The sequence below is a fragment of the Myotis yumanensis genome, unplaced genomic scaffold (assembly GCF_028538775.1).
Source record: "Myotis yumanensis isolate MYYU_CA2020_CCGP unplaced genomic scaffold, mMyoYum1.0.hap1 SCAF_1, whole genome shotgun sequence".
Taxonomy (NCBI): domain Eukaryota; kingdom Metazoa; phylum Chordata; class Mammalia; order Chiroptera; family Vespertilionidae; genus Myotis; species Myotis yumanensis.
Window position 1 is genome coordinate 157,969,784 of NW_027223752.1, and position 1,057,151 is coordinate 159,026,934.

The window sequence follows — 1,057,151 nt, forward strand, 5'->3', positions numbered from 1 at the left end:
TCTATCAGTAAATAAGGTACTTCAAAGATAGTTTTCAGAAATAAAACACTTTAAAAAATGTTTCTGCTTAAGGTCATAATGTTCTTTTATGACCACCCATAACCTAACATCTGGATTTTTGTCTGTTTATTAATGCCCTATCTATCTACTTATCTATGTATTAACTATTTCCTTAAGTAGAAAAAAACGTTTTTTTAAAAAATAAAATATTTGAGATATTTATGTCAGAGCTTTAGGAGCTAGAACACAAGTTGTTTATGGGCACAGTTTGAAGAAAGTTTGGGAAGAATTATCAACAGGCAGAGATAATACATGTTAAGGAACTGATTGCTTATTAAATTACCAATGTATGAATGCCTAGAATTCTTCCTCATAAAACTCACTCAGGAAGTGGTACTTTTTCTCCTATTCTCTTCTCACTAATTATTGAAAGCTAGACACATAATTGCTTACATTTTTAGACCAACAGGTATTAATGGACTTTTGTTAATGTTGCTTGGAAAATAGAGAACTTAGCATTTCTTTTTTTGGTGCTCGGAGTAGATTTAGATAGAAGGTAGTAGTATTGAGATCTATCATCTATCTATCTATCTATCTATCTAATCACTCATCACCCTTTCTTTGTTTAGTAAACCCTGTTTGCTGAGCAATGTAAGGATACAGAACCAGAAAGAGCCAGAGATAAAGTTAGGCTATATTTTCTACTTCATAACCTCTACCTGTCTGTGGGCAATAAGAGAGCTTCTTATCTACACTAATAAAAGACAAAGATGCAAATTGACCATACCTTTGCTACACCTTAAGCCATGCCCACCAGCCAATCAGAGTGACTATATGCAAATTAACCCAACCAAGATGGCGGCCGGCAGCCACAGAACTGGAGCAAGCAGGAGGCTTGGTTGCTCCAATGATGGAGGAAGTCAAGCTTCCCGCCTGCCACAGTGGCTCTGAGCTCCACTGAAGGCAACAAAGTTTCAATTATAGAAGGTAAATAAACCCCAGATACCTGCTTTCAGTCGGCCATGGCCACAGAGCTGGAGCAAGCAGGAGTGGGTTGTCCCTGGTGATGGAGGAAGCCAAGCTTCCCTCCCGCCCGCCCTGACCAGCTCTGAGCTCCTCTCAAGGCTACAAAGTTTCAATTATAGAAGGTAAATAAATCCCAGAATAAAAAGAAAGAAAAAAAGGAGAGGCTGGGAGCTTCCCTCTCCGGGAGGCTTGGCTAGCCTGAAAACGGCCCTTAGCCCCTCACCCAGACAGGCCAGGCACCCCAGTGGGGACACCCCACCTTAAAAGGGGTGTGGCCAGCCTGAAAAAAAGCCATCAGCCCCTCACCCAGGCTGGTCAAACCTCCATGGGGTGAGTGTTCCCACTGGGGGGGAGGGGGGCTTGACCAACCTGCAAACAGCCATCAGTCCCTCACCCAGGCTGGCCAGGCACCCCAGTGGGGACCTCCACACTGAAGGGGATGTGACCCACCTGCAAACACCCATCAGCCCTTCACCCAGGCTGGCCAGGCACCCCAGCGGGACCCCCACCCTGATCCAGGACACCCTTCAGGGAAAACCAGCTAGCCCCTACCCATGCACCAGGCCTCTATCCTATATAATAAAAGGGTAATATGCAAACTGACCCTAACAGCAGAATGACTGGGAATGACTGGTCACTATGACACACACTGACCACCAGGGGGCAGACGCTCCATGCAGGTGCTGCCCCCTGGTGGTCAGTGTGCTCCCACAGGGGGAGCTCTGCTCAGCCACAAACCAGGCTGATGGCTGCCAGTACAGCGGTGGTGGTGGGAGCCTCTCCTGCCTCCTCAGCAGCACAAAGGATGTCCGACTGCAGTTTAGGCCTGTTCCCCGCTAGCAAGTGGACATCCCCCAAGGGCTGCCAGGCTGCCAGAGGGATGTCTGACTGCCAGCTTATGCCCAATCCCCCAGGGAGCGGGCCTAAGCCAGCAGGTTGTCATCCTCTGAGGGGGTCCCAGACTGTGAGAGGGCACAGGGCAGGCTGAGGGACTCCCCCGAGTGCACAAATTTTTGTGCACCGGGCCCCTGGTACACTATAAAGGGACACCTATAACTAATTTCTTGGGCATCAGAGAACATTGTCACCATATCATTTTCTTGCTTATTTTGTAGAAATTTCAATAGTAGATTCCTGGATAGATAACTAACAGAGAGGACATATTTCCATTCCATGCTCGAGAAGTATAAAGTCTGACTCTGAGAAAGTCTGTGAAGATGAAATACAGTTTGCTATGGAAGTATACAACCAAGATTCCTGGAAAAAAATGTATATTTATTTTTGTATCTATGGCAAATGTCATAAGTTAAATATCCATGTGGCTAATTGAGATTCTTTATTCCATGGTAGAGTTATATCTCTAAGCATGATAGATTTAAAGCAATAGCAACAAAAATATTTTAATGATGGTATTATCTTTCTATATGGAGATAACATACTATTGTTATATTTCAAGAAATGTGCCAGATCTATAGTGCCTCTTCTCTAAGCTTCTCATTCACAATTTCTGCCAAGAGAGGTAAGAAGGTAGCTTCTTCAAATTAACTACTCAAGAAGGGAAGGAAGAAAGAATTATAGAGGCAACATTAGATTCCAGCGTCTAGGGCTGTATTCCCCCTTGTACATACATTGTAATTATATACCGACCTTTGAGATCAGTGGCTGGTTACTTATGGGATAATATGATTAAAGTATATGTAGCAAGTATGTTAAATTATTTTTAATGTAATTCTAGTGGAGAAGATCTGTGTAATTGCTAATTCCATTTCATTCTAAAGGCATCTGAGATCATGTCCCTTGGGCCCACGCTTATAAACTAGACTAAGGCTATATTCACACAGAGGCCACTTTGAATTTGTTGATTTTCTTTCCTGATGACTGATGTTCAGGGAGAAAGAAACTTATGGCTAGTGAGAAAATGCATAGGAGACACACATGAACCTTTCAAGGGTTAATTTGTGGCATTTACATAATTATTAAAGAAAATGCTATTTATTGTCATGTTTGGAGTAAACTTTCTTTTCTTCTTCTCTGAAACATGAGTACTAGAGCATTTGAATCGCTTTTCATTTTCATTTTGAATGGGGGCATGTTCAAATGCTTCAAAAGTGCTTCTAGTGGGTCAAAATTGTGTGGATGACAACCCTTTGAAGGAGCTTAGAACTTTATCTGCTGATGAAGAGAAACTCTTAGGGACAAGGCGATTGATAATGGCTTGAATTTCAGGAATTAGAAGACTTAAGGGATCCAGAGGGAAAATGTTAGCCTTGAGGCAGTAGTATAAATGTGAGAAAAATAACGCTGGAGACAGAGACAATGGAGAATGAAGCAAGAGGTGCTGTGCTGGTGGGAACTGTGGCACAGAAAGGTAGTAAGCAGAAGAGATGCCTATTGTATTACACAAAGCTTCACAATTCACCCAAGTCAAGTTAAATTCTTATTTGTAAATGTTATAAGAATTTTAAGCTTTGATATGCTAATATGAAATTTACTTTTGTATACCTGAAGCATATTATAAATAATAACTGATTATATTTACTGCTGACAACTTCTGTTTCACCCATCATTTAGCTATTTTAACAGATTGCCAATGTGAATTGATATATAATGCATTTTTATTTCTGTCCATGGCCAGCACTGACTTAACATAGCTGACAAGTAGTTATAAAATTTTTTAGCCTTACTCCAATTATTTGCTAACCATGATGATCTGGAAGTAAGTTTCCCTTGTTTTCAATTGTTTTGGGGCATATGTTAGTGATCTACTAAAGAGGTTCCTTGATGAGGAAATTGGTCCTTTATCCAAAATTTCAGGCATCTTTCTTAAAGAAGCTATGAGTTAGTGTCACAGACCTATCGTGTTCTAATTGGAGAGTCAGATGCTCTGGGATTAGGCAAAGTAAAGGACTAGTTTTTGCACTCACTCCAATATGTCAGGAGCCATATAGAATGCTGTTGACAGTGAGTACTCTGCAGGCTGATTGGTTTATAAGCTATCTAACCTTTTCTAGTAGCTTTAGCAAAGCCTTAGTTTGCTCATTTGTAAAATTTGAGTACTGTCAATGGATATCCCAAAGAATTGGGGGATTCAATGAAATAACTGACACAAAGCACTTAGTTCAACACCTAGCTGTTGCTGTCAAATATCACATTTACTAATTTCTATGAGAACAGACATATTTGTTTAGTCCATCCCTGGATCCTCAGCACAGTGACTGGAACATAGTAGGCAGTTGATAGTCATTTGCCAACTTAATAAATGAAATTACGGAGACAATGATTAGTATTTCCTCTGGGTTCAGAGTATTGGAGGTGGAAAAGACTGTATATATTATTAGGCTCCATTCTCTAGCAGGAGTTTAAGATTAATCCCTTGATCCTCACTGAGGAGAAAGATTGCCAATGTGGGACAAGTTCAGGAAATAATTCAGTTAAGAACTAAGAATGGGAACACTTGGTGGGATAAGAAAGTGGGCAAAGGTTTTCCTTTCTGTGTTGAGTACGCTTCAAGCATTAATTTTCTTCTGATTATCTTTCTGAAACATCTTTCTCTATTTTACTTCTTTCTCTATATTCTATAGGCATCCCTGACAACCCTGCTTACTTTTTGCTTTTCTGTTTTTGAGTTTATCTTTCATGTAGCAAGGACAGGAAAAGAACGCTGGATTTGTACCAAAGAAATTATCTAGATAAGCTCCTGTTTGCTCCTCAGTATCTGTTGGAATGTGTGTTCCCCTCACTTTACATTGAAAGAATGTTTGCTTCATAAGAAATGCAAGTCATTTAACTGCCCAGGGTTATCATTGATACATATGCAGCACAGCTCTCTCCATGCACTGTAACCTGTCTTCACACTCATTTCATGGAGTCTCCTATGTATATGTTAAAGAGTTAGTATTATAGTGGAAATTTCAAGAAACTTGAAATCTCTGATCACAAGAAGTTTACAGTCTGTGTTTACTAAATATTTAAGATCTGATGGGAATGTGAGTTATTTGGTTTGGAAAGTCCCAAATCTAAAGTAACTAACCACCTTTGTTTCATTGTTAACAGGATTAGTGTGCATTATGGTCATACAGGTTAGTTGATGTGATATTTCATAACCAAGAAAAATTCCAACTTTTCTTAACTACTAATAAAAGCACATGTGGTCCTGTCTCTTCAAATAAATGATGACAAAAGCTGTGCTCTTTTTTTAATCAGTGGTTGGGATCATCTGAACATTTTCAGCATTTTAACGTGACTGGTTATACTGTTTGGTATTGCTTCTACCTGTAGTAGAGTACCAAAACATAGTTTGCACTTAACAGTCATTCATTTAATCAACTTAACACATAATTACTGAGTATGTACCTATTATTTGCCAGGCACGGTATAGATTCAGGTTATATTGCTGACATCACAGACCCTGTTTTCATGGAATTATAAAGAAGAAAAAGCAGGCACACAAAAACTGCATAATTTTAAAATTAAAATGTTGGTAAGTACTATATAAAAGAGTCATAGAATTCTTTTGTTGCCTGTGGAAATAAGGTTCTTCCAAAGGATCACGAGAAAAGCATGATCCACTTTGGAGACCCGCTCATGGAAGGATGAGGTGTAGCGGTAAGAGTTATTCAAGCAAAAGTAAAGGATTGCCCCCACCTGCCCAGTGTCTTGTCTACGACCAGATGGCTCTGCAACTTCCTGCTGTAGAACAAGTTCAGTGTCTGTGGCTGCAAGTCTGCACTTGTCCTCACCAAGCCCAGGAGGATCAGGGCCCAGAGATGCAGAACTTCCCTGTGTCTCATCTCCCCATCTGCACCTATGCAGCCAAGGCTGCATTTAGGTCGCAATCAGTGCTGTAATTCTTCAGCCGAAGGGACTGCTAGAGAGAGAACCATGGGCGAATGAATGGACAATCTTTTTTGAGTTTTGATGATCTCTCCTTGTGTTTGAGAAGAGGTGAGCTTTCTTTCAAACTAACCAATCTTTTTCCTGGCTCTTTGTGGGCTTGTGCTGGGCCTGCCCCCTACTCAATCCCTTTTTTGGATCTCCCAGGGTTTCCTGTCCCTTATCCAATCTGATCCCTTTCCCAGAAGACACTTCATGGTCACCATCTTGGCTGCTACTGCACATGCCTCAGCAGAGGAATTTCCTTTTACTGGTTCTACTTCCCCCCCGCCCTTCAGTAATTGGGGGGGAGGAGGGACACAAGCTGGTTGTTCCCTGGGGAGATTGGAAGGCTTGTCCTTCCTGCCTACTGGGGATTAGGTCCCTTTGGTGGAGAATGCTGCTGTCCCCTGGGGCATCTGGAAGCTCTAGCTTCCTAGTTAATCCATCTTAATTAGATGTCTGGCTCCCTTCACTTTTGCTAATATCTAACTATTTGCCTACACTAACTCTTCTAGATTAATTTGATTAAATCTTCTTAAAACTTTTTTCTTTTAATCCAATTTGTGGATGTAAATTTAAGTTATAATTAATATGAAAATAAAACAATTTCCACACTGGCCAAATAAAAATAATAATTTTAATATTCTGTTAAACGGAGTAATTTCCTTACTTTTACTATGGTATTGCTAACATAATTGGTGCTGGATCTCAGCTGAGGCGTTAGTGATCCCAAACTGCTAGTTGAAACAGACCTTTATAAAATATGGTTTGGAAAAAGAGCCCAGTGGATTTAGCTATGTAAACACATAGAGTTGAAAGAGCCACATCAAATAGACTCTGAGGCAGGCCAAGCTGCTGAAGACTTCACCAACTCAGTGGTGGGTCAAATGTAAGGATTTGCATTTTCATTACTCCTGCGCTCAGTCTGTTGCCACCTTTAAATCTGCAGTCTCTCTGTCTTTCTGTCTCTCTCTCTGTCTCTGTCACACACACACACACACACACACACACACACACACAAACATCTATCCAAAAAAATGGTTACATTAATAAAAGTTTTTAAAAAATCATTATTAATCTTTTCAGTTTATCTTCTAAGTTTTGTATCAAGTACAGGTTTATTTTAACAGTAGAAAAGATAAGCAAATTGCAAAAACAAGTAATTGTGATTTATTCTGTAAAAGTTAGAAACATACTTCTAATGGCTAACATAAAACGCATGCTAACTTTTCACCGGAACTCTGGACTGTGGACATACTGCTACCCTAAGGAAAGGAGGTCCCGGTCTTCTCTTCATCCTCTTCATTCCATGAGTTTACACTCTCCACAAATGCAGTCAATGATTCAGGGCTGGGCCAGACCCGGCAGAGGTTGGTAGGGAAGGGACCAATTCCATTTGACAGTCTCAAAACACACAAACTCTCTTTTGCACTTTTTCCAAGTCACACTTCTTTTGGATATAGACTTTGAGAAAGATATGATGCATAGATAGATGATTGATAGGTAGGTAGATAGATAGATAGATAGATAGATAGATAGATAGATAGATAGATGATAGATAGATGATAGATAGATAATAGATAGTATAGATAATAGATAGATAGATAGATGAAAGGTGGATGTGTGGGGATGGAAAGATGATAGATAGGTAGATAGATAGATAGATAGATAGATAGATAGATAGACAGATAGATAAAAAACAAGTATGATAGATGGGATAGAAAGAGGAAATCATTTTTTCTCCCTCTGTTTAAGGCATGTATTTATCTCTGTCCTGAGCTATGGCTGAACTAGATAATAGAAGAGACATCAGTTGCACATTCACAATCTAAATTCTGCCTCTGTCACTCATTTACTTTTCCAAATAAAGAGGGTACATTTTGGAGTCAAGTAGGCCCTACATTTAAGTCTGTGAAAGTTACATCTTCCTTACCTATAAAATAGTGGTCATACAATTTCTACAATATTAGGTTTTTTGTTCAGCACATATTTACTGAATAACTGCCACATGCCAAGCAGTGTTCAGTCATGGAAGGATAGCAGTTAACAAGACAGACTCACTTCTAATGTCATGAAGCATACCTGTTATTACTGGAACAAAACAAATATGTTTGTAAAAGTTCTCCTGTATAAAAATATTCAATAAATAATTACTTTTCTTTCTCCTCAGTGACAGTTTTATAGCATAACTAGGGGCCAAGTGCACAAATTTGTGCACCTTGAAAGGAACTGTGGGCCATGAGGCAGGTCTCAGCCCATCCTCCGTGCCCACTCCCAGCCCCTCCTGCTGCTGCCAACAGCCCTGCTCCCACCGCTGCCGCTCCCATGTACTGATGGCACAGAGCAATTGGGACCAGCGCCAGTAATGGGTGCGAGCCAGGCCAGCACTGTCAGTGCATGCGAGTGGTGGCTACTGCCCTGATCGCCCCTCAGAAGCAGGTGGAGGTGAAGAAGCACTCAGTGGTGATCGGGGCCGGCAGCCACAGCTAGCACCCACTGATGGCTCCAAGTGATCGGGACTGGCGCTGGGCACTGCAGTGGGTGCGAACAGCGGCTCCAACGCCAGCTGCCGGGTGCAAGTGGGGCCAGCATAGACAGTGGGGGTGAGAGGCGGCTACCAGCCCCAATTGCCCCTCAGGAGCAAAGAATTTTCAGTAACCACCAGAGGCTCACCCTGATGACAGTAACTGGTGCCCTGCCTTGGTCTGACACCCCCACTTACCTGCTCCATCATCCCACCGCGGCCGACACCCGCCATGTTCTGTGCTCTGACACCTGCTGCTGACGCCCGTTGCTGACACCCGCCATGTACTTGCATGCACCCCCTGGTGGTCAGCGCACATCATAGCGACCGGTTGTTCAGTTGTTCAGTTGTTCTGCTGTTCGGTCTATTTGCATATTAGGGTTATATATATATATATATATATATATATATATATGTGTGTGTGTGTGTGTGTGTGTGTGTGTGTGTGTATATATATATATATATATATTAGAGGTCCGGTGCATGAAATTTGTGCACTGGTGGTGGGGGGGGACGATGTCCCTCAGCCCATCCTGCACCCTCTCCAATCTAGGACATCTCTCTCACAATCCAGGACTGCTGGCTCCCAACCTCTCGCCTACCTGCCAGCCTGATCACCCCCTAATGACTCCCCAGCCAGCCTCATTGACGCCTAACTGCTCCCCTGCCGGACGGATCACCCCCAACTGCCCTCCCCTGCTGGCCTGATTTTGCCCCCAATTGCCCTTCCCTGCCAGCCTGGTCACTCCCAACTGCTCTCCCCTGCAGTTCTGATCTCCCCTAACTGCCCTCCCCTGCAGGCCTGGTTGCCCCTAACTGCCCTCCCCTGCTAGCCTAGTCTCCCCCAACTGCCCTCCCCTGCCAGCCATCTTTTGGTGGCCATCTTGTAACCACATGGGGCAGCCATCTTGTGCGAGGGTGTGATGGTCAACTTGCATATTACCTCTTTATTATATAGAATAGATAATTAAATCATATATAAAATATATAACTAGGAGGTTTTATAATAACTGATTTTTTAAAAATATATATTTTATTGATTTTTTACAGAAAGGAAGGGAGAGGGATAGAGAGTTAGAAACATCGATGAGAGAAATATCGATCAGCTGCCTCCTGCACACTCCCTACTGGGTATGTGCCCACAACCAAGGTACATGCCCTTGACAGGAATCGAACCTGGGACCCTGGAGTCTGCAGGCTGACGCTCTATCCATTGAGCCAAACCAGTTAGGGCTAATAAATGATTTTTAAAGAAGTATTAAAAACATGTTGATCTAAAGATTTATTATCAGATGGCCTTTGATTCTCTTATTCTTAATTTCATATAAACAGGCATTTGCTCTGCTTAATGAGCTTTAACATTCATGTACCCGGTTAAAAATCTTCTATTCTATTGGCTATATTTTACTGTCTATTAGACTAGGCATTCCACATTTATCTATACATTTAGCATTATCCCTCATTACTCCAGAATGCGTCTGATAGCCACACTGTCCACACCTGTTCATTCTAAGCTGTGCACACATTCACACTGTTTCTCCCTCAGAAATGTCTTTTCAGACCCAAAGCCTATTCAAATGCTTCCCATGCATTAAGTTCCTGTGCAAGTCCTGCATTCCTCTGATATTACCCCAGACTAATCGAGTATGCTTAGGATTTCTGATTCTTTCACTGCTTATAGCTACAAAGACCATATTTCTTGAGCTACTCCTATGCTATACATGGCTCTGTTTGTTTTTTAACTATAGACTTCTGTAAATTGTTATTTAATTTTTCCACAGTGCTGCTTCTGTCTGTTTGGTTAGATTGTATAAGCTCCAGCTAGGCATTCAATATTGAATGGTAAATGAGTCAATCAAGCAACCAAACTGCATTTTAACTATTCTCTTGTGAGGATAATTCATATATTATTAACTTATTTTGGCAATTAAAGTGGTGGAAGCACTATGGGTATGGAAAGGTAATTTCTGGCTCACCTCAAATCACAGCACAAGCCAATGTATATAGTACTTGACCCAGGAATAATAATTGGGTCGAACAGGGACCTGTACCAGAAAGAAACCTTCTTCATATATTGGGGGTCGGGGGATGCAGATACAAGGCACAAACATTTCTGTAAGGTTGTTGCAATGCTTGCTCCCACACTCTTCTTTTGGTGACTAATGGAGAGATGAAAACTCATGATATACAGAAATAAGCAAAACTACTAAACATTGTCCTCAAGTGGAATTCTAACAACCAATCAGTCTCACTATGTCTTACAGAATGCCAAAATTACATTGTATCACATTCTTTAAAAATAAAAGTTTCATAATCAGTAATGTCATGTTCAAAAGCAACAATATAAATGAAATCTGCTCAATCTATTTTGATGTATAACAATAATAAAAGAAGAATGGCATTTACTCATAAAAAGTGGAATAGCAAACTTCTCTTTGCCCTTTCCTGCTGTGTCTTTTCAGCTATGTGTTTATGTCTCTTGCAGATCCGGCACTAACCTGTGTTCTGAACCAAATCAATGTATCTAGTAAAGTGTAAAACGCTGGGCCATTATAGTGATGATCTTTGTTCTGCCATTGCTGACATCTAAATTTACTGATATTGATATAATAAGCTATTTGTGTTTTCATTTGTATAAACCATAATGTGGCTTAGCTTATTGATTTTGCAATCAAGATATAGTTTACAGAAGTGTTTATAAAATGAACTTGTAAACACATGTTCTTTACTCATTCATTAATCCAACAAGTGCCTCTTAAATTGCCTACCTTTCGCTAAGGGCTATAAAAAATTCAATTAGGGGTAGTGGTAGATGTGCAAATGGTATAAAAATAAAGATGGGCTATTTAAACAATTTATTCAAGAGGTTAGAAAAAGGCTTTACATAGAAGAAAAGAAAAGAGAAAATAAACTAAAAATATGGTGATAGTTTAAAAAAAAAAAAACAAGGAGGAAATAAATAGTGAAAAACTAAGAGGTAAAAATCTATTGAAGAAAAAAGACACAAATAAGAACAGACTCTTGAATGCCACTTCTTGAACCTTGGCTTTCTTAACCTGTTGTGTTTTCTTTATCTAAATGTATGACTTCAACTCTTCCTATGTTCTAACGACTTCTACATCTTTGCTATATAAATTCTACATGCCATTAACTATGAAACATTCCCATTTGGATGTGTCATTGCCATATAAAAAGCAACATGCCAATAATTAATAAAAATATGCCCTTTTCTCACTCCGAAATGTACTTTTTAAATTGTATCTTCTTAGTTTTTTAGAAACCAAGACAGAAACCTGGACATAACTGTAGATGCCTTTCTCATACTCCCATTAGCAACCAAGTTGTGTAGACTATACCTTTTTAATCCATTTTTTCCTTTGCATACTACCCATTGATAGGGTCTCTGGCCTCTTCCATCAACCCCTCTCCCCTTTTTTAGTTGTTTTTCTGTTTGTTTGTTTTGGGTTTTTTTGTCTTGATTTTTTAGTTTTTGACCTAAGTTAGATGCACATTACCTTTTACAGTTTCTCTGCCTCTAGTCTCACTTTCTTTAAGTCTACCCTCTACAATTCTTAGACAGTGTTATTTTTCTAAGAATTTTAAATTACTTTCATATCATAGAGAAAAAAGCCAAAAGTACTAAACCTAATACACAAGGCTTTTAATTCTCCCCACCTCACCCACTACCCTCCCCGGACCTATTTCTCTAATTCCTCTATCTTTTTTATTCCTGCTGTTGTCTCTTGTGAGAGTACTCTTAGCCCTTTATTTTCTATCTAGCTCTCTCTTGGTATTTTAAAAATCTAACTCAACAATTTATTCCTCTAGAATCCTTCCAATGTTGCAGTACAATGTATATACATACATATGACTTATGTCTATGTGTGTAAAAAAATATATGTATCTATAAAATAACTTTATTGAAAATGTTTTAGTATTATGTGCATAAATAGTTCTAAAGGGTGTGTTCAAATATTGACTTGAGACTCCTCTCTCTGTATTGCTATTAAACAACTGTTACCCTATCTATATTCATTGAACCTCACTTTCCACATTCATCAAATTAAAAAGATTTTTAATTACTCGATAACCTGTAAACTTTTAAATTCCTTATGGCATTTTATTTTATTGTTTGGTTAATATGTTTTGGGGTAATTATAAATAATATAAAGATATATGAAATAATAGAAGGATTTTGGAGAAGGTTTGTATGTGTTCTTTTGGGTATGTCATTTTCACATTTATTTTGTTTACCTTTCCTTTCTCATTTACTGACACATTAATGTCATTTTTCAATCTAAGAGCAAAGCACCTTATTTATATGTAATAGCAAAATCATAAATTGTTTGATTTATTGAAAACAATAAACCAAACATGTTACAGAAGAAACCAGTGCCTTTCATTGGTATTATCTTCTTCAAGATGACAGCTGATCTCAGGAGGCCTGAGAATTCTTAGTTGTATGAGTTTGTGACTAATAGGTGGTTTGATGTGACAACATCTGGCTATCTTGGGAAATTGAACTATCTTTATGTTCAATACCGTTTGTGTCTCATTCTTTGTAGGTTATTGTTGGAGGCCTGTGGGGACCTCTTTTACAGTTTGCACTCACAGACAATATGAGATCAGCAAGAACTCTGTAGTTTTACTGTCATTATTGATCTGCTGCCATTCCATTTGGTAGCTAATTTGCTTGTTAGCAGTAATTTTAAAAGCTATTTATATTTTTTAGAATGGTCCATGTTATGTACCAAACTTTAATTTTTTTCTGAATTGAAGCAAAATAGTATAACTTAGCACTGAAAAGGTGTACTTGTGCTAAATATTTTCTGATTTATGGCTTGTGAATAACTGTTTCAAAATCATAAATGTATTATTGTAAATTTTAAAGATTTGATAAGCAACATATAAGTTTAAACACAAAAGGAAAAAATAGTGTACTAGTGAGAAAATGTTATTTGTAAAGCATCTTTTAGCCTATAAAACTTATATGCAAACAGTAAGAAGGGTGATGTATTAGGAATTCATGAACACTGCTCCTAAAGTTGGGATTTATTTGAAGTCGAACACTCAATAAATGTATAGGTTGATTGACTGATTCTTTCTTCTGAAGGTGACCATAATGCACCCTTCTTATCCATACCAACTGTTGAAGGAAAAAGTGCCTTTTTCTGCTTCTATGGAGAAACAGACAGGATTTCACTTTCTGAGGCCATTTTCTGACACATGTATTCATCTGAAGTGACTTCCTAATAGGTGTGTGTGTGTGTGTGTGTGTGTGTGTGTGTGTGTCCATGAGCACAATACCTAAGTAGGGAGAATTTATAGCTCTGGGAAAATTTAGTAAAAAAGAAGCAAAAAAATCCAAACAAGTGGCTAACAATATATTTCACTCAACTTAAATATGCCAAATGATTAAATATATTTGGGATTATTTTAATTGTATAGCTGAGGTTCATATAACATATAACATATATGAAAAGAACAGGGTGCGTGCAGTTGTCACAGGATGACAGAATGCAACTGAAAACCCTGTATAAAATTTGGAGCATCAAGTAGCTGCAAAGACACTGAAAGAGAGGATTAGGAAATAAATCTGACCACTACAGAGGAAAACTAGAAGCTTATAGTGAAAGGAAAAAGTTATCCAATTCAGAATTCACTCCATGAATACTCACATTTTCCAAAACCAGTAAAACATCAAAAATTGTTTCTGGATAGCGATGCCTGGAAGAAGCAAAAATAAACTGTTTCGGAGACAATTTGCACTTCCATATTTAAGATCTAAGGGATTATCCCAAGAAAATGGAGACTATGAAAAAAAAGATTAGGTTGGGGTTGGTAGGAAACACAACTTCTAGAAATGGAAAAGACAGTTAATGAAATAAAATGATCAATTGAAGTGTTTAAGAAGATATCTGAATCATCTGAAGAAATAATTAGGAAAGTAAATGATTCTTTGGAGAAATTACTGACATTGAAATGCAGAGCGACAAAGGAAGGGGAAATGTAAAAGAGGATAGGAGGAAAAAAGGATTTATAAAAAATGGATAAAAGAGGGTACTACCTGAACTACTGGTATCAGAGAAGAGACAATAACAGTAAAATGGAAGAGACAATACTTGAAAATGACATAATTTTGCCAAATTTATGAAAGATGTCAGATTCATCAGCATTGTCAGACTTAAGGAAGGAAATAAGGCAATAGTGGGATAAATATAAATAAATCCGTATCTAGACATACCTTATAGTACATTTGAAGAACATTAAAAACAAATAGCTTAAGAGGAGTGGTGGAAGAGAGATAAGCCACAGAGATGGCAATTAGAATGGCAACAGAATTCTCAACAGCAAAACTAAACAAACACCAGGAAATAATGACAATATTTTTAAATTGTTAAAGAAAAACAACTCTTAACCTAGCATTCTCAGCCAAGCTGAACTACCACTCAAGAATGAGGACAAAATAAAAACATTTTAGTCTGATATTCAGAGAATGTGCCATTCTCCAATCTTCACTGGAATAAAAGCAACGGGTGTACTTCAGGAGGGAGAACATTTCTAGACAGAAGGAGTGGGACATAAAAAGCTTTGTGAATAATGAAACTAGGCATTAATTGAAATGGATATTGATTATCAAAAACAATAACAATCGATACTATAAAATATTAATGTGTTAAATGGGTGGGTTGTGAGGAATAGTACTCTGGGATCCTTGTGTTAATCGGAAGAGAAATAACACTGATCAAATATTGAAGTAAACTGTAAATAAAAGTATAAATAAATAAATAAATAAATAAATAAATAAAATGAAGACAACAAAGCCTTTCAAATCTCCTTTACCACTCAAAATATGGTTTGCTCAGTTGAGTTTCAGTGTTATAAATTTCAAAGTCATTTGTCAAATAATAACCCATTTAGCATTTTATGCATACCTCAAAATTTGCTAAACAATTACATCCTCAAAATAGTTCAGCCTTATCAAACTGTGCACTACATTTATGTAACATGAATATCAATTCATGCCAAAACTATCCATTAAAACTTTTTAACAAAAGAATTTCTAAATATAAATTTATAATATAGTATGTTATTAGTCAAAAATCCTTTTAGAAAGCAGATGGACACACTTAAATTGGACAATTTGAAGAACAATTGATAGGGACATTTAGGGAAAACAGCAAAGAACACCACAGTGTCCCAGAGCTAGAATCAAAGGGTCCATTCCACCTCCAGCCACAAAGAGACAAAACTGGGGCATGTGTACAGGTTTCCAGTCAATGTAAAACACCTGGCAAGGAGGAAAGAAGTGGAATGTATAAGAAAACATCCACACTACTTCTCCTTGGCCAACTTAAAATAGAAGCCAAAGGACAATAAGGGCTATCATCAATACAGTCTACACATATCAGCCTCCTGGTCACAGAGTTGGGTGGGCAGTAATAATAGAGGCTGGGTCTGCAAGGGTAAGTAGAGATTATTCAGCACAAGGGATTGGTCTGTTTTAAATTTAAAATTAAATTAAAAACTAGCCCTAGCCAGTTTGGCTCAGTGGACAGAGTGCTGGCCTGCAGACTGAAGGGTCCTGGGTTCAATTCTGGCCAAGGGCACATGCCCGATTGCTGGATCGATCCCCAGTGGGGGGAGTGCAGGAGGCAGCAGATCGATGATTCTCTCTTATCATTGATGTTTCTCTCTCTCCCTCTTTCTTCCTCTCTGAACTCAATATATATATATATATATATATATAGAGAGAGAGAGAGAGAGAGAGAGAGAGAGCAAAATCATGACCATTGTAGTGAAAAAAACAACAAACAAACAAAATAATGGAGCCAAGTAACTGAAACAAAACCAACCCATATTCTCACAATTGGAGGTAACCACTATGGTGCATAATATTTCAGATCAAAAATTAATCACTGGAATGATTTCTATTCAACCATGCTGTGACACAATAATACTTATGGTACAATGTTTGTATTTAACTGTCTATGTGATGTGTTCTTTAATCAGCTAAGTGGAAACTCTATCACTGGAAAATAGTGCCTGCATTAATTACTATAGTTAAATGTTTGAGTGTGTTCCATAACACTTTTAATAATGAAGCCTTAAATTATATATATATATATGTATATATATATATATAATTGTTTCTAACTAATCTCCAAAAACATTAAGCTGAGACACCACCTAGAAATAACCAAAGGACTCTACACTCTTATCCAGCTGTAATGGTGTTTGCGTTTTACTTTTTAAAGATTGCCTTGAAGAATTAGAGTTAAGACAACAATTGAAAATAGCTGTCTGAGTGACCAGGGCTCTTCCACTGAGACACAGTGTTCTTCATCCTATTCTTATGCAGACACGAGTGGGAGCTTTGCCTGTGTACAAAGCAGAGAGCATATTTTCAAATTATTGTAAAGAGTTTCAGTATTGTCTGAAAAGATAAAGTGGCATCAAGTTGTTTACTGCAGAATGCCCACTCTAGGGTTTTAGGCAGTCTTCACACTTCAGGTAGCTTCTCTAGCTTACCAAAGAGGAGGAGTCACCCTAGAGCTGGTTGCTGCCTTTTTATGGTTGCTGCTGACTTTGAAAATATTTTGTTTTAGAGATTTTCTACTCAATATTATATTTCTAAGACCTTTTGGTATTTTCTCTTCTCTCTTGATGTTAACTGGAGTTGGATATCTTTTAAACACATTTATTCTTTTACTAGAGGCCTGGTGCACGAATTCATGCACCAGTGGGGTCCCTTGGCTTGGCCTGCAGGATCGGGCTGAAACCAGCTCTCCGACATCCCCTGAGGGGTCCCAGATTGCGAGAGGGCGCAGGCCAGACCAAGGGACCCCACCGGCGCACGATCAGGGCCAGGAAGGGATGCGAGAGGTTGGCCAGCCAGGGAGGGACCATGGGAGGGCTCTAGGGCATGTCTGGCCCATCTCGCTCAGTTCCCATCAGCCAGACCCCAGCAGCAAGCTAACCTACCAGTTGGAACATCTGCCACCTGGTGGTCAGTGTATATCATAGCGAGTGGTTGAGCAGCCTTAGCATATCATTAGCGTATTACACTTTGATTGGTTGAACAGATGACCAGATGACTGGACACTTAGCATATTAGGCTTTTATTATACAAGATAAATTATTTATTTGATGATATAAAGTTATGATAATCTTGTTAAAATACATACATTGCCATATGTAACTCAATTATTTTCTTGCTCTTACATATCTTAATTTTATGTCTTTTCCTTTTTTTGTCTGCTTTTTTTTTATGTCCATCTTACTGATCAAGGGTGTTTTCAGTTAATAACCAAAGGAGAACAAGTCACAGTAGAGTTTTAAACTACTTCTTGGTGGCTCAAAGATTCTGTTTCACGTTTCCTTTCTGTACGATTAATTAGAGAACCATGCTAGTTTGGTGAAACTAAGTGAGAGGTAGAGATATCCTTATCTTAAGGCCAACTCAAAAAGACCAGCAGTTAAATATAATGGTGGTCTTAATGTTAAACTTATTGCTTGCCTTCCGCATCATGTATCTGAGAAAAGTCCACCAGTGTCCATGGGAAGTAGAGTAGATTAAAAGGATAATGGGTGCTGTTATACCCGTATTAGGTGATATCCTTGGACAGATGACAGCTGAGACACTATAATATTCACATCACAGACTATGCAAGGCAAGATGTCAGAAAAAATACATTATCTGATTTGTTTGCCTATCATGATGGTTCACTACCTCTCTATTATAAAATTCTCAACATTTCCCTGCCCACTTCTATAAAAGCCTTTGATACTTATTAATTAAATAAGTTAAAAATAATTTAATTTTAGGGTTGATATTTTTGCATCTCAAATGATAGGAATACATTAGGATTGTTGAAAATAAGGATTGGTCTTAACTTTTGATATATTTATTGTACTTTTTTATTGTTTTACCAAAAACATTCATATTTCAAGGCCTTCATTGGGCACTTTTGGTTTTAATTTCTAATTGATGTTTCTAGTTTCTTGGGATATATTCTTAGAGGTGGGATACTAGGTCAAATGGGAGTTCCATTTTTAGTTTTTTGAGGAAACGCCATAGTGTTCTCCACAGTGGCTGCACCAGTCTGCATTCCCACCAGCAGTGCACGAGGGTTCCTTTTTCTCCACATCCTCGCCAGCACTTGTCATTTGTTGATTTGTTGATGATAGCCATTCTGACTGGTGTGAGATAGTATCGTGTTGTTGTTCTGATTTGCATCTCTCGGATGGTTAGTGACTTTGAACATGTTTTCATATGTCTTTTGGCTCTTAAGGGCAGGTCCTCTTGAGCATATTACATGTATCTGCTATTCAAAGTTTTAATTTATTACGCTAATCTGCCTTCTAACTACATTGTTTTAAAGATCATATCTACATAGTTTCAGTTTCACTTGAGAGTAAGTCATGTTTTATGAATTAAATTTGCCTCTGATGACTTATTTTTAATGTAAGAGAGAAAAAGAAATAGTGTTAATATAACTGCAAACCAAAAATTAAACACAAAAAACATATGACAGATTTCCCACTAAGATGAAATAATATGTACTGGATTTAAGCTCTTTCTAATAAAACTTATAAATGAACAAAATATATGGAATGACTCTTCTCAAGATTTTAGATACCAAGCCAGGATGGACACTGTTCTCAGAGAGACAGGAAACATGACGTGAAGTCTATGATTGTTTATGGTGTGAATACTGATTAGCACATGTATGATAACTACCTGAAAGGATTATAGAAAAGAGTGTCCAATGTTTACAAAATGTTGAAAATTATTTCTATTCTCAGCAATCACAGTGGAAAACTTCAGAATTCATAGGTGTTCAGTTAGAGTATTAACAAGGGTCATATCTCATTAGAAAAATTTAAATTTCTAGTTCTGTTTAACAAAGCTTAAAAGCAAGACCCATAAAAATGAAACTGTTTTTAAATAAACCATATTCCAGAAAAAAACCACTGAGAATATTTTTAGTAATACAAAAATATCTAGCTTACAACAATGATGAGAGAAAATCATTGATCGGCTGCCTCCTGCACGCCCCCTACTGGGGATCAAACCCACAACCCAGGCATGTGCCCTTGGCTGGAATTGAACCTGGGACCTTTCAGTCCGCAGGCCGATGCTCTATCCACTGAGCCAAACCTTTTAGGGCTCCATCGGTTTTAAGAGAGTGGAAGGGAGGGAGGTGGAGAGAGAGAAGAAGAAGAAGAAGAAGAAGAAGAAGAAGAAGAAGAAGAAGAAGAAGAAGGAGGAGGAGGAGGAGGAGGAGGAGGAGGAGGAGGAGGAGGAGGAGGAGGAGGAGGAGGAGGAGAAGGAGAAGGAGAAGGAGAAGGAGAAGGAGAAGGAGAAGGAGAAGGAGAAGGAGAAGGAGAAGGAGAAGGAGAAGGAGAAGGAGAAAGAAGGAGAAGGAGAAGGAGAAGGAGAAGGAGAAGGAGAAGAAGAAGGAGAAGGAGAAGGGGAGGGAAGGGCAGGGGAGGGGAGGGAAGGGAAGGGAAGGACTGGACGGGAGGGGAGGGAAGGAGAAGAGAAGAGAAGAGAGGAGAGGAGGGGAGGGGAGGGGAGGGAGGGAAGGAGAGGAGAGGAGAGGAGAGGAGAGGAGAGGAGAGGAGAGGAGAGGAGAGGAGAGGAGAGGAGAGGAGAGGAGAGGATGTGAGAGAGGACTGGGACTGGGGAATGAACTTTCAACCCAAGTATATGATCTTGACTTGAATAGAACCAAAAACCCTTCTGTAGGAGTTTGACTTTTTTATGTTTTCTAAACACATTTAAACAAAATAATAAAAGTGGGGTTTCTTTTGGTTCTTCTTTAAGTTATTTGTATTTTTCATGCTGTTCAAGCTTGAGAAGCCCTGAGAACTGTAGATGTGTGCATTTTCCTCATGGAATGTGAATCAAGTCAAATGCATAGCATGCTACTTTGTCCGTTGATCTTAGAAGAGCATATGAATAAACTGAGCTTCAAATTCAGTGTGGGAGGAGAAATGTATGGTATGTGTATCAACTTTACAATGTTTCTCTTTAATTAGAAATCATGCTTGATTGTTTTTTATACTTTCATGTGGGGGGTGGGGGTGCGACTGAGTAAACTTTGTCTATCAGTTACCAAAGTGTTTCACGGTAAAGGAAATTGTAATTGAATATCTATGAATTTTTGCTTTGAGTGGAAGAATGAAGAGTGAACAAGTGTCTCTTTGTCAAGCTCCTAAAATTGTGTCCAAACAGATTCAGCTGCAAATGCAGAAAACCCTTCTTTCCCTCTTTAATAATATGTCAAGCCCTATAATTTATCAGTGAGTTAAAATCCTACCTTCAGATACATATACCACTTAGGATTAGGCCCATCTGCTTATCATAGGGACCCCAGAGAAAGATGGCTTAAATTAAATAAACATGTATTTCTCTCTCAAAAAATTCCAGAATTAGCAAATTCAAGGGTGTTATTGTGGTTCTATTCCATGAACTTAAAACCGAGGCTTCTTTCATTTTATTGTTCTGTGACCTTAGGATGTGACTCTTGTTCATCCTGGTCCAAGATTATGGCTAGAGATTCAGCCATCCTTATCAGGAAGCCAAGTATAGAAGGTGATGAAGAAAGAAAGCAAAGGGCATATGTCACGTGCCATCTAAAAAGGGATTTCAGCAGCTGACGCTACTACTAATCTAATATCTCATTGACCAGAATTTAATCACCAACTGCACTCAATTAGGAGGGAGATGGGGAGTTGTAGACTTTTTAATGGGATAGTCATGTATCTAGCTACAGGAAAAGACAGGGATGGGTATGAGTGAAAATTAACAGTCTCTGCATTATAAGCATTATTATGTCATCCTCTCTAATATTAGATCTGCTTTACTTTTTCTCTAGAGCACTTACCACCATGTGACATAATTCCTATTTCACTAATAATTTATTTCATTGTCATTTCTGCTGACCAAAGTGTCTATGTTACGAGGGAAGGAATTTTTGTTTGCTCTCATGAAGAGGGCAAAAACAGAACTTGGCACACACTTGATGCTCAATAAATACTCAATCAGTATTTGAATAAAGAATGAAATAAAGTAAACATGGAACTCTTTTACCAATCTGTCTCACTGTAATAAGAATAAAAAACATTAATCTTACTCAAAAAAGACAGCACCTTTGTTTTTTACTAAAACATAAGATAGTGGGTTTGAAATAAAAGAGGTGAGTGCAGATAGAAAAATTAAGACAGACATAAATGCAATGAGTCATGAAGAATAGAAAGAATTTGGATTGCAAAGAAGGAAAAAGGCCTTCCTGTCAGAGTAGAGCTAGGAAAAGCATAGAGATGGAAGATTTAAGTGGTTGAGGATGAAAAGAAAAGTTTGGATGGGCCCACCCTAGCAGTCAGAAAGAAAACAAACTTTGTTTTAACAGTATGTTAGCATTTGAAGGCTTTTCCCTTAGGACAGCTCTTTTATATTGGTTAATAATTTTATTTTTGTAATCAATTGATTAGGTGTTATCACCAATTAATACATGAAGATTAAATACCCAGATTGGATAGATTACTTACTTATGGTTACATAATTCATTAATTATTTTATATCAATTCATTGAGCCCCAAAGAAGTCTCAACACAAATCTATTGTGTTTTAGTTGTGCTCTTTTGTTCAGATACCAGTGCTAAGGTACAAGACCAAACTATACGTAAGAAATCACAAGGAGTTGAGATATATTGTAATCATTAACAATATTTTCCATTGATTTCTCTACTTGCAAAGTGAGAATAACCTGTTTTTAACCTCACACTGAGATGCAGATAAAAATAAACGAAACCTAACTTCACATTTTATGTTGTCTGAATTTTATCATAAAGAAAATAAATTAATTGCTTATATTTAATTTACACAATGGAAGTGAAGTTGCATATGCAAATTGAATAACAATTAGATACTAGGGTTTTAAATGTCTTCTTATAAAATAAACTACATTAAATATAGATAACACTTGTTCTTCATCTATCACCAATTATTATTTTTCCTGTGGGATAGTGTTTCTGCAAACTTTTTCTTTAACTGAATGGTTAATAAAAGGGGAAAAGAAACTAGTGTTCTTAGTCATTGTGTCAAAAAGTCAGTATGAAGATATCTTTTGTCAGATTAAGGTGAAATGAATTAAAACTGAAAACCTTGTACATGAATGTGTATGTATATATCCAGCACAATTCAGAGCAGACATAGTTCAAATATGAATAGCATTTCTTGTTATTTCTATCTGTCATTGATTAATGGAAATGGTGAAGAATATTAAAATTATGAGCAAAAATTATCTGAACAAATGTTTTACACATTTAGTAAAATATATATTAATGTAATTGTACAGGAACTATCACTGATACAACTAACCATAGAACTGTAAAATGAATTTGGTTTTAGAATATTGAAAGCTCTGTCATTATGGCTAATATTAACTCTACTAGAGGCCTGGCGCATGGAATTCCTAGGCCTGGACAGCGATCAGGCCTGCTCAGGGCCTTCCTTCCCTTGGCTGCAGGCTGCCAGCCAGGGCCTTCCTTCGTTCTGCCCCATCCCCTGGTGGACAGCACACATCATAGAGAGTGGTCGAACTCCCTGTTGGTGGAACTCCCAGGGGGAATAATTTGCATATTAGCCTTTTATTATATAGGACAGGCTGATAAAGGTCTATTGCTCTTAGTGATGCAGTGATGTTGCAGACAGGAAACTGGTAATTAGAGCTGACTTACTGGAAATAAAAGGGCAGAAAAAGGGCACCTTTGGATAATGATCGGTAATAGAAAGACAAATGGTTTGAGCAGGTAATAAAGACTAATGATCTCATACTGATAGATGATAGAAAGGGTTAAGTCCTAAGTAAGTTAGCGGATTTAATGGTGGAATAAAGTTATAATTTATTTTGATCCAATAGAGTGATAATCTAGAGCCTTATTTGAGCTGAGATATTTTTCTCTGGTGCTCTGTACAAGACAGAATGCTCTGCCATATGATGTAATGTGCAAACTTGACGTTTAAATGCATTTCATTGTAATTGTTTGAGACTTAGACCTTCCTCATTGGTTTTCATTTCATTTACAGAGGGGTGAGTATGTGTCTTCAGCTCTGACTAATCAAATCTTGCATTTCTTTCTGATAACATTTTCTTCTGCTTAAGCACTGTTTGTAATAGTTAAGTGCTGGATAACATATTAACCATTCCAGGCTACTGTAAACTACATAAAGTATCATAGATTAACTTTGCTAAATTGTAATTTCAAGAATGAACCAGGGACATAACATACTAGTACTTGTCTATCAGCATGCTTCTTAGATTCTCTATCTATAAAATAATGTCATTAAATCCAATGGTTTCCTTGGCAAAAATCCAGACATGGTATCCTTAATTTGGTCCCTTTGGCAGGGAAAAAATGGAAAATTATATATATTGCCTTGGGAAATGGTTTATGTTTCAATATGATAATTATCACAGCAAACCACAGTCTTGGCCTTTCTTATTTGTCTCTGAAAATAGGGAAAATGCTTTCCTTCAAGACAAACAGAACTGGGATCCTATGTGTTATAATCTAAAGCTTGCTGAGAGGTGTGCTTATTCAAATAGTATCAATATATCACATATTCTTATCAAGGTGTCATTATATTATTTATTTTATTTCTACATAAAAATGAGAAATAATACTGTGCTACATATTATTGGAAATATGTCATTTTATTTATTTATTTTCCCATTTCTGTAATCTTTATTGTTGAAAACATTACATATGTCTTCTTTTTCCCCTATTGACCCCTTCTAATCCACCTTGCCACCTGCCTCAGGCCTTCACCACCCTATTGTTTGTATCTATGGGTTATGCATATATCCATACAAGTTGAAATACGTCATTTTAAAACATGAGACACAACTAAAGCAGTGATTGGGGTGAACTACAGCTTTAAATTTATATAAAGGACAAGAAGAGAGGTTGAAAATCAACAATCTAAGCTATGATTTAAAGCAGAAAACAATTTTAGCAACTTAAATACAAATAAAGTAATAGGAAAAGATAGATATTAGCACAATCAGTGAAATAAGAAAGAAATGCACAATAGACATTCTAAAAGCAATGACTTATTTAAAATATTAATAAATTTGATGAATTATCAGCATGACTGAACAAGAAAAAAGAAACTGCAAATTACCCACAGGATGAATAAAATTCTACAAATAAGGCAAATAAAATAAGATATCAAAATTAAAAAAACTGTATGCTAATACATTTGAAAATTTAAATAAAAATTGTCAGACTCCTTGAAAAACAAATGTGGCTAAAACCAACACAAATAGACTACAAGTCCATAGTAATCAAAACAGCATGCTGCTGGCATATAAACAGACATATGGATCAATGGAAAATAATCAAGAGCCAGAAATAAACCCATGCCTTTATGGTCAATTAATACTTGACAAAGGAGGCAAGAACACACAATAGAGTAAAGACAATCCATTCAATAAATAGTGTTGGGAAAACTGGACAGATACATGCAAACAAATGACACTAGACCACCTTCTTACACCATATACAAGAATAAACTAAAATTAGATTAAAGACTTAAATGTGAGCCCAGGCCTGTGTGGCTCAGTTGGTTCGGTGTCATCCAGTGCACCGTCACCAGTTCCATTCACATGCTCAGGTTGAGGGCTTGATCCCTGGTAGGGGGCATGCAGGAGGCAGCCAATCAAAGACTCTCTCCCTTTCTCTCCAAAATCAATTTAAAAAATCTTTTTAAAAAAGACTGACATGTTAGACTTGAGACCATAAAAATCCTAGAAGATAACATAGGCAGTAAAATCTTGGATATTTACTGTAGCAATATTTTATCTGATACACCTCCTAAGGGCAAGGGAAACAAATGAAGAAATAAACAAATGGAACTACATCAAACTGAAAAGCTTTTGCACAGAAAAGGAAACCGTCAAAAAAATTAAAAGACAACATATTGAATGGGAGAACATATTCACCAATGATACATCTGATAAAAAGTTAATATCAAAAAATTTATAAAAAACTTATAAAACTTAACACCAAAAAAAACAAACAATCCAATTTAAAAATGGGCAAAAGACCTAAAAAAAGTAAAAATAAAACCAACACAGTAGAAATAATAAAAAAAATTCTATGGTCCTGCACCTGTTAAAAAATGAATCTTTAATTAAAAACATTCTCAAAAGAGAATTCAGAGCCTTAACTAGTATATTCTTCCAATTTTTTAAGGAAGGCATATCAACCTTATTCCATCCCTTTTAGAGATTATAAATAAAAAGGGCACTCACCAACTCACAAAGCCAGTATGGTTCTCATGCCAAAATGTGGCAAAATCATTTAAAAAAAATTACAGGCTAACATCTCATTATTTCTCATGATCATAGATGCAAAAATTGTATCTCAATAATAAAATATGAAATACAGTTGTATAGCCAAGAACTAGGATGAATTCTAGGTATGTTAAGATTGGATTAAAATATAATTCACACATATTTATATTTATGAAAATATAAATCTCATAACAAAATTATGGAAAATAAATGGATACTATCAATATATACATATAAATTTCACAAAAATTTATGACAAAAACTCTAAGTAATCTAAGAATAGGAGATTTTTATTTTATTTTTCAATTACAGTTTACATTCAATGTTATTTTGTATTAGATTCTGGTGTACAGTACAGTTTTAAACTGATGAACTATATTGACAACATATTTTCATACTTAGTGATGAATTATAGTACTTTACTTAATGATGAAATATTCAGTATTTTTCCTTGAGTTATGTACATAAGAATGTCCCTTGCCACCATTTCACTCAATAGGGTACTGAAGGTCCTAGTCAGTTCCCAAAGCTACATAAAAAAAGAAAACTATCAAAGCATTCAAAATTTAAGAAAAAAAATTATTATTTTATATAACATAATTATATAAGTAGGAAATTTTAAAATGATAGGAATTATTAGATTTATTTAATGGTTTAGACAAGACAAGGTAACTGAGAACAAGGTATATTTAAAATATCAATGGTATTTTCATGTAATAGTATAAAACAATTGAAAAATAAAATGTACAATTGTCACTATAGCATCAAAATTATCACATAAATTGCTGGTGTGAGTTTAAATATTTATAGCCATTTCAGAGCACTGGCAATATCTACTAAAGTTAAACCTACTCTTTGCTCATGACCCAGTAATTTCACACTTCAGTTATAAACTCCCAAAAGTTAGTTCATATATTCACCAAAACATGAATGTTATATTCACATTAGCATTATTCATATTAATTCAAAAGTGGAAACAGCTCAAAAGTCCATCAACTGTAGGATAGTCTTTGAAATACACAGCAAATGTAAACAAACAAATGCAACAACATAGATAAATCTCACAGATACAAAGATGATCAAAATAATTCAGATACAAGAATATATACTCTTCTATTCCATTGATTTTAAGGTTATTAACTAGAAAATCTAATCTGTGGTTAGCAATTGAAAGACAAGATTGCACATCACACTCACCAGTCTGAGAAAAGTTGAAAAACGATCGCTTATGGAAATACAATGCTGATGGCCAAGTTAGTTTTTTCACTAGCATTTTTCTCAAAGGAAAATATTGAGAGTTACTGAGTGTGAATGAAAGAATTGTAAACAGTGGTGTGTTCATACTGTAGAATACTATGTCAACATTCAGGGATCTTTGTGATCTACTCCAGCTCACCAGTTCAAGTGAACAGAGGGGTAGAAATCAACTACAAAACATTTGCTCAATGGTTTAAAACTAATAATAACAGCTGCTGTAATGCCTGGCTTGACATTGTAAATAGGTTTAAATTTTCCCAAGTAACCCAAACCCTTAGTGATTGATCTTCCTCCGTGCTGTGCATGAGAAGTTTACTTCTCAGGTTTATGCAGTGGAAGGTGGTGCTTACCAACAGATAAAGAAACACATGTCCTTTAATATTTCTAAAGACAATATGTTTAAAATGGTTTTCAATATGATTTTTATGGAGTCAATAACCTTAACTTTCTTGGTATATCTTATCTGATCAATATATTTTAAAACGAGACATCATCAGTCCTATGGCCTAATTAAAAAAAAAGTGTAGATAATCTTTGAGTTCTTATCCTTGCTTCACCTTTTGTTGCTGTTTCAAAACTTTTAGTAAAGTTTTGACTTAGCAGAGTGAAGGCTTGAGGACATTGGGTAGGGTGGCAGAGTAGGGGTGGGGAGTAAGGAGTCTAGAAGGATACACACCAGAGTTCATGGATGGCTTTTTCGGTTGGTGACATCACAGATGATTTATCTTTATAATAAACCTGTATAATTTCCCACATTTTTATTGGACAGGGATCATTCATTATTGTATTATTTCACAACAAAAAGGAAAGGAACAACAAGGCATGTCCTAAAGATCGAAGCATTTTTGAGTCAGCAGCTGGTCAAATAAATTGGCTCCAAGTGTTCTAGCTGTTAATATGGGAAAGCAATCTGGTCAACAGGCCTAACTTGGCCCTTTCCTTCTTTGCTTACATCATTGTGACGTGCTGGCAAGAGAAATCAGACTCGCCACATAAGTAATTTTTGCTTATATACATTTGGTCTTTGGTGCTTTGGATGGAACAGAGCAGTCATGTTCAACTTGAAATCAACAGCATATCCCAAATGAAAGTTTTTTCCAGCGTTGGTTAATTTCTGACATAATTATCAGTTAAATCATCCATTCCGTTCTGTTTCGAGTAGAAGAGTGATGTTAATGATTTAAATATGTGTTGGGTTATGCTCATGGCTTGGAACCTGTCATACTGCTAACAATAAAATTTTGAACATGAATTCTGAGTCTCATTTTTGAGTCAGAGATCAGTTTCATTCCTGTTAATGTGCCCAACTTTGCGATTAGTATGCATGAGATTTTTATCCGGTTTCTCCCACCCCTTCCCCTCTGCATAAGATTTTTAAATGCTTCCCTCCTTTTCACAGTTTTGTATCACTTTAATGTCCTTGTCTTAGCATCATAGTAAGAGCTTCAGAATAGAGGTGAATAGAAAATTCTGAAGCACATGGCTTTGGTAGTAATTAACTGCAGCACATTTCAAAGCTATGGATATTTAATGTCACCGAAGTATCAGTTTTACATTTGGTTCAATACCGTGTGTGGGAATTAAATGCAGAACAGTGTGTTATCACTGCTTAATCATGTAAATGGCATTCACATGTTAGACCTCTGTTCTTAATGGAATATTTGCTTCTTTATTTGGAAACAAAGATTTTTTGATAAAGTTAAATTGGTTTTAAGCATAAGCATATTCTTAAGAAAATGCCTTTTATATTTTCTTACTGGTGCTCAGTTGTAAGTTAACGTCACAGTGTGTGGTATGACGATGTTGCACATTTTATCTTCATCTGGAAGTACAGCACAAGGCTGCTAACCATGCTGACACTGAAAAAAAAATGGCAATAATGCATTTTATTTTTTATCATGAAAATGGTTTATAAGCACTTAAAATAACACAAAATGGGCATTAAAAATGAAGTGTAGTAGCTATGCTGATCATTAGTGTATTACTTCTCAGGCATTCATTTCAGCTGTATATCCTGGGGGTAAGTAACAGAAAACATTGAGGCAACATTGATTTAGTTGTCTCTAAGAGATGATTTCCTAAAATTATCTACTACAGAACTTACTCTAAGGCAAGTAATAAAAAAATTATATTCTTGAAATTTTTTGTTTCTTAAACATTCATCAATGAATTGCAAAGATTTTGTAAGTTGGACTTCTGAAATTATTTTAGGGCATATGAAATTTTAAGGAAAGAGCTAAATTAAACATGGTTATTTGCATATCAATGACATGTAGATAAAACACTTGTTGAGTGTGCTTACCTTAACAGAAATAAACATTTGAAATATTAGAATCATTTTACTTCTTAAATTAAGGTATTCATTTCATTGAGATCACAAATGTTCATTTCTTTATTATACCAGAAAACACTTCCTAATAGTACAGTATTCATTTAACCTTTGGAAAGTTGCAATTACATCTAGGAAGTTATTTGTTGCTCTTTCATCTCATCAAATGAGTAAACAGAATAAATTTATCAACCACCAAATGTAATTTGCATTGTAATAATATGCTGGAGAAATATTGAGAATGACTGGCTAAATATTTTACAGTAGTTCACAGTTTTGAAGGATTTCTGAATTCAAATTAAAAAATCTTATAACTGACCATGAAGTTAATAGCTAAACATTATTTACAATCAACATAAAAATTAAAATAAAAAAATTAACTACAGAAGTAAATGGGTTATGTCAGGCACATTTGTAAATACATCTACTTGATAGATATCTAAAGAAATTATAACTAATTTAGGACCTACTTCTTTTCATATATATTCATTAGCGTGAATATATGAATTAGTCAAGATTTCTGATTCAGAAGCCTCATCCATGATGCCTTTGATCTATATTAATTTCTTGCTTGTAGATCTGCCTCATCTGTGAGATTGAGAACTTGTTGTCAGCAGTAAGTTTCTCAATTATTCTTGAGCTGTAATCATTTATTGTATAGTACTTTATAATAAGAATTCAATCACTGCCCCTTGGCTTCAATACAAAATGGCTTGACCATTCTTCAGTGACTTCAATCTCCTAGGCGCAGAGAGTTAAAGACCCTGTAGAGATTCAGGACCTTTCCAGGAAACAACCACAGGAGCAATAACAACCAAACAAAATCAAATGAGACTAGACCATCTGTATTCCATTACCCCTTCTCCTCAGAAAAGTGGCTGCCTCGCATGTCTAAGATAAAAAGTGGTGGTGGTAGGGGAGTGTCTTGGTCAGTTGTTTGAAGAAATATAAAATTCTATTTCTAGAAAACTGGAAGGGATATACATAGAGAGCGTACATGAGTTGTTTTTTAACAGCATTAAATTTAAGAAAATTTGGAGGTATTTAAAAGTAGGTGCCAAGTTTAAATACAAGTCTGCTGCATGGGAGAAAGGACTGGACTGGACATTCAGATTTGGTTACTACATTAGACTTAAAAATGATTTATTGGTACTCTTAAAAGTTTGTATGTGTTTTGCAGGAGGATTTGGCATAGGATACGTAATTACTATAATTACCATGTTCATCTGCTTCATCTCATGATAGAAATAGTGATAATATAGCCATTTCCTCAGGTACATAATATTTTTTAAGGAACACATACCTTAATCTAGTCATTTCTGCTAGTCATTTCTCATGAATTTCTATTACTTTCTATGCTAAATATAATGTGTTTCTTCAAGAAAAATCTTAAATAATCTAACATTATGCCTAAAGCACTAAGAAAAAGAATAAATGAAGTCCAAGTCAGTAAAAAAAAAAAAAGGGGGAATAAAAAAGTAGAGCACAATTAAATGAAATAGAGAACAAAAAGACAACAGAGAAAGTTAATGAAACAAAGAGATGGTTCTTTGAAAATATGTATGAAATTGACAAATCTCTGGCTAGACTCATTAAGGAAAAATGACTCAAATAAATAAAATCAGAAATAAAAGTGTAGAGGTTAAAATGGACACCACAGAAATCCAAAAGAATGTTCAAGAATACTATGAAAGGTTATTTGCAACCAAACTTGATAACATTGAAGATGTGGATAAATTCTGAAAAATATATAATCTTCCTATATTTATATAATCATGAAGAATTAGAAAACCTAAATAGACTGACCAATAGTAGGAAAATAAAACAGTAATAAAAAACTCCCCAATACAAAAGTTGATTATCAGATTACTTCACTCATGAATTCTACCATTCAAAGAAGATTTAACACACAAACTTTTCAAACTCTTCCAAAAAATTTAAAATGGAGTACTTACTCATTTTATGAGGCCAACTTTACCCTAATTCCAGAACCAAGCAAGGACTACAACAACAACAACAAAAAGAAGTTGTAGACCAATATCTTTTATGCAAATATCCTAAACAAAATATTAGAAAATCAACTATAACAATGCATTAAAAATATAATACATCATAATCAAGTGGGATCCATTCCAGAAATGAAAGGGTGGTTCAACATTTGTTAAGCTACAGCATCCATTTATTATTAAAACACTCAATAAACTGGGCATAGAAGGAAAGTACCTCAATATAATAAAGGATATACACGACAAACTTTATCTAATATCACACTCAATGGTAAAATACTGAAAGTTTTTTTCTCTAAAATTAGGAGCAAGACAAGTTTGCCCAATCTCACCACTGTTGTTCAACATAGTTCTGGAAGTCTTATGAGAGCAATCAGGCAAGAGAAAGAATGTAATCTGGAATAAAGAAGTAAAACTGTCATTATTTTCAGATGACATTATTCTATGTATAAAAAACCCTAAAGACTCCACCAAAAGACTATTAGGAACAATAAACAAATACAGTAAATTTGCAAAATAAAAAATTAATATTCAGAAATCTGTTGTGTTTCTACAAACTAACAATAAAATATCAGAAAAAGAAATGTAAAAAGATCCCATTTACAATTTCAACAAAAAGGATAAAAAACCTAGGAATAAACTTAACAGAGAAATGGAAGGATCTATATACTGCAAACTGCAAGACTGTTGAAAGAAATTAAAGAAGATAAAAAAAATGGAAAAATGTTCTATGTTAAGGGATTGGAGAATTATCATTGTTAAAATGGCCATATTACCTAAAGCAAAATACAGATTTAATCCAACCCCCACAAAAATTTTAATAGTATTTTTCACAGAAACAGAACAGGAGACATTCAAATTGTTATGAAACCACAAAAAAGAACAGAGAAAAAAGAACAGAGACAAAGGTATCACATTCCCTGACTTCAAACTATACTACAAGCTACAATAATCAAAACAGTATGATATTCTCAGAAACATAGACACACAGACCAATGCAACAGAATTGAGAGTCCAGAAATAAACCCACATATATATTGTCAAACAATATTTAACAAAGGAGCCAAAAACGTACAATGGAGAAAGAAAGCCTATTCAATAAATGATGTTGGAAATATTAGAAAGCCACATGCAAAAGAACAAAACTAGACTGCTATTTGATACCATATGTAAAAATTAATTCAAAATGGATTAAAGATTTGATGATAAGGCCTGAAACAATAAAATACATAGAAGGAAACATTGTTACCATTGTTACTAAACTTATGGACCTTGGTCTGAAAGAGGTTTTTTTTTTTTTTTTTAACTTGACCCCAAAGGCAAGGGAAATAAAAGCAAAAGTAAATGAAGGGAACTACATCAAATTAAAAGCTTCTGTTCAGCAAAATTAACCATCAACGAAACAAAAATCAACTAACCAAGTGGGAGAGGATATTTGCAAGTGATACTTCTGATAACGGGCTAATACCTAAGATATATGAAGAGCTTATATATCTCAACACCACCATAAATAATCCACTTAAAATATGGGCAGAGGACCTAAACAAATACTTTCTCTAAGAAGACACACAGATGGCCAACAAATATGAAAAGATGCTCTACTTCACTCGATGTAAGGGAAATGCAAATCAAAACCACAAGGTACCCTCTCCCACCTGTTACAACAGCTATCTATAATAATAAAAGCATAATATGCTAATTAGACTGGACAGCCAAACTACCTTTTGGACATCATTCCGGACGTCCTTCCTGATGTAGCCACTGTGGCGGGAGCCGATGCAGAGGCGGTTAGGGGCAATCAGGCAGGCAGGTGAATGGTTAGGAGACAATCAGGCAGGCAGAGTGGTTAGGGTCAATCAGGCAGGCAGACAGAGTGGTTAGGGGTGATCAAGCAGGCAGGCAGGTGAGCAGTTAGGAGGCAGCGATCCTGGATTGTGAGAGGGATGTCCCAGATTGCAAGAGGATGCAGGCATTCCCCTGTGTATGCATTTTGTGCACTGGGCCTCTAGTCTATATATATAAAACCCTAATATGCAAATAGACCGAACAGCGGAACAACCAATCGAACAACCGGTCACTATGACATGTTCTAGGGGGCGCACGCAGAACATGGCAGGCATTGGCAGCAGGTGGCAGAGCACAGAACATGGCAGGCATCAGCCACAGCAGGATAGTAGAGCAGGTGAGCAGGAGTGCCAGTCCAAGGTGGGGCACCAGTTGCTGTCATTGGGGCGAGCCTCTGGTGGTTACTGAAAATTCTTTGCTCCCGCACGCTGCAGTCCTGCCAGGTGCTCACACCTGCTGGGGGCACTGGCCCCGCTCACACCCACTGCTGGTGCCAGAGCCACACTTGCACCCACTGCCAGCGCCCGGCACCAGCCCCAATCACTCAGTGCTGTCAGCAGGTGCTTGTGGTGGCTGCTGGCCCCGATTGCCCATGAAGGCTTCTCCACCTCCCCCTGCTCCTGAGGGGCAATCAGGCAGCAGCCGCCACTAGCACATGCTGATGTGCCAGCCCTGCTTGTACCCGCTGCTGGAGCCAGCCCCAATAGCTCTGCACCATCAGCGGGTGCAAGTGGGGACCAGCGCTGTCATCACGTGGGAGTGGCGGCAGTGGGAGCAGGGTTGCTGGCAGACAGGGTATGGGGAGCTGGGGCAGGAGGGGCAGGCGGGGGTGCAGAAGGTGGGTCAAGACCCACTCCTGTGCCCACCGCAGCCTCGCGGCCCACAATTCCTTTCAAAGTGTATAAATTCGTTCACTGGGCCCCTAGTTTTCAATAAGATAATAAATAACAAGTGTTTCAGAGGATGTGAAGAAAAAGGGACCCTTATACATTGCTGATGGGAATATAAATTGGTGCAGTCTCTATGGAAAATGGTATGGAAGTTCCTAAAAAAAATTAAGAATAAAGCTATCATATGACCCCAAAATCCCTCTATGGGTATCTACCTGAAATTTTTGAAAACATTTATTTCTAAAGATATATGTACCCCTAGTTCATTGCACCATTATTCACAATAGCTAAGATATGGAAATAACCTAAGTGTCCTTTGATAGATGATTGGATAAAGATGTGGTACATGTATACAATGGAATAATACTCAACCATAAAAAGAAATATGGATGGATCTTGGGAGTGCCATGCTAATTGAAATAAATCATACAGAAAAGGACAAGAACTATATGATTTCACTCATACATGCGATATAAAACAAAAAGAAACAAAAATAAATAAACAACCAAACTTATAGATACTGAATGGTATGGTGCTTATCAAAAGGGAAGTGAGTAGAGAGAGGATGAAGAGGGTAAAGGGAGTTAAATATATGGTGACAGAAAGAAACTGGACTTTAGGTGTTGAGCACACAATGGAATATACAGATGATCTATTATAAAATTGTACTCATATAACATTATTAAACAATGCCACCCTAATAAATTTAATTTAAAAATGGTTTTCTTAGATGAAATCTTATACAAAGGTTAAGTCCCCAAATGTTAAACTGCATAATTCTCTATCAAAGGAAGAAGACATTGTTAGAGCAAATTGGTCTTTTAGTTTTAGAGATGCAGAAAATATCACTTACGTGCAGAATAGACAAGGAAGAATAAGCACCCTCTGAAAATCCAGCAGAATCAGCATCAACACAGGCAAAAAGGCAGTCAATCTTTTCCCACATCTCAGCATTTATTTTTTTTAATTTTTATTGATTTTGATGAGAGAAAGAGAGAGAGAGATGTGTTATTCCATCTATTTATGCATTCATTGGATTCATTGGTTGATTCTTATATATGCCTGACTGCTGGGGTCCAACCCCAGCGGGTCCAGGGGTCCCCAAAGGTGTGGACGGAGTCGGCAAAGAAGGAATGACATGGAGACAGCGTTCAGTTGATCAGCAGCCTAGCCAGGATCTCTAGCCAGGAACTCCAGCCAAGTTCTGGTCAGGATCTCCAACGAAGTTCTGGTCTCCAGCGAAGTTCTGGTTAGGATCCAGCCAAGTTCTGGTCAGGATCTCCAGCCAGGTTCTGTAGCCATGTTCTCTTGCTAGGTTCTCTATCCAGCTTCTCCAGCCAGGTTCTCAAGCCAGGTTCTAGCCAGGTTCGGTCCAGGATCTTTTGCCATGTTTTCTTGTTATGTTTTCTCTCTTGGTTCTGTCTCTAGGTTCTGTCTAGGATCTCCAGCCAAGTCCTGTCTCTAGGTTCTGTGTCTAGGTTCTGACTCTAGGTTCTTCAGCCAGGTTCTCTCACTATGTTCTGTTTCTAGGTTCTGTCTCTAGATTCTGTCTCTAGGTTCTGTGTCTAGGTTCTGTGTCTAGGTTCTGTCTTGGATCTCCAGCCTAGTCCTGTCTCTAGGTTCTGTCTCTAGGTTCTCTGTCTTGTTGTCTTGTTACAGCTGTATTTATACCAGTTGATTTTAATCCTGTCAATTTCTATTGCAAAGGTTAGGGCGTTTCTTATCTCCATTCCAGGGAGTAAAGATTATGTAGCTTAAGGGTGATTGTTTGTAGTTAAAGTGATTAACTACCCACCAGGCACTTAGTTAAGAGGTTTTATCCCCTCCTTAACTTCAGGGAAAAATCCCTACCTGGGAAAACAACCTTTCTCAGAGAGGTGACCTTGGTTAAAACACATAGTGCTAAAGGGAGCAAACATATTAAGAACAGTATGCCACATACGCCAGGTCCCCCGAAACATACGCTGTGCAGATGTTTCTTCTCTGCAGCGACTGTGTCAAGCGGCAAGGATGGACCGGCTCCCGGCACCTGACCAGGAGACGGAACCCGCAATCTTGGCATATGAGGACCATGTGAGCTACCCAGCCAGGGAGACTCGGTATTTCTATTACTTGAATTCAAAGGCCTGCCACCTGCATAATTCCTCTTAAGTTCTGCTTTTATCATTTCCGGTGCTTTTACATTCAAACCTGTGGGTCCAAATGGGGTGAAAATGCTAAAAGATTTCTTTCCCAATAATCAGAGTAGTTGAGTTATTACTTTAAAATGTATTGATGCAGTACACAATGTGTGTACACATATACACAATGCATGTTTATTCAGAAAATTGTTGTACATAGCAGATAGGACAGGGTGAGTAGTTCAGTAGCTCAGAAAAAAAGTGTACTATCAGATTTGTTGTATTTATTTCGAGGGCTTAAAGTGTAAAAGTCACCTGACTCCAAGAATTTTTCTCTGGGGGAGATGATGAGTTTTACAATTAAAAAATACCTTTTAAATAGGCATTAGGGTCATCTTAATAAAAAGAAACGAAACTCTGATAAGAGTTCTCTCAGAAATATGTAATGACTCATTTATTAAGTTTTTATAAATGCTATTAAACATGAGTCAACTGTATAACCTGTCCAGTCACTTAATAATTAAGCACATTTTTAATGTTTTATTTATTTATGTCTCTTACTCTAGAAAAATATTAAAACAGTGGGCTTATATATAAACTTCATATGAGTACGTGTTGATTTATCTCTTTAAAGTATTAGAACATTTTTTTGTTTTGAGGGATAATGCTTAATACATTGCAGGCTTATTATGAGAATTGAATAAGAGGATAAATGTAAAATACACAGCATATGATCTGGAAAATAATGTGCTAAAATGGTTGCTCTTATGATAATGATAAAAACAATGATCACATTCAGTCAGAAATTATTATATTCTGCTTTCAAGAAAATCAAATTTTTGCTGAGTCTTCACACACATACACACATGCACACACACACACGGCTAATAAAATAATTCTTATGCAAACTAAAGAGGGCTGGTATCTCATTTTGCAGCAATTGTGTAATTATGCAATTGCATACGATGAGCTGTAAACTGTCAAAATAAGAAGCTATAGTGCTAAAAGAAATCTATATTAATAAAAGGGTAATATGCTAATTAGACCAGATAAACTGGACATCTTCTGGACATCCTTCCTGACAAAGCTGCAGCAGCTGCAAGGCTGAGGGCTGGCGGTGTGGTGGCTGTGAGGGCCAAGGGCCAGCAGTATGGGAGAGGCAGTGGTGCAGGAGAGGCAGTGGCACAGACCAGTCCAGCACGATGGCCCCTTTCGCAGAGGCAGCACAGGAGAGGCCGTGGCGCGGGCCGGTCCAGCACCACAGCTTCTTCCACAGATGCAGTGGGAGAGGGGGCTGCACAGCCCAGTCCCAGTGCTGCCCCTTACACAGAGGCAGCAGCGTGGGTCTGGTCCTGGCACCACACCTCCACACAGAAGTTGGAAGGGGTGTGACCTGCTGTGCCTCAAACCTCCACAGCCCCTCCCCCAGCCAGCCTGGCCCCAGATTGCCCCCCACCCACCAGTGGATGGGGGCAGGGCCAGTGCTAAGAAGTGAGGACCGAGGGCTGGCATGGTGGCCGGCAGTGGCAGCAGCAGCTGGGTGATGGGGGTGGCACCGTTCCCTGATCGGCCCAGTCTCCTCCTTGGGGAGCAGGCCTAAGCCATCAGTAAGACATCTCCTGAGGGCTCCCAGACTCTGAGAGGGGGCAGGCAGACTGAGGGACCCCCCTCCCCCACTGCACAAATATTTCTGCACCGGGCCTCTAGTATGTTAATACTTGAGTAAGAAATTAAGGATGAATAAAATCAATGTGAACCTTTTATTATAATGGAAATGTTTTACTTTAGCCTATTATAAAGGAAAAAGAAGCAAACAAAACTTTAGGTATATCAATTCCTATGACATTTACAGAAGAAATAGGGGGAGGCCTTAGCCACAAAGCCAGAGATAGACTGTATGTTAGGTCTGCTGGAAATAAACAAATATTTATTTTCCATTGTTCTCAAAACAAGAAAAAGTCTGCTGTCAAGAAAACACTCTACTGATGACCAGGTAGACCTTGTCCTCATAAACAAAACTTATCCTAGACTCATCTATTTATGTCTAAATAGATTTCTGACTAACTTGTGAGATTAATGGCGTACAAAACAGTTTTGAGATGAAAAAGTTTCAAAATATTTATACTAGAAAGAATACTAAACCTTAATTGACTCTACTAAATTATTTATACAAAAAGATATGGTGAATACTTTACAATCAAGAATTTATTCCAACCTTTTACCAAAAGCCTTTTATACTCAGTGTGAATAGACAGAGCTCCAAACATCCAGAAATCATAGGTTTGTAAGAGGGTACTGGTGGAGAATAGGCAGCTAATTGATGAGGAGTTTGGACCTCTCACTTCCAGACAAGAAACATGAATACCAGGCAGGGCACAGGACCTGTTGAGCATGGCACAATTAATTACTGGCTGATCCAAATCTGAATCTCAAATATATTAATTTCATGAACACCAAGAATGTTCTAGTTTACTCTCAGTTGAATGTATTATTACTACTGCATTTGGATCAAAAGTACTTTTTGGTCACGTTGGCTCTGTTTGATGTTTGAAACTATGTGGATTATAATTTTTTTTAACATTAAAGATGAAAACATTTCCCAGGAAAGCAAGGAATGAAGTCTTGAGCAGCGATTTTCTCCCAGCTATCCATAGTTGGATGATACCAGCAAATAATTTCACCCCAGAGTGTAGCTTCTTGAGCCCACCCTCACTTGTTGGTAATCTGAAACTCTCCCTTTTCCTATAATAGATGTGGGAAAATATAGACACTGCCATTTAAATTATCATTGTTTTATAATTTACTAGAGGCCCAGTATGCACTTGTATGCACTTGGGGAAAGGGGGGGTGGCTCAGCCCAGTCAGGGAGCCCTGATGGGATGTCTGATTGACCACTTAGGTCCGCTCCCCACAGGAAGCGGGCCTTAGCTGGCAGTTGGACATCCTTAGCACTGCTGCAGAGGCGGGAGAGGCTCCTGCCACCGCCACTGCTCTTGCCAGCCATGAGCCCAGCTTCTGGCTGAGTGGCACTCCCTCTGTGGGAGTGCACTGACCACCAGAGGGAAGCTTCTGTATTGAGCGTCTGCCCCCTGGTGGTCAGTGTGAATCATAGCGACTGGTCATTCAGAAGATCATTCAATTTGCATATTAGCCATATATTATATAGGATAAGTATTTAGCATGTGCACATTATGACAATGAGCCATATTTCTAAACTGTTGGAGAAAATAACAATATATATTATTAAATTGTTGTAGTGTACAGGTAAGAAAACTAGAGATTGGCATTTGAAGTGAGTTCTCAGAGATGACTAGAAATTACTTGGTGTGAAAAACAGCATGTGTGAAGGCCGTGAAAGGGAAAAGAGCCTGGAGTTTAGGGAAACTGAAAGTGATTTGGAAGAGCTGAACTGTTTATTTGATGTCTGGTGCATTTAACTTACTTTGGTTGGGCCAGGATACTAAGGAACTAGCATGGTAGCTTAAAATTAATCTTTCATACAAGTACACACCACCTTTCATGCTTGTTATTCATAGGCATGAATGATTATTTTGTTCATTTTGTTTCTTTTCACAGATATCTTCATTTTACAGTTGAGTTTTTAAAATTAATTATGGTGTGAGGGCAGGCAAACATTTGCCACTCTATAGTGAAGTAGTTGGGTTCTGGGTTGGTCGGTTGGTAAATATTTATAAGTAGAGGCCCAGTGCATGAAATTTGTGCACTGGGGGAAGGTGTCCCTCAGCCCAGCCTGCACCCTCTCTAATCTGGGACCCCTTGGGGAATGACCAACTGCCGGTTTAAACCAGCAGTCAGACATCCCTCTCATAATCTGGGACTGCTAGCTCCCAACCGCTCACCTGCCTGCCTGCCTGATTACCCCTAACCACTTCTGCCTGCCAGCCTGATAGCTCCCTAACCTCTCCCCTGCCAGCCTGATTGACACCTAACTGCCCTCCCCTGCTGGCCTGGTCACCCCAATTGCCCTCTCCTGCAGGCCTGGTTGCCCCCAACTACCCTCTCCTGCAGGCCTGCCCCCCCCCAAGCCCTCCCCTGCCAGCCATCTTGTGACCACATGGGGGTGGTCATCTTTGATCACATGGGGGTGGTCATCTTTGATCACATGGGGGTGGCCATCTTGTGTGAGCACATGATGGTCAATTTGCATATTACCCTTTTATTATATAGGAAGGATAGCATGCCTGACAATAGATAATTTTTTTTAATTTAAAACCATGATTTTTATTTTATTTTTTAAAAAAATCCTTTATTATTGAAAGTCTTACATATGTCCCCTTTTCTGTGTTGTCCTCTCCCAGCCTGCCCCTGCCCCCCAGCCCTGGCCTTCAATCCCCCCATTGTCTGTGTCCATTGGTTATGCCTACATGCATACAAGTCCTTTGGTTGATCTCTTCCCCCCAAGTCTCCCAGCAGCACAATTTACCATAGCTAAGATTCAGAAACAGCCTAAGTAGCCATCAGCAGATGAGTGGATTAAAAAACTGTTACATCTACACAATGGAATACTACGCTGCTATAGAAAAGAAGAAGATACCTTTTTCATGTGTACTTTGGTTAAATCACATTTATTGTATTATTATGCTTGAATCTTGTATAAACTTACTAAAGTTATGTTTATTTATAATTAAGCAATCTTAGCTTTATTGGCTAAGTGTAACACAATTATTACTAAGTCAAATACCTCTTAACCACACAACTTATTATTGCAAATATCTAAATGATAAATTTTACTCAGCTTTTTCAAGTGCATGTAATGTACTATTTTTATCCTTAAAACAACCCTATGAAGAAGGTACAGTTATTGTTCTCATTTCAGAAATGAGAATAAAAGACACATACAGGTGTTAGGCACCATCTTGAAGATCTCACAATTATAATTAACCATAGAATAAGGATTTGGACCTAGCTACTCTAATGCTTTCTCAAATAGTGTATAGTCATTGTATAAAACTTTTACTTTTTATTTGCCTATGACCACATTTTATGGCTTTATAGCTAGGGTTTGGCAAATCAAATTAAGTTCCTTGGGAATAATAGTTTTCCACTTATTCCTTACAAAAATCATTGAAAAGTCCAAATAACTGGTTCTTCTTTTCCAATTTCCATTTATGTGGGACTTGTGAATTGTTTCCAGTCCCAATGTTTTCTTTTATACCTATTTTTTGTATATAAAATATTTGGGTAAATAGAGTAATATGCCCCATGTAAAGACCCATTTGATTTGAATTGATCTTACACGTTAAAAGGTTAAAAGATGAAAATATAAATATGTGTCTAGAAAAATAAAAGTTAAGATTCAACCACCAGTATCACCCAGGGAACCAAGAACAGAACTCAGGTATACAAGTTAATAGCTTTTTAAAGACTATGAAATACCATACTTTATATGTGATTATACACTAAGTAGAGGCCCAGTAAATTGAATGAATGTGACCTGAGAAATATTTCAAATTACTAACTCCATATATTTAAACATCATGTGCTCTCCTACAATTTTTCTTTCTTCAGTATTCCTTAAGAATGGCTCTATGCCAAAAATATAGCAGCATTCTTGACATCCTTCTCTTTCACTACATACCACGGAAAATTAAGAATAAATTATTGGCCTTAGCCCCATCCTAACAGAAGGTTCACACCTGCTCAGCCTTTTTAAATTTTGGCAAAGGAAAATTTTCTATCACACTTGAAGGTCTTATTGGATTCTACCCAACAAGAAGAAAGTGACTGTGATTATCTGGTGTTACAAGTAAATTTGATAAAATGTTTTATTTTATAAAATACTTGGATATTTGCCTTGAAGATTTCTATAGTTACAAGTCACTATTTGGAGTGTATGTGTGTATTTGTGGGGAAAACATTCTCTATAAATTTGGTTTTAGAAAGGCTACAAATTATTTGTAAGTTCCTGAAAGGTGGTTGAGGGAAATAATAAAATTAAAACCAACAAGTATAATGATCTAAAGGAGCAGATGTCTTTTATGAGAGGAACCTTGCAAAAAAAATTATAATAATACAAAATAAAGTCTGATAAAAATTGTCCACATGAACTTTTTTGTACAAAATTGTTTTAAGGTCTCAGTGATTCTAGTGCAAATTTATTTGAATTTTCTGGCACTATTAGTCAGCTTTTGAGAGACAACTATATTACCAATGTAACAGATATCTCTGTTTGTCCATAGTGGACCATTAAAATCATTTTGAGTCCATGACAAAGTTGTCTCTAACAAAAGTTAATGATGGTAGTGTTCATAAAAATAAACAAATAAATAAAGCTTATAAATAGTTTTAAATAAATGTTCAAAAGTACCTATAATTTCCTATGGCTTCACTGTCCCTTATCCACCTCATCTCAGCTAGTTCCACAATTGTTTTTTCTTTATTGATTAAGGTATTACATATGTGACCTTATCTCCCCTTTGCCCCCCTACCCCCCACTATTGCCCTCACCCCCTTGATGCCTGTGTCCATTGGTTAGACCAGTGGTCAGGAAACCGCTGCTCGTGAGCCACATGTGGCTCTTTGGCGCCTTGAGTGTGGCTCTTCCACAAAATACCACGTGCGGGCACACACGTACAATGCAATTGAAACTTCGTGGCCCATGCGCAGAAGTCGGTTTTCGGCCTGGGCGAGTCTATTTTGAAGAAGTGGCTTTAGAAGAAGTGGGGGGTGTCGGTCGGTCAGGAGATGGGAGACATGGCACAGGCAGGCCTTGGGATACACAGCACGGGGGAGGTACATTGTTTTGAGGCACAATTTATAATAGCTAAGATAGCTTAGGCTGATTTGGAATCAGCCTAAGTGCCCCTCAGCAGATGAATGGATTAAAAATCTTTGGCACATCTACACAATGGAATACTACGCTGCTGTAAAAAGGAAGGAACTCCTACCATTTGGAACAGCATGGGTGGAACTGGAGGGCATTATGCTAAGTGAAATGAGCCAGTCAGAGAAAGATAAATATCACATGATCTCACTCATTTGTGGAATATAATGAACATAAACTGATGAACAAAAACAGATCCAGAGACAGAGAAGCATTGATCAGACCGTCAAACCTCAGAGGGAATGTAGGGGAGGTAGGGGAGGGTGGGAGTAAGGGGGAGAGATCAGCCAAAGGATTTGTATGCATGCATATAAGCCTAACCAATGGACACAGACAACAGGGGGGTGAGGGCATGAGTGGGAAGTAGGGGGGCAAATGGGGTATAAGAATACATATGTAATACCTTAATCAATAAAGAAAAAAAAGAAATCCTCAGAATACAAAAATACTATAGAATTACTCTTTGTCCCAGATATGATCATGCTCCCCTCCCAAGGAAGAGGGACACTAATTTAGTAAGACTGCAGGGCTGTGCCATAAATCACAGGAAGAACATTTACACAAAACAAGGAAAGGGCTATTGCATGCAGCAAAGATTATAACTGCTCACTAGCTTTTCCACAATTACATAGCTGATAGTCATATAATGAGATTTGGACATGGTAATTATGACTATAAAGTCTATAATCTTTCTAAAACATCAATTGGCCACCCTCAAAATTCTGAACATTTTATATGCATTTTGCTGCATAAGTAATTTATGTGCTTATTTTCCCAATACATCCACACTTTAAATGAAAAGGAACATATATATGCTTGAGTTTTCTTTTCTTTTCTAAAATGTATCTTTATTATTGAAAGTATGACAGATGTCTCCCTTTTCCCCCCATTGATCCCCTCCACATGCTTGATTTTTCTTAAAAACTCCCATAATATACAGCAAAGTGCTTTACATGGAGTCAGTGTACATATTTGAAATTGACTAATAGCCCAGTTACACATTTTTTTCTTCAATGTATTCAACAATTTTCTTATCATTGCCTACAAATATGAATACATTTTAGAGTAATGGAAGAGCACAATGATAGGATAGAGAAAAATATACAAAATGTTTAACATTGGGCAGAGAGTTCTAGAAAGCAGTAACTCAAGTTGCCAACACACTCATCACTATATGAAAAACATGGATAGATCTGGAAAATAATTAACCTGAAAGTCCTGATTATTAATAAGTACATCTGTAAAACTTGGGTTGAGAAAACCATTATGACAGTATATTGCACTCCTTGCCAGCAGTGACTTAACTTTCTAGTCTTCGGGTTTTAATTTCTGAGTTTACCTTGGAATCAGGTGTGAAATTAGTATAAATGAGCATGATTTTAGCTGAGTGGCTTTGTGTGCTAGCTAAGCCCTGGTGCTTTGGCATTTTGTTTGTTTCGTAGACTCTGGATTCACGTTGAATAATTATTTGGAGGCAATCCACATACAGGATAAAATTTGCTGGCTTTCTAAAATATTTTCCTTACAAACACACCTAAACATTACTAAAATGCTTGTTCAGGTAACTATTTTAAAATAATTTAAATATATTTGATATGTTGCAACACAGAGTGCCCCTAAAACCTGTATAATTTTGTTAACCAGTGTCACCCCAATAAATTCAATAAAAAGGAAAAAACATAGTACATTTTAATGTTTTTTATTAATCCAGACTCGAATCACGTTTATGAAATCTTAGAAATAAAGGACATCCTGAATTATCCAGGCATGCGGTGGTAAAATTTGTTCTGTGAACATGTTAATACAGAATACTTATACCTAACAAAACTCTGTTAGAGTTCCCAAATATAAATATAAATCCCATCAAATACTATTTTAGGTGTATTACCGAGTTTGTGTTGGTCTCGAAAATAAGAATTGTATTTATTTGTGATTTCTTTTATTTCAGATACAGCTGTACTCCCCTGAAGGACTGGCCAGATTTGTGGTTCTTGTTAACCTTTTTTAAATTGAATATATTGGGGTGACATTGGTTAATAAAATCATATAGATTTCAGGTATACCATTCTATAATACATCATCTGTATATCACCTTGTGTGTTCACCACCCCAAGGTAAATCTCCTTCATCACCATTTAATCTCCCCTTTACCCACTTCTACCTTTCCCCATCCCACTTTCTCTCTGGTAGTCACCATGTTGTTGTCTGTGACTGCATTTTTGTTGCTGCTGTTTTAAGAGACTGACAGCTGTCAGAGGCGAAAGAGGTTGGTGGCTGGGTGGAAAAGGTGTTAAACTCTTGAAGACTGCCAGTGATGGCTTACTTTGTGAAAGGCTTTGAACTCTTACCACTGGCACCAGCAGCTTTGTGCAAGAGGGGGGAGAGTTCTTGCCATGCCAATTGCCAGCTTCATCGCAGCTGTGACACAATATCTGGAAGTTTGTGTTGGAGTGACAGCAGTAGGCACAGATGTTGGGAAATGATAGCAAGCATTTTTCAGTCACCCTTATGAGGAACACACACACACACACACACACACTCACACAGGCAAATGAGCTTACAGAAGAGGCTGAGTTCCTTCAAATGATCCTGCTCCCATAGGGGCTAGTTACTTAAGAATTAGAAGAGTCTGTCATTGATGGACTCCTCCCGGCCTTTAGAGGGACTGATGATTTGGAAAATCCAAATTGCTTGCTTTGTGTCTTCCAAGTCTACAGCTGAGGTTGGGCAGGCTTTCAAGATGAGCTACTTAAACAAATACAACTGCAGGCACAGGTCCAACATTTCCCAGGGTGCACTGCAGTCTCGTTAACGAGCGAGCTCCTTAGCATACACAGAATGGCAGGGCATCTTATTTACCTCCACTCCGGCTTGTATGTTTTATGCACCCAGAATAGACAAAAGGCAATATGACTAGTAGGATCTGATTCACATTAATTCGTAGCAGATGGGGGAACCCATGTTTTTCCAAGATGTTTGTGGTAAAGCAGTCCTTACAGTGCAAGGGAAAAAAAAACATGGCATTCAGCTGTTTTCAAAATGTGCCATTTATATTAATGTATTTTAAAAGCATTATTTTAATAAGTGACTTTTATATAGTGGGTGTATGGGATTAGCATGGTGTGACATTGGGCTGGCCTAAATTAAAGCTGTGCAAACCTGGCAAGAAATTGATGTCATTGGCAAAATGTCTTTTCTTCCCTTTGGATGAGGTTTTGAAATCTACCACATTTTCAGAGAATTTGTGCTGGATCCAATGGCCTGGAAAATATACATTTTAGAAATGTTCATTTTAAAATGTCAGTGCTTATGAAACTGGGGCACCCTGGGAAGGGTGGCGTCTTTCTATTTTTTCCCCTCAGCTTTCAGTCATTTTACTTGCATGGATCAACAGTTTCTTGGGCATCTGATTGGCATTGCCCTAATTACACACAAACCATAGGTATATAAGTTAGTAGCATTTTTTACTAAACATGACTATAGAACTACTACATTAAGTCAGCATGCAAAAATATATCTTAATCCTGCACTCTACTTACCAAACATTTATGTATGAAACTGCTAGTTAAAAAAGGCTATGACCATTAAGTGATTATTAGCAACAGAGGCTCTGAATTTATCTAGCTATTCCTACTACGTACAGAGGAAATTTTGGTATAAATTATTTATTTCTGTGACTCATCTCTTATATAGATATATTTATTCATTAAACATTCACGACAGGACCATGTTATCAAAGCTTTCTCATCTGATAATTTTTTACTTCGTGTTTGAGTGAAGTTAAAACAAATTCTTAGGGTCTTTATACCAAACCTAAAGCTAGTATTTGAACATTATATAAGTTTCAAAAGAGCTCATTTATTTTCAGAAATCACATTCTCTTCTTAGTCAGAAAAAGTGCCATTTACCTAAAGGATAATCTAGTTCATTCTAAAATTTTAAAAAGCCTCCTAATACACACTGCTTTTTTTTAAAACAAAAATACTTCTTAGAAAATTAAATGCTTTATAACACTGAGTATGCAAAATACCTATAAGAATCATAAAAATTAATTTCCACATCTAGCATCTCATTTGTCCTGAGCATATTTTGATGATATTAAATATCTTATCTCCCATTCCATCATAAATATCCTCAGGTACAGCTCAACATACAATAGGTATTTAACAAGCTGATAGCCCTGAAAAGTTTGGGGCTACTTATTTCCTTAAACTATAATTTTTTTTTATCTCCTTTCTATGTAAAATCACTTCCTTTAGGGTCTTATAAATTCTTTGAAATTATATGACCCAATTGATAATGAATCTCTTATTCTTGTAACAAGTTTTCTAGTCTTCAGTAATATTTGCTCTACTAGAGTTTCTCTCCCCTACCTCTGTTTGCCCCTTTTCGGTTTATTTTCCAGGTTTCTCTTCTTTGACTCCCCCATAAGTTATGTTCCTATGTGTCTTGTCATGTTTGTCCCCTCCTTAGAATCTTGTCTTCAGTAGCATGGCTTCTTCAGTTGTCCTTTATATACAAAGAGTCTCAACTCCATACTAATGGGTCATTATCCTGGACTATTGCAAGAAACTCTTATCTGATCTACCTAAATTCACGTTTGATCTGATGCAAACAATTCAGCTCTTGTGTTGAAAGCAATTTTCAAAAATAAATTCTTAGCATGTTAGTCCATGGTTAAAATCCTTAAATAGGTTCTCATTGATCCTAGATAAATATAAAAATTCCATAATTAGCCCTTGGGAACTTCACCACCTTAAGCCCCCATTCACTCTCTCTTGAAACATTGGCCATATTGATTTGTTTAGTTCCTTCAATAGTGAATATGCCCTATGGCCTCTGGACATTTTTATATGCTGTTTTCCCTGGTGGAACCACATGATTTCACTATTCTTGGCTAATGCCAAGGCATCACATAGACTTCAGCTTAAATGTCAGTTTTAAAAAAAGATTTATCTGACCCAAATTTTACACACACCATATCAGACTTAATTTTATTTATTGTTTAAACATCTATCTTTCCTCCTTCAGCAGTCCTTGAAGTGAAAATTGTATTATCAGAACCTAACAGAAATATACTATATGTAGCAAATAATTAACATTTACCAGGGACACAGAGACAAAAAGAAATACTGCTACATACTAGGATTTCAAATTAATGGGAGAGATAGACAAGAAAACAGAGAATTAAAATTATTATAAAGAATGAATCAAGTTCTTGAAAACAAGATTAAAAAGTGTATTTCAAGTCTAAGTAGAGGACTAGATTTTGATACAGATTCCATCTCAAGGCCTCTATGATCCCAATAAAATATGAGGCAAATAAGAGGTATACAAGAAGCTTAAGAAGTTAAAAGAAGTGGAGACAGCTAACTCATGGAACCGTCAGAAGTCGGAGATTTATTTCAGAAAAACATCTTATTCCTCCTCAGTGGACGAAGAGGGTCCACAAGCAGCGAGTAGAGGGAGCCCTGGATGGAAGGTCAGCATGGCCCGGCCTGGGCTAGGGGGGCGGGGGCGGCGGGGGGTGGGGGGGCTCCCGCAGGGCCGGCTGCACTGCTAGCGGAGGGGACACCCCTCACCTGGACTTGAGGCCGGGCCTACGGCCCTGAGAATTCTTATGGAAGACCAGCCCGCACCCCCAGAGGCCTTCAGGCGGAGAGAACGAAGTTGACCCTGCGCAGCCCCAGGACCGGGTGCAGAGGCCGCCACGCCCGCGCGCTGGATGGGGAAGAGCTGAGAATTCACACTTCATACGCTTCTTCTGGATGCTGTGCGAGATGTGGCGGCAGTGGGAAGGCGTCCCACAGAAAGGGTTAGTGTCAGCAATAAACACGAGATCCTAGGAGCCAAAAAAAAAAAGTTAAAAGAAAAAATAATGTAGTTATCATTATAAATAAAATAACCTTTCTAGAGAAACATACTTGGGATTTGGACTTCCAGGCAATGTTGAGAGACCATCTAAAGTGACTGATCTTAAACTCAAAGTGGAACCTTTAGATTTGGTTGTGTGATATTTCTTCAGCCATGATTTAACTGTGTAGGTGCAGGGGATGAACAGGTAGATAAGTGAATTCGTCCAGAATACATTTTGAAAATACAGTGTGATAAAGTCTCTGCCTACAGTCAAAAGAAGGCTAAGTAATTCAGATTGCAGGGATCAAAGAAGTCTTCCAAAATTCCTTGGTGGAGGTTTTTGGTAAAGAAGGGTTTGAAGAAAAAGTACAATGGGGCATAGAAATGGAAATGTGCCCAGATTCAGGCAGATGAAAGAGTATATGGTGTGTTCAAGGATATGTAAGGAAGAGATTTAGAATGCCTGGAAGACAGGGCATTCATCATAAAGTGGTAGAAAAATAAGAGTTCAGTGGTCTGATCCTAAAGGACTTTGCCAATGTTATATCTGATAAGGGTTTAATCTCCAAAATTCATAGGAAACTCATGCAACTTAACAAAAGAAAGATAAACAACCCAATCAAAAATGGGCAAAGGACCTAAATAGACAGTTTTGAAAAGAGGACATACAGAAGGCCAAGAGACATATGAAAACTTACTTAAAGTCACTAATCATCCCAGAGATACAAATCAAAATGACAATGAGGTATCATCTCATACCTGTCAGAATGGCTATCATCAACAAATCAACAAATGACAAGTGTTGGTGAGGATGTGAAGAAAAAGGAACCCTGGTGCACTGCTGGTGGGAATGTAGACTGGTTCAGCCACTGTGGAAAACAGTATGGAGTTTCCTCAAAAAATTAAAAATTGAACTCCCATTTGACTCAGTAATCCCACTTCTAGGAATATCCCCAAATATCATAAACACCAATGAGAAAGGATATATGCACCCCTATATTCATAGCAGCACAATTTACAATAACTAGGACTTGGAAATAGCCTAAGTGCCCATCAACAGATGAGAAGATTAAAAAAATGGTGGCATCATGAGAAATGGGGGTGCTCCTGAGTAAGGAAACCTAGTAAAGGTTTACATTTGCACCTTAGTCTCAATAGTTAGACACCCCAGAGAAGCAGCTCATGGAGTTCATCTGCAAACTCCTGACTCTCAGGAGAAAGGCTGTTTTAACCCAGAATTGTAAGTGAGTTGTTAACTTTAAAATGTACTTGTGAAATAGGCCATGCGAGAGAGCATTGGGTCAACTGTTAAAGGAGAATAGACAATACACTACTTTGGGTTTTTGTCTTCCCTTTGCATTCAGTTTTGCTATTTCCTTGTGGCTTGGAATGTAAAATCCATTGTTAAAAAGTTTTGTTCTGAATAAATATTTATCTTTTGTATTGCTAAAAAAAAAAAAAAAAAATGGTGGCATATATACACAATGGAATACTACGCTGCTGTAAAAAAAAGAAAGAACTCTTACCATTTTTAACAGCATGGATGAACCTGGAGAGCATTATGCTAAGCGAAATAAGCCAGTTGGAGAAAGATAAATATCACATGATCTCACTCATTTGTGGAATATAATGAACAAAAATTAATCCAGATACACAGAAGCATCGAACAGGCTGTCAAACTTCAGAGGGAAGGTAGGGGAGGGTGGAAGGGACAGAGAAGAGATCAACCAAAGGGCTTAAAAGCAAAACCAATGGACACAAACAGTAGAGGGATGAGGACATGTGCTGGGGGGTGGAAGCGGCCAGGGAAAAAGGAGACATATGTAATACTTTAAATAATAAAGAATATAAATAATAAAAAAGAGAATGTGTTAGATTAGATTGATCTTAAAAATATGCGATGCTATTAAAGAATTTTAAATAGAAGAGACACTCTTAGAATTGCTCTGGCAATAGCATCTTAATTGAATGTGAGTGTAGGAGGCATGAAAATTACATAACTGTGGTTATTCAATTAGGAGAAAATTAGGGAGTTTCTGAGTTAAGATGGTGAAGATAGATATGATGATGATGATGATAATAATAATGATGATGCTAATGATGATGATGATGAATTGGATTATACTGGAAAATTCTCAGAGAAATTAAATGATTTATATAAGATCCCAGAAGACTTCAGCGGTAGAAGTAAAACTAACACCAGAGGCTGACTTCACAATCAGTGCTCTTCCACTATATTAATGGGAATCTCTCTGAAGTTGAAGACTGCACTTTGCTCATCTCTTCTTAATTTTTATTATTATATTTTATTTTTAAAGCAGTTTTAGATTCCTAGAAAAATTGAGCAGAAGATACCAAATTTCCTATACACTTCCTGCCTCTACTCATGCATAGCCTCCTTCATTTATCACTCAGCAGAGTGGTACATTTGTTACAACTGATGAATCTACATTGACACACAGTATCACCCAAAGTTCTTAGTTCACTCTTGGTGCTGTACATTCTATGGGTTTGGACAAATATATCTTTCATTACAGTTATTATACAGAGTAGTTTCACTGTCCTAAAAATCCTCTGTGCTCAACCAATTTTTTCCCTTTCTTCCCCCTAACCCCTGGCAACCAATGACATTTTTACTGTCTCTATAGTTTCGTCTTTTCCAAAATGTCATATAGTTGAAGTCATATAGTATGTAGCATTTTCAGACTGGTTTATTTCACTTAGTAATGTGCATTTAAGGTTTCTCCATGTATTTCCATGGCTTGATGGCTCATTTCCTTTTGGTGCTGAATACTGTTCCCTTGTTTGATGTACCCCAGTTTATTTATCCAGTCACCTATTGAAGGATATATTGGTTGCGTCCAAGTTTTGCCAATTATAAATAAAGCTTCCTGTAATAGCTGCATTCAGTTTTTTGTGTGGATATAAGTTCTTAACTCCTTTGGGTAGATACCAAGGAGTGTAATTGCTGGATCAAATGGCAATTTTATGTTTAGTTTTGTAAGAAATTTTAAAATAGCCTTACAAATTGACTGTGTCATTTTTGCATTCCCATAGTCAATGAATGAGCATTCCTGTTTCTCCACATTGGATTTTGGCTAATAGGTTTGGAGTATTGTCATCTTGATGCTTCAGTTTGCATTCCCTTGATGACGGGATGTGGAACATCTTTTTATGTGCTTATTTGTAATCTTTATATCTTCTTTGGGGGAGCTGTCAGTTTAAGGTCTTAGACCCATTTTTAAATTGGATCATTTACTTATTGTTGAATTTTGAGAGGGTTTTTGTTTGTTTGTTTTTTATATTTTGGATAATAGGGCTGTGTTTTTTTTTAAGATGTGTCTTTTGCAAGAATTTTCTCCCAGTCCATGGCTTGCCTTCTAATTCTGTTGACAGTGTCCTTTGCAGTCTCACTCATCTTTTATTCTAATCTTTTATTCAACCCAGGTGTAGAAATAGGAAGAACTGAGTACTAGAGAGTTAAGTTACCCCTTCTGTTCCTGGAAGAAGTCATGGAGAAGGTTTATGTACTTTTAGCTGTTGTTCTTGATCCTGAAGGAAGAACAAATCTAAAATTTGGAGCCTTAACATAGAAATTTTGAGTGGATAATTTCAGATCTATTTAATATGGCTCTTAACAATAACATATGTACTTTATTTTTCTGCCACTTTTTTGTCTACTTCTCCTTCCAAAACCATCCTATCGTCACCCACTAGTAACCTCTCCAAATTCATTAAAATAATTGGAACAACACACCTGTTTGCTGATATTCTAATCTCTGAAATTCTTCACTCCCCTTTTCATTTTTTTTCATGAATTCATATTTATCTACTGAAAACTAAACACTCTTAGTAGCAGGAGCTGTGATAACTGTACTTTATGTAATGACATACTACACATGGAGCACATGCAGTGCTGTGTGAGATGGCAAGCAGAATAGCAGCTATTCATTGTCATGTGTCCAACTTTCACTTGTTAAACTAGGTAAAATCCAAAAGCTGGTACATGTATGAAAATTAGAGGTTTTGTTAAGTTGTATGAGTTCCCTGTAAATGTTGGAGATTAAACCCTTATCAGTGATAACATTGGCAAATATGCTCTCCCATGCAGTGGGCTTTCTTGTTTTGTAGATGGTTTCTTTTGCTGTGCAGAAGCTTTTTATTTTGATTTAGTCCCATTTGTTTATTTTCTCTTTAGTTTCCAATGTCCTAGGAGCTGTATCAGTGAAAATATTGCTTCAGCATATGTCTGAGATTTTGCTGCCTGTGGATTCCTCTAATATTTTTATGATTTCCCTTCTTATGTTTAAGTCCCTTATCAATTTTGACTTTATTTTTGTGTATGGTGTAAGTTGGTGGTCTAGTTTCATATTTTTGCATGTATCTGTCTAATTTTCCCAACACCATTTATTGAAGAGACTGTCTTGACTCCATTGTATGTTCTTGCCTCCTTTGTCAAATATTAATTGAGCATAGTGGTTTGGGTCAATTTTTGGGTTATCATTCTATTCCATTGGCCTATATGTCTATTTTTGTGCCAGTATCAGGCAATTTTGAGAACACTACAAAGGAAGATAAACAACCCAATCAAAAATGGGCAAAGGACCTAAATAGATACTTTTGGAAAGAGGACATACGGAAGGCGAAGAAACATATGAAAACATGCTCAAAGTCACTAATCATTCTAGAGATGCAAATCAAAACAACAACACGGTACCATCTCACACTTGTCAGAATGGCTATCATCAACAAATCAACAAATGACAAGTGCTGGCAAGGATGCAAAGAAAAAGGAACCCTCTTGCACTGCTGGTGGGAATGCAGGCTGGTGCAGCCACTGTGGAGAACAGTATGGAGTTTCCTCAAAAAACTAAAAATGGAACTCCCATTTGACCCAGTGATCCCACTTCTAGGAATATATCCTAAGAAATCAGAAACACCAGTCAGAAAGGATATATGTACCCCTATGTTCATAGCAGCACAATTCATCATAGCTAAGATTTGGAAACAGCCTAAGTGCCCTTCAGCAGATAAGTGGATTAAAAAAAAATGGTGGTGTATCTACACAATGGAATACCAGGCTGCGGTAAAAAAGAAGGAATTCTTACCATTTGGAACAGCATGGGTGGAACTGGAGAACATTATGCTAAGCGAAATAAGCCAGTCAGAGAAAGATTAATATCACATGATCTCACTCATTTGTGGAATATAATGAACAACATAAACTGTTGAACAAAAACAGATCCAGAGACAGAGAAGCATTGATCAGACCATCAAACCTCAGAGGGAAGGGTGGGAGTAAGGTGGAGAGATCAACCAAAGGACTTGTATGCATACATATAAGCCTAACCAATACACACAGACACCAGGGAGGTGAGGGAATAAGTGGGGGTGTGGGGGAGCAATGGGGGAATAAGGACACATATGTAATACCTTAATCAATAAAGAAAAAAAAGAAAATTAGATCTTTCCCCCTCTATTTTGTTAGCATTTAAAAGTATGCAAAATGGAATAAACAAAATATTAAACTAAGAAGGGCAACTAAATGTCTGAGAATGGAGATATGAAGTTGTCCAAATGGCTATGCCACTATGGTATTGTGAGTTCTAAAAGACTTATTGACTGTACAACTTGAGATGCAAATCCACTTTTACAAGCAATAGATGCATCACAGAAATTATGATTTTCAAAGCCACTGTCCAATGGTGCTATGATCTGAATGTGTCCCTCCAAAATTCATGTTGAAATTCTAACCCCCAAAGGTGACAGCATTAGTCATTGGAAAGTGATTAGGTCATGAGGATGGAGCCCTCATGAATGTGATTAGTGCTGTTATTAAACGAACGCTACTGCCATCTCTAGACCTTTCTACCAAGTGCGGCTATGAAAAAACTCTGCAACCTGGAAGAGGGCAATTACCTGACCATGCTAGCACCTGGCGCTCAGACCTCTAGCCTCCAGAACTGTGAGAAATAGCTTTCTTTCCTTTATAAGCTACCTAGTCTGTAGCATTTTGTTAGAGCAGCCCAAATGGTCTAAGACAAATGAGCATTGTTACATATTCAAATAATTTCACTTTTCTATAAGAATTTAAACTGTTTTATTATGTCATATTCTTATTGAGAATAAAATCATTGGTAGGCTAAGTAAATTTACAAAGCTAATTAGATATGTCTATAATGTGTAATATGCAGTAATGATATTAGTAATTGCTGCTATTAAATGAGTGCTTAATATGGGCTAAGCACTGATTTATGTGACCTAATAAATGAGCTTATTTGATCTTCAAATTCTATAAATTAGGCAATATTAATGCCATTTAGCAATGGCAAGCAAGGCTGATATTAATTTAATTAATTAATTACACCCATGTTCTTAAAAACTCTGCTCTGCTTTCCCCTGCTGTGAAATTCAGATTGTTTGACAGCTGTGGACTGTTAGATAAGGCTGGTGGTTCATTCTGTTATTGCAATACTTCTGGTAGTCTGTCTTACCATCCTACATTGCATTCTAGACATGTCTTCAAGTATAAGGCAGGTATAGTTCTTAATTTTTTAATCATTCACTCAATGGATATATATTGAGCTTTTACTACTTTCCAGGTACCATTCTCTTCCAGGCACTTGGAAAAAGATCATATGAGTGATGTATATCTCCTTTGAATGAAGTACGAATAGTATTCTAGCAAAAGTATGCTTATTATCCATATGGAATATAAAATTAAAACAACCACATATAATCAGAGGGAAAAGTTTTAAGTAGAAATGGTCATATGCTCTATAATTTTCTTAATAGTATTTGTCACACATTTATTCATTTACTCATCCGTTAGATATTACTAACAATAAATCACTAATAAATGGAATAGGTTTAACAATAAAATACAAATTATAATTAAAAATTTTTATACTTTTATTTTTTCAGCAGTTTGAAATGACTTTTCTTATGCAATTTATATTCAGTTTAGGTCAAGCACTCTCAGTGTTTTGTTACAACATAATTTCATAATTACTAACCCAAAAGAAGTCAAGTTTAAAAGAGTAATTTATTTTCATACTTTGGATATATTTTTAAGATTTACAGTAATAGAAAAATAACCTTATTAATAGGTATAACATTGGAGTGCTTTCTATGTATTTTATATATTTGTATTTTACATATTTATATATTCAATATCCATAAAAACTGTTTAATAAATATTCAGTTACCTCCTATATGCTGAAAATTCCAAAACCTGTATTTTAAGTTTATTATAGATATGCTTACACTACAGAGGTTCAAATTTACTCACAATCATATAATAGAGCCAGAATTTTAATATAAGCATTTTACTTCCCATTCTATATATTTCCTGCAATATAAAACTAATTTCCTCTATGACCTGTTATTCAGGCAGAGAGAATATCTAAAGCACAGTTTATAAAATGTCCTTCTGAATTCATAAACTGGGAAATTAGCTCTATTTAATTTGACTATCATTATTTGGCCAGAGGGGAAAAATTAACGTTATGTATGGAGGTTTATTGGAAGGGGCACAGGGAATGAAGGCATTTGATATAGCCCTGTTCAAACATCTCACTTTTGAACAGCAAAAAATATTTCATAAGTAATATTTTGAATATTAGCCATTTGATTATTTTGTGAGCAGTACTCACAACAAAACCAATATTTTTGGAGATATATAAACTTACACAAACATAAAATTTGTGAGGGATGGGAGAAATTGCCATGATGTGACCATTAACAAATCTGTGAAGCATTTTATGGAAGCAGAATTTATTTCATTTTTTTTCCTGAAATATTATCTATAATGTATATGTGCAAGTACTCAGATTGCTAACATAACCCTATGGGCTCATTCTATTTAAGAAACATGAGGCTGAAATGGAATTCTGCATGAGATTAATAGAAAAAGAGATAATGAAAATGTGACTTCCATAAAAAACTAATCTGATCTGGAAAGAAATAGAGCTTGGCCTTGTAGAACTCTAGCTTTGCACCTTTGAACAGTTATTTCCTTTTAACCTAGAAGTAGCTATCTATTAGCAAGGGAAGGAAACATTTCTATGAAGAGTGTACAGTATGTGAGTCATTTGGAATGAGAGTTTTATAAAATAATGCACAGTATTACCAAGAAGAAGGTAGAGGGATGTTCTTTAATATGGAAAAAACATCAGTTATACAAAAAAATTTTTAAAATTAAAGATTTTTTTATGCAATTAGGGCATTAATATCACAGAAACTTGACAAATTTAGGAACACAGTGAAATATAGAGGTTATACATTTAAACAAGCCAAACTAAGGAATTCAAGATCAAACTGTCATAACAGGAAATATAATCAGTTAAATTATTCATTTAAAAATCTAAATAACATTGAAAAATCAGTCATTCATGAAATATTATTAGATTCTCCCAAGTATAAAAAATTATACTGTTTTTGATGATGCTTATACAGTCAAAATATTTTACAGTCACCTTTATTAGTTTATTTTTAAAAACAAAAAATAGAGGAAAGAAATACCCTATTTTCCATCACTCTGTAAGTACATAAACAAACCAATTTAGCCATATATCAAACTATAGAAGCACTTACAATAATTTATGATCATGGAAACACCTACATAATTCTAAATTTACAGCACCACATTTCCTGAGCACTCAAAAGTAACTTTTCAATTGTTAAGAATTTTTAAAAATACAGTTTGCCTTAACTAATAGATTTCTTCTATTTTATAGACAAGTCACATAAAAATAATCTCAGATTTCAAAGTGAATTTATTTTAGAGCTATTTGTGGTTTCCAAAATATCTTAGTTGATTTTAAAGTAGAAAAAAATAAATATATTTCTATACCAAGATTTAACTCTAAATTATTCCATGTATACATTTTAGGCCAACTTAGTGTCTGGACAAAACATGGAATTGTAATGTTAATGATAGGAATTATAATTACACAAAATATAACATTTGAGTCTTCTCTTACTGATGAATCAGTTAAAATAGTAAAATAACCAGTAAGAAAATATCTCTGTATCTTCATATATATTCCTTAAGGCAACTATGGGATATAAAACTATCTCCTTCATATAGCAACTAATAATAGGACAAATAATCGGGTACTACGGATAGAAGGAAACTTGACAACCAGTTTATACATTATTACATCTCTAGATTTAATATATTCTTGGTTGATCATTCCTAAACACAATAACATTCTTAAAATATTGGATACAGATTTTAATATTGTATGGCTATTGCATTACATTTTATTTGTTTCCACAGAAAAATTAAATCCCAAAATAATTTGAAATCACATATCAAAAGAAAGCTATTAATCTGTTTGATTTCCAAGTTGAAAAAGTAAGTACCCCAAAGCTATAAAACAAGTTCTCTTATCACTAAACTAGAGGCCTTACACACAAAATTCATATGGGGAGGGGGTAAATCCCTCAGCCCGGCCTACGGCCTTTTGCAATCCGGGACCCCTCAAAGGAAGTCCAACTGCTGGTTTAGGCCCAATCGGGACTAACCCGGCAGTTGGACATCCCTCTCACAATCCAGGACCCCTCACTTCTAACTGCCTGCCTGATCGCTCCTTATTGCCCGCCTGCTTGCTCCTTACTGCTTGGCTCACTGCTCCTTAGTGCTGCCTCGGAGGCGGGAGAGGCTCCCACCACCAGAGCTGCGCTCACCAGCCATGAGCCTGGCTTCTGCTGAGTGGCGCTCCCACTGTGGGAGCAGAATGACCACCAGGGGGGCAGTTCCTGCATAGAGCATCTGCCCCCCGGTGGTCAGTGTGCATCATAGCGACCGGTCGTTCTGGTTGTTCTGCCATAATGGTCACTGGACTGTCATTATATAGATGTGAGTGCTATATTTGCCAAATCTAACTTTTTTTTTATGTTCATTAAAGGTAGGTGTGAACAGATTTCTTAGTTTGTCTGTAAAGTCCTATGACACGTTCATAAGTGTCTCACTTTGGATGATAAATTATATGGTAATCAGCATTAGGCAGAGCCACTATCTCCACAATTTACACATCTGATGTGCAAAAAGGTTTCATAGTCTTTGTAGTCTGATCAAATGGGCTTAGAAGCAGGCTTTTATAATTTATCTGCTATCTAAATTATGCTCAAAACATGTGCATCTAATAGTTCAATCAGGTAACAATTCTAAAATTACAGAGGCAGAAACTGTTTTAAAAATTCCAGGTTATGAATACTATGCCATTTCTGTTAAATATAGCATTGATAATATAGTATATATAATATCTCAGAAGAAATTTCTTCCCCCAGTAGCCTTCCATGTTTTCCATAGAGGTATTCCCCTACTTAGTGTGTTTATTAGTTTGTTTCTTTCTTGCTTGTTTTTGTTTGTTTTATATTGTCTCAGGGACAAGGAACATAATGAATTTAATGTTTTTAGAGTCTGGAAAATAAAAGAGTGACTTTTGAGATTACTTTTGCTTTCTACTCTGTTATTTTTTCCCGAGGAAATAAATCCCAAATATACAATAAAAATAAATGAGGTTAGAAAAGGAGAACACATTGAATGAAAAAATGTTTTATATTTTTAAATGTTGTTCTACCTCACAGTTCCCTCTATTATATAATTTTATCACAAGGCATAACAAATTGTTACAGATAGACATTGAAAAACAGAAAGCAAAAAACAAAATTTTACTTTAAAAAAAATTCTAGCTATAAAGATACCTTAAAAGTATAGTTGGTTGGTAATGAGGCTTTTGTTTTAATTACAAATACTTTGTCATCATGCCATATCACTAAATGCAGTTATAATAAATATTCAGTTATTTTTAAGGAAATACTACTAACATATAGTTTGCTACATGATTGTGCTAGTTACGATTGTTTGATTGCAAGAAACAGAATCCTTGCAAATTTTCATTAAAATAATAATTTTACTATTAACTCTGACTGTCCAAAGATAGAAAATCAACTTCCACTTAATACCCCCCCATACTCTGTTTTAGATATTTTATTTTTTGTCTAAGATGGACCATTATGCAGCTGTCTAATTTTTCTTATTTAGATTTCCTGATAGTATTCGTTTTAATTCATTATGCTTTGGTAGACTGAGGTCTATGAAATGTTCAATGTATAGTAATATTTTTATTAATATGGTATTAAACTTGATACCTCTTCTTCACTTAATGATGTATTTATGACTTCAGCACTAAGAAAAGTTACTCTATAGATCAATGGTACTAATTTAATCACATTAACACTGATTTTTTTTTGAAACTGATTATGTTTTATTCTTTGTTTTTGTTCATAGGATGTATGCAGGCAGATATTACAGAAATATGTATATGTTTACTGTAACCTTGCCCTTTACTAGTATTTCACTTAATTTTTCAACCATTGCTTTTTTCTTTTTAATGTCTTTTTTTATTCTGTTATGTTCTGGATTATTCTGTAAGGTGCCAAAAATTGTTTTTAGGATGAAGTTGGTTATAAATAATGCAATAATTTGTGCTTTAAAATACATACTTATAATTATAGAAAATAATGTTTTATATTATTTTTAAGTAGGAGTGTACTTTTTAAATGATAAAATTAAATATTTCAGAAATGTATAAGGGAAAAGAGTCAGTTTATCGTGATATTTGCTCAACTTTTATATCAATTCATTGTATTTCATATTTCATGTCTCAGACTCTTAGCCATTATTTTTATTATACTATTTCTATTATACACTATACAATACATTATATCATATTAATTATATATACTGCATACAATTTACTTTTTAAAATATCTGAGTTTTTAAAGTAAAGTTTAATACTGCAGTTTTAAAGAATTGATTTAATCACTGTCTTAATATACCTTCACCAGAAAACATGTCTGGAGAAAAGGTTTGTTTTAATATTCCTACTGTAGAATGTAAAATAGCACTTCACGTTGAGGCATATTCAACAGCTGTCTTATGCCAGGAAAGCCTATGCATTATAACCTCTTCCAACTGTAGAATAATAAGGGAGAAAAATGTGTGTAAGAATAAACATGTACACTTTGTGTCTACATAAATTTTGCCTTTGGGTTTTTTAAAGTGAAATTGCTGTCGCTATTTCCAACACTAAAATTATAGCTATCAGTTTGACTTACAGTGAACTTATTTAACAAATTGTGGCTTCTACTATTACCTTTAAAATTACTTCATTGTTACCTCCTCACCTAAATTGGTCCCTTGATGTGAGGCTCCCCAGAAAGACCAAGAATATAATATACAAAAGTTGAACAATAAATGATCCTACACAAGTGAGCAACTCATGATGTTGGACAAAATGACAAGTGCCCACGTGTTCAATTTGACAAATGGGTTATGGGCAGAAATAGGCAGGGGAATGATACATTAGTCAATTAGAGCTTGATTACTTTTGTTTTTTCTCCAGAAGTTAACATAACCAGTTTGGGTCCCTGTTTAGTGGGACCAAAGAGTAGAGCTTAATTTTTATTGTGGTGGGTAACATTGACCACACTTTGATGCAGAGCATGTATTTAGAAGTCTGCTTTAGTAAACAGTAACTTGAAAGAAAAGTTTTGCTTGAAGGTGGATTCGCAGGAAATTATATTTCATAGAAAGAATATATAAACATCTAGACTTCTTTATGTACAACAAAAAAGTATTCAAATGTGGTGGTAGTCACTAAAAGATTATTGGCAATCACCTCTTTAGTTCAATACATCCTACTGGATTATGATCACTATCAATGACATCATCTTCAAAAAAAATCAAGATATGGTAGTATATGCACAGATATACATTAAAATCTCCATCAATGATATATTTTAATTACCTCCCATAACTCCTAAATATTTAAAAATAGCCTGATGGGAATTATGTTATCATTCCTATTTCAGATAAAGAATACTTACTTTAGCAAGGATCAGTTATAGTTTAGTAAGGATCTAAAATAGCAGACTTAAAGAATCAAAGAAAGAATGGAAGACATGAAAAAAGTCAAGAAAGCAATATATGACCAAAATGGAAATAGCAATAAAGAAGTAGAAAATCTAAAAGGAAACAAAATAAATCTGGAGCTGAAAAGTATAATAAGTGAAATTTTAAAAATTTACAAGAGGAATCCAAAGGCAGATTTGAATAGGCAGAAAAAGAACCAATAATTTGAAAATAAGAAAATTTAAATTATTGAGTCTGTGGACCAGAAAGAAAATAGCCTGAAGAAAAGTGGACAAAGCCTATGTAAGCTGTGAGGCACCGTCAAACAAAATTATATACAAAGGAATGGGCGTACCAGCAAGCAGAGTGAGAAAATAGCAGAAAGAATAACTGAAAAATATAATAGCTGAATACTTCCCAAATTTAATAGAAGGCATAAATATAAACATTCAAGAAGCGTAAGAAATTCCAACTATGATAAACTCAAAAAGAACCACACTGAGACACATTATAATCAAATAGTTAAAATACTAAGACAAAGAGAAAACCTTAAAAGCAGCAAAAGAGACACAACTCATCACTTACAAGTGATCCTTAATAAGATTCTCAGCAGATTTTTTATCAGGAACTTTGGAAGCCAGAAGCCAGTGGGCACATATATTTAAAGTTTAAAAACAAAAACAAACACACCACAACCACCACCACCAAAAAATGCCAACTAAGCCCTGACCAGTTTGGCTCAGTGGATAAAGCGTTGGCCTGCGGACTGAAGGGTCCCAGGTTCGATTCCGGTCAAGGGCATGTACTTTGGTTGCGGGCACATCCCCGGTCGGGGGTGTGCAGGAGGCAGCTGATAACTCTCTATCCCTCTCCCTTCCTCTCTGTAAAAAATCAATGAAATATATTTAAAAAAAAAATGCCAACTAAGAATACTATTTTTGGCCCATCTGATCTTCATAAGTGAAGAAGAAATTAAGATGTTCTGGATAAACAAAAGTGAAAAGAGTGAGGCCTGCTCTGCAATAAATGCTAGAGTTCTTCAGGTTGAAATGAAAGGACACTGGAAAATAACTGAAGATGTATGAATAAATAAAAATTACAGTAAATGTAAGCATATGAAAATTTAAAAAGCTAGTTATTATAAATTTGGTTTGTAAATTCATATTTTTCTACATAAATGTGCATGTTATTTTAGTTAAGATGGTATAAATTCAACTAGAGTGTTATAAGTTTAGGATTTAAAAATGATATTCAACCTTTTTCATCTTGTGCCACACATAAACCAATTACTAAAATTCTGCAACACACCAAAAATATATTATATTTTTTGTCGCTCTAAAAAAACACAGGTATAATTTTGATTCACTCACACTGAATCACTATTATTGTGTTAGTTGTTATTATTTTTTTTAATTTGACAATCTAAGGGAAAAAAAGGTCAATGCCCCTAACTAAATAGTCAGGTATTGCATGTTTTAAACCTCAGAGGGAAGGTAGGGGAGGGTGGGGGTAAGAGGGAGAGAGCAACCAAAGGACTTGTATGCATGCATATAAGCATAACCAATGGACACAGACACCAGGGGGGTGAAGGCATGAGTGGAAGAAAGGGTTGGGGGTGGGTAATGGGGGGATAAGGACACATATGTAATACCTTAATCAATAAAGAAAAAAATTCTTGTGGCACACTGCTTTAAAATCACTGGTATAGAATATACACAAAAGAAAATAAGAAAATATTAAAACAATAGACTATAAAACATCAACTAAATGCACAAGTAAATAGTAATGCAAAAATGAAAGACAAGAGAGTTATAAGGCATATGGAACAAAAAAAGCAAGAAAGAAACACATTGCATATTAATAAAAAGCTCAATATAGCAAGATGATATAACAATAATAATCATTTACACACATACTCTCAAAATATATATAGCAAAAATGACAGACAGAATTAAATAGAAAAATAGACAGTTCTTCACTCTCAATAATGGATAGAAGATAAGGAAGCAAATAGAGGTCTTGAGCAATAATAAAGCAACTAGATCTAACAGACATATTCAAAACACTATAGCCAACAACAACAGAATACCCATTATTTTGAAATGCACATGGGATGTTTTCCAGGGCAGGCCATATTTTAGATCACAATTAAGTCTTAACAGATTCTTAAAAATAGATATACAAAGTATTTCTTCAACCACAGCAGGACAATTCTAGAAGTCAATAGTAGAAGGAAAACTGGAAAATTCACAAATTTGTAAAAAAAAATCACCTCTCTTAAATAACTAATGTTGCTCCTGAGAGTATATGCCTTGACTATGAATATATTCTTCCTTAGCAAAAGGGGTAGGAGATTGAATTTAATGGGCTGCTGATGCTTCTCAGTTTTTTGCACCATCACTGATAAATGTATTACTTATTCTTTATTTCCATTCCTGATTAAAAGCTACATATAATCTTTTGGGGGGGTCAAAAATGTTCTTGATATTTATGGTTCATCCAGAATCTCTCTATATAACACTAATAGAGGCCCGGTGCATAGATTCATGCACCGGTGGGGTCTCTTGACCTAGCCTGCAGGGATTGGGCTGAAACTGGCTCTTGGACATCCCCCGAGGGGTCCCAGATTGTGAGACCCCTCCTACAGGCCCAGCCCCCAGGACCTGGACACCCACTGGCTCCCTCCTCCCTCCTCTCTGGGTCCAGGGTACAGGTGAACCAGATTTGGGGCCAACAGTGCCCAGCAGTAACCTAACCCATGGCTGATTCCACGAGGAATTGGGCTCCCTCCTCTACTGGTCAGAGTGTCTGCCCCCTAGTGGTCATTGCACATCATAGCTACAGGGGGGAATGGTTGAACAGTCAGATGGCCACTTAGGCTTTTATATATATAGACTAGAGGCTCAGTGGACAAAATTTGTACATGGGTAGGGCCCCTAGGGCTGGCCAGTAATCAGGACTGATCAAGGCCTTCTGCTGCCAGTCTCCCTTCCCCAGCTACCAGCTGTGGCTGGGGCCTTTCTTCATTCTGCACCACCCCCTGGTGATCAGCACACATCATAGCAAGGGATTGAACTCCCAGTCTCCCAGTCGAACTCCTGAAGGGACAATTTGCATATTAGGCTTTTATATAGAGAGATTCTGTTCTTCTCCCTTAACTATGGAGTATAATAACCATAGAGATTTAGAGCTAAAAGTGCATATGAAATCATTTAGGTTCCCCAGATCAAGAACTTTCTTCTAATCCAAACTACTCATTTTACAGATGAGATAATAAAGATTGTTTCCCTAGAGATTCCATAGTTAGTTTCTTACAGGTCCCAAATCTATTGATTCCCTGTCCAGCACATTTTCCAGTATGAATATTCATCAATTATGCCCACCTAATTACCCACATAAATTTCTTCTATGAAGCTGTTCCCATCTGGCTTTTTCTCCATTTTGTATGTTGACATCAATACCTTAAAAATGCACTGCAACATCATGTAGTTGTCCATCAGGCATCTCTGTCCTTGTCTCTCAACAGGAAATCTCCTCACCTTTCCCTATAAATTTCTCCCCATATATATCTCCATTTATTCCATCACCCTCTCCCATGCTTCAAAATTGTTCTTACAAAGGATACTATTAACATGTTGATGGCCAACTCATAGTCATTTTCTTCATTGAACTTTGATTTGTATTTTTAACCTATTTTTAAATCATTTGTCAAATAGTTTTACTCCTATTATTTCCATAACTCTGAAAAACATAGGAGATGCTAAAGAAGACATAAGGGTAGCGGTTTAGAAGTTCAATTCTCTTTCCCATTGGCACATCTTTCATTGATATTTTATTTGCAACTTTTTCTTAGAATTTTTCACTATCACCTCTTGCTCTATCCAGCCTTTAACTGCTATCATTGTCTTCAAAATTGTTTCAGAGTTCCTTTTTCTTCTCTGCTGATATAAGCCTCTCTAATTGTCCATAACCTAATAATCTGTATTTCCAACTGATACCTCTACCTAAAGGTTCTGCAAACATTCAAATTCCTTCTTTTAAAGATGAATTCATTAACTTCCTTCCCCACCCCATGTCCTCTCCACTAGTGCTCCTGGTCTATTCTAAGACTATAATATTTGCCAAGACACTAACAAAAAACCGATTTCTCTCCTTTCCTTCTCTCTTATATCTTATTAGAGGCCCAGTGCACGAATTCATGCACAAATTCATGCAGGAATTCGTGCATGGGTGGGGGCCCACCGGCCCGGCCCCGATCAGGGTGGATCGAGGCTGGGTCTGTTGGGAGGAGGAGATGGTGGGAGTTTGGCCAGCCGGCCCACCTGGATCAGGGCCTGATCAAGGCCCCTGATCAGGGCTGGGTCAGGTGAGAGAAGGGACTGCGGGAAGTTGGCCCTGCCCCTGATTGCAGTTGGGGGGCCGACTGGGGACAGGGCTGGCCATGGGTAGGGGCTGTAGGCAGTGGGCTGGCTAGTCCTGCCCCTGAATGGGGTGGATGGGGGTGCCGATTGGAGGCCAGCAGCCTGGGGGAGGGGCCATGGGTGGTTGGCCAGCTGTCCCTGCCCCTGACCAGGGTGGGGTGCGATCTGAGTTGGGGCCAGGTGGGGGGAGGGGCTTCAGAAGATTGGCCAGCCAGTCCCGCCCCCTATTGGGATGGGGGGGCGATCAGGGATGGAGCTGGCCTGGGGGAGGGGCTGCAGGATGTTGGCTGGCCAGCCCCACTCCCTATTGGGGTGAGGGGTCGGGCAGACAGAGGGAGGGGCTGCAGGAGGTTGGCTGGCCAGCCCGCTCCCTATTGGGGTGAGGGGTGCTATCAGGGGCGGGCCAGCTGGGGTGAGGGGCTGCGGGCCTATCGTGCTAGGGTAGGCTGATGGGGGCACAGCTGGCGGGGTGGGAGGAGCGGGGAGGAGAGGGCATTTGGCTGGTAGGCCTGGCTTTTTTTTTTTTTTTTTTTTTGGCAAGCCCATCTCTTTTTTTTTTTAAATTAAATCTTTATTGTTCAGATTACATTTGTTCCTCTTTTATTTCCCCCCATAACTCCCCTCCTCCCAGTTCCCACCCCACCCTCCACCCTCACTCCCCACCCACTGTCCTCATCCATAGGTGTACGATTTTTGTCCAGTCTCTTCCCCCATCTCCCACTCCCCTTTCCCCCCCAAGAATAGTCAGTCCATTCCCTTTCTATGTCCCTGATTCATTATAATCACCATTCATTCTGTACATCAGATTATTTATTCACTTGATTCTTAGATTCACTTGTTGATAGATGCATGTTTATTGTTCACAATTTGTATCTTTACCTTTTTCTTCTTCCTTTTCTTAAAGGATACCTTTCAGCATTTCGTATAATACTGGTTTAATGGTGATGAACTCCTTTAGCTTTTCCTTATCTGTGAAGCTCTTTATCTGACCTTCAATTCTGAATGATAGCTTTGCTGGATAAAGTACTCTTGGTTGTAGGTTCTTGGTATTCAGCACTTTGAATATTTCTTGCCATTCCCTTCTGGCCTGCAAAGTTTCTGTTGAGAAATCAGCTGACAGTCGTATGGGTATTCCCTTGTAGGTAGTTGAGTCTCTTTCTCTTGCTGCTTTTAAGATTCACTCTTTGTCTTTTGCTCTTGGCATTTTAATGATGATGTGTCTTGGTGTGGTCCTCTTTGGATTCCTTTTGTTTTGGGGTTCTCTGCGCTTCTTGGACCTGCAAGTCCATTTCTTTCACCAGGTGGGGGAAGTTTTCTGCCATTATTTCTTCAAATAGGTTTTCAATATCTTGCTGTCTCTCATCTTCTGGCACCCCAATAATTCTGATATTAGTGCGCTTGAAGCTGTCCCAGAGGCTCCTTACACTATCTTCACACTTTCGGATTATTTTTTCATTTTGCTTTTCCGGTTGGGTGTTTTTTGCTTCTTCGCATTTCAAATCTTTGGCTTGATTCTTGGGCTCCTCTGGTCTGCTATTGGGTATAATATTCTTTATTTCAGTCCGTGTATGCTTAATTTCTAGTTGTTTCTTTATCATAGCATCGAGGGTCTCATTAGTTTTTGTGAGGCTCTCCTCCAGTTTATTGCAAGCCCTCAAAATTGCATTTTTTAGCTCTATATCCTCCATTTCTGTCATGTTTTTTGTCTCCGCATTTTTTATGCTTTCTTGGTGCACCCCCTTGTGGTCTTTGTGCGCAGTCTTGTTCTAGTTAAGCCTTGATTGTTGTAGTTAATACTAGAGGGATTTGACCACCAGGCCGACTGGCTGTGAGAATCAGCTGTGTGGAAAACTTCTGTCCTCTGGGGAGGTGCTAATCTAGCCTTTTCCTGAGGCTATCCGGCAAATGGCTCTGCGCAGGGCTTGGGCGGGGCGGGATCAACAGGGCGGGCAGAGGGAGCAGTTATGGCTGCTCTCAGTCCCGTTCCCAGAGGCTCTGCTTCTCAGAACCCCGGCAACCGCTGCAAACCTCAGAGAGAAAGCTGCCCTCACGTTCCAGCTGATGCTAGACAATCCTGCCTCTCCCGTTTGAGTCTGAGTCCCTAGACACTTGCCCAGATCTGGAGCCCAGAGTCTGAGACTCACTCCCGACTGAAAACGACAACCCCGCCCTCAGCCACCAGCCTGCCCTGCGCGCGCACCTCCGCACCTTAAAATTTTCCACACTGCGCCTCCTCTGAGCCTCGGCACGCTGCTGTCTTTCCTTCTAGTTGAAGAGTCTCTCCTCAGCCAGCCTTCCTGTGGTTCTGGGTGATGTCTGTTCCGTCTTTTAGTTGTATTTTTGAAGTGGTTGTTTGTGTCAGCAGTCTCCGGTGTTTACCTATGCCGCCATCTTGGTCTTCCCTGGCAAGCCCATCTCTTGATCGGGGTGAGAGAGTCAGATCAGGGGCAGGCTGTCAGGGGGGAGGGGCCACGAGGTTGGCTGCAGGCCCCACCCCCTTATCTGGCTGGTCCACAGGCTACAGTGGGCATCATGGCGACCAGTTGTTAGATCCTTATGGCCGAGAGGTGCCTCATGCACCTCCTGGTGGCCGGTTATTTGGTCATTTTATTCATGGTGCCTCTTAGCCTTTTATTATTATCAAGTGCAAGTGGTCAAAAAGCCCTGTAGAAACTACTTCCTAAATTTCTCTCAAATGTGTCCCTCTTGCTCTAGTTTTATTGCCCATGCCCAAGTTTAGATCCTCGTCTTTCATCTGGACATAATAATACATTTTCAAATGTCTCCCAGCTACCATTTCTAATTCATTCCCCAATGCTGCCAGAATTATCTCCTAAAATAGATTTAATTATGTAAGTTTTTTTTTAATAATCCCCCATAAATTTTGTCTTGATGTTATATCTTGGTTTGAAGAGAATTTAAGATACTCCACAGAAACATGTAAAAATAAAACATTAAAAAACAAAGAATTTGAAGTGAAACAAAAACATCCTGACATGAGGGGTGAAGATCAAGCCCCTCTAATCCTGTGTGTTTTCTACCAACAGACACATATTTGGCTTTGAGCCTTAAAATAGGCAGAGCATGAGGGAAATATGACTTCCAATAACTGTTTCTACATATGTTTGCTTCTTCTGGTGGATATTATGTTCCTTGGGGGAGGTTATGTATGGATTTTGTTTGTTAAAATTTATTTTCTTTAGAATGTAGTAAAGTCTTTATGGACATGGACAGAAGCACTGCCCCTCATTGAAATGTATAGTTCTGCCTTATTAATATCTATCTTGAAATTCATATTATTTGTTAAATTCCTTTTGGTGTTTGCATAAACACTACAAATGTATAAGTGCTAAATATAATATATAAAAAATACATTCAGCCCGGCTGGCATGACTCAGTGGTTGAGCATCTACCTATGAACCAGAAGGTTATGGTTCGATTCCCAGTTGGGGCACATGCATGGGTTGCGAGCTGGATCTCTGCTGTGGATCATGCAGGAGGCAGCCGATCAATGATGTTCTCTCATCATTGATGTTTCTATCTCTCTCTCCCTTTCCCTCCCTCTCTGAAATCACTACAGATATATTTTTTAAAAAAACACATTCAGAGCCTATGTACTTATATCACTATCCCAAAACACTCACTCACACACAGAGTTTAAAACATTGATAAGAAATCAGTTTTCCCATGCATTTCCTCACCCTGCTTTGTGCATCAGCTATTCTTTTCATAAATGATTTTACCAGGTGACACAGTCTTTCCTTAGAGCTACATGATTTATTGAGAAACATTATCAAGATTGGCAATCAGGTAAGTACTGGACATGCTATAACTAAATATGCTCTACACAGAACCAAAATACATGTTCTTATAACTAGAACTATGCAATCAGAGTATATGTGTTTGAGAGCAGAATGAGAAAGGGTGCATCTGGTATTCATTTGGAAAAGAAATTGAAGAAACTATTATTAGAGATTATAGATTGTCTTCTAAAATTTACAGCTTTTCTGGAATGATTCTGGTTGTGGGAATAAAGTGGCATTTTGAATGCTATTGCTATTTTGAATAACGGCACTGTAAGCATTTCTGGTATGCTCTTCAATTTGTATATATTATTTATGTCTATTGTGAAAGTTGAGGTCTACAGCTGGGCAAAAATGACATTTTATGTGTTTTTGTTGATGAATCTGGAAGGGAAGAAACAAACGTTTTTAAGCTAAAAATTTATTGTAGCCATCTGATCTTTTCAACATTAATGTGATTAACAGAGGAAGGGGCATCATTAGTTTTTATAAGAAGATATTCCATTAAAATCATGAGCTTGGGCAGCAACCGTGCATAGCATCAGGTACTAATCACAGACACATACTTCACAGGTTCTGGTGTTTCTGTTTGAAAGCTCTGCTGCCACAGCATTATACAGTCGCCATCTCGACATATTGTTGACAAGAACTGCCAAGCACCTCGACTTCATTTCTCACACAAGAGAGCAACAGAGTTGGAAATGATCTCCAACATGACACCGCTTATACTTTTTTCAGCTGGAGCACAGATACTCTCTCATTTGTACCCTCTTAGCTAACTCACAGGTTTTTTTCAACATTCCTCTAGTTTTAGGAAACGCAAATAAAACGAGAGATGTGTGGCTGTGACACCATTTTAAACACATGTCATCCATTCCGTACTAAAACCCGTACTTTGGTTGGAGTGTTGGGTGTCTCTTTCTTCTTTAACATTTTAGTACACAAACTGTGAGAGTGGACTTGCACAAACCAGACAAAATATCACTTTGAATATTTTTAGGTGGGGTCGATTTTGATTGTGAATAAATGAGTTTTAATAAATACGTACTTTATGATTTATTTATGAATCAGTAACTCTCGATGGTGTGCTGCTAGTGTTGGCCCTACCCAATTCATCCTAATTCTTAAGGGAAAGTGAGACTTCTCTAGTCTCAAACCTTCATTTTGGCTCCCAAAGCTGAGATCATTCTTGCTAATTATTAGAATTGTTCTTCCAAAGGCAGTAAGTAGCTTGTGCAGTCTTGGTAGTGGAATAGCAAAGTATCCTAGTGGGCAAGCATACTCCAGGGCTATGTAACTCAGTTTTTCATCCCTAATACCTAAGGTACTTTCTTCTTTGCAATCTGTGCCATTCATTCCCAAATACCAGTTGTTGATTTTATTTGTTGATGACCTTTATATTTCAAAATAGCCAAAAAAATAATAAAATATTTCAATACAAAATAGCTTTTGTAGAATTCTTACAATGACTTCCTTGCTTTTGTCTTTTAAAGGAAGGATAATGTACAACAGCCTTCTAGTGACAACTGCTTTCTGAAATCAAGTATTATGAAAGTATTATTAACTATATTAAATTAGATAATCTATACTAATAAAAGGGTAATATGCTAATTAGACTGGGTTGACCAAATATCTTCCAGACATCTAACTTCTTTTGGGACAAAGCCACAGTGGCGGGGGCTGAGGCAGAGGCGGTCAGGGGCAATCAGGCCAGCAGGGAAGCTGTTAGGGGGTGGCCAGGCCAGCAGGGGGGCAGTTAGGGGGTGGCCAGGCCAGCAGGGGAGCAGTTAGGAGGCAACCAGGATGGCAAGCAGAGTCGGTTAAGGGAGAATAGGCAGGCAGAAAGGCGAACGGCTAGGAGCCAGTGGTCCAAGATTGCAAGAGGGATGTTCGACTGCTGTTTTAGGCCCCATCCCACAGGGGGGCAGTTAGGGGGTAACCATACATTCCCCAAGGGGTCCCGGATTGGAGAGGGTGTAGGCCGGGTTGAGGGAACCCCCTCCCATGCACGAATTTTATGCACCAGGCCTCTAGTTATTAATAAAATCCATAGATGCATGGCAGAGTGAAATAAATATGTGAGAAGTAGGTCCCCAGATTTGATCCATGACCTGGGCTGGACTGAGAAAGTAAAAAGATTCTGTTTAGCATACATTTTACAATTAAGAGAAAGAAGGTGCAAGAGTGGCAAAATGGGTGGGCTTAATTAACATCAATTTCCAAAATTGCCAGTGAACACTAACATAAAAATCTCAGTTCAGCAACATGATACTATATAATAGGACTAAAAACATAACTGACATTATTATATTTTTTATTCTTTTAATTTTTCAGAATGAGAGTTTAGAAATGAACTTAAATTATTAATTGTGTATTTGAAACCATGAATGTGACACAAAAGTTTTGTTCCCCCCTCCTCTTCCTAAGTCATGTTTAGTGCAGAAAAATTTATTCTAATCAATGACTGGTATTTCCAAAAGATATAAAATCTGTGCCTATGTTTGTAATAGGATGCTTCCGAATTTTGTAATTTCTTATGATATATAGCTTTCTCTCCTAGTGATTTATCTCTGATGTATCTCAACTATTAATGATTAGCTTATTTTAGACTACAACAATAGTCTTCAAAAATAGATAAATTCTGAATATGCATTAGAGTCTCAGACTACTTCTTCAATTTCTACCCGGTTTGGGTTATGCAAATATATGGATGAGCTGGCATTGAAGCCACCCACATCCTGGTACATACTAAACACAAATCAATTCTCCATTTGAAATAAGAATCAAATCCACATCCTCTGTGCCACACATTTGAAATTCTTGCCTTTTTTTAGCTAGCATGTATGTCAGCTCTTTCTTTTTCTTTTTGTGAACTTGCAGTCTCAGATGTTAGTTAAGTTTTACTATTCTTCAAAAGCATTTATTTGAAAAACATGTGAGTGGAAAATGAACATGCTAAACTAATTAGGATATGCAAATGTGGTTCAGTGGGACTGCTTTTTAAGTGAATCATACTTAGTTGAATACACAAGTAAAAGAAAATTTGTTTCAGTAACAATCTGGAAGTTAGTTCATGTGGAACAAATCAGGGCTTAAATTATAAGGATTAACTTTTCAGAATCTACTTTGCAGTTCACCTTTATAATAGAAGGAAACATAGACTCAAATCAGAGGCCCCTCATGGCATTTGGGGAGGTTTGGTAAGCCACAAAGGACTTACCAAGTTTTTTATCCTCATTTAAAGTGAAGGAAGAGACTGAGAAAAGGACCTTCGAGCATTTACTTACTTCTTTCAAGGCAGTTTAAAAATGAGCAGGTGCAAATCTCTAACTATAGATCATAGGCATTTAAACCACTTTTCCAGTAAAAAAACAAAAACAAAAAAAAAAACCCACAATATTTTAAATCATAGAATAAAATATTTGGCATGTTTACTTCTAATACTCTGTTCTTGATACAGAAAGAATCACAAATGACATTAAAAGAGAGAAATAACATTAAGAGAAAAGGGGGAAATGACATTTAAGATATTTTTTTTAAATCATGTCAAAATAATAATGTAGATAGAAATGGATTTTTAGGTTATTTTAGACTGGAAATATATACTCAAAGTACCTATGCTATATTTAATATCTTAGATTTATTTTCCATAGATAGGAAGGGTTGGGATTTACTAAGTCACAGTTAAATCAAGAAGTAAGCCAGAATGACTAAAAATGTTAATTTAGGTCGCATACCACTTAACCAACATATGTGACAGTTTTGTAAGGGTACTCTAGTTTTATGTGTAGTTACTTGTAAACCTGTTTAATTCAAAACATTACATTATTGCTCATATGCCAAAACAGGCATTCCTGTTTGTGTTTTTCTGATAAATATACCTTAGTGTAACAATTTTGTTGAAAAGAACATGTATAAAAATGTTCCTTTGCTTTAATCAAATCATTTCAGTTCTAGGAATCTCCTAAAGGAAGTCACCCAATTAGTCAAAGATTTATCTACAAAGATGTGAATCATAACATTTATAGTAGCCAAAAATTGTGGACAATCCAAATATCTAGAATAAGATAAGTTAATAATAAATTATGGTACATTTTTACAATGAAATACTATATAGGGAGTAATAATATTTATAAGGAATTTTTATAGGGAAATTCTTGGTTAATTTTAAATAAAACAGGGACATAAAGCTTAGAATTAAACAGTATTATGAGTTTTTTTAAATATATGTACTTGATTTCCAGGCCTTTTTTTTTTTAAAGAACAGAGAGAGAGGAAGGGAAAGAGAGAGAAAAAGAGAGACAAGAGAAAGAGGGAGAGAGAGAGAGAGAGAGAGAGAGAGGTGAAAGAAGCATTAGTTGCCTCCTGTACTTGCCCCCAACCCAGGACCAAACCCAAAATCTAGGTATGTACCCTGACCAGGAATCTCACCAGCAATCTTTCGGTGCTTGGGGTGATGTTCCAATCAACTAAGCCTTACTGACCAAGGCCAAGAATTTTAAATGCCCTTTTAATTTGCATTTCTTTATAATTATGAATTTAAACACTTTAGAAATACAATTACTGGCCACTGGTATTACCTATATTACTAACTGTTTAGTTCAGTAAGTTGAAAAAGTTTTCCTGATAGGGCATCATGATCAATATATATTCAGTTGTAATAAGTGAATGATTACAAATCTTATAATTGTTTAATGCTGTCTGAAAAAAATACACCAACATTTCATTATTTTTATGATATGATCCAATGCTTTATATTAGGTCATTCCCCCCTTAGAGTTTTAATAAATGATGTTTTATTTGTTCTTCATTCAAGCTACAAATATTTGTTTAGCTCCAACTTTATACCATTCACTCTCAAGTTACCTTGGCGAAAACAAAAGTAAATATGGCATGGTCATGATCCACATGTAGTCAGCAGTCTTGTGGAGGAGACCATGTATAAAACACTCATTCTCCAAGACAAATGTGCCCAGCTACAATGACCTAGGTGTCATCTACATGAGTTGATATGCTTGAGGATTTTAATTTTTTTGACAAGAGGGGGAGTAGAAAAATAATTGATACAAGAATACCTGAGAGAAACAGAAAAACAAAGCAAGCAGACAGCTCCAGTGGGAGGGGGTCGGGGGGGCAAATGGTGATGAAAAAAAATATTTTTAAAATGAAGAAACATTTTTTTAAAAATAATTAACTTGCAGAGTATTCCTTGGCCAGCTAGCTCAGCTGGTTAGAGCTTGATCCCAATACACCAAGGTTGCAAGTTCAATCTCTATTTGAAGCAAATAATGAATGCATACATAATTATAACAACAAATCAATGTTTCTCTCTCTCTCTCATCAATAAAACAAATAAATAAAATTAGCTTACTTTTTTATTACCTGTTGATATCAGGAGATGATTTTGAGTTTTTGTGGAGGTAAAGAATACAGGAAGAAGTTAAAGGAAATATTGCCAGAAGAGAATTAGGAAGTTTGGGATAAATTAATGTGGAACCCAGATGTGAAAATGTGATATGAAGTTAGAAGTCAGTCTCTTCTGATTATTTCTTTTTACCTTGGAATCCTGGATGATTCTGTCTAATCCCTGGTCCCAAAGTAGATAGAAGCTTTAATGGGGGGAAGTCCTAAACAGGGCTTTCTCAAAGATTCGTTACCACAGGCCAGTTAACACACCCATATGGCACGTGTGCTGCAGAAACTTAATAGAAAAGCAGGAGAGTTTAAAGGTGTGTGTATGCTACAGAGTACACAGAGGTCCGGACATGAACTCTCAGAGATAACTGGAGAGACTTTATAGGGTGGAAGTAGCTTGAAGCCCTGAAGTTACAAGGTACTGAATAATGAGCTCGTGAAATATAGGCATGAGCATTTAAGTGAATTTCAACTTCGTAGTTATTTAACTTTATCATCCACAATGATGTGATAAGTGCATATTAGTTGTATAAACTGAAAATTGTCTGATTTCAACTAACCTAGTATTAACAGAATGTTTCCTCACTTACAGAATGAGGGTTTAGATTAGATAACATTCAGCATAAAACTTCCCATAAGCACGTGGCTCTACCCTTAGCACATAAAAGAACAAGTAATTATAAAATCAAGGAGGAATACAGAATGCCTTCACCGAATGATATTTATGTTGAATCAATTTTGACATCAAGACAAAGAAGAGAGCCTAGTCTGTGTGGCTCAGTGGTTGAGCGTCCAGCTATGAACCAGAAGGTCACAGTTCAATTCCCCATCAGTGCATATTCCCAGGTTGCAGGCTCGATCTCCAGTAGGGGCATGCAGGAAGCAGCTGATCAATGATTCTTTCTCATCATTGATGTTTCTAGCTCTCCCTTCCTCTCTGAAATCAATACACACACACACACACACACACACACACACACATTTAAGACAAAGGACAAAGATAATAGACTGAGGGAGGAGCAAGTGCAAATGATGAAGAGACACAGAGTAATGTTTTAATAACAAATAGCCTCATTTGAAAAACTCTAGAATGTAAGTCACAAGAAAGATAAGTTAGTGATAAAATCAGATTATGCAATTGTTTGGCTATCATCAAAATTGATATTGTAAGTAGTAGGGGATTGCAAAGGTCTTTGATCTGGCAAGTAGGAAAATATGTATTTTAAGAAGTAAATCATAAACTTAGTGAAAGGTTGAAGTTTTCAGAAGACAAGTTGGAGGCCAGAATAATTAAGAGACTATTACAGCCCAGCTGGTGTGGCCCAGTTGGTTGAGTGTCCTCCCATGCATGAGATTGCTGGTTTGATTACTGGTCAGGGCACATGCCCATGTTGCAGGGCCCGATCCCCAGTAGGAGGTATGCAGGAGGCAGCTGATTGATATTTCTCTCTCATTGATGTTTCTACCTCTCTTTCTCTATCCCTTCCTCTTTCTCTAAAATCAATAAAAACATATTTTAAAACAGAGAGACTATTAGAATAATCCAGATAATAAAAGTTTAGGTAATAATCAAATTTCAGAAATGGACTCTATAATACTTCCACAGGTGTGGGAAATGAAGGAAGGGTGGAAAGTGAAGATGACTACATGGTCACCTGTGGGACTCAATCACACTCTCCTAAGTTTGTTAATTTGGTTGGTGTGGAGAAACGTATATGGTGTTTTGGTTAGGCCTTCCCCTTCCTTTGGGAAGGCCTAACCAAAACACCATCTTGATCTTGTGATGATCAAGAAATCATGTAGTTCTGATGAATATTGCTAATAGGATACTTGCCAAATCTGTTTAGACCACTTGACATGATTTGCATCAGATGCTCAAGCTTTCTGTTGGAGGTAGACATGCAAAAAATAAGGCAAACTAAAGTCGTTACTGGTATGGGTTCAGATTAGGCTTAAACTCTTATGTGAAAAATTGCTATCGGACATGTATTAAACAATGCTATTCTCCAGGTTGGCTTAGATTAAGCACAGACCTAAACTGCTTACATGATTATGCTTTTATTTGGAGTCAAATATCTCAGGGGGTAACTTTTCCTGAGTGGAAATTATCCCCAAGCTTGTCTCATCATATCAACTGCACCTATTTCCAGAGGGAGAATTAGAATGAAAAATAAGCAACAAAAACAAAAAGCAGACTCAAAGAAGTAAAGACACACTGACAAATGACTGCAAGAGTCTTTTAACATCCCTTTTTTCTTACCAGAACCAAGTTCCAATACCGATACTATGGCTTAATAATTACTTGACCATCTTTCTCCAGATCAGTATTCCTGCTCTTGAGACATCATGAGAGGCTTTCCTTTGAGAACCAAGTGACCCTGATTGAGATAGAAGTCTCAAGCTCCTGAGAAAGGGAAAGCCAAAGGTGAAAGCACATCCTATAGTCTTTAGAATGTTTTTATATTTAAACTTCAAAGTTCAAGCTGATGAACCCAAAGAGAGGTGGGTCTTAGAGGACACAAGCCAGAGAGAGATGTAACCAATTCAGAAGTGCATCAAATCAAAGCAAGTGAGTGTCCAGGCAACAACTGTAAGCTGTAAGTGGAGATATAGTGTTTGCAACCTGTTTGTATCGACACCTGGAGCAAATACCATGGTGGTATAGACAGGCTTAAATGTAGAGAATTAAGGCAAGAACTTAGAAAATAGAGATGTCTTTTGAACTCAAGGTAAGTTTTGGGAGAACATCCTACATTTGATGTTTTTCCATGATATTGATAAGGAATAAAAAAAGTAGAATTTAGAAGTTGAGATGTAATTTTAGAAATCATTCACATAAAGATGATGGAAGACATAGGAATGAATAATATTGAGTGGGAAGTGAAAAAGCTATAATATTTTTCTCTATAATAACATATAGATCATATATTATATTTTAATTATTTATTTGATTATGACAGAACAAACTCTCCCTAGTCCTTGTTTTAGGGATGAGTATAGATATGTAGCCCTCTGCACACTTGAAATTCTATGGTGATGATAAGTATATATTCCTCAACATAGAATTAAGCATCCTTAAGTAATGAGGATCCAGAAAGATTGTAAACCAAATCTTAAACCTTACCTACAAAATGTAGTACTGATGAGTATTTAGGGTATCTTTCAATATATCAGTGCACATTATAAGATCAGAAAAGAACAGCACTCTACTTCTACTGTGTTGCAGAACAATAGATGAGCTCAAGATGTATTCTGTGTGTAAACTCATGAGATTTTTCAGAGCACCATGAAAGCTTTTTATTGTACACTCCAATGCTGTCATCTGCAGTTAGCTAACAAATATGATAGGTTTTTAATATAATCCACCCGTCCTTGCCAGGGCTCCTTGTATGTTACGTCATCTTTCTGTGGGCCAAGAGCTTGCTTTCCCCAGATGGCCTTCATGAAGCTGCTGACAGCACTTCTGACTGAGAAACTGTACAACAGTAATCTTCCAATTCATTTAGTAGTACTGACAAAGAGAGAGCTGTTGATATCCTGATGCAAAAGCACTCTATCAGGCATTACATAGTGTCTGTGTTCTCAGCATGTTTTGGGTGTGATAAGTCATAGCACATGCTTTTTGACATCTTTCTGCATTTCACTGCCGTGTAGAGTTTCCTGAAGTTGAAATAAGGGTGACAGAAAGTAAAGAGCCAAGTGTGACATCATCAGCAACTGGTAGCAGTCACTGTATCATAAATAATACTTTGCAGACGTGTCAAAAATTAAGTTGTGAAAAGACCTCCACAATTCCTTTGAAGAAAATGTGAAATCAACAGCTTCACTAATTTCCACACACTGATTTTACTCAAGTCGTGACAATATACAGAAATAATCTGCAATGTTTTATATTGATAAGTCAAAGGAAGAGAGACTTGGTAAGTGTATCCAGTGAAAAAACTGGGCTTCTTTTTTTTTTAAGCAAATTGAAAAAGTTGCATTTTTTTTCCCCTTAGAAATAGCTTTTCTCTTTAAAGCAGGATCACGTATCAATGACTAGAGTCAAACAAAGCAATGGGTGGCACTTCATAGGAGGTGGCTCTCTGTGGATGGAATGTCTCCTCGTTCTGATTACATCTTGGTATTAATAAGGACAGCAGCTGCAGCAATCTGTTCAATTTTATGCAAATTAGCCCTGGCCCGCTGGCTTCTGGCTAGTGGCCAAGGTCGCCTTCGGTTGGGCAGTTTGGATTTATGCTTTATTCTCATGCTGCAGAGGTTTATTGAATTATCTGTATTTATTTAAAGCAGAACAGTATAAAGCAATTCTGCATCTTGGTCAACTTTGCGATGGCTAAATTGTGTGGGATTCCCCACCCACACACATGCTAGTTTAAATCATTGAATACATTCATCATTGACTATGTCCCAAAAGGGTTGACTCTTTCCATTGCTTTCTTTGGTAATAATGGGCTCATAGTGGTTTCTTCTCACTGTTCTAGTGAAGGCCTGTGAAATCAAATCATGTAACTGATATTGTAAATGTTCACTAACTGGGACTTAGTCGGGGAGACTATTTGAATTGGCGAACTTGGTTTATATAAATTTTTAAAGAAATGGGTGAAGATTGTCAAAAGGTACAAACTTCCAATTATAAAATAAATAAGTCCTGAGGATGTAACGTATAGCACCGAAACTACAGATAATAATACTGTATTATATATTTAAAAGTTGCTAAGAGAGTAGATTTAAGATATTCTACTATGACTATATTGTTGTCGATCTTTCCCTTGATATCTTCCAGGAGTTTTTTTTTTTTTTTTTTTTTTTTATGTATTTGGGTGCTCCTGCATTGGGTGCATATATGTTTATCAGGGTTATATCCTCCTGTTGTATCAATTCCTTTAGTATTATGAAATGGCCTTCCTTATCTCTTGTTATGGCCTTCACTTTGAGGTCTATTTTGTCAGATATAAGTATTGCTACCCATTTTTTTTTTCATTTCCATTTGCCTGAAATACATTTTTCCATCCCTTCACTTTCAGTCTGTGTGAGTTCCTTATTCTGAGGTGGGTATTTTGTAGACAGCATATATATGGGTCATGTTTTTTTATCCATTCAACCACTCGATGTATTTTGATTGGAGCATTTAGTCCATTTACGTTTAAAGTTATTATTGAAAAGTACTTGTTTGTAGCCATTTTTATTTTTTGTGCCTGCTTTCTTTCTTAGCTTTTTTAAAAAGTAACTGTGTGTGGTGATGAATATTAACTTGCTATAGTGATGATTTTGCAATACATATAAGTAAAATTATTATAGTGTTATTAATATAATGTTATAATGAAATTAATATGTTATGTTTTAATTATATCTCAATAACATATTTTAAAATATACATATTGATTATTTCCAAGTATGTATATGTAACAACTGAAAATAATCTAGCAAGCTGTGGTTATGTGGATATGTAATTTTATGCTGTTTTCATGAATCCATATAATGATTTGTAATTATCATCTCAATTTTATATAGCTGCTGTATAAAATGTTAAAATATTTTATTATCATCTTGTGTGAATTATTTCCTTTACAGACTTGCCTATAGTAAAATTAATTGGTGTAGCAAACTGATTTTTTACTGAAGAGTATATAAAGGAACCTGAGCCCAGCTCATGTCTTAATCCCTAAACATCAGAAATAACGAGGTTATAGCAAAATTTAAAAGTGTAGTTACTGGCCACCTACAATTTATCAATTTAATATGCAGTAAAGTATTAGGAATCATGGCTTGGCACACATTTCTGAACTTGCTTTACATGTTTTATTGTGAATGTATTTGTGATCCTTCTTGGTTCTCATAAATTCGCAGTTTTCATAAATACTATCAAATATTTCATAGGGCACTTGGGATATGGGAATCCTATAGCCTCTTTTATCAGCTAAGTCATCTGCAATCATATTAAAAGCCACAAAAAATGTAGGGATGGCACCCACCATGTTCAGCTACTTGTACTAAGATTTCAACATTAGATTGTTCCTGCTTCCTGTTAATCTAGGCTCTTATGGGCCTTCTTTTATTTTAAGCACAGATTCAGCTGACAGCCAGCACTTGTTCTGGTTTTGAATCAAATTCTGGCAGTGTTCCCAGAATATGAGCCAGTTGTTTCTTTTACACTCTCTCATTGTCCCCCACCAACCCAACTGCTTTCAAAGCAAAATGCCATAACCAAACTTACACTTGCTTTAATGAGATTTAAAGTGTGTGAATCAAAGCAAAGCTTCCCATGTGGCCACCGACTATCTCTAGGGTAAATTAAGACAGTTGATATGCAATGTAGTAAAAGGAAAGGGGAAAAGCATACAAAAGATATCTCCTCTTTCAAGAGGACACATAGAAATTGTGTATGTCCCTAAATCAGCGGTTCTCAACCTGTGGGTCTCGACCCCTTTGGCAGTCGAATGATCCTTTCACAGAGGTTGCCTAAGACCATCCTGCATATCAGATATTTACATTACGATTCATAACAGTAGCAACATTACAGTTATGAAGTAGCAACGAAAATAATTTTATGGTTGGGTCACAACATGAGGAACTGTATTTAAAGGGCCAGAAGGTTGAGAACCACCTAAATTATTATTCACTCCCCCCTTAGCTATTAGAAGGCTAATCTAAGAATTGTCCTAATTATTCTCACTCTTATAATGATCAACACCTTACTGTCAGTTTAGCATCCTCCTTATTGCTAAAATATACTTGTAATACAACATTATTCCTGCTATTATGGTGAAGTACACCATAACCCATGTCTATTCTAGACCCTGGTCAATGATACTACTTTCTAAAGTTCTGGGAGGATGTTTTATTCAAGGCATTTCTAGGCAAGCATTTGGAGGACAATATAATAGTGAGGCCCTGTGGCAATCTGAATTTAAATACTAATGCTAAGATAAAAGTCATTGTTGTAAATAAATAGCTTTTAAGCAGCTAGACCTTTAGCTTTTTTAAAAATGCAGATTTTCAAATGTTTACAATTATAAAACAGAAAAGTAAATAATATAAATGTGTAATAAAAGAGGATTGATTGCATTAACTTATGATCCAGGAGGTCACAGTTTGATTCCTGGTCAGGAAACCTGCCCAGGTTGAGGGCTCAATCCCCAGCAGGGGGCATGCGGGAGGCAGCCAATCAATGCTTCTCTCTCATCATTGATGTTTTGATCTCTCTCTCCCTCTCTCTTTCTCTCTGAAATCAATAAAAATATATTTTAAAAATTAAAAAAGAGGATTGGTTAAATAAGTTATGTATTACCATATAGACATAAAACTATGTGAAATAAGCCAGTCAGAGAATGATAAATATTACATGACCTCACTCATTTGCGGAATATAATGAACAACATAAACTGATGAACAAAAACAGATCCAGAGACAGAGAAGCATCGATCAGACCTTCAAACCTCAGAGGGAAGGTAGGGAAGGGTGGGAGTAAGGTGGAGAGATCAAATAAAGGACTTGTATGCATGCATATAAGCCTAACCAATGGATACAGACACCAGGGGGGTGAGGGCATGAGTGGGAGGAGAGTGGGGAGGCAATGGGGGGATAAGGACACATATGTAATACCTTAATCAATAAAGAAAAAAAGACATGAAAAGACTGTGATATTTTACAAATTTAAATAATGTTATATTGGTTTTTATTTTACACACACACACACACACACACACACACGATTGAGATTCACATACCTGGTACATGGAACAGGTTTGCATATTTAAACTCTGTTTCACAGGTGGAAAATAAGTATAGTTTCTTTGTTTTCTATAACTGGTTGTATTTCTTCACTATTTTCCAGCTGCTCAGCAGGAAAAAATAGATAGATTGGGGATAAATTAACTTGCTAATAAGTCAGTTTTTTTCCAGTTTAATAATGCATTCTCAAGTTTCAGTATCTTCTGGGGAAATGGCTTGAGGACATTCCCTATACTCCTTCACATACCCATGACCACTGATTCTCTCTAGATGACATTTTAGTAAATAGAATATTTATATGACTTTCTGGCTGTTGAGGTAAAGGCCTCCTTTACCTACAATGGCCTTTCATCTGTGCTAATTTCTGCAGCTCATTTCTTGTTCTGGTCTTTATTTAGGAGACGCTCTAGTCTCATCTACTCTCTTGTATTTTCATCCTGGAACCAGCTATTCATATTTATGGCCTTGGCTCCTTATATCTAGACCCAAAGCCCCCAATCGAATGGCTTTTTTGTTCACTAACCTTGCTTCTGCTGGTCCTTCAGCCAACCTTATAACTGTCCCTTCAAGGAGGCTCACTGGGTTTTCTGGACCGTTAGCCTCCCACAGGACCTGGGAGGCCAGAAGTCCTGTGCCAGAGTCACTTGTTGTCAATGTCCAATTACCAGTCACTTACCTTGCTGGTTGTGGTTCTAAACTGGAGTTGGGCTTCTTCTAGCAGCTTGTATCTTTCTCCATTATTTGCATAGGAAAGTGGGCACTAGCTCCAATGTGTTCATGATCATCCTCATACCTGTTTGGATGGCTCTATGGCGTCAACCTTCAAAGTTGGTCCAAAGTTTAAGAATTTGGTCTAATTTGAGTAGCATTTGCCATAATATTTAAAATATTTGTAGTAAAAGCATCAATAAAAAATCACTTTAAAATCTAATTTAAATATTGCCAAGTGTTTACATGTTTAAGCAGTTCCCCAGGATATATATGCTGAGTTGGTTATAAAATTTTAAATTTTGTATTGTAGGTTTAGCAGAGGCAGCCCTTTCTCCATTTGAAGACTAAACCTCTGGGGCAGTTACCTACAGATGATGTTAAGAGGTTCCTCTCTCAATCCCCCTGGCAATGGCTGCCTTCAGGATTACTAGAATCACGTGGGTTTGGGTTTAATGGGCAATTGTCAAGAATGTTAAGTGGTGTCTACCAAAGCTACCAACAGCTGATCTGCATGTGGAGTACTGGATGTTCAACTTCTCCAGTCTGAAAATTACAACACAGCTTGTCATCTTACTCCTCTGGACACACCACACACACACACACACACACACACACACACACACACACACACACACTTAATTGGATCAAGACCTCTAGGTACTCTAGTCTTGAAACCAAATAGCCCCAATCTAAAAGTTACCTTTCCCATTTCTTCCTCTTGGACTGATAGCTTACTTCTGTAAATAAATTTGCAGACTACCAAAACAAAGATATGCTATGTATAAATTGTATGTTAAAAATATTTTAATGGACTTTTCAAATTTTGAAATTAAGCAAGTCTAATATTAAAACTTAAGGTTGGTTTGTTACATTTAATCATTATTTTTAATAGAGCTGAAGCTAATTCTAAACTTACTTAAGAGCTAAGTCACATGAAAGGTGTCTGAAATAAGGCTGAAAAATGTGTTTATGGATATTAAATAAAAGTACTAAGCTATGTTGAAAACAAAGAATATCTGTATTCTTTAATCTCAGAAAACATTAAAATATATAATGCTCTGCCATAAAGACATTGAGCAGAATATTACATTATTCCACTTTAATTAAAATTTCTTATTTTTTAAAACAACATTATTTTCAGCAATTATTTGAAAATTCACTTTACAGATCGTTTGCAAATCATCCTATATTTCATTGAAAACTTTCTGTGAGATAGTACAAAGAGAGGAAAGTAAAATTTAATGCAGTTTGTGGAAAAGTAAAGTTTAATCTTAAAAAATATAGTTTTTTTTTACTTTAGAGCACATCGATGATTATCTGGCATTTTAAGCACTGTGCTCAGTGGAAGAATATTAATCTGAATCGAATACTTGGAATATTATTTTAACAAGGTTTCTTCAGTTTGAAATCTCAAAAATAAGTCTATTTTTCTTGGGTGGTCACTGTTGAGATAGGTTTTAGCATTCAAAATAGAAAAAGCATCATGAAATATTCCAGTATATTAAATTAACATCTTGCAAAAGCCCCTCTGCAAAATCCAGATGATTATATTGCTTTTGACAGACTGTAGGCGGTAAAGTTTTAACTTTAAAGAAAGGGCTTTCTGTTTCTGTTTTCAAGTTTAAAATAATGAAAGGAAAACACACTGAAATTCCCACATTATTAAATAAAACATTTAAGTGGCCAAGGGCCAATCATTGTCACGCCATGAACAAATGCCTTATGGTAATATGTTCCATAACTGTTTGCTAAAAACTACCAATTTTAACACATTTGCACATGATTAGACACCATAAAAAGTTGCTTATTGAAGCCAGTGTCATAACACTGTTACTATGCCCAAGGGGAGGGAAGCTTCAATGCAAACCTGAATGAGAAAGGTGCTGTGAAATAAGTTCCACGTTGTGAAAACAGATCCTAAGTGGATTTGCCAAATAGCTGACTCCATCCAATGGTCAGAAGTTCATAACATCAGCATCACGAGACTGTGCAAAGCTAAGCAAATGTTAATTAAAGAGTTTTCTAAGAAATTAAAAAATGTAAAAATCGATAATTAAAATTAATTTTTAAAGAAATCTATTTAACCTTAGAAATCTTATTTTGAAAATAAATGTTTTATTGAAAGAGAGAATTTGGGTTGGTTTCATTTTTTTTTTTTTTTGGCCCTTCCAAAAAATCTATCATATCTAGCAATTAGTATGCTAAGGGACTAACAAAGCAGGAAAACGTTTTTGAGTTTTAATATAATCAGAAGTTATATGACTATAAAAAACAAACAAAAACAGAAAAGTAGAAAATGTATCCACCGTCTTTGGTGCTCCCTGTCGTCACAAGGTATTCTCTTGTGGCTTTGTCTTCCCACAGTTGTCACTTACAGGAACACTAGGCATATACATTAGGAATTTACCCTATTCCATTATAATATAATCTTACCACCTTTTCAGTTACCATTTTAATTATATCTACAACAATTCAGTTTCCAAATAAGGTTACATTCTGAGGTACTTGGATTGAGGACATTAACCTATTTTTAAAAATATGTTTGAGTGATTTTTTATTTTATTTCAGAGAGAGGAAGGGAGATGGAGAGAGATAAAAACATCAATGATGAGAGAGAATCATCATTGATTGACTGCCTCCTGCATGCTCTCTCCTGGGGTTAGATTAGAGCCTGCAACCCAGGCATGTGCTCGGATCTGGAATCCAACAGTGACCTCTGATTCATGGGTCAACGCTCAACCACTGAGCCACACCAGCCAGGCTTGACCTATTTTTTTGGTAGAACACAATTCAACCCATAATAGCAAGTGTTTGTGGAGTCAAACATTCACAATTATGATAAATAATAAACAGACAGAATCATTACTATAAAGAACAAATATTCATTAATTTAATTCAGAACTTGTATTAATTTATACAGTTAACATTATAAAGGCATTAAGCATACATTAAAAAAATTGCATCCCCAATTAAGAAAAAAATGTTTTATATTTGGGTGGTGTGTCTTTAAAAGCTTTATTATTGAATTTAGATTCCTGAGAAAAAGTTTCTGAATACAAATGATCTGTTGAATTGCTACTAGGCAAATTCTAGATACTAAAAGCTTCTAGATTCCTAAAAGATGGGTACCTCACAAAATTGTGCCCATAAAGTTTGCACAGGTAAAAACAGTATTGACCCTAAAGTACAGTCTGGTTCTCTCACTAATTAAATCACATAACTGCTACCTTAGTATCTCCATTCCTAGAACAGAGACTCTAAAACTGACTTCATTCAGTTATTGTAAATCTGAAGTAAGATAATCTTGCAAAATATTATAAATAGTAAGACTGAATTTTAGAAATTATGATTAGTACTTTCCAATTAATTAACACCAATATTCCCCCATGTACTAGGCATGCAGGAGGATGACCCAGAGTACGCACTATGGTATTCCCAGCCCTCACCTCACACTGTTTTCTCTCCTCTCAAATACTATTCCAGTGGTTTCAGCAATTAGAATCTTATTTCAAAAAGTGGATATTGTTATTTTAACATCAAAACATATTATTATTATTATTATCATTATTATTTTAATGCTTTATTGGTTAAAGTATTACATATGTCTCCTTTTTCCATTAACCTATCCCTGGTTGTTCCCACCCCCAAGCACATGCCCTCACCCCGCTACTGTCTGTGTCCATGGTTTATGCTTATATGCATGTATAGAAGTCCTTTGGTTGATCTATTCTCCCCATCCCCAACCCTGCCTTCCCTCTGAAGTTTGATGGTCTGAGTTATGCTTCTCTGTCTCTAGATCTATTTTAGTTCATCAGTTTATGTTTTTCATTAGATTCCACAAATGAGTGAGATCATGTGATATTTATCTTTCTCTGACTGGCTTATTTTGTTTAGCATAATGCTTTCCAGTTCCATCCATGCTGTTGTGAATGGTAAGAGTTCCTTCTTTTTTATAGCAGCTTAGTATTCCATCGTGTAGATGTACCACAGTTTTCTAATTCACTCATCTGCTGATGGGCACTTAGGCTGTTTCCAAATCTTAGCTATGATAAATTGTGCTGCTATGAACATAGGGGTGCATATGTCTTGTCTGATTGGTGTTTCTGGTTTCTAGGGATATATTCCTAGAAGTGGGCCCACAGAGTCAAATGGGAGTTCCATTTCCAGTTTTTTGAGGAAACTCCATACTGTCTTCCATAGTGGCTGCACCAGTCTGCATTCCCACCAGCAGTGCACGAGTGTTCCTTTCTCTCCACATCCTCTCCAGCACTTGTTGTTTGTTGATTTGTTGATGATAGCCATTCTGACAGGTATGAGATGGTACTCATTGTTGTTTTGATTTGAATTTCTCAGATGATTAGTGACTTTGAGCATGTTTTCATATGTCTGTTGGCCTTCTGTATGTCCACTTTTGAAAAGTGTCTATTTAGGTGCTTTGCCAATTTTTTTGATTGGATTGTTTATCTTCCTTTTGTTAAGGTGTATGAGTTCCCTATAAATTTTGGAGAGTAAACACTTATTAGAGATAACATTGGCAAATATGTTCTCCCATGCAATGGGCTTTCTTGTTTTGTTGATGGTTTCTTTTGCTGTGCAGAAGCTTTTAATTTTGATCTAGTGCCATTTGTTTATTTTCTCCTTAGTTTCCATTGTCCTAGGAGCTGTATCTGTAAAGATATTGCTACAACATATGTCTGATATTTTACTGCCTGTGAATTCTTCTAAGATTTTTATGGTTTCCTATCTTATGTTTAAGTCCTTTATCTATTTTGAGTTTATTTTTGTGAGTGGTGTAAATTGGTGGTCTAGTTTCATTTTTTCTTTTTTTGCATGTATCTGTCCAATTTTCCCAACACCATTTATTGAAGAGACTGTCTTGACTCCATTGAGCATAATGGCTTGGGTAGATTTTTGGGTTCTCTGTTCTGTTCCATTGGTCTATATGTCTGTTCTTATGCCAGTACCAGGCAGTTTTGAGAACAGAGGCTTTGTAATATAGCTTGATATCTGGTATAGTGATCTCTCTAACTTTGTTCTTCTTTCTCAGGATTGCTGCAGTTATTCGGGGTCTTTTTTTATTCCATATGAATTTTTGGAGAGTTTGCTCTAGGTCTGTGAAATATGCTCTTGGTATTTTAATGGGGATTGCATTGAATCTATAGATTTCTTTGGGTACTATGGACATTTTAATGATGTTGATTCTACCAATCTGTGAGCACGGTATATTCTTCCATTTGTTTATGTCTTCCTCTATCTCTTTTTTTCAATATCCTGTAGTTTTCCAAGTACAGGTCTTTTACCTCCTTAGTTAAGTTTATTCCTAGTTATCTTAATTTTTTTGGTGCAATAGTAAATGGAATTGTGTTTTTAGTTTCTCTTTCTGTGATTTCATTGTTTTTGTATAAAAAAGCCATAGATTTCTGGGTGTTAATTTTATATCCTGCTACATTGCCAAATTCATTTATTAAGTCTAGTAGTTTTTTTATGGAGGGAGTCCTTAGGGTTTTCTATGTACAATATCATGTCATCTGTGAATGACAGTTTTATGTCTTCTTTTCCAATTTGGATGCCTTTTATTCCTTCATCTTGTCTAATCGCTATGGCTAGCACTTCCAGTACTATGTTAAACAAGAGTGGTGAAAGTGGGTATCCATATCTTGTTCCTGTTCTTAGGCGAAATGGTTTTAGTTTTTGCCCATTGAGTATGATGTTGGTTGTAGGTTTGTCACATATGGCTTTTATTATGTTGAAGTATGCTCCCTCTATCCCCACTTTGCTGAGAATTTTTATCAAGAAAGGGTGTTGGATTTTGTCAAATGTTTTTTCTGCATCGATTGATATGATTATGTAATTTTTGTCTCTCAATTTGTTTATGTGATGTATCATGTTTATTAATTTGTGGATACTATACCATCCTTGCATCCCTGGAAAAAAACCCACTTGGTCATGATGAATGATCTTTCTTTTTACCTTTCCTTCTTTTTCAGATACAAACATGCTAAGTTTAAAAGTGGGTCTTTTTTTTGGCGGGGGGCGGGGGAAGGTTAAGAATTATTATAGAAAGCCCCAAAGGGTGATGGAATAACTTTTTATTTATGGACTTATCACTTTCATAACTTTTGACTTCTAGGGACCTTAAAGTTTTCTGATTCTGCTTGCTAGACATTAGAAAAGTAGGCGCCAGGTGGGTCCACAAAGAATGGAGGAGGGGTGTTTGGGCCAGTGCTATATTCTTTTGACTTTAATATATTTTTAAAATAGAGTATGATTTAATCCCAACAAAATGCACAGATATTAAGTGTTAACTTCATGGAGTTTTTGATAAATGCACACACTCATAAGCTCTCTATTTCTATTATAATATAGAAAATAGTATCACACCAGTTTGTGTTGTACAGAGCTTTCCAATTAATCAACACACTGCTATTGGATATCACTCTTCAGATTTCTGTCATTATAGTTCAGTTCTGCTTTTTCTAGAACTTGATATGATGGAATTATACAGTATGTAATTTTTGTGTCTGGTTTTATTTAATATAATGTGTGAAATTTGCCATATTTTGCATGTATAAACAGTCTGTTCCTCTTTATTATTGACTATATTGCCTCGCATGGATATAACACAATTGGTTATGGGCATTTGAGTAATTTCCAGTTTGGGGCACAATAAACAACACTGTTTTAAACATTCTTCCACAAGTTTTTGATGACAAAGTTTTCATTTCCATTGAATAATCATCTAGCAGTGAAATAGTTATTAGATATATGCTTAGCTTTCATAGGGAACTGTCAAAGCTTTTCCCAAAGTACTGCACCATTTTACATTCCCTTCACAATATTTTAGTGTTCTAATTTCCCCCTTTCCTGAACAATATTCTTTGTTTTGAGTCTTTTATTTTAGTCATTATTATTGTGACTTTAACTTGCATTTCCTTGATGGTCATTTGTGTGGAGCATCTTTTCATGTATTTATTGGCAATTTGACTACCTCTTGGGAAAAGAGTCTATTAATATCTATTAAATTGAATTTAAAATATAAATTTAATTTTAAAGTTTATGAAATTGTAAAATTCTTCTCCATAGAATTCATTTGTTAAGTATAAGTATTGAGACTATTTTTTTTCCCAAATCTATGGCTATTTAATTTCTCTAGTTAAGTTTTTAAAAGAACATAGGTTTTTTTATTTTAATAACTTACAATTAACCCATTTTTAATGATTAGTGCTTTGTGTCTTAAGAAATATTTGCTATCCAAGTTTGTTAACATAGTCATCCTTGGTTTTTTTTTTTTTTCTAGATTTATAGTTAAGCTTTTATTGTTGGTCCGTAATCTACATAAAATTATTATTTTTTATTGAGGTGTGAGGCAATATTTGTAGTTCTCTTTTCCCCTGCAGAGATATTCAGTAATTCCAAAACCATTTGTTGAAAGAACTATCTTTTCCAGATTGCATTATTTTCGGTGAAGGTCAATTGACCATATGTATGTGGATCTGTTTGGACATTTTATATGTTCCACTAATTTGCTTTGTTTTTCTTAGATTAATACCACACACTGGTTTATTGTGTCTGTAAGTTTTCCTAAACAGTATAATTCTTCCAATTTTGTTCTCTTTCAAAATTATTTGAGCTACTTATGCCCTTTTGCATTTCCGTATGAATCTTAGAATCAGATTGCCTTTTTTTCTTTTCTTTTCTTTTTTCAGAAAAAAAGCTGGTATGTATTTTGATTGAAATCGTGTTGAATTTATTGTTAATTTTGGGAAAGATTGACATCTTAGTAATATTGAGTATTCTAATTATTTAGCATGTCATATATCTCTATTTATTTTTATGTTTATACTTTCCAAGATTTTTGTGGTTTAAATGCAGAGGTCTTTGCACAATTCTCTTTATTATCTCTTTAAGTAGTTTCTAGTTTTAATGCTGGTATACAGTTTTAAAATTCTATTTTCCAGTTGTTTGTTGCTAGTGTATAGAAATACTTAAGCATTCCTAGCTGCTGGTATATAAAAATTTGTACACATTTTGACCTTGTTTGCTGTGAACTTGCTAATTTAACAACTCTAGTGTATAGTTTAGCTATCTCATGATTTTCTATATAATCAGTCATGCTGTGTGAGAATAAACACACCTTTTTTTCTTTTCTAAGGTTTATAATTTTTATTTCTTTTTCTTGGACATGGCACTGGTTAGTATTTGTACAATGTTGAATATCACAGGTTAAGAGTAGATATTCTTTCTTCTTGATTAATATTCTATCATTAAGTAAAATTTTAGCTGGAGGGTGTGTGTGTGTGTGTGTGTTTGTAGATGACCTTTATTTTGCTGAAGAAGTCCCTTTCTATATCTATTTTGAGGAAAATTTCTATTATAAATAGTCATTTAAATTTTTCTAAATGTTTTTTTGCATCAATTAAAATTATTTTACATTTTCTTTTTATCCTATTAATGTCATAGCCTGCATTGGTTAATTTTTGAATGGTGACCATTGCATCCCGGAAAGAAGTTCAACTTGGCCATGATAAACTCTCATTTCTATATATCATCTGATCGGATTTGTTAATGTGTTATGTGTTTGTTTGTAATTTAACTTTTTAATCTTTATACATGAGAAATATTGTTCTATAATTTAATTTTCTTGTAATGCTCTTGTAAGTTTTTGGATGCTATTTTCATAAAAGAAATTGGAAATTGTTTGTTTCAATATTTTCTGAAAGAATTTAGAAATATTGGCATTATTTTTTATTTAAATGTTTGATGTAATTCACTAATGAGGTCATCCAGGACTGGAGCTTTCAGTGGGATTTTAGTTTTCTAGGGCCACTGAAACAAGGTTCCACAAACTGGATGCCTTATAACAACAGAAATTTATTGTCTCACAGTTCCGGAGGCTACACGTCTAAGATAACAGTGATGGGAAGCCTGCTGCCTCCACACCTAGGAAAGGGTCCTTCCTCGTTTCTGTTTCTGGTAGCTCCAGGCATTCCTTGGTATGTGGCAGCACCTCCAGTCTCAGCCTTCATCTTCTTATGGCCAGCTCCCTGTGTTTTTGTCTTTGTGTCCAACTCTCCTTCTTCTTATAAGGTCCCATCCTACTCAAGTAGAACCTCATCTTAACTTGTCTAATTACATCTGTTCTTACTTCTCAATGAGGTCACATTCTAAAGTACTAGGGGTTAGGACTTGAACTTTTTTTTTTCCGGAGGGAACTAATTCAATCCATAACATAGATATTTTAAAAATTGTATCAATAGAATTTTTATTTGTTTTTAGGTATAACTAATATACAATTAAATGGACAAATACAATCTTCTAAAATTGAATCAGGAAGAAGCAGAAAACCTGATCTATAACAACTCATGAAATTGAAGCACTAATCAAAATACTCCCAGCAAACAAAAGCCCTTGTCTGGATGGCTTCACAGGGGAGTTTTCCCAAATAATCAAAGAAGAACTAACACTTACCCTCCTCAAACTATCCCAAAAAAATCCAAGAGAAAGGAACACTTCCAAGCTCTTTTTATGAGGCCAGCATTATCTTAATTTCAAAACCAAATAAAGACCCTACAAAGAAAGAGGATTACAGGCCAATATCCCTGATGAATATAGATGCTAAAATCCTCAACGATATATTAACAAATTGGATCCAGCAATATATTAAAAAGATCATACACCATGATCAAGTAGGATTTATTCCAGGGATGCATGGCTGGTACAATATTAGCAAATAAAAAAATAATGTGATCCATCACATAAACAAATTGCAAGACAAAAATCACATGATCATATCAATAGATGCAGAAAAAGCATTCATGACAGTCCAACACCCATTTTTGATAAAAAATCTCAACAAAGTGAGAATAGAGGGATCATACCTCAACATCATAAAGGCCATATATATCAGACCTACAGCCAGCATCATACTCAATGGGAAAAAACTAAAATACTAGTGAGGAGAGACTTGGGTAATGGTTTCAAGCCTGAGGATGTATGAACCTAGACAGAAATTTGACATAATCACCCTTGCCTTGTTGCCCTTCCATATCTTGCTCTGCTCCTGTGCAGTTTGAAATCTTCTGATATCTTTTCTGGAATCAGTTCTCTGGGTTTGGCCTTCACTCCCCACTCCAATGAGCATCAAGCTATATCATAGTTAGGTGTCAAGAGAAAAACCAGGTGATTCACACTAATTGATTACACTGCAAGATTATTGATTCTGTATTTTATAAAAGAATACTAATGACTAATTGGTCAGATTTAAAAGAATATGTATTAAACAAAATAGCGCTAGGCACTAAACTAGTGTCATGTGTTTCCATTTTTAGTGCTCAGAGTCCTTGTGAAAGAGATATAAATATACATACTCTTTTCACAGTGTAGAAGCAAATTCAGGACATATGTGGTGTAAGGCTGGCAGGGGGGGATCTGTCTTCTGCCCATCAATTACATTACTTGGATGGGCTACACAAAAGACCTCTCTCTTACCCCAAAGCATGTTGATGCCACATGTCTTTCTGGTCCTCAAGGACAGAATCCAATCCCCCCCCTCAAGTAATTAAATCTGCCCCTCTTGCAGATAAGAATAATGAGGAATAAGAATTTGACATATACCATAGTATATACCAATTACGATTTTTACAAATTAGAAATTATAGAAAAGCTAAAATTATTTTCAAATAATGAACCATACAGGATATGAGTATGAATGGAAAGAATAACTAAATAAAACACAAAATTTAAATGTCATAAGCAGAGCTACCCATAAGAATAAAAAATTGTAAGTTCAAATGCTAAACATAAGGTAAAATCAGTTTGCTCTTGAAGTTCTTATAAAAAAAAAAAATTGTGAGCCCTGGCTGGTTTTCCTGTGTGGTTTGAATGTTGGCCCTCAGACCAAAGGGTCGCAGTTTCGATTCCTGGTCAAGGGCATATACCTCGTTTACTGGCTCCTTCCCACCCCTGACCTGGAGACAATCAATAGATGGGTCTCCCTCACATTGATGTTTCTCTCTCTCTCCCCTCCCCCCCATCCTTCCTCTCCTCTACTCTCTCAAAAAAAAAAATCAATGGGGAAAATATCCTTGGATGGGAATTTTTTTTAAAAGTGAGTTTTTTAGTACCTTTTGAAGCTACTCAACTTTAAAACACTGAGAGAACTCAATTCAACAGAACTTTATTGTATATTTGCTCAGTTCAACATCCTGTGTTAGTTACTTTGAAGTGCATTGTTTATCCCTTAAGTTGCTTTCTGCAATGAAAATCTCTAAAGCAGGAGCAGCAAACTCAAAGTCCTTAGGTCATTCAGGTGAAATCAAGGTGGGGGTGCAACACCACATGAAGTGGTTGGAAACCATCAAGGGGGATAAGCCATGAGCTAGTCAGCTCTAGCTCATTATTGCCATGCACAAAAATAGACTCCATGTTGTCAGATCTTGGCATGGTTTTTAAGAGTATTTTTATGTGAAATCTGATTTTTAACTATTGACAATTTTTTAAAATTAAATGTCAAAAAAAATGCTTGCAGGATGAGTAGCACATATAGGATTAAAAAAAATCACAACTTTAAAGCATATGCTTGGAATATTCATTTCAATGAGAATAATTAATCAATCCCTTTTCAAGCCCTGCCCTTCAATGAAAAATGATCTATATCAAGGTTACCAAATCTTCTATGGATTGATGTACCTTTCCCAAGTTCTAATGAATTAGGGAAGTCTTAAACCATTGGGGAAGTCCTAGTCCATTGAGGAAGTCCTAATGTTGAAGTCCTAATTCCCAGTGTAATAGTATTTGGATGTGGGATCTTTGGGAGGTGGTGAGGTTATGAGGACAGAGTCCACATAAATATAATTAGTGCAATTATAAAAACCATGTGAGGCCACAGTGAGAAGACAGCCACCTAGAAGCCAAGAAGAGAATTTTCATCAAGAACCCTGCCATAATCTTGGACTTCCATACTCCAGAACTGTGAGAAATAAATTTATATTTGTAGGGTGCGGCTATAGGGTTAATCCTCGGACTGACCTGTTGGTACAGCCACAAACATGTCCCAGCTTAGAGGGCACAGTCCTCTTAGCATAATTAGGCTTGACCTTATGACGCTCCCTAGATCTTATCTGGGTAGCTAATGGGCTGAGGGAGGTGCAGCAAGTGCTGCCAAAACAAGTGAAACTCACAAGAACATTGTAACTATGGTAACCACTACCTTGTTTACCTCTGGCTGTAAAATAAAGTCTCAGCTTGCTTTCTGGATCTCTCTCTGTGGCCTTAGCCAGGCACAGGAAGATCCAAGTAGACCAGATTATTCTCTTTGTCATTTCTTCATCCTTTCACCGCCCTCACTCAGGCTTTCAGAACCCTTGGCTGAGCTAGCTCAGCACATCTATTGTTTAAGCCATACAGTCTGTGGTATATTTTTATGGCTGCTCAAGCTGAACTAACCAGTTAACTGCCACACGTCCAAAATGGGATGATATTGGAATTTTTTCCATATGCGCTGGAATATTTATGAATTTAAGTTACCATAATTTTCTTTACAAACCCAGAGATGTCACTAACAAGTCAGATTTTAAAACTGGGTGACCAGAGTTGATATGCGAGGTTTGCGGCTACAGAGGTGTGTGGTGTGTAGGGAAGGTCAGCCACTTGCGTCTATAAACGCTTATGTCATACAATAGGTTAAGATCGGGTCAAAAGAAAAATAATAAATTGTTTTATATCTTCATCTTACTTTTTACTCAACAACATTTGCCAAGCATGACTATTTCTTCTTCGTAATAACATAGTTTTAAACTTGTATCCCAATACGTTAACAACCCCATTCCAGTCTCTTATGTAGCTTTATCATTCTGAATGATGTTCAGTTGTGGGTGTTACTTATTTTTGTATCTCCAATCTAAATTGCTCTTATTTGTCTCACACCCACATATCCACTTGGATGTGGGCCCCGCGGTGGGTCGGGGGTGTCAGTATCTTGTCCCTTGGTGTTCCTCTAATCTTATTTCTACTTCAGCCAGTTTGATTGCAACAAATGGTGTCAGTCGCCTAATCTACTCACTTGTGCAAGGTATAAATCTGAGATTTATCCTTGACAACCACCTCTCCATATGTCAATTTTTATACATTTTTACTGTAGCCACATTCACCCTACCTACCATCATCTTTCACATTGATTACTAAAAAAAAAAAAGCTTCCTAATGTGATTCCTTGAATTAATTCTTGCTCATTCTCATAATAAAAACAAATATCTTTAAAATTATAAATATTATCATGCATTTCTCTACTTTACAACCTTCAATGTTTTTCTAGGACCTTTAAGTAAAATTTAAAATTCTTATAATGGATCAAGCAGTTCTGCATGATCTAGCACTTGCTGAACGTTAATTAAGGTTAGGATTAGAGTTAGGGTTAGGGTTAGGGTTAGGGTTAGGGTTAGGATTAGGGTTAGGATTAGGGTTAGAGTTAGAGTAGGAATATTAAAATCCCTTACTAGGAATATGCTACTGTCCCTCTCTCTCCTTTTATGTTCATCAATATTAGCTTAATTTATTTAGATGTTCCTATATTGGGTGCATAAATGTTTACAAAGGTTATATTCTCTTGTGGAATTTCTTTCTTTATGATCATGTAATGTCATAGTGTCCTATTATAGCCTTTGTTTTAAAGTATATTTTGTCTGATATAAGTATTGCTACCCCAGCTTTTTAAAATTTGTATTTACTAAAATTTTTTTCTACCCCTTTACTTTCAGTCTCTGTGTGTGTCATTATCTGAAGTGGGTCCCTTGTGGGAAGCATACAAGATGGGGCAAAAGTAGGTTTACAGTTGTTCATATGGAAAATAATACAATCCTATATAAATAAAAGCTAATATTCAAATTGTCCCCTTGACCAGGAGTTCAACCAGGAGTTTGACCTGGAGTTCAACCAGGGGACAGGGCTAGCCGGCCAACAACCCAGAGCCCCTCCCCACAGCTGGCCTGGCCGCCTGTCAGCCCCCCACCATAATCGGGGGTGGAGCTGGCCCATCAACCACCCATAGCCACTACACCTGGCTGGCCCACCCAATCGGCCTCCATCGGGGTGGCAGGCTGGAACACACCCGTGTACAAATTCATGCATCGGGCCTCTAGTAATCCTATCTTATATAATAAAAGGCCAGCCACCATAAGCATAAAGACCAGAACCACCACAGCCCCTCACCAGGCTGTCCCTGCCCCCAAGCAAGTGGTTAGGTGTGGTCAGGCAAGCAGGCAGAGTGGTTAGGGGTGATCAGCTAGGCAAACCAGTGGTTAGGGGTGATCAGGTAGGCAGGCCAGAGGTTAGGGGCAATCAGGTAGGCAGACAGCCACTCACAGAGCTGGTCTTGCCCCCCAGCAAGTAGTTAGGGGTGATCAGGTAGTCAGGAAAGTTGTTAGGGGTGATCAGGTAGGCAGACGGCCCCTTGTGGGGCTGGCCCCAACCCCAGCAAAGAAAGAGGGAGACCCAGGCCATCCGCAGTGACTTGGTGGTAGGTGTGTGGCCAGTTAGCGATCACCTCGCAGAGGGAGGCCCAGGCTAGGCATGCCATTGCGTCCCACACCTGCCACCTGCAGAGAGAGCACACTGGTGGCAGGGGAGGGGGGGCATCACTGCACAAATGGCAAGCAGTGGCAGCAGTGGGGGTGGGGCAGCTGCCTGCAGCCAGGAGAATGAAAACCCCATAGGCCCTGATCTCAGGCCAGACCTAGGAACCCTACCCAAGGGGTCCCAGATTGTGAGAGGGTGCAGGCTGGGCTGAGGGAACCCTCCCCCCCCCCACACTGAGTGCATGGATTTTCATGTACTGGGCCTCTAGTTAATAAAGAATAAACTAGTTGTTTTACATACTCACAACTGTAAATCTACTTTTTACCCACTTGTATGTATGAGTCTTATTTTCTTATTTATTCAGCTGCCTTGCATTTTGATTGGAGTATTTAATCCATTTACATTTAAAGTTATTATTAATAGGCACATGGTTATTGCCATTTCATTATTCATATCTATGTCCATTTTTTCTTCTCCTTAAAGAAGTCACTTTAACATTTCTGGCAATACTAGTTTGATGGTGATAAATTCCTTAAGCTTTTTCTTATCTAGGAAACTCTGTATTGCTCCTTTTTTTCTTAAATAATAACCTTACAAGGTAGAATAATCTTGATTATAGTTCCTTGCTTCTCATCACTTTGAATATTTTTTGCCAATCTCTCTGTCTTGGAAAGTTTCTGTTAAGAAATCAGCTGTCAGTCTAATGGGAGTTTCCTTGTAGATAACTGTCTTTCTCTTGCTGCTTTTAAAATTCTCTTTTCAGTCTTTGCCATTTTAATTAATTATGATGAGTCTTTGCATGAGCCTCTTTGGTTCATCTTTTTTGGAACTGTTTGCACTTTCTGAATTTTTATATGTATTTCCTTCTCCAGGTTAGGGAAGTTTTAAGTCATTATTTCTTCAAATAGGTTCTCTATTACTTCTCTCTCTCTTCTCCTTCTGGTATTCCTATGATGAGATTGTTGTCATGTTTGATGTTCTCCTAGAGATCCCTTAACCTATCCCCATTTAACATTATGTTTAGTGAAATAAACCAGTCAGAGAAAGACAAGTAAGTAGCACATAATATCACTCATATGTGGAATTTAATGAATAAGCATCTACCAAGCAAAATAGAGACATAGTCATAGATAGAGAGCAGGAAGACAGCCCTGGTGGGGGGGATTCTGGGAGTGTGTAGAAAGATTGAGAAAAGAAAAAACTCATGGACACAGACAACAGTGTGGAGATTGCAGAGGGATGGGGAGTTATTGGAGGTGGAAGAGGGTTAGGGGGAATAAATGGTGATAGAAAAAATAAATAAATAAAATTTTCTTTATGCTGTTCTGATTGGGTGTTTTCTGCCACTTTGTCTCTCAAATTTCTGATTTGATCATCTGTTTCATCTAATTCTGCTTTGATTCCTTCTAGTATATTCTTAATTTTATTCATTGTAATTTTTATGACTGTTCTTTTCTACATTTTCTATGATTTTTTATGTTTACTTTTTTTTTTTTTTTTTTTTGCAGTTCTCACTAAATTTCTTGAGCATTCTTATAACCAGTGTTTTGAACTTTGCATTCAATAGATTGCTTGCCTCCACTTCATTTCATTTTTTTCTGGAGATTTCTCCTGTTCTTTCATTTGGGACATCTTTTTCTATCTCCTCATTTTTGTTGCTTCTCTGTGTTTATTTCTATGTATGAAGTAGGTCTGCTACATCTTCCAGTTTGTAGGGTGAGCCTTATGTCCTTGGTACCTTAGTGGGTCCAGCGGTGGAATCTCCCTGGTCACCTGAACCAGAGTGTCCCTTGTGTGGGCTGTGTGTACAGGTGGGATTGACTTTTAGGCTAACCAGCTGTGAGGATTGGCCTAGACCACAGTGTATTAGCTGCTGTGCAGGGACTAATCCCATGAAGTGGGATTGGTCCCAGCAGGATCTGGTGCGTGTCATGACTACCCTTTGAGTGTGCCACCTGTTGAGCTAATTAGGTGGTGCCCTGTTGTGGTCTGAAACTGGCCATCATGTGTATTGGTTCTGGTGTCTGTTGGGAGGGGCTCTGGTGCAGGCCACAGGGTGTGACTGGCTAGGGGCTACCTAATAGGTGCTATAAAGCAATATGATGTTGGTAGCTACCACTGGTAGGCCTGGATATGTTTTGGAGAGTCTATACTGAAAATTAAGGCCAGAAGCCACCAATATTGGGCATGGGGTAGGTCACCAAAAGGCCCAAGACACCCTGAGAGCTGCCCATAAGACTCAGCTACTGAACAAGCCTCAGACAGTATGATAGTTCCATGAGGCAGGGACTCAGGGAGTCACCAGGTTGGGTGAGAGATGTTCACCAAGTTAATTCAGGTTCAGATTTACCACCAGTTTTGAGCCTGAGGCCACTGTTGCAGTGGGGTGGGATTTCAGGGAGTCACTAGAGTGGACTAAATATTCACCGAACTAATTCAGATTCAGATTTGACTATGTATGGAGAGGGCTCAACACAGGAACAATGAAGGCTGTCCCTCCAGCCCTTGCCCGGAAGTCAAGGCACACAAATCAGTTTTTGCCTGTATGTTTCTGCCCATCTCCATTCCCAAGCTTTACCAGAGTTTTGAGTTTTTTAAGAATGACCACAATATGGGCCCAGGCTGGCTGCCACTGAAAGAGCCTCCCATAGTACATGAGTTGAGTGGGGCGGGGTCTCAGGGACTGGTCAGGTTGGAGCAAATGGAGCTCATCACGGTAATGCAGATTTAGATTTGGTTGTGTGTAGGGAGGGCTCAACTCAAGAAAGTTGATGCTCATCTTATGAGAGGAGGGCTCAGCACTGGGACAATGGCAGCCATCCCTCACCCTAAAGTCACAGAGCTCCATTTCTCCCTGGGTGTTTCTGGAAACCTCACACCACCATCCCTACACTAGACCCAGGGTGAGTTTGTGCCTGAGCTCTTTGAGGGGACACCTGGGTTTCCAGCAACCTCTGTCTCACCCAGACAGATGGAATCCCCACTGATTTTTCTAACCAGATGTTTTGTGGGCTCCACTTCCCAACACTGGAGTTCTGGGCTGGGGTGCCCAGCATGGGGATGAGATCCCTGTTCCTCATGGGTGACCTCTGCAGCTGAGATATCCCTCCAGATTATCAACTACCACATGTGGGTGTGACGCCAGCCTGTTTTGTGTGCCTGCTCCTTCTACCAGTCTTGTTGTAGCTTCTTCTTTATATCCTTAGTTATAAGACTTCTGTTTAGGTAGTCTTCAGAATGTTCTATAATTTAGTTGTAATTTTGATGTGGTCATGAGAGGAGGTGAATGCAGTGTCTACCTATTCTGCCATCTTTACCAGAACCCCCTTAAAGATGTTTAAAATGTAATACTATGGCTGCATTTTTTTTAAAATTCTAGTGAGTAGATGTGGGCTGATTCCAAATAAATCTTCTAGCCACTACCAGTCTCAACCAGCTGTCAAGTCAGAAACAAGTACAACCTGTTGTCATTATGTTATATGTTTTGCCTAGAAATCATTTAAGAAGAGTAAATTTGCTGCCAGACCACACTTAATGCATTCCTAATGTGCAATGAGACTATGCACCTTCAGGCCTGCTAAGATTTCTATTTAACATGATCACAAAGGGCTTTTCAAATGTAGACAAGTATAAAAAATGAGCATATGGAGAAAAATCAGAAAGTGCACAAGAATTAATCATTATGAGAGCTAGTCAGTGCATTCTTTTAATAAAATATAAGAGGCTCAATGAGCACTATAACCAGAGAATTCAAACGCTGTGTCTGAGCCAAAAGCCTCATCACTGATATAAATTTTGATAAAACAAGCTGACTTTGGGAATTTAGTCTATATCAATTAACAATAACAACAGCAATATTAACAACAGCAAAATAACTTGTTGCTATAAGCATTCTTATCGGCCTAGTGTACACATACATATACATACAGGGATAGATGTACAAGAATGCTTATAGCAACATTGCAAGAACAAAAACTTGGCAATGACTTAAATTATCATTAATAAAAAAATGGTGACATGAATTATGAAGTATTTACAATAATGAAACATATCTGTGCATTTAGCTGGAGAGATGTCCATAAAATAATGTAAATTAAGTGAAAGAAAATTGGTGTGTATAACACAATCTCATTTTGGTAAATAAAATGTTTAGTATAAATATAAAGGTGTTCAAGGGTAACTGTTTTCCTAAGTGAGTTGGACTTGGTGAGATTCAAGAATGAAAAAAAAATCATTCTTTGTCATCACTCCCTCCTTGAACTTACTGTGCTGACACTTTCTTTCTGAGAGCTGCTCCCATAGCTTTTACAGTCCCTCTACGATAATTTTCACAAGACCTCTGACAATATGCTGCTTATAAAAAAGTGTGTTCTTCAGAAACCAATGGGGGATGGAGGGGGCACACAAAAAATCAATAGAAAATGGGCAATGTTCTTTCTAAACATACTAGTACACTTACAAAAGAGTATATCAGAATGGTGGATAAATATATCTAGTAAAGCAGAACATATCTGTACCCCATGCCTCAAATATTCTTCAGTTTATACCTATCAGAAATTTGCACATATGTCCACCAAGGACATATATTCAAACGTACATAGCAGCACTTTCTGCACTAGCCAAAAGCTGGAAACTATCCAAATATCCATCAACAATATAATACATTTTTAAAAATGTTAACTGGAACATAGTTTACAAACTGACAACTTTTGTAGGCAAGCCAGAAAGTCTTGTCTTCCTCAGATGAGCATTGCATTTATCTACTTCTCTATCTTTATGACATTTTGTCATGTTGTTACTACTTCCTTCATTCCCACTCTTCCACCAGCTAAACAAATATCTACATGAACTTTAAAATGAACTAAATTACTTGTCTCTATTTCATTTAGTTTCTTTTCTGGTGATTCCTCATTTTCTTTCAAGTCATACTATAAACTCATTGTACTCAAAACAGCCTGATACTGCCACAAGGACAAGCATATAGATAAATGGAACAGAACAGCAAACCCAGAAATCAACCCAAGCCATTATGCTCAATTAATATTCGACAAAGGATACAAGAGCATACAATGGAGCCAAGAAAGTCTTTTTTTTCTTTCTTTTACTTTTTTTCTTTCCTTTATTGATTAAGGTATTACATACGTGTTCTTATCACCCCATTGCCCCCCACCCCAGCCCCCAAGCATGCCTTCACCCCCCTGTTGTCTGTGTCCATTGGTTAGGCTTATAGGCATGCATACAAGTCCTTTGGTTGATCTCTCCCTCCTACCCCAACCCTCCCCTACCTTCCCCTGAGGTTTGATGGTCTGATCAGTGTTTCTCTGATAGTCTTTTAAATAAACATAATTTCCCATTAATGGGTTAGTTGGTCAAGAAGAATGAAAAACTTTGTTGTTTTTGCAATGTTTACCTTTGGTTTTCAAACAAATTTATGTGAAAATATCAATTTATTTATGAAGTCAGCAGCATAAAATATTACAATTTTAAGCAATATTTTATCAGTCTAGTATGCATACAATTGTGCTTCAGGGTGTTGTAATGTTCATGGTACTTGATTATTATTGAGGATAAACATTTAAAGATATATTTGTTTATTATTCATATTTTACTGAATTTTATGTTTGTTTATATACCAATTTAGTCTATTGTTGTTTTCTATTTCAGATTTTGTTGGCATACAAAATTACAACATTTTGTATTTGGTAGTCTGTTAGTTAGTTAACTTCTATGTGATTGACTCAAAGATTAGAAATGTATTAGTCAGCACAATATTTGATCATTACCTTTTTGTCACTTGGATTATATTTATTACACTAATCTTTTTGTAGCTTGTGTATTTTTTGGCCCCTTTAAACCCCAGCTTCCTAAAGTAGAACAACGGAAAACGTATTATGTTTTATACTGATTTTTAAATAACTGAAAATATTACTTTATTATTAAAAACTCATGTGTGATATGCCAGAGTACAAAATTTGTATGAATATTTAGAGCTAAGTAAGAAACTTCAATCACCTTCCCAGTTATAGCCAGCTGCTTCTGCTTTCTCTGGGACCTTTGGGGTTGTAGCTGTGACTGCCCCTGCCTTCAGCAGGGCTACAGGGGACAAGTTGAGGTACCCAAGCAAATTTTTGTGTGAGCACCATTTGTTTTATTTTATAAACTGTTCTCCAAATAATATTTACTAAGTAAATAATAGACATTTTGAAAAGCTGGTTTTTGTACTTAAAAGAGTTAATTTGGTTTATTTATAGATCCTGCAATCTATACATTGAATTAAATATTCATTTTTGTTTAAGATGGTTTTATTTTTCATTCCTTCTCAGAATATGTCAGTGACATAGACCCAGATCTGTTTTCCTCTCTGTCTGAAGTAATAGAAGTTTAGCTGGACACATGGTTGCCCAGAATAAATCTACATTTACCCTGGTGGCTTTGGGGGCCTTGTGGTCAAGTTGTGGCCTCAGTGATGTGAGAAACTGTTCTGTGCAAAATACACATCCTGCCCTAGAGGGTAGTGGGATGGCTGCGTTCACCCTGCCCTCGTTCCTGCTGACTGTATAAGAAAGTGGAGGGAAGTGCAGGCTTCCCCCATAAAGACACAGCACTCCAGAGCCTGTGTTTTCCCGACATCCTTGAGGAGAAGCCATGGATTGCTGTCCTTCAAACTGAAATGAGAGAGAGAAACACAAACAACATTGTCCTGCACGAGCCTTTGGTAAACGTGGTCTCTGAGAGAGTGGTTGAACATATAACCTAGCAGGGACAGTAGTCTACTATCAACTGATGGACCAGGATTGTGAGTCAGAAGGGCTTAATCTTCCTTTGTTCCTGCTCAAAATCTCCAGGTCGTTGGTGTCAGATAGCCTTGCCCTTACATTAAGCCATAAGTACTGTTTCACTTTAAAACTCAGTTTATCTAATCTAATATCTTAATCAAAACTCCAAAACCAATTCAATATTAAATCTACCCCTTTCCCTAGCTAGGCTTCCTTTGGACTGGAAATGTGAAATGGAAAAGGGTTGTGTTTTTGCCTTATTCTCTGTTTAATGTTTCCTCCTTTCTCACCTTAGTTACTAGCTGTTTCTGACCTCTCTAAGGTGAGAGTTTGGGGAGGAAAAATAATAGGAAGAGAGAAGTAAGCTTGTAATTGATTAGGTACTATTTCCATTGGCCTTGTTCTCTCTAGACCTGGCCAGATTTTAAGCATGACTCATTGTCTTCAGGTGTAATTTTCTAGTTCTTGGTAGGACTCATCACTGGATACTTTTCATGTGCAGATCTCTTGACCCCAGAAGATGTATTTATATTCCTAGTGGCCACTTATGACCACTTTTCCTCAGCTCTTGGTAAACTGGTTTTCATATCCATCTTTTTGCTTCTGGGGTTTTATTTTCCTTACAGGGTTCAGTTCTAAAACATTTCTTTTGAAAAGTTTATACTGGAAATTTGTCTTACGTTCATACCGGATATCTATATTAGTCACCTTAGTGTAAACTGATGGAAAAATTGTTCTTTTCTACCTTAATATTGCAGCTTCCAAATTTATGAAGTTTTTGGTGGAAGTATGTATTTCATTGGCCATTATATACAATCACAGACATTTAAAAAGAACCTTTTACATGGCAAGAATTATGGGCGATAACAAAGATACCAACATGACTGAAACCAGATTCCTACCCCTTATGATTTTTAAGACAAAGCAAATATCAGCATAATAATATAACTCTAAAATAATATTTAACCATATTTAACAATAGTAATTTCTATCAAAAAATAGCAAAGTAGCACCAGCATAATTTTTTTCTTCTCCTTCATTTGATACCTGCTTCCATGTCCTAAATCTCATTTTATAGGTTTAATGATGAAAAAAAAGACTTTCTTTAAAAATCTTCTAGTTATGAAATTCCCTTTTACTTTCTATGAGCCTGGACTTGGAACAGAATAGAGAGCCAAGAAATAAACCCACACCTTTATGGTCAATTAATATTTTACAAAAGAGGCAAGAACATACAATGGGGTAAAGACAGGTTATTCATTAAATGGTGTTGGGAAAATTGGACAGATACATGCAAAAGAAGAAAGAAAGAAAAGAAAGAAAGAAAGAAAGAAAGAAAGAAAGAAAGAAAGAAAGAAAGAAAGAAAGAAAGAAAGAAAGAAAGAAAGAAACGAAGGGAGAAAGAAAGGAAGAAAGAAAGAAAAAAAGAAAGAGACTAGACCATCTTTTTACACCTTGCACAGGTAAACACTAAATGGCTTAAAAACTTAACTGTTAGACTCAAAACCATAAAAATCCTAGAAGAAAACATGGGTAATAAAATCTCAGACATTTCTTGTAGCAATATTTTTTCTGATATATCTCCATGGGCAAGGGAAACAAAATAAAAAATAAGCAAATGGAACTACATCAAGCTAAAAAGCTTTTGCATAGCAAAAGAAACCATCAACAAAATAAAAAGACAACCTACTGAATGGAAGAAGATATTCACCAATGATCCATAGGATAAGGGGTTAATATTCAAAATGTATAGAGAACTTATACAACTCAATACCAAGAGAACAAAGAACCCAATTTAAAATGGGCAAAGAACCTGAACAGACACTTCTCCAAAGAGGGCATACTGATGGCCAATAGACAAATGAAAAGATGCTCAATATCACTAACCATCAGAGAAATGCTCATTAAAACCACAATGAGATATCACCTCACACCTGTCAGAATGACTATCATCAATAAATCAACAAAAAACAAGTGCTGATGAGGATGTGGAGAAAAGGGGACCCTAATGCCCTGTTGGTGGAAATTTGGACTGGTGCAGCCACAATAGAAAACAAAATGGATTTTCTTCAAAAATTTAAATATGGAACTGCCTTATGAACCAATGATTCCAGTTCTGGGAATATATCCAAAGAAACTTGAAACACTAATTTGAAAGAATATATGCACCTCTTTATTCATTGCAGCACTATTTGCAATAGCCAAGATTTGAAAACAACCCCAGTACCCCTCAGTAGATGAGCAATTAAAAAAGCTGTGGTACATTTACATAATGGAATGCTACTCAGCCATTAAAAAGGAAGGAAAGTTTACCTTTTGTTACAGCATGGATGAAACCTGGAGAGTATTATGCTAAGTGAAATAACCCAGTCAGAGAAAGAGAAATACCATATTATTTCATTTATATGTATAACATAATGAATAAAATATCTAACAAACAAAGTAAAAACAGCTTCATAGACACAGAGAACAGCAGTCAGAGAGGAATGGTTTGGGCAGCTGGGTGAAACAGGAGAAGGGGTTAAGCAAAAACAAACAAATAAACAAATAAAAACCACCTCATAAACAGACAACAGTATGATGATTGCCACAGTGAAACAGAGGTGGAGTCAGAAGAGGGTAAAGTGGGAAAAATGGTGATGGAAAAAGATTTGACTTTGGGCAGTGAACACATGATGCGATGTGAAGATGATATATTATATAGTGGGCCCCACTCACACCTGCTGCTGGCACCGGAGCTGCCACTCACACATGCTGCCGGCTCCTGGTGCCCAGCGGCAGTCCCGATCGCTCAGTGCCGTCAGCGGGTACAAGTGGTGGCTGCCGGCCCCAGTCGCCCCTGAGGGCTTCTCTACCTCCCCCTGCTCCTGAGGGGTGATCAGGGCAGCAGCCACCACTTGCACCGCTGACCGTGCCAGCCCCAATCGTACCCGCTGCTGGCACCGGCCCAATCACTCTGCACCATCAGTGGGTGCGAGCAGGGCCAGCACTGTCAGTGCATGGGAGCAGTAATGGCGGGAGCAGGGCTGCTGGCAGACAGGGGACAGGAGGCCGCAGTGGGAGCGGCCAGGTGGGGGCACGGAGGATGGACCAAGACCCACCCCTGTGCTCATTGCAGCCTTGTGGCTCACAGTTCTTTTCAATTTGCACAAATTCATGCACTGGGCCCCTAGTACCAAATAAGAGACCTTATCAGAAGTCCTGAAGGATGTTCTGACCACAACATGCTTCTGGAAAACAATTTAGAGTCATAAAAAGAATTAGGGACATTTTTGTGACAAACAACAACATAAGAAATGCTTTCATTTTTTAGTTCTGGGACTTATATTAGCTTACTAAATTTTCTGAGTTACAGTTTGCTCATCCTTAAAAAGATGATGTTGAAGGCAGTTTTATGAAGTTGTTTAGAGGATTCTGAGATAAAATATTCACAAATCTTAGCATCAAATAATGTGAGTTTTCCTTTGTATCCAGTATCTGATAGCATTACTCTGTTAAGAATCATCTATACTAATAAAAGGGTAATATGCTAATTAGACTGGGAGACTTTCCGGGAGACCTTCCAGACAAAGCCATGGTGGCGGGGCCGAGGCAGAGGCAGTTAGGGGCTATCAGGCCAGAAGAGGAGGGCAGTTGGGGGCTAGCAGGTTGGCAGTGGGGGGCAGTTGGGGGCAAGTAGGCCTCAGAGGGGCACAGTTGGGGGTGATCAGGCCAACAGAGGGGGTAGCTGGAGGTCATGAGGTGGGCAGGGGAGGGCAGTTGGGGGCCATGAGGCTGGCCAGAGAGGACAGTTGGGGGCCATGAGGTTGGCAGGGGAGGGGGTCAGTTAAGGGCAAGCAAGCTGGCAAGCAGGGGCAGTTGGGGGTGAGCAGGCAGGCAGTGGGGGACAGTTGGGGGCGGGCCTAAGCTGGCAGTTGGACATCCCCTGAGGGGTCCCAGATTGGAGAGGCTGCAGGCCCAGTTGAGGTACACCCCCTCCACCCGTGCACAAATTTTGTGCACCAGGTCACTAGTTTTTTAATAAATATTTAAAATTTATAGTAAAAAAAATACTTTTAGTCTTAAAATTATATTGTAAATATGTTTTTAAATATTCTATAAAACCATCCATGAGTACCTAAATCTTTCATGAGCACTGAAATATTAAGGCCGGGTACACCTGTGCAGGAAGCAGATGAGCACAAAGGGAACAAACCTTAACTTTCCCACTTTCAGGAATTTGCTGTGAATAAAAAGAGCTTCATTTGGGATTGGTCATTTTGTCAGGATCAGTAGTATGTAAGAAGAAATAAATGTATAACTTAAACTAGAAAAAGATTCACTCTTAGATGACTAAGAAAAACACACTTTTTTGTTGCATTTATACTTTATTGGGAGGTAGGGGTGGAAAATGACCCTACTTAAGGAAAGTAAGCAAAGTATTGGCAGGCAGTGACTTTAAATTGCACATTAAACTAATCCAGGACTATGCTTTAATAAAGGCTAGGGCTGGGAATTCTTATGGATTTTCTAGCTCATTGCCGGGACAGCATTGAAAGGCAATAAATGTTCTATTACTTACACAAGCTGCTAGTTTTCAGAAAATTAGTCACCAGTGACCTTTTACCCTTTGTCTTGCTTTCCTTCTCAGTAACTGTACCTGATCTGAATCAAATGCAGACCAGTCCACAAGAGAAGTTTCTTTGTAAACCTGCTACAAATCTAAATAATTGGGCTTTGGTGTAAGCAAAATTCTATGCATGTATTTTATTTGAATAAATTCTATATCCTCAAGTTATTGTTTTAAGTGAAAAAAAATAAATGAAATTTCAAGCAGTAAATCTCAGTTCAAACAAGTTAAATATGAAAATGACATTTGATTAAAAGTCTTTTTTTTATTATTGCATACCTAATCAATAATTATAAGATTGTTATAGTTTTTCATTAGCATTTGCCTACATGCAGGCCTATGGGTATGTGAGCAATGGGGAGAACCATGAGTCAGAGGCTGGAGTCTCAGGGTTGATATTGAAGGGGAACGAAAAGGAGAGAAGTTATGTGATTTGGGGACACCAATCCTTATATTGAATTATATTGATTAGTTTTCCAGTTAGCAGGGAGACCTCCTTCTGACCTTATTTTCAGGGTCACTAGATCATAATGCAATCTCACAGAGAGGCTAGCATCCCTCCCATATTGCTTTTTGAGGACAGTACAGACCTGAAAATCGTCCTTTTAAATGTTGCTCTTTTTTCCTCCTTTTTGCTGGACTCCACCTAACAAATGCATGTATAAATTGCATATACAGTGTAATAACATATGGTGCAATAGAGACACAATAAGATATGAAAATAGTTCCAACCTTTTGCAAAAAGGTAATTGAGAAATCAAATCTCACAAAGAGCATTGTATCTGATCTGGAAACAAAATGATAATATCTGACAAACAGGTGAGTCTACTGTAAGGTCTGGACTCCTTATTAGAGAAATCTTACATTTATTTACAGTATGGTTGAAGAATACAGAAAACTTTAAATATTAAAGACATGTAGGAGATATTTTTGGTTCATTAATGTACATTTTCAACTTAGACTAAACATTAATGTTTAAGTGGCAGGCCAAATAATGATGTGTTCTTATGAATATTTGTGAACCCCAAAATACCTGGGGTTTCTTTAAGATGATGCCATAATTTCAAGACTTTCTAAGTCATATGAAATTTTATTTATATGAAACAGTCTGGAAAGTCTGTAGTTCAATAAGGCATTTACTGCAAATTTATGAGAAACTGACAAAGAGACATTTTGACAATATGTGAACAAAGCGAATGACATTTTTCATGTTTCAACTGACTGTACTGACATTGAACTATATCATACTCACAATTGGTCATATGACATCATTTGACATGAAATTATAGCTACTTGGCAGGGCCTGTTGATGCTCTGGAATCTGTCTCCTTATCTGCTATGCCTCTATGTCTTAATATCTGATTTGACTAAAGAAAGCTGTCCTGCCTTTGAACATTGATTGGTCTATAATATGGTAACCCAACCTTTAGTCTGTGCTGAATTAATGGGTCCCTCTCAGACCACTTCTTCCCCCTTAGTCTCTACATGCACACGGACTGTTTTGTTGTTAGTCTAACTTCTTGCCATTTAGGGAGAGATCTTGGGTTACTAACATCACTCCAAGAATAGTTCATCACTCCATGAATCAAAACCTTCAGCTGACTCACTATACTTGCCAGATCATATCGTCATAGACAGTCAATAGAGCAAATTTCTTCTTCTTAATTTGGGTTACCCTAAAATGTAGAAATATTAATAAAGTATATGAGGTGGAGATATTGTTAAAGGAGAAGATAAAGAATGAAATTGCTGGAACCTTAAAAGTGCAGCATTATCAAGTAATTCTCACCAACCAAAAGGTAAGACTCAACTAACTGTACCCAAGTCTTCAAGAAGCCCCCACAGCGTACCCTTTCTGTATGTAAGTATCTGTTCCCATTGTCTCAACCTGCCAGATACATCAAAGAATGGAGAGATAGGGTGATTTTCATATAAAAGTTTCCTTCATTTTATTGCTCCTGCCATTTCTCTTACCCACAGTGTGTACATATTCCCATAAACACATGTTCATGAAGGCAGCCCACTAGTTGTGACTTTGAAATCATTAGTTTCTTTAGTAAGTCATGCTCAGCACAGTAAATGTGAAGCCTCCACCTGGGGAATTATCTTTTCTATTGTTGACAGTTATGTGCACACAGATAAATATGTTGGAACTAGTCACGGAGTCAAGTGAGAGTTTTGTGGAAAATAAAGGAAGAACTATGGAGAGAGAAATCAATGTTGACAGAGTTCTATTTAGCCCCATTTCTCACTGAAGGCCTAGAGTGTCTTGTTTTTGTTTATATTATTTGGCTATAAGTTATTGAAGTGACTGGGGTCCAGAGAATAAATTTATAGATATAGTTTAGATTTTTGTGATATTTATACTTTTGGCCACATACAGATGTTTGTTATTGGCCAAAAAAAGTGATATACCTGCCATTCATTCTTTATACTATACTAGAGGCCCAGTGCACAGGTGGGATCCCTCTGGGTGGCCTGCAGGGATCGGCAGAAACCTGTAGTCCAATGTCGCCTGCAGCTCCTACCTGCCGCTTCTGCTCAATCTGGACCCACTGTGCCTGCTGCGGGCTCATGGCCAATCAGTCCTGATCGGGAGAGGCTCATGCTGCTACAGCAGCACTTGCCAGCCAGGAGCCCTGCGTCTGATGCCCTCCCAAGGGGAGTGGCCTGCAGGTTCGGGCTGAAACCGGCTCTCTGACATCCCCTGAGGGGTCCCGGATTGCAAGAGGGCGCAGGCCAGGCTGAGGGATGCCACTGGTGCATGATCAGGCCAAGGAGAGACTGCAGGAGGGCTCCAGGGTGTGTCTAACCCATCCTGCTCAGTCCTGATCGGCCGGACCCCAGCAGCAAGCTAACCTACCAGTCAGAGCAACTACCTCCTGGTGGTCAGTGTATGTCATGGCGACTGGTTGACCGGTTGACTGTCTGCCCCCTGGTGGTCAGTGTACTTCATAGTAAGCAGTTGAGCAGCCTTAGCATATCATTAGCATATTACACTTTTATTGGTTGTTTGGTTGTTCTATAGTTCGGTCTATTTGCATATTACTCTTTTATTATATAGGATGAATTATAATATTATCTGTTGTGTCTTATAAACTTCATATTCTGTTTTAATATTTTATTTATAATACTAGAGGCCTGGTGCACGAATGCATGCATGGGTGGGGTCCCTAGGCCTGGGCTGAGCCGATCGAGGTCTGCCAGCCGGGGAGAGGGACAGGGCATGGGAGGTTGGCTGTCATCCCCAAAAAGGGAGCTGGCCCTTGGCCTCCCTGGGAAAGGGGCCACATCTGCCACCCACCCCCAGTTCCCTGTCCCAGGCCGGGGCCAAAGGCCTCAGCAGGGTCAGGAGAGGAGGCAATGGTCACTGGGCCGGGCACTGAAGAAATGGACATCAGATGCCGATGCTGCCGGCCAGCCATGGGAGGTTACCTGTGGGGGAGCACACTGACCACAAGGGGCAGCTCCTGCATTGAGCGTCTGTCCCTTGGTGGTCAGTGCACATCATAGCAACTGGTTGACCAGTCATTCTGGTTGTTCTGATTTTTCAGTCATAATGGTCGCTTAGGCTTTTATATATGTAGATAATCATAATCATAAATGAGTAGACTGACTGCCTTGAATATTTTATTCTTTATTCAGACTACTGGTGACTTAAAGTCTCTGTATGTTGGATGTATAAAATAAAATTTGTACCTGTTAAATAGTTTTACTTCATTTTGATAATTAGGAGAACTAGAAAAGACAAAAGTTGTGACCAATATTCTGATGAAATTACCTTATTATTATCAGATGTGTTTGGAAATAAAATTTACCTATGTATAAATTAATATGCAAGTGTCACAGAATTATCAATCTGCCATTGAATTTTCTTATTAAAAAATCTTTATTGTTGAGAGTATTACAGATGTCCCCCATTTTTCTCCCCATAGCCCCCTCCACCCAGTTTCTGCCCTGCCCCAGGCCTTCACCACCCTACTTTCTGTGTCTATAGGTAAGATCTTTCAATCTCACCCATGCCCCCCTTCCCTCTAAAATTTGTCAGTCTGTTCCATGTTGCCATGCCTTTGGTTCTATTTTATTAATCAGTTTATTTTGTTCATTAGATTCCTTATTTGTTTATTTTGATTTTTAGATTCAATTGTTGATAGATATGTATCTATTCCCATTTTATTGTTCACATTTTTAATCTGTTTTTTTTCCTTCTTCTTCTTACTGTTTTTCTCTTGATCCTTTTAAGGTTCTCTCTTTGTCTTCAACCTTTGGCATTTTAATTATGATGTGTCTTGGTGTGGATCTCTTTGGGTTCATCTTGTTTGGGACTCTGTGCTTCCTGGACTTGTAAATCTATTTCTTTTACCAGGTAGGGGAAGTTTTCTGTCATTATTTCTTCAAATAGGTTTTCAATAACTTGCTCTCTCCCTTCTACTTCTGGCATCCCCATAATGAGAATGTTGGTACTCTTGAAGTTGTCCGAGAGGCTCCTTACACTTTTTTCATATTTTTGTATTCTTTTTTCTTTTTGCTCTTCTGACTGTGTGTTTTTGCTTCCTCATATTCCAAAGCATTGTTTTGATTATCAGAATCCTCTACTCTACTGTTGAGTTCTTGTAAATTATTCTTTATCCAGTTAGTGTATGCTTAATTTATAACTGGTCCTTTTTTATGTCTTTGAAATTCTCACTAAGTTCCTTGAAAGTCTCACTAAGACCCTTGAAGCTCTCATTAAGATCATTGAGCAACGATAGAACCATTTTTTTTAAACTCTGTATCTAGTAGTTTGCTTGCTTCCATTTCATTTGGCTCTTTTTCTGGATATTTCTTCTGTTCTTTCATTTGTGACATGTTTCTTTGTCTCTGTATTTTGGCTGATTCTCTGTATTTGTTTCTTTGTATTAGGTAGAGTTGCTATGTATCCTGGATTTGATAGAGTGGCTTTGTGTGCTTTCTTCTTTACTTCTCTAGCTGTAGGACTTCCATTCAGCCAGCTTATAGGTGGTTCTTATATATTAAGTATCCAGTGGGGACCAGTGGCTCAGCCACCCCACTCACCTTACCTGGGTTCTCTAGATGCTCCCCTATGTGGTCTGTGTGCATAGCCTTGTTGTAGTTGAGCCTTGATTGTTTTTGGCATCACTGGGAGGAACTGATTTCCAGACCAAATGGCTGTGAGGACCATTGCAATACAATGGAAGAGCTTCTGTGCAGGAGGCATCCCTGTGGAGCAGAACTTGCTTCAGCTTTGGTGTTTATTGGCTCTGCCCATTGAATGTGTCTCTTGTGGATGTGTAAAGTTGTAATTTGGTAGGGTCTGAAGCTGTACACTGGATCTGGGGCCTCCTGGGAGGTACAAAGTCAGTCACTGCCTAAGGCCACCTGGCAGGAGCTAGAGAGCAACCTACAGATGTCTGCCACTTGTGTTGGGCTTAGAAGTGTCCAGGCGAGGCCAAGCTGTCTTGGGCCTCTTATTGATATTATCAATAGGTATGGGGTATGCTGACTCTAGCTGCTGCTTGTTTGAGAAATTTTAGGAAAGTCTGAAGCCTGAGCCCAGGACAGGCCATTCTTATGGAAAAGCTGATGCAAATAGCTTGGGTGGGGCTGCAAATTGTATAGGGCAGGGTCTCAAGGAATCACCAGGGCATAGCAAACAGTGCTAGCCACTCTGATGGAAACTCAGATATGGCTGCCAGTCAGCTCTGGGACAGGGGAGGTCTCAGCATTGGAATAATGAGCACTGCAAGTACTTCTGTCTGGAGAAAGCTGCCCCTGATTTCTTGCTCCAATGCCAGACACTCCAGTTCCTCCCCATATATCTCTGGCTCCTCAGGAGCTGTTGCCCCAGTGTTGGAGCTCAGAGGGAGTGAATCTACCAGCCCTTTAAAGGGACTGCCTGGGTCTTCAGCAACCTCCATGTCACTCAGACACAATCCCCACTGGTTAGTACATCCTGAAATTATGGGTACTTCTCTTCCCAGCTCTGGAACCCTAGGCTAGAGGTCTGATGTGGGGTTGAGACCCCTTGCTCCTTATGGGAGGCTTCTGCAGCAAGATATCCCTCCCAAATGAACAAAATGCCATACATGGGTGTCAGACCAGCCCATTCCATGCCTCCACCCTTCCTACTATTCTTTGTGTGCTTTCTTCTTTACTTCTCTAGCTGTAGGACTTCCATTCAGCCAGCTTTTAGGTGGTTCTGAATGATGGTTGTTCTGTATCTTAGTTGTAATTTTGATGTGGTTGTGAGAGGAGGCAAGTATCGGTGCTTACCTAAGTGCTAACTTGGTCTCTCCTGAACTTTCTTGAATCTCCTTCATGGTTTGGCTGATATATCCAAGCTGCCTTGGATATATCGAAGCCATTGTTGTTTAGTGTATATATCACAATTTAAAGTGAATGAATTAACTAGTTAATTTGTTGCACAAAATACCAAGAAATGTTAAAGGTAAAGTCTATTAACTTGAACGTGAAAAATTATATATACTCTCATTTATACCTAATGTATACCAAACAGAATTTTTTTAAAAAACTTAAAATTTAGAGAAAAGTAAATTTGGATAGATTGAAAAAAATTTTATTTGATTGATTTTAGCCAATTAGCCATCATTTCCTGAGCAGCGATATGTTAGATGCATAAAAAATGGTGGGCATTAGAGGTGAATAAGACATTATATAAAATGCTTAGAATATGGTATCTTTAGGAACAAGCAACATCTATAAATCAAAGTTTTCTTTAGGTGGTGTAAGATTTATTTATTTCTTATTTCTTTTTTTACTTTAAAATATGCTTTTATTGATTTTTAGAGAGAGAGGAAGGGAGAGAGAGAAACATTAACTAGAGAGCAACATCAACATAGATTGGCTGCCTCCTGCACGTGTGCCTCCCCCATTCCACGGACTGAGCCCACAACAGAATCAAACTATCAACCTGCTGGTGCATAGGTCCATGTGAAGCCACTGAGCCACACTGCCTGGGCCTATTTCTCATTTTCATAAGACCATGTTTAACCAAGCTTTTGTCCAGTTTGACTGCAAGAAATAATTCTAACTACCGAAAGTGGAAAGGGATTTGGTATGGAAAAATGGGTGCTACCACTATAGCTAGAGAAGTGGGATTTTGGCAGCACCACCAGGAAAGACTCCAAGAACACCATCATCACACCGGCTAAGGCAGCTGCTCCCTACACTCTTCAGGAAGGTGGTCACAGGTAGGCTGTAGGGGAACTGCTGTGGTCAAGTGGACTCCATCACTGCTACACTCTGAGCCTAAGGAGGTTCCTGCCATCTCCGCTGCCAAATGCACCTTGATACCCATAGCACTATGACTAGACACTCAAATGCTCAGGGAAAATACCCAATATCTCCAAAAGAATGCCCATTAGCAGCACCAACTGAAGCAGCAAGAATATAGTCTGTCAGCCCTGGCTTGGTGGCTCAGTTGGTTGAACATCATTCTGTACACCAAAAAGTTACAGGTTCAATTGTCAGTCAGGGCACACACCTAGGTTGCGGTTTGCTCACCAGTTGAGGCTCATATGGGAGGCAATCAATTGATGTTTCTCTATCACATCAATGTTTCTCTCTCTCTCTGTCTCCCCTTTCCTCTCTCTAAAATCAATAAACATATCTTCAGATGAAGATTTAGGAAAAAGAATATAGTCTATCAGTTCTGATTTCAAAATCTCACTGAAATGCCAACTTCAAAGTAGTAAAATCTATTTGCATCCTGAGCTCAACCTTTGAAGAAATCTAAGGTAAACTTCTCAGCCTTTCAGATTTTGGAATCTAGAGATGTCCACCAGAAGAAGAGAGAGATGGCTACTGCATATCAGCACACCCCCTCTGCCACAAACTGCACCTATATTAAAATTTTCTTCAAAGTATTTTAGTTTATTAGAATAGAAAAATATTTAGTGTATGAGTATCCATGAGGCATAAACTTTTATTGATCTTGTGTTCTCTTCACAGTGAATTGAGCTTTTCTCCTGGACTATATATATGCTTACCTTTTCCTGGAATGCCTAACATCACCAGGCTGTGCTTCCTCCCAGGACCCGATGACAAGCAACTAGGAGACTGGTGCCAACCTGGGTGATAACCCTTTACAGTCTGTGAATAAACTGTTTCTTTACCTATCTTTCCTTGGCATGACTATAAGCTCATTGAGATCATGAAATAAAACTTGTATTCCAAGCAACTAATTTATTGCCTGCTATGTATTGTACACAAATGAATGATTACTTTTGAACATGACAATTTGTTTTATTTTATATAAATAACATTTTATTACTCTACTCATTAATGCATATATTTATTCTGCAAGCATTGATTAAGAATCTGCTCTGTGTAATGCATGGTTGATTGTGTGTGGTCCTAGAGATACTCTCACTGTAAATTTTTTTCTTCTAACTGTAAATTTAAACTTATCTCTAGCCCTGCATTTCAAATGGTGTGAAAAAGTGCTATTTCTCTGAACTGTTCTTCATACATTTTAACTTTCTTAGGATATACGTAATAAATCTTTTAAAGACAATCTCTTCATTCATTTGCAATATTTCAGCCTTTGTGAGAGAGAAGAACCAGTCAGAGATATTCCAATGAAAAGGGATAAAGCAGGAAAAGTATAAAATACATTTTAGTTATAATTCTCATTGATTTACTGAGTGACCTTGAATACATCACTTTACATAAATGTATCTCTCATTCTTAATTTTTCAAGTAAGCTTAATTTTAGTTTCAATTGCTTACCTAACAGAAAACTCAAACTCCTTTAAATCTCAAGAGAAAGAGAAAGAGAATAATAGATACGCATTTTTCTCTTAACTCTTCATAGAAATTGGCTGTATAAATCCAACATCTTATCTAATAAAGAGGGAGTACGCAAATTGACCATCATGCTGTAATGGTCAAATTGGCTGCACCCACAGTGGAGGCGGGGATTCCATAACACAAGATGGCTGCGCTCACAGCGGAGACCGAGTTTCTAAAAAGAGCCTTAATGAGCAATCAGCAGGGACCTGAGGCTGTGTGGCGCTGGGCCCGGGAGGGGACCTGAGGCTGAGGCCCCTGTCCCGGTGCCAGGCTGGGGACCTCAGGCCACACCCCCTGCCTGGCAGGGCTTAATGGGGGACCTCAAGGCATGACCCCCACCCCGGACCAGGCCAGAGGATCTGAGGGCATGCCCCCCGCCTGGCGGGGCTTGATGGGGACCTCGCCCCACCCCAGCACTGGATCAGGTGACCTGAGGCCACGCCTCCCATCCCATGGGGCTTGACGGGGGTGGGGCCGGCCAGGTCTGGATCTAGCCCAGGGGTGGGCAAACTTTTTGACTCGAGGGCCACAATGGGTTCTTAAACTGGACCGGAAGGCCGGAACAAAAGCATGGATGGAGTGTTTGTGTGAACTAATATAAATTCCAAGTAAACATCATTACATAAAAGGGTACGGTCTTTTTTTTTTTTTTAGTTTTATTCATTTCAAACGGGCTGGATCCGGCCCACGGGCCGTAGTTTGCCCATGGCTGATCTAGCCCAATGAAGGTGGGGCTGGCCAGGTCTGGGTCTTGCAAGATTTCGAGGTGCATGTGAATGGGCGGGGACTTGACTCTGGTTCCTGTGGCGAGTCCCAGATTCTGACAGGAGGAAGATTTTCATATACATTTTGCTAATTTTCTTTCATCTCTGACACTTCTATTATAGAGAAAGGGCAAATAGCAATATTAAAATATTTCCTCTAATTAATTCCCTTTTAATGTGCATGAATTTCATGCACCGGGTCACTAGTTATATTATAATTAGAAGTAGAAGATACAAGGTAGTTACAAAGCTGACATTTTGGAGAGGATAATGGAAATAATTTATCCTAACATATTTTCTTTTTTTTTTAATTTAACATATTAGACATATCTAAGTATTTATAAGTTTCATTTAACAGTGTTTGTTTTTGCTACTGTCCTTTTGAATCTTTTACATATGTAGTAGACTTTGCATAATAGCTAAATTTAAGAACTCAAATTGGCATGAGAAATAAAGTTAATAGCCTATAATATAGTAGTCTTTAGAGTTGAAACTGTTTTATATTGTGCATATTTATATGTTTAAGAATATTTGTGGAATAAAGAAGCCCTGTTAGTAATAAAAGGCAACCACAGGCCTGCTGAATAAAATAACCATAGTGGATTATATATGTAATGGCTAAAACAGAAAAGAATAATCAGAACTGCTCTCTTTTAGTCCCCAATAAAATAAGTGCAAAAATTGAGTAAATGCTTATAAACTTTTATGGCAATTCAACAGAATAATTTTTATTCAGTTAAATCTAATTATTATTTAAAAATGTGACCTGCATCTTATATGTTTTGAATTTTCTTTTTTTCTTTTAATTTTTCAGTAATTTACTTTAACAAATTTTATTTTATAAAAGTGTGGTCTGTGATGTACTGGAATAATAACATACATACATACATACATATGTACATAAATGTCTTATCCTTCCCTTTTAGAAAGTATGAAAAGTGCTATTTCTATTTTCTTTAATGATCCTATTTAACATGTAGAACTGATGTTACTATCCTCACTCACATATAAAAAATACATATCTCAAAGAAATTACATAATGTTATTAGGATTCAGAGCAAGTAAGTGGAAATAAAACTCCAAGTTTTATTACTCTGTATTTTATGCTTTTTCCATATATAACATCCTATCACAGAAAGTGGTACTCATGCTAAAATATTTATTTACCTAGAAAGACTAGGTAAATCTTGCTTAGTTCTTAGCATGGGGAGAAACATCAAGAAGTTACAAAATAACAATATCTATCTACATATCCATCTTTCTATTATTTACTAGAGGCCAGGTGCATGAATTCATGCATGGGTGGGGTCCAGCCACCCTGTCCCGATCCGGCAGGGCCAGCCAGGAGGAGGGGCCATGGGTGGTTGGCCAGCTGGCTCCACCCCTGATCAGGTTGGGTGGGTAATTGGGAGCAGGGGCAGCCAGGGGGAGGGGCTGCAGGCAGTTGGCCGCTGGCCCCACCCCCTGGTCGAACTCCCGGTCAAACTCCTGGTTGAATTCCCAGTCAAGGGGACAATTTGCATATTAGCCGTTTATTACATATGATCATCTATCTATCATCTATCTACTTATCTATTATCTGTCTATATATTTATTTCTTATCATCATCTATGCATCTATTTGAAGTCAGATCTCGAATGTCAAACCAACATTTAAAATTGTCTAAGTACAGGAAAGAAGGAAGCAAAGTTCAATGTTGAAAACTTTATGGTAGTGTAAGGAAAAAGAGGAGGTGAAATATATATGTACTTATATATATATTTCATATATATGTAAAATAAGTGGGGAAAACAGGTCTTAAAAAAGGAGAAATACAAAATTGATGTGATTAAATGTTGAGCCTTTATTTTCATGACTACCAATTAAAAGCTGATGGTGTGGTATAATCCTAAAGTTAGATTTTTAAATGCATTGGATTATCCTAGTCAGGGCTTGGGGTTTTAATACAACCATGTTGTTGCATGAAGTAGCCTCGTACTCTTTATTTGAAAAAAATTTAAAGTTTGGCAATATTTTGGGATAAAGTATTCCTTCTTAGGTGGTGCTTCTCCTTTGGTCTCTCAGGTGACCTAGACAGCCCTCCAATGAAGACTTCATTGGCACCAATACCACCTGGGGAACTTGGTCCACAGCCTGAGACAGTATTTGTCCACCATCTAAGAAAACAAGATCAAAATATCAGGAGCTAATAACTTGGACATTGCTAATTAATGCTTGAAAAATGCTTTTAATGATGATGCTGATAGATTTGTTATATGAGAAAATAAATACAGCTAAATTAGAAACAACCAGAAATACAAAGTAGAAAAAACCAAAAAAAACAAAGGCCCAGTGCTTTAAGGTTTTAGAGCTTTGGCCACACTGTGATGTCCTAGAAGCTGTCCTCAGTGAGGCGATATTGTAATGAACCCCACAGTTGAGGTTGTCGTTCTGAAGACACTTTGGATTTAATTCTCCATAAACTGGGGAGCAGTCTGCATGAGATTTGTTATGGAGAGTGACGATGGTTGATTTAATCACTGATAAGTCCTATGTCTGCAAACTTGGAAGATAAATTAGATTTCAGTTTTGTTTCCTAATATGCCAAATTTGCCAGCTGGAGAAACAGCTTATGCCCAACCAATGATGGTTTTGTGAAAAATAAAGTACTATAACTATCTGGTGACAGATACCTTGAATTTCTGACATATGGATGGTCCCTAGAATTTTACATGATTTACTAGCTGATATCTTGCTAGTTAGCCAGATTTTAATGACATGAGTGTGTAACATATATCAACTCAAATAGCCATGACATTTGTTTCCTTTGAAGTAATTTTGAACATACTATAGTTTTACCTAATGAAATTATAAGATTATAACTTTCCATTTACTGCACACACACACACAAAAAAATATCAATGCAGAGTACTAAATTTATTGTCGTTTTAAGTACATGTACTTGTTTTTCAAGAAAGTAGAATTATTCATTTAAAAATTACACATTAAATATATTATTGCATCATTATTTCACCTATAGGCTTTCAAAAAATATATTTCTTTCATTAGTAGGATACCTATAACTTAAAGATTGTACTTAAGGATTGTGTTAATGCTTCTTTCACCCCAGTGACCTGAGCCTTTTGGTAAATTCTGTCCTGATATTAGTTTTTGTAAGTCAGGAAACATTTTCCACATGTCATGAAGCTTTGTCCAAAGGGAGTTCAGAACCACAGTGCTCATGCTTCATTATCGTCATTCTGGCTGAAGTGAAAGCCCCTCTCAGTGACAGCACCCATCTGAGAGCTCAGACGGAGCAGTTTTGTACATTATTGTTCCCTTCTTAGGTCAGCTGCCTCCTTGGACTGGGATCATTTCACAGTTTTTATTAAAATTATTATGAAAGAACAGCTGAAAAAATAAACAGTTGTCTGAGTGAACCTTATTTAATGCCATCAAAGAAAAATTATCTGTCCCAGAGCATTATAGTGCAATTAAACATCCAAAATGAACATCTAAGAGTAAGCAGAGGCAGGAGAAGTTGCTGAGGACCCCAGAAATATATTACTTTTGGTAAATAATGCAGCAAAGAAAAAAATATGAAGAAATGTCCAAATTAGAAAATTATTTCAAAATTAGAAGAGAAAAACCACTGTGAAGAACTGTAACAAAAACATAGAAAGGAGGGCAAAATGAAAATAGAATAAATATGTAAAGCTAAAATAATTGAAAATAGACATCAAAATGGTATAATTATTAATGCATTCATATACATTAACATTTAGGCATGTTAAAAACATCTATCTATATAAAACCCTAATATGCAAATCCTCCGAACATCGGAACAACGGGCAGAATGACTGGTTGCTATGACATGCACTGGCCACCAGGGGGCAGACACTCAACAGAGGAGCTTCCCGCAGGCCCTGACCAGAGGTGGGGGGTGGGGCCAGTGAGTGGACGGCACCAGGCCAAGCAAGGCAAGTGTGAGCAGGGGCCCTGATCACCCCACAGGTAGCCCCACAGATTGGCCCTGATCTCCAGCCAGGCCTAGATATCCTACCCATGCACTAATTTCATGCACTGGGCCTCTAGTGAAATAATAAAAGATAAAGGGGAAATAAGTTATTACTTGTATAAGTTTTAGAAAAGGCAGATTCTTATAAGCATTTAACTTTATTATTGACCTGGGGAACAGATTTACATAAACATTATTTTCAACTTGTTCAAGAATTCAACAGACATGAAGTTTGTGTCTGCCAAAAAGGGGACTCAAAGCCCTCGCTCGGTGTTGTTTTTAAAATAACTTGAGAACATTACCACATAAATTTGAACACTAGAACTTAAAACAAGATTAGTTAAAACAAATTAATCAGATCATACATATTTTAATAATTTTTTCCAATCAGGATATGAAACCGTATGATTAATAGGAGAAATGCAATCAGTACAACAATGGCTAAAAATATAAAACAATTACATTTAAGATGTTTAAACTAAAAGTATAGGGTGAATAATTTTTATAATATGTACATGACATGAGTAGTACATAGCATAATATCATGATTTCTTAAAGGGGGCCTCTTAAACACAACTCTTTGTACTATAATTCATAAGCAAAAGAGCATTTCCTTTTCTACTCTTTATTATTCCTGCTGTAGCTTATCATGAACAAAATTCTGATAATGGAAATTGTTCTTGCCCTTGGGGTTGTAAGCTAAGTAAAATAGCAGGTAAGAAATTTATCCCTTGAGTCCTCTAGATTAGAAGTGCAAATTTGATTAGCAAAACATATACCTGCCAATAAGTGTGTTAGGCTACTCTTGAGTCAAACTAAATATTATCCTCAGGGACTGGCTAAGTGTTGGGCATCGGTTGAGCCTCCAAGAATATAAATTATAAGTGAAGAGGCTTGAATGATACAACTATTTTTAAAAATATAACCTTAACTAGTTGAAGCTTTTTAAACAGTCTCACAGTAGCTGTTCTCCAGACAATAGGATTTAATGTTGTCAAAAAAGAAAAAAAAAAGAAAAAATCGTATCCTCACTAATGAATGCCAAGAATTGGAAACAAAAAGTAACAAACAAAAATTGAAAAGTTTATTTACTAGTGCTCAAAATTTATTTAAAGATGAAGCAAACTAGTAAAAATGCTATCATGTAATTCGTGAACTTTCACCTCTCATTCATAAAAAATATATTAAAAAATTATTGTACTTCCCCAAATACATAACTTGAATAGCAAGACATTTAAAGATGTTTTCTGGATCTTAGCTTAAAGGTACAAAACATTTAACAAATAAAGCCCATGTTCAGAACAACATAAGTTCTGTCTCAGATGTTCATGAATTGGCAATGCAAAATAAGTCTTTTCCCTATCACATCTGATATCATAATTGGTCACTTGCTTTCATCAGCCATAAAGTTTCAGTGTTTCATTTGCCAATTATCAGGATAACTGGGCAGCTTTTAAGATACAAAGTGATAGGCCAGGGTTATTTAACGTATTTTTAAAGTGCATGCATGAACATCTATGAAGATTAATCTCTTGTTGCACTAACTCTCTAAACCTACACGCAGTGTCTCTTTAAGAAACCTACTTACATTCCCTGGAGGTCACTGAAGGAGGCCCACAGCCAAAATCAGCTCTTTGCCAGTGAGAAAGTACCATTGAAGACTACATGTTTAACTTTAGGAAGTGGTGCTAATGTGCAGATGAAACTGCACATGTAAAACTGCCAATACTGAAGCACTTCACACCAAACTACACAAAATATGGAATGTCTCATTCCTACACAAGTGATTTAGAAGAAGAGACAAATGTTCTTATATTTCATGTTGAGTATGCTATATTTCCCTACCTAGAACAGAGAAAAGATTAATAAAAAATAAAGCATAAAATGAAAGGGAATTAAAACAAATGCCAAATTTATGTTGATGAGGGGGAGAAGAATCAGAGAAGAGACACAAAGAAAATTCTGCATCTCTGAACCAACTTGTGATCAATATGTGAATTGCCTCCAAGAGATAAAACCAGACCATAAGGAAAAGTGCAGACAAGTGTGGAGGGCATGGTAGCAAAGTCAGTGAGTACCTGTCACTGCCCCTGAGTTCAGACATGCACTGGGATGACAGACACATCCTGCTAAGTAGCAGGGAAGCAGCAGGATGCTGGCCTGTGTGGAATGGTGCCCTCTTTTGAAAATAGTCTGTGTTTGCTAATCTTGGTGAGCACTAATTGCTTGAATTCCCTACTGGAAGGGCCATCAGAATAATCTCTAAGGACTATGAGGCAATGGGAAGAAATGGGAAGGAATACTCTAAATTCTTTTTCTAATGAAAACGTTATAATTTTGTTAAGAGAACCAGGGCTAGGTGATATAAATGAGCAACTACGTGACAGTGTAAAGAACAAATTTGTTGTCTGGTTATATTTCACAATACCAGCATGACTTCCTTTTGACTGGAGTGAATCTCATGGTGTCTGCCATGTGGTTTATTGTCTCTCAGTCTCAAATTCACCCTTTTACCTGCTCTGTGAAAATGAATCTGGGCCCTTAAAATATTGTTTCTATTGTCATCTGGCACTGAAGCTTTGTCCATCCAGGATCTGGAGAATCACTGCAGAAGGTAAGGGTTTTGCTTTCCAGTTCTGGTTTACTCTGTCTGTGGGCTCCTACAGAGTGCTTGCGTTCCTAAGCACCAGGTTCCTGCAGCATCTCCTGCTTCCCCAATGCCTGACTCCTGCTCTGCAGGACCCACAAGCCAGCTGCTGCCCTCTGCATTTCCTCTCTACCTGGGATGGTTTTGTAGACATTTCCTCTTCACCTTGCATGGTTTTGTAGCAGAGTGCCTCAGGTGAGACATTGCTTTTAGAACAACTTTCCCTGGTATAAAGGAGAGTACGTGGCCTGCAAGCTCTGCCAGCATGGCACCACAATGACTTCTGGGTCATCAGGGGGCATGATGTGCTCTCTCCAACACGGCTTGAACTAAAGCCCTAAAGAGGAATCCGCGCTCTTCTTTGGGTACTCTATCTCAGTCTGCAGCTTCCCTAATCTTTTGAGTTTTCTTCTATTATTACATACCAACCCTTGTTGCCTCAATCCCCAGTTATAGCTAATAATTCTTAATATTAAACTTCCTTACTCTAATTATCCCAATCTCTGTCTTCATTGGACCCAAACTGATATATGTTCCTACTAGTTGGCGATTAAAAGGCTTCAAAGTGGTCCTGTTCTTCTGAGCGAACCTTTCACTGAGCATTGATTATGTACCATCTGTGTGTCAACTACTAGGGATATACAATGAACAACCTAGATGCAGACCTTATCCTAGTCTTCAGAAAACATAAACCCCACCTACAGAGATACAATGTAAATAGAGCATCCCATATAATAAAAGCCTAATATGCTAAGTGTTCGGTTGTCCAGTCATCCATTCAACCAATCAAAGTGTAATATGCTAATGATATGCTAAGGCCACTCAAGCACTCACTATGACATGCACTGACCACCAGGGGGCAGATGCTCCGACCAGTAGGTTAGTTTGCTGCTGGGGTCCAGCTGATCAGGACTGACTGAGACAGGCTGGACATGCCCTGGAGCCCTCCCACAGTCCCTCTCTAGCTGGCCAACCCCCCGCATCCCTCCCAGCCCTGATTGTGCACCAGTAGGGTCCCTCGGCCTGACCTGTACCTCTTGCAATCTGGGACCCCTCAGGGGATGTTGGAGAGCCAGTTTCAGCCCGATCTCGTTCAATGCAGGAGCTACCCCCTGGTGGTCAGTGTGCTCCCACAGGGGGAGTGCTGCTCAGCCAGAAGCCAGGCTCATGGCTGGCAAGTGCAGCAGCAGTGGCTGGAGCCTCTCCCACCTCCTTAGCAGCACTAAGGATGTCCAACTACAGACATCCCCTGAGGGCTCCTGGACTGCAAGAGGGTGCAGGCTGGCCTGAGGGGACACCCCCCCCCCCCCCCCCCCGCAGTGCATGATTTTTGTGCACCGAGCTTCTAGTTGTTGTATAATTTTGTGAGTTCTGGCAGGGGCATAGTAGATATTGAATGAGTAGTAGAGAGGACTGGGTGAGCGAAGAAGGAAGGCTATATTCTGAATCATGTGGAAAGATGTTCTACTTCTGGATAGGTGTCTGCATTATAAGTAAAAATCAGTGGAAGAAAGTTTCAGGGAGACACAATATTTTAAAGTATACGGATTTGGGGAAGATAACATGAAATCTCTCAGGTGTTATTAGCTTTCTGTCACTGGAGATGTTAAGCAGACATCTGGAGCTTAAGAATCTAAGCAAGCTGTAATCCCACAGGGTTAACCTTGGGACTTTAGTACTGTTTAAGGTGCCCTAAACTTTTTGATTCTATGACTGTAAAACCAAATCAAAGTTACTGAGTTACAATACACCTGATTTACTCCTGTGCTTCATAGCTTGCTTAATTGTACTTTATTCTTACTTAAATATAACAATAAAAAATGAAGAGTTCTTTTGTTAAGGGCCGCTGATTAAAAAAACACGATGTTTAATTATGTCAGCTGAAACTCAGAGCGAAGGCAGAGCCACGCCCTGGGGGCAGACCCAGTCAAGAGACTGGGACGCCATTCAGTCTGACCTTCCTGCCCAGTGTTAAGGGGATGGATCTCATGATGTTGCCAGGAACTCAAGGCCCACCCAGATGTGATGTAACTTCCTGTTATTCGAGTATTTAATAAACTCCTTCCGGTGCTGGCGCTCTCTGAGTCTGTCCCTACATCAGAGGGCAGACGCCACACCCAGCCCAAGCTTTTATTCTATTTTATTCTATTTTTGTGTCTGTCTTTTCATTTTCCTCTAATCCTAAAAGTGCCTCCAACTTAAAAGATGTCTCTCTCTCTCTCTCTGTGCTGGAAGAGACCCCAGCCCAGCATATTCATTCTCAATTTATTCTTCAACCATGTTTTACACATATAATTAGATATTTCCTATTGGCAAGATAATATTCAAATCAGTCTTCTAGTTTTCTTAAAACTTCTTTTCCTTTATCAGACACTCATTCTTTCACTTCTATATTAATGACAATTAAACAACAATTTCTCCATTTATTTTATGCAACAAAATGTTCCAAGTAATGACCCATTTCACACTGTTCTCACAAATATCTCTACGTAAGGATTTACTATGCTTTGTATCAAACCAAATTTTAGGGACTTCTAATAATTTGTTAAAACTTTATTTTAGTATTTACTCTAGAAATTATTTCATGCACTCTTAACAGCAGCATAATAAAAATTGTTTTCTCCTTTCCTGACCAATGGAAATATTTGAATCTTAGAAACATTAAAGTGTTTTCTTCTTTTCTAACTTTTACATTTCTGTTATTATAAATTTTAGTTCTACATATGCAGAGTGAGGCAAAAGTAGGTTTATAGTTGTTCATATGGAAAATAATACAATGTTTAATAAATAATATTACAAGAATAAACTCTATATTTTGTGTACTCACAATTATAAGCTTCTTTTTGCCCCACCCTGTCTGTAACATTCATAAAATATTGAAGTTCTCCTCAAGATAGCAGAGTAAGGAAATGCTGTACTTGCCTTCTTTCACAACCACATTAAAATTACAACTAAACTACAGAACAGCCATCACTGAGAACCACCTGAAGTCTTCCTGAACAGAAGTCCTGTAACAAAAGATATACAGAAGAAGCCAGGTCAAGACTGGTAGGAGGAAGAGAGAGGCAGAAAGACCTGGTCCCATACCCACATGTGGCATTAAAAATCGAGAGGGAGAGCTCGGTTTTGGAGGTCCCTCCTGAGAAGCAAGGGATCTCAGCCCCACACCAGGGTCCCCAGCCCAAAGCACCAGTGCCAAGAAGAGAAATACTCAACATCTGACAGAACCAGTAGAAACCAGCTTGTCGCTGAGTGAGGTGGAGGGCTGCCGGAGTCCCAGGCGTTCCTCCTAAAGGGCCCCCACACCAAATGACTTTCTGACAAACTCACTCCCTCAGAGCTCTAGCACTGGGCAGCAGCTCAAAAGGTGCTGGGGACATATGGAAGGAAACTCAATTGGCTTCAGAGGAAGGAGTAGAGAGCTTCTTTCTCCCAGATAAAAAGTGCTGGCAGAGGCCATTGTTCCTCCGCTGAGCCCTCCCCCACAGAGACAGCAGGCAGGTGCCACATCTGCGTCTCCATCAGCCTGGATAACACCATTCTCCCAACCCTGGTGATTTCCCCGAGACCCCACCCCACTCAACCTGCAGGCCCACCCAAGACACTTCTAGTGGCTTTTTCATACAAATGGCCTGTCGTGGCTCATGCTGCAGACTTCCCTAAAATCTGTCAAAGGCTTGCAACCCCCAAACAAGCAGCATCTGGTCTCTTCATGTCCTGTACCTCTTGCTAAGCAGCCCCAAGCCTAGCAGCTAGTCTCAGTTCACAATTTACCCTCTTCCAGGCACCTCCAAGCAGCACAAGTGGCAACCATCTGCAGATTACTGTAGCTCATACCAGGCGGCCCCAGGCCAGGCACAGGCTGTGGCTGACCTTGGCCTACACCTCCCAAGTGGCTAGCTTCAGACCACACCAGAGCACCACCCAACCACCTCTACAGAGGACACTCAAAGGGAAAACTTAGCACCAAAGCAAATTCTGCTCTGTAGGAACAGTTCCTGCACAACAGTCCCCCCCACAGTGATCATGGACAGTCCTTACAACTAATCAGCCTAAGGAATCCCTCCCACTGAGGGGCCAACATCAACTATGACAGGAAGGCACACACAAGGGTCACATTTGAAACACCCAGCTCAGGTACCAGAGAGACAGCACCAGGCCCCCAGGACACCTACAGCATAAGGCCATCTACGACCTGGAGACATAACAGCTCTACCTAGAAGCAAACACAGTGAAGCAGCCAAAATGAGGAGAAAAAGAAATGTGTGCCAAATGAATGAACACAACAAAACTCCAGGAGGGGAACTAAACACCATGCAGACAAGCAACCTGCCAGCTTCAGACATCAGAACACTGGTTATAAGAACGCTCAATGATCTCAGTGAGAACTTCAAGAAAGAGAGAGGAAATATAAAAATGGAGATAGGAAACAAAAGAAGAACCAGTCAGAAATGAAGGATGAAATAATGGAAATGAAGGCTACATTAGAGGCAATATTTTCAAAAGGGTGCACAGTTCCTTATAGGTGAGCGTACTGCTGCTTCCATGCTACGTAGCAGGATGTGTCTGCCGCCTCAGTACATGTCTTCAACTGCATTTTCAGTGTGGGCTTCCTCTATTCAGTAAGTCTAGCTTAGGTGAATCCATGGTCCTTAATCATGACAAGAATAAATCTATATAAGACGGGGTAGGGAACCTTTTATCTGCCAAGGGCTGTTTTGATATTTATAATATCATTCACAGGCTATCCAAAATTATCAACTTAAAAATTAGCCTGCTATATTTGGTCAAACCTTTAATTAACTCATCCCTAATGCTTTGGCAGGGCCAGACCAAATGATTTTGAGGGACTTATACAGCCCGTGGGCCGGACAATCCCCACACCTGATATAAGATAACCAGATATAGAATGACCTCTTGTTTTCTGTGCTTATGCTTTCAATTCAAATGTATCCCTCAGGGTTCCAATGCCTATCATGATTAGACACATTGAAATAAATTCCCATTTGCTTTTTAAAACTTCCCTTTCAACCCAGAGTTTGAGTTGCTGATCATGGTAAGGAATTATGGAAATGAATAACTGTCTTCTGAGTACTAGGAATTTTGCTAGGCACAGTATATACTTTATATCTAATAAACTCCACTCAACATGCAGAATGGCTATTACCACTCCTTCTTGTAAATGAACAAACAGAAAGATGATAGGTGGCAGAACTAATATCTGAACACAGATCTTTCTTGACCCCAAAATCCATGACAATCCCACACCATTATCTCACCTTTTTTCCCATTGTGATGTATGATTATGATTTCAAAGACTATTTAAAGATACTGTGCCTTGGTATGGTGTTAAACATTTTGTGCTGAACCTGTTCTTTAGGGATTGAGATGTAGCAAATAGAATAAATGCCATCAGTCAGCGTGTGTGTGAAGTAAATGTAATTCTCCCCAGCAAAAGAGCACATGTTTTGCTGCCCAGTGAAATCTTTTATTGTGCCCTCCTCTGAGTCAGGAACACATCAAAAGTTAGCCAAACTTTCTCCATCTGATAGCATGATCTGTGGGTGTTTTTATGGGGCAGATGTGGGTATTTTCCTTCTTCTTAAGGGTTATGCCTCAAGCAATTGTCATTCTTTCCCCAATTATCTTAACAGTGATTTCCAAAGGCATAAAAATATATTTTTAATGCTGTCATTTGCTCCACATTGCCCTTGGCATAGAAGGCAATAGAAATTACATAAAAAAGCATCAAGTGTGTGTGTGTGTGTGTTCAAGTTAGAAACTCGTAATCTTGACCCATAAAGGAAAATTGAAGTGATTTAGTGGAACACAGATCAACACCTAAAGAACACACAATGTGAGTGAAAGATTGAGGATTAATCATAAAAGATGGGAGAGGTAAACCAACAGTTTTCAGAAAAGAATCCTGGGGCAAATTTAAGAAGTGATCAAAGGGAAACATTGCAAATGGCTTTAAAGCTTTGGGTAAATTAATGAGAATGACCTAGGTTAACCCATAAATTAGCTAAGTCAACTATCAATGTTATTTATGGGAGCAGCACACTGCCAGAAAACAAAATTTAAGTATTGATATATAGGCCTATTTGTGTGTGTTCAAAATGCATTTGAGTTTTAAATATGTTCCTGATACAGTTCACATTTCTTCCTCAATACTTATTACGTAAACTGTTAGGCATTCTATAATCATCCATGCTCTCTAAATGTTCTCTATTTTTTAACACAATGTATATTTTATGCATACTCCTATATGATGGGCATTTATTTTTCCTTTAAACTCTATACATGTTGTGACATGATGGATGAATCATAGCAAATGTTTCCAAAGTGTTATTAGCACTATTTTGAATTCTGGATATCCTTCTTATAAGAAAATATAATGTGCCACCTCTGTTTGTTTTCTTGTATTGTTGAAATTCACTTAATATTAATCATTTACTCACACTCAAATCCATGGAAACAAATGTTTTGTTTAAATTATCACTGCATTTAATGAGCAGTAGGTTAATGATACTTATATTTAAAACATGAAACTTATTTAATCTTTATTATTTTTTGATCCTTTAGTTCATACAGTAGTTAATTGACTTCTTTAAAATGAAATATTTGAGTACTGGGTATAGAAATAGGCATATTGTGAACACTTCATGTTATCAACTCTCTAACTAAAGATGATAAATGTTAGTAGACATATTTTATTGTAATTAGATGGAGCAAATTAATTCAAGTTGATCAATGGAAGAAAATTAAGCCCATAGAAGTATCTAAATGGGATGAGATTGAAGTTTCTTATTAAACTTGAAAAAGTTAGGTTGCCTTAAAGTATTCTATGATTCGGGCATATAGAAATTTAAAAGTTGGTAGCATCATAACTATACCTCTTCCAATTATAAAACAAATGTAATCAGTTTGACCACTAACATGAAATTAACTGTGGAGAGTCTTGGTGAAATGTTCAGAACAAATAAATATTTGGTTAGCTAAAAAATATTTTAAATTTATTCACTAACTTAAATAATATAAAACAGTTCTTCCCTAATTGTATCTTACAGAATAGAAATAGTATTCAGAAACCAAAGAAATGAGAAGATAACGGAATATAGGAATACGACTCCTTTAAAAAATACTCTGATGTAAACATCTATGTATGAAACTAACCTTCAATTATCAATCATCTTCCGTGTGTGGCTTCAGGTTTCAGGTTCCATTAATTTGAATGAACATCAGTTGGCTGAACAGGGAAAGCATTTGCAATGGGGGAAGAAACTTGTACAAAATTAGGATATAAACCCTCCTTTGACAATCTAAAATGTGATTTTCCTAAAAGATAATCCATTTCAAACCATCAGTGACTACTCATTTTAATTAGTTGCAAACAGTTTGTAAATTAAATTCCTGCTTGCAAAGTCAAAATTCCAGAAAGAGAATGCTTTCATTTTGTTAATTGCTAAATGCTTTTTCAGGACAGGGTAGAATGAAGGAGGGGTTCCTAATTAGCCGGTGGTTTTTAAATGGCACGTGCCCGTGGCTATGGAGCTGTCTCCTAGTAGGGCCAGAATGTTAGCTTGTTGAATGTGCAAGTTTGAGGTTGTCTTTCAAATAAACTATACTACTAGATTGATTCAACTTCAAATGAAAGCCATTCTTTTTTCTTTCTTCAATCATGTGCCTTCACGATTCTGACTTGAATTGGGCATAGTAATGTTATGTGAATTAAAAGTATGATTTAATACCCCAATACAAGATTTGATGCTATGAAGTACAGCATGCTAATCCCTTTTGTGATATTCGCTCCCTTAGTGGCCTGAGGCAAAAATCTTTTTGTAGGTTTCAAAGACATATGAAAGTGAATGTAAAAGTACCAATCACGGGCACCCACACAAGCCCCTCCATCTCAATCAAAGGGGAAAACTTGCTTGAGATTCAGTTCATGCTTGAAAGAAAACTTAGAACTGGTTTCTGTCTGCAAGTAAAATTCTTGAAGGCTTCTTCCTACCTGCAAGTGTGAGGTCTTTAGAAGTGGCTTTAGGCGATTCAGGAAAAAATGTTCAAGGAGAGACTGACCCCTGGAGGCAGACGGAGCTCCCTTTTGGCCAGATATTCCGTTTCTAATTCTCAGGGACTTCCAGTAAATGAGTGACACAAAGAGTTGATATTCTTGGCAAATTCCCTTAGGTATCTCACCTTCCTCTCCAGCTTCTCCCACCACACCCTTTCACTCATCTGTAGAAGAGCTGATAAAATCATGAATGCTGGGATATACAGAATTTTTAAATCATGCACCTCTGGATCATAAGCTTCATGAGTGCAGAATTTGTTGTATTCATATTTATATCTTCATCTCTTAGCAAGTGTCTGATACATACTTGGTACTACAAAAAATTTTGTGGGAAGATTAAATAAACAAATTAATAAATCGAGTAATTCTTACATTTTACAAAGATTAAGTAAATTGCACAGGTCCCATACTTAAGAGAGCACATGAATGTTAATTGAATCTCCACCACAAGCAATGTGGGCAGGATAAAAGTTTTTAATTATCTGACCTGAGTTTAGAATCAGAAGAAGCTCTATGAATAAGATAGTAGCTACAGTTATTTTATGCCTACCCCTCAAATACCGACCCCTATGTGTCCATCTTTGGAATAATTTTGACAATTTTTTTTTGTTCAGAAGGAATCCTTATACTTCACCGGCTTCATAAGAACAAAGAAAGGGAAAGGGGGTGGGGAGAACTGCTTGCTCCCTGTGACTCATAAGCTTTAGGTCAAAACACAGTCATGATGAGAAAGCTTTAGTTTCTGCAAGATTATTCTCCTCCCACCAGATGATGCAAATTAATCTAATGTAAGACACTGAGCATTGTTAACTGACATTACTTCTAGTCAGGCCTGGTTGAAACATTTGATCAGTTACTTAAATCTTAATGCTGGTGAAATGAATCATGCAAGAGAGACTTCAGTTGTGGAAAGAACATGAAACTGTTGTTTTTATTATTAAACAGTTGTCAAGGCACTGGCAAAGCAAAGGTGGGACTTCCTCCCCGCACCCCCCCACCCCCCAATAATCCAACATATGATATTTCCAGAAGAAGGTAGAACTGGAAAAATCCAACATTTATTGAAATTGTTCAACTTGTTTCATATTTTAACACCATGTTTACTTATACTGTGATTAGGGTTCTGTGTTCTTCTATGCTGCATTTGGCCATTGGGTGCCCAAGTGTACTGTATAGTTTATACCATAAGAACAAAAAACAAAAGGAATTGCTGCAATTAAAAGTCAGACTTTAGCCCTAACCGGTTTGGGTCAGTGGAGAGAGCGTCGGCCTGCGGACTCAAGGGTCCCAGGTTCGATTCCAGTCAAGGGCATGTACCTCGGTTGAGGGCACATACCCAGTAGGGAGTGTGCAGGAGGCAGCTGATCCATGTTTCTCTCTCATCAATGTTTCTATCTCTCTATCCTTCTCCCTTCTTCTCTGTAAAAAATCAATAAAATATATTTTTAAAAAGTCAGACTTTATAAACTCATCATTTTATTAAGACCAATCATATTCTCTCTTCATTTAAATTTTGCCCCCAGAAGCAGTCTTTAAAATGAGAAAAACACAGCTGCAAATATAAGCTAACTTCTTTCTTGCCCCACAAATATGTATATCTTTTTATGTACTTCTAAATTCCTGCTTCAAACTCTTAAGCTCTCAAGTTTCCTTATCTCTTAGCTTCTCTACCACACAATTTAGAATTAGTTTACATTGACAGTCATATTTATCTCTTCTCTTTTAAAAGAAAAGCTTATTTTTTATTATAAAAGTAATTTTGTGCTCTATGTACAAAACACAATCATTAAAAATAAACAAGTTATAATTCTACTACCAAAGACAACCACTACTAACATTTTAGTTATTTCTTGTTGAGTTAGCAGTTGGGTCTATATTTATTTTCTTATTCTGCATTTCTCACATAATATAGTATTCTGATATTAAATTTTTGTTTTAATGGATTTTTGCTTTTTTATTTGTTTTTTACTTTTTAAGTCTTTAGTGCTTTGATAAATATGCTTTTTAGATATTCTACTTGTGACACTTTATTTTTAAAAAATATTTTAAACATGTTTATCTGCTTACCAAAACCATGTGTGAATTCTATGCTTTGAGACAATACTAGCCTATCTTCATCCCTCCCACTCTGTCATCATCTCTCCTTTTAACTAGGAGAAGTCTTGCCTTATATACAACATAAAGATGTCACCTTCCTCTCCTCATACTTGTCAGTCTCCTGATTCTCCTTTTTTCCTACCACCCATTACATAGTAGCTCTGTATTAATTTTGTCAAATATTAGAAAATTTTGATTTAAGATTTAAAAGGTCAACCAAAACTTGAACATGCAGATATCTTATTCTTTAATGCTTTTAATAATCCTTTTATATTGTTATGACTTTTTTAGTTTCCATGTAATCCTACATAATTTCAGTAACCTTTTTTATATTAATAAATTGTTTTTAATCTCTGCCAACTGTTCCTTTATTTTGTTTTATTTATTTATTTATTTTTAAAAATATATTTTATTGATTTCTCACAGAGAGGAAGGGAGAGAGATAGAGAGTTAGAAACATCGATGAGAGAGAAACATTGATCAGCTGCCTCCCGCACATCCCCCACTGGGGATGTGCCCGCAACCCAGGTACATGCCCTTGACCGGAATCAAACCTGGGACCTTTCAGTCCGCAGGCCGACGCTCTATCCACTGAGCCAAACCGGCTTCGGCTATTTTATTTTTTTTTTCTTTTCATCTCAGGGAGCCACAGATTTTTGTTTTATACTGAGGAGGACATATTATTTTTTTTTAAATATTCCTCCAATCCCAGTGTTGTTTGATTTTGTGAGGTCCATGCCTCCTTTGAGTCTTACAATTAGTAATGCCTTATTCTTATGATGGGATATGTTTACATAATTTTTTCATACTGCATTATTTAGTTTTTACTTACTCTAAAACTAGGAGAACCCTTATTAAAGAAATGAGCTCAATCTTCAAAAATTATAAAATATAAATACACATACATGTGTTAGTCAGTGGAGCCTGGAGACTTATTGGTGTTCATTTGCTATGCACAGGTTTAACCTTTTTATACCTAACGCTGAAAGTTAAGCAGAAATACATGCCTCCTATTCTGAATCTAGCCTTGCAAGGCTTTTATGTTGTGAAGGTCTGATGTGCTGAGATGAGAGTTTCTCTCCCCTGCTTCCCAGAACTCAGATGAACAACAAACCCCCTGTATTTCATCTCACTCTCTGACTAGAGAACATTTACTCACGAGGAATACACTGAGAGAGATGTGTGAGGTGGACGAAGAAGGAAAGAGGGGAACAGCGGTACCATGCAGCAGTGGTGCCTCTGGAGTCTTCAAGTTGGTTCAGAGCTTTTTTTGCAAATAGAGCACAAATCGTGGAAAATAAATATTCCCGTTCAATTTCGCGTAAGCAAGTTTGTTTTTATTCTGTAGTGCATCATGACTGGAGTTTTTCAATCCAGTCCCATCGACCTTGCTGCAAGGGAAATGTTTTCCAGATTCTTGCTCTCAAATAAAATTCAGTGCTAATTTTCAGTGTCATTTTGAGTTCACTAATTTGGGTGATTCTTAAACATAATAATGGGAATTGGAAACAATTATGTCAGGGGATACTAAGAGTCTATGCTATAATTATTTTTTGTCAGATTATCTTTAATCAAATGGATGAATTTTTTTTAATCTGCTGAATTGTGGCAATGGAAACAATTTCAACTTAATCCTATTTATGTGGTAATTACTATATTTCTCTTACTGGATATGGAATCCCAAATTGTTATAAGTGGAAAAGGAAATATATCCCTTTATATAACAGAAAAGTTAATGAATAGACTTATTTTCATGTATGAATAGTTCATAAATTCTAACATGTTCAGTTCTTGAGCTTTTTCCATTTCTCAGGCTTTCATTTCTACTTTCTGATGTTGATTTCATTTCAAGCAATTTTTTTTTTCTGAGTGGCAGCCAGAAACTCTAAATTTAAGTTCTTCTAGTACAATAAGAGCAGAAAAGAAAGTTTCACCTCTCATATTATTGGCTACTTTGGGTCACATGCTTGTATGTTAACCAATTCATGTGGTCAAGGTGATGTGAAAATTTGATTGAGCAAATCCGGGGCAAGCAGGTATCGGAACTGGAGGCTCACTACTGAGTGAGCCCACCCAAAACACATGGAGCCTTGAATATGGAGATAATTTTTGGAAAGGAAATCAAAGTGGGGTTTCTCAGACAACACAAATTTCTAAACATTTGTGGGCTTTCTCTGTATTTACATTCATCCAATTCCATAAGCTAGCAATTAAAGACAAAGATCTTGCAGTGTCATGATTTTCGAATCTAGAGCCCAGCAGTGTCATTTTCTGAGTATCTGAGGCCTGAATGCTTTCTGCTTGTCCCTAGCCTCAGAGCAATATACAAACACAGGCTGATGTGATGACACAGTCAATATGACCCTTTACACCATTTTAATTTGTGACTCTTTACAATAGCAGCAACTGTTTCCTTTGATTGGAAGGGGAGATAAATAGTGGGGAAAATTGGGGAGGCTTTCTGTAGGTCCCAGGATAATCTCATACTTTGACTCCCATCTTTATGCTTTTGTTGAAACTATCTATATCCTGGAACATATATTTCAATATTTTTAATCATCAAAGGATCATTGTCATTAGACTCTAAGGCATATAGATTTGCTTGTTCACATAAGCAAGGAGCCTCTAAAATCTTTCTACCAACTTTCTGAACTTTTACCTTGGTTGTATTATTATCTGTGTCCCATGATAAGAAGAATACCATTTAATAGATGTTTTGCTACCACATAACCAGAATTGCATACTTCCCAACCTAGAACAGAGGGATCCTCATTTCCCCCATATGCAAGTCAACTCAGTCTATTCCATACTATATACATTGATGTCTTAACATCCCATGAACTGAGAGTAAGGGGGATTCGGTTCCTTCTAAAAAACTTGAAATACTGTTACCTGAGGAGGATGACTACATCTCCACAGACAAAATTGATGGATTTCTGGGCCTAGTAGAGAAAACAGAGCCAAGATTACCAGGGAAAAGATAGTTCTCTGCTCTACATTTGGTAATGAGACATCTCTCTATCACTTCTAGAATCTGAGACTCAGAACTGATTACAAAGTGCAAGGAACAAAGACAAAGACCGGGGACTTAGAGTGGTGTGTGCCAACTCTGAATGTGTGCATGCATACACACATGACTTGAGAGCACAAGCATATTCAGAAAAAACAAATAGGTAAGTTTGCTGAAAACATGCAATATTAAGAGGTAGAAGAATTAGAAACGCAGCTGGAAAAATAGGTAGTCATCATACTATAAAGGACCTTTGATTCTCAGATGAGAGAATTTTTTTTTCCCTAATCTGATGAAAAAAAGAGAAAACCTTGAAAGTTTATGAATGGAGGACTTTAATAATTTTATGATCAAAATTGCACTTAGGAAGATGATTCTGGCAATAGCATATGAATTAGATTGAAGATGGTTGAAACATAGCGTGAAAAGATTGCTACATATACCATTATAAGAATTTAAGTGATAAATGAGAAACATACTCAAAGTGATTAATAGGAAGATAGAAGGAAAGATGTAGAATATACCAAAATTCATGATTTTGGTAAACTTTCTCTGTTGTCCAGCATTAGCCCTTGTGTTCCTCCCTCCTTCCCTTACTCTTTTCTTCCCTTACTCCCTCCCTTTCTTCTTCCTTCCTTTTCTCTCCCTTTCTCTTCACTATTTTTTTAAAAATTATAATTAAACTAATAAAAAATTTACTTACTCAATGTAAATGAGGTTGAGGATTTGACAGACAGACTACTTTTGTCTGAAACTACATGTTTAATAGGCTCCCAAATTTTTCAGATACATTATTAAAGAATTACCTAGGATCACAATGACTATTTCATATTTAGCAGATTATTTTATTGTTTTCTGATTTGTCATAAAAATTAATTTGGCATGTAAAATCATTCTTCAACATTTTACAACTTAGGAATATTCTGTTTATCTGAATAGTTTTTGGTATATAATAACACTCTAAATCACTGGCCAAAATATGTCAAATTTATTTCCACTGTCAAATATGTATTCTTCATTTTTACCTTTTATTTTTAATAGTTATATTTATATTTGCCAGGAACTGTGTAAAATATTTATTTTAATATTGTTTTACAAAAATATAAAATATATACAATAATAGAAAAAAATAATCAAAAGAAACCCCTATATATCTATCACTTAGATTTAACAATATCATAGCAAATATTTTTAAAATATTTTTATTGATTTCAGAGAGGCAGGGAGGAGTAAGAGATAGAAACATCAATGATGAGAGAGAATCATTGATCAGCTGCCCCCTGTATGTGCAATTATTTTTAAAGTAGATTTAAATTCTTATTTTTAACATCCCTAACTGCAAAAAAATAAATAAATAAATAAATCTTTTGGGTTTTGTATTAGAGAAGATAAATAGAAATGTATATAACTTTATCCCCTATATTGTATTTGTAATCTCCCTCATAGACAGTACATTAAGGATGTGTTTATCTTATTAGTGAAAACAAACTATTCATTTCTTCAAAATATTCATGTATTTTTTATACCTTCCTGTGCATAAAAGCAGCTTGAAATATTCCCTTCAATTATTCACCTGCAGTGATCCAAACTATTACTATATTTTTGTGAATTGGGTAATGTTTTCTATTTAGGGAGTGGATAGTTGTTTCATGTGCAAATTATTTGGACAAATTCTGAACGGCATTATCCAGTAAATTATAATCAATAGGTGCTTATTTAATAAATTATGTGTCCAGAGAGTAGAGACCCATGTGAACCAATAGTCAAGAATTCAGTGTGACCTCCCTTTATGCCGTGACTTGCTTTGTGAATTGGAAAAATCAGTTAACCTCTCAGTGCTTCAGTTCACTCATCTATGAACTGAGAAGAGTAACATTTGCCACCTAACTCCCCAGTATTTTGTGAAGGTTAATGAGCTTCAGAGTTTATGAAGTGCCTTTTCTTCTTGGAATGAGACTCTTGAAGTGCACTAAGTATCACTGCTATTTTTTTTTTATCTTGCAGATCCAGTAAATTATTCCTTGAAAGACCTGTGATATTACAAAATATGTGATAAAATACTTCTATTAGCATTATCTCACATTGATTATGTTATCAGAGGGGTGAGGAAGTCTCATCAGCACCGCTGTTTAGCTGGATTCACACAACTATTGGGGTCTAGAATATTTTTGGCCCAATAAAACATGCATGTTAGACAGATTTTCCAACTTCAACTGAAACTATTTTAGTTCTGATCGGTTTTTCAAAACCCTATCATTTCTTAACAGAGTTTCATGAGTGGGATATTAAAAAGAGTAAATTTTCTCTAGTGAACAAATATGCCTGTTCTTTATGGCCACATTGAATAAATACTTAAGGACTTGACTGAAACCCACAAAAGTAAGATGATTTGATTTAGATCAAAAATCTAACCTGTCACTCTGCATTTTATAAAACTATTTTGCCAAAGTTATGCTTAAAATAAAGAAAATATTTAATAGAACAAGTTTGGGGGCAGAAACCTATCCAAGGACTATTTCTGGTGATGAGTTTATTTATTTTTTGATCTCTCAAAAGTGGTAGATGAAGGCAAAATTGAGAGATTTTAAAGATTATTATCAATATAGTCAACATCTTCTTTTCTCTTTCACAAAAAAATACAAACCAGTTTTCTAGGTGGCAGCTAGACTACATCCCGAAGTCTGTATGAACATGGGAAACACAAATGCATAGACTTAGTATAAATTTTTAAAACTTGGTTCATACAACTGCATTCTGAGACCAGTAGGGACTCTGATTTATCTATTTAGTGGTGGACATTAACAACTCTGGGCAGGTGTTGGTCAACATAGTAATTAGGAAACTGTGATGTCTTGCAGTAGGCCATTTTTTCTATAAAAATATTCATAATGCTACACATCTTTTCATGAAATGTATGGCAACTTACTAACTGAAAAAAATCTGGGGTGGGGAAAGGTTGAAGTTGGGATGTACAACAACATTAGAGACTTGCTCAAATTCCAGTAAGTATTTGTTAAACATCTAGAAGATACCCAGAATTTTTCTACAGGCCATAGAAGCTTCTCTTTCTTTCCCCAAAACAGCATAAAATTGGTCTTCCTTCTCATTCTAAAATGTCTCATTTCAAAAAGAGCCTCTTGATGTTTGGCAAATACTTTAGTCAGTTATTCTAGAACCCTTGCTTTGGGCTCCTTGGCTGACACTGGTTTAATGACATTCATGGACTGTCTAAGTTGGGTTGCCTTATTGGGCATAATTTCTGATTAATTTACAACACAGTATTTATATTTTGTCACAAAATAAACTTTTTATCTTACATATTTTAAATAAATTATGTTTAACAAATATGTATATGATTAAAAGCAATCATAGCTATTAGAATAAAAGAGTTTAAGAAATCACTTTCAGTCAATGTATTTTAAAAAGCATCAAAAAAGCAAATGTAAAATAAGGCTGTAAATAATTTGGATAATATAAATGATATTTAAATATGTATCTCCATCTATGAGCCCTATAACTAATTGGCTTTTAGGTTATTTTTACTACCTTGATAAATATTGATATCCAAGGAAAAATATAATAAAGTAAAAATAAGAAAAGTAAGCTACTTGCTTCTCATTTAGGATAAGATCAATTAGCCATTTCCAGCTTCAGGTTATCAAGAGTCTTTCTTTTTTAAAAAAATTTGTTTAATCCCTTCATCCTTTTCACCCCGCCCCCAACCGCCTTCCTCTGACAGCTGTCAGTCTGTTCTCTATATCCCTGAGTCTATCTCCACTTTGTTAGTTTATTTTTTCATTAGATGCCTCATATAAATAATTTTAAATGGTTTAAGTGATTAAGTTTACGTTATGTGTATTTTACCACACACACACAAAAAAAAAAATAGATCACAAAAGAAAAGTAAAATAAAAGGAATCATAACTACTTGATTGAAAAAGAGGCACCAAATTTACATATTACCTAGCAAATTTGCTTATTAAAGTCCTCTTTAGAACTATTACAGACACTATAACTACGATTTATTATTTTTCATATTAATATATTCTAGACAATGATAAACTTTTCTAAGTTATACATATAACTATATGATGAACCGGGGTTTGTTTGGCTATATGAAAGTATTGTAAAGTATTTAAAACCAATGAATATTAGACTTTAAATTTAAGAGGTCAGTACTGTTTTTTTAAAAATGAGAATGTGGGAAAACCAAAAGCAATGTAAGTTTGCTAAGTTGTTATTTTGCCAAGTAAAGACATTGTTTGGTTTTGTTCTTTTTAAATTTATCCCACATAACCACTATTTTATAAAAGAGTGACTCTATCACAAAAATATTAGGAAGGGCATGTTCTTGAACTAAAAAGTTATATTCACAAGACAGAATAGTTGGCAACTTTACCTTTACATAAAATCTCTTATTTTTTCTCATTTAGTCCTGAACTTGTGAAAACTTGCTCAATACCAGCCCTGGCCTCAGAAATGGTACATGGGAACCACAGCATTGCATTTCATTAAGAAGAGAAATAAAATTAAACATACATTCTGCATTTTAGAAAATACTTTCATCTGGATGCCTATATAAACTCCTTGGACTATCTGGTTATGTAGTCATGGTTATAATCCTAGATGTGTTTTAGGAGACAAACATATCTTTTCTTGCAGGAGCTAGTACATATGTATATCCTATATAATAAAAGGGTAATATGCAAATTGACCCTAATGGCAGAATGACCTGGAACGACCAATCGCTATGATGTACACTGACCACCAGAGGGTAGATGCTTAATGCAGGAGCTGCCCCCTGGTGATCAGTGCACTCCTATAGGGTGACTTCCACTCAGCCACAAGCCCAGGGAGCTTCACTCTGCCCACCTCCTCAGCAGTGCTAAGGATGTCCAACTGCAGCTTAGTCCCGCTGAGGGGTCCTGAACTATGAGAGGGTGAAGGCCAGGCTGAGGGACCCCCTGAGTGCACGAATTTTCATGCACCAGCCTTCTAGAGAGAGAGAGAGAGAGAGAGAGAGAGGGAGAGATGTTCAGGTTTAGGTACCAACTACACGTGTTTTGGAGGACTTGAGGATATAGGCTGGCTGCCACCTGAAAAATGGTTGGTATTTTGCGGAAAGAACAAAGAAGAGCATGTTAACTATATTGATGATAATCTTTAACATCTCTCAATTTATTGAAACAAACTCATAGATACAGATAACAGACTGATGGTTGTGAGGGGGTGTTGGGGGACTAGCTGAAAAAGGTGAAGGGATTAAGAAATACAAGTTTGCAATTACAACATAGCCATGAGGATGTGAAGTACAGCATAGGGAATATCCTATATAATAAAAGGCTAATATGCAAATCAACTGAACCATGGAACAACTGGTCTCTATGATGATGTGCACTGACCACCAGGGGGCAGATGCTCAATGCAGGAGCTGCCCTCTGGTGATCAATCTGCTCCCACAAGGGGAGTGCTGCTCAGCCAGAAACTGGACTTTCAGCTGGTGAGTGCCTCTGTGGTAATGCTAGAAATGTTCAACTGTGGCTTAGGCCTGCACCTTGTGGGGAGTAGGCCTAAGCCATCAGTAGGACATCCCCCAAGGGCTCCCAGACTGCTAAAGGGCACAGGCTGGGCTGAAGGGACCCTTCCTCCCCTCAGTGCACCAATGTTGTGCACTGGGCCTCTAGTATTGTTATAACTATGTATGGTACAAGGTGGGTACTGGAAATATTGTGGAGAACACTTTATAAAACATGATTGTCTAGCCACTTTGCTGTACACTGTAACTAATATATTAAATGTAAACTATAATTTTAAAATATAATTTAAAAGGAAGAATACATATTTTAAATCTCTTAATTTTACTTTTATATATCACTCTCATTGTGGAAGATCAAAGAAATGAATTACCCACCAGCAGCAGCAGTCATTGGATGGGTGATGCCCCGAAACTTCTAAGCTTGATTACATTGTGGCATCATTACTGAGACTAACTTTATCTGTATAATTTTGTTTCTGTAAACTAAAAATATTAGTGCTGAAAAATCCCTGGATAGTAGTTTTAGAGGTACATGGTTATGAGAGAGAAGTATTTCCTTCTTTTTACTGTTTGACTTAGCAAAATAAACTCAGTTTTATAAAAGGCGAGAATTCAATTGTGAAAGACCCTTATTTTACTTTAAACAGTTCAATCTTTTTCCTTTACATAACCTTTTAATATTATTTTTTAATAAAGGGAATAGGCTACATCATGGTAGTTTTGGCATTACAAAGAGGCTTTGAAAATATCATTTTCTACCCAATATATATTGCACGCTAAGTACATGGACAGGAAGTTTGGTTTGCAGAATAATCATATCAGACTACCAATCAGAAGGCTGAATTTTCTGGCTTTCACTCTTTAACTGACTTCATTGTTTTTCCAAGTTTATAAGGTTTCTCATTTATGAGGAGTTACTTAGAAATAAACACCGAGAAAGAAATAGAGATGTTTTAGTATTTTATTTAAATAACAGTAGAATTCACATTTTCCCTAATTAATTGGGAATCTGATCTCAAAATAATAATCAAATATGAGAGAAATGGGCATATTAAATATATCTGTGTTTATATAATGTTTCTATAATAAAACTGAAAAAAACATTAACCTTTGAGAAAGTATTCTTTTTATCTGTGGAGTTCACTGTATATTTTTCTTTTTGACGGTTTAATTTTAACTTGTATATTTAGTGTTGGAGAAAAAATATTTGGGGGTGAAGAATAAATTAATTCCTTCAAGGCATTGGCATCAGGTACTTAATAGTCAAATAGGCTTTTTTTTATAATTACAAACACAATAATTTAGCTCTATTGTCTTCCAAAATAATTCTGACTCAGATGACATTAGCAGCCATGAAGAGGGGACTAAGGGGGCTATATCTATCTCATGCAGGCTATCTGGCTCTTAGCTATGAACTGCATTTGGGAGAGAACATTTGTTCTATTTTGACTTTATTGATAAAGCAACTAAAAAAGAAATACATTTCCAATGTCAAGTCTCAAGGATGAAAGCTTTCTCTCTCTTCTTTAAGGAATATCAGTGGACTATTACCCCAAAACATATAGAATCTTACTCATTGCAAGGCCTAGAATGTTCTAGAACTTCTAGGAGTTATACCTTCTATGTAAGGCTCTCAAGCACAATTGGGCCCCATTACTCAAGACCCATCTTTAGGGAGAAGATGCAATTTATAGGAAACTTGAAGTTCCTCAGATGATTTTATTCATTGTTTACTTATCATAAATCAAAGGCTAAAAAGTAAAAATTTGATGGTATATGATTCCTGGGTATATTATTTTGTTTAAGCCAAATAGGGTGGCTTAAACAACAGATATTTGTTATCTTGCTGTTCTTGGAGTATAATCCTGAGATCGGGTGTCATCAGGGTCAATTTCTTCTGAGGCCCATGAGAAAATATTTGCTCTAATTTCTGTGGTTTGCTGGCAATCTTTGGTGTTCCTTGGGGCATAAACACATCCTCCCGATCTCTGTCTTCATGTTCACAAGGTGTTCTCCTTGAGTTGGTAACTGTGTTCAAATTTCTTCTTTGTATAAAGACAAAGGCATATTAGATTAGATTAGACCTCATTTTAACTTGGTCATCTGCAAAAATCTTATTTCCAAAAAATGTCATATGCACCAGAACCAGGGGTTATGACTTCAACATTTTGGGGGTAGCAGGCAAAATTTAACTCATAACACTGGGCCTATCTAGTTTGACACTTGCATTTCAATACTGTTAAACTCTCAGAAGATGGCACAGACTATAATACTGGGATTTTCCTATAAAAGTTACATTATATAAAAAAGAAACCCAAAGAAAGGATCTAAAATAAAATCAACTTACTTTTAAATATTCATCTCCTTTGAAATTAAATACATGCTTTTGACATATATCCACACTATTATTATTTATTTCTTACCCTTCTCACCCAATTTTTTATCTATTAACACATAATCCAAATTTTTAAAGAGCTAAATTTAGGTACTTTCTCAATTTGATCCATTTTAATAATAAAAGACAGCCTATGTAATGGGTGTTTGTTTCTCTACTACACTTATAATTACATTCATAAGGAAAATGTAGGGTAGAGAAATATCTCAATATAAATAACACACTAGACATTGGTTCTTAAACAGGCCTTAGTTTTATGAATCCAATGATTTTCTTTCCAATCACTCTGTCATATCATCGGATTTCTCCATTATTGATTGAATTATCTGTGTAGACAATCTGATTTTATCATTAAGGCAGCTGAAAACACCAGATTGACTCCTTTTGTTATGTTTCAGATGAACACAATTATTTTTAAAGTGTTCTCAAATTCTCCATCTGACTGCCAAACAAATTGATTTTTTTTTAAATTTTGCTAACAGCAATTGATTTGCCTAAAAATAGTAAAAGTTTGAGTCAATAATTTTAGAAATTAAACCTAAGAGCCATAAAAGCCTCAAGATAGTCTAACTTGACTATATCAAGAAACAAACTGATGTAGAATTAATGAGATAATGTTTGAAAAAATACATTCAGTTTCTTGGGGAAGGAAAAGGCAGCATTGGCTTTGGCATAAAGCAATATTTTAAAAAAATATAAACCTCAGCCATTCCAATGGCCCCTGTGTTGCTTCCAAAGTTTAGTCTACCAGAGTGTGAACAGGGTGTTTGTGTTCTATTGTGTTTACATTTATTCAGTTAAAGTGTATCTCTGAGTGAAGACCTATGATAGTACTGGGTGCTTAGCACCTTACCTTGCTCTCCAAGTGCCCCACAAATGTCATCTCATTACTCTTCAAAACTATCCAGACAAGAAATCGTACATCTCCTCTCAAAAACAATTCTTAAAAAGAATTTCTACCCTCCCATAAGAGTGTATTGGCACTTAAAATTATCCCTCCCACCTTCCCTCAGTTTTTATTTTGGAGATCTAGTCAGTGAGTGAGCAATTAAACACACACACACACACACACACACACACACATATCTAAACAAGCCAGGAAGCAACCACATGTCAAGAAGGTATTTATGGACTACTCTCCAACATGTTGGTTTTACAAATTAACATTAAACCTTCAAATAACAATGGCTTGGTGTGACTTTAAGGGCTCCTTTCTATTTACATAATGATATATCATGTTTGTCTTAATAGCACTGTAAAATATTAGTAACCATCCATAAATAGAGCTCTGATAAAATGATATTTCATTTCAGAATCACTAATCTATGTTAATACCATTTTGGTCAAGGTCCTGTAACTGTTGTTAGGATTTCAACCCCTATAGGTCAGAGAAAGAAGATGGGAAAATCCTTAATAAAATGTTGTTAGAAGCTACAGGTGGGAAATAAAGAAGCTCTTGTGACCTATAATCTTATTCCCTCACAAAGTCACCAAGAGAGCACAGCAGCTTCTGCAGCTGAAATTAGACAGCACACTAGTGGCTTTTCAATCTCAATTTTTACAGTTCGATGTTATCATTTTCAGTGAAGAACAAATGAAGGGTACCACAGTTCTTCCCAAGATGTTCTCTCCGGGTTTAATCAGCCCACTCAACCACATGAGTAACTGTGCCTGAACAGTATTTTATTCCCATTTATAAACAATGTAGACCTTTTACGGTCCTGCTCATAAAGAAACACCATACTCTCAACATGCTTTACTTGGGTTTTAGCTTTTTTATGCCAAATACATCTGAAAAAAATTTCTCTTTAAACATTTAATACTAACTCAGATCAATTTTATAATGAGAGATGTCATGGGATGATACAATCTACCCTAGACATTAGCCCTGGTAGTGCCAAGTTCTGCCAATAAATGGCCCCACCATATTGGCATTCAGTATAAAAAGAGCCTAGAAAAGGACTACAGGCAAGTGATAATTGTGCCCTGTTAATGTTTGCCTCTGATTGCTCCTGCCCAAAGAGCAGCAGGCTTTGACTTTGCCCTATCTACACAGCTATTGGTAGTGGTGGAAAACCACACTTCTGCCACATGTAACTAAATATTGAGGGATAACTAGCTTGTCACTTCAATTGGCTTAGAAGAGCATGTGACTTGCATTTTTGTTGACCCAAAGAGGAAAAAAAATACTTCCCGGGAATCACTATTGATCTACTTGTCTTTCTTTCACAAAACTAACACTTTGTAGTTTCCTCATTAATTTGGAAAAATATTAAGAAAATTATAAAATAATAGGTATTAAAAATATTTACCTGTGGGACTATCTGGAGAAAGGTAGAGAGCAATTTTCTGTGTGTTTTTTTTCCTCCCCATTTATAGAAAGAATCTCTCTATTAATACATTTCATCAAAGTTACATTTCAAAAAAGCTTGATTAATACTAAAAATTACTTTTAAAAATAGGTTTAGACAACTCTAAAATTGCTGGTATGGAATTAAAAAATAGTTACTTGTGCTTTGGATAACAGACTCTTTTACACACATTTATTATTTTTTTCTTTACGTTCATCATGCAGTAGAGGAGTAGAATTTAGTATCATTTGAAGAATATAAAGCTTTATAGATTTAATTTGCTATCAAGAATTTGAATAATGTTAAGGTTTGGATTTAACATAAGCTCAGGGTTTGTCACATACAATTTTCATTTATTTACCATGTATAGGTAAATAACTTGTTTAATAGTTGTCTCTCTAAGCAGTTTACTTGACAAATTATGTCAAATATTTGCTTTCTGAAATCCTGAGAATCGGTTGAGTACCATTACACTTCATGTTGGCAAAAAATAAATAAATATGTGACCAAGGAAGTCCTGTCATTAATTTGTCAGAAAAGCTAGTTGTCATTTCTGAAAATGTAATGTCATCGAAGCTCTATTTCCAATAGCAAAGGAGCACTATTGCTAATAGACTTCAGAGCTTGAAATAAATAAATCTTTGGAATCCTGTTGCATCTCTTGGGGTGTGACATTTGACAGTCTTTTATAGCACAGAACGAAACAAGTTTGTGAGCTGGAATTCAATTGTGGCGTATTGATTCCTTGCATCAGTCATTATTCCCTGCTGATTGACAGCTGAAAATTGGTTACGTTAAGTATTTCATATGTTATATTGGCTGACATTTGCTTGCCTGCTCCTGTGTCAATATTGTTGTAAAGATCTCCAGCTTTATGAGATAGCAATAGACACTGACTGTGGCTTTTGTGTGATGTTCCAGTGTTTTTCCTGACATAATTTAAGTCATATTAAAAACCAGAAGCATCTTCCCTCTTGAGAAGCTTAATGCCAATATTATTGTCTTCCAGGGGAAGATCATGTATGCTCATAATCGGGTGCTAATTTCCTCCCGTACGCTCATGTTTAGGCATTAGGCACTATAACTGTAAAATTGAGCCTTCTTGATTGATTCATGTCAAGCCTCATCTCAGATCCTGCAGGGGAAGTCATCCAGCTGACCCTTTTTACACTAAAAGAAGAGATTTGTGTTCCTTTCTTTCACCTGGAACCATCAAATTGACTGAATAATCTGTAATACATTAGTGCTGACATTTGTTAGGGGAGAATTAAACAAGACACAGTAATCATTCCCTAGAATAAAAATTGTGTTTGATTTCCAGCAGAGTTCTATTAAAGTGATGATAGAATCAGTCTCTTTCAAGGCGGAAAATTGTGAATATTCTCTGCATTAATGAATGAAGTTAACACATTAATTGCTCATAATATCTATTCCACCAATATGAGTGTTAAGGGATAAGGAGGCCCTGATTTATGTCACCACATATTTGTAATCAAGTTGAACTTTTTGTGAAGAGAAAAGATTCTTGTCTTTTAGTTTTTGCTAGTCTGAGATGTAAAAAGTTGCATTATTTCCTGAGATATATAAAAATAACCCCCAAATGGCCTATTGTCCAGTGTTAACTCACTTGAGAAATACAAGATTGAGTGAGCTGCATACCTCAGTCCTAAATTTGATTCCTGAATTTCATTTCAGTTTTCAGTGTCTTTGAATGTAGGTCTAAAACATGTAGGAATCATTGTCAATGAGCTTCATTTGAAGCTGTACCTGAACAAATGTATTTCATAGGTACTGGTCTTCATTCACAGCCATTGGTTACCAGGTCATCAACCACAACTGTCAACATGGAACAGAGTCATATTATACTCCTTTGAGTTCACATGTGTGTGCTTTGTAAAAAACACAGTGTTTTATTTCTAACTCGTGTAGGCCTAATTCTCAAGATGGTTTGTTCATAAGTGATTATGTGAGTATGTTTTCCATCATGAGTTCACACTTCTTAGAAGTACCACTTAAAACTGAACCTTTCCTACTCTTGACTATATTTGCTGAAGCAATTGTCAAGTTTGTTAATTGGGGTCATTTCAAAGTGTTAATATGCCTGTACTCTATATACTTCATGCCATGTGAAGCAATTTTGGGTAGAGAACTGAGCAGTTTTCAAATAATTAATATAGAGGGAAAAAATGTCCCTTGTCCTCAAAGATTATAAAGAACTCTAGGAATTATTAAAGTTAAATGGACAATTAATGAAATAGTAGGGAAGCACCTATCAATTTCTATAAACAAACTCTTAGTTTAAGGGAATAAAATAAATTGGTTTTACTTCATTTAGTTTGTTATCTTGAAGATGGCATATTTCTGTCCAAGAAACTTCATGAACAAACGTAAAATACACCATCTATGCCAAGCACCATGTTAGGAAGTGAAGCTAACATGAAGACATGAGGCCTGCTCTCATAGAGTTCACAGTCTCTGGGCAGAGATAGAATGACATGCTTCCAATCAAATAGCTAAATAAATAAAATGTGCTGAAAGTAAATATGCTCATTGTTGATGATCCAACTAGTTTGCACTCCAATTTTGTGAATAAAAGCACATGCATTCAAATTTTAGAATAATTTCTGCAACTTACAGTGGAAAACTATCATGCAGAAGACAATGACACACAATTTATGAAATCAGAATCAAATATTTGACAGTTTATCTAGTATCCACGAGCCCATTGTTGACAAGAGCACTTGCTATAAATGGAGAGCATTACAAGTCTCATAAATGCACTTTTAAGGAAAGTACCAGAAGCTCTTGGGTTGCCAATTATCCTGTCACCTGCTAAGCATGAGAAGACCTGAGGAGCTTCAAGGACAATACTTATGTTTTCACTGAAATTGCTAACTAGATCAAGATCAAGCTAATCTATTATTACTAACTGTAAAATAAAATAAAAGAACACTGAACATGGTACAAGAAGCCAGATCATTCTGACCTGAAATTCCTGACCTAAAAAAGGAATTTGGACTACTTAACTTATGATGTCATTCCTAAACCTAAAATTCAATGAAAATTCCATATAATGTTTAAAATGGTACAAATAAATCTATATGGCAAAGAAGGGTATACATGAAACTAAAACATCCTATATAATAAAAGGCTAATATGCAAATTGTCCCCTTGGGAGTTTGACTGACCAGGAGTTTGACCACTTGCTATGACATGTGGTGACCACCAGGGGGCAGTGCAGAATGAAAGAAGGCCCCAGTCAGCAACTGGCAGCCAGGGGAAGAAAGGCCTCCATCATCCGTGATTGCCGGCCAGGCCTAAGGACCCTACCTGTGCATGAATTTCATGCACATGGCCTCTAGTTTTATAATAAGAAAATGTGTGATTTGTTTATTAATATGTGAGTAAATGAAACGTGAGTGACAATAATTTGCCAAGCACTGTCAGAAGTCCGAGGTACAAAGGTAAATAGGACCAAGTCCCTGTCTTGTGTGTCTTGTGGCTAACAGGAGAAGCAATCAAGTCACATAGCTTGATGAGCCCTATTAAAGAAGCATGTATATGTTGCTATGGAAATCTAGAAGAGGCATCAACTTATTGCATGGGACACAGAAAATTGTCAGAGAGTCAGAGGTGACATTTTAGCTGGATAGATATTAAAGAATGTGTGGGGCTTTCAAGGCAGCAAAGGTGAGAATGAATGAATTCTCCAAGAATATGGTGCTATTGGTCAGCATCCCTTTGATGGGAGCATAATTCTCTGCAAATAGTTAAAGCAAGAAGGAATTTAAAATAGGATGTTATTTAACTTACAAATCTCTCGTAAGACTGAAGACTTTTAGTTGGGCTCTTAGAAATGGCTCCTAAAGTCAGACTATGGAGCCACAAAGGAATGGCTATTTTTTCTACAATCAGGAACTCCCTGCCCAAGAAAGCACGATCACACTCCCTATTGAGAAAATGATGTACCAGCCACGAGACCAGGAACCACTGTTGGCATGTAAGCCCCACAAGGGCAGGGGGCATGGTGTGCTCTGCTCACTGATACATCTCATATGTGGATCAGGATGATTGTTTGGCATGTGAGAGGTGCTCAATGGATATCTTTTTCAATGAATTGAATAAATGAACTGCTATTTCTACTGCTCAAGAACCATGCTATGCCTAACATAATTTACCCCGGCCAGTGGATTTCCTGGAACCTACTTTTCAACATGCACCAAGTTGACAAGACTAATATTGAAAAGAGAATTGAAATGCCTTCCTGATGCTGCTTGTCATTAGAGATAATTGATATTTCAGAAGCATGACCTCTACCTCACTTTGGCTTTCAGTCTCAAGTGATAGCCCTAGATTGGGAGAATCTAGTCACTTCCAGGACCTACCACAAAAGGAGCCTTGAAAATATGGTGTTTTGTTTTTTTAGCCTCTTTGATACAAGACAGCATTACAAGAGAGGTGAACAGCCTATCCCTTTGCATCTTAACATCCATGTATATACTTCTTATTATATGTAAGCTTATTAACAACAAGGAGACTAGCATTCTCCCACCTACCATGCAGCCATGACGAATCAAAATAAAAGTGCCCCACTCCCCCTGTAAGAATCTACATGAAGTTCTACCTGTTACTGAATTTACCTCTGAGCACTCCATTTTTTCCCTAGTGGAGTTCAAGTTCTGCCTTTTTGTCTTATAATCTATGTACTAAATAATAAACTTAACTGTATTCATACAATATATAAAAGGGATGGGGAAAGAGGAGGAAATAAGTGGGACTCAAAATACTCAACCACATAAAATGTGGGGTCTGGTGAAATTAATGAATTGACTGGAGTGAACCTGTATGGAAAATTAGATCCACTGGGTCCAACTATGCGAGCCAAATATACAGTATTGTAGTCCCATTGTGTTAGGAACCATTTGGTAGTGGATGTCTATTCTGCCTTAAATATAAATGGAGAGAGTTTGTATCATGTCCCTGACTATGATTTTTCAGGGTTTCAATGGTGATGCCAGTCACCCTGATATAGGAATATTGGATCACGGGGACACTGGACCTAGAGGGGCTAACCTCCCCCCATGCTTCTTGAGACGGAATGTATAGACCACGGATACTGACAATAGTCCTTATTTCTATAGGTGACAGTGAATTCTGAGTTGGAATATGGTAATTCTGTTTCTCTAATACCCAGCCCCTGTCCCCTTTGTTCTCAGCCATAACACCCAGCTGGTCACTGTCCTATACATAGCAGAGTACCACATAATTTCATTTCTGAAGAATCTGCCTGCATGAATTAATGCGCAGTATGCCGTGGGCGCATTAATCCTAGCCAGTACCTCAAAGGATCCCTGTGGTGAAGACAGTCTCTTCCCTGCCTGTGCTATATATCAGTAATCTCATTAAGAAAGTCTTCAGACTTTTCCTTTCACTAATCTTCCACCTGACCACCTGGCCAAAATATTGCTTTGTAAATTGTCTCTGCTCTGCCCATGTCTCCTTCAGGAAACCAATGGTAAATGTTCTGCCTGATGGGAAGATTTGCCCCTTAAGCCCATTTCTGAATACAGCTGCAATGCTGGAATGATCCATTGCTGGCTGGATGACCTGAAAGCTAGTAGACTGGTTTTATGGAAACTCTCTGTGAGGCTATAGATACAAGTGAAGGGAAGGATGGCATGCAGCAAAAAGAGGTGCAGTGTAGTATAGGACACCTCAAGCAATTTATTTGTGATTTTTAAAAATATGTTTTTATTATTTTTTTTAATACTATTTTTTAAAGGTTTTTTAAAATTGATTTTTAGAGAGAGAGGGAGGGAGAGGGTTGCCCCCTGCATGCACCCAGACCACGAATCGAACCAGCAACTTGATTATGTGCCCTGATTGGGAATTGAACCCATGACCTTTCAGTGCACAGGATGGTGCTCAGCCTACTGAGCCACACTGGCCAAGGTTTATTTGTGATTTTAAAAGGTACTCAAGGCTGATCTTGTACAACAATGTCAACTTGACAATGGGCTGCTGCTGCCTCCTTCTAACCCCGTGGCTTTGGGATAAAAACACCTGGTTAAAGATAGGTAGCCCAGGACATATGGTCACTTGGTATCTCATATTCAATATAATCCAGTAGCATGCCAACAGAATAATTATTAGCACAGAAAGCTTTCTTCTCTAAAATCTAAGAGGCCTGAGCTTCTGCTATCAGACATTGCCAGTCTTCTTACATTTTTCTAATCTTCAAGCACCATTATATCTGCTGAGCCCAGCGCAGGCTGCAGCCTAGACAAGCTAAAAGTCGGCTTTGTCTCTGTGACCACTCAAAGTTTGCAGCCACAAGGGATACTCGGTACATGTTATAAAAATACCCACAAATATGGTTAAATTGCCTCTGAATCAAAAGAAGCCCACCAAGCATTATTCCATTTTCTGAATGTTAGTTGATGCATAGTCTTGCAACTGTTCTTTTTTTTAAATTTTATTTTATTGTTTAGAGTATTACAAATAGTAGTAAATATGTCTCCTTTTTTTCCCCACTGACCTTCCCCCGGCCTCCCCTACCCCCCAGTGTCTTGTGTCCATTGGTTATGCTTATATGCATGCATACAAGTCCTTCAGTTGATCTCTTACCTACCCCCACCCTCAACACTCCCCAGCCTTCCCACTGTAGTTTGACAGTCTGTTCAATGCTTCTCTGCCTCTGTATCTATCTTTTTATTCATCAGGTTATAATGTTCTTTATTATCCATAGATGAGTGAGATCATGTGGTATTTTTCTTTCACTTCCTGGCTTATTCACTTAGCATAATGCTCTCCAGTTCCATCCATGCTGCTGCAACTGTTCTTTAATATTTGAGATTACCTGACATGCTGCACACTCTCGGTCTCCACAGCTTCATGGAATTTTTGTGGCACACAATTATCTTCTTCTTACATGCATATGTCTTCCTTAGACACAAAGGTCATAATCATTTCCTGCCCACCATCTCCTAATAGCACATAGATTTTCATAGACAGGGCCAACATGATACCCTCTGTGATGGCGATAGGACCAGTAAATTATAACAGAACCAGAAAACTGAAGCACTGTAGTAGTGGTATACTACTGTCACTGACAGGTGAAAACACATTGCTTCTGGAATTGTCTGCTTCTTGGGAAAGAAAAACTTCATTTGCTAGATAAACTATTTCATGCCTGGTGCCAGAAATTAGGTTGATGTTCTTCTATAAAGAGAAAACTTCTGGAAGCTGTTGACTGACAACAGAGTTAACACATGACTCACTAATCCACTGCTGAGCAGAGGGAATGGCAATTAATGACCTGATACTACATGCAGATCTGAGCTTGGAGCTTTAAAACGAAAGTGATAATCTAGGAATAGAAGGGGGACTTTGAGAATTGATCCTCTGCTTCTGCCCCACACGTACTACTTTTAAAAAATAATTAATTAAATGTATTGGAATGACATTGGTTCATAAGATTATATAGGTTCCAAGTGTACAATCCTATGATACATCATCTATATATCGCATTGTGTGCTCACCATCCAAAAAACAACTACTTTCTATAACAGATTTAGTCACAATTAGATAACTGGGATTGGAGGCTTTGAAATAATTTTCAGAAAAAATGCCATTCATTATTAAGTGAAGTATTTATAAGATATTCAAACAAAGCATGGTCAGCCTTGTAGAATGGGTTGCTGTATGAGCGACTCAGGCTTATTTGAATCCCTGTAATGCCCCTCTTCAAATTTTGGGGGTCACACTATTTCCCAATAAATGATCTAAACTGTACAAGAATCTTAAAAAGGTTCAAAATATAATCTAAATTGTAATTTAGCAACTCACAGTGAGACGCGACAAGATGTTTAGGCAATTTCAACTAGAGAGGATAAAGATTCTTTTTACATCCATGGGTGATAATGGTCTTCCGATATCATCTCCACCTGAGAATTTACAATCCTGAATTTTAATTTATCTCTTAAAACTCACCCGAATACTTAGAACCAGCTCCCCTGAAAAATGTTTAATTCCCCTTTATTTCCACAATGCTGAATTTTTAAGCAGAGTGTGGTGCGCCAATGCTTTGCCTTCACCGCGCACTTCTTCCCAGGCTGTCTCAGATGAATAACTTTAGTAAGTGTTTTATGTCTGCATAACACAGATAAGCAGCCTCTCATTTCCTTTTTAAAAAAAATATATTTTTATTGATTTCAGAGAAGAAGGGAGAGGGAGAGAGAGAGAGAGAGAGAGAGAGAGAGAGAGAGAAACATAAATGAAGAGAAACAACCATTAATTGGCTGTCGCTTGCATGCCCCCCCACTGGGGATCGAGCCCGCAACCCTGTTGCATGTGCCCTTGACTGGAATCAAACCTGGGACCCCTTGGTCCAGAGTCCGACACTCTATTCACTGAGCCAAACTAGCTAGGGCATCTCTCGTTTTCCAATTAATAAGATTCAAACCTAACCAGACATTATTATTAGTATTTTAGAAAGTCTAATATCAACAAAATAAGAACATTAAATAATTTTAGACATTGGGATTTTTTTTTAGTTGCATATTATTCCAGTTTAGTTGATGGCATATTTGTTTCCCATAGAGAGTTTGTATTTATAATCATGAAGTGTAATCAATTAAATTATTTTATACTTCCTAGTGATGACCTTATAAAGATAAGATTTTTCTCAATATTCAGCGTGAGATGGGAATGAGCTGGAGGGAAAAAACAGAGTTGACAAAGACATAAATCAGTTCTTAAGACCTTACTTTCATCAATATCCACTAATTCTACTTTTATAGAGATGGCACCCCTGAAAGGGATCTTATAGTCCATCTTGGCGAACTGTTTAGTTCACAGCAAAAGAAGCTGCTGCTGCACCTCCACCCCAGTTGAGCACTTCATTATATACTGTCTTATTCTCTAATTGCCTCTTGCACGTATTACATTTCTAACAAGATTGTAAGCTCTTTGATAGCAGGGACAATTATCTTCTGTGGTTTTTTTTTATCTCCCTCACAGCTCTTAATACTTGTTGATTAAATGATTGTTCTAATCAAGGGTGCTCTCTTTTTTATCCCTTATGCTTTCAAGATCACAGGTCGGGTCACAGATTGAAGCACTCACAGCAGAAGATACTGTTAGTATGTAAAGAATTCTAGGTCCTTTAAATATGGTTTATTTGGTTAATAAAGTAACTAAATAAAGTCAAATGACTCAATTATAAATGCAATAAAAATCAAGAGAAAGGATTACAAAAGGAATTTGTAAATTCAAACAAGCATTAGTTTTCCAAGATGATAATCATAATGCAAATAAATTTTCACTCACTAAAAAATTGCTAGAACATTATATAATGCACTTATTATCAAAGTACAAAATGTATGCCTATATATATATGTGACATATGAGAAACCCAGACTGCTTTGCATACTTTCTGTCGATTATTGCACACAGGACATCTCCTGAGGGGTCACAGATTGGAGAGGGTGCAGGCTGGGCTGAGGGCCCCCTCTCCCATGCATGAATTTCGTGCACCATGCCTCTAGTATTTCTATATTACTTTGGGTCAGACAGATGCAGGAGAATTGCATGTCTATGTGTGGGAAATACACCTTTAGAACAGTGGGTAAATACAAAGGAGTGCAAATTTGGATCACATGGTAACAGTATTTCCAGTGTCAGTAAGAAACTGTCAAATTGTGTTCCAAACTGGCTATGTCGTTTTGCATCCCCTCCAGCAGTGATGATGAGTCCCTGCCCACATCTTCACCAGCATTTGGTGTTGTCAGTGTTCTGGATTTTTGGTCATTCTAATAGGTAGTTAATTTTGTTTCATTTGCATTCCCTTGATGACACATTATGTAGAGCATTATGAAACATTTTGACAGCAGTGTTTTATGCCAGAAGAAAATAGGTAACATATTTAAGAGTTAATGTGAGTTAAATATTTCATATCCATCAAAATTGACCTTCAGAGGGCTAAGACAAACTATTATCAATATGCAATAACTGAGGGAATATTGTTCTCATAAGTTATTTTAAGGATTCTACTAAAGAACATGTTTCAGACATACAAAATGTCCAGAGAGCCATAGAGCTAATAACAGATGGTGAACCTTAACTGTGTAGTGACATATACAGTATAATTAAATTAAATGGGAGACAAATGACAGGAATTTTAGAATGTAATGGTTATGTAATCTGGCAATGTTGATTGAAAACAAATTCACAAAATAATAAGAGAGAAAAGAAATAGCATATGTGAAAATTTTAACTCTTTAAGTAATCATCACTATGCTGCTGGTACTAACATCATTATTCTAGAATTATTGTATGTGTAAATAATTATGGGATAGTCGAGTTATAGCAAACCTAAGATTCTTGGTGTGGACAAAAGGAAATAATATTTTAAGTAAAATCTCTGTAGCCCTGAATTTGAAATATAACTCAGAAGATATTTATTCTTTAAACACAGCACTATATATAAATATACATTTACTATTTTTGTCTACTAAAGAGACCTAGAAACGGGGAAATTCAGTAGCAATCAGCATTCAGTACTCAGATTGTATCTCTAAATATGACTCACTCAAATAAACCAGAACTTTTTAGAGAAATGATTGCTTATACCTCTGGAACACAAAATATAAAAGAAAAGTGTGGAGTGTTTGGCATATCAGATTGCAAGGCAAGTGTCAAAGTCTACTAAATTCTTGTCAAATGGATTCAAGAGCCAACTGGAAGAGGATCTCATTGGCAAAATATGAAATACTCTGAATTCAATATGAGAGTAGGTTTACAATAGAGTAAAACACATAAAATATATTTTAAAAAATGTGTCACCTCCAGAGAATAACAGGCAAGGAATTATCTTTAAAACAGAGTAAACTTTTTTAAAAGAACAAGCACTTCTATATTTATTTTTCATATGTGAATTCTAACACTGGTTAACCAAATAGTAGGTGAGGGGAAGCATCTCCTTATAAAATTGTTCTGATTAATAAAATGAAGCAAAGTGATAGAATTAGAAAATACCATCTTACAATTTCTAATAAATTAATAAAGTAGGTATTGAGCATCAGCCAATATTAACTTTAAAAAAAAGGACCAAATAAATAGATAGTATATGCTTCTTTGTGAAAAAGCATGGCACCACCCATGATTTTGCCATAAGAATCTAACACATGTCTCATTTTGCCTCTGCATGAAGCTGCTATGTTATTATTAAATTTTTTTTGGAAATAAAGACAGAGAAAATATAATATGGAATTTCACCATGAGTGAAAATTTAGTAAGTCTACACTTTTGGAAACTCTGTATGTGAAATCACTTAGACTCTTCAACAGATATAAGGAAAATGAAAAGATGGAATAGAAATCTATAGGTTAAAGGACTCTTAAAAGACATAGCAGGTTAAAATGGGCAAGAATATGTTATTCTGTTTAGTACTGAATACTTGGAAATATTTCTAATCACAATAAATACAATAGAATGCAGAATAGTGGACACTTTGGAAAGAGGAGAAGAGGCTACAATTGGGGTAGGGAAGAGGGGGGCATGAAACACCAAACCATTGAACAATAACTCTCCATTCCTCTCTTCCTCCAGCCCCGAACAACTATCATTCTACTTTTTGGTTTCTAAAAATTTGACCTCATATTCATATTGTTATACAGAATTTGTCTTTTGTGACTGGCTTATTCACTTAACGTAATGTCTTCAAGGTTCATCCATGTTTCAGCTTGTGTCAAGATGTCCTTCCTTTATCAGTTGAATAATATTCCATTTTATGTCTATAGCACACTTTGCTTATTCATTTAATTGTTGATGTGCACTAGGGGGCTTCCACCTTTTGGCTATAGTGAATAATGCCACTATGAACATGGATGTAGAAAAATCTGAGTCCCTGATTTTAATTCTTTGACTATATAACCAGAAGTGGAATTGTTGGATCATATGATCATTCTATTTTTAACATTTTGAAGTATTGAAATGTCTTTTTTAAAAAAATATACTTTTATTAATTTCAGAGAGGAAAGGGGAGGGAGAAAGAGAAATAGAAACATCAATGATGAGAGAGAATCATTGATTGGCTGCCTCCTGTATACCCCCTACTGGGTATTGAGCCTTCAACCTGGGCATGTGCCCTGACGGGGAATCAAAACATGACCTCTTGGTTCATGGGATGATCCATGCCGGCAGGGTCGTTTCTTTTTATTTTTATTTTTTTTATTGATTACAGAGAGAGAAAGGGAGAGGGAGAGAGAAAGAAACATCAATGATGAGAGAGAACTGAACCCGGGACCCTTCAGTCCAAGGGCTGACACTCTATCCATGAACCCAAATTTTCCAGGGCTCAGAAGACATTTTTTTTAAATTTTTTTTTATTGACTTCAGAGAGGAAAAGAGAGGGAGAGAGAGATAGAAACATCAATGATGATAATGAATCATGGATTGGCTGCCTTCTGCATGCCCCCTTCTGGGGATTAAGCCCACAACCCAAGCATGTGCCCTTGACCTGGGGCCCATCAGTTGGCAGGCCGACACTCTATCTGGGGCTTGAACTTTCTTTTAAAGAGAATGGTAAGATTGTATCTGTGATTTTGAGATTAGTGCAGTCTCATGAAGGAGTGGGCTGGAGGATGTCTGGGGAAGACAACCTTCATTGGCTTCTAGAAGAATCTCTGAACAGGAGATGTTGAAAGACATAAAACAAAGACTGGAGTCACTGAAGAGATCACATGAATAGATCTTGATGCTCAACTGGATGTAGGATTAAGTAAGAGTTGATTAAATAAAAGAGAAGGCATCTATGACTTTACAGTCCTTTGTATTCAGCAGTGACTCATTTAAAAAAGACCTGGAAGGCTTTACGATGGTAAGTTGAATAGTTCAATGTAAGTCAATAATGTAATGTTGCTGCAAAAAAACTAATTTGATTAACAGAAGCAGAGAGACAAGCAATAAGTTGAAATCATTTACCCTGTATCTTGCACTGGTCAGACCACATATGAAGTCCAGGGTTAGGGGGGAGAGCATTTGTAATACACTGAAAAATGAAAAACTTTCCAAAATTAGCAGTACCTAAAAGGATTTTATATCAGAAATTATGAAGAAAACTAAATGGTTTATTTTGGAGAACAAAAAAATTAATAAAAAACAAGATAGTGTTTTCAAATATATGAGAGTATCAAGTAGATGAAAAATCAGAAGTTTTGAGTAATTCCAAGTGCAAGGCTAGAATTAATGGAGAGAAGTTGCATAAAAACCACCTATGTGATACTTTGGCAAGTCCACCGCCTAAACTGTCATGGCCTCCATGTTCATAGATATAAAATATGGGATTTGACCATGTAGATCTAAATGTGTAAGAATAGCACAGTAGAAAAATGTGTAGAGTAGACTTAGATTCTTCGAATTACTATATGTAGGTCTTGACTTCTTTAACTGATCAATAACATGTTAAAAAACAATGTCATAAATATTATCTGATTAGCTGAGTTTATTAATATTTTAGTACATTAAACTATTTTATTCTAACTTATTTTACTTTGATTAATTAAAATGAATTACCCTCAGTATTCACTCTGAATGACTTTAGATTAAGAAGATAATATTTGACATATGAGGTCACATCTAAAGGGAATATACCAGTTTCTTAAAGATATATTTTTTGAAGGCATAGGTATGGCCTGATGCCTAACTTAAAATTTCAGCAGGATCCATGTTCTCCTAGACACCCTCATTCAAAGCATTCTACAAATCATCTTTGAATTCATTTATATTTTTTGCCTATGATTGTATAATCATAGAATTGTTTAATATAGCTTATACTAGAGGCCCAGTGCATAAATATTTCATGCACTGGAGGGGGGGGTCCCTCAGTCTGGCCTGCCCGCTCTCAAAGTCCAGGAGCCCTATCACACCTCTGCTGTGATAGGGCAATCAGGGGAAGGCGACGCCCTATCACACCTCTGCTGCTGCCACTGCCAGCAGCACAAGCTTTGGCCGGCCCTGGTTACCTGAGCCTCAGGTGGCCCTGGGCTGCTGGGAAACCAACATCTGAGGCTTGCCTGCACCTCAGGCCAGCCCTGGGTGGCAGAGGGGACTGGGGGTCTCTGGAGGTAAGCCCGCAGAGTTGCTGCTTGCCTGCTGCCCTGGCGGGGCTGAAGGGACCGGGTGCCGCCATCTTGTGGCTATGGGCACCACCATCTTTGAGGGTGAGGCAGTCAATTAGCATATTCCCTCCTTATTGGCTATGGGCACCGCCATCTTTGCAACAGCATGAGGGTTAATTAACATATTCCCTCTTTATTAGATAGGATATAAGATTATGTCACTTAGTTTAAAATGGATGCTCCTTCATACAAGGGTAATTTATAAATATACTTTCAGCATAATTTTTTCTGTTTTTAATCACTAATATAAATAAGATTATACTTAAACCAAAACACTCACTTGCCATACTTATGTATTATATAAAATATGCAAACCTGAATTAATATTATCTATATATATCCTATCTCATAAAAGAGAAACATGGTAATTAGCTGTACAGCCGCTACCTTTCCCATTGGCTAATCAGTGCGATATGCAAATTAACTGCCAGCCAAGATGGCGGCCGGCAGCCAGGCAGCTGATGCGAACAGGGAGGCTTGCTTGCTCCAGTGATGGAGGAAGCCAAGCTTCTCCGCCTGTCTTGCCGGCCTCTCAGCTGCACTCTAAGCAACATTGTAACAAATATAGAAGCTAAACAAAACCCCGGACTTCAGCCATCAGGACTGCAACATTGTTTCAAATACAGAAGGTAAACAAAGGCCAGAAACCTGCTTTCAGCAGTGGAGGTCTCATAGCTGGAGCTGAGCCTCAGAGCTAAAGCTGGCCCAGAATTTAAAAAAAAAAAGGAAAAAAGGACAGGTGGGGAGCTTCAGTCACCCGCCAGCCTGAAAACGGCCCTCAGCCCCTCACTCAGGCTGGCCAGGCACCCCAGTGGGGACCCCCACCCTAAAAGGGGTGTGACCAGATGCAAACAGCCATCATCCCCTCACCCAGGCTGGCCAGGCACCCAAGCGGGACCCCCACCCTGATCCAGGTCACCCTTCAGGGAAAACCATCCGGCCCCCACCCGTGCACCAGGCTTCTATCCTATATAGTAAAAGGGTAATATGCCTCCCAGCACCGGGATCAGCGGAGCAGCGAGGCCTCCCAGCACTGGGATCAGCATGACAGGGGGCAGCGCCCAAAACCCCTGATCGCCCTGCAGCTCTGTGTGTGACAGGGGGCTGGGCCACAACCTCCCTATCCACCCTGCTCTGTTCGTGACAGGGGGGAGCTCCTCAACACCCTGATCGGCCCTGCTCTGTGCATGATAGGGGGGAGCTCCCCAACCCCCTGATGGGCCCTGCTCTGTGCGTGATAGAGGGGAGCTCCCCAACCCCCTGATGGGCCCTGCTCTGTGAGTGACAGGGGGCAGCGCCCCAACCCCCTGATCGGCCCTGCTCTGTGCATGACAGGGGCTGGCACCGCAACCTCCCTATCGACCCTGCCTTGAGTGTGACAGGGGGTGGTGCCCCAACCCCTCAATCGGCCCTACCCTGAGCGTGACTAGGGGTGGCATCTCAACCTCCCAATCTGCCCTTCTTTGTGTATGACAGAGGGCAGCGCCCCAACTCCCCAATCGGCCCTGCTCTGAGCCGGACCAGGGGCTGCACCTAGGGATTGGGCCTGCCCTCTGCCACCCAGGAGCAGGCCTAAGCCAGCAGGTCATTATCTCCCGAGTGGTCCCAGACTGCGAGAGGGCACAGGCCGGGCTGAGAGACCCCCTCTCCCCCCCGAGTGCACAAATTTTTGTGCACCGGGCCTCTAGTATATATATAAAAGTCTAAGCGACCATTCAACCATTCACCCAGTAGCTATGATGCACAATTACCACCAGGGGGAAGACACTCTGACCAGAAGAGGAGGGACCCTGATTCCTCATAGAATTGGCTGTGGATTAAGTTTCTGCTGGGGCACTGTTGGTCCCAAATCTGCTTTACCTGCACCCTGGACCCAGAGAGGAGGGAAGAGGGAGCCAGTGGGTGTCCAAGCCCTGAGGGCTGGGCCTGCAGGAAGGGTCTCACAATTTGGGACCCCTGGGGGATGTCAGAGAGCTGGTTTCAGCCTGACCCCGCAGGTCATGCCAAGGGACCCCACCAGTGCACAAGTCTGTGCACTGGGCCTCTAGTATGTTATAAAGAAGGAAATTTTGATCAATTAAGAAATTATTATGTCTTCACTTTGGAAAGCACATCTTGAAGACACTAAAGACAAGATATGAATCCATTTTATTGTCATGCTAGAGTTTCTATACTTTTTCACATCTAATTATGGTTAATATAAAATATATTAACATATTAGCCATGGAATTGTAATATGACTGGGTCATATTAATGTCTCTTCCCCTTTATGGATACTTAAAAATTTATTTTTTGTGAAATATACATGTGTGAGATTGAGCAAGATCAAGCAACAACTTAATCTGTTGAATTGACCCTCCCTTTTGTTAGCTCATGATGTGTAATCTAAGAAAGCATCATCAATATAATTATCAATATAATTATGGTAACTAAGAAAGCATGGTGTAAAGCTATTACTCATGCTTAGAAATATATTGTAAAATGGATGCTTCAAATCCATGTTAAAATAATATTAATAGTATCTCTGTAGATCCTTTTTCTCTTTTACCAACTATTTGCTCTTTTATTTAATATACTTTCCACCACATATTACAGATTGCAGCAAACTTTCAATATTATAATTATTATGTTTTTTGATGAATATAATATTTTTGTTAAAATACATCAATTCGCTGCATAGACTCAAAATGATAGTATACTTCTTCACCAAGAATTGATATTTGATAAAGCATATCCCTTTCTACCTCACACAGAAACTTTTCTTAGGAATTTGAAATAAAAATAAACATGCACTCATGCATAAAACTAAATTTAACCTAGAGACAATTGTGATTTTATTGAAGAACAGAAATCATGCATTTTTGGCCTTACATTCAAAAGAAGTTTTGCTATAGATCTAGCATTTTAAATAATTCATTATATCCAATCATCTTAGACTTTCACCTTCTTTTTTTTGGTACATTTTAAAACCACAAAAGCTTGCATAGAAAGTATATCTAAAAGCCCAAGCTTTCTTATATTATCCTTGTGGAAGAAAATCTCTTATAAGTAATAGGTGCACATTTGTTGAGTGAATCAATCCATCAGTTAGCTTGTCAGTCAATTAATCAATCCAACAAGAAATGTAGTTCAGAAACTAACTCAGAAAAATGAAAAGGTATTACCCGTGCTTAGGAACATATTGTGACATATTGAATGATGATAGACAAAATAGACTTTATGTAAATTTTATTAATTTTCATTGAAAAATCTTTACATGTAAAGGGTGGATGCTTTTATTCCTTAATTTATCTCCTGTTTTTGTGTTTGACAGAAAAGCCTTGGAATTACCCATAGTTTTTCAACAAATGAATATACATCATGGCATTTTCTTCATCAGCTCACAAAGCAAAGCATAATATTTGGCATTTTATTCTTACTCCTGAGGAAAGCCCAGAAAATTGACACAACCGCAGAGTGCTGGTTGCACTTTGTTCTTCTAAGAAGAGAAATATGCCATTTGTTTTTACATTTTCTGAGTTGTCTTGGGAGCAAAACTGCCTCCAGCTACATATGGGCTTAATCGCCCACGTCCATCTTATGGGTGTCACCTGCTAAGGTGAGGAGTCTGGAATAGCCCAGACACATTATGTATGGGTGGCCTTTTGTTTACGGCAGACAAAGCCAAAATCCTCGGGATTACTTGAAGATATCATATAACACACAAGATGGAGTTACTATTATTCTCCTCTAAGACATACAGTGTTTCCCCTGGGCAGAGAAAAGAACACAGAGCCAATCATATGAAGACAGAACCCATTAAAGATTTATGCAAGCCTGAATTACCTGGCTTTAAACTATATTCCTCTCCCCCTCCCCATTTTCTCTCTTTTTTTTTTCTTTAATAAGAGGGACATTTCTTCCTGAACAGCAAAGCTGATGTAGATAGTATCACTGGTAATCCTGGGCTTAAGGACAGAGCTTCTAAATGGCTTGAATTAGGCTGGAAGATAGGGCTGTTTGATTTCCCTTCCCCTTTGTTTCTGTTTTGAAGGCTCTGTCACAGAATGTCCCACTAAACTAGCATTTAGTGGGTTTGGAGCCTCTGTGTGTAAGTTTCCTTTTAAGCATAGTCAATGAAACAGCTTTGAAGCTGTTGAACTGTGTAAATGTTATATTAACATTTTCTCTCACAATTATAGACATTTACATGGTCTTGTTGAAATAGCGCTTTCAGAGGGAGGAAAAAAATACCAGAAGTGAAGGTACACAATGAAATGAAAAGCAGCAGAGTGCTCTATTTATCTAGTTTCTGAAATAAATCATTTCAACTTTTAATTTACCCTTCTCTAAGATGGTGGTTAAGAATAGACAAACAAAGGATACTGTGAGAAATAATTTCATTTTGTTCCTTTGTTACATTAGATTATTTAATTTCCGCTTGGTTTGTATATGGAGATTTGGCCAATGCACCTTGTTCTTTAAATTTGCTAACTAATAACAGGCTCATTCAGAAAGCTCATGCTAAAGACCTAAGACTCATGGGTGATGATTCAAAAATTATGAGACTGCAAGTAGTTGTCCAGCTATAAGAAGAAAGGCAAATAGAGTAAATTAGACATTAATCCAAAGCATTCCCAACTATTCATGTTCCTGTTTAACAGAAGCCATAATGTGCTTTCAAATAGAAAAATGATTTGAATCATTCCAATAACTACCACATGGATGATCTTCTCACTGCACTCAGTCTGAGAAACAGGTTTAAAAAGGGAATAAATGCCCTAGCCAGTTTGGCTCAGTGGATAGAGTGTCGGCTTACGGACTGAAGGGTCCAGGGTTCTATTCTGGTCAAGGGCAGATTCCTCATGGAATTGGCTGTGGATTCAATCCCCAGTAAGGGTTGTGCAGGAGGCGGCCAATCAATGATTCTCTCTCATCATTGTTGTCTCTCTCTCCTCTCCTTTCCTCTCTGAAATCAATAAAGATATAGTGGGGAAAAAAAGTGCTACATTAAAAAGAAAAAAGGGAAGAAATAATAATTTAGACTCTAAGGAAATATTTTAATAGTCTAATTTGGGTCCTTTTCTGCATACGGAGCAATCATTTATAAATGTACAGTATCAGTAATATTATCTCCTTTCACATTGATACTGCTAAATTTCTTTAAAGATCAATAATTGTAATTTTCACATTGTATCATGGGATTCATTGCTATTGCTAGTCTTCTGTTCAATGATAGGCTTGTTTTATTGTGTATGAAATACATGTATTTCTTGTCTTGGCACCAAATGAAAGCAAAGAGCATATCTGTGATGGAATCCTTGCTCAGCAACTGTGATCTTGCCACTGGTCTGATGGCCGATTTCTCTCCAGCAGGGCAGATATGCATGACCAATAAATGCATTGATCCTCAACACAGTATTAGATTTTGTTACATGCATTACAGAAGCTAATAGTAGTAATCTTGGATAAGTCTCTGTCTACACATGACTGAACTTCCACAAACTCTGAAAAATACTTTGACACAAAAAAATGTTCTGCAGTTTAGCAATCTAATTGATTTTCAGTTTTTTAAATTATTTTCTGGAGCATCTAATTTGATTGGTCTTCATGTGATCTCTAAATATAGATAAGATTATATTAAAATACACAAAAAATTATTTTATAGAGTTTTTCTCAGATTGTCCTACTAGATCATCCAAGTGCTAGTTTCCACGATGGTAGCATGCCTCTTCTCTTTTAAGTAACAACTTTAATTGGAATAAAAATTCAGTGTTCAGGAATTATCTTACAAAATTGAATCAGAATTTTAAGAAAAGAAAAAAAAACATTCTTGGGATCAAATTCACCCATTCATGATCAGACAAGAAACCCAGAGATATTAAATAAATGTTTGTTAAAAGAAAAGTCAAAACTAGAATTTGATATGTTAAAGATGTTGAACATACAATAAATATTTTAAATGTGCATCTTAAAATGAAATTTCAGGTTGAGCATATTTTTATTTAAATTCATTTTATAAAACTAGCATGGATTCCATAAATCATAACAATGTTATATGCCAATTTATATAATTAAATTATATAATTAATTTAATTATAAGAACAGAGTGATTTCATGAACTCATTTTAATCTGATAAAGTCACTTAGTCCAGTTCTGATTTTTTTTTCAAAATTTCCTCTATTTGACAATTTCCCATAAAAAGCATTGCTCTGTCAAGCAAATTAATCTATGTGGAAACATATTAAGTTTTTTCTTTAAAATAAAAAAATTGATCTTGAGGCATTAAGCAGGTCCACAATTTCCTTACTCACTTGCAAACGTGGTGCCATAGTTTCAGGTCACTTTTTCTCTGAAGATAATGTGTTATTTAATTGAACTTAGATATCTTTTAAGTACATAAAATCTCCTGTAAAAGCAAACTCAAGGAACTAAAAGAGAAGTTGGCAATATAAAACATTTTTGGGACATGGAATGATGTTTTACTGAGGGAAAAATTCATGAAGATCAGAGTGATAAAGATCAGAATCAGAGTGAAAACATTTTTTCAAGTTAAGGCACCATTAATAATTTGAGAAAAGACAAAAATTTGAGGATCAGTTTCATTTGATCAGTAATCCTAGTTTCTCAACTATCTGAGAATGCCAGCCATCTGAAACAAACAAAAAAATGTAAGCAAAAACTTCTGCTAGGAATCCAAAAAGGTAAACAAAACCAAACACTGACAATTTTTGTACATACGAGAACCTCATATTTTTCCTTGCAAAGTTCATTTATGCTCTTTTTACATTCAATTCTAATAAGCTTGGTGATATCATCCACAAGAAATAAAGAAGTGGCTGTATATTATTAGCAGCACTAAATGTCAACCAATAGCTTGGTAGTAGAAGGAAAAATAATAGCAATATTAATTAATTAATTATTAATTGATATCAATAAATTCCTTGGACCAGATTGGTGACTGTGAAGATGGTGAAAAATAGTTGAATTCTAAAAGTTGGGCCATTGGAATTTCGTAACAAATTGGATCAGTGATGTAGGGAAAAATAGAGCAAAGGATGACTTCCCTAATTCTTTCTTCCTGGTCCTGGAAAGAGAGAGTTAAAGCCCAATAGCATAGAGAGGAAAAATTTATCTGAGTTCACCAAGGAGAGAGAGTAAATAAAGAGGATAGAGAGGGTCAAAGAATAAGTCCTGAACTACAGAATATTCATTTGTTCTTTACAACCATGACTGTCTGGACCACCAAGAAAATGTTCAATGATATTTGTTACATGTGGTTTCTCATTATGTATGCACTAACATGAATTTAACTCTCTGGTTTTGAGATAAAGATATAAATATGTAGACAAAGGTAAAATTTACATAGTGTAGGCTACACTGCCTGACACTCTACTAAATGAGCTATATCCAAGAATAGGGGTTAGATAAAAGAGATAATTTGCTATTTTTTAATCAGCTATATTTGTCCTGTATCTCTTATGTTTCTCATGGTATAAGTTTCCATGATGTGCTTCTCAGATTTTTGTTTTATTTTGTTTCTTGCATTTCGTGAACTTAAATATAAGCCAAAGTACCTAGAAGCCAATTCAAACTGACTGGCTTGACCTAATAATGAGATAGTAAATTGCTTTCTAATATATGCCATGTATACTATACTTTATCTTCCACTAAATGAACTTTGAGTCATGTAATTTTGAGCATGGTAATTTTTGCCTTTTAAATTTTTACCTTACAAAGAATGTCCAATATAAAATGAGACTCTGTGGTACACATTTTTCAAAACGGGAAAATCTGTTAACATTTTAAATAAAATTATGACAGTAGGTTCCACTTTTCAAAGTTTGGGTGCTACAAAGAAAAAACTCTATTCTAAATTAAAATGAGTCGATTTCTGAATTGCAAATTACTCAGTTTTACCTACATATTCATCATTATGATAAGAATGTATAAGTTTTCTTTGACATGTATAATATGAGTCAAAACTATGTAGGATGATGCTATCATAATTGCATTATTCTTTATTTAATATTATGGTATGTGTTTCCTTACAGATTGATTTTCTAATTTCTCAAGAGGTTGCAAATTTGTAGAAATATTTTCTGCCATTTCCTCTTCTCTCTTTTTAATCTATTGACATTTTAGTGGTTATCTTTCTCTCGAGTCCAATATTGTGTGATCTCAAGTTTCTTGCATTATTTTGAAAATAGGTAACTAAATACAGATACAAAAAGAAATGAAAGACAAAATTATAATCATTACTATATTGTGGGAGTCTGAATGATGTTATATCAGGCTTTATAATGTTATTTCACAAAATTTTTGTAGGATAAAATTCACTTAAATCTAATAGAAACAATATTTACTGAGGACAATGAAATTAGTAGCTTTTGTAAAAAGGCACAAAAATTTTTGAAAAACACATATATCTTGTCCACTTAAGGGTTAATATCCAAGACAGAAATGTACAGATATGACTGCATTACAAGGCAAAAAAACAAACAAACAAAAAAAAAAAAACCAACCAAACCTGAAATATACTAAGAAAGAGTTTGAAGATAACGAAGGCATTAATCTATGACAGGTCATGTGGTATGCTAGGTTTACAAATATCAGGTTTAGAAAGTAACAAATATTGTTTTCCCAAAAGCCAAGCAGAGAAAAAAATATGGACCATTTTTAAATAACTAAAATGCTTTTCTTTATGACATTTTTTTATATTAAGATCCATAGTGGAGAAAATAATTCTATTCTCACAATTTAAAAAACAAATGAGAAAAAGTAGTGCCCACCTGGACGTTACTGAAGAGGAGCAAAACTAAAGCAGCTTTCACATCCACCTCACTTCCTTGGACTAGAAACTAGATTGTACACCATGTCACAAGGCTAGACAGGTCTCAATCAGTATTCCTGCCCAGGTAGGGAGAAAGGAGAAAATGTTCACAGCAGGCAACTTCTTCAGGTATTTCTACCAAACAAGCCTTCTAACCTCTGCCACCACTCCATAATCTTTGCTCCAAACATTTTCAATTACTACTGCTCCCCCAAATTATGCAATATCTTATTTTCATTATTTTTTGTGCTTATTTCTTTGCATAGAATGTTTTCCCTATCTTCCTCCACAGTAAATATTTGTTATGCCAGTTTTTTGTGGGATTTTTTGTTTGTTTGTTGTTGTTGTATTTCCGTGTCAGCATCTATTCATACCCCTCTGGAAACAATTCAATTTTCCTTTGGGAAATAGTGCCTCCCTCTTTCCATCCATGTGCCTCAGGTGTGATTAATTCAGTCCTTCACATACACCCCACCCCAAAACTAAGTGTGCACCAAGCTTTATATTTCCTCCCTCGAGTAAGGGGGTGGTCAGAAATGGATTTAATTCAGTTCACACCAACAAGCATCAAGCTCAGGATTTGTGCTAAATTGATTGGAAAGAAAACATGATCTTACCTCTGGGGTTGGCGATCAGCGAAAATGGAAGGCTCGGCTGCTGTACATCTTGCTCATAGGAGAGAGTTTGCTCGAAGAGTTAAACCTATAAAAACAAACAAACAAACAAAAACTAAGGGAAAAACACACACACACACAGGTATGGATTTGAATGTTGCTTATCTTTTCTCTCAATTTGTGATTTGTGTCTTGCTTATTCCCCAACCTCACCCATCACCACCACTTTCTTTATATATCTTTTATGAAGATGTCTTAATTTTGAAAAAATATTTTTATTGATTTAAGAGAGGAAGGGAGAGGCAAAAAAAGATAGAAACATCAATTATGAGAATCATTGATCAGCTGCCTCCTGCTTTCCCTACACTGAGGATCAAGCCTGCAACCCGGGCATGTGCCCTGACCAGGAATCGAACCATGACCTTCTGGATCATAGGTCAACACTCAACCACTGAGCCACACTGGCTGGGTGAGATTTCTTAAATTTAGCAGTTGAATTTATCAGACTTTTTCTATGGTTTATGAAATTTTATAAAGTCCTCTCTACTCTCAAGATAAAACTATTTTCTAATGTTGTTTTCTAAGAGTTGAATAGCTTAATATTTCATCTGGCAATGATCTATGTATGGTGTGAAATAGAGTCCAATTTTGTTTTTTTATAAAAGTAAAAGCTAAATGGCTGGAGCACTAAGTCAGGCTTATGGGTGCAGTCAGAGAAAGCAGAGGTGGTGTTTTTCTGTCTCTGACTGGCTTATTTCACACAGCATAATTACCTCTAGGTTCATCCATTCTGTCGCAAAAGGTAATATTTCCTTCTTTTTCATTATTTCACTTATATATGGAATCTAGTGAGAAATATATAAAAAAAATAGAAACAGACTCATGGATACAGAGAGTAGACTGTCAGCTGTCAGAGGAGAGGAAGGTTGAGGGGTTGGGTGAAATAGGTGAAGGGATTAAGCAAAACAAAACAAAACCCCTCAAAGACACAAACAACAGTATGGTAATTACCAGATGAAAAGTGGGTTTGGGGGGCAGGTATAAGAGGGCAAATAGGGGATAAATGGTGAGAGAACACTTGATTTTGGGTGGTAAACACACAATACAGTATACAGTTTATGTATTATACCAGTAGGTTGTACATTTGAGACCTAAATAATTTTATTAAGCAATGTAACCCCGATAAATTCAATTTTTAAAAAAGCATAGGTGGAAGTAGATCCAATGGGAAGCTCAGAAAATATAAATAACATGAAAGCATGAGAAACTTAGAGGGGGTGTTACAGTTTGGAATTGAGTGGCACCCTGATCCTACTATTTGGTGGGTAGATACCTTCTCAGATGAGAGCAATCCTAGTTTAGACAAATATTCTTAAAGTGAAAAAGGCAAGCCACTAGTCATTCCTTAACTATAGTAACCCCTATACCCTGCAGATAGGCTCACAAAACATCCTCAAAATCACATGTCTGCTCCCTTAAGGAATAAGGACACCAAGGATAGATCTGTCCTGTGCAGATGAGGGTCAACCCTAGTACATGGACCAAAAGTCTCCCCCATGGTAAAGCCATATATTTTTTAATGTTTTCTGGGCGTTTTCCCAGTGGTGGGAGACAAGCATGAAAGTCCCTGCCTTTCACATTCTGATGGAGGACACAGACAAACATAGGAGCATTTACAATGCAGGTGCTAGAGTCTAGATCAGGGGTTCTCAACCTGTGGGTCGTGCCCCTTTGGCGGTCGAACGACCCTTTCACAGGGGTCGCCTAAGACCATCCTGCATATCAGATATTTACATTACGATTCATAGCAGTAGCAACATTACAGTTATGAAGTAGCAACGAAAATAATTTTATGGTTGGGTCACAACATGAGGAACTGTATTTAAAGGGCCAGAAGGTTGAGAACCACTGGTCTAGATAATAGGGATTAACTATAGGAGAGAGAAACTTCAGGCTTCGTTTTGCAAAACTGAAGGCCATACCTTGGCCCAAATCCCACCCTACATGCCATTCCCCATCCAAGTTTTACATTTTTATCACTTTATGAGACTCAGCAGTCCCCTTTATAACTTCCAAGTGAGGTTTTTGAATAGATCATCCAGAGATAGAATGTCTGAGCTTCCTTCCCTTAAATGCCCAGATAACATTATTTACAGAATTCACTTTTAAATTTACAGCAAATACTGTACTAGAACTTATCACTAAACTAAATTTATTACTTTCCCCCCTTTGAACTTCTTAGCTAAATTTCTTCGCTGTCCCAAAGACTTCTGGTTCTTATTTTCTTGATGCACACACTGTCATTACCCTTTTTTATATTTCGACATATCTCTTGGCATTCTGAGTGACTCTGTTTGGATCCACTCTCCAAATTGTTTCCTCTAGGATGGATAGTAATCTATCTTGATTTCAAACACATGAAGTCAGAACTTTCTGTTCCCTCTTTCTCCTTCTGATTCTTCACATGGATTTCCATACTTTTTTTCTTTACTTTCTCTGGGGCTTCCTCCTCCTTTTCTCATGAGGGCACATGGTGATGGTACAAGGTCATTGCAAAAGAAAAAAAAAAAAAAAACCTCAAAATTAATTGGTTGCAGCTTATGGAGACCATGTAACTGAAGAGATACTTGTGCTCCCTAAGCCATGAATTTGGATCCATGGTTCTGGTCTTTCTCCAAAGAATAAGGAAGTTTTTATAACCAAATGGGGCTGTAAACAAAGAAATTGTCCACAAATGCTGGGTCATTGGCCTTCACAGTGGTTTGCTATGACATAGAAAGACCCAGGATAAGGACTTAAAGCAATCCAGATTCTTTGAGAAGTGAGGATAATTTTATATTCTGAGAGATCCCAGGAAACTCACCAGATTTTGTGATTCTGCATCTCTTTCACCCATACCCTAGAGGTCTGGTTCTAACTGAGGCCCTTTCATGCTCAGGGGGCTGAGCTAGCTGCTGTTCAAAAAGGGAAGTATCAGCAACTTCAAATTGCATTCCAATTTTACAACAGCTCTGCTTAAAGGATACATTTCCTTACAACATTCATTTCTCTAACCATGTAATTCACCCTATGATTTTGGGCCATGCTCAGAAGTTACCAGTCTCTTAGAGGTTCACACTCTACAGGTGTCCAGAAGTCCTACCTTTACTTCTCCACTTAAACACAACAGATCCAACCTCTTTCACTAAAAACGAATAAGCCACAGATTTCCCTTCCCACAAAATATTTTGACCATGGGAAATTAGCACATATTTGCAAAGACCTTTTCTGTGGTTAACTGACAAAGACACAAGAAATTGAATTGAAGACAATCATTTTATGACATTAGGGTAAAAAAACTGAATGAAGCCGAGAAAATAATGCAATGTTTTGTTATAATTGCCATCTAAACAATTGTATTACATTTTAGATTAAAATGTACTTTTGGAAACACTCACCAGAATATGGTCTATGCACAATGTTCTCAGAGACAACTAAGAGTTACCCAAGGATGCTCAAACTGTCAAATATCGGGATCATTTTCTCTGGCTGACAGACAGCCTTGAAAGTTCACTGACAATAGAAGTGGGCCCTGCCCAGTGTGGCTCATTTGGTTGGGCGTCCTCCCCTGCACTGAAAGGTTGCCAGTTGAATTACAGCCAGGGGAATGCCCAGGTTGCAGTCTCAATCCTCGGTGTGGGCTGTGCAGGAGGCAGCCAATTGATGTTTCACTCTCATATCAATGTTTCTCTCTCACTCTCCTTTCCTCGGTTTTTCTCTCTCTCTCTCTCTCTCTCTCTCTCTCTCTCTCTCTCAATCAATTAAAAATATATTTTTTTAAAAAGACAGAAAATAGAAATGGGAAGAAAGGAAACATTATATGCCTTGGGTCTATCTGGACCATTAGCTCCTCAGGACTGCTAAGCTGTCATTGCAGGACATCCTCACCCTCCTATAAGTAGTCTTACCAGAGTAAAAGTGAGAAAATAAAAGTGGTATATTTCAAATGAACATACATCCAGAAATAAATACAGGGGAGAAAAGAGAGGAAGCATAAGCAAACAGATCTCAAATGTGACATATTCTAGCATGAATTGCAGGGAATATATTTCCTAAGTGATTTCAAGAACATACAGAGTATAAAAAGTCTCAATATACTTACAAATATGTGAAAACCAGTGGGTATTTAACAGTTTGATTAAAAACATTTAAGACAGAGAGGTAAGATGGCCAAATGGTTTTTATCCATCTGTATAACTAATATAACTTTGAAAACATATCTGCAGATGGTAATTTCTGAGTTGAATAATTTGCAAATGCTGTTGGCATATTTCTATAGTTATATGTCTATATTATTATTAAACAATATATAAGTGTGGGCCAAAGTAAGTTTATAGTTATGAGTTCATTCTTGTCCTATAATTTATCAATTATTGTATTAATTATTTTGTTTACAACTATAAACCAACTTTTTCCCCACCCCTGTATATAATATATAAATAAAATTTGTATTTTATCTTCATAATACAGCTACATTTGTAGAAAATTAAGATTTATCTGATCTTCATTAGACATTTTTTCTGTGACTGTTCCTGTATAACACATATATATATACATATACACATGTATGTACATATACAAACATATATTCACATAATATATATGAATAGAATTATTTAAATCACTTCCTTGCATAATATGAATTGTCATAATAAAGAAAATAATTTTAATTGAATTAGTTATGTCTGTATTATGTGTGCATTTTACAGAGCATATGTTTTTAAAAATATAAAATAGTGTTATATAATAATTTATATGACCAGAAATAACCATCAATCTACTTATGCAGTCCAGAAAAAGAGAACAATACATATATTCTTTAATAATCATATTAACTTAGTTAAAAACAACCCCCCCAAATGCTGTTTTTAGAAAAAGCATCAGTTGTTTTTAAAAATGACCAAATATATTAACAAGATTTAGGAGCTACATTCAAAATATTTCCCTTAGAGAAATTAATTCACTTTTATTGATATGAAGAGTTAATATTTTGCTTCATTATTTTGTAATGAAGAAAATGAAACATTTGGTAGTGAAGAAAAATACTATTTTATGAGCAAAGTATATATTTATAACATTATTATAGTCATTTCACTGTTAAAATAGCACAATTTTAAGTTTAATTGAGCTGCATTTTCTTATTAATTAAAAAGACCTAAAGAATTTTTTAAACCAATGAGAAAAGAGAAGGAAGGATGGGAGTCACTTTCCCTCTCAAATGAAAATGAATTATGTAAACATAGATTACATAGTGTGGGGAAAACATGGGAAAGATAGCTCTGACTTTTCTCAGCTTGCCAGGTCTGCGTCTCTTCTATCATCAGTTTTATGCACAAAGCACCTAACAAATCATAATAAGATAACAGACTAAATGTCATTTATGATTCATAATTATGTTTTACTTTTGTCTGATATCATCCTTTCTCAGTCATATAAAAATATAGGCATATACACTGCAAATATATATATGAGAGAAAGCAAGTTGTATCAGTCATCAAACTAATATTAATGAACATTACCAAAAATGGGGAAAATGTGTGTGTATGTTCATGTGGTTTGGGAAGATGAGAGAGCAAAGCTTTTTATTTGATCTGCATGGTGAAAGGATGTTGTAGGATAATGCTTTGCAAAATCACACCTAACATCTTAGATGAATGGCATGTAAAGGATTTTGTGTTAGCTTTTTAAATTTTATATTCACACTAGAGGCCAGATGCATGAAATTTATGCAAGAGTAGAGGCCTTCCTTCCCCCAGCTGCTGGCCCCAGCTTCCCTCTGGCATCCGGTCGCCATCAGGCACTTGAGATCAGGGCTTCCCTCCAGCCACCAGTAGGCACCCAGGACCCAGGCTTCCCTCGCAGCCTCGGCTTCGTCCAGAAAGTTGTCCGGAAGGACATCCAGAAGGACATCTGGTCTAATTAGCATATTGCACTTTTATTACTATAGAGACACATACATACATTCATGCATATGGTTGTTAATTTAAGAAAGAAAGAAGTTATGATAAGTTTGAACTGGTTCCACCACCTTGCAAGTCACTATGAGTAGCATAGCACTGTCATCGGTAGTTATGGGTCAGATCTCAGAGCTTCTCAAGCATATCATTTCCTGGTACTCCACCTACACACTTCCCCATGAAGCTCATAACCCTTGACTCTAACCAAATTCTGGAAAAGCAAGTTACAAGTTAATTCGAACTGAGAAGCAGAGTTTAACAATACACATGAGAAAATTATATGTTAATAATCAACTAAAAGTTGCACAATATTTTATCAGAAAATATGGGGGGGTATATCTTCTTAACTTTCTCTTATCTGATCTACTACTAACTAATTGCCAAAAAAAATGCATTGAGAAAAAAGTAGAAATATTTTCTCAAGATTTCATGTTTATCATCATTGGACCAGTAGCCACATTCCAGGGGTCCAAGAACTCAATTTGACTTTTGAACGTTTTGGGGTTTATAAAGCCCCAAATGATTTGAGCCAGTCATGCATCCTCTAACAATTCAAACCTTTGAGCATTTCAAAAGAAATCTGATCTATATGATCTGAATAATTTGCATTTTATTCATCAAAACAATGTTTGTAGGAGTTACTTGATGTTATGAAAGATTTCTTTTCTAAAATACCTGAATCTGTACTTTTCAGAGATTGTCATTTAAGAATGAGCACCTACCCTCTACCTCTAAATTTTCACAGTTAGTTCAAAACTCAAAATATTTTTAGTTTCTGAGGGTACTGGATTTTAATGGAAGCATTCTGTCTTGCTCAATCACACTCATCATAGAGCTTTCTTTCTTGCTGCTTGTATTTCTGAGATGCCTCTGTAATTGCAAAGCGTGCACTATAGTTGTTCTGAGACGAAATAGCCTTCTATACTTGAGGAATTTATAAAAAGTTGGATTAAATTATCTTCTTAGACTTTTTATTACCTCTGTAATGAAAGGTGCTAACATTAGAAATAAGTGGAATAGGATGAGGTCACACTGGAACTTTTAAAAACAAATATGGGAAATGACCCATAACACTTGCTCAAAAGCAATCTAGAAACATTAAACATCAGCAGTTGACTTTTATTCAAGATTCTATTCTAGGACTTTATTTATTTGTTTTTGTTGTCTAATTGTACAGAATTTTATGTAATTGTCTATTTTATATATATTTATTATATGAAATGATAAATATAAATCTGTATTTTTAAAAAATGACAGCACAGGATCTAATTTCAAAATAATATTTTATTTTAATATAATTTGGGAGTGCCAATTTTTACATAGTTGAAGTTATACTTTGGATTTACTGGTCATTGTATGAGCCATATGTGAAACAAAAAGAATAAAATGGGAAAATAAATATGTCCTGACACAACTAAGGTAATATTAATATGTAAGAAATTACATAAAATTTCACAGCTCATATTGTTTCTCCAGAAAAAAAGTATAGTGGAGACAATAAGAAAACAAAATGTTGCCAGACTATTTTGGTTTGAATCCCAGCTCTGCTACTTACTTGCTATATGACTTTGGGCAGCTCCTTAAACTCTTTGTGCTTCTGTTTCCATACTGAAAAAATACATAAATAACAATATTTATGCCTCAGAATAGTTGTGAGGACTAAATGAGTACATATGTAAAGTATTTAGAACATCAATATAAATGTTAGCTCTTTCAGTTATGTTTGTGTTCAACTTTTGAGAATTGCTTTTTCTCCCTTTTCCTTTTTGTGTGAATATCCGAAAATAATGTAGTGGCTATTTTAAACTAAAAATGATGTACTGTTTACTTAATGTGCCACACTCACTAGTAGGTATTATCACATTTTCTTTATGAACCAAAAAATGATATTTTATGTGACTTGTAAAAAGTCATACCACAAAAAAACTTCTGCCACACAGTCAACAAATGCTCTTATTAGTATGCCTGTGATATGATACTCAATATTATTATTTTATCTGTTTTGGGGGCGGGTTCAAGTCATATTCTATGGTTATTGTTGCATTTAACTATGTAAAATCAGTTAAAATTAAAATCTCCTGATGGTGGAAGGGTGGCTGTGGAGAGCAGCTACAGCTTTGGACAGGTTCAAGCCTCGGACTGATGAGAGGGCATGGTCCTCTTGTGGCAAAGCCACATGCAAGTCCCAGCTTGGAGGGCAGATCCCTCCTGGCAGAATTATAGCCAAAGGCTATGGTTGTATGTAAGCTTGACCTTATAGTCCAACTTTGTAGTCCTAGGTAGCTGAGGGATGTGAACTGCAAGAGGTGCAGCAAGTGCTGCCAAAACAAAGCTTGATAGAGTTCAGAGAATTGCAACAGCAGGAAAGAAGTAGATTGGAAACTCACAAGAACATTGTAAACATCTTGACCACTCCCTTGTTTTGCTTTGTGTGATCTGACTATAGAATAAAGATTCGGCTGACAGGCTGTGTCACTGTGTCCTCACAGTGATTCACCTGGCTACAACTGTATTCTCTTGTCTGTTCTCTTAATCCTTCACCACCCCTCCTCAAGTTTGCCACTGGCTGTGCTGGACACGGTTCAGGTGGCATAATCCATTAGGCAAATTTAGCACATGCTTAGAACCATTGGAAAACAAGGGCTTCTGAAAATATTTTGAAGTTTGTAACTTCATAAAAGCTACAGAATGGATATAGTGGACGAATTTTGTAGAACATTCTTATAATTATGTTTTAGCATTTGTATATTTTCATCAACTTCCTCAATTCTTCACTCTTCCCTGTATCCAAACTCTGCTCTGAGGGCCATTGTATATTTTATCTGAGTTCCCTGCCATCAACTTAAAAACAATGTCAGGCTAGTTTGTGGACTCCAGAGGACACACTGCTAACTCAGAGACCAGTCTATATCATCTGAGCTCAAGATTAGACTCACACAACTGTGCTAGACTTAGATCAGCTGACCCAGCTCTCTGGATAAACAGCTAAATAAATGTTGAATATTGTAGATTACTGAGAGCTTGTGTTAGTTTGCTACGTAGCATTATTATGGTCAACAACACTGTTCTTATTGGAAATTCAAAATGGAGTATGGATGTAGCAGCATAATTTCTTCATTGGTTAGAGAAACATGAAGTCATCATCTGATGCTTTAGAAGGGCAAGTCAGATTGTTCTCCCGTGTAAACTTTTATGGTTTGCTTATACGTGGGTGGGGTGTTATTTTGGAGAGGAAAAGATAAATATTTTTCTGATACTTAATTGACAAAATTAGACAAGACAATGAAAATACAGCCCAAGTGCCCATTAGTAGGTGAGTGGATAAAAAAGCGGTGATACATTTACACAGTGGACTACTATGCAACCAGTAAAAGGAAGAGCATCTTACCTTTTGTGACAGCATGGACGGACCTGGAGATTATTGTGCTAAGTGAAATTAGCCAGTCATAGAAAAACAAATACCATATGACCTCACTTATATGTGAAATCTAATGAACAAAATGGTAACACAGGCATGGATACATGGAATAGACTTACAGCTGTTATAGGGAAGGGTAATTGGGAGACTGGATAAAAGAAGGTGAAGGGATTGGCCAAAAAAGCATATATTCATAACACATAGGCACAGATAACAGTATCTATATGTTATGTATATAACACATAGGGAAAGGAATGTGGGGGTAAGTGGAGATGGGTAAAGGGAGAAAAATAGGGATGGAAGAGACTTTGCTTGAGGGAATGGGCGCATGAAGCATTGTGAAGGCAATGTTTTACTAAGTTGTACACTTGAAATCTATAGGATTTTGCAAACCAATGTAACCAAAATAAATTTAATTAAAATATAAAATAAGAAAATAAAATATTAATCACATACATACAGGAGGAGATAGAGTAAGGAAGAGTTATTCTTGTTCCTGTGAAGACTTCCTGCCTTCTGAAGTCTAGGTTAATTATCCTTTTAAGTATTTTCAGAATACATTTTCTTACACCCAAGGTAGCCTATATCCTTGTTATCTAAACTTCGATGTCTGTGAGGGACAGGAACACATTTTTATTGTTCATTGTTTTCCAAACACTAAATATAATCCTGTCACATAGGTAGCCCTCAATAAACACTTTCTAATATGAAATAATATGAACTTTTATTTTTTAAATATTTATTCTTTTATTTTAAAAATATCAACTAATTTTAGATATTTCAGTTTCAGGTCATTGCAAAATATACTTTATTTTTTCCCAAAGTGGTTATCTTTTATCTTTTATTATAATTATAAGAGTACATAGATGGAGAGTAACAAAGTTCTAAAATATAAGTATTTAGACAATGGAAAGTAAAAGTCTCCCTTCTAACACTGCTAATCTTTTCCCTAGACTATATTAACCATTTCTGTCTTTTTTGTCTTTTTTGTGGCTATTTAAATAATTTCAAAAAAAGTATGTTTATACCTTAATTTATAAACATATCAATCTTAGATACTATCAACAGTTTCTCCTCTGTTAAAAAACTGTGGATTTTATTATTTTACACCACTGCAGCTCTTTTCCTCAAAAATGTACACAGATACTCTTTTACTTTTTATGTTAGTGTTTATTACCTCAAGTAATATATTCAACCTTTATTTCTTGATCCATCATTTCAGATAATATTTCCTGACTCTAGTATGTGAGATGTAAATGATACATTGCAGCATGTCTAGAAACTGAAAGTCCCATCGGTATTAAATCAGAAAATCAGAGGCTGTGAGATGAAGGACCTCAAAAGAAAGTGGGTTCCAATTAGCACCTGGTATAACTAAAAAGGCCTTTGTTGACAATGATAGAATATAGCTAAATGCTGCTTTTCATGAACAAGAGAAAAGAAAGACAATTAGGAATTATAAGAGAACACCTGTGTAATAGTATCATGGGCCGAATATATGCTAAACTGAGATGTCATATGACTCAGCAATCAATGGATTACATTTCTTATTCAGTGAGCCTAAAGCTATTTAATTTAGTTCTAATATAAATAACACTTTTATACAGGTGCATTTTAAACTGATTATTTTCTATTATCAGAATCATCTTCTAGATTTTTGAAATAAAGTGGTTCTAATTATAACATAAGCTCTAATTACAATAAAAGGTAAATGCTATGACAAAGAGAAGGGAGGAGAAACGAGACAAGGGAAGGTGAAAAAGATCAGGGACAATAATAAATTATTGATAACGATAAATAATCATTGACAATTATTTTTAGAAAAAAGAAGTTGTAGAGGAGAGTCATTAAATTAAATAAAATTAATGTAATAATCCCATGTTTTAATATTTCTAAAATAATAAAATTTCCTTAAAATTCATTTAAGTTGATTATTAACAGATCCAACTTCCATGGTCCTAAATTATTTCCACTTATGAAAATTAGTAATTTTTTGTTAACTAGAAGAATTTTCATAATTCTATGCCATTGTCAAACAAATAATTTTTCCAGGGAAATTTGATCTCCTGTGTTACATTAAGAATTTCAACTTAAAAATATCCTACATGTCATTTTACAGCACCAATATTACAAGCATTATTCATATATCCACATGCATATTTATATATGTGTGTGTATATATATGTACATATACCACATAGTCTGAAGATTAATGAAATATAACAGAGAGAAAACCACTACAATGTGAAACCTTTTAAGATAGTGCCAGTCAACCATTGATTTTTTATATATAATTAAGATCTCATTTTTAAAATGATAAAAATTAATAACTTCCAGTAATTGATGTTTGGTGGGTTGGCTTGCAGATGAGATGAATGCAAACAATGCAATAGTTTCTAACACAATTGTTGTACGTCGATGTTCACATTTGCCTTGGGTATCAGAAGGGTGGGCGACTGGGACCACCCAGCCATCACTCACACGCACTTTGTGAGGCAGCAGCAGGTGCCAGAGGGCCGGATACAGTTTCAGGGCACCCAGAACTTTTTCTTAAATGCAAACTTACATTCTTTTAATAGCACTATTTTCAAAAGCACACATTCCTTTTATAAGGATTAAAGTTTGGAAATTAACCCATGCCATGGGTCATTCCAGGGAAATTAATTCTAAATCTGGATTTTAAATAGCACAGAATAGTGGGAAGTATAATAATAACTCATGTGAAAGCCCTAGGTTTTTGTACTCTATGATTTCTGGACCTTAGTAATCTCAACTCCAAAATAAAGCATTGACTGGAAAGTTTTTCAGATCTCTTGAAAATTCAAACATCCTATTGATTTTACAGAATGTGGGGAGGGGGACAGATATCAGGGGTGTAATCTGGTCTCAGTTTTATTTACAGGTCAAGGGAGATAGTCCCTTCAATATAGTTATTGTTCCCTTTGACCTTAAGGGAATTAAAAGTAACTGTGCTCTAGAAAAAAAATAGAACATCTTAATATTAAATGAATTTCAAACATTATTTCAAATTACAAATTATATGACGTACAATTTTAAGAATTTATTTCATATGATACAGATTTAATATATTCCACTTTGTTTTTTAGCAGTCATTTATAAACTTAGCTTTTCATTTGTATGGGCAATTTTGGCTTTAACATTGGCTTGATCATATTTATTAATATTTATTGTGATTCATTTAGGCAGTTACCTCTCAAGAAATGTAAAGTCAAAAGGAGAATTGATGAAAATCAAGGAATGTTTTATAAAGAAAGCCCTCCATCTTTGCAGTTTAAAGAATGGAACCTTAAAAGATAATATGATTTTCAGAGTCACACAACATGTAACTAGAATGTTTTCCTCTGATCCCGCCTTTAGTACAGTACATGTAATAGTAGAACACACATTTAAATGGCATGATCCCAACAGAAAATTTTTTAGAAACCATTCAGTAATCTATACTAAAAAGCAAAAATACTTAAGTCTGAATAAAGCCCAAATTTTAAAAGCCCCAGTGCAACTGAATTTTTTGTAGAAAAATTTTATTTATATTTTATCTCACATAAATTAATTGCTGCAAGAAGAAATTTTAGATGTTTTACAATAGTTTTGTTGAGATAAAATTTAAGTTTTATTGATATAAAGTTTTACTGAGATAAAATGTAAGCCCTATAAAATTCAGTGTGTAAATACACAACTTATTGTCCTACTGGTAAATTGCAATTTTGTACCCTGCTTTAATAACACTGCAACTAAAACAAAAACAAGAAAAAATAGGACTCTGTATGATGAATATATCAGATAAGGAGTTTCCTAGATATTCATATACGTTTTATTTTCTTATAAGAAATGGACTATTTCAGATAAAGGAGTTAAATATCTAACAGACCTAAAGAAAATGAAAATCTCCTGGTAAAAAAGTAAAGACAACTTGATATAAATGAATATCTCAGTATTATAGATTATTTAAAAAGCTGAATTGAAATATGTGCTTATTAACAAGGCCTATCTCTAAGTTCTAAAAGTATACATACATAGATTTTTTCTTTATACTTTTATATATTTATATATAGATCTAGTTGGTTTAATAATAAAAAAAAACTTAAAATGTACACATATCTCTTCAATCTTGCATAAGAAAACAAAGTAAAACAGATTGGCTTGGCTTTTGTTGTTTTTTCTACTCTCAACTGCCGAACTTTTCAGAAAAAAGCAGTTAGATAATACATTAGATGTTTGCCTTGCTCAGGAATCTGCCAAGACTACACTGTCTTTTAAAAAATTCAAAGAACAGAGCTTTCAAAATCTGATGCCACTTTCTGTTTGCAAATTTATCTCCCAACTGTTCTTCCAATATTTTAGCGCTTAGCTCTAGCCAATTTTGTGATTGTCCTCTAACAAAAGAAATAAACTCTTCATGTAAATATTTATTCAGGAAGCCCTCCTACCTACTCTCTACTCTCTCTGAACCATTTATCCAAGTTCTATCCTCATTTTTGCTTCAAGATCTTTTCTCATTTCTCCCCTTTCTGCATGTGTCCATATAACATCTTCTCTTCTCTGACCTTCTGTATTTCTTTCTGTAACTCTTATTTAGATACTAAATCATGTATAACTATTCCCTGTTTTGGTAGGCTCCGTGTTCAGTGTGCATGTTATTTATTCCACTAGACTATAAGCAATTAAAAAGTTTTAATTCATCCTGTTCATTACTAAAAGGTGCATGTCCATGTAGAGATGCCTAATAAGAATTGTTGTTTTAATTAATGAGTTCATCACTTTTAGAAGTATCATAACTAGAACTTTGGAGAAAAGAGAAAGTCATCCCAAGGAAGAAAAGAGCCATGTGTCCAGGAAGACATGAAGGGACTAGTAAAGTTTTGGGCCTTGGGCAACAAAATGGTTGCATTTACAAAAAACATATATGACAGTAAGAACTAAATGTAGGAAAACCAAACCAAACCAAAAAGGAAACAATAGCCTCACAAGAATCCAAGGATTTAAAATTAGATCATTTCTCTTGGACTAGGCAGGTGTTGGGGGGACAAGGTGATAAGTACTATTAACCAGAGTCAAAGTAGATCTCAACTCATGCTGTCCTTCAAGCGGAAGATAACAATTGGCAAGGATAAATGAGATCAGTAATAAAGGTGCTACAAGAAGGCTGTGAGAATGAGGGAAGTTCAATAATAATGGTCAGATCCTGAATCACTAAGAAACTTGGGGCTGGAGCAGAAGACTCTGCAACTAAGAACTTATTATATACTAGAGGCTCAGTGCATGAATTTGTGCACGGGTGGGGTCTGGTCAGTCTGGTCCCAATCGTGGCCCAATCAGGGCCAGGCTGGCTGGGGGAAGGAGCTGTGGGTGATTGGCCGGTGGGCTTTGCCTCCCATTGGGGTGGTGGGGGCTGATCAAGGGTGGGGCTGGGTGTGGGGAGGGGCTGTTGGTGGTGGGCCAGTGGGTCCCACACCTAAATGGGGTGGGGGTCTGATCTGGGGCCAGTGGCCTGGGGGAGGGGCCATGGGTGGTTGGCCAGCCAACACTGCCCCTGATTGGAGTGGGGGTGCCAATCAGGGGCCAAGCTGGCTGAGGGGAGGGACTGTGGGTCAGTCGGGGTGGGAGAGGCCAATCAGGGGCATGGCTGGCTAGGAGGAGCGACTGCAGGAGGTTGGCCCGCCAGCCTCATCCCCACCATCAGGTGGTTCGCTGTCCGCAGGGGGCATCATAGCAACCTGTCGTTCTGGTCATTACAATGCTCCGGTTGCTGGCTTTTTATATAATAGATGATGCAGAAATTCAATTACGGGGACCATGGCATCAAGGTCAGGATGCAGAGTAAGAAATTCAATATCTTCCCAAACAAGAAGCAAAATTTATTCTAGAGGTTAGTTGGAGCTCAGTCTACAGTGGGAGACAAGTAGACCTAGTTGCCTACTCCTATAGACAAATAAACCTATTAGAGGGTGCTTCCTTCTGCCAATTTTTAAAAGGACAAATCCATGTTGTTTCTACATTCTGTAAAAGATGTTCGGTTCTTTCCTTTTGCTTTACTCCCCCATATCTGAATATTGAGTGGACTGATGCAGTGAGAGAAACAAATGAAATGGGTTTATTCTGAGAATGCATCCTGAAATATTTTCCTATGAGAAAGAATCCTGAAATATTTTCCTATGGTCTTCTCCTACATTTTGAAATTTTCCCAGATTCCTGTTCTTTCTAAAATAGATTATTTACTTTTGCTGATTCTGTAAGTTATTCATATCCTTTCAAAAAGTTATTCATATTCCTTTTTATGTGAAGGTAACTAGAATTAGACAGATTTGAACAAATATTACTGACTCACGTGTAATCTTAACACTCAATGTCAAGTAATGTCCATTGATATCCGTGTTTACAATTGTATTCGCTAAAGATTATATGACTAGAAAACACCACTAATTTCATCAAATACTATTTCTAATTTTTTATGTTATAAATAAGCAAATAACTGATTTTATGTACCAGTTATTCTTAAATAATATATTTCTTTCATCATAAAAGCTTCTTTTATATCTGAAAAAAAGGACTTACTACATAGTGGACTTTGGTAAATGTTTATTGAACTAGTGTGCTTCTTTTAGGAATAGTTCGCCTTTACATTGAATCCAATCATGATTTATGTTTCTGAGAATGAAGTAATGCAGGAACTTTTACTTTAAAAATTGCCACCCATCCCCTGAAGAGCTTAGGATATGTTATCAAAGCAAAATGTTAACCATTTAAAAAAGGAAATGTATAAGTGAAGTCCTGGAAATACAATAATTTAAAAAACGATTAACAAAAATGTAGACTGTCAGTTATAAACTTTGACCCAAAGGGGGAAAAATTATATATATATATATTTGCTCACCTGAAAAGTGCTAGGAAGTACCAATGGGTCTTACACACTTAGGAGTGTACCTCCTACACATACTCAATCCCCTGCCTTCAGCCCCTCAGTTTAACATCAGGCAACTGTCAGTGGCAACACTCTGGCTGATATTAATTGCCATCCCAGGGAAAGAGGCAATTTATCAGCTAACCAGGTCCCAAGCCATACAGGGCCTTTGAGATTAAAATGATCACCTTGAATTGCACTCAGAAGCTAAAAGGCAATCAGCGCAGACGGCAGAGCCCAGGTGTATCATGCTTCATGCAGCCATCTAGTTAAGCAAGCGCACCGCAGCATTTTCCAGGCCTGAAGCTTCTGAGTGGTCTCTCAAGTGTTGCTCCACACAACGCTTGGAGCTCGAATTGAATACAAATTTTTCACATGTTTGAGGATTTCTCCTGGAAGAAATGATTTTTAAAGAGAAAACAAATGAAAAAACCCCATGAAATAGGCTCCAGAGAATTTGCTAAAATCAAAGGGCACTGGTGAAATAAAACGTGCTATTGAAATGATGACCGAGAGAGTTTTAAAACGTTATGTCCAACATATATGTAAGTTCTTACAACATTCAGTCTCCATTCCCAAACTGGAAAGCCCCTGGAGACATTAAGTGCTGACTGTGCCCCTCCCCAGAGTTCATCCTCACTTTTTAATGTAGGAAATACTATTTACTATCACAATTGAAGTCAGAGCTAAACAAACTCATTTAATAATGGAAGCGTATGGAAAGGCTTCCACAAGGGCATGGGGTCCTTCTAATATCCAGGGGTCAGTGTAAGCAGCGCATTGGATAAACACACGAGAGTGGCTCAAGATGTAAGTATCAGGTTCGACATTTTGAGACTCCTTTGGACATTTGGTTTAAATCCCCCTGTGGCTAGCACAGTCTATCAGTGGTAGGTAAACTCAATTTCTGCAATGAACTGTGCTTTTTCTTTTATGGCCTGCTGTTCTCTGGCTCCATGTTCTGCTTTGGTGCTACTCGGAAGTCCCATATTTACCTGCATCTGCAGGTTAATAACAGCAGTGGGGACAGATGGGAAGACCCTTATTGATCTACCCTCAAATTAAAACCCATAGATAAGAGAAAGTGTGCCACAGGCGAGCTTTCTACTCCTGGAAAATAGAAATAGAAAGTTTTATTTTAAATAATCAAGCAATTAACAGAAAAGATCTTATTGAAATATGACTCATTTCCCCTTTACTATTGAATATTAAAATGCATATAGATATTAAGAAGAAGCTCCTGAGTAGTTCTAGGAAGTTTAAACTGCAATTTAATATAAAATAATGAAAGCAAGAGCAAGCAATAGTAAATTTTCTATTTTTAGAGAAAATGCCTTTAACAAATTCTTTAAATGATAAAAGGGTCATCAGAAATTGCAATATACAGGAGAATGATGCAAAACAAATTAGCTAACAGAGAAAGCACTGGTGGCCTAAGCAGGAAAATCTTTGCCAAGAAAATATGCTTCAAGTAATTATCACCACTTCTGAAAGAAACTGTCATTATGAAACATTAGATTTAGAGCCACAGATGCTTGCCAAATTATCATCATACATTATAATATCCAAATTATTCATAAATTACTGAGGAAGATTCATTTTTTGAATCATCTTTCTCTGTAACACAAGTTGACATTGTTCTCCATTGTATTCAAAATTCACAGCTTGATTACATTGACCTAGATATTAGGATTCTTCAAACATAGAAGCACGGAACCATAGTTTAAATCAAAACAAAGTCATTGAATGCTTGTTTGCTTTCTTTTATTGTGCTATTACATTGCTCTTTGATTTCTTACCAGCTTTAGAGCCAAGTGTACTCTTTCCTTACATTTAGCGAGATAATTCATGTTTGTCTAGTAGTAGACTTGAGCTATTTTATAACACTTTCTTGATAAATGCTTAAACTTAGAAAAAATTCACATAGGCTTTGTCTCATTGACTAATAAAAACCAGCAAAAATAAATGAAAATATTTATGTCCCTGACTTTTTCAATTATCTTTATTGAGGAAAAAAATGTATGTGCAGCTGAGAAACTACATTTTTCCTGGGACGCATAGTTTCATAGAGTTTGTAGCTATGCAGTCAGTTATGTCAGCTTTTATGATTGTAATGCAATGTGGGTTGATGCGCTAAAGTTGATAAGATTGTAAGTGTTTAATACACAGATTCTCAATTAGCACTGATGAACAAAAACAGATCCAGAGACAGAGAAGCACCAATCAGATCATGAAACCTCAGAGGGAAGGTAGGGGAGGGGGAGGGTAAGGGGGAGAGATCAACCAAAGGACTTGCATGCATACATATAAGCCTAACCAATGGACACAGACACCAGGGGGTTGGGGGAATAATGGGGGTATAAGGACACATATGTAATACCTTAATCAATAAAGAAGAAAAAGATTATGGTGAAGCCCTATATATAGCAATTAACAGAAAAGATCTTATTGAAATATGACTCATTTCCCCTGTACTATTGAATATTAAAATGCATATAGATATTAAGCAATTAACAGAAAAGATCTGTTATGAGAATGTACCCAACATTCTCATACTATCCTAGCTATGCTAAAAAAATTGAAGAGTAGAGAAGGCTCCCGTAAACTTCTTAAAACTTCATAGAAACATGTTTTGCCCAATTTCTCTTGAGGGTTTCAGGAAGATCAAGTCCAGCTACTTCTTCCTTATCTTTCTTCATCTAGGATAGAATAGTCAGATGCCATAAGGAATGTCTAGAGCAGTGCTGTCCTACAATGCCAAAATGTTCTATCATCTGTGCCACCCAATATGGCAGCCATGAATCACCTGTGGCTATTAAGTGCTTAAAATGTGGCTAGTGAGACTAAGGAACTGAGCTTCTATTTTTATTTAATTTTAATTTATTAAAATTTAAGTTATAAAAGTCCCATCTGCCTTCCAACTTGCTTATATAAATAATGGTTTGTATTAAAACACAGTAATTCCCATTGGTATGCATACGGTCTACAGCACAGCCAGATAATTTCTAGAAAGACTGTATGACCTACAAAATCAAAATATTTATTACCTGATCCTTTACAGAAAATGTTTCGTGATGTTAGTGCAGTGGATTGTTTTTGGTTTGGAGTGGGTGGGGTTTTTTGTTATGTGTCTGAATTTTATAATCTTGCCAAGCCAACTGAGCCACACCAGCCAGGGCAATTGCTTTTATTACATTAATGTATATTCCTTTATTCCAACTTCACTGAGAATTTTTATCATAAATGTATGATGGATTTTGCCAAGTGGCTTTTTTTTGGATCTATTGATATGATTATATGATTTTATATTTGATTTTGTTTATGTGCTATAATTGCATTAACTTATATATATATATTGTACAAAACTTGCATCCTGGGAATAAATTTCACTTAATCATGATGTATAAACTTTTTAATATATTGCTGAATTTGGTTTGCTAATATTTTATTGAGAGTTTTTGCAACTCTTTTTATTAAATAAATAGGCTTGTAATTGTTGTTTGTAGTGTCTTTGTTTGGTTTTGGTATCAGGGTAATGCTGGCCTTCTATAATAATTACAGGAGCCTTCTCTACTCTTCAATTTTTTTAGCATAGCTAGGATAGTATGAGAATGTTGGGTACTAAATCTTCTTTTCATATTTGGTTAAATTCACTTATGAATCATTTTAGTCCAGGGCTTTTGTTTGTTGTGAGTTTTTTGATTACTGATTTGATTTCATGAATAGTTATCTCTCTGTTCAGATTTTTTGTTTCTTCTTGATACATTAGGGAACTGTATGTTTTTAGAAATGTATCAATTTCCTCCATGTTGCCTAATTTGTTGGAATATGACGTTTGTAGTGTTTCCTGCTAATTCATTGTATTACTATTGTGTTGGTTGTCAATTCCTTCATTTTTTAATTTAACTTATATGGCACTCTTTTTTTTTAATGAGTCTGGTTAAAGACTTATTGATTTTGTTTATCTTTTAAAAGATATAGCTCTTGGAATTACAGGCCAATATCCCTGATGAACATAGATGCTAGAATCCTCAACAAAATTCTAGCAAACCAGATCCAGCATTACATTAGAAATATCATACACCATGACCAGTTGGGATTTATTCCAGGGATGCAAGGCTGGTACAATATCCACAAATCAATTAATATGATACATCACATAAACAAATTGAGAGACAAAAACAATAACATAATCATGTCAATTGGTGCAGAGAAGGCATTTGACAAAGTCCAACACCCTTTTTTGATAAAAACGCTCAGCAAAGTGGGAATAGAGAAGTGGTTCTCAACCTTCTGGCCCTTTAAATATAGTTCCTCATGTTGTGACCCAACAATAAAATTATTTTCGTTGCTACTTCATAACTGTAACGTTGCTACTGTTATGAATCATAATGTAAATAGCTGATATGCAGGATGGTCTTAGGCGACCCCTGTGAAAGGGTCGTTCGATCCCCAAAGGGGTGGCGACCCACAGGTTGAGAACCACTGGAATAGAGGGATCATACCTCAACATAATAAAAGCCTTATATGACAAACCCACAGCCAACATCATACTCAATGGGCAAAAACTAAAACCATTTTCCCTAAGAACAGGAACAAGATGGGGATGCCCGCTTTCACCACTCCTGTTCGACATAGTACTGGAAGTGCTAGCCATAGTGAACAAACAAGGAGAAGAAATGAAAGGCATCCAAATTGGAAAAGAAGAAGTAAAATTGTCATTATTCACAGATGATATGGATATTGTACATTGAAAACCCTAAAGACTCCATCAAAAACTACTAGACTTAATAAATTAATTCTGCAATGTAGCAGGATACAAAATTAACACCCAGAAATCTATGGTTTTTTTATACATCAGTAATGAACTCACAGAAAGAGAAACAAACAAACAAAAAATCCCATTTACCATTGCAACAAAAAAATTAAGATACCTAGGAATAAATTTAACCAAGGAGGTAAAGGACCTGGACTCAGAAAATTACAGGATGCTGAAAAAAGAGATAGAGGAAGACATAAACAAATGGAAGAACATCCCATGTTAATGAATTGATAGAATAAACATCATTAAAATGTCCATACTACCCAAAGCAATCTATAGATTCAATGCACTCCCATTGAAATACCAACAGCATGTTTCACAGACCTAGAACAAACTCTCTAAAAATTCATCTGGAGTAAAAAAACAAAAACAAAACCCGATTAGCTGCAGCAATATTGAGAAAGAAGAACAATGTAGGAGGGATCACAATACCAGATATCAAGCTATATTACAAAACCACTGTTCTCAAAACTGCCTGGTACTGGCACAAGAACAGATACATAGACCAATGGAACAGAACAGAGAACCCAGAGATGGACCAAATCCATTATGCTCAATTAATATTTGACAAAGGAGGCAAGAGCATACAATGGAGTCAAGACAGTCTCTTCAATAAATGGTGTTGGGAAAATTGGACAGATACATGCAAAAAAAAAATTAAACTAGACCACCAACTTACACCATACACAAAAATAAACTCAAAATGGATAAAGAACTTAAATGTAAGATGGGAAACCATAAAAATCTCAGAAGACTCCATACGCAGCAAAATAGCAGACATATGTCGTAGCAATATCTTCACAAACATAGCTCCTAGGGCAGCAGTTCTCAACCTGTGGGTCGCTACCCCTTTGGGGGTCGAATGACCCTTTCACAGGGGTCGCCTAATACCATCGAAAAACACATATATAATTACATATTATTTTTGTGATTAATCACTATGCTTTCATTATGTTCAATTGGTAACAATGAAATTGGGGGTCACCACAACATGAGGAACTGTTGAGAACCACTGTCCTAGGGCAATGGAGACTACAGAGAAAATAAACAAATGGGACTACATCAAAATAAAAACTTCTGCACACAAAAAGAAACCACCAACAAAACAAGGAAGCCCACTGCATGGGGGAAAATGTTTGCCAATCCTATTTCAGATAAGGGTCTAATCTCCAAAATTTACAGGGAATTCATACAACTTAACAAAAGGAAGATAAACAATCCAATAAAAAAAATGGGCAAAGGACCTACATAGACACTTTTTGAAAGAGAACATACAGAAGGCCAAGAGACATTAGAAAATATGGTCAAAGTCACTAATCATCCAAGAGATGCAAATCAAAACAACAATGAGGTACCATCTCACACCTGTCAGAATGGCTATCATCAACAAATCAACAAACTACAAGTGCTGGAGAGGATGTGGAGAAAAAGGAACCCTCGTGCACTGCTGGTGGGAATGTAGACTGGTGCTGCCGCTGTGGACAACAGTATGGAGGTTCCTCAAAAAATTAAAAATGGAACTCCCATTCGACCCAGTGATCCCACTTCTAGGAATATATCCCAAGAAACCAGAAACACCCATCAGAAAGGATACATGCACCCCTATGTTCATAGCAGCACAATTTACAATAGCTAAGATTTGGAAACAACCTAAGTGCTCATCAACAGATGAGTGGATTAAAAAACTGTGGTACATCTACACAATGGAATATTAAGCTGCTGTAAAAAGGAAGGAATTCTTACCATTTGCAACAGCATGGATGGAACTGGAAAGCATTATGCTAAATGAAATAAACCAGTCAGAGAAAGATAAATATCACATGATCTCACTCATCTGTGGAATATAATGAACAACATAAACTGATGAACAGAAATAGAACCAAAGACATAGAAGCATCGAACAGACTGTACAACCTATGAGGGAAGGTGGGGGATGAGGGGGAAAGAGATCAACCAAAGGACTTGTATGCATACATATGAGCAAAATCAATGGACACAGACAGTAGTGGGGTGAGAGCTTGTGCTTCGGGGAGGGGATGGTGGGGGAGAGGTCAATGGGGGAAAAAGGGAGACTCATGTAATACTTGAAACAATAAAGAATTTAAAAAGAAAAGATGTAGCTCTTGGTTTCATTGATCTTTTTTTATTTGTTATTTTAGACTTTGTTCTGTTTATTTCTGCTCTGATCTTCATTTTTGCCTTCCTTCTACTCACTTTAGGTTTTGTTTGTTCGTTTTATTCTAGTTCATTTAGATGTAAGATTAGATTGTGTATTTTACCTTTTTTTGTTGTTTATTGAGATATACTTCAATTGCTAAAAAGTGTTCTCTTAGAACTGCTTTGACTGTATCTCATAGATTTGGGGTCATTGTGTTTTTATTTTCATTTACTCAATGTATCTTTTGATTTTTCCCTTGATCTCATTAATCCATTCATTATAGTAGCATTTTATTCAACCCCCCATTGCTGGAGACCAATTCCAGCATGACAGCAGGGCTGCATCTGGGAATGGCTAAAGGCATTTCCCCAAACCTGAATAGGATACATTAAATTGATTTCTTGGCTGCCAGACAATTAAAGGGCATCTTAATCTACATGTCATTGCCTCCTACTGGCCAAACACCTGAACAGCCGTAGGCTAATTCCCCCATTCTGACAATGGACTCTGTACCAAACCCTGACCCTTTGAAGTGTAGATCTCTGCCTCGCCTCAGGACTAGTTTTGTTCATAAAAAGCATGGGGTCCTGGGGACGAGGAGGACCTAAGACAGGGGTCCTCAAACTACAGCCCACGGGCCACATGCAAATACAAATGTTGTATTTGTTCCCGTTTTGTTTTTTTACTTCAAAATAAGATATGTGCAGTGTGCATAGGAATTTGTTCATAGTTTTTTTTTAAAACTATAGTCCGGCCCTCCAACGGTCTGAGGGACAGGAACTGGTGCCCTGTTTAAAAAGTTTGAGGACCCCTGACCTAAGACCTTAGACTTAAGACCTTAGAACTTAGCTCCTTTAGCTAAACTCCTCTGACCCGCAAAAGCCTTTCAAAATTATATCTCATCTCTGGACTCTTTATTAGTCTTTGGATTCCTGTTTAATCTATGCACAGCCTTCTCCAGATTCCTGAACCCTTCTTGATGCTGGGACAAGAACCCAGGCACCCCATGAGTTAGTTTTTCAGTTTTCTTCTTGCAATTAATTTCTAGTTTCATACCATTAGGATCAGAGAAGATGCTTTGTATGATTTAAATCTTAAATTTATTGAGATTCCTTGCCCAAACATGTGATCTATCCTAAAACAATATTTTATGTGAACTTGGGAAGAATGTATATTCAGCTGCTTTGGGGTAAAATGTCCTAAAATATAAATGAAGTCAATCTCGTCTAATGTGCCATTTAAGGTCAGTGTTCCCTTATTGAGTTTCTGTTTGGCTGATCTATCCATTGATGTTAATGAGGTTATTAAAATCCTTTCCTGTGAATGTGTTACTGTTAATTTCTTACTTTATGTCTGTCAATATTTGCTTTAGATATTTTGTTGCTCCTAGTTTGGTGTATAGATGTTCAAAAGAGTTATGCCTTCTTCTTGAATTGGTCCCTTTATCATTTTGCAATGCCCTGTCTCTTGTTACAGCCTTTGTTTTAGTGCTTATTTTGTCTGATGTAAGTATTGCTACCCCAGCTTTTCTTGCTTTTCATTTAGACAAAATCTTTTTCTCTCCTTTACTTTACATCTGTGTGCATCTTTCCATCTGAAGTGGATCTCCGGTGGGCATCATATGTCCAGGTCTTGTTTTTTTATACATTCAACCACCCTATGTCTTTTGTTCAGAGAATTTAATCCATTTACCATTTAAAGCAATTATTGATAAATATGTAGTTATTGCCATTTTGTTAATTGTTTTCTGACTGTATTTATACTTCTTTTCTGATCTTTTTTTCTCTCTATTCTCTTGTATGTAAATGACTTTCTATAGTGTTATGTTTAGATTCCTTTTTTTTATTTTTTGGTATATATATATATATATATAGAGAGAGAGAGAGAGAGAGAGAGAGTTTTGGTTTGCGGTTACTGCTTTCATGTGTGTTTTTGTGTGTATTTCTTAATTTATTGTTGTAATTACACATAATATTCCTACTTTTGCTTTTTAACCTTTTTAAAAAATATATTTTTATTGATTTTTAGAGAGATTAGAATAGAGAGGGAGAGAGAGAAACATCAGTGTGAAAATGCAACATCAATCAACTACACAACCACCAATCAACTACCTCCTGCACACTCCCACCCCCCTCTCCCCTGGGGATGGAGCCCACAACCCAGGCATGTGCCCTGACCAGAAATAGAACCAATAACCTTTTGGTGTGTGGGACAATGCTCAACCAACTGAGCCACACTGGCCAGGGCTGATTTTGACTTTGTACTAGCTTTATAGCTTATTGATCCACTGCTTTTACTAAGTGTTTGCTTTTTGTCAGTGACAAGTATTTTCTTTTCTATATTTTATTAATCATATTTTTGATCTTTACTTTTCTGCTTAAAGGAGTTCCTTTGGAAAAAAGTAATCTCACAGGGTGATATAATCATAAATTCCTGACTGGGTACATCATGGTGGGTAGTTACAACCCTAGCTTATAACTTCTTTAGTGAAAGGTTTCAACCTAGCCTTGCCCATTGTTCTTGTGCACCTAGGTTAACAAACCTTTGAAATCCTCAAGAGAACACATAACCTTGTTAAGTGTCCTGCAATCCTATCCCTGGCTTGTTTTTTCCCTTCCATGTACATTTGCTCCTTAATTTCAAATGCATAAAAGAAGCTGCTAAACTATTATTCTCTGGAGTATTTAAGATCATGTTCACAAGCATATGTTTTCAATTTAGCTTAAATAAGCTTTAAAAAAATCTACATATATAAAAGCCTAATTGACCAAACGGCCAGTAGCTATGATGCACACTGACCACTATGGGGCAGACGCTCAACACAGGAGCTGCCCCCTGGTCGTCACTGCGCTCCCACAGCGGGAGCACCACTCAGCTGACCAGTTGGCACCAGACACAGAGCTCACAGCTGGAGACTGCAGCAGAGCAGCAGCGAGCCTACCGAGTGGCGGTGGCAGGCACACCAGGGCCAGGATGAGCAGGAGCTGCAGGCAGGAGTAGCAGGCGGCATTGGACTGCCGGTTTCAGCCTGATCCCCGCATGCCATGCCAAGGGACCCCACTGGTGCATGAATCCATGCACTGGGCCTCTAGTAAAAAAATAAAAGAAAGCATTCTCTTTAACATTACTTGTAGTCTAGTGGTGATGAACTCTTTTACCTTTTTCTTGTCTGCATAATTGTTTGTCTCTTTTTTAATTCTAAATGATATCCTAGCTGGGTTGAGTAATCTTGGTTGCAGTTCTTTGCTTTTATCACTTTGAATATATTATTCCAATCCCTCTGGCCTGCAAAGTTTCTGTTGAGAAATCAGCTAAGAGTCTTATGGGAGCTCCCTTATATGTAACTAACTGTTTTTCTCTTGCTACTTTTAAGATTCTCTCTTTGTCTTTCACTTTTGGCATTTTAATTACGATGTGCCTTGGTGTGGGCCTCCTTGGGTTCATCTTTTTGGGTCTCTGTGCTTCCTGAACTTGGATGTTCATTTCCTTCAGCAGCATAGTGAAGTTTTCAGTCATTATTTCTTTAAATAGGTTCTCAATCCTTTGCTCTCTCTTTTCTCTTTCCAGTAACCCTATGATGCAAATGTTAGTAGGCTTGGTGTTGTCCCAGAGGACCCTTAAACTATCCTCATTTTAAAATTCTTTTCTTCCCTCTACGGATTGGGTATTTTTTGCTACCTTTTCATTGAGTCTGTCTTCTGCTTTATTTAATCTACTATTGATTCCCTGTAATGTATTCTTCATTGCAGTTTTTTAAAATTCTTTATTGTTGTTCATTACAGTTATTATATTCTTCAATTCTAGCTGGTTCTTCTATATGTTTTCTATCTTTTTTATGTAGTTCTCACTGAGTTCATCTATTCTTCCACTAAGTTCAATGATTATCTTTATACCTAGTGGTTGAACTCTGTATCTGGTAGATTGCTTGTTTTCATTTCCTTTAGTTCTTATTCTGGAGTTTTGTATTGTTCCTTTGTTTGGGGCATTTGTCTTCTCATTTTGGCTGAATCCATGTTTGTTTCTATGTATTAGTTAGTATTGCTATGTCTCACAGTCTTGGCTGATTGGTCTTATCTAGTAGATGTCTTGTGAGGCCCAGTGGCATAGTCTCCCTGGATACCTGAGCCGAGTGCTCCAGAGGTGTCCCTTGTGTGGGTTGTGTGTGCACTCTAATTGTAGTTGAACTTTGTTTGCTCTTGGCCTGTCAGTAAGTAGGATTAACTATAAGGCTTACTGTCTGTGAGGCCTGGCTGTGTGGGGGGGTTGACCCCATGGAACAGGTGTTATTTTATCAGGGCTCCAGTGCCAGCCAAGTATGCTCTTTGGGGTGTCATTTATGGAGCTTGTTGGGAGGTATTCTGGTGTAATCTGAAGCTGGCTACTGAGTGTGTTGGGTCTGTAATATCTTGGGAGTGGCTCCATTGAAGGTCAAGGTCAGCCGCATTTGCCCTAGCTTGGAACTGCCTGATAGGAGCTACAAAGTCATCTGAGGTTGGTTGTTGGTTATGCTGGGCCTGGAGGTACTTGGGAGATGCCATACTATGAACTGAGATTAGCAGCCATAGTGCCAAGCTTAGGACAATTTGGTGGGTACCATGGTGTGAGATGAAGCCAGATACCACTGGTCCTGTGCTTGTGGCCATGTAGTTACAGATACATTTTAAACCAACCCTGGGCATAGCATATGCTAGACATAGGGCCATTTGATGGAAGTTACAATGCAAGTTGGGACTGGTCGGCATTGTACTAAGTATGGGGCTGCTTAGCAAGAGATAAAGAGCACACTAATTCAACCTGCTACTTGTTTGGGGTTTGTAGGTGTTTGAGACATTTTTTAAAAATCTACAGCACAAATCACAGCAAGCCGCTTGTATAGAATAACTACTTGAAGAGATTTAAGCAAGCATGTCAGTTGGGTGGAATGGGGTCTCAGGAAAACCCCAGTAAGAGGTCAAATGTGAATAAAAAGAGGTCAAATGTGTTAGCCAGGTTCATAAGAGCACAAATTTGGTGCCCACCTGTGCCTGCAAGCTGGATGGGAGGAGCACTTAACAGAGTAGCAATGGCATCTTCCAGCCCTTCTGTCCCCAGGGAGAGCAGTCTTGACCCCTACCCCTCCAGCCCTCACCCTGAAGTTAATCAATTCGGTTTCTCCCTATATGTCCCTAGGAATTTTGAGCTGATGCCCCTGAGCTGGAACCCAAAGCAAGTGAACTTGTGCAAGTGCATCCATGTGTGATCCTCTCAAGATGAAAGTCTGGGACTTCGGCAGCTCTCCATCTCACTCAGATTCAATCCACATTGGTTTTCACAGCCAGATATTATGGGGACTACCCTTATTTATAGGAATTTAATTGCTCATCTTCATGTGGTTTTCAATAATGGTTGTTCTGTAAGTTAGTTGTACTTTTGAAGTGCTCATGGGAGGTGGTGAGCACATACACCTCTTTCGTTATTTTGACTGAAAGTCCCTTAGATATTTTCATATCTCTTTTTTTTCCCCAGTTGTAACTTTTTAATAGTAATTATAAGCAAGGGGTGGGACTAGCAGTCTTTGTTTCCTCTTTCCACTGCCTATCCCTTCCCTACCAGCGGCTGGGAGAGGGACCCCGAAGCCTGATGGGGTCCAGATTTTCATATCTCTTTATCAATTTCCTTTAAAATAATCACACTTTATGTAGATTTTCTCAGATTCAGTCCTGATTACATTTATAAAATATTTACAAGGTATCCCCATTTATTTTTAACCAATTGCTATAAAGCAACAAGACCTAATCCACACTTGTCATCTATACATCCACCTCCCTCCCTCAACCTTACTCTAATGTTCCTTCCATCTTAAATTTAATGTTTTTGTTAATTTGTACAAGGTTGAGCCTTTATTATTTACAACAACCCCATACAACCATCATTTAAATTGTCTCCATCTGACATGTAAGAAAATTGACGTTTGCCAAGGTCACATAGCAGAGTTAATATCCAATATTTTGTACTTCCAACATGCATAGATCACAGCACTCACTATTCAGAGGTGGAGAGAGACGTTTCCCCACTCTTCGTGTCCTCGCAAACCCAACAGGTGAGGGGGAGAATGTTAACATGGAAGTGGTGATGTGATTATACCCATGAGATGGTAACATTTCAACTTGATGGGAGGCAGGAGGATCCTGAGAAAGTCTAAGTGCTCAAGCTGCTGTCCGGATACTTTTCTTTGGTGAGAGCCTTGGAGAGAAGCTGAGATAGCCAGGAGGCTGGGACAGCAGGACCCTTACTGCTTCCTTAAGGTGATGAGGCCTTTCCAGCCCACCCTCATGCAGAGAAAACCAGGGCCATCCTTCAGCCTTGTGAGACCAAAAGAGTCCCAAATCAGGGCTGGAGGTGTGCTATGCTGTCCCTCCCTTGATGCCAGTGGAGATCCAGGAGGACTGCAGTCAAGCCACCCTGTATTCACCCTGGGAGAGGACTGTTGAGTGACTGCTATTCCACTTATTGCTTCGACTTTTTCAGACAGAAGGTAGATGCTGAATTTTACTTTACTTTTTCCTCACCTATGTACATGTGCACACGTTGTATGGGTACAAGGACACGGGTGCCATGTCCAGCTTGACAGTTTTCTCCTGGGGTGTGTTAGAAAAAGCAAGACTTTGGCAGTCTCTTCAGAGGCAGCTGTACAAGACACACATCTCTTTGACTTAACTCTATTAATTCCAGTCTTATTGTAATGTTTGCTAATCGCCAAACATGCCCAAGTGTTAATCTGTTTTTGGACATCATCCCATCGTATCTCCCATGCCTGAAATATGTTTCATTCCACATATACTTAGATAAATTCCATCTATTCTTTGAGGTTTATCTAAAAAATCATCTCTTATGAACCTTACGCAACATTTCATCTACAGCACTTGTGTAACTATTGCATTACTCACTATTTTCTGCCTTTAATTGTGGTTATTTGTAGCCATGTCTAATCTTCTCTAACAAATCACACGTTTCCTGAGGAAATTTCATATGGCGCAAAGATTCTGAGGAAAAAAGTACCAATTAGATTCCGTGAAATCACAGTTTTGAAGCAATGGACAACTATTCTCTTCCTGAAATATAATAATATAGTGCTATAGTTTGCATTGATGAAGAGAGCCCTTTGGAAATACTACACAAGGATTGTTCCCAATCTGGAAAAAACTGAGAAATGTTTCTTACTGTTTTGACACTGCTTTCTTTCCCATTCACTGCTTGCCTCTGTTTCCCACTTCCCATCTTTTCTATTTCTCAACCCTGGGGTTTATAGTGTACAATTTAAGGTTTAAAGATTAATTTCGCCCTGGCCAGTTTGGCTCAGTGGATAGAGCGTCGGCCTGCGGCTCACGGGTCCTGGGTTCGATTCCAGTCAAGGGCATGTACCTTGGTTGCGGGCACATCCCCAGTGGGGAGTGTGCAGGAGGCAGCTGATCGATGTTTCTCTCTCATTGATGTTTCTAACTCTCTATCTCTCTCCCTTCCTCTCTGTAAAAAATCAATAAAAATATTTTAAAAAAGATTAATTTCAATGTAGTTTTAGTGACACACACTGCAGAAACACAAAGATAAACTTCTTAACTATGTCACTTCAATCTAAACATTTAGCCAACATGAACAGAAAGTGCCACTTTATAAAAATAGTACAAGACAAAATTTATCTCATACTTTCAGAGGTCCCATGAATTCCCTTTGGAAATATGTATTCAGAATGCTTCAAATGTATCTTAGATGAATTTAGAGGTAGAGCTGCCTTTCTCAGGTTTATCAGAAAGAACATCAATTCAATTTTTATTTAATTTGAAATTACCAGTGTTCTTAGGAAGCTATCCATATATATAAAAAGCTAGGGGCTGTCATGACCGAAACAACCAGATGGATGACTGAACAGCAGGCTGCGTGGGGCAACCAGGCCGGCAGGGGGGGCAGTTGGGGTTGACCAGGCTGGAGGGGGGGCAGTTAAGGGCGACCACACTGGCAGAGGGGGGCAGTTGGGAGCAACCAGGCCTGCAAGGGAGGCAGTGAGAGGTGATCAGGCCGGCAGGCAGAGGCAGTTAGGGGTTACCAGGCTGGCAGGGGGCGTAAGTTATGGGTGATTAGGCAGACAGGCAGGTGAGTGGTTAGGAACCAGCAGTCCAGGATTGTGAGAGGGATGTCCGACTGCCGGTTTAGGCCCGATCCCCTGGGATCGGGCCTAAACCGGCAGTCCAACATCCCCTGAGGGGTCCTGGATAGGAGAAGGTACAGGCTGAGCTGAGAGGATCCCTCTGCCCCCATGAACAAATTTCGTGCACCAGACCTCTAGTTCTATATAACATAGCAGTATGCATCACAACTGTCAAACAACTTTACAATTTGCCTATTATTGAATGTCATCTCTAAGGAATAGCCTTAAGATTATTTTTTTTAATAATTCTAATAAAATATACATAGACATTTTCTAACAGAATAATAATAGGCTGGCAAAAGACTCTAGATATCTAACATTACATTGTCAATGTAAGTAAACCACAGCAGAAGTAGCAAAAGAAGAATGGAAATTCATTTTTTACTACTATATAGATATTCGGAATTTGAGCTTTAAGGTTGTATTTGTTTATGCATGTTAGGTATAAGAACTGAATTCAGACAGGTCTAGGTTCAAACTATGGCTCAGCCAATTCTTTGCCAGATAAACTTACACAATTTTCTTAAATTCTTGAGTTTCAGTTTCCTTATCTGTAAAATAAAAATACCAACCAATATTAGGATGGAATATGATAATATATGCAAAGTGCTTAATGCAGTATTTAGTGCTAATCATTCCCTCATAAATGGAGATATGAATCAAATTTTACCTCTTTTGTTAAAAAATACCGCAGGTTATGTAGTTTTAAATTCTCTTAGAATCTCTGTGGTATATATTATGTTGGTGAGGTAATTAATAATCCTTTCAAATAAAATTTAACATATAACTTCAAAGAGTTATTATTTCATTGCTTTGCAAAAATATTAAACTCAATTCTGATATATTGCAGTCAGCTCTGTGATTGCCTCGTGAGTAAAGTTATTGCTATGATAATATAATAACATAATTTTACTGAAAGCTGAATAATATAAAATTAGCTTAAAGTGTCCTGATAGAAAAGATAAGAGCTTATATCTCCATATGCAGCACATTATAAGATGGGCCCATGTTTTAATGAAGCAGTTTTTGTGCCGAGTATTTTATCACTAGCAAACAACCTGTAATCTCAATTCATTTAACATCTATCTGAAAAGTTAAAACACAGAACACACGCAAAAGCCAAACATAACAACGCAGACGTTAATCTGGTTCCTGGCACACATGAAGGGGAAAGTTGAGGAGAGGTTTCGGTGAATTTTTTTGTTAGGAATAAGGTATAGGTGAGCTTTTGATAATTAATTGGAATAGACAGGAAAAAACGGAAGTGAATAAAAAGATCACACGAAAGACCATGTCAAGATTTATTCTAAAGAAGAACGTCAACATTTGTGGATCGTGGACGTACTGCACCCTGAGCTGAGGCAAACGTATTTCCCTGGTATGAACTTTCTGTTAGGGTTGTGTTAGACATTGCGAATAAAATCAGAATTTAAGAATTTCAAAGAGAAAATAGTTTTGTTATTCAGATTTTCCAGCTTTTCATGCAAGCACGCAGGTGTAGTGCAAATAGATGCAGGAGATAAATTATTTAATTAGATATTCACAGACTTTAGGAAGTAGCTTAGTATGAGAAAAATTTAATAAAGGGTGTAATATGTAACAGAAAGCTCCTGATGAATTCAAAGGAGAAAGCAGGAAAGAAAAGAAGCTGAAGAAGAGGTGAGAGTATAGCCAATAAACGATTAAGCGGGAAGTGTTTGTTATTATTCATAAATCAAGTACCTAAATGTTTTCTTGGGGAGGAAAAAAAAGTTTACACAAGACTGATTTGAGAACTAGTATTTGCTTCTCGAATAGATACTATGTCATGAGTAGCAACTGTATTGCTAAGTTGAATGGAAAATGTTAGAGATTTTCATATCATGTTAAGAAAGAGACTATGTATTTCAAACAGAAAAGAGTTTTGTTAAATTCTGCAAGTCAGTCAAAGATGTAAGCAAGCAAAAGAGTGTTGGTGCTAAGAATACTACAGGTTTTTTTTCCTTTCCTTTTTCATTTTGAGAAAATAAAGCTAAAATAATTTGAATGAAAGTGGACAGATACTTCATTTAGTGAAAATCTGGGAATAAAAGCAACATGTATGTAAACTAACCAGATGTTTATGATTAGTTCCCAGCTGGCTAAGGATGATTTTTATGGAGGAGGAGCATTATAGAATGCCACATGTTTATATAAATCATGAGTATGGCAGTCCTGATCCTGGAGCAAAAGAGCTCCACATACTATTTTGGGTAACCTTTTCAATCACACCATATAACATAAGAACAGCCACTACTCCCCAACACAGTATCTGTTTCCAGTTTTCTCCAATATTTTGATGGGTGTCATTATGTGTCAGCCTGCATTCTGTTTTCTTATGTTGAACACATTGTATGGGTTTGTACCAGGTGAAGTCTATTACAATATTTTGCATTAGTATAACTAGGTTGCAAAAACACATATGACAGTTGCTTTACATTAAATATTTTCTTTGGAAATAGGTTGCTGACTTATTGTTTGGATATTTGTGCTAAGGCCTACATTTCAAATTCAATTAAAAAGCCAATCTTATGTTAATGTGATTTAACTAGAGCTTTACTTTTCCATCCCATTCAAAAGATGAAAATGTATATTTGTATAGCAAAGACTTAAATAGAAAGAAATAAAAAGGGAAGAAAGAAAGAGGAAAAAGAAAAGAAGAAAGGAAAGTGGGGAGGAAGGAGCTGAAGAGGCAAAAAGGTGAAGACAGAAAAAAGGTTACCATTTTTTATTTAAAATATGAAATAAAGGTTTACTCACCTTATGCTTTAACTAATGATAATCATGTTGAGTCTGCCATTAATATTGTGTAACAAGCATTTTACTATGTTGTTCAAAACTGTGCAGAGACATAGAAGCATCAAACAGACCATCCAACCTCAGAGGGAAGGCAGGGGAACGGGAGTGGTCAGAGATCAACCAAAGGACTAGTATGCATGTATATAAGCCTGACCAATGGACATAGACAGTATGGGGGAAGGGCAATGGGGGGGAAAGAGACATATGTAATACTTTAAACAATAAAGAATTTAAATTTTTTTAAAAAGAAAAAAATGACCTGTTTAAGGTCATTTTCATGGCTGTAAATTATTTCATCTTATAAAGTGAATAAAACACAAGAAAACCTAAATAAAGTATATATTTTAAGTATATTAATTGACACAAATATATCATGATAATGTCAGATATTAACAGTAGGGGAAACTGAGTGCAGGTTATAATGGGACTCTGTACTATCCAAGTGCTCTGTATATAGAAAACAACTTTAAATAAAAAGGTTCAAAAACTACTTAACCATTTATAAATTAGGCATTTAATAATTTTTCCTAAAGCATTAATATGAATGTGTAACATTTTTTAGTTTTCTTTATTATTTCCTTGTTGTATAGTCATTATATCAAAGTATGAATATTATAAATATGTCAGCAGATTGTTTTTGAGGAAGTTATATAAATTTATATGCTAACCAGTAGTATATAAGAATTTCGTTCAGCCGAAACCATTTTGGCTCAGCCTGCGGACTGAAAGGTCCCAGGTTCGATTCCGGTCAAGGGCATGTACCTGGGTTACGGGCACATCCCCAGTAGGAGATGTGCAGGAGGCAGCTGATCGATGTTTCTCTTTCATCGATGTTTCTAACTCTCTATATCTCTCCCTTCCTCTCTGTAAAAATCAATAAAATATATTTTAAAAAAAAAGAATTTCGTTCATACTGTATTTCCCCCTATAATTTATTATGAAATTTTCAAACATAAGACAAAGTTAGAAAATCTTACAGTGAACACCATATATCCACCACTCAGATTTTCCATTGTACTGCACATGTTATGGCCATCGCTGTACTCTTCTATTGACCCATCTTATTTGAATGCATCTTAAATAAATTGCAAACCTTTGTTCACTTGCTGATAAATAATTCAGCACGTGTATCATTACTCAGAATTCAATATTTGTCTAAACTATTTTCATATAAATTTTACAATGAAATGCACAAATCTTAATCATGTGGCCTTGACAAATGTATATACTTGGGTCACCAAAACCCCTCTCAAGATATAGAGAATTGTCATCATTCTCAAAACTTCCCCTGTACCCCTTCCTGGTCTACCCTCATCCCCACTTCAACCCTCACTCTGAGGTAAGTACTGCTCTGATATTTCCACCTCAGACTAGTTTTGCAGGTTCGGGATCTTAATACAATCATGTACATTTTTTGTAAGATTTTTTCATTCTGTATAATTATTTTTGAGTTTGATCTATTTTATTACATGTTGTTAGTTTGTTCTTTTTTTATTGATGAGCAATAATCCATTGCATGAATTTACCACAGTGTGTTTGTCATTTTTCCCATTGGTGAACAACTGGGCTATTTCCAGTTTGAACTATTATAAATAAATCCATTATTAACATTCTTTATAATTTTTTGTGAATGTAGAGTTTTAAAATCATTTTGTGAATGTAGGGTTTATCTCTCTTGAAGTTAAATTTCTGGATCATAATAAAGGTGTAAATTTAGTTTTATAACTGACAGCCAGAGCTTTGTCCTATATGGTTGTATCATTTTACACTCACACCAATCATGCATAAGATTCCAGTTGTTCCACATCTGCACAAATATTTCATATTATTAGATTTTGAATTATAGCCATTCTGGTTGAACATGCAATGGTATCTTAATGTGGTACTAATTCGCATTTTCCTGATGACTAATGATGCTGATACATTTTCATGCCCTCTGTAAGCATTGATAAATCTATTTTGTGAATGTCTGTTTAAACATTTTGTGTATGTTTATGTGAACATTTAAATGTTTGGATACCAGTCTTTGTAAGATATAGCACAAATTTTGATATGCTGAATTTGTCTTACTATTCAATTTGTAATAGTTTCTGATTTACCTTGTGATATCTTTTTGATTCTTGGATATTTGGAAGTTTGTTCTTTAACTTCCAAATATTTAGTGTTTCCTAGATATCTTATTGTTATTAATTTATAATTTTATTTAATTGGGGTCATATACTATACTATATTAAAAACTTACTGAGATTTTGTTTTATGGCCCAGGTATGGTCTAACTTGCTGAATATTCCATATGCAATTGAAAAGAATGTGTATTCTAAGTTAAGTTATCTATAAATAAAAACAGTGATGGATGGCATTTTTATTATCTTCTATGTGTTTAATGGATTATTTCCTACTGTTCTCTCAGTTGTTGAGAGAGAGTTGTTAAAAAGTCAAATGTGATTGTGGAATTGTGTATTTTTCCTTTTACTTCTGTCAATTTCTCACTCATATATTTTGAGGCTTTATTATAGGGTGCATATACATTTGTAATTATTGTCTCTTCCTAATGATTTAACAAAATTATCATTATGAAATATCCCTATTTATATCTGGCAATATTTTTATTTTGAAGTCCACATTGATATAACCTCTCCAGGCTTCTTATGTTTACTCTTTATATACTTTTTCCATCAATTTTATTTAGACCTAGCTCATCATATTTAAAGTCCATTTTGTAGAAACCTGGAGTTGAATCTTGCTTTGTACATCCACTCTAACAGTCTTTGCATTTTTATTGGCATATTTATTCCATCAAAAATGTTTATTATCGCCTTAACCAGTTTGACTCAGTGGATAGAGCATCAACCTGTGGACTGAAGGGTCCCAAGTTCGATTCCAGTCAAGGGCATGCACCTTGGTTGTGGGCACATCCCCAGTAGGGGGTGGACAGGAGGCAGCTGATCGATGTTCTAACTCTCTATCCCTCTCCCTTCCTATCTGTAAAAAATCAATAAAATATATTTTTAAAAAATGTTTATTATTATTGACATCATCGAATTTAGGGCTACTATTGTATTTTATTTTTCTATTTATAACCTCTATCTCTGTCTTTTGGGTTTTTTTTAATTTCTCCTTTCAACCATTTTTGAGTACTTAAATTTCTTTTTAGACTTTTCTAATTTATCTTTAGGCTCTTTACCTCTTTCCATTACTTTTGTTGTTGTTTTGTTAGTGCTGATCTGGAGATTTTAATATGCATCCTTAATATTTTTTTTGCTCTACTTAGAATTAATATTGTAGAAAATTTGCAGGCATGTAAATCCATTTGCCTCCAATCCTTTCAACTGTTATTTCTCACATATATACATGTTCAGAAATTACAGACACCGCAAGGCACTGGTATAATTTTAGCATTAAATAATTCTTTGAATTTTAATAATATTAAGAGGAAAGTGGAATTTTTATGTTAATCTAGATCAGTGATGGAGAACCTTTTGAGCTTGGCGTGTCAGCATTTTGAAAAACCCTAACTTAACTCTGATGCCATGTCACATATAGAAATTTTTTGATATTTGCAACCATAGTAAAACAAAGACTTATATTTTTGATATTTATTTTATATATTTAAATGCCATTTAACAAAGAAAAATCAACCAAAAAAATGAGTTCGCGTGTCACCCCTGACACGCGTGTCATAGGTTTGCCATCACTGATCTAGATACTTAATATATCTGATTTGATGCTTTTAATTTCTTCATGAAGATCCATAATTTATATAAATTTTAAAATTGTAGATTTTATGCTGCATTTATCTGGACATGCAAAAAATAATCATCCCCCAATACTGACAATTTGGTTTATTTCTCTAGTATCTTACTTTTAGTTTTTTATCCTTATCCTGGTTACCTATTGCTGTATGAAAATTCATCCCAAAATGTGTTGGTTTGAAATAACAAGTTACAAAAGTTCACAATTCTTGGATTTGACTGGACAAATCCACTTTACATTGAGTTGACCAGGGCTTTGGATGGATGGAATTTCTAAATGATCTCATTCACATGGCTGACAGATGCTTAAGAAATCAGCTGCAGCTATTGGTTGAGGGTCTTAGTTCTTGGTTGTACCCTCTTCACAGGATCTCTTTCTTGGTCTTTCTCATGGAATGGTAGCTTGATTCCAAGCAGAAGCATTTTAAGAGGGAGGAAGTGAAAATTTTCCGTCTTCATAAGTACTGGGTTCAAAAACCCCAATTTTGAAATTAATATTCTGTTGTAATTGTGAATTTTAAATAAATACAGTCTGGTCGATTCATTAACTATGCCTGCTTCCTTTGTGCGAGAATACTAATTTTCCCAAAAAGTACAATAAAGGAGTTTCCAAGCATATTCATATTCTGAGACGTTTCTTGCACTTATCGGGTCTAAAGGGGATAAAAAAACAAAACAAACAAAACAACAACAACAAAAAACACACAAAAAAACTACCACAAAAACTAATCTTGAAATAAATATATATATATATTTAAATTATAAAATATTCAATTTTATCTTTCCAAAAAATAATTATTTATCTTATATTCCTAACCTTTCCTGGTTGCTACACAATCTCATTGGTGCATACATTATTTATTTTGACTGTTGATAAAATAGTATATTTATAAACATATGTTAGCAAATATTTTCTTCTAATTTTTCAATTCTAAACACATAAGCATTTTTTCAGAATACAAACTGCGGGGCTGACCAGCAGACCCTGAGTGACAATGAATGGTTACTCTGACACATGATTGCTGGGAAAGAGAGGGCTAAGGGACTGCCTGGCTATAGGAACCAGACAGCCTTGTTTGCCTGCCTCTGTAGGCTTTTATTGTAACAACAGTTTGGGATAAAGTTTATCTTTTAGATACAATCAGTAGAGTAAGTAATCTTGGGAGGACACATGTATTTGCAGTGTCCTTTAAACAAAGATGTCTAAAGATTAAACATAAAGATTATGGTAAACACCCAAGGGTCTGCATGTACACAGACTTGTTCGGAAAGTTCAAGGAATTAGGGGTGGCTGCTTTCAGCCAACCCCCCTGGTGGGAATTTCCTCCTTACAAACTTTCCAACCAAGTCTTGTGCTTCCCCACATTTCCCCTTTTTTTTGTTTTGCTGCGTCTAGAAGACAGAAGATTGCAGTGAACTTATGGCCTGCAAATGTTGGATTCTACAAAGCATGTTCACTGCTCTAGTTCTGATTTTAGACTATAAGAAAAACAGAAAGAATTACAATGACAGCAATAGTTAGTCCGATTAGGTGCCAATTGATTCTAGGAAACCATGTGGTGGAGTCTATCCAGTTTAAATGCTCCGTTACTGCATTCCAAAGCAGTGGTCTGTTATGTGTGCTCATTAATAGCAAGTGCAGAGTCTTTGATTTGTTTTTGTAAAACATTCACTTCTTCAGTAAGATTGTCATGAAATACTCCCACAAATGCTTCTTAATGTCAATCCACTGATGGTGACTACTGTTCCGTTTTAAGGGGGTGACATATATGCGCTTAAGTATTTGTCTGTATGCTAAGGCATCCGTGTCTTTCTCCCAAATATTCTATGGCTGCTTCTACAGCCTGTAACCTAGCCAAAATTTGTTGATTTATGTGCCGTTGCATAGTAAATTCCTTAGCTACAGTTTTGGCCATACTGTCTACAAACATGGCAGTCTGCACAGATCAGAAGGGCCGCCATGGCTACACTGGCAGTAGTAAGAATAACAATAGCCAAGATGATGGCTGTAATGGACATCCCCAAAAATCTTTTAGGCCCCAATTGACTTAGTGCTCTTTCTAAAATTTCAATGGCTGATGATTCTTGCAACTCCTTATGAGGTTAACAGGTATTAAGACCTCAGCCTGTCTCCTCAATATTATAATGGTGTTTATGTTCAGTGAGGTGACATTTTGATTGGTAATACAGGATGTATATAGGCCTCTTCTCCTACCTGTATTAGAAAAGAATTATTATAAGTAATTTGTAAGCTGGGGCCCATGAGAAATACATAAGGATGTGTGGTACACACCAAGCTACTATCCAAATAATATTTTGAAAAGGTCATAATATAATTATTGGATTTGTTTTGATAATCCTTATCCCAGTGGATGGAAAATGTCCTAATCTCCATAAAGTTTCCTGATCTGGAAAATCTTGTAGTTGAGGGTGAGAGGAACCAAATCCTCCTTACTGACTTTCCAACCAAGTGTCCCATGCCATGCCATGGTAGGATTTAATCCGGTGAACTGGAATCCACAGCGGCCCCTGTGAAGGTAAAAACACATGCATATCCTTTCCCCCATGTTAATGATTCATTGGGTCCCATTTAGTAATTAGTGTCCACATCTCATCACAAGACTTGTGGTTTCTGAGGTGGGTTTATTGAGGTAAAGTGTCATCTACAGAGGATTGAAAATGATCATTTAGATTCAAAAACTTAATGGTAAAGGGTGCTTTGGATAGTATCATAGCTGGGTCCTTGAGTCCATATCCCCCCCTTTTTTGTTTTACTAGTACATCCTTCAGGGTAGCATGGGCATGTTCAACAATGGCCTGTCCTTGTGGATTATAAGAGGTTCCTGTGGAATGCTGGATGGACCAAGTTCTGCAAAAGGTGGTGAAGCCATGGCTGATATAAGTGGGCCCATTATCAGTTTTTATCTTGGTTAATATAGCTACAATTGGAAACAGGTCTTATTGAATTCATGTAAAGAAACGTATTGCCATTTATTAAGAATTGCCAAATACTGGAGGGACAGGTAGGGAGAGAAATATATAATTTACCAAATTGCTTTAAAATGCATCCTTATATCTGAAAAGAAAAGATTAAGAATCGGCAATATTTTCAACAAAAGCTATATAATTATTTTTCATTCATTCAGCCCCATAATAAAACTTTTGTTTCTCCTGATTTTTCCTGCCAGAACTTCTATAAATCCAGATACTTTATACAGTAATGAAAATGACATGGAATCTTGTCCTTTCTGCAAAACACAATATTCCAGAATAACAATTAGTGCTATAAATGAAAGCTTAATATAGTAATTATTATTTGACAAAGCTTCCCATGTACCTTAAGCAGAGAATTTTTCTATTTGAGAGAGAAAACAAATCCTTGAAGCATTCCAGGGCCTATTGGAATGACCTAAAGCCAATTCTAGGTCAAGAAAAATTTTCTTAAAATTCAAACCCTGGAATGGTTGTTTGAATTTTTACCAAACTTATTTTACCAAAAGATCATATATCAAAGTGTATTAGACATAAGCATAGGCTAGTAAACTTAGTTCCCATGATTAAAATATGGCTCTTTTTTTGGTAATACCTGATTAATATGACATATAACCATTTTAATAATTTATAGAACTTTTTCATCCTGGGTAAAAAAACAGGAAAGTTATTTTCCCTTTTAACAGACAGAAAAAGACTAACCAAAATAAAGTTTATTCTCTAACTTAATTTGTTCTTTGTTGCAGTCAGCAAATGACACTAATTGGATTTCTGCTTTCTCCCTGAATACGTTGGTATAAGCTATTTACCCTCTGATTAGCGAGGCAAAATGCAAATCATTTACTCAAGTGTCCTTGGTTTAGGGAAGATCGGATTTACTAGGTTGCTCCAAATTGCTGTTTAACCATCTCAATTTGCCTATTCTATTTGTCCTGCCTTACTGGCCTGTGTCATTTATATAACTTCCTTTCTTTTCCCTTCAAAATGCATCCCCATGCCTCATGCCTTCTATTACACCAAAACTATAATTTCTTTCCAATTAGTGAGAATTCTAAACCCTTAAAAACCTTAATTTTTAGGTAGCAAGTAACATTCCTCAGATTAGCAATGTGAAAGTACTACTTTATTTTATTGTTCCTTACAAAAATGGGAGTGCCTCCCTCCCCCCCCCCCACCCCCCGCACCCTGCCCCTGCTATTTCTACAGCCTGCTGGAGGGACCTTCTATAGATCTGGTCCTCCTAGGAAAAAGACTTGGGGGTTTAGAATGTTTATTTCCCATATATATACTTTTTTCTTTCTGAGTAGACTAACAAAATGAAATCTTGCATATAAGAAGAGATCTTAAAAAAAGAAACAGAGAAACCCCTATAGTAAATGAATGAGTACTCACAAAAGGGTGGACTGGGACATTAGCCTTAGAATCTTTTCTCACATTAACCCAGCACTGCAAAAGGGTTCTGAGTGGCACAAAGCCCAAACAGCAGAGACAGAGGATTCCCTATGTTCATAAAATGATGAAGACCAATCTAAGTCCCCCAAATATAAGCAAGCAAGCAAAGAACATCAGTAACCAAGTTACATTACAGACAGATAAGAACTCTCACTAGAAACCAAACAACAAAGAAACATAAAACAACAATCAACAGACACTCTCATATAAGGTATTTATGGGTGCACATAACCCACAGACAAGACTTAATAAATCAGAGTCCTTTTCATGGCCTTTCAGAAGATGTCTTAAAGTGCCCGGGACTTACAGCCAGAATGCGGCCCAGAGGGCTCCCAGGTGGGGTTGGCAGTGAACACCCACAAACAGCCTTTTGTTCACAGATCTCATCATAATCTGCTCTCCATAATAAATATTGACTGGCATCTAAAGTTGTTTTAGCCAAAATCTACCAGTCCCAAGGCATCCTATGGTAATTTTCAGACAAGGCATTAAGGAGTCCTTTTGTCAATGGACCATTAGCCCCATTTTCTCTAACACTTTTCCTTATTTCTTTAATGGTATTAAAGGAGAGTGGCTCATGTATCCTATTACCTTGCTGATCTTGCATAACTGGGCAAGCCAAAAGCTCTCCTTCTAACATGGTTTGCCTGACACATGATCACATAATTGAGAATCCAGTTGATGAGCCTTCCCACAGTGGAGGCAGAGGATCAAGAAAGGGTTCCCCTGACGGTGGGACCTTAGGTATTACAAGCTCTACCTCCTCCACCTGGAGTTCAGTAGGTTTTTGATCTTCAATATGAAGTTGTCATAGTGCAGCTCAAACAAGAGCCCACATAGTTAAAGCTGACAAGGGCACTCATTTTTCTTGGGCCTGATTTCTCTTTAAATTCCTACCTGCTTGCTCCCAGAGATCAAGGTCTAATGTTCCAGCATCAGGGAACCAAGGATTATAAATTATAATAGTCTGCAAAAAGCCTCTGTAACTGAGGCACCATTTGCTTTTAATAACTTTTTAATCACTGTTATATATTGTTGTTTTGCGGACAACGGCTGTCCCATTGTGAAACCTTAGCTGAGAAACAATCCCCTAGAACTTGGAAGTCCCAAGTGGGCTCTAATGACTTACTGCTCAGTTGCTCTTCATTTTTGAGGTTTCTGCCACATCTTAATGCGTTACTTGGTTCTCACACAGGGAACCACTTGCTGGGGCTGACAAGCAGACCCTGACCAATGGATGAATGGTTACTCTGACACACAACTGCTGTGAAAGAGAAGGCTAAGGGACTGCCTGGCTATAAGGAACCAGACAGCCTTGTTAGCCTGCCTCTGTAGGCTTTTATTGTAACAACAGTTTGGGATAAAGTTTATCTTTTAGATACAATCAGTAGGGTAAGTAATCTTGGGAGGACACATGTGTCTGCAGTGTCCTTTAAGTAAGGACATCTAAAGATTAAGCATAAGGATTCCGGTAAATACCTGAGGGTCTGCACGCACTCAGACTTGTTTGGAAAGGTCAAGGAACAATCAGGATGGTTGCCTTCAGCCAACTCCCCTAGGTCAGAATTTTCTCCTTACAAACTTTCCAACCAAGTCTCATGCTTCCCCACAACAAACAGCAGTTGTGTTGAGAAAGATCTTTTGGGGAATATTTTAAAATATGTATTATATTTTTCTATGTCAGGGTTATAAATCTGTTCTGGGATAATACTGCTTAGAGGTTTTGAATATTTAATGATAAATTGTCACTCTATTCTCTACATAATATAAGGAATGAGTTTGGTAAAGAAAACAGTAGTACATAGCAAAAACTAAATAGGAGAATAATTGGCTTAGGTTTCTTTTTTGAGAAATAACCCTGATTTTCTGATACAAAGAAAGGGCCTGAATTCTCAGTAATGGCCTAAGAAAATACGAATGATTTATATTTGCGGCATCCCCAAAGTAGTTCTAAGAACTAGTACCTACTGATTATACTAATATGTATAGGATGGGTACAAAAGACTCACCTGAGAGAATTGGGTGTGAGAAGAAGAGGTCAAAAACTTTAAAATATATGTGAGAATTTGGGGACTTTGAACCAGAAAACGGACAAAATTGTTACTCAAGAGTCATTACAAAGTGAATAATATAGTAAGAGTATTGAGAAAAGTGTAAGGATAGCATGTAAAAGGAAATGAAAGAGAATGCCCACTCACTGGCACTGAAACGAGCAGTCAAAGGCAAAGAAAGCCTCATTCCTAACCAGAACAGCTTCACGTATTTTCCCAAGGAGACCTGAATGGAATAACTAAGATTTGCAGTGTCTTATACTCCTCTTTAGTGGTCTCCAATGTTTGAATGAAAAAAAAGTTGCAAAATCACAGTCATGTAGTTCTGCCGCTAAAAATGGGCTCTTAGAAAATAACCTATAACTCACAAAACTAGTGCCAATGCATTAGTTTACATTAATTTCCAACAGCGGTAATGCCAATATTCCTTGTCATTACTGCTATTTAACTTCCTCTTCTACTGCATGAGGACCATTCTCATTCCATTGTATAGCTTCAGACTCTTTCTTAAAACCTGTTATATAGCACAATCTAAACCAGACCCATGCCTCAGAAAGACCACTTGTCTCTTTTTCTAAAGAAAGAACTGAAGGGCTAACTTTATGTGAAGTAACTGCTCTTTTCCTTGAATTTCAGAAGGGGGAATCCTCTTCTAGGAGAGTAGAAATACTGCAGGCACAAGGGTGGTGGAGTCCTGGGACAGGGAGCTGGGGAGGGTTATAAGGGGTCAGTGGGAGAAAAAAGGAGACATATGTAATACTTTCCACAATAAAGATTTAATAAAAAATAAGTAAATAAAAACAAAGAAAAAAATAAAATTGAAAATCTTATGGCTGAGTAGTATTCTATTACTGCCATTTGTAACAGCATGGATGGACCTTGAGAATATCATGCTAAGCAAAATAAATCACACAGAAAAAGTCAAGAATTCTACCCTATGATTTCATTCATATGTGTGATATAAAACTGAAAGCAACAAATGAACAAACAAGAAAAACAAACAAACCAAAACTCATAGACACAAACAACAATACGGTGGTTGCCAGAGGGAAAAGGGGTGAGGGGGTAGAAAAGGGTAAAAAGTGTCAAATATATGATGATGGAAGAATATCTAAGTTCTGACTTTGATTGGTGGGCACACAATGCAATGTTGTATCATAGAATTGTATACTTGAAACCTATATAATTTTATTAATCAATGTCATCCAAATAAAACAAACCTTGACATAGTAAAGGAAAAAGATTGTGTTTTGGCAGTTTCAGAATTAGATTACAAATAGTCAAAATTTATTTACCTCACAATCCATTTCTCATATTAATAAAAAAATGTTAACTTTTTGATGTATAAACCTATTACTGAGTATCATCCAAATAGCAAATAATTATGATTTACTGATAAAAATTTCATCATTTATCAAAAAGTGGCAAGGTAAATACATAGAGAGTATAAGTACAATAAAAATCCAGTCTTTGCTTCCTCTGGTTCCAACATGCATCAATTTCTGTTACCACAGTGTAGCTAAATAGTATCCGCTTATCTACAACACAGTTCACATTTCAGTTACCATGGTGTATTAACTGTGAGTAATTGCAAAAGGTATTAACTTCATTGCTAGATCTTCGGTACACAAATCACTATGTAATAACAGATGTCCATCATGATCAGTGACCAAGCATGTCACTTTGATTAAAGTCTGCCAGGGCTTGGCCACTGTGCATCTGTTATTCAGTTCATAGTCAAACAGGAAAGTGTGTGGCTATGTTGTCTCCTTGCCTCCCAGTGACAAACCCACGTGCCATTTTACAAAAGAAAAGAAAACCAAAAGAAGAAAAAGGATAATTAAAAGAAGATATTTGGTTAATAAATATAAAGCTACAGCAAAGAAACAAAAACTTATGGTACTGGAAGTGAAACTTGAATCGAATATAAATGGGTTTATAGAAAATAATAGCATGCCATTCAGGAAACTCTAGATGTGTAGACAGAGTATCTTAGTGAGGGAAAATGTACGAACATAAATAGGGAAAACGATGTAATGAAGGGAATGACAATATTCTAGAGGACGTGATGCTGGCAAAAAGCCCCACATTGATGGAAATCTCAGAGATAATTTATATCACTGAAAGTGCAAAGGATAAAATATTGGGAGCTGATAAACTCAGAAAAGAATATGCCAGTTCACCAAGGCATAGAAAAGATGCTCATTCTGTATTTTAAGTTATAAGAAGGCACAATGTTCAATGTACTTTTCTTACAAATGTTTTGAAAATTAATTTTTAATTATAGTTGATCTACAAGATACAATAGTATATTGTTTTAGGTATACAACATCGTGATTCAACATTTTCATGCCATACAAAGTGGTCCCCACAATGTCTAGTAACCACCTGTCACTGTGCATAGTTATGATATTATTGACTCTATTCCCTATGCTGACATTACATCCCCATGACTTATTTTATAACTGGAAGTTTGTACTTCTTAATCCCCTTCAATTTTCCACGCAAACTCCACCCTCCTTCCCTCTGGCAACCACCAGTTTGTTCTCTGTATCTATTAGTTTGTTTCTGTTTTGTTTCTTTTGTTTGTTTTAGAATCCACATATAAGTGAAATCATGTCTTTCCCTGTTAGACTAATTTCACTTGATACAATACTCTCTAGATCCATATATGTTCTAAAGGGCAAAATTTTCTTCTTTTTATGGCTGAATATACTCCATTGTATATATGTGCCACTTCTGTATCCATTCACCTCTCATTGGATATATTTGCTTCCATAGCTTGGCTATTCTAAGCAATGATGCATATATAGTTGCAAATTTTTATTGTTTTCTTCAGGTAAATATCCAGGAGTGAAATTCCTGCATATGGCAGTTCTATTTTTAATTTTTTAAGGAACCTCCATATATTTTTCTATAGTGGCTCTACAAATTTGCATTCCCATCAACAGTGAACAAGGGCTTCCTTTTCTCCACATCCCAGTCAACACTGTTTGTTAATTTACTGATGATAACCATTCTGACAGGAGGAAGGTGGTATCCCATTGTGGTTTTGATTAGCATTTTTCTGATGATTAAGCAACTTTTCATATGTCTATTGGCCATCTATATGTTATCTTTGGAGAAGTGTATATTCATGTCCTCTGCCCATTTTTAAAATTGGACTGTTTATTTTTCTAGAGTTGAGTTGTATGAGTTCTTTATAAATTTGGGATATTAACCCCTTAACAGATGTATCATTTGTGAATATATTCTCTCATTCAGTAGGTTGTCTTTTTGTTTTGTTGATGGTTTCCTTTGCTGTGCAAAAATTTTTAGTCAATGTAGTTCCATTTGTTTATTTTTTTCTTTTGTTTCTATTGCCAGAAGAGATATATCAGAAAAAAATATGTGCATTGCTAATAGAAATATCAGAGAGTTACTACCTATATTCTTCCATGACTTTTATTGTTTCAAGTTTTACATTAAAGTCTTTAATCAATTTTTAGTGTATTCTTTTTTTTTTTTTTTTTGGCATGTATTGGTCCAATTTTCCCAACACCACTTACTAAATAAACTGTCTTTAGCCCATTGTATGTTCTTGACTCCTTTGTCATATATTAATTGATAGTGTCAGTGTGGGTTTATTTTTGGCTCTCTATTCTGTTCCATTGATCTATGTGTCAGTTTTTATGCAGTACTATGCTGTTTTCATTACTATTGCCTTGTAGTATAGTTTAATATTTTGTAGCATGATACCAGAAACCTTTTCATATTTTTTTCAAGATTGCTGTGGTTATTTGAAGTCTTTTGTGATTCCATATAAATTTTTGTTCTAGTCTGTAAAAACACCTTGTTATATTGATGGGGATTGCATTAAATCTATTGATAGCATTGGGTAGTACAAACATTTTAACAATGTTAATTCTTCCTATTTGTGAACACAATATATACTTTCATTTATTTGTTTTTCTTCAGTTTCTTCCTTTAGTGGCTTATAATTTTCTAAGTATAGGTCTTTTACCTCCTTGTATAAATTTATTCCCAGGTGTGTGTTTTTATTATATTGTAAATGAGATTTTTTTTTTTAGTTTCTCTCTCTGATAGTTCATTATGTGTGTATAAAAGTGCAACAGATTTCTGAATATTTATTCTGTTTCCTGCTTCTTTATTGAATTCATTTATCAGTTCTAGTAGTTTTTTTGGTGGAATCTTTAGAGTTCTCTAGTATAAATGTAACCATTCCATCTGCAAATAATGAAAGTTTTACTCATTCCTTTCCAGTTTAGATGCCTTTTATTTCTTATTTTTGTGAAATTGCTGTGGCTAGGATTTCCATTACTATGCTGAGTAAGAGTGGTAAAAGTAGACATCCCTGATTTCATTTTTGTGTGTCCAATTTCAGACAGGATTCTTTGACTTCTTGTTATGGTGGTTCAGGTTTCAAAAGCCACACCCCATCATCACCTCTTCTATTTCTTTCTCTTTATTTTGCCAATATGCTTATTTCACAATTCTTATTTAAATTTTGTAATATTACTATTGTGTACTGCTAATCCAAGTATTACGACATGAACTACACTTCCTTTCTCCTATAATTATTTTTCTGACTTCATTTTATCTTCATTTACTTGGTTTTGTACTTAGATACCTAATTTTCCCGTATACTCCAGTAACCCATGATATTTTTTTTTGCTATTTGATCAATTTCTCCAATGTTCAATTACATCAGATAATGTATCAATTTATGTGTGCTTTTAAGCTAGAGACCTCACCCCCACCCCAGTCTCTCTTACTGTTCTATTCTAGATGGTTTCCTCTCCAGGCCCACTGCTCTGAAGCTTCTGTGGCAATCTGTTAGCCAATTTCTTGATTGCATCCCTCCTCTTTCTTAACACTGTTCTTCTTTTGTGGATCTCCTCTTAATCAGATACTGTGCCATATGAATTACTCCTCAAAGTTTTCTTTAATATCTTGTTTCTAATTTGTATCTCTGTGTCATTTTGTTCTATTTTCTGGGGTATTTATTCCCCCAGATCTTCTGGACCTTCTATCTGTTTCTTCTTCATTTCAATTATATTATTTATTTTTTTAAGCTCTAAGACTTTTGATGGGGGTGGGGGGAACACAGAGGTGCTTTATTCTTTTCCTTATAGTTTCTAGATCTATGTTCTACTATTAGTACAGCTTTATCTCTTATCTGGTTTATTATTTTAACACTTAATATTTTGTATCTAATCTCTCTCTCTCTCTCTCTCTCTCTCTCATTTGTGTTGGTCTCTTTTCTTTGGGAGGCTTTCCTAAGTATCTAAATAGTTTGGCTTCCACTTATAATTAAGCATGAAGCCTACTTAAATTATCTGTAGTAGAGAAAGGGGAGTTGTCAATTCATCTCCTCTGAATAATGTTTGATGTCTAGTTCTACACTAGGGTTCCCTCAATGTCAAACTCTATAGATATGCCTCTGAGGCACCCCATTTCTTTAAAAAGAATGTTCTACCATCTGGCCTCATGAAATACATGCCTGGTTGTTGTCCTGAAAACAAGACAGGGAGAAAGCAGGCTGGAGATTTCCGACTTCTCAGGATTCAGGCTTTTATCTAATCCCTGTGGTATCAGCTTGGTGCCTTGCCCTTGCCTTCAGCTATACTTGAGTCCTAATTTTCAAGCATTTTAGTTGCTGTGCCTGGGTTTGTGACTAGGTCAATGTGGGTGGGTAGCAGCTTGCCTGAGCTGAGTGGAGAAAGGGAACTGTGCTGCCTACAGACTTTAACCTGCCTGCCTATCTCTAGTCCCATGCTCCCTGGTTGCTCCCTGTGCCAGGTATTTTAGGGGTTCTCCCAAGCAAATTGCCCTAGCTTCACAGACATCAGCCTTCTGTGAACACTTAGACTATAATTCCCTATGCTTGCATGTAGTTGCAACTCTTGAATATCTTTCCATTCTCCCAAAAATTTATTAAAATTTATGCTATCTTCTGCCATTCTATTTTTCTTGATTTTTTGCAGTTTTTTATAGTGTTTTAGGAGGAAATAAAATAAACACATATTTAATCCATCGTGTTCATAAAGAAATATATCCTTCAACACATTTGAGGGGGAGAAATGAAGATAGAATCTGACAAGAAAAAAATTTTCTCCATCCTCAGGCCCAAGAGAAACTGAGAAAATTAGGTATAGCAATAATATTTAGAAAAATTATATTACAAATCAGCTCCTTTTTCACTCTGATTTATTTCCCAACATTTCTTTTTGAATATGAAATGAATTGCCTCACATTAAATTCAGGAAAAGTGGGGATGTTTTGAGCACTAGCTGACAATAAAAAAAAAGAGTAAGACAAGATTATGTTTTATTTTACTAATTATGGACAAAGTATGTTTACATAAATATTCAGTATTTTGAATGCTTTTTATTTTCTGAAACTATTAAAATGTTAGCATTTGACATATGATGGATATAAAAATGGACTTTTATTTAAATCAATGTTATATTTATATAGAGTTATTTATCAAAATTATAATAATTGAAATATTTTGGTATCTAGGTTTTAGAACCCAGATAAATCTTTGTAAGTTTCAAGAGTTTATAAATCTAAATTTTTAGAATTAAGGAAAGTCAGTTTTCATATGCTTTAATGCTTCAGAAAGAAATAAACAATTTGCCATTTATATAAAACACTAACTTGTCTGAATCATAGGAATGGTATAGGATGGATCTGTCGGAAACCTAAGGTCATCTGGCTTACACAGCAGATATAAGTAATTATTGAAGCCATATAATATTTTATGTCCATTGTACAGGTGATGCTCATGAAATAGACAGCTTCTGTCATTGTAACATCGGGAACCCTGACTTTTGCTCCCCTAGCCCAGCGCTCTTATATTTGGAAGGAAAACCTTCTGAGAATAACTTCTGCTCTGTTGTCAGTAGAACTAACATAAGTAAAAGTGGGACAGAATTGTTAGATTCCCTTAGAATACAAGAGTCTTAACCCAGTTGTTCACAGTGCCTGCATCAGCCTTGGACATCCCCTGCCTGGTAACCCTTCTAGGTTAATCACTCCTCCTGCACATCTCCTGGCACCTCCCCCCAGGAGCCCTTTCCTTTCCAAGTTGTAACTCATACAAGCCACAGTCAATGTGTGATATATAGATTGCTAGTTTTCAAAGACGTGGGCAAATATTACCTGGTTTGAAATTGAGATACCACAACTATTCCCTCTTTGATTTAAAACACACTTTAACCTGAGGTACCATGAGGCAAAAGGTTAGGCAGCAAGCTGCAGCCTCATGCAGTCCCCTTGCCATGACAGTCTTGTTCTTTGCCCTGATGTGGACCGATTTCAATATACTCTGCAGCTTGTAGGTAAACATAACATTCAGATTTGATTCCCGGGAGCTCTGAAAGCTACGGGAATAGTACTATCTCAAACAATGGATGCTAGGAATAGTTTCCTTTTTGAGGCTTATATTTTAACAATACTTTTTTTCTTCTGCAATAAAATTGGAGAATATTCCTTTCGATGTATCTAGTTAAGTAGAGACAAATTATGTATCAATTACATTTAAACTTTTTGTTTATTAAATTAAGTATTTACATCTGTATAAAAATATTTTATGACAATAATAGGTGAATGTGTGTTTGATGAGGTGGAAAAGTGAGGTGGAAAAGAAATCAAAGAACCTCAGGAATGAAAATTATACACTCAGCCTTTATGTAATTTTAGTATATGGTGCAGAATATGTTTTTGCAATGTCCACTTATCATAATTACATATTGGAAATCTTAATTGTCTTATGCTTTTGCTCTCAGATATTTTTATTGTGTTTTTCTTATTCACATGTCTATACTTAACTGTTTACTCAGAAATATAAGTGTTGCCATAGCCACGAATACTTCATACTTGAAAAACCAAAATAGAAAGAAAATACTAATTAACCCAGCACCGGTGGAATTTCTGGTGAAATGACATTAAACTAGTGCAAACACTGTGATTTCATTTGCTGATTGACTAGTTAAATCCACACTCATGGGAGCGGTTTACCAAAATGTGTATTTAAACTGCCACGTGATATTTCTACCACAATAATGCCATCCTCCTAATTCTTTCAGGTGGATGGGGAGTCTAGGGGCTGCTTTTTCTTCCCAGGGTGTGGCAAGCTGTGAAGCTTTCCGCTAATTAAAAAAAAAAGAAAAGAAAAACATCTGTTTTAAATCTAGGGCTCTTCAGCAAGCAGGGCGCTCATGCTTCTCCACAGTGAGACAAGCTTAGAAGGGAGAAAACGGGAGATTTTAACACTGCTATTGCCTTTCTACTTTCCACTGTTTCTGTTATTAATTGCTGATTTTTATGCTTAAACTTTAAAATGTAGTTTCTTCTTAGTTTTCCTTTTTTAATTTTTTTTAAAAAAATCACTACAGAGGTAGAAAAAGATTCAAGTCTAATTCATGTTCACTCAATTTTTTGTTGTTTCAGTTTTAATCTTGTGAGGAAAATTGAGAAATTAAGAGCCCAGAACATCTCTACACTGAATACGTTCTCTTGAGCATTATACAGAATCATTCTTTAGTCTGAGAAAGAATGGGGCTAGCTATATATATATATATATATATATATATATATATATATATATATATTCACTGTGGTACGTAATACTTTAATTTATATGAATTTTTCACAAAAAATTTGTAACTTTTTAAAAATAATAAAGTGCCAAGCTACTTATTAAATAATAACAAAGGAAGAAATAAATTAGAGGGGAACAATTCAGAAAGAATAGGAATGAAAGAAAGAAGCAACTAAAAGAAAGCACATTTCCATGGAATAATTACTTTCATGTGGTATGAATTTTGGTGAAAATAAATAGATAAAAGTAAATTATGCAAAAAAAACCCAACTGTTAGGTAAACTTTTCCACAGACAGAGGGAGAGACACTACTATTAATCAAGAGAAAAATATCTATGTATTTAACCACTTACTTATTTTTTATTTCCCACCTTTCTTCATAAATTTCAGAAAGGTATACTTATAGCTGGATATTGAAAACCGTATCCAAAGACATAGGTTTTTGTTTTCTTTTTTCTCATCACTGCATGGGAGTGGTTTTGAAATACCAGTCAATATTTCAATATCAACAACAGCACATGTTTCATCAATGTTTTAAATCTCTCACCAGACACCACTACTGAACAGGAAATGAGTGCTTTGGTTGAGCAGGACCAGAGGAAAATCGTATAAATTACACACTTGCACATCAATTAAGAGCAGTTAGACGTTATTTGTGTAAATGGCTTCCATACTACTAGGTTCTGAATGAGGGGGTTGTTTGGATTTATCAATGATTCTCAGTTACCTGCCCCTTAATTACAAACTGCTCTTCAAACCTATAGTTAGGCGTATTAAAGTGAATGTTCCCGACATCTGAATCATGGTGTGGAGTTGTTTGAATCACCAGGTTAAAAGGGAATTCATTATACAGATTTCAGGGGCTGATGTAGTGATCACTTTCTCAATTTACTACTGTTGTACTGAATAAGTCAAGACATGCCTGAATAGCTTTTCATGAAATGGCTGAAGTTAATTTAATTATTTTTTCCCCATCACCATGCATCTCCTTTATGCCCTCTTCCATCTCCACCCACCTCTTCCAACCCCACAATCGCCACAGTTGTTCCTGTCCATAAGTTCTCTCTCTCCTTTTTTTTTGTTTTTGCTCAATCCCTTCACTCCCCCAACCGCCATCACCCCAACCTAGAGCTGTCTGCCTGATCTCTATCTTTGAATCTGTCTCTAGTTTGCTTGGTAGTTCAGTTTGTACATTAAATCCACATATGAGTGAAATCATATGGTACTTATCTTTCTCTGATTGGCTTATTTCATTTAGCATAATGTTCTCCAGGTCCATCCATGCCATCATAAAGGATAAAATTTTATTCCTTTTTATAGCCAAGTAGTATTCCATTGTGTAAATGTATCACAGCTTTTTTATTCACTCTTCTACTGGTGGACATGGGCTATTTCCAAACCGTGGCTATTGCAAATGACACTGAATGAACACAGGAGTACATCTATCCTTTCAAATTAATGTTTCTAGTTTCTTCAGATAAATTCCCAGAAGAGGAATCACTGGGTCATAAGGCCGTTCGATTTTTAAATTTTTAAGGTAACTCATACTGTTTTCCACACTGGCTGTACCAATCACATTCCCACCAACAGTGCATGAGTTTCCTTTCCCCACATCCTTGCCAGCGCTTGTTGTTTGTTGATTTGTTGATGATAGCCATTCTGACAGGTGTGAGGTGATATCTTATTGTGGTTCTAATTTGCATTTCTCTGATGATTAGTGACATTGAGCATCTTTGCATATGTCTATTGGCCAACTGTATGTCCTCTTTGGAGAAGTGTCTATTTAGGTCCTTTGCCCATTTTTTGATTGGATTGTTTATCTTCCTTTTGTTAAGTTGTATGAGTTCTTTAAATATTTTGGAAATGAACCCCTTATATGTATCACTGGCAAAAATGTTCTTCCATTCAGTGGTTTATCTTTTCATTTTGTTGATGATTTCCTTTGCTGTACAAAACCTCTTTATTTTGATGTAGTCCCATTTGCTTATTCTTTCTTTTGTTTCCCTTGCCCTAGGAGGTTTATAATATATATATATATATATATATATATAGATAGATAGATAGATAGATAGATATATCTCCAGGAAATGTCCATGAATTTACTGCCTAAATTTTCTTCTAAGATTTTTATTATTTTGCGTCTGAGGTTAATTTAAAATGAATATTCCCTTTTAACAGTTAAAATGAAACTGACATTATTCTTGGTCTTTTCTTGATTAATTTGCTGAGTTAATAGTATTATGGTATATGATCCCTTGGGTAACACATCTGGAATAAAACAACTCCATGTATCATGATAATTTTTGAAAGATGTTATTAATTCTGAAACATAGCACATAAAATAGTTCTTAGTCTTCAAGAGTCAGAAACATAAAATGTGTCACACTGCTGAGAAACATTCTTGCCTAGGATTTTCAGGACTTATCTGCAGAGCTTTAATGAGAGAAAATATGTGATAGTGAGTTAATACAAGAATGCAAAATGATTTGGAAAACTTGTCTCAATGTGTAGAAAAATCCAGGTTCTGTATAGAATGCAAACCAAAACATACCCCCCTTTTTCTTCATCCTGTGCTTGTCCCCACCCAAGAGATGTTGAAATCTGTAGGTCATGCTTCTCAAAAAAATGGAAAACTAGCCAGAGCATATATATTAATCCTTTAAACTCAGTTATATAGAATCTTTAACTTAATAATATTTTGTTTGTTTCTTGTGATTCTCTTTTTATGCTAATGAAATCAATGTGTGACATAAATAAAGCATTCATCACCAAATTTCTTAAACAGAGGGAATAAATTTACCCAGTGATCTCATGTGTCTCTCTACTCTTGCTACTCCCTCAAATGCTTTAAGTTTTTATTCACAAATACAAGAAAATTAAAATCAGAGTATAATATACATATATTTATAAAAATTCTAAAATTAAATATATTAAGTAATTATGTAATATTGATATATTGTGTGATAAACATTGTTTCTAAAGCTGCTTCACATTACAAGTCCGGTAGAAACTGTGATTCAGAGGGTACACCAACAACCTGCAACAGGATCGTATCAAAATGGAAGTTTTCATGATGAGAACTTCATGGAAAAGAAGACTTTTTTCCCTGATAGCTGGAGGAAATAACAAGGTTACATTGCAACTGCATTTGCATGCAAATCAAATTCAATGGTTATCTGAAAGAAACCATTTAGAAAATGCTCATACCTTAATTTCAAAATTGTAATTCTGAAAATTTAGAACAACTAAATGCAATGGAATGGCTAGTTGACTCCTGAAGTTTGGCCCACTTCTTTTTTGTATAACTTATTTAGATGGAAGAAGATTTGACTTGGGTGATGTGCATACAATGCAATATATAGATGATGTATCATAGAACTGTACACTTGAAACCTATATGATCTTATTAACCAATGCCACCCCAATTAATTTAATTTAAGAAATAAAAAATATGAACACAGATTAGATTGATGCTTTCTAAAAATAATTTCCAAGTATTAAACTACTCAAGTAAAATATATCATTGGGAAGAGCAAAGTAGTAAAATAGAAATTCTCAGATTAAAGTTTTTTTCTCATATCTTGCAGCATGCCAGGTAAAAAAGGATTTTCATAAAATATTAAAAATAAGAGAAAATATATCATAAAACCTTAATAAATACCGTACATAATATTTTTTTCAAGATTGATGTTAGATGCTATCCATTAAAATTTTCTCACCTATCTGACATATTCAATGGTACATTTTTTTTGTTGTTGTTGTTAATCCTCACTCAAAGATATTTTTCATTGATTTTTAGAGAGAGTGGAAGGGAGGAGGAGAGACAGAGAGAGAGAAACATTGATGTGAGAGAAACACATTGATTGGTTGCCTCCCACCCGCACTTGACCAGGGCTGGGGATCTGGCCTACAACCATGGTACATGCCCTTGACCAGATTTGAACCCTGGGCCCTTCAGCCTGTGGGCTAATGCTCTGTCCATTGAGCCAAACTGGCCAGGGCATCCAATGGTACATAGTTTTTAAATATGTTTTTATTGTTTTTAGAGAGAGGAAGGGAGAAGAAGAGGGAGATAAAAACATCAATGATGAGAGAGAATCATGGATCAGCTGGCTGCCTCCTGCACACCCCATACTGGGGATCAAACCCATTGATGTTTCTCTCTCTCCCTCTCCATTTCTCTCTGAAACAAATACAAATCTTTTTTAAAAAAGACATTTTGGTTGTTTCCATGTCTTGGCCACCATGAAAAATGCTGCAATAAACATAGAACTTCTAAAATATAAATTTTTATGAGTAAGAAAATACTTGTTTTAAATAAGCTTCTGAACTATAACATTACATCAGGAAAAATATGAGAGAACATATCTCTACCCTTTTAGTTATAGCTAAACGTGTTCAAAATGTCTCTCAGTCTTGAGTTAGAACATTATAGCAGTAAAAGCATCATTTTTTTTAATTTTTAAATTTAATTTTTAAATGTAAACAAACTGAAAATCTTTGGGAAGAGGTATTTAATATTTTGCAAGCATGTTTTTAAAAATAGGATAAAAGGTGTATACTCTAAAAGGTTTTTATCTTTGCAATAATTCTATTTAACTAGGAGTTGGCTTTCTACTCTGACTCTTCATTGACTCTACCCATCTTTAAAATGCTAGTTCCATTTTCCAAACTATACCTTTAAATGGTTTTCTCTTTTATTATTGATCTTGATATCCCAGAAGTTCCACCACACCCCTCCTAACATCTATTCCTTCTTCTACCCTTAAATATACTCGTACATTTTTTTTCCTATTTTGGAGATAAAAATAATAGGATTTCATTTAATGTCCAATGGTATTAAGATATTTAAAATATTTATCCTGGAAAGTAGTATGTATATCCATTATTCGATTAAAAAATAGATCCAGCAAAGAGTATAGTATTGAGGGAAGGGAGGGAGGGTATAGAGAGGGAAGGGGGAAGAAGGGAGGGAGGAAGAGAGAGAGAGAGAGAGAGAGAGAGAGAGGTGATAACCAGTAATTATTAACTACTAGAGGCCCAGTGCAGGAAATTCGTGCAAGAGTAGGCCCTTGCAGCTGCGGCTGTCTCAGCCCTCATCACCCCCCTACTCCCACCCACTGGTCATTCCAGAAGGTTGTTCCACCGTCCGGTCTAATTAGCATATTAGCTCTTTATTATATAGGATACCTTGTGGCATTCTAATTTATCTGGTGGAGTCTTGTAAATTTGTCTCTGTGGCTGCCAAGGAAAGTTCAGGTGAAAACAAAGGCAGCTTGATCCCACAATTCATTTGAAGGATTACAGGACATATTAGTAAAGGAGAGAAGTATTTGGCATGTATGAACACATAAGAATTTAGTAAAGTATCTCCAATTACTTCTTTAAGAAAAAAAAAGGTGGAAGAAAAAAACAAGAAATTTACAGAGATTGTGTTAAGAAACCCTAGATTCAATGTTGAACTATAGATATTTGGTTTTCATCTCTGTTTTAAGTGAATAGAAGTGAAGCAAAGACAAAATACTACATTTGAAATATACCTTTTATAATAATTTTTATAAAACTTGACAGTAGAGAAGTTTTACAGAGCCTTAAGATTAAATAGGTATTATCCAAATGCTTTTGAATTTCAGAATATCAAAATATCTCCAAATAATCATCATAAAAATAGGGCACAATTTAAAAAAACCATTTCTTTACTTTAGAATAAACTAATATCATTAATTTGTACCTGCTTTATCTTAATGAATGATATGCTTTGTTGAAAATATATAAGAAAATGTACTTTTTATTCATAAAAATTTAACATTTCACTAAAAAACTCATATGCCCATGAAGAAACCCACAATATAATTAAAAGAAAAAATATAAATAGTAGAAATTGCTTCTTCCTATTTGTTAAAAAACAAATATGTATATGATCGAAGATTCATATACTTCCTAAAGTCTCACTTTTCACAGTAGGTATGTTTTAAAAATACTTGTATATATTTAATATGTCTAACTTAAATAATGTTTTAAAAGCAGAAGATGAGATTAGCATTTAAAAACCCTCAAATAATTCTTTCCAAAATGTGAAAATCCTTTACAAAGGAAATAATTTTCCATGAATTATATGCTTTTGAAATTTGGATTTTATCAGTTTCATAATATATAATTAAAGATAAGTAGGTTATATAATTTATCTCTATATCACTAGTGTTTCCATAAGCCCTGAATCAGGTTTTATGTGTTACATCTTTACTTAAGTTTGAAATTACTTAGGAGGTTAAAAAGACAACAGCATTGAAGATATTAAGAATGAGAAGTAAATAAATCCTTACCAAAAAAAGTATTAGGATTATCAATCCTTTTTAGTATTTTTAAAGTGAGAAACTGAATTAATTAATTTTTTCATTCCTAGTTGTGTTTATTCTTCAAGATACACCCCTTTAACTGATATTTGAAATGGGAACACTAAGATTTTCTAAACTGAATAATGAGTCCACCCGGCATTGGCACTTAAGTTTTAGGAACATCTCTTTTTAAAGATGTATTTTAATTACTCCTGTAATTATTTGATTATTTCTGGTAATACAAGTCATATAATACCATCTAATTGAATTGGGAGTAAATATTGGCTAATTTTTCTATTGCATTATAAGGCTAGATTTTATATCATATTCTTATCTATGCTGCAGGAATCTAAGAGGCCTTTGTCATTTAAGAAAATATCCAAGCAACTTCAAAATAAATGCAATTATCGTTACAAATACAGGATATTCAAGCCACAAGCTAACGCTGTTGTTTTTAGTGCTTGAGAGATAAATATTAAATTAAATTAAATTCTATAATATATTTTATTTTGTATTCAAAGAGCAATGTATAATAATAATACTAGCAACTAATTTGTTGTGCACTCACTGGATAGTAGGCACTATTTTCAGATAATGTTCACAATCGGCACCATGAGGTGACACAATTAGTATCCCCAGTAAGCAGTGAATCATAACCAGCCCAACATCCCCAGCTAGTGAGGGAAGGCGCCAGATTAAACCCAGATTGTACCACTCTTGAGCATTAGAAGTTAATTTACGCTGTATTTGAGAAGCAATGATTGTATCTAAGATACTCTCTATTCTACAACCTCGTGATTGGTTGATCATGTACTCCACTGGGGTTCAGGTAAAAGATAAGCCCTGCAGTGGAGGACCGTGCTAGGTGAGCCACGCATAAGTGATTGGTATCGCCTCTGTCTTCATGGCTTTATTTCACTTCCTTTATTCTTTGGATAATTTCTTCTTTTAATGCAATCTGTGACTAATGCAATAACAGGAGCCTATGCTGCTTTCCACTTGAAATGGGTCCATTCCACATTTCCTCTCCTCCCACTCCCACCCCTGCCTTGGGGATGGATTGGATTTGGAAGGTTAGATAAACTCTGCCCCAGAATTTAGAAAAATGTTCTTTCTTTCACCTATTGCTTTCCCCGCCTCAGTATAAACATTCAAGTTCCACCATGCCTCAGGAACTTCGCAATTATTCCCTCTGCCAACAATTCTCTTACTCTAGATTTTTCCCAAGATGATTCTCAGACTTCATGTCTCAGCTTATCATTTTCTTCTCTTCTGCTGTTATTCTGTAGTATATTTTTTCATAACATATACGAATGTCTAAAATATGCATTTGTTTTCTTTTTATTTGTCTTCCTCTCCTACTGGTAGCTTTTATTTACTGCTGTATTTCCAGTAAATTGACCAAATATTAATTCTCAGTAATTGGAAGACAAATGAATGAGTTGCAATCACTGTTAAATTATAGCCCAGTGTTGGGAAGAGAGAAAAGTCCAAAGGCGAGGGGAGGTAGACAGTGTGACCCAGCACTTGCAAAACAAGCACAGTATTTGACTCATAGTAGAGACTCATAGGCTCTCAATCTAACGGACGCCCAGTAAATGTTTGTGGAATCCAGATGAATTAGGAAGTTCCAGATGATCCTGGACAGACCAAAAAGCTATAACAGATGACTAATATAGAAAAATATGTGTTGCAATCAGACTCAAAGTTGCTTTAAATGTTCAGCTAAGAAGTTTGTGATAAGCTAGTGATAATGAAGAATGAAGAAAGGTTTTTGGTCAGGAGGGTATTAAGGTAAAAGTAGTTTTAGGAATAAAAGAACATTGGGAATCTGAGTCATGTAGTATGGTTTACATCCTACATACAAAATGAGCAGCAGGCTTCAAGAGAAAATAGTGATATGCAACAGAAATGACTATTGCTGGAAATATGGTTTGAGGTTAGAGTGGGAGACATAGACTAACATTTCCCAAAGTATGTTCCATAGGTTGTTATGAAGTACTGAGCAAGATATATAAAGAAAAAGTTGTCGTGGTCAAACAAGTATAAATTTGAGGAGCACCAAGTCAAAAATTTCCCCACAATAGAAGGTCTCTGTCCTTAATATTTTTTTGTGCATTATCATTCTCAATAGAGTAGATTCACATCTATAAAGTTCCCCAAACTTATTTGAACCATGTCTTTATTACAAAACATCTGTCAGCCCTGGCCCGGTGGCTCAGTTAGTTGGAGCACTGTCCCATACAACAAAGGGTTTCGGGTTCGAGCCCCAGTACAGATGTGCAGGAAGCAACTCATTGATGTTTCTCTTCTCTCTTTCTCTCTCTCTCTCTTCCTCTCTCTCTCTAAAATCAATAAACATATCCTTGGGTGAGAATATTTTTAAAAGTTAAAGAAAAAAACATCTGTCATAACTCCAATTTCATGGAAAAATGAAAGAGGAATAGATAGATAATTTTTGTTGTTGTTGTTTGCAGAGCAGCCATATAGGGAATACCACGTATGGGGTGTTTAAACAAAAGAAATTTGTTTTCTCACAGTTTTGAAGGCTGAATGTCCAATGTGAATGTGTCAGCAGGTGTGAAGTCCTCTGCAGCCTCTCTCCATGGCTTGCATTTTGGGGCTTGCAGAAGTCTGCCTTCTCAGTGTGTCCTCACATGGTATTTTCTCTGTGCATGTACATCCCTTATGTCACTTTGTGGGCCTAAATTTCTTCCTTTCTATGGACAACAGTCAGATTAAATATTTCTGTAGTTGGACTCTAATTATTAAAATAACATTGTATTATTTGAGATCTGGTATTTAACTCACAGTGTCCTATCTAGTAGAATATGGCCTATAGTTGAAGGAGATTAAGGATAAAACACTTCAACTCAATTACTTGTTCTTGTAAACATTTGTATTTATTACAAAACATCTGTCAGCCCTGGCCCGGTGGCTCAGTTAGTTGGAGCACTGTCCCATACAACAAAGGGTTTCGGGTTCGAAACCATTAATTGTGTAAAAATGGTTTGTGCTCTATTAGGTATTAAACTTGTATGTGAATTCTGTATAGAAAGTGGTTTTGGTTCTTTGGATTTATCTTGTTTTAATTTTTGGAGATTACAATAAATATCTTAAGAGATTATTTAAAAAAAGCAGGATTCACGCGTCTATACAATAATTATGATCTCATCTAGCAGAGAGGAAAAGATATGAAGTAATGTTGCTCCAGTTGATATAATAGGAAGATAAGACAAATAACTGGGCTACTATCTAAATTTTTTCCGTCACTAAATATGTATGAAAGTCTACTGAAATAGCAAATAAATAATAGCTGCACAAAGTTTAAAGTGAAAAACCATAGGTTTTTAACCACTCTTCCCCAAGCGGGGAAGAGAACTCTAATATTTGTAATGCATTTGACCACTACTTTTTCCAACCTGGGTGAGAAATACAAAGTAGGGTCACAGGAATAAAAATGACATGTCCTTGAGCATAAATTTAATTGGAAAGTTCTGGAGGAAAATAAATTTTAAGTTAAAACAAAACTATATTATTGACTAGAGTACAAAATGTGCATAAACTTTATTAAGCTTAAAATACTTACAAACAACTGACTGCTTGTGCCTAGGCCTTCAGAACCCACCTCCATAGGGAATAGAGTAGGTTTCCCACTTACCTGTTCTCCTCTGCCACTTGGCTGTCTTTCCTGGAACAATTTGAGAACTGCCAAGTGGGGGGAAAGGGTGATCGTCCATGTAAACATTCAACCTACTGTCACAGAAAGATATTGGCACTAAGTGGAAGGCTGTTCATTATGTGCAAGAAAAGTATGTCATTTACAATGTTGTTCATATGAACAGCTTACTAACTTTGGTTACATAACGCAAAACTTCTATAGCCAGACATGTATGGACATGGGTTTTATAGAATGAATACTTAATGTTTACAGAATGAACTGCTCACCAAGATACACAGGTAGTCACACCCACTTATCTAGAAAAAAATTTAATTATAGTTCTTGACATCAAAACTTAAAATCAATTAAAGCTGGAGAACCAGCTATAGGTGAAATGGCAGATGAACTAGTCATCCAGGTAACCCAGTCCAAGATTTGCATAATGCAAACCATAATTTAAAATTAAATCACGAACAAGAATAATTTTTTTAAAAAATGTTTCCCCTTAATAAAGTTATTTTCCTTTTACATTTTCATAGTTCCTTTCTTCCAACATACCTAGAGGGAAAACTCTTCCAAAATACTTCCAAAAGAGCATGTGAGTAAAAGGATTCTAAGAACCACCTCTATTTTATACACTGGGAAATTATATTCATGCAATTTGAATTTAAAATTAGATTTCTCTTTCCCAATTAAATTAAGAAAATATTTATTAGGTTTTATATCAAGTATTATAAATTAGACTTTGGTTATACATTAGACTTTGAATATATATCCTAAGTGATAAATTACATGCAGAAATCATAAAAACTAAACCGTTTTTCTATGTGTTTACCTGATGAGAACATTTTGGAAAGAGAATATATTAGAGACTTCTGATTAAATGGCAGATAGAAAATATGTGTTCAGCAGAGAAAGTTAGATGCTCATCAAACTTACTTCCTCCACTCCCCAGGCAAAGAGCCAGACTACACTTTTGAGCCTCCCTTGAATTTAGTCATAGCCACTTATGCAAATGTTACATATAGCTCCTCATTCCGGAGTTACCAGATCCTGTATGGGCTCTCTTTCCCCAATATGGAGGGGATCCAGGAGACGACCAAGGCCCTGGAAGATGGTGAAGCATCAAGTTGACAGGGGACTGGATTCACAAATGACCACAGGGTGAGAAACACCCCCTTGCACTCCACTACTCTGTCCCCATTAGATTGTAATTAATGTACCTGTGTGAAAGGTAGCAATGATCCTTGACTGTGTTAAGCCAATGAGATTTTAGTTTGTTTATTATAATATTTAGACCACTCCATAGAGCAAAATTGTGTTTCTCTTTCACTGTCTCCATAAAATAAATTAAAATAACAGTAAATGGGGGGCGGGGGGGAGCCCTAAATCAAAAAGACAAAGAAAATGGGAGAGGGGATTATAAGCAGGTAAGTGTGCAACTTATTATTTTGAAGCTGGAAAGTGGACCCAGGAGAGGTAACTTACACAGCAGAGCAGACAAAGCTAAAATACATGGGGATAATAAACAGAAATTGAGCAAGTCTACATTGGACTCATAAAAGGCTTAGTTCTTAGAGCAACTAAACAATGTAAAAGACTATGGATAGGTAGGAATTCAAAGGAGGAAATTGGCTAGATGTCTTAATTAGGAACACTATTATATACAGTAGCAGATCTCTGCCCCGCCCCTTCCCCCCCCCCCCCCCCCACTGTTATTAATGCTTTTGATCTTGGGAAATACCATAACTCTACTTGCTTGGAGAGACATACCAGATGCAGTGCAGGGAAGGAGTCAGGTGCCAGGAGAAAAAACAATGGGATTAAATAAAGTCTGCACATGAATGTGATGCCTCCCAGCCACCTTACTCCACACAGCTCACCAAACACCAATATCTAGGCATACATCTCTTTTCTTCTTCTTCTTAAATTTATCTTTATTGTGGAAAGTATTACAGATGTCCCCTTTTGTTCCCCCATTGACCCTCTCCACCGCACCCCACCCCCAGGCCTACTGCGCTATTGTCTGTGTCCTTGGGCAATGCATATATGCAGATAAATTCATTGGTTAATCTCTTCCCACCCACACCCTCCTTTTCCCTTGGAGATTTGTCAGTCTATACATTTCTAATACTAGAGAGTGGTGGATTCTTCATTAGGGAAACTAATGACTAATATCTGGCATAATTCTGCAAAAATTCTAGATTTTGTCTCTAGAATCAAGTGCACCACCAACACCACGAACATGCACAAATTATTTTCATCATCTTTTTAGATCATCCTTTCAAGGGTAAAAGATTATCAGGGCTTTGGAAAAGTTCTTCAGGGTCAAGCAGAAAAATTAAACAAATTAAAAATAAAATAATTTAGATAAAATAAAGATTATGAAGGTAGCATAAAAAATGAATACTGTCAGATAAATATGATACTGAATCTATGATCCAGGAATAGAATTCTGTAGGGGGGGAAAGTAATAGGACAAAATTTTATTCCCACATATTAAAAAATAGATTTATTATAAAAATATAAAATAAAGTTGAGAGAATCTAGAAAACTGAGCAAAATAACAAGAAGATAGATAACTGGAAAGAAGATACAAGAGTTAGTATCAAGTTTAAAAAGCCATTCTACAACCAATAGAACAAAATTTTAGAAATTAGGCAACAAGAACACCAAAAACAAAAACTACAAAAGAAAATGCAAAAATAAAAGATAAAACTGAAAATAATTGGTTTCCAGGTTAGTATTTCCACTGAGTAGCTTCAAATTTCGAAGGGGATAAAATTGTCTTTAAATTGAGAATTTTATATTGGCTCTGTAGGTTTTTACACCTGGTTTTTAAAACCTTGAATTCACCGATGCTTAAGGAAGCCATCTTCACGGAGAGGTCACGTGTCGGTACTCCAGTCTGCAATCTCAGCTGAACCCAATCTGGTGCCCAGTCTGGGAATGAAGAAGCTGCCAATGATTCCATCACAGCCATTTGACTTTTTCCCAGCCATGTAAGTCTTCCCAGCTCAAGCCTGAGACACTGTGGAGCTGAGATATGTCATCCTCACTGTGCCTTGCCCAAATTCCTGACCCACAAAATTTCTGAACATAATAAAATGGTTGTTATGTTATGCAACTAAATTCCAGGATGATATGTTATACAAAAATTCATAACTAGAACACCACACTGAATGTTGACATTTCAGACATACTTAGATTCAGAATGAGACTCCCAAAAATCATTTCTTAGGAAACTATTAACGGTTGTATTTTAGCGACACAATGGGTCAGCCATGAAGGAAACATGAGATCCAGAAAACAGGGAATCCAACGCTGCAGAGAGGGAGGCCCTAGGATTATAAACTCTGCACCAGAACTTGACAGAAAATGATCCAGCTTGACAATACTGTAGCATGAAAGACCATGACAACTAAACAAATCAGATTAATAAAGTGATTATTGTCCCCAGGAGCAATAAGCAGTAAAGTACTTTATTAGTTCTGCTCAGATATTAAATAATCACATTCCAAAGGCATGTAATATTCCAGAAACCTCATCAAGCCATACGAGTGAACATATTTGGTGTGGTAAACAGAGAGATGGTTTGCCTGTCAAACAGGTATGATTTACATTCAGCCTCTTCCACTTGCTACTTTAATTAGATGATTTAGGTAGCCTTTCTTACCCTCAGTTTCCATGTGAAAAAAAAAATGTTCTTTGTAGTGTTGTCAGAAATAAGCTACATAACAATTGTAAAGTAACTGGAATATAGTAGAATCCTAATGTGTGTGAGCTCACTTTCTCCCTTCCTTTGGTGCTGGAGTTATCTGAATAAGTACATAAATATCTTGTACTTGTTAAGAATGTCCATCAAATTTAATTTAAGTGGCCCTAGCTGGTTTGGCTCAGTGGGTAGAGCATCGGCCTGCAGACTAAAGGGTCCCAGGTTCGATTCCGGTCATGGACACATGCCCGAGTTGCTGGCTCGATCCCCAATAGGGGGCATGCAGGAGGCAGCTGATCAATGATTCTCTCATCATTGATGTTTCTATTTTCTCTCTCCCTCTCCCTTTCTCTCTGAAATCAATAAAAATATATATTTAATATATATATATTATTTTTTAATTGATTTCAGAGAGGAAGAGAGAGGGAGAGAATAATATATATATTATTTTTTAATTGATTTCAGAGAGGAAGAGAGAGGGAGAGAGAGAGAAATATCAATGATGACAGAAAATCATTGATCAGCTACCTCCTGCATGCCTTCTACTGGGAATCGAGCCCACAACCTGGGCATGTGCCCTTGACCAGAATCAAACCCGGGACCCTTCAGTCCTCAGTTGATGCTCTATCCACTGAGCCAAATCAGCTAGGGCAATAAAAATATTTCTCTTAAAAATTAATTTAATTGTAGAAGAGAAATACCTGGAATCCACAAGGCCAAAACTAAAATATATATAAATTCAAGAATGGGGTATCAAATTCATCCAGCAAAGGTGAATGTCTAATACATTTGACCTTTACATTCATATTATATTTATAATACATTGCATGGAATGGCCAGAAATTATGAATTTTATTTTATCCTAAAAACTTCCACTGAATGAGTTGCCTAAGTCACATAACTTTTTCAGATTCAGGATGTCCTCACCACATTGGATGAAAGAGGAACGATGATGCTGGTTATTTACTTGGAGCTGTGAAGTGAGTTATCTGTGTGAAGTGCATTGGCTTCTTGACAGTGTTACAACACAAACAAAAGTGTTTTCAATTTAATGGAAGGCTTTGTGTTGCATGCGCTGTTTATACAGGTTGACCCAGCTCTTCCTCCGCAGAGAAGACCTTTCACCTTTCCTTTTGTGAGCCTTCGTGCTGTCTTAGATTAGAGAAACACTATAAAAATAGTTTTTTTTTTCTCAAATACAAAACTCTTATTGTTCTAGACTCTAGAGAAAATTACTAAAGTTTGTTCCTCTCTAAGAAACTGTACCTGGAGAGCTAATATGAGACAACTTGACAATTAGGGCAAAGGCATTCCTCAACTTAGAGAGCCCGTGGGTCTCAAGCTTCAAAGTGCACAATAAGCACCTGGGGGTCTTGTCAACATGCAGATTTGAGTTTAGGTCACAGTGGTTCTCAACCTTGGCTGCACATTAGAATCACCTGGGAATCTTTTTTAAAATCCTGATTTCTGGGCCTCATCCTCCATAACTTCTGTTTCTTTGTTAAGGGGTGAGGCCACAACATTAGTAACAAAGAAACAGAATTTCCGGAGGATGAGGCCCAGAAATCAGGATTTTTTTTTTAATATATTTTATTGATTTTTTACAGAGAGGAAGGGAAAGAGATAGAGAGTTAGAAACATCGACGAGAGAGAAACATCGATCAGCTGCCTCCTACACACTCGCCACTGGGGACGTGCGCGCAACCAAGGTACATGCCCCTGACCGAAATCGAACCCGGGACCCTTCAGTCCGCAGGCCGATGCTCTATCCACTGAGCCAAACCGGTTTCGGCAGAAATCAGGATTTTAAAAAGATTCCCAGGTGATTCTAATGTGCAGCCAAGGTTGAGCAGCACTGATCGAGTGCCTTCTGGATTGAAACAACAGGTGGAGGTGACCTAAGGTGGAATCATCTGCTCAGGTTATTCAGGGCCTCACTGAGTTGCATCAGGCTTTCTTCATCCTCCATTAACCTGATTAGTCCTCTTAGGTTAGTGCTCATGTTGATCTGTATCTTGATCAAGACAAGTGTTGCTGATTAGCTATAATTACTAGTAATGGGCCAGCTTTCTTTCAGAGATAATGCCCTTAGCTCATCCATGCATTGTTCTACCATAAAAGGTCCCAAACTACTAGTCATTTACTTACTTATTCTTTGAACCAACAGCAAATTGCTCTATGTGTGGGCTTTTAAATACTGTCCACTATGTCTAAATGCCCCGAGTACACCTGTTACCTTACCTTTTCTTTGTCTTCCTGTCCTTTTTCTTATTTTAAATTTTTGAATGGGAAACTGACAAGTCATAGAAAAATGTAACTAATAATTACATAAAATTCCAGAAGCAACAAAAACAAAAATATATTAAGGTATATTGAAACATTATTGAATATTTTCAAAAGTTGAAAAATTTTGCACCTTAAAGATGATAAACATAAATATAAATTAACACAATCTACTGATACTATAGACTGCCTATAAACAAATTCTTAAAGTAATACATTAACCCCTAGACATACACTGTAATCTATTACTTTTTATAAGCAATTACATCTAAGCACACAACACTTTTTATAAAATGCTCTAGTTTTAATTGTTTTCTAGCTTTATCTATTATTAAAACTGGGCATAGAACTTTGTCATTTGCAACAGATATCCAGTGAATGTTTAAATATACCTTTGACACTAATTTGGAACAATAGCATGGCAACTTTTTAAGTGAAAATATAATATTCCTCACAATTGTAGTGAAATCCAATATAGATCAGGCAAATCTTAGAAGATATCTAAGATGATCTAATTATAATATAGTAAAAAGTCCTTACCATAAGGTATTTTCACTTATGAGCTAATTCTTAAGACAAGTAAGATACAGACATGATTATACACGGACTAGTAAGAGAAGCACCAGAGACTGGTATTTGAGATGATTTTTACTAAACAACCTTTGTGCCTCAATATTTTCATCTATGAAATAAAGAAATGGATCAAAACCCTACTTTCTTCAAACAGTTGTGAGGATTTAATAAAAAATATAGGTAATAACACTTGGAAAAAACTTTGGTAGTGTATTGTGAGTTTTGTAATTGAAGTTCATTGAAGTTAAATCATCTCCTGGCATTTCTGGGTTGGTTAAAAGTAGCATAAAATGCTTTGGTTACTTATTAGCCCTGGAAATCTTCATTCCTTCCAGATTGGGAAAAAGACCCTTTTTGTAGCATAGTATTTAATTATTGACACTGTCAAATCGGTCTAATCTTATTCTCAATACAGATAAACATCTGGTTCATTCAAATTGGTTACAAATAAATTGGTTGAAAATAAATGGTCTGAGCTACAAATACTAGAATGAAATGATCTTTATAATAAAATATTCTAACATTTGCTTATTATTTATTTGACATATGCCTGTTATATTTATTTGTAGCATTTTTATACTGTGGGACAGTCTAGCAATTGCTTTGTCTGTGCCTTTATTAATGTTGATCCATGGGTTTTATTAGCAGTGTTTTAAACTACCATTTTAAATTATTCTCATCTACTAGTCCAGTGTGCCAAGCTGGCACGGCCATGGGTGAACCTGAGAGGGGGTGGTGAAGGATGGAGAAGACAGACAAGAGAATAAAGCTGGGGCTAGGTGGGACGATGCCCTCTCTGATGGAGAGACAGTGCCACAGCCTGCAAGCCGAGTCTTTATTTTATAGCCAGATTCCAGGAGGCAAAGTAAGGGTGTGGTTATAACGTTCTCGCGGGTTTCCAATCTACTCAATTACATGCACCTGTTCAAGCTTTGTTTACTTGCTGAACCTCCCACAGTCCATATCACTTAGTGACATGGGACCGCAGGTTTGGACCATAAGGTCAAGCTTACAACTATAGCCTTTGGCTATAATTGTGCTGGGACTTGCATGTGGCTTTACCATGAGAGAATCTTGCCCTCTCATTAGTCCCAGGCTTGAACCTGTCCAAACGCTGTAGCCACTCTCCACAGTCCAGTTTTTATAGAATTTTTTAGCATTTTTGCTTCATTGAGCCTGATACTAATTTTGCTCTTAATTTTCTATGTGCATGTGTTAAACTGTAGTTTTGATTCTGATTGTTAAATTCTGTTATATAGCTCTAATGTTCTGAAAAGTCCTTAGCACAGAGAGTTTTACATATGAATGAATATCAAAACAAGCAATTATAGGCATAATTATATAGAATAATATAAAATTCTAGTAATAATTTTTAAGTTAAAAAAGACAAAATTCCTAAATAATAATTGTGAAATTTGCAAGCCCTATTCAAAAACAGCCCAAAAATCTAAAGAAAAGAAAACATACAAAATGACTGTAATATATTCATTATATAATAATTTACCTTATTATTACATGAGTAGAGGCCCGGTGCACAAAAATTTGTGCACTCGGGGGGGTCCCTCAGCCCGGCCTATGCCCTCTTGCAGTCTGGGACCCCTCGGAGTGTGCTGGGCTGCATATCTGGCACTTCGGCTAGGTGGGTCATGCTGTGCTGTCTGTTCCTAAAACACATAGATAGGAAGGTACTGACATCAGGCCAGGCCTTGAGATATGGTCTCATGGGCCCTTCTCAATATGCTGTACTCTCTGTTCCTAAAACACATAGATAGGAAGGTACTGATACTATACTGTGTCAGGAACTAAGGTTTTGTAACTTTGTGGTTTTTGCAAATAAAAATGCTGTAATTCCTGTAGTCTGGACTGCATTTCAGCCTCTGCTTCAGCAGGGTGCTGTAACTGTAGTCAGCTGGCCAGCTTAATAAAGGCTCTTAAATTTAAATTCTGAGTTGGTGGTCTATCTCGCTGAGTGAACCCATAACAGGAGGATGTCCACCTGCTGGCTTAGGCCTGCTCCCTGGGGGATAGGGCCCAAGCTGGCAGTCAGACATCCCTCTGGCAGCCCTCAGGGGATGTCCACTTGCCAGCAGGGAGCAGACCTAACCTGCAGTCGGACATCCTTAGTGCTGCTGAGGAGGCAGGAGAGGCTCCCGCCACCACCGCTGTGCTGGCAGCCATCAGCCTGGCTTGTGGCTGAGCAGAGCTTTCCCTGTGGGAGCTCACTGACCACCAGGGGGCAGTTCCTGCATTGAGCGTCTTCCCCCTGGTGGTCAGTGTGTGTCATAATGACTAGTCATTCCCAGTTGTTCTGCTGTTAGGGTCAATTTGCATATTATCCTTTTATTATATAGAATAGAGGCCTGGTGCATTGGTGGGGGCTGATTAGTTTGCCCTGAAGGGTGTCCTGGATCAGGGTTGGGGTTCCGATGGGGTGCCTGGCCAGCCTGGGTGAGGGGCTGAGGGCCATTTTCAGGCTGCCCAAACCCCCTTTAGGGTGGGGGTCCCCACTGGGGTGCCTGGCCAGCTTGGGTGAGGGGCTGATGGCTGTTTGCAGGCTGGTGAAGCCCCCCGGTGACCGAAGCTCCCAGCCTTTTCTTTCTTTTTTTTTTTTTTTTATTCGCTCCAGCTCCGTGGCCTTGGCGACTGGAAGCAGGTATCTGGGGTTTATTTACCTTCTATAATTGAAACTTTGTTGCCTTGAGAGGAGGCAGCAGCCGACCCGGAAGCTTGGCTTCTTCCATCATTGGGGCAACAAAGCCTCCTGCTTGCTCCAGCTCTGTGGCTGCTGGCCGCCATCTTGGTTAGGTTAATTTGCATATAGCTTCTCTGATTGGCTGTGGGCATAGCGAAGGTACGGTCAATTTGCATGTTTGTCTATTATTAGGTAAGATGATGATCATTATGCCACCATATCCTGGCACATACTAGTCCATGTAAACTAATAAATATATTTTTACTGACTTACTGATTTTTTTTAACTAACTTATTGATATATCCTTTTTATGTGTTGAACACCTACTCATCTTTTACTAAAGATCATATGGCAGCTAGTCAGAGAATGTGTCTTTGTTACTTCCATAGCACCATGTTGATGAACTTATTTGGTCATCTAAATCATTGCACCACGGTTCTATGTTTACTAGTCTATTTATTTAGAATAGAAGCATGTCTTGTCTTATTAATAACTGTAGGAGAGTATGTGGCTCATAACAGATACTCAATACTTGTCTGCTAAATTGATTACTTTATATAATAAGCATATGTTTTTTTTTCTTCAAATTAATAAGAATTGTGACATATATATAACTTTTTACTATCTCCTTCCACGTGCTAATAGCATATTATTTTTTACATTTCTAATCTACCAAGATATCATCTTTTCTCACTAGTGTGCCTTATTATCCAACCATCCATGATATATAACTTATGAAGATATGATTTGTGGCAGGAGAACAACTTGCACAAATAGGAGCTTTAAGGGTATTTAGACATTGAGGAGAATATAGTAGAAGATAGAGACTAGAAAAGGAAAGGAAGAATAAGAAATGTATTAAGAACTTACTACATGAGAGTATTATTTTACTTAATAATTGCTAAGGTATATTTAGTATAATTATTATAAATTATCCAAGAAAATAATTATATTCTTTATTTAAAAGGGCATCACAGCCAATGGAAGGCAGGACTGGGCATTGAATCCAGTCAGCCCACTCCAGTCAGCATTCTCCCACACAGCTCGTCACCTCCCTCAAGCCAGGGTGACCGGTGTGTAGTCATTTGCATTAATCTCTAAATCAAATATAAATGAAGTACCTGTACTGATGCAATGACCATGGAAATAAACAGAAAAAAAGAGATTCAGGTGGCATGTAGTAAGTGTTGGACTGGGCTTGGTGACTAGTAAGCTTTGAGGGTTAGACAAAGGAGAAATTGAGGGTGCTCCTTTTTCAAATTTTGGATCATTTAAAGTTGTCCAAAAAAAAGGACACAAGAGAAACTTTGAAAAATTTTACTAATTAGAGAAAGAAAATAAGATGATTTTTACACATGCACATATACAACAATGTAGTTGTGTGTTTTCCCCCAAAATTGCCATTAACTCAGGAAAGAAATAAGATTGGTACCTACTTTGCAGTTGATTTGTGGTATATATAAAGGTAAGTTCACATATCCACTGTATCTTTTTAATGATTATATTAGTAATTGTAATGGACTGAATTTTTGTGTCCCTTCCCCCCAAAGTCACACATTGTAGCCCTAATCTTCAATGTGACTGTCTTTGCAGTTAGGGCCTGTGAAGAAGTGATCAGGTTAAATGTGTCATAAAAGTAGGGTTGTAATCCCATAGGACTAGTGCCCTTATATGAAAAAGAAAAGACACCAAAGCCCTCATTCTCCACCCTGTGAGGAAAAAGCAAGAAGACAGCCATCAGCAAGCCAGGAAGAGAGCACTTACCCGAAACCAACTATGCGGGCACCCTAACCTCAGAATTCTAGCCCCAGAACTGTGAGAAAGCAAATTGCTGTTGTTTAAGCCACACAATCTATACTATTTTGTTATGGTATATGCAGCTAGCTGACTAATACACTGATATTTTATTAATTTGACAAATATCTATTTAGAGTCTTCTATGTGGCAAGTACTATGCTAGATGTTGTGAAGCTGAATGAGATACTGTCTCTACCTTCAAGAAATTTACAAAGAAAGAAGTGGAGAATATTAGAAAAATGGGAAAAACCCACAGTCCCCAAATCTGTAATATAGAACATCATAAACAAATGTCAGTAATGTCATTAACTGGTCAAATGATCTGGGAGCAATTCTAGACCTTGTGCAAATTTTTCATCATCAAGCAATTACTGTACTGCAAGCATACATTTCAGCACTTAATTCAAATTTAAGAAATATCCAAAAGCTAGACAAGAAATTCAGTTTTTGCTTTTGAAGGTTAAAAAAATAAAGTAAAAGTTATGACAAATGTATATATAGGTCACAATCCATCATAGATTATACAAATGACATTTACACAGAGGTGAGCTTATAGAATTAAAACTGTGCTTTGGATGACAAAGAGAAAGTCCTGAAAGAGACTTCTTTTGAATTAGGTCTTTAATGGATAATTTAGTAGTTAGTTACACAGTATGATAGCCTTATGTAAAAGCTCATTTTAAAAAATATATGCCAAGCCATAAAATATAAAATAAAAGATGATCCTGAAGCTTTTTAACATTAGGAGAAATTGATGTGATTCAGGAAAGAAAGGAATTTAGGAGATTGAATTTCCAAAATTGTCTAAAGTTATCTATCCATTGAGAAATAAGTTAAAACCTGAAATATTATTCCACTGGAATTTGGCCAACTAGCAATTTAGAAAAGCCAACCATTTATTGTAGTATTGATTTCAAACTACAGAAAGATATGAAGAGTAGTCATCATATCATCCTATCAAACACATGGCAGATTTCATCCTAGCTGCTTACTTAATTGTCTGTCTTCTAGACCTAGTTGATAAGCTTTATGTGCACAGAAACTCTGTTTTTCTTGTTTACCAGTACCTAGTGCAGGGCTTTAATTTACAGTCCAGAATGAATATATATTTATTGATCAAATGAAGGTATAAACATACAATTATTTAACTCTAAAATGCAAGATCAGTATTTAATAATATAAATTAAATGGCTTTGTCACTTTGCCTAAGAATATTAATAATATTTCGATGTGAATTAATCATTTCAATATAAATCAATATACAAATCATATAATATTAATCATTAAAGACTATTCACATGTAATTGAAAAGACTTAATGTGATGTAGGTGTACTTTGTAATTAGAAGTTTTTGGAGAGATGCAAATGATGTAGAGAATGAGTAAGGACTAGAAACCACATTTTATAACCTGGTGATGAAAAAGTGATCAGATGTTGCAAAGATAGGAAGGTCATTTCGTAGTGGTTCTAACGTAACGATAGACTATAGAAGTAGATAGACAGTGAACATAGTCTCAGTCACAAACTCTCCAAGGGTATTTAGAACAGTAATATACATAGGAATTGCAGTATTTACCAGTTGCTCTCTTTTCAAGGATATAAAAATTATTAAAATAATTTAAATATTACTGACAATAGGTAGGGATGTGGAAGTCACTCTACCCGACACAAAATAAGTTTATATCACTTTCGATTTTATTTCATTTTTATTTTTTAAATTCTCACCCAAGGATATGTTTTGGAGTATTTGGTTTTTAGTTTTGGTTTTTTGTTTGTTTTGTATTTTATAGAGAGAGGGATGGGAAGAGAGAAAGAGAGAAATATCATTGTGAGAGAGAAACATCAATGCTCCAACTAACTGAGCCACCTGGCCAGGGCCACTTTCTATTTTTAAATAAACAGAGCAATGAATGATATTATGTGTTAGTCAGCTTGATTTTGAAATCCAGAAACATTGGGACAAACTAACCAAATAAAAAATGCAAATGCATAAAGGATTAATATATATGATAATTAAAGTGCCAATTTGGTTAACAAATTTAATTTATATCTATATAGGACTATTGAGTATAAAAGTATAGAGAAACAATATTTGTAATACCATTCAACTCAGCATTATAGCTACAGACTTAGAAATATTTCTGACTTTATTTTAATGGCTCAGTGGTTGAGCATCGACCTATGAACCAGGAGGTCACGTTCAATTCCCAATTTGGACACATGCCTGATTATAGGCTCAGTCCCCAGTGTGGGGTGTGCAGGAGGCAGCCAATCAATGATTCCCTCTCATCATTGATGTTTCTATCTTTCTCTCCCTCTCCCTTCCTCTCTGAAATCAATAAAAATATTTTTAAATAAAATCAGCTAATGAAGCTTGCTGAAATATAATTTTCATGCAATGGTTATCAGTGGTTAGTTGCCAACATAAGAGAATAAAAAGGGACAAGGAAAGTTAAACAGAGCTGAGATGATGTCTAGGAGTGGTCTCTTGGTATTTTAATAAGATGACTGTAAAATGCTAGTAAATACAAATAATTCCTGCTCATGGTACAATATAGTAAAAAGTGGCTAGTTTTGTAGAAAATACACAAGAAATTAATACAATTCTTGTCCATTTTGTACATAATCAGAGGGAGAGGGAGGAATTCCAGTTATCAGAACCTTTCTCCTTTCAGACTTACTAGTTAGCCATGCCACGTTCTGCTGCCTGTAAGTCAGTGCATATTTTTATCTCAGGCCACTTCTCCATTAAGTAGATGACCAAATACTGCCCACTGCACTCCTTTCTCAAGTACCTCTGAGTGGGTTGCATTGTACCACTAATTTACTGACGTATTAAGTGTAGCCAACTGTAAAGCATGCTCAACCATTTTCTATCTCCAGCAGCTGGTCATAAGGAACCATATGCCCATAGGTAAAGGCTAAGAGAGATGCTGGTTAACAGTGGAGAATGGTGTGGGCATTAGAGTCACCTGCTCGTGCAAATTATGTGTGTTGCTGACCGGACTCATGCCTGATCCTGGATGTAGCATTCCTACCTTTAAATGAATTGCTAGCGACTGGGTAAGTCTGAACAAAACCACCTTGCAATGAGCAGTTCTGACTACACAGTCACTCTGTACCCCTTGAACAAATTTCAGGAGTTATTTTTTAAATGATTTTTAGTTCTCTGGTGCAGACAGTGTGACCTCGCCCTAGAACATACGGGTCTACATTGTGATTCTCATATTGAGGCTTGCCGTAAGTTCTGCACCGTTTTCCCCCTCTACCGATGCTTTAGGACAATAAGGTCTTATCAGTCATAAAGCCTAAGTTGCAGGGCTGCTTACATTATAGTCAGAACCTGTTACAGAACACGTTGCTATTCTCAGACCCTCCCAAAGATGACAAACTTTATTGGCACAGTGTACAATATGATGCCTTGAACCCAAAAAGAGCTTTAAGTAATGTACTTACTTCTTTTGTAGTGGTGGAAGGAACAATTATTTTAAAAATTAAATCTTTATTGTTCAGATTGTTACAGTTGTTCCTCTTTTTTTCCCCCATAGCTCTCTCCACCCAGTTCCCACCCCACCCTCTGCCCTTACCCTTCCCACTGTCCTCATCCATAAGTGTACGATTTTTGTCCAGTCTCTTCCTGCACCCCCACACCCTTTTCCCCCCAAGAATTGTCAGTCCACTCCCTTTCTATGCCCCTGGTTCTATTATATTCACCAGTTTACTCTGTTCATCAGATTTTTTTATTCACTTGGTTTTTAGATTCACTTGTTGATAGATATGTATTTGCTGTTCATAATTTTTATCTTTACCTTTTTCTTCTTCCTCTTCTTAAAGAATACCTTTCAGCATTTCATATAATACTGGTTTGGTGGTGATGAACTCCTTTAGCTTTTTCTTATCTGTGAAGCTCTTTATCTGACCTTCAATTCTGAATGATAGCTTTGCTGGATAAAGTAATCTTGGTTGTAGGTTCTTGGTATTCATCACTTTGAATATTTCTTGCCACTCCCTTCTGGCCTGCATAGTTTCTGTTGAGAAATCAGCTGACAGTCGTATGGGTACTCCCTTGTAGGTAACTGACTATTTTTCTCTTGGTGCTTTTAAGATTCTCTCTGTCTTTTGCCTTTGGCATTTTAATTATGATGTGTCTTGGTGTGGTCCTCTTTGGATTCCTTTTGTTTGGGGTTCTCTGTGCATCCTGGACTTGTAAGACTATTTCTTTCACCAGGTAGGGGAAGTTTTCTGTCATTATTTCTTCAAATAGGTTTTCAATATCTTGCTCTCTCTCTTCTTCTGACACCCCTATAATTCGGATGTTGGTGCGCTTGAAGTTGTCCCAGAGGCTCCTTACACTATCTTCATATTTTTGGATTCTTTTTTCTTTTTGCTTTTCTGGTTGGGTATTTTTTTGCTTCTTCATATTTCAAATCTTTGACTTGATTCTTGGGATCCTCTTGTCTGCTGTTGGATCTCTGTATATTATTCTTTATTTCAGTCAGTATATGCTTAATTTCTAGTTGGTCTTTTTTCATATCCTCCAGGGTCTCACTAAATTTATTGGCGGTTTCTAGAAAATTCTTAAAAGATCTTATAACCATGGTTTTGAACTCTATATCCAGTCGTTTGCTTTCCTCCATTTCTGTCATTTGTGACCTGTTTCTTTGTCTCCGCATTTTTTATGCTTCCCTGTGTTGGTAGAGTGGCTTTGTGTGCTAGGTGTCCTATAAGGCCCAGTGGCTCAGCCTCCTCAATTACCTGAGGTGGACACTCTTGATGCACCCCTTTGTGAGCTTTGTGCACAGTCTTGTTGTAGTTAAGCCTTGATTGTTGTAGGTATCAGTGGGAGTAATTGCCCTCCAGGCCAATTGGCTGTGAGAATCAGCTGTGTCTATGGTGGGAGAACTTCTGTGCTGAAGACACCCTTATGGAGCAAGACTTGCTTCAGTGGGGTTTTGGTGCTCACTGAGTCTGCCCCCTGAGTGTGTCCCTTATGGATCTGAGGAGTTGTAATCTGGATGGTCTCACTCTGACCACTGGGTACACTGGCTCTTGGATCTAAGGAGGTGCTAATTTAGCCTCTGCCTGAGGCTACCCAGCAGGAGCTACGAAGAGATCTGCAGATTCCCCTTCCTTGTTTGGCGTTTGGAGGTGCCCAAATGAGGCCCAGCTGTGAAGCAACACAAGCTGCTGTGGGGCCTTGGGCCTTCTCTTGGAAGTTCTGGGTCTGGCCCAGCTGCAGTTTGTTAGGTAATTTTCAGATTGCGAAGGGCCAGGGCATTCATATGCAAAAGCCTCTGCTGCAGCTTGGGTGGGGCGTGGTCTCAGGGAATCAACAGGGCGGAGCAAGCAGCTATGGCTGATCCTCAGCCCTGCCCTAAGGGGCCCCGTGTCTCAGTGTCCTGGTAATCACTGCAAGCACCTCTGAGAGAAAGCCACCCTCGAGTTCTGAGTTCTGCCCGATGCCAGACAGTCCAGTTTCTCCCCATATGAGTCCCAGAGACTCACCCGGAACTGGTGTTCAGAGCAGTCGGGAGCTTGTGACTCCCTCCTGATTCAAAAAGACAGCCGAGTCCTCAGTTGCCAGCCCTTGCCGCATGCACCTCCATACCTCTGCACTTCCGCACCTCCTCTGAGTCTCAGTGTGCTTTTCTCTTTCCTTCTAGTTGTATAATTTCCATTCAGCCAGCCTTCCTGTAGTTCTGGATGATGTTCATTTTGTCTTTTAGTTGTATTTTTGAATTTGTTGTAGGAGGCAGCAATTTCTGGTGTTTACCTATGCCGCCATCTTGGTTTCTCCCAGCCACTTCTGGAAGGAACAATTTAATTTGTCCTTTCATTTAGAGAGAATAGCTTGTCCAAGACCTTTGGGCAGTTAAAACTTCATCCATGTGGGCCGCTGAATATTTGTGGAATTACCTCTCATCCTCTTAAGATCTTGTTTCTTACCAAGACCGCCAATACACTTGCCATTTCCTGATTATTTGGTCAAATTAGTAAAGTGTCACCAATATTAGGGACCAATGTTTGATTCTTCAGAATTTCCAGATGATCCAATGCCCTTTCCACTATATTATAACAGAAGAAGAGTTAATAAAGCCCTGCGATAAGATCATAATGTATACTTTTGTTCACCTCATGTGAGAACAAATTCCTTTTGGTATTTCTCTAAATAAAGATAAGGAAGCATTTGCCAAGTAAATTGCTCCATGCATGCCAGAAACTTTGTTAATCCATTTTGAAAAATTCCCTCATTAGCCACAACAGGAATACTTGCAGCTACTACTTGATTGAGCTTGTCTGCTGTCATCCACCATGATCCCACCGATAAACTGGTATCAGACTGATAGATTAGATAGAGATGTAACAGGGATCACCATCCTGTTTAAGTTTGAGATTATTTAATTTTTGAGGTAGCACTAATCTCGCCTCTCTCCCAGGAAATAGTATTGTTTTTTACTTATGATCTTGGACAAATGACTCCATTTTTCACTTGGCTTTCACCTCTGCTATACCTCATGCCCGGCCCTCTTCATCGGAATTTCCTTTAGTCAGTGGTTCTGGGTCTGAGAACTGACTCAAGTAGAGAAATGCAGCATGGCCCTTTTTGTTGAGGTTACGGCCTTCAGCTTCCTGATCATCCATTTGTGATCTCTTTTGAGTGAACAAATTAAGCCAATCTATTTTTTTTTTTTTGGCTGCCCATAAAACTTGACTCTAAGAATACTAGTAGTGTGCTCTATTAACCGTCTCTATAACCACCCCAATCTCATCACTCATTGACATGATGCCACCTATCTTGTTTCTGATAGTTAAGCACCACCACCCCAAAAGCTTCCATGGATTCTCTGATTTCAGGATATCATTATCCCCATTACTATCAAGGAACTCCTTTCTATAACTGGCATCTCCTACCATCAGCCTTGTCTCCCCACTGAGCATACCAGTGATGTTGGTATCACTCTCACCAGCACATTCCTTACCACGTCTGTGAGAAAGTGTCTCCGGGCAATTTTATAAAACATATCCAGCTTGGTGGTAGGGTGCTTCCAACTTGCATGGTAGACCCACTGTACCATGCCTACTCCCATGAACCTATTGATCCTATCCTCCACCATCTGCTAAAGTAGTGATAGCATTTCTACTTCAGTTAGTGTGGGCCATTGTTTGTTCATTTCCCCCAAAGCTTTCAAGAGCCATCTCAGGTACTCAAGGTTTATGACTAAGTGATGGATTCTATTCCACTGAAGATAGTTTCCATGTAGGTAAATTCTCCCCTGTTCAATGTTATGTCTTTACCCCCTTGATCCAGCACCCTCAGGATCAAGCCTCATTCGTGCAACTTAGATTCCTGATGAAACATGTTAGCCACACATTGCAGCTCCTTTGGCAATAGTCCCACCGCTCCTTTACTAGGCTGGCACATCCTCAGTGGAGTATACTGGAACTGGATTTTTATTGTTTCCTTGGTTGCCAGAAATGAGGATCAAGGATTGTCTTATAAGGCACATGGCACGTTTGAGGTCTCTTCACTGGTCTACAAACAAAGGTGGAATCTTCTTACAGAGAGACTATTTCTGCAGGCTCAGCAGATTTAGGGGAATGGAGGATTCAAGGTTCTCAATAGCTTCTACCCAGAATATCCCATTTAAAGGCACAGGAACCCATTCCTTGCCTATTGGGAGCCTGCCCTTGGCATAGAAAGCAGGATGAGACTAAGAATTCAACCATTTCTGGAGCCCTATTACTATTAGAATTAAATCTTAAGCCTGTTCCTTCTTTCTACCTTAGTTAAAAGAGATAGAGGTGGTGTTTTTTTTTTTCCATCCTGCCAGAGGCCTTCTGGATTTCACAAATCGGTGATTAGTTGCTCTTTTGCTTTTGTCAAATTTTATAGCCAGAAAAATATACATTTTCCCTTTATTGAGGAATAATTGACAAATACAATTATGCTGTACTTAAAGTGTACAGCATAATGATTTGATATACATATACATTGTACAATGATTACCAGCATCAAGATAATTGACATCTCACATAGTTAACATAGATAACTTTTGTGGTGGGGGAAGGTGAAGGTGGTAGGGGGTGAGAATGTTTACTATCTACTCACAACAACTTTCAAGGAAAAGGGTTCAACTAAAGTGAATATTATTACCTATTGAATAAGATCTTCCAAAAATACATTATTAGAGAAATAATACATTCGGAGAATTTTCTCATGAGCAATTATTTTTTCTAAGTTGATAATTTTTTTTTCAAAATAATAGATATTTTAATACTAAAATTATTTAATTTTTCTGTGGAATTATGTGTTCATATAAATAAATACTGACCCTGAATATACAATACCGTATTATTAACTATACTCATCATGCAGTATATTAGATCCTCAAAACTTATTTTTCTCATAACTGAAAATATATACCCTTTGATCTACATTATCCCATTTTTCCCTCTGCCCAGTCCCTGGCAACTTGAATTCTATTCTATTTTTATGGACTTAGCTTTCTCTCTCTCTCTCTGTCGTCTCTCTCTCCTAGATTCCACTTACATGTGGCATTTGTCTTACTTTTTCTGGATTATGGCCTGCAAATTCATCCATGTTGCTGCAAATGGCAGAATTTCCTTCATTTTTATATAATATACATATTATATAATTGGTAGGAATGTAAACTGGTATAGCCACTATGTAAAATAATATGGTGTGTCCTCAAAATATTAAATTGTATGATTCAGCAATCTCACTCCTGTGTAGATGAAGGAATTAAAATCAGTATCTCAAAGAGATATCTGCATACCCGTGTTCATTGCATCATTATTCACAATAGCCAAGAGATGAAAACAACTTATATGTCCTTCAACAGACACATGAATATTTTTTTCTTTTGAGAACCAAAAACCATTCATTGAAGTTAATACTTTGGCAAAAAATTTTAGAATGAAGTTGTATTGCCGAACACCACATAGACCTTTGACATCTTCTGAGACCACCAGGACATTGCTCATTGCATAATATTACCAAGTGACTCTGAATCATATAGACAGTTTCTGGGATATATCTAAGATCAACAAAGAATTGCAATCATATTATCTTATTTGAAGGCTCTTTGTTACTAATAAAAAGATAGAATAGAGATTGTGTCTTCATTAGTCATGTGCATTTTCATAGCAAGTCTTTGTAAGAGTTTCTAGGTGGCAACTGAGCTAGGATCTGTGAGCCATAAAAAATCAAATGGATGGCTCACTGGATTCTGTGTTAAAAGGTTATGTAACTAGCATTTACAAGTAAGTGAAGAAGCAGCAAATCATGTTGACAATATAAGTCAAAATAATACTGCCACTTAAATATTCAGATAATTATAGAATAAATATTTAAAGCCAAGATTATTGGGATAGTTACATACAGTTTTAATCAAATGATTATTAGGGTTCCAGATTTTTTTTTTTTTTAAAAAGGTGTTTTATTTTTATTTTTATTTTGTTTGGTTAGAACAAGTTTAAAAAAATAGTGATACCCTATAACTAAATGCTATTGGTTTTCTTGACAAGATAAATAAAATTGCCATATTTTACACAGGCATTTCAATTTTCCAACAGCAATGTAAATTTTTCCAAACTAAAATAAACACATTAAAACTACAAGTCTAGCCAGTCTCTATATAATATTAACACAGTAATGTCTTTTATGCTATCAGAATTAATAGTATTTTTATTTTTTTAATCTAGCTTTATTGAGATAATTGACATGTATTATCTTTATCTAGTTTATTTCACTTAGCACAATACCGTCAAGTTCCATCTATGGTGTCACAAATGTCAAGATTTTCTTCTTTCCAATGGCTGAATGTATACCCCACATCTTCTTTATCTATTGTAGCCTAATAGGGCTACACATTTTTTTTTCTCTTGCTGTTTTTCAGATTTTCTCCTTTTCTTTGTATTTTGATCATTTTATTATGTTTTGGACAGGATGTCTAAGTTTGTTTCATTATCTATGAGCTTCATGAACTCAGATGTCCAAATCTCTGAGATGGACAGTTAGATTGTCTCTATATTTTGGCTATTGCAAATAATGCTGCAATGAAGATGGGCATACATATACCACTTTGAGATAATGGTTTCATTTCCTTTGGCTATAGACCCAGAAGTGAGATTGCTAGGTCATGTGGTAGTACTATTTTTTTTTAATTTTTGAGGAACCTACATACTTATTTCCATAATGGCTACACCAATTTACATTCCCACCAATAGTGCTCAAGAGTTCTATTTTCTCCACATTCCTTGTCTCTTATCTGTAACTAGAGGCCCAGTGCACAAAATTCATGCACTCGGAGGGGGTCTCCCAGCTTGGCCTGTGCCCTCTCACAGTGCGGGAGCCCTGCAATTGATCACCCCAAAGAGGTAGGCCCCCCACCCATCTGGGGCTCCTTGATGGATTGCCCCAAAGGGGTATGCCGGAGCTGGGCGGGGGGGGGGGGGCCCTCTGTGGCGTGTGGAGCTGTAGGACCCCCGGGCCTCTCCACAGGGAGCTGCCAAGCCCTGTCTCCTCTGCGGTGCATGGAGCCGCTGGGCCCCACCTCCTCTGTGGCACGTGGAACTGCCAGGCCCTGTCTCCTCCTGGTGATGTATTGTGATGGCATGAGGGCATCATGGCGTGATGGTGAGATGACCACATAGGCTTTTATTAGTATATATAATAAAAGTGTAATATGCTAATTAGAATGAATATCCTTCTAGACGTCCTTCCTTCCAGACAAAGCCTCAGCGGGCAGGGGCAGCAGCAGAGGCAGCAGAGGCCTCCAGCTGCGGCAGTGGTGGGCAGGGACTAGGGCCAAGGCCCTTGCACAAATTTTGTGCATTGGGCCTCTAGTCTTCTTCATAATAGCCACTCTAACTTTGCTAGATAGAATGTTCTGGGTTGGCAGGGTTGTTATTGTTGTTTTTCAGCACTTTGAATACATGGTGGGACAAAAGTAGGTTTACCGTGTGAATACACAAAACACAAATTTTATTATTATTATTATTATTATTTATTAATTATTGTATTATTTTCCATACAAACAGCTGCGAACCTACTTTTGCCCCACCCTATATATCATCCCACTGTCTCTTCGCCCATAGGTTTCTGTTGATAAATACCCTAATAGCTTAATGGGGTTACAAATTTTTTTTTGCTTGCTGTTTTTCAAATTCTCTCCCTCTCTTTGACTTTTGATCATTTTATTATATTTTGGAGAGAATGTCTTAAGTTTGTTTCATTATCTATGAGCTTCATGAACTTAGATGTCCAAATCTTTCCCCAGATTTGGAATATTCAGCCATTATTTTCTCAATAAATGTTATGCCACCCCTCCCTCCTATCTCCTTCTGAAACTCCAATAGTTTGTAAATGGTTTTCTTTAGTATCCCTTATCAGCGGTTCTCAACCTGTGGGTCGCGACCCCTTTGGCGGTTGAACGACCCTCTCACAGGGGTCGCATAAGACCATCCTGCCTATCAGATATTTACATTACGATTCATAACAGTAGCAACATTACAGTTATGAAGTAGCAACGAAAATAATTTTATGGTTGGGTCACAACATGAGGAACTATATTTAAAGGGCCAGAAGGTTAAGAACCACTGCCTTAGATCATGTGCACTTACTTTACTCTTTTTCACTATTTTTCTTTGTACTCCATAATTTCAAAGTTCCTATTTCTAACTAATTGATGCTTTTTCTTTCTGTTTGACCCATCCTACTGTTGATGGCCTCTATGACATTTTTTTATTTCATTCACTATATTTTTAAGCTCCAGCATTTTTGTTACATTATTTTTTATTTCTATCTTTTGTATAACTTCTCATATTGTTCACATATTGCTTTCCCAGTTTTATTGTTTTTTAAGTTGCTCTTTTTAAAAATCAGATTTATTGAGGTATAGTTGTCATATAAAATTGTAAGATATTTGAAGTGTACATTGTGGTGATTGAATATATTTATACATTGTAGAAGGATTTATCCATCTAGTTAATTAGCATTTTACAAATTTATCTTTTCTTTTTTGAGATTTTTGTTTTTTTCTTTTTTTAAAATATGTTTTCATTGATTTCAGAGAGGAAGGGAGAGGGAGGGAGAGATAGAAACATCAATGAGAGAGAATCATCAATTGGCTGCCTCCTGCATGCCCCACACTGGGGATTGAGCCTGCAACCCAGACATGTGCCCTGACCAGGAATTGATCAGTGACCTCCAGGTTCATAGGTCGACACTCACCACTGAGATACATCAGTTGGGGCTTCTGTATTTTCTTGCAGCTCGTTGAGTCTCCATAAAACAGCTATTTTGGTTTCTTTAACAGATAAATCACAGTTCTCCATGTCTTTGGTATTGGTCACTGGAAGATGATTGTAATCTTTTGGTGATGTCTGTCGTGTTTCCTTGATTTTTCATGTTCCTTGAAGTTTTGCATTACTTTCCTTGTATTTGAAATAGCAGTCACCTCCTTCAGTCTTTAGTAACTGCTCTCTGCAATTCATTCAAACTTGTACTTTTTTGCTCCAACAATGCTAGAACTTCTCCCCTGGAAATCTAGACTTCCATAAACGCTCTCTCATCTGTGGGTAATTTCCAAGACCCAATCTATGGTGGGTACAACTCCTTCCAGGTCCCTGGACATGTACTGCTGGATCCCACAGCTCCCAAAATGGTACTGTTGTCTGTGGATGAATGTCAAATTATTGTTGTTGAGGGAGGGGAGGGAGGGAACACAAATGAGGACTATCTTATTCAGCCACAATCCTGCTTATTTTATTTAAATACTTTAATATTTAATGAATTAGAATAAATTTTATACATTTATTGAAAAATATTGCACATTGTTACTAATACTTGAGTGCAATGTGGAACTATATGCTATGCAATTTTTATACCATAATAAATAATACATTTGAATATTTGAAATTATTTCCAGTTGATTAGTAAGTTTCCATAGCCTTTCATGTTAAAATCTAACCATATTTTTTAAAGGTTCTGATTATTATAACTTAGAAAGATTTTTGAGGGGGAAAAAAAGACAAGATTGTGAGTCTTTATTCTCTACTATTTGAAAGATTCATGGCTTCAGAAGTGCCCACTTCTCAGGACAAATGTAGTTTTCTAGTACAGAAATTCAAACTTACACTTTAGAATACTCTTATATCATGAATAAATCAATGCCTATAAACAAACAGATCAAAGAAATAGATTTGCTCAACCACCCTCTTCCTCTCTTTCTCTAAGTATGGTCTCTCTCCTTTCAAACAAGGTTTATCTGCATAAGGAAAACATGACCCAAATTCCCAGTCCTCTTGCTATGTTAACTATATATCTGCCTTAATTCTGGCTTAAAACTAGTCCATACTCTAGTGGATTTAATATAAATTGAGACATTTGTAAATATACATTAAATATTATGTCTTTATAAAAACTAAATTTAGCTTTTGCTTATATATTTAAAAAGAGAAATTCAACTAAATTTATTAAGCTTCGTTTGAATAAATGGCCATTTTAGATCATTCAGACTAGGGAAGGATAAAAATAAATTTTTTTAGTCCCTGGATCTATGCAAGTAAAATATATAAGACAAACAAATAGAATCAAAATATTAAGCATTATTTTTCAAACATGCTTTTGTTCTAATTATTTATATTACCAGTAATAACATTTTAAGGTTGAAGTATCCACATAACTCTCTTGACTCTTCACTTTTAATGCATAGACACAATGAAAATTCATCACAATCTTAAACTGCTATAATCAGAATTATAATATAGAGCAGGCAATTAGAGATTATTCATACAAAATAGAGTTGAAATAGGCTTTGCACATATTTACAAAAAATGAATAAAGTTCCTTTCCATTAAATGTGCAAACCTTAATCCAATTCATTTGATACTAAAGTAATTAATTGTATGTGGTATTATTCAGACCTTAACCATATTTAGCCTTTTAGATCCCTGTGACAAATAACTTTCTGACCCATTGATTCCTCTAGCTTTATATTTGATTTACATAATTAAATAATATTTTTATGAACAATGTTTAATTCTAAATCTCCAATTTCTAAGTAGCTTACCCATGTTGGCCAAATTTACCAAAATAAAGCTCATTCTTTATCAATTGGAACCATTTTTAGATAATAAACAGAAAAAAAATGTACTATTTTCAGACTCGCTTTGCTATCTACACTCCTGCTTATACCACTATTCTCTTGAAATATGGGCTGTTCTGCATCCTTCAAGTTCAGAGGTTCTACGGGAAGCATACTATTGGGGCACTTAATTATGCATTTTTGTCTCTAGTTACTTTGTTTTGAATTGATATGTTATTTCACGGACTCATGAATGTTTTCACAGTGAAATATTTCTATTTAACTCTTGCCTACAATCTTCGTGCATTACTGCAGTACATCCCATGAGAGCCAAGAATTAAAGCTGCCAAAACAAGCCTAAGTATAGCCATTGGGAAATTAATTACTATGTAGAGAAATAAAACTAGCAACAGCACAGATTATTCCAAAGTAGTCATTTTATAATTGTGCTTTCTAGACAATCATTCAAATTGATGACACCATTTCACCTGAAATTTCTGCCACCTGAAAACTGAAAGACATCAGGATAAAACTAATTTCACTCTACTTTAGACCACTCCTATTATCTCTAACCCGTGCAACATTTTTTTTTTCACCCTTAACCCTAGTAGGTCCTTCTCTTAATTTTCCTACTTCTCTCTAACCGGGAGTCAGTCACTGCCTGTTTATCCAGAATAGAGGTGATTGACCATTTAATAAGGAATTACTGCCATCTTGTGGCTGTCGTAATTGAAGGCAAATCACCCTAATGCACTGGGCAAGGGGGGATGGAGGGGAGTGTTATATGCTCTATTGTACCTCTAATATAAATCATTAAAGAGATACTACAATGCACATTGTTTTTTTGTGTGTGTGTTTTTTTAGTGAAAATATGCACATGAGTGCGATAAAATTCAGGAAAATGAGCTCTCTTCCTACTTTATCAAAAGCCAGCAGTAAATGTAAATCAATCTAAAATAAAGACTTAAGTCTGCACTGGATAGAAAATTACATAGGCAACTAAACAAAGGCATTAATACTTTCTACTACCTACTTCAGCAATTCATCTTCATTTTTTTTAATGTTAAGAATTTGTAAAAGGTCATAATTCAGCAGGTTCAAATATTTCTAACTCTGAGGTGACACGTTTGCCACACATCTCAATAGCCCATGTCAGCACCGGAAATTGGCCAAGACTTACTAATAACCAAAAACAGATTTGAAGCGAATGATTCTCTCAGATCTGTATGGCATATGTTGTCTTCAATATTCTTCCTCTTGACATGTGACAAATTTGCAAATTCTGTGTTTTTAAGTTTCACATGGTACAGCCAGCAAAACACTGGCAACGAGATACAATGAGCGCATCTAAAGACACTTTGTTCTACACGTATAAAGCAGAAATCTAACCCTGCTTCTCTGTCGAGATTTGCGAAATGCCATTTATAGAAAACGTTGGGTTTTTTGAGCAAAGGTTTCAAGGTATATTTCATCGATCTGCATGTATTTGTTTGAAGGAAACGCCTTATTAAAAACTTGTTATTTAAGTAACTAGAGGTCCAGAAAGAACATTTTCTCCCCAAAAGGCTTTTCTTAGTTCTGAAGTGTCGAGTCTTAAATGTTTAGTACAAAACGCTCCACCTGGTGGTAGAAGAAAGAGGGTGGCTGCTCACAGTAAAAGACCCTCAGAGGAAAGATGGAATGAATCAAAAGGATCCACAGACACATTTAGTTAGAAGCCATGTAAGATACTCCGCTGCAGTTGGTGAGCATCTTAAAAGCAAAATCCAGACAGAATCTGTCTCTCTATAAATCTTTCCACCCTTTCCATTACTAGCTAGGTATTGCTGGCTCTAAGCCATCTGATTTTACTATGATTTATTAACTGCTATGCATTATATATGAGATGCAGGTTTGCTGAAGAGTTACCCTTATGGTCATTGTTGCATACAAATCAGCTACTGTTAGAGAGGTTTATTGCATCACTTTATGCTGCTAGCACTTTTACTAGGCAGTAGTGTAATATGTAACTGGAAAAGAAAACCCTTCCTGCTACATTTTCCCGTGTATACTACGAGCAAATGCAGAGCATGTGAAGAACAATAGTCCTTTGTTCCAGTCTGCTTATAAAAACAAGAAAAAAGCCTCCAGAACAATAGATGAGAAGAAATAAAAACCTGTTGTCTAAATCAAGGGATTGGTATTCTCCAAATCATTGCTACCGCACTGAACCATTTTCTCTGGTAAGACCAACTGAAACGCGAGAAAGAGCAATCATGGGCGCAAAACCAATTTACTCTTGTTAGGAAATTGGAAAAACGGTAGCAGAGATCTAAGCAGATCTGGCTCTGAAATAAGGTACCGCAACACGGTGCTTCCACACTGCTTTTTCCTTGAGACATTTGATTAAGTAATTCAACTTGAATTTCCAGATCAGCTCTCCACACAGTGACTTGAAAGCTTGCCTTTAGCACCTTTAAATCATGTTTGCTCCCAGCTGACATAAACAATCAAGACAAAAGCAGCATTAGCTAAATGGCCTTGGTTTACCTACAGCAACAACAAAGAGAGAACGGATATCGTCTTACATATCCAACAGAAATGGAAAAGGTGTGACCGATCGTATTTTTTAAAAGTGTGGAGAGAGAGGGATGCTTCCCTTCCTATCTGAAACTTGCCATGTTCCTCTAACCACAAGCACCGCGGTCCCTTTCAGTGCGGCATATGTTATGAAGTGTTTCTGAAGAAAGGAGTGATTGTTCGGGAACAGCGTTATGTCCAAGAGAATGAAATGAGGCCGATATTCTGCCGTCTTAGCTTTGGTGTGACTGTTCCGGGTATTCTACAATCATACCTGCTAAGACACATGAAAAGGACTTTAAAATCTCAAGGATGTGGATGATTAGATGTATCTGGCTTTTGTGGTTGTTGTTGAAGCCATCCAAAAATGCATTTACTAATTTTTGGAATAGCTTGTATTTCCTCTTAATGGGTTCATAATAATTGTGAGTCAGTTGAAGTCGTGTTTAAAAAAATCTGGGTGAAAAGGGAGTTTGCAATTTAGTTTAATAAAAAAGGCATTTATTGAAATGTCCACTCTGTGTCGGCTGATGAGTTTTAAGCACAACAAAGATAAGTGGCTTGTTAGTTGGCATTAGAGATCTTATTCTCATTCAGTATCTGATTTTTATAGATATTTTAATGCATATGGAGTATTTTAGCATAAAAACTGCCGAAGAAGAGACGCTTGGAAGGGAGATGAGACGTTGAGGAGGATCGGTAAGATGATTTAAGAGAACAAGTTCATGCATAGAAAACTCTAGAAAGTATCTATTATAGGTTGTAATAAAAATACAGATCCATACTCTTTGAATTCATGGGTCCCTTGCTTCTCTCAAGACTTTTTCCGTTTCTAGGATCAATGGTTTGAGAGATGCCCTAAATATAGAATCACAATTTTGTGTCATGACCCCTCCCCCAGATTCTCTTTTAGGGAGCATAATTTTTTCCTCCCCAAATGGTAAATGATTCAGAAATACTGAAAATTCACTTCCTGAAAAAAATAGAAATAAAAACACAAGAACTATTAACTGGTATAGAATATTGTTACTAAATGCTTAGTTTTTCTTTAAAAACAAAAAACTAAAAGCAGAAAATTCCCAGCGTTTAAAAGATCTTCAAACTGAGTAAATTGTAAAAAAAAAAAAAAAAAAAAAAAATCTCAGAAACTAACCCCAAATTACTCTCCCATGCAGTTTGTGTCTTTTAAAAAAATCTTTTTTTACAAATCATTGTATATGATCCCTGTTTTCTGGGTGAATCAGATCAATTATAACGAACTGCACAATCAGAGAGTGAAGAAAATAAGTGTGCAATGTTTATTCCAGTTTCTCTTTTTTTTCGATGACACTGTTTAAACTGATAAACATCGTTTGGCCTTGGCAATCTAGACCCTCAAGTCTGTAGGCAAACTCTAATTAAGCTAAGTGGTACCTTTCCCAGGGACATCTGCTACCACAAGTTTCAAATATCCACAACAAAGCATAATTTTTTTAGCTCTCAGAAACATTGTGATTAATATAAAAGTATTTTTCTTTCCAAAGGGGTAAAGTTACAAAGTGAGATACTGCTTCCGGGATCTTAGAAACGCAAAACCACAGCTTAGTCCACGTATTTCTTTACTTTTTATTTCTGCAGGTATTTAGATTTGCTCACTCTACAGTTTGACAAGTTTAATAATTAAAACAAATGTAAAGAATTAAACAGCAAGCATTATAATGCAATAAAGGGTGGATTAAAAGCTAAGGTTTCCGTCCCCCCTCGGCCTCTGTGGAGTTAAGAAATTTCCTTTAAGATAATGTCCCTAGATGCCGAGCAAAGTGAACTATCTCCAGGTTGATGTGTTTTAGTATGGACAAAGCAGTATAAAACAACCCATAAATGACCATTTTACTATATCAGTTTAAATTATAAATTAGTTTTGTATGTATAACACTGGGCTTGCTGAAGACCAATTATATTAATTAATGAATGTAAAGATTTTTCATATTTAGAGACACATTTTGGGTTGTGGGTACACAAGGCAATATACAGATCATGAATCATAGAAATGTACACTGGAAATCTATATGACCTTATTAACCAATATCACCCTAATAAATTTAATTTTTTAAATAGTTTGTTTTAATGATGAGAAGAAATGAAATAACGTTTTTGATGATGAGAAGAAATGAAATAACATTGTGCAGCCAAATTCCATTAACTCATTCAAATAAACTGCACAAATGCAAATTTTTACAGTTGCTGGTAATCAAAGATTTAAAGGGGGAAATACATTTTAAAATACTCATATGGGGAGAAGTAAATCTATGGTGGTGTTCAAGTTAAGGACGCCTCTCTCAGCAATACTAAATGCAAAAGCCAAATATTTATTTGGTTCAGCCAGTGTTCAGTTGTGAGTTTAAGGTGAGCATAGTACTGGAATGGTGTCTAAGAAAACAGACATTACATATTGAGAAAGAGACTTCACAAGTGTCAGAGAATTTATGACAGAATTTGATCTTTCTTGGTTTTTTTTAGGCTGACTGACTGCCTTTAAGTGATACAGATCTGCCCCTCCATCCCTTGTGCTACCAGCAAGAACATGGAGCTGCTTCCCGCATGCTATCTAGCACAATTCAATTTCATGCATTTCATATATGTCATGCTACATTATAATGCAGCTTACACATATTGAAAATAATTATTGTGCATACCCTTCAGGCTACAGCTTTCGTCACATTGTGCACTATTTACAATCACTTGAAAATCCAGCAAAATACATGGGCAGAGAAATCAAAGCAGGAGGTAGAGTTTGTTTTAATGTGATTATATTGGCATCTGATATGATGGTGTTTGGGACCATATTGACATGAGTGAGGATTCTATGTAGCAACTGTTCAATACCATCCGTTGGACTTCTCTGATAGACCACTTAACTATCTCAGCTTTTCCAGTGATCATCTCATTTATCTAGGATTATTGCACTGAATTTACTGTTTGGTTTTCTTCCAGAACTGAAATGTCAAGTCCAGTGTCATGTATGCAGTAGCTTTGTGCTGTGAGAGCTTTGCAGATCCCCCAAAAGCTGCTAGCAGTTGATCTTTGGATAGAGTTAGAAATAAATAAATCCTCTTTAGCAGATCAATATTCATCCCATTTAATGCTCGATGTGAAACTTGTGGATTTGTGGTGGTAATGCTGATGTACAGCTAATCGTTGAAAATGGGCATTAGGGCTTTTATAGCATGGCAACATATTGTCAGGCAAGGAGGGAAAGTGGTGGTAGCACAGCCTGGAAAAAAACATCGTTCGTTTGAATAAATCTGCTGCACATTTAGAATCTGATTGGGGAGCTTTACTATGTAATGCTAAAAACTAACAATGTGGACGCCGAATGGATCTTCCATTTAAAGGAAATTCCTGTGCCCTTTCCTGGGTTTGCCCCTCTTTGTGGCACGGTGCACAAAAATGAAGCACCTAACTCATGGTGAGACTCTGGTGCCACAGAAATGGATATTGCAATATTTTCCCTATGCTGACTGTTGTAATTACCAATAACTGTAGTAGCAAAAACATTTTAGCGTAAAAGCCAGACACTTTTTATAAAAGCGGTGGGGTTTTCATACTGGAGGCTCAAAGAAAGGCGTAGAGAGCAGGGTCCTGAAAAAAGACATCTTGCTAGTGAGCAAGGCTTCAGACATGGTTAATGCCAATAGTTAAGGCATTTTTTCTAGTCAACAGTGTAGAAAGTCATACGTCACATCTTTCTTCTACTGCAGAGGTTAAGTTTTCCCTTTTGACTTAAGTCTCATTTTTTGCTGTAAATATATGATAATTCATACTGTCATGGTGTTCAGCAAAGCAAGTTGGTGCTGGGCATTCTTTGCTTGCAAGAGCTTTCAGCTTAGCCACATAATCTGTAACGTAGACATTGTGGTTGCCACTGATATATATATATATATATATATATATATATATATATATCCATATTTCTAGATTATGAATTTAATATAATGCATGAAAAATATGCACATGATCTCTGTGTGAAAACCTTCACTTGCCGATGTTCTTGCAGACTTGGGCTGCCCTGTTATATTTTACCAAGCATGTAAACTTATTTGTGTAAAGCGATGCCTTTGAAATAAAGCATAAGAAAAATGCACTTACTGTTAAGTATAGAAACTAGAGAACCGGGTTAGATCTGTTTTCCCAGGAGAAATGATATTCTTTCTCAAATAGTAGGTTTTCATTTAGGTTTACTGCGAAATGAAACATTATAATCTTTACATGGAGGGAGAGGCCATTAAGCTTAAACACGCAGAGTAACATCTGCTGGCTTCAGATATTCACTGGGTTGCTCAGAAGGGTCAGGTCAGCTCTGGTCATACAAGTCCCAAACGTTACCACTGATAAATATGTTACCCTGATAGGAATCTCAGGCAGTTACAGTTCCTTTGATTGGCCAGGGAAGACAGGATAAAATGGCAGGTCATGGTCACAGGACTGTGTTTACCTGATAAATGGTAAATAAGTAAACACAGGAGGAGAAGTATGTTTATGCTTGAGGCCATGCAGGTTGGGAAATAGTTCTGTGCAAGGTTGAAGACGACAATTGAGAAAGTGTGTGGGTGTGTCTGCATTAGTATACACCTGTGAATTCATGCACATGCATGTGGAATTATGTCCAGTTACCTTAGTTATGCAAAAAGGCATAATAATATGTGAATATATAAATACCCAGAGACACACTCCATCTATATTGTGATGTGTGTATGCAGTAGTAGTACATATTCGTAAGTGGGAATATCTTATTCATATCCTAGGGCTTGAAAAAGACTAATGTATTTGAAAATATATTTCCTAAAAATGAACATTTTTACAGAAATTAGGGTGTCTTTTTTCTATCTCTAAATTTTGAGGTTTATAGCAAAGAAGATAACCAGACTTTGCTCTACATAGCACACCTGTCGCTGGAAGAATGCTGGGCTAGTAAACTAACATGACAGCTCTTGCATTAATTTAAAGTGACATGTATGTCAGTCTGGTATTTTCTATTTCTTTGTTCTATCCAGAAAATAAATGTTTTCCAGGTTCTGTATAATTTTAAATAATTATCAAAAATCTCGCAACTGGCACATTATTTTTAAAAAACTGAGCCATCAGAAAACAGATAAGAAATGGTACTTTTTCCATTTCCCATAGTAGCTATATTCTCTCATTTGGATTCTAGAGAGTACTAGAGAGCTTCTCAGGAACGGAGAGAAAATGTGCCCCGTGCACAATGCAGAATCGCTCACTTCCTAGTCTCCCCTCAGTTACCACACTTCTCATCTAGAGAGGAAAAACCCTGAAAAATAAAAGTCTGATTTTATTAGTCTTTCCATTTTGTATGTGTATTGGCTACTCAGAAACCAAAACAGGTACTGCTTTTTTGTCTTTGAACCTTGCTCTTACATTTATAATTTTCCTCTTCATTCATTTCTTCTACAAGTAATTATTGAGCACATTTTGTGTGCTAAGCCAAGGCCTAACCCTTCCTCTCCAGAAGGTTACACTCTCAGTTTTTGTTGTTTTCTTATTTCCTGAATTGATATATATACAGGTATATTTTTGAGATGTCTGCACTTGTTGTCAAGTACACAAAATTATTTATGGAGCAAAATTGAGTATAAATAATGTAAAGATGGCTAAGTTGGTGTCTGGAAGGACCACAGTTGATAGATATTCTATGACATGTATATAAATATACAGATATGTAGATATATAGATATCCAGTGGACAGTATGTGCAGTACTATGTGATTATGTGATCCTGGTTATACTTATAAGCTACAGAACTATGCTATTCTCATAGATCACAGTCTATCAGTTGAACAACAGATTACATTCTTCTATGGAAAACAAACCACCCAAGCCACTCTTCACAAAAAGAGTTCCTACAGGCTCATCTTCCTAAGACATGAAAATTAAGACAAATTTCCCCTAGAAGCTTAGCTAATTAGGCACTGCAAAAATATAGCTAAAGTAAAAACACAATGACTTAGAAACTTATCAAAGGGATCATTTTAGAAGGAGGGAGAGTCTGTAGAATAAATTTATTTGTGAAAACAGATATGTGTGTTATAGAACTAAAAATCATGTTACAATAAGGAGGGAAGTTCTACAATCCTCCTCTCTGAGAGTCTGCAAAAGTAATGTATTTCCATGAAGAAGATATTGGCTGATGACTTCCAGGGGATATAGTATGACAAAATGGTGGAGCCACATAATACTTGAACATTTTTTTTAGCCCGATTTCTAAAATGTTTTATTATACCATAACGGTCTATATAAGAACTAGGAAAATTAAGTTAAGCCAGATGGGCCCAGAATCTAGAAGGTTCCGTATTGTGAAATGTCTCCCAGGGACAAATGTTCCAAAGAGATAGGACTCTTGAGTCCCTGGCAGGTTGACACTCTATCAGTGCATTCCGTCTCTGCAAATAGAGTCTGTGATATTTTAACTAAAATTTGCCAGAAAAGCTATTTAAATGTGGAAGTTTATTACTTTACCTCTCCCCTACTAATCCCTGTGAAAATATTATAAATAACACAGAGCTTAGGGTTGCAAAACAGAGACCCAACAAGTCTTAACCGAAAATCTTTTTGTAAAAGGTTCAACTAAAACCTTACAGCTGATAACTAAACCAACCCACTTTGATCCATATGAATTATCTATAGTCCTAATTCCTCTTATCTTTACAAAATAGGGAAGAAAAAAAAAAATCTCGTATTTTAAACAGATTATTTTATAGGCTTTCCTTTAAAAACACCCCTTGAGATTTCATGGTACTTTTGTAAGTCACTCTTATTCCAATGAGAATGCTTCAGTGTTACAAACTTGCAGTGCCTTCTCATTGCTGGAATATGCAGTGGTTGCTTGAAAAGCTCCCAGGAAAGGCCTGGACCCTCATTTATGAAGACAATGAATGGACAGGATTTTACACACAGACAATGACAAAGAGACAGGAAGCCACTTTGAAGTTCAAATAATTTGACAACAAGTTTTGGAATTCCTAAAAAAAATAATGAAAAGGATCTTTGCCGAATTTTTATTTTGTTTTTGTTCTGCCTTCATTTCACATAGGCGGGTTCAGGCAGGAAGCACAGCCTACACAGCTCAGCCAGATTTGGGAGGATTAGTTACAGCAAAGAAGGCCGTCCTGTGAATCTGAGTCATTTCTTTTAATAGTAGCAATTCTAAAGAAAAATAAATCTCACATGCATGTAGACATGGCAAATCCTACCTTTATGACAAATACTAGAGGCTCGGTACATGAAATTTATGCACAGGTGGGGTCCCTAGTTGTGATAAATATATCTGATCAAACATTTTGATACAAAAATCACCTAGAAATCATTTACACCTATTGGAATGTTCTTCTCTATAGTGGTGTTTTATTGAACTTTAAATAAAGTAGTGGATTTTCTTATTTCTGAAGAAAAAATGTGGTTTTAGTCATAACATTAAATAAAATACTTGGTTTGGCATGGGCTTCCTGCTCGACATGGCATCATCAATTGCTTTTAGAGACCAGCAATGGTAAGAATATAAGGATTTAAAAAGTCAAGGTGAGAAAGGCTTCCTATTAATTCTAAACACAACTAGGATGATGTTAAAGGTGAGATAGTAATCTACATTTTCCACATTGCTTTGGAACTAAACTGTGGAATAGAAAAAAAATTTTTTCAAAATTATAATTCCTAGAAATGTTTTTTTCAAAATTGGGGGGGGGGGGGGGGCCACACACCATATCCTTTGAAATATACCACAATTAAAAATATATTTTAAAATATCATTAAGGCCCTAACTGGTTTGGCTCAGTGGGTAGAGCGGCAGCCTGCGGACTGAAGGGTCCCAGGTTCGATTCCGGTCAAGGGCCTGTACCTTGGTTGCAGGCACATCCTCAATAGGGCGGAAGCTGATCAATGTTTCTCTCTCATTGATATTTCTAACTCTCTATCCCTCTCCCTTCCTCTCTGTGAAAAATCAATAAAATATATTTTTTACAATATATATATAGTTAAGGACTTTTTTCTGCTACACCTAAAATTGCCTCACTCATTAAAGTTTAGCTTTTTAGCTGCTAAACTTCAACCAGTCCTCAAAATCTGAAACAATCATGAAGCAAATGGACTAATTTAAGTAGAGTTAACTCGCTAAATTGTAATTCTATTTCCTGTTGCATTATGTTCTCATTGGGTTTGTTTTTCAATATTCTCTGACTATGGGATAATGGATTTATATAAGTGTAAAAATGAAATAAAAACATTTTAATGATAATGGTTCTGCAATTTTTTCCCAAACTTTGATCTGAGAACCACTGCACAAATATAGTAACATCAGTGGTACAAAGAATGCCTATACTTAAGATAGCAACTTGATGTAGCCAGACAACATTACATATGCTATTTCAAACCCCACCGGAGAAATAGTGCAAAAAATTCTTAAAACACAAGAACCCCACTGTTGGTAGAGATTGAAGTAGCCCATCAGAACTCATGTATCCGTTTCTTATTATATTTCAAAAGGTCATTTCTCTTTTCTTCTTCACCATTTACCAATCTAACTAATATACCACAGATAACGATTATTTATTATTAACAATTAGAAAACTCACTTGGTCAATTAGTAGAAAGCTTTATCATTGTTGTGATATTAAAGCTTGAATATTCCATTTAGTAAGATGCATTACTAAAAAGGAGTTGATAGATTTTAAAATTCCAAGAATCATCATGATTTTGTTTGAAATTGTGTCTTGTGTTTTGCTTGATGTATAAAAAACTGACACAATTTCACTTATTAATACATAAAATTAAGGCAAATTCAGTTAGGAAAGTAAAGAATTAGAGTACTTCTTTAAAATTAAAACTATTATATCACTAACTGTTAGTTGCTTTGCAAAGTTGGACAGTATTCAGTATGTAGCAAGTTACATAGCAAGATAAGAAAGACTTGTTTTGTCAATTACCCACCTATTTAGTTTGAAAAGGATTTTTAGAAAAAATAAAACAATTATCAAGACAATTGCCTCAATATTTATCCTTTTTGTATGTGCAGAAATACTGATCTCATTGATTTTTATTCCATTTGATTCATGGACAGACTAAGAGTTTGCCAAAACTTATTCTCTGGCTTTATTTAAAATGAAAATACTAACAAAAATCTATAACGAAAAATAACTTAGATCAAAAGTAGTTGCAGGGTCAAGTAGGTAGCGTCTCTTTTTCCTCTCTCTTTTTCCCATCGAACACACACACACATGCACACATGTGTCCACACATACACACATATACACATACACACACAAACATATCCACATTTGTGTACTCACCTAGAGACATTTACAGTTATTTTGATGCTTAAATTCATCACAGTTAATCAAAATTCCACATCTATGTGTCATTCCTTCCTTTTTACTGTATAATAAGCAAGTACCAGTTGAATTTTTTATTTGCCTAACTAGTCACCTTAGAAGAAATAACATTCGTCAGCATTTATTTACAGAGGTATTTCACTAAGCCTTATTCAACTTGTTCACTGTCTTTTCTTGTAATCCTGTGGATAATGAAATTGAGTAGATCTGCAACTACAACAGCATGCAATAATCTTTAGAGTATAATTGCACAAAATTTGTGAGGTTTGAGGTCAATGCAATCTTTCTGTTCTCTGGTGTGAAAGGACAGCAGAGGGAGCCCCTGCTTGACTTAACAAAAACAAAGACAAGCAGGAGAAAAGAAGACTTCTGCATTTGGAATTATGCTTGGTGCCCTCTGCTGGACTCCCTGATAAAAGTGCGGATTTCAAAAAGAAATTTGCAAGAACTGAATTCCAAACTCAATCATAGCGTGTGTTTTTACCAGTCATCATGAAGGACATAACAGATAAAATAAAACTGAATTAAAAATTAAATGGTGAGGCAATGAGGGGTAAGGACACATATGTAATACCTTAATCAATAAAGAAAAAAATAAACAAATAAAAATAAAAATGAAATAGATGACTTACTTTTTTCATGAAGTGCGAGGTTGATTAATCAAACACATTTCTGTGAAAAATTGCATTTATCTAAAACTCTCCATAATGCTACATTTTCTAGAATTTTAATATGCAATGAATAAACTATGACATTCATATGGCAATAATTCAGGTATTTCATTTTAAAGTAAGATAGTTCTATAGTGGGTGGGGAAAAATCTAAGAGGGTTTTGGATAGTGCTTATACTGACTGAATGATAAGTGTGGTTAATAAATGTGTTTTCCTTGTGATAGCTCAGCAATTATCCCAATTACTGAAAACCATTTCAATTTCTGCAGGCTTCTCAATTCCTTTGAGGAACCTTCCAAACACGATGTATTTTAATTCAGAGTGATTGGCAATGAAATTACTTTCAATTTTATTCTAAATATATATTAATTATAAATAAGAAATTATTTGTTACAATGTCCCCTGGGAACCAAAACATCTCTAGAGATCTGATATCATTTTATGTTAGACATATTCACTTGCAAACAAGATGTTTATGAAGTCCACTTTGCAAACTGCTTGTCATTTAATTTGGCCAATATATTTAAACACCATGTAAAAAAGCTCTACTGTACTTTGATTTAAAAGTATAACAAGGCTGGACAATACTTCGTAAATATTTTGTCATGATCTTATGAATATTGAAAGGGTCCATCTATATAAAATAAGCCAGTTATTTAACAGCAAAGAGATTATTTGCTGTTTTGCTCCCAGTTTAGAATGAATGGACTAGTCATTTCTAAACTAAAAGTATTTTTAGTCTATATTTATGACATTACTTTCAAATTGTGCTTAAAAGATACTTAGATGGGAACTATAATGCTGAAACATAAATGTTGCATGTCTACAACATAGCACTAACTTGCAAAAATTATACTTTTTACTCAAGAAGTTAGAAAGTTTCTTCACAGCAAGAAAGAAAAACTTACTATTCAATCTATTGAGAATAAGCAACATTTCCTTCTCAGCTGCTCTGCAACATGAACATTTAACGTGACCAAGCCCGTCAGGAATGATATAACATAGAAGAGGAAAGTTTCCAGAGTTGTTCCTTTGTGTTTGTGTTTATATAGAATATGTAACTTATTAATATTCAAAATTGAATATTAATCTAATTTTGAAAATTAGTACTACATGTCTGTGTTTGGAGCCAGGGGTTGTACAGGAAAGAGGTAAATGTGAGCTGATGATGCATGAGTGTTCATTAGTTGTATGTTAGTGTTGACCTTTTAGGCATCCAATTTCTTGTATATATTTGCTTCTTTTGAGGCCAGTAAAATTTTAAGAAATAATGGCAAGTAAAGAAAAGAACCTAGGGAATCCAAATTTTTAGCATGAAACCTGTAATATCTATCTTTTAAATATTTTCAACAATACAAGAAGGGTAACATTGAAACTCCAAATGTTCAGAAAGTTTAATGTCAAAAATATTTATTCACATTTCTAGAAAATTGAATAGGAATTAAACTTTGATTCAGACTAAACTTTCATTTGTTCATCAGACAAATAAATATTTGGTAGCTCCTATGAGTTAGGCACAATCAAATCTAGGAATGAAGTATGCTTTCATTTCACAGTAACTAACATTGATAAGCCATGTATCATATTCTCTTCTAAAATGCTAATGTAATACCCATAGAGCTAAAACACAGTTCATCCATCCACAGCAGGACATGATTCTATAGAAAGTGTTGAAATTTTTTGTTGTGAATAACTCACTTTTAAAGGTTTATGGATTTTAAACCTCATTTAATTGTTTTTGTTTTTTTAATTATCAAAGCTTTCTGAAGTCTTTCCCTTGACTTCCTTCTCTGTTTCCTCAGTTTGGGATTGCTGTATTCGTCATATTTTGAAATAAATGATTTCTTGCTTTTTTTTTTTAGAGTAGGGCTATATATGGTAGGGCCCATTAACTCCAAAATCTAAAGTGAACAAGATTTTAACAAATATTGGCAATATGAATGAAATTATGGTGAACACTAGAAAGTACAAACTCAGTATGAAGGTGTTCAGTATTTATGGTCTCTTTCTGTCTCTGTCTCTCTCTTTTCTACCTCTCCCTCTACCTATCTCTATCTCTATATCTCTATCTATAACTCTATCTCTGGGTTTTTTTATTTGATTTGATTTTTACTTTTTAAAAAATCTTTATTGTTGGAAGTATTACATATGTCCCCTTTTTTCCCCATTGATCCCTTTCTGCCTGCCCCAACCCCACCCCAGGCCTTCATCACCCTATTGTCTGTGTCCATGGGTTATGCATATATGCACACAAATCCTGTGGTCTCTCTGTAATTATCTATTTCTAGCTCTAGCTCTCCCTCTTTCCTAAAATTTTTTTGTGTGGAAGAAACGCAACATCTTTTATCAATGAATTAATTCTACATTGATTTTGCCAATAATTTCATCAGTCTCACCTATACCCACTACCTTCCAACCCTATCTATAATAATCCTATATAATAAAAGGGTAATATGCAAATTGACCCTAACAGCAGAACAACTGGGAATGACTGGTCACTATGACACACACTGACCACCAGGGGGGCAGACACTCAATGCAGGAGCTGCCCCCTGGTGGTCAGTGCGCTCCCACAGGGGGAGCTTTGTTCAACCATAAATCAGGCTGATGGCTGCCAGCACAGGGGTGGTGGAGGGAACCTCTCCCGCCTCCTCAACAGAGCTAAGGATGTCCGACTGCAGCTTAGGCCTGCTCCCCGCTGGCAAGTGGGCATCACCCGAGGGCTCCCGGGCTGCCCGAGGGATGTCTGACTGCAGGTAGACATCCCCCAAGGGGCCCCAGACTGCAAGAGGGCACAGGCCAGGCTGAGGGACCCCCTCAAGTGCACAAATTTTTGTGCACTGGGCCTCTAGTAAAAGCATAATATGCAAATCAACAGAACAACAGAACAGCAGAACAACTGTCCAGACCACCTTCCGGACCACCTTCCGGACCACCATGCTATGTCATGCACTGGTGCCAGGCCAGCCAAGGTGGGTGTGATGCAATTGGTCAGGGGACCTGCCATCACCCCACTATCACCCCACAGAGGGAAACCCAGGCCACCCCCTGTGGGGCAATCGATCGGGGGTGTCTGTAGAACCAGGGAACCTAGGGGTGTGTGGCAGTGGATGCAGGTAGCACCAGGCCTACCAGTGTGGGTGGAGGGCGGGGCCTTGAGGCAGCCGGGGCTGCAAGAGCCAACCCTTGCACAAATTTCGTGCATCGGGCCTCTAGTTAGTTCATAATCTTCTCTATGCCTTCTATGTGGGGGAGGGGGGGCATATTTAACAACATAGTTTCTTGTATGCCATTGATTCTCAACTTTTTTCTCTCTAATTTTGTATCTTCCTCTGCTTGATTATTCCTCTAGCAAAAATTATATTTCCAAATTTTTGTGATCAAGTTGTAACTTTAAGAACTAATTGAAAGGTCCTTTCTTTTTTGAAGCTGCTCCTAATTTTCAACCTATGTGCTTTATCTGAACTCTCATAATATTTTGTAATGTTTTGTCTAAATATCTTTCAGGGCTGAGCATATTTATGATAGTTATATTTCATCTTCATTCAGTATAAGTTCTAGGTACTCTAAAAGTAAGCTTTTTGAGGATCAGTGCTTCTCTGGCTGTACAAAGCATGCTGAACATGTTATTTTGTAAACAAAATTTTCACAAATAATCATAATTTATAACCTGTTTATCTTCATTCAAATTACTTCTTAGTAAGAATATCCCCTGAGGTCTAGTGTGCTTTAAGCAACATAATAGCCTTCAAGCTATTTTGGCTTCCAAGATGCTGTAAAGTTAGTTTATCAAATGATGAATTGTGGTATTTAGACTTAACACTTTAATTAAAATTAAAAAGTATCTTTATTGCAAATCATTTTTCAAGGAGTGACAATTTTCAAGATTATGTTTTATATTGGAAAAATATATCTTAGAAAATTTGAAGGAAAATGATTTAGGTTTTTTTAAGTATGTGAAAGAGAAATATATATTTTCACATCCAATAAAGCTATCACAATGGGAAAATAATAGATAAAAATGAATACATATATGTAAGTAATGAATACTACACTATAAGGAGGTGTTGCTAAGAAAAGTTTTTCTGAAATTAATTTTTGTGTACTTAACATACTGTTTGGTCAGATTTTTAATGTCACACATGCACATGAAAAGGCAATAATCATTTACTTTTTGTCACACTTTTTGGTTAATATCACATAGTGATGCAATCATAGTATTCATAAAAAATATATATGAACATTTAGAAATAGTCCTGTTGCAAAGATAAGTATGTCCCTTTTGTTTTTTCTCTTGAACATGCAGCTTCATATCCATGTTAGGTAGGGTCACATGACAAGTTTTAATCACTGGAATATGGATGGCAGCAATATATGCCACCGCGAGCACAGCCCATAAACCTTCTCACCAACAAAAATCCCATGTGCTCTGTATTTCCTTCAAGATGACTTCAAGGCCTTAGATCAGTGGTTCTCAACCTTCTGGTCCTTTAAATACAGTTCCTCATGTTGTGACCCAACCATAAAATTATTTTTGTTGCTACTTCATAACTGTAATGTTGCTACTGTTATGAATCATCATGTAAATATCTGATATGCAGGATGGTCTTAGGTGACCCCTGTGAAAGGGTCGTTCGATCGCCAAAGGGGTCACAACCCACAGGTTGAGAACCGCTGCCTTAGATGATAGTAGAGCTACACTATGGCAGGAGCCTTAGTCCCTGAATCATCCTCTGGACATGGCCACCAGGAAAACTTGTTGAACCATCCATGTTAGACAGTTACAGGAGAGAAAAATGTTTCATGATGTGAAACCGCTAAAATTTTGGTATTATTTGTTACAGCATTGGCCAACTCTATCATAGACACATGAGCAAGTCACACTATCTTCTTTGTGACCTGCAGATGTAGCCCATACAGAAATGTGTATAAAATGACTCAACTTATAAAACTGGATTAGAACAACCAAGAGGCAGTACACTTTTTTGGATGTGATCCAAATCAGTAAGAATAAAAATTTTCATGAGCCACATTTTTTTTTTCACAGTGAAATTATATTTACTGAACTACATGAAGAAAATGCTTATCTTTAAATGTTACACTACATTTATTGAGAGAATGTCACTGAGAAAACTGAGAAGATTAACATTAAAATCTTAGTGCCTGGAATTACTTGAGAAATAACATTATGGAAATAGATCTTGTCTTTCATTTTAATGCCTGATAGCAACTTAGAGTTCACAACGAGAATTCACATGTATTATCTCATTATATCATCAAAGGAAAATTTCAAGGTAGATACTATTTACCAATCCCTTTTGGAAATCATGCAACTAAAAGTTAAAGAGATTCCTGTCATGGTGCGGGTTGGGGGAGAAGTGGAAGGGCTGAGTAGCGTAGAGTGGGGAGAAGCTGGGTAGGGGGGACCGGTGAAGGGATTGAACAAAAAAGAAAAAAAGAGAGAAGGAAAACTCATGGACAGGAACAACAGTGGGGTGATTGTCAGGGGTGGGGAAGTGTGGAGGGAGGTGGGGGGGGTATAGGCGGGATAAGTGGTGATGGATGGAGACTTGACTTGAAGTGATGAACACACAATACAGTGTATAGATGGTGTGTTGTACAATTGTGCACCTGAAACCTGTATAATTTTGTTAACCAGTGTCACCCTAATAATAAAGTCTAGAAAGAGAGGTACCTCTAATTCTATACAGCTAGTCCCAGCAGAGCTGGGGAAAATTTAATCCATTCCAAACAATGAAGATACAAAGAACAAGAGGTTACCCCACCTGAGCTACCCTGTCCCAAGGTTATGGCGTCTCTTCTTTATTTCAGCTGGACAAGATAAATCACATTGTGTATCTGAGTGGAATCCATTCTACCATTTCCCAGAAAGAGCCTTCTGGATGCTCAGAAACCTTAAAAGGGTCCTAATAACCAGAGGTTCTAGTATATGGCAATTCTCGATACCCTACTCCTCATATGCCCACACCTGCAGGATAGAGGGAGAGAAGGAGCTCTATCCTGTCCATCGCCCAACCACCAGCTTCCCCTCACCCTCAGAAGTCTCTGCTCTAGCTAACCTCCTTGGAGAGCATTGAATCTGAAAAGTTTTTTTTTTTTTTTTTCCCCTGTGCCTCATGTGATTATCTGGAAGAAAGGCTGCTCCAACTCTCTGATCAGGGCACATGCCTGGGTTGCAGGCTCACTCCCCAGTAAGGGGCATGCAGGAGGCAGCCAATCATATTTCTCTCTCAGCATTTTAGGCATTAAGGTCCTACTTTAAGCTGCAAGACCATGGTGGGAAATTGGGCCCTAAACAGACTCTCCATGGCCCTAATTCTTTGAGTTGTTTTCAGTGCTTTAAAAAAGCGTGCCTCAGACCATCCTAATCCTACTGGATAAACCACACATTGCACAGAATATCCTATTTGTGTCTTATATACAATATTTTTTAATAGACAAAGATTCAAATCATTATAATACTGAAGAATTATATGTGCTTAATAAATGTTATATGTTACATGCTTTTAAATGCATTGTCTCATTTACTCCTCACAATAAGCCAATGAAATGAATACTATTCGTGATCCTGACTTATAGATGAAAAAACTTATGCTTAGAGAAGGAAGAAGGAAGTTAACTGATTAAGGTCATAGCTGGTCAGTGAAAGAACTGACTCGGGAGGCCTCTTTTTTCTGCTACCAAAACCCTTGCTCTTAACTAATCTTGGCTTTGTTATATTATTTCTCCTTTGAAATAATGGCCCTTCATCAAAAGAAATCTTAAGGTTTGAATTTTGGGGGGAAAAAATGAGCAGAAGGCTATAAAAATGTTCCTTACATTGAACAGAATCCATGCGTTGTGCACAGCCATCTGTCTTCATGTCTTCCTGAGAGCCAATGATATAATATTGTATTTGAAGTCCGTACTAACCATAATAAATTCATAATATTTGAGACAAACTACTTATATTTTCCTTGTTCAGGAAGTCAAGAATACAGAGATTCTCATCTGTGCCTGTCTAAGCACTTGGGACTGTGTTTTTTGAAATTTATATGAAAAATTATGTGTATTATATAAATTTTTCAAAGTTTATGGTTCTTATTCCATTGTAAATTATAGAACATAAATTTATTACTATGCCTTTATTATCAGTTTAACTGTTAAATCCTAATCAATCAAATAGCAATAAAAAACACATGAAATTATATAATTATAATAATTGATCTAATTAAAGTTGTATCTTTGGATGTATATATAAAGCACATAAGGTAAGTATAGATTATAGAGATGGATAATTATGATTTGATAACCAAGATTAAGTAATTGTCTCAAGGACAGATTAATTGTGAGTGTGCAAGAATAAAATTCAGTCATTCTGACAGTAGAGTTTGCCTTCTAAGCTTTCCACATCCAAACATGGCTATTGAACGGATGAGGGAAAGGATTTGTTTTACAGAAATGTCTATTAAAGTTAACCCTGTTAGAAATACTCAATTTGGTGTTTTGAATATATTATTTTTAGAAAAATTACATGCCTTGAAAGAAGTATTATTTTATGCAACAAAAGGAACCATCTCTTAAAAGAATCTGATAGTAAGTATGAAGAAGTAACCGAAAGAGTACACACCAATAACTAAATATAACAGCTTTAGATGAATTAATGGAAAAAACTTAAACATAGTCACCAATAAGTTAAAGAAAAAGAGGAGGGGTGAGAAGTCAAAGTATTTATTTTCATTCAATCTAACATCATCCAAAGGTATTTTTTAAAATGTATCCTCACCCAAGATCATGCTTTCATTGATTTTAGAGAGAGGAAAGGAAAGAGAGATATATAATCATCAATATGAGAGTGTAACATTAATCGGTTGCCCCCTGCATGCACCCAATCAGAGGATTGAGTCTGCAACTGGGCCTATGCCCTGACACTACAACCAATCGAACTACACCTGCCTGGGCCAAAGAAATGTTTAAGAGCTAACTTAATTGAACTACTTCCTGTTACTGAGCACTGTTTTAAATGCTTTATTTTGATTAATTTTTTAATTCCAAAGTACCTGAAGGTTATTATCCCCCTTTATATATAAGGCAACTGTAGTATGAGATGGTTTCTAATGAATGTTCATTTCTAATAGTCTACACCAGTGATGGCGAACCTATGACACGAGTGTCAGAGGTGACACGCGAAACTCATTTTTTTGGTTGATTTTTCCTTGTTAAATGGCATTTAAATATATAAAATAAATATCAAAAATACAAACCTTTGTTTTACTATGGTTGCAAATATCAAAAAATTTCTATATGTGACACGGCATCAGAGTTAAGTTAGGGTTTTTCAAAATGCTGACATGCCGAGCTCAAAAGGTTCGCCATCACTGGTCTACACCATGATTTCAGCCCAAGTCTGACTCCAGCTCTCTTGCTTTTATTATTATGATTTTACCATCATCATTATTAGAAAGAGCCGTGTATTATTGAAGTTTTCCATTTCAAACATTCTGCTAAATTCAAAACCTAAATTGTGCTACTGCAGTTACATATATTATGTCTCCAAAAAACAACGATATTGAGTCTACTGAGGCTGTAAGTCAAGCGACTTTCTGTCTGACAACATCATAAACTCCATCTGGAATCTGAAAATAAAGCTGCTCTTTGCCTCTTGCACTGTCATTAGTCATATAGATTTTTTTGGTTAGAAGTTGGCAGTAGGACAAAGTGGAAAACTCACAATCTACTGGGGACAGACATTCCTTTAGGAGAAAGGCTTAGATGAGTGCCTTCACTTTAACTCTTTCCAAAACTATTTTGTGTGTGTATGGAAGGACCACTTGGCACTGTCAATAGCTACGCAAATGACCTCTCCTGTACCGCTCAACATTCTACTTTCTTTTTACCTCTTCTGTTTCAGCCAGGTTTGAATCCTGGCTCTCCCACTTAGCAGCTCTGTGAGCAGGAGCAAACTATTTAATTGACCTCTGCAACAGAATCCTATAAAATATACGTAAAAATCCTATAAAATAAAAGTTAAAAAAATGCATGCCTGATTAGGTTATTATAAGGGTCAAATGAGATAAGGCATGTACGGTGCCTAGAACAGTTTCCAGCACTTAGCAAGTGCTAGCTCAATAAATGTTAAATACACAAATAAAATTGAAAGAGCCAGAAATAGATTTCATGGATTCCCAGTTAATTAATAAATCATTGTAGATCGATGCTAAACTTTTAAAAGCACCTTTTCAGATGTGTGGGATATTTTCCCATTCTATTGTAGTAGTGAAGAAACTGAAGTTAGAGCAATTAATTGTCAGGACACAGCATTTCAGACAATATGAATGTAAGGTTCCATAAACTACTAAGAACTGGCACAGTCCAACTGTTATTTTTTTCTAAAGTGTAATTTTTTTCCTTTGCTGACAGAAATGGTGTATCTGAAGCTTTTCATATTCTGAAGAGAATTTGATATTTCTCCTCTATCATATACTATCTCTTGTAGAGACAGTTTTCCCTCTTTAATGAGAGAAAAAAATGGATTTGGATTTACAAATATAAATTCTAGCAACATCATTGCCATCTATCTGTAGAAAAGAGTATTTATGGAGGCACGAGCTTCACGTTTGAGATACTAAGAGAGACACAGCTCCCAGCTACAATCAGGGAACAGATTCGTGCGGTATCTAAACCTAAAAAGCACAGTCTTCTCAGATTCTTCAATGTAAGTTGTGTTACAGGCTCAAATAATCTGGTGGCAATGTAAAGAATATATATATATGTTCAAATCCTGAATCCACCACTTAAGAGCTACCTATGTATCTTTGGACAAATCATTTAACTTTCTTGAGCTGGAATTTTTTTTCAACAGTCCATACTTGATAGAAAAATATATGTAAACATGTGTCTAAAGAACTTATTACACAGCCCTGCAGATGGTAGCTATTGGAATTTGAGTTGATTTAAGCATTAAATAGCAGGTTGAAAGAGGGGCCTTTAAACATCCCAAACATGAAATTCCTTAAGTCTATGAATCTTCAAATTCTGACATATAGCTTTCTCTCTAAACACAAAATGTATGCCTACCTTGTGTAATTCAAAATCCCTACCCTACACATGATAAATAGAATCATCCAGCTGTGGTCAGTAAATTATGAAAAATCAGTACTTTCTGCTTAAAGATTAAAGAGGTATTCCAGATACCTCTCATTGCCAAATATTGTGTTCATCACCTTATTAAATCTATGCCTGCTAATACCCAAGCCTGTTTCATCACTGATGTGAAAATCAGCAGACACCCAAATAGCAACAAAACAACCCTCTTTATGAAAGTACATCTCCTAACATAATAATCAGATTAATCAGAGGACTTTTGGATATTGTGAAAAATGTACATTCACAGTTTAATACAGCCTTCCTGATTAATAAATTGAATGAGCCAGAATAGGAAGGAGAGAGAGATAGTGTGTTAGATTGGAGGGAAACTCCCTAGGATTCGTCTCATAATATTTAAAATATCTAATAGCTGATGAAGGTACATCTTTGATTCAAAACACTTCATGAAACATAATCAAACTTAGAGGACCAGAGACCATGCTACAGTTCATCAGAATAAAATGTAAGCATTTTCTACTGATGGCTCTGGAACTTAAAAAATATTGCATTTTAGCCCAGAGGGTAAACTGGGAAGATGGGATTTTCTATCCAGGAAAACGAGTAGGCACTATTCAATTTCTGATCATAGCTGATGCTAAAATGGGCTAATTGCTGACTTTGTGGAATGATACATAGAAGAGGAAAATCTTTCCTGATCTCATTGTTGACAAGAACAGCATTAAGTTGATAATAATCCAAAAGTTCAACTTTTAGCTTTAAAATATTATTAATTCTCAATAGACATAGCAATTTTAATTTTCTGCCTTAACCAACTTCACATCATAAACATGAAAAAGTAAGAAGGAAAGAAAGAGAATAGAAGGGAATGGAATAAAAGGAAGATTAAAAAAAGAGAGGCAAAGAAAACACTGATATTACTGATATTACAGATCTGAAGAAACTTGTTAATGAGAGTATGTATCATGGAACAATATTTGATTATATACATCTTTATATTTTTTGATTCTTATCTTAAAATATTTACTTTACTCATTATCAAGATATTTCCAGTTTTCAAAACCTATTTTATTCACTCTAAGACCAAGATATAAGGATGCTTTGCCTCTTTCATCTTTTTATTTCTATTCATCCTTCCTTTTTCTTTTATATGACTGTTTCTTCAGCTACTCATAAAAGTGACTATGAGTCTGAATATAAAAAAAACTGATATTCAAGATATGAATTCTGATTTTGATTCTCTCATGATACTTTGTGTTAATGGAGGGAAACCTCATAAACACACATTTTTCTTCTTTTAAATAATAGCTTCCAGAAGTAGCTATGTCCTGGCCACAGGAGAGATTCTCATAAGATGATTGATCTAAAATTTCTTTTAAGGCTATAAAGGACTTTATAAATTCAAGAAAGTACATTAAGAAAATATATCCCCAAACAACAATTCACCAATGAGATAAGCAAGAATCTTGACTTTCCTGATTTTCATATATATTCCTAACATTTGAGTCCATTGAGGCCATATTAAAAGCCTACTCTTCTGGAAAATATTATAGGATTTTTAAAATATGGCTATAAGGAGCAAAAGAAGATTTGAGTCTCTGGAGGAAAGATCTACTGATTGAATGCCATATAGAAAACAATTTATTCACCTTATGAAGATGAAAGGATGAAAAGACCCCGAAGGGTAATAAAACTTAATCCATATTTTTGGACCTCAAGAGTCTGTCTTATTGAGCTTGGTAGTTGGAAAAGTATCTGTAATATCTAAAAATATTTGTAAAGAAAACCTAATAGTGCCCAAGGAAATTTTCTAAATAGTTTTTAAAACTTAACTGTTTTTTATTTTCTCTCTACTGCTTTATTTGAGAAAAATCCATTTAGAATTATGAAGTCATTATTTTTGGAGCTTGTTCTGCACTAAAATAACAAAAACAATTCTAAAAGTAATTAAAATATAACTGCAATGTACTAACTTTACTAAGTCACTTTGCAAAAGCAAAATGGTTTTTATATTTAGAACTAGAAGCCTGTTGCATGAAGATTCACGCAATAGGCCTTCCTTCCCCTGGCTGCTGGCACCAGTTTTCCTCCAGCACCCAGGACCCAAGCCTTTGGTCTGGCCGCAGCAGAGAAGCCAAGCCTCTTCAGTCTTCAGTCTGTCTTCAGTCTTCAGTCTTCACTCTGGCCGGAGCCTTGAGTCTTCGCTATGTGCCTGCGTATGCAAATTAACCACCATCTTTGTTTGGTTAATTTGCATAGTCTCTCTGATTGGCTGGTGGGCATAGTGGAGTGACACCAATTTGCATGTTTCCCTTTTATTAGTGTAGATATTTGCAATTAATTAATTTAAATACCTACAGTTTTGTTATAGAAAACCTTTCTCAAGGAGTAGGGCTGATAAATTAGTGTACATCTATATGTCCACTGAGGCCTATAGAATTTGTTAACTCATGAAATGGGACTAAATCATAAAGATAAATACAAAATGGCATGGCTACTATTGGGGGGGGTGGGCAGACAACAAATAGGGTAAAAGAAAGTGGTTAAAGAAAAAGAGAAATGGGAAATAGCTGATAAGGACTGCAGGAAAGAAAGAAGGCAGAGACTGACCAAGAAATAGCCCAAGTGAACTTCTCTTTTCCATAGGTATTTGTCATCATGGAATTTAAGCTCTTTGAGCAATTTTGATCTCCCTGTACATAACTGAGCACTCTCCTTGATGTGGTTTACTCCACCTGAGAAAAGAGTGAATGGGTAATGGTCTGAGAACCCACATATTTGGCCTGGTCTCGGGTTTCAAGGTTGACACCTGGGATGGGTGCAATGCATTACAGACTTTCTCAATAGAAATCAGGCTACAGTATACTGATGGGAAATTTTAGCCACCCAAAAGCTTTATTATAAATAGGAATATTGACTCCCACTAACAAGCTAGCCTTGGTCAAATCTTTTGAGTTTCTAGGACTTAACTTTTTTCTAAGGTTGTATACTCGATGGCTTTAGAGAGCTATCAATAACCCACTGGGCAAAGACCATGCCCATTTAGGAACTATGAAGGATATAAATTTATATAACTTCCTATAGGGGCAGTATTTTATTGATAATCAGAATTATAAGCTTAACTTTTGCCAGTCAATATCAGCAGCTGTGGGAGGAAAGTTGTTGTGGGTGCAGTGGTGGAGATTAAACAGATTTTTTCCAAAGTACATTTTATGGAATGCAAAATTAAATAGACTCTCTCCTTGCAAAATATTTCTTTGATAAAATATGTTTAGAAAGCAATGCATTTGTATATGTACATGTACATATATATAATTTTAATAACCTTCTTAGATATTAAAAAGTCACATTAGCATATAGTAAGTACACACGTACCACTACACACAGTAAAGGCTCTGAAAATTCTGAAAAGCATAGCATTTCCCAAACATTTCTGTCCACTGATTTCATTGCATATTTAGAAACATTGCTGTTGAAGAATGCAGTTTGATCTGTGGGAGCCCATAAGATATTATGTAAACAAAATGCAGAAAAGAGCCCTAGCTTGTTTGGCTCAGTGGATAGAGCGTCGACCTGCGGACAGAAGGGTCCTGGGTTCGATTCCAGCCTAGGGCACATGCCCAGGTTGCTGGCTCAATCCCCAGTGGGTTGCGTGCCGGAGACAGCCAATCAATGATTCTCTCTCATTATTGATGTTTCTAGCTCTCTCTCCCTCTCCCTTCCTCTCTGAAATCAATAAATATATCTACACTAATAAAAGAGAAACATGGTAATTAGCGTACGACCGCTACCCTTTTCATTGGCTAATCAGTGAGTATATGCAAATTAACTGTCAGCCAAGATGGCGGCCTCTGAGCTACAACTCTAAGAAACTATATACTATGTTGCAAATAAGAAGATAAACAAAACACCAGAAACTGGCTTTCATTCAGCCGGGCTTTAGCAACATTGTACCGATGTTTTCAGCAGCGAGTCCTCAGAGCTAAAGCTGGCCCAGAATAAAAAAAAAAAAGAAAACGGAGCGGTTGGAAGCTTCAGTCACTCGCTTCGGGAAAACAGCCCTCAGCCCCTCAGCCAGCCTGGCCAGGCACCCCAGTGGGGACCCCCACCCTGATCCAGGACACCCTTCAGGGCAAACCAGCCGCCCCCCATCCGTGCACCAGGCCTCTATCCTATATAGTAAAAGGGTAATATGCCTCCCGGCACCGGGATCAGCGGAGCAGCGAGGCTCCCAGCACCGGGATCAGCATGACAGGGGGCAGCGCCCAAACCCCCTGATCGCCCTGCGGCTCTGTGTGTGACAGGGGGTGGGGCCACAACCTCCCTATCCACCCTGCTCTGTTCATGACAGGGGAAGGCGCCCCAACCCCCTGATCAGCCCTGCTTTGTGCCTGATGGGGGGGGGCTCCCCAATCCCCTGATCGCCCTGCGACTCTGTGTTTGACAGGGTGCGGCGCACCAACCCCCTGATCAGCCCTGCTCTGTGTGTGACAGGGTGTGGCGCCCCAACCACGCCCCCCAACCCCGCAATGGGCCCTGCTCTGTATGTGACAGGGTAGAGCCATAACCTCTCCATCGGCCCTGCCCTGAGTGTGACAGGGTGCGGTGCCCCAATCCCCCTCCACAGGCCTTGCTCTGTGTGTGACAGGGTAGAGCCATAACCTCTCCATCGGCCCTGCCCGGAGTGTGACAGTGGTGGCGCCCCAACCCCCAGATCGGCCCTGCTCTGTGTGTGACAGATGGTGGTGCCCCAACTCCCCTATCGGCCCTACTCTGTGAGTGACAGGGGGGAGCTCCTCAACCCCCTGATCGACCCTGCTCTGTGTGTGACAGGGTACGGAGCCCCAACCCCCCTGATGGGCCCTGCTCTGTGAGTGACAGGGGGCAGTGCCCCAACCCCCTGATTGGCCCTGCTCTGTGCGTGACAGGGGGTGGCGCCACAACCTCCCCATCGACCCTGCCTTGAGTGTAACAGGGGGCGGTGCCCCAACCCCCCAATCAGCCCTACCCTGAGCGTGACTGAGGGTGGCATCACAACCTCCCAATCCGCCCTGCTCTGTGCATGACGGGGCGGCGCCCCAACTCCCCAATTGGCCCTGCTCTGAGCCTGACCAGGGGCTGCACTTAGGGATTGGGCCTGCCCTCTGCCCCCCGGGAGCAGGCCTAAGCCAGCAGGTCGTTATCTCCTGAGGGGTCCCAGACTGCGAGAGGGCACAGGCCGGGCTGGGGGACCCCCTCCCCCTGCCTCCCAAGTGCACAAATTTTTGTGCACCGGGCCTCTAGTATATATATATATATTTAAAAATGCAGAAAAGAGTCAAACTTCCAGTTATAAGTTAAATAAGATCTGAGGATCTCATGGTGACTATAGTTGATAACGCTGCATTATATCATTGAAATTTGCTTACAGAGTAGAACTGAAATGTTCTCACCAAAATAAATAAATATACACATGCATGTATACATACATACATACATATATAAGTGAAGTGATGGATGTGTCAATTAATTAGATGGGGAATTATTTCACTATGTGTATGCATATCACATCACTATGATGTACACTTTAAATAGCTTACAATTTTATTTTCAATGAGATCTCAATAAAGCTGGGAACAAAATGCAGGGCAAAATGAAGTACACAGGTAATAAATCACCTTAATAGAGGTTATTTCAGCCCTAATATTACAAATGTAAATGCCTGAAAAATTCTGCACACTGGGGACTTTTGCGTTGCATCTTGTGCATCCTCACTAAGGGGTCCTCAATTCTGGCTGAACATTAAAATTGCCTGGGAATCTTTTTAAACATGGAAAGTGAGTCTGGCAATTAATTTGGGCTAGAGCCAAAACATCGGCATTACAAAAAGTTCTCGATGACCTCAGTGGTGTCAAGTTGAGCATCACAAATGAAATCACAAATGTAAAAATTTTTGTGGAGTCCATTTTGAGACCGATGGAAATGTTTAACTTATAACCGGAGGGTTTTGATCAGCCCAGCCTGCTGTGGCGTGGCCTTGTGTAAAGGATGGTCGTAACTGATGCCAGCTTCGAAATCCTCTCATTCAATGCTAGCTCGGCATCAGCCTTGTTCTCTTCCCTCCTATTCTGCCCCGTTTCGCTTTAAGGTGTAAGCCCTCTTGTTATGCTCTCTCCTTCAGGTTCCTCCCACTCCCTCCTGCTCCTGCCTTTTAGAAAAGAGTTTTAGTGCTGCTCCTCTTCTGGCTGGGAGGAACCACTCACAGATGAAAACAGCTTCCTTGGTCACACAACTGACGATAATTGGATTTGCTATCACTGACTATCTAAATCAGTGGTTCTCAGCCTTGGCTGCACATTAGAATCACCTGGGAATCTTTTTAAAATCCTGATTTCTGGGCCTCGTCCTCCAGAAATTCTGTTTCTTTGTTATGGGGTGGGGCCACAACATTAGTAACGAAGAAACAGAATTTCCGGAGGATGAGGCCCAGAAATCAGGATTTTAAAAAGATTCCCAGGTGATTCAAATGTGCAGCCGAGGTTGAGAACCGCTGATCTAAATGCACATAGGGCAATATAAGGCACGTTTTTTTTTTTTCTGAGCTGCTTTAGGAGGCCAAAAATATAAGCAATTGCCAGGGTAGAAAATCTCATACTCTAGCACAGGGAGCAAGTAGTGCCTCCCATTCTTACAGCACTACTGCCTTTTATGGGCAATTTGCTTTCTTCCTAATTGGATTTCAGGTGGTATCCGATAGCTCAGCCTTCTGTCTGTATTATTTATACAGATTCTGTGTTATAAATATACATATAAAGTTTTCACCAGTATTCAACTTTCTTTTATTATCATTGTCGAAGGACTGCTTACTTTTTTATTTAATGAAATTGTGGATTTGGTTGTCAACTCCCAACCATAGGAATAAGCAACTGGTGTTTATCTCTCTTTGTTTTGGGGGGTATGGCAGGGGTGCAGGTCCAGGGAGTGTGTACTACTGTATAGGAGGGAATCTTTAACAAATAGTTTTATATTTTTTGCCAAATAGTTCTGCAAACATGAAACACTTAAAATAAAAAACAAAAGCTAATATTTATTAAATACACATATGAGGAAGAAGAATTGAAGGGAAATAAGGAGGAGGGAGAAAAGAGATGAAGTCTGAAAGAAGGAAAAAGAGAACAAGAAAAAGACAGCATTTAGGATAAAATGCTGAGAGCTCAGTTGCTTCCACCTAAAATTCTGTTATTAAATAACTTCATAGTGTTCTTTTCTTATTCTTGCAGCCTAGATACTGACAATTTTGCTCAAATCCCTATAAAGTGATTTACTTAAAAGTGCTTCTTTCCAAAAAAAAAAAAAAATCCACAAAATTGAGTCAAATGGTCTCTTCTCTACTCTCGCCATCAATTTTTGTTATCTGTGCCAGCAAGGGAGTGATGTTTGTACTTTTTTTTTCTGTCTTGACTATGTTAAGAAGAAACCTGTTTTTTATCAAGCACTCACTGACTTTTTTGAAAATGTCATAGTCTAAAACATCAAAATATATAAACCAAGATAACTTTTTAAATGAAAAATATCATCTCTATATAGAAAAATTAATCATTTTTCCAGACTGAACCTAACCACTAAATCTAAGAGGTTGAAAGTATCTAATCACCTGTTCTCACATCTCAGAAGAACTAAAAGGACTGACATTTTAGAACGGGATCTCTAAGAGTCCCTTGAATTTCTGAGCCAACAAAAGGAGTTCGCGCTAGTTTTCTATGCCTCCTTTACATATTGAAAGTTCATTGGTCCACATTTTCACACCATGTTGTACACATCACTTTTATTATCATTTGGTACTTTGGTGAATTAGTATGCAAAACCACTTTACGTATTTAAGAAAATTCTACAGAATGTCCTATCATGACAAATCAAATGGGAAGGGCTTCTGGAACCCAGGCGCCATGGTTCCCAGCAGGCATGGAGACATCCTGGGGAACCTATGGGAGGTAACAGGCTCCTCAGGCAGCACGACCCATTTCAGAAAAAGACGTGAATTCAATGTTTTATCTATCTCTTAGCCTTGGACAATGGACGTACCTATTTTTTGGACTGATGAGATGCAGTGAGCGAACGTAAGGGAATGACTACAGTGTCATTCGGAGCAGAAGAGGTCTTGTAAAGAACACCATGAGAGATCACACCCAAATGGAGATGCAGACATGACTTTCGTCTTCACCATATTCTGACTTCAAACTCTTCTGTTTGTCAGTCTTCTCATGCTTTATCTAAAGAAATAATAAATATAATATATACTCCCTTTACTTTTCCCCTTCCTTCTATCTGGTCTTCGACAGGCTATTCAGTAACTCAGTAGCCTCTCATCCATCAATTTTGCTGCATTTGAAGAGTATGGCTATGAGGGAAAGGGAATAAAACACACTCCATTAATTTCCCTAGTTTTCATTGCTCAGAAACTATGATGACAGCGTATCAGATGAAACTCCTGTAGTGCAATCTCCTACTTGAATCAAGTCCAGGTGTCCCGGATATCACCAGCCCCATTCCCGCTCATAGTTCATACTCTATCACCAGATTGGGCAATGGACCTACTAACAACATAGCATTCGTGAAATGTGAAGTCCAAAGTTATGTCTATTGGCCAAATGGCATGAGGCCAGGTTATGGAGCCTTGAAAATAAACAGAAATATTAACTCACTAAAAGTTGTTGGGCATGGAAGTAACAAGGCAAGACTTGCTTTGGAGCGAATAGCCTGGGAGTCAGACATAAATTATGACAAAATAGAAAAAGATTGGTGTGAGATAAGAACTATGAAATTTATAGTATTGCAGGTATAGATGAAAGTCTTAAATGAAGAAAAGAGAGTGAATTAAGATAATAGTTAGCTTGGCTGGTGTGGCTCAGTGGTTGAGTGCCAACCCATGAACCAAAAGGTCATGGGTTTAATTCCTAGTCAGGGCACATGCCCAGGTGCAGGCTCTATCCCCAGTAGGGGGCATGCAGGGGGCAGCCAATCAATGTTTCTATCTCTCTACCCCTCTCTCTTCCTCCCTCTCTAAAAAAATCAATAAAAACAATTTTTTAAAAAGGTAAGCTTTAAGAGAAATATACTTTGAGAAATTAAGATCTAACTAAATCTAAATAACAAAAGACATAAAAAGGTGATGAAACCCTCCAAGATGGACACAGTTTGCTAGGAAGATGACTTTGGTTTTAGACATGTTCAGTTTGAAGCAAAGGCAAGATATATAAGTAAATCCAACAGGCGCCTGATGATTCTGAAGTGACACTTTAGTGGGAAGGCAGAGCTGGAGCAAGACATGGAGGAGACAAAATGTAGAGGTGATATATGAAGCTGTGAGTGGGTGAAGAGGAGTTTCAAAAGGTAGCGATGCCAGAAGAAGAGAGGAAAAAGGAATTATAGATGCAAGGAAATTGAGAGTGCAAAAGTTGACAGATCAAAAGAAGAGAAACTCAAAAGGAGAGGGTAGCATGGGGTGGGAAGAGCACCAGTGTAGTAAATACAGAGTCTAGATTTTTATTCTGGGTCTACTATTACTATGCTTTGACAAACCTTCCCTACATGAAGTTTTTAGTGTGTAAAATAAGGGATTAAGATGAGATCAGTCTTACCCACAAGAAGTTACACATAAGATTTTTTAAGTCCTAAACAAAATAAAGAGTCCAGTGTTCAAATACACTTTGGAAATGTTTGTTTAAAACAGTTAAACAGATTTTCTTTACTACGGAATTTATCATGACTCCCCAAGATTGGCGTTACAGTTTGCAATGTTTTCTAAGTTATTTGAAAAAGAACACTGTGTGTGTGTGTGTGTGTGTGTGTGTGTGTGTGTGTGTGTGTGTGTAGTATCTCAAAGGATAGGTCCCATCCTATGGAACTACCAAAAGTCCTAGTCTGGAAGATTTCTAATGACTCTTTCAACTCCAGAGTTTTATGGATCCATCAGACACATACTACGATTCCTGAAAATTTATTTAACATTAATGATGATACAGAAATGCTAACATCATCATTAAATGTCATCTTTAAATCCATAAATGTACATTTATTATTTCAAACGGTTTCTGATCCATATTTATCACTGTTATTCTAAACTGTCAAAAATGACACATTAATATAGTTCTTCAAATAAATTATATTCTTAAAAATTTGAAGCTTATTTCTGTCAAATAAAAATTTTTTATTATGTAAGGTGATAGATGTGTTAACCAACCTTATTGTGGTAGTCATGTCACAATATATAAATATATCAAATCATCATGTTAAACTTAGCATGTTAAAATTAAACCATCAACTTAAACTTACACAATGCCATATGTCAATTATATCTCAATAAACCTAGAAAAATACTTTTGTTCCTTTGCACACTGGGTAAAGAACCCAACTTTTTTTCTCAAAACCAACAGATTAAAAATTAAGAGAAAAAAAATGTCTTTATGTAGAATTTATGTATATTTATTTTTTGCTCCAACTCTGAAGAAAACAGACCAACTCACCAGTCTTATCTGACTACCACATTAGCAATAGTTCTTTTACTCTCCCTGCTCCTGTTCTTACTGATTTCTGACTAATGTTCAAAAACACTCTTGCTCATAGATGGAACTGAAGATTTTCTTGAGTTGGCCCTGCTCACTCTACAGAGCAACCCCAATTCCCCAGGAACCTGATGCAAATCAAAAGGACAATGTCACCAAACTGTGTTCTTCCAACCTTTATTCAGAGATTTAACTTGGTGATTTTTAAGCAAATTTTGTATGCATAGCAAACATATCAAATGATATCAAAGCAAATGTTAATCATAAAACTATTGATATTTTCTGTTTCTACTGCTATTATTTTTAGTTCTATTATAAACATGTATTTATTTTATAATCAGACATATTTTCAGGTTTGTTACATGGCTTTTAAACACTTAAAAATTGTAACAAACAGAGTGAAGGATTGAGAAGTGAGAATAGAAATTTAGAGGCAGTTGCTTTGACAGCAATGAAGTGACGATTGACAGGCTGATATCAAGGTGACAGAAAAGGGAACACTGTGAAATCTATTACTACATAGAAATGGATGTTCACTTAGAATGTTGAACATGAGTAATTAAGAAAAGGTTAAATATAGTGTGATAGCCTGTGTGTTAGAAAACATGGAAATGTACATATATTTCATAAAAATTTAATCCCAAATAATAAAAAAATAAATTGTTTGACACACAAAGAAGTAAGGTTGAGTGATTAGGATAATATCAGTTAATGAACTACCACTTCCTTTGCTGCTGGGTAAATGAGACATCAATATAGTTTCACATAAATATGTACTAAATTGTACTACATATGGTCAGATATTTTCTACTGTTTAGTTTTTGTCAAAATGTTGTTGTTAAAGTCTATTAACTTTAATTTGCTTAGTGAAAAACATCAAGGACCCATTTTTAATTATTTGACCACATGAATTCCAAACAAGGAAAATGATGCCTTTGGCTATCATGGTACAGAAGGTTATGATGGCAAGGTAGGCTACTGGCTGTCTGCTAAGAGGCCTCACTGTCCTGTCCAGGGCATCCCCATAGTGCAATATTTTCCTACAGAGTTTTCCTACAAGAATACAGAAAATACCAGACAGTTTTTAAAGGAAATCTTGTAAATTCTTATTTTTCTTAATTCCAAATTTACAACATTTTAATCACTTTGAACCTCAAATGAGACCCTCACTTTTCAAGAGGTTAGAATGAATGTGCAGCTTTCCTCATGCAGGTTAGAAAACCTAAATCAATTATCAGTTTAAAATTAGCTCTATAATTTTTAGCCAAAACCGGTTTGGCTCAGTGGATAGAGCATCGGCCTGAGGACTGAAGGGTCCCAGGTTCGATTCCGGTCAAGGGCATGTACTTGGGTTGCGGGCACATCCCCAGTGGGAGCTGTGCAGGAGGCAGCTGATCGATGTTTCTCTCTCATCGATGTTTCTAACTCTCTGTCTCTCTCCCTTCCTCTCTGTAAAAAATCAATAAAAATATATTTTAAAAAAATAAATAAAATTAGCTCTATAATTTTTTTCATATACCAATATTTCCCAACTCATACTATATATTTTTTTCTTCAATAAGCACCTAACAGAAAATATTGCCAATTTCTGGGTTGGCCCTTTCAAAGTAGAGTTTGTTCAAAGACAGCATAGTTTGAAAATTAGATACTAATACTATTATATAAAAGCGCTTCTATATTCAATTACTTCATCTTTTGGAGATATGGATCAGAAACATTAAATCCCCTGGGCACTTTCATTCCCTTGTGTTCGAAACATCTGGGGTATCTTTAGATATCAATGTAGTAGCTGCAGCATCCATACAAATGTCGGTATGAAAGTGTGTCCTCACTTCATACTCATCACAAACTGAAGCTAAGCTGGTCACAAATTTTTAAACAAAACTTAAACTATACATCCCTCTAGTCTTAAAGGGCCTAGTAATATTAAAAGCACTTTTCAGCCTTTCTCCAAATAGGAAAAGTTTATGATAGAGAAAGTGATGAATGATATTTGTCACATAGATTTCTTGATAGGTGGTCATGCCTCTTTCTAATTTCTCTAATATAACATGATTGTCATCATAAGTCTATTTCCATCTGGTGAAATGCCAGCTCATGCCATATATCTTTTTTTTTCAGATAGTAGATATATGCTAGACAATGAAAACTTTCACATATAAGTTAATTTACCTCTGAAAGAAAGTCAAGTTAGCATGTCTTACAAGAGCACTTAACCATTAGCAATTTTTTTGTTAAAAGAGAAAAATATCCTGAAAAATAAATGGTGTCTACAACTCAAAGTTGCATGTGGCATTCTAGTTGCAAAGGACAGGTAGAAAAAAGTTATTTAAGCCCAGCCGGCATGGCTCATTTTCCTTGTTTGGAACCATGACCTATGAATGAGGAGGTCATGGTTCAGGGAACATGCCCTGGTTGTGGGCTTGATCCCCATTGTGGGGCATGCAGGAGGCAGCTGACCCATGGTTCTCTTTCATTATTGAGCTCTCTCTCTCTCTCTCTCTCTCTCTCTCTCTCTCTCTCCTCCCTCCCTTCCTCCCTTCCTCTCTGAAATCAATAAAAATATTTTTTTAAATGTAATTTAAGAAAAGTACACTAAAAGATCCTAAGGTTCCAGTAATGCTTAAAATCAAAAAATAGTTCTCTCATATCAAAGGCAAGAAACAAAAACACCCTTAATGTAACAACATATTTGGGTTTTCTCAAATTTTGAGATGAGCTATGATCTCTATTTTCTTCCTAAAAATATTTTAAAGCCTTCATAATCTTCTCTTTGCCCTATCATCCTCCATGAGCTGTGTTTGCAGTACTTCAATAAGTATTCCACTTTGTTATCTAGAGATGGGCTTTTGAGCATGAATGACCTACTTTATAGATTAAGTTCAAATCTCATTTAGGAGAAAATTACACAGCAATCAAGAATTTAACTGAGTGGAAATTGTATTTAATGCACACTTTCTTTTTCAAAATTGCACATGTACTCATCATTGTAAATAGTTTACATAAAAAGAAGAAATTGTTTCTGAAATCTCATTTTTTTGGACACAGCAAAGAATTATTTGTTTATCCCCAAATAATGCTTAACTTGCTTCTAATAACTTTTGATATTCTGAAATTTAATTTTTGTTAGCAAGAAGAATATTCTGTCACTAAAATCAGGAATTACTTAAATTACACTTAAGTAGCCTGGATGGTGTGATTCAGTGGTGAGTGTCACCCCAGGAACCAAGAGATCACCTAGGTTGTGGGCTCAATCCCCACTGTGGGGTGTGCAGGAGGCAGCCAATCAATGATGTTCCTCTGTCGTCGATGTTTTTATCTCTCTATCCCTCTCCCTTCCTCTCTCTCTAAAAAATCAATAAAAACATATTTTTTAAAAAATAAATTGCACTTAAATAAAGTTAAGAAAGTACTACAGCATAGTACTATGCTGTCTTCCTATAGCATAGTACCAAAGCACACATTTCTTGTAGATTGGAGTCATAATATGTGGTTGTCTACCTAATGGACCAGAATCAAATTATATACAATGGTAAATGACTCAGTTGACTTCTACCTTCTTCACAAGCCACATGAGAAGAGATTCCATTGAATTGGTTGAGTAGTGCATATATAGGTAATTGGAAGAGTTTTCCTTGCTTTTTCATATACTATTGTGCTGGCCCAAATCTTTATTAATTTTATACCCTCATCCAATTATCTCTTTAAATCCTACCATCCATCACATATTCTGATATTTATATTTAATCTCTCTGGATCTGTATTTCCAGTTCTGCAAAATACCCAATCTCAGTTCACTAATATTTTTATTTATAATTAATCAATATATATATAGTAAGTGGGGGAATTCAGCCATAAACAGAGATTATGCTAATGTAATATAATGGTTAAGTGTTTTAATTCAAGAGTAAAAAAATAAGTTAGGTTTTTTGTTTTGTTTTTTTGTTTGTTTGTTTTTATTATTTTATTGCTTAAAGTATTACAAAGGGTATTACATATGTGTCCTTTTTTTCCCCCCACCCTTGATAATCCCCTGGCCTCCCTTACCCCCCAGTGTCTTATGTCCATTGGTTATGCTTATATGCATGCATACAAGTCCTTCGGCTGATCTCTTACTCCCCTCCCTCCTGCCCCCCAACCCTCCCCAGCCTTCCCGCTGCAGTTTGACAATCAGTTTGAGGCAGCTCTGCCTCTGTATCTATTATTGTTCATAAGTTTATAATGGTCTTTATTATCCATGAATGAGTGAGATCATGTGGTATTTTTCCTTCATTGACTGGCTTATTTCACGTAGCATAATGCTCTCCAGTTCCATCCATGCCATTGCAAATGGTAAGCGTTCCTTCTTTTTTACAGCAGCATAGTATCCCATCATGTAGATGTACCACAGTTTTCTAATCCATTCATCTACTGATGGGCACTTAGGCTGTTTCCAGATCTTAGCTATGGTGAATTGTGCTGCTATGAACATATGGGTGCACATATCCTTTCTGATTGGTGTTTCTGGTTTCTTGGGATATAAACAATCCAATTAAAAAATGGGCAAAGGATCTAAATAGACACCTCTCAAAAGCGGACATTCAGAAAGCCAAGAGACATATGAAAACATGCTCAAAGTCACTAATCACCCAAGAGATGCAAATCAAAACAACAATGAGGTACCATCTCACACCTGTCAGACTAGCTATCATCAACAAATCAACAAACGACAAGTGCTGGAGAGGATGTGGAGAAAAAGGAACACTTGTGCACTGCTGGTGGGAATGCAGATTGGTGCAGCCACTATGGAAGACAGTATGGAGTTTCCTCAAAAAACTAAAAATGGAACTCCCATTTGACCCAGTGATCCCACTTCTAGGAATAAGTTAGGTTTTAAGCAAAGGAATCATATTTGAATTTTTAGAAAAATACTTAAGTTAATTTGTTAATTATGTATTACAATTGGTAGTTCATTAACAAAAAAGTACATTAATTACACAGAGATTGGTCAAATAAAAAATGAAAGAAGTTTGAACTGTTAAACTGGTAGTATGAATAGATTTAAAAGGGGTGGATATAAGAGGACCTTTGAAATAGAATTGACAGAAATTAGTGGATAAAAGAGAGGTCTTTAAAAATATCCAGGTCATATTGCTAGTAAGTATTTAAAAAATGTGTCTGTAATTCACTAGAGAACAGACTAGAAATAATGATAGATAATGGAGAGATGATAGACCAATGATAGACAGATGGCTAGATTTCATAGTACTTCCATCATAGATTTATGATGTATATTGTAACTATATGTAATGTATGTAAGATGGAGATACTATATATATATTCTATATAAAAAAGTGTGAGAGTTCAAGCCACAAGAGTAAGTTAAGGAAACAAGGTCCCTCATTTGGGAGAGAATATGAAGTAACTCCACATCACACTTCCACTTTTAATGCGCCTTACTAGTATTTACAAGTTTGTATATAATACATCATTTCTAGGATATATTGGCAATTTGTTTCCACTTTCTAATTCACATTCTAGATGTCTCTGGTACAGCACTGGAATATTTGGTTCATTTTTCAAACACATTACTGCATGATTTAGGAAGTAAATAAGAGTTGAAAATAAAATCCTCTAGGATATTCTGTTGTTTTAAATCTGAAAGATTTAGTAATCCTTTAAATCTGTAATCACTATGAAGAAAGCCATCATCACTAAATCACATGTAGCTTGACAGAAACCACATAATAAAAAATTCTCCAAAGAATAACTTTTGCAAAATGTGACTATGAAATAAAAATAGTACATTATCAGGCCATTTATAAATGCATGCTATTTTATTTTATATTATTGAAGTTCATATATATATATTGTAGACATTATTACAGATGTACCCCAATTTCTCCCCTCACTTTGCCCACCTCTACCCTGACCCTGCTCTCCTCTCCCTCTGACCCTCACTACACTGTTGTCTATGTCCATGGGCAATGCATATATTGAAGCCTATTCTTTCTTGGAGTTGAGCTTATAGCAAGTCCAATTATGGTAATAAAAATACCAGAAGTAAAAAAGCAGTTCTCTAGTTTTTTAAAAAATATATTCAGCAACATGCATAAACAGGGAGCTATATTTGAATTAAAGCTACCCTGTTAGGCCACATCTATAATGAAAAGTTTACAACCCTGAAATAATCTATAAGTTGATTGATTTTAACATATGTTTTATTATAACCACAAAATGACATGTACAATCTATATATATTTTATTATATCAGTAATATTGGTGAATATAGCACATTTATTTTAAAACTTTTACATCTCATAATCATTGCAGAGAAATTTTAGTTAGAACAGGACATTGATGATAATTTATACAATTCTGAATATAATATTTTGGTTTTACTGATCTTTTCTTCTTTCCTTAAACATCACATTTTTTTAATTAAAATTAAAGGAAATGTGACTACTTTTATTATAATTTGAAGATTTTTTCCCCCATAGTAACCTTTCCTATTCTATCTCTCCTTTGTAAGATTATTTTTTATGTTAATTGTATCTGTAGCATATTTGGCTCCTATTTTTATTTTATGAAAATATTTAGAAACCTTACCTTTTAATTTTTGATAACTAAACTTCCTGAATAAGATTAAATTCCTTGTAATGACATCTGATTTTTAATGACGAATGCTGGGACCAAGATCCTGACACTCACAATCTCACTGCATGAATCAAACATACAGAGAGGGCTGTACCCAAAACCTCCAATCTCCATTCCCCAAACTCTCAGTCTCCTTAAGGTTAATTGTTAAATCTATCTAGGAAGGCATTTATAAATTGTCAGGAGCTTGTATAGTTGCTGTACAAAAAGCCTTCATGTGTAAATATCTCTGAAACAGGCAAATGATAGATAACACAATAGACATTTTTTATCTTCTCAGCTTCAGGCTTTTGCTAGCTTATAAATTTTTAGAGGGGAGCTAAAATGCTATTGAACTGATGACAGCAACAGACAAGAATTTAGAGACAGGAAGATTCCTTCAGACAGACATTCCCCAGACAAACTGATAGCACTTAAGAGTTTAAGTGACACCTCTTCTCTACAATCCCTAGAATAAAACAAAACAAAACAAAAAAAAGCCATTAGATCTCATGGCATCAGATGTGAACTGTAGCACAATTCATCCTTTGGATTATGTCACATAACCCTATAAGCCTTTATGTTAGCAAATCATATAGAATATGGCTCCACTTCTTTTCCTCTGGAAGGTGATTAGGTAAAAATTTTTATTGACTTTTCATTTACCTATCATTGAAAAACAGCTGGCTACCAAGAGGAGTTTCCCATTAGATGTTTGGCATAAGTTTCTTTATTTTTATGTCAATTAAAATATAGTTTCTCTTTCCTTTGACGACAATTGGGACACATATTTAATTGAAATGTTAATAAATCATGTATCATTAGAGGAAAAGTTGTATAAAATTGCAGGTGTCTTCATATGTTCTTAATAATACCAAAATTGTTTTCTAACTTATCACAACATTGACTTCTAAAACAATGAGGATGGGACTGTGTGACACGTTGAAAATTATCCATAACTAGCAACCAGGTGGCCTGACTTTGAGTTCCAGATCTGTCATAAACCAGGTTAAAGACTTTGCACAAGTTGCTTTTGCTCTCTAAGGCATAGTTTTCTAATTTTTAACACTGGCAGGCAAGAGCTAGGCAATTTTAGGCCCCTTTGAGTTCTCTACTGCATGTACTGAGATAACATCTTCCTAAATAATAATATATTAGGATATTAGCTTTGGAAGGGTGAATGGCCTCAGCACTCATCAGTCCTGGAGGATGGCCTGAATTTCTGTTAAAGCACCTCTGGACAGATAGAAGTTTTATGTGAAACTGAAGAAGTCTTTTCCCTCATTCAAGAGTCAAAGGATTTCTGGAACCGCTTTAAAACAGCTCTTACCAAACACATTTTGATGAGTTATGTCTACACTGATAAGAAACATATGTATTGAATTTTCCTAAGGTTTACAAATTAAATTAAAAAACATTACAAAATGAATTTTGAATTTTGCCAAAGCTAAACATTACATTATGTAAGATGCTCTGTGGATTTAAGAAGCCACTGAGCTCTTCCCACTTAGAATGTCTCCTTCGCTACCCATCACGTTTTTTCTCTTTCTCAAACTATGAGTAGCTCATCGAGCATTCAGTTAGTTGGTTAGCTTGTTTGTTTTTATATTGGCTGGTGTTTGAGAAAAAGCAGACTCAAGCCCATGTTTTCCACATGGTCAGAGAGAACAGTTATTACCATCACTCCTTTAGGTAAAGTGGCCTCTCTAACATTTGTCAGTAGCCTTGAAACTGTGTGCCCTTAACCAAGGAATCGTCATCAAAAGATGAATGACTCCAAGTGCACTGCTTCCCAACAGAAAATCAGCATCTGAAGGATGGTGCAATACAATGATAGTGTCTAGAACTATCTATAGCTGCCGGCCACATATGGTTACCTAAAATTAAATTAATTTAAATTTAAAAAACTAAATTTAGTTCATCAGTTGCAGGAGCCACATCTCAAGTGCTCAACAGCTATATATGGCAAATGATTGCTCTACTGAACAGTGTGGGTATAAAACATTTTCAGCATCACAAAAAACTCTATTAGACATTGCTGGCCCAGTATAATGTCTGGAATGCAATAGGTGCATAAAGGAACTGTTTTGAAAGAATGATAAATAAATTAGTAAATACATTTTCAGTAATTAAGATTGAGAAAAGTCTGTTTTCAAAGGAAATGAATTTTCTTTTTCTACTTTTTACATGTTCAAGGTGTTGCCTCAATGTTCAACTTTTCAGGATATCTCAATATATACACTATGCCAAAAAGATCATCATACTGATCAGTTTATATAATTGAAGTGGTTTCTAACATTAACTATAAAACATCAATTCAGCTATAGGTTTTTTCAATTATCATTAACCCTATCTTGTATTTGTGTAAATTTAATTACATGGAACTACTTGGCATATACAAATTTGTGTATCCATTTCAGAATCACTGAACTCTGAGAATAGGATCATTATCCCTGTTGTATAGAAAAGGAAACATGTTGATGGTACCAAATGACTTTTTGAGGTTACACAGCTTTTTTCCAATTTAGATGAATGAAGTGATTGTTTACAGTAGCACAATTATTAGCAGTTTGGGTCCAGGGATTAAGCCCTATTCTTCTGGCTTAAAGTCCAGAGCTCTTGAACCAAACCATGTATAATTCCTTGGCAGATCAATTAATCAAAATAGAAAGTATATACTTAGATGAAAAAAAAAATCTTTTAAGTTCCTATATCATATATTAATATAAAAAAAGACCAAAATAAGAGAAAAAAGATGGATGCCCAGATGCTGAATTTATAAAATTTTGGCTAAAATGCCAGGTCTGAAGTGATGGATTGTAACTTTGACATCACCCATTGGTCACATTGCACAATGCTGGGACGCATATTCATATTGTGGTCAGTGTGGATGGCCACAGACTTCCCATCTCCAGGGGATTTCACTCACATCAACTACAGTGTGCATCACTTTATGAAACAGGGCAACATCACAGGCCTTTCAACTTCAGCAAATTAAACCTTGATGATTAGTTTCCAAAGGTGGCCCCCAATGAGCAATGAGTCTCCATCATTCATGTCTTTGTATAATCTGCTTCCACATTGGCTACTGGGCTGACCTTGTGACTGGCTTCAACCAATAAAAAGTGATAAAAGTAACACTATTAAAATTTTGGGCTCAAGCCTTAAAAAGGCCTGACAGCTTCTTTTCAAACATTTTAGGAGCCCTTGAGCTATCATGTAAGAAGTCTATCTAATTTGATAGATTAAGACCATGTAGAGAAACCATGTGGAAAACCCGTAGAGACGAAGGCCTTAGAAATTATGTAAAAAAAATTAAGAGGCCTAGCCATCTTATCATCCCAGTTAAATCCAACTTTCCAGTCATCCCTCCCAAGACACTGGAAGCTATCTTGGATGTTCTAGTCCTGGCCCCCATGGGACCACAGCCACATGAAATATCCCAGGTGATACCAGCAGAAAAACCTAGATCTAGTTAAGCCTTAGTCAATCAACAGAAACATGAGAAATAATAAAATATTCATATTTTTAACTACTTGTGGTTAGGTGGTTTGCTATGCATCTACAAATAACTAAAACACTTAGTATTAATTGCAAAACTACCTATGAATCTTCAAAATCATTATAACCATAGTTGCTATTTAAGGCTCTCTACCCATTAGCTTCTACTTCTGATAGTTTATTATATCTGTCACATTTACTTCATACCTAATTTTTTCCAACATAGACTCTTACTATTTTTAAACAAATCTACTTGACCTATCCTTCATAGAGTCTCTTTCTTTCATTTTTGCATCTTGTATCGATAGCATTTTCACTACCTGTAATATCCCCTTCTTTCTTTGAGGCTAGTCTATTTTCATTTTTTTCCCCAAGAAGCCTTCCTTAGCTTTACTTCTACTATTTCTTGGCTTACATATACACATTTTGTACCACACAAATGCACTGATATGTATTTACAGTATGTGATTTATTTACAATGAAGTCTTAAGTGTGCTTCAATCCAACTTCCTCTTTTAAGATTGTTTTCTACCCCTATCCAGTATTTAGTATATTGTACTGCTTGGCATATGGATTGTGTATATTGTACTGCTTGGCATATGGATAGATTAAATACTACCAAGCTCTAGAAATAGCTGACTGTAATACTACTGTTAGTTCTCTAATTTATGTGAAAGAATAGTGACTTCCAAGGTAACTGAACACTAGACAAGGGGTTTTTCACATTATGATACTTTTTAACCTATATGTAATCAACATAGGAAGCCAAATCATAATCAAAAGTTTGTTTAATGGGTATAATGTTACATCTATGATTTGAATGGCATTTATCAATAGAGTCTCATGTATCAATATGTACAAGGAGATTGTACCCATTGCCTAGCTGAGCAAATACTCCAACCAAGCATACTCTTTCCTAGAATATGTTGAATAAATATGCCTCAAATGAATTTTTATTCATTCAAAAATATTGACTAAGCATCAACCATATGTCAGGCTTTAGGAATCAAGCAATGACCTAAAGCAACAAAAATCCTCATCCTAGTGCAGTGATGGCAAACCTTTTGAGTTCGGCACATCAGCATTTTGAAAACCCTACCTTAACTCTGGTGCCGTGTCACATATAGAAATTTTTTGATATTTGCAACCATAGTAAAACAAAGACTTATATTTTTGATATTTATTTTATATATTTAAATGCCATTTAACAAAGAAAAATCAACCAAAAAAATGAGTTCGCGTGTCACCTCTGACACGCGTGTCATAGGTTCGCCATCACTGTCCTAGTGGAAGTTACATTTTAGGAAAAGTTTTTGGCTGACTACTTAGCTACCTAAAATAAATTATTAAAAAACAATCATAAATGGAAAACTCACAGGAGAGAACCCTGATACCCAAGGACCGAAGGTAGAGACCACATATATGGTAGGAGGAGCAGAGGCACAAAAGGGCTGGGTGGGCACCCACAGACACCAACTGAAGTCCCAGAGAGATATCTCAGATTGGGGGGGGGGGGGGGGGTGCCAATGAGAACTCTGGGATCTAATCCCAAAGCTGGGCTCCCCAGCAGAGAGCACCAAACTGAGGAGGGTACTCACATAACATCTAGCTGTAAAAAGCAATGGGTTGCTGTCTGCCAGGGAGTGACAGCTGAAAGTTCAGGCACCTTCTTAAAGGGCCAGTGCACAAAAATTCCCTGTAGAGCCACCCACCTTGTGCTCTGGCAGAGGGAGGGTGAAGTGGACTGGAGCTGTGAGAGTAGAACCCAGGACTGGGGACTTGGAGGATAGAGCTCAAAAGGCAGACACCCCAAGTTTCCTGGGCTTAGTCATTCACACCTGCAGAGGAGGACATCTTTCCCACACAGACATCTGCCTTGCCTGGGGGACAAACAGTCAATACACCCTATTGGAAAACACCTTACTTTCAGGCCACTTAAGGGATTAAAAGTAACAATTAGCCTCCAGGCAGAAGAAACTGCCCCACCCTGATGAAAAAATTCTCACCACACCTGAGGATGATTGCCTGGGGGCAATTCAAGTCAGAATCCTGTAGAACAGTGGTTCTCAACCTTGGCTGCACATTAGAATCACCTGGGAATCTTTTAAAATCCTGATTTCTGGGCCTCATCCTCTGGAAATTCTGTTTCTTTGTTACTAATGCTGTGGCCCCACCCCATAACAAAGAAACAGAATTTCCGGAGGATGAGACCCAGAAATCAGGATTTTAAAAAGATTCCCAGGTGATTCTAATGTGCAGCCAAGGTTGAGAACCACTGCTAGAGACAGAGGCAATCTCTGGGGGCTTTGAGTCTTTGCCTGATCCAATTAGTCAGAAACACTGTCCTGCACTAGAGATTGAGAGGTATAGAGGATCTACCTAAAACATAGTCACAAACCCAAACAGACAACCAAAATAAGGAAAGAAAGAAACAACCCCCAAATAAAAGAACTAGTGAATTCTCCAGAAGAAGAGATAAATGAAGCAGAGATGAGAAATTTGTCTGAAACAGAGTTCAGAGTAATGATATTAAAAATGCTCAACAGAATGAATAAAAGATATAGTAACTATGAAAAAAGAACAGTCTGCACTGGCCCGTTTGGCTCAGTGGATAGAGCGTCAGCCTGCAGACTGAAGGGTCCCAGGTTCAAATCTGGTCAAGGGCACATGCCTGGGTTTCGGGCTCAATCCCCAGTGGGGGGCATGCAGGAGGCAGCCAATCAATGATTCTCTCTCATCATTGATGTTTCTATCTCTATCTCCCTTTCCCTTCCTCTCTGAAATCAATAAAAATGTTTTAAAAAAAAAAAAGAACAGTCTGAGATAAAGAATGACATAACACAAATGAAGAACACATTGGAAGGAATACACAGCAGATTAGGGGAAGCTGAGGATCAAATCAGGGATTTAGAAGACAGAGTTAAAAATATCACTCAATTAGAGAACCAAAAAGAAATAACAATTAAAAGACAGGAGGACAGCCTAAGGGAGCTCTGGGACAATGTGAAACGTAACAATATTAGAATAGTAGGTGTGCCAAAAGAGGCAGAAAGGAAGGAAGGAATAGAAAAGGTGTTTGAAGAAATAATGGTAGAAAGCTTTCCTACCCTGATAAAGGAGAAAGTCAACACAAGTTCAGAAGGCACAGAGAACCCCAAATAAGAAGAACCCAAACAGACCCATGCCCAGATATATCATAATTAAAATGCCAAAAATTAAAGACAAAGAGATAATCTTAAAGGTAGAAAGAGAAAAGAAAACTGTTACATACAAAGGAGTTCCTGTAAGGCTGACACCTGATTTCTCATCAGAAACTCTATAGGCCAGAAGGGAATGGCATGAAGTACTCAAGGCAATGGAAAGCAAGGATCTGAGACCAAGATTACTATATCCAGCAAGGCTATCATTCAAAATAGACCGTTAAATAAAGAGCTTCCCAGACAAAAAAAAAAAAAAAGCTAAAGGAGTTCATCACCACCAAACCAGCATTACAAGAAATGCTAAAGGGATTACTCTCTAAGGGACTGCTGAGAAGAAGAAACAGAGAGAGAAGCCTAGCCATACAGAATTAAAATGGCTATAAACAAGTACTTTTCAATAATAACCCTAAATGTAAATGGATTAAATGCTCCAAACAAAAGGTGTAGGGTAGCTGAATGGATATAAAAACATGACCCAACTATGTGCTGTCTACAAGAGACCCACCTCAAAACAAAAGACAAACACAGGATGAAAGTGAAGGGATGGAAAAAATTTTTCCATGCAAATGGAAAAGAAAAAAAAGCTGGAGTAGCAATACTCATATCTGACAAAGTAGCCTTTAAAAGCAGCATGCTAAGCGAAATAAGCGAGTTGGAGAAAGATAAATATCATATGATCTCACTCATTTGTGGAATATAATGAACAACATAAACTAATGAACAAAAATAGAGCCAGTAGCAGGGAGTGGGGGAATATTCTAGAATATAATAGAAGTAATCCTGTTATTTGCAGATTTTTAATATTTCCTACAACTTTTGTGATATCATACTATGTTAGTACAGTTTTTATTCTTGAAATATTAATGTTTATTGCATATAATATTATTACATTTAAGATAATTTCTCTTGAATAATTGGTATTTATTGCATGTAACATTATCATATTTAAAATCGTTTTCCTTGAGATATTAATGTTTATTGCATGTAACATTATTATATTTAAGATCATTTTTCTTGAAATATTAAGGTTTATTGCATGTAACATTATTATATTTAAAATTGTTTTTCTTGAAATAAAAAAACTGAAAGAAAAGATTAGAAAGAAAACAACCAAAAAAATAAAATCATATGTTTATATGTATATTGCTATTGTTTTTCTACATTAGAAAAGTTACATTTTACCTGTAATTTTAAACCTGTAATACCATCAAAATGAGCAAATACTCTGCTGATGCTGCGATGAAGAACTACAATTTCCAAGATGTGTAAACAGTTAAACCATACCTCTTAATGCATTCATTGTAAAGCATTAATTCCTTCTATTAACATAAAAATCATTATAGCCTTTTATTTCAAAAATGCCTTAGAATTTTTAAACCAATCCAAAGCAAATGTCTAGTGTAGTCACATGTTTTAAACTAATGCTTATTTCTTTAAAATGTGCCAAATTAGCTAGAAAGTGAAAGGAGAATCTTATTTAGTACAATCTAATGTTATTCCACCTCTGTTAATATGAGCTTCATTATCACCTAACAGGAAATCAATGTGCTTTGAATTTTATTAACCTAACCAGTTATCCAAGGGATCACTTATATGTGAGATATTTTTAAAAAATATTTAACTAAAGGAAATAGTCCTTTCCTCCCTGCTTCCTACTCTCTAAAAGTAAAAGTATTTAACCTTCAGTAATACCACTTGAATGACCTGAAAATGTCTATAAACACATTTTCCCCGCTTATCTAGGGTTCCTCTCCATTCATTGGGATCAAATTGAGATTATTTTCAGAGAGGGGACAGCACCTCATCAATGCCTGTAAAATGTCACAGGGTCATCTGAGCTTGAGTCCAGCATTGGAGCCTGGAAGGAATGCATTTCCTTTTAACAGGCTTCAGTTTTAGCCTGTGAAAAATTCGTATGTCAAGGCAGAGCCATTTAAGGAGAGTTAATATAAAGTTACTCTACCATTAGGCCTACAGGAGTGAAACGATGAGCACTTCAAGGAAGCTCCAGAGCACTAATGGAAAAAGAAAATGATGACAACTGGGAAAATGGTAAACCAATGGTAATAATAATGCTTATGGAATTCAGATGCTTACAAATTTGAATTATTAGATGTGATTTCTAGAAAGATTACTCACTAACTTTATACTGCTTTGTCCTAATAAGTACCTCTGTAATAGGAATACTTAACTGCATATTTTAATAAGCATTTCCCATTTTCTATTTTAGAAAAGTACAAGACACATTATAGCTGACTTTTTAATATTTTTAATTAACAATTTTTAATGTTGACACTCGCAAATGTCCCCCAACTCCCCCTCCCTTTGCCCACCTCCACTCACACCCACCTTTCCCTCCTTGACCTTCACTACACTACCGTCTATGTCCATGGGGTATGCATATAGGGTTATTTAGCTAATCCCTTCACCTTCTTTATCCAGTCACCCCCACCCCTCATCCCTCTGGCCCCCACCAGTTTGTTCCATGAATCCATGCTTCTGGTTCCATTTGTTCGTAGTTTCTTTTGTTCATTAGATTCCACATATTAATGAGATAATATGCTATTTGTCTTTCTCTGACTATTTTTATTTTTGTCTTATTTAGACTCTTTCTATTTACCAATGCAAGCATGTGAAAGTTTTTACCACAAGTCTTACCTTGTGGAAAAAAAAAAATGAGCATTTATGATCAAATTTTTTAACCTAGTCAAAGAGAAGGTTATGTGGGCTCAGTATCTTATTTTAGGTAGCTAAGTAGTCAGTCAGTAGAAAGAGCACAAAGCCAGGCATTTATTAGCCGTTTATTCTTGGATAGATACTTAACTCCTGTTTCCTCATCTCCTAAGGATAATAATACAACTTTGAAAGGCTGTTATCAGATGAAATGAGTGTAAAGTGCCTCTAATGTTGCCAAATTCATAAAGGTTAGTTATATGTTTATTATAGAACTACATGAAATAACAAGTCATACTAGAAAAAGTGAAATTGAAGAAATTCCTAAGCATTCAAAATAGTTCATACTAATTATACCATCATGCAACCCTACAGGCTTCCTCCTAGGACAAAATGGGTCCATTCCACAGTAAATCTTTTTCATTAAGTGCACTCGTGGAGGGGTGCTGGGGGGATAGAAGGGTGGGAGGAAGGGGTGGCTCAGGTTAAAAACAGTTTCATTAGCAATTCAAAAGGGAAGGACAAGAGTCTCCTGAAGGCACTATATAAACCTGGTCTTCAGCCAGAACCTCCCTAGGCCTTCCGTGTTGCCTCTTGCTGTCTCAGTGCCTCATCCTTTGGACAGAGAATGGAGTATGGCAGCGGTATGAGGTTGAGTCTTACGTCTTGTCTGGGAGATCCTGCCCATCAGGTTTGTATAGCCAACAGTGTTGACAAAGAAGTTTTAATGTTGACACTATTGTAAATACCCCCCTTCTCCCTGCTCTTTGTCTGAGCTGTGAAAAAAAATTGTAGATAAGGGTAACAAGAACTGTTTGAGAGCAGTTCCTTGCAAAATTAAGGCTATGCGTTAAATGATTTTCAAAGGGCAGAAAGCTGAATAAGTTTATGCTCCTTTCTTTTCTATTATCTTTCAAATATATCACCTAAATCCCTACTGTAACAGTTCCATCCTCATCACTTCAGTGGAAAGAAAACAATTCAGAATCCGGGGAATTATTCCTAAGAAAGCCTGGCCTATGCAAAATCTAGTAAGAGGATTAGCCCAGACTTCTTGCCCACTGTGTTTTTATTTATGCTGGGTTCATAGAGGCGGGCTGCTGATGCCCATTTAGCTTGTTATCCACTCTAATCCCATTATGCTTCTGCTACTGTTGCTTCACTCTGAAATGTTCAGTCTGTGACCTTAAAATAGTTTTCTCTTCATAGGTGAATTGTTCTTTATAGTCTCTCTCGGACCTCATCCAATTTGTTGAAGGCATTTTGAAGAACAATGATGCCCTTTTCCAGTATCTTACTTTCTAGAGACAGTGAAATGCCTGCAAAGATCTGCATAATTGACAAATAAAATTATCATCAACTTATACCGAACAAACATTAAGAAATGATTATGGATTTCGCAGATTACAGCGGATAATATAGAGACACATAAGGCACCATCCCCAATCAAAGTGATCTTAACTGCCTGAGGAGGCCTGGCATCCAGAAAAAAACAACCGGGAATCCAGAGCAGTTCCTGGAGTTCAGGAGAGGAGAACTCTGAGGGGAGGCTGAGGTGGCTCATGAGCAGCCTTGAAGAAAGATTAGGATGTTGTTAAAGATGCTGACCAAGTATAATTTAATTTCTCATAAGGGGAATTCCAATGACAAGGGCAAGGGAAACAGTTTTAGCAAAAACAGAAAGGATCTCTGGAGCCAGTTTGAATCATAATGAGAGGACGAGGGTGCCTGAAATCAAAGCTTTATCTAGCAGTTTAGCGAGCGAAAACCTAAGGAGATGGGTTTGTACCAAACTAAGGAGAACATTGCATGTTAGCTCAAGCTGTCAAACATATTTAACAAGGTTGTATGGTGTGGTACAATCTGAGAAAGTGAGTGCAAATCCAGGCATTGCTGCTAGCTGGCTGTGAGTCCTTGGGAAAGTTACCTGCATTTATTCCTTCAGGTGTAAGTGAAGATCCTCGTAATTCCCACATACTGAGCATGCGTGAGTACATAAGACAACATGTGTAAGGTGATTATAAATATAGGCCTGGGCCAGGCACTGTGGTGGTTCTAAGGATAGAGGTGAGCAAAACACGGTTGATTCTTGTCATTAGTGGTTTAGAGTAAGGACTTCGGAGTTCTTGGGTTGGATGAAAAGCAATAACTTTTATGTTGTTCATTTTAAACAGAGAAATACTGTGGTGAAAACTAACTTGGAAGTAAATAGTCTAGTTTTCTTGTAGTATAAGATTTATATAGGCAAATACAAGGTAGGGGCTGCATAGCAGAAATATTAGAATTCATTTCTAGATAAAACTTATGAAAGATCAAAACTGTGGATGAAAAGGAATGCCTTTCATTTGCATTTTTGCTGAGATCTGAAGAGGTAAAATAAAATAGAAACATCATAGTTAGAAGGGCACATGTTCCTTCTGCAGGATTTCCTTTAGATTGCGTAATCACTATTTGTATTTGCTGAAGAAGTGAGAAATTATTACTGACCCATGGCTTAGCTCTCCTGAGAATTAAGAGTTGATTATAACAACTGAGCAGCAAACTACCTCTATCAAGACCAAGAAAAACTCAGGCAACTCAAAATTATCTTATGAGACATTAATTAAGAAACAAAGATAAGTTAATGGAAAGAATGCTGAGTTGAGGCCCAGTAGAGGTAGTTTAAGTCCTATTGCTGCCGTTGTATCCTTACAAAAAATTAATCTATCTTTTCCAGGTCTCAGTTTCTTCAACACAAATACATGCACCCAGAGGTTCTCAAAAGTCCTTCCTGCTCCCAAATGTAAAGATTTTATGACATAACTCAAAGACTTGATCATTTCTAACAAGCTATTCTTATAGAGAGCACTGTTGTGTTTTCTTGATGGTTAACATGATTTTCAGGTCCTTAATTAGGGACAGATTGTGCTTGAAAAAAATAGGTTTATATATAACAGGGTATTTTTCCAGTGGTGTGTGGAAGCCAGCCATTGCTAGAACCTATTGTTACATTTTTAAAAATATTAAAGCCAGTTGACATCAGGCTGTTAGGTTGGAATTGATCGTGGTGGAAGAATTTATAGCCTGCATGTTTCCAAATAATCCAAAATATGTTTGGGGGTGGTTTTTTTTTTTTCCTTGTTTTTTTTCTTGTGTTTTTTTTTTTTTTTTTTTTTTCTGGAGAGCCAGTTGTTAAACATTTGTCAGCACATTAAACACATTAAGTGAAAATAGTAAATCAATATTGTTAGACAACAAAGATCCTCTGTTTTCACAGTTTTTGAGTTATGATTGACTCCAGGCTAAAAATAGTAGGAATTGTTTCAAAGAGTCATTCAGAACAATTTATGTACATTTAAAACAGAGTGCAAAGAGGTGTCGTAAATAACAAGAGCAAACTACTCTTTTATTTCATCATTTTCCTACTGTCTCAAGATTATTTTCATAAATGAAAACTACCAAGAAAAGATGGAGCCTAATTCTTGAGCTGAACTGGAGCATAGTTAAGACTGATAGTTTTTTAATAGTGATTTGTTGTTAGTGGGATGTCCTAGGAAGTGGATTAGCTTTACATTAAACATCATCAGAAATAAACAAAAGACTCATCCTAGAAGCACTGCCAGTGGCTTACCATCAACCCACAGAAAGCGCTCGAGGCAAGCATTACCCTTAATAAATGCCCTGATATTGAATCTAAGGGACTCTAAATTTGGTTTGCAAGATTGCCAACACATGTTATAATGCTTCCTGGGCCCAGCACCACCACAGAATCATTCTAAAGAGAGCCAACAGTAGTGTGTGAGAGGAGAGCTTCAAATCTGGATTTAATTTCTCACCAATGAAATAAATGTGTTTCTTTAAGGCTTTCCGCATGCTTAATGCGAGAGAGAGAGAGGGAGAGAGAGAGAGAGAGAGAGAGAGAGAGAGAGAGAAAAGAAAGAGAGAGAAAGAGAGAAGAAGAAGAAGAAGAAGAAGAAGAAGAAGAAGAAGAAGAAGAAGAAGAAGAAGAAGGAGAAAGAAAGAAAGAAAGAAAGAAAGAAAGAAAGAAAGAAAGAAAGAAAGAAAGAAAGAAAGAAAGAAAGACTGCAGATTGCAGATTTACAAGCTAGAAGAGTACAGTTCCAAGAGTCTTTGTTTGAGAAAAATGAAATGGTGGAAGCTGATTCATTACAAAATCCTGCCAGAACACACTAAATGATAAGTAGACTTTGCACTGAAGACAGTGACAAAGTATAATTCCAGGAAGACTTTATTCCTGAATTCTTTTATTTTTCTCATTGCTTTTTATCAAAATGTGTTCTATATAACAATAAGAATAACAAAAATAACTGACATTGTTATTATTTGGCATTTCATCAGATGTTAGGCAGTGCAAACAAACTCAGATTGTGAGTATACATACACCCAAATGCAAGTGTAATTTTTGGGTAGTGTTTTAAAGTCACTTAGAATATAAATCAAAGCATACATCCTAAAACTTCATTTTCATCAGGAGTGTGAACTTTATATTCTCCAATTTTATTCAACACAGGACATAATCTTAATTGCCATTTCTAAGAATAGACCCATACTATGAGTTGTTCATTCTTTTATGGACCTATCAAGCCAACAACTTCTAGAACTATTAATAACAGCAATAGTTGGTGACATCTACATGAAGTGTAGACCATGTAGATGTCACCAACATTTACTAACAAGGCCTATAAACATTCTTAGAAAATAAAAATATTTTCCACAATAAAAAAGAATAAAAAGGAGTTAGTGAAATCTTTAGCTTGACAATTAATATCATTATAATCTGCCTTAGCCCAAACCTATTTTTTTTCTTTTAGTAACTATGTGTTTTGCTTCTATGAATAAACATTTCCTGAGATAAAATAAAGGATAAGAAATAGTCTTAGAAATAAGGAAGGCATCAAATTAAGCTTTCCAAGTGTAACCTTATTATCTTGTTAGTGTTAGCTTTATTATTATTATTATTATTATTATCAAACTATTACAATAATGCAGTGATGATATACTTTTAATAGAAAAAATAGCAGCTTCTCTCATGCTGATGTAAAATTAACGGAAAACATAAAATCTTCTGTAATTCTCATGACAGATTATTATTGGTTGTATGTAGTTGTTTACATTTCTGTTAGAGTAGTTGTATCTACCAACTGGGATTTTTAAAAAGGCATATTATAAAGTAAAAATGTTCACTTTGAAATTCCATGCAAATTCAGCAATGTAAAAACAAAACCTATAAGCAATTTATGTTGAATGTAGAAGATTCCTGCTGTTACTACACAACAAAAAGGAACCACACAAATACATTACAGACATCACACTAACCAAGCCTGACAGTGCTAAGGTCAGAAATCAGACATAATCTTATTATTTGGCTGTAGTTTGGACAGCTTCTAGGCACGACTTTAAAAAAAAAGAATTCAAAAGATTACTTTTCAAAATGGCATTTTCTTATTCAAGCTTCTGTTTCCAATTTGCATACTTTCTCACACTCCATTCCTCTCCTCGCTCTGCTCTCCTTTTTCATTCATCCTCCTCTTCCTCTCTTAGTCACCTCCTCACCTACTCTCCTGGTTTCTTGGCCAGCTATTTGTGAAGGGGTAACACACTTTCATGGGTTTTTTTGTCTGTCTCTTATGAATTACATGCAAATTGTCTCAACATTATGCTAACTATGAAAGGCTGGGTTAGTGGATAACATATATGTAATCCTTGTTGTGTAGGGAAATGCTGGTGTGGGGCCAAACTTTTCTTAAATGAATTTACTAAAGGCCATAATCAAAGAATTAGGTCTTTGGGAACATGTATGCAAAACATGGTGATAGGGGAAACCAGATGCTTTAATTTCTATTACACCACTTTTGTGAGGTGAGTCTTTTTTTTTCCTGATAAAAAGAACAAGTTTCCATGCTTTATCATAGACATGTGGCAGTGAACTGTATCAGAGTTTATCTCCTCTAATCTGTGGCTGTTATTAGTATCAATGGAGAAGAGTTATAAATTCCACCCATTCGTGACTTCAGTGGTATGAGTCTCAGATCTTCTCTAATCCAAGATTAGATATTGAAATGTTGCTTCAATTGTATAATAGTATCACATCATATCACGTGGCCCTCTTTCAAACTGGAGCGTTTATTGACAATACTTCCCAAGCGGTTGCTAAGTTGTGAGCGCTGCACCTTATCTGTTGCTCTTTTACAGCTTTAACTAGCAAGACTATCAAAGAAGTGTCCTGTAAATAATACCATCAGATACAACTAGCTTGTTTTTGGCCCCTTACTATCAAAGGTTCGTTATAGTCAAAAATATTGTTTACTCTCAGTTACTTTTGACAGTGGAAGGATTTAGTCTCCTTTGATTTTGGGGTGGTTTTTTGTTTTTTGTTTTGTTTTGGGGGGTTTTTTTGTGTTGTTTTTTTTGGACCAATGATAACTTTACATTTCTTTATCTTTTCTGTCTGGATTTCTTATTGGCCTCCTGAGAAATATGAGGAACTATTTGTTTTTATTTGTGGCCTTTTTTTGTAAAAGATTACTTATTGTATCAGTACGAATGTGAATTAAGCACTTCAGTTAATCAAGCAGAAGCCCACGCCCTTACCATAGAAAATAAATGTAGTAGACATAGCGAGGCATACCTGATGGGAAAACATCTTGTCTGCTGCAATCAGAACTTTCCAAGTTTTCTGGATAATTGGAGTTTTATAAATATACAATTACATACACCAAAAACAAAACAACAGCAACAAGAACCACTGAGCAATGTTACTTCTGCTTGGCATCTCCTCTTGGATATCTAAGTGGAGATACAGTGTGTGTGAAGCATCTCAAGCTTAATAATGAGCAAAAGTAAGCTGGATCATCCCAGCAAATCCATTCTTTTGGCAGCATTCCTTTTCACTCTATACCCAATCATTCAAGAGGTCCTATGGCCTCAAAACTCAAATCCAGCCACTCCTCACCACTACTGCTCTGGTCTAAGCCATTGTATGTCCTTATGTGAATTTGTGTATTTGCATCTCAATTACTCTTTAGCCATTTACTCTTCCTGCTTCATATCTCTTCTTAGCAGAGCAACCAGAATGATTCTTTTTAAAGCACTTAAGATTATGGCAACCCCATCCTGTATTCAAAACTTTCCAAATGTGTTCCTTCCCGAAGGAAAAAACCCACACACAACTAAATCCATTATAATAGTCAACAGGGCTGTGCAACAGCTGGCCTCCATCTTCTATGGCTCTCCGCTTTCCCAATCCATCCCAGCGACGTAGGGTGTTTGCTGCTTCTCCGGCACAGTGGCCAAACTCCTCTTCAGGGCACTTGCACTTCATGTTTGCTGGTATTTCGAATGTCCACAGGTGTCACCCCTTTGCCTCCTTTAGGTCTCAACTCAAATGTTAACCTTTTCTGTGATGCCTTCTCTGCTCATATATTTAAATGTTTAAGCCTCACATCCCTCTGTATCCCCTTTCTCCATTTTCACTTTTCTTCTAAGAACTTTTCACAGTCTGTATACATTCTGTTATTTACTATGTTTATTGCCTGTCTCCCCTCACTGGAATATAAGTGAGCACTCACTAAAAAATGTAGGGTTTTTGTTTTTATTTTAATATATTTTATTGATTTTTTACAGAGAGGAAGGGAGGATAGAGAGTTAGAAACATTGATGACAGAGAAACATCGATTCAGCTGCCTCCTGCACACTCCCTACTGGGGATGTGCCCGCAACCAAGGTACATGCCCTTGACCAGAATCAAACCTGGGACCCTTGAGTCTGCAGACTGACGCTAGCCACTGAGCCAAACAGGTTAGGGCAAAATATAGGTTTATTTGTTGCTTCATATGTAGTTCTTAGAAAGCACCTGGGACATAGAGGCACCTAATACATATTTGTGGAGTATTTACATGTCTCTGTGTCTATCACACATCATTGAGTGTGTCATCTGTGTTTGGGGGGCAAGGGGTTGACTAGAATTATTAATATTAGAATAAAATTTTAGAAAAAGTAAAATCTGATTTCACTCATTAATTTAACCTCTATTAAAATCATTACAATATTGCCCTAGCTGGTTTGGCTCAGTGGATAGAGTGTCGGCCTACAAACTGAAGGGTCTCTGGTTCAATTCCAGTCAAGGGCACATGCCCAGGTTACAGGCTCGACCCCCAGTGGAGGTCGGGGGTGCAGGAGGCAGTCTATCAATGATTCTCTCTCATCAATGATCTTTCTATCTTCCTCTCTCTTCCTCTCTGAAGTCAATTTTTAAAAATCATTATCACCTATTGATTTTGTTAAAGAAAATAACAAAGAATCTACTCTTTTATAAGCTATTAATTTCCTTAATAATTCCATCAAATAATCCAAAATAGGTTACATATTCCCAGAAGTTACTATCTTGTATACTTCTTGTTTAATGAAAGGTTGTAAAATCTGAGGAATACAAAAAAAGGTTAACAACTCAACATACATAATAAATAAATTAAAACAACTAAAGAATACTAAAAATGTATTATATTGATCTACCACCAATATAATCTGATCTTAAGGGCTAAAAGATACTTGCACAGTAAAGTGCAAAAGTATTTGCATTTAATTATTTAATACACAAATGTAGCTTTTATACAAGCCAGGAGTCTTCACTAGCCCCTTGCCAGTTTTTTGTTTTGTTTTGTTTGGACCTATGGAAGTTCTAAGTCATTCTCCAGATTTCAGCTAATTAATAGGACCATTGTATTCTGCTCCACCTGCCTTTGGCCTTGTTGATTTCTACCAGCTGTTTTGGTCTGTCATCACATGAACTTTGCCATGAAAGTCAGCCCTCCTGTTACTGGGCACCAGAAAACAATCCATTTTGACATTACTGAAGATTTTAGAGGGGCACATGGTCAAGTTCTATCACAAGGCATGCAGCCTTCCACTATTTGTCTGGTTCTTTATCCTCATTCTTTCTTTCTCTTAGATGCAAAGCAAGTCTTCTCTGTAACTCATATTTAGTTGACCCTTGCATTCTGTTTTGCTGCATGAAAACATTCATGTTATCTCTGAGATTGTCATCTACCCATGCAGACTACTGGATGTCTTTCCTGAAATAAAAACATTTCTCTCCACAAGTAGCAAGGAAATATGCTGTTACAGATGCTAATATAGTAGTTCCCAACCAGTTCATCTTTATAATGATGAATAGCAAGAGAAATTAGTATTCTAGTAGCCTTTAATAAAAATAGAATTTAGATTACTTTGCCTAGAAAGGATTTTATGCAACTTGAAGATATTAAAACCTACTGACTATTGTACTATAAATAAAAGTAAATGAGAAAATGTGAGCAAGGGGAAAACATGTTAAAGATAACTAAGATGAAGCCAGAAATAAGATTAATATAGAAAATGCCTACTGGGGAATAAAATGCCTACTAGGGAATTTAGCTCTGAGTTTGTTAATAGTCATTTCAAAGTGGGAACCTGATCAATTCAATTATTCAGCTGCCATAAAGTTTAAAAAATATTTCTCAGAAAACCCAAATATCCATAGTATAAAGATTTTTTTAAAAAAAGAAACCTCTACTCCTTCATTAAAAGAAAAACACTGTGTAATAAGGTAAGCAAAGTTCCCCAAAATAACCTTAGAGTAAGTAAAACAGTGAGGGTACAAGAATAGGTTAATTGCACAAAAGCTAAAGGCAGTTTAATAAAACTAATTTCTGAGGGAAATTGCTATTGTACTGATTTCTTTGCTACCTCAGGCGAAAGAAATAAGCAACATCAATTAAATACAGTTTTCAAAGGTCAGATGACTTACTATCTTTCCTTTAGTTTTTAATCTTGTATGGGCCAGTCTTGTATGGACTTCTATGGGCCAGTCAATACAGTATCAATTTATTCTAAAACCAAATCTATTAAAATTAATTGCATAATTTGTGACCCTCATTATCTGATATTTTAAGAATATAACCTGATACTAAGAATATAAATTGAAAGAAGAAGAGTCAATAAAATGCAAAGTAAAAACTGATTCTGTTTTGATAAAATACAATATGGAGATGGAAGGACAATACTTTCATTTGTTTCTTAACCCAAATGTGTGTTTGAAAATGCTTCCTAAATGTGAACCTTTCATAGAAAGACATTTGCTAGTTCTTATGAGGAACAAAATGAAAGAAGGGAAATGAATATGTGTGCAGCATTTAAAAATTTCTGAATAAGAATAATTTAATGATTTAAATATAAATGAATCTGAAACACACTTATTTCCCCTTGGAATGTATATTATTGAAATAAATGAGCTTGACAACTTATAGTTTATGATGTAATTATCCTCCCTCAGTTTCAGCCATGTCTAAATTATAATTTCATTAAAGCCACATTAATATAATATTATATTTTTATATCAGATTAAAAAGTTTAAAAAAGACTAATTTGAAAATTGGATCAAGGGTCAGAAGCTTAGTTTTGTAATCCAGTCTCTAACTTTGTGCTATTGGGGTTTTTTGCCTCACACAATGCAAATAGGAAGCAGGTGACTGAAAAATAATATGTAAAGTATCCTAAAGCTAAATCGCATGCCTTTACCATACTTCCTTTCTCCCAAGACCCCTTCACAATAATAACAACTTAGAACAAAAAGGAGTAAGCTGAGACTGACATTCAGTTCTTTGTCACAGTTGTTTCACACTGGTATCAGTTCCTTTTCTCATATTCCCTGTGCATATGGGTTTTAAGTATTTTGAATATGAACTCTAGATTAAATTCTTGTTCAGTAGATATGAGTTAAGATATGAACACTTCTCTAATAAATGAAAAGTATATGGAATCGTGTTGAAGGACAAAACAGACTGAAGGAAACTTCCACCCAGATCATTTGAATGAGGGAGGCTCACAGAGAAAGTTGAAGTTATTCTTTCAAGAAGAATCTTGGAGAGAACGGGGGTTCTATCTTTGCAACAAAAGAAAAAAATAATGAAAGAAAAACGTGTAAGAATTGGGACTGGACCACAGTGCTTAAATGTAGGTATATTTATATTTAAAAATTATATCAGTTACCTCCTTTGTACCCACTCCTGCCTATTAGCTTTTACTGACAAATACAGACCAGTGGTCTTCTAAGTTGAAAAAATGGCACCCTCTGCCTGGGAAGATCCAAGTATGGATACTAGTGCCTCAAGAAAACCTTGATAATTCTGCTTTTTTATGTAACCCTCATTCAACTATGCTGTACTTCCACTGCATATCACAAAGTAAAGCCTGCCAGCCAGCCAGTTTGACCATAAAACCCAGAATTCCCAGGCAAACTTCTCATTTAATGGGAGAGTCCACAAATAATATATTTACTTGCACAAAAGAGAAAACTTAATCAAGCTATCCTATCTAATAATAGACAAACATGGTGATTAACCGTACCTCCGACACGCTTCCCATTGGCTAATCAGGGCGATATGCAAATTAACTGCCAACCAAGATGGCAGTTAACTGCCAACAAAGATGGCGGTTAATTTGCATACATAGGCGCAATCCTGGGAGGTGAAAGGGATCGGAACCCAGGCAGCAGGCAAGAGGTGGGGGGCAGGCAAAGGCGGCCGGTGATCGATGATTGCATTGTGGATTGGAGGGAGAGAGAGCCCGGGCGCAGGCCAGCCAGCACCCCCGGACCCCCCTGCTTAGTCTTTCTGTCTGGATGCTGAACACCCTTAAATGTTCTTCTAAATGAATTGCCTTTTCTGTCTGGAAACATGCAGCAAAGTTAGAATAGATGCACAATGTGGTTAGACAGAAACCAGACCTGACTGACCTTCCAAGTTGCCTTGCTTCTTGTACTAGAAGCTCAGGGGGCAAAATCGCATGGCCCCGCCCTCCCCCACTTGCCTAGCTGTGCTCACAGGCCTGCCCACCCGCACCAGTGTCAAGTCCCCACCGGCATCCACGCACTCAGCCTCCCGGTGACCAGTCTTTGGTCATTCCGCCGCATGGCATCACACCCACGGGGTTTTTATGATAGAGACTGCATGGAAAGAATTTAGAAGTTTCTGTATGCTCCTTGCTTCAGGACCATAGTGCACAGCCTTCTCTAAGGCTGTCTGTACCAGGGAAGTTATGAGTAAGCTGATACAGTACTTTGAAACACAGAAAACCCACTTGTAATGGTAAGTGCTACTATCTCTGCTCTTCTCAATCAGCAGTTTGATGACTGTCAGGCCTTCACTGCTATAATAAAACACCAAAAGGGGAACCTCTCTTCTCCATGGATTCTAATTAGTGCTCTTCTCGTCCCTGGGTAGGAAAAGTCTCAGCCATTTAGTACAATAGTCCCTGCTCTTCTTTTATAGGCAGCGGGGTCCCCTAGGGCCCATCCTTCCACTAGCAGTTCATACTAGTTCCTGCCAAGTCCTGTGCATACTCTCCCTCCCTGATTCTGACATAGCTGCAAAGTTTTGTGCTTATTCTCAAGTCCCAGCCCACCTCCTGCCCCACTCAAAAGAGGTAGTTAGACTGCAGTGCCAGGCGGAAAGTCAGAAATGTATGCTCAACCTATGTGGCCCTCATGAAAGTACAGCACTTAGAGCGCATGTCTCCTGCTGTGCGCACAGCCTCTGCTGCTGGATCTGCATCCCAATTCACCACCACGTTTGCATGGAGGCCACACTTCCCACAGGCTGCTCCTAGGGAATGACTGAGGATGGTTAGGATACCAAAGCAGGGCTGTTCCTGTGAAATTCGGGACTCTTCCAAAGGGTATTTTTGGCTCAAAGTCTCTTAATTTGCTGGGGCAATTTGAGACCCTTCCTACTCAATGGTCCTTCCTTCCCAACACAGGAATCAGACCTAGATGAGTTATTTAAGGTAAGTACAGGCAGTGCTGTAGATGGAAATATAGAAAAGGGTAAGAGAGAGAGAGTGCAATTGGGGAAGAGACCTCTCTGGTCAGAGTTAGCTGAAATCGGAAGGATATGAAGAGACTATCTGTGCAAATAGCCCAAGCAAGGGCATTCTAAAAGAAAAGAGAAGCCATTACAGGTCTTAAGCAGGAGAATGACTGTTTGATTTGTGGAATTGAGATGGTGTTTAGTATGGTTGGAGTGGTAGCAGGGATGAGGAGAACTGTCCTAGGTTGGATGGGTAACGTTGGAGTAGGGGATGTCAGGGAGAGAATAAGAAAAATGATACCACCTAAGTTTGGGACTTTAACAATTAGGAAGATACTGGTACTGTTTGTCCTAAAGTGAAAAGTGTTAGGGTTAGACTTTCATTTTAGACATAAATTAGAAATTCCTAATCAACCTCCCACAGAAGATATCAAGCAGGTAACATATGGAAGTCTGAAGCTTAGGGTTTAGCCCATGAAGTGTTTTTGACTCCACCATCAACAAGATGTGATTTTTGGCTTGTCTTAGTTTTGCTACTTATCACATGAAAGCTCTTGAAAATATTCTGACACACATGGGAATTTCTGTTTGAGTCATGCTAAAATATGCCAACAGGTAAAAGATACTATAAAGCTTTTCCTGCCTAAATCCCACAAATTACCCTCCATTTATAAGCATTTACAAAATGGAAGTGAAAGTTGCCCTTAACCAGTTATTTCATTGTCACATCCCTCAACTAGATAACACTCATTATTGTCCATATTTATATTTCTTGTAGCTCTGAGGAGTGATTTATTTAGAAATTTGTTTAATAATGCAATTATCAATGGAAATTAATATCTTCAGGAGAAAAGCTCTTTGTAAAATAGTGTTCTTATTTATTTTATGGGTGATTTATTTTTAGAAAAGCACTAGCCATTAATGTTACTCAAGAGAAAGAAATGATTGACAAACAAGTTCTAAAGATTTCACACTGTACTGTGGAAAGAAAAAGTATACATCATTGCAGATAAGGTGTCCACAGAGCCAACAGCCCTTTGTGAAATTATCTGAAAATTGAATACCATTTGTAAAGGGCATCAAAAGCAAGAAGCAAATGCTAACAGAGAATTTTGCAAATTCATAAACAGACATTTTAAAACATTTTTACAGATACACCTTAGGAATAGTTTCATATACTAAGTCTAAATATTTTACCTCTGCTGAATAAGAACATTCATTGAAATATTTTATCATCTCACACATAATTATGTAAACAAAAAATCCATTCTTTCCTCTGTTGTTTTTTTGTTTGTTTTGTTATTTTTTTTCCTTCTTTATTTTCTCTTCTTTTTTTGTGAAGTTAAAGATATTTCAAAGTCATTCAAGTGGTTGTACTGCTTTTAGGATTAATTGTATAATATAGTGCTGAAATTACAAATTGATTTTAAAGACTCTGCCAAAGTGTTTCTCAGTATTTTAAATTATCAACCAAGCTCTAAGCTGAGAAATTGGAAAATGATAAAAAGTAATCTACTTACCCTTTAAGTTTGTTTCTTTTTAAAATTGCTAGTGTTTGATTTCATTTAATGTTATAAAACATGACTCTCAAGAAAGATTTATAGCTTTGAAATACTACTAAAGAGGGCTGCTTAAGCTCACTGCTCTTTTTATATCAGTAACTCTCAAACATTGATTATCAATACCTATGATGTGCCAAATAATTGTACTTGTTCTCAAAATATTTGAACAGTTTTTATGAAACTATTAGCACTAATAATAATTTTCATCATGAATTGATCAAATAAAACTGGTTTGTGGCCAGTACTTCTCCAGCAGGAGAGCCTTTTCTTAAATGAATACATATTCTCCTCTTTCCAGTTAAATCCCTTAAAAAAGCCATCAGCATCTATCATTATTGCTTCTTCACCAGCTGTGAGTACTAATATATGTGAGGTGCTCCTTTAAATATAGAGCTCATATCTCCTCACTGTTTTCTCAGCCCCTGCTAAACAGTGTCCAGCTGAATGTTAGCTCACACAATTACTTACATTAACTATTTTATAGACATGAGAGAGAAGCCAGAATTGGGTTATTACCTAGTCATTGGCAATAATAGCAATGATACCTAAACTTTATTACCATGTAAAAATTTTAAATGTACACATATAAAATGATGTACATATATTATTCTTTCAATCTTCCTGTGAATTAGGCAGTACTATATTTATTTTTGAAGTGAGAAAACTAAAAACTGAAATTCAGTGGATCAAAGTTACCAGTGTCCAGTCAAACAACTGAGAAGAGGTAAAGCCAGGACTCCATCCCAGGCCATTTGACTGCACATATTTTCACCATAAAATACCCTAATGCTCAGCCCAAACTCAGTTTATAACATTGACCCAGTGAATCAGAAGATGCATATGAAAATTTTAAAACTTAGCAGTTTGAGGGATTCACATGATTAATGGTATTTCAATTGCCTCAACAAAAGAACCAATAGTTCTGTACATTTGCAAAAGAATGAATTGAAATGGTATTTAGGAGAACTAAAAAATTTTTTAAGGAATCACAAAAGCGTTATGAAATTATTTCTACTGTTTTAAACTTAAAACTTTTTTTTTTTTACTGGACCTGAAAGCAAGAGAAAAGTATTTTGAGAATTCGCATTTTGAAGAAAGATTTATACTCTTACTAATATCTTCATGTAAGTACAAATATGGCACAGATCCTTTGAGGAGAGTTGATCTCATAGTTTAGGGCCAGAACCTATAGGGATGATAAGAACATTTTAATTTATGAAGGGGGACTGATTTTCTCTCCAAACATATCACACCACTTTCCTAATACAATTAGTGCCCAAGTCATGTTGCATTCACTCTACTTACTTTTAATGGCATCTCTTGGAGGAAAAATAATCTCAAGATTATGCAAAAAGTAAATATCATTTAAAAAGACATACCATAAGCAGAACTAGTTATTGTCTCTTAGTAGATGTGAAGCATTTTCTCACTTACCTCTTAATAATGTATATATTTTTTCATTTTATATATTTATATGCATTTTCGTGTGTCTGACAGGGGAAGTAAAATTGTAATGTTTAACAACAAAAGCTACATAAACTATTTGCAATTAAACTTGCATAATATTAAAGATAAGAGGAAGCTAATAATCTATTAAAATGCATTCTCATCTCAATTAGTACTTTCTTCTGTAAACAGTGATAGGGAAAATAAAAGAATGTGTGGATGAACCTACTTTAGAAATATCTTTGGTGATAACAAATCATCAATCTAGTGTGACTAAGCAGACCGACAGAGTCTTCAGGTTGTTAACAGGAGATAAAACTTAAAAATATATAGCTCTTACTTGAAGACATATTTAGAAAAATTCAATGCAGCATAAAGTTTTAGAAAACAAGATGCAAGAACAAACTTACTTTCTTATGAGAGATTAACATTTCAGGAATATGCTAGAATTAAAAAGTGTTCAAGTAGTCAGAGCTAAGGCTTGGTCAGCCAAATATCTTATAAAAATTTGGTTTTTGCTGATGAAGGAAGAATATTGGTGTGTGTGTGTGTGTGTGTGTGTGTGTGTGTGTGCATCTGTAAATATACTAAAGGCCTGGTGCATGAAATTTGTGCACGGGGGCGGGGGGGTCCCTCAATGCACCCTGCACCCTCTCGCAATCCAGGACATCTCAGGGGATGTCCAACTGCCGATTTAGGCCTGACCCCACATCGGGCCTTAACTGGCAGTCAGTCATCCCTCTCCTTATCCGGGATTGCTGGCTCCTAACTGCTGGCCTGCCTGCCTGATTACCCCTAAGTACTTGCCTACCTGCCTGATCTCCCCTAACCACTCACCTGCTTGCCTGATCACCCCTAACTGACTCTGCCTGCCTGCCTGATCTCCCCTAACCACTCACCTGCCTGCCTGATCACCCCTAACTGCCTCTGCCTTGGCCCCCACCACTGCGGCTTCATCCGGAAGGACGTTCGGAATGACATCCGGAAGGTCGTTCGGCTATCTGATCTAATTAGCATATTATGCTTTTATCATTAGAGATGTGTGTGTATATATATTAATGAATATATAAGTGAGAGAGATAGAGAGAGAGAGAGAGATTGACTTATCATAAACCTTTATGTAGCTTGAATACTTTTCTATATGAGAAATACTATTTACCCATCCCTAGCATCCTCAAAATGAATGTCATTTGGAGGTTATTCCTTAACTCTCCTTTTTCTTATGTTTATATGGTTTATCACATCATTATACGTTTGATATTTACTCCTAGATATAAACCATTTCTCTAAGGAAAATATTATTTCACAAAGGTGACTAATCTATTAAAATTGTAGAAGCTAATATATTTTTAAAATATTCACCATAGCAATAACTGAATTGGGGAAAATGACTATGAGCTGAGATACTTACTGGGTGATTGCTTCTGAAGTTTCTGTGTCTCAAACCCGTTTGGTTTTACATGGGCATCAGACTAGCCATTGTAAACTGCGATTTCATTCACAGTCATATCACAGAATAAGATTACTTTCGTTTACTGTGAGATTAAAGCCTTCCCATAAATGTGTATTTTATAGCTACTGTTAGGTATAAGCAATTATAGCTTAAAACTGGAAGCAAACACACAGAAATCATCCAGTTGATTCAGGCTAGAGGCTCTTAGGCAGTCACTCTTCATTTGCTTGAGTCAAGATAAGCAGTGTTAACATACTCATTATTCATCAATAAAACAAGAAGGATGAAAAGAATGGGAGAGCACTGGATGTGATAAATGACAAATAAAATGTTTGCAAAAAGTGAATGTAGCAGTCATGTGGAGATTAAAAAAACATTTCCTTGGGTCATCTCCGTTAAAAGACTGAGTACATTCACCAGAGAATTCTATAGCATTTGGCAAACATGTTAATTATTGACCTAAGAGAACCCTGACAAAGGTAATATAAACACCTAGCCCTTATCATAAATCATCACCAAGTATTATAAACTAAATCATGGGTTTGTTTTTTTAGGATAAAAAATGTGTAAAATTTGGGGTCATGGTACCAGCCTCATGTGGAGAATTCTTAACCTAGTGGTACTCTTCTTGACAAGCACAGCTCGCAAAAAAATATTAAAATTAAAAATTTCAATCAAGAAAATATATTTTTATTCATATACCATACTAAGAAAAGTAAAGCAGCTGGTATATCCAATAAGCACAAAAAAAGGTCAGTAGTTTAATAACAGGATATTTGTTCTTTTGGAATTTAGCTAACAAAATGTATGCCATTGTTTTAGACGAAGGAAAGCATGAATATAGTGAAAACATGTATGGACTTGCAGCATTCAACTTAGCGAACTGTAATATGAAAATATGATGATTTCCATACTATAGACTCACCAATAGAAACAGGCCATACCAACATTTTTGCCTGCTCACTGCAAAATCATCCAACCTTAGAACTGAGAAAAGAATACAAGAAAAGCAAATAATCATAGGGTTCCTTCTTGGCACACTTAATAAAGTAAGCAAGAGGAAGTTACTAAAACTTTAAGTAAGGTAAAGTAGCAGGGCATGGCCATAAACTATTGGATAGTGTTTGTGAACACTGAATCATTTTAATACATAGCAAACTGTGGTTTTCATGCAGACCATGATAAAACAAAACAGAACTGAGCACATAAATAAGACCCATAAAAAATGGCCAACCAGCTGACAAATTACAGATGAAATCTGGATTTAAAAATAACCTCAGACATAAGCTTGATTTTATGCTTTTCTTTTTTCTGCCAAGGGAAAAGTCAAGTACTTCAACTTCAGATACAAAATCTACATCTTTGAAATGGTAGCACCACATAGAGGCAGGTTTGCTGCAAAGCTATTGAAACTTCAGAATCCTTCACTTTACTAGCCCTTTCCAGAACCCTGAACGTTATGTTGGTTTGAAAAATGTTCTGAAGATAAAATTTTAGCTGATTTAAAAAAAAAAAATAACCTGCCTCACCCTAATCGGTTTGGCTCAGTGGCTAGCCTGCAGACTGAAGGGTCCCAGGTTCGATTCTGGTCACGGGCATGTACCTTGGTTGTGGGCACATCCCCAGTAGGGGGTGTGCAGGAGGCAGATGAATCAATGTTTCTCTCTCATCAATGTTTCTAACTCTCTATCCCTCTCCCTTCCTCTCTGTAAAATATATTTAAATAATAATAATAATAATCTGCCTCCTTCTACTCCAACTTCTTCTTCATTTTTATTCTCTCATTTCAGGTGACAGTAGAGTAGCCAAGGATATTTTTGAGAATCATCTAAATAGAAACTATTTGAAAAAACATTTAGTTTATACTGACTGGAGTATGGTTTTGGGATTTGCAATGATTTCTCTGTGTAGTTAAGTTATTGTCAATCATAGACTATCTCCCACAAGTCCTCCTACCAACCACTGACAGTCAGAGGCAATACCATATATGAACATGTCTTTCAAGGCTTAGGACTGGATGTATGTGGATAGCAGAAGGAAGGGAGGAAGGAAGGAAGGAAGGAAGGAAGGAAGGAAGGAAGGAAGGAAGGAAGGAAGGAAGGGAGGGAGGGAGGGAGGGAGGGAGGGAGGGAGGAAGGAAGGAAGGAAGGAAGGAAGGAAGGAAAGGAAGGAGGGAGGGAGGGAGGGAGGGAGGGAGGGAGGGAGGGAGGGAGGGAAGGGAAGAAGAAAGGAATGGAGCCATAAACTATCCTTTGAACAGTTTTCCAATCACTGAACATATAAAGTTACAAGTGAAGGATTTCATTCTCATCAAAGCCTAGACAAAATGTAAATTCTCCCTCATCAGTAATGGAATACACTGAATAGTGCAGCATACCAAATAATTTATTCATATCAAATACTTTATTTCTGTATGAAAATTATACTAGAATTTTATCAGAAACCTTGTCATTATAAAACACAAGCCCAACAGTACTGTTTCAATGAATATGCTTGTGAGTAAAACACCCACTTTCTACAGGCCAACATATTGGATCATGTCTAAATGTATCTGACTCATCGTGGCGTGATGAAGTCTGAAGTTTCCAGATGAAAAGGCATAAAAAATTGCTACAGATACAGCAAGCCAATGTGAAGAAACAAGTGTTCAGTGACAAAATTCTTCACATATTTATTGATCAAGCTATGCAGAGTATGAGTTTATGGTTGTATTATTAAGCAGCTGGAGATTCCTGATTTGGATGCAAATGAAGGGTAACTTTGTTAGTCATCTTTAAACTTATTTATGAAAACAACTATGCAAAATCTGATTAAAAATTAGTAGATATAAAACAAAAAAATGTCCCTAGTTGGTTTGGCTCAGTGAACAAAGTCTCAGGCTGCGGACTGAAGGGTACCAGATTCAATTCCAGTCAAGGGCACATGTCCAGATTGCAAGTTTGATCCCCAATGGCGGGGGGCGGGGGGGGGGTGTAGGAGGCAGCCAATCAATGATTCTCTCTCATCTTTGATGTTTCTCTCTCTCTCTCTCTCTCTCTCTCTCTCTCTCTCTTTCTCTCCCTTCCTCTCTGAAATCAGTAAAAGTATATACTTTTTAAAATGAAGAAGAAAAGCAATATAATTTACTCTGACATTTAGAGGTAAATTATGACAAAAAATTGGTCCATGCTAAAAGCATCAATTCGTTAAAAGGAGGAGACAAATTTTGAAGAGAAGTAATGAATAGACAGATTATTTAAATTTTTAATTAGAGAAGAAGAATAAATCTTATAAATACATTGGTAAAGATTTAACATTTTTCTCATTTACACAAAATACTGACATGAACAAAATAATGAAACTCACAATAAGCCTTTCTTTATAATGAGGACTTAGTAGAGAAAAAAACTGTTAATGCATATGTAACCTCGAAATGCCATGAAATCTTATAGTTCAAACATGAAAGTTGATAGCTTAGTCAAATTTGAGAATAGTCCTAAAAATTTATTTGACATTACTAAAATATGACTTGCAAATCTGAAAGTTTTCAGATTCAGAAATAAAAATTTTTATTAACTATTCCAGAAAATGAATTGGCCTCTTGTTCTATGTAAAATAATTACAAAATCATCCTACCTAATAAAGAAGGAATATGCTAATTGTTCCTCATGCCATTGCAAAGATGGAGGTGCCCACAGCCAATAAGGAGGGACTATGCTAATTGACTGCCCTGCCCTCAAAGATGGCAGCGCCCACCGCCACAAGATGGCTGGCAGGGGAGGGCAGTTAGGGGCAATCAGGCCAGCAGGGGAGCAGTTAGGTGTTAATCAGGCTGGCAGGGGAGTGGTTAGGGGGTTATCAGGCTGGCAGGCAGAAGTGGTTAGGGGCAATCAGACAGGCAAGCGAGCGGTTGGGAGCCAGCAGTCCCAGATTGTGAGAGGTATGTCTGACTGCCAGTTTAGGCCTGGTCCCACAGGAATCAGGCCTAACTGGCAGTCGAACATCCCTCAAGGGCTCCCAGATTGGAGAGGGTGCAGGCTTGGCTGAGGGATATGCACCCCCCCCCCAAGTACACGAAATTCATGCACCTGGCCTCTAGTCCTATTTAATAGAGAGGGAATATACAAATTGACTGTCACACCATCACAAAAATGGCGGCACCCATAGCCACAAGATGGAGGTGCCCAGTCCCCTCAGCTCTGCCAGAGTCCCCCCGACCTTTTAGCCCCACCATGGCGGTGGCAGGTGCATGGTGTGGCAGGACCTGCCCTCAGCCTCCCAGGTGCCCAGGGCCTGCCCAAGGCACAGGCAAGCCTTGGATGGCAGCTGCCCAGCCGCCCAGGGCCCCCCAAGGCTCAGGTACCCAGGGCCAGCCGAGGCTTGCGCTGCCGGCAACGGCAGCCACAGAGGTGTGATGAGGGCATAGACTTCCCCTGATCACTGGGTCGCCTCCCACCCCTGAGGGCTCCCAGACTGTGAGAGGGGGCAGGTTGGGCTGAGGGACACCCCCCCCTCCAGTGCATGAATTTTCATGTACCAGGCCTCTAGCTGTAATATAAAGAAACAATCAAAGAGTATGCAGGGTAATTCCCACAACAATAAAAAAAGTTAGGATAATAAGTATTATAGGGATGTGTCAAGCAGTTAATAAAAGTAGTATATTTTATATGAATTTTGAAATGTTTATTTCTTAACTTTTTAAAATTCTTACTTCTTCTTATTATGTTTTTATGTATTCTAAATACTCACTAACTTCTAAATATAATTCTGGATTTTTAATGTTTTATATTTTTCCATAAAGAGGGCTCTCCTTGTGTAATTTAGGTATCACACATCATAAAACCTAGATTCATACCAAGAGCGCTTGGATTTGACACTATAAGAGCTGAGTTTAATTCTAAATTCAGCAATTTTCAGGAGAGGTGATACTAAGCTACTTAAAATGCTAAAAATACCTCAGTCACAGATTGTTGTAAAAATTAAATAAAATAACATATTGTAGTGTATTGTGATGTGTAAAGTTCTATAATTTAAGGTGTTACTTTTACTATTGTGTAATTGAATTCCCTTTTAAAATGATGATTGTTCTTGTTTTTACAGAACATGAAACCACGTCTATATTAAGGAAATTCAAAGAATACTGGCCTAAACCACATCATTTAACTTAAGTATATGGAAAACTTTCCAAACAATAATAATTTTTAAATGTGGCCTTGAACTAATATGGGAAATTATCAGGCCATCATAATAATCTCTTGCAATTAGATCTCTTTGATGACTCAACATAAATGGTTCATATTTTTCATAACCTAAATGAGTCTGATATTGTACTAAAAAAGATAAAGAATTTAAGGGCATTCACCTTAATCAATAAAGAAAAAATATATTACAAGGCCACTTTGGGAGATTACAAAATATTAAAAGAACAAATCATGTTCATCTTATATAAGCAGGTGATTTTAACTTATCTAATGAGAGGACACCTACACATTAATGACTCTTGAATCTAAGTAAAAAAATCAACTCATGATCTAGCATTGCAAAATACCAGTCCTACACATGTTCTCATTACAATCATCTGGATCTGGATCTCAATTTCTCACACATCACCCACTTCATGTCTCATTATTGTTCAATTCTATTCCTTTATTTTAGTGTCTTCATCTGCCTTCCATCACCAACATAGCTTATTTTTAGCCCTTAAGTCATTTGTTATGAAATTCTCGCCTTGTGTGTATTTTTAAGGTGTGATAGCTTCCACTAATATTTGATCATTTAATTTTATATTTACACCTTTTGTTACATAACCTGATAATTGTTGTATGACATCTTATGTATGCATATCATTTTCCAGCTACCTTGTAAACTTATTTTTGATAGAGTATATAACATAGTATTAGAGTCAGCTACAACTAATACTATTACCTAAATTCACAATGGCCATAGCAAAAAAGTTTGTTTCTCACACATATGAATTTTGGGGGTAAAGGAATTTGTATAATAACTCTGCCCCACAAAGCCTCTAGGTCCCCAGCTCCTAAAGCTGCTATATTACCCAACTCCTAGAGGCATGTTCACAGAGGCTATAATATGAATTGATGCTCACTGAAGTTGTGCAACAATGCAGCCTTCAGGGGTATCTCCAGCCACTGCTCTAATACTCCTAGGGTGGCCTCTTCCTTATGGTCCAAGATGGCCTCTACCCATACTTCCAGCAGCAAAATAAGAGGTGAGGGAGGAGAGAAAGAGAGAGAGAGAGAGAGAGAGAGAGAGAGAGAGAGACTATATTCATCTCTCTCTAAAAAAAAAAAAAAATCCCCTAGAAGCTGCCACAGTGCATGTCTGCATGCAGCCCATTGATTGGCTGGAGCATATGACCTCCACATCCCACACCCATCTGGAAGGAGAGCTAGAACTGCATCCTGTGTCCTGGCAAGCCCTGGGTCACTGGAGGGAGAGAGAAATGGGAGCAAATGAGGAAATAAAAATGAGTCAAAGCTGCTATTGTGATGGGGAAAACAAAGGAAATGAGATTTTAAAACTGGGAAAGTTTTGTCCTATTATGCTGACTATCCATCAATTTAATGGCTTACAGAAATTAAAACTTTTGTGTGGCATATACAAATGCCCAGTAAACAGAAATATGTGTTTGTGTATCGCTTCTTAAGAAAAAAATTTTAAGGCATTTTTAATTGTTTGGTAAAAATGCATTTGCAAAGTAGATATGGTGATTCTTGGGGGAGTGCACATTTTTTGTAGTTTCCAATATGTTGATCATATTGGGGCCTAAGTACTCAATACATTCCAGGTACTATTTTTAAATCAAGGACTTCTGAATGTGTGTTTCTGCAGTATGTCAACTGTGTAAATTTTTCTTGGAAAGTGCTGGTGGAAAAAGGAGAAGGGACAGTAAAGAGTGAAAAAAAAATGATACTATGAATAGTTTTCATTGAAAAGAGATGGTTCCAGAAAGTGCTTCAGTGTCTCAGATTTTACATCTTACAGCAAAACCCTGTCTTCATCTCCACTACAACTGGCATAAATATCTTTCTCCTGAAATGACATACCCTAGAGGACATAAAACAAGATGTGTCCAGAGATTTTTTGAAGTCAACCTTGATGTAGAGTATAAAATGGTCTATAAAAGTTTAAATACTTCAGGGAAAAAGAGGAGGAAAGAATTTGAATAACTTTTTTTTCTTTGAGGGATAAAGCATTCTTTCCTTTCTCCTATGCTTCTTTCTTCAATTCTCTAAGAAAGGGGTTAAATCTAAGACTAAATCTGGAACAGAATTTCAGTGACCCTTTACCAGCAAGTGATGCCATATGTACCTGTGAATCACCTTTACTGGGGCTGCAGACACAAGTGGGACATGTTCACTTACAGCTTAGAACAGATGGAAGCAGTACAAGCAACGAGTAATTTCTTATATAATATCAATGAATTTAAACCTGTCTGATGTTGTCCAAGAGTAATTTGGAATAGATTCAGATAGTTCAAAACCACAGTATTTTGGCTTTAGCCTGATCTTGTCTGGTAACGATTTAAATTTGATAACAGGCCAGAGTTCCAATTTTTTATCCCCTCTTTCCCCAAATTGTAGAGAGCTGTGAATTTATTATGCATCAAAAACCATTTTTATATTAGTGTCCTGCCATTTTACAGATAGACCATATTTTCAAGAAAATGAAAAACTAATTTACGTTCATATTTTCCATTTGTAGAACCCATAATACATATTTAACTTTCTGATGGTTAACTTTCTACAAGCTTGTTTCAGTTAGTAGAAAGAAATGTGACTCTATATGTGGCCCACAAAAGCCCCATGCGTGGCATAACACAATTTCCAGAACAGACAGATGGAAAGAGTTTCTTTTCATTGTAAAAAGCGGTAATTTATTCCTTGGTAAATAAATAAATTAAAGACTATTCACATTTAGATTTGACCAGAAACAAATGTGAAGTGCCTTCTCTCCTTTACAATGGTAGCCTCAGCATCCTTCTGTGTAAACAAGACTGGAGCCAGCCACTGCCATCGTATTTGGTAGATAATAAATAGTGGAGGGGCCTGATTCCTACTGTCGCTATGGAGAGCCTGCAACACTTCGGTGACTGTACTAGAGCCATGTGCATGGCTCTGGTAAAACAGTTAATCTGATAGTCACAATGATAGAAATACAGAATGACAGACCTTTTACTCTGAATGCCATTCTGTTATATGAAAAAGGAATGAAGGAGTTGTGAAATACAAGTCTTCCCAACTTCCCAACAGAATGATGAGAAATTCTATTTCTCCAACCCTTTCTTTAATTTTTCACATAAACATGTTTTCAAATATCCCCAACACCCTGGTCATTTCCAAGTAAACAGCAGTCCATGTCTCCCTTAAGGTGTAATGTTCCACACTGAGCAGCATGAGTTGAGTTTATGACAATTGCAAAATACTGGGTCTAATACCAGCCATCATCTAGATTTAATTGTTTATCAGTGCAGACATCCTAGTAAATGTTTGTAGGAAACTATCCTACTATATAAAAAGCCAGGGACTGTCACAACCGAAACAACCAGATGGATGACCAAACAGCTGGCTGCGTGGGGCGACAAGGCCAGCAGTGGGGTTAGTGAGGGAAGACCAAACAACTGAATAGCAGGCTGCATGGGGGGCAGTTGGGGGTGACCAGGCTGGCAGAGGGGGCAGTGAGGGGAGACCAGGCCAGCCGGGGGGAGAAGGGGGCAACCAGGCCTGCAGGGGGGCAGTAAGAGGTGACCAGGTCAGAAGGGGGGCAGTTAGAGGCGATCAGGCCAGCAGACAGAGGTGGTTAGGGGTGATCAGGCAGGCAGACAAGCAGTTAGGAGCCAGCTGTCCCGGATTGTGAGAGGGATGTCCGACTGCTGATTTAGGCCTGATTCCTGGGATCGGGCCTAAACTGGCAGTCAAACATCCCCCGAGGGGTCCCAGATTGGAGAGGGTGCTGGCTGGGCTGAGGGGACCCCCCTCCCCACATGTGCAAATTTCAGGCACTGGGCCTCTAGTCAACAATAATAACATCAGCAAAAATAAATAAAGCTGAGAAAAACACACAATCATGGGAACCCATGAACTCCCAAAACAGAATGATGCCTCTTCCACTACTTTCCCAGCACCTACATTCTGCCTGGACAGTCAGTGCTCAGTAATGTTTGCTGATTAAATTGAACTATAGGATAACGGATTTGGACCAAACTCATTATCAGAACTATCCAGATAAAATCATAATCCAATCAGAATTAGCAATGATCTGTGGAGACACAGGTTTTCCAAGACAGTGGCAAGCTGAAGGTTGAGAAATTATTCAGAACACCTGTGCACAGATTCTAATATTGGAGCAAGTGGCTATGCCAACACCAAGCTTGGCTCAAGAACCAGGAAAATCCAATGTGTGTAAACATCCCCTGAAATAGACATGCCTGGTTTGTTAGTGTAAGGCATTCTGAATGGGGAGTATAAAGGGATAACAACTGATCACCTCAGATCTGGCCGTTTTAACTCACTGTCATTGCTCTGTGAATCAGGGAAACTCACCTGAGATTTGTCCCATGAGTTCCTCGTCAGTGTAAACTTACTGATTTCAATAAGGATTTACATCTTTATCTAATTAAATTTGGAACTTCATTTAATCTTACACTGTGTGTGTGTGTGTGTGTGTGTGTGCGCGCCTGTGATTCTTCCTAATCAACCAGAGCTCACCAGAAATCTCATAGCCATAAATTTAAAAACTAGCCATATTCACAGGCAACAATATCCTCTGTAAATAAGAATAAGAATCTTTAAATAAAATTCAGAAACAAAAGTTAAAATATGTTGCCTCCAAAACATTGAATGAGATAAAGATAACAAAAAGTATTTAAACGCATATTAAAAAATAAAATTATTTGAGGCAAGAATAAGGAAGTCAGGATTTGTAGTTGTGCTTATAAAATATATACATAAGTACATATAAGGACAAAATTCTAACAGTTATCAATATCCACATTTGATAGATACATGGTAGATGATGATGATGATAGACAGATGATAGATAGATAGATGATAATAGAGATGCAAAAACAAACATACACATAGCAAACTAGGTAAGGTTATATGTACAGGATTTCAGTGCCACATTACAAATAGAGGCTAAGGTTTTCATGAATAAGAAAGGATGAGAGCCAACACTACAGATCTTGTATAAGGTAAAAAGATAGAGCATAGAAGCCAGAATTTATGCACAAATTCAGGAACCAGAAAGAAGTGGTATCTTCTGTGAAAAGAGAACTAGAGTTAGTGAGCTATAAAAAATATATACAGCCCTAACTGCTTTGGCTCAGTGGATAGAGCATCAGCCTGCGGACTGAAGGGTCCCAGGTTCGATTCCGGTCAAGGGCATGTGCCTTGGTTTCGGGCACATCCCCAGTAGGAGGTGTGCAGGAAGCAGCTGATTGATGTTTCTCTCTCATCGATGTTTCTAACTCTCTATCCTTCTCCCTTCCTCTCTGTAAAAAATCAATATATATATATATATATATATATATATATATATATACACATGCACATATATATACACACACACACACACACATTGTCATGGAAATGTAACACAGATGTCACATATTATGGGCTATGAATTGAAAAAGAATATCTACACTGCACAAAAATGTAGAACCCAAATTGACACTTACTCATAAGGTAGAAAAATGGTCAAGAACCATTAAAACTTGAGGTGTTACAGAAATAAACTTGTGGGGAGATTGCTGCCTCCACCACCTAAGTCACAGGACTCCCACAGGTTGACAGTATTCACTGAAGAACATACAATTAAAATTTTTAAATAACAAGAGGGAGAAACGTACTATGACAAAGTTCGTAGTTTCAAAACACAAGAACTCTCATGCTCATAATAGTAGGGTAACCTGAAAATGAGATTAAAATAAGTATTATTAAAATGCTTAAGTAAATAAGCAAATAAAATCAGTAGGACGATTGAGATATTGATTAAATTTAGATATTGTTCAATTAAGTGTATAAGTAGATAACCGACTATATAGATGTAGGTTGTTTAAACTTCAAAATCACATGCTTGGGGTGAAGGAGACCAATTCACAAAAAGCAAGAGATGTGAAACAACAACAACAATAAAATGTTAGAAAAAACATATTGTAAAATGATGGAATTATAATCAAACACATTAACAATTAAACTCAATAAAAATCAATTCAACTTAATTATTAAAGTAGAGATTGGAATTCTGAGATTGGAATACCTGCAATATCACTATATTTACCAAAGACAGGTTTAAACACAATGAGGCTGGCTGGTGTGGGTTAGCAATTGAGCGCTACACAAGAACCAAGAGGTTGCTGGTTCAATCCTGGTCATGGCGCATGCCCAGGTTGTGAGCTCCATCTCCAATAGGGGACATGCAGGAGGCAGCCAATCAGTGATGTTCCTCTCTCATCGATGTTTCTATCTCTCCATCCCTCTCCCTTCCTTTCTCTCTAAATATCAATAAAAACATATTTTAGCCAAAACCAGTTTGGCTCAGTGGATAGAGCGTCGGCCTGCGGACTGAAAGGTCCCAGGTTCGATTCCGGTCAGGGGCATGTACCTTGGTTGCGGGCACATCCCCAGTGGGAGATGTGAAGGAGGCAGCTGGTCGATGTTTCTCTCTCATCGATGTTTCTAACTCTCTATCTCTCTCCCTTCCTCTCTGTAAAAAATCAATAAAATATATTAAAAAAACAAACAAACATATTTTAAAAAACACAATGACTGCCAAGACCGGTATGGCTCAGTGGATAGAGTGTCGGCCTGCGGACTGAAAGGTCCCAGGTTCGATTCCAGTCAAGGGTATGTACCTTGGTTGCGGGCACATCCCCAGTGGGAGGTGTGCAGGAGGCAGCTGGTCGATGTTTCTCTCTCATCGATGTTTCTGACTCTCTATCTCTCTCCCTTCCTCTCTGTAAAAAATCAATAAAAATATATTTAAAAAAAACACAATGACATAGATATGTTAATGGAAAATGATGGGGGAGGTGAAGACCAGTCAAATATTTATCAAGATAATCCTTTGATAGAGATATTAATAAAAGACAAGAAAGATATTAACAGGGAGAAAAGGTGGACTTATTCATTGATAAAAGAAACAATGGTCTAAAAATAGATAGCAATCATAAATATGAAAGCATCATATTTAAAAATCCACAACACCTTAGATTTTCACATGCTTCTCTCTGAAATTGATCTATCTAACACATAAAATATTAGCAAGGATGTAGATTTAAACAACACAATCAATAACCTTGATCTAACATGTATATGTAGAATTATGCATCCAACAGATACAGAATACACGTTCTTTTAAGCACATAAGCTATTTCAGAAATTGATCATGTAACAGCCAGAAAAGGAAGCTTAAATTAATTCTAAATATCCACATCAAAATATTATTGAAAATAATAGGGGCTTGCAATCCCTCTTAAGGGAAGACTTTGGGGTTTTAGTAGAGGGGTGATATGATCTTTCTTATGTTTTAAGGATCATGTGGCTGCTGTATTGACAAAAAATTGTAGGATTGAAGGATGGTCAAAGATAAAAGGAAAGAAACCAGATGTCTTGATGAATGGAAAGTTAAGGAACCCAGAAATAAAATTATTGCACAAAACAGTGGAAAAGGTAATCATAATTGAAATGCTCACTTCATAGAAATTACATAGAAATATCCATTACAGAGAAATACGACTTCTCTAGAGTTAATGCAAAAATAGGAATACAATATAGTTAGGTTTTCTGAACTATTTTCTAGTTTTAAGAAAAACAAATTTAAGAGTTGAAATAAAGCCAGAAACCACACTGTTGTGGCTATCTGATAAGTCAAATTGCCTGGTATTTCCTCTCACCACTCTTTCACAACCTTTGAAATTGATTGCTAGATGACATTAGGCTCCTTGGGTTCTTGGCTATCACAATGGCTTCAAAAGAAAATAATGACTCACTGTTTACTCACCAACAGGAGTTAATTTATCAAAAAGGAGGTCACTTAACAAGGTAATTTATCATTTTTTTTACCATGTAAAATGCTGATATTCAAAGTTTTCCAAAGAATACACTGAAATCAACCATATTCCAGAAAAAAAAAAAAGTTAAAGAATAAGGAAGTGGCCAAAGGAGGGTCAGGAAGAGAGAAAATGCTCTTTGCTTAACTACTGGGCTTTATATGAAAGACTGGGACAGGATTTTAAGTTTGCTCACCTAAAGGACTTGGACCTATTTAACCACAATCTTCTAATTTAAAACCTGGAGTCCATCTTCTTGCCTTTCCTTGTAAGAAGCTGAGTATTGGCTGAATTTAAAATCTCTTAGCTTAGATTTACATCACAATTTGTTAATTGCAAAGCAGTTAACATTTATAACCACCTTTTTGTTTGTTTCTTCTTTGTCCCCCATAAGGGCATATATACACACATTCAAACACTACAGGTGTTTTTTTTAAAATATATTTTATTGATTTTTTTACAGAGAGGAAGGTGATAGGGATAGAGAGTTAGAAACATCGATGAGAGAGAAACACCGATCAGCTGCATCCTGCACACTCCCTCTCCCCCCCCCACTGGGGATGTGCCCGAAACCAAGGTACATGCCCTTGACCGGAATCGAACCCAGGACCCTTGAGTCCGCAGGCCGACGCGCTATCCACTGAGCCAAACCGGTTCAGGCCAGGTGTTTTTTTTTAATTTCTCATTATAAAAGTACTCTTGCCCCTCCCTCCCCCCATCATCTACATAAAGCTTCCTTGTTACTCATTAGAGCTATTATCCTTACTTTCCTGATATGTGACAATGCCTTAGGGAGCTCTTGAGAAGTAAAATGTAGCTTCTTCCACCATGTAGTCATTTAATATAATTTGGGATTGTTGATCTTTCCTTTAAGTATTCTATGCCATAGTGTCATGATGAAAAAGACAATCATCAAACTAAGAATTATATATGCTCTTTAAACTAGCTTATATTATCAACTGAAAATATGTACTATTGGAAAATAAAATGTGATCATTAAACTGTCCTTTGAATAACATGCTTATAGAAAGAAAATGATTTATATTTAAGCTGATAGTTACATAGAGTGAAATAAATGTTTGATTGTTCTTTATTATCATTCCTTTCAACAAAGTATGTCATGCTCAATAAGTTCCAAATGACAGTGTGGGAACATGTGAAACTGAAATTAGACTTTTGGAGAAAACTTAGAAGAGAGATGGAAAATCAGAACATGCTATGCACAACCCCACCTACTTCTTAGATTATTTCATTCTCTGTAGATAGTTTGTGTAAATTATCCATTTCTAAATTCTGAATTCTGTTTTTTTCTTAAAAATTAATAAACTGTATATTGTAATAAACTTAATAATAAGTGATTTCAAGCTCAAGTGTTTAGAACTGAAGTATTTATAAAAAGCATTAAATTTATTAAAATGATACCTAAGGTTAAAAGTATTAATAATACAAGTCATTTTGTATTTTTGAATTTTGCTTAGAGAAGTCTTTTTTAAAGAATAATGATTAAATGTATTTAATTAATATTTTATCATTTTTTATATGTTTATATGCCAAGAGGAAGGCCCAAATTAACTACTGGGCCCCCCCAAAAATGTGTTTATATTCCTGTGTTCAACAACCATTTATTAGGGTTTTTACCAAGCACAAAACACAATGCTAAGAGCAGCACAGAAATACAGGATGAATACATTACCACCTCTTTTTTCAAAAATATAAGAAATAGGAGAGCTGTATACACAGTAAATGCTGTGACACAAAGGCTGTTAAAACTGCCATAGGTGAGATACTGAGTTATGAGTTCATTTTTTCATTCAGTCACTCAACAAGTAATAAAAATATTCTTCCTAAGTACCTGACCCTATCCTGGGCATGAGTGATAGTAAGAACAAGACCAAGAATGAACAAATTAATAATTTCACGTAATTATTTCAAAGTGCAATCAATAATTTAAAACAAGGTTCTAGTAAAGGTAGGATTAGAAGCTAGTTTAATATTCTATTACTAGAGACCCAGCACAGGAAATCGTGCGCATGTAGGGTCCTTAGGCCTACCTCCCATCAGAGCCATGTCCGCCACTCTGCCGGCTGCTCGCTGCTTGCTGCCACTCCGGGATGCTCCGTGACGCTGCCGCCATCCCCGGGACACTCTGCAATGCTGCCGCTACCCCATGAATCCAGTCCCCAGTCCTGCTCCACTGCCACCCAGCCCGGTTACCATGGTTCCCCGTTGGCCATCCAGCCATGGGAGCCTGCGGGCTGGAGGGAGGGACCAAGAGGTGGTCAATGCACCTCATAGCAACTGGTCAATTGGTCGTTCTGGTCGTGACACCTGGCCTTTTATTATTATAGATGGAGCTCTATGAAACTAATGTGTAATGAGGATCCACCACCTGCTTTGAGAAGAGAAATTGTTTGGTTTACATTTCAAAGGGCTCAGCCATTCAATGCCTTATTTATTCTGTGAGATCACATTCATGGCATTATCATATAGATTATAGTGCTTCTCTTAACATACATTAAGCAATTGTTTTATGTCAAGAAATACATGGACACAGACAGTAGTGAGGTGGGGATAGGAGTGGGGAAGGAGGTCAATGGGGGGAAAAACGGACATCTGTAATACTTTAAACAATACATATAACATTTTTTAAAAATAAATACAGCTACATAGCTCTATATATGATCATTTTTATTTTCATCTTTTTCTGATTCCACATAAAAATTTTTTGTTTAAATATTATCCTGGATATCTAAGTTCCACAATTTCTGACACTACAGAAAACATTCTTTTGTTTCTGACCAGAGCATGTGCCTATGCCATGTTCTCATTTAATTCACTTAAAACAAATGGCCTTTTAAAAAATGGAAAAAGCGTTTACTGGTAGATAGCTACATTGTAGCTTCTTTGGCAGTAGTTCTGTCCTCAGGCAGACATATCTATGCGCCTCCCACAAAGGCACTTATCTCTTAGGACTCATGTAAAGGCAATGGAAACCATGGCTATTATTTCTGCACAAATAACTCACATAAAGGAAACGCCAGTGCAACTTCTATTAAAAGTCATTCCACGTTTCAGAAAAGTTGCACTTAGCACAATGTTAACTCTCTCAGCGCAACATATGCCCTGTTAGTCCAAGTCCAAACACAATGTCTTACATCTATTTGGCATTTCAGGCTTTGCTCAATTATTTTTCCCAATGAGTGTCAGCAAAATGCCACTGCCACCAACCCAACGCCAAACGGGGGTGCAACAAAAAGAGAATCTTTATTCAGGTAAATAGTTTGCAAACTGGGAAAACACAGCCCCAGGTGGAAACCTGACGCAGGCTCCCTTAAGACAAAGGAGAGGCCTGTTTTTATAAAGTGCCCACCATAGTCTCTTACTGGTCCATTTTTATGCTAACAAGGAGTCCAATTTGCACAATTTGACTGATCCAATAAATATTGTCCTGATTGGTCAGAATCATATATCCTGATTGGTCATTATGGAGCCACTCTGATTGGGTGGCAAATACGCACATGAGGATATAGCTGTGTAGCTCCAATTGGATGTGGCAGGTCTCAGCCCATTGGTCTAAATGCAATTCCAGGAACTTCTTTATAAGGTTCAGCTCAGTTGGCAGGAACACCATGCAGGAGACGTGGCAGTGCAGCCTACAACTTTTCCCTAATATGCAATGTCTGAGAAGCCTCTCTAAAAATCGCTACTAAACTCTGTTATGATTTTGGGCCCAGAATATATTGTTAGCAGATACATTACTTCTCATGGTCCACATAATTAATAAAGTAAATAGAATGGTAATTATTATTCTTATTTTTTCCAGAAAACTAAACCAAAAATCAGGCAAAATAACACCAATCCATTCATTTGTCCAGTGTTCCTTCCACAATATCATAAAGCTTTTGCAATGATAAACTGGGTATACTGAAAGAACAGTCCTTTCACTTGAATATAAACTGTAAATGTGCAGAAAAATGAGGAAATTTTTCCATATTGGATAAAATGGTAAAATGGATAAGACAGAGATTTTTGAACAGGTAACATTAATGCTGAAATCCTAAATTTAAACACTGCTTATTTTTCATGTAAAAGGAAAATTACAGCATTCAAAACTATTTCCTTCAGTGATAAAATTTCACAAGCTAAATTCTATATTGTCTAAGATTTTACAATCTTGTTTAATAGTCTTAAGTTAAGACCTTTTCTGTAGAGTATGTAGCATTTTTACATAATATCTCATTTGAACTTATAAGAATTTCATGAATTAGGAAATATTATTTCTGTCTTTTAAGAGAATAACTTGGCATAGAAAGGTGAGGGTGACTGGCTCCTAGGCCAGCATTATTTTCACTACATTTTGCACAGGATGAGATTTTTCTGCTGCTGTTGAGATCAGTACCTCATCACATTTAGTGTAGACACTTTGATCTACTTTGAAAAAAAAACTGAGTAAGATCAAAGACTAACAATTAGCAAAGGGAAGCAATTTCGGGAAATTCCAAAAGTAAAATAAACTTCCCTGATATTTGAACCTCCTTGCTTAGGTTATGTCGTCATACCAATGTTCCTATAAAATCTAATATTCATCTCTATCACTCAAGTTACTAGCCTTGAGTAAGGGACTGCTTCTTACTCACATGTGTATCTCCAGAACCATCTTAAAGTCTGGTGAATACAGGCCCTCAGTAGTTTTGGTAGACAAATCAATAGATTAACAATGCATTTTATTATTAATATTGCTAAATTAAAAAATATATATATTTATTTAGAAACATTAATCAACCTGACGGAAGTAATGAAGAGAGCTTTGCAGGTACATACCTAGGTCACATGGTAAATCTATTTTTAGTTTATAAGGAACCACCATACTGTTTTCCATAGTGGCTGTACCAGTCTACCTTCCCACCAGCAGTGGGGGAAAAAAAAGTCACTTTTAAAGCTTAATGGACAAATGAACTTGTGCTTAGCTCCCCGGGGCTTTCTTTCTAATTTATCATCAACAATGTAAGAACAGTGTGACAAGGACAATTGCCAATAACTGAACTAGGTTTTGAACAACTGCTGAAAGTCTCATGCCATTTTTTTTTAGGATGACAGTTACATCGAAACATCTGCAGCACCAACTTTTCTACCCCCAACTCCTTCAGTGAGATAGATACATGTCTTTGAAAGATCTAAGAAAAGATGCACATCCACTCATGTGATGAGCACCCATGATCTGAGACAGCAAGTACGGAACAAGGACATATCGGAATTCAGGGTGGGTGGGTCCATCAACATCAGAGTAAGATTGGGAAGGACCATGCCACACTACTTGGGCAGTTGCACGTTTTTGGAATTCATGTGGTGGGGCCTGCAATCTTCAGCGAGAATACGGATGCGATGTTGCTGAAAACCAGGATAATACTAGTGAAATAATCCCCCTCATTGATTTTCCAAGAAAGCCAATGACTGAAGGAAAGGTTTTGAAGAGTCACGGTATTGCTGCTGACATGATGTTGCTGAATGTTTTATATATTGTTTCTAGTAAAATATCATTGAATGTGAAATGCATTTTTATTTGTTTTTTATAGAATAATATTCTTCCAAATTAAAAGGTGACGGAAAAAAATGTAAAACTCTGTGATAGATACTAATTCCACAAAGAGTTAGGTGAAGAAAAAGGCAGACCAGAGCAAATGGTTTGAATGATTAAATATACCAAAGCAAATAATAATCTAAAATACCTAATTCTAATATTTTTTTCAGTGTATGTGAGGGTGCTAATCAAAACTATCACAACATTATTTTAGAAAAAAATAGTTGTCAAAGTGTTGAGACAGCAATCTTAATTATGTCAGTTATCTTGAGATGATGACAGGCAAATTTATAAGTGAGTTAATAGGACACAATATATGTTATGAATGAGATTTTTTTATCTGCCTTCTGTGATATAAATCATTTTAACAGTTTAGCATTTTAATGAAACTATGGTAAAAAATCAGAGAAATACAGGGAAATGCCTTGGCACTCAGTTGAAAAATAGAATAGAGCACCATAGCCAAAGACAATCAACCAGCCAGCCATCACTGTTTTTTACCTCTCTCTCTCTTTCTCTCTCTCTCTCTCTCTCACACACACACACACACACACACACCCACACACACACACACACACACTTTCTCTCTTTAAATACTAATCTACTTGGGGACTACCCTGTCAGATGCTACAAAGCCAGTTAATGTATACCTTTCATTTAGCATTTCCACACATTTTCAAAGTCTTATGTTTCCTCTTCTGAATAGAAAAATAGACTGGCAGACTGGCAGACACTCCCTTTTCATAGTATTGGAAAGAAATTTAGAACAGTCTTTACCAAATGAAACTCACATTTTCTTCAGTGTTTGGTGAAATGAGAATAAAGAACAACATAGTGAATTCTTCATAAAATAAAAAATTGTTGGTAATTTTTGCTCTTCCCTTGTTAAATGTCCTTTATATATTCAAAGGATCAGCAGAGGGTGGTAGCTATTTAAGTTTGTTCCTGATCTTGATAAAATAGTGATCCCACTTCTAGGAATATATCCCAAGAAGCCAGAAACACCAATCAGAAAGGATATATGCACCCCTATGTTCATAGCAGCTCAATTCACCATAGCTAAGATTTGGAAACAGCCTAAGTGCCCATCAGCAGATGAGTGGATTAAAAAACTGTGGTATATCTACACAATGGAATACTACGCTACAGTAAAAAAGAAGGAACTCTTGCCATTTGCAACAGCATGGAAGGAACTGGAGAGCATTATGCTAAGTGAAATAAGCCAGTCAGAGAAAGATAAATACCACATGATCTCACTCATTTGTGGAATATATAGAACAACATAGACTGATGAACAGGGACAGATCCAAAGACAGAGAAACAGCGATCAGACTATCAATCCCCAGAGGGAAAGTAGGGGAGGGTGGGGGTAAGGGGAAGAGATCAACCAAAGGACTTGTATGCATGCATATAAGCCAAACCAATGGGCACGGACAACAGGGGGATGAGAGCATGAGTGGGAGTGGAGGTTGGGGGTTAATGGGGGGATGAGGACACATTTGTAATACCTTAACCAATAAAGAAATTAAAGATAAAAAATAAAGAAAAAAATACCAAAACAATGCTGCTTGGATTTTATTTTATTTGCGCTAGTCTCTAAAAGACAAGAGTATTGAAACAACCGGTTCAGAGTTTCACATGGAAATAAATTTGTTGTCTGTTGAAGAATATATTTAATTTATATTCTCTTATAGCAAATATTACTTTTTTTCCTGTTATCTTATATCCTTCTAGTAATTTAAAAACTCTAAATTGTGTGATGGTTTCTGACTCTGTATCCATGTGTGTTTTTGTCTGTTTATTTCTTTTCTCCCTCTTTATTTCTAGGACTCCTCCAAGCATCTGCCCATACACTATCACTAAACAACTTTAGCCAGAACTCCGAATCAGGAAATTTCTTTTTTTATTAAAATATATTTTATTGATATTTTTACAGAGAGGAAGGGTTAGGAATAGAGAGTTAGAAACATCGATGAGAAAGAAACATGCACTCCCCGTACGTGCCCGCAACCAAGGTCCCTGCCCTTGACTGGAATCGAACCTGGGACCCTTGAGTCTGCAGGCCAATGCTCTATCCACTGAGCCAGGGCTGAATCAAGAAATTTCTTGCTTAGCACAGCTAAATGTATTGATGACGAAGGAAGTTAAACACATTTAAATCAGATACACTCTAAGTCAAGTTCTCAATAGCTTGGTGCTTAGAGCTGAACTGTGAATTCAGACTGGGACAGCAAAGTGTATGCAGCACAAGTGGAAGTGAGTTACCCTCACCATAAAACAGGGATTCAGGATTTGGGACCACCATGCACAGAAGGGAATTCATTTCACAGTAGAACCCAGAAAGGACATTCACAGAGACACAACCGAACATCCACAACTGAAAGTCTCACCCTTATTTCATGCGATTCACTCACACATTTTTTATTCTGTCAATTTTTAAGCTGACCACATCTGTCATATTGATTTCATGACCCATTAAAGTGTCATGGCTCACTTTGAAAATTGTTGCCATAAAGCATACATCATAAGATTGTTATTGAATTTCATAGCAATAAAAAGTTCAAAATAATTAATTTCCCCAAAATCAATATAAAATTAGAAACATAGCCTTATCAAATCATTTTCTAGTGTGTTGCCTTTGAATTCCTGAAGGAAAAAAACAAATATTTGTATCTCACCTTCTCGATTTTCTTTGTATGTGATCTGTTTGGCTTTATCTCAAGACTGCTTGATTTTTCTTCAGATAAGTTTCTTCTAAACTGGAAAAAGAATAGGAGAGGAAAGATAAATAAAAGGCTGTTTTTTTCTTTAGATAAACTTTGAGGGTCCCAATTTTAGCATTGATGATTGTTAGGTCGCCAAGGCTAGAATGGTGAGGGATGACAAATTTATTTGATCATCCCCACACCAGGTGGCTGAGCCTGGATGGCTCCAGCACCCAGTGACGGGAGTCAGCGGCTTCTAAAGGACTTTGGCGGGCTTTTTCTGGGCAGAGAATTTTCTCTGTGCAGGTCCGGATTCTGGGAAGTCCGGAGGGGAGAGATAATGGTCTTAGCAAGTGGATTGCTGTCTAGACAAGTGGAATGTCCATTGTGAGGTGGCCTAAAGGTCAGTTTCCAGGGGAGGGGGTGCTGATTCAATTATTTGATCAGACCTAACAATGATGACTCAAACATTGACTTAAAATTCTGAATTATATGTATAAACTTCTCAGCAGATGTCCTTAAAATTTCTGAAAAATAACAGTTATCTTAAATTGTCAATTTCAAGTTTGTATAATAAATTATCTGCAATATTTCTTCTTAAATAAATAAAAGGTATGTAAAGATTTAAATTGGTAAATATGTTGGTTATGTTGTTAACCCCAGAATGAATAGGCCTTTCAAAGTGAGAGCAAAACAAGCATTTATTTGAGATCAATAAGAATAGCTATTCAGGAATCATTAATTTGGACAGAAGCCCAAATAATGTTCCAACTAGGAGACAAAGGCAATCTACAATAATAAAAGCATAATATGCTAATTAGACCAGACAAACAACCTTCTGGACATCCTTCCAGACGACCTTCCTGCGAGGGCCGAGCCCCTTGCAAGAATTTCGTGCATCGGGCCTCTAGTGGTTATATATGAGAAGGGAAAAGGGAACAGTTACATCAACAGAAAGAAGGCACTGCTGCCGGTATAGATATCATAACATAGTGTTGTTAATTCTAAAGTGTTTTTAATTTTCAGTTCCATAATCATCAGTTTAGTAGTCATAATATCTGCTTTCTTTTCTTTGCACACAGGTTTGGAGGAACACAAGGTTGATTAGGCCAAATCCAAAGGTTATTTTGTTCTTTTTTAATATTCTGAAGATTTGAAGCATAAGGCATGCAAGGCCATTTCAAAGGCATGGATGTTCTGGCTCCATTTGAAAGTGGCTCCATTTATATTATTATTCTTTAGAATGTATATGTGTGTGTGTGCTCGCGCACAAACACATAGTTGCTATGGCAAAGAGACTATGTTTGGAATTCAAAAGAGAAGCAGTTCAAGGCCTGGTTCCAAACTCTTTTAACTGTGTGCTATTTATAATTTCTTCTAAAATTTTCTTCTCTGTAAATGGAAAAATAATCATACCTGCTTCCTAAGTTGTTGTCAGAGACAAATTAGATAAAGTAAAAAAAATAAAGTGCTATTAAATTGTTCATTATCACTATAGATTTCAGGCTATGACCTATTTAAATAAATCATATTTTATTCGCTTCACTGACCAATTTATTTCCATGCATGACTCTAATCTTATAACTTATTTAATGCATGTAAGTAAAAGGGGAAAAGCCCCTTCAAGTCAAGGAAGTTTTAGGAAAAATATTAATAATATAGTTGAGGTCAGAAGAACATTAAATACTGTATTTTCTAAAATCGTCAGATATTTTAACTTGACCATTTGTTACTGTAGGCAGCTAGTTAGTTATAAATAAAGGAAGGGAGCAAAGGGAATTATTAAGCCTAATAAACCAGGGATCTGAATTAGACATTTAGTCTTATTCACTAGGAAGCAACTGCATTCATAGGCTCTCCAGGGGACCACAGCATCCTCCAGAAAAAGGACTTAATCTCCTCCAACCTGGTACTGGGATTATGGGGGGTGGAGGAAGCAGGGGAAATTCCTCTGCTGGGCACATGCCCAGGAGAAGCCAAGAAGGCACAGGGAAAGGGCCTTCTACTTTGAGGCATGCACAGTGGGAGCCAAGATGGCAACCATAAGGGGGAGGTGTCTAATCTGGGGAAAGGATGAATTGGATAAGGGACATAGAACCCCGGGAGATCTAGGAAATGGATTGGTTAGGAGGGAGGCCCAGCACAAGCCCATGAAGGGATTTGTCAGTTTGAAAGCCTGAGATAATATAATCAAAGCTTAATAAAGGCCTCTCTCTGGGTAGCATTTGTTGGTTTGCCCATTCTCTCTCTGCAGGAGCCAAGTGGGCCTGGCATCCAGTGGGCCAGGTAGTACATGGGCCCAAGCATGGGTTCTAAGCACAGGCCTGGATGCAGCAGTGCAGATGGGAGTGTAGCCAGTAACAAAGACTAAGCTAGCCAGATGGGGGCAGAGACTGAACTGCATTAAGCTTTGGAATGGGCTGAACTGATGGCACAGAATTTTGGGACCTTGGCACTTCTGGGCTTGATGAAGACAAGGCTGGACTTCTTCCACAGCTGGCTGTGGAATAGACATTTGGAATCCGGGGACAAGGGGGCATTCTTTTATTTCAACTCCAATAAATCTTACCATTACACCTCATCTTCCTAGGCATCGTCCCCAAAAAGCTTTTCTCTCAACGCTGCAAGAACCCCATTTCTACCATCAACATAGTGTTTTGCTTTAGTTTTGGAAGGGGTGGCGAAGTTATACTCAGAGACTGATTTTCTCTTTGCCAGCCATTTTTTAACACAGGTTTGGTGTGGGAATTATTATAATTTCACAAGTCAATAGCATACAGAATAATATCTCTTAATAGGCCAACACAGAAATAATATACTCAAAAGATTACAGATTAATCATACTATTGTTCCAGGCAAGGGCAGATGAAAAAGAATAAAGTCCAAATTTAACAGAGGTGTATCTTTTTGTCTGAGTTTGGTTCCTTGGGAGAGACAGCTTGATCAATTGCAAGATCACTTCCAACTGCCAGCACACACACACACACACAGTCCCTTGTTGCTAGAGCACATTGCCAGGGAATCAAAGGCGCCTGTGTTGATGGACAGGCTACACTGTTCCAAGGGTTACCACTCCAGGGAGCATTGTAAGGTTTAGCACCACTGCTGACCAAAGAGTCACCTTGCCCACAGCAGGAACAAATGTCTCAAAATCTTCAGAGAGCTGTTAGGTCGGCAAAGTATGTTTTCCCAGACAGAAACTCTCACAAACACTCAGTACTTATAGTCTAGAAGTCCCCTTGTCATGGTTGCTTCTCCAATCTTCTTATTAATAAGCCCCCAGCAGGGCCCCTCAGCAGCTGGGTTGCTGGGTGCTTATCAATGACCACAGACTTGATGACACCCTAACACAACTTACTTGGTTCAGTGTGGTGATGGCCAGAGGGAGGGGTGGAATGGGAGCTGGGTGGAGATGGGTAAAGGAGGGGGGATGTGGACATCTGTAATAGTACCAACAATAAAAATAAAGTTAAAAACATCAAAGAAAACTTTACTTTGAAAAACTTTTTTTGTCTTTGTCATAAATAAGTGAATCAAAACAACCTCACTGAAGTCATAAACAAATAGATTTGAAATAATATTAAACCAAACACAATAAACATTAAGTGATTGTGACTGTACCCTGAGGTACTTAAAATTTCAGCTTCTCTTGGCTCCCTTAAATTAATAACCATGTAGGATATTAAGTCTGTGGACTGTGTTCTGTCGGCTATAGCAGGCATAAGCAAACTATGGCCCACAGGTCAAATCCAGCCCATTACCTATTTAAAAATTTAAAAAATATATATTTAAAATATAAAAAACAATTATTTTGTGAAAGTGAAAATTTTATGAAATTCAAATTCAGTGTTCACAAATGAAGTTTAATTTGAACATTGTGGGTCAGCGATTTTCAACTGCTGTGCCATGGCACACTGATGCGTCACAAGAATTTTTAAAACATGCAATACCTGACTAAGTCAGGGGCACTAACCTCTTTTTCCTTAGATTGTCAGGTAAAAGAAATAACAACAACCTGCACAACAATAGCTGTCTGGTGTAAATGAATCAATATTATATCTATTGTTTGTCAGGTAGTCAAAATATATTATATTTTTTTGGTGTGCCACCGAATTTTAGTAATTTATTTGTGCCATGAAGTGAAAAAGGTTAAAAATCACTCATGTAGTTCATTCATAATTTATTGTCAGTAGATGCTTTCATACTTTCATAGAGTTTATTAGTTGTATTAAAGACCATATGGCCTATAAAGGTTAAAATTAAATATTATGATTTGGTTCTTTACAGTTTCACAACTCTGAACTACACACCAAAAGGAAACTCAGGAAACTATATGAATGATGCATATTAGCTCCATGATTAAATCAATACAGTTATTTTAAAATATAGCAAAAATGATTCTTAACCATAACAAATATATTTTTCATTTGATATCCAGAGTATGCATCTTACAACATGAACTATATAACTCATTTCTGAAGAGTGACATGGTATTGTGTTTCAAAACCTAGTAAAGAAAAACTAATAGTTTTATTCACCTAATAGTGTATAGCACACACCCAGGCAGTGATATTTGATATTATTACCATAATAGAATATATACCAGCTTAAAATAAAGCCCCAAACACTATCTTCCATAAACCTTCCATTTACCTTCATAACTAAACATTCAGCATTCCCAAAAATTAAACTTTAATTCTGATCAAGCTGCATTTTATCACACTCCCAGGACTCTAAAACCCACTGATTTCCACTGAAGGGAAGCACTAGTATTTAAAGGGGTGAGAGTACTCTATTTATATATTTACCACTGCCAATTAAGTAGAGATTAACCAATAAGGTCTTTTTATTTATTATTTACCAAAAAGTACTTGAGCAAAAACAGTTAAAATGCCAGCTGGAGTAAGGAGTCTTGATGAATCTATGAGTCAAAAAGAGAATGTTAAACAGAAACGCTCAGAATTTGCTGCTTCTAAATTTCAAGCCTTTTACAATTTTATCAAGCAAATAATTAACCATCACTATATCTTGATTTAATTTTCATAACGAACAAGAGAAAACTGTCCACTGATTAGGTAAATGAATAAATTATTACATAAACTATAATATGTAATGTTTGATCAGTGTTCTTTGCATTGGAGGATAGCCCACATCTGCCCCATCCTTAACATAGCACATTGTAATGTGAGAAAAAATATTATAAAAGCCCTCTTTCCATATTTGGCTATCTTTTTATGATATGCATTAATATAATAATAGTAAAGGCCTGGTGCACAAATTTGTGCACCGGTGGGGTCCCTTGGCCTGGCCCTCACCCTCTCACAATCTGGGACCACTCGGGGGATGTTGGAGAGCTGGTTTTGGCTCAATCCCCACAGACCAGGCCGAGGGACCCCACTGGTGCATGAATCTGTGCACCGGGCCTCTAGTATGCATATAAGATCGTCCATGCCTGTGTGTTGAGCATCTGCCCCCTGGTGGTCATTGTGTGTCATAGCTACCAGAAGGTTGGATGGTCGGATGTTTGCTTAGGCTTTTATATATATAAATTTGTACATAGTTAAATAAATGAATAAATATACCTATGATGAGCATATCATGAGAATATTTTACTTACAGGTGCACAGGACCAAAAATAATAAAAAACTATTGGTATAAATAGGTCTGGTTTGGTAATGAAAAATAATTAATTGCAATGATATAAAGAATGTTGAAATAAGTTATAATAATAGATCTTACAGAAAGTTTGATTTCTCTATTTTGGCATGTAAAACTATTGCCCACTATCATGAAGCAGGGATCCCTGAAGAAATGGCTAATTGCACTCCTTGAGTAGAAAATTTAAAGAATGAGCCTGGTATGAGAGTAAGAAAGCTATCAAAAACTGCTGAGGGCATTTCCAAATGATTCAGGAGCCAAAAGGGGCTTTCACTCACTAAAAATTTGACAATATGAATAATACCCATAGGATAATAACTTCAAAAGATTGCCTGTTTAAATGCATAAGCATTGGTCATTTTTGGAAGATGCTAGACAAAGTATTCATTTGAAAACTGGAAAAGAAAAGAAAATAATGAAATAGTTATTCTTGCTTTCCTAAAAAAATAATAAACTAAAATTACTCAAGGCAGATGAAGAAAAAATAACGGATAGATGATATAGTATGTTTGAAATTTTTTTAGAAGGCCTTTTATTTTTTTCAAATTGATGGCATAACTTCTTGTTCTCAGTATAGAAATACTCAGGCAAAAGTAATATATAATTACTTTTCCCAAGGAGTTTAGTGTTTGATGCCCTAACTGGTTGATTTTGTAAAGATGAATGATTCTCCTACCTAATTTAAAACCTCTTGAAATGTATTGTTCGGATCAATTCCTTACAGATGGTTAAAGTGAAAAAGGTTTAATAAAATTGTCTTTCTTTTCAGTGGTTAATTCTTCAGACCTGAGAAATCCTTTCTAGCTGATAATGTTTCTTTTTCTTTTTTTTCTGCCAGCAGAAATAAAGCCAAATAAATACCCTATTGCACAGTTGCCTTCAAGGATATAAATGATGCTGAAAGTGTCCTGGCTTCGCCTTCTAAGCTTGCTAAAATCCCTATAGCCATTTGCTTATCTCAGGGGGACTGGATAGCTCCTTTAAATTAGACTTTATATGGTATGTCCCTGTGTTTTAAGAACTCTCTGGGCAGCAGTAAAACGCCTCATTCCTTAAAGTGGTACAATGAAGATGCCTGCTCATTTCCCCTTGTGTTCCTTCCTACATACTCAACTCGTGAATGTTTCTTCCTGCCACACTGTCTGTGAGCCCTCTGTGATGAGAACAGGATGTTTTCACCACGGGAAAACAAAATTAGCTCAAAACAAAATTATTTTAAATTTTTTTTCTCATCTTTCTTTTTCCCCATTCTGATCACAGTATGGTGCACCACAGAGAAATAGTCTCAGTTACTTGGAATTAGATAACATAATTTTACATCTCATTCTTCTTTTTAGTAGCTGACAAAATCTCTAAGGCTCAATTTTCCCACCTGTATACAGAAAATCATCATTGTCATCATCATTACCAAACTGTAATACTGAAAATTAAAAAATAAAATTGCTTGCATAACAAATATGTGGTATAACTGTCAACATAATTATAAAATCTCATTTGTAGAATTAAAAAGTACTAGATTTTACATATTCTACAATATCTATGTGCTATGCACTGTGCTAAGTTATATATATATATATATAGATCACATAGAATTTTCACCAAAACAATGAGTTATGTGTTATTATCCTCAGCTTAATAATCAGGAAACCGAGATTCAGTGAAGCTAAGTGACTTGTCAAAAGACACACATGAAATAACTATGCCAAGGTTAATGTGAATTTGGATCTACTTTACTCTACAACCAGACTCAGTAATTCTTACATTAATCTACATTTCTACACAGGTGTGTGTGTTGGGGGTGGGGGAGGATGAGAGAGAGGAAGAGAGGGAGAAAGAAGAGAAATTGATTTAAAGTGTAAAATGACATTTTAAACAATGTAAGCAACAGATATGCTGAGACTAACAGTACATGAAATACTTGAAAGAAGTTTATGTTTGCCTTCATGAGTATTGCTTAAGTTTGCTAAGCAAATAATCTATATATATAAAGAGCCAGGGGCCGTCACATCTAAAACAACTGAATGGACGACCGAACAGGCTGAGTGGGGTGACATGGCAGGCAGGAGGTTAGTGAGGGACGACCAAACCACTGAACAGCAGGCTGCATGGGGCGACCAGGCCAGCAGGGGCATTAGTGAGGGACGACCAAACGACAGAGCAGTAGGCTGCATGGGGCAACCAGGCTGGCAAGGGGGTTAGTGAGGAGCAACCAAACAACCAAACAGCAGGCTGTGTAGGGCAACCAAACAACTGAACAGCAGGCTGCATGGGGCGACCAGACCAGTGGGGGTGGGGGGCAGTGAGGGGCGACCAGGCTGTCAGGCAGGGAGCAGTTGGGGGCAACAAGGCTGGCAGGGGGCAGTTGGGGGCAACTAGGCTGGCAGGGGGCCAGTGAGTGGCTACCAGGCTGGCAGGGGGGGCAGTTGGGGGTGACCAGGCTGGCAGAGGGGGGCAATTGGGGGTGACCAGGCTGGCAGGGGGCAGTTGGGGTGACCACGTTGGCAGGCAGAGGCAGTTAGGAGTGATCAGGCTTGCAGAGGGGCCAGTTAGGGGAGATCAGGCAGGCAGGCAGGTGAGCAGTTAGGAGCTGGCGGTCCTGAATTGTGAGAGGGATGTCCGACTGCCCGTTTAGTTAGGCCTGTCCCAAGGATTGGGCCTAAACCGGCAGTTGGTCATCCCCCCCGAGGGGTCCCGGATTAGAGAGGGTATAGCCTGGGCTGAGGGGACCCCCTCATGCATGAATTTTGTGCACCAGGCCTCCAGTCTACATAATAAAAACCTAAGCAACCATTATGGCGGAACGACCAGAACAACCGGTCGCTATGATGGGCACTGACCACCAGGGGGCAGATGCTCAACGCAGGAGCTGCCTCCTGGTGGTCAGTGCGCTCCCACAGGGGGAGTGCCGCTCAACCAGAAGCCAGGCTCATGGCTGGTGAGAGCAGCTGTAGTGGTGGGAGCCTCTCCCGCCTCCGCGGGAGCACTAAGGAGCAGCAAGCCGAGTGGTAAGGAGAGAGTAGGTGGGTGGTAAGGAGCAAGGGATCCCAGATTGCAAGAGGGATGTCTGTCTGCCAGTTTAGGATCGGGCCTAAGCCAGCAGATGGACATCCCCTGAGGTGTCCCAGTCTGTGAGAGGGTACAGGCCAGGCTGAGAGTCACACCCACCCCAGTGTACAAATTTCGTGTACTGGGCCTCTAGTTTTAGTATAAAGGTAATAAATTAAACTATATCTATTGCTTGGTAATCTCTTTTACTTGATTAAGATCTACTAAAGATATTTTCTTGCCTGCTTTGCAGGAATTATTTCAAGTGCTTTAGCTTCCTCATATCCCTGAAAACCATTTTGATATAGACATGTTAAATCCACATACAGTCAACCTAATCTGAATTTAGAAACATGATTTTTAGAGTTTCTCCAAAAGTACCATAGGAAGTTTATAATTCCCCATCATTACATCAAAGAACAAAGCTGTTTGGCCACAGGTGTTTGCCATTGAAAGGGCAGGCTTTGTTTCTTTGTTTGCTCTTCTTGCTCTCTGCTTCCCCTCCTGCTTTAATCTTCCATCGCGCTCTCTCTCTCTCTCTCTCTCTCTCTCTCTCTCTCTCTCTCTCAATTTAGACTCTGCACCTCAACAACAGTCTTCGAATTATTTGTGAAGCTCATTTCATGTTGGATTTTTAGCTTAACTACTCTGTTTCTGCTCCTTGCAAAACAGAAATATTTAACAACTCAGTCATCTTAACATCCTTTAACCCTTAAACACAGGATCCATTTAAAACATACACAGACAGAGCAGAGAACTGAGACATCCTATGAGTGAATAATCCTATGGCTTGTTTGACATGCTTGAAACATAAGTTAATGCATCTTGTGTTACTTCCTCTCTTCCTTCTCCAACATAATCTTAGTGCTGCCCTCAAAGATGGGAGAAAAGGAAAATATTTACTCTCCTTGGAGTGGAAGTTTGATGCCAGGACATGGACCTAAAATACTTTATTCAAAAGCACAATCTGTGCTTGGTATTGTTAGGAAGCTCTCCTAGCTTCCATTCCTCTGGCATGATAGGTTTGTCCCCAGGTGACTGTTGGGGAGTATTCAACTGAAACTGTGTGAGCTGACAGTGTATATAGATTCACTTCATCTGAGGATTAATAAACACAAGTACATTTTTCTACGTCTAGGTGAAATTGTATCTGTGAATCCTTCTCTAGTCACGCAAGCCCATAGCACTCCATGGCACTTATAATTCATAGAGAACCTAGAAGTGCTTTTAGAATTGGCATCTAACATGTTCTTGGTTATAGAGCAATTTTGCTCTCTTTTTGGCATTTAATAAAGAACTGAACAAAAGCAAACATTTTACTATCTGCTAATGGTATCATAAATCAATAATAATGTCTATTAAAATGAACCTGGTCACCAAGACAAGGTAGCCTTTATTTAAAAAATACAAAGAATGGGATACATTTTGGGAAGATTTGCACAGGATTAATTAAAATATTAAAAATCGGGATTCTTAGCAAATTATAGATAATGGACACTCCCTAATGATGACAGAATTCTGCTACAAATAATAGCAGGGAATTTATATGAGGTGTTAACCCTTTGCCAGAAACTAGGCTAAGTGCTTTACATTCATCCTTATAGATGCACAATAAATGTGTTATTCTAATTTACATATTATGGAAGAAGAAACTGAAGCAGTTAAGTAAGTTTTTTTTTTTTTTTAAATTCCACGTGGCCAGCATGGCTCAGTTGTTGAACATTGATCTATGAACCAGGAGGTCATGGTTTGATTCCTAGTCAGGGCACAAGCCCTGGTTGCAGACTGTGGGCTTGATCCCCAGTGTGGGGGATGCAGGAGACAGCTGATCAATGATTGTCTCTCATCATTGATGTTTCTATCTCCCTCTCCCTTCCTCTTTGAAATCAATACAAATATTTTTATAAAAGTATAATTTGCATTAAACATTTTTTCAATGAGGCAGTGGAGTCAAGATTTGGAACCCAGGCAGTTTGACTATAGAACCCATAGTCTTGAATCTCTAACTAAACTGAATAACTTTGGATTCATAGTAATTATATTATGTTTCTACTTCATGTGGACAATAGAATTATGTAAGAAATAAGCAGCCTCTCCTACTGACAGATTATTGTATTCCAAAGAAACATTACATTTAAAACATTGTCTTATAGACATACAGAAACATGAAAGTGAAATGTGTATTTGAAGGTTTCAAATTAGCACTAACCATGCTATTTTTTTCCTGGATAAATGTAAATAAAACAAAATTTAAAGAATTCCTAGTGAATTACATTCATACAATTCAAAAGTAATAAATATGTTAGTTGAAATTGAGAAAACAAGCCTAAACACTATTGATTATATCTTTTGCAGAATGAAAAATCCAACAGTTTGAAGAGGTGAATGGAAGGAACGGTGTGGGAACCTGGAGACAGAATGGGGCCTGGATAAGCCCACCTAAAGTAGGTATACAGCCGGCAACCTGGGACCCAGAGGGGAGGAAGTAGGCAGAACAAATAATCTGACTCACTCTTCACTTGCCTTCTGGTCTCTTGCTTATGAAGGCCTTGGTCTAATCCAGTGGTTTTCAACCTTCTTAATGCCGCGACCCTTTAATACAGTTCCTCATGTTGTGGTGACCCCCAACCATAAAATTATTTTCGTTGCTACTTGATAAGTGAATTCAATTGTGTTGGGAGCCCATTCCCTGACTTACAGCATTCCTGGCGATGAGTTTTCTCCTTACCACTCACAAACAATGTGCATGATGCTTGGATAGCGGCATTGGTGGTAACAATGTGTACTTATTCTACATACCATAATATTAAAACTTGATGCTCAAAATTCTAAAGCCTGAGTCTGTGGTATTCTCACAGCTTTGACACTTTTCTTGATCAAGATGACTTTGCAGCAGGGTTTTACTGTTCTTCTCTTCAATTTGTATTTCTATAGCTCCCCATAGGGTTTCCTGATCTTTGTAAATTCTTTGATTGAATGCAGTGTGGGAAATGTAGAATGGTTATGTAATAAGAACATGGCTCTTGTATAACACTAAATGATTAGCCTTGGGGTTTGGGCTTAGGCTCCTGAGATTTACTAGCTTAAAACAATTCTTTTTCTGGACCAGAGGTAAATGTACAATCTTACAGAAGTATGGGTTTAAATGGAAAGCAATAAACAAATCCTCACCTACCTGTCTCAGGGAAGAAGGAGGTCAGAGAGACTGGGTCTCCTAAGGTTCCCTGAAATCATCTTAGGCATTAGTATTAAAGGCATTTAGAAAAGAATCTCCTATTTGTGAGGCTAGTGATGTTTTATAAATCAGCAGTGGCCTATGTGTAATACAGCTAAATCAAGCCAAGGCCAGGGAGTTGCTAGGTAAAATGTTTACATCAGACATTGAGAAGAACAATGGAAACAATTTTTCTCTCCAGCAACAGTACAATGGGAATAGCAATTATGTTGGCATCAGATGAAATTATGTTCTAATCTGAGCTCTTTCAATTTATTCTTTCTTTAAAATTGTTGACAGTATTACAGATGTGCCCCACTCCCCCTCCCTCCACACATCCCCCACCCCACCCCAGGCCTTCATCACACTATTGTCTGTGCCCATGGGCTATGCATATAAATTCTTTAGTTAATCTCTTCCCATTCCCCTTCTACCCCCTCTTCTCTGAGATCTGTCAGTCTGTTTCATGCCTCTATACCTCTTGACCTATTTTGTTTGTCAGTTTATTTTGTTCCTTAGATTCTACATGTAAGTGAGATCATGTGATATTTGTCTTTCTCTGACTGGCTTATTTTTCTTAATATATTGATCTCTAGGTCATCCATGCTGACACAAAGGGTAAGAGATCCTTTCTTTTTATAGCCACATAATATTCCATTGTGTAAATATACCATGACTTTTTTTATCCACTCATCTACTGATGGGCACTTTAGGTGAATTTGTTAGTCTCTATTAGCTTCAGATTCCTGTTTTATAAAAGAGAGATTTATAATGCCTACCTACTCAGAGTTCTAATGAGACTTAGATAAGAAGTAAGATTAAGTTTGTAAATAATGCATTATGTGCTCTACACAAGGTAGCCTATCCTATATAATAAAAGCCTAATATGCTAAGTGTCCAGTCATCTGGTCGTCCATTCAACCAAAGAATAATATGCTAATGATATGCTAAGGCCGCTCAACTGCTCATTATGACGTGTATTGACCACCAGGGGGCAGACACTCAAAGCAGGAGCTGCCTGCTGGTGGTCGGTGCACTCCCACAGGGGGAGCACCACTTGGCCAGAAGCCAAGCTCATGGCTGGTGAGTGCAGCAGCAGTGGCAGGAGCCTTTCCGGCCTCTGAGGTTCTACTGGACTGTGAGAGGGCGCAAGCCGGGTTGAGGGACCCCCCACCCCGAGTGCACAAATTTCATGCACCAGGCCTCTAGTATTATTATAATTGCTGTTATTCCATGGTGTCCTAAAGAGAGGGAGAGAAAGAGAGAGATTATTTTTGTTTTATTTATTTGAACAATACTGTTGGGATTTTGATGGGGATTACATTAAATATATATATTGCTTTAGGTAATATGGCCATTTTTTATACATTATTATTTATTTTAGAGAGAAGGGAGAGGGAGAGAGAGATAGAAACATCAATGATGAAAGAGAATAACTGATTGGCTACCTCCTGCACACCCTCTACTGGAGATCGAGCCCACAACCCAGGCATGGGCCCTGACCAGGAATCTAACTGTGACCTCCTGGTTCATAGGTTGATGCTCAACCACTGAGCCACCATGGCCAGGTGATAAGATGGCTATTTTAACTATGTTGATCTTTTTAACCCATGAACATAAGATATCTTTCCATTTCTTTGTGTCTTTTTTCAACTTCTTTAAACAATGTCTTCTAGTTTTCAGTATATAAGTCCTTCACATCCTCTGTTAAGTTTATTCTAAGGTATTTTATTCTCTTTGTTGCAATTGAAATGGAATTGGGTTGGGTTTCTTTTTTCCATTTCTTTTCTGGTATTACATTGCTCGTATACAGGAGTGCAAAAGACTTTTGTACATTGGTTTTGTATCCTTCAACTTTACTTGGATATAGTTTTCAATAGATTTTTGGTAGTGTCTTTATAGTTTTTTGCACAAAGAATCATGTCATCTGCAAAAAAAGGTGACAATTTATCTTCTTCATTTCCAATTTGAATGCCTTCTATTTCTTTCTATTGCCTGATTGCTCTGGCTATGACTTCCAGTACTATGTTGAATAAAAGTGGTGAGTGGACATCCTTGCTTCGTTGCTGATCTTAGAGCAGTGGTTCTCAATCTTCCTAATGCCGTGACCCTTTAATACAGTTCCTCGTGTTGTGGCAACCCACAACCATAAAACTATTTTCGTTGCTACTTCATAACTGTAATTTTGCTACTGTTATGAATCATAATGTAAATATCTGATATGCAGGATGTATTTTCATTGTTACAAATTGAACATAATTAAAGCATAGTGATTAATCACAAAAACAATATGTAATTATATATGTGTTTTCCGATGGTCTTAGGCGACCCCTGTGAAAGGGTCAGTCGACCCCCAAAGGGGTCGCGACCCACAGGTTGGTGACCCACAGGTTGAGAACCTCTGTCTTAGAGGAAAAGTTTTCAGTTTTCCATCATTGAGTATAATATTAGCTGAGGGGTTGTCATTATTGCCTTTATTTTGTTGAGGTGCTTTCCTTCTATACCCATTTCATTGAGTGCTTTAATCATAAATGGATGATGTATCTCATCTGATGCTTTTTCTGCATCCATTAATATGATCATATGATTTTTATCATTTTTTTGTTAATATGGTGTATCACATTGATCAATTTGTTTATTATGTTGAACCATCCTTGCACCCCTATAATGAACCCCACTTGATCATGATGAATTATGTTTGTAATATATTGTTGTATTCCATTTTCTCCTGTTTCGTTTAGGATTTTTGCATCTATATTTATCAGAGATATTGGTCTGTAATTTTCATTTTTTTGTGTTGTCCTTGTCAAGTAATGTTGGTCTCATCAAATGAGTAAGGAACTACGGCTTCTTTTTTCAATTTTTTGAAAGAGTTTGAGAAGGATAGGTATTAAATCTTTGAATATTTGGTAGAATTCACTAGTGAATCCACCTGAACTTTAACTTTGGGAAAGATTTTTAATTACTGTTTCAATTTCTTTGCTGTTGATTGGTCTATTTAAAATTTTCAATTATTCATGATTTAGTCTAGAAAGGTTATATATTTCTAAGAACTTGTCCATTTCTTCTAGGTTATCAAATTTGGTGATGTATAGCCTTTCATAATATTCTTGTATAGTACTTTGTATTTCTGCAGTGTCAGTTGTAACGTTACAGAATTTACCAGGCGACCAGAAAATACACAAGGAGTACTCAGAGATTCAGGAAAAACCCTTTATTTAAAGCAGCGCTGCTGACTCAGGGGATTCGAAGATCCAAAGCCTGAACCCCTTATACAATGAGATTTCTCCTTATATATATTTATAAATTCTTTGCTTCCTTACTTCTGGGCTTTTGCAGCCCTACCTAAGTGAGTTAGAATGAGGAAGTTAGATTGTATCTAAATGCCTGGCCGAGGCGGTGCCAGCAACCCCCCCTCCAGCCAAGCTGCCAAATTCCTGGCCCGTGGCCCCTGCAAACTAGGAGCACCCAAGAAAACAGATTATTGCCTAAGGAAGGGGCAGTGGCTTAATTATAGTCCAACAAGAATGTGCACTAGGACACCGGTCACTGGCACAGATTCAGATTGCTACCCCCCGCCAGGTTGCCCCCTATATTCCTCCTCAGTAACATCTCCTTTATGATTTCTGATTTTGTGAGTCTTTTTTTCTTCCTTGTGAGTCTAGCCAGAGGTTTGTCAATTTTATTAACCTTTTCCAAGAACCAGCTTTGTGTTGCATTCATTTTTTCTATTGTCTTTCTGTTCTCTATTTTATTTGATTCTACTCTAATTTCTTTATTATTTCCTTCCTTCTACTGACTTCGGGTTTCATTTGTTCTTCTTTGTCTAGATCTGTAAGTGAAATGTTGGGCTGTTTGCGATTTTCTTGGTATAAAATTCTATAAAAATGCTATAAAATTCCCTTATTACTGCTTCTGCTTTATCACAAAAATTTTGATATGTCATCTTTTTAATCTCTTTTGTCTGTATGTATCTTTTGATGTCTTCTTTTATTTATCTTCTTAACCCAGTCGTTGTTTAGGGAAATGTTGTTTAACCTCAACATATTTGTGTGTTTTTCTGCTTCTTTTTGCAGTTGATTTTCAATTTCAAAGTAGTGTGATTGGATAATATGTTTGCTATCATTTCAACCTTCTTAATTTTGTTTATTCCAGTTTTGTGACTGGAATAATAATTTTTTTGCAGGCAAATAGGTTACAAAACCAAATAATGCCTGCAAAAATTTTCTAATTTCAGAAACACAAAATATCATATGATAATAACACATTTTGTGCCTCAACATGTGATCTATTCTTGAGAATGTTAAGTGTGCATTACAGAAAAATATATATTCTGGTGTTCTGGGATGAAAAGCTCTGTAAATATCAATTATGTCCATATGATCTAATGTGTCATTTAAGGCTGACATTTTCCTATTGGTTTTATGTTTGGATGATCTATCAATTGCTGTCAATGGGGAATCTAGGTCCTCTAGTATAATTTAATTTTTGTCAGTTCCTTTCTTTAGTTCTGTTAGTAGTTGCTTTATTTATTTTGGTGCTTCAGGTTATTATCATATGATATGTTGTGTTTCTGAAATTTTATTTAAACACTAGAGGCCCAGTGCACGACATTGAGCACTTGGCGCTGGGGGAGAGTTCCCCCAGCCTGGTCTGAGCCCCGCAATTGATTGCCCTAAAGAGATAGGCCCCGCCCACCCATCCAGGGCTCCTCAATTGATTGCCCCAAAGAGGTAGGCCGGAGACTGGGGTCCTGGCTCCAGGCTGCAGGAGGAGGCGGGATCCCCAGGCAGGCTCTGTGCTGTGCACGCAGTGTCAAGCCCAGCCCCTCCCACCTACGTGCGTGCAGCCATCTTGTGACGACATGAGGGCATCACGGCATGATGACCACTTAGACTTTTATTAATAAGGATACTAAGATATTAATAATAAAACAAAGCTTGTATGTAGTTGCAGATATTATATTTTATTTAAAAATTTAATTTATATAAAACTCAACCTACAACTCAATTAAAAACTCAACCTGCAATTGTTTGTTTTTTTCTACTTTGGGTCTTGTACATTGTAAGTTGCCCAAAAATCATCTAAAAACTCATGCCAGAATAACCTATGAGGAAATAACCCAGACTCCTGTTAGGCTTTGTATCACTAAGATGATCATCAATAATGCTCACATAGATACCCAGCATCTGGTCAATGTCTTGCTATGACATACTCCACCTTCATAATTCTACTTTTTTAATTTTTTCTCTAATTAATGTACATACTCTGTTATGAGGAACAAGCATGAGATCAAAAATTGTATAATCCATTCTTTTTTCTGGTAAAATGTTTTTATATTATATATATTTTTTAATTTAACCTATACTCCCAACCCCTCCCCTCTGGCAACCATCAGCCTGTTCTTTATATCTATGAGTCTATTTTTGTTTTGTTCTGTATTCATTTGTGTGGGGGTTTTTTAGATTTCACATATAAATAAATAATATAGTATTTATCTTTGTCTGACTTATGTCACCTAGCATAATACCATCTAGGTCTAACCATATTGTTGCAAATTGTAAGATTTCATTCTTTTTTATTGCTGAGTAATATTCCATTGTGCATATCTACACAGGGTGTCCCCCCAAAATGTATACATACTTTAATAATTGATAGCTCAATTTTGAAAATGAAATGTAGCTTAATAAACACTGCCTTTATAGTTTTTCAAAGTATGTGCATACAGTTTGGGGGGATATCATACATATATCCACATCTTCTTTATCCATTTATCTATCTATAGACAGCTAGATTGCTTCCATATCTTGGCTACTGTAAATAATGCTGCAATGAATATAGGGGTGTTCATTGTTATGTTTAATTAGTGTTTTTGTTTTTTTAATATAATACCAGAAATAGAATTTCTGGGTCATATGGCAGCTCTATTTTTAATTTTTTGAGGACTATTCACACTATACTTCATAGTGGCTGTATAAATTTACAACTGTGGGGAAGCAAGATGGCGGCGATATAGGCAGACGCGTCCCAGGTCTTGTCCCGGAGCAAACGGAGTAAGCAGCTGAAACTAATAACACCCACCCCGAATTGGCAAATTTACTCAGCTGGTGAGACGGCTTGCAGCCTGGAAGGGCAGACCTCCCCTGGAAAGGTTAAAAACCAGGGATCTGGGCAGGAAAGTTTGCCAGACCTGAGCCCAGAGGGTCGGAGGGAGACCGCATGGCAGACAGCCGCGTCTCTTGGGACAGACACAGACCCTGACCAGGGTAAGGAGTTCCGCGGGTTTGCTGGCGCCAGGAGATTTGAGATTTGGATTTTGTGATTGCGGAGAACTGAGACTAAAGGGGGCATCCTGAGGAACTGATCAGACCGTGCAGTGCCCATAAGAGAGGAGCGTTTCCCAGACCATGCAGTGCTGGTAAGAGGAGCGTTTCCCAGACCGCCTCCTGATCACCACAGCCTCCTGATCACCACACCCTCTGTCTGTGGAACAGCAACTGTACGTGAAGCCTCCCCCCACCAGCCAGAAGAGCCAACACAGCTGTGAACAACACCCACCAGAGGAGCTGCTGCCAACTGGAAAGCAGCTGCTACCGCAACCGTCTGAGCAGCAACCACAACCCAAGGAGCCCCTGCCACCCAGGGAGCAGCCACTGAACACCTCAACATCTACATATGTCAGCGAGATCAAACATGGGTAGGCAAAGAAACCCCCAAAGGAAAGAAAAGGAGGACTCGCCAGAAAAGCAGCTAAGTGAGACAGAGATATGCAACATGACGGAAAAAGAATTCAGAATAAGGTTCCTAGAGTACATGCACCACATGTTCAAGAAGCAAGAAGAAACAGATGAAAAACTCAACTACTTATGCAAGAAGCTAGAAGAAACAGATGAAAAAATCAACAACTTAAGTAAGTCCCAAGAAGAAATGAAGAGTGACATAGCTTCAATAAAAAACTCCATTGAAAGTATCAACAGTAGACTGGGAGAAGCGGAGGACCGAATTAGTGAATTAGAAGACAAGGAAGCAAAACACACTCAAACTGTACGGCAAATGGAGAAAAAAATTAAAAGACAGGAGGAGAGCCTAAGGGAGCTTTGGGACAACATGAAACGAAACAACATACGAATAATAGGGGTGCCAGAACAACAGAAAGATGAACATGGATTAGAAAACCTATTCGAAGAAATAATATCAGAAAACTTCCCTGAGGTGGGGAAGAAAAAAGTCACACAAGCCCAGAGAGTCCCAAACAAGGTGAACCCGAAAAGACCCACACCAAGACACATCATAATTACCATGGCAAATGTTCAGGATAAAGAGAGAATCTTACAGGCTGCAAGAGAGAGACGGAAAGTAACATACAAGGGATCTCCCATTAGATTATCAAATGATTTCTCAACAGAAACACATCAGGCCAGAAAAGAATGGACGGAAATCTACAAAGTGATGCAAAGCAAAGGACTGAATCCAAGAATACTCTATCCAGCAAGGCTATCATTCAAAATTGAAGGGGAAATAAGAAGCTTCACAGACAAAAAAGGGCTAAGGGAGTTTATCACCACCAAGCCAGCCATGCAAGAAATGCTAAAGGGACTGGTGTAAAAAGAAGAAATATCAAGCTCAGAAAGAAAACAGCCACACACACACACACAAAAAGAAATGGCTACAAACAAATACCTTTCAATAATAACTTTAAATGTAAATGGACTAAATGCTCCAACCAAAAGACATCGAGTGGCTGAATGGATACAAAAACATGACCCATACATCTGCTGTCTACAAGAGACCCACCTCATTAGAAGGGACTCACACAGACTGAAAGTGAAGGGATGGAAAAATATCTTTCACGCAAATGGAAAGGAAAAGAAAGCTGGGGTAGCAATACTTATATCTGACAAAGTACATCTCAAAGTGAAGGCCATAACCAGAGATAAGGAAGGCCACTTCATAATACTAAAGGGATCAATACAACAAGAAGATATAACCCTGGTAAACATATATGCACCCAATGCAGGAGCACCCACATACATAAGAAAACTTCTGGAAGATATCAGGGGAGAGATCGACAACAATACAATCATAGTAGGGGACTTTAATACACCACTGACATCACTGGATAAATCCGCTAGACAAAAACTCAGCAAAGAAACAGCAATCCTAAATGACTCACTAGATCAGATGGACTTAATTGACATCTTCAGAACACTTCACCCCACAGCTGCGGAATATACATTCCTCTCAGGTGCTCATGGGACATATTCAAAAATAGACCACATATTGGGTCACAAGCAAAGTCTCCACAAATTCAAGAAGATTGAAATCATAAAAAGCTTCTTCGCAGACCACGATGGCATAATGTTAGAAATAAACTACAATAAAAACAACCCAAAATACTCAAACACTTGGAAGCTGAATAGCATGTTATTAAATATTGATTGGGTTACCGATGACATCAAAGAAGAAATTAAAAACATCCTGGACACTAATGACAATGAAAACACAACAATCCAAAACCTCTGGGACACAATGAAAGCAGTCCTGAGAGGGAAGTTTATAGCTCTACAGGCCTATCTCAAAAAACAAGAAAAAATGGTAGTCAATCATCTAACTCTACAACTCAAAGAATTAGAAAGAGAGCAACAAGAAAACCCCAGAGTGAGCAGAAGGAAGGAGATAATAAAGATTAGAGCAGAAATCAATGAAATAGAGACCAAAAAAACAATACAGAAAATCAATGAAACCAAGAGCTGGTTCTTTGAAAGGATAAACAAGATTGACAAACCCCTAGCCAGGCTCACCAAGAAGCAAAGAGAGAGGTCCCAAATAAACCAAATCAGAAATGATAGAGGCGAAATAACAACAGACCCCACAGAAATACAAATGATTGTTAAACAATACTACGAGCAACTCTACTCCAACAAACTGGACAACCTGGAGGAAATGGACAAATTCCTAGAAAAATACAACATTCCAAAACTCAATCAGGAAGAATCCAAAAACCTCAATAGGCCAATAACTATGGAAGAAATTGAAGCAGTCATCAGAAAGCTTCCAGCAAACAAAAGCCCAGGGCCAGACGGCTTCACAGGGGAGTTCTACCAAACATTCAAGGAAGAACTAAAACCTACCCTCCTCAGACTACTACAAAAAATTCAAGAGGAAGGAACGCTTCCAAGCTCATTCTATGAAGCCAGCATCACCCTAATACCAAAACCAGGTAAAGACATCACAATGAAAGAGAATTACAGGCCAATATCCCTCATGAACATAGATGCCAAAATCCTCAACAAAATCTTAGCAAATCGGATCCAGCAGTACATCAGAAGGATCATACACCATGACCAAGTAGGATTCATCCCAGAGATGCAAGGATGGTACAACATCCGTAAATCAATAAATGTGATACATCACATAAACAAATTGAAAGAAAAAAACCACATGGTCATATCAATTGATGCAGAAAAAGCATTCGACAAAATCCAACACCCATTTTTGATAAAAACTCTCAGAAAGGTGGGAATAGAAGGATCATACCTCAACATAATAAAAGCCATATATGACAGGCCCACTGCCAACATCATACTCAATGGACAAAAACTAACACCATTTCCCCTAAGAACAGGAACAAGACAGGGATGCCCACTCTCACCACTCCTGTTCAACATAGTACTGGAAGTATTAGCCATTGCAATTAGGCAAGAAGAAGGAATAAAAGGCATCCAAATTGGAAAAGAGGAAGTAAAACTGTCCTTATTTGCAGATGACATGATATTATACATACAAAACCCTAGAGACTCCATCAAAAAGCTACTAGACTTAATACATGAATTTGGCAATGTAGCAGGATACAAAATTAACCCCAAGAAATCTGAGGCATTTCTATACACCAACAGTGAACTTTCAGAAAGGGAGATCAGAAAAACAATCCCATTTACCATCGCACCAAAAAAATTAAGATACCTAGGAATAAACTTAACTAAAGAGGTTAAAGACCTCTACTCAGAAAACTACAGGACGTTGAAAAAAGAGATAGAGGAAGACATAAACAGATGGAAGAACATACCATGTTCTTGGATTGGTAGAATCAACATCATTAAAATGTCCATACTACCCAAAGCAATCTATACATTCAACGCACTTCCCATTAAAATACCAATGGCCTTCTTCAAAGATCTAGAACGAACTCTCCAAAAATTCATCTGGAATAAAAAAAGACCCCGAATAGCTGCAACGATCCTGAGAAAGAACAAAGTAGGTGGGATCTCAATGCCAGATATCAAGCTGTATTACAAAGCCACTGTTCTCAAAACTGCCTGGTACTGGCACAAGAACAGACATATAGATCAGTGGAATAGAATAGAGAGTCCAGAAATTAGCCCGAACCAATATGCTCAATTAATTTTTGACAAAGGAGGCATGAACATACAATGGAGCCAAGATAGTCTCTTCAATAAATGGTGTTGGGAAAATTGGACAGACATATGCAAGAAAATGAAACTAGACCACCAACTTACACCATACACAAGAATAAACTCAAAATGGATAAAGGACTTAAATGTACGACAGGAAACCATAAAAATTCTAGAAGAATACAAAGGCAACAAAATCTCAGACATATGCCAAAACAATTTCTTCACTGATACAGCTCCTAGGGCAGTTGAAACTAAAGAGAAACTGAACAAATGGGACTACATCAAAATAAAAAGCTTCTGCACAGCAAAAGAAACCATCAACAAAACAACAAGAAAACCCACCTCGTGGGAAAACATATTTGCCAACGTCATATCGGATAAGGGCTTAATCTCCAAAATTTATAGGGAACTCATACAACTTAACAAAAAGAAGATAAACAATCCAATCAAAAAATGGGCAAAGGATCTAAATAGACACCTTTCAAAAGAGGACATTCAGAAAGCCAAGAGACATATGAAAACATGCTCAAAGTCACTAATCATCCGAGAGATGCAAATCAAAACAACAATGAGGTACCATCTCACACCTGTCAGAATGGCCATCATCAACAAATCAACAAACGACAAGTGCTGGAGAGGATGTGGAGAAAAAGGAACACTTGTGCACTGCTGGTGGGAATGCAGACTGGTGCAGCCACTATGGAAGGCAGTATGGAGGTTCCTCAAAAAATTGGAAATGGAACTCCCATTTGACCCTGTGATCCCACTACTAGGAATATATCCCAAGAAACCAGAAACACCTATCAGAAAGGATATATGCACCCAGATGTTCATAGCAGCACAATTCACCATAGCTAAGATCTGGAAACAGCCTAAGTGCCCATCAGTAGATGAATGGATTAGAAAACTGTGGTACATCTACACGATGGAATACTATGCTGCTGTTAAAAAGAAGGAACTCCTACCATTTGCAACATCATGGATGGAACTGGAGAGCATTATGCTAAGTGAAACAAGCCAGTCAATGAAGGAAAAATACCACATGATCTCACTCATTCATGGATAATAAAGACCATTACAAACTTTTGAACAATAATAGATACAGAGGCAGAGCTGCCTCAAACTGATTGTCAAACTGCAGTGGGAAGGCCAGAGAGAGTTGGGGGGCAGGAGGGAGGGGAGTAAGAGATCAACCGAAGGACTTGTATGCATGCATATAAGCATAACTAATGGACATAAGACACTGGGGGGTAAGGGAGGGTAGTGGTTTGTCAAGGGCGGGGGGGGGAAAAAGGATACTTATGTAATACCCTTTGTAATACTTTAAGAGGAAAATAAAAAAATAAAAAATAAATAAAAAAAAAAAAAAAAAAAAAAATTTACAACTGTGTTTATTCCATTCCTTAAATAAATATTAACTTTTAACATATTCCTGCCATAGAAAATTTTCAACTATTCTATCCAGTTGATTTTATGCCCACTCCCAATAAGAATCCCGTTTTATCTATAAAATCTGGTCTTTCTCTTTTACTCTTTCTTCCTTCAATATCTCCATTGGATAAATTATATCATTATTTATACATGTATATAAAGATATTTCTATATTTTTTATATTTTATAGACTTCAAGGATTCTAGTCAATCTCTTCAAATTGACAATTATTACAGGAAATTTCTTGCCACCAGAAAAATGAAGTTAGTCCTAAGTAGATAAAAACATTAACTAAATTATTTCTAACTTTTACTAATATTTATCCTATGCCTCTGCTTACTTTTCCCCAAGTTTCTTTCTGATTATGACTCTACATATTAATCTCACTCCCTCCTGCTGTCACTTAAAGTGCTTTCTCTGGATAGTAAGTAACATTTTAGTCCTTCACTGAAGAACTAATGGACTAATAAATTTATAAATATCTTCCCCACCAGAAAATGGAAGGTTTTAATGCACTGTAGCTCATTTGATCTAAATACAACCAATCTGACAGTGTTAGTGACATAATAATTATGAAATCACACAATCCCATGCCCCAAATGCAAAGGGCTCTTCGTGGCCTCTGATCCTGATGGTTTCTTAGTCAAATATCTTATCATGGAATGTGTGAAGACATGGAAGCAATAAATAGCATGATCACGTGTCAGTTTAGAATTTCAAGATCCCTACCCCCATATATTTTTAAAAGTCACTCTGCATTCCATTGACCTCTGCATAGTTTTCTCCATAGCACTTATCCATAGGACCTAACACAATTACTAGATATTCATTTATGTTCATTGATATTTATTTACTCATATAAACTTTAGGAGGGTAGACACTTTGTATCATTTGCTAATATCCCTCCAGTGCCTAAAATAGTTCCAGGCATATAGACAATACTCAAGTAATAATCATTGCTTAAATTATTAACAGTTTAATACTGGGAATTAAACTATTTTTCTTCTCTCTAATTAATAGAGTCTGAAGGAGTTTTTATATTAGTGTTTTTAAATTATTTTTAACAATACTTATTTTTCTAATTAAATTATTTCCCATTTATTTTTATTGTAAATCAACTCACAAAAGATTTGATAAATTGCTATATTTATGTTTCTTTCTTATAAGTTGTTTTAAGCCATAATATAATTTACAATTATAGTGCTTCTACAGAGGAAACTAAAGTTAAAACCACCCCATGCTTCATTTTTTACTACTTTTTACATGTGGCACTTATCAATAGCACCATTTTTGGAGACACATAAAGTACTGTCCAGCCCAATCTCGTGAACATAATTTTCAGAGCCATTCCATCTTTCTGTCTTCAGATTTCATTCTGTCTCCAGATTTCTGGATATTTAGCTTATTAGAGATAAGTGCTAGGAAATATTATTTTTTATTGTAACTCTACCAGTCAATTGGCAATATCTCTAAAGCTTATTTCTGTTACAAAATAAATAAACAAGCAAATATTTTATTTCTCTAATACGCTTTATCTTATTCAGATGGTTTGCATAAGTGTGCGGCCTGGGATTTGAAGAACCTTAACACAAATAGAGTCATGGACCCTAACTTTTCTCAACTATAGCTTCTTCTTAAACTTGAATCAAGGTAAGAGGATAAACTGGTAAACAGCTTGGGCTTTGAAATCACAATATCTATGTTTAAATTTAAATTTCTCTGCTTATTATACTGGCAACCTTATGCAAGTTACTTTATTTCTTCAAGATTCAGTTTACTCATTTTAAAAATAGAGACATGGTTGCCATAACCGGTTTGGCTCAGTGGATAGAGCGTCGGCCTGTGGACTGAAGGGTCCCAGGTTCGATTCCCGGTCAGGGGCATGTGCATTGGTTATGGGCTCATCCCCAGTAGGGGGTGTGCAGGAGGCAGCTGATCAATGTTTCTCTCTCATCGGTGTTTCTGACTCTCTGTCTCTCTCCCTTCCTCTCTGTAAAAAAATCAATAAAATATATTTTTTAAAAAAATAGAGACATAGTTGTAACTATCTCAGTAGTAAAAAGCACAATCCCTATGATGTATTTAGCACAATGCCTGGACATAGTAATTGCTCAATTTGGAGGGCATCTGTATCACCTCTCCAAATGTATATAAGTTCTTCATTTTTGAATCCTCAATGCAATTTTGTGTATGTATCTCAAGACAAATTCATATTTATCTAATACTGAAGCTTTTAGTGTATTTCTCTTTTTCCTGTATTACCCTCACATAAGGTAATACATCTTCATATTTACCTTCTCTGAAGTGCCCTGAACTGTGCCTTGAACATAGCAGGAACTTAATATACTTTTTGAAATTGAATTAAATTAAAACAGGACACACTCATTTGTCTATATCTAGACTTGAAAATTAAAAAAATAATAATTTCAATTGCCTCTTGAAAATAAATAACTTTACATTAAAAGCTTTTTAAACTTAGTTATGATAAATTCATTCAATAACTATGAGAACTGCTCTTGTATTTATCACTTCAAAAATAGGTGTTATCTTGTGTTTACCACTTTCATGTGTGTTGTATTTAAGCTCAGTGGAAGAGTGAGCTGGAATCAGACACTGTACACTTAATCATGGATATACAAATTGAACACACACTGTTTTAGAATACAGAGACTTCCCAAAGGATTGAAACAGAAGAATCAAGAGCCTATTGAATCATTACCACTTCCTACTTTCCTCTCTTGTTCAAGTACCACTTTTCACATTGGTCTAACAGGTAATCACCATTCACAAGAATAACTGAGACCCCCAAAAAATAACACATATGTTTAAGATTATTTAAAAACCAGGGGCGAAATCAATGTTTAGTTTTTAGTCATCTAGTCTAAATTATCTCCTGAGAATTATAACAACTAAACTCGCAACAAATAATGTAGCTAATTGGATTTTTTAAATCTATGTATTATAAAATTTTTGATATATACTGATTTTTCTAAAATTTTTAATTTAAAAACAAAAGGATATCATAGCTATGACAAAACAATCAAATATTATGGTGACTAAACTGTGACATTTATCAGTAGATTTGACTGGATAGAAAGTCTAATTGACATTTTCCTAATCACAATCACAATGCTGATACATAGGCATGGTATATTTATAATTGAAAATATCAACCTCTTAATGTCACCTAGAAATCTCATTCTGCTAAAAGCAGAACATGTGCCATCTCCCTGCCTTGACTTGCCTTGCTTTGACTTACTGATCATTTTATTTCTCAGAAAGTTAAGGAGACAAGAATGGGGAAATGGTATTTTGAACTTAATTTTGCTAAACTCTACATGTCAAGCATGATAGTCGCACAACTTCATAAACAGTACTGAGTTACACAACTGGTCAGGTCGCAGTGGCCTCCATGCTCCAGATGTTACTCCTTCAGCTGTTGGTTGAGGGTGGCTTGGACTTGGACAGAGGTACCAGCACCCAGTGGATTGGGTCATGGCTCAGGGTCTCAGGGAAATGGTATTTATCAACCAATATTTTAACCCAATAACATCATCTTTTGAATCTATCCCCTACTCTACAACTCATAAACACCTCTGTGTGTTTGAGCCTCACTGCTACCTAACCTATACGACCTAACTTAAACCAAAGCTGATGGTTTATGTCTCCCCAAAAACATTTCAACTCCTTCCAGGATCCAGAGTCTCCATTTTCTAATCCATCTTAGTTTCTGATTGTGACACTATCTATGTCCAAATCTGCAATGTTTTTCTATTTTCTATCATCAATACAAAACCCAAAATTCTTACCCTAAATATTAGGACATGTCTTTCATCTCATCCAAAAATAATTTTACAAACTATTTTCCTGCTACTTCTGTTTTTCCAATTTTACAGAGAAATAATTGACATACATCACCGCATAAGTTTAAGATATACACATAGCATGATGGTTTGATTTACATATATTTTAAAATGATTAGCATAATAGGTTCACCTAACATTCTTCTTTTAGAGGGGAAAAAAAATCTCTTTGTGATGAGAACTCTTAGGATCCACTCTCTTATATATCCTTTAACAGTGTTAACTATAGTCATTGTATTGTACATTATATCCCTAGTACTTATTAATCTTATAACTAAAAGTTTGTACCTTTTGATAGCTTCCTTCAATCCCCATTACCGCCCCTCCCCTCCACTCTGCCTCTGGTAATCACAGGTCTGATCTCTTTTTTCTATGAATTTGCGGATTTCTTTTGGTGTGTTTTGTTGTTGTAGTAGTTATTTTCAAATGCCACATATAAGTGAGAGCATATGGTATTTTGCTTTCTTTTGTCTGACATTTTCCTTAGCATAATGTTTTGAAGGTCTATTTACTTTGTTGTAAACGGTAAAATTTTCTTATTTCTTATGACTAAATAATATTCAAATATATATTTGAATGTTTTTTCAAATATATATTTTCTCAAATATATATTTGAATATATGTATATCTCACAACTTCTTTATCCAGTCATTCAACAATGTATAATTGGTTGCTTTCATGTCTTATTACTATAAATAATACTGCTGTGAACATGGGGGTGCAGATATCTTTTTGAGTCACTGTTTTGTTTTCTTTGGATATAGTCCCAGAATGGATAATGTTAGTTTATAGGTAGTTCTAGTTTTAATTTTTGAAGATCCTCCATACTGTTTTCCGTAGTAGCTGCACCAATTTATAATCCCACCAACAGTTCACAAGGCTTTTCTTTTCAGCAAATTCATGCTAGCATTTGTTATCACTTGTCCTTTTGATGATGAACCATTCTAACAGGTATTAGGTGATAGCTCATTGTGATTTAAATTTGCATGTTCCTAATCACTAGTGATATTGCTGGTACTTATTTTTACTCGCACTACTATCCAGCCTAAATGAACATTTTGTTACTCTCTGAATAAAGGACAGATTTTTCACACTCTTATTATTATTATTTTTTTTTCGCTGCTACTTTGACCTGGAATACAGTTTCCTTCTTCTGTGTCCAAGCATTCACAGACCACCTTGAACATGATTTTTATCACAGTCTTCAATGATGTTTATGCCCATTACAAGTTTTACAATGCTTCATATACACTAATAATAAAAGTAATCATTATGTTGTGTACTTTATCACATTTGTTTTTGCATATATCTAATCTCCCTTTATAGACTACAACTTTTTTTTAGTGTAATACGTAGTTGATTCTTTTTGGTATCCTGATAGCTCTTAGCGCATACTATACTCACAGCTGCCACCCAATAGTTAGTTTAGTTGGTGAATGAAGAAATGAATATAAGGAAGACCAGAAGAATAAAATGAAATGAATCAGAATGTTGGCAAAGAGGGCTTCTCATCTCAGAACTCATCTAACTGAAAAAAATAAAATGCTTGTTTATAGTATATGTGTCCTGTTCTCTAAAAATGAATATTCTTATATTGACTAAAGGGCAAATAAAACAAGAAATTCTCAAACAGTAAGTGACTAATGAAGATGAAAGTCCATAAAAAATTATACATAGGCATAAAAGCAAACTACACCAGAGACAGCTAAAGAACTCAATCTGCATACACTGGTGGTATTGTGAACAGAAGTTGGAAAGGCACTCTCATTTGCCCAAAATAATTTCCCAAATATTGATTGGATTAGTCTACCTCATGACCTGGGACTCTTGTATATCAAAGACCAGAACAGTGGAAATACAAACAGAACTGAGTCATTTGCAAAATGTTATTTTAAAACGAAACATAATTGTGGAAAGTGCAGTATGAAGTTGTAGGTTGTTTTGTTGTTAGGTTATTTTGGTTGGTTACCTACCTGGGCATTATTTGCTATATTTTAACTAAGAAAAGAAAATGTATATAGGGAGGGAGGGATAAGCCTACAGTATACATACATGTACACATGTATGTATGTATAAAATTTGCCAAAAACATTAAAATGTTTAGATTAAAATAGAATAAAATCCCAGTGTGATCGTAAAGAAATCAGACAAATGCATCCTGAAAGACATTTTACAAAATACCTGACCAGGACTCCTCAGGTATGTCGGGATCATGAACATAAGGAAATACGGAGAAACTCACTGCCCAGAGACCAAGACATAATGACTCAATGCAGTGTGGTATTTAGGACCCTGGAACAGAGAGTATAAATGGAAAGCTGGTGAGATCCAAATAAAATGGCCTAATGTCTGTCAGCTTTTCCTGAAACTTCCATTCCCTGCTGGTTACATGAGAATCTTCCTCCTGCTCTTGACCAAGGGAAATTATGAAGAGAGTTAAGACATTTGGCTTCTTCCATGACATGTTTGGGAGAAAGGACATAAACAGAGAAAAACAGCGACAGCTTGCTCTTGACTTTCTGTTAACCATCTCTGCGGGCTCTCATCTTTTTGGAAATAGGAGAAATCATACCTACCAACCTGGGCACATCTCCTTTGTAGGTCTTGCCTCTTTTTACCTGTAACATCATTTATGAGTTTCTATTCCCACAGTCAGCCATTAACGGCATAATAGTTTTTCACGCATCTGTTTATTATTCATTTAATCAACAAGAAATTCTTGAGTGCTTACTATGTACAAGTACACCAGCACTGTTCTAAGAACTAAAAATACATAAAGACCCATAAGTTTCCTTATTCTCATGTAGTTTGCATGCAGTGTTTACTGAATGCCAGCTATATCTGTGCCAAGGAGTATAATATGTACTTGGTTAAATTATGTATGTATATCATTACAAATGCTGTTCATTTATACATTAATATAAACTTGGAGGAAAGACTTTAAATAAGACCCATTAGTTTGGAAGATTTGAACCATTAGTTGGACTATAATATTGAGATTAATTTTAAGTCCTAGGCATATTCTTTTAATTCAATAATTCAAATAGAGACCTATTTTAACAGCAACAGATTTTAATATATGTGTGTATGTTTTTTAAGCCTTAATGCTTTTTTGATGACTCTCTATTTGATTGTATATCAATCAACTAAGAAATTACTACCTACAAAAAATATAGAGTTTATTAGGTAAAATACACTTTCCACTGCACTTTGCTGTATTTTAAGCAGGGTAATGGGAAATTGATAGGCTTTGAAGAATTGCCTTTTCTGGAGAGTGCCAAGATGCCAAACTAGAACAAGCAGGCCAAAGTTATAGAGCAACATAGATAGATGTTAGATCAATCCTAGTTGGAATTGAATAAGAATAAAGCTATTTAGAAAATCAAAGTGCTTCCTCAAGTAATAATGAGCTCCTCATGGGTAAAAATGTCAGGTATGTAATAGATTTGTAGTGGGTCAGATAAGACCTTTATATTTTCTCCCAACTTCTGAATCTACGGTTTTAAGAAGTCCTGTGATAGTGCATCTCCTGCTACCTTCCATATATGCCCAGAATAAGTTCCCAAATATTGATTTGATTAGTCTTCTACATCTTCTTCCCTTGGCAGTAACTCAGGTGAAATGGATTTACTTTATTCCAAGAACCAACAGCAGATGACTTCTAACTATATTTAAGGAAACAAATGATATTAAATCTTGGTTTGCTTCAGTAAATATTGGAATTCTGACCTACTTCCTTTAAGCTCTTGATGTGGAAATTTGACAGTAATGATTTGTAAATCTTCTAAAGAAAGGTGAAAATCAGAGAAGCAAGAATTCCTAAAGTCTCCATGTTTCACAGATTAGTAGCCTGCCATTAAGAAAGTGTGGGACATTGGATGAGTGAACTGGAGCCATAAACATTATCAGGTAAAAGTGAGGTTTCCTGGAACTACAGAAAGAAATGAGCTTGTTACTACTTCTGGTATTAATCATAATAAGTGTTTTATCTAAGCCTGTCATGTTTAGTTTCTCTATGCAATTTACCTCTCAGGCACGCTGTTCACAATATCAGTTGGCCTTATCTTTTAACTTATAGTCTTCAAGTACCTAAATGTATTTCCCCCCAAGTTCCCACAGTTAACATGACAAAAGTCAACATACGTGCTATTTTAAGACAATGTTGCACCCACATTATAAAAGACAGACTTGCTTATGCCTGACTACTCCTATCATCTGTTGAAAAGTGTAACAGGCAGCACTGATTCTTTGCCTAATTGCAGCTTTACTGTGAAATTTGCAAGATTTTAAATGGGCATCCCAAGTCCTTTTAAAAATACATTTATTGTATTTTTTTTATCTTTGCCAAAGAAATAAAATAGCGATCTGCTTATCTTGAATCCTGCTTCTCTTTTATCAACCCACACTTGTTAGCCAATACAAGCAGCTTTTGAGAGATCACATTATGAAGTTCAACTTCTGAAAATCATAGAACACTAGTAGGAGAAATCCAACCAAGCAAATAACCAGAAAACAAACAACAATAACAACAAAAAAAATGAGAGCAATATAGAGACAGACTTTTTGCTAAATATGTCATAGATAAAAACTGATAGCCCTATTAACTCAAGCTACACAGTTCACACTGAAGAAAGATGTCAACCTGAGAGGAAACTATGACTTGAAGATTAGATAGCTAATAATATTCCACTCTGCATGACCTTATTTCCATTGTAGTCCTTTTACTCTCTGCTAATAATCCTATATAATAAAGAGCTAATATGCTAATTAGGCCAAACAGCAGAACAACCATCCGGACAACTTTCCGGGAGAAGCCGGGGCTGCGAGGGCTGAGCCCCTTGCACGAATTTCACGCATCAGGCCTCTAGTCCTTTATAATTAAGCATCCAGCATAATATTAAAATCAAGGTGTATTTCAAAGGCTGAAGTGGTTACTGCTTCCAGCCATGCATGACAATCACTGTGTAACTTTAATTTCATATATTTTAAATGATTGGCCCAGGAATTAAAGAAAAAATGTTATTCATTTCTCTCCATAGTACAATAAAATAGGTCTGATTTAAATTTAGACCATCCACACTGTGAATGGATCTCATGGAGCAGCAAGAAACATTTCTTGATTCCACTATATATATAATAATATTTGATTAAACACTACTGCCTATATTCAATTCTGGTGCACATAACATTTTCTATTTCAATGTATTGCCTTCATTGCTTGAAAAGTTCAGTTTTTGCCCAATAACTAAATAACAATTTGAATCAAATGATAATTATTAGGAGCAATACATTCAAAACATATTTCATTTAACTGAGGTAGTTTTATATTTCATTACAGCTGGATCCTGACCATAGTACACTTAGTGAATCTATTACAAAACAAAATTTTTTTAGAATGTTGTAAATATTGATCAGAGGGCTGAGTTTTCTTCAAAAAAATAATTTCAAGTACTTTAACATTATAATTTTTTCTGATTCTGCGTCTCACAAAAAAACAAGGAAATTGGGTTGATGGTAACAACTTTTAAATTTAAAATGTTGTTTTTTATCTTAATTTAATTTAATTTTTCCCATCACCATTTATCCCCTCTAGGCTCTCTTCTACTTCTATCTACCCTACCCTCCCCTGCTATCACCACACAGTTGTCCATATCCATGAGTTCTTTCTCTTTTTTCTTCTTTTTGCTCAATTCCTCTAACCCCTCCAACACCCACCTCCCATCATTGATTTTGACTCCACTAAAGAAGAAAAAGGTGAGAATTATTGCATGATATTTTTAAAGAGTTGGCTTGATTAGTAATTTACAGATAACAGATGGGTATTAGCTAGTATAGGTTGTTTTTCAAGTTGAGTGTTACTATAGAGTAGAAAGATAAAATGCTGTCAGGTAGAAAATAAAGACTTGCAGCTATCACGACTATATCTAGACTCATAAAGTGCTCTGAAAATGATACTGCTCCTCAAATAGAAATTTGACTAAATTTAAACAGTTTTCTGAGGGGCAAGATTTTCTTTAAAATATATATGTCTTTTTAAACAAAAGCTAGTTCTAATGGAATAATCAACACATGCCATTTAAGCCATTTTAAAATTATTTATGTCAAGGTTAATGATAATAATGTCCTCAGATTTTTTTTTTTGGAAACTTTTAGAACACTTCTATTTTTTAGAATATATTTTATTGTTGTGTTTTTTTTTATAGAGGAAGGGAGAGGGATAGAGAGTTAGAAACACTGATGAGAGAGAAACATCGATCAGCTGCCTCCTGCACACTCCCTACTGGGATGTGCCCACGACCAAAGTACATACCCTTGACAGGAATCAAACCCGGGACCCTTGAGTCTGCAGGCTGATGCTCTATCCACTGAGCCAAACTGGTTAGGGCTAGAACACTTCTATTTTTATAAAAGTTTTATATAATCCCAATTATTGAAAAAAAACAAGCCAAGAAATTTATAAATTCATTTTTTATTTATTGCTTACTATATGCCAAGTTCTGTGGAACACGATGATAGACATCAAAGATGAATAAAACCTAGTTCTGACTTCAGAGAGCTTTTAATCTAGTGGTGAGTTTGGGGAGGGGTGAAGGAGGAAGAATAGAAAGGAGAATAGGCACATGGTCAAATGCACAAGCTACAAAACTCAGCTGCAAAAACCTTTAAGGACAGACAGGAAATGCAACGGGAACTAGCTAAGTGTAGAATATTAGAGCGTGGTCGGAACTCTACATAACTGTAGAGTGCATGCTCCGTGCAGAGGCATTCTAAATTAAATTATTTTTTAAATGTTGTGCCAATTTATCAAAATGATCTATTGGCCCAATTCAGTCTGCAATCCTTATTTTAAACCTATAGGACAGATTATACTGTGGTAGAACACTTACTAGTGAGTAAATCAGGTGAGTGATTGGAGAATTCATGAGACAAAGGTAAAACTTAATTGAATCTTAACAAATAAGGAAAATTCTACCCGTAGTGAGTGGTGGATACAATATGCTGCGGTGGCGAAGAGCCTGGGATTTAGAGCTACACTGTCTGGGTTCAAATGCTAGCTCTGCCACAAGCCATTTCCGTGATCCTGGCAAGTTCAACTCTGTAGCCTCATTGTCCTCATTGGTAACATGGACACTGACCTCAGTGAGTTGGTTTAAAAATTAAATGACAAGACATATGTAATTTACTAGTGTAGCTATTATATTTATATACAGAGCTGGAAGTGTTAGCCATTTCTATTGATCATTTCTAGAATTTAGCAAATCCCTCTATAAAAATTGATCCAAGATCTCACCATCCCCACTGTTCTGTTGCAGTGCCATGGTCATGAGTGAGTTCAGTTAGCAGACCTAGAGCTACAATCATCAATGAAAGGGCAAAGGAGAGGGATAGAACACTGTACTCAACAAGGAGCAAATGCAAAGTGTTACCCTATATTTCATTACACTGCAGAATGTCTACTATTTCAGAAACTGCAAGCTGTGGCAAGACAAACCGCATCTTGTGCAGTGCCAGAATCATTAGTTGAAAATGTACTCAATCAGAAATAGATGGTGCTGACTGGCACAAAACAATGATGCCAAGTGCTGGCTCATCTCCTGTCTCTTGGCTCTAACGTTGATTTAACTGCTGTGAGCAGATCCCGCCTTTCCCACTCAGAACAAGCCTCGCAAGGAAATTTTCATGCAAAGAAAGATTTGGTTTTTCCTTTCTGGAGATTTATATTGAAAAGGCAAAACACCAGGTGAGCAAATAGGAAGAAAATAACTGAAAACAAAAAAAAATCAAGTTTCTCTCCGTCTTTATGTCATACCAAATTTCCAACAACACCTTCTAAATGATTTCCCAGCGTCAGGGCACACTCTTGAGATTGATTCTCAAGGCCGTTCCTAATCTGACCTCTTAGTTCTTCCCAGCAGCCAGTCGGGTCACTCCGCCCTGCATACTGGCAAGACACTTCACACTCTCCCTCCTGTCCATTTTCCCTATTCTGAACACATCATTTCTTTCCCTTAAGTACAACTTTGGTCCTAAGGTGCTTCCCTCAACTGCTGCAATCCAAAATGGACTCTCCTTTCCTTCAAATTATTATTTCATTGAATCCTATTTATAGAAATTATAGGCGCTCAAGTATTAGATGACTTCTGTTGCTTCTAAAATTTCTCCTCAAAATAAAAATTTAATAGTTATCACGTTTTATTTACTTTAGGTGTTCCTATATTTTCAAACTAGAGACCCAGCATACAATATTGCGCGAGACCCAGATCCGCTTGGCCTGCAGGACCCAGACTGACCCCCACTGTGCCAGGCAGGATGCTGGACCCAGACTGACTCCTGCCGAGCTGGGCGGGACATGGGACTCAGAGTCAAGTCCTCACCCACCTGGGCTTGCCTTGCAGCACACGCAGCCCCACCCACCCACGCGAGGCCTCCTGGTGACCAGTCTTTGGTAGTGACGGTGTGATGGCATCACGGCCAAGGGGTTTTTATGATAAAGATTATTTGATTTGACATGATTTTTTTATATAAGATGTGGAATGTTACGACTTAGATTGTGGGTTTTTTTTCAAAATGGTATATAGTAAGCATTAAAAAATGCTATTTATCAAATAATCCATCCCTTCACAATTCAATTCTGATGCCTTTTTTAGCCCAATTTGTATATTTCAAGGAATTTGATAGCATCGGTCTGCCTGTTCTCAACATCACTACTGAAATGTGTTTTTTAAAAAAGAAATGTCTAAGTTAATAATTTGTATTTTGCATTTTATCATTGAATGTTTCTGAATATTTGATCATATATTTATTATTCTAGAGAACTTTTACACTGCTTTTGTTTATTAAAACAAATCCTAAGTTTTCATAATGATTACCTTACTATATCTGGCAGTTTGACAAGGAGCATATTACTATTGATATTATTTTATTATATTATTTGCTAAGCAAAATAACATTCAAAAACATAAGCTTCACTTTGCAAAGAAAGCTGTTTCAAATGTCATTGTCTCAATGGACCTTCTAATTATACAGCAAGAAGTAATCTTTCAATTTTCTAAACTCTTATGGAGGGAGGTATAATTTTGTGGATAAGTTATGCCACATCAAAAATCTGGCTGTTACCCAAATGTCAGCTTTCCTCTATTTCTTTGGTTTCCAAAAATCTGTGCAACAGTTTCTGTTTTCACCTGGCACCAACATGTAAGCAAAACTACACTTCTTAACACTCCCCCAAAAGTCCATTTAACAAACTGATAAGAAACAAAGATTTTTTTTTTACAGAAAATGTTATTACTTGTAGAACAGGTATTTGACATTAAAAACTCTCAATAATTTAAAAATAATTTTCAAATTCCTATTAGCTATTTCCTATCTTCCTCAAGTCCCCCTCTCAGCAGGTCTGTCCCAGAAACCTGCTCTCCCTGCACAGCGAGTACGCAGCCAGACAGAGAGGTCCCTGCACTGGCCGAGCGTCCCTCCACTAAACAGAGAGCTTTCTTTTCTTTTTCTTTTTTAAATATATATTTAATTGATTTTTTACAGAGAGGAAGGAAGAGGGATAGAGAGTTAGAAACACACCCTGCTGGGGATGTGCCCACAACCAAGGTACATGCCCTTGACTGGAATCGAACCTGGGACCCTTGAGTCCGCAGGCGGACGCTCTATGCACTTAGCCAAACCAGTCAGGGCGAGAGCTTACTTTTCTTTAGGAAGCCTGAGACCCAGCTGATAGCCAGACCTTGGAGGCTCAGTCTTTGTCCAGATGTGAGCTCACCAAATTATCATCAAAAACATCATTGGGCAACATGGTGATGGGAATCTCTTCACAAAATAGTCTTATACCAGCTGCTAAGAAAATAAAAAATGTTCCATATCTGTATTTACTTAACAGTAACTGTTCTCTCCCCACTATATGACAAATTCTATGAGCGAAAAATCACTGTCCTATTTATCTTCAACCACCTTCACCACTCTAATTCACACATCAGTCAAAACCTGACTGAGAGAGCCACTTACAAACCACTAAAACTCTGCCTTACTTAAGAAGATATATATAGAAATACTGAGAAAAAAAAAGTACTCCTTAACAAATGGTATTGGGTGAGTTAAGGTAAAAGGACTTTCAAGATCTAGCACAGGCCCTGACTGGTTTGGCTCAGTGGATAGAGCGTCAGCCTGCGGACTCAGGGGTCCTGGGTTCGATTTCGGTCAAGGGCATGTACCTGGGTTGCGGGCACGTCCCCAAGAGGGGGTGTGCAGGAAGCGGCTGATCGATGTTTCTCTCTCATCGATGTTTCTAACTCTCTATCCTTCTCCCTTCCTCTCTGTAAAAAATCAATAAAATATATTTTTTTAAAAATCTAGCACAGCAATTTTCAACCAGTTTGCCAGCAGGAATTTATAAAACATGCAATACCTGACTACTTAATCAGGTGCACTGACCCCTTTTTCCCTTAGATTTTCAAATAACAAAATAGCAACAGCCTCCACAACAGTACGCATCTGGTGTGAATGCCCTGTCTTGAACCATAAATATATATGTCATGAAGTAGTGTAGCATCTTATTGGTCAAGTGCTATAATAAGATTGTGTCTGATTGGTTAATTCTTGGTATAAGAAATCCTTATATACAAGTACAGGCATCTGTTTTTATAAAAAGTCACTTTGGACCAAAAAAGCTAGGTAATTATTATTATTATTTTGTAAATCAATCAAAAGTATACTTATTTTTTGTCATATCAGCAAAATATATAGTATATTTTTGGTGTGCTACAGAAGGTTATAAGTTTATATGTGCCACGAGATGATCCAGCAAACAATATTAATAAAAGAATAATTTTTTAAAATACCACATTAGCCTAAAAGGATTATTTTAAGATAAAAGCAGTAAGATTCTTTCTAAATAAAAGCATAACAGGGATAAACTTTCAGTAACAGTATCAAAACATGTAATGCAAATATGGTTCTCTGATCATATGTTCTCTGATTATAATACAATAAGCCTAAATCAAAAATGCAGTAAAAATTGAAATGCAAAAAGGAAAAAGCTTGCAATATATAGTGGAACTATCTTTAGTATCTAAATATATAATTTTACATAAGTGAACTTGAAATTATTAACTCTATAAAGAGCTTTCATAAATAAATAAGAAAAAGCTTCACAAGTCATTAGGAAAGGGGACATGGCAAATAAATAGAGGAGTCAGAAAAAGTAATAAACTTGAAAAGTCATTTACTCTCATAGTAAAAAAAGTGCAAATTAAAATAAGATATCTTTCTTCATCAGACAGATTAAAAACAATAAAAAGGATGAAAATAATTAATGTAATGGATATGGAAGCTATAAATTACATGTAAAGAATAAGTATATATAAGATATTTTGTATGTATTTAAAATTTAAATTAATACACTCTATCTAAAAGTTTATATATATTGAAGTTCCAAAGCAGATACTATCTAACCTATCCATTGCATCCCTGAGAATTTATCCTAAGAAAATATTAAGTGTGAAATGATGCAAAGATATTATGCATCTAAATGTTCAAAATAGTGAAAACTTGAAAACAATCTTATGCTTTAAAAGAGGACTGGTTGAATATATATTGATACATTTATACAAAAGAATACTCATAATAATAGTAATCATGTTAGAATACATTTTAAACATCTGTTGCATATCAATACTGTATGATATCATTTTTAAAAAGCCAAATTGGAGGATATGTGTCCACCTGCTAGGGGTTGATATAGGATGTAGAAATCTGTTCATTAAGTTGCCATTAGTTCATTGGTTCTACTTTGGATTGAGACTTTTCTTTTGTTTTTAATTTGTGATTATTTTTATATTTTAAAATATGAATGTAGAATTAATTTAGCAAAAAGATTTATGTGTGTGCACTATTATATTCCAAGAATTAGACAAATTTTTGTTTTAAGAGTCTCACACCACAAAAAGCTTACTGCTTTGAGATATTTTATCCCAAATTAAAATCAACTATACTTTATTCAGAATATTCTAGGGCCATCCCATTATACCCTGGCTGAAAGGGAAGGCATATTCTAACTGAGTTTGGTCTCCTCATATTAGTTCAAATAAATGAATATAATTCTTTTCTGAAAAAATATTGAATTCAAAATTCAAAGTTAAAATTCTATTCTCATCCATCAATTTCAACATCCTTTTTCCCTCAGGTAAATTGTACTATCTAGTTTACTTTCTGGGCTGTGGTCCTTTCAAATTTCACTAGACAGCAAGACCACGTAAAGACCTCTGTAAGTGTGATCAGTCTTCTTGTGTTTCTGCCGTTTAAACCCAGATTTCAAAGGTCAGTGAATTAGACCAGTGCTGTTTAGATTATGTTCCAACTACAAACATGCCATAATGTGCAGAGCTGATAAGACAATGATCAATAACGAGATAGTGTCTTCCAGCTGGTACTTTAGAGAGGAAGATGATCAAATATGACCAAACATTTTCAGCATTTGTTTACAATATATTGATCAATTGTATAGCAGTCAGTGTATCCTAAACAGCATGACTACTCAAGCTGAAGTTGCCTTATATCATAAAAACCAGATGGAAATCCTGTAAAGCTGCATCTCTGTGTGGACTATAGATTTTTTTATATTTCTATTTAATATATAGCTTTAACAATACATCCTGGCACTTTTCTTACAACCATCCTGAAAATAGTGTGCTTTTCACTGAGTAAATAAGTCAAATACAAACAAAAAGTAGGTCAACTTAAGCCCTGAAAAATCTTAGGTCAAAGTAGTGTATGAGTGTTTTTAAATCAATTTACTCAGTATCTCAAAGGATCAGAGCTCTTTTCTAAGGCTCTAAAGCTCTGGATAGGATTCTCATATAGAGATTCTACATATTCCATCTAATATGAATCTTAAACAACTCAATATTTCATTAACAAAATTCCTGACTAAAGCGTTCTCACACCGGAAGTTTAAGTACATTTGTACTCAGGAGTAATGGCTAAACTGCATCGAGCTCCTTCTCTATGCCAAATTCCAATGGGACCACTACATATAATTTTAAATAAATCTGAACACCAACATTAACATTAATCCCCATTTTAGGGAAGAGGAGAATAAAGCACAGAAAATAAGTTTCTCCCTTCTCCCTGCTTGCCCAGCTAGTGGTGGTGACGCTGAGTTCCACCTGGCCAGCCCAGCTCTTAACCTCTGTGCCTTGGTATAACTCTTCAGGAACATTTCTTGTGTACTGCATGTATGTGTCTTTAAAACTCCTAATGACACATGCTGTTTAATGATTTAAATGTGGCACAGTGTTTGCATTACCAAGTAATATTATTTTCTAAAAGTTTATGATTATTTCAGTTCATATATGGCATGCCCCTATATAAACGTCTTGCCACAGACTTTTTTGACTCTTTTATTCTGTTTCCCTTCTCAAGTGATTTACTTCCATTCTTTAAGTTCCTTTCCTCCTAAAAGGTTGGCTCCATTCTCTATCTTATGTCACTTTCTCTACCCCTCAGAGCTGTATCCCAAATTAACCAGCTTTCCTACAACCCTGCCCTGTCCATTCACCTCCCTCTACTCAAGTCCTTATTGCCTGGCCTCTGGCTCCTAGTGCAGGACACAGTTAGCATCATTCCACAATCCCATGAGCATGGCCCTAGTGTATTTTATCATAAAATGTAGAGTCAGTGCTGTAATAAAGAGTTGTCTTTCAAAGACATTTTAAATAGTGATTAATATATTTTTATGGAAGACTAAAGATTTTTACTCATGGCCACATTTTTCAATTTACCTTATCTTTCTGATTTCAAATTTTATTTCCAAATTTCAGTTCAATAACTGCCTCATTATCAAACAGAACACACAAGATTTGGTCTGCTTTTAAAACAAGCTTTATCTCATGTAGTGTTGTTTGACAACTAATCCCTATTCACACCTTAACTAGGAAAGTCAGCTGCTTCCTGATAAATGACTGTCTGACACACTCGTAAACTTGACCACCAATAAAACAAATAGAAATATAAAGAAGAAAAAGAAAAGAAAAAACATGGACCATGGAAAGAGGGATGCTGCAGGAGCAGACTGGCTCTTGTGACTGAAAAGGATGCTAACAGAAATGAAGCAAAAAACATTTGATAAAAAAAAGAAATTAAAAATGAATTTTCAACTAAATATAAATATTACCTGTTGAATAGAATAAAAAGTTAAAAAAATTATTTTTAAAAACTATTAGGTGCTCAAAAACCAAATGCGGGTGTTCATTTCTATTTACAAAACTTTTAAGATATAATTATTTATACTAATAATACATCAACTATCATTACAATGATTAGATGGGAATACAAAGTTTAATTGCAAAATTGGTTAGGTCAGAAACCAAGTGGTGTGTGTGAGTGCATGTGAGCCTGTTTATATGTGCACAAGTGCACTCACACTTCATTAAACCATTATCTGGGTGTTTATTTTGCATAATGAACCTTCCTCATCTGTCATCTTCTGTACTGTGGGAGGCAATAAATAGGGCGGGGGCAAACCTTGTGCTTCTTGCTCTTAAAGAAATGCCTGCAGTTACATGGAGGAAAACTGAAGATCCTCGTTAGATTACAGATTGCAACCACTTGTTTGGAGTAGAGTTCTACTTCGCTCCCCAGGGACTGGTCTAGGCTTCCTTCCTCTATTAGCCTGGATACTTACCTTCCTAATATTGGAAGAACTGAGTCACGTGTTATTACATTTCTCAGAAGACTAAATGTAGTGGAACTTTTAAGTCTGCCTTGGAAGCTGTGTTTATGAAGTTTTGTTTTGTTTTGTGTTCTGCTGTGGATGGTTGATGCTGCAGGAGCAGACTGACTGTTGTGCCTTGAATTCCAACAAGAAGAAGGCGACATGTTATTGCTCTTTGTGAATAAAGAGTGAGTATTTTTTAGGCGTTTTACTTCAGTGTGCTCCATTGATCAACTTCATGTGAGTCATTTAAATGCCATGCAACATTAATTTATATTTACTCATTTGAAAACTTTGTCTAGTTATTTGCTCATATTGAATCATCTGAGACCAATCTGTAAACAATATTCAAATTCACTGGCATGCAGCAAGAATTAACGTGTGTGCATATACATGCACTGGGGAAGGTAAGGATAGAGAGAAGATAAATTACAGCAAGCATATTAGAAATTAGCAAAAGTGTGACTCTTTGTAATAACCTCCCTTTTTTGCCCCCATTTCAGTTTTGACCTCATCCTGGCAATAAGGAAGTGTTTATATGCAATGATGTGGCTCAGTGCAGTGGGGTACATATTTTCACAGACTGCTTTAGAAGATTAATACCTTCCAGTGTATCTGATCCATCTGCTTCTTTAGGCTCACATTTTGGAGGAACTGCCATGTGATTTTACATAGGGATGTGTATCACCTGAGTTCTTAAAGCTGTGTATGAAACAGATTTTAAGGGACCTAGGCCTGATTAAACCAGTTAGCCTGTTCACATCTCCCCTGTTTACTGTGGATTACGGGAAGGGAAGTTGGGGTTAAATCAGCAGGTCTTCCTGCTTCCCCAGAGGTTAACCTGGCAGCTGGTTTGGCACCCACAGGAGGCCTGACAGGTAGCAGGATTTGTCTAAGCAGGCTGCCTGAGAGCCAACAAGGAAAACTGAATGCTCTGGATTAGTTCTGGATTATGTTGTCAGAGTGAAGGCTGATGGACAAACTGCAAAGGAATAAAACGCAATCTGTTTGGGGAGAGAGGCAGCGTGCATAGCTTTCATTTTTCAAGAAATGACAAGAAAAATCATTAATAATTTATAAATCCACGTCCATTAACTTTTCTCTTTGTTATCCCAAGACAGCCTCTTTAACATGAGTTTGCCACTGTCCTATATCTCTTCTTTCTAGTGACAGATGGCAAGAGAGATATGAAATTGGATTCATAAAATAATAACCCCCACTTCTAAGAAAGAAAGAGCCTGTATTCTCCTAACACTACTTTGTCTCCCCACGCTCTTCCCAACCCACGCCCAGGATAAAAGGAAACTTTGGCATCGGTGAGATAGCCAAATGTCATGTGTTTGCCTCTGTAATACATTTTAAGACAATGATATTACTTGATGTTATTTAAAGCCAAAAAAGAAGTAATCATGATAGCATTAATACCTTTATTATGATAAAATGTGATATGGGTTTTTTGTTTTGTTTTTCTTTTTCACAAAAAGACTTGAGTATCAGCTCAGAAGTAGTTAGTAGATATGAATGTTCTAGTATTTCAAATACAGTCTCTGTAGGAAGGATTTACATTTTTTGCAATTAAGGAGATACTAAAATTCTTTTTAAAAAATAGTTGTGAAATAGTGGTGGTGACACAATTTCCCTTGACCAATAAATCTAACATTCTAAAATAATTTAGGTTTTGTTTTTTTCTTATAAGTTTCATAATCTACTTTAGCATTTATTTAAAGTTAAGTTACTTTATCATCAGAAGAAAGCTCTCTGTTTAGACTCACTTGAAACTAAGAAATATTTTTAAATGTTTATAAAATATAAAAAATTAGAAAATTTAGATATTTAGGCTTTTAGCAGAATTATTATTATATCTTTATAATCATTTCAAAAATAGAGTTTTGTGGGCTCAACAGCTAAAATTCATAAACGTAACAGCAACATAACTGGATTCTTATTTACACTGTCTTCTATCCTTTCAATAACAAATTCTTTCTTTTCTAAGTAGAAAAGTTTTGTTTCTTCTCCACTGGAAGGAGTATAAATTAAATCCCAATTCCTCAGGATAAACTCAGGCTGTGTAGTTGTATGTACCATTACAAAAAAAGAAAGGAATCCACAGTCCCAAATTAACATTTTTTTATCTTGAGAATTCTATCTTGAATTTCTATTGCTCTGACATCTCACTGAATCTGCCCCAGAATAGGCAGTCAATAAATATTTAATAAATAGATTAAATAAATCAATAAAAACACATTTAATGCAAAAATACTGAATTCATTTTGATATGCAAGAAACAAAAAATATCTACTGTAGACCATCATTATACAATGAACTACTGCAAAAAAAGCAATCACCGATGTACTTATTTTCACTTTTCATATGAACATCAAACTACTTGCACATGTACAGATACTTTTTATTACCAGTTAATGAATATTAAAAACAATTTTGATCTCACTTTCTAATAAAAATAAACTTTATTTCATTATTCTTCAGTACTATAAATAGCTACATTTATATTTTTCTCCATAAATGTCCTTAAAATAAATTCTGCTTTACTGCAAAGTGGTGTTTCCTGATTATTTTCATATTGTAGTGTTCAAAGGCAATGATAGTTTCCTTTGCACACTGGTTTAACAGAGCAAGCTGCCCTTTGCTGGCAGCACACCCTGCTTCCGCAGGGATGGAGACATTAATTTTTCCTCACACCTTGAAATCATGGGCAATAGGCCTCTGAGCTGTGGCACAGCACCTGAGTAGAAAGTTCCATGGTGCTGGACTTATTTATTTTTTAATCTCAGGACAAGCATGTCAGTCATGAGTTTAGTGTGAAAGTAGAGAGACTTTATTTTTTCCTTGTTTCTGAAGAAATATAAGCAATAATAGAAGCTAAAATAACTTTATTTTAAACAGTGAAATAATAATGAAAATAAATCCATGAATAATATACTTAGAAAACATTTTTAAATTAAAAAAAAAGCTTATGAAAATATCATCCTCAAAGATGTTTATACAACAAGGGAACTTTATTTAACTGCCATTCATGTTATGTACATAGAAGAGACAGTGTAAAAACAAATAAATGGTGTTAAATAAAAAATCCAAATATTTATAATTTTAAATATATCAAAAGATTAGCAGAATAAGGAGAGATTTTACAGATATTATATGAGTGATAATTATTGTCATTCCTATGAAGCCACCTACAGTATAGAATTTTGCCCAAGAAACTAGCATTTCTCATTTTCTCAAAGATAAGAATACTACCAAATATTTCAGACCAAAGAATTATCTTGTCCATAACTATGATAATCCATATACGATATAGGTGTAGGTGAACTATAAATATTCAAGGAAAAAAGATAAGGGGTGGGAAAAGAAATAAAAACCTTGATGCATTTAAAGAGTCTCTGAACTCCTTAAACCAAATCACTATTTCTGAACGGAATCAAGGCATTGCATTTCTTCATTACTCTTCCTTTCAAAAATAGCAGTTTTCCTGGATTGATTAGTTTTGTAGTTTTTATTGTAGATTATTTTGTTAGTTTTTATCTTTGCAACTATAAATCAGAACACCAAATTCTAGACAAAGATATTTAAATGGTTGTGAATTTTCTAGCATAAAATAAAATCTCACTGTAAGTCAAAGCAATTCAAGAATTACATAATGTCTCTTATGTCCAGGACCCACTCTAGTAATACAAGGATGAAAACTAATCGAGTTTGGAAAATTAAAATATATATGTTACCTTAGTAAAAGAAGTTTTAATATAGTAAAGGTGAAATTACATTGCAGAGAATTGAAAAATTAAAGTGAAAATTACTCTTTCATAAAGTTTGAAAGAGAAAACAGAGAAGAAAAATTAATAACTAAAGAGACCCCAAGTTAAGGAACGTTTTATTATAACGGGAGAGATTAGAGCATCACTATATGCTAATAAAAAAGAAAGGGTGAGTAGAAGGTGGATATAGCCCTGAAATGTGGACTAAAGTCCCGCAAAATGGGGAGATTATGAAATCAAAGAACGGGGGGGGGGGGGGGGGGGGGGGTGAATACATCTTCTGACTTCAAGGAAAATGTTTTTAAGACTTTTATGGCTATAGATAGCCTACAGGTAGAAGGAAACATTATAAAAAGAGTTTGCAACAGAGTTGTGAAGGCAGTTTTCTCAATAAATCAAGAGGTCATTAGCTATCAGGAGGAAAAGTTGAACAGGTCAGGTGAGACATGTAACAAATGTTTAAATCATTCATTGGAAAGGTTGGGAAAAGATGTTAAAAAGTGATGTTAAAAAGATGTTTAAAAAGTTACAATGACTGGTCAATTTGGGGACCATATTTTTGTAATGGTCATGTCCAAGTTTATGTGGTTATTCTTGGTAGATTCCCCTGCCTGGATTTGGGAGCAGATAAAGCAGATTGTGGCCACAGTACAGGATTAGGATTTTGTAAATAGAGGAGGAATAGGCATGCACAGGAATCAAGGATGTCGATGTGAGAGTAATTCTGGAAAGTCACAGAATTCAGCCTGGTGGAAAGAAAGAGAGAAGAGGATGCATCCAAGGACTGGACAATGTCACAGGGATCAAGAAAACGGCCCCTGAAGCACAAAAGGTAGGAACTTTTTAAGTTAAGTAGTAGGTGAGATGGCCAATGGTTCAGCATGGCTAAGAATAAAATGCTGGAAATACTGGCATTCAAGAAATAAGCAAGAACATTTTTTGTTCTAATTGATAATATTAGAGGAAAAAATATTAAACTTCCAAAATAGTTATGTAATCTAAAGTCTGATGAATGCATCTAGATATACCTTCCAAAAATTTTGCAATAGACATTTTGAAATGATTACATGGAAGAATCTGAGTGATCTTAAAATCATTTCCTGTCCAATTCTGTAATTAAAACTATTCAGTCCCTGAATACGTATAAAGAGGTCAACTGCAAGCAAAAGTCAACAATGTGGTGATTGAGGGAGGGAGGAAGTGGGTAGAGGTGGAAGAAGGAATGGAGGGGGGATGGCAATGAAAAAAATCCTATATAATAAAGAGGTAATATGCAAATTGACTGTCATGCCATCACACAAAGATGACCGCCCCCATGTGGTCAAAGATGGCCACCACAAGATGGCCAGCAGGGGAGGGCAGTTGGGGGCAACCAGGCCTGCAGGGTAGGGCAGTTGAGGGTGACTGGGCCAGCAGGAGAGGGCAGTTGGGGGTGATTGGGCTGGCAGGGGAGCTGTTAGGCATTGATCAGGCTGGCAGCCAAAAGCGGTTAGGGGCAATCAGGCAGGCAGGCAGGCAAGCGGTTGGGAGCCAGTGGTCCCGGATTGTGAGAGGGATGTCCCAGATTGGAGAGGGTGCAGGCTGGGCTGAGGGACACCCCCGCCCCCCATGCACAAATTTTGTGTACTGGGCCTCTAGTAAAATAAAATAAAATGGGGGAAAACACGCTTTGGAGATAAAGTAATTTATTATTTGACCAGAAGTATTTTCAGAGCTTTCTTGGAATTTCTCTCAAAATACAAGAAATAAAAATGTGAGCACCAAACATCCACCAAGGCAGAATATAAAATCTGCTAAACTCCAGAGAGAGCATGGCCACTTCAGACACTGACAAGCCCAGGAGACAACTCTATTCAATAACAATGACAAATGAGCAGGAAGTCAACAGGCTTTCCATGGGACATATCTGTTAACTCCTAAACTTCTATAAGCTGGCACATCCTGAAAGCAAGCACTACCATGTACAATTATAACAATTCCAAAGGAAATAATTATAAAGCTCTCTTAACAATAACAACACAATCATGAAATTTTGACCATCCCTACCATGTAAAACAAAACCTTTGAATCATGGATTCAATTCAATTTGAGAAATATTTCCTGAGGAAGCACTGTCTCTTAGAGACTGAAGAGAGTGTCGGGAGGTGTACACAGTTTTTTAAAAAGAGATATACTCTAACCACAATTCCATGCTTTAATGAACAAAAGGCAATAAATATTACAGGGAGTGAATCATAAAAGAAAAGGACCTACTTAGGAAAACATACACATACTAGGACACTGTCCGAAAATATTATTTTCCTTCTTGTCACTGTTCCTAAAGGAGACTTTGCAAAGCAACACAGTAACAGGTGTGGGAAATTGAAATAATGCAATGCTTATACAATGGGGCCTTGACTTACGAGTGTCCCGACTAACAAGTTTTTTGAGATACCAGCTGTCTCTCAGCCGATTTTTTGCATTGAGTTGACAGAGTAATTTGAGTTAATGAGCTCCTTAACAAGCTAGGTCTCGAACGAATTAAACTCGTAAGTCAAGGCCCCACTGTACATGAATTGGTGTGTAAGTTTTACCACTTTTTCTAAGGCAGATGATCAAAGCCATATTTTCAAAGACCCAAGTAAAGGAAAGATACTGTGTGTATCTGCCTGTGTGTGCGTGTGTGCGTGTGTGCATGTGTGCTGTGTGTGTGTGTGTGTGTGTGTGTGTGTCCCTGTAGTAATGTAGCCCTGACTGGATTTTAAGAATAATCACCATCATGATCGGGACCTATAGAAGTAATATGTAGCATATGATCATGATCATGATTCTGTTTTCACCTCTTTCTATCACTATCCATCTCAATAAGATCACACAAACCCTAGCACCCTGCCCTGCTTTTACCTCTCTTCATGGCACTTATTAGTACCTACAATTATCCATAAGGTTAGAGATCTTATGTCTCATTTTTACTGAACTTTCAGAACCTAAAAAAGGACTAGTACATTGAATACATAAATAAACAAAAGCTCCTCACTCTGTGTTCCACCAGACGATATACAAACATTGAACTTCAGTTACTGCACTGCCACCCTTAAATTTTTAACCCATGATTGTTTTTTCTTTTATTCTACTTCTTTCTACAAGCAGGGTTAGAACTTACATTTACAGAAAATAGAGCAGAAGGAAATAATTGACAAATAATAATTCAGAGCTGCAGACATAACTTGAGACTTATAGCAAGTAGCTGCTTTAATTTTTGTCATATTTTAAAAATATTTTTATAACATAAACTTTGCCATTTTAACCCTTTTAAGTGTACAATTAAATGGCATGAAATACGTTCACATTGTTGTGCAACCATCACAATTATCCATCTCCAGAACATTTTCATCATTCCAAACTGAAACTCTGTCCCCGTTAAATGATAACTCCCCAACCTTCCACCTTCTCCCAGCCCTTGGTAACAACTCTTTCCATATCTATGAATTTGACTCTTCTAAGTATTTCATATAAACTGAATCCAATATTTGTCTTTGTATCACTTATAATGGCTTATATCACTTAGCATCGTGTTTTCAAGGTTCATTCATGTTGTAGCATGTATTACTACTCCCTTTTAAGGCTGAATTATATTCCATTGTATGTATACAATACATTTTCTTTGTATTGATGAGAAGTTAACTTGATTCCACTTTTTTTACCATTGCAAATAATGCTACTATGGACATTAGTGTACATGTATCTGTTTGAGCTCTTGTTTTCAATTATTTTAGATATGCACTAAAGTTGTTTCGAGATTGCGTACGTATGAATGATCTTGGTTTTTACTCAAATGAACTGGTAAAATACTGGAGGTGTTTGAGCAGAGAAAAATAATCTGGCTTATGTTTAACCATTTTACTATATTACTCTCACTACAGTTTGCAGACTTAACAGAATTTACAAATTAAATTTTAAAAAATTAAATAATGGTGAAATAACTTGTAACTGTATAAAGCAATATACCCTCAAGGGAGCTGTCATTGGCTCCAGAGGAATTTATACATGCAGAAGTTATGTAGACAGTGATGAGAGCCTCATAGATCTGGTTAATTAATGGAAATACCTCAAAACCCCTTCAAAGGCCTCTGAAGCTGTGGTAGTGAGGAGGTACCTTGAACTACATTTTGACTCAGGTGAAGGAAGAAAAAGGAAAAGCAAGTGGAACTTCCAGTTTATGCTGAAAAAGATTTAAGACCTGTGCTACCAATGTCCACCATTCAAAGCTGTAATACAAATGTCATCAGTAGTTTCAATTTTAAAAGTGATAAATACTATTCCCCCCCAAAAAAAAATCAAATATTTGAGAAATTAGAAAAAAAACATTGTAAATCCATGCTTAGAAATAACCACTGGGTTTCAACAACCTAAAATCTTCATAGGGAACACACATATGATATAATTTTTGCAAGTTCTGTAACACACTGTGGATTCTTTTTATAGGAGTAACTTTCAGATGAGAGTTTTAGCTCATATTACAACCAAGCTAAGAAAAACATTGCCAATATTTCTTAGAATAAAAAAAATAAATATCCTAATACATTTGGTGGAGTTTTCTATAGAAAGTAGATTTATTTGGAATCTGAGAAACAATAAGTTATATGAGCTAAATCAAGCACTCATTCTTTATTGCTTCTCACTAACAGTGGAAAATTCTTATCATCACATTTAAAATTGTTTCATTTGTCCATTCATTATGGACTGCTTTATAGCGAGTCGTATGAAGATGTCTAAAATTGCATGTGGAAAGTACCATAGGACAAGGTTCACTAAGTACTTTCCATTCAAAACATCCAATCCATTAGGCCTTTGCTCAACACCTACTATTGGAGCAGACACAAAACCACACAACCAGAAACTATGTAAAAATATGGTTCTTTTATTTATCTTTTCACTTATATGCATAGAACACTTATTTGCTAATATTTTGTGTTATTCGCCCTTAGCATATATCTTATCAAACATTTCAATATGTAATTACCTAGAGTTTGAAGACATCCTCACTTTAAATGTTTATAACAAAAATATTATATGTACTTGAAGTCATTTCCTCCTCTATGAATACTCTATGACTTATTTCATATCCACAAAGATCAGAATAAAAATTTCTTGGACTAGGGGATATCTAGCAGAAAGATGTAAATCTTGGCTTTGATTGTTTGTTGAGGATAACAATAAGCACAGAAATGTGATTGGCTCACAGGCTGTCCTATAAAAACTATGAATGCCATTACCTATGAGGTGTCCCCATAAAAAAGTTCCTGTCTGCTCACAGGTAGACGTTGCCCTGGAAACAGGGAGATGTGGTAGAAGAAGAGCCTGTGCCTGAGCCCATCCATGTCGCCACTAATCACTTTTTCTGAGCCCAGCAGAAAGGCCTGGAAGCAGTTGAAAATGTAGAAATGAAATGTTGGGAAGACCCCAAAGTTAATTAGTGATTCGAGTGGCCAAATCAAGAGAACAAAGGCACTCATCAAGGGTGAGATGCAAGTGCATCAAAAACAGAAGGGGAATATAAACAAAAGAGGATCCAGGAAAGAAAAGAAAGAGGGAAGTATCACCAAAATATGAGGAGAATTGGAATAATAATGCACCAAGAAACGAAGGAAGGAAGTTTTTAAAAAGAAGCACAAGGTTAGAATCTCAAATTCATAAACAGGTCAAGGAGATATGGACAAAAAAAGTCAATTTGTCTTTATCACAATTATTGGTCTTCATTGTAGCTAGTACAAATGTCTGAAACACTTATCCAATAAATTCTATTAAATTTAATAATATTAATACTTTATAGGAAACAAATTCTGTCAGGAAAAGACTGTTCTTTGGCACACTAGTAATTTTATGCTTTGTACAAAAGTAGAACTTCGTACAAGTACAAATTACAACTTTGTGATTGTCTGCTCTTTTTTTAACTATCAGCACTAATCATTTTGTGGATACAATTACATGCATTGACAGAAAGATTACAGTCTTTCTTATCCATTAATTTGTTTTTGGCCTGCTGAAAGGCAAGAGTAGCTAAGTCTTTATCTACAAAAACATCTGAAGTACAACCTGCCATATATGCCACATTCAATGGATTGAACTAATAATGAAATCATTCACAAAAGAGTAATTTTTTTCTGTTATTTTTCTTATCTTTCTGAGTTTCTATTTAAGAAAAACAATGAAGATTGGTTCAGTGTGCTAAATATTTGCAGATAAAATAACAGAGCCATGTAAACTCCAAAAGGTTTTGAATTACCCATAAATGAAAACACCAGGGAACAAGGAAAGGAAATGAGCAATGAAGCAGAAAGAATAGAAGGCAAGAAATTGCTGAAAGAGTAGTCTCTGCAGCTCCCTATCCATAGCAAATCAGAACCCCAGGCAATAAATATTATTGAAGTATTTGACGTGCATATACACACATACAGAGTAGGGAAAAAGTAGGGTTACAGTTGTTCAGATGGAAAATAATACAATAATTAGTAAACAATAATTCAAAAATAAACTGTTTCATGTACTCACAACTGTTACCCTACTTTTTAACTCACCCTGTATATTGAACAACTCATGTAAATCTTGATATCTATTGCCTAATATATATAGGTTTAATTGATGATAGGAATTTTCTACTTTTAGGAAAAAGCCATAAAGGATGAGCACAGGATTTGCCTTATATATTTGACTGTCATATTTTAAAGTAACATTATGCTTTCCATAGATAGCTCATCAAATATTGCCAGGACCTGCATGGATGGGTTCAGGATCTGAAGGAGGGGCCAATGAACAAATGAAAACACTAGACAAGAAGTATGAATTATTAATGGGTGGGGGGCCAGGTGGTGTCTCTTTCATGAAGAGCACACTGACTTCTGTCTGCTTTTTATTTACTTGAATACACATTTGTCCTTTAGCAATGCATACAGGCATATCAAAGGTAAAGTTTGGTAAACAGTAAAAGGATTACCAGGTTAAGGAATTGCCTTGAGCCACCACTATCTCAACAATCGGTGCTTATCATCAGCCCTGCTAATGCCCAAGGTCCATTGGCCTTCTGTGTTCCTTGGTGCACTCTCATGAAATTATTGGAAAGCGGTGGCTTCCCGCAAAATATATTAGAAATGTATTTCTTTTTATAATGTATTTCCTTTAAGCATTATTGGCAATGATTTTCTTATCTTGGTCATATAACAAGAGTCAAAGTTCTTCTCTGGAAGCCACTCCTATAAAGAGAATACACAGAGCGTTAACAGAATTTCGTGGGAAATCATACTATATCTGTGTTCCACATAAAGATTTTTAATTGCTGAAATGCAGAAGGAAGCTCCAGTGGTAGAAATTTTAGCGACTGGTTCACATTTGATATCATAAAGTTTTTACCTATAACCCTTCAAAGCCCCTTCTAAACATCATTATTATGCCTCCATATAAGGCTGGCCCAGCCTGAGACAGTCTTCTCTCACATACTCAGATATATGGAGTTTTTGCTAATTTATAAATGGACAGGATGTTGTTTTTCTATTTCTCTTCCATGCAAACATTTGGTGCACTTACACAGAATAAGAAAATCAGGATCAAGATAATTAGGAACTCAATTAAAGGAAGATATGATCAATTCACAAATGTAAGCCTCTTTAGCCAGTTTTATGCTATTATACCTAATAATTACAGGTTACTCTAATGCTGCTTTTCTTTCTCTCTCACGATTGCTTTTTTACTTTTAAAAAATCCCTTTTAATTATTTATGTAGTTTATTTGTTATGCAACTTCATCCCTAATTCCAAGGTAATTGAGGGTTAACTATGGACTAGAATTTTATGTCTCATGCAATTAGCCCAATGAGAAACAGAAGTCATACACTATTATATCTGCCCATTAACCAGTCAACAAGAATTCTTTATTATTAATTGTCAGAAAACTGTAACCAAACTCACAAAAAGAAAATTAAGCAACAAGAAAACTTTTCCTACTTTCAAGCCTTTACATTTAAAAGCAAAAGGTCTCAGTGTGTTGATTGCAGGGCTGGAGGGGGATGGATGGAGGGCTAGAGGGCATAGAAGGGATAAAAGGTAATGGGAAAAAATTAATTAAATTTAAAAAAAAAACAAAATGCCTAATAATTATACAATGTTTATAGATGACATTTGTGTACTTAAAATAGAAATGTTTTAAGTACTTCCAGACAACTTGTTTTACTAATAAGTTGAAACATTTATTTGACAACCAGAAGCTGGCCATTTCTAGAATGTCTTTTGACTACGTTTTTCCTTTGCACAGCTCTGAACCGTGGAGTCAGTTCAGCTGGCTGAGAAAACAGCATCAGTGGGCCTTTTGCACACCAGTCATTATAGGTCATCCAAACACTGGTCAGAAACTCCTCAACTGAGGAGAGCTCTGGAGGTTAATTCTGTCATTACTGCGTTGACATGAGGCATGCTGCAGCCTTCAAGGCAAAATGTTACTTGTAATCTTTTAATACCAAATTAGGTCAATATTTTATCAAGTTAATCCAACATGAAGATTAATTGCATTAGTTACACACATATGTGCATGCAGATTATTTGTTTTAGAGATACCTTTAATCAAAGAACAAACCTTTGGTTACAATAGACAATTTTTAAAAATCATTCTTTCTCCAACAGTATTTATCTTTATAAAAAAGACATTTATTCTCTTCATTGATCTTTAGTCAAGACTGATGGAAGAGAAAGGATAATGGTCTTATAATTACTGAAACAATGGCCATTTAAGAAAGCTGTTTACAAAGAAATGACTTCTGATTGAAGGGTTTTTAATAAAGTATCTCGTTCTTTGGCTTCTTACTTCAATTTAATTTTAAATTAAATTGTCATCTTAAAATGTGTGATTAGTTCTGCTAAGAAACTCTAGTTTTCTATGTGTTCGCATCTTTGTGTTGCTAGGTATGTTTTAAAATATTGTAGCAAAGAATATGAACCAGAGTGGTTTTCCAGAAAACTATTATAATACCATGTTGTTTCTTTCAGTTATGAAAATTGGGATCAGGCACATCTTTCTTTTTTTCTTTCATTTTTTAAAAACTAAGAAGTAGGGCTTAAGGGGTAGGAAGGTGGAAATATATTGATCTAAGTGGCATAAATCTGCTAACAGAAGTCCTTAAAGTGGACAAATGTCTTTCTCCCCGAGTTTGTTAGATAAGAACTATCTGGTAGTTTAAAATTCCCAGGCGTCATTCAGGGTAGTATATTACAGCCCCCAGATGGCAGGACAGAGTTCATGCCCTGTTTCATCAAATATCCAATGACATTCTCTAAGGGTCACGCCAATTATGGGGATTTTACAGCCAATGTTTGAGAAAATTGCATCTCAAAATTTTAGCTCTTGTCTTCAAATACTGTTTTTCTGGCATTTTTGTTAGTGAAAAATGATAGGTAACAGAATCTAGGAATATTTTTATATAACTAGCATTTGAATTAATTGATTAATAAAAAATCTTTCACATGATGAACAAATCAACAACAATCTCAGTATCAGACACTTCTATGCAGGGAATGTTTGACTGAATTTGAAAGTAAAGTTCACAGCCCTGAATGACAATCTTGCAGTTATTGTGAAGTTCAGACAAGCTATGTTGAAGAAATATGCCAAAGAATTCTCTGTTTTCCCACCAAAAACAATATAATATTCTTCTCATAATGAATATTAAGAAAAAAAGCACAATTTGCTAAAAATCAGCCAAGTGCATTATAAACATAAAATAAAAATAAGTATCTTCAGGAAAGGGTACTATAAAAAAACAAAAACAAAAAACAAAACAAATGATATACAAAATAATTTAAGGTTTAAATGTTTTTTTCCTACTTCTTAAATTTTTAAAATTTTATATTTCCTTTATGAGAATAGGCAGATATCAAAAAAAGTTGTTTCTTTTTTCTTTCCTCTAATCTCACCCATCAAAAGCACCCAATATTGTATAGTCTCCTCACTTCTTTCCATGTTAATTGCAATTGAATATATACACATTCATTGTAGGCTTATTTTAATTTCTAATTTTAAAATGTACAAATATGAAAACAGATTATATTCAAGTATTAAAAAATATGAAAGTGTCCTAACTGGTTTGGCTCAGTGGATAGAGCATCGGCCTGCAGACTAGAAGGTCCCAGGTTCGATTCCGGTCAAGGGCATGTGCCTTGGTTGCTGGCACATCCCCAGTGGGAGGTGTGCAGGAGGCAGCTGATAGATGTTTCTCTCCCATTGATGTTTCTAACTCTCTATCCCTCTCTGTAAAAAATCAATAAAATATATTTTTAAAAATAAATAAATAAATAAAAATATGAAAGTATAGCTTGTTTTATTCCAATATTCTATATTTCAATTATCGTATAAGCTACTATCCTCATAGAAATATATAGATCTAATACATTTTTAACAAACCAATTAGAAACTGCCCAATCCTGTAAAAAATGCTGCCTATTCTCTCTAAAACCAATCACTAACTTCTTACTGAAAACTTATGTGTACCTGTCACATACCGGGTTTGTGTTATATTCAACTAAAAGTGCAAGATAGAGTTCCTGACAATATATGTTAACGTAATTTACAAGAGGAAAAAGAGACAAACAGAACAGAAATAACATCATCACCAATGGTGTGGTCTGGTGGCTAAGAAGATAATTCAGAAGTTGGGCAGATCCTGTTAGGAACTGGGACTCCACCATCTACCAGCAGGGTAATGTCTGCAGAGTTTCTTATTTTCCTTATTCCTCAGTTTCCTTATCTGTAAAGTTTTTGTTGAATAAAAAAATGAGATAAGGAAAACAAAGCACTTAATGGTTGGCCAGATACTTGATAAGTGTTTGATAAATTTTAGCTAGTATTATTGTCACCATATTTAAATGATACACAAGAAAGAGTTAAGTTGTGAGATAGAGGTGAGAACTTCAAGGCTGTAAACCAAGCATGTCAAACTCAAAGGCTAACATGGGCCAAATAAACAAGGTTTAAGTGTATGTGGGCCGCAAAAAAACAAAAGCTTCAATTTTCATAGAAACAGGTTTATTTTGATAGAGACATGCCGAACACAAAAGGCTGAAATAAATGAGTAATTGTTAACATAAAATAAAAGAAAATTTTAATAAAAATATTTTTTCTTGAACATTAACTTACCAGACACTGAATAACTGCACAAATTAATAAGTGTTATGCAAATAAACCTATTTTTCTTGTTCTCTGAAAGCAAAATATTTCCTGTTGCACACACCAAACCAGTCAGTCCGAGACTAATGATGTGGCAATTGGCTGCTAAAATACTTGCTGCTAGTATTAGTGGAGAGAAATGGTTCGCCTGTGCATTAGGCACTTAAGGGAAATGAATGCAACACAAATATAGTAATCAGTCATTAGTGAACATTGTAGTTCATTATTAATAACTAGAGGCCCAGTGCGAGAAATTCGTGCATGGGTAGGGTCCTTAGGGGTTGCTGGCTGCCTGCTGCTGGCCGGGGCCTCCCTTCCCTGGGCTGCCTGCCACCACCACTGGCCAGGGCCTCCCTTCGCACCTGCCTTGGCCGGGTTCCGCCCACTCACCTGCTCCAACATCCCACCACGGTCCCACTCTTGTTGGGGCCCATCTGGGCTGGCAGCACCTCCACTGCTGCCCGCTGCCAGCACCACATCACTGACTCCCACCATGTTTCATGCTGCCCTCTGGTGGTCAGTGCAGGTCTAACTCCCTGACAGTCAAACTCCTGCCCATGGGGACAATTTGCATATTAGCCTTTTATTATATAGGATTATGTATGACAGGATATTATAAAAATTAAGTTACGAAATTTTTATTAAAATGCTTCCTACATACCGTTATATTGCCTGGGATGCAAAAATATTCGTTGTGGGCCATATGCAGCCCATGGGCCATGAGTTTGACATGCTTGCTGTAAACTATAGTGTATAAACTGGAGATATGAAGGAAAGCTTCCTAAACATGAGTCATGAGGTGGACACAACTGGGCACATGTGAGTAATATTTCAGAGGATTAACTTCTCCCTGCCCATAGGTTTCAGGATTACTGCATGTGTGGGTCATGCAGTTGAGGAAGGGATGCAGGAGATGGAGGCAGGTTTATACAGGTAAGATTTTGTAGAAACTCATAGTGTAGATTTTTTTATCACAGGTATATGAGATGTTAGAGTTGGAGAGGACTTTATGCCTCCACTCGTTTTATTGTGTCAGGAAGTAAATGGAGACTAGAGGACACATCCAAAGTCACCCTGTGGCAGTGGCCCAGCCAGGGCCAGGGGAAAGGCTCCTGTTTCCCAGTTTACCTCCCTCTGCTCTGTTCTGCCTGCCATATCAAGGGACTAGTGTGATGACAACAACATTTTAGTAAATTTGATTTAGCAACTGCATTAACGAGGGAAGCTTGGGGAAGGGGTGAGGGGAAAGAGGCCATAGTAGCAACCCAATTATGGGGAGATGCCTCAATTGAGGAAGTGGGAGTAGAACAGAAAAGGAAAGAACAAATCCAAAATGATACCCAATTATGAAACGTAAAAGTCTTCAATATGGCTCAAGCTTATGAAACTAAACATTATCTTTTCTAGCTTCTTCTCTAAACAAAAAGTAAACCGTAGCCTGGGAAATATAAACAAAAGTGTCTATGACACTGCTACTTTTCCATACCTATCCACAGGCCCACAGCTCAGCATTACCCCTTAACTCCACCCAACATCTCCATCTCCAGCTGTCGGCTAAATAAATGTGGCATTGAAAAATATGTCATAATTGAAGAACTTTAATTTCTACAGAATTTTATTCCAAAATTTTCCCCCTCTGAATAGGCATTTCAGTTGTATGTATATTTGTAACTAAGATGTCTTGAGGCAAAAATACACCCCCCCCCACCCCCCATCTCCCACCCCCCCCCCCCCTCCCGCCCAGAGAAAGAGAAGTGACATTTTAATAGCTGACTCAAAATAGTGGAAGGAGGCCCAACTGGTTTGGCTCAGTGGATAGAGTGTCGGCCTGCGGACTGAAGGGTCCCAGGTTCGATTCTGGTGAAGGGCATGTACCTGGGTTATGGGTACATCCCCAGTAGGGGGTGTGCAGGAGGCATCTGATCGATGTGTCTCTCTCATTGATGTTTCTAACTCTCTATTCCTCTCCTTTCCTCTCTGTAAAAAAAATCAATAAAATATCTTAAAAAATAGTAGAAGGAGGTTGAAAATACACTGGAGTGTCTTACTACAACTTTTGGGTTATTATGGCAAAAAAGTAAGTTGCTTTCATTTGTTTTGTGAATGATACCCAATTATGAAACGTAAAATTGTGATGAAAATTGTCTTTTTGTGACCTGAAATAACTATGTTTTGTTTTGTCCCCTTACCTTCTATTTGTTCCATTTGCTTTGACTTTTTTCAATAAAACTGAAATAACCATTTTCAAAAATGCTTCAAAACCATATTTGATAGACAAAGAAAATACATAGAATTATGATAGAACTAGTGGTGGTAGATCAATAATAGTTTTCATGCATCAAACATCTAAAATATTATTGGACACATTGTTCAGTTGGCTCTTTGTTTCTGGGACAATCAATGTATCTTGTCAAAGACACATGTAAGGACTCACTTCTCTAGGCAGTGCATAGGGTGGGGCAAAATTAGATTTGCAGCTGTTTGTATGGAAAATAATGCAATAATAAATAAATAATACAAGAATAAATTGTTGCCCTAACTGGTTTGGCTCAGTGGATAGAGCGTCGGCCTGTGGATTGAAGGGTCCCAGGTTCGATTCTGGTCAAGAGCACGTACCTTGGTTGTGGGCACATCCCCAGTAGGGAATGTGCAAGAGGCAGCTGATCAATGTTTCTCTCTCATTGATGTTTCTAACTCTCTATCCCTCTCCCTTCCTCTCTGTAAAAAATCAATAAAATATATATTTTTTGAAAAAAATAAATTATTTTTCATGTACTCACAACTGTAAACCAACCTTTGCCCCACCCTGTATATTAGACAAGTGAGTCATGTTTCTACAATGCCACATTCTATCTGTTAATTTTAACCTACCCACTCCTCCTTAGTAAGATTTTGGAATTTATTTAATTATTTAACAAGGAAATGAGGTTTCTTACAAGTATTCATGACCATTAAGTTACAAAATATTCAGCTAGGAAATAGTAGCCAGAGCCCTTAGCATCCATAATTTGATTTAACTGTATACTGTTTAGATTAGTCTAATTATCATATGAACACCCAAGTGAGGAACTCAAGGTCACAATCCCATTTCTTCTTTATTTTTACCATGGTATTGATATATTTATTAGAAAAATCAATCTTGAATGAATATGCAATTCTGATGAATGTTTCCTCTAACAATTTATTTGGAAAAATTCAGATATACAGAAAAAAATGCAAGAGTAGTAAATAATCATTCCTAGCCTTTACCTGGATTTACCAATTTGTAACATCTATATAATAAAAGTCTAAGCAACCGTTACGGCGCAACGCCCAGAACGACTGGTCACTATGATGCGCACTGACCAACAGAGAGCAGACGCTCAATGCAGGAGCTGCCCCTGTTGGTCAGTGCGCTCACACAGGGAGAGTGCCGATCAGCCAGAAGCTGGGCTCATGGCTGGTGAACACAGCTGTGGTGGCGAGAGCTTCTCCCACCTCCTTGGCAGTGCTGAGGAACAGCAAGCAGACAGGAGGTAAGGAGTGAGGGATGTCCCCCTGCTAGCTCAGGCCTGCTCCCTTGAGGGGTCCTGAACTGTGAGAGGGTACAGCCTGGGCTGAGGGACCCCCACCCCCGTATACAAATTTCGTGCACCAGGCCTCTAGTTTCATCATATTTGCAAGCTCTATCTCATCATACATTTGTACAAACATTCACATGTATATTACACATACTCTTTGTACTATTCATGTGTATTTGTATGTATAATATATGTACATACATGTACACACATACATACACATTCATACAGGGTTGAGCAAAAGGAGGTTTACAGTTGTTTATATGGAAAATAATGCAATAACTAATCCTATCTAATAAAGAGGTAATATGCAAATTGACCATCACTCCAACACACAAGATGACCGCCCCCATGTGGACACCAGATGGCCGCCACAAGATGGCCAGCAGGAGAGGGTAGTTGTGGGCGATCAGGCCAGCAGGGGAAGGCAGTCGGGAGGGACAAGGTCTGCAGGGGAGGGTAGTTGGGAGGGACAAGGCCTGCAGGGGAGGGCAGTTCCATGGTCCCCCCCAACTGCACTCCCCTGCAGGCCTGGTCACCCATAACTGTCCTCCTCTGCTGGCCCAGTCACCCACAACTACCCTCTCCTGCTGGCCTCATCACCCACAACTGCCCTCCCCTGTTGGCCATCTTATGGCAGCTATCTGGTGTCCACACAGGGACAGCCATCTTGTGTGTTGGAGTGATGGTCAATTTGCATATTACCCCTTTATTATATAGGATATTAGTTAATGAAAGATATAAATATATGTGCAGAAAACAAATAATTTAATAATCTTTGTATATATTACTTAGCTTCTTTAAGGCAGCTACTAACGATATCAATGCTTCAATTTCACAATCATTTTGTGCTTTTCCAGTACCTTCCATATGTGTTAGCTTATTGACTGCATTAGTGATCTATTGCTGCATAACAAAGTATTGTAAAACTTAGTGGCTAAGACAGGAAAGGTCTATCACCTCCATCTCTGTAATGAGGAATGTAGGTGCAGCTTTGCTGGTGCCTCTGGTCTGCATCTCTCCTAAGGTGGCAGTCAAGCTGTTGGCTAGGTCTCCAGTCATCTCAGGCTTGTCAGGGACTGGCATCTCCTGTCAGGTTTATTCCTGGCTAGTCTTGGATCTTCACCATTTAGGGCTCTCCATATGCTGCCTGAGTGCGTCCTTAAGACATAGTAGCTGATACTGAGAAGGAGAGCGAGAAAGGGTTTCTAAGACACAATGACCTGGTCTCAGAAGTAACATTTAGCTCAGCCCACATTTCAGGGAAGGGGATTACACAGGTGTGAATGCCAGAGACAGGGATGGCTGAGATGTCTTTTCCCCAAAAGCCTATATTTTGGGCCATTTTATAGATGTAGAAGTTTATATCTAGAGATGCCAACTTTTTCCAATTTACACAGTTAAAAGTAAGATACAGTAGTTCTGATTCCCTACTCAGCATCTTTTGAGGATCACTGATAAATATGGTAATTATTTTCAAAATGTCAAGTTACATTTTTGGTCTTGCTGTTGACCAGACACTATTTTAATTGCTTTACATATGTCATTTCATTTAATCCATGAAACATCTCCACAAGGTATGCTTATTATATACATTTCACAGGTGAGAAAAGTGAGGACTGAGGAATTACTGTAACCTTCTCAGGGTCATGCAACTAAAATGCCAAGGTTGGCGCTCAAACAAAGCACTCTGGCTTGAGAGGCTGGCTTTATCACCAATACTTCATACCCCATGCCTCTTAGACATACGAAATTACACTTGATTGTCTTCGATTGAACATAACTCATTTTGTAACTCTGTTTTTCAACTTAAAATTTTTTGAAACACAGGAAAAAATGACCTCGGATGAAAATCATACCCATGGAGGTACTGACCTGTAGGGAAAAGACAATTGGACAAGCTTGTGTCTGTGGGTCTGCCCTGCATAGAATGTCTCATTGCTGACTGTGATGTTATCAGTTAAAAACTGCTTCGCCCTTTCAAGGGAGTAAGAAAGCCACACCCAGATTGCCACCAAGCGCATGAGAAACACCTCTTCTCCTCTTTCTTCTTCCGAGTGCATAAAAGTTTCCCTTCCAAAGGCAATAAGTCACTTTAGAGAATGCATATTATGAAGGATGATTGCCCTTCTTGAGTAGTGACACTTAAGGCAGACATGCAGTAATCCTCAGAAATGCACTGCCTGGAGTGTCTTAGTGCTTAATGAGAGCTGGCACTGGGCCACTGCTTCTCAGCCTTGAACCAGTGCAAGAGCACGGGAGGCCGGCACGGTGTTAGAAGTGCTATTTCAGGGGGATATAAAGTAATGGCACAATGCCACGCCACCGAACACAAAGCCAAACACTCTTGCTACTCTACAATAAAATGCCCAATGCCTGGCTTTATTGCAGTCAGAGTATAAATCCATCACTGTGCCCATGGTCAGGATTTAAATATGATCTCTTGTTGGAAAAGATTTTACAATCCTTACTCACAGGGCCATTATAACAATGAACATAACTTCCCCCAAAAGGATTCATGGAGCAAAAGGAGGAAGCCATCTTATATAAAAGCATTCTCTTACTTCTTCGAATAGCTTATCGCAGTGGTCGGCATACTGCGGCTCAGCAAACCGGGCTCGCGAGCCACATGCAGCTCTTTGGCCCCTTCAGTGTAGCTCTTCCACAAAATACCAGCTCTTCCACAAAATACTGACTTCTGCGCATGGGCCATGAAGTTTCAATCGCACTGTACATGTGCACCCACACATGGTATTTTGTGGAAGAGCTGCACTGAAGGGGCCAAAGAGCCACATGTGGCTTGCGAGCCGCGGTTTGCCCACCACGGGCTTATCGTCTTTTTTTTATGTAGTACTACATTTTCCCAAAAAGCAAATGGTTAGTCCATATCAACTTGATGATAAAATTCTGTCGCTCCAACTGATGCTCCTCCAGCTTCCACGTCTGCTCAAGAGGCTTCCAGAGAAGCTTCCCAGGCACCAGCAACTCTTTACCACGTATAGCAAATTTTACTTTTTCATAACCCCCACATTAGTAACTTCATACTTCAGTATTGAGAGAATCCAGGTGGGGCCACAGCACCCTATTACCTTTTGTCTTTTCCTCAATAATTGGGTCCTGCTTTGCCTTTTCTGTCTCTTATAGTAGAATTCTCTCATTAGCTCAACCAATCCTGAAACTAAACTTCTTGCCCCTAATTCTGTCTTTCTGTGTTGGTCTTAAAAAACTACTCAGAATTCCATCAATTGCCTATCTTTAACTTTCTTCAATAGACATCATAAGTCTCAGACTAAATTCGATTATTTTCCCAGTGGTACTTACATTTCACCTTTTCCTTTCTCTTGTTGACCACCTTTAACATGTAGATGAAGAGTTGACATAGCTAGATCAGCAGTGCCTGCCTGAAAACAACTGACATTCTCCCATTCCCATATTCAGATCCCTGCAGTCTGACCAGGTGTGTCTGAGTTCTTCCCCAGGCCTTCTCATGGCTAGCCCTTGCTACACTACCCCAGGCCAAGTCATGACAAATGGATGATTAACAACAAGATACACTGATAGTCAGTAGAGGTGATGGTAGAAAGTGCATAAAAAGTTCACAAAGCTATATATATAAAAACCGAAATGACTGAAATGACCAGAATGACAGGTCACCATGACATGCACTGACCACCAGGGGGCAGATGTTCAACACAGGAGCTGCTCTTTGGTGGTCAGTGAGCTCCCACAGCCAACCTCCCCCAGCTGGCCAATGCCTCGCAGTCGCCTGATTGGGACCTGGCCTCAGGCTGGGACGGGGAACTGGGGGTGGATGGCGGTAAACATGGCCCCTTTCCCAGGGGTGCTGAGGATCGGCTCCCTCCTTGGGGCTGGTGGCCAACCTCCCATGCCCCATCCCTCCCCCCGACTGGCAGGCCCCAATCAGCCCACCACCTGCCAGCCATGATGGTGGCACAGCAGCAAGGGAAGGAGTGGGGTGAGGGGTAAAGGTGGGGAACACACGGTGGCAAGGCACCAACAATGGCGGTGCCTTTGTCGGAATCCAGCATCTGTTTCTTCCATGCCTGGCCTGGCAACTGTCGCCTCCTCTCCAGTTCAGCCCTGATCCGCCTGGCCCCAATTGGCCCTAATTGCTGGCCAGGCCTAGGGACCCCACCTGTGCACAAATTTTGTGCACCGGGCCTCTAGTGTTGAATAGAAATCCATTGTAAAAACACAGGTAAGAGAAGACCTGAACTGGAAACTGTGTGCTATATAGAATGAGGTTACATTTAAAAAATTTCAGTGCTCATGTTTTTAACAGTCTTAAATTGCCAGAAGGGAAGGCAGCTGGGGCTTCAAACCTATGTTTAATTTTTAATTTTATGAAGACAATATGTGAGGAAAACTACAAGTAGATCTCAGAGCATCAGTGAAGAACAAGGTCAACTCCTAAACTTACATTCTTCCCTTACAAAAGAATTTCAGTTTGTCTACTAACAGAATGGTCTATAAGAACAAATCTTTATTTTTACAATAAAAGGTAATACTTTTGCCCTAGCTGGTTTGGCTCAGTGGATAGAGCATCCACTTGCAGACTGAAGGGTCCTGGGTTTGATTCCAGCCAAGGGCACATGCCCGGATTGTGGGCTCGATCTCCAGTAGGGGACATGCAGGAAGCAGTCGATCAATGATTTTCTCTCATCATTGATGTTTCTATCTCTATCTCTATCTGTCATCTTCTCTGAAATCAATAAAAAATATATTTTTTAAAAAGGGTAATACTTTCAACAATAAAGAGTTATTTTAAAAATAAATTTAAAAAATTAAAATTAGTTTTTAAAAAAAATCAGTGGAAAAGTGTATGGTTATTTTATTTTGAATTTTTAAAATTTTTTTATTTTTAAGTTACAGCTGATATACAATATTATATTAGTTTCAAAGGTACAACCCAGTGATTAACATTTACATAATTTAGGAAGTGATCATCTCAATAAATCTAGTACCCATTGGATACCATATGTAGTTATTATAATAATATCAACTATATTCCCTATGCTGTACTTTGCATCTCTATCACTATTCTGCAACTATCAATTTATACTTCTAAATCCCTTCATGTTTTTCACCCATCTCCCCAACTCCCCTCCTATCTGGCAACCATAATAATGTTCTCTGTATCTATGCATCTGTTCTGTTCTGCTTGTTCATGTATTTTGTTTCCACGGTCCACATATAAGTGAAATCATCTGGTACTCTTTTTTCTCTCTCTGACATTTCATTTAGCATAATACCCCCTAGGTCTATTTATGTTGTTGAAAATGGCAAGATTTCATTCCTTTTTATGGCTGAATAATACTCCATTGTATATATGTACCACTTCTTCTTTATCCATTCATCTATTGATGGACACCCAGGCCGCTTCCATACCTTGACCATTGTAAATAATGCTACAGTAAGCATATTGATGTACTGTATATGTCTTTTTGGTTTAGTGTTTTGGGTTTGTTCAGCCAAACTCAGTGGAGTTTCTAGGTGTTCATTTGTCTCTTGTTAAAGCCTTTGTTTTAAAACAAAGTATATGGTCATTCTTTACAAACAATTATTTGCAATCATTGGACACCTGTATTCTTTCACTCTTATTCTTTCAGACATACTGGGGACTCTACTGAGTCTCTAGTAGGTTCTCATAGACCATAAACCAGCTCTCCCTACCAGTAGCAATGTACCTAGTAGCCTAGAATCTGAAAGAAATTATGACTAAAAGTCAAGACCAGCTGTTTAATTGGTGGACACCAGGGAAAAATGAAAATCCTAGGTCCCTTCTTCAAAACTTATCAAGAACTACTAAAAATTCCAAGGCAACAACAGTAGGGCATAATGGGAGGCCCCACTGAATTCAGAGTCCTATGAAACTGCGCGTCATGCCAATGAAGTTAGCCCAGCTGGAAGTAGGAAACTCGATATGTGAAATACAATCAAATAGTCTATATGTTCAATAGCACTATCACATAGGTAGTTTTTTATGTATACAGGTTGCCTGTTAATTCAGTCCATCCTAGTCAGTTCAGCAAAACAAACAAAAACATCTTCACTCCCACTGCACCAACCAAAAAACAGTATCTTATAAGATAATTTATCCTCATATAACTGGGGCTTAGACCCTATTGGCAAGGATGGTAAATGTTCTAAAACTAGATTTTTAAAAATATTATTATGCATGTTGTTTAGTCTGCTAATGAGAAATTCATGAATGCGTAAAACCTTTTTTAAAAGATAGACATGTTAAGTAAAGAAAAAAAAGTGTATGTGTGTGTGGGGGGGGGGGGGGCAGTGTGTCCAAATGGTATTAATTACCAAATTTAGGTATTAATGGATGAAATCTGCCAGAAACTGGTTTTCAGATTCCAATTGAATCTTTTATGGCATCATGTTTTGGAATTTAATTTTGAGTTTAGAATTTAGCGTTTACAATCCTGATAGTCAGGAATACTATAAACCTCCACAGGCATTTCTGTTTTTTTCTTTCAACAGTGTCTACTTCTCCACCACATTGATCAGGATAACAATTGACATCAGTCCTGACAGTCTTTGAGTGGCAAGTTACAGAGTCTCCTGGTGAAGAGAAGCAAAGAGCAGATGATGCCACAGGCTGAGTAACCTCATTACTAATATCTGCCCAGGAAGGATTGAAGTTAGATTTATGCGCTGAGAAATCAGGTAATCATTGATGTTTCAAGCAAGGCTCTCCAAAGCTTGGATTTTACTGGATCATATCAAATGAGGGAGCAAAAACAGATGTATCTTCCCAACTGGGGAAAAAAAGAGACAGGGCTCAGAAAAAAACTATGTGTGCTGCATATGTCTCTGATTATGCTACGATGCCTTTCCTTTTCATGTGTATCTAGAATATGCAATTTATTTCAGTATTCATGTATTATTTGATGTTCTATTATCTTGGGGGAAAGTGACAGTTCTTATATATGTTATCATGAAATAGAATTATAACCTGTTTATTTAGATAACTTCTGTTTATCTCCTTGAGTTATTCCAATATAACAGAGACTCACACCACTCTCTTAACTCTACCTAAATATGTAGTCAGAAAACACTCTCATAAAAGTATGATTTCCTTGTTAACTTAGCACAAAATACTATTTTCTCCCTTTGACGTCTTCATTTCAATCTCCTAATTTTATAGTGACTTCATATTTAGAGTATTTAAAAGCCTTGGGACATAATTTTTTTTTTTACTAAATAAGTAATATATGTGTAATTACATATGAAAAACACTTTTATTGCTCCTTATTTTTAGGTATAAGTCCAAGGTTTGTTATTGATTTGATGAATTAAACTTTTTACCCTTAAAAACAGAGTCAAAATCATTCAACAACAACAAAAAATGGAAATATTGTACCCTAGACCCTGACACAGAGGATTGAGACTGTCTTTAGTTCTAAAACCAGAGGAAAACTGCATGAATCTCTTTGCCCCACTCAGCTACATTTGTATAGAACATGCCCGGTATTCATTTTTAACCACACAGCTCTAGTAATTAGGAGTAAAATTTTAAAATTCCTTTTAGTAATACTGTCAATCTAATTCTCTCTTATTCCTACTAATACATAGCTTATGTACACATCGAAAATTTCCTTTTACATTTCTTTCCTTCCCTTCCATCATTACTGCCCTCCTGCTTTTCTTCTAATTTTTAAATTCTTCTGTAGAAAAGCCTCTCTAAAGATCATGTGACTTCTTAGGACCACACTGGTTTATGCCCTGGGTTTCTCGGAATATACTGATGTGATAAACAGGAAGCTGGACATTATTTGCATTCTGCCTAGATTGATGGGGATTATTGGGTTGCTTGCATGCACTTTACTTAAACAACATCCAAAAAGTCAACCACTATTAAAAGACGTATTTAATTACATGTCAATGACTTAAATTGAATTCTCACAGGTATAATAGTTGAGACAATTATTTGTTCCAGCAATAATATGTCACCACATGTTCTGTGTTGCATTGCAACTTCAAGATGAAAATGAGTATAAGATTATATTTTCCAGAAGTAAATTAATGCTTTTTTTTTCCTTAAGAAGCTAATGGGGCCCTGGCTGGTGTGGCTTAGATGGTTGGATGCCATTCTGAGCACCGAAGGATTGCCAGTTTGATTCCCAGTTAGTGCACATGCCCAAGTTACCCATGTTGTGGGCTCAATCCACAGTATGGGGTGTGCCAGCCAATACATATCTCTCTCACATTGATGTTTCTCTCTCCCTCACTAAAAATCAATTAAAAAAATGAAAGATCTTTTAAAATTTTAAAAAATAAGTAAAGAAAGAAGCTAATGGAGAAAAATAAAGTCTTAATCTCCTGATTTTTTGCTTTACTACTATCCCTCCCAGTTAAAACTGATCACTGGTTAGCCTTCTTATCATAGTAGCATCATAACCTCACTGCATTTCTCCAACTGTATTAACAGTTTATATGATGGTTAATCAAAAAGAACATTAAATGAAGTACATTCAGTTCTATCTACCCTTCTTTTATTTATTTTTTATCTTTTTTGAGTTAGTGTTTTCTTTTTTCTAATTTATTTTTATTAAAGTTCACATACAATATTATATTAGTTTCAGGTGTACAATATAGTACTAGACTTGTTGTATACACACCTCATGAAATGATCACCCTAATTAGTTTAGTACCCATTTGATAATATACATAGTTATTATTTTTATATTATTGGTATATTCCCTATGCTGTACTTTACATCCTCATGACTAATTTTATAACTTGCAATTTGTACTCCTTAATCCCTTTCACGTTTTTTACCCATCTCCCCCACCTTTCCTCTCATCTGGCAACCATCAGTTTGTTCTCCATATCTATGTGTTTGTTTCTGTTTTGTTTGTTCATTTATTTTGTTTTTCAGATTCCACATGTAAGTGAAATCATATGGCATTTGTCATTCTCTGTTTGATTTATTTCACTTAGCATAATAGCCTCTAGGTTCATGGACACTGTCAATAATGGCAAGATTCATTCTTTTTATGGCTGGGTGAAAAAAAAAAGTATATATATATATATACCAATTCTTTATCTACTAGAGGCCCAGTGCATGAATTCATGCACCAGGTACCTCAGCCTGGCCTGTGGGTTTGGGTCAAAACCAGCTCTCTGCCATCCCCAGAGGGGTCACAGATTGCAAGAGGGTGCAGGCCAGGCTGAGGGACCCGACCGGTGCGTGATCAGTGCTGGGGAGGGACGACAGGAGGGCTCTAGGCCGTGTCCGACCCATCTCGCTCAGTCCCGATCGGTCTGACCCCGGCAGCAAGCTAACCTACCAGTTGGAACATCTGCCCCCTGGTGGTCAGTGCACATCATAGTGAGCAGTTGAGTGGTCTTAGCATATCATTAGCATATTACACTTTGATTGGTTGAATGGATGACCAGATGACTGAACACTTAGCATATTAGGCTTTTGTTATATAGGATTTGTCTATCAATGGACACTTAGGTAATTTTCATATCTTGACTATTGTAAATAGTGCTGCAATGAACATAGGAGTGCATGTACATTTTCAAATTGGTGTTTTGGATTTCTTTGAATAGTAGTTGTATTTTAAATTTTTTGAGGAACCTCCTACTGTTTCCATAAAGGTTGCACCAATTTGCAATCCCACCTACAGGGCATGAGAGCTCCCTTTTTGCTACACGCTCACCAACACATGTTGTTTGTTGATTTGTTGACTTATTGTTGTTGTTTTATTTATAGCCATTCTGACAAATGTGAGGGGACATCTCATTGTACATTTAATTTGCATTGCTCTATTGATTAGTAATGTTGAGCATCTTTTTACGTAACTGTTGGCCATTTGTATGTTGTCTTTAGAGAAATGTCCATGTTCTCTGCTCAATTTTTAGTCGGATTGTTTGATTTTTTTATATTGAGCTATATGAGTTCTTCATGTATTTTGGATATAAATCCCTTATGGATATATCATTTGCAAATGGCTTCTCCCATTCACCCTTTGCCTTTTTGTTTTGCTAATGACTTTTTTTCATCTTCTCCCATTGAGTTTTGTTTTGCTGTCTTTGTCCTAGCAAACATATACAAAAATAACTATTATTAAGACAAATGTCAAAAAGTTTTCTTCTAGGTGTTTTATGTTTTCAAGGCTTACGTTAAAGTCTCCAATCAATTTTGAGTTTATTTTTTTATATGGTGTAACAATATGGTCTAATTTTATTTTTTGCATGTATCTGTCTAGTTTTACCAACATTGTTTTGAAGACACTCTCTTTATCCTATTGTATACTAAGGGCCCAGTGCACAAATTTGTGCACCTTGAAAGGAACTGTAGGCCACAATACTGTGGTGGGCACATCCTCTGTGCCCCTGCCTGGCCCTTTCCGCTCTGGTCCCCGATCCCCTGTCTGCTGGCAGCCCCGCTCCTGCCACCGCATCTCACACCTACTGCTGGCATTGGCACCAATCCACGCCATTAGCAGGTGCAAGCAGGGCTGATGCCATCAGGTGTGAGCAGTGGCTGCTGCCCCTTTCTCCCCCAAGGAGCAAGGGGAGGTAGAGAAGCCCTCAAGGGCAATTTGGGCCAGCAGCTGCTTCTAGCACCCATTGACGGCGCCAAGCGATCGGGGCTGGCAGCAGGTGCAAGCCAGGCTGGCACCAGCAGCAGGTGTGAGCACCCAGTGGGACCACAGTATGCAGGAGCAAAGGATTTTCAGTAACCACCAGAGGCTCGCCCTGATGACAGTGACCAGCACCCCACCATGCCCTGGCGCCCCCACTTGACTGCTCCACCATTCTGCTGCTGCCAATGCCCACCATGTTCCGCGTGCCTCCTGGTGGTCACCACACTATTGTCCATGTCTATGAGATTTTTCTCATATTTTTCTTTTTAGTTGAATCCCTTCACACACAGGCTGTTCATATTTTTTGTTTCTTTCTGATTCAGTCTTGGGAGATTATATATTTCTAGAAATGTATTCATTTCTTCTAGGTTGTTCAATTTAATGGCATATAATTGTTCATAGTATTTCCTTGTAATCCTTTGTATTCCTGTGATATCAGTTGTCATTTCTTTTTAAATTCTGATTTTATTTAATTAGGCCCTCTCCGTTATTTTCTTAATGAGTCTGATTAGGTTGTACTCTGGTGTGGTCTGAAGCCAGTCACCAGGTATGTTGTGTCTGGAGGCGTTCTGGTGCAGGCCAAGGTCAGCTTCAGCTTGTGCTGGGCTTGGGGTCACTTGGTAGAAACTACAAAATTAGCTGAAGTTTGTTTCCATTTGTGCTAGGCTCAGAAAGTGCTTGATAGAAGCTATGCTCTGAACTGATGCTGGCTGCTGCTTGTACCAAGCATTAGGCCATTTGGTGGACACCACAATGTGAGCTGAGGCCAGTTGCCACTTTTACCAAGCTTGTGGCCACTTAGTTGAAGTTACGTGTTAAGCCACAACTCAGGATAACCTGATAGGAATTATAATGCAAGTTGAGACCATTCACCATTTATGCTGGGCTTGGGGCGATTTAGCAAAAGCTACAAGAATGCCAAGGCATGACACTGCTTGTTTGAGGTCTGTAGTCTTATGAGAGATTTTGGAAAAGTCCTCAGTGTAATTTAAGATAAGCTGCTTGTGTAGAGGAGCTGCAGAAGGATGCGGAGGCCAGGCAAGTAAGTTGGATGGAATGAGGTCTCAAGTAGTCACCAGTGTTGGCCAGGTTAATGGACAGCACAGATTTGGTGCCCCTTTGTGCCAGGCCAGATGAATGGGAGGAGGGCTCAACAAAGGGACAATGGTATCTGCCTGTGCTGCCAATCCTGGAGAATGTTGCCCCACCTCTGCCCCTCCAGTTCTCCCCATGAATTTAGTCAATTTAGTTCCTCTCCATCTGTTCCTGGAACTTTCTGAGCAGTCACCTCTGCACTGGAACTTAGAATGAATGAGTTGTGAGTAAATGAGTCTGTGCATGGGCCCTTTAAGAGCAGTGTGTTTTAATCTTCTGCAGCCCTTTGTCTTTCCTGGATGCAATCCCTACTGGTTTTCTGTGCCAGATGCTGTGAAGACTCCTCTTCCCAGCACTGATGCCCTGGGCTGGGGAGCTTGATGTGAAACTAGTACCCCTTGATCCTCAGGGATGACCTCTTCAGCTGAGATATCCCTCCTGATTTTTTTTAAATCTATCTTCTTTGTTGAAAGTATTACAGATGTCGCTTTTTCCCCCCATTGACCCCTCCACCCTACACCAGCCCCTGTCAGGCCTTCCCCACACTATTGTCTATGTCCATGGGCTATGCATATATGACTATAAATTCCCCAGTTAATCTTCCCCACTATCCCCTCACCCCACCTTCCTGATTCTGAGTCACCATACCATGAGTATGGGACCTGCCTGTTGCAAATCTCCATACCTTCTACTGGTCTTACTGTGGCACCTTTTTTTATCCTTAGTTATAGGAATTTTTTCAACTATTCTTCAGCTGGTTCTCAATCATGGTTGTTCTATAATTTAGTTGTAATTTTATTGTGATTTGTGGGAAAAGGCAAGCATAGAATTTACCTACTCTGCCATCTTGACTGAAAGTCTCCATGTGGATCTTATATGTGCTACTTGATATCTGAATTCCTATTGGAACCTCAGAAACAGATGTATTGAAATATATTAAGTTTTTTGAAGTAAGGACAAACACTATTTCCAACAATCATTACTTTTCCTCTATTGACTTGAATTTAGAAAATCTTGCTACTAATTTTACAAAATTGTGATTTTTAAACATTTAAGAAATCTAAGCAAGTGCTTTCTACTATACCTACACACCCTAGTTATCATATATCATTTGGTTTACTTCACAATTCAGTAGGAATTTCTGTTATCATTCATTATGTAGGTATTGTCAATTTAAGATACTTGCCACTAGTAAAAATGCAGCAGGAATGGCCACTAGTAAAAATGCAGCAGGAATGGCTGCATAATTTTATGGGACCCAGCACAAAATCAAAATATGGGGCCTATTCAAAATGTATTGAGAATTTCTAGAAAGTTACAAAGAGCATTAAACAAAATGTAAGGATCTTCTAAGTATAGATCCAGTGCAGCTACACAGGGCCATGAAGGCAGCCCTGAATGTGGCATATTTCAGCTACTTTTATTTACTTATTTTTTTATTTTTGTTAATCCTCACAAGAGGATATCTTTACATTGATTTTAGATATGTGGAAGGGAGTAAATGAGAGAGGGAGGGAGGGAAGGAGGGAGGGAGGGAGGGAAAGAGATTGGTTGCCTCTTGCATGTGCCTTGACTGGTGCCCATGATTGAACCTGCAACCCAGATGCATGCCCTTGACCAGGAATCAAACCAGCAACCATTTGGTGTGTAGGGCAATGCTCTAACCATTGAAAGACACTGGCCAGGGCTCAGCTACTTTTAAGTCCTATGCTCTGTAATTATTCCTACCACCAATCTGCACTAGAGATGTGCAGACCTCAAAAAATTTGGGGCTTTTATTTCTTTTCCATGTATCAAGAGGATAAATATTTTTCACAGATTACTTTGGCTAGAAAACAAACATTTTTTAAAATAGTTTGCGAGCTTTTGGGTTTTATCTAAGTTGGTCAAGATTTCAGTAATATTATTGTAAGAAGGAAGAATCCCAGAATCCCATGTGAACATGTTGGGGAGGGTAAAGACTTCAGATAGGAGATTTACTCATTTCGTTTCAAATGTTTACCCCTAAATTTGCATGAATTAGTTTCGTAAAATACAACTTTTTTCTTGAGAAAATACAAATAGGATTTTCAGAATAATAACCTTAAATTTCATCAGTCATTTATTTAATCAGCCTGGTAATCACCAGTCAGCATTTATTTTTATTTATTAAGCACCTTTGTTAAGAAGCTGGTCTAGACACTTTGAAAGAGGCCAAGAGACATATGAAAACATGGCCAAAGTCACTAATCATTCGAAATATGTAAATCAAAACCACAATGAGATACCATCTCACACCTGTCAGAATGGCTATTATCAACAAACGACAAGTGCTGGCGAGGATGCGGAGAAAAAGGAACCCCCGTGCACTGCTGGTGGGAATGCAGACTGGTGCAGCCACTGTGGAGAACAGTATGAAGTTTCCTCAAAAAACTAAAAATGGAACTCCCATTCGACCCAGTGATCCCACTTCTAGGAATATATCACAAGAAAACAGAAACACCAATCAGAAAGGATATATGCACCCCTATGTTCATAGCAGCACAATTTATAAAAGCTAAGATTTGAAAACAGCCTAAGTGCCCATGAGCCGATGAGTGGATTAGAAAACCGTGCTACATCTACGCAATGGAATACTATGCTGCTGTAAAAAAGAAGGAATTCTTACCATTTGCAACAGCATGGATGGAACTGGAGAGCATTATGTTAAGCAAAATAAGCCAGTCAGAGAAAGATAAATATCACATGATCTCACTCATTTGTGGAATATAAAGAACATCATAAACTGATGAACAAAAATAGATATAGAGACAAAGAAGCATCGAACAGACTGTCAAACTTCAGTGGGAAGGTAGGGGAGGGTTGGGGGAATGGTAAGAGATCAACCAAAGGACTTGTATGCATGCATATAAGCATAACCAATGGACACAGACACTGGGGTGGGGGAATGAGGGCATGTGCCAGGAGGTGAGGGAAGACAGGGAGAGGTCAATGGGGGATAAAGGAGACACATGTACTGCTATGTGTAATACTTTAAACAATAAAAAATAAAGAATAAAAATAAATATATATATATATTTAAAAATAATAATAGATTCTGCAATAGTATTTGATGTACTCTAAAACTAAGTAAATAAATCCTAATTATCAATTAAATTTTCATCCAATATAGGTATTAAAATATTAAAATTATTGTAAAATTGGCATATATGTACTTAAAAAAAGAAGGTGGTCTAGAAAGGAAAAGGGAAATGTTCTACAATGCAAATGCTGCCATCTAGAGAAAGAGAGAGAGACAAAAGAACATACTGACAAATGTAATTTTTCAAATATAATTCAAATAAAAATGAAAAACCTCGGAGAACATGAAAATTTTCCATGAGCTCATCCCATAGAAGAAATCAGCATAATATTAAAAGGAGCCATTAAGAATGCATTTAACTTAATATTAATGGTTATATTGTTGTTAATTTTGTATAAGAGGGAACCTATCAAGAGATTTCTTTTTTAATTTTTTAATTTTAAACAGGAACTTTTAAAGATAATTTTTCTAAGGCTGTGTGATATAACTGCACGAGAGCTAATTTTTTACCTATCTAGAACATAAATGAGTATATACCAACTTTTCTATCATTAAAACAAATTAAAAAGGTCACAAGAAGCTTGAATTATTTGTAGTATATTGATTTGTTTTCCTTGTTTTTGTGATACAGTATAAAAACACTGTGAGTTTAAAAGAACGTGAATTGTAAAATTCAAACACAAAGGAACTACTAAAAATACCTAAAAACAAACAAAAAAATGGGAAAAGGCAGTGATTTAGCTTGTCTATATATTACATGTGCAGATATTTAAACAAATTTACTTTCTAAGAATGAATAGTTCATACTGAAATGGCATCCCCAAATCAATTCACTTAGATATACCCCATTTGTAGTAATTGGTATTTGAGAATACAATATCTTGATTACTGGGAAACAATCAAATTCTTATTTAAGAAACTAGAGGCCTAGTGCACGGATTCGTGCACCAGTGGGGTCCCTCAGCCTGGCCTGCACCCTCTCAGAATCCAGGAACCCTTTGGGGATGTTGGAGAGATGGTTTTGACCCAATGCCCGCAAGCCAGGCTGAGGGACCCGCTCCCCGCCCCCCCCCCCCCCTGTGCACAAATCCATGCACAGGGCTTCTAGTATGCATATAAGATCTTTTGTTAATCCCTTCCCACTCTTCCCCCTCTCCCCTTCCCTCTGAGATTCATCAGTCTGCTCCATGTTGCCATGCCTGTGGTTCCACTCCTGCGTTGAGCATCTGCCCCCTGGTGGTCAGTGCACATCATAGCTACTGGCCTGTCAGCCAGTTGCTTAGGCTTTTATATATATAGCTATCCCAAATCATTTTACTTTTTATTTTTTAATATATTTTATTGATTTTTTTTACAGAGACGAAAAGAGAGGGATAGAGAGTTAGAAACATTGATGAGAAAGAAACATCGATCAGCTGCCTTCTGCACACCCCCTACTGGGGATGTGCCCACAACCAAGGTACATGCCCTTGACCAGATTCGAACCTGGGACCCTTCAGTCCACAGGCCAATGCTCCATTCACTGAGCCAAACTGATTAGGGCTATCCCAAATCATTTTAAACCTAAGCAATATAAACTGAAGTAGGTTTCTTTTTTCAGCTACTCAGTAGTTGGTTCTGTGAGAAATTTTGAAATTTAATATCACATTGTAAATACAATATCTATAATAATAAAAGTATAATATTCTAATTAGACCGGACGTCCTTCCAGATGAAGCCAGGGCTGCGAGGGAAGCCCAGGTCCTGGGTGCCTGCCAGTGGCCAGAGGGAATCCCGGGTACCGGGTGCCAGAGGGAAGCTGGTGCCATCAGCCGGGGGAAGGAAGGCCTACTTTTGCACAAATATTGTGCACCAGGCCTCTAGTATTTATATATACACCTATATTATGAATATACTTGATACATTTAAAATTATAAAATGGACATGTTGATATCTGCCATTTAGGTTTATTTAAAAGAAGAGTTCATGTTTCTGATTATCTGATAAAAAGAGTTATAATGAATTATGGTATAAGCATTATTCATTCATCCAGGAATTAATTATTAAGCACTCATCATATCCCAGGCACAATTATAGGTGCATATTTGTTGGGGATGCTGCAGAAAGTAAATGTAGATCCACAGTTCCATGTAAACCTCATAATATTCCATAAGGAGTAATTGTTTCCCATTTTATAGAAATTTGCACAAGATCTAATAGCTAGCAAGTGAAGGGGTGAATTTGAATTCACTCTCTGTTTACTAATAAATCATATTTTTATGTCATACTGTGTTGTCTCTCATATAGTTACTCTTTTTGGTTCTGATGGAAGATTTTTTTTTTAACTTTTGACATTCAATAATTTGAGAAGGTGTAATAGATGAATATCAGCATGTCTCTTGGAAAGTTTATTATAGTTTGGTCAAAATGCTTAAATCCTTTAAAGCAATATCTCTAGTTATTAGGAAAACATAAATCAAAACCACAATGAGATAGCACTTCACACCTGTAAGAATGGCCAGCATAAAACAAAAAACCCAGAAAATAAGTGTTGACGAAAAGTGAGAAACTGGAACACTTGTGCCTTGTGGGTGGGAATGTAAAATGGTGCAGTTTCTGTGGAAAACAGTTTGGTAATCCCTCAAAAATGTATGCATAGAGTTACTATATGATCCAGCAATTTAACTCCTAGGTATACACCCAAAAGAAATGAAAGCAGGGACTCAAACAGATTCTTTTACAAAGATTTTCGTAGCAACACTATTTACAACAGTAAAGGGTGAAACAACCTGTGTCCATCAACAGGTGAATGGATAAACAAAATGTGGTATGTACATTACATACAATGGAATAATAGTCACTCTTTAAAAAAATGAAATTCTGATACATGCTACCACACAGATGAACCTTGAAAACATTATGCTAATGGAAAAAACCTAGACACTAAAGAAAATATATTCTATAATACACTTACATAAGATACTTAGAATCAACAAATTCATAGACTAAATAGAGGTTATTGGGATCTAAAAGAAGGAAGGAATTGGGGGAGTTTCTTATTTGAACAGAGTTCCTTTTTAAATATACATATATATTTTATTGATTTTTTTACAGAGAAGAAGGGAGAGGGATAGAGAGTTAGAAACATCGATGAGAGAGATCGATCAGCTGCCTCCTGCACTGGGGATGTGCCCGCAACCAAGGTACATGCCCTTGATCTGAATCAAACCTGGGACCCTTGATTTCGCAGGCTGACGCTCTATCCACTGAGCCAAACCTGTTCGGCTGAACAGAGTTCTTGTTTGGGATGATGAAAAGTAGTGGAAATAGTGGTGATGATTGCACAGCAATGTAAAAGTTCTTAATGCCACTTACCTGCATACTTAAAAATGGTTAACATGGTGAATTGTATGTTACATATATATAAATACAATTTTTAAAAATCCTTTATAGGTAGTAATGGATTTCAATGCATCCCAAGAACAATGGGAACCAGAAAGGGCAGGCAAGCAATGAGGAAAGAAGGATAAAAGTATAACATGCTGTCTCCCTTAACACTATCTTTAAGTAAATAAGCTAATAAATAAATGTTTGCCTGTTTTGAAATTTAAATAAGGTGTTCCCCTAAATACACAGTTTAAAATAAATTTTTATCTCTTCTATAATTTATCACCCATACATGTCAGAAAAAATATGTACACTTTTGGCAGAGAGTGTCAGATAAGATCAAACATAGTGCATCTGAGGTGATAGTTATACTAGAATAGTTATATTATATTTTAAGGTATTTATTTGAAGGCTGTAACACCAGTTAACTACCTTAAAGTATCACCATGTGAGAAAACGAGGTTCACTAAAAGGAAGTATTAGGGCTTTATCTTGTTTGTTTTCTCAATTTCTTGTTTCCTCAATAAGAGAGATACAGATTCTCTTATTCGTGTGTGTGTGTGTGTGTGTGTGTGTGTGTGCCCGCGCGCGCCCACACATATGCTTTCAAAAATGAGAGAACGGACTATTAAGAATTTTTGTATTCTCAATATCATCTTAGGAATTTAATACTAAGATCCATGTGTATCAAGGAATTTCTTCCAAAAATAAATTTCCATTAGAGGAATTAACAATAAGGTAAAAATGCGATGGTATTTCTTACAAAAGTAACTATTAAAATACAAAATATTATAAAGCATCTATGTCAGAGGTGAAAAATTGCACATATGCTGTGCTCTATAAAAAATTATTAAACCAACATGTTAATTTCTGGCACCTAATTGGCCACCATGCATGCCTACTGTTGACATTTACCTGGTTTTATAAAAACCCAAGAATGGCTGACATCAATTAAATGTTAATATCCTTATATATAATTCACAACAAAATTCTTATTTTCTTTTACAACTTCCCTTTTTTTGGTTGACTATTTCCACACATATTAATGGAGGTCCAGAATCTGAAAACCTAAAATAAATATACCAAGTGAAAATAAACTTAAATTTCAGTTTATTTGGAATTATCTCAGCTGTTACACATTTTTAAAATTCACCAGAATTAGTGTTATATGCCATTACTTTTGACCTAAGTCTAAAGTGCTAAAGAAAATTATGGCAGCAGAAGATTTTTCTTAAACTATACCTAAATATGAAGCACCCATTATTTATGGGAACATTTATCCTCATCACTACTTCATGCTCAGAATAACTCTAATGACTAAGAATACACTTACGGAAGTAGTATTTCCTGGGTTCAAATCCTAATGCTGCCATTTATTAATTGTATGAACTTGGACAAGCTACTTTCCTTTTCTTGCCTCAGCTTCTTCATCTGTAAAATGGGAATAAAATGATGTTTATTGTATTGTGAAAATTCAATAAAGGACTTAAAATCATATTTGTCAAAGAATAAACAGTTAATAGATATTACACATTATTATTAGTCCCCTGTTTAAAATTTTTAAAATTGTGGTTGAAAACCGGGTACTTTACTCACTAAAGATGTAGCATGTGAGGTCAGATCCTAATTCCTTCCTAAATCTATATATTTTAGAGGAAAATTTAAAACCATCCATAAAACATTTTATTATTGGAATGTTATAATTACTAAATTTATATCAATGGCATTTAGGTAGTAAACTTAAAATTTTTAACACTATTGCTTCTACTTAGCATTTTAATAACAAAATTTTATTGTGGAAAAAGATGAATGAAATTTCAAAGTCAAGACATCTTTATTAATGCAGACAGCCAAAGCACACAAGAATATTTTTGGCAATTGTTCACATATTTTAATTTTTTCTTTTGTAATATCTTTGTAATAACTCAGATGCTTTAAGCAAAAGCCAATTTTATGGTAAGTAACAATAAACAGATGAAATTCTAGTTTGGTCTGGAAAATATTTGTTGGTTAATAATAGAATATTAGAAATAATCTCAATTATAAGGCATTTAGATTTTGATGTTAGTAAATATCCAATGCCCTCCCACATATTTTATGGAGTTTAGCATAAACTAAATATATTTAAACGTTTAGTAGTTATTGTATACAAAAAAAAATGTTTCATTTAAATATTACAGATTAAAATGAAAAATGCTGGGGAAAAGAGTGAAAGTCTAAAGAAAGTTAATAAGGACATTCTTCCACAAGCAGGATAGTCCAACCTTTCCCAAAGCAAAGCACAGTTATCCTTTTTAGGGGCTATTTCATGTAGTTACTTTCTTGTGGGATTGACCAATGTTTTGTTTTGCTTGTGTTTGTGCTTATGTGAGTTTAATGTTTATTTTCTATCTATCATGATTTTGTCTTCCTTCCAAATGATAAACTCTGCATTCTACTAATAGAGTCAGCTACAAAAATTAACCAAGATAGGCTGTATTGGCTTGTGGTTTTTTGTTTTTTTACTATAAACATGATGTGATGAGGAGCACACTAGACCCCTACCTCAACCATGAAGTCAAATCATATGACTACAGTGATTGGCAACCTATTGTCAAAGCATTGTTTAAAAAACTAAAGGAGGAAATATCTCCTACCTACTATGATAGGATAGTGAGTTCTTCTATTGCTTAGAATCTGGGCTAACATTTAGTGTTTATTTTGTTTAAGGTTTTGTAAAGAGATTTTTTATAGTCATCTAACATTTAAAACTTTTTATAAGTTTGAATAAGGTTTTATTTTCTTTTTTTCCTGTACTTTACATTTAAGAAAGTTCTTTTTAAAGCAAAATAGCGTGCACCCAGCCGGTGTGGCTCAGCCGGTGAGCTTCAACCTAAGAACCAGAAGGTCACAGTTTGATTCCTGATCAGGACACATGCCCAGGTTGCAGGCTCAATTCCCAGTGTTGGGGTGTGCAGGAGGCAGCCAATCAATGATTCTCTCTCATCATTGATGTTTCTGTCTCTCTCTCCTTCTTCCTTCCTCTCTGAATTCAATAAAAATATATTATAAAAAATAAAGCAAAATAGTGTGATGAAGGCGTGGGGAGAGGGTGGGATAGAGAGGACCAAGAAGGGGTAAAAAAGGGACATCAGTAATACTTTCAACAATAAAGATAATTTTTTAAAAGTAAATGGGCTTTACTGTATTCAAATAAAATTTTGTTTTCAACATCTGGGTTGGGGGTTTGAGAGGTGGAAAGAAAGAAAGCAGTTACAATATCCCAACTCCAAAAATCACATAAATTGAGATGGAAAGTAGTAGCAGAAAATTAATACCAGATTTTAAAAGAAAAAATGCTAATATAATGAAGCAAACATTGAGCCATATGCTGTATGTGAATGAGCATCTCTCCTAAAAAGTGCTAGCCACTTTTACAATATCCAATCAGAGCTGATACCCTTTTTAAAGGTTCAGACTGAAACTCATAGTAACTGATTTATTCTCTGCATTTGACTTAAAAAAATTTTAGACTTGCAAAAAACCACCATTTTTCTGTTTTGTATTTGTCAAAGTGATGGAATTTCTTCTAATCAACGCGTTTCACTTGCAAAGCCAAGTTTGTCATTTTCTATTATTAACTTTTGCTCATATATAAAACTTGTATTATTCAAAGTCCACAACAAGACTTTATTTCAATATGCTTTCATGTCAAAAATAGTTATGACTGTTGGAAATGTGAATAATATTAGCATTTCTCTTCCTGGCCACCAGACAGAGACTAAATCTGTTCTGGGATGCAGTTGTTCAAACTGAAGGAAAATGTCAAAATTTTCCTTAGATACCTATTAATCAACTAATTCTCTATAGTCATAATTATCCCTTGAGAATACCTGCTAAATGTAATATACTATAACTTTACAAACAATAGCAACAGCAAGGTAACAAATGGAGGCTGACCAGTCTTTTGGGAATCCCATTATTGAAACTGAACATGTTAATGTTGATTAAACTGCTTCATAGAAAGTTTGTCCATCTGACTAGACTGAAAATTAACCCAGCAATTCCAACAACATTGTTAAATCATTAGCACATTCCTTTGGTGAACTTGGTGACATGAACTATAAGAGCAGCCTATTAGGAATTCGCCAGCATGCAAAGCATATGTATACTCATATGACTTCAACCAAACTTACTAAGATCTACAATCATATGTTTTCAAATATACTACCTAAACCCCTAGAGGGCCAAGGCCAAGGCCAGATGTGGTATTTTATCTGTATTCTACCCTTGTCTGCCCCTTTTCTAGCATTTCACGAGTGCAGTATGCAGTTCAGCAGGCAGTGTCAAATAACTATTAACAGTTCCTATGTCCAACTATGCACAATATTGGTAGCATGCAATTATTTCAAGTATTAAAAATGTACATCAAATTAAGAGCAAGGAGAGCAAGGAGGAAAGGTGGGGAAAAGGATATGTCCTTTTCACTTAATTTTCTGGTATTGAATGTGCAAAATCACTTCTTTTGAGAAGAATATATGTACATAGAACGCAAACTTTTCTAACATGAAAAGGAGAGATACTCTCAGTTCATGGAAGTAACTAAAGATAGATGACCACAGACAACTGATCTCTTTTTTTTTTTTTTTTCACCACTTCATCAAACACGACACTTAAAATTACTTGGAAAACATTGTGGTAATATGTTGTCCCAAAATGTTGCCAGTTAGAAAGCACATTCAATCATCTGACAGGTCTTCATTTCCTCAGCCCTCCTTCATCATTAAAAAAGACTTCGGTAGTTTGATGCATTTTTCCAAAGAGCAATGAATAGGTTAGATCAGCAACTGACTTTATCCACTGACATACAGACTGACTGATGGAAACTTCTAACAGCCCTAAGACTTTAAGCCTGGGTACAAGGGTTTACATCAGACCCTTCACAGAAGAGGAAAGCCACTTAATCCTGCAAAATTTGCTAAGCTTCCCAACAAGACAAACCAGAGATTTTGTGTATTTTATTAATTCCAACAAAAAACACCAAAATAATACTTTTATATCTCTTTGTGTTCATATTTCTTTTTTCCCTGTATAACTGTGTATGGGGAAAGACAAGCGCTTAAGAATGAGCTTCAGGTGACAATCTCAATTTCACTCTGTACCATGCATCATTCTTCCTGTAAGTGCTCCTGTTTGCTTGGGTCCCCGAGAATAATTGCTATCCCTTCATTTTTAAATGGCATGTAGGTTTGTGTTTTTGAGAGAGAGAAAGAGAGAGAGAGAGAGAGAGAGAGAGAGAGAGAGAGAGAGAGAAGGGACACTGCTAATTATCCTAAAAGCAAATGCAATGGTTTCATAATTTAAATAGAAAGTGACTAGAGTTCACGTTTTTGCCCATGTGCTTCTTATTAAATTATTGAAAGTTGTTTATTTCTCTGCATTTTCAAATTCTCAGCTCCAGTGTATATTTTCTATGTATTTGTAGTGAATGAGAAAAAAAAACACTCCCAAAAGATTGCATACCAAAGAGCAGAGTCTCCTGCTCTCTGAGATTGATGGATGTTTATGAGGAAATCCAGCATGCAATTTTAAAATCCTGCAGGTTCATTGTAAGTTAAACCATGTGGCCTCTACTCAAATCATTCCTTCCTTTCAAAATCACTCATCAGAACTCCCAATTTCCCTCTCCCTTGAATCTTCCTGCACTGATCTGCTCCCGCCAAGCCCCAGCCCTGCGCTGGTGGGACCACTGAGGTGACGGTTACCCGCCATCTGGGTGACTCCTTTCATCACTGAGGCACCACCCCAACGCCCTCCCAAACAGTGCGTCTTATGAGCTTACCTTTCACTCTTTTAATTTTAGATGAGAAATTTTTAAATAAAAAGGAAACTTTATTCAATAAGAAATAGACAGAATGGTTTAAGTTTGCATCAAAATTACCTAGGGGGCTTGAGAAAAATACAGATTTCTGGCTTCATTATAACACTACTGGATCAGAACCTTGATAGGTTTGTAGGGGTTCGAATTCTGAATTTGAGAACTTCTTATAGCGACAATAATATTGCTTTGCTGTCATTGTAAAAGTGAGAAAAATACTCACTTCAAACTGACATGGTTCTTTTCATCACACACACACACACACACACACACACACACACTTGACTAAAATACACAGGGGTTAGGGGAGCCCAGCCCTACACAGTCAAAAATCTACATATAACTTTGACTCCCCCAAAAACTTAACCGTAAATAGTCGACTGTTGACCAAAAGCCTCACTGAAAACATAAAGTCAATTTACACATTTTGTAGTTCTATGTATTATGTATTATATTCTGAGAATAAAGTAAGCTAAAAAAAGAAAATATGAGATTATAAGGAGGATAAAATGCACTTGCAGTACTGTACATACTTATTGAAAAAAAATTCATGTGTAAGTGGAGCAGTAGAGTTCAAATCCTGTTGTTCAAGGGTCAACTGTATTTCAAAAGTGTGTATTGCTGAATGGGTAAATGAGAAGCAAGAATACCCGGCAGATATTAAAATGTTAAGTGCAACATAATGTGTCAACAGTAAACTTTAGAAAGAAATAAAATTAATAGAAAGTGTATTTGTTTTGTTGCCTAATTTTTAATTATGTAGCATTATATAAAACTAGAGGCCCAATGCATGAAGATTCATGCAAGAATGGGCCTTCCTTCCCCTGGCTGCCAGCACCACCTTCACTCTGGCTGGAGCCACCTTTCTGCCTTCGTTCCTGCCCGGAGCCGCCTTTCCATCTTCCCACACTGCCCAGAGGCCCAAAGTGGCTGGGGCACCTGTGTATGAAAATTAACCCACCATCTTTTTTGGGTTAATTTGCATACCCACTCCTGATTGGCTGGTGGGCGTCACAAAGGTACGGTCAATTTGCATCTTTCTCTTTTATTAGTGTAGATTAGAGGCCCGGTGCACAAAAATTTGTGTACTCTGGGGGGGGTTCCCCCAGCCCAGCCTGTGCCCTCTCTCAGTCTGGGACCCCTCGGGAGATAACGACCTGCTGTCTTAGGCCTGCTTCCGGGTGGCAGAGGGCAAGCCCAAACCCTAGGTGCAGCCCCTGGTCAGGCTCAGAGCAGGGCCGATTGGGGAGTCGGGGCGCCACCCCGTCATGCACAGAGCAGGGCGGATCGGGAGGTTGAGATGCCACCCTCAGTCACGCTCAGGGTAGGGCCAATTGGGGGGTTGGGGCACCGCCCCCTGTCACACTCAAGGCAGGGTCGATGGGGAGGTTGCGGCGCCACCCCCTGTCACACACAGAGCAGGGCCCATCAAGGGTGTTGGGGCTCCGTACCCTGTCACACACAGAGCAGGGCCGATCAGGGGGCTGAGGAGCTCCCCACTGTCACTCGCAGAGTAGGGCCGATAGGGGAGTTGGGGCACCACCCCCTGTCACACACAGAGCAGGGCGGATCAGGGGGTTGGGGCGCTGTACCCTGTCACACTCAGGGAAGGGCCAATGGGGAGGTTATGGCTCTACCATGTCACACACAGAGCAAGGCCCATGGAAGGGTGTTGGGGTGCCACCCTCTATCACCCACAGAGCAGGGCCGATCAGGGGGTTGGGGCGCCGCCACTGTCACACTCGGGGCAGGGCCGATGGAGAGGTTATGGTTCTACCCTGTCACACACAGAGTAGGGCCCGTGGGGTGGGGGGGGGTGAGGGGTTGGGGCGCCGCACCCTGTCACACACAGAGCAGGGCCCATCAGGGGGTTGGTGCGCTGCACCCTGTCAAACACGGAGCTGCAGGGCAATCAGGGGATTGGGGAGCTCCCCCCTATCAGGCACAGAGCAGGGCAGATAGGGAGGTTGTGGCCCCACCCCCTGTAACACACAGAGACGCAGGGCGATCAGGGGGTTTGGACGCTGGCCCCTGTCACGCTGATCCTGGTGCCGGGAGCCTCACTGCTCCGCTGATCCTGGTGCTGGGAGGCATATTACCCTTTTACTATATAGGATAGAGGCCTAGTGCATGGGTGGGAGCCGGCTGGTTTGCCCTGAAGGGTGTCCTGGATCAGGGTGGGGTCCCCACTGGGGTGCCTGGCCAGTCTGGCGGAGGGGCTGATGGCTGTTTTCCGGAAGGGAGTGACTGAAGCTTCCAACCGCTCCTTGTTTTCTTTTTTTTTTTTTATTCTGGGCCAGCTTTAGCTCTGAGGCCTCGCCGCTGAAAACATCGATACAATGTTGCTAAAGCCCGGCTGAATGAAAGCCGGTTTCTGGGGTTTTGTTTATCTTCTTATTTGCAACATAGTACATAGTTGCTTAGAGTTGTAGCTTAGAGGCCGGCAGCGCCGGCGGGGAATGTTGGAGTCCTCCTTCACTGCAGCAAGCAAGCCTCATGTTCGCTTCCAGCTGCCTGGCTGCTGGCCGCCATCTTGGCTGACAGTTAATTTGCATATACTCCCTGATTAGCCAATGAAAAGGGTAGCGGTCGTATGCTAATTACCACGTTTCTCTTTTATTAGTGTAGGTGTGAAGGTCATATACCATCATTTGAAGATGACATATAACCTTAATTCTCAGATAATAAAAATAAACTTAGGCAGAGGAGGTGCTGTCCATTTTTAAATCTTCTGTTGGTTCATTTTCATGTGGCCTAGGCCACGTTTACCTCAGAATCCTGCTGAAGGGCCTCAGAGTTAAGTGACAATCTTAAAAGCAGATTTAGGATTAGCCAGTTTAACCAGGTGAGAAGAGTGTTTCATTGGGAAAGCAAAGGCCGCCAGCACTGCCCAGAAGTCTGTGTTGTGAGGCCCAAGAGCTGGATCAGGCCTGGGAGGAGCACATCTGGGAAGGTGAACTCGCTCAGTGGGGACTGCCGATGCCAGTGGGCATGCATGTGCCCAACCACCTGGGCACCAGGACGATAAATGCTGCACACGATTCTTCAGCATATTAATTCGTACTTTCTAGGGGAGCTTGTCAATGAAGGTGAAGGCAATCACTGGAAAGTCACGTTGAAAGGGGCACAGGTTCAGAAGAGTCGCCGCAGAAATCAAGACGATTTCTCGTTCACAGAACCAGCCAGGATGCATCGCCTCGTGTGTTATTTCTTAACCCCAGAATTAGATTTGTCCATCCTGAGACTGCAGTGTGTTTTTTAGTAGACAAAGAGAAGGAACACGTGTGATACCTTTTCTCAATATTTTTATAGGAAGTGTTATTTTAGTCCACGACTTTACCAATCTGCCTGTCCCTTCAGTGACTGTCACTGTATCACTGCATCAAATGACCATAGTCAGAAAGTTGTGGAGTCTTCCCATGTCCTGGGAATTCTTGACAGCACAAGGCGGTGGTTCAGAGAAATGCGTTTGCTCAGGAAATGAGAGCAAGGGGTTTTTCTTGTTCCTTTTTCACGTGCACGGAGATGTGGTTTTGAAAGTGCACAATGACATTGCTGTAAAATTATCCCGTTCACTTACATTTCTGTATATAAAGCAAAGCTCAGAGAAGAGAGGTATATGTGAAAGAGCATGGGCAGAGACAAGTGGGCTGCAGAGGTGAGGACTGTTAAAAAGTGCTAATGAGCAGAGCAAATGGCTGTTTGCCAATGTAACAAGGCTCTGGGATTTAGAGCCTTCTTGCTGTGCCTCAGCCATCGGCATCATCAGCACCACCTGTGTACTGCCAGGCTCGCAATGTCTTGGGCTTCACCTTAGACCTCAGGGATCAGACTGTAGTTTAACTAGATCCCCAGGTGGTTCACATGCAAGTTAATGTTTGATGTGCTCTGCTCTAGAAAACTATGGTGGGAAAGCATGATAAGCTGAGATGTGGGCCATAAGCTCCAGAACATATTTCAGATTTTAGTTACAGGTAAGAGAAGAATTTGAGCAGGGGAGTTCTTTTAGGAAGAGCAGTATGCTATTTTGTCTAAGAATTTAGAGAGATATATGCACATCTATACTAATAAAAGGGCAATATTCTAATTAGACTGGGAGACCTTCTAGGAGACCTTCCAGACGTTCTTCTGGACAAAGCCATGGTGGTGGGGCCAACATAGAGGTGGTTAGAGGCCAAGAGGTGAGGGCAGTTGTGGGTGATCAGGCTGGGGGGGGAGGGGGGATTGGGGGCAATCAGGCCAGTGGGGGGGGGGGGGCAGTTGGGGGTGAGAAGGCTGGCAGGGGGGCAGTTGGGGGAGAGCAGGCCGGTGGGGAGGGCAGGTGGGGGCAAGCAGGCCAGCAGGGGGGGAAGTTGGGGGTGAGCAGGCCAGCAGGCAGAGTGGTTAGGGGCAATCAGGCAGGCAGGCAGGTAAACGGTTAGGAGCCAGTAGTCCCGGATTGTGAAAGAGATGTCTGACTGTCAGTTTAGGCCCTGTGGGATTGGGCCTAAACCAGCAGTCAGACATCCCCCGAGGAGTCCCAGATTGGAAAGGGTGCAGGCTGGGCTGAGGGACCACCCCCCCCCCCCCCGCACAAATTTTGTGCACCAGGCCACTAGTACACAACATAAAAACAATTAGGATCCTGTTGAGGCAGTTCACTTGACAGCCATGTAGGATAAATTATTTAAGTATTTAAATGTTTCATACTTTATCCGGTATTTTCTTTTATATTAATTCATAAAGAGTGTCAAGACTCCTTGCTCCTACTTTCCAGAAAGCTAAATGATCCTTGGAGTGTTATTCTTTGGAAATATTTTTACTAAATAGCAGTTCAACAGAGGCTCTCTTCCTAGATGCCAATCGCAAAACACGTCAACCTAGTCAGCACCTAAAGGAACCTGAATGCAAAATTGTGATAGCATCACAAGAAGCAAGATGGAAAGGTTAGAGGGAGAACTAAGAAACATACAGATGTCCCCTGATACCCAAGCTCAGAAACTTGGTGAGTCCGGATAGCCAGGGATGCTTCTGCTGTCAGAGAACAGTGGGTAAGAGAGAGGCAGTGTAGAGGAATGTAACTTTTTTTTCTAATATCAGCTTGCTTTCTTCTAACATTTACCTAGAGGTTTATTGATAGAGAATTCACAGACTATCAGGATAGGATTTACCCCAGTTGTCTTCCTATTAGTGAATCATTATGGTTATTTATTGTTACAACTGTGAGTGTGATACGTAACTCAAGAGTATGAAGACCTGAGCTCTTACACCTGTAGCTTCTTTCCTCTGTGTCTTTAGTCCTCTTCCCAGAAGTAACTCCTCTCCAAAGTGAGCATAGGAGGATCTTCTGGAATTGTGAATGGAGTGGATATGGGAAACCATGTCTTGAGGACTGTTATGCACGCTCACTGAGACATGTAGTAGAACAACTTTCCTACCTCAACGGATATGCCACACTAACTTCCTTCAACCTGACTTACTCACGTGCAAGGCTGGGACCACCTGTGGACAATGATAGATCCTAGTCTAATCTGAAGCTTGGACCCAGTGAACAACTGTCTCCCTACGTTTCTATCACAGTTCCACAAGCTACTCTTTAACAGTCATTACTGCAGAGGCTCCTGAAGATGCATGTCTTCGTTGGTGACACACTACAAGAGGCAGTTTAGAATGCCACTTAAGAAGTTGTGTCATCTGAGCAAACTACTTAACACCTCTTTGAGCCCCAGTTCCCTCTCATATAATGTGGGGATTATGTTAACGCCTGCTTCGTAGGGTTGTCTTGAGGATTAAATGATGTGTGTGTGTGTGAGCGTGTCCATCCATGTGCACACATTTCCTGTCACATATTAAGCACTATGTAGATATTAGTTATCATTCTCAAATGCCAGCTCCCCAAATATTATTAACACAGTCTGTAGGTAACAGACTGTTTATTGTTTACCTCGGTGAGGGAGAAGCCAGCCTGCGCAGAGCTTAGTCATTGTCTTGAAGTGGGAAGGAGGCAAATTCAAAATTTGTTAAGACTCAGAAGCTTGATTTATGGTGTGTCTTTCAGTTAGTGGGAATGATGAGAATTAGAGGCAAAGATTACTGTACAGTTGTCCAGCCTTGTGTTTTAATACTTTCCATTAAAGATTTGCTGTGTCTTTAGGGAAGTTCCTGTATGAACAATCAAGTCTTTTGTCTGAACAAGAGTCAAATGAAATAGCAGTCATGTTAATATAGACAGTAAATTTTTTTTTTGTTTTCTTTGTGTGTGTGTGTGGCGGGGGGGCGGGGGGGGGCGTGATATAGAAGGGGTGGTAGGTAGTTTCAGTCCTCAGTATATGTGAGTAGTGGTTTTGGTGGCCATTATTATTCATTCTTCCTAATGTTTTAATTGTCACATTTCTCAGAATAGGTACAAATTAGCTAACTACTACATTAATTAAATTAGTGGGATAATCTATTTTTCCCATAGTTACTCAGTAAACATCAAGACCTTGGGAAATCAGGAGGAACATTCTTGGGGTGACAGATCTGAGTGAAGCAAAAATGTGGAGGACTCCCAAGGGAGGTTAAGAAGGAACAGAGTCGACAGAATGACTAGTGAGGTGATACCAGAAACACACTGCCTATAGTACAAATTGTTTTTCTAATATCAGCCTACTTTCTTCCAACATTTGATCATTTATACTTGGTTTGGTTCTTAAAACAGCAACAAATTTCAACATTTTGTTTTTCTTGATCCTTTGGGAAAGGCATTGATCAGAACATTATTAGTAATGGGAGTGAACTTGCAGAAAGATACATGTAGACCTAGAAAAGGGAGGCAATGTGACTGCAAGTAAATGGCAAGGGCTTTGAACACAAGTGGATCTGCCTTCAAATCTTGTTTTTGCTACATAGTAGCTGTGTGGTCTTATATTTAACCGCCCTAAACTTCACTTTCCTCTTCAATGGACTTGAGATTCCAATATCTACTTGTAGAAATGTTATAAGGAGATAATTATTAGCAAATAATTTTCAATAAATAATAGCTATTAGAATATGTAGATATGCATTGTATTATTTAAGTTATATCTACACATGCACTCTTGCTTATGAGTATTTCACTATGTACTAGTTGTGAATTATGCACTATGTAAGTACAAATTTGTAACTTAAATATATATGCCGTTTTTGTTTTAAATAAAACTAAAATTCTCTTATTAATTACTAGAGGCCCGATACACAAAATTGTGCAAGAGTAGGCCTTCCTTCCCCCCAGCTGCCGGCACCAGCTTCCCTCTGGCACCTGGGACCCAGACTTCCCTCGCAGCCCCAGATTCATCTGGAAAGTCATCCAGATGCATATTATGCTTTTACTAGAGGCCCTGTGCACGAAAATTCATGCACCTGTGCGGGGTGGGGGCCCTCAGCCCAGTCTGCCCCCTCTCACAGTCCAGGAGCCCTCAGGGGATGTTCTACTGACAGCTTAGGCCCATGGAGAGTGGGCCTAAGCCACAGTCTGGCCTCCCTCTGTGGGAGGCAACCGGCCGATCGTGGGAAGGCACCAACCCCATCACTCCCTCACTGCTGCTGCCTCTGACCTCCCTCTACAGGAGGCAACAGACCGATCAGGGGAAGGCGACGCCCCCATCACCCTGCTGCTCCTGCCACTGCCGGCCACCGCAGCTGCCTGAGCCTCAGCCTGGCCCTCGCAGCAGCAGCAGCCACTGTGGCTTTGTCTGGAAGGATGTCTGGAAGATGTCCAGTCTGATTAGCATATTACCCTTCAATTAGTATAGATTATTATAGATATGTACATTCAAAATCACAGAATTTAATTTTAATTGTCAATCATAACTGATTCATTATAGTACCTAAAATTCACCTACCTACCAAGTAATTCTATTCTTATTTTTACTCAAGACACTCAATCTTTACATCAATTATTACCATTCATTTCCACAGATAATAATATTTGCTCTTCAGCTTTTTTATTTTCATAACATTATAGATTCTAGACCAGGGGTGGGCAACCTTTTTTTGAGTGCGTGCCAAAACCAGCAAAATCTCTGACTCAAAATTCTTCTGCGTGCCAACCCTAATTTTTTGAGAACATTACGCCTACTTGATATCTCTTAAAGTGTACGTATGTGAAGAACCTTGAAGAAATAATAAAATTCATTTGAGCAACAAAAACACAGTATATGATGATGAAAAATACATTTATTTTTTAATGTATACATGTACACTGACAGTCCGACAGAAAACTTTATGACTCCGTTTGATATTATCAGTGGGACTTTTGCTGCTGCATCACTGATAACAGAGATTTTACAGCAGGTTTATATTTCGTGACCTTCAGAGATATGCACAAGCTACTACTTTCATCCATCAGGCTACTCCTATTACGAGACTTAACAAAATTCATCACTGAGAACAAAGATTCACAAGTGTATGTGGATGAAACCAAAACACTGGTCAGATCTAGGAAAGCAGGGAGAGTTAAGGCAGAGGCATAGAAATTGCTCTTCCCCTCTCTCGTCAATCCATGTCTATGGTCTTTAAGATAACTTGTTATGTAAAATTATTTATTTATCTAAGATGCACCTACACTGAATTTATCTGAAAAATAAAAAAGTTGATATTAAGAAAAAAATTGTAAATGGAAGATTATAAGAGAGGGTTTCGCGTGCCAGCAAAAGTTACTGGCGTGCCATGTTTGGCACGCATCCCAGGGGTTGCCCACCCCTGTTCTAGACTATAAAAATAATCCTGAATTATTCTAAAATCTTTATTTTTAATTACTATTTCAGCTACAGCATTTTTAAAAAGAAAACTCATTTGGCTTTATAACCTATTTATTATAGCAGATAAATGCCAGATCCACATGCTTGTCTAGAAAAAAAAAAATAGATTGATAAAACAGATTTCAAAAACTATCATAATGAAGTAATTAAAGGAAACTGCAATTCTAATTTCAGATCTTACGAAAGCGTTATTATTATTGTTTTTGGAGTGTCTTTACGTTAGTTAACAGAATAACTACATTTGTCACCTCTGATTTTTATTTAAGGTAAATTTTTCCCAAAAAAGATTTATAGATAAAATATATAAAATAAAAATTGGCATCACAAAAAAATGGCATTTTTGAACACATATAACACATTTCATTTTGATACTATGTTGAATCTGAACAGCAACAGTGTCTTTTCTCCTCTTGCTTTTTATGGTGCCAAAAGAGCCCATCCATCCAGGTAGCCTGCACACATAGTGTCAGTGAGCCCCCATTTCTATCACTCCCCGATGATGAATGAGGTTCTTCTTCTAAACAAATAAGCACTTCAGAGGGCTACCCTTGACAGGGTGGTTAATCCCGAGTGCCAGCCTTATCACCGCAGGACTCAAGGGCTGAAGTTTTACAGGATCCCTGCACTGCCTGGCTCTTGGGCAGTTGTCTGGAAGCTGCATGGCACAAGGCCACCCTTTTCAAAGAACAGCCAGGCTCTGCCCTTCCCTTCAGTGCTGCCTCTGTTTCCAGACCCAGTCTTCAGCTAATTTGGGGTTTTTCTCTCAGCAAATTAAAATCATGTATATCATCTGCAGCAATTGGTTAATATGCTGCATTCATGTAGCTTTCATTTTGTCTCCGGAAAAGCGATTTGCCAGCATAAATTCTCATGCCAGCAAAGCAAATGGAAGACGGGGAGGTTAAGTGACCGGTCTCCGTCTTACAAAAGCAGAAGTAGAAACGCCGCCTCTGGATTCCAGTATATGAAGCAGGGACTATTCCCACCTCTTATCGGCAATGTATAAATTTCTTACCAAAACCCTGGCTCTTGACTTTGCTTCCATTGACATCTAGACTAAAGGTCAGCGCTGCCTTACATTCCAGAAGCTATTAGGAATCAGCTTCAACTCTATTCCTGCTAAGCATTGATGAGTTCACCTTAATTCAATGAGGTTCAATAAATCTCTCAGTAGCATTCTCAAAATATGTGTCCAGAGGATGATGAAGAAGTCAGGAAGGGGGCTTCTCTCACTAACATACACGCCCTTGATATTTTAAAAGTATCAACATATATTTTTTTTTCATAGAAGTTAAAAGTTAAAAGTCAGTTTTGCCTCTGTAAATGAGTAGGGGGCACTTCAGACCTCTTCCTAACCTCCTCCTTTTCTACAGTTCCACAGTGTAGCACCGCAGGAGATATGTGGAAATAAAGGATGCATATATTTTATCCCAGTCACAGCCTTCTGTCTTAAAAGGTTTAGGAAAGGCATGTGACAAAGCCTGTTTGAAAAGCAGAGCGTAATGTGTTTTCAGTTTATAAATTATAAAATATTCAAAAGCACAGTTAACACCAAGGAATTGGTTACTGCTAGGTATCTGGAACTGCTTTCTCTTTCTTTCTCTTATCTGCTCGCTTTCTCTTCCCCTCCCCCCCCCCCCATCCTGAAGAACAAAATGCAAATAACATGCAAATGAAACCCCTTAGGCCTGGGAGGATAAGAAGGAAAACAAGTGTGCCAAAAAGAGAAAGAATATGAGGGTCTCTTTGAATGCTTATCAAACAAGTTGTTTAATCAGAGGGTGTTTTTTTTGATTGACCAGTTCCTAGGATGTTATTTTCTAATTTGCATGTTTCTTGAATATTAAATTTTACAATGCTGTGGTTAAGGAAAACAGACATACTATTTTGTATTTTGTTTTCAATTTCCTGCAAAAGAGACTAAAAATTACAGTTTTTACATGTTACTGTTCAATGCATAAAGTTTGCTACATTATTTCAACAGAGAATTGCTGCCTAGTAGACATTACACAAAATGGGGACTTAACTCTCAAAATCATATTGAAATGGAAATTTTTAGGGGTGAAATAGGCAGGTTTAGGGAATTTTTTAAATTAAGGGGGTCCTGCCGAAACCGGTTTGGCTCAGTGGATAGAGCGTCGGCCTGCGGACTGAAGGGTCCCAGGTTCGATTCCGGTCAAGGGCATGTGCCTTGGTTGCGGGCGCATCCCCAGTGGGGGGTGTGCAGGAGGCAGCTGATCGATGTTTCTCTCTCATCCATGTTTCTAGCTCTCTATCTCTCTCCCTTCCTCTCTGTAAAAAATCAATAAAATATATTTTAAAAAAAAATTAAGGGGGTCCATGGAAAAAAACACGGGGCTACAGAGTTGTAAAAGGGTACATTTCCATCAGACAAGGGAGTTGGGAGAGGCAACAGTTACTTTTCCATAAGACAAGGGAAAGGCAGAAGTTACATTTCCATAAAATAAGGGAACTGGGAATAGCCAAAGGTCTATATTTACAAAATAAAGAAGGAGGAAGAAAGCCCAGAGGAATTAGGAGAACAATGAGAGAGGAGGGCCTCACATGTCCCATGTGAGGTTTGACCTTTGAGCTCAGGAGTTGCTATAGTGACCAAATTAGAAGGATAGTGACCAGAGAGGATATCAAGATGTAAAGATCTGCAGCATTTATAAACCATGGATAAAGGAACTCGGTGGGACTCTATCCCCCTCCCTACATGGGAGTCTGTGCTTGTTCTTCAATAAATTTTCACCTTTGCTATACCACCTTCCATCCGTGGTTTCATTCTTCAACTCTGACAGACAAAGAGCTCAGGGAAGCCATCCTGCCCAGGGGAACAATCCTGTATAAATATTAGATCATTGCATTTAAGAAAGAAGAGCTGGCCCAGCCAGTGTGCTCAGTGGTTGAGCATCAACCTATGAACCAGGAGTCATGGTTCAATTCCAGATCAAGGCTTGATCCCCAGTGGGGGCATGCAGGAGGCAGCCAATCCATCATGTTTCTCTCTCATTGATGTTTCTACATCTCTATCACTCTCCCTTCCTCTCTGAAATCAATAAAAAAAATTTTTTTTTAAAAAAATGGACTGGAATATGCTCTCTCAGGATGATAATATTGAGCTTCCTAATACTACTCAGAAGCTGTGTGCATTGCAATTTAAGCCATAAATTAGAATCTTCAGTGTTTTTGAAGATTCAATATAAATGAAAGATTAAGTGGGTCATATGAAAATGGGTCAAGAAGATTTCACACTAGAAGAAGAACCCAGTGTTTTCAGGTTTCATCTATATATGGTGTCCCAAAAAATGTATACACACTTTAACAGCTGATAGCTCAACTTTGAAAATGAAATGTATTTAATAACCACATTATTAAAAGTGTGTGTACCCATTTTTTGGGACACCCTATATATATCAGATCTATTTGAAAAGGTGAGTCTTAGGAAAAACCAATTCTATAATCCTCACAGATAGTGTTTTTAAATTCACATAAAATTTTTTCATTAAAATTCTATGGCTGGTTTTTTAAAATTATTGTATTTATTATTGATTAGTAAAAGGGAAAACATTTAGAATCTCAACATAACTAAATTGTAGTAAAACTAGTGGCCTGGTGCATGAAATTTGTGCATGGGTGCTGTCCCTTAGCCTGGCCTGCACCCTCTCCAATCTGGGACTCCTCAGGGGATCTCCGACTGTCATTAAACTGGCAGTCAGACATCCTCCTCACAATCTGGGACTGCTGGCTCCTAACCACTCGCCTGCCTGCCTGCCTCCCTGATCACCCCCTAACCACTCCCCTGCCAGCATGATTGATGCCTAACTGCTCCCCTGCCAGCCTGATCATCCCCAAATGCCCTCCCCTGACGACCTGATCGCCCCCAACTGCCCTCCCCTGCCAGCCTGATCACCCCCAACTGCCCTCCCTTGCCGTGACCCGCCTCCTCCATGCAAGGCAGCAGAGACGCCAGGACCAGCCTCCTCTGCACCATGCATAGCTGCGGGACCCCCAGGGCTCACCGTGCGGAGCATCCGCCCGGCCCCGCTTCCACTGTGCATGTGGCCATCTTGTAGCAGCCATCTTGTGGTGGCCATCTTGTGATGATGTCGCACACACGGGCCACCTAGGCTGTTATTAGTATGGATAATACAAGCAGAAAGTTAAGCATAAACCCCAACCTCTCCCAACCACTACTGAACACTTTACTTTGTGGCTAGTTCATACTTTTCCTAGGCCATCTTCAAACTTGATGCCAAGAAAAAAAGGTTTCCCTGAAATTGTAAGACTATGTAAGTATATAGTTATTATAGTTATATTTATCAAAAATATATTTTAAATATATTTTTTACCTATCTTGAGACTCAATATATCTATCATTGTAGCTCTTTATTTATTTCATGTAGATTTCAACCAGTAGATGAAAGTATATTATTTCTAATGTCAAGTAAGAAACTATATTATAATGCAATAGCTAAGAAAAGGAAAAGTAACTTAATTACTAGGTAGATTTTTATCTGTCTCTGGTATGGAGATGGATTGTGTTACTGAAAGATACATGTGCATGCACCTAAAGCTAAATACACAAGGAAACTCTGAAAGAAGGTTAGATAAATGAGGGACAATTCAAAAGAAAAGTAAAAATTTAATTAGAGGATTAAATTATCTCTAGTTTCAAATGTCTTGATTTCAGAAGTTTAGGACAAGAAGTTGACTATCAATTAAAAAGAGAAAGTAAAGAGAGGGAAAATTGCTTTCAGAAATAGATGACTTTAAAATTGAAGTTAGAGAAGAAGAAAAGTAAAGAAACAAATATTTTATAAGCAATGGAAAAGATTTCAAAACAATGTCTAAAACAAACTATAGTCACCTTAAAACTGCAAGTTTAGAACCTTTAAGTTTTGTAATGGAAAAAAATAAAGAATATTGTATAGGACACTTTTCTTAGCTCTTTCTGTAGTCTTAGCTCTATTCTATTAAACAAATTAAGTCTTATAAGGAATCTCAGTTATTTCTTAAAAGAATTGCTAAGTCTATCTTGTGTTTACCATCCCTTAACTTAGAATAGTGATTAGATAGTTATATTCCAATTAATAACATTTTCCTGATATCTTAACTAAAAACAAAAAAGCAAAAAAAAAGGGGGGGGGGGGAGTTGAGCTTGATATGTTTGGATAGAGGAAATCTTTCAGGCCTTTCATAGGGTATATTCCTTTCCAGTAATCAGGCAGATGTACATCTGGGTTGCTCTTTATTTCTACATATCTATTGACTAGGACATTCTGCGAAGGAACAAACACAATAGCATCCATGAGAGAGTTATCAAGTGTGATGTAATGCCCCATGGAGAGATCATGTCCTTGTTTTCCTCTCTCTGTTATCTCCCTAGACAAATCTCTCCAGCCTTTAATTGCAACTTTGTGCAATAATTAACAGATTGGGTTGGGAGAAGGGTATTTTTTTTAAACTATGTAACAGATTAGATGTTTTTACCATCTACCTCAACTTAGTATGGAATTGATTTGTAAAATAGAAATTGCTAGGCAACTGTCATTTAATGGCCCACTTGGACACTGCGGGAAAGCATGTAAGTTGAGTGTTTTTTAAGATAAATGTGTAAGGTTGATTTAATTGATATTAGAGTCACTCTTCGCATTTATCATTAGATGCAATCTGTATAGCTGCAAAGTATATGACCTTCTTTTCGAAAAAGATCAACTAAAATGAAAGAGATTCTCCCTTTGTAGTTGCCCCCAAAATAAACATCAATTCCTGCATCAGAGATTGAGGCAAGGCTCCCAGGACAGGTTTTCTTGTACATGAGGTGGAAGCTGCTCTGAGAAGCTCTGATTAGAGAATTCCCTTTAATAATGAAGTCAAATGAACCCCAGAGGAGATCACTGGGCTTTCCTCGGTTACACTCACATCTCAGGAGATTTTATCACAGGCCTGAGTAAAACATTGAACAAAAAGTTTTCCAAAATAAAACGAGAAGCTGACTTTTTCATGTAGGAACAGGGCTCACTATCAGACCTAGTGTAAATGCTGACAAAAAAGAAACTAGCTCAATATTAGAAAATAGTTTAGCAAGACTGAAGTAAAAAACTAACAGTTTTTTCAACAAACACTTTTTATTGGTGTGATGATAATATTATAGTTTATTATAAACAAAGACTGGATATGGTAGAGATTTGTTTTCATAAGGAGATACTATGAAGTTGTATCTCTTCATACGTATGAAAATTTTCGACTTGGTCTAGTTGTTTTCGTGTTGTAAAATAAAATTGTAATTTTAAAATAATTTGTAGTTTTTCATCACTAAATTTATTCCTAGGTGTGTGTGCATGTTAGTTGATCAAGTTTAGAGAACATAGAGTTTCTACTTAAGAACACAGTCTAAGAATAATATTTTTCATTCTATTTCAAACGTGAGTTATGATGTGAAAGTATTCCAGATATGAACTCAACTTTCCATCATATTTTGGTCTTGCTCAAATAAACCCCTGGACTTACAGCAAATAAAGGTGTTAGGTATAATATTAGGTATGAAAAGGGCCTAAGATAGCTCTCCCTGCTGACCACCTTGATGACCACTTAAACCACCTTTGGTTCCAAGGACCATGTGAGCCTGTAGTTTCAGAATTTAAAAGTAAATGCGCCATGCACTAAAAACACAAGAAAGACAGCTCTAAAATTTATTAGATATCCTCATGACTGGCTACAGTATTTTCAGGACCCAGTGCAAAATAAAAATAAGGGACAACAGCTGAGCATTAAATAAGCGCCGAGTCCTGTGTGACTGCACAGACCACACCACCGGTCCATGAAGCCAGTCCTGGATGTGCTGTGACTTGTAAGTGAGGAATAACTTAATTTGCTACAAGTAACCTCTCCGTGCTTCTTATTATTCTCCATCAAACAGTCTCAAAGCACAAATCTACATCTGCATTGATTGGATATGCATTCAGAGACCTTTCACCTGGCCTCTGTTTGTGTGGCTTCATATCTTTATGACATGGAATGAACAGCTTGGCGCCACGTTGCTGTTATCCATTAACCGTTCCTGTTTTCCTAATCATCGTTGACTCCATCTTTCTCTGTCCTATCTGTTATTGTCTTCGGAAAAGAGATGTGAGGTTTCCTTAGCCTGTTCTGGTTTACATGACATGATTTGTGTAGCTGCCTACAAGAGTTCCTCAAATGAACCCTGTGCATTATCTCCTTCCCCCGGCCCCTCCTCCTCCCAAGAAAGAAGAAAAAGGTCATACATCTGTAAAATGACAGCACTTATGAAAAATGAGAGTTTGGCCCACATGGCTCTCATCAGACACAGACTCATCTGCTATGCCACAGACACTGCTCATTTCCTTCAAAATCAGACTACAGCTAAAAACAGGAAACACCTAATAAATTGCCTGGTCTATCAAATTAACAAAGCATAAAAAAACTTTCTAAGTAATCAATGAGTATTCCTGGCTTAAACGTGCAAGTGTCAAACATTAGGGACCGAGGAATGTGACCATACTTTTCTCTATAAAACTACTTTAAGATGTTAACTTTAATTTAAATTTAGAAATAAAAATAACCTACTTAGAGAAGGGGAGCTGTGGAAAAATTGGACATCCTACCTAATTTTCTATCACAGATGGACGAAGTATTTCAAAAGCAATAGGAACTTTTATTATATATTCATTATACTAGGAGTTTTAGGCACACAGGTATTTTTTAAAGAGAATAAATTAGATATGCAAATATCATAGAAGTGACAGGATTCTCAGGGTAATCTCCTTTTGTGTGAAATTAATCAATCCTATTTTTAATGAAAAAAAATCTCAGTTTTATGAAAAGATTTTATCATAACAATATCTAATTGCCAAGAGCTGCTTGTGTTCATATATTCCTTTTGTTTTGTTTTTTGTTTGTTTTAAATTTATCTTTATTGTTGAAAGGATTATAGATGTCCTCCTTTTTCCCCCATTGACCCTCTCCAACCCACCCACCCCTCCCAGGTCTTCACCACACTATTGTCTGTGTCCATGGGCTATGCATAAATGCATCTAAGTGCCCTAGTTAATGTTCATATAGTTCTTGCCTAGAGTGAAATCAGTAATAAAGTATGAAGCAAGAGGATACTTTCTTGAGCTATATTTCAGATAACAAAAATACAATTAAATTTAAGTTTGAAAAAAAGATATACTATGTAATTACAAGTCTCCTACCCCTGCTCCTAAAATTCCTTCCTCCGTGAAAAATATAGAGGGTAAAAGTCTGAAAAGACTTCGCTTTTATTTCCTTCCAAACCTTTGCAAGGCTAAACTCTCTAATGCTTACAAGCTCTGGGCTTCATTTCTATTCTTATAACAAGCTTCTAGGAAAATGTCAAGGAAATAAAACTTTTCAGAGTTGACAAGAAGACTATCACTTAAATTTCTAAGTTTGAAAACACTCGTTAGGTAAACAACCTTTATTTCCAGAAAAAAATTCAACTGCTCTGTCTCTCAGAAGTAACATAAGATGTTCCTACCACCGCTCAGACATTATACATTCAAATCGAGTCTACTTCACTGATAGCATATTTGTTCTGTGCACGAGTGACCCCTTCAGGGGCTGTGTTGAAAAGACTATTCGATGCGGAGTGGGAAAGGTCCCCCAGGCACCTTATATGAATGCTAATAATTTTCAGAAAACTTTCAACAGAGCAATTCATTCAAAAGTTCCATGAGAACAATTATGATTTTAAGCAATCTAAAAAAATGCTTTTTCTAACAATGCATTTCATATGCCATTCATATAATCAACCAAAAAATACATTTTGAATACCACAATCAAGAAACTGTACTAGAAATAAGGCAACCACAGTAGTCAAGTTACAATGTCAGGTCCTGTTTTTAAATAATCTATGCCCCAACTCTGTAAGTATACTAGAATTTATCAAACCAGGTATCAATTTTTTCCAAGAAAATATGGTTACTACAATAAAGGGCAATATTATAAGGCATAATTCCTGCCCTTTAGAAGTTTGGAATTGAATTTTCAAACTATATGAAAAATAATTTAATACTTTAAAAATAATTAGTAATTAAAATTGACATGATAATTTCATGATCTTCACGTCACAGATACAATGTCTGAAGCTACCTCAATAGTAGGCTGCAGACAGAAGCAAATATTTGGAACTGAGGGAATTCTGAGTCTGTGAAAAGTAAAATAACTCTGGAGTTGGATTCAAGCAGAATTACCAACATCCAAATTAAATGCCTAAATTGGGATTCCACTCAAGACAACAATACACAGAGGGCATTCTAGAAGGTGGGGCCATGATGATGTGAATCTGGGAAGTGGCAATACCTCTCTGTAGGCAAGGAGTATCTTGGACCTGGAGTGAAAGTAGAAGAAAGAATGAGGGGATGTCTCAGTCAGCATGGCTGGGGTTAACTAGAGAATTCAACTTCTCAGCAATAAAGGGTTAGTGAGGATAGGACCCAAATCAGCATGATGTCCTGAACAAGATTTCATTTTAGATAGACCTTGGATTATAAACTATGATCATGGGGTCCACATGGAGTCAGTTGGGGAAAAGGCAAGTTGGTGTACTATCAAGGCTCAGCTACTGAACACCAGATTCAAAGTTGAGGGCAAGGGTGATTCTTACCCCTTTTTCATAGCCAGACTGAGTGGTCCTTATTTAGTAGTCAAAGTTGATTTATATTGCCTCAGCAACTGTGCCAAACAGTGGACAAACTGGACAAGCAGGAAGAAACACAGAGAAGAGATTTGATTAGAGTCTTTGAGGGAGGGTGAGATTTTGAAAAGGGAGCAGAGATACATGGAGTTTGTTTGTGGGGGAAGAGTAATTTTCATGCTGTATTTAGGAAGAAAATCTGTTTATTGGGCATTCTGCCAACTGTTAACCTAAATGATCAATACTTTTATATATAAACTAGAGGCCCGGTGCACAACATTCGTTCATGGGGGGGGGGGGGGTGTCCCTCTGCCCAGCCTACGCCCTCTAGCAGTCTGGGACCCCTCCGGGGATGTCCAACTTCCGGCTTAGGCCTGCTCCCTGCAGCAGTCAGATATCCTCCCAGGGGGGGTCCTTAGCACCACCGCTGTGCTCTCCAGCCATGCCCCCGGCTTCTGGCTGAGTGACACTCCCCCTGTGAGAGCTCCTGCTTCGAGTGTCTGCCCCCTGGTGGTCAGTGCACATCATAGCAACCTGTTGTTCTGCCATTGGCTTCTCCCTCTTACACAATTTTTCCTCTCTCCTTTATGTAACACTTTTTCCTACTGACTCATCATTTATAAACTTTTCTTTCCTCCTTATTTCCTACTTCTGTTCTATCATCCTTCTTTCCCTCTTTCTCCTACCCTCCTTCCCTCCCCACATTTCCTCTTTCCTTTATCTTTACCCCCTGCCCTCACTCCCCTTTTCCTTCCTTCCCACCTTAATCTTTTCCTTCACTTCCTCCCTCAGACCTGCTTTGCTCCCTCCCCCATTTCTTCCTTCTTTCCATTCTCCTTTTAAGCTCTACTAGCTCCCCTTTAAAACTTTTCTTCCCTCCCTCTTTCTCTCTCATCCTACCTTTCCCATACATTCTTCTCTACTTACTTCCACTGTTTTAATATCCATCTACCTGCCTAATTATTCACTATCATTTCTTTTTTCTTTTCTGACTCCTACTTTTAAAATCTGTCCCCAGTACAGAACTATACTTGATTTTCATTATAGCTCCTACAGTTCACTCACACATCCTCTTTCCTTCTTTAACTCTGCTGTCTACTGACTCCTTTATAAAGTTCTTCCCTCCCTCCTTCCCTTCTTCCCCATCCTCCCCGCTCCTCCCTTACAGGCTAATTAAAAATTCTATGCTTCTCATCCTGTCTTAGCACTTGACATCTTTCCTCCCTGGGACCTGTAGCCGCCTCTGTTTGGGCACTAGGGCCCTTCTCACACTGGCTTTTAGGGGCCCAGCGACAACTCAGCCATGTCATGCTGACCGTGGCCTGCGCCTCTCCCCTCTGAGTCGGGGGAGCATCCCACCCAGCCTGTGCCGACATCCATCGCAGGGACCGCTGCGTTACATGCTCGTGCGTGTACATTCATGCATGCGCAAGGCTTTTCTCCCATTGCATGCCGAAGGGGAGGGGGGTCGTGGAGGCCCTTCCCGTCCCCTGGCGTGCCCGCTCCCATGCCTCCAGTGGCTCTTCATCCACTCCCATCCCAAATTCGCAGGCGATGGGTGTGCTTGCACAGGCACAGTCAGGGCCCGGTTTGTCGTGGGCAGGGCGGGGGTTGCGGGGGGGGGCATTCCGCCCAGTATGTGAGCCTCAGTCCAGATTGGACCAGGCAGATGAATGGATGGACTGCTAGAGAAAGCCGGGGCAGCTTTCCTATGGTGTGAGGGTTGCCTGTGGTCTCCATGGTGGTGGCGGGGGCGGGTCCATGCAACAGGAGGAGGCTTTGAGGCTGTGCACTTGGGAGGATCCAGCGGCATCCCAGGGGTCTCGGGGCCCCCTTTGTGTCTGTGGTGGTGGGATCCCCGCATTGTTTACCCGGTGGCCCGTCAGGTCTGGTGCCTTACCTCGATGTCCACTCTGTCATCACGCCTGGGCCCTTCCTTTGTGTTGGGTCCACACCCTCTCGATTTGTGTGCGCGACCCCTCCCAGAGGTCACCACTGACACTCGTGCCCCCTGGTTGGTGTCTGCCGACTGCACCCTGAAAACTGGCCTTCTGCCATGTGGGTGTCACCCCTCGTCCCCCTCACTTGTGGGGGGGGGGGGGGCGTTGGTGGCTCCCGGGGCAGAGTGCTGTCAGATGGGGTGCAGTGTCATGGGGGTGTTTGTCCGGCACAGACACCAGAAGAAAAACAGGACTTGGTGCTGGGCGGGAGACACAGCCTCACTTCCCCGGCCCAGCACCAGGGTCAGGGAAGTGAGCCTCCCGCAAGTCCCCCTGCTGCAGCCTGTTGAATGGTCGTTACTATGATGCCATAATGACCAATCTGCATATTACCTCTTTATTATATAGATAAAATAAAAGTCATTAGCACATAAATGATGATATGGGGACAATAAAGATCTTCAATGATTCCTGAGTAAGTTTAAATATTTTTAAATTAAATTTTACGCTTAAAATATAGTTTTAATGTAAAAGAAAGTTAGAGATTACTTAAACTTCTTAAATTGATCACATGTATGCCATTAAATTTAGTACATCATATGGCTTGGTGTATATAGTTCTGTCCTGCTAACAGTTTTAACAATTATTTTGCTGAACATATAAAGGCATCCTCAGCAGAAAAATTTTAAACTAAGAAGATTAGGTTATAGACCTAATATATATTAGGTGAATATTTAAGGAAAGATTAAAAATTATCTTAATAGGCATAAAAATGAGCTCAAACTACAAATATTAAATTACACATAACTACATATAAAATACTTCCTTCAAGTTAAAATTAATTCAATATTCTTAGATGAAAAACTCAGAATTGTACAGATTGCATTCTCCTTTATTTATTTGTGTGCTTAATACTATTTAAATAAAAGTAAAGTTTATGGTGAAGGTAACTGAATATGACAGAGTTATTAATTCTCTGAGTGAATAAATACATAATAATTAACATTTTTTAAAAGAATGATATTGGTAAATTTGTTCTATCAGTTAGTGAAACATAATATAAAGCTATAGTAATCAAGGTGACATGGTCAAGTTAGCGCATATATTCAACTGTTTTGGGATAAATTCTTAGAAGTCAGAAAAACATATTATTTGACTGCTCAATAACTAAACTTTCTTTTTTTAAGCTGGGCTAATCAATGAATCATTTTTTTTAAATCAGATATTCCCACTAATAATATTGCATAATGCCTAGGTTAGTAAGCATCTATAAAAAACCTATTAGATATTAACTTTTTTGAGTCATTCATTCCGCTGCCACAAACTAATTCTCCTCTTGAACCTTAAATAAACATTTGAAGCAATGTTTGCAGTTGAAACAATTTACTTGACCTTGCATTCCATTCCTTTTTCTTCTCTTCATGACTTTTTCAAGAAAATTTTAAAATCGTTTTCAGTAAACACTTGACCTAGAACATACTTGCGTTCCTCCCAGCTGTGCCATGAACTCCAGAAGACAGAAAAACTGCAGCTCAAAGAGAGTCATTATTTCTAGGGTAAAACAGAAAATGTTTCACAACCACATGAGTCATCAGAGCAAATCTTATGATCCAGGCTTTGCCTAGATCTGGAAGATAAGAGGAAGGAAAGAGAGAACTTTAAAGACAGAATTTAGAACATTTTCAGGAGAAAACACAGATTTCTTCACAAGCCATGTTCTATTCTTAAGTAACAAAACAAACCATTCAATATAGAACAGTCGAGAGCCTTTATTGCCTGTCCCATCTGGCCAAGGGTTGGAGCCATTATTGGTGAGAAGGACCATCTTTCCTTTTTATTTAAAAAAAAAAAGTATTTTTACATTACAGTTGAAATGCAATAGTATGTTCATTTCAGGTATACTATATAGTGATTAGAGATTTATATACCATACAAAGTTATCATACCTAAAAATCTATTATGCATCTGACACCATACATAGTTCCTACAATATTATTGACTATACTAGAGGCCCAGCGCATGAAATTCATGCGTGGGTACGGTCCCTAGGCCTGGCCTGTGATCAGGGCCATCTTCCCCAGCTGCCCACAGCCGGCGCCGCACCCTGCCGCCACCCACCCCTGGTTCCCCGTTTGCCATCAGATGATCAGTGCTTGACAGCCGGGGGAAGGGACCAAGAGGTTGGCTGTTCCCACCCACTTGCTGGCCCCGCCCCCACTGCAGGTGGCCATCAGGCGATCAGAGCCTGCCAGCCGGGGAAAGGGACCAAGAGGTGGTCAGTTCGCCTCATAGTGACTAGTCCAGTGGTCATTCTGCCATTAGGTTCAATTTTCATATTACCCTTTTATTATATAGGATAGAGGCCTGGTGTACTGGTGGGGGCTGATTGGACTGCCCTGAAGGGGGCCCCAGATGAGGGTGGGGGTCCCCACTGGGGAGCCGGGCCAGCCAGGGCAAGGGGCTGAGGGGTTTGCAGGCTGGCCACACCCTTAATCAGGATGGGGGTCCCCACTGGGGGCAGGACTGGCCTGGGTGAGGATCTGTGGGTGGTTTGTAGGCAGGCCATACCCCAGATCGGGGTGGGGGTCCCTGCTGGGGGGCTGGGTCGGGCTGGGCAAGGAGCCGCCGGAGTTTTCAGGCTGGCCATGCCCCTGATTGGGGTAGGAGTCCCCGCTGGGGGTTGGGGCCAGCATGGGCGAGGGGCCATGGGCAGTTTGCAGGCTGGCCACATCCCCAGCTTTGTCAGAAAGGATGTCTATCTGGTCTAATTAGCATATTACCCTTTTATTAGTATAGATTCCTTATGCTGCACTTTACATCTCTGTGATGACTTTCATAACTGCAAATTGTATATCTTAATTCATTCTCCCCTAGTTCACCCATTCCTCCACCCCCACTCCTATCAATTTGTTCCTTGTATGAATGAGTTTGTTTCTGTTTTATTTGTATACTAGAGGCCCGGTGCACAAAAATTTATGCACTTGGGGGGTCCCTCAGCCCGGCCTATGCCCTCTTGCAGTGTGGGACCCCTCGGAGAATGTCCACCCCAGTGGGGACCCTCACCCCATGGAGGTTTGGCCAGCCTGGGTGAGGGGCTGATGGCTGTTTTCAGGCTGGCCACACCCCCTTTAGGGTGGGGAGTCCCCACTGGGGTGCCTGGCCAGTCTGGGTGAGGGGCTGAGGGCCATTTTCAGGCTGGCCAAGCACCCTGGCAACGTAACCTCCCAACCTCTCCTTTTATTCTTTTTTTTTATTCTGGGATTTATTTACCTTCTATAATTGAAACTTTGTTGCCTTTAGCGGAGGCCTGCAGAAAGCTTGGCTTCCTCCATCGCCAGGGGCAACCCACTCCTGCTCACTCCAGCTCTGTGGCTGAAAGCAGGTATCTGGGGTTTGTTTACCTTCTATAATTGAAACTTTGTTGCTTTCAGTGGAGCTCAGAGCCTGGCCGTGGCAGGCGGGGAACCTTGGCTTCCTCCATCACTGGAGCAAGCAAGCCTCCTGCTCGCTCCAGCTCGGTGGCTGCCGGCCTCCATCTTGGTTGGGTTAATTTGCATACAGTCGCTCTGATTGGCTGGTGGGAGTGGCTTAAGGTGTAGCAAAAGTATGGTCAATTTGCATGTTTGTCTTTTATTAGTATAGGATTTTGTTCCACATATAGGTAAAAAATAAGATGGTATTTGTCTATAACTGTCTGACTTATTTTACTTAGAATAATACCATCTAAGCCCATCCATGGCAAGACTTTATTATTTTTTATGACTAATTTCTTATTATATACTAGAGGCCCAGTGCACGAAATTTGTGCTCTGGGGAGGTGGGGGTCCCTCAGCCCAGCCTGCTCCCTCTCACAGTCTGGGTGCCCTCAGGGGATGTCCTACTGATGGCTTAGGCCCACTCCCCATGGGGAGTGGGCCTAAGCCACAGTCTGGCCACAGAGGCTCGGAGCAGGTGCCTGTGTGTGTGTGTGTGTGTGTGTGTGTCTGCTGGGGGTCTGCCCCCAGCTACGTTGGAGGCTCAGAGCAGGTGCCCCGTGTGTGTGTGTGTATGTCTGCTGGGGGCCTGTCCCCAGCCACACCATGGATGCTCGGAGCAGGTGCCCCTCTGTGTTATTCTCTCAGGCTCAGGGCCACGCCTGGCCCCTCCTCCTGAGCTGGTTGTGACCATTACAGAGTCCCAACCTCAGTTGCCTATTACTTCTTTATATATATAGATATCACCTCTTCTTTTTCCACTTGTTTATTGGTGAGCACTTAGGTTGTTTCTATGTCCTGGCTATCTATAATAATAATAAAAGTGGAATATGCTCATTAGACCAGCCATCCTTCCAAATGACCTTCCAGACAAAGCCAGGACTTTGAGGGAAGCCCGGATTCTGGGTGCCTGCCAGTGGCCAGAGGGAAACCAGGGTCCCGGGTGCCAGAGGGAAGCCAGTGCTGGCAGCTGGGGAAACAAAAGCCTACTCTTGCACAAATTATGTGCATCAGGCCTCTAGTTGTAAATAATGCTGCAATAAAAATAGGGGTACATATATTTTTTTGAATTAGTGTTTTAAATTTCTTTGGATAAATACCAAGAAGTGGAATTGTCTAAAATCCTTTGTGGGAAAAGGCAGGTTTAAAATAATGTGCTAATTAGACCAGACAGCCAAACGACCTTCTGGACATCATTTCAGACATCCTTCCTAACGAAGCCATGGAGGCAGGGGCCGAGGCAGAGGCAGTTAGGGGCGATCAGGCAGTCAGGTGAGCAGTTAGGGGTGATCAGGCAGGCAGGTGAGTGGTTAGGGGTGATCAGGCAGGAAGGCAGAGGGGTTATTGGTGATCAGGCAGGCAAGCAGAGTGGTTAGGGGTGATAAGGCAGGCAGGCAGAGGTGGTTAGGGGTGATCAGGCAGGCAGATGGAGGGGTTAGGGGCCATCAGGCAGGAAGGCAAGTGGTTAGGGGTGATCAGGCAGACAGGCAGGCGAGCAGTTAGGAGCCAGAGGTCCTGAATTTCGAGAGAGATGTCCAACTGACGGACATCACCCGAGGTGTCCCAGATTGCAAGAGGGTGCAGGCTGAGCTCAGAGACGTCCCCCGCCTCCCGTGCATGAATTTTGTGCACCAGGCCTCTAGTGTGTATATATGTATATATGTATATATATGCACACACATCTGTGAATATTTTTCTCTGCTAGAAATGAGATGACAGCAATGGGTAAGATGGACTCAGGAGCTATTAAAAAAGGAAATTCCACACCCGCAAACCAAATGTAGCCACGAGGATGTGAAACTACACAACCTACTCTGAGCCCTCATCTCCTTGGAAGGCAGGGAGTTTTCCTTCAGTCATTGTTGGTAGGATTCCTTCCTCTCTAGAGGTGTTGCCGTGATCCAGAAGTCCCGGGCAGTGCCAGCACCTCAGGAAGGCTCCTGTGCATGTCTCTCTGAACAGTTAGGTGCAGAGATGTCCCTTTCTCAAGCTCACATGGGCCCTGGCAGCCTGCTGCCCTTGTGCCACAGGTAACACAAGAGAATCTTGGCTGAGGCTGGATACCAGAGGCCAAGCACCCCCCGCTAGGGCCCATCTTATTGGCCTTGCCCTCTGAGGTCATTCCACCTCTGAGCTGGGGAGCAAATGCTTCTGGGCCCCCTCCAGCCTCAAGGCATGTCCCCTGTCCCCACCTCTCTCCTCAAAGAGCTTAAGCCTGTAGAAAACAAAATCCAAAATCACAGATTTTGCAAACAACTTCTGCTTTTACCCTCTAAACAAATTTCCTGAGGGCACCAGAGGGGTTAGAGGCGATCAGGCAGGCAGGCGAGTGGTTAGGGATGATCAGGCAGGCAGGCAGAGGTGGTTCAAACTGGGGACAAGTTTTAATCTAGGGAAAATAATAGAGAAAAAATAAAATATAAATTATCTTAATAAATTATCTTGCTTGAAAATAATCTGCAAAGGTAAGAAAACAATAATTTTGCCTCTTTTCTCTCTATCATTCCCTATGTCTCATTTACACTGGTTTCATATCTCATTCTTTCTCTAACTTTTCCATTTCTCTCATATTTTCATCTCTCTTCTCTCTTTCCAGGACCATATCCCTTACTGGAAATAGGGTGCTCAAAAGTGCTTCTGTGTAGAGTATGGCACTAGCTTAGATTAAACTGGCAAGGGCATCTTTAGGACTATTTTCCAATAAATAGTTCTATGTCTTTTAGACAGTGTGTGTGTGTGTGTGTGTGTGTGTGTCCACTTTTCTTTTTATTCTCAACAATGTTTGACCATAGATACCTCAATGGTCTTGAGGATATTCTGGTCAAAGCACCTTACCCTCCACCCACAAGTCGTGTTTATAATTTAGATGATAAAATATCCACTTTAATTTGCAAAAGTTAGTTCTCTGGCTTTTTCAAACTTTCTTCAGACACAGGCACTTAACTCTTTTCAGATTTCCCAGCCCCTTAGCTGTTTAACTCATCTGAGTTTTACAATGCTGTAAAGTGAAGTTGCAGTTAACAGATGTTCATTTCAAGGAGCTCCAGAATGTTATAAATTATTGTAAATTAATTTGCTCATTTCAGAGTTTGACAAAGCAGCTCTCAGAGCCTTCCCTGCTCTGTGCTGGAAGAAGGGAGGAGTAAAAAAAAAAAAGCAGTAGGTTGGGGTCCCAGGAAGAAGAGTGTCTCCTGTGTTTCAGTAAGTGGCTGTGTCACAGAAAATTTATGTTGGCTGTTAAGTGGCCACGCCAGCTGCATCCCATGTGCCACAAATGTTCTGGCCTCCTATTCCTGCCGCTCGGTTATTGTGTCTATAAATTCAATGGGCCACCTGTGCAATGTGCTCATCCAGAACGGCCCCAGAGGAAGCATTAATGTATCAAGGCTCATGAAGCACAAATCCTTAAATGTAAAAACCGACACTTTCATCCCCTCCAGGCTACATCTATATAGATTTATTTTTAATGAAAAAGAAAAAAAGTTTTATTTTTTCTGCTTACAGTGAAATGCCTACGAATGGTGTTAAACAATTAACAGTTGTGTTTTTAAATTTTCTACTATTATAAAACTAAATTCATTCTCCTCTGAAACTATATGTTAGTCCATGGTTAGACCATAAGTATTAATAAATCACCACTCAGTTTAATCATGAAAATGACCCATGCCAAATGCCTGACAAACATCAACTCATAGAACAAAAAGAAAAAAAGAAAAAGTGAATTTTAAAAGTAACTGAGTATAGTTTTTAATTTTTTCAATTATCTTTTTTGTCAGGAAAATGTTATCTATTAGGAAATCTAATAGAGAATCCATTTCTCTACTTGGCTTCTCCACTCCAACAATGTTAGCCAAATACTTGAATGTATTTAGTAACATTTTGAATATACTCCTATTAGTATTGCACCTGGAGGATTGTAATATTCATTTATCTCATCTCCCCCTTCATACTGTAAACTTCTAACAGCAGTTCTTAATGGTACAGGTGAGTGGGTCATTTGGGGACCTCTTTGTACATATACACTCACTTTCCCAGCACTCCCTACCCCATCCTAAAGACTAACAGAACCCAGGGAAGTCAGAAATAGAGAAGCAAAAAAAGAGGTCATGTGTATTATTACAAAGTTCCCCACTGTAGGAAGAAGATGTATTGCATTCATATTTGGGTGCGTATCACTACCTGGCCCATCACAAGAGATTAATTAACTCTGAATAAATGAGTGGGGGAAAGGTAAAGCAAAAAACTTTCAGTTCAAATAATTCAATGCTAATAATTTTCAGTCAAGTAATCCACTAAGTTTGTGTTGGGAGAAAATTTGTTTCAGTGTATTTTCCAATTAACGTTTGTGCCCTTTAAACCAGTGGCGAACAGAAAAGAAGGTGATGATGTGTAGGGGAAGAAAAGAGACAGCACTAATGCATAAGAGCAAGGCTAGTGTAATCGCAGGAATATAAAGAGAAGCTCTACAGTTTATGACTGTGTTGGACCCCAGGCTCTTTCATGAGAACCAGAACATTTATGTGTGAAAGGGTGCTGAAAAAGCTGAACTCAATCTGCCACGCATTTCCATCATTTCCCTGCTGATGAAACATTAAAAGTTAGGGTTAACTGAAATGTGATAACAATTACTGAAATGTGATAACTATTTTAGAGGAGGCAATAAAATGCATGATCTGTTACACCTCCTGGGTGATCAGGACCAGCTCCTCTCCTTACCAGGGAGTAAGAGAAAGACAGGGACCCAATATTCAGTCACTTAAGCTAGTTCAGTTCATAGTGTGTAGAAAAGAATGTCAGAAGGTAGTGGTCTTGTGGACCGTTCTCTTTACACGGAGATTTTTCTTTTTGAGAGTCGCAGACTCTCAGGTCACTGCAACATAAAAGTTAAAAGAGAGGCTACACCTTTTTTGAAAGTCTGTTTGAAGCACGTAATTCCACTTCAGAGCCAGGCCCGCGTCACATCTTCTTTCCCCACTGCCTGCCTGTCAGTGATCACTTCAGGTTCTAGGCTATGAGGCAAACAGAAATGTCAGCAAAGCCCTGACCTACATTTCAGATTCTTGAAGAGGAACTCAAACTGTCCAATTCAAAGTGACTGAAAGAGAACTGCTTTGTCAGTAGTTTTTGTTGCCTCAGCTTAATTTGGAATTGGCTGTTTCTCCAAGTAGTAAAACCGTATACATGCTCTGTCAAAATCTTTAACATCAAATACATGAGGCTTAGTTTTCATTTGTAGCCAACACTGGTATTAATTATAAATTTGTTTCTTAAGAGAAGAAAATTTAAATGCTAAAAAAATAAATAATTAAATGGGCAACAAAACAGCCCAAAATTAGGTCACTGTGTGTCCTGTCCTGAGCTGAGCTGGAAATCCTACCTTCCTGACATCAGTGTCTCCAGTGGCAACTAAAACTTCTGAAAAACCATCTCTCTAGACTGTCCGTGATTTTGAAAGCTTCCATAGTCATTTTCTAGTTGTCTATTGAATAATAGATGTATTACTTTGTTTTTTAATCCCCTCCTGGTCCAAAGTAGGAAATCACAATGGAGCATTACTTTGATATTTCAATAAATAATAACAAAGTTGACAATCATAATTATAATACATACTCAAATAGTGTTTACTCTGTTAAGGAACTCTTCTCAGAGCTTTAAATAAACTAACTCTCACCCTAGCTGGTTTGGCTCAGCGGATAGAGCATTGGCCTGCGGACTGAAGGGTCCCAGGTTCGATTCCATTCAAGGGCATGTACCTTGGTTGCGGGCACGTCCCCAGTAGGGGGTGTGCAGGAGGCAGCTGATCGATGTTTCTCTTTCATTGATGCTTCTAACTTTCTATCTCACTCTCTTCCTTTCTGTAAAAAATCAATAAAATATATTAAAATTAATTAATTACTTAATTAATTAACTCTCGATCTTCACAACCATTAGCCGCTATTGTGATACCCACTGATACACATTTTACAATTTAAAAGAAAAATTAAAGCCATAATTCTGTGGCGTTTGAAAAGGCCACTTCACTTCAGGTATGTTTTCTTCTCAGCCCATTCCCTTTCATATCTACATACAGGATTTTTAGTACTGATGTTCCAAAAAGAGCATCATGCATCATGGATCAGTTGTCTTCTTGCAACTACTATTTTTTTCTCCTGGCTAGAAAAAAAAAAGACTTAGACTTATAGGAAACCCAAAGGGGCTTGGTGGAATAAGGACATTGGAAACAGAAGTGGTAAAGATCTTTAAAATACTGTTGGGCATTGTTGTGTAGGACAAAAACAAAGGATATTCAGAAATGGCGATTTTCCTTATTTTGTCTAATATATAATTTTCTAATGAATTGTAGACATTTATGAGGTCTAGCTTTCAGAAGTATTTTACATGTGTGCAATATTTTTTTCTCTGACTATAATTATATGAAATGCTGTAGTAAATTTTTTTTTCTCATTTTCTCGTGAATCTGGAATGTAGGCAGGGCCCAGTGGGCACGGTTCAGTATCAAATGGAGTGGCTCGAAGGCTGGGGGCCAGAAATTATCTGAAGATGCCTTCATTCACATGTGTACTGGTTGAGGATGCCAACGAACTCAGCTGGAGCAGTAGTCTGAACACCTAGATAGGCCTCTTCTATGTGGATGCCTGGCTTCTTCACAGCACGGTGTTTAGGTTCCACGGTCAAGAGTCCCAAAGGGGAGAGAGGCAGAAGGAAGCCTTGCCACTCTGTGACCTGACTTCAGAAGTCATTCATTCTGAAGTCATATGACTTGACAGCATTTGGTTTGTGGAGGGTCTCACCAAAAGCTACCTGGTTTCAGAAGGGAAAATAACCTCACTTCTTGATGGGGGTGGTAAGGTTGTGGAAGAGCATGTGATACCAACAATAATGCTTGTGCCATTTTTGGACAACATCATCTACCACTGTGATTCCCTAGGAGAAAGGAAAACTAATGCCTGTGTTCATGTTTCTATGAGGAACAAAGAAACACTAACATCATACTTCCCTCCTATTTCACAGACAGTGTGGCTGGCGTACACACACAGAACTTCAAATTACAGCTGCCAAGTTTTTATATTCTTGGTTCTCCTATTGTCCAGGTGGTAGTCAAACTCAAGGCCTGAATAAGAACAAAGCACTTATGTATTTTAGTCTTGAAAGAATCAGGCCAGTATACAGGGTAATGACTCCTTCCCATTCTAACTAATGCTAATATTTTGTGAAATAACATTTCACGGAATAATGATTTATGTAATAATTCATTATTAATGCCTTAAGAAAAAAGTAGTTCTTCTTTGTATTATGGAAAGGTATCCTCTGAAGCACTCAAAAGAGATTTCTTTTTATGTAATTTTATTTTTTAATCACAATTTATGCCCTCTTCCACCTCCACCCATCCCCCATTCCTCTGCCATCACCCCACTGTTGTCCATGTCCATGAGTTCTCTCTCTCTCTCTTTTTTTACTTTTTTGCTCAATCCCTCCACCGCCCCCAGCATCCACCCCACACCAGAGCTGCCTATCTGCTTTCTATCTATGAGTCTTTATAATCCAGTCAGAGAAAGACAAATACCATATGATTTCACTCATAAGTGCAATTTAATGAACAAACTGAACTATCAAAAGACACAAGACATCAAACTAAATTGATCCCGTCAATATCTGACTCACCAATTTCAACTTTTTCCATAGTTAGTTGTGCCAGGAGCAGCAGCTTCCAGAGCCACAGCTTGCCTAAATAGTAGCTTATTAAACTGATAGCACATATTTTTTTCCCCTGAAGATAATTTTTAAAACTGTTTTAATAACAGACCCTGGCATCAGATCAAGGATTCGCTGCTGTCAATAAAATGTAAAATCATCTCATATGGTTTCTCAAGTTTTTCTCCATAAGCCAAGCATCCCTTTGATGAATTTTAAGACTTTTATGAGTTTTATTAAAACTCAGTAATCAAAGATTGTACCAATATGAGGTGGCTTACAGACTTGGATACCTGTAAATCTCTCTGGTCAAACAGTGGTATTTCTTTTTCTTTGCCAGTTATATGAGAAACACAAATCAGAATGTCAAAAATATTAAAAATGAGAAATATTAAAGTTTTCAACTTTTTTTAATTGTCCTTCAATTCACTATGATAAACTGTGGGATGTGGAAGGAAGGTAGAAACATAGAAAGGAAGAAAAGAAGAAAGAAGGAAATATATTAGGAAAAAAATAGTTTTTGAGGGTAACTTACTCCACTGTGATATTTTTTAAATAAAAACTCACATTAGAAGCAATATAATTAGAGTAAATGATCATAATTTTCAAACTACAAGGATTTTGCATGTTTGCAAGGTTATCCATGAAATAGTTACTCTACTTCAAAGGTGAAGTGGAACAATATAGCTTTTTAAAAACAGATTATTTCATAATTTTTAAAAAAATAAAAGTTTATCATGGATATAAAGAAATTCCCTATACATTTACCAGTAAAATATTTCCATTAGTTAGCACCTATAAGCATAACTCACTGTCATTTGTGGTAGGGTCACTATGGTGGAAAGAGAATGGAGTTTCATGCCAAAGGGCTTGCCTTACTACTCAGTTTTGAAAATTCATGTGACTCCCCTAAACCACAGTATCCTCAATATGAAGTAGACATAATAAAATTAATCAAACTTTTATTTTGAAAATTACACAAAAACATGTAGATGAATTTATTTAATAAGTATTTAGAAAGTACTAAATTATATCATAATTATCTTTTTATCAGTTTAAATATCACATTGCAAAAAATGACCAAATAAGAAATTGTTCTCTTCTCTTCAGATTTATTATACATTCTTTTCTGAAATTAGGTTTGAAGTTACAGAACAGGAGATGGGAGAAAACTCTGTTAAAACGCTAACCAAAATTGAGTTTTGAGGTATTTTGTGACTTAACCTTAAAATTTAGTAAAATTAGTCTTCTGCTTCCATTCCCAAACAAGATTTTTCAGAAACTCAGGTATTTCACATTTTAAGATATATATTACTGAGGCGAAATAATGAGGCACCAGTGTGTGAATATAATGTAGATTTTTAAAATATATTTATATGCTAACTGATACTTTACAAGGAGAGGAACCTGATGATCTTTCCCCTAATCCAAAAACAAGGATGAGTTGGGGAAAGTTAGCTGCAGTTAGAGCTTCTCGGGACTGTTTTTGAAGTGGCATCAGCACAGAAAGCAAACCGTGATTAATTTACCCAAATACTAAACGTGAGTTAACTCAGCTCATTTTATCTACTCTGCACTGTGTGTCCTATTGTCCAGTCTGAGTTCACATTTCAGTAGAGAGCCATGTGTGCCCCTTGTACCTACTGCCACTGCAACGAGAAAATTCTGGACGTGGTCATAAATAACAGCCAGTGTGGTGGGCATCTCACTAGAGAACTGCATCCCAGTCTGTGCCTCCAGGACCATAACTTTGATTCCTTGAACTTGACAGGGGTCAAAGCCATACTATGTTTCACATTTCCTGCCTGTCCACTGAAGGGCAAAAAATAATCTTGCCCTTTTAAGCCAGTTACTCCGAAAATCCAGACCCCATTCACCATCACAAAGGTGTGTGGTGAGAGCCTGAGTCGGTTCCCTGGCCCCCAGTTCTCAGAGCTCGAGTCACTTTGACAAGCTGGGATGACAAGCAGGGGGTAGAAGGAATAGGAAGACTTGAAGCAAAAAGATGATTCAAGACCAAATTCTGTCACTTAGATTTGAGTAAACTTGAACACGTCTATCAATTTACCTAAGCCTTAGATTCCTCTGAAAAACAAAACCAGTGTCCTGCTACCCAATACCAAAATGAAAACTCTAAGTCAGTGGCTGTCAAACTCTAGCGTGCATCAGTATCACCTTGAAGGCTCATTGAAGCAGATGGCTGGGCCCCACTCCCGGAGTATCTGATTCAGCAGGTCTTGGGTGGGGCCTGGGAGTTTGAATTTCTAACAAGGTCCTATGCGATGCTGCTGCCAGGGGTCACACTTTGAGGACAACTCCTCCAAAATCCTATACAAATATGTGTGAATAACATTACTTCGGTAGCAGATGCCAAGTAGCTATTAAACCATTTATTGGAGAAACAAGACTTCTGAAATAAAATAGAGCCCATTGCATAAGGCTGTGTCCAGATTGAACACAGCGTGCCACACAGTAAACAGAAACTTTACAGATCTCTGCAGGTATTACCACACCAAGCATGTGTTTGTCATCGTGAGATTTTTCTAACAAACTAGAAAACGGGAAGGCCTCAGCCACCCAGTTCTCTTTAAAACCCCCCAAAGTCTGCCTTGGTAGTAGAGACCAATTCCTCTGTGTTCAAACGTCAATGAAGGTTTGACCAATAACAATCTGGACTCAGTATTTAATAGCAATATTTGGTAAATGGTGTTATCACTTTCCACAAAACAAATTGAGGGACATCAAGCTTTAGTAGTGGTGGCAAATTGTAATTCCATTCCCTAGCCTCTGGTTCACTAATATTAAATACAAATGGTCTCAAGGCTGCTCTTGGGACAAAATTCAAAAATTTAATTTAAGTCTTTTGCAGAAAGCTTCCTTGTGCCACAATGCCAGGCCCTCCTCCCAAAGGGCAGGAGCTCCTCTGTCCAGGCCCTCACCCTAGATATCTCTTCATCTGCACGTTGATTTGTACCCTTATATAATCTTTATAATAAATTGGTAATCTAGTGAGTAAAGAAAAAATATTTCAATTAAAACTTTCAGGAATTCTGTGAAAATGTATTTCTGTGAAATAAACATATTTACTAAAAGCCAGAAAATAGGGTGCTTTTAAAAACAGAATTATTATTTGCAGTTTTTACACACAGTCTTTCATGGTTATGTTGAAGTTACCATTTTCTTCAAGTGCCCCTCAAAATAACATGTTCTGCCTCCTAATTGGATCCTGGACAAAGAAGTTCTGGGAAAGAGATCTACTCCTAGCTGTGGCCCATCTCTCTACAAAGAAACCTGAGGGCTTCTTTGCATCAGAAAGAATTGTTCTACTTTGCTCAGTTTTACTTTGAAATTATTGTCTTGCAAAATAAATATGCTAACGCATTTTGTTAACAGTTATTTTTTTCTACATTAAGACTCTACTGCATCAATATATTTCTAACGCAGATCTTACTTGTAAAAACTAAGTGATCAGGACAGGCTCTAGCCCAGAACCTGCTATCAGCTCTTGTGTCAGCTTTTCTATTAATCTTCTGACTTATTAGAAAAATGTTATTGGAGATTTGTGCATAGTAAAATATAAGTCAGATAGTTTTTAGAACTAGACAACACTCTTTTTGACATCTCCAGCTAACATAATGGAAAATGAAAGTGATGCTATATCTCACCATGCTGACAATATCGATGCATATACATTTGCTGGAATAAATGTCTTAAATTACAGGCTAAATTCATTAAGGCCTTTCCCAACAAACTCTTCAATAGCTCCCTCAAAAGTTTTCTAATAAACAGACATAGAGATGAGTTCTCATTTACCTGTGTTTGATGTTTTACTGGAAAATTGGTATTGACCATTGACCATGGTCAATAGACTTCAAAACTAGTTTTTCCATGAGGAGGGGGATGGGGAAGCTGTAAACAGCTGTGAACATAGAGAATTTTTAAATTCTCATTTCCAAAATCCACACAGGACTCCCTTCTATGCAGTATGATTATAGTTAGTGCTATATATAGTCTATAATAACAATTAAGACTGTAAATGACTGGTAGCTATCATACTGTTTTCTGGAACTTAACATGCACTCATGCTTATTATAAAATATTTACATTTTATTGCTCAAATATAGAAATTATTTAAAATGCCAGCAAAAAAAGTGTATGTTGTGATTCCAATTGTATACATTATGAACATTCCATTCAACTTATCTCTAACCTGGGCCAAACAGGCAACTTGTAACTCTGATGAAGGCTCAAATAAATGATTTGATAATTTTAAATGACCTAATGTGATGTGACAAGTAAAATCCATCTTAGGGAATGTGTAAAAAGTTTTCTCAGGACAAAGGGATAGAGTATCGAGGCTGATGAATAATAGACTCCGTGCAATAAAGAACAGGGAGCTCTAAGTCCTTCATGTCCCTTATGGGTGAGAAAAGACAAGTTCACTGGACTTTTGCCATCCTATTGTGTCAGGTTCTGAAAGAAAGATGCTCAAAGATGAACTCTTTACTTAAGAACAGACAGCCTGTTAGGGACAGATGTGTCCTAGTCATCCAGCAGTTCTCAACCTGTGGGTTGCGACCCTTTCACAGGGGTCACCTAAGACCATCGGAAAACACATATATAATTACATATTGTCTTGTGATTAATCACTAGGCTTTAATTATGTTCAATTTGTAACAATGAACTTGGGGGTCACCACAACATGAGGAACTATATTAAAGGGTCACGGCATTAGGTATATTGAGAACCACTGCTAGTCTACACTCTCTTACTGTGCCCTAAATTTTGAGTTCTTTTGCATGTATGTTGGGGGGTTGAGGATGGGGGCTGACAGTGATGCCATGTCATGCTAACGTCCATGAAAAAACAAAATGTAAGATGTTTTGAGCTTTCTTCTCACATTAAGGTATATAAATGGCTTTAAATCCCATTCTCCCTTCATTAATAGTGAAGTCATTCTCAATGAAAAATGTTTCCATTTTTTATTCTTTTCTAAAAATATGGGAGCAACTATAAGTCCATAGAGAACAGTCCAAAAACCACTAAAAACAGTAGGATACAGACCTGTACAGCACATTATTGTACATCAATCTTACAAACCCTCAAAGCTCCTAGATAGTTAATCTTGAATTTATCTGCATTTAATTTTTCAACCAACACATCCCAATGAACATGATTCTATTATGCACTAAAGCCAAAATAACCCACAAATACCACATATGTATATTATATAAAATATATATTTATATCTATCTATATTATAAAATGCCTGTGGCCATACCGCCATAATGCTGTAGTGCCCAATGACCGGACAGGGAACCATGGGGAACCAGGAGGGTGGTGGCGGTGGCCAGAGCGAAGCAGCCCGTTCCTGGGTGCCTGGTGGCTGGCTGGCGGGTGGGTGGATTTGGCTGCGCGATTTCGCACACTGGTCTTCTAGTACAATTATATTTAATCTACAAATAAAGCCACACACACACATACATGTTTTTCCAATGCACAGTAAGAGGAGGTTCTGTCTGCACTCATTTGTCTTATTGGTTTAATTAATAATTATTGAAGATCTGGTTATGTAAGGCACTAAATACCAGATTTAGTAAACCTCACACATTAATAAAAGAGACAAACATAAAAATGTATATAGAAAATAAACTTTACTTTAAATTTGTTTCTAAAAAGAGACAGACTTATAAACAGATAATTACAATATAGTGTGAAAAGGGCTAAATTCATGTGTTTTGGTTTGGGTTTGGTTTGGATTGCATTTTACTAAGACATTAAACAAGAAGTAGGTCAATTGAGTTCTGCTAAAAGCCCTGTGTCTGGGTCTGTATCCTGTGTCCTAGAGTTCCTCGAAACTCTTCAACTTGTGACACCATCCTTGTCTACCACACGTCCCACACACTCCGAGTGTTAAATATGGAAGTCACTTGGGGCTTAACGCAGCTGATCTGCAAACTCATTTAAACCCTGGCAGCAGCTCATTATTATTATCAGGTGATTTCAAAACTGTCCCCGGCACCAACACAACCACCTGAGCAAAGTCAGTTCTGCTGCTCCGCCTGGGCACAGCAAAGCAGAGAAATATTTGAAGTGGGAATGTGAGAATGGCAAAGTGAGAATGGCATTAGGAGTTCAGGAAGCAAGAGAACAAAAGTGTTGACATGAATTTCATGTCTGAGCAGTTTCCCTTTAAACACCAACTCAATATGCACTAAGTACCTATGGGAGGGCTCCAGGCTGTGCTGGGTGTGTGGGTTCAGAAGGAACATAGAGGATCTGTAAAGATCACGTAATCTAACCATTGATATTAAAATAAAGAAACAGATTAAGACATCTCGTATTTGTAACCGAACAGTTATCAGCAAATTTGACTACAGAATATATGTCTATCAAAATGTGCTGCCTCATTAGCTAGCTACTAATTTAAACTACTGAAGATTTTTTTTTATTGTTTAAAGTATTACATATGTCTCCTTTTCCCCCCATTGACCTCTCCCCAGTCGTTTCCCCCCGCCCCCCAGCACATGGCCTCACCACCCTCTACTGCCTGTGTCCATGGGTTATGCTTATATGCATGCATACAAGTCCTTTGGTTGATATTTTTAACTCCCAAAAATTAACTACCAATTTAATTACCAATCGTTTTAATAGTGGGTGGGCGTGGAGATGTGCCCTAATTAACTGGGTTAAAATTTTCTTTCTTAAGGAAAGTCAGTCATGTGTGGACCAGCCTAGGGTATCAACACAGCCTGAAGGAAGTGCTCCCCACCGCTGTCTGCAGAGTTCTCCATGCTCACCATTAGCTCCAACTTTGTTCCCTCTACTTTTCCCCACAATCCCTCTGTCAACTGGTGCCTTGAATCTATAGTTCCACTTCCCCAAATAGTCCCTTTTTCCTCTAGACTTCACGTAGTTACAATTTCTAATAAATTTAGGTGACATTATAGCACTTCAGCCGTGGTTCCCCAACAATTACCCAGCATTGGTGTTAAATTGGAGGTTAATTCATTAGGAGCTGAGTGCGTTTGAAATTCTGCCTATTATATGGTATGACCAGCACTCTTTACAGAAAGGGAACAAAAAGTACAGTACTCACAAATTCTCATCATGTCCATGCCCTAATTGTCCTGAGTGTACATCGAGTGCTTTTTATTTAACATGGTGGGCAAGCAACTTAGTTTAATCTTTGGGCACTTGTGATTTCTTTTTTATGCTACTGAACTTCTGTAAGGCATTATTTCTAGAGCACTAAAGTTCGTCTTTGGTTTGGGCATTTGGGAATGTCTCCTAACCAAACAATGAGATGAATTTTCTACCATGATGGATAAGAGAAAAATAACATTTCCCCCCACAAAACCTAACTGTAAACATAGGCCTGCCCCTCCATGACCCTGGATGCTGCCAGTTACACATGTGCACAGAGCATGGGAATTCTCTGCTCTGGAGCCCTCATCTGCCAGTTCCATCATGCTGCAGGGGCAGCTCCAGGCAGGCAGTAAATCTGTCAGCGGGGCCTCGTACCACATGGCACAGGGTTCCTATCTAGCTTTTAAGACAAGCCTCTGCACAATTTTTTCCCTTTCGATTGACATACACGCCACACTCAGAAAAAGAATGATACCAAAATCTTTGCTCAAGTTGCTTTTTCTCTTGAAATATTTTATCAATAAATAGAGCCCGATAAGAACACATTTCAAAGAATCATCTAAATGTATCCATACTTGAAAAATCAAGGACACTCATTGTGTTTTGGTTCGCCCGTAAATACTGCCTCGTGCCTGAAGAGCCGAAGATAAACGGCGTGATATGCTGAGAGGGGTCACTTCGCAGCGCGGGTCGGGGTTGAAGACTGTACTGAAGCTCCATCAACTTCAAGTGGGAAGACCTGTGTTGATCCACCTTCAACTTGGATGCTGCAGTTTCAGCTTCTCTTGCTGCCATTAGTTCCAGTTCAGTGCTATTGTCAGTGATGGATTGAAATAGAAAGTCACAAAGTAATCCGAGAAGGAAAGAAAAAGGGGGCGGGGGGGGGGGGGGGGAGCGGGGGGCAAGACTGCATTCTAAATAGTGCAGCCATTTGGAAAAGATGACTTTAACATAGGAATCCCCAAACCTCTCAACTAATAACATAACTTTCCCCAAAGTGAACTGATTTGTAGTATTTCAGACATGCAGCTCATATTTAAAGTAAGCGTAGTGATTTGTTTTCTCAATATAAACATATATTTTAAAAATTGCTCCCATGCCAAATCAAGATTTTTGGAGCGAAACCTGGGGTCAAACTCTGTCTTGGTCACTTGTACATAGGTTTGTGAGGATTAAATGAGACAGTATATAAAAATATCTGGAATACAACATGTGGTTGGAAAAATATATATATTAGTTTTTACTTCCTCACCAGACATTAAATATTAGAATTTAAAAACATTTATTTTTTTACATGATCAATGTAAACTTGTTGTTTTAAATTCCCTATTAACAATGGTATGATCTTTTATATTATTTTAGTACTGTTTCTTTTAATTGTTTAAATTCATTTATTGGTATGGGCTGATCTTATTTCATTTCATAAGCTAACTCAAGCATGGTGATCAAGAGAACTTTAAGATCCTCCCAAGATTCCTGCTTCCTGGTGTGCATACCCTGTAAAACCCGCTCAGTGCAGTCAGACCCTGTTAATATGATGAAATAATCGCTACCTTCACTAGGTTATGCCTTATGAGCAAGGCTGTAGAATAGACACTCCCTGGTGTGTTACATTCGGCAAGACTCTGCCTTGGCAGATGGAGAGAAGGAAATTCTGCTGCTGTTCTTGAACTGGAAGAAGTAACCATCCGTGTTGGGAAAGGGCTTTGCCTCATAGGAGCTGAGACCAACCTCCTGCTGACAGTAATAAAATGAAAACCCCAACCTACAATCTTAAGGAACTGAATTCTAGCAACAACCACATGGTCTTGGAAAAGCACCTCAACCTTCAGGGGAGCATACCGTCTGGCCAAATGCTGTTTGCAGCCTTATAAGGCCCTGAGCAGCGGACCCAGGCTCCTGACCCAGATTCCTTACCCACAGAAAGTGTGAGATAATGTATGTGTGTTGCCTTAAGTACTGAACTTGAAATAACTTGTTACACAGCATAGGAAACCAGTTCAAGATGCAAATTACATTTCATAAGTGATTAATATAAAAGTCATTCCTTCAAGGACAGAGGAAAGTATGAGTATCTGGCTCCTAAGACCCTAATATGTTAGGGAAGGCATGCCAGCTCCTATCTATTAGAAATCATTATCGTTGGCAGCAAGACAGAGGCCTATTTTTTAAAAAGCAGATTACAAATGATATTTAGAGTAACAGTGACAACAACTCACATTTATTGGTCATGTCTTGTGTGCAGGCACTTGAAATGCTATAGGTAATCCATTTTAACGTGGCAGTTACTTAAGAATCAGAAAGAAGTGAGTTCATATTCTGATTCTACCACTTAGCTATGGAAAATTTAATAAATACTTAACTCAGTTTCTTTGTTTAAAAAAACTTTATCCTTTTAGGGCTGCTATAAAGATTGCTATAATACAATATACTGGAGGCCCGGTGCATGGATTCGTGCACCAGAGGGGTCCCTCAGCCTGGCCTTAGGGGATTGGGCCAAAACTGGCAGTCCAATATCCCCCAAGGGGCCCCAGATTGCGAGAGGGCGCAGGCCAGACCGAGGGACCCCACCGGTGCACAAATCTGTGCACCAGGCCTCTAGAATGCATATAAGATCTTTGGTTAATCTCTTCCCCCCTCCCCTCTTCCCCCTCCCCCCTTCCCTTTGAAGTTCATCAGTCTGTTCCACGTTTCCATGCCTGTGGTTTCTGCTCCTGTATTGAGCATCTGCCCCCTGGTGTTCAGCGCGCATCATAGCTACTGGCCGGTTGGCCAGTCAGCTGGTCAGCTGGTCGACTGGTCACTTAGGCTTTTATAGATATAGATATGGGTGTATTAGTCGGGGTAATCTCAGTGTCTTAAAAGACAAGGTGCTCCCTTGGCTTCCTTCTACATGGTTCTTCAGAATCTTGATTCCTTTTCTTTCATCAAATCACTATCCACTGGCTACTCTGTATTTAAACAGCAAAAATATTGAGAGTGAGGAAAATCTTGCAGTGCATTTGTGTCTAGGCCTGGAAATGGAGTTCAACATTTCCATGAATGTTTAACTGGCAAGAACTTGATACTATGGTTCCAATATTTCTGCAAGGGAAGCTGCTAAACACAGCTCTATTTGCCCAGCAAAGTAAATGAGATGGGAGAGCGTCTAGCCTGCCTTTGCCACAACTGTGACCTAGGAGAAAGTTGCCTCTTGTCTCTTAAGGAATATCTCCAAGAATGTAGTGAGAGTGAGGAAACAAACCATCTCATTTCTTCTTTGACCTTTGAATGGCTCCTGGTGTCAGATATGTCTCTCTTTGTAGGTCAGATTCATTTGCTCTCAGGGATACTCAATTGTTCTCCAGGCTGTTTAAAACCACACGACACAACAAACACCATGCATTTTCCTGGGATTCTTTAATTAGCAGGGGGAGTGAGGTCAGTTTGAAGATGAGTTAAGTGATTTATAAAATAAACTTGCATAATATATAGAGTAAAATACAAAATTCACATGAATTTCTAAATGGAAAAATCTGAGATTTCTTTGAAATTTCATGTAAGAAGGGGAGGGACTATTATGCTGAGTTTTTGAATGTGCTCATATTGCTCTAGGATTATTTTGGGGAAAAGGTATCAGAAACACTGGATCATTCAAGGTGAACATCTTACTTTTGTTGTCTTTAATTATTTAACTGAATCTTTCCACTTCTTTTTTTTCACATATTTTGATATATGTATATATTATTATTAAATATTAGCATAATCTGAATGCTACACACCAGCTATATGAAAACTTACACTTCATTAAACACTAAGTGCTTTCCCACACCTTCAGTATAAATATACTAACATTCCTTCAGCTAAAAATGGTTATCACCCAAATGGCACTATGTCTGTGTTGCCATCCAACTGTTAAGAGCAGTTCTCTCTTGCAAGTGTTCAAAGATAGGCAGGTGGAGAGGTGTTGTAAGACAAAGTATAGCCAAGCCAAGTAACTCCTTCAAATTTGTGTCTGTCAACATTTCAGAAGAGGTGACTTGCTGTTGACTGGATTTCTAGGCCTAAGACATGTGTTTATTTGAATTTATGACAAAGTTTAACTCTTTCACTTCACATTTTAATGCGTAATATTATTTTACTAGATACCAAATGCATGTCAATGGTATCTAATTAAACAAGCTAATATGCACAAAGAAAGAGTTAATGATTTCACTCCTGCTCAATCTAACACCCACCCAGAAAAACTAATATTAACATGTTTCTACTAGATCCCGCAAATACATATAAGCATACATGTACTTAGGATTCTTAGATGTTTCTTTTTACAAATATAGAATTGTACCAAACACATTGCACTTCTCACTTCATATATTATGAAAATTACTCCAGTTAATAAATGTAGATCTTTTTCATTTTAAATCATAGAATATTCCCTCATATTATATACCATAATTGATTCAACTTGGACACTCGTGGGCTTCTTTGCTTATATTTGTGTTTTTAAACCATTACAAAAAATCTGCAATATAGATATCTTTTTATAATGGAGCTTTTATTTTTTAATATAAACAACTAGGTTTACAAGGAAACAGTAAATGTGTTTTGTTTATTTTTTAGTTGACATATAATATTATATTAGTTTCAGGCTTAAAACATAGTGATTAGACATATTTATAATTTACAAAGTGATCACCTCAATAAATATGGTACCCATCTGACATCATATACAATTATTACGTTATTGACTATATCTCTTAAGCTATACATTACAACTCCATGCTTATGTTTATAACTAGCAATTTAACCATCTTAATCCCTTTTACCTTTTTTACCCATCTGCCCAACCGCCTCCCATCTTGCAACCATTACTTGGTTATCTGTGTCTCAGTGAGTTGCCACCACAGTGGGCAGTTTTCAGCTTGTCGGCTCCAGACTGTGGACCTTAGCGAAACTTCTCACCCTGCAATGGGCCACAGGAGCTCTGGCTCCCACCTTGGGGGTTTGGAAGAGGCTCTTCCAAGTTTATTCCTCCCCTGGGTACTCTGCCTTAGCCCTAGAGGTCATGACTGCTCCCCTATATTCTATTCTTCTGTTCTTTCCAGTTCTCTCTATATCTTAGTAGTTAATCCTCCTAGTTAATAAACCTCCATATTAAATTTTCCCCACTCAAATTACTAGCATATTTCCTATCTCCTGATTGACACAGCAAAACCCTGACTAACTGCTGAAAAAAAAGCCTTTCATCCCTCCTACCAGTTACAAGTATGAAACTAATTGTTTTTAGCCTCTAAAATTTGAGGCTTGCTAGTTATAGCAATTAAACTACCTGAGCAAACAGTCAAATTATACAGTATAGTAGTAGTTAATATCTGGTAAATCAAGTGCTCTAGAATCATTTTTTCAAGTTGACATAGCTATTCTCAAGAAATAATATTTTCACATAAAATTTGACTTATCTCATGCTAGTAAATGAAAATTCCACTCCACTGGAATTCTGATTGAAATGATATATTTATGAAATTTAATAATTTTATAACATTAACTTTTTACCCTGGAAAACAGATTATAGCTCTATATTTGTTTAGCTTTACATAATGTCCTTCAATAAATGTTTCATATTTTTTCATGTAGGAAATATCTTACTTGTTAAATTTATTTTACCACTATTTTATATTTTCTTAAAATATGTTTTTAAATATATTTTATTGATTTTTTTTTTTTTTTACAGAAAGGAATGGAGAGGCATAGAGAGCTAGAAACATCGATGAGAGAGAAACATCGAGCAGCTGCCTCCTGCACACCTCCTACTGGGGATGTGCCCACAACCAAGGTACATGCCCTTGACTGGAATCGAACCTGGGACCTTTCAGTCCACAGGCTGATGCTCTATCCACTGAGCCAAACCGGTTAGGGCTTACATTTTCTTAATTTTAATAGTTTTTAAAAAATCTTTTGGGTTTTTGTCATCTGAAATAGATCTAAATCTAATATTTCCATTGGTTTACTTCTTATTACATTAACTAAAGCCTCTAAAAATGTTTGCATAGGCATGAAAGTAGATATCACAGTTTTTTGTGTGTGATTTTTATGGATATAACTTAATATCATACCATTTATTTTGTCATTTACTATTAAAAACATATTAACTTGTCCTCTTCCTTTTACTTAGAATTTTAGGTAAGAAATAGTTGCTGGGTTTTAGTAACAGTAAGCCTCCACTAGCCACAGCTTCCTTTCATGGAATCTAAGGCATATTCTTAACCTTGAAATTGTCTACATAAGACTTGATTGGCAGAAGAAATTTCAGAGCTCCGAGTGTTCACCTTGCTCCCTTGCCTCAGAACTACCAACACAACTTATAGGGGACTCAGAACTCCACATTGTCCCAATGAGACTAATACTTCCCTATCCCATAAAACTCCCCGTGTCACCAATGCAAATTGTTTAAGAAACCATCCCCCAAAGGAGAATGTAATTGGAGCTAACTACCTCTTCCTGGAAACCTTTAAGACTAATGTCATCATGCCCTAGGTCCCTGGTTAGTCTACTCCCATCACGGAAATCGCAAGCCACTCCACATTCTTTAGAATTTAGACAGTCTTCATTCCCAGCTCTGAGCCCCCTTACAGCTGTATAGATCCCCTAATCTGATCAAGCTCTTCCTAGTCCTAACTGATTCTCCTGCTAGGTCTCAGCTGAGGTGCTCGTGGCATTTAATGAAGAGGCCAGAGATGTTAAAAGTCCTGCCATTCATGGACAATTTCTGTACTATAAGAATTACCTCATGTAAATGGCCAATAGTTTATTTATTGAGAAACAGTAAATTTTCATAACTATCCCCTAAAACTCCTCTCTTTCATCAGCAACAACTTCTCTATCCTCAACCTCATCTCTGACGCTTCATTTAAACTACTTGCTCTAAGAGAAACTTGGCTAGTGACTCGCTGAATGACTCTTCTCGAGTGAAAGCTGTCATAGCTCCTAAACCCAAGCTCCTTAGTTTCAGTCTCACCCAGATATCAGTCATTCTATGCTGCCCATTAACAAAATCTGTGACCTGTAAACTTCAATGGAAAGAAACTGCCCTTTAAGAAGCTAGGTACATTTATTTGCAGAAGAAAGTCCACTTACACATATGGTCACCTCTCAGGTTGTGGGATTTGAGAAATTTGCACTGGTAGTGTAACCAGGCAGCAGTCTTATTGGAAGGGCTTTCCACCCCTTCTCCCACATCTAGCTTATTTAAAACTTCCTGATTTCCCTCTGAGCCTGTGTTGTCATCTTCCTAGTGCAATTGAGCATGACTTATATCTCCTGAGGGAGCTTTCAGGTGCTGCTCTGTTCTGTTGCCACTACCTCTTGCCATTGAATTGCTTTAGCCCATGAGACCTACTTCCTGGGGAAAGTTTCTCCCACATACTCCTTTTATTTCCAGCTGGAAAATAACCATTCATTTGAAGCTTCTACTGATGCCTCTGAAGTTCATGACCACTGGTGCCTACTGTGAAGCAAAATATTTCCTATTTGGCCCTAAGAAGAGTCTCAAATAAGCATTATCCTCTCCTGATCTCTGATTCTAGTGCTTCTCCACATGCTACACATGTAGTCATTGCCAGGACCCCACCATCAGATGCTCTGGTTAAACTGGTGTGAGGTGAGGCCCAGACCTCGTTACTTATTCATTCCCTCAGCGATTCTAACATGCAACCACCACTGAAAACCACTGTCAGACTTTTATGTTGAATTTGTAACAGTTCCATCTTCTTCACTAAGAGTTTTTCTAGTCCTTCCATAAGTGAGGCCAATTCTGTTTGTTGATTTTTGAGAGCATTCGCTCCTGTTTCCTTTTGCATTCTGGTGAATATGTTGTTGTTGTTTTTCTAATATAGTACCTTAGAGTTCATCTTGTGGACACTCATCTTCTGAAAGTTATGTAATCAGTGAGTTCTCTGATTATGTCATGTAATTTTTATCCATCATCACTTTGGAGTCAGATAATTCCACTCAGGCATATTCTCCCATCCAACCAGGGTCTAACTAAACTCAAACTATTCTTATCCTAACAGGCTGCTGGCAGATAAACCTTGTCATTGCTATGCCTTCCCTTAGAGTCCATAATTTTCAGGAGTGTTTCACAGGGTACAGCCAGTACCTGCATTGTCACCTGCCATAACTATTTTCTTGAAACTTGCCTGGATAGTCTTTGAGAATTTTACATTGATCCTTCAAGTTACCTTCTCCCAAATCTATAGCCATATAATATAGCAATCTCTCTGAGTTTAACATATAACTACTTTTATGTGGAACAGAGTCTAAAGCATGTATGCAGAATTAAGAGGCCACCTTACATTAATCATCCAAGTCTGCTTCTTTATAGTAATCCTATTCTTCTGTTGATATTCTCTGGGACGAAATCATAGTTTCTCATCAGTAACAACTCAAATCTACATATTGCCTGACTTTTCAAGGCCCCTCATTTAGAGGGCATAATTTTTATCCTTCTTTTTTCACTTTATACTAGATTTTAATATCTAATTTTCCCTTCTTTTCTGTCTCTTCAATCTTTGAGAATCACAACCTAAATGTAAGACCCAAAACCATAAAACTCCTAGAAGAAAACATAGGCAGTAAATTCTGAAATTGCCTTTAGCAACATTTTTTCTGATATATCTCAGTGGATAAGGGACTACTTCAAACTAAAAGGTTTTTGCATAGCAAAGGAAACCATCAACAACAACAAAATGACAACATACTGAATGGGAGAAGATTTTTCACTAATTTATAAAGAACTCATAAAATTTAACACAAAAAAATCCAATTAAAATATGGGCAGAGGACCTGAACAGAGATTTCTCCAAAGAAGACATACAGATCGCCAATAGGCAAATGAAAAGATGTTCAGTGTCACTAATCATCAAAGAAATGCAAATCAAAAGCACAATGAGGTATCACCTCACACCTGTCAGAATGTCTATTATCAGTAAATTAACAAACAAGTGTTGGCAAGGATGCAGAGTAAAGGTAACCTTGTGCATTATTGGTGGGACTGCAAATTGCTTCAGTCACTATGGAAAACAGTATTGAGCTTCCTCAAAAAAAATTAAAAATAGAAAAACTACCTATGACACATCAATTCCACTTCTGAGTACTCATCCGAAAAAATCCAAAACACTAATTCTAAAAGATATATGCACCTCTATGGTCATTGAAGCATTATTTACAATAGCAAAGTTATGGAAGCTGCCTAAGTGTCCATCAATAGATGAATGGATAAAGAAGATGTGGTACATACATACGGTGGAACATTACTTAGCCATAGAAAAAATTAAAATCTTAGCATTTGCAACAATATGAATTGGACCTAGAGGGTATTATACTAAGTGAAATAGATTGAACAGAGGACAAATACCATATGATTTCACTTACATGTGAAATCTAAAGAAAAAATTAATGAACAAACAAAATAAAAACAGACTTATAGAGAATAAACCAATGGCTGCCAGATAGGAGGGGTTGGGAGGATGGGTGAAAGAGGTAAAGGGCTTAAGAAGTACAAATTGGTAGTTAAACAATAGTCACAAGGATTTAAAGTACAACCTAGGGCAGTGATGGCGAACCTATGACACACGTGTCAGAGGTGACACGCGAACTCATTTTTTTTTGGTTGATTTTTCTTTGTAAATGGCATTTAAATATATAAAATAAATATCAAAAATATAAGTCTTTGTTTTACTATGGTTGCAAATATCAAAAAATTTCTATATGTGACACAGCACCAGAGTTAAGTTAGGGTTTTTCAAAATGCTGACACACCAAGATCAAAAGTTTCACCATCACTGGCTTAGGGAATATAGTCAATAATATTGTAATAACTATGTATGGTGCCAGGTAGGAACTAGACTTATCAGAGGAATCACTTCGTAAATTATATAAATGTCTAACCACCATTCTGTACACCTGAAACTAATATAAACTAATATTAAATGCCAACAATAATGGAAAAATTAAAATAAAAATAGCGGATGTACAGAATTGTTCTAATTTTAGTCATGCTAATAAAGTCACTGGATTTCCACTGCACAAGGGAGTTTCTCGAGTTACTCAATATCTTGTTTTATGTATTTTTACTTTTAGAAGCTCTTGAGGTACTAGGAGAGGATAATTACACCTTCCTACAGAGATTAGAACAGAATCCTCCAGGGAATCCATCAAAAAGCAGGAACAGTAAGTATTCAATGAAATGTGAACTGAAGAATCTGCCTGTCAATATGAGGCCAGCTCAGCTGCCATTTATATCCACATGGTCTTTGAAATAGAAACGTTAAAAAAGCACTTTATCACAGCCAAGTAAAGAAAAACTTGAAAACAGTACTGTCATTAAAAAAAAAAAAAAAAAAAAAAAAAGGAGTGTCCTACCAGCACAATTTCTCCTATCACGTTTGTCATTTTGCAAGTCAGGATGCAGAGATATGCAGAAACACATTTGCAAGCATTTGTGTGTGGTATTATGGTAAGGATTTGTGTTTCCATGTGTCATTCTCTACCAACAGCCAGATAGCCTTAGAGACCCCTAAAACCGAACCACAATTACAAGGTGTCAGGTTTGTGCCCCATACAGGTTACCTTACAGTTAGGTGCTCGGACATGATAAACCCAAGGTTCCAGGGCCCCACTGGGTGCCGGGTCATTCCTGGCAGGTGGATGAAGGGACAAGTATACCATAGGCCAGGAGGCTCTTTGGAGCTCTTTCTGTCAAAAATCACTCAGACATGACGTTTATTTGTAGTAGCCTTTTTGTCTGGACTAAGGGAAGATGGATGAACTAAAACCTACTTGGACTCGTCATTAATGGCCCAAATCAATCACTGCAAAAAGTCACTGCATTACCTCACAAAGAGGACTGAGACAAAGCATTCTGGTAAAATGAGAAATGACAACTCTATTGATGCGTATTCTAATCATAAATAATTCGTTAATGCATTCCATGGGTGATTGGAAGATAAGTGATTTGTTTGTATTAAGGTGTCAACATTAACTTTTCAAAAAAAAACTGGAGAAATTTTAACTCTTCAGAAAGGAAGTACATAAACAAATATACAAATATACTCTATCTTATATGATAATACAAGAAATCAACAAACAGAACGTTTGCACCAAATTTTCCACAATAGTGCTTTTCAAAGCAGGGGATTAATGACTTTGTGGATTGTACTGAATATGCAGAAACTCAAGTAGACCATGAAGTTAAGGCAGGGTGGAGCTATGGGAGGTTCCTCAGACACCATATTTATGGTTCAGAACTGCCTCCGCTCAAAACTGTCTTTCATTTATACTCCTTAGTATACACACTAGAAAGTGAGAAAAAAAAAGCTTCATGAATATAGAATTAGTAGATATCACCTCTGTATTGGTTTTCTGGCCTTGGAAGCCCGCTGACCTTTGGTATTAGCAAAGATCACGGCCCAAGTAATGGCTAAAATACTATCATACCCACACACCACCACCCCTTGCTAGACAGAGAGTTATTTGTAAGGGATGTAGGTCAAAGATAGTGATAGATCATTTACCTTTGGGAAAACTCCAACACTCGGAGTATAAAGATGTTCCTCTTCTCTGGAATTTGTCCACTTTCAAGAATGTAGGTGATCAGGCAAGGAATACTTTACTGGCATAACTGTTTTCTAGACTTTTTGACTCTAATATATCACAGCCCAGGAAACTGAAATAACTTGCAAATAAGATTGCAGTGTGTCTATTGTTTAATACTAGAAATTAAGAAATGCCTTGTTTCAGTTAAAAAAAGAAGAAGAAAACAGAAAATATGAATTGAAGACTGGCAGGCTTTGTGTTGATGCTGGGTAGGCGTATAAAACGGGACCGCAGAGTGTGGTTTGTAAGCATCGTGAAGGAAGTGGTGACTAGCAGCCTAGTGGGCTCAGTGAGAGGAAGTCATGTTGTCCTCCCTTTTTGTTTACACAGTGACAAGACTAGTTTATTTCTTAGGGAAAAGTATCCCACCAAAAACCAAAGGCGAATGCTAATTAAAGAAGTAAAGAAAGCTAAAAGTGATGGTTCTTTGCCAGAAAGTAGAGTTTGGAATTAGCAAGAGTGAAAAGATGAACTTGAGGGTAGTTCAAATACAGGACATAAATAAGTCTACTATGTGTTCTAAAAAGGTACAAGAAAAAAAAATCCATTACCTTGCTAGAGAGTTAGTCCAATAAGTGTTCCAGGCAAAACAAACAAATAAAAAGAATGAAATTTAATTAGAGATAAGTGTTTGCTGCAGTAGCATTTGCAAAATTTGACATTTACAAGTCTCAAGATATGCTGTTATTATCTAAAACGTGAATTATAATTTTTTTCATGCATTCAAAATTATTAGAACTAAAAATTTTCTAAGTTAGTTTTATTATATGCAACCATCAGTCTTCAAGTGTAGAAAAGGTTTTGTCTTCATTTGCAGATGAGGCAAATGAGACCCAAGAATTTTAAATGGAAATTAACAAATAAAATGTAGAATTTGACATCCAGGTCTAAAATACAGATCTATGTTCCACACTCTTTACTAAATATCTGACTATTTGATTTTATTTCTATTTTCATTATGCCCTCTCATGCACTAAATGGAGCTGTTATCTGTCTGCCCTCTACTAAGCTACCCAAGATGGTTACATAAAAAAAAAATAGTGCTCAACATACAAATGTAAAATTCTAGGTAAGGGCTGAAAATAATAATGATTAGAGGAAGAAAAATGAAAGGTTTTTAGTGTTTTTATGTCAATTGCAGAGCCCAAAATTTTTTTTAATCTTTAAAATCTATTTAAATATTTATGCAAAGAATATTACAGATTTTATTTTATGTCTTTGAAATAAATAACATATCTAATATGTCCCTATCTCTATCCATTAGTCTGTTCCCTTTTCTCCTCAGCACTTGTGATTTATTAAAATTATACTATTTGTACATTTATTTGTTTAAATGTCCTCCCTTTGAATGCAATTTTGACTGGTTTGTTCACATCTAAGACCTATGCATTGTCTGAAACATATAAGAACTCAAAATATATTTGCTAAAAGGAGCAATTAATTTAAAATATCAAAACATGTACATATAATATGTGAGATATATATATGTGCGTGTATATATATATATATATATCCCACATTCAAAGGCTATTAAATCGTGTTGTTTACCCATATCTTCAGAAAAAAATCACTCCTACTGTCATGGTAAACAACCTGCTTCCCTATTTATAATGGTCTGGCCCTCTAGCAACTTCAGCGCAAAATTATAGCTAATTTGCCTACAAACATTAGGTGGCCTAGGTAATGTTTGAATATATCAACATTTCTCATAATACATCTTTTAAAAAGCTTGCATTTTATTAATAAGTAACCTTCGAAGCAGGTGTTTATTTAGATACTTCTTGATTCTCCTAATGAGGTTCGTATGTCAAATTTTATTACATTGGGGCAAATTTAGAAGTAACAGGAATCTGAGCCTTGTATGTCCCTATCTCTATCCATTAGTCATCCTCTGTTCCCTTTTCTCCTCAGTACTTGTGATTATTTAAAATTATACTATTTGTACATTTATTTGTTTAAATGTCTTTCCTTTGAATGCAATTTTGTTTGGTTTGTTCACATCTAAGACTCATGCATTGTCTGAAACATATAAGAACTCAAAATATATTTGCTAAAAAAAGCAATTAATTTAAAACATCAAAACATGTACATATAATACATGTACACGTTCAAAGGCTGTTAAATCACGTTGTTTACCCATTTCTTCAGAAAAAAATCTGCTTTGCACTGTTTGTGCCATCCCTGTCTGCCATTTCATTCCCAGATGGGTCCACATTAAACAGCAAGTCCAATTCACTTTCTGATTACTAGTTCCAGATGATGGCTGATGTATAGGGTAGCATAGTTTTAAAATAAACTACAAAATACAATAGTAGCCATCTGTTTTAGAATTTTCTATGGAATAACAGGTAAAAATAGGAACAAAACAGTTGTCATGGAGAACATTGAAAGGCAGAAAATTTTGCTTTTAAACTCATATTAAAATGAACAGATTAGTCATTTTGAATAACCAGATTTGTTTTTAGAAAATGGTTGTGAATTTTTTTAATTAAATTGTCTTGTTACATTAACATCGCTTTGCCACAAGCCATTAATAGCTGAAAATATTATAAATTCTTAAAATTTATGTAAACTGAAAATTGCTTCCCATGGACAAATATACATAATATGCTGACATCTATATTATAAAAGGCCTGTGGCCTTAACGCCATAACGACCAAAGACCAGTGTGAGTGGGTGGGGCTGTGAGCGTGGCGGGGCGATGGGCAGGTGGGCAGGGTGGGCTCGGGTGGGCGGGGCTACAAGCACAGCGAGGCCCAGGTGATTTCGCACACTAGGTTTCTAGTATATAATAAAGATTTCATTTAAACTTTCATGTAAAATGGCAGTGGGTTGGCAGTCGCATGAATTTGACCTCTCACAACTTCCCATTTAAATTGTATTCATACTGACAGAAATTATATTGCTGGATATTTGGAGGAATTGCTATAACCAGATTGATCTAACTCAGCGGTTCTCAACCTGTGGGTCGTGACCCCTTTGGGGGTCGAACGACTCTTTCACAGGGGTCGCCTAAGACCATCGGAAAACACATATATAATTACATATTGTTTTTGTGATTAATCACCATACTTTAAGTATGTTCAATTTGTAACAATGAAAATACATCCTGCATATCAGATATTTACATTACGATTCATAACAGTAGCAAAATTACAGTTATGAAGTAGCAACAAAAATAATTTTATGGTTGGGGGTCACCGCAACATGAGGAACTGTATTAAAGGGTTTCTGCATTAGGAAGGTTGAGAACCCTGATCTAACTGGCTGTAGAGAAAAATATCTTCCTATACAAAGACAGGAAGAAAATACAGAGGTGGGTAAAAGTAGGTTTACAGTTGTTCATAATAAATAACACAATAATTAATTAATATATATCTGATTCAGGTAAGTTCGCTGAGGTTGACCCCTTCCAACTCTCCCATCCACACTCGTCTTGTATACTTGTTTCGTCTATCTCCTTTCGTTCATCCTCTCTATATGTCCAAACCATCTCAACATACCTTTCTCAATCCTCGACACTACATCTTCTTTCACTCCACAACGTTCCCTAAAATTAATTCAATAAACTTTACTTAAAGTTTTAAGTCTTAGTTAAACTATAGGTACGTTGAATAAAACTTGATATCATACTTAATAACGATAATATTTATTGATACAATTAAATTCCTTACAATATCCATAAAATTAAATCATGACAACGACTGACAAACACTAATGTGAACAATGGCTTTGCATCTCCTTGGAAAGTTTGGGTAAGTCAGGTTTGTATGTTGTTGTTTTTAATTTTAGGCACGATTCCAGGTTCTCATTAATAAGACGACTTCTCAATTTACTCTTGATAAGGTTCATGCTTGAAAAATGATTGTTCGCATAAATATGTAGACCCGAATAAGGAAAGAACAGCAAACACTAGTTTTTTCAGTTAATTATATGAGTCAGGAATACTATTCCACGTGTTAAAAATCAACATATCTTCCTTCTCCAGGTCTTTCAAAGCAGACCACTTGTGCTGTGAACTAAGTTCACATTTGTTTTTTTCCAATATTTCTATATCAGCACAAAGACGTTCAAATTTCGAGCTCCACAGTTCTTTGTTTTTTGAATCCAGCAATTGCATTTCAAAGTTGCCAATGTCAATATTAAAGGGAGAAAAATTTAATTCTATTACAGTAGCACTGAGAGGTTTTTTTAACAAAGGCTAATGTCGCTTTGCTGTTTCTGAATTCCTAAAACCAATGAGAAAAGCTTCCCTCATATTTAAAGGTGTTGTTTTGAAATAGCAAATGTCAATATCAGAATTATTTTATTGGCGATATTTTAACAGGCTTGGAAAGTGAATCAAAGTTTCTCTTTCAAAATGTTGAGCAAAAAGAGATAATTTGTTTTCGAATGAAATAACTTCTACCATGGAAAAAACTGTGTTTCCTTTCCCCTGTAGTTTACGATTAAGCTGATTTAGCTGAGATGTAATTTCTACCATGAAATAAAAATTTTGGATCCACTGATCGTTCATTAGTTCTGGATAGTGAACACCCTTCTCAAGGAGAAATGCTTTAATTTCTGTTAATAAGGAAGTGAAACGTTTCAAAACGTTTCCTCTTGATAACCAACGTACCTTGTTATGCAGCAGAAGATCTGTGTACTCACTCTCCATTTCAACTAAAAATTCTTTAAATTGGTGATGATTAAGAGCTTTAGCTATAATGGAGTTGATAATCTTAATCACCAATTCCATAACTTTTCAAATTTCTTCTGGAAATGTCTGAGCACAAAGCACTTCTTGATGAATGATGCAATGGTAAGTAAGTATCTCGTGATTAATTTTTTCTTTCAAAATAGCAACAAACCCGTTTCTAACGCTGGTCATACTTTTCAACCCGTCTGTTGAAATTAAGACAATTTTATCGAGTGGAATATGATGTTTTTCAATGCACTCAATTACAGCATTTGCTATATCCTCTCCATGTGTTTGACCTTTGGCAATAATCCTAAAAGTTCTTCTTTAGGACCTGTAGAAGAAATAAATAGTACAAAAAGTGAAACTTGCTCTGTATCATTTATGTCACAAGACTCGTCAACTGCTATTGATAAAGATGAAACCAATTTAAGATCTTCGACTTGCTGGTTGGTTATATTCGAAGACATTTTGACTGTTCTATCTTTCACTGTTTTAGCAGACAATGGTAACTCTTTAATTTTTTTTAGAATATCTGCTTTGTTCTTGAAATCTTGAAATAGCTCTTCAGATGCATTTATAAAACAACTTTTTATATATTCGCCGTCTGTATATTGTTTTCCTCTCTTAGCAATCTCTTGACTAACCACAAAACTTGCAATATTAACGTTGTTGGAAGACTGCATCCAGTAATTAAATACAGAACTTGATTTTTCTTGACTCTTCTGAAGTTCCTCAACTGCTTTCTTCCTTGCATCACCGACAGGATATTTAGTACTAAATGACACGTGTTTAGTTGTAAAGTGTCTCTCCAAATTTGATTTCTTGTTATGCGCCAATTTTTCCTAACAAATACACGTCAGAAGGCCATTTAAATTTTGAATAAATGAAAACCGTGAATAACTTTAAATTCACGGTTTTCACCTCCCGTTTTTCTTTGCTTCTTCTTTGTAGCCATGTCAAACAAGGCACCTAAAAAAGTGTTTCATTTTATAATAAGAAAGCCACCAACACAAAATAATTACACTTCTTAAATTGATGACAAAAATACCTGTAAGATTTGCAGCTGGTTGGAAAAATACAGGTAACTTTATGCTTCAAGTAGGTACTTTTGTCACCCACGCGCGATTTGCGGATGCGACTAGCTCTAACCACTGCACAGTGAGACTGCTGACTGACTGGCTCACTCAACTCGTGCATGAATCGCACTCACCTCCCCCGTGCTGTGTATCCCGCGGCCCACCTGCACCGCGTCTCCAGTCGCCCGACCAACCGACACCCCCCACTTCTTGAACCACTTCTTCAAAATAGACTCACCCAGGCCGAAAACCGACTTCTGCGCATGGGCCACGAAGTTTCAATCGCACTGTACATGTGCGCCCGCACATGGTATTTTGTGGAAGAGCCACACTCAAGGGGCCAAAGAGCTGCATGTGGCTCTCGAGCCGCGGTTTGCCGACCACTCTTCTAGACCATTAGTACTCCCCCTCCTGTCAATACTCATTCTCAGACTCATGCAGTTTATTACACTCGCTGCCCTTTTCCTGTTATTGTAACCAAGTGAAGTGAAAGCCTTTGTCAGCTGGCCTTTGTCAGTTGGCTCAGTCTCCCTCTCCATGTGAGAGAAATCTTGCCATCTGCCTAAAGGACATCAGCATCCCATCAAAACCTAGCACTTCAGTTCCCTGGCCTACTTGTTCCAAGTAACCTTTTTCACTTCCAACTCAGATACCCACAACCAGATTGGTACTCCAGTCCTTGTTACCATCCACAACTGCTCTACCTCCCATTGTCCAAAACTTAGTCACATAGCCAGGTTTACCTGCAAAGGGGGCTGTAAAATGAAGTTTTATTCTGGGTGGCCACATCCCAGCTGAAATTCAGGGCTTCCGCTGCAGAGAAAGAAGGGGAAAAATGATACTATGGTACAACTAGCAGTCTCTGTCACACCTAGCTCATTAGGCTTCCCCATCACCATAAATTTCACTCATTTTTCTGATAAATCTAACTTCTCATCTGTTACCTAACTCTACCTCCCCCAGGAAGAATGCCCCAACATTTCCCTGTGGCTCTGTTTTCAGGTCCACTCCATTTTGCCTCCTCTCAGAGATAACTTGTCCTTAATTTTTTTTTAACATAGACATAGCTCCACAGGTAGCTTGGATGGAATATATCATAAGGGTTACAATATCGCCATAATTTCCATCAGACTCTGTAGAGACATGTCAAATACGCATAGACTTGAAGATGCACTGCAGCTGGTTTGTATGGCTCAGAATAGCCGATTATGTGGCTCTCTTTTCTATGCCCATTCAGTGACTTCCTGTCAGGTTGACATCCGCATAGTGAAAGGATTTATATCTTGTAACTTGGCAAACAATTCAAATACCAGTGTTTTATGTTTTTGTTTGGTTTGGGATTGGAGTTTTTTGTAGTTTTCTGATAGATATATATTTTATAGATTGTTTGTTCATTTCTTTAAAGAGCCAGTTTACCAACATAATACTTCATACACCCTATGTTTAATGTGCAAATGTTCAAGTCTTTTGACTCTCTCCCACAGGACCAGCCTAACCCTTTAGGGCAATAATAATAGGGAGAGCCCTGGCCAGTGTAGCTGAGTTGGTTGGGCATTGTCCTATGCACCAAAGGTTGCCTGTTCAATTCTAGTCAGGGCACAGGGCACAGGCCCAGGTGGCACAGACCCAGGCAGGATGCACACAGGAGGCAACTTATCAATGTTTCTCTCTCACATCAATGTTTCTCTCTTGCGCGCATGTGTTCTCTCTGTCCCTCTTACTCTCCCTTCCTCTCTAAAATCAGTAAAAAAGCATTTAAAAAAAAGAACAGGAAGAGAATACTAAGCAACAAGATAACTCCATTGCTTAAATTCCACACAGATCAAAGGAACATGATAATCTGCCTTATTTTAGTCCATCATTTTTACCGTGAAACAATATTTAATAGAATAATTCAGCATCATGGGTATGCACATGTACAATTTATTAATTAAATTTGTTAATTACACTGACCTAACTTAAGTAAAACTTGAGACAAGGAGGTACTATTATTATACTACATTCCAGAAAAAGGCTCTGGGGTTCAATATCTCTCATAAGATCTAATGAAAAGCCTACAACCCCAAGCCAGGCCCCACCCCCAACCACTTACGTAAGATAACCGAAGGTAGAGAAGAGAAGGTCATTGGGATTATAGGGAATGTAGTGTTCATGGAAAAAGGTACTTCCCCAGGCCTCAAGTCAAGATTACAAGTGGGGAATCTCTCAGAGATTGTTGAATGGAAATTTTTGATCCTCCTAGATGGGCACCTGGCCTTATATTTGAGCAATGACTATCTGCTAAGATTTGCTGACCTTTTCTTGTGAATTAAAGAAAAATGATGGTAGGCTAAGACAGAAGGTGGCAATAGAGCAGCCAAGACTCTTACCATTGGCTGTGCTAAGGGTGTGGGAATTTCTCACAGGTCCGGGGAACACCAGAAAAGGAGCTCATCTTGAGATCATTTTGCTAGCAACCCTCCCGACTAACGGAGTACAGCATGGGAGTCTGTGGCATATACCACTGTGGACAGGAACTGAGTAGAAGAAATTAGAAGTGCTTGTGCCAGAAGAGATGCCCCATGTCAGAGAAGTGAACCATAGGGAGATCTCCTGGGGCAGGGCACAGAACTCACACGTACCCCTCCATAAGACAGCAACCCTATCAAGGCCTTTTCCAGAAAGCGCCCACCATCAGCCGCCTGTCAGAATTAGCCAGAGGAGCAGCAGAAACCAACAAATGAAGAAGTACAACTATAACCAGTTAAAACAGATTGACTTCCACCTTTCCTTCCTGTTGTTCCCAACAGGAGCAGTGAAGGTCAGCAAGTGCAGACCATCTTAACCTCCCACTGAAAGAATCTTGAATTGTGATTTTAAGAGGTAATTGAACATGGAAAAGCTTTAGACCATGTATCAGAGGAATTTAAAACTTGATGGGCTGAGTTTTTAAATCTGAGGGTGTCCTAAGTTTATGGAATCTGTCTACAACATTCTTAAAAAGTCAAATAGAGAATTTGATAAATGTAGAATGCACTGTTAGAGCAAAATAAAACTTCTCATATTTATACTCCACCAGCTGAGATCCATGTCTTAATAAACAGTGCTTATTTAGATGTACACACACAGAAACAAACTAAAACAAAACCTTCTTCCTTTATTTCCTTTTTTCTTTCCATCAAACTCTCCTTCCGTGTTTCCTCCCTGTAACAGGACTCCCTGTTGGTTTATGCTGGTTTATGCTACTCGTCTGGCTAATGTGGCTGATAGTGGCCTCTTGTGTGAAAGACATTGAGACAGTAGATACCTCATGGAGTGGCATGTGTGAGTTCCTCACCCTCTCCGATGGGTGTTCTCTGGCATGGAAGAGCAAGCCTTTAACTTCTAGCTTCATCCTTTGGCATGTCTTTATATGTTGGTAAGTGGTTTGGTGTCCTAGGCAATTTCATCTGGCAAATATGCAATTAATCTTTGGTGAGAACTTTAATGTTAATTAATTTGCTCCCAAGTCTGTGCAAAGGATCTTGTATAATGCTGAAGTAAACACCACAAAGAACCAAACACGTATTTTCTATGGTAAATATAAGTGTTGCTACCTGGTTCATCTGATTTCACTTTCCTTGTACTTAGAGTGCTGTAGGTTTTGTTTATTTTAATGCAAGTATTTCCACCCTCAGATTGTAGTCTGCTTATTTTTTACAATATTATTTAAACTTAATAGATATTATTGCAAACTTTACTTCTCATCACTTAACTTCTCAACAAGGACAGGGTCACTAATCTCTTCTTTCACCAAAGTGCCACCCCTAAGCATCAGTACTATTTATTTGCACAGTAATTTAGCTTTCCAAATGTTTAAAGATTAGATCATATGCTCTGAGAAGTAAATGACACACCAGCTTGAGTGCAACATGGATGAATTGATAGAAGCTTTGAAACTTCAGTCTTTCCTTTCTCCTCCCACTCCAATCTCTTTTCCCAATAAAATCTATACATCATTATTGCCTCCTCAGAAAACAAAAGCAGTTCCAATTGCTTTGCTGTGTTTCAAATAAAATCCTTCTATCCATAATTAGACATGCTAGAATTGGAAATAAAGAGAGGAATTTCAGAGGGGAGGGGGGGGAGGAGTGGGAAGCGATTAACTCAGATCTTATCTATGGACACAGACAATAGGGTGGTGAAGGCCTGGGGTGGGGTGGGGCAGGGAGAAAACCAGGTAGAGGGGGATAATGGGGAAAACAGGGAACATCTGTAATACTCTCAACAATAAAGATTATTTTTAATAAAATATTTTCTCTAGGAAAGAGAAAGAAAGAGAGAGAGAATAGTCTAAATTCACTCTATAAACATATCTGAGGGTGAGAAACTGTCAGTGCAATCTTTTTCTTTTTAATGTTTGAGTTTGTGTCTTTAGGCCAGGTATGTGCTCTCCCCGCCACCTCATTGGCACCATTCCCTAATTAGTTACATCTGGCTTTTGAGCACATTGGTATTCACTTGCCTGATTTCTGAAGGTGTTTGGATTGACTTAAAACAAATGTTGAATATGTGGATGCATCAATGTATGTTTTCCACTAACAGGGAATGTGCATCCATAAAACATTTGTAAATATTGTTTTGGAGTAGGCAAACAAATCAACAGAACATTAGAGACTATCTTAAAATCATAAAACTGCCAAAATCACAATGGGTGAAGAAGCATTGCAAACCAACACATGTGGATGAATTATCCAATGGTTTTGGGGAAATTGTACTTTTGACGGATAAGTTAAGTTGGACCAGAGCTATCACCTATTAAAATAAATTTTATTTAAAAATAAAAGCAGAAAACTGATGTAAATATAATTGTTTAACTTATCTCAGAGTAGATAAGCACTTTCTAAACATAGAAACAAGTGGAATACATCATTAGGAAATGTTAATTTACCTATGTAGAATTTGAAGCAACCTAAAGGACAAAGCCTCATAAAATTGTAAGACAATTCAAATTGAAAAAATTATATGAACAATGACAGACGTTTAATAATATTTACCATATTAAAAACTCAAACTCATAAAATACTTTAATTGAAAATGGAGAAAGAATATAAATAGAAAATGTATAGAAGATGACATATAAATAGTTAATAAAATGTAAAATTAAATATTCAAGTTATTAATATCAAGAGATGCTAATTAAAAGAGAGAAGCATTGATTGATAGCTAATTGTCTTCATTTTAAGACAATAGTGTTGCCAAGAGTGTGGTGAGAAGGGTCTCACACACAGCTGGTGGGAAAACCTGGTATACTAGTAAACGCTCTGGAAAATAGACAATGTGAACAAAGATAAGTAAATGTATTGCTATTTAATCTAAAAGAAATAGATGAGAATAAAGATATATATTGAAGGAAGTTGATAACAGGATATACATAAAAGCAAATATTAGGAAAAAACTAACCTCACATAATAGAACAATAATTAAATAATTTTGAAAGAAATGTAAATATATAGGTATTCACATATTTCAAGTCGTAAAAATTTTAAATCATATTAAAAATCACAAAGGATTTATTTAGGTGGTACAATTATTAAAATTTTATTTTCTCCTAGAAACTTCAGTAATTTCTAAATTTTATAATATGTGTGTTTTATAAATATTTTTTAAAAGTAGTGATTGAGTACTGATTATATTTTTTCAATAGTTTGGAATTGTCTAATGAAAACACTTAAAACAGCTTTATATCACAGTGAGTTTGGCACTGCTGTCACAGAATTGAGTTAAAATTCAAAGCATCTGTTATAAGCCTAAGGTTTCAAGACAGGCAGACAAACAAGGAATTTTCTTGTCCTTAAAAAGTATCCAGTCTAATGAAGAAACAGACAAGAAAGTCAACTAGGAGAATAAACATGCTAAGAAATTCACAGCAAACAGTGCAAATACAGATGAAAATCCAGTAAATTCAGCCTAGAGAAAAGTGTTGGGAAAACTTCAACGAAGAAGTAGAGCTTTGATCTGACTCATTTTTCTCTCTCATCTCTCTTTTCTTCTCCACAAAAGTTAAGAGACAGAAGAGACATGGTAGAGGGATAGAGCCTTTAAATTTGGCAACACAGTCAGGTTATAATGGGTTCTTGAAATCAACTGGAGAAAGGGTTATTTATTTTTACTATCTTAAATATAAAATCTAAGGCCCTTTCCTAATACATAGAGGAGGAAAATACCCCTTGATGAAATCAGAAACTGGGGAAAATTAGGCAAAATGCCCGGAGAACTGTGGGTAAAGAAAAGGAACAGAACCAGAAGGAAAAGTAAATTTGGCCTCTCATGAAATGAACTTTGCCAATAGTAATGTAATTTTCTTTCTGGTAATGTCCTGTAGGCTGCTGCAAGCATTGATAAAAAAGCACACAAAAGACACAGTAAGGTGACAACATATGCAGCAATCAAGAGGAATTAGAACATTAGGAAAATGTCACCAACTGGTTGATTTGGATGAATAAAAAAGAAGGAAAATGTTTATTTGGATGAATTTAGAGTGGAAAGTTAGGAGCTAAAGAATGCCACATACTGTCAAATAAATAAGCAACTTTCCTTTCAATTTTCTTAAGTACCTTCTTTTTTACTTCCATTATTTCTATAGTCTTATGAAAAAGTAATGGAATTACAACATGGAAATCCTGAATGAAATTTCTTATATTATCATACTTTCGGTGAATATTAGAAATAAACTTAAAATCAAATATCAGAGAGGATGTATACACTTTCCAAGGACTTCTAGAATATCCACTTACACTGAGTCTGGAAAAATGTTTGATAGGCACACAGATGATCACAAAACAGGTGGCAATTTGAGCGCATATAAAATTTAGTTCACATATGTATTTAAAGTTTTTCATCACCAGTGTGCTCTCAGAATGTCTCTGTGATGTGGTCTCTCCCAAATCAAAGTTTCTAGATGATTTTACAAAACTATATGTAATCATATGTTCAGAGAGCTCTTCTTTTCTGTGACATAAGTTTGCCTTTCAAATGTGTCATAAGTTCTTTAAAAAAATAAAATAAAATAAATCTAAGGAAGATAGATTTTTAAATCCGAGTCTATAAATATTTGCTATAGAAAACTACATTTGTTTAAATATTTGTGATATAAAACTGTTTGTTCACCTACAGTTATAAATTGCCTTTTCATAAGAGTTTATCTCCCAACCTGGTAAAGACTAAACCATTGTCTATGGAACACTTCTCTAGTTCCAATGAAATCTCAGCATTATAAAAGATGTACAGATTTTTTAAGAATTAGGAATATTTCAAAACACACTTCTCCTTGGGAAAACTTATTTTTCAAGTAAAATAAATGAATGAATCTGTCAAAAAGAAGAAAAAGAAAGGTATCACAACCACTTAACCATGACTCACAACCACTTTGCATAAACAACTATATCAAATAGATTGCTGTTTTAAAAGGCCTTGAAACTAGACTAGTTCCTAATGGTCTTAAGACAGTAAGAACATAAATTAATCTCGTTTCAAGTATTACAAAAAAGACAGAAGAGCTCACATAGTCCACAAGGTATTCTCTTAAATGGGTATTTTTCACCAATATTCATGGTCCTCACCTGCTGGCTGTCAGTGAACTATAAAACATTCCTAATACAGAGGCCTATGTCCATGGTAATGACTTAGATAGGCTTAAGCTGAGAATTGCTTGAAAGCAGGCCTGTCTTATCAGTGCCTATATCTGTAGTGCTAGGGCAGTCAGTAGGTAGCAATTTCTGATGTGTTTCAGCTTTGCCATATTAAAAACTCAAACTCATAAACTACTTTAATTGAAAATAGAGAAAGAATATAAATAGAAATCAGAAATATCTTTTCTGAAAGTGGAATAACATGCATTATTCCAATGACTATCCTCATGAGCTAGAAATGGAACTGGAAAGGGGGAAAAAAATCAAGACGTTAGGGAATTATAATTTTAAGTAAAGTTTTTTATGAAGTAAATGATCCCGAGGATCCTCAGGGGTTTTCTATCATTCAGTCAAGAATGGTTAGCCTCCACAAAGCTGAATGAGCCACTGGCCCAGCATGAACCTCATTAAGTATAGTAGTTATGCTATACTTTATGAAGTATAGTATAGTATACTTCATCTGCAAAGATGCCGCTCTTCCCCAGAAATAGCTGATCCCTCTGATCCTAATGGGAGTTTTCAGTTGGGTATGTTTATTATCAAGGAGAGTTAAAAAGGCAGTCTTGATTAATTTTCTAGTAAGGTAATTTGTATCATGTTGGGGTTTTTTTTTGCCTTGATCAAGATAATCATTTCAATTATTATGAACAACAAAAAGTAAAAAAAGAAAACAAATGTGGATAAGCTTACACAAAACTGCCAAAGGAAGGCAGAGGAGGGTAGGTGGGAAGAGATCCACCATAGAACCTGTATGCATATATGCATAACCCATGGACACAGACAATAGGGTGGTGAAGGCCTGGTTGGGAGGAGTGGAGGTGGGATAGAAGGGGTCAATGGGGGGAAAAGAGGAGATATATAATACTTTCAACAATAAAGATTTTACATGAGTAATAAATAAATATGTAAATGCCACTGGAGTTGTCTTCGGTTTTGTTTCTCCTCCCGTCTTCTCCGTTCTCCAGAGAATTTCCATGAATTATACTGAACAGACTAATGCACTGGTGCCCTGACTCTCGCTCCTCAGGAGCTTCAGCATAAATTACATTTGTGCAGATTCTTACACAGCTTTACCTGAGAGCGTAGCTAAAGTAGAGATGCAAACAAAAAAGTAGAACAATAACAAATAAAGAGCTTAACTACCTAAGGAAATCATAAATTTCGCAGAATGTTTAATATGTTCCTTTATATTCTTCATTTAACATGACAGTTGACTATAAATAGGCATGCTACCATTGACAAATGCAGGTGAAACCCTAGTTTAATGTGAAGCATAGAGGTTAATAGGCAAGGTTTATTTGAGAAAACTTCTGATTTAATGAATCAGAATTGAATAAAAATTGTGAAATAAACTAGTTTGCCTCTGACATTTTCCCCAGCCAAAGAAGGAATTTTCTCCTCCTGTTCGTATCCCTCTTTGCTCTATCTTTTTCTCCCTTTAAAATAAATTATATTGGTCCAGCCTATGTGGCTCAGTAGTTGAGCATTGACTCATCCACCAAGAGGTCACCAGTTCGATTCCCAATCAGGGCACATGCCCGGGTTGCAGGCTGTGCAGGAGGCAGCCAATTGATATTAATGTTTCTCTCTCATCAATGTTTCTACCTCTCTCTTCCTCTCCTTTCCTCTCCTTCTTTCTAAAACAATAAAAACATTTTAAAAATAAATTGTTTTTTATTAATAAAATAATACATGTCCTTTAATATGTTTTTATTGATTTCAGAGAGGAAGGGAGAGGGAGAGAGAGATAGAAACACCAATAATGAGAGAGAATCATTGATCCACTGCCTCTGGCACACCCCACACTGGGGATTGAGCCTGCAACCCAGACATGTCCCTTGACTGAGAATTGAACCGTGACCTCCTGGTTCAGAGGTCAATGCTCAACCACTGAGCCATGCTGGTCAGGCAGTACATGTCCTTTAGACAGCATTTAACACTGGAAAGTGCTCTGTATTTCTTTATGTTATCATTTATCAATTACATTGACACATTTATTTGACTCACTCTTCTGAATATAAGTTCTTCCCACCAGAAACAGAAGCTTTGAGACTCCAGTGTATTTCTTATTAACCTGTATTTCTTATTAAAATAACCAAAGAAAAAAATACCTATAAGTCCACCACCAATAGTTATTTACTCTTACATTTTTTTCTATATTTCTTTCCAATTTTTATTCTATTGCTTCTGGGTCATTTTTCTAGGTTGGAAAATAATTCTAAACAAATTTCAATAAGCAAATGCTAGAATTCAAAATGCCCTTGAGCCAAATGAATAAACCTCAAGTGGTAGAAATAAAGGCATATAAGGAAAGATATTTCAGAAAGCCAGAGAATTTACTGTGACTGCTAAAATTGTGGCACTCACCACTCTCCTTTCTCTGCTGTTGAGATAAGGAACCAAGGTTTGCCCTATAAGAGAAAAGGAGGTAGGCAAGAAACATGGAATATTAAATGTGAATTGGAAATATAAGTATGATCTCAAGATTTTTTTAATGTTTTGTACCTCTAGTCACTAAATAGTTGTAGAAACAATTACATCTCTGGAGCAATGAGCACATTTTGTTCCCAGATCTTGTGTTCTACACACCATTCTCCACTGGGAGAAACTGGGAGAAATGCTAGTCCAGGTATGAGTCAGGGAAAATACGAAGTGAATTTGAAAAATCTTGTTGCACCAAAAAGAAACATAAGTGCTCAAAAAACAGTGGTGTTGAATTAGTTTCCTGTTGCTACAAAACAAATGACTCCCAGACTTAGGAGCTTAAAACAATAAACATTTATTATAGCCCAGCTCTCTGGGTCAGAAATGTGAGGGTGGCTGAGCTGGGTCTTCTGGCTCAGGGTCTCGCACAAGGCTGCAATGACGTTGTCATCCTGGCCGCAGTCCTTTCGGGCTCGTCTGGGAGAGGAGCCACTTCTAAACTCACTTTATGTGGCTGTTGACAACATTTGTTTCCTCATGGGCGGTTATACTGAAATCTTAAGTTCTTTACTGGCTGTTGATCAAAGGGGTCACTCAATTTCTAGCCATGTGGGCTTCCTTATAGGGAAGCTGACAACATTGTGTCTGGCTTCCATTAGCATTAGCTAGCAATAGAATAAGAGAGGATAAGCAAGACGGAGCAACGGGCTTTTCATAACCTAATCTCAGACATGACATACCATCACTTTTGCTCTATCCTGTTTGTTAAAAGTCTGTCATTGCATCCAGCCCACATTCAAGGGAAGGGTTATATAAGGACATGAATATTAGGATGCAGAGATCATTGGGAGCAATTCTAGTGGGAGCCAATGGCACAGATTGTGTCAAAGGTCAAAGGAACAAGCCTGAATGGGTTCCAATCGAATTGGCCAGTTAGGACAACTTAATCATCAATAAAAAATAACTATGACAATTGATTATGATGAAAAAAATTAAACTTGTTCATAGCTATTAGAAAAGATGGGAAGTAGAGGGAAAAGAACAGTCTTATTTATAAAAGAATGCCACCTAATAAATTTAGGAGAAATGATAGAATTAGAAAATCCCCATTTTACAACCACCCATGGTAACAAGTTATTTAGGCAAATATTATTAAAAGGAGCTAAAACCATTGGGTGAAATGTAGTTGTATAACAGGATAGTCGTCACATCGTGCCAAAATATCACCAATAGATTAAATATTAATTAAAAAGAGCAAAACAGCCCTGACTGGATAGAGCATTGGCCTGCGGACTGAAGGGCCCTGGGTTCGATTCCGGTCGGGGGCATGTGCCTTGGTTGCGGGCACATCCCCAGTGGAGGGTGTGCGGGAGGCGGCTGATCAGTGTTTCTCTTTCATCGATGTTTCTGGCTCTCTATTCCTCTCCCTTCCTCTCTGTAAAAAATCAATAAAATATATTTTTTAAAAATAAAAAGAGCAAAACAAGTGCCTTTTAATACCAATTCTGGTGGCCAGCACCTGAACAAATCACTAATATGGGACAACCATATATCATATCCCTCCTTATATAATGTGATACAAAGTGTGGATCATCACCTATGAAATCTTCTTGCCATAAATGTTTTTAAAATTGAGTCAAGCTTTTATATTCAACATCCAAATTACAGTCAATACAATATATAGAGGAACAAATTAAATGATACCAAGAGGAAGCAACCCAATCAGACAAATCTAGAATGTGTGATATCTAGGAGGACATTACCCTGGACCCTTCAAAAGTCACTGTCATGGGATAAAATTAAAAAAAAAAAATGAGCTCTGTTCTAGATAAAACTAGGGATCAAAACCAAATGCAACGTGTGAACCCTGGTTGAATTGTGCATAGGAAAAAATAACTTGTTTAAGTCTCTGGGAAATGCTATCCAAAAGAGGAGACTTAGTGCTCAGCTGTAAAATCGGGGTTACACAGTGAAAGGTTTAAAGAGGAGAAACAGCAGGGTACCTGCATTTCCCATAACTCATAACCTCACAATTTAGGTTGTGCACAGATGACCTCTTAAGTGCCTGGCCAATGTTCCAGTGGAGCGAGGTCCTTCCCCACTGGTCAGGCTTTACATATTTATAGGTGGAGGAGGGCCAGGCCTGATCTGTGCAACCAAACAACACTGGGAGCTCCCAGCTTGAGGAAACGGTCTCATTAGAAATATGGAGCCTCCAGCGTCCAGCACCTGGAATCAGCCCTGTTTTCCAATGAGCAAACCCAGGTTTGCTGAGACATTCTCTGCTGAGCTACTCCAAAGGACCTCCAAGAGCAGAGGGGGGATCTCATTGGGGGACAGTTTGAGAAATGTTTAAATGAGCTGAGTATTAAATAAAATTGTTGAATTCCTGCAAAGTTTCTTATGTGTGATCATGGTTTTGTGGTTAAGTATGAGAAAAATCCTTCCAACTCAGGAGTTGGATGCCAAAGCACGCAGAGGTAAATGGCACTGTGTCTGCACCTTATTTTCAAATAGGTTTTTTAAGAAAGTAGGTGTGTGCAGAAAGAGACAGAGAGACAGAGAAGTAAAATGTTAACAATCTCAGATTCCAGGTGAAGGGCATGGGGGTCTTCATTGTGCTTTTGTTTAAACTTTTCTGGAGTTATAAAATCCTCAGAATAAAAAGTTGGGGGCATGAGGGGTTTCTGATCTCTTCAGCAAATTCGAAGTAAATTTACAAGCAATATGAACACATGCTTTCCAGTTCTTTTCTAAATTAATAATGGAGACACAGAAGCTAGATTGCTGGCTGCAAATAAGTGACCTTTGGAAACCAGATTAAATTATTCAAGACAAGTTTGTGCCCAGAACACTGAAATGAGGGCATGGCAAAACAATGTGCTCATGAGGAAATTGTATCTAGGTCATCGCAAATCTCTTGTTCTTTTGCATTTAAAATTTACCCGTTATACGTAATTGGCACATTGGCTATTGGAGTGCCAGGACTGTGATGCTGATCCAGCAAAATTTGAGACAAAATCTGCTGTCGCTTCTTTAAACTATAATAATGTTTATTCCTTTAATAAAGCATCTCCTACTTTGCTACTTTTTGTATAGCCATCATTTGTTAAACTAAGCCTTTTTGTTAAATAGCATAAGATACTGCTCCACATAACAGATTAAGGGACTACAAGAATGCCTCACTCATTGCTGTTCTCTGGCTTTCTATGCCTGTTCATTTAGAACCTGTGATTAAGACAGAGTTTATTGTCCCAAGTTCTCCACCATCACCTTCCTCTCCCTGCTGCCCAATAAACATTTGCTTCAATTGAATATTATAGCTACTGAAAAAAAAATCACATTTCCCCCTCATTCTTTCTCCAGTATTATTGTGGGATTCCCATTTACCTGTAAAAAGTAAGGTAGTCCTCAACTCTAACACTGGGAAAAGAGGTTCATTAGAAACAAATCTAATTATATACGTGAAATTCAGTACAGTGGTATTAAATACCAGAGTAAGTTGCCTACATTTATTTCTTCACAGTAAGAATTTTAATAAATCTGAAAATCTGAGATCTGGGAAAAGGGAAATAGTTAAACAGTTAACCAGCATACATCACCTTCAGAGAATCACAGTGTTAGCTTCTCCATGTCAACTCACACAGGGAGACAGCATGGATTTGTTTAGACTATTTTGATATAGCACTGTAAAATTAACAAAATAAATTTTATAAATTAACATATATAACAGCTTTAATTAAGTGGTATAAAATTAGGCCCTGGCCAGTCGGTTAGAGCTAAGATTGTGGGTTCAATCCCCAGTCAGGACACATATAAGAATCAACCAATGATCAACCAATGAACGCATAAATAAGTGGAACAATCAAAATTGGTCTCCTCTCTCTCTCTCTCTCTCTCTCTCTCTTTCCCCTTGCTCTCTCTCTCTCTCTCTAAAATCAATTTAAAGAAAAAATGGTACAAATTAAAATTTTTCTTAAGCTAGAGAATATGATGGTATTACAGACACCTATTTTGGCCATGTTTTTGACACTAACTGTTCAAACTTTTGCATGTTTTTTAACATCTGCACTTGAGTTCCCTAATTTGTAAAATGTATAGCATTTCATTGTGTTATTGGAAAGAATAAAAGAACAAAAGTATATAAAATGTTTGGTACAGAGCAAACGCTCAACAAATGCTAGTTTTCTACCCAATTACTCTCCCAAAATGATCCACCAATACTGTATCTTTCTTTTGTTTTAATGTTTTTAATACTCACCCAAGGATATGCTTATTGATTGGAGAAAGAGAGGAAGAGAGAGAGAGAGAGAGAGAGAGAGAGAGAGAGAGAGAGAGACCCATCTGTTGCCTTCCATATGTGCCCCAAGCTGGGATCAAACCCACAACCTGGGAAAGTGCCCTGACCAGGAATGGAACCCAAAATCTTTTGTATACAGGATGGCACTCCAGCCAACTGCACCATCCATCCAGGGCTGTATCTTTCTTTATAGAAATAGTATCTTAATAATTGTGGTGAACAATCAATTTTCTAATCACATCTATAATTAAAGTTGACTTCCAAAATTAAGCCTGGTCATAAACATGGCTGACTCTTTTTGTTTGGTTGTTTGTTTGTTTTTCAAGAAAAATCAAAAGATTTTGATTAAGATGATCTTTAAGGTCATAGAATTCTAATAGTTTAATTTTTTTTCTAAAGAAGATTGTCTTTTTATCTATCATGAGCATTAACCCATAGTTTACGTAAACCTGGCACAGCATTCATCTGATTAAAATTTTAGAATTTTAGCCCTAGCTGGTTTGGCTCAGTGGGTAGAGCATTGGCCTGCGGACTGAAGGGTCCCAGGTTCGATTCCGGTCAAGGGCACATGCCTGGGTTGCAGGCTGGATCCCCAGAAGGGGGCGTGCAGGAGGCAGCCAATCAATGATTCTCATCAATGATGTTTCTATCTCTCTATCCCTCTCCCTTCCTCTCTAAAATCAATAAAAATATTTTTTTAAAAATTTGGGATCTTAAAATGATTATTGCTCAAATAACTATTTATATCACAATTAAATAGAAACAAGAGCAAGATTATGAAACCTGGTAAAGTTCATTGTGGAAAAATGAAGAGATGACCGCCAAGATCTAATCAAACCAGAGTTCCTCCTTACAGATAAGCCAAGCACAAGGTTCTCATGGGCACTGGTACTTCTGTTTCATCACATTAATTGAGATCTCAAGTCACTAGGTTAGTGACCTTTTTTAATTCCCACATCCAATATGTCTCAATATAGATTAGACTCTATTCCTCAAAAAAGACTCTTAAACTAAATCCTAGGCCCTGAGGTGGTATTACTTTTTATTTCATCACTCTTTCTCAGTGTTTTTTAACTGTGTTCTAACAATACCCAAAACAATCACTATTATAAACTTTTGTTGGAACAGCGACCCTGATATCTCTCCACTCTTAGTCTTTCTGCTTCCCATAGTATTGTTAATCTCTTGAATTTATGGTTTAAGATTGTTCTTAAATGATGGAATTAAAAATGAATTCAATTTGGAGACAGCTGAGAGATGCAAAATGAAATTAAAAGTATGCCCTGTAATGCTGTATGTCTCATCTTCCTGGAGACCCTGGGAGCTCTGATATCTATGACATGTGCTGAGGAAATTAGTTGGAGTTTTAACTGCCTCACAGTTACCAACCTCAGAAGCGTATGCAAAAGAAAGACAGGAGAGCAGTGCTTTGAAAGTATGCATTTCTCCTTAAGGATGCAGCCTTTTTTTTTTTTTAATAGAGAATGGGTGGAGAGAGTCAAATAAAATAAAAATTTTGGTTCAAATTTAAACCCATAAATTTGCCTGTTTGAATTGCTGCTTTCTTTCCAAAGGCATTTAAAACTATTTTTCCTGTTGACCACAAGCTAATTCCAGCTTCCTTAAAAAGGAACTCTGCTAAGGCTGAGAGAAAACGGGTATGTGGCTCCCCCAAGTGGCCACTGAGAATGTCCGCACAGTTCAGAGATAAGGGGGGGAATTGCTGCTTTGATTTATTGCCAGCAAAGGCCATTGTCCAATCTTCTTCACCACCTGGCAACAGCTGGTGTGTGTGTATGTAAAGTTGAGATGAAAAACGAATAGAGGTCAAATCCAGGAGGACTTCCCTTGTATAGAAAATCAATTTAAAGTAACAAAAGTACCAAGATAAAATTTCCAAGAACTTCTGAAGCTTGAAAAACATGGCTAATCTTTAGAAAAAAACAGACGGCAAGGGAGCAGATAGGAGCAAGGCTTCATTCCACATAGCATTTTATTACGTTTCAAATTTAGAAATGGAGAAGAAAAACTGTAACACCAGGCTAACACCAGAATATTCCCAAGCTGACAATTAATTTTAAATGGAAATTGACACAGTAAAAAAAAAAAAAAATTAATGTTCAGAATGTATTTCAGCTGAGAGTCTTCAATGTCAGCGACTCCCAGAGTCTCTGGGCAGGCACTCGGAGATTCACAGCATCAGAATTCCTGGGCCTTGGCCCAGATTTCTACCATGTCCCACATTCAACATGGCCTTTGTTCTCTTGGGGGTTGAACCTTCATAACAGCCTCTAAATTCAAAGCACGGCTTTTGAGTAGGGAAATGCTTTGAACAAAGATGGAGTGGTATATCTGCTTTTCAAATTTATAAATCTTCATATTCACCAGTGCCAGTCAGCTCACAAGCACTGTGCACGAACAATGCACCACCGCGGGGTACTTACTGCTCGGGCAAGAACTGACTGGGAGGCTGGGCCAACCCCTTCCTACCGACAGGCCTGACTCAATTCTGCTACCTCACCCCACCTCTGCAACAAGTCTTCTTCATGCGTTAAACCCCGCCTTACCTTTGTCCTTTTCTGATTCTTTTCTTCCTCTACTTGTTTTGTTTGCTTTTATTTTGTTTTGTTTTGCCTTCACCTGTCCTTGTTACCTCTACCAGGTCACTATCCCCAACCACCAAATACTATTCTGTCCTAGGTTCAGAGCTTGACTTTTATGTCCCTTGATCTTCTTCTAATGAACTTCCCTCGGCCTCCTGTTATTACCAGCATGTGAAGCAGACTGTTAAGGGATACAGTCCTGAGGAGGCTCTACTACAAAGCATTACAGAATCATGAAGCTTAGCACCCACAAGGGCCTCAGACTATAAGGTGACTGAGCCTTCAGCTTACAGGCTGTGAAGGTGCCTCTTTGGCTTTTTCAGATACTGAAATTGAGGCACCGAGCACGTTAAGTGTCTTGCTCCCTGACAATCACCTGGAATTTGCAGCTTCTTAAGACAATTAACTGGAATTTGCAGCTTCTTATACCCCTTTGTGTAAGGAAGGGCTGGTGTTTATAAACAACATAGAAACACAGAGGGAGTTTTGAGGAAATGGTTAGGTTTCCGTACCCTTTGAGCACCGTCACGTACATACGAAGCCAGCTGACAACACTCACACTTCAATTCCAGTGTTAGAAACAACCCACTTTTTAATTATAACTATTTAGTCTTCACATTCTTCTTCTTGTCTTTTCTACAATATGAGTAATTAGTCCTTTCTTGACAAATATTTATTCCTTGGTTAATGAAAACAAACTGTTCTCATTCGAAGGCATGGTGTTTTCACCTGCCAGCTGTCATTAACACGGTGTCTGTGGAAGATGAGCCTTCTCATCGTTTTTTATGTATTGTTTTGCCTGGGAAGGTTAATTGCAGTTCTGCTTCCATAGCTTCCTCACTGCTGTAGAGTTAACCATGGGTTTGCTGTGCTGAGAAAGGTTTATCAAAGGTCTGGAATGCAAAACAATGGCAGCAATAAATACCAATTAGGCCCAGGCCCTCTGCTCCCACTGCCTTCTCCGGTGAGGGTGGCAACACCAGCTTTTGATTTCAGTGAGACTGGACTCTCCTGGAACCACCGAGCAGGCCAGCTCAGGGACCTGTTTGCAAAATGGCTTTTGGATCACAAGTTCTTCTTCCTGATTGAGATGACAATATAGAGGTACTAGTGAGCAGCACCCCTGCTTGCTACCTTCTAGAAACAGCTTCTCTGAAGGGCTTGCAATTATATCGGGCCTTAATTAACCAATTAAGAGTATACATGACATGTGAATCTGTCAACTAAACTTATTTTGTCATAGGCTAATAATTTGCGAAATTGAAACGGGAATTTGAATATAGGACAAAGAACATCTAAATCAAAATAAAAACTGCACATGCTTCCTAGTTTAGGCAGAAATATGTATATCTCGCCTGTCAAAATATGTATATATTGCCTTGTTTTTTAATTCTTTGCTTTCTAACACATGAAAATATAGATATAGTTATCTAAAAACTCTTCCATCCAACGAAGATGTAGAGGTATATGAACTAAAAAAATCAGAAAAATTGGATGTCCTTTAAAACATTCAGCTACTGAGGTAAACAGAAAATCACTAGTAATTTAACAAAATAGCATCACAAATACCAGTAACAGTGACCTCTATTGTTCTTATGGCTAAACAATGAATAGTTAAAACAGCAGCTTGCCCTTATTCATTGTGATTAACAAATATCAACTCAAATTGTAACTTCAAATTGTAATTTCTGAAAGCGAAAGTGATCTCACTGGCAAGTCTGGCTTCACAGGCTTCTCTATGGAAAGAAGATCTGTATCTATAAAAGGCTAATATGCAAAGTGTCCCCTCGGGAGTTCGACTGAGAGACTGGGAGTTCGATCACTCACTACGATGTGCACTGACCACCAGGGGGTGGCACAGAACAAAGGAAGGCCCCGGCTGGCAGCCAGGAAGGCACCAATCAGCCCTGATCACCATCCAGGCCTAGGGACCCTACCCGTGCACAAATTTCATGCACCGGGCCTCTAGGATAACAATAAAATTAAAGAATTTTTCAACATTGACATCTTACCAACCTAATGAAATCTTTTTCATTTCTGTCTTTAAACTTCCAGTCACTTTTTACATGAATGCATATTAATATAGTCATCATTATGTATTTTGTCCCCAATAGTATAATCAATTGTTTTGTAATTTTAGAAAAAAAAAATATTTTTTCTTGACTCAACTTTAAAATCACAAGTTATAAACAGAGACATCAAATCGCTAGAAAAGACATCAAATCACTGAAATTATGCATAAGTGCTTTTACAAAGGAGATTATGAAACATCAAAATCAGGTAATTAGAGAATATATCTAATGGGAAACTTGTAAGCGGCAGGAGGCCTGGAATTCAGCTGTCAGATTCTGCTTACCTGCAAGGATGACCGAGCAAGCAACCTGCTGTGGGTTGCCCTAAGCTGAACCTGGCCTGGAAAACAGCACTGGTTTAATTGTAAGATGCATTAGAGGTACTTTAGCTACGCTAAATCTAGCAAAAACTCTTATAATCCACGCTTTTTCAGAAAAGAGACTTCTATTCACTCAAGTCCTAGATATTGATGAGCAAGGTTTCAAACTATAGGAATAAGGGATTTACATTTCTCTTCTAAATCCTCCATAAAGAAACTATGACTGAAAACATTTCTAGAATGTCTTCATTTATGTCTTTCATTTCCTGTGACAAGAAGGCAGTCCTCTCATCTCATCCATCCAATAAAGCAGCTAGCTCAGTGACAGAGTAAAATGTTAAGTGGTGGAGTTCTATGAGCTGGGATCTAGCTACAGTAAGGCCATAGCTCATCCTTTTTCAAGAGGACACCCAATCACTAGCTCATATTTTATGAAATATTGAATCCTATCCTTTTCATTTCTGCTGCTGTTATAAATGAAGATCTGTAGGTAAATTAGAAAAATAATTAACATTACTAAAATTAGGACTTATTTTTACACATATCTATTTTAAACTATCTCTCATTTGGTGGTCAAGTCACTGGACCAAGTTTTATTTTTATTCAAGTTTATAAAAAAAATTTTAAAATATGTTTTATTGATTTTTTTTACAGAGAGGAAGGGAGAGGAATAGAAAGTTAGAAACATTGGTAAGAGAGAAACATCGATCAGCTGCCTCTGGCACACCCCCTACGGGGGATGTGCTGCAACCAAGGTACATGCCTTTGATCAGAATTGAACCTGGGATCCTTCAGCCCGCAGGCTGACACTCTATCCACTGAGCCAAACCGGTTAGGGCAAGTTCATGAAAATTAAAAAATAAGGGAGAAATTTGTATGCAGGTAGATGGGGGAGCTTTTAAAGCGTGCATAAACTGAAGATGAGTTCAATACTCTTTAATAAAGGCATTTTAGAAATTGACACATTGAATTGGAAAGAAAATAAACCTCAAAAATTAGAGAAAAATTAGCTTTCCTCTTTTCCTCTTTTACGTTGACAATATCAGAATGATGTAAAAGCTAAGCAAAACAACAACAATGAGAAGAAAAAGAAACAGGGATTATATGGAAACAGTACAGTTACAAGTGATTCCCCAAAGGGCTGACCACAATGTATACAGCCCTGAAAAATAGACCTCATGAGGAGACCATAGGCTGCAGGTCGGAAATGGACCAGACATTCCCCGTGTCTTCAGCTGCCTCAAGAGGAAGGAATAGCATTCAAAATATTGTGCTATTGGAGTCTTTAGGAGTTTACTGCTTCTTATCTGCTGCTTCTTACATTATCTATTAACTTATGCTTGTCATAATCGACTCTTTCATAATAAACATGTCACAAGAATTCAAAAATAGAAAGGCAGATAAAATCTGTTAACTTAGGCTCAAGAGTGCAGACAAATTTGTGCTAAGAAGATGATATTTCTGATCTAAGAGGTCTTAAGGTCTTCAAGGGTCTGATAAAAGAGTAACAATTTTGTGCAATTTTGCCTTTTTTCTAAAAGGTAAGAAATTCTTAATCCTTAAGCACAGTATAGCCTTCCATTTATTTGTTTCATCTTCAATTTCTTTATTCAATGTCATAGTTCTCAGAGTACAGGTGTTTCTTCTCCTTGGTTAAGTTTATTCCTAGGTATTTTATGTTCTTTGATGCAATTGTAAATGAGATTGTTTTCTTAATTTCCCTTTTTGATAGTTTGTTATTGGTGTATAAAAATGCAACCAATTTCTGAACGTTAATTTTGTATCCTGCTACTTTACTGAATTCCCTCACTAGTTCTAACGGTCTTTTGGCAAAATCATTAGGGTTCTCTATATCCAGCATCATGTCATCTGCAAATCATGACAGTGTTGCTTCTTTCTTTCCAATTTAGATATCTTTTTATTTTATTTTCTTGTCTGATTGTTGTGGCTAAGACTTCCAATATTATGCTAAATAAAAATGGTAAAAGTGGATGCTTTGCCTTTGTTCCTGATCTTAAAGAAAAGCATTCAGCTTTTTACTGTTGAGTATAATGTTAGCTACGGTTTTGTCATAAATGGCTTTATTATGTTGAGGTATGTTTTTTCTAACCCCACATTGCTGAGATTTTTAGTACACATAGATGTTAGATTTTTGTCAAACATTTTTCTGCATCTACTGATATGATCATATAATTTATATTCTTCATTTTGTTTATATGGTGCATCACATTAATGGATTTGCAGATATTTAACGAACCCTGCATCTTAGGAATAAGTCCCACTTGAACATGATATATAATCTTTTTGATGTATTGCTGAATTTGGTTTGCTAAAGTTTGTTGAAGATTTTTTCATTTGCATTTATCAGTGATATGGGATTACAATTTCCTTTTTTGTGTGGTGTCTTTGTCTGGTTTTGATAATAAGGTAATGCTGGCCTCGTCAAGTGAGTTTGGGAGACTTCCTTCCTCAGCTTTTGTAATAGGTTGAGAAGAATAGGTATTAATTCTTCTGGAATTTTTGACAAAATTCACCTGAAAAGCCATCTGGTCCAAGAATATTCTGTTGGGTGTTTTGTTGTTGTTGTTGTTGTTGTTTTTATAACTGATTTGATTTTGTTATTAGTGATCAGTCTGTTCCAATTTTCTGTTTCTGCCTGATTCAGCCTTGGGAGAGTATTATTTCTAGGATATCCATTTATTCCCGATCATCCAATTTAATGCCACATAACTGTTTGCAGTATATTTTTATAATTCTTTGTATTTCTGTGGTGTTGGTTGTTACTTCCCCTCTTTTATGTCTGCTTTTATTTATTTGGGTCCTCTCTTCTTTTTTTCCTGGAGTCTGGCTCAAGGTTTATTAATTTGTTTTTTTCCTTTTCAAAGACCCAGCTTTTGATTTCATTGATTTTTTTGTATGTTATTTTTAAATTCTATTTTATTGATTTCCACTCCAATCTTTATTATTTCATTCCTTCTACTCACTGTAGACTCTGTTCTTTTTTTACTTTTGTTTTCTAGTTCCTTTAGGTATAAGTTTAGACTGTTGGAGTGTGTGTGTGTGTGTGTGTGTGTGTGTGTGATTTTTCTTATCTTTTTAGGTAGCCCTGTATTGCTATAAATTTTCCTTTTACAGCTGCTTCTGCTGTATCCCTAGATTTGGAGTCATTGTGTCTCCATCTTTATTTCTCTCAAGGTACCTTGGTTTCTTCCTTAACATCATTGTTAACCCATTCATTGTTTAGTAGCATGTTATTTAGCCTCCTTGTATTTCTGTGTTTTTCAGGGTTTTTGTTCTTGTAACTAATTCCTAGTCTCACATTATTATGATCAGAGAAGATGCTTAATAAGATTTCAGTCTTCTTTAATTTTTAATACTTGTTTTATAGCGTGACATGTGGTTTATCCTGAAAAATGTTCCATGGGCACTTGAAAAGAATGTCTATTCTGCTCCTTTGGGGAAACTTTTTAGCAGGACTTCAGTGCTAGTGGAGTCTGTCCTTCAAGTGAGATCTGTGGAGCCATTTGGGTGGTGCTCTGGCGTTTCCTGAAGCCAGCCACTGGTTGTTTTGGTTATTGAACCTCTTGGCAGTGACTCCTGTGCAGCTGCCGCTGGTGCCAGGCCTGGAGCCCCTTGGTAGGAGCTACAGAGTAATCTGTGGTTGGTCGGTGCTTGTGTTGGGCTTAGATGTGCTCAGAAGAAGCTGTGCTGCAAACCAAGGTCAACTGCCATCTATGCTGGGCTTGGGACCCTTTATTGGGCACCACAAAGTGAGCTGATGCCAAGCCTCCACTTGTGCAGGTCTTGAGGCTACTTAGCTGAGGCTTCATTTCTGGCCAAGACTGGCCACCACCAATTATTACAGGTTTGTGGGCATCTGATGGGAGTTCCATGCAAGTTAAGACCAATTACCACTTGTCCTGGGCTTGGGATCACCACACGTCCAAAACAGAAACCATCCCCACACACCACGATATTTTGAATTTAATGTTTAAAAAAATCAATTTGCAATGAATATTATAAAAATAAATATATTACTCGCAATTCGGGTGTTCTTGAATATTTCAGCTGAAAATTCTCACGAAAAATGATTTTAAAGTTGGTCAGGGCTGCCACTTAGGGAAAACATTTTTTTATAGATGATGCGCGTGGGCGTGGCATGTGAGGAAGGTCCATTGCTTGCATCTACAGACGCTTATGGTGTATAATGGGTGAAAAAAAAGCTACAAGGCATGTCAAGGTTCTTTGTTGCTTGTTTGGGGTTTGTGCCTTTAAGAGATATGGGGGAAGTCTGCAGCATGAGCCAAGGCAGGCCACGATGTAGAGGAGCCACAGGGAGAGGCTCAGCCTGAGCAGCTGAGTTGGGTGGGGCAGGGTCTCAGGAAATTCTCAGGGTGGGGCAAACGATGTTAGCCAGGGAAACGGAAAGCTCAGACTCGGTGCTTGCCTGTGCGAAGCCGGCTGGGTGTAAGGAGAATTCCACAAAGAAATAGTGGTGCCTGCCATCGCTTCTGTCAGGAGAAAGAGTTGTACTGACCCCTGCCCGTCCAGCCCTCACCCTGTAGTTAATTTGGCACCTCTCTACATTAATACCTTGTAATCTTGGCAAAGTGTTTTTTATCATTCTGCATCGGTTTCCCCAAAAATTATATATAAACACCTTGAGTTATAGAAGCTGTATCCCTAATCTTTTGCACGAATAAGAACAAATAAACAACAAAACAATTTGTTCTAATACCATGAGTCCCAGAAATATTTATAGAAACTCAAATGCTTAAGAGTGTTCCCAGTCATGCTTGATGTGTGGTCTGACCAGAGAGACTTTGTGAAAAATGCTTTCTGTACAAAAATCAAATAATATGTTTGAAGTGAAAGATGCACTATTTAAGGATCCCACCTGAGTCCTAACCGGTTTGGCTCAGTGGATAGATTCCAGTCAAGGGCATGTACCTTGGTTGCAGGCTCCTCCCTGGCCTGGGCCCTGGTTGGGATGTGTGCAAAAGGCAACCAATCGATCTCTTTCTCTTACATAGATATTTCTCTCTGTCTTTCCCTTTCTCTTTCACTTTCTCTAAAAATCAATGGAAAAATATCCTCAGATGAGGATTTAAAAAATAAAAACAAAAAAAATAAGAAAGAATCCCACCTGAGTGTGCTTGCCTTTAGTATTGCCACATGAGGAAAGCAGAGGTATGATCACAATGGACTGGCTTCCTGGTATTCCTGCTTTCTTCTGTATGGTTGAATCCCATTCCTATTAGTCTTCCTCAAAGAAATCACAGTGATTTAGGAAATGTAGAGGCTATACCCTTAAAGCCTACTTGTTCATGCTTCTTAGCTATGTTAGCAGAGTATATCAACTCTTATCTCTAACATTTCTAGGGGAAATATTACCATAGGGTCTCTGTTTTATCAAAGGCATATGGAAGGCCCACTATGGACAATGCAGCCACAAGCAAGAATCACCTTGGTTTTCTGTAACGTCATTTTTCTTTAGTGCAAATATGCTGGTACCATTGGTTGGCATAATAGTAAGAAGAAAAGATCTTAACACTATCTTCCTTGATATTTTCACTTGCATTGTTGTGTTAGCAAAAAATTTTTATTAGACCATAGATAGTTTCATTATAGTTTAGGAAAAAAAGAAATGCCTAACTTACTCTCATTTCTATATAAAGTAGTCAACAAAAAAATAGATACCTTAAAATAAGATTTAAAATAGAATTCAATTGTGCAATAAAAATAAATGAAAATAAAAATGGACAAGATGCAATGATAGCATCAAAATTAACCAACATAGAGTAACTAATTTTTGCTACATATACTGTACCGGTAAGTCTTCAAATTTAGTCAACTTCACCTCACAGAAAAAGGATAAAGGGCTATCAGTACATAGGCAATTTAGAGAAGAAGAAACCCAAATGGTTAACAAGAAAATGAAGAGATGCTCAAGCTCATCATTAATCAGAGAAATGCAAATTAAAACCTCATCAAAATTTCAGTCTATATCCTATAGAGTAGCAAAAATCATAACGCAATAGAAAACCGAGTGTTGGTGGAATGTGGTGATATAAGGAGAAGTCGACACTGCTGGTGGGAGTTGTCCACCACCCTAGAAAAGAGTGCACTAGAAGTATCCAACTGAGTCAGTTTTTTTCTGGGTATCTGTCTCATTGAAATTCCAACAGATCTATAGGTGGGAAAGTATGAGGATGTTCACTATCATGTTGCTGATGGTGATAGGAAGTAAAGGCAATTTGAATATCCTTCCTTGATTGAATGGATAGATACAATGTGGTGAACATTACAAAGCACTATGTAGTAGTTAGAAAGAATACACCAGATAGAACAATGCGGAGGGGAGGAGGACGGTCAAGACGGTAGAGCAGGTGATTACAGAACTTGCATCTTCCCACAACCACATCAAAATTACAACTCAACTACAGAACAGCACTCATCCAGACCACCTGAAATCTAGCTGGACAGAAGTCCTGTAACTAAGGCTATAAAGAAGAAGTCACATGGATTCTGGTAGGAGGGGCAGAGATGATGAGGAACAAGCAGGTCACACACCCACATAAGGCAGTTAAAAATTGAGAGGGATGTCTCTAAGGTGGAGGCCCCCCTGGGGAGCAAGGAGTCCAGGCCCCACCCGAAGATCCCCAGCCTAGGGTTCCAGTGCTGGGGAGAGAAGTCCCCAAAACTTGTCTATGAAAACCAGTGGAAATTGTGGTTGAGTGAGAGAAAGCTGTTGGGGTTCTAGGCATTCCTCTTAAAGGCCTACACACAAACTTACTCATACTCACTCGCTCTGAGCTCTAGAGCTGGGCAGTAGCTCAAAAGGCACCAGGGATATACTGGAGGAACTGAATTTTTAGCTTCAGGGCGAGGGCTGGGGAATCAGCTTTCTCCCAAACAGAAGTCCAGGCAGAAGCCATTGTTCCTTTGCTGCAGGCACAGGCAAGTGCCATATCTGAGTCTCCATCAATTTTGCTAAGACCTTTAGCTCCTCCCTGGTGACTTTCTGAAATCCTGCCCCATTCAACTTTTGGGCCCACCCAAGATACTTCTAGTGGCCAGTAAGCTACTATGAGCAAACAAACTTAGCCTAGAACACATGGTAAACACAATACACCCATGTTAATCCTAAGAAAGAATAGTAACCCCATCCCCATATCTTAACCACATGCCAGTTCTCTTATATTTTGAAATATAAAAACTTACTCTTGCCCTAACTGGTTTGGCTCAGTGGATAGAGCATCGGCCTGCGGACTGAAGGGTCCCAGGTTCAATTCCGGTCCAGGGCATGTACCTTGGTTGCGGGCACATCCCCAGTAGGGGGTGTGCAGGAGGCAGCTGATCGATGCTTCTCTCTCATCGTTGATGTTTCTAACTCTCTATCCCTCTCCCTTCCTCTCTGTAAAAAATCAATAAAATATATTAAAAAGAAAACTTACTCTTGCCTATTTATTTTAAGAAGTAGAAACAATCTCTATACATTTTTAAGAAAAATAATGATTGAATTTTACCTTAGAGAGTGTATAGATGAACTTGGACTTGGAGGAGAAATTGAAATATTTCAAAACTTCTGTCTTCTATAAAGAATAATCTGTCCCACCTGGCTGACATGGCTCAGTGATTGAGCATTGACTTATGAACCAGGAGGTCATGGTTCCATTTCCAATCAGGCATGCATGCCCAAGTTGTGGGCTCAATCCCCAGTGTGGGACATGCAGGAGGCAGCTGATCAATCAATGATTCTCTCTCAGCACTGACGTTTCTTTCTCTCTTCCCTCTCCCTTCTCTCTGAAATCAATAAAAAAAATATTTTTTTCCCCCACCCCCACCCCACCCCCCAAAAAAAATATTTTTAAAATGAATAATCTGTTCCTTTTATTAAGAATAACATAATGAATTTCAGTTGTTCAACAAAGACAGAAAGTTTAAAAGTAGCATACAAACTCCTTCATGGGGTGAAGGGGTATTAACAGCTGCTGTGGGGAGAAATTGGATTTCATGATCAAATAGTTTGATAAACTGTAGGCTAAACACAGCTTTGTGTTTCATAAACTATAGGACTTGTTGAAGCCTATACTATATCAATGTACACTGTGAATATTCCAGATGTATAGGACCCAGCATTTCCTGATCTCATCTAACTATAGACACCGTGTATTACCAAGAATTTTGGGAGGCTAGTGTTCTTTCATTTCTCCCTCAAGAAATGCTACTCTATATTTAAGTCATCATCAAAGTCACCTGGAGATATAGACATTTCCTGGTATATATAGATAGATATAGGTATAGGTAGAGATATAGATAGGTATAGACATAGATAGATATAGATATGGAGATAGATAGAGATAGAAATAGAGCTAGAGATAGAGATGGAGAGAGATAGAAATAGATAGAGATAGAGATAGAGATAGAGATAGAGATAGAGATAGAGATAGAGATATGGATATAGGTTCTGAATACCATCCATACTAACAGACTCAGAATTTCTGGTTGAGGTTAGGACAACATAGGAAGCCCAGAAATTTGTGTTTTTAATAAACTCTTTAGCTCAGGGGTCCTCAAACTTTTTAAACAGGGGGCCAGTTCACTGTCCCTCAGACCGTTGGAGGACTGGACTATAGTTTAAAAAAAAAAACTATGAACAAATTCCTATGCACATATCTTATTTTGAAGTAAAAAAACAAAACGGGAACAAACACAATGTTTGTATTTGCATGTGGCCTGTGGGCTGTAGTTTGAGGACCCCTGCTCTAGGTTATTTGGTTAATTAACCCAATTTGAATTATCATCCTATATAATAAAAGCCTAATATGCTAAGTGTCTGGTAGTCCAGTCATCCATTCAACCAATCGAAGGGTAACATGCTAATGATATGCTAAGGTCACTGAACCACTCGCTATGATGTGCACTGACCATCAGTGGGCAGGCAGTCAACTGGTCAACCAGTTGCTATGACAGGCACTGACCACCAGGGAGCAGACGTTCTGACAGCTAAGTTAACTTGCTGCTGGGGTCCAGCTGATTGGGACTGAGCAAGACAGGCCAGACATGGCCTGGAGCCCTCCGTGGTCCCTCCCCGGCTGGCCAACCTCCCGCCTCCCTCCCAGGCCCTGATCGTGCACTGGTGGGGTCCCTCAGCCTGGCCTGTGCCCTCTTGCAATCCAGGACCCTTCAGGAGATGTCGGAGAGCTGGTTTCGGCCCAATCCCACAGGCCAGGCCAAGGTACCCCACTGGTGTACGAGTTTGTGCACCAAGCCTCTAGTGCATAGATAAAAACTTAGGTACACAGGGTGTTCCAATAGTCTTTATATAGTTTTAAATTTTAATGACATCAGAAGTATAACACTACAAACTTAGAAAAAAACATTCAAAACGTTATTTAAAATTTTTAAATATTGATGTTTCCTATTAAAATTTAACATAGCCACTTCTTGTACTATGCATTGCTGTAGCCAATTTTCAATGAGATGTTCACGATGAATATAGTGAGGAATAAGAGGGTCCCAGTTGTTTTCTAAATTATCGAAGTAAATTTACATTCGATGTAATTGTGATGTGCATTATACTTTTAAGAAAAGTGGTATTCTGTGAACTAATTGAATGCAATTCTAACACTAACAAGATATTTGATTAACAAAAATATCTAGTCACAATCCTATATAATAAAAGGCTAATATTCAAATTGTCCCCTCGACTGGGAGTTTGACTGGGAGTTCAACCAGGAGCTGGATCAGGGGGCGGGGCCAGCTGGCCAACTGCCCAAGGCCCTTCCCCCTGGCCTGCCTGGCCCAATCCACCCCAATCGGGGCAGGCAGGCCGGACCCCATTTGTGGATGAATTCATGCACCAGGCCTCTAATTCATTATACACTGAGTGGCCAGATTATTATGACTACCTGACGTTTGTAGGCAAATTAGCTGTACACTGCATCATATGAGATATGGAAGCTGAAGTCCTGTTCGAACACCTTTGCTGTCTGCAGTTACCAAGATAAAACGTCTCCAATTCACACAGGAACACAAGGATTGGACAGTCGAGCATTGAAAAAAAGTCGTGATCCGATGAATCACGTTTCCAATTGCATCATGCAGATGGCAGAGTGAGAATTTGGCAGAAACAGCATGAAAGCATGCACCCCCACATGCATGAATACAACCCTTCAAGCTGGTGGGGGCAGTGTTATGGTTTGGGGCATGTTTTCCTGGCATGATTTGGGCCCTTGAATTCCCGAGGAACAACGTCTGAATAGCACAACATACCTAAGTATCGTTGCTGATCAAGTTCATCTTATCATGTTGATGGCGTATCCCAATGGAGATGGCTTCTTCCAACAAGACAATGCGCCATGCCACAGTGCTCGTATTGTGCAGGAGTGGTTTCAAAAACATGAGGGAGACTTTACCTTGCTTAGGTGGCCCCCACAATCACCAGATTTCAATCCAATTGAGCATTTATGGGATGAAGTTAAAAGAGCCATCAGGCAGCTGGTTCCACAACCATCAAATCTGACAGAACTGGACAATGCTATTCATCAGGCATGGTGTCAGATTCCTTGGATCACCTTTCAACATCTCATGGAGTCAATGCCAAGAAGAATCGCTGCAGTATTGAAGGCAAAAGGTGGCCCAACGAAGTACTGCTGGGGTGGTCATAATAATCTGGCCACTCAATATATATATATATATATATATATATATATATATATATATATACAATCTGGCCACGTTCAAAGGCTGTTAAATCACATTGTTTACCCATATCTTCAGAAAAAATCACTTCTACTGTCATGGTAAACAAACAACCTGCTTCCCTATTTATAATAGTCTGGCCCTCTAGTAACTTCAGCACGAAATTATAGCTAATTTGCCTACAAACGTCAGGTGGTCATAATAATCTGGCCACTCAGTGTAAATAAAAAGGAAATTACAATTTTAATTTAACTAACCCTGCAGGGAGAAATAGATATAGAGGGATATTTAAAGAAAACTCTTTGAATAATGATAATAAAATAATTTTAATATTAATAATTAAACCTTCATCCAATGATTTGTGGAAGAGAATAGCATTTCTATTTCTAATATTATTAAATTTCACTTTAATTTTAAAGTCTAGTTGTAATTTTGGAATCCTATATGAGTCTAATATATAAAACTCTTATAAATACCAGCATGGATACACAATTTAAGGCCACTTACTCTTCTTTCATTCTATGAGACATCATTATTCATCAAATGTTGTTGAGTGTCAACTCTGTGACTGGTATTGTTTGATAATGAGTTTATTAACTAAAAAAATGGATAAAATCTATGTTATATTCTCCTTAAGGTAGCCACATATTAAACAAATAAACAGTTAAAACATATTGTATGTGAGATGCTGATGAATGACATGGAGAACACTAAAGCAGGAAAGGGCAATAGAAAGTCCCAGAGGGAGGAGGAGGGGAGAGGCCTGTTTTATTTAAGGTGATTAAGGGAGGCTTCCTTGATAAAGTGACATTTGAACAGAGGCATGAAGAGAGAGAGAAGGTACATCATGTTATTATCTACAGAAGGATAGTTCTAGACAGAGGAAATAGTGAGGAGCCAGCATTGTTGGAGCCAATAAGAGATGGAGAGACGTGGTGGAGCCACAGGAGGATTTTGAGCAGACTGGCATCACCTGATTTAAACTTCGAAAGAAGAGACTATTGCAATAATAATCTCAGCACAAGATATTGGTCAATAGACTAGTGTGGTAATGGTGACCAGGGTCAGAAGTGACAGAACAGAATATGAAGTAAACTGGATTTGAACTATGAAAGAAAAAGAGGATTAGAAGGTGATTTGGGGCCTAAGCAATTGAAAAGAGGGAGCTGTCATTTATAGAACAGTAAGAACTGTTAGGGAATTAGACATGAGAGAGTGGAGGTGAGAAATTAGGAGTTCAGGTTAAATTTGAAATTCTTAAGTAACTTTGACATTGATTAGTAAACAGCTGGATATAGAATTTGGACTTTAGAGTAGAGAGCATAGACAAAGATATAAGGCTGGGCTTTGTCAGCAAAACTGGTATTGTAAGATTTTACCACTGAGTTTGAAAACATAAAAAAGAGAGTATGTAGAGCACTCAATATTTAGAGGTTAGGGGATGAATTGAAACCCTCAAAGATGCAGAGAAAGACTGCCCAGTGTGGTAGACGGGAATTAAGAGATAGGGATGGCCCTGGCTGGGCCGCCCAGTTGGTGTCCTATACACCAAAAAATCGTGTGGGTTCGATTCCCAGTGAAGGCACATACCTAGGTTTCGAGTTCAATACCGGGTTGGGGCAGGTACAGGAGGCAACTGATCAATGTTTCTCTCTCATCTCTCTCTCTCTCTCTCTCTCTCTCTCTCTCTCTCTCTTTCATCAATATAAACATATTCTCAGGTGAGGATTTTTCTTTTTTAAAAATGAGATAGGGATAGTCATATTCTCCATGTACATGGGTTTCTTTATGTCTTCTCCCAGTACCTAAAATAACAAGATTAATTATGAAATAAAGAAGTGATTCAATTTTTTCCAAAATCCAAAGAGATATATAAAAATACAATTAAACTGCCCTTTTCTCTGACAAATGAAGAGGTAAATGAAAAATAAACAAGCTAATGTGAATGATTTTTTAAAAATCCAGATTGGGTTATAAACTCAATCCTGGCTCCTATCAACTCTATCTCCTTTACCTTCTGTATCTGAAGAACAATAGCATGTGATGTTCATCATGAGTATTCTGTAATATGAAAGGACCCAAAACATCTTCTGAATTATCAAAGCAAATTTACATTCACTGTAATTTCAATGTGCATTATACGTTTAAGAAAAGTAGCCATTCATAAACTGCATTAACAAGATACTTATGAAAAATGCTCATTCCTCAATTATTATAAATAGGTGATACATTAAAATTCTCATTTTAATTTGAGCAAAACTGTTTAGTAATAAAAATTATGTAGATTATTTTTTTAATCTTTATAACATAAATTGTGGAGAGCGGCTACAGTGTTTGGACAGGGTCAAGCCTCAGACTAATGAGAGGGCACAGTCCTCTCATGGCCACATGCAAGACCCAGTTTGGAGGGCAAAGCCCTCCCAGCACAATTATAGCCAAAAGCTATACAGTGGGGCCTTGACTTACGAGTTTAATTCGTTCCAAGACCGAGCTCGTTAAGGAGCTCGTTAACTCAAATTACTCTGTCAACTCAATGCAAAAAATCACCTAGAGACAGCTGGTATCTCAAAAAACTCGTTAGTCGGGACACTAGTAAGTCAAGGCCCCACTGTAGTTGTAAGCGTGAACCTATGGTCTGAACACGTGGCCCCACGTGTCTGAGTAATGTGGGCTTGATAGAGTTCAGGTGCATGTAATTGAGTAGGATCGAATCCCACGAGAATGTCGTAAACATCTTAACCACGCCCTTACTTTGCCTCGTGGAATCTGGCTATAAAACAAAGACACAGCTTGTGGGCGCTGTTGCTAGTTCTCCATCAGAGAGGACAGTGTCCCACCAAGACCCAGCTTTCATTCTCTTGTCTTTTCTAATCCTTCACTGCCCCCTCTCAGGTTCACCCTTGGCCGTGCTGGCGCGGCACAATAAATGAATGGTTTTCTTCTTATAATTGACCAGCAACAATTGGAATATACCAAACTGAGATACTTATAGATTAAAATGTATTTCAGAACAATCAATCCAAAGTGTATGGATTAGGTGTCTACCTACAAGGAGTGACTTGAGGACCATCAAAATCTGTAGAGGATGCCAGGGCTAATAGAGGAGGAACCATAAAGGCCTTGGTTTGGTACGATCTTATGAAATTTTGAAATTGCCTAGAGTTTTGCTCATTTTAAATACATTTTTCCCTTTGTATCCAATTTTGTATTATTTTTCTAAAAGACAGTCCCCCCCTATTGTATAAATTCCCAGGTCTAAACCAGTGGTTCTCAACCTGTGGGTCGCGACCCCTTTGGCAGTCGAAGGACCCGTTCACAGGGGTCGCCTAAGACCATCCTGCATATCAGATATTTACATTACGATTCATAACAGTAGTAACATTACAGTTATGAAGTAGCAATGAAAATAATTTTATGGTTGGGTCACAACATGAGGAACTGTATTTAAAGGGCCAGAAGGTTGAGAACCACTGGAAAATGGCCCAGAAAAATGCTCTCCTCCGAGATTGCAGACCTGAGAGGAGCTGGGAAATGAGTGGTTCCCATAAGCCCAAAAAGAGCAGGAGGGAAGAGGTCATCGTGGGATGGAGCACCTGTCAGAGGATGGAAAAGGGAAGTAATCAAGTATAAAAACTGCACTGCAAAGTCTTGTTCTCTGATGCATCTCTATTCCATGGTATCTGCTATTTGGGTCATGTCCTAGAAACCCTAAGTACTTCATCTTCACGTGGTGAAATATTTCACTCATATGTCAAGAAACTGGTTTAGATGACCTTGAATATTTAATTTAGAGCTGATCACAAAGAATCCAAAAACAAGAAAGAATCTTAGTTATTACAATATTATTGACTATATTTCCTATGATGTACTTTGCAACCCCGTGGCTATTAAAAAAATAAATAAAAAATTTAAATTTTCCCTATCCAAAGTAAAAAAAAAAAAAAAAAAAAAAAAAAAAGAGGAATTTTAGGAATCCTACAGACCTGCCTTCATTTTACAAAAGGAAACTACACAACTCATTAGAAACAAAAGTTCAATCAATCAAGTGATCAATTATTACTGAATAACCTTTTGTGTTTAAGGCATTGAAAGGAGAAAAAATCTGAAGAACCAACTTTATATCTTTAACATTTAAACTTAAAATATAATATTTAGGGCTATTAATAATATATTAACACTTGATATATATGTGTATATACAAATATAACACATATATGCATTCCTACATATATAATACATATGCACACATATATATTTAGTATTATGTTCTATATACATATAATGTGTAGTCAGTTACTTCAGAGCAATGAAATGAAAATGCTATAAAATATAAATGAGAAAACTTCATTAAATATCATATAAGAATAATTTATTAGGAATCAGAGAATTCTAGGATATTGATGTACTCGGTAATTCTTAACATTATCATTAATAGGAAAAGTAAAAAATATTTTTATGACTGCCTATGCAAGCAAACAAAATTCAGATTATAGAATCAAACAATCTATTCTTTGTTCATATTTTCAATTTTTTGTAATTTAAATGAATGTTATACTTCTTTCTAAAATTTCAATATTTTAAATAAATGTTAACTAGACCATATATGTGTGTGTGTATGTATGTATGTATGTATATGAGTCCTCAGAAATATGAGATAGATAAAATCTGGACTTTGGCAATGAGGAAGTCAAAGGCAACAAGATGTTTACTATTCTGTAAGTTGCCTCTGTCCCTACAACAAACCAAATTAGTTTTGTCTTCAGCTGGACTCATGAGAACAACATTCTATTAAATTATCTACCAAAAAAAAACGTCAAAACTCTAAGGAGATTTGCCTTCCCTAATTAAAACACTGACAGGGACAGATTAAAACACAGAAGAGGTCATGGAAACTTTAAAACTATTCTATTCCACACTCCTACCCGCTACCCCATCCCACCGCACCTCCAAAACAAGCTTAAAAATGAATGTTGAAATAGAGTCCAGAGTATATTAGTCTTCTAGTAATATCACAACTGTCTGAAAGCTGGGGAAACTGAGCAGGATTATGGTTCTTCCTTTTTTGCTGTTGTTGTGTTTCATACTATTCATTTTGGGTTTTTTAAAACCAAAGAAAGAATAGGCAGCTGGATGGACAGACAGACAATTGCTTGAAGCTAGATTATTAGTAGCTTAAATAGTAATCTTTTAAGTGCATTGCCAAACATACTGCAAAGACATCTGACATAGCTCTTGACTAAAAAAAAGCTAAGGTGATGTGGTAACCACATACCTCTATTTTTGACTGCCTGAAATGCTACTTTCATCTCATTAAAAGGTACAAAGAGTTGCAGCCTTCCTTTATGGGCTGTGTCCCCACTGTTTTTTTCTTCTGTCATTTTAATGACTTTATATATATATATTAATGACTTGAGATATCCTCCACAGTTCAAGTTGTATTGACCTAAAAACTATAGTAATCCACAAGAATTAGAATAAATAAAATGATTTTAGCTGTATTTTTTTTGCTTCATCAACCAGATGACAGACAAACATGTGACTATATAAACTATTCCAATTAGACATATTGGCCTCTGACATTGAGATTTCATGGCAAAAAATCCTCAACAGAATAATAAATTTCAGATCCAAACTGGGCTTGTAAAATATTCCATATAAACATCAAAACATTAGCAGAGCAAAACAATACCTTTGCCAAAATCTCATTTGAGAAATGGATACTATGATTACTTTTATTGGTATAAAAACAGAAACAGCAACAGAAAATACATAGTGATTTAGATTTAGAAACCATAAAAATGTTACATTTCTTTTGACAGATAAAAGCTAAAAACACAAAACCATGTAAATACTGCACTCTCCTTATCTTTATTTCTTTCATTGCATTTATTTTGCATTTTGGGGGGAATGAGTGAGGGGAGCACTGCAAAAATAAAACGAAGTATCTAATGAATATATATATTTATTGTGACAAATCTAGAAACCACAAATGTATACATTAAAAATTAACAGCCCTACCCTTTCCCTACTCCATTCTCTGGGTGTTAATATATATCCTTTCAAGTATTTTTAAAATTACTCAAGAGACTGTAAGAAAACCACAACACCAGAGAGACTAAGTGTTTTTGGGTCCCCAATAAATAAATGTTTCTTAGTTCCAAAGTATACAGAAGGTATACAAGGTATACAGCTGTATACAAAGGATGTATACAGTTCTACATTTTTCTAGGAAATATTTGTGAAAATAAAATTAGAACACTTTGCCCAGTAAAAACTATCATAGTAAGAACCATGGAAGCAAAGAACCAGAAAAAATCTTTTAAAATAAATCAGTCAATCAAGGAGATACTTTTCAGAAACCAGGCCAGAAATACCCCTTTTTGCAACTTGTAATTAAAGAATATTATCAATTCCAGCATACCTTTAGCTGATTATTTTTGCTTCTTATTTTTAAAATCTCTGTTTTAAGATCTTAGCAATGCTTTAATTTGAAACACATTCCTTGAATATAGATACTATTATGAACAATAGTGTTTTTGTCTAATGTTGAAGTTCTAAACTATTTGTGTGTGTTTTTAATTTATACCAAAAACCTGAGTGTGACAATCAGCAATTACCATCTTACTTGTCTACGTACAATGATGTGGCAATTGCAGTCGTGGGGTTTCCCAGTTTTTGAGTCAGTTAGCTTGGATTTATAATATATCAGTAGCTAAGTGCTAATTTCTGAAACTCGTCATCATGTGGTTGTAGGTGGTTGAATGATCCACTGACATCCTAAATCTCTTACAGCCAGTGGAGTGCTGGTAAATGGTTAACAGCCAAGTTCTCTGAAGTAGGGAGAAGCCCAGCCCTGACTTGTAAAGCATTTGTCATTTGCCATGGAGTAAATATTCCCACCATGGCCAATTTCAAGATACTGAAAGAGGTCATTGACTATAAAGTTGGTGCACAACCAACCTCTGAGAGCCCTTAAGAGCCACCTCCAGTATACCACGCCTCTTCACAGCAGTCTTGAAAATATAAAACTTAAGTTCCCTGGCATCCCAGTGTTTCCCCTTAAAAGGCCATTCTTATGGTTACCAGGAAGGCCCCCCCCAATCATCACCCTTCTTTTTCCCCTTCCCATTACATCTCTCTCTTCTCTGGCAAACTGATTCTGATGCTCAGATAAGCTTTTGGTCTTCTTCCCTTGAACCCATGAGCTTAAAGACCCAAGTCCTCCCTCTCTACTTTGCACATCTTTATAATACCATGGTCTAAAATAAAGGGAAAAGGCAACTTCCACGGTGGTTCTTAGGCCCAGAGTGGCAACTGCCATTATTTCCTAGCCCCTGAAATAGAGTCGAGAGGAAGGTAACTATAATTGTTCCCTAAGGTACATTTCAATATGCAAGGTGGTGCTGACTTTAGAGCCTCCTACCAAAGTTCTTTCCCACGCTCTGACCTGTGGGGTGACCATGAATGGTTCCCCGGGGAAGAACAAAGCCAAGTGCCTGGCACAGGCAGGGGATGGATATGTGTTTGCTGAATAAGTAAGTGAATACTCATCTCCTCTCTCAATCTTGTGATACCTGTTTATGGATAGTCCCTTAGAAGAAAGTATCCATAATATAGTTGCCATTCAATAATGTATATCCTCAGCTATTTTATAATATAAATAATATGATGGAAGGGACTACTATGGAAGTATTTCTGAATTTATCAAGTTGCTAAACTGCAGGTAAGGGAAACAATATATCCCTGAAATTGTCCAAAGCCATTGCTGTCTGTAATGTCACTGTTGCTCTAAACTTCCAGGTCTAGATTCACTGGAGAGAACCTGCCTGCGCTCCAGGAGGCCAGGTGCCATCTGAAGTATAGCAGTGAATTAAACCTCCTGGATCAGAATTACACTCAACAAATACATTTTTTTAAACTTTCTACTTTCCCAATACTTTCCCTGCCGTTTTCTTCTCACTGGCACTATACTCACATGTTACCACAACTGTTCAGGCATCTAAATGCACTTGGATGTTCAATATAGCTGAAAAATGCTCACTTAGAATACATCTCATTGTTAACTTGAAAGAAGACTACCTTTGATATAATTCCATTCAATTCTGCATCTTGCTAGGAATGATCTGCTATTTCTCAAATGCCAGATCAAATCTTTATAAACTTTGTAGGGATAGTTGTTATTATAGTAAGGTCAAATGTCTTCCCTGATGAACTTAACCACGTAAATTTTAAGTCCTGATTTGATCTGATTTTATCGGCGTGCCTTATTTTAATTCAGTAACTTCCTTCTGATTTAAAAGTTTCAGACACATTAGAGAAGACATAGTTGCTATGACTATTTAAATTTGCCAAAATCATAAACAACCTGTAGAGGTCCTTGCAGTCCTACAACTGTGAACACAGGGACCATTTCATTTTTATTAAGAAGCAATGGAATCCTTAGCAATTTACAGGGAAAGGGAAACCTATAGCCCTATAGCTATAGGAGTTGTATTTCAATAGTCTTCCTTCCTGTTGGTTCCAGAAATGTGTTTCTCAATATAAAAAGACAAATGCAACTAAAGTTAACCTACTTTTCAAGTGTTTGGTCATATATGATTCTACAATTTGTACTCTCTTCAAGATTCCTTCCTTTCTTCAGTAGAGTTACTGACCAACTATCAGAACCAGCAACTGAAAATATATACAGTGGGGCCTTGACTTAAGAGTTTAATTCGATCTGAGACCGAGCTCGTTAGGGAGCTCATTAAGGAGCTCGTTAACTCAAATTAGTCTATCAACTCAATGCAAAAAATCGGCTGAGAGACAGCTGGTATCTCAAAAAACTCGTTAGTCGGGACACTCGTAAGTCAAGGCCCCACTGTACTTAGGATAGACTATACTTCTTAATTTAATATATTGTTTTGTTGTGTTAAAAAAATAAAACTAACCACAAAAACATGTGTTCTTCAATAGCAAACACTTATTCAGTTTTGCTTTTATTTTTGTCTTCAATGTTAGATTTGTTTTAGTAGTACAGGTGCTTTCACAAAATGGCTTGGCTTACAGTTCAACCTGTCTGTGAAATCCCCAGTGGAGCAAAAGTTGAGCTTAAATCACTTTACCCAACTGCGTCAGCTATTCCTGATGATAAGAGTGCCACAGTGTGGGGCTACCTCATAGTCAAAATAAGAAGTTTAATCCTCTACTTCCCCAATATTAATAAAATGCAACAGTTTCTCTTTCCACAGGGTACAATTAATAATCATTTCTCACTCAAGCAGCTGAGACACAACACTACCATTAGGCAGTGTTTCTTCAACAGCTGAGTCATCCCTTTCAATTTGGTATCAATTAGGCTAATTAGTGGTTAGCAGCTCAGACTGCCCTTCAATCACTTGGAAATAGCTCTCCACAAATGTCGGGCACTTTCTCTAAGATTTTCTCACGTACTGATGAGACTCTATGTCTTGGCTGCTAAAAGAGAAGCTACATTCTGGAAAGATAAATATTTGGCTGCTACGCTTGTCTGACCACTGTCACAAATAGTTGCCCACCACTAGTTCTGTGGTCTCTTGTCAGCCACAGCAGTTGGCGTACAACTTGTTGGCCACTGATACAGCTGAATTCTTGTATCTTCTCATCTCCCCAGCGAGGTGGTGGGGTTGTGCTTTTCCCAGAGGGCATATGTACCTGTTAAAACAATATTTCTTTTGGCTCTGGTTCTAAACCCAGGCAAAGGGGATTAGAAACCTGGCTTTAATTGTGCTTGTCTTTTTCTTTTGAGAATGGCAATCATTCTGTAGCACCTTTTGTGATATGAAAATGAACACTGGATTAAAGCATATTTTTGATGCCTCACCAACCATGCTAGTCAGTCAGGCACCGTGCTTAAGCCGGTGGGTGTGCAAAGCGGGCAACTCAGCTTTGGCAGGAGGCAAACATTGAGCAATTTCAAAGCAAACCTAGTTTCTACTCCTAAGGAAGATCACTGGGAACAAGTTTACAGAGGTAATTCAAAGAATTATTTAGCATTGTTCATTTCATTACTGAATAAAATCTGGAAAGTTTTGACAGATTGATTTCCTTCATGAGACTTTAATCATCGTAATACATTAAACAAAGAGCCTGTGTAAATTGTAGAAAAACATGAAGTAGGTTGTTCTCCAAATTAAATCTTCACTGGAAAATAACTTTTCAAAACTAAGGTAGTGTTACAACTTTTTAAAAATGTTAGGTTTCTTTTACATATGTCTTTTAGGATGCCACATAATATGAGAAAACTTCAGTTTACTTTGTGAAAAATTCAATTTAAATAATCCCATAAATATGTCCCAGTAGTTTATATGTTTATTACCTTATTCTATTAAATTAGTTATATTGTCAACCTTTTGATTCTAAGAAAATGAATTCTATGTAATAAAATTAGATATAAATATATGTTTGAATATGGTAACTCAAAAGAAATGTCCAGGAATCATTATAATATTAGAGAATTGGCCAAATACATATTTATAATGACCATAGCATATCTTACTAATAAATATCATGTCAGACTTTATGTAAAAATTTTTCAGAATACTTCACTGACCTGAAAAATATATAGTTTAAGCTTATCTGTGATTAAGCAAGTTTAATCTTTAATTTCACTTCATAAATGACCTGTTTATATTTTATTTACATGTTTGGAGTCTACATAATATGTAAAATATAGTTACATAACATATAGGGTTCAGTTATACATGAAATTTTAAAATATGCACTTGAATTTACATTGTGTAAAAAAATTAAAAGGAAAATTAAACAACACTCAAATATTTTTAAATGTGGCATCAGTTATAGCTCTAGGGATATGTGATCAACAAAACCTGTTAAAAAGATCCATTTTGACTAAACACTGGCTCAGCAAATTAAATAATAGAATAATTTGAACTAGCAACTAGCATGTAATTTCAAACATTTTTAAAATTGTATTTTTGATCATTTTTAAAGTTAATCCTGAAAACATAAATATTGTGTGATTTTACATTAGCATTATGAATACTTGAAAATCCCTGTGCTCTCTAAGTGAACGCACATATAATATGAAGAGATATAGGACTGAACAAGAAGAACCAGGTGGAAATACCTTTGCATATACTGCAACTTATGGTTCAGAAACTTGTAAGTTTTCTTTACATTTGCTTACTTTTTTGACTATCAGTAAAACTCAATCTTAGATTTTTTCCCTTAAATATAAAATGATGTTTTGAAGAAATTTTTTTCTCAAGTACTGAGAATTATGTAAAAATTATAGTATGTGGAACAAATATTTTGGGCAAATGGGGGTAATTACATGCTGAAATCATAACATTTTGGATATATCGCATTAAATAATATATATTAGTAGAATTTATTTCACCTGTTTCATTTTACTCTTTTATAGAGCCACTAGAAGTTGTAAAATTATATTTCTAATGGATAGCACTTGTATAGATTGCATATACATGACACTAAATAATCAGTGACTTCATTCAAAATTTTGATGTGACTTTTTTTTTTCTGAAGTGGCTAAGAGATACCTTCAGCAATTAGCTTGCCTTTTCTGACCAACTTGATCAAAATAAACCAAAAGAAATACAAAAGTCAAGTAAATGCAAAAGCAGTACCAAATATAAAAAAATAGAGAGTTAAATAAAAATAGGTAAACTGAACAATTTCAATTGGGCAAAACTTTCAAATAGCCAAGCCACTTGTAGTTATTGATGCAGCTTCAATTTTGTATCTAGTTCAAACAGACCCATCTAATTAGATAATATTTGACATCCCTGTTACCCTTCCACATATATTGGTCATGTATTATTCTAAGCGATTTCTGGAGTAATAAATTCAAACGCATATGAGTGATCATGTACACCAGACTTATACATACAAAATATCAAAACCAGGAATTTTAACTACAAATTATTAGAATAATACATTCATTTCATCAACAATCAGTGGCATGGTTTCTTTTTTTGTTGGCACATATGTTTGAGTATAATTATATCAAAATAGATATTTGAAAGCTGAAAATTTTAACCAACTGTCTTTATATAGTATTGTACCATCATAGTCAATAGAGTGGGCCTATCCGAAGAACAGATTGAGACTGACTTTGATATTAAATAACATGGGGAAAGAAATGGTAACTAAAACTGAAAAATGTCACAGCTACATCAGACACAAAATGAAGTTATTCGGCCTCATAAGTTTTCATTTTACAGCATGCCTTCTCCTCTCCTCCTCTGTTTCCAGTAGATTTGTCACTTAAAGTTCTGTTCACATGGAATTTGATGAAATCCCTAGCAGACCGCAAGATTGGTAAACCTGTTCTAACTGCTCTTACAATATCATGGAGCAGAGCTTGAATTACCAATCCACCAGAGAATGCTAATGCAATTATGAGTGTTTACTTACACCATGTGTTTCTCACTGAGCCTCCCCCGCTGTGTCAGGATAAACCAAAGGGAGCTAATGTTTTATAGATGGTAAGACTCTGTTTGTTTTCAGTAGGGCTAAGGCTCCCAAAGCACTCAGACACACTAATTAAAGTAAACTGCAGAGGCCCATAATAAAATATATGTGTTTGGAGACTGTGCGATGAACCCTACTGGCTTATTAAAAGTCAAAAGAAAAATATACATTATTTATGACTTCAAAGGGACACATTGTGAGCGCCAGTTTATTTAAAGGATTAACTAAGCAGTGGTTTGGGTGACCATCTGAACTGAACGGTTCTTCTTTCACAGTTCATTAGTTCTGTCAGATATGTGAGAAGTCATCATTTGGGTTCAAATCAAATATTATTAATCAAATAAATTACAGAGGGTACACCAACATTACCAAATGAAATCTTTGTAAAATGGCTGCTAATAAATCTGGTACTTACTTTTCAACAGTTGCCTAGTTGCAACCATGTGATTTCGATTTTCAAAATGTGTTATAAGTATTAAGTTGTATATCATTCATAAATTTGGCCATCCTGGAAATGGGAAGCTTGGGAGTACAGTACAAAACAAGTTGCTTCCTGACTGTCTATTTTCACAAAAGTTATTCTCTTGTCTCTTCATTTAGAAACCTGGAAGCTTCACACAGAAACCCACTTTCCCATTTTCACAGTCTACAATAAGGGAAAAACGAATCACACATGAGAACCAAAGTCTTTTCATATCCTATACTTCTTTCAATGTTTATTAATTGTACTAAATCAAACCACGTTATTTAATCAAAGGATATTGCTTACACATAGCTTAAGTAAGTCCGAACTAGAATGATCAAGACAAATCCATGTTGCTGCATTTGTTCCCTGGCATGTGAATAATTACAAAGCTAGCCATTATTGTAGGTTCTATCAATAAAAAAATTATCTTATTTAACTGAATATTAACATGCATCTGAAGAACCCATATAAATAAAATTGTGCGAGCATTTGCCCAGGTTAAGGGCTTGATCCCCCGTGTGGGGCATGCAGGAGGCAGCAGATCAGTGATTCTCTCTCATCATTGATGTTTCTATCTCTCTCTCTCTTCCTCTCCCTTCTTCTCTGAAATCAATAAAAATATTTTTTAAAAAATAAATAAAATAAAAACTGTAGAAAGTAGAGTAAAATGACCAATTATTCTCTGGTCTAGGACACTCTTAGAGAAGGAGATAATGTCTATTTTTTTTCTTTATTTTACCCCAGTTTTAAAGACAGTGCCTAGATAGTGTTCACATTAAACAAATATTTATTATTTAGGTGTACATACATTAAGTCCTGTAGGATATCAGAGGGGGATACATTGCTTCCAGTTGGAGTGATTATAGAAGATCGTGTAAAGGAAATAGCTCTTGGGTTGACCTTGAAGAAATAGTTAGAATTTCAGTAGGTGGGGTTAAAAATGTGTGCTTGCGTGCTGGGGAGCAGGAGGCGGAGAGCAGAAAGGAAGTGCATCAGGCAGATAAGATAACATCAGATGTGGAGGATAAAATACAAACATATTCCATTATAGCAAGCACACTTTGAAACGTGCAGTTAGGAAGAAGAATTTTGTAGAGACAATTGCCAAAATCTAAGTGGGAAGTAAATAAAACTTTAAAAAGGTTTCTACTCATCAATTTCTGAAAGGTGTTTCCTTTATAGCAGCACATTGTTTAGTTTGGGAGCTAACGTGATTTTATTAGATATGTTTGTCCAAACCTTCTATTTTATGGTTTAGGAAAACGAATGCTGAAGAGAGTCAATGATCTGCCTAAAACTGCAAAGCCAAGACTGGATGTGGCTCTCCTCACTTCCAGGCCAACTGTTCTTTCCCTTATAAATGTGTGCTTCCCTCAAGGTGACTCTTTAAATTAAAATGAATTTACAAAGTAGCAAATACAGAATTAGGATCTTGATTGTTATTTCACTCACTGAACAGAAACCTTATTTAATAGAGCTTTCTTGCCACACAGACATCTGCTAAAGCATTGTAATAAATGTAATAAAAGGGGAGATTAGGGCAAACATCAGCGGGAAGACATTAATTAGAGGAGGACCTCACCAATTCTCAGTTGGCTAATCCTCAAACCCTATAATTCTCATAAGAAAACTGGCAATCTTCCTTTACTTCTTATCAAAAAGAGCTCCCAGCCAAAGAGAGTGGCAGGCTCAAGTAGTCAGAATCTCATTAATTTTATTAAACACACTATAAAGTCCCATAATAAATAATTAAGCCCTATTAAACAGATATTTGATAGTATATTTGATCCCCCTTATTTATAGACATAAATAAAATGACAGTGCTTACAATGAAAATCACAAAACATAATTGTTGTTATTGATAATAATACCTTGTGTTTCAGAGATTTTAAAGCTTTTCCATCATGATTGTTGCGTCATACTTGGCATATAAAGCATTTATGCCCTAATCTACATAAATAAAGTTTCCATCTACTAGCTGTTACAGCATCACTTTAAAAGAGTTAGATAGATTTTTACCAAATATGTCATGTATGTTGTGATGAGCTAACTTAGATAGAAAGTAATAATCGCTGAACATGTCCCTAAGAGGGAGCTCTCAAGAGAAGACATCATTATTCAGAAACTGCCAACAGTATTTGAAGTTATACTAGGCAGTGTCATCTGAAATAGAAAGATGTTGTCTCTGCTTACCTTACTAGAGTACAAGTTAAGGCTTTTTTCAATATAGAGAATGTTTAAGGCTCTTGAAATTATTTTTTCTGGTACCTATATCACTCATTTCTGCTTATATGAATAAATATTTTGGCTACTAGTAAAATTCATAGTGCTGTAATTTTCTTTGTGTTTTACTTTGCCTGTGATACAAATGAAATAAAGAATTTATTGTTTTCAGTTGAATCACATTGCTTTCATTTGGACATTAAATCAATTGTCAGAATGCCCCTCACCCCCAAAAGATGTCCATATCCTCATTTCTTGAACCTGTGACTATGCTAATTTGCATGCCAAAAAGGACTTTGCAAATGTAATTAGAATCATGGGTGTTAAAATAGGGAGATTATCATGAATTTTTCAGGTAGACCCAATCTAACCTCCTGAGCAGAGAACTTTCTCCGGCTATAGTCAGGGAGACGCTGCAAAAGGAAAAATCAGAAAGATTCAAAACGTAATTAAAAACCAGCTCACCAGGGTGGCGGGGGAGAGGTCAATGGGGGAAAAAAAGAGGAGACTCGTGTAGTACTTTAAACAATAAAGAATTTAAAAAAACAAAACAGCTCACCATTGTTAGAGCTGGCATGAGAAATAGCAAGCAGGGCTTAGGAGTGAAGACTGGCCCTAGCCAATAGCTGATAAGAAAATGGGACTTCAGTTCTACAATCACAAGGAACTGAATTCAGCCAATAACCTGAATGAGCCTAGAAATAGATTCTTCCCCGGAGCCTCCAGTGAGGAATGCAGCCCAGTCAAAACCTTGATTTCAGCCAGAGACCCTAAGTGAGGACCCAGCTAAATCTACAGGACTTCCCATCTACAGATACTGAGAAATAATACCTTCCTGTCACTTAAAGCTAGTATGTGTGTGATAATTTATTACAGCAACAATGAGAAAAATAAAATACACCTGAGTACTCTTGTTGATTTAATCAATTGAGAACATTCCATATGTAAAAGTTGGAGTAAATATTCTCTTATCTTGCATGGCATATGGCCTCGTTAGGAAGGTAAAATGCCAGGAGCCGGTCCATCCTTGCTGTTTCAAGGGACCTGGCATATATGGCATACTGTTCTTAATATGTTTGCTCCCCTTCTTGGCGCTATGTGTTTTAACCAAAGTCACCTCTCCGAGAAAGGTTGTTTCCCCAGGTAGGAATTTTTCCCTGAGGTTAGGGAGGGGATACAACCCCTTAATTAAGTGCCAGGCGGGTAGTTAAGCTACATAATCTTTACTCCCTGGAATGGAGATAAGAAACGCCCTAACCTTTGTAATAGAAATTGACAGGATTAAAATCGGCTGGTATAAATACGGATGTAACAAGACAATAATCATCAGATCCTAACCAGAACCTAGCCAGAGAACATGGCAAAAGATCCTGGACAGAACCTGGCTACAGAACTTCACTGGAGAACCTAGACAGAACATGGCAAAAGAACCTGGATAGAACCTGGCTAAAGAACCTGGCGACCGAACCTGGCTGGAGAATCTGGCTAGAGAACCTTGCAACAGAACCTGACTACAGAACCTAGAGACAGAACCTAGCGAGAGAACATGGACACAGAACTTGGCTAGAGATCCTGGCTAGGCTGCTGATCAACTGAACGCTGTCTCCATGTCATTCCTTCTTCGCCGACTCCGTCCACACCTTTGGGGATCCCTGGACCCGTTGGGGTTGGACCCCAACAGTAAAATACCTAAATTAAAGGATGATTAGTATGTCGAAGTAGTAGCAAATGATGTGATAAATATTATGTGCACGCAAGTATCAAAAAAGAAGAAGCAATGCCTAATTAGGTCTTATAGGGAAGGCTTAAAAGGAAGGATTCTCCAATACATAGGGCAATGTGGTTTCTTTTAATTATAATATATATCAGGATCACCTGGAATTTCCTGGTGATCTTATCAAAAATATCACAATCTGAAATTCTTTCTAAATTTCTTTCTGAATTTCTGATTCAATAAGTCTGGAATAGGGCTTGAAAAGTTGCTTTAGCAAGCTTACAGGTGATTTTGATGCTGTTAATCTCAAGACCAAAAATGAAAAACTATTTTGTAGAAGAAAAAGAAAATTATTTAAGCGAATACTTAAGGCTTAGAAGTTCAAAAATTCATTAGGGACCATAAATAGTCCATTATGAAAATATTGCTTTAAAAATATTAATATGGAGGGTCGACCAAGATGGCGGCGTAGGTAAACACCGGAGACCGCTGCCGCAAACAACCATTTCAAAAATACAACTAAAAGACTGAACGGACATCACCCAGAACCACAGGAAGGCTGGCTGAAGAGAGACTCTACAACTAGAAGGAAAGAGAACAGCAAATCGAGGCTCAGAGGCGGCGCAGTGTGGAAAATACAAAGGTACCGAGGTGCGCGCGCAAAGCGGGCTGGTGGCTGAGGGCGCGGTTGTCGTTTTCTGCCGGGAGTGAGTCTCAGACTCTGAGCTCCAGATCCGGGCGAGTCTCTAGGGACCCAGACTCAAACGGGAGAAGCGGGATTATCCGGCATCAGTGGGAACCTGAGGGCAGCTTTCTCTCCGAGGTTTGCAGCGGCTGCCGGGGTTCTGAGAAGCAGAGCCTCTGGGAACGGGACTGAGCGTGGCCATAACTGCTCCCTCCGCCCGCCCTGTTGATCCCGCCCCGCCCAAAGCCTGCGCACAGCCATTTGCCGATCGCCTCAGGCAAAGGCTGGATTAGCGCCTCCCCAGAAGACAGACGTTTTCCGCACAGCTGATTCCTATAGCCAGTCGGCCTGAGGGTCAAATCCCCCTAGTGTTAACTACAACAATTAAGGCTTGGCTAGAACAAGACTGCGCACAGAGACCACAAGGGGGTGCACCAAGAAAGCATAAAAGATGCGGAGACAAAAAAACATGACAGAAATGGAGGATATGGAGCTAAGAATCGCAATTTTGAGGGCTTGCCATAAATTTGTGCAGAACCTCACGAAAACTAATGAGACCCTCGATGCTACGATAAAGAAATTAGAAAGTAAGCATACACGGACTGAAATAAAGAATATTATACCCAATAGCAGACCAGAGGAGTACAATAATCAAACCAAAGATTCGACAAAAAACACCCAATTGGAAAAGCAAAATGAAAAAAGAATCCGAAAGTGTGAAGATAGTGTAAGGAGCCTCTGGGACAGCTTTAAGCGGTCTAATATCAGAGTCATTGGAGTGCCAGAAGATGAGAGACAGCAAGATATTGAAAACCTATTTGAAGAAATAATGGCAGAAAACTTCCCCCACCTGGTGAAAGAAATGGACTTACAGGTCCAAGAAGCGCAGAGAACCCCAAACAAAAGGAATCCAAAGAGGACCACACCAAGACACATCATCATTAAAATGCCAAGAGCAAAAGACAAAGAGAAAATCTTAAAAGCAGCAAGAGAAAGAGGCTCAATTACCTACAAGGGAATACCCATACGACTGTCAGCTGATTTCTCAACAGAAACTTTGCAGGCCAGAAGGGAATGGCAAGAAATTTTCAAAGTGCTGAATACCAAGAACCTACAACCAAGATTACTTTATCCAGCAAAGCTATCATTCAGAATTGAAGGTCAGATAAAGAGCTTCACAGATAAGGAAAAGCTAAAGGAGTTCATCACCGCCAAACCAGTATTATATGAAATGCTGAAAGGTATCCTTTAAGAAGAGGAAGAAGAAGAAAAAGGTAAAGATACAAATTATGAACAACAAACATGCATCTATCAACAAATGAATCTAAGAATCAAGTGAATAAATAACCTGATGTACAGAATGAACTGGTGATTATAATAGAATCAGGGACATAGAAAGGGAATAGACTGACTATTCTTGGGGGAAAAAGGGGTGTGGGAGATGCGGGAAGTGACTGGACAAAAATCATGCACCTATGGATGAACACAGTGGGTGGGGAGTGAGGGTGGAGGGTGGGGTGGGAGCTGGAAGGAGGGGAGTTATGGGGGGAAAAAAGAGGAACAAATGTAATAATCTGAACAATAAAGATTTAATTTAAAAAAAAAAAAAAAAAAAAATATTAATATGGCCATAAATATTCAGAAAATATTTGGAGTCAGAAAGCGATATAAAGCAGAAAAAATATGAAAATAAAGAAGTCACTGCAATAGTCTAAACATGAAAAGCCTAAACCAATGATGAATGAGCAGAAATAGAAAAGGGAAATAAATATTTGAGGATTAGCAAAGGACTATGAAATAAGAAAATAAAAGCTAATAATAAATAGAGTAACCGGGCCTGTTATACTGAAGGCAATTGACTCTAAGCTTTCAAACATTTTATATTTTATTCTTTAATCTATCAATTTTTGTTGATTTTAGAGGAATAATCCATTTCATCAAATTGTGAAACTTAGTGTAAATGTCCTCTTATTATCTGTTACTGTCATTAATATCTACAATAATATTGTCTTATTATCCTATATAATAAAAGGCTAATATGCAAATTGTCCCCTCAGGAGTTCGACCAGGAGACTGGGAGTTCGATCACTCGTTATGATGTGCACTGACCACCAGCGGGTGGCGTGGAACATAGAGGGCAACCAGCAGCAGCAGCAGGGTGCTGAGGGAGTGAGGGAAGGAGGAGGCAGGGAGGCTGGGAGACAGGAAACCTGATCGGCCCTGATTACCAGCCAGGCCTAGGGACCCTACCTGTGCATGCATTTCGCGCACCGGGCCTCTCGTTATTAATATTGATAATTTGTGTTATCTCTCTACACCAATCTTACAAGGGGTTTTCCAATTGTATTCATCTTTCCAAATTTATACTACCAATTTTTTTATTCCTTATTATTTTGGTTCTTATCTTTTTAATTATCCTTGTACATTTTCAATTAAATTTACTGTCATTTTTATAACTTATTGATATGGAAGCATTAAAACAATAATTTTCTTTTGAGGCCTCCCCCCACCAATGCAGCAGGTGCCGTCAGACAGCAAATCTGAATGCTTCATTAACTGGGGGTATCACCATTTACCATGCTGGTGTGAATCCTGAGACCCGGCACAACCCAAACCATGACCTCGTGGAGTCTTTGGGCAGTAATTCCACAAAATTGACCAGCCTCAGCTGATGCTGTGCTATGGACTTTCCTAGCACCTCTCAAAGGTTCACAAACCCCAAACAAGCAGTGTCTGGAACCATCATACCTATGCATCTTGCTAAGCAGCCCCAGGCCCTGCAACTAGCCTTGGTTCACAGATTCACCTCTCCCAGGCATCCCCAAGCCCAGCACAGGCAGCAAGCATCTGCAAATCACTGTGACTCCTACCAGCTGGCCCTGAGTTAGAAACAATCAGTTTGGCCTGCACCAGAGCCCCTCCCAAGAAGCCCCAGATTTAATATACCTAGTGATTGACTTCAGAAAACACCAGAGACCCACCCAACCAGCTCCACAAATAGCAAACCCAAGTGGTAGATTTGGCAGGCACCACAGCCCTAATAAAGCAAATTCTGTTTGGTGGGGTCAGCCCCTACACAACAGCTTATCAGCTGTAGTCACCAGCATTGATCACAGTCAGGCACAAATATCAGAAAGAGGGTCAATCCTACCACTAACATTGAGACAGCAATCAAGTCTGAACTACAAATAGGGGGCATACACTTCACACAAGGGACACTCCTAAAGCATCAAGCTTGAGTGACCAGGAAAACTATGCCACTGGGTCCCACAGAACTGCTACTACATAAGGCCATTTTGCCAAGATTAGTAGACATAGTAGATTTATCTAATATATGTAATGAGGAGACAAAGAAGCATGTCACAAATGCAGGAACCAGATAAAACTCCAGAAAAAGAACTAAGTGAAATGGAGACAGGAAATTTACCAGATGTAGAGGTCAAAATACTAGTAATAAGGATACTCAGTGAACTTAGGGGAAGAGTAGATAAACTCAATGATAACTCCAACACAGAGATAGGAAACATAAAAATGGAGATTAAAAAAAGAACCCGTCAGAAATGCAGAATTACAGTAACTGCTGAAATGAAAAATACATTGGAGGGAATGAACAGTAGAATAGATGAAGCAAAGATCAAATCCTTTTCAAATGGATGAAAAAGTAGCAGAAAATATATAATCAGAAGAGCAAAATAAATGAGGCCAGCATTATTTTGATTACAAAACTTGACAAAGATATTTTAAAGAAAATTATCTACACTAATAAAAGAGAAACATGCTAATTAGTGTACGACTGTTACCCTTTTCACTGGCTAATCAGTGAGTATACGCAAATTAACTGTCAGCCAAGATGGCGGCCTGCACCCAGGCAGCTGGAAGCAAACATGAGGCTTGCTTGCTCCGGTGACTGCAGACTCCAATGTTCCCCACCTGCCTTGCCGGCCTCTGAGCTGGCAGTTTGAAACTTTGTAACAAATATAGAAGCTAAACAAAACCCCAGAAACCAGCTTTCAGCCGCCGGGATCTCAGAGCTGGAGTTATACATTGTTTCGATTATAGAACGCAAACAAACCAGATACCAGCTTTCAGCAGCCGAGGCCTCAGAGCTAGAGCCAGAGCTAAAGCTGGCCCAGAATTAAAAAAAGAAAGAAAGAAAAAAGGAGCAGTTGGGAGCTTCAATCAATCGCCAGCCTGAAGGCAGCCCTCAGCCCCTCACCCAGACTGGCCAGGCACCCCAGTGGGGACCCCCACCCTGAAGGGTGTGTGACCAGCTGCAAACAGCCATCATCCCCTCATCCAGGCTGGCCAAGCACCCCAGTGGAGACCCCCACCCTGATCCAGGACACCCTTCAGGGCAAACCAGCCAGCCCCCAGGCCTCTATCCTATATAGTAAAAGGGTAATATGCCTCCCAGTACCAGGAGCAGCGGAGCCGCGAGGCCTCCTGGCACCGGATCAGCGTGACAGGGGGCAGCGCCCAAACCCCCTGATCACCCTGCGACTCTGTGTGTGACAGGGTGCAGTGCCCCAACCCCCCCTCCCACCCCCACAGGCCCTGCTCTGTGTGTGACAGGGTAGAGCCATAACCTCCCCATCAGCCCTGCCCTGAGTGTGACAGTGGCGGCACCCCAACCCCCTGATCAGCCCTGCTCTGTGGGTGATAGAGGGTGGCGCCCCAACCCCCTGATCCGCCCTGCTCTGTGTGTAACGGGGGCGGTGCCCTAACTCCCCTATTGGCCCTACTCTGTGAGTGACAGGGGGGAGCTCCTCAACCCCCTGATCGGCCCTGCTCTGTGCGTGATAGGGGGGAGCTCCCCAACCCCCTGATGGGCCCTGCTCTGTGCATGACAAGGGGCAGCACCCAACCCCCTGATTGGCCCTGCTCTGTGCGTGACAGGGGGTGGCGCCACAACCTCCCCATCGAACCTGCCTTGAGTGTGACGGGGCAGTGCCCCAACCCCCCAATCAGCCCTACCCTGAGCGTGACTGAGGGTGGCATCGCAACCTCCCAATACGCCCTGCTCTGTGCATGACAGGGGGCGGCGCCCCAACTCCCCAATAAGCCCTGCTCTGAGCCCGACCAGGGGCTGCACCTAGGGATTGGGCCTGCCCTCTGCCACCCAGGAGCAGGCCTAAGCCAGCAGGTCGTTATCTCCAGAGTGGTCCCAGACTGTGAGAGGGCCCAGGCCGGGCTGAGGGACATTCCCCTTCCCCCCCGAGTGCACAAATTTTTGTGCACTGGGCCTCTAGTAGACTAATATCCATGATAAATATAGATACAAAAATCCTCAACAAAATATTAGCAAACTGAATTCAGCAATACATTAAAAATATACACCGTGATGAAGTGGGATTTACTCCTAGAATGCAAGATTGGTCCAATATTCACAAGTCAATTAATGTGATACACCATATAAACAAAATAAAAATCATATGATCATATCAATAGATGCAGAAAAATACAACCAGAGTCATAGAAGAATTGAACAGACTGTCCAACCTATGGACAGTGGGGGGTGAGGGGGAAAGAGATCAACCAAAGGACTTGTATGCTTGCATATGAGCATAAACAATGGACACAGATGGGGGGGGGGGGCAGTGTTAGGATATGTGCTGGGAGGTGGGGGTGGCCGGGAGAGGTCATTGGGGGAAAAAGAAGACTTATTTAATACTTTAAACAATAAAAAAATTTAAATTATAAAAAATAGATGCAGAAATAATTCGAAAAATTCCAGCATTTATGATAAAAATTCTCAGCAAATTTGGAATAGAGTGAACATACCTCAACATTACAAAGACCATATATGACAAACCCACAGCTAACATCATCACAATGAGAAATTTAAAAGTGTTCTCCTTACATTCAGGAACAAGACCAGAATAACCACTTTCACCACTCTTATTCAAAATAGTATTGGCAATCCTAGCCACAGCAATTGGACAAGAAGAAATAAAAATCATCCAAAATTGAAAGGAAGAAGTAAAACTGTCATTATTTGCAGATGACATGATACTATATGTAGAGAACCCTAATGATTCCACCAAAAAAAACTACTAGAACTAATAAATGAACTCATTAAAGCAGCAGGATACAAAATCAATATTCATAAATTGGTTGCATTTTTATACAACAATAATGAACTATCAGAAAGAGAAACTTAGGAACAATCCCACTTACAATTTCATTTAAAAAAAATACCTAGGATTAAATTTAACCAAGGATGCAATGAAAAATCAGAAGACTTTGAAGAAGAAACAAATAAATGGAAGCATATACCATACTCATGAATAAGAAGAATACAATTATTAAAATGTCCATACTACCCAAAACAATCTCTAGAAACAATGCAATTCTATCAAAATACCAATAATTTTTTTCACAGAACTAAAACAAATATTCAAAATATTTATGTGGAACTAAAAGAGACCCTGAATAGCCACAGCAATCTTGAAAAAGAATAACAAAGTTGGGAATAGTATGCTATCTGATGTCAAACTATACTACAAAGCCATAGTAAGCAAAACAGCATGGTACTGGCCTAAAAACAAAAACCATAGATCAGTGGAGCAGAATAAACAGTCTAGAAATAAACCATGTCTATATGGTCAGTTAATAAAACACGTCTATATGACACAGGTGGCAAGAATATACAATGGGGTAAAGAGAGTCTATTCAATAAATGGTGCTTGGAAAATTGGACAGATTCATGCAAAAGAAATATAAAACTAGACCACCTTCTTACACCATATTCAAGAATAAAATCAAAATGGATTAAAGACTTGAAACCATAAAACTCCTAGAAGAAAACATAGGTAATACAATCTTGGATTTCTCCTAGCAGTATTTTTTTCTGATATATCTCCTCAGGCAAAAGAAAAAATAAACAAATGGGACCACATCAAACTAAAAAGTGTTAAACAGCAAAGGACATTATCAACAAAATGGAAAGACAACATAATGAATGGAAGAAGATATTCCCCAATGATACATCCAATAAGGGGTTAATATCCAAAATTTATAAAGAACTGATACAGCTCAAAACCAACAAAACAAACAATCCAATTTAAAAAATGGGCAGAAGACCAGAATAGACACTTCCCCAAAGAGGACATACAGATGGCCAATAGACTTATGAAAAGATGTTCAAGGTCACTAATCACCAGAGAAATGCAAATTAAAATGACAATGAGCTATGGTCTCATGCCTGTCAGATGCTATCCTATCTAATAAAAGACAAAAAGGGTAATTGACCGTACCTTTGCTGCGCTTCCCATTGGCTAATCAGGGTGATATTCAAATTAACCGCCAACCAAGATGGCGGCTGGCAGCCACACAGCTGAAGCGAGCAGGAGGCTTGCTTGCTCCAGTGATGGAGGAAGCCAAGGTTCCCCACCTGCCACGGCCCGGCTCTGAGCTCCAGAAGCAACAGCTCTGAAAGCAACAAAGTTTCAATTATAGAAGCTAAACAAACCCCAGATACCTGTTTTCAGCAGGCCGTGGCCTCAGAGCTGGAGCGAGCAGGACAGCAACAAAGTTTCAATTATAGAAGGTAAATAAATCCCAGAATAAAAAAAAAAGAAAGAAAGAAAGAAAGGAGAGGCTGGGAGCTTCAGTCACTGGCCAGCCTGAAAACGGCCCTCAGCCCCTCACCCAGGCTGGCCAGGCACCCAAGCGGGACCCCCACCCTGATCGGGACACCCTTCAGGGCAAACCAGCCATCCTCCACCCTTGCACCAGGCCTCTATCCTATATAGTAAACGGGTAATATGCAAACTGATCCTAACAGCAGAAAGACTGGAAATGACTGGTCACTATGACACACATTGACCACCAGGGGGCAGACGCTCAGTGCAGGAGCTGCTGTCTGGTGGTCAGTGCACTCCCACATGGGGGAGCTCTGCTCAGCCACAAGCCAAGCTGACGGCTGCCAGTACAGCAATGGTGGTGGGAGCCTCTCCTGCCTCCTCAGCAGCACTAAGGATGTCCGACTGCAGTTTAGGTCTGCTCCCCGCTGGCAAGTGGACATCCCCCAAGGGCTGCTGGGCTGCCAGAGGGATGTCTGACTGCCATCTTAGGCCCAATACCCTGGGGAGCAGGCCTCAGCCAGCAGGTGGTCATCCCCCGAGGGGTCCCAGACTGCGAGAGGGCACAGGCCGGGCTGAGGGGACCCCACCCCCGAATGCACAAATTTTTGTGCACCGGGCCTCTATTCATCAATAAATCACAAACAAAAATTGTTGGTGAGAATGTGGAGAAAAGAGTACCCTCCTACACAGTTAGTGGGAGTACAAATTGGTGCAGCCACTATTGAACACAGTATGGAGCCCTGGCTGGTTTGGCTCAGTGGATAGGGCATTGGCCTGTGGACTAAAGGGTCACAGGTTTGATTCCAGTCAAGGGCATATGCCTGGGTTGCAAGCTTGATCCTGGGGATCCTTCAGAAAGCAGCCAATCAATGAGGCTCTCTCATCATTGATGTTTCTGTCTGTCTCTTCCTCTCTGAAATCAATAAAAATACATTTAAAAAAAATAAAACAGTATGGAAAGTTCTCTAAAATCTAAAAATTAAAATTGAAAATTAGAACTAAAACTTGACTTATGACCCAGAAATTCCACTTCTGGGTATATATTCAAAGAAGCCCAAACACTAATTCAAAAAGATATATACACTCCCATGTTCATTGAAGCATTATTTACAATAGCCAAGATATGGAAGCAACCCAAGTGTACATCAATAGATGATTAGATAAAGAAAATGTGGTGCATATTACAATGGAATATTACTCAGCCATAAGAATGAAATCTTATCATTTGGGACAACATGGATGGACCTACATGGTATTATGCTAAGTAAGATAAGTCAGACAAAGAGAAACACCATGTGCACTTATATGTAGAATCTGAAGAACAAAATAAATGAACAAACAAAATAGAAATAGACTCATAGAAATAGAGAACAAACTGATAGTTGCCAGGGGAGGAGGGTTGGGGGACTAGTTGAAAAGGGTGAAGAGATTAAGAAGTATAAATTGGTAGTTAAAAAATAATCATGGGGATGTAAAGTACAGCATAGAGAATATAGTCAATAACATTGTAATAACTATGTACAGTGTCAGGTGGGTACTGGAAATACCAGGAGGAACACTGCAAAGTATATTAATGTCTGACCATTACTTTAAAAAATAATTTTGGAGGTTTAATTTCGCAGTATCTATCAAAATTGTAAATACAACTATACTTCAACTCACCAATTCCTTTTATGTATATAGTTCTGGAGAAATATTTATACATATGCAAAAGAGTCTTCTATGATAACATTCTCTTGGTTAATTGCAGTGGTAAAACTGTGAAAACATTCTAAGCATCCTCCAATAAGAGAATGATTTAAATAAATGCTGGAACCCATTTGGTAGATACTTAGCAATTAAAAATGAACATGGTTGCCGAAACCGGTTTGGCTCAGTGGATAGAGCGTCGGCCTGCGGACTGAAAGGTCCCGGGTTCGATTCCGGTCAAGGGCATGTACCTGGGTTGCGGGCACATCCCCAGTGGGAGATGTGCAGGAGGCAGCTGATCGATGTTCCTCTCTCATCGATGTTTCTAACTCTCTATTCCTCTCCCTTCCTCTCTGTGGAAAATCAATGAAATATATTAAAAAAAAAAAAATGAACATGGTAGATATCTCCTTGTCAATATCTCAAAGACATACTGCCAAGTGAAAACTCAAGCTGCTCCTCATAATATTAATTAAAAGGCAATAATTATACTTGACATGTGCATAAAAATTATACACACACATGAAATTATTAAAAATGATTATCTCTTGGAAGAGTATTACTGTAGGGGGCAAATAAGGAAGGCTCGCTTTTTAGTCTATGTGGCTCTTTGTTTAATTTCATACAATGAAAATGTATTCATATGTCACTCATGTGAGACATATATATCTCTGAATATTCCTGAAAAACAAAATAATCCTCAGGTCCAATCAGCCTATTTACACATAGGTGGTGCCCTGAAGTCCTGTGGTCTTGGCTTACCAATGTGGCAATACAGCCCATCTGCCCACACAAATGCATCAGCAAATACTCGGGCACCAAAAAATTTGAGATGCCTGATATCCTGTCACTCCACTACCCTTCACCTGCACAGTTAACTTATCTGTTCACATGTGCATTCTTCCATCTCTGTTTGTATCTTGGAGTCACACCTGGACTTGTTTTTGTTATTGTTGCTGTTTTTTTGTCCTATGTCTTCATTTTTTTAATTGAGGAAACATTGGTTTATAACATTATATAAGTTTCAAGTGCACTACTTATAATTTGACACCTATAAACACTACAGAGTACTTAGCATCAAAAGTCTAGGTTCCACTCGTCACCATACAATTGTCCCCCTTTACACATGTGGCCTTCCCTCCACCCCGCTTCCCCTCTGGTGACCACCAATCTGTTGTCTGCCTCTATGAGTTTGATTTGTAAAGCTGCGTTTGAATCTCTGCAGCTATTTCTGTGGCATTGGACAAGTCACTACAATTCTATTTAGTCCAGTTTCTTCAACTGTGAAATTATTGCATGGGGAGCATAGTGCTGGTCTCCTATTTAGAGCTTAATAAATAATATTTACTATTATTATCTCCTTCCCTGGTTCAGGGACCCATGACCTGCCGATTCCAAAGTTCCTGAACATTTTGTACTACTGTTTAGATACACTGTGGATGCCAACCTCCAACAATGGGAAACAGTGACAGTCTCTTTCTAAAGAGACTGCATTGCTCAGTCTTAACTGCTCAAGTTCTCTAGTAGCAGTATCATTATATGCAGTGTGTCCCAGAATCTCAAAGATGGTGTAATATTTCCTTATAGTCAAAATAACTTTAGATCATATGCATTCCTGAGCACCAGGAAGGAGACATGAAGATGAGTGAGCAGGAAGGTAAATAAAACCTCTTTTTCATGAGCATAAAAGAAGAAATGACAGTAAAGAGTAAATAAGTATTAAGAAAAGAATTACTAAGATGAATTGAGCTTTCTAGGGCTCACTTCGTATGAAGGCATATACCATTCTTCTTACCTACAACTGCGGTGCATGTATGGTCACCACTTTCCATGATAGTTCTAATGACATACAGTAACATATTTGAATTTGATTCTGTAAAGCATGTAATTTAAACATTGAGACCATTTTAGATGGAATTCTTTCAAGGAATACAATGATTTTACTCCAAACCATGCTATACTTACTATATTAAAGTGCTATTGTCCAGTGAAGTGCTGTTTTGCACTGCTTTTTGTTATTTTCATTGTAATCCAAGAGCATTATAACCACATCTGTATCAGCACATTTTAATGCTTTATTTTAAAATCTGTGTTTAAAGCAATATTGACTTTGTTGCTACCACTGTAAAATGTTTAACACCTATATAAGTGGTCACATTCTTTTTCTTACTATTTTTTTATTGTTGTTTTTTTTAAAGGGAGGGGAAGATAGAGGGAGAGGGAGAGAGAGAAACATTGATGTGAGAGTGAAACATTGATCGGCTGCCTCCTCCATGTCCCCTACCCAAGATGGAGCCCACAACCTGGATATATGCCCTGATTGGGAATCGAACTAGCAACCTTTTGGTGCACAGGATGACACCCAACCAACTGAGCCACATCAGCCAGGCAAGTGGTCACATCTTTTAACAGAAAAAGGATGGTTCATAAATACTTTAAAGACGTACTAAAAGCATTGAATCAAATATGAATCATGTGGGCTAAGTGTATGGTTTCCCAGTCAAAGCAGATACCACCTGCCATAATGCCTGGTCTCTATGCTGGTATTCTTTACAATGCTTTTATATGAGCTCTTATTAATCAGATAACATCATCTACAGCTTTCTTCTGGAAAAGATATCCTATTTAATAATTAGATATAAAGCTCTTTCAAACTGCTTAGGATTTTATTTATTGTAAATAAATTTTGCAGAAAAATCTAAATCAGAAGGATTTCACTCAGATAAAGACCTGTAAAATCATTTAGTCTTTACCTCTCATTTAATCATTCATATTTCCCCTTACCCCTCTTAGAAATAACCTATTTCTGAGGTAATACATATAATTCTGTGACAAATCCACTTCAGCCCTTCGTTTTGACTTCAAAACATTCACTGGCTCTCCCGGATTTGTACTATTTAACACCCAGATAAAGGTAAGCTGCCTTTTTTAATAACGATGGATTACATATTCTCGTTACATGCTCTTATTCAATTGGATTTTTTCAATTGAAGCACATCTATTCTAAGGGAAAATGTAATGTCATCCTGAGAATAATTGCAGTTATTAGAAAAGTAAACATCATGAAGCACAAAGGAACATAAACTGAAATTATCTGATTAAATTACTGTAAAAAAACTAGTGTTTCCACAGAAAAATGAGTTATCTATGTGCTTTATATTTTATCTCTCCTATTTTGTTATAGGACTATGTTATAACTTGCATCTTCTCATAATCAATTATGTATAGAATATGTGGAATATTTTAAATAGAAATGAAAATTTGGAGCATGGCAGTTAAAGATACTATGGCACTGCATGTTTACAGGCTGATGTGACAGTTCCTCAGCTAACAAATGTCTTACTGTTTTCATACATATTCTTCCTGAACCAATTCCAAGGTGTACAAATGCACGAGTCCTTATATTCTGATAATATGGCTAAGTCCATTAAACTTATTTTGATTTGGGTAGAGCTTATATAAATTCAAATGAAAACTACTTTGAGACTTATTTCACTCAATTTGAATCCATTTAATAGGTGTTCCCATATTATTGACAAATTAATATTTTAAGTGCTCACTTAAAATAATTAAAATTCATAATTTTCTTTAAAGTTGAATAAGTCATTACCAATCATCATAATACAATTATGATGTTTTTCGCACCTATATGCCATACTTAGTACCAATCATTTTACCTAAGTTTTCCCTAAACCTCACAACCATTTTGCAAGATAGGGATGCTGACCCCTTTCCCGGAGAAGGAAGCTAAGACTCACAGATGTGAAGTGTCAGACCCCACACTGCTCTCTCATCATTGATGTTCCTATTCTTGCCCTCTCCCTTTCTCTGTAACAAACCAAGAGAAAAACATATTTAAAAAGCTAAAAATAAAATATATGATCAGTCCGATGTACCACTTAACCTCTCACACACTGAGACTTGAACCCAAGCATTATCCCTGCTCAAAACCTAGCACAGTGTCTAACATCTAGTGGGTGCTTAGTCAAAGTTCAATGGATGAGTGAATGAATGAACATATAAACAACATATTAGGTATGGTAGACTACAAAATGTGACTCACAAGTTTGAAATATACTGACTATCACAATTTCTTAAAGTCAACATGAAAATCATCTATATAATAAAACCCTAAGTGACTGTTACGGCAGAATGACCAGAATAACTGGTCACTATGATGGGCACTGACCACCAGGGGGCAGATGCTCAATGCAGGAGCTGCCCCCTCATGGTCAGTGCGCTCCCACAGGGAAAGTGCCACTTAGCCAGAATCCGGGCTCACAACTGGCAAGCGCAGTGGTGGTGGCGGGAGCCTCTCCCGTCCCTGGCAGCGCTAAGGAGCAGCAAGCCTAGCAGTAAGGAGCGAGCAGGCTGGTGGTAAGGAACGAGGGATCCCGGATTGTGAGAGGGATGTCTACCTTGAGGGGATCGGGCCTAAGCCAGCAGATGGACATCCCCTGAGGGATCCCAGACTGCTAGAGGGCGCAGGCCTGGCTGAGGGACCCCCCACCCAGTGAATGAATTTCGTGCACTGGGCCTCTAGTCTATATATAAAAGCCTAAGTGACCAAATAACTGAACAACCAATTGACTGGTTGCTATGATGCACACTGACCACCAGGGGGCAGCTGCTCAATGCAGGAGCTGCCTCCTGATGGTGAGTGCACTCCCACAGCAGGAGTGCCGCTCAGCTGACCAACGGGTGCCAGAGGCAGGGCTCATGGCTGGTGAGCACTGCTGCGGCAGCTCAAGCCTCTCCTAATCAGGACTGACATAGCAGGCGCAGTGGGGCCCGATAAGCAGGCGGCAGGGCAGGCAGGAGCAGCAGGCAGCACTGGACTGCTGGTTTCAGCCTGATCCCCGCAGGCCACGCCGAGGGACCCCATCGGTGCACGAATCCATGCACCAAGCCTGTAGTGAAAGTATAAATCCATGGTATAAAATTCATTAAAATCACACAGAAGAATTTATGTTACCAATATTAGTTAATCAGATAAACTTGGCATATTGATGTATTCCACTGTTTTCACTCAAGTTCAAGCTTAATTGTGATTTATTAATAGAGTATTCCCCTTTTTTTCTGTCAGAATTAAAACAATGCATTTCACATTCATCCCTTTTTCAGGAATGCCCATGTTTGAATCTGATATTTGGGTTTTAAATCATGTTTTCTGGCCAAAACGCCTTTAGAGAACAGAATGCATTATTCACTATTACCAGGCATGTTGCTGTTGGACAAATCTTGCAGGAATAAACCTGAAAGATTAGAAGGATGAAAGAGTAAGAGTTCAGAAGAGACAAGGTCAGGATGCCAAGATAGAGAGGAAAGAGAAATAGAGAGAGGGAAAGGAGGGAAGAGAGAGGGAGAGGAACAAAGGAAAAGAAAGAAGGAGAGGGACTGGAGAAGGAGAGACTTGTTCATGACAGACATATAGAATGACATAATCCTGTTTTTGTAGGACTATTTTGTTAAAATAATATGAATATTGTGTTTGTGTTCTTTAAAACATTTCATAACAGTGCACCCAAAGAAAGATTTGGATACCCTCCTGTTTCATTTCCTGCCTTCATAGAATGTTGTGTTACTAAAATATTTTTATTACAGCAGAACCTGAAGCAATATAAAATGTTTGCTTGAGGATTTGTTTTAGTCCCTTTAAGCTGAACTTCTGTAATGAAATCTATTTACAGACATTCCATAGTGCCTTATGGTTGCTAGCTTATGCAAATGAAGTGTGACCCTGGGAATAAACCTCTTGCCCCTGCATCATCCTCCCTGGCTTCAAAGGTCTCTAGGCAATCACTTTTTTAAGTGAAGAGATTTTAAGCTGAATTGAAATAGAGAAAGAGGGAACATAACTTGATGCCCAATACTCATACAACCCAACCATTTACTATCTACTATTTTCCCATAAATATTTAGACACTAATTTATAAATCCATTTGGGATAAATGTGTTAGCGTATAATGATTTTTTTTTCAGCCTCTTTTTTTTTTTACTTTAAATCTTAGAAACTAAATTCCAATATCCATCAATAGTCATTTACTCTAACTTCATTTCTTACTTAAGCTAAGGGTCACTAAATTGGGACAATTGGTTTTGTGATAATAAAATCTTCCCTCATGATTATATTTTCATTGAAAATATATCTGTGTTGAGCACAAGAAAATAATAGTAATCAGGAAGATTTCTATAATTCTGAGAGGAAAATAAGTAGGAGTGTGTTTAACATGTAACTTGAATATATTAGTATTAGGATTGGAATACATCAGTTTTTATGTGCAATTATGAAGAAAAATAATGGATTCATTGCATTTTTAGATGAACTAGTGAGAAAGAGCTGTCCAAAATTCTGAATGACAATCATCATGACAAAATATACAATTTTAAAAGGTTCCTTCCTACTGGGTGGTACCATGAAAAAAAAAAGTTATTTATTTATTTTTTTGTGTGTGGGGGGGACAAATTGTTTAAAAGCCGATGGCCAGTGGATTCAAATCAGCTCTTGGAGACCCCAGGGATCTCAAGGTCAAAGTGTCATCTCAGAATATTGCCAAATTTTAGAAGAAATCCAGGATGACTCCGGGACTGGAAGGTCAAAAGGTCTCCTCTGCAGTATTTCACTTGTGGTTTGCCATCTACAAATGACTAGCTTGGTAACCTGGCCAAATGGCATGATAGAGTGCACAAAGATATTGGCAAATTCCTATACAGCAAATATATTCCTTTAAATTCCTTATTTTAGTCTACTGAATCTACCATTTTAAACAAACTATAAAGCTTTATTAAAATTAAATGTTGTTCAAACTTATGTACTGCTTTTGTAAAAGATTATCAAATTTATGCCATGGGATTTTATTGCAGGTGGTTTATGTTGAATAATCAGTATTTTGCATAGATGACTATTTAAGAATTAAAATGCATAGGGCTCTGTAAAACCCTACATTCAAATGGGCAGGACATCCAGAGCACAGTCTCTGCCTGGAAAAAATCTGAATAGGATCCAAAATAGAGCTAATAAACCTCAGAGGGAAGGCAGGGGAGGGTGGATGAGAAGAGATCAACCAATGAACTTGTATATGCATAACCCAGGGACACAGACAATGGGGTGGCCTGGGGGGCAGGGGCAGATGGGAGTGGGTTGGAAGAGGTTAATGGGGGGAAAGGAGGACCTGTGTAATACTTTCAACAATAAAGTGTTTTGTTTTATTAAATAGAGCTTATAGCGCTGAATGCCTGGCCAGCAACAAATTACTTAAAGGCAAAATTATGTCTTCAAAATGGGTGCCAGAGTTTATTAAAACGCTGCAGGTCACAATGAGTAATTAGTTTATTGTGCTTGTGCATACTACTGTGATTGAAAAGAAAACATGCATGAAGATCTGAAAAAAGGAGAATGGTATGTAACTACTAAGAATCAGTAATTTAGAAGAAACTTTAGCATTACAATCCAAAATCATCTCTACAATACACTAACAAATTATAATGCTAAAGAAACTAAGGTCCCAGTAGAAAAAAATTAAGGCACCCCAATCATGCAAAGTAAGAAATCCAGGGGAAAGCATGTAATCTATCTAATCTAATAAAAGAGAAACATGCAAATTGACTGTACCTTTGCTATGCCCCAAGCCATGCCAATCAGAGTGACTATATGCAAATTAACACAACCAAGATGGCGGCCGGCAGCCACGGAGCTGGAGCACGCAGGAGGCTTGGTTGCCCCGGTGATGGAGGAAGCTAAGCTTCCCGCCTGTCCTGGCCAGCTCTGGCCTCCGCTGAAGGCAACAAAGTTTCAATTATAGAAGATAAATAAACCCCAGATACCTGCTTCCAGCTAGCCTCCACTGGGAGCTTGGGTGGCTGGGGGCCATGGCCAGACTGCAAACAGCCATCAGACCCTAACCCAGGCTGGCCATACCCTCATGGGGTGAGGATCCCCACTGGGGGCCTTGACCAGCCTGCAAACAGCCATCAGCCCCTCACCCAGACTGGCTAGGCACCCCAGCAGTACCCCCCACCCTGAAGGGGCTGTGACCAGCCTGAAAACAGCCCTCAGCCCTTCACCCAGGCTGGCCAGGTACCCCAGTAGGGACCCCCAAACTGAAGGGGCTGTGGCCAGCCTGAAAACAGCCCTCAGCCCCTCACCCAGGCTGGCCACATCCTCATGGGGTGAGGGTCCCTGCTGGGGGGGTTGGCCAGACTGAAAACAGCCATCAGCCCCTCACTCAGGCTGGCCAGGCACCCCAGCAGGATCCCCCTCCCTGAAGGGGGTGTGGCCAGCCTGAAAACGGCCCTAAGCCCCTCACCCAGGCTGGCCAGGCACCCCAGCGGGACCCCCACCCTGATCCGGGACATCCTTCATGGCAAACCAGTCGGCCCTCACCCATGCACCAGGCCTCTATCCTATATAATAAAAGGGTAATATGCAAATTGACCCTAACAGCAGAATGACTGGGAATGACTGGTCACTATGACACACATTGACCACCAGGGGGCAGACGCTCAATGCAGGAGCTGCCCCCTGGTGGTCAGTGCGCTCCCACAGTGGGAGCTCTGCTCAGTCACAAGCCAGGCTGACAGCTGTGAGTACAGCGGTGGTGGTGGGAGCCTCTCCCGCCTCCTCAGCAGCGCTAAGGATGTCCAACTGCAGCTTAGGCCTGCTCCCTGCTGGCAAGTGGGAATCCCCTGAGGGCTTCCAGGCTGCCAGAGGGATGTCTGACTGCCAGCTTAGGCCCAATCCCCAGGGGAGCAGGCCTAAGTCAGCAGGTGGTTATCCCCCAAAGGGTCCCAGACTGCAAGAGGGCACAGGCCGGGCTGAGGGACCGCCTCCCCTGCCAAGTGCACAAATTTTTGTACACTGGGCCTCTAGTATATATATAAAATCCTAAACGACCAAATGACCGGTCGACCAGTTGCTATGATGAGCACTGACCACCAGGGGGCAGACGCTCAACACAGGAGCTGCCCCCTGGTGGTCAATACACTCCCACAGCCAACCTCCCATGGCCACTGGCTAACCTCCCGCAGTCCCTCCCCCGGCCAGCCGTCTCCTCTCCCCCAGTCGGCCCAAATCACTGGCCAGGCTGAGGGACCCCACCTGTGCATGAATTCATGCACCGGGCCTCTAGTAAAGAAAACACACTCCTTCTATAAGTGATACCATACTGTATTTGTCTTTCTCTGCCTGACTTATTTCATTTAGCATAATACTCTATAGATCTATCTATGTTGTCACAAATGGCAAGATTGTATTTTTATTGCTGTGTAATATCCCATTGAGTATATATACCAGATCTTCTTTATCCATTTATTTATCAACAAACAACTTGGTTGCTTGCACATCATTGCTTTGATAAATAATGCTGTGATGAATATAAGGGTACATATATGTTTTTGAATTAGTGTTTTGGGATTTTTTTGGATAAATACCTAGAATTAGAATTGCTAGTCATATGGTATATCTATTTTTAGATTTTTTTTTTTAACAATCTTCATATTGTTTTTCACAGTGGCTATACCAGTTTGCAGTCCCACCAACAGTGCACAAGGATTCACAGTGAGAGATGAATACTAGAATTAGTGAGGTGATCACATTGTACAGAAATGTTGAATCACTATATTTTACACATGAGACTAATATAACCAATATAATATTGCATACCAACTACACTTAAATAAAAAAATTAAGAAAAATACCATCAATGTCATGGTTATTATTCACATGATTATACATTTAGTATCATTATTTTTTTAAATATATTTTATTGATTTTTTACAGAGAGGAAGGGAGAGGAATAGAGAGTTAGAAACATCGATGAGAGAGAAACATTGATCAGCTGCCCCCTGCACATCTCCTACTGGGGATGTGCCCGCAACCCAGGTACATGCCCTTGACCTGAATCGAACCTGGGACCTTTCAGTCCGCAGGCCGATGCTCTATCCACTGAGCCAAACCGGTTTCGGCATAGTATAATTATTTTTAAATAAAAATTGTGGTTTATCCCTGGCTGGTTTGGCTCAGTGGATAGAGTGTTGGCTTGTGGACTGAAGGGTCCCAGGTTCGATTCCAGCCGGGGGCATGTGCTGGGGTTGCGGGCTTGATCCCCCCCAGTGGGGGCGTGCAGGAGGCAGCCAATCAATGATTCTCATCATTGATGTTTCTATCTCTCTATCCCTCTCCCTTCCTCTCTGAAATCAATAAAAATATACTAAAATAATAATAATAATAATAAAACAAATAAATAAAAATTGTGGTTTAGTAAATAATTTTTACCTTTAAAAATAAGGAATAATATGATCTGCACTACAGTTCATCTTTAGGTTTTGCTATTTTCTTTGTTTTTATTTTTATTTCTTCTGACTAATTTGACTTTGTTACACTAAAAGTTATAATAAGAGTAGAGTTATATACAGCCATATAATATAGCCCAGTGTCTCTTTACAACATCTTTAGAAACCTGCCCAACAAAAAGACAGTTTTTCAAAGACTGTAACCTATCCTATCTAATAAAGAGGGAATATGCAAATTGACCACCACGCTGTCACAAGATGGTGGCACCCACAGCAGAGGCGAGGATTCCATAAAACAAGATGACTGCACCCACAGCAGAGGCTGAGTTCCCCTAATAAACCTTAACACCTTAACGAGCAATCAGCAGGGACCTGAGGCTGTGTGGCTCTGGGCCAGGGCAGGGGAGCTGAAGCTGCATCCCACACCAAGTGGGGCTTGACAGGGGACCTCAGGCCATGCCCCTCCCCCCCCCGGCACCAGGCCAGGGGACCTGAGGCCATGAGCCTGGCATGGTGCCTGGCCTGGAGAACCTCAGGCTGTGCCTCCTGCCTACGGGGCTTGATGGGGGACCTGAGGCCACACCCTCTGCCTGCAGGGCTTGACGGGAGACTTCAAGGAGCACCTGCCTCCACAGCCCGGGATGGGGAACCTGAGGCCGTGCCCCTGCCCAGCGGGGCTTGACAGGGGACCTCAAGGCATGCCCCCGCCTGCGGAGCTTGATGGGGCACCTCAAGGCACTCCCCCAACCCGACAGGGCTTGTCAGGGACCTCAGGCCATGCCCCAGGCCCCGGCGCCAGGCTGGGGGACCTGAAGCCGTGCCCCATGTCAGGTGGGGCTTGACGGGGGACCTCAGGCCATGCCCCCCACCCTGACTCTGAGCCAGGCAACCTGAGGTCATGCCCCCCCCACCCAGCGGGGCTTGACAGGGGTGGGCTGGCCGGGTCTGGATCTCACCCAATGGGGTGAGGCCAGCCAGGTCTGGGTCTTGCACGATTTCAAGGTGCACGTGGGTGGAGGGGACTTGACTCTGGTTCCTGTGGCATACCCAGACTCTGACAGGAGGAAGATTTTCATATACATTTTACTAATTTTCTTTTATCTCTGACACTTCTATTACAGAGAAAGGGCAAATAGCAATATTAAAATATTTCCTCTAATTAATTTCCTTATAATGTGCACAAATTTCATGCACCAGACCACTAGTCTAATAATAAAAACTTACCAAGCCCATGCAGATCTAAATGACCCATTGAAAAAGTTATCTTGATTATTCTATAACAATTGAGTATATGATTAGTAGCTATTACAACTAAATGTTGCATATTTAGGTTTATGCAAAATACACACTGCTATAAATAATTTTAACATAAAGTAATTTATGTGAAACAAATTAACACAGAAAAAATCAATCACAACTCAAGAACCATAATTTACTCAAAACAGGTCTATTTAAAAATAAAATAAAGAACATTAACCATTATTTTATTTTAAAAGCCCAAATAGTTAAGTATATTTTATATTTCCAATTCTATGTTAATGGTAATGGTCATCCTCAAAAGAATGTTTTTCATTAAGTATGTATATTGACAAACATGTAAATTATAATTAATCAGCAGAAATTGACTATTTCAGAGTAATAGGGTATGTTTCATGAACTTAATAAAATAATACCCTAATATAATATCCTCAGTCCTCCTGCATCTCTCTGTAAATTTAAACATCTCAATCAATGACTTTCAAGGGTCAAAGTTTTTCAATGCCCCTATGCTAAGATTACCTTGGGATTTAACATCTGGCTCAGTTAAATACATGTTACATAGATCTCTCCTTCTTTGGGAATAACCAGAAAGGAATCTTTTAATTTTGATACAAAAGCAACAAGAAGGAGTAAAGCAGCCCCTACACCCTTCTCAATCAACAGATAAATCAAACAACTAAACCAAAGTGAGAGAATTATGTGATTAAGTGTGTACAAGTAATGTACACCATACACAAGAATAAACTCAGAATGGATAACACTTAAATGTAAGTCATAAAACCATGAAAATCCTAGAATAAAACATAGGCATCAAAATCTCAGACATCTCACATAGGAGAATTTTCACCCATACGTCTCCTAGAGCAAGATAAGCAAAGGAAAAAATAAACAAATATAATTATGTCAAACTAAAAAATTTCTGCACAGCAAAAGAAACCATAATCAAAATAAAAAGGGAACCTACTGGATGGGAGAACATATTTGTCCATGATTCTTCTGATAAAAGGTTAATTTCTAAAATATATTGTCAAAATGCTCAAAGTCTTTGATCATCAGAGAAATGCAAATTTAAACTACAATGAGGTATCACCTCACATGTGACAAAATGGCTACCATCAACAAATCAACAAATGACAAGTGCTGGCAAGGATGTGGAGAAAAGAGGACCCTAATACACTGCTGGTGGGAATGCAGACTGGTGCAGCCACTGTGGAAGATAGTATGGAATTTCTTCAAAAAGTTAAAAATGGAACTTCCATTTGACCCAGTAATCCCACTTCTAGGAATATATCCCAAGAAGCCACAAACATCAATCAGAAAGGATATATGCACCCCTATGTTCATAGCAGCATTATTTATAATAGCTAAGATCTGAAAATACTCCAAATGCCCATCAGTATATGAGCAGATAAAAAAAAAAACCAGTTGCACATTTACACCATGGAATACTGGGCAGCTTCGAAAAAGAAGGATCACTTACCCTTTGAGACAGAACAGATAGACCTGAGATTATTATGCTAAGTGAAATAAGCAAGTCAGAGAAAAACAATTATCACATTATCTCACTTATTTGTGGAATCTAATGAACAAAATAAATTGACCAACAAAATAAGTCCAGAGTCATAGAAGTATAGAACAGACTGAAGAAACTCAGAGGGAAGGGGAAGAGAAGAGATTAACCAAAGAACTTATACACTTATATGCATAGCCCTTAGACACAGACAATAGTGTGGTGAACGCCTGGGGATGGAGATATATATCCTATCTAGTAATAGAGAAACATGGTAATTAACCGTAACTTCGCTACCCTTCCCATTGGCTAATCAGGGTGATATGCAAGATGTTGGCCGGCAGCCAGGCAGCTGAAGCAAACAGGAGGTTTGCTTACTCCAGTGACGGAGGAAGCCGTTCCCCGCCTGCCTTGCCCTGCTCTAAGCTACACTCTAAGCAACAAAGTTGCAATTATAGAAGCTAAACAAGCTCCAGATACCTGCTTTCAGCCAGCTTCGGCCTCAGAGCTTAGAGTGGCAGTGATGGCAAGAATATTTCAATTATAGAAGGTAAACAAACCCAGATACCTGTTTTCAGCCAGCGACAGCCTCAGAGCTGGAGCTGGGCCTCATAGCTGGAGCTGGCTCTCAGCTCCAGTGACAGCTATAGAAGGTAAATAAATCCCAGAATAAAAAAAAAAAGAAAAGAAAAAAAGGAGAGGTTGGGAGCTTCAGTTGCCTGCCAGCCTGAAAACGGCCCTCAGCCCCTCACCCAGACTGGCCAGGCACCCCAGTGGGGACCCCACCCTGATCCGGGATATCTTCAGAGCAAACCAGCCAGCCCCGACCCGTGCACCAGGCCTCTATCCTATATAGTAAAAGGGTAATATGCAAACTGACCCTAACAGCAGAAGGACTGGGAATGACTGGTCACTATGACACACACTGACCACCAGGGGGCAGATGCTCAATGCAGGAGCTGCCCGCTGGTGGTCAGTGTGCTCTTACATGGGGAGCTCTGCTCAGCCACAAGCCAGGCTGCCGGCTGCCAGTACAGCAGTGGTGGTGGGAGCCTCTCCTGCCTCCTCAGCAGCGCTAAGGATGTCTGACTGCAGCTTAGGTCTGCTCCCCGCTGGCAAGTGGACATCCCCCAAGGGCTGCTGGCTGCCAGAGGGATGTCTGATTGCCATCCTGGCCCAATACCCCGGGGAGCAGGCCTAAACCAGCAAGTGGTCATCCCCCGAGGGGTCCTAGACTGCGAGAGGGCACAGACTGGGCTGAGGGACCCCCCTACCCCCGAGTGCACAAATTTTTGTGCACTGGGGCTCTAGTATATATATAACAAGGAATAAAACAGTCCCTACACTCTTCTCAATCAACAGACAAATCAAACAACCAAACCAAGGTGAGAGAATTATGTGATCTAAGTGTGTACAGGTAGTGACATTACCACCATTATTACCCAACAGTTACTGAGCAGTATCATGTGCTAGGTATTATGGTAGATACTGAGGATACAATGATTAACATAGTGGAGAGGGGCAGGGAGTTCAGGGGAAACTTCCCAAAGAATTTTGAAATCCAGAAAATAAATTTTTAAATGCATATGATTTTGACAGGTAAGCAATGAGGGCTCCCATGAGAGAAGGCAGGTGGAAAAAGAGAAAGCATTTCAGGCAGAACAGATATCAATGGCAAAAGCAGAGGCATAATATAACAACATACTAAATTCTTGAAGCTGCAAGTAGTACAGCGTAGATAAAGGCATGTTGCTAGGGCATGGGCTGTGGAAGATGAGGTTGTTGATGGATGAGCAGGGGCCAATTCTGGGAGGGTCTCATTGACTTGCTAAGTTTTTTCAATTATCCTGTGGGCTGTGAGCATCAGTGAAGGGTGTAATGAAATAAGATATAAAATAATTGAGTATTTGCAGAGTGTGGAAGCTGCATGGAGGAGATTGGGCTGAAAGAAAAAATATCAAAAGACTTTTTTAAAAATTTATCTTTATTGTTGAAAGTATTGCAGATGTCCCCTATTTTCCCCCTCTGATCCCCCCCACACCACTCCCACCCACCCCTCAGAGATTAACCAAAGAACGTATATGCATATATGCATAACCCATGGACACAGACAGTAGCGCCGTGAAGGCCTGGGGCAGGAGACTATTTTTTAAATCCAGGGGAGAGAAGGATTCTTTTAAAAGATCTCGACAAAGGCAGGAGTAGCCAGTGCAAAGAGAGCTGGACCCAGCACATAGAACTGGCAGGGTACAGTTAGTGAGTGGATATGGAGATTGCACAGGAATGTCAAGGCTGACTAGAAAAGACACAAGTCCAAGAGGATGGAAAGAAAGACAGTGAATCCAGTTTGGGGTTTGTTACCCATAAGAGGTATTTTGGACATCTAAACTATTGGAGAGAAGATGGCATTTTTCAGGATTTAAAACTTCTCTGTATTTTCTCCTAGTAGATACTTTGAAAGGAATCATCACGTTTCCCTATCTTCTTATAAGATACCTTCTTATAGATGTTACCTAGAAGCTGTTTGGATGCCTATATAAAGAATTGTTTGCTCCTTCATTGAGGAAAATTGTCACAAATCTCTTATTCCTTGAACTATGCATGGTTCATATGCCAGGTCATGATCTTCTCCCCCCCACCCCCTCACCCCCGCTTTTAAGTGGCAAAAAAAAATTATATTTCCCATATGATTTGACATAGGACTCCTCCCACTGAGAGCATGTGTCTCCTCTGTACTTATGCTTCCCACCAAGATCAGACTTGCCCATGACCTATGAAGTAACCTAAACTGGTTTGTATTTTTAATGACCAGTAGAGGAGACAACAATGATTGGGTGTTCTCAAAATTTTGCCCAGTGGTCTGACGTCATAGATATTTCTCTGGGTCCATTTCAACATTTAACCAATTCTTCTTCCCATTGAGTCATGCTAAAACAAAATATATTATCTCAATAATTACTATTTTCAACAATGTGAAATTAAGCATATTATCACAACATGTGGTATAATGAAAAGAAAATTCTCTTTAAAAAAGTTGAGGAGATACTGGTGTTAGGGAAGTTGTACCATACAAGCAGAAGAAGTTTTTAGAAAATATATTTTGTAATTGCAGGGAAAAGGTTTGTCAGGCATCATGAACAAGGTCCCATTTATCACTCTTATAAAAAAAGATAAAAGCAAAACTAAGCATCGTTCCAAATACTGTCATTAAAGGTTTTGTTTAGATTTTAATTTCTGCTTATTTAGCAGTGCATCCATTCTTAAATATACAAATCCTCACTAGGAAAAATATTGCATCTCCCTGCAAAGTGATTTTTAACAATGAATAGCTTGTTATAACTAGCTAATGTTGCTTTTTAAACCCAAAACCTTTTAGCAAGTTTACACAAAACTCTGATAAGGTCTTAAAAACATCTGCGATGAAGATCACACAATGTGGTAATACCCAAAGAGAACTGTCGACAGTAGCTTCTCACTGTCTGCCAAAGTCCATGACTCTTTTTTAAGATTATGGAAGGCCATTCATTTTGTTTTCATGAACTTAAAGATGACTTAACCAAATCCCCTAACAGTAGTTAATGGTTCTTAATTATATGATGTGATAAAAAAGAAGAAAGCACTGAAAGGCAGTATTATTACTAAAATTGTTTAATTTTATGTGACAGTAAAATTAAAAGATGACACAGCAAAGATGGAAAAATACCCCATGAAGTAGTTGAACAGCATCCAGATTTTCATTCTCTGTGCCAAGTTCTACTTCAGAGAGTAAATCTGAGTTGCATACTATTTCAGAGAAACATGAAATTAAGTTTGGAAGCAAATTTCATGTCTAAAGAATATCATCCAAAATCCGTTCTTATTTATTTATTTATTTACTTACTTACTTATTTATAAGTACACTTTGCATCATCTTTGGAATCTGCTGCCATCTCCATGATAAAATTTTTACTTCAAAGGTGAATGACAGTATAATCTATTTTGAGTAATCCTTATTATTATACCAAATAGCCAATAATATTTTGAACAAGAATAAAAAATAAATGTTTAAAAAAATAAATAACACATCTGAGTTGCAAGGACTCTAGGATTTAGAACACGAACATGATAAGCATACCTGAGATTGCCTATACCATTTCCTTTGGGATAAAAAAAACTTAATTTCTTCAAATCTATGTATATACACTGGCTTTTCAAGAGTTTCTTCTTCTCACCTGTCTTGTGATTTTATATAATAACTATTATTTATTGAGTGCTAACTATGTGTGCTCACCTAAGTTTTTTTATTTACTTCAACATCCTATGAGATTGCTATTATAATGCCCATATTATAGATGAAGAATATGGGGCTCAGCCCTAACCGGTTTGGCTCAGTGGATAGAGCATCGGCCTGCAGACTGAAAGGTCCCAGGTTCGACTCCGGTCAAGGGCATGTACCTTGGTTGCAGGCACATCCCCAGTAGGGGGCGTGCAGGAGGCAGCTGATCGATGTTTCTAACTCTCTATCCCTCTCCCTTCCTCTCTGTAAAAAATCAATAAAATATATTTTTAAAAAAGAAAAAAAAGAATATGGGGCTCAGAAAAGTTAAATTATATCAAAACACATAGACAGTAAGAACAGAAAAGGGATTCAAAGGCAGATTTGACTCTAAAATTAGGTTCTAACACTACACAATACAGTTTTCATATATCCAACCCTTCTCTTAACTGTTCCACCTTAAACTAGGATGACTATACATAATTTTTTGTGGCTTCATTATTAATAGTAAGCCCCCCTTCATTCACAAAAGTGTCCCAGTTCAACAATAATATGCATGGTCACCCAACCTTAAACTTAGTACTTGTACAACTAAATGCCTCTTTTCTACTACCTCTCAAAATATGTCCCTATTGTGATACCCCCTTATTAATGTGAATGGCACCATTCCCCTCTTTCACCTGCAAATGCCAGAAAACACATAATTCTTAACTTCTCCTTTTTCTTCATTCCTCATATCCAGTAAGTCCCCATGTCTCTTCCTCTCTTCTACTTATGATCTTTCAAATCCAGCTTTTCCCCAGCTGCATTTCCAATCTCTTAGTTCTGACCCTCATTATTTATTTCCTGGACCATCATAAAAGTTCTCAACTAATATATGAATCTACAGTGTAACTTATCTCTAATCCACTCTTTACATTGCAATTAGTATGAGCTTTCAAAAGGACCTACCTTATCATGTAGTCATCCCAATTTGAAATCTTTAAATCAGTGGTTCTCAACCTGTGGGTCGCGACCCCTTTGGGGTGGAATGACCCTTTCACAGGGGTTGCCTAAGACCATCGGAAAACACATATATAATTACATATTGTTTTTGTGATTAATCACTATGCTTTAAGTATGTTCAATTTGTAACAATGAAAATACATCCTGCATATCAGATATTTACATTATGATTCACAACAGTAGCAAAATTACAGCTATGAAGTAGCAACGAAAATAATTTTATGGTTGGGGGTCACCACAACATGAGGAGCTGTATTAAAGGGTTGCGGCATTAGGAAGGTTGAGAACCACTGCTTTAAATGGTTCCTTAGAGTCTTCAGGATAAACTTCAAAGCCTTCTCAAGACTCTTAGGCCCTTTGTTAATTGTCCCTTGCTTACTTCTCCATCCTAATCTCTCACTGCTTTCTCCCTCACAGACCACCTCCCACCCCACTGAATGTTCTATAGTTCCCCAAATGTGCTAGTTGTCTCCTGTTGTCCAGAATGCCCTGAAATAAATTGCTTTCCTACTTCTTGGGCAATCCTTATTTCTCCACCTCCTCCTAATTTCCACATTCTTCAGGATGCATTCTACCACCCCCTCCTCTGATTATCTCTTGATTGAACTCTTGCTTGGCACAGTAGCTGGGCTATTCTAAATATCCCGAAGCACTCTAGGGAGATTGTCATTATTGAGGTTGGCCTTGAGGTGCCCCGATTCTGACCATTCCCAGTCTCCTAAGTGTCATATCCATGGGTGAGGGGTGGTGGAGTGGAGGTCTGCCTCTCCTCCCTCCAATGTCCTCATGTCTTTTCCTCATTGCCTCTAATTCTCTATAACTGAAATTAAACTCTTAAAAAAAACTTCTGATCATTTCTCAAATCCTACTCAGTTTGGGTTAGATTTTTTCCCTTGGAGCTCTATACTAGCCAGTGTATAACAAGACAGTGTAAAGTTCTGATTACTTGTCTCTCATCAACTAGACTATATAGTATCTTTGAGGTAGAACTTTCATTGTTTAACTCCAACATTCATAACTGAATCTGACACATGGTAAGTGTACATTAGAATTTTTAAAAGTTATCTTTATTGTTGAAAGTATTATAGATGTTCCCCAAATCTCCCCCCATTGACCATGTCCACTCCACTCCCACTCCCTCCCCAGACCTTCCCACACTACTGTCTGTCCATGGGCTATGCATACAACAGATTTTTAATGCTAATAATAGGATATTTTTGTTAAATAGGATTAAATGAAAGATAATAGTGCTGAAGAAAGAAAATGTGCAAGGTTTAATGTGCTTATGACTTTTATAATACACAACTGAAAATCTCTGAGGACTAGAAATACCCTCTATAATGAAACTATAGGTTTTCTTTCTTCTTTAAGCTAAGAAAAGCAGCCTTGATTTGTAATAATAAATAAATAAAGCAGCCTTTAATTATAATTCTATATTCAAATTATAGAATCATAAAATTGAAGAACAGGCAAAAAACATGAACAGCTACAGTCTAGTGATTTTCAATCCATTGTTTATGTTAGATCAAAACTGTTCTCAAATCTCTAGCACAGAAACGGTTTGCTCTAGAGATATTCCCTGAATTAGGGGCATGGTAATTGTCAGGGTGTGGAGGACCTTAATCTTCTTCTTCTTCCTGATCCTCTCCTTGGACATCTGGGGATTCAAGGGCTCTGAACAGCATATTATACAAACTCTAACCTACTCCAAAATCTTACCTGACAAACACGGAAACTGAAGCCATGGAAAGCACCAAGTTATGTAGGACAAGCCAAGTCTCCTGGCTTCTAGGTCACAATCTAAACATTGTTTCATACTGGTTCTCACAGGAAAGCAGCTTAACTCGGGGAGCACTAGAAAAAATCCTATTACCTAGATAAAGATATTCAAAGAAATAATAGTAGTAATAGGAAATGTGAACACCAAACCAGTGTTACAACAAATTAGAGAGAGAAAAAAATTGCTTGTGATACAAAACACATTGCCTATGGCACTGATGTATTTGACCAGACACTGTACATTATAGGCTGCCAGGTGCACTAAATCTTTTCTTATGTCAAGTATTCAGCATAGCTTCTTATAAGATTTTCCCCCATAAGAGAGTCAATGAAAAATATTAATGCTAATTTGTTAGAATTCAATGAATGCATCTCCTCTTTGAAACAATGGCATTTTGGAGGCAAAATTATAGCACCAGACTACAACAGGAGGCATCCTCATTAAAACTGGCCATAAATTATATTGGTTTTTGTTATGTGTCAAATTGTATATGCCAAAATTTGAATTTTGTGCCCTAATTGAAGTCCTAATCCCTAGTGCCTGAGAAAATGACCTTATACCGGTACAGTCAGTGCAGATATAATTAGTTAAGATGAGATCTACTGCAGTAGAGTTGACCTAAACTAATACGATTAGTTTCTTTTTTAAAAGGGGAAATTTTGAAATACATAGGGAGAATGCTATGTGAAAATTGGAGTTATCCTTCCATAAGCATAAGCATAAGACAAGAAACATTTTTTCAAAAGCATATCCCTTCTCTTTTAAGTTCCTTCTGTTCTATGTTATAAGTAGATCTGGGTCACTGCCTTCATACCAAGAGAAAATGGCCAGCACTGTGGTCTAGGTGACCATCTGCCCAATTCTTCAATACCATTTCTTTCCCTTCAGATGCTACCAGAGATTCCAGCAAAAGATACTACTCAGGAGCATTCAGAAGGTGCATATCTCTACTGACCCCTGCATCTTAGTCATCTTGCCTCCAGAGCTGTGAGACAATAAATTTGTGTGGTTTAAGCTACTCAGTTCATGACACTTTGTTACAGCAGCTTTTGCAAACTAGTACATTTCTTGATCTTCAATTGCTCACAAGAAGAATTTTTATCAATCATCTAGTTGAGTGAGTCACATGTCAAAAAAATAGACCTCTTTACATAAATGTTCCAGTTGCTAGACTTTGATCCAGGAAAAGTAAAATAGCATTGCAAACAATTAGGTAATGTCTGAACTGAACACAGAATTATGAAAATATAGGTAATTTAATGCACTACCAAAAAAACACAATTACATCTATAGCCCAGTTATTCTATTCTGTTCACCTGTAATAAATAAAAGCTTCATGTAAATAGACACAAAATTTTATGAGTGTCACATATTTCTTTTGTCCCATTTTATTTCATCATTGTCTAATTGCCACATTTAAAATCTTTATTTCCACCAAGAGGGGTAAACTATAATATTTTGAAGAAGCATAGAAATGTCCCAACATAAGAATTCCTTTATCTCTACTCCCTAGTTTATACAATCGTTTGGCCCCTCCTCTATCATACAATTTTATGTAAGAAATTTGTCCCCCACAATAAGCTTTGCAAAAAATTAGTGACACTGATATGTTAACTATTTTTAAAGGTTTATGTTAGTATAAGCAATGATTTCACAGGTAAACACTTGTCTAATTTCCACAAACTTAGCTGTCTATTAAAAGATTACTGCCAAACTGAATGTCAAAACATAATCAGACTCACATTTTATGATTTAACATCTCATAAAACCATACATCTGGATTTTTTTAATGTGATATTAGTTCTCTAAAAACTGTTAAATATATCTTTATCAGTATACTCCATAGAAAAGATTTATATTTTCATCAATGAAATTAACTCCTAGAAATAGCATTTGAGTATTAATTTTTTGTTCTATAGCTACATGTGCCAGAAAAGAAGACTATTACCCTTCCAAATATCATGTAGAAGTTGGCTCTTCATATGTTTTCAAAAGACATATCCCTTCTCTTTTAAGTTCTTACTTCTGCTCTATGTTATAAGTAGGTCAGGGTTACTACCTTCATACCAAGAGAAAATGGCCAGCACTGTGGTCTAAGTGACCATCTGTCCAATTCTTCAGTACCTAGGTTTGTCATTGCTATCCCATCAGACTATACTTTTGCAATACAAGGATTCTCATTTTCTCAACTATTATATATTCATCTCACAATGGGAACTGGATGAGTGTAGGCAAATCATCTGATGTGATTTAGTTCAAATATCCATGTCAATTATTTACTATGAGAGGCCTGGTGCATGAAATTCATGCGTGGGTAAGGTTCCTAGGCCTGGACAATGATCAGGGCCAATCAGGGCCTTCCGACTGCCAGGCAGGGCCTCCCTTTGTTCTGCGCCACCCCCTGGTGGTCAGTACATATCATACCAAGTGATTGAACTCCTGGTCTCCTGGTCAAACTCCCAAGGGGACACTGCGTATTAGCCTTTTATATAGAGATGTACCATCGTTGTGGTAGGCGTGGACTAATAGAAATAGAAAATCTATTTAAAAACTTATAATCTATAGACAAATAAACGATGTTGACATAATGTGCTAAGAACAAAGGTAGCAATCTGCCAGAGTGCTAGGAAGCTATAAAGAAGGGTTCTATGAAATCACTCGGCCTGCCCATGAGTTGTTCTCAGATTTCCTGAAAAGATGGACCTGAGCTCATTTCAATCATTAGGAAAGATGGGTAAGACTTTGGTCAGCAGAGGGGTGGGAAGGTTCTCCCAGGCAATGCAGCAAAATGAAGTAAAATACAGAAGCATGGCCATGATTTGGTTTCTCTGAAGGGGACACTAGTGCAGGAGGTTTATTAAGATCAATACCCGAGGGAAGGTGCAGGAGGAAGCAGGATCAGGCAGAGGAGGAACCTGAATTGTGATGCAGGCAATCCGAGTCTCCTCCAGCACCTCGCAGAGCTCTGGAACCAGACTTTATATCCCTGTCTGGCTCTGTCACAAGACACAAAATACCCAGAAGGGTGCCAGGCAGCACTCTGAAGCTGAGGGAATGAGAGAATAGGCAGCTGGGCAGCAAGTCCCTCTTGTAAGGGTGTCCGGGCAGAGCACCTCCATGTTCACCACAAATGTAAATCTAGGTCATTTCCAATGTTATTAGCCTATACATTTTCATATGGAGAATGCAAGGAGATTTTCAAAGGCATGTTTTCACAGTGATATGCTAATCCTACTGGAGAGAGCCAATTTTGCACATTTCCCACTTACTCTGCATTCAGTGATGTCACTTTGACATCCTGAAATCATTGCTGGTGAAAGTATTTGCACCACTGAAATTACAAATCAGGGCTTTATTTTTCTGAGTGTCAGTGTACCAGCACAAAACTTCACCATTTTCCTTCCTGTTCATAAACCCAGGTTTGAAATATGATGAATAAAAGCCCTGAGTAAAAGCACTCTATAACCTATTCAAAATAAGAAGGTTATAGACCAGTAAGCATACTGAGAGAAGTAGACTTCCCTTTTCCATTTCCTACTTCTTCCACTAATTTCTCTTTGTCCTTGATAAATTGCAGTAATCTCAAAGAATAATTTCTTCATTACAAGTAATCTCTTTTCACGTGTATTCAAAAATATGTCCTGAAGGCAAACTATGTGCCAAAAACTAATGACAAACTTAATTTAATAGACAGAGTTAGTTCTGCTCTTAAAATGTATAGTTGAGGTACAACTATTAATTAAGTCATGAAATAAATGTATAATCATACGTGGTGATTAATACTATGAAGAAAAGCTAGGAAGTGAAAGATAAATAATATATTAACCTCTATATCACTTAGGTAGTATAAAATGAAATACCGGTGTTATTAGACACTGAATTAAAGTAATGCTATACAGTTCCATAGAAAGTCAATTATAATCATTAATAAGAAATTCTATCTTAGTTATTATTATTAAAACCCCAGCTGAATATTGATTTTTCTCGCAAAATGTCCACATATACACCTTAGCAATCAAGACTTGCATTTTTCATTACTACATCAGTATATTTGTCTGCTGTATCATTACAAAGATATAGACAGAGAAAAATTTGAATAGTGTCAAAAATCAAAATTTTTCTTCTTAAGCCACTGTTATTGACATTGTAAAGAATATCTCAAAGGAGAATTTTGAAATTATATTAAAGTAGATTATCAGCTGCAGAATTTCATTTTTTCTAAATAACTGACTCAAAGATTATTAATAGAATTCTCTGGTTAGGACAAAATATTTGGCAAAAACAAAAAAACAAAATTGTACCATCTCTCCTTCAAAGTCATATTCCTGGGCTGATTATATGAGAGAAATAATCTGAATTCTATTTACTAATATTATTTTGGGGAAGGAAATAGCATTTTTTCTTTGAAAAGGTTGAGACTTATGTCTGATTTAGATCTATAAATATATGAATAAGAAATTTAACATCTACTCATGGTATCGCATAAGATGTTCAACAACTATTCATGGCATCGCATTTCCTATTGTATTCCTACCCATGCTGAATATGCAGTTTAAAGCCCATATCTAATGCTCAGTCTGTCCTGTTTTAGAGGATTGGGAAAGTAACAATTTCTATTTATGAGATCACAATCGTGCTTAGAATTCTGATCAGATTTTTAAAAAATCAAGGACAATCTGCCTCTACTTCCTATGGTTAAGATTTAGACTGAACAAGATTTTGCCATTTTTAATATCAAGTATCTTCACCCCAAAGTCATTATAAAATACATCTCTAGAAACAGATTTAAAAAAATGTTAGGTGTTTCCATTGCATATTGCACCAAAAGGTTAAAACACCTCAACACATTATACATATATTCATACTACCAAAGAGATTCCATTCTCATTTTTCATCATGAAGGCATTCATAACACTTCTATCTTCTTTTGCTTTTGTGACCTCTAACCAGAAAGGCCAAAGTATATAAAGGTCAAGATAGATGTCAAATCAAGCAATTACTAATCAGGGGACTTGACTGTGACCCTCAGATTAGAAATGGTGACCTGTCACAGCAACAAGGGAAAACCTTCCTGCAACTCCTTCTCCTTTCCTATGAAATACAATCTAGATGTGCAGCAGGGACTGAAAGAAATTGATATCCTTCATTTCTGTTTTAATCTTTTTTACCCTACATATTGGGTTGTCCTCCCATTTTCTCCTTGGCTCTGAATTGTAGACATTTCGGAGGGAAAATTAGTGGGACTTGGGTGGGGAGGGACAACATACCTATCATGAAAAAAGAGAATAAGCCAATACAACACAAAATGTTGTAAAATCACTTTTATTCATATAACTTTATTTGGAACCATATGAAAATTAGACAATTTGTATAATAGTAGTGATCTCAGTCAACAATGCTGATATTTTTTTCTGCAATGGGCCATTTGTAGAAATACATTTTTTAAATGTTCTCTAAGAGGTGACTAAACTTTGCAAATTCATTTATATGCTTGGGCCTTGATTCATACAATCTCTAGAATCTCATTTTTTCCTCCTTCTTCCCAGAAAACTACCAGTCTTCACTCCAGATGATATGTTGAAAAATATAGTTTTTGTTACCCATGTTAACACTACAACCCACATTCACTGCTAAATTACTCCACTCTTTATATTTTCCATCCATCTAAATACCTATATTATCTTTCAATTGCCAAAAAAGAGAAAGATTTACTTATGAATTTTGAGTTGATGCAAAAAAAGAAAAAAGAAGGGAACATGGTTGTATCAATAGTTCAATAATGGCATCTACCTAAAAAGTGCCTTGCTTGTCCTTTTCCTGCTTGACTTGCCACAATTCACAAGGGAATATTACCAATTAAGTAAAAAATCTCAGCCATGTTTCCTAGTAAATTACTAAATTCAGTTGAATTAATGGATTTGGGCTGTTAAATATAATTACTTCCAGTACAATTCCTTAAGTCAAAGAGCCTCATTTGAACATCTGACTTTGAAATAACCGAATGGAAAAATCAGAGGGCAAAAGACTAATTAGAAAACAACCCAAAACAGAAAATGACATAATCATCAACCTGTTATTGGAACACAGGTCTGGAACTCCATTGAGAAAGAATTAATCCAGAAAAAAATAAAACTTTTGAAAATGAAAGCCTTACTTTTTAAAGATTCTTACATCGGTAAACTTTAAATGTTGATTCTAATGAAAGAATATAAATATATTACTTTAGGTAATTTTCATTTCAAATTCCACTCAATTCTAAGTCTTTATGGAAAATAGCAATAATTTGAAGACTTTCTTAGCTGTAAAGTTAAGAAAACTAAAACAAAAGGAGTTCCTATATCAAGATGACAGCCAAAGTGCTAATTCTATGTAAACAACTATTAAGTTTAGTTATTTTCTGCTTTATGCTTACTGCTTTCACTTCTTTGTCCAAGGATTCTAATCAGAGATGCTATTGGAAAGCTTGGCATATTACTTTTGTTATTGTAAGTGGTTCTTCTAGTCACCAAAGAAGCTGAAATAGTATAGTGCTTTCAGTGCTCAGTTCAGAAAGGGTTATGGTCCCCATGGGTTTCTTTACAGGTTATATTGACTTTGGAATATTTTTTCTTCCCAAAGCATGAACGCACCAGAGTGACAACAGAGACAGGGACAGGATGAACTCCTAGAAATTCCAAATTCTTTCTTTGAAAGAAGTTATCTTCATCTCTACTGCATGCAGCTTTATTTACAAAATTCCCAGAGCTGAGGCTAAACCAAAGCACCCAGCTAACAACCACTTTGAGTTACTACATCTTATTTCTTCATTGTGTCTGCGGTTAACATAACTGTGAATGAATAAGACTGAGGATGCAACCTGTGATGGCTTGATGTGTTTTCTGTTTTCCCAAGAGGTGTGTCCAGATTTTTAAAAAACTTGTGTACTGAAAAATAATTGTCTAGGAGTGAGAACCTGGCATTTACCGAGGGGTGGATTCCCGCTAAATTTTACCCCAGTGGCTGCAAGATATGAATCACAGAAAACCGGCAACTCCCTATGGCCAGCATTCCTTCCACCCACCTTTAGTAATGCCAATTAGCCTGGGTGGGACCAACATGGATGTAACCTTACATACTGCACCATTTTCATAATATTTTTTTTCTTTGGAAAGGGGTCTGTGGGCTTAAGGCAAACTAAAAATAAATTACACAGTTTATGATAAGGAAAAGTTAGACTTTAAAGTTAGAAAAAAATTAAACTTTACTGATTAGTGTTCATTCTTAATGTCATCTTTATTCCTTTTGATAACTTTAAAATAACTCAAGAAAGCATAATAATCTTCTCTGGAATTATCTCTAAGCACTAAGAATGCCCAAAGTTTGTCAATGTTTCTTTTAAATCCCATGTTTTCTAGAAGTATAGTTCTCAAGGACCTAGACCAAAAAATGATGAATGCAAAATGAATTTAGAAGACTGAATTTTGTCATAATGAGTCATTCTAGTAATGTCTTAAAGAAACATATTTGTTAAATAGCACCTGTAATAACTAATGTTTATATAGGCTTATTCCCCCAAAGCTATAAGCATTACCCAAAATCAATGCCTAACCTTTACCAAAATATTATAACAATTGGTAATATCATTTAACCATAAGAAAGAAGAAACTTCTGCCATTTTCAACAACATAGATGAAACTTGAGGGTATTGTGCTAAGTGAAATAAGGTGGACAGAGAAAGACAAATACTGCAATGGTATCACTTACATGTGGAATCTAAAAAGAAAAGTCAAACTCATAGAAAAGTGGTTGCCAGGAGCAGGGAATGAAATAAGGAGAGATGGGTACAGGGTACAAACTTTCAGCTATAATATGAATAAGGCCTGAGGATATAATGTGCAATATGATGACTATAGTTGATAACATTATGTTGTATAATAGAAATTTCCTAAGAATGGAACTTAAGTGTTCTCCCAAAAAAAGAGAGAGAGAGATGTGATGTGGTAGATATGTCAATTAACTAGATGGGGAAAACCATTTCATAATGCTTATGTGAATCAAATCATCACAATGTATACTTTAAATGTCTTAGAATTTTATCTGTCAATTATACCTCAAGAAAACTGAAAAAAAATCCTAACAATCAATCAATATGCAGTGAAAACTATACATGTAACATTCAGGAAAATTTCTGAGGTAAATTTATTTGATACTCTAACAACCTTCTAAATTAGAAAAAGTTAGTAGTTTTCCCATTTTAATCAAAAAGGATAAAATTAAGATTGAGAATGATTATGACTATGGCCTTGAGCTCATTATTAGAATAGGTTACATTCCAGGACTTCTGGATTCCAAAATACAACTTCATATTTATCCTCTCAATATGTAATTCAGTTACCAAATTTTTATGTAAATTCTTTAGTAACTCAGAGAAAAAAACAAGTGAGTTAAGGCTTCAGAGGGACCAAGAGCTTTGAGCAGAGCCTTAAAAGTGGGACCAGTTGGGCCTTGGCTGAGTGGCTGTGAGATAGAGCATCCTCCGGTACACCAAAAGATGGCAGTTTCTATTCCAGCCAGGGCACGTATGGGAGGCAGCCAATACATGTTCTCTCATATCAAAGTTTCTCTCTCCCCTTCCTCTTTCTCTAAAAAAAAAACATATCCTTGGGTGAGAATTTTTAAAAGTGGGACCAGTGGGGTTGGTGAAGGGATAGAAGAAACATACATCAGGAGGAGGGGGGGAAATAGTAGCTAATAAAAATAGTTGCAATAACATTTATTAAGCACATGTTATAAAATACTGCACTGGGCTACATTATCTGGTTTAATATGCAATAAGTTCAATGCCTCTGTTTAGGAAACAAAGTAGTTTGCCCTAGACCACAGAGCTGGGAAAGAATAGAAGCAGGAGTTGGCTTCCTGACCAGTTCTGTTTGGCTCCCAAACCCAAGTTCTTAAACTTTATGCCTTACTACATCCAGAGTAAAGACATGAGAGAGAGAAGAACATGTAAAAATAGCCTGACTAGAGGAGAACCATGCTGAGAGTGAAAGAAAAGAAAATTGGATAAACAGACAAGGACCTAGTTATAGAGTGTCTGAAAATTCAACTCTAGTTTTGATGTAGTAAAGTAATGGCACTTCTTTATAGGTTTTTTTTTTTAATAGGAAGGAAGATGATAAAAGGAATTATTTGAAGAATGTTTATCTTAGTACAGAAAGACTGAAGGGGGCCAGTTATGAAACTAATTTAATGGTTCGAGTATGAAATCATGAAGGTTTAATCCAGAGTGGTCAACGTGATCATGAATCAGAAGAAAAGGATATACAATCACAATTTGAAAGAAGAATCAACATAATTTCAAGACTAATTAGATGCAAGGGCTAAAGCAGAGGAATGATGAGTCAAAGATGACTGAATGGCTTCAAGTCCAGGGGACTGAGATGGCGCCATGAAGGGTGAGGGAGGAAGCTGTGGTGGGACAGCATGGGTTTGTGATTAGGCATGTTGGATTTTAATGACTGACTAGTAGGGACTTGGCCATGGGACTTGTTTTCAATATCCAAATAAATGATCATTAGAAACAAGGGTACTATGCAATAGTGAAAGTTGCAGATATATCTGAATTGGAAGAACATGGAAAGAGAGAGAGTACGGCTGACAATGTAGGCTAAGGAGCTTCCATAGGTAAGGATGCCTGAGAAGAATGAGGAGGCATTCAGAAAATGAAGACCAGACAACTTGGTCTTCCCTTTCTATATTTCAGTAAATTAAAGACCTCACTTGGAAGGTTCCTTCTCTTAAAATTTCTTCCCCTGGATCTTCCCATTGACATGTCCTACAGTCTATGCTGGGACCGAGAAGGTATCCAAAATATCAAGGCTCAAAAAAAAAAAAAAAATAGCAAGGCTCACCACTAGAATTTTCGTATTTAGGGGCAACCAGATGAACAGAATGTCAAGGATAAACCTTGACAATTTTTTTAAAAAAAGCAAATTATCTCTAAGCATAATACAAAGGTTCTTAAATAATAAAGCTTGGAGAAATTGAAAATAAAAATAATTTTTATTGCCGCTAATGTAACATTAGTTCCAGGCTTCAACAGAAATGTTTTTCTTACAGTATAGCTTGGTCAAACTTTGAAGAAATAAAAAGGAAATGTTAAATGCAATGTCCCCCACAAGATCTAATAGCCCTACATGGTTTTCCACAGCCAGAGTGTTAATCTCACTAATCCACCTGTCAGAAGTACGTTGCAGAAAGGAGGCCTGGCCAACCACCCCCGCAAATGCTCAGTTGCCTGGACATGCTTGCTTTTGTGGTTGAAACTCAAATTCTTCCTCACACAATAGAACAAAAAGTACCTTAATTTCCTTGAAAAGATTAAGTATCTATAAAATTTCACATTTATTGAATTTTTTTCATTTTTGTAAGACATACTTACCTATTTAATAAACTATTCAATAGATTCCTTTTCTAGTCTAGCAAAACCTGAAGTTTAGCCCTAGCTGGTTTGGCTCAGTAGATAGAGCGTCGGCCTGTGGACTGAAGGGTCTCAGGTTTGATTCCAGTCAAGGGCATGTACCTTGATTGCAGGCACATCCCCAGGAGGGGGTGTGCAGGAGGCAGCTGATCGATGTGTCTCTCTCATTAATGTTTCTAACTCTCTATCCTTCTCCCTTCCTCTCTGTAAAAAAATAAATAAAATATATTTTTTTAAAAAGACTTAAAGTTTATATTTATTTAAGCAGTTTCTCTAAGTGTGCTGAGTATCATCTACATATCATTCAAAGCTATTCACCAACAGGTTCTCTTGTTTTTGACTAAATTCTCTAAATATTTTATAAAAACAAAATAAAACTATGTTATATGTAGTGATTTATAGACTCCGTCTAACATATACTTTGGGAAATCAATTTGGCAAAAATATAAGTTTATGTTCAATGCTACATATAATGAAAGTCACAACATTTTAACATTTAATTATTTAAGCTATAATATAAAAAGGATTTGAGTAGATTTATAAATACTTGAACTATGTAATAATATAGTGATATACAAACATATTATATAGCAGGTAATAGTATTCTAAGCATTTGATCGCATTATCTCATTTATTACCCATAACAACCATATACGGTCAATCTAATGTTATCCTCATTTATTACAGATAAGAAACTGAGGCTAAGAGGGGCTAATGAACTTGCCCAATGCTCCAAAATTGAGGAGCAGTTAGAATTGGGATTTGAACCCAGGTGGTCTGACTCTATATCTATGCCTTTGTCAGTAAGGAAATAAGAAAGAAAATGAAGCCAGAGTTGATGTCAGGACAAAAATGTGCATTGAAAACCTTGTCTAATTCTAAAAGTGAGTAATAAATTTGTTTCTGATTTTCTGGGAACCAAATAAAGAAGAAAAAAACATAGTCAGAAACAAAATTCACATTGCCCATAAAATAAAAGGCATAGCAGCAAAACATAATGTCTACTCTTCTGGTGGACATTATGAGAAAAAATAAAAAGTATTCTTTTTTAAAAAATGTGGCACCTTCTCACATTGCCCTTAAAATCAAAGGAGTTATCTTAAATATGAATTACCTAAAAATATAATTCATATTTAGAAGAGTGTGTTTGTGCAGAATATCAGTAATAATAATGGAATCAATAATGTCCCAATTGAATGAGATTTTATTTTGTGTCAGTAGAAATTAATTGATAGGGGATTTCTGAAGGAAACGGAAGAAACTGATATTTCAAGGAGAAAAAGAATTGTAGCAAGAAAAGAATTAACATAGAATTATTCTTGTAAACCATGAGTGTCTTTCCCCACTTCACTTCTAATCTTTGAACTAAGTAGCATAATTCCATGCTCAAGTCTTGTAATGTTTCTCTTCTCTGATGTTCTAAGCACCATGAGAGCAAAGACCATTTATTCACCACTGTATTCTCAGAACATTATACAGAACCTGCTATTTCATAGGTGCTCAATAAACATTTATTTTTTTAATATATTTTATTGATTTTTTACAGAGAGGAAGGGAGAAGGATAGAGAGTTAGAAACATCGATGAGAGAGAAACATCGATCAGCTGCCTCCTGCACACTCCCCTTGGGGATGTGCCCGCAACCAAGGTACATGCCCTTGACCGGAATCGAACCTGGGACCTTTTAGTCCTCAGACTGAAGCTCTATCCACTGAGCCAAACCGGTTAGGTCTCAATAAGCATTTATTGATTGGCGAATATGAGTCCTATTATTTAGGTTCCACACTTAAGTATTTAAAGCCCAGCATAAGAACAACCAGTAATTAAAAAAACAACAACACAATTCTAAGAACTTAAGTTAACATGTTCCAGAAGTGTAAAGTAGTTTAAAAGTCTAATGCAAACTTTGATTATATTGGTACAGATAAAGACCAAATCAGGAACTAGTAATCCTGCTTTGTTCTGTACTCATCAGATCATGTTATAAGAAATTTTGACAATGTGGAGTCAATTAGGAGAAGGGGAAATATAGTGCTGAAATTAATCACTCATACATCGTTAAAGGAATTAAGGAACATCAAGGTGAGGTATGATCATTCTTCAAATATGGGACCTAATGTTGTAAAAGATGAATTGGATTATTCCATGTAACCAAGGGCATATAAAATACACTAAGATCAATTGTGGCTCAATATTAGAATAATTGTTTTAGTAATTATAGCTGAGGAAGAATGAAATTAGCTAATTTTTCTTTGAGGTGCTATGCTCACTATCTGGGTTGATAATGACTTAGTCTATAAAGTTAGGTTAAACCCATAGAAGTTGAAAATTGTTATTTCATCATATATCTATATATGTGAAATATAAAATTGAATGCTAAATACTAATGCTTTGTGCTAACAGCCTTAGAATATGTAATATAATATTTGGATATCTACTGAAAAGTTTTCATTATTTCTATTATTATTTCAGGGATATATACCAACTGAAAAAAATCTGTGACTCACTTCAAAAAGATATCTCTATTTTTTAGAATGCTTATTGCATATTAGTTGTTAACTTCTGTAAGAAATTAGTAAATAAATAATCAATTGCAGTAAGCTGTCTGAAGCACTTGTCCAAGTTTATATCTATTTAATTGAAGCAGTTGAGAATTTATATAAGCATACAAAAAGGCATTCCACATCATATGTTAATAGGGAAATGCAAATAAAACAACAATGAGAGACCACTACACACCTATTAGAATGGCCAAAATCCAGACCACTGACACCAAGTGCTGACAAGAATGTGGAGCAATGGAAATGCTCATTCATTGTTAATGGTATAAACGATACCAGTACTTTGGAAGCTTTTGGCAGTTTCTTATAAAACTAAACATATTCTTACTCTATGATATATTAATTACATTCCTTGATATATACCCAAAGGAGTTGAAAACATGTCCACACAAAAACCTGCACATAGGTGTTTATGGCAGCTTTATTCATAATTGCCATAACTTACAACAACCAAGACGTCCTTTAGCAGGGAAATGGATAAATGCACTCTAGTACATCCAGACAATGGAATGTTATTCATCACTAAAAATAAATGAACTATCAAGCCATGAAAAGACATGGAGGAAGGTTAGATGCATGTTACGAAGTGAAATAAGCCAACCTGAAAATGCTACATACAGTATGATTCCAACCATATGACATTCTGAAAAAAGCAGCACCATATTGACTGCCTTTAAGAGCAGTGGTTGCCAGGGGTTAGGGGGGAGGAGCACATAAATAGGTGGAGCACAGAAGATTTTCAGGATAATGAAAATACTCTGTATGACATAATAATTGTGGGCACATGTCATTTTACATTTGTCCAAACACATAGAATGTACAACACCAAGAGTGAACCCTAATGTAAGCATGGACTTTGGGTGATTATGATGTGTGAATGTAGGTTTATCAGTTATAATAAATGTACCACTCTGTGGAGAATGATGATGGGGAGGTTGTACATGTGTAGGAATGGGGAGTGTGCCTTTCTTGCAATTTTGTTGTAAACATAAAACTGTTCTAAAAAAATGAAGTCTTAAGCAAATCAGCAAAAATTGTGCTGCCTCTACCATTATGTCATACTTACAGAACTGCCTACCTAAACGAGTAGGGCATCCCTAACCTGCTAGCCAGCTAGTTAGAGTGTCATCCCAATATGCCAAGGTTGTAGGTTTAAATCCTGGTCAATGAACATGCAAAAATCAACCAATAAATGTGTAAATAAGTGGAACAACAAATCAATGTTAACTCTCTCTCTCTCTGTCTCTCTCTCTCTCTCTCTTCCCCTTTCTCTTTTTCTAAAATCAATAAATTTTAAAAAGTGTATATATTTTATACACTTAAAGAGCATGGCTAAGTCTGAGTTATACAATAGTTACCAGCAGTTTTGTAGCTAAAAAGAATAAAAAAAGAGTTGTAGCAAAATTTTGTGGAGGCACTCTAACCCAGCAGCTCTGATTCTCCTACAGCCTCCATGTCAAGAAACCTGGTACAGTGCTGATGAGAATATCTTTTTAAAAAGTTGCCAGTCCTTAAAGTAGCACTGAAAAACTATAAATAAATATTTATTAATCTACATCACCTGTCAAATAATAAAAAGATAATCTAATTGCATACTGCCTCCTCTAACCTTTCACCCATATCAAGAAACAAGATGCTCTTGGCTCATCCATTTTCTCTTCCCTATGGCTTCCTTTCTACCTCTCCAAGATTAGGCACAAACACTATCATTCATATATATATATATGGAATCCGACGGCCCTGTGGACTCCAAACGCAGGCTCCAGGCAGGAGCCTAGGTAGACCAGCAAAGCAATGGAGTGTAGCTGGGAACACATGCTAAGCTAGCCAGATGCTGGGCTAAACTAAGGCATCGCATCTCTTGACAGTAACTGTTTCAGGCCCTGATGTTCCATGGTAGGATGGACAGAGATGAGACACTGGGGAACTCCTTTAATTTTGCTTCCCAAATAAATCATCCTCTCCAGTCGGTCCTTGGAAATGCTTTTCCTCACAGCACTGAAAGAGCCCCACTTCCACTGGCAACAGGAATACTACTGAGTTAGAAAATACGAATTTTAAGTTGTTGATAGCTAAATTTCCAATGAAAAGTGTATATATTTTTTAAATATTTTTACTTTATGTACATTTATATAAACTATATATAAAATACCTATATATTATATATAATTTAATCTCCACTTTATCGCTCTCTTCCCACTTTTTCATTACCCAAGGAAAATCAATTTCCCATTTTATTTTAGATTCTCTTTGATTTTTAAATTGTGGGAAGGACTCTAATTCTTGGAGAAAAGTGTTGGTGAACTAGTAATAAGTTGTCACAAGAAGAAAACATCTTAAGTATAGAATTTAGATTTTTTTTTAAATACCATCAATATCTTGTGAAGGCAGCCTGAGAGACACCCCCCCTCCCCAACCTGCATTCCAATGCATATGCTTGCTAGCCCCAACCCCTTTCCACTTGTGTCCTAGCTAGCCTTGCAAAAACCTGTTTCCCTGAATACTTACATTTTACAGAGGCCATAAACCATGAACCATACACAACCCCCAGAGGGAGTTGGTGGCATTGGCGCCAGCCAGGCCAGGCCTTTGGGTGTAGTCTCACTTCCCCCATTCCAACCCCCGGGGGCTACAAAGCCTGTGGACAGTCCAGAAGCCTGGTCCATATTTGGGAGACAAAGAAACTAAGGGGATAAAAGGGAAAGCCCCCGCGCATTTGGGGCTCAGATTTGGGATCCAATTCCCCTGGGCCAGTCAGCACCGGTGCTTCCTGAAATAAAGTGTTGTTCCTGATCTTCCCTGTGCCTGTTGTGTGTTTTCCGGTCACCTGGTAAATTCTGCAGCAATCTAAAATGCTCAAATTGCCTCAAGTTGCCATCGACATCATTTCCTCTTACAGGCTGCCTCTCCTCACATCCTGACATGCAAAATAAAGAACCCAAAGAGTTGTATGATTTTATTTTTTTTCTGTTTTGTTTAATTAGTTGTGCTGTTTTTCCTTGGCTGACAGCAATCCACTGTGAATTAACCCTGATTTGGATTACTCTAAAAGCCCAGTCTTATTTTCATGTAAAAATGTATATAGTTCATTCTAGTAACAAGAGTGCTCACTAAAATTCTAATTATATCCCACTATTCTCTGCAAGTCCATTTTTTCTTCAAAGCAATGCCTAAATTAACCTTTTTAATGTTGTGTCTTTGTAGTTCATGCTTTGCTCTAAATGCCTCCTCCTATGTTACCTAATCACACCAAAGTAATAAAAATTTGTGTTTAATATTTTTTTAAAGAGAAAATATTATCGTACTTAAAGTCACAGTTATCTGGGTAGTCATACAAAAATTTAATTTTTATTCAAAAAATTTCACTTAAGTATTACTCTATTCAACCTAATTTTTCAGCACTGGAAATACTCAGAGCGACTCTTAATCTGCTGGGTTAGTGAAAGCTCTATGAACAGTTCTTATTCATCAGTCTCAAACAGGATAATTGACTTAGAACCCAAGACAAAAAAAAAAAAAAAGGTTTGAAGAAGGATGTGGCAAGGTGGTAAAGGAAGTAAATGTTTGTAGGGCTCTTGAATAAGAGATTTTGAATGAGGGGGTGGAAACACCTTTGTAGGTTCCTTGGATAATCTCTTAAACATGCAAATAAGTGACTAAGTTAGAGGAAACCAATTTAGCAATGATGGGGCATATTTCCGTGGCTTTTGGGGATTATGTGAAAACTGGTGAGAATTAAACCTAAATCTCAAGGGTCTCATCTACAAAGGAAGGAGCAAATGAAAAAGAGACCACAAAACTGAGAAGACTACTGGACTGGGATTTTAATCACTGGCACCATGTAAGATTCTCTTGTACTCCATCATGCCATATGGGGATTAAATGATTTCTCTGTCTTTTGAATTTCATGGGTTCCAAGTGGATTTTAATGGATTTCAGATGATTTCACTACAGTGCTGAGAAAACAATCCACATTACTGAAAGCATGGGCAGTTTTGCAATATATTTCTACTCATTCATAAACTGTGACAATGCCACTCATTGTATCTCTTTTAATCTCCTATAAAAATAATTATTCATGACAATATTATGTTGACAAATTGATAATACAACAAGCTATTTACCTTTTTAAGACATATAAAAATCAGGTTGTAAGTGGAATATCAAGAAAATGTAAAAATATGCTGTTATAGAAGAAAACAACTATGCATTTTAAATTATCAAAAGCCAAATTGCCAATAAAAAGAGTTTCAAACTGACACTATTGCTAGTTTCGGGAGAAAGAAAGATTCAAGTTTCTAAATCTAAATACATAAATGAAAGTATGTAGAGACAATAGTTATAAAACTAATCATCTCACTTGTGGCCTTGTTTTGAAACCATGCATATGCAGCCAGATATTATAGAATTCCAATGTACCTTTTAATAATATTGGGCACCAATGTGAGCTATTCTCTGGGTTCATCTTTAGAATAATAACATATTCTTGCTCTTCAACTACTGGGGGGAAAGGGAGGAGAGCAATAAACAAGCAATAACAATACAACAGTGTTATAAGTAGTATGGAAGAGCTAAGTACAGGGTACCATGGGAGCAATTGAGGGATGCCTAGCCAAGAATGGTTAGGGATGGGGAAAGATTAAAAGTTCAGCAAAGTTTTCTATGAAGCTTCCTGCTGAAAGAAAGAGAAGGATAACTTACAGAGAGGTCCACATTTCCTGCCTGTCAAATTAAAACAAATGGACTTAATTTGGACTTAAAATGTTAATTGCAGGTTGACTCATTATGTGAAAGCACTAGTACAACCAAGGCTATATCAATGTTTGATATGTCTGCATCTTTCTCAGAAAAGTTGCTGAGTTGATGATCTTTCCTAAAGATTCAGCTCTACAGAAAGAAACTATTAATCTAGTAAATTTTCTATATAATAAAGTACCAATAATTATAATATTTCTAAATGGCCATTTAAAACTATTGTTACATAATGCTCCCTAGTTCCATCCATGCTGTTGCAAATGATAAGAATTCCTTCTTTTTTTGCAGCAGCGTAGTATTCCATTGTGTAGATATACATTATGCTAAGTGAAATAAGCCAGTCAGTGAAAGAAAAATACCACATAGTCTCACTCATTTAAATTAAAGAACATTATAAACTGATGAACAAAAGTAGATACAGAGACAAAGAAGCATCAAACAGACTGTCAAACTACAGCAGGAAGGCTGGGAAGGGTTGGGGGGAGAGGTAAGAGATCAACCGAAGGACTTGTATGCATGCATATAAGTATAACCAATGGACACAAGACACTGGGAGGGGGGTGAGGGTATGTAGGGGGGTGAGTAGGGGAGACTGGGGGAAGGTCAATGGGGGGGAAAAAGGAGACATATGTACTACTATTTGTAATAGTTTAAACAATAAAATCAAATTTAAAAAAATAATAAAACTATTGTTACAGTAGGCAGTTAGTTAGACATTAACAAAAAGGAAAGGAACAACTGGAACCAGACATCTGATTAATCTGGATTAACTAGGAAAGGACAGTTTCACAGCCCCTCAGGGCATCCAAATAGCAGGAAAGACACTTTTCAGTCACCCCAGGGAGCAGCCTGCACTGTTCTACCAGATTAATGGGGTGGGGAGGGAGGAAATGGCCAAGGGAAATTTCCCTCACTGAGTGCATGCATGGCGGGAGCCAAGATAGAGCAGAGGGATTCCTTTTACTAAGCACAAGCTCAGTAGAAGCTGAATGACAAAGCAGAACCATGAGGCATGCACAGAGGAGCCAAAATGCTGACCATAAGAGGAGGAGGGCACTAGCCTGGGGAAAGTATCAGATTGGAAAGAGACTGGGCGTGGGGAGGACACAGGCACAGCCCTGGAAGAGCCAGGAAAGAGATTGGGTTGTTTGAATGAAAGCTTGCTCTTCCCAAATCCTAGGGAGTATAGGGAAGCTAGACAAAGAACTCAGCACGCGCCCACGTTGAACATGCCCATGCCCTTCTCTCGGCATGTACTTTTGCCTTTTTTTCTCCTAAATTCTAAGGTTTTCCACCGAACTTGCAACCAGGGCAACAGCAAGCAGCAGCAGAGGACACTTCTTGCCTCTGTCCACGCAGCTGCTACCACAGCCTGCCCACCCTCTGCCTCTCCGAGGGCACACTATCTCTTTTCACTCTAATAAATATCGCCACTGTCACTTAAAATCTTCATACATGTGTCTCTGAAATTCTTTTCCTGCGATATTGCAGAAGAATCCCATTTCTAGACTGTGCTGAGCAGACCCACCCTGGTCCAGGTCTTCCTCCAGTAACACCATCAAACTAAAAATTTCATATTTAAAAATATGCATTGTACAAATGCAAACATTTGTTTTTTATTTATTAGTCACTGCCAGTAATGGAGTATTTTTAACATTTTTTTCACTAAACTATAATGAGACATTCATTGTTCTTTAATTTTTTAAAGTCATCCCAATAGTCTTAACCAGTATATATATATATATATATATACATATATATATATATATGTATATATATATATATATATATACACACACACACACACACACACACACTAGAGGACCGGTGCACAAAAATTTGTGCACTCGGGGGGGTCCCTCAGCCCGGCCTGTGCCCTCTCACAGTCTAGGACCCCTCAGGAGATGACCACCTGCTGGCTTAGGCCCGCTTCCCGGGGGATTGTGCCTAAGCTGGCAGTCAGACATCCCTCTGGCAGCCCGGGAGCCCTTGGGGGATGTCCACTTGCCAGCGGAGAGCAGGCCTAAGCTGCAGTCGGACATCCTTAGCGCTGCGGAGGAGGCAGGAGAGGCTCCCACCACCACCACCACTGTGCTGGCAGCCATCAGCCTGGCTTGTGGCTGAGCAGAGCTCCCCTGTGGGAGCGCACTGACCACCAGGGGGGCAGCTCCTGCATTGAGCGTCTGCCCCCTGGTGGTCAGTGTGTGTCATAGTGACCAGTCATTCCCAGTCATTCTGCTGTTAGGGTCAATTTGCATATTACCCTTTTATTATATAGGAGTGCCTGGCCAGCCTGGGTGAGGGGCTGATGGCTGTTTGCAGGCTGGCCACAAACCCCAGCCACCCAAGCTCCCAGTGGAGGCTGGCTGGAAGCAGGTATCTGGGATTTATTGAAACTTTGTTGCCATGAGCTGAGGCCACAGCCGGCTCAGAGCCAGCTGGAAGCTTGGCTTCCTCCATGCCCAGGCAACCAAGCCTCCTCTGCTTACTCCAGCTCCGTGGCTGCCATCTTGGTTGGGTTAATTTGCATATAGTTGCTCTAATTGGCTGGTGGGTGTGGCTTAGGGCATAGCAAAGGTATGGTCAATTAGCATTTTTGTCTTTTATTAGTGTAGATATATATATACATATATCCCATGTTCAAAGGCTGTTAAATCATGTTGCTTACCCATACCTTCAGAAAAAAATCACTTCTACCATCATGGTAAACAACCTGCTTCCCTATTTATAATGGTCTGGCCCTCTAGCAACTTTAGCACAAAATTATAGCTAATTTGCCTACAAAGTCAGGTGGTCATAATAATCTGGCCACTCAGTGTATATAGTTAGTTTAAAACATATAAACAAATATAGCAAAGTGATGGTTATCACAATGCCAAAATATGCCTCCTGAGATTTGTATCCATTTTACTTTTTGTTTTCAGACAGCAAAGCTCTAGGATTTCAGTTTAGTAATTAAATGGAGTATGGATGATATTTCCCAGTATTTATACAGTGCTCTTTATAATTTACATTTTTTAAAAGAAATGAGCAAGTAGCTTGCTCAAAACCAGAAAGGTTAGCAAGATATATTCTTACCATATCATCTCTGAGGCTTAATTAAATATCTTAATTAAATTCACATAACAATGAATTAAGGAATAGATATGACAGAATGTTTTACTCACATAAGATATTAACTCACCTGTGGTTTAGTAGAATGATTTTAAAATTGGTAATCTAAAATTTAGAATTAAAAAATATTGCCTTTGTTCATCAGCTATGATTATAGTTAAGTTATATCAAGCAATGCTTAGCATGCAGTTTTACTAAAACACAAAGAAAATGAAATATTGAAAACAACTTTTTCTCATAAACAGAGTTCACCTGAACCCTAAATAAGCAAGATTTTTAAAAAGTGAGTGTATTCCCATCCATTCTAAAATCCTACATAAATACCAAGCTCCATTTGTAAAATGGTTCTAGGTTAATAGAACATACATATGCAAATGTGAAAAAATAAGAAAATATAAAGTATTTAAAAGATTTAACAACTGTGGATTAAGAAAAATGAGTAACAGTAAATTATTTTCAAAAAATATGTGATGGGGCCCTAACTGGTTTGGCTCAGTGGATAGAGTGTTGGCCTGCAGACTGAAAGGTCCTAGGTTCGATTCTGGTCAGGGGCATGTACCTTGGTTGCAGGCACATCCCCAGTAGGAGGTGTGCAGGAGGCAGCTGATCGATGTTTCTCTCTCATTGATGTTTCTAACTCTCTATCCCTCTCCCTTCCTCTCTGTAAAAAATCAATAAAATATATTTTTAAAATCTTTTTAAAAAATATGTGATGGGGAGAGCATGAGAGGGGATCTGGACACTCATTCGTTTTAAAAAGTAAAACTGGATAACAGATTGCCACAGAAAATATTTTTTCGATCACAAAACAGCTCTAAAACGTTGCTCAAGTATATCTGAAAGATATGTGTGTGTGTTCCTGTATGTGGTGTCTCCTATCTAAAAGGAAAATAAGTAGGACAGAGGAACATGATAGCCATGGAAAAGGATATATCAAGCACAATTGATGGAAGGTGTCCACCATGGATGTTACATAATGAACTATGACCACTGTGACTAAAAATGAGGCCATGGAAGTCTTAGAGGAAAACAAAATAAGAACAACTGTTAAGGGTTCCTTTAAGGTAAAATTTAGGCTGTCATTTCCAGAAATATGACGCAATGCCCTAACCGGTTTGGTTCAGTGGACTGCGGACTGAAGTGTCCCAGGTTCGATTCCAGTCAAGGGCATGTACCTTGGTTGCGGGCACATCTCCAGTAGGGAGTGTGCAGGAGGCAGCTGAATCAATGTTTCTCTCTCATCAATGTTTCTAACTCTCTATCCCTCTCTCTCCCTTCCTCTCTGTAAAATATCAATAAAATGTGTTTTTTTTTTAAAGAAATATGATGCAAAAAAATCATAGCTTTTGTGTATTTTTTCCTTATTTCTTTGGCATTTTAAAACACAGTCCTAAGTTTACATTTTAAGTGATTATAAAACAACATCTAGGGGAAAATGTAAGTTTTAAAAGGCTGTAAACAAGCCCCAATAGCCAGATGCTGGCTTCATACTCTGCATGAAAACTTTGCAAAGAGCTCCATCTTCAGGCCTTTAACAGAATGCTGAGCTCAGTTATAAAGGTGCCTATTCCTACTTTCCCTAAGGTGTTTCTTCCACTGCTGATTGTCTTCTGATTCATTCTGCATTAGGATGAAAAATGTTAGATTGAGCACATTTATTGAATGTGACACAATATTTCACAATTTCCCTTCATGCACTGTAATATTTCCTTACAAATCAGATTATTGCTCAAACACATCTATGCAATGGGAAAACATTAGCTTCATAGTCATTCCCTGTGGTTAATTCTAAAGAAGGAGAAGGCTAAGGGAGAAAGGACTTCTACAGTTAATTTTCTAATTTTAGAAGCAACTACTGTATAGTACATTTTTCTCATCTTCCAATTTCTCAAATCTCTTAGTAGAATTAAGTTCTTAAACACAACATTTGCAAGGTTATGCTACAAGCTTGATTTACAAAACTGGAGCAAAACAGAGACAACTTAAGCAAGATATACCCTTTTCTCTCTGGTAAATAACATTCATTTCTTTCTCCATTTCTCCTTTCCACACTCTCACTAAAGTCAGAGAAAGGGAACATACAACAAACCCGAAAGGAGTTAAATGGTGCAACTAATCCACTATATCTTTAAATCCTGACTTTTTAATCTTTAAACTCCTATACAAGGCATTGGCTTCTTATCTCAAGGAATGAGACACATCCCCAGATAGACCAGCCTTCAGATCTCACGTTTACTCATTAAACACGCTTACTCATTAAAGCCAAGCAAATCCTGGAATGGAGGTATGAAAGAAAAACAGAGAACCCGCCAAAGAACTACTCTTCACACCCAGGACAGCAATATAGAATGACTTCGACAACCAATCATAAATATTTACACAGTTGAGAATACAAATCCACCACTGGCCACAAATTTTTATCATTAAAATCCTATCTAATAAAGACAGAATATGCAAATTGACCATCACTTCATGACAAAGATGGTGGCGCCCACAGCCAATAAGGAGGGAATATGCAAATTGATGTGACAAAGATGGTTTTGGTGGACTGGGACGCAGGTGTTCCGCCCTGCCCCAGCCACTCCAGGCCTCTGGGCAATGCACGAAGGCAGAAAAGCAGTTCCGGCCAGAGCGAAGGCAGTGCTGGCAGCCAGGGGAAGGAAGGCTTATTCTTGCACAAATCTTCGTGCATTGGGCCTCTTGTTTTAAATAAAGTTTTATGAACACATTCTAATGCAGCGGTTCTCAACCTGTGGGTCGCGACTCCTTTGGCTGTCGAACGACCCTTTCACAGGGGTCACCTAAGACCATCCTGCATATCAGATATTTACATTACAATTCATAACAGTAGCAACATTACAGTTATAAAGTAGCAACAAAACTAATTTTATGGTTGGGTCACAACATGAGGAACTGTATTTAAAAGACCAGAAGGTTGAGAACCACTGTTCTAATGGCTTCCATGAAGACATTTCAATATCAAGATTACATAAGTAAAACATTCATTCAACAACAGGAATCATATCTAATATTAAATCTTAAATATTCTCCTCATGTACGCAGTTTGGAATTGCTGTATTCTAAGTATGTAACTCCTTTTAAAAATGTGAAGACTACAGCTGCTCCCAGCCTCAGCTCTTCAAAAACAAATCTGACACAAGGTTGAAAAGAATCATAGAACCTCTTGTTTGGAAAGATCATTAAAGAGAATTAAGTCCAACCACCTCTAATGACTGAGCCACCCTTATAAAGGGTTGTCCGGGCATTGTGCAAACCCCTCACTATTCCTATCTGACCATAGGAAATTCATCTTTATATTTAGACAAAAATCCTTCCACTATAGTCTCATCTAGGGGATATGTCCATTTTCTGGAAGATGTAGAATACACTTTCTTCCAGGAAAGCCCTGAGATAGTTGAAGATCATTCCCAGCCATTCCCCTGAGCTTTTCTTTCTCTTAAGTCATCACAGGTCTGTTCACTCTTCCTATATGGAATGATTTTAAAGCCCTTGTCCTCCTGGTTCATTCCTCAAGAAGAAGTATAACTTGACATATTCTTTTTTGTAAGATTTTTATTGATTTTTAGAGAGAGGAAGGGAGAGGGAGGGAGAGAGAGAGAGAAAGAGAAACATCAATGTGAGATGGAGATGTCTATCAACTACCTCCTACATGCCCCCTACTGGGGACCAAGTCTGCAACCAGGGCATGTGGCCTCACCAGGAATCCAACTGGCAACCTTTGATACACAAGATGACGCCCAACCAACTGAGCCACACAGGCCAGGACTGACATATTCTTCAAAGTGTGATACCAGGACTGAATACAGTCCTCTAGAAGTGTCCTTGACAGAGCTGGGTGGAGCCATCTAATACCTGTCATGTAGTAGGTAATAGATTTTGATTAATTTATCTTAGTTTAATTAGATTCATTTTAATCAACATTGGGAAAGTGAAGAGTAGGACACCAGAAGCTCATTGCTTGCTAATGAGATGTGCAAGTTTTCTATTCTTATATTCTTTTCTCCATCTGTGTTATTCCCACAAAGAAAACTGCTATCAGAAATAGACTACCTAGAAAACTGAATGTATCAAGAAATAAATATCACTTAGAAAGACAAATATATTTTTCTTATGCTGAGCTATTAAGCTTTACAAGGAGTTTTTATAGGACTTGATGTATTACATAAGGAAACTATAATAAAACTTTCTCATTTCTTTTGTATAGAAAAAGTCAATGTTTACTAAATATTTACATGTAAAATATAATTCATGAAATGGAAGGAGTTAGACTGATTCATGACTATATCATTACCATTAAAGTAAGCTGAAATATAACTTAGAATATCTCTGATTTATTATTTTAAAAGATCAAAACCAACCAAACTGTTCATTTTGTGTCTTATTTATCAGTGACAGCATAAATTTAGCCCAAGAGAGTCTTATTTTAATCCTATAAAGTCAATGAAATTCATTGTATATGCATATATAAATATATACATATATACACAGATAGATAATATGATTACATATGTATGGATGATTGAATATATACAAGTTAGAATATATGCATATATATATATACAAATCAGAATATATGCATATATATGTATGTATGTGTATGTATGTATATATACATATATATATATATATGTATATATATATATATATAACCTCCCTGTAATATTTTAGAAATAAGCTCTAATGCAAGCAAACAAAACACAAAATCCTATATAATAAAAGCCTAATATGCTAAGTGTCTGGGTGTCCGTTCAACTAATCAAAGCGTAATATGGTTCCTCCCTGGCTAGCCAACCTCCCGCGTCCCTCCCTGGCCCCAATCGTGCACTGGTGGGGTCCCTCGGCCTGGCTTACGCCCTCTCGCAATCCGGGACCCCTCGGGGGATGTCGGAGAGCCAGTTTGGGCTTGATGGAGGAAGGACCAGTCACTATGATGTGCACTGACCACCAGGGGGCAGACACTCAATGCAGGAGCTACCCCCTGGTGGTCAGTGTGCTCTCATGGTGGGAGCGCCGCTCAGCCAGAAGCCAGGCTCATGGCTGGTGAGCACAGCAGCGGTGGCAGGAGCCTCTCCCACCTACATAGCAGCGTTAAGGATGTCCAACTGCCAAGGACTCCCAGACTGTGAGAGGGTGCAGGCCAAGCTGAGGGACTCCCCCGAATGCACAAATTTTGTGCACCAGGCCTCTCGTATAAAATGAAAGACATGGTCCACTTCCATCTTTTCTTCTCCCTAAATACTTCACATTCTAGAATTCCAGAGTATTTTCCCTTACTGCATTTAAATCATAGATTTACTATTATTAAAAACAATCTCTATATTAATATCTACTAGAGACTGGTGCATGAAATTTGTGCACTGGCAGGGGTGTCGCTCAACCCAGCCTGCACCCTCTCCAATCTGGGATCCCTCTCACAATCCAGAACTGCTGGCTCCCAACCGCTTGCCTGCCTGCCTGATTGCCCCTAAGCACTTCTGCCTGCCAGCCAGATCATCTTCTAACCATTCCCCTGCCAGCCTGATCGATGCCTAACTGCTCTCCTGCCAGCCTGGTAGCCACCAACTGCTCTCCCCTGCCAGCCTGGTCGCCCCTAAATGCCCTCCCCTGCAGGCATGGTCCCCCCCTACTGCCCTCCCCTGCATGCCTAGTTGCCCCTAACTGCCCTCTCCTGCAGGCCTGGTCCCCTCTAACTGCCCTCCCCTGACAACCTAACCCCCCCACAACTGTCCTCCCCTACTGGCCTGGTCATCCTTAACTGCCCTCTCCTGCCGGCCATCTTGTAGCAGCCATCTTTTGACCACATGGTGGTGGCCATCTTGTGCCCACATGGGGGTGGCCATCTTGTGTGAGGGCATGATGGTCAATTTGCATATTACCTCTTTATCATATAGGATAGTCTTTTCAAGATGTGCTTGAAAATTCAATGTCTGATGATGAGAGCATTGATGAAGCTGGAATTATTTGACCAAGAGTTCAATAGCAGAAAGAACTCCATTGCCTTCTGACATCTGTGAAATAAACAAATTTCTGGGCCTCCACCCCTGGCAATACCGCATAGACAGTACTGCAAAGGAGAAAGGTAGGGAATGAAGGGAACAGCACCACAGCCCACTCTCTGAGACTCATATACAGTTCATATACAGGGCATTCATATACAGTTCCCTGAATAACCAACTCTGCCACAGAAATGGGGGCTCTGCTGCCCATGAGATGCGTAAGGACTAAAATAGAGAATGAACAAATACCATGTTTTTTGCAGTCTGATGACACCTTGTAAATACATGTTTTTAAACAAGTAGAACAAAGTTGCTGTGAATTCTGCAGTGATTGTTTGAAATTACTTCATCAGTAACCAGAATCCAGCTCAAATTCATGAGACCTGCTAGAGCCAAAGCTGTAAATCTGAGACCTATGTGGAATATCAATAATTGAGACATTTTGAAAAACACAAGACTATAACATGAGGGCAAAAATAAGACTTCTCAGTGAGATGGTATAATTTGTAATTTCACATATCTAAATGATCTTTTCTCAATGAATAGCTAGAATTGAACATATTGCATTAAATTTAATTTAAACACTGAATTTTAAACCATGGGAGGGAAATGATTTTTCATAAGTTAATGTTGAAACAATGATTTTTGTATACTACTGAGACTAATAATTTAACCAATTGTGACATTTTCAGCTCTCCCCTGCAGGCCTGGTTGCCCCTAACTTAATCTGGCATCTATATTTAATTTAAAATTCCTATACTTGACTACAGTAAAATTATGACATTTAGTCCATGTATGTTATAGATATTTCTTTATTACTCTTGAAAAAAAATCACATTTTTATGTGCACGAATCTAATGTCTAGAAGCAAAAGAGGAAAGAATAAAATAAATTTTAAAAGTAGTAGGTTTTTTGTCTACAAAAATATAAACGCATAGATGTGTCCATTTAGTCACATTTTTGTAGACAAAACAGAGAAATATTCATTTTAGTACAATTTTAAATCAATTTATTTTAAAATATTAAAAGTGTATTGTACTGCCACTTAAAAACAATATGTTCCTCTTCAATGTTAAACTCAGTTATAGGTTATCTGAGAAGAGATATTTAGAGACTACAATACTATTATTATCATCATAACAGAAGCTAGCACCCTTTTTTAGTGCTGATTATGTTCTCAGCATTGTACTAGGTGCTTTACAAACAGATAAGCGTATCCTCACAAGTAAGGCTGTGTATATTTTATTAAGTACTTTTTCAGATAAGAAAACTAAGCTAAGATGCTACATTCTCTGCCCAGAGCAGCAAATCTGTCTGACACAAAACTGATGCTCACTCTTGCCTCCCTGTCTTTAAGACACCAGTTTTAAAAAGCCAGACTCTGTGTTCTAACAATCAGATTGATATGTGTTGTCCTAAGAACTTGAATTTAATTTCTACAATTCTATATTCTTTACTCATAGTGCACAATTTAAAGCTAGAAACACATCGTACTTTTATTTTTATAGAATAAAATTTTATTGATATGAACAATACTAAATGAAATTTAATAATATAAAATTTAATCAAACAATAGTTTTAGTATATTTTAATGCTATTCTACATCATTATATTCAAAATGGAGAATTAACTTATATAATAGGAGCCAAACTTTAAGGACAGTTAATGAGCAAAAGAAGAAAGAAAATATTGGGGTTTTTTAAGTTTAAAAAAATGTTGAAACAATTTCTCAGAAGTAAAAATATCCTGAACTATCATTCATTATTTTCTAAGAATATACTTTATATTTAGGGAATAAAACACAATGAAAGATAAGGAAGAGTTCCTATTAATCAATATTCTAGTTTTCTCACTTTTCCAAGTGAAGTAATAATAAATACCTGAATGCAAGTAGTTTAAAAATGGCATAAATCTAGAGCAAAGCATTATTATGCTCTAATGTTAAATAAAACTAATTGAGAGAGCAGAGATGCTTTCAACTATGTATTTTCTTTTTCATAGTTATTGAAAAACAAAGTTTTTTAACTTTTAAGATTAATTTAAGTAAACGTTACTCTTTAAAAGTCAAGTTTTTATTTTCCCTCTGTTGAGAACATTTAACTATTACCTCATACTTTTGTGTGTATATATAAACACACATTTTATACAAAATGATACTTGTGAAATTAACATTTTCTCCCTGAAATTGCACTCAATGAGGTTAAACATTTTTGGTAGCAATCAGAATTGGCCTGGCCCTAAAGGAAGCAGTTGGAAAGATCTTGAGGCCTGTATTTGGAAAGGCTTTTAGTTTGAAATGTCCCTCGCCAGGAAAGGGTGGCTGACCCACTTACAGTTGCCACTAGGTGGAAGTCAAGGCACTCCCACAGCCAGGCCCTTGCTGCAGGCCCAAGACTGGCCTTGCCAACATTTCAGCCAAAGCCCTAGTGTGGAAAGGAGGGTCCATGTCAGACTCACTGCCATGTGCAGGCCCTGTGCCCTCTCAGATGCCCACAAAAATGCTGACAACTGCATGGAACATTAAGCTACCACCTCTCTGAATACTGAACCTCAGCCAGGAATGTAAAAGAAAAGACTGAGCATCTTATAATCACAGCCAAGCTCGTGATGGTCTGATCACTCCAAAGCCTGGAGATGGTTCTGAAGACTATCCACACAATCAAGTTTTGCAGATAAGCTTTCCTTTTTTAATCTTTTCTGCCAACGTATCTCAACAGCTCAACAGCTCTTGCTGTTGCTCCTTGTTCTAATTGGCCCTACTCATACTTCAAATATCAGTGGTTTGCTCAAGAGCACCCAAATTTATATTTCTACCCAAACAAAGTTAAGACACAGTATCCAGGAGCTAGGCACTGTGGAGGGCAACTTACTGTATTTATCTGAGGGAAGCCAATCCTTGTGAATTTCTGTACAGAACACAGACTTCAGATAGCACACCCAGCCATACCATGAAAAGGGGCAAACTTGGCAGATGGACCACAATTACCATCAGAATCATGGCTCACATAGTCAAGGTAGGGGCTGCCTACTCCAGATTGAAAGCTTAAGGCACAATAATCAAAGTACCGTTCATTCAGCTTCATGAAGAAATAAAGGGAATTAGTGAATAATCACTAAGATGATAGCACTGAATTAATTCTATCTAATTAATTGATAACTTGAACATAATTGTATGTACATGCTACAAAGACATTTCAGTTATAGTGAGGCTCCAACATAAATTTCCAATTATCTCCTGAAGAAAGAACTGATGAAAATCTTAACAAAGTTGACCAAAAGTGTTCTGGGCATTCTGTCTTTCTTGTCTCCTTGCACTGCCCATGTTCCTTGACCTCTTCTCTATACTTTAGTTCTTTTCGTATCATCAGAAAGCACCGAAAAAGTGTGTTTGTGTGTGTGTGTGTGTGTGTGTGTGTGTAAGAGGAATTTATTTGTTGGTCAAATAAGAAGAATGGAAAGGCATTGCCAATGAACAGTCTGGAACTAGCCACCATTCCCATACACTCTGTGAATAGGAAATTTATCAACTGTGCCTGATTTTTTTAAAATTAAATCTTTATTGTTCAGATTATTACAGTTGTTGCTCTTTTTCCCCCCATAGCTCCCTTCCACCCAGTTCCCACCCCACCCTCTGCCCTTACCCCTCCCACTGTCCTCATCCATAGGTGTACGATTTTTGTCCAGTCTCTTCCTGCACCTCCACACCCTTTTCCTCCCAAGAATTGTCAGTCCACTCCCTTTCTATGCCCCTGGTTCTATTATATTCACCAGTTTACTCTGTTCATCAGATTTTTTATTCACTTGGTTTTTAGATTCACTTGTTGATAGTTATGTATTTGCTGTTCATAATTGTTATCTTTACCTTTTTCTTCTTCCTCTTCTTAAAGGATACCTTTCAGCATTTCATATAATACTGATTTGGTGGTGATGAACTCCTTTAGCTTTTCCTTATCTGTGAAGCTCTTTATCTGACCTTCAATTTTGAATGGTAGCTTTGCTGGATAAAGTAATCTTGGTTGTAGGTTCTTGCTATTCATCACTTTGAATATTTCTTGCCACTCTCTTCTGGCCTGCATAGTTTCTGTTGAGAAATCAGCTGACAGTCATATGGGTACTCCCTTGTAGGTAACTGACTGTTTTTCTCTTGCTGCTTTTAAGATTCTCTCTTTGTCTTTTGCCCTTGGCATAATTATGATGTGTCTTGGTGTGGTCCTCTTTGGATTCCTTTTGTTTGGGGTTCTCTGTGCATCCTGGACTTGTAAGTCTATTTCTTTCACCAGGTAGGGGAAGTTTTCTGTCATTATTTCTTCAAATAGGTTTTCAATATCTTGTTCTCTCTCTTCTTCTGGCACTCCTATAATTCGGATGTTGGTGCACTTGAAGTTGTCCCAGAGGCTCCTTACACTATCTTATATTTTTGGATTCTTTTTTCTTTTTACTTTTCTGGTTGGGTATTTTTTCCTTCTTCGTATTTAAAATCTTTGACTTGATTCTTGGGATCCTCTTGTCTGCTGTTGGATCTCTGTATATTATTCTTTATTTCAGTCAGTGTATGCTTAATTTCTAGTTGATCTTTTTTCATATCCTCCAGGGTCTCACTAAATTTATCGACGGTTTCTAGAAAATTCTTGAAAAACCTTATAACTGTGGTTTGAACTCTATATCCTGTAGTTTGCTTTCCTCCATTTCTGTCATTTGTGACCTTTTTCTTTGTCTCCACATTTTTTTATGCTTCCCTGTGTTGGTAGAGTGGCTTTGGTGCTAGGTGTCCTATAGGGCCCAGTGGTTCAGCCTCCCCAATTACCTGAGGTGGACACTCTTGGTGCACCCCTTTGTGGGCTTTGTGCACAGTCTTGTAGTTAATCCTTGATTATTGTAGGTATCACTGGGAGTAATTGCCCTCCAGGCCAATTGGCTGTGAGAATCAGCTGTGTCTACGGTGGGAGAACTTCTGTGCTGAAGACACCCTTATGGGGCAAGACTTGCTTCAGTGGGGCTTTGGTGCTCACTGAGTCTGCCCCCTGAGTGTGTCCCTTATGGACAGAGGAGTTGTAATCTGGATGGTCCCACTCTGACCACTGGGTACACTGGCTCTTGGATCTAAGGAGGTGTTAATTTAGCCTCTGCCTGAGGCTACCCAGCAGGAGCTACGAAGAGATCTTCAGATTCCCCTTCCTTGTTTGGGGTTTGGATGTGCCCAGATGAGTCCCAGCTGTGATGCACTGCAAGCTGTTGTGGGGCCTTGGGCCTCTCTTGGAAGTTCTGGGTCTGTCTGGCCCAGCTGCAGTTTGTTAGGTAATTTTCAGATTGCAAAGGGCCAGGGCATTCATATGCAAAAGTTTGGGTGAGGCAGGGTCTCAGGGAATCAACAGGGTGGAGCAAACAGCTATGGCTGATCCTCAGCCCTGCCCTAAGAGGCCCCGCATCTCAGTGTCCCGGTAATCTCTGCAAGCACCTCTGAGAGAAAGCCGCCCTGGAGTTCCTAGTTCTGCCCGCTGCCAGACAGTCCAGTTTCTCCCCGTATGAGTCTGGGTCCCCAGAGACTTCCTGGAACTGGAGTTCAGAGCAATGGGGGGCTTGTGACTCCCCCCCGATTCAAAAAGACAGCTGCGTCCTCAGTTGCCAGCCCTTGCCGTGTGTGCCTCCGTACCTCTGCACTTTACTTCCACACCTCTTCTGAGTCTCAGTGTGCTTTTCTCTTTCCTTCTAGTTGTAGAATTTTCACTCAGCCAGCCTTTCTGTGGTTCTGGGTGATGTCTGTTTTGTCTTTTCATTGTATTTTTGAAGTTGTTGTGGGAGGCAGCAATTTCCGGTGTTTACCTATGCCACCATCTTTGAAAATCGCCCTGATTCTTACCTTCTTTTTTTTTATCTTTAATTTTTTTATTGGTAAAGTGCTAATTTTTTATATTAGAACCATCAACTAACTCTCTGTTTCTGAAGTTGATCAATGGCATTTCTAGTACAATTACTATCAATGGAATTCTAGTGCAGCTTGTTCCCTTTATTATAGCCAAATTCCAACTTTGTGCATTATTTCACCAGTTTTGAGACATTATAGAGCTTAATCCACCGAGGTTAAATCACTGTATAATGTCCCCCAGAGGCCATCACTAAATTGTGGTGACAGTGTCAACGTGTTTCTTTCTAGCTGCTGAGCTAAAGGATGTAGTAATTCCATTATATTTTGACTCATCTCTGCTCTAGAGAAGCTGTCAAAGTCTGCTGCAATAGAGTGGATGGTATGCTCCATGGTCCTCATGGGCAGCAAAAACCAAGAGTGACATGCAGCCATTCATTGTTCTATCATGAAATGCTGCACACAACCCAAGTATGCTATATTACATAAGCATCTACTTCACTAGCCAGTGGCACACTGCTGCCCATCATGGTCACGTGTCCCAAGGCGCTACTGAAAGAGGTCACATTCCAGGCTAATGCATCCATGGAGTTCATGTTCCATGAAATATACATAGAACCCAAGGTACAATGGCAAAGGGCTGGCTGATAAATTAAGAAAGAAGCTGGCAAGCACACCTCCAAATAGTAGCCCCAATAATAGCTCCCTAACTCTCTTACTTCTCTTTGGTATTACTTACCTTGTAGTTGTGTACAAGTGGGTTACAGGGTGACCACTCTAACTACCTATTCATTTCTATCAATTACAGCTTTATTATTTTAAATACTTGATATTAAAAAGTCTGGCTAGATTCTATATTTAGAAATGTAATGTTTACATTATTACAAGATATTTTAACTTTACATCTGTCACTGAAATAAAATTAAAATATTTTAGACTCTTAGATAATAATTTTAACTGGCATAAATTTTTAAATGGAAAAATACTTTTTAAAAGCATTGTCTGATATGTATGCAGATAATTTCTCATCAGTGTCATAATTTAAAAGTCTTACCAAAATTTTTTCAAAAGATTTTATATATCTTAATGAAATTAAGGATTGAATTTTATGCAAATTAAATCAGGATTTTTTTCCCCCATACTACTCTGTGTTTTATTTTTCTCATCATAAATTTCATAAAGATTATCCCTGTGTGTACTGAAACATTATCAAGATTTGATAGAGGATGAGAAACCCTGGCTTAAATAAACTTTTTATATATATCAAAAACATCCTCAGACTGTTGTGCACCATCTATCGCTTTAAGCTTTGTAAAGGCAAGTTATGTGCCTACTTCATCGTTATATCCTCATTTCTTTGGTGACCAACCCCATAAATGTGTGCTAAAAGAATGAGTAAATTATAAAGATAGAAAAGGACAGTCATTTTCATTCAAAAATAAAAAATTTAAACTTCAGCAACTTTGTTATTAATAGGAGAAACTTTCAGAATATGTTAGGGGAATTCTTTTTAACTTCTAAGGAACACTTAGAATAAGAATCCACATTAATTGACGAGGAAGAAGGATTCTGAGCAAAGAGCAATGGTTAGGGGTAATGTCAGCTCTGATCCTTCAGATGTCTCCTTACCTTGTCCTCCTATCTAACTCCCAACTTTCTCTCGTTCCTAGTCTGATCCCTAAAAAATGACTCTGTGGAAAGTTTTCCTCTTTAAAATAAAAATAAATTTGCAGAAACCGGTTTGGCTCAGTGGATGGAGCGTCGGCCTGCGGACTGAAGGGTCCCAGGTTCGATTCCAGTCAAGGGCATGTACCTGGGTTGCAGGCACATCCCCAGTAGATGTGCAGGAGGCACATATACATGTTTCTCTCTCATCGATGTTTCTGACTCTCTGTCTCTCTCCCTTCCTCTCTGTAAAATAATCAATAAAATATATTTAAAAAATAAATAAATTTAATTAACTCTTTTTAATATGTGAGTCTTTAAAATATTTTTTCCAAAATCAGTGACCACCTATAAAGAAAAGTTTCCTCCTCTTATTACAATGTTTCTCACAAAGGTTTCTACCCTTCTTCAGTGGCATTGCCCACCTGGTCAACTTCTTTGCTGAATTTTCACAAGTCAAAATATGTTTCTATATTTATAAATCATAGTAGGTAAAATAAAAAGAGACCAAAAATCAGAAAATATTTACCAAGTGCTTAGGGCAAGTCATAGCAAAGCATCCAGTTAATAACTTATCACTAAATACATTTACCAAACTTCCTGGTATGCCTACCACCTTCACCACAAGCAATCAAAATCAGAAACTGAAGCACCCTTAGGTATTTTCTAAGTAGCATCCACCCAGAAGTAAAAGCTAGATGTCAGGAAAATGTGATTTTTGACATCAGGTAAAGTTTTCTACAGGAATAAAAGAAAAGCAATAAACAAATACACAAGGGAGCAGAAGTGGGAAAATGAATTGGCTTTGAATTTAAGGGCAAAGTCATTTACCATCCCACCCACTCACATGCACCATATTTAAATAGTTGGAATGTTTCATTTATTACATGATTAATTAGCACTCTGCCTAAAATCTATGGCCCACTATATCTCATAGCAGAATGTTGATGTAAGAAATGTCCAAACCTGTAGAGAGTTTTCATAAAATTTAGTTGAGCCAAATTGATGACAATACCGAGAAGCAAGATCTCAAATACTCCAGAGAAGGACAGTTTTGTAGTTTTTTTTATACATTTGGAATTAAGGAGGGGGGAGGGAGGAATGTTACCAAGGTTACCTGAAGATGGTAGAAAGCAAGGCAGGGTGGGGATTAAATGACAGAATATTTAACAAGAGTATGTGCTCTGTTGAGGGTGGTTATACTTCCCAGGGGTCTGAAAAAGGCATTTTAAAGGTGTGTTAACCTAGATGCACAAAAACAATGGACAGGGCTTGTTTGAGGCAAAGATAAACCCTTTATTTTTTTTAACATTGGATAATCCTATATAATAAAAGCCTAATATGCCAAGTGTGGAACTATTTGTTCGACCAGTCGCTATGATGTGCACAGACCATCCAGGGGACAGATGCTTTGATCGCTAGGTTAGCTTGCTGCTGGGGTCCGGCAGATTGTCACTGGGCAAGACAGGCAGGACACTTCCAGGAGCCCTCCCCGGCCCTGATTGTGCACCGGTGGGGTCCTTTGGCCTGGTCTGCGCCCTCTCACAATCCGAGACCCCTGGGGAGATGTCAGAAAGTCAGTTTTGGCCAGATCCCTGCAAACCAGGCTGAGGTACCCCACTGGTGCATGAATCTGTGCATCAGACCTCTAGTTTTAATAAAACAAGCAAATACAAGAATCTGAAACTTTTCTCAAAGGCTGAGCAAGACATGAATGATCTCTTAATGTCATGTTAAAAAAACAACAACAAACCATTAAATACTTTATCACACAGAGGGGGCCCAGAAGAGGGGGAAGAGTTGTCCCTGTACTCAGGAGTGGAGATTTGGCCTGTTGAAAAGTCAGGTGAATTTAGCCACTGGATACTCAGGACTTGCAGCTGAGAAATCCTAGACTTGAAGAGTTACAGAGAAGCCCAGACCCAGGGACACCATGAGGAGGCAGCTGTGCGGGAGCCTGGGCCCACCTTAATTTCATACAGATAATTCCATGCAGGTTTCATATATATACTAGAGGCCTGGTGGGTGCACAGATTTGTGCGCCAGTGGGGTCCCTCAGCCTGGCCTGGGCCTTCTCATAATCCAAGAGCCCTTAGGGGATGTAGTAGTGAGAGAAGCGGCAGGCAGCCGGGGAGGAGCCTGGGCCAGGCACTGAGCCACTCCCGCTCAGCCCAGCCCCACTGTGCCTGCCGTTCATTGCACTGCCATGGAGGCTGGAGAGGCTCGTGCAGCCACAGCTGTGCTTGCCAGCCGTGAGCTCTTGCCAGCTGTGAGCCTGGTGTCTGGCACCCATCTGTCAGCTGAGCTGTGCTTCCACTGTGGGAGTACACTCCTGCATTGAGCATCTGCCCCCTGGTGGTCAGTGTGCATCATAGCTACCAGCTGGTCAGCTGGCCATCCAGTTGCTTAGGCTTTTATACATATAGATGAATATATACGTACACATATATACTTTATTTATATGTAAATGTTTAAATCCATCTGTACACATACACATATATTCACATTCGCACACACACATAAGTATACACACACGTTTTCGCAGAAAGAAGTCTTGCCACAATTTGGCTTTTTAGGGACAGTGAAACTAACCATGCAGTATCTTATTCCACCAATCCCAGAAAATCAAGAGTGGTACTTTAAAAAATGCAATTTCAACATTCACTGCCTTTCTTCCTTTTTTAAAAAAGGATTAACAATACTTTTCTTCCAAAGTTGAGGGGCTTAACTCCATTTGATTGCACCTCTGCAAGGTGTAAAAATGTCTGAAGTAGACTAGAAAACGATGCCATGATATGGCTGCATGTCACTGTCATTTCCACAGCCTGGCCGTCTATGGCAGGGGTGGGCAAACTCTTTGACTCGAGGGCCACAATGGGTTCTTAAACTGGACGGGAGGGCCGGAACAAAAGCATGGATGGAGTGTTTGTGTGAACTAATATAAATTCAAAGTAAACATCATTACATAAAAAGATACGGTCTTTTTTTTTTTTTTTTTAGTTTTATTCATTTCAAACGGGCCGGATTCAGCCCGCGGGCCGTAGTTTGCCCACGGCTGGTCTATGGTGACTGCTACCCGCTGTCCTGGTGTCCCCAGGGGCCATGACCACCTGCACCGGCCCGTTGCCTTGGGTGAGGCTGGTTACCCAAGGGATTGCAGGTCCACAGTTTGGAACACGCTCACAGGGATCTGGACCAGTCCGTTAGCGTCTTGGACTCCAGCAAGTGCTGCAAGGACTGCTGCGGTTTCCCCAGACAGGACAATGTGTCCCCCACTATGCAAGGTGGCTTCGGCCAATGTGGCAACAGCTTCACTGTTGCGCGCCATGGTGACAGTAGCTCCCTGTTGCATCTCCTGAGAAGCTGCCACTGCGGCCTCTGTCAATGATGCCACTGTCTGTGTGGCCTCTGAAGCTTGCACCCTCTGGATAGTCATCTTACCTCCTTGTAACATGGCCCAGTTTTGTCCCACCTCTCCATCTGCCACAGCAGAATAATTCACTTGGTCAACAGTGACTGTGGTTGGCAATTCTGAAGCATCAGCCAACGTTGCTACTGTTGCCCCTGTGCCAACCTGGATAAGTGAGACAGTGCCATCGGGGTTACTGAAGGTCTGGACTACGGTCTCTGATGGAACAAGATGGACTATACTCTGTGTGGTTGCAGCCTCTGCTTGTGTTTGCTGATCTTCAAAAGCGCATAAAAGGTCCTCCCGTCCGTGCTGTTTATAACAGTTTATAACTATGGACCGGAGTGCTTGGGTCCATGAAACCCTCTGCTTTTGCTCTTCCGTGCGGACATCCCTCCGGACATTGGCCCACGGGATGTCTTCAGGCCACCAGGTGGGCTTGCAGCTTTCTTTGCCCCAGCCTGGTTTTCCCCGACCCGTGGCGTACTTGAGCATCTCTGGGATGAATGCCCGCAGCTGGGCCTGGGTCATTTGATTCACAGAGACTGGAATCCCGTCGCTGGTGAGAGGTGGGAGCTCCGAGTTACCCTCCTGCGGCCCGGGGGCGCATTGGGCCAGGGTGGACTCCAGGTCCCCCAGGATCGCGCCCTGGTACTTACGCACCACCTGCTCCAACGGTGCTGCCCCAAATACTTTAAAGACCGGTTTGGGTTGGGAGGGTGAGATGCAGAGCACAATAGCTTGCTGCCCCACTCGAGTAGTATACTCATCTAACATGGCTCGAAGTTTGCGAAGCATGCGTGTTTTCTGTCTCTTCCGGATGGATGGATTCCGCTCAAACACGTGAGGCCGTTTCCGTTTCTGCCCTGTTGCCACAGCAGCGGCGGCAGCCATTCCCACAGGCCCTGCAGCAGCCAGATGAGCTGTTACCTCGTCAGCGGCTGCGGAGCTGAATATGTCGGAATCACGATAAGAAGGGTCCTCTGGAGACGGAGGCGAGTCTTCATCAGCATTCCACATACTGTGATCCGTGTAGGTGGCCACAGGGACCTGCTGTACTTGTTGGGCCACCGCGCGGGCTTGGGTGGTAACCATGTGTTCGGTTTGGGTCACTCTGTGCTCTTCCCTGTAGATCTACTCCGAGCGGCTGCGCTGCTGTGAGTGTAATGCCGTGGAGACTCCAAAGATAAACCTTTTAATAAACAAGTTATATGCCTGGGGCATGACGAGCCACCCACCCACCATAATCTGCTAAAATAGGGATTTAGGATCAAATTACCCTTTAAGTTACTTTTAGTTAGATTTATTGTAGAGCCCCTTTTTATCCACCAAGTGGATAAAATGGTATGCCTCCTTAGGGAAAATCTGGGTGGATTTAGCAAAGCAAAATCTGCTGGGGTCCAACCCCAGCGAGTCCAGGGGTTCCCAAAGGTGTGGACGGAGTCGGCGAAGAAGGAATGACACGGAGACAGCCTTCAGTTGATCAGCAGCCTAGTCAGGACCTCTAGCCAGGATCTCCAGCCAAAGTTCTGGTCGGGATCTCCAGCGGAAGTTCTGGTTAGGATCTGGTCAGGATCTGATGATTATTGTCTTGTTACATCTGTATTTATACCAGTCGATTTTAATCCTGTCAATTTCTATTGCAAAGGTTAGGGCGTTTCTTATCTCCATTCCAGGGAGTAAAGATTATGTAGCTTAAGCATGATTGTTTGTAGTTAAAGTGATTAACTACCCACCTGGCACTTAGTTAAGGGGTTGTATCCCCTCCTTAACCTCAGGGAAAATCCCCACCTGGGGAAACAACCGTTCTCAGAGAGGTGACCTTGTTTAAAACACATGGCGTTAAGGAGAGCAAACATATTAAGAACAATATGCTATATATGCCAGGTCCCTTGAAACATATGCTGTGCAGATGTTTCTTTCCTGCAGCGACTGTGTCAAGCAGCAAGGATGGACCAGCTTCCGGCAAAAATCTACCATAATCAATTATACATATCTATGTGGTTAATCCGTTTTTAATTGAGCTCCATTGTTGTCATATATTTAGTTTAAAAATGAGAATAGGTACAAACACCATGATTGTTTACAACACAAATATGCAGGTTGCAGTTTTAGAAGATCCACTGGCAAGACTTAAAGCTAAAGTGTTTAATTTTCAGACTTATTATTTTCTTTACACTTTTGTTCATGATTTCTTTGCTTTCTGAATGTCACAAATCCAGCTATTTAGCTCATGCAACATGGCAGCTGAATGGGCATACCATTAAGTTTTTATTAAAAAGAGATTCTTTCTTGTTTCTATTTATTTCTCCACTAAACAAAAGGCAATTTCACACTTGCCTTTTGATTACTGAAGGAATTCTTTAGTATTTTATTGAAAAAAGTAGGCTCTAATTTATTTTCATGCCCAAGTCTATTTTTATCTTTCTCCCACATAAAAGGTATATCACAAGAAAAAAAAAACCCTAATTTATTTTTGAGGGATTACTAATGTTGATATAAGAACTTCCAAACCTGTGGAGAATTTTTGTAAGCATTTACTTGAGTCTATTTGAGCCAAACAGATGACATGCCTGGAAGCAAGATTTCAAATGCTCCAGAGAAATACAGTTTTACAGTTTTCTTTTATGCATTTGGAATTTAGGGGAGAGCTAAGGAAGATTACAAAAAAGTGAGAGAAAGCACAGCAGGGAACAGGAAGGGAGAGGGGTTTCTATGATTACATCAAGCATGTCAAACTCGCAGCCCACAGGCCACATGAGGCCCACAACAAATATTTCTGTGGCCCAGCCAATATAATGGTATGGAAAAATGTAAAAAATGTTTCAATAAAAATTTCATAACTTAAGTTTTACAATATCCTGTTATACATAATCCTATATAATAAAAGGCTAATATGCAAATCAACCGAACAGCAGAACAACCAGTTACTATAAGGCAGATGCTCAATGCAGGAGCTGCCCCCTGGTGGTCAATGCACTCCCACAGGGGTAGCGTCGCTCAGCCAGAAGCCCAGCTCATGGCTGGCAAGTGCAGCAGCAGTGGCTGGTTCCTCTCCCACCCCCAAAGCAGCGCTAAGGATGTCTGACTGATGACTTAGGCGCACTCCCCCCGGGACATCCCCTGAGGGCTCCCAGACTGTGAGAGGGCGCAGGCCAGGCTGAGGGACCCCCTCCCCCGAGTGCATGAATTTTGTGCACTGGGCCTCTAGTCTATAATAATAAAAGGGCAATATGTTAATTAGACCAGACGTCTTCCAGATATCATTCCGGATGTCCTTCCTGAAAAAACAGGGGCCAGAGTCCCGGGAGCCGGTCCATCCTTGCTGTTTCAAGGGACCTGGCATATATGGCATACTGTTCTTAATATGTTTGCTCACCTTCTTGGCACTATGTGTTTTAACCAAGGTCACCTCTCCGAGAAAGGTTGTTTCCCCAGGTAGGAATTTTTCCCTGAAGTTAGGGAGGGGATAAAACCCCTTAACTAAGTGCCAGGTGGGTAGTTAATCACTTTAACTACAAACAATCACACTTAAGCTACATAATCTTTACTCCCTGGAATGGAGATAAAGAAACGCCCTAACCATTGAAATAGAGATTGATAGGATTGCAATCAACTGGTATAAATACAGATGTCACAAGACAACTAGAGACAGAACCTCCTAACCAGAACTTCGCTGGAGACCAGAACTTCGCTGGAGATCCTGAACAGAACTGGGCTGGAGAACCTGGATAGAACCTGGCTGGAGAACCTAGTGAGAGAACATGGCAACAGAACCTGGCTGGAGATCCTAGACAGAACTTGGCTGGAGATCCTGGCTAGAGGTCCTGACTAGGCTGCTGATCAACTGAAGGCTGTCTTCGTGTCATTCCTTCTTTGCCGACTCCGTCCACACCTTTGGGGATCCCTGGACCCGTTGGGGTTGGACCCCAGCACCAGAGGGAAGCCAACCAGGACCTGGGTGCCTGCGGGCAGCCTGGGGGAAGCTAGCCGGGTCCCTGGGGAAGCCAGCCCAGGTCCCAGCTGCCTGCTGGTGGCCTAGGGAAGCCAGCCTGGGTCCCAGGTGCCTGCCAGCAGCAAGAGGAGGGAAGCTTGGGTCACGGGTGCTGGAGGGAAGCAGGTGCCAGCAGCCGGGGGAAGGAAGGCCTACTCTTGCATGAATTTTCATGCATCAGGCCTCTAGTTATTAATAATGAACTACAACGTTCACTAATGACTGATTACTATAATCATGTTGCATTCATTTCCCTTACATGCCTTACGCACAAGTGCACCATTTCTCTCCACTAATACTAACAGCAAATATTTTAGCAGCTGATTGCCACGTCATTAGTCTTGAACTGACTTGTTTGGTGTGTGCAACAGGAAATATTTTGCTTTTGGAGAACAAGAAAGATAGGTTTATTTGCATTGTGCTTATTAATTTGTGTCTGGTGAATTAATGTTCAAGAAAAAAATATTGATTTTTATTAAAATGTTCTATTATTTTATGTTAACAATTACTCATTTATTTCAGCCCTTTGTATACAGCATGCCTCTAAATAAAACTACGTTTCTATGAAAATTGAAGCTTTTGGGGGTTTTTTGTGGCGTACATAAATTTAAACCTTGTTTATTTGGCCCGTGTTAGCCTTTGAGTTTGACATGCTTGGATTATCAGATAGTTATGCCTTGAAGGGGTCTGAACAGAGAATGACTCTGGAATTTCAAAGGTGTGTTCATCTAGATGCCCAAGAACAACCTAAATGTCCTTATTTTTTTTTAAAAAAATAGCTAATTTATCTACCATTTTCTTCAACAGCTCATAAGATTCCCCCCAAAAAGAAGAAAATAATGATATGTGCAGAAAACAGTTACCCTTGGCCATTCTCAAATAGCTTGGAAATATAACTAAAATCAAGAAAGATCAGCACTATTTACATGATAAGCCTAATAAATGTGATATTAAAGGTAAAGAAAGCCTAAGACTTAAAAGTGTAGGCAAACGCCGAAACTGGTTTGGCTCGGTGGATAGAGCATCGGCCTGCGGACTGAAGGGTCCCGGGTTCGATTCCGGTCAAGGGCATGTACCTGGGTTGCGGGCACATCCTCGGTAGGAGATGTGCAGGAGGCAGCTGGTCAATGTTTCTCTCTCATCGATGTTTCTAACTCTCTCTGTCTCTCTCCCTTCCTCTCTGTAAAAAATCAATAAAATATATGAAAAAAAAGTGTAGGCAAACATATTACTCTTTTTAATTTCTCATCCTAAAATAATATGCAGTTACCTGATGACGCCAGCTCAGTGAATAGTTTATTCGTTTTTAAAATTCCCCAAATTCCTATTTATTTTGCTAAATTTCACTGGCTGTGTATTTGTGTAACATTATAATACAACAGAGGCTGCTAGAGCAGGAAGGCTTTCAGAACTGCTGTTGAACGTATGTGTCAGGCAAATCAATGTCTCTGATACTTAATATGCTGGAGGTCTTAAGGAATTTGCTCAAGGTCACAGCTCCTTAGTGACCAAAGCAGGACTGGTCCAGCCTCGGAAGTACTGGTTCAGTGGCAAGTGCTCCTTCATTCCTGCTGCTTAGTTAGCCTGGGAGAGTTGGGAAAGAGAGGTGTCAATTGTCATAGATCTACTACCGAGGACAAATGTTGCATCACTTAATCAGAATGCAGTCCTTCATTGAGAAAAATCTCAAAGTGACATCTAGCAAAATACCCAGTCTCTATGGAGAAATTTAATTAAACTTTATACCAGCACAAATATTGTGAGGGAAAACAACTCAACTCCTCTGACATTTTTGCAAGTAGATTTAGTGGAATCCATTCTGTTTACTTTTACTGACATTTGTTTTTCAGTCAATTATCCCACGTGGTTATTTTTTTTTTCCTTTCCTAATTTATTGCTAGCAATTTAGCCATAAGAATAAATACAAGTAATTTCTTTGGTACAAACACCAGAGCTAAGGTTAATGAGAGTTGAAGAAAATAAACACTCATTTACCTCCCCATTTCTATTCCTCATAGTTCTGGTTTACTTATAAATCAGACCATTGGCAACACCAGAATCCAACTAGGAAGGATTTAACCTCAAATGCATCAGAGGTTTCTCCACATATAGCCCTTGTTAACATAAAAACATTCAAACCTGTAAAGAATTTTTGTGACTTTATTTGAGCCAAACTCTCTACAATTGCTGGGAAGCAGAACCTCAACGAATTGAGATAATGTTCTGGAAAATGGCGGGTTACGTCTATATTTATATAATGTATTTAGAGGCCCAGTGCACAAAATTCGTGCATGGGTAGGGTCCCTAGGCCTGGCCAGTGATCAGGGCCAATCTGTGGGACAACTGGCACCCCATTGGCACCCGCTTGTCTGGCCTGGAGACTGTGGGCTGTGGGCAGCTCCTACATTGAGTGTCTGCCTCCTGGTGGTCAGTGCACATCATAGCAGCTGGTCGTTCTGCCGTTCAGTTGATTTGCATATTAGGATTTTATTATATACTAGAGGCCTGGTGCACAAAAATTTGTGCACTTGGGGGGGGAAGGGGGGTCCCTCAGCCCGGCCTGTGCCCTCTCACAGCCTGGGACCCCTCAGGGGATGACCACCTGCTGGCATAGGCCCACTCCCCGAGGGATTGGGCCTAAGATGGCAATCAGACACCTCTCTGGCAGCCTGGCAGCCCTCTGGGGATGTCCACTTGCCAGCAGGGAGCAGGCCTAAACTGCAGTCAGACATCCTTAGTGCTGTTGAGGAGGCAGGAGAGACTCCCACCACCATCGCTGTACTGGCAGCCTGGCTTGTGGCTGAGCAGAGCTCCTCCCATGTGAGAGCACCCTGACCACCAGAGGGCAGCTCCTGCATTGAGTGTCTGCCCCCTGGTGGTCAGTGTGTGTCATAGTGACCAGTCATTCCCAGTCCTTCTGCTGCTAGGGTCAGTTTGCATATTACCCGTTTACTATACAGGATAGAGGCCTGGTGAATGGGAGGGGGCCGGCTGGTTTGCCCTGAAGGGTGTCCCGGATCAGGGTGGGGCTCCCGCTTGGGTGCCTGGCCAGCCTGGATGAGGGGATGATGGCTGTTTGCAACTGGTCACACCCCCTTCAGGGTGGGGGTCCCCACTGGGATGCCTGGCCAGTCTGGGTGAGGGGCTGAGGGCTGTTTTCAGGCTGGCGGGTGACTGAAGCTCCCAACCTCTCCTTTTTTCCTTTTTTTTTTTTATTCTGGGATTTATTTACCTTCTATGGCTGTCACTGGAACTGAGAGCCGGCTTTAGCTCTGAGGCTCTGCTCCAGCTCTGAGACCTCGGCTGCTGAAAGCAGGTATCTGGGTTTGTTTGGCTTCTATAATTGAAACACTGTTGCAGCTCCAGCTCCGAGGCCGACTGGCAGAAAGCAGATTTCTGGGGTTTGTTTAGCTTCTATATTCGCAACATTGTTTCTTAGAGTGAAGCTCAGAGTCCGACAGCAGCAGGCGGGGAACCTTGGCTTCCTCCATCACTGGAGCAAGCAAGCCTCCTGTTCACTTCAGCTGCCTGGCTGCTGGCCGCCATCTTGGTTGGCAGTTAATTTGCATATCTCCCTGATTAGCCAATTGGAAGCATGTCGGAGGTAAGGTTAATTACCATGTTTGTCTATTATTAGATAAGACTAGTAGCCCGGTGCATTAAATTTGTGCACATTAAAAGGTAATTAATTGCCCTAACTGGTTTGGCTCAGTGGATAGAGCATCAGCCTGCGGACTCAAGGGTCAGAGGTTCAATTCCGGTCAAGGGCATGTACCTTGGTTGTGGGCACATCCCCAGTGAGGAGTGTGCAGGAGGCAGTTGATCGATGTTTCTCTCTCATCAATGTTTCTAACTCTCTATCCCTCTCCCTTCTTCTCTGTAAAAAATCAATAAAATATATTTTTTTAAAAAAAGGGAATTAATTTGTGGAGATATTTTGATATTGCTATTTGCCCTTTCTCTATAATAGAAGTGTGAGAGATGAAAGGACATTAGTAAAATATATATGAAAATAATATATAAATTTATTAATAAGTAAACAGTAACAAAAGGATATAACAACAGGCATGATATAAAAACGACAAAAACATGATATGGAAACAACAAAAACATAATATGAAAACAACAGAAACATGATATAAAACAACAGTGATGCAAACAATGACTGATAAAATGATTAAACTTATTCTAATATCTCCCTGTACACCACATTAAGAGTGAAAACACTTTCAGAGTGCTTGACTAATTTCCCTTGTGATGAAGTATTTAGAACTTTAACTGTAACGTCACACGCTCTACAAACTCGTGAGAAAGCAACATATAACTGACCATGTTCGAAAATGGGTTCAGGTAGGAATATGACTACTTTGTCTAGAGTTTGTCCTTGTGATTTATTAATAGTCATCACAAATGCTGGCATCACGGGGAACCATCGTTGAATCAATTTAAATGGGAGGCCAGTGTCAGATGGGTACAAATTAATTCTTGGAATCAGAACAGCCTCTCCCTCTGCAGATCCTGTTAACACTTCAGCTTCAATAATGTTAGGTCATAATCTTTTGATAATAAATCTGGTACCATTACAAAGACCCCATTCACTATTGAGATTTCTCAATAGCATGATGATTGCACCCACTTTCAATTTTAATTTATGACACGGCATTCCCGAAGGAGTAATACTATTAACACCTTTCATACCGCTCACGAGTTTTCTCGTGTTTCACGCGCCATCTGTTATGGACCTTAGATGCCAACACACTGTCTTGTCCACATCGAATGAAGCAATCTCATTGGTGGAAACCGTGCAGGTCAATCTACGAAAAACTATATAATTGCACGAACCCATAAAGCATTGTAGCTACATTGTATTTTGGTCATTCGAATAGTCTTCATCTTCAAGTTCCTGGCGCTTTTAGAAAATGTTTTACGCAGTACCATATGTTAAAAAGTACTAGGAACTTTAATTGTTTAATTGTTTTTGTAAATAAAAATGTTATAATTATTGAAAAACAACACCTAAAGTGCATTATGATCTGTAGTTATGATGATTTAAATAACGTGCAGTTTGCCCAAAAACATGCGGTCCCTGGCGTATGTCTTAGAGATTTCTATGTGGTACGAAATGTATTAAGAAATTCAATGGGAAAATTTTCCTTTTCAGCATCATCTGTGGAATCAATGGAATCATCACTCAAATATGTGTGAAAATCTCCATCGAGTATATCCAAGTTTTCTTCATTTAATTTTTGAACATGCTAATTTTTTGGACAAAGAATTGCACGTTTAGATATATTTTTAATATTATCTATAGCAGTGGTTCTCAACCTTGACTGCACATTAGAATCACCTGGGAATCTTTTTAAAATCCTGATTCCTGGGCCCCATCCTCTGGAAATTGTTTCTTTGTTATGAGGTGGGGCCACAACATTAATAACAAAGAAACAGAATTTCCAGGGGATGGGGCCCAGAAATCAGGATTTTAAAAAGATTCCCAGGTGATTCTAATGTGCAGCCAAGGTTGAGAATCACTGATCTATAGATATAGTATTTCCAAAGGTAGCTTCACTAATAGATCCATTACAAATCATTTCACTTCCATGCTCTGCTCCGAGGTCAGGTTCCTGCCTGAAACCTCACCCTCCAGGAAACAGCTGGGGGAGGGTGCAGCCGTTTCCAAGACGACCCCTGCAGGACTGACTTCCTTCCAGTTGGTCGCGGTTCTGGCCATGATGTTGCATCCAAGGTTTTTATATAAGTAGACTAGAGGCCCGATGCATGAAATTCTTACAAGAGTAGGCCTTCCTTTCCTGGGCTGCTGGCACCAGCTTCCCTCCAGCTACCAGCAAGCACCTGGGACCTGGGCTTCCCTCACAGCCCCGGCTTCATCAGGGAGGTAATCCGGAAGGACATCTGGTCTAATTAGCATATTACACTTTTATTATTATAGAGGACTAGAGGCCTAGTGCACAAAATTCATGCACTGGGGGGGGGGGGGGTGTCCCCTCAGCCCAGCCTGCACCCTCTCCAATCCAGGACCCCTCAGGGAATGTCCAACTGCCATTTAGGTCTGACTGGCAGTCGGACATCCCTCTCACAATCCTGAACTGCTGGCTTCTAATTGCTCACCTTCCTGCCTGCCTGGTTGCCCCTAACTGCCCCCCTGATGGCCTGGTCACCCCCAACTGCCCCACGATGTCAGCCAGGTCACCCCCAACTGTCCCCTCCCTGCCAGCCTGGTTGCTCTTAACTGCCCCCCTCCCCCCACCGTCGGCCTGGTCACCCCTTACTGCCCCCCCCTGCCAGCCTAGTTGCCCCAACTGCCCCCCGCCCACCAGCTTGGTTGCCTCTTACTGCCCCCCTGCTGGCTTGGTCGCCCCCAACTGCCCCCCTCTGCTGGCCTGGTTGCCCCTAATTGCCCCCTGTCGGCCTGGTTGCCCCCAACTGCCCCTCCTGCTGAACTGGTTGCCCCCAACTGCCCCCCATGCTGGACTGGTTGCCCCCAACTGCCCCCCCAACTGGCCTAGTCACTCCTCATGGACCCCCCACTGGCCTGGTCACCCCAAGCAACCTGCTTGTTCCATCGTTTGGTCGTCCCTCACTAACCCCCCTGCCAGCCTGGTTGCCCCATGCAGCCTGCTTGTTCAGTCGTTTGGTCGTCCCTCACTAACCCCCCTGCCATCCTGGTTGCCCCATGCAACCGGCCTCCCCTACCCCCCAGTGTCTTGTGTCCATTGGTTAATCTTATATGCATGCATATAAGTCCTTCGGTTGATCTCTTAAATGCCCCCCCAAACCCTCCCCAGGCTTCCCACTGTAGTTTGACAGTCTATTCAATGCTGTTGTGCCTCTGCATCTATTTTTGTTCATCAGTTTATATTGGTCTTTATTATCCATTTCAACCTCACTGGGACTGTCCCTACCTCACCGGGGCCATCTCGACCTCACTGGTGCCATCCTCACCGGGGCCATTCTGACCTCACCGGGGCCGTCCCGACCTCACCTGGGCCGTTGCAGCCTCACTGGGGCCGTTTCAATCTCACTGGGACCATCCCGACCTCACCGGGGCTGTCTTGACCTCTCTGGGGGCATCCCGACCTCACCGAGGCCGTATCGGCCTCACCGGGGCCGTCCCGACCTCACTGAGGCCATCCCGGCCTCACCGGGGCAACACGAAGTTTGGCATTCTGTCTTTTTTTGGGCGGCTCCTTGCTGGACAAAATCTCCAGGCGTTCTTGGTGGCTGAATATCTGGTATGCTTGCTTGGATTTCATTTTCTACTAAGTGCACAGTCTGCTTGTCTGCCGTCTCCCAGCATCCTGTGTGAGACTGGAACTGGTGGACGTGCTTGTGCGTTTGCTGGTACAGCGGTTCCATGTCGCCGGCCCAGCCTGGTCTGGCTCCAGCTTCCTCCGAACCTGATTCTGCTTCTTGAGTGTGTCTCTTTTGGATGCGAGGAGTTGATATCTGCAGTTTGTTGGGTTGGGCTCTGTACTTGGTGCCTCTGCACATCCTACTCAGTCTCAATGCTCTTCTTTCTTTCCGTCCAGTTGTAGAGTTTTCCCATGGTTCCGAATGATAGTTGTTTGTCCTATAGTTGGTAGTTTTGATGTTGTTGTGGGAGGCAGCACACACAGGTCTGTACCTTACGCCGCCATCTTGGTTCTCCTGGGTCTGCTTCTTGAGTGTGTCTCTTATGGGTGTGAGGAGTTGAAGTCTGCAATTTGTTGGGTTAGGCTGCAAAAGTGCAGGTGGGTCTTTTTGCGCCACTGGCACGGCTTGAATGGGGATGTAAATTGAGTAGGGCAGGGTCTCAGGGAGTCACCAGGGCGGAGCAAATAGCAATGGCGTCTCCCGGCTCCTCGCCTCTCTGGGACTCCGGGACTTCGCGTCCCTCAGTGCCGGCGAGCAGCTGAGCAACAGAGACTCCCTCGCTTTCCCACCGCTGCAAGGCCATGCCACCTCTCCCCGTGGAGTCTGGGGCCTCAGAGACCTACCCCGAGCAAGCCCAGAGGATTCGAGAGTTTGTAACCCCCTTTGATTGAAAAAAAACCGCGCATCCAGTTGCAGCCCTCCTGGCTCGGGACTCTGTACCTCTGTTTTTGGTGCCTCTGTAGCTCCTATTCAGTCTCACTGTGCTTCTTTCCTTCCTTCCAGTTGTAGAACTTCCACTGGGCCAACTTCCCCATGGTTCTGAATGGTGGTTGTTTGTCTTATAGTTGGTAGTTTCAATGATGTTGTGGGAGGCAGCACGCACAGGTCTACACCCTACGCCGCCATCTTGGTTCCATATCACAGCTGCTTTTAGTTAAAGTTTAATTTTAAACCATGCTTTGTGGTTACTTTAGGTCTCTGAGTCTGCAAGACTGTTATGCAGGCCTTCCCTGAGTTTGTCAGGTTAGTATGTGGCCCCTTTCATCCACACCCTAAAACTTTAGAAAGGAACACTTTACTGGACTAGTCATCTGCCAGATAACTAAATATGGCAGGCATTTTTATATCTTACTCATCTATCTCCAATGTTTGTATACCTTTATTTTGAAATATTCTGTGAAGTCTTGGAAGGCTCCAAAGGCCTTTATTACAAAAAAAAAAAATCTACTCTTTTTTTATTACATGGGATCTCATTAAGTGGACATTAATTTTTAAGAGGTTGAAAAATATGTAGTGCAGAACAGTGTGGCTCAAATTCTAATAATGACATGAATCACCTGGTGATTATGTTAAAATGTAGGTTCAAATTCAATAGATTCAGAGTGGACCTGAGAGTCCACATTTCTAACAAGTTCTCAGGCTAGACCTTAGTCAGCACTTTAAATGGGAAAGTTGGAGAGGAAAGAAAATTTGACTGTGGAGCTGGGGAGACCAGGACTGAAACTGACTTAATTGGTTCCTCACAGTGAGAACCTGAGATAGCCCACACCTCTGCCAGAGCCCTCTTTCTTTCCCTACAACACTCAGAGCCTCCCCATCAACATCTGCCTTGGACCCACTGAGACTGACCTCACCATGCCCTTGATCCACTCCACAACATTCTTTCAAGATAGGTATCATTATTTGCACTTCATATATAGGGAAATGGAGGTCAGGAGTCTAGATTGCTTACCCAAAGTTGCCAAATAATAAATGGTAAAGCTGATATTCAAACCCAAGTCTGTTTAATGCTAAAAGACCTTTTTCATCCAACCTCCCATTCATTTTCTTCTTTTTTCTACATTTGCCAATCTATTTATTTGTCCCATATTGGGTGACATTGGTTAACAAAATCATATAGGTTTTAGGTGTGCAATTCTATAATACATCATATGTACATCGTATTGTGTGTTCATCACCCAAGGTCAAGTCTCCTGCCATCTCCATTTATGGTCCCTTTACTCTCTTCTACCTCCACCCAACCCCCTTTTTCTCTGATAATCACCATACTGCTGTCTGTGTCTATGAGAGCTTGTTGGTTGGTTTGGGAGATTTTTTTTTGCTTAATCTTTTCACCTTATTCACCCATCTCCCTAGCCCCCTTCTCCTCTCACAGTTATCAGTCTGTTCTTTGTATCTATGAGTCTCTTTCAATTTTGTTTGTTAGTTTATTTTGTTCACTAAATTCCACATATAAGTGAAATCATATGGTAATCTTTCTAAGACTGGCTTATTACACTTAGCATAATACCCTCTGGGTCTATCCATGCTGTCACAAGAACCCCAAAGATTCTACCACAAAGCTACTTACTAGAACTGATAAACAAATTCAGTAAAATAACAGGATATAAAATGAATATCCAGATATCAGTTGCATTTTTATATATCAGTAATGAATTATCATAAAGGGAAACTAAGAAAACAATTTCTTTACAATGTCATAAAAAACACCTAGGAATAAATGTAACCTAGGATGTAGAAGACCTATACTTGGAAAATTATAAGACACTGAAGAGGACACAAATAAGTGGAAGCATACACTGTGTTCATGGATAGGAAGAATTAACATCATTAAAATATCTATACTCCCCAAAGCAATCTATAGATTCAATGCAATTTCTATCAATATACCAATGGTATATTTCACAGAAGTAGAACAAATATTCCAAACATTTCTATGAAACCTCAAAAGACCCTGAGTAGCTACAGCAACCTTGAGAGAGAAGAACAAAGTTGGAGGAATCATGCCACCTGATATCAAACTATACTACAATGCCTTGTAGACAGCATATATATGGGTCTTATTTTCTTATCCACTCAGCTACCCTGTCTTTTGATTAGAGTATTTAAGCTATTTACATTTAAAGTGATTATTAATATGTATATATTTATTTCCATTTTATTCTTTGAACTATGATCCTCTTTCTTTTTATTCTTTTTAATATCTTTCTTCTTCTCAATAGTGATTGATTTTAGAGAGAGAGAGAAAAGAGGGAGAGAGAGAGAAAAACATTGGTTTGTTGTTCCAGTTATTTATGCATTCATTGGTTGATTCTTGTATGTGCTATGACCAGAGATCAAACCCACAACTTTGGTGTATCAAGACAATGCCTTAACCAACTGAGCTACCTGGCCAGGTTTTTATTCTTTCTTTTCTTAAAGAAGGCCCTTTAACATTTTTAGTAATACTGGCCTGGTAGTAATGAATTCCTTTAGCCTTTTCTTATTTGGGGAGCTTTTTATTTCTCTTTCCATTTTTATATTATTTTTTTAATTCTTTCCATTTTTTTAATGGTTTTCACTTTAAAATGATACAATTATTTTATTTTGCTTATATTCATGAGAACACAATATGGCAATAGCCAGGAATATACAGGGGGAAAGGATTTAATTTAATTTCACATGAAATAGATTTTCAAATATATCTGCAAACCAAATAATCAAAGCAATGTGGTACTACCACAATAATTCACAGGCAGACCAGTAGAGTAGAACAGTGTATATTTACACGTCTATATCTTTCTATGTATCTATGTATGTATATAACCACATATCTTATTTTTTTTTGTTAATCCTCTCCTGAGGATATTTTTTCCATTGCTTTTAAGGGAGAGAGAAACCTATGTTGCTGGGGTCCAACCCCAGCGGATCCAGGGGTCCCCAAAGGTGTGGACGGAGTCGGCGAAGAAGGAATGACATGGAGGCTACGTCAGTTGATCAGCATAGCAAGGTTCTCCCACCAGAGGTTCTGTAGCCAAGTTCTGGTGCCATGTTCTCTCGCTAGGTTCTCCATCCAGCTTCTCCAGGTTCTCCTGCCAAGTTCTGTAGCCAGGTTCTGTCCAGGATCTTTTGCCATGTTCTCTCACTAGGTTCTGTCTCTAGGTTCTGTGTGTAGGTTCTCTCTCTAGGTTCTTCAGCCAGGTTCTCTCGATAGGTTCTGTTTCTAGGTTCTGTGTAGGATCTCCAGCCAAGTCTTGTCTCTAGGTTCTGTCTTCTGCTGTCTTGTTACATCTGTATTTATACCAGTTGATTTTAATCCTATCAATTTCTATTCCAAAAGTTAGGGTGTTTCTTATCTCCATTCCAGGGAGTAAAGATTATGTAGCTCAAGCATGATTGTTTGTAGTTAAAGTGATTAACTACCCGCCTGGCACTTAGTTAAGGAGTTTTATCCCCTCCCTAACTTCAGGGGAAAATCCCTACCTGGGAAAACCACCTTTCTCGGAGAGGTGACCTTGGTTAAAACACATAGCGCCAAGAAGGTGAGCAAACATATTGAGAACAGTATGCCATATATGCCAGGTCCCTTGAAACATATGCTGTGCAGACGTTTCTTCTCTGCAGCGACTGTGTCAAGCAGCAAGGATGGACCGGCTCCCAGCACTATGTGAGAGACAAATTAGTTGGTTGCCTCCCAAACACACCCCAACTGGGGGCAGGGATCAAACCTGCTACCCAGGTAGGTGCTCGTGATCAGGAATTGAACTCAAGACCCTTTGGAGTATACGCCAATGCTCTAAACACTGAGGACAGCAGCTAAGGCTATCCAGGTATCTTTATATTTCTATCTATCTTCCTACCTATCTATCTATCTATCTATCCCTTCATTCATACATCCACTCATACATCCATCAACCCTGAAAGCTAAATAGGAGATTCACTTGCACCTGGAGCAAAAGGAAGGAATTTAGGATTTCCCAAGAACAAATGCAGACACTACTTGGAGCAGCAGTGCTCCAAATTATAAAACATTTATTCCATGGAGGCCCTCATTCAAATGAAATAGCTAAACTTAGAAAATATATTTTTATTTGAAATTAGTAATAAAGTCTCATAGAGATGTCAGAGTTAAATATACATGTATAAATATTGCCTGCTACATGATGCTGCCGACTCTCACATAAAGAATGGCAACTCCTTCCTCACACCAGATGTAATATAAGAGTCCAGAGGTAGAGTTCTTGCAGAGAATGTAGGAGTCACAGGCTCATGGTGGCCCCTGACCACCTCTGGCAGACAGAAAATAAGGAAAGCAAAACTTATTTCTTCACAAATACGCAGTCCAGTGCAGTGTGCTCCTCACAGCTGCCCAATCATCTCTGTTTGTTTCAAGATCCTTCCTTGCTTGGGGCTCCTAGAGGGAGTGGTACTGATGGTGTAGGGCAGTGATGGCGAACTTATGACATGCATGTCAGAAGTGACACGCGAACTCATTTTTTGGTTGATTTTTCTTTGTTAAATGGCATTTAAATATATAAAATAAATATCAAAATATGTCTTTGTTTTACTATGATTGCAAATATCAAAAAATTCCTATATGTGACACGGCACCAGAGTTAAGTTTGGGTTTTTCAAAATGCTGGCACGCCACGCTCAAAAGGTTCGCCATCACTGCTGTAGGGGGACCCAATACAGGCTCAGATATATTTCTTCTCCCAGCAGGAACCTCTCTTCCCAGGTGTGTGGAGCTAATATTGAGAGTTCTGTCCCAATTCCCCGATTCCCAACACATCCTAGTCTGTATTGAGGAGGAGGAGGGCAAAGGAAGGAAGTAAAGCAATAAACAGGGACAGGGAGAAGAGCCCTGCAATGTACATAGATGCCAAAGACTTCTGTTGGGAAGTTCTCTGTCCCGCCACCTAGGAATGAACAAAGCTCAGTTGGAGTCTGAGTCAGAGGTGTCCCCCGAGGAAGATGAGCTGGAGCTGCTGGCATCTTCATTGCTACTGCTGGAGTCTGAGGAGCTGCTGCTTTCTGCCTTTCCCCCATGTTCCTTCTTTTCTTCAGATCCCCGTGAGGAATGAGAACAGTCCCCATTTGTCTCTGAATATGCTATCCCAGGAGCCTGTGGCCCCTGCTCTTTAAAATAGCCCGCAGCCTGACTGCCAAAGCACTAGCTATGCTTTATGGAGATAATGCATCTGTTAGATAAGCTTTCATAAGGAATGAGCTCTATTGCTATTGGCCATTAATTCAATGTTAATAAATAAACAATATATATTAACTAAGATGTCTTTATTTTTTTGTGCGATTAATCACTATGCTTTAATTATGTTCAATTTGTAACAAGGAAATTGGGGGTCACCACAACATGAGGAACTGTATTAAAGGGTAGCAGCATTAGTAAGGTTGAGACCACTGGTCTAAGGTTTATTTCTACCTCAATTGCTGGCCCCTACCTAGCCCGGCCCTGGTCTGGGCTTGGGCAGGAGGCAAACAACTGATGTGTTTCTCTCACATGGATTATTTCTGTCTTTCCCTCTCTCCCCCAACCTCTCTAAACATCAATGGGAAAATATCCTCAGGTGAGGATTAAAAAAAACAAACAAAGGTGGGTAACCTGGTCAGAAGGTCAAATCTTCAAAGTGTTTCGAAGCTGCTTCTCCAGGAGGTTCGAATGAACGTCCTTGAGCATCTCCAGGAAGGCCTGCGGGGATGGTGCCTCCACATTCTGGAAGGTGTTCTGGACTCTGCCGAACAGGAAAAACTGTTTCGCCTCCAGCCAGATGAACCCGAAGTGGTTCTCATCAAACAGGATGAAGACTGCAAGGCAGTGCCTGTTGTAGGCGAAGTCATCCACGCCATAGAAACACATCCTGCAGGTTTCTGGGTAGTTCTGGTCTATTGAGCGAATGCCCACAGGCAGAACAAACGGGACAGGCTGCTCCTCCGAAGCTGCAGCCCCGGACTCCCCGACGCTGGTCTGGGCAGGGCTCTGCCAGGCATGACCCTCGCTTTCCTCAGTCCCGTCTTCTTGCTGCTGCTCCTGCAGCTCCCGGATCACCTGCTCGTCAATCTCGTGGACCACGCGGGAGAGCTCGTTGAAGTTGCGGAAGATCTCGCCATCTGGCGGCTGGATGCGGCGCATGAGGTGGATTTGTAATGTCGCGATGGGGAATCCCGTGACCTTTGTGAACCTGGCATACTTCCCATGGAAGCTGAGCATGGCAATCGTTTGGCCGCCGGCATCATATTTGCCTTGGAAGAGGCCTGGCCTGATGAGGTCATCCGAGTGGCTCGGCGGGAGGTAGAGGCGGCGGGAGGTCAGGCAGTGATATGGCGGTCCGTCCTTTCGGTGGTCTCTCTTGAACCACTGGATGCTAAACCTGTCCTTCTGAATCTGCAGGTGGCATTTGTGGGAAAATCTGTAGAAGGTGTCCATGTAGTACTCCACCAGGGCTAATTTCCACTCTGCCAGGCGAATTCTAAACAAGGGCTCGAATTCCATTGGGCCATCCACATCCGTGTTAAGGGGAGGCCAGCACGTCCAACCAGTAATGCATAAGCCATCCACCACGACATTCAGCAGTGTTCTATAGTCCTCAGTATCTAGCTGCCACAATCCCAAAATGTGTCTGTATGGGAACAGCTTCGCATAGACTTCTCGATAAGACATACCCCTCCTCTCCTGGTTCGGCAAGCTTTCAGGAACGCCAAACTCCTCCCGGCAGCGCCGTCTCCAGATGCTGTCAATGTGCAGGATGTGGTGGAATTTGGTGCAGGCCTGGGCCAGGCTGGGCAGGTCGGTGCCGGGGAGCGAGGCGAAAATCTCCACTAGCAGCTCAGGAGGCAGTCCCTGCAGCGAGCAGTGCGGGGGCAGCATGGAGCTCGAGATTCCTCCACTCCCCCGCACAGCACCGCGCTGCTGCGTCTGCCTCGAGGTGCTTTTCTGCTAGGGCCGGCTTGCCTTCGGCTGCAGCCTTCTCAGCTGGGCCCTGGCACTCCTGACGACACCCCTTGCCCTTGGCCACTGCTGTCTCAGATGGGCGCTTGTGCTTCTGAGGACACTGACATCCCCGAGAAGAGCCCCTCGAAGAGCCCACGCCGCAGAGGCAAGCGCACTGCTCCATGCCTCCACACTTAACAGCCACCCCTCCGCAGGGTTTTAAGCTGGCTGGGTCTGCCCTAGAGTCCAGCCACTCCCCCCAGGGCCTAGCCACGCCCTCTCAGAGAGGAGCCAATTGTAGGACTTTAAACCCATACCCATTAACAGTCGCCTCCCTTTCCCAGTGCCCCCTCCCTGTCCTCCTGCCCTAGCCCCAGGCAGTCACTAATCTGCTTTCTGTAGGGAGATGCCTCCAGGGATATGCCTATGGGGGTGGGAGGGAACATTTCACAGAAATGCAGTAAAGAAAACACACAACTGTGGTACATCTACACAATGGAATACTACACTGCAGTAAAAAAGAAGGAACTCTTGCCATTTGCAACAGCATGGATGGAACTGGAGAGTATTATGCTAAGTGAAATTAGCCAGTCAGAGAAAGATAAATACCACATGATCTCACCACTTGTGGAATACAGAGAACAACATAGACTGATGAACAGGGACAGATCCCAATTCTTTCCATTTTTAAATGAAATGCTGAGTAAAGTGTTCTTGGTTGTAGATTCTGCCTTTACATCACTTTGAATATTTTGTGCCAATCTCTTCTGACCTGGAATGTTTATGTTGAGAAACCAGCCATCGATCTTATGGGAGTTCCATTGTAAATAATTGTCTTCCTCTTGCTGCTTTTAAGATTCTCTCTTGTCTTTAACTTTTGCCGTTTTAATTAAAATGTGTCTTGGTATGGGCCTCTTTGGGTTCATCTTGTTTGGGACTTTCTGCACTTCTTGGACTTGTGTGTCAATTTTCTTCACCAGGTTAGGCAAGTTTACAGTCATTATTTTTATTTTTTTAACCTTTTTTAAAAAAATTTTAATCCTCACTCAAGGATATTTTTCCATTGATTTTTAGAGAAAGTGGAAGAGAGAGAGAAAGATGGAGAGTAATATCGATGTGAGAGAAACACATTGATTTGTTGCCTCCTGCATGAGCCCCAACCAGGGTCCAGGTGAGGGAGGAGCCCATAATCAAGGTATGTGCCCTTAACCAGAATTGAACCTGGGACTCTTTGGTCCACAAGCCGATGCTCTATCCACTGAGCCAAACTGGCTAGGGCTTCAGTCATTATTTTTTCAAATTGGTTCTCAATCCCTTGCTCTCTCTTTTCTCCTTCTGGTACTCCTGTGACTTGTCAGAGACCACCTATTGTCTTCACTAGCAGAGAAGAGTAGCGACCCCCAAAAGCTGGTGACCTTTGAAGCCCTAGCAAAGGTCGGAGCTGTGCACCACCCAGTTAATCTAGATAATGGTAACTGAAGCAGCCTCCCCACCTTTAATCATGTAAATCCTTATTGATAAGATAGTCTGCCTACTACTGTAAATTGCCTGTGAGTGGGCTAGTCTGTGTGTTACTGGAACTTGCCTGCCTAAAGGTTATGCTATGGGTGTATCCCAGATCAACAAAAAATTGGTGCGGCCTGAGCACCAGTGGAAGTCCTCCTCCTTGAGTTGGACTTGCCCGCCTGGTCCCCCAATATTTCCAAATTATCTCGTGTCTTTTCTCTTTCATTTGTGTGGGGCTCCTCTTTCAGACCCGAACCCTGAACCACGCAGGACGTAGAGGGAAACACACTCAACAGTGACTTGTATGTTGTTATATTTCATGTTAACCCTTAAACTATTTTGTTTTGTTTTGTTTTGTTTTTGCTGCTGTGATTGGGTGTTTCTTACACTTTGTCTTCCAAATTACTGACTGGATCCTCTGCCTCATCCAACCTACTATTTATTCCTCCCAGCATATTCTTCTTTTCAGTTATTATACTCTTCATTTCTGACTGGTCATTTTATAAGGTTTCTATGTCCTTCTTTATGCTGCTTTAATTCTAATTAAGTTCCTTATAGTTCTCACTAGGTTCCTTGAGTATCCTTAAACCATTTCTTTGAACTCTATATCTGATTAATTGCTTGCATCCATTTCATTTAGCTCTTTGTCTGGAGATATCTCCTATTCTTTTATTTGGGGCATTTTTCTTTGTCTCCCCACTTTGGCTGCCTATTTGTGTTTGTTTCTATGTATTAAATAGATCTGCTATGACTCCAAGTCTTCGTGGGGTGACCTTATGTAGTCTAGTGAGGGTCTAGTGACATGGTCTCCTTGATCACCTCAAATGGGTGCTCCAGGAATGCATCTTGTGTGGGTTATATAGACCTTCCTGTTGCAATTGAGTATTGGTTGCTATTGGCCTGTCCATATGTGGTGTCAACTCTCAGGCTGGCTGACTGTGAGGATCAACTCCTACCACAGTATACTAGTATAAGCTCCTGTGCAGGTGCTGGCCATACAAAGCCAAATTCACCTCAGCAGGGTTTGGTGCCTGCCAAGATCTTCCTTTGGATCTTGTGAATGCCACTTGTGAAGCTAATTGAATCCTTCTCCGATGGTGCAGGCCAATGCCAGTCGCTGCTTGTGACTGGCCCTGGGCAACGTGTTTGGAGCTACAAACACTTTTTGTGGCTGCCTCTACTGAGCCTTGGTGTGCACAGGAAAAACCAAGCTTCCCATTAAGGCAGGCTTTTACCCACACCAGACCTGCAGATAGGTCAGAAAAAGTCCCAAGGCACTCCAAAATCCACGTCTGCCTGCTTCCACCTGCCAGCTTCTTGTTAGGCTCAGTCCCCGAAAGAGCCTGTCCAGATCTCTTCCTTGATGAGGGTGGGGCGGGCACTTAACTCAAACCTAGAAAAGCAGAAAGGACATTTTATGAACTTATATCACCAAAACCACATGCAGGATCAGGCACTGGATCTCTCTCTTGCCTTTCCTTTTCTTTGAGCACTAATGCCTTTCCTACTCAGGGCGTGCAGGTATTCTCCACTCGGTAGGGAAATAGCCATTGACGATTGCAAGTTTACCTCTTTCCAGGTTTATGACTTCAAAGGCAAAAATGGCTTCTCCTTCCAACTTCAGAATAAAGAAACACAGGGGAAGACCCAGGTATATCCCATGTGGCCCCCCTGACCTATCTTGCTGGCTTGAATGTCCAGACCTGAATTAACTGTTCATCTCTATAGCAAAAAAAGCCAGGTCTCTGCAATAGCAGCCCCACCAGAAACACAAGTAAGATAGGGTGGGAAGCATTGTTAGTAGATTAAGGAATACAGAGCAGAAAAAATAGCAGGTATCCACTACACCGATGACATGTATGCAAATAATTGAGCTTGTTAAAATGTGGATTGTGGTTCGAAAGGCCTGGGGCAGGTCCTGGGGCATTTCCTTTCCACTGCCACAGCCCATGCTTTAAGTAGCAAGGCACTAACTAACCTTTCCATGCATTGCCCACAACTATCTACTGCAGTCGATGCCCTAAAGCAGTGGTTCTCAACCGTCCTAGTGCCGCGACCCTTTAATACAGTTCCTCATGTTGTGGTGACCCCCCAACCATAAAATTATTTTTGTTGCTACTCCATAACTGTAATTTTGTTACTGTTATGAATCGTAATGTAAATATCTGATATGCAGGATGTATTTTCATTGTCACAAATTGAAAATAATTAAAGCATAGTGATTAATCACAAAAACAATATGTAATTATAGATGTGTTTTCCGATGGTCTTAGGCGACCCCCAAAGGGGTCACGACCCACAGGTTGAGAACTACTGCTCTAAAGCATTGGGCTCACCAACAGGGACAGACGCAATCTCACATGCCCTCTCAGGGCTGGCTGTGTCCCGTCACAACACTGAAATAGCAGAGGTGTTGCACGTCAGGATCGAGACATAATGGCAGAACTTTGTGATAAAAACACTTTACAATTTCATAGCACCTTCCATTCCAAAGTGTTTCAGAAGCTATATACATTCAGCACCACAGAAAGATGATAGAGGCAGGTTTGGAGGGGGAGGGAGAAGAAGGTGATGAGGGATGGAGTGGGGGTGGAGGCATATAAGCCAAGGACAGTGGGGCATTTCTCTGTTAACGGCAACATAGCACTAAAAATATTTTTAAAAAGAAAAGAAAGGAATGAGAACTAAAATCTATAAGGTTCATGCTTAACCAAAGATACTGCATAGTTTGATGTTCAGAATTATTTTCTCAGTAAGTTGCCACTGGCTATAGGTACTCTGAGCACAGAGGAAAAGGAAAGGAAATCTGAAATGAGCTAAACAAACACAAAGATTAAAAATATTACCAGGAAATCTATAAAGTCTGAATCTAGTAACTCCAGCCTGTATAGGCTATGTCGGTCTTCTTAATTAAACAATTAAGTCTTAAAATCCTACAGGGCATCCTTCCATCGCGTACTCTCTGGCACGGGAAATAGCTTTTTGTTTGCAAAGCATTTAGTAAAAGAACTGACTTTTCTAAGCATAACAGAATGTGAACATCTAACTTAACCTTACAACACCTGATGACAGTATGGGTAGTTCATATATGTTCTGAGGTGGGGGGGGGGGGGGGGAGTTACTTTATGACAGAGCTTAGAAATGGAAACTTTTCATGACTCCTAGAGTGTTTGCCTTTTTTAAAAAATCCATTTTCTAGCTTGGCTGTTTCCCATTTGTAACCAGGGACTCCTGGGAGCTTCCATGAACTTGGAAGGAGTTCTAAAGTTCACTTCTTCTGACTCCATGCAGCTGATAAATGAAGACCCACGAGTTCCCACAAGACAGTTTCAAAGAGTCCGTGCTCCAGGCAGTATGTGGCCACCTGCCAGGGAAGCACATACCAAATTAAAAGGGCAAGGAGAGAAATCCTTTGGCTAGTTCATATCTCTTGGGGTTTCCAATGAACTCATTGCATTTGTCTCCCTTGTGAAATGTTTTGGTAAATGAGCTTATTTATGAACATTCACAAAACCCTCCAGATAACAAGGAAAAAGAGAGCAGAGATTCTTAGACCAGAAATCCATCTTTCCGCTTCCTTTTATTCACTATCCTCCTGGTGTTTCTCCTCCCACTTTCACTTGAGACAAGGTGGTGAGACCTTCCTCAGCCAGAAGATAACTGGCTACTCCATCAGGAGCATGTAATCTTGAACCGCGTTATTACTGCTTTATCAGAGAGAAAACCGTGCTACTCAGACAGCCGACAAAGGTATTTCCCAGCATACATATTTTCTTTATCATGGAAATCCTCATTTTCATGAGAAAATACATTAGGATGACCAGTCACTCTTGCGGTTTTACTCTGTAATGTTGGGCTCCTGGCAAAGTTTTGCTCGAAAGCCTATTTTTATAAATGGTGGGAAGTAACTGATGCAGCTGGTTATCTCTCAGGATTCTGTCAGTTTCACAACTGGAAATGCTGCTGCCACGATCACTCCAAAGGAGGGTGGTGGTGACGTGTAGGGTTCAGATAAGGATTTACACTGAGAGGCCAGCTCCAGAAACAACACAAAAGATTATGGGCAGGAGACAGGCAAGGGAAAGGTAACAGTCATAAAATTAGAGTTAATGCAATCTTGAAGATAAATGACTATGTTCCATTTCAGTCTGCTGTACAGTCAATAATAGCATAGGAACAAGACTGAGTATATACCTTGTGAGTGGTAATAATCTAATATGCCAGCTTGGAATGAACAATATAAAAAGAAAGGAACGTTACTAGTTAAATGGAGTGTTTTAAGCAATGGAGTGTTTGGAATTCTATCCTCATTTGACTCATCATTTGAAGTACTGATAGTCTGTTCGCTTCTCAAAAGATTTGAAGTGGCTCAACATTTAACTAATGTCAACCGCATGAATGTGAATCCAGGCACAGTTCTGGGAATCAGGGATTTGGAGTAATCAAAACAAGTATGCCTCTACTTCTTGACCTTACTATCTACCACTGTTCTCTAGTGTAACATGGAGAATAGACTACTGAAACTGGAATAGTACTATTCAGACCTGTATGGCCATTGCGTCATCAACCACCAGTTGAACATCTACTTATTGAGTGGAGGTGTTTCATTTAATAAAAAGTTACCACACCCATCTTTCTATTCTAACAAGTTTTCTTCTGCTGTCTGAGTCCACATTCCTCAAAGACACTTTAACACAAATAATAAAATATTTTAAGAGCTCAGATGAACAGTTAAGTGCAAATCAATTTAACTCCATAAACATCACTGATTGTCCTGAAGTGTAAAGCGCATCTTGTTGTTCCCCAAAGCTGATGAAGACATGGCAACCACCCTTGGGTTGTTTATAATTGCATTCAAGAGATATTTACAGAAGAACAAGAATAGAAGCAGAGTTTTGGCCAGTTTGGCTCAGGGGTTAGAGCATTGGTCCTGGGACCAAAGGATCATGGGTTCAATTCCCATTCAAGTGCATGTACCTCAGTTGCAGACTTGATCTTCAGCCCTGGTCGGGGTGTGAATGGGAGGCAACCATCGATGTGTCTCTCTCAAATGGGTGTTTCTCTCTCTATCCCCCTACTCTTTCTCTAAGAAAAATCAATGGAAAAAATATCCTCAGGTGAAGATTAAAACTTTTTTAAAGAATAGAAAGCAGAATAAGGTAGACAGTGCATAGAGATTTAAACTTAGCTCTAGGTGCATGTGGGATCAAAAGGCTAACTTTAGCAGGACAGCTAGAGAACATACCTACACAAGTTGAAGTTTCAAGAATGCCATGAAGAATGAATGGATCTTATCAGTCGTGTTGGGTGAGGGCAGAAGAGTGCAACAGTTAACTGGCAATACAAAATGATGGTCAGAATTCTGGCATTCTCTTACTAACTGCATAACTATGAGTGAATAACAAGTTTCTCATTTGTGAGTGGGACTAAAAAGAGCACATCATAGAGATGTTATGAGTATTAAATAAGATAATTCACGTAAAGTATTTCACAGTGCCTGTTACATAGGATTCAATAAGTATTAGTTTTTATTATTATTATGCAGTAAGAGTGGAGGATGGAAAGCTGGGAAGCATATATTATGTTCAAGGAATAGCTGAAGAAGTGCACAGGGCTTATTGAAAAGGGAGGTTAAAGGATAGATTGTTAAGAGCCTCAAAATACAAAATGTAATATAGTCTTTATTATGTAAGAAACAAGAATTTTGGCCAGTTGGTTGGAGCATCATCCTATATACCAAAAGGTCACGGGTTCAATTCCCAGTCAGGGCACATAGCCAGGTTGCAGTTTCGATCTTCGGTCAGAGTGCCTATCTGGGTGAATACGAGAGGCAGTCAACTGATGCTTCTCGCTCACATTGATGTTTCTCTCTCTCTCTCTCTCTCTCTCTCTCTCTCAAATCAATTTTTAAAAACATCATTGGATAAAGATTTAAAAAATTATTTTTAATTAAAAAAAAAAAGCACTCAAGGGTTTGAAGTAAGGGAGCAAGTGACCTAACCGGGTCATAATTAAACTGTTTCTCCCTTACCAGTTTTAAGAGAGCAAGACAAACTACATGTCACTTTTTAATGCACACTTTCTGTTTACTTTTAAAAAATAATATTGCATCAGACTATGAAAAAACTAAATAACCATCTATGGAAATATTATATGTTCCCAATAACTGATAACATGGACACTGAGGGCATCTTAATCAGAGTATATTATAAAAATAAAAAACTGTTAAGAGTAAACATTTATTAAGTACTATTGTGAACTGGGCTCAGCTATAACAGTTTTATATGTACTAAGTTCTGTAGCACTCAAACAAACCTATGTAGTAGGTATTTCATTATCATATTTTACAGATAAGGAAACTAAAGCACAGGAAGATTTTGTAATTTGCTCAAGATCACAAAGTTGGTATGTGGGAGAGGTGAGATTTAAAAACCCAGGATACATGGTTCCAGAACCACCAACCATAATATATCCCCAAAATTTAATAACACCAATTGCTTATCACATTATATTTTATACCATATTTATTACCTATTCCCTTTATGTAAACATTTTCTAAATCTTTGACATTTTTTCTTTTCTTTTTTTTTAACTGTTTAAGGTATTAAATATGTGTCCTTATCCTCCCATTGCCCCCCAGCATCCCACTCCCATTCATGCGCTCACGCCCTATTGTCTGTGTCCATTGGTTATGCTTATATGCATGCATGCAAGTCCTTTGGTTGATCTCTCCCCCTTCCCCCACCTTCCCCTACCTTCCCTCTGAGGTTTGATGGTCTGATCGATGCCTCTCTGTCTCTGTCTCTGGCTTTTTTTTTTTTCCATCAGTTTATATTGTTTATTATATTTTATAAATGAGTGCGATCATGTGATATTTATCTTTCTCTGACTGGCTTATTTCACTTAGCATAATGCTCTCCAGTTCCATCCATGCTGTTGCAAATGGTAGGAGTTCCTTCCTTTTTACAGCAGCATAGTATTCCATTGTTTAGATGTACCACAGTTTTCTAATTCACTCATCTGCTGATGGGCACTTAGGCTGTTTCCAAATCTTAGCTATGGTGAATTGTGCTGCTATGAACATAGGGGTGCATATATCCTTTCTGATTGGTGTTTCTGGTTTCTTGAGATATATTCCTAGGAGTGGGATCAATGGGTCAAATAGGAGTTCTATTTTTAGTTTTTTGAGGAAACTCCACAGTGGCTGCACCAGTCTGCATTCCCACCAGCAGTGCACGAGGTTCCTTTTTCTCCCCATCCTCTGCAACACTTGTCATTTGTTGATTTGTTGATGATAGCCATTCTGACAGGTGTGAGATGGTACCTCATTGTCATTTTGATTAGCATCTCTCGGATGATTAGTGACTTTGAGCATGCTTTCATAAGTCTCTTGGCCTTCCTTATGTCCTCTTTCGAAAAGTATCTATTTAGGTCCTTTGCCCACTTTTTGATTGGGTTGTTTATCTTCCTTTTGTTAAGTTGTATGAGTTCCCTGTAAATGCTGGAGATTAAACCCTGGCAAATATGTTCTCCCATGCAGTGGGCTTTCTTGTTGTTTTGTTGATGGTTTCTTTTGCTGTGCAGAAGTTTTTATTTTGATGTAATCCCATTTGTTTATTTTCTCTTTAGTTTCCATTGCCCTACCAGTGGTCGGCAAACTGCGGCTCGTGAGCCACATGCAGCTCTTTGGCCCCTTGAGTGTGGCTCCTCCACAAAATACCGACTTCTGCACATGGGCCACAAAGTTTCAATCATACTGTACATGCACGCCCGCACCTGGTATTTTGTGGAAGAGCCACACTCAAGGGGCCAAAGAGCCGCATGTGGCTCGTGAGCCACAGTTTGCCAACCAGGGCCCTAGACAGTGGTTCTCAACCTTCTGGCCCTTTAAATACAGTTCCTCATGTTGTGACCCAAACATAAAATTATTTTCATTGCTACTTCATAACTGTAATGTTGCTACTGTTATGAATCGTAATGTAAATATCTGATATGCAGGATGGTCTTAGGCGACCCCTGTGAAAGGGTCATTCGACCGCCAAAGGGGTTGCGACCCACAGGTTGAGAACCACTGCCCTAGGAGCTGTATCGCTGAAGATATTGCTTTGGCATATGTCTGAGATTTTGTTGCCTGTGGATTTCTCTAATATTTTTTTCTATTTCTTTTTTTTAATTTATTTTATTTTATTTTATTGCTTAAAGTATTGCAAAGAGTAGTACATATGTCTCCTTTTTTTCCCCATTGACCTTCCCCCGGTCTCCCCTACCCCCCAGTATCTTGCATCCATTGGTTATGCTTATATGCATGCATACAAGTCCTTCAGTTGATCTCTTACCCCCCTCCCCACAACCCTCCCCAGCCTTCCCGCTATAGTTTGACAGACTGTTTGTTCAATGCTGCTCTGCCTATGTACCTATTTTTATTCATCAGTTTATAATGGTCTTTATTATCCATAAATGAGTGAGATCATGTGGTATTTTTCTTTCATTGACTTGCTTATTTCCCTTAGCATAATGCTCTCCAGTTCCATCCACGCTGTTGCAAATGGTAAGAATTCCTTTTTTGCCAAAACTGGTTTGGCTCAGTGGATAGAGCGTCGGCCTACGGACTGAAAGGTCCCAGGTTCGATTCCGGTCAAGGGCATGTACCTGGGTTGCGGGCACATCCCCAGTAGGAGATATGCAGGGGGCAGCTGGTCGATGTTTCTCTTTCGTCGATGTTTCTAACGCTCTATCTCTCTCCCTTCCTCTCTGTAAAAAATCAATAAAATATATTTTTTTAAAAAAAGAATTCCTTTTTTTTACAGCTGCATAGTATTCCATTGTGTAGATGTACCACAGTTTTCTAATCCATTCATCTGCTGATGGGCATTTAGGCTCTTTCCAAATCTTAGCTATGATGAATTGTGCTGCTATGAACATATGGGTGCATATATCCTTTCTGATTTGTGTTTCTGATTTCTTGGGATTTAGTCCTAGAAGTAGGATTACTGGGTCAAATGGCAATTCCATTTTTAGTTTTTTGAGGAAACTTCATACTGTTCTCCACAGTGGCTGCACCAGTCTGCATTCCCACCAGCAGTGCAGGAGGATTCCTTTTTCTCCACATCCTCTGCAACACTTGTCATTTGTTGATTTGTTGATGATAGCCATTCTGACAGGTGTGAGATGATACCTCATTGTCATTTTGATTTGCATCTCTGGGATGATTAGTGACTTTGAGCATGTTTTCATATGTCTCTTGGCTTTCTGAATGTCCTCTTTCAAAAAGTATCTATTTAGGTCCTTTGCCCATTTTTTGATTGGGTTGTTTATCTTCCTTTTGTTAAGTTGTATGAGTTCCCTGTAAATGTTGGAGATTAAACCCTTATGGGAGATAACATTGGCAAATATGTTCTCCCATCCAGTGGGCTTCCTTGTTGTTTTGTTGATGGTTTCTTTTGCTATGCAGAAGTTTTTATTTTGATGTAGCCCTATTTGTTTATTTTCTCTTTAGTTTCCATTGCCCTACGAACTGTATTGGTAAAGATATTGCTACAACAAATGTCTGCTATTTTGCTGCCTATGGATTCTTCTAAGATGTTTATGGTTTCCCATCTTTCCCACATTTAAGTCCTTTATCCATTTTGAGTTTATTTTTGTGTATGGTGTAAGTTGGTGGTCTAGTTTCATTTTTTTTTTTTTTTGCATGTGTCCGACCAAATTTCCCAGTACCATTTATTGAAGAGACTGTCTTGACTACATTGTATGCTCTTGCCTCCTTTGTCGAATATTAATTGAGCATAGTGTTTGGGTCAATTTCTGCGTTCTCTGTTCTGTTCCACTGGTCTATATGTCTGTTCTGGTGCCTGTACCAGGCAGTTTTGAGAACAGTGGCTTTGTAGTATAGCTTGATATCTGGTATTGTGATCCCTCCTACATTGTTCTTCTTTCTCAAGATTGCTGCAGTTATTCGGGGTCTTTTTTTTTTATTACAGATGAATTTTTGGAGAGTTTGTTCTAAGTCTTTGAAGTATGTCATTGGTATTTTAATGGGGATTGCGTTGAATTTATAGGTTGCTTTGGGTAGTATGGACATTTTAATGATGTTGATTCTACCAATCTATGAACATGGTATATTCTTCCATTTGTTCATGTCTTCCTCTGTCTCTTTTTTCAGTGTCCTGTAGTTTTCCAAGTACAGGTCTTTCACATCCTTAGTTAAGTTTATTCCTAGGTATCTTAATTTTTTTCATGCAATGGTAAATGGCATTGTGGGGTTTTTTTGTTTTTTTACATGAGACAGAAGTTTATTGACCTTCCTAAAAAGAGATCTGTTGGGGCTGGGGTGGCTCAGCGATTGAGCGTCAACCTGCTAATCCTGGCATTGTTTTTTTAATCTCTCTTTCTGTAAGTTCACTAATGGTATATAAAAATGCTATAAATTTCTTGGCATTAATTTTGTATCCTGCTACATTGCCAAATTCATTAATTTAGTCTAATCTTTTTTGGTGAAGTCTTTAGGGTTTTCTATGTACAGTATCATGTCATCTGCAAATAATGATAATTTTACTTCTTCTTTTCCAATTTGGATGCCATTTATTTCTTTTTCTTGTCTGGTCACTGTGGCTAGTACTTCAATACTATGTTGAACAAAAGTGGTGAAAGTGGGCATCCCTGTCTTGTTCCTATTCTTAGGGAAAATGGTTTTAGTTTTTGCCCATTGAGTATGATGTTGGCTGTGGGTTTGTCATATAAGGCTTTTATTATGTTGAGGTATGATCCCTCTATTCTCACTTTGCTGAACGTTTTTATAAAAAAAAGGGTGTTGGACTTTGTCAAATGCCTTTTCTGCACGAATTGATATGATTATATGTGATTTTTTTGTCTTTCAATTTGTTTATTTGATGTATCATGTTTACTGACTTGTGGATATTGTACCAGCCTTGCATCCCTGGAATGAATCCCACGTGGTCATGTTGTATGATCTTTCTAATGTAATGCTGGATCTGGTTTGCTAGAATTTTGTTGAGGATTTTAGCATCTATGTTCATCAGGGATATTAGCCTGTAATTCTTTTTCTTTGTGGTGTCTTTATCTGGTTTTGGAATTGGGGTAATGCTGGCTTCATAGAAAGAACTTGGAAGTATGCCTTCCTCTTGAATTTTGGAATAGTCTGAGAAAGATTGGATTTACTTCTTCTTTGAATGTTTGGTAAAACTCCCCTGTGAAGCCGTCTGGTCCAGAGCTTTTGTTTGCTGGAAGCTTTTTAATTACTGTTTCAATTTTATCAGTAGTATTTGGCCTATTCAGATTTTTTTGTTTTTCCTGATTGAGTTTTGGAAGCTTGTATTTTTCTAGGAATGTGTACATTTCATCAATGTTATCCAGTTTGTTGGAGTAGAGTTCTTCAGAGTATTTTTTACAATCCTTTGTATATCTCTGGGGTCAGTGGTTACTTCACCTCTTTCATTTCTGATTTTGTTTATTTGGGTCCTCTCTCTTTGTTTCTTGGTGAGCCTGACTAGAGGTTCATCAATTTTGTTTATCCGTTAAAAGAACCAGCTCTTGTTTTCATTGATCTTTTGTATTTTTTATTTATTTATTTTTATTTTTTATTTTTTTTTTTTTTGGTCTCTATGTCGTTTATTTCTGCTCTGATCTTTATTATATCCTTTCTTCTGGTTGCTGTGGACTTTCCTTGTTGCTCTCTTTCTAATTCTTTAAGTTGCAAGGTTAGATAATTTATTACCATTTTTTCTTATTTTTTGAGGTAGGCCTATAGAGCTATGAACTTCCCTCTCAGGACTGCTTTCACTGTCTCCCATAGATTTTGGATTGTTGTGTTTTCATTGTCATTTGTTTCTAGGATGCATTTTATTTCTTCTTTGATCTCTTTGGTAACCCAATTATTGTTTAATAGCATGCTATTTAACCTCCAAGTGTTTATGTTTTTTCATTGTTTTTATTGTAGTTGATTTCTAGTTTTATGCCATTGTGATCTGATAAGATGCTTGTTATGACTTCTATCTTCTTAAATTTGAAGAGATTTTGCCTGTGTCCTAATATGTGGTCTATCTTTGAAAATGTCCCATGTTCACATTAGAAGAATGTATATTCTGTAGGCTTGGGGCGAAATGTTCTGAAGATGTCAATTAAGTCCATCTGATCTAATGAGTCATTTAGGATTGCTGTTTCTTTGCTGATTTTTTTCTTTGGAGGATTTATCCAGTGATGTCAGTGGTGTATTAAAGTCCCCTACTATGATTGTGTTGTTGTTGATCTCTCCCTTGATATCTTCCAGAAGTAGTTTTATGTATTTGGGTGCTCCTGTATTGGGTACGTATATGTTTACCAGAGTTATATCCTCTTGTTGAATTGCTCCCTTTAGTATTATGAAGTGGCTTTCCTTATGTCTTGTTATGGCTTTTATTTTGAGGTCTATTTTGTCAGATATAAGTATTGCAACCCCAGCTTTTTTCTCGTTTCCATTTGCCTGAAAAAAATTTTCCATCCCTTCACTATCAGTCTGTGTGAATCCTTTGTTCTGAGGTGGGTCTCTTACAAACAGCAGATATATAGGTCATGTTTTCTTATCCATTCAGCTACCCTGTGTCTTTTGTTTGGAGCATTTAATCCATTTATGTTTAATGTTATTATTGATAAGTACTTGTTTGTCATCATTTTTATCCATAATGTTTGTGTTTCTTCTTGCCTTTCTGTTTCTTCTTTTTACAGTAGTTCCTTTAGCATTTTTTGCATTGCTGGCTTGGTGGTAATAAACTCTCTTTGTCTGTGAAGCTCCTGATTCCACCTTCAATTTTGAATGATAGCCTGGCTAGGTATAGTATTTTGGGATTCAGTCCCTTTCTTTGCATCACTTTGTATATTTCATTCCCTTCTGGTCTGGTTTGTTTCTGTTCAGAAATCAGTTGATATTAAAATGGGAGATGCCGGAAGCCAGTTCCAGCATGTCATAATTGCAAGAGTTTCATCAAAAGGCTGATGGTGCCCTGACCAGTTTGGCTCAGTGGATAGAGTGTCGGCCTGCGGATCGAAGGGTCCCAGGTTTAATTCCGGTCAAGGGCATGTACCTTGGTTGCAGGCACATCCCCAGTGGGAGGTGTGCAGGAGGCAGCTGATCGATGTTTCTCTCTCATCAATGTTTCTAACTCTCTATCCCTCTCCCTTTCTCTCTGTAAAAAATCAATAAAATATTTTTTTTTAAATAAATAAGGTTGATGGAACTTGGGGACTCAACAAGGGCTGAGTCACATATGTTATCACCTGTTGGGAATGGCTGAGGGCATTTCCCCAAACCTGAAAAGGGATAATTGTTTGCTGCCAGACAGCTCAGGGCATCTTAATCTACATGTTATTGCCTCCTACTGGCCAAACACCTGAACAGCTATAGGCTAATTCCCCCAATCTAACAATGGACTCTGTATACGAAACCCTGACGCTTTGAAGTGTATATCTCCACCTCACCTCAGGACAATTTGTGTTAATAAAAAGCATAGGGTCCTGAGACAAGGGGATCTTAGTTCCTTTTAGCTAAGCTCCTCTGACCCCCATATGCCTTTCAAAATTATGCTTTATCTCTGGACTCTTACTTAAGTTACACACAGGGCCTGAGGCTCAGGTACTGTGAATTTGGCTGGTGTGGTGTGACTCTTGCTGGATTAGCATCACTCTGCAACTCACTACGAGGGGCCCAGAGCCTGTGACAGTGGGTAACAGGTGTCTCAGAGTCTGTGGTTGAAGCAGTGGGACTTTGGCCAAAGTGGTTTCCCTCTCTGAATCATGAGAGGGTTCAGGATCCAGCAGCTGGGCATGTGGGAATTTCGGGATCTATGGCTGAAACAATGTGACCTTGTCCAGGGAGGCAAGTCCTCAGGAACTCATCAAGCTGCCCAGAGGTAGGTTAGCTGGGAGGGAGATGTCGTGGATCCTACTGAGGGAGCCGTGCACCCTTGGTTGGAGAGGCACACACCAAGTGGCAGCACACAGAGGGGCCCAGGAGCCATCTGCAAGGGGTGGGTGCTCGTGGGGCCCACATGCTGGATTGGGGCAATTGTGGTGTGCCACCAGCCCCATGGAAGGAGAAGTCCCAGTTTCTGCTTCAGAGGATGTGCACCCTTGGTTGGATATGCATGCCAAATAGCTGCTAACAGAGGCTCCCAGGAGCTGTCTGCTGGGGCAGTGGGCTCAGGGAGCCCTTGTGCTGAAGCGGTGCTACAACGGGGACTGGACACCAGCGGCTGGGGTTGTGCCTTGTGGAGGCTCAGAGAAGCACCCAGGGGCCGCCTGCTGAGGCAGCGGGCTGAAGGGGCTTGCATGCCAGATTGGTGCGCCTGCAGTGACCAGAGGTCAGCAGCTGAGGAGAGGAAAGTCCGAGTTTCTGCTGCCGGGGACTTGAGCCCCCGGTTGGATACGAGTGAGCCTAGTGGCAGCTCACAGAGGCACCTGGGAGTCTCCCGCTGGGGCAGTGGCCTCTGGGGGCCTGCATTCTGAAACCATGTGACCGCGGTGTCTGTGGGTAGGCATCCAGGAAGCAGGAAGTCTGAATTTCTACTGCCGGGGCCATGTGCCCTTGTTTGAATATGAGTGCGCCCAGCTGAGGCTCAAGGAGGCACCCAGGAGCCACCTATAGGGGCAGCGAGCTCAGTAGGACTACGTGCTGGAAAGGTGCAACTGTGGTATCTGGGGGTCAGCAGCACAATTTTTGCTGCCTTGTGCCCTTGGTTGAAATCACATGTGCCCAAAGGGGGATCACAGAGGCACCCAGGAGCCGTCTGTTGGGGTGGTGGGGCTCAGGAGACCTGTGCACTGGAAAGGCATGACTGTGGTGTCCAGAGGTTGGCAGCCAGTGGAGGCTCACAGAGGCACCCAGGAGTCGTTTGCGAGGGCGGTGCACTCAGAGGGGCCCTCGTGCTGAAGCCACATGACCGAGGTGTCTGTGGGCAGACAGCCAGAAAGGGGAAGGCGGGGAGTCTGAATTTCTATTGCCAGGGCTGTGCATTCTTATTTGGATAAGAGTGTGGCCAGCAAGGGTTCACAGAGGCACCCAAGAGCCACCTTTGGGGCAGTGGTCTCGGGAGGCCTGCGTGCTGGAAAAGCATGACTGTGGAGTCCGGAGGTCGGCAGCTGGGGAGGGGGGAAGTTGCAGTTACTGCTGCAGGAGCCGTGCATCCTTGGAGGTGGAGGTCCTAGGGTCTGCAGGTCTGCAGGTGGGGCAGCAGGATTTTGGCTGGAGTGGCTGCAGGGTCACGAGCAGTGTCCAAGGCCTGTCTGGGTGGTAGTGCTGATGATTTCCTAGAAGAGGCCGCTCTCCCCTTTAAGATGGCGTGGACTCCGTGCCCAAGCCCCGCAGCCCGGGAAGTTCCCCTCAGTGGTGGTAGGTGCTCCCTGTCCAGGAGAGCCTGGTTTGCCAGCCCCTGCTACTCCTGCCAGATTTAACTGTCCCTCATTCACACACACACACACCACACACATCCACACACTCTCCTTTCACCCCCTCACTCACTCACTTCCTATCCCTCACCTCTGTCCCGCCAGCCGCCATCTTCCATGTCTTCTAAATCTTTAGCATTTTTCAAGTGAGCAAGCCTTAAACTAAACAAAAGCTCCAGACTGTCAGCTATCATGGATTAAATTTGTGTAGCATCTATTGCCATTTTTCCTTTTCCTAATTTTGCTCCAATTTTCCTTCATGCATACATCTCACCCTCCCCATAGCCCATATGCATAAAGGGACATGAATCACATCAGGCTAACCTGCTTGGTTTAAAGGAAATCCCAACATGCATGCCATCGTGACTGGGTCAGGAATACAGGCATAAGCCAATCAGCACAGGGCATTACAAGGATTAATTCAAGAATGGACACGTGATCTAATTTAGACCAATAAAATGTAAAGAAAGATGTACATAGAACTCCTGGGAAATAATTTTCTCACTCTCAATAAAAAATCCACCAGAAATTTAAAAAAAAGGTCTCATTTCTTTTGAAAGTCATGAAACAGGACTGTGAAGCCTAAAATAATCAGTCACTTTGCCTCCATGAAGAAGTCAGTCTAAAAAATGAAACCAATACGAAGTGGAGGGACAGCTGAGCAAACAGAGAACCAGCCAGAGCCACTGGCCCAAGCCAGGCTGCAGCTCGCCTCCTCTCCATTTGTGAGCAGAGGAGATAATATGTATTTGTTTGTTCAGGCTAGTTTAATTTTGTTTTCTGTTCCATATACATAAAATCAGACTCCCTCTAGTGATTTATTCTACTTTGTCCCGTCAACAAACACCTGTACAAAAAACATACCTCTTGATACATATATACCATTCCTTATTCATGTGTAGTGGGACGTCAATAACTTTTCTCTGAGATTTGTGGCTGTCAGTCTGTATTTTTCATTTCCAGAAATAGTAACTGCCTTACGTTATTATTCTTCATCATAGTTCATCCCAGGCTTTCTCACAGTTTCTTCCTAGGTATCATGTCATAACAGAGATGGGTGGAAGGCAGTTCATAACAACCTGGAGATTGTTGAGTGTTTCATTCCTGTACTCCCTGAGTCATCACTCACATCGGACTCTCAGGCAATAACTGAGGTTCACACAGAAAGTCACTGAAGGATGAAATAAAGTTGGTCAAGTTGAGCATTTAGAGCCAGGAAATCTCACATATTAAAAAATAGGGAGTATCCAAAAGTTGACAAATGAATGAATAAATTATACTTGAGGCACATGAAGAAATATGCAAATATGCAGTTCTTATTATTTTAAAGACTATGAAAAAACATAGCTATTATCCTAAGTAGAAAAAAAAGATGCTAAATTATGTACAAAATATGTGCAATTACATAATAATCACAAATCAAAAGGGAAAAAAAAGAACAGACTTTTTAAAAAATCTGAAACAAATATATATATATATATATATATATATATATACAGAATAAACACCAAAACTATGTTAACAATGGTTTCATTGGAAACTCTAGAAAATTTACCTATTTTTTTCTTTTATTATTTTTAATAAGCATAGATTATGTCATAAAGGAAATTTTTAATGTTTTAACATAGGAACATTAACACATATCATTTTTTATTAACTATATCTCTAAATTGACAGATTTGTTTGAGCCATACAAAGTTAAGAAAGTTATGAAGGGGCCCGGCCAACATGGCTCAGTGGTTGAGCATCGGTCCATGAACCAGGAGGTTGAGATTCCAGGTCACGGCATGTGCCGGGGTGCTAGCTGGATCACCAGTTAGGGGGCATGCAGGAAGCAGCCAATTGATGGTTCTCTCTCATCATTGATGTTTCCATCTCTCTGTCCCTCCTCCTCCCTCTCTCTGAAATCAAGGAAGACATATTTTTTAAAAAAGAAAGTTACGAAGGGAACATTTAGATTTGCATAGCTTGATCATCACAGTATCCACTTTCTCAAAGAGGTTTTCTAGGTCAAAGGAGAGGCATAGTATCCATAAAATGTAAATACTTCCCCTTAGGTGCTAAGAAACAAAAGACCACCAGCCAGATCTCCTGGGTCACCCCTCCAAAGCAGTAATACCATTCAAGAAATAGTGTAGCTGGGGAGGAGATGACGGAGGGAAGACGGAAGTTGTGAATCAGTTCAGTTTAGTCAGACTCTGCACAGGGAAAGAGGGGGAAAGGCCAGGGACTAGATAACACCAGACTGAAATCTGTATACATTATTACTTTCCAAAAGTGAAGCTCAGAGTAAAAAGTTTAAATGAAAAGGAGACACGAGGAAAATAAGATGAAAGGAGATAGAATTGGAAAGCTAGATGCCAGACATATGTGTATAGGACACACAATAAAACCAGAATTGTGGAAAGAGGTACAGGAGTTAATAGAAAGGACAGAGAGAAAGTGAACAGGCAACCAAAGGCGAAAGGATAGTCCCAGTGGGTCAGACCCTGATGGTGGAGATTCCGGCGAGGCCCTGGGAAGGGAAGGTGGGGGTGAATGAACAAATGTTGAGCATCAAAATAAATCATCTTTTCTAGATCTTCTGCAGGAACAAATTTTTCAGAGACTTGGATTTGATAAACAAACCAAGCTGGATCACAGTGAGGAACTTACAGGGGATCTGAGATGTCAAACACACAGAAGCCAAGGTTTGCCTGCAATGTTGAGACTAACACCACATGTGGCCTTTCAGTATCAGGCTCCTTTCAAATAACTGCAGCTCAGAGAGACTTCTCTGAAAAACCCAAGACAATATGTTAGCTTTTCTTTAGCTGTAAGATATAGCAATAATCACTTTTACTCAATTTATATAGCTTAGTTTTTCCTCAGACTTGAAAACTATGTATTGTATGCTTGCCATATTTTGTATTATGTAACACTAGAGGCCCGATGCATGAAATTCATGCAAGAGTAGGCCTTTCTTCCACGGCTGCCGGTACCAGCTTCTCTCTGGCACCCGGGACCCAGGCTTCCCTCACAGCCCCGGCTTCATCCAGAAGGTCGTCTGGAAGGACATCCGGTCTAATTAACATATTACACTTTTATTATTATAGATGCTTATGTTTAGTATTTGAGATCAAATCATTATTTATTAGTTATAATGTGATAGAATTGTTGCACTGAAAGGAAAGGACATTTAAAAATAATCTATATTTTCTGATTTTTAAAATTAAAATTCTGCAAGCATAAACTGTTAACTGAGAGAGAATTTTGTGCTTGAAGTTGCTTTATTAATTTTCAGACCCAGACAGACCTTAATTAAATGGTGACTAAGTAAATGAGCCTTAGAGTGAGAGAGAACAAATAGGTCCAGGATCTACAATTTGTCAACATGTTAAACCTGTTTCCTAGCTCTCTGCTTCTGAATCTCCTTGTCTTTTGGATGGCGATATCAGTACCTGCCTCATATGGTTATTTGGAGGATAAAATAATACATATGATGTACTTAGCACAGCACCTGGCACATAATACATATTCAGAAAATGCTGTCCATTCTAAGAGTCACCATAATTGTTGTCAATTTCATTATCAACATTATTGCCAATATTGTTGTAAATGAGAGTGGAAATTTTATTAGGAGAGAAAACAGCATTTCTGACTTAGTTGTGCACTATATGTCAGACATCCTGAGGTCCCTGATCTTAAGTGTATGATTTCCTCTGCCTGGACCATAGTCCCTGCCTTGTCGCCATCCCTGCCTCCTCCATGCCCTCCTTAACTGGCTACTCCCACGCATCCTCACTCTCCACTGAAACATAGCCCCTCCTAGAAGTTGCCCTTCTCTAACACTGGAGGATGGAGTTGGTAGCTAGCAACCTGCTTTCCAACTATGCTCTTTTCATCACATTGCACTGTAATTCAATGTTTATTTTATTGATCTGTATTTCCCCTCATATTTTACACACACACACACACACAATATTAAGCTCCATGAGAATATATAAATCTATATGGTTGCCTTCATTTCTAACCCAAACACATAGTCAAAGTGTGCTTGCCACATACTAAGTTCCTAATAAATGTACTTTTTTAATAAATAAAAGACACTAAGCAAATAGATATTAAGAAGTTTTACAAACCCCATGTGTTAGGCTAAATCATAAACTATCTACTAACCAGAAGAATCCCATAACTGCTGAACTATTAACTTCTTAATTAATTGCCAAGAGCCTTCTAACTAAAATAACTGGACAATAAATAAAGTACCTTGATACATCTATGTAGATCTTTGAAATAGTCAGTTAAAGAAAGAAATTCAAATAATATGCCCTCAAGCAAGTTTTTACAAAATTACCCAGCTATTTTGGTGGCTCCTTGAATATAAATTATGTTTATGTGAAGGGTGATAGAAAATAGCTATCAGAATGCATAAAAAAATTTAACTAGTAAGTATTTATGAGTACCTCCTTTCCTTTCAATAGGTTGAAAGTCTAAGTGACATCAGTAACAGAGAATTTTTGCCCTGGCTGGTTTGGCTCAGTGGATAGATCATCGGCCTGCAGTCCAAAGGATCCCGGGTTCGATTTTGGTACAAGGGCATATACCTTGGTTGCAGGCTCCTGCCCGGCCTGGGCCCTGGTCAATGTGTTTCTCTCATATCAATGTTTCTCTCTTTCACTCTCTCTTCCACTCTCCCTAAGAATCAATGGAAAAATGTCCTTGGGTGAGGATTAACAACAACAACAAAAAAAAGTCCTAACCGGTTTGGCTCAGCAGATAGAGCGGCGGCCTGCAGACTCAAGGGTCCCAGGTTCAATTCCGATCAAGGGCATGTACCTTGGTTGTGGGCACATCCCCAGTAGGGGGCGTGCAAGAGGCAACTGATCGATGTTTCTCTCTCATCGATGTTTCTAACTCTCTATACCTCTCCCCTCCTCTCTGTAAAAAATCAATAAAATGTATTTAAATAATAATAATAATAATAATAATAACAGAATTTTTGCCCAACCAGTGTTGCTCAGTGGTTAAGCATCAGCCCATGAACCAGAAGGTCATGGTCCCATTTCCAGTCAGGGCACATGCCCCGGTTTCGGGCTCAATCCCCAGTGGGGGAGGAGTGGGTGTAGAAGGCAGCTGATCGATGTTTCTCTCTCATCAATGTTTCTATCTCTATCCCTCTCCCTTCCTCTCTCTAAAATTAATAAAAATATATTTTTTAAATATTAGAGAATTTTTCCTCCCACCAAATTTATTAGTAAATTACATTTATTTGTAGATTCTATACATTTATTTCATTTTTAATCTAATAGAAATCATTATTAAACATAGATACATACATTTATTTCCTTTGCAAATTATATGAATTGGTATTTTTGAGATAAATTAAGCATGCCCGGTGATATCACAACTTTATGATTAATTCAATCTTTTGAAAATAAACCGATTTCTCCAAGAGCATATGTTCACAACATCCATCAAATAGACAAGATGATTTGTATATAGCTTCTGAAATTTTACCCGCAGCATCTAATTATTTTTCCTTTTGGCACAAGCGTCTGAACACCTGTCGAAGTCATTACTGTCCTGTCCTTTGGGGGCAATAGGAGATCAGCTCCCTCACACACTCCATTTTTCTCAAGATTCACCTCATAGACTTGCTGCAGCACAAACCATTTAACAGGTGGTTGGGCCTGCTTCTCCTCCGCACCACCCTCACCCCTAGAATGATATACTAGATTATTTTTTCTTTTCTTTCCCGTTATGCAAATATCCAAAGTAGTAGGGACATTCTCAAGATCAGACAGAATTTTACACAGATTAATTTCAAGAACCTGCATGGAACAATAGTCTTACTTGTGAAACAAGAGGTGGATGGGTCTTTTCTTTTCCTCAAACCTGAGAAAAATAGATGAGAACTGTAAAGGTGTGATTCCTTCTATAATATGATAGGTCAATAAAGAAAAAAAATCATCTCAAAAAATGTCTACTAAAAGGTTTACTAGAAAAATACTGGTATCTTAATATGTTCTTACACATTTGCTTCCTCTGAAAAGAAACAACGCTGAAGTGGCACTTGGGCTGTTGATGTGCATAAGGAAAGCTTTTGTTTTGATGTGTCAAGGGACTAGGGTGAGGGGGTTCCCATCCAGCTATTGGGTATTGCCATCCTTCCTTCCTGCAAAGCAGTTCATTCTCAATTAGTGACAAAGTCTTATTTCAAATTCTGAGACTATGGTACTATTCTCCATAATCCTACAACCTCCTATTGTATCCTTCAGTATCCTGGTAGGAAACAGATTCACTCCAGATCATCTAATGAAGAGACTCCAATAAAGCCGTCCAAAGACTTCAACAGTGAGATGCCATTACCACCAGGAGTGTTGAAGGAAAAAGAGAGAAAAGTGCTCCAGGAGCCCAGAGAGATTGGACACCGAGGAGGAGAGACCGTGTGGTAGGAGCTACAGCCCTAGGAAACATAATGGGAAGGAGAGGAAGTAAATACTCTGGCCTGTCTCGTCTCATCCTCCCATTGAGCTCCTATTGCCCAAGTCCAACTGGAAGTTAGAAATTAGCCGCAAGAGAATCCAGGAGACAGAATCTTTAGGGAAGAGCCTCATGTAAATATAACACAGACTAGAGAAAGATAAAGAATAGATATTAGATTAAAACAATATATATTTTTAAAAAGTATATATAAGACACATCCAGATGGAACTTGGCAAGTTACCAAACTAGTCCAGCCATGTTTACCCCTAGTGGTCTAAATAAGGCAAATGCTAAGAGTTCTCCAGGGGAAGACTTTGAGTGTAAATAGAACTGCCTCATTCCCCACCTCCTGATCTCTTCTCAAGCTAAATCCTCAAGAAAACTACTCAGAAAGATTAAAAAGATGCTCTCCAGAAGGGCAGACTCCCTGGCAGTATTCTTGCTGAAGGACCAAAAGCTCATAGGCCAACTCTATATTAAAGTGTGAGCCTTTGTCCTCAAGAGTTTGGGGGCATAGATCCTGATATCTGACATCATTTGAAGAAATAAAGACAGGCTGCTGGCTTCAGAACATCCACAATAGCTGGTTAAAGAGAGGAAAAAATTGGTGGGATCGTGCCAAGTTCTCATGGATTAGGATGACATTGAGGCAAATGAATGAGCATGAAGCAAGTAGGAAAACATTGCCCAAGATGGCTACTTTCCAGGACCATGGGACACCAGCACATTGAGGCTCTGTGGGGAGTGAGGAGACAGGCACTGAAGAGGGGTGGTATAGTGTCAAAGTCTCTGCAAAGGGAGCTCCGAAGCACCCATAAAATTGGCTCCCAAGACAGAGCAAGCACCTGGACTCCTGCCAGGAAAGTGCAGGACAGCCAAGAGAGAATTTCTAACAGACCGTGTTAAATTAAAAGGGCCTTTCCTCTCATCCTTTATTTCTCTCTCCTTTTTCTCCCACCTTAAAGAAACCTGAAGCAAGAGGAGAGGCAGGAGCAAGAAGAATCGGACAACATTTCACCAGATCCCGCTAGCTCACTGCTGGCCACTGAGCCACTGGGCAGGGAAAGAGGAGAAGCTTTGCTTAGGATGAGAGATTGAGAAGGGTTTTCCTTTGGATTGTACTGGGTCATTGAATTCCTAAAAGATTGGAACCATACACCTGGAACTGACTATACAGAAGACTGCATAATCTCAGAAAGATGCAGAAATTGGAGAAACCAGGTTCCTCTAAATTGTAAGGTGAAGTTTGGGGATGAAAACAGTTACATTGAAAGTCTCTATAAGAAAAAGTCAGATCTCCAGATTTCCTTCATATATTCTGTCCCAGTCAGTGACTTCCCAGGAGAAGACTGAGTAATAGCTCTCATAGAGAGGCTTTTAAGATAACACAGCTATGAGTGGGAGAGAGGTATCATAGTGAACAGGGGGAATTAAATAACAGTTGACCTTCCTAACACTGGAAACCTTTAGCCCCTTGCCCACCTGGGTCCCAGACTCTGGCAACCAGATTTCTACACCTCCCAGCAGGAGACCAGGATTCTTGTAGAGGATACTTACCTGCCTAAAAGAGAAGACCTTTGTGCTAAGAAGTTGGATGGCAGGTGTCAAGTGAGGAAGGAAGGCTCACTTTTCACTGAATATCTTTTTATTGTTCAAATGGTTTACCATGTCCATGTATTGTCTATTACAAATAATAAATGCATGAATATTTACACATGGACATTCTAATATATAAACAATTAAACTGTGATGAATGTCTCAAAGAAACATAAAAATATATTGAGTTGCCCTGGCCGGCTTGGCTCAGTGGATAGAGCGTCGGTCTGTGGATTGAAGGGTCCCAGGTTCAATTCCAGCCAAGGGCACATGCCTGGGTTGCAGGCTTGATCCCCAGTGGGGGGCGTGCAGGAGGCAGCCAATCAATGATTCTCTCTCATCATTGATGTTTCTATCTCTCTCTCCTTCTCCCTTCCTCTCTGAAATCAATAAAGAAATATATTTAAAATATATATATAGAGAGAGTTACCCAGCCCACATGGCTGAGTGGTTGAGTGTTGACATATGAACCAGGAGTTTACAGTTTGATTTCTGGTCAGGACATATGCCTGGGTTACCAGCTCGATCTCCAGTAGGAGGTGTGCAGGAGGTAGCCAATCAATGATTCTCTCTTATCATTGATGTTTCTATCTCTCTCTCCCTATCCCTTCCTTTCTGAAATCAATAAAAATATATTTTTTGAAACGATGTTGAGTTTGTGAAACAAGAAAAGGATGCTACTACAAAAGAAAAATTCTAAGACCAAAAGGAGCTGAAGATAAAAGCATGATCACAGAAGTAAGATGTAGTAAGATAAAAGTTTTCAGAGAGAAAAAGCAAATGAGAGTAGAAATTAAAAAAAAAGACATGATTCAGGAAAACAGGAGCCCCAACATAGGAAAAACATAAGGCCTCTCTAAGGGTGCTGATAAAGGAAAATTTGAATCTAGAAAGCAATTAGTCAAGAGTGAAGCAGGAGGACAGAAGGCTCCATAAAGGATGTACCCATGGGGCGGGGGGGGGGGGGGGGGGGAGAGGAAAACAGAAAGACAGACAGGAAGGGAAGGAAGGAAGGGAGGGAGGAAGGAAAGAAGGAAGGAAGGAAGGAAGGAAGGAAGGAAGGAAGGAAGGAAGGAAGGAAGGAAGGAAGGGAGGGAAGAAGGAAGAAAAGGGAGAATGAGGGAGCAAAACAGAAAGTTATATTTGACTAAATTGAAAGGACATTTATGATTCTCACAAAATTGGAGAATAAATTAGTAAAAGTCTCTAAAAATCATAAGTAAAAGGCAGTTATTAACTCCAGGAAACAATGTAATTAGAGTAAACAACATGGCTCAACTGTGAAAAATATTTACTTAGTTGTTACTCTGGACATTAATTTAACCAAAACCTACACTGGGAGATGGGTGAGGGCGGGGGATAGGTGGACAGGGAATGCGAATGTTTCAGGTTAAAAGCTAAATCCTCATCTTCTGCAATAGTTGATCTAAACTGCAAGGAAAAAGGATTCTAAGGATGTTGTTTTTGAATATAAAGGTAAATAAAAGAACAATTAACTAAAAGAACTAGAAGTGATGCCTTTGAAGAGTGGGAATTGGGGAATAGTTGGGGTAGGGACTGGTCAGAAATTTTTGTTATTATAAGTTTGATAGTATTATTTCAAATCAAACTATATATATAATGATATATATAATTATATATATATGCACATATATATATTTTTTGAGAGAGATTGAAATTTAAATTAAAAATTAAAGGATCAGCAGCAAGTACACTTTTACACTTCACAAGAGTAAAGAGCCCAGTTGAACAATGCAGAGCAGTCAGAACTCCACATGTGGGTCTAAGAGAAGACCATTTAACCCACAAAGGAAAGGAAAGCCCCAAGATCACTACTAGAAACAATGTCAGGTATAAAGACAATGTAATACCAGTGAGAGAGCTTCCATCTCTGGCTGGAGTGCTTTAACTGTGCCTCAAATCAGATAGACTCTGGAATACTTATAGTTTCAATCAATCAACTTTCACAAAAGACTTTGGCCCTTCCTTGTGCATGAGAAGGGTTTTTGGTCCTTGCAATAAAGAGAACACATTAAAACTGGGCCGTGGACCAGGGCAAGGCACACAGTGCCCAGTACCAGTACAGGTAGCATGTACCTAAGAAGGGGAACAGGTAGAGATTAAAGGGATCATCACTTGCTCCATAGCCCAGCCGTTAAGTCAAACAGTGCAGGTGCCAATGGCACACTCAGCAAGCCCACAGGTAAGCCTGCGTGAGGATGTGATATCAGCAGGAATGTTCATTGCCTGCTTGATCACATGGGAAAGAAATTGCTCATCCTCCAAATGAAACATATGCTTGTAGTCTATGGAGAAAATATCTATATAAAATATGTCATCAATGAAAAATGTACATGCAGAGATCTTAACTCAAGGAGACCGTTAGGCCCAATTGTAGTTCCTCTGGTAGGAACCAGTGCTGCAGGGGAAACTGAGCATTTGATTACTTAACCAGACCTTTTGTCTAGTCCAGTGGTCGGCAAACTCATTAGTCAACAGAGCCAAATATCAACAGTACAACGACTGAAATTTCTTTTGAGAGCCAAATTTTTTAAACTTAAACTATATAGGTAGGTACATTTAGGGTACTCCTAAGGCTTAGGAAGAGCCACACTCAAGGGGCCAAAGAGCCGCATGTGGCTCGCGAGCAACAGTTTGTCAACCACGGATCTAGTCTGTCAAATCCCTCTGTTAGAGAGCCCACTTTCTGACACAATAACAGGAGAACCGGTTTGCCCCTGAAACTTGCACTGATTTGTCTAATTAGCAGTGAAATGTGATTTACATGCCTTCCTCCCAAGGTGGTCTTCTCTAAAAACCACAGCAAAACGATCATTTCTGCAAGCTGAGCTTGTGGTAAATGAAACCAGGTCCCTTCTTTTTTAAAGTCGAAGGTCTAATCCTATCGTCTTGATTGCTCTACTAATCACAGACTCCAACCATTGCCACACTACTCACTGGGGGCAAGGACTCTGTAACCGGTTACATATCTCATCCTCATCATGAACCTCCTCATTTAAATCCAATACAGAGCAAACTCAAATCCACATGGTTGCAGGTATTGAAAACTTCATTCAATTTCCCTTTCCATTTGTTCTTCTTTCTCCCCACTATATCTTTATCTTTCTCGGTATTGTGTCACCAGGAAAATATGGATTTTTTTCAATTAATAATAATTTTTTTTTAAAAAGAGCCCTAGCTGGTTTTGCTCAGTGGATAGAGCATCAGCCTGCAGACTGAAGTGTCCCAGGTTTGATGCCAGTCAAGGGCACATGCTTAGGTTTCAGGCTTGATTCCCCAATGTGGGGTGTGCAGGAGGCAGCCGATCAATGATTCTCTCTCATCATTGGTGTTTCTATCTCTCTCTTCCTCTCCCTTCCTCTCTGAAATCAATAAAAATATATTTTTTAAGAAAAAAGAAAAGAAAACCTAGTCCAAAAGACTAGTATCATGACCTTGAATAGAATATTGAGGAACAGCAAAACAACCCGGGTCCTAAAATCACAAGAGATTTATTCTTCTCAGCTCATTTCTCAAATATAGGATTAAAGACAAGGAAGGTATGCATCACTAGCAGATTCCCCCAGTTTGGCTGGAGAGTAGACAGATACAATTCTACCAAGAATATGAGTCTTATAATAAAATGAGAGATGCAGGCAACTCTTTCCAGAAGAAAAAAAATCACAGAAAAACATAAGTACATCCCAGAAGACCTCATCTTAAGGAAACACTGGCTTCCATCTGCCCACACTCTTCCTCCTGACCATATGAAAAACTCACATTCCCCTGCAGATATGCCTTGGTTCCAGGCACTACAGCAACACAAATCTAAGAGGAAGAACAGGGGGGGAAGTTAACTGAAACCTAGATATAGAATTTAGTACTTTGTATTTCACTAGCACCTCTTATTCAATATGTTTAAAGTGCTTTGCAAGTATGAGGTTTTATTATGCTCCTTTTCAGAAAATAGAAAAACAAATTGCAGTAGAAGAATGGACCTAAGTCTATACTCAGCCAGCAAGGCAATAAGAAGTAGAGGGAGAAGCTCACAAGCCCTTACTGTGAACTGGGTCACTGCCATTTTTAAGATGCTGTGTGTCACCCAGCTCTGAACCCAACCTCAAGGAACAAGGAGATACAGCTACTTCTGCAGAGACTTACGAAGGTGACATCAAGAGTCTCAGCAGTGAAGAGGTCATGATCCACCAGCCCACCTTGGAGATTAAGGAAGCAGGGAGGGAGAAACCCTATCAGCTCCCTGCCCAACCCACATCCATCCTTGCCCCCACAAAAGGTCTATTGTTTCTCTGAATAGCAATAGCAACATTATGATGCTAACTCAGCTGGTCTAGACAAAGAAGTCATCCTTTGGGGCTAAATAGTGAGGTTCAATTTCTGTAATTACTAACTCTGGCAGGAAATTATCCACATACCCATTTTTTTTCTCAAAAAGGGGAGTGCAAATAAAGTAAATAGTTCTAATTTTATTTCCGTTCTCTCCAAATACCTCTACAGTTGATTATTATTATATACTAGGGACCTGGTGCACGAAATTCGTGCACTGGGGGTGGGGGGTTCCTCAGCCCAGCCTGCCCCCTCTCACATATTGGGAGCCCTCAGGGGATTTCTTAATGATGGCTTAGGCCCGCTCCTTGCTCCCCTTGGGGAGTGGGCCTAAGCTGCAGCCTGGCCTCCCTTTGTGGGAGGTGACCGGGCTGATCAGGGGAAGGCACCAGCCCCTCACCCCGCTGCTGCAGCCACTGCCAGTCACCACAGCCACCAAGGTGTTTTCATCAACACGGACTCCAATCCCTTCACCATGAAAAAATGACAACTTTCTTTAGGCATTTTCAAGATGTGTCTTTCATAAGATATGACATTTCTTTATTATTTTCTTTATCCTCACCTGAGGATATGTTTCCATTGATTTTTAGAGAATGTGGAAGAGAAAGGGAGAGACACAGAGAAACATCAAAGTGAGAGGAACACTTTGATTGGTTGCCTCCTGCATGAGCCGTGACCTGGGCCCGGGCCAGGGAGGAGCCTGCAACCTAGGTACATGCCCTTGGTCAGAATTGAACCCAGACCCTGCGGTCGGCAGGCTGAGGCATTATCCACTGAGCCAAACTGGCTAGGGCAGGATATGACATTTCTTAGCCCTCCAGCAGCGAACCTTCATTTTTTTCGCCAGGAGTGGGATGAAAAACCCTAGATCACCTTTTGGATTCTTATTACCCAAGTTACTAAGAATATTACCAGTGGCATACAGGGAGCTTAGCCAATGAGCAGTCAGAAAAGGTGTTTCATCTGTAGTTCACACCGATCCCCAGCTCAGATCCTGCCCAGGCCTGAAACCTTGGCCAGGGGCTTCGACCCCCATCACCCTCCCATCACCAGATCGGCCCCTCGCCCAGGCCTGACACCTCAGCCAGAGGTGTCAGGCCTGGGCAGGGGACCCCCAGACCCCTCCCATCACCGGCTCCCCCCAACCCCCTCCCATAACTGGCTCCGCCCCCTGCTGCTCCGATGGCCAGCTCCACCCCTGCCCAGGAGCCCCCTGGCTCAGGCCCTTCCTATGCTGCTCAGGGCCCACACGGGGCCTACCTCAGAGTGATCTGGGTGCTGATGATGTTCCTGGGACCCAGGCCACTGGGCGCCTACATATGCAAATTAACCGCCATCTTTGTTGGGTTAATTTGCATACTCTCCTGATTGTCTGGTGAGTGTATCGGAGGGACGGTCAATTTACATGTCTATTATTAGGTAAGATTGAAGGTGTTTTCAATGACAAAAAAATACTGTAAACAAGGAACCCATATTATAAGGTAGAGAAATTATAAAACTGTTAACATTAATAATAATAGTTAATTTATTCCTCTCTTCATCCTGGCATGCTTCTCACTCTCCTCCCCAACAAAGTGCACTAAACTGTGCAGTGCAGGATGCCTTAATGAAGCCACACAGAAGTAGGAATTCAGTAGCACCCACTTTCAGAGAATATATATACTTATCTTACATCCTAGCTAATTTGCTAGGAAAAACTTTTCAGTAGCACCCACTTTCAGAGAATATATATACTTATCTTACATCCTAGCTAATTTGCTAGGAAAAACTTTTCTTTTTGAGAACCAATAATTGGCTAATCTGCCCAATATCAGTCATGATCAAATTTCACCTGATGGGACATATTAGAAAGATCAGGCATATTTGACTGATTTATTTTCAAAGTCTTTATTGTCCAAATCATTACCCACTTTCATATATACATGAACAAGAGACTATACAGGAGTATGTAATTTAATCTTATTATCAAGACATTCTAAAATGTTTATATTGTACCACTTTTTAATTAAACATTTTATAGTTCTGAGCATCACACACATTCTTTTGAGTTGAGCTACTAATATAATATCCACGAAACTGAGTCAACAAAAGACAGGTTAGATTGTCCTTCACAGTTAAGATACTACTGTTGACAGTATTAAGAGAGACAACAGAGCAAGTCAGTTAACTGCGCTGGATTAAACCTCAAGTTCTCCTAGCTTTATGCTTGATCAAGGAACTACCTTGTCATTCCCTTATGGTCATAGAGGTGTGTAAATTTTTATAGCATCACTGACTTTAAAGGAGTCCTATCTTTATTCGGTTGACCCTTTATCTTGGTCCTTCCTATTTCAGATCAGCTGTCTGCATATTTCCATGTTTTGAGTATACTCAAGAGCAAGATTGCAAAGAATACAAAAATAAAACAGTCCACAAAGATTATCAGCCCGAATGCCACTAGGAGACAAAAGAAACTGCCACAAGGAACAAGGGAAATTAACATTCTTTCCTGTCCACCTGGCAAGAATTGACATCAAACTAAACTTGTCGGCAAGCTCTGTTGACATGGAAGCATTAGGAGAGTAGAGGTTCCTGTAAAATATTCTGGAGCTACTTATACTGAAGTTTCCGAAGACCTTTTTATCATTTATCATTCTCCCCCACTAACAGCATGTTTTGTGAGATGCTCATCAAACTGCTTCAAATTATTTCTGAAAAAAAGAAGAAATAAATTAATGATTGGATGAATAGTATAATATGTTAAAGTTTTATAATCAGACAGACCTTGGCATTGAATACCTCCTTTGACATTTAGTATTAGGTGAGTGACATTGAACAAGTTACTTAGTCTCTCAGAACCACAATGTTCTCATTTGTTTTTTAAAAATGGATAATAATGCCTTCTCTTATTATAATTAAAAAAGAATGCATGTAAGCACTTGTAAAGCACTTGACACATTTAGTAATTGGTCACAATTAATTAAACCTTCTATTCATCCTGAATTATCATAAAACAATTCTGTATCAAGAGAAAAAGAGAGAGAGAGAGAGAGAGAGAGAGAGAGTTAAATTAGCCTGACTACCTTTATCACATACAAATAATTTCTATTTAGACATTTTATTTTTTTTCATTTTTTTTCTATTTAGACATTTTATTTTTTTTTAATATATTTTATTGATTTTTTTACAGAGAGGAAGGGAGAGAGATAGAGAGTTAGAAACATCGATGAGAGAGAAACATTGACCAGCTGCCTCCTGCACATCTCCTACTGGGGACGTAACCCAGGTACATGCCCCTGACCGGAATCGAACCCGGGACCTTTCAGTCCGCAGGCCGACGCTCTATCCACTGAGCCAAACTGGTTTCAGTTTTATTTAGACATTTTAGAAATTGTTTGCAAGTCCCTGTTTATTACTTCCAAGATTAAATGGGCCTGAAGGGACTACCAATAGATCAAATCAATGTTGATATTCTTTACCTTTCTGTGCAAAGAACAATGCATTTCATCAATGTCTTTGGAAAAGAATAATGAAGTTCAAAATTTCCTTAATCTGATGCTCAGAGCCTACTCAGTGATTTAATGTAATATTTAATGTTAAATTTTAGTTACTGTGAAGTTTTTTGAAAATAACTTAAAATTCCTCTATTAGAATGTGATTTTCTAGATGCATCCATTGAAGTTATGTGACAAGCATGCCATAGAAGAGCTCTGAGCTATCATTACTAACATGTCTAATGAAAAAGTTGAAGTGGGTTCCTAGTTGAACTGTTTCCTTTTACCACATCATACATTTTGTGCATTAAAGATGGGCAGCAGTGGATAGGGGAAACTATTGAAGTGGAAGAGAAAAACAGAAAAAAATAAAACCTGTTATTGTCCATCAAAATTGAAATATGGTATCAAGATCATGCATTTAGGTTTTAAAATTCTATAGTTTTCAGGTGACAAGGATAGTAGCATATGTACCTTTTTATCTCTTTCTCACTCCATCTCAACGTAATACTTTCCTTATACTAAATATTTGATAATATTTGTCAATGAAGAGACAAACAAATGACCACACAAACTTTGTTTTACACTTAAGTACCATAATCTAATGCTCAAGGAATTATCTAGGGCTCTGCTCTTATTTATACTTTAATTCAAAAGCAAGCACATATGACAACCATGATTTACCCCTGGAAACATCTGCAGGGTCACCTCATGAGAATAGAGGACTCTGGAGTGAGTGAAGCAGCATGGCAGTGAGAGAGGACCTCCAGGTCTCTCCCCTAGAAATCACTACAAGCTGGGCAGCCATAATTCAACAAAATATTCCCTCTGCCCAACGCACAAATCAGAGACATCGGGCATTGAGACCTGCAGGTGGGCGTATCTGAGGATAGGGAGGGGAAGGACAGAGACAAAGCCCAGGGCAGTCCTACACTGCCCAGGATCCTGCATATATGATAGCAGTGAAGGGCTGAGTTGCAATCCCCACTGGGTGGACCAATGGGGCAGAGACAGCAATGGGGCCTGGGTGGCTGGCACACATTGATAATGGGCCCAGGGGCAGGGGCAGAGAAGTAGCACAGAAAACAATCACAGCACTCCACAGCCTGCCAGCACCAGACAAAGAATTCCGCAGATGCAGGAATCCTCCCACCCCAGCCCCTGTGTCCGGCCAGGCAGTAAAATCTTCACTTAGCAGATCTCAAAAGGGCTGAAAAAAACTTTCCACCCTAAGTGGTCTGTGCTTATTATGGCTAAACCCACAAGGAAAGGCAGAATCACACACCCAAAACCCGCTTCCTCCTGCCCATCACTCCCCCATCCATTATAGCACAGCCTGGTAGAGACAGCTGGGTCAACCCAGACAGAGCAGCTGTGCCAGCAGCTTCTGGCTACGGGAAGTTGGCGCCAGAAATGCACAAAAGACACATAATATATATCACAAGTAAAAATAGGAAATGGAGGAAGAGACATCATTTACAAAACTAAAAAAACAGACAAAAACACAAGGGAAAAGAAACAATAGAGATACAGAACTACCATTAAAAAAAAGACAAAATGAATACAGAGAATCCTCTTATATTAATAATAACTGGACTGAATTCACCAATTAAAAGGCACAGAAATAGAAGGTTGGGACAAAAAAACAACAACACACAATTATATGCTGCCTTCTGGAGACAACGGCTAAACTTCAAGGACAAACTAGATTCAAAGTGAAGGAGTAGAAAATGATACTCCAAGCAAATGGCATCAGGAAAAAAAAGCGGGTGCAGCCATATTCCTATCTGACAAAACAGATTTCAAGATAACAAAGGCAACAAGAGAGAAAGATGGACATTTTATAATAATAAAAGGAATAATACATCAAGAAGACATAATACTTATTGACACATATGCATCCAACCAGGGAGATCACAATATACAAACTAGTAATAGACCTAAAGGGTGAAACTAACAAAAATACCCCATTGACAGCAATGGATAGATTACTCAAACAACAAAAAACTAATAAGGAAATATTGGTATTAAATAACACAATAGACTAATAACGGCCATAATCAATATTTACACAGCTTCTCATTTCAGAACATTAGAACAAACGTTTTTCTCTAGTGCAATGGAACGTTCTCAAGGATAGACCATATTTTGGGACACAAATCAGTCTCAAAAATTTAGGAAAATTGAAATAATACCAAGCATATTCTCCAACTACAATGCTCTGAAATTAAAAATCAAGTGCAAAAAGAAAGCAGGAAAAAACACAAATATGTGGAGATTAAGCAATGTGCTAATAAACAACAAGACAAGATCAAAATATATGCAGACACAAATGATAACAATAATACAACATATCAAAATTTTGGAGATGCAGCAAAAGGGATAATAAGAGGGAAGTTTATAGCATTACAGGCCTACCTCAAAAAAGAAAGAAAAGGAAAAAAAAAAGAAAACAAGAAAAACATCAAATAAACAACCTAACATTTCGTCTTAACTAACTAGAAAGAGAAGAATAAACAAAGCCCTAAGTTAGGAGAAAAAAAAGAAATAATAAAAAATAAGAGCAGAATTAAACAAAATAGAGATCAAAACGACAATAGAAATAATTAATGCAACAAAGAGCTGGTTCTTTGAAAAGCTTAATGAAATTAACAATCCTCTGACTAGAATCACTAAAGAAAAAAGCAGAAAAGACTCAAATAAACAAAATCAGAAATAAAAGAGGAGAGGCCGCCCTTGCTGGTTTGGCTCAGTGGATAGAGCATCGGCCTGAGAACTGCAGGGTCCCGGGTTCGACTCTGGTCAAGGGCATATGCCTGGGTTGCAGGATTGATCCCCAGTGGGGGGCATGCAGGAAGCAGCTGATCAATGATTCTCTCTCATCATTGATGTTTCTATCTCTCTCCCTTTCTCTTTCTTTCTGAAATAAATAAAAATATATTTTTTAAAAAAGAGGAGAGGCTAAAAGGAACACCACAGAAATACAAAGGACTATATAAGAATACTATGAACAGCTATATGCTACCAAATTTTATAACCTAGGAGAAAAAGACAAGTTCTTAGAAAAATATAACTTTCCTAGACTGAATCATAAAGAACTGGAAAATCTAGATAGACAGACCAACATTAAGGAAATTGAAGCAATCTTAAAAAACCTCTCAAGAAGTAAAAGTTCAGGACAGATGACTTCACTAATGAATTCTGTCAAACATTTTAAAAAAGATTTAACATCTATCCTCAAACTCTTCCAGAAAATTGAAGAAGAGCTATAATTCCTAACTTATTTTATGAGGCCAATATTACCCTGACATCATAACCTGGCAAGTACAATGACAACACACACACACAAAAGTTACACACAAATATTTCTGATAAATATAAATGCAAAAATCCTAAACAAAATATTAGCAAACCAAATACAACAATATTTTAAAAAGATAATGCATAACAATCAAGTTGAGTTCACTCCAGGAGCACACGGATGGTTTTACAACCACAAATTGATCAATGTGATACACCACATTAACAAGTAAAGGGTAAAAATCATATGAACATATCAATAGATGCAGAAAAAGCATTTTACAAGATACAACATCCATTTATGATTAAAACACTCAATAAAATGGGCACAGAAGAAAAGTATCTTGATATAATAAAGGCCAGATATGGTAAAAAATAAATACATACATACATACATACATACATACATAAAAGCTTTCCTTCTAAAATCAGGTGCAAGACAAGGGTACACACACTCACCACTGCTATTCAACATAGTACTGGAAGTCCTTACCAGAGCCATCAGACAAGAAAAAGATATAAAGGCTTCCAAATTGGTAATGAAGAAGTAAAATAGTCACTGTGTGCAGGTGACATTATTCTACATATAGAAAGAAAAATAAATATAATAAAGTTGCAGGATGCAAAATCATTGCACAAAAATCTGTTGTGTTCCTACATGCTAACAATGAAAAAGAAATGAAGAAAGCAATCCTATTTACAATTGCAACAAAAAGGATAAAATATGTAGAAATAAACTTAACAAAGAAAGTAAAGAATCAGTACACTGAACACTACAAGACATTGTTGAAGGAAATAGAAAGATATTTGGTGTTCATGGGTTGGAAGAATTAACATTGTTAAAATGGTTATATTACCTAAAGCAATATACATATTTAATGCAATCCCAATGACATTTTTCACAAAAATAGAACCAAATATCAGATTTGTATGGAACCACAAAAGACACCAACTTGACAAAATAATCCTGAGAAAAAAGAACAAAGCCAGAAGTATTATACTTTCTGTCTTCAAATTACACTACAAAACTACAATAATCAAAACAATATGGTATTGGCAGAAAAACAGACACATAAACTGATGGTCCCAAAATAAACCTAGATATATATGGGCAACTCATTTTTTATAAAGGAAGCAAAACATACAATGGAGAAAAGAATGCCTCCACAATAAATGGTGCTGGGACAATTGGAAAGTTACATGCTATCTGACACCATACACAAAAATTAACTCTAAATGAATCAAACACCTAAATATAAGACCTGAAACAATGAAATACATGCAAGAAAACATAGATAATAAACTTATAGAGAGGATTGTACTAATTTGACCCCAAAGACAATGGAATAAAAGCAAAAATAAATGAATGGGACTATATCAAACTAAAGAGCTTCTGCACAGCAAAAGAAATTATCAAAAACAATGACAAAAAAAAAAGACAGCCAACCAAATGGGAGAAGATTTTTGTAAACAATATCTCCACTAAGTGGCTAATAGCCAAAATATATAAAGAACTAATGCAACTTAATATCAAAACAACAAATAATCTTATTAAAAAATGGTCAGACATGAAGGTTAAGCCCTCAGTAAGATTAGTGCCCTTATAAAAAGAGACATCAGACTCCAACATGTGAGAACACAGCAAAAAAGACTGCCATCTATGAAGCAAGAAGCAGGCTCTCACTAGACACCATATATGCTGGCACCTTATTATTGGACTTCCTAGCCTCCAAAGCTGTAAGAAATAAATGTCCATTGTGTATAAGCCAAAAAAAAAAAAAAAAAAAATGGTCAGAGCCCTAGCTGGTTTGGCTCAGTGGATAGAGTGTCAGCCTGTGGACTGAAGGGTCCCAGGTTCATTTCTGGTCAAGGGCACATGCACAAGTTGCAGGCTCGATCCCCAGTAGAGGGCATGCAAGAGAAAGCTGACCAATGATTCTCTCTCATCATTGGTGTTTCTATCTCTCTCTTCCTCTCCCTTCCTCTCTGAAATCAATAAAAATATATATTTTTAAAAAATGGACAGAGGACCAGAACACACACTTTTCCCAAGAAGACATATAAATGACCAACAGATATATGAAAAGATTCTCAACTTCACTAGCTAAAGGGAAAATGCAAATCAAAATCATAAGGACATACCACCTCTCACCTGTTAGAATGACTATCTATCTACATTATAAAAGTCCAGGGGCCGTCACAACCTAAATGACCGGACAGATGACCAGTCACCAGGAAGTGCATGGAGCACCTCTCGGTCCCTCCCCGACAGCCCACAGGCTCCTATCTGGATGTCCAACTTCCTTCCGGACAAAGCCATGGTGGTGGGGGCTGAGGCAGAGGCAGTTAGGGGAATCAGGCTGGCAAGTGAGGGCAGTTAGGGGCCATCAGGCCAGCAAGGGAGGGCAGGTGGGAGTGACCTGGCTGCAGGGGAAGGCAGTTAGGGGCAACCAGGCTGTCAGGGGAGGGCTGGTGGGGATGATCAGGCCGTCAGGGGAGCAGTTAGGGGTGATCAGGCAGGCAGGCAGAGTGGTTAGGGGCAATCAGGCAGGCAGACAGGTGAGTGGTTAGGAGCCAGAGGTCCCAGATTGTGAGAGGAATGTCCGACTGCCAGTTTAGGCCCAATCCCTGTGGAATCGGGCCTAAACCAGCAGTTAGACATCCCCCAAGGAGTCCCTGATTGGAGAGGGTGCAGGCTGGGCTGAGGAAACCCCCCCCCATGCACGAATTTTGTGCACCGGGCCTCTAGTCTGTAATAACAAAAGCATAATATGCTAATTAGACCGGATGTCCTTCCAGACAACCTTTCAGATGAAGTTGCAACGGTGGGGGTCGAGGCAGAGGCAGCTGCCATGGTGGCATGGGCCAAGCCCCTTGCACAAGTTTAGTGCATCAGGTCTCTAGTGTATATATGTAAAAGCCAAGTGACCGGAACAGCAGAATGACTGGAACGACCGGTTGCTATGATGTGCACTGCAGCAGCCAACTGGCCCAATTGGGGATGGGGGGCCAGCCGACCAACTGCCCGCAGCCCCTCCCCCGGCCGGTCCCGCCCCTGATTGGCACCCCCCACCCCGGCCCCCACCTGTGCATGAATTCATGCACTGGGCTTCTAGTTATTAATAAGACAAGAGATAACAAGTGCTAGAGAGGATGTGGAGAAAAAGAAACCCTCAAACACTGCTAGTAAGAATAAAATTGCTACAACCACTATGCATAACAGAATGGAGGTTCCTCAAAAATTTAAAAATAGAGCTACCAAATGACCCAGAAACCCATTTTCTGGGTATCTACCCAAAAAACTTGAAAACATTTATTCATAATAATATGTTCATTGCAGCATTATTTACAATAGCCAAGACATGGAAATAACCTATATGTCCTTCGATGGATGATTAACTAACAAAATGTGGTACATATCTACAATGGAATACTCAACCATAAGCAAAGATAAAATACTGGATGAATCTTGAAAATATCATGCTAAGTCAAATAAGTGAGATGAAAAAGAACAAGAACCATACAATTTCATTCATATGTGTGATATAAAACAGGAAGTTACAAATGAACAAACAAACCAAACAAACAAACAAAAAACACTTATAGACACAGACAACAGTATAATAGTGACCAGAGGGCCAAAGGGGTAAGGACAGGTTAAAGAGGGTAAAGCAGGGATCCTCAAACTTTTTAAACAAGGGGCCAGTTCACTGTCCCTCAGACTGTTGGAGGGCCGGACTATAGTTTAAAAAAAAAAAAACTATGAACAAATTCCTATGCACACTGCACATATCTTATTTTAAAGTAAAAAATCAAAACAGGAACAAATACAATATTTTTATTTGCATGTGGCCCATGGGCCATAGTTTGAGGACCCCTGGGGTAAAGGGTTTCAAATCTATAGTGATGAAAGGAGACTAGACTTTGGGTGGTGAGCACATAATGCAATTTACAGATGATGTATTATAGAAATGTACACTTGAAGTATGTAATCTTATTAATGACTGTCAGCCCAATAAATTTAATTTTCAAAAAAAGCAGCTTTATATCTTCTCTTTGACTTCCACCATGTTAAAAAGTTTACACAACATTCCAGGTTATGAAAGCCTTGAGATTATTTTTCTCATGAAAAGCTCAATTTGAATTTCTTCTACCAGTTTGTTGGTCAAATAAATTAACATCACTTTAAGTTTATAAAATTGCAAAATTATGTGTTTAACTAAATTACTTTGATCATATGTAATGTTATTATAGAAAGATTCTTTTATCACGTAATAAATGGCTTAATGTGTCAACTCAAATTGTAATTTTTAGATCCTTAGTTAATGTTTAGACTTTAGACCAGTATAAATTTGAGTTAAATAATAAATAATCTTTAACAATATTTTAAAAAGAAAATAGTGGGTATGCTGTTTGAGCGCAAAATGGAAGAAATGCTAAAATTTATTATAAAAAGAAAGCAAATGACATTTTATGAGTTTCTATTTCAAATGAAAAGGCAGTGGAACAATCAGCAAAATGCCAAGAAAATTAATTCAATATGATGGAAGATAGAACACCAATCAACTTCAGAAATCTGTATAAGTCATGTGGTAGGAACTCAACTAGTAAAAAAATAGGGACTTCTGTTTTAGTTTTACACCTACTTCAAGCAAAGCCACAAACTTTGCAAACCATGTGATAGATACTCTCTGCTAGACGTTTTTAATTTGATTGAATTGTTCTTGACAGTTCCTTTACCGCATCATGCATTATGCACATTAAAGATGGGCAGTGGGTAGGGAAAACTATTCCAGTGGGAAAAAGAAACAGAAAAAAATATTTTATTTTCCTTTAGAATTTAAATAAGCTATTCAGATTATGCTAGGCTGTATGATTTTACATACAAAAAAAAGAAATAAAGTTGGCAAAAATTATATTTAGTGTTGAGAGTGCTAACTTAGTTATCTTTTGAATAATTTAAGAAATCATCACACCTACATTGCATTTAATCTTTTAAATTATGTTAAATCAGTAGTCAAATTTTACTTAAAAATTAAGGTAATGTGCCGAAACTGGTTTGGCTCAGTGGATAGAGCATCAGCCTGCGGACTGAAAGGTCCCAGGTTCAATTCCGGTCAAGGGCATGTACCTGGGTTGCGGGCACATCCCCAGTGGGAGATGTGCAGGGGGCAGCTGATCGATGTCTCTCTCTCATCGATGTTTCTAACTCTCTATCTCTCTCCCTTCCTCTCTGTAAAAAATCAATAAAAAAATATATTTTAAAAAAAATTAAGGTAATGCTTTACTGAAAGCCTTCATTTAAGTAAGCTGCATTTCACTATGGGATTGGAATGAGGTTTACACTCCACAATTTTGTCACCTTTCCCACCTCCTCACTCTCTACCTCTAAGGAAAGTGTTGTCTTGCCCCACTCAGCTTCATCTTCCCTCCTACTTCTAAGGAGAGTGTCATCTTGCCAGTTCAATGTCACTGCTCATATTTTCTGAGATTCTCTCAGAGTTACCTGAACACCCCCTGGGCCCCATTAGCTATGGGTACCAGGGAATATGAATATCTCACTAGTTGACCCTAGAAGGATAGAGACCAGTGACCAATGACATAATAATCAAACCAGCTGCTTGCAGTTCTGAATACATCCATTAACTTATCTAGTATTCTCTCTTGAATAGGCCAACATGTGCTGTAAGTGGCCCATCCAAGTCTTGACTCTGACACTAATAATATCCCGTTAAAATAGATAGGATATCAAGGCAAGCTAGGATTCTAAACCCAAAATATGTTACTAGAGTTAACCAGTAAATAATTTATATATATAAAAGCCTAATATGCAAATTGTCCCCGCAGGAGTTCAACCAGGAGACTGGGAGTTTGATCGCTCGCTATGATGTGCACTGACCACCACGGGGAGGCATAGAATGAAGGAAGGCCCTGGCTGATGGCCGGCAGCCAGGAAGGCCCCAGTCGGCCCTGATCACCAACCAGACATGGAACCTACTCGTGCATGAATTTTGTGCACCAGGCCTCTAGTAATAATATAAAAAATTATAACATCAATAAGAAGTTTCAGTGGTAAGAGATTTTGAATCAAATGTTTAAATATAAATAAGAGAGTATAGAGTGAATAACTAGAGGACATGGGTACATAACTCAAATGGATTCATGAACAGATATGAAATAGATATTGGTAGATGGTAAAGCATAAGATGAAAGCAAGGGTCAGCAAACCACAGCCCACTGCCTGCTTCTGTAAATAAAGTTTTATTAAAACATGAACACACCCATTTATTTGCATACTATCCATGGTTATTTTTCTATCACCACAGCACAGTTGAATACTTGAAATAGAAACCACAAGACCTACAAAACCTAAAATATTTATTATCTGGCCCTTTATAGAAAAAATATCAACCTCCGTCTTAGACTTTAGGAAAAGTCATCACAATGATGACTACATTGTGATTTTTAAAAAATGTCTCTGGCATTGAGGCCAGCGTGACCCACAAGTGGGGAGGGCTCCCGCAGGGCTGCTGGCAGAAGGTAACAAGATAAATAAGCCCATAGTTGGACTGGATGCAAAGGGCAACCTTAGATTTTCCCAACCTGCCAGCTACTTGGTGCCAGGGGCCAGAGCGCGCACAGAGACTCCGCGCAGATCTGGAAGGTGGAGCCCTGCGAGTTCGCACAGCTTCTCAGGCTCTTGTTTACACACTTCCTCTTAAATCTGTGAGTTTGATTGTTGAACCCAGTGCATGGGATTACCCAGTTGGGGTCGCTAGCAGAGCCTGTAGGGGAAGATTGTTTTTGGGGAGCCTGGGAAACAGAGCTGGGAGTGGCGCCTGGGGAGCCAGCTGTGGGCGGAGCTGGTTCAGGTACAATAAATAACTCCTGGTCAGAGAGGACTTATAGCCTTGGAGGTCAATCCAGACACACTGCCACCCAGAGGCAGAGCCAAGAACTGACTCTTCTGTAAATACAGATAAGGCAGTATGGGGAACCAATATGGCCTGCCTTAAAATCAGGACTGTGGCTTACAACACGGAGAAACAGTGTATCAGAGGGAAATTCAACATTCTCTTGAATTCTGGGCATGCCAAAAAGAAGAGTAGAAGATCTGAAGCACCTGCATTACTGCACATTTTTATTTTTATTTTTTTAAATTACTTTTTCACCTTTTAACTAAGAAAACATTTTTTTTTCTTTTTTTTCTTTTTTTCCTTTTTTTCTTCTTTTTCTTTTTTTCCCCCATCACCTGATTTTACCCTTTCAATTACTACATTTTTATTTTTAACTAGTATTATTACTGCTACCATTTTACCATTTTTTAAAGTGTCATTTTACTTTGTCTTTATTTTATTTTGGGACTAATGTTCTCCATTCTATTTTCATCGTTCCTTTAGCAACATTTCTCTCTACCTCAATTTTGCCTCTGTGCTAAACCCTCTTCCCCACTTTTTCCCTTTTGTTGTCCTGTTTCTCTTACCCTACTCCAGCTTTAGATTTTCCCTATTCTTTTTACCCCCTGTCAAAATTTCACCCTACTTATATATCCTTTGTCCAATCCCCTGCTCTAAATCCTTATACACCTTTCCCTTATCTTCCTTCACTATCCAAATTTTTTTTTCTTCTTCTTCTTTTCTCTCTCTATTGTTTGATTGTTGTTTGCTTGATTGACGAGTATATTGGGGTTTTTTTTTAGGATTGTTTGTGAGGTTATTCTGCTTATTCTTTTTATTTTTCTGCCCCCCCGCCGGTTATTTCTGTGCTTCTGTTTTCCCTTGCGTCGCTTGATATTATTGGTTGTTTGTAGTTTGTATTCATCTCCAGGAATCTGTTGCTGTAATTTGTTGGGATTAGTGGCGGTTCTATAGGAGTTTTCTCCTCATATAAATAGTCTCTTCCCCTCTTATACTTCATTCTCTTTTCTCTCTTACTTTTTTTTCTTTTCCACTTCTTTTTTCCCCTCCCTTTTTCCAAATTCATTTTTGCACTCCTTTTTTTTCTTTCTTTCTTTTTTCTCTTCTATCTTTTTCTCTTCTTTCTTCCTTATTGCCTTACTCTCTTTGCTCGGGTGGCCACCTTTATTTGGGGTTACTAATATTGTAAATACATTCGTGTTCAGTGCCTGGTACTTTGTGCCTTGTTGTGTTGTATTTGGTGCCTTTAAATCAACGCAGCAGATTCAAGCAACAGCGGCCTCCTGATCACCACACTCTCTGTCTGGGGAACAGTTACTGTGTGTGAAACCTGCCTCCACCAGCCAGAAGAGCCACCACAGCTATGAACAGCACCCACCAGAGGCCCTGCTACCAAAGGAGGAGCAGCTGCTACCACAGCTGTCCAAGGAGCAACCACAGCCCGAGGAGCCACTGCCACCCAAGGGAGCAGCCACTGCCACCCAGGGAGCAGCCACTGAACAACTCAACAACTAGATATGTCAGTGAGATCAAACATGGGTAGACAAAGAAACCCCCAAAGAAAAGAAAAGGAGAACTCGCCAGAAAAGCAGCTAAGTGAGACAGAGGCATGCAACATGACGGAAAAAGAATTCAGAATAAGGGTCCTAGAGTACATGCACCGGACGGAGGAAAAAATCAATACCATATGCAAGAAGCTAGAAGAAACAGATGAAAAAGTTAACTACCTATGCAAGAAGCAAGAAGAAACAGATGAAAAAATCAACAACTTAAGTAAGTCCCAAGAAGAAATGAAGAGCAACATAGCTGCAATAAAAAACACCATTGAAAGTATCAACAGTAGACTAGGAGAAGTGGAGGACCGAATTAGTGAATTAGAAGACAAGGAAGCAAAACACACTCAAACTGTACTGCAATTGGAGAAAAAATTAAAAGACAGGAGGAGAGCCTAAGGGAGCTTTGGGACAACATGAAACGAAACAACATACGAATAATAGGGGTGCCAGAACAACAGAAAGATGAACATGGATTAGAAACCCTATACGAAGAAATAATATCAGAAAACTTCTCTGAGGTGGGGAAGAAAAAAGTCACACAAGCCCAGAGAGTCCCAAACAAGGTGAACCCGAAAAGACCCACACCAAGACACATCATAATTACCATGGCAAATGTTCAGGACAAAGAGAGAATCTTACAGGCTGCAAGAGAGATGGAAAGTTACATACAAGGGATCTCCCATTAGATTATCAAATGATTTCTCAACAGAAACACATCAGGCCAGAAAAGAATGGACGGAAATCTACAAAGTGATGCAAAGCAAAGGACTAAATCCAAGAATACTCTATCCAGCAAGGCTATCATTCAAAATTGAAGGGGAAATAAGAAGCTTCACAGACAAAAAAAGGCTAAGGGAGTTTATCACCACCAAGCCAGCCATACAAAAAATGCTAAAGGGACTGGTGTAAAAAGAAGAAATAAAAAGCTCAGAAAGAAAACAGCCACACACACAAAAAGAAATGGCTACAAACAAGTACCTTTCAATAATAACTTTAAACGTAAACGGACTAAATGCTCCAACCAAAAGACATTGAGTGGGTGAATGGATAAAAAAACATGACCCATACATCTGCTGTCTACAAGAGACCCACCTCATTAGAAGGGACTCACACAGACGGAAAGTGAAGGGATGGAAAAATATCTTTCAGGAAAATGGAAAGGAAAAGAAAGCTGGGGTAGCAATACTTATATCAGACAAAATACATCTCAAAGTGAAGGCCATAACAAAAGATAAGGAAGGCCACTTCATAATACTAAGGTGATCAATACAACAAGAGGATATAACCCTGATAAACATATATGCACCCAATGCAGGAGCACACACATACATAAGAAAACTCCTGGAAGATATCAGGGGAGAGATCGACAACAATACAATCATAGTAGGGGACTTTAATACACCACTGACATCACTGGATAAATCCGCTAGACAAACAATCAGCAAAGAAACAGCAATCCTAAATGACTCACTAGATCAGATGGACTTAATTGACATCTTCAGAACACTTCACCCCAAAGCCATGGAATATACATTCCTCTCAGGTGCTCATGGGACATATTCAAAAATAGACCACATATTGGGTCACAAGCAAAGTCTCCACAAATTCAAGAAGATTGAAATCATAAAAAGCATCTTCTCAGACCATGATGGCATAATGTTAGAAATAAACTACAATAAAAACAACCCAAAATACTCAAACACTTGGAAGCTGAATAGCATGTTATTAAATATTGATTGGGTTACCAATGAGATCAAAGAAGAAATTAAAAACATCCTGGACACTAATGACAATGAAAACACAACAATCCAAAACTTATGGGACACAATGAAAGCAGTCCTGAGAGGGAAATTTATAGCTCTACAGGCCTATCTCAAAAAACAAGAAAAAATGGTAGTAAATCATCTAACTCTTCAACTCAAAGAGTTAGAAAGAGAGCATAAGAAAACCCCAGAGTGAGCAGAAGGAAGGAGATAATAAAGATTAGAGCATAAATCAATGACATAGAGACCAAAAAAACAATACAGAAAATCAATGAAACCAAGAGCTGGTTCTTTGAAAGGATAAACAAGATTGACAAACCCCTAGCCAGGCTCACCAAGAAGCAAAGAGAGATGTCCCAAATAAACCGAATCAGAAACGATAGAGGCGAAATAACAACAGACCCCACAGAAATACAAATGATTGTTAAACAATTCTACGGACAACTCTACTCCAACAAACTAGACAACCTGGAGGAAATGGACAAATTCCTAGAAAAATACAACATTCCAAAACTCAATCAGGAAGAATCTAAAAATCTCAATAGGCCAATAACTATGGAAGAAATTGAAGCAGTCATCAAAAAGCTTCCAGCAAACGAAAGCCCAGGACCAGACGGCTTCTCAGGGGAGTTTTACCAAACTTTCAAGGAAGAACTAAAACCTATCTTCCTCAGACTACTACAAAAAGTTCAAGAGGAAGGAACACTTCCAAGCTCATTCTATGAAGCCAGCATCACCCTAATACCAAAACCAGGTAAAGACAACACAATGAAAGAGAATTACAGGCCAATATCCCTCATGAACATAGATGCCAAAATCCTCAACAAAATCTTAGCAAATCGTATCCAGCAGTACATCAGAAGGATCATACACCATGACCAAGTAGGATTTATCCCAGGGATGCAAGGATGGTACAACATCCGTAAATCAATAAACGTGATACATCACATAAACAAATTGAAAGAAAAAAACCACATGGTCATATCAATTGATGCAGAAAAAGTATTTGACAAAATCCAACACCCATTTTTGATAAAAACTCTCAGAAAGGTGGGAATAAAAGGATCATACCTCAACATAATAAAAGCCATATATGCCAGGCCCACAGCCAACATCATACTCAATGGACAAAAACTAACACCATTTCCCCTAAGAATAGGAACAAGACAGGGATGCCCACTCTCACCACTCCTGTTCAACATAGTCCTGGAAGTGTTAGCCATTGCAATTAGACAAGAAGAAGAAATAAAAGGCATCCAAATTGGAAAAGAGGAAGTAGAACTGTCCTTATTTGCAGACAACATGATATTATACATACAAAACCCTAGAGACTCCATCAAAAAACTACTAGACTTAATACATGAATTTGGCAATGTAGCAGGATACAAAATTAACCCCAAGAAATCCGAGGCATTTCTATACACCAATAGTGAACTTTCAGAAAGAGAGATTATAAAAACAATCCCATTTACTATCGCACCAAAAAATTAAGATACCTAGGAATAAACTTAACTAAAGAGGTAAAAGACCTCTACTCAGAAAACTACAGGACATTGAAAAAAGAGATAGAGGAAGACATAAAGAGATGGAAGAACATACCATGTTCTTGGATTGGTAGAATCAACATCATTAAAATGTCCATACTACCCAAAGCAATCTATAAATTCAACACACTTCCCATCAAAATACCAGTGGCCTACTTCAAAGATCTAGAACGAACTCTCCAAAAATTCATCTGGAATAAAAAAGACCCCGAATAGCTGCAGCGATCCTGAGAAAGAACAAAGTAGGTGGGACCTCAATGCCAGATATCAAGCTGTATTACAAAGCCACTGTTTTCAAAACTGCCTGGTACTGGCACAAGAACAGACATATAGATCAGTGGAATAGAATAGAGAGTCCAGAAATTAGCCCGAACCAATATGCTCAATTAATATTTGACAAAGGAGGCAAGAACATACAATGGAGCCAAGATAGTCTCTTCAATAAATGGTGTTGGGAAAATTGGACAGATATATGCAAGAAAATGAAACTAGACCACCAACTTACACCATACACAAAAATAAACTCAAAATGGATAAAGGACTTAAATGTACAACAGGAAACCATAAAAATTCTAGAAGAATCCAAGGGCAACAAAATCTCAGATATATGCCGAAGCAATTTCTTCACTGATACAGCTCTTAGAGCAGCTGAAACTAAAGAGAAAATGAACAAATGGGACTACATCAAAATAAAAAGCTTCTGCACAACAAAAGAAACCATCAACAAAACAACAAGAAAACCCACTGTGTGGGAAAACATATTTGCCAACGTCATATCTGATAAGGGCCTAATCTCCAAAATTTATAGGGAACTCATACAACTTAACAAAAAGAAGATAAACAATCCAATCAAAAAATGGGCAAAGGATCTAAATAGACACCTTTCAAAAGAGGACATTCAGAAAGCCAAGAGACATATGAAAACATGCTCAAAGTCACTAATCATCCGAGAGATGCAAATCAAAACAACAATGAGGTACCATCTCACACCTGTCAGAATGGCTATCATCAACAAATCAACAATCGACAAGTGCTGGAGAGGATGTGGAGAAAAAGGAACACTTGTGCACTGCTGGTGGGAATGCAGACTGGTGCAGCCACTATGGAAGACAGTATGGAGTTTCCTCAAAAAACTGGAAATGGAACTCCCATTTGACCCAGTGATCCCACTTCCAGGAATATATCCCAAGAAGCCAGAAACACCAATCAGAAAGGATATATGCACCCCGATGTTCATAGCAGCACAATTCACCATAGCTAAGATCTGGAAACAGCCTAAGTGCCCATCAGTAGATGAATGGATTAGAAAACCGTGGTACATCTACACGATGGAATATTATGCTGCTGTAAAAAAGAAGGAACTCTTACCATTTGCAACAGCATGGATGGAACTGGAGAGCATTATGCTAAGTGAAACAAGCCAGTCAATGAAGGAAAAATACCACATGAGCTCACTCATTCATGGATAATAAAGACCATTACAAACTTTTGAACAATAATAGATACAGAGGCAGAGCTGCCTCAAACTGATTGTCAAACTGCAGTGGGAAGGTCAGGGAGGGTTGGGGTGCAGGAGGGAGGGGAGTAAGAGATCAACCGAAGGACTTGAATGCATGCATATAAGCATAACTAATGGACATAAGACACTGGGGGGTAAGGGAGGGCAGGGGATTGTCAAGGGCGGGGCGGGGGGGAAAGGACACTTATGTAATACCCTTTGTAATACTTTTAGCAAAAAAAAAATAATAATAATCTACACTAATAAAAGAGAAACAAGGTAATTAGCGTACAACCGCTACCCTTTTCATTGGCTAATCAGTGAGTATATGCAAATTAACTGTCAGCCAAGATGGCGGCCGGCAGCCAGGCAGCTGAAAGCGAACATGAGGCTTGCTTGGTGCTGACTCCAACATTCCCCGCCTCACTTGCCGGCCTCTCAGCTGCAACTCTAAGAAACTATGTACTATGTTGCAAATAAGAAGCTAAACAAAACACCAGAAACCGGCTTTCATTCAGCCGGGCTTTAGCAACATTGTATCGATGTTTTCAGCAGCCGAGGCCTCAGAGCTAAAGCTGGCCCAGAACTAAAAAAAAAAAAAAAAAAGAAGAAAACAAGGAGCGGTTGGAAGCTTCAGTCACTTGCTTCCGGAAAACAGCCCTCAGCCCCTCACCCAGACTGGCCAGGCACCCCAGTGGGGACCCCCACCCTGATCCAGGACACACTTCAGGGCAAACCAGCCGGCCCCCACCCATGCACCAGGCCTCTATCCTATATAGTAAAAGGGTAATATGCCTCCCGGCACCGGGATCAGCGGAGCAGCGAGGCTCCTGGCACTGGGATCAGCGTGACAGGGGGCAGCACCCAAACCCCCTGATTGCCCTGCGGCTCTGTGTGTGACAGGGGGCGGGGCCACAACCTCCCTATCTGCCCTGCTCTGTGCCTGATGGGGGGAGCTCCCCAATCCCGATTGCCCTGTGGCTCTGTGTTTGAAAGGGTGCAGCGCACCAACCCCTTGATCGGCCCTGTTCTGTATGTGACAGGGTGCGACGCCCCAACCCCTTCCCCCCCCACGGGCCCTGCTCTGTGTGTGACAGGGTAGAGCCATAACCTCTCCATCAGCCCTGCCCTGAGTGTGACAGTGGCGGCGCCCCAACCCCCTGATTGGCCCTGCTCTGTGGGTGATAGAGGGTGGCGCCCCAACCCCCCTCCATGGGCCTTGCTCTGTGTGTGACAGGGTAGAGCCATAACCTCCCCATTGGCCCTGCCCTGAGTGTGACAGGGTGCAGCGCCCCAACCCCCTGATCGGCCCTGCTCTGTGTGTGACAGGGGGCAGTGCCCCAACTCCCCTATTGGCCCTACTCTGTGAGTGACAGCGGGGAGCTCCTCAACCCCCTGATCGGCCCTGCTCTGTGCTTGACAGGGGGCGGTGCCCCAACCCCCCAATCGGCCCTACCATGAGCGTGACTGAGGGTGGCATCGCAACCTCCGATCCGCCCTGCTCTGTGCATGACGGGGTGGCGCCCCAACTCCCCAATTGGCCCTGCTATGAGCCTGACCAGGGGCTGCACCTAGGGATTGGGCCTGCCCTCTGCCACCCGAGAGCAGGCCTAAGCCAGCAGGTCGTTATCTCCGGAGGGGTCCCAGACTGCGAGAGGGCACAGGCCGGGCTGGGGGACCCCTCTCCCCTCGAGTGCACAAATTTTTGTGCACCAGGCTTCTAGTAATAATAATAATTGTATGATGAACAACCATAACATTCATACAAAGATATTATTAGAAAACAAGTAGAAAAAGAGCAAGCAAAATTTACTAACAGATATAAAACACACATCAGGTAAATGATGTCTTTGGACAAATAAAATACATGAGCAAATATTTTCTTATGAATTTTTAAAAGCACATTTAAGCCCTCACTCTCTGTAGGAAGCAATAATAACCTTTATGGAAGAAGATCATGACATGGAAATGCAATAACTCAACGAAGAGAAGGAACTATTTCAAAGTACTGATATGGAAATATCTTCGAGACATACTATTGAGAAAAGGAAGATGTGTAAAACATATGTAGAATGTTACCAATCAGGTATAAAAGCAGGGAAAATAAGTTTCACTAAAAACTAATAAGAACATCATCCAATTAGCTTTATTTCCCTTTTTGGCAGGGTTATTAGACTGGGCCATGAGGGTGAAGCCAGAGATTAAGCTTATCCTGAGATCACATTCAACAAAAGTCAGGTCATCTTTCTTTCTGGACTGGATGGAGGATGTGGGCTGGACCTGAGTCCAGGTGGGTGAATTTGAGCTACTTCCATAACCAAATTCAAAGGGTGCAGACTAGGCTATTCAAATTTTGAAGAAAGAGTACATTCTTGGCCTCTTTCTGCTTAATAATTTTTGAATAAAAATTTGCCTATTAAATTTGAAAATCACACAAAAGATTTTTAAAAGTAAATAAAATAACCCATTGGCTCTAGTAAGGAACTAAAAACAACACGATAAATGCATGAGTGGAATAAATACAAGAAATTGAAAAAAAAAATGTCTCTGCTCAAAGTCACTAATCATCCAAGAAATTCAAATCAAAATAATGAGATACCATCTCACACCTGTCAGAATGGCTATCATCAACAAATCAACAAACGACAAGTGCTGGCAAAGATGTGGAGAAAGAGGATCCTCCTGCACTGCTGGTGGGAATGCAGACTGGTGCAGCCACTGTGGAGAACAGTATGGAGTTTCCTCAAAAAGTTAAAAATGAAACTCCCATTGGACCCAGTGATCCCACTTCTAGGACTATATCCCAAGAAATCAGAAACACTGATCAGAAAGGATATATGCACCCCTATGTTCATAGCAGCACAATTCACCATAGCTAAGATTTGAAAATAGCATAAGTGCCCATCAGCAGATGAGTGGATTAAAGACCGTAGTACATCTACACAATGGAATACTACACTGCAATAAAAAAGAAGGAACTGTTACCATTTGCAACAGCATGGATGGAACTGGAGAACATTATGCTAAAAGAAATAAGCCAGTCAGAGAAAGATAGATATCACATGATCTCACTCATTTGTGGAATATAATGAACAACATAAACTGATGAACAAAAATAGATCCAGAGACATAGAAGCATTGAACAGACTGTCCAACCTCAGAGGGAAGGCAGGGGAGGGCGTGGGGTAAGAGATCAACCAAAGGATTTATATGCATGCATATAAGCATAACCAATGAACACAGACACTAGGAGAGTGAGAGCATGGGCTGGGGAGTGGGAGTGGCCGTGAAGAGATCAATGGGGGGAAAGGGAGATATATGTAACACTTTAATCAATAAAGAATTTTAAAAATGTCTCTGAGTTCACACCTCATGTTCAAAGCTCAACTTACTGCACACTTTAGGCTATGTTTGAGTAATCTCAATTTCTCCATTTGGTTGAAGTGATAAATTTAGAGAGATCTCTCCTTTTCTACAGATTGCTTATATGATTTTTCATATAGTAAGCTAATTAGATAAAGTATAACCTTGCCTACTCTTGCAAAATATTAAGGAGCATTACTTCTTTGCACATTTGAATTGTAACAATTTCCAAACAAGAACTGGAAAACTATGAAAGCATGTCAAAAAAGAAAGGGCCTTTAGTGATGTTTTAATGATGAGGGAAACATTCTAAAGGAATGTGAAGAATGAGTAGATATTCAAAGATCTCTGTAGTCAAAGATTTCTGGTAGCCATCCAATTATCACCTAATTATGACAACCACAATACCTTGCCTCTATTGATTAAGTTGTGCAACTGAACCTTGTCACTCCTGGATCTGCTTTGAAATCAGGAAGCCCATTTCAATGGTGACCTCTCACATCTTCAACTATAACCTAGAGAGAATAACTATTATACTTTAGGATGTTGCAATGCTCTTTAACAATGGTGTGTGTGTGTGTGTGTGTGTGTGTGTGTGTGTGTGTGTGTGTGTGTAAGTGAGGAGTAACTTCTATAATTGCTCAGATCCTTAGGACTGAAATAGTTAAGCAACCCAATAACATCTGTAGAACTGAAAAAAAATCCCTGATGTTCCCTCTCTCTAGGGAGCATGTCCATGCCTTTCCCTTCCCTGTCTTCTTCCCCCAGGTGCATTACCTTTGCTTTTCTCACTCCTAAGCTCCAAGGGCCCTTATTCTGCCTCTGTAACTTGTGTCCTGAGACTACACAGCCCAGCTGGCTCACTTCTACCACATCTGTATATTTCTAAATAAACATTCTCTTATAATTTGAAAAGAAAAATATCTCTAAAACTGACAAATGGAGAATTGACTTCCATGACCACATTGGAAAGTCTTGGCCTTTCATCATTTATCTCTACTTCAGTTTCCAAACCCAGGGCTGTGTGTGTGTGTGTGTGTGTGTGTGTGTGTGTGTGTGTGTTTACTTTTAGAGAGAGGGGAAGGGAGAAGATGAATGAGAGAGAAACATCCTTCAGTTGCCTCCCATATGCTCCCCAACAGAGGATTGGCCCTGAAACCTGGGTATGTAGCCTGACTAGGAATCAAACCTGCAATCCTCCAGTGCATGGGATGATGCTCCAATCAACTGAGCCATACCCGTCACAGCAGCGTCTCTTGAATAAAAAGGCTGTCTATGACAGGCAGAAGAAAGAAAGGAATAAGCCTAAAATAGCATCACCTATTAGTTCTTTAAATCTTCTATATGGCTTTCTCTAATGAAACTACCTCATGCAAATCAAGTACCACCAGAGGCTCTTTCAATGACTGAACCTAACAGGCAGCTGGCAGGGGGAGGCAGGCAGAGGCAAATCTCAGGGTGCCTTGAAACTTTTGCTGACCTACCCTCAAGCCCAGTGCTGGTAATAGCCAGGCTGAGGGCATACCCAGACCCAGCAGAGGCAGCCACAAACTGTGGATCAATATGTAGCTCCAAACAGGTTGCCCAGAGCCAGTCACAGGCTGTATCTGAATTTGGTCTGCACCAGAGTCCCTCCAAGAGGCCCAGAACCAACATACCAAGTGGCCAGCTTTAGACAATATCAGAGCAGGACCCAGTAAGCTTCACAAGTAGCATATCAAAAGGGAATCTTAGCAGATCCTGCTAAGGCTAATTCTGTGTTTTGTGGTCATCACCGCACCGCAGCTCACACACTGTGGACAGGGTTGATTCTCACAATCAGCCTGCCAGAAGGTTGATCCCATGCATGAACTAGTCAATAGCAATAAAAACCCAATTATAACAGGAGGGCCCACATAGCCCACACAAGGGACATTCCTAGAGCACCCAGCACAAGTGATCAAGGAGACTGTGCCATTGGACCCCACAGGACAGCTTCTTCATAAGGCCAACCTACCAAGAATGGGAGTCATAGCAGATGTATCTAATACATACAAACAAATACAGAAAGGCAGCCAAAATGGAGACAAAGAAACATGTCACAAGTGAAAAACAGAAGAAATTTCCAGGAAAAAAAAGCTAAATGAAGTGGTCACAAGCAACTTATCAGATATAGCGTCAGGAAAATGGTTTTAAGAATGGTCAAAGAACTTAGTGAGAGCTACAAAGAACAACAGTATAAAAAGGAGATAGAAACCATAAAAAAGAACCAGTCAGAAATGAAGAATTGAAATGAAGAGTACACTCGAAGGAATAAACAGTAGGTTGGATGAAGTAGAATCTTTAATCAGTGATTTGGAAGACAAGGTAACAGAAAACACCCAATCAGAGTAAAACATATCTTGATGGCCATAAAGGAAGAGATCGATAGTAATACATCATAGTAGGAATGTTAATACCCCATTAATATCAATGCATAAATCTTTCAGACAGAAAATCATAAAGGAAATGGTAGCCTTAAATGACACACTAGTTCAGGTAGATTTAATTGATATTTTCAGAGCATTTCACTCCAAAGCAGCAGAATATATATTCTTTTCAAGTAGACATAGAACATTTTCTAGGATAGACCACATGTCAGAATGTAAAACAAGTCTCAATAAATTAAAGAAGATTGAAATCATATCAAGCTACTTCTCTAACTGTAATGGTATGAAAGTAGAAATCAATCATAACAAAAAAACTGAAAAATACACAAAATTATAAAGCATAAATAACATTTTATTGCACAATGAATGGGTTAACAATGAGATCAATGAAGAAATCAAAAGATACCTTGAAACAAATGAAAATGAGAACACAACAATCCAATGCAGTTCTAAGAGAAAAATTCATAGCATTACAGCCCTAATTCACAAAACAAGGAAAATATCAAATAAACAATCTAACTTTACACTTAAAGGATCTAGAAAAAAGAGCCCAAAATGAGTAGAAGAAAAAAATAAGAAAGAGCAGAGCAGATATAAATGAAATAGTCTAACAGAAAACTATAAAAGTTCAATTTTAAAAGGAATAAATCAATAAAACCAAGAGCTGGTTCTTTGAAAAGATAAACAAGATTGGCAAACCTTTAACCAGACTCATCAAGGAACAGAGATAATCCAAATAAATAAAATCAGAAATGAAGGAGGGGAAGTAACAACTGACACCAAAGAAATACAGAGAATTGTAAGAAAATATTACAAATAACTACATGTCAACAAATTGGACAATTTGAAAGAAATGAAACATAATCTTCCTTAACTGAATAAGAAAGAATTGGAGAACCTTAATAAATAAATAACAACTAGTGAAGTTAAAGTAGTAATCAAAAAACTCCCAACAAGGAGAACCAAGATGGCAGCATAAGGTATACACTTGTACGTGCTGCCCCCCACAACCACACCAAAACTGCAACTAAAAGACAAAACTGCTATCATCCAGAATCATGGGAAAGCTGGCTGAGTGGAAGTTCTACAACTAGAAGGAAAGAAAAAAGTGCATTGAGACTGGGTAGGAGCTGCAGAGGTGCCAAGAGCAGAGGTATGGAGGCACGTGAAATGGACTGGCAACTGGGTGCACTGTTGTTTTTTTTTCATTGGAAGGGAGATACAAGCTCCTGACTGCTCTGAACTCCAGTTTCCGGTGAGACTCGGGACCCAGACTCCTACAGGGTGAAACTGGACTGTCCGGCATTGGGCCGGAAAGCGAGGGTGGCTTTCTCGCAGAGCTGCTTGCACGGATAATTGTCACTGTGGGGGTGCGGGACTCAGGGACGTGGAGACGCAGAGACACAGAGACCCAGAGATGTGCGGAGACAGCTGACTGACAGTCATCGCTGTTTGCTCCACCTTGGTGATTCCCTGAGACCCCAACCCCACCCAATTTACAACCCCACCCAAGCTGTGCTTTTGCATATGAATCACCTGTCCTTTCTCAGCCTAACCTAACAAACTGCACCTGGGTCAGAGAGCTCCGAAACTTCCAAACCCCAAACAAAGAGGAGAAATCTGCAGATCTCGCTGTAGCTCCTGCTGGGTGGACTCAGGCAGTGGCTGACTTTGCACCTCCTTGGAGATCCAGGAGCCAGTGTACCCAGTGGTCAGATACCAGATTTCAACTCCTCACATCCATAAGTGACACACTCAAGAAGCAGACTCAGTGAGCACCAAAGCCCCACTGAAGCAAGTTCTGCCCCATAAGGGTGTCTCCAGCACAGCAGCTCTCCCACTGTAGTCACAGCTTGTCCCCACAACCAATTGGCCTGGAGGTCAATTCTTCCCAGTGATACCAAGAGCAATCAAGGCTTACCTACAACAAGACTGTGCACAAAGCCCACAAGGGGGTGCACCAAGAGTGTCCACCTCAGGTAATTGGGGAGGCTGAGCTACTGGGCCCGATAGGACACCTACCACACAAAGCCACCCTATCAACACACGGAAGCAGCTAAAATACGGAGACCAGCATCGGAATTATGCGGGTGCCAGAAGAAGAGAGAGAGCAAGATATTGAAAACCTATTAGAAGAAATAATGACAGAAAACTTTCCCTACCTAGTGAAAGAAATAGACTTACAAGTCCAGGAAGCACAGAGAACCCCAAATAAGAGGAATCCAAAGAGGACCACACCAAGACACATCATAATTACAATGCCAAGGGCAAAAGACAAAGAGAGAATCTTAAAAGCAGCATGAGAAAAACAGTCAGTTACCTACAAGGGAGTACCCTTACCATTGTCAGCTGATTTCTCAACAGAAACTATGCAGGCCAGAAGGGAGTGGCAAGACATATTCAAAGTGATGAATAGCAAGAACCTACAACCAAGATTACTCTACCCAGCAAAGCTATCATTCAGAATTGAAGGTCAGATAAAGAGCTTGACAGACAAGAAAAAGCTGAAGGAGTTCATCACCACCAAACCAGGATTATATGAAATGCTGAAGGGTATTCTTTAAGAAGAGGAAGAAGAAGAAAAAGGTAAAGATAAAAATTATGAACAACAAAGTGACAACAAATACATATCTATCAACAAGTGAATCTAAAAATTAAGTCAATAAAAAATCTGATGAACAGAATAAACTGGTGAATATAATAGAAGCAGGGCCATAGAAAGGGAGTGGACTGACAATTCTCGGGGGGAAGGGAGTGTGAGGGGTGCAGGAAGAGATTGAACAAAAATCTTACACCTATGGATGAGGACAGTGGCAGGGGGTAAGGGCATGGGGTGGGGTGGGAACTAGGTGGAGAGGAGCTATGCTGGGGGGTGGAGGGGGGGGGATAGGAACATCTGTAATAATCTGAACAATAAAGATTTATTTAAAAGAAAACTCCCAACAAACAAAAGTCTGGGACCAGATGGCTTCACAGGTGAATTTTACCAAACATTCAAAAAAAGACTGACACCTATCCTGCTCAAACTATTCCAAAAATTTCAAGAGGAGAGAAGACTCCCAAGCTTATTTTGTGAGGCCAGCATTAGCCTAATTCTAAAATGAGATAAAGACACTACAAAAAAAGGAAATTGTAAGTCAATATACCTGATGAACATAGATGCTAAAATCCTTACCAAAATATTAGCAAACCAGATTCAGCAATATATTTAAAAGGTCATACATCAGGATCAAGAGGAATTTATTCCAAAGATACAAGGTTGGTACAATATCAGCAAATTAATAAATGTAATATACCACATAAACAAAATGAAAATGATTAAAACAACAAGATCATATCAATAGATGCATTAAAAGCATTTGATAAAATCCAGCACCCATTTATGATTAAAAAAAAAAACTCTCAGCAAAGTGGAAATAGAGAGGACATACCTCAATGTATTAAAGGCCATATATGAGACACCCACAGCCAAAATCATACTCAATGGGCAAAAACTACAATTGTTTCCTTTAAGATCAGGAACTTTTACCACTCTTACTCAATATAGTACTGAAAGTCCTAGCCACAGCAATCAGACAAGGAGAAGAAATAAAACGCATCCAAATTGGAAATAAAGTGTAACTGTCATTATTTGCAGGTGACCTGACACTGTATATCGAGAACTCTAAATATTCTACCAAAAATACTACTAGAACTGATAAATGAATCAGTGAAGTAGCAGAAAACAAAACAAACATCCAGAAATCAGTTGCATTTCTATATACCAATAATAAATGACCAGAAAGAAAAACTAAGAAAACAATCCCATTTACAATGGCATAAAAAAGTACTTAGGAATAAATTTAACCAAGAATGTAAAGACCTGTACTCAGAAAATCATTAGACATTGAAGGAAGCAATTTGAAGAAGATACAAATTAAGCTGAAGCATATACTGTAAAAGTGTATAGGAAGAATAAATATCATTAAAATGTCCATACTACCCAAAGCAATCTATAGATTCAATAAAATTCCTATAAAGATACCAATGGTGTATTTAACAGAAGTAGAACAAATATTCCAAAAATGTTTATGGAACCACAAAAGACCCCAGATAGCCACAGCAATCTTGAGAAAGAAGAACAAAGTGGGAGAAATCATGCTACCTGATAACAAACTATACTACAAGAACATAGTAATCAAAACAGCAAGGTACATGGCCGGCCAGCATGGCTCAGTGGTTTAGCATTGACCTATGAACCACGTCACAGTTCTATTCCTGATCAAGGCATATGCCCAGGTTGCCAGCTCCATCCCCAGTGTAAGGCATGCAGGAGGCAGCCTATCAATGATTCTTTCTCATCGGTGATGTTTCTCTCTCTCTCTCTCTCTCTCTCTCTCTCCCCTCCTCTCTGAAATCAATAAAAATATATATTTTTTTTAAAAAAAGCAAGGTACTAGCATAAAAACAGACACATAGATCAATGAAACAGAATAGCGAGCCCAGAAATTAATCCACACTTTTATGGTCAATTTATATTTGACAAAGGAGACCTAAACATATAATGAGGTAAAGATAGTACATTCAATAAAAGCTGTTTGGAAAATTGGACAGATAGCTGCAAAAGAAATGAAACTACACCACTTTCTTACACCATGCACAAGAATGAACTCAAAATGGATTAAAGGCTTAAATGTTAGACTTGAAACTATAAAATCCTATAAGAAAACATAAGTAGTAAAATCTCAGACATTTCTCATAGCAGTATTTTTTCTGATATATCTCCTCAGTCAAGGGAAATAAAAGAGAAAAAAAACTTATAACTAAAAAATTCTTGCACAGCAAAGAAAACTATGAACAAAATGAAAAGACAACACATTGAATGGGAGAACATATTCAACAATTATAGATCTGATATTTAAAAGAACTTATAAAACTCAACAATAAAAAAAACAGACAATCCAATTGAAAAATGGGCAAAGGACCTGAATAGAAATGACCAGTAGACATATGAAAAGATGGCCATCACTAATCATCAGAGAGATGCAAATTAAAACCACAATGAAATATCATCTCACACCTGTCAGAATGGCTATCATCAATAAATCAACAAGCAACAAGTGTTGGCGAAGATGTGGAGAAAAGGGAACCCTGATGCACTGTTGGTGGGAATGCAGACTGGTGCAGCCATTGTGGAAAGCAGTATGGAGTTTCCTCAAAAAAGTAAAAATGAAACTGCCTTATGAGTCTGGCCAGCGTGGATCAGTGGTTGAGTGTCTACCTATGAACCAGGAGATCATGGTTTGATTCCTGATCAGGGCATATGCCCACATTGCACGCTCAATCACCAGTAGGGGGTGTGCAGGAGGCAGCCAATCAGTGATTGTCTCTCATCATTGATGTTTCTATCTCTCTCTCCCTTCCTCTCTGAAATCAACAAAATATATTTTTTTAAATAAAAGAAATTGAACATAACTTCAAAAAGCTAGCAATGTCATTCATTTTATAAAATCACTAGAGACCCGATGTACGAAATTCATGCAAGAGTAGGCTGTTGCAGCCCCTGCTTTGTCCAGAAGGTCATCCAGACGGTCGTTCCACTGTTCGGTCAATTTGCATATTATGCTTTTATTATTATAGATTTTTACAGTTACTGCTTTGTCAAAATTAATATTTCCATTGAAAAAAATATTCATAGATATTTTCTAATTAGTTTCTTAGAATTTATTTCCTTGAAAGCCATCTTCTTTTTTGGCTATGCTAAATCTGTCCTCTCTTCATTTAGGCTTCACAAATACCTGGGGAGTGTTATCAGATCCACTTCGTCTTCACTTAACTGAACACATTAGCTGCCTTAATCTCTGCTAACAAATCAATTATTTAGTGTCTTGATCACTATTATTTCTCATTTCTAGATCTCCACCAATTTTTTTTCTAAAAGTTTACAAAACAGAAAATTGAATTCCAGGTATGATCTCTCCATCATCTATGGATGGGAGTGATATGTTTCCTGTTCTCCTCATGCAAAGCCCAAAATAGTTTTGGATTTCTCAGCCATCGCTGCCAGACCTTATCTTCCTTTTTCCGCCCTCAGTTACCTTGAGATGTCATTGGCTTCCAGATTATTCTTTCCTACTGACTTTCTGAACTCCAGATCAATTTCCCACATTTTAAGTGAAGTACCTGTAAAAATAAACTTACCAACACTTTCAGTTCTATCAGATTACAAGAGGGGCTGTGATGAAAAGAAAGTTTAGTATAAACAAGAATAGCACTCAACCACAATGCAGATATAACTAGTTTTATCACACTTTACAAATGTTGCATTTTTCAACAAATTGAAGGAAAGACCTTTCATCAGCAGAAAGATTACAACTTGCTTTATTATGATAATTTACTCTTGTAGTCTAGAACCAAATCCACAATATCTCTGAAATATGCCTGTAAGTATATGCATACTAGAGGCCCGATGCATGAAAATTCATGCAAGAGTAGGCCTTCCTTCCCCCGGCTGCTGGCACTGGCTTCCCTCTGGCACCCAAGACCTGGGCTGCTTCCCTCCTCCGGCCACCCGCAGGCATCCAGACCCTGACTAGCTTCCCTCTGGCCCTGGCTTGGTCAGAAAGGATGTCCAGAATGACATCAGGAAGACATCTGGTCTAATTATCATATTATTACCCTTTATTATTATAGATGTCTAAATACAGGTTAAGAGTTGTAAAAGATAATTATTTTTGTCACATAGATTTAATCATCAAAAAATAACCTATAACTTGGTTCAAATACCTGATCTTCCTTACAGTAGTAGTGTATCAAAGTCTTTCCAGAATTTCATTATATTCCTTTATCATTTGTTGCTAGTGTGTTTTCTTAGAAAAGCAGGGGGGAAAAAACATATTTTAGAAATAAGTCTTTTATAGGAAAACTAGAGGCCCAGTGCACAAAAATTTGTGCACTCGGGGGGGGAGGGGGGGTCCCCCAGCCCGGCCTATGCCCTCTCGCAGTCTGGGACCCCTCGGGAGATAACGACCTGCTGGCTTAGGCCTGCTCCTAGGTGGCAGAGGGCACGCCCAATCCCTAGGTGCAGCCCCTGGTCAGGCTCAGAGAAGGGCCGATTGGGGAGTTGGGGCACCACCCTGTCGTGCACAGAGCAGGGCGGATCGGGAGGTTGCGATGCCACCCTCAGTCACACTCAGGGTAGGGCTGATTGGGGGGTTGGGGCGCCGCCACTGTCACACTCAGGGCAGGGCTGATGGAGAGGTTATGGCTCTACCCTGTCACACACAGAGCAGGGCCGATCAGGGGGTTGGTGCACTGCACCCTGTCACGAACAGAGCAGGGCAGATAGGGAGGTTGTGGCCCCACCCCCTGTCACACACAGAGCCACAGGGTGATCAGGGGACTGGGGAGCTTCCCCCTATCAGGCACAGAGCAGGGCTGGTCAGGGGTTGGGGAGCCTTCCCCTGTCATATAACAGAGCAGGGCGAATAGGGAGGTTGTGGCCCCGCCCCCTGTCACTCACAGAGCCGCAGGGCGATCTGGGGGTTTGGGCGCTGCCCCCTGTCACGCTGATCCCGGTGCCGGGAGCCTCGCTGCTCTGCTGATCCCGGTGCAGGGAGGCATATTATCCTTTTACAATATAGAATAGAGGCCTGGTGCATGGGTGGGGGCCGGCTGGTTTGCCCTGAAGGGTGTCCTGGATCAGGGTGGGGGTCCCCACTGGGGTACCTGGCCAGTCTGGCTGAGGGGCTGAGGGCCGTTTTCAGGCTGGTGGGTGACTGAAGCTCCCAACCGCTCCTTTTTTTCTTTTTCTTTTTTCTATTCTGGGCCAGCTTTAGCTCTGAGTCCTCTGCTGCTGAAAGCCAGTTTCTGGCCTTTGTTTACGTTCTGTATTTGATACAATGTTGTGGTCAGGCTGGCTGAAGCCCGGCTGACTGAAAGCCGGTTTCTGGGGTTTTGTTTAGCTTCTATATTTGCAACATAGTTGCTTAGAGTTGCAGCTGAGAGGCTGGCAAGTCAGGCGGGGAACGTTGGAGTTGGCCATCACTGGAGCAAGCAAGCCTCCCTGTTCGCTTCAGTGCATGGCTGCTGGCCGCCATCTTGGCTGACAGTTAATTTGCATAAGGATATGCTGATTAGCCAATGGGAAGGGTAGCGGTCGTACGCTAATTACCATGTTTCTCTTTTATTAGTGTAGATAGCACATATGTTATGTGAATTTTTTTCTTTCACATAGTAGGGACTTGGAATGTATCCTTATATGCTTAGCACTTTTCCATCTACTAGATAGTGAGATTTAAAAATTCTCAGCCTCTTGGGAGAAGCAATAACTATTAAGCAGAAATAAGCCAGATTAAAAAACTACTGGATAATTAATGGAATAGGATATGCATTTATAGACCTTTTCTGAAGACACCAATAAAGAAGATAATATAGGAGAAAATTTAGTGTAAGTGTAACCAGTATTCCTCTAATTATTTTGGGGATGCAGATTTTAAAATGCTTGTTTGAGAAGAAATAAACTGGAAATTAGAATGGAGAGATTACAAATAAACATTGTATTTGATGTTGATGTTCTCCTCAACAAAGAAAAATTACTCCAACTATAGTTGATATATATTTCTGTTTTCCAACACCAATCGGTCAAATGCACTGAGTGTCATTATAATCTATGCACTTTTCTAAGTTCCTTGAAAAATAGTTATTTTTTAAATGCTATTATTTATATATTCACCTTGTAAAGTTAATGTTAAAAATTAGAAGCAAAAAAAAATATAACTTTATGTGTTCTAAATTCCTTTTTAAGGACTAGGACACAAGGAAATTAAAGAGGTTCTAATTTTAAATATTCTAAGAAATGATGCTTTTATTTTTAAGCAACTACCTTTAAAAAGTTGTAAAAATCCATTTCTTTAAAAAATTGATGGCTGTCATTTAGTGAAAGTTATTAGTCTTTAAGTTTTCTATTTGTAGGAAAAAATCAATCTTTCTAACCTTGGTTTTTGATCCAAGTTTCAATGAGAATGGGAAAACTGCTCAAATAAGCATAATTTAGCTCCTCTTAACTTTTAAAATAAAAATAGTAGTATACAACTTTTATATTTTTCTTAGTCAAACAAACCAAAGATTTTGTAGCTTATTGTAAAAATTCCATTTAGAAAATTCATAGAGTAAAATAATTTGTTCCTTCACAAGAGTGGATCCATAGTATCAAATTTCTAATAACAATAAAAAACAATCTCACTATTTTTACACAATATTTCCATCAAGTTCCCCTATCCAAAATAAGTGGGTGTGTTGTTGTTGTTTTTATTGTGGTTAATCCACAAAGTTTTCCTAGCAATTTTTTGTTTTGCCTGGATCTGAGTCCTATTGTCAAATCCCTACAATGCAACATATATTTAATGAGAGCTTCAAGTGTGCAAAGCTCTGGGTTTAGCTCTATTAAATCCCTGAGTCCTACTATAAAATCCTGTTTTGCCTGCGTCAATGATTCCATTTGAGAGGGTAAATAACTACAATAACCTCCTAACTGTTCTCCATACTTCAATTTATCCCTCCTTTAATACCACCTGAAAATTACAGCCAGATGAATTGTAAAATAGAAATGTAATGCTTTTGGAAAAAGCCCAAAATGCTTCACCTTTCTAAAGCAAGTTCACATATTGTTTTTAGCTGTTAAACTCTCAGACAAAATATGTGAAAAAGCCCAACACACCAAAGATAAGAAGGCAGAGATACTTGGGTTAAGGTAGAGAAGGGGGAGCAAAGACCACAGGTTCAAAGAGTAATGTTCAGGCTTCTTGCCTTCTATCGAAGGTGTTCCATAAAATAACTTGTGCTCTTTAATCATTATCTTCCTCACACCAGATCCATTCCTGAAACTTCTGGATCAAGCAGACATTTTGATCATTTTCTCTCAAATAGACTCTAACCAATGCTACCTCTGTCACCTTTTTTTATACTATTTATTCTACTTGAAACCCACCTTCCTCCCACCACTTAGGGCACACGTAAGGAATTTCTAACCATTATTCAAGGCTTAGTAAAAGTCTGCCTGCTTTCATACATTCTCTAATGCCATGAAAAGTGGTGAAAATTTCCTCCTATATGTATCACACTGAGGTATTACTAGTATAGGTAGCTTTTATATTGTTTAAGGTGGTTTTCCCAAGTTTTCCTCATCTATATATATAAAACCCTAAGCAACTGGTAGACTGTTCAACCAATCAACTGTTTGACCAGTTGCTATAATGCACACTGACCACCAGGGGGGAAGACGCTCAATGCAGGAGCTGCCCCCTGGTGGTCAGTGCGCTCCCACAGCGGGAGCGCCGCTCAGCTGACTGACAGGCACCAGAAGCCAGACTCACTGGCTGGCGAGCTCAGCTGTGGTGGCAGCCAGCGGTGGCAGCAGGCACAATGGGACCGGGATGAACGGAGGAGCAGTGTGGTACCTGGCCCAGGCTCGGGCTCCTCCCTGGTTGCCTACCACTTCGCACACTACTACATCCCTTGGGGGATGTTGGACTGCCAGTGTGAGGATCAGGCTGAAACCAGCAGTCCAACATCCCCCGAGGGGTCCTGGATTGTGAGAGGGTGCAGGCCAGGCTGAGGGACCCCATCAGTGCACAAATCCATGCACCCGGCCTCTAGTTGATTTATAAATATCCTTCCAGTTACATGAATTCTAGGCAAACATTCTTACAATCCAGATTTCCCGTGTTTGAAGATTGGTCAACCATCACCAATAGCTATGTCTTAGTCTCTTAGTATCTATTGCTATGTAACAATTTACCACAAACCTAGCAACTTAAAACAACACACACTTATTATTTCACAATTTCTATACATCAACTTAGCTCAGTCCTCTATTTAGGGTCCCACAAGGCCACTATACGGCATTGGCCAGGGCTCTGGTCTCATCTGAAGCTTGACCGACGAAGAATCTGCTTCCAAGCTCACATGGTTGTTTTCAGTTTTTGGACCAAGGGCCCTCATTTCATGCAGGCTCTGAGTCAGAGGCCACACTAGCTTCCTGCCATACGTCCTCTACATGGCTGTTTGCTCCATCAAAACCAGCAAGGGAGAGTCTCCTTGCAAGACAGGCATTATAATATCATGTCACATAATCACATATACATAATCATGAACATCCTGTCACAGGTCCTGCCCACACTAGTCCAGTTCATGTCTCCTTCCATGTAATCCTGAATGAGGCAAAGTTGATTGCTGTCTATTATTTTATTTCATCTTTGACAAAATGCTGTATGATCAGTGTTAGTAGCCATCACTTAACAGATAGAGAAACAGACTCAAAAGAGTAAAGTTATTATGTCCAAAGTGACATAAACAGAAGTGGAGTTACTAGTTAGTTTGTTCCACTCATTGCAATTTTATGTGGTTGGCATCTTTTTAAGTACCCATATGATGAAGATCACTTATACCCCTTTCCTGTCAGCCTGAATCCTCTTCTCCTGGATTTTTATAAAATTTCCCCTTTGCAGGTGAAAGCAGGGCGAGCCAAGAAACATTGAGGAACATCAGAGCCACAAATTTTCTGGAAAGACTGTCAGTGCTCCCTGGCTGCTATGTGTCAAACCACTGAGTATTGGCAAGAGTGCCTGCCCTCCATTAATGGAGATTCTGGGAAAGACCTCATTATGATAGTCCACATTATCCCAGCTTCTAATTAGCACCGTGTCAATCTAAAGAAGAAAGACTGTAGTTGATTGTTAAGCACTGCTTATGTCAAGACCTTAAACCTAAGGCAAGAATGAAGAGTTAAAGTATTTTCACAGCGACTGCAAGATAGTAAACAATTAATGTTATCTTAATGAATTGGTTAAATAATTGTCAACTTTGTCAAATATAGGTTTTTTTCAAGGCTAATTTTACTAATAGTATTCTTCTTTCACCTTTATCATAAATTTAGATGGGTTTCTTTGGAACACAGATCAAAGGGCGGGAGGGGAAACAAACTTCTTTTTAAACTGTGGCAACAACTTGAAACTGGCAAGAACTAAGATGCATTCAAATGTAACCCAGGATGTCACAAGTTCTCACAATTCTTATGTCAGCCTGCTCTTTCTTTCTTTCTTTCAATATATTTTTATTGCTTGCAGAGAGAAAGGGAGAGAGGGAGAGAGAGATAGAAACTTCAATGATGAGAGATACTCATTGATTAGCTGCCTCCTGCACATACCCCTGCTGGGGATTGAGCCCACAACCAGGCAACCGAGGCATGTGCCCTTGACCATAATTGAACCCGGGACACTCCAGTCCACAGGCTGATGCTCTATCCACTGAGCCAAACCGGCTAGGGCAGCCTGCTCTTTCTTTGAATATTTCTTCCACCTAGGATAAGAAATTCAGAGTCCATCCTTCTATTTCTCTTCAGGCTGAGGGAGTGTATTATGTCGATTCTAATCACCTTTGGTTCCCAGTTACTGCTTTGTCATAATTCTCTAACTTTAATACATGTAAGTTTTCCCTATTTTTTGCCCCTATGAGAAATACCCTGGTCCAAATACCCTGGTACCAACAAAATTCAAACAAGGCTTTATTAAAGGTTTAGGGCAAAAGAACATAGCACAGCAACATTAAAAACTGAACATTAAAGACCTTATTATTTGGGGTTTTGTTGAGCTTTATAAAAATGCTGTCATTTAGTACGTAATCCTCTGAAATTTGCTTTTCTTCATGTTTCTAAAATGCACCCATACAATTTTGCGGTTTCAACAATATGAATGTTCCGGTTCTCTGGCTGGGTGGTGAGCGCCCGAGTATTTGTTTCATTGTGGTGCTTCAAAAGTTAAAAAGCACTGTAAATTCTTTCATATGCATCAAGTATTACATTTTAAAAACACTTTAACTAAGTATTAGCCACCTCAATTCTGACAGCTCTTAGCACCTTCTGGAACCTCTCCTGATCATTCATCCTATGGTGCCCTTTCGAAGACCACTGGACTCAGGCCAACTCCCTTCCTTTCTCCCTCCTCTCAATGGCTTTCTTCTAATTGCAGCTCTTGATCCTTGGATTTCTGATCCTGACTTTTCTAAACATATTATTCAACATGAATTTCTAATAAGCAACCCCAACGCCAATATCACAGTGGCTTAACATAATAATACATATTCTTGGTCAAGTAAATACCAGAGCTGAAGTTGCCAGCTGGGAGATCTCCTGGGAAGCTCTTCCAAGTGGTCACTCAGGTTTCAGGCTCTTTCCATTGTGTGTTCCCTCATCTCAAAGTCCTTTCCTTTCTGATGTGTGGTTGGGAGGGAAGAGCAAAAAAGATCACACAGGAATTTTTTATGGTAGGGCTTGGAAGTGGTATGTATCGCTTCCATTCACTTTCCACTCATAGAACTCAGGGACACAGTCAACCTAGACACAAGGGGCTGCGGGGAGCTATATATCTTCCTTTGTACCCAGGAGAAAAATAAAACCGTCTGGTAAACTCATAATATTGTCTCTGGTTTTCTTTTGCTTCAGGCCATTATGGAAGATAGGGAGGCAAAGGATAGAAAGTTGGTTTTTTATGTATATACTAGAGGCCCAGTGCACAAAGTTCATACACTGAGGGGCTGGTGTCCCTCAGCCCAGCCTGCACCCTCTCCAATCTGGGACCCCTTGGGGGATGTGGGATCAGGCCTAAACCGGCAGTCAGACATCCCCCTCACAATCCAGGACTGCTGGCTCCCAACTGCTCACCTGCCTGCCTGCCTGATTGCCCCTAACTGCTTCTGCCTGCTAGCCTGATCACCCCCTAACCACTCCCCTGACAGCCTGATCAACACCTAACTGCTGCCCTGCTGGCCCAATTGCCCCTAACTGCCCTCCCCTGCAGGCCTGGTCCCCCCAACTGCCCTTCCCTGCTGGCATGATCACCCACAACTTCCCTCCCCTGCCAGCCATCTTGTGGTGGCCATTTTGTGACCACATGGGGGTGGCGATCTTGTGACCACATGGGGCAGCCAGCTTGTGAGGGCGTGATAGTCAATTTACATATTACCTCTTTATTATATAGGATATATCTTTACACACAGATAGAATACCAGGTTGTTTTTTTTTCTGAACAAAACCAGATTCTTTATATTCATGTGTCAGCTACAACCATATAATGGGGACGGAGTGCATTTTGAGATAATAACAGGAGATTTCCTTAGCAACACGTTTTTGTTAACAACATTCTTTGTCATAAGAAAAGAGAAGATGCGCCAAAACCGGTTTGGCTCGGTGGATAGAGCTTCGGCCTGTGGACTGAAAGGTCCCAGGTTCGATTCCGGTCAAGGGCATGTACCTGGGTTGCGGGCACATCCCCAGTAAGAGATGTGCAGGAGGCAGCTGATCGATGTTTCTCTCTCATCGATGTTTCTAACTCTCTATCTCTCTCCCTTCCTCTCTGTAAAAAATCAATAAAATATATTAAAAATAAATAAATAAAAGAGAAGATCATGCCTCGCTGTTGTGGCTCAGTGGTTGAGTGTCAACCTATGAACCAGGAGGTCAGAGATCACAGTTCGATTCCCAGTCAGGGTACATGCCCAGGTTGTGGGCTCAATCCCCAATGTGGGGTATGCAAGAGGCAGCTAATCAATGATTTTCTCTCATCATTGATGTTTCCATCTCTCTCTCCCTCTCCCTTCCTCTCTGAAATCAATAAAAATATTTTTTTAAAAAGAAAAGAGTTCAGAATGAAGAAATAAACAGAATTTCTAATTCCACTTATTTTTCAATTTGTCTCAGAATTAGTTGTCTTGAAAACCAAGAGGAAAAGGAGAAAAGGGTATCTTGAAATACAAAAAAGATTGGTTTTGCATGTAAAGAATCACAGCCTGGAGAACTAATACCATGAAGTTTATGCCATAAACCTTAGAAAAGAGAAAATTTAATCAGGAAGGCAAAGAAGTTTCCCCATCTCAAAAGGAGATTATATATCAGCCAGTGGGTGGGAAAGGAGAAATTGAAAATGACTTACTATAATTTAAATACTGGTAGCTGCTTGAGAAAATGTCTAATGTTCCATCTCCTTAGGCTAGATGATGGTTGGTAAGAATGACAGAAGGGAAGGAGGCATGTCTGAATATACTGTTAGAAATCTGAGATAAATTTTAAGTGATCCCAGAAGAGAAGGATCATTGCCTGGCTATAAAGAGTATAACCAGGAGCCACATAGAGAAATCCTCCATCCAATCCTCCATGCAAATTGGGCATGTTACCTAGGCAACTGGATCTGAAATAGCAGTGGCTGAGGGGGGATGCCCAGGAGGATGGGCCTGAGAGTTTCCCCATAAAAGCCTTCACACTCCATAACAATGTGGATGCAGCAGCCAAGAGTTCCCCTAGTGATCTTAGCAGAGTGTAGACAAGATGAAAAGTCCATAGTCCAAAAAAGGCCTTGCAATGGGGATAAGAACTGGGGCCATAATGAAGTGTGATTTCAGCATCAGATACAGAAGCAACACCCAAAACCAGGATAAAAGAATGACACCTTATTGGGGGCCATAGGGAATACAGGATGTCCAGCAGACCAGTTGGCTGGCTCCTAATGCCAGAAAGAAACATAAGATTACCACCATCACCACCCCTAAAAGGGCCAGATTACAGAATCATAATTAACTAAGTTGATAACCAGAAGAGACTTAAAGCTTAACAGTCAGTGGTTCTCAACCTTCTGGCCCTTTAAATACAGTTCCTCATGTTGTGACCCAACCATAAAATTATTTTCGTTGCTACTTCATAACTGTAATGTTGCTACTGTTATGAATCATAATGTAAATATCTGATATGCAGGATGGTCTTAGGCGACCCCTGTGAAAGGGTCGTTCGACCGCCAAAGGGGTCGCGACCCACAGGTTGAGAACCGCTGGAACAGAAAGGGCTAATTACTTTAAATTGGCAATAATGAATGAGTTGGCCATGTCATCCAAAGGTCAGCATCACCAATTCAGCATCAACAGGAGTCCTCAATTTGGAGTGCAGTGAGAGAAAAACTATTTAGTGTGGAACAGCTCGGCTGTGAGTCAGCTCCATCATGAAAGAGTGCAGCTGTGGAACCACACCGCTATGAGGCAGCCCAGGGGAGGCGTCCTGGCCTAGGAGACCCCAGTGTTACAGCTCAGCTTTGATGTGACAGCTCCAGCTGGGGAAATGCAATTTTTAAAGGAAATTGAAAGTTCACTTCACTGTGAAGCTGGCTTATATAGAGAAGAGCTCCCACCCTGGTCCCTGATTGGTCCATTTTCATGTAAATGAGGACTCCAAAACACAGTTTGATTCATCCAAAATGCACTATCCTGAGTGGTTGAAATGGAGTTGCTCTGATTGGTCAGTAAAAATGCAAATGAGGATGTAGCTGCACAAACTTTCCCCCAATGAAATGGGGAAAGTCTCAATCCTACTGGTCCAATTTCAATCCAAGGAGCTCTCTAATAAGGGTCGACTCAGACAGCAGGAGCACAGTGCAGCAGGCAGGCAGCTCAGTGCAGCTTCTCCCTGAGCACAAAGAGCAGGAGAGGGTCCTGTTCAGCAATGATTACTAGACTCTGTTTATAAATTGAAGCCCTGTTAGCCATCAGGAGTCCATCTTCACAGGTACTTTCATTTTGGGGTCAACAACCCTCATCAACAGAAATGGGAACCTGAGTAAGCTTATGTTGATTATAAGAACACAAAGAATATTGCTGTTTTTGCACATAAGTTGTAACTTGTATTCATTTACAACTTTATCTCTTCTCTAAACAATATTTTATTGATGGCATGTTGTGCTTTAGGCTCTCTGCTAGGCGTTAAGTTTGCAAATATTAATAAATCTAAGTTCCAGACTCTTTATAGTCTTCTAGTGGAGTGGGCATGTTACCAAGGCAATAGGACCTGGTGTATCTGAGTCTGTAGATATCCTAAACAGGGGCTTAAACAATGAAGAAGTTTACCTTTTGAACACAACAGTCTGATGTAAGCATCCAGAGTGATGTGGCAGCTCCACAGTATCAGGGACACAGGCCTCTTCTGCCTATTGTTCTGCCATCCCAGGGCATTGCCCATATCTGCATAGTCAAAAATAGTTCATTATAGCCCTGGCCAGTTTGTCTCAGTGGATAGAGCGTCAGCCTGCAGACTGAAAGGTCCCAGGTTCAATTCCAGTCAAGGGCAAGTACCTTGGTTGTGGGCACATCCCCAGTAGGAGGTGTTCAGGAGGCAGCTGATCGGTGTTTCTCTCTCATCGATGTTTCTAACTCTCTATCCCTCTCCTTTCCTCTCTGTAAAAAATCAATAAAATATATTTTAAAAAAATAGTTCACTATACCCGTGTTCCAGTCAATGGATAGGAGGGCAAAAGGGGTAAGGGAAGGGCATATCTTTTACTTTAAAGAGCATGTCTCAGAAGTTGCACACACCATTCTGTACACAAAGCATTTGGAAAAGAACCCAGTCACATGGCCACACATACTGCAAGGGAGGCTGGGTACTTTGGTTCTCATTTGAGCAGCCATATGTCTGATTACATCATTTTAATGCATAAGGACACACCAGAAACTGCAGCATCTGCTTTAGACTGTTCCTCTGCTTTCTCAAATATGCACAATATGTACTTCGATAAAGGAAAGAAACTAACTTCTGAAAGAAAGATAGAGGAAAGTACAAAGGGAAGAGGTAACATGCTGACCAAGAAGGCCTTCAGAGAAGAACTGAAGTTCGTATGGTAAGCAGGAGTTCACGAAGATGACTGAGCTCCACAAGGGCATTTAGGGAGAAGAAAGTAAAAGCATGTTCAGTTTCATGGAAGTGTAAGCTTTGCTGTTGCAGTTGGGGAACTGCAAATGGTTCTGTGAAGCCAAAGCACATGGAAGACTCAATGGAGATGAAATTGGCTAGATAGAAAATAAAGCAGATTGTAAACAGCCTTCTATGGCCATCTAGAAATGTGATTATTGTTCTGCAGGTAATCAGGAAATGGCTGATTAATTTTAAGTGGGAAAGTGACATAACTGTATTCAGAGAATAGATGAGCATGAAGACAGATAAGACTTAGGAGGCTGCTGCAATTTACAAAAAAAAGGATTACAAGGCTATTACTTATAGCAATACCCATAAGAAATAGAGCTTCAGGTGACAGATTCTGTAGGACTTGGAATTAACTGACAGTAAAAATGAAGGGACAGAAAGATTATTGAATACCTGAGTAGTATGAGAGATACTAAGAAACACCTGAGTGAAAGTGACCAATATTCACATAAAATAAGGATCTGAGATTCAAGAGCAGGTCTAAAATGGAAATGTCATCAGTGTGTGATGTGGTAGTTAAACCATTTGACATTAATCACTGAAAATATGTAGCTTGAGAAGAGAAGACATCTGAGAATGGAACATTGCTTAGTATGCAGTGCCAAGTAGTATCACAGACTTCCAAATGTAAAGTATTTTGGAAGTCCAATTTCAAAGTTCTGGTCCACTTAGGCAGTTATTGTATTGAAATACATCAAAAGTCACTGTAATTGGGAGCTGACAGGGAATCAATAAGGAGAAGGGATTCTGTTGCTTTCAGTAGAACAGGAGGTGCAGAACTTTAAAATAACTACTATAATAGAGTTTAAATTAAAAGATGGATGAAAATATCAGGTCTGTCTCTACTGGCAGGCTGACCTTGGGCACAGAAGAAATAGGTCTTCAAAGAGGAAGAAAAATCATGTTTAGAAAGAAGCAAGGACAGGAAATTGAAAGAAAATGCTGCCTATATTTCCATGATGTCTGATCTCCTTGGAATTCTTCCTTCCTACCTTTGAGTTCAATAAAACCCCATTGTAATTTATAATAGTTTTCCTTATAAAATTGATTTGTTTCTTACAACAGTAAGGTCCTAATACGCAGATGCACCATCCTTTTAGAAGGAGAAATGTGATCCCCTCCAATATGGAATATGTGTGTGTTTTTTTAGTTCAAGGCTGACCTTCTGGATTCACGGCAAGAGAAAAGGACATATGAGGAGGAAAGAGAGTAGGAAAAAGTAACTCTATCTATAGCAGAGATGGTTAGTTACCATCCCATATACATTACCCTCTTTCGTCCATAGAGAACCCACATTTTAATTGATAATTGGTTAAAAGCACTTTGGAATTTCCCTTATAGCCAGGCACGACATGTGACAAAATTCTGGATGAGACATAAGTGGAAAACGATATGAAATTTCCTAGAAGACTGCTGAAAAAACACTAACTCATTTAGAAAATATCTGGTTGTCCTTTCTCCTTTCCCCCTTCCAGCATTCTGGACAGCTGACATGAGAGCAGGAGTGCCAGCAGCCATCTTGGACCAAGAGGTGACCTTGAGAATGACAGTGATCCATAGGATGATGGAATCAGATGGCAGAAGGAACCTGAGTTTCTGATGACCATAGAGCCACCATGAGAGCCCTGTACTCTCTTTTTTGTTCCTTTCATATGGAAGAGAAATAAACTTTTGTCTTATTTAAGACATTTAATAAGTATTTGCTGGTATATGAAGCTAAATGTAGCATATACTTTTTAATATCAATATGCCTTTGTATTATTCATTACAACTTAAATTCCTAATATTACTACTACCTTTATCATAGTATTTCTTTTTTTTAATATATTTTATTGATTTTTTACAGAGAAGAAGAGAGAGGGATAGAGAGTTAGAAACATCAATGAGAGAGAAACATCGATCAGCTGCCTCATGCACACCCCCTACTGGGGATGTGCCTGCAACCTAGGTACATGCCCCTGACCAGAATCGAACCCAGGACCCTTCAGTCCGCAGGCCAACGCTCTATCCACTGAACCAAACCAGCCAGGGCCATCATAGTATGTCTTAGATTAAAAAATATATATTTATGAACTCTTCTTTCTTACATTTTTTAAAGATTTTTTTATTGATTTTTTAGAGAGAGAAAGAAAGGGAGAGAGAGAAACATCACTTTACTGATCGCTCACCCCTTGCTAACCTGGGCATGTGCCCTGACAGGGAATCAGACCAGCAACCTTTTGGTGCACAGGACGACAGCCAACCAACTGAACCACACAGGCCAGGGCCCTTTCTTACATTTATTTGTAGGAATTCTGCAGGGGGCAAACAGCCATCAAATTAAGAAACCTGTTTTCAGATGCCAGTTATACCACTTTATGAAGTACTAGAACTTCAGGGACTTTTTTTCTATTTTAAAATGAAGGATTTGAACTAAATGATCTTTAAAGGTCTCTTCTCTTATCCTGTATGTCTTGTTTTCAGCACATGGTTATTGAAAAGATCAAATATGTAACTACTAGTTAGCAAACACATAACACTGAGCCAGGCACTTATTAATTCAACCATCATAATGACCTATGAGGTAGGTGTCACCCATTTTACAAATAAAAAAACTGAGGTATATAGAGGTTAAATAATTTGCCTAAGTCACACAGCTTATACTTGGCAGAACCTGGATTCAAACCTAGGAAGTCTGACTGGGTCTCTGATCTTAACCAATACCCTGACCTGCCTCAATAAACAGAGCAGTAAATTAGCTCCACTTAACCAGAGGCTCTACCAGCTGTGGGCAAACTATGGCCCGCGGGCCAGATCCGGCCCGTTTGAAATGAATAAAACTAAAAAAAAAAAGACCATACCCTTTTATGTAATGATGTTTACTTTGAATTTATATTAGTTCACACAAACACTCCATCCATGCTTTTGTTCCGGCCCTCCGGTCCAGTTTAAGAACCCATTGTGGCCCTCGAGTCAAAAAGTTTGCCCACCCCTGCTAGTCACTCCAGTACAAATGACTCAAAGAGCCTAACATGACCCATCAATTTTATTTATAAAATATTTCTAGCCCTAGCCAGTTTGGCTCAGTGGATAGAGCGTTGGCCTGTGGACTGAAGGGTCCTGGGTTCTATTCCAGTCAGGGGCACATGCCTGGGTTGTAGGCTCGATCCCCAGTAGGGGGTGTGCAGGAAGCAGCAGCCAATGATGATTTTCTCTCATCATTGATGTTTCTATCTCTCTCCCTCTCCCTTCCACTCTGAAAGCAATTAAAATATATATATTCCTAAAGGTGATTTCTCCCAACCCTTTAAACTCAGTATTGGTGTGAAGCTCATAGTGCAAAGGAGCTTCGGAAAGGCACCGTGCTGTGCTGTGGGTTAGGGATGTATACAGTTTCCCTGAGAAGCAGGACTGAAGAAGTTTTTTCGGAATAGCTTGGGGAAGGAGGCTATTTCTAATTTTTAAATAATTAGGTAAATGAATAGATAAACCATTGTCTATCCTTTCTCAAGCTGTGTGCACCCATGATCTCGCCACTGCCTTGTTGCAATGGGCTAAGCTCTGGCATGCCTGATGCTGAGCTGCCGCATCACAGCTCCGGCCACTGTTCCTCCTCGCTTCCCTGGCATGTGGCTATTGGGTTTTACATAGAAATGCGGAAAATGCCTTTCTGCTAATTTCTACATGAAATACAATATATTTTCCAGATAAGCTGGACCCTCATGGTGTCCATAAATCAATTATGTTTATCCTTAGCCAAGAATGTACTAAAATGCTCTTTCCTCATTTTGAAACCCAATCTGATATTCACAGTAATTATGCTGCCCTTCATATGAATCATTGTCTCATACTGTAGTTGTTAGTGCTGTGGCTGATTCATTTTCTGCTTTATAGTATTTGAAATGATCATTTCACTTGTGGTAGGATTTGGGGAGTTATTGAAGTAAATCCTTTTATTCACTAGACTTTTCTCTTTTTTTTTTACCTCATCTTCAGTCTCTTTGTTCAGATTTTACACCAAAGTTTTCTGAAAGCTGTAGCAAGTCGGGAAAAAACAAACTGTTAAATCCCACTGAAGCCAGCAAAGCCATACAAATGGATGGCGAAGCCTCTCTCACCATGACTATTCCTTGATCTTGCCTTTCTTAACAGAGTCACACCACACCTGTCCTATTATTTTCCCCTTTCATCCCTCTGAAATACATGTATGTTCATATTATGTGCTAAAACACTTTTAAAATATCAAAGTCTTTATTTCTGGTCACTATCCAAATACACACAGATAAATATGAGTTATTTTTTTAAGTATCATATAAACACATCACCATTTTGGAAGAGCCACATTTAAAGAAAGATGGCTGCTGCCCTCATACCTCCAATATCCTATTATTTTGTGTATATGAAGAAGGTCTCATTGGAACCTCTCTGGTTTAGAAGCTTTGGGATATTTAGTTTGGGGATTATGACCTGCTGCTCTGTCCACATTAAATGCTCCGCTGTCGGAATTAGTGGAAATAGGTGGACTAGCAGAAGGAAGGCCATCTGACTCGGATTGCCAAAGCTCAAGTGGAATTTGAGGAGATGGGAAAGCAAGAGTCTTTCGGACACTGTCATCACTATAAGAAACTGTAGTTATAAAAGGGGGGACATGCCGCTGCAGATATTGATGAGGATCACTTCAGCAAGAAATTCCTTTCCGTGACCACAGTCACAAGTAGATTCTATTTCAACATCCATGATGTAGCTTTACTTTAGGAGGGGTTGTTTATATTATACTAGAGGCCCGGTGCACAAAAATTTGTGCACTCGGGGGGAGGGGAGAGGGGGGTCCCTCAGCCCATCCTGTGCCCTCTCGCAGTCTGGGACCCCTCAGGAAATAATGACCTGCTGGCTTAGGCCTGCTCCCAGGTGGCAGAGGGCAGGCCCAATCCCTAGGTGCAGCCCCTGGTCGGATTCAGAGCAGGGCCGATGGGGGAGTTGGGGCGCTGCCCCCTGTCATGCACAGAGCAGGGCAGATCAGGAGGTTGTGATGCCACCCCTAGTCACGCTCAGGGTACGGCCGATTGGGTGGTTGGGACACTGCCCCCTGTCACACTCAAGGCAGGGTCGATGGGGAGGTTGCGGGGCCACCCCCTGTCATGCACAGAGCAGGGCCAATCAGGGGGTTGAGGAGCTCAGCCCTGTCACTCACAGAGTAGGGCCAATAAGGGAGTTGGGGCACCACACCCTGTCACACACAGAGCAGGGCGGATCAAGGGGTTGGGGCGCTGCCCCCTGTCACACACAGAGCAGGGCGGATCAAGGGGTTGGGGCGCTGCCCCCTGTCATGCACAGAGCAGGGCCCATCAGGGGGGTTGGGGCTCTGGACCCTGCCACACACAGAGCAGGGCTGATCAGGGGGTTGAGGAGCTCCCCCCTGTCACGCACAGAGCAGGGCCCATCAGGGGGTTGGGGAGCTCCCCCCTGTCACGCACAGAGCAGGGCCCATCAGGGGGTTGGGGAGCTCCCCCCTGTCACTCACAGAGTAGGGCCAATAGGGGAGTTGGGGCACCGCCCCTTGTCACACACAGAGCAGGGCGGATCAGGGGGTTGGGGCGCTGCCACTGTCACACTCTGGGCAGGGCCGATGGGGAGGTTATGGCTCTACCCCGTCACACACAGAGCAGGGCCCATGGTGGGGGGTTGGGGCGCCGCCCTCTATCACCCACAGAGCAGGGCCGATCACGGGGTTGGGGCGCTGCACCCTGTCACACACAGCCGCAGGGCTGATCAGGGGGTTGGGGAGCTCCCCCATCAGGCACAGAGCAGGGCTGATCAGGGGGTTGGGGCACCTTCCCCCGTCACAAACAGAGCAGGGCAGATAGGGAGGTTGTGGCCCCTCCCCCTGTCACTCACAGAGCCCCAGGGCTATCAGGGGGTTTGGGCGCTGCCCCCTGTCATGCTGATCCCGGTGCCAGGAGGCCTCGCGGCTTCACTGATCCCGGTGCTGGGAGGCATATTATCCTTTTACTATATAGAATAGAGGCCTGGTGCACGGGTGGGGGCCAGCTGGTTTGGCCTGAAGGGTGTCCTGGATCAGGGTGGGGGTCCCCACTGGGGTGCCTGGCCAGTCTGGCTGAGGGGCTGAGGGCCGTTTTCAGGCTGGCGGGTGACTGAAGCTCCCAACCACTCCTTTTTTTCTTTTCTTTTTTTATTCTGGGCCAGCTTTAGCTCTGAGGCCTCGGCTGCTGAAAGCAGGTTTCTGGCCTTTGTTTACCTTCTGTATTTGATACAATGTTGCGGTCCGACTGGCTGAAGCCCGGCTGACTAACGCAGGTTTCTGGGGTTTTGTTTAGCTTCTATATTTGCAACATAGTTGCTTAGAGTTGCAGCTGAGAGGCCAGCAAGTCAGGCGGGGAACATTGGAGTTCGCCATCACTGGAGCAAGCAAGCCTCCCTGTTCGCTTCAGTGCATGGCTGCTGGCCGCCATCTTGGCTGGCAGTTAATTTGCATATCTCCCTGATTAGCCAATGGGAAGGGTAGCGGATGTATGGCTAATTACCATGTTTCTCTTTTATTAGATAGGATTCTGTTTATGGGGCTATTTCTTGCCTTAAAACTGACAAAGGCCTATTCTCTCTTTACATTTAAAGTATTGAGCTTTTCATTTTAAAATTTTAGGTGTGAAATTCCACTTTCATAATGAATTTCTGAATGCTTGCAATGTGCAGTGTACTGTACCAAGAGCTTTTCTCCAAAATCCTATCTGAACCTTAAAACAATCCTTTGTTGTATTATCAACTCTTCCTTATACATGAGAATATAAAACATCACATAACTATTAAAGGCAAGATCCATGTCAAATCCCAGGCTTTGGAGACTTCAAAACCTATGTTTTTAACTACTAACTCATGCTACATTGTCTTTGCTCTCAGACATAGATTGCCTAAGAGCTATGCTGTTTTACCCCACATCTTTCCATTAGCCAGTATGTCTTGGGGTAATCAGTTGGTTTTTAGAAACTTCCTTTTTGCTTTCCATTTTCAGTGCTCACAGGATTGTGTGTGGTTCCTTTTAAAGAGTTAGAGTGAATACAGAACAATGGCATTATCCAAAAGCAGAATTTGTTTTAAATGGTTTCAACCATTTTCTTTTCTATCAACACATTTATTCTAAAAACCACATTAAAAAGACCCAGAACTAGCTGCATTTTTATGTTGGCTGAAGACGATTCTGCACTTTGTAAAATGACTGGTTTTATACAACATATGACACAGATGACACACCTCTCTGCAACAGAGCAGCCGGTCTTACAATGGGCAATTCAGCCAGCAGCCCTTCTTCACCCTGGGCTTCTCATATGGAGCTGCCATGACATCTAGTGGCCAAAGGTTAGGGAAGATATTCTTTATCCATAACGAATATAGGAGTTCAAATTTAGAAGCATATTTACAATCTTATATAGCTAATGAAATTTTAAATTTACACAGTGCTTTATCATTTACAACTCACTTTTGTATCAATTATTGATTTGTGGACTTAAAGGCAATATCTTTCCTATTTTGTTCAGATTTTTAAGACATTTATTATCATTGTTATACCACAGTAATGGTTTATTCTGAGTTTATTCTACAAGAATGGAATGTAGGCCTTAGCCAGTCCTGCTCAGTGGTTAGAGTGTTGGCCCTTGGACTGAAGGTTCTTATTCTTGTCTTATTCTTGTCTGGGGTACATACGTCGGTTGCAGTCTCAATCCCCGGCCCTGGTTGAGGCACGTGCAGAAGGCAACCAATCAATGTGTTTCTCTCATCTCACATCCATGTTTCTCTCTTTCTGTCTCCTCCCTCCCTTCCACACTCTAAAAAAAAAAAAAGAGTGAAATGTTGGATTTGATTCTTTGTGTTTCACTTCTACAAGAGTAACAAATCTTTACATGAAATGCAGATGATGAAACTTACTTTCTTAGCAGTCTAAGTAAACAAGTAATGAATTTGTATTAACTCACATTACAGGTAAATAATAAAGAATATACATGTAAATTTTCTATGTCTTTTTTTAAATTTCCTATGTCATTTGCTGAGTTAATTAAATGGTAACTTTTGCTAAATTTTTTAAAAATATTAAATGTTTTTAGAGGAAGTAATAGATGACCAGAAATTGGTTTTTAAAAATCAAAAACAATAATTAAAAATTAACAGCTTGGGATCATTTTCAGCAGATGTTTCATTTCAAAAGTCTATCCTCTAGTAATTAACTTTTCTGTAATTTAAAGTAAAAGAAACCACCATATGCAAATGACCAAGTAAAAGTTTTTAAATGCTTTTTTTCTGATTTAATTTCTCAGCCTATGAAACTCCAAAAGCAGAGTCTGAGAGAATGTCTGATGCATGAGTGATTTATTTAAAATTCCAATTGCAGGAGCAAGAGTGAAGGATAGGACAGACCAGGAAGGATAAGAGTAGATACAAAGGGAGGAAGAGCTGATATAAAAGTAGAATATGGAGCCCTGACCGGTTTGGCTCAGTGGATAGAGCGTTGGCCTGCGGACTCAAGGGTCCCAGGTTCGATTCCAGTCAAGGGCATGTACCTTGGTTGCAGGCACATCCCCAGTAGGGAATGTGCAGGAGGCAGTTGATCGATGTTTCTCTCTCATCAATGTTTCTAACTCTCTATCCCTCTCCCTTCCTCTCTGTAAAAAATTATTAAAATATATTTAAAATATATATTTAAAAAAGTAGAATATGGAATTGGCTACTCTTAGGTACAAGTGGGTGGGACCTTCTGAAAAGACTTATTGAATGTACTATACCTCCAAATCATCCACGAGAAGGATGAAAGTATAGAGCATTTATCTGTCAGCTCCCATTCCCATTGGTCAAGATTTGTCACATGGGTCACAAATTCTCCCACATTTCCATGTGTGTCCAAGCATCCCAGGCTGCAGATGTCAAAGAAGGCCCATATGGACTGAGGCCAGGCCATTCTGCTTGCACTTATACAGAACAGGTCAACATGTGTGCAGACCTGTTCTCTGCAACCATGATTAGAAAGATAATGAGGCCAAGTGGATCTAAAAGAGATGCCCAATACCTGTGTATATTACCTGTGTTATCTTCATAATAAACAGGTCATTCAAGTTCATTAATAGGGGTACTTTTATATTTTATTGACATTACTAAATATGTTGATTGATTGATATAATCATCACTCTGTCCAATACATAATAGAAGTCAAAATTACAAAGAGATCTTGAATCAGCAGTGAAATTCATTCATCTTGAATGGCAATTATTTTATCAGTGTTAGTCCAAATAATGTTCACAGTAGGAATTATGTGGAAATATTCACTGTTCTAAAAATTCAACATTGAAAACCAATTATCTCTATATAAAATCCTGATATAGTAGAAATAGCAGGCTGCTAATTACGAAATAGAATATGGACAATGCTTTTCAACTTACTGCTGTCATAGATCATGAGAGGTTTTATACAGTCCACAATAAATGTGGCTCAGTGAGTCATTGATTCTCAATTTGATAGGTGAGGGAAAGCATGGTTCCCAATTATGAACCATTGATATAAGATATAAAGACATACATAAAGATATATGTAAATAAAAATATACACACATGTATCTATACGTGCATACATACACATATAGGGTGGGGCAAAAGTAGGTTAAAGTTGCTCATATGGAAAAGAATACAATAATAATAATACAAGAATAAACTCTTGGTTCACATACTCACAACTGTAAACCTTTGCCTCACCCTGTATACATATGTATGTGTCTATGTGTGTATATTTGCCAAAGATATCTAAATGCATCTCCACAAAAGCTTGAATAATTAATATTGGCCTGAATAATAGTACTGAGAACTACTTATAGTTCCCTCTTTGTATTTTCTATTTTATTTGAATTTTCTATATCATTGTATATTGTCTATCAAACTAGAAATAAAATAAAGCTATTTTTATCTAGAAAGAGAATTAAAGCCTTTGATATGTTATTCTTAAGCTGATAAAAACAATCTTTCTCTGTTTCCTTACAGGTCGTGTAAGTTTCTGAACACTTATGACCAGATTTCATTTATTTCATCTGCTATGTTACTGCCATATTTGTGGGCCATTAAACAAGGACTAATATATATAAAGCCCATGCTTTCTTAAATATTAAGATAGAAGGAAGAAATGTTAACCTGCTTTGTGAATTTCAAAGAGCCCACTTCCTCCTCCCACAAGAGGTAACTCCTCACATTCCTTAAGGCTTTAGCAGATCCCTATTCCCTGGGGGAGAAGCACAGTGCACCAAACTTCAGGAGCCAATGCCTCCCTTATACATTAAGAAGTCAATAACTCACTTCTACCAGGATTAGATCATTGATTCCAACATGATCTTAACAGAAGTGTTTAATGCCAGCTCCCTCCCTGCTAAACCTCTTAGAATAGTTTGTTCTTAGGACATATCCTCCCAAGAGAGCAACAGGGTAGATTCAAGCTAAGAAAGCTAAATCAACTCATCTTGGCCAGTAGCTTAGCTATATTGCTACTGAAAAAATGTCTGTTACAAAATAGGAAATCCTGTACCCTGAACCATTCACCACTTCCTACTGAGCCTAATAGAAGCTGTAAAGCTCTTGATGTTGGATTGGGAATTAGTAATCATGGTACCATATAAATACACTCCATGCTATAATAAATTCAATGAAAATCCAAAGCATATTATTCTTAAAAATCATCTAGTTTTTCTCTTTAAAATATGCATTTTACACACACACACACAAACATGCCTGGATAAAATAACAATGGCAAATAAATGTGAAAGTAAAATACTCCTAAAATTAAGGACAATCTCCTTTTCAGAAAGCTATACATAGCCCAGCCAGCATGGCTCAGTGGTTGATTGTCGACTTATGAACCAGTAGGTCACAGTTTGATTCCTGGTCAAGGCTCAATATCCAATGTGGGGCATGCAAGAGGCAGCCAATCAATGATTCTCTCTCATCATTGATGTTTCTATCTCTCCCTCTCCCTTCCTTTCTGAAATCATTAAAAATATAAATTTTTTTTAAAAGTCAGTTATGGTTAAAAAAAAACAGGAAGCTATACATAATTAAACAGTTTGGTACGGATAGAAATGTTAATACAATAATTTATCCTCATTTAGACAAAAGTTCAATTGCAATATAACTATTTATTAAACATACTTATAATCTACACATAAAAAATATCATTTAGTCTTTAAAATGAATAATTTAGAAATAAGTGTGACTGGAGAGATTTAATTTTAAATGCAGGTCAGATTTTAGGTGTGACTTCATGATGTACAACTATTCTGGGTAACAGGTATTATTAATAGCAATTTTGTAGATAAAGAAATGAAGGTCAATAAATACTAATTCTGTTGCTCAAAGTCAAATAGTAAGTAAATGGAAGGACTGGGATAGAGCCTAGATCTTAACTTGTAAGCCCAAAATATGTGTTTTTTCTGCATCATGCTTCCTCCTTGACATTACAAAGAGAAATTTATTGTTTGGGGTGGCTGAGAAAGAGTCAGTTATTCTTTTAACTTACAAACATATAAAAACACAATGTATCATTTATTTAAGAGAGAAATAATATGGGTAGGTTGGGAATATATTTCATTAATAGGATGTTGTTGATGCCCTTTGAATGAGTTTAATTACTGAAGTAGTAAAAAGATACCATTATGAGTTGATTCATCTACATAAATCCTGAGGTTAGCAAAGCAGCTCCCTGGCTCAGGTTCCCAATTGGAGCATTAGCTGAAGATGAAGAATGGCACAGGCCCTAGCTGGTTTGGCTCAATGGATAGAGTGTCAGCCTGCAGATTGAAGAGTCCCGGGTTTGATTTCATTCAAGGGCACATGCCCAGGTTGCGGGCTCGATTCCCAGTAGGGGGCGTGCAGGAGGCAGCTAATCAATGATTCTCTCTCATCATTGATGTTTCTATCTCTCTCTCCCTCTCCCTTCCTCTCTGAAATCAATGAAAATATATATTTTAAAAAAAAAAGAAAGCAGGACTAGCAGTCTTACCTCAGGGAACTGGTCCCAATTTAACTAAAGATAGAGTGAACATGTGCGTCAAATACAGGCTTTCTAACAAGTCTGCCTTTTAAAAGAGAGAGGAGTGTGATCTTTCTATTAAAATTATTGCGGCAGGGGGGGAATAAAATCATTGGAAGGATGGTAGGAAAAAGTGTACTTAGCAAATATAAAGAATGATGCTTGGAAAAGAAATGAGGACCACTCAGGGCTGTAGGAGAGATATTGCAATATCCACAGGCCTCACGGCTACATCAAGGTCCTATAAATGGAAGACATGGCAGAACATCAGAACTAAAGCCAGAGCAAAAAGCTTGGCTCAGGCCCCTGCAAAGGAGAGACTACAGTGGAACTGAGAAGAGTTGTGAGCCACCCCAAGATCTGCTGAGGAGAGAGTGCAACTTGAACAAATAGGAAGTCTAATAATTAAGCTGCTGGAACTCATAGCCAAAGCTTAGAGTGAAAGTTATGTGATGTAAGAACCAGGTCTAAAATCATAGTACTCCAGGTTGACATGTGTCTGTAGTCCACGTGGTCCAGGAACCATGTGTCTCCCACCCACCCTGTACTTCACTGTCCTCTAGGGCACTTTCCTCTTCTGCCTTGAGTGCAACTGGGCTACAGCCATATGTTTTCAGCTCATTAGACATGTTTTAAGACCCAGATCCAGAAGTGTTACACCTAATTTCTCACATATCTTTGGTAAGAATTTAGGCACATGGACACTCCTAGATCTAAGAAAGACTGGGACATGCCGTCCTTAACTTATCTAGTGTTGTATAGTCTTTAATTTACCTGAGCTGCAATTCTATAATTATGGAGGGAGAGGACAAATATTTGTGAACAACCAACACTCTTTGCCTATCAATAGTAATCTATCCTCTATCTTCATTTTTATTCACTTGCCGTTGATTGTACCCCTCCCTCCAGAAAGCTAGACGTTTAGAAAGGGCTGTAATTCTTTATATGTATGTTTATGATTCCTACAATCTTTATATAGGCACTACTAGTATATAACCCACAGTGCAAGTTCATCATTTTTCCCTCAATAAATTGCTTTTTTATATTTATAAAATTCCAAGTTAGAAGAAATCCGTAAGATATTATTTGGATGAAGTGTCTGAACCAATGCCCAGAACAGCAAGAAGCAACCCTCACATAACAGAATCTAAACTTGAACATAAAACATATTACTGCAGTGTATCTTTTAAATTTCTTATCTTTAGTAATTAGCTTTTATGTATCTATAAAAATCTGTGGGAACACATTAAAAGCACAGATTATCTTGATAACTGGGCTTTCTTTTTTTTATAAGAGATTTAAAGAATCCCTAATTATACAGAATGTCTGGTTGAAAAAGTTTCAGTAAATCTGGCATATAGCTGCATTACTAAATTCAACCATTCAAATATTATTAAACTCATTAATATAAATTATGCATACAGTATATCATAGAAAAATAAATATTTATAGATCCTGTTAATGGCCTACAAATTGGAATTTTGATGCTTAAAAGTTTCAAATTTTTAATACTTCAACTTGACATCATTTAATTAAATTTATTAAAATAATTTTAAATTATTGCTTAACATTAAAGGGTTTCCTTTTTCAACCAGTTAATTACAGTAACATTAAAATCACATTTTTAATAAAATAATTCTAATCAACATGATTAAATAATTTTGAGGTTATGTTAGGTAAAGAAACAAATCTGAACAAACAGGGATTCTAATAATTAAGCAGCAGGTGCTCAGAGCCAAAGATAGGTTAGAGTGACTGTTTCCCAGTTTGTTTTCTTGAGAAAGGCAAACATCTGATAGTAAAAGAATGTCTGTCTCAAGTCATGAGCAAAATACAAAGTACATAAAAAGGAAAACAATCTTTAGAAGTCAGTGACGTATCTGAATATAATACTAAGAATCTACTTCAATTATCATTGAATGATTGAATGTAAGATTTTTTTTAATTTTTTTTAGAGTTTTATATTTCTGGAAGGTGTTTCCACACGCAAAACAGACCAGTTTGGTGAATTACATGTACTTCTATTTATCCACAGAAAAAGATAATCATCAGGCCAGCAGCAAAACAGGCTCAAAGCACACAGTGCCAGCAAATCGTTGATCTTAAATTTAAGGAGAGAAGAAACAGACTCAGAGACGGTTGTTAAGGAATTCTGGCAGAATCTCTTCAAAGAGGGAAGATAATAGAAGTAATAAATGACCCAGGGCACTGGTAGGAACAAATTATATAAATAAACTTAAGAAGAAGTTATACAAAAAACTTGGGCCCAAACCAATGTGAACCTGTAATTTACCAATGCAAACTCAGGACGGCAAGGCCTATTAAAAGCCATCTAACCTGCTGCTCCTCTGCTTTTCTGTCAGTTATAGGAGCATCCTCTTGAGCTGTCACTTTTACAAATGTAAGCAAAATAATTTTATAGAGAGATATGTCTTTTTTTAAAAAAAAAACTGACTTTTTTTTTAAACTTATTAAACACTGCCTCTAATACACAGTCTAGATTTCCCTCTTAGCTTGAAGGAAAAGTGAGTGAATATTGGAACTGAAGGTTTATTTTAGAGTTCTTTTTTCTTTTCTTTTTTATATTGGGCAAGTTGCAAGACAATCATGTGATGTCATTTTTTTTAATTTTTATTGAATTTATTCTGGCGACCTCGGTGAATAAAATTATATAGGTTTCAGGTGTACAGTTCTATAATACATCATCTGTATATTGCATTGTGTATTTATCACCCCAAGTGAAGTCTCCTTCCATTCCTATTTATGCCCCCTTTATCCTCTTCTACCTCCACCCAATCCCTTTTTTCTCTGGTAATCACCATACTGCTGTCTGTGTCTATGAGGGGTTGTTGGGAGTTTTTTTTGCTTAATCTCTTCACCTTTTTCATGCAGCCACCCCAACTCTCTTCTCCTCTGAAAGCTGTCAGTCTGTTCTCTGTATCTATGAGTCTGTTTCTATGTTGTTAGTTTATTTTATTCATTAGATTCCACAGATAAGTAAATTATATGGTACTTGTCTTTCTCTTACTGGCTTATTTCACTTAGCACAGTACTCTCCAGATCCATCCATGCTGTCACAAAGGGTAAAATTTCCTTCATTTTTATGGCCAAGTAGTATTCTATTATGTACCACAGTTTTTGTATCCACTCATCTACTGATAGGCATTTGGGCTGCTTACAAAACTGGGCTATTGTAAATAACATTGCAATTAACATAAAGGTGCATGTATTCTTTCAAATTAGTATTTCAGGTTTCTTCAGATATATTCCCAGCAGTGGAATCACTGGGTCACAAGGCAGCTCCATTTTTAATTTTTTGAGGTAACTTCATACTGCTTTCCACAGTGGCTGCACCAATCTGCATTCCCACCAGAGTGCACAAGGGTTTCTTTTCTCCACATCCTTGCTGACAGGTGTGAGGTGATATCTCATTGTGGTTTTAATTCACATTTCTCTGCTGATTAATGATGTTGAGCATCTTTTCATATGTCTATTGGCCATCTGTATGTCCTCTTTGGAGAAGTGTCTATTCAAGTATTTTTGTCCATTTCTTAATTAGATTGTTTGTTTTTTGAGTTTTATAAGGTCTTTATAAATTTTGGATAGTAATTTCTTATCTGATGCATCATTGATGAGTATCTTCTCCCATTCAGTGGGTTGTCTTTTCATTTTGTTGATTGTTTCATTTGCTATGCAAAAACTTTTTAGTTTGATTTTTTTCTTTTGTTGCCCTTGCTCAAGGAGATATAGCAGAAAAAAAATATTGCTATGAGAAATGTCTGAGATTTTGCTGCCTATATTTTCTTCTAGAATTTTTATGGTTTTAAGTCTAACATTTAAGTCTTTAATTCAATTTGAGTTCATTCTTGTGTATGGTGCAAGGAGGTGGTCTAGTTTCAATTTTTGCATGTATCTTTCCAATTTTCCCAACACTGTTTATTGTATAGACTATCTTTACCCCATTGTAAGATCTTGCCTCCTTTGTCAAATATTAATTAACCTAAAAGCATGGGTTTATTTCTGGCCTCTCTAGTCTGTTCCATTGATCTACATGTCTGTTTTTATTATAGAGTTTTTATTTAAATTATCATACCATGGGCTGTTAAATTACCCAGTGATTAGTTTGCTTTGCAAACCTAAAACAGAACTTTTTAAGATAAACTTTAACTCACTACAAATCATAAAATTATTTCCATATAAAGTCTGTTTATTAAATGTGTTAAACTGTTTCTATAGTCCCTTAAAATTTATGGAAAGACAAAGAATTGCCTGGCAGGAATACCTGCAAAGGCAATATACATCTTTCCAAAAAAATCACTTTTATACTATAAAAATAGATAGGACACAAGGAATATCTGAAATATCCAAGGCTGGGAATTGAGTTACTAAGTCTAACATGAGCCAAGATGATCTCATTCTTTGTGGAGCCATCCTTAAGACAGAGATTACAGTCCTAAATTTTCTCTAGTGGGCTTTCAGTATTTTGGCTAATTCTAAGAGGAAACATTTCAGACTTCTTCATCTCCTGATTACAAGAAATGTAATAACTGATTGGGAGTTGCCCATTTTTGGATGCAAACAAATTCCTGGAAAAGATATGGTTACAAATTACTATAGCTCCCAGCAAAAAAAGTATAAGGTTAATATTTTAGCATCTCTGGAATATACCTTTTCATTGTAGAGACTTTAGCTGTAGACACAATCATAGCTCTCCATGAAAGACTATATATATATATCCAGTTTAGCTTTGTAATGCCTCCCAACTGGCACAGTAAGATATTAGGAAAATTATTAGCAACAAATGTCCTGCTTCTGCCCAACAACAAAGATTTCCTGAACTATAGAGTTGCACTGCTGAATCAACAACTAGACTTTTTTTTTCCTATGATAAGCTCAGTAGGAATTAACAATAGTAGAAACCCTGTGAAGCTTCAAGGCTCCAAGGGGACTAGCTGGCAGATTCTAGAAAGGCTTTTTCCTGAATGACTAGCTGTAACCTCTATTAACTCTTTGGTTACCATACAGATAAACCATTTGCATATTTCTCCATGACTCTGCTTTATTGGAGCATGTCAGAGGGCTCCCAGTTTCAAAGAAGATATTACGTCAGAATATTTTGTGGCAAGTTGTTAGCCTGTGAATCTGTGGTCATTAGGCATTGATTTTCTTTCCTTATTTTCACAAGTACTGGTGAACGTGAAATTATTCTTAACCCCCTGCTACTCCCCAAACCAAGTGCCCATGAACATACCAGTACACAACACAGAGAACCAGCAGTCTAGTCATCTAAAATGCTTTCTTGCAAACAGATCTGCCACCTTAATTTCTGAGGAAGTTGTCATCAAAATTAAGCTCTTATAAGTCTCTAAAGAATCCTTATCCTTTGGGATCATATCTAAAATATCTCCCACTTGAGTCATACAAGTTACATAGGAGAGAAAGACAACATTACACATGACTGTTTTGAAACAGAGATTGGTTTCTTCATTGCCCATGAGGAACGAGGAAAAATATATTTGTAACAGTCTTTCACCTGGAGTTTACAGGGCCTAAGGTCTGTTATTCTGAACAAAAGTTCTCATGGAAGCAGTTTGATTTTTCTCATCGCTTTCACTTTCACAGGTGTGGCATGATACTGCTAAAATATATATTTAAGTGAAGTAAAGCAAGAATATATATTGAAGTTAATTAATACAAGAAAAATCATGAGCTATATAGTTTGGATTTTAAACACCCAAATTCATTTGAAATGTATGTGCTCTTCACATCAAGACTCTAAAAGGAGAATAAAATGCAATTTAAAGCTTATTAAATTAACACACTTTCATTTGCTCTATAATTAAATCCTCAGAAATAATTATCTGATATAGGTATTATTATCCTTATTCTCCAGTAGGTTGACTAAAACTCAGATGTTGGGTGATTTATGCAAGGTTATAAAGCTAGTAATTGATGGAATCTGATTTTGAACCCAAGATTTGAGAGAGCAAATCCAATATTTTTTTCACTAGGCCATGTTGCATCCTTACACAGCACTCAATATTCTTTTTGGCTGAAGGACAATACTGAGAAAAGCTCAGCATATGACTCAACATACAAGTCTGAGGTACCTGTGTAGATTTCCAACTTATGAGGTTCTCTGAGAGATAAGGAAGCAGCCAGAAGAAGAGTAATAAATTCCTGTGCCTTTCAACAGATAACACCCAGAGCCATTCATTTTAACCTTGGCAAAGGTACACCGACTTTTGGGTTATTTTCTTTTTCTGGATTTCATTAAGATGGTGCATGTGTAAATCAAAAATAGAAGGATGAAAATTGGTAAAAGAAAAATAACTCAGTGTGTAAAGAAGACCAGTATTTATTTTATAAATATAATACTCTTTATAAAATAGATTATCTCTAACACTTTTTATTTAATTTATGTAAATTAAAGTTTGTTTTAAGTTTCTTGAAGAAAATAATTACTCGAAAGAACACTTTAATGCAAATTTTGTGAGCAAACAATAATCTTGAACATATCTGTCTGTGAGTAACACAGCACAATGCCTATCAGGAGGGACTTGAGAGCCAGACTTAATAGGATTTAATTCTGACTCCTCCACTTAACAGCCCTGTAGCTTTGAGCAAGTTACTTAACTTCTTAGCATCTCAACTTTTTCATTTGTAAAATAGGAGGCTCATGAAAATAATGTCCTCAAGAGTTATTGTCGGAGTTAAATAAAATATATATATACTAGAGGCCCGGTGCACAAAAATTTGTGCACTCGGGGCGGGGGGGGGGGGGGGGGTCCCCCAGCCCGGCCTGTGCCCTCTCACAGTCTGGGACCCCTCGGGAGATAATGACCTGCTGGCTTAGGCCTGCTCCCAGGTGGCAGAGGGCAGGCCCAATCCCTAAGTGCAGCCCCTGGTCAGGCTCAGAGCAGGGCCGATTGGGGAGTTGGGGCGCCGCCCCGTCATGCACAGAGCAGGGCGGATCGGGAGGTTGCAATGCCACCCTCAGTCACTTTCAGGGTAGACTGATTGGGGGGTTGGGGCACCGCCCCCTGTCACACTCAAGGCAGGGTCGATGGGGAGGTTGCGGGGCCACCCCCTGTCACGTACAGAGCAGGGCCAATCAGGGGGTCGGGGCGCTGCTCCCTGTCACTCACAGAGCAGGGCCAATCAGGGGGTTGGGGCGCTGCCCCCTGTCACTAACAGAGCAGGGTCCATCAGGGGGGTTGGGGCGCTGCCCCCTGTCACTCACAGAGTAGGGCCGATAGGGGAGCTGGGGCACCGCCTCCTGTCACACACAGAGCAGGGCAGATCAGGGGGTTGGGGCGCTGCACCCTGTCACACTCAGGGCAGGGCCGATGGAGAGGTTATAGCTCTACCCCGTCACACACAGAGCAGGGCCCGTGGGGGGCGGGGGGTGGGGGGGTTGGAGCACCGCATCCTGTCACACACAGAGCCGCAGGGCAATCGGGGGATTGGGGAGCTCCCCCCCATCAGGCACAGAGCAGGGCTGATCAGGGGGTTTGGGCGCTGCCCCCTGTCATGCTGATCCCAGTGCTGGGAGGCATATTAACCTTTTACTATATAGAATAGAGGCCTGGTGCATGGGTAGGGGCTGGCTGGTTTGCCCTGAAGGGTGTCCTGGATCAGGGTGGGGGTCCCCTCTGGGGTGCCTGGCCAGGCTGGCTGAGGGGCTGAGGGCTGTTTTCCCGCTGGCAGTTGACTAAAAGCTCCCAACCGCTCCTTGTTTTCTTTTTTTTTTTTTTTATTCTGGGCCAGCTTTAGCTCTGAGGCCTCGCTGCTGAAAACATGGATACAGTGTTGCGGTCCGGGGCTGACTGAAAGCCGGTTTTGTTTAGCTTCTTATTTGCAACATAGTAATAGTTGCTTAGAGTTGCAGTTGAGAGGCCGGCAAGTGAGGCGGCAAGTGAGGCGGGGAACTGAGGCGGGGAACGTTGGAGTCTGCAGTTCCTGGAGGAAGCAAGCCTCCCTGCTCGCTTCAGTGCATGGCTGCCGGCCGCCATCTTGGCTGACAGTTAATTTGCATAAGGATACGCTGATTAGCCAATGGGAAGGGTAGCAGTCGTACGCCAATTACCATGTTTCTCTTTTATTAGTGTAGATATATATTAAATACTTGGAGCTGTTACAAATTGCTGCTTATTTGGGATCTAAATAACATAGATGATGATGATGGTGATGATGATGATGATGATGATGATGATGATGATGATGATATAAAATTACCATAACCATATTAACTACATTATTGACCTCTATAGTGTATAGTACTTTGGTTATAAACCAAATCTCTACAACTAAAAACACTGATAAGCCAGTTCTCAGATGCATGGGAAAGAGTGATTGAGTAAGTAGGACTATGAACTGAAATAGATAGATGATAGATAGATAGATAGATAGATAATTATATACTTATAGAGATAAAGATACATACAATAGGTACACACACACAAAAATATAACAATCATAAAGAAACAAACTTGATCAGTGAAGTGAAATGACAGTTTACTTACCTGAGCATATAAAGATTTTTATCAGCCCTAACTGGTTTGGCTCAGTAGATAGAGCGTCGGCCTGAAGACTGAAGGGTCCCAGGTTCGATTCCAGTCAAGGGCATGTACCTTGGTTGCGGGCACATCTCCAGTGGGAGGTGTGCAGGAGGCAGCTGATTGATGTTTCTCTCTCATCAATATTTCTAGCTCTCTATCCCTCTTCCTTCCTCTCTGTAAAAAATCAATAAAATATATTTTTTTAAAAAAATTTTTATCATTATTACTGATGAGAGAGAGAGAGAGAGAGAGAGTTACATTAATTTGCCGTTCCACTTATTTATGGATTCATTGGTTGATTCTGGTATGTTCCCTGACTGGGGATTGAAATTGCAACCTCAGTGTATTGGGACAATGTTCTAACCAACTGAGCTCCCCAACCAGGGTACACAAAATCTTTTTTTTTTTTAATATATTCTACTGATTTTTTACAGAGAGGAAGGGAGAGAGATAGAGAGTTAGAAACATCAATCAGCTGCCTCCTGCACATCTCCCACCGGGGATGCGCCCGCAACCCAGGCACATGCCCTTGACCGGAATCGAACCCGGGACCCTTCAGTCCGCAGGCCGACGCTCTATCCACTGAGCCAAACCGGTTTCGGCACACAAAATCTTGATGCTTTAAAAATTGTTCTGATCCAGATGCCAAAAAGTCTGAAGTTCTGCTATTAAATGACTCGCTTTATTGAATAAACTTTCCTCTTTTTTGTAACAAAATTGCTCCTAAGAGGGGTTAGTCACACATAATAAATTTAATCAGGTATGTGACCCATCAGATTCTCTTTCCTAGAAAAGTGAAGAAGCACAGGGAAGAAGAGTTCCATCTTAAGTATTCTTGGGAGAGGAAGGAGGGACAGGCATGGAAAGGAATAAAACGTGTCGGGGATCCACTAAAAGAGTATAGAACTAAGCTTAATTTTCTTCATTTCACATCCTAGACCCTGCCTGGTGAACTTTTCTGTTAAGGGTCAGAGACTACATATTTTAAGCTCTGCAGACTTTACATTCTCTGGCACAACTACTCAACTCTATCACCAAAGCACAACAGCAGCACCAGATAACACTTAAACAAATGAGAGTGGTCTGCGCTCTGATAGAACTCTATTTACAAACACAGTCTTGGGTCCAGATTTGGCCTCGAGATGTACTAGTAGGTCCCCTGCTCTAGAGCAGTAGCCACTTGAGTTTCCTGAGAAAACCCTTGCCATATTGCCCCATAGAAAATATAATTAGTAATAAAACCATGAAAAAGGCATTTATGAAAAGAGAGTAAAAAGAACAAAAACATTCACATGTTTAAACTTTTAGTCCAAACAAAATGCAAAGTAAACCCAAAGCTCCATTATATAGTATACTATATATTTATTTAATGCTGACGTAAGAACACCCAAACCTGTAGAGAACTTTTATAACAATTTATTTGTGAAAACAGAGGCTATGCTAGAAGGCAAGATCTCAACAGAGTGAGAAAAATGCTTCAGAGAATAACAGTTTGCAGTTGCTTTTATGCATCTGAGATTAAGGAGGTAATGTAAGCAAGATTACCTGAAGGTGGAAGAGAGCAAGATGGGGATTGGATTACAGATTAGTTGAGATTATGTGCTCTTGACAGTGGTCAAGCTTTAGGAGGGGTTTGAAAGAGTGGCATGTATTACACGGAGGGGTCTAAGCGGGGCATTTCAAAAATGTGTAAACTTAGATGCACAGGGAAAAAAGGACAAGGCTTGCTTAAGGCAAAGAGAAACCTTTTACTAAAGAAGTTATAAGCCTGGGGCATGACTACCCACCATGTCCTGCCCCATTAGGAATTTATGATCAGGTCACCCTGAGAGGTTACTTTCCACAGAACCCCTTTTTCATCCACAACATAAACCCTGTAGCTGAGAGAACACACAGGCCCCAGGTTGCCTCATATTGGTTTTCTGGAATTTGTATGAGTTATTCTGTCTCAGAGCTTTCTTGTTCCGTACTCTCCACAGAGATTTCCCCATTTTAACAAATAAGGAAAATATGGACGAAATCGGGTCAGACCTCTTCAAAGGCCTTTTCAATGAGAGGAAAGTAGAGTCTGCTTTTACTGTAAAAAAGTCAGGTCATTGTAGAAAATTGAAATGGGATTTAAAGTAAGAAAGGAGACAGAAGCAAGCATTGGGCTGCTCCAAGGATTGCAAGAGGGATTTCCCCTTCTCCTTTCCAATACTTTCTGAGAAATTGAAATTACCATGAAAGGGGAAACTACAAAGGCCCTCATAAATACTGGGGCTACTTTATCTGTTCCTGACCCTGCCTAATGAAGTTGTCCTCTCCCTCAGAGTAAAACTTCTGTACAAATGGTAGAAATATCCAATCAACCAATGTGTTTTTAAATCAGAACTTATAATTAACTTTGCACAGTGGCAGTATCATAGCCAATGAGGTTTATCTGAGGTTTAATTATTCTTAATTTAAAAAAAAATTAGAACTTATTCCCTTTCAGCTAGGGAATGTTACAGGACAATATATACATTTTTGCTAGTCAAATCTGCCACAGTTCATCTGATAAGGTAGTCTTTCTTAAAACCCATGATGCCCACATATTTTTTTCTAAGAAGGGAGAAATGGATTTCAGAACTAAATGAAATAGATTCTGAACCAATGGAGCAAATCATAATTTTAATGGAACCTTGACAAAGAAAACTAATCTTGAGACTGAACATTTGCTACAGGATGTTCCTATGGAATTCTGGAATCTTTTCAGTACAGATATGGGAAGATCAAGTCAGCCACTCTTATCTAAATCATCATTGACAATACTTTACCTCTGCCTAATATTCACCAGTATCCTTTAAGACATGATGCACTAGCTGGAATTAAGCCCATTATATAAGACTAGAGGCCTGGTGCATGAATTAATGCACTAGTGAGGGTCCCTCGGCCTGGCCTGCAGGGTCAGGTCAAAACCAGCTCCCCGACATCCCCCGAGAGGTCCTAAATTGCAAGAGGGTGCAGACCAGGCTGAGGGACCCCACTGGTGCATGATCGGGGCCAGGAAGGGACACGGGAGATTGGCCAGCCGGAGAGGAACCGTGGGAGGGCTCCAGGGCTTGTCTGGCCCATCTTGCTCAGTTCCTATCAGCCGGACCCCAGCAGCAAGCTAACATACTGGTCAGAGCGTCTGCCCCCTGGTGGTCAGTGCATGTCATAGCGAGCGGTTGAGAGGCCTTAGCATATCATTAGCATATTATGCTTTGATTGGTTGAATGGACAACTGGACACTTAATGTATTAGGCTTTTATTATATAGGATTACTTTGAAAGGGGGTTTATAATTCCATGTACAAGCCCCTACAATTCTCCTACCCTCCCAGTAAAGAAACCCAATGGAAAAGGATAAAGATTTATACAAAATCTCAGACCTATAAATAAAATCACTATTTCCATACATCCTGTGGTTCCAAACCCACATATCTATTACTAGCCATTCTTGTGGACTGCCAATATTTTTAGTAATAGATTTATGCAGTGCCTTTTTCAGTCTTCCTATAGAAAAAAAAAACAGTCAATATCTCTTTGCTTTTACGAAGGAAGATTACTAATTTACGTGGACTGTAATGTCCCAGGGATATACAGAGAGTCCCACCTATTTCTTTCAGATACTAAAGGCTGATTTAAATTATGTTGATTTTCCAAGAAATTCCATGCTAATATAATAGATGATTTATTTTTATGCTCTAAGACATTACTAGACTCCCAAAAGAACACAATTATCTATTACAACACTTAGCTGTAAAAGGATATACGGTCTCAGAGGACAAGCTTCAATTCTTTTGGCCCAAAGTAAAATACCTTTGCCCACCTTATATCTAATGATGAGCTACTAATTAACCCTGAAATACTTAGAGGAATCCTATACTTTCCTCTTCCAAGGACAAAGAAACAGATTAGGGTATCTGTAAGATTGGATACTGTCACAATTGGGCTCCAAATTTTTCATTAATGTCTCAACCTCTATATGCCTTATTAAAATCAGATCAACCTGATCCAATCCAATGGAACCCTGAAGGGAAATAAAGTGTAAAAGATCTAAAGGAATAAGTATCTAAAACTCCCACTTTGGGACACCCTAATCATAAACTTTCTTTCTTCCTTTTCATGCAGGAAAAAAAAGGAATGCTTTAGGACTTCTAACTCAGAAACATGGAGATCATCATAGGCCTACAGAATATTATAGCCAACAATTAGACTCAGTAGCAAAAGGTCCCCTTCCCTGTATGAGGGCCACTTCTGCTATAGCCACGTGTGTAAACAAACAGAGGACATAGTTATGGGTTCTCCTTTAACCATTTATGTTTCTCATTCTGTTGAATCTTTGCTAAACTCTACCATACTCTGCATTACTTGGTCAGTAACTGGCTGCTTATGAAGTACGCCTGCTTTCTGCACCTTATATTACCTCAGCTCAATGTAACAGTCTTAACCCAGCAACTTTACTGCCTTTTTCACCAGAATGAAGATACCCATTATTGCATTTTACTTACTACAAACCACCTTCTTGCTCCTAGGAATGATTTATAGGAAACTCCTATTGATAATACTGACTTAATTTTGTTTATAGATGGATCTTATCTCAAAGACAAACAAAGACATTACCAAGCTGGATATGTAGTAACTTCCATGGTGGATGTAACTAAAAGTTCTTATTTACCTAAAATTAGAAGTCTGCCCAACAGACCAAATTAATTGCTCTTACTCGAGTTTGTTCATTGACCAAAGCTCAAGTAGCCAATATTTACACTGATAGTCATAGCTATGCCTTTGGTGCAACACAAAACTTAGGAATGTTGTGGAAGCAACAAGTTTCCTTAACTTTCTGAAGGCAGTCTATAAAAATGGAAAACAGGCCAAAGCCAGTTTGACTCAGTGGATAAAGCGTCAACCTACAGACTGAAAGTCCCAGGTTCGATTCCAGGCAAGACACGTGCCTAGGTTTGCAGGTTCGATTCCTGACCCTAGCTGGGGTGCATGCAGGAGGCACTCAATTGATGTGTCTCTCTCACATCGATGTTTCTCTCTCTGTGTCTCTCCCCTTCCCTTCCACTCTCTCTAAAAATCAGTGGGAAAATATCCTTGGGTGAGGATCAACAAAACAAAACAAAAAGTGGAAAACAGGTTGTAGAATCATTAGATGCCCTACTACAAGCAAAACAACTGGCAATTATCAAAATTCCAGGACATTTTAAAGCTACCATCATGGAAAAGCAAAAGGAAATTATTTAGCTGGTGCTGCAGCTAAGTAAGCAGCACTTAGCAATCAAATTATCCAGACCTGAGAATGTCCTCTGCTTCCTGATAAGTCAGTAAAAGTCTCTTTTACAGTTCCAAACACTCTAAGAAGATATGGCAACAAAAAAGGGGAATCTTTAATCCAGACAAACAAATATGGCTTAGACCCAGTGGGAAACCAATCTTACCTTTATGGGCTCAATTGCCTTACTTCAAAATGTACATATACTAATGCATTGGGGTCCTGAAAGATGATTCGTTGAAGTAAACAGTGTTACTGAAAACCTTCTCTCACTGTAGATGATAAAGTGAATGGCAGATTCCCATGGAAAACCACTCCATGGATCCCAGGGACATTTCCCACTCCCTTTAGGTCCATATGAGGATCCAAATGCCACCATCTCAAGGATACAAATGTGAGTTCATTATGAGTCGTATGTTCTCTCATTGAGCTTGAGGCTTTCCTTAGGGGAGCGACCGCCTTAATAATAGATAAATATTTGTTAGAAAAATAACTCTGAATTGGGAAATTCCCTCTGAGTTACACAGTGACTAAGGGAATCATTTCAGTGAACAAATAATGCAATCCATTTGTAGCATTTAGCCTATTCTACAGCGTTTTTATTGTCTTTATCACTCTCAGTATTCTGTTTGGTGAAATGTACCAATCATACAATTAAAACTCAACTTGCTAACTTTTCAGAAGCTTTAATCTCCCTTGGATAAAAGCTCTTATAGTGTTCCTCAACTTGATATCTACCTCTTTTGGTAAATATAGCCTTCCTCCTTATAAAATAACTAGAGACCCAGTGCACGAATTTGGTGGGGTCCCTCAGCCTGGCTGGCAGTCAGGGCCGATGAGGGTCGATCGGGGCCAATCGGGCCTGTGGGAGGTTGGCCGGTAGGGGAAGGGGTCGCAGGAGGTTGGCTGTGAGAATGCACTGACCACCAGGGGGTAGCTTCTGCGTTGAGCATCTACCCCCAGTAATCAGTGCACATCATAGCAACTGGTCATTCGGTCATTCGGTTGTTCAGTCACTTAGGCTTTTATATATATAGACTAGAGGCCTGGTGCATGAAATTTGTGCAAGGGGAGATCCGTCAGCCCGGCCTGTGCCCTCTTGCAATCCGGGACCCCTCGCCCCTAACCACTCACCGGCCTGCCTGCTTGCCCCTAACTGCTCGCCTGCCTGCCTGTTCAGTGCATATCATAGCAACCAGTCATTCCAGTCATTCCAGTTGTTCCGCCGTAACGGTCGTTTAGGCTTTTATTATATTTATAGACCAGAGGCCCGATGCATGAAATTAGTGCACGGGGGACCCGTCAGCCTAGCCTGTGACCTCTCGCAATCCAGACCAGTCCTTAGAGCTGCCACTGAGGCGGGAGAAGCTCTTGCCACCTGTCGCTGTGCTTGCCAGCCATGAGCCTAGCTTCTGGTTGAGCGACATTCCCCCTGTGGGAGCACACTGACCACCAGAGAGCAGCTCCAGCGTTAAGCATCTGCCCCCTGGTGGTCAGTGCGCATCATAGTGACTGGACATTCTGCCATTCGGTAGATTTGCATATTAGCCTTTTATTATATCGGATTACTGGTCACTCTATAAATCTGGATGAAAGGGCAATTGAATCAACCTTATGAAGAGGAGTCATACTGCATTATTGTCAAGGACTTATTAACCAGCTTAGAGAAAGTGATAAATTATTGATTCATTTCATAGTGCATTCCCAGGAGATGAGACTTCAAAAACCATGGTTTATATGGAGATTTTGTCTATCAAAAGAGACATCAAATAAAAGAATCTCTCCAACCTCATCAGAAGGGACCTTATCAGGTATTACTAACTAATCCATGTGCAGTTAAACATAAAGAATTAAACTCATGGATTAACATTTCTCATCTAAAAAAGGCACCTATCCACAAATGAACATCTACTCAGTCTCTGATATTTGCCTGTGTCTTCAATGTTGGTTCACTGTTTCAACCTCACAGGGTGATCTGATCATAAATTCCTAACTGGGCAAGTCATGGGAGGTAGTCACATCCCCGACATATAACGTTTTTAGTAAAAGGCTTATGTTTGTCTCAAGCAAGTCTGTCCATTGTTTCTGTGCACATAGGCTAACAAACCTTGAAATGCCCCTTTCAGATCCTTCCTTGTAATGCATGATCACCATTCAAACCACTCCTTCTAAAGCGTGACCACCTTCAAGAAAACACATAACCTTAACTATCCTGTAATTTGATCCCTGCATAACCACCCTCAAGAGAGCGCATAGTGCCCCGGCTGGGCAGCTCAATTGATTAGAGAGAGCATTGTCCTGATACCCTAAGGTTGTGGGTTTGATTCCTGGTCAGGGCACATGCAAGAATCAACCAATGAATGCATAAATAAGTAGAACAACAAAAGTGATTTTTTTTCTCTTTCTCCCTCTCCCTTCCTCTCTCTCTAAAGTTAATAAGTAAATAAATAAAAATTTTAATTTTTTTAAAAAGAGTACGTAGTCTTAACTATCCTATAATCTGATTCCCCCTTCCCTGCTTCGTGTAATCTTATGCTCCCTCTTAATCTCAAATGGATAAAAGAAACTGCAAATTTTTATTTCCCAACGCCTTTATCTTAGTCCATTGAGATTTTGCTTCCAGGTGTATCCTCTGTTTGACTCAAATAAATTTTTATTAAAAACCCTTACAAGAAAAAATGGGTTTGGACATTCTTATATCAACAAAACAAACTTAAAAATGTCAAGGAACCCAAAGTCAAGATGGCAAATGGCAGAACCTGCATTGAAACCCAGGTTGTCCTACTCCAAAGCCCATGCTGAAAAAGAATTGACATTTCCATCAATGGAAAAGCGGTCTTCACTAGAGCCCATAAGGAACACTGACAGCATAAGAGCCAGTTGCAGGGAAAGCAGGGTTATTGCAGCAGAGTGTTCATTCACTCTGGAGTTCTTGATAAACATCCTATAATCATGTCATGACTCTAATAGTTACTGCTGGGCATTTCAAGAAAATGTAGGCTATATACACTCAGCCTATATTTTTGTTACTCTATATCAGGGGTGGGAAACCTTTTTTCTGCCAAGGGCCATTTGAATATTTATAACATCATTTGCTTAATGTAATTTACTTAATATAAATTTATGTTGCCATGAAAAAAGCTTCTAGATTTATCGAACTTCTCATCCCACCTGCAGTTGCCTTGGCGAAGCCAGACCAAATGATTTTGTGGGCCTTATACAACCCACTGGCCAGATGTTCCCCACCCCTGTTCTATATAATTCAATTTCTTTCGAAGTCCTCAGGCATATCTTGACTGTTTTTCGGAGTAAGATATATTAATATTTATTTTAAAGCTATACATTAATAAATATGTGTCCTAGAAGATGAAGAAAAGATGTATTAGAAAGAATTTTTAAAAAAAAAAACAGAAAAATTTTTATTTAAATTTTGCTAAACATCGGGGGCAGGGAGTGTGATTGGTAAATCCAATTCAAAACACTTATTAGTCTCTTACTCAAACAACATTACATATGTATACAAATAAAATGTTTGGGAAATTTTTTTTTTTTTTTTTTTTTTTTGTTCACTTTTACATTTTTATTAGATGTGGATATATCGCTTCTGGTGTCTTTTAACAAAATGAAAAAATTGACCACTGACAAAAAGTTAATAGCCAGAGCACTGAAAAGTTCAGCTGTTGTCGAGGTAAGAACAGTTGTTTATATCACATAAATTACCACAATTACATAAAAACTCAGCCGCTCACTAGCTGTGTGTGCTTCGCAGCTGGACTTGGAAGGCACCCGGATCAGGAGGAAGCAGCCCCTGGGCGAGAAGCCCCCGGACGAGGACGAGCGGACCGTGTACGTGGTAAGCCTGTCCTGGGAGACAAGTGAAGACGGATCGCCCTGGAGTGAGAAAAGGGAGAGCATCATTAACAATGTAACTAATTCATTGCAGGAGCTACTTCCCAAAAACGTCAATCACAGCTGGATCGAGAGGGTGTTTGGGAAATGTGGCAACGTCGTGTACGTGAGCATCCCACACTACAAGTCTACGGGGGACCCGAAGGGATTCGCCTTTGTGGAATTTGAGACAAAAGAACAGGCAGCAAAAGCTATTGAGGTGGGTCCGGAACCTAAAAAGAACAAAAATGAGCAAAATAAAATTAATCACGCATTTTAATTAGAAGAAATTTTTGCTGATTTCATTTCAGTTTCTTAACAACCCACCAGAGGAAGCACCAAGGAAACCTGGGATATTTCCTAAAACAGTGAAAAATAAGCCCATTCCTGCCCTGGGAGTCGCTGGTGAGTATTTAAATAAAAATATTGTACGTGGATGGAGTTGCAGGAAAGTGAGAACTGATGGGAGCATTGTTACAGAAGAAAAGAAAAAGAAGAAGAAGAAGAAAGTCCGGGTGAAGAAGGAAGACGGTGTCCCGGCCAAAGAGGTGACCGTGGACACAGGCAAGGAGAGCGGAGCCTGCGAGGTGAAGGGGCCCAGGGCCGCGTCGGAAGGCTCTGAAGGGGAGGGTGCCGAACCCCAAAAGCCACCCTCAAAGAAGAAGAAAAAGCGGGTTAGAGCTGAAGCGGCCGGTTTGCCTTCGGGTCGAGCAGAGAAGAGGAAGCGAAGCAGCTCCGAGGACGCGGGGTGTCTGGCTCCCAGGTCCAAAGTCAGGAAGACGGCCAAGAAGGACAACCCGGAAAAAGCCTCCCAAGTGTCCAAAGAAAACAAAGGTATTTCTGACTTCGCTCACGGTCGGGGCTCGACAAATACAGTTGATTTATCACCTGATTTCTGTCTTTTTCTTGAAGATCTGGAAGTCTCCACTGAAGAGGAAAAGGAAGCAGGAGACATAAAAGACGGGTCGCTCCTGAAAGCCAAGAGGAAGCACAAGAAGAAGCACAAGGAGAGGCACAAGATGGGCGAGGAGGTGATCCCCCTGCGCGTGCTGTCCAAGTGAGTGGGCGCCGGTCGGGGGCAGCCAGGCCGTGGGAAATTTTTATAATGGAAATTTTAAAAGAATAATCAGGAAAGACATATGGGCTTCAAGGTAAAGAACTGGTTCTCAGGAAAGAGCCACTTGCGATAATTCACACAGTGAAACATATGACATCACAGTGTACATTTTATTTATAAGGGATTAGTTGGTTCTATCCTGAGAATAAGCACAATGCACTGCAGATTGTCCTTAGGCTGCTGAGATTATATTATGACATTGATTTCTGTATCTGTCATCATATTGAAACCTTAAAATGTATTTCTGAGCTAGGATAGACTACCTCAGATCTTTGAGTAGGACTATTGTATCACTAAGATCGCAAAAGGATCATGACCGACAAAAGCACAATTTGTAATTACTGATTCTGAAAAACAATTTCAATTTTATATCCTTTCTCCTGTGATTTTCAGGTAGCACCTAATGACTATATCAAGCATATTCTAAAAACATTATTGTAGGAATCCAATGAGGACAAAGTAGGCAATTTGGACAAATGCTCAGCTAGAAAAGCTTAACAAAATATTAAAAACAGATTCTCCAAAGCATCGGAAGGTCAAAAGATAATAGGAATTACAGACCAAGATCTGGGGAGATTGAGGACCGAGGAGATGGGCCTGGCGTTTGAAACTACTTACTCTCTTGGGGGATTTGACAAGCACAGAAGGGGCGACTCCATGGCTGAAGAGCTGATTAGCACTGCTGACAGTATCACAGAGCTATAAGGAAAGGATCGGAGTCCCATGGGGACCAGTTTTCTCTCGGTTAGTGTGGGTACGGCATAACTGGGCTTAGCCCCAAATTAACTAGTATTTACATTAAGTGAAAAACTCAATTCTAATTAAAAGAAAAAGCTTGTCAGCATGAATTTTTTAAAGACATTATATTGCCTGGCCCGTGTGGCTCAGTTGGTTGTGCGTTGTCCCGTGTACCAGGAGGTCACAGGTTCAATTCCTAGTCCGGGCATATGCCTAGATTTCAGGCTCGATCCCCAGCAAGGGGCATGCAGGAGACAGCCATTCGATGTTTCTCTCTCATTGATGTTTCTAGCTCTCTCTTCTTCTCCCTTCCTCTCTCTGAAATCAATAAAAACATATTTTTTAAAAATATATTATATTCTATAATAAACACACCTAAAATGAAATGATATAGAATGTTGAAAGTAAAAGAATGATATGTTATATGTCATGTCATATAACTCTAACAAAACAAACATAGTGCAACTGTATTAATATAAAACACAGACAATAGGGTACTAAAGGCCTGGGACAGGATGGGAACCGGTTGGAGGTGGGCAATGGGAGGAAAATGGGGAATATCTGTAATATTCTCAACAGTAAAGATTTAAAATGAAAATAAATAAATAGAAAGATAGATAGATAAAACACAGTAGATTTGAAGGCAAAATCATATTTCATAATGATAAAAGTTCAATTCACCAGGATCTTACCTAATAATAGACAAACATGGTAATTGATCATACCTTTGCTACTCCTCCCATTGGCTAATCAGCAAGATATGCAAATTAACTGCCAACAAAGATGGCGGCCAGCAGCCACAGAGCTGGAACAAGCAGGAGGCTTGCTTGCTCCAGTGATGGAGGAAGCCAAGGTTCCCCACCTGCCGTGGCCGGCTCTGAGCTCCACTCAGGCAACAAAGTTTTAATTATAGAAGGTAAATAAACCCCAGATACCTGCTTTTAGCTGGCAGTGGCCATGGAGCTGGAGCCTTGGGTTGCCCCTGGTGATGGAGGAAGCCAAGCCCTGGCCGGCTCTGAGCTCCACTCCAGGCTACAAAGTTTCAATTATAGAAAGTAAATAAATCCCAGGAAAAAAAAAAAGAAAAAAAGGAGAGGCTGGGAGCTTCTGTCGCTGGGGAGGCTTGGCCAGCCTGAAAACAGCCCTCAGCCCTTCACCCAGACTGGCCAGGCACCCCAGTGGGGACCACCTACCCTAAAGGTGGTGTGGCCAGCCTGAAAACAGCCATCAGCCCCTCACCCAGGCTGGCCAGGCACCCCAGTGGCACCCCAGTGGGGATCCTCACCCTGAAGGGCAAACCAGCCAGCCCCCACACATGCACCAGACCTCTATCCTATATAATAAAAGGGTAATAAGCAAACTGACCCTAATAGCAGAAAGACTGGGAATGACTGGTCACTATGACACACACTGACCACCAGGGGGCAGACGCTCAATGCAGGAGCTGCCTCCTGGTGGTCAGTGCGCTCCCACAGGGGGAGCTCTGCTCAGCCACAGCCAGGCTGACGGCTGCCAGTACAGCGGTGGTAGTGGGAGCCTCTCCCACCTCTTCAGCAGCACTAAGGATGTCAGACTGCAGCTTAGGCCTGCTCTCCACTGGCAAATGGACATCCCCCGAGGGCTCCCAGGCTGCCAGAGGGATGTCTGATTGCCAGCTTAGGCCCAATCTCCCAGGGAGCAGGCCCAAACCAGCAGGTGGTCATCCCCCAAGGGGTCCCAGACTGCGAGAGGGCACAGGCCAGGCTGAGGGACCCCCCTTTAGCCCCTGTGCACAAATTTTTGTGCACCAGGCCTCTAGTATAATATTAAATTTATATACAATTTACAGCATAGTGTCAAATATATAAAACAAAAGTTGGAAGTACTACAAGAACTAGACAAATCTGTAACCATAATGGAAGATCCTAACATATTTCTTTCAGTAAATATTACAATAAATAGACAAACTATTAATGATAACTTAGAAAATTTGAACAGTATAATTAACAAGCTTGAACTAATTGACAGGCACCAGAACACTGCACTAAACAAGTGCAGAATATTCATCCTTTTTAAGCACATATAACCCATTTATAAAAATTGGTCTTCTTTTAAACCATAAAGCAAAATTCATTAAACTTTAATTGACTGAAATCTACAATATGTTTTCTGATCAATTAAGGTACAATAAATATTAAATTTTTAGATAAACATCCTACATTGGAAATTAATTAGTACAGTCCAAAACCATTTATAGATTTGATGCAATTCCAATAAAAATCTTAGCAGATATTTTGTGTTATTGAATTTGACAGCATGATTCTAAATGTATATGAAAATAATGAAGGCCAAAATTATCCTGACATCAAGATCTATGTAAAACTACAGTAATTAAAACAATGTGGCATTGTCACAAGGATAGATTAATAGACCTATGGAACAGAACATAGATTCAAGAAACATTCACCCATCTGTGGGCAGTTGGCAAATAAAGCTCTGCAAAAGCGCAAGAAAAGGATGAACTTTTCCACAGTTTGTGCTAAGACAATTGGATGCCTATGCGGGGACAAAGTAATAATTGACCTTTACCTCCTGCCATGGACAAAAAATATGAAAGGCAAGTTATGATAGCTTCTAGAAGGTAATATTAGAGAATATATTTATGACCTTGGGATAGAGAACGACTTCTTTAACAAAACAGAAAAATCATTTTTAAAAAGGTGGATTAAGTGCACTACATTAAATCCCTTCTAATCATAGAAGGTATGAAAAAAAGTATTCAAAATTGGACTACATTAAAGTCAAAACTTCTGTTTTTCAAAAGTCATCATGAAGAGAGTTAAAATCAAGCCACAAACTGGGGAAGATAATTAACTATAATATTGAAACAAGCAGCAGACTCAGATCCTCAACAAATTAGTGAGAAAAAGTCAATGCAATAGTAATATCAGAAAGTGTTTTACAAAAAAAATATATCTAAATGGCCCATAAATATGAACGGTGTTCAACATCATCTATATATATAAAAGCCTAAGCGACCAGAATGACTGGTCACTATGATGCACACTGACCATCGGGGGCAGACTCTCAATGAAAGAGCTGCCCCCTGGTGCTCAGTGCACTCCCACAGCGGGAACGCCACTCAGCTGACCTACCCATCCCACTGGCCCAGCCTGGCAGCAGCCACTCACTCCCTCAGTAGTCCTGGAGGTCCAATCTCCAGACAACGGGCCAGGCACCGATGGACTGGTCAGCACAATCCTGACAGCCTCCTGGAAGTCAGCCTCAGGCATGGTGGCTGCTTCCCTTCCCTAGACTCTCTGCAAGGAAGAAACAATATAAAAGCGGTCACCAGGTGGCTCCCAACAACCTTCGCAAATGTCAGTGGGATAGATCTGGATCCCAGGCTGGCAAGGGCATCCCACTGCCAGCCTGGAGGGCTGATCACATCCTGCCCCACCCCCACCCTCCTCGGGACCCCACCCATGCACGAATTCATGCACTGGGCCTCTAGTAAATAATAAGGGGGAATGAGCCCTGACCGGTTTGGCTCAGTGGATAGAGCGTCGGCCTGCGGACTCAAGGGTCCCAGGTTCAATTCCAGTCAAGGGCATGTACCTTGGTTGCAGGCACATCCCCAGTGGGGAGTGTGCAGGAGGCAGCTGATCGATCTCTCTCATCGATGTTTCTAACTCTCTGTCCCTCTCTCTTCCTCTCTGTAAAAAATCAATAAAATATATTAAAAAAAAAAATAAGGGGGAATGAAAATTAAAGCCACCATGATATAGCACAATATTCCACCAGAATGGCCAGAATAAAAATATCTGATTATATTCGTATTTGAAAAATATGTGGAACAGTGGGAATTCTAATACTGATGGCAGGAGTAACATTAGCAATACTATGGAAAACAGTTTAGAATTATCTTTTAAATTTAAAGATAAATATGACCTAACATTTCCATTCTTGGTATGTAACTAGTAATAAATATGTGCTCGTGTGCTTCAAGAGACATGTTTAAGAATGTTCATGGCAATCTATAAATATAAAAGCCTAAGCGACCATTACTACAGGACAACAAGATGACTGGCTGGTAGCTATGACGTGCACTGACCACCCGGGGGCAAACGCTTACCGCAGGAACTGCCCCGGGGTAGTCAGTGCGCTCTCACAGTCAACCTCCTGCGGCCGTCCAACTTCCCGCAGTCCCTCCCCACAGCTGGCTGACCCCAATTGGCCTCAATCACCAGCCAGGCCGAGAGACTTCACCTGTGCATGAATTCATGCACTGGGCCTCTAGTATCATTTATAATATCAAAAAGTTGGAGACAGTGCAAGTGTCAATCAATGGATATGATAAATTATGGTATATTCACGTAAAGGAACTCTATGCAACAATGAAAATGAATGAACTACACACAGACAACAGCACGGATGATTCTTACCAACAAATCTATTGAGATAAAATCAGATAAAGAAGAAGAATGGCCGAAACCGGTTTAGCTCAGTGGATAGAGCGTCGGCCTGTGGACTCAAGGGTCCCGGGTTCGATTCCGGTCAAGGGCATGTACCTGGGTTGCGGGCACATCCCCAGTGGGAGATGTGCAGGAGGCAGCTGATCGATGTTTCTTTCTCATCGATGTTTCTAACTCTCTATCTCTCTCCCTTCCTCTCTGTAAAAAATCAATAAAATATATTTTTTAAAAAAAAAGAATATTTAAAAAAAAAAAGAAGAAGAATGTATGTCAGTTTAATTTATATAAAGTTTTTTACATAAACAAAACTAAACTACAGGGATTATGGATATGTGCTTGAGTACATCTATAAGAAAAGCAAAGCAATGATTATAATTTTAGTCAAGATATTAACTAACTTTCGGAGAGATAGAGGGGGTAATGATTGGAAGGGAGTGTGGAAGGGAGCTTCTGTGGAGATGACAATGTACTATGTCTTGACCTGAATGGGTTATATAGGTATTCACTTTCTAATAAGTCATTAAGCTGTATTTTTATTTTGCATAGAATTCTGTATGTGTCTTATTTGTCACAATTTAAAAGTATTTTTTTAATTACCTTCTGGCCCTGGCTGGCGTGACTCAGTTGATTAAGCATTGTCCCATACACCAAAAGGCCATCAGTTTGATTCCTAGTCAGGACACATGCCCAGGTTGCAGGCTCAATCCCCAGTGGGGACTTGGGAGGCAGCCAATTGATGTTCCTCTCTCCCTCTCTATTCCTTTCTCTCTAAAATCAATAAAACTATATTTTTAAATGTCTGAATTACCTTCTCCATTAGGACTGAAATTAAAATTCAAAATGCTATTTTGATATCTATCTGATATTGTAATGATATACTAGGAAATGAGTAAAATATACTGACATTGCAAAAAAATATTCACCAACGATTGAGCCAAGCTAATAATAGAAATAACAACAAATATAATATTAATAATGGCTGAGAAATATAACACTTATTATGTGTCAGACACTATTCTAAGCACTTATATATACTAAATCATTTGATCTGGAAAGCACTATAAAATATATAGAACAGACGTATCTGAATATATCTCCTCCTTTCTCATCTGAATCATAGTAATACTATTTGTGAAGAAATACACAACACAAGAAAAACAGCTCTGGATATTACAGCCACCACAGTTCCCATGGTGTATCCTTTCCCAAAGTCACAGGTCACAGCAAACAAAATCACTTGTCAAGGAGTTTATGTCAGTAGTCAAGAGATTAGAACCATCTTCTTACACCATATACAAGAATAAGCTCAAGTGGATTAAAGACTTAACTGTAAGACTTGAAACTGTTAAAACTCCTAGAAGAAAACATAAGCATTAAACTCTCTGACATTTCTTTTAGCAATATTTTTGTCTAATATATCTCCTTGGGCAAAGAAAACAGAAGAAAAAATAAATAAATGGGACTACATCAAACTAAAAAGTTTTGTGACAGCAAAAGAAACTATCAAAAAAATGAAAAAACAATCTATTGAATGGAAAAAAATATTCGACAATGATACATCTGATAAGGATATTAATAATATCCAAAATGTACCTCACACGGGTCAGAAACAAACAAGTGTTGTCAAGGATATGGAAAAAAGGGAAACCTTGGACACTGTTGGTGAAAATAAAAATTGGTGCAACCATGATGGAAAATAGTAGAGGTTCCTCAAAAAATAAAAGAATGGGATTGCTTATGAGCCAGCAACTCCACTTCTGGCTATATATCTGAAACCCAAAACACTAATTCGAACATATATATGTACCTAGAAAGTATTATGCTAAGTGAAATAAGTCAGACAGAGAAAGACAAATACCATGTGATTCCACTTACATGTGGAATCTAAAGAGCAAAATAAATGAACAAACAAAATAGAAACAGACTCAGAGACAGAGATCAGACTGATGGTTGCCACAGGATGGGGGGTTTGAGGGCCGGGTGACAAAATAGTCATGGGGATGTAAAATACTACAGAAGAAATATAGTCAGTGATATTGTAATAACTGGTGGACCAGTTTTCAAGTAGATGATTATCAAATGGCTATGTTGCACACCTGAAACTAATACAAATTAATATTAAATGTAAACTGTAATTGAAAAATAAAAATTTTTGAAAAAAGAAAAGATATATGCACCCCTATATTTATTTCAGCATTATTTGCAAGAGCCAAGATATGGAAACAACCCAACTACCCATCAATTGACAAGTGGATAAAAAATTGTGGTACATATATACAATGGAATATTACTCAGCCATAAAAAATAATGAAATATTACCATTTTTGAAAGCATGAATGGACTTATAGGATATCATGCTAAGTGAAATAAGTTAGACAGTGAAAGACAAATACCACCTGATTTCACTTATATGTGGAATCTAAAGAACAAACAAAAAAAATGAACAAACCAAACAGAAATAAACCCATAGATACAGGAAACAAACTGATAATTGTCAGAGGAGGGTGGGGGGTTAGGGGGCTGGTTGAACAAAGTGAAGGAATTAAGAAGTACACATTTGTAGTTACAAAATAGTCACAGAGATAAAAAGTACAGCATAGGGAATATAGTCAATAATCTATAATAATAAAATGGTAATATGCTAATTAGACCAAACATCCTTCCTGGCATCATTCCAGATGTCCTTCTGGACGAAGCCAGGGCTGGAGTGAAGCCCTAGTCCCAGGTGCCTGCTGGCAGCAGCTGGAGGGAAGCAGCCTGGGTCCCAAGTGCCTGGCAGCTGCAGCCAGAAGGAAGCAGCCCAGGTCCTGGGTGCCTGCTGGTGGTGGCCAGAGTGAAGCTCAGGTCCCAGGTGCCAGAGGAAAGCCGGTGCTGGCAACCAGGGGAAGGAAGGCCTACTCTTGCACGAATTTTCGTGCATTGGACCTCTAGTATTATAATAACTATGTATGGTACCAGGTGGGTACTTAAAATATCAGGGGAGCCCTAACCAGTTTGGCTCAGTGGATAGAGCGTTGGCCTGCAGACTGAAAGGTCCCAGGTTCAATTCCAGTCAAGGGCATGTACCTTGGTTTCGGGCACATCCTCAGTAGGAGGTGTACAGGAGACAGCTGATCGATGCTTCTCCCTCATTGATGTTTCTAACTCTCTATCCCTCTCCCTTCCTCTCAGTAAAAAATCAATAAAATATATATATTTTAAAAATATCAGGGGGATTACTTTGTAAATTATATAATTGTCTAACCACTGTGCTGTACACCTGAAGCTAATTTAAAATATAAAGTTGACTGAATGACAACTTTAATTGAAAAATAAATACTTTTTTAAAAAAAGAAGAGAGTAGATATTTTTTTAAAGATTAAGTCTGTCCATTAGCTATGGGTGGAGCCAGTCAGAAAGCATCTACAGTAGGTCCTCAGGTTATGTCGGAGATCCGTTCCTATGGCGCAACATAACGCGATTTTCGCCATCAGTCGGAACCCACCTACATAAGCACCTACGTCACTCACATGGAGCACATACACAGCAGTAATGAAGTGAAACTGTAAAAAAAAAAAAAAAAAAAATTAAAGGAAAGATAACAATTCCTGACCTTTACTTGTGGTAAATAAATAATAAAAAACATAAAGCGCATATATACATACGTCAAAATGACGGAACTTTTTTTTTTAATAAATAAATGAGAGATGGCGACGTAACCACAAAACAATGTATGTCAAGTCCGATGTAACCCGAGGACTGTCTGTATAATAATAAAAGCATAATATGCTAATTAGACCAGACGTCCTTCCGGGCATCTTTCCTTCCAGACAAAGCCACAGCAGACAGGGGCCATTGCAGAGGTGGCAGAGGCCCTCGGCTGCGGCCATGGCTGGCGGGGGTTGGGGGCCAAGGCCCTTGCACAAATTTCGTGCATCGGGCCTCTAGTTATAAATAAATGAGTGAATTTAGCAGAAGATTTTTTAAATCCGGGTTGTCTAACTAATTCAGCCATTTTTAGACATCTCCTCTCTTACCTTCAAATCCTCCTCAATAGAAGACTATGATAAGAAATATTTCTCTTGGGATATTTTTAATATCCCAATATAATGTTGAAATAACTTTTTCTTATATCAGCTAATTTCCCAAATAAAATTAAGCTGACCTTGCAGGGTAGTAATGAGAAACAGCACCGTGCACCATGGTTGGAAGGATGTATTCGACCAAGTAGAACACAATTAAATATGTAAACACTACAGTATCTCTGAGGTGTTATGAAGATATTTTGATCCTTTTTCAATTGTGAGGTTAAAAGCTCACTGAGGATTGTGTTTTAGCTTGTGAAAACTGAGATAGCCAGTCTACTATTTGGTAAAATAAAATCAGTTTCTTTAGATACACAGAATGGTATGGCCAACTAACTTGAAGTCGGTTGAATATTTTACTTTCAGTTCTCTGTTTATATTTGGCATAGATATACTGATTGTTTGAGCTCCTTGGCTCTCTCAACATATATAAAATAACTGCAGATGTAAAAAAAAAAAGCCATTCTTCCTATAACTTTGATCAAAAAATATCAGTGTGGGCCTTTGGCATGGTGATGCCACTTGTAGAGCAGAATAGATAGCTATCAATATATGAAAAGGTTGCTCTGCTAGCTTTAAAAGTTCAGTAGAGAACAGTCTGTTTTATCTGGACTTACTGAAACATTAAAGCAATATTATCAAGCTGTGATGATGAACATACATACAAGATAAAATCTTGTTTTTTTTAAATTTACATTAGGAAGTACTAATTTTCTTTCTGTTTTTGTTCTCTTTACAAATAGTCACCCCTATAAATTTAATTTTTAAAAAAGAATGTTTGTGCTGGCCGGTGTGGCTTGGTTGGTTAGAGCATCCACCCATGCATCAAAACGTGGCGGTACAGTTCCTGGTCAGGGCACATACCCAGGGTGCGGGTTCAATCCCCAGTTGGGATGCATATGGGAAGCAATCAATAAAAATAAAGAATGTTCAACTATGAAAACATAAAAAATAGTAATACAACCATTTCACAATATAAATATTACAGTGATATATTAAAAAATATTTTTTAATGCTACCAAGGTATAAAATTGTATCTCTTTCACAATCAGGATGCTGTAAAGTATGATGCAGATTTTTAGTAATAATAGACTTAATTTCTTAAATTAAATTTATTGGGGTGATATTGGTCAATAGAATCATATCGGTTTCAGGTGTAGATTTATATAATACAAGAACTGTGTATTTCACTGTGTGCCCACCACCCAAAGTCAAATCTTTGGTCACCATATATTAATTAGACTTCATTTAAATAGGAAGGTTTAGTATACAATCCTGAGTGTGCATTCATTAATTCAGCACTGAGTTATCTTTTGTAACCCTTATTATATTTTTATTAATCTTTTATTTTATCTCTAAATAATTATAGATCGCATGCAGTTGTAAGAAATAATATAGAGAGGGTGAATATTTAAACTCCCCTTGTGGTTGCCCAAGACAAGCCTTGTCAATAAGTTCCTTTGCTTATTAAACCTCCACCTACTTAAAAATAATACTAATAATAGAGAGATATCTCATATAACACTTATTCCCCCAATGGAAATACCGGTATCTTGCAAATATCACAATCAGGATAGTGACATTAATATAGTGAAAAATACAGGCAATTTCTATCACCACAGGTATTTCTTGAGTTGCCCTTTTATAGCCACACCCACCTCTCCTCTGATCTTCCTTTATCCCAAATCACTGACAGCTAATACATTCATCTCTATCATTTTATCAATCAGAATATATATAATTGGAGTACATAACCTTTCAGGATGGGGTTTTTGTTATTATTATTATTCAGTGTAATTCTCTGAAGATTCATCTAAGTTGTTGGCTGTAACAACACTTTGTTCTCATCGTTGAGTAGTGCGGTATAGATGTACTGTGGTTTGTTTAACCATTCACCTGTTGAAAGACATCTGATTTATCACTAGTTTGGGGCTATTATACACAAAGCTGCTGTAAACATTTCAGACGGGTTTTTGTGGAAACATACTTCTTTCGTTTTTCCTTTTTTTATTGACCAATTTATTTGGTGCTCTGACCGAGAATCAAACCACATACACACGAGACAACACTCCAAGCAAATGAGTCACACAGGCCAGAGCAAACATGTTTTTATTTCTCTGGAGTAAATGCCAGAAGTGCAATCACTGGGTCATATTGTAGCTGGGTGGGTTTTTTTAAAACTGTTTTCCAAAGGGGCTGTACCATTTTTACGTTACCACCAGCAATGTGTGAGTGCTCCAGTTTTTTTACATCCTGACCAGCATTTGGTGAATCCTTCTATAATTTTTTTATTGATTGATTTTAGAGAGAAAAGAAGGGAAGGAGAACGAGAGAGACAAAGAGAGAGACATTGAGTTGTTGTTCTACTTATTAATGTGTTCATTACTGGGATTGAAGCCATAACCTTGGCTATTGAGTCAATGCTTTAACCAACTGAGCACCTGGCCAGGGCAACCCTACTGTAATTTTTTATGTCAGCATATTCTTGGGACATAAATATTAAGACAATAGATTTGTGTAAGTAATTCCATTTTCTTGTGAAATGATTTGTTCAATTACATATAAATGAAAGATGGCCAGTTAAAAAGAATTAAGAATAAAAGTTGAAACCAGTTAAATTGAAACCAATAAACTAAGCAACAACTACATATCCTATTTTACTTCATAAGTTTCTCTAATATAATTTTTATAAGCCATTGACTTGTCCTCCATAAAAAAAAAAGCTGACAAGCTCAACTTTACCAATCACATCTTAAGTTTAGAGCTTTACCAACAATGTGTTGTGTTTGGGAGTTTTTTTGGTCAAAATTCAGTGAAGAAAAAAAATAACTTACCAGCATAAATAAATAAATAACCTAAAAACAGAGTATTATCACATGTATTCACTTCATTTTCTATTCTTTCATTTTCTATTTCTTTCTTTTTTTCAGATTTACCTTCCCCTTTCTTCATATTATTTATCTAAGCCAATTGTTACCTCTCAAACACAATTGTCCACAGAAGTGTTGCTAATCATTTGAAAAGACTCAGGAAACAAAGTCATAATCCATCCTAGACTCAACTCACCACCTCAAGAAATCCCCAGGATTATATACCTAGTCAGTTATTCAGGGAGTTAAACCCAGGCTTAGGTATAATAAAAGCTTGCTAAAATGTCTTTTGTCCTTTTACTGGAATACACAGTCTCACATGCAAAACAGCAAAGCAGGAAGCAATCACAGGAAGAGGAAAGATAGCACTACAGACTGAGAATAACCAGAACATGTTCTCTTGTGTTTTGAGTTAGCCTCTGCTTTCCATACCTTGAGAAGCATCAAATTAAAAGAATGTGACTTGAGACGGCAAAAAAAAAAAAAAGGGAGAGAGAGTAACCACATAGATTTACAGGCATGCTCATAAGTCCATGTAGTTGCACAGCTCCAGGCAGAAGGTTTATGTTCATTGAAGAGTGGAAAATGTTTAAGTTTTTCCAGAAGCACCATCTGTTTCTACGGCTGGTCTTGGTTTGAATTATTTATTACAATAATCTCAGATTTATCAGGTTAACCTTTGGATTGCCTCTTCAAAATAACTATGGAATATTTAGAATTTTTTGAGTAATGTGGTAAAATACAGGAATGAATTTTACCCCATTTTATTGAGAGGACTTTAAAGTCTTTATCATAACAAAATTGACCCCAAAAATTGTGTTGTTTACGACATGTAATATGTTTGCGTTTTACAGATATATACAATAAATCCACAAGATGGCGCTAAGATAATTAAAAATTTTAAAGGATTATGAGTTGTGCAACTTCAAATAACAAAACAAAACAAAAAATTTCCCACCATGGTTATCGTAAGATAGCTGCCTTATTGGTCTCATAGTGAAAAATGGAGAAGAAGAAAAGAAAACAGTTTCCAAAATCAAAGCCAGGATTTTAAAAGCTGACAAATGGCTTTCCATGAATCTTTATGATCTGGTAAGTCTCAGTATCTTAAGAAAAATATAAGTGACTTCCTATAAGCAAAGTTAAAGATAAATGGAATGCTACGAAAGGATTAAATATAGAAACATTGAGGGAAAAATGCATTTCCAAAAGACAGTATAGCTTTCCCCAATGCAAAATTACATTAATCTCAATGAGAGTTATTTTTACAAAATGGAGGGAGAAAATAACAATTTTTCACATATTTGTTGATGTAAGAAACATCCAAAACTATAGAGAATTTTCATAAGAGTTTATTTGAGCCAAACTGACAACAATTGCCAGGAGGCAAGATCTCAAATGCTCTAGAACAGCGATTTTCAACCAGTGTGCCGCAAGAATTTTTAACATCTGCAATACCTGACTATTTAGTCAGGGGCACTGACCTCTTTTCCCTTAGATTGTCAAATAAAAAAATTACAACAGGCGACACAACAATAGCCATCTGGTATGAATGAATCAAAATTAACCTGTTTTTTTTTTTTGTCAGATCAGCAAAAAATATATTTTTGGGTGTACTGCAGAATTTTAGTAATTAGCTCATGTGTGCCATGGGATGGGGAAAAGTTGAAAATAGCTGCTCTAGAAGACAGTTTTTCAGTTTCTTTTATGCATTTAAATTTAGGGAGGAAACATAAGGAAAATGACACGAAGGTGGGAGAAAGTAAGGCAGAGACCTAATTACAGGATAGTTAAGACTATGAGCTCTCTTGCTTTAGAAGGAGGGGTTTGAAAAGAGGTATTTCAAGGGTGTGTTAATACGGTAGATGCGCTGAGACGATGGACAAGGCTTGCTAAAGGCGAAGATAAGCTTTTTTTACATGCCTGGGACATGACTATTCACCATGACCCGCCCAGTTAGGAACTTATGATTAGGTCACCTTGTGAGGTTACTTTCCATGGAACCCCTTTTTTGTCCACATGTTTAAGGACTCCACTTATAGCTTCTTGGTGTTTGTAGACTGGGACAACAAATGTTCAGTTAAAAATAAACAAATTTTTCAAAAATCAGTTAAGAGCCTAATTACTACACCAAATTGACTAGTCCAGTGGTCTGCAAACCACGGCTCGCGAGCCACATGCGGCTCTTTGGCCCCTTGAGTGTGGTTCTTCCACAAAATACCGGCTCTTCCACAAAATACCGACTTCTGCGCACGGGCCACGAAGTTTCAATCGCACTGTACGTGCGCGCCCGCACGTGGTATTTTGTGGAAGAGCCACACTCAAGGGGCCAAAGAGCCGCATGTGGCTCGCGAGCCACGGTTTGCTGACCACGGAATTAGACCGACTATGTTAATGGTCTGCAAGCTTCATGACTTAGTTCAAGAGAATGGAAATGGACTAGCCCCATGGTCGGCAAACCGCGGCTCTCGAGCCACATGCGGCTCTTTGACCCCTTGAGTGTGGCTCTTCCACAAAAATACCACGTGCGGGCACACACGTACAGTGCGATTGAAACTTTGTGGCCTGTGCGCAGAAGTCGGTATTTTGTGGAAGAGCCACACTCAAGGGGCCAAAGAGCCGCATGTGGCTCACGAGCTGTGGTTTGCCGAGCCACAGTTTGCGGACCACTGGTCTAATTCAACTGCATTTTCCCAAGGTTTAGCTTCAAGACAGCATCTAACTGGTTGATAGCATTGGAGAGCAGTAGAGGGTACAAGCTACAATTCCTTCTATATGAAGGTATCAGCCTTCTTTTCTGTGTTTCTTTTGGTTTTGTTGATGCTGTATTATTTTTTGGCTTAAACTAATGCCAAAACCGGTTTGGCTCAGTGGATAGAGCATCGGCCTGCGGACTGAAAGGTCCCAGGTTCGATTCCGGTCAAGGGCATGTACCTGGGTTGCGGACACATCCCCAGTAGGAGATGTGCAGGAGGCAGCTGATAGATGTTTCTCTCTCATCGATGTTTCTAACTCTCTCTCTCTCTCCCTTCCTCTCTGTAAAAAATCAATAAAATATATTTTTTAAAAAAGATAAAAAAAAATAAACTATTCCCTCACTCATACCTAATTCATTTTTACTATTTGGAACCAGGAAGAACTGAAAAGCAATTATTCCTCATTTTTCTTGGTTTAAAAATGTCATTTTAGTGATTATTAGCCATTTTTGAATTATGTGGATAATTTTTAAGTTTGTTAGCACAAAGTTACACATGAAAAAATAAAATGGGGTCCTAGTGGTTTTTGAAAGCATAAAACACAACTCAGAAAAGAAGTTCTAGTCCCATTAGATCAATGTTTTTCTTAATGAAAAACATTTCAGACTATGAGTCATGTGTAACTTAGCTAGGAGTTTCAAATCTTTAAATCTTAATCCTTTGAATCTTTATGGAGGCGAGCTCTTAAATGGAAAGCATCCCATACCTTACTCCTACCTGGACTCTTTAAGATTAAAGGATAGCATCAATTATGCATGGCCATATTGAAATTCTGTTACTGAGCAAATTTTTCAAAATTCATTTCTTAATTATCAAATTAATAGTCAATGGAGGAAAAAAAATATATCCTTTTCCTGGGTTCACCTTCAGTTTAGTGGCTATTCAGAAATATTCATAGCCAAAGGGAAGAGGAAATAATTGCAGTATAGCCTTTCCATTATTATGTCTTTGTTTACTAAACACTATCGAGTCCCTAGGATATGTTGATAACAAATGAACCCAGACAGAAAACAGAAGCCCAGAGTTCACTGCCCCAACATCCATGGCTGAGGAAAAACCCTGCCAAGAATATTAGCTCAGGAAGACAGAAAGCATGACCTGGACAAGAACACGCAAATGCAGTTAAATGTGACGGACACTGTGAATGTGAGTCACTGTATATTCAAGGATGAATAAGACACCATTCTTGTCCTCACAGACTTCATAGCCCAGTTAAGAAACAGGCATTTATACAAATAATCACAATAGCTGCCAGCACTGTACAGATCATCGCACCACTAGGAGGTAGGTTTGAGTTGCAGTGGCTATAAGACCCTACAGTCAGACAAGAGCCGTTTAGAACAGTTTCCGAGCGTTGTCGAATGCAATGGGTAGCACCAAAGTGGCATGAGATCCTTACAATGTCCTTATACTCAAGTTGTTACCTTTCTAGCTTAGGCAAGAAAACTAGTGTACGAAAAACATTGAACACAGCTCTAGCAAAGATGTAGATCCAACTAATACTGCAGTCTAGCAACTGTAAAGTCCATATTGGAGTTTCCTTTCCAACGTTCTCAACCCTGACTGACTTTAAATTACTAGTATAGATGCTCAAAAGGTAAGAATCTGTTTGAACAGCAGTGGTCTAAAAAGGAAGTTTGGAAAGAGGCAATTTGACTTCTATTCTCCCTACTCTATTGAAGCTGCACTTTTCAGGGTTTACAGTGAATTCTTCGTTGAAGGTTCAAACATTATTGTAGAATCATATCACGCTTTATTTGTTACGTCATTCTTTTTCCATCTCCCTCGCTGTACCCAGCCAGTTGCCAAACCTTATAGTTACCACCAATCTCTCTCACATCCATCCCTTCTTTTCCATTCACTTTAACTGTATGAATCCTAGTCCCCTGTCCCGCCCCCCGGCCCCCACCAAAAAAAATCGCATGCACACTTAAAGGAGTAACTGAAGAACATTGAATAAAGGGACTACTTACAGAGGTGTAAAAGGTGGTGAAGCTCCCAGGGACTTACAACAGCTGGAAGCCATCACCACCTTGAGTCCTGAAGGAGCAAGATGAGGAAGTTGTGTTACTGAAACCCAAAGAGAGCTGTACTTCTGGGAAAGGGGCTACCTGGTAGAGAATGTGGCTTCAAGGAAAAGGAAGGCAACATCATGACCCAGAGCTGTAGGGAATTTGCAGTAAGGAATAAATACTCCAGTCTCTTTCTCCTTTGACACCCAAATCTCCTGTTTTTGTCTCCAATTGGCCAAGCCTCGTTAAAAGCCAGATGCAAAGAAGCCCAGTGACTAGTCCACAAGGCTCATAAGGGCGGAGACTAGACCTCCAGGGACAAAGAAAGAACAGCGCACTCTACTCAGGAAGCTCAAAGCCCGGGATATCTCACCTAGCCTTTGTAATTACCTACCTGTTCTCTCCCTTGTATTGTCAATCCTCCAGCCCATGTATTGGTTCCATAAATAGTTGTTAATTTCTTTTTTTTAGTTGGAGTTACACATCACAAAAGCATTCTCTACCTTCTACTTTCTTTCTAGCTCTACCTGTTTCGTTATTTTCTCATGAGTTACATTTCTCTAAAATTATTATGTTGATTTTTCATGTTTATCACTCATCATCTACTTCCCCAAATAGAATTAAGCTGCCAGAGAGCACTGAACTGTGCCTGCTACAGAGTGGGCATTCATTTATTAATGAATAAAGGCACACACATGAATGACCACTGTATGTTGAACAACATGACTGATACAAAATGAATCAGCTACAAAACCTGAACCCAAGGACATAGAAATTAATTCATCTTTTTAATGCCCAGCATCTTTGAGTGCAGTTCCCAAAGATATATATTATTGTCAGGATGCACAATCCCCATCTTTTATTACAGGAGCAAAAGGGTAGATAGAAATCACCTGTTTCTCTGCCCACTGGCAGCCAAGACATGAGCATATGACCTATACCTTGCCAATCAAATGCTCCACTTTGAACCTTGGAGGAGTGGCAAACAGAAGTATGTTCCGATTATATCGCTTCTTGTCTCAAGAATCCATCAGTAATGCTGTTTTCCAGTTAAGTATTTCCAGTTAAGTATAAATTTCTTGGGCTGATTTACAGATTTTCCAGGTCCTTCTTGTGTACCATAGATTAATTAAGAGCTGGAATTAGAGTTCAAGGTCAGGGCTGTCCAACAACAAAAAAAAAACCGTGTCCTGTCTTTTCCACTGAGCCAAACCGGTTAGGGCGAAAACCGTGTACTGTCTTTTCAAATGTTACCTCTGGCATCAAATGAATGAATCAGTCAGAAAAGAATTAGTGAGTTGAGCAGATGTGTTTTTATTTTACCTTACAAATCACAGACCTGATTTTATAGTTAGAAGATGTAACTTTTAAATTTTCTAAACATTCCTTTCAAATGAGAATTTATTCTCATTCATTGTGAAGGAGTCTTGGCCACTTTTAACAATGAGAGAAGCTGTTTCTTTTCATCTCTTACAAAGAAAGCAACTAGAAAAATCAATTGCAATAAAGAAGTCATGTCATTGTCTAAGCCAGCCGTGGGCAAACTACGGCCCACGGGCAGTATCCAGCCTGTTTGAAATGAATAAAACTAAAAAAAAAAAAAAAAAAATAGACCGTACCCTTTTATGTAATGATGTTTACTTTGAATTTATATTAGTTCACACAAACACTCCATCCATGCTTTTGTTCTGGCCCTCCAGTCCAGTTTAAGAACCCATTGTGGCCCTCGAGTCAAAAAGTTTGCCTACCCCTGGGACTCTAAGCTGTTTCATGAAATTGATTTTGGTTTTTATCAAAGTCTTCAAATCACAAAGTAGTAAATAATATATATATATATATGTGAAATGTTTTATTTGAACTGTTTTCTTGAAAATTCACCACTAACTCATTAAAAGACAAGAAAGAAAGCCTAAAATCAGAATTTAAAAGGGTGTTTAGAGAATGGTAACAATTATTTCTAACCCAAAAACCACAGAATTCAAAACCACAGTTCAATTCAATCAGGTGAATATAAAAATATACATTGCTATTGGCTGGTCAGTCCTTCAATGTACATCTGACCTGAGACACCATTCTTGCAAATAGAAGAGAACAATGAAACTACAGAGGGAAAGAATACTGAGAGGGAAAGCTTATATTTTGGTGAGCTATATCTTATATTAATGATGATATAAATAAAATAATTATAACTCACCATTTATAGGTCCTGTTAGTCTTATATTAGCCTTTGGTTAAGAGCCTGATTCTAGGTCCAATATTGGCAATTAATGGATTAATTATTTAGTAAGTGACTTTAGAGATATTTTTTCTCGGTAGAGAGTGATTACAGAAGTTAGATAGATAGATTGTGGATAGAAAGAGACAGATGATAGAGATAGATAGATAGATAGATAGATAGATAGATAGATGATAGGTAGCTGATAGATCATATTCCTATAAATTGAAAGCTTTCTGTTATGGTACTGAAAATAATATTAATTTTACTGGATGTAGTTATCAGTATATAAACACTGGTTAAAGTTGAGACATATTTCAATATACAATTTTGCAATTTCACTCAAGGCAACAGGAAACCACTGAATGGTCCCAAGTATTAGGAGAGCTTAAGTCATGTCAGTACTTATTAAGGTTATACAAAGCACATGTCACCTACACCAGTAATTACTGGTATTGGTTTATGACACTCCAAGAGTGGAATAAAATTATCAAAACAAAATTAACATTCTTAATTTTAAAAAATATATGTCTTAAGACTCTGCAAAAGAACTCAATGAATATAACCAAATAAGTAATAAAATATTTCACTTCAAAGTTGCAGGAAATCGACAATCTTTACCTAATACGCTAAGCAAAATGATGGCTAAAAGTCAGAGAAATTACTCAAACCTATAGAAGCATTACTTGCCTGATGCTATACCGCCACCCAGTGGCAGTTCATGCTAACTGGACTAGGAGGACTCCAGCCAGATAAGAGCAAAGGAAAGAACAGAGATGCTCACCGCTGTGAAGAGCTTCTGCAAAAGGTCAGGTTCCAACATTAGAACTTCCTTGTACAAACCACACCCATTATTTCAAAGTATTCAGAGCCTCAAAGCTGCAACACCATTTAGAATGAGGAAACTAAATCATTCGACACCACAGTTATGCCTACAATATGGAAAAAAAAACAAAACAATGAAAAGTGGAAAATTAGGTCAATTGTCCAGGTATTTGACTCTACATAATTAATAACCCTAGGGCTGACTTTTCCACTGTATATTCTTAGGTAACATTTGTATAATCTGAGATTAGAATTTGAGCATTTTGCCCTTCATTGGGTTTTCTCTGATTTCCATGACATTTCTTGTGAAATGCTATTCCCTGCAGCATGTAAATTCAATGAAAGAACAATCTGTCTGGCTCATAGCTGTCCCCCAACCTTAAAACAATGCCTGTCCCATATTATGTTCTCAATATATATTTATTGATTTAATGAAGAAATATGATTCCTCCTACAATACTTGAGATATATAGTCTTTTATTCTCAAATACCTTTGAGAATCTGAAAAAAAGCAATAAATCTTTTCTCCCAATATATACATGTATAATTATGCATACAGTTTCCCTTGGACTTAATCACTCATGTTTATGGACCAAGAAGTTCTGCTCTAAAAATAACATTAAGACCAAACTTCAAAATTGGGAAATTGAGATGATTAATTGCATATATTATTTTTGCTCACCTTGCTTCAGCTGTGACTATCTCAGATTATGACCTGACAGTAAAATTAAAACTAATGGGGGGAAAATCAGTTAAATTTGAAAATTATGCAAAATATCAAAAAATATATATGAGAAGAACACAAGAAAAAAAATTAATCTGAGAACACCAACCACTCAGTCTACTATTGTTCCCGTTCTCTTCTTCACAAGGTTGTGCCCAGAGTGGTCATAGTGATCAGCAGTCTGAGAAGAATGAGATTCACCAGGTCCAAATGCCCAAAGAAGGCCCGCCTGGGGCTTTACCCCTATTCTGCAATAAGGGCCAAGCCAGTGCCCAGAAGTTTCCCCATAAGTCAATAAATCTATTGCTCAAAATGAATTTGGAACAAGGCAATAAATTTATTGCTCAAAACAATTTGACACTAAGACAGTGTCCTAGCTCTGGGCTCTGAAATCCTTGTTGCACCAACAGTTGTACAACCTCCCTTTTCTATGTCTTAGGTTTTGCAACCGTTCCTTAACTGCATCTTTATGGCAGAACATAAGAATTTTTCAATTGTTCTCTCCAAGAGCATTTCTGTGGGCACATCTGGTGCTGGTTTGCAATTTCTTGGTTTGCAACCTCAGGAGTCCCCCAGGTGTAATTTGGCACTGGCCCCATCCGTGAAAGGCAGGGAGATAATAAAGAAGGAGGCAAACCATTCCGGATTGGTAGGTGACAGGTTTAATAAGCAAGAAAATGTAATATATATGAGGCTTGTCTTGGGCAGCCATAGGACGGTATCTCTGCACCCTCCCACCAGAATCTTCAAAGTTTATATAGAGGCTTATTTTTTTTTAATATTTTGCATGATTATAGTCCAGATGGTTTCAACAACACAGTGCTGCATCCTTGAAGTGACTGTCAGTATGAGAATAGTAGGCAGAACCTGCATTCCAAGGACGGGGGGAAGGGGAGGAGCCTCTGATTGCCCAGGGTCAGCTCTCCAGTCACCAGGTAGTCACAGCCTCTTAATGACTTCCTCCAACAATTGTCCATAACCCATGACAGCCATCTACTTTAATTTAATTGAACTATTATTTACTGATAACTCCTATGGCCCAGACTCTCTCCCAAACATTGTGGGGATGGAAAAAAAAACAAAAACAAAAGAAAACAGCAATTCCACTCCTATGAATGTACCTGAGAGGATTAAAAACATATGCTTATACAAAAGTTGTCCATAGCAGCATTATTCATAATACCCAAAAAGTGGAAACAACCCATCTGGTCATCAAGTGATGACAAGCTAAATAAAATGTGGTATGTTTATACAATGCAACATCTATTAAGTCATCAAAAGAATTAAAGTAGTGATGCATGCTGCAACATGATTGAATCTTTAAAACATGCTAAGTAAAAGAAGCAAGACACAGAGGACCACATACTGTTTGATAATATTTATATGAAATGTCCAGAATGAGCAAATCCACAGAGATAGAAAGTAGAGTAGTGGTTGCCAAATAGGGTGGGATTGTAGGAATTGAGATTAACTGCTAATATATACAAAGAATTTTTTTGGTGCAGGGAGATGGAAAAGTTCTGGAATTAGATAGTGATGATGGTTACACAACATAGTAAACATACTAAAAAGAACTGAAGTGTACACTTTAAAGTGGTGACGATTTTGCTGTGTGAAACATATCACAGCAACAAAAAACACTATTTAAAAAGTCAAGACTGTCCATATTTCTGGAGAGGATAGTAATTGGGAAGGGGCACACAATTACTTTGGGGGAGCTAGCAGCATTTTATTTCTTGATTTGGTTGGTAGTTACCTAAGTGTTTGCTTTAACTTATTAAGCCATATATTTATGTTTTAGGCACAATTCTGACTGTATGTTTCACAACAGAAATTTTTTAAGAGAAAGAAGGTGTGAGATCATACATTAATATCTATATGGTATTGTTTCCAAAAAGAAACTAAAGTAACACAATTAACAAGGAATCTCAATTTTTTGGAAATGAGATAAATGAATATATATTTAAGGCAATAAAATTTTTACATTTTATATGTGTTGGTATCATTATATATTCTTATATCTCAAATCGGTATCTTAAAAGATGTGCATGGGGGAGGGAATTATTTAAAACTGAAGCAAAATCAGAAAAATAAAGATCATATACAAATAGGAAACACTGACCTTATAATTTTACAAATGATGAAAAGGTAACTATATTTTTCCATAAAAAGTTAATCTATTACTAAATTAACCCATAACTAAAACAAGTTTGGTGAGCTGTGAAAAATTCAGAAATCTAGATACTTTTTTTGAAAAATAAACACTTAGAAATTACCTGTAATATATGCAACTTGTGTTCTTTGCCCATTCACCTCTCTTCTTTCCTCCTCTTCTTCCTTTTCCTTCTCTTCTTCCACTTCCTCTTCCTCCTTTTCCTTTCACCATTTCATACTAAATAGGTGTAAAAAGGGAAGCAAAATAATGTTGAATAAAGAAAACTCTTGTAAATCAAATACCTTTTAAGTATTTTGAGAAAGTAACCACATAAAGAAGTATTTTAAAATGATGTGTCTCCCTAGCTGGTTTGGCTCAGTGAATAGAATGTTGACCTGCGGACTGAAGGGTCCCGGGTTCCATTCCAGTTAAGGGCACATTCTTGGGTTGCAGCTCAGTCCCCAGTGGGGAGTGTGCAGGAGGCAGCCAATCAATGATTCTCTCTCATCATTGATGTTTCTATCTCTCCCTCTCTCTCTTCTTCTCTGAAAACAATAAAAATATATATATATTTTAAATGATGTGTCTCCCCCTCTGCAGAGAGTTTTACATAATAAAATTTCAGCACATGTTCAGTAGAAGTAATAATATATATTAATTGATATGTTATAAATCTTTCTCTAGGAAGTCTACCATTTCTACAAATGTATTTTTAAAAAATTCTTTCTATCTAAGATCCTCCTTCCAACCAAAAGAGCAAACCAAGGAAAAAAAAAGTCATTTAAATCCAAACCCATTTACTAAGGTTTTATTGTACCAATATATTAGAAGTTATAAATATGCCAGGTTTTGTCCATGCAGAACATCATATTTTATCTGTCAGCTACTGACATTGATAGAACTACAAAAAAAGAAGAGAAAATTGCTCCTTTTCCTTCTGCATGGTAACAAAAGCGCTCTTTCTCCCTCCTCACTTCTATACCCAGCTCTTTTGTATGCCTCCTACTCATCATCCTTCAAATCTCAGTTTCAATATCTCTTCCTCAGGGAACAAGTTACATCCTCACATTCTTGCCTCACAGTCTCTATCCTTCTTCATAGCACTTGGCACAATTGAAGTTAATGATCTGTACAGTGTTTGTTTGATACTTCTTTACACCCACTATATTGTAAGCCCCATGAAAATAGAAAGCATGGATATCTGAGTTGCTATTGAATCCCAGCATCTAACCTGGTATATGGCAATAAATAAATAAATAAATAAATAGGAATTTTATATTTTATTCCCTTGAATTCCCTTACATTAAAATTCAAAAAAAAAATTAAGATGAATTTAAATACCAAATAAGACATGTGATATATATACTTAGCCTCGGACAGTGCCAAACTCCATTAAAATTTATTGTTTAATAAATATTGAACAACATCATTATGAGTCAATACCAGGCCATAAAGTCATACATTTACTATAAATTGATACGATTCTTAATCTCTCCTGAAATATTCCTATTAAATTTCCATAAATAAAAGGGAAACTTAAATGTACTGGTAAGTTCTCTATTTTAATATCTGTGGCATTTAATTAAAACATAAATCTGTATAGCCCACATTACTGGTTTGGAATATATGTTTGGTCTCATCTTGTATTTTCTGCTGTATATCTCTTTCCCCCTACCTGGCTTTGTTAATAGAAGGTTGATTATCTCTCTCTTCTGACCTACCCTTTCCCTTTCTGAGCCCAAAGGCTTATACATTCAAAATGCCTGGCTGATGGTGAAAACAAGAAAGGTCCCTTGCCTCACACAGCTGTTGTTTCTTTCACTGTCACCAGGTGTCACTGCTGAAAAGCAGCCTTCGCCATCTAACGGACACATACATGTCGTCTCTAATCTGCAGCAAAATCCTTTCTAATCCCAGTCCCTGCAAAACTCCACCCTTGAATGTAAGTTTATAGCTCTTTAATTTTCTACACAGATGCTCAGTCTTTTTTTTTTTTTTTTTTCCGAAAGCATCACACTTAGGCCAGAGTAGCTGAGTCCACAGGAATTTACAGCCTGCTTCATACTGTGCCAGAACTTGCAAGTCAGGGGCCCCTTGTTTAAACATTTCTCTTTGATATGTTTTGTTTGTCCACACTTTTAAAAGTCACATCAAGTTTTTCACAGAAAAGAACTGAATTTCCAGTTTCTCGAATAATGTTGCAATACTAAACTTCTATCTTACCACAGCAACAACCTCCTGGACCTGAGTTGCAGACACTTCCTTCTGCCTCCTACATCAGATCACACAAGGCAGGCACTTCTCTACAGTCTTCTTCCACTCCACACTCTTCAATGTGGCTGCTACCCGACTTAAGGCAATTGAGTGTATGTTCATCTAGGCCCTAATGGTTACCCAAGGTCAAGAATCCAGAGTCTGTCTTTTTTCACAAACTTTCCTATGTGGACTTAGGGGTCCTCACCTGCCATGAAACATTAATCAAGGCCACTTTTGTTCATTAGAGAGGTCTCTGGAACCTCTCCTCCCAAAGACTCATTGACCCCCAACCATCCAGTAATAGGTACTACAGACAAGGCCAACTATATAATTTGCAAGGCCCAGCACAAAATGAAAATGTGGGATCTCTTATTCAAAAAGCCAAAAAAGTGCCAGTGACAGTACTACAACATAAAACTTTTCCTTTTTTTATGGTCCCTCTCTCTAAACATGTCAACATGTGTTTTTTTATTTACTATTTAATAAAATAGTGGAAACCTCTCATGTATAGCCAGTTGGTCAGAAGCACAGGTAACAACCTGGGATTTTCACTGGCATCTGAGGTAGAGGATAGTCTTGCAGCACTAAACCCTTAGCCTGTGGAATCTGACATTATCTCCAGGTAGATAGTGTTGAGTTGAATTGGAGGACACCAGCTGATGTCAGATAACTGCCTGGTAGTGTGGGGAAAACTGCCACACATTGTAATTGGTGACCAGAATTGTTACAAAGCATGTGTTATTATGAGTTATCAAATCCTACTAGCCAAAGTTCTGAAGATCACCAAGTAGCAAATGTTAAAGTGATCATTAATGAGGAGGCTCAGCTTTTCCTTCTCAATTAAATACAACTTAGTAAGGAGCAGAGAGATTTATTCTGTTTCCTTTGCCTCATCTCCTTTTCCTTTCCATCTATGTACATTACATCGGATACTATGTAATAGATCATATTTCCACAGTGACCTTCTTTCCTGAATATAATTTCTTGTACTATGCCACAGAAAAAGTTTTCTTTATCAGAAGAAAGCTTAGCCAGCCCAATTTCAGTTGCACATTAAAATGCAGACTTCAGCCCTAACCAGTTTGGCTCAGTGGATAGAGCGTCGGCCTGTGGATTGAAGGGTCCCAGGTTCGATTCCGGTCAAGGGCATGTACCTTGGTTGCAGGCACATCTCCAGTGGGGGGTGTGCAGGAGGCAGCTGATCGATGTTTCTCTCTCATCGATGTTTCTAACTCTCTATCCCTCTCCCTTCCTCTCTGTAAAAAATCAATAAAATATATTTTTTAAAAATGAGGACTTCAATAATTTAATTTAATTTCTCTGATAAAAAGATGATAAATATGCTGTAAAAATATGATGATAGTGTCCATTTCTAGTGGGAGATTTTAACAATCTATTAATAATCAATTTTCCATGCATTTTTTGTTTTTCTTTTTCCCAGAAGGTATGGTTTTAGTTTTTTCCCACAGAAATTTAAATATTTGTCTCTTTCAATACTTCTAATCCTATAATGCACCTTCCATCAAACTGTCTGCCTTGGGTTTGTCTAAAATAAAGGATAAGAAAATTAAAAACTAACACTTAAAAATATTTTATTTCAAGTTTACCAAAATGAAATTCCCATCAAAAATAATATATGCCTCTCCCTCTCTTATTTATTTTTTTCTCATATGAGTACTAAGTTGTAGGCCTGGTTGGCCCTCCAATAATTCTACCATAGAACAAATTTAAATTAAATTCCTAAGATTCAGTTAAATCCATCTGATATTCCCGTTTTTAAAAATGCCACTATGTGGAAAGATACTCTAAACTGATAATAATGTAAACCTGAAGGAAAACATTTAGTTGAACTTTTATAACTGGATTTTAGACAAAATGTTGAATTATGCATTATGAAAGCAATGCTGCTAAGCAAAAAAGACAGAGCCCTCTTTCAAGTCTTCACAAGTAACTGTGTTAGGTCTCATGTCCCGACTGATAAGATTTCCTAATGACATTTAGCAAGGATGCTGACTATAAGAAAAGAGACATACCTCACTCAGCAAACTATTTTGGTTGTAAATGTTTAGGGAATTAAACAGATTATAAATGGTTATTAAGATAAAGAGATGCATAGCTAAGGAAATTGAAAATAAAAAGGAGTTATTGATGTTTTCAAAGTAATAGGTTGTCCTACAAAATATATACATACATTTTGAATAATTATAAAGGCAGTGTTTATTAAAATACATTTCATTTTCAAAATTGAGCTATCAGCTGTTATATACACACTTTGGCCTATAAAGTGTGTATACATTTGAGGGGACACCCTGTATATGCCAAAGAATGCTGTTTGTGGTGAAGCCAACATCAAAATAAGCTCCGAGTGTTGGAGCAAACACTGTTCAGGGGTAGCTATACACCACTAAGCTACTAATAAAGGCACTAACCTCAACTTGTACTGGGACTCAGTCGAAGCCAAACAACAGTTTTCTTTGAAGATTAAACCAGGCAGTATTCACCAATCCAGCTGATGCTCAAAACTAATATTGAGGATGTTGGTTTCTCAAAAAATTAAGCATAGAATTAGCATGTTTATTCCACTTAATTCCACAGTAATTCCACTTCTGAGTATATACCCAAGAGAATTGAAAACAAGGATTCAAATGGATATTTGGACAGTAGAATGGTAGTTTCTAGAAATGAGAGGGGGTATTAGGGAGGTGTTGCTTAATGGGTACAGAGTTTCAGTTTGGGAAGATGAGAAAGTTCTGGATGAATGGTGGTGATGGCTGCACAACAACATGAATGTACTTCATGTCACCGACTTGTACATAAAATGATTTCAATGGTAAGTTTTATTATGTATATTTTACAATTTAAAAAATCTTATAAAAGAAACAGATGTTAGCCATGTAAAATTTTTTAAATTCAGATAAGCAAAAAATTATCATATTTTACAAACAACTGTTATATATAACAACTGTTAGCATGGGGGGGGGGGGGCGGGATACCCTAATACCAATGATTATACTGAATGTGACATGACTAGTCATATCCCTAAAAAAAAAAGTCAAACAGTTTAAGCAAAACCAAGTTGAAAGAAATCTTAAAACTCCTATCTTTTACACATTAAAAAAACAGCAACAGAGTTCCAGAGGGGTTAAGGAACTTCCTAGAATTCAAAATATATATTGACTCTCTTAGCTAGTGCTCATTAATGCAACATATCTATTTGACAAGTATTTTATCTTATCTAGAAAAAAAGCTAATTAAGTCCTAAACAAATTAAATCTATCCATGATAGCCAATGTGTTTTCCATTTAAACACTTACTTCACAGATATAAATAGCACAAGGCTATAGCACTTTATTTTTTTTGGGGGGGGGAGGGGGAGGCGAGGGGGGGGGGGAGGGCTGCAGCACTTTAATTCACAGATAGGAAGGTGGTGAACAGTATAATTTAGATGACAGCCCAGCTCCTATTAGGCATACAAGTACGAGGAATTATCATTTGATAATTTATCATTATTACTGTTTTGTGTTTTCATCAGTGTTCTTTTTCATACATTTAGATTACTCAGTATCATATGGATTTTCAAACACCTAAAAGTTCTTCTCTAATGTGGAACTTAGAGTCAATATATATTTTGAATTCTAGGAAGAGAAATTGACTAAAACATTGAGAACAGAAATTGTCTCTCTTAATACTTCATGTGGCCTCACTACAATAAGAGGAACAGAATCCACTTGATCTAGAATACAGCCACTGTAAATTCAACTTGACTTGATTTTTTTTTGCATAATCTAGTGTTTATAATCAATTCCATCAATATCTGAGTATATAATTTTTAGAATACTTATGGTCTTTCTGCTATTGTTTCTAGTTTTTAAGTTAATTTAATTTCTAATTACATTTGACATACATTATTATATTAGTTTCAACTATACAACATAGTTATTAGACATGTATATACCTTACAAAGTGGTCACCTTAATAATTCTAGTACCCATGTGACACCATACATAATTATTACACTAGAGGCCCAGTGCACAAAATTCATGCACTGGGGGGAGGGGCTCCCTCAGCCCAGCCTGCACCCTCAGGGTATATCTGCCTATGGGAATGAATCTAAGCCTGTGGTCGGCAAATTGTGGCTCATGAGCCACATGCAGCTCTTTGGCCCCTTGACTGTGGCTCTTCCTAAGCCTTAGGAGTACCCTAATTAAGTTAATAACAATGTACCTACCTATATAGTTTAAGTTTAAAAAATTTGGCTCTCAAAAGAAATTTCAATCATTGTACTGTTGATATTTGGCTCTGTTGACTAATGAGTTTGCCGACCACTGGCCTAAGCCAACAGTTGGAAATCCCTCTCACAGTCCGGGACCCCTCGCTTCTTATTGCCCGCCTGCTTGCTGCTCCTTACCACTGAGCTTGCTGCTCCTTAGCGCTGCCATGGAGGCAGGAGAGGCTCCTGCCACGGCCACTGTGCTCACCAGCCGTGAGCCCTATCTTTCTGTGTAGTTGTCTGTGAGCCAACTGCTCTCTTCCTTCTCATTTAGGGTGAGCAGCATGTGAGGGCAGAGCATGCTGTCATGGAACGTAGAGGGCTGCCCGGAGCTGAGGGGAGTGGCCGAGCCCACAGGGTAAGAGGTGGACACAGAGGACGCTATCTCACCCAATTGTGGGGCAGCCTGGCTGGCCTTCATCTGCCTGACCCACCCAGGGAGGGACCGAGCAGGGTGTCTGCCTCTCCATTCTCCATCCTTCTATCTGTGACACCTGTCATCCTTGCCAGGCGTCCCCCAAAGTGAGTTCAGCTCAATCCCTGAATGTAAACGGCACGGGGTGGTGGGGTTCCACTCCAGTGCCCCCTGATTCCCAGTAACAGGACCTGGTCGACAGGACCAGGTCTCAGGACAGTGGCCACAGCTGTAGAACATAGATCTGTTTCAAGAAAAATTGGGAATGCAGAGCCCCTATTCCAAAAAGGGGCAGTTTATTCACATTGTGGCAAAGACACCTTCAAGAGAAACATAAGTGGGTAAAGTCAGGGCCAAACGGGCCATTTCCTCATCCAATCTCTCTGAGGTGCATGGACAGAACTAAGTCTCAGCTCTTCGCAGGACACTTCCAGGTTTTTTTTAAGCCTAAAGGACAGTAGTCTGTCTCCATTCTTGTTCTTTGGGGTTTTTTCATCGTTGGATAAAAGGATACGTACATTGGGGCAATCCTCTCGAGATACAGTATTCCAGTTGCACCCATGTGATGACGACAGCGCCCCGCAGAGGGAGGGAGCCGACAGATGGGGAGCAGGGAATTCTAAAAACCAAAGCAAAGGTTCAGAACAGGGAAGAAGTCCTTGGTGTTCTGCTGAGAAATTTGGCCTCCTTCCTCTGCAGTCACACAACTGTCACACGCCAGGCAGTCACTCAGAAACATCTTCCCATCGGCCAACTTATGGAATTCTCCCTTCTCTCCACTCTCCTGAGCCGGACTTGGGACGTTGACTGCGGCGTTCTCTTGGTCATCGTTTTGTTTTTTGTTTTTGTTTTTCCAAAACTTTACAAAGTTTATATGAATATAACATACAAAGATGCAGCCTCCTTTGTAGGAACAGGGAAGGAAGGGGTGGTTAAGTAAGGCACATGGAGCTGCAGCAAGCACCAGCTGTGGGGAGAGCCAAGGGGGAGAGGAGGTTGGTACTGGGCCTGAGGCCCTAGGGCAGTGATGACGAACCTTTTGAGCTCGGCGTGTCAACATTTTGAAAAACCCTAACTTAACTCTGGTGCCGTGTCACATATAGAAATTTTTTGATATTTGCAACCATAGTAAAACAAAGACTTATATTTTTTATATTTATTTTATATATTTAAATGCCATTTAACAAAGAAAAATCAACCCAAAAAAATGAGTTCGCGTGTCACCTCTGACACGTGTGTTATAGGATCGCCATCACTGCCCTAGAGCCATTTCTGGGGAAATAGGGATCCCCTTGAGTGCCATGTTCTGAGGCTGAACTAATTGGTCAAGCTGAGGCAGAGGTGGGTGGCCATATCAGCCATCTTTGGTGCTGTTTACCCTTTCCCATCCCAGCTCTGTTTAAAACCCCAGAGCCCTGGATTCCCAAGGCCCCTTCCAGAGCAGAGGCCCTGGAAGGGGGTGAGAGGAAGTGAGTAGGGCAAGTCTGAAAGCCGATATGCCTGTGTGCTGAGGGATGGCCGGAGACAGTGGTGAGAGGTAGCAGAGGAAGGGCTCTCATACATACCTTTCTGTGGGAGCCACAGGTGAAGGAGGCCAGGGGAGTAGAGTAGGAATGGGCACCATGGCCCCAGCCTCTTAGGCATCCCTGTCTGTCCTCTGAAGTGAACATGGAGGAAAAGGGCTGCCTCTGAGGAGGGGCCAGGCCAGGCCAGGTGACCATCTTGAGTTCTGGCTGAGGTGATGGTCCTCACCCTGAGATGCCTTCTAACTAGTGATGGATCCAGGCCGTTACCATCGGGACCCAGGTGTTCGGTCGTCCATCCAGTTGTGACAGCCCTACGCTATTATTAGTATAGATTATTGGATATATTTCTTATGTTGTATTTTACAACCCTATGACTATTTTTATAACTAGCAATTTTTACTTCTTAATCCCTTTCACCATGTCCACCCATCCCTCAAACCCCTTCCCATCTGGTGACCATCAATATCTTCTCTGTATCTATGAGTTTGATTCTGCTTTGCTTGTTTGTCTTTTTTAGATTCCACATACAGTATATGTGAAATCATATGGTGTTTGTTTTCTCTGACTTATTTCACATAGCATAATATCCTCTAGGTCCATCCATGTTGTCTCAAATGGCAATATTTTATTCTGTTTTATGGCTGAGTCATATTCCATTGTGTATATGTACCACATCTTCTTTATCCATTCATCTCTTAATAGACCCTTAAGTTACCCTGGCCAATGTGCCTCCGTTGGTTGGGCATTGTCCCATGCACCAAAATGTTGCTGATTCGATTCCCTGTCAGGGCACATGTCAAGATTGCAGGCTCAATCCCCAGTAGGGGCATGCAGGAGGCAGCCAATCAATGTTCCACTCTCACATAGATGTTTCTCTCTCTCCTTTCCCCTTCCTCTCTCTCTAATAATCAACAGTATCTATTTATTAAATAGATACTAAATTTGTTTCCATATCTTGGCTATTATAAATAATGCTTCAGTAAACATAGGGGTGCATATAGGGAGGGGCAAAAGTAGGTTAACAGTTATGAGTAGACAAAGCAGTTTTTGTGTTATTATTTATTAATTATTGTGTTCTTTTCCATACAAACAACTATAAACTTACTTTTGCCCCACCTTGTATATTCTTTAGAATTAGTGTTTTGGATTTCTTTGGATAAATACCCAGAAGTGTAATCACTGGGTCATAAGGCAGTTCTATTTTAAATTTTACCCTTCATTAATGTTTTCAGTAATGGCTGCACCATTCTGCATTTTAACAGTGCACAAGGATTCCCTTTTCTCTACATCCTCACCCACACTTGTTGTAGTGGATTTATTGATGATAGCCATTCTGATAGTGACAGGTGATATCTCATTGTGGTTTTAATTTGCATTTCTCAGATGATTAGTGGTGTTGAGCATTTTTTCACATATCTATTGGCCATCTGTATGTCCTCTTTGGAAAAATGTTTATTCAGATCTTTTGCGCATATTTTAATTGGATTGTGTGGTGTTTCTTGGTGCTAAGATGTATGAGTTCTTTATAAATTTTGAATATTAACCCCTTATAGGATATATCATTGGTGAGTATCTTCTTCCATTCAGTAGGCAGTGTTTTATTGGTAATTTCCTTTGCTATGCAAAAAAAATTACTTCAATGTAGTCCCATTTGTTTATTTTTTCTTTTGTGTCTCTTGCCAGAGAAGATATATCAGGAAAAAAGCAGCACTACTAAGAGCAATGTCAGAGAGTTTACTGCCTATGCTTTCTTCTAAGAGTGCCAGGGTTTTTGTTCCAACATCTAGAAGGGTTCAGCAATCTGGAGAAGGACTGTGTGTAACTTAATAAAGAGTTCAGAGACGAAGCATAGTTTTGAAAGGCATTTGGGGGTCAGAGGAGCCTAGCTAAAGAAACTAAGATCTCCTCGTCTCAGGACCCCTTACTTTTTATTAACACAATTTGTCCTAAGGCGAGATGGAGATATACCCTTCAAAGGGTAGGGTTAGGTACAGAATCCATTGTCAGAATGGAAGAATTTGCCTACAGCTGTTCAGGTGTTTGGCCAGTAGGAGGCAATAACATTTAGTTTAAGATCCTTTTCAGGTTTGGGGAAATGCCTTTAGCCATTCCCAACAGGCGATAACATATGAGACTCAGCCCTTGCTGACATGCTGGAATTGGCTTCTGACATAAGAGTTTTATGAAAATACAAAATTTTTGCACTCATGGGGGGTGGTCCCTCAGCATGTCCTGCATCCTCTCGCATTCCGGGCCTAAGCCGTCAGTTGTACATCCCTAGTGCTGCCCCGGAGGCGGAAGAGGCTCCTGCCACTGCCACTGTGCTCGCCAGCCGTGAGCCCAGCTTCTGGCTGAGCAGCACTCCCCCTGTGGGAGTGCACTGACCACCAGGGGGCAGCTCCTGTGTTGAGCGTCTGCCCCCTGGTGGTCAGTGCACGTCATAGCGAGCAGTTGAGTGGCCTTCATGTATCATTAGCATATTACTCTTTGATTGGTGAACAGCCTACCAGGTGACTGAACACTTAGCATATTAGGCTTTTAATATATAAGATCTTCTTAAACTTAGGTTCTGACATTTCCTAAGGCTGGGGAATTTTCAGGTTTTTTAAGGAGATCCATGGTTTAATAAGTAAATAAGATGTTGCTCACAGCATATTTTCTTTTGCCTAATTTTTTCATTGGGAAATCTGATTAAGAGCAAATCATTGTTACCAAAAAAGGTAAGCACTAGTACCACTACTATTAATTGCAACACATAACTGAAGCCAACCCCTAGGTCTTGGTGCTGATAAAGTTGTGAATACTCTGACCTCCTGGCATATGCCTTACTGATGAATGTAGTTCATGGAGAGACTGCCACTTCAGGTGATGTCTTCAATTTCTGCTATTGATAGAGCAAGGATTCTCAAACTTTAATGGACAGAAGAGACTCACATTATTTGTTTTACAAACTGCATCCCCAGTTTATGATTCAATAGATCTGGGAAAGAAATCCTTCACTGATGACACACTGAAGATGATTGTGAGGCAGGACCATGGACCATGTGTTAAATCCCATTTGCTACCTAAGTTCCCTCTGTCATAAATATCTGGATTCGGGCTATGAATCTAACAATGTGATAATGGGCTCTTACTGATGTATAGTGGCACAGATGAGAAACTAATTTTGCTCAATGAAAAGGGAAGGCAGAGAGAGTAAAAGAGATCCCCAAAGAATAGGTGACATTTAATCTGGGATTTTAAAGATGAGAAGGAATTTTCTAGCTAGGGCTACCTTATGCAGAGCTTTGTATCCTCAGAGGAGCATAGTTTATCCTGTGGATTGGTTGTTTCCAAACACAACAGCTGCACCAGAAATCTCCTGAGCTACTTATTAAAATGTAGATTCCCAAGTCCTCCCCTACAATGAACTGAATCAAAGCCCCTGGGGAGAGACCTGGGTATCTGGACTCTTAATTAACCAGGGTCCTGGGGATTCTGATAAGCAGCCAGTATGGGAACTGCTGGTAGACCAAGAGTTGTCCATCCTGAGAGTCTAGGTCCTTAAGAGGATACAGCATCTGAGAGTTGATGGCAGGAAATATCCAGCCGGGGAACAAAATATAGTCAAGGAGAAGGTCCAAAGCCAGAAATAGGTCAGAAAATTTCCATAGAAGAAGAGATAGATATAAATATGAGGATTAGGCAAATGAGTTGGACTAGAAAAAGCATAAGATGTGACCACAGAAGGCAGTTTGTAGAAATAAAGGCAAAGTGAGACAGAAAAGCATCCCATAAGAGAGCAGGCAGAGGTGAGCTTCCTGAACTCTACAAGGTATCCTTAATCTAGCTCATGATTTTCACCTGGGTTTGAAAAGACATCCTTTTCATTTAGCAGTTGAAAAGACAAATCTAAGAAAAAACCAGGATTGGAGTTTGGAAATTATGACTCAATAGAAACCTGACTTTAAAGGGACCCAGTCGAGAAAACAGACACTAATTCTCAAGAGAAGAGGGTAGCATGTTGTCTCTTCATTTTGTAAATTGCATTCTCAGTAGGATTTAATTCATAGTTTCCCTCATGCTTCCTATCTAAGCATGTAGAATTGTTCTTTAAACTACCGGTAGACAGTGCCATGGTTTTGGTAAAAAAATAAAGGTAAAGCCAATGATAGCAAATGAAATAACTTGTTTTAAAAAGAAAATAAATTGATGAACAAAAATAGATCTAGAGACAAATGGCAGGGTAGGTGGCAGGGTTGGGGGAGGGGCGGTGGTTAGAGAGCAACCAAAGGACTTGTATGCATGCACTGGGGCGGTGGGGGCTTGCCTGGGGTGGGAATGGCTAGGGGTGGGGGAAGAGGGGGAGGTCAATCGGGGAAAAAGGAGACATGTAAAACTTTAGACAATAAGAAAAATAAATAAAAATTTTAAAAAAGAAAAACTTATGTTAAGGAAAGTCTAAGCCAAATTAAGATACTAGACCCATGCCCTGACTGGTTTGGCTCAGTGGACAGAGCGTCGGCCTGCAGACTGAAGATACTAGACCCATATCTGAAGGCTTATTTATGGTCCAAGTAAATATTACTCAGAATTTTATGCTCTACATTAGTTTTAACTTATGACCAATAAATTGCATAACCCAGCCAGGAATGAAACGGATCACCAAACCCACAAACATAAAAACTCTGAAGAATTTCTAATATGGTTGTCAGTTGAGAAGTGGGGTTTTTTTTTCCTGTAAAGCTAACTACTTTCAGTGTGTTATAACTTGTGTGGCCTTTGGGCACTTTTATTTTCATAGGCCCCTTCCTTCATAAAATATATATACATATAAATTGTTTTTTTATTACTGCTTTGGCATAAAAACAAATATACTCCAGGCTTGATTAATTATAAAATACTTGAGGCCTGGTGCACAAAATTCGTGCACTCAGGGGCATCCCTCAGCCCAGCCTGTGCCCTCTCGCAGTCTGGGACCCCTTGCTTCTTACCACCCATCTGCAGTGGAGGCAGGAGAGGCTCCCGCCACCACTACTGCGCTCACCAGCCGTGAGCCAGGCTGGCTGAGCAGCGCTCCCCCTGTGGGAACGCACTGACACCCAGGGGGCAGCTCCTGCGTTAAGCATCTGCTCCCTGGTGGTCAGTGCGCATCATAGTGACTAGTCATTCCGCTGTTTGGTCCATTTGCATATTAGGGTTTTATTATATAGGATTATTGTTATATTCAGTTTTTCCTTTTAATTTAAAATAATTCTGTGGCCCCCTAAAAGTATCATGGGCCCTATACACTGTGCCTATTATGCTTAACAGACAAGTCCATCCTGGCTACTTTAAGTTATCCTAAGAAATGAAACAAAAGTAGAAAGTAAAACTAGAGAGAGAAAATGAGGATGAAGAAGACTATAACCCAAGTTGTCCATGGCAAACATAAAATTCCTTGGAAGCTGCATGCATCATCTTAAGATTATTTTCAAATATTTTTTTAAAAAGTTTCAAATTACTTCACATGACGACTTGGGCTTTATCTTTTAAAGAAGATATAGAAAGCATAAAACCTAGTATACAGATAGGTTTTCATTTTAGAATGGCTCCTTCACCACACAGTAAAGAGTAACTTAGAGAAAACAAGGTGAGCATTTGGATTAGAAAGATTACCCACCACTCCTCTCACAGTTTCTTCTCACAAACTTCTCTCAAAATGTCATGCAACCTCCACTGGCTTTGAAATACTTCTGAAAATCCTTCCTCTAAATGTGGGTAAGCCGAAACACAGGTATGGGGGAAGTGGCATTTCTGCTTGGTTAATCTTGGCTGAAGGTAGCAAGATATTAAGTAGGACTTTTTGTCTTGGAGTTTCACCAGTGACCCCAAAGTCTAAGGACAATATCTAAATTGAGTTGCTAGCCCACTGAAGCAATACATCCTAAGGACTGTGAAACTGATTCTATCAACATCGCTCAGTCTCCCACCTCCATTTCTGTGAATGTTGAAACTGAGGAATGTCTCTGGAAAAAATTCTGGGAACTCTAGAGGGGATGGGATGGAACCAGGGAAGGAAGGAAAAATATTCCCCACACCTTAATCCAGGAGAGAAGGGCTTTTATGAGCTTCTCAAAGAACTTGGCCTACAGCCTCTGAAGATTGGGAGACTCTCTACCTCTGCTGCAAGAAGTCTAAAGATGCAAAGCTGAGACTAGATTAGCCTGACTGTAAACAGCAAAGAGAGTTGGTTGCACTGCACAAGATCTACACTTCCAGTGATGGTGTGCAAAGGTGTTTGTCTCCTAGGAGGATGTGAGAGCTCAACCAGAAGAAGCCAAAGATCCAGAGTGAGAGGTATATTGCCAGAAACTTATGGCTAAAGGGGGACTCAAAAGCATCCAGATATGGGAGCATTACTTGTTTAATACAGTCATAGCTCCTCTTGCAGAAGGATCTCCCAGGGGAAAAAAGCACCCCCAGAAGGGGAAAAAAGAGCCAATAATTGTATATATGTTGAAAGGGCGAGGGCTATGCCCTCCATCTTGCCTATATCCTCCATGTTGGGGCCACGTGCGGCCTTCTTCCCAGAAGCCCAGGCCTCTGCTGGCCACGCCCGGGATTTTAAACTAACCAATGACAATCAAGGGAAGTGCGCGCCATAGATATGACCACATCCTGTGTAATGGGTCACCAGCTCGCACCTGGCCAATCGGCGGGGGGCACAGCCCCCTCTCCCGCCCCTACTCCAACCCTCTATGAAACCCCTGGTTCGAGCAGACTGCTCTCTCTTTGCCACCTGCTGCTGCGTCAGTAAGGAAGGTAGAGGAGCTAAGCCCGGGCTTAAAATAAAAGACTCTTTGCTTTTGCATCGGATTGGATGGCTCCCTGGTGGCTTCTTGGGAATCTTGAAATCTGGGCATAACATTTGGGGGCTCGCCCGGGGTTCCCAGGACCATGCAGGGATCCTCAATCCGTAGAGTCTGCTTGGCCGCGGTAAGTGTCTGTATGTTGTGTATTCTGTTCTGTGTGAGCTCACTTCTGGAATCGGTGCCTGAGGGGGTCTAGGGCGGACGCGCCCGTGAACGACCACAGGCAGGGGAGAGTTAGAAGACGTTCTGCTCCCCACAAGGGATGTGTATTCCCCTCATGAGAGATGTGTATTCCTCTCGCGGATTTGAGACGAGGCGGTTAGCTTCCGCCGGGTTTGGCGTAATGCCATCGTCTAGTTACTTCCATGGAGTTGAAAGGCTGTTCTTTGGGGCCCTGTTTGTCTGTCTGTGTTTTTGTTTTCTGTGGACTTACTGGACGGATGTTGTGGGACGGACTCAGACTGCTCCTTTGGATATTGTGATTGATCAGTTCAAGGAGATTGCGGGAGGCTTTAGAGCTCCCTCAGGAATCGGGAAGTTGTTAGGAATTGAATGGATTGTTTAAACTCTGAATGAATGTCTGGTGAAAGTATGTGAGTGTAAAGGCAGGGGAGGGCTCCCCGCCCGCGCGCCTCCCAGGCAGGGAAGGTGAGCTGGGAATCACTGTGCCTGGGGCCGCAGGAGCCGCTTGCTCTGCAGTCGGGGGCAGGCGTGCAGGAGCGGCGCGTGGTTGCCCCGGAGCCCGGCCGTGCTGCAGGCCCGGGTGGCTCGGCTGCGGCGGCGGCCCTGGGGGCTCGGCCTCTGGCCTGGTCGGCGGCGGGCGCTGGGCCGGAGCCGGAGCCCGAGCGGCGGAGCCTGGAAGAGGCCGGAGGCCGGGAGAGGCGGTGGCAGCCCGGGCAGCCCGAGCCCCACAGCTTGGGCCTGCGCTCGGCTCCATGAGCGGCGGCGCGCCTTCGGGGGGCGGCCCTGGGGGCTCGGGCCGGGGGCGGACTCGTTCGCGGAGCCTGGCGGCGGCGGCGGCAGCGACCGGCGTTGACCGGCATTGGCCGGCGTTGGCCCCGGGCTTGTGGAGAGTGAGTGGAGCCAGGTGGAGCTCGGGGGGCGGGGCCGGCGCATCGCTCACGGGAGGCGGGAGCAGCGAGGCCCAGGGTCCGGAGGAAGGTCCCCCGCGGAGCCTGAGGGCCGGACACCCGGGAGGCCGGGGGCAGCTGCGGCTCTGGATGCGAGCCGGCCTCTTCCCATGGAGATCGCCCCAGCTAGGAATGTAAAAGTTTTAAAATGCATCCGGGATTTCTGTGCACGTGTAAAGGGAAAAGGCCAGTTTAAAAACGAGTGCGCATAGTTTTGAGCTGACCTTTTGCTGTGTACAGAATAAAAACCCGAGACTGTTTTGGCCTTAAAAAGTGGCGGAGAAAATTTCTCGCCCTGAGGCAAGTACCACCAGGAAGTTGATAGTCAAATTTACATGTGAATAGCTATGGGAGTTGCTTTTGATTTCCCCAGCAGAAAAATTGTGACCATTTTGAAATTTAGCAGCTATGCCAGGCTTATTGGCTGGAAACTTAAAACTTTTAAGTTCAAATCATCTATGAAGCAGGAATTATACTTGCCTCTCGAATTTATTTTTAAGCTAATCTCTTTAAAAGGGACTGGTAAAATTATTTCAGGTAGAAACTGGTTTCTGTAAATTGATCTGTCCTTATTGCTTAAATATGTATCCTTGTTGTTAAATTTGAATGTATTATTAATCTGAGGAATGTTAATTATTTACATGTCACCTAAAAATTAAGGCTAAAAGTTTTAACTGGAAAGCATGGCTTTGGTGTGATGGGAGGAAAGAAATGTTAAATGGATGATAGGCCAGTAAGCTGGAACTGGTCACTGGTGGTGGATTGTGAGAAGGGCTGGACACTGCCTAACTTCTCCTTCCTTGGTACCCCTAAAACATCAGAGGGTACTTCTGGCCTCGATTTTCTTGGTTTTGGATTTGTTTGTTTGTTTGTTTGTTTGTTTGTGATAAAAACCGTTTCTATCTAAATAAGACATAGGTCAAGAATCCTGTCCTGGGATGTGGGAAAGGCCCCCACATCTGTTCCTGTCAGGCCCCCATCAGGGGACCTGGATGATGTTCCTGTTATCTGCTCAAGAGCCCAAGGCTGTAAAAATACTTGTTCACTGAAAAGGTGTAAGTGTAAATGTTTATTTGATATTTATAAGCATCTCTGTCGTTTACTGGGAACTTTGATTTTCTATGTGATATTCTGTGCTGGGTTGGGATTTTGGAATTCTAGTCTAATTGGGACATTTAAGGATGGGGCTCACAGTTCCTCAAGGCAAAGACTTAATGGGCCCTTACCCTGCCTGTGAAGGAAGACAATGGGCCTTGAAATCTGTAAAGATAGGCGAGAATGAAGCTGGTCAGGCCCCACCCCCTATCATTCCTGACTTTCTTGCTGCAAGAATTGTCTCTTTTCTTGAGAGGGCTCCAGAGGGCGCACGAGGACATTTGGCTGCGCCTTGGCTCCACCCAGGCAAAAGGCACCTCCTGGAGCCTCAATGGAAAGGTCCCTACACCCAACTCCGTGGTGCTGACGACCCCCACCGCTCTCAAGATAGACGGCGTCGCGACCTGGGTCCATCACATCCACGTCTGGTCAGCAGCAAGCTACGGCGTGATCGACCTGCCTGATGCTGGTAACATTGAATAGACTTAGATAATGTCTGCATCTTCATGGACATGGCTCCAAAGAGACAAGGACAGTTTATAGGATCACATGTTTAGTAGCAGAAGATGTGGCTGCCTAAAGCGGCCATGATGCCTATATTATGTTTCATTGTGTTGATATGTCACATTAACCTTTAATTCTCTTGCAGGTTTGAATGTATGTTGGCTGTCCTGGAAGGGTACTATGTGGGGTGAACCCCAAAAAGTAAAGGGTGCCTAGCTGCCAAGAGGGCAGGTGCCCACCTGGGCAGGGAACAGTGCCCATCAGGTTTTGGTCTCTGTTGAGAGACAGCTAACAGTTGGCAGCCTGTGTACTGCTTGCAGGCCTTTGTGACCATGCCCATGTCAGGGGTAGTCTAAAAAAAGCCTGTTTAGAGTAGAAGGTCTGAGGCATGGTTATGCATAGAAAGAAAGTTTAATGCCAACAATTAAAAGGAATTGGCAAGGAAAGTCAGAAAATCTTAGAGTAGATCAGTATGTCTTTCTTCTTATGTAATTCCTCCGAAATTTGGCAATGCTAACATGGCAATACATTTCTTTGCATAGATTCAATAAGACCGGTTCCTAATAGTGGTTTTATTAACGGAAAACTTTGACTGGAGTATCATGTTTTAAAGAGCCCTGTCTGAGCTCTAAAGACTTGAAGCCAGTAAAAATGCCACGAAGAAAGCCTGGTATTCTGCTTGGAAGCCCTGAAGATGGCTGGCGCTGGAGTGTCAGGCCGATGCCCTACCATCACTGGCGGTTGGTAAGAGTAAAAGGGGAGCAGTAGGGATGCCTCTGCATTCCTGTGGAGCCCCCACACACTCTGGACCGCAATGGGTAGGAGGGCTACTGAGATGGGCCTTAAAGCCTGGAGCGTGGGCTCAGGTGGAGTTGCTACAGGTGAGGGGTTCACCTAACTCAGCAGATACTGCAGGCGGGCCTGATGGCAGCTGGGTGGCGTGGCTTCCTGGCCCTACGGGGCACATTAAGATTCAACCATGAGATTCCAGCAAAGGTAGTCAGTTACCATTCTTGTTGTGTTTATGCAAACATCAGGACAGTAGATAAATTAATCTTAATTTGGCTTTTTGATAGCCATGGAGGAATTTTAAGAAGAAAAATCCTATTTCAATAGAAGTTGTTAAAGCTAAAATGGTTTCTTTCCCTTCCACCAGACCATTTGTTAAGATATGTCCAGTATGGGCCTCTAGCAACGGTGGAATGGAAAAGCAGTCCGTCTCATGATTGAGCCGGAAGTTCCAAGACAAAGGGGGGAATGAAAGGGCGAGGGCTATGCCCTCCATCTTGCCTATATCCTCCATGTTGGGGCCACGTGCGGCCTTCTTCCCAGAAGCCCAGGCCTCTGCAGGCCACGCCCGGGATTTTAAACTAACCAATGACAATCAAGGGAAGTGCGCGCCATAGATATGACCACATCCTGTGTAATGGGTCACCAGCTCGCACCTGGCCAATCGGCGGGGGGCACAGCCCCCTCTCCCGCCCCTACTCCAACCCTCTATGAAACCCCTGGTTCGAGCAGACTGCTCTCTCTTTGCCACCTGCTGCTGCGTCAGTAAGGAAGGTAGAGGAGCTAAGCCCGGGCTTAAAATAAAAGACTCTTTGCTTTTGCATCGGATTGGATGGCTCCCTGGTGGCTTCTTGGGAATCTTGAAATCTGGGCATAACATATGTCATCTTTCAGACACCTTTCTTTGTCCCCTGCCGTTGACCGGTGTGGGTGTGAGTCTCTTTTAATCAGTAAAATGAGGAAGTGACATTGCAAGACTTTGAGGCTAGGTCAGAAAACCCAATGTAGCTCTCACTTTGTTGCCAGATACAACGAAATCAGTCAAATAAAACCTTTCTTATGTCTTACCTTGCTTCTCCAGAGAAACAGGAAATTATATCTAGGAGTGGAAGAGGAGGTAGAATTAGAAAATCATGAAAAGGCAAAGCATTCCTAGGCAGGCCTACACTGAAGGACTATAGAAACCTAAATTAGATTATAATCATAAATTTTTATATTAAACTAGAGGCCTGGTGCACAAAATTCATGCACTGGAGGGGAGGGGATCAGGCCTAAGCTGGCAGTCAGACATCCCTCTCTCAGTCCGGGATCCCTCGCTCCTTACTGCCTGCCTGCTCACTGCTCCTTACCACTCGGCTTGCTGCTCCTCAGTGCTGCCACAGAGGTGAGAGAGGCTCCTGCCACCTGCCGCTGCACTCACCAGCCATGAGCCCGGCTTCTGGCTGAGCAGCACTCCCCCAGTGAGAGTGCACTGACCACCAGGGAGCAGCTCCCGCGTTGAGCGTCTGCCCCCTGGTGTTCAGTGCACATCAGAGCAACCAGTCATTCTGGTCAATCCACCATAACGGTCATTTCGGCTTTTATTATATTGATTTGATAGGAATTTTTTTTTTTTTCTGAAATGAGACTTTTTTGTGATCAAAGAAACCAGAAAGCTATTTGACCTGCCAATTCTTTTTTCAGGGCAGAGAAGAGTAAGACCAAAAGCAAGTTTGAGAGAAAGGAATAAAAAATAATTCATACCTGGCCAAGCATGGCTCAGTGGTTGAGCATTGACTTATGAACCAGGAGGGCACATGCATGGGTTGTGGACTCGATCCCCAGTGGGGGACATGCAGGTGGCAGCTGATCAATGATTCTCCCTCATCATTGATGTTTCTGTCTCTCTCCTTCTCCCTTCCTCTCTAAAATCAATAAAAATATATTTTTAAAAATAATTACACATATAGATTAATTTGTTTGATAAATTATTACACAATTTATAATGTATTTTGATGCAGATATAAGACAAGAACTACAGAGTCAACAGAGAGCTGGACTTATATAGAAAGTGAAGGTCATCTATGACCATATCCAGGCCAGTTAAAACCCTAGCCTATTGAGGGTTAGGATTTTATATAAAATAAATAAATTAGCTAGTGCAATCATGAGATAAACAAAACCAAAAAAGGACAAAAGAAAGAATAACTTGGTTATACTTGCTCAACTTTATTTTATGCTTTTAAAATATTATTGGGAAAAAAATGTTTGGTAATTCCTGAAAGTCCTTTGGAAGTTGAGCAACATGGAATTAATTTAAAAAGCAAAACTTATTCTATATTGCGGTCAGTAGACAAAGTGGCCTTAATAAGCCAGAGTAAGTCCCAAACAGACCTCTCTCTTCTGTACGCAGTCTGCTTTCTAATTCTTCCCAAAAACAAGATAAGCAGTAGTTTGCTTTTTTTTTTTTTTTAGGAAGTTTTATTTTGAATATGTCTTATAACTTAAATTTCCTTTAAATAGATGTGTTCCTTTTTTTTAATGATCAGAAATTTTTGTATCAAGAGAGATATAAAGCCTAGATCTATATCTCCTATCCCAAATCTGGGAGGGAATATGGCCCATTTTTAACCTGTAGAACATTGCAGAAGTGACATTGCATGATGTACAAGGCGAGATCAGAAAAAGTGATGCATCTCCCACTTACTTTGCTGAGATACTAACTCTGGGAACCCCTGATGCCACACGAAGGGGATTACATGAGTTTGCCATATTTTGAGAAAGCCCAGACAACATGGAGAGGCCATGTGGAAGTGTTCCATTGACACCCTATTGACTTAACTGACAAGTGAGGTAAGGCGCCTACAAATGATACCAGCCTCTAGTCCTTGAGTCAACCCAGCCATCATGTCTTCCCAACTGAGGACCCCAACTATGAGCAGAGACTGTTACAGAAGAGCAAAGAAATACCAAGCACGCTTCCTAGAGAAAGGGAAGGACCCGTTTATTAACACTAGTGGACTCCGGGAATAATTTCCAAATCAGAGTGAAGTAACATGCAGAGGCTTCACTTTTTATAACCTTCTGGGGTCATTGTCTTGCAGATATGGTTCCACCCCCTTTCCTGAGCTTACAGGAAGGCCCCCAGGTGTCAATCTGCCCTGGAGCCAGAGATAATGACCTTCCCCTCCCCCGCCCCAATGCAATGCATTGTTCACACTTTTTATGGCCTGACCCGCCTTGCAAGACCAGTTTGCTTGTCAATACAAGCCATTTGAACTATGCCTCATCCAAACCCCTGCTCCACAGAATCCTTGAGCATAATACAATGCTTATTTTAAAGCACCAATTTTGAGTGAATTTGTTGCGCAGAAAACATCAGATTCCACAAGTTGAGTTCGGCCCTATATAAAACTTCCTCCAGCACATACACTCTTCAAATGCCAGCCACAAACCCAGACTGTGCTTCTGATCAACTGACTACAAATTGGACGTTCCAACAACTCCCTCCAACTCAGAATGCCATTGTTACCTATACTTCTAACTGACTGGCTGTAAATCAGAAGTTTCCCCAACCCCCTCCTTGGGTTCAATTAATTTGCCAGAATGGCTCACAGAAATCAGAGAAACGTGTTACTTATTAGATCACTGATTTATTGTGAAAGGTTTATTGGTTTATTGTACTCAGGAACAGCCAGGATGGGGAAGAGCTGTATAGGGTGAGATATGTGGAGAGGGGAATGACACTTCCGTGTCCTCCCCAGGCAAGCCAGGCTCCCAGATCCTCCATGTGTTCCCCAACCCAGAAGTTCTCTGCACCCCATCCTCTTGGGTGTTTATGGAAAATTCATTACAGAGGCATGATTGATTAAACCACTGGACATTGACAATTGATTTCAATCTCCAAACCCTCTCCCTCCCCTGGGAAGTGAATGTTTTGGAGTGAGACTAAAAGTCCCAACCCTCTAGTCACAAGGTTGGGTCTCTTGGCAATCAATCCCCATTGAGGTGTTTTCCAAAAGTCACCTCATTAACATGACAAAAGATACCATTTTCACTCTCTTCACTTAAGAAATTTCAAGAGACTGGGAGCAGGGAGCCAGGAATTGTGGACTAAGACTAAACATATATTTCTTCTAAGTCACAATGATTCCATGTCCCTTCACCACCATGATTATTCTTCCACGAATTTGAGTCCATTTATGCCCAAACAAGAAACTTCTTATAGTAAAAACTAGTCAATAATGCCACAGACTATCTTATAAGGCAGTGAGTTTACTGTCTCTGAGAGAACAGCTTTAAAAACTCACTCAGGGATGTTGTAGAGAGATTACTAAATCAGAGTGTAACAGAATGAAATGCTCAGTCTCTCTTTGACTCAATCTTGTTCAAGCCTGCTCTGTTCCCACAGCCTTCAGGCTAATAGCTGAGTCTTGCATAATGACATGCTAATTATGAGGAGAATTTGGCTTGAGTTTTACAAAAACAGCCCCTCCCATTTCCCTTACCCCTGACCTAAAAGAAGCCTGAAGTCTGTACTTTCTTAACATGGATTTAAGGCACCACCAGGGCTCCATCTTCTCCGTTGGTGCCTTCTCCATCAGTAAACCTTTCCTTACTCCAAACTCTGACTTGTTGAGTTTGGGCTTTCAAAGAATCAGGAATATGGACTTTGGACCAGTGACGAGAGAAAATACCAGACTGTCTGTCCTCGAGGAAACATTTTTATTTTAGATTTTACAACATATGTGAGACCTCAGATTCTGTTTATATTCTCTCATGAACTGAGTAATAAATGGTGTACAGAAGGGGCACATAATAAAAATTCTGATGATAGTATTGAAATAGGAATTTTAGGGGGATATAAGCAGGTTTAGGAAATTTTAAAAAATGAAAAAGGTCCATGAAAAAACACAGGGCTACAGACTGGGAGAAGTTACATTTCCTTAAGACAGGGAGCAGGAAGCCAGCAGAAGTTACACTTCTGTAAGACAAGAAAGTTGGGGGAGGCAGCCGTTACATTTCCATAAGATAAGGAAACTGGGAGTAGCAAAAGGTCTATATTTACAAAATAAAGAAGGAAGAAGAAAGCCTAGAGCAGTGGTTCTCAACCTGTGGGTCGCGACCCCTTTGGGGGTCGAACAACCCTTTCACAGGGGTCGCCTCAGACCATTGGAAAACACATATATAATTACATATTGTTTCTGTGATTAATCACTATGCTTTAATTATGTTCAATTTGTAACAATGAAATTGGGAACTGTGTTAAAGGGTCACGGTGTTGTGCCCAGATTCCAAGATCCCCAAAAAAAATTCCACACTGGGAGCCAGTTCGATGCAACAGCAGAAGGACCTTTTATTTTTTGGGCTAGCTAGACCGACCCCCCGTTCCCGGCCGGCCCGGCCCTGCTCCCGGCCAGCCCGGCGACAGGAAGAGAGAGTCCCCTCCCATGGGAAAATCCGGCTTAAATAGGGGGGTGACGCAAGGGGATTGTGGGCCCTGCCGATTGGCCAGGCGTGAGCCGGGTCTTGTTACACAGGATGTGGTCATATCTATGGCGCGCACTTCCCTTGATTGTCATTGGTTAGTTTAAAATCCCGGGCGTGGCCAGCAGAGGCCTGGGCTTCCGGGAAGAAGGCTACACGTGGCCCCAACATGGAGGAGATGGCGGGGAGCGCATAGCCCTCACCCTTTCATTCCCCCCTTGTCTTGGAACTTCCGGCTCAATCATGAGTCGGGCTGCATTTCTATTCCACCGTCGCTAGAGGCCTGTACTGGGCATATCTTAACAAATGGTCTGGTGGAAGGGAAAGTAACAATTTTTATTGAAATAGGATTTTTCTTTTTAAAATTCCTCCATGGCCATTAAAAAGCCAAATCGAGATTAATTTATCTACTATTCTGATGTTTGCATAAATACAACAAGAACGGTAACTGAAAACCATCATTAGAAACTGGTCTTATTGAATTTATGCAAAGAGATGTATTGCCAGATTTCGGAGGAATTATATAAGAAGAAAGATATATTGATTTATTCTAAGATTTTCTGATTTTCTTTGCTAATTTCTTTTCATGCATAACCATGCTTTAGATTTTTATTCTAACCAGGCTTTTCCTAGCTTTACTACCCCTGACATGGGCATGGTCATGCAGGCCTGCAAGCAGTACACAGGCTGTCAACTGTCAACTGTCTCTCAACAGCGACCAAAACCTGATGGGCACCGTTCCCTGTTCAGTTGGGCACCTGCCCTCTTGGCAGCTAGGCACTCCTTACTTTCGGGGGTCATCCCGCACAGTTCTTTTTTTAGGACAATCAATATACATTCAAACCTGCAAGAGAATTAAAGGTTAATGTAATATATTAACACAATGAAACATAATACTGGCATCATGGCCGCTTTCAGGCAGCCAAATCTTCCGCTATTAAACATGTGATACTAAAGTCTATCCCCGATTTTTCTATAAATTGTCCCTGTCTCTTTGGAGCCATGTCCATGCAGATGCAGGCATCATCTAAGTCTATTGTGGGGGCTCCTGGCGACAGGAGTGATCTCGAGTTATGTCACCAGCATCAGGCAGGTGGAGCACGCCGTAGCTTGAGCTTCAGTGGGTTGCGTTGATCTCTTTCGACGCTCCATTTGGTGATGAAGTCTTTTTGGACCGTGGATGGGTCCGCTGACCGGACGTGAGTGTGATGGATCCAGGTCGCAACGCCGTCTACCTTGAGAGCAGTGGGGGTCGTTAGCACCACAGTGTAGGGACCCTTCCAACGTGGCTCAAGAGTTTCTTGATGATGCCTTTTGACGTAGACCCAATCTCCTGGTCTGTGTCGATGAGGAGTTGGAATTGGGCTGGTCTCATAGATGGCGCGAAGGCGTGGCCAAATGTCCTCGTGTGCCCTCTGGAGCCCTCTTAAGGAAAGAGATAGTTCTTGATTTTCAAATTCAGCGAGAAAGTTAGCTTTAAGGTTAGGAATGATAGGGGGTGGCCTGCCAAACATGATTTCATAGGGAGTAAAGCCCAGGGTGTAAGGGGAGTTCCTTACCCGGTAAAGGGCATATGGTAGGAGAGCCACCCAGTCCCCGCCAGTCTCCATGGTTAATTTGGTAAGGGTCTCTTTTAGAGTTCTATTCATTCTTTCTACCTGACCTGAACTCTGGGGTCTATAAGCACAATGTAGTTTCCAATTTGCCCCAATAGCCCTGGTTACTACCTGTGTTACCTGTGAAATAAAGGCTGGCCCGTTGTCGGATCCTATCATAGCAGGAAAACCATACCTGGGTAAGATGTCTTCCAGCAGCTTCTTGGCCACCGTCTGAGCTGTTTCACGCTTGGTTGGGTATGCTTCTACCCAGCCAGAGAAGGTATCTATAAATACTAAAAGATATTTATAACCATACTTCCCTGGTTTAATTTCAGTGAAGTCGACCTCCCATTGTGCTCCAGGTTTGGTGCCTCTGAGCCTGGTTCCTTCTTTATTTGATCCAACCCTTGCGTTTGTGAGTTGACAGGTCTTGCAGGCTGACACAACCTGGTCTATCTTGGTATTCTGCTGGTGAATTTTGATCCTGGCATGTTGGATTAAGTCCTTCATTTTCCGGGCTCCCAGGTGAGTGGATTGGTGCATATGTTTTAATATCGTGTCCCCGAGCCAGTCCGGCAATATAAGTTCTCCTTCTGGTGTATGCCACCATCCCTTTATTTCCTGGGCTTTAGGGAGCTTTTTGATACGTTGCAACTCCTCCTGGGAGTACTTGGGCTGGTCTGGTAGGACTGGGTCCCCTGGGTCTGGTAGTTGTAAGGCCATGGTAGGGACCGAGGTAAGGGCTACTGCCTTTGCAGCCTGGTCAGCCTTTTGGTTACCTTTAGCTACCAGGTCATTGGCTTTTTGGTGTCCCTGGCAGTGGATTATGGCTAACTTGGCAGGAAGCCATAAGGCTGAGAGCAGGTTGAGGATTTCCTGCTTATTTTTTATTGTCCGTCCCTCTGCTGTCAATAGCCCTCTCTCCTGGTAGATTGCCCCGTGAACGTGAGCTGTAGCAAATGCATAACGGCTGTCTGTGTAAACGTTAAGCCGCTTTCCAGCCCCCAGGGTCAGTGCCTTGGTGAGTGCAATGAGTTCTGCTCGCTGAGCTGATGTCCCAGGGGGCAGAGCCTCCGCCCACACAGTGTTTGTGTTGGCAACCACCGCCGCACCTGCGTACCTGCACCCGTTCCGCACGAAGCTGCTTCCATCCGTGAACCAGGTGGCCTCTGCATCCGGGAGGGGCCGATCGGTCAAGTCCTTCCGAAGTCCATGTACCTGCTCCAGGATTCCCGCACAGTCATGTAGTGGGGCATCTAGGTCAGGGTCAGGTAGCAGGGTAGCAGGGTTGAGGGCCGCACTGGGAAGGAACCGCACTCTAGGGGGGTTGAGCAGCAAGCTTTGATAGTGGGTCATGCGAGCATTGCTCATCCATCTATCAGGAGGCTGTTTTAGGATCCCTTCAATGGCATGCGGGGTTGTGATCCAGATCTCCTGCCCCAGGGTCAGTTTGTCAGCATCCTTGACTAAGAGCGCGGTTGCTGCAATGATTTTTAGGCACGGTGGCCAGCCGGCGGCTACAGGATCCAGCTTTTTAGACAAATATGCTACTGGGCGACTCCAGGGGCCTAAAGCCTGGGTTAAAACCCCTTTTGCCACTCCTTTGCGCTCATCTACAAAGAGGCGAAAGGGTTTTGTAATGTCTGGTAGGCCCAGGGCTGGAGTAGCTAAAAGAGCTTTCTTTATCTGATTAAAGGCCATTTCTTCTGTCTCAGTCCATTTAAAGGCCTTCCCCTCCTTGGTGGCTTCCTATAGGGGCCTGGCGATCTCAGCAAAACTTGGTATCCAGAGGCGGCAATAGCCAGCCGATCCTAGGAACTCCCTCACCTCCCTCCGGGAGGTGGGAGCAGGGATTTTCAAGACTGTCTCTTTTCTAGCATCTGACAACCGCCGCTGTCCGCCCTCCAGTATGTACCCCAGGTAACTCACCCTCTTTTGGCATATCTGAGCCTTCTTCGCAGAGGCCCGGTACCCTAAGGTCCCTAGGGTGGCCAGCAGATCTTTGGTCCCTTGTTCACAATCTTTGGCAGTATCGGCAGCAATCAGGATGTCATCTACGTACTGAAGGAGGGTGAGATTGGGGTGCTCTCTCCTGTACTCACCAAGGTCTTCATGCAGCGCCTCGTCGAAGATGGTGGGTGAATTCTTGAATCCTTGGGGCAATCGCGTCCAGGTTAATTGTCCACTGTAGCCTTCCTCTGGGTCGTGCCACTCGAAGGCAAACAGGGGCTGGCTTTGAGGCGCTAGCGGCAGGCTGAAAAAGGCATCCTTCAAGTCTAGTACGGTATACCAGACTCTAGAGGGTGCCAGAGAGCTTAGGAGAGTGTATGGGTTAGGAACGGTTGGGTGTATATCCAGGACCCTTTTATTTACTTCCCGGAGGTCCTGGACTGGTCGATAGTCATTCGTGTGGGGCTTTCTGACCGGCAGGAGGGGGGTGTTCCAGGCAGATTGGCATGGAACCAGTACCCCTAGGCTTCGCAGTCTCCGGATGTGAGGCTGGATTCCCTTCCGAGCCTCCTGGGACATAGGGTACTGTTTTACTCTTATTGGGCTTTCTCCTGGTTTTAGCTCAACCAGGGTTGGGGCCCTGTGGGCAGCCAGTCCTACTCCCCCCGTCTCTGCCCAGGCTGTGGGGAATTCTTGCAGCCATCTATCTATATTGTTCTCTACTGGGGGCGCCCCCTGGTGTAGGCGATATTCATCCTCCAGTCTCAGAGTCAGAACCTGGATGGGGTGGCCTTCGCTATCGGTAACCTGAGGCCCCCCTTGTCTGAAGGTTATTTGGGCTCCAATCTTGGTTAGCAAGTCCCGTCCTAAAAGGGGGTAGGGGCACTTCGGTATTACCATGAAGGAATGGGATACCCGGCCCGTTCCTAGATCTACTGTTCTTCGGGTAGTCCATGGATACTGGCTCATGCCAGTTGCCCCTTGCACCCAGGACTTTTTATTAGCAAGCTTCCCCTGAGGTGTGCGGAGAACCGAATGTTGTGCTCCAGTGTCGACAAGGAAGTCAACAGGGGTCCCCTCCACTCTAAGAGTTACCCTGGGCTCGGGGAGGGGGTCCGAACCCCGACTCCCCTAATCACTCAGTCCTTCCAGCTCCAAGACCTCCACCCGGTCCGTCTTGCTTCCCCTTTTACCGGCCTTCTTTGGGCATTCTCGGACCCAGTGCCCTATCTCTTTGCAGTAAGCACACTGGTTCTGTTGCAGTTTTTTCTTCCCACTCCGGGCAGTTTCCTTACCTCTTTCTTGGCCATCAGCAAGCTGGCGAAGGCGGCGGGTCCGCTCCTCAGGGGACTCCGTGGTGGTGGCTAGCAGAATCTTGGCCAGGTTTCGGGTCTGCTTGTCACTGGCAGCCACCATGGCGCGGGCTCGTCTATCCTCAGGGGACTCTCGGTTATTGAACACCTTCTCTGCCACTGCCAGTAAATCCTGTAAACTCTTTTCTCCTAATCTATCTATTCTCTGCAGTTTTTTTCTAATGTCCATGGCTGACTGGTTTATAAAACTCATGATTACAGCTGCCTTATTCTCAGGGGCTTCTGGATCCATGGGGGTGTAGGTGCGATATGCCTCCATGATCCGTTCTAGAAAGGCAGCTGGAGACTCATCTTTTCCCTGCTGTACGTTCCCTACCTTGGTCAAATTGGTGGGCTTCCTAGCAGCCCTACGGAGACCCCCCATTAGAGTCTGACGGTAGACCGAGAGCCTCTCCTTACCTTCTGCCGTGTTGAAATCCCATTCAGGCCTAGTTAAAGGGAAAGAGGCATCTATCTGGGCCTGGTTTGTGGTTGGATTTCCGTCCACACCAGGAACCATCTTCCGGGCCTCATTGAGGATCCTTTCTCTCTCTTCCGTTGTGAACAGAACCTGTAAAAGCTGCTGACAGTCATCCCATGTGGGCTGATGGGTGAAAAGAACAGAATCTAGCAAGTCAATAAGTCTCCCCGGCTTTTCAGAGAACTTAGGGTTCTGTGCCTTCCAGTTATACAAATCGCTAGTTGAGAAAGGCCAATAGATATGGGGCTGGTTGCCATTCGCATCCGGGGGTCCAGCGGCCCGTAAGGGCAAGGTCTTAATAGTGGAGTCGGGGGCTGCGACAGACAGTTCCCGCTGAGCTCTTTGCCGGGTGAGAGGCGGGCCTCCTACCGGAACCGGAACTGAGGCCACTCCCAGAACCCCGCCCCCAGGCACTCCCGGAACTCCGCCCCCAGGCACTCCAGGAACTCCGCCCCCAGGTACTCCCGGAACTGCGTCAGCTTCCCGCCACAGGGCAGGATCAAATCTCTCTGGCATCCTGTGGAAATGATATGGGGGAGGAAAAATTAACTCTTCTTCAGTTCCCCCCTGCAAAACCGGGTAGGGGGGAGCTGGAGCTGACGGCAGGGTGGTTCTTTTCTCCTTCCTCTTCTCCGCTTCCTGCAAGGCAAGAATGGGTTCTGGCTCCGGAGGGTGTGGAGGTAGGAAGGGCCTAAGCCAAGATGGTGGATCTTCCACGAGGTCCTGCCAAGTAACAATGTAAGAGAGTTGACCAGGATGTCCCTCTTTGGGCTGGGAGACGATATCCCTAACCCGGCGGATGGTGGGGAGATCGAAAGTCCCCTCCGGCGGCCACCCGACATTAAAAGTCGGCCACTCCCTGGAACAAAAGGCCCGCCACCGGTCCTTCCGAACCTCCGCACTGAGGTTGCTGGCTCTTTCCTCTACCTCTTTAAAATGACAGACCATAATGCTTAAAGGAGTAGTTTGAGTCTGTCCCATAATGTCTATCCAGTAAATCCACAAAATAAAACCAAAAAAACACAAACACAGACAACTAAGGGGCCCTAAAATACAGTATTCCAACTCCATGGACGCGAAACCAAAATAATCTTCCAACTCCATGATGGTAAAAACCGAAAACGAAGCAAGGCTACTTCTACAGCCAGCGGAAGCTACCCGCCTACAGATTTCCCGACCTCGGAAGCAAAGCTAGTTCTACAGCCAGCGGAAGCTACCCGCCTACAGATTTCCCGACCTCGGAAGCAAAGCTACTTCTACAGATACAGATGGAGGATCGAGGCGTCCCCCGACTCCTCCCGCCCTTTGTCCTCGTGCGTCCACGATCAATGTGGGCGAATACAGATTTCAGAAGTGAGCTCACACAGAAACAAACAAATACAAACATAAACGACACATACCGCGGTCAGCCAAGTCCTCCGAGCTGGGCGTCCCTGAATGGGGTTTGAGGATCCTGGACGAGCCCCCAAATGTTGTGCCCAGATTCCAAGATCCCCCAAAAAAATTCCACACTGGGAGCCAGTTCGATGCAACAGCAGAAGGACCTTTTATTTTTTGGGCTAGCTAGACCGACCCCCCGTTCCCGGCCGGCCCGGCCCTGCTCCCGGCCAGCCCGGCGACAGGAAGAGAGAGTCCCCTCCCATGGGAAAATCCGGCTTAAATAGGGGGGTGACGCAAGGGGATTGTGGGCCCTGCCGATTGGCCAGGCGTGAGCCGGGTCTTGTTACACAGGATGTGGTCATATCTATGGCGCGCACTTCCCTTGATTGTCATTGGTTAGTTTAAAATCCCGGGCGTGGCCAGCAGAGGCCTGGGCTTCCGGGAAGAAGGCTACACGTGGCCCCAACATGGAGGAGATGGCGGGGAGCGCATAGCCCTCACCCTTTCAGCGGCATTAGGAAGTTTGAGAACCACTGGCCTAGAGGGAATAGAAGAAAATGAGGGAGGAGGGTCTCACACATCCCATGTGAGATTTGACCTTTGAACTAAGGAGTTGCTATAGTGACCAAATCAAAAGGGAGATAGTGGCCAATCAGAGGGGATATCAAGGCACAAAGATCTGCAGCCTTTATAAACTGTGGAAGAAGGAACTTGGTGGGCCTCTTTCCCCTGCCCCACGTGGTAGTCTCTGTACTTGTTCTTCAATAAATTTCCACCTTTGCTATATATACACCATCTTCCATGTAGGGATTCATTCTTTGACTCCAAGGGACAAAGAATCCGGGGAACCATCCTGCCCAGGGGAACACCACGAGTTCCAGTCCAAAAAATCCCATATCAGTATACTTTAGTAAGCCTTCACAAAGGAAGAAAACTGCAAAAAAAAAAAAGAAAAGAAAAGAGTGCCTTTGGGTAAACTAGGTTTTTAATCCTTCTACCACAGATGCTCAGGGGAACATTTTTACAAAAGCAAGTCTAACGGAATTTGATCTAATTGCATGATTTTTTAAATCTGCATTGAAATACAAAGGCTAGGAGGAAGATTTCTTCACGTGGTTAGCCCTATGGCATTTTCTACAAAGTTATCTACAGATCAATCTCTGAAATATGGTTCCTTTTAGTAAAACATATTTGAACAAAACTTTCATCTTTGAGTAAATAATTAAAAGGTTAAAAGGAAAATTGTTGACCCTGACCCAATGAACAATGAGGTTGTATTTCTAAGCTGTCCAGCTTCCTGCTAGTTCCTTTAACTGAGATGCTGACCCAGAGAACTTATCTACAGACTGAAAATTCCTAAACTCGTATTCTACTCTAGACTTAAAGGAGCTTCAACTACGATACTTATGATAAAACAGCAAATACAGAATATCAAACCCTCAGGAGACCAAAATTTCAGTCATGATCTTATCCTTACTCTGGAGACAGGGGCACTTTCTAATGCATAAGATCTTCACTCTTTGAAAGACGACAGAGAAGAGCAGGGTTGCCTAAGGGCAGCGAAGGGGACTTTGGTACCCTTGTTGAATTCCCCCCAAAAAAGTGGCTTTACCCTTTACCCCAAAATAAATTTAGGTTTAAGATCAGAAATTTAAATGAAACAAAACAAACCAAAAACTGAAAAAATATCCAGAAAAAATTAGGGATTATTTTTTAATCTTGAAAGTGTTAGGTTGGAGAGAGCCCAGGATCCGATACATGCAGACATGTGATGAGACAATGGACTCCCCCTGGAATTTCTCACAGATCAACGTGCCAGACACAGATACCGGCTTCTTCTCCCTGAATCCACATACCCCCACACAGATGCTGACTCATTCCTGAATACCTTGCTGACCCCCTTGCAGCTAAAGCTTCCTCAACTGAATACCTCAGCTCATGTCCCCGCCCCTCACCCAACCGCAATATAAAAAAAAGCGCCCCCCTCCCTGTTGGCGTGAATCCACGTGCCCTGTCTTTGGGGGTACGTGGGTCTCCCGGGGACGCAGAATAAACTTTCCTTTCCTTTCTTTTCTGATTCACTGGACTCTATTTCTTGCGCTGCCTCCTGAGCCACCTAACCTAACAGAAAGGAGAATAGCTGTTATAAACATAACCTCAAACATGAAAGCCATAAAAGTGAACTAAGTTTAACTTCATAAAATGTTAAACTCTCTTAATGGTGTTAAATAAATAAACAAAACAAAACCATTGACAACAGGCTAAGAACAGACCATTCACAGAAATAAATATGAACAACAAACAGGAAAAATGCTTAATTTCCTTCAAAATTTAAAAATGGAAATCAAAGTGAGGAAACTGCATATTTTACCTATCAGATTAGCATTCCTTTAAAAAATAAAACCAAGCATGAGTGGAAGAAAATAGGCCTTCTCATACACTGTAAACCAGTGGTTCTCAACCTTCTGGCCCTTTAAATACAGTTCCTCATGTTGTGACCCAACCATAAAATTATTTTCGTTGCTACTTCATAACTGTAATATTGCTACTGTTATGAATGAATCGTAATGTAAATATCTGATATGCAGGATGGTCTTAGGTGATCCCTGTGAAAGGGTCGTTCAACCGCCAAAGGGGTCGCGACCCACAGGTTGAGAACCGCTACTGTAAACGAAAGAGTAAGTTGCTAAAATTTTTTAAATTGACTTTTTAGAGGAAGAGAGAGGCAGGGAGAGAGGGAGATTTGCTGTTCCATTTAGTTATGCATTCATTGGTTGATTCTTGTATGTGCCTTAACCAGAGATTGGGCCCACAACCTTGGAGTATTGGGTGATGCTTTAACAACTGAGTGACACAGCCAGGGCACAAAATTTTTAAGGGTCCATTGTGAAGAGACCATGGCTAGATTGGTCCCTTTACTCGGTTTTAATTTAACTTTTTTTTATTGGCAAGAGTGAGGCCACTGCCTGGACTCCATTTAATCCCCAGGATCTTAGACTAAAATAATGAAACTTCAAAGAAGAAAGCTAAAAGCAAAAGCAAAAAAGATCTTTAAAATAAAAAAGAAAATCTCGCACTTTCAGTCCAAACTAATTACACCTCCCCCTGCACCACCCTCAGAAGGAAGAGGGGTATTTCTCCAATAGATGCACCACTTGGCAGATGCTGGCTAAGATCATCCTTGAACTTCAATGTCCCAGCGTCAAGGATGCAGTAAGGCTCTCCCTCTCCCCAGCAGCCGGCGCCTTTCCCTTCCCCCTCCTCTCCTCCCCAAGCACATTTCCCTCGCCTTTCTCACTCCTAGGCTCCGAGGGCCCTTCTGTTGCTTCTGTAACTTGTTTCATGAGCCTATGCAGCCCAGGCTCACCTCTGTCTCTGTAACTTTCTAAATAAACTTTCTCATAATTTGGGGGAGGGCAGAAGGTACAGTAAAACTTTGGACAGAAGATGATCTACCTGCAACTGGTGCCAGCACTGCATGAACCAGAGTTGAGGAAGATACCATCTTTCCATGCCATGTCTGCCACCGAGAACTTTATAGTCTTATAAAAAATGGTCTTGGATTTATAAAATGAATTATGCAAGCTCCAGGAAGTGCCGAAGACCGACTCAGAAAATTCTTCCTGTGCAATCTGTGGTCAAACCTGTTACACGACTGGTAAACTTACAAACGTGGCTTCCTGTGCTCTAACCAGCCCTGGAGAATCCTGAGCTGCACTTCCTCCCACGCAGCCACAGTCAGCTGGCCCCACCCTCCCACCTTCTCCTCTGCCTCACCTCCACCACCCATAGCGCCTTTGCTGCTCAGAAAACCCAACCTCACCGAAGCACTTAGTCTAGATCGTTAAAAAAAGATGCTCATGCAGAAAACAGTTAAAGATCTGCTGACTGTAAAATTTAAAAACACAGTTTTGAGGAAAGGTTAAAGCTTGTTCCATCACCAAAGGTATGGAATTCACTAGTTATGTCTCTGACCTGCAACAGGTTACCCTGAAGCCCAACGCCAAACGTGCAACTCGAGTTGCAAATGCCTTCATGCCTCCTGGTAAAAGTCACATAGATCTGCAGAAACTGCTTAGAAAAGTCATGCAGAGAAGAGTCCAGGGTGGGGCTCCAATTCCCAATCAAGAAAATATGGAAACAGAAACTGGACGGATCCCGCCGGTGAGCCGGGTCCTCCAGGAGAAAGTTTCAGCTGGCTCACCCACTCTGCAAGCAGCTTTGATGAGCAAGACTGGAGCCAACTCTGCCTGACTCTACTTGATGATTCATAAAATATATAGATATCACTGCAATCCTTTCTTTTAAATGTAATAGGGTATGTATAGATAATTATTCTAACACATAATTTTATTTAAAGAATTAAAGTATGTACGGAGCCCATAAATACTGTGAGTATCTGGATATTTTCTAGTTTGCATGATCAATAAGAGAACAGACGGAAAATGCAACCCCCAACATGATGTTTATCCTGGAATTACTCAAGTTAGGGTGGAAAGGTTGTTCACATTTAACTAGATAGCTCTAATGTGTACTCCGTAGGTGCAGTTATGACATTAAGATAATAACCTAGTTCCCATTCATCTTGGGTAATTGAAAAGAAAAGTATTTCATCCTGTAAAGCTCAATCATTCATTAAGTGCTACTGTTGTATTGTAAATCAGAAGACGCCTTAACCAATAAGCCAAATTTATTTGGAGTCCTATTCATTTTCGCTAGTGCTAGCAGGCCCAGAGGAACTCTTGCTTCTCAAATTCTGGGGCCCAATATGGTGGAAGTCTTTTCAATTTATATGTTTTTCAGCTCTTTGTTTTCCAAATTTGGAATGAGACTTCCAGACCTTCTGAGAAAAAGTCCTGTGTGCTGGGACAGGGCCGTGAGACCATATCTCAAGGCCTGGCCTGGCGCCAGCACTGACAGCTCTGTTTGGGGCATATTTTATGGCCTCTCTGGAATGGGAGTAGTCTTATTTTCCCTATTATTTAAGGAAGCAAATGTTTACAGAAGCCAGAATAGCAGGGTTAAAATTTTAAATAGCAGTTTTTACCCAAGATGGAGGTAACTATACTTCACTACAAACTAGATCAATAAAAGACACCCTCTAGATTTCATTTCTGTTCACTATAAACAGTCAAGAGGTAAACCCGTCCTCATCCAAACCCAACTGCTTTCCAAAAGGACTGGAAGCAAAATATCCAATGTGACCTTAAAAATAAGAATGTACCATTTCTAGCATCTTTGGTAGGTAGGTAGTTATATCTGGTATTTGTTCTTTGACATCTGCTGTCCACATTCATACAGCTAAATATAAATCTCATGAAGTCTCCCACACGAACCTTTTATTTTCCGCAGTGCCCTGCGAAGGATGCTCTGAGGTCCTCAGCAGGTTCACTGTAAGACCTGATTCCTAGGCCTCAATAGCCTGTTGATTCAATAACAGTAAATGCACACCTAACTGGATTTTTATTCTTTCCTGCCAGTCCAGGGCTGCCAGATCCAGCAAATATAAATGTGATGCCCAATAGGATTTGAATTTCAGATAAACAACAAATAACTCTTTAAAAGTTGTTGTTTTTTACTCTTTTAAATTTTTGAATATAAATATGTCCCATTAAACAGTGAGTAACATTTTTTTAGTGTGACTATGTACCAACTATTGCATGAGACATATTTATACTGAAAGAAAAATGCATTGTTTGCCTGAAGTTCAAATTTAACTGGGCATCCTATATTTTATTTGGCAACCCTGTCAGTCAGTCTCCTACAAAGTTGCCAAGTAGTTCTGGGAGCCTGCAGTTTGTAAGACATGGGTACTTAGCAGTAGAACTAGTATAGCTCCAACAAGGATCCCCATCGCTAATGTTCTAAGTATCATGGAGGAAGGGACACTCTCATTAGGTGAGTGTGACTGGAGGTGCAGGATTAGCTGAGATGCTGTAACCTCCACTGCAGTTCCAGAAATCAGGAGAGCAGTTCTTCATGGATAGGAACCCAGGGGTTTCACATCTTCACTGCACTTTTTAGCCTGAGAGGAAGCAGCTACATAGATGATATCCTTGAAATACCCTCTGGTTAGCTTAGGCTAAAAAGATGCTTTAGCATTTTCCCAGATATGCCTGTATTTCCACAGATAAATATGCTTTGAGATGCCAAATAGTATTGTGAAAGTCGCCAGACTGGAAAGCAGACCTGAGGAACCTTTTATTTTTATGACAACCACATTTATGTTTACAGCACATTTATGGATAAAAATTCAACAGATAATGAAGTTAAGAAACTTATGTGCTTCTAGTACAAGTTTTTTTTTTAATTTGCTAGCTACATTTTTTTATATTATGTTTGAATAAATAGAATAATCCCTGAGAATAAAGCAGTTGAGTGCTTGTTTCATGAGGCACTTATGATGTTTCTAATAATAATAAACCACTGCCTATTATATCAAATTAATTTAAATGATTTGATGATTTGATCATTCTCATTGAATAAAAGTTCATTAAAATGTTATAGAAAGCCTATAGATAAGCATTTGTAAATATATTGCCATTGTACCAATATCAAAATGTATTCTAGTTTGCATCATTTACTAATTTTTACATTTTATATTGAACCCATTTAAGAATCCTGTAAATACATGGTTTCATTAAACTATTGCTGATCCAAAAAAGTGGGGAAGTTTGACAATATTTATCTCTAATGCTTTTCATCAGTTTTGGAAAGTATTAGCTGTTATCTATTTTAATATTGCTTCTGTCCCATTATGTCTCTCCTCCTCATCTAATCAATTATATGTATGTTAGCCTAACATAACTTGAAGAAGGAAGCTAAGCAATTTACACTATTACAAATCAAAAACTATTAGAAAACTATAGTAATAAGACTGTGGTCGTGGTACAAGTATAGGCAAATCAACTATGGTAGGCAGAATTTTAAAAATACCACCTCACCCCCAAATTACTATTCACTGTTATTCAATAAACCTAATTGAGACTGCTGTGAAGGAAATTTGCTGATATAATTATGGTTACTCATCAGCCGACCTTAAAATAGGGAGGTTGTCCTGGATTAATCACAAAAACAATATGTAATTATATATGTGTTTTCCGATGGTCTTAGGCGACCCCTATGAAAGGGGTCGAGACCCACAGGTTGAGAACCGCTGATCTAGGTAGTTCCGATGTAATCACGTGAGCTCTTAAAAGCGGAAGAATCCATCAGAGATGCAGCAAAAGGGAAAATAGGAGAGATTCTAAGTAAGAGAGGAACTTGACTTGCTGTTGCTGAAGGGCCACACGGAAAGCAGGAGAAGAAATGCATTACTTCTAGGAGCAAAAACTAAATCACAGCTGTCAGCTAACAAGGAAATGGGGGCCACAGTCCTACAACCACAAGGCATTAAAGGCAGCCAACAACCTGAATGACCTTGGAAGCAAATCAATCTTGAGACATTAGAGTTCAGACCTACCAATACCATGATTTCAGCCTGTCAGACTCTAAGCAGAGGATTCAGGAGAGCCACACTAAGCCCAGACTTCTGTCTCACAGAGTTGTGAGATAAAAAAAATGGGTGTTGTTTTGAGCTACTAAATTCATGGTAATTTTTAATGGCAGAAATACAAAAGTAACACACTGACCAAGGAAAAAAGGTCTCTAAACAGGCCTATACATATGGCAAAAGTGACCCTGAGGTGCAGTGAGAAAAGGATATTCCTTTTAACAATTGGTACTGGGTCCGTTTGATTTTTTTAAATTTAATTTTTTAAAATTGATTTCAGAGAGTAATAGAGAGATAGAAACATCAATAATGAGAGAAAATCATCGAGCAGCTGCCTCCTGCACACCCTCCACTGGGATGGAGCCTGCAACCCGGCATGTTCCCTTGACCAGAATCAAACCTGGGACCCTTCTGTCTGCAGGCCAACACTCTATTCACTGAAACAAATCAGCTAGGGCTGATTTCTTTCTTTCTTTTTTTTTTTTTTTATGTGTTTTGACCACTATTTTATACCATATACAAAATAAATTCCAGATGGATTGCCAATTTGAATGTTAAACTAGTAAGGGGGAGGGAGGGTTGTTACAGAAAAACATGGGAGAATATCTTTGTAACCTTTTTTTCCCCAGCTTTATTGAGGTACTAGTGGCCCGGTGCATGAAATTTGTGCACATTAAAAGGGAATTAATTAGAGGAAATATTTTAATATTGCTATTTGCCCTTCCTCCATAATAGAAGTGTCAGAGGTGAAAGAAAATTAGTAAAATGTATATGAAAATCTTCCTCCTGTCAGAGTCTGGGGCGCACCATGGGATCCAGAGTCAAGTCCCCGCCAACCCGCGTGCACCTTGAAATTGCATGAGACCCAGACCCAGCTGGCCCCACCCCCATTGTGTGAGATCCAGACCCAGCTGGCCCCACCCCCATTGTGTGAGATCCAGACCCAGCCGGCCCCACCCTATCAAGCCCCACTTGGCAGGGGATGCAGCCTCAGGGCCCCCATCAATCCCCGCTGGGTGGAGGCATGGCCTGAGGTCCCCCTTCAAGCCCCACCAGGTGGGGGGTGCAGCCTGAGGTCCTCCATCAAGCTCCACGGGGGTGGGGGGGGTGTACGCAGCCTCAAGTCCCCCGCCCCAGCCCAGCACCACGAAGCCTCAGGTCCCTGCTGATTGCTCGTTATGGCTCGTTATGGGAATCCTGCCTCTGCTGTGGGTGCAGCCATCTTGTGTTACAGGAACCCTGCCTCCGCTATGGGTGCAGCCATCTTGTGACGGCATGATGGAGTGAGGGTCAAATTGCATATTACCTCTTTATTATATAGTGAAAGCTATATGTGTTTAAGTTGTACAACATGATTTTTTGAAGCTGTACAACTTAATGATTTAATATGTACTGTGAACTGATTACCACAATCAAGTTATTAACATATCCATCACCTAACATAGTTATCAATTTTTGATGTGCTTAAGATGTACTCTTTTAGCAAAGTTCAAATATAGAATATAAAATTAATAAGTATAGTCACCACACTGTGCATTCAGTCCCCAAAACACATACATCTTATAACTTAAAATTTGACCAACATTCTCCATTTCCCCCACCATTCTAGCAATCACTATTCTACTCTCTGGTTCTATAAGTTCAGCTTTTTCAAATTATACATATAGGCCTGCTAGGTGTGGCTCAGTGGTTGAGGATCAACCTATGAACTAGGAGGTCACGGTTCCATTCCCAGTCAGGGAACATGCCCAGATTTAGGACTCTATCCCCAGTAGGGGACATGCAGGAGGCATCTGATGGATGATTCTCATCATTGATGTTTCTATCTCTCTCTCTCCCTTTCTCTCTGAAATCTGAAAGTATTACATATGTCCCTTCTTTACCCCATTGACCTCTGTACTTATTATCTTTCCATCACCTTAATGTCCCCTTTTGTATTTTCAGTCCTCAAATACCTAATCCACCATTTCTTTATCTTAAATTCTCTCCTTTGAAATAACTAATATTTTGATAGTCCATCTTCTGCAATGCTGGTAATGTTGTGCCTTGAGCTAAGGTTCTTGGCACAGCAGTGTTTAGTTTGTGAAAATTCACTGAATTTTACAATTATAATATGGTCACTTTTCTGTATGCTTATTATACATCCAGAAAATATCCAACCAATAATGTAGCAATTGTTGTAAACTAGTATTTGCAGTCCAAATGGGCACTGTCGGTAACTTTCTTTATTTATGTCATAAAAATATTTTATATAGTAAAAAATGTGGTAGAACCATGAGCAATTCATGTTTTTAAAATTAAAATATACAAAAATAGAAACAGTACTTTTTCTTAATAGTCTTTTTATATAATGTATCACATTTGTTTTTGTACTCTTGTCCCATTTCTTTTATAAAATGTAGTGTAGTGTTAGTCACTTCTTTAGCACACTCAAGCTAGTTTTATCAACATGGTTTTATAAGGATAAGGAAAACTGGAGATGATTTTTTAAATGAATCATAAATTTATTCTTGAAAACCTGACAACACTTGAGATCTTGGTTTTCATTTGCCTTTCAGGGTATAGACCCTAATAGCTACTAAAAATCTACAACTGCTTTTTATCTGCTTCAGTTCTAGCTTTTTATATTCCTTTCCCACACTCCGTCTGCTTGACAGTACTTAGTACATCCCTAATCTCCTTGATGCAATTCACAATACTGGTCTGGACTGTTAGTCTTCTGTATACCACCATCCTATTGCTGGCCAGACTTCCCCACAGCATTCCTGAACACTTAGCCATTCAATTTATCCCCATCCCTATCCCTATTTCTAAGTCCTGAGTCTTCCTGAGATTCCAGGTCCTGCCCTCTCACAAGAAACATCCAAAAATAGAATTTTCGCAAACTGAACTCACCTATAAAATGAAAGCCCAATGAAAGACACAGAACATTATGAGCATGCCTCATGGTGTAGTTTGCTCAAAGTCTGGATGAGAATCCGTTAAAATCATTTATTCATTCTACTGATATTTATAGCACATCTACAATGCCAGTCCACTTCCAGCTACCCTGGAAGTTTATGAGGCCACATTTTTAGTGCCACTTTCTAGCTATTTTGTCTTAAATGCATTACTTAATATTTCTAAGCCTCAATTTCTTCACATGTATAAATGTATTCAAACATTTCTAAGGTTTCATAATTATCTAAAGATAAACCTTCCTGGGAAAATATAGGTTAAAAGGAGAAAGGCATAGATTTCCAGATAAGCAGAGTTAAGTGAGCATGCTTCTATTTCCTCTCTTTCATAAATTCCACTAAAATTAATAAAACAAAAAAAAGAGAGAGGAGAACTAAAAGGAGATAAAGTACAAGAAGAAAAAAAAGAATGGACAACAGCAAATGAGAAATATGTCAAGAAATGTAGTGGAAAAGAAGGTGGAGCAGGGATAACTAATGTAGCAGTGTAACCTACATGTCTACAGAGAGGCATACCAGTAAACAAGCCAGTGTTCTTCTAGAGGCTCTGGGCTAAGATATGAGTTCCATGGAAAAGGGGTAGGGATGGGTCCTGCTAAAACCAGGACCCAGTTGAAAATCTGTATGTTTGCATGTGAAGCAGTTAGAAGTCTAGGTCCCCATCCCACCTCACCAGTGGTGGGCGAGAAATTGACTCAGAGGAGCACTTGACTGATGAAACTAAAGAGTGTGGGGGATGGAAAATGAAAATAGGATTAAGTGAACATCTGAATACCGAAAGCTGAGACTTTCTGTCCCTTTCTTCTACCCTGTTTTCAGAACAGCAGCCAGACATTCACACCAGCCTGTTACATTTACTTCTCTCCCCATTCATGGTGCATTAAATATAGTCAAAATACTATTGTCAGGCGTGTGGCAGAGACATAGTATTTGTAAAAAAAATAGGAAGAGAATCTTAGCAAACCTGGCAAATGAGAAGATGAGAGAATTATTAACTGCAGAAAAAAGTATATGAGAAAAAGGTGGGATGTGGCACGCTGTGTGGCTTGTGGGTAACATTTGCACAGGCATGAAAATGTAAACACTGAGTAGTGATTTAGCCTCAAATCGTCATGTAGCTACATTCGGGAATGAGAGAAGGAGAGTGTGCTAAGATATGATTGTTGGGTCTTACCCCTTCTATGTACTCCCTGATCACCAGTGCTGGGAAGCTAAAAATGGCCACATTTCCCAACAGGTCTTGAAGCTACAGCTCTGGATACACTTTAAGTTATGTCATAAAATTCAGCTCTGGATAGACTTTAAGTTAGGTCATAAAAGGCAGAAGTAAGACAAAGGCCATTTCCTTGTGGCTGTGGCTGCTGGTGAACAGGTTGGGCAGATAAGAGTGTTTACAGTGGACAGATTTCACATTCCACTGCCTATTCAGGCATCTAGGGGTGTGCCATTCGCTCGGCATGGGTTGCCACAGAATCCAATTGTCCTGTGGTGGCCTTTGCCTCTCACCCTGTTGTTGCCTTCTCCACCCCCACAATTTGGTAATTGCCTCATTCCCTGCTCTGAATCCCTAGAATGGTTGCCAAGAAAAACAAGTCCAAAAGAACAAATTGACCCAGCAGTATGAGCACATTATTTAGAAATCTAGCATTTCTTACCATGAAAGTCATATCACAGTGAGAGTGCGTAGCCTTGGAGAGCAGGCCTGGGGATACATGAGTATAATTTACAAATTATACTCAGGTGTCCTAGAAATATGAACTGGATCTGGCCTCATTTATCTAATATTGTTGTTCCAAGATTAAAAATAGTATTACGGTAGAGTAGTTTTAAACACCTACACATATGCCAATTTTATTCTCTCGAGTTTTTTGTGTCAAGTTTATAGTATTCATACAGCCAAAGGAAGAAATAGCAATTCACAATAAGTCTCACCATACATCTCTTAGAATCAGACCCATAGAGAGCAGGCAGACAGCTCTGGTGTGTGTGTTGGGTTGGGGGGGGCGAGGTGGTGGTTGGGGGGGGAGGGGCGGGGTGAGGTAGCAAGAAAGGGATTAAGAAAAAAAAAAGGGAGAGAAAACTCATGGACACTAGACAATGTGGTGATTGTCGGGGGGAGGGGAGTAGGTTTATGTTCTTTTTTTGTTATCTTTTTGTGGTTGTGTGATAAATCTTCACTCATTGCCTCTCTCAGGAGTACATAAAATATGATTAGGTAAAGACCTCCAAAGTTATCCTTGAAAATAAATTCCTGTGTGTGTTTAATTGTGTTAACTTAATTACCAGTATGTTTTTATATCACTAAAATTTTTTCTGCTTTGGCAAACATGCCATTATCAATATCAATTTTTTGTGATATTTAATTTCCACATAAGCAGTCATTGGATTATAACATAACTAGAAAACATTTTTATTCAGTAGATAGTTTCTGAAACTGCAGACCGGTAAATATATTTTTCTTTAGAAAAGTACACTTACTCAATGTTTCTTTTCCTCACTAAAGATGGAAGCCAGCCCTAGCCAGTTTGGCTCAGTGGGTAGAGCGTCAGCCTGTGTACCAAAGGATTCTGGGTTCGATTCTGGTCAGGGGCACATACCTTTGTTGCAGGCTCCTCCCAGCCTGGGCCCTACCATGTGTAGGAGGCAACCAATCAATGTTTCTCTCATCTCACATCAACATTTCTCTCTGTCTTTCCCTTTCTTCTACTCTTTCTAAAAATCAATGGAAAAATACCCTCAGGTGAGGATTTAAAAAACAAAAATTGAAGCCAGAAGGTGAAAGAAGCTGAAAACTGAAAGGTTAAATCCCCTGAATATTTATTTATTGCTTTTATTTAAGAACTGGAGGCCCGGTACACAAAAATTTGTGCACTTGGGGTGGGGGGGGGGGGGGGGTCCCTCAGCCCGGCCTGCGCCCATTTGTAGTCCAGGACCCCTTGGGGGATGTCCACCTGTTGACTTAGGCCCACTCCCCACAGGATCAGACCTAAGCTTGCAGTCAGACATCCTTCTGGCAGCCAGGGAGCCCTTGGGGAATGTCCGACTAAAGGCTTAGGCCCCCAAGGGATCAGGTCAAAACCGTTAGTTGGACATTCTTAGTGCTGCCATGAAGGTGAGAGACGCTCTTGCCACCACCACTGTGCTGGCCAGCCATGAGCCAGCTTCTGTCTGAGTGGCACTCCCCATATGGAAGTGCACTGACCACCAGTGGGCAGCTCCTGCATTGAGCGTCTGCCCCCTGGTGGCCAGTGCACATCATAGCAACCGGCCATTCTGCCATTCAGTCAATTTGCATATTAGCCTTTTATTATTATTATATAGGATTTCCCTATTTCCCCCCTTTTGCTTCCTCTACCCAGCTCTTGCCCCCCACTTCTCTGGCCATCACCATACTGTTGTCTGTGTCCATGGGTTGTGCATATATTTTCTTTGGCTAATCCCTTCTTTAAATTCACTTCTTTAAATTTTTATTTTCAGATAAGTGCTTATAACTGCACTATTATATATTTTCTATTATATCATTTAGAATTAAGATATTTTTTAATTGCACCCTTGTAAATTTTAGCACAATTTAATAAATTATGCTAGAAGCAATTAGGAGATGTTTCATGTAATGCATACACATTTCAATTAATATTTTATTAATTTTTAATTTTTTAATATTTCAATTTGAAATAATCTCATACATGTAAAAGAAACTATACAATACTACACATATTATATGTACCCTTCACCCAATTTCTTAGGTGTTAATAATTTAAACATAACCATTATACAACTAACAAAATTTGGAATGTATTTTTCTTATAATCTCTTTAATGTTCCTTAATCCATTTACTTTGTTTTTGTTAATCTTCACCCAAGGATATTTTTCCATTGAATTTTAGAGAGAGTGAAGGGAAAGGGAGAGACACATTGATTGGTTGCCTCCTGCACATGCTCTGATAGGGATTGGGATCAAGCCAGCAACTGAGGTACATGCCCTTGACTGGAATCTAACCTGAGACCCTTCAGTCCAAGGGCTAATGCTCTATCCACTGAGAAAAACAGGCTGCAGCTTAATTCATTTACTTTTAATCTATATGTGTCTTTATATTTAAAGTGGGTTTTGTTTTTGATTCACCCTAATAATCTGTCTTTTAATTGGTGTATTTATGCCACTGACTTTCAGAGTGCTTACTGATAGAGTTACTGCCATATCAGGCGGCTTCTGGGGCTTCAGGGGCCCGCCATCAGGTCCCAGGTGGTGGCAGGCGGCTCCTGGGGCTTGCGGGGCCGGCGTGGCGTTGCCCACGGGGGATTGGATGGCAGCTCATGCTGGCGGCTCACACTGTCCTGCCCTGCCTGCAGTATGCAAATTAGCCGCCATATCTGTTGGCAGTTAATTTGCATATCTCACTGATTAGCCCATGGGTGGCGTAGTGAAGGTACAGTCAATTACCATGTTTGGCTATTATTAGATAGGATAAGAAACATCCATGTGAATTTGTGTTTTTTAAGCTTTTTAAAACAGCTTAATTGAGCTATAATTTACATATCATAAAATTCACCCATTATAAGTATATTATGATTTTTTTTAAATATATTTTATTGATTTTTTACAGAGAGGAAGGGAGAGAGATAGAGAGTTAGGAACATCGATGAGAGAGAAACATCGATCAGCTGCCTCTTGCACATCTCCTACTGGGGATGTGCCTGCAACCCAGGTACATGCCCTTGACCGGAATCAAACCTGGGACCTTTCAGTCCGCAGGCCGACGCTCTATCCACTGAGCCAAACCGGTTTCGGCTATAATGATTTTTAGTAAATGTACAATTGCACAATGACCTTCACAACCCAATTTTAAAACATTTTTGTGGCCTGCAGAATTGCCAAACTGTCTTCAAAGCAGCCATACTGTTGTTGTTGTTATTGTTGTTGTTGTTTTAATATATTTTATTGATTTTTTTTACAGAGGGGAAAGGAGAGGCATATAGAATTAGAAACATCGATGAGAGAGAAACATCGATCAGCCACCTCCTGCACACCCCCTACTGGGGATGTGCCCGCAACCAAGGTACATGCCCTTGACTGGAATCAAACCTGGGATTCTTCAGTCCACAGGCCGACGCTCTATCCACTGAGCCAAACACGTTAGGGTGCCACTCTGTTTTTGTATTCCCACCAGCAATGCATGTAAGTTCCAACTGCTACCCATCTTCACAAAAACCTAATATTGTTAGTCTGCTCTGGAGGAATTTGCAGATTACCAAGAAAGAAGTCACTGAACCTTCACATAAAAACAAAAGGAAGAGCAGGTTTAAAAAAAAAATCCAAGCCTACAGATTATAAAAATACTAGAGGCCCGGTGCACAAAAATTTGTGCACACAGGGGGGGAGGGGGGTCCCTCAGCCCGGCCTGTGCCCTCTCCCAGTCTGGGACCCCTCAGGAGATAATGACCTGCTGACTTAGGCCTGCTCCCGGGTGGCAGAGGGCAGGCCCAATCCCTAGGTGCAGCCCCTGGTCGGGCTCAGGGCAGGGCCGATTGGGGGGTTGGGGCACCGCCCCCTGTCACACTCAAGGCAGGGTTGATGGGGAGGTTGCGGTGCCACCCCCTGTCATGCACAGAGCAGGGCCAATCAGGGGGTTGGGGCGCTGGCCCCTGTCACACACAGAGCAGGGCCCATCAGGGGGGTTGGGGCTCCGTACCCTGTCACGCACAGAGCAGGGTCGATCAGGGGGTTGGGGAGCTCTCCCCTGTCACGCACAGAGCAGGGCCGATCAGGGGGTTGAGGAGCTCCCCCCTGTCACACACAGAGCAGGGCGGATCAGGGGGTTGGGGCGCCGCCCTCTATCACTCACAGAGCAGGGCCGATCAGGGGGTTGGGGCGCCATCACTGTCACACTCAGGGCAGGGCCGATGGGGAGGTTATGGCTCTACCCCGTCACACACAGAGCAGGGCCCATGGGGGGGGGGGGGGGTGTTGGGCCGCCGCACCCTGTCACACACAGAGCAGGGCCGATCAGGGGGTTGGGGAGCTCCCCCCTATCAGGCACAGAGCAGGGCTGATCAGGGGGTTGGGGCGCCTTCCCCTGTCACGAACAGAGCAGGGCGGATAGGGAGGTTGTGGCCCCGCCCCCTGTCACACACAGAGCCGCAGGGCAATCAGGGGGTTTGGTCGCTGCCCCCTGTCACGCTGATCCCAGTGCTGGGAGGCATATTACCCTATTACTATATAGGATAGAGGCCTGGTGCACAGGTGGGGGCTGGCTGGTTTGCCCTGAAGGGTGTCCTGGATCAGGGTGGGGGTCCCCACTGGGGTGCCTGGCCAGCCTGGATGAGAGGATGATGGCTGTTTGCAGCTGGTCACACCCCCTTCAGGGTGGGAGTCCCCACTGGGGTGCCTGGCCAGTCTGGGTGAGGGGCTGAGGGCTGTTTTCAGGCTGGCGGGTGACTGAAGCTCCCAACCTGTCCTTTTTTTCTTTTTTTTTATTCTGGGCCAGCTTTAGCTCTGAGGCTTGGCTCCAGCTCTGAGGCCTCAGCTGCTGAAAGCAGGTATCTGGTTTGCTTGGGTTCTATAATTGTAACACTGTTGCGGTCCTGCTCACTCCAGCTCTGAGATCCTGGCTGGCTGAAAGCAGGGATCTGCGTTTGTTCTATAATTGAAACAATGTTGCAGTCCTGCTGGCTGAAGCCCGGCTGGCTGAAAGCAGGTTTCTGGGGTTTTGTTTAGCACCTATATTTGTAACAATGTTTCAAACTGCAAGCTCAGAGGCCGGCAGCGGCAGGCGGGGAACGTTGGCTTCCTCTGTCACTGAAGCAAGGAAGCCTCCTGTTCGCTTCAAGCTGCCTGGCTGCCTGCTGCCATCTTGGTTGGCAGTTAATTTGCATATCGCCCTGATTAGCCAATGGGAAGGGTAGCAGAGGTACGGCTAATTACCATGTTTCTCTATTATTAGATAGGATGTTATACCAAAAAATGAACATAAAAGTATTCTCTGGAGCAGAAAATGGAGAATATTTGAGAACAGTGGTACCACTACCATTTACCAGGCAAGCCAATTGGAATGAACTATGGTAGCTCTGGAGAATGCATTTCATGTGCTTTGGGTGGTGTTGGCCCTTTCCATGCCCCCCACCCCCAACTGCAAACACACAACCCTGGCCTTGCAATCAGAGAGCTCCTCCCCCTTATCTCTGAGGTTGGCTTGGGAAAGGCAGAGGAACCGGAAGAACCAATGAGAGCCCTCCCTGGAACTTTCACTGGAAGGAGCAAGAAAGAGGTATATTCCTTTTTGCTGGGGTGGCCTGCCAGGCATGAAGACAATGGAAGCCTGGAGTTGTAGTTTCCTCAAATGGTACACTGTTACAGAAGACCAAAGAAATACCAAGTACGTTTCCTAGAGAAAGGGAGGGGCCCTGTTTATTAACACTAGTGGACTCCAGGAATAATTTCCAAATCAGAGTAAAGAAACATGCAGAGATCCTGTCTATATATATCCCGCTGGGGTCTTTGTCTTGCAGATATGCCCCCTGCCCCCTTCGTGGCCCTGCAGGAAGGCCCCCAGGTGTCAGGCCACATCCTAGCACCAGCATAACAACCTTCCCCCCCGCCCCCCCGCCCCCCCCAGGGCAGTGCATTGTTCACAGTTTTTATGGCCTGCACGCCTTGCAAGACCAGTTTCCTCCTCAACACCACTCCTCTCCCACCATTTAGTCATGGGATTTGGGAGTGGTTTTTTAAAAAAATCAATTATCCCATCTTTCTTTCTACAATCCAAGGCATTCCCTCTCCTGACAGTTCTGGTCTAGAAGTGATCTGATGGAGGCAAAGGTCTGGACTTTCAATCAGTGGTTAGGGAAGCTAAATGCTCTCTTTACCAAGAAGTGTGACCCAGTGGCTGTTAGCAGCTCTGAGAAAAATCAGTCTGAGGGTAAACCTATCACAAGGAGAGGGAAAAGCCTGGAGCATCTCAGAGAAAGATACTGAGCCCTGAAAAGCCATTCATGAAAATGGTGTGTGAACAAAGAGATTTTTTTTAGCTGGTTTAAATTAGATTTTCTGCTTCTTGCAACAAAAGCATTCAACATTTCTTCAACATGGGTTTGGTTTGGTTTTGGTAAACTTCTCTGTATTGTTTGACACTACCAATCCCTTTTTAGAATTTTGTCCTCCTGGGCTTTGTCAAAATTCAGGGTCTTTCTTGGTTCCATATAAATGTTTGGATTTTTTTGTTCTAATTCTGTAAAAAACACCATTGGTATTTACATAGGAATTGTGTTGAATCTGTAGATTGCTTTGGGTATCTACAATTTAATGAGTTAATTCTTTTTCCTCAGGATTGCTTTGGGTATTCAGGGTCTTTTGTGGTTCCATACAAATATGGCGATATTTTGTTCTCTTTCTTTAAAAGATGACATTGGGATTTTGATGGGGATTGCATTAAATCTATGTATTTCTTGGGGCAATATGGCCATTTTTAACTATGTTGATTCTCCTAATCCATGAAAATGAAATATATTTCCATTTCATTTTGTCTTTTTCAATCTCTTTTAATAATGCTTTGTAGTTTTCAGTATATGAGTCCTTCACATCCTGTGTTAAGTTTATCCCTAGGTATTTTAATTTTTGATAGCAGTTGCAACAGGAATTAATTTTTTCATTTCTTTTTCTGAAGTTTCTTCATTAGTCCATAGGAAAGCAATGGATTTTTGTACATTGATTTTGTACTCTACAACTTTACTGTATTTGTTTGTTGTTTCTAATAGGTTGTTTTGGTAGAGTCTTTAGGGTTTTCTACATACAGAATCATGTCATCTGTAAAAAAGTGATACTTTTACTTCTTTCTTCCCAATTTGGATGCTTTTTATTCCTTTCTCTTGCCTGATTGCTCTGTCTGGGACATCCAGAACTATGTTGAATAAGAATGGTAAGAGTGGGATCTTTGTCTTGTTCCTGATTTTAGAGGAAAAGATTTTGAAGTATGGTAGCAATCATCTTAGGTAGAAACTATAGTTTAACTTTAACCCTGCTGTTTGGCTTCTGTACTTATTTGCTTTGTTTAACAATAGAAAAGTTATTTTGATTTTCTGAATTATATAAATCATCCCATTCGATTGAATACCTTATTGATTGTAATGTGAATACCCCATTGGTTGTGGTCTTACTGGTTTTAGAAAGCACATTCTTCTGTACCTGGGAACCAGGACAGCACAATTATCCTAAATTGCCTCTGTGGCTACAGATAATGGGTTCTGGTTGACTCAGTGGTCCCAAGACCCAAGGTCTCTAGATAATGTGTTTCTGCCAACTCAGTGGTCCCAAGACCCAAAACTATAATTAATCTTTGTAGATAACTAATCGGCTCAATCTCGCTTCTGTAACTGCTTTGTGCAAACCAGGATCCTTATTCCAAACTCTGGGATGTAATCAATACCTTTGTGATCTTTGCACATATAAATCTGGTGTTGGGGCTGGGGAGGGTACTGCGAGATTTGGGAGAGCGAAATGCCCCCTCGTAGTCCCAGATTTGCAATAAATGTGACTCCTTAATTTGACTTCTTGAGGCATCCTTATGTGATTTGCGGGGTACATTACAACATTTTCATACTCAATTTCATCATTGAGTATGATATTAGCTGAGGGTTTCTCATATATTGTCTTTATTATATTGAGGTACTTCCTTTCTATACCCATTTTATTAAGTGTTTTGATCATAAATGGATATTGTATCTTATCAAATGCTTTCTCTGCATCTATTGATAAGATCATATGATTTTTAGACTTTGTTTTGTTGATGTAATGTATTACATTGATCAATTTGTATATGTTGAATCATCCTTGTGCACTTGGAATAAACCCCACTTGATCATGATGTATTATTTTTAATGTATTGTTGTATTCAATTTTTTAGTATTTTGTAAGATTTTTTGCATCCATACTAATCAGAAATATTGGTCTATAGTTTTCTTTTTTAGTGTTATCCTTACCAAGTTTTGGTGTCAGGGTTATGTTGGCCTCATAAAAATGTTAGGTAGTATTGCCTCTATTTCAATTTTTTGGAAAAGTTTGCGAAGGATAGATATCAAATCTTCTTTGAATATCTTCTTGATATTCAAAGGTTCCTTTTATCATTATAAAATGCCCCTTATAACCTTTGTTATCTTGAATTCTGTTTTGTCAGATATAAAGTCACTATTGAAGCCATCTGGTCCTGAACTTTTATTTTTGGGGAGGTTTTTGATGGTTGCTATAATTTCCTCACTATTTATCAGTCTATTTAGATTTTCCATTTTTTTATGACTCATTCTGGAAAGATTATGTATTTCTAGGAACTTATCCATTTCTTCTAGATTATTGAATTTGGCAGCATATAGTTTTTCATAGTATTCTAGTATGATCTTTTGTATATCTTTGATGTCTTTGTAACTTCTCTTTCATTTCTGATTTTGTTTATATGGGTCTTTTCTCTTTTTTCCTTAGTGAGTCTAGCCATGGTGAGTCTTTATTAATCTTTTCAAAGAATCAGCTCTTTGATGTAGTCTTTTTATAGTCTTTTTGTTCTCTATTTCATTCAATTCTGCTCTAATTTTTATTATCTCTTCTGCTGACTTCAGGTTGCTTTTTCTCTTCTTTTTCTAATTCTTTAATATGTATTAGTTGGTTGTTTCTCTTGTTTCTTGAATTAGGGTTATAATGATATAAACTTCCCTTTTTCTACTGCTTTTGCTGCATCCCAGAAGTTGTGGTATATTGCATTGTCATTTTCATTTATCTCTATATCTCTTCTAATCTCACCTTTTAGTTATTCTTTGACCCAATCATTGTTAGTAGTATATTAACTAATCTACACACATTTGTGGGTTTCTTTACTTCCTTTTTGCAGTTTATTTCTAATTCCAAACCATGTGGTCAGAGATTATGCTTGGTATAATTTCAATCCTCTTGAATTTGTTGAGGCTAGTTTTGTGACCCAACATATTGTCTATACTTGAGAATGTTCCATGTGCCCTGGGGAAAAATACTTAATCTGATGCTCTGGGATGAAAAGCTCTGTAAATGTGAATTCTATCCACTTGGTCTAATACAGCGGTCCTCAACCTGTGGGTCGCGACCCCTTTGGGGGTTGAACGACCCTTTCACAGGGGTCACCTAAGACCATCGGAAAACACATATATAATTACATATTGTTTTTGTGATTAATCACTATGCTTTAATTATGTTCAATTTATAACAATGAAAATACATCCTGCATATCAGATATTTACATTACGATTCATAACAGTAGCAAAATTATAGTTATGAAGTAGCAACGAAATAATTTTATGGTTGGGGTCACCACAACATGAGGAACTGTATTAAAGGGTCGAGGCATTAGGAAGGTTGAGAACCACTGGTCTAATATATCATATGAGGCTGATATTTTTTTTTTTAATATTTTTTTATTGGTTTCAGGGAGGAAGGGAGAGTGAGAAACATCAATGATGAGAGAAAATCATCGATTGGCTGCCTCCTGCAAACCCCACACTGGGGATCGAGCTCACAACCTGGGCATGTGCCCTAGACTGGAATCAAACCTGGGACCCTTCAGTCTGCAGGCCAACGCTCTTATCCACTGAGCCAAACCAGTTAGGGCGAGGCTGGTATTTCTTTGTTGATTTTCTGTTTGGATGATCTGCCTAGAGCTGTCAATTAAGGTCCCCAATTATGATTGTATTTACTTCTGTGTCTCCCTTTAATGCTGTTAGGAGTTGCTTTATATATTTTGGTGCTCCCTGTTTCTGTTGAGAAATCAGTTAATAGTCTTATAAGGGCACACTTGTAGGTAGCTAACTGTTTTCTCTTTGTCTTTAACCTTTGCCATTTTAATTATGATGTGTCTTGGTGTGAATTCTTCTCATTTGGGACTCTGCACTTCCGGGACTTATGTGGGAGATACACACTCTTGATATGAATTGGTCAAATGGCTTTTAAGATTTCAGATTCTTTTTAAATTTTATAATGTGTCTCCATTGAAATACAATAAGTATAATTTAATATTTGCTCTGCAAACTTCAGTATGAGTAAGAATCACCTTGAGAGCTAACTAAAACATATATCGGAGCTCCACCCAACCACCACCACCCCAGCCTCAGAGATCCTGATTCAGTATGTCTGAGGCAAGGCCCAAGAATTTGCTTTTCTAATAAACTCCCAAATGATGCTGGTTCTGCTAGCCCACAGACCATGCTTGGAAGAGCTCTGCTAATTATAATTTTTATTAGATATTTATGAGGAGATGAAAGAAAATTAAAAGCCTTTAGCAAGCAAAAAAAGGAAATAAAAATTAATATGTACTTAGAATTCATAGGAAATAAAACACTGTAATGACTACTTCAAAGAGAATAATCTTTTCAAAACATAGCATATCTACCCAACAGTATAAAGACAGTATTTAGAGAGGAAATTAATTGGTACAGATGACTGTGGGTGTTCCTTTCTAACAATACTAAATGTTCCATCAGAGCCTTTCTTTTAAACATCTGGTTAAGTAATTCTAATGAAATGATGCCATTTAATAACCTCCCATTTGGGATGAGGAACCTACTCAGGCCCAGGCATCTCTTTTGCTCATCTCTAACATCTTTAGCAACTCCACCCAGACGGGTAATAAAACTGGGGATGAGCTTGCCAGTGAAAAGTAAAGAACAACTCTTTGGGACAAATAGCAAAATTTAGTCTGTAAGTGTCTTTACCCTTGAAATGGAGATCTGTAGTCATCATTTTAAAAATGCAAGCTCTCCAATGGCAAATTCAAAGGAAATCCTTATCCATTCTTCAAAATTCATCTAAAATTGCACTCTCTCATTACTAGTAAGTCTTTCCAGACCCCATCAACAGACTGTGAGTTCCAAATCCTTACCTCATGTTCAAATCTCTTAAGACACTCCATACTTACTATATTCTGACTTGCAAATGTTATCTGTTGTATTACTATAGGCCCAGTCACAAGTGGGTTAAACAGAGAGCATGTAATATAAAGAATTATTACATTATGATAACTGAGTGTGCTAAACAAGTATAAGGAAACTGCATGGCATCCTATGGATGAGGGAGAGTAGCCAAGGGAGAACAAAATTGTAAGGGGGTCCCCTCCCCAAGGCTGGGGTTCAGACCTCAGGAAAGAGTATAGCTCAGCTCACTGGAAAACAAAATAGCTTACTGGTTTGTTCTTGTGCGAGCTGATTGGAGTTGCTGGGAGAGCAGGGGTCTCCCCTCTAGAATGCAGCGTAGGGATAACTGATCAGCAACCAGAGGTTTGGGTGTGCGTAAGGGCTGGGGCTCCTGGGAGGAGGCTGGAAGAGGAAATAATGGCTCTTGAAAACCCTCCAGGCTTCTTGCAATCTACGTGTGGGCCTGCACAGGGAATGAGGGCAATAATGTGGACAGCAAGCCTTCAGGACACCAGTTGCTGTGTGGAGGAGGGGTGGCCGGGGGAAGCTTACTGCCAGGCTAGGCTGAGGCTGCAAGGTCACCTAGTGACCACACATTTGGAGCATGTGGCTGAAGCAGAGCTCCAGCAAATGTTCCAACACCCACTCCACTAGCTGGAAATAGCAGGAGATACCCTTCCAACAGCCTCTACTGAGAGAATTTGGCATCATCCTCACTGTACAGAGGAGGTACTTAGAAGAATTCTGTCCATTATCTAAGAGCATACTTGAAGATCAAATTTGGAGCTGAGAGGCAATAAGTTGATAATTGACACATTTGTGTTATTCCTAGACTGTTTTCTTTTAAGATTAAGGAGTGGGCTTCATCTTTGTAGTCTCTATGATGTCTAGTTTTAGATAGATAGATAGATAGATAGATAGATAGATAGATAGATAGATGATAGATAGATAGATAGATAGATAGATGATAGATATATCTATATAGATATATCTATATATTGATTTCAGAGAGGAATAGAGAGAGAGATAAAGAGAGAGATAGAAACATCAATGATGAGAACCATCAAGCGGCTATCTCCTGCATGCTCCCCTCTGGGGATCGAGCCCACAACTCGGCATGTGCCTTGACTGGGAATCGACTGTGACCTACTGGTTCGTAGGTCCATGCTCAACCACTGAGCCATGCCAGCTGCACTTGGTGTCTAGTTTTTATAACAAACTATGCTTCAGTAAATATTGAGAATTCCCAACTGTCTTTTTCTTTTTTCAGAAATTGACAGGCTGATCTTAAAATTCATATGGAGCCCTAGCTGGTTTGGTTCGGTGGATAGAGCGTCAGCCTGCTGACTAAGGGGCCCTAGGTTTGATTCCAGCCAAGGGCACATGCCTGGGTTGCGGGCTCGATCCCCCCCAGTAGGGGACGTGCAGGAGGCAGCCGATCAATGATTCTCTCTCATCATTGATGTTTCTATCTATCTCTTTCCCTTCCTCTCTGAAATCAATAAAAAAATATATTTTAAAAATCATATGGAAATATGAAGGACCCAGAACAGACCAAACACTCTTGAAAACCAAAAAATTGGAGGACTCACAATTCCTGATTTCAAAATTTATTATAAAGCTATAGTAATCAATATAATGTGGTATTACCATCAGAGTAGATATATAGACTAATGGAAAAAATTGAGAATTCAGAAATAAACCATTAAATTTAGGGTCAGTTGATTTTTTTATATAGGTGCCAAGACTATTCAATTGAGAAGAATATCTTTTCAATAAATTATATGGGAGCAACTGAATATTCACAGGCAAAAGAATAAATTTGAAATCCTACATTATGTGCAAAAATTCACTCTAAATAAATCATAGATCTAAGTGTAAGAATTAAAACTGTAAAACTCTTAGAAGAAAATATAGGAGTAAATCTTCATGACTTTGGATTAGGCAATGATTTCTTAGAGATGACAACAAAAGCACGTGACAAAATAAAAAATAGATAAATTGGATCTCATCAAAATCAAAAACATTTGTGCTTCAAAGGACATCATTAAGAAAGTAAAGGGCAGCCCACAAAATGGGAGAATATTTTGCAACTCATATATATGATAATGGACTTGTATCCAGATTATATAAAAAACTTTTATAAATCAACAACAATAACAAAATAATCCATTATTAAAACTAGGCAAATGATTCAAATAGACATTTCTCCAAAGAAGAAATGCAAATGTCCAATAAGCATATAAAAAAAGGTTCAATATCATTAGTCATTAAAGACATGCATATCAAAATAACAATGATCTACCACCTCACACCTACTAGGATGGTAATAATAAAAATGACAAGTGCTAGGGAAGACATGAAGAACTTGGAACCCTCATGCATTGCTGATAGGAATATAAAATGGTGCAGTCACATTGGAAAGTAGTCTGATAGTTTCTCAGCATGTTATACATAGAGCACCATACGACCATCAGTTCCATTCCTACAACAAGAAAAATGAAAACATATATCCACACAAAAAAAATTGTGCACAAATATTTATAGTAGCATTGTTCACAGTAGCCAAGAAATGGAAACAATTCAAATGTCCATTGACTGATGACTAGCTAAAATAATATGCTATAACTATCCAATAATACTTATGCTGCCATTAAAAGGAATAAAGTATTGATATATGCTAAAACCTGGATCAACTTTGAAAACATTATTCTAAATAAAAGAAGCCACAATAAAAAGGTTATATGTGATTTTATCTATAGTGACAGAGAGTAGATTAGTGGTTGTCAGACTGGGGGGGAGGGACAAAAGGGAATGACTGCTAATGGGTATGAATGAGATTTTGCTGGGGAGAGATGAAAATGTTCTAGAATTAGATAGCAATGATATATGCACAGTATAGTGCACATAATGAAAACCATTAAACTGTACACTTTAGAATGGACTGTATGCTATGTAAACCATATCTCAATAAAGCTGTTATTTATTTTGAAAACTAAGATTTTAATATTTACTTCCATCTTCTTCTTTCATTTCCATGTACAGAGATACATCCAAAGAACCTGTATTGAAAAAATTAAAAAAATTTCTCTCCCTTTTCTTGGAATAATTAAGATATATGGAAAATTAGAATGTAATAATCAATGATTTCAAGTTTCATACATTCTTATAAAACTGTCTAATAACAACTGTTGGTTGCCATGAATTTTGAAAACAAGTGTGATGGTGGAAAGGCCATGGGGTTAAATAACCAATGGAAGAGAAGGCTTGTGGCAAGCCACCTAGTCTCTCTTGGGACCCAAATTCCTCAACTGTGCAATAGGAAAGCTGGGGTAGACGACCTCCAGCATCTGCATGCTGCCATCATTTGCCTGAGCCTACCCGTGGTCGGCAAACTGCGGCTCGCGAGCCACATGCGGCTCTTTGGCCCCTTGAGTGTGGCTCTTCCTAAGCCTTAGGAGTACCCTAATTAAGTTAATAACAATGTACCTACCTATATAGTTTAAGTTTAAAAATTTGGCTCTCAAAAGAAATTTCAATCGTTGTACTGTTGATATTTGGCTCTGCTGACTAATGAGTTTACTGACCACTGACAATTAGCTTTAGAATCAAGTCTTTAAATGCCTTTAATGTTTAACAAATTAAAAAGTAACAAGAACTATTTTCTAACAAGAATACTTACTAAATGTGGGTAAAAGTATATGCTTTCCTTTTTCTCTTGATGGGGCCTGTGTCTTTTTATCACCAGGCTAAAAAATATATAATTCTAACCCTCTGTCTGTGTATTTATATAATATTATTTGAATTTTTATGTATTCTTTGAAGGAGTCTATCCACTTACCAACGTAGGCCTTTTAATTCTACACATACTTATGCATACTTTGGTTACATAGATTTCATTTTTCTCTGTGCAAAGTTAAAATACAGGCAGCTAATAGGAAGCATAAGCTATTTCTGCCAGCCCTCTCCAGGGACTCTGTTCCCAAGTTAGGCAGCTATTTAAAACTGAGCAATTGTACTTTCTGTTTCTCTAATGGTTATTGTTTTTAAATAACATGGCACTTTAAAAAAACAACAACCAAGAAGAAAGCAAACCTTCTTCAATTGGTCAGTGTGCTCCCTTGAAACACAGCGATACTCTTTTATCTATATTTGGATTTAAAAATATATTTAGACTCTTTAGGGTGCTGAGTGCTTTGCACTCTGAAAGCATGTGCTCATCTTAAGAAACCACTTTTCCCCATCCTACTTCAAAAAAAAAAAAAAGTATGAGGCTGGGGAGAAAAAATAATTTGACCAAGAGCTGGAGGGAGAATAACCAGTAAGAAAAAACTAGGGCAAATAAAATTCCTCAAGGCTATGTCCACCCACAAGGGATCATTACATGCTTACCATGCTCTTCCTGATGCCTGCAGTCATGATTTCCCCTGCCTTTCCTCTGTGTACCCACAGAGTGTTACTTGAGACTGTGCTTAATGCTCATTTTATTCTGTTGTGCATTATATTAAATACCTGTCTCCCCCATCAGAATCACATTTTTATAGCACTGTGTCAGAATACCACTAAGTCACATTGGATAAAAACCTAGTCATTTCCCAATTTAAGCGTCTCCAAATTCTTCTAAAATGGAGAAGGATGCCTAATTGATATTTATATTCCTTGACTGGCTCCTTAAAAAGTGGGTTCTTAATACAGTTCATCGAATTGAAAGATTTTATTCACAAGGAATTGTGATATCATTTAGTTAAAACATATGAAATGGCCATTTTCTCAGGTCAGAAGTTGATAAGAATTCCATCGCTCTAGCTCAGATGAATTTCAGAAACCCAGACCTTAGTGTTAGCATCTTCCCTCCCTGTAAATGGGCTCTCCTATCAGGCACTTCCACATTTAAGGGATTTTGTCAACATTTCATATGGCTCAATTTAATAATTTTCACTAAAGAATGTTTAATTTATGGAGGTGTATTAATTGTAAAAGCATTATCTGAACTTAATTTCCTCCTGTCTGTTAGAGATTTTACATTTAAAAACTATAACAGGGCATCGAGGGCCAGTAACTTGTGAGTGAAATAAAAGGTGGAGTAATGATTCTTATTCTTTTGAGGTATTGTAGAAACTTTGAGAATCTGACAGAAAATATGGACACCCTTCCCAGAAAAATGTGTATGTAAACACATACACACACACACACACACACACACACACACACCATTTTGCATATAGTTCCATCAAGGCAATATATCTTTTTATTCCTACCAAACCATTAACTCCTCTTCCAGAGGATTACACTCAGAAGGTGAACAAAGTGTTGTCCAATTATTCCAGCCATTTTCCAATTTTTTAACAAGAAAAAAATGTCTATTTTATGATCTACCCAATTCACAAATTACCAGATGGTTGCTACTATCACCAATAGATAGCTATCATCAATTCAATGCCAATAGGAGGCTTCAATTTGAGGTGTGGTGGTGGGGAAAGATTTTATTCACTGAAAACATCTCAACTGTGATATAGCTCAGTTGTGGAAAAACACGGCTTTCAGCTCATTCCTGAAACAGCACAGTTCTGAAGTGACTCAGGAGAGGCAGCCTGTGGAGGAAGTCTTGATTTTACAGCCCAGGAAATACACTCTTCAATGGAAACTGAAAGTGCGCTCCACTGAGACAGAAGTGAAGTTGGCTTACATAGAGGAGTTTGCACGCCTGGTCCCTGATTGGTCCCTTCTCATGTAAATGAGGGCTCCAAATCCTCACGTTTGATTGGTCTAAAAAGCACTGTCCTGCTAAAAATGGTTGGTAAAGATGCAAATGAGGATATAGCTGTGAGACTATGATTGGACAGGGAAAGTCTCAGTCCTATTGGTCAAATTTTGATCCTGGGAGCTCTCTTATAAGGCTCAACTCAGCTGACAGGAACACAGCACAGGAGGCTTGGCAGCCCATTCTGTAGTCTTTCACTGAAATGCAGTGTGCATTAGGGGCCTCTATAAACAATGGCTGTGAGACTCTGGTTATGAATTTGAGCCCAATTAACCATGAGGAGTCCTTTTTGGCAGGTATATTCTTCTCATAGTCCACACTCCTCTGCCTGTATTAAAACAATTACACTGGAAAAGCATAAAATATATTGTCTAAACTGAGACACTTTTGAGGGTGAAAGGGGCATTAGTAATTACACCAAGACAACAGAACCATGATCTATTAAAAAGAAAATACCTTCATTAAATATTTGTAGCATTTGGTTTTTTTAATGTATCAGACTTCTATTGTCCAGATGACCATCCCATTTCTCTGCTTTCCATAAGGCACTAATGTCCACCACCATAAAAAACCAACAACCAAATTTACAGCTTTTTCTTCCTCTTACATTTCAATTAGAGTAAGTCAGTTAAATTCTATAGGACTCAGGCTCCTCATCAGTATACTCATAGGTGGGATATAAGCTCTCTTAAGGTTTTTAAAATTTTTCAAGCTCCATCATCCTACAAATCCAATTCAAACATGGTTTTTATCAGAAATGCTTCTAAGTAAAAATTGCCTAAGCCTCCTGCTTAGAAAAAAAATACCACATTTTCTAGATGTCATAACAGACATCTCTTGCATAATCACTTAATTGCTTATTATCACAACTAGAGGCCCGGTGCACAAAATTCATGCGGGGGGGGGGGGGGGGGGGCGCGAGTCCCCACAGCCCAGCCTGCACCCTCTCCAATCCAGGACCCCTCAGGGGATGTCTGACTGCCTAAACCGACAGTCAGACATCCCTCTCACAATCCGCTGGCTCCTAATCGCTCACCTGCCTGCCTGCATGGTTGCCCCTAACTGCCCCTCGCCCACCAGCTTGATTGCTCCTCACTGCCTCTGCTTGCCAGCCTGATTGCCCCCAACTGCCCCCTGCCTGCCGACCTGGTCACCCCTAACTGCCCCCCCCACCGGCCTGGTCACCCCTCACAGTGCCCCTGCCGGCCTGGTCCTCCCACACAGCCTACTGTTCAGTCGTTTGGTCGTCTCTCACTAACTCCACTACCGGCCTGGTCAAAGGCAGCCATCTTGTGAGGGCATGACAGTCCATTTGCATATCACCTCTTTATTATATAGGATAAGTGGTAATAGTTACTCTCATTGTCTTTGAGACCAATTATCTAAGGAATACTTCATAATGGACTATGTCCTTGAATATGAAATAGTTGCAATTGTGAGGGATATGACCCCACCTGAAAGAATTTTTAAATGACAAACCAAAAACTTCGCTGCATTTGTTACATGTGGTACTTAAAACCAATTTCCATAAAGTTTTTTTTATCTTAATATATGATTTAAGTATATATAATACATATTTATATAAAACTGTCCATTTCTTTCAGAATTGAGAAAATACATCAGCACAATATATTCCTTTAAAAGACACCACCTTATATTACCTAAATACTACCTTGGAGAAAGTCACAGGCCTTTGTGGATTTCTAAACCTAACGAAAGATAGGTTTAATTGTCTTAATCTTGAAACCTAATATTGTAAGTTAACATGCATGATTACAATGCACATTTTCCTGGAGATATAATGAAAAGTCAAGCAAAATTTGCAATTAACAAATGTAAACAATCATAGGGTATCCACCTGTAGCTGCCTTCCTGTCCTTACATGAATCAACCAATTTTGGTATAAAAAAGGGCAGAGTGAAGTTTTTGTTGTTGTTGTTGGTTTGTTTGTTTTTTTCCAGAATCAAAATCTTTGAAGACCCTACAAATGTTCCATTGACTTTTTTAAAAATATATATTTGTTAATGATTTCAGAGAGAGGAAGGGAGATAGAGAGATAGAAACATCAATGATGAGAGAGAATCATTGATGGGCTGGCTCCTGCACAACTGGGGATTGAGCCAGCAACCCAGGCATGTACCCTGACCAGGAATTGAACTATGACTTCCTGGTTCATAGGTTGATGCTCAACCACTGAGCCACCACAGCCAGGCTCCACTGACTTATTTTGACATTTTTCTCAACTCCAGAACATGTATTTTTGGTTGTGTAAATGCTCTGTATTCCCTATTAGATTTTAAGCATTCAACAGTATGGAGAATCTCTTAAGCAAATACGTGCTGCTATCTACCAAAACAACAAAAATAATAGTAACATCAGATGTCCACGTTAAATTAGTCTATTTTCTTGGTGACCTGAAAGCTATAAATTTTAGGAAATATTTTAGAAAAAAAAAACACAAGTATTTTGTGCCTTTCACCTAGAAAGTAACTTAAGTTCACATAAATCTTAAATACTCACATAAATTATAACCAATTTGTTATACAATTAAGCTGAAACTAATATAAACTTCCCTTAAGAGAACACTAGATTTGTACCAAATTACATAATTAAAACTACAAATAATAAGTATTTGCACAAAGTGTACCTAATAGAAAACCAAAACTGAAAATAAATTATGTCATAAAATACATCAAAATATAGGTCCAAAACCAAGGACAATCTTTAAATACAAGACAGAAACCCTATTAAGTCAAAGGCAAAACTTGCAGATTGTTTTTGCTCTATTATCCAGGAACTTAAAGCCAGCTGGGTGAAAACAGAGGGAGGTTTCTTCCAAACTGCCCACACAGTAGCTGTTTTTCTGCTCCCCAGATCTGCCCATGACGACCAGCTTCCTGCTCCAGCATGGGGAGCACACGTGCATGTGGAACACTGTGGAGCCAAACTCCCACCATCATCAGTTCCTCTCCTGGGGAAGGGAGCAAAATATATTAAAAAGTAGTCACACAAAGAAAACTGATCTGAGAAATTAAATCCATTTCAAAGGGATTGTGAAAGGAAGAAAATAAATTGCTTGATGTAAATAAAAATTAAAACCTTGTCTCTCTAGAAACATTAGTGAATGAACTATGGTATGCAGAGTTTTCTGGAGAGCTGGAAATGTTAACTAATACAAATTTAAAACAAAGTTAGCCTTCTTGAATGCAAATCTTTCTAAAAATGTGATACATTGTTTTGATTCTTTTTTTTTTACCTTGATTCTTAAATGTGATTATTTTTTAAGGCTCATGATAAGACACATTGTCTAATGATTTACTAGCCCTAGCCTGAGGTTAGGTGCTAGGTTGATGCATAAGAATCACCTGGGACCTGGCTGGCATGGCTCAGTGGTTGAGCATTGACCTATGAACCAGAAGGTCATGGTTCAATTCCCGGTCAGGGCACATGCCTGGGTTGTAGGTTCAGGTGTGGGGCATGCAGGAGGCAGCCCATCAATGATTCTCTCTCATCATTGATGTTTCTCTCTCTCTCTCTCCCTCTCCCTTCCTCTCTGAAATCAATAAAAACATATTTTAAAAAAAGAATTACATGGGAAAACTCACAAAAAATATAGAGAACAGATTCTGATTTACTAGAGCAGAAGTGAAACCCAGAAATCTGTGCTTTTAAAAAATTTCCCAGGTGATGCTCATTCATGGCCAGTTTCATGAACCGGGAGCGTAAGAGGAAGGACACTTGCCTGACCATTAGTATTCAGGTAGTTTTCTTTCCTACTAGAGGCCCGGTACACGAAATTCTTGCACTGGGGGTGGGGGGGCTCCTCAGCCTAGCCTGTGCCCTCCCACAGTCCAGGACCCCTTGGGGGATGTCCAACTGCAAGCCGTCAGTCAGACATCCTTAGCGCTGCCGCAGAGGCGGGGGAGGCTCCCGCCACCAATGCTGCACTCGCCAACCGTGAGCACAGCTTCTGGCTGAGCAGCACTCACCCTGTGGGAGCGCATTGACCACCAGGAGGCAGCTCCTGCATTGAGCATCTGCCCCCTGGTGGTCAGTGCACATCATAGAGAGCGGTTGAGAAGCCTTAGCATATCATTAGCAAATTATGCTTTGATTGGTTGAACAGCTGACTGGCTGACCAGACACTTAGCATATTAAGCTTTTGTGGAGAGAGTGGCTACAGTGTTTGGACAGGTTCAAGCCTCGGACTAATGAGAGGGCACAGTCCTCTCATGGCCACATGCAAGTCCCAGCTTGGAGGGCAGAGCCCTCCCAGCACAATTATAACCAACAGCTATAGTTGTAAGCTTGAACCTATCGTCCAAACATGTGGCCCCACATGTCTGAGTAATATGGGCTTGATAGAGTTCAGATGCATGTAACTGAGTAGGATCAAAACCCACAAGAATATTGTAAACATCTTGACCACGTGCCCTTACTTTGCCTCGTGGAATCTGGCTATAAAATAAGGACATGACTTGTAGTCCATGGCACTGTCTCTCTCCATCAGAGAAGGCAGCATCCCGCCAAGACCCAGCCTTCATTCTCTTGTCTGTCTTTTCTCAATTCTTCACTGCCCCCACTCGGGCTCACCGAACCTGGCTGAGCTGGTGCAGCCCATAAGACACCCAATGTGGCTGAGTATGCCATGGCCGTGCCAGCCCGCCACAGGCTTTTATTATATAGGATAGTACAATGAGTCAATTCAATAGAATGCAGTGAAAATCTATCACTGGACAGTAAAAGACCTCCTTTGTTAGCCTGGGCTTCCTGAAGGACATGGCATTTGAGGTGAATCCTAAAGGTTGAGATATTAGCCAAGTGATTTTGAATAAGTTATAATAAGAGGGAAGAAGGCAATGTGCCAAGCCTCACCCCCCAATATTATACATATAGTATCAGGAGTCCATGGTATGAAGCGGGGAAGGAAGGCTGGATAGGAGTTCAAAGTTCGTCTTGCAAGCAACGGAAAGCTAGTACAGCATAAAGTCAGTGAGTGTCACTATCAGATTTGCATTTCAGCCAGGTGTTTCTGGCTGGATAAGTGGCATATAGATTTAAGAATAATAAGAAATGGAAAGAGAAAGATGAGTTAGAAACCCAGGAAAGAATTTCCAGGCAGGAGATCTTGTCGGTCTGACCTAAGGCAGTAAAAATTGAGACTTAAAAAAAGGGAATATAAATTTGAGGAAAATAAAAGCAAAAAAGTAAGGTAATTGATTAGTTGGGATGGCAATTTGGATGGATGGAAAAGGTAAAGGAAAGAGAAAAAAGGAGTCAGAGAGGACCCCCCAAAACTATCCAAAGCAGGTGACTTACCCTTTCCAAATATCATTAATAAAATTCACAGCCTAGCTGGCATTTAAGAGAACTCTGAATTCTAAAAGTCTACGACTCATTATAATACTGATTATTGTATTATTCAATGACTAGAGGCCCGGTGCACAAAAATTTGTGCACTCGCGGGGGGGGAGGGCGGTCCCCCAGCCCGGCCTGTGCCCTCTCACAGTCTGGGACCCCTCGGGAGATAATGACCTGCTGGCTTAGGCCTGCTCCCGGGTGGCAGAGGGCAGGCCCAATCCCTAGGTGCAGCCCCTGGTCAGGCTCAGAGCAGGGCCAATTGGGGAGTTGGGGCGCCGCCCCGTCATGCACAGAGCAGGGTGGATGAGGAGGTTGCGATGCCACCCTCAGTCATGCTCAAGGTAGGGCCAATTGGGGGGTTGGGGCACCGCCCCCTGTCACACTCAAGGCAGGGTCGATGGGGAGGTTGCGGCGCCACCCTGTCACGCACAGAGCAGGGCCGATCAGGGGGTTGGGGTGCTGCCCCCATCACACACAGAGCAGGGCGGATCAGGGGTTGGGGCGCTGCACCCTGTCACACTCAGGGCAGGGCCAATGGGGAGGTTATGGCTCTACCCTGTCACACACAGAGCAGGGCCCGTGGCGGGGGGGGTGGGGGGGGTTGGGGCGCTGCACCCTGTCACACACAGAGCAGGGCCGATCAGGGGGTTGGTGCGCCGCACCCTGTCAAAAACAGAGTTGCAGGGCGATCAGGGGATTGGGGAGCTCCCCCCTATCAGGCACAGAGCAGGGCGTCTTCCCCTGTCATGAACAGAGCAGGGCAGATAGGGAGGTTGTGGCCCCGCCCCCTGTTACACACAGAGCCACAGGGCGATCAGGGGATTGGGGAGCTCCCCCCTATCAGGCACAGAGCAGGGCTGATCAGGGGGTTTGGGCGCTGCCCCCTGTCACGCTGATCCCGGTGCCGGGAGCCTTGCTGCTCCGCTGATCCTGGTACCAGGAGGCATATTACCCTTTTACTATATAGGACAGAGGCCTGGTGCATGGGTAGGGGCTAGCTGGTTTGCCCTGAAGGGTGTCCTGGGTCAGGGTGGGGGTCCCCACTGGGGTGCCTGGCCAGGCTGGGTGAGGGGCTGAGGGCTGTTTTCCGGAAGTGGGTGACTGAAGCTCCCAACCGCTCCTTTTATTCTTTTTCTTTTTTTTTATTCTGGGCCAGCTTTAGCTCTGAGGCCTCGCTGCTTAAAACATCGATACAATGTTGCAGTCCGGCTGGCTGAAGCCCGGCTGAATGAAAGCCGGTTTCTGGGGTTTTGTTTAGTTTCTATATTTGCAACATAGTACATAGTTGCATAGAGTTGCAGCTGAGAGGCCGGGAAGTCAGGCGGGGAACGTTGGAGTCCGCCGTCACTGGAGCAAGCAAGCCTCCCTGCTCGCTTCAGTGCATGGCTGCCAGCCGCCATCTTGGCTGACAGTTAATTTGCATAAGGATACGCTGATTAGCCAATGGGAAGGGTAGCGGTCGTACGCTAATTACCATGTTTCTCTTTTATTAGTGTAGATGTCCTCAAAACCTATTAAAGTTGACCTTACACTAAGTGACTCCTGGATACTTTAAGTTCACATACCTGATTTCTAAAATATTGCTAAATTCTCTCTTGGTGTTAACTATCAGCTGTAATAGTAGCTGCCTACTTTTAGCCATTCTTCCCTCTTCCGAATTTGCTATTTCAGATGAATACTGTAGGTATGGAAGTTAGGTAACTATGTAATCTCCCCCTCTTCTGAACTACATAGCACTTCATTTGTAATTCCCTATGACACTCTCCTCATTCTACATGGCTTTACTCTTAGCTGTGTAAATGCTTTATAGTGCCTTATTAAAGTTTAAGTGCCTGAGAATAAGAAGGATCTCAATATTCTTTGTGTCTCTTGGCATTAACCTCCCCATACACAATCATCTTGCATACAGAACTTAAACAATACATATGTGTCTTTTTGCACCAAGATGGTTAGAACTGTGAATAGAATATAAATAAACGGACTCTGAATGAGGACTCAAACAGCATTTGTTTTTTCTGAGTAGAGGAACTATAAGGCTCGGCTGGTTTCACATTTTTTCAGAAGGCTTTTTGCTCAGTTTCTTGTTCTTATTTTGTGTTCTAGATAGTTAAGGTTATTAAAAGGCAGAGACACAAACAGCAAGACATCATTAAACCAGAAAAAACTGAAGATACTCAGGTACAATTTGAGAAAAGGGGCAACTATTGAAGAAAATAAATATAAGGATTCCCCTACTTTTGCATAGAATGGATTTCTGAAAATCTATGTGTGGGCTGAATATACATTCTCAGAAGGCTGAGAACTATTTGAAATCCTTTCAAGGATTTGAAGCTATATGAAGGTATAAACTATTTGAAGATATATGTCTAGCAGTTTGTATCGACTCTGTTTTATTTTTCCTGATAATTAAATTTCACAGATGAACTGAACAAGTTAAATCAAAATAGTGTATTTGTTATGCCAATATTATTCCATTAGGGGTATGCCTAACGGTTTTGACCTTTGTTCACTGCAATTGAGTTTAAAATGTCAGCAGAACTTTTCTTTTTCAAGCACACTGCCTCTTAGAACTATAAAAATGTTATGTCAAAATTCAGTTGACTAGCTGAATGGTCACTTCTGTTCAGAATAAAAAAGGCTGTGGGGTCAAAACTGAGCTCTTGACCCTCTTCCTCTCTTGGCTCAGAATAATCACTCTCCAAACTCTGAATCCAACAGGAGACATCTTATTTATGAGAGTCAATTAATGACGTGCAAAGTGCAAGTTGGACAAAATCTCAGGAATTGTGATTAAGGACAGCGTTTAACTTAAATATTTACAAAGATAAGGAATCACAGAATTTTTATTTTGTTCTTGAGGTTTTAAATACTTTGCCTACTGAGTTTCAGAAGCAGAAAGGATTGGTTAGTATTCACAGAAGGCCTAAAATTTGCTTCTCTGGGGTCTCCCAAGTTTCTATTTCCTCCCTGAATTCTGTCCTACGTGAACTCTGTGGAAAGGTTTCTCAGTCAGGGGTTTATTGCTACTTTTCTACAATAATTGAAGTTTGGCAAACATATTTTTTCTCTTAGTTTACTTAACAAAGGATGGTAACTTATAAAAGATACTTTAATAGAAAACTAAGCAAAGAAGAGGCCTCAAAATAAGCATAGAAATGTGGTGAGTTTCATAGGTTAAGGGCTTTCAACCCAAATCTCATAAAAATTTAGATGTAGCTCAATCAGCTCAAACATTGATTATGCACCTGCTACATACCTGGCACTGTGTCAAGCACAGAGGATAATAGTGGATCTTCCCTCTGGAAGCTTACGGTTCCCATCGGAGAGAGGAACACATAAACAAAGAAGTTACTACAATGTGGTAAATGTGGGGACAGATATAGACACATTATTGCTTTACTAACAGGTTTGATGGAATACTTCATTTCCATCTACGAATTTTTTTTTCTCTCCTCAGTCTTAACAGTATTTACTAGCCAGTCGTCACGCTCACTCCCAGTCCCTGAAATTTGCTTTCTTTGTCTCTTACACCTGGATCAGAAATAACAAACACATGGCATCTGTGCTATTGCTCAGATCTCCCATGCCATACAGCCACTCTTTCCCCAAAGTTCTCACAAGGTATTTTATACAGTGTACCAGGCAGCCACTAGTGGTAATTGGCGTATGAGAGGAAACCATCTGCTTCTCTTACCTAGGGTTATTTGCAGCAGCACCGTATTGGCAGATGCTATTTGAAACTTTCAGCATGGGGTCTGATCTCTTGCCCAGCCAAAAACACGTATATTTCAAATTTCACTTCAGATTTCTGCATTCTCTTTTGGGCCAAGTACTAATTAGTTTCTTATGTGAGAAAACTCAAGATCCAAGCTCATTTGCAGAGCAGAGATAACGAAAACTTCCCATATGCAATGACAATCATACACATTTCATGTGAGCTCTACTCACATAATATTAATGAAGCATCGTAATCCCTCCTTTGGAAAACTGCTGTTTGACCTACTCTGTTATTCTTAGACAGTCTCTTATCCCATAGGTCAACTCTGTTATTTTTAGACTGTAAAATAACTTTGTTTTTTAGCTTGAATAACAGAAAAGATAAACTTAATTGACCTTACAAGCTAGCCGTCTAAAGGGGCTGATACACTGTTACTAATATTAATTCACATATTTTGCCAAGTGTTTGTTCATCCAAGGTTTCAGGTGTTTGGTTAGATATAATATGTATTCAAGGTTACAACTGTCTGTAACAATAACTCACACAGAGCCCTCTGTAATATCTCCAAACAAAGAGGCTCGAAGAGTATAAATAGGGAAGACTTCCTGTATGTGGTGTTCAGAATTTGACAGAGGTAATCTGCTCTGAACCTGCACGCAATAAAGATGACTCCTAACTAATTGGCTCATTAGGCGTCTTGTCTAGCTCGCTGATTTGCGATACAACATTAACACTAAGTAACACGTTTTGAGTCTGAAATTAAGTGCCAATAATACCCATATTTTGCAAATATGAAAACTGAAGATAAGAGTGAGTCAGGATTAGAATTCAGGGAAGTTAACACTCTGATTGTTAACCCCTACCTTGTACTATCTCCACTTCTCTAGGTCCTTCTAAATGTTCCCAGGTAAGGGTAGCACGCCATTGAGCGGTCCTTGGTTTTCTTAATATATGCTCTTTTAACACATTGAGAGTAACAGACTTACTCAGGAAAAGATACACAGAAAAGCAACTACAACAAAATATTAACAACTGGCCAATGTAGGTGAAAGCTCTATTGGTGTAGTATTTCTGAAACCTCAGAGAGGTTTCAAATCTTTCAAATAAAAAGTTGGAGCCCTGGCAGGTGCACTAAGTAGTTAGAGTGTCAGCCTGCAAACTGAAGGGTCATAAGTTGCGGGTTCACTCCCTGGCCATGGTCAGGGTACATGCAGGAGGCAACCCGTCTATGTGTCTCTCTCACATCAATGTTTCTTCCCCCCTCCCGCCTGCTCACCCCCCTCCCTCCCACACTCTCAATGGAAAAAAAATATCCTTGGGTGAGGATTAACAACAACAAAAAAAGAATAAAGTTGGAGACAAAAGAGTAAAAGACCTAATTTTCACTGAGTAAAATGGGTTATTTCATGCCATAGTCTTAAAATTATAGATGCCTTATAATTATAATAGGACAATTTATATGTTCATTAAAATATTTTTAAAAGATTGGAGGGGTGACAAAGGAAGATGCAGCATAGGAAAACTGCTTCCATCCTTTTGCTTTGGGGAATTAACCTCTCCAATAAGAACAACTTGGCCAATTGGAATAAAAGGAAAGGACAGCAGTCAAGACAGTTAGGCTAGGACTGAAGGCAAAGTCATATAGAAATCATAGAATTTTAAAGCAGGAACAGGTTTCTGTAATTGTCTAGCTCACTCTGCTCATTTGACTAATGATGAAATTTAGTACCAAAGACTTTAATGACCTTCCCAAATTTCCTCATTCTGACTCTAGTGGAATTACTCATTTCTTCTGTATACCAATTTAGAACTTGTACCATTCTAACTCCTTAGATATAGCCTAATCAGCTATAAATGAACATATAAACTGTCCTATTATAAGTGATTAAAAACCAACCCAAGATGGCTTATGAGGAGAAAAAGAGGAATGGGGTGGAGAAGAGACAGGATTATGGTGATATACTGAAAAAGGACATACAGGGTAGCTTAACTGTGGGAGTAGTTGGCTAAAAAAGTTCATCTCTCTGTCATGTATTCTTCTGGGTTGACTTCATTCTTAGGCCCTATAAGGTGGTTCTCCTGTAGTTAGTTCCAAGCTCATATCACACACCAATCCTATAGACAAGACTTTGCTTTTCCTATAATACAAACAAAAGTCACACAATTGAGTTTTATTGGCCCTGATTGGCCTGACCTGGGTCATATGCCCATCCTTGAATCAATCACTATGGCCCCCTGGGAGAGGTAGGGAAGGTAAAATGCATTTGATTTACTTAATAAAGCTCATATCCTTTCCTCCTGGACTCAAGAATAGAGTTATCTTCACTGAAATCACAGACTGAGAGTGGGAGAGAGTTGGATCAATAACAAAAAGCTGGGATACTGTTAACACAAGATGTTGATACAGATAACAAATGGCAAAATCCACAAATTCTACAACATCTATCCATAAATAACAGTTGAAAGAATAAAAGCTAATAGAAGACAAAAATTGCTTTGTAAAAAATATCCAAAAAACTGTCTTGAGGGGGAAAAAAAATAATCTGTTTTTTTGTACTTCAGAAAAGAATTAGGACCAATAGGCAGAGGAGATAAGGATATAGATTCAATCTAATAGATGTAAGGAACTTTCTAACCATTAGAAATATCCGGTCATTGAACAGGTGGCTTCATGAAGTAATGAGTTTCCCATAGTTGGAAGGCTTCAAGCAGAAGGAGGGTGATCATCTGTCAGGAATGTCATACAACAGATCCCTACAATGGTTGAAGGTTGCTTTAAACTGACTCTTAGATTCTAAATTATTTTGAACAGCATGGATAAAAGATACAAATCCTGCCCTAGCCAGTTTGGCTAAGTGGATAGAGCGTCAGCCTACGGACTGAAGGGTCTCAGTTTCAATTCCGTTGAAGGTCACATGCCCAGGATGTGGGCTCGATTCCCAGTAGGGGGCATGCAGGAGGCAGGGATCAATGATTCTCTCTCATCGTTGATGTTTCTATCTCTCTATCTCTCTCCGGTCCTCTCTGAAATCAATACAAAAAAGTGAAAAGTAAAATAAAAAGACCCAAATCCTGTCAAGAACTAAATTATTCAATGAAAGGTTATAGAACTTTAGGTGTGAAGTTGAATCAACCAGACGTTGGTTGCCAGCTATCTAGTTTTTACAAGGAAAACAGATATAAGTATTTAACATTATTATTTTTAAGTTATAACATTAAAATTAATTTTACAAGGAAATACACCATCCAGAATTTTTTTAAACATATCTTCTGAATTTGTTCAATATGTTCACATAATTTTACTTTTGTCACACTTATTCCCTAAGCTAAGTCTGCATTACTCTTTTTCTCTTCCTAGCTCCCGGGATACAGGATAACTAAGTGGATCTGCTGACTGCTACTATCAAGCTGTACTTTTTCACTTTAAAATGTTTATCACATCCATACATAATCTTCATCACTACCATTTAAGGACTTACACATTTAATTGCGTTGGTATACCATAGTTTACTCAGCCATTTCCTACTGGAGGGCATTTAAGCATCTTTCAGCTTTTCACCATAGTTTTGCCTTGAACATCTTAATACAAACAGCTTTTCCTCCTAGGTCTGGGGTTACTGGGCCAAAGGGTATGAATATTTTGGGTATGATTTTCTAAATATGTACTGACAAAAGAATGTCATCAGTTTGCAGCGCTACTGGCAATAACTGAGTTTAACCATTTCCCTAAGGCATTGTCCAAGTTAGGTTTTATTCAACATTTTAAAAATTGCTAATATATATTAAGTGGCACTTTATAATTGTTTACATGTCTACATTTTCTTTCTCTCTCTCTCTCTCTCTCTCTCCTTCTCTCTCTCTCTCTCTCTCTGAGTTAGAATAGTCTTTGCAACTTTTTTTTTTTTTACTAAAACACAACTCCATCTACATTCCTACCAGAGGAAGAGAACTCAGCAGTGCATAAAGATACAAGGAAATCACACCAGAGAGATAGGGAATAAAACAGTGTTAAAGTGACCTGACTAGGCTCAAAATTGAGTCACTCATGGTAAACCCCACATTAACAACTCAAAACTTAACCAAGTTTCTATGCTAGCTCTCCCAAAAAGGAATGGTCTGAGTCAACCAATCAGTGCTTGCCTAACTGAACACAAGTTACCCAGCTCCAAGATTTCCCTTTGCTCCCATATAAGGGATGTAACCCTGCTTTAACCAATGAGCAAATACCCAGTAAAACTTACTTCTTCCTGCTGACTTTGGCCTTAAAAAAAAAGCCATTTTGAATTGTATAATTCTTTGGAGCTCCTTTCTGTTAGATTGCATCCTGCTCACTTCATGAGTTGCTTACTAAAGCCAATAAGATCCTTATAATTTACTCACAGAGAGGATAAAAATTAACTCCGAGAAGACAGGCATATTTCTCCTTCTCAGAATCAGAATGGACTCTCTGGAAAGGCTAGAGAACACTGAGCAAGTATTGGTTCAACATCTCTCTGATATAGCTTCTTGAAACTGAAGGAATGCTAAAGGAAGTAAAGGTTCTCAAATAAGTTCCTTTTCCTTTAAATATCACATGTTATTCAGAAACCATACTTTTTTCTGGGATTTTTTATTAAGATTTCAAATATCTCAAAAAAATAATGTTCCATACCAACAGCTCTGCTAAACAGATAAGACAAAGAAGATTTTTAAAAATCCCATTGATATGGGATTTTTGGACTGGAACATGCAGTGTTCCCCTGGGCAGGATGGCTCCCTGGCTCTTTGTCCGTCAGACTAGAAAAATGAATCTACGGACGAAAGATGGTATAGCAAAGGTGGAAATTTATTTTTTTAATTAAATCTTTATTGTTCAGATTATTACAGTTGTTCCTCTTTTTTCCCCCCATAGCTCCCCTCCACCCGGTTCCCACCCCACCCTCTGCCCTTACCCCCACCCCCACTGTCCTATCCATAGGTGTATGATTTTTGTCTAGTCTCTTCCCGCACCCCCCACACCACTTTCCCCCTGAAAATAGTCAGTCCACTCCCTTTCTATGCCCCTGATTCTATTATATTCACCAGTTTATTCTGTTCATCAGATTTTTTATTCACTTGATTTTTAGATTCACTTGTTGATAGATATGTATTTGTTGTTCATAATTTTTACCTTTACCTTTTTCTTCTTCTTCTTAAAGAATACCTTTCAGCATTTCATATAATACTGGTTTGGTGGTGATGAACTCCTTTAGCTTTTTCTTATCTGTGAAGCTCTTTATCTGACCTTCACTTCTGAATGATAGCTTTGCTGGGTAAAGTAATCTTGGTTGTAGGTTCTTGCTATTCATCACTTTGAATATTTCTTGCCACTCCTTTCTGGCCTGCATAGTTTCTGTTGAGAAATCAGCTGACAATGGTAGGGGTACTCCCTTGTAGGTAACTAACTGTTTTTTCTCTTGCTGCTTTTAAGATTTTCTCTTTGTCTTTTGCTCTTGGCATTTTAATTATGATATGTCTTGATGTGGTCCTCTTTGGACTCCTTTTGTTTGGGGTTCTCTGTGCTTCCTGGACTTGTAAGTCTATTTCTTTCACCAGATAGGGGAAGTTTTCTGTCATTATTTCTTCAAATAGGTTTTAAATATCTTGCTCTCTTTCTTCTTCTGGCACCCCCATAATTCGGATGTTGCGACGCTTAAAGTTGTCCCAGAGGCTCCTTACACTACTTTCATATTTTTGGATTCTTTTTTCTTTTTGCTTTTCCAGTTGGGTGTTTTTTGCTTCTTCGTATTTCAAATCTTTGACTTGATTATTGCGATCCTCTAGTCTGCTGTTGGATCTCTGTATAATATTCTTTATTTCAGTCAGTGTATGCTTAATTTCTAGTTGGTCCTTTTTCATATCCTCGATTGTCTCACTAGACTTATTTGAGGGTCTCACTAAATTTATCGGCGGTTTCTAGAAATTCTTGAAAAACCTTAAAAGTGTGGTTTTGAACTCTATATCCAGTAGTTTGCTTTCCTCCATTTCTGTCATTTGTGACCTGTTTCTTTGTCTCCACATTTTGACTGCTTCCCTATGTTGATAGAGTGGCTTTGTGTGCTAGGTGTCCTATAGGGCCCAATGGCTCAGCTTCCCCAATTACCTGAGGTGGACACTCTTGGTGCACCCCTTTGTGGGCTGTGTGCACAGTCTTGTTGTAGTTAAGCCTTGATTGTTGTTGGTATCAGTGGGAGGAATTGACCTCCAGGCCAATTGGCTGTGAGATTCAGCTGTGTCTACGGTGGGAGAACTTCTGTGTTGAAGACACCCTTATGGGGCAAGACTTGCTTCAGTGAGGCTTTGGTGCTCACTGATTCTGCCCCCTGAGTGTGTCCCTTATGGATCTGAGGAGTTGTAATCTGGATGGTCCCACTCTGACCACTGGGTACACTGGCTCTTGGATCTCTAAGGAGGTGCTAATTTAGCCTCTGCCTCAGGCTACCCAGCAGGAGGTACTGAGAGATCTGCAGATTCCTTTTCTTTGTTTGGGGTTTGGAGATGCCCAGATGAGGCCCAGCTGTGAAGCAATGCACGCAGCTGTGGGGCCTTGGGCCTTCTTTTGTATGTTCTGGGTCTCTCTGACCCAGCTACAGATTGTTAGGTAATTTTAGATAGCAAAGGGCCAGGCCATTCATATGCAAAAGCCTATGCACACAGCTTGGGTGGGGCAGGGTCTCAGGGAATCAACAGGGTGGAGCAAACAGCTATGGCTGATCCTCAGCCCTTCCCTAAGAGGCCCCGGGTCTCAGTGTCCTGGTAATCACTGCAAGCACCTCTGAGAGAAAGCCGCCCTCGAGTTCCACCCGCTGCCAGACAGTCCAGTTTCTCCCCGTATGAGTCTGGGTCCCCAGAGACTCGCCCAGAACTGGAGTTCTGAGCAGTCGGGAGCTTGTATCTCCCTCCCGATTGAAAAAGACAACCGCGTCCTCAGTTGCCAGCCCTTTCCGCGTGTGCCTCCGTACCTCTGCACTTCACTTCCGCACCTCCTCTGAGTCTCAGTGTGCTTTTCTCTTTCCTTCTAGTTGTAGAATTTCCACTCAGCCAGCCTTCTTGTGGTTCTGGATGATGTCTGTTTTGTCTTTTAGTTGTATTTTTGAAGTGGTTGTGGGAGGCAGCAATTTCAGGTGTTTACCTATGCCGCCATCTTGGTTTCTCTCCAGGTGGAAATTTATTGAAGAACAAATTTCTTCATGTGGGGGTGAGGGGGAGGAGCAGAGTCCCACCGAGTTCCTTTTTCCTAGGTTTATAAAGGCTACAGTTTTTGTGCCTCGATATCCGCTCTGATTGGCCGCTATTCCCCTTTGATTTGGTCACTATAGCAACTCCTGAGCTCAAAGATCAAATCTCACATGAGACATGTGAGGCCCTCCTTCTTTATTTTGTAAATATAGACCTTTGGCTATTCCCAGTTCCCTTATCTTATGGAACTGTAACTTCTGTCTTTCCCTTGTCTTATGGAAATGTAACTTCTGCTGCTTCCATCTTCTTTGTCTTATGGAAATGTAACTGCTGCCTCCATCAACTTCCTTGTATTATAGAAATATAACCTCTGCTGGCTCCCTGTTCCCTGTCTTATGGAAATTTAACCTTTTGCAACTCTGTAGCCCTGTGTTATTTTTTCCTGGATCCCCTTAATTTTAAAAATTCCCTAAACCTGCCTCTTTCATCCTAAAAATTTCTAATTCACCATAAGAAGCAAAAATTAAAGCACAAGAATCATATAATAAAATAACATCATAGTATGTCAAAAAGCAAACTGAAAAGTGAAGTTTGACATAGTTTACACAAATAACTGCATTTGTTTTTCTAAGATTATATTACTAAATAAGTACAGATCACTCTGATTTGTTCATTTTTTTTCCCTCTGGGAAGATCCTATATAATAAAAGGCTAATATGCAAATAGGCCAAATGGCAGAACAAACGAACAACCAGTCACTATGATATGCACTGACCACCAGGAGACGCATGTGGAAGATGGCAGGCATCAGCAGCAGGCCGCAGAGCCTGGAACATGGTGGGCATCGGCCATGGTGGGATGGTGGAGCAGGTGAGCAGGGGCACCAGACCAAGGCAGGGCACCAGTCGCTGTCATCAGGTGAGCCTCTGGTGGCTACTGAAAATTCTTTGTTCCCATATGCTGAGGTTCCACCCGGCACTCGCACTTGCTGCTGGTGCCAGCCCCACTCGCACCCGCTGCCAGTGCCTGGCGCCGGCCCAATCACCCCTCAGGGCTTCTCCACCGCCTTCTGCTCCTGAGGGGCGATCAGGGGCCAGCAGCCACTTCTCGCACCCACTGCTGGTGCTGGAGCAGCTGTCTGCACCCACTGCTGGCGCTAGGTGCTGGTCCCAATCGCTCAGTGCTGTCAGCAGGTGTGAGCAGCTGCTGCCCGCCCCAATCGCCTCTGAGGGCTTCTCCACCTCTCCCTGCTCCTGAGGGGCAATCAGGGCAGCAGCTGCTGCTCACACCTGCTGACCACACTGGCCCAGCTCACACCTGCTGCTGGTGCCGGCCCCAATCGCTCCACGCAGTCAGCGGGTGCCAGCGGGGCCAGTGCTATCAGTGCGTGGAGCAGTGGCAGGGGGAGTGGGGCTGACGGCAGACAGGGGACCAGGGGTTGCGGTGGGAGGGGCCGGGTGGGCGTGCAGAGGATGGGCTGAGACCTGCCCCTGTGCCCACCACAGCCTCGAGGCCCACAGTTCAAGGTACACGAATTCACGCACTGGGCCCCTAGTGTACAAATAAACATGGTTGAAGATTTAAAATAAGATATTAAAGGTGGCCGAAACCGGTTTGGCTCAGTGGATAGAGCGTTGGCCTGCAGACTGAAAGGTCCCAGGTTCGATTCCGGTCAAGGGCATGTACCTGGGTTGCGGGCACATCCCCAGTAGGAGATGTGCAGGAGGCAGCTGATCGATGTTTCTCTCATCGATGTTTCTAACTCTCTATCTCTCTCCCTTCCTCTCTGTAAAAAATCAATAAAATATATTTTTAAAAAAAGATATTAAAGGTGTAAAATTGAAAGATTAAAAGTCTTTGTTCTCACAGCTACTAAAAATGAGCCATTTGCATTACGAAGACCACTCCTTATACTTTCATTTGTTTCTTGCCACTTATTATTCCTGGGAAAACACAAGGCAAATATACTAATAAAATTACAACTAAACTACAGACAGTTTGATACCAATGTGTTATAGTTGCCTAGGTAATAACAATCCTGTATTTCCCATAGGAAACAGGCAGTAATAGCTTTCTGTGTATGTTATTCATATTGTGCAGCCGAGTAAAAACAGCCCTCTAGTCCCTTAAGGTGTGCTTGAAATTGTGTTACCTGTCATGTAATTAAATAATGCTTTGAGTTTTTTTGTGCAGAGTGATGCTGTTAGATTTTTTAAAAGAGGTGATTCCCTAAATCTTCAGGAAAGACCAAAGTTCTGTGAACAAAAGAATAACAGTTCAAAGAGAAACTTATTCACGAAATAAAAGGCAGATAAAACTAAGAAAAAGAAAAGGCTCTGACATTTGTCCTAGGATGGGATCAAAGGATTCTGGTCACCCTTGGGTGAAAGTTTTTGGTTTTTGCCAGGAGAAGCAAAATAGAATTCAATAGAGAATGAAATGGAAGCTTCATGAGACTAGGGACCTAGATCTAGGTCTGATGCCTACTGCTGTTCAATAATTACGTACCTGCTAAATAACTGAATAAATAACACTTCTCAAACTATCAGGAAGAAGCCTGAATTGCCAAAAGGCCGTACAGTGTAAACTAAAGATCTTCTGTAAGACTTGTCCCCTCAGTTGAAGAAAGCTAAGCTCTATATACTCCTTCTACCGGCTCTCTCATATATATTCTGTGCCTTCAGGGTTCTCATGTACACAAGGAGTTTCTGTTCACTCCCTAGCGTGATTGAAGAGTGCACAGCTTCTTGATTACCAAGTTATCACACACAAGCCAAAAGAGGGAGAACTTCAAATGTGCCTTAAAAAAAACAAAAGAAAAATAAACAAATGGGACTACATCAACCTTAAAAGTTTTCGCTACAGCAAACTTAAAAGTTTTTGCACAGCAAAGGAAACCATCAGCAAAATGAAAAGACAGTCTACTAAATGGAAGATGATATTTCCTAATGATAGATCCTATAAGGGGTTAATATTTATAAAGAACTCACACATCTTAACACACACACACACACATATATATATATATATATATATATATATATAATCTCCAATAAAAAAAATAGGCAGAGGACCTGAATACACACTTCACCCAAGAGGACATACAGATGGCCAATAGACAAACGAAAAGATGCTCAATGTCACTAATCATCTGAGAAATGCAAATTAAAACCACAATGAGCTAGCATCTCACACCTGTCAGAATGGCTGTCATCAATAAATCCACAAACAACAAGTGTTGGTGAAGATGTGGGGGAAAAAGGAGCCCTTGATACTGTACACAACAGGTCCGAGGTTGCCTGTCACTCCTTGAGCCAAATTACGCAGAGGCAGGGTTGAATCATATATGAGCGTTTATTCCAATCATGCCGGCAGAATGGGGAGCCTGGAAAGCCTGCTCTGACCCCCGAGCCAATTGGCTGATTGTATATGGCAAGGGAGGAGATAACTACATGCAGCTGTGAGCTGCAAGTGTGACATGGGAAGGGGAGGGGTAGGTCTGCAGTCCAGCCTTCTGGAGCTCCGAGTCCCATAACAAGGTGGCTAATCTTCCATGATGTTACAAACAGCTCAGCCCATTCCTGGGACCGGAAAATGGTCAGCGTTCTGAGGCAAACTCCCAGAGGGGGTCAGGGTCTGGACACAGCAACCAAAGCAAAGAGTGCCCTCTCCTTGGTCTGTTCTCAAAATGTAATAAACTCAGAGAAACATTTACTTACTTTTACCAGTTTATTATGAAGGCTATGATAAACAAGGCAGATGAACAGCCAGATGAAGAGGTAGAGGGTGAGGGACGTGGAATGGGGCACAGCTTCTTGGGTCTCTCTGGGAGTGCCTCTCCCCCCACAACTCCATGTGTTCACCAACCCAAGAGTTCTCCAAACCCCAGTCCTTTTGGCTTTCTATGGAGGCTTCCTTACACAGACATGATTGATTGAATCATTGCCTCTAAGTGATTGATTCAACTGCCAGCTCCTCTCTCTCTCCCACTCCCCAGAGGTCAGGAGGTGGGACTGAAAGTTCCAGCCTTCCAATCGCAGGGTTGGTTCTTCCATCCTTACATTGCCTAGGGCAGTGGTTCTCAACCTTGGCTGCACATTAGAATCGCCTGGGAATCTTTTTAAAATCCTGATTTCTCGGCCTCAGCCTCTGGAAATTCTGTTTCTTTGTTATGGGGTGGGGCAACAACATTAGTAACAAAGAAACAATTTCCGGAGGATGAGGCCCAGAAATCAGGTTTTTAAAAAGATTCCCAGGTGATTCTAATGTGCAGCCAAGGTTGAGAACCACTGCCCTAGGGGCTCTTCAAAAGTCACCTCAGTAATGTAACAAAAAGCGTCTTTATCACTCTCCTCACTTAGGAAATTCCAAGGTTTGAAGGGTTCTGTGCCAGAAACGGGGATGAAGAGCAAATATATACTTACTATAAACCACAGTATCACAGATAGTTAGAAAAGGAGTTCTAAGTTAGTTGCGTTCCCCTTACCATCCACTGAGCGATACCTATTCTTACCCTTTTGTAGAAATACACACAAAGGCAGACAGCTACACCACCAAATGCTCCCAAGGCTCCAACAACCCACACACACCAGGGAAGCACTCAAAAGAGAAACAAAGACAGACTTCAAAAGGGTACTAGAGAGGAGACAAAAGGAACAACACAGGAAAGTATTACTCGGAAAGGATGGACCGCTACTCCGCCTGGCAGCCAGCAGCACATCCCCTCTCAGACCCCGCAACATCCCCAGTCCAGGTGTCAGGCAAGAACAGGGGACCCCACTGGATTGTAACTCACTCTCGCTCGCTCTCTCTCACACACACACACAGTCTCTTACACAATCTCTCACACTTTATGTACATGCAGCCTCTTATACTCACACACACACAGTCTGCTAACGTAGACAGTCGCTCTCACAAACGCGCGAAAACACGCACCCTCGCTCAGCTCTCCACTCGCCCCGTGGACCCCGCCCCTGCATGGCCCCACCCCAGGGGCTCCGCCTGGCGGCCGGGGGCGGGGCGGGGCGAGCGGTGAAGCAGGGGCGGGGCGATGAAGTAGGGGCGGGGCGGGGCTGGCGGTGAAGCAGGGGCGGGGCGATGAAGCAGGGGCGGGGCTGGCGGTGAAGCAGGGTCGGGACGATGAAGTAGGGGCGGGGCAGGGCTGGCGGTGAAGCAGGGGCGGGGCGATGAAGCAGGGGCGGGGCTGGCGGTGAAGCAGGGGCGGGGCGGGGCGATGAGAACGGTAAAGCAGGGGCGGGGCTGGCGGTGAAGCAGGGGCGGGGCTGGCGGTGAAGCAGGGGCGGGGCGGGCCGGAGGGTGAAGCAGGGGCGGGGCGGGGCGGAGTTGCTGCTCCCCGCTCGGGCCGGCGGCCGCAGGGGGGAGACCGCTGTCAGCAGCGAGCGCTTTGGGTGCCGGCGGGTCCCCTCCGGTGGTGGCGCCGCCTCGCGCTTCGCTGCCTGGCCCTCGGGCGGCCGTCCCGGCGGCGGGATGTGCTCGGCCCGGCAGCTCCTCGGAGGCGGCGGTGGCAGCGACCGCAGCGGTGACGGCGGGGCGCTCGGCGAGGACGGGGACGCGCTGGCCGAGCAGGCGGCGGCGGGGACCGACGGGGAGCCCGGGGCGAGCCCGCGGCGGAGCGGGCGGCGGCCGCAGGAGGAGCGCGGGCAGGTGAGCGGGCGGCGGGCCGGTTCCGAGCGCCCCCGGCGGAGGGCGTGGCCGGCGGGCGCGTGGCCCGGAAGAGCGGTTGGGCCGGCGGGGCCCGGGTGCGAGGCCTGGTGCGGCGGGTCCGCACGGCCCTTCGCGGCCCGGCTCGGTGGGGTGCCCCCCTCAGTGCCCACCGCCCCGAAGCCTCCTCTATACACTTCTTTTTCAACTCGGGGCAAGTCCGTCCCCTGCGCTGGTTTCGGGGCCGCACCCCGGGCCCCCCCCCCCCCCATCCTGGCGGCGGGCGCACCTAGCGTGGCGGGAGGTGTGGGTGTGGGCGGGTGTCTCCCCAGCTCCCGGTGTCGGAGGCGCGGGCAGCAGCGATACTGCCATCCAGGTCTTGACAGGGACTTCCCGTGCGCACAAGAGCTAAACTTCATTTTAAAAGTAAAAGAATCGGGAAATTGGCTTCCAACGGGTACCAAAGGCATTATAACACATCAGATATGGTCAACATGTGGCCAGGAATTTAATCCGAGAAATTGAACTACACGTGGGATGAATTTTCACCAGCAAATACGATTAGACGTTCAAAAATAGGAGAAATAAGCCAACTTTCAGAATCGCATTAAGGAACAGGAATTCAAATCATGACTTGCCTTTACTACAGCCTGTGCTGTTGGGAGAATCCACACCTGTCTCCTCTCATTTTCCTTCTCCATCTGTCCTTGTTGTAATGTTTCGCAAACTCCACTATCACTAAATACACTAAGAGATTAAGTATAACTTCTAGTGTGCCGATATTTTACTTGGGACACAGGAATAACAGTGCGTGGCACACACAGGATATGTCTTAGCATTAGACTTGCTCACCATATGGAAGTGTAAGTTTTCATCTTTATGACAATACTAGAGGCCCGGTGCATGAAAATTCATGCACTGGAGGGGGGTCCCTCAGCCCGGCCTGCCCCCTCTCACAGTCTGGGAGCCCTCAGGGGCGGGAGGCAACCTGGCGACCAGGGGAAGGCGACACCCCATCACACCTCTGCTGCTGCCACTGCCAGCAGCACAAGCCTCTGCTGGCCCTGGTTACCTGAGCCTTGGGCAGCTGGGCAGCCACCATCCAAGGCTTGCCTGCACCTCGGGCCAGCCCTGGGGGGTTGCTGAGGGGACTGGGTGCTGCCATCTTTGCAATGGTGTGAAGGTCAATTAGCATATTCCCTCTTTATTAGATAGGATAAGAGATGGTGACTGAAGCAAAGCATTGGTAGCCAGTCTCTCCCTGGTAGTTTTCCCCATTAGTTGCATCATAACTCAGTAGCTAAAGGGCTTAGTTTCCTCTTACCTTAGTTGTTGAGCTGGAAACGTGAAGAAAAGGGCAACAGGAAGGCAGGGGAGGAGGAGTGGGGGAAGTAGGGGTTTGTGGTGCATTTGAGCTGCGGTTCCCAAAGGTAAACTTTCAAATGGTTGTAAGAGAGCATGTAAAATACTTCATTTAGGCCAGCCGGTGTGGCTCAGTGATTGAGTGTCAGCCTATGAACCAGGAGGTCACGGTTTGATCCCGGGTCAGGCACATGCCTGGGTTGCTGGCTCAATCCCCGGTAGGGGGTAGCCGATCAATAATTCTCTCTCATCATTGATGTTTCTGTCTTTCTCTTCCTCTCCTTTCCTCTCTCTGAAATCAATAAAAAGATAAATAAAAATAAAATACTTTATGTAAGCTTTTGTGGATTATCAGTTGCTCTGGTCTTGCCAGAGCTGCTTAAGGTACAAAGAAAAAGCATGAAACAAAAGAAAGAATGAAACATTTATTCTAGAAAACATATATCACTTTGCATACCTGCTGCTTCCGATGCATGTCATGGAAATTCATTTTTCTGTACTCCTTCGAAATGTTATTTTTATCACAGGATTGATTTATGTACTCTAAGCCTACACACACAGTAATTGAAAATAATGCCTGAGCTGTGCCCCTATCAGCACCAAAGAAGAATTTCTTACCAAGAAGTCAAAAATATACAACAACAAACCTGGTTCAACCCAACCCATTGGTGCAAGGAGCAAGCTTTTGTGATCAATCATCTTTTGGTAATATTATTACAAAGGCTTATTTTCTAGCTTTATTTTAGCTCCTGTAAATGAAATTTAAAATTTTGTATGCACTGCCTTGCATTAATGATAGAGGTAGCTACAGATATGAAGATATATGAAGGAAAGAGAAATGAAATTAACAACTATAAAACATACCCTACGGAGTTGTTTCATTTAGCTTTTCTTTAGGGAGATGATGTGTGTGTTTTTAAGGACACACTGACTTTACATTACAGATGGAATATTTTTGAAAACTTGGTTTGTAAACTAGTTATTTAGAATTTAAATGAACTTTTCCATAGAAACAATGATATAAACAGAAACAGAATCACAACTAATTAGCTGGAAATGAGGCAGAGATGGTTTTCTTCCTGTCCTTTCTGCTTAGCTCAATCACTTGGCATCCCAGAGTCTTTGTGGCCCGTGGACACTGGGAGAGAACTGGCTGCAGTGGTGGCAGCAGCAGTGGCAGCTCCTTTATATCTGGGTCAGGGCTATGCTGGGGTGCTCTTTACCGCAATAGCTCCGGAAGGCACCTGCCTTCTGCTCCTCCAGATCTTCAGTGATTTTTGTCAGCCCCTTCACAGAGTTTTGCTCTTATCTGATAAGTTGATGAAGTGGATTTCTTCCCCAGGCTGAAGGCTCCTCTACATACATCCTTTCTTCACTGATTTTTCTTTCCTCTTTTTGTCTGAAAGGCTCATAACCTTCCCTCAACCTGGAAGGCTCTTGCATCAGATTTGACTACGCAAATCTTTGGCTCAAGGTTATTATGATACCAGATCAAAGTGTCTATGTATTTTGGTGTTTACTTCATGTAATACTGAAATGTTGGTATTAATATAGGTGTTTTAATAACTGAGATATTGTCAGCCTCGGTTTTTTACAATTTGTCATTAGATGCCACTCCATCTGAGAGAAAACTAAGGTTCCTGTGCCCTTTTGGCCTAGGTCTTTCCAGGTAGGATGGTTGACAAAGGAAGCCTGATTAAAATCAAGTATCCTAGGAAAGAAGGACTTTAAAGAATGGACCAAGTCTCTAGATGAAGTAGGAGTCAGGCCTCTCAGAGAAGTAAGCTAGGGAGAGAGGCAAAATGCCCAAGGAACTGAAGGCAGGGCACAGTTACCCTACATGTGTGTTGGTAATTGTGTGCATGAGAGATGATCTAAATATGTTTACAACTGTGAGGGCCTTGTTGTACAAGAGTCTCTGCCCTGTTGCACAGCTGGAAGGCTAACCTTCTCCAGTCCATTTATTAGACGTCTGTAATGTGAGTGGCATCCACTTAGAAGCAGCAGTTCACAGCCTTGCTTACGTAAAGCTTAGAGAGGTCCCATTATCCTTAGATTGATCTTTAGCCTTAGGTCTTTATGATTAGCAAAGTAATGTGGACTTCAGAAAATGTAGAACTATAGAAAGATCTAAAGAAGAAAACAAAAGCATTTGAAATCCCACACTGAGGATTATTTTGTTGTAAAATATAAAAATTTGGTACTACTGCATTAATATATTTTTATGTATGTGCATATGTGTATATATACACAGGGATATGTTTTTAACATGTTTTAATGTAGTATTTGAATTTGGTATCTTGTTTTATCTACTTAGCATATTTTGTCATTTTTTCCATGTTATCAAAAATTGTTTTTAAAAATTATATCTAGGGCTGCCTAATAGTTTACTCCTCCAATACAGCACACTGATGTTGCTTTAAATTTCCTTTTATAAATAATGCTGTCATGAAAGTCTTTGCTTGTAAATCCTCACAGTTCTACTTTGGAATAGATTCCTAGAAGTGAAAGAACTAGGTCAATGAGTCAAACTCTGAATCCTTTCAAAACATCCTAAAGCATTGCATTCAAGAAAGGTTACAGCAATGTATACTTCTATCATTGGTATATTCGAATGCTGATTGGAAACCATCCATGCCAGCAAAGAACAACATAATTTATAAATTAATCTTGGCCAATTTCCTAGGCAAAAATTATCTTACTGTTGTAAGACATTGCTGTAGAGGTTTTCTAAACCATGTACAGGGATGGGCATAAGTAGGATTACAGTTTATATAGAAAAAGATAAATAAATAAAAAAATACAATAATAAGACAACTCACAACTGTAAACCTACTTTTGCCCACCCCTGTGTGTGTATACACACATTTGTATTTCATATATATAAACATTTGTATTTCTTTTTTTAATATGTTTTTATTGATTTTAGAGACAGAGGAAGGGAGAGGAAGAGAGAGAGATAGAAACATTGATGAGAAACACTGATCATCCGCCTCCCACATGCCCTCCCACATCCCCTCCTCTCTTCTCCCCCTTTTCCCCCTCCCCCAGGGGATAGAGCCCACAACCTGGGCACATGCACTGATTGGGAATCAAACCAGTGACCTCTTGGTGTATAGGTAGATGCTCAACCACTGAGCCACACGGGTAATATTCTTTGACCATTTTCCTTTTGGCATTGTATTTATCCCTTATTTCACATTGATTATAAATAATTTTTTCTGTTTGCTGTTTACTTGATAACTTTGTTTATGATGTTTTGGATTTAGAATTCCAATACACTTTTATTAGCTAAAGGAATTTTTTTGGTAATTTCATACACATCACCCACATTCACATATAAACAGTACTCTCTCCACATATATACAAGGTATCTATATATATTTGTTTAAAGCCGTGGTTGGCAAACTGCGGCTTTCGAGCCACATGCGGCTCTTTGGCCCCTTAAGTGTGGCTCTTCCTAAGCCTTAGGAGTACCCTAATTAAGTTAATAGCAATGTACCTACCTATATAGTTTAAGTTTAAAAAATTTGGCTCCCAAAAGAAATTTCAATCGTTGTACTGTTGATATTTGGCTCTGTTGACTAATGAGTTTGCCGAACACTGGTTTAGAGCATTCGTTTTAATTCTACAGTTAGTTAAATATCCACCAATTCTCTCTCTCTCTCTTTCTTTCTCTCTCTCTCTCTCTCTCTCTCTGTATGTGTGTGTTTATGGGTGTTTTTTTTACCTATGCATATAATCATTTTAGAATGGTTAATGTATAATGTGAGGTATGGAGCTAATCTTCTATTTTTTTTCCTAATCATTGAATAACCCACTTTCTCCCTGGCTTTACAATCCTTTAAAATAATTATGAATACTAAAGTCTGTATTAAACTTTTATATTTTTGTTGGTATTATGAAAGGGATTTTTTTCCCACATTATGATTTGCTCTTGGTTTCTAGCTATTGGTTCTTATATAGTTTTTAACTAGCTACCTTTCTGAATTTTTTAATTAATAAACACTATTAGCTCTTAGATTTGACTTTGTGTATCTTCTAGGTATATAATCATCCAGTGTATAAGCAAGGTTGATTTTGCTTCTTTTCAAATGGTAGTGCTTTCTGTTTGTTTGGTTTTTTTTGCTTTTTACAATGCCTGGAACTCTCAGATCAATGCTGGCTCATATTTAAGCAAGTTAACTTTTCATCCTTCAATTTCTTCATCTATATAGATGGACTCATAGTTGTATGAACATCAGGATTGTTGGGAGAATTACATGAGTTAATAATATATGTAAAGTGCTTACAGCAGCTCCTAACACATAATTAGCATGTAGATTTTAGCTTTTGGACCCAATTTTCAACCAGAACTCTAGCTGAAAGAAACCTGAAATATGCCCCTCTTAGGTTTTGCAGACTCTGCAGTTAGAAAGTGACGGTGGAATAGAACAGTTCTCCTCAGCTTTAATTTGCATACAAATCATCTCTTGTTAAATGCAGATTGTGATTTCATTGATCTGGGGTGAGGCCTTAGATTTTGCATCTCTAACAAGCTCCCAACGCTGAGTGGCAAAGGACTAGAGGACAAGCAAGACAAACCACTGTGTTCATCGTACTCTCTGTAATGATATATAGATATGAATGATATAGACATAGAGATAGAAATAGAGGTAGAGGCAGAGATAGAGGTAGAGATATAGAGATAGAGATAAAGATAGAGATAGAGGTAGAGAGATAGACATAGAGATATATAGATTTGTTCTAGGTTCTACAACTAAGTGGTACTATAGCAGACCAGAATGCAGGTCTCCAAGCTCCAAAGCCAGTGTTTTTTCATATATAGAAAGAGCTCTCCTACATGATGGGTAAACAGTCACTGACAAATCTCCTGCCCTCCCTTAGAATGTGTAGTTCAAAACTAGATACACATCCTTTTAATGCAGCTTGCAAGCAATACTGTAACAAGAGCTGAGTTGAGATGAATTTGGCCCTAAACTTAATTTCATATTGTTCTCAAGGATGTGCAGTCACTATAGTAATTGAGAGAGTAATTTTGCATATGGCAGGCATTTTTTGTTCATTTTTTAATCATTATATCAGTGGTTCTTAATGGGGCAGTTTAGCTCATAGGGGACATTTGGCAGTGTCTGAAGAGGTTTTTGATTGTTAAGACTGCCGAGGTGGCACTGGCATCTAATAGGTAGGGTCCAGGGATGCTGCTAAACATCCTATAATGCACACAACATTCCCTTCAGCAAAGCATTATCTAACTCAAAATGTTAATAGTGCCGAAGTTGGGAAACTCTGTTCAAAATGTACTAGGGTGGTAGTGCTTTCACTTGTCAAGAATAATTCCTCTGCTAATAGATATTCCAATACATATGTGAAAATTGTGTATTTTCTTGAAGTCTACATTCCAAAGAGGTAGTCTCCCAACTGATCTGTTTTTGCATCCCTTCTTCTAGCAGCTCCTCACATGCAACTTTCTCTATTTTGCGCGCGCGCTCTCTCTCTCTCTCAAATCTTTTCCGCCCCTTTCTTGCTACTCATCTCCGTTTTATCCCTATTGAGTGTCTCTTTCTCTGTTTGTCTTTTATTCTTCTCAGCCACTTTCTCTTTTTCCCCATACATCTCCTCCCCACTACATCCTTTCCCCTGAAGAAGTAGAGAATTATGGAACAATAAAAAAGGTGATGGAGTATGACATTTTCAAGTTTGAATCCTGGCTTTACTACTTTATTAGCCTTGTCATACTAATTACTTAATCCCTTTGAACAGCAATTTTCAATGTTTTTCATCTCATGGCACATGTAAACTAATTACTAAAATTCTGTGACCAACTACAAAAATAATTTTTGGCCCATTTGTCAAAAAAAAAAAAAATAGGTATGATTTTGATTCATTCACACCAGACAGCTATTGTTGTGTTGGCCGCTGTCATTTTTTCATTTGACAATCTAAGGTAAAAGAGATCAGTGCCCCTGGTTAAATAGTCAGGTATTGCATATTTTAAAAATTCTTGTGTCATACCAGTTGAAAATCACTGCCTTAGAGAATGTTATCATTGTAATAGGTATAATGTTACTCACTTCTTAAAGTTCTTATGTGAATTCAGTGACATTTTGTATATAAAATACCAACATATAGTAGGCCCTCAATGAATATTAGAGACCTACCGTATTTTTCCATGTGTAAGACGCTATTTTTTTCCAAAATCATTAGACCATACCTTGTCAAACAGGCTTCCTCCAATCACGAGCCTTGTTGTTACAATGTCAGCTGATGCCATGATTGGAGGTTGAGGTGGAGAATGTGCAGATGCAACAGGGACCGGAGTGTTCTGAGCCCATAAAGCTGTCAAAAAATAAAAAGCTAAATACTGATAAGCAATTGTCTTAATCTGCAAAATTCAAACTGAATGTAATCAGCTAAGCAAAAGAACATGGAAACAGAGCTGCAGAGAGACAATTTGGACCTCCTCCCACTGAGTATATGATCAGACAGTGGAGAAAACAGGAAGAACAACTCCTTAAGATGCCAAAAAGGAAGAAGGCCTTAAGAGGAAAACCAGCAAAATGTTTAAAATATTGATTTCTTAATTTTGGGTTGGAAAAGTGGGGGGTGTCTTATACATGAGGACATCTTATACACAGAAAAGTATATCTTTTCCCCTGGTTCCCTTCTTATTCCTATCAACCAACCACATGACAGTACTGAATTTTGTAGATGTAAGACTATCCAGACTGGTAGAGAATTTTTATAGTAACTTATTTGAGCCAAACAGAGAATATACCTTAGAAGCAAGATCTCAACAGGAAAAAAAAAAATGCTGCTGAGAAAAAGTTTGCAGTTTCTTTTATGCATTTGAGATTAAGGAGGAAATGTAAAACATGAAGATGGGAGAAAGGTAGGGATCAAATTACAGAATAGCTAAACGCTTGTGTGTTCACACATGGATTGGATTGCAGATTCTCTCTTTGGTGACCATTGCTTTAGAAGGAGGGGTCTAAAAAGGTGGTCATGTATTAGAAGGAGGGATCTGAAAGTGGGTATTCCACAGGTGTGATAACCTAGATGCACAAAAAACAATGGACAGGGCTTGCTTTAGGCAAAAATAAAGAAGTTATCTGCCTGGGGCATGACTACCCACCATGACCTTTCCAGTTAGGAATTTATGATCAGATCATTCTGTGAGGTTGTTTTCCATTTGAACCCCCTTTTTTTCCCATAATTTTAATATATGTAATTTTCAGATTTCAAGAATAAATATTTATTTACTGAAAAATACATTAAGATTTCCTAATCTAAAAATTATATGATATGTATTTTATATTTATCTAAAAAAATTTAATCTGCCTTGGCCAGGTGGCTCAGTTGGTTGGAGCATCGCCCCATACACTAAAAGGTTGTGGGTTCTATACCCATTCTGGGCACATTTATAGGTTGCAGGTTTGATCCTGGTTGGGGCTCATATAGGAGGAACCAATCGATGTTTCTCTCTCTCAAAATAAATTAAAAAAATAAAAACATATCCTCAAGTGAGGATTTTAAAAAATTAAAAATTAACCTACCAGCCTACATTATGTTGCTTTTTGTGTAGGTTTTCAGTTGATTTTTTTATTATAGATCACTGATCCTTGCTAGGAAAAAGAATACCCACCCCCTGTCCAATTTATTTTTTCATTTCTTGTTCAAAATAAGTGTGAAAGCAATGTTAAAGGGAAAACTAAATGTACCATGACATTAGCTTTGCCCTAAGAGGCCTAAGGAGAAACTCTATATCCTTATTCAAGTCTTCTTTAAGCCTTTGCCACAGTGTCTTTAGTTTCTGTCTTCTCTGTAGTTACAATCTTATCTTGCAGTAGCAGCCTCTTATTGGTATCTTCAAAAACCTTGAGTCCCAACTAGTCATGTTTTGGTTCATTAAGTGGTGTGTGTGTGTGTGTGTGTGTTTAAGGGAATTGATAAGACAGTCAAGGATTAGTTTTATTTGAGCAGAGAAATTGAATTTCTAATAAACTTGAAACAAAAGATACTTTCTCTTCTTTGATCTAATCTTTTCCCATATCCAGTGTTTTTTTCCATTTAACCTCATTGGCAGCTATGCCTTATCTTGGCATAGAAAGAAGTGATTGGCTTTATTTGTTGTTGCTATTCTCTTGTGGCAACAACTATAGGTTATCAAAATTCTGAGCAAAGAAAAATCACGGTGAATATGTTTTGAACTTTTTGGAAAATGAACGATAAAATTATTAATACTTAATATGTAAACACATATTAAGAAAATTCAATTTCATTTGTGATTTTTTACTTCTACCTTTGATATAATTTTTCTCTAACATCTGTGTTTCACATTTTTTATTCCCTCTTCCAGTTAATGTGAAATAAATTTATTTTTGTTTTTTATTCTCTTGATCAAAATTTTACTTAGATACATGCAGATCATCTACAGAGGAAGGGAATTTAAGTTTGATTTTTTGTGACTGGCAAATTTCATCAGACTGATTGCCATCAGAGTTCCCTATTCCATGATTTCAGAGGTAATTACGTACAACAGAGGCTCTTGTCACTGCTAGAAGTTAAGAATTGAGAAGGAGAGTTATTTTTCGGGAAAGATGTTTGATTTGGCTACTTTCAATAGACAAGCTATTAGGTAGCATACAGTAGTTCCCCCTTATCCATGGTTTCAGTTATCTTCAGTCGAGTGTAGTCCAAAAATATTAAATGGAAAATTCCAGAAATAAACAATTCATAGGTTTTAAGTTGCGCATTGTTGTGAGTAGTAGTATGAAATATCTCAAAGTCTTCCTTCCTTCCTGCCCGGGACATAAGTCATCCCTTAGACCGGCGTCTCCACACTGTACAAACTACCTGCCATTAGCCATGTAGTAGCTATCTGGGACATCAGATCCACTGTCAAGGTATCACAGTGCTGGTGTTCAAGTTTCCCTTATGCGTAGTCTAACACTTTGTCACAATGCCCAAGTCATTCACCTCAGTTCATCTCGTCACATAGGCATTGTATCATGTCACATCACAGAAAAAAGAGTGAATATACTACAATAAGTTACTTTGAGAGACAGATCATAATCACCTAACTTTTATTGCAGTATATTATTTAATTATTTTATTATTAGTTATTGTTCATCTCTTACTGCATCTAATTTATAAATTAAACTTTATAACAGGTATGAATGTATAGGAAAAAAACATGGTGTACATAGGGTACTATCCCTGATTTCTGGTATCCATTGAGGGTCTTGGCACATAATCCTCCTCAGATAAGGGGGGATTGCAGTACTGCCCTGCATATCCGAGGCACTCGATAATGTCACGAGAGGCTTCATTTCTTAAAAACAAGTAGTATGTTGTTCAAGTATCTACACTAATAAAAGAGAAACATGGTAATTAGCATACGACTGCTACCCTTCCCATTGGCTAATCAGCATATCCTTATGCAAATTAACTGTCAGCCAAGATGGCGGCCGGCAGCCAGGCAGCTGGAAGCGAACATGAGGCTTGCTTGCTCCAGGGACTGCAGACTCCAACGTTCCCGCCTGACTTGCCAGCCTCTGAGCTACAACTCTAAGAAACTATGTTGCAAATATAGAAGTTAAAAAAAAAACCAGAAAGCTTTCCGGGATCTCAGAGCTGGAGTTATACATTGTTTCGATTATAGAACGCAAACAAACCAGCAGAAGCCTCAGAGCTAGAGCCAGAGTTAAAGCTGGCCCAGAATAAAATTTAAAAAAGAGAAAAAAAATGGAGCGGTTGGGAGCTTCAGTCAACAACCACCAGCCTGAAAGCAGCCCTCAGCCCCTCACCCAGACTGGCCAGGCACCCCAGTGGAGACCCCCACCCTGAAGGGTGTGTGACCAGCTGCAAACAGCCATCATCCCCTCATCCAGGCTGGCCAGGCACCCCAGTGGGGACCCCCACCCTGATCCAGGACACCCTTCAGGGCAAACCAGCCAGCCCCCAGGCCTCTATCCTATATAGTAAAAGGGTAATATGCCTCCCAGCACCGGGATCAGTGGAGCCACGAGGCCTCCTGGCACCAGATCAGTGTGACAGGGGGCAGCGCCCAAACCCCCTGATTGCCCTGCGGCTCTGTGTGTGACAGGGTGCGGTGTCCCAACCCCCTGATCGGCCCTGCTCTGTGTGTGACAGGGTAGAGCCATAACCTCCCCATCGATCCTGCCTTGAGTGTGACAGGGGGCTGTGCCCTTACCCCCCAATCGGCCCCACCCTGAGTGTGACTGAGGGTGGCATCGCAACCTCCCAATCCACCCTGCTCTGTGCATGACAGGGGGCGGCGCCCCAACTCCCCAATCGGCCCTGCTCTGAGCCAACCAGGGGCTGCACCTAGGGATTGGGCCTGCCCTCTGCCACCCAAGAGCAGGCCTAAGCCAGCAGGTCATTATCTCCTGAGGGGTCCCAGACTGCGAGAGGGCACAGGCCGGGCTGAGGGACCCCCCCTTGTCCCCCCTCCCCCAGTGCACAAATTTTTGTGCACCGGGCCTCTAGTCTATATATATAAAAGGCTGATATGCAAAGTGTCCTCTCAGGAGTTTGACCGGAGACTGGGAGTTTAGTCGCTTCCTATGATGTGTACTGACCTCTAGGGGGAAGCATGGAACAAAGGAAGGCCCTGGCCGGCAGCCGGAAGACCCCATCGACCCTGATCACCAGCCAGGCCTAGGAACACTACCCGTGCAAGAATTTTGGGCATTGAGCTTCTGGTATAATTATAAACTAGAAGCCTGGTTTGTGCACAGGTAGGGTCCCTCAGCCTTGCCTGCATCCTCTTGCAATTCAGGACCCTTCAGGGGATGTTGGAGAGGCAGTTTCTGCCCGATCCCTGCAGGCCAGGCTGAGGGACCCGACCAGTGCACAGATCCATGCACCAGGCCTCTAGTATGCATATAAGATCTTCGGTTAATCTCTTCCCACCCTCTCCCCAGCAGCAACCTAACCCACGGCTGATTCTGTGTGGAATCAGGCTCCCTCCTCTCTCCTCTCTGGGTCCTGGGTGAGGGTGAAGCAGATTCAAGGCTGACAGTGCCCCAGGAGCAACCTAACCCAAGGCCTATTCCGCAAGGAATCGAGCTCCCTCCTCTACTGGTTGAAGCGTCTGCCCCCTGGTAGTCATTGTGCCTCATAGCTGCCAGGTGAATGGTCGAACAATCACTTAGGCTTTTATATATATACTAGAGGCCCGGTGCACAAAAATTTGTGCACTGGCGGGGGGGTGGGGTGTCCCTCAGCCCCACTTGTGCCCTCTCACAGTCTGGGACCCCTGGGGAGATAACGACCTGCTGGCTTAGGCCCGCTCCCGAGTGGCAGAGGGCAGGCCCAATCCCTAGGTGCAGCCCCTGGTCGGGCTCAGAGCAGGGCCAATTGGGGAGTTGGGGCGCCACCACCTGTCATGCACAGAGCAGGGCCGATCAGGGGGTTGGGGCACTGCCCCTGTCACGCACAGAGCAGGGCCCATCAGGGAGTTGGGGCTCCGTACCCTGTCACACACAGAGCAGGGCCCATCAGGGGGTTGGGGAGCTCCTTCCTGTCATGCACAGATTAGTGCCCATCAGGGGGTTGGGGAGCTCCCCCCTATCAGGCACATTGCAGGGCCAATCGGGGGTTGGGGCGCCTGCCCCTGTCACAAACAGAGCAGGGCGGATAGGGAGGTTGTGGCTCCACCCCCTGTCACACACAGAGCCGCAGGGCGATCAGGGGGTTTGGGTGCTGCCCCGTGTCATGCTGCTCCAGGGGCCAGGAGGCCTCGCGGCTCCGCTGATCCTAGTGCTGGGGGGCCTCGCTGCTCCACTGATCCCGGTGCTGGGAGGCATATTACCCTTTTACTGTATAGGATAGAGGCCTGGTGCATGGGTGGGGGCTGGCTGGTTTGCCCTGAAGGATGTCCCGGATCAGGATGGGGGTCCCGCTTGGGTGCCTGGCCAGCCTGGATGAGGGGATGATGGCTGTTTGCATCTGGTCACACCCCCTTCAGAGTGGGGGTCCCCACTGGGGTGCCTGGCCAGTCTGGGTGAGAGGCTGAGGGCCGTTTTCAGGCTGGCGGGCGGCTGAAGCTCCCAACTTCTCCTTTTTTTCTTTTTTTTTTATTTATTCTGGGATTTATTTACCTTCTATGGCTGTCACTAGAGCTGAGAGCCGGCTTTAGCTCTGAGGCTCAGCTCCAGCTCTGAGACCTCGGCTGCTGAAAGCAGGTATCTGGGCTTTGTTTAGCTTCTATAATTGAAACACTGTTTCAGCTCCAGCTCTGAGGCCCGGCTGGCTGAGAGCAGGTTTCTGGGGTTTGTTTAGCTTCTATAATTGCAACATAGTTGCTTAGAGCGCAGCTCAGATGCCAGCAGCAGCAGGTGGGGAACCTTGGCTTCCTCTGTCACTGGAGTAAGCAAGCCTCCTATTCGCTTCAGCTGCCTGGCTGCCGGCCGCCATTTTGGTTGGCAGTTATTTTGCATATCTCGCTGATTAGCCAATGGGAAGGGTAGCAAAGTTACAGTTAATTACCATGTTTCTCTATTATTAGATAGGATAGATGGCATACTCTTCCACTACAATGGGCAACTCTTTTAGTAATAGATATGGCTGATATTATATGTATCTTTTTGAATACTTGGTTGTTTCATTTGTCTATATTTGCAACTATGACTTAAAGTATTGAATCCTTTTGGTTAAAATGAAAATGAATGCACATTTTAATGTTTTTTGGTTTATACTAATTTCAAAGACTAATTCAAGAACTAGCTGATATTCTCATTGATTTTTTTATTCATCTCCTCAAAAAGTTCTTTTTTTTCTTTATTGGTTCTATGTAGTTTCATGGGAAATAGTATAAGTGGATGCTATAACTAGCATTGATAAACAAGTTCTAAATGTAATAGTAAACATGCTATAAATTATGTAATATACAATGCTGTGGTTGGGTAAAGATTTATATAATTATAAATTTTTATTTAACATATTTTTGCACATTGTGTTGTAAATGAAACTACAACTACATTTAGTATCCAATAAGCAGGAAAACATGTCAGTCTCACTAGAAATTTTAAAATGCTAATTAAAACTATTAGGAATGATTATTCACCTATCAAGTTGTTAAAGATTAAAAAGATGAATAGTGTGGGTTTAGAGAAACAGTATATGAAATAAGAATACACTAAAGTTAGAAGTATAAATTGGTTTAGTCTTTCTGAAGGGAAATCTGATATCAAACTTCATGAGTAGATACTATATTGCCCCGCTTTAACGATGTAAAAACTATAGCACAGCAAAGTTAAATAACACACTGGAAGTATCACAGCTAGTAAATTGTGGAGTTCAGATTTAAAGCCATGCTTAAAGCCTGAGTCCTTAACCACCAAGCTAGTGTTGGGGCATGAAATCAATTTAACAGATTGTGGATAGAAATTGTTCGAATGTATCACAGATGGTATGAGTGTCATGCCATGGAACTTTAGTTTATATGGGTCTAGAAATAAAATATATCTAATTGTGGATCACAGTCACAGTCACTGCACAAGGCAAGCCAGCTCAGTTCTGTCTCAGGACTTCTTCCCCATAGTTTTCCTATGCAGCGCATCAGATCATCAGCTTAACTGTTAGCTTTCCAAGATCCCAGCTCTGCCTAATCTATAGAAAAAACCTCCAACTTACCACAATCTTCCTCTTTTCCACTACTGTTTTATTTTCCTTATAGCTCTCACACTATTTAAAAGTATTTATTTGTTAATGTGTTTATTCTTTGCCACTTCTCATTCACCCCTTCACAGGTTCACACTAAACCATAATCTCCATGAAAGTAGAGATCACATTATACTCCAAACAATTAATTTGGTATATCTGAGGTAGTACAGAGCCTGTAAAAACTTCTGTCCAAATGATACTGTTGGTAAAAACTCAATTGATGTTTTTGCTGAAGCAATGTGGCAAAAAATGATCATGACAGAAATTAGAGAGAGGACTTTGTATATAATAGGAGCATATTCTATTATCAGAATCAACAACAAAGAAACTAGTGGTTTTAGTTGCCATTGAGCTAATGAACCTTGTAAGACATTTGTAAGAATTTAGGCAAGGATTGTGTTCCTTGATATATTGTATTTAAAAACCACCATAATATCAAGAAGGTGAAATGCTAATGAACATAGGGTCGTGGAATACTGTTATTAATCTACGTAATTACTCTAAATTTGCAATTTTGTTTTTAACTTTTCTTGAAGTGAACATAGGAAGATAATAAATGAAACCCAGAGCTAACATAAGTTAAAATTCAGATTAGCCTTTTTTAATAATGGCGATTATAAAGGACTAGTGACCCAGCGTGCGAAATCACAGAAGACCCAGACCCGCGGGAGATTGCGCGAGACCCAGGACCCCAGACCCCACCGCGGGACTCCCCCACTGCGTGCGCCTCCCAGTGCACGCAGCCTCCTCGTGACCAGTCTTTGGTCATTATGGTGTGATGGAGTCATGGCCAAGGGGTTTTTATAATAGAGATTATTTGCAAAAAGAGGTAATATTATAGCTCTTATTACGTGTAAATGAACATGCATTAAGGATTTTATTTAACTCATTATTAATGAGGGACCCAGCAAGTGTTACATCTGATTCAAAGAAAAAAATTAAAGAAACAAGAAAAGTATATGGAGAAAATGTTGAAATGAACTTACACATAGACATGAAACTTACTGACTCAGGGGAGGTAACCTTCCCTGGAACAGAATTTGTTTACATGTGGATAGATAAGAATTATTTTGAATTGCTATCAGTTTTCTACAGACCTGCAAAATAACTCAAAAGCCATGAAGGCTATATAGTATTCTAAAAAATGCATTGTTTTTCATGAGACACCCCATATTTTTATTTTTTGCTTGTTCTTAATTTCTTTATAGTAATAAGGTAATTTCTAAAAATCACCACACAAAGTAGATTAATTTGTGGATAGAGGGTACTCCATTTCTTACTTTACAATGTCTCATGCTACTAGAAAATATTAACTCTATTCTAATCTCCTTTCTTGGTAATATTGTATATATACATTCAATGTGTATGTGACTTGCATGCATGTGAAAAGCAAGGATTGATTTCTATTTGAAGTTCTTTCTGATGAGTTATAGAACTAAAATTAACCTGATACTAAAAGAACTACCAAAAAAACAAAGTATTGCTGCTTCAAGAATTCCATAGCTATGTCTACTTCTTATTAGCACACAAATCCCAGTTTCTTGTTCATATCATTCTAGGATATTTAACCCATATGTTGAATGGTTATTGGTTTCAGAGACAACTTTGTCTATTCAAGATTTTCACAGGAGTGTAGAAGCACATTTAGTTTAAGTTTTTAATTTTAAAGAAGGTCAAGAATGAAGTGATTTCTTCATAGAGAATTAACTATTTAGCGTGACCAACTGTGTAAAACAATTGATAATAAATATATGAAGAAAATACCAAATTTATTTCTTCATTATTAAGTATGTATGCATACATAGTTTAATAGTAATATAATGAAAAGGCTATAATGATTCTGCCATATTTGGATGATAATATTTTTCCTTTGGAGTTTAAATTATTAACTTCTTGGAAATCAGTCTTTGTGTATTCTATCCTTGGCTACTAATTTTAGAATTCAGTTGTGCTAACCATCTGGCTCTATACTGAAGATATTGTCTTTCTCCATTTGTATTATACTGAATATGAATTGCTTTAACAACTAATTATAGTCATTGTATTATAGAAATTTTCTGTATTTATTATTTGTTCCTCATTTTTCTGTATAGCATATACATATACCCTTGATAGCTTCTCATTTATGCATTGAAAACTTTTATTGAGGGGTAAGAGGGTTGGGGGAGGATGAAGAGAGTAAAGGAAGTCAAATATATCAGTGATGGAGGGAGACTAGACTTTGGGTGGTGAGCACAGAATGCAATATGTAGATGATTATAGAATTGTACACTTGAATCTTATGTTATTAACCAGTGCCACCCCAATAAATTTAATTTATAAAAAATTTATTGAGCTCCTACTGTTTTTCTGGCACTGCTCTAGGCACCCGGGACACAAAGACACAAACAGAAACAGGCACAAATCTCTCCCCTCATTAATCTTGCACTGTACTAGGGGGAGAGAGAAACAGTGAATAAATGAGTAAAACATCAGTGGGTTATTTTTTTTTCCCAAAAAAAAAAATAAAAGTAGGGAAGGTGGATAGGGAGTATGGGTATGGGGTAGGATTGTTATTTTTAAACAAGGCAGTCATGAAAGGGCTTGCTGAGCTGATACTTGCACAGGCCTAAAGGAAGTGAGAAGTACTTACCTGCCTTTGTTTCTCCCTTTGCTTTGACTCCCTAGGAAGGGAGAGCCAAACGTAAGGCTCAGTTTTAGTAATTGTGTTAACAACATATCTTTCCCCAGTCAGGTTTCTCAATTCTTTCTCACCTATCCCCTCTTGCAGTTGTTTATTTTTTATTACTATTTTATTTATTTGTTCTTACTGCAAGGAAATTCAAATCCTTTGTGGAAAGGTGAGAGGAAAAAATAAATTGAATTATGGACTTACTTCCATTAGCAAATTTCATCATTTACTTTTCTTAAGGAGTATCTATCATGTAATCACACCTCATAAGGAATTTATTTAAATATATTGCTTTCTTTTTAATACCCGGTTCATTTCCTTTGCACTAAGGGATTTACAGGTTTGAAGAGCAGTTTATTGGAAAGAGCTCAGAATTTATAGTCAGACGATTCCTGAGTTCAAATCCTGGCTGGATAACTGATTCTGGGAAATTGCTTCACCCCAAGAGTATAATAACATCTGGCTTACGGCATTTTTGTGATGAGCAAATGCTTGGAATGTGTGTGTTTAATATGTTTGTTTGAATAAATGGAATATTCTGGGGGATTCCACTTAAAAATGGGGAGGGGATCAAATTTAAACTATAGTGATATTTTTTCTAAGGAGATTAAATATATTTCACCACTAATGTTTTTCTTGGCCAGAGTGTGATTTAAAAAATGAAAGTCTAACCCTGCACATGTGGTTCAGGGGTTGAGCATCAACCCATGAACCAGAGATCACGGTTCAATTCCTGGTCAGGGCACGTGCCCAGGTTGCAGTCTCAATCCCCAGTAGAGGATGTGTAACCAATCCATGATTCTTTCTCATCATTGGTGTTTCTATCTCTCTCTCCCTCTCCCTTCCTCTCTGAAATCAATAAAAACATAAAAATTAATTAATTAAAAATGAATGTCTTCAGCATATAGACCATAGAAACACTAATAAAATCTCCATCAGGAGAGACTATAAAGTAAGAAGAAAAGCAGGCCTACAGATAAGTCCCTGAGGAGTTCCAACACAAACTCAGAGGGAAATGAGCTAGCAAAAGTTGAACCAAAAGGACAAAGGCAATAAAGACATATAGAGTGACTAGCAGGCTTCTCGCTTGCATTTGCATTCACTGAGGTAGGGGACCCTGAAGGAAGAGCAAGTTTAGGACAAATGATTATGAGTTTGATACAGGGCATGTTGAGTTTGAGCTTCCTGTAAGTCATCTCTGAGGAAATGCTGAATAGACAGTTGACCATACAAGTCTAGAAATCTGAAAGGTTTCCTGAGCTGAGAAGTAATGCTCAGGAGGATAAAACTATGAATCTTGTATAAAAGTACAGATGCTTTTTACTGGTAAGGAAGTGTGCAGCCATGTTTTAAATTAGTGATTTGAGTACATATCTTTTCCTATGTATTAAGCAACTTAATGTCAGGGAATATGGATTATTTATTTTGCGTGCCCCACAGCACTTACCTTGCTCATGGTATGCATTCAATTATTATGTATTGAATTGAACTAAATTAACTAAAGGGTTTACTTTGCAAGCCAGGCTGTTCTGTGAGTCAAGAACTGTGAATTCTTAGAGTTGGAATTTTCAGTAATCAAGGATCAGTGGTACTCTGAGAGGACGCGACACACACTAAGAACCAGAGGGTGGCTTCCTGGAAGTAAGCAGCTGTCAGTCTGGCAAACCAGGCAGGACTGAGCAGGCTTGCCACGGGTAGTGCACAACACATCTTGGATAAAATGCAGGTGCAAACATGCTGAGAGGAGAGAATAATGTAACTACAGACTATTACAATAGGCAGAAAACTTGTAGTCATTTTCACTGTATCATCATTCACCTAAAATTAAAATAACTAATATACTTCATTATAAAACAAGGTGGCTTTATATAGATATACTGTTTTTCAAAGAATTTTTTCCGTAAGAAATATCATAAACCCATAAACTCTTTTTATCTACAAGACTAAATTCCTGCCGAAACCGGTTTGGCTCGGTGGATAGAGCATCAGCCTGCGGACTGAAAGGTCCCAGGTTCGATTCCGGTCAAGGGCATGTACCTGGATTGCGGGCACATCCCCAGTAGGAGATGTGCAGGAGGCAGCTGGTCGATGTTTCTCTCTCACTGATGTTTCTAACTCTCTATCTCTCTCTCCCTTCCACTCTGTAAAAAATCAATAAAATATATTTAAAAATAAAAAAATTAAAAAAATTTAAAAAAGACTAAATTCCTACAGATTCTTTAGTATCATAATGAAAATCAATTAAACTTTTCCCCCACTTTGTCCAGATGGTTGATTTATAATTTAATAGGCATTTTATTTTATAAGAATTGCACCATAGTGGTTATTTCAGAACTGCAAAGAAAAAAATTAGCCAAGTCACTAGATTTAACAAAAAGTGCAGTATATAAAACAAGAAGCTGTTATTATGTAGAACACAACAGACAGCTCCCAAACATTGTTATATAAGTGGTGTTTTTATAGCTGTTTGAAATATTGTCAGATTCTTAAGTATTGGTAAATTCGTTCTGAGACAAAATTCCTACTATAGATCTTAAAGGCAACATAATTCTAACAAGGATTGCTCTATATTTGCAGAGTTCTATTAAACATACCAGTCATGTTAATCTTTAACTCTTCAAATATGATATGGAAAAGATATATAATAGCATAAGCAAACTTAACACTATTTTCAATTTTTTTTAATCTTTTTTTAAAAAATATTTTTATTGATTTCAGAGAGGAAGGGAGAGATAGAAACATCAGTGATGAGAGAGAATCATTGATTGGCTTCCTCCTGCACGCCCCACACTGGGGATCGAGCCCACAACCCGGGGATGTGCCCTTGACCGGAATCGAACCTGGGACCCTTCAGTCCGCAGGCCAACACTCTATTCACCTAGCCAAACCAGCTAGGGCTATTTTCAAATATTCATAAAGCTGTACAGCATTGGCCTAGATCAGCCATTTTCAATCAATGTGGTGTTGTATGTTTTAAAAATTCTTACTGAACACCAGTTGAAAATCACTGGTCCAGATATACACGTAAAACTTCTGTTCTAAAATCTGACTTAAAAGAAAGATATTCACAAAGTCATAAATGTTGGGGTGATTCTTTCAATAGATTATGGTGAAAAAATCATGACAGCAGCATCAGTGATAGACCCAGTGCTTTTAAGAATCAGTCATCTAGAGAAACCAAGATGGCGGCATAGGTAAACACCTGAAATTGCTGCCTCCCACAACCACTTCAAAAATACAACTAAAAGACAAAACAGACATCATCCAGAACCACAGGAAGGCTGACTGAGTGGAAATTCTATAACTAGAAGGAAAGAGAAAAGCACACTGAGACTCAGAGGAGGTGCAGAAGTAAAGTACAGAGGTACGGAGGCTCAAGCACGCTCGGAAAGGGGCTCGCAACGGAGGACGCTGGTGTCTTTTGCAATCGGGAGGGAGGCACAAGCTCCCGACGGCCCTGCCTCCAGTTCCAGGCAAGTCTCTGGGGACCCAGACTCATACGGGGAGAAACTGGAGTGTCTGGCAGCGGGCGGAACTCGAGGGCGGCTTTCTCTCAGAGGTGCTTGCAGCGATTACCAGAACACTGAGACCCGGGACCTCTTAGGGCAGGACTGAGGATCAGCCATAGCTGTTTGCTCCACCCTGTTGATTCCCTAAGACCCCGCCCCACCCAAGCTGTGCGCAGAGGCTTTTGCATATGAATGGGCTGGCCCTTTGAGATCTAAAATTACCTAACAAACTGCAGCTGGGTCAGAGAGACCCAGAACATACAAAAGAAGGCCCAAGGCCCCACAGCTGCTTGCATTGCTTCACAGCTGGGCCTCATCTGGGCATCTCCAAACCCCAAACAAAGAAAAGGAATCTGCAGATCTCTCAGTACCTCCTGCTGGGTAGCCTGAGGCAGAGGCTAAATTAGCACCTCCTTAGAGATCCAAGAGCCAGTGTACCCAGTGGTCAGAGTGGGACCATCCAGATTACAACTCAGATCCATAAGGGACACACTTAGGGGGCAGACTCAGTGAGCACCAAAGCCCCAACTGAAGCAAGTCTTGCCCCATAAAGGTATCTTCAGCACAGAAGTTCTCCCACTGTAGACACAGCTGATTCTCACAGACAATTGGCCTGGAGGTCAATTCCTCCCAGTGATGCCTACAACAATCAAGGCTTAACTACAACAAGACTGTGCACACAGCCCACAAAGGGATGAACCAAGAGTGTCCACCCCAGGTAATTGGGGAGGCTGAGCCACTGGGCCCTAAAGGACACCTAGCACGGAAAGCCACTCTATCAACACAGGGAAGCATAAAAAATGCAGAGACAAAGAGATCACAAATGACAGAAATGGAGGAAAGCAAACTACTAGATATAGAGTTCAAAACCATGGTTATAAGGTTTTTCAAGAATTTTCTAGAAACCGCTGATAAATTTAGTGAGACCCTCGAGGATATGAAAAAGGACCAACTAGAAATTAAGCATACACTGACTGAAATAAAGAATAATACACAGAGATCCAACAGCAGACAAGAGGATCCCAAGAATCAAGTCAAAGATTTGAAATACAAGGAAGTTAAAAAACACCCAACCAGAAAAGCAAAAAGAATCCAAAGATATAAGATAGTGTAAGGAGCCTCTGGGACAGCTTCAAGCGTACCAACATCCGAATTATAGGGGTGCCAGAAGAAGAGAGAGAGCAAGATATTGAAAACCTATTTGAAGAAATAATGACAGAAAACTTCCCCTATCTGGTGAAAGAAATAGACTTACAAGTCCAGGAAGCACAGAGAACCCCAAACAAAAGGAATCCAAAGAGAACCACACCAAGACACATCATAATTAAAATGCCAAAGGCAAAAGACAAAGAGAAAATCTTAAAAGCAGCAAGAGAAAGAAAGTCAGTTACCTACAAGGGAGTACCCATATGATTGTCAGCTGATTTCTCAACAGAAACTATGCAGGCCAAAAGGGAGTGGCAAGAAATATTCAGAGTGATGAACAGCAAGAACCTACAACCAAGACTACTTTATCCAGCAAAGCTATCATTCAGAAGTGAAGGTCAGATAAAGAGCTTCACAGATAAGAAAAAGCTAAAGGAGTTCATCACCACCAAACCAGTATTATATGAAATGCTGAAAGGTATTCTTTAAGAAGAAGAAGAAGAAAAAGGTAAAGATAAAAATTATGAACAACAAATACATATCTATCAACAAGTGAATCTAAAAATCAAGTGAATAAAAAATCTGATGAACAGAATAAACTGGTGAATATAATAGAATCAGGGGCATAGAAAGGGAGTGGACTGACAATTCTTGGGGGGGAAAAGGGTGTGGGGGGTGTAGGAAAAGACTGGACAAAAATCGTAAACCTATGGATGAGTACCGGGGGGTGTGGTAAGGGCAGAGGGTGGGGTGGGTACTGGGTGTGGAGGGGACCTATGGGGGAAAAAAGGAACAACTGTAATAACCTGAACAATAAAGATTTATTTTAAAAAAATAAATTACAGTAAAAAGAAGAATCAGTCATCTATTTAGTGCTTCAGATTCTGATTCGTGACTCTGATTTTGTAATAACTTTGCCTTTCTTTGTCTTAAGAGGAAGTGTGACTAATAGACAAGTGTTTCAGTTCTAATCAGGATTTCTATTTTGCTTCTTTTGTTTTAGGAATGAAAAGGTGTGTTACAGTATAAAATCCATTTTTCTACTTAGATGTATGGGTGGGAACATTTGGGATTATGATTCGTTGTTAACCTTAAAAGGAAATAGCAATACCTCTAGGAGGGAGAAGATAGAAAAGTGGCAAAGATTTGGAGCAATAAATATGAGGAATTGGATGGACAGTTATCAAGAGGTGACTAAAAGGATTGATAACATGGAAGAAGTACTAAGACCACCAGGGTAATATCTCTGAGCACAATTTTTAGCCCAGTAGAAGAAAGAGGGAAATTGGAGGCTACTGTAAGTCAGGGAGTGGGGAGATCATGTGGCTATGAATTCATAGTGGAAATGGTAGACTGTAGCTCTAAACTGCAAGGAGAAAATGAAAGCAATCAGAAATTTTTAAAATACATAACTACTTCTTCCTTAATATGTATTTCATGTGTTTATTACAGAATGAAACTCTCTTGTTGGTGTTTTGCAAATGTGAGACTCCTGCCCTTTTAAATGAAAGTAACAAGATCTTTTTCAAGAAATGTCTTTCCTTTGAGAGGCTGAGTGAGATAGTAGAGTAGATTAAGTTCCAGTTTTTTTTCGGAGAAGACTTTTCAGTCTAAAAGCCCTCTGAAACAGACTGAAATTTTTTCTGTTATTGTTATTCCTCCTTAATGTTTGTCTCTCCATAATGATATTCAATCAAAAAATTTTATTTATAAAAGCAACCTTTCTATGATCACTGGAGCATATTCTATAATCATGCACCACATATCAACGTCTCAGTCAGTGACAGACCCCATATACAACAGTTGTCCCATAGGATTACAATGGAGCTGAAAATTCCTATTACATACTTGCATCATAGCCATCACAATGTAGTAGTGCAAACATACTTATTGCGCTGCCAGTTGTATAAAAGTATAGCACATACAATTATGTATAGTACATAATACTTGATAATGATAAAAGACTATGTTATAGGTTTATGTATTCATTATACTATACTTTTTATCACTTAGAATGTATTCTTTATACTTATAAAAAAATAGTATGCCTGTGTTACACCGGCAGCAGCCTCATATATCTTGTGTTTGCTATATCTCTTGCATGCATCATTTCCTCTCATGCTTGATATAATCTCATGTTGTTTTGTTCATCATGGGTCCTAATCCTACAAAATCCACCGCTAATGTTGCCAGTAAGAGGCCATGTCCAGTGATTGACCTCGAAACGAAATTAAAAGTGATTATAGACGACGATGGTAGAAAATCCATGACGGTTATTGGTCACGGGTCAGGCATGTTCCTTTCACCACAATTGTGATCTTAAAGAACAAGAACTAAGTGGCTTGAGCTGTTAAAGTGTCAGCTTCTTTGAAGACAAGGAGACTAACAAAAAGTCAAGCAGAGAGAAACTTCTAATGACATGGATTGAAGGGCAAACATAGAAGCTATCCCACTCAGTCCTGTGGCAAACACAGCCAAAGCAAAAAGTTTGTGATGTTGAAAGAAAGGGCTGGACCCTACTACAATGTTGACTTTTCTACTAGCTCTGGGTGATTTAAACAATTCAAGGATCATTATTCATTGCATGATGTGAAAGTGGTAAATCTGCAAGTGTCGATAGGAAGGCAGCTGGATAATTTTTGGGTATCTCAGAATTTTTCTCTTGTCATGTATAATTGGGTACACATGGACATTTTCTGGGGAACAGACTTAACTTCTAGGTGAACTTTTGGGCTTATTGTTCAAAATTATTTCTATTTGTAAACTATGTATGTCTCTCTATGAGATTAATAAGAGGCATTTAAGACATTTGTAGAATTTAGACAGGAAACTATGCAAGGGCCTATGCTGAAGTCTCCTTAGCTGAGGCAAAGGCTGAAAGATCATAGCAGTAATGACTAAGGATTGCTCAATAGTAGCAGCAAGATATGCTCCAGTCAGCTGAGGCTAGGATCCTTAAAGTCTTAGTGTCAAAGGAACACACTAAAAAAAAAAGCTTACTTACAAATCCAGGGTCCTGCCTCAAAAAAGGAGGTTGCTGGGAAAATGTTGTTTTGAAATTATGGCCACTGATAAGAGCAATACAAACATGGCTCTTCAGGTAAGCAGCTAGCTGTCTTTGTGCAATTCCAGGAAACTAGAAAATGAATATTAATCAGGTCCTACCTTCATCTTGTAAATCAGTGTTCTGGTAGTTGAAGATCCAGTCAATGCTGATTTTCACAGAAAATAAATCAGTGCTTTCCACATTCTTGAAAGGTGAGCACAGGCACAGTTGTTCTATATGTCGATCAAAAGGAACATTCCAAGTATTTATTGAATGATTATCAGAAGTATAATCATTACTTCCAGTACTTTGGGAGATAAAGAAGAATTATGAGATAGCCTTTATTCTTAAAAACCTTCACCTGTTTCTCATTTTCATGTTTATGTTTTGTTTTGTCTGTTTGTCTTTAAAGGATTGTGAAGAATCACAGAACCATGCTGGCGATCCTGTTGGAGATGACTACAAAAAGATGGGAACACTTTTTGGTGAGCTGAACAAAAACCTCATCAACATGGGCTTTACGAGGATGTACCTTGGAGAACGGATTGTGGAACCAGTGATCGTCATTTTCTTTTGGGTTATGCTGTGGTTCCTTGGCCTGCAAGCCTTTGGACTAGTTGCTGTTCTTTGCCTTGTCATTATTTATGTACAACATTAAAATATGGCCGAATGAGCTGTTGGTGGACATTTGGTAGCCATATAAAAAATAATTAGTGAAGTTACGTATTTCACTACATGAAAGCCAAAAAGTTTGCCTTGTTTCAAATTGTGTGCTGTTTTATAATATAATTATAAGTGGATATTGTTTAAAATAAAACTCAACTCTTGATTATAACAGGGTTCAATATACATCTTGTAGCTTATTCAAAACTCTTGTTTTAATACTATAATCTGTGCCCATTTTTAAATATCCCTATTTCCATGCCAAATCTTAAATACCACCACCAAGTGAGCAGGGAAAATAACAGGATATGGAGTTCAAATTGGGCAATATAGGTCTTATAAAGAGCTCCAGTAAAATATTTTAGAAGAAAAATGATGAAACAGTAAGCTTAAAATAAGTTGTACTTGGGGAATTTCTCCCTACCCACTCCCACCAAATAACCCCATATTATTTGGGAAATAATTTGGTCTTCTATTGTCCCTGCTCAGCCCAAACCATTGTATATGATAATTACTATACACTACCTTAACGTGTTTATGAAAATCAGTAAAGTTAGCACATTTTCTACAGATTGACAATAATATATTTATTATTGTTTGGGAAACTTCCCAAGTTAAATATAACTTTTTTACAATGAAACATGCGGGCCTGGAATCACTTCAGTATATCATTTGAAGTTTTAGATAATTTTGGTGCTAATTACTTTTTGTGAGTTTTTAAAGTCTCATAAGCCAGATCCATAGTTAGTTGTACCCCATAGTAATGCTATATTTTCTTGTACCTAACAAGTTGCATATTTTTTCCTAGAGAGAGACATTTGCAGTGTTTTTGTTTTTTCAAAATTTATATTTTATAGTTCTTTTATAAAAATTATTCTAAGACTTCAAAAATCAATTTATCTTGGCATGAATTACTTTTTCCCCAAAAAAAATTGATTTGTATTATAGCTGAAATACTTAACTATTGTTTTGAGGGGGGGGGGGTCAGTTCATTTCTTTGATATATGTATTGGAAATTATAGTATTACAGAATAAAAACCAAATGCTTAAATGTCATTTAATAGCCAATTGTAATAATATTTCTCTAAGGCTAAAGTGGAATTATTAATGTGTCTTCATTCAGCAGTTTGGAATTTTATATTGAAACTAGAGGCCCAGTGCATGAAACTCATGCACGGGAGGGGGAGTCCCTCAGCCTGGCCTGCACCCTCTCCAATCTGGGACCCCTCGGGGGATGTCCAACTGCCGGTTTAGGCCCAATCCCACAGGGACAGTCGGACATCCCTCTCACAATCCAGAGCCGCTGACTCCTAACCGCTTGACTGCCTGCCAGTCTGATCACCCCCTAACTGCTCCCCTGTTGGCCTGATTGCCCCCTAGCTGCCCTCCCCTGCCATCTTGATCACCCCTAACTGCCTCTGCCTGCTGGCCTGATCGCTCCCTAACTGCTCCCCTGCCAGCCTGATCATCCCCAACTGCCCTCCCCTGCCAGCCTGATTGCACCCAACTGTCCTCCCCCACTGGTCTGATCGCCCCCTAACTGCTCCCCTGCGGGCTTGATTGTCCCCAACTGCCCTCCCCTGCCGACCTGATCACCCCCAACTGCCCTCCCCTGCCAGCCTGATCACCCCCAACTGCCCTCCCCTCCTGGCCTGATTGCCCCCTACTGCCCTCCCCTGCCAGCCTGATCACCCCCAACTACCCTCTCCTGCTGGCCTGATCGCCCCTAACTGCCTCTGCCTTGGCCCCTGCCACCGTGGCTTTGTCCGGAAGGACATCCGGAAGACATCTGGTCTAATTAGCATGTTACCCTTTTATTAGTATAGGTAAGCATTTCTTTAAATACACTTTGAAAATGGAAAATGGCTTAGTGACATTTTGAATTTTTGTCAGAGAACCTAAAATTTTTACACTTTTGTCTCAAAGAGTTTCTATATATACAAAGGAGAGGTAGTTAAAATAATTATCTAAAAATTCAAGTTAAATAAGAGGAAAATGGAACATTGGGGCATTTTTACCTTTGGCAGGGCAATCACTAAATGATGTAAAGTGTATACTAGTCCACTTTGTGAATTTTTTACCCAATCCTGTTTTTTAAATTTATTCTATTAGTCTCGATGTTTTCTATTCTGAAGCAGAAAATTAATGAAAAATATTCAAGTTAGATTTTTTAAATCAGATAATCCTGAACAAAAATACCAGTCATTGGGTACTAAAACATATTGTACATTTGTATAAATATAGGCCTTTTAAAGTTTGACTTTGAAAAAAGATTTTGTATTATACCATTGTGTTTTCATTGGGCTTGCAGTATGTTTATGGTCACTTTTATAAATTCGGCTAAGTGTAAGTTATTTGAAAAGCTGTCTTCATTTGTGCACAGTGGAATTGTGAAGTTTTTAATAGAAGCCATGAGATTTTTTATACCTGCATTAAATATTAAAATGTGCATTCTTTTCTATGCTACCAGGAATTTTAATTTCCCTTTGGAATGTGAAAAATACATAGTATGCATAATAACAACTCTGGTTCCACCAGTGCCTAATGTTGAAAGTATTTTAAAAGTAAGTTTTAATAGTAATTATTTAGTATACTAACAATACTATGTTTCTGCACAATGTGTTAATAGTGTATACATTAAATTATATAAAGAAATTAGATATTTTGCTACTGTTCTTTCTGCATATATTATTTGTTACATCAGTATACCATCAAAGTGTTTGCTTTGATAGGGAAAAGGCAAACTTTGCTTATTTGGTGGAAATAAAATATTTTTTAATGAAATATATTAGAATGCAAAGTATTCTGATACCCCAAAATAAAAAGAAACTGGTAATTTCTTTGGTTCATGGTATAAAAAAGTAGATTGAAAATGATTCTTAATTATTTCAATTTCATATACAAATCAATTTTAGAAACTTATCACTTATAAAAAACATATATAAGTTGACAAATGCTAAGTTATTGATACATTACTCATACCACCAGCTTTCAATTCAAAGGTAAAAGATCTACAAATAAACTGAATATAGGTGAATGAATCAATTTTCATCAGAATAAAAATCCAGTATTAGAATTTGCTCTTCTCATATCCTAAGCTGTTATATACAAGGTAATTTCCCATTCCTGGCGGCCAGTCAGACCATTCTTGGTCCATTAATGTGCTGGAGCTAGCTCACACTGGCTTGCAAAAGCTAACTGTGTACATTTCCCCCTACTCTGTTTTCAGTGACATTGAGTTGGTAGCTTGCAGTTGTCGGTGGTGGTTGTGGTGGTGTTTATGCTTTAAAAATTGGCAAACACAACAAATCAGGGCTCTTTTTTCCTGGCCAGCCAATTGTTAAACATACATCTGCACACCAGTGATTAGCCACTCTGGAGACCACATACCCATTTGTACTCCCACAGATACAAAAGGAAGTATATTGAGGCAAATCCCCCTGGGCCCATCCAAAATTGTATTTGGATCTTTTCCATGTGGAAATTATGGACCAGGGTCATCTTTTGACAGACATATTTCTGTTTAGTCAGACATTTTGATCAGAGAAAATCTCTCCTGGCTGTCACTGAGCTGCAAATCCATTAAAGACAATCAGAAATAAGAAACAGCCACAGAACTGATGGAGGGCAGATTGCAGCATGAGTAAAGATTTGTTGTAGAGTAGAAAGCTCAGCATAGCCAAAGCTAGGTATTGAGCAACCAAGGGATGTTTGTTTGGCTTGTAGATTAATTTTAAATGCTTTCATTGCCAATTTATGGCTTTGTAAGGTAAAAGAAGGGCAAAAATCAAATAAGACTTTCATAGCTGTTAGTACTTCTGGTAATAGAGTTGGCCAAGGAGAATATAAAATAATGTACAAATTATGGCTTCAAAATTATTGCTGAACGGAGAGCTCCTATTTCTCTCCCTAACTTTGGTGTTCCTTAGGGTTTTTCCCAACAGCCTGTTCTCTCATCACTACACGTTGCCTTGGGCAACATCACCGCTCCCAGGGCTTTAGTTACCATTTCATACTAAGAACTCTCCAGTCTGCATCTCCAGTAAAGAGCACTGCACAGAATATCAGATCTAAACATTCACTTGCTTGCCCAACATTTGTACTTGCTTTTCCCTTAGTACCTCAAATTCAGTCTGTTCAAAAAAGGAACTCAGGTTCCTTCTCCTAAACCCTTTCTTCTTTCTGTTCCCAATCTCAGCAAATGGCAGAATCCCCTCCCACCCTGCCCATCTATAAAATCAGTCACTAAGCCCTGCCTATTTTAATTCCTAAAATGGTACTCTTTTCACTTCTCCCCATTCCCACTATACCATCATCATCATCTCACCTAGATTGCTGTCTCAGATTTCTCAATGGTCTCTCTGCCTTCATTTTTACAGTTTATAGTCAGAATAATCTTTCAAACAATAACTTTGATCTCCATGGCCTAAATCTTTTCAGTGGCTTCCTGTTGCCATATGATAAATTCCTTTTCTCCTTAATATGTTTTACAAGGCCCTTCGTGAACTGGTTCTTTCATATTTCCTCTCCTTATATTACCACCCTCCCTTTCCAAGACTCAGCAATACTGAATTTATTTTTCAGTTCCACCTGAGAGAGAAATGCTTTCTCACTTAGAATTCTACACATGCTTTACCTGTATGGAATGTTAACCCCTCCCCACCAACAGGTCCACAGCCTGAATGTCTCCACTGACATCATGTCCTCCCGGAGAGTGTCTCTGACTCCTGATCCAGAGAGCCCTGTACTTCCCCTATCAGTATTTGTCATCCTCTGTTGCAGTAGCTTATGTGGCAGTTTCTTCAATTAGACAGTTGGCTTCACAAGGGCAGAAAGCATGTCTGTCTTATTCCTAATGGCATTGCCTAACACAATTCTAGCATATAATATATGTTCAGATTATCTGTCAAGTGAACAAGTCAACTTCATGCATTCTTGCTCTCCCTATAGTGCATCAACAAAGAAGATCTAGAGTGGGTTGTACATTAGAGTTTTTTTACTCCAAAAATATGCATTAAGAAAGTGAATAAATGTATGTTACCATTTATAATGTTTATTCATTTTGATGGAAGAATATTGTGTGTGTGTATATATATATATACACACACACATACAGTCTTGCTACCATACACTTACATTTTTTAGGAGAAAATGTACTCTTTTGAAAAATTTTTTCTAATTTTCCAATTACAGTTAACATACAATATTGTATTAGTTTCAGGTGTTCAAAATAGGGATTAGACATTTACATACTTATGGAATGATCACCCTGATAATTGTGCTGGGCTGCATATCTGGCGCTTTGGCCAGATGGGTCATGCTGTGCTGTCTGTTCCTAAAACACATAGATAGGAAGGTACTAACATCAGGCCAGGCCTTGAGATATGGTCTCATGGTCCCTTCCCAGCACGCAGGCCTTTCTCAGAAGGCCCGGAAGTCTCATTCCAAATTTGGGAGACAAAGGACTGGAAAAAGTATAAATAAAGAGAGTTTCCTCCATATGGGGGGCCCCGAATTTGAAAGACACATTTTTCTCTGGGCCTCCACAGAATTTAATAATAAAATGTAACTCTTGCAGTCAGCACTGCAGTTCAGCCTCTGCTTCGGCAGGGTGCTGTAACTGTAGTTGCTGACCATGGAAATCGGGGCTGCAGTTCAGCCTCTGCTTCGGCAGGGTGCTATAACTGTAGTCAGCTGGCCAGCTTAATAAAGGCTCTTAAATTTAAATTCTGAGTCGGTGGTCTATCTCGCTGAGTGAACCCATAACAATAATCTGGTACCCATTTGGCACCATACATAGTTATCCTAACTAATAAAGAGGGAATATGCTAATTGACCCTCATGCCATCACAAAAATGGTGGCGCCCACAGCCAATAAGGAGGGAATATGCTAATTGGCTGCCACACCCTCAAAGATGGTGGTGCCCACAGCCACAAGATGGCAGCACCCAGGCCCCTCAGCCCCATTGGGGTGGCAGGCACGCACCTGCCTCCAGAGTCCCCCAGTCCCCTCAGCCCCCCAGCCGCCCAGGGCCGGCCCGAGGTGCAGGCAAGCCTCGGATGTTGGCTGCCCAGCCACCCAGGGCCTCCCGAGGCGCAGGTAACCAGAGCCGGCCGAGGCTTGTGCTGCCGGCAGTGACAGCAGCAGAGGTGTGATGGGGTGTTACCTTCCCCTGATCAACAGGTTGCCTCCCGCCCCTTAGGGCTCCTGGACTGTGAGAGGGGGCAGGCTGGGCTGAGGGACCCCCCACCAGTGCATGAATGTTCATGCACTGGGCCTCTAGTTACAATATAATTGACTTTATACCCCCATAACTGTTTTTATAGCTGCTGGTTTGTGCTTCTTAATCCCTTCTCTTTGATAAAATGTATTTTCAATGTTGTACTTGATGGAATCACTATTTCTCCAGAAAGGATCATTTAGAATTCTTTATGGTCACTGATGCTACCTAAATTTCATATTTTTCCAGTATTTTTAATAGACCTTTGTCTACTAAATTTTAATCTTTTAAAAAACTTAGAAGTTGTGAGCAGGAATTTTCAAGTATCTAAGTTTGCTATTTTAGTATCCAGAATAAACTCATTGCTACAATGTGTTAGTAGCCCAGATAATATATACTAAATAACATGTACATAAAGTACTTTGTTATGCACTCTAATAAATAATATTTTTCAGAACTCTGCATTCTGAATCTCTCTTCTGACTGCATATATCATATTCTACTTATCAGTTAATTGCTGCCACATCAAATTTGGAAATTGCCAGAGCAGCAACACACCTTGAGAGTGAACAGAGCTTATTTATTTTCCTCATCCCTGCTGCTGGAGCAGAAAGCCAAGGCTGATGTGTGAGTGGCTTCCCAGGCAATAGAGTAGTCGGAAAATCTAAAGTGAAATCAAACTCCGAATCCAAGCTGCATTTCTGCTTGACTGCTGTGTGAGTTAGAATTATTGAGTGAGCTCTTCAGGAGCCTGCTAACATCCAGAACTTGGGCATTCATATGCTGATTAAACCTGAGTTATCCCTTCAGAAGCTAATCTTATCATTTAACCTTTCCGCAACTTAATGAGTTGGAAATTTCCTTGCTAGTTTTCCAAAGCACCACAGAATACAGTGGCTTTTATTGTAAGACCATTAACCTCTTTTGTTATTGGCTTACCCCTGTATTACAAGAGGCTAGTTAATTGATGCTATATTTTTTAATGTGAGAGTTTTTTTAAAAACAGAGGAATGAAAATTCTATGTACAATTTATTTATTTATTTATTTATTTATTTATTTATTTATGCCCTAGTTAGTTTAAGACAAAGTCTTGAGAAGAATTTGGGAGGTGGGGGCGCAGATCGGGTAGGATTGGATAAAATGTTTGAGAATATGTGCCACTTACTGAAGGCCCTTCTCTGGTCTGTCATGATTGCTTCTGTCATATATGTTACTGGTTTCACATATGTAATATCAAAAATACTTGTGCCCAGTCGATATGGCTCTGCCTATGAACCAGGAGGTCATGGTTCGATTCCCAGTCAGGGCACATAGCCAGGTTTTGGGCTTGATCCCCAGTGTGGGGCATGCAGGAGGCAGCCAATCAATGATTCTCTCTCATCGATGTTTCTATCTCTCCCCCTCCCTTCCTCTCTGAAATCAATAAGAATATTTTTAAACATACTCTTGAGTTTATTATTTAGTGGATTTCAGCTTTAAAAATCACATGAGTATATGTGTAAACACAACAAACAAAAAGGCTAAGAAGAAACAATTGCATAGAAAAAACACACTCCTTAGGTGTTGATTTGGAACAATTAACTTGGCCATGCACAAAACCATAATGATAATTTTTCATATTGTGAGACCAGTGACTCAAAGTTTTTAGTTTAGTTTGCGTTAACTATAATCTTACATGACTGTCCAATAAATATAAAAGATAAAAGCAGCCCTAGCTAGTTTGGCTCAGTGGATAGAGTGTCGGCCTGCGGACCAAAGGGTCCCCAGTTTGATTCTGGTCAAGGGCATGTACCACGGTTGCAGGCTCCTCCCCGGTCTGGCCCTGATGGGGTTATGTGCAGGAGGCTACCAATTGATGTTTTTCTCTCATGTCGATGTTTCTCTCTGTCTTCCACTCTCTTAAAGACCAATGAAAAAATATCCTTGGGTGAGAATTAACCAAAAATAGATAGAAGATGATGATAGATAGATAGATGATAGATAGATAATAGATAGATGATAGATAGATAGATAGGTAGATTAGATGATAGATAGATAGATAGATAGATAGATAGATAGATAGATAGATAGATAGATAGATGATAGATAGATAGATGATAGATAGATGATAGATAGATAGATAGATAGATAGATAGATAGATAGATAGATAATAGATAGAATAAAAGGTAAAAGCAGAGCGGCTATGATTTTGCTGTAGGTCCAGTTCCCTGGGGCTGAATCTGAGAAAATATTAGCATGCAGGAAGTTCATTAGGGAGTGCTCTGAAATCAGCACCTGTGAAGGAAGCAAAAGAAGCAAGATTGGGCATCGGGAGTTACGCAAACAGTCACTGCAAGACCTCGGTGACTATCCCGTGCTCATACAGGACCTGTATTGGGACAAGGGTGCTCTCCCGCCATAAACAAGTTCCAGAGAGGGCTGACAGCTGGGGATATCTTATAGCAGCACTCTGAATAAATCCTTTAGTTCTCAGGGGATCTGAGTAGCACAACACAGCATCCACTATATTCTCTATTCTTTTTTTCACCTGAGTCACCTCCATAAAATCCACTTCAGAGTACAGCATGAAGATGACCAATTTAAGTCATAAACTCATTTGTTAGGATGGATTTAAAAGTTAGGGGTACAGCATTTAGTCATGTTGCCTGCTTCTATTATGGGTCTTCAATTACGATAAAGCTTTAGTTGACTAAACAGTATGCCCAGGGTTTAACAAAGGCTTAGAGGTATTAGGAATAGGTGACAGAAAATGCCATTATTTAAAATGAGGAGTAGGAAATTCATGAGACTTCTATATATGTAAACTGCTTAATCCAACATTTAACCAGTTAACTGCCACAATATTTTGAATTTAATTGAAAAAGGTCCGCCACTTGCGTCTATAGACGCTTAGGGCATACAAATGGTTTTAAGCTAATAAGTCCCTCAAATAGCACCCCAAAGGACATCAGGGCAAACCATCGTCAGGGTGTGTCTGGGAAGCTGAGTAAGTTTAAGCCTAGCTGTAGGTAAGTCTGCTTCCTGCTCTCTTGCCCCTTTCCCAAGTTCCAAAGCAGCTGGAATCCTCAAACTTTTGGAGCGTGTTTAAAATAAAATGTTTAATGGGAGAGCTGAGTTCACTTGGACAATGGCAACTGATTTATGATTTGGAGATTTGGCCCAAATTGTGACTTTTCTATGGTTAATGTAAGAAATGTTCAAACCTGTAGAGAATTTTTGTGAGTCTATGTGAGCCAAGCTGACAACAATCGCCGGGAAGCAAAACCTCAACAAATTGAGAAAATGTTCAAGAAAATGGCAGTTCTCAAAAATAGATTCAGAAGCAGAGAAGCAGAGAAGCATCGAACAGACTGTCAAACTACAGCGGGAAGGCTGGGGAGGCCTGGAGGGGGGGGAGGGGGGTAAGAGACCAACCGAAGGACTTGTATGCATGCATATAAGCATAACCAATGGATGCAAGGCACTGGAGGGGGGGGGGGGGGTGAGGGCATGTGCTGGGGGGGGTAGGGGAGGCTGGGGGAAGGTCAATGGGAAATAAAAAAAGGAGACATATGTACTACTATTTGTAATACTTTGAACAAATAAATAAAGAAAGAAAGAAAACAAATTATTACAAAAAATGGCAGTTCTGCACCCTGCTTTATACATTACAATCAAAAGGGAAGACATAAGCTGGTTACATGAAATCTATTGGTGATAGATTAGGGAGGTGGGAGAAAGCAAAGTGGGGGGTCTCTCTGGGATTGGATAAAAAGTAAAATGATAGCCCCATACCTCTTTTACATAGGCAGGCACAGGATAGTTAACAGTCAACAAGTAACATAACAATGATCATGAGGGGATTTGTAGTCTCTGGAGCTTTGAGGGGTTGGAAAAAGGGGAATTACTTTTTTTTTTTTTTTTTTACAAAGGCAAGTATGTTACCCTAGATGCAAAAAGACAACAGACTGGCTTATTTAAGGTAAAGACTGACCTTAGGACATGACAACCCCATGGACCACCTTTTTAAAAGTTTTAATTTCAGACCAATCTATGTGTTTATTTGGTCTCTGAGTTTGTAAGGCCGCCACGTAGGCCTCCCTGAACTTGTCAAGTTTAGTATGTGGCCCCTTTTTGTCCACACCATTTCTTTTTAGCACAAAAGATCTTTTTTAAAAAATATATATATTGATTTTTTACAGAGAGGAAGTGAGAGGGATAGAGAGTTAGAAACATCGATGAGAGAGAAACATCAATCAGCTGCCTCCTGCACACTCCCTACTGGGTATGTGCCTGCAACCAAGGTACATGCCCTTGGCCAGAATCGAACCTGGGACCCTTGAGTCCGCAGGCTGACGCTCTATCCACTGAGCCAAACCGGTTAGGGGAGCACAAAAGACCTTAACCGCCAGATTTGGTAATTCAGTAGGACAATGGGCCAGGTACAGAAACTCACCAGGGCAGAAAGTCCCAATGCCTAGCAAGGGGCAAAACTGGGAAAATAAAGAACCTCACCCCCAGGGTAACCTTTCCTCTCCTAACATCGCTGGTCATGCAGTTTGGACCCCCTGACTTTTCATTTGGCTGGTCATGTGATTTAGACCACCCCCCACTCTTCCCCCCCCCCCCCCCGACTTTTCCCTCCCTAAAAGTAACATCTAGGACCCAGCTGTATTTCAGCTCCAGGCACAGAAAAGCAGCAAAACCAGACAAGTGACACCATGGCTACCTCAGGACCAGCTACATTGACTAACGACTCCAGCCCTGGCACCAACCAATCAGTGGAAACCCCGACCCTGAAAAAGCACACCTGGAAAGATGATGCATATTCTATTGAGACCCTCCCTGAGACCTCTCCTAAGACTTCCACCTGCAAGAGAGAGAGAGAAATACACTCAGAATGAAGGATCTAGGTACTTCCTCCCCCAGAGGAGCACACCTACACCATTCCCTTCCTCCCCAGGAGACTTGCAACCAGGGGAGCAATGTGCAGCAGCAACTTGTCCTGGGCTCACCCCCTGAACCTGTCTCCAAGGCCCCCTTTTCTCTGACTTCTCAGTGAACTAAAGCAGCCAAGCCTAGGCTGTCCTGTTACTTCTATGCCCTTCCCTGTTTCACTGCCCTAAGTATATTTTTGCTCAGCCAATAAAGTCTTACTTAACTTTGCTATACTTTGTCTCTTGTGAAATCTTTCCTTCAAGAAGACAAGAATCAAGGTCGCATTGTCTCCCCAGGAACACTTTGGCTTAGTAGACCTAGGTGCAGGATTATAATCACCAATGTATACACAATTCTGCTATGGGTTCGAACAATTTACTACATAAAATCAGCAATGAAAATAATTTTCTAAGTTTTAATCCATTGAATTGACCAAGAGTATTATGTTATATGTATAGAATTGCAAACAGTCTCTGGCTTTGATTCCAAAGTGAAATTTCAGACTAAATCTGTTGGTCTATGCATATTACATTTTTAGCATACACCAAGATAAAAGTCATAGTACACTAGCACTCTCACACAAAAAAAATCCAGTACACGCCAATACTTTGGACCCATTCTGTAAACAGATAGATAGTATAAGCCAATAGAGACGGTTAATTTGTTGTGTTTAGTGTTTAAAGAGTATTATTAATACATTCATAATACATTCAAGGTCTGTGAAAACATGCTAAAAGCATTTTGTGATAAAGAAACATTGTTATTACAGAGTTATGAACCATTTCACCAAACATTGCAGAATGGGCATCAGTTCCATTCAAGGAAAGAATACTGTGCTGAATGTAATTTGCAAGTAGCTTATTAGAAACATCTTTTTTCTTTTAAAATTGTTTTTTATTGATTTTAAAGAGAGAGGAAGGGAGAGGGATAGAAACAATGATGTGAGAAATCATTGGTCGGCTGCCTCCTACATGACCCCTACTGGGGATGGAGCCTGCAGCCTGGGCATGGATCCGCAATGCAGATTTCACCCCAGGTCTCTACTCCCTCTTTCCTCAGGAACCCCCTCTGTCCCTCACAAGCTGGCTGGGGCCAGAAATCATCTCCAGGACTTCCCTCGCCCACCTTTTCCCAGGACCACTTCTGCCAAGAGGGAAGGGTGGTACAGGCATGCATAGGTAAGAGCCAGGCAAGACGGCAGTCAATGGTGGGCCAAGCTCTGCATCAGGGTGCATCTTGAGAACTCCACGTTCCAGTGGGCAGCGTCCAGGGCACAGCTGATCATATCTGTGGCACAGCCCTACGTCGGATACATTCCTCATGGGCTCAGAAGCCTTTGGAAAGAAAAGAGCTTTTCCTGGTGACCTCCACTCAGTTGTTATTCATAAGATGCACACTAGATGACAGCAGGGACCGCTTCTCTGATGTAATTCCCAAAATGACCACTAGATGACAACAGAGAAGATCTTTTCCTGGTGACTTCCACTTCGGTGTTATTCCCAAGATGCACACAAGATGGCAGCAGAGAAGAGCATTTCCTTGCCTTAGGTTGCTCTGCCCATTCTGCATTAAAACGAGAACCCAGGGCAGGGGCAGGCTAGCAGGGATCAGTGACGGGAGGTGTAGAGGGGGGCGGGCATTGGTAAGACTTCCAACAATAAAGATTTTTAAAAAAAAATAAAACGGGAATCCAGACCCCTGATACTAAGCTCATTTTGACATAAATCCTGTTTTAGGCCCTTCACCTACTGCTCCCATTTGCCAGATAAAGTAGGGACAATTATTACTTCCATTTTACAGGCATTTATACCTAAGACTGATCCTAACAGAGTTCTCAGAACACTGGCCTAAATGGGCCAAGATGGGCCAGAAGAGCATGCACACATAGGATCCTGGAAAAATAGAGTAATCCAAGTAATCCTTGCAGCTTGGGGTTACAGCTTAGTCATTCAATTTAAAGAAAATCTGCACATAACCTAATGGTTGAGCTTTTATATACTCATCCAAACTGCTTCTTGGGGTGGGATTTGGGAAAGCAGCTGGGGATGAGAACAGGTGGGGAGGCAGGAGGTGGCCTGGCCCTTCACAGTACAACCAGCACCAGATCCTTATAACAATGACTGCCCTGCTTCTACCACCTGCCTGTCCTCCGGCCTTTTAAAAATCTGTTCTTCAGTCCAGGCCAGCAGTGTGCTTCTGCCCATGCTCCCTTCCTCTGAGGTCTCAACTGACAAAAGCTTCGTAGCTGCCCGGAATTAAATCTAGGGGAGCAGTTTCCTTTTGGGGGAATGCCTGAGCCTCAGACAAGCAGAGAGCTGACTTCTGGCCCCACCACCTACTAGCTGTGTGAGTTCAAGCAAAGAAATGAAAATTCAGTCTCCTCATCTGTCAGATGGAGATAACCACTCCCTCCCAGGGTGGCTGTGAGAATTCCGTGAAGTAGTGTATGTTAGCTTCTGCCCAACAAATGATCAGCACTCACTCTCCCTCCCTCTTTCCTTCTTAGTCCTTCCTTTACCTTCCATGGGCCAGATAAATGAATGAGCAGACATAATCCTGTCCCTTCCTATGCATAAGAATTACCAACAGCTTCCCCCCACCCTACAGAATAAAGTTTCTATCATCATCACAGTGTCAAAACTCCTGTATTTCTTTTTTAAATATTTTTTTATTTTTAAATTACAGTTGATGTGCAATATTGTGTTTCAGGTGTACAATCCAGTGACTAGACATTTATATAACTTACTGGAGGCCCAATGCACGAAATTTGTGCAAGGAGCTCGGGCCCCCGTTGCTGCGGCTTCGTCTAAAAGGACATCCAGTCTAATTATTATTAGACTTTTATTATTATAGATTAAGTGATCATCCCAGTAAGTCTACTACCCATCTGATACCATACATAGTTATTAAAACACTATTGTCTTTTTCCTGTGACCATTTTGTAAATACCAATTTATGCTTCTTAATCCCTTCACCTTTTTCACCCAGCCCTCTAACCTGCCTCCCCTCTGGCAATGGTCAAAATGTTCTCTGTATCTATGAGAAATGTTCTGTTTTGTTTGTTCCTTTATTTTGTTTTTTAGATTTGACATATAAATAAAATCATATGGTATTTGTCTTTCTCTGTATGACTTATTTCACTTAGTATACCCTCTGGGTCTATCCACGTGATTGCAAATGGCACCGGAACTAAAACTGAACCTTGACTGTGGGAACCTGAGTAAAATATAGACTTTAGGATGTGAGGGCAATCTGGCTGCGACATCTGTCACCCCATTGATCGCCAGGGTTGATTCGGCTGATCTGGCTGCCTAGGTGGGTGTCCCCCTCCTCCCTCACCGATCCATGTGCGTCCCTCCCGAAGCTGCACGCTGGTCTAAGAGGACGACCTTCCCCCCCGAGGAGAGGACCGGTCTTCGGTCAAGGGTATACGAGTAGCTGCGCTCCCCTGCTAGAACCTCCAAACAAGCTCTCAAAATATAGACTTTATTTCATAATAATGTATCAGTATTTACTCATTAATTATAACAATTATGTAAACAACTAAAAAAGAGAGGAAAAATTAAAAATAACAGAAACCTATTGCATCAACATTGGTAAAAATAAACATTAATAAAATAGACCCTAAAAATAAGGAAAATACAAGCAGATCAATTACCCATCCAGGGACCTCTCCCCCTGCTGGTTCTCCTCTCCTTGTTCTGAGGTTTTTCTCTCCCAGGACAGACAAGGAACAGGGACAGAGCTGATTGGCAGCTGCCCTAAGATCTGACCCCACCCTGTGTCTGTATCTCCCCAGCCAAGTCCTGCCCAGTAAGGACACAATGCAGAGGGAGTCTTGGGATTATTGATTCTGATGTGTCAGCAAGGACTTTTTGATTGCAAGAGACTGGGCACACTTACTAAACTAAAATAATTTGGTCAAATGATGGGGATAAATTAACACTTGTAAGAGGCCAGCTAAAGGGTGGGTTGGGACCTGTCCCGTCCAGGTTCTCACACTTGCAGTGGGACCTGGGCCCTCACCAACCTTTTGTCCTGCTAAGTGTCTTTGGGCTGCTCCATTCACAGGCACCGTCTCGCTCCCTTATCAGGTGCCGTCAACAGTGCCAGGCTGACCCCGCTCACCATCCACTTTTATTTAATTAATTAATTAATTAATTATTTAAATAAGTTTCTATTTTTAAATATATACATTTTTTTTATTGATTTCAGAGAGGAAGGGAGAGAGAGAGATAGAAACATCAATGTTGAGAGAAAATCATTGATTGCCTGCCTCCTACACGACCCCTACTGGGGATCAAGCCTGCAACCAGGGCATGTGCCCTGATGGGGAATCGAAACTTGACCTCCTGTTCATAGGTCGACACTCAACCACTGAGCCACGCCGGCCCGACTCACCATCCCTTTTAATGGGAAAAGTTTCTTCTTCCCTAAGGTACCATGATAAGTCACAGCTTTAAATGCCTTGACCTGGATTAAGTCACTTCCTCATTCTTGATCCCATCAGAGCACCCAAAAGATGGAACGTGGATTTGGTTAGACGTGGGGTCAGCCCTCAGGACTGTTTGGACTGGAAGCAGGTAGGAGGAGTTCCCAATGGAAAGCTGAGGTGCTGGGCTTTGGCAGGAGAACAGATTCTGGGTGGGGAGAGCGGCGGATCCCACACCACCGAGGGCCCACTGCACAGCTGGGGAGGGTTTCACCTAGGGCCCGGGGCTGCAGCCACCCATCCAGTGCTCTTGCTGTCTTCCCACAATGGCAGGAAGCAATTCCACTTACTTAAAAAAAATCATTTCTACTTGTGCTGAACTCCAGGCTCCTCTCTTGGGCATTGGGGTCCTCACATCCCTTAGAAGGCACACAGACCTCAGTGTGCCTGGGAGATGGGAACACAGGAGGATGGAAAAGAAATTATTGGGGGGGAAATGGGAGCTATCTGTAATACTATCAACCATAAAACATATATTTAAGAAAAGAAAAGAAAAAAATTATTTCCACACAACTCCAGGGAATTAAAAGAACTAAAAAGGAGAGGAAATTGTTCTAATTATTTATTCAATGTTGTGGAATAACATTTTCAAAACAACTTTTACAGTTATCATCAGTTATCTACACTACCTACTTTTCCAAACTTCCAGAAAAAATGTTAATTTTTAGAAGCCTGCTTTTGAGGTGAATTCCTCATAGCACACACATGTTTTCTATTCACACAGTATTTCTAAGCATCCATGTCCACACAACCCTGTAACTCTCTCATTCCGGGTCCTCCAAGTTTCTAAGAACGGCCCTTCTAGACACATGGTCCCAGAGGAAATCTTATCTCTGGCCTCTGCCCTCTTTCCTAAACTTGGCAATCATGTGTCTACTGTAAACATTCTCTCCATAAAACTTCAACAAGCGGGTAATGGATCTTTTATTTTGTCTGTGGACATATTTTCCTTTTTATGCCTTGAAAAACTGAATCTGAAGAAGCACTTTATCTTGGACCACACATTTTGGAGAGAGTGACAGTTCTAAGCTAAGGTTTACATGAAGACATAAACAGTTACAGTGGCTTCGCATTAAGTGATAGATACCTCAGAGTGATTGCTCTATGTGCAGTGCACAAATAGGTGGTCCGTCCATACCACTGCTCTTCATATGGTGTGCACGTCATACGGCAAGTATTGATGCTGACCTGCGGCACTTGGCAGAAGGTACATCAATGGAGCTTTAGTCCCCACATCATTTACAAAGACCATCACTGTTTTATGGCCTAATGGTCTTACTCAAACATGTCTGCTATGTCTAGGTGCTCTATCTAAATAAGAAATTCTGTGCACACTATATACCAAACGTCCATCTTTTCACTCCTTTATTCGTGGAGACATAAATTTGGTATTTACTGTTTGCCAGACGGAAAAGAGAAGAATAGGATAACATCTGTGTCTTGAGATCATAGACTCAACATAGAGACAGGCATATACAGGAATAATCTTAAGACAATAATTAAAGCTGTGTCCTGGGCTCATAAAATGTATCTTCTACCTGAACTGATTGAGTCAGCTCACTGTTTTGTGATTTCACAGGTGTTTCTTGTCATCCATCCTTCTCAAACATCTCATTCAATTGTGTTACATTACAAAAAGGACCCATTAATTGACAGAGTAATTCAACAAACATGTTAGATAGCATCTATAAGTTCCTTGAGTTAGGGGGTTTTGAATAATACAGTATTTGATTATAGTCACCATAAACTTCTAATAAGAAATGCTATCCAAAATACTCCAACAACAGGCCAACTGCACCATTTTCTTTTCTTCCAGGTGTTCTACAGCCAAGAAAACAAGAAATAACATTGAAATTCTCAGTGTTATTCTGTCACATTTAATACTCAATAACTCATCTTGCTGTATTTGCAAAAACATACCCGTCTGAGGAATCAGAACTCTTTTTTCCCATAAGAGAACGTGGCAACATAAGGAGAAACATGGATTCAAAATGCTTTTGATTTCTCAGAGAATTGTTGATAGGTAGTTTATAATGTAGTATTATAACAAATATTACATACTATATTTGGAGGTATAGGTCACATATTATGCCACAACAAAATAAGTTTCAATAGTTTTAAAATATAGATATGATGCAAAGTATCTTTTCTGTCCATAATGGGATAAAGTAGAAATAAAAAACAAAAGTTAAAAATATATATATTTTGTGGAAATTATGCAATATACTTTTAACCAACTAATGGATCAAAAAAGGCACAAGGACAAAATATTTAGAGACTAGTGAAGCAAAAAAACAACTTATGAGACACAGTGAAAATGATGCTGGGAAAAATTTGTAGCTATAAATATTTACCTTAAAAAACAAGAAAAAAATCTCAAACAATCGAACTTTACAACCTATGAAACTCAGAAAAGAACTAAACCCAAAGCTACCAAAAGGAAAGACATAATAAAATTACAAAAGAGAAAGGTAAAATAGAGAATAGTAAAGGCAATAGAGAAAATAAATGAAACCAGAGGTTGGTTCTTAGAAAAGCTAAAAAAAAAAAAAAAATGACAAAACTATATAGCTCAATGGATTAAGAAAAAAGGAGAAGACTCAAATTACTAAAATCTTAAATGAGAGCAAAGACATTACAATGGATTCTACAGAAATAAAAAGGAATATAAGATTGTATGCCAAGAAATAGGATAACCTAGATGAAATGAACAAATTGAACAAATTCCTAGAATCACAAAATCTATGAAGAAAAAAGTCATGCCTGGCCAGTGCGGGAAGCAGCCAATCAATGATTTTTTCTCATAATTGATGTTTCTACCTCTCATTCCCTCTCCTTCCTCTCTGAAATCAATAAAAAGATATATAGCCCTAATCGGTTTGGCTCAGTGGATAGAGCGTCAGCCTACGGACTGAAGGGTCCCAGGTTTGATTCCAGTCAAGGGCATGTACTTTGGTTGCGGGCACATCCCCAGAAGGGGGTGTGCAGGAGGCAACCGATCAATGTTTCTCTCTCATCGATGTTTCTAGCTCTCTATCCCTCTCCCTTCTTCTCTGTAAAAAATAAATAAAATAAAATATTTGTGAAAAAAATAATAAAAAATATATTTTTTTTAAAAAACATCATGAAAAAAAAAAGAATAAATGAATCAACCTATAACTAGTCAGGAGATTGAATCAGTAATCAAAATCTCCCAACAACAAAAAGCCCTGGACATGATGGCTTCATGGGTGAATTCTACCAAACTTTGAAAGAACTGATACCAAATCTTCTCAAACCTTTCCAAAATATTGAAGAGTAGGAAATACTTCCTAACTAATTCAATGAGACCAGTGTAACCTTCATGTCAAAGAAAACCATATCATTGACTATATTCCTGTGCTGCACACTACATCCCTGCAGCTTATTTTATAACTGGAGGTTTTTACCTGTTGTGTTAACTAGATTATTGAGATGATCATATCATAAGGTATATAAATGTCACACCACTTGGTTTTACACTTAAACTAATATAATGTTGTATGCCAATTATACTTTAATACCATTTTTAAATAAAAAAGCAAAGAAAACTATATACCAACATCCTTTATGAACATCAATGCAAAATTGGTCAACATAATACACCACCTCAACAAAATGAAGTGAAAAAAAAACCCACATGATCATCTCAATTGATGCAGAAAGAACTTTGACAAAATTCAAAGCCTTTCATGATAAAAACACTCAACAAAATAAGAATTAAAGAAAACTACTTACATATGATAAAAACCATATATGAAAAATCAACAACATGAACATTATACTCAGTGGTGAAAGACAGTAGCTTTTCCGATGTAATAAATGATTTCTCTATAGGACAATGGCTGAATATAATTAGTGAGATTGATAATGCCTAATAGGTCTTTAGAAAAAGAAACTCATTTCAAATGATAAGAGCAATAGTAGGAAAAATCTGTTCATTCATGAAGAATTGATGGAGTATGAAATATATGCAGGTCTTACCAAACTGCTAAGCTTGCAACTTCTAAAAGTCATATGTAAAATAAATAATAGCAGGTTAGCTAGACAGATTACATTTTGTTTATAATAAATATCAGGAATATAAAGATACATCATCCTATATAATAAAAGGCTAACATGCAAATTGACTGAACAGCATAATGACAGGTCGCTATGATGTGCACTGACCACCAGGAGCAGATGCTCAATTGCAGGAGCTTCCCCATGGTGGTCAGTGCGCTCCCACAGGGGAAGCACTGCTTAGCCAGAAGCCCGGCTCATTGCTGGTGAGTGCAGCCACAGTGGCGGGAGCCTCTCCCACCTCCAAGCAGCGCTAAGGATGTCCGACTGATGGCTTAGGCCCGCTCCCTAAGGACCAGGCCTAAGCCGAAAGGTTGACATCCCCTGAGGACTCTCCGGACTGCAAGAGGGTGCAGGCCGGGCTGAGGGAAACCTTTCAAGTGCATGAATTTCATGCACCAGGCCTCTAGTTCTACTATAACATAATAATGATTAAATCACTTATATCACAAGGTATATTCTATGGAGTATATGTTGGCTTAAAATTTTTCTATTCCTTATTATCATACTTAGGCATAAGAAGTTTTTAAGTTTACATCAAGTTATTAAACTATAGAAAGATTAAGGTAAAATTTGTTACATTGTAATAACTGCTTAGATTACTCTTCTTCATTTTGGGACAAGAATTATAATCTCTTGAAAAAACTGTTTCTGAGGAGAACAATATTTTCTTAACTAGCCAGAGGTAAACAACTGTAAGGGTATATTATCCAAGTGGCAACCACTAATCCTTTAAATGAAATAAAATAAAGATCCAGTCCATTAGTCGCACTTGGCCATGTCAGTGCTTGATAGCCACATGTGGCTAACACACCAAATAGCACAGACACAGGACATCTCCATCACTGCAGAGGGTTCTTTTGGCCTTTGCTGCTGTGAGGAGAAGCCTCCAAACATAGAGGAAAATAGGTAGATTTAAAACCAGTTTTATGGCATTATTGGGGAAAAACTAGGTGAATGGTTTTCTCTCTTTCAGAGTTTGAAAGAAGTGTTGCTTGCCCTGTGCTGAGCTTAATCCAAAAAATTGGGTTATGCTGCCTTACTCTCACATTCCAGATGTAGTCCCATAAGCCTCAAACAGATACAGTCTTCAGTTATCTCAAACAACTAATTCTAAACTAACAAGGGTAAAAGGAATCTAGTTATACGAGAAAACTATGCGCTTGACAACCTGGGAGAAGTTTAATTTAACATTTTAGCGGTCTCTTAAATATCTATGGCCCTTCTAACAAAAAGCATCAATGAACTCTATGAGCCTTCTAAGGCGTCTGCATGACAGATGTGGCTTTTTTTAAACTGCTGCTCTGCAAGTTCAGATAGGCACAACAATTTTGAAAAAGAGGGGTGGGGGGAGGGCTGTTTCAGTTGAAAACTTTAGTATCTAAAAGAGACAAATGTATTTGCACTAAAATGCAGCCAGAACAGAGAGGGAAAAAACACCTGTTGCAGAGGACTTGATGTAGAACCTTAAATGATTTTATGCAGAAGGATTTGTACTTTGGTCAGAAGATTGCTTTTATTTTCCTATGACTGCTGGGTAAACAGGGATGTGTGTTTTCATCACAAAAGTACTTTGCTTGAATTTAAAAAAGTTACTCAAATCATTTAGTGGAGGAGAAAATTCCTTTGAGTGCTTGTGTTTGTACAGGTGGATGGATACATTTTTATATGTGAATGACAGCACCGAAGAGAAGGCAAACATCAGTGGGAATCTGCAGATTTCTTAATAAATGCTCCACCTTGCATCACCTCATCTCTTGAAGAGATGAAATAGCAAAGCAAAAATCACAGAGCCACGGTGTTGACTGGCTTTAAGAAGTGAGAGAACAAAAATAACAAAGTTTAAAAAACAGAAAACAACTGCATAAAACTGGAGTGAAGTCAAGAAAAGAACAGATGCATATAGGAAAAGGAAAATAAAGATGAAATTAAATTTCCGCCCCTTTTCCCCTTAATAATAACAAGTAAATAAAATCTGATCCTTTTCATACCCACTGAGAATTGACATAGTTCCTTGTACATCTATACCAGTATATATAAAACCCTAATATGCAAATAGACTGAACAGCAGAACAACAGAACAACCGGTTGCTGTGTTGTGCTCTGACTACCAGGGGATGAGTGGGGAACATGGCGGGCCTCAACAGCAGGCAGCAGAGTGTGGAATATGTCAGGCATCGACCGTGGCGAGATGGTGGAGCAGGTGAGCGGGGCGCCAGACCAAGACGGGGCGCCAGTCACTGTCATCTGTCATCGGGGCAAGCCTCTGGTGGTTACTGAAAATTCTTTGCTCCCACACGCTGCAGTCCCACCAGGTGCTCTCACCAGCTGCCGGTGCCTGGAGCCGGCCCCAATCACCCAGTGCCGTCACCGGGTGCAAACTGTGGCTGCCGACCCGATCGCCCCTCAGGGCTTCTCCACCTCCTCCTGCTCCTAAGGAGCAATCAGGGCTGGCAGCCGCCGCTCACACCCGCTGCTGGTGCCAGCCCCAATCACTCCACACCATTCAGTGGGTGTGAGCAGGGCCGGTGCATCAGCGTCAGCATGTGGGCGCAGCAGCGCGAGAGCGGGTCTGCGGGCAGAGAGGGGACTGGGGGCTGCAGCAGGAGGAGCCTGGTGGAGGCGTGGAGGATGGGCCAAGACCCGCCCCTCTGCCCACCACAGCCTCTCGGCCCACGGTTCCTTTCAAGGTGCATGAATTGGTGCACTGGGCCCCTAGTAAATATATAATTAGTTTTCTTGCTTATTTGGTATAATCAGTACAGTACATATGGAATTAATTATATACCCTCTTTTAGCTAAAGAAAAGAAATCTACACCCACTACCCGTCAATATCTCTGAAAATCAGCATCTAGCAGCAGAGGCACTGGAGTACTTCTTTACTAGAATTGGAACTGTAGACATTTTAAGGATGTTGGCTATTAACTTCCCTCGATCATTTTTAACTTTCCTTCTCTCTAATTTGCCAGCAGTGTTTTGTCTTGAGAGGGATCTGATTCAAGCATATTCTCTTCTTCAGGGACTAGACCGACCAGACCACGCTGGAGACTCCTTCCCCACAGGTTATGTGGGCCTAGGCCTGAGCGGGACTGACTCCATCCCTCCCGCGTGTCCTCCTCCCGCCCCCCCCCCCCCCCCCCCCCCACTTCGTGTTAGCCCTGCACGTCCGCTGGCCCCAGACTTGTTCAGACAATGTGCTCGTTTCTACTGGAGAGATCTCCAGGGCAGTCACAGGGGCAGAGAGGCTTCAGGAAATACTTGCCTCAGGAGTAATATTTCAGCATAAAATTCAGGGCCAGCTGATCTCATTGATTCATGTAAAGTGGTTGGCTTGACTTTCCTGGAAATGTGATAGGAATAGAACAATATAAAGCCTTGTGGACGTGTTCCTATATTCTTCTCTTCTTTCAAAAGACAGGAAGAGCCCTAACCGGTTTGGCTCAGTGGATAGAGCGTCAGCCTGCGGACTGAACGGTCCTGGGTTAGATTCCGGTCAAGGGCACGTTTTTCAGGATCTCCGCTGAAGGCGCGTGTGAGAGTCAACCCATCCATGTTTCTTCTCTCTGTCTTTCCCCCCTCCCTTCCACTCTCTCTATAAAAAGCAATGGAAACATATCCTGGAGTAAGGATTTAAAAAAAAAAAAAAGATAGAAGGAGAAAGGGAAGTAAGAAAGGCCGTAGGCAAAGCTGCTGTGAGTGCTGTCCCTGCGACTGTGCATTTGTGATAACTGAAGCTTGGCCCCACAGGAACACAGGGTGTTTGTAAGGGCGAGCTACCAGTTCTGTACACGTGACACCCAAGAAACTATTTTGGCCACATGGCTTGCCAAGGGGTATATTCATTCAAAACCGAAACAGGCATAGCTAATCCACTCTCCCAGCAACCACTCAGCAGGCCACAGTGACTATGGGGCCATTATACCCTCCAGCCAGGCATAAATATACAGGCTGAGTACACAAGGAGGTTTGTTTAATGGTCACAATTGGAGCCCACGTAACCAAGACCCACAGGGAATCAAAAGAGGCAATTCTTTCCGGCATGTGGAGATAGTGCCTTCTGGGAGAGAAAACTCCTAATGTGCTGTCAATATACGCAGAGATTTCACTACTGAGTTCATTTCCAGGGTTAAGCAGATCTGCTAAACACTTCTTTGATGAGGACTTGAAATGAAACTTTACCCAAGTATAACAGCAGACATGATGAGCACATTTACTTTCTAAAACACATTTATTCACAAGAATATGTTTCAGTAGAGAAACGCTTCCCAGTTCTCTTGGGCAAACATTGCACTCTGCTTCCCTGTCCAGGAGCTGTGGGGGAGGGGTCTCCCTGGCCCTAGAGAAATGGAACTGAGCCATACACTGATAAAAGGACTGCAATCTATCAGAACCTTACAGAAGGTGTGAAGGAAAACACCGGATGAAGTAAGCGGACAAAGAACAATCACCAACAGCTTTGAAAGGGCAGCTTCTTATTTGATCTCTTCTGGCAAAAGAATAAGAAAAAACTTCTTTATCAGAATAGCGTCCGTTTAAATACGGGGATTTATTTCTATTTCATGTTGTTGCATTGTCAAACTTTTAGAAAATAGTTCCTAGACTAGAACAAAGACTATCTCTGTGTTTCATAACCGCTGGACTTTTAGCACCAGCGCTTCCCCTGGAGAAATGGCACAAGTGAAATGTTCCTCCATTGAAATAGGTTTGTGGGTGAGTGTTGGATGGGGAGAGTGCTTTACCTTTCTGAAATTAGTAAAATATACTGCATAAACCTTACGTTAGTTTTGATACTTTACCAGTCATGCTATGCTAACCTATTTCTAAGTAATCTAAGTTCAGTTACTAGAAGTATTAGTTTATAGAATAATGTTATTTTATTTTTAAACTTATAGAGAAATATGTAACTTTATACATCAAATTTAAAAATTTTTGTGATGATGTCTGCTAATGCCATTTTTTAAATGATTGCCAAGGCCAATTGCTACTCTTATTACAATGAAAATAATTGAAATTCTACATTGTCTGTGGAAGAAACAAGCACTATAATATTTCCCTGACTTTAGTGATCGTGCAAACTAGGGATTATACTGTTTTTAAAGTGCTTTTAAATATATATATGTTTGTTGATTTCAGAGAGGAAGGGAAAGGGAGAGAGGGACAGAAACATCAATGGTGAGAGAGAATCACTGATCAGCTGTCTTCCGCACGCCCCCACACTGGGGATCGAGCCTTTCACCCAGGCATGTGCCCTGACTGGGAATCGAACCATTGTCTCCCAGTTCACAGGTCAATGTTCAACCACTGAGCCACGTCAGTTGGGCTAAAGTACTTTTTAAATACTTCCTATGACACTATCATATAGATTTTAAATATTGGTACTTAAATTTTTAAATTACCAATAAATTGCCTAGGTAAAAATTAATAGACATTAACCTCATGTCGAATATGGGTTTTATTTTGTGAGATATCTTCCGATCCAAATGAGGACAAGATCACTGACGCTGTGAAGAAAGCCCTCCCTTGCTGGGAGTAGCAACTTTTTCCCAGTGGACTGTCTCTTCATCCATGGTGATGTGGTCATCAGTCTTATTTCTCTGGGAAACTCGGTGAAGGAAGGACTAAAAGCAGAGTGAACCTTTTATAAAACCCAGTCCTTCGGAGGACAAATGCAGAGGGTGCATTAATGACCATGGAACCAACTAACAATCTCATTCCTGGTCAGATTCTGTAGTTTTTACATCTATAGCATAATCCTGAGGCCTTTAAGAAAGTGCGATGTCTTATAAAAGTGGGATTATAGGTGGGAGCAGTTTCAGTTAAGTGAGGGAAAGATAAACAGTTTAAAGAAAAAAATATTTTCTCCTCTCTCTCATTTTACATGAAGAATGCAATATGGAATTTTATTAATTTTCTTAGATTTTAATAGGCACTTATGTACTTCCTAAGATGGAGGTTGAGGAAACTCGATATATGAATAGGGTGCTCTGAGCGAGCATCCCTGGAAGTGGTATCCAGGACCCTGCTCGTGGCTGTGTGCTGGGCACCGCATGGAATCATGTGCACATCTCTTATGAGCCAGTACATCTCCTTGGACATTCAGACACCCTCTCTGCATACCCTGCTCACCCTCATTAGAAGAGCCCTTCACAGATCCCCCTCGTCCCCAGCATCCCAGATCTTGTGCTGAAGGAGAACAGCCAGGGGACCTAATTGAATACAAAAATAAATTGTCTATTAAACTTCACTCTTGTTTTTAAAACAATTACAAATTATAACACGCATATTCTAAACAATTTATCTTTTAGAAATCTTAATACCTTTGTAAACTTCAAAAATTTAACTATGTTACATAAATTCTACAAAGACTTACTTACTTTCTCATTGGTGTTCTCACCAAAACCAAAGCATACTTTGCAGGTTGACACACAAAGTGGTAGAACTTTTTGAAGTAATTAATAATAGGCACTTAAGAATCTAAGGTATTTAAAAGGCAAACAAATTCCATGAGGTCACTCATTGAAAGATGACATGTTACTAATTTGAAATGCAAAGAAATGAAAGAGTAATTCCATGTGAAAATAAACCCTAAAAGTTGGAGAGAGATTCTCTTACTAACTGACTCCAATAATGAAATCCAGCATTATCAGATGTCTTTTGTTATATTTAACTCTACTTAAATATAACACTAGATTCAGAATAAAATCTCTAAAACAAGTATCAGAAGTAATGGGACACTAGAAGACAACCCTTCATCAAACGTCACGACCAATGCACCAGCACCACCTGCGGTATAAACTGAATGGATATGAGTGGGCACATGTCTAGCATTTCTCCTGATACTTATAGGATAGAGTAGTCAGCATGCAATCTTCTACACTGGTAAAGTTTCCAAAGTCATTGTTTTTATTTTTTAGGACAATTTGACACACTGAAATGAAACTCTAAAGTTTAGGAGATTCTCCCACATAATTTGAATGAAGCCGTTGTGAGTTCAGAGCTACTAAAATATTAGATAAGTAGTTATCTGCAGTTGTGTCAGTAGACACATCCATTTTATATGTGTTTTAGTTTTACTGAGACAGAGGAGGCATTAACCAGCCATGTTAAGAATTTTAATCAGAAATCTGGAAAGGAAAATGCCAGGCTTAGAGCAGCTGGAAAACGACACCCCCAGGCATTTTGTTTAATTTAGCAGAGATGTGGCTCCTGTGTCTTATGAAGCACTTTTGTGGGGGGATTTTTTTGTGTTTTTTTTTTTAACATGAGGTCAAAAGCACCTTGGGGATGATCCTCCTCAAGGGAAGAAGCATGAAACACTGAAAACTCCTTCCTCGTGCTCTCTCATTTTCAACAAGTCGAACCACTAGCCATCCCTGCCGAGGGCTCTTTTTGCACAGGAGGAAAACAAGGATGGGAAAATCACTTACGTTGTATTTTGAATTAATTTAAGCAAGGTGAAAATTGCATTTTGCTGTGTCTGGCATGCTAATGTTTAACCTGACTTCGCTTTAAGAGGTTTGCCTCTGTATTAATTTCAGAGTGACATGGAATTTAATGCAAAGAAATCCCCTTTCCCCCTAGTCTTTCCCATGTCCCATAAAAGTGGTTGCAGCTAAAGATCTTCGTTATTCCAGAAATTTATAGATATTAATAATGAAATGTCATTTGTCTATCATTTTTTAAATGAATAAATCTTTATTAAGCACTTATTATTTACCCAGCAATCCCAAAAGTTTCTGTTTATTGGGTACCTAGTTTGTATCAGTACATATACTAAATACAAGTTATATCGTCAAGTTATCCATACAGTTATGTCATACCAAGAGTGTGTACTTTACTCCCACATCTATACTAATAAAAGGATAATATGCTAATTAGACTGGGTCAACCAGCCATCTTCCGGACGTCTGACTTCCTTCTGGACAAAGCCATGGTGGTGGGGAGGAGAGCAGGCTGGCAGAGGAGAGCAGTTAGGGGCAAGATCAGGCTGGTAGGGGGTTGGGGCAAGATCAGGCTGGCAGGGGAGGACAGTTGGGGGTTATCAGGCTGGCAGGGAAGGGCATTTGGGGGCAACCAGGATGGCAGGAGAGGGCAGTTGGAGGCATTAGGCAGGCAGGCAGGTGAGTGGTTAGGAGCCAGTGGTCCTGGATTGCAAGAGGGATGTCTGACTGCCGGTTTAGGCCCGATCCTAAACCGGGATCAGGCCTAAACCGACAGTCAGACATCCCCTGAGGGGTCCTGGATTGGAGAGGGTGCAGGCCAGGCTGAGGACCACCCCCTCCCCCCGCCCCCCGCATGAATTTCGTGCACTGGGCCTCTAGTACATAATAATATGACATGGTGTGTATTGAATTATAATTTGAATGACACTTCTCCAGATTAGTGCCTAAATCAAACTTGGATATTGGTTTCTCAAAGTCTGTATAAGCTCAAATTGGCATTTCAAAAAGAAATGTCAGGAAATTTTTAAAAATATTTTGAAATAGATGAGAATAAAAAGACAACTTAACAAAATTTGTGGGTTGCAGCAAAAGCAGAGCTTAAAGGGAAATTTATAGTGTTGGATACATAAATTACAAAAGAAGAAAGTTCTAAAATCCACCTTCTAAGTTTTTACCTTAGGAAACTAAACTCATGAATACAAAAACACAAGTTTTATGTTAGTTTTGATATCTAAGTGTTCTAAATAGTTCCTGTGAAGAAATAATATATTTCTCTATAAATATATTATTGATATATTTGTTATATGTAAATTTATATTAAATAGATCTATAATAATAAAAGTGTAATATGCTAATTAGACTGGATGTCCTTCTGGATGGCTTTCCAGACGAAGCCAGGGCAGCTGGGGGAAGGAAGGCCTACTCTTGCATGAATTTCATGCATCGGGCCTCTAGTCCTATATAATAAAAGGCTAATATGCAAATAGACTGGACAGCAGAACGACTGGTCACTATGATGCACACTGACCACCAGGGGCAGACGTCCAGTGCAGGAGCTGCCCCTTGGTGGTCAGTATGCTCCCACAAGGGGAGCACAGCTCAGCCAGAAGCCAGGCTCACAGCTGGCGAGGGCAGCAGTGGTGGAGGGAGAAAGCGTAAGAAGTGATGGCTTAGGCCCATGGGGAGCAGGCCTAAGCCATCAGTCAAATATCCCCCGAGGACTCCCCGACTGCGAGAGGATGCAGGCCATGCTGAGGGACCCCCTGAGTGCACAAATTTTCGTGCAGTGAGCCTCTAGTTTTTATATAATTGCTATCTCAATTATACTTTAGTGAATGGCAAAAGGTATTATTTTCTACTAGATATTATTTTCTACTAGAAATAGAAAATAGAGGCCCGGTGCACAAAAATCATGCACTGGGGGGGGGGGGGGTCCCTTAGCCCAGCCTGTGCCCTCTTGCATCCCTTGGGGGTGGTCAGACACCCCTCTCACAGTCCGGGGCTCTCGCAGTCCAGGACCCCTGGCTCCTCACCACCTGCTGCTGCAGCAGAGGCGGTAGAGACTCCCGCCACTGCTGCTGAGCTCACCAGCTGTGAGCCCAGCTTCTGGCTGAGGGGCGCTCCCTCTTTGGGAGCGCACTGACCACCAGGGTGCAGCTCCTGCATTGAGCATCTGCCCCCTTGTGGTCAGTGTGCATCATAGTGAACAGTCGTTCTGCCTTTAGATAGATTTGCATATTAGGGTTTTATTATATAGGATTGTTCCAATAATGGAGGAGAGCAGACATATGAATAAAACAAAATTGGATATTAGAAGTAATGGTAAAATAAATGCAATGTTACTTTCTTTCAACTGTGGTTTTATTTGCAGAATATAAAAATATTAACTTGAAACAGCTCAGGAACAGAGTCCTGAGTCCCCTGCACAAACACATTTCTCTATAAGTTAGTATTCCTGTTGACAATAGATTATTTTCAAATATATTGACCCTTTTCTCTCAAATTTCATTTCTGAAGTAAGGAACGTAATAATAATTACTGTAACCCACACCAAATTGACTTCAACTCACACCAACAGTGAAAATGCTTGTATGAAGGTCACCAATAAACTCTAAATGTTCCATCTGCCTCTCACCAACTTTTAGCACAAGGCATCATGCTCTATGATCAAAAAATTTTCTTCTTTTGCTTCTGACACCACACAGAACTGTTTCCTCCTTCACGAGCCAACTTCTTGGTCTCCTTTGGCGACTCTTCCTATAGCTCTAACAGGGCTTTTATTGGGGCATCTTTCTTTTCCCTTATTGCCTTAATTCCAGACAATAAGAAAGCATTTCAGTTCAACCTTATAAATATATTTCAAAACAGTTGATTCCCATCCTGTTCCAGTTTCTGAGTAATTCCAGGGATGGGTATTTCAGACTCTGTGATGTCATCAAAGACCCTATTTTCTTCAATCCTTCCAGGGGTCAAGGAAAGAGTTCTGGACCAATAGATGTTTACCTCTATTGTGCATGTTAATTGCTAGGTTGTATGTTTCTGACTTGTATTTTAGAAATACTTATTATGTGAAGATCACAATGGTCTAGCTAGTTTAAAGGGAATATGAACTCCACAGATAGGAAGAAGGAATATATTCACATGAGGTAAAAGAAAGAAAGAGAAAGAGGGAGGGAGGGAAGAAAGGAGGGAAAGTAGACAAGTCTATATAGTTTTAGCATATTTTGTAAAATACAAATATCAAGTGGAATTACCCTTCATATTTTGCTACACGAGTAGGAGCAGTACACTTACACAATTTGTAAGAATACATCTAGTACCATAAGATAAAGTTTAAGAGATGAAGAAAATGTGATATTGATGAATCTCCTTAGTTAGCTTATGTATAATGTGTTTCTGACTTCACATTTAATTTTAAAATTAGCTTCTTTTATTGCTTTTTTGTTATTAATTTTAGAAAGAGAGGAAGGGAGAGGGATAAAGAGATAGAAACGTCAATGATGAGAGAGAAACATTAATCGGTTGCCTCCTACATGTCCCTTACTGAGGATTGAGCCTGCAACCCAAGCACGTGCCCTGACCAGGAATCGAACCATTGACCTCTTGGTTCATGGGCTGAGGCTAAACCACTGAGCCACACCGGTTGGGTGCTTTTATTCTCAAATTTAACAAATCTTTTCATTATATATAACATAGTGAAAGCAATTGGCAAACTGTAGTGTTAAATCTGAACCAAATTGTCCAGCATGTAAATGGGATTGCCACAGAGTCACACACAAAGGTGAATGTGATTTTATAAAAGTACAATAATAAAAATATTTCAATTTAAAACTTTTCATCCAGTCTAAATTTTGACTACTTTGATAAAAGTATTCTTATCATTAAAAGAACATAATAGCAATAATTCTCACACCTGGCCTTAACTTTGGAATTCTTTCTCTTTATCTGTCATCATCAACCTAATCTTGCCAGAGGAGAATCTGAGCATGTTAAATGTCTTAAAGGAAATAAACAAAATAACCAAGATGGACCCAATGGCAAATTCTATGGTTCTAAACTGTAAGTGATCAGAGGGAAGTATTTTTTTCACTTTGGGTGACTCACTTATATTCAATATTTTGGGTTTCTTTTGCTTTGTTTTAGAGTTTTTCACATAGCCTTTGTTTAGTGAATGTACATCTTTTATTTTAAAATGTTATTATTTTGTTCTAATTAAAAGAATATAAATTTTAGTACAAGACAGGGAGATTTCTTGTGTGTGTGACAATATATGTGAATTATCTTAGCTATCAGGAATAGCCCAAACTTCAGATTCTGTCAGTAGGTAATCTTGGATTCAAGTCTGAGTTCGGTCACTTGCCAGCTCAGAACCTAGGCAAGATATTTCATCTTTCTAAATCTAAGTCTCCTTACGAGTAAAATGTGAGTAAAGAAGTTCTCAGTTGTTAAGGATGAAATGAACTCCTGTCGTGAATGGCAGCTCCCTCCCTACCACAGGGAGCTCCAAATATTTTATTATGAATAAAGGTCTTTATTGTGAAGGGGTTTAATGATTGAAAGTACATTTATAGAAAAAGTGAACTTTCTAACTATAACTCCTCACTATATCATTCAGCGAATTTTTTACTTTCATGAGCTGTATCAGTTCAACATCACTATGATTTTCAACTAAGTGCACTAGTGAACTGATTTCTAGAAGATAAGTTTTAGGGAAAACTTAGATGAAATGCTATGAGCACTTTCTTTTCATTGGAATCCAGTTTATTCTATTGGGTTACCATTTTCCTAAAGAACAAACAAACATATCTGGTTTCACTTTTACTTTTATTTTTCAAAACATCCCACTCAGCCCTAGCCAGTGTGACTTGGTTGGTTCCATGCACCAAAAGGTTGAACGAGATTTCATTCAGGGTCAGGGCACTTGCCTGGGTTGTAGGCTCAATCCCCAATAGGGGTGTGCTGGAGGCAGCCAATCCGATCTACGTTTCTCCCTCTCCCTTCCTCTCTCTAAAATGAATTTTTAAAAAACCCAACATATTAAGCCCAGCCAATGTGACTCAGTGGTTGAGCGTTGAACTATGAACCAGGAGGTCATGGTTCAATTCGTGGTAAGGGCACATGCCTGGGTTGCAGGCTCGATCCCCAGTAGAGGGGGCATGCAGGAAACAGCCAATGATTCTCTCTCATCGTTGATGTTTCTATCTCTCTCTCCCTCTTCTTTCCTCTCTGAAATCAATAAAAAATATATTTTAAAAGGATTTGTGATTTAAAAAAAAATCCCACTAGTGGAATCTGAAGATAAATACTGATAAGTTGAACAATATGAAAGTATCAATATTCAATTTATTTGACTTAAAAACTGGCTTTAATTAAATACTACTATGAACAGTAGAGTTGTTTCTCATTTAACAGAGTAAATGTTTTCATAGAGATTTTTTAAAAATATATTTTATTAATTTTTTACAGAGAGGAAGGGAGAGAGATAGAGAGTTAGAAACATTGATGAGAGAGAAACATTAATCAGCTGCCTCCTGCACATCTCCCACTGGGGATGTGCCCGCAACCCAGGTACATGCCCTTGACCGGAATCGAACCTGGGACTCTTCAGTCCGCAGGCCGACGCTCTATCCACTGAGCCAAACCGGTTTCGGCGAGATTTTAACTGAAAATAAAATTTCTATTAACTGTATTGTATGCTGCTTTTGAGGCATAGTCTCATTACTATTGAATACCATTTAAAGTTATACAGCAAATCTTTTAACATCAAATATTTTATTTTCAGAATAACTTTTTTATAATCATAAAATGAATATAGGATCAAAAAATAATATAAAAAAGGAAAAATAAATCACACATGATTTTATTTACCAGACATAAATATATTTAATATTTTATCATATTTCCTTTTTGTCTTATTTCTATTAATATGTATGGTTATTTTTATATATGATCATTTTCTCTAATGCATATCTTAGTTTTTTACTTAACAGAAAAATAACCTTTATCAACAACTTATTTAATTGTTACATAAATCATAATTTTTAAAAAATATATTTTTATTGATTTCAGAGAGGAAAAGAGAGGGAGAGACAAAAACATCAATGATGAGAGAGCCTCATTGATTGGCTGCTTCCTGCACGACCCCTACCAGGAATCGAGCCCGCAATCCAGGCATGTGCCCTTGACTAGAATCAAACCTGCGACCTTCAGTCCACAAGCCAATGCTCCACCCACTGAGTCAAACCATTAGGGCACATAAATCATAACTTATTTAGCCATGCTGCTATTGTGTGTGTGTTTGTGGCGGGGGGGGCGGGGGGCGGTGAAGGTGGGAGAGTGAGAATTTGCTGACATAATGGGCAGTTTATATGAAGAATTCCGAAATGTGTTTAACTTATAACAACTAAGCACTTCTAATAGCAACTCTTGGTTAAATAGTAAATAGAAATAAATACACATGCATTTAAAATAAATAGCAAGAGTTTATTTTAGTTATAAACTTACCTAGAATGGAGGCACACACTAAAATAGTTTTATAATCAGCATTTGGTATATTAGTAAATATATAAGAAATTCTATACTTACTCCTAAATCTTGTAATCTATAGATTCAACTACTTTCTCTTTCAGTAACGGTCTTTATAAATAAATTATTGATTTTAGAAAAAGTGTGCTAAGATTCACTTTTTCTTTTACCTTCCTTGCCCATATTCTGGAAGAATTTTCAAAATAGAAATAAGAAAATGAGAAATGAATGCAAACAAGAAAGAACATCCACTTTGAATGGCATTGTGTGTTAAAGTCAACTGGTTTACCCAATGAGGAGGGAGGCAGAAAAAGCCTCGACTACAAGTTGCAGCAAACCAACCAGGGTCAGAAACAAAAAAATGCATTCATTGTTTTTTATACAGAATATAGCTGTTGAGGAAGCAAAACTTCCTGTTTGAAATTTGTAGTACACTTACTAGTAAGCATATCAACGTTCGCATTATGGGGTTCACACCCCGCCAGAAGAAAAAGAAAGAGAGCAAGATATTGAAAACCTATTTGAAGAAATAATGACAAAAAACTTCCCCTCCCTGGTGAAAGAAATAGACTTACAAGTCCAGGAAGTACAGAGAGTCCAAAACAAGAGGAACCCAAAGAAGTCTACACCAAGACACATCATAATTAAAATGCCAAAGGTTAAAGACAAAGAGAGAATCTTGAAAGCAGCAAGAGAAAAGCAGTTAGTTACCTACAAGGAAGCACCCATAGGACTGTCAGCTGATTTCTCAACAGAAAACTTTGCAGGCCAGAAGGGAGTGGCAAGAAATATTCAAAGTGATGAATAGCAAGGATCTACAATTAAGATTACTCTACCCAGCAAAGGTCTTTATCTGACCTTCAATTCTATCATTTAGAAAAAGATAAACGAGTTCATCACCACCAAACCAGTTTTATGAAGGTTATTCTTTAAGAAGAGGAAGAAGAAGAAGGAAAAAAAGATAAAAATGTGAACATTAAAATGGCAATAAATACATATCTATCAACAATTCAATCTATAAATCAAACGAACAAGAAATCTAATGAGCAAATTAAACTGGTGAATAAAATAGAATCAGAGGCATGGGAACATGGAAAAGACTGATGAATCTCAGAGGGAAGAGATTAGCCAAAGATCTTACATGCATATATGCATTACTTGTGGACACAGACAGTAGGATGAAGGCCTGGGGCAGGGTGGGAACCAGGTAGAGGGAGGCAATGGGGGGAGGGGGGGAAAAGAGGACATCTGTAATACCCCTAACAATAAAGATTAATAAATAATAAAATGTTTTATAAATTTTTTGAGCTACTTCACTGGGCAATTCAGTGAGATAAAGGTATTTCCTTCAAACAGAGAGAAGGTAAGAATACAAAAAGATATTTTATATTTACTTCTGGAAGGCAATTTTCTCACAAACTGCTTATTTAGTACTGTTACCTGTAATGTTCCTGTCCCCTAAGGCTTTTTAAAATTTCTCTCAACTCTATTGGTATTACAAACCTGAAACTTGCATAAAGAATGTCACTTTTTAATTTTATGTCAATTATCCAAATCTGGAAGAAATCTTCTCTAATATTAGAAAATAGAGGGTCTTTAAAAATATATATATTTTTATTGATTTCAGAGAGGAAGGGAGAGATAGAGAGAAAAATATCAATGAAGAGAGAGAATCATTGATTGGCTGCCTCCTGCACACCCCCTACTGGGGATCGAGCTCAAAACCCGGACATGTGCCCTTGACTGGAATTGAACCTGGGGCCATGTATTCTGTATCCACTGAACCAAACCAACTAGGGCAGAAGATAGAGGTTCTTTTAGAATAAGAGTCAATTCCAAGGTCACTGATAGAAAATTGATGTTTTTGTAAATATGAGTATGTGTGGGAAGGAACATAACCAATCATGAAACTGAAGGGGGAGAATAAAAAAGAAAATCTTAAATACCATATTCCACAGTACTGGATTTTAAAGAAGCTCAGAATGTTTACCACAGGTTCTCATTTATTACTACACTAGGTGGCAAAAAGAAAAAAGAATTTCTGTAAAACATAGCATGGAGAAAGGCCTCTCTCTGTTCACAGTAGCATGCGATCAGACGTGTTCATTGCCATCACTGAGAGAGTAAACCTTAGTAACAAGTGGTGATGCTGGTGTTTCCTATCCTATATAATAAAGAAGTAATATGCAAATTAACCCTCACTCCATCACAAGATGGCTGCCTATGACCAGGTCAGCAGAGGGGTTAATGAGGGACAATCAAACAACTGAATAGCAGTCTGTGTTGGGTGACCAGGCTGGTGCGGGGGGGGGGGGGGGAAGCAGTTGGGGGCAATCAGGCTGGCGGGGGGGGGCGGGCAGTTAGGGGCAACCAGGCCGGCAGAGGGGGGCAGTTGGGCGCGACCAGGTTGGCGGGGGGGGCAGTAAGAGGCGACCAGGCCAGTGGGGGGGGGCAGTTAAGGGTCACCAGCCTGGCAGGGGGGGGCAGTTGGGGGCTATTAGACTGGCAGGGAGGGCAGTGAGAGACAACTAGGCAGTAGGGGGGCAGTTAGGGGCAACCAGGCTGGAAGTGGGGAAGTTAGGGGCCATCAGGCTGGCATGCAGAGGCAGTGAGGGGCGATCAGGCTGGCAGGGGGATTAGTGAGGGATGACCAAATGACTGAACAGCAGGATGTGTGGGGCGACCAGGCCAGCGGGGGGAGGGGGGGGCATGAAGGATGACCAAGCCAGCAGGGGTGGGGCAGTTGGGGGTGACCAGGCCAGCAGGGGGGCAGTTAGGGGTGACCAGATCAGCAGAGGGGGACAGGTGGAGGCGACCAGGCTGGTGGGGGGTGCAGTTGGGGGCAACCAGGCCTGCAGGGGGGTGCAGTTGGTGGCAATTGGGCTGGCGGGGGGGGGGGGCAGTGAGGGGCGACTAGACCCAAGGAGGTGCAGTTGGGGGCGACCAGGCTGGTGGGGGGAACAGTTATGAGTGACCAGACTGGCAGGGAGGGAGCTGTTGGGGGGCGACCTGGCCGGCAGCGGGGGGGGCAGTTAGGGGTGACCAGGCCGGCACATAGAGGCAGTGAGGGGCAATCAGGCAGGCAGGCAGGTGAGCGATTAGGAGCCAGCGGTCCAGGATTGTGAGAGGGATGTTCGACTGTCGGTTTAGGTCGGGCCTAAACCGACAGTCGGACATCCCCTGAGGGGTCCTGGATTGGAGAGGGTGCAGGCTGGGCTGAGGGCCCCCCCGTGCAATAATTTCATGCACTGTGCCTCTAGTTTTGATATAAACTTTCTACATGAAATCCTTCATAAGATTGTCCTGTGTGTAGAATGTGACTAAATTTTGTCCTCCCTAAAAAGTGACAATATGTTGAAAAGGTATCCCAGATGAGAGGTTGGGAGATGTATCTAAAAAGGAAAATGTGCATTTTCTGGTGTTTTAAATCTTTAAATGAAGAAGAGAAAGAGAGGAATCTACCTGGAGCCAAGCAGTCTGATGATGCCTTCGTAGAGGCTGGGAGTCATTTAAACCTAAGCAAGAGAAAAGAAAGGGAAAAGAAAGAAGAAAAACTAGGGGTACAGGAAAATAAGGGTGCATGAGACAGAAAGAATATCTGATAAAAGAGTGTTCACAGAGGACCTTAGGACAGGTTAAGTCAGAACAGGCAGAGACAACAGGATTCCAGGAACAGGTGTGAGAACAGCCTTGGCGTTCCTACTACTTTAGTGCTCAGGGAACCTTAAAGCGCAGTTAGTAAACCTCCCTCACCTACAAAGGAGAAAACTGAAGCCTGGAGCGGTTGCCTTTCGCCAAAAGTTGTATGACTAGTCAGAAGCAGTGTTTGGGAGAGTGGCTGCTGGGGTCCACGCAGACTGATATTTAAATTTCTTCTGTCCAGATTATGGTAATTAGGTCAGAGTTGGATGAGAAACAGCTGTAACCCCTGGATCTGTACCGGGGCTTGGCTGATGGACCTGAAAGGATGAAGAGGGATGCGGAGGTGAGTGACTCACCTACACATCCTTTTGTCTTCAGGTTTCCTGCTTTTATTGTCTTGTGTACTGGGCTTGAGGTTGTGGTGAAAGGGGAGCACATTTTACAGTCTTCAGCTCACTTAATACTTGTGTTCAACAATGGTATTATTGTCCCCATTTTACAGATGATAATAGCAACCAGAGCTGTTAGTTATTTCGGTCAGGCATTATTATGAGAATTATACATGCTTTTTGCCATGTAATCTTCACAATGACTACGAAATAGGTTAATGGTATCATTCCTACTTTAAAGATGAAGAAACTGAGACAAATTGGTAAATAACTTGTTCAAGGTCAAGCTAGAGAAGGTTGGAGTTGGATTTCTGATCCAAGCAGTCTGATGTAAAAAAATCCATGCTCTTGATAGTTGGGGAAGTTGAGGCTCATAAGGTGCAATCACTGACTCAAGGTCTCACGGTGAGCTGGAGTTTGGACTCGGATGCTCTATGCCAAAGCCCATGCTCTTTCTGCTGTGTTGTGCTAGAGAAGAGAGACAGGGAGAAGAGCAGGATCCCATTTTGAGGGAAAAAGACACACATACACACACATGCACAAGCACCCCTTTCATCTCGTATGATGAGTTGCTTTCCTTAAAATGTTCTGAAGCATATTACCAGGTGTGGTAGGTCCTACTTTCAGGAGGTACTGTACATTCACAGACAAAACCAGGAGCGAGTTGAAGGAGACCCAGGCAGGGAGTGCTAAAGAAATGGCTGGTCTGGGCAGGAGGAGCAGGCCTGCCTGATGAGCACCGTCCGAAGGAGCCACGCCGGCAGTGGGGGAGTCGTGCCTGCTCCTCCTGCTCCTCCTGCCCAGGCCCAGGCATTTCTCCAGCACTCCCTTGAAAGAGAGCTCTTACTTTATACGGGAAGTTGTTTTAAATTAAAATATGCCACAGTGCGTGCTTCAGGCTTGGCCACAAAGGATTGCAGCTTTGGTGAATGGTAATTGACATAAAAGGTTTGGTCCACAACTTTCTCCAAAACATGATTTTTCATCATCCACAGGTGACTTGACACTTGGAAACTAAGCAACACTAGCTAAACTCATTAATAGCAATTTAATACCGGAATAGCAATTTATCTTTAGGGGAAAACTACATTCATATCTAAAATACCAATATCTAATACAAAAGATTATGGGAAATCCAATCAGAAGTCAAAAAGGTATGGAATAAAATCAAAGGAAATTTGTAAAACAGAAGTACAGTCCTAGAAAATATTTTATTGGCCCCTGAGGCATTATCATTCTGCACTCTGTAGTGACCGCTCACTTCAGTCTCTTTCTTTTATTAAACAGGGGTTTTTTTTTTCCTGTGTGTGTGTGTGTGTGTGTGCGTGTGTGTGTGTTTGTGTGTGTGTGAGGGGGGGCTGTCACATAAGTAAGAGAGTACATTCACACGAGGCCACACATCCCCATGGATATGAGTTTTGATTCCCTCCTGCTCTCCCACATCAGGAAACACCTTTGAAAGTGAATGAGTGAAGAGGATGCCCCTGACTGTGAGTGTAAATCCATCCACGGGGCACCTTTGGATTTACACTCACATGGCACCTTTGGATTTACACTCACATACAGTCATTTGCAACAGCCTGCTACAATTACTAGTAACTAATTGCTTGTGGTAATACCTTACAGTGCAAAACTATGTGTTTTATTGTATTGTACACAGGCAAATCTTTACTTCTTGATTCTCCTGTTTTGGAATGGTGAATTCCAGAATGGGTGCTATGGAGCCCTGGGTTTCTTAGAGATCACAGGCGATATCTCTGAAGGACAGTCCTTTGATCTTTATCTGTTTTGTACAAGGAGTATACAGATAAGATTTCATTGCTTGGCCGAAACTGGTTTGGCTCAGTGGATGGAGCGTCGGCCTGCGGACTGAGGGGTCCCGGGTTCGATTCCGGTCAAGGGCATGTACCTGGGTTGCGGGCACATCCCCAGTAGGAGATGTGCAGGAGGCGGCTGATCGATGTTTCTCTCTCATCGATGTTTCTGACTCTCTATCTCTCTCCCTTCCTCTCTGTAGAAAATCAATAAAATATATTTAAAAAAAAAAAAGATTTCATTGCTTGGTTTTGTGACAATATAGTGAATGTAAGGTAATAATTACTTAAATTCACTTTACATGACAGTAGTTTATCCTCATTGATAAGTAATACATTTGTAAATCTTTGTGTGTGTGTGTGTGTGTGTGTGTGTGGTGAGCTGCTTCTATGACAACTACCCACATATAGCTTACATTTATTTTTATTAGCTTTGATTGCCCAAAAGTTATATTTTGGGGCTTTTTATATAAATTTTGGCATGTGAACTATGTATAGATTGCAGCCACAAATCTCTATATATACCAAATAAAGAAATCATTGGAAAATAAGATTCTATATAACTTAATTTTATAGTTATATATTCCTTCAAGAAAGGGATACCTAGATGGTACCATTCTGTATACGGGAACAACCAGTCTTCTAGGCTAGTTACTAATAATCTTTTACCTGATTATGAACAAAGATTTTTTTTAAAAAAAGAAGATAACTGTAACCCAAAGAAATAAACATTGTTGTCATTTTCTTCCTTCTAATATTTAACAAAATGGAAATCATATGCATATGTAATTTAATATTCCTTTTCAACTGTCAATCTCTAAAGTTGGATTTTTATCTTATTTTCATTCGATTTTATTGATATTACACAAAATTGTGATGAGCAGCATTCGTTAATTCATCAACTAGTTCTGAATGCCAAATAGTTCTGAGTTCCAAATATTTGGCAAAAGTGCCTAACCATGGGTAGTTACATACCTCACTACCAGCTTTCTGCCTCCTTTCTTCCTTAATTTCATCCCTAGTCCGGACCCTGGGTGCTGAAGTTCAATGGTCTGCTACACCAGACCTGTTTCTAAATATGTTGAAAATGAAAAATAAAATAATTTAGAGAATTGTGTTATCTCTCAACAAAGCCCTGTTTGCAATCTAATTGTCTTGCAGATTAAAGTTTCCTATTTGGGGTGTCAGCACCTTAATATTAACTTTCCTTCTATATATATTCTTGCGCTGACCATCCTAATGCCCTCCAAGGTACATGAATGCCTTAGGGACTTCATGCATAGATATGCAAAGGAGAAAAGTGTACTAATGTGCTTCAAAACGCTCAGGTATATATACCTCTTCTGTTTTATGAGCACACCCACACACATGCACCCAGTGAGCAGGAAGAACATTACATGGCTTCTCCCAGGGTCTGGGAGAACTGCATTTATAAGATCCTTTACTCCACAGCCTTGAACTGTTACCCTAAGTATAACATCATCTAATTAACATGTGGTTTTAATTAATATGCATTAAGAAGGACTACAATGCTTGAGTGACAGAGCTATGGGTATTATGTTATTTAAGAGCAAAACACTAATATCTAGACAGTGCTCTGTCAAGTACAATGAGACCACCAATTTTATCTGTGGCATTTCTCCATTTAACACATTTATTGGAAGCCTGGATGTGCTATGGAGAACAAACTCTCCCGTCAGTTTCTAAACACTAAAGTAAACATGTCATTACAAACAATTTTGTGTTATGGAGAAAAATAGGGCCAATTTACATTGGGGGCTCACAAGGGTCCTTTTAGGAAAAAAAGTGACAATTGAACAGAAACTGAAGAATCAGTAGGGGAAGTATGTGCTGGAAGGAGGGGACAAACTTTGCATCTTCCTAGATAGAGTTATGCAGTCTTACCTTTTCTTTCCTAAAAGGTAAGCTTTCTTTTATACATCTATGATGTTGCCTCAGTGAAATGAGGTGGAGCCATACAGTCTTGTTTTATAGGTGTCTTTAAAAAAGGGTGATGTGCTTAAAGCTGTTTATTGTTAGAATTCCTGGCCCAGCCCTCAAACTAGCTCTGTCTTGATTTGATCTGAAACCCTTTAACCCCTCTGCTGCATTTTATTTATCTGAAAAAACGAGTTAAAATTATTTTGTGATGTTCCTTGAGATAACCAAAAACTCTCTGGGATGTAGCAGAACTAGGGCTATGGATGGCTGAGAAATTGCTTCGACTGGCGTACATCATGGAACACCTATTCAAATATCACCCATTTCCAAATTCTGAGTCTTGGAGACCCGCAATTGAGAAATCGGATTATAATCCCCAAATTACTTGGACAGTCTCTTCCCAATGATTTTCAGGTACCTATGTCCAATGAGAATCAGAGCAAGCAATTTTGGCTGCTAGGCTTTCCATCCAAACTCCTAGTGGAGAAAGAAAGGGTTTTTTTGGGGGGGAAATATGTGGAACCTGTAAAAGTAGGCTTATCTTGGAGACTTTCTTAAACCGTCTATTGGGATCTTCTCTGGTGAGATCGAGAACGACAAACTAGGAAAGACAACCTCGCTCTCTTTGCACACATTTGTAGTGTTTTCGCCTCATGGACAATGGGTGGTCCTGCTCTTTTCCCAGGTCCTACGTGTGAATGCCTGGAATGAGGACTTCGCAGAGCCCTGCAATCCTCTTCGAGGACAGAATTAAAAAGACACTAAAACCACTCGCCCGATTCTGTTAACGTAACAATGACTGCTTCGCAAAGGCTCTGCACTTGGGCTGGCGGCACGCGAGGAAACGAGTCCCCCGGACCCCGGGCGGGCGGGCGCCAGCCCCGCGGGCCGCGCGCGGAACAATGCGGGCCGGGACCTTTGTGCGCCGCTCCGCGCCCGCGCGCCGGCACGTACGTCGCTTCCACGTGTGGGGCCGCGAAGTGCATGTGCGGCGATGTGAGAATATGCTGGGACCGATCCGGGGAGCGGCGCCGCGGACAGGACCGGGGGAAGGTGCGTGTGGGCGTGCGCCGCGCCGCGCCGGCCGCCGGGAGGGAGCCCGGGCCCCGCGCGCCGCGCGGCCGGCGCCGCACAATAAAGTCCGGGGGCGGGCGGAGGTGGAGGAGGCGGCCCGCGAGCGGCCGCCCGCGCACACACCGCCATGTGAACAGCGCCGCGTCCTCGCAGGACGGAAACTTTCCCGGCGGCGGCGCCCCAACTTCCCGCCCCGCCTGGGCCCGCCGCTCGGCAAGGAGACCCCCGTAAGTCCGGCGGCGGGGCCTCCGCGTCCCGGGCCCTGGCCGGCCCCCCGGGCCGCCGTGCTTCCCCAGCCGCCGGGCTCGCGCTCGCCGAGGTGCGGGCTGTAAACATGGCGCCCTGAAGCGCCGAGCGGCCGGGGGCGGCGGGAGACGCCGGGGAGAGCGCGCGGCCCGGCCCGGGGAACCGAGGAGGAGGGCGGCGGGGAGGCGCCAGGGAGGCCCGGCCCGCGGAGCCAGGGAGACACCGTGGAGAGTGGAAGGCCGGGCGGCGGGGAGCGCGGGAGGATGGGCCCGCGGAGCCGGAGAGGAGGGCGGTGGAGAATCGGGAGGGTGAGCCCGCGGGGGCGGAGGCGGAGGCCGGCCCCCCCCCTCCTCACCCCCCCGCGTCCGCGGCCCAGACCCGGGAGGAGGCGGCGCAGCGGCGGGGCCGGGCGCGGAGCGGAGGGCGGGCACCGCGGCGGCGGCCAGGACCGGAGCATAATGGTAGGAAGGCCGTGCGGCAGGCACGGGGGCGCGGGCGGGCGGGCGGGGGCGTCCGTGGCCTGCGCGTCCGTGGCTTTGTGGAGCCCGGGCCGGACTGCAGCCTCTCGGGGCTCCGAGCGGGCGTGACCGCCGCTCGCCCTCTCGCCAATGGCCCCGAGTTGCCCGCGGAGCTTTGTGTGCGGCGGGCCCGGGCCTGCGGGGGTCCCGTCGGCGCCTCCTCGCCGGCGGGGGGGCCCGGAGGGAAGGCCCGGACGCGGGGAGCCGGCTCGGGGCCTACTCGGGCGGGGAAGCCGGGGTGTCGCGTGAGCGTCGCACGCCAGGTCCGCCCTCCTCGCGCGGCCAGGCCTTGGGGCCCGCGGCCGCGCTTCGAGGTCCTCGGGAACGCGGCCCTGTGGGCGGGCGGAGGGCGGGAGGGGGGATTTGCAGTCGCGGCTCGTGTTTTGGGAGCGAGGAGCGAGGCTGGGCAGGCGGTCCCCGGAGATCCAGGCGAGGCTGCGTCCGCGTCCCCCGCGGTTGGGAGGGAACCCGGGGCAGCGCGGCTTTCGCCGCCTCAGCAGGCCCGTCAGGCCCCGGGACTGCCTGCGGGGGCCACCCCTTCCACGGGGCGTCCGAGAGCCTCTGCCGGGCGGGGGGCGGGGTGGGGGCTCCTGGAGCGTCCCGGGGACCCAAGTTCCACGTGGACTGCCCCTCGCGCCTCTCCTGGGCCAGCTGTGAAGGCGCTTGGACGGTGTGGGCATGGTGGCGGGGGTGTGCCTGGTACCCGTGTGTCCGTGGTGCCCGGTGTTGAGGGGTGTGGGCATGAACTCGGTGTCCCCGATGGTGCATGGCGCCGGGTGTTAATGTGCTCGCGATACCCGGTGTGTCCAGGGGGCCCGCTGTTATGTACACGCCGTCTTCATGATACTCGGTGTGGACATGGTGTCCATTGTGCACGTGGTACCATGGTGCCCCGTGTTATGTCTGGTGTCTGAAGAGGACCTGGTGTGGGCATGTGATCACCTGTGTTGCATACGGTTTGTCCGTGATGCCGGGTCTGCACATATATGTGGTGAGTCTGTGAGCTTAAAGCAGGTGCCCAGGCAGCCTGTGCAAGGACCGGTGCCTGATGGTGGGAGAGGCCCACCCGACTCTCTGAGGTGTCCCTACTGGGCCCTCTGGTCTGCCCCGCCCAGGTGTTCTGCGTCCTATAGTAAGTCCTGCCCATGGAGGCAAGAGCTTGCTTAAACATGATTTAATCTGTTGGTTGAAAGGCACAAAGTACAACATTTATTTTCTTTTAAACTGGAAAATGTAGTAGTTGTAGCATAGTGACTACTAGGGGATGTATACATAACCTTTGGGGAGGGGGTTTGGGTCATTGATTCAAATTAATGGTTGGAAGTTATCAGGGAGATAGTCTTGGTTGTACTTTAGGAATTTGAGTGCTTTCTGGTTAGCAAAGTCACCTTTGATTATTCGGAATTCTAACTTGTACACAAAGCAGGAGATAAAATGCGAGTTTTGGCCCCGGCCGGGTGGTTCAGTTGGAGTGTCCTCCCATAAACCAAAAGATTTTAGCTTGGATTTCCCAGTTCAGAGCACATATCTAAGTTTCGGGTTTGATCCCTGTCCGGGCGCTTATGGGAGGCAACGGATTGATGTTTCTCTTCCCTCCTCCCCCCCTCTCTCTAAAAATAATAAACATATCCTCGGATGAGGATTAAAAGAAATACGAGTTTTGTACAGGTGTGTAATTTTTCTTGTCTTTGGCTAACTGGTGCTGGTTACAGTCATTATTTTGTTGGACTCTATAAGATGGTCAGGTTAGAGAATAAAGGATTAGAAGATATGGGATGTGATTATGACAATCAAAATTTTTTCTTGCTTAACTCTACCCGTGATTAACAGAATTTTTATTTTTCACATGTACTTTTTTGCCCTAGTTGTTTTTCATATGAAAACTGAATCTCCCTTTTACATTCTGTAATTGGGTGACTTATTTTTGCAGTTACCTGTTGCAAGGTGTTTAAAAAATGCAAGTGCCTCCAGCTTTACAAAGAAAAACCAATATAAATGTCAATGTTAAAATTTAGCTCCTTAGTTCATACTAAATATTACTAGGATATCATTACGCTGGTACTTTGGGTGGATGTCATCTTGCATGTTTCTGTGAATTGACATGTGTTTGTTTGAACTCTCACCCTTTTGTAACCCTATCCCCTTTTCCTTTAAGGGTTGTTCAGATAGTGTATAATAGAAACATTCGTACCCTTTGGCATACCTTAACTGAGACAACTAAATGAAGCTAATTAAGAATTTTAACATTTGTAATGGAAGTATCAAATGCAGTCTAATACTACTTAGAGCCCTAAACCTCTGGCTTCAGATTTTCTTACCGTATCTTTCAGTTGAATTCCACATGGAAAAATAAGCAAAGAGTATATATAGAAAAAAAAGTTAAGGAGAAAATGGATAGTCATATTTATGATAGTTAAAAACTTTTCACTGTTTGAAAACCTTAATTTGGACTTCACATTGAATACTTTTATTAGTATTCAAACCTTAATTTGGACTTCACATTGAATACTTTTATTAGGGTAATTAGTTTTTTTGCCATTAGAGAGGTAGCATAAGTGGAGGCTAAATGGCTTGGGTTTGAATCTCACCTCTGTTATTTACTAGCAAAGTGATCTTGGACAAATTACTTAAACTTGTCATGCCTGGTGTCAATTTCCTCATCTGAAAAATAATAGTAATTGTACTATAGGGTTATTGACTCATACATGAATATAGACTAATTCAATTCATTTGAGTCAAATTCAGTGTTACTAAGACTTTAATGTGGAAAGGTGAGAAGCTCTGAAATTATATTATTGTCTTACTAATTTGAGTTTGACTGTCGTAGCATACCTCTTTTTCCTTTTTAATTATCTCAGAAGGTTAGAAAATAAACATTTGTTATATTTCTTGGGCCTCATTTACTTAAAGCAATTTTAAGGATCTTTCTATGATTAACTTTTTAAAATTATAAAATACGCATGACATAAAATTTGCCATCTTAACCATATTCAAGTGTACAATTCAGTGATAATTAAATACATTAACATTGTTATGCAACCATAATCACCATTCATCTCCATAGCTCTTTTCATCTTGTAAAATTTAAACTCCATATCCATTAAATACTTAACTCCCCATCTCCTCTCTCCCCAGCCCCTGGCAACTGCCTAGCATTACTTCTTAATATTTGATGAAGAATATAGGTAATTGAAGTACATAGTGTGAACATTCTTATTTTAACCATTGGTTTTAAATGAATATTCTTGTCTTTTTCCCACATCTGTCACCCTATCTGTAACTGCTTCAGGTTGTATGTTTTATATTTGCTTGAAGCAGATGGACTTTCTAAATAAAGAAACACTGCTTGGCACCTCTTAATTTGATCATTGTGGAACTAATCCCTCACCAACATTTTTACTAGGAATTTTGACAAGTAAAAAATAACTGATGTGAGTTTAATTTTTGCCTGTATCTCTTGCATGATAACTTTTTTGTTGTTTTTGTTAATCTTTACCTGAGGATATTTTTTCCATTGCCTTTCAGAGAGTGAGGGAGGGAGGAGGAGAAAAAAGAAAGATAGAGCCCTAACTGGTTTGGCTCAGTGGATAGAGCGTCAGCCTGCGGACTGAAGGGTCCCAGGTTCGATTCCGGTCAAGGGCATGTACCTTGGTTGTGAGCACATCCCCAGTGGGAAGTGTGCAGGAGGCAGCTGATCGATGTCTGTCTCTCATTGATGTTTCTAGCTCTCTATCTCTCTTCCTTCCTCTCTGTAAAAACTCAATAAAAATATTAAAAAAAACACACCAAAAAAATAAAGAGAGATAGAAACATCAACTGATTGCTTCTAACACCCCTCCCCCCTCCCCCCGCCCACACACACAAAAACTGGGGGTGGGGAGTGAACCACAACCTAGGTATATGCCCTTGACCTGGAATTGAACCAGAGACCCTTCAGTGCTTGGGCTGGTGGTCTTTCCACTGAGCAACACTGGCCAGGACTTGCATGATAACTTTGTTATTTCATTGGACTAGTGTTGTCAACTTTTCAAAACAGTTTAAATCTGCTTTGGTGCAGTGATTCTGTAAAGATTACTAGTGATCTGAAGGTTCTTCACATGTCCTTCTTTGGCCTTGATTTTAGAAATGTTTTGGTATTCACAGGTTTATTATACAAAATGAGTATATAATAATAATATGCATCACATATTGTATGTTTACCATGTCTCAGCCACTGTGCAAATTTCTTTACAAACACTGTCCCACATGATCATCTTAAAACATAGTCTTCCTTTTAATTATGGAAGGTTCCACCTCCTCATAACACACCCCCATTCAAGTACACACACTCTAATGAGAAGTGAATGAACTAGGAGTTTGTGAGAGAATGTGATTCATATAACAAAATCCCTGTAACAAGAAGTAAAATGATAAAAATGAAGATAATGGGAGGGAGATAAAAATAAAAATATCCAGTAGTATAGTCTTTGAATAATCAAGTCTTCACTAATATCGTAAACAGATATGTACTGCCTTAAGGGAAGATCTTTTTGCATGTGTATGTGCTTGCTATTACTGATTTTTCCACTTAGAAAATTCTTTATTTAGTTTCTATTGTGAAAATGCTGTACAATGTTTAATATCAAAATTACTTACAAATGCAAGTAAATAGTCTGTAAAAGAAAAAAACTTATTTGGAAAATAAAAAATATTCGTGTATCCATTATGTGTTTAGTAGGGAAATTTAGGAACTTCCTAGATATTTAATTCAGTTTTATAAACATGATTTATATGGATCTGGTAGCTATACATTTAGTTAATCTTTCATTCTATTATTTTGGGTATGTTTTCTGTTCAATAAATGGCTAAGTGTTTGCCTAACTTTATGTGAAATTAAAGAAAAATGACAAAGGCAATGAAATACTGTTATATGAGCATTTATAAGGGATAATATTGACTCTTTTCTATTCATTGATGAGAAGTTCCCATTATGTGCTGGTATTCATTAATTGGAAAATGTCTGTTTCTGAAAACTTCTACAGTTTTTTATTTTTTTGTGGGAACTGAGTACTATTTAAGTACTAGAGGCCCAGTGCATGACATTCGTGCACTTAAGCGGGGGGAGTCCCTCAGCCCGGCCTGCGCCCTCTCACAATCTGGGAGCCCTCGGGGGATGTCCAACTGATGGCTTAGACCCGCTGCCTCTGGGGAGCGGGCCTAAGCCATCAGTTGGACATCCTTAGCGCTGCTGCGGAGGCGGGAGAGGCTCCTGCCACCACTGCTGCGCTCATCAGCATTGCGCCCAGCTCAGGGCTTCTGGCTGAGTGGTGCTCCCCCTGTGGGAGCACACTGACCACCAGGGGGCAGCTCCTGCATCTGCCCCCTGGTGGTCAGTGCGCGTAATAGTGACTGGGCGTTCTGCTGTTCAGTTGATTTGCATATTACCCTTTTATTATATAGGATAGTAGGTAAACTAGTTTTGTTTTATTTATTTATTTATTTATTTTTATTTTTTAATATTTTTTATTGATTTTTTACAGAGAGGAAGGGAGAGGGATAGAGAGTTAGAAACATCAATGAGAAAGAAACATCGACCAGCTGCCCCCTGCACACCTCCTACTGGGGATGTGCCTGCAACCAAGGTACATGCCCTTGACCGGAATCGAACCCGGGACCTTTCAGTCCGCAGGCCGACACTCTATCCACTGAGCCAAACCGGTTTGGCACTAGTTTTGTTTTAAATAAATACCTTTATAGTTCAAGTTACTCCATAATTGATCCGATTCATAAGATTACATTAAAATATAGTTTTACAATGGGTAGAATGTTTTAAGAATTTATTCATTTATTAAACATAGTTATTTATTGAAACTGTACTATGTACTAGACCCTTGCTAGGAAGCATAATTATTGAAACAAGTGCAGTGCAATGTGACAGAAGAAAGTGTATGATGTATGTGAGTTAAGATACATTGTATTTGAATGAAAATTATTTTTGAGGTCTTAACGATGATTTCGAACTTTGTGATTTCACTATATTAACTACCTGAGGATTTTTAAAAACAGCTTTGTTATGATTAGTAATTTTTTTGTTCTCCAGATATTTTCCAAGCATTTAAGTGAAAAGTGGACCCACTTAATATTTTTGATTTTTTTTCTAGTTTGATTTACTAGTATGCTAAGTAAATTTATAACTTGAAGAAGTATGATTTTTTCCTAGCTAAAATATTTATGCAAACACTAAAAGATATATATGTGTGTATATATACATTTTAATGGATTTATATTAAGATTGGGAGATTTCACAGTTGGGATTAAAATGCTGTTTTTTAAAATGGCATAAATACATTTTAATTTGACTGTGTAGGCACATTAGTTCCCATTAGAAATCTATATAAGCAGTTTTTAGAAAGCTTTGTGTCATTATAAATGTTGCTTGTGGCAGCACCATTTTTTTTTAAAGAAAAAAAGGTTTCGTCCTAACCGGTTTGGCTCAGTGGAATAGAGCGTCGGCTTGCGATTCCGGTCAAGGGCATGTACCTTGGTTGCGGGCACATCCTCAGTAGGGAGTGTGCAGGAGGCAGCTGATCGATGTTTCTCTCCCATTGATGTTTCTAACTCTCTCTCCCTCTCCCTTCCTCTCTGTAAAAAAAAAATCAATAAAAAAAAGAAAAGAAAAAAGGTTTCTCTTATTGAGCACCTACTATAGTAGGCAAATTACATAACTCCATTTCTTTCTCACAACAGCATGAGGGAAGTTAGTATTACAGTTGAGTATATGATAAATTCCAATATTACAGTATAATCATAACTCCCCTATAACGTATGTTAAGAGAGCAGACTTAGGAGGGTGAAGTTACCAGTGCCTGAGGGTCTCTCAGAATACATGATCAAGTGGGTATTTGAATTCAAGTGTATGACTACCAAAACCTATGGCTGCTCTGTCTCCTAAGAGTCTCTAAGTCCTTGAATCTTTGTATTGATACCACCTTCATCTCCCAAATGTGCCTTTATTTATGAGTCTGCCAAACGGGGGGATAATAAAAAAATGTAAAACTAAGCTCAGTCTTTATACAAAAGTAGGAGGTGGAAAGAAAAGGAATATTAGAATCTCCTAGTAATCAGAATGTTCCATCCATACATAAAGTTCTGGTTAATTCCAGTTTCACCGGCAATTTAAGAACAAGCGTCTATAATTGGCTTACTTTCTTCTTGTCATTTTTGCAGCTAGGATTATGAAGATACTTGGCATGGGGTGGAAGGGGAGGAACCTACAACTTTATTTTAATATGTATAGGAGAGAAATGTTGGAAAATACTTGGAATTAACTTCAACATTAAAGTGTTTTTACTATATGAGAAGGGGGGTCATATAGCAAGAACACTTTAGCATTCCCTCTGTTGGGTAAGTTCAGTTTGTATTGAAATAACTAATTACTTGAAAGTTGCTCTAATTGTGAAGACTTCAGAGTTCTGTAGATGTTTACCATCATCTAAAATATGAGAAGCATATGGTGAAGAGAGAAATAGATCAACTGAGTTGTAGCATTCACATCATGCTGATATTCATCAATGGGGATGTTACATAGTAAATGTGACTTCCTCATAAAATAGCTATGGAAAGATTTTTAAAAAAAATATTCTATTAATGAAGGCTAGCATGGGGAATGCTTTTGCATGGGGAAACTCTGAACTTGAAAGCCGTTATGAACTTTTTAGTTTTCTTGTAGACTGACATCAGTTTTGTGAGGGGAATCTCTGGAGATGGATCTGGGCTCTTTTCTAAAGTCACACAAATTTTAACTTTGTGAGTTTCAAATTTTTATTTTTTAAAGTAGGTTGTGGTGTATGTATGCCTTCTTTTAAATATTTCTTTTTGAAAGGACTTACAGAAAATGATGTAGCCTCTGACCTTTAGCTCTATGTCTCAGAAATTGTCTTTCAAGAAGAATATTCATGAAGTTTCTTTTTTTCTTTTATTATTTTTAAGATATATTTTTATTGATTTCAGAGAGATGGGGAGGAGAGAGAGATTGAAACATCAATGATGAGAATCATTGATCAGCTGCCTCCCGCATGCCCCACACTGGGGATTGAGCCCACAACCCAGGCATGTGCCCTTGACTGGAATCGAACCCGGGATCCTTCAGTCCGCAGGCTGACGCTCTCTATCCACTGAGCCAAACCAGCTAGGGCTTCATGAAGTTTTTTAAAGGGGGTTGACAGCCTGAAAAATAAATGCTTCCTAGAGGAAAACCTTGAGTCTTTTGTGGTTTTTCTAAAATGCTCCTGTATTGTCGCTCTCCTGGTCATGGAAGGTGGATATCAAAGTTAGGGTTGATTGGGGTTTCCTGATAGTCCTACATCAGGTCTGAGGTGAACGATATTCAGGAGATAAACTGCCACTCAGCTTCAGTGTCTCTGGGCTTTTCCGTAATTTGAGCAGTGGCCTAAAGTTCCTGCTGGTGCTGGAGTAAGCTTTCGACGCTGACAGGTAGCAGAAGAACTTGGTTGTCTTTCCCTAGACCAGCGGTTCTCAACCTGTGGGTCGCGACCCCTTTGGGGGTCGAACGACCCTTTCACAGGGGTCGCCTAAATACATCCTTCATATCATATTTACATTACGATTCATAACAGTCGCAAAATTACAGTTATGAAGTAGCTACGAAAATAATTTTATTGTTGGGGGTCACCACAACATGAGGAACTGTATTAAAAGGTCGCGGCATTAGGAAGGTTGAGAACCACTGCCCTAGACCAGTGGTCGGCAAACTCATTAGTCAACAGAGCCAAATATCAACAGTACAACGATTGAAATTTCTTTTGAGAGCCAAATTTTTTAAACTTAAACTATATAGGTAGGTACATTGTTATTAACTTAATTAGGGTACTGCTAAGGCTTAGGAAGAGCCACAGTCAAGGGGCCAAAGAGCCGCAGTTTGCCGACCATGGCCTACAGTCATGCAAACCATCGTGGGTTGTGTCTGCAGGCAGGGTTGAGATCACACGTGAAGGTTTTTCAGGCCCTTGGCGGTCTGGCTAACCCTGGCCTTTGGATTTCAGGTGATCCTTGATATTCCTCCAGATTGAGGGTGTCATTTCCACTTTCAGGTTGTTCCCCAGAGACATGGGCATTGCAGGGGCAGATTCAGTGTCTGAGCTGAGTACCAGAAGAGTATGAGGGAAGAAGCCCTGTCACTGATAACCAATGTCTGCACCTTTCCATGCTGAGCCGTGCCTGATAATGACCACGGTTTCTCTTCATCTCTGATACAGTGTCCATCAGTTTTACATAGCAGATGGGAAGTCAGGGAGGAGGGAGTGGCTCAGGGACTCCTCAGCTGGAGTCTCTAACAAGGTCTCAGCCTTATTTCATTTGCTTTTATGAGCATATGGCACAGGCCATCCACAGCTGATTTCCAACTGGTGTCAGTCTTTATACTGTTCTTTCTAGTTATACTCAGGTGATTAAAACAAAGTTTTATCTGTTTTTAAACTGTATTAAGTCAGGTTTTTCTGAAATATATAATTTTCTCAGTTTTAGATTACCAGATACATTCAAGAATTACATTAATTGCCGAAACCGGCTTGGCTCAGTGGATAGAGCGTCGGCCTGCGGACTGAAAGGTCCCGGGTTTGATTCCGGTCAAGGGCATGTACCTGGGTTGCAGGCACATCCCCAGTAGGAGATGTGCAGGAGGCAGCTGATCGATGTTTCTAACTCTCTATCTCTCTCCCTTCCTCTCTGTAAAAAATCAATAAAATATATTTAAAAAAAAAAAAAGAATTACATTAATTGCTGCTGTTAGGGTTGCATTTTAAATAGAATATTTTGTGAAATTTTACCTTGAGGAATAGAGTAGAAATGTTAAAAGGTTTGCTATTATGAGTCAGTATTTGTTCTTAACTAGAGGTACCATTTCATAGAATAATCCTACATATCATAAATAATAGGAAAGGAAGAGGATCTGAAGTCTGATTCATAGAATTTAAAAGTTTAGGGTCTACAAAACTGCCCACTAATCTCTGCTCTAAGTCTCCTCAACTCAGGAGGCCACAGGCTTCGTTCAGGCTCTTCCTGCACTGTGGCCTGGAATTTGCTACTAGGTAGTAAGATGTAATTGTAATCCTCTCTCATGCACTCCCCCAACCCCCCATGGATTTTAATTCTGTCATTCGTGATATATATATTTTAAAGTTTTTTAAAATTGATTTTTAGAGAGAGAGAAAAACATCAATGTGAGCATGGAACATCAGTCAGCTGCTTTCTGCACACCCCCTATGGGGAATTGAGCCCCCAACCTGGGCATGTGCCCTGACTGGGAATCAGACCAGAAACCTTCCCATGCACAGGACAATGCCCAACCAACTAAGCCATACCAGCCAGGTCTCATTCATAATATTTGAGTGGTTTTAGTCTAACTTTCTAGCCTTATTTCCTGTTTCCCTAGGTAAAACTTTTGTTTCAGCCATTCTGTTTATTCTTTTAATAAGTGGCTTTTAAAGTACACAAATAATATTGATTGAATAAATATTACTTTTTAAATATATATTTTTATTGATTTCAGAGAGGAAGGGAGAGGGAGCTAGAAACATCAACAATGAGAGAGAATCATTGATCGACTGCCTCCTACACATCCCATACTGGGGATTTTAAGCCCACAATCTAGGCAGGTGCCCTGATTGGGAATCAAACCGTGACCTGGTTCATAGGTCGATGCTCAACCACTGAGCCACGCGGCTGGGCATATAACTTTTGTTCAAGTATCCTTTTTTTCCCTCCTTATTCCATACCCAATGCTGAAGTCAGCTTAAAATTTAATTTGAAATTAGTTGGCATTTGAGATCTCTGTCAGTTTTCATCTTTCATTTTATTAGCCCACAGTGATCTGTCCCCTCAAACTTCTACAGCATTTAAAGTTTGCCTCAACTAGTTCTTATTCTTTTGCCTTTTATTATTTAAACTTTACCCCAATAATTATCTTCCCAATTCCTTGGCTTATAAACACTGACTTTTTAAATACCTTTATAATACCTAGTGTGTACAGTGCTATATATATAGTAGGTCACATGAGTGCATATAGGTAGATAAGTGTCCCTTTATCTTTTCAATGCAAACATGTTAAAGCAAAACCCAAATTCTGGATGAATTTACCCTCCTTGCCTATACATGGAGAGAAACTAGAGAGCTGAGTGGTGACACTGTATGTAGGTTCTTGGAAACTGACATAGGTGGCCACCTGAGCGCTCAATCATACTTTATTTCTCTGATCAGTTCATCTTCCATTTTCCATAAAGATTTACTTAACTTTCTTTTCTTTCTTCAACTCCCCCACTCCCACACTTGTAGACCAGTTTGGCATCTTTTTTATTTTTTTTAAAGAGAAGAAACTGCATCATGTTGGAAGTAACTTACTTTGTGCACTCACCATCTCCTTTTGTCATTCTCTTCATGTGCCCATAGATCGTTTGCTTCAGAAAACTCTCACCTATTTTACTTTAATCCTCTTCTGTACTGGCTCTCTTTTATTTACATTCAAATATACTCAGACATCTCCTACTATTACAAAACTAGAGGCCTGGTGCACGAAATTTATGCACCAGGGGAGGGTGTCCCCTCAGCCCAGCCTGACCTTCTCCAATCCGGGATCCCTCCCACAATCCAGGACTGCTGGCTCCTAACTGCTCACCTGCCTACCTGCCTGATTGCCCCTAACTGCTCCTCCCCGCCCGCCAGCCTGTTCACCCCCAACTGCCACCCCCTGCCGGCCTGGTGGCCCCCAACTTCCCCCCTCTGCTGGCCTGGTTGCCCCTAACTGCCCCTCCCCCCTCCCCCCCCACTGGCCTGGTCACCCCTTACTGCCCCCCCCCCCCCGTCTGCCTGATCACCCCTTACTGCCCCCTGCCGGCCTGATCGCCCCCCCCCCCCCCACCCCCCCTTCCCCTCCCGCTGGCCTGATGGCCCCCAACTGCCCCCTTCTGCTGGCCTGGTTGCCCCATGCAGCCTGCTGTTCAGTCGTTTGGTCGTCCCTCACCCCCTGTGGGCCTTGTTGCCCACGTAGCCTACTGTTGGTTGTTACTGTGACGGCGTCCCAGACAGTTTGCATATTCATCTATTAGTAGAGAGAAATACAGTAAAAATGTTTTCTGAACTCTACACTCACTGCTCTGGTTTTCTTTTTTCCCCTTTATAAACTTTATCCTTTCTGAACCCTCAACAAAAGCATTCTTTTGTTTCTCTTTTCTGAGTCCAGCTTCTACCACCATCATATGATTGGAATTGCTCCTGAGAGGTTGTCATGACCTCCCGGCTGCCAAAGGACTGACTTTCCATTGTCCAGTCCATCACCCTGTCAGCTCTGTTCTAAGATTAGTTATGCTTATGGTTGCTAAATGGCTGCATCAGTTTGGGGCATCATATCTAAACGTAGTGATAGTAAAAAAAAACAAACCAAAAAAACCCAAACCATTTTATTACATTTTTATTGATTTCAGAGAGGAAGGGAGAGGGAGAGAGAGAAACATCAATGATGAGAAAGAATCATTGATTGGCTGCCTCCTGTACACCCCCTACTGAGGATCGAGCCCTCAACCCAGGCACATGCCCTTGACTGGAATCGAACCCGGGATCCTTCAGTCCGAAGGCCGACACTCTGTCCACTGAGCCAAACCAGCTAGGGCAAGAAGAGACCATTTTATAGGAACTAGGACATCTGTCCTAAAAGTAGCATAATCACACTTTTCCCTCATTGAGGCATACAGCAGGTGCTGAGCCTGATATCAGGTGATAAGAAAGGTGGAATTACCATGGTTGATACAGACTAAATTTCTAAGCTAAATAGCCGTTGGGAGTCTAATCCCTCTGACCTGCTGAATTCTTCAGTGACTTCCCATTGCCATTAGGTTAAAGTCTTAAGTCCTTTATGATGTGTATGAAACTCCACATAAACTGGCCCCTGTGTCCTGTGCTACCTTTATCTAATCTTTCTTTGCTTCTACCTTGCTGACTAATCCTAAATATCCTAGAGGCCTCAGGTTAAATGTCAGTTCTTCAGGGAAATTACTAGTATAACGATCCTACAAGTTGAGGTAAAGGAACAAAACCTTCTCTGTACCTTTCTGCACTCCCACAGCATCTGTACTCCCAACAACAAAAATTGTTGTTTAATGTAAATAAATGCTGACTGATTAAATGACCTGGGTATTACAGCATAGAATAATGAAAGAGTTGATGGGTAGGGAGCTATGAAATACCCTTGACTGTCCCTTAATTATGGTTAAAACTAGTGTTGCATGTGCTTAAATAGCATTTGTATTAGCTTGCTAGGTTACTATTTTTTAAATATAAGTATTTATAGAGTTTAATACAAACACAGTAAAGTATAAAAATATTTTATCTTACCATCCTATCTAATAATAGACAAACATGGTAATTGACCGTACCTTCACCACACCTCCCATAGGCTAGTCAGAGTGATATGCAAATTAACCACCAACAAAGATGGCGGCTAATTTGCATACTGTAGGCAGGGCAGGACAGCGGGAGCCGCCATCCAGGCCCCCGTGTGCGGCCCCTGCCGGCGCGGGGCTCAGGAGGCACGATCAGCAAAGCGGGACTGGGGATTGGCGAATGGGCGCAAGGCAGACCTCCTGGTCCTTCCCCTCAGCCAGCAGGCTCCTATCAGTCTTCAGTTTCTACTGAAAGGAATGTGGTGCCTCCACTGCGCAGCCTCCCAGGACTTAAACTCGCAGGCTCCAGAGTGGAGACTTCAACAAGGACTTCAGCACCTGCTCAGTGGATTAACACCACCTCCCTACTCCACAGCTGCTTCTGTGTCTGCAAGAAACTGCGCATGGTCCTCCCTGTGACATGGGTGGGGCCAGAGCCTGAGTTGAGCGGTTCCACGATAGGGATAGCAGCTGGACCAGTGCAAGGAGGGAGGGAGGGAGTGTGGGGAAGGAGCAAGGGGGAAGCCCTGGTTCCCTGCTCCTCCTTCCACAGGCATGGCCTTGGCTGCTGTTATGATAAAAGGAGTTGTGTTTTTCTAACTCTGTCTGGGTAAAGGAAACAAGTGTCTGTTGACTTCTGATCTTACTCTTAGAGCTGCCAGTTAATCCCTCTGGATGCATCATATCCAACCTCCAAAGGATCCGAGGGGCAGGATCAACCTTCGTTCCATAGTTGAGGAAACTGACCAATAAACACATGTGTCTCATGCCTCAGTGTCAACTCCCGCAGAAATCTCTGGGTAATGACTCAGATTCTATATCTAAGGGTATATTTTCTTCTGTTTTCATGTTTAATTCAGCCCCAGGAATCAAATAATACAATAAAGAATAAAATGAGTTCAGAGAGCTCAGCATTGTATTCCCAGGGCCTTTGGTCCCACACAAACCGCAGAGCTCAGTTATCCTGAGATGAAAGGAAAGGAAAGAGAAATGTGAAAGGTTTCCCAGCTCAGTCACAGAGACATCTCATAACCATGTATTAAGGACATGACATTAACTTAGGGGTGGAAAGGACACAAATGAAATGGAAGATGGAGCCATTTGGAGTGAGCAGGCCAGCAGGGGGGCAGTTGGGGGCAAGCAGGCCAGCGGGGGAGGGGAGGAGTTAGGGGCGAGCAGGCTGGCAGGGGGGTAGTTGGGGTGAGCACACTGGTACAGGGGGCAGTTAGGGGTGATCAGGCTGGTGGGGGGGCATTTGAGGGCGAGTAGGCTGGCGGCGGGGGGAAGTTGGAGGCAAGCAGGCTGGCAGGCAGAGTGGTTAGGGGCAATCAGGCAGGCAGGCAGGTGAGTGGTTAGGAGCCAGCAGTCCCAGATTGTGAGAGGGATGTCCGACTGCCAGTTTAGGCCCGATCCCTGTAAACCGGCAGTAGGACATCCGTCCAGGGGTCCCAGATTGGAGAGGGTGCAGGCCAGGCTGAGGGACACCCCCCTCCCCCCCGAGTGCACAAATTTTTGTGCACTGGGCCACTAGTTGTTAATATTTCTATATGGAAGTTATGTTTTGATATATTTAGGGATGAATTTTATACTTGTATCAAGTATTATACTTTATTATATTACTTAGGAGGAGGGCAATTATTTTTATGAGAGAAAAAAGGCTGAAGCAGAATCTAATCAAGTGAATTATTTTCGCTCTTTTCTCTCTCCCTTTTTATGGAAACCTGCTCCTCAGACTAGAGAGTAACATGTATTATCCTGCCTACATCACCTTCAAAAACAGAGAGGGAGAAAGCTGAAAAATGTAGTCATAAGTGAAGGAAGTTATTTTCGAGCTGCGTCAAGGTTAGCCAAGGAGGCATGATGAATGTGAGATCTCTGTGCTATTCTGGCAACTTTCAGAGTTGAGCCATGTCTTAGGCTGTGGCCATTTTAAGTGCTGATGAGATGGGATTATTTTAGAAAATAATATGCCTTTATTAGTCATCGTTAATAGTTATGTACATTTTTTTTTAGTTTTCTGGAGACTCAGTCTCTTTCCCCGTCTTTCCCAATAACCTGTAAGTTTACTCCTTGACCTTAAAATTCTTAACACATTGCCCTAAGCAGTTATTACAAACCGATTAGGAATGTGAAATGAAACTAAACTTTTTTGACACCCCTTTCTGAGATTATGGGAAACATTTTATCTAAATTAAAACTCAAAAGTACTTTAGAAACTGACATTTTATTAAAATAACAAGTATTTGGCAATTTAGCTATAGAGAGTGCCAGATTTACTGGCAGATATTGTCAGTGTCTGCTGTTGCTTGTGTCCACTGTTGCCATACACTTTACAGTGTGTAAGATAATTATAAGATTTCAGATTTTCTTGCATATTTAATAAAATATTTATACCTTTTTAAAGATATCATAAACTTTGAGATGTATGTTATATCAATTCAATACTATAGCATGGAGAATAAAAAAACCAAATCCTGCCCTGGCCAGTGTGGCTCAGTTGGTTAAGCTTCGTCCCATTCACTGAGAGGTCACTGGTTCAATTTTGGGTCAGAGCATATGCCCAGGTTGTGGGTTTGAGCTCCAGTAGGGGGCATATAAGATACAGCCAATTGATGTTTCTCTCTCTCTCTTTCTCTCTCTCTCTCTCTCTCTCTCATTAGTAAACATATTTAAAATAACCAGATCTTTCTCAGATGTGGAATGTCAGTCTAAATGCATGCTGTTCTGGATGACATTTGCATTGGTGCAGAGCACGTACCAGGAACCTTTGAGCCATGTGCTTGTTCTCACCCTGTGCATGGACTTGCCATCTTTGATCTAGAATATGGTCCTGTAATTTCTTAGTTGGTTTTTTTTTCTATTGCTTTTTCATTATAGCAAAATATAGTAAAATAAGATTTGCCCCATTGTTATTTTTTATATGGACTGCTAAATAATTGATGGTTTTAAAAAATTATAATTAACTTTCATGTAATCAGAATCCAAGGAAAAGTTCAGTTGTAAACTGGTCTAATTTAATGAATTAAAGAGATGATAATTTTAAAGGTAAATGTATTAGGAAAGAAGAGGTCAGTATAGATCAAGATATCACCTAGATCTTGTCTTTTAGAAGTATGCTGTGACTATTAATGTGCATGAAAGTATAAACCATTATTTGAGTAGACACCTTTTAAATCCATTCAAACATTTAATAAGATGTGTTACTTTTAGTGTAAACTAATAACATCAGATAAAATTGACTTACTAACTTTTGTCTCTCTGCCCTTGAATACCTTCAACATGGTGCTATTGTATGCTCTCAAGTATTTCATATTTTATCAGTTCTGAAATCCAGAATTTCTATTTGTCATGTTCTTCAGATTTGAAATTTACCATTCTACAAATTATGACAAATTCCTTTTGAAAAAAAGAAGTATTTGAGAAATGAAGCATCTGGTTAACTTAGCATGGGCTAGTATGATTGTTATGTAATAAATGAATGGCTGATTAAAAATAATTTTAATATAAAATATGATTTTGTAGCCAAAACCGGTTTGGCTCAGTGGATGGAGCATCAGCCTGTGGACTGAGGGGTCCCGGGTTCGATTCCGGTCAAGGGCATGTACCTGGGTTGCGGGCACATCCCCAGTGGGGGATGTGCAGGAGGCGGCTGATCGATGTTCCTCTCTCATCGATGTTTCTAACTCTCTATCTCTCTCCCTTCCTCTCTGTAAAAAATCAATAAAATATATTTAAAAAAAATATGATTTTGTAGATTTTTCAGTTCTTGGAAGACAGTGGTTGTGTTATTTTAACTGATGTGCTAGGAAACTAATGTTATGAGTAAATTATAGGATCACAATAATCCCTGTTCTACCATGCTGACATTTATCATCAAAGTTGGTTATCTCTAACTAGAAATATCATAAAAGCTTTAGTTTTAAACCTACTTAAAATGGTTTTCAGGAGCTCTTTAAAATAATGTTATAAAAATAGCTGTTCGAAACATTTAAAAAGATCACATTTTGTTATAATCAGTTAATTCTTGTTATTTGCTGTAGATATATTCCATAAACTCACCATAAACACTGAATTAGTCATTACTGACTCTTTTCCTCTTGGGGAATACAGAGTTAGGTCTGTGAGCCTCTGGTCACCAAAATGCCATTTCCATTATATAGATTGGTTTGCCAACATTCTTGTAAAACAAGCCACTCTTGTAAAACAAACCTGTTCTTCTATATAACCATTTTCCTGTATTAACAGTTTTTTCCACCCATACTATCTATCACTTTTTAAAACATGCCAGCCAGCTCTACCTGAGGAGGAATTAGTATTTTCCTGATCCTTGGTAACATGACTATAAATTTCTCTGGCTTTCAACCTCCAACCTTCTGTTCCACTTTTTGTTGGTTGTCATCTCATGGATCCATGAATGTAGCCACTTTTTTATCTTTTTCGTAGTTCCCTCACATACTCTAAATGTTATTTAGCACTTCCAAAATACCCTTGGGCACAGATAGCACACTCCTCTTCCTTGTTTTAGGTGTTCCTGATAGCTGTTTGCACCATAACTTGTACTTAAATGAAGCTCATCCGACATATCACGGCCTATCTTCAAAAATACAAAAAAACATGGCACTAGATTGCAAAAAGGACACTGTTTGCAGTCTAAGCTGGAAGGAGAAGGCAGAGTGTTGCCCAGCTCCATGGACTCAGCTGGGAGCATGCGCATAACTGCAGAAGGCTGAAAGTATTCAAGAGGGGTTACAAATAATTTTAGCAAGTTAGTGAATTTACAAATATGGAATCTGGGAATAATAAGAATTGACTGTAGCTTCAGTAGCTAAAGATTTGTGTTAGGGTTTTTATGATGATTTTTATGTCTTAATTATTTTATAAAATAAATTTACTGAAATTTCATGGCTACAAATGCAATATAAGAAAATTTTTCTTATTTTGAGTTCTGTTAATTGGACTTTTTTTTTTCTCTGTAAGTTTTAGCTCTTTTTCCCAGATAGAGCTTAATATACACTAGGCTCTTGGTAAATTTGGCTTTAAAGAAAGGATCTGAATTTCTTTTTTCAGAAAGCATTTCATATGTTTAAACAAATCAGATGTACTTTAATGAAGTTGAAATTGTTTTGGTGGGAAAGTGGACAGTGTTTAGAAGTTTTTTAAAATTTTAAGTTCAGAAAGGTGATTGATACCAAAGGTAAAAATTTTAGATTGATAAATTTGATTACATAAAAATTTAACTGGAAAAAACCCCCATTATAAACAAAAAATAAACTAAGACAATGTTGGCAACGTAAATGGTGACCTAAAGGGTACTGTTGTTCAGGTGTATAAAGAATTTTGGAAAATCATTAAGAAAATGGTAAATAACACACAGAGAACACAAACAAGCATCTTTCTAAGGGAGAGCTGCTAATGAAGCTCATCTGACATATGGCCTTCCTGTGCTCAGGAACACTGGACAGCATCATACCTAGGGCCATTTTAAATAGCAAAGCAACAAATACAAAAAACGTGGCACTAGATTGCAAAAAAAAAAAAAAATTACTTGAAAGATGTTTGGTCTCAATAGCCCTCTTAAAAGCAAATTAAAACAGGATGCCATTTTTGTACTTTTGGTGAAATTTGAAACAAGAACAAAATAGTAATCTACCTGACCGGTGTGCTCAGTGATTGAGCATCAGCCTATGAACCAGGAGGTCACGGTTCAATTCCTGGTCAAGGCACATTCCTGGCTTGTGGGCTCAATCCCTATTGGGGGGTGTGCAGGAGGCAGCCAATCAATGATTCTCTCTCATCATTGATGTTTCTATCTCCCCCTCTTCCTTCCTCTCTGAAATCAATGAAAATACATATTTTTAAAGAACAAATAATCTGAAATGGTTAAATGTCTGTAATAGTCATGATCTAAAAACTCATACCCTATATTCCAAGAGTTCCACTCTCTTCAACTATGACCAAAGAGGTGTTCTGATATTTTAGTGGACAACACATTTAAAATAATTTTAAAAGGAAAAGGGAATTCTTGGAGAAACATGCATACATAAAAGAGGTTACTGTGCCATTGAGAGGTGAACACTGAAGGAGGAGATAGAAAATTACAAAAATCAAATACACACATGTAAGAAGCATGACCATTTGGTTTGCAGCCAGTGAGTTTGACCCCCTCCCTCCCAAGGGACATTTGGCAACTTCTCAAGACATTTTTTATTGTCATGCCTTGGGGAATATTATTGGCACTTGGTGGTCAGAGACCTGGAATGCTGCTAGCAACCTACAGTGCACAGGGCACCCCATAGCAAAATTACCTGGCTCACGAGAGCCCTGAGGTTGAGAATATTGGTGTAGGGGCAGACAGCTCCTGTGTACCTCACTGAAGGGTTGATGTACCACTACATATGATGATGGTCCTGAGCTATTAAGAAAATGTGTTTGCTATATACTTCAGTTAAGCAGGTATGGGTGTGCCTAATATATGTTATATTTCCAATCACATTATTTAAAGACATTTTTTAATGCTTAAAGAAATCAGCACTTATTTGGAAAATTTTATACCTATTTTTGAAAAGGATAATCTAGGCCCGTGGTCGGCAAACTCCAGCTTGCGAGCCACATGCGGCTCTTTGGCCCCTTGAGTGTGGCTCTTCCTAAGCCTTAGGAGTACCCTCATTAAGTTAATAACAATGTACCTACCTATATAGTTTAAGTTTAAAAAATTTGGCTTTCAAAAGAAATTTCAATCGTTGTACTGTTGATATTTGGCTCTGTTGACTAATGAGTTTGCCGACCACTGATCTAGGCATTACTGTATTTTAGTGTTTTATTTACATGAATCATGTAACTAACTTAATTGGAAAACATTTTTTACCTTTTCATGTGATTAACTTAACATTAATCACAAATTTCATATGCTAATCACAAATATGATATACACTTTAGCTTAAAGGCCCTTACGTAGGTTAAACAAAACAAGTAGTTCACATGAACCTTCAGGTAATGTGAAAACCACACATTTGGAAGTAGACTGGTGGATTACACTTGAAAGGGATATTTGTGATTATTTTGTCTGAGTTTTCATAAATATCCAGGATATGATTACTTATTAAAAGCACGGAAGGATTAGAGTAAAATTAAAAAATACAAGCAAATCCCTGGCCAGTGTGGTTCAGTTGGTTAGAGTGTTATCCTGTATACTGAAGGGTGTTGGATTTGATTCCCATATAGGAAACATACCCAATTACAGGTTAGATTCCTGGTTGGAGACAACCAATTGACGGGAGACAACCAATTAATGCTTCTTTCTCACATCACTGTTTCTCTCTCCCTCGCTCTCTCTTGTCCATCTCCCTCTCCTTTGCTTTCCCGAATCAATGAAAAACAGAGCCTCCGGTGAGGATTAAAACAAACAAACAAACACCAAAAATACCATTATAATACTTTTTTTTTTTTTTCATTTTTCAGTATTTATTGAGCATCTCTTCATTTGTAAGATCTGGGCTACAGTGGTGATCAAAACAAACCTGCATTCATGGAATTTCCAATCTAATGGAATGATAGGTTACAAACTGGCTTTGTCAGTTTCCCATAGTTTTCTTATGGTAAGGATCTAAGGTTGGAATTGACAGTGTACTCATGATTTTATTAAATACCTCATCTTCTTTTCCTTGAGATAGTCCTGAAACTTGATCTCAATGTTACTATTTAGTTAGCACTCTGCATTTAACGTAGATTATAGTTTTGTCTCTCTACTAGTTACCTTGATACTTGAAAAAAGTAGTGTTTGTTGTTGTTTTTTGGTAAGGCAGCATTTGAGACTAAGTTTCAGTAGTTGTAACCATTATTAAGATTTTATTTTCTAGGCAAACTTCCTACATTCTTTTTTTTTTTGGACTTTTATTTTTATTTTTTTAATAATTAAATCTTTATTGTTCAGATTATTACATTTGTTCCTCTTTTTTCCCCCCATAACTCCCCTCCTCCCAGTTCCCACCCCACCCTCCGCCCTCACTCCCCACCCACTGTCCTCATCCATAGGTGCATGATTTTTGTCCAGTCTCTTCCCGCATCTCCCACACCCCTTTCCCCCCCAAGCATAGTCAGTCCATTCCCTTTCTATGTCCCTGATTCTATTATAATCACCAGTTCATTCTGTTCATCAGATTATTTATTCACTTGATTCTTAGATTCACTTGTTGATAGTTGCATGTTTGTTGTTCATAATTTGTATCTTTACCTTTTTCTTCTTCTTCCTCTTCTTAAAGGATACCTTTCAGCATTTCATATAATACTGGTTTAGTGGTGATGAACTCCTTTAGCTTTTCCTTATCTGTGAAGCTCTTTATCTGACCTTCAATTCTGAATGATAGCTTTGCTGGATAAAGTACTCTTGGTTGTAGGTTCTTGGTATTCATCACTTTGAATATTTCTTGCCACTCCCTTCTGGCCTGCAAAGTTTCTGTTGAGAAATCAGCTGACAGTCGTATGGGTATTCCCTTGTAGGTAACTGAGTTTCTTTCTCTTGCTGCTTTTAAGATTCTCTCTTTGTCTTTTGCTCTTGGCATTTTAATTATGATGTGTCTTGGTGTGGTCCTCTTTGGATTCCTTTTGTTTGGGGTTCTCTGCGCTTCCTGGACTTGTAAATCTATTTCTTTCACCAAGTAGGGGAAGTTTTCTGCCATTATTTCTTCAAATAGGTTTTCAATATCTTGCTCTCTGTCATCTTCTGGCACCCCTATAATTCTGATGTTGGTACGCTCGTAGCTGTCCCAGAGGCTCCTTACACTATCTTCGTATTTTTGGATTCTTTTTTCACTTTGCTTTTTCCGGTTGTGTGTTTTTTGCTTCCTCGCATTTCAAATCTTTGACTTGATTCTTGCGCTCCTCTGGTCTGCTGTTGGGAGTCTGTATAATATTCTTTATTTCAGTCAGTGTATGCTTACTTTCTAGTTGGTCCTTTATCACACCATTGAGGGTCTCATTAGATTTCCTGTACATCTCATCAAGTTTATCGACAGACTCTAGAAGCCTCTTGAGAGACCTCAAAAGTGTGGTTTTGAATTCTATATCCAGCAGCCTGCTTTCCTCCGCTTCTGTCCTTTGTGGCCTGTTTCTTTGTCTTGGCATTTTTTTATGCTTCGCTGTGTCGATAGAGTGGCTTTCCGTGTTAAGTGTCCCAATTACCTGAGGTAGACACTCTTGGTGCACCCCCTTGTGGTCTCTGTGAGCAGTCTTGTTGAAGTCAAGTCTTGATTGTTGTAGGTAATTACTACTTGACCTCCAGGCCAACTGGCTGTGAGAATCAGCTGTGTTTGCAGTGGGAGAACTTCTGTCCTCTAGGGAGGTGCTAATCTAGCCTTTGCCTGAGGCTATCCGGCAAATGCCTCTGTGCAGGGCTTGGGCGGGGCGGGTCCCACGGGATCAACAGGGCAGAGGAGGGAGCAGTTATGGCTGCTCTCAGTCCGTCCCCAGGTGCTCTGCCTCTCTGTCCCAGCAACAGCTGCAAACCTCGGAGGGACCGAAGCCAGACAGTCCCGCTTCTCCCGTTTGAGTCTGGGTCCCTAGAGACTCGCCCAGATCTGGAGCTCAGAGTCTGAGGCTCCCTCCGGATTGAAACAGACAACCGCGCCCTCAGCCACCAGCCCGCGCTGCGCGCACTCCGCACCTTAGTATTTTACTTCAGCACTGCGCCTCCTTTGATTCTCGGTTCCTCCTAGTTGTAGAACTTCCATTCAGCCAGCCTTCCTGTGGTTCTGGATGATGTCCGTTCCTTCTTTTAGTTGTATTTTTGAAGTGGTTGTTCGAGGCAGCAAACTCCAGCATTAACCTATGCCGCCATCTTGGTTCTCCCCATTATAATACTTAATATTTAGGTTATGTAGGGGCAGATTTTTGCATTGGTATTTGAGAGTTTGCTGTATATAATCTATCGTGTTTTTTAAAATATTTTTTGATAGTAGATGGGAGGGAAGGATATTATAAAGAGTTGTTTGAGGATTTTGGTCAAGATGGCAATGTAGGTAAATGGGGTACTTGCATCCCCTGACAACCACATTAAAATTACAGATAAACTACAGAACAACCATCATTCAGAACCGCCTGAAATTTAGCTGAAAAGAATTTCTACAGCTAGGGATTTAAAGAAGCCATTTCGAGACTGGTAGGAGGGGTAGAGATTGAGAATGGGATGATAGCCCCAAACCTACATGTGGCAGATAAAAATTGGGAGGTATATCTTGGCTGCAGAGGTCTCACCTGAGGAGTGAGGGGTCCTCGGTCCCCCCAACCCAGGGTTCCAGTACCAGGAATAGAAGGCCCCATAATTTCTGGCTGTAAAAAAAAGTGGGTATTGAGGCTCATGGAGATGGAGGGTTGCTGGAGTCCCAGGCATTCCTCTTAAAGCAGCGGTCACCAATCTGTGGTCCGTTAGGTCTGAAAGGTTGGTGACGCTGGTTTAAGGAAACCTTTAGAGCAGTGGTAGCCAACCGGTTCGCGGACCTCTGGTGGTCCATGAGGTCTGAAAGGTTGATGATCACTGTCTTAACGGGCTCATACACGGACTTATTTGGACTGACTCCCTCTGAGCTCCAGCACTGGGACAGCAGCTGAAAAGGCACCAGAGACATATGGGTACAACAGAAGGGTGCACACAGCACACATGGAGGGTGCACCTGGAATGCCCAGTTTGGGTGACCAGGGAGGCTGTGCCACTGGGACCCACAGGACTCGTACTACATAAGGCCACTCTACCAAGCCCAGGAGGCATAGCAGCTCTACTTAATAAATAGAAACAAACATAGGGAGGTAGCCAAAGTGAAGAGACAAAGAAAGTGTCCAAAATGAGAGAACAGAACAAACCTCCAGAGAAAGAACTAAATGGAGACAATTTATCAGATGCAGAGTTCAAAACACTTTTTATAAGTATGCTCAATGAACTTAGAACTTCAATAGCATACAAAAGGACATGGAAACAATAAAAATGAACCTGTCAGAAATGAAAGATACACAACTGAATTGAAGAATTTACAAAGAACAGTAGAATAGATGAAACCAAGAATCACATCAGTAATTTGGAATATAAAGAAGCAAAAAACAATCTGAACAGCAAAAAGAAAAAAGAATCCAATAATGTAATGTAAGGAGCCTCTGAAACAGTGGTTCTCAACCTTCCTACTGCCTCGACCCTTTAATACAGTTCCTCATGTTGTGGTGACCCCCAACCATGAAATTATTTTCGTTGCTACTTCATAACTGTAATTTTGCTACTGTTATGAATCGTAATGTAAATATCTGATATGCAGGATGTATTTTCATTGTTACAAATTGAACATAATTAAAGCATAGTGATTAATCACAAAAACAATATGTAATTATATATGTGTTTTCCGATGGTCTTAGGTGACTCCTGTGAAAGGGTTGTTCGACCCCTAACGGGGTCGCGACCCACAGGTTGAGAACCGCTGCTCTAAGACTACTTCAATTGTACCAACATTAGCATGGGGGTGCTGGCAGAAGAGAGAGAGCAAGAAATTGAAAACCTATTTGAAAAAATGACAGAAAGCTTCCCTAATTAGTGAAGGAACTAGACATACAGTCCAGGAAGTGCAGAGTCCTAAACAAGATGAACCCAAAAAGGCCACACCAAGCACATCATAATTAAAATGCCAAAGGTTAAAGCAAAGAATCTTAAAAGCATCAAGAGAAAAGCACCTAGTTACCTATAAGGGAGTACCCATAAAACAGCTCATTTCTCAACAGAAACTTTGCAGGCCAGAAGGGAGTGGCAAGAAATATTCAAGGTGATAAAAAGTCTCATTGATAAGAAAAAGCTAAAGGAATTCACAATCACCAAACCAGTATTAAAAATTTAAAAAAAAAATTTTTTTTTATGAAGAGGGAATAAAAAGATTATAAATATGAGCAATAAAATAGCAGGAAAAACATATCAATAATTCAATATAAAAAACAGTAAATGAACAAGAACAGAAACAGACATAAATACAGAGAACATTTTGATGGTTGCCCGATGGGAAGAGAGTTGGAGGGATGGTTGAAAAAGATTGAAGGGATTGAGAAGTACCAATTGGTACTGGCCAGGTAGCTCAGTTGGTTATTGGTAGAGCATTGCCCTCATATACCAAAGTTGCAGGTTCAATTCCAGGGTCTATACAAGAAGGATCCCTAAAGTGCATAAATAAATGGAACAACGAATTGATGTTTCTCTCTCCCCTCCCCTTCTTTCTCTCTAAAATCAATTTAAAAAGAAGTACAAATTGGTTGTTATAAATAGTCATGGAGATGTAAAATAGTACAGCATGGGGAATTGAGTCAATATTCTAATTATGTATGGTATCAGGTGAGTACAAGATTTATCGGGATGATCACTTAGTAAGCTGTATAATTTCTAGTCAGTGAAGGTGTACACCTGAAAATAATGTATGTTAACTAAGAAAATAATGAAGTCTTTGATTTTATAATTTAGTCATTTTCTATTATTAAGGATAAATCACTGTAATACTGAACATTTTTTATCGAGGTCTTGGGGATTTTTAGGAAAATAATTTAGACTTTAAACTATATTGCAAAATGTTAATTATTTGAAGCACAAAAGGTTCATATAATTCTACTTTTGTATATGTTTGACTTTTTTCGTAATGTTTTAGAAAGTTAATAACAAAAGCAGATACTTTCTAGGGCAGTAATGGCGAACCTTTTGAGCTCGGCGTGTCAGCATTTTGAAAAACCCTAACTTAACTCTGGTGCCGTGTCACATATAGAAATTTTTTGATATTTGCAACCATAGTAAAACAAAGATTTATATTTTTGATATTTATTTTATATATTTAAATGCCATTCATTTAACAAAGAAAAATCAACCAAAAAAATGAGTTCACGTGTCACCTCTGACAGGCGTGTCATAGGTTCGCCATCACTGTTCTAGAGGATAGGTAGCCTGTCTCGGGGAACCTTACTGCATTCTCTGTGATTCAGCTGCAGAGCTACTGGTTTAGGAATTCCCTTTGCCTTCTTTCTTATGTTCAGTCCTGTTTCCTGGACCACACAGGATCTCATATTCATTTATTCCTGAGAAAGAATGCATAGGACAGTGGTCGGCAAACTGCGGCTCTTTGGCCTCTTCAGTGTGGCTCTTCCACAAAATACCACGTGCAGGCGCGCATGTACAGTGCGATTGCAACTTTGTGGCCCATGCGCAGAAGTCGGTATTTTGTGGAAGAGCCACACTCAAGGGGCCAAAGAGCCGCATGTGGCTCGCGAGCCGCAGTTTGCCGACCACTGGCATAGGGCATAAATTTTGGGGTTATCTATGTGACTGAAAAATCTCTTTATTCAGTGTTCACTAGTTGATAATTTGAATAGTTACAGAAATTTAGGTTGAAATAATTTACAAGGCACTTACTCATCTTTTCCTGGCTTCCCCCTTGCTATTGAGAAATCCAATACATTTTGGTTTATGACTTCTCCCCACCACCGAGGAAGCCTGGGAGCTCTTCTTTTTCATACTGGTGTTTTGACATTCTAAGTTGGTGTGCTTTGTGCCTTCTTCCATTCACAAGCTGGGCCCTTGACAGGTCCTTTCTCTCTGCAAATGCATATTTTCAGTGCTAGGTACTTTTCTTGAATTTTCCTTGGATAAATCTCTCCCCTCCAAATTCTTTTCTGAAGCTTTTATTATTCAGATATTGTATCACATCAAGTTTTCTCCTTTGGTCTCTGATTGTGTGTTTCTTGTATTTTTTATTATTCTCTAGGGGAGATTGCCTTAACTTTATTATGTTTAAAATTTTCCTGACTATTCCTGTTTATAGTATCCTATTTATGGTTTCATAGATGCAATATTTTTTCTTACATGTTTATATCTTTACTGTTTCTATTTTATTTGAGTACTCCCCCCTTTTTTGTTTGCTTGATATCACCTCTCTTTTATTGAGAAGCTGTTTTCAAATGTCTGATGCACCTTGTCTGTGCATATTTGAGTGTCTGCACACTGAAAAACTAATTGAAAATTCTGTGGATAGACTTTACTGTAGGGATTTCAGGAGGCCATTTGGCTGTTTTGTTGTTGTTTATTTGTTTTTAGGTTCCCTCAAATGTCAGTGTCTAAGGGTCCTTTCTCTGGGATAATTTAATTTCTCCAGAAAGGTTTCATTTGGTCTCTTGCCTGAGCCTAAGGTTAGGCCCCTGGAATTTGTCAGAACAAAGGGATTACCAGCTATTTAAAATTTATGTGGTAGCTTTACCTAACCCCCTGTTCTAGTCTATTTATCACCGCTAGCCTTCTCTGTTGGTGGGTCCAGTCTCTCTGGCTCAGTTTATTGGTAGCTTGTATCTCCTGTTCCCTCAGGGCTAAGAATGGGTAGCTGTCTGACTGAACCTGATGGCACTGCAGATCCAGGACACTAATTGCTTATTGAGGCTATTAAATTATAACCTTTATTCAACATATCTAATTACTCCTGTATCTGGTGCATCCTGTTCCCAAATCTTTCTCAAGTTCTGTGCAAGTGGCTTGCTTTTCCGTATATAAATTTGATTTTCCTTTGTTTGGCCAAAACATCTAAAATTCCTATATCCATCTATTATCTTCATTTTTTTGTAGAGTATTTCTTTTTAAAAATCAAAGAAGTTTTTGTTTGTTACATTTTTAGAGAAGGAGGTAGCAAGGTTTTTACTCTGTCATCAGGATAACCTTCAATTAGATTATGTTACTCCTCTTACCCCACTGAAGTTTAAAATTCTTTCACTTGCTGCCTGTTGAAATTATGAGGAAATATAAGCCAATTACTCTGGCCTTTGGATTCTGCCTGGCCTGATCATAATTTACCTCTTTGCCCCTTATCACACTACAGCTGTCCTTACTCTCTACATTCCAGCCAGTTTCCTGTCTGCCCCTTAAACCAAGTTCTTTCTTACTGTGGCCTTTTGCATGTCTAGGTCTTTTTCATCGTTCAAGTCTTAACTCAATAGGATTTCCTTAACTTTTTGTGATAGGATCAGTTAGATTTTGCTGGGATAACATGGGAACTCCATGTCTCAGTGACTAAAAGGAGCAGTGACTATTGCTCATTGATATATGTCCCTCATGGATGGGCTGGGACCTAGGATGACAGCCACCATCTGCAGCATCCCCATTACCTATGGCATAAATAAAAAGAAAGCAGACCAAATCAGAGTTTCTAAATATTCCAAAATAGAGTGATATAAATCCCTTTTCTCAGATTCCATGTGCCAGGTCTAGTCACATGGCCAAATCTAATTTTAGGGCAATGGGGAAAGTGCAGTCCTGCCAGTGCCTGGAACAAGAACTAGAAATATTTGGTAAAAAACCCTAATGACTACCATAGCAACTTTGACCAACTTAGTGTAAAGTAACTGTATTAGTTCAGGGTTCTTTAGAGACTTAGAACCAGTAGGGAACACACACTCACACATTTCCTGTGTGGTTATAGAGCAGCCGTGGGCAAACTACGGCCCACAGGCCAGATTCGGCCCGTTTGAAATGAATAAAACTAAAAAAAAAAAAAAAAAGACCGTACCCTTTTATGTAATGATGTTTACTTTGAATTTATATTAGTTCACACAAACACTCCATCCATGCTTTTGTTCCGGCCCTCCGGTCCAGTTTAAGAACCCATTGTGGCCCTCGAGTCAAAAAGTTTGCCCACCCCTGTTATAGAGGCTAAGAGGTCCCATAATCTGCAAGCTGGAGACTTGGGAGAGCTAGTGGTGAAGTTCCTGTTCAAGTCTGAAGACTTGAAAGCCAGAGGAGCTGATGGTGTAAACCCCAGTCTGAGGTTCTGAGAAGATGGGATGAGAGGTCCCAGCTCAGTAGTGAGGGGGAAAAAATCAGGGCAAATTCCTCCTTCCATGTTTTCTTATATTCAGGCTGTGGGGGAAATCTACTTTATTGAATCCACTGATTCAAATATTAATCTCGTCCAGAAAAACCCCTACAGGTATTGTTTTCTCATTGTTTTTGTAGTGCTTCTCTGTTCCTTTCTTATTCTCTTGTATGGTGATGACTTTGTATAGTTCACATTCCTTTCTCTACTTGTATATTTCTTATAGATTTTTGGTTGGTGGTTATCATGTGCTTCATACATACCAAGTTATGTTTATACCAGTCTGTTTTAAGTTGATGGTTGCTTAAGTTTAAACACATCCTAAAGTCACTATAATATTTACTGATTCTCTTTATGTTTTTGTTATTTTTTATTTTTGTGTGTGTTTGTGGGTATCCCTTCATTTTTTGTTGTAATTACATAGTCTTTCTACTTTTGTCTTTTTTTTGGTCTTTATCACTTTAATGCTTAAATCTGTCTTTGTTTTTAAAATTGTAACAAATTATAATAAGGCTTAAAGCAATACATTCTTGCAAAAGACTTTCAAAAAAGATTTTAGATATATTAGGTATCCCTGGTGTCTCCATTGCCCAAACCTAATCAGAAGCCAGCAGCGCGGAAATCTTGAATGCACTTCTCATGTCAGACTTCAGGGGATGGCATCGGCAGATAAGTTCCACAGAAGCAAACAAGCCACTGTCCTTGAGCGAAGATGTTCTATTTCCCATCAAGTCTAAAATTACTCTTGTAGAGCATCTCTAGGATCCACCATTTCCATGGCCAAAATTTCAATCCACACTCTAATCACATCAGCAACTTTCTGCTGAGCTCATACGTTAAATACCCCAACTATTTTTGTTTACTGAACATAGTGAAAATAGGGATTTATGGGCTCTGATGTAGACAAGCTTGTTTGACTAACAATGAAATAGCAATGCTCTGTAGATTAGTAAGAATCATTAGATTATTGGACAGGAGGTCAGGGTAGAAGTTTTGATAAATGAGGCACATACAGCTGCCTATTGAAGCCATTTGAATAGATGTTTTTCCCAGTGATTACTAGAGTTAATATTTTCCGCAATGTAACTTATTAAAAATTATTTATTGTTTAAAGTATTACATAAGTCTCTTTTTTCCCCCATTGACCTCTCCCCAGTTGCCCCCACCCCCAGAACATGTCCACCCAGTCCCCTTATCCCCCAGTCTATGTCCATTAGTTATGCTCATATGCATGCATACAAGTACTTTGGTTGATTCCTTACCCTCTCACCCCCTACCTTTCCTCTAGGTTGGACAGTCTGTTCATGCTTCAATGACTCTGTTTCTATTTTTGTTCATCAGTTTATGTTGTTCATTATATTCTAATGAATGAGATCATGTGATAATTATCTTTCTCTGACTGACTTATTTCACTTAGCTTAATGCTCTCCAGTTCCATCCATGCTTCTTTTTTACAGCAGTGTAGTATTCCATTGTGTAGATGTGAGTAGTTTTCTAATCCACTCATCTGCTGGTGGGCACTTAAGCTCTTTCCAAATGTTAGCTATTGTAAATTGTGCTGCTATGAACATAGGGGTGCATATATCCTTTCTGATTGGTGTTTCTGATTTCTTGGGATATTTTCCTAGAAGTGGGATTACTGAGTCAAATGGAAGTTCCAGTTTTAGTTTTTTGAGGAAATGCCATACTGGTTTCCACAGTGGCTGCACCAGTCTGCATTCCCACCAGCAGTGTAAGAGGGTTCCTTTTTCTCTGCATCCTCTTCAGCACTAGTCCTTTGTTGATTTTTTGATGATAGCCATTCTGGCAGGTGTGAAATGGTACCTCATTATTGTTTTGATTTGCATTTCTCAGATGATTAGTGACTTTGAGCATGTTTTCATATGTCTCTTGGCCTTCTGTATGTCCTCTTCCGAAAGGTATCTGTTTAGGTCCCTTGTACATTTTTTGATTGGATTGTTTATCTTTTTTTTTGTTAAGTTGTATGAGTTCCCTATAAATTTTGGAGATTAAACCTTTATCAGAAATAACATTGGCAAATATGTTCTCTCATGCAGTGGGCTTTCTTGTTTTGTTGATAGTTTCTTTTGCTCTGCAGAAGCTTTTTATTTTGATGTAGTCCCACTTGTTTATTTTCTCCTTACTTTCCATTTTCCTAGGATATGTATCAGTAAAGATATTGCCATCACAAATGTCTGCTATTTTGCTGTCTATGGCTTCTTCTAAGATTTTTATGGTTTCTCATCTTACATTTAAGTCCTTTATCCATTTTGAATTTATTTTTGTGAATGGTGTAAGTTGGTTTTCTAATTTCATTTTTTTTGCATGTATCTGTCCATTTTTCCCAACACCATTTATTGAAGAGACTATCTTGACTCCATTGTATGCTCTTGCCTCCTTTGTCAAATATTGGTCTATATGTCTGTTCTTGTGACAGTACCAGGCAGTTTTGAGAACAGTGGCTTTATAGTGTAACTTGATATCTGGTATTGTGATCGCTCTAACTTTGTCCTTTCTCAAGATTGCTGCAGCTATTCAGGGTGTTTTTGTTATTCCAGATGCAATTTTGGAGAGTTTGTTCTAAGTCTTTGAAGTATGACGTTGGTATTTTAATAGGGATTGCATTGAATCTATAGATTGCTTTGGGTAGTATGGACATTTTAATGATGTTGATTCTACCAATCCATGAGCATGGTATATTCTTCCATTTGTTTATGTCTTCCTCTATCTCTTCTTTCAGTGTCCTGTAATTTTCTGAGTACAGGTCTTTTATCTCCTTGGTTAAATTTATTCCTAGGTACCTTAATTTTTTTGTTGCAATGGTAAATGGGATTTTTTTTAGTTTCTCTTTCTGTGAGTTCATTATTGGTGTATAAAAAAGCCATAGATTTCTGGGTGTTAATTTTGTATCCTGCTACATTGCTGAATTCATTTATTAGTTCTAGTAGTTTTTTGATGGAGTCTTTATGGTTTTCTATGCACAATAGCATGTCATCTGCGAATAATGACAGTTTTACTCCTTTCTTCCAATTTGGATGCCTTTCATTTCTTCTTGTCTGATTGCTATGGCTAGCACTTCCAGTACTATATCGAACAGGAGTGGTAAAAGCAGGCATCCCTGTTTTGTTCCTGTTCTTAGGGGAAATGGTTTTAGTTTTTTTTTTTAAATTAAATCTTTATTGTTCAGATTATTACAGTTGTTCCTCTTTTTTCCCCCCATAGCTCCCCTCCACCCGGTTCCCACCCCAACCTCTGCCCTTACCGCCCCCCCCCCCCACTATCCTCATCCATAGGTGTACGATTTTTGTCCAGTCTCTTCCCACACCCCCCACACCCCTTTCCCCCCGAGACTTGTCAGTCCACTCCCTTTCTATGCCCCTGATTCTATTATATTCACCAGTTTATTCTGTTCATCAGTTTATTTATTCACTTGATTTTTAGATTCACTTGTTGATAGATGTGTGTTTGTTGTTCATAATTTGTATCTTTACCTTTTTCTTCTTCTTCCTCTTCTTAAAGAATACCTTTCAGCATTTCATATAATACTGGTTTGGTGGTGATGAACTCCTTTAGCTTTTTCTTATCAGTGAGCTCTTTATCTGACCTTCAGTTCTGAATGATAGCTTTGCTGGATAAAGTACTCTTGGTTGTAGGTTCTTGGTATTCATCACTTTGAATATTTCTTGCCATTCCCTTCAGGCCTGCATAGTTTCTGTTGAGAAATCAGCTGACAGTCATATGGGTACTCCCTTGTAGGTAACTGACTGTTTTTCTCTTGTTGCTTTTAAGATTCTCTCTGTTTTTTGCTCTTGGCATTTTAATTATGATGTGTCTTGGTGTCGTCCTCTTTGGATTCCTTTTGTTTGGGGTTCTCTGCGCTTCCTGGACTTGTAAGTCTATTTCTTTCACCAGGTAGGGGAAGTTTTCTGTCATTATTTCTTCAAATAGGTTTTCAATATCTTGCTCTCTCTCTTCTTCTGGCACCCCCATAATTCGGATGTTGGGACGCTTGAAGTTGTCCCAGAGGCTCCTTACACTACTTTCATATTTTTGGATTCTTTTTACTTTTTGTTTTTCCGGTTGGGTGTTTTTTGCTTCTTCGTATTTCAAATCTTTGACTTGATTCTTGCAATCCTCTAGTCTGCTGTTGGAACTCTGTATAATATTCTTTATTTCAGTCAGTGTATGCTTAATTTCTAGTTGGTCCTTTTTCATACCCTCGAGGATCTCACTAGATTTCTTGAGGGTCTCACTAAATTTATTGGTGGTTTCTAGAAAATTCTTGAAAAGCCTTATAAATGTGGTTTTGAACTCTATATCCAGTAGTTTGCGTTCCTCCATTTCTGTCATTTGTGACCTGTTTCTTTGTCTCCACATTTTTTATGCTTCCCTGTGTTGATAGAGTGGCTTTCTGTGCTAGGTGTCCTATAGGGCCCAGTGGCTCAGCCTCCCCACTTACCTGAGGTGGACAGGACACTCTTGGTGCACCCCTTTGTGGGCTGTGTGCACAGTCTTGTTGTAGTTAAGCCTTAATTGTTGTAGGTATCACTGGGAGGAATTGACCTCCAGGCCAGTTGACGGTGAGAATTAGCTGTGTCTGCAGTGGGAGAACTTCTGTGCTGGAGACACCCTTCTTGGGCAAGACTTGCTTCAGTGGGGCTTTGGTGCTCACTGAGTCTGCCCCCTGAGTGTGTCCCTTATGGATCTGCGGAGTTGTAATCTGGATGGTCCCACTCTGACCCCTGGGTACACTGGCTCTTGGATCTCTAAGGAGGTGCTAATTTAGCCTCTGCCTGAGGCTACCCAGCAGGAGGTACTGAGAGATCTGCAGATTCCTCTTCTTTGTTTGGGGTTTGGAGGTGCCCAGATGAGGCCCAGCTGTGAAGCAATGCAAGCAGCTGTGGGGCCTTGGGCCTTCTTTTGGAAGTTCTGGGTCTCTCTGACCCAGCTGCAGTTTGTTAGGTAATTTTCAGATTGCAATGGGCCAGACCATTCATATGCAAAAACATCTGCACACAGCTTGGGTGGGGCAGGGCTGAGGGATCAACAGGGCGGAGCAAACAGCTATGGCTGCTCCTCAGACCTACCCTAAGAGGCCCCGAGTCTCAGTATCCGGGTAATCGCTGCAAGCACCTCTGAGAGAAAGCCGACCTCGAGTTACGACCGATGCCAGACAGTCCAGTTTCTTCCCGTGTGAGTCTGCGTCCCCAGAGACTCTCCCGGAACTGGAGTCCAGGGCCGTAGGGAGCTTGCGCCTCCTTCCCGATTGAAAAAGACAACAACGTCCTCAGTTGCCAGCCCTTTCTGTGTGCGCCTCCGTACCTCTGCACTTTACTTCCGCACCTCCTCTGAGTCTCAGTGTGCTTTTCTCTTTCCTTCTAGTTGTAGAATTTCCACTCAGCCAGCCTTCCTGTGTTCTGGATGATGTCTGTTTTGTCTTTTAGTTGTATTTTTGAAGTGGTTGTGGGAGGCAGCAATTTCAGGTGTTTACCTATGCTGCCATCTTGGTTTCTCAGTGGTTTTAGTTTTTGTCCATTGAGTTGATGTTGGCTGTAGGTTTGTAATATAAGGCTTTTATTATGTTGAGGTATGATTCCTCTATTCCCACTTTGCTGAGAGTCTTTATCAGGAAAGGGTGTTGGATTTTTTCAAATGCCTTTTCTGCATCAATTGATATGATTGTGTGATTTTTATCTCTCAATTTGTTTACGTGATGTATCACATTTATTGATTTGCGGATATTGTACCTGCCTTGCATCTGTGGAATATATCCCACTTGGTCATGGTGTTTGATCTTTCTAATGTAATGGTAGATCCGATTTGTCAGAATTTTGTTGAGCATTTTAGCATCTATGTTCATCAGGGATATTGGCTTATAATTCTCTTTCTTTGTAGTGTCTTTATCTGGTTTTGGGATTAGGGTAATGCTGGCTTCATAGAAAGAGCTAGGAAGTGTGCTTTCCTTTTGAATTTTTTGTAATAGTCTGAGAAGGATAGGTTTTAGATCTTTGAATGTTCGGTAAAATTCCCCTGTGAAGTTGTCTGGCCCTGGGCTTTTGTTTGCTTGGATTTTTTTGATGACTGCTTCAATTTCCTCCTTAGTTATCGGCCTGTTGAGATTTTTTTGATTCTTCTTGATTAAGTTTTGGGAGGTCATATTTTTCTAGGAATATGTCCATTTCCTGTAGGTTGTTTAGTTTGTTTGAATAGAGTTGTTCATACTATTTTTTTTATAATCTTTTGTATTTCTGTGGGGTCTTTTCTTTATTTCGCCTCTTTCATTTCTGATTTTGTTTATTTGGGTCCTCTCTCTTTGTTTCTTGGTCAGTCTGGCTAGAGGTTCATCTATATTGTTTATCCTTTCAAAGAACCAGCTCTTGGTTTCATTGATCTTTTGAATTGTTTTTTTAGTTTCTATGTCATTTATTTCTGCTCTGATCTTTATTATCTCCTTCCTCCTGCTCATGCTGGGCCTCTCGTTCTCTTTCTAAATCTTTAAGTTGTAGAGTTAGATGATTTATTACCATTTTTTTTTTGTTTTTGTTTTTTGAAGTAGGCCTGTAGAGCTATGAACTTCTCTCTCAGGTCTGCTTTCACTATGTCCCATAGATTTTGGATAGTTGTGTTTTCATTGTCATTCGTTTCCAGGATTTTTAAAATTTATTCTTTGATCTCTTTGGTAACCCAATCATTGTTTAATGGCATGCTATTCAGCCTTTAAGTGTTTGAATTTTTTTATTGTTTTTATTGTAGTTGATTTCTAATATTACGCCATTGTTGTCTGAGAAGATGCTTGACATGATTTTTTTTAAAGATTTACACTTATTTATTAAGCAAATGTTTAATTTAATAAACAAACTGATGTATAGCAAATAAAAAATACACAGATACATCATGAAATAGTTTACTCATGGTGATTATAGATTTAAAAAATTTTTTTTTTAATTGATTTCAGAGAAGAAGGGAGAGAATGAGAGGGATAGAAACATCGATGAGAGAGAGTCATCTATCGGCTGCCTCCTACACACCCCCTAATGGAGATTGAGCTCACAACCCGGGGATGTGCCCTGACTGGGAATCACACCTTGAACTCCTGGTTCATAGGTTGATGCTCAACCACTGAGTCACACCGGCCAGTTGTGATTACAAATTTAAAATGCAGTTTCCCTTTCAAAGATCAGGACATCTAGAATGTTTAACCCACTAAATTATCTCAAGAAACAAAACAAAAGATGACATTTTGAAAAGGAAAATGATAATTTCAAAATACAAAGTGACTCTTCCCCTCACTTCAAAAACAAAATTTTTCTAAAATGTCAAGTAGAAAGGGTAAACACATAGAAAAAACACCTCACATTTAACTAAACAAACTTGAAAAAATCTTTAATTATATACAGAATAAAAATGAATCCAAGCAGATTTTTTAAAATTACACCTATTTCACCCTTTTTCTTCTTTATTAATATATTTTCCAATATATATTCAAAAGAAATAATGCTTTCAAGATATGTAACATATAAAGCAAAGCAAGATCATTTATTATCAGTAATTTCCCTTAAAAAGGGAGAGGGAGGACAGAGGAGCAAAGCCAACCATGAAGTGAAGAATAATCATAATGTTCTCAAAGCAGAAAGTGTGTGTATAATAGCAGGCTGCCTAATTAATTCTAACAGGAGCAAAACCAGGATGAGGAAGGAGATAACAGGTGGGACTAAATAAACTACACTCCTAAGATTATTTACCTTGTCTTCAGGTTTTCTTTTGACTTCTTACAAACTATAAAAAGGTAATAAAAGACTGCTTGGGTCAATAAAGAATAAAATGGAAAAATGTATCACTATGTCCCACTAACGTTTTACTTATAAAATGAGAAGAGCTCTGGCTGGTGTGGCTCAGTTAGTTGAGCATCGTCCCATGCATGGAAAGGTCTCTAGTTCAGCTCCTGGTCAGGGCACATGCTCGGGCTGCTAGCCCGATCCCTAGTAGGGGTCATGCGGGAGGCGCAGCGACTGATGCTTCTTTCTCACACATCCATGTTTCTCTCTCTCCCTCTCCCTTCCTCTCTCTCTAAAATCAACAAGAAAACATTTTTTTAAAAAGAGAAGAAATGTAGGGAAATCTGTACTTCCACCTCAAATGATTTAAAGGTAATCATAGTTTAAACCAATCTTTTAACTGTAATAGTAATATTCCATGTAAAAGAATGGTCTGAAAATCATTTACTGATGTAATAACCTTCAGTAATTTTTTAAAGTCCTTACCTGAGGACATGCTTAGAGAGAGGAAAGGAGAGAAACATTAATTGGTTGCCCTCTACACTTGTCCCAACTGGGGACTGAACCCACAACCCAGACATGTGCCCTAACAAGGAATTGAACTGGCACAGGATATCATTCAATCAACCTAGCCACGTCACCGGGCCTTCGCTTATAAGTTATTATTATTTTTTAAATATATTTTTATTGATTTCCGAGAGGAAGGGAGAGGGAGAGAGAGAGAAAAACATCAATGATGAGAGAAAATCATTGATCGGCTGCCTCCTGCATGCCCCCTATTGAGGATCGAGCCCACAACCTGGGCATGTGCCCTTGACTGGAATTGAACTGGGATCCTTCAGTCTGCAGGCCACTCTCTCCACTGAGCCCAAGCAGGTAGGGCGCTTATAAGTTATATTTTAAGAGACATTTCCTCTTTAATCATCCAAAATCTCATGCAAAAAGATGACGTCTCACCCATAGTACAGATGTATGCCATTACAAACTGGGAACATAGTCTAACTTGCTCCTCTATAAATGTATTATAGACACACTAATAAATATCAATGAATTGATTAAATATTACATCTGATCTTCCACATAAATTGAGGTAGAAAGGGAGGCAATGGATCAAAGTACTTAAAGTAAAACAATTATTTTTCTAGCGATTCCTTACATTCCATTTTCAACTTTTTGCTCTAATTTACACTGGACACGTTACCATTTTCTATGAAACAAAGTTTCCAGTTAAGAAATCCAGTTAAGAAACTAGTCAACAGTGAGATGAGAAGTACCAGGAAAAAAGCCAACCTGCTGAGGAGGATAACGGGAAAGAGAGAGGAGGGTGGGTCCTTTGTGATATAGGACCTTTAGCCACTATAGTGATTCTGGAACCATCTATCTCCAGACTTCTTGTCATGAGAGATAATTAAATGTCTTGTCATGAGAGGTTTTTATACAAAGGAAGGAAGAAAGGAAGGAAGGGAGGGAGGGAAGAAGGGAGGGAAGGGGGGAAGAAGCTGGTTATAAACTTTCATATAGGACTCATAAAAAAATTATTTTTTCTTGGAACAAAAATGGTTAAAAATTTGGTTTTTTTAAAAGAGACTTGTATAAATACAAAGCTACGAAGATACACAAAGCTGAAGTGTCTGGAATCATTTTGGTCCCTGAAGTCTTCAGCAAGATCACAAAGTGCTCAAAAATTCTTTGACCTATTCAACCAGACTGTTGTGTTTGTCTTTAAAGTCTTCATTAACATCCAGTATTAAGATAGGCACTTCTTGTAGATAATCATAGTTGGTTTTCAGTGTTCTGTACAGGAACTAGCTTTCATGCTTATAGTGAAGCTTCTCTAAATATTCAAGAGGAATGCCTTATTCCTCATTTCTTCCCCGTATATATATTCTACTCAAGCATTTCTCTGGACTAGCTCGAAGATAAATGATTCCATCCAGTTCAAGGCTTTGGCCAAATTGGTTATTCTTCCAGTCATGCCAGTCCTGATAAATTGTCCCCTCTATTTCATTCATATATTCAGATTCATACAAACTAGATGCAAAAATATACCTGTCACTATACATAGATCGTTGAAAAAATAATACAGGTTTCTCCACATCTTTGAGCTTGCCATTGAGAGAGGCAAGCTGAGCTCGTATGCGACTGGGGCAGGCATATGACTGGAAGGTAAAAGACCATTGCTCAGGTTTCTCATACACCATCTGAAGAACATTTCCCACCACTTTTCTGAGATGTTGTCAGTTCCTGAAATTCATCTTGAGTAATTTGAACGTTGCACCTTCTGGCAACAGGTTCAGGAACCACTTCCCAATCCTCGCAGACTTGTTTAAGGATATTCACAAATGTTGACTTCCCTGCAGTGATGTTCCTTTCGATGGAAATTTTCTTGATGTGGGTTCTCTCAGAGGTGATCGTGGGAGAGGGGCAGCTCCTCTTGGGTGGGGTGGCCATGCTTCAACAGGGGGCAGCCCGAGCGCATTGGGCAGGTGGCTGGGAAGTGGACACAAGTGCTCACGCTGCAGGCTGGACTCCGGCTCCTCACTGGCTCTCCCGCTGGCGGGTCTCCGAGTTGATTTTGGTGTGCGGAGGTGGACCAGCGGTGGGGCCCTGATTTCAATCTTCTTGAATTTGAAGAGACTTCGCCTGTGACTCAATATGTGGTCTATCTTTGAAAATGTCCCATGTTTACTTGAGAAAAATGTATATTCTGTAGCTTTGGGGTGAAATGTTCTGAAGATGTCAATTAAGTCCATCTGATCTAGTGAGTCATTTAGGATTGCTGTTTCTTTGCTGATGTTTTTGTCTAGAGGATTTATCCAGTGTTGTCAGGGAGGTATTAAAGTTTCCTACTATGATTGTATTGCTGTCAATCTCTCCCTTGATATCTTCCAGAAGTTTTTTTATGTATTAGGGTGCTCCTGCATTGGGTGCATATATGTTTACCAGAGTTATATCCTCTTGTTGTATCAATCCCTTTAGTATTATGAAATGGCATTCTTTATCTCTTGTTATGGCCTTCTCTTTGAGGTCTATTTTGTCAGATGTAAGTATTGCCACCCTTGCTTTTTTAAAAATTTTTTTTCATTTCCATTTGCCTGAAATATAGTTTTCCATCCCTTCACTTTCAGTCTGTGTGAGTCTCTTGTTCTGAGGTGGGTCTCTTGTAGACAGCATATATATGATCATGTTTTCTTATCCATTCAGCCACTCAATGCCTTTTGATTGGAGCATTTAGTCCATTTATGTTTAAAGTTATTATTGATAGGTGTTTGTAGCCATTTCTATTTTTTGTGCCTGTGTTCCTTCTTTTTACAACAGTCCCTTTAGCATTTCTTGCATTGCTGGCTTGGTAGCGATAAACTCCCTTAGCCTTTTTTTGTGTGTGTGAAGCTCCTGATTTCCCCTTCAATTTTTTTTTCCCCCTTCAATTTTGAATGATAGCCTTGCTGGATTGAGTATCACTTTGTATACTTCCTTCCATTCCTTTCTGACCTGATATGTTTCTGTTGAGAAATCATTTGATAGTCTAATGGGAGTTCTCTTGTAGGTAACTTTCTGTCTTGCTCTTACAGCCTTTAAGATTCTCTCTTTGTCATTATGTTTGCCATTTGTATTACGACGTGTCTTGGTGTGGGTATTTTGGGGTTCATCTTGTTTGGGACTCTGTGCTTGTGTGACTTTTTCTTCCCACATCAGGGAAGTTTTTTGACATTATTTCTTCAAATAGGTTTTCTAACCCTTGCTTCTCTTCTTGTCTTTCTGGCACCCCTATTATACATATGTTGCTTCATTTCATGTTGACCCAAAGCTCCCTCAGGATCTCCTCCTGTCTTTTCATTTTTTCTTTCCAATTGTGGTTCAATTTGGGTGTGTTTTGCTTCCCTGCCTTCTAATTTGCTAATTTGGTCCTCCGCTTCTCTTAGTCTACTGTTGAAAGCTTCCATGGTGGTTTTTACTGTAGCTATATCACTCTTTGTTTCCCCCCAATTCTTACATAGGTTGTTGATTTTCTCATACATCTGGTTTATGAATTGTATGACCCTTATTTTGAATTCTTTTTCTGACATAGTGCATGCCTCCATTTCATTTAGTTCATTTTCTGGTGATTCCTTATCTTCTTTCCTTTGTGTGTGTGTGTGTCCATTTTTGCTCTTTCTGGCTCTGGGCTATCTGCTTGGTGTCTGAGGGGTTGAGCCTCCTCACAGTCCAATGGTCCTGGACTCGCTAGCCCCAGGGGCTGGGTTTGCCTTGAGTTTCACACCTTTATTGTCTCTGCTCTGAGTTGTATCCCCTTCTCCTACAATTCTGGTCCCTCAATTGTCCGTTACTTGGGTTTGGTGGGCGACTCCCTGTGAGGGCCCAGAGCCCTCTGGCATGCAGTTTGCCATGCTGCTCTAGCCCCTAAGGCAGGATGGTGCCCTATGTCCCTCTGGCAGTGCACTTACAGCATGGACCTGTGACCTGTGGTTTGGCACACCAGGTCGCACCAGCAGCTCTGACTTGGGCTGTGGGTAGGGCGTGCATCAGGTGACAGATCTGTCTGTGCTGGGGGCAGCGTGTTTACAAGCCAAAGGCTTTGTCTGTGCTAGTGGCAGAGCACCCACCGGCTCAAGGCTCTTTCTCTGCCAGGTGCATAGCACACACCGGGCAGCAGGTCTATCTTTGTGGGAGCGGGGTGTGCCCAGCCAAAGGGTTTGTCTGTGCTGATGGCAGAGCGCACTCTGTTTTTGTCGGGGTGCGCGGTGCGCGGTGCTTGCCCAGCGAGGGCTCTGCCTAAGTTGGGAGCTCAGTATCCTACTTTTGTCTTTTAACCTTTATACTAGCTTTATCATTGGTTGAACCACTGCTTTGACTGTGTTTGCCATTGTCAGTGAGAATTTTTTCTTTTGCTCTATTTCCTTATTCATATTTTTGGCCTTTTTTCTTAAAGAAGTCCCTTTAACATTTCTTGTAGTACTGAGTTAGTGGTGATGAATCTTTTATTTTTTGTTTTGTTTGCTTTTTTTGGTCAGAGATACTCTATCTTTCCTTTGATTCTAAATGTTAGCCTTGCTTGGTAGAGTAATTTTGGTTGTAGGTCCTTGATTTTAATCACTTGGAATATTTTGTGGCAATCCCTTCTGGTCTGAACAGTTTCTGTTGAGAAATTAGTTGACCCTCATGGGAACTCTCTTCTAGGTAATTACTTTTCTTTTAGGATTCTCTCTTTGTCTTAAACCTTTGTCATTTTAATTACGATGAATCTTGGTATAGACCTCTATGAGTTCATCTTGTTTGGGACCCTTTATGCTTCCTGGACTTGTATGTATATTTCCTTTGCCAGTTAGGGAAGTTTTCTGTCATTATTTTTTCAAACAGGTTTTCAATCCCTCTGGCTCTCTCTCTTCTCCTTCTGGTACTCCTATAATGCGAATGTTGGGTTTTTTTTGGTTTGTTGTTGTTTTTTTAAATACTGATCCGAGAATATGTTTCTTACTGACTTTTGAGAAAGAGAAACATTGATCGGTTGCCTCCTGTACACGCCCTGACTGGGGATCAAACCTGCAACTTAGGTATGTGCTCTGACTGGAAATCAAACCCACAAACGTTTTGCTTTATGGGATGACACTCCAACCTATTTAGCATTTTAGTGTTTGCATATATCCTGCATAAGAAATCTTTCCCTATTTCCAGCTCATAAAAGTAGTGTGCTATATTCTCTTCCAGACGCTTGCATGCTTATAATGTACAGGTAATTCATTTTTTTGTGTGTGGTAAAGGTTGTTTGATACCCCCCCATCCCCCACCCCCATATGGATATCTAATTGACCCAGCATTCTTAATGGAGTTATCTTAAATTCATTGCTTTGCAAGTGCCATCATTGTCACATAAATCAAGTATCCATATATGCATGAGTCTGTTTCTGGATTGGTCCTTTCCATGAATTTATATGACTTGTTTTCTTTGACACTGTTTTAATCACTGTAGCTTTACAATATGTCTTGATGTATGCTATCAGATCTTCCAGTTATATCTGTTATGGTCTTTGTTACTTATTTGTTATTTATATCTTGTTTGTTTACTGGCTATTCTTAGCTGTTTACATTTCCATATAAATCTTAAAATCAGTTTGTTAATTTACTCTAAAAAAATTCCACTATAATATTGGTTGATATTGCACTGAATTTGTAAATCCCATTTCGGGGAATTAGCATATTTTACAATTTTAACCTTATCTATGAATATGACTTTTACCCCTCCATTATTTAGGTCATTTAAGATTTTCTCAATAGAGTTTCATGGCATTCTGGTTAGAAAGTTTGCATATCTTTTATTAGAGTTTCCTAGATGATTTTTTTGGGGTGACATTGTAAATAATATTTAAATTTTTTTATTTACTCAGTTTTTCTAGTATATAGAAATTATTTTCTGTATAGGCTTTATGTCCACTAACATTGAAGTCACTAATTTTAATAATTCATCTGTAGATTTTTTTTGAAAATTTTCTATGGTTAGACATCATTTCTGAATAATGAGTTTTAATACTTCTTTTCCAATCATATATGTCATTTATTATTTTCCTTGCCTGATTGGGTCCTTCAGTACAGTGTTTAATAGAAGTCATGAGTATGGCTATTTTAGTTCATTGCCATTTGCAGAGAGAAAGCTTTTAGCATTTAATTGATAATGAATTTTCTGCTATTGGTTTTATATGGTATCCTTTCTCACATTAAAAAGTTTTTCTTTGTGTTTCTATTTTGCTTTGAATGGATGAATAATTGTATCTAGTGTGTTTTGTTTTGTTTTGTTTTGCATTTATTAAGCTGATTATATGATTATCTTCCTTTATTCCCTTAGTGGGGTGAGTTGTTAGGATTGTAGTAAATTTGGTTGGGCTGTATTGCTCTTTATGTATTGCTGGACTTGATTTGCTGGTATTTTGTTTAGAATTTTTACATTCATGATCATGAATGAGATAGACCTATAACTTTACTTTCTCCCAGTGTCCTTTGTTAGGTTTTGATATCAAGGCTAGTTGATATCAAATAACAAGGTGGGACATATTTCCTTTTTTTCTATTCTTTTGGCTAGAGTTTCTATAAGACTGGTGTTTTTCCTTGAAATTTTTGGTAGCATCTAAGGTGAAGAACTCTGGTTCTAGAGTTTCTGTTTGTGGAAGATATTTTAATCATCCAACCCCTTTAATAATTACAGGTTTATTCATGCTTTTTATTTCTTCGTGTCTGATTTGATAGTTGTTGGTAGTTTTACCAATTGTTTGTCTTTTGAAAGAATCGACTTATTCTCTTATTGTTTCTTTTGTATGTTTGTTTTCTAATTATACACACACACGTATATGTAATTTCCTTCTGCTTTTTTTGCTTAATATTTAATTCTGTAATTTCTTGAGATGGATGTTTAGATTATTGGTTTTTAGCCTCTTCCCCTTTTCTTACACAGCTGACCCTTGAATAACATGGGTTTGAATTGTACATGGATTTTTTTCTCATAAATATACAGTCAGCCCTCCATCTGACTGAGTTCTGTATCTAAGGATTTAACTAACTTTGAATCAAAAATAGTATTTTTGATTCATGGATGCAGAGGCCCCTCTGTTGCATTGTTCTATGCCATTTTATATAAGGACTTGAATATTTGCGGAGTTTGGTTGGGGCCAGGTGTCCTGGAACCAATCCTCTGCAGATATCAAGGGACAACAGGGAATCAAAATTTATACTTGGATTTTCCACTGCGCAGGGGTCAGTACCTCTAATCCCACTGTTCAGAGGTCAACCATATATGTATTTAAGGCTGTAAATTTCCTTTTAAGTACATATCAGAATTTAACTAGTTAATATAACTAGTATTTCTATTTGCATTTCTTTCATTTTATTTTTCTGATTTTTATTGTGACTTTTTCATCAACCCATAGTTTATTTAGAAGTAAAAAATACATATGCTTCCAAAACCGCAGGAATTGTTTTTGGTTATCTTTTGTTACTGATTTCTTCTTCGGTTCTATTGTAGAGAGAGAGAGAGAGCAGACTGTATAATTTTAACCCTTTGAAATTTGTTGACACTCACTATGTGATCACTGTGTAAACATAACATGTGCATTTGAAAAGAATGTGCATTCTGCACTTATTGGCTACAGAGATTTACATATATCAGGACAAGGTTATTAAAAGCTTTTGTAAAACTTCTGTATACCTAGTAATTTTTCTCCTTGTCTTATCAGTTATTGAAAGCAATATTAAATCTCCTACTATGACTGGATTTGTCTATTTTTCCTTTCAAATTTGTTAATTTTTATGTTTTGAGATTATGTTAAGTACATAAATTTTAGAATATTTCCTAATTAGTTGAATCTTTTTATTGCTTTGATATGACCCTTTTATTTTTTCTTAGTAAGATTTTATATTATTGTACTTTTGCCAGCTTTCTTTTTGATAATTTTTGCATGGTACTGTTTTTTACCTTTTTCTTCACAGACTTTTTGTGTCCTTTACATTGAAGATGTGTCTTTTGGCCCTAGCTGTTTGGTTCAGTGGATAGAGCATTGGCCTGCGGACTGAAAGGTCCTGGGGTAGATTCTGGTCAAGGGCATATGCCCTGGTTACAGGCTCGATCCCCATTAGGGGGCATGCAGGAGCAGCTGATCAATGATTCTCTCTCATCATTGATGTTTCTATCTCCCCCTCTCCCTTCCTCTCTTAAATAAATAAAAAATATATTTTTTAAAATGGTATCTTTTGCAAGCAGTATGTAGCTGGGTTTTGTTTAATTGTGTTTAATTCAGGCACAAAATTGCTGTCTTTTATTGAAATTATATTTTGGATTTAATGTAATTACTGATATATTTGGGTTTATTTCTATCACCATCTAATCTAATAATAGACAAACATGGTAATTGACCATACTTTTGCTTCGCTTCCCATTGGCTAATCAGCAGTATATGCGCATTAACCCAACCAAGATGGTGGCCAGCAGCCACGCAGCTGAAGTGAGCAGGAAGCTTGCTTGCTCCAGTGATGGAGGAAGCCAAGCTTCCTCCCTGCTGCGGCCGGGCTCTGAGCTCCACTCTAAGCAACAAAGTTTCAATTATAGAAGGTAAATGAATCCAAGAATTAAAAAAAAAAAAAAAAGAATAAAAGGAGAGACTGGGAGCTTCAGTAGCCAGCTTGGCCAGCCTGAAAACAGCCCTCAGCCCCTCATCCAGACTGGCCAGGCATCCCAGTGGGGACCCCCACCCTAAAGGGGGTGCGGACAGCCTGAAAATAGCCATCAGCCCCTCATCCAGGCTGGCCAGGCACCCCAGTGGGGACCCCCACCCTGAAGGGGGTGTGACCAGCTGCAAACAGCCATCAGTCCCTCACCCAGACTGGCCAGGCACCCAAGCCGGACCCCTACCCTGATCCAGAACACCCTTCAGGGCAAACCAGCCAGCCCCCACCTGTGCACCAGGCCTCTATCCTATATAGTAAAAGGGTAATATGCAAACTGACCCTAACAGCAGAAAGACTGGGAATGACTGGTCACTATGACACACACTGACCACCAGGGGACAGACGCTCAATGCAGGAGCTGCCCTCTGGTGGTCAGTGAGCTCCCACATGGAGGAGCTATGCTTAGCCACAAGCCAGGCTGATGGCTGCCAGTACAGTGGTGGTGGTGGGAGCCTCTCCTGCCTCCTCAGTAGCGCTAAGGATGTCCGACTGCAGCTTAGGTCTGCTCCCCGCTGGCAAGTGGACATCCCCCGAGGGCTGCCGGGCTGCCAGGCTGCCAGAGGGATGTCTGATTGCCAGCTTAGGCCCAATCCCCTCGTGGAGCAGGCCTAAGCCAGCAGGTGGTCATCCCCCGAGGGGTCCCAGACTGCGAGAGGGCACAGGCCGGGCTGAGGGACCCTCCCGAGTGCACAAATTTTTTTGCACCGGGCCTCTAGTATATTATAATGTCCTTTTATTAATCTTGCTCTAATTTCTTCTTTTTTGGTGATAGGAGGGTGTCGATAAAGCTCTTTTTACCCCTGCTAGTAGCTTGGTCGTTTTGTATTCTTTTATGTATTGTTTACTCTAGAATAGTGATTTTCAATCTTTTTCATCTCATGACACACATAAGATAATTATTAAAATTCTGTAGAACAACCCCCCCCCCCCAATTTTTTTATTTTTTGCCTATTTGACAAAAAAAAAAAAAGGTATAATTTTGATTGATTCATACCAGATGGCTATTGTAGTATTGGCTGTTTTCATTTGACAATCTAAGGGAAAAGAGGTCAGTGTATTCATTGTTTTAAAATTTGTTGCACACCAGTTAAAAAGTGTTTTTCTAGAGGTAGTAAATTGCGTTTTTGATGTATCAAGGTTTAATGTAAATTATTTTCTTCCCAGATAACACAAGGAACTTAAAACCCTTAACTCCCTGAGGGGAGTCTGTCGTTGAGGATTGTATTAAATACCTCTACAAGTCTTCTCATCTTTGTTTTTGGCGTTTTAATCTTTGATCTAACTTAAATGAAGGCTTACTCAGGGACTTTGTTATTTGTATAGCATAGTTGGAAAAGTTGAATTTCATAATTTCATACTAAAAGTTTATCCTGTTTATAATTATGCTAGTCACCTTTAAAGACAGATGAAAAAATAAACAGGATATAGTCTTTCTTACTTGAATTAATGGATTCTTTAGGGAGGAATTTATAATTTTTGTACAATGCAATAAATTTGAAGAGATGCATAAACAAGTTACTCTATAATACACAAGAGAATTGAGTTTGATTCAGTTTGTTGGTCAGGAACAATTGCTTTAGAGTAACTTCTAAAAAGAAGGAAAATTTTAATAATTAGTAAAGGGGCAGGGGGAAACATTCTAGGCAGAGAGAACTATTCAACAAAGGGATAAAGGTGTGAAGTTTTTGGACATATTTAGGCATTTTGAGGATTCAGTTTCGTAGTAATGTAATACACATTTAGGAAAGATGGACTGAAAAGTTTGGTTTGCCACATTAATGAAGACTTAAAATGACAAACTATGTACATAGGATATACGAAACTCATTTTCTGAGATTTTCTTTTTATTGATGAACGCCTGAATTTCAAATTATATTTATTTATGATAGAAATATTTGTCTGTTTTGCTATTGCTATATTTCCAGAGCATACAGAAGAGTTGAGTGAATGAATGATTTTAGATTTCATTAAGAAGAGAGAATTTTAGCATTGTATGATAAAGAGACCTTGCTCTACTAGGTCATATTGTTTTTGGTACTATTATATGGTTTAGGCATTATTGTTTTCACCTTACTTGGGTTGCATTCTTTGCAATGTTCTCTTTGGGCTCCTATAACTATGAGCATCTTCCTTATGGTGGTGTACCTTCATTAACAGGGCATATGTATTCACCTGTGTGAGTTCTTTCAGGTAGATCCCAGAATTCTTTGGTTTTAACTTTACATCTGTTTTTCTGAAGCTTGGAATTGCTTAATTCTTTAGTCTTGATTTTAACCATTTGTAAGAATTGACATAACTTTTAGGCTTTCTGCTACTTTCCCTCATTGTATTCTTCTAGTTGTTAGATTATGTTATATAAAATTATTTATTTAGGTACTATTTTTTCAATGTTAACTTTGCTGTTATATATTTTCTGTAGTTTTGAATAAGTTATCCTTAATTTTGCACATATTTTAAAAAAACATTTTATAAGTTGAATTAATGTTAACTGTTCCTGTTTGTATTCTTTAGTGCTTCCTCTAGGGATTATAATATGCATCCTCAATTTACCATAGTCCCCCTTGAATTACTATAAAACCACTTCACATAAAGTGTAAGAGTTTACATGATGGTAATTATTACTGCCTCTTCCCCGTTTGTGGTGGTATTGTAACCTATTTTATGTCTACGTATGTTATAAATCTAATCATAACAATTATTTTTATCTTTGCTTTAAACAGCCAATCATCTCTTAAAAGCAAAGATAAACAGGTCCCTTCATGCCCTGGTGATTGTCCAGGGATGCCTCTTTCTGTGGTAATAGCACAGGCATTTAGGCTGCAACCCCCCATCTTGCCAGGATACATTAGTGACCATTTTCTTTAGTTCACTCAGAATACTGAAATTTGAATAAAATAGCAATGTTGTTTTCAAATAATGTAATAAACAACGAACACTAATCCGACATTTGTGTATCTGCCCCAGCCTTTCACACCTCAGCCAGAAATAACTACCTTATATTCTCTGTTTATGGTTTTACTTTAAAGAAAGAGAATGTTGTTTTCATTTATCAATAAGACTATATAAAATTGAAATTTAAACCATGAGTATAATAAACTGAAGAACCACAGAACTAGGGCATTTAAATTTCATTTTGTATCACTCTGTAAGATGAGGCACAATGTAATATCAAAAATGAAATTTTAGCCCTAACCGGTTTGGCTCAGTGGATAGAGCGTAGGCCTGCGGACTCAAGGGTCCCAGGTTTGATTCCGGTCAAGGGCATGTACCTTGGCTGCAGGCACATCCCCAGTAGGGGTCGTGCAGGAGGCAGCTGATCGATGTTTCTCGCTCATCGATGTTTCTAACTTTCTATCCCTCTCCCTTCCTCTCTGTAAAAAATCAATAAAATATATTTTTTTTAAAAAATGAAATTTTATGTTGTAATATTTTTATTTTAAAATAAAATTTAAATATATATTTTTTGATCTATTGGAATAAGGTGACCATTTGTCATTAGGATGCTGTTTTTTAACTTTTGGGTCTTAAAATGTCATTCTTTATGAAGTAATGAACTGAATGATATTTTTATGAAAGTAATTGGTGATGTGTATTGTAGAAAATAAAAAATTGGTCATGTTACATACTACGTTAGTGTACTCAGCAGTGTTCAAGAGGTGCTGATAGCGTTAATTATAATTCATTTTGTAATCCATGCTTTTTGTCCTTATATTTTTGTATATTCCTACAGCTAAAGCAGTTAACAGGTCATGGCACGTTTAACAAAAAGACGACAGGCGGATACAAAAGCTATCCAGCATCTTTGGGCAGCCATTGAGATTATACGGAACCAGAAGCAAATTGCCAACATTGACCGTATTACAAAGTAAGTAAATTTAAACAAAAAATATCTCTGTAAAATATCATATAAGACTTTGGGATAAAAGGTCCAAAAATAACTTATTTATTATGATAACATATATTACAAAGTACTAGTCACTTTTTGCCTTGTAGGAGTATATAGTTGTTAGAAAAACAAATGCAGAAACATACACAAGCAACTTGTGTTTAGAGGTTTTATAAATAAATGTTATTATGTACTATTTGTAATAGTACTTCAGTTAACAAAAATTTAACTCTTGAAACAGGTCTTTATATGTTTTTTGTTAAAAAGGCTTTTAATTAATCACTTTTATTTAAACTATCTAAAAACTACTGTTTATTATTGATTTTAATATAGGATAAGCATGGTACCTACAGTAAACATCCTTTTAGTTCATAGCCCGCTAACCAAGAATGTTTAATAATTTTATTCTAATGTTTAACAATATTATTCTATAGTTTTAAAATATAGTAAATAAATCTTAGTTAAGAGAAAGTTATTTTTCCCTCTAGTTTCCAATGCTATTATTTATCTTGATAGACCAAGATTCAGTATAGAAAAAATCAGACTGTTTTATGAATATTCAATTTTCATGTTAAATATTAATTATAAGGGAGTCTTCAAATAGAACTTGATTTTATTATATATTTATTTTCCTGGGTATTTTTTAAGGAACAAAGCTAAATTTTTTTTTAATGTTTAAATATTTTTTTGGTAAGTTAGAATTTCTTTGTACTTATTCCTCCCACACATTTTTAGATGTTATCTGTAAAAAATGGAAAACATGATTTATATAAAAGCTCACATAATTGAATACTTATGTTGGCCTTTATTAATAAGCAACAAAAGTGAGTACCATATATTTTTGTCCCTTACCTGTATTCTGGTGGAGAAGATTATAAAGGTTAGCTAAGAGAGAAGCAACAGAAGAAGGTGAAAGGGATGTTATATATTGTTCTCAATCTGTATTTACTCTTTGAATATTTTAAAGTTTCCTATGTACAAGTCCTAGCTCCTATAGGCTAATGGAAGAAAAAAGGTATGTAACACCTATATGGAAAATAAAAATAAAATAAGTAGCATATAATAATTAAATTTAAATTACTTTATGTTTTTAAATAAAGCAACTAATTTGAGGCATGGTAACTAAATGCAACTTACAGTGAAATAATATTGGTATAAAAACATTTTTTAAAACATCTCAAAGAATTAAAAGCCGAAAGTATTTTCCCATGATTGGGAATTTTTTATTTAAAAAAACATGTAGTTTATGTATATCAAAATTATTTATAGAAAGTAGAAATGAAACACGATTCTTTGGATTTAATTTTTTAAATTAAAGTCATTTAAGACTGACTGAACTAATTTTTCAGGCTATTCTTTCTAAACCATGGCATCTTTCTCTAAAAGCTTTAAAAGGACAGTCTCTAGGAATCTGTGGGAATCTCCCAGTGTGAAATGTACACAGTTTGGCCTTCAAGATTGCTATTAGGCTGTACCAACTTGCTGATCTGGGAGCCAGAGAATTAATCCTACAGAAGTGGATGCAGGTGTCTTTGGAGGATCATAACATCTGTGTGTACATACATATGTACGTACATATGTTAAATTATAATAAAATATACAGAGGTTGTTAACAGAATTGTACACCTCTTCTTATTTTGCATTATGGATTGTTGATAAACATTTTCTTTGCTCCTTTCTTCATCGGTACAGCCTTAGGGATGCCAAGGCTTATTTTTCTTCATGTTTTAAGGTCCATAGATCTTAAGATAAATATGAATAAATTAATTTACCTACCAAATAGTCATTGTTTTATTAGACTTATCCAAAGGTGAAAAAAACTTAAGTAAGCTAGAGGGTAAGTGTTTAAGAGTGGTTCCCAGTGCTTTTTTCTGCTTCATCTCATCTGAGAGTATGCTATTTTCCTTTTTCTTAGGGGGACACACTTCATAGCATGCTGTACTTTTTTTTTTTTTTAGAACATTAGTCACATGTGTAATTACCTCCCTGCCAGACCATCAGCCCCAGGAAGGAGCTATCTAGCTAATGGCCTAGCCCCGTGGTCAGCAAACTGCGCTCGCAAGCCACATGTGGCTCTTTGGCCCCTTGAGTGTGGCTCTTCCACAAAATACCACGTGCGGGGACGCACGTACAGTGTGATTAAAACTTCGTGGCCCATGCGCAGAAGTCGGTATTTTGTGGAAGAGCCGGTATTTTGTGGAAGAGCCACACTCAAGGGGCCAAAGGGCTGCATGTGGCTTGTGAGCTGCGGTTTGCCGAGCCGCAGTTTGCCCACCACTGGCCTAGCCTAATGCCTTGGCTTGCTCATTATCACTATACTTGCCAAGGTAAGTTAGGAAGAAACATTGGACCATGACAAGAAGTCAGGTCCTTTGCTTTAAAGCCTAATATTCCTGTTCTGTATTCTAAATTTACGTACTTTTCCAGCATTAGACTAATTTTAAATCAAGTTGCTCTGCTTATTTACAGCCAATTCTGAACATACAGGTATCTTAATCTTTACAAATACCTTAAATTACTGAAGGCTGTAGTAGAGTAAAGAATGCATATGTAGTCATTATGTTTCATTCTGTATTATGATTAGTGAGTGACTCCATTATAAAAATAAAAGCTACATAACTTTAAAATGATGCATTAAAAGTTTTAGGCTTTGGGGTCATGGCTCTTCATAATATTTGGAAGCCTGGCACACCTGAAACACTGTAGTTTACTTATGTATAGTGTTTTGGTTCTTGTTTTGGTTTGGTATGACTTTTAAGTCACTTTTGATCTATAAGTTTCTTACTCATCTTTTTTGTTGTTATTGTTTTCTTTTCCAATTTATTTATTGAAGATACCGGCTCATTTGCTATGTGGTTTCCTATAGTCTGACTTTTGCTGATTGCATCCCTGTGGTGGACTTTAACCTTTTTTTCATTCCTCTGAATTTCATGGAAATTAATATTTATCTATAGAATTGGGGGTGGGATGAGTCTGCTTCATAGGTGGAACTCTGTTTTCCTCTCAGGAGGCCATAATGCCTGTTGTTTCTCATATGTGAGGTTAGTAGCTTTGATGCAAAGCGGCTAGCTAGAACCTGTTAATTAAGGATTGCAAAACGATGATAGTCTAAATTTTATACTTCCTTTTTTTTTTTTTTAACTGGAATACTTCTACCTAGGACATAAACTTTCTATGACTTACTATTTGGTTCATATTGGAAAAGTAGAGTAACTGATTCTTTTCCTTTATTTACCAGTTTTCAACCTTGTATCCTCTAATGGTAACCAATTAGTTTTTTTAAAGTGTTATTTGGAATTTATGCATTTGATATATTTCAATCCATTTCTGATGTAATCTTTATTGATGCTCAAAATTTCCTATCTTTGACCATTTGGAGCCTGTTAACGTTCCTGAAGTTACTCTGCTTTCCCATACAAGAGGATTTTACATACACCTTTCCCCTATATTTCTCCAGGGGCCTTTGATTTCTTTCAGTTAGAAAAAGTATTTCAAGAGCACTTTCTGACCTTCATTGTGCTCATTAATGCTAAGTCATTCTCTCTAGGAATCTAGTGGACAGAGTTTTGGAAATAAGTATAATTGTAAAAGAAAAAAACCATCTCATGAATTCATACTGTTATTTATGTCTTTTGGGTTTTACTTAATTCTTTTATCTAAAATATTTATGTCCTTTCTTACACAGTAAGGGTCATATTCTCAAGGATATCATGAATGATAACATTTTGGAATATCATGTAATAACCACTCAGTTGTTTTATCTAACATTATGTACCAAGCTATTTGAGAACAATAACAACACTATAACCAATAATAGACACAGAAGACAAGTGGAAACCATATGAATTCTAAACTATCAGAGAATATAGCAATTACATATTATACTTTCTTCCTAATAGCCACCATTTAGTCTTCTGTAAGTATCTGTTTTATGCTTATCATTAGTCCTATATTGGTATTTAAAGTTCATTCTCTAGTAGATTATTTTCCCCCAATTTCATTGAGATATAATCTACACTGTGTTAGTTTAAATTGTACAACATAATGATTTGATATGTTTATATTGCAAAATCATCACCTCAATAAGTTCAGTTAACATGCATCATTTCATATAGTTACATTTTTTTCTTTGTGATAACTTTTAAGATTTATTGTCGCAGCAACTTTCAAATATACAGTACAGTATTATTAATAACTAGAGGTCCAGTGCACAGATTCATGCATCGGTGGGGTCCTTTGGCCTGGCCTGAGGGGATCGGGCCGAAAGCTCTCCGACATCTTCCGAGCGGTCCCAGATTGTGTGAGGGTGGTTCTTGGGTGACGCACCCTGGAATTGGGCTCCATCCTTTCTGGTTTCGGATGTGTCACCTGAGAACCATAGCTGCCAAGTCACCGCAGCTCGGTGGCTCCTGCATTGAGTGTCTGCCCCCTGGTGGTCAGTGTGCGTCATATCTACTGGCCGGTTGGCCGATTGGCCGATTGGCCAGTAGCCTAGGCTTTTATATAGATAGTCACTGTGCTGTACATTACTCCACAGAAATTATTTATCTTATGCTAGAAGTTTGTACCTTTTGTCTGCCCCCAAACCCTGCCTCTGGCAACCACCAATCTGTTCTTTATATCTACTTTTTTTTAAAAAATATATTTCTTTATTGATTTCAGAGAGGAAGGAAGAGGGAGAGAGAGATAGAAACATCAGTGATGAGAGAGAATCATTGATTGGCTGCCTCCTGCATGCCCCTACTGGGGATTGAGCCCGCAACCCAGGCATGTGCCCTTGGCCGGAATCGAACCTGGGACCCTTCAGTCTGCAGGCCGATGCTCTATCCACTGAGCCAAACTGGCTAGGGCTATATCTACATTTTTTAAATTTAAATTCTTTATTGTTGAAAATATTACCTATGTGTCCTTTTTTCCCCCATTGACCTCTCCCTGGCCACCCCCCTCCCCCCAGCACATGTCCCATCCCCACTACTGTCTGTGTCCTTTGGTTATGCTTATATGCATGCATGCATGCAAGTCCTTTGCTTGATCTCTTACTCGGCTCCCCCACCCCTTTCCCTTCCCCTTCCCCTACCTTCCCTCTGAGGCTCAATGGTCTGTTCAATGCTTCTGTGTCTCTGGATCTATTTTAGTTCATCAGTTTATGTTGTTCATTATATTCAACAAATGAGTGAGATCATGTGATACTTATCTTTCTCTGACTGGCTGTTGCAAATGGTAAGAGTTCTTTCTTTTTTACAGCAGCATAGTATTCAATTGTGTAGATGTACCACAGTTTTTTAATCTACCCATCTGCTGGTGGGCACTTAGGCTATTTCCAGATCTTAGCTATTGTAAATTGTGCTGCTATGAACATAGGGGTGCATATATCCTTTCTGATTGGTGTTTCTGATTTCTTGGGATATCTTCCTAGAAGTGGGATTACTGGGTCAAATGGCAGTTCCATTTTTAATTTTTTGAGGAAATGCCATACCGTTTTCCACAGTGGCTGCACCAGTCTGCATTCCCACCAGCAGTGCACGAGGTTTCCCTTTTCTCCGAATCCTCTCCAGCACTTGTCGTTTATTGATTTGTTGATTTGTTGATGATAGCCATTCTGACAAGTGTGAGATGGTACCTCATTGTCATTTTGATTTGCATCTCTCTGATGATTAGTGACTTTGAGCATGTTTTATATGTCTCATGGCCTTCTGTATGTCCACTTTCAAAGAGTGTCTGTCTATTTAGATTCTTTGCCCATTTTTTGATTGGATTATTTACCTCCCTTTTGTTAAGTTGTATGAGTTTCCTATAAATTTTGGAGATTAAACATTTATCGGTTGTAACATTGGTAAATATGTTCTCCCATGTAGTGGGCTCTCTTGCTGTTTTATTGATGGTTTCTTTTGCTGTGCAGAAGCTTTTTATTTTGATGTAGTCCCATTTGTTTATTTTCTCCTTAGTTTCCATTGTCCTAGGATATGTATTGCTATGACATATGTCTGATATTTTGCTGCCTATGGATTCTTCTAAGATTTTTATGGTTTCCCATCTTACATTTAAGTCCTTTATTCATTTTTAATTTATTTTTGTGTATGATATTAATTGGTGGTCTAGTTTTATTTTTTTGCATGTATCCAATTTAGTTGTAGACTCTTAATCAAGACTTCATGGGAACAAGTTTTTTAGTTCTTGCATATTAATTTTTACCTAAGAATCAATTTGAGTTGATATAGAATCCATAATTTATATTTTTCCTTTTAGTTTCTTATACAGGGTGGAGCAAAAGTAGGTTTACAATTATAAGTATGCTAAACAGTTTATTCTTGCATTATGATTTACTTATTTTGTTTTCCATATGAACAACTGTAAACCTACTTTTGCTGCACCTGTATGTTATAATTCTTGCTAAAGCATTGCTGTCAAAAATATCTGATAACTTGATTTTCTTTTTGTTGTGACTGTCATTTTGCCTAGATACACAAAGATTTTTTTCTTTTTCTTTGAGGTCTAATAATTTGACTATATGCCTCAATGTTGATCATTCTAGGTTGTTTTTCTTGGGTACACAGTGTCCCTTTAATGTATACTTTGAAATCTTGAAAATTGTACTTAAAAATTATGTATATACTAGTATTATAAAATTTTATTATATACACACACTTATTTAGTATTTTTTAATTGGGGCCTTCTCTTATACTGTTTTGGATCTTTTTTCATCTTTTATATTTGTAATTTTCTATTGATTTTTTTTCATCTTTTAGACCTCAGACAGTCCTTGGGTTATGTTGGACTCGACGTAGGTCCTTTCGTGGTTACGTCACCATCTCCCATTTATTTATTAAAAAAAAAAAGTTCCGTCATATCAGCGTATGTACATATGTGCTTTATGTTTTTTATTTATTTACCACAAGTAAAGGTCAGGAATTGTTATCTTTCTTTTAAATTTTTTTTTACTGTTTCACTTCATTACTGCTGTGTGTGTGCTCCATGTGAGCGACGTAGGTACTTATGTAGGTGGGTTCCAACTGACGGTGAAAATCGCGTTATGTCACGCTGTAGGATCGGATCTCCCACATAGCCCGAGGACCTACTGTATTTGTTAAAGAGCAGTTTTAGGTTTACAACAAAATTGAGAAAATATAGAGATTTCCCATATATTCTCTACCTCCACACATGCATAGCCTCCCCGACTACCAACATCCTCATCAGCCAGTACATTTTTTTACCAAGGATGAACTACACTGACACATCATCACCCAAAGTCCATAGTTTACATTAGGGTTTACTCTTGGTGGTGTACATTCTGTGGGTTTGGACAAATGTATAACGTCATGTATACACCATTGTAGTATCACAGGGAGTAATCACTATCCTAAAAATCCTCTGTGTTCCATCTATTCATCCTCTCCTCCCAATCTCTAGCAACCGTTGGTCTTTTACTGTTTCCATTGTTTTTCCTTTCCAGAATGTTATAGAGTTGGAGTCATATAGGTTGTAGCCTTTTCAGATTGTGTTCTTTTAGTTAGTAATGTGCATTTAGGTTTTCCTCCATGTTCTTTTATGGCTTGATTGCTCATTTTTTTTCAGTGCTGAATATTATTCTATTGTGTAGATGGACTTCAGTTTATTTATCCACCCACCTTGAAGGATATCATGGTTCCTTCCAAGTTCCGGCAATTATGAGTAAAGCTGCAATATAGTTTTGATTTTTAACATTTTCTTTCTTTGCAACTTCTATTTATGACATTTTTCTACTGTATATTCACTCTTGTGTATCTTCTAGTTTAGACTTTTAGGTTTACAACAAAATTGAGAAAATACAGAAATTTCCCATATATTTTCATATATTCAGCTGAAGTAATTTTAAAAATTTACTTCTAACGTTTAACTCATTTCTGAGTTTTTCTAATTCTGATGTATATTTCCTCTATATCTTGCATAATTTTCTTCGTGTCTTTTTCTGTGATTAGAATAGTAGTTACAGCTTTCATCTGTCTTGTAGGCACATATCTTGGACCTGCTTTCATTGTAAGGATGTTATTCTGCTCCTTCAGTCAGTCTTCATGCTGGTCATTTTGATATGAAATCAGTTTTTCTGAACTTGTATCAGAGAAAGGTGGTTAGAATAGTTTTTTGAGATTTATGGCTTTAAAGTTCTCTTTTATATAATTTTTATGGTCAGTCAAAATATGGCCTATTTCCCATGATTTCCTGCTTTTTCTTCACTTTCTTTTCCACTGCTTTTTTCTGGAACCACCCTTTCTTTCGTATCCATTATCCTTACATTGAAGATCTTTTTTACCTGAGCTATTAGTGTTTGATATTTATATTGCTCACAATTTCTTTGCAACATGGGGCTCCATCCTTTGAAGGCAGCTTTGTCTGATTAAGTTTGAATGTTCATAGGGCCCATTATGCTCCAGCCCCTTAGACATTACCATGAATTCATGAATTACCATGATTCACCTGCAAATGGGAGTATATAAAACCCTATCTGGTTTCAACTGCTATTCTCAAATTGGCCCACTGTACTTTCTAGTGACTATCTCTTGCTTCTTTTATTCTCCTATACTCTTTTCATTAAATACTCTTGTTATGCCCCTCTGTTTTCTCCTACATAGGTGTCAATACTAATTGGGATTATAGTCCTTGGAGATTTACCCTCACCTGCTCAAATTTTGGGATTCTTGTGGATTTCTCACCTCTTAATTCTGTTGTTTATGTTGACTAAGGGTAGGGTTTTTGCTTGTTGTTTGTTTTTAGCAAAACAACCACTCTGTTTACAGGTTTGAGATTAAAAACTATGCTACCTTCACTGTCTTCTCAGTTCACATCAGTCTTGTGATTTTTCTTAAAAGAAAAGATAAGATAGTTGGTAAAGGCACTGGATATTTTCTGAAGTCCTAAAAGCAGAGCTAAAAACCATAAAAGTTTCTTCTGGCAGAAGCAAATCCAAGGGACATGTGTTTGTATATAACACTAAACACATCAGAATCTATAGCAGTATTATCTTCACAGGACAGTTAAAATATTAAGATTCATGTTGAAATTTACAAAGAGCCCTAACCCGTTTGCTTAGTGGTTAGACGCAGCCGTGGACAAACTACGGCCCATGGACCGGATCCGGCCCGTTTGAAATGAATAAAACTAAAAAAAAAAAGACCGTACCCTTTTATGTAATGATGTTTACTTTGAATTTATATTAGTTCACACAAACACTCCATCCATGCTTTTGTTCCGGCCCTCCGGTCCAGTTTAAGAACCCATTGTGGCCCTCGAGTCAAAAAGTTTTGCCCACCCCTGGTAGAGCATTGGCCTGAGGACTGAAGGGTCTTGGGTTCTTTTCTAGTCAAGGGCCCATACCTTGGTTTCAGGCTTGATCCTCTTGTGCTGGTCGGGTGTTTTCTCTCACATCAATGTTTCTCTTTCTCTCTCTCTCTCTCTCTGTCTCTCTCTCTCCCTCCCCCCCACCCCCCTTCTAGTTTCTCTAAAATTCAATGGAAAAAATACCCTCGGTGAGGATTAACAAAAAATAAATAAAATCATTTACAAAGAAATTCCATGAGTGGAAGCCTCAGATCCTCAAAATTATTTGAACAATTGGGGACTGATAATAATTTCCTTATCTTTGTAACAAAATAGTAGAATTTTTCTATGTTTCAAATGTTTCTTCCACCTAATCAGGTAATATCTAACTTTAGGGCTTATAGCTGTAGTCTCCTGTTGGGCTTCACTATATCTCTTTTGGTTGTTTGTTTGTTAATCCTCACTTGAATATATTTTTTCCTTTGACTTTTTTTAGAGAGTGGAAGGGAAGGAGGGAGAGGGAGAAGGGAGGGAAAGAGAAACATTGATGTGAAAAAGACACATCAATGGTTACCTCCCATATACACCCCAACTGGGGCCTGGGATTGAGCTTGCAATCCAGGAACTGGCCCTTTACTGGGAATCTAACCCCCAACCCTTTGGTGCTTGGGTGAACGCTCTAACCATTGGGAACACTGGCCAGGGCACTGCACCTCTTTAGTGAAGAGTCTTGAGTCCTTTTTATCATTTTCTTTTAATGTTCTTTTTTTAAAAAACTGCTAATGTTTTGTTAAAAAATAGTAGAAAAGTATTGTAAATTAGAGAACACTGATGAGATTTGCATATTTCAAATATTTAAAATTATAACTAAGAGAAACTTCTTTAACAAATTCTATTTGGGAATGGAATATATTTTTACAAAGAGTTGGTCTGAAATCAAAATACATTTATGGGATTAAGTTTGATTTTTAGTTATGGGTAAGTTGTCCCTTTGATTTAAAAACTTTTTTTTTTTTTTTTAACCCTCACCTAAAGATACGCTTTTTTTATTTAGAGAGAGCAAGGGAGAGAGAAACATCAATCAGTTGCCTCTGGTACACACCCTGACACTAGAAATCAAACTCTTAACTTGCTTATGTGTGCCCTTACGGGAATCAAACCCACAACCTTTTGGTGTATGGGATGACACTCCAACCAACTGAGCCACTCAGCCAAAAATGGCCTAAAGGCTCATTTTTGTAAGTTGATTTATTGATAGTATAAAATTATATAGATGTCTACATTAGTATAAAATTAAGTGTGTTCATTTTGGAGCTAAATAAGCAAAAATTTCGGTCTCAGTAAAAACATTTTACATTCTTAGAAACTGAAGGATGTTTTGTGGTGCTTTATTATCAAAATAGAAACAAATGAGTCATTTTATCATAAGAAAGACCCTTTATGGTATTATATCTTGTAAAAACAGCTTGTCTTTTAGTTTAAAAGTCTGTAAATGCTAAATTATTAGCAGATAGGAATTCATCAATTTTATGATGTTTCAATAGGCATCATGAAATTAAAGTTTTGAAATATTTGATTACTTAGCATTTATATAAAGCAAATATTCATAGCACATTTTTATGCTTAAAATCATAATATTAGCCTTTCTTTTAGTTTTTAAATCAAGGAGCAAAGAGATAAAGCATCATATAACAACAAAATCAGAAACAAAAATGTAATTTACTTTCAATCCCTGATTCCCAATATAATTTATAACTCATTGTCGTGTTACTTTTCTAATCATTACCTATATTTTATATACAATAAAAATAAGTTACATACATGATTTATTTTTTCTCTTTAATTCAAACAAATTATTCACATCTAATTTAGATAATATAATATGGTATTTGAGTTTCATAAGTATTTGTACTAGTTATAAGGTTATTTAAAGACAGACATTGAAGTAAGTATGGATTTTATATTATCTCTACAAGCATTATTGGCTCGTTTCTGTCATTGGAAGAGGTCATTTTATTTTTTTGTCAGCTGTTGCAAAAAGCAATTGAACCTTTGTTTTTTTCCCGTCTTGAGTAACTTTGATTTTATTTCTAGAGGTGATCACATTTGTGACTAGTATGATTAGACTGATATTGGATCAGTAGACTAGCTCCGTTCAAGTTAATGTTTCAGATTAGGGCATCTATTAATTACATGTATTGCTTACTTTAGGGTCAAAACCCAGTTAGAAAATGTGACCTCTGACCTCTTGTGACATGTTTGGCATTGAGATTTCTGAGTTCTCCTGGAGTTCTTCCTGTCGCTACAGACAGACATAAGCCCAAACTGTAAGTCCTCTTTGTGTGTAGGTTGCAACCAGGTACTCATTATTTATTTGTTTATTACGATTTAATCTTATGAAACCCACAGTTTCTAGGAGCTGTTTACTAAAGTTACAATTTTGCTTTGTCTTTCTGTCAGTTTCTGTTCCTTCATTAGATTTTATTTACTCTAGAGGAGAAAAATGGCCATTGCCTAAATTATTTCTTTGAAAATAAGTTAGTTTTAAAAAAGTACCAGTTAATATGCTATATATGTAATCCTAAGAATTCTTCACAGCATTACTGAGTACATTCTCACTTCAGTCTACATGGTTTTGTACATATCTTTTTATGGTCGCCGATTGGCAGGTACACTACCATTGTTATCATTATTATTTTACATAATAAGAGCCTTATGGAAGAACTGATTCTGAATGACCATAATTCACAATTCCACAGTGAGTTTTTTTGTGTGTTTTTTCCCCCTTCAGTATGCCATATTCTTATGATACTCCTCTTGGTTTAGATTGTTGTGTAGCTGTTTTTATGTTTGACATTTCTCTGCAGATCTGCGAAGGAAACATACAGACAAGGCATAGATTTTAGTGGTGTCAGTGTGGGCCCTTGGAAGTTGGATGGTGTTTGGTGAGGCAGAGAGTCGAAGCAAAGGACTAGGGTTTTAAGGAAAAGGGGATGAAAGGGTGAGAACCAGACTAGGAGAGCCTATGTACCAGCTTTGATTTTTATCCTGTAGCTCGAAGGGAATAGTGAATGTGTTTGAAATGGTGAAAGTAAAACAGACTTTTTTCCTCCCTAGTTATATTGAATAGTCCTCTTAAATGTCTCTTGAGTTTGTCTGCTCTTCCCTCTCTTGGCCTGGGTTTTCCTGCCTCTGCAGTGGCTGCAGGTTTCTAATTGGACTTCTAGCTTCCTGGTCTGCTAGTCTGTTTTTCCCCCATCATTGGTGTCAGAGATATTCTTCAAAACACCATCTTACCAACTATTCCACTATAAAAGCCTTGTTCTATTGCCCATGAAGGCCAGATTCCTGTCCAGGTGTTAATGACTTGCCTTTCTCTTCTGCATTCTCCTGCTGCTTCCCACTCAAGGTGCTGCACTCTGGATGCACTGGGCTCTCCTGTTTCCACACTCTGCCTGGGATGCCTGTCCTCCTGGACCCATCTGTCAGGCAGGCTCCTCTTTCAAGTCAAATCTCCTAGGAAGTTGTTCCTGACACCTTTAAATCAACCGAAGCCTCACATTTTATCAGCTATTTTTCTAGATTTTAGTTTTGATTGTATTCTTCTTAAAAATCCTTTTGATTTCCCCATTGAGCATAAAGTGTACATACCTGAACAGGGCATTTGTGCAGAGCCCTTCACTATTTAGACCCTCACATTTTTTTACTTTTCATACCCTGTGTCTGCCCACTTATAGCTCCATATGATTCCCAATTACCCAAGTGCTCTGTGATTAATTTTGTATTTTTCCTTCATTAATAGACATAACAAACATACCCTATCTTTTAAGATTCAATTCAAATATTATCTCCTTTGATATACTGATTTATTTCTCACTATAATCAATCTCAATACCGTTGCTTTTTGCTCACGTATTAATATATATAAAATTTAATTTTATTATTTATTATAGTCTCTTACAAATTATAAAAAATATTTCTGCTTTGCTGGTTATAAACTTCTCAAGGGCAGGGCATACATCTTTCCTATCTTTGGATCTTAGTGTGAAGCTGGGACAAGGCATGGAGAAAAGGTTTCTTAATAGTCAGTTGCATTAACTGAAGGAGCTGTTTGAGAACACGAGATATTATTTTGTGACAAGCACTGTGCTTTACATGACTTAACTCATTTAATTTTCACAGCAACTCCATGAGGTCTGTTGTCATTATCTTCATTTTCCTGATCAAGATGAGAAAGCTTGGACAGGTGAAATAAATTGTCTAAGGCCACACAAGTTTTCAGCAGAACTAAAGTTTGAATATAAATCTGTCTGATGTGTTAGTCCAAGCTCTTAACCATTAAATGTTTTCTTTTGATATTTAATGAATTTATGTTTGTATCCTTGCACACTTTGACTCTTGTTTTCTACATGGTATTTCCAAATTATCTCATTTCACCCTAGCAGCAACTCTCTGACATTAAAATTACCACCACTTTATAGGTGAAGAATTAGAGGCTGTTTGAGTAAATTATTTGTACCAGGTTAAGTATTAGAATTAGGAAGAACCTAGTTCTTCAGAGTATATTCTAAATTTTAAAAATAAATTCATTGATGAAGCATTCACAGAGATGCTATTTAGGGTTTGAAGTTTATTAATTTGTGTTCGACACAATTTTAAAATCAAACATTTGTTGTATATCTATCCATCTATAAAGCAGATCATTATTGGCAGATCATTATTACTTTAATTTTTTTATAGTAAAAATATAGGCCCAGTGCACTAAATTTGTACATGGTGTGGGGGAGGGCTGGAAAGGGGCCCCTCAGCCCGGCCTGCACCCTCTCCAATCTGGGATCCCTCAGGGGATGTCCGACTGTCTCTCTCAATCTGGGACCTCTGCCTGCCTGCCTGCCTGATCACCCCTAACTGCTCCCCTGCTGGCCTGATTTCCCCTAACTGCCTCTGCTTCCCCCCACACCCTGGGCCCAGGATTCCCTCCTCCGGCCAGTCGCAGGTACCCAGGACCCGGGCTGACTTCACCCCGGCCAGCCACAGCCACAGGGGACCGTAGGCAGGTGACTTCGCCTGGGCCGCAGCCGTAGGCACCCAGGACCGCAGGGCAGGCGGCTTGTCCCTCTCCCAGGCCACAGCCTGGCTGGTCCCCATTACTCTCTCGCGAGCTCATTTGTGCCTGGCTAGTCCCCATTCCTCTCTCGCGAGCTCGTTTGGGCCTGGCTGGTTTCCATTCCTCTCTCCCCAGCATTGAGTGTCTGAGCCATAACAGCGTGATGACATGAGGGCATGATGACCATTTGCATATTAGCTCTTTATTATTAAGATACACAGCGTGAAATTTACCATTTTAACTTGGTTTAAGTGCACAGCCTTAGTGGTTTTAAATATATTTATATTGTCAGCCATCACCACCATTCATCTCCAAAATTTTTTCAATCTTGTAAAACTGAAACACATTACCTATTAAACAATAACTCCCCCACCCTTGGCAACCACAACCACCATTCTACTTTCTGTCTTTATAATTGTGACTAAGCACTGCATAGAAGTGGAATTGTACCGTATTAGTCTTCTTGTGACTAGCTTATATCACTTAGCATAATGCCCTCAAGGTTTATCCACATTGTGGCATATTCCAGAATTTTTTTTGCTTTGCATATATACCACATTTTGCTTATCAATTTATCTGTCAGTAGACACTTGGGTTACTCCCCATTTTTAGCTATTGTGAATAATGCTGCTATGAACATGGTGTACAAGTGTCTCTTTTGAGACCCTGCTTTCAATCCTTTTGGGTCAGTACCCAGAAGTGGAATTGCAGGATCATATGGCAATTCTATTTTTAATTTGTTGAGGGGCCACCATACTGTTTTCCACACTGTGCCATTTTACCTTTTCACCACCATTGCACAAAAGTTCCAATTTCTCATTATCCTTATCAACATTGTTTTCAACATTTTGATAGCAACCATCCTATTGGGTGGGAGGTGGTATCTCACTTTAGTTTTTATTTGCATTACCTCAATAATTAGTGATGTTGAGTATATTTTCATGTGCTTATTTGCCTTTTATGTATTTTCTTTGGAGAAATGTCTACACAAGTCCTTTGCACAATCGGGTTGTTCATTGTTGGGTTTTGGGAGTTCTCTATATGTTCTGGACAATAATCCCTTATCAAATATATGATTTGCAACTATTTTCTCCCATTTAAAGGTTGCCTTATGACTATGTGGATAGTGTCTCCTATACAAAATTTTCAGTTTTCAAAGTCCAATTTGTCTATTTTTCTTTTGCCTGTGCCTTTGGTGTCATATCCAAGAAATCATTGCCAAGTCCAATGTTGTGAAGCTTTAGGCTCTTCTAAGAGTTTTATTCTTTTAGGTCTGCCATTTAGTTCTTTGATCAGTTTTGCATTATTTTTGTATATTGTGTTAGGTAAGGGTCTAACTCTATTCCATTGCTCTTAGATATTCAGTTTTTCCAGCATACTTTTTAAAAATAAATTCAAAGTTTGCATTATTTTTTTAAAAAATCTATTTTTATTGATTTCAGAGAGGAAGGGAGAGAGAAAGATAGAAACATCAGTGATGAGAGAGAATCATTGATCAGCTGCCTCCTACTGGGGATGGAGCCCGAAACCCATGCATGTGCTCTGACTGGGAATTGAACTGTGACCTCTTGATTCATAGGTCAACACGCAACCATTGATCCACACCGGCCAGGCACCCAGCACCATTTGTTGAAAAGACTGTTCCCCATTGAGTGGTCTTGGCACCCTTGTCAAAAATCATTTGAATGTATGTATATGTGAGGGTTTATTTCTGCGATCTCTGTTCCATTCCATTCATCTACATATTTGTCTTAATGCCAGTACCACTTAGTTTTGATTACTGTGGCTTTGTAGTAAGTTTTGAAATTGGAAAGTGGGATCCTCCAAGTGTTCTTTTTCTTTTTTCAAGATTGTTTTTACTATTTTGGGATACCTTTAGATTTACATATGAATGTTAGAGTGGGTGGGTTTTTCTGTGATAAAAAATATCATTGGGATTTTAACGGGGATTGCATTTATGTAGATTGCTTTGGGTAATAATTGACATTTTAACAATATTAAGTTTTCTAATCCATGAACATGTGATGTTTCCATTTACTTATATCTTTAATTTTTTTTAGCAATGTTCTATAGTTTTGATTGTATACATTTTCATCTTATTAATTCCTAAGTATTTTATACTTTTTGATGCTATTGCAAATGAAATTATTTTAATAATTTTCCTTTTAGATTGTTGATTGTTCATCTATAAAAATAGAACTGATTTTTGTGTATTGATTTTGTATTGTACTACTTTGTTGGATCCATTTATTAGTTACAATAGCTTTTTTTGTGAAATCTTTAGAATTTTCTACATATGATATCATTTGCAAAGACAATTTTACTACTTCTTCTCCAATTTGGATGCCTTTTATATCATTTTCTTGCCTAGTTACTCTGGCTAGAACTTCTAATACTGTGTTTAATAGGGGTGGTGAAAGTTGCCTTTTTTCTGAGTTTAAGTATGTTGTTCACTGTGGGTTTTTCATACATGGCTTAGAGCAGCAGTTCTCAACCTGTGGGTCGAGACCCCTTTGGGGGTCGAACGACCCTTTCACAGGGGTCACCTAAGACCATCGGAAAACACATATATAATTACATGTTGTTTTTGTGATTAATCACTATGCTTTAATTATGTTCTATTTGTAACAATGAAAATACATTCTGCATGTCAGATATTTACATTACGATTCATAACAGTAGCAAAATTACAGTTATGAAGTAGCAATGAAAATAATTTTATGGTTGGGGGTCACCACAGCATGAGGAACTGTATTAAAGGGTCTCGGCATTAGGAAGGTTGAGAACCACTGGCTTAGAGTGTGGTAAGGTAGTTTCCTTCTATATCCAATTTGTTGATTTTTTTTTTTTTTTAATCATGAAAGAGTGTTGAATCTTCTTGAAGGCTTTTTTTTGCATCTGTTGAGATTGAACATGATTTTTATGTTTCAGTACACGTTAATAAAATGTGGTGTATTACATTTATTGATTTGTATATATTGAATCATCCTTTTATCTATGAAGCAGTCAGTGGCAAAGCATTATGGTTTAAAAAAATTTTTTCTGGAAGTAATATAACCATATTGCAGGCTGCTTGAAAAATAGAAAATAGGAAAATAATCACCTATAATTAATTCCTCTACCCAAACTCATGTAAGGGACCCGTTTTAATTTTTTTCTAGTCATATTTCATGCTTGTTTTTTCGCCTCACATTATTTAGGCTTTTTTTGTTGTTATATGATCACCTTAAATTTCATTGGTAATGGCTGCATGATCGTCTGTTGAAACTGTTCATTAATATACTGTGGGAGAAAGGAGGGATGAAACGCAAGATATTTATTATAAGATTTACATTACATTATCTTTTTACTTTCAAAACAACCACATGTGTTAACACTATGAATTTTACTTTATAAAAATGCACATTGGGATGCAGAGAGATTAAGTAAGTTGTCCAGGGTCTTGCAGCTTAAGTTGTAGAACTGGTGTTTGAACCGAGATCTGTGTGACTTCAAAGGCCTTGCTTTTTCCACTGTACTTTTATATTGTCCATATGTCATCTATTGAATTCTTATAACACCTCTGTATTTTTATTATACAAATATCCAGTAATACAAATAATGAAGTAAATTCTTACAAGAATAAGTGATAATTAGTGCAGGAACCATTTACTTAGAACATATTAAGTGCTGGGCACTGGGCTGAGTACTTTGCATTTATCACCTTGTTTAGCTTTTACTAGTATTATAACCCTATAGGTACCTATTATCATCTGCTTTTTTTTAAAATCACCATTCTGCCGTTGTTATATTTTTAGATAACTTGTGTGATTTAATAATCTTCTTGCTAATTATAGCCTTTCCCCATGTTTGAATTATTTTCTTACAGTGGATACTCAGGTTATCTTCAGTTTTCCCTCTATCACAAATAACCATGCATTGCTCCAATTCTTTACTACCACAGTAATAGTTTTCTTTTTGACCTATATGAGGAATTCATTAATGTGTATATCCAGGGAACAGATTCCTCATAGAGTATAGATTATCTACACTTAATTTGACTTGGCTCTCAAGAGAGTATGTCTCACTCTACATGTTCATTAGCAGTGAACAAGGATTTGGTTTCCCCTTTCCTTCTGTTTGATCAGTCTGTTATGATTGCCCCCTAGCCTTAGGAAATCACTAATTTGCTTTCTGTCACAATGATTCATTTTACTTGTTCTAGAATTTTATATAAATGGAATCGTATATTATGTTCTTTTTCATGATTAGCTTTTCTTAGTCATGTTTTAAGATTCATTTGCTGCATATATTGTAGTTTATTCTTTTCCGTTGCTAGGTAGTATTGCATCATATGGATATACCACAGTTTTTAAAATTAATTTATCTGCCAAGGGACATTTGGGATGTTTCCACTTGGGGACCGTTAGGATAAAAGCTACACTGTGTTTTCATGTACAGATGTAGGTGATATATATTCAGATAAATACCTAAAAGTAGAATACCTGTAACTGGGGTAAGAGTGAAGGGGCACTCTAGTAGTTATACTGGTACAACATGTACAACAGACAGTTCAGGAAAAAGGGCAAAAGGTGGACGGGTTTTAATTGTGTGTATGTGTACATTGTATTCATATATGTTTATCAAATGAATATACACAGTATATTTTATTAGACCTTCATTTGTTCCAAATATATTTTAAGGACAATTAGAAAAAAATGTAAGTAAATAGAGTAAGGCAATATACATTGAGTGGCCAGATTATTATGACCACCTGATGTTTGTAGGCAAATTAGCTTTAATTTCATACTGAAGTTGCTAGAGGGCCAGACCATTATAAATAGGGAAGCAGGTTGTTTACCACGACAGTAGAAGTGATTTTTTTTCTGAAGATATGGGTAAACAACACGATTTAACAGCCTTTGAACGTGATACACACACACACACACACACACTCTCTCTCTCTCTCTCTCTCTCTCTCTCTCTCTCTGAGTGGCCAGATTATTATGACCACCTGACGTTTGTAGGCAAATTAGCCGTACACTGCATCAAATGGGATATGGAAGCCGAAGGCCTGTTCGAACGCCTTTGCTGTCTGCAGTTACCAAGATAAAACGTCCCCAATTCGCACAGGAGCACAAGGATTGGACAGTTGAGCATTGGAAAAAAAGTCATGTGGTCTGATGAATCACGTTTCCAGTTGCATCATGCAGATGGCAGAGTGAGAATTTGGCGGAAACAGCATGAAAGCATGCACCCCACATGCATGAGTACAACCCTTCAAGCTGATGGGGGCAGTGTTATGTTTTGGGGCATGTTTTTCTGGAATGATTTGGGCCCTTTAATTCGTGTGGAACAGCGTCTGAATAGCACAATATACCTAAGTATTGTTGCTGATCAAGTTCATCCTATCATGTTGATGGCGTATCCCAATGGAGATGGCTTCTTCCAACAAGACAATGCGCCATGCCGCAGTGCTCGTATTGTGCAGGAGTGATTTCAAGAACATGAGGGAGACTTTACCTTGCTTAGGTGGCCCCCACAATCACCAGATCTCAATCCAATTGAGCATTTGTGGGACACAGTTAAAAGAGCCATCAGGCAGCTGGTTCCACAATCATGAAATCTCACAGAACTGGACAGTGCTATTCATCAGGCATGGTTTCAGATTCCTCGCATCACCTTTCAACATCTCGTGGAATCAGTGCCAAGAAGAATTGCCTCAGTATTGAAGGCAAAAGATGGCCCAATGAAGTACTGATGGGTGGTCATAATAATCTGGCCACTCAGATTATTCAAAGGCTGTTAAACCACGTTGTTTACCAATATCTTCAGAAAAAAATCACTTCTACTGTCATGGTAAACAACCCGTTTCCCTACTTATAATGGTCTGGCCCTCTAGCAACTTCAGCACGAAATTATAGCTAATTTGCCTACAAACGTCAGGTGGTCATAATAATCTGGCCACTCAGTGTGTATTAGAAGGGATTGAGAAGTAGAGGGAAAAGAGAAAAGAAGAATAGGGGAAAAAATCAAGTCAGGAATAAAGTTCTGGCAGACCCCACAACTTGCTAAGGATGCTACAGATCTGGCTTTCCGTTTTTTAGTAGGCAATACAAAGGGAAGCCTCACTTTTATAATCCTATCTAATAATAGACAAATAGGGTAATTAACCGTACCTTCGCTACGCTTCCCATTGGCTAATCACTATATGCAAATTAACCGCCAACAAGATGGTGGCTAATTTGCATACTAAAGGCGGGGCAGCAGCGCTCGAGGCTGCCCGTGGACCCGGGACCCGGACCTGGATCCGTGACTCTGCCAGGCGGGGGCGGCAGTGCGCGAGGCTGCCCCAGGGTCCCGGGACCCGGATCCATGACCCTGCCGGGCGGGGCGGCAGCGCGCAAGACTGCCTTCGGGACCAGGACACGGATCCATGACCCTGCCGGGCGGGGCGGCAGCGTGTGAAGCTGCCCGAGGGACCGGGACCTGGATCCAGGACCCGGCGGGGCAGGGCGGCATCACGCACAGGGGCGGAGCGGTGGGGGTTGGGCAGGGCAGGACGCCTGGCTTCCGCCCAGCCCCAGTCACTCCAGGCAGGTGAGCAGCGAACAGAGAGCCTCTGGACCGGGGAGTACAGGCCAGTGGAGGGCAGCCTGTACTCCCCACATGGCTGTGGTGGCAGCTGTGAGCGCGCCAAGCGGAGACTGCAGGCTGAGCTGAAGTAGCGCCTGCAGGCTGAGCTGAAGTAGCGCCTGCAGGCCATCAGCGCCGAGGAGTGGCTGTGCAAGTCCTGCCTCCTGGCCCAGAAGGTGTAGGATCGCAGGGACAGCCACCGTGGCGGGCCAGACTGACGTCCTCCTGGCCGCACCACAGGGGTTTGCGGATCTGTAAAGCCACAGGCCTCCGGTGTGCACATCCTCTCCTCCCCCCTTTTCGTGGGAACATCCCCCAGCACACTGTCACCCTTGCGCCTGCAACAGTCGCAGACCTAGGCATGCACAAGTTCCCCCCCACCTCTCTGCCGCACTTCCATCAATCCCAGCATGCCTAACACCCCCACAGGATGTGCACACGTCCCCTCTGATGCGTTCACGTCCTTTGGAGAGTGTCTGGGTATTCTGGGTGCTGAGGGTGGGCTCCTGTGAGATGACAGTGAGAGGGCGGAGTGGTGATGCCCTATTCCCGCAGGAGGCCAGTGCAGCGACGAGATCACCTCTAGGGGGTTAATGCAGGTGCTGAGGCGGGAGCAGGTGCAGACAGACACACAATGGGCACAGGCGGCCCTTGCTGAGGTGCCTTCGGTCAGCATTCAAAGGACACATATGTAATACCCTTTGTAATGCTTTAAGCAATAAAAAATAAAATTAAAAAAAAATATATGAAAAATGAGCATATTAAAAAAAAAAAAAGATCAAGAACCTAGAAGCGGAGAGGAATTTCGTCCTCTCAGTGAAACAGTGGGATAGTCGGGGCAACTGTAGAGGAATGTGCACTTTGGGTGCCAGCACCCATGAGCGAAGGCTGCCCTGACTGAGCCTCACTTGTTTGGGGCCTAGCGCACTCCTGCCGGGCAGCGGGTGACAGGACGTGCTTTTCCGAATTAATGAGAGAAAACGTTGATTCTCCCGCTGCCCACAAAGGTGGAAAGTGAAGTGGGGAGACGTGGGGAGTGAGCAAGGTTCCCTGACTGGGGGTTCCAAATCTGCTGTTGGTTTCTTTCACCGCTGACTAGAGATATACAGGGTGTCTCCCCAAAATGTATACACCCTTTGAATACCTACTAATTCCAATGGTTTTAAGCATGAAAAGAAAGAAACAACAATGGAGCTGTTATCTGTTAAAAGTGTGGGCACAAACAGAGAGTCGGACATTCCCTGAGGGGTCTCAGATTGGAGAGGGTGCAGGCCAGACTGAGGGGCCCCTTCCCCCACCCCCACCCCAGTGCACGAATTTCGTGCACCGGGCTACTAGTAATGTCTATAAAGGAATTAGTTGCTGAGTTGAAACATAGCTATTTGTAATAGTTCTGAAACCAGAAAGAAATTTATTCCTAGGATTTTAATAAAGTTAACCACTTTATATTTGTTTTAAGCTCATGTCAGATGGCAGTGTCTGTCTACTTCTGTGTCTGAGTAGTTAGGTTGAGGTTTCCGGCAGTTTTAGTGAGAACATTACAGTTATATATAAGAAAATTATGCCAAATTGCTACTCTGCCATTGCTTGTGCTTTTTTTCCAATTACAAAGGAAATTGAAACATGAAACTTGCAGTATACTTTGAAATTATGGGGCAGTACTAACCTTATCCAAATCATTCAGAACACACTTAAGTTTGTTATATTTCCATCACAGTGAAGGCCTTTGGACTTCATGATAGTGTGAAGCTACTTGTATTGACAAGAGTACAGTACAAGTGTTCATTATGTTTTCTAGTTAGTAGAAAACATATCAGTACATTTTGTGGTGTTTTCTTCTCCCCCAGGATATGATCATACTTAACAGTGTCTCATTGGTATGCTCACCTCCCAGAATGTTCGTCAAACAATGGTAATACATAATTCTGAGAATGAATCATTATTAGAACGGTTAATGGTAGATAATTACTTTTAGGAAATTATGGCTCATGAGATTTCTTACTTTTGTAAAAATGTTGAATCTGTAATGGTTGTCACCATTAGCTATATATTTTTTTGTCTTTGAACATGCTGAGTTATCTCAGGGGAGATTAAACAAATTAGGATTTTGCAGTCTGTTGCTTGGATACACTTCAGTGCTCAGCAGCAGTTGCAAAGTGGTGTCCTGGGGGAAATGTGGGTAGGAGAATTACAGGAAAGGAAATGGATGGAATGGGAGAAAATTAAAAAGTTACTGAAAAAGTTCAGAGACATTGAATATAACATTTCAATATTAGTCATGTCCTAGTACATACTATATTATTTACGATAAGTGAAATTAAAATAGATTAGATGGTTACTGTAAATGTATCTCAAATACAAATTGCTATTTTTGCCTCTTTACTTGATGGATAAGCAGCCTGTAAAAAAAAAATGAGAACTCTGGAGTAACCTTAACCTGATTTATTAGCATAAAAGTATTTTCACTTGAAGTAAACCTGCCTGAGTACTTGATGATCTTAGAAGAGAAATAATGGATTGGGATCTTTTGCTATGTTCAGGGTTTATCACATAAATCACTTATTTCTTCAAAATTTATTTGTGATTCACTGAAATATATTTAGCTGCAGCGCTCCATAAGAGAACATTCATTACTCTTTATTAACATCTAGAACACTCTAGCTCAATTCTACTTTTTAAGAAAAATAGTGAGAATCAATATGTTTCCAAAAGAATAGGAGAGTAGGGGAAAAATAGGAATTCCTCAAGTTTAGGCATTACTTTATGAGCTTGTGTTTGTTGATATTTGACACAATTGGTGATTTCTGTCACAATAAATATTAAACCAAACATCTTACATTGCTCATATAAGGTTTGGATTTATAGCTTAGATCACGCACATGAACCTCAGACAGATCAGCTGTGTTGATAGGTATCTTTAATCTTTTATCATACTTGATATGTCTTTTTGCTGATTATTCCCTGTTTTAATTTTCTTACTCTTACAATTTATAATCTTAATTTTGTGTTTAAATCTATCTTTTACTTTGTTTCTTCCATTGTTATGATTTACTGGAAGCCAGGTGCACAAAATTTGTGCACTGGGGGTGGGGGGGGGGGGGGAGGTCCCTCAGCCCAGTCTGTGCCTTCTTGCAGTTCGGGATCCCCCCGGGGATCAGGGCTAAGCTGGCAGTTGGACATCCCTCTTGCAATCCAGGGTCCCTCGCTCCTTACCACCTGCCTGCTTGCTCCTTACCTCTTGGCTCACTCCTCCTTAGTGCTGTCGTGGAGGTGGGAGAGGCTCCCACCACCACTGATGCGCTCGCCAGCTGTGAGCCCAGCTTCTGGCTGAGTGGTGCTCCCCCTGTGGGAGCCACTGACCACCAGAGGGCAGCTTCTGCATTGAGCGTCTGCCCCCTGGTGGTCAGTGCACGTCATAGTGACGGGTTGTTCTGCTGTTTGGTCAATTTGCATATTAGGGTTTTATTATATAGGACTAGAGGCCCGGTGCACAAAAATTTGTGCACTTGGGAGGGTCCCTCAGCCCGGCCTGTGCCCTCTTGCAGTCTGGGACCCCTCAGGGGATGACCACCTGCTGGCTTAGGCCCGCTCCCTGGGGGATTGGGCCTAAGCTGGCAATCAGACATCCCTCTGGCAGCCCAGCAGCCCTTGGGGGATGTCCACTTGCCAGCGGGGAGCAGGCATAAGCTGCAGTCAGACATCCTTAGTGCTGCTGAGGAGGCGGGAGAGGCTCCCGCCACCACCGCTGTACTGGCAGTCGTCAGCCTGGCTTGTGGCTGAGCAGAGCTCCCCCTGTGGGAGCGCACAGACCACCAGGGGGCAGCTCCTGCATTGAGCATCTGCCCCCTGGTGGTCAGTGTGTGTCATAGTGACCAGTCATTCCCAGTCGTTCTGCTGTTAGGGTCAATTTGCATATTACCCTTTTATTATATAGGACTGCCTGGCCAGCCTGGGTGAGGGGCTGATGGCAGTTTGCAGACTGGCCAAGCCCCCCAGTGGGGACCCTCCCCCCAGGAGGGTGTGGCCAGCCTGGGTGAGTGGCTGATGGTTGTTTGCAGGCTGGCCACAGCCCCTTCAGGGTGGGGGTCCCTGCTGGGGTGCCTGACCAGCCTGGGTGAGGGGCTGATGGCAGTTTGCAGACTGGCCAAACCCCCCAGTGGGGACTCTCACCCCAGGAGGGTGTGGCCAGCCTGGGTGAGGGCCTGATGGCTGTTTGCAGGCTGGCCAAGGCCCCCAGCAGGGACCCTTACCCCATGAGGGTGTGGCTGGCCTGGGTGAGTGGCTGATGGCTGTTTGCAGGCTGGCCACAGCCCCTTTGGTGGGGGTCCCTGCTGGGGTGCCTGGCCAGCCTGGGTGAGGGGCTGATGGCAGTTTGCAGACTGGCCAAGCCCCCCAGTGGGGACTCTCACCCCAGGAGGGTGTGGCCAGCCTGGGTGAGGGCCTGATGGCTGTTTGCAGGCTGGCCAAGGCCCCCAGCAGGGACCCTTACCCCATGAGGGTGTGGCTGGCCTGGGTGAGTGGCTGATGGCTGTTTGCAGGCTGGCCACAGCCCCTTCGGTGGGGATCCCCACTGGGGTGCCTTGCCAGCCTGGGTGATGGGCTGATGGCTGTTTCCAAGCTGGCTACAGCCCGTTCAGTGTGGGGGTCGGGTCCCCACTGGGGTGCCTGGCCAGTCTGGGTGTGGGGCTGAGGGCCATTTTCAGGCTGGCTAAGCCCCCCAGTGGATACCCTCACCCCATGAGGGTGTGGCTGGCCTGGGTGAGTGGCTGATGGCTGTTTGCAGGCTGGCCACAACCCCCAGCCACCCAAGCTCCCAGTGGAGGCTGGCTGGAAGCAGGTATCTGGGATTTATTTGTCTTCTATATTTGAAACTTTGTTGCCATGAGCGGAGGCCATAGCCAACTCAGAGCAGGCGGGAAGCTTGGCTTCCTCCATCGCCGGGGCAACCAAGCCTCCTGCTTGCTCCAGCTCCGTGACTGCTGGCCACCATCTTGGTTGGGCTGATTTGCATATAGTTGCTCTAATTGGCTGGTGGGCATGGCTTAGGGCGTAGCAAAGGTACGGTCAATTAGCATCTTTGTCTTTTATTAGTGTAGATTATTTGCCCCCAAATAGCTGATATTTTGTCCTAATTCTTATTTTCTGTTATATTTAAACTAGTAACCCTGCACATGAATCTGTGAGCCAGTAGCTCGGCAGTAGCTCACAGCCGCCCTCCAGTAGCTCTCCGTCCACTGCCCCACCCTCCTGTAGTTCCCCCCTCCCCTTTGGCCCCCCTCATAGCTTGCTGCCCTGCCCCCTCCTGTAGCTCTCCACCCCCCACTTATAGCTTGCTGCCTCATCCTCCTGCTGACCCGTGATCCGGTCGTTACGTGGTTGGTCATTACGCTTCACAGCGTAACGACCATTTGCATATTACATCTTCATTATATAGGATATTTAAATCATTCAAAATTTAAATGATGTAGATATGAATTATTTTTATCCAGATTGACATTTAGTTATTTTATTATCACTTGCTAAATATTGTTACATCCCCCCCTTCTTCTTTTCTTTTTTTTTTTTAGAAAGCTTCTGTATATACTTTTATTGTCTTTCCTGGCCTCCCCATATCTTGCAAAGTTCGAATCTCCCTGGGACTTGCTTGACTCCCAGAATATGGCGTGTGGGCTCTCAGAGGTCAGTCAGCCATGGCCCCCAAGCTTCCTGCCATGCACCATGCTGCCGCCTGCCCTGGAGCCACCCACGTCTACATTTCCCTTCTTTTGTAATGCTTACCTTTTGCATTTAGATTTCTTGCTTATTAGGACCTATTTCTAGATATTTTGATCTTTTGTATTGTTCTTTTGTTTTGTTCTTTTGTTTGAATTTTTTAGTCTGGAGCTGAACATGCAACATCTTCAAGGTAGGCCAGTGTACCAAAGTTAATAAAGTAAGGAATGTTTGGATGTTAACTAGACTTACTGTGGTGATCATTTTGCAATATATACAAATATTGAATAATTATGCTGTACACTTGAAACTAATATATGTCAATTGTATCTCAAAAAATAAGTTTTAAAAAAAGAAATGAAGAAATTTTGATAATTGCACTGTTTTGTGTAAGACAATAAAATTAGGAGAAGCTGGTAAAGGATATATGGGAACTTTACTATTTTTGCAGTTCTTCTGCAAGTCTAGAATTAATTTAAAATAAACAATTTTATAAAATTGCATTGAAATTTTCTGTTACTCATGAATATATTCAAGCATTTATCAATTACCAGTATTATGCAAGGCACTGTCTAATATAATTTGTCATCTGCTCCCAGTGGTGGCACATTTCCTGGCTGCAACTGTAGATAGGTCAGCAAATCAGTCCTGTGATTGGAAGGCCTTAAAGGGAAGTAAATAATACCTATTTGAAAAACATTTAAATGTAACAACTATTTAAAATAATGTATACATGTTCTTAGCCTCTTAATGGATGTTAGATCACTTACTCTTTATTCAAATTTTCCTAAACTCAGACATTTCATTCAGAAAACAAAACCCCTTAATTCAGAGCTGTTACATTCCCAGGCTGAAACGGTTCTAGGAGGAGCCACTTTTTGGTGTTGATGGAATTTTCATGTTTTTTAGAACTAATCCTTCATCCATACCCTCTCCTGATATATCCTGTTCTTGTGAAAAGGGCTCCGAGTCCATCCTGAATCATTCCTCATGAAGATCTTTGTGGTCGTTCATGGGCCAAGGGCCAGAATAAATGGGTTTAGCTGACTTCAGTTCTCTCTGAACTAAGGAAAGTTGAGCCCAACATGCTACCACTAAAGAGCAAGTAAAGCTCTTTTTTAATTGTCTTTACTCCATGCTGTACAGATGTTGGAGTGCACAGTAGATACGAAGACCCATCTGTATGGTGAAATTCAGTGGATCAAAATATAACAAGGAATAATAGAATGTATTGCCATTTTTGTTTAAAAAACAGACAGACAGCCCAGCCATTGTGGCTCAGTGTTGAGTGTCAACCTATGAACCAGGGGGTCACAGTTTGATTCCCAGTCAGAGCACATGTCTGGCTGGGTTGTGGGCTTCATCCCCAATAGGAGGCAGCTGATCAATGATTCCCTCTGATCATTGATGTTTCTATGTCTCTCCCTCTCTAATTCAGGAGTCGGGAACCTTTTTTCTGCCAAGGCCATTTGGATATTTATAACATCATTCACTTAATATAAATTTATGTTGGTATGAAAAAAGCTCTTAGATTTATTGAATTTTGAGTCCTGCCTGCGGTTCCCTTGGCAGGGCTAGACCAAATGATTTCATGGGCCTTCTATGGCCCAGAGGGCAGACATTCCCCATCCCTGCTCTAAATCAATCAAAATATATTCTTGGGTGAGGATAAAAAAATAAAATAAAAAGGAAGGACAATTGTAATAGACTCACTTAAACAGACAATAGACTTAACTTAGACAAACTTAAAACTAATAAGAGAGTTTAGCAAGGTTTCTGAATATATACCAGCAACCAGAAAATATTATATAAAATAAAATCCCCTTTTCAAAGGAATAAAAAATATGCAATATCTAGAAAAACTCCAAAGATAGGCAAGAATTTTATGGAGAAAAAATTTTAAAAAATTATTAAGGACATAGAGGAAAATACAAATAAATGAACAAATGTACCAAGTTCATCAGTGGAAAGACAATATTATAATGATATTTATTTTCTAATTAATCCAAATTTCAACAAACTGATGCTAAAATAATTATGGATGAGTAAAAGCCCAAGAAGAGTCAAAGGTGAGTGTGAAAAAATTGACAAGCATATGTGAGAGAAAGGAACTTCCATACATTGCTGGTTGGATGGTGTAAATGGTAGTTACTTTTTAAAAGTAGAAATAATATTTATCTAATAGATGCACAAACAAAATCCTTAAGGGCATACCATGAAAAAATGTTTTCTTCCTACATGTCTGCTGAATTACTCAGTTCTCCTTTGACAGTTCCTGGAATATACCTCTTGAACTCTTGTGCATATACAGAGATAATTACATAATGCTTTTCAGAAATTATACCCTTTTATATACAAGTAGAGGCCTGGTTCACAACATTCGTGCACTGGGGGGCGAGGGGGAGGGGGCACGGGGTGGGTCCCTCAGCCCAGCCTGCGCCCTTTAGCAGTCCAGGAGCCCTCGGGGATATCCGACTGATAGACATCCTTCGCGCTGCTTCGGAGGTAGGAGAGGTTCCCATACTGTGCTCGCCAGCTGTCAGCCAGTTTGTGGCTGAGCGGTGCTCCCCCTGTGGGAGCGCACTGACCACCAGGGGGCAGCGCCTGTGTTGAGCATCTGCCCCCTGGTGGTCCAGTGAACATCATAGCGACCGGTTGTTCTGCCATCCGGTCAATTTGCATATTACCCTTTTATTATATAGGATATTTTTTCACTGATTTTTTAAAATTGAGGTATAATTGACAAATAACTTCATATTAGTTTCAGGTGTACAACATAATGATTCAGTATTTTAATATATTGCAAAATCATCATCACAATAAGTTGATAACATTCATCACCAAACATCGTGTTTGTGATGAGAAATTTTAATCTATTCTCTTACCAACTTTAAAATATGCAATATGGGATTATTAGCAATAGTCACCATACTGTATATTACATCCCTATGAGTTATTTTATAGCTGAAAGTTTGTACCTTTTGACACTCTTCATTCATTTTACCCCTTCTACCCTCCCTACCTCTGGCAACCACCAATCTTTTCTCTATATCTTTGAACTTTAGTTTCCTTCCTTCCTTCCTTCCTTCCTTCCTTCCTTTCTTCCTTCCTTCCTTCCTTCCTTCCTTCCTTCCTTCCTCCCTCTCTCCCTCCCTCCCTCCCTTCCTCCCTCCCTAAGATTCCACATATGTATAAGTGAGAACGTGGTATTTGTCTTTCTCTGTCTGACTTATTATAATTCCCTCTAGGTCATCCATGTTGTTGCAAATGGCAAGATTTCCTTCATTTTTATGGATGAGTAAAAATGCACATCATAGCGACTGGTTGTTCCACTGTTTGGTCAGTTTGCATATTAGCCTTTTATTATATAGGATACAGACACTATATTTTCTTTATTCATTTATCAATCAATGGACACTTCTGTTTCCTTATCTTGGCTATTGTAAGTAATGCCACAATGAACATGGGGTGCATGTATCTTTTTAAATTAGTATTTTCTCCTTCTCTCTCTCTCTCTCTCTCTCTCTCTCTCTCTCTCTCGATGAATACCTGGAAGTGGAATTGCTGGATCATATGGTAGTTCTGTTTTTAATTTTTTGAGGATCCTCCATACTGTTTCCATAGTGGCTGCACCAGTGTGCATTCACATTAACAGTGCACAAGAGCTCCCCTTTCTCTACATCCTTGCTAAGACTTAATGTCCTGTCTTTTTGGTGATAGATGTTTAAATAGGTGTGAGGTAATATCTTTTGTGGTTTTGATTTGCATTTCCCTGATGATTAGTGATGTTGAAAATCTTTTCATGTACCTATTGGCCATTTGTATGTCGTCTTTGGGAAAATATCTATTCAGATCTTCTGTCCCTTTCTAAAACCAGATTGTTGTTTTTTGTTATTGAGTTGTGTGAATTCTCTTTATATATCTATAATAATAAAAGCGTAATATGCTAATTAGACCGGACAGCTGAATGACCTGGACATCATTCCAGATGTCCTTCTGGACGAAGCCGCCACAGCGGGGGCCGAGGCAGAGGTCGTTAGGGGCAATCAGGCAGGCAGGCAAGTGGTTAGGAGCCAGTGGTCCTGGGTTGCCACAGGGCTATCGGACATCCCCCAAGGGGCCCCGGATTGTGAGAGGGTGCAGGCTGGGCTAAGGGACACCCTCACCACCACCACCCCCACCCCCCTGCGTGAATTTTGTGCACCAGGCCTCTAGTTTTGAATATTAGCCCTGGTGCCATGATTTTTTAAACATAATGTATCTTGGACTATGTCATCATAACATTTATAATACTGCTCCATTTCTTGAATGATTATGTAATAATTCTTGGTATGGTTATATTATAAACTAGAGGTCCGGTGCACAAAATGTATCCACTCAGGGGGTTCCCTCAGCCTGGCCTGTGCTCTCTCGCAGTCCAGGAGCCCTTGAGGGATGTCTGATTGAAGGATTAGGCCCACGCCACCCCGGGGAGATTGGGCCTAAGCCTCAGTTGGACATCCTTAGTGCTGCTGCAGAGGTGGGAGAGGCTCCTGCCACTGCTGCTGTGCTTGCCAGCTGTGAGCTTGGCTCAGGGCTTCTGGCTGAACGGCGCTACCCCTGTGGGAGCGTACTGACTACCTGGGGGGCAGCTCCTACATTGAGCATCTGCCCCCTGGTGGTCAGTGCACATCAAAGTGACTGGTCATTCCACTGTTTGGTTGATTTGCATATTAGCCTTTTATTATATAGGATTAGCCAGTCTCCTAAGATGCATGTTTAGATTGTTTCTAATCTTTTCTTGCTAGCAGCAATGTTAAAATGAATTTCCTACCTTGTCTATTATTTCACATGTGTCTAAGTATATCTATAGGATGAATATCTAGGAGAGGAATTGTTATATTACCACACTTTCCTCTATAGAAGTAGTACCAAATTACATCTCACCAGTGATGTAGTTCCAATCAAGCTCAATCCTCCAGTAATTCTGACATTTATTTGTGGGTACAGACTAGAGTAGGGTTCCATCTCTATTTTTTTCAAGTTAGTGAGCTCCATGTCCCAATTTCCATGAGTTGATTAATCAGTCTTTTCACCCACAATTTGAAATTCCACTTTTATTATAATTCAAATGTATATTTGGGTCTCTTCCTAAGTTTTATGTTTTGTTTCATTGGTCTGTTCTCCATGCACTAGTTCCACAATATTTTAATTGCTTTGGTACTGTAATGTTTTTCAATATGATATTACTCATAAAGAATTGTCTTGGGAAGTTCTTGTTGAATTCTCTATAGAACTTTAGAATCAACTTGCTTACTTTGTGGTGGTATTTACTTAATCTTACAGGCAATTGAATTTTGTTGTTTTTCATCCAAATACAGGTATGTCTTTACATTTGTTTATTTTCTTTTGTGTCAGAATTTCAGATTTTTCTTCACACAGATCATGTCATTTCTTCTATTTTTTACTGGGTATTTTATTTTTCTTACTGCTTTTGTAGATGATTGGGGTCTTGTCTTATATTAAACCTCCTAATTAATTTTTTTATTTGTATACATGAATGTTGTTAATTTTTACTATGTTAGCTTGTACCCAAACAAATAATTGACTAAATTGTTTGATTATTTAAAATAGCATATCAGCTGATGTTCTTGGGTTTTCTTGATATGTGATCTGCAAATAATGATAATTTTAACTTCTAAACAAATTTTATGCCCCATTTCTTTCTCTATTTTACCTATGTTGGTTACCTTTGTTAGAGTGTTAAAAGACATCTTTAAATATTCCTGATCGGTTTAGAAAGTATTGTTTACTCATTCCTATTTGTTAGAGGCTAGATGTTGGATTTTACTAAATACATTCTCCATATGTATAGAAATCTTCATGATTTCTCACTTCTGATGTATTAATGAGATGAGTAATATTTCTAGATTTTTTTAAATAAGTATTCCTAGAAATCCTGAAACTAAACATTCGGTTATGGTATATTTTTTTGATAATTGAATGTGTTAACATTTATTAATTTATGTTAATATTTAACATTGTACTGTACACTTAAATACTTCATTTAGTATTTTTTATACCAGCATTCCTATGGGACACTAGTTTTCTTTTTCTGTGCCTTTTTTTTTTTTTTTTTTTTTTTTTTTTTTTTTTAATTAAATCTTTATTGTTCAGATTATTACATTTGTTCCTCTTTTTTCCCCCCATAACTCCCCTCCTTCCAGCTCCCACCCCACCCTCCACCCTCACTCCCCACCCACTGTGTTCATCCATAGGTGCATGATTTTTGTCCAGTCACTTCCCGCATCTCCCACACCCCTTTTCCCCCCAAGAATAGTCAGTCCATTCCCTTTCTATGTCCCTGATTCTATTATAATCACCAGTTCATTCTGTACATCAGGTTATTTATTCACTTGATTCTTAGATTCATTTGTTGATAGATGCATGTTTGTTGTTCATAATTTGTATCTTTACCTTTTTCTTCTTCTTCCTCTTCTTAAAGGATACCTTTCAGCATTTCATATAATACTGGTTTGGCGGTGATGAACTCCTTTAGCTTTTCCTTATCTGTGAAGCTCTTTATCTGACCTTCAATTCTGAATGATAGCTTTGCTGGATAAAGTAATCTTGGTTGTAGGTTCTTGGTATTCAGCACTTTGAAAATTTCTTGCCATTCCCTTCTGGCCTGCAAAGTTTCTGTTGAGAAATCAGCTGACAGTCGTATGGGTATTCCCTTGTAGGTAATTGAGCCTCTTTCTCTTGCTGCTTTTAAGATTTTCTCTTTGTCTTTTGCTCTTGGCATTTTAATGATGATGTGTCTTGGTGTGGTCCTCTTTGGATTCCTTTTGTTTGGGGTTCTCTGCGCTTCTTGGACCTGTAAGTCCATTTCTTTCACCAGGTGGGGGAAGTTTTCTGCCATTATTTCTTGAAATAGGTTTTCAATATCTTGCTGTCTCTCATCTTCTGGCACTCCAATGACTCTGATATTAGACCGCTTAAAGCTGTCCCAGAGGCTCCTTACACTATCTTCACACTTTCGGATTCTTTTTTCATTTTGCTTTTCCAATTGGGTGTTTTTTGTCGAATCTTTGGTTTGATTATTATACTCCTCTGGTCTGCTATTGGGTATAATATTCTTTATTTCAGTCCGTGTATGCTTACTTTCTAATTTCTTTATCGTAGCATCGAGGGTCTCATTAGTTTTCGTGAGGTTCTGCACAAATTTATGGCAAGCCCTCAAAATTGCGATTCTTAGCTCCATATCCTCCATTTCTGTCATGTTTTTTTGTCTCCGCATCTTTTATGCTTTCTTGGTGCACCCCCTTGTGGTCTCTGTGCGCAGTCTTGTTCTAGCCAAGCCTTAATTGTTGTAGTTAACACTAGGGGGATTTGACCCTCAGGCCGGCTGGCTATAGTAATCAGCTGTGCGGAAAACTCTGTCTTCTGGGGAGGCGCTAATCCAGCCTTTGCCTGAGGCGATCAGCAAATGGCTGTGCGCAGGTTTTGGGCGGGGCGGGATCAACAGGGCGGGCGGAGGGAGCAGTTATGGCCACGCTCAGTCCCGTTCCCAGAGGCTCTGCTTCTCAGAACCCCGGCAGCCGCTGCCAACCTCGGAGAGAAAGCTGCCCTCAGGTTCCAACTGATGCCGGGTAATCCCGCTTCTCCCGTTTGAGTCTGGGTCCCTAGAGACTCGCCCGGATCTGGAGCCCAGAGTCTGAGACTCAGTCCCGACAGAAAACGACAACCGCGCCCTCAGCCACCAGCCCGCTTTCGCGCGCACCTCGGTACCTTTGTATTTTCCACACTGCGCCGCCTCTGAGCCTCGATTTGCTGTTCTCTTTCCTTCTAGTTGTAGAGTCTCTCTTCAGCCAGCCTTCCTGTGGTTCTGGGTGATGTCCGTTCAGTCTTTTAGTTGTATTTTTGAAATGGTTGTTTGCGGCAGCGGTCTCCGGTGTTTACCTACGCCGCCATCTTGGTCGACTCTTTCTGTGCCTTTTTTGTGGGTTTTTCTTAGCACTATCATGCTAGATCCCTTGCTTTCCTTCTTTACTATGTATTGGAAGAGTTTAAATCACATTGGAGTTGTCTGGTCATTAAAAGTTTGATAGAATTACCTTGTGAATATGTTCCTACCTTGAGTTTTTCTGTGAAAGCTCTTTGTCAACATCCTCTGTTTCTTTGGAAATTGTCCTTTTTAAGTGTTCTATTTTTTTCTGTGGGCAAGCTTTGGTCATTTATTTTTTCCTAGAAAATCATATTTCTGCACAGAATTTAACATAGTAGTTGCTTATGACTAGTATTTTAAAATTTCCTTTTTATATATGATGTGTTATACATTTCTTAGTTCTATGTTTTTGTGCTTTGTTTCTTCATTGTTGATTAGGTTAGCTAATGATATCTCTAAATCTTCCCTAAGAAGGACCTCTTGGATTAATATGGTTAGTTCTGTAATTTTTGCTCTTTAACTAGCACTGCTTTAGTGTTTTAATTACTGTTTTTGTAATTTAAAAAAATCTTTTTGACTCAATGGTTTATGTGAGTTTTCTAGTTTTGTTATTAATATCTGGTTTTATTTCATGGTGACTAGCAAATGTCTATTACTTTAGGAAATCTATTAAGGTCATTTTGTGGCTGATTTTATGCACCGTTTTAATGACTGTTTCTTGGATTTATTGAAGATATTTTTGGTGTTTTAGTATAATTCAACTAGATCTGTTTTGTTAATTAATAAACTTAATTAAAGCTCTCCTGTATCCATACTTAATTTTGTTCACTTAATGTTTTTGTGAAATGAGAGAAGTGAATTAAAGTCTCATAATCCTATATTCCTGTCAGTATTCTCTTTATTTATTCCAGGTTTTGTTTTAAAACTGTCTATGCCCTACGTGCCTTTTTAAAAAATAATAATAATTTTTTCCCACTTGCAGTGTTGATCCCTGCTTCATTTGGGTTGTATTTTTATGATATGCCTTTGCCCATTCTTTTTCAGTATTTCTGTCACTATAAGTGTGTCTCTTGTAGATGGTGAAATTTTTGTTTTGTGATTCAGTATGTTTTTAATTATTGAGTTTGACCAATTTGTATTTATTAAAAAGACAAATTTACTTGGTTTTGGTCCTCTCATATTTAATATGCTGCTGTTTTGTTTTGTTTTTATTTTACTACATAATGTGTTTTTTTGTGGGTTTCTTCATATAATTTGGAAGGTTTGAATTTTTGTTCTAAAGGCTGTCTTTATAAGTTTGTATAGTATACTTAATTCCTATGATAATGTCTATTGGCTCCCTACAGTGAACAGGGAGGATATTAGCACATTTTCATTTTGGCTTACAGTGGGGCCTTGACTTAAGAGTTTAATTCGTTCCGTGAGGGAGCTCGTAACTCAAATTACTCGTATGTCAAATCTTAAAGTGAACGAGTGAGACACGTGATGCTGGGCTGATGTTGTGGCGTTCACTGTGACGTTCGCTGCGCCAACTAGCGGTGGGGTATCTGAAGCTGGCTTGCAACTCAAAGCAAAAAATCGGCAGAGAGACGGCTGGTATCTCGAAAAACTCGTTAGTCGGGACACTCGTAAGTCAAGGCCCCACGGTAGTTCCTTTCCCCACATTCGAAACTTCAATTGATTATTTTTGTTAGTGTTGATCTTTATCAAAATATACATTTGATTTATCACCTTGACTATTAGCAAAGGTGACAGTCAGTATTTGTGGATTAACTTCACCTTCATCTTCTGGTCCCATTTGTTATTACTGCAAATCTGGTTTGTCAGGGCCACTGTTTGGTTCACCATAATTCCTTGTCTCTTTCTTCTCAGCCCTTCAGTTAACTGCATTTGTAGAGAAACCAGACACTTTGTTATCTATATATATAAAAGGCTAATATGCAAAGTGTCCCTTGGGAGTTTGACCAGGAGACCGGGTGGGGGAAGGGAGGGGTGGCACGCTGACCACCAGGGGGCGGCGCGGAACAAAGGAAGGCCCCAGCCGACAGCCGCGGAAGGATGGCCCCGGCTGGCAGCCGGTAGGCCCTGATCATCCCTGATTGCTGGTCAGGCTTAGGGACCCTCCCCATGCACAAATTTCGTATACTGGGCCTCTAGTTTTCTATAAACTGCAAACAGAATGCTTGCCATTGATGGGGCTTACTGCTTTTTTGTTGTTGAAATTTGTCCTCTGAGTTTATAAGGTTCTTCAGTGATGATTTGTGTGGAATGCTGATATATAAATGACCGATAAATTGATACAAATTCTTGTCCTACTTAATTTTCTTGAGAAGTGTAGGTGTTGGCCCTGCCCGGGTCTACCAACTTGGAATGTTTCTCTGGCCTCATTTGTGCCATGATGTTTTTGTTTCTGGATCCCCAACAGACTCTGATGTCCAGTATATTACTGGTAGAGGGTTTGATTGCCGGGGAATGGAATCTATAACATTTTATTTCCTTAAAATAAAATACACACACAAAAAAGATATGAAGCAAATATGTCAGAATGTTAACATGAGTTTAGTATAATTGGTGGATACAAGGGAATCTCCAGTATCTCCAGTATTATTCTCTGTGGTCTGAGGTATATTTGAAATATTACTTTTTTTTTACATTTTAAAAAATGACACGTAACTGTAAAGCAAGGAGAGCTTGTACGCTTTAGTGATCCAGTCCAGAATATAATTTATTGAAGACTAGTTTTTGCTTTATTAATCACAACATGCATTGTTTTCTTTAGATGTTGAGAACCACTGATGTAATTTCTATGTTTTGCTTGGCATAATTTCCTAAGTTTTGAATAAAAGCATTTTATATTCTAAAGTTTTATGGCTGGAGTTTATAAAATTCTAAATTTAGAATCTGTACAGTGGAAGTTAGTGGTAATTCCTCCAGAGACCAAAACTACATGGGATGTATGACTAAAATCTGTTAAGTGATTTATATTGCTGGTTTGGTATTATTTTGAACAAATATTCCTCTAACTATACAAAAATAAGATTGAGATTTAAAATACCGTGATAATTGAAAGAGTTAAGTATTCAGGACTCCTCCTGTCCTTCTTTCAAGCAGGGCTCTGATAAGTACAAGTAATAATAAAATAAATTATCTCTGTTTTCTTATTGTTATGCATTTTTATGTTTTATACTAAAAGATTTTTAAGTTTGTTTTTTCTCTGTGTTCAGGTACATGTCTCGAGTCCACGGTATGCATCCAAAAGAGACCACCCGTCAGCTGAGCTTGGCTGTGAAAGATGGTCTTATTGTCGAAACTCTCACTGTGGGCTGCAAAGGTTCAAAAGCTGGTATTGAACAAGAAGGATATTGGTTGCCAGGAGATGAAATTGTAAGTATGTTTTATTTGATAAATTTGGACAAGCTGACTTTTAACTTTTGAACATTATTTAAATACAACCTTTAGAAACTCATTTTTAGCAGTTTAGTAATGTTTCTCTTTAACATTTTTTATTAACATTAAGGACCTACATTGGTAGGGTGGATACTTTTTCTCTGTGTTTCTTTACTAAGAGAAAACCCACTTTTACAAAGACCCTGCCTTTTCTGTGTAGTTTACCTTGAATCTGAAACATTCAAACAAAACAAGCAAAATCCTTTTAATATACACACAATTAGTGGTATTTCTAAATATTTTCTTTAATAAATATTAGTAAAAAAGGTTTCAGTGCAGGATAATGTTGATGCCATCTGGACAGATTGGGCGGAACAGACTGGCTTCTCAGGGACATACCTTACTCAGGTTGGATGATGTCAGAGCCCAGAGCCATGCTTCAGGAGGGTTTGCAGCTGACAAGGTTCCAAATGTTAGACGCCTCTGGCTAGTGTCTTCCGTTGATTTCTGTGACTTGAGTGTGTTTTGTGGCACTTGACAGAAATCATAGGAAAGATAGTTAATTTTCTTTATATTTTTACTTAGTTCTTATTAAGTTATATTTTAATATTTTTCCTTGTAGTATATAATTCTATACTCAGAGTCATGTAAGAAGTACAATTTTTTTCTTATGTAAAGACTGATTTGGTGTAAAATTTCTATCTTCCTACCTCATTTGTTTTTGATATTTCTAACACCTTGATTTTAAAGGTCTACTTTTTGCAACAATATCATTTAAGACAATATGTTTCAAATTTAATAGAAATGAGTTATTTTAGTTTCTGAAAGGAATGGATTTTGTAATTAAGTATTTTGAGAGTGTTTCTATCATGAATTCTCTAAAATCTAACGTTATAAAAAATGACACAAGATCTTAAAATTGGTTCTTTGTGGAAACATTTCCCAAAACCTTTGAGTTGTGTTTTCCTTTCTGGCTCTACATCAGGTGAGCCAGCAACACATTTCTCAGTGGTCAGCTCTGCGCAGTAAACTCATGCACATCCCTGTGGAGGGCTGGGCCACAGAGGCAGCTACAAGTTACAAACTTGTTCAGTTTTAACGTTGTTTTTGTCAGTTTAATTTATGCCTTCAAAGTTTCAGGAAATAAAATTCACGTTTTCTACAACTAAAACACAGAAGAAGAAAATGGTGAATTTCTCTGGTATCATTTCATTTGCACACTAGAAAGTGTTCTTATAAACTGAAGTAAAAAATGTTTATATCAGAATAATTTTTCTGTTGACTTTCATATAGAAAAGTACAGTTTTGTTGCCAGTAAAGAAACTCCAGATGTCAAATCATAGTAATAATATTTGTTTACATCATGGATTAACAGGAGGGCCATTGATAATGGATAGCTTATTATATGCTCAGAATAATCCAGTTAATATAAAATTTCTAATCCCCAAATACTTGGTAATGTACAGATTTAGTATAGAAAGCTATCCTGATAATTTCTGAGATTTATATAGTAATTAACCAGTAGTAAGTACAACTTAATCCACAGGATTTTGGTTTGTGGATCATGTACATTTTTTTCATAAAAATGAAAAAGTGATTTTAATTCTCCTTACTTTTTAGATTTTTGCTTTTCCCACATGCATTCTTCCTCTTCAATTTGAAATTTCCATGTTCAATTTAATGAAATGAGCAGTTACTGAGTTATGCTTACCACTGCATTAGGTTATATATTCTTTTTTTATTTTTACATGTACTTACTGCATATATTTATAGCACCATCCTTTTCTTTTTTTCTAGATGAAATCTTATATGTAAATCAACCAACCAGTTTACAGATTTTATTAATTCATGTTGGTTCTTATTCACATTTTTATACTGAGTATGCATGTATGATGTAAGTATAAATGAGTATATAAAAGTTGTGCCTAGTTTATAAAAATATGCAAATATTAAAAATTCAGAGGTAGCAGAAAGAGGTAAGGTCTTATATGTATAATAGACAGTCACTGGATCTATATTTAAGGTTTAACTATAAAATGATGAGGTTAATTATATTTGCATCTCATAACTGTGGCTGGTATACCACCTGGCTACCCAGGGGCTGTCATGTGCTGCAGTTGTCATGCCCTAGTATACTCTAGAAGGACACATTACTGTGTCACACTTGGCACAACACAATCATCTCACACTTGCCAGCTCTTTGTTTATGGTCTGTGTGGCCCATGCATGTGAGCTACTATGTATGGAGCCAGTTGTCAACTATACAACTTAGGAAGTCACACTCAGTTCTCAGACATCATATGCTTGTATGTTTATTCAGCAGTTTTCTAGTTTATGGCAGGTACGTGTCTTATTCTAGCAAAACCAGTCTTAGGGAAGGGTCACCTTTTCAGATTTGCACAAAGGAACTCTGTGGGCTAGTGACAGCCCTGTATGCTGGCATTTGAATCTAGGACCTTCCTTTATAGTTTCTCTACCTTATATATAATACGTTGCCTCTAAAAACTTGACTTGTTAATTTGAAAGGTTTCCATTATTATTCATCTTGTCAACTTCTGACTCAATATCAAAAGAAGAAAAAAGTCAAGTAGATATTTATATATATATATATATATCTGTCTGTATATGTAAGCTGTATAGAATGTTTTGGTTATTCATTTTTAATTCAAAGTTGCAAATATTCTTCAGCCAGGGAAGTTCTGTCATTTGAAAAAATGGGTAGTAAAGCACTTCTTTTACTTCTATAGCCTCTAAAAATAGTATCTCAGAGGTGTGGAAAAAGTCAATTTCTCTTGATAAGTCCTACAAGTTACATCCTCAAGAGATACTTTGTATTAGCAAAGAGGCTATACTCTCCTTGTCTTCTGTTTCACAATTATGGTAAGAAAGACCAGGTAGGCAAGAGTACGGTTTTCTTTATGCCACTCAACTGTAGTTGAGCAAAGAGTTTGTTGGTGTCACATTTTTATTTCACCTCTGCTACCTCCCCCCCCCCCCCCCCGCCACTCCATCACAGTGCGTATTTTTAAAACTTGATTCAGTTGAAAAAAATATTCATAGCTTGAGCAAAATTATTTTTATTAAATCCAGCAATGATATAAGTTTAACTCTAATAATAGGTCAGGTTATGATTATAATCTGTTCAAGAGGAAGACACTTGCATAGGTCAAAGATGATGGCTTTAACTGTACTGAGATTCCTTTTAGACTGTAGTGCTTTTTAGACAAGTTGCAATGCTAGTCTCAACTACCATTTGCAGCCTATTAAAGTGATAGTTCTTTTGGAGAAACTGATAAAATTAGGCAAGAGATAAGCATCTTTATGGTGCTATTTTGAATATGTTTGTTGGAGATAGTAGAATAAAAATGTAATTATTAAAAATGAAGGCACTCTCAATTTAAATAATTAGCTTAAATATTAGTCAATAAACAAGGAAAAGTGTATGTACCAACCAATTTTTAAAATGATAAACTTGCTAAACCTGGAAACCTCTTGTAAATTTTCTGTGGTCATCTTAGACTTCCAGATTTGTATGTTATTAGTATTCACTAATCAGATCCAAATAATTATTTCAGAGATGATTTTCATAACTTTTGAAATTATATTGGTAAAAGGCCAGTAGACCAGGGCACAGAAGGAAACTTTCTGATGTCTGACCATTTAATGTTTGGATATATCAAGGTTTTTTTCTTTTAGTTTTTAAAAAAGAATTACAAGTTCTGATAGATTGCTTCACTATCTGCTTTCTCTAAAGAAATAAATATACATGAACGGCTATATTTAATCCACATTTGATCACAGTATTAAATGTCCTTTAGTCTAACAACTTAAGAAATACATTTCTTGGGCAGAATTTTACCATTTGCTGGGCTCAATTAAGTTTGGTATTTAGTAACTCCTTTTATAATAAACACAATTTCTTATGAGTTAAGGGCTCACTAAAGATAGAACGGTCTTATAAAGGTATTTATTGTTACATGTCAAATATGTATTTTGAATTTGAGGCAGTTAATATTAATATGATGATTTCCAAATGTATTCATGGTTCCTGGCACAAAGCTATGACTCTACCCTATTATTTGGCAAATACTTTTGATCTGACATTAAATAATTTGGTCACCAGTATAGAGGATGATTTAAAAGTCTAAAAAAATGTTTGCTATGAAACAACTACTCCCTTTATTTAACCTGCCAAATCCCAACTCAGGGTCTCATTTCTTTTTTCATACTTCATACTACTTCAAGAATAATGTATCATTGTAGGAACCACAGCTTGCATTTTCAGTTAGAAGCCTTCTACCAGTTTGGTTTTGTAAGATGCAAGAGCAACTGCAAAGATGAGCTCATAATAGTCTTGACTATTATGCTCTGCTTCAGTTTGAGTACTTTACATATAATCAAGCTTGTCCCACCAATAAGCAGGACCTCAGACTACTTTTAAAGTAGGCCTAAATGAAAAGGTAGAATTCAGTCTATATTTTTGCTTTTTATTTTCATTAATTTAAGGTTTTGATACCTTTAAAGAAGCATAATTGATGAAAATACATATTTTGTGGTTTCTTGAAAAGATTAACATCTTATATTGGGTGTAAATGGATTTAGTCTTAACTTACTCAGGGGCAAGATACTTTTTTCCTCTGTTATCATCTGCTTATCTTGATTCAGAATGACCAATCTAGAAGAAACTGTGGCTTGTGTACCTATTGAAACTTAGCTAAGCTCACATCTTTTTGATAAGAGGTAGGATTGGACTTATGTCTTATTCTTCAGAAATCACACCATTAAACAGTCATGGCAAGGAGTGCCCTTGCTCTGTTCTTGAAAAAAATATTGAGAGCCTGCTGAATTCAAAGCAGCTTGACTCTGTCAGCCCACTTCATAAATATAGTATAGTGAAGTAAGATTTTTTTAAAAAATTAGGTCTTTGCATTTTCCTTGTTATAAGATATAGTTGTCATAAATTAATCAATCATGTTTTTAATACCCTAAATATAAAAAGATGGATGCCCCTTGGGATACCTTTGATTTTTTTTTAAGTGAAATATATTTTGTTACATTTATGTTAATTATGTGCAGACTACACATTTTTTCCAAAGATCCATTACCTGTCTCAGACAAATATAAATTATTGTTTATTTACTAAGTAAAGTGTTAAGTATTTGGTGATTTTTAATTAATGAGCAGCCAGTTATACTGTGGTTCTATGTATATTCAAACTAGTACTTACACCTAGAAATTATTATTGCTGTGGTACAGAATGTCCATTTTATTCAGTAGAATATTTTGGGTCATGCTATTCTGTTTTATTCTTTTCAGCTTCGTGAGTGAGTGTGTGTGTGTGTGTGTGTGTGTGTGTGTGTTTGAGAGCTTTTTTCCCTTCTGTCTAAATTCACTTTCTCTAAGCAGTGTTGTAATATTCTTATTTAAAATTATTGTAAATATTTAATCATTACATTCTTACCTCTCGGTGATTAACTAAATTAATTAACAGAATTAAACTAAACTTTCAATTATAGAGAATTAATTTTATGTCATATTTATGTTAAAACACATCAAACAAATATTTGATAATTTAAGATTTATTTGCTCATTGCATATAAATAGGGAATCACTTTAAAAGTTAGAATCTCTTGAATATGATGAGAGTGGATTATAGTTTAGGAGACCCTTGTTACAGACAGTTCTCCCATGAACACTCTCTCTTCAGTGTTATCTCTGAACTGACTTACTATTACTTGGTCCCTCTAATTTACAGAAATGTTGTGAGAGTCAGCTGTCATAATGAGCTTACAGTCCTGAAGAAATCCGTAATGTATAATTACAAGTGTCACATCATTTTGTGACTTGTCGATTCCTGTTTTGTGCACTATAGCAAGCAGATCATCTTAATAACTCACTGAGCATAGTAACTCAATTGATCCTTAGAAAACATCTATATACTAGGCATTATTGTTTTGTTCATTTTACAGATAGAAAATAATACACAGAGAAGCTAAGTATTCTGCCCTAGATAACACAACCTGTAAGTGCTAGAGCCAGGATTTGGGCCAGTCTGACTTCAGAATCTTAATCAAATGCTATAAATGGTGACTGAGACATAGGGCAGCAGGCTGCTTCTAAATGTTGGGATGTGTTCTACTAGGTTCTGAAGACATTCTGTGTCTATTTCACACCATAATTAAGTAGGGAGTTTACCATGTTTACATTCATCACTCCCAACTTTAAAAAGTCCATCAGTTTCAGAAAAAAAAAAAAGACACACATTCATGGTCTTAATGAAATTTATAATGGCACCGAGTTTATTTGTTACTACAATGTTTTCTAACATTATGATAGCTTTCCTGGCACATGACTTTCTAAATAGAAAGATTTTTCTCTGTCCATTTGTAGCTTTTGTGTTAGTATCAAAAGTTTCCTCTTAAACTAGTAATGACTCTTGAATTTGTATGCTACTGTCTTTTTATTCATGATTAGTACATTCATGGATTATCAGTTGATATCATCTGCAAAATAATGTAAGTCATATAGCAAATAATAAACAGTTTGATCCTCTATGAAATCCCTTTAGCTCTGTGTATTGCCTGATATTGAGCAAAGTTATAGTAGAGAGACCAAGATTATTTTGTTTTTATTTTGAAAGGCCTACAGTATGCAGCCTTTCTCCAGGACAGCAACCCCAAACAAGGTGAACTAATTTTGCACTGTTATTTTACTTTAAATCTGCTTTTAAAAAATACTACATTTCTATCTTTCTTTAGGCTAGTTTAGTTAACTCTTGTTAGAATTGTTCATTAACACCATATTGTCTTTACTTTGCTTCTAGTTGGGGATTTTTTGCTAATAGGTTTGCTTTTTAAAATTTTTCTTCAAGTATTGAAGTGGCTTTTCACATATTATGCTACTAATCAGGCTGTATGAGAGTAGTTGGTGACATCTGGTAAAATCCAGGAAAATGCAGGATTAGCTTTTGGGCATACATTATTATTAGAGCACTATGTAAATTAATTCTGTTTACTAAAAGAGAAATTTGTAGGCAACTCTGCCTATCTTAAACATGCTTATATAATTTATACCTCAGAAAAGTGTGCCCTGGGTTTAGAATGTAATAACTTTTGAACTTCTGCGTGTTTTGTATATTCTAAACAGCTATTGCTATGATTAAAAGAATGAACAGGTATGTTCCCAGACCATACCTCTTATATCTGATAATGGAGTTATTCATATGCCTTTATGTAAATAGTATATCCAAATTTTCTCTACTTTTATTTCATTTGAATTATATTTTTATTTCTGTAATTGCTATGAAAACTAGGTCTGCTGTTAAACACCCCAATGAGGAAAGATCCATTTTCATCTCATTTTATGGGTGGATGGAAGAGAATAGGAATAGAAAAGGGTCGGAGGTAAAGTGGGGAGGCTAGAGCTTTAGAGCTGTGCACCAAAGTTATACTCTTGCTTTTTTCTCTTAATTTACTTAGTAATCACCATTTTAAGAACTGCAGGAAGATGAATTAATGTAAAAAATTTAAAATGATGAAGGTTGGCACTTTCTTTTGTTAATAACGAGTTAAACATAAGCCTCAAAGAGATGTTTCTGAACAACTTATGAAAAAATACTCTGAAATATTTTGTTTTAAACTTGGCAAGAGTTCTGTTAGTTCAGAATAGAGCAAAGTATCTTATCTCCACTGAAACCTAATTTATCAATGATTTTTGATATAAATATTAAAATAGCAGCTTACATATGAACATTGTGAAATGGGTACACAGTGACTATTGTTTCGTACAGCCAAGCACTACATATATTATGTCTCTGCAGTGCCTCTATGTCAAACTTGGTGAGATAGGTATTTTTCCTACCATGCACACATCATTGTTTTATGTCTCATCAGTATCTTACGATTTGTTTAGCAGTTTGACTGAAATTACTCCAGTGTAAGTTTACAGAGTATAACTATCTGCAGCAAATAACTAGAAATGGTTATGTTTTTCTTTATTGCTTTGGTCAATGAAGACCATGATTTCTGAACAAAAAGTAAACTGAAAAGTTTACATTTTTGCTGAGTTTGCCAGTGTGGTGTAGCCATGACTCTGAAAGTGAATTTTGGAACATTAGTGACTCTCCTCCCTTTTGAAGGTGTTGATAGTAGCCCTGTCATATGTTCAGGCAGTAATTAGTACATTTCAGCCGTAGGCGCTAAAGGAGTTACTGCCTGCTAAACAAGTGCTGTATTTGAAGCCCATTTATTGGGGGAGTAATTGACATAAGAAACCCGTTCAGTTTCAGAAACAGAGTGTAGACAGTGATTTATAAAAAAGACAAACGATGGCAGAACCCAAGTTTGGAATTGAGGAAATTCAAGTTTGGAAATCATTGGCGGTGGCCTTGATTACACTGAATGTGGATTAAACCATTGTTCACTTAGTTACCACATCTACAAAAGAAAGCTGAGAGTGAATCCATCACTCTTAACAGGTATTTTTTGACAGAAGCTAAGAGTGGCATTTATGAAGAATGAATTCTAAATTAAGAGGACTTATAACATCTTCCTGTTTATGTTTAAATGGTATTGGCTGTACAAAAAGAGTGTAACAAAAAAGAAAATGTTGAAGAAAACCTACTGCAGTTGTGTTCTTTTATTTCCAGGAATAGTCCAAGTAAGAAAATAAGCCTACTTCCTTTTAAGTTTTTTTATGGCAATGTCCTTTGGAGAATGTGATTAAACCTTTAGTTTCACATTTTCAATTTATTTTTCCAAATTCAACAGACCCTGAAAATTTGACAACCTATCAGAACATGGACATTCTGATTAATGGTTATTTTCAATAAAGCATCCAATACCATGGATGAGAAGATAAGAATAGTGAGCATCACCATTTATTACTATTTTCTCTGTTTCAACAGTGAGCTAATTAAGTACTTACTATATTTTTCTAGAAAGCAGAACAAAACAGAGGTTTGTTTATTTGAAATACTAAGGTATAGATGTTTGTTTGGGATATTCAGTTTATTGAAGAAATCATTCCATAGATTATGTTTTTAAAATTGAAGATAATGTTAGACTACGATTGGCTTTGGACTTATTTTTGAACTGGTTTTGCTATCAAATCACCTTAAGATATTTTGAATATTAATACTGTTTAGGGAAGAATTTAAAATTTAAAGAAGCAAATTTGTAGATATTTTTCCCTCTTGTTTTAAAATGTCTAAAATTGTTTATGATGCCTAACTTCTGATGGACTTTAGTTTCAATTTTGTTCTTAGTCATTGCAGATATTGACAAAATGTCATACGAAATTATTTTGTATTTTTTGTAGGACTGGGAAACAGAAAATCATGACTGGTATTGTTTTGAATGCCATTTGCCTGGAGAGGTGTTGATATGTGACCTGTGTTTTCGTGTGTATCATTCCAAGTGTTTGTCTGATGAGTACAGGCTTAGAGACAGCAGTAGTCACTGGCAGTGCCCAGTTTGCAGGGTGAGTACCTATATGAGCTTTAATGTGCTGGTCAGAGGGTTGGAGTTCATTGACAATAGCTGCACAAAGATACCCCAGGTGGTCGTGCCAGGTTGATGGATAAAGTACTGGAGGGTGGGGGTTATCTGCTGAAATGATGATATATAAACATAGAGCACTCATAAATGGATATCACAGAACACATGACATATTCAGGGTTTGGATTTTAGAAAGTTGTAATCATATAAAAATATACTCTCTTCCCTTACTTTACACTTGCCTCTGGATTGTATGACTCCTTCAATGAATAGTCTTTGGGAATTAAGAAACACTCTTCCATACCAAGGTCTGTTCAATTGTGTCCTCTTCGCTACTCAGAAAACAAAGCAAAAAGGCACATTGTTGGAGACATTCTGTATCTACTTCTCATTTATATTCATGTAACATTCCCCCCCCCCCCCCCCCTTTTTTTTGTCACGTCATGGGTTAGTTTCTTTCTTGCTTATAACTCATTCGGAGGGTGGATGGATGGGACAGTTGTATGTATATAAAACATTCCAACTTAAAGCAGAATGAAATAGGCTGGCAGGTAAAATAGGTACTTTCCACAGTTATTTTCATTCATATTATTTCCCCATTGAAAAGTATACATGCTGTGATTGTTGGTTGCAGGATGTGGTATGTGTGTGTATACGAGTGATGTGTGATACCTAAATACTGCATTACATGTGGCAGTGATGGTGATTAGCTAGCAATGAATTACTTGATTGTAACCGCTATTATTTTGTACTTAAAATTATTAAGATACTTATTTGGAACTATGCAGATCACCTAGATTACTGAGTTGTTTGTGAATATACTTTGTAATACTGGAGTAACTTAGATACTCATTTATTCTTCCAAAAATATATTTGTCTTCATAATTTTTCTTCTCTTTGTTTTCAGCCAAACATGTTCTGCCAGTATAATGAGCAAAAGATAGTGTACATTCTAGTCTTTCCTAGTACCTATGGTTTTGTATTACTTTAAGTGTACCACATCCTACCAGCATATTCCATAGGCAGACAAGAGACCATTGAGATAACATTAAAAAATAATGTGTGATGATGATGTAGTAAAATGCCTAAATGCTACATAAGCAGTGATAAATCCCTAGGATGAAATATATTAGTATAAAGCCTCAGGTTGCAGATTACCTTCTTTTTGAGGTCTCCCAAGAATTTCTGTATCTACAAAAAATTATTGTAATTGGTGGTATGGGAACTGCATTTAATATTCATATTCTGATTTGTGCATTTTATAAACTAATTCCTGTTTTTTGGTAACAATTTAAAGTAAGTAAAGAATAATGAGATCTTAAGAACAGAAAGCATTACAGTATAAAAATATAAAAGAGATGGGGTCACTGACCAAATACTGAATCAGGAGTTTAAGAAGTACAATGCTGGACATACCTGTGTCTTTATAGCTATAGCTTTTTAATATTTAATATTTAGTTCTTCTTTTCATAGTGAAGAATTTAAACAGTAACACTAGGATTTTTAAGGATGTGTTAAACTTTATTATGTGTTTTATATTCCTTACATGAAGAATGGAAATTGAACAGTTATACCTCTGAAGAAAATGTGTAATATTTCTTCCATTAGAATTCACCATCAAGTTGTCAGATTCCATTTTCTATGTGTTTGCTTTACTCTTTACTGATTAGATGATTTTTTTAAAAAATTTCAGAGAGTTTTACTGGCTCACACAGAAACATGATAACCAAAATGGAATTCAGCTTACCCCATCCTATTTTTCTTTTCTTCCCTCTTGGTTTCTACTTGTCTTTGTCAGTCTAGATAGTCTCACATCTACCCTAATAAAAGAGAAAGATGCAAATTGACCATACCTTCGCAACACTCACCAATCAGGAGTGAGTATGCAAATCAACCCAACAAAGATGGTGGGTTAATTTGCATATGCAGGCACCGAGCGGCCAGTGGCCAGGTGGGACGGGATGCTCGCATCATCGCCATGGTGACGATGCAGGCATTCCACATTGCCCCAGCTTCTCTGGGCCTCTGGGCAGTGTGGGAAGGTGGAACGGCAGCTCCTGGCCAGAGCGAAGGCAGTGCTGGCAGCCAGGGGAAGGAAGGCACATCTTGCACGAATCTTCGTGCATCGGGCCTCTAGTTGTGGTATAATTACACTTCCTGAAAAGGAAGCTATGAGTCAACAAGAAATTGTTAACACTTTCGTTTCATAAACTAACTGTGAGTTGGTTAGGCTCAAAAGGCCTTTTTCTGGGTTGGGTGTGGTGAGTTTTAACTTCAGCTTTAAACTTTCCAAAGAAGTAGTTTTTTCTATGTTAGAATTATTGTACTTTAATTGTTAATTATTACTTTCAAGAAAAGGTTAGTGTTATCTTCTTTTCCTGGGAGAAGAGGTGATAATAGCCTTGAAATTTGAATGGAATTTTAAATATCCTTAAGGTAAAATATTTTGCTTGGTTTTTGTTGTTTAACAAAGCATCAAAACGTGAAGCCATTTTTTTATAATCTAACATGAGAGTGACTGACCAGATTGAAATATTCGTGGACTAAGAGAACTGAGAGACTGCAATTTAAGAACTGTGGTTCTAAACCAGAAAAACAGTCTTTTCTGTTTTTCTTTTTACTTAATGTTTGGGAAAATATAGACTAATTAGATACTAGTATGCTAATAAGAAATTTTGAAGATAGATGCCCAGAACAAAATTTCAGTGAAGGCTTAGCAAATAGATGGAACCCCAACCTTTATTACCTAAAATTTAAGTTTAAAACATTTCTAATAAATTATGGCGATCAGAAGGCTAATTCATTTTTACATAATCTCTTCCCCTCAGTATTGAAAAAGTCACTGAACATGTCGATTCTAATTGAAAATAAATTTTAAAAAATAATAAGAGTACATGTAAGGATTCATTTTAAAAAGTCACTTAGAATAGGTTCTCTCTACTTAGCCATCAACTATTGTTACTTCAGCTCAAGCAGCTTTATCTTAAATATCTGACTATGAAATATTTTAAGAGGGTAATGGTTGGAATTTTTCTCAATTTAACATAATTCTATCAGTTTTCATAATCTCAAGAATTTCAGAACTCAGGATATTTATTTGGAATGTTTGCCTTTCTAAAAAAATTAAGCTGTTACTTTATGGATATAGTAGATTGTTATTGAAAAATAGCCTATGAATATCAGATTAGCATTTTACTTTGAAGAAAATTTGAGTCATATTCTTTTTCACACTTTTAAAAAATGTTTTTATATGCTTTTATTGATTTCAGAGAGAGGAAGGGAGAGGGAGAGTTAGAAACATAATTGATGAGAGAGAATCATTGATTAGCTGTCTCCTGTGTGCCTCCTACTGGGGATTGAGCTGGAAACCTGGGCATGTGCACTGACCGGGAATTGAACCATCACCTCCAGGTTCATGGGTTGACACTCAGAGCCACACTGTTTCACATTCTTGTTACTGGAAACTGTCGTTAGTTTTAAAAAAAAGGGTGGGGGGAGAGACTTAAAATATTTATTTTAACTTGGTTGTAAAAAATTCAAGTGATTTAGAGGCTAAAGAAAAAGTAAAATTTCTGGAAATGTTGTCACATAATAGGTGAATGTTCTCACAGATATCCATCCTGCCCCTCCCTCCGAGCTCACCCATTTGTATCTTCTCTATGTAGTGTTATGTACATCGCTAGATGGAATCAGTTTGTTTCTATTCAGCAATGTCCCAATCTTTTATATAAGTACCATAATGTGCCATAATTTATTTAACCAGTGCCCCGCTGGTGCTTATTACATTGCTTCCATTGGCCTGTCCGATCAGTAACATCACACTGAAACTTAGCTGTCAAAGAGGACATTCATGTTGCTATGTTCAGAGTCATCCCACACTTTCCACTCTGAAGAGCAGTCTTCTCATTACATTTGGATGTATTTGAACTTTATATTCCTGAAACAGCCATGAATTTTCTAGGGAGGGAAATAGAAAACATTAACTTTTAAGTGAAAATTGCTTTTGAGATTTTATTTGCCTAAAGAATATATCTTTAAAACACAGTGTAATCAGTTGTATTTTTTAAAAAGAGACAAAATAAATTTCCTCCTACGTATGTAATTCTGTATGATCTCTTTCATAGATAGAAGTAAATTTATTCTTCAGAGGATAAATTAATTGAAGTGAAATTCTTAAATTTTAAGGACTAAGCACATGTAAATTTTTGATAACAATCACTAAATTATCCTGCAGAAGATTATACCCATTTATGCCAACATGAAAGTATTTTCCAATTTTTTTTACTAATTTGATACGGTACAACTGTCTGTATTATTTTAATGTTGTTTCCTTTCATAAATGTATTTTCCAAATTACAAAGTCATTTTATCCTTTGATGCTGTGGTTATAGAAGACAGGCTGGGGTGTGTACACAAGCCGATGTGCACGTGTGTGTGTGTGTGTGTGTGTCTGTCTGTCTGTCTGTTGTGTCTGTATGAGCACACATGTGCATGGATGTAGAGCTGGTGTGTGTGTGTACCTTCGTGGTGCATGTCTGTGCAAGCATGGGTGTGTTTGTGGAGGGTGGGGGCATGTGTGCACATCTTGTTGTGTATGCATGGATGTCTGTTGTGTGTTCAAGTGTACATGTGTGCATGTACGTACACGAATTCATATGGGGATGTGTGTGCATGTTCTGCACGTTTGCTGGCCTCCAGTCTTGCTGGTGAACATTATGATACTGTTTGAGTAATGACTACTTGAAATTTTTTTAATATACAGGCAGGTTAATGTGTTCTAAGAAACCCGAGGACCACCTCTGAGACTGGAGCACCATGTTGCTTTTTAGAGCAGCACTTGCTGGGAGACCTTTCTGTGGGGATGGAAATGCTCTATCTGTGTTGTCCAGTACGAACTTCCAGCTATGTATGTTTATTGTGAGACCCAGAAATTGGAATTCAACTTGGCAAATGTGGCTATGGCTACCTATTGTATCATACAGTGCTGTTTGAGAACTGCATGTTCTAAATGCCTGTACTACTCCCAGAGAAGCATCTTTGGTACAAAATGTCTGCCTCATGACTGACCTGGCATTTGTTCTCCCTATGAAGCTATAGTTAGGACTTGGAAGAATTCTAAAGGAGGGATATAGATCAGCACTGCCCCTCCTTTCCCTCATATACACAGCAGATTATACAGCAAACCCTGTGCCGTGCCTGAAAAATACAGGGCAGTGCAGGTTGATGGCTATAATATCAGATAGTGCTGCATTTGCTTTGAATCTGGTACCTCATAAAAAGTCAAATTAACTTTAGAGGAAAAGAAACTGTATATATAGCCAAACAAAATAATTGGCATTTTCCTACTTAGTAAGTTTGAGATGTGTTTTGAACCTGGGTCCCTGTTTCCTCTATCCTCTTTTAACATGTTCATGTTTCTTACATAAATGATTTTTGTTTTCATAACTTAGATTTATATTACTGCTCCTTTAGGTTCAGATATATGAAAATTTTATATGTGGACTAAAATATGTCATTAGAGAGCAAAATTTTGTGTATTTTGTGCCTTTACTGTGAGCACATAGAAAGAGCTAGAATGGGAAGACCACAGCGACTTACAGTACTTGTCTCCTTTTCCATATTTGGGCCTCTAAAACAGAATATTGCTCTAGTGAAATCCATCCAGAGATTTTTATCTTAGGCTTTTATATTATACTAGAGGCCCAGTGCACAAAAATTTGTGCACTCGGTGTGGGGAGGGGTTCCCTCAGCCTGGCCTGTGCCCTCTCGCAGTCTGGCTTAGGCCTGCTCCGCGGGGAATTGGGCCTAAGCTGGCAATCAGACATCGCTCTGGCAGCCCAGCAGCCCTTGGGGGATGTCAACTTGCCAGCGGGGAGCAGACCTAAGCTGCAGTCAGACATCCTTAGTGCTGCTGAGGAGGCAGGAGAGGCTCCCACCACCACCGCTGTACTGGCAGCCATCAGCCTGGCTTGTGGCTGAGCAGTGCTCCCCCATGTGGGAGCGCACTGACCACCAGAGGGCAGCTCCTGCGTTGAGTGTCTGTCCCCTGGTGGTCAGTGTGTGTCATAGTGACCAGTCATTCCCAATCCTTCTGCTGTTAGGGTCAGTTTGCATATTACCCTTTTACTATATAGGATAGAGGCCTGGTGCATGGGTGGGGGCCAGCTGGTTTGCCCTGAACGGTGTTCCAGATCAGGGTGGGGGCTGATGGCTGTTTTCAGGGTGGGGATCCCCACTGGGGTGCCTGGCCAGTCTGGGTGAGGAGCTGAGGGCCGTTTTCAGGGTGGCCGGTGACTCAAGCTCCCAGCCTCTCCTTTTTTTTTCTTTTTTTCTTTTTTTATTCTGGGATTTATTTACCTTCTATAATTGAAACTTTGTTGCTGTCACTGGAGCTGAGAGCTGGCTCTTGCTCGCTCCAGCTCTAAAGCCACGGCCTGCTGAAAGCAGGTATCTGGGGTTTGTTTAGCTTCTATAATTGAAACTTCGTTGCTTTCGGAGCTCAGAGCTGGGCCGCGGCAGGTGGGGAACCTTGGCTTCCTCCAACACTGGAGCAAGCAAGCCTCCTGCTCGCTTCAGCTGCGTGGCTGCCGGCCGCCATCTTGGTTGGCGGTTAATTTGTATTACGCCCTGATTAGCCAATGGGAAGCGTAGCAAAGGTATGGTCAATTACCCTTTTTTTCTTTTATTAGATAGGACTAGAGGCCCGGTGCACAAAATTCATGCACTGGTGGGGAGGGGTGTCCCTCAGCCTAGCCTGCACCTTCTCCAATCTGGGACCCCTCGGGGGATGTCCGATTACCAGCAGTCAGACATCCCTCTCAGAATCCGGGACTGCTGGCTCCTAACCACTCGCCTGCCTGCCTGATTGCCCCTAACTGCTTCTGCCTGCCAGCCTGATCGATGCCTAACTGCTCCCCTGCCGGCCCAATTGCCCCCAACTGCCCTCCCCTGCTGGCCTGGTCACCCCTAAATGTCCCCTCCTGCTGTCCTGATCACCCATCACTGCCCTCTCCTGTCAACCATCTTGTGGCTGTGGGTGCCGCCATTTTTGAGTGCGTGGCAGTCAGTATATTCCCTCCTTATTGGTTGTGGGCGCCGCCATCTTTGACAGTGTGGCAGTCAATTAGCATATTCCCTCATTGGCTGTGGGCGCTGCCATCTTTGAGGGCGGGGTAGTCAATTAGCATATTCCCTCCTTATTGGCTGTGGGTGCCGCCATCTTTGTGATGGTGTGAGTGTCAATTAGCATATTCCCTCTTTATTAGATAGTATTATAACATAAAATTTTTGTATTACAATTTTTTTATATCCTGTAGCAAACTTTGGTTCACTTTGCATCCCATTTATGACATACTTATTGTGACTTTTATATGAATAGGTCAATGTAAGTCATATTCCTCCCCCTTCCCCCCCCCCCACACACATTTCAGATGGCATTTTGTAGTTTAAGTATCACAAATTTTTAAATTGTGTTAATATACAAATTGGTGATCAGCCTAGCCCATTAATAAAATGGAGGAATAAGAAAATGTAGATAAGGAAATGAAGAAGAATCTATGTGGAAAAATTTTATTAATAATTAAAAAAATGTATATATTGATCCTACATCAAAACCAAAAGGTCTCCCAACTTGTAGCACCTGATTCTCTGATCAGGCATCTGCAGAGATTTTAGGAAGAGTGCCCCTTAGTGCTACTTTCACATTAATTGGAACTATTTCAAGCATTTCCTACTACTTTCTCTTTAAAATATTTGAAAAAAATAAAATATTTGAAATGAAGATATATATTTTACAGGAAACTTAATAATTTAAAGATATATATGCAGAAGGAAGTCTATAGAAAGCATTTCAAGTTAACCTTTAAATTGGATGTTAAGACCCAGATACTATATTTTTTTCACACGGTTTATAGTATACTCATTAGGCAACTGAAAATGAAGGAATTTAACTGGTCTACTAAAACCAAACCAAGACTAAATCGCCATTAGAAAGCCACCTCGAGTTTTATCAAGTGGCTACTTATCAATGTTACTGACTTGCTAATGTTAACTTAGTTCTGGGTAAAGTTACATTTTGAGTCATTTGCACCATGACTTTTGTTCAGATAGCTAAAGAAAAAGTCATTGATGAAAGTTATTTCTTGAAACTGGTGATAGAAATTTACTTCTGAATCCATTTTTCATTCTGTTGGTTATGTAGGCAATACAGTTCTTTTTAAATTCCAAAATCAGGAGAATGTCCATTTAATGTTCAGAATGAAATAGGAAAAAGTGCTAAATGAAAATATTTTGAACATGAATTCCTTATTATGTATTTATTATGAAACTGTAACTGTTCTTACTTTCTGGTCAGTCTTCCTTTGTTAATGTGGGAAATTTATTCATATTTTCACCTTGAAAGTAAGTACCTTTACCTTCAAGATACATATTAACAAATCAGGAATGGAGATTTGATTTTTAAATAAAATAGAAGTAGAAGCCATATTTGAGGGGATGTGTATTTTTTTTTAACTGGTGGGCAATCATAGTATTGAAAATGAATGAACAATAAATATTTTTATAATTTCTACAGCCAACTGAATTATCATCTTTGTACTAGCAAAATAGAAAATTAATTTTATGATCTTGGTCTAAATCAAGTAATTTATAAGGCAGTTTTACTATTTATCACTACCTTGATTAGAGGAAAAAGTAATGGGAACATTGATAAATGCAGAGGGTTTTAAAAGTTGATCTGGCCCTAGCCAGTTTGGCTCACTGGATAGAGCGTCGGCCTGGGGACTGAAGAGTCCCGGGTTCGATTCCGGTCAAGGCCATGTACCTTGGTTGCAGGCACCATCCCCAGTAGGGGGTGTACAGGAGGCAGCTGATCGATGCTTCTCTCTCATCGATGTTTCTAACTCTCTATCCCTCTCCCTTCCTCTCTGTAAAAAAATCAATAAATTATATTTTTTTTTAAAAAGTTGATCTGGGTTATAAAACTGTAAAATCTTATGTATTGTTTTCTAGTCTCTTTACAAAACTACCTGGACCCAAGCAAGCAAGAAAAAAATGTCCATGTCTTCTTCATTGTCTTCCTTTGATGAATTTAGCAGTGTTATGGTCAGAAAGGCTTGGATATGAGTGTGAAATGTTTTAGGTGGTAGTGTATTTGGTCTTTGTGATACATGTATTTGGTGGCTTGTTTAGAATCTTAATAGAATTTTTAACTCTAAGGGATTACAGAAATAATAGTCTCTATATCAAGATGGTTACAACTTAATCTAGATAAATAGAAAGCTTATTTAGTGTTTCCAGTATTGAACTGAAAATAGTACAAAGGGCGCAATTTCCTTTTACTGTCTGCAAATGCATGAGGTGCCAGGGGAAGGTGTGGACAGGTGGGCAGGTAGTATTCCCATTAGCTGATAGTCAGCCTCTGTGAGCATAGAACAAATGATACTCATTTCTTGACCTTAAAACAGAGACAGGCAACTTATTTTCAGAAAAGGATGGAAAGGCTTACTCCACTGAGGAATGCCATTCTGCCTCTGCTTTTTAAATCTTGTTCTTTCTTTAAAGATTAGTATTGTGTAGAAGGGAAGGAACAAGTAGATACAAAACCTGGTTCCATGAAGTTTTCCTGAATGTCCCTTTTCTAATCTCTGGTCCCTGCAGTATGCCACAAAGGAGCTTAAAATTATCCCCAAAGTCCATTTAATAATGAATGGTAAAATTTCTGACATGCATAATGACACCTCTGTAGCAGTTTTTTTGTGAATATAGTAGATGTAGAAATAATACATATTTTTACAATATCAGTTAGTTTTGTGGCCTGTACAATTAAAGATGCTTTAATAGTTTGTAAATCACTCTACCAGCAGTCTCAACCTGTGGGTCGCAACCCCTTTGGGGGTCAAACGACCCTTTCACAGGGGTCGCCTAAGACTATCGGAAAACACATATATAATTACATATTGTTTTTGTGATTAATCACTATGTTTTAATTATATTCAATTTGTAACAATGAAATTGGGGGGTCACCACAACATGAGGAACCTGTATTAAAGGGTTGAGAACCACTGCCCTAGACAGGCTGCTATAAAGCTGAAAGCTGATTTTATTATCTGAACTAGTCATAACTTAGTTCAGTCAGAGCAAAGAGATGACTTTGTAAAAATTAATAAATACATATAGAGCTGGAGTAGTATTCAGTGCTGTTTGTAAATGTGGATGAACAAGTCTGGAAACACCTTATTAGTAGAGCTGCATTTGCTAGCATGCTCCAAGTGTCCACTTTATAACACTCTTAGTAGTTTGCATTATCCTCAGAGTTCCAACTTTTAGCTGTAAGAAGACATATTTATGACAGGTTAAGGGAGGTTTAAATTTACATCCTTTAATGTAAATAAATAAGAAAAGCTATTACCAGAAACTCAAGTGCAAATGACTGTTGCTGGATTGGTTGTGGGAGATTTGGCATAGAGCTAGAGCAGCCGTGGGCAAACTACGGCCCACGGGCCGGATCCGGCCCGTTTGAAATGAATAAAACTAAAAAAAAAAAAAAAAAGACCGTACCCTTTTATGTAATGATGTTGACTTTGAATTTATATTAGTTCACACAAACACTCCATCCATGCTTTTGTTCCGGCCCTCTGGTCCAGTTTAAGAACCCATTGTGGCCCTCGAGTCAAAAAGTTTGCCCACCCCTGAGCTAGAGGGTACTCCATGTGATTTGGTGCATCCCACATGCAGAAGTAAGCCAAGTTTTCCACCATTAGAACTGGCATTAGGTGTGGTGTTCTTATCTTTAGGTCTTATGTTGGAGAGTTAATTTTAATGTCAGTGCTGGGAGTAAAAAAGACTGAATGTAAGTATATTTTTAGAAAACTGTCCTAGAATATGATTGACGTTGATGGGGCAACAGGGGCCTCAGTGATATTGGAGGAGAAATGGTAGGCCTTTGGGGTACTTCCATCAGACCAGCTCTACCCTTAAAGTCTCAAACATTGAGGTTTGTTATGCATACTTTGTATTCAATCATTACAAATGGTTGTAGATAATACTTTAGAGCCTCTAATTTCAGTAACAACATAAGCAATTTATGTGCAGATAAAATTTATTGTGATTCTTTTCTGTGATTACAGATAGTTAGAGAGCTTGGAGTTTCTTAATTCTTCAAACAATGTAGGTAATTTAAATGCAGATTAGTGTTTCTCCACCAACTTACAGGGCAACCTGTACCAAAATCACCTGGTGTACTTGTTTAGAACACAGCCTCTGGGCTGAGGCTCAGGAATCTGCTTTTCAACCAGTGCTCCAGATTTGTGAATTTATTAATATTTAAATGAGCCTTTGGTTGTTAGAGGCCAAAGGTGATATTTGGTCCACTGGCAACGAAATGGTTCACACATCAGAAATAAATAAAATGGTTTAGAATGGCCAGAATATGCAAACACAGCTTGGGTGTGTGATTAACTCTTTCACATTTTGGATGGGTCTTGTCAGTTGAATGGCATGGAATATTTTTGTAGTAAGCAGTGAATTTGGTTACTAATGACTATCATCACTTCAATTCACCTAGCACTTACCATGTGCTAGAGAGTGTACAAGCCCCTGGTTACAGAACACTGAATTAGGTAGATTATTATGGATCCTGCTTTCCAGAACTTAAGAGTCTAGTCAAGGGCTGGCAAACCACAGTCCATGGGTCAAACCAAGCCTTCCACCTGTTTTTGTATTGCTCATGAGCTAAGAATGGGGTTTACATTTTTAAATGGTTGAAGAAAAATCAAAAGAGGGATAATATTTTGTGATGTGAAAATGATAAGAAATTCCAATTTTAGTTTCCACAAGTTTTGTTAGAACGTTATTTAAGATGGCGTCTTCTCCACCATGGCAATTGAATAGTTGAAACAGACACACTGTGTGTGTTCTCAAATCCTAAAATATTTTCTGTCTGGCCCTCCACAGAGAAAGTTTGCCAACCCTGTTGAGTCTGCTGCCAAAGGACATTCTGGATATTGGGAATCCCCCCAAAAGCATGAGGCGCTTGTCTTTCTTTAGTCGCAGACTTGGGGACTTGGATTTGAATTGAACTCCAGCAGCACAAATGAGAAGATACCTTGATTTCTAATTTCACACTTTTTTTCTTTTGGATACTTGGTGTACTGGAATAATACTTCCACAACTTCATCCTCTGCTAAAATAATGTTTCTACAGTTTAAAGCAAGGTCTCTAGAAAATATTGAAAATTCTAGACCATTTAATCCTGAGTGTCCCTTTGACTAGTGATGCTTAGGCACTGTAATCAATGATCAGTTGTGGATCAAAAGTTGCTTGTACCTTCTTCCAGCCAGAAACACCATAAGTCACTGAGTGTGACACATTATTCATGATTTGTCTGAGATGTCTACCTAGACTCTTCGGATTTGCTATATCCCAGCAATTGTTTGTAACTGGCCTGAGAATCCCTTACTCAGGAAGATGCTCAAGATTTTCTGTTATTTTTTTTCCCTTTAAGTAGAGGAAAGCAGCCCCTCAGTTGTCTATAATACACTTAAGAGCATCTCACTTTAGTGGATGTCTTATGCACATTTATAACACAGCTTCAGCCATGTGATTATTGTCCCTTTAAAATGGTTCCAACAACTTTAGCCATGAAATGGAAAGTTTGTTCCTTGATAATTTGCAGATATTGCCCAAATCACTCCTGTATGCTGCTGGGTGTTTTGAACAGTTACCAGAAATTTATTGGGCTTTACTAGGTTTGAGCTGCATGCTGTTACAGAGAGGCCTTTACTGATGAGTCCTGAAGTCTGTAAGTAACAGTAGGTACAGTTCTTCAAAGCCTGAGAAAAGATTGGGTCTGAAACAATCTTCAGATACTACACAGCATTACTTTTATGTTTTCCAAACTTATGAAGAGCTGCCTGCTTAGTTATGTTACAGACAGAATAGCATTTAACCTTAGAAGCGAACCTTTACTTTCTGTTAGAGTAGCTTTTGCTCAGGCTACTGTGAGTGGCTTGGTTTGGCCGACAGGCATTACCTGAGACACTGTTGTGAATGTCACGTAAAGCAGCTCACATGTATTACCTAAGAAATACCCAGAAGTCTTACAGTGCCACTCTGAGGCAGAAGCTGCAATGCTTTGTTGATTTCTTGTGTGAAATACTAAATGTCTAAATTGTAACTGGAAACTTTAGAAAGAAAGCCCACACAAGTTTAGCAAATGTGAAAGCATCTTATAACAAATGGTTGTTGTTTTTTTAACTTTATATATATATCGAATGTTTTATCCCTGCACATTGTTGGGAAAGGTTTTGCATCTGTTCAGGGTCTTCTCTTTCTTTTGTTTGCTTCAGTTTGCTGAGGAAGCTCCCCGGGCCCCGGGTCTGGGAAGCAGGCTCCTTTCAGTATCCTGGGCAGAGAGCTCTGTGCCCCAGGGCAGCTGTTCACTTACCAACAGAGGGCTTGTGTGCATTTCAGTTCTTGTCCTTTATCTGCAATAGAATCCCATATTTATCACCAGAAAAGTGGATTGGGCAGCAGTACAAAATAAACAAGTAGGAGAGGTTTTCAACAAAATAATTTTTGGATGTGACACTCCTTTTGATGAATCCTATCCAACCCAAATCACTAAAGTTTCTAGTATAGTATCTGCACAGTGAACAAATATAGGAGAGAAACATTTCTGTCTGTCTTAGCAAGTAGACGGAGAAAGTTACTAGGTCTGGCATCACTTTAAAAGGACTTTTGAAGATTACCACTTAACACTTCTCAGTTACAAGGTTACAATTGGAGCCACTGCACCTGTTTGTGTAAATACATAGCCTCTTTAATAATGCAAGGCAGTGATTCTCAGTCAGGGTCACTTGTTAGAAACACCTGGAGTACTGGCACAGTGAGTGCCCAGGCCCCTCCCTAAGCCATGGTACCTTGACATTGTGGGGCTTTTTCTTTGAGGTAAAATTTACTTTGCAGGGGTTTGCAAAAGTCTTGAGTGTACCATATGATGAACAGACAAATGCACACACACCTGTACACCCAGGTCCCACCAAGGCAGAGAACATGATCATTGTACCCTCCTCCTCAGCCATTGTTCTCATTACTTTTTTGTTGTTGTTGTTAATCCTCTGTCGAGGATATTTTTCCATTGATTTTTAGAGAGAGTGGAAGGAAAAAGGAGAGATAGAGAGAAACATTGATGTGAGAGAGACACACCAATTGGTCACCTACTGCACACACCCTGACCAGGGCTGGGAACCAGCAACCAAGGTACATGCCCTTGGCCAGAATTGAAGCTGGGACCCTTTAGTCTGTGGGCCAATGCTCTATCCACTGAGCATACTGGCTAAGGCCTCATTACTTTCCATCACAGATATGTTGTGCCTGTTCCACAACTTTATATAAGTGGATATTGGTGTTTTTCCCAGTGATTCAACAGCCACAGTTGATGAACATTGAGTGGGATAGCTATGTCTGGGTAGCACTTTATTAAATGGGGTAGAAGACCTCCTGAGGTAATATTTTGAAGGAATTGGAGCTGTGAAGGATGGGATAGGTCATATCTATTCAGCCATGGAAGTCACATGTCCCCCTTGTGTTTCCTTTTACATTTTATATGAAATAGTCCTTTTTCCAAGCTCATATCACCACTTTTAATTGCACATAGTAGAAAAGAGATACTCTAGCTACTTGACTCTAAACAAACTTAAACAAGACACAAAACCAGATTATCATCTTACATTTATCATTTAGATTTGTGAAATTAAGGCCCTCAGTCTGAACACTGTATTTGCATTCTTCCCAACAGGAAAGAAATATTGCTGCACATGGTTGCGCTAATTTAGCAGTTCACTTAAGAAAGTTTAAACAGATGAAACCAAAGCATTGTGGGATATGACACCCACATTTTGTGTAAATTCTCTGTGGGAAAGAAGTAGGAATTGAAAATGGACCTTTATTTAAACAAGAACAGTTTAGTGCACAAGTTACCTAAACTTAAGCAAAGTAGAATAGGGTTTTCTGTACCGATTCAAAGTGTTTTCAGTGTTTTTGTTACAAAGAAAGACCAATGTAGTTAGGATGTTTTGTCTATAGTGATGTTCTGATTCTATCACTGCATCAGTTTTGCCCATAAGGAAATATTGAGTTGCTTTGTTTTCTAAGGTTCCAAAAAGAAAAGAAGTTAGCCTACTAACAGTGAAATTTTCATAGATTGGTGTTTGGAGCACAGGAAGGAGAAAAACATATTTCTGTGTACACGTGAACTACACAGCAACCCACGACACAGGACTATGTTGTGGTAGATGTAGTGAGGAACTCATCCCCATCATCACTGCTCAGGTGACTGTAGACAATATTTAGGGAACATTACTCTTCAGCACTACATAAAAGTGGTGGCTGCATATTTCCCCTAAAGAACATGTTACCTATCAAAAGAACCACAGTCCCACAGATATTACAAGGCTTCTAACCTGATGTACATTGTTACTACATCTGAATTTATACAAATTTATGGTTTAATGATCAGATTGATATTTGGGATCAACTGTTTCATACTGTACCCAAAATATTTGGCATGGTAGAGCATGTAGCTGGAATCATTGTTTTTACTCTTTCTTTTTAAGGGAATGTAGGTTTCCCAAGAGGTAAGAAAAAAAACAGCTTTCTTGGACTTCTTACTTTTTCTCTTCCCTATATCAAGTTTAACAAATTGTTTAGTATAAAAAGCAGTTTGTGGGAGGATGTCCATGCTGCAAAAACATTTGTCCAAAGTGCTAATAGCTGATTGTGCATCAGACCCACTGAGAGCTCCCTCTATACTACTGTGAGATTTGCAGAATGCAGGAACTGAGCTTAGTTCTCTGTTGTGTCTGGCTTATGGAAGGGACCAATTAATAGTTCTTACATGTTTGTGTGCGTGAGAATCACTGGGGATCTTGTTAAAAATGAGACTTCACAAGCTACATCAAAGCCCTTCTCCCCCCGAAATTATAAACATGGGGTCCAAGGAAGGTCATTGCCTTTTAAACTACACATCTACACCCTTGGTGCTTGGTCTTGGTCATGTCACAAATACCTGAGGAATTAACAAATAGAAGAGTGAACAAGCAGATACAGAGAGCATAGGACCTTCCCCCAGAAATTCCAGCTCAGATGCTCAGAGGTAAAGCCCAGCTGCATTTTAAGAAGCTCCATTTAGAAGCTGTGTGCACAGGTCATACCATAAAGCTGGGTAAGGAAGGAACCATTGATTGTGTCTGTGCATTTTGCCAAAGAATTCAGGCAAAAAGTGGAAGGAGCAAGTCACTTTAAATGTGACTTTAAATGTGAAGCCCATGAAACAATCCCCAGCTAAGAAGATACTTTTCTATGTTTTATTTATATACTAAGGCCCGGTGCACGGAATTTGTGCACTGGTGGGGGGCGTGGCCTGTGGGGATCTACCTGCTGCGGGAGCAGCCATTCATTCCAGTCAGTCGAGTGTCCCCTGGTGGTCAGTGCACGTCATAGTGACTGCTCAACTGGTCGTTCTGCTATTCGGTCACTGGGCTTTTATTATATACTAGAGGCCCCGTGCATGAAATTCATTCAGCCCAGCCCGCACCCTCTCCAGTCAGGGACCCCTTGGGGGAATGTCCGACTGCCGGTTTAGGACATCCCTCTCAAATCTGGGACTGCTGGCTCACCTGCCTGCCTGACCGCCCTAATTGCCCCCCTAACTGACCCACTGAGAGCTCCCTCTACACTACTGTGAGATTTGCAGAATGCAGGAACTGAGCTTAGTTCTCTGTTGTGTCTGGCTTATGGAAGGGGCCAGTTAATAGTTCTCACATGTTTGTGTGCGTGAGAATCACTGGGGATCTTGTTAAAAATGAGACTTCACAAGCTACATCAAAGCCCTTCTCTCCCCGAAATTATAAACACGGGGTCCAAGAAAGGTCATTGCCTTTTAAACTAGCCTGATCACCCCTAACCGTCTCTGACTGCCGGTGTGGTTGCCCCCAATTGCCCCCCCTGCCGGCCTGGTCGCCCCCAACTGCCCCCAGCCCTGCTGGCCTGGTGGCCCCTAACGGCCGCACCCCCGCCAGCCTGGTTGCCCCACGCAGCCTAGTGTTCAGTCATCAGTCCGGTTGTTTCCGTTGTGATGACTCCTAGCTTTTTATATATTAGGACTAGAGGCTCAGTGCACGACATTCATGTATCGGGGGGGGGGGGGGGGGTGTCCTTTAGCCTGGCCTGAGCCCTTTAGCAGTCAGACATCCTTAGTGCTGCCACACAGGCGGGAGAGGCTCCCACCACCACTGCTACGCTCGCCAGTTGTGAGCCCGAGCCCAGCTTGTGGTTGAGCAGCACTCCCCCTTGTGGGAGCACACTGACCACCAGGGGGCAGTTCCTGCATTGAGCGTCTGCCCCTTGGTGGTCAGTGCACATCATAGCGACCATTTGTTCCGCCGTTCGGTTGATTTGCATATTACCCTTTTATTATATAGGATAGTATTTTAATATTGTGTGTATAATCAATTCGCTTAAGCTCTGGCTAAGACTTCTCAGTTACATGAGAAATGTAACTGTATTAAGCATATTAAGATGATTTCCTGCATTTATGTTTCTTTGGGAGTTATAATCTAGTGGCCTGAAAAAGTTAAAGCATCTGTTAGTAGATAGCCCAGACCTACTTGGTCCTCTGCTGTTCCATCTGCTTATGACCCAGTGTCTGCTGTGATTTCTTAACCTTGACTAAAGAAATGAGAATGTTTGTCTTCATTTCTTTGCTATCTACAAAGGACATAAGAGAAATAGAATCCTGGATTTTTCCTTCTTCATGTGAAGTTAGATTTTCTGAGAGATAAATTGAAGAACCTAATTAGCTTTTAGGCCAGCCTGACAGAAATTAGATTTATACTGACTAGATCAATAGCACTTTAAGACAGATATGTAGGTGTGTGCCACTGCACTACTGCACATATTTCATAAGTAACAGATTTTTAATAAAGTTATTTTGAAAGTCACCATGCACGATTGCTAACTTAAAATGCACCCTAAAGGACTTCAGCCATTCATTATGAATATATATCAAATAAGTGATTCTATATTATGTCATTATTATGTTATCATTATTGTTGTCATTTCTTTTTAATCTGAAAATTGGTTTAAGTTCCAAAATATCAAGAAACAAATGCATAATTTTCTAAGGTATTATTTCAAGTACAACATAATATTTTCTGATTCTTATTACAGTACATGTTATTTTTGCTATGCAAATCTCAAAATCCTCTGTATCAAATATTTTGGAAATAGTGCATTTTATAAATGAAATTTTAGCAGACTATAATCTTTTATATATAGAAGTCTTTTACGTGAATATAGACATATAAATGATCAGATTTTATATCTGGCCTTTCCTGTTTTTAACAGAGCATCAAGAAGAAAAATACAAACAAACAAGAGATGAGCACATACCTGAGGTTCATAGTCTCCCGCATGAAGGAGAGGGTGAGTCCTGCCCCTGGAGTCTTCCCAATTAGATTTCACTCTGGTTCACTCTTTAAAAGTTAATGACTGACAAGTAAATATGTATAGAGCAGTTTTGTCATAATTCTTTTGTATAATAAATAGTTCTATAATAGGCTTTTAGATATTTGTGTTTTGTCTTTGTTTTAGAACAGACATTTCCTTAGCTGCATTAGATTAGAAACATTTACATTTAAAAAAATTGTTTATCAGAACATTTTCATTGATAGTGTTTAAAATGAAATGGAACGCTCCAAAATAACTGTTTTGTCAAAACCTTAAGGAATGCCATGTTAAACTATATAGTGCATGTACATTTCTCTGTTAAGTTCTAAAGTACTTCTTTAGAAATTGATGTTTTACCTGTCTCTCTCTAGCCACATTTAAACTGGTGTATTTAATGACCTTTCAGGCTATAGACCTTAATAAAAAGGGAAAGGACAGCAAACACCCGATGTACCGGAGGCTGGTGCATTCAGCGGTTGACGTCCCCACCATACAAGAGGTAAATCCAGGCCTTCCGTACTGCTTCCCATTTACCTCATGGCTCCCAGGTGAATGAGAGATCACAGCCAAGCATGATCCTGGGTGCCATTCCTTCTTGAGGAGGATGTGCCTGCCCAGTGTCTTACTAGAACCAGCTAAGCATGGCCACCACACGTACGTGCCTATTGTTTTAAATTTCGTGTGATCACTCTGGTACAACCAGGCCTTTTAATAGGGCTGGTTTTAAGCGACCTGTAAAGTCTTGATACTTGTTTGTGAAAGCAAATGGATGGGACCCTGGTCAATTTAATATTTCAGATGTAAAAAATTCACATCTGGACACAGGTCCCTAGTTTTAGCAGTAGTGCTTGGGGTTTTCTCTCAAGGAAAAATTAGAGCATAGAACTAATCTAGAGTCTTGGGAAACAATGAAATGAACTTGAATCAAATTATTCTTGAAGTTCTTAATGTTATCAATGCTAGCTGAGGATTGTTGGGTTTGTTAATATTTAATTACTAATTGCAATAAAATCCCCTAGAACACTTAGACATGTTTTAAGTTAGGGTTGCTGAATTACTAATTTTGTAATTTATGTGTCATTTTGAAATTTTAAAATCTTATGGTTGGCCATAATAGCTTATAGGAAGACCGTAGGAATTATTTGAAATTATCTTATAAGTTTCCTAATCCCTTAGCACAGTGGTTCTCAACCTTCCTAATGCCGCGACCCTTTAATACAATTCCTCATGTTGTGGTGACCCCCAATTTCATTGTTACAAATTGAACATAATTGAAGCATAGTGATTAATCACAAAAACAATATGTAATTATATATGTGTTTTCCAGTGGTCTTAGGCGACCCCTGTGAAGGGGTCGTTCGACCCCCCCCCCCAAAGGGGTCACGACCCACAGGTTGAGAACCGCTGCCTTAGCAGCTGAGAAAGACTAAAGGTGTATTATTTCTATGGAAGGAAAGAGTAAATGACAGTTGTTCCCTTAAAATTCTGGCAAATCCTAGAATAAAAACAATTTAAATTTTACCTACTACTGGCAGATTTCATAGCCTCAGGTATCGCCTCTTTTCCTAAACTCTGAGGCCTCTGAAAGAATGTTGAACCCAGTTGCCCTTCCTGCCCCTGCCCATGCCCCTGCAGCTTTCCCTTCCTGCATGGCACCGACCCAGATCCCCAGTTTGATCCTCTTGGCTCCATAGAGAACACTAGGTAGGTGGATGCTGTCTTGGTTCTCTGCTTGGCAAGTGCTATTCATGAGCAAAAGCACTGTAAGAAAAGTAGAGGAAGACATGATTTTTATGATTGTAGGAGCTTAACTACAATCCAGATCAAAATACAAGGCACAGTGCATACCTCACAAATCACAAAGGGGGTATAAGCATCCCGGAGCCCAATACAGTAAATTGTGGCACATGACAGGAGGCAACTACTTTCAGCTAGAGAATCTGGGAGAAGCCTTCCGAAAAAGGGCCACTGAATTGGGTTTTGGAGGATTTCAAGAAAAAGGTTGGTTCTTAACCTTTTTTTAAATTGATAGTTAGAGAGGGGGTGGGGAGAGAGAATGAAACATTGATCAGCTGCCTCCTGCACACCCCTTCCTGGGGATCAAGCCCAGAACCTGGGCATGTGCCCTGAGCTGGAATCGAACAGTGCAACCTTTCAGTTCCCTGGACTACACCCAGCCAGAGTCACACCTGTCAGGGCAGATCTTAATTATTCTTTAGAGGCCTTCATATTTTAGTATTTGAAAGCCAAGCAATTTTCAAACCTATTTCCTAAAAATATCACAAGGATAAGAAAATGCCTTCTTGTTGTTGAGTTAATTTGTCATACCCCCTTCTAAAAATTTTGTCTTATCCCAGAAACCCCTCGGATTTCCCACCTAACCTTTCCCAATTCAGAATTACAAATGTGTCTTCTTTAGTTATGTTAAACTGTCACAGGGGCTAACAGTTCTTTTTCTTCAATCTTTATTCTCCTGTGTTATAATAAGTAGTTAAGTTCTCATCAGCGACATTGGCCAAAGCTTTTAACTATTTACAGTGAGCTTTTATCATCGCTACACAAGAAGATGTTCAAGCTGCCAAGTTCACTCTAGTAAATCAGTAGAAAAGACAGCAGTGGCTATAGGACAGCAGATCTGCCACACTTCACCATACTGTCACATTCTAACTGCAGTGGAGTTGTGGGTTTCTCTTACATATGGTGTGTCAACACTGTGGGACACAGGAGTAGCCATGATGTTGTTTGGAAAAATCTGTTGCATCCCATACTCTAACCATGTTATCATATTGCAGACAAATATTTTTACTAGTAACTCTTGCCATTTTGTTTTTTAATCACTGCAGAAAGTGAATGAAGGGAAATACCGAAGTTATGAAGAGTTCAAAGCTGATGCTCAGCTACTTCTCCACAATACAGTGATTTTCTATGGAGGTTGAATATTTTTTGCTTTTTCTTTTGCATTTTTTTTTCATACCATTTACATTCCATGTTGAGAAATAACTTTTATAAAATATTACATTAAAATTAGTATTTTAATGATCTGTAAGTAATGTTATGGTTTAATCTTAAAAATATTTGGTAATGTAGTTATAGCTTATAGAATGAACTGTCCAAAAGCAAAACACTAGTACACTAAATGATGAAAGTATTACTTTTTATAGTTTTATTTATAAACTTAGTTGAAAGGCTTTTTATAAGCGCTGTGATTAATTCTGGTTGTTTCCCCATTAATATTCTATCATTTAAAGGTAAAGAAAGAGGCCACTCTATACCTAGAGAATTAGTGCTATGTTAGATGTGAAATTAAAGCTGCCTGTAGAATTTTATTTCACTGCCTGAACTTTTAAAAACAATACACATTTTGTTTTAAATGGTATATATCTACTTTTGTCAAAATGAAAGAAAATTTAAGTGAGTATTAATTTTGGTAGTCTATATTTTAGATTATTGGTAATGGATATCTGTCTTTAATTACAGCAGACAGTGAGCAAGCTGACATTGCAAGAATGCTGTATAAAGATACCTGTCATGAGGTACTGTCTATACCTAGTAATTAAACTCTTACTATATTTCGAATTAATTTATTTCACAATCCCACTCATCTTACATATTTTAATTTTGCAATTTCCATTAAATATAAATTTATTTCCATTTTTTATATACATGGGAAATAATGCAAATAGAGGCAAAAAATTCTGTCAAACTATTCTCAGAGACATCCTAGGAGATTTAGTTACTAAGTAACTTCTACAAAGAAATTTTGTTTGCTCTTTTTTAATTACCCTTAAGTTATTGGTTACCTAATGCATGTACATGTTTTGTATGGGGCAGAGACACTCAACAAATGTTACTTCTTTGGATAAAGGATACTGCACAGGCAAAAAAAGAACAACCAAACAACACAGTTCATATTTATATAGTAAATGAAATACTATTTTGGGAAGGTTTTTTTGTGTATATGGTCTTTCTTATTTGAAACACCTGTAATCATATTGTCTTTGCAAAAGTGTCTCAATTATATAAAAGTTTTGTTTCTTAAATTCATTTCAAATTTGACTTTTTAAAATCCATTAAATATATGTTTACTGAGTGTCTATTGTGTGCTGGGCGTGTGTTAGGAGGAATGAAATGGTGATCAAGGTACTGGCTTCCTGCTAATGGAGCTGTATTCTGAAGAGGGATACTTAAATAAGAAACAGTCAAAATATGTTTATAAGTTGGAAAAAAAATGTTATGAAAGAAAACAAAGACTAAAATGGAGAATGAGGCAAAGTAAGAACTGCTATTATTGGTAGTGGATATTTTATGTGGGTAGATGAGGAAGACCTTACTGAGGAAATTGCATTAATCCAAGAACTGAAGAGCCAAAGGCACCAGTGAGGCTGGAACGCAGAGGTCAGACATGCCAGGCCTTGTAAGGAATTTGTTTTCTCTTTTAAATGCAATCTGAGACCATGGGGGTGGTTTGAACAGGAAAGTGGCAGGCTTTTCCAATATTATTGAAAACTTAAAATTTAAACTTAGGAACAAAATTCAAGGCTATTTGTGTACATGAACAAGAATGTTAATTTACGTGGATCGATTTTATATAGTTTAATGCAGATCTTTATATTTTGTAGTCTAAAATAGTTGTTTTTCTTTTTCAGCTGGATGAGTTACAGCTTTGCAAGAACTGCTTCTATTTGTCAAATGCTCGTCCTGACAATTGGTTCTGCTATCCTTGCGTATGTGACATTTTGTGATTTTTTGTGTTTTACCTCTTAAGTATATGATGCTCTAAGGAAGTTTATTTCCAGTTTGCTTAAAGTTTATAATCCTTCCTAAATATGTTTCTTTATATCATAGGACATATGGTTTCAGTGAGTGTAAAAACTGAGACGTGGGAAAAACAGCTTGGGATTGTTATCCAATTTTGACTTTATTTTTTTTTTAAAGGTTGGCTTTTTTTAAATTTTTTTATTTTTTTTTAAATATATTTTATTGATTTTTTTACAGAGAGGAAGGGAGAGAGACAGAGAGCTAGAAACATCGATGAGAGAGAAACATCGATCAGCTGCCTCCTGCACACCCCCCACTGGGGATGCGCCCGCAACCCAGGTACATGCCCTTGACCGGAATCGAACCTGGGACCCTTCAGTCCACAGGCCGACGCTCTATCCACTGAGCCAAACCAGTTCCGGCCCAATTTTGACTTTAAAACAAGGAACTTAAGACTAAACATTGAGTCCCTTAATATATATAATAGATTTTTGCTTTTCTTATTCTTTCACAAGAAATTGAAGACTTTATAGATGTTAATACCTGTATAATTTCCCCTAAAATGAGATGATTTCAGGAAGGGTAATGACAAGAAAACCTGTAAGTGTTCTGGGGGCCCCAAAGGCACGGATGTAAAAGGCCACCTGAGAGCAATCGGTCTTCCAGAAGTTACGTGCTTCTCAGTCACTTGAAAGTTTTTTAAAATTTGAATCTCTGATTAGTTAGGTTTGAATCAGGGCTTCAAATCCTCCCATTTCTAACAGGCTCATGAAACACAGTGAGGGCCTTCTGTTTGCCCCCACTGCCTCATTTCATAGTGCTACAGGATAGTAAGTGGGTATTTTTCTCGTTTCTTCTCAGAAATGAAGGTCCATATTCCTACTCTAATGCAAATTTTAGTTTTTGGTGTTTTTCTTGGAGGCAAAGTCAGTCAATCCCAGAAAAAAGAAAACAAGTTCTATGTGTCTAGTAATGTTTTCAAAATAATGAATTATACTTAACTAATTCAATATTAATGAATGATACACTTATACTTAATACTTTAAAAGTAATGACAAGGTAGAACGTTTTATTTGCAGATACCTAATCATGAACTGGTTTGGGCTAAGATGAAAGGTTTTGGATTCTGGCCAGCCAAGGTCATGCAGAAGGAGGACAATCAGGTTGACGTCCGCTTCTTTGGTCACCACCATCAAAGGTAATCATGACCCACATGCAGCCGTAGTAGCTGAGCTCTTAGTTCTTTTTTTTTTAAAATATATTTTATTGATTTTTTACAGAGAGGAAGGGAGAGGGATAGAGAGTTAGAAACATGGATGAGAGAGAAACATCGATCAGCTGCCTCCTGCACACTCCCTACTGGGGATGTGCCCGCAACCAAGGTACATGCCCTTGACCGGAATCAAACCTGGGACCCTTGAGTCCACAGGCTGACGCTCTATCCACTGAGCCAAACCGGTTAGGGCAAGCTCTCAGTTCTTAAGACTCAGTCCGGCCATTACCAGTGTTCTGGTAGCTTTATCAGAAACAGCATGAAGTTTCTTAAGAAACAGCATATAACTTGACTAGGCAACTAACAATGAGTTCTATAAATTGTGTCTTTAGGTATATTTCAGTTACTTTTTACTAAGCAAGATAGTTTCAGTAACTGACACTGTTGAACTCAGATGCATGTTAATGCTGACCTGAATTCCTGATGGCAGTGAAGGGGGGAAGGATTCTTAAGATGTGTCCATTTCATAGTATTCTAATGACATTATGGTGGTTTCAACCATCTTTCAAAAACCATAGACAAAAATAAGCAACTCAGCAGTAGAATAGAATTTCAATCTTGGGATCTAAGTATATGTAAGAATTATATGCATAGAATTACCAGACATTGTTTCCAATCTAGATTTTAAAGTTTCTGTTGCTAGGGATATGTATACAGCAAAGCATAAAATTTGCATTTTCATAATATAACAATATATGTATCCCAAGGGTAAAACCCCTTTTTATTACTATAAAATTATTTTTGCATAGTTATTTGACACACAGAATGCTAAACTGTTCTATAAAATTATAGCTATCTCCTTTATTGTGATATTAAGGCCTTAAATTTTACTGCACATTGAACGTTAGAAAGTCTAAGATAGTGTCCTAAATAATGTGTCATAAAAGCATTGACTCTAAAAGTGAATTCAAGTACTGTGAATTGTCATAGGACTCAGAGATTAATGAGTCTAACTAACCAAGCCACAATAGGAAAAATAATTCACATGAAATTTGTGGGGGGTTCATTTAACACAAATATTAAATTAAAGGGAAAAAGTGCCAAAAGTCAGCTACATGATCTAAAAGTATTACTTACTGTCCAAGGATTTAAATTTACATTTCATGAAGCGTCTGTCTCCTATCATGCCAGGAGGGTAAGTGTCCTGTATAGTTGTTATTACTATAAAAAGAAGCTACAGAATGAAACTTTATTCCTCCCATAGTGAATTTTTACCTAGTCTCCATTTAATTTAAGTAGAAGTTTAGTTCTAAGAAACCTGTGAATAGTGTACATTTCAAAAAAAGTTTTGTTCTTTCATAGATAGATGCACAATCAGCTGACACTGCTTTAATGGCAAGAAACAGTTAAATAATCCTATCTAATAAATAGGGAATATGCTAATTGACCCTCACGCTGTTACAAAGATGGCTGTGCCCACAATCAATAAGGAGGGAATATGCTAATTTACTGCCATGCCCTCAAAGATGGCGGCGCCCACAGCCACAAGATGGCCAGCAGGGGAGGGCAGTTGGGGGCGATTGGGCCAACAGAGGAGGGCAGTTGGGGGCAATTGGGCTGGCAGGGGAAGGCAGTTCGGGGCGATCGGGCCAGCAGGGGAGCAGTTAGGCGTCGATCAGGCTGGCAGGGGAGTTGTTAAGGGGGTGATCATGCTGGCAGGCAGAAGCAGTTAGGGGCAATCAGGCAGGCAGGCAGGCGAGCGGTTGGGAGCCAGCAGTCCTGGATTGTGAGAGGGATGTCCGACTGCCAGTTTAGACATCCAGCAGTTTAAACCAGCAGTTAGACATCCCCCGAGGGGTCCCAGATTGGAGAGGGTGCAGGCTGGACTGAGGGACACTCCCCGCCCCCCGCCCCCCCCCTCCCCCCCCCCGCCCAGTGCACAAATTTCATGCACCAGGCCTCTAGTAATACCATAATTAAGTACAAAATGAATGTTCAAATTGTATGATTAAGTGGTAATTTTCAATGTTACATGCTCATATTCAGTTTGTTTCAGTTTTCCATCAAAACCAGTGGGGAAGCAATGCACACGTCACAAGTGAGTTAGGGCAGCCGTTCTATAGAAACACTAATCTGTAGAAATCTCTAAATTGATACCAGGGAAGGTCCAGTGGTTAGATTTGTGTTCTTGCACCATCGTTTTCTACTCTAGTCTTGGGCAAGTTATTTAGTCTCTCTCAGCCTTGTTTCCTCACTTATAAAGTAGGGGCCTCATTAGTACCTATCCTGTATGAGTTTATAAGGTTTAAAGAAATTTTTATATATAAAGACCTCATTACATATAAAATAAAATTATATTTCCAGAAGTTTTTTTCCCCAAAAAACTTTCTGTAAGATTTTTATCTGAAGATTCTGGGCAGATGGGACTCAAGCTTTTATTTTAGAAAATAAAAGATCTACAATTTTACTTTCAATCTAGTCTTTTTCCTTTCCTGGTTACAGTGTAACCAGTACAATATTTGAAGTGAAGGATTGATGAAGGAACACCTTGAAAATGATTTTCTATCATTATTAGAATATTTGATTTATTGGAAAACAAACTTTATAAATATTATGATCATTAGTTTTAATTACTTAAACAACATGTTATACAGCGAGAACAGATGGCTAATAAGGGCTACCAGCTGAAAGTTTTCATTAATGCTTTTTTTAAATGTACAAGTTTAGTGGTATTTAAATACATTCTCATTGTTATATAATGATCCAATAAATATTCTTCTGTCATTTCATCATATCTTTACATGTAGGTAGGAGAAAAAAGTAAATTTTAAATAAATAAATGGTTTCAGACTAGTCCCTTCTGTACACTCAGAATGTGCTACCTTGTCCCTTGACCTTGGTAAATCGTAATGTTCTAGGAAAGAAAGGTGACTGTGATCCCTCCAGCGGTTCTCAACCTGTGGGTTGCGACCCCTTTGGCGGTCGATCGACCCTTTCACAGGGGTCGCCTGAGACCATCCTACATATCAGATATTTACATTACGATTCATAACAGTAGCAACATTACAGTTATGAAGTAGCAACGAAAATAATTTTATGGTTGGGTCACAACATGAGGAACTGTATTTAAAGGGCCAGAAGGTTGAGAACCACTGCCTTAAAGTATAGGTAAGATTTGCAAGGTTTTGCCTGCAAGAGGAAAAAAAAGTAGCTGATAAGGTCTCCTTGTCAAGGCTAACTCTTTCTGCTGCATGTAGTTAGAGGGTGGGGTGGCACAGCCAGAAAATCAGGTCCTACAAGAAAAAATAGAATGGTTTATGTTCATTTGCCTTCAGATATCCCTGAGCCATTTTATTCTACATATATTCAAAGAATCATGACAGATGTATAGATATAGCCAAATTAGATTATATCTCTGTTTATTAACACTTTAAATTGTGGAGTGTTTGTTTGCCATTTCAGTTATTTTTTTTGTAGATCAGATCTCATACCCACTGATAACCTTTAAAAGTGAAATCTGATTACCTACAATAATGGAGTTGATTAAAGAGGAGATTTATATGCATAGCCCATGGACACGGGCAATAGGGTAGTGAAGACCTGGGGTGGTAGGTAGGGGCTGGGAGGAGGAAGGTAAAAGGGGGGCGGGGAGTGAGAGTTATCTGTAATACTATCAACAATAAAAATAAATGTATTTTAAAAAGAGGATAAGAATGTATTATGAACAACATTGAGAATTAAGTCCCATGTTAAGAATAGATACTAATTAATTTTATTGTATCCAGGGCACAAGTAGAAAATTTAAGGGGAAATACTTTCACAGTTCAGGAGTTTGTTACAGGTAGTCAGCATTGTTCATAATAGAAATCTCTCTAAAAACCCACAGCTTTTAAAAGTGAACCAAAATACCCTTGTTGGTAGGAGTAATACTCAAGATCAGATGGGCCTCACTCACTGTTGTATGCTTTGCGGTGTCTTCACCAGCACACAGTAAACAGCATTCTCGATATTATTTCAGTCCAGTCTAATGATTAGTGCCCAGGAAAATTGTCAGCATTTTTCCCAATAAAACCAAATACATTTTTCATTCTATAGTTTTAGATCAATATTACATATAATTCAGAGACACTTGAAGTTGTGTTCATAGCTGTGTACTTGATTGCCGAATGAGTCAGACACTTCTCTGTCCATTAATTAAATATGGTTCAGCTAATGAGTAGGGATGTAATATAAATATACCTCACTAGATAATATTTTTTGGAAGCCCTCATATGTATGAATCTCATGAAAATTTCTGGGCATTTTCAAATGATTCTGTACTTCTCATCTGCAAATAGCTAGATTTTAAGTAACTTACAGTATTTATATCAATAAGAGATAACATTTTAAAAAGGACTTATGCAAAATTTATATCTAAACCATGACAATGTTAAGCTGGTTAAAGAAAATAGTTCTGAGATAATTTGAGACACTTCAGTGATTGGTAAGAGTTTTTATTCAAGCCATAGCTAACAGGTCAGTAAATTGGAATTTCCACAAACCATACTTTACAAATGGATGGAGTCCACCACCATTTTGGAAATTTCTAACTATACCTTTAAATGTTGCTAGGGCTTGGATTCCTTCTGAAAACATACAGGACATCACAGTCAATGTCCATCGGCTGCACGTTAAACGCAGTATGGGTTGGAAAAAGGCTTGTGATGAGCTGGAACTGCATCAACGTTTCCTTCGTGAAGGAAGATTTTGGAAGTCTAAGAATGAGGACCGTGGGGAGGAGGAGGCAGAATCCAGTATCTCCTCTACCAGCAATGAGCAAGTGAGTGGTGTCCACATAGAAACCACACATCAGTTATTATTTTAACTGTGAACATTGTTAATGCACACTCCTTGCTGTAAAGCAGTGGTTCTCAACCTTCCTAATGCCACAATCCTTTAATACAGTTCCTCATGTTGTGGTGACACCCAACCATAAAATTATTTTTGTTGCTACTTCACAACTGTAATTTTGCTACTGTTATGAATCGTAATGTAAATATCTGATATGCAGGATGTATTTTCATTGTTAGAAATGGAACATAATTAAAGCATAGTGATTAATCACAAAAACAATATGTAATTATATATGTGTTTCCGATGGTCTTAGGCGACCCCTGTGAAAGGGTCGTTCGACCCCTAAAGGGGTCGCGACCCACAGGTTGAGAACCACTGCTGTAAAGACTGCTCTGACATTTCTCCTTTTTTTCGTGTAAACATTTGTGAAGTGCTCTGCAAAAGAAACTGAACCCAATTCAGATAGCTAGGCCACCCACACCCTGATCTGATCCTGCCTGTTTGAAGAGTTAAGTGCTCTACTGCTCTTCCATAGGCACATTAGCTCTTTCAAGCCCTGCACATCAAGCAGTAATGAGTAAGAGGTGCCTTCGTGAAATGGAATGAGCTACTTCTTACCTGTGGGTCCATAGCTAGTATTTTTAGCAGAGAAGTGTTTCAGTGTCTGGAATAATATGCTGTTACTTTTATGATGCCCACAGCTAAAGGTCACTCAGGAACCAAGAGCAAAGAAAGGGCGACGTAATCAAAGTGTGGAACCCAAAAAAGAAGTAAGTTGTGTACCTTGAAGTTTCCTGGTGGCATTGGCACAGAAAATGTTTTCAAAGTTACAGTCAAGATGATTGCTCGTGATGTGTACTTGTGAAATGCATTGCCATCAGTCAGATAATATCAGCCAAGTGTGAACCCAGTCTTCTGACCATTATCATATTCTGTCACTGGAAAAACACACATGTGCCAAGCCTCCACCTCAATTGAGCAACCACTGACCAAATCTGGCTAAGTGCAAGTGCACTTTTTGGTATTTCCTGGAACTCTGATATGTTCTCATGGCATTATGAAATACATTGTGTTTATCTAGTACATCAGTTAGGCCAGCATTTTAAAACGGGAGGAAACTATGGTTAAGCTCAGCCTTTTAAAGTATATAATCCATGCATGTTTTAAATCAAGGTGTATATTTGGGTATAGGCCAAACACATGTTCACTGATAAGTGGTTTTGGATTTTAGGAAATTCGTTAATAAATCTAGTCCAAAAAATGACTATAAATTGATAATAATTTAAAATGATAAATGTTTTTGTTTAGTTTTTAAAAATCAAATGAGTATTAACATATAATGAAATTGTAGATGAAGTTACTGTTTAGAACCATTGTAGCTACTAATTGCATGTGTTTTTAGTTGTTTTTTTCCATTTTTTAATATTTAATTATGGTAAAATATATCTAATAGCATGTACTTAATATTAATTACATGTGTTTTTTTAAAAACAGTTTCTTATATAGCTATTTTATGTTATCACTGTCTTATCCTGATAGAGCTTATTCTTGAATAGTGAGTTAATGGTTTTGTTTTACATTGAAGCACTTTCCTTACCCTTTAGGAACCAGAGCCTGAAACTGAAGCAGTCAGTTCCAGCCAGGAAATCCCCACATTGCCTCAGCCAATCGAAAAAGTTTCAGTGTCAACTCAGACCAAGAAGTTAAGTGCCTCTTCACCAAGAATGCTGCATAGAAGCACCCAGACCACCAGTGATGGAGTGTGTCAAAGCATGTGCCACGACAAATACACCAAAATTTTCAATGACTTTAAAGACCGAATGAAGTCTGATCACAAGCGAGAAACTGAAAGAGTTGTACGAGAAGCTCTAGAAAAGGTCAGGAGCCCCCACAGTGTGACTTGCCCTCTTACCCCTGGGCATAGTGAGTGAGTCTTTCCCTGTAGCAGTTTAGCTTCTTTCACTCATGTCTCAGCCAGACAACTGCTTTTTAAAACTAGAAATAACACTAAAAATAGGAATAAAATAAAATATCTTTTATGCTATTTCAAGCAACAATACCTAAATATTTCTCACCTGAATGAATATTCACAGCTCTTAGTAAAATAAAGGGAAGAGCTACATCGTTTAAGTAGAAACTATGTATTAAGGCCTTTGTAAATTGTGAGCTGACATATTGTGGGTTAACTTGTTTTTCATTTCAGCTGCGTTCTGAAATGGAAGAAGAAAAAAGACAAGCTGTAAATAAGGCTGTCGCCAATATGCAGGGTGAGATGGACAGAAAATGTAAACAAGTAAAGGAAAAGTGTAAAGAAGAGTTTGTAGAGGAAATCAAGAAGCTAGCAACACAGCACAAACAACTAATTTCTCAGACCAAGAAGAAGCAGTGGGTAAATATCAGTATAATTTTTAAGCATCTGATTGTTGAAAATATACCACAGGTATGATGAAAATCAATTCAGAATGATATATGTGACATATGCAAATATTATTCATGAAATAAGATAAAGTGTGAAATTGTCAGGTAATTTTCTCATCCTCACCTGAGGATATGTTATTTTTTTTTAATTGATTTTTTAGAAAGAAAGAGAAACATTGATTGGTTGCCTCCCTTTCTTGCCCCAAGCAGGGATCAAAACCACAACCTAGGTATGTGTCCTGACCAGGAATGGAACCCGCAACCTTTTCTTTTTTTTAAAATATATTTATTGATTTCAGAGAGGAAGGGAGAAGGAGAGAGAGATAGAAACATCAATGATGAGAGAGAATCATTGGTCAGCTGCCTCCTGCATACCCCTACTGGGGATGGAGCCCGCAACCCAGGCATATGCCCTTGGCCAGAATCGAACCTGGGACCCCTCAGTCCGTAGGCTGACGCTCTATCCACTGAGCCAAGCCGGCTAGGGCGGAACCCACAACCTTTTGATGTACGCAATGTTGCTCCACCCAGCTGAGCCACCCAACCAGGGCTAATTAATTTTTAAATTTTATTTAAAGTTCTATAATTTCTCAACTCCAGACCCCACAGTTTTGTTTAGGATTATTTTGCTAAATTGAGATTATGATACTTTAGTACATAACATATTTAGTACAATTAATTTATATAACCTTTCCATATGTGCAAGTATTTTATTTGGAAAAATTGGCTGGCCCCGACTTTTGCCTGTTAGCTTCTGATAGGTAATACCTAAATTGTGAAATTAGAAATATAAGTATCACAATAGCAAATAGAGGATTTTCAGAATTACTGCATTTAACATTTATATATTAGGTTATATTAAAGAAATTGATTACTTTTACTTTATGATGATAACATCTCACTGGTCTCTAACTCCAGTTAGAATCTGAGAAGTAGTTCATTTTTCATTGTATCCTGTTAGTGACTCTTGTCTCCCACTTACATTAGAAACTTCTGAGCATACACATTCTCCACAGATCTCAGGTAATTGGTGGGGGGGGGAATTTTTGTTCCCAAATGCTCATAACTTGGTTTTAATTTTATGAATTACTGTAGGAAGTTTAGTGATTCTTCATTTGATCCAGACTATGTTCTGAAGAGTCTTTAAATACATGTAAAGTAAATGTTTCATGAGGGAAGTAAACATAAAAATGATTACAAAGATTGGGCAAGAAGGAAAAGGGAAAGTTAGCATATAATATAGAAAAATCTATGTAAATAAGTTGGTAGGAAAAAGAGATGAATAATGAAATAATGCCACTATATGGAAATTAAGGTGTGCTCAAGGACAATACCCTTACACCATGTCTGTAATTCTACCTTCATGCAAAGACCAGAGAAAGCCAGAAAGTGGGCACTAGATTTAAGAGAAGAAATCCCCATAAGTTTACCAAACAAGGAAATGGGAAGAGGAGGCTGTAATGAAGAATTATAATACTGCCTTTTATAGCACTTACATTTGTGAATTTGGTCCTATTATACCTATTCATTTGATTCCACATATAAGTGATAACCATGCGTATTTGTCTTCCTCTAACTGACTTGTTTTACTTAGCATAACACTGTTCTCTAGCTCCATCCATGTTGTCACAAATGGTAGGAATTCCTTCTTTCTTTGAATAATACTCCATTGTGTGTGTGCGTGTAGGTGTGTGTGTGTGGGGGGGTATCATCCTCTTTACTCATTCATCTGTTGACAGACACTTAAGTTTTGTCAAAATGTTGTCTATAGTGAATATGCCACTGAACACTATATAAGATAGTGGTCCAGTCCCCCCCTCCCCCCTTTTGGATAAATACCCACAATGGGATTCTGAATCCATATGGCAGTTCTATTTTTAAATATTTGAGGAGCTTCCATACTGTTTTCCATAATGGCTGCACCATTTTACATTCCTAACAATAGTGCACCAAGTGTTCCCTTTTCTCCACATTCTTATCAGCACTTATTTCTTTTTGGTACTAGCCTTTCTAAAAGTTGTAAAGTGACAATCTCATTGTGGTTTTGATTAGTATTTCCCTGATTATTAGAGATGTGGAGCACATTTTCATGTACCTGTTGGCCATCAGTATGTCTTTGGAGAAATGTTTATTCAAGTCCTTTCCCCATGCTTTAATTGGATTATTTGTTTTCTGTTGAGTTGTAAGGTTTTTTAAATTTATTTTGGATATTAACCCCTTATCAGATAAATGCCTTATCAGATATATGATTTGAAAATATTTTTTGCCATTCCACAGGTTACCTTTTTATTTTGTTGATGGTTTTGTTTACTGTACAGAAGGCTTTTAGTTTAATATGCTCAACTTGTTTATTTTTGTTTCCTTTGCTTTGGTGTCAAATAAAATTTTTTTTAAGATCATCAAGACTGATAACTAGGAGCTCTTACCCCTATTTCATTGTAGGAAGTTTATGGTTTCAAGTCTTACATTTTAGTCTTTAATCTATTTTGAGTTGATTTTTGTATATGGTATAAGATAGTGGTTCAGTTTTTTGCATGTGTTTTTTTCATGTAGCTGCCCAGTCTCTTAATACTATTTATTGAAGAAGCTATATTCTTGGCTTCTTTGTTTTAAATTAGTTGATCATATGTGTATGGGTTTATTTCTAGGCTCTCAATCTGTTCCACTGATCTATGTGTCTGTTTTTATGCCAATACCATATTGCTTTGATATATACCCTTTTTTATAGGTGAGGAATTTGAGGCTTATGAGCTTGAACAGTAAAATCCTGGTTGGTAGAGCTGGAACGTCACCCTTCTAAGCTGCTTCAGCTCATGTCGTTTCAAGTAGACTGGTAAAATATTTAGAATTGTTACTATATTATAATTAAATCTTACATTATTGTAAGAAAGACTAAAATGTTGTAGGACAGAATGTAGGTATGTCAGATGCCAAAAAATGGATGTTAAAATGAGAATCAGAGTAAGAAAGAGATATCTTATAAATATACACACAAAGAAGGAGAGAGATATAAAATGAGTGAATGCATAAATAAGGTAATAGGGTACTTAGGAGAAAAATGGTGCTGCTTAAAATATTATTTAAAGATTGGGAAACTAAGATAGAAGTTAAATAAACTTGGTTCCAAACTTACATGACTGATTAACACAGGCCCAAGATTAAAACACAGATCTGACTCATTACAGCTATTTCCAAAAATTAAAACAGGCTGTCCACATTTTTGTAATAGTAGGCTGAATAGGTCCTGCCCTAAGACTCTTACTATCAACTGTCAAATCTATATATCTGTAGGTCTATCTGTCATCTGTCTATATCAGTCTGTATATCTGTCCAGCTGTCTCTTTATAGAACTTACATATCTGTATGGATTTATTTTCAAGTATCTATTTCCAAAACTCAGTCTCACCTTCCTTGCCATTACCTGTTCATTCTCCTTATGGGTATCTGTTAATGATACCACCATTCTTTTATCAACTCAGCTTAAAATCTTAATTTTTACTGTTGCTCCATTTTCTTCTCCCAGGTCCAAACAGCCTTAATTACATAGATTTCTCACCCTTTGGTTAGACCAGATTTTCAACCTCAGTACTATTATCATTTGGACCAAAAATTCATGGAAAAGAGAGCTATCCTGTATATTACAGGATGTTTAACTGCCTGTACCCATTGGATGCCAGTAGCACCTCCTTCTCTCTGTCCCCCAAAGTTATGACAATCAAAATATCTCCCAACAGTGCCAAATAAGATGAGGGCTGAGAACTGACCACTAGTTTTGGGTCATAAATAACCTTGATAATAATAGCATATTCAGTGGTAAAAGTGCAATCTATACTTCTAGCATTAAAGAATAATATGCTAATGAGACCAGATAGACCAGACATTTTCCAGACGTCCTTCTGGACAAAGCCACGGTGACGGGGGTCACGGTAGAGTGGTTGGGGCAGTCAGGCCAGCAGGGCAGAGCGGTTAGGGAACGATCAGGCCTGCAGGGGAGAGTGGTTAGGGGCAATCAGGCAGGCAGGCAGGCAGAGGCAGTTCGGGGCGATCAGGCAGGCAGGCAGATGCGGTTAGGGATGATCAGGTGGGCAGGCAGGCAGGAGCTAGTGGGAGCCGCAGGGATCTGGCCTAAACCAGCAGTCGGACATCCTCCAAGGGGTCCTGGATTGGAGAGGATACAAGCCAGGCTGAGGTACCCTCTGCCCCCCGTGCACAAATTTCATGCACCGGGCCTCTAGTCATATATTTGTCCTTCTTCAGGTAATGTCCTTAAGGTTCATCCATGTTGTAGCATATTGCATAATTTTCCTTTTTTTAAAGCTGAAAAATATTTCATTTATATGTATACTAGAGGCCCGGTGCACAAAAATTTGTGCACTGGGGGGGGGTCCCTCAGCCCATCCTGTGCCCTCTCACAGTCTGGGACCCCTCAGGAGATAATGACCTGCTGGTTTAGGCCTGCTCCCGGGTGGCAGAGGGCAGGCCCAATCCCTAGGTGCAGCCCCTGGTTGGGCTCAGAGCAGGGTCGATTGGGGAGTTGGGGCGCTACCCCCTGTCATGCACAGAGCAGGGCGGATTGGGAGGTTGCGATGCGACCCCTAGTCAAGCTCAGGGTAGAGCCGATGGCGGGTGGGGCACCGCCCTCTGTCACACTCAAGGCAGGGTCGATAGGGAAGTTGCGGTGCCACCCCCTGTCACGCACAGAGCAGGGCCCATCAGGGGGGTTGGGGCTCCATACCCTGTCACACACAGAGCAGGGCCAATCAGGGGGTTGAGGCACTCCCCCCGTCACTCACAGAGTAGGGCCGATAGGGGAGTTGGGGCACCGCCCCCTGTCACACACAGAGCAGGGCTGATCAGGGGGTTGGGGTGCCGCCCCCTGTCATGCACAGAGCAGGGCCCATCAGGGGGCTTGGGGCTCCGTACTCTGTCACACACAGAGCAGGGCCCATCAGGGGGTTGAGGAGCTCCCCCCTGTCACGCACAGCGGGGCCGATCAGGGGTTGAGGAGCTCCCCCTGTCACTCACAGAGCAGGGCCCGTGCGGCGGGGGCGGGGGGGGGGTTGGGGCACCACCCTCTATCACCCACAGAACAGGGCCGATCAGGGGCTTGGGGCGCTGCACCCTGTCACACACACAGCCGCAGGGCGATCAGGGGGTTGGGGAGCTCCCCCCTATCAGGCACAGAGCAGGGCTGATCAGGGGGTTGGGGCGCCTTCCCCTGTCATGAACAGAGCAGGGCGGATGGGGAGGTTGTGGCCCCGCCCCCTGTCACACACAGAGCCACCGGGCAATCAGGGTTTGGGCACTGCCCCCTGTCACGCTGATCCCGGTGCCGGGAGGCATATTACCCTTTTACTATATAGAATAGAGGCCTGGTGCACGGCTGGTTTGCCCTGAAGGGTGTCCTGGATCAGGATGGGGGTACCAACTGGGGTGCCTGGCCAGTCTGGGTGAGGGGCTGAGGGCCGTTTTCCGGCTGGTGAGTGGCTGAAGCTCCCAACCGCTCCTTTCTTTCTTTCTGTCTTTCTTTTTTTTATTCTGGGCCAGCTTTAGCTCTGAGGCCTCGGCTGCTGAAAGCCGGTTTCTGGCCTTTGTTTTTCCTTCTGTATTCGATACAATGTTTCGGTCCGGCTGGCTGAAGCCCAGCTGACTGAAAGCTGGTTTCTGGGGTTTTGTTTAGCTTCTATATTTGCAACATAGTTGCTTAGAGTTGCAGTTGAGAGGCCGGCAAGTGAGGTGGGGAACGTTGGAGTCTGCCATCACTGGAGCAAGCAAGCCTCCCAGTTCGCTTCAGTGCATGGCTGCCAGCCACCATCTTGGCTGACAGCTAATTTGCATAAGGATATGCTGATTAGCCAATGGGAAGGGTAGCAGTCGTACGCTAATTACCATGTTTCTCTTTTATTAGTGTAGATATCACATTCAGCTTATTTATTCACATGCCTATGTTCACTGTTGTGAACATGGGTATATACATATCTCTTTGAGACCCTGCTTTTAATTCTTTTGGGTGTGATTGTTGGATCATATAGTAATTCTGTCTTTAATTTTTTGAGGAAACTCCATACTGTTTCCACAGGAGCTACACCATTTTACAACTCCAGCACATTTTTTTGTTTTGGTTTGGTTTTTTTACTTTGATAGTAGCCATCCAAATGGATAGAAAGTGGTATCTCATTGTAGTTTTGATTTGCATTTCCCTGATTAGTTATGTTGGGCATGTTTTCATGTACTTATTGACATTCCTCTATCTTTTTTGATAAATGTCTATTTAAGTCCCTTGCCCATTTCTGAATTGAGGTTTTAGTTGTTGAGTTTTAGGAGCTCTCTAAATATTCTGGATATTAATTTCTTACCAGATATATGATTCACAAATATTTTCTCCCAGTCTGTGGGTCATTTTCATTAAGTCCAATTTGTCTATTTTCTCTTTGGTTATCTGTGCCTTGGGTGTCATATCCAAGAAATCATTGCCAAATCTAGGGTTGTGAAGCTTCTATCCTGTGTTTTATTCTAAGAATTTTATTGTCTTAGGTCTTACATTTACATTCTTGATACATTTCAAATTAAATTTTTCATATGTTAGATAAAGATTCAGTTTCTTTCCAGGACCACTTGTTAAAAGACTTATCCCCATTAAATGGTCTTGGCACCCTCATCAAAAATCATTTGATGAAAAATGTAAGGGTTTATTTCTGGGCACTTATTCTATTCCACTGGTCTGTGTCTATCTTTATGCCAATACCACATAGTTTTAATGTAACTTTGTAATAAGTATTGAAATTAGGAAGTGGTAGTCCTCCAGATTGGTTTTTTGTTTGTTTGTTTTTCATGATTGTTTTGGCTTCTCAAGGTCCTTCGAGATTCCACATGAAAATTAGAATGGGCTTTTTTGTTTCTACTAAAAATGTCATTGTGCCCAGCTTGCATGGCCTGTGAACCAGGAGGTTGCATTTTGATTTCCGGCCAGGGCATATGCCTGGGTTGAGGACTCGATCCTCAGCGTGGGATGCACAGGAGGCAGCTTATAAATGATTATCATCATTGATGTTTCTGTCTCTCTCTCTCCCCCTCCCTTCCTCTCTGAAATCAATTAAAATATATATTTTTAAAAATGCCATTGGGATTTTGATAGGAATTGAATACATAGATCACTCTCAATAGTATTGACATCTTAACAATGATAAGTCTTTTAGTCTGTGAACATGGGATATGTTTCCATTTATATCTTCTTTAATTTCAGCAATATTTTTTAGTTTTCATTGTACAAGTCTTTCACCTCCTTGTTAATTTCAAAGTATTTTATTCTTACTTTGAACAATTTTAAATAGAATTGTTTTCATTATCTATATATATATAAAAGCCAAGCGACCCTTACGACCAGAACGACCGGTTGCTATGACATGCACTGTGGTGGCCAACCGGCTCTATCTGGGCCCTGATCACCCCCCACACACACACAACCTCCCGTGGCCCCTCCCTCTGGCCAGCCCTGCCCCTGATCACATGCCCCCCACACCCCGTTTGGGGGGTGGGGCTGGCCAGCTAACCTCCTACGGCCCCTCCCCTCCGCTGGCCCAACCCTAATCAGCCCCCATCAGGGCAGGCTGGCCGGACCCCACCCGTGCATGAATTCATGCACCGGGCCTCTAGTTTCCTTATTAGGTTATTCATTGTTCGTGTATAGAAATATAACTGATTTTAGTATATTGACTTAGTATCCTGCTACTTTGCTGAATTCATTTATTAGATCTGACACTTTGTCCTGGAATCTTTGGGGTTTTCTACATTCTAGATCATATCATATGTAAACATACAATTTTACTTTTTCCTTTTAAATTTGTATGGCTTTTATGTCTTGTTTGGTTTGCTGACTTGCTCTGGCTAGAACATTCAGTACTCTATTGAACAGAAGTGAAAAGCAGGCATCCTTGTCTTGTTCCTGATCTAGAGGAAAAACTTTTACCATTGAGTATGATGTTTGCAGTGGGTTTTTTATATGTGGCTTTTATGTGGAGGTAGTTTCCTTCTGTTCCAGTTTTGTTGAGTGTTTTTATCAGGAAAGGTGTTGAATTTTGTCAGATGCTTTTTCTTTTGATCATCAATTGAAATGATTATGTGCTAATTTTTCCTTTCATTATGTTGATGTGATATATTACATTAATTGATTTTTATTTCAACCATCCATGATTAAAGTTTGAGAAGAATTGATACTCTTCTTCAACTAAGAATTCAGTGAATTTACTAGAGAAGACATCAGGTACAGAGTTCTTTTGTATTGGGAGATTTTTTTATTAATAATTCAATCCTCTTACTAGTTACGGGTCTCCTCAGATTTTCTGCTTCTTGATGATTTAGTCTTGGTAGGTTTTGTTTCTAGGAATTTGTCTATTTTATCTAGGTTATCCAATTGGTTTGTATAATTTTTTTTTTAATTTTTTTAATTAAATCTTTATTGTTCAGATTATTACATTGGTTCCTCTTTTTTCCCACCATAACTCCCCTCCACCCAGTTCCCACCCCACGCTCCGCCCTCACTCCCCACCCACTGTCCTCATCCATAGGTGCATGATTTTTGTCCAGTCTCTTCCCGCATTTCCCACACCCCTTCCCCCCCCCCCCCCCCAAGAATAGTCAGTCCATTCCCTTTCTATGTCCCTGATTCTATTATAATCACCAGTTCATTCTGTTCATCAGATTATTTATTCACTTGATTCTTAGATTCACTTGTTGATAGATGCGTATTTGTTGTTCATAATTTGTATCTTTACCTTTTTCTTCTTCTTCCTCTTCTTAAAAGATACCTTTCAGCATTTCATATAATACTGGTTTGGTGGTGATGAACTCCTTTAGCTTTTCCTTATCTGTGAAGCTCTTTATCTGACCTTCAATTCTGAATGATAGCTTTGCTGGATAAAGTAATCTTGGTTGTAGGTTCTTGGTATTCATCACTTTGAATATTTCTTGCCACTCCCTTCTGGCCTGCAAAGTTTCTGTTGAGAAATCAGCTGACAGTCGTATGGGTACTCCCTTGTAGGTAACTGAGTTTCTTTCTCTTGCTGCTTTTAAGATTCTCTCTTTGTCTTTTGCTCTTGGCATTTTAATGATGATGTGTCTTGGTGTGGTCCTCTTTGGATTCCTTTTGTTTGGGGTTCTCTGCGCTTCATGGACTTGTAAATCTATTTCTTTCACCAAGTAGGGGAAGTTTTCTACCATTATTTCTTCAAATAGGTTTTCAATATCTTGCTCTCTCTCATCTTCTGGCACCCCTATTATCCTGATGTTGGTACGCTTGTAGCTGTCCCAGAGGCTCCTTACACTATCTTCACACTTTCGGATTCTTTTTTCAATTTGCTTTTCCAGTTGGGTGTTTTTTGCTTCCTCGCATTTCAAATCTTTGACTTGATTCTTGCGCTCCTCTGGTCTGCTGTTGGGAGTCTGTATAATATTCTTTATTTCAGTCAGTGTATGCTTAATTTCTAGTTGGTCCTTTATCACACCATCGAGGGTCTCATTAGATTTCCTGTACATCTCATCAAGTTTATCGACAGACTCTAGAAGCCTCTTGAGAGACCTCAAAAGTGTGGTTTTGAATTCTATATCCAGTAGCCTGCTTTCCTCCGGTTCTGTCCTTTGTGGCCTGTTTCTTTGTCTTGGCATTTTTTTATGCTTCGCTGTGTCGATAGAGTGGCTTTCCGTGTTAAGTGTCCCAATTACCTGAGGTAGACACTCTTGGTGCACCCCCTTGTGGTCTCTGTGTGCAGTCTTGTAGTCAAGCCTTGATTGTTGTAGGTAATTACTACTTGACCTCCAGGCCAACTGGCTGTGAGAATCAGCTGTGTTTGCAGTGGGAGAACTTCTGTCCTCTAGGGAGGTGCTAATCTAGCCTTTGCCTGAGGCTATCCGGCAAATGCCTCTGTGCAGGGCTTGGGTGGGGTGGGTCCCACAGGATCAACAGGGCGGAGGAGGGAGCAGTTATGGCTGCTCTCAGTCTGTCCCCAGGGGCTCTGCCTCTCTGTCCCTACAACTGCTGCAAACCTCAGAGGGACTGAAGCCAGACAGTCCCGCTTCTCCCGTTTGAGTCTGGGTCCCTAGAGACTCGCCCAGATCTGGAGCTCAGAGTCTGAGGCTCCCTCCGGATTGAAACAGTCAACCTCGCCCTCAGCCACCAGCCCGCGCTGCGCGCACTCTGCACCTTAGTATTTTACTTCAGCACTGCGCCTCCTCTGATTCTCGGTTCCTCCTAGTTGTAGAACTTCCACTCAGCCAGCCTTCCTGTGGTTCTGGATGATGTCCGTTGCGTCTTTTAGTTGTATTTTTTAAGTGGTTGTTCGAGGCAGCAAACTCCGGCGTTAACCTATGCCGCCCGGTTTGTATAATTGTTAATAGTGCATTATTAACAATTTTTTTTATCTCTATGGAATCAGTAAGCTCCCCACTTTCATGTCTGATTTTATTAATTTGAGTCCTCTTTTTTATTAGTCCATCTAACTATAGGTTTGTCAGTTTTGTTGACCTTTTTGAAGAACCAGCTTTCAGTTCGATTTTTTTTCTGTTTTTCTATTCCCATTTAGGTCTGCTCTAATCTTTATTATTTCCTTCCTTCTGCTAGCTTTGGGTTTAGTTTGTTTTTCCCAGTTCCTTAAAGTGGACTTTTAGGTTATTGATTTGAGATTTTTTTTTGTAAGGTAGGTATTTGCAACTAATAATTTCCTTCTGAGCATTGCCTTGCTGCTTCTCTTAAATTTTGGTATATTGTGTTTTCTAATTTCCCTTGTGATTTCTTCTTTGATACATTGGTTGTTTAAAAATGTATATTTAATTTGCACAATTTTGTGAATTTTCCAGTTTTGTTTTTGATTGCTTCATCTATTGTGGTCTGAGAAGATACTTTGCATGATATGAGACTTAATTGGTAAGCTGACATATGGTCTGTCTTGGAAAATGTCCCATGTGCACTTGAGAAGAGTATGTGCTCTAGTTGGGGAGACTTGTGTAAAAGTCTGTTAGATCTAGTTTATTGTGTAAGTTTAAGTCCTTTTATCTCCTTATTTTCTGTGCAGTTGTTTTATTCATTATTGTGAGGGGGTTATTGAAGTCTCAGCTATTTATTATGGCAGAACTGTCTGCTTTCTCCCTTCAGTTCTGTCAGTTTTTGCTTCATATATTTCGATGGTCTTTGATTAGGTACATAAATGTTTATATTAATAAGAGACTCAATACAGCAAGAAAATACAACAATTATATACTACCTCTTTTGTAAGCTTTTTAAATATTTAAAGTCTATTTTGCTTGATATTGTAATAGCCACCTGCTCTCTTTTGATTACTGTTTGCATGGAACATCTTTTCCCCTCCTTCATTTTCAGCCTGTTTGTGTCTTTCTGTCTCAAGTGAGACTCCCTTAGAGGGCATATAGTTGGATCCTGTATTTTTATCCATTCTGCCAATCTGTGCCTTTTGATTGGAGAGTTGAATCCATGTAACTCAAAGTGATTACTGATAGGGGAATGTCTGTCATTGTGTTTATTTTCAATATACCCTATAGCTTTTTATTCCTGATTTCCTGAATTCCTGTCCTTTGTTGAGATTTTCTTTTTTGTAGTGAAATGTTTAAATTTCTTTCCTTTGTATTCTTTGTGGTTGCATTACTATGGGGATTACACATAACATCCTAAAGTTATAACTCTGTAATATGAATTTATTCAGCTTCACTTCGGTCACATACAAAAACTGCTCCTATATAGCTCTGTCCCCACCACTTTGGGTTGTTAATGTCACAGAATTACAACTCTGTACATTGTGTCCCCAAAGCATAGCTCTTTTAACTTCATTAATCTCCTAAATTATGTAGAAAAGATTTGGAGTTACAAACAAAATGTACAGTAATACATTTTTAAAAATGTATTAGTTTTTTAATTATCTAGAAAACAAAATGTACAGTTATAAGCCATTGTTGCAATAGCACTAGCTTTACACTTGTCCAGGATTAACCCTCACTGAGATCTTTGGAACTCCCCCTGCTTTTGTTTATCTGGGAATTTTAAAATTTCTTTAACTTTGAAGGATAATTTTGCTGAATATAGGATTCTCTATTTACAGCTTTCTCTTTTAGCACTCTGAATGTATCAGTCTGCTATCTTCTGGCCTCCAAAGTTTCTAGTGAGAAATCTGATCATATATTGATGATCCTTTACATGTGCCAGTTTGCTTCTCTAGCTACTTTCATGATGCTCTTTTTATTTATTGATTGATTGATTTTTAGAAAAAAAGAGAGAAACATTGATTTGTTACTTCATTTATTTATGCATTCATTGGTTGATTCTTGTATGTGCCCTGACTGGGGATTGAACCCACAACCTTGGCTTATCAGAATGACACTCTAACCAACTGAGCTACCCAGTTAGGGCAGTTCATGTTGCTCTTTTAACTTTGGCCTTTGAAAGTGTTGTTATAGCCCTAACCGGTTTGGCTCAGTGGATAGAGCGTTAGCCTGCGGACTGAAGGGTCCCAGATTCAATTCTGGTCAAGGGCATGTACCTTGGTTTCGGGCACATCCCCAGTGGGAGATGTGCAGGAAGCAGCTGATCCATGTTTCTCTCTCATCGATGTTTCTAGCTCTCTGACTCTCTCCCTTCCTTTCTGTAAAAAATCAATAAAATATATTTTTTTAAAGTGTTGTTATAATATGTATTGATGTGGGTCTCTTGGAGTCATTGAGCTTTTTGAATGTTTATGTTCATATTTTACATTGGGAAGTTCTCAGCCATTATTTCCTCAAATATTCTCCCTGCCCTTTTCTCTTTCTTCTGGGAACCCAAAAATGCGTATCTTGGTATCCCACAGATCCCATAGGCCTATTTGATTTTCTTCAATCTTTTCCTTATACTTATTTGTAACTTATTTTTATTTTAGAGAGAAGGCAGAGGGATAGAGAGATAGAAACATCGATGAGAGAGCGAGACATCAGTTGGCTGCCTTCTGCATGCCCCCCTACTGGGGATTGAACCCACAACCCAAGCATGTGCCCTGACTGGGAATTCAACTGGGGACCTCCTGGTTCTTGGGTTGATGCTCAACCACTGGGCTTCCTTATACTTTTTTTATTATTATTAATTTTATTATTAGTGTTTAATCCTCAGCCAAGAACGTATTTAGAAAGAAGGAGGGGGGAAGAGGGAAACATGGATTGGTTACCTTCCCTACACTCCCCAACTGGGAATCAAACCTGCAACCCAGGTATGTGCCCTGACCAGGAATCAAACCTTTCAGTGCACGGATGGCGCTCAACCATCTGAACCACTCTAGCTGGGCCTTCCTTATACTTTTTAATTTCCATTGTGTCCCGTCTTGTGCCTGCTCAGATCTGCTTTTGAATCCCTCTAGTGAATTTTTCCACTTCAGGTCATAGACTTTTCAGCTCCAGATTTTCTTTTTTTTTTTTTTTTTTTTAATTGATAGTTCCATTTTGTTTACACATGTTGACTTTCTCCGCATGTTCCCTTAGTTCTTTGAGCATCTTTAATAGTTATTTAAAGTATTTGACCACTATATCTGCCATTAGGGCCTTTTTATGGACAGTTTCTGGTGATTTTTTCCTTTGAATGGTCATACATTTCTGTTCCTTTGTATGCCTTGTGATTCTTTATTGAACACTGGGCATTTGAATCTAATAATATGGTAACTCTAATTCTTTTTCTTCCTCTCTTCAGGGTCTGTTGTTGGCTGTGCCAAGAATCAGCCTGATATGTAAACTAAATATCTTCTAGGCCTTTTCTGAGCCTCTCCTAGGGCATGCACATCATTAATATTCACTGTCTATGCAGTTGGTTTTGAATGTCCTAATCTTTAATTTCTGGCTCCCCAAAAGGGGAAATTAAAGGGTACTGGACCTTTAACTTTCCTGGAAGTCACTTCAGTTGAAGAGAGGGGGCTTGTGACAATGAGATAAACATCATTGACCTCCCCTCTGTCTGTACCTCTGTGATCAGAAGTAGCAGTCAGCATAGATCTCCGCTGTTTGAAGGACAGGCCCTTTTTATCCACCCTGGCTCGCACAAGCTGCTCCAGGAACACGTACAGCTGCCTGCATTGTGGTGGGTAGCTGCTACTCTGCTAGGAGCTGAAATTGGTCAAAATTAACCACAACTTGCTGTCCAACTCTTCCCCTGGAAGTTGCAAGCCCTCAACAAACTCCATAGTAGTCAACTTCCAAAAGATTCTGCCAGAGCAGTTGTTGTCCAGGTGGGGAGACAGATTCCTGTTCTTTCATCTGCTCAGAGTCCTCTCAAGACCTTTGTGAGGACATATAAATGTTTGTGTGCTGATGGTAATGACACAGTAAAGAGAAAACAAGTTGTCGTGCCAGGTAAGCTTGAATTTGTTAGTAACAGCCATTCCATTGTTTCCTGCCATTCTGCTCAGTACATAAAACATATTCTGATATTCTTGGCAATGATGTTATTTTAAGGTTGAGCCAAAAAGATGTTTAAAATCACAACTTCAAAAGTCTATAATGTTAACCAGTTTCTTGTGTACTGAACCTCTGATTTCTCCTCTAGTGCTACAACTGTGAGGAGGAGGCCATGTACCACTGCTGCTGGAACACATCCTACTGCTCCATCAAGTGCCAGCAGGAGCACTGGCACGCCGAGCACAAGCGCACCTGCCGCCGGAAAAGATGAAGACGGTTCTTGCTGGAGAGTCACCGATGATTGCTCTTCTCAGACACAACGGTTTTTGTTTCCAAGAAGCCAAAATTGTTTAGAATTTGCTTCCCATTTTGCACCAGCCTTTAAACACTTTTCGTGAAGAGATTTTGCACAGTAGTTTAAATCTTTTGTTAATGTCCCTCTGGAATTTTTCGGGGGTAAAAGTAACATCAGTGGAGGGTATTATTTTAAATAAAATTTAATTGAGAATTTGTTGCATTTACAGCAAATTTTAAAACATTTTTAGGTTTTACAGAGATTTTAACCTTTAAACAACAGATCTTTAAAAAAACAACTGGTGAACACAAGTGAGTTTAACAAATAAACATTTAAAATAGATCTGAATGTAAGAACTAAGGACTGTTTCAGAAATAAAACATACTACCTGATGTGAAATTTATTTCTTAACCTTGTTGAGCTGGTTTTGTTCAGCTTAATTTACTGTTTAAAGGCATTATCTATTGGTTATGCCAGTGGGTATATGATTGAATTTAGGGAACAGGGTTGACACAGCAGGTGCTAGTCCTGCATATTTTTTCTTAAATATTTCCCAATTGTGTTTTTCATTTTCTTTTCAATATATAACTTTTATAACAAATTATTAGCTTTGATCTTGTAGTTTAAAATTGCAGGGAACTGGGTAATCTTTTACTGAGCTGGATCTTAGAGAAAATGAATATTTAAATTTTAAAGTTTGCACATTTCATCTTTATTCTAACATGAGTGCTTGTAACAAAATAAACAACAAAAATAAAATAAGCCAAAAACTACCTTAATCCATACATGAAATTATAGATGGGGCATACGAATTTATTGACTGCTTCCCTTCCCTCCCCAAATATCGATTGCCTATTATCTGGTGTCACCTCATATATTATAAGTTAATGCTAAAAGGAAAGAAAGCACTTAAGTTTCACAGAAGCCGTTATGTTTGTGGTAATGGGTCATTGCCTACTAATGAACCCCATCACTGTACACAGAATGAAGAATAATGCATGTTAATTTTCTTGTATTAAAGATGCCGTGGTTTGTAAAAAGTCTGTATTTTGCGGAATGTCTGGATGAAGAAGCATTACCAATAGGAATGGATCGATAGTTGAATAATGATTTTTTTTATACATAGATATATAAAATACAGCCAGAAAAACTGAAATTACTTTTTTTTTAAAGAAAAATCTCACAATTTATGTTTTTTTTTCGAAGACTGATCTTAGACCAAGTCCAATTCCCATTTATCATTTAGTTATTTTTTAAGGTTAGAGAAATAATTTGTAAATATTTATTTAGACCTTTGATATTTATTAAAGCAATTACACACAATGGAAGTGAAAGAATCAGGAGAAAAACCTTTTAAAAAGTTTTCTCTAGGTTTGTCAGGGTCACTCTAAAGTTAAAAATGTAACCAAGTCTTCTGTGAAATAATCATTCACCCAGTCCTGGTGCTGTTGCAGATGGCGGTGACACAAGTTAATTGACAGGCTGCTGCCCAGTGGTGCCCAATGGCTCATAGGAACTGCCTGGCGCCGTTTCAACACCCCCCTGAACTACGCAGTGGCTTGCATCTGGTCCTTCCTTGTTGCTGTGTGATTAGTCAGTGTTGCCACGTGCCGTGGTCTGGTTGAAACATCGTAACCAAGAACACTTACCTTCTCTTGATCATTTTTCAAGTTTTAAAACTTCGATCCACCCCTATGAGAGCAAGTTATTGTGGAAATACTTTCAATGTAAAACCATTCCAGAGTGTGTACTATTTACTGATAGCTGCATGAACGTAAGATTCGTGTTACTTTGGCTTTTTTGTCTCCGTTGACACGGTTGCACATTTCCAAGTTACTACAGCGTGAAAACTGTGTGTTAAAAAAAAAAAAAAAAATTAAAAAAGATTGTGGCCTGGTTTTGTAAAAGTTTTAGGTAAAATTACAATTGATTGTTTTAGGAATCATTAAAATATTTCTGCAAATCATAAAGCTATATCAAGATGTTGAGCTTAGCCACTATGCACATTGTAATTATTCATTGTGGCTGTCCAGTTCTATGATGCATTCTGGCATTTTGTAAGCTGCTCTGACTAGCAATATATAGATTCATTTAATGTGTTAACATTGGTTAATAAATGTATTTAAAAAAACTGGCTTTAATACATTGGTGATTTAGTCCAATTCGCTTTACCAAACCAAACACTTATCACATGGTGGTCATGGTTATCCATTGGTGACTGTTTAACTTCATATGAGAACAGTGTGTGGAAAATCATTCATTTACTTAAACATTTAAGTTGAACTTTTACCAGCTTTCAGAAAGACTCAAAATACTTTTACTGGTTCTCAAAAAATTCAGGTTGGTTAACTACAAAGCTTGTTTTCTTAATCCTTACACTAGGCTGAACAAACAGAAAATTATTCCATAAACACTGGAAGTTTGTCAGTAGCATCAGTGTCAATACATCTAGAACCAAATCCATTGTCGCTCCACTTCTCCAACCAGTTTACATGAACCAGTCTCAGCTCATGTCAGCTTCACCCTCCTCCTCATGCAAGAATTGGCTTGGCCCTCCCTTTTGCCTCCAGTATCTAATTCAGTGGTTCTCAAACTTCAGAAGCAGGATCACAGGAGAGCTCGTTAGTCATTACTGGCCTGATGCATGCGTTTGCGTTCTAACAAGTTCCTAATATTGCTAAGGGGCTCACCCTTTCACAACGACTACTTTACTCTGGAGAATCAGTGCACCATTTCGTGAAAAATCATACACGTCCATGCACAAAATGTATTTTTTTTGCAGATTCCTAGGTCTCATCTATGGACTCCCCACCCCCAGCACTCTGGTCCCTCAGGTTAATCCCTAACCCAGCGGGATTGGAGAAGCAAAAACGTGAGGTGTAAAGAGAACGATGGTGTCCTGTACTGTGCTCTACATCAGACCTCAAACTCGTGTCCCATAATCTCCTGAGGGGGTCTCCTTAAAGTGCAGAATCTGACTCAGTAGGTCTAGGGTCAGTGAAGCTGGTAATTCTGCTCTTTCTCATAAGCCTCCATGTGACTGATTGTGCTGGTCATGGAACACCCTGAGAGGCCAGGTGTTAGAGGGTATGTACATTCACAAAAGATCAACACTGCTAGGCTGAAATAGAAGCTTCATAAAACAGTGCTGTCAAGTGAAAGTGTGTAATATGGGACACCTGTGCAATTCTAAATTATCTAATAAAGGTGAAAACTAATACAGCCAAAACATTTCAGCTTCTATATATAATAGAGGGATATGCAAATTACCCAGGACACCATCACATTATGACCATTCACAGGGTGGGTGGGGCGGAACCCTGGGTCTAGAGCAATATTGTCTGCCCAGGCAGACTCTCCCACAGCCCCACAGCTGTATCCTGACACCGACCTGGGGTTTATTAAACTTTACTGGAACTGCTCCCCATACTACCATCCACTGCCCCAGGACCACATTGCCCACAGCAGGGCACCCCTGCAGCCTCCTGACAGGTGGACGGCCAGGGAGAGCTGAATAGGGCGGGGGCTGCAGGGAGCCACGGAGGAGCGGGGCGGCTGGAGCCAAGTTCCCAGAGGTCTGAGGGGAACCCCTGACAGGAGCCCAGACTGCAAAGAAGGTAGAGGAAGCAGCCATGGGAAGATCTTCCAATCCTCCTGCATGGACACCCTACTCCAGCACCCATACCCCTGGGGAGGCGGGGAGGCTGACCGGACTGGGAGAAGACCCAGTCTCGGGGTAGCTGCAGCCCTCACCTCCGACTCCCAATCTCTTCCCCTGTCAGGGGCGCCCACAACAATAGCACCGGCGACAACTCATCAGCGCCCCCAAGGCACCGGGGCCGCAGCCTGCTGCTGCTGGGGCCCCTCCGCTGGGGCCGGGCATGCCTCTCTTCCCTACAACTCCAGACCTGGGTAGAGGCAGGCCTGAGCAGCCCCCCAGCGTCAGACCCATCCCCCCCCTCCAACAGCAGTAGCCAGACTCATGGCTGGTGAGCACAGCGACCGTGGTGGGAGCCTCTCCCGCCTCTGTGGCAATGCTAAGGATGTCTGACTGACGTCTTAGGACCCCTAGGCCATCAGTTGGACATCCCCCCAAGGCTCCCGGACTGCGAGAGGGAGCAGGCCAGGCTAAGAGACCCTCCCCAAGTGCATGAATTTCATGCACCAGGCCTCTAGTTTAATATAAGAATGAATGAAATAGTTTACATTCTTGTTTTGTACTAAGTCTTCAAAATCCAGTGTGTGTCATATGCTTTCAACACACCTCTATTTGGACGAGCCATATTCCATCATAGGTGGCTGATGACCACCCCAGATTGGACAACAGCAGCTTTGTCTTACCAAGTGTGTGTCCTCATCAGCACCTTATTTGTAGTCAATACTCAACCAGCAAATGTGTATTAGAGGACCTACTTGATACCTAGGAGTTGATAAAAAAGAAAATCAGTCTTTGTCAGAATTTGAGCTCTGAGGGTAGGCTCATGCACAGTCTGTTTCAGAGTCAGATTTGAAAGGTTAGTAATCATCTAGTCAAGTCCTAAGTTGGCATTTCAATTAGGCAGCCCTGAAAAAGCTTCCTAAGATTCCGTTTGGCTCAACAGGGCAATTTGAAAACCTGTATCTAGTCCAACTTCTTAACCTCATACTAGAGAGGAAGCTGAGACCCAGAGCCACTCAAAGTCAATATCCATGTTCCTGACATCATGTCTCTTCTATAGCCCCTTGAAGACTGCAGGTGGCTGTATAGCGTCTTGCAAGCTCCTACTATCTAGAAATAGGGCAGAGTATAACTGAAGGTGGAGAATGCTAAGGAAATTCAGGAGACTGTATAGACATTATTAATTTGTTCATTTAACAAATACTTGAGCCCTAGCCAATTAGACTCAGAGGATCAAGCCTGTGGACTGAAGGGTCCCGGGTTTGATTCCGGTCAAGGGCAGATGCCCAGGTTGCAGGCTCAATCCCGTGCAGGAGGCAGCTGATCAATGATTTTCTCTCATCATTGATACTTCTATCTCTCCCTCCCCCTCTCTGAAATCAATAAAAATATATTAAAGCGCACACACACACAAACACAAATACTTGAGCTATAGCATCTGTTTGATGCTGATCATATGATAATGAGCAAAAGAGACATGCTTGCTGTCCCCATAGAGTTTACATTCTCGTGAGGGCATCAATTAAATAAAAGCAACATTCTTCCTATATATCAGAGTTAGGTGCAAGCAAGAATACATACAAGACTACAGGATACAGAGAAAGGATAACACATAGGAGGGGAAAGAATGAGGAAAGGCTTAAAAAATAATATGTAAGCTGAATCTTGAAAGGTGAACAGGAGTCAGCTGGAGAAGAATGTCATTTGCGGACCCAATATTGATCTGGGGTGAACCATTTCCCCCCACATTTGTATTCTGAACAATTTAAAATCAAGAAAAAAATAAGTCTTGCCCTGGACAGGTGGCTCAGTAGGTTGGAGCATTGTCCAGGACACCAAAAAGTGTCTGGGTTAGATTCCCGGTCAGGGCACGTACAGGAAGCAATCGATCAACGCTTCCCTCTCACACTGATCTCCTCCTTCCTCTCTAAAATAAATAAAAACATCAGGCAAGGATTAAAAAGGAAAAAAGAAAAATAAGTCTTCTCTAGAGAAATCAACAGGGCTAAGGGTTATAGGACAGTAATTTTTTTTCCAAGTAATGAGAGATCTGACAAGGTTAAGGAGCCAGCAGACTGGAAGAGGGATTGGGGTGATGCCATGGGGATAAAAGGCACAAGTGACTACAGAAGGCAAAGGATAAAGAAGTGAGCGTTTGAGGAGACTACTCTTGAGAAGTTTGTTGTTGATCGGGAGAAGGAAAATAGACAGAGAGAAATCGTATTTAGGACAAGAAGAAAATAGGAGTGACAGCATCTTGGCAGCAAAAGATATTCCTCCTGGTCCTCGTTTGTAAACAACAAATTAGACATCCATTTGTGGGCAAAAGTGCCTGGGTAGCAGGCCAGATTAGGTTTGGACAAAACGAATAAATTGTGTTTTCTCTGTTTATAAAAGAATGGCAATCCAGTCTTTTCTAGCTCATTTGAAAGAGAATCATCAAGGTTCGAAAAGATTAAGCCGTAATTCTTATAGTTCTGGAAACTGAGTATCTACTAATGGGGGGGCCAGACAGATGGACTGTGGACCACACGTTTTTCGTTTGTCTCCAATAGGAATCTTGTTCTTTGTGTTCAGTGTCTTCCTGCTGTTGATCCTCAAGCCAAAAAGTGGGGGCTCTGCTTACAAATAAATCACTCTGACATTTCAATTTGGATCTTACACGGGTTTCCAGGGAGTCGGTCAGAGGCACAAAGAATGGTCTCAGGCAGTGTCCCAAGGGTCCCCAACCCCTCCCCCCCGCCCCCACAGCCGCCTCCTGGAGAGGGGCTGGGACACCTCCCCCGGCCGCCGGGGGGTGGGGGGGGGCTCCTCTCCCTGGGCCTGGGGCTGAGAGACGCAGGTATTCCGCTGCTTGTCCTTATCCCTGGCTGCCCTGAGCCTGGGCCTGGACAGGAAATAGAAAATTAAAGAGTTCAAAGACAGGATGGGGGAGGGAGCAGGAAGGTGGCAGAAGCATTCCTGTTGGAGCTTTCAGAAGCGCAGCATTTCAAGGAAGAAGGTGCCCGTGTAAGGAAAGTCTCCCAGCGCCTGCCATCAGCACGTGCCCTCAGTGCTCCTGGGCGTCAGCAGGCCCCTTATCTGCTTGGAAGCGATTTTCCCTCAAGTCTGTTTTTGCACCATTCATTCCTGTCTCTCGAAACAACAGAAACCAAAGCCAGTGGCTCTGAAACCCACAGTGCAGCTCGGGATGGCAGCTGCCTCCCGGCCCCGTCTGGCCAAACCAGCTTTTTTAAAAAAACATCCATCTCAGATTCATATTGAACTTTTCTTTGCAAATCTGTCCTTTCCCCGGACGGATGTAGCATTATGACTGGTGCCTTCATTTGCTTACACGTTCTTACTTGGTCTCCCAGACAGCTGCTAGTTCCTTCAGGTGAGGAGCCACGTTCCAACGGTCTCAATCTGAGATACACACCCTTCTCTCTTTCCCCACCTCCTTTTCCCTAAAAAACAAACAAACAAACAAAACCCTCACCTCTCACAGTATATTCTCAAACAGAATTGTTTTTTGTTGAATTGAGAGAGGCGAGGGGGGGGGGGGGAGGAGGGGAAAAGAGAGAGAGAGAGAGAGAGAGAGAGAGAGAGAGAGAGAGAGAGAGAAATCAACATGTGCGAGAAACATCAATGTGAGAGAGAAACATCAATTGGTTGTTTCCATATGCTCCCCGACCAGGGATTGAACTGGGAACCTGGGTGTGTGCCCTGATCGGGAATCAAACCCATGACCCTTCGGTGCACGGGCTGATGCTCAGCCAGCTGAGCCACCCGGCGGGAAGAAAACATTTTCAACTCCTCCCAGACGAAGGACTGATCTCTCTAGTGAACAAAGCTCTCCGCAGTGAGGGGAATGATTTGAAAGGAGCTACGGATAGCAACCACGGAGGAAGATTTCCTCAGTTCACTAATGAGGAAGCAAGTAGCAGATTCCAACTGGTTCAACCGGGGGTTCCAAGAACAGCACCTGGACAGAAAACAAGGATTCTGAAGTGAATTTACTAATTTATGTGAATCAGGTGTGTTCCTGGGACAAAAGTAATTAGTATTATCCGTTTTCTATAATTTAAAAACTGTAGAGTAGCTCAAAGACAATAAAAGGCAGAGAGAGCCTGGTCAGGTGAGCTGGGCAGGACAGCCACTAATCCTTTCTTCTTCTTTTTTTTTTCCCATTTAAAACCTTCACAACAGTTCCTGACAAGCTGAACTATCCAGTAGTTGAAGGGACATCAACAGTTCGCAGAAAGAGAAATACAAATGGCTTTCTAAAATACTGTTAAAATACCCGATCCTACTTATCCTATATAATATAAGCATAGTATGCAAATTGTCCCCTCAACCAGGAGTTGTCTGGGAGTCTGACCAGGGTAGGGGTGAGGGATGGGGGTGGGGGGGGGGAGGAAGGGAGGCCCCAGCCAGCAGGCAGCTGAGAGAAGGGAGGGAGTACCCAGCCAGCAGCCCCTAGGAACCCTACCAGTGCACAGATTTCATGCGCTGGGTTTCTAGTAATAACAGAAATGCCAATTAAAGCCAACACTTCTGTTGGTGAGGTGTTGCTGTTGAAAGTGAAAAGTGGCAGTGAAACCCTCTCTAGCAGTGGTTCTCAACCTTCCTAATGCCGCGACCCTTTAACACAGTTCCTCATGTTGTGGTGACACCCAATTTCATTGTTACAAATTGAACATAATTAAAGCATAGTGATTAATCACAAAAACAATATGTAATTATGTGTTTTCTGATGGTCTTAGGCGACCCCTGTGAAAGGGTCATTCGACCCCCAAAGGGGTCTCGACCCACAGGTTGAGAACCGCTGCCCTGAAACATCTGTCCAAATCACAGCAGTCACCTCAACGCATCATCCCCCCAGCAGAAACCCACTCACTCCCTGACTCGTCAGCCCCAGCCAGAAACCCACCCATGAGAAACACTTGCCCACGATGAAATGACTGACTTTTGTCAGGACAGAAGCTGGTTGCTGACAATGAGACTCTGGGAAGGCTGTGTCCGAGGATGGGAGCGGACAGGTGCACCCAGCGGCGGGAGGCCGTGCTGCTATGAAAGCACGGAGAACCCAAGGTGAACTTTAAAGAACACAGGTAGAGAATGGCGTGTCCCGCGTACCTGCCTGTGGGGGAGAATGGAGGCAGGAGCAGGGGCTCAGTGCTGATCTGCATTCCCGTGAAGAAACCCAGACAGGACCGGCGAGAAAGTGGTGTGGGTGGTTTCCTGCCGTGGGCTCTGGGGAACCGGACTTCACAGTGGACAGGCCTTTATACAGCTTCCGAATTTGGACCATGCGATTAGATTACCTACTCAAAACCTCCCTTTTTTAAAAAAATGGTGATTTGGGTTTTCCCAGTAGGGCAGGCGGCTAACGGGAACGCTCCTTCCCCCGTGACTGAATCTGCCCTGACCCAGAGGTCCCGCTGCCTTCCCACCCCACGTGCCTGCCCACTTCTGGCTTCCAGCTTCCCCTCCTTAACCAAGAGGTTGTCCCCCACAACCTTGCACCCCTGGCACTTGCCTGTCCCCAGCTCAGTGCTGTAAACACAGAAATCCTTAAGCTCCCTGAGACCCCTCCTTCCCTGAGCATTGGAGCTGCCAGGCCCTGGTCCGGCTGGAGGCGTATTTACACAATGGGGGCGGGGAGGAGCTGGCTGCAGAAAATTAGCCCCACAGGTCACCCTTGTACCTGATCAAAGTATTTAACTCGGTAATACCTGAATATCGACTTGATATTTAAACAGACCACACATGAGGTTTGATTATTCAGGTTACAAAGGATCATAGCGTCTCTTTAAGTAGCTTTTCCTCCAGTGCTTCTCTACCCACTCCTTCTCCAGGGCCCAGCGCGCACTTGCTCCTGCTCCGGTCTGTGAACCCGCAAGTGATGGCCTAGGTGGGGCCGACCTCATGTCGCCCCTCATACACCCTCACAGCTGGGAGCTGCTCTGGATGATGAGGACATTTGTCCTCAAGAATTCGTTTGCTTTACTCTTGTTCGAATCCCCCCCCCTCCCCCACTCCACCCCCCTACAGCCAGTACTTCATGTTCTGGCTCGGAACCCGTCTGAGGCTACCTACCCCCACAGGGGGCCCGAGTCCTCAGCAGGAAAGCTGGTCTGATAACGGTCTGGGCGGGTTCACGGGTTCACAGGCCCCTGCACAGGGGTCTGAGGAAAAGCAGCCCAGACACGGGTCAGGGACTCACCGATGATCGCTCAGCAAGGTGACCGGGTGCATCGGCCCCTTTGTCTCGGCATCACACGCTCCTTCTGTCTCCAGCTGCACAGCTGCCTGGGCAGCCTGGCGAGGCCCAGGGCAGTCACCGGACCCGCCACAGTGCTGTCCCCTGGGCATCCTCCTGAGGATGAGCTGGGGCAGAGGTGCGGGGTCCACCAGCCTGGGTGGCCGTCTACCCTGCGGCTCTTCACATCCCTCCACTGTGTCCCGTCCGGGGCACGTGACGGGCACGCATGGAGGCCACAAACTCTGTTCACTAACCACATCAGTCACTTCCAGTTCCTCCCGCTCTCTCCTTGTCAGCCCTGACCCTCTTGCTGGCATTTCCAGTTATTTGTCAAATGGCAGGGACAGCCGGGCCCCAGCATGAGTTACTAGAATCAGTACCTCTGGCAACAGGCCTGCGTGACTACCGGATGCACTGGCACCTTCTGGATTATGAAGAACAGCATGCTCATCCCATTCCCAGAAACTCCTATCATCTCTCCGTTCTCTCCTCCTTCTCGCAGGGGGGCTGCGAGCCCCTGGTGCCACTTACCCGTGAGGAGGTCCTCCATCCAGCAGGTGCTACTGGTCTGCCCCGGGCCAGGTGCCCTGTAGGCGTGCTTGCAGAAGCACACCCTGTCCTCCTGCAGGAAGGCTAACGGGTGAAGAGATAGTTAGCACACTTTAGTACAAGGCGAGGAGACGAAG

General features: G+C 38.8%; 3 protein-coding genes, 1 long non-coding RNA gene and 3 pseudogenes across 16 annotated transcripts; 4 read left to right on the top strand and 3 right to left on the bottom strand.

Annotated features, from left to right (window-relative positions):
- Nucleotides 1-9,451: 9,451 nt before the first annotated feature.
- LOC139006217 (uncharacterized) lies at nt 9,452-797,501 on the bottom strand. Its single transcript, XR_011470746.1, has 2 exons — nt 797,451-797,501; nt 9,452-9,535 (listed from the first exon to the last, which is right to left on the bottom strand). It is a non-coding gene; the product is annotated as an uncharacterized lncRNA (long non-coding RNA).
- Nucleotides 604,842-616,592, bottom strand: LOC138998921 (nuclear respiratory factor 1 pseudogene; annotated as a pseudogene).
- LOC139006209 (la-related protein 7-like) lies at nt 726,715-728,071 on the top strand. Its single transcript, XM_070408726.1, has 6 exons — nt 726,715-726,809; nt 726,891-726,974; nt 727,065-727,229; nt 727,321-727,414; nt 727,490-727,843; nt 727,922-728,071. The coding sequence occupies exons 1-6, from the start codon at nt 726,744-726,746 to the stop codon at nt 728,068-728,070; spliced, it is 912 nt and encodes a 303-aa protein (XP_070264827.1). The 5' UTR covers nt 726,715-726,743; the 3' UTR covers nt 728,071.
- Nucleotides 785,436-786,209, top strand: LOC138998932 (proline-rich protein 11 pseudogene; annotated as a pseudogene).
- A 35,266-nt stretch (nt 797,502-832,767) lies between the features above and the next one.
- On the top strand, nt 832,768-859,307 carry FAM241A (family with sequence similarity 241 member A). Its single transcript, XM_070390890.1, has 2 exons — nt 832,768-833,049; nt 858,885-859,307. The coding sequence occupies exons 1-2, from the start codon at nt 832,873-832,875 to the stop codon at nt 859,128-859,130; spliced, it is 423 nt and encodes a 140-aa protein (XP_070246991.1). The 5' UTR covers nt 832,768-832,872; the 3' UTR covers nt 859,131-859,307.
- Nucleotides 859,308-901,551: 42,244 nt separating this feature from the next.
- Nucleotides 901,552-1,048,396, top strand: ZMYND11 (zinc finger MYND-type containing 11). Of its 13 annotated transcripts, none has more exons than XM_070390911.1 (16): nt 901,552-901,654; nt 952,433-952,567; nt 990,465-990,624; nt 997,268-997,312; nt 999,946-1,000,107; nt 1,018,530-1,018,607; nt 1,019,038-1,019,130; nt 1,021,475-1,021,562; nt 1,022,109-1,022,164; nt 1,023,278-1,023,355; nt 1,024,469-1,024,587; nt 1,029,214-1,029,421; nt 1,030,137-1,030,205; nt 1,031,040-1,031,312; nt 1,031,639-1,031,824; nt 1,046,414-1,048,396. In XM_070390911.1, the coding sequence occupies exons 2-16, from the start codon at nt 952,452-952,454 to the stop codon at nt 1,046,534-1,046,536; spliced, it is 1,854 nt and encodes a 617-aa protein (XP_070247012.1). In that variant the 5' UTR covers nt 901,552-901,654; nt 952,433-952,451; the 3' UTR covers nt 1,046,537-1,048,396. The 13 variants fall into 13 exon arrangements, with proteins under 13 accessions (XP_070247012.1, XP_070247030.1, XP_070247002.1 ...); XM_070390929.1 differs by lacking the exon at nt 901,552-901,654 and adding an exon at nt 901,701-901,902 and having other exon boundaries at nt 1,022,112-1,022,164; XM_070390901.1 differs by lacking the exon at nt 901,552-901,654 and adding an exon at nt 901,702-901,902.
- On the bottom strand, nt 941,163-941,946 carry LOC139006224 (deoxycytidine kinase pseudogene; annotated as a pseudogene).
- Nucleotides 1,048,397-1,057,151: the final 8,755 nt, after the last annotated feature.

Excerpts from the sequence above, each read along its gene's own strand:
- ZMYND11 (XM_070390911.1), top strand. The coding sequence starts at position 952,452 with ATGGCACGTTTAACAAAAAGACGACAGGCGGATACAAAAGCTATCCAG. Across the intron at positions 952,568-990,464 it reads AACATTGACCGTATTACAAA|GTACATGTCTCGAGTCCACG; the intron begins GTAAGTAAATTT and ends CTCTGTGTTCAG. Across the intron at positions 1,021,563-1,022,108 it reads TACAGTGATTTTCTATGGAG|CAGACAGTGAGCAAGCTGAC; the intron begins GTTGAATATTTT and ends CTTTAATTACAG.
- LOC139006209 (XM_070408726.1), top strand. The coding sequence starts at position 726,744 with ATGAAAAAATTGACCACTGACAAAAAGTTAATAGCCAGAGCACTGAAA. Across the intron at positions 726,810-726,890 it reads AAAGTTCAGCTGTTGTCGAG|CTGGACTTGGAAGGCACCCG; the intron begins GTAAGAACAGTT and ends TGTGCTTCGCAG. Across the intron at positions 726,975-727,064 it reads ACGAGCGGACCGTGTACGTG|GAGCTACTTCCCAAAAACGT; the intron begins GTAAGCCTGTCC and ends AATTCATTGCAG.
- FAM241A (XM_070390890.1), top strand. The coding sequence starts at position 832,873 with ATGTGCTCGGCCCGGCAGCTCCTCGGAGGCGGCGGTGGCAGCGACCGC. Across the intron at positions 833,050-858,884 it reads CGCAGGAGGAGCGCGGGCAG|GATTGTGAAGAATCACAGAA; the intron begins GTGAGCGGGCGG and ends TTGTCTTTAAAG.